Here is a 1,153,433-nt window from a genome sequence, read left to right on the forward strand (position 1 = left end):
CGTCACCGCTGCGTTTCCTCCAGCGCTTCGCCGCGCAGTCACCACGCCGGCACCTCTCCCACGAATCTTTGGACCGCTAGAACATGGCAGTGTCGCCGTTATGAGTATATACAACCACTACTTCTTCTGTCCTTACACCTCATCAGCTCCAAACGCTTTCTCTTCTCTACCTTTCTACCACATGCAATTAACCCCTCGGTTGCCTCCAGTCCTGCCTCCCTGCGGAAAGCATTTCATTTCCAAAAGGCAACAGTAACAAGAAAAAAAAAAAACAAAACAAAACTACCTTCACTCCCTGCTATTCCCCTCTAGCTGCTGCTCCTCTTCCCTCCCCAAACCCTTGACAACGTGCCTAAATCCTTCCTAAACCCCGTTAGCCATGCAGTTCTCTTTCAGTAGTCTGGAGCGCGCGCACGCCGCTCACGTTGCCCGTCGTAACGGGGCACGCTGAGCGTCTCCTCCCAGCCACGGGCACGTGGCGCCGTGGCTCGCGGCTTCGCCCGTGCTCCGCAGAGCCGTGGAGTGGCATGAGAGACAGCACGTGCACACACGCCTCAGAGAGAGAAGGATCAAGTACTGGAAAGGAAGTGCCAAGTCTGACCAACAACACCAACAACATACAAAAGTAAAAAAAAAAAAAAAAAAGAAAAAAAGGAAAACAAAACAAAAAAAAACCCAAACTTGAAACAAAACAACTAATAAAAAAATTAAATACCTGGCAGATTACAAGAGTGAAAATGAGGAATGTACAAAGGACACACTAAGATGAAAGATTCCAGTCGGTAAATTGAGAACCTGTTGAACCTGGGGTCTGTTTTGGTTTTTTTTTTTTTCTCTCCTTTTTTGACACGGAAAGTAGTGCGGATTGTGGTAACCACACACCCCAAAACACACGCTGGACAAGACAAGGAGAAAACCTGAATCCAGGTTCTGAGTCTTGCAGCGTTGTGCCAACCCCCCCTGCAAAGGGAGGCGCTGCCGGGCTCGCGGTGACGGCCCAAACTCCTGCTTTTCCTGCTTTCCTGCCTCCATCACTGCCCGTGGAAATCTCTCAGAAAACAAAGTGTGCTCTTCAGATCTGCCACGAGTGGCCAAAAGCTCGAGGGCTTCTGAATCACAGCGTTAAAACCAGGTTCAAAGTGGCCATGTTTGTAAAAACAGACTCCAGCTCAACAGTGTTAACTGCATACCAGTAGCTGCCATTACAACATAAAAACCAAACGAAAACCAAAAAAAGATTCTGTTCAGCAGAGTGAATCCAATCATGCTCACGTGGCAAGAAAAATGTACACATTATTTATAAATAAACAGTCATAAAGATGTTGCTGGGCTCCTCTTTACACCAGCGTTTCTTTCCGCTTGCCACTTAGCTGCTTCTCCCTGGATTTCCTGTGCCCAGACGACATTCTGAGTGTTTTCTCACCCTTGGCTTCCTCCGAGTCCAGGACGGAGCCACACTCGGACACGCTTTCGTCCAGCTCCATCTCGGTCACGCCAGACTGCCTCTTCTGGGCTTTGGCGTTGGGTGCCGAGGGGTTGTTCTCCTCCGACTCCTCGCTCAGCTCCGGCAGCTCCTTCAGCTCCGGTGAGGCAGCAGGTGGCTGGAAAGGAGCGATGGCGGTGCGGATGCAGTTAACCCATTGCTGCTTGTGGAAGACGTCGTTGGCCTGCAGGGTGTGCGACTGGCCCGTGGAGGGATCTTGGAAACGAACTCGGAAGATATTTTTAGCTGAAGATAAACATAGGAAAAAGCAGATCAGTTCCTAGCTCAAGATTTAGAGATTCCATTGCTAGAGAAGTGACCTGGACTGCCCTGCTCTACTTCAGGGGAAGCGTTCAAAACCCCACCAAAAAAAGAAATGGCCCCCAAAGCCCAGAACCCAGCAGAGACATGTTGAGATAGATGTTTTCTCGTCTAAGCAGCAGCTGCAAAGCACCATATCCACTTCCCCATCCCTGGAAGTGTTCAAGGCCAGGTTGGATGAGGCTTTGGGCAACCTGGTGTAGTGGAGGGTGTCCCTGCCCACGGCAGGGGGGTTGGAACTGGATGGTCTTTGAGGTCCCTTCCAACCCAAACCATTCTGTGATTCTATATGTAAGTTCACGGCCACTAAATCCAAAACTGCAAAGCCCAGCAGTGACAGTCTAAAGGTCGACGTTAACACGTGTCACGTGTCTGCTGCCCTAAAGGAACTTCAGCCCACGGTGATCTAGGCCCAGGTGTACTCTCTCCTCACAAACAGATTCCGGTGCAGATGAACCGATTTGGTCCATACCTTTATCGGAATTGCCAAAAGCCCCTCGGAAGGATCCTCCCATTTTCACATCACCATCTTGCAGGTCTTCGAGGAGGAGCTCCTGGATGGGGATCGGCTGCCTGTACACTTGGTAGGCCTGACGCTCATTGCGAGTGACCGGACGGGTCAAAACCAGGATGTCTTGGAAGAGGAAGACGTAGAGTTTCTGCAAGGGAAAACACACACTGGACTATGAGTGACATGTTGTATTCTGTATTCAAATCACCACATCATCTGGGATTCAAGGCCACGTTGTCTCAGGTTTCACCCACACTAACTTTCTGACAGTTTCCTCTTACGGCAACATAAGGCCCTGGCAGCAGTGGCACAGATCAGGCTTGGATCAACAGGTTTCTTATTTTAATGACCCTTAAAAAGTGAGTTATCATTTACAGATGCCAAAAATAGGATTATTGGAAGCAGTATCTTTTCTGACAATACAAAACGTGTACAGAAATTTAATGGCCAAATGAAATGATAAAAAATCCCCCAACCAACAACAACAACAAAACAAAACAGAAAAAGACTTGATGTTTGAAACGAGGTTACTCCTGCAAGCCAGAACAAAAGGCAGCAAACCCTGGAGCACAGCAGGGTCTTTCAGCACTGCTGCAGCAGGAGATAAACTTCTGGCAGCTCATCTCAAAGCCAAACAGGCTTTTTCAGGAACACTTTTGTTTGGAAGAGCTGTACGCCAGCGCTCATAAAGGGGAATGTCAGAGCACCTGGAAGCAAACAGCCGGCAGGAAATCCCTTTTGATGGAGTGCTGGGGCACAGAGCACACTTTCTATGGTAATTTTGTGCTAATTATTTTCCAGCTTCTGAAGGCCGATTGTAAAGCTGGCAGCAGGAAACTTTCCCTTACGCCCTGAAATGCCAACCACTATCAGGTGCTTTCTCTTCTGCTTTTTAAATTTAGCTTAATTGACTAAACTAACCCGAAGGATGGAAGGGCTCCTGGTCCCGCTATAACAGACCAACAGTTTTAACTACCTCTGAGGGAAGGTTTTCAAACTGGAGAATTAATTACCATGAGCACGAGAGACTTACGTGTCCATTTTTATTCTTCAGCTCTCCATGGCACAGTAAAGCTTTGCTGCCTTCAATCCTCGGGTCCTTCTGCTTCTCGTCCAGGTACTCCAGCTTGTCAATGTAATACTGGCACTCTGACTCTCCCTTCTTCAGGTTGATGTCAGAGAGGACTCCTTGGATGATAGATATCTATAAACCAAAACATTTAGGAACGATTAGTGACCTCTGCTCATGTATCTTCCCTTTAATTGCTATTTAAGAACTCCAAATGATGGAATCTGTGTGGACTGATCTATCACTTGCTTTCACAAAGGGTTTGTGCCCCCCAAGAAAGCCACCCCACAAAAGCGCTGAGGGCTTAAGAAAGCTTTCTGGAGCTCCAGAATGACATGCTTATGTCAGAACAACGATCATGAAATCACTATTACTTACGGCTTCTTCCAGAATCTGGGTATCAGGATGGTCTTTGGGAGTGTGTCTTAGGATCTCTTTTAGGAGCAAGGGGTATTTGACCAGCCGACTCCGAGGAATGTCCAAGAAGCTCCAAAGGTCTAGCTTGCGGCTAAAAGGAGACTCCAGGCAGCGCTGAAGGAAGTCCTGCACTCTCCGGTCCTGCTTCTTCTGGTCCAGAAGCGCTTTGGCTGCCAGCTGATTGCTACAGTAGCCTTTGTAGGCATGGAGTCGTGGTAACTGCAGGAGAAGAGAACAACGTTCAGGAGTCAAATTCCATGTAGGAAAAGCAAATCGCATTAACACGCCAAACTCGGGGAGTTCTACTTCCCTTACTGCGATACTTTGCCTAATTAAAAAACCTAATGGACCATCTTGTGTATGTAGCTAGTCTTTGTGAGGAGAACAAGGGCATCCTACATGCAGTGCCTTTGAAGTTCAGATGTCCGAGATGAACAGCGATAACACTATGGAAATCACACCAGTGACAAACGGTCCAGAAGATATAGACGTTTCAAACATAAATCAGCCAGTTAATTGCAGTCACACCAGTGTAGGTCTCCAGGGTGAAACCGTGGCCCGTTACGGCTGACAGAGTCCCATTGTTTTCAGTGTAGCCAGGATTTCCGTTTCAATCTTTCGCTCGAGGCCACAAAAGCCCACAGCTTTTCGGCTTCTAGCTTTAAACGTTCTTTAAGCTCATTTTTAGCCTGCTGTCTCTAAGCTATGTACTCACCCACTTCACAAGAATGGGCCCGATCTGCTCCACTGTTCCATCTGGTTTTGTTGCTTCTCCTAAACTTGCCAACAAGTCTGGAATCGAAACACAAAAATAGAAATCGCAACGATGCCCCAGTAAGCTGTTCTAATGTGAGAAAGCACAGATCTGAACTCTTAGCGCATTACGTGGAAACGATCCAGCTGCTCTTACCTTCATGCAGAGGGATATAAGAATCCAAGTCCCCAAATATGTGGGTGAGTTCTTCCTCAGACATGATAGAGAGTTTCAGCATGGGATCATGATAGGCCTGCCAAAGAACATTGATATTAAAATACATTCGCACCTCCCAAAGCCAAAAGCTGACAATTTAAATATGGGGGGATGTACCACGTGCAGGACAGGTACAAAGTGAAGCCAACACAAACAGTAACACTGACTGATTGCTAAAAGATTCATCTCTGTACGAAGGTATGGAATGAAAAGGACTTTCCTGTCTGAACTGTTCTCATCTGGGAGAGGGATTCCCCAACCAGCTCTGTAGGATTGCAAAGCACAGTCCTTTTTCAGCTGGTTTATTGCAACCAAACCAGTACTGTAGGACTGCTCACATCGACTTTCCAGGCCAGCTTTCAAACCGTGGATTCGGGGCCTGACAAAGCCGATATGTGACGTTCACAGGCGCAAAGAAACTTCATTCTTATCTGCAATACGATTACTGACTGCAGGAAAAAACTCCACTCACCTTCCTGGCAAGCTTCAGGTCTTCGATCAGGTCCTGCTCTCCCCTGGACATTTCATATATTGCCTGTGAGGAAGGGGATAAAGCATCCAGAGTCATTTTTAATCCCAGTCTTCCTCTGAAAGAGCCTTTTGGCTCGCGTAACGTATGTCCTGTCTCTGCAGCTTGAATGGGTGGGTTTGCCATCTGAGTCACTGTATGCCACCTGGGCATGACAACCTCGAGTAAATCTCCCAGCTCTGAGAAAGCCATGTTACTTACAACTGTGTGAAAGCTCTGACGCTCATGCACAAGCCAAATTAAATATTAGCGCCTTCTAAATCACTGCTTTTACACAGGCAAGTACCAAAAAAACAAACCCCAGAAAACCACAGAGGTCAAATCCCAGGCGTCTTTAGTCAGCTTCTGTGTTGTCTTTAGAAGATTTGCCTAAGAACTATGGGAAAAAGGCAAGCCAGGGCCTTGCCATTTGGCTTTCGACCAATTGTCAAGAGCTTTAGGAGAAAGACAGCTGGCTTTACAAGGAACCTGACTTTGGGTTTGCTGCAAAGCAACCAACGTGGCGGGGTCTCGAATTCCAGAAATGCTGAGCACCCCCGTGGAAAGAGTTTGGCATCTCTGAAGGGTCAGACTGGGGAGACGAACTGCCGAGTGACTCCTGAGAGAGGTCTACCTTTTCCCATGCCTACTGCAGAAATAAATCTAACGGTTTAGAAAGAAGATGCCCAGGAAGATCAGGTCACCCACAGATGCTCATTACTCCCTTCCCCGCCAAGGAAACGGTACCAGCCAAGGCCTCCTCTGCCCTTTCTCAGTCCTGCTGTTTAACAGACAACATACCTCCTGGCGCTTAATTTCTTTGGTGCTCAGGGACTCTTTCATGTTGACATCTAACATCTCAGACCAAAGTACACTGTTCCTTCTTTTAGGAGGAGTAGGAGCAGCAGATCTGCTACATGACTTCTGGGCACAGCCAGGAGACTTGCTGTCACCACGAAGGGCAAATGACTATAGGGATTAAAAAAAAAAAAATAAATTAAAAAAATACGTAGAGCCAACATTTCAGAAATACAGAAGTATTATGGTATTATCCATTCCCCTCCCAATCCTTCATCCTCCTCTGTTGTGCAGGGCAGGAAAACACACCCAGACACTTTTCCTCAGATAAAGGAACACTTTAATCAAGCTGCTGAGAAAGCCCAGAGATTGGCAAGCTTTTCCGTGCACCTCTCCCTGCACTGATCCAGCAGCAGCACTTGGGAGAAGGATGGGCAGGTAAAGCTTGGGTCTGTTTTCAAAGTGTAAGTAAGTAAATAAGCCAGGATCATAATTTTACCCGTAATGGGGCTAATGAGGAGTCACTTGAACTTTGCTCTCACGATCTGAAGTGTTACTCAAAGCCAGGCAAAGAAGCGCTCTTATCTGCGTGCGTGCAGTATGGTGCTCCTCAGACAACTCTGCTCTAACGTTACCGAAAGATTGCTGAGCAGCAGGGCCAGTTCACTTCTAAGCACACGCTCCAGTACGTGTATCTCAAGTACCAGAACAGTTTATCAACTCATTCTCCCTATCTGAATCAGCTTGTTTTTTACTGCTTAAACCCTCAACAACCTGGTTTATCTGGCAAACTACCTCTGAACTCCTGAACTCTTCTTCATCTCCAAGTCATAGAATCATAGAATCCCAGAATGGTTTGGGTTGGAAGGGACCTCAAAGATCATCTAGTTCCAACCCCCCTGCCATGGGCAGGGACACCCTCCACTACACCAGGTTGCCCAAAGCCTCATCCAACCTGGCCTTGAACACTTCCAGGGATGGGGCAGCCACAGCTTCTCTGGGCAACCTGTGCCAGTGCCTCACCACCCTCAGAGGGAAGAATTTCTTCCTTATGTCCAATCTAAATCTCCCCTCTTTCAGTTTAACGCCATTGCCCCGTGTCCTGTCACTACATGCCCTTGTAAAAAGTCCCTCTCCAGCTTTCTTGTAGCCCCTTTAGGCACTGGAAGGCTGCTGGAAGGCCTCCCCAGAGCCTTCTCTTCTCCAGGCTGAACAGCCCCAACTCTCTCAGCCTGTCTCCAGAGCAGAGGTGCTCCAGCCCTCGGATCATCTTTGTGGCCTCCTCTGGAAGTGCCCTCTTGCAAGTCCCTAGCAAGCTTTCTGTCCTTGCACGAATCGCATAGTCGATTTTCAAGAGATGCCTTAAAACCCCAGTGCTTGTTTTGCCCCTGTACAGCCAGTACCTTCCCCGTACCTCTAGACTTCCAGGACCAGGAGGCTCTGCTTTTTACCTGTATTGTCTGCCCAAAGCGCCGGACTGCACCATTTCTTACAGGAGAGATCAAGTTCGCCAGGGACGTGACTCGTGCTAAAGGCCGAACCCGCTTATTGCTTGGCTCCTGTAAATAAAGCAGAGAACAAATTGTACTTGGCTGTGACTCCCACTTCATTTCTCAAGCTGCTCAGGCAGGTTTAAAAAGCAGGAACCCACTTAAGGAGTGGGAAACACAGCAAAGGGGGTGTTTTGAAGCAGTCATTTATCTCAAAAGGAAAGCAGAGGCTGTAAATATTTGTCTGAACTTTAAGGCTGCAATTAAACTGCAGAGACTTTGCTGAGTGTAAAATAGGCAAGATAATGTACACGTCAGTAGGGACTCAAAATAGGGCTTAAACTGGGACCGTTATGGTTCGAACATAAATAGACTGGAGCATTCTCCTCTGCAAGGCAAGACACTGTCATCTAAAGATGGAGCTGTGATGAGCTTCTCCATTTTATCATGTTTTCCTTTGTAGAAAGAAATGTGTTTTTCCATTTTATTTTGGAGAGAAAAGCAGCAGTCGGAGCCCAAGACAGCCTCAGCAGCTACTCTAACAAGTAACAAATGACCACATGCTGAACATTCCTGCAAGGGACATGCACACATGAAGTGCATAAAACTTAAAACCTTCAGTTTGCAAAGCTTCCTCCCCCTTCTGCTCTTTCCCACCCCCCACAAGTTGTCACAATTTTTCTTATACGTTGTTTAGATTCGAAAGATAGAGCTTCTGCTTTTCTCCACCACTAATCCCTGCCGGGAGCCCAGAGCGTTTTCAATTCTGTCCTGACCCAAACGCTGCCAAGAAAGAGGAAACGCCCCATGGAAACCTCCTGCTGCTTAAGCTCAGATCGGTTTTTAAGATCGTGTTGGCCACCCTACATATTTCATGCCAAAAATATTGTGTTGTAAGGAGTGTAGAGGAAAGGTGTGCCCAACGGGACACAAGGAAGGGATGGACTTGGAGCCTAAGGCTAGGAGAAAGGCTAGATGAGGTGCCCTGGTGCTCTTCAACATCTGCCAGCTGCTTGGAAGTGACTCATCATCACAAGGAAGATTCTTAGCATGAAGTTCAGATGAATTTACAGAAGCAGCCTCTTTTTTGAGTAGAAATTTTAGCAAAGCTTTATTAGGCAGCTTTGGTTAATTAGAGTTGAGGCCCTTCTCTTAGGTTTTAAAAGGCAAAGCTGAGAAGACCGCTCAGGACAATCTCTCCACTGTCTCTCTTTCCAGCCTAAGATTGCAAGATAAGGTGCCCAAACCCTTTGCTTCTGTGTAGCAACAGAAGTGGAAAATGCTGAAAACAAAAAAGGGGAATAGGAACACACAGAGCTGGATTCCAGTCACGAGATTGAGGAAGCATAAAAGCTACGTATGTAAGATCTGATTTCAGCAACATGACCCGAGGAGCGGCCCGGCTGTCTGCCTACACGCAGCGTTGAGCAACAGAGGAGGTTAGCTCACTCTGAATTAAGCCTCCAAAGTTGCAGGGGGGAAACATGAAAAGGAACAATTTATGAGTGATGCAGAACAGAAAGACCTCTTGGCACAGCACAAAGCGTGTTCAAAGCTGTGCTTGAAACGTTTGGGTAATCTCAGAAGTATGAGGGCACTACAGAAATAAGGAAAAGCTACAAGAGAGAGTCCTCAACCCTGGGAACCCGACCCTCAGCTGGGTTTAGGTACAGCCCTGGGAACACAGCAGTTGTTTCTTTCCTTTGCCAACCATGAGCCCCTGCACTCAAGACAGAGCCACTCAGGAAAAGGATTATGTGGAAGGCTGGAAATTTAGGCCGGGCTCAAAAAAAGACAAGGAAACTTTAATTAACTGCAGATGTTTCTAAGTGGAGGAAAAGGATAGGTAATTTACTCCTAGAAAACCATATATCAGTGAAGTAGAGAAAAGGGACACAAGCCAAGAGAAGCTTAAGAAACTGCAGGAATGTAAGCAGAAAACTTACAGACGTAAGCCACACACAGCTCTGTCAAGGCCAGTGATATAAATAGCATGGAAAAGAAAAACGTGACACTGAAAATTAATAGCAAGAAACCTCAGTACTTTAGGATGCTTGTGCAGCCTTCGCAGCTCGCTGTTAAAGGGTCAGCTCTGCAGCCTTTCGAGCCACAACGCCACGCTATCTGCGCTAAGGGACATGTGTGAATGCCTTCCCAGCACATCTGTGCCGGGCTGGAGCGACACACGCATATGCACAAGGTCTGGCAGAAGGCATTCCTGCCTCTCTGGTTGGGACAGGCGGCACAAAGGGGCTCCCTGGGATTATAAATCGCCACTTTTCAGAACAGTCTACATGTACTGAGATGTGCAGAGACAGGCTTGAAGCGAAAAGCACTGCTCTTTCCAACAAGGAGGAGCATGGCTGCCGAGGAGCCCTCCTCTGCTCTGCAGGAGGAGGAATCTCGCACAGATGGGCACGACCAGAGCGTTTTCTGTACATGCAGTGTGCTCGCCTGAGGTGTTCGTCCAACAAAAAAAAACTTCTGAGTGCTATAAATTCAGCTTAGCAAAAGGCCGTTTCCCCTCTCAAAGAGAAACAAACCCCACTACATCTCAGACATGAATGGTTCAACTGCCAAAAAAATGCATCTGTTTCTTCTTTTTTTTTTTTTTTTCTCCTTCCAACTATATTGTTTGATCCAAGACAGGGAGGGGGGAAAAAAAACCAAAACTCTCTCCTTAGAAGCTTCACCTTCTCTGAGATCTGCATTTCAGCTTGAGGTCATGTACTCCACTTACAGTCAAATTCAGCCATGGTGTAAGCTGAGACTCAGCACAGTTCATACTATGGAAAACTTTGGCTCAGTATTATTTTTTTTTTAGTTCTGTACTTGCAAACAATGATTAGCCGGTCTCCACACTGTATTACTTACAGAAGCCCAGATTAGAATGAAGTCTGTAAAGTTTCTGTAACAAGCCAGGAGTGTTAAGCATTACAGCACCAACAGATAATCAAAACCCCAGCAAGTTCAACAGCACTTCTGCTTCCATTCAGAAGTTTTTTTTTCCTAAGGTAATCTTTATCAAAAGTGAATATAAATATATCACTCATGTACACACAAAAGCTAAATCTGTGCCTCGGTGCCTCAGCTGGCAGGCAAGACTTCACGCTAGTGGAATTTCTTCAACTGCATCTCTTTTACCTCTAGGTTAACTCTCCACATTGCGAAAATATTTCATCTTGATGCTCGAAAGAAAACCAGATCTACTTCTGAGCAACAAACATTTTCCTCTAGCAGCACGCACACCAACAACCTTTACCCCGCGCTAGGTAATGATTAGTGGTTTTTACAAGGATTACTTACTAGAGTGCAATATCCTATGTATGAGTCCCAGAACAACGCATACAAACACACTGACAAATTCAAAAACCACACGTAGCAAAACTTCTCCTGCTAAGCCAGATAAGCAAAAAGAGATTTTAGTCACCAGCTCGAGTAATTCCTGCCAGAAATCATTGCCACCCGACTACCTCATTTTAAGATTCGCGTGCAAGGACCTTGTGGAACCTCAAGCTCTGTTCTGAAAACCGACAAACCAGGCTCCTGCTTGACACGTCGGTGGGGAGATTACCACCCTCGCCTTCCGCAAATTCAACAGGCTGTTGGACCAAAGGGGAAATCTGGCCTTACGCTCCGCTGATAACTTCAGTGGCTCTTGATAGCAACTCAGTACCTGGCACCGACAGGAGTGTTAGCTCAGGAGTCATTACTCGAGCCCAAACCCAACGTTTAACTTCAGATAGGCAGTGTGCTGGTTATACTCTATAGAAAACACACGCTTTAAGAGTTGGAGGCAATTTAGTCTCCTTTAAGAGATCTGGTTTATGTTCTTTCTCTCCCAGCATCTGGTTTCCCTTTTGCACAATGAGATTGCCCAAGTTTGGCCGTTTCAAAGCCAGGGTTTTAAGAGGCTGGCGACTCAGACGGGAGCCCTCAAGGCCCAGAGCTGTCTGGAGCCGCTTTTTTTTTTCTTTTCTCCCTCACCTCCCCGCTAATCTCGGCAATAAAACCCTGCCCAGGGCAGCCTGGCCCTACCTGGCTGCTGAACTTTTGCCTTTTGTCGCAGCAGGAGGCATGCGAACATCTACCTGGAATGCAATTACGTTCATCTACATAACAACAGATAATAAAAATAACAATACTTCAAAAAAAAAAAAAAAATCCTCAAAACCCTAACCAATTCCCACGATTTTTTTTTTTTTTTTCGGTTTATGCAGCAAACAAACGCCCTAATTAGGAAAAATCCTGTCAGTGGAAAGAGAGCACAGAGAGACAGGCACGTTTTTTTAAGGAAAATCCCGCGGGGAGGAGCGGGGTCAGGTGAGACACCGAGCTCGGCTCCGGCTCCCTGGTCCCACTCCTCCACGGTTTATGAACGTCTTTTTTTTTTAAAAAAAAGAAGTCTTTTTTAAAGAAAAAGACTTGTTTATTTATTTTTAATCGCTGCCCGCACCTCACTCCGGCAGACAGAGCGCCCGGCTCGTCGCCTCCCCTCAGGCGCGGAGAGCGGGAAGGTGTGTATGGTGTCTCCCAAACCCACCACTTTCCCCTCAAAAAAAAAACCCCTTTTTTCCGCTCTCCAACCCCGCTCCTCCTCACCTCCTGCTCCCTGAAGGACTGGTTCTGCGCGTCGATCACCCGGATAGTCCTTTTGATGGGCAGCAGCCCCCCGAGCTCGTCGTGAGCCACCATGGTCGCCGGCCCCCCCCCTCCCTCCCTGCGCGGCCGCCGCCTCAGCCCGCGCTCATCGCCGCTCTGCGCCCGCCGCCGCGCCGCGCCCCGACCTCACCGGCGGGGGCGGGGCTACCGCAAAGCCACGCCCCCTCCGCGGCAAAGCCACGCCCATTGGCTGCTGGCCCCGCCCCCTGCCCCAGGGGCGGGGTGCGCGGCAGCGAGGAGCCCCTGGACGCGTTTCCCGGCCTTTATTTCCACCTAAACTCCCTAAAAATGGGGCTTTTCTTCAAGGCAGGGCAACAGGGGCACCCACTGAGGGTCGAGGAAACCGCTCCATCGCACCCCACAGTGGAATGCGGTTTGAAAAGTGCAGGGCTTTCGCTATTTGCGCTGAAAAGAAACAAAGCCAAACGCGTGTTTTGGTTTTTGGGGTTTTTTCCCCTCTTTTTCTTTGCTGGCACTTGCAGCTCTGGAGCCCATAGCCGTCTCACAAGCGTGGCAGTGGGACGCGCTCCTCGTGACGGCGGCTTTCGTTGCCACCGCGGGAGCATAAATCATTTGCCGCTGCGAGTTGTTTTATTTTTTTTTTTTTTTATCGGTCTCAGCCCTCCTTGCTCAAAAAAGAAAGAATTCTTGTCTAGACCTGTGCTTTTAAGTCTGCTCTCAGCTTTAAAGGTTGCGCTGGCACAGCTCTGTTAGCCACGGGCTGGGTTGAGCCTCTCCCCCTCTTCTACCAGGGGAGCCTGTCCCAGCAGGCCTGGCTGTAGATGCAAAGGGTTTGTAGTTTTTGTTTGTTTGTTCAAGTCATATTATTCTTGGCACCGCTACAAATTTCCAAAATAAAAGGTTTTTCGTGCTGGTAAGAGTAAACCGAGTTTATTTGGCAATAGGAGGGCAGCTGCCTTGCTGCCTACCTGTGCTAACCAACCTTTTTCTCGGAGGAGATAAATTTGGGGTGGCCGGGAGTATTGCAGGGTCCCTGGCTCCCACATGGCTGCTGCGGGACGGGCACAAGGTTGGCAATGTCGGGTAATGAGGAGGAGGAAAGTCCTGCTGTCCCCTCCCCTGGCTTTTTTTTTTAAGCTTTGTTTGCTTCTCTCCCGTGGAGAGCTGCTCTCAGCAAATCTGCGCCCGTTTAACCTCTGTGATGCAAGACCAGGACACTTAGGATCGTCCACCGTAGGATTCTTAGAAATTCAGGATACAGTGAGTTTCCCTACCCTTGCTGAAAGGACAGACTGTGACTCTGTCGGATAGGAGTAATCCTTTCTTTGGATTACTGAAATAAACCATTTTTAAAATAACAAAAATCAAAGGGATGGCTCTGGGGAGGAGCAGACAAACCTTCCATTGGATTTAATTTTTTTTTTTTTTTTGAGTATCAAACATGCCCATTTCTCCTACAATCTAAGGTCAAAGGTTTGTTAAACTCGGACTAAAAATTCAGGAACGCTTCTCGACCTTGAGAGCGCATCTCTTTTCAGTGAGATGTAGACAGGCTGTGCAGAGTCAACTAAAAACAGAGGATGAACAACCAGGAGCTGAGAGGGAAGGCGTGAAGCAGAGTCATGCACACGAAGGTGGCACTTAAACGCTCGTCGTTAGGATCAGAACGTGATGTCCTTCATGCCATATGAAGTGTTTTCTGTGACGTAAGCGTTAAATAGTCCATCTCCTTCCCGAGCCCTCGGGGAAAGGACCTGCTGCCATGCACCCGGGGCGAAAAGTGATTCACGGGCGAGGACATCCCTGGCTTTCAGCGTGACACCTTGTGAGGCTGGCTAATTCGTGGTGATGCAAGCCCCAGCTGATGCAGCCTGGTGATGTCATGTTGTGGAAACGTAAAGCTCTGGCCTGATGCAACAGGGCTCAGTGTGTGCCTCCTGGCATGCCAGGTGCAAAGGGTGATGTGCCCTGGACACAGCTGCCCTTCGTTCAAAGCAAGAGGTGGGCGTAAAGCCTTATAGCGACAAAAAAAACCCATGAAAAGTGGTTCCCAGCTGCCCCTGTAGCAGATGGGATGGTTTCTGTACACCCGCTTTATCTGTGTAGATCACCGGGGCCATTTTGAGGCAAAATCCACTCTGAATGGTGAAGACAAGCACTCTGCAGTGGGTACTCGCTGACCAACGCGCGATGCAGGGAAGGCAATAAATCTGGAGGAGCGTGAAGGTGGCAAGGGTGGAAGGTGATCTTGCACTGGTAAAATAACCATTGCCCAGGCCCACAGCGTGCCCTCTGCAGCAGTATGACCAGCATGGCCCTAGAGCAGCTCAGGACGTGCTACAATTCCTGAGCAGTGCTTACTCCTGCCTCTGCTCTGCTTACAACACGTGCAAGACGCAGTGTGAATATGACCTGTGAGTCACTAAAGTTCCCTGTAGTGCAAACACCACTCCAGCCGGCAAACCATCCTGAACAAGGCTGTGGTACTTGGGAACCCTCTGAAGAAAGCCAAAACAAATGGAAAAAGAAGGGAAAATTGTTCCTCGTGCAGCAGAAGCAACAAAGCCAGTCTTACGGATTTGTACCCTATACACCACGCACCGTAATCCCAGGTTCTCTCTAACTCAGGACATACTGGTCTACCCAATACCATCTCCCTCTGTCTTCCCAGTGTCCCTGTACACCTCTGCCCTGGCCCCAGCCTCCTTCGTGCCATTCCCTGCCCCTCCAGCCCACGGGGCAGGGATCAGCCCACGCCACCGCGGCTCTGAAGCCACGAGAATGCAGCCGGGCTGGTCGCTGCGTGGAGCGATGGGTAACAGACCAGTTCTTCCTGCTCTCCTGCCAGTGGGTATTAATAGCATTCCTCCCCTATACTCTTAATAGGGATTTTCACTTCTAGGAGCAAAATACCTTGGTGACTCCGGAGCAAAATACCTTGGTGACTCCTATCCTACTATCAAATTAGGGAGCAGGGAAGAGTTCAAGTGACAGAAGTCACCCAGCCCTCATTGTTTTACTCTTATTTTTAGCTTGGGTTTTCATTTCCATGAAGAGGGGAGGACTGCTGTTACACAGAGCCGTTTGCCTGAAGTCCTGGGCAGCCTCATACCTGCGACATTCCTTGCTCCTGCAAGTTATTCTGGGTAGGGCTGCTACTAAATAAAAATGCTCTCGGGGGTATTGACATGCCATTTTGTTATTTCAGCCCCAAAGCATCACCAAATAAATTTGAGATTAACAAATGAAGAATTCCTAAGAAAACAAGCATCCAAATTCCAGTGTACAATTCCAGACTGATGTAAGTTTTCACAGTTAAAAATACTTGGTTGTTTAAGCGACACATGGCATCTGGCTAGTGCCAGGGGTTGCCAAGCGTGGCATGCAGGAATGCTCCCCCAACAGCTGAATATGTCCTCCAGCACCTGTGTCCAGCGTGGCCGGCACTCACGACCTGATCCTCTCTCTTCTTTTGGCAGCGTTCAAGCAAATCATATTTGAGAACAGCAGGCAGACACAGTTAATGTAAAACCCTAGCAGGCCTGGATTGTGATTTTCACCCTACCTTCAGCAGAAGAGAATCATTACAGCACCCTCAATATCCTCATAGTTCAGGTCTGGCCAGGTTACACAGCCCCAACCATCAGCCAGGACGCTTCAGGGTTGCTTTGTTTTATACCTGACCCCGCAAGAAGGATGTTTGCTGCTGCTGACAAGAGCCAATGACAAAAGATCTCAGTTCTGCCACTGGCTGGAGAGGAGAAGACTTGGGCTGGTGCATTAACAGAGCCTGGAGGCAGCGGGGTATTCCTCAGTGGGCAGTTTTCCCAGTTTTCACAGGTCCTGGATGCCTCTAATGTGCCTGACATCTGGATTCAATTTCTTCAAAGAAAGAACCTGCGACATTTTAATCCCTTTGGCGGCTTGAAGTCTCGGGGAAAGTGAAAGCATCCATTACATTCATAGCATATTCATTTTCATTGTTGTGCGTGTACGTTTTGAAATCCTGTTTACTAGGAACTGAAATCCACCTAAACACTCACTTTACAGCTATTCTTACTGTGGTATATATAGTGTAACACGCAGAACACTCGAGGGCTGGAATAAATAAGATCTCCACATCTTCTCCCATACATGTTCACGCACCCAGGGCAGTCAGATCCCCTCTGCCGTACACAAAGTTGTTTACTGTCCATGAGCTGTGTTGAACATTCCACTCCCAGATATTTATATTCAGAGCCAAATTCAGAGCAGTATTCTGGAAAATGAGCAAAAGTAGGCTATGACCCATCAAGAGACTATTGGGTCATCTGAAAAGTTTACGAGCCGGTCTGGAATCCAGCATTTATTTTGGATGGTGGGAGGTCACTATAATTAGCTGCCATTCAACTCCATTATACAGTTACAAATAATAAAAAAAACCAAATCCAACCCACAGTGCAGATGTGTTTTTACTGAAATACAACCTATGGCATTCTGCAGACCCCTGCAGAAAATGAGTTACCTCAACCATCCCTGAAGTGAACGTTTGTGCGCTCAGGCCAGAAAAGCAATTTCCATCTTATGAATATGAATGCAACACCAAAAAACACGGACCGTCCAATCTCGTGATATTATTAAACACAACACCTACCCTAACGACAAAGTAATGGAGCGAGAAGCTACAGTTGACTTCATCTCCCAACCTGCTCACGTGCCAAATGTTGTTTTTCAGAGTTGCGCGGTGCAGCCGATGCCAGAGATGTTCGTTCTGATCAAAGTCTGTTTCCAAATACAAATTTGTAACTTATGCACGGGCACGTTCTTGCATGAATCAGACACGCCAATAAAATTCCCATAAAAGTCCTCTAGAGCGGTTGTATCTTTGGGAGGGGGAAGGGAGGAGGGAAGGACTGTTTTTGTTGTTTCTTTAAAGCCTGTGGGTATAAATGCTAAAGGAAGGAGTTACCGCTGCAGTTTCTTGCATTATTTAGTGATGCTCTTTAGGCTGTATTATCCCTGCCTGAAGCCAAGCTGCTTGTGTAGACTTTGACCATGGAAAGACACTCATTGCTGGTTTCAGATGATCGGGACCAGCGAGAATGCAGACACAAGGATTCTCTCTTCCTCTCCCCCTTTTTTTTTTTTCCGAGTAATATTTTTACACCAAAAAGATTCAGTGTTTATCTGCCTTCCCTGGAGACATTGTCGCTGTCAGCTTTATTGTCACAGTCTCTCTCTGCTGCCAATGCCAGTACAACTTCAGGGCTTGTTTGGGCTGAACTCCTATCCAGGCTGAGTAAAATTCACAGAATTGGTCCCAAAAAGGGTGAGCAAGGCTTCAAGAAGGACACAACATGGTGGTTCATAAAAAGGGTCCTCACTAAGACTTTACTTCCTCTCCGAAATCCCTGTTTCTAAAGCCTTACAAGGACATCCCATAACCATCAGAAAACACCATCCAGACTAGACATGATTCTTACACATTACTCAGCCTGGCTTCATTTTACTTCTGGTAAAATACACCATTGCATTCGTCTACTCCCTGTCGTATACTGCAAAGTATTTATCTAGTTGCTAACAAACATCAAGATACGCACACCTTCAAAAACCACAGTGCTGCCTCCTCCCATGAATCATTCCACACCTTACATAACTCCAGGGGTAACACGGAACCGTTTCATATGTCAACACTTAACAAAACAGTGGTCATAAACCTACCTGAAGTGCAAAAATAACTTAGTTTTAAAGCATAAAGATCTGCTTTATAAAGAAATTCCTGTCCTCAATCTCGTTTCTGTCCCTGCACTGCTATTCACTTTCCCTTCTGTCTTACCCAGACAATTACCAACATCCCATGTCATAGTATGGCTCCAGACATGATCTGGGGAGAAAATACCAACTTTCTCCTAAAAGGAGAGTGTTTTGGCACAAGAGAAGAGGTGGCTCAGTGCTGAAGGAAGTGGATGCTGCAACCATGGTCTCAGGTTGTAACTTCTCACTCATATTTTGGTCATATCTGGAGGGTTTTAGCTTAACAGGCCTGACAGATATGGTTCATTTTTAAGCAGGACTCTGGGAGGCAAGGAGGAGGTTAACAAACCCAAATAAACACGAATAGCCGGGGCATTGCAGTCCGTCTGGGCTGGCGTGATCTCCCCTGCCATCTTACATGCCATCTTCCCGGTATGCGGCACGATAATCTAGAATATGTGAGGTTTAAGCATCATTAAGGACTGCTCAACATTTTCAGAAAGATGGGTACGCATTAAATGATTCCTTCGCCCTACATTTATTTCAAAAACATACATGGGGTGGGGTGCCAGGTCCCTGCTCCAAAGCAGCCCTTCACGGGATCACCACCTACACGGCAGTTTTGTCAGCACAGTTAGGTCTAGTGGGAGTGTGAATGCAGTGTGCTGGCAAAACTCCTCCGTTATTACCAGTATGGTGACAAAACAACAGCTTGTCAGCTGAGCTATATTTGCTGGCAGAAACAGGGGAGCTGCAAGAACAGTTGTGCTGTGGAGTTTGACAAACTGTGCAGAAAAACTCTGAAAAATCAGTTCCAATCTGTAAGATGGGGATAAACAATATATGGTCTGACCTACACGTAACATTCTTAAATTATCTCGATCTTCTCTTGTGACCTTGTTTAATCAATGAATCAGATATATCCATGTCTGATGGAGGCAAATTTTAGCCTATTGGTTTATCCTCATCAAATCTAGACAGAGGAAAGTATAATCTGTTCTACAGCATCAGTGCTCAGTGAGACTCAGAAGTCTTGGCGATAAATTTTGAAAATCTGACTATACACAATTGACTGGGGTGCTTTTGAAACTCCTAATAACCTTGAGAGATGGTATCAAAAAGGCTGCAAATTACAATCCAATCAGTACTGTTAATGCATTTTAACGAGAACACTGGAATGTTATTTGGTGAGTGTGCCTCAAATGTCCAGGAAAGCCTGCCCCTTTCAAAAGAATAAGTGAAAAAGTCAGGTTAAACGAAAGCTGCAGTCTGAACTTTGACTCTACTAGCCTAGGGATTTCTCTTTTTCCTTGGAAGATCTCTATTAAAACTCTTAATAGGCAAGTACACAAATTACTGTTGATATTTTAGTTTCACCTTGAAGTGATTGCTTTGTGGGAGAAAACCTAATACATGCAATTTTGTCCAACACATAAAAAGGTAGTCCAATTAAAAAGAAAAAAAAAAAAGAGAAAAGAAAAAGAAAATCCTCTTCCCTGAGGGCAGATTTCCTAGCCATAACACTTCCATCTGCTTCAGAAAACCAGAAAGACCTCAGAAACGAAACAAGCCCACAACACAGTCAGTTCAGAGGCACCAGCATTTCGGTGTCATAGCCCTCTGCACATAATCTTTTTTGCTCTTTTCCCTTCCCTGCTGGGAAATTGCAGGGATGGGCTTATCTGGAACAGGACATCTAGTCTAGAGAGGTCAAAGCCCAGAGTTAGGCTGTTGGACAGGACAATTGGTCATGGAAGGCATCCAGCAGTTGCCAGGTTAAGCGAGGCGAGGCTAATAAATAATGCACAAATGCAAAGTAAGTGACAACAGAGGATGCACCGGTCATTAGGTCAAACAGGAAATTCCCCACTAACAAATTACTTGTAATCCCAGTCTAATAAACCCTAAAACCCACTTAGTTAACTCTCAACTCAATAGCTGCTTTCCTAGGAAAAGCCCTATTTCTCTTCCCCTCTTCCGAGGAGTGTCTGACAGCAAGATCTTCAGGGCAGAGTGACATTGGAAGCAATTTCTCTTGGATAGTCCTTGGAAAAAGATGCAACTCTGCACCTCCCCACTCTCATTTTTGTAAATCACTTTAATCCATAGCTTTAAGAACAATTTACCACCCAGCAGGTCCAGCTTGTTTGCAATACAAGGAAGTGCACTAACTAAAGTCAAACAAAAGCAACATTTGAAGGGGCTTTGCACAGTTTTGCTTCCCAGCCCTTGAAAATGCTTATGCTCTGGCTGAGTACGGGTTGCACACATTTATTTCACACAACATTAAAACTACGGCAGATTTAGGATTCGAGTGATTAAAACAGGAGATCAGAGTGTTACGGATATCACTAGCAGGACTCAGCCCACCCCAGAGGTGCATGCAAGAGCAAACACAGCTGGACACGTCTCTGAACTGCTGATGGTGAAAGGCAAACACAGAAGGGATGGCATTCCCGAAGCCACTCCAGTCAACAAAGTAGGTGGTGGCACAATGTTTTGTGCAGGAACGTGTTTTGCTTACCTTAAAGTCAAGGCTGCAAAGACTGACCACATCATCATCTTTCTCTCGGCGCTTCCTCTTCTGTAAGAAACGAAACAGAGTTAGAGCTGCACACGCGATGGGCGTTCAGAAGGAAGGCTCTGGTTTTTACAAAGCAGACTGGAGACATTTTCTTTCTTTCCACCTCCAACTAACTGTGATACTCAATAACTTTTTACAAGGGCATGTAGTGACAGGACAAGAGGCAATGGCTTCAAACTGAAAGAAAGGAGATTTAGATTAGATCTAAGGAAGAAATTTTTCACTCAGGGTGGGGTGGTGAGGCACTGGCACAGGTTGCCCAGAGAAATTGTGGCTGCCCCATCCCTGAAAGTGTTCAAAGCCAGGTTGGATGGGGCTTTGGGCAACCTGGTGTAGTGGAGAGTTTCCCTGCCTATGGCAGGGGGGTTGGAACTGGATGGTCTTTGAGGTCCCTTCCAACCTAAACCATTCTGTGATTCTAAAAAAATTAAAGGTTGAAAACAAATGCAAAGCGTGTTTGTGCTGTTTCATGAGGTTTGTCATCTGATCGATACCTATAAATTATATGCCTATAAGCTTCTTTCTCTGCACTCCCATAATTGTGGTTATGAGTAAAGTCTTAAGTAGGAAACCTCAGTAGCAGGACAGAATGCGGTGGCTACCACTGTGAAATGATTTGAGATTCATTTAGTTAAATAAAACATTTTTTATGGTTTCTGAGGTCAGCAATCCAGCAATAAAGTTGGGCTTTTTGAAAGAGCTAGGTACCAAGAAGGTCAGACTTGGTGATCATTAGGATCTGAGGTCTTTAGAGGATACCAGAAGATACCATGCCTAATTCTTGTAATGTTTGCTCACCAGCACGGCTGAGCTCGGGCAGGGGTCTGTGAGTGAGGGGATCCACAGATTTCACCCAGTATAAAGCAGTTTTGCACTATGTTGGTGGTTCCTGCTCTTTAGCTACCCTCTGATACCCAAATATATTTCATTCGAGGGATTCTTACTGTGCATCAGGGATTTGTTTCATAGTGCACTTCCCTACACAGCTGAATGTGTGTGTGTGTGAGGGCATTTTGATCACCTGTTTAATTCATTACTTCGGACACGGCCAGTAGCTGAAGTACCATGGACATGGCTGAAGCATCCCTGCCAGGAATTCAACAGGCTAAAAGAGTAAGTGTTTTTGTGGAAGAAAGATGAGGCTTTTGGCCAGGTTGCTCTCAGCTATTTTCCTTTCCGAAGAAGAGCATGAGCCAGTGGAATAATGATCAAAGACATCTATGCTGAGCTTCCTGATACCTCCCACTATTTCTGTACTATCTGGGATTCTACATTGTTTTTTTTTTTTCATTAGCTAGATAATGGAAAACTAATTGTGGACTCATCCTGTTAGACTATGCCAGCCTGCAAGCACCTGGTCTGGAAAAAAAACACAGGTCACGAGCATAAATTGTTTGGTCTCCCATGAAACAAGTGGTTGATTTTCATCCTGTGTTTGGCCCTTGTCCTTCAACATTTCAGAACAAGTCAAGTTCATCCTCTTCCACTTCATTAAGCACAAAGGAAAAAGAAATGAAACTATTTTGTATTTTTATCTGGGCCTATATGTTGGTTATCAGTGTAACAGACTAGACATTGAACTAGGTGAAATGGGGAAACACCCTCTTTGCAGCTGCAGAGGGAACTACTACCACAACTCCACTCTGAACTTCAGCAAATTTCAGTTTTATGCTCTACCAGTCCATCAGCTTGACCTTCTGTCAGCAGCAAATATATAATTCTTGTTTCCTTAGAATTTAATAATCTATTCAAATAACTTAAAAAGTTTCAGCTTTAATAGAGTTTTGTCATCATTGCAAGTGTAATTAAGATGTTTGCATACAAGTATTTATTCAAATTATTTTTCAATGCTGACCAGCCTAGTTTCCATGCTTCCTTTGAAAATTTGATGCTGTTGAGGGGATGTCCAGCTTCCCTTGAGGGTTCTCAGAAACCTCTTCCCTTGTTTGCTAGTCCTTTCATATGATGTGTTTTTAGGCTCCAATGTGTCTTCTAGCTTATCCACACTATGCTGACTCTACCATTTAACTCTTAAATACACACATGCACTGGTGAGATATTACAGAATTGCACTCATTAGTTACTTATATTTTGGGTTTTGGTGCTGTGTTTTTTTCCTGAAGCTATTCAAACTAGCTTCAAAAGTGGATTCAAGTACAAAGTTGCCCAAGGATTTCAGTTTTTCTGTTTGTTTTTTTTTGTTTTTTTTTTTTTTTTCTGAATTTGCAAAGACAAGGTACTGACTCTGTCCCGTGCGCGAGTTCCTTCGCCGAAAGACTTACTAACTACAGAGGAAAAAATTCTCACATTAGACATTACATCTTGCCATATTTGTAGCACTGACACCGAATTAATGTCCCAGCACACTCCATACTTTTTCAACAGACCTTTGGCAGGCTTAAGAACACATGCAAACGCAGACATTTGGGTTTTTTTAGGTTTAGTAAAATATTCAGGGTTATTTATCAAAGACTGCTATAACCACACCTTTTTGGTCTGCAGATTATTTTTCCCATATGTAAGGCAAGGATATTAGCATCTATTTAACAGAAGAAAAGTTGCAATAAAGACAAAGACACCACGCCTTTTGGGTCTGAATATTATTCGTTCCTTATGTAGTCAAGTATATTAACATCTTTAACATACAGCTCCAGACCAAAGCCCAGACACGAAAGGAAGGCCAAAGTTTTGTTTTTAAACTGGCTAGACTTATGCAATAAGTATTGCATTGGCTGGACCCCATTTCCTTTGCCCAATATAGTTCCATACAAAAACTTAGACGTTTCACTCCGGAGCCAGCTGTATCATTCCAGCGTGGTGCCAGAACAGAAACAGATTCCAAGAAAACGGCCTTTTCAGACTGCTCAAATCTGGGTGTTTAAAGCCACATGGTAGAAAAGCAACGGCTACGGTGCTGGTTTCTCACATTTTTGAGACGGTGGCGATCAGAGAGCTGATATGCTAACCTTCTCACGAAACTCAAGTCGTGTGGAAAAAGTTACTTCTATGAACGTTATTAAACTGTAAAACCGTGAGACCCGATTGAGGCTCTCAAAGAGGGATTGTAAAGGAGAAGCATAAAAAAAATGCTAATCAGGAGGGGAAATCTAAGTATTTTGCGACTTTATTTTAGAAAGACCTAAACAACGCCATGAGCATGAATGTTAATTACATTTCAAGGATTCCGATTAAAGCTCCAGGAATGCTGCTTAAGAAAGTACTGGTTTTCAATTTAAAAACAATTCGAGTCATCTAGTTTTCCTCTTTCCTGCTAAGGGCTTTTGCCTTAAACCAGGATATTTTGTTCTTTAGGGATCAGTCTGATTTTTGCTGCTTATTGCCCACCTGAAGTCATAAAACACCAATAAGGCTTCAGGTAAGGAATGTGCATCAGGACCGTTAAGTCAACAAAGATCAAGCGCCTGTTTCTCATAAACGAATCCTCCTTAATGAAAAGGAAGAAAGGAAAACAGAGTGTGAGTAGCCTTGCTTCCAGTCAGAAGCCATCCAGAGGATGTTTTAACCAAAACTGCATTAATCTTTTCTTAGAATTCTGCAGAACACATGCTGGTCCTTCTCTTTAAACTCACCCCACCTCTGCAGGCATGAAAAGGACCTTGGCTCAGTCACCCACTTCCCCTGAGACTCGGGCCAGGCACATTTTACAGACTTCTGGCCAAGCAGCTGCACAAACTATGGCATGAGGAGATGCTCTTTGCCACTGGCATATGAGTACTTGGTGGTCATGGGGAACAAACCCGTGTGTGACACACTCCAGCACGAGAGACATGACACCTAGAAAAGTAGAGTTCTTGCTTGCCTGCAGGCTGCTGCCAAAATACAGCGCTCTGGTCAACGTATGTCAGCAAAATTACATTGGCAAAGCTCTAAGCAGAGACCTGGTGCCCAGCCACGCAGCAAGGGTATGTCTGCTGGGCAATGGAACTGCACAGCTATGCACTCTCCTCTGTTATTCTTCCCCTCCTGTATTGGCTTCTTTTCCAGTCTTAGGTGTATCAGCCCAAGGCTAACCTCTAGCTAGCCACAGGAAAGCTTGGATCTCCAGAAAAGGGCTGGAGTTCCAGGGTACTTAAATCTGTAGAGTCATAGAATCATTTAGGTTGGAAAAGACCTTTAAGATCATCAAGTCCAACCGTCAACCTGGCACTGCCAAGTCCACCATTAAACCATAGAATCATAGAATCATAGAATGGTTAGGGCTGGAAGGGACCTTCAAAGGTCATCTATAGTCCAACCCTCCTGCAAGGAACAGGGATATCTCCAACTAGATCAGGTTGCTCAGGTCCTCGTCCAACCTGGCCTTGAACATCTCCAGGGATGGAGCATCCACCACCTCTCTGGGCAACCTGTTCCAGGTCCCTAAGCACCACGTCTACACGTCTTTTAAACACCTCCGGGGATGGTGACTCCACCACTTCCCTGGGCAGCCTGTTCCAATGCTGACAACCCTTTCAGTGAAGAAATTTTTCCTAATATCCAATCTAAACCTCCCCTGGCACAAATGAGAGGCCATTTCCTCTCATCCTATTGCTTGGTACTTGGGAGAAGAGACCAACCCCCACCTTGCTACAACCTCCTTTCAGGTAGTTGCAGAGAGCGAGAAGGTCTCCCCTGAGCCTCCTTTTCTCCAAGCTAAACACCCCCAGTTCCCTCAGCCGCTCCTATAACACTTGTGCTCCAGACCCTTCACCATTTGCATCTGTAGCTGCAAATGAAGCTACATGGGCTTGGAGGGAGAAATGGCAGTGGAGTAGGTTGATAAAGGACATGATGGAGGAATGCAGATGAGCAATTAAGTCCTTCAAAAACAGTTTCTTTGGGTTTTGCAGTCTGTGTCATGACATACGAGACAGTCTAACTGTAATTGAAACTTGAACTGAATATGCGGATAGCCAAATAAAAGCGGATTTAAAAAAACATACAGAGAACGGGAATGACTTGAAACTCAATCAAAATACTTTTAATTTTTAAATCTGAAAGCGCATAATTTCTAAGGCTTTGTAATATTCAAATGTGTACGTTTAATGTAGCTGTAGTCACCAGATGAAAGTTTCTAAAATTAAGCAAAAGAAAAATCTACAAGAGCTTATGGTTTTATTTAATTCACTCCCACACTGGACTGGTGTTTGTGCAGTCTCAAAATTGCACATGGCTGCTCTTCAAGGCACAGCCAGCAAAGTGCCTGTCTACATTCATGCTTCCACAAGCAGCTCCAGCTGATTTTAGATGCGATTTCCTTCACAAAAAGGTACTCCTGTCCTTTTCCCCACCCTGACACGTTCTCACGCCCTTCCTCGTGCCGACGCAGGCGTTCGCACAGCTTGCGTGGTCAGCTGGATCAGCTCATCCAAAACTCTTTGTTTCCTTTTCGGTAAGGCAAGTTTTTCAGCCCGATCAGTTTGCAGGCTGAGGACGGGATCACCGCTTCCAGGGGGAGTGGGGGGCAAATCAGCTTAGGCAGCTGATGAAAATGAGCTATAAGAGGGGACAAGATCTATACACACAACACGAGGCACTAGGCACCTACTTCAGCTGACTAATCACCTTGCAATCCTCGGTGCGTGAAGAGGGACAGAATTCCTGAAGCAGCAATTCAGAAGAGAAACCCAGCGCAGGTCCTCTGAACCAGTCTCCAGAGTGGTTCATCTTTCTCTACCAGCTCTAGAGGCTGGATCATAGAATCATAGAATGGTTAGGGCTGGAAGGGACCTTCAAAGGTCATCTAGTCCAACCCCCCTGCAAGGAACAGGGATATCTCCAACTAGATCAGGTTGCTAAACCTATCTAGGGATGTGAACCACTTCCCTAGCAAGGGGTATATGTTAAATGATGGAGGGAAGAGAGTACAAGGCTTACAGCAGTAAGGCCGTGCACTTGCTCTATGTAGCTTCTCTATACCAAATAAAATACAGATTTTTGTATTTAAGGAAAAAAAAAAAGGTTTATTTCTACACCACATTTTACATCTTGCCTGTTGCATTGCCAGGTTAGTTAGCAGGACTGCTGAAACACATCAGAAAGTAAGAAGTTTTTAAAGAAACCACAGTCTCTAGGATATCCTGCCTTCTCTTAATCCCTGTGTGCAAAAAGCACCCTCCAGTTAAAGCTCAGAAGCCTCAGCGGCTCAGAAAGTGTCTAGCCAGGTAGAGAGGAATGTGTTGATTTTCTTTCTCCTCCAGGCAGAGGGACCTTCACCTCTGTATTCTTGCTTTTGTTTGCATGCTTTTGCAATATGCACCCACCAGCTCTTTTACTCACCAGGGTGAAGTCCCAGTGTGGTCCTGGAGTCAGAAAAGTGAAAGAGCTGCCTCGTCTGAGAGGGTACCTGTGAGCAGAGAAAAGCAACAAGATAAATAACTTACAGGTTGCTGTAGCAATTGATAAACTACATCTGTTTTCCACAGCTTTGATGGTATTCATACATCTTCAGCTCCTAGCACAAGAGTTGCAAAGACAACAACAGTCTTTGGGAAGGAGAGACCAAAAACATCACCAGTATTCCCCACTCTGATTGCAGGTGTTAGATTAAAGATCCCGGTTTCTACAATAAATGGCTCTGTGCAACAGAGGCGGGTGAAAACCTCCCACTGGGCCCTGCAGGCTGGTCTGGAGGAAAATCTTAGACCACAAACCTGCCAATCTGACCAAGAGAAAGGATAAAACAATAATAATAAAAATAAAAAATAATAATATTGTGGCCTCATTTTCCAAGGTTAATGAAGCTGAAAAGAAAGGAGGCAACGAACTGCACCTTTGACAATGCAGCCTTGTCGTTTTCCATAAAATTACAAGCAGGAATGGAGTCTTTCATTAAGTCATTCCTGATCCAAGAAAGTTAAACCACCAGAAAGCACCTCGCACAATAGCCCGTTTGTATAATCCTTGCTCTTTGAACAATGGTAAACGAATTGCCTTATGCAAGTCATTTATTGTACTCGCACCAAGTTAAGCAAACAAGTTACGTTCCAACTTTCACTGTCTGGTGGACTTAAGGTATGTTTCCAGCAACAATTTTTTAAAGCTTATTCTGGCCATAGTATGGAGAAACATTTTTGTCTGCCATTAGGTTTCTGCATGTAAAATTTTAGTCCCAAACGGGCCACACACTTTTTTTTTTTTCCAAAGGCAGCCAGCTGCATCACCTAATGGGGAGAAGATTTCCCCCTTGCTGTCACAAACTCAGACAGAAAAGGCATCACCTCGCCAGCTGCACCTTTCTTCTTTATACTAAGATCCCACAGGATTAGAAAAAAAACCTGGAAATAATATAGGAATGCAAATTCTTCCGACTTTCAGGGAACTTGCACTCCAGCATTGCGCAAGCATTGCTGAAAATTCAGTTCACACTGTATTAGTAGTATTTAACGTCAGCAGCTCTCCGTATCGGAAGAAAAAAAGCATTTGTCTGTAAAAGGTTTGTGCAGGGTGGGGAGTTATGGATTGGTATTTGGAAAATATAAGTCAACCACCCAGAAAACACTTTTTGCACATCTACCAGCCAATGCAGAGCAACGAGATAAATATTTTATGAAGTGTACCTTATTGGAATCAAGATGTGAAGGAATACAAGATGCTTTTGGTGATGAGACAAACATTTTATGCAGCAGATGTAGACTACACAGGTGAGCTGCTTAGCACTTTTCCTCCAGAAATATATTTCTATGCTGACCCTGTGCTTAGCATACATCTGTTAATACACACGGCACCATATTTTACTCCACTCAAATCTGAGAAGAAATCTAATCAACTGCTGAATGCCTGAGCTGGTTCTGTACTCCCCACTCCAGGAAGGACTCATGTCTTGGCAGTGGGTTTTGTTTCTTGGGATGACCCAAGGATCTGACCCAAAGCTGTTATTTGGCACCTGGTACCAAAAAGACAAGACCACTACATGAAAGAAGGGCATCTTCTCTTCACTCTGCACTTATGGTGAAGGAATGTGTCTGCCACACAAAAAACCAGCCTCCAGCAGAAGATTATATACTTGGAGCTGGACAGGGAGCGAGAGCTGTTCAGCCACCTCACCCCAACACAAGAACGACATGGAGCTGCTGGAGTGGATCCAGAGGAGGCCACGGAGATGATCCAAAGGCTGGAGCACTTCTGCTATAGAGACAGGCTGAGAGAGTTGGGGCTGTTCAGCCTGGAGAAGAGAAGGCTCCAGGGTGATCTTATTGCAGCCTTCCAGTACCTAAAGGGCCTACAAGAAAGCTGGAGAGGGGCTTTTGACAAGGGCGTGTAGTGACAGGACAAGGGGCAATGGCTTTAAACTGAAAGAGGGGAGATTTAGATTGGATCTAAGGAAGAAATTCTTCACTCTGACGGTGGTGAGGCACTGGAATAGGTTGCCCAGAGAAGTTGTAGATGCCCCATCCCTGGAAGTGTTCAAGGCCAGGTTGGATGAGGCTTTGGGCAACCTGGTGTAGTGGAGGGTGTCCCTGCCCATGGCAGGGGGGTTGGAACTAGATGATCTTTGAAGTCCCTTCCAACCCAAACCATTCTGTGATTCTAAGTTCACACAGAATAGGAGAAACACTTCTCTGCAGCTTCGGGGGTGGCTGAAGTCCCCTTGGGACCTGTTTAGGAAGCATTTCACCTGCTCCAAGGGTTTGAGCAAGGCAGCTGCCATGCAAGCAGTGAAAATATCAAGTGAGAAGCATCTACAGTGGAAAATCAGGAAGCAGGAGCATCATCATAGGATTCAGAGTGGTTAGCATAGTAAATATGCTATATATGTTATATATACTCATCTACTTAGATATCTAGATAAATAGATATCTAAAATAAATACCTAAAATGTATGAAATATGTAAATATAAAAATAGGCTTGTTTAAAGTACCATCCGCATGAATTATGGCTTATGTAAAACCAGAGGAAACTGTTCCTTAGACCAAACAACCTTCAGGTAGCTTAGGATCAGCCAAAACCTTTTCGTACAATCACTGTGTCTGTGACACTGCTCCAGGAAGGAAAGTGGCATTTCCAAGAGCTGCATACCAGTATGCTGATTGCTAAACAGACAAGAAACTTCTGGAAGGGAACATTCTTTGGGATTTATAAGAGTACATACCGCTCGGGAAGAAAATCTGGAAATGAGCATTGGATTTCTCTGAAATTTAAAGTAGAGCCATTTTTTCTCATGAGAAAGAAAAGTCCTCAGGGTTTAACCCGACATCTACCCTGCTAGGCTCCCCAAATTTATGAGTTTGATTAAACCTTCCTTGACTACAGATAGAAAAGCAAAGAGATAATTACTGGTCTGCAAACTGTGCCCTGCATGGCTGTAAAGAGCTACCAGAATGGACTGAGCCTCAGTCTCTAAGGCAGGCGTTGAGCTTTCGTGCTGGGAAGCAGCAGCAGCACAACTTTATTCCATGAATTTTGATCTCCAGCACCAGAGGCAGCCAAATTGTGGCCTGGAAGGCACACGAGGCTTGTGAACTGTTCAGAGTAACTCTCAGTCATCCCAAGATGGATGTGGGCTGCTTGCAGCTGTCCCAGCTGCACGATCTGAGGTCCTGTGTGCACCCCGAGTGGTGCTTTCCTGCCCGCGGGGAGCAATGGGACTGCAGCTACAAAGCTGCCATTGAGAACAAGCAGGAGTTTGGCCCATTTGTACCAGTGCACTCAGCTTCCAACCAAACGGAGTTTTTATGGGGTATAATCAAGTAAGTTTGGCTACAGCAGCCTTTCAAAAAGCTCAAATTTAAAGGTATTGCCCAACCATCGTCATGTCCTATTAAGCTCATAGGTTTAAAGCAACCTCTGTAGGTTTCCATTTACTGCCCAGGTTTTAATCCAAAGCATGATATTTTGGCATGCATGCTATAAGGCAATGTACCTCGTGGGACTGCCTCCTGCAGGATTGCAGCTAACCCTCTGCTCAAGCTGGGGTGGGACTCACACAGCTAAACGTGCGAGATGTCCCCTGCTCTGTCCTCAAAAAAGGCTTTTCTTGGTGTCTCCTGGGAAGTTGCCCCATGGTGTCTTTCAAGAGGCAACCTGCAGAGGTGATGACACATGTATTAACCTCTCTGCTGCTACTGCTCAATATCAAAACTACCTTGTCACTATTCTTTCATGAAAAGGAGAAAGGATCACGTATGAGAGGTATTAAACTGGAAACCTCAGCATTTTAAAGCGAGTCATAGGGATGGGGAGTACCATAGGATTAAGGTTCAAAAATCTACAGGCAGCTTTGTTTTTGGTTGTCCACAAGAGTTGGAGAAAACTTTCTCCATCTTGGACTCCATCATCAAACTTTCTCCCTTGGTCACTCAGTTGTGGGGAGAAATGCAGCTAATACGTCCCACAAAATGTGTGTAATGTAGAAATATCTGCCCCAGTTGAAAAGTTCCCTTCGGTCCTCCAAACACCCAACACAGAGTGTCTTCTGCAACAATAGAGCCTGTTACAGACCAGCTGCTCTTTCCTCCTCCTCTTCAACGTTCTAGAAACAGGACTCAATCAAGAGGAGAAGACAAAGTAGAAATCAGAAACTGCTCCTCCTCACACGCCACTAACATCGACAGTGTTCTGGGAGTAGGAATTTTATTATTTGTTATAGATCTTGGTATCACAGACATTTCCTGACCATCTTTTGTCAATCAGAAAGAGCTTTTTGTGGTGTAAAGAGATCTTACTGATCCTCCTTCGTTTTTCAAGTCTTTGGCCAAGTGTGGGGAGCTGAGATCTGCTGGGAACTGTCAGGAGTGGAAAAAAGAGAGAGGGAAGTGGAAAAAAGACCTTTAGGAAAGTGGCCTCTGGCATCTCAAAGCTTCATCATATCTGCTAGTGTCCTTTCTCCACTCACTGCTTGCTAACTGAGCCTTGGGGAGGTACCATTTAAGTAAAGATCATTGGGATGATTGCCTGCAGAATTGCTGGATTTTTTTTGCTTTGTCTGTAGCTCCGCTAGAGCCTGCAAAGCTTCTCAAAACTACAGAGCCAAATTTAGTCACCTGCATGACTACCATGAGTATTACGTGCAAACGAGTGACTCATGACTGCCATGCTCAGATGGGCATCCCTCGCAAGGTCTGTCAAGATTCCGAAGGCAGCGCTGGTGAATTAAAGGTCGGCGATGACCGTGCAAGCAACCCTGGAAGTTGTAGCTAACGCATCTCACAATGCCACATGAAAAAAAGCAGAGCTGCATGATGGAGGACTGTGCTGTTGGTTGTTGCCCAAAGCACCGTATGATGGATTGAAACAAGTACAGAGTGGTCTGAATGCAATGTTTTACTACCTGAAGACAGCAGAATACAGTATTGTGCTGGTGCCAGCAGTTGGATGTAGTTAATTGCTGTGTTTACCACAAAGCTGTTCCAAGAGCCCAGCCCTATTGTAGGGACATCCATAGATATCCCTGCTGTGTCACCCGCACGAGAAGACTCAAGTTGGGGTCAGTCACTTCCTTGAAAAAGATTCTTCTTGATAGACTGTCTCCAGCATAATTTCTTTGTTTAAGACAGAATGAGCAGATACAGACTCTTTCCTTATCTTACCAGGCTCAAGACAAGCAGAAAGTGTTAATTATAGCTGGCTGATTCATGTAACTCTGAAACCTATGTCAAAGTGATTAAGAACTTCGGGGTTACGAAGACGATTACGTGAACACACGAAAATAATTTTCGAGATGTAAAATGTTGCAGCAACACGCTGGCAAAGCAAATCTTTCCAAACTAAGAGCAGGGGAAGGGCAATCTTGTTGAGACTGTACAGAAAGAACAAACGCTTCTGTTTTGGTACCCACTGCTTCAAGAAATGAATGTTCCAGGCTGCTTACCAGCAAATGATGACACTGCCAGTCTTGCCAAGAGTAAATCTTTCCAGAGCCTGTTAAAATAGAGATTGCCAGGCTGATGGTCCATAGAAAGATTAGCTACGAAATATTTTTTAACCTTAAAACAGCACGTGTCATTTGTATTTTCAAGTTGGCCTGCAAACAGGTTTAGAAAACCAACTACCAACACTGAGAGAGGCAGGGGAAGTCCTGAACACAAAACCTGTTCAGCAACATAGTAGGGGAGGAGATGGGGCCTCAATAGTCTTAATAGAGGAAGTTTGGGCAATTTAGTAGATAACATATTGATAAAGGCAAGTGGGCAGGCTCAATTGTTTCACATTCAAGCCAGACTAAGGAAACAGTCATTGTTCGCCGCCTTCCTTGAATAAACATCAGGATCCTCTCACGAGCACGGAATGGTATGGATGAAGCAATGGCAGCGAGCACTCGGCCAAATTTGTTCGCAGAATTTAATTTCAAGGTCCATAATTCCTTTCAGAGGTGGACACATTTTGCAGTTCAGAAGGGAGGAGTAAACAGCAGTGAAAAAACACACCTCATCTTAAATCAGTTCATCAAAAAGCGAATGTTTCTGTCAAGTACTGTGTTGCTTCTTAAGCATCTTTTTATTGCTTGTCTTCTCCAGAGACAGTTTTTTTTTGTGTTGACTTTTGCTCTTTTTTTTGAGGAAAGAGGGGGAAAAGAAAGCCATAAATAAGATTTTGGGGTCAACAAAAATCCAAAAGACATTCACAAAGGGCGTGCTAGAATAGATTCCCATTAGGCAGACTAGAGGATACAGCACAGAAGAGCTTCACTCATCAGGTTAGAGTAACTTCCCATTAATGTTATTTGAAACATTTTCCTCCCTTTTTACTGTAAATCCATACCGCCTAGTCAGCATCATTCGACAGTCTGCACTCTTTTTTTTTAACTTATTTTTGATGACTTATCCAGGAAACTGCAGAAACGCTTTGATCTGGCAGTTCTCTTAACTTTCGAAAGTTCTAAAATACATTCTTCAGACTGGGCAGCAATTCTGTGTTTCCTTCCCCTCTGACTTCCAACCTCTCTTTTTTTTTTTTGTTTTCAGAGCAAGCCGTTCTTAAATATAAACCACTTGCACCAGTGAAGTACTGACATGGTGACTATTACAGCAACATGAACAGATTAAAAGTCTTTCTCCAAACGTGCAAGCCACACTAGCGAATCCTGTTCTGAACGACAAGAACAGAAAAGCTCCACAAAGAGTCTTTTGAATTTTAATTTAAAGCTTTTCTGCAGGGGGAAGAAAAAGAGCCTCTGGATTTCCAACTTACTGTAGTTAATATTTCCACTTCAACAATATCCAGAGGCCTTGGCCAGCATAAGAGGCCTCCCAAGCACTGTGCAAACAAACTCTGACTAAGGGCACTTAGGCAGTGCTTGTCGTGGTTCCTTATCTTGAAAAGCTCCAGGGTAAAAGCCTTACTTGAAGAAAAACCTATTGACAGACATTTTAAATATCTAAAAGCAAGACAGAACTCAGTACTTCAATGGCTGAAAGGAAAATGGTGCCAGTGAACTCTGCCTGGAGTTCAAGTTTGCAGACTGCTTCTCCATCATTAATGCTCCCTCATTAATGCTATCCTGCCAGTAGCACACAAAAGGAAGTGGGATACTTAGAGCCCTAATTATATGGAGAGCAAAGGAACGACGGGTTGCTCTCTGGAAATGTGGTTTAGAAAGCTGCAATAACTTTCTGGCAGCAGCAGCGTGACAGTTTGCAACAGTGGTGCAATTAGTAATTCTAGCAGTCTCAGCTTTCAAATAGCAAAGCCATGAAAACCCACGGCAGCGGAGTTAAACGGTGACCAGAAACACTTCAATCCATCTACCACTTGGATAGGGCCGAGCAGCGCTGCTGCTGAGCTGAGAACTTCTTGTACTTTTCAGACGCTCTGGAATAGCTATTATTTTGTTCTTTTATGTTGGAACAACCTCTGCTGCTTAAAGGAAGCGCCTTCAGACACTCTGGGCAGGTTTAAATTATAGAAAGAACATTAAATTTTCGTTGAAATAGTTTTATGAAGTTCAGAGCAGACTGAACGGGAAGAGCGATTTTCCATTTTAGACGTGTTTGCTCCTCCCAGGTATCGGTGGGATATTATAGCTATTTGCCTGAAGAAGCAATCAACAGCAGCCCTGAGCACAGACAGATAAGCCCCAAGGAGATTAAACATGCGCCGATATCCGTAAATAATCGCACGCCTGACCTCTCCAGAGCTGCACATTTAACAGTCGCTCCACAGCAACATCTAGTTTCATCGGAGGATTGTGGTGATATCTTTTCACCACAGACTTCCCTTATGACCCAAGCATCTTCCTTCCAGTTTGCCTTCACACTTCCCTCCCTAAGCAGGTATCTTCTCCAAGTCAAATTCAGTAAACTCTAAGCTCCTGTTGCTAAGGCTGGCAGCCAGACCTCTCCGTAGGAGAAAGAGAAGGACTTTTCAGCAGCACGTGGTCAAGTCTCCTCTCTTCCCCACCCCGATCCCCATCCCAACTGTTCAAATTACTTCAACGTTTATGCTCAGCACACAGTGGTGTTTTTCAAAGGCTTCTGGTCAAATGACGCACTGCAGCACACCGTCAACCGACCACTGAAATGAAACAGATAACAATACCCTTTTGTGGAGATTATATGTAAGAGCACCGTTTCAGTCATTTAGTTTACAACACAACTGTGCAAACATTTGTGCTGGCCAAAGGAGAGGTGGCAAACGTTAAGCCTGGGTAGGAAAACCTTTGGTCTGCTTTGCTTTGTGAGCTGGTCCGCTGAGATGATTCTCTGTGGCTGCACAGACCGTCTTCAGCTGCCATCACGGCCTAAGGTTGCCCCTAAACACACCTGCAAACATGGCGAGGAGGTGAACGCAAACATGGTGAGGAGGTAACGGGAACAACGAACATCCCAGAGAATCTATAATGATAGAATCATAGAATGGTTAGAGTTGGAAGGGACCTCAAAGATCATCTAGTTCCAACCCCCCTGCCATGGGCAGGGACACCCTCCACTACACCAGGGTGCCCAAAGCCTCATCCAACCTGGCCTTGAACACTTCCAGGGATGGGGCATCTACAACTTCTCTGGGTAACCTGTTCCAGTGTCTCACCACCCTCAGAGTGAAAAATTTCTTCCTTATATCTAAATCTCCGAGGAAACAAAGAAAACCTGGATGCCTCAAGGAGTCCACGAGTCTGGTGTCCCTACAGACTCATCACCATAACGTCTTCATGCCAGTGATGGCCCAGGACGTCGCCCAGCTGTTCCCTCACCTCCATCCATGCTTTGCTTTGGAAGATAGCAAGAGCAGAGCGTCCTCCACATGGCCTCATGGCACGCAGGGGCAGAGCTGTACGAAGTTCTACAAGCAGGTATTCTTGTCTGAAAGCATGTAAGAGAGGATGGCGGCAATAACCCATTGCTAGAAAGAGAGAAAATTTATTCCTCTTTATGAAGAGAAAAATGAAAGCTGCTGACAAAACCAACGTCTTCTGATACACGATTAAGCACACGCTGCATGTAGTAACTCTGCCCCCTCCACAGAGCTGTTTGTACACTCATTTCCAGAGGTATGATGTAAGGCTGAAGCGGAGGGGGAGGAGGACTGTATGGAGAAGCAGTGCAGCTGCTGACAAAATATTTTGCTTGTCAGCAGCCGTGCAAGCACTCTCACTGCTGCAGGACCATCCCTGGCAGAAGAGCACAGCTCCCCGTGGCAGAGCTAACGCACCCCCAGCTCTCGAGCCACGGAGTTTCATGCATCAGGCCCCTGTCAATCAGCTCCGTCACCGTGCACGACTTCTCGCACGAATGATGGACTAGAAGATAATCCTAACGATGAAAAACCGGGAACAGAAATAAAACCACACCAACACCACATGCTGAATCTCGGCTCCCTTTTTCCTGCTGGCTGTTGTAGCCAGGCTGGGGCTCATCTCATCTGTCAGCCCCCCGACAGGGAGGCTGTTGTCCAGGCTCCCCTGTCACTCCTGGAAAAAGGCTGACACCTCCAGCCAGGCATTTTAAGCTGGCTTGGCTATGCCCTCGAGGCGCCTCTCTTTCTGCATCGGCTATAAAGGAACCTTATGTGGGGCTCAGATTTAAGCAATCAGCTTTTAGGTGACCAAAGTTAGGTGAAATGAATCTTCTATGCGATGCGTAGGAGATATCAGCTGACCAAATTTCTAGTTAGAGTTCAGATGCAAAATTCATAAATACATTTTTGACTCACTTGATCATGTCATCCTAGCTGTACAGTTGACAGCAGGTACCTCTAAAGGCTTAGAGAAATCTTTAGTCAGGCTTTACTCTAAATAGTTCACACTGTCTTCAGTAGTTTTGGTCCCAAGGTCAGAAAAGAGCTGTGTTCCAGAGAAACCACCACCATTAAAAAAAAAAAAAAGAATTTCTCAATGCAGAGATGTTAAACTTAATGTGATCAGGCCATAATGCACAAGCATAAAAAATGCCACGAATAAACGTTTAGGTATCTGGACCCTGTTCAAGGAGGAAAGAGAAAGGAAGCAAACGTTGTAAACAATAGCCATGCTTACAGGAAAGCACTGTCTCATAGAGACTAGACTTGAAGATAGACCATCTTCATTGTGTTTTTACGTACCAAAGTGAAGGCCACTGTCTCTGGGTGCTTTAATGAACCACTGACCCTTTTGGATTAACTTTACCTGACTTATTTTAATTCCCAGAAAACCAGGCTCTTGACAGTTGCAAGTGAACTTTAAACTTTTCGAAGGTTTCCAGGCAGGGAGCAAAAGGCTCCAAGTTCAGCTGAAATTAGTTGTACTTTAAACATAACTGTTTCCACTTAAGAGTCACCCCTGTGAGCCCCTTCCCCTGTGATACCTATTTTGAACACTCTCTGGGGAGGGCAGTCACCACGGAGGAATTCCAAGTGCCCAGAAGCCATGGGAGCGAGCTCTGCTGCCCAGCAGCCATGCCAGCCGAGGAAGACTACGTCGGTTCAAATCCAGACAACTATTTTGAGTTCTGGTGGGAACCAAGCTTGATCCAATAAATATTAGAAGTTATCACAAGAGAACGCTCAGGAAAACATACATTTTAGTGCTGACAGGCACAAACTTTGTTCTTTTTTAACTCTAAGCAGCTATGCAAACAGTCCCTTCAGCTGTATGTTTTTCTTTTTTTATGCAAACTGTCGCTGCAGTGCCTGGTATGCATGCAGTTATGCCAGTTGTAGGGCTCAAGAGCTGGAACAGAAACTTCAAGTAGTGTAACAAGTGACCACTAACCAGCTGAAGCACTAGAAGAGTCCACAGGCATCCTGGCAACCAGCAGCAAACGCGACGTAGTCCAAGCGAGATTTTAGTTAGACTTGTGCTCAGCAAAGGACAATCATCTTCTGCTGAGGCTGAACATGTGCATGTAAAAGGTTATTATAAAGAACGGCTGAAATGTGGTTTCTTGCTCGTACTAGCATCATTTTTTTTTCTATTTTAAAGGACTAAACTGAAGCTCAAGGCTTTCTTAAAACTGGAAGAGTTGAGGGATTTGTAACAGCAGTGATACTGCCAGGCGGGTATTTAAAGGAACCCATCTCACCCTTTGCTGTAGCACCAGTGTGGGGACTCATCGGCACGAGAATAATGTGTTTGTAATTAGTTATTATTCATAACAAAAACAAACCAAGCCACAATGGCTACGGCTTGAAACAATCCAAGCCAGCATTTTCCCTACTGCTCAGGGCAGTTCTGCAGAAGTCATACAATATAGCCTGACTAGGGCGGGGGCAGGTTGCATCCCTTTTCCTGCCCATTTCAGTGGAAGAGAGGCTTTCCCAGCCACAGCCCTACCAGGAACACCCCGGGTAAACAACTAACCTGCGAGACTCTGCCAAAAGCTGCCATGGTTGCAAGGTCTGCATGGGATCAAGACAAGACTAGATAAAGCCTTGGAAGACATTTACTGGAGGCCACTAAGAAGAAAACTTGAAAACTGCTGGAAACTGAGATGGTACAGGAGAAAGGAATCATAAAATGGTTTGAGTTAGAAGGAACCTTAAAGATCATCTAGTCCAACCCCAACATCCCTTCCACTACACCAGGTTGCTCAAAGCCCCATCCAACCTGGCCTTGAACACTTCCAGGGATGGGGCAGCCACAGCTTCTCTGGGCAACCTGTGCCAGTGCGTCACCATCCTCAGAGAGAAGAATTTCTTCCTTAGATCTAATCAAAATCTCCCCTTTTTCAGTTTAAAGCCATTGCCCCTTGTCCTACCACTCCATGCCCTTGTCAATAGTCTCTCTCCAGCTTTCTTGTAGGTCCCCTTTAAGCACTGGAAGGCTGCTAGAAGGTCTCGTCGGAGCCTTCGGTTCTCCAGGCTGGAGAACCCCAATTCTCTCAAGTCTTTCTTCATAGCAAAGGAGCATCATAAACATCAGTCTTGTTCTTACTTAGTGCCCAAATCATAGTTGGAAACAGTGCAGCAGGTCAGAGAGATCCTTGTTCTGAACCAGCTCTTATGTTCTTAAGAAAGTTCACCTTCTCATCTTTGGCAGGACTATAAAAAGATGCCCTGCACTGCTTTGCAGACTGAAGAAGATTAGCCCTTATCCCAGACAGGAGAAAAGAAACGGGGTCAGGGTTAGATTTGGGCAGAGTAAGCTAGCAGAAGCAGTCTAGGAACCATGGATAAAAAAATGGAGCTGTAGGAAAAACAGAAAAGGAGACAAGAGAAAAAAAAATAATCAGAAAATACCAAGGACTAAGGAGCTGGGCAGGAAATGGCTGCAGGGTGGAGCCATATAATGTAATGTCTACACAATTTAAGGGTAAGATTGGAGGAGAAACAGGCCTTAGTAGGTGGGTGGTAAAGCAGCTCTGAGTGACTTCATATTTTAAATATTTAAACATTACAAGGGCTTGAAGGTGTACTTTGCTCTTACAAAAGAGATTGTTTAATGCTTTTACTTTTTGAAGGCACAGTCCCTTTCATTCTTTTCTTACTAAATGTAAAAATAAGTAAACACATTTAGTGCTGATATCCCAGGCAGCTCTGCAAGCCAGTAACAAATCGATCTGTGCTAAGTTGACATAGGCCAGTAACTACCCCAGGAGAACTCGTTTTCTCAAACAGGGTTTGCACTGTTTTATTAAATTTGTATAGAGCATTTTAACTAGTGCACCTCCTGTGCTCAGGCAAGATAACTGTTTTCTTTCACTGTGAATATCTTTCTTCACACTATTTTAACCTTGAACTACCTCCTTTCCCCTAAGTTTGAAGGCTTCTGATTCCTCAATGGGTTCCCTTTTCACGGAGCATTTCAGCCTTGTCCTTTCCATGAGACCTTCAGCAGTGGGTCCCAACTAAAGTTGGTCGAAATGGTTGGTACCTGTGTCTGACCCAAGCTTGCAGCCACAGAGCTCCAACATAAAAACACAGGAATGTTTCTCTCTGCCTCCATGCCCATCTGTATGTGTTTAGGACATCTCTCACAAGGCTTCCTGCTGAGAACCTCCACTCTCTCCTGCTGGTGGGAAAGCGTTAGAGGGTATCAGCTCTCACACAATTTGGTTCAAGTCCTGGATGACAATTTCCAGTTTGAGATCACAGAATGGTTTGGATTGGAAGGGACCTTCAAGATCATCCAGTTCTAACCCCCCTGCCATGGGCAGGGACACCCTCCACTACACCAGGGTGCCCAAAGCCCCATCCAACCCGGCCTTGAACACTTCCAGGGATGGAGCAGCCACAACTTCTCTGGGCAACCTGTTCCAGTTCCTCACCACCCTCAAGAGGGAAGAATTTCTTCCTTAGATCTAATCGAAGTCTCCTCTCTTTCAGTTTAAATCCATTGCCTCTTGTCCTATCCCTACATGCCCTTGTCAAAAGTCCCTCTCCAGCTTTCTTGTAGGTCCCCTTTAGGTACTGGAAGGCTGCTAGAAGGTCACGTCGGAGCCTTCTCTTCTCCAGATTGAACAGCCCCAACTCTCTCAGTCCGTCTTCAGAGGAGAGGTGCTCCAGCCCTCAGATTGTTTTTGTGGCCCTCCTCTGGACCTGCTCCAAGAGGTCTATGTCCTTCTCATATTGAGGGCTCCACAGTTGAACGCAGCACTGCAGGTGGGGTCTCACGAAAGCAGAGTAGAGATGGAGAATCCCTTCCCTCGACCTGCTGCCCACGCTTCTTGTGATGCAGCCCAGGATACCGTTGGCTTCCATTCTCCCAATCTGGCCAGTTTAGCTGTTTGCCCACGGGTGGTGGTAGAGATCAAGTCAGACCTCAGCTAGAAGCCAAATTCTCTTTATGGGGATGACAGTCTTGGGTGTTGTTCGGCTATCTGACCGTAGAGGTTTTAGAGGCAGGAACAGATAAGGAACAGAGTAAAGAAAGGCCTGCAAGGAGAGGAAAAAAAATCTTGAAACTCAGACAAAACAATATAGATGAAGGATTAAGAAATCCGGGGAAATGTAGTAACTGCAGCAGACAGAGAACTGCTGCCTCCAGGGATAATTTTATGGAGGCTGGCAGGGAAAGGCAGCTGCTCAGGGGCCAAGGCAGACATATGAGCTAGTATGATGAGAAAGGGAGGAGAGTTCAGACCCAAGTCTCTAATCTCTTTCCATGGGAGAAGTATAAATACACCTGAAGTCTGTTTTCAAGTTTTAAACAGAGAGTAATAATGAAGTTTTAATAAAAACGTTATAGCCATTTCCAGTTATTACAACAAACAAACAAACCACCCACACACAAAATAAATCTCTCAGTGCAAGGGGAAAATTGCACCTCTAGAAAGAACATACAGTCTTTAGAGAAGAGAAAGTCTGCTAGACATGTCCACAGGAAATCCGTTATTAAAACTCACTCAGCTCAACCAGTGGTTATTCATCTTCAAGAGAACATTCTTGGACAGTTAGTACAAAGATTACTCTGTCTCTTCTAAAGATTATCCCAAAGCAATTCTGTATGCAAAGAAAACGGATTTTGGTTTCAGAACAATCTCAAATCTGCCCCCTTATGTGTACGAATTAGTATTGCAACAACCCCACTACACGTGACTACGCAGTGCAGAGTCCTTGATGCAGAGAGATAATCACTAACGAACCCAAATGAGCATTAAAAAACGAGTGGGAGACACATTAGTCAGCTGAAATGACAAGCAACAACACAAAACATTACATATGTAAACCTGGTTGAGAAAATACGGCTTGATACAACGATAAGGACTATTGCATTGACAACGTTGTGTGTCTCAACACTTCCCCTATTACGGAGAGCACCTTCTTTCCCAACTGCTGATACAGCACGAGTTAAAACACCAACTCATTTTACTGATACAAACCACCTTAGGGAAGAGGACACAACACCAACAGCAGCTGGCAGCCTTCTAGGCAGGCGAGCCAGAGGCCAGGCTGTGTTGTGGTTCACAGACATTTTGCTCCAAGTCAGCACTTCTGCATCGGCTTCGGTCTGTCGTGGACTGACGAGTTTGAAGCTGATCCCTCCATAAAAGTTAGAAAAAAATCAGCTGCTCAGGCCCACTGCTTTGAAAGATTGCTGTACAAATCATAGAATCGTCTGGTTGGAAGAGACCCTCAAGATTGTCAAGTCCAACCATTCATCCTACACTGTCAGGGTCCCTAAACCATGTTCTTCAACACCAAATCCACATGGTTTTTAAACACCTCCAGGGATGGGGACTCCACCACCTCCCTGGGCAGCCTGTTCCAATGCTTCACAACCCTCTCTGTAAAGAAATTTTTCCTGATATCTAAGTGCAAAGTCCCATGAAACCAATGGCAATGTCATTTGTGAAGGACTTCTGAGTAGAGGCCACTAATGAGTTAATGCTTTGTAGTGCTCCGGGCAATGTTTTCCAGCCAGTTTAAGGGACTCATGAACACAATTGGCATTAAAAAAAGTCACTCATGGGGATTAAGTCACTCAGGCTCGCTGCAAAGCCTTGTATCTAGAGGTTTAAACTAAGCCAAGTGCTGTAATGACTCTTCTCACTAAGGAAGACGTGAAAGTGGTTACAAAAAGTCTTAAGACCTTTCCGTGTGCGGGGGAGGGAAATCAGCTTACTCGTATCTTTATGCAATAGGCTTTTGTGGTCTCTCTGATGGCAAAGACTAACATATTCTGGGTTCTCCGAAATGAACCTGGAACCACCCAGACTACTTTGCAGAAGAGCTTTTAAGTGAAGACACAGGTGATGAACACTCCCAGCCCTGTTGCGTTCCTCCTCCAGCCCACCCACGTGCCAAGAGCCCAGGGCGCCCACGATGTGTTCATGTGCTTTGGTTCCCTGCCCACTTTTCTACCCCCAAGTCACTCTGGAGCAGACTGAGGTTAGATGGTTTAGGAAAAGGACATGGTCAGCAGACAGTGTGTCATGGAAGAATATTAATTCAGTGCAGGAAACAAGGAAAAAAAAGTCATCCTGTAGCATTCAAAAAATTATTTCCCTTCGTCCTGGGTGGGGAAGCACTAACCATTTGACTCAGTAAAAGGAAATTAATCCTAAATGTAGCCTCATCAGTCAATTTATTGTAAATACTAAGCTCAAAGCCAGAGTGAAAGGAGGAAAAGATCTGTTTCCCAGTCCAGCGCTGACACCTAGAGGGAGAGGATTTCATTACGGGCTTGGCAGCTGCTGAAGGGACTGAGAAAGAAATCGGAAAGCTCTGCCAGAGCCAGTAGCAGCTCTGAAGTCCCATATTTCATACCGTGGAGTTCCCTCTGTGCACTACAGCACAGGAGGACACAGCAAGAAGAAAGCTCCCGGTGGTAACAGTGCTCCAGAAAGACATGAGAAAAAAGATGGAGGAGAAAAAGGAAAAGCCTTTTCCAAACAGCACTAGAACATCTCAGCCTTCCTAAGAGCTCCCCTGCTGCCCAGCCACCCCTCACACCATAGGAAGAGCAGCATCCATGAGATGCAGATCATGCTCAGCCTCCTCCAGGATCACAGCCCAGGAGGGCTCAGCCTGTTCATGCCTTTCCAAGTAGACCTTACCCCCATTCCCCAGACTCAATCTCCATGTGACTGGTTTTTTTTTAAATTAATCTTTCTCTCTCAACTTCACACATCATGAATGAACTGTTACACTTCAGTCATGGAGATGGGAGGAAAAAAAAGACATCAGAGAATCCAAGCACAAGCCAGCTCCACAGGAAATCAGGCTGCGTTATTGTCTGTCCTTGGGTCTGCTTGCTAAAACATGCAGGAAGCTTTAGCCAAGGTTGTTACTACTCCTCCACATAAGGTGGGGCCCACCTGGATTTGCAATTCTAACTACATTGTTGGCTTTGTGCCTTTTTTGTTGTTGAAGTCTGTCTTTTCTTTGGCTTCACCAAACTAAAGATCCAGAATAAAGGTGAGCAGTCAGCCATCCAAGTGGAGCAGGGATAATGCTTGCAGCACAGAGCCTGTAACACCGTGGCCGCACAGATGCACTTTGCATCCTCTTCAGGGATCTAAATTCTTTTGGAGAACTTGTCGACAAGTACGGAGTCCTGCTCAAGGAACAAAGAACTTGCCTTGTCCACCTGGGGCTCGTCCAAACATCTGACAGTCAGGTCTGAAATCAACTGTGCCTTTTTCCTTTTTGTTAAGGCTACTGGGAGGGCCTCTGTCCTCACTTTAGTTTCTGGGAAGACTTCAAAGTAAGCCTAAATAAAATCGCCTGAGGAGGGCCAGGCACTGGGAAGTCAGGGCCTGTGATCAAGCCTACCTTCCTGTCCATTTGCAGGTAAAGTTGAAGGTTTGGTCAGATAATTGCTTACAATTATGTCCGCACATTTAATAAGGTACTTCCTCTCTCACCAGACTCTGGTAACTGTGGGACCACCAAGTCTACGGCACCGCAGAGTTAAACAGATTTGCTCGCAACCTGTAATTTTGGGTGCAGAGAAACTCAAGAAATATCTACATTTCTCGCAGCAAAGGGAAGAGGTACTCCAGCTGAAACAATGAAGCTGCAAATTTTGAACAGTTAAAAGAAAAAGGTATGCATTTAAGCATGTGAACACTACATGAAGCTGCAGCTGTTTTCCAGGGATTGAAATTTGCCCTGGAGAGTATAAAAGCTAGGAAGGGAGGAAGATGTGCAGCTAGGAGGACAAGCTTAATGACTGTTTAAAATCTTATTTGGAAGCAAGTCATAACCTTCACCTGCCATTTTCTCCAGGTCATTGGGTATGTTAATAGTGTGACATGGTTTAGTTTTGAAGATGAATCTAATTCCTAAGTTCATGACTGTAGCCTTTGTGTTCAGGGCTTGTCAGGAGGTGACAGTCATGTTCGAATGGGACATGCCCAAAGTCAAGCAGTAGCTGCCTGCTGAGGATGCATTCCTACACGTTTACCAAAGGCCCGGTTCTCCAAGGCACTCCACTGCATGAAGCATTTTTCCCCATAAAATGCAGAGCAGAAATCCCTCAGCGACAACCATCCCAGTTGCTGCGGCAAGCTCTGTGGAAGATGACTGGCCAACTCACTGCAGGACCTGCTCTTGCAAGACAAAACTCATTTCAGGAAGAGCTTAGGTGGTACTACTCGTTTCCAAGCCAAATTCAAATTGAATGATCTACCTAGAGTCTTTTTCAGAATCCAGTGGGTGCATTTTCCTAATCTGGGGTATATTATATTTATATTCAGCTTCTAGTCTTGATGAGCAGATGAAGGAATTCCTGCATTCACTTACGTTTTGTTTTTTTCAGAAAGTCCTTCAATTACAGCAGTAAAAGACATCGGGGTACCAGCTTCACCATTATGGACAACCACACTAAATACAAACCCACATTGTGCAAGAGACACTGTCTTCAAGAACAGCTCTAATACTCATGAGCAGAATTTTGAAATTTAAATAAGAATTCAGTGTATTATGAATGTTTACATCTTTTAACTCTCAAAAAGCAGCCAAACATTGCCAGTAAAAAGGAACACAAGCACTCAAATTCCATTAGCTTCCCTGGGAATTGCCCACATAGAGCTTAAGCACTGTCTAAACTTCAACTGATTTACACTGAGGGAAAAGGCTTTTCCATCCTCATTAACTGCTTTACCTCAGCAGCCTCAGGACCATCACCAGCTGTTTCCTCCTCACTTATAAATTATTTTTTAGGGAAACTTTGATATAATCATTTTGTTTCTCTCACCCCATTGCTTCCCAGTGTTTGTACCTCTCTCACTATCACATTCCTTTCTGGGAAGAGTTCTTCCTTCCACGTATTATTGGCAGGGTTGCCTTATCACTGCTTTCCTTTCTCAGGCATTTTGAAACCTTCCTTGAAGTTTCATTGCTGCAGTGGCTTGACATTCACCAGAAACCACGTTTCCTGCTGGTTCTTCCGAGCAACACCACAGATGATAGCAGGTTTAAAGCTGATGGAGAAACGAAAGTGTAAAATATGCTGGCAGATTTGACACGGAAGGAAGAGAAGGGGGGAAAGGGGAAAAAAAAAACACAAAGAGAGAAGGCAACAAGTAACTTTAGCCAACTGGTAGCAGAGCTAGAAAACAAGCATTAACAGTAGGGATGAAATTTTTCCAGTATCCAGAGAGGAAATCCTTGCAAGACAGCTGAGATGGGAAGTTTCCATGGCTGTCAAATTGACTGGCACTTGAAAGTAATCCATTGTACAAAGCAGTCTAGGGTAAAATCCTGGAATACTGTGGTAAAAATCAGTGAATTTACTGGGAATTTCACCATGAGTTTCAGTGAGGTCGTATTTTCATCTACACATTGCTTTTAAATCTAAGCTATGCTTTGAAAGAGAAGCGTTGCTGAAAAGCCCAACAAGAAAGGATTTGCAAATCTGGAAATGGAACAGTCATGCCAACTTCTCAGTACAACCAATGTCTGCAGGAAATGGTGTGGTTCTAGGTCCACCCAACATTTATAAGATCTAAACTCTCTTTCACCAGCATGCCTCCCTCATTCCTGTACTGGGAGCAACATCCACTGCAACTGCCAAAAGGTACCATTTCCATAGTTATTATCCCACACAACAGATAAATAAATATATTTTAAATTCAGTTACCCCCAACTGTCTTTCTCCAAGTCTCCAGCAAAGATGAGGCCCCTAGTTAGGAATCCTTCATTTACAAAATTATGTTAATAAGTTTTTAAATTAGTGCTTGTTCATGATGTACAGAAAGATTCGCAGGTTATCTGCAGCTACTAGACATGAACATTAAAATGCTCTAAACCATTTCTCCATACTTTTAATTCATGTGAATTAGACAACTGCTTATCATACTCCCATGTCCTAGATCAGGCAAAGACTGAGTACATCTTTCTTCTCAAGCAATAAAAGTTTACCTATAGTTTATCTTGAGTACTTTTTAAAAAGTATATTAGTAAAACAAAACCCCAAATATTTTTATAAGCTAGATTCAAGAAAAACATCACCCTCCTGAATACAAGAAGTGTTTTGCATTTCTCTTGCGCTGTTGTATTAAAAGAAACTGCTCTGTGAAGTGGAAGAGGAAGGCAGCTTGGCAGATTTATGACTTCGTAAGAGCTGAAAGGGATTTTAGTGCAGGACATCTACTTTGACACTTCTGAAAAATGGTCTGAGGCATTTGCTCACATCCTTCCGTACATCAACGGTTCCCAAAAAATCGAGCCCAGAGGAAGAACAAACATTTTTGAATCCTAACGGGTTGGGTTTCACTTGGCATAACTTTAGCAAGACAAAGAACTGCTAGGAAAATTGAAATTGAAAGATATTAAGCAAAAGCTTCCCAATACAACAGAAACCAAAAGCCTGGACATCTGGTATGACATCAGATGTGAGTACCAAGCATTCAGCTCACGAGGAAGAGGAACAATGCGGCTACCTGAAGTGCACAGCTCTGACGTTTGGAAAGCTCGACCCAACAGTGGAAGCTGAAGACGTTACGCAAGTTCTCTGCAGGTGAAACAGCAGCACAGTCTCATTCTTCTCTCATCAGACATGCGAATGCCTCTTCTTCAGCCTGTGCAAGCTTCTCCTCCTCCCCCTTTTTCTCCATAGCCTTCCCTTTCACAAAGATCCCTGGGGATCTGCAGCCACAGCACTGCAGCCCTCTGCTTTCTCAAACCTACTCACGTTTCTAACCCTCCTTTGCAGGACAGCACACATTAAAGCCTACCCATGTGACAGAAATTCTGCAGGTTAACAACAATTTTGCCCCTACCTGACATGCTCAGCGCTCTGTTAAACTCCAATCCCATCTCCGCGGAGAAGCAGAAGGGCTTGGAGGCTGTCAGTTTTCTTCACCCTTTCAGTAATTTCCTTAGCTATGCTCACCAGAGGTAATGCTCCCTCTTTACATGTTGATCACTGCCAGCTTCACAGGGGGCTTTGAGATGTCTCTAGCAGGCACACCAACAAGAGCAGGAGGTTTGCTGGCTCCCACCTGGAAACCTGCATGCCAGCATGTCAGAATGAATGACAGGTGATTTGATAATCAGAAGCCTTATGGGTCCACCTGGGCAGGAAAATATTTTTCGGAAGCAGTCTTTACATTTTTCATTTCTTCTTTGATTTAGACAAGAAAAAGAACTTGTCAAGAAACTAATTTTCCAATGCTTTTCTGTCTGAGCTCTTGAAAACACTCTGGAAGCAAACCTGGGAGTTTAAACCCTTTCAAAGGGTTAAGGGTAAGCAATGGGAGCTGGTGGAATATTTCAAGTTCAACAGTTCCAAGGCTTTTGTGTGAAGCTAGGGCAGTCAGGGAAGCAGCCACACCTTGAGTCTGTGCTGGTTCTACATCCACTCAGCATGATGGAAAGCACCAAAGCATCAGGATACGGGTTTGAAGCCTTGTCTGCATGTTCCCAGACAGAGCTCAAGTTCTTACAACTCCTTTCTATCTGGTAGGGATGTGAGTACAAGGTCTGCTATGTTCCTGGAGTTGAGTAGAGGATTAAGTAAACAAAACCAGATCTTTTCTCCTTCACAACTTAAACTTTTCTTTAACTCAAAGGCTGCTCTCATCTAAGCTTGTTAGACTTGAGGTCTAACACGGTGGCAGCATACATGGTCCATCCAGATGCTCTGGCAATGGAATACAAGTAAAGAGGCAAGATAACTTTGGTATGACTTGGACCTCAGACTTAAGCATACGCCAAAATCTTGTTCTGGCAAAAATAAGTGGTTGTTGGGAATAGATGCAGCTTTTCCCAACAGCTAAACTCTGCCCCTGTTTGGATATATGACTGATGTAACACTTTCCCTGACTTTAGCAAGTGTTTAGGACAACACTGCACACTTCGTTGGCAAACCACTACAAAAATAATTTCTAGTCCTCTATATTAACAACATTATTCCTCTCTCCACCCTCCAGCCCTCTTTGGAAAATTCATCTTTTCTATAGCACCACATGTATTTACCTTCATTTTAAGGCTCCTCACAAGACATCCTCTGCTATCCTCAATGAAACCTGTGCCCTCCACTGTTACTTTGGAGGAAAGCTGGTAACTTCCTGCTGTTCTTGATTAGCTGAACTCCAGTATTTCCCAATGTAGTCTCAGACTACCCACCCTCCACAGCATCTAACATAGTTATTTTTCCATCCCTTTCAAATTCTCCTGTTCTTGTCCTCCCTTGCCTGCCTTCACCTGTTGTTTCTTGCATTACAGATGCATGATCCAGTCCTTTGAGAAAGGCCATCTTTATGTTGTTTCAGTTTCCTCTGATCACACAGGATACAGTCAAGACATGCAGGGTCTCTTCCTAAAATTAAGATCACTGAGGCAGATGCCTGGATAGTCTCTCACTTGCGTGATTTCAGTAAAATGCTTCTCCTCATTTGGAGTCAGCCAGTTCTCCCCTGGCCAGATCAGCAGGACTGTAAGGATTAGTTGTTTTTTCTCGGTCTTTCCCTGCAAAAGCAGCAAGGCCCATTTCATAAAGCTCTTCTTCACACCTTAATCTTCCTATGAGACTAACAGTGCCATTGATTTTTATCTCTTCTGTTTCCACTGTAGATTCCAGGAGATCAGTAATCACAACTAGCAGCTGTTAAACTTGCTCGAGGGATCTGGAAATGTGTGTAGTCTGCAGCGAGATAGCACAAAGCAGACATTTTGTAGGCTCTATTCCACTGTTGATTGCAATTGCAGGAAACAACACGGCTGTGCTCTATTCCTATCCAAGTAGGAAGTGTAGGTGTTAACATAATTTGTTATTTTGGAAAGAATATTTTAACAATCCACCTCTTAGATACCAGGAGAGCAATACCCATCTCTGCTGCAAGTGCATTTGAGAAAGTGCTTGGTTTTGTTTTTTTTTTTTCTTAAAAAGTACTGCAGCTACTCACAAGTGAAAAAATGGGAGTGAGGTCTTCTCACGACACTGAGCCATGTCATCGCTGTGGGCTCATACCAGCTTTTGCCTGATACCTTGGTCAGAAGCCAGACCAGTCAGAAGAGACAGCTACAGTTAGGAACATCCCTTATTGTAGAAAAGATACCTTCAGCACACACAAAGATTATTTTGCTGGGTGCAAAAGCCCATGTTTACAGGAGAGAGGCTGTCCTTATCTTTTGGCTCGCAGGACTGAAGTTGGCTACGCTTGGCAGCAATATCCTATCTTCACCCCCTGCAAGTTACTTATCTGAAGAGAGCATTCTGCAAGGCATCTGTGACGAGCTTGCCCTAGAAATATTAATTGAAGCAGTAATGGCTACACTTAAGCAACTGGATGTTGAGGATAATGATCTGTGAGTGAAGATAATTATTTGGTAAGTGTAGCATGACTTCTGTTTTACAAGACAATAACAAGCAGGCTATCATCAGCATACAGCAATTAAGAGACTGGTGTTACCCACAATCAACATTCACATAGAGGGATGTTGAGAGTGCTGAAATGTTTTAATAGGTTTTAATAACTGGCTGGTGGCACTTGCCATGGAGGTTGGGAAAGCAGCAGTACCATGGTTTAGAAAAAAGCAAGTTCTGAATGATTTTATAGGTCTTTCCTTCTTCCCTCAACCCTCATTTCATCTTGCCTATGAGAAATTTCATTCATTTGCAGCATCTCCAAGCACTGAGAAACACCCAGCTGCCCTGGGAGCACACCGGGTGTGGAAGAGCGTTCCCAGAGGCACTACCAGCATTTCCTAGAGATGCCTGTTCAGAGGCTACCAAGAGTCCATGAAGTGTATACTTCAGTTTGTTTTATTAATTCTGCGTGTGTTTTAACACATTTTGCACGTCTCAACAACAAGAAAAAATTAGAAGCTATTGCCAGAGCTGTGCTTACACCTTCTTTGTCCCTTGCAGAAAACCACCAGGTACAAGACAGTTCCCCTGCACCAATAGTTGTTAATAGGAGCCTGGTAAGTTAACAGATGTCCAGTAAGGTCAGGATTTCATTCCAGTTTGCTACAAGAACAGCATACTGGATTTTAATAAACTCTCTGACGCTCGAAGTGTAGGGAAAGATAAAGATGACCTTCAAATGGTACTAGCTGTTTCACTGAGAACAATCTACAGAGGAAGAAAACAGTCACAAGATCAGTGCTGCCAGTGTAAAGGTCCCAGTTCTAGGGATACTTTGTTCCCAGCTCTCTCCCAGTTGCTGAAAAGTTGTAGAGTTCTTGCGCAAAGAACAGCGAGGAGAAGCGTAAGTAACAAAGTACACAACTGGGGTTTTAACCCTTAAAAACCCTAAACCTTTATTTAATCTTTATGAATGATTGCCAAAATACTCAGCATTCTCTTACAGTAACTTCAGGCCAAAATATGGACACACAATTTAGGATACTATGGCTGCTGCAGCACTACCTGTCTCCTGTGAGTGGAGCGTTTGAGGCCCGTGGAAGGACAACTGACCGAGGTGGTTGCGCATAAACCTGCTGTGCCTTGAACACATTCAGACCCAGACACTCACAGCCTGCCTTTGGAATAAAAACCAGAGGTAATACGAGAGCCTCTAGACATTTTCTGAAAGCTACACTGCAGCTTCCAATTATGTCCAAGCGATGCATTTTAATAGCTACCTTCTTCAGTGGAGTAGAAGTTTCCATTTGTGCTAACTTTGATGTGATAATAGGAAGGAAAAGTGTATGTTTGCACTCTTCATTACTATTTTACCAGCCCAGGAGAGCCTGATGGAATAGAGGCTTTAATCACAACAGAGATCAAGAGCAAACAAACATTCATTTCAGAAAAGCCATAATTAGGGAGAAGAAAGGAAAGAGCCCTCACCATCAAAAACACTTGGCCCTCACAACAGAGTGTTAGGTCACCGGCCAACAACCAGCTGACTTTAAATAGTATAAATGTGTATGGAGAATAAATAAAAGCCAATTGAAGAGTTTACTGCAGATTGTGCAGAACAAACAGGTGATCAGGGAAGGTTTTTAAAAGCTTTTTTTTTTTAATATGTAAACATATAATCCAGGGAGTACTCACTCTCTTCAGATGCCTCCTTAAAAGCTATCCTCCTCCTGTGTGGACAACCACATTTTTGCTCCCATTTTTGCTACAGAAACAAACACCTTGACGCTTGCACAAGCTGCAATGAAGAGTCTTGCTTCACATTACACCTCCCCAGTGTGGCTGCAGGCTGCCACCAAAGGCAGCCATCTTTCTCCCTTCCTCCCAGCCAGATCCCTGCAAGCCTAACTCAGCAGTCTCGTGGTCATAGGAAAAGGTGGTTCTGCTGCTGATTAAGCGGAAAATTCCACTTTTCTTTGGGGTACAGGTTCAACAGAAAACCAGCTACCCAGTTCACCCTACAGCCACACAGTGACTGGGAGTGCTGCAAGGAAAGCAGCAGGAACGGAGCTGGTTTGGGGAACCCAGACCCCACCTTTGGCAACAGTTCAGTCGCACCATCTGTGAGAAAACACAAAACCAGACTCTCAGCTCTTCTCCAGCACCTGCTACTCTATCAAGTTCCTTCATCAGCCTCATCCATCGATCACACCAGGCAGAAGCTGTTTGTCCTTCCTTTCTCAAGCCAACACCGGTCAGCCTGCTTCAGACCACGTTTTGCTCAGGGGCTCACCGTGACACCACCCTCGCTTGCACAGCTTGACAACTGAGCATCTTTCCCACCTTCCAACTTAATGTGACCAACATAAAAACGCTAGTTTCTTTTAATCCTTCCATGCAAAGTCAGTTAATTGGGATTAATCTCATTTGAGTAACTACTGAGAAGTGATGGTTACAATTAAAATATTTACAAGTACATGAATATGTACTATTAGCTGTGACTCTTTTCCCTTCCCACTGCAGATAGCTTGTCTCGAAGTGACCCATCACTGTCTCTTGTTCAGAACTGCACTGTCTTTACAAGGTCTGGGACGCCAGGTGCCGAGCCAGTACCAACAGATCACAGAACAGGGACGATACCGCATGCGAGTCACGGGATCGGGGCTGAAGAGAGCTGTTGCTCTGTAGCACCCAAGATGCAGACACTCAAGAAGGGGAGCGTGAGGTAGGGCTTTAATTAAGTAGGGCTTTAATTAGGTGTGTGACTTGACAGCCCATCTCTAACCTCAGAAGCTCAGTACTCCAACCCTGCACGATCGCCTCCAGGTGCTTCTGCAATATGAAAGCTGCAGGATGTTTCTAGATATCGGAGAGAACAGTTGCCTCTGGACAAAGATAAAAAAATTTTGCAAGTTCCAGGCTTGCCTGGGATTGGAGGGTACCTGTCTCCTCCCAGAGGGGTGCTGGGCCATCCCAGCTGGAGGGAGCTCCTCCAGAGCCTCCACTGGCTCATGGAGCTTGGCAAAAGATGTACATGAGATGCAAGTCGGGGTTAGATAGCGTGTCTGGGGCAGGTGAGAGGACTCACTTTTATTTATGTGCGATACCTCAGAAGAGCCAACATGCCCCTGAGCTGTCGGCTTCACCTGGATTCACCTTGAGACTAGATAAACAATGAAGTTGGGAATAAGATTACAGAGCAAACAAACCCCAAAACAAAGACTTTTATCTGTCTCAGAAGCCTACCTGCAATTTTTTTGTTGTCTTCTAGCTGCCAGACCTGGGGGGACAAGGTTCAGAGAAACCCTCATCCAGTGACTGGTAATGCTGTCTGATTCCGGAAACTAGCTGGCAACAGAGAGAACACATTCTTTGTAAACCCATTCCTCACTCCTTCAGGACTGTTGTTCTTTGGGCACACTCTGGTTTCCTCTCCCCCTGTTCAACAGAGCAATTACCTCTCGTGTTTCTACCTTAAACCTGACTCACATCGCTGTGAAAGAGCCACAGTGGTATTGCCAATGGGGGAAAGGGATGAACGGAAAATTATAAGACGTTTCAGCAGTCCCCAGGTCAGAGCTGTCAGGGGAAACAGTCACATAACTGTGTGAAGTCACTGTCTCTAGCATGCTATCAAATGTCTCCTCCCTTTTTAGGCACAACTCTGGGATTACACAGACAAGAGGCTCACTACAAATACTCTGTCCAAACTACATCTCTTCACACCTCCCTGGCCACATACCCCTCTTCTGGAAGTGTCAGGAATTCTCTAGCATCACAGAAGTGAAACTTGACACTTCCTATGAAAGTCAAACCAATACTTAAAAAAAAACCCCTCACTGAAACAGCAGATTTGAGACTACTCAGGAACATCGTAGCTATGAGAGTCTAATGGTACAAAAGCAAGGCAGAGTCTGCAAGATTCCAATAAATAATAAAGGGTATTACCTCACCCACAACATTGCTGAATGTATTTAGTGCATTCACTGAGTCTCTCGATCGGAGGCCTCAGGTCTGCAACTGGCACTCCGTTTCTGCCAGACGGATATTTGACTAAAATCAGGCTGGTGGACCAAGGACTCCTCCTCCAGAGTCAGAGTGCAGAGCTGGAGACAAAAGCTTTTTCATGCATGTGTGTGCACACAATCACAAGGTTAAGGCAAATTAACAGGGGAGCGAGGTAATTTATTGTGCATGTGTTTAAACATATTTATATTCTAGTCCAAAAATGCTTTCTTAGGGAGCAGGGACCTTTGCTTAAGTGGTCCATGGGGCTCTCCTGGAAGCCCAGCTGAATACAACCCCCCAGTTCGTGGATTTTCTGTTAAGAGCAGCCCTACATAGCAAGCTGGCTGTTCACACCACAAAGACAGTGCCAACAGTTGGAGCTCTTGCCTGTCCTAGCCCAGAGACTTGGGTACTGATCCTGCCCACAACAGGTGGACAGATGCAGCCATGACTAACAAGGGGAAAACCACACACTAACCTATACCAGCCCATGCAAAGTTAGACTGGTCTAAAGCTGAGGAACTAAGCCCAGCAGCAGGACCACTCAGACATACAACATGAATTTGCATATTTGGCCTTTTTTTAAAAAAAGAAAAACTTGCTTCCGAGTTGGTGTTCTTTTTTTTTTTTAAAAAAAAACAAACAAAAAAAGCCACCTGTCCCTCTGTCCTACTTTGCCACTTCCCACAACAGCTGAAGGGATTAACCAATTTAAATTCTGTTGTTAGTGATTTACAGCAAGATGGTTGGCTCTGCATTACAAGGGTGGCAAAAACGCAGCAAGCAGGTCAAGTGATGTCAGCCACTATTTGTGAGACCCCATCTGGATACTGGGCCCAGCTTTGGGACTCCCAGTACAAGAAGCATCAACAACTGGAGCATGTCTAGCTGACGGCAAACAAGATGGTGTTGGGGCTATAGCACAAGATGACTGAGGAGAGACTGACAGCGGGTTTGCTCATCCTGGGGAAGAGAAGGCAAAGGAAGATCTTACAACTGTCTAAAAAGAGGGTAGAGAAAAGAGACAGACCTTTCTTGGGCACACACAGTAGAATGGAAAGAGGTAAAATGCACAAACTGCAGCACTTTCCCATTAGATAGAAGGAAAAATATTTTCTCCCGCAATGAGAATAGTCAAACTCTGGAATGGGGACTCAGAGAGGTAAGAAAATCTCTGTCCTTGGAGATTTCGGAACCCTCCTTAGCCAATGCTCTGAGTAACCTGACCTAAATTGGAAGTTGGCCTTGCTTTGAGCAGGTGTTGCACTGGAGACCTCCCAGAAGTTCCTTCCAGTCAAAGTTTTCCATTATTCTGTGAAAATGCCTCAAGACAGTGACTTATTGAATTGTTCTACCTAAATCACGAGACTACATTTAGGTGCCAAGCTGGCATCATCTTGCTTGTGAATCTCCAGCTGAAGGTTTAATACATGCATGTCTTATCTGCATAAACTCCTTTTCCAGTTTTATCACAATTTCCCTAGGCCTCTCCACACAGGCAAGCCTCCCAAAGGAATGCGTGACCATCCCAGAAACTGGGCCAGTGTGTTTCATCACCTCATCGAATCACTGAAGCCTTCAATTATGCTACGCTTCTCAAGTGTGGTAATTAGGGAGCTACAATTTGATCTTCAAGATGATATTGCAGCATGTTTCTATGAAAACACTTATTTTTAAAAGTTCATTAAAACGTTCTGCCATCCAGAACACACAACGGTTACTAAAACCGGCCATTATGAAAGCCAAGCTCACGGACATTTACCTTGCTTTGATTTAAGTCACCTAATAAAGAACATCCACTCCAGCCTGTGGGGAATTTCATCAGGTTTCAAAACAAGGGACTGCCCCAGTCACCTTCCCCTTACTCATTCCCATGGCACAAATGAAGCTGGAGGAAGAGCAGGAGCATCTCTCACCACTCCAACCCAAGCAGCTTCCAGGTTAGGATGCAAAAGGCTGCAATCCCCCATCAGGTGCAAAGAACTAAGGCAGCAAGGAAAAGACCCTGATCACATCTGGGGGTGAACCTCTGCCCAAATACAGCATCTGGAGGTGGAAATTGAATCATAGAATCATAGAATGGTTAGGGCTGGAAGGGACCTTCAAAAGTCATCTAGTCCAACCCCCTCTGCCGTTAACTAGAGCCACATTTGTCAGAAACGGGTGGTTGCTACATCACCTGCACACTTGGAGAAGTCATTTCCTAACCCTGAGGGCAACAGAAAACACAAACCTCTGCTGATCCATCTCGGTTTGTCTAGATACTGGTCAGCAGGAGATGGGTCACTCAGGGGTCAGCTGCTGGTAGGGCATGAGCTGCTTATAAACACCTCCAGGTATTGTTACTGGGGCCAACACTGATTAGCTGATCTTCAGGTTAACTCAAAAAGTAATAGCTGCTTCCACTGGGTGGTCTTGGGAAAGTCTCCCAAGTTCAACATATCAAAACAACAACAATAAACAGCGTGCACAGGGTTTGAAAACCAGCATAAAAGGCAGGGATGGACATCAGAGCTGAGGCGGGTCTCCCCAAGCCCAGGAAAGGGAGTTGATCCAGCGTTACGGCCTGCAGGAATCTTGGAGGCTCAGCCAACATCTCCAGGAGATGCAAAAGACAAATTATTCCCACCTCGAGGAGCAACAGGGATCCATCCTCTCTCCTCCCACACCGATGCGGGCTGGAGGCATCCCGCCAAACACCCCGCAGGAGGGGAGGGAGGCGGAAAGTCCTCGCACGGAAGCCTTAGGGGTAGTTCGGCACGCAGGGATGGAGACAGGAGCAGCCACCTCCCGCTAAGGGACGGGAACGGGCAGGAAATAGGTGCTGACCGGAGGAATGTCCCTCCCTCACCCCTGACCGTGTAAGATGGGGCGTTGGTGGACCCCTTCCCTCACCACAGGGACCCCCCAAACCCGCAGAAGGCTGCGGGGGGTGGGGGCCGCCCGTTACAGGACGCAGAGGAGGAATTCCCCTTGGGATGGGAGGGCGGTCCCGTGCAGCCGGAGGGAGGGAATTTCCCGTGTGAGACAGCAGGGTGAGGGGTCCCCGCCGAGGGTTTCCCGTTACGAAACGGGAGGGCGCGGAGCCCCCCGCACGCTGAGGGGGAACCGCGGGCCGCTGGCGGGGCTTCAGCCCCTGACGGGGAACGGGGAGAGATCGCGGCTCCTACCGGCTGCAGGGGGCGGCCGCACCGGGGGTGCCGTCAGCCGGAGGCGAACAGCTGGCGCGGGCCCCGACCCCGGCCCTGCCCCGTCTCCGCCGAGAGGGCTTCTGGCCCACGGGCTCTGCCTCCATGGTGACACGTCGCGCAGGGGAAGGCGGAGACCAGACCGCGCCGCTTCCGCTCGGCGAGTAATGGCGGCGGCGACGGCAGCACCGGCGGCGAACCGGCGGTTTGAAAATGGCGGCGGTAGCGGCGGCGGCCAATCAGCGCGGTGGGTGGAGCGCGTTGCTAGGAGACGCGGGGGCGGGGCAAGCGGAAGGGGGCAGTGCGGGGAGCGGGGCTGTCGCCCTCGAACAGCGCAGCGCCCCCTAGCGTCCCGCGGGGCGGGAGGACCCCGGCGCGCGGGGAAACTGAGGCACGGAGCTGTTGTGCCCGCACGCCTTTTCCCTCTCGCTTTTCTAGGGTTTTCTCTTTCTCCGGACCACATGGGATGTGCCTGAGCCGTACCGGCAAAACCACGCAGAGGAAGGTGGTGGGATTTTTGTCTCTGGCTCGCTCCGGGTTCAGTGATGCTTTGAGCAAGACACTGGTGAACGTTTGCACACGCTCAGGTGAGGGTATCGGTTGGAAACGTGTCCCACTTGGCTGAGATTTTTCTTTTCCTCCATTTCAGCCCTTTCCCTCTATAGAAGGTGGCTGTCATGGAGGGGGTGGGTCTCACACCTCGAGGGGTAGTAGCCCCAGCCGTTCCTGCACAAGAGGGTAAGTTATGGCTTCTCATTGGAAGGATCTCTTCTGGAGTGCGAATCTGCCTTTAGACCAGACCATTTTGGCAGAAGGATCTCCCTTTACCGGTGCTGGCACCCCAGGCAGCTGTGCCGGAACGGCCTTTTGCAGTTCATAGAATCATAGAATGGTTTGGGTTGGAAGGGACCTCAAAGATCATCTAGTTCCAACCCCCCTGCCATGGGCGGGGACACCCTCCACTACATCAGGTTGCCCAAAGCCCCATCCAACCTGGCCTTGAACACTGCCAGGGATGGGGCAGCCACAGCTTCTCTGGGCAACCTGTGCCAGTGCCTCACCACCCTCAGAGGGAAGAATTTCTTCCTTAGATCTAATCTAAATCTCCCCTCTTTCAGTTTAAAGCCATTGCCCCGTGTCCTGTCACTACATAAAAGCCCGTAAAAAGCCCCTCTCCAGCTTTCCTATAGCCCCTTTAGGTACTGGAAGGCTGCAATAAGATCACCCTGGAGCCTTCTCTTCTCCAGGCTGAACAGCCCCAACTCTCTCAGCCTATCTTGATAGCAGAGGTGCTCCAGCCCTCTGATCATCTCCGTGGCCTCCTCTGGACTTGTTCCAGTAGCTCCATGTCCTTCTTGTGTTGGGGACTCCAGAGCTGAACGCAGTATTCCAGGTGGGGTCTCAGGAGAGCAGAGCAGAGGGGCAGAATCCCCTCCCTGACCTGCTGCCCACGCTGCTCTGGATGCAGCCCAGGACACGGTTGGCTTTCTGGGCTGCCAGCGCACGGTGCCGGCTCATGTTGAGCTTCTCATCCACCAGCACTCCCATCATCACGTTCGTTCCAGCCGCAGGTTGACTTCGACTTCTCCGCAGCAGCTGGACGAAATGCTTTGAAAGCCATTAAAACCCCGACACGTGCACGGGGCATTTCACTGACATGGCCGTGTTCTGGTAACGGATCAGAAACAGATTCTTCGGAGAGGCAAAAAGCCAACTCCACCTTCTGAAGTGGAACCTGCAGCTTGATGCGGAAAAGTAAACGCCCCCTCTTGAAGTTGAACACAACAGACTGTCAGAAGGTTTAACGTAACCATACGAGAGGCGAAGATTTGAAGTTTTTAGAAAGAAGTTGTGCTCCTCTTCAGAAACGTGCCATTAGGGTGGGAGAAAGTAAGCACACCCACTACACCAGGCTTACTCCCAGTAAAGTGTGCCAGAGCAGCCAGACTCACTGATGTTATGCCAAAGCTAAGGGAATTAATTTTGCTTATTTTATTCCAGGGCAGACTTAACATGACAAAACTGTGAAGTTTCTGGTTTTGTTCAAACCTAAACAGTTTAGCAAGTTGCATTGCCTCACTCGGTGTTTCATTTATATTGGCTTGTAGTTACTGATGGACGTTCATACGCTTCAGCTCTACCAGCCAAATTCTTTCACTTCTTTCCAGGCCTTCTCCACAGCTGTGTCCTACCCCAGAGACCTTCTCTGCTCTGCTGGACCCTGGTTTCTGCAGCAGCCATCCACAAATTAGTGTGTCCTCCTGGTTTTGAAAAGCTTCCAGTCTTTTAAGACCTCCTGTTTTTTGCATTCTGCAGTGGCTGCAGCTGCATCCCTGAGCACTGCATCCCCCCGCTAAAGCAGGCGGTGAGCCATGGACTTGTCAAATGACTTTTCCATCCAGTTGGAGAACTCAGCACAGACATTAATGGTCTGAGAGGCACTTGTGGCAGGCCTTCTGCTGAAACTTACAGGTATGCAGGTCCTAAGGGCAAAGCATATCTGAGGATGTGGTCACCAGGTGTGACTTTCTTGGTGAAGTCAATACTGAAGGCTCTGTTAAACCAAGGATGTGATGGGAGAGACCACCCCATCAGCAGGTGCAAGGGAGATGCCGAGAATCCAGGTTGTGGTTGGTGATGTTGTAGGTCTGTGACATGGCCTTCTTGTCTCCTGTGGAGCCCAGGTGCTCCAGGGTGGGGTGGGAGGTCAACTGTCTTTGGAAACTGGCAGGTCTCCCTGTTTTCAAGTTGATTTGCAGAGCTTGGATCTGAGTGACCAGGAACCCTTGCAGGATCCACTGATCCGCAGGTCAAACTCACATCGATCACTCACAGTAGCCACAGGATCTGCTGAACAGTAGAAGACAAAGGTGAACCTCAAAGCATGGGCCACAGCTCAGAAGAGGGAAGAACCTCTCACTGTGGGCCACAAGATTTCTAGTGCAAACATTTTAGGAAAGATGGGAAGCCAGTCCAGCTCAGGGATAGCTTTTCATCTCTCTTGTAATTCTCTTTATTAGATTTCCACTGATTTTTGATATCTCTGCAGTGACCGTAGGCTGGATGGATGCTCTGGACAGCTGGTCCCCCAGTCCTGTCTCACTAATGAAGGACCCAGAGGAGCTCGTTCATTTGCTTGGTTATGGGAACGGGGCTTTGTTGGACCTTGTGTTTGAGGCAATACTGCACTGTCCATCTGCACATCACCCTGTCTGGCAGAGATGGAATTGCAGAACCCCTGAGTAGGACCAGGGAAGAGGCAAACTGCGATGCTCTGTCAAAGAAACCTTCTCACAGTGTCCATTCCCTGCTGAGAGGCGGTAGCAACAGCAAGGATTTCATCAAAGGAGCCAGAGATTGCACAAGAAAATCCTTCCTGATGCTAAGGAGATCTGACTCTCACACATTCCTCCCTCCTGCCGCCGTACGGCAGTGCCCATCAGACCGGAGGCATCGTGCCCAAGGGGATCCCCAGCTTCTCATCGCAGTCAGCTATGAGGGCACGTGCTGGGCAGGAGGGGGACGTGACTCTGCTCATCAGCACATGAGCAAAAGTCTTCAGCTGAGCACGCCAGCCTCACCCTGTGTCTTCTTCCCCTGAGTTATGCATGAAACTTAGCAGCTGCATAGCCCTGATAACTGCTGCTCGTGCAGTTTGTGCGCTCACCAGGGCTTGGAATTTTAATAAGCATAAGTGGATTTAGGATGCTATATAAAGATATTATCTCAAAGTCAGGCATTTAGCTCAACACTGGTTGGTACGACCAACCTCTTTCGTGATGGTGAGGACAGAGCTCTGCCCTGCTTCAGGCAGCATCCTGACTTTATGGCCGAGTCCCTGGTAGTGTCTGAGGCTGTTTACACTGCTGGAGATGGACTCGGGCATCCCAGGGCCAAGTAGTGGTTGAAGGTTATTCCATGGTATCCATGGAATCTTGTGAGTGGCTCACAACTGGAATTACTGACGGGGGGCAGCCCCTGAGGGGCTTGCTGAGGGGGTGCTGAGAATCCCACTGATGCTACAGCACCTACCTGCTCACAAGTGCTGTCAGGGGTTGCGAAACAGTTTCACTGCGTTTTCAGAAGGTCACAATGCTCCAGGAGAAATTTTAAGTTTGAGCTTTGCTCCATGCTTCCTCTTCAAGACTAGAAAAGATCTCATTCAAAGGAGGGCTTTAGCCTGCTGAGCTTTCTCCTCCCCGCTCTCAGCAAGGAGTAGCAGAGACTCTATTGACCTACATGTTTGTCTTGTTAGGACTATTCCCTTTCGGAAAGATTTTTTGGATTAGGCAGGGGATTAGTAACACATGCATGAAGGACTTGTGGTTCTCAAACAAGCAGGCTTCATTAGGCGAAGATTAAAGCACGCTTCATTGACACCGATCTCTTTCAGGATTCAAAGCGTCGAGTTATTTTGTAGAATTTTATGCACTTGGCAACGTTGCTCATTTAAGCACTTACACTACTTCGAAAGTAGTCATCTGGAGGATTCAAGGCAGCTCAGACATTTACAGTGCCATAAAACCTTGGGCCATAAATTGCACATGATTAGGGTCTATGTCACCATCAGTATTTAGAGCCATTTAAAAAAAAAACCCAACCTGTCTTGTATTTTCATCTAGAAAGAAACCCCTAGAAAATAAGTGCCATAAAACTATATGAAAATTATCCTTGCATTCCAAGTAGTCAGCAAGCTTCGGGCTCGAGAACACACGTGGTTCACAGCCACGACAGGAACTCTGCCAAGTGACACAATCAACTCATGAAAGGTTTCAGAGCTCTTCCATGAGGCTTGGGAGATACCCAAGCTGGTCAAACTGCCGCTGTAAGCCTCAAGTGATGCATTTCCCAACTGTTGCACACCGTGCAGAATTGATTCCTTTCAGAAAAAAATTAATTAAGCAAATTAGTTTGGATAATCTAAGTCACTCTGCTCTTCCCTTCTCACTCCTTGCACCTTCTACAAACATTGTGGTTGGACCTTGCTTGTGTTTTGTCTTAGCCAGAGAGCTGACCGATGTAAAAAAGCCGGTTTTAATAATAGCGCAGCCCCGCGTGTATTTTTATGGTGCGTTCCAACTTTCAGAAGATGAAAGAAAAAGTGTTTCGCTTTTACATCTTCAAAATGGATGTTTATATAGGCTTGGTGACAGCATTTGTCATTGTCAGAGCTTTAGGACCATTAGAAAAGCCCCCTGAAGCTTTGTCTGTGGCAATGGGAAGGGCTTTTGCTCAAAACTTCTTCTTTGCACAGCTCAGCACAGCGGGGGGACAGGTCTCTAGCTACAACATTACGATGCCCTTTTGACACTGCTATGGGTTTGATTTCAGCAGCTCCAAAACAATCCTTTTCCATAAGGGAGCAGGGATATGTGCAGGAATGAGAAGATCCCACGCAGCCAAGAACAGCCTGGACAATCAAAATATCTACCTAGCTTTTCCAGCCGCACGACGGATCTCTGTACACCACGCATTCAAAATAATCCCAATAATTCAAATTAAGCCTCTGTGCTGAAATCGAATTCTTCTAGAACATTTGATGCAAAGCTTCGGTTTTCAACCCACTAAAGGCAGTGTTGGTAGCTCTGACACTAAACATGGAGGGAAGCACTAAGGCCGAGCTCTTAAACTGGTCATTAATTCGGCAAAAGCTTTTCTAACCCCATCTTTGCTCTAGATGTTTCCCACGTACAGATGGGTGGGAAGGAAAAGTCTTATTGAGAAGAGCCTTTCACAGAGGGTCAATAATGAATTGAATCAATGCTGAAACGCATCAGGCAGTTCCATGGTGAGGACTAACAGCGACACCCTAGTGAACGATGGGGATTCTGGCTCGGTCTCTTCAACTGGAACAAAAACTTGAAAGACTGGTGGTAGGGTCTGCTACTAAGAGAGCAGAGAGCTGCTAGGATCCCCTGCAAAACCTGATACAATCACTTTATTGGCAGGGAGAAAGACACAACCCAGTTTCTTCAAGAAACGTGTGCTCACACACACACGCTCTTGACTGATGAGATGGTTTCAGCTTTGTAGACAGGGAAACGCAGGAGGGAGATGAAGAAGGAAAAAAAAATGGATATTGGAAAGATGAAAACAAGTCACGCAGCAGGAATTTAGTTACTTGGAGTCCTGCTGAACGAATTGAAAACTAAAAGTGCCCGTGAGCTGACTCTAACGTTGGACAACGTTCAAGGGCACGAGACGATGGCGGGGAAATGCACGGAGGGTTATCGAGTATGTAGAAACCACATGCAGTTCAGAAAGTCCTTGAGCTGAATGAAAACCAGAGGAGAAACTTCAGGGGATACGTTCTCTACCTTTTCCTGGCCTTTTACACTTCCTCAAGCAGGTGCTTGTGCCCACGGTTGGGAGCAGGGCAGCGGGAGGCAGACCTCTGCCTGACATCTTGCAGCCACCCTGAAACTCATTAAAGAATATAAGCCCATTTTTCTTCAAGTTACTTCAGAAGAAAGCTTTCCCTTGAAACATGTACCTCATTATTCCTGAGGCAATTAAAGGGAGAAGAGTAGAAATAACCTTTTGCAACTGGAGAATAAATAAAAATATATCCTCGTGTGCTCGCTATTGCTGCAGCCTAACCCCACCGCAAAGAAGCCCGTGCTCCACAGCTGGTTCCTATCTGCTTTAGGGAAGGCAGAGGAGAAGCACAGCTGTGCAGACACAAATGAAGGGATGGTGCTTTCTCCACCCTCGGTTACGGGAATAGCTTTGAGGCAGAGCTGGTTGGGGGAATTCTTCTGGAACTGTGTTCTGCTGAAATATGCAATTCCACTCCGATCGAGCTGTCTAGCAGAATGGGATGGGTCTGCCAGCGTTTTATTCGGAAAGAAAAATGAGGGGAGCAGAGGAGAAGTTGGATTGTCAGAACATCCCATTCTGATAGCCTTGAAATGAAGGTTTTCTGTTTTAATCATTTTTGCTGTAACTTTTTGCATTACAACAGAGAACATCAAAAGTTCCTGCTGATGCCGAATGCTTCTTTTGACAGTACTGTATTATAATTTACTTTTGTGGCAAGTTAAATTCTTTTTTTTTTTTGTGAATATATCATAGAATGGTAGAATGGTTTGTGTTGGAAGGGACTTCAAAGATCATCTAGTTACAACCCCCCTGCCATGGGCAGGGACACCCTCCACTACACCAGATTGCCCAAAGCCTCATCCAGCCTGACCTTGAACACTTCCAGGGATGGGGCAGCCACAGCTTCTCTGGGCAACCTGTGCCAGTACCTCACCACCCTCAGAGGGAAGAATTTCTTCCTTAAATCTAATGGAAAACTCCCCTCTTCCAGTTTAAAGCCATTGCCCTGTGTCCTGTCACTACACACCCTTGTCCAAAGTCCCTCTCCAGCTTTCTTGTAGGCCCCCTTTAGGTACTGGAAGGTGCTGGAAGGTCTCCCCGGAGCCTTCTCTTCCCCAGGCTGAACAGCCCCAACTCTCCCAGCCCGTCTCCAGAGCAGAGGTGCTCCAGCCCTCGGATCATCTTTGTGGCCTCCTCTGGTCTCATTCCAACAGATCCATGTCCTTCTGACACAGCAGGGGAGGGAAGGGACAGGATCCCAATGGATCCCCCTGCATCCAAATTACTCCACTGCCTCACACTGCACGGATGCGTTTGCAGACAGAGTTTGGCTGAAGCAAAATTCGAGGGAGGGGTAGGAAACCGCGTGAGCAAAACAAGCGGAGTTGTCCCTGCCGGCATCCTTCACGGGCACGAAGCAGACAGGGCTGACGCCAAGGCCAGAAAAGGAGCAGTGTAAAACCAAACCGTGCGTGGACGGAAACACACATGGGGAAGTGCTAGAGATATGCAGGCTCAGGCTTGGAGAAATCATCTCTGGTTATCAGTAACAGATGCCTGCGCTGAGGTTGGGGCCTCACTGCATCACAGATAAAGGACAAGCGCTATCAGGAGCAGCGCTTCAAAGTAAGCCCTGGCAAACCTAAATTAGGGTAACGGTGGCCTGAGGTCTCCCTACAAGGAGAAGCGGGGGTGTCCAGAGGACTAGTTGGCTCATCAATAAGTGGGTGTCCGTTAGGAGGTTCCTCATGGCAGGGAGGTTGGAACTAGATGATCTTGAAGGTCCCTTCCAACCCAAACCATTCTGTGATTCTATGACGATTTGCTTGTCAGACATGAGGCTGAAGGCTGCCTAGTAAAATTTGTGGGGCCACCATGGGATGGCCACCAAAGCTCCTGAGGGTTGCAATGGCCTTGTGAGATATGTGCTCACCTCTGGCTGAGCTTTGGGAACCGCTGGCACAGGGCAAGTTCCTCCTCTGTCAGAGGCTTCTTAGTGGATAGTGGTGTTAAGTGAGACAAGCCCGGGTTTTCCCAGGTCACCGGCGAGTCCCATCATGTTAGTGGCTTTATGTCTCTGGAGGACAACAGAGGCAGATGGAGACCTGCTGGGGAGCGGGATCTGGAGTCCCCAACACAAGAAGGACATGGGGCTGCTGGAGAGGGTCCAGAGGAGGCCACGGAGATGATCTGAGGGCTGGAGCACCTCTGCTATGGAGACAGGCTGAGAGAGTTGGGGCTGTTCAGCCTGGAGAAGAGAAGGCTCCAGGGTGATCTTATTGCAGCCTTCCAGTACCTAAAGGGGCTACAGGAAAGCTGGAGAGGGACTTTTCACAAGGGCATGTAGTGACAGGACATGGGGCAATGGCTTTAAACTGAAAGAGGGGAGGTTTAGATTAGATATAAGGAAGAAATTTTTACCTCTGAGGGTGGTGAGGCACTGGCACAGGTTTCCCAGAGAAGCTGTGGCTGCCCCATCCCTGGAAGTGTTCAAGGCCAGGCTGGATGGGGCTTTGAGCAACCTGGTGTGGTGGAGGGTGTCCCTGCCCATGGCAGGGGGCTTGGAACTGGATGGTCTCTGAGGTCCCTTCCAACCCAAACCATTCTGTGATTCTATGATCTGGCAGTTTGGGCGAAAGCAGAGGATGAGGATCCCAAGGACTGTTGTTCTGCGTACTGAGCCAGCGCAGAGTTCACTTGAGAAGACAACAACTGCCTTGGGGGGGAGGAGGGTGTGGGAAGTTGGCAGCTGTTACTCTCCAGAAAAAGGCATAATGAGAGCCAGTGGCTGGAAGCTGATGGTAGGGAAATTCACACGTGAAACAGGGAGCAAATTTAACTGGGTGAGCAGCTAAACATGGGAGCAAATTATTCCTGAAATTGCGGATTTTGGAACTACATACATCGCTACCTTTTCAGTTCAGCCAGCAAACCAAAAATACCGAAAAATCCCACATTTGACTCAGCCTGAAGCAAAGTGAGATTTTTCCCCCCCACTTTTTCCTGCTTCGGCAACACCAACAATTAACATAAGACGAAATATTTTCCCTTCCCAGAGCCAAAATATTTAGATTCCATGGGGGCACCTCTAACAAAAGCAAGCGATAGACCCGAAGGGTGACATTTGAATGTCATTCCCCAAAGCAGCACAACAAGAGCAGTACCTTCTCTGTTCCTCAGCAGCCTGGTGAGTCAAGTTCTTGCCCAGAGCGTGGCCATGGATCAATTCTTCCCTACTTCTCAGGGTAGTCATCCAGCATGTTTTGGGACACCACCCGCATCCTCGTGGGTAAGGATTTGCTCCGTAGAGGCAAACAGCAGCTGGTGCCAGACCACATGGTGGGACAGCAATAGGAAGACCAGGGAGAGTGAGGAGGGGATATTTAGGACACGGGAGTGGGAAGAAGGAGGCAGCAGCTGTGAGGTCTGGCTATAAAAAGGCTGAGAGCTGCTGCAATGGGTCCTCTGGGGGGGTGGTCTCTGTCCTTCTGGTTGATGCTGTTCTAAATATGTCTTGGAGCTGAGATCACAGGCGGGTTGTCTCTGTCACCACCAGACTATAACAATTCTCTCTTTTTCCCTTCCATTTCCCAAGAAAGACAGAAATCAGACCCCAAAATTTTTTGACTTGGGGTTTACCAAAAGCTCGTTATTTAGCGAATAAATGCTTCACACTCTAAATTGCCCGAGTTCCTAATTTTCTCTTTTCTCATTGAGGAACAGGTGCTTCTTGGAAAGAGACGATCTTTTCTGACTGGCAGGTTTGGAGGACACATTTTGGGAGGCTTTTGGTTTAGGACATAAATAAATTGCTTCTCTATGCTCAGAGGCCACCTTAATTCCCAGCAGAGGTTTGGAGGCCACAACGCTGACAGCAGTGTTTGCATGTTGCTCTATCTAACGAGAGAACCCTGCCTGACCCAATTACAGCTGAATTCTCCCACTTCCAAAAGTGTGCCCAACCTGCTTGGCTTGAATTCCCTAAACCCACGGGATAGCCCCGAGCAGGAATAGAGTAATGCTCCCATCTGCCCTTAGAGGCAGAGGTTGGGCTGAACATGCCAGTGGAGGAGAGCTCTTCCTTAGATGCCTTCCTCTTGCAGGTCAACTCGTGTCTTCGTCCATGAAGGTTTCAGTCTTGTCCCCAAGCCTTGGCGGAGCTGGGGGGTGAATACCCACCAAGCACCCATTCACAGTGCTGACAGTACAAAGGGAAATGAATCTTCTCTAAAGAAATTTACCCTTTGGCTGGAGATGTTCTTACAATCAGGTCCTTGGAGAGAGGATTAATTTTGCCTCCTAGAAGTACCTTGAGATCAACTTAGAACAAGTTGCTTGAGGACTTGTGCGGGTGAGTTTTGAATATGTTCAAGAATGAAAATTCCCCCATCTTTACATTCCTGTTCCAATGTCTGACCACCTTCATGGTGAATTGAAAGGTCTCCCCTTCTCAAGGATGAACAAGCCCACTTACTCTGTCTGCTTGTGTCCTGTACTCCAAATACGTGGCCATCTGTGCTGGACTTACTCCGGCGTACCAATGTCTATCTTGTACTGGTCAGCTCAAACTGGACCCAGTAAGTAGAGAGGGTCTCACAAGTGCTGAACAGAGGAAAAACTCCCTGTCTCCCCCAAACGCAGAGCTGTCAACCCGTTGCAACTACGGCTGAACCAAAGAACATTTTAATGGGAGAACGAAGAGGTAAATAAGGGAAGTAGTAAACAAGTTACCACGAACCCCTCTTGTCTACCTCCTGGTAGTAACTCCACAGGTACTGCTGAGACTTAAGGGCAGATCCAGAGCTCTCTTAAAGATGTACTTACTCATGTGCAGGATGAGGCCAAACCTGGCCCAGAGTCCTTATCAGTGGCCGTGAATAACGATAAGGGGGAGGTTGTTTCTGCTGGATAAAACAAATCATATAGGAGCGCACAAACTTCCCCAGAGTTTCCTTTGTGTTTTAGTCAAACTCAAACTTTGGCATCTACTTTTTTTTTTTTTTCCCCCTCTCAATTGAGACTCTTTGAAAAAACACATGAGAAAAAAAAAGCTCATATTGTACCTAAGGCTGCTTAATCACAGAAATCGCACCAGCTAGACGCTGGGAGATCATTTTATCCCTCGCAATTTCTAGGGATGCAAAGGAAAAGGAGCTCTGCTCCTTTAAGCTAGCAGAAAGCTTCTTTATATTCAGGTGGAGTCAAGCCTTCCTGGGCTATAAAGTTGCAGGGAGAGGCAGGGGCAGCAGCTGTTTTGCTTAGATCTTAGCAAGCCTCCAGTCTCATCATGGTAAGAGCTATGCCTTGTGTTTGCATTTGCCTAAATTTAAAATATAGATCGGATATTTTCCAAGCGTACTGAGCTAGACAGCTTGCTTGCTCTTTTTCTCTCCTTTCTCTTGGGGGGGGGTGTTAATTCCAAACAGCTTTGTGCCATTGCTGATTACCTTATTGTTTATTGATTCAGTTTTTGCTCCTTATAAGGGAAAAGTGAGGGACTTGGTTGGAGAAGAGCTGTTTAAGTGGCTTCTTGCTGCTTTTCCCCTCTGGGTTTGCAGCTCCTGAGGTGAGGTCTATAGGGTTGCAAAGTTTCTGCCTCTTTAATGCAAGTTGGGTTTGACTTTTTGTTTGGGAAACCAGCATAGCTTGATACACAACTATATGATAGATGAAATTTTGAAGTTTGACACTGCTGGCCCTTTTCCCTGAGTTTAACACTTCAACTCTCGTGCTGCTGCAGGGAGCTAATGCAACTTGCAGAGACCTTTAGGGTTTTTTTTTTTTCTCCTTAGGAGTGAGCTGCCATGTTGCCTTTGTCTGCTACAAACCCTTGGGATTAGATATTAAATGAATAAAGTTCCTCCTTCCCTCTAACTTTTTAATGGAATCTTTGCTCTGAAGAGTTTGCAGCTGCGAAACTGAAGTGGGTTGATCTGGTTGTTAAAAAAACCCTGCAGCCCTGAAGAGTGCTGGCTGATGTAGCTGCAACTTTTTGTAAAGAATAACACAACTGTCACCTTATTGCAAATGCAAAAGAGTAACTTGTTGGAAAATCTGATGGTGTCCCTTTGCATGTTGCAAATGGAAGAAAACTTCAAAGTAACTCCTAGCGAGCCAGCTTTTGAACTTTTCCTTTTATCTGCTGACTTCTAGAGTCTGTCTTGGCTATAAAACAGTTAAACATTTACATGCTATTTCCAATGGGAAAATCAGCTGGACAACAATAGGCTGCCTATAGCCAGATCATCTTGATGCAAATGTTGGAGATCTGGGATCTCAAAAAACCTTCTGGCATATTTGAGAGGGAGGAAAAAAAACCTGCAGAAAAAACGCTGCACTTTTTTCCTTCCAGCAGGCTTTTTTTTTTTTTTGTTCCCATTCCCTTTGCTCTGGGCTGAAAATACCAGTACTCCCTTGAAGCAGGTGCTGGGACTATGGAGCTGGGAGAGGATAGTGAGCGGAGCAGCTGTCCCCGGCAGAGCTGGGGAAGGGGCCGTGGCACTGACCCTCGCAAACTGTGGCCAGGAGCTATTGCAACCATCTGGCTGAGAGGGATGGGCAAATGGCAGCCAGCATTTCCCACATAGTGCAAATATCAACTTGGAGAGGGAGGACTTCAACACAGCCTCCACACCCAGCAGAACTGGTGGTCTCAGCCCAGACTGGGATTAAGTGGTGTTTAGCCAGCTGTGGGTAAAGGGGTTGGTGTCCCTCTGCGGTACCAGGAGCATTCATCCAGTTGGTGTCTGGCTTTGTGGGGGATGACCCCACCTGGAATTTTGCGTTCAGCTCTGGGGTCCCCAACACAAGAAGGACATGGAGCTGCTGGAATGAGACCAGAGGAGGATCACAAAGATGATCCAAGGGCTGGAGCACCTCTGCTATGGAGACAGGCTGAGAGTTGGGGCTGTTCAGCTTGGAGAAGAGAAGGCTCCAGGGAGACCTTCCAGCACCTTCCAGTATCTGAAGGGGCTACAAGAGAGCTGGAGAGGGACTTTTTACAAGGGCATGTAGTGCCAGGACACGGGGCAATGGCTTTAAACTCAAAGAGGGGAGATTTAGACTGGATCTAAGGAAGAAATTCTTCACTGTGAGGGTGGTGAGGCACTGGCACAGGTTGGCCAGAGAAGTGGCTGCCCCATCCCTGGAAGTGTTCAAGGCCAGGTTGGATGGGGCTTTGAGCAACCTGGTGTAGTGGAGGGTGTCCCTGCCCATGGCATGGAGGCTGGAACTAGATGCTCTTTGAGGTCCCTTCCAACCCAAACCGTTCTATGATTCTGTGACCTGAATATGCAGTGGCCATTGGAAGTGTTTGAAGACCAAGGAACATCTTGGCACATCCATGCTTGGAGCCTAAGAGGGGAGTGGTTACATCGCAACCTCTCCTGATGGCTACTGCCACGAATGGTTGGTTGCCCAAGACTGTCTAGCACTGCTTAGAGGGTAGTGACTTTCAAGAGACAGGATCCTTCTGCCAGGATAGTCATGCCTAGCGGTGTGCACACACAGAGTGTCCCCTCAGCCCTGAGACAAATGGGCTGTCAGTGGTGTCTGTCATGCTCTGCCCAAGGTGGGCTACTTGGAGCAGGGGAGCTGGGCTTATTTGTGGAGACCCCCAGCTCCAGGTGGGACTAGATGGTGGTGTGAAATGAGGTGAGGCCTGAACCAAGCTGCCCATCAATAATACAAATAATGGGATCAGCCACACTGCCTGCCATCCCCAGGTGGGATGGCCAGCTCCCTTTCATGGTGATTCCTTGGGAAGCAGCACTGCCCCATGCTGTGTGTGGCAGTAACTGGGAGTCTCTGCTTTGAGAGCTGGGACATGAGCCTCTGTCATTGCTGCAGCAGTGCTTTGATCTTGGGGTGGTGGAAACAGCAGAGATGCCAATTACCCAGGGAAGCGCCCAACCATCAAAAGTCCCTGGAAGACGCCAGTACCTCCAATACTGCCCTGGAGGTAGTTCGAGGCTCCTGGAGGGTGACCTGGTTAAATCAGGACTCCAAGCCTCTCCTCAGGTGTCAGCCTGCCCTTGTTCTGGCCCTGGGCGACTGCTGGTTTCCTGCTGTGATTCCCAGCTTGTCTGTGGGTTTCCCCAATCTTGGCTTCTCCCTACTTGGTGCAGAGCTTTTTTTTAGCTCAGAGAACCTGGAGTTGTTGTCCCTGATGCCCCATTGCTCCAGGACCTAGGGGATTGACAGCTGCTCTGCTCCATGGTTGAGTGCTGATGGAGGAGCCAGCACTGTTCAGCTGCTTCCTGCCTCAGCACGAAGCCCATCACCTCCTTCCTTCCTCCTCCCCTGGTGGGAGAGCCCTTCCAAGGGACGCTACGTGTGCGGCTCGGCTGTGTCCAGCTGCCCTGCAGATCACGGTTTGATCCCTGCTCCAAGTCCCGGTGGTGGGCGGAAGCCGCCTGTTTCCCCAATCATCCGCAGTGGCAAATGGCTCAAACAAGAACCGCGGGGGCTAGTGCTAAGTCACAGGATGTCTAAAAATCACCTTAACAAGCTGTTTCCCCTTCCAGAGGGAATGCATTTCCATCCACATCGGGCAGGCTGGCGTGCAGATGGGCAATGCCTGCTGGGAGCTGTACTGCCTCGAGCACGGGATCCAGGCGGATGGCACCATTCCTGGCCCCAAGCAGGTGAAACCTGTGGAGCCAAAGTCTGATCAAGTGGATTCTTCTTTCGAGACCTTCTTCTGTGAGACAGCGTCTGGGAAGCATGTGCCCCGGGCAGTGTTCATAGACTTGGAGCCCACTGTCATCGGTAATAGTGGAGCAGTTGGGTGTTGTGGCATCTTTCAGCCTTCTTACTTGGGGCTTGTGTTGCTGCCCATATTGCCCAGCAGCTCCCACTCCTCTGCTCTAGTAAAACGTCTCCAGCCATCAGAAGGAGACAAAGTTTGTGTTTCCAAATGGACCTGGAGTGACAAAACCATTACTCTTACTACACTGACTTCTCTTTGGTTGGTCAGGTTGGATGAGGCTTTGGGCAACCTGGTGTAGTGGAGGGTGTCCCTGCCCATGGCAGGGGGGTTGGAACTAGATGATCTTTAAGGTCCCTTCCAACCCAAACCATTCTATGATCCTTCCTTTTAGGAGACCTGCTGTCTTGAGCAGGATCCTCAGCAGGTGTAAAGTGGCAGGAGTTTATTAACCTCAGTGGCTCTGAACTGAATTGCACCATCCTATGACCTGATGTGGCACACTTGGTTATAACGCTGCCTGTGAAACGTCTTTGGGCAGATGGGTGCTACATATTTCATGGTTCTGTGGAAATTTGAGGGTCTTGCTGCTGCAAGATTTCTACTTCCCCTTCCAGCCCCAGCTTCTTTAGTGATCTCTGGGTCTTTGATTCAACCGTGGCACTTACATTTAGAGTACCTTTGTAGAAAACAAATTCATTTTTTGTTCAAGGAACTGGTGGAAATGACTCCCAATCACCTGCATCCATCTACCATCCATCTTTTGCCTTCTAGGCTTCTCCTGGGCATTTGCTCCTATCTTACCATCTAGGATGTGTGACTCATTATTTCTTCTAATGGAAGGAATGTAGACTTTTGGTTTGGTTCCACTTCATTTTTAAGCACCTTATCAAGGCACTAAATTGGGAACCTAATGAGTGAGCCAGCAGAATATGAAACGTATCCAATGTTGAGACTGAGTGGATTTAAATACCCTCTGGAGGTGTATCCAACCTCATTGACTGCATGGAGCCTAGAGAAACTGCTCCTAATGCCTGTCTTCATAAGGTGCCTGAAGTGGGGTCAGATACACCTAACAGAAATGTCAATGCTGGAGGCACTCTGTCTCCTTTTCAGTGTGCTGTAGAGCAGAGGATGGAGGTAGTGCTTCCAGCCACCTCAAGATGCTTTGCAACAAGCAGAAGCACAAGCTGCACATGGTAACTATAATCCTACAATAATATTGGAAACTTAGGCAGTGCCCTAACTCTTTAAGCCAAATTACCTTAGGATCTCAAGGTGGCTGCTGGGTGAAGCTGGAGGAGGTATAGCAGGACCTTGACAAATTAGCTTGTCCAAGTTATTTTTACCCCTTCCGTTATTCCCAGTCTGAACTAACCATGCCATGACTGTCATCTCACATGGGCTCCTGGTAGATTTGCTGTGTGTTTTACTCTGTCACACTAATGCCCAGAACCTGTAACTGTGTGCTGCTCTCCCTGACTGCTCCTCCTTGTGCAGATGAGATCAGGACTGGGACCTACCACGGGCTCTTCCACCCAGAGCAGCTCATCAGTGGCAAAGAAGATGCTGCCAACAACTATGCCCGTGGCCACTACACCATCGGAAAGGAGATTATAGACACTGTCCTCAGCAGAATCCGTAAAATGGTAAGAGGAAAGCCTTAAAATAACACACCCTGGATGATACAATTAAACTTTGGGTTTGGGGGAGAAGTCTTAGAAGAAAAACTCCTTTATGTGAGCTCAAGGGCTGCAGCAGCTCTGAGGTTTGGGGCTCAAGGAACCATTTGAACCTGTATATCTCCCTGAAAGCAACTGTCATTCTATGAAGTGACACAACACTAGACCTAAGAGACAGAAGAGAAGGACTTTTGACCACAGGGAAGTCACACCCTGGTTGTGCAATTGCAGATATTAATTCCAAATGGACAGTTGGTAGCCAGGCTGGAAGGACCAAACTCCACGTTTTATAGCAGTGAAGCAGGATTGTGACAGTGTACTTGGAGACCTGTTAATGAAATGTTTTTGAGAGGTCTCCTAAGGGTCTAGGACCCACATGCTACCTCCCATCGCCTCTCAGGTTCTGAGGTACGCATTGAGCTGATAATGGAGCGATTTGCCAAGAGTTTTTGTCTGAATTTGCAGAACTACCTGTGGTATCTCATGGAAATGCTACAATTAAGACATGTGTACTTAGGATGCTCCATAGAGCGATCTACTGAGTGAATCAGTTAAACAGGCTGAGAGAATTGGAGCTGTTCAGCCTGGAGAAGAGAAGGCTCAGAGGAGACCTTCCAGTGCCTAAAGGGTCTACAAGAAAGCTGGAGAGGGGCTTTGGGTAGGGACGTGCAGTGACAGGACACGGAGCAATGGCTTTAAACTGAAAGAGGGGAGATTTCGATTAGATCTCAGGAAGAAATTTTTTACACCAAGGGTGGTGAGGCACTGGCACAGGTTGCCCAGAGAAGCTGTGGCTGCCCCATCCCTGGCAGTGTTCCAGGCCAGGTTGGATGGAGCTTTGAGCAACCTGATCTAGTGGAAGGTGTCCCTGCCCATGGCAGGGGGGTTGGAACTGGATGGTCTTTAAGGTCCCTTCCAACCCAAACCATTCAATGATTCTATGATGAATCTGCTCTAGGGATTGGCTGCACTCTGGCCAGTGAGTGCTCTGAGTAGAATTTATTGCTGTATTACTTGGGATAGTTATTCCAGTTCTTAACAGAGCGGGGTAAATATACATTATTCTGCTGCAGGCTGACCAGTGCAGTGGACTCCAAGGGTTCCTGGTCTTCCACAGCTTTGGGGGAGGCACAGGCTCCGGGTTCACCTCCCTCCTCATGGAGCGCCTCTCCGTGGAGTACAGCAAGAAGTCCAAGCTGGAGTTCTCTGTGTACCCAGCCCCACAGGTCTCCACTGCAGTGGTGGAACCCTACAACTCCATCCTCACCACCCACACCACCTTGGAGCACTCGGATTGCTCCTTCATGGTGGACAACGAAGCCATCTATGACATCTGCAACCGCAACCTAGACATTGAGCGTCCCACCTACACCAACCTCAACAGGCTGATTGGGCAGATTGTCTCATCAGTTACTGCCTCCTTGAGATTTAATGGTGCTTTGAATGTTGACCTGATTGAATTCCAGACCAACCTGGTGCCCTACCCACGGATACACTTCCCGCTCACAACCTACGCCCCCATCATCTCGGCAGAGAAAGCCTACCATGAGCAGCTGTCAGTGCCAGAGATCACCAACGCTTGCTTTGAGTTCTCCAACCAGATGGTGAAATGTGACCCGCGCCGGGGCAAGTACATGGCGTGCTGCCTGCTGTACCGGGGCGACGTGGTGCCCAAGGATGTGAACGCAGCCATCGCAGCCATTAAAACACGCCGGTCCATCCAGTTTGTGGACTGGTGCCCCACGGGTTTCAAAGTGGGTATCAACTACCAGCCTCCCACGGTGGTGCCCGGGGGTGACCTGGCCAAGGTGCAGCGGGCTGTCTGCATGCTGAGCAACACCACGGCCATCGCGGAGGCGTGGGCCCGTCTGGACCACAAGTTTGACCTGATGTACGCCAAGCGAGCCTTCGTGCACTGGTATGTGGGGGAGGGCATGGAGGAAGGGGAGTTTTCGGAGGCCAGGGAGGACCTGGCTGCCCTGGAGAAGGATTATGAGGAGGTTGGAAGGGACTCGGCAGATGGAGAAGAGGATGAGGCTGATGAGGATGAGTATTAACAAACTGTAGTTTGTTCTTAATGAAGTCAAACCTGAGACAAAACACAAACCCTCTGTCGTCAGGCTAAACTGATCCCGAGTGCCTGGAGGTGCCAAAGGATTGTCCTGAACTTCAAGGCTACTGTTTGACGTATTAACCCTTTTCTGCTTGCGTAGTCTGCGCGCTCGTAGTGCACTTCTGTAGCATGGGTGTCTCGAGCTGTATCCCACTGCTGTTTATCCACGAGTGAAGCTGAGTAGGTGCCTGGCTTAGTGTTGGGGACACATCCTGCCTGGGCAGAGGATCCTGGTTCCTAGTCCAGGGGAATGCTGCAAGCTGCCTGCTTTGGCCAAAATGGCAAATTCTTGCTCCGGCTTTTACTGTAAAAGCACCTTTTAATTAGAAATGTACCTGTACACTTCTATGCAACTGTCTTTTTGTATTTGAATAAAGACTCGGTTTTTTGCCCTGAGTTCTTTAGATTTAATCAGGGTGTTGGTGTGGGGAGGTGGATGTTGTCTTGGGGAGCAAATGCTGATAAGGGTGATCTATAGGTAGACCATCTGTGAGGATCATCAACCACAATTATTGCTATGAGGGAAATGACCTACATCCTGCAGAGACTCATCTATCTGGAGCTGGATGTGGCTTTTCTCATCCCCAGGAGAAGGCTGGAGGAAACGTGTCTGGGACCAGGCAGGAAATCCCCAGTTTGACCAATGCTGCAAGGGGGAGTAGTGCCTGGGTAAAAGCACCTTCCTGCTGGGGTTTGGCCTCCTCACCATCTCTGGTGAAGCTTGTGTTTGCCTGATCAAGTCCAGGTTGTTGGGGCAGTGCTGTAGCTCAGAGCTAGAGGTCTTTGCTCAGGAGTTGATGTCAGTGTGAAACCAGTCCCATGTGCCTGGGGTTGGAGTTTGCCCTCAGGGGGTGAGCTGGGCCCATGTGATGGGGTGACTCAGGAGGAAAGGCAATGATAAGATAGGGAGAGGGAGTATTCACAAGCCTGGGGGACAGGAGAATGGCTGGCTCCATGTGTTGAGTCTCTAGGTGCCCTACTCATCATACACTTTGTTTGTTGTGTACCATAGCCCCACAGCCACCCTTTATTTCCATGCTGGGCTCTGTCTCAAGGTGGAATCAGTCTTTCCCCTCAGACCTCCTCCATCCCCTGTAGCTACAGCTGCCCCCTCCCCTCATGGGGGTATGATTCTGGAGATGTTCCCATAGTGATGCACTGGGAGGTACAGCCAGGGATGGTTAAAGGCATGGGGAGGTGTTGCTGTGTCCTATACTTGGGAGATGGAGGTGGAAGGAGCCAGAGCTCATAGTTGGCTACAGTTGGCTTAAAAAGCTGTGGTGCTGACAGCAGGAATGGGCAGTAGATGGACCCCTAGGAAGATCCCTGTTGGGCTGAAGCCTCCTCTATTCTCAGTTCACTGCTGTGAGATTACCTGGGCTAAAACATCAGGCATGTCCCATTGCTCCTGGGGAGGCTGAGCATCGGACTACCCTCTGAGGCTGGTCCTTCTGGGGTGGTGACCAGCTCCTGCCTCATCTGATGGATCTTCTCCTTCATCTCCAGCTCTGCTAGAGTGATGGACCCCATTGAGACACCCCAAAGAACTTGAGGCTGGGTGGGTTTCCTCTCATCCACCCTACGCAGTCACTTTATATCCCCCAATTCCTGGGGATAGGGCCAACCCACCTCCTGGGTTTCCAGTTGGTTGTCCCCACACCATGCCCTGCCCTTAGCACTGACAATAACCCTCATAGGGGAATGGTAACGACTCTCTCTGCCAGAAATGAGACTGTTCAGGGCTCAGAAACACCGTTTGAAAGAGTAAAGATGACTTCAGGTAAATGTTCCTGGAAATATCCAAGCATCGTCTTGAGGGCTGCTACATTTGCCTGGTGGTTCCATTCTCCACACACAGCTGAGGCTGAAAGCCACTGGTTAAATCCCTCCAAAATGTAAGTGACAGCAACCTGGGGTGGACACAGGGTGAGCATCGCTCCCACATTGAGCCACCAGCCAACCCACCGTGGCTGAGCAAGGGCAGGAGTGCAGCCACCTGCTCCTGCAGCTTGGAAAGCCATCAGCACAGCATGGGGGCTGATGTAACTGGAGCAGTTGTTTATTATTGAAATCAAATTACTCCAACATGCCCACCAGCACAGACCTGCTCCTGCTCTCCCACCATCACAGTGAGGGAGGGAAGGAAAGGATTTTCCTCAGGGAGAGAGCGATCCCATGGCTTTTGGGGAGTTGGTATTTTCAGCTTGATGGCCACAGGCAATGCTTTGACCCCTCCATGAGCAGTGGATCCTCTAGACCCATGCCCAAGAGCAGCACACACTTCATTGCATGGATTCAGCTTGATTTTCCCTACCTGCTTGCTGGAATAGCAAAGGTAATCATAAAAAACCCAAAGGTAATCATAAAAAAAAAAAGTCCACTAAACAGCAACAGATGGAGCAGCCTGCAGGATCTGCATTTCCATAATGTTGCTCCAGCTTGTTCACCACCTTTCACTCCCTACTTCATTAGTACAATAAAGATAGATCACAGGGCCAGAGAAGTTTTGTTCATCCCTGTCCTGCAGGGAGGAAGCTCAAGGTGCCTGTAGAGCTCTGCCACTGACTTCTCACAAGGTCTTGGGCAAGGTCTCACTTTCTTGGTGCTATCCAGCAGCACCTGCTGCCTCTTGTTTCCATTCCATGGCCTGATGCAAGCTGAGAGCTGTATCTGGAGCAAGTGGGGAGTTGTATGTGGTTCTCCTGGGGCCATGGGTGATGAGTCTGCTCAGAGATTGGTCTTCAGCATAGTGGAACATGGTCTTTATCTGACTGGGAGACAAAACACCCAACACCATCACCACTTCTGGGCCCAGCTTAGGCCATTGCACACAGCTGTGATAAAGGATCCTGCTGCCATCACAAGCAGATGAGCCTGAAGCTCACAAGCATTCACAAAATACCCTGATGGAGCAGCAAGGGTGTCAGGGTAGTGGAAAGGACCATGCTGTGGCTGTAGCAATGCACATGTCCCCAACCTGACCAACAGCTGGACCTTTCTTCCATCCCAGCACAGGTAAGAGCTGTGAACCAGTTCACACCATACAGCTCTGCTTCAAGAACTATTGGCCACACTAGAAGATTGAAAATGATAATAATAATAGAATATACTTTCTGCAAGCAGGAGGTTGGCTCTCCAAGAATACAGTCAGTGTCCAACAGATCCATGGCGATTAAGTCTTTCCAGTAGGACACAATGAGATGGTCTAGATGCAACCTCAGGCCACCAGACTTGGTACAGCTGCTGTGTCTCCCTCCTGCAGCCCTGCACTTGGAACATGGAGACGACCTGCTTTACCAGTGGACCACAAAGAGGGCAAGACCATGAGCCCCAAAACAAGACCCCTCACACAAAACATCTGTGCTGAGCAGAAGAAAATAAATGAAATAAAAATCAAGCAACTTTCATTCTGCTCCTGGCCAAGTTCCCAGGAGGGGAAGGTAGAGCTGGCATGGCACCTGCCTGAGATGTTTGCTCTCTGCTCTGTCCCCTCCTTCTTTGCTGGAGGGAGGTTTGGGCATGACTTTGGGGTCTGCACCAGCCCTCTCCAGAGAGGCTTTTTCCCAGCACATGAAACTGCATCTGGAGGTCCTGGGAGACTCAAAGGAGGCACAGGAAAACTCATTGCATCTTCTGTGGTCATCCCATTGCCAGCCCCACCAGTTCAAGCAGCACTGCTCTGCCAAACAGAGGGCAGCCAGAGGCGAGACAGCCCCCAGGAGCTCCTGCCTTGGTCACCTTGAGAAACTGCCATCCTCAGGAGTCCAGCAAGTGGAGACAGGCTTTAATAACAACCATCCCCTCCACCCTTGCCTCCAGTTGTTTAAACCTTCCTCCAGTACAACCCAGAGCCAGCCCTGTCAGCCTTTCAACTACAGCCTGACTGCAGATCCAGCTTCCCCGCCGTATCCCAGCCAGTTCCTTTTCTTGGATCACTTACTGGGAGGAGAGTCTCCAGTGGAGAAATAACCCGCTGCAGCCCATGGGATCTACGGAGGTCAAGTTAAATCCCCTTTTTCAGCTCATTAGCTGTTTGCAGGGATTCTTGCATTGATCATGTCTGAGGAAGAACCATCACCCAACACAAGAGGGAAGAAGCCTCCTTACAGAGAGGGAGCCAAGAGTGAGAGACAACACAGTTTGGGGGCTTTTGGAGGGGTCTGGCAGACAGCAGAGGTATTGGAATTCTCAACTTCACTTAGCCTTCCAGGCAGCCAGACATGGATTGCTTTAGCAGGGCTCTTCTCAGCAGCAGGAGGAGACCAAAGAAACCTGATCCCACTCCTGCTATGCCTTGGAGCAGAAATCCATGCAGAAAAACCCAGGGCCAAGCTGTGCTGGAGCACACAGAGAGGCCACGGGCAGCCAGTGCCTGAGCGGAATCATCACCCCAGCCTTCACAGCGGTTCATGTTCAGGCCCCAGGGCAGCTGGCTCACATCATGCCCTCACCCAGCCCAGTTCACAGGGCCCAACCCACAATCTACCAGCAGGAAAGCCCTATGGGTAGGACCACAGCAACCACCCTGCAGCCACCACACCCCCACCCCACCCAAGCTCCCCTGTGAGTTTGATGGAGAAGACAGGGGAAGATGTTTTGCTAGTCATCATTTATTCAGTCAACTTGGTGCATACACAAGACTTGACCAAAGAGTTGGTTTTGGCCAAGCTACGGAGTTTGAGTCACTTCTCAGGGCCAGCCCACAACTCTCTTCTCAGGAAGGAATTGCAAGACTAGCACACACACAAAAAGCTTCATCCAAGCTGTCTTCCCACAGGTAAAAACATTATTCCTCATCATACTCCTGTCCATCTGCCGAGTCTGTCCCAACCTCCTCATAATCCTTCTCCAGGGCAGCCAGGTCCTCCCTGGCCTCTGAGAACTCCCCCTCCTCCATGCCCTCCCCCACATACCAGTGCACGAAGGCTCGCTTGGCGTACATCAGGTCAAACTTGTGGTCCAGACGGGCCCACGCCTCCGCGATGGCCGTGGTGTTGCTCAGCATGCAGACAGCCCGCTGCACCTTGGCCAGGTCACCCCCGGGCACCACTGTGGGAGGCTGGTAGTTGATACCCACTTTGAAACCCGTGGGGCACCAGTCCACAAACTGGATGGACCGGCGTGTTTTAATGGCTGCGATGGCTGCGTTCACATCCTTGGGCACCACGTCGCCCCGGTACAGCAGGCAGCACGCCATGTACTTGCCCCGGCGCGGGTCACATTTCACCATCTGGTTGGAGAACTCAAAGCAAGCGTTGGTGATCTCTGGCACTGACAGCTGCTCGTGGTAGGCTTTCTCTGCCGAGATGATGGGGGCATAGGTTGTGAGCGGGAAGTGTATCCGTGGGTAGGGCACCAGGTTGGTCTGGAACTCAGTCAGGTCAACATTCAAAGCACCATCAAATCTCAAGGAGGCAGTGATGGATGAGACAATCTGCCCAATCAGCCTGTTGAGGTTGGTGTAGGTGGGACGCTCAATGTCTAGGTTGCGGTTGCAGATGTCATAGATGGCTTCGTTGTCCACCATGAAGGAGCAATCCGAGTGCTCCAAGGTGGTGTGGGTGGTGAGGATGGAGTTGTAGGGCTCCACCACTGCAGTGGAGACCTGTGGAGCTGGGTACACAGAGAACTCCAGCTTGGACTTCTTGCTGTACTCCACGGAGAGGCGCTCCATGAGGAGGGAGGTGAACCCGGAGCCTGTGCCTCCCCCAAAGCTGTGGAAGACCAGGAACCCTTGGAGTCCACTGCACTGCTCAGTCTGCAGTACCAGGGAAAGAGCCAGAAGGACCAAGTTACTGGAGTTATTCTGGTCTCCTTGGACATATATCAAGCTAAAGGGGCTTGAGCACCTTTCCTATGAGGACAGGCTGAGAGAGTTGGGGCTGTTCAGCCTGGAGAAGAGGAGGCTCCGGGGTGACCTTATAGCGGTCTTCCAGTACCTCAAGGGGGCCTACAGGAAAGATGGGGAGAGGCTGTTCAGGAGGGCCAGTTGTGATAGGACAAGGGGTAATGGGTTTAAAATAGAGGGAGGTAGATTCAGGTTGGATATTAGGAAAAAGTTTTTTACCATGAGAGTTGTAGAACACTGGGACAGGTTGCCCAGAGAGGTGGTGGATGCTCCATCCCTGGAGATGTTCAAGGCCAGGTTGGACGAGGCCCTGAGCAACCTGATCTAGTTGGAGATATCCCTGTTCCTTGCAGGGGGGTTGGACTAGATGCCCTTTGAAGGTCCCTTCCAGCCCTAACCATTCTATGATTCTATGATTCTAAAGTACTGTGTTCAACCAGCATGTGTAAGGCCTTTTTTTTTTTTTTAACTACTGCTTACACACATCTTCACTTGTAACAGGTGAGATCTGCCAGGCACAGAGAATGCAGCTGCTTTTAAATTATCTCCTCTTTCAGCAGGAAGAAAGGCCTGGCCAAGTGACATATTGGGTCAGATAGAGACTCATGATGTTATCAGTCTAGAAGACTAGGGACAGTCTGAAGGCCACTAAGAGGTTCCGCCTAAATCAAGACTATTTTAGTGTTATCACAGCACTTCTGAGGGTCTACATGGATGAAGCCATATACTTTAGAAGCTACCACCCAAGGGTGGAGAGGTCCAAGAGGAGACCCTAGCCAGAAGCAGTGCACTTTTGGTGGGCATCTTTAGTCCCTTTCCCCCCCATCCTCAAGTCCCAACCAGCAAGACATACACCCAAATGCATCCCATCATTTTGTTCCAGGTCACAGTGGCATGGTCAAGCTGACCAAGACCTGCTTGTCCTTTCCCCCACCATTATATCTCTGGGTGGCCAGGGCAAGGGCAACCGGAGGGCTAATGCAAAAGATCCTCCACAGGCTCCTTACCATTTTCCGAGCCCTGTCAACAACAGAGTCAATGATCTCCTTCCCAATGGTGTAGTGGCCACGGGCATAGTTGTTGGCAGCATCTTCTTTGCCACTGATGAGCTGCTCTGGGTGGAAGAGTGTGCGGTAGGTCCCAGTCCTGATCTCATCTGGAGGAAGTTGAGATCTCATGAGTGTCACTGGCACAAGATCTGCTGTCCACCAAGTTACTGGCACTAGTTTAGATGCAGTTTCACACGGAAGCTGGCAGCCTCACCAGCAGTTTAGGTGGCCAACACTACACTTCAGGTCAGAGAAGGTACTCCCCCACTCAGACAAAGAGGTTTGGAAGCCTTCCATGACTTACCAATGACAGTGGGCTCCAGGTCAACAAATATTGCTCTGGGCACACGCTTCCCTGATCCTGTCTCACTGAAGAAGGTCCCAAAGGAAGAGTCTGCTTGCCCTGAGGATGCATTGGAGGAGATGATGCCATCTGGCTGGATCCCATGCTCCAGGCAATACAATTCCCAACAGGAATTGCCCATCTGGACACCAGCCTGGCCGATGTGGACAGAAATACACTCCCTCTGCATGGGAAAGAAGAGGAGGTTAGGAACGTGCACTGAGGAGTCAGACTACAGCTGGCACTTCTGGGTGTCCTTATAGAGCACATAGAACCATTCAGGTTGGAAGAGACCTTTAAGATCATCAAGTCTAACTGTAAGCCTAACACTGCCAAGTCCACCACTAAATGATGTCCCTCAGCACCACATCTACACATCTTTTAAATCCCTCCATGGATGGTGACTCCACCGCTTCCCTGGGCAGCCTGTTCCAATGCTTGATAACTCCTTCCTTGAAGAGATTTTTGTCTAATATCCAATCTAAACCTCCCCTGTCAGGGGGCACAGGTGGCCAACAACCTATGGACAAGAGGAACATTAGCCCAGCTTGACAAGAGCCAGGGCATTTTCTCCACAGCAGACACCCAAGAGCTGCTGAATGAGCCATCACTAAGCATTAGCCCTTCAGAGGGACACTGCAGTGCCCTCATCTCTGCATCTGCCTTGGTGGGAGATTGCAGTAGGTCCTTCTGCATCCTCACTCTGTCCTTACATTGCTGTCAGCTGGGGAGGAAGGCACGATTCAGCCCAGCCAGCAGTGCCAACACTCCCCACCATGCCCTTCCCAGGGAGGTAGAGGCAGACCTCTCCCCACCCACATGGGCAGCAGCTCTGCCTGCCTCTGATGGGAGAACCCTGTGCTCTTGGGCTTCAAATATTGCCTGTCCGAGCAGTTTCTCATCTCCATTTAGACTAGATATAGCTATGCAGGACTAACTGGCTAGAGGTAGCTAGAGAGGATCCAAGCAAGGATGGATAGGGACCCATTATTCATTTTCTTCATGCAAGACTAGAAGCTGCCCCATAGATCAACTGTTCTTGGCTTGACCTGAAGGTAGGAGTCCCTATGCAGAAGGTGTAGCTGAGCTGTTGAACTCCTTGACTCATGAGGCTGTGAAAACCAGGCTTTTGGGTTCAGAGACACTGGACTGGAGACTTCTACTGAGGCTTACTCGGGGGGAGAAAAAAAAACAAATCCAACTCAGGAAGGCCTGAGCTACAAGATGGAAAAGCCTCAGAGGGGCTTACCAAAGGCCCTCACCACCTGCTTTTAGCTGTGACCTGGACAGGACACGGGGTGGGAGACCCAGTACAGCAACTCTCAACTTATCTTCTTGCAAGAAGCCTGGCACAGCAGGACCCCTACCAAGCACAGAAGCAGAACAGCAACATCCTACATGAGAGCAGAGGGTCCTGCCCTGAGGGTTGATATCTACTGTGACAGCCCACAGCTACCGCTGCACTTTTCCTACACAAACAGTCCCAGGACAAGCTTAACCATTCCCCCACCAGGGCCAGAACAGGAATTGAGTCAGTCTTCACAGGGAGAGACCTTCTCCCCCTGCTCCTTATCTGCCTTAGCCCCACAGCAGCACCAGAGGGGCACCTAGCCGAGATCTTGTATCAGATGCCACCACCAAGACCTTCAAAGCACCTTCATGCAGAGGGACAGACTGGTCTGAAGGCATTTCAGCAGAGCAGTCCTCCTCAGGCCAGGAAGAGGTGGATACCAGTCTTACAAGGCCAACCCAGCTCTGGAGACCATCTCCCAAACATGAGCTCCACAACCCCATCAACCCCTTCTTCAGGGCTTACAGCCTCCTCCATAGCTCACAACCACTTTCACCTCCAAGGAAACCAACAGCCAAAAGCAAGACACCTTCCCCCAGATGGAAAGAAAAGCAACCTCCAGCTTCATTCTCCTGCAGAGCTGGGAAGGACCAACCATGGCTATCAGAGAGCCAACCCAAGCCCCACAGCTACTCACCATGGCTCTGAACCACCCAAGCTCCTCACCACAATCACAATCCCTCACTGAGAGCACACCCTGCCTGCCTCCCTCTCGGGGCATTTATAGCAGGTAGAGCTCTCTGCTAAAGGGGTCCTTCCTCCCGCCCCTCCTCGTGCAGGCACCTGCTGGCAAAGGGTTCAGGTGTTTCTGCCCCGGGATGGAGAGCCATGGGGGCAAGCAGGGTGATTTGAAGGACTTGCACCTGGAGACCTACGGAGTGTGGAGTTTCTTTGATGAGAGTTTTGGTTGGTAAGTGATGGAGTTTTGGTTGGTGAGAACCTCACCATGAGCTGGCAATGTGTGCTGGCATCCCAGAAAGCCAACTGTGTCTTGGGCTGCATCCAAAGCAGTGTGGGCAGCAGGTCCAAGGGGGGATTCTGCCCCTCTGCTCTGCTCTCCTGAGATCCCCCCTGCAGTGCTGCCTTCAGCTCTGGGGTCCCCAACACAAGAAGGACATGGAGCTGCTGGAGCGGGTCCAGAGGAGGCCACGGAGATGATCTGAGGGCTGGAGCACCTCTGCTCTGGAGACAGGCTGGGAGAGTTGGGGCTGTTCAGCCTGGAGAAGAGAAGGCTCCAGGGAGACCTTCCAGCAGCCTTCCAGTACCTGAAGGGGCTACAAGAAAGCTGGAGAGGGGCTTTGGACAAGGGTGTGGAGTGGCAGGACACGGGGCAATGGCTTTAAACTGAAAGAGGGGAGATTTCGATTAGATCTAAGGAAGAAATTCTTCCCTCTGAGGGTGGTGAAGCACTGAAACAGGTTGCCCAGAGAAGCTGTGGCTGCCCCATCCCTGGAAGTGTTCAAGGCCAGGTTGGATGGGGCTTTGGGCAACCTGGTGTAGTGGAGGGTGTCCGTGCCCATGGCAGGAGGGTTGGAACTGGATGATCTTTGATTCACCAAACCATTCTATGATTCTTAGGCTTTCAAATACTCATTCAGCATTGCTTTCCCTGTGATGTCTAAGAGCACTTTCTGTGAAATCAGGAAAAGAGCTTTGAATATTAATTTTGGGAGGAGTACTCAGTTTAATTTATCTATCTATCTATCTATCTATCTATCTATTTATTTATTTATTTTAAGAATGAGGTTAATTTTTAAGACTTTCTCTGCAATCTTCAGGGCTGGAAATGTGCTTTCTACTTTCCATCTCACTTTTCCAAATGCAAACAGCACATTTATTGAATGTCCTGGAGATGGACAGAAGTTGCAGGATGGGGCTCCTTTCTTGGAGTAACATCATAGAGCTGGGACGGCGTGAGAAATCGGGGCTCTCCCAGCTCCAGGACAGTGCTTACTCCTCGAACACAACCCACCTTCCCTGGCCAAGCCTGAATTTTGTAGTATCCCCCTCCCTGTCCCCAAGGCCATGGACATTGCAGAGACTGGAGCTCTCCCCAGCCTGCCCCATGGAGCTGGGTCCCTCTTCCAGAGGGGAGCGCAGGAGCTGTGCGCTTCTGGCACACTGGTGGGAGATGGGACTTCTCATTTCCTCAGTGTCCCTTCTCTAACAGAGGGATAACAGCTGTTAGGTAGCAAAAATTCATCAGAGATGCTGAGGCTGTTAGGTGATGTGGGGATGACGGATGTCCTGGAGGACCTGGGACAGCTGAGGAGAGATGTGACAGTGTACGGCATGATGTCAGTACAGAGAGGCAACAATGAGACCATCCCATTGCACATAGACAGTGGTTTTATTTTCCGTGCAGCACACAGGAAGGCAGGAAACTCCCTGACATGGGATGTCCCAGAGGCCAGAAACACAAGTTTTAAAATCTGATCTAGACTTAAGACCTGGGGACTGGCTCTACAAACCGTATGATCTGGTTGCCTGGACATGGATGGGTTACCCCCTGTCCCACCACCCTTCTTGAGTTCAGTGAGAGAGTTGGGGGTTCTGAAGAACGGGGTTGATGTTTGCACCTTAATGTGCTCCTATCTGTGTCATGAGTTATGATGAGGGGGATCCATGCAGAGCTCCTGGGTGGCTGAGGATGGCTCTCCTCCTGGGAGAACTGATCACAGCCACCCTTGGCCCAGCTCAGAGCAGGACAGGACATCCCAGAAACAGGGCTGGACATCACAGGAGCAGGACTGGACATCGCAGGAATGGGACAGAACATTGAAAGAGCAGGACAGGACATCTCAGAAGCAGGAAAGGACATCCCAGGAGGATGTCCTTCATGCCACCAGCGATGCCTCACTCTAGGTGTATCTGTATATCTTCAACATCTCACCGACCTGTTTAGGACTCAGCTCCTGATGTAACTCTCTGCAAGGCCACCGTGTTCCTGTGCTCTCTGCCCTGAGGTACCTGGGCTAGCTCTGCCTATGGTCACTGCTGGAAACCAGTGTGGTTTTTCTAACCAAGACCCCATGGGTACCTCCTTGTGCAGTGGGAGTGCGTTTTTGGCCAAATGTTCAATGCTTGTTGAGTTACACTGACTGAATCCCTTCCTCAGTCAGATGGACATGGGACCTCCTTGATGTCAGGAGGAGGTTAAGGACCTGCTGTCCTTGGGGGACTGTCTAAACCACTGCAGCAGCTCTGGTTTGCTCTGATGTGGGTGAAGGAGGCTTTGGAGCATTGGCACATGGAGGAGGAGAAGAAGAACAAGGAGGTTTCTGGAGGTCAGGAAAGAGCTGGCTGCCTGGAAGAAGGATTATGGAGAGGCTGGAAGGGACCCAGCAATGGAAGCAGAAGGATATGTTGGCCAGAGTGAGCCTGCAGTGGCTGTGCACCCACGCCTGAGCAAACTGCTCTTTTTGAGTGCAATACTGAGAGTTTGGGTTTCATCCCTGCAGGAAAAGGCAGGAAAGACTGAATCTTCACTTGGGTTTTACAAAACTACGTGTATCACCCCAAACAGCAACTTCCCAAGCTGTCCTTCCCGAGCATGGTGGCCGTGGCTCGGCACGCTCCCAGACCCACCTGGGTGCTGATGGAGCTTTCAGTGCTCCTGTTTCCATCCAGCTTCCTCAGGAAATCTGGCTCCTCCAACCCCCACCTGCTGCTCAGCCCAGCCAAGCAACCCCTAGTCTTCCTTGATTAAGAAGGAGGATTAATTTTGGAAGGGTTTGTCCAAGCCAGCGCCGGGTGTGGGTGAGACACCCTCACGGGGATGCAGCTGGGGAGGGAGGATCTCTGCTTTCTCCATCCCTCGCTATCAGCTGGTGTTCGCTGTCCCTTTGCACGTGAAAGCACAGCCTGGTGCCAGCAAACACCTTGGCTCATCGGCTCCCGTGGTGCCATCTCAACGTTAATCATCTTCGTTAAAGGGCAGCAGAAGAAAGACCCAGGGTGATCCTCACAGATGTGATGTTTTGATTTCCCGGCACTGGCACGGAGCTGAGATGTTCCCCTGGTGTCTAAGCTGGTGCTGGGAAACGACCCCAACCAGGGTTGGGGCAGCTGGGGATGCCTCTGGCTAAGACCAGAGTGTGTCCAGCTGGGTCCCGGCCACATCTGATCTTGCTCTTCCCCACTTTGCCTGACCAGATGTGAGCAGGCATGTGTGCCTCAGTTTCCCTGGGTGTAAAATGGGGAAAACTACTATGTCCTGCTGAATAAGAGCTCAATATACTGAAGGGGAATGGATGTGTAGGGTCTGTAAAAATGTATAAAGCTATATAGAGTGTAGAGAAAGGGTCATATAATCCAAAGCTACGTCAGGTTGCAACAAGGAAAGAGCTCATCTCTGCACCCTTGGAGGTGAGGCAGGAGGAGGTCATTGCTCAGAGATGCTGCAGGTGTGTTGGTGTGTTGTCTGCTGGAGACGTGTGCTATGAGGGGAAGACGCTGTTGTGTTATTTTGGTTTTGCTTTTCAGACTTCAGTTGAGTTTGGGTCCTGAGTGCCCAGGCTGTGGATCAGCTAGGAGCCTTGGTCACCCAAGCATGGGCTCACTGGGGCTGAATTCGGCTGTGTTGCCACCTAGGGGTGTCTAGTGGGGTGGAGAGGAGATGCCTCCAGCTATGTCTGCAGATGGCTGTTGAGTCCATCTGCCAACCTTTCAACCAAGACCTGTTACCTCTTTATGTCCCACCTGGAGTGCTCCACATGGCCATGCCCTGGATGGGGCTGGTGGGAGCTGCTTTGCTGTTCTTGGCAAACGTCTCCTGGGGAAGGAGGGCCACATTTCTCTTCACCTCCCATGCCTGCTACATGCAGGGATGGAGGCCAAGAGATGCAGTTTCATCTTGGAGCTGGGCTGAGAAGTGAAGAGAAAGGGAGATTTAGAGGAAGGGATAAATAGCCCAAGGTGAAGAGGTGGGAGTGGAGGGTAGAAAAGAGCAGGATGAACGGGGACCATCTGTGTATGGGGAGTTGAAGCTGTACCAGCTGGCACAGAGGTCTATCAGGAAAGGGAGAGCGGCAGACAGACGGGCAGGGGTAGATTGGGCAACATGGTTAGACCCCATGGGTTGGGTCTGGAGCAGTCAGGGAGGCACCTGCAACTCTTGGGGTCCAAACTCACCTGAGACCATGAGGTGGCCCTCATTGGGGCCAGTCCATGGCCTAGAGACCCTCATGAAAGGCCATGTGGATGGGAAGGGGTGATACTGTCCTGGCTGTGACTGCTGAAGGTGTTGGTGTGAAAAGGGGTGGTCGCAAGACAATCTTAAAACTTGGAGTCCCCAGGAGGAGAAACTGGGAAATCCCGCTTGTTGTTCCCTGACCAGTCTTGCTTTTTCCTTCCCAATGCAGTGATGACTGTGCATAGGGACAGCTTGTGTATGGGGATGTAGAGAAGGTGTAGGGTCTGCACCATGGCGGGGACAGGGCTGTGAGGTTGAGCTGGAGGGATGTTTTGGAAAGGCTACGGGTCCTGACAAACCCAACTGAGCACCCGGTGGAGGCGATGGGAGAACAAAGCATTGGAAACTCAAGAGATTGTAGCTTTAATTAGGGACCTTCCTGAGGCAACAAGTCTCCTTGCCCTGCTGCGAACACGAGCCTCTTCCCCATGTGTGGGAATGTCCAGGAGGAGGGACAGAGGAGGTCGGGAAGGAGAGAAGGAGGAAGAAGAGATATGAAAGTCACGTAGCTCTATGGGTCAAAAATATACAACACTGATATCGTACATGGCCATCAGTCCCCTCTGGCCAGCAGGCTGGGGCCAGTGGTGGCCCCACGCAGCCAGCTCTGCTCCGAGTCCCCCCTGCCCCACGGGGGTCACTTCCTCCGCCCGATTTGGGCCATGAGGTGTGCGTTGGCAGCGGCCTTCGCCCGCAAGTTCTTGGCTTTGGCGATGTTGAAGAGGATGTTCATGATGTTGGTGGGGACGTCAAGGGAGAGGGTGACCTTGGTGCGGCGGTCGCTCTTGGCCCGGTTTTGGTAAGCCTTACCCTTCACCTGTGCTTGGGAAACGTATTTGTAATGGCCTTCCCCTGGGAACGTCCTTTTCCCCATGTCTTCATCCGTTGCTTCCTCCTTCTCCTCCTCCTCAGATGCCTCCTCTGGCGATGGGGAGTCGAAGCCGCGCTTGTCCAAGACGGCGTTTTCCTCTGGACGGCTCTTCTGGGCTTCGTCGAGTGCTGCGTTGAGGCAGCTGAAGATGGAGGCGGCGTTGTAGAGGCGGAGAGCCTGGCCGGTCTCGGCGGCGCAGAGGAGGGCGAGGAGGAGCAGCAGCCTGGTGTGGGGCATTGCAGTGGCCTGCCCAGTGGAGAGAGCGAGGGGAGGGCAGAGATGGACATGAGCTTCCCGCGGCGCCCGGGGCAGAGCACCATCATCCCTCCATCCTCCCGCATCCCATCCTCCTGGATTCCCCTCCCAGTTTCCCCCCTCGGGTCTCATCTAATGTTGATGAAGGTGGAAATGAGTTGCTTCAGAGCCTCCTCCTCCAAGCTGCAACCCTCCAGCCCTCAGTTTTGGGGTGCTGAGTGGGAGGTGGGATGGCCAAGGTGCTTTGCAAGGCTGCAGCCTCCATGGAGGGGAGGATTTGGCCATCTCTTTGCTGAAACACAAGTGCCTGCTGCAGGAGAGCTGGTTTCTACCATGCCACCTGCCTTGTTGCAGTCCCCATGCAGCCCTCTGCACCTTGGCAACACCTTCACAGAGTAACCGTGTGTACCACCAGCTGCTATAAAGATGGGTTTTCCTTTCAGCTCCTCTCTGGTTGGCCTGAAGCCACCAGAGATGTTTTTGTATTCTCTGAAGTTGGCAGCTTACTCAACTTGGTGTGAAAAGGACATGGAGAGTGGAGTACGTCTCAGCGTTGGAGGGGTGATCCGGTGTGATGGCCCTATGTCCCCTCTCCAGCCCTGATCTAGGGTGCTCTGGAGTTGCCTGTTACCCCATGGCTCCATCCCCAGGACCCCCCTCCACCCTGGAGGCAGGACAGGCCACCCCATCTGTTGGCACGCTTGGGGTGTATTCCCTGCTGTGGACAGCCCTGCCTGGGGACCTGGGGGCACCTCCAAAATCCTAGTCCAGCAGCATCACTCCCTGCTTGAAATATGGTCACATTTGGGTCTTGGGAGGGCTGAAAACCTCGGGACAACCCTCCTACTCTGCAAAACCTCCCTGTCTCTCTGGGAAGGGACCCATCTGCCTTTATACCTACCCGACCGCTCAAAAAGGCCACCTAAAAGTCCACAAGAGATCCCCCAGTGGAGGTCCTTGCCCATGTCGAGATGAGTCAAGTGTCCCCAACGCCAGCCCCGAGGGCGCACAGCCCCTCCAAGTGCTTGGAGCCGAGGTGGCATTCCCAATCTTCGGGCCCCATCTTGTGGCAACCATGTCGCACGGCAAGTCCTGGAGGGAGGACAGTCGCCAGGGGTGCGGGGACCCTGCCTGGGGCTGGGATTTCACTGCTGGTTTAAGGCTGTGAGCTGCTAAGTTGTCTCCCATGGGAGCGTGGAGGGGCCAAGGAGGCTGGGGGAAGCCCCGTGGAAGTTCTCGCAGAGCGGGATGGCTCCTGCGAGTCCCTGCGGAGGTCTGTGTCTTGGGGTTATCGCCGGGAAGGGTGGCGGTGTCTCGCTGCAAGAGGGACTGCTGGGTGAACGAGATGCCCTCAGATGGGTCCAAAATCAAATCAAAAAACTCGTCCCCAGGAGCTGTCACCCTGGACCTGCTCTTCTGCCATGGAGCCGCGGTCCCTGAAACTGCTGTCACCTGAACTCTGCCCTTCGCTGTCCTGCAGACTGGGGAAGGTTTATCCCCTTAACGCTGCCCTTTTCCATCCCTTGGAAGGGGAGACTGGGACAGGTCCTACAGGCAGCTTTGAGCAACCTGGTGTAGTGGAGGGTGTCCCTGCCCATGGCAGGGGGGTTGGAACTGGATGATCTTGAAGGTCCCTTCCAACCCAAACCATTCTGTGATTCTATGATTCTATGACTTGCTCAATTTCCACTTCTTTGTCTCACTTGCCCCTACACAAAACCCCACAGAGCTCCCCCGGGCAACAACTGTCCCCTTAACTTCCAGGAGAAGGATGTGCAGCAGCCGTGGCACAACTCCGGCAGCACCAGCAAAGCCGTCGCTGTAGGATGGGGAAGGAAAAACCTTCCTAGGCACACAACGCTCATGTGAAGGCGATTCGGGACCCAAAACTCTCCTTCTTTCAGCCCCAAATCAGACATTTAGATCCTGGAACTTATTTTTCGCTTGCAAGATCTTAACAGCACGAAGATTTTTCTCCTACCCCAAAGCCTCCCCCGTCGCAGCTGCGTTGCAGCCCCTGCCAGCGGGACGGGGGGCTTGGGGCATGAATTTAGAAATTGCTGAATTTCTCCTCCTTGTCTGCAGCTCCTGCTCTGCCCTGGGGACACTGTTTGGCCCCGAGCTGCTGGATGGAGAATGGGAAGAGCTCCGAAAGCTCTTGCAGGACTGGCACGGTTGCTGGGAGAGAAGCGAGCTGATTTGAGTGGTTGCTGCCCTCTCCAGAGCCGTGGAGCAGCATCTCCACCTCACCTCTCCCCAACAGCTATTTCACCACGGTCTGGAACAGGTGGCTTGGCCCCGGGGCCAGTTTGGGCTTTTTCCACTTGGCAAAACTCTTTGGGGACCTGAGCCGAGCGAGGGGGAAATGGGATTGAATTGCACCCGCACCCAACGCCTGGTTTCCTGGTCCTTGGCTGTGGCTGGATATCCCAGCCAAAAAAGAGCAAAAAATCAAGGAAAAGCAGCAAGGAAAAGCAGTGTCCAGCTAGACAGCATGAGCTGATATTTTGAGGTGGTGTTTTTTATTTTTTGCACGGGGATTTTGTGCACCAGAAAGTTTTTACGGAGCAGGAAAGAAGCTGGAATTAGGTTTTTCTTCCCCATCTCAAAAAAAAAAAAAAAAAAAAAAGGGCAGAAAAAGAAGAAAAACCACCTGCAGTGGATCTGAGGAACTCGGAGTTAAATCTGCTGCTGCTGGAGGGTGACCTGCGAGTGCCACTCGCCGTGGGTGGAAATCTGGGTGGAAATCTGGGTGGAAATCTGGGTGGAAATGGGATGCTTTGTGAGCAATTTACAGGCACCGACAGCCACGGCAGGACCATTTGTAACGCCTGAAGATCTGCCTCTTGGCTTTAAAAGAGAAAAATAAATCACCCCAGCAAGGCAGCTCCGGCAAACTGGGCAGACAAAGCTACTCGCTGGTTATCACGGGCTCCTCGGTGGCGGAAGCACTGGATTGAGCTATTTTTTTTCCCCATCAAAAAGTAAGTCTGGAATAAAATAATACTCCGGATGAGACCTGTGGAGTTTTTAAACTCCACCCGATGCCGCCTCCACTTTCCTAATGAATCTCTCCGGATGATGCTGATTCCCAGGGCTCCGAAATTCAAGCTGACCCAGCGGGGATGGGGCTGTGCCCTCCTCTCCTCCCCATCCCTCTAACCGCAGCGGTGATTCGTATCCCTACTTTTAGTTTTCCCAACGTTTTCCAAGCCTTCCCATGCTGCCCAGCCTGCCTTACCTCCCCAAATTGTTACAATAATAAAAAAGACATTTCTTTGCTTAGGAGGGATGGTGAGGGGAATCCCTTAACGCCACATTTTGAACTGCTTTTCCCTATCCTGCCTTTTTTTTTTTCATTTTTTTTTTTCTTGCAGAGGAACTTGGAACCTGATCTCCCAAGGAAAACACTGAAATATTTAAAGTTTGTGCAAATGAAGCCGGCTGCTGGTTAATAAATGAAATCCAGGCACTCACCTGGTAGTCCTCGGTGGTCGGGATGGGAAGGGGCTGCTGCGGTCTCACTCCGAGGAGAGAGGCATCAGGCGCGTTCCCCCGAACTTCTGCACCCTGGCTTTTCTTTTATTGTTATTAAGAGGGCTGTGGTAGTTTTTCTCTCTATGGAAACGCTTTTCCCCTCCCTCGTGTATATATAAAAATGAGCGATCACGGGGTTTGAGTCGTAACTCCAGACGTGGAGCCTTCGTTTGGGCATGATTTCATTAAAATGAAATCAGAGGGAGCTGGTAACGTCACGGGGCTGCGGTGCCTCTCCCCATTCAGAAGGAAAAAAAAAAAAAAAAAAAAAGGGGGGGGGATGGGGGGAGAAAAACCAACGTCTGAACCTGACAGCCTGGTGAGAGTCACCCGAAAACGGGGCTGTCGCCGACTCCGGGACTTTGTAGGATCACGCAGACACGTTTTCCCTCTGCTCCTCCAGGTAGGAGGCACTTGGTGCAAGGATAATATAAATGCAAAGGTTTTTATGCCCCCTAAGGATCCCTTTTGGGGTTTTCAGCGTTAATCGGCAGCGTTATCCCAATTAATGTGCTTCCATTCGAAGAGTGGGGCTGGAGCAGCACCTTGGTGGGATTTTGCCCCACGGCAGTGCTTGTAAACCCCATGAGCATCAGGAACAGACTTGTCCGCTCACACTGGTCTACCCTCTGCCTGGTCTCCCATCTCTGGGGACTTTTGTCCTTCCGTGCAGGCAGGGAAACCCCTGGAAGGTTGAAATTTTGGGAAACTTCTTCCAGGATGTGGTAGGACGGTCCCAGGCGCAGCGCGGAGGTAGGGATAACACGTGTCTTGGAAAAAAGGTCCTCAAGCTCCCCACACCCACTGAGGTCCAGCAGAATTAATTCAGACTGCCCCAAGACATCAGGAAGGCAGGAAAACCCCCCAGTCTGGGGTCCCAGTACCACTCTGGTCCTGGTGTGGTCAGAGAGAGGTCTCCTACAATGCCACACTGCACTGATTTGCAAGCAAAAGAGCTTTGTGCTGCTAAGAGGATGGGGATGGAGATCTCCCTGTTGGAAACAGAGGTTGCTCCATGTGATTCGGGGCTGAGGCACCCAAAGGAGTCAGGTCTATCTATGGTGGAGGGTCCTTCCAAGGTCACTGCAGATCTGCAGCTGGGCTGGGGGCTTCTGGTGGCCCCAGGACCCTTCTCAGCCCTGCATGGTAATCAGAGATCCTCTCTGAAACCTGCTTTGAAATGCTGGTGTCACTTTCTTCTAGCAGTGGGCTGGTGGTGTGCAGTTATCCCTGGGAAGGGACAAATCCTACCAAAAGCGGGACCAATCCTCTGAGCAACCCCATGAAAGGTAACAGCAGCCAACAGTGATCCTGGATGGGCTCCAAGTAAGGATGAGGAGACGTTCTCGCTCCTGGACCACACGCCAGCGATGGTCACAGCTGCTCCTTTGGAGAAGAGGAGCTGTAATTGTGGATATTCTTGGATAAGCATCTTTGAGCTTCTCACACAGCCCCTGAAGATACTGTCTGTCGTCTGAGGAGCAGCAACCCGTAACTGTGAGAGGTCCTCTTTGGCTTCAGTCCTGGGTAGAGCATTTTCCCGTTAATCACCTCCAGCCGTTGGCTGAGTCTCATCAGGATTCACTACTCCAGCAATTCACTCCTCTCTCGTTTTCATTTGAAGCTTTCATCTCCTGGACTGACGTTTTCATTTCCCCTCCTTCTCCGAGACCTGGAAGGCAGTTTGGTTATCCAAATCTTTGGAGCCTTTGGTAGTATTTTTGGGCAAGAAAACCCGCTTGCAGCCTTCAATGCAAAAAACCAGGTGGGAAACTCCATTAGAAGGATTTCTTCCTAGGAAGAGTGAGGGAAATCACCATCTGGCCCACTCTCTCTGGCAAACCCTCATGGGCTCATTTATTTCAAAGAGATGAGCTTTCTCTGAGGGCTGCATGGTCCTGGAACTGATGAAACCCTTCAGCTCATGCTCTGCGGTGAGGAAGCAATGATAGATGAGAGCTATTTCCAACCCGTCTCCTGCGGTGGAGGTCCATTAAAAATGATTTCCCCTTGTCCTCATTACGGATGCATAAGTGCTGATTGTCAGCAACCTTTGGCTTCCTCTCTCTTGGTTTGTGTCTTGCCTTTCCTTGACCTCCACGGGGTAAGAAGGGCTTGAGTCAGCACCGTTACCTGGTAGCTTAATTAGTGTTGGTGGACCAGGGGACATCGCAGGGCAAGACCTGAAGCTTGGTAGGAGGTATCTAACTAGCTTTTTGAAATATGTGCAATTCTTTGGTGCTAAGCTCCACCTAGGTTTGACTCAACCCAGGTTTGATTACGTGTGGAAGAAGGCTTTGTGCCTGGGGTGGACAGTGAGCGCTTCACCAGTGTTTCTCTCCTATCGTGGCACCTTGGAGAGATGTGTTTTGCGTCCTTTTGCTCCCTGAGGGCTGCAGATGTTTGCTATGGTCCTTGCAGAATGTTAAGGAGACCCTTGGACCTTGTTTGGCTTAGACCATTGATAGTCCTGAATACTTCAAAATGGGTTAGGGACTCACCTCCTCTGATTTTGTTGGTCTGGGAATAGAAGAAGTGGGTTGAGCACGTAAATACGTGTGAGGTGGGAGCTCTGGGTGCTGACCTGGCTAACACACATCATGAAAGGTGTGTGGGCACTCAGAAAGTGGGTCTCCCTCTGCCTACCAGAGGGGGATGCGTCTCCATCCCGTGCCCTGGCATCACATCCCATTGGGATAGAGAAGCACTTTAAAAGGGCAGAGGAACCACTGAAAATGTCTCCGGTGGCATTTTGGACTCAGTTGTCACCTGCTCAGAGGAGATCAGCTGAGGGATATAAAAGATGTGGAAAGGTTACTGCTTCTGGCATGGAGTGTGAATCTGGCATCCCCCGGCCCCAAAGGTAGGGCAAAACTGGTACCCCAGATATCAAGGCCTGGTGCACCCCTCCAATGCAGGGACTTGGTGTCCCAGATCACCTCCAGGTGTTCCAGGTCTTCAGGCCAAAACTGAAGCTCTCCTACTCCCCAAATCACCAGGAACCTGTGATGTAGGTACCTGGCGAAGGACATGTAGGTTAAGGAAAGGCGTCATGTTAAAGTAAATCAATTTAGCCTCCTAAAAGGCCTTCTCCCAGACGTGATGGGGTCTTTAACTTATTTCAGTGCATCTCCAAAGTGAGTTAAACTATATGAAGACTTCAGGTTGGGACGAGGTAAGGTTTGTTTAGCTGCATCCACACAAGTGATGGCTGCTCCACCTGCGCAACCATCCCATCCCTTGCGGTGAGGTTGTTGTCCTCTCTCACTGAAGCTTTCCTGGGGTTGAGAGAAGAGCTCGTGTGATGGAGAGAGAAGATGTGAGAGTGTAGTTTTTATCCATTGCAGCTTCTTCAGGCTGTCCCCATGGGTTGTGTGTGTTCTGAATGGTTGGAAATAGGGTGTTCAGCCCTTCCTGGCTGGTGGCTGCAATGAGGTGACTTGAGGACACCGGGAAAGGGCTGACCCACATACTAGGAGATCCTGTAGGACCCTGAGAGGGTATTTGTCAGTGCCAACTCCCACGTGGGCTCTTCAGTGTCTGCAGCTACTGCTGCAGCCTTGTGTGGAAGGATGACGAGTGCAGTCACCCAACTCCACCATGGGTCCATCTTCACACGGTTGAGGTTGAACCTCACCCCATTTGACTGAGTTGGGTGGCAGTGGATCCCGAGGGTCTCAGGGGACTATGGCACAAAAGTAGACGGAAAGGCAGGGAGACAGTCTTAACAAACTGCTCTCCTGGCAGCCAGGCTTGAGACAGATCATCCCCATGGCTGCGAAGGTGAAGAGCAATCAGAACAAACCTAAAGCCACCCTACATGTGAAGGAATGGTGTGTACATCTGAGTCCCCCTCAAAAGTCAATCCTGCTGCTAGAATGACACATGGAAATGTCAGTTTATTTATTTTTTTTTCTCCTGCAGATGACAAAAACTACCCAAGAGAGAAGCTGGAGCATGGAGGTGGATACGTATGGCATCCAATTATTATCACCCAGCTGGCTTGAATATAATTAACTAATTAACTAAGGTTTAGACCCTGCCTACAAAAGGTGGGCCATTTCCTCCTGGCTGTGGGAGATGTAATGGCATCCTTGGAGCTGCAGCCCAGGCTGGTGAGCAACAGATACGTTTCCCATCATTCAGCAGGTCACTGCTGGATCCAGGCTTTGAAACCCATCTCTGCCTCCCGAGCAGATACTAGAGATGTATTTAGTATGTTTTATTTACCCATGAAACGCTCTGCTGTTGGGAAGGGCTGGTGCAGGACAATGTCCTTGCAGGAGGCAAATCTGCACGGCACACCAGGAATCAGATCGGTGATTTTATGAGGGGAAAATCGGAAAGAGAAGGCAACACCTAAGTAAGAAAGAAAGATGAAAGAAGTCAAAGTGTCTGGCTCATCCCTATCCATGTGCTTTAAAAAACATATTGGAGTTTATCCCTCGCTGGCCACCACGGCTTGCAGCTCCCCTGCTTTGATCTTTGCTTTCGCAGCGCATCGGAGAGGATGTTTTGCTGCGAAAGTGAAGATGTCACGGCGTGAAGGCAACTCCAGCTGACCCTGGGGAAGGAGTGAGCCGCTCTACGAACAGCCTGTGGCACCCATGGATGCTGGGGGGTGGCAGAGGGGACTGGAACTCCCAAAAGTTTCTCTGAGAATGACCAAACCTCTGAAAAACTGCAGGCTTTGTCATGAGCGTCCTGGTGCGTCCTCCTCGTGCGTCTGTCTCTCCGGGAGCAGGACACCTTCTCACCTCTCCGCAGCCTGCCCTCGCTCTCCCCGAGCTCAATTTCCTTCCATGAATCATCGTTTAAAGCCCAAATGTGGGCAGCTGAAGAGGATCTTATTAAAGTTGCATCTCTACAACCGTTCCGCTGCCGGGAAAAATAAGACACAGCGACGTGTGGTGGTATCACACCAGAAGCCTTGAAAGCAAAAAGTGTCCTCTGAATACCAGCACAGAAGTTTTACCTGCCCAGGGAGACAAAGGTGATGCGATACGGGGTCCTGTTCACTGCTTCCACCACCAGAATTCCATAGAGGAGTCAGACATGGATGAGCTGTAGGTCCGTGGAGGGGCTGAAGGGATTTTTCTGATTTGCTTTGTCCCTCCTTCAATAATCTCTAAGACTCAATTTGCATTTTCAAGGCTGTGGAGGGAGAAGGACCTGACTGTGATACGAGATTGCCCGTCTCCCATCTCTCTGTAACTCTACAGCAAACAACCCTTCCTCTCCCATATGGCTGATTTTTGGTGGGTTTCTCTTCCCTACAACCCCATTTTTGGGGTGATTTTCACACTTTCCAAGAGCTCAGCAGCAGCAAGTCCCTATGTGTCTCTCCAAGGGGGCACCAAGAGCTTGGAAAGCCCTGTCACTTCGAGCTGGGACCTCAACGGAGAAAGGGGATACAGACTTTATTAGTTTTGCAGGGGCTGAACTATTATTTTGCCTTTCTTGCCCTTTTTTCACCTTCTTGGGCCCCGAATCTCTTGCTGCTGCTGCTGCAGGGTCACAGGGGATTTAGAGCCCTGGACGTACGCAAAGCACTTCGCTGCCGGTGACGAGAAGTCACCCACCCCACCTTCAGCGTTTCGTGCTCTTGGCAATTAATTAGCTCTGCTTTGAGCTTCTGATGCAAATGTAATATCAGAAGGCCCCTCTGGGACAAAATGAGCTGGGGCTGTTTTGCAGATCGCTACATGTGCTTCTTCAGGAACCACTTGGGCCAAACCCAAAGACGAACTTCATCACTGACAGCCCTCGGGCATGAAACGAAGCTCAGTTCTTGAGGATTTCCCTCCAAAGGAAGAAAAGAAAAAAGCAACAGAGAAGAAAAAAACAATCTTAAATCCTCCAAATTGTCTTCCCCGAGTGTTGGCTGCAATGTTTTTAGCTGCCATCGCTCTGTTTCACTTCCTACCCCTTCTCCAAAGAGGTGTTTGCACCTACCTGTACTCAGGGTATGTGCCTGCAGCTAGGTGGGCATCACATCTCCGCTTGGAAGGAAACATCTAAAATCAAGAAAAAATGTAAAGGGAGACAGCAGGAGCTTGGATTCACGCGCAGGAGAGGCACCAGCCTCAGGGCTTTTGTCCTGACAGCGCGTCTATGCATGAAACCTGTTTATACCCCATAGAGTGAAGTATGGAAAGAGCTGCTTTTCCTTTTTCCTGCCTCCGTAAGCAGGGATTGGTCCCACTGGTGAGGCTGCAGCAGCTGGACCAGGCGAGTGGGAGAGACATTGCTCAAGAAATGTGATGGTTGCTTCTCTACAGATGGGTTATGTTACTTCTCCAGCATTTCTTTGCCGCTGGGATCATGGCTGTGGGTTGGCCCCTTGGCTTCCCAATCCATGGGGAAGTGGTTGGGGTGGTTTCAGGGGCGAGGGGGGACACATCTGAGGGATGCAGGGCCCACCAGTGGGGCTAAGGGTGCTGGGCTAACGGATGCCCAAGGCAGAGGATGGATGAGGTGCCACCCGGAGGAAGCTTGAGGGATCAAATGGGATTTACTGGGGTGTTTTGGGGTGCAAAATGGGGCAGGACGGACAGCCTGAGGCAGCTCCTGTGGGAGCACCGGCTCCCAGATGGGGAGAATTTCTCCTTCCTTTTCCTTCTAACCCACATGACAATGATGTTAGGGGCAAATTCATCCCTATTTTTCCTCCTGCTTGTCCCAGCTCAGACGGGCAGAGCTGCCTTCCTGGCACAGGAATTTTTTCAGGCTTTTTCAACATTTTCCCTCCTTCTCAAGGGCTTTGCGACTGTTGGGTTGCAATTCCACCCTTGCAGTGGGCAGGAGATGGTGTTCATCAGCAGCCTCCCCACGACACTGGCAAGAGGCTGTATATCCCAATACAGTGATGGAGCGATTACTATGGCTCCGAAAAGCAGTGGATATCACCCAAAAGGGCTGTGGACAACCTCCACCACCTCCCACAGACCCCGAGAACAGAGGATGTGGTGGAGGGTTTTGCAAGATGGACTTGCCGGTGCTCAGGTCCAGCCCTGCATTAACTCCTGGCCGTTTGCCTCCATGGCATCTCCAGAGCCTAAATGACTCCTGCTCTAAAAATACGCATAATTAATGAACCCAGATGAGTGCAATTCGGGCTGGTGACATGGTGATGAACTTTTTTGTTGCTTTTCACTCCAGCAGGAATGAAGACAGGGGCTTTTGTCAGCTCCTGCCCAAACAGCCTGTCTGCTCCAATCTGCCGGGCACGGCCGGAGGATGCCGGATGATGCTCAGGGCCCGGCTGTCAGTGCTGGCGCCCGTTTCAGCGACTGTATCATTATCAAATTATGAAATTACGCCAGCCCAGCCTCTTCATCTCTTGCCATCCGTTTTCTTTTGTCAGGGTTGCTAAGGAACTGCCCGCCGACATCGGATGCTGCGACGAGGTGAGTTTCTCCTCTCCACACCTCCGCGCAAGACTTTGCTGGCTGGATGCACAAGAAACCCCCTCCTGCAAAGGAGCTCAGCGTGCTCAAGCTATAGGTGCACATATATTCATAGATACAGACCCATGGGCTCAGCTTTGGAGCTGCACGACCCATACAAAACCCTTTGGTGCTCCAAAGTCACCCTCTGCTTTGCAAACTCCACGAGGAGCTGGTTCTACGTGCGTTAAAGCCCCAGTTATTCTCGTGCCCGGGGCTGACTCCTCTTGGTGATGTTCTTTGCTTTCTAAGGCTCGTCTCCAATGTATGCTCAGGAATCTTCTGCCTTCGCCCTGTTTGGAGCAGCACCAGCTCCCTGTGCCTGGAAAGCAGCTGGCTCACCAGCAAATCCTTTCGCCCTAAAAGTCTCCCCCACCCTGCAATCAAATAATTTCCAGAAACTCGATTAGAGTGACACGACATTTCCAAGGAAACACTGAGGATGCATTCCGGTAATATTTTGGCCCTGCCAAAGCGGTTCAGATGGCAAATCAATAGTAAACATTTAAGGCTCGATGTATTAAAAACCAAATAATCAAGTTATCAATTTCCCATTATGCCTGAGCTCCCAGAGCACTGATGGGAAATTCAAGCTGCATGTAACACACCTAGCAGAGGACCAAACAGCTTGATCTTATCTATTTCCCCACAATACCCTCCTTGAGATCTCTTCCAACCTGGTATTCTATGACTCTACGAATATCAGTTTTCACTTCTCAAGTCTTCCAGCCGCTTTCCGAATCTGAATTAAGTCATTTGGCTCCCTGGTGAGCTGCTGCGTTGGCCCGTGCCATAAGCATGGTTTATGATGAAGTGTCTTGAGCCAAATCACTCCCCGCTGAGACACTCTGCCCCTCTACCTTGGCCACACCTTGACCCTGAAACCACGTGGCCACATTTGTCCCCCAGACTTGGCTTTGGGATACATGCACTCCTCACCAAGCTTGGAGCCAAAATCTGCCAAGAAATTCTGCATGTAGTGGGGTGAAGTCCTATTTTAAGTGATGGCTCTGGTCTTAGAAGGAAAAGTGAAGTTGTCCCATTTGTTTGGTGTCTGTGAAAAAACGAAGCAGAAAAAGAAATTCCTCATGTTCTCAGGCAGGTCTCAGGTCCCAGGTCCTGTGGGTCCGTTTGCTCACCTACTGCTTCCTCCAGACCCTCACTGTGCTGCTGATTCACAGCTATAAAAACGATCTTCATGCAATTACTAGTTGCTTATTGTCTCCTCAGACTTGATGTCAACTTAACATGCCTGCCAAGGGATTCACCAGCCCACGGTGATGAACCCACCTCTTCTCTAATGCCCTCGTGCACTTGATAGCTGGAGTGGGTCAATGAAATGTAGGGCTGGGCTCCCTTGGAGAGCAACCACAAGGTGGAGGAAGGCTCCTCTTGGTTTTGGTAAATAAGTGCCACTTTGAGTTATTAATGAGCTGGCTGGTGGCAATGGTCCCCTGGAGGGGATGCTGTTGCACTCTGGAGAAATGCTCCTGGGAGCATCTCCATTGTCCTGATGGAAACCCAACATTGCAGTACACAGGGAGGGCAGAGGCAGGGATTGAGGGCAAATGGCCAAGGTAGGACGTCCTGGGAGGGTTTGGGGAGCTGAAAAAGGCAGGGGGAGCGTGCACTTTGCAGGGCACTGCAATGCCAGCCCAGCTGCGAGATAGGGACAGCCCACCTGGTGATCCCGAGCCGAGCCGTGTGCTGGGGACATCCGGTGATTTGCACATCAAATCCGCACAAGCAGCAGGTCCGTGGGGTGGAGATATGCCCCATGCATCATCGTATCACCAGAGATGGTGCGGTCACACGCAACCTGGCTTGGTAGGATGAGGTGCTAATGAGCATTCTGGTGTTTCCTCTGATGGTCAACCCAAAGCTCATCTTCTTAAATCTCCCTCCTTGGGAAAACCTCCCTACCTCACTGGGCCAAATCCTGGACCTCAGGTACCACGCAGTCTTGCGCATCCCAAGAGGAGCCAAGGACAGGGAGACTGGTTTGTGGGGCCGTCCAGAACTGGGTGAGAATAGAGCTGGTCCATAGTTACTGCAGCCCCATAAATATTTTTTTTTTTTTTGCCATTGCTAGTGAAACAGCACAGGCTTTGAACTGACCTGACACCCTGGGCCAGGTGGTGGTGGCCACTGGAGTATGACAACCCCATATCTCTGCTGGAGGCCACTGATGCCTTCACTGAAGGGACACTGGCAGGGTGAGAAAAGGGAAATGCTAGGAGGGTTTTCTTTCTTATAAAAGAATTATTTTATAAATGATTTTAAAATTATTATCTATAATATCTTATAAATAATGAGCTTTTTCTGTATTAATTCAATAGTGAGAACTCTGACACCATTACAGTGTTAATTGGGCTATTGGTCATTTCTCAGCACCGTGTTTAGAGCGTGTCCCTTTTTCCCAGTACACATATTTTTGCTCCAGTCCAGCCGTGGGCTACTTTGCATCAGGAAGGATCATTTGTGGCACAGGGTTTTGCAAGCAGAGATGTCCCAAATCGAATCAACGTGAGTGAACCTTTCTGGAAGTGCATCCCCAGCCCTTCATGTGGTTAAGTTCCTTTCCCCTCGCTCTTTTAAGGCTCTGAAATGCTGTTTGCTCTGCAAATTATGGAAGTTCAACAACTCGTGCCCCTTGATCAGGTCCCACCTAAATAAAGATTTTCCTACCAGGGTGACAAACGAACTCATGGGTCGTGCGCTCCATCAGGTCTTTGTTTTGTTGCACACAGTGATTATTTTTGTCAATTTAGGAACAATGTTTTTTTTCCTGATGATTGCAAATGCTTTGCTCCCCTGGATGGTCTCAACTCTCCTGGGCTGCTGCAGGAGCTGGAGTTCCAGTCACTCCGTGTCTCCTGGGCTGCTGAGAGCCAGAGGTTGCAACATCTGCACAGTTGGGCACCCTGTGAGCTTCCCAGCCCGGCTGGGGCTCCGCGGATATCGGCATCCTGAAACCTTCCTTGCAAAGTGCCCCCCACCACTGTGACGCCAGGGAAATGTGAAAATCTGGAGTGTTTCTCGGAAAAACGCCTGTTTCTCGACGCGGTGGCCTCACCTGGAGATGCAGAAATGCTCTCTTTTGGGTGACGCTGCACCCGCTGCTTTGCTCAGCCGGGAACATTTTGTTTCTTTTCCGAGGGAATATTTTTCTTGCCGTGATACAAAACCTGAACGTTTTTCTTGCCGAAGTACATTTCAATACAGAACATCTTTTCAAGAGGAGAGGCTGGAAATGTCAGTCTGAAAATGGCACTTGTCTTATTGCCAACAGTCGCCAAATTATTTTTACATTTTTTTTTCTTTTTTTTTTTTTTTTGAGTAGAAAGGGTTTAGTTGTGGAGGGAATAAAAATCCCCAAAGCTCTGCTGGTGCCTGGGACACTGTGGGTAAGGGGAATCCTTCTTCTACCTGTGCTACCAGTAGCAACTGGGCAACCCCGAAACCAGGGAAATCTGAGCTCAATTTTACCAAACTGCGCCGAAAACTTTTAATAAACCCACTGATTTCCTAACCCACTCCCAGCAATCCCACTCCACCCTGAATCCTCTTTTAGCCACTATGTGCCCACCGAAGGCGTTTGGAGGAGGAAAGGCAATTCCCAGAGCAATCCTTGAAGACGCAGTGCAGTGTACATTCTTTAATGTAATTCCCCACCTGGAATACTGCACTCAGCCCTGGCGTCCCCAACACAAGGACATGGAACTGCTGGAGCGGGTCCAGAGGAGGCCATAAAGATGATCGGAGGACTGGAGCACCTCTGCTATGGAGACAGGCTGAGAGAGTCGGGGCTGTTCAGCCTGGAGAAAAGAAGGCTCCAGGGAGACCTTCTAGCAGCCTTCCAGTGCCTAAAGGGCCTACAGGAAAGCTGGAGAGGGGCTTTGGACAAGGATGTATAATGACAGGACACGGGGCAATGGATTTAAACTGGAAGAGGGCAGATTTCCATCAGAGCTAAGGAAGAAATTTTTCACTCTGAGGGTGATGAGGTACTGGACCAGGTTTCCCAGGTTTGTGGCTGCCCCATCCCCGGAAGTGTTCAAGGCCAGGTGGGATGAGGCTTTGAGCAACCTGGTGTAGTGGAGGGTGTCCCTGCCCATGGTAGAGGGGTTGGAACTAGATGATCTTTGAGGTCCCTTCCAACCCAAACCATTCTATAATTCTATGATTCTAATGGAAGTATTTTTTGTTGATATGGGGCAGAAGAGTGACTGTTTATGGAAGCCTTGGCCATGTCTATTGGGGACCTGTTATGGCGAGAGGGATCATGGCTTGCACCCGAGGATACTCACATTGCCAGGGCACAGCAGGGCTCCCCAGGCAAAGGACTGGGAGCCCAAAATGCCAGCACCAAAATGTTGGGGAGAGAGCCTTGCCAAGCCTGTAGCGTGGGCACCAATGACACAGTCAACTGACCCACACCACATCCAAGAGGTGCCACTTTTAGACACCATATTTCCTACCTGGTTGCAACATGGCAGCAATTTTCCTCACTCATGGGGAAGGCAGAGCCTTTTGCTTCTGCTGTTTCTTTGGCAAATTGCAAATATTTCAAAAGCCAGGAGAGAATTCTGTGCCATCGGAGCTGCTGTGACCCTTCCCAGAGGGTGGCACGTTGTTCCATGATGTGTGGTTGGAGGAGATGCTATCAGACAGGACCCCTCTCAGCTCAGTCCATGTGGCCACCAAACCCCAGAGGCTTACCCTCCCACTTGGATTTCCACACCTCTATGGGCAGCAGCTCCAAAAGCCTCGAGGACCTAGGGGTGGCATTTTGCAGGGATAAGCCTGGTTTTGAACCTTGTTTTCTTCCTACCATACAATTTGGGATGGCTCTTCTTAGCCTGCCAGGGAGTGGTCAAACGAAGGAAAAGGTGGGACTTGCTAAAAGTCACGGGGAGTTTAGGGTCAAGTTGAAAGGCCATGGGATGGGCCTCAACCTGCCCACTCGGTCCGACATGTGGAGATGGGAATTCCCACCTTTCTCTCTGCCTTTCTCGAAGGGTAACTGCTTCGAGGCGAATTATGAACTAGAATTATACACAACAGCATTAACACACTTTTATTTTACAAAAATAAACTCAGGGCTGTGTGTCGCATGGTTTTGCACAGTAGTCCTACGGGGCGAGGGGTGCAGTCGTGAGCCTCTGGACATCTCCGCTTTCCTGAGCAATCAGATGTTTCTCTCTCTTCATAACACTTTATTTCCTGCTCATAATCACAGTTTTCCAGCATCTTTTTTCAAACCACCCTTGCCTCTTCGTGTTAAATGGTTTGTCTTGCTTGTCCAGTCTCGGACATGTGCTGGAGACACTTCTCACAGCTCTGTTTCTCTTTGATTTAAACGAGACAATTGCAGCAGATCACCTCCCTCTGACTGGTTTTCGAAAGTGAGGAAAGAGAAAACAAAGGGGACGTTGGAGATTGGCAGCAGTTCCGGCTTCTTGGACCTCCCATGCTCACAGTGGCTTGGGATATGCTTGACACCATGGGATTGTCTATGCCAGGTCATGTCACAACACATCAGATATCCATAAAGCAACTGTCCTGATCTGGGCCAGCTCCTGGCACCATTTAGGGTCAGCAAGAAGAAATGGGCATGCAGAGGACACATGGACATGGCTTGGTTTTGGATGACTCCCACTCCCCAGGGGCTGCTTCTCCCTACAAAGGGAGTGCAGACATAGTGCTGGAGGTATCTACAGCTGCTTTGTGAAGCTTACCCCATCTGCTAATGCTTATGCCCTGCAGTAAAGTGTTGGCCTGGAAGAGGTTCACTTGCTACCTGGTGCTCCTGGGACTGGATTTAAAGCACAAGAGTGACTTCTCTTCATGCAGTACCTTGCAAAGAAGCAGGCCACCAAACGTGGGCACTGACCAGGTTAAATGGGCTAACTGGTCTACCTTGACTGCCCTTATGTTCAACAAAGAAAGATGGGCTCCCCATGGAGCCCAAGGAGTGATGCTAACCCTTGCAGTGGGAGAATTGGGGGACAGAAGAGGCCACCCAGTTTGGACTGGCTGCACTGGGGCAGCAAATCTCTCTTTCTTGGCCAGTCAATGCATCCTCCTTCTCCCCAGAGAGCATTTCAGCTCTCCAGGACGGCACTGCCTGCCCTAAACTGGACGTAGAGCAATGAGAATTTGCAATGCCGTCTTCTTTGCGGAACAGGAAGCGTGGGCTGTGCAAAGTCCATTGCATATCAGAAGCATTCAAGTGGATGATAACAGCTTGAGCAATGGTCTGGATTTTATGCATGATAGGTGCCCGTCTAAAAACCAACCACCAAAACACAGATTGCCTGAAAACTCCGAAATGAACCTGAAATTATAAATCTCCACCTTTAATTTCTTTCTCTTTTTAATGTGCCTTCAAAACCGGAGAAGATGAACCTCATCAGAGTTTTTTTTTTTAATGTATTGTGGAGAACTAATGGATTTCTCCTGATGCCCAGAGGGGTTGTGTCCCCACAGAGGGAAGGCTGAAAGAACATCTTTCTAGGAAGACTGGTTTCAGCCACAGCTCACGCACTGCTTGGCAGCAGTGGTGTCTGCATTACTGTCAGGGCTGGCAGGAGCCCGTTGCCCCTGTGGTGAGCTACCACATGCCTGGAGATGAGGAACAGCCACGCAGACTGACCCCATGAACTCTCGATATGGCAATGAGAGCCCAGCTTGGCTTCCAGGAGCGAGTTTTTCCCATTGAACCCCTGGATGAGGTGTGAGCCCAATGCAGGGGCGTTTGGGACTGCTCATGAGCTGATCGGGATTAGGGCAGGTCTACCAGCTTCAGGCTCTGCCTGGAGTCCTTGGTGGCTGGAGATGCCAGAGAGGTGCTTGGATGGAGCAGTTCAGGGTTCAAAGGGCACCAGCCCCCAAATTCCTGCAAACTTCAGCCCTCAGAAGGCACAAGGTGACTGAGCTCGAGGTGTGCAAACTATCAGGACCTGGTGCTGGTGCCCAGGTAGACCCTACTCATCACCCGCAGGTCCACCCACATCCCATCAGTGGATGTGACCCAAGGGAGGAGATGTCCAGGAGCCCCTAGGAGGGATTGGGGGGGATTAAAATGAGCTGGGAGTGAGAGGGGAACAAGACCTTGCAAACTAGAGGCACTCCTCCAAGTCCTCTCTTGGTCTTGGTAGGGCACCATAAGCCAAGGGAGGTGGGCAGATCATGGATGGGTTTTCCTGCTTTGACCTCACTCCTGGTCGGAGGAAGAGGAGGGTTGGAGGGTTCAGGGGCTGCCTTACCTGCTGAGGTTTTGCATCGCCGCTCACATTTCCACTTGGTTTCGAAGCGGTTGCTGTTCCCTCGGCACCCCCCGAAGATGAAGGGCCGGCAGGCGTTTGCCTCCGCGTGGTAATACCAGAGCAGAGCGTAGTGCCGGCAGGAGCCCTCGTCCATCGGCTGCAGGCAGGGGGCTGCAGGGAAACACCCCCCCCCCCCAACCTATCTGTTGGATTCAGGCAGGATTCTATGAAAAGGCCACACTCTACCACTCCCATCCACCTCTAGGCAAATGTGTGGGGCTGGTCCAGGGTCTCCCACTGCCCAACAGTCAGCACCTTACTCCAAAGCAATGGGGTTGGCGGAGCAAAGGGGGCAGTAAGGACCGAGACGGGGCATCTGGCAGCAGATCATAGAATCAAAGAATCATAGAATCATAGAATGGTTTGGGTTGGAAGGGACCTCAAAGATCATCTAGTTCCAACCATGGGCAGGGACACCCTCCACTACATCAAGTTGCCCAAAGCCTCATCCAACCTGGCCTTGAACACTTTCAGGGATGGGGCATCCACAGCTTCTCTGCGCAACCTGTGCCAGTGCCTCACCACCCTCAACGTAAAAAATTTCTTCCTTAGATCTAATCAAAATCTCCCCTCTTTCAGTTTAAAGCCATTGCCCTGTGTCTTAGTGGGACGAGCACAAGGCTCTTTGTTGCTCCATGGCACTGTCCACCCCTGTGGTGCCTATCGCGGTGGTCTCTGACCTTCCTAAGGGGGCTATTAACTCCTGGGTTCTGGGGGGTGGTCTTTGCAGGGGTGGTGGCATTCAGCGTGTTGCCTGGGGGGCCTCTCGCTGTGCATTTAGCTGGTGGGGCTGGACCACACTGAATTGGGTGAAAACACCCTCCAGTTTGCTCACCACCAGCTCAATACCCTGGGGCAAAAGCAACTGCTTTAAGCCAAGCCCAAAACCGAGTTTGGTGGCATGTGTAACTCTTTCAGCGCCGCATCCCCTTGGTCTCAATGCCAAAAAGCACTTCCCACCTGGGAAGTGACTTCTCTAAATGTCACTTAATTCAGTGCATTTCACCTGGTAATTGACTGTGGGCTTCTCGGCGCTTCTGCTGAGAGGGACCCGTTATCTGCTGTGCCCGGGGAGCTGCTGGGGAAGCAAAATGGAAATCACACGTCACGAGGGCACGCAAACAAATTAGCCACCATTTAAATATAGATCGTTGGAGCCTTACATGGCTTTCCGCCGGCTAACAAGTTCTCTTAATAAATGTCACAGAGCAATTGGTGAAGGGAGGGAGAAACCGGCGGCAATAAAATTCTTAATGGTGTTAAACAACTCAGTCGGAAAGGTTGGGTGTTAGTCAGAGAAAATGGAAGTGTTTGTGGTTGTTTGCAGGAGATAAATGTCAGGCTGGAGTTTTGTAAACCTGCGAGCTTTGAAAAGCCAGGAGCGATTGTAATCTGGCAGTAATAACCCTCCGATTGCAGAATCCTGTTAACATTTAGGGCGCCCATCCGCACTCATCACTTAGCAGGGGGATTTATGAGCCCTCCTGCCTCAGACCCGGGCTCTAATGGGATTGCTGGCTGGCGACGGCTGCCGCTCTGATTCAATAACATGTGGTACGCCCCATCCATCTGAAACTGCCCCGATCCCAAATGTTGCCTTGATAGAAAGTGAGTTTAAACCCAGATGGATGATGCCTTCCACGTACGACGCAGACATCAGGAGAGCGCTTGGGGGTGGGCAGGGGGACGGCGGCGATGGTTGGGGTCTGTTTTTAGGCTTAGCTGGATTTGGGGGATTTGTTTGGTCCTTAGAAGATTACACGGGGGAAAACGGAGGTCATCATCAATGGGTTTGACTTAAAACTCTTCCCAAAGTTCTGGGAAAGCGTTGCTGTGGGTGATAAAGGTCAACGCATACAAACCGTAAGTCAACAGTTTGCACAGGCTACGACTTGTTTTGGGGTGTAAAAGTATGTAACTCCGGGGTGTCTTGCTCAGTATGAAAGTGTAATGTGATATATTTTTTTAACTATTTCTAGAGTAGATGGACTGGTTGGCCAACCCATGTGCTGACTGGCCAGCTGGTGAGCTGACTGGCTGCTCAGCTGCTGCTGCACAGTCAGGCTGCAGGCTTTGCCCCATAGATGCTGGGAGACCAGAGTTTGTACAGGACCATTATAAGGGCACAGGATGTTGCATTTGAGATGGCTCCCTTCTGCTGAGATGCATTTGGCCCTCCAAATGCCTTTTTCTTTGAGACAAGGTTCCCCTGCCTGCGTCAACGGCAGCTCCATCCATGCTACCCAACCCTCCTCCTCTTGGTGACAAAGTCTGAGCAGCCACATCTTAGTTTCTGACCTGCTGAATTGCACGAAACGAGTCTGAACTCTCTCTCCTTTTGCGTCCTGCCCTGCCTTGCAGTGTATTTGGACTTTGAGCACCAAGTGCAGAAAGCCTCCCTCAAGCAAGCCCATAATCCCCTATCCCCCCCCATCAGCCCTTCTGCATCATGTTTTCGGTCTGACTCCCATAAATCAAGATTCAAAGCCAAGCCCTGATGCGGAGGTCAGAGGGTCCATGGGTGGCTGTGTCATGGATTTGAAGATGTGATGGATCTGGAGGAAGGCAGCTCATACGAGTCCTTCTGGGTGCAGGTCATTTCCAGGTTGCTGCTAAAATTTAGGGCAGAGCTACCCATGTTGATGTCAAAGGCTGCTTGTTGCCTCCATCAGCATCTCAGGGGACTGGCAGGCCCATAGGGTGTGGAAAAGCCACTCATGAGCCATGGAGGACAGGAGAAGGATGATATCTGACTGGTAGCTCTTCTGTGCCAAGGGGACCGTATAGCTCATGAGGTCTGCATGAAGCTTGGCCAAGCATTCGCTCATCGTAATGCCCACTACAGTGGTTCATGGTCAGAAGAGCAGATGATCTGAAATCCATCTAAAACTGTCCCATCCTGCCCTCTCCCTGGACAGACAGCCATTCTCGGCCAGGCATTAATGGATTTCCCTGCATCCATCGGGCTCATCTCCTGGGATTTTCCACCAGTTCACCATGTCTCAGTGCATCCCAAGGCAGTCCTGGAGCCTCCTGGGGAACCATCCCATTGTCTATGCCTACAGAGTGGGCTATGAACCTTCCTCCAGCCCATGGGCAAGTAGCAGAACACAGTTCATCTCCCTATTGCTGAGCAGCCTTCATCCTCCAAAATGAAGGTTGCACCTCGGCTGCCTGGTGCTGCTCCACATCTGACTGGGAGCTTGATGATACCTAAAAGCATGGCCAGTCTTGGATCATGCTCTTGCCCTGCCCAGTTGCCTGGTCCAGAGGTAGATGCGGTGTGAGGAGATGCCACAAACTCACTGGCAAGTCTGTATTGCGTGTGGCTTCAAGGCAGGACCTTGGCCCTTCTCCCTCCCCGTCTCTCTTGAGCAACACAAAGGGACAGAAATGGAGCCGGTTGTTTTCCCATTAGCTGTAATCAGTAGTTTTACCCATTAAAGGGTTCATGAGGCCCTGGGCAGAAATAGTCTGTAATAGCTCGGGTGTTTGGTCTCAGAGATGTAATTTCTGGCTGGTAGGAAGTTTTACTAGAAGTTGCAAAGGACACGGTAGGGAGAGGGGGACAAAATCAACCTGAAAATGGCTGCCTCCTTCCAGCCTTTCCAAAGGCATCCTTTTGAAGGTGGTGATCACCACTGAGGCCACACATATTTGGCTTTTTCCTCACCCACTGTCCCAGGGGGATCAACTCATCTCCGAGGTACAGACCAGCCCTTTTCTGCACAGGGGCATTGCAACATGGGAGCCCTCAGCGGAAATCCCATCACTGTCTTATTTCTGCCCGGGCCCAGGGAAGAGGATTTAGTACTGGGTTCATGGAGTGCTCCAGAAGACACCAGCTGCCACCATTGGAAAGATGGAAACCATGCAGCCATGCGGCTGCACTTACCTGCAATAAGTGAAGTTGGGTCCGCGAAGGGCTTCACCGAAGTCACCAACGTGGTCATGCTCTGAGTTTTGTTAAGCATTTCTTCCTGGCTTTCACCATCCCTTCTGGTGCGTTCCCGAGGCTGAAAATACCCTTGGAGTTGCCTGTTGATTTCAGCTGCCTCCAGACCTGCGGATTTAACGTCTGAGTCAGTGAAGAGGAAATCTGGTGCTAGTTTGAAAGCCACCATGCTTCAATAAATGGTTGTAGCTCAACAGAATTACTGTCACTGCACAGTGTAGCGTGGGAGACAAGGCACAACACAACGTGCCGTTGGCCAAAGCCTACAGATCACTGGAGTATGTGGTCAAGATAGGAAACCTATTTCCAAATTATATATACTTGAGACAAGGGCAAACAATTAAGGAGAGGTTCTACTGACTATTGTCTTCTCAAGAAGGAAGCAGGGGATACACAAAAATTTTTCAAAATAAAAGCTGTTTTTGAGGAAATGTTTCCCAAGAAGTGTGCTGGGCTTCTTTGGGACTTCCATGACTGCACGGATGTGTTCCTAGTGTCAGTTGGGACGGAGTCATAATCAAAACTACATGAATAATTATATGCTACTGGATCAGCATCTCCATGAGACAGGTCCCCTGAAGTGCTGAGCACCACCAGTCTTCTCAGATAAGACTTGTTTACTAAAATGCTGGAAATCCGTAAAAAGCATTAGTGAAGTTATGCACGTCCATCTGTATGTCTGGATGTGTGTGAGGTTGTGGCTCCATCACCCTTCATACTGAGTATGTCTGATGCCCAGTGCCTTGAGGGACAAGCATGATCTGGACCAAGCTGGCAGGCACATGAGTGGAGTAGATATTTCAGGAGTTCTGGTTTTATGGTGGATGTACGAGTTTGCAGGTAGAGGACAGTAGATCTAGTGGAGCCTGGCTGTGCAAAGTTAACCCAGCAACCTGTTTTGAAGCAATGTGGACCAGCAGACTGAATCCATCCCACATTACCGCTCTGTGGTCTGTCCACTGTGGTTTTGATCCAGCTTTGCTTTCCTTTGCTAACCTACTGTTTTATTTAACTGATTCTCTGAGCATGAGGGATGGAGAGGACCACATGCTCCTGGCTGAAGGATCGACCAGCCAGATACCAGGCAGGGCCCTTGGGTAACACCTGAGTCACAAAGGCAGAACACTTCAGCAACGGTTGTCCTTCGCAGGAGCATGGGGGCTGCTGTGTCCAAGAGCATCCACTGCGCAGGATCCGTTTGCTCTGAGTTATTTACGTTACAGAAGCAAACGGAGGCTGTGGCAAGGGCAGGATCCCAGGTATGGGACCATGGATAGACATCAGGGAGAGATGACCTCTACCCTGACAGATTTGCTTACTAAGCACAGAGAAGGAGGGGGAACAGAGCCTGGAAAGGACTATCTCATGCCTAGTGTAATTGGGAATGTCCCACACCAAGAGAGTTCCCAGCTACTCCAGGCACCTACGACTGCACTGGCTTCTTACATCCAGGGCAAGGGTGCTGCTTCTTGACCCACCTCTCTGTTCAGAAAGTCCTTGCTTCGTAAAATGCTCTGCTTTTGTACACTATGAAAGCTAAAAAATATATATAATATAACAGTTATGAAGAAAAAATTAAAGCAAATCCATTCCTGGAGAACATGAGTTCACTGCCATTTAGAGTTGCATTGGTGCTTTGAAGTTCATCTATTCCTGTTCAAAACATTAAAAACAAGGTGAAGTGAGGGACCTTTTCCTGGCTAATGATGTCCTGGAAATGTAGTAGAAAACATTCATGTTGGATGAGATGTTCCAGGGCAACTGAGGTATCAAAGCTGGGTTGACAGATATGATGCAGACCTACGAGACACCTCTGGCCACAGAGAGGATCCAGCAGGATACGTAATCCGGCTTATATATGGGAGACTAGATCAACACCCAGAGACAAGGATCAGATCCAGAGTGAGAAACTTTCCTCTAGGTGCCTTCATGTGAGCTGAATATCTTCAAACACTACTATGGCCAGCTGAGATCTAGAACCTGGTTCAGTATCTCCTGCGGAAAAACTCGATCCTGAATCACCTCTCTACATATAGGCAAGGACATGAGGGATCCAAGTCCTCCCTGAAGCAGAGAAAAAGAGTCTGTGACTGAATGTAAGGGTCTACGTTGGGGTTGGCAGATTGGCCCTCCAGACTCTGTGGACCGTATGGATTACATCTCCACAACAGGAGCTTAAATGATGAATAGGCACCTCACTGGAGCTTGTCATGTTGATGGTTTGGGATGGTGGAGGAACAGGATCTGTTTTGTGGGCAGGGAGAAGTGTTCCTGTGGGTGCAGCTTTTAAAGCTGGGTGTCAGGAACAGCTTTGATCCTGTCTTGCAGTAGAGGGTGGAAGCAGGAGACCTCTTGTCTCTCTCAACCCTGTTTTCTCAGATTCCTCTCAAGAAATAATCCCACCAAGAGCCTGGGTCCAAAAGCAGTCTGTGATCCAGGGTCATTTTCTGCACTGAATCACAAAAAAAAAGCACTTATTCTTAACAACATCTTTTCACCTGCAGTTTCAGGCTATTTTGGGGAAAGAACATCCTTTACTGCATGAATCCACGCGCGTTTCCATGTAGACATTTGCAGCCTTACCCCTTTCCATGAGCCTCCTTCCCAACTCACCTCCACAATCTGCAAACATAAGACAGACAGGGCAAAGTTTGTTTCCTACTTCTTTTTTTTTCCTTATGTAAATAAGATTTTTCAACAAAATAATTATTTTTTACAGGCAGCACATGCTTTCATGGACTATTTTTCATCATTTTTTTTTTTCCCCACCTTCAAAGCATTCAACTCTAGGCAGAAACGAGGGCGACTCCAGCTTAATGTCTGAAGCATCTTGGCAGGGGATGGTGAACCCAAACCCTTCTTGGCCACAGGGAGACCCCAGGCAGTGGGGCAGGAGTGGGGCAGCTCTTTGCTGGCCCTTTGCAGGGCAAGGAAAGCAAGATCCCAAAAGCCTGACAACTTTGCAATGTTGGGATTTTGGGGTAAAAACATCTCCAAATGTGGTGGTTTTTGTTACCGTTGCGGCGCTGGTTGGCAGTTATTCACCACCGGAGAGGAGAGGTCTGTGTGTCAAGAAGTGCCACGAAGTAGACAGGAATTAAAAGGTTGTTATTAGGGAAAATGCAGCTCCAAACTCTCCCCTGTGACCCAGCACCTTTCACCAATTAGCAGGGAAATGGAGATGACCGGGGAGGAAGGCTTTGCTGTCAAAACCCCAGCGGACAAAATGGGAAGAGAGAGAGTTTAAAGGGGAAAAATTAAGAGTTTGAGTAGGAGGTCAGGACTATGGCAGAGAACTTGTGGCCCAGAAGCCCGCACTCGTCTCCGAGCGTGGAGAGGCAACGCGTCTCCGTTGGCTGCTAATAGGGTGATATTTGCTCTGCTGAGCCTGCATGTGCCAGCACTCAAATTGCTCCAATTTAGTTGCCTGCAGGGGTCAGAGTGGTGGCCCCAAGCACGGCTCTCCAGCTGACTTACCACATCTGCCTCTCATTTCGCTCCTGACCACCTCCTTCACTTCTTCCTCCTGTGCCATGGAGGGAAAGCAGAGGTTAACAGTGATTTTCTACTCCAGCACCACCTCCCTCCACTCTGTGCCCTGTCCCAACTCTGTTTGTCCCACCAGAGGTGGCCTCTGGTGAAACCACCTCCGCTTGGGTATGGCCGAGATCAGAGCTGTACATTTGGTGTCGCAGGGACCTCAGTTCAAGATATGTGGCTCATCAGAGGAATGATTTCCTTTGTAAATTCATGGCCATCCTATAAACAGCTCCTCTTGTCATCAGGAGCTGGGATCCCCAGCCCAACGTGAGGACCATGGCACACCTCAAGCCCCAGTTGGCTTTCCAGTGAGTCTCCCCACTCTTTTGGCACTGTCTCTTGAGCCATGGTCTCTCAAATGTCCCTCAGCTCTGAGAAGCTTCACTGAGCCACCTGCATCCATGCAAAGGGGCTGCTCAAATCATACTGCAGGCTTGACCCATGGAGATGGGCTGTAGCATTAGATTTAGATGAGATGTAGCAGCACCTCATTTTGTTCTTCCCCTCTGCCTCTCTACCCAATAATGCTGTTCCCCACAGAGCAAGGCATCTGGTCTCATGGATTTTGAGTCTGTCCTTCACCCTGGGGCCAGCCAGCTGCCACCGTTTTCACTGAAGCATAGAATCATAAAATGTTTTGGGTTGGAAGGGACCTCAAAGATCATCTAGTTCCAACCCATCTTCCATCTGTGATGTTTGGTGTCCTACCACACTTCCTTTGGTCGCTATCTCTTATCCCTTGTAGGGATGACAATTTTTGGAGCACTGACTTACTACCTAGGGAGCTGGGCTCACTTCAGCATAGGACGCCCTTGTCTGGAACACCCATGCTAAAACAAATCGTGGTCTATGTGCACCAGAAAGATGAAAGTACTGCATCGTATTGGTCAAGTGGCACAAAACATATCTGCTCAGGCAACAGTGTGAAAAGCCCTAATGCAACATGGACCTTGCCCTGAGCCATGTGGGTCAACCACTCCTTCTTCTTCAGGATTTATAAACCCACAGCAGCAGCTTTGGCAGTGAAATGACTTTGAGGAGCGCATTTCTCTTTCACGCTTTCTTTGTATGTGATCAGCCCCGTGGCGTTGGCACTGATCCTATCTGCCACGCACAAGTTTGAAGCATCATGGGGAGGATGGGAGAGGGGAAACGTGCCCCGGGCTCTGGGATCTTGTTTGGCTTTGGCATCATACAGCTCACCGCTGCTCCCGCCACAGCCTGTGCATGTCTGACGTCTCTGGGTAATGGCCAACACTCTCATTTCCCAGATATTCTCTGAATGAATCTGATTCTCACATTTCCCTCCTCCCCTACACCTCTTAGGGGCAGTTTGCTCTATTTTCTCTATTCAGGCCCGTGTAATAGGATGTGATCTTGAGCTAAAGTACTCACAGAAAGACCAGGATCTCCCTTTTCTCCTTTCTGGCCAGCTGGACCATTTTCACCCTGTTAAAAACACTTAAGTCATTACAAATTTCAGTAGATTGACCATTAAATGCTCCAAGAATAAGTGCACCTTAGAGAGGAAAGGATAAGCGAGGAAGGGAGATGGGGAAAAAGGCTCACACGTTTTCCTGTAAATTTTAGGGATATCTGTGAGCAGCTCGTTGAGCAGAAAGGAAAGGACTCATCCATGTGCAAGGAAGCAAGCACAAAAGCAGGCAGAAGAGAGGTGGATGCAGGCTCCTAGATTTTTTTTGCAGCTCTGCTCTATCCAAACCATAAGGATGTTACCAGCTACAACTTAAGTCAGGTTTCTTTGTGGTTTGTAAGGGACCACAAAGGCTGAGGTGGAGGCATGGAGAGGACCTGGCCTCCAGAGATTGCAAGTAGGATTGTAATTCCACCCCTGAAAAGATGAAACACAGGCTGATGCTGAGGTTTGCCAACAGTGCTTTCCGCCTCCTAGGAGAAAACACCTTGAAAGATTTTATGCTCAGAACTTGTAGAAACTGGACTTGTTGACTAAAAAGAATTAAAAACATTAAAGGAAGAATAATCTAAATTATCATAGAATCATAGAATGAATAGCAGGTTGTAAGGGACCTCAGGGATCACCTGGTCCAACCTTTCTTGGCAAAAGCACCGTCTAGACAAGATGGTCCGGCGCCCTGTCCAGGTGAATCTTAAAAGTGTTCAATGATGGGGAATGCACTGCTTCCCTGATGAGGTTATTCCAATGACTGATTGTTCTCATTGCAAAAAATTTTCCTCTTGTGTTCAATCAGAGTCTTCCTAAGAGTAGCTTGTACCCATTATCCCTTGTCTTATCCATGCATCTCCTTGTAAGGAGGGAGTCTCCATCTTCTTTGTAGCCACCTTGTAAATACTGGAACATGGTGATAAGGTCTCCTCTAGGCCTTCTTTTCTCAAGGCTGAACAAACCTTGTTCTCTCAGCCTTTCCTCATATGGCAGGTTTCCTAGTCCTTGGATCATCTTTGTGACCCTTCTCTGGACCCTCTCCAGCCTGCCCACATCTTTTTTGTACAGTAGGGACCCAAACTGAACACAGTATTCCAGGTGTGGCCTGAGAAGTGCTGAGTAGAGTGGGATCATGACTCTTTATCTCTGCTGGTGATGCCCTTGTTGATGTAACCTAGCATCCTGTTGGCTTTCTTTGCTGCAGCAGCACATCCTTCACTCGTATTGAGCTTCTTGTCCACCAGGACCCCCAGGTCCCTTTCCACAGAGCTGCTTCCCAGCCAGGTAGATCCCAGCCTGTGCTGCACTCCTGGATTATGTTTTCCCAGGTGCAAGACCTTACACTTGTTCTTGTTGAACTTCATAGGGTTCTCGTTAGCCCACTCTTCCAGCCTATCCAGCTCTTCCTGCAGGGTGGTTCTCCCTTCTGAAGCGTCCACTTCCCCACTCACTTTGGTATCATCAGCGAACTTCACCAGGGTACACTTGATCCCATCATGCAGCTCACTTATGAAGATATTAAAGTGTTGGGCTCAATATCGATCCCTGGGGGACCTTGCTTGAGACAGGATGCCAGTTTGAAAAGGACCTATTGACCACCACCCTCTGGGTGCAGCCTGTCAGCCAGTTGCCCACCCACCGCACAGACCACCCACTTGTCTAGATCTTAACACACCAGTTTCTCTAGGAGGAGGCTGTAGGAAACTATCAAAAGCCTTGGTGAAATCCAGGTAGACAATGTACACCGCTGGCCCCACATCAACCAAGCAGGTGACTCTGTTGCAGAAGGTGATCAAGTTTGTCAAGCATGATTTGCCCTTGGTGAATCTGTGTTGGCTTTTCCCAATCATGTGCTTCATTTGACTTGTGATAGCCCCCAGCAGGATTCGTTTCATAACTTTTCCAGAGACTGAAGTAAGACTGATGGCTTATAATTTCCTGCATTCTCCTTTAACCCCTTATTATAGATAGGAGCGACATTAGCTTTCTTCCAGTCTTCTGGGATGTCTCCCGATCTCCATGACTTCTCAAAGGTTATGGAGAGCGGCCTCGCGACGACGTCAGCCAGCTCTCAACACCCTCGGGTGGGTATTGTCAGGGCCCATCGATTTGTAGGGGTCGAGCTCCTGCAATATTTCACATACCAACCCACTGATGGTGGGTCTGTGTTTGCATCAACCTGGGTTTTTGTTCCCAAGGCCTGGGGCCCAACAGTGCTCGTAAAGTCGGAGGTGAAGGAAGTGTTGAGAAACTCTTGCCTTTTCAGCACTGTTGGTGACAAATTCACCTCTCCTGTTTAACAACAGTCAAATATTTTCCCTGTACTCCTGCTTGTTGTTTACGTACCTGAAGAACTCTTTCTTGTAGTTTTTGACATCTCTGGCCAATTTCAATTTGAGCTGAACTTTTGCTTTTCTAACTGCATCTCTGCACTCCCTGGCAATGCCCTTGTAGTTCTGAACAGATATTCATCCTCTTTTCCATCACTGGTACGCTTCTCTTTTGGTTTGGAGCAAACTCAGAAGAATCATAGAATCATAGAATTTCTAGGTTGGAAAAGACCTTAGAGATCATCGAGTCCAACCGTCCCTAATCCCCCATTAAACCATGTCCCTAAGGAGTACATCCACCCTTTTCTTAAACACATCCAGGGATGGGGACTCAGCCACCTCCGTGGGCAGCCTATTCCAGTGGCTGACAACCCTTTCAGAGAAGAAATTCTTTCTAACATCCAACCTGAAGCTCGCAGTTAAGCCAAGGGGATCTCTTGCTCCTCCTACTTCCCTTACCTTTAAAGGGGATGAACTGTTTTTGTGCTTCAAAGAGAACATTCTTGGAAAAGTCCAAGCACTCACTAGCTCCTTTATCCTCCATGGAAGCTTCCCATGGAATCCCTTCCAACTGAGCTCTGAGTGAGCTGAAGTTTGCTCTTCTGAAATCTAAAACCTTTGTCTTGGTACTAACCTTCAGCGTGCTCAGCAGGATCCCAGACCCCACAATGTTGTGATCGCTGCAGCCAAGGCTATCACTATACCATGTTTTCCCACAAAAGCCTTGTATAAAACAACTGGCAGCCCACAGGGCTCACAGCAGTTGTCCCAGCTGGAGAGACCCTCAGGCAGGAGAATAGGCAGCATTGTCCATGTCCAGTGCCTGGTGCCAAAATGGTCTCTGTGCTTTTGTTGTTGCAACATTTGGAGAAATGAGAAATGAAATCTAGAACAGCCAGTGTTCATCCCGCCCCAGCGCAGAGCTCTGCGCTGCTGAAGGGTGGTGAGGAGCCTCACCGGGAGGGAAGGCTGGCTCATCCCTTACTGACCGTTTCTCCTTTTCGCCCATCCATGCCTGGGGGTCCCCTGAGGCAAAGCTGAGGTCTCCCTCTTTTCCCTCGTGGACCCTAGAAAAGAAGAGCTCAGTTAGCAGTGCCCAAGCACCCTCCGGAGATATCCCACACCATCAGTTGGGGTTTTCCTCCTAAAGCCCAACCTGAGCGTAAGTAGGAGAAGATGCTCAGAGCCCTCTGGATTTCAGATGCTCCCCAGACAGATAAGGCGTGATGAGTCAGAGCCCTGGGCTTTTCCCCCTCTGCCCTGAGCAACCATAAGGAGTTTCCTGTGGTCTCTTCCTGCAGAAAGGATGGATGCTGCAGGGGGTAGAAGGCAGTTTTTTCTCTCTGACACTGTCCTGGCACTAATTTAAGAAACAGAGTCTCAGCAGGAGGAGAAGGGTTTGCAGACGGAGACAACACCCTCCAAATTAGAAATGAGAGTGGCCTCGCTGCTGTGCTTCAGACCCAGGGACTTTCTCTTTTAAATTAGGGAGAAGACAAGTAGCAGTGTGGGGGTACAAAGTGGCATCTCACGGTCTCTCTTTAATCAACGTCCAAACAAAAGCCATTCATCATCTCACACGCAGCTTCCTGAGCACGCAGCGCTTGTAACTGCTAATATGAAAACTTCCAGCCTTTTTAAACATACATGAGGGGATCTCACACTTTCAGCTCCTTCCTCCCTTCTGTGATTCTTTTGATACATTTTTCATTGCAAGGTACAGCCTGGGGAGCAAGGGAAAAGAATAATATTGCTGCTCTAGCCTGAAGCTGGATCTAGTCAATATTTTATTGTTCTGGAAGGGTCTTTCTACACTTGCACCCCTTTAGGGGAAGGCTCAGGGGCAGTCCTTCCTATAACCACCCTTTCAGTGGTGATGCATTGGGTGGGATTCAGCTGTAGCTATAGGCTCCTGAACACTGTGGAAGACCCAGAGCATCCTCTGTGCCCTTGCACCATGGACCAGACTCCTCTAGGTCAAGCCTTTGTTTGATGATGTCTCAGGACACAGTACAGATGCTCAATTTGACCATCAGTGCAACGTGGACCTTGCAGCACCACTTGTATTTTCTCTTCCTTAATTGTTTCTCCCCTAAGATTTAAACCCCAGTGTCAGGTACTTTTTGTTTTATGGCTCCAAAGAGCAGGGTACAGACTTTCCCAACATATGATGCTGCTCTTCTGTATGGAGGAAAACCAGGTTAATAATCAATAAAGCCTACATAGATACCTTTATACCACCCAAGTCAGAAGTCCTGCAAGGGCTTCTAGCACAGAGAGACCTCTGAGACCCAGGAAAGCTGATCTGATGCAGTCCAGACTCATTCAGACATCCACATGAAACTGGGTCTGAACTGTCCCAACTTCTAGCCTCAAAAGCCGAAGAAGTTTTCATCGGTGTATCTTTACCAGCACAGTCCTGAACTGTCAGAGGCAGCTACACATCAGCTAAATTCTCTATGCTACTGAATGTGCTTCTCACTTTGTGAAGGATAATCAGTGGAGACTGGAGTTTGGTTATTTGGCTGAAATAATTCAGCAGGACATGGCAGATTAAAGAAGAAAATCCTGCCAGGGTCTCTACCTCCTTTCCTTGTTTTCAAATCAGCAGCACAATCTACTTCCCATCGAGCAGGAAACTCAAGTATTTTACAAACCGTATGTATGTACAGGTGTACATACAATCATAGAATGGTTTGGTTTGGAAGGGACCTCAAAGATCATCCAGTTCCAACCCCCCTGCCATGGGTAGGGACACCCTCCACTACACCAGGTTGCCCAAAGCCCCATCCAACTCGGTCTTCAACACCTCCAGGGATGGGGCAGCCACAGCTTCTCTGGGCAACCTGGTCCAGTGTTTCACCACCCTCATTATAAAAAATTTCTTCCTTATATCTAATCGAAATCCCCCCTCTTTAAGTTTAAAGCCATTGCCCCTTGTCCTATCACTACATGCCCTTGTCAAAAGCCCCTCTCCAGCTTTCCTGTAGGCCCTTTTAGGCACTGGAAGGCTGCTAGAAGGTCACTCCGGAGCCTTCTCTTCTCCAGGCTGAACAGCCCCAACTCTCTCAGCCTGTCTTCATGGGAGTCTCTACACATACATATGTGTACACACACACAGCAGGATTACATTCTTACACATGCTTACATAAGGATACATCACTGAAGGGTGAAACATGGCTCATCGAGCATCTGCCAGACTCACAGGGTAGCAGGAATTAAAACAGGGCTATCCCTGAGACAGCTGATGGGAAACAGCTGGCCTTCCAGGTAGTTACCCAACTGCAGCTTTTCTTTTGTTCTCGGTTCTTTCATGTTAATTTATATATTCTCTTGCCCAAGCCTGAAACTCAGTCCCACCAGCACAACCTAGAAAGGGTATTTTCATTTCCAGTCCTCTTTCACTTGAAAAGTTCTTTGTTACTTAACAGCTGCTGTCTAAGGGCAGGTGATTAGCATTAATCTCTAGCATCGTCCCTCCACATTGTGTTGGCAGCAGCAAGACACTCTTAATTACCATAGAATCTGGGGGCAGCATGTTCCTGCTCATAAACAGTATTAGCATGTCTCATTTCCAAGTCTTTTTGGTACATTTCAAAAGGTGCCCAGCATGTTTTGCATGCAAAGACACTTATTAAGTGTGGCCCACAAACGGGGTCTGAAAGCCACCAGCTCCTTCCGAAACCTTGGCATCCTATGCCCCAGATGATCAGCAACAGGAGGGGTGCACTCGATGGCCTGCTAACTTGAAATTATCAGCTTGCCTTTCTTCACTGAGAGGTGACATCTTACACTGCAGATAGGAAAAGAAGAGAGGAAAGGGGAAACCCAAAATCTCCGGTGATAAATGCACCGAGAGATGAAGTGAGTTGACCAAGATCCCACAAAAGACAGCAGACTGCAGCCATCTCAAAGTGGGAGACCTCAGGTACAGGTTTGTAAGAGGCAGGAAGATATATGTGTACATGGTGACATACAGGGACACATCTGAGATGCTATGTCATATGAGGATGTGAGGTGCAGACCTCACCAGGGTTTAGGGCATGCTGTGGATCCCTTGCTGCTCACCTGTGGCCCTGGTTTGCCCTGTGGCCCTTGAGGTCCATCCGGTCCAGCGACTCCAGTCTTCCCAGGCCATCCCATTTGTCCTTTGAAGCCTCCTAAGCCAGGAACTCCCTTGGCCCCCTAAGAATCACCAACAGAGAGTAGTTCAGAGCTTTTATCAAGCACAGGTGGTTTTAGAGATGGGCCAGTCAAACTTTACCCAAATACTTTCCTGATGTTGGCAATTACATTCTACTTTGTCTGCTCTTGTGCTATTAGCAGATCATCAGTAGGATGGGAGAGATCACTTTAGCTTTGCTCTCCACATTTACTTGTCCAGAAGGCACCTTACTGCTGGTGACATGGACACCTCCCTCTCTGGGATAATGCCTGACAGTTTCTAATGCCCAACTCTCAATGCCTACGTAAGAGGAGTCCTTTAGTCTGTAACCCTGGAAAAAATAATGATTCCTGAGGAGGAGAAAGGGAGTTACCAAGAGCTGCCCTATAAATTTCCTACTCATCTGCATCATTGATCTTTCTCCTGGAGCTGCTGTGAATAGAAAAGGCTCTCATTAAACACAGCAGAAGGAAAGATCTCCAGTCAGAACAACACCCAACCGTCAGCAGTGGCCGAAAGCAGATGTTTGTGGGAGAGGAGAAGAACAGGAGAGGAAGGCAGTGATATTTCCCTAGAAATAATCTCCCAGCCTCCAACCATTCCCAATTCAGAGACTGAGTGGAGGTTGCTGACAAGAGGACTCTTCATGTTTGACACGGATGACCATTGGAGGGGTGAGGATCAGAATAATCGACCCCAAGTCAACTGGAGACCACACGGTGGAACTGAGTGTGAGAAGAGCCTGAGGGGCTGGAAAATGTCAAAATGTTTGACAGAAGCTGCTGGATTATTGTGTGTTTTCCTTTGTTTTTTTGAAACAGTTTCTGTTTTTACTGTAAACCCATTTTTCTATCCCATGGAAAGTACAAATTTTAGACTTTTAAGGAAGAAAATAGAAAATTAAGCAATGCAGAGAAGGAAGATCGGTGGGGAGTGATGAAGGTGGGAACTCCTCAGGGAGCTGAGAGCAGAGTCCAGGAGCATGTCATCTTGGAGACCTTTCCCCAGCCCCATGGTCAACGTGCCCAGGAGGCAGCAGCGTTATCTGCTTTTTCTGCCCCACAGCATCCCAGGCACCCTCTGGGCATGGTGGTATTGAATAAACTCTGACAATTAATCCCACTTCAAGGGTTTGGATGGCTTTTTCTTATACTAAGCAGGCACCCTCCTGGGGTTTTGTGCATTGGCAGAGGGTGAATTTAAGGAGACCTCCCTCTCCTGCACTTTCCAACTGCAGTTCCAGCCTTAATGCTCCAGACAGTTGACATTTGCCCACTGGAAAGGGTACCTATGATGTAGAAAGTGCATAATTTTGTTAACTCGACCTGATGGATGCGGGATTTATTCTTTTATAAGTGGCAGCTCGACGCAGTCTGGCAAGTACTAACCTTTTCTCCTTTCTCCCCAGGAATCCCTGAGGCACCATCGTCCCCTGATGCTCCCTGTTCACCCTGGAAGGAGCCAAGATAAAATCATGGCCAATGCAGACTTGGCAAGGTTGCAATTTGCTGAATGAACCGACTCTTCCTCAGATTACAGCATCACTTACTGAGAGTGACCCAGCAGGGTCTCCCAGCTTGCACATCTGTGGTACTCAAGGAGACTGAAAGAACTTTCATCAAAAATCCCTGTTACTTGACAGGTGCAATAGTGCCTGTGGAGCATCAGGGCTGGGGTGGATGAACCCATCTGAGTCTTGCAGAGGCAAGTGAAGAGGTCCCCATCACAGATGTCCAAGCATCTTCACCCAGATCTATGCTGGTTTACGGGAACAGATTTAGAATAATCTCATTTGTGCCCTTTGCAAGAAGGAATCACGTTGCAGAGGTGGATTTGCAGCATCTGCAAAGCTTTTAGGAACCCTCCTACTTGTAGGCAGACGCATAATTTACATATTTACCTTTGGTCCATGTGGTCCATCCGATCCTGGGATTCCTGGTTTTCCAGGACTGCCAGTTTCTCCCTATGGATTAAAAAATGCAGTGGATGGGCTGGAAGCCCACACAATCCCTAAAACATTGGGAAAACTGGCTTCAACATGGCAAGGTAAGTGACACTTGAAGGGGAAACATGTTGCTGCTCCTGGTAACAGAAAGGCTAAACACAGGCAAAGTCCTACTTCAGACCAGTATAAATTTTAGACTGCCCCAACTCCAAGTCCACCTACATGAAAGCAGGTGGGAAATTCACTGAACAGTGCTTTATTTACCCAATAGGCCAGGCTGATGAAGGAAAATATTAATAACAACAACAATAACAACATACCCCATTGGCTCAGCTATCAACAGCTCCCTGACTTCTTATCAAGCTTTTCAAAACTCTTCATAAAAAAGCCCATTAAGGCTCGTTATCCCAGTTTATAGAGGAAGGACCAATGGTGCTGACAATCGGAGCAATGTGCCCAGCAGTAATTGCAAAATCGAGTTCAGGCAGTTGCTAAGCCACAGACTGGGAGGGGATTTGGGCAGGGTCTGGGTTTTTTTTTTTTTTTTTTTTTTTTTTTTTTTTGTTTTTTTTTGTTTTACCCCAGATTATCAAAAAGTTCCCTAAAAGCCGTAAAACCTCCCCGTCCGTGGCTCTCTGCTGTGCGTGGCCATGTCCCTGTGGGCTGCAGCCTGCAGCCCTGTGCCACCAAGAGGGACTTCTCCTGCCAGGGTTAGGGTGGTTTCTTCATGCATAATGCTGTCCTGGGGATGAGTGGGAAACACTGCTGGAAATGACAGAATCACAGAATGGTTTGAGTTGGAAGGGACCTCAAAGATCATCCAGTTCCAACCCCCCTGTCCTGGGCAGGGACACCCTCCACTACACCAGGCTGCTCAAAGCCCCATCCAACCTGGCCTGGAACACTTTCAGGGATGGGGCGGTCACAACTGGGGCAGACAGAACAGGATGGAAAGCTGGGCTGAGCTCACCTTGATGCCCTCGGCTCCGGGAGCACCGATGCGTCCTGGGAGCCCTCGTAAGCCCTGAGGATAAAGCAGATCATGGGCGTTGATGGTAAATGAAGGGCAAGGCAGGAGGGAAGAACGCTGGTGTGCATAGGGCTGGCCCTGATGGAGGGCTACAACCTTCGCCCTTGGCCACAGCATCTTTCCCCATCAGCCCCACTACAGCCTGGAGCTTGAGCTCTCTTCTCTGTTTGTCCCAAACTTTACTTCACAGAATCATGGAGTGTTCCAGGTAGGGAAGGAACTCTGGAGGTCATCTTGTCCAACTCCTCTGCTCAAGCAGGGCCACCTAAAGCTGGTTGACCAGGACTATGCCCAGACAGCTTTTGAATATCTCCAAGGATGAAGATTTCACAGGATCTCACCCATTTCCTACCTTCGTTCCTTTCTGCCCAATGTCCCCAGTGGTCCCAGGATCACCTTTCTCTCCCTGCATAAAAAAAAAACAAACAGACAAACATATCATGCACTGCCTGAAAGGTTAAGAATACAGCCCTGGTGAGAGCATCACCTTGCATTTATATTGTGCTTTTAAACAGCAGAGGCTCCTTGAAAATGTGCAGATCATGGTCACCTTGCTGCTAGATATGCAGCCAGCTCTGGGGTGGGACAGGGAACGACCCTGCAGAAGATGGGTGACTGCAACAGGGCTGCTAGTGAAGTGGGACAAGATGCTGTGATGAGTTACCACCAGGCCTGTAGCTTACGCTGGGCAATGTTTGGAACTTGACCCTTGAGGACCTGTGTGTTGGAGTGAATGTTAACTGAGGTTTGGGAGCTAATGGAGTGGCAAAAACCACGAGGACCTGCACTGTGGAGATGTTAGATGGTCTCCCTCAGCTCTTGTGTTGGTCACTGCCTCTGGAAATTGTGTCTGCCATTCAAAGTCTGGATCCTTCAGGTACTACCTGAATGATCTAGAGGATGTTCATTAATTTCAGTGAGGACTTCCTCTCCTGCACCCTCCCAAAAATCTTCTTTTTTCTCTCATGGGGAAACAGAAAAAGAAAAACCACCAGCAGATTTCAGCTTGCTTGTGGAAGGTGAAGACATGTTCCCACCAAGCTCCACTTTGGAGATTAATGGAGACTGGAGATTTGGAGATTGGATGCTTTTCAGTAATAAGGGGCCAAAGGCCCATCAATGTGCAGGAATTTATTTGGAGGCAAGGAAGGCATCCTGTCCTGATAGAGAATCAGCTCGTCCCAGGAAAGGGAGGTCCAAAAGGGCTTTAGCAAATGGTTGCTTTGTTCCTTGCTCTCTCCATCAGGCAGGTCAGCATCGAGGAGGACTGGACTTGGTACATGAAGGAGCTTGAAATTTGAGCCTTGGTAACAAAGTTTTTCTTGGTAACAAAGAAAAACTCATGCTGAAAAACATGGGAAAACTTTGAAGTTTATCGCTAGAGACATGGACAGATTCTCTGTTGACATCCAGAGAATGGCTCCTCCTAAAAATCAGGCCAGGATGCGCATTAGAGACTTCTCCAGGAGGTTCAGAGAGCGTTCATCTCACTTTTGGAAAGACTCACCCTGAGCAAGAACCTGACTCCAGTAATGAGGCATGTAGGGTGTAGAAGGAGAAATGAACTCAGGGTCAACAAAGGCACAGAGCCTCTTTCCACCTGCCAAGCTGCATCCTTTCCTGCTACTCACCGGCTTCCCCTTCTGCCCCTGAAGACCTCTGTCACCTTTGGCTCCCTTGTTTCCGTTCTTCCCATTGAGACCTGCTGCACCCTGCCAGAAAGAGGAGAAAAAGTTAATTTCTGTGTCAGCTCTTGCAGTGAGGTGTCTGAGGACAGTCGTCAGGATGGAAACTCAATAGGAAGAGCCCGAGTTGAGCGTTGCCTTAGTCAAAGGTCAGAAGCTAACCTAATACTAGCACCAGGACCTGAGGCTGGGATTTCATAGAATCATAGAATGGTTTGGGTTGGAAGGGACCTCAAAGAGCATCTAGTTCCAACCCCCCTGCCATGGGCAGGGACACCCTCCACTACACCAGCTTGCCCAAAGCCCCATCCAACCTGGCCTTGAACACTTCCAGGGATGGGGCATCCACAACTTCTCTGGACAACCTGTTCCAGTGCCTCACCACTCTCAGAGGGAAGAATTTCTTCCTTTAGCACCTGTTCCTCAAGGGCTTGTAAGCCACTAGCAAATGCAACATGTGAGTTGATTTATTTATAATGACACCTCGAGAAATAGAAGCACATGGTAGCTAAAGAGTAGTCCTGGGCCAAGAACATTGAGGAGGTGATGGCTGTGGTTGAAATTAAAGGCGCACAACCCCGGGTGCTGTGTCTGCAGCTTCAGACCCAGCCAGTCAAGGAAAGCAACGCTGGGAGGTGAAACGTGGTTTGGTGAAGGAGCAGATCCAGGCATGGCATCACTCACAGCTGCAGTTCAGAGAAGATCTCTCATCTGGAGAGTTGAGAGACAAAAGAGAGATCCTCATCCAGCCCAGACTTGTGGGTAATGCTGGGCGGAGGTGCTCCATCAAGAAGATTCCTTTTTGTCACGCTTTTGGAGGGTCTCGGCTTGTGGAGCCACTTTGCAGCTCAGCTCAGCCTGGGACATCAGAGCCACCTCCAGCATCGGGGCTTCTTTGCGTGGGGTCTCCCACTGTTTCAGTAGCAAGCTAAAAGCTACTGGAAACGCCCCTTAGTTTTTATTTTTTTTTTTTTTCCCCAAGGCTGCCACAGTCTACTCATCCATTCTGGCCAATTTTGACAGCAGTTTTCAGAACCTGGATGTGAGATGAAATCAGATTCATCTCCACTTGAGACACTGATTGCACAGGGCTCAGCTCACTCAGAGGGGAGCGAATTCACTGTTTAAGCAGATCAGGAGATGAATAAGTGGCATTCTCTACTTGGAATTAATTTGCAGCAGGTTGTTGAAAGGAAACACGTTTATTAAAAAAAAAAAAACCAACAGAAAAAAAAATCAGCCACCAGATTTGTAGGCCAAGTAGACTCATCACCTCTCCAATTACTCCTCCTCTCAGTGATGAATGGACACTTCAAAGGTGATCACGGTGACAAGGAAGCATCCTGGAGACACATGGGTGGGACGGTGTTGTCCCTGATGGTGGGTCAGACTATGAGGACCTGTTACCTTTTCCTTCCCAGATCTAAAAATCCAGCTCCTCCTCTGGGAAACACGTTGCTTCTTCAAACCCCTCCTCAAGTCTCAACACATTTCACATTTCAGAGTAAGAGGAGTATTTGAGAGTTGACCAGGCACTCCATGGCTCTGGTGGTCACGTCTGGAGGAGGTAAAGTTCACGTTCCTCAAGCTCTGCCTACACTATCAGGCACAAACATTTTGTGCAAGCTTTTTATTTTCTAGTAAATATTTATGGACGTGATCAATATAAATTTCCGCCTCAGGCAGTAAATGGACCATAAAACTCCCAGCTGACCAGAGTTTCTCTGTTTGCTAGGACAGATTGCTTGCTTGGAGGGTAATAAACCCTTTGGTTTGGTGGTTAAACCTCACGAGCCCAGGATACCTTCGAGTGCCTGAGGTTTTTGAGATAGCTTTGAACTGGGTACAGATCCATCTGGCCAGGGATTTACGCATCCGTATCCAAGCGGACGGGCTAAAAAGCTTATTCTTGAGCACTGCCTGATCCTGAAGGAACCTTACACTAGTTAGAGATTTCCCAATTTGCTTTAATATTTCTCTTAGTCATCCCTAACATCTCCGGTGTCAAGGAGAGACCTTTTCTTGTCTTCCTGTGCTTCCTCACCTGACTGTGTCCAGGTCTCATCTCTTCTGCCTGCCTTAGATCATGAGATGCTTCTTGCCTGCTTTTGATGTGAAAGGAGCCTGAACAGCTTTAGGAAGAGTTAAGCTGACAATATCTGGTGGTGGTTGAAAGGTAGCTGGGTCTAAGCCATGCCTACCTGGGTCAGTCTTTGACCAAGGCCTTATCCCACCACAGGTGGACTCCTACCCATCACAGGCTGAAGAGACTTTGTCATATGGACCAGGAGGTTTATAACAAGGCTTGGACATGATGGCAGGTCTGTCCCTGCTTCAGTTTTGGGGGAAAGCAGGTCAAAGAGGTGATTCCAAAGAGGTGATTCCTCCTCAAAGAGGTGATTATCTCCACTACACCAAGTTGCCCAAAGCCTCATCCAGCCTGGCCTTGAACACTTCCAGGGATGGGGCATCCACAACTTCACAGGTTGCCCAGAGAAGCTGTGGCTGCCCCATCCCTGGAAGTGTTCAAGGCCAGATTGGATGAGGCTTTGGGCAACCTGGTGTAGTGGAGGGTGTCCCTGCCCATGGCAGGGAGGTTGGAACTGGATGATCTTTAAGGTCCCTTCCGACCCTAACAATTCTATGATTCTATGATTCTTTTTAATGCCATCTGCACCCAGGAAGAGCAAAAGTCGAATTTAGGAGGAAAAAAATAAAGAGAAGAAGAGGAAAATGTCTGAGCACTGGGCAAGGGAAAGAAGCCGAATGGAAATTTGTTCCCTCAGATTTACATCCTGCGTTTTGCCAGGCAAATAAAGGCTGGGCAATAAAAGCTGGTAAAAAGGCAGTTTGGAGGTAATTACTGATGGAGTACTGGAAATGGCTCTCGCTGTTCCGTTCTGTTATTAAAGTGTTGCTGGAACAGGCTTCATTTAACTGCAAAGACACCAGGTACCACGAAGGCACGGCAACGCAGAGGCTTAGTCATACGTCCTGAGCGCTGGCTGTGACGCCAAGACGTCTTTGAGCAGCCGGAGATCTCTGCTCCCAGGCACAAATTCCTGCGAAGTTTTGCGCTGGAGCCAGGGAGGAGCCTGCCTTGTCTCCAGGCTTATCATTTATACTCAGATGAGGGAGCTGGGGAATCAGCCAGGTCGCCCAGGGAAAGCAAGCCATGAAACCCATCAGCAGAAATATTGCCCCAATGGCACACCCCAAAAGGATCAATCTGTTTGAAGACACACATCAAAGGGCTCATGCATTTCCAAGCCGTGGTGTAGGCTGCAACCTCTGCTAAAAGGTTTCCCACCTCCTGGGCTTCAGTGCTCAATATTTGATGGGATGATGCATATGAAGTAGCTGAGAGTCTCAGCCTGAGAGTTTCATCTGTGTTTTTAACCCTTCCCTGCTCTCTCTTGTGTCTATGCTGTCCTGCCCACAGTTATTTGCTGCGGTCCTGAGCGTCCTCTCCAAAAAATCCTTTCTTGGTGTGGGAGCTGCCACTGGTCTTCACAGCTATAATGAGCGCTCATTCTCAGGCATGACATCTCAGAGGTGGGTCAACCTGGTACCCTGCTGCAAAGCCTCCAAAATATCCTGGGCAGTCATTGGTTGATAAGAAGCTCAACATGAGCCAGCACTGTGCGCTGGCTGCCCCGAAAGCCAACCGTGTCCTGGGCTGCATCCAAAACAGCGTGGGCAGCAGGGTGAGGGAGGGGATTCTGCCCCTCTGCTCTGCTCTCCTGAGACCCCCCTGCAGTGCTGCGTTCAGCTCTGGGGTCCCCAACACAAGGACATGGAGCTGCTGGAGCAGGTCCAGAGGAGGCCACAAAGATGATCCAAGGGCTGGAACACCTCTGCTCTGGAGACAGGCTGAGAGAGTTGGGGCTCTTCAGCCTGGAGAAGAGAAGGCTTCGGAGAGACCTTCTAGCAGCCTTCCAGTGCCTAAAAGGGCCTACAAGAAAGCTGGAGAGGGACTTCTGACAAGGGTATGTAGTGATAGGACACGGGGCAATGGCTTTAAACTGAAAGAGGGGAGATTTCCATGAGATCTAAGGAAGAAATTCTTCCCTCTGAGGGTGGTGAGGCACTGGAATAGGTTGCCCAGAGAAGTTGTGGCTGCCCCATCCCTGGAAGTGTTCAAGGCCAGGCTGGATGGGGCTTTGAGCAACCTGGTGTAGTGGAGGGTGTCCCTGCCCATGGCAGGGGGGTTGGAACTAGATGAGCTTTGAGGTCCCTTCCAACCCAAACCATTTTATGAATCTATGACAAGATTGCAACTTAATAAGCATAACATAGACCACAATATTAATATAAATGGGTGAAGCATGGCAGGAATATAAATGTAAAAGAGCACAGTGCTTTTAGAAAAGAGGAAAAAGGAGAAGGAGGTGTCTTGACTATCAAGAATACAGTCATTTGCCTTGAGGTCCAGTTGCAAAGTCAACTCTCTCCATTGAAATTCTTCAGGCAATGATTACACAGAGAAGACACAAATGCTGTCACTTGGTTGGGAACTCCTACAGATCACCAAATCAAAAAAGTAAAAGGATGAGGTTTTTTACAAGCAGGTTAAATTACTCTGAGTGAATTCAGCAGGACAGAAAGGGACCAGCAAATTTTTGCAATGAATCGGTGGCAATTTGTAGATATGAAAGATGAAATTAGAGGGAGATGAAGGAAGATGAGAACTGCTAGCCGTGACCTTTGAGACTTTGCGTACGACAGATTGAGTACAGGTAGACTGGACTAAGTAGTGTCTGTCTTCAAAAAAAGGGGAGGACTTGAGGAATGATGCACAAGACAACCTAGCCCAACTCTCCAGAATAACTTGGGGAAAAATAATCAAAGCATCTGTGAGCACTTAGAAGACAAAGTGAGACCTGGGCTTGTGGCGAACAAGTCACACCAGGATGATGCATCCTAACACAGATGTCTGAAATAATAAATGACGTGAATCACACTCTAAGAGTACCCTAAAGCTGCCAATAAACCAGTTCCAAGCACGGCTCACTCAGATGCGGAAAGTGGACACGGCAGACATTTAACCTGAGGTCAGATGAATTTCATCCAGGATGTCATATATCATGGCTCTTCCAACACGGCCCCAGCTTTGATCTGACTTTCGCAATTTTAGAAATTTAATGAAGGGCCAAAACCAAGGTCTGTTATCTCAGTCTAGCTCCAAGCACAGCACAGATAGCATTAACCTGCACCAGTAAAGTCCTGAAATATTTCTCAAAGAAGGATTACGCAGCTTTCCTCAAATATTGATTGACAAGATACCACTACCTGATAGTTAATTGTATTATGTGCCGGTCCCTGTGGTTGCCAGTAGAAAAAAGCACGTCTTCCAACCATGACTGGATGGTTGCTGGCCAGGATGGTGGAGTCCAGCTGTGCTTCCTTTGCACCCAGCAGCCTCAACAAGTGTCTTCACTCTACTCCTGCACTACTACTGGTTGTCACCTGTGGATTCAGGTGTTCACTACAAAGTAGTTCCAAAAATGCACTTGATCCAATGTCTACAAGCAGTGAGCACAGATGGGGCTGCAACATGCTGGGTCTTACAGCACATTACAGCCTCACTGCTTTGGCAAAGTTCTCAGAAGGTGTTTTATAGTTAGGCAGGGGTTGAAATACTTAATTGAATAAGGGCTTTTTTTTCAGTGAGTAATTATCAGTCTGGATTATGGACTTGTAAATGGAATCATAGAATGGTTTGAGTTGGAAGGGACCTCAAAGATCATCCAGTTCCAGCCTCCCTGCCATGGTCAGGGACACTTTCCACTACACCAGGTCGCCCAAAGCCCCATCCAACCTGGCCTTGAATACTTCTGGGGATGGGGCAGCCACAACTTCTCTGGGCAAACTCTTCCAGTGCCTCACCACCCTCATTGTAAAAAATTTCTTCCGTATATCTAATCTAAATCTACTCTCAGTTTAAAGCCATTGCTCCTTGTCCTGTCACTACACACCATTGTTAAAAGCCCCTCTCCAGCTTTCTTGTAGACCCTTTAGGTACTGGAAGGCTGCAATAAGATCACCCTGGAGCCTTCTCTTCTCCAGGCTGAACAGCCCCAACTCTCCCAGCCTGTCTCCATAGCAGAGGTGCTCCAGCCCTCGGATCTTCTTCGTGGCCTCCTCTGGACCCGCTCCAACAGCTCCATGTCCTTCTTGTGCTGGGGACCCCAGAGCTGAACGCAGCACTGCAGGGGGGTCTCAGGAGAGCAGAGCAGAGGGGCAGAATCCCCTCCCTCGCCCTGCTGCCCACGCTGCTCTGGATGCAGCCCAGGACACGGTTGGCTTTCTGGGCTGCAAGAGTTACACACAGCCATGACCAGTGATCAGCGGGCAGCGCTGAATGGCTGTGGAGCCTTCACAGCAACAGGTGGTTGCTGAGGATCACCCACTCGCACACAGAGAGGCATAATTGGGGAATAGGTTAAGAAAATACTGATATTTCCTATTACAATAAAACAATTGAACATGTTCGTATTTCCAAGACGTGAGAAAAAGTCCCAGTCACCTTTCGGTGTTCCCTCTCCTCCTCTTCCGTCCTTTCCCAGGTGAAAAGAAATCAGCTGGGACTTTTTTCACTTTGGGCAACCTTGGAGATTTTTTTTTCACTTGGGGTTTCTTCCAGGTGAAATGTGAAGTTCAAAGGCATGTAAACACTTTTGCAAACCAAAATTGCTCTTCTCCCCCCCACCCCCAGGGTGAAGAAAATCCAGGTCCTCCAGCATAACTGGTCCCCCTGGCCAGCAACATGCACCCACTGCATTTGTAGTGCAGTCTCTTAAGAATATATACATTTCTCATGGGATATACAACCTATAGTCACAATTCTTAAGCCATTTGAACATGAAAAATCATTTGTTCATGTCTGGCAACACCCTCTAATACACTAAAGGCATTAAAAAAAATAATAAATAAAAACGTATTTCACATATTCCTTAATGCAAAATGTAACATCCCATTAAAACATACCTCTGGCTGTGGTCCCCCATGCCCACTGCTGGTTTTCCAGCAAAGCCTCTTTGAACGTGGGCTTCAAGGAGCAGCACCAAGCCAGCGTCACTGCATCCCACCCCGTGACCCCCATGGAAGGCTGCAGGGAGAGGACCAGCAGTGCAAACTCAGCTCCACACCCAAGATTTGCAAAGGCAGAGAAACATGCTCCAACTCACGGCAGAGCCCGGCAAGCCTGGTTCTCCTGGTTCCCCCTGCAAGGAAAGCGGTGATGAGTTACCACTGGGAGCTGCATTTCCTCTGAAAACAGAGATTGTTGTAGGAGATAGATACCTACAGCTGTGGCAGAGGAGACAAGGGGACCTATAGGGATCCCGCTGCAGCAGGAGTTGGAGGGGGCAGGTAGGATCCCCCAAACACCTCATTTGGGCAACTGAATGGAGCCCTACATCTCCATTGGCTTTAACTGGAGCTTAGACAGCAGTTCACACCGCATGCCTAAATATTGACATTTCATCAAGTCATTATTGACTATTTTACCCCAAGAAAGATGCCAGAGCACTCTGCTACTTTACAAAATTGGAGAAATCTTTAGGGCTCCCCTGGAAAAGTGCAGCTACTTCTGCTCTCTGGTAGGCCCATGACATTTCTATCAGCAATTTTGGGGAGGGAACGCAGAATTATATCCTGTGGGAAAACCGTGAAGGGATTTTACACATCAATTTTTGCATGGTTTTACACATCAGTTCGTGCAGAGGATGCCTTAATGTAGGTGCTCTCTGTACTCACCTTCTGTCCCACCGGTCCTCTTGTTCCAAAAAGCCCCATCACTCCCTTGGAGCCAGCTTCACCTTTGACTCCCTAAAATTTTAAAATCCCTGTCAAACACATTTGAAGCACCTACTGCTCTTGGAGTGACTCCCCTACTGCCACTCTGAGAAAGACCAGTAGAGGAACCCATGGAGATGGCAAAGAGGATGACAAAAAGGACCATTTCTACAGCAGACTTCAGCCCCAGGGAGCCCAAGGGTCGGCATGGCAGCCAGTGCCAGGGCAGAAAGCCACCGGCTGCAGAACGGCTCAGCAGAAACCTCAGCAAACTGCTCTGTAAGGAAGTTGGTGCCCTATGATGGGGGTGGAAGGAAAATAAGCAGAAAAGGGTCTCAAAGCCTTGGGATGAGCTGCCTCCTTGCAAACACTCCAGTACAAAACCCTGCTTGAGTTACTGGTGGTGGAGATACTACTCTGGTGTTGCATCCAAAGTCACTCAGGTATTTGGCCAAGAGGTGCTCTTGCTTTAGGAGATGCTTATATATTGGTGGTTTTTTTTGGTGTGTTTGTTTTCTGTTTTTTTGTTTGTTTTTTTTTTTTATTAGAGGGCAATATGACAGATATAATGAGTGGGATTTCATCTGACTTAAAAAACAGGTACCACCCATGGGAGCATCTCCATGGGTTTCCTTTACAGTCGCAGGGGATCTAATCAGTGCAAGCGCAGAATCATAGAATCATGGAATGGTTTGGGTTGGAAGGGACCTCAAAGATCATCCAGTTCCAACCCCCCTGCCATGGGCAGGGACACCCTCCACTACACCAGGTTGCTCAAAGCCTCATCCAACCTGGCCTTGAACACTTCCAGGGATGGGGCAGCCACAACTTCTCTGGGCAACCCATTCCAGTGCCTCAGCACCCTCAGAGGGAAGAAGTTCTTCCTTATATCTCATTGAAATCTCCCCTTTTTCTGTTTAAAGCCATCAGACTTTTAAAGGGTCAGACTTCTGAAGCAAAAAACATTAACATAATATGAAAATAGGGATGATTAGTAAATGGAGATTTAATCTGTGAGTCAGTCTGAGAGTGGGAGAGTTACGTGATTCCTTCCAGGGAAATGGTGATGGGTTGAGGCCTGAGATCTCCACAGGGTGCTCTCAAAGAGCAAAGGTGGATGGAGGAGCAGATGACTCGCTCTGCCACCATCCAAGGGACAGCCCTGTGTGAAGAACAGGAGCAGAGGAGCCAACCAAACCTTAAAAAAAAAAAAATCACAAGAGCTGGAGAGTTTGAAGCAGCACGGCCAGCTCTCGGAGGGAGAGGGAGATGCGGGACACTTACAGCCCTGCAGTAATTGAGCGGTCACTTTTCCCAAGGTAATCCTGTACTGCAGACACTTTTACATGGTCCCACAACTCCAGATTTGACACCTGGTAAACTGGACAGGTATCACATTCCCAAGCCCCAGCCCAGCATCCTCCTCTCCCTTTCTTTGGTAAGAGCTGGGCGAGCGTGTCCTCCCCCTGTGTTTTCCAGCGGGCACGTGGGAAGGAAGGATGCAGAGACATCGGTCCCTTCCTCACACAGTCAATGACCTTTTGATGTCTCTCTCAGTTGCATCGTGAGGTTCATACCTTTTCTCCTACAGGGCCATCCTCTCCCTTCTCGCCTTTGTCTCCGTCAAAACCTGGCAGGCCCTGTTCACCCTGAAAGGTAAGACAGAAATTAGTGGATTGTGTGTCTCTCCTGGAAGGACTCAGCTCTCAGCCACTGGCTGTGGACCAAAGTGCTGGTTCTCAGTACTTATCCCAAGTTGTGACCAGTGCTGATGCCACCAACAGTGGGGAAGGAACAGCTTAAAAAGTCAAACTTACAGGATCTCCTTTACTGCCTTTATAGCCCTGGGGTCCAAAAATAGTCATGGGTTCACCCTAGAGAAAGGGGACACAGAAGAAATGTAGGCACTCGGTGGTACATGAACTCATAGGTCCCACTGGATGGGACCACATTCGCTATGATGGGCAAAATGATAATTCATAAATCTGCAGTAAAGGTAAGCGTTTCCCAAACTGTGGTCCAAACGGACCCACCTGGGGAAGGTACGTATGCTCCACAGAACAACATTAAATGTTAAGCTTAGTCTGTCCGTAACTAAAAGCTGGAAGATGAACTTGCACAGAAAACCACAAGAAATCCTGAGGTTTGTCAGTGAGCTTTTGCTCCAAAAAATTTTGGGACCTAGTGGCATGACTGAAAACAGAGCTGTGCACAGTATGACCCTGAGCTTCAATTCCTGATCTGAGGCTGTCAGTGGTGGAGCAGGTTCATATCTGACATGGTGGCTTGGCTCCTTGATCACTGCACATCACTCAGGTTGTCGAGGTTTGCATCTCTTCCCAAGTGTGGGAGCTGGCCATAGGCAGGACGGTGAACGGGTCTACTCATGGTGTTGTGATTTGTGGACACAGTGTTGGAGCTAAGAAAGGGGAGTCACCCTTAAGTGTGACTTGGAGATAGTTTTTTAAGAGTTAGACCCCCAAACTGCCATCCCAAGACAGCCAGTAGATACAGGCATGCAGTAACCCCATAGACACATCTGTACCAAGTCTGTTTCTCAGCTCAGCAGCTGAGGAGGGACATTTTGTTCCTCAGAGAGTGAAGAACCTGAAACAAGGCTATTCTGATGCAAGAAATGGCTCTACTCTGGCAAAGTGATGATTGTGTTCCCAAAGTGGTAACGTCATCCACACTTTGGAGGGAGGAGGGATGAAGCCACCTTCTAATGGGCAACCGTAGCCCTCTTGAAAAGGACTCTCTTCTCACCAGCTCTCTGCAGTGCTGCAAACATCCCTGTTCAGGGTCACCATGCCTTGCTGCTGCAGTCTTAACAAACACCCATCAATCAATCAATATTCCCCAAATTTTGGCCATCTTTTGCAGTTTATCGAACCACCACCATCTCCATATGACCCTGATCAAGTTCTGGCTTAATATACCCTCCTGCTTCCCTGCTTTGGAGAGTCTCTAAGGGAGACAAGATGGGGCTCAATTTTGGGAACAAAAGGGAGAAGAAAGATCCTGCACTTTAATCCGATGCATAGCACAGACCCTGGGATTCACACAGTTACTCCGGAATTGATCAAGGGAGAGTTAGAAAGAAAGTTAAGCTGCAATCATGTGGAACAAAGCCAAGCCAATTATCCACCCTCCTCCTGTTTTATCTCACACTCCACCTTATATTTTATTAAGGTATTCTTTGGAAAAGGCATTACACATTCCTTCAGCTTGGAGAGCGTTTTGGGGTCTCTTCACGAAGCAGATTAAGAATTGATTCGTCTCTGGAGCGAGGCCTCTTTAAAAGGAGCTTCCTCAGAGACAAATGGGCCTTAATCATTTAGCACCGCATGACTCAAAGGCAGAATCGTCATGTGGGTTTTCTAAAACTCATTTTCTAACAAGCCATTTCAGCCAGGAAGGAAGTTAACAAAACACTGGGCAGAAGTTCAGCATTTTCTGTGCGTTTTCCAGAAGCACTCAGGGAATTATTTTTGCATTACCCGCTACGAGCCAGCTCGGGCTCTTTAAGATTGCGGTATGGTTCGGGGTGAGCTGGTTGTACCAAAATCGGCGGAAATCTTCTTCCTCCCTCAAGTCACAGGAGGCGTTTTTGTGCCCCAGCGAATAGTTGCCAAAATGACTTTTTTTGTTGTTGTTTTGTAGGATCCCGTCAAAACTACCATGCAAGCTCAACCTGGAGCAGTGTGTCCAGTGCAAGGATGGCATCACCAAAGTAGATCAAACCTGGTGGAGACCCTTGAGAAAGAGGGGGGCATCTACATGTTGTCTTCCACTGCCTACATGGACGCACAATGTAGAGAGAAGATGGATCCAGGCTCTTCTTAGAGGCACACAGTGAAAGGACATGTTACAACAAGGGAAACTCCTATTAGACAGAGGGATAAACTTCTTCACCCTGGGGATGACCGGATGCCTGAGCAGGGACACAGAGGAGCACCCATGAGGCCCTGAGCCTCAAATTGCATTGGCAATAGGGTTGTGATCCAGGCACATGGGTGGCAGTGCACACAACACCATGGATCGAAGGTAGGATTTAAACTCCTCTTCGATGAACAGCATTTGCACCTCATCATCTGGGATCTTTGCTCAGCACTCCACGCTGGGTGGCCTATGGTCACCCACATGTAATGACACGAATGCTATAAAATCACTAAGACGTCAGATATCTGAAAACATGTATAAATATTTTTTACCACTTATGCCTCTGCATTGTACGATCACTGACTGATATAAATAACTGTCCATCTGCTCATTGGTAACTTTCTACCCCATGTGCCCCAGAAAGTCATGATCTGGAATGTCCTTACTCTTTCTCCCTTGGGTCCAAGAAGTCCCCGATCACCCTGAAGACAGGAAAAAAAAAAAAGACAGTGAGTGATTCCCTTTTTACTCACTCTTCTTGTGTTGCTCAGCCCGTTGATTCACAACCCAAGCCACTAAGATCTATCACAGCTGGAAGCCAGTTCCTCTGGGCGCTCTGCAAAATGATGAGCTTACCACAAGATATTGTGTACAACTAGAATTTATTGCACTGACAGAAAAAAAATAAAATAAAGACCAAGAGGACTGAAGTGGTTTGCCTGACTCCATGCTCAGCACATCCATGATGTGGAGCTATTGCTGGATTTCGAACTCCCAACAGGGTGTAGCATCTCCATGCTTCAGGGATGTGCCTACACTACATCTAGGGTGGGAAGGCATCCTATATAATAGAGGATTTCCCAAATTTCAACCTCGAATCCGGCATGTTTTACTGAGAGTGTATGAAATACTAGCTGTTCCTGGAAGTTTTTTTATAACGGGCATGGACCATGAGGTTGAAGGGCAGGACTCATTCCTGATGGCATCTCATAATCTTCTCCAGTGCTCAAGACTAAAGTGGTGACAGGAGGAGAAGGGGCAGGCTGGAAGGACAGGTGGGGACACGAGAGCGGAGACAGGCTTTAAAACTACAGTTGGACTGCTTCCAAGTGACAGAGCTGTATGTGGATCCCTCCCTTGGTGTCCCATTGCACATCCCTGATATTTGGAACAAAATCTGCTGCTCTCAGCACTACACTTTCCAAGGGTTGCAAGTGGCAGGTAGCAGAAGGAGACCGAGGGAACTTCTGCTCACCGACACAAATGATGGGTATGTGTTGCCTGGTGGGCATTGTCCCACTGATGCTGCAGGACATCTGCTCCCGAGCCCCATTCCTCCAGCCCTACACGTTTGAGGATCGACCAGAGCACACCAGGTGTCCCTTTCTGTCCAAACACCCATATTTCCTTCCAAAAAGAGCTAAGCATGCGTAAAGGCAGCATGCACCCTCATCTCAGCCCAGCATTACAGGGAGCAGCTAATGCCATTCGCACCTCCACACACTGATCGAGGTCCCCTCCCAGTCCATCCCCAGAAGATGCTGGGATTATCCCCACTGTTTTAACGGGGTCATCAGCAGCGTGAGCTGCTGCAGAGAAAGGCTCCCCACAATGGTGCCTTCCTCCAAGGCACTGTGTAGATAAAATGACTGTTGCTTACTCTTTCGCCTTTCGCACCCGGGAAGCCTTTTAGACCCTGCAAGAACATAAAACAAGATGTGAAGAAAAATACCAGAGGAGGAAGGTGTTAGGAAAGAGCAGCCTCCACTAGAAGGCAGAGCTGCCTCCAAGGATGGGCTCCACCATAGAGAAACTGTGGGTGGGACTGGCACAGGATCCTCTGCTCTCCTTTGCTTCCCCCGGAGAACAATTTGAGAAGTGAATCACACTGTTGCAAAGAGAAAATTTAGCCTTAGGCATTTGCCCACCACTGGGTCTTGGGCACAACTCAGGATCTCTTGGTGGATATATACATTTAGCCAACATCTCCCATTTTGCAAGCCATGTACCATGATTTTTGTACCCTTAACATTAATGAGATGCAGCCCCAACCTCTCAGAGAGCAAAGGGGAAGGGTTGCTCCTGGAGGGGTCCTCACAGATGGGGGAAATGAGGTTCCCTAGATGTCCCCCAGGGCATGTTGGAGACCCTGGAGACAGAGCCAGGATGGGAACCAGACCTGGAGAGCTGAAAAGCCATGGTGGTCACCCCAGGTGTAACCCATTTGCAAAACTGGGGACCAGCAACCTTCCATGAATATTCAGAAAGGCAGTACCTTCCACCTGCAGAACTGGCAGCTCATCACAGGAGTGGGCACGGGCAGGACAGGCAAGGAGAAGACAGACCACAGACATTTCCCAAAGGGCACAAAACCTGGGCTTTGCCAGCCCTCTGCGCTGCCACTCTGTCCACTGGATCACATCATCCTCCAAGCCCTTGTGATGTAAGGGCCAGTTCTGCTGAGAATCAGCCCTCGGGGACGAGATTCCAGGGTGAAACCTGGTACTGTAACCACCCTGGGCCTTCTGAGGAACTTCATAAAGGTCCATCTTGCTTCTAATAACAGACTCATTCCATTAGAGGTAACAGCCTAATAAATAAAAATGTGTTTGTCGAAATACCAGCTGTGATCTGTGTCTCCCCTGACTCAGTTTCCCTTCAGTGAAAAGGGAACTTACAACAGGACAAGACCTTGAAATTCATGCAGGCAAGCAGACTTGACAAAGAAGAACAGAGAGGAAGTGATATTTCAGGAGGACTTCAAAAGCCACCTGTAGATGAGTCAATGGACAAGAGCCCTGTGCTCTTCATGACACCTTATGTCTCACAGCTGCCTACCGGATTTACACCTGCTCACCCCAACACAGCATCACAGTTCAGCTTCCCAAAGTCTCTGTTTCCCACTGAAAGCATCAACCCATTTTTTTTTTTCATTGCTCACGGAGATTTTGCCAGCCCTGGGCCCACCATTGCTGTAAAATCGGCCCTCCATGCTATTTTAACACTCACCATCATGCCAGTGGGGCCCCGGACTCCCACGATGCCCTCGTCACCCTGTTAGGATGGAGAGGGGTGGTGATGGCCGTCAGCAAAGAGAAATGCAACATGCACAGTCCCAACTCCGCAAACCATCCCACTGGGGACAACAGGAATTAAGCATGCAGAAGCCCAACTCTCGAAGGAGTTGTCCAACCTCTTCACTTACACCTCCATCAGGATTAGGTGCCTTAAGGCACCTATGGATCTGGATCAAAGAGCCTAAAGGGCTTGAGATCATCCACATGTCACTGCAAGTAGACACTGCAATGTTTAGAGAACAAAGCTTTGGCCAGATTGAAGCTTCAAGCTTCAGCTTCTTCTCAGTCCCTGAGAGAAACAGGTGTTTGTGAGATGATCTGCATCTGATTTAGCATGCTATACATCACTCCAAAAAGTTGTCTCTTCCTCTCTGTTGAGGAGAGGCCCTGGCAGGAGTCACTCGAAGAAGCCATCTGAGGCCAAATGACCTGGTGTGTCCCTCCCCGAGATGTACTTACATTCGACAAAGGCATGTGCAACAAGGGACAGAGATCTGAGATGTTCCTGGGACAGAGACATTTCTTCCCCCTGATCAGAGGGCTCAGTAGCTTTTTTGCACATTCATAACTCATTGCTGAACGTGATTTCAGAAGGACTCACCACAATAAATGAGGCAGCCAAAAACTCACCTGGAATTCATACCATTGACTTTCAGAAGGAAGAGGCCGCCAGTCAACTACTCAACAGTAACTTGTGCCTTTGGAGACCAATGTGAGGCTTATCTTCACATCCAGATCTGGTTTCCAGATGCTGCAGACCTTGTTCTGAGCCTCCCTTTAACTGTGCTATTGGCTGCTTATAAACCTTGCTACAAGGAATAGCAGTGCTGGTGGGTCTACGAAGGCCTTTTATGGCCCCCCTAGGTAGATCCTACAAGACTTACCTGTCTTTAAGATGCCTAGACTTAGACATCATCCTGTGAGGCCAAATTTAGATCTCTCATATAAAGCCAACGTAATTTGAGATTCTGTGATTCACTTTAGATTTATGCTGGAGTCAGAAGAGCAGAAACATTAGTTCATCATTTCCTGCAGATAATGAAGCTTGAGCGAGGTTTACCCCAGACCTTTCACAGCTGTTGACATTCTCATTAAGTGTTTTGTCTCAGGGGCCTCATTGAACAGTTCTGCTGGCAGATGGGGAGTTTGTCTAAATGGATTGCAGCATAAAATCAGTTTATTCGTGGAACTGCCACAGAAGCAGCAAATTGAAAGATGGCCTCTGATTACGACTCAAGAGAGCCTCCCTGGGGTCTTTGCCAAGGAGACCAAAACTTCTCAGCAGCATGAGGAAAAGTGAACATTGCTGCCCCAAGGATGATGGGAACTGGTTTACCTCTGCCAAGACAACAGGAGGGAAGAGGGGAACAAGGATAAAAAAGCTGGAGGCAGATTTCTGAAGGAGTGAGCTTGCAGGTAGCATCCTCAAAGCCTACAAAACCAAGGTGGTTCCTCACTGAGCTGCTAGGATTAAAACACGCAGATGTAGGGGTGTAGATATTGCCTTCAACGCTCCCATCTAGCCAGTGAGAGCACAGCCAACACAGTCAGTGGGGCAGGATTCACTTGGCCATGCAGTTGCCCAGTGCAACCTGCAATGCTTGAGGGTGTCTAACTGTGAAGCAGATGCTAATTGCAACCTGTGGACAGACTCTGGTCAGTGCCAGCTCCAGCTGGGCGCAGCAGCGTCCATTGTGTCCAAGTGTGGCTTGTGAAAAATTAAGGAAGGCTCTGAAATCAGCCCTTTAGGCATCTTCTAAGATGGGTGAGTGGGAGGTGATGGTATAAAGCTGCCTCCAGAAGAGGGTAGGTGGCAAGAAGTCAAGTCAGGAACATTTATGGAGGGACCTACCCGAGGACCTGGCAGTCCACGAGGACCTCTTGGGCCAGCTGCTCCAACTCCGATTTCTCCCTGAGGAACAGAGAATCCCAGAGGTCTTATTTCGGAGCCAGGACACCGCATCACATGATTGCTGATTAGTTTGGCCATGATTTAAAAGTCACAGAAAGAGTCAGGAGACTCAATTCCATTGACTTTCTGCTGCCCGCTCTAGAGGATGCTCCAGCAACCATGGGGAAGAAGGGCATGAGGGTGAAAGAGGGATGAAGCAGCTGGATGGGATCAGGAATAAGGAGCCACGGGAGGGCAGTGGGTTGCCCCATTGCCATTCCAGGATCTCAGCTGCTTGTGACCTGGCTGGCAGGTTGGCACTGACCTTGTTGCCTTTGGGTCCAGGTGTCCCGGGAATGCCCTATAGGGTGAGGAAAACAAAATAGAAGGGAGGACTTTGCTTTGCGTGCCCTTGATGCTCTCCCATTCCAGTGCTCTAAGAGGATGAAAACATACCCAGCCCAGATACCAGGTCCTCATCCTCTCTCCCCAGCCATCCCTCTGCTGCTCAAAAGACACTGAAGTGATGTGCAAAAATCACCTCTTTTCCTGGGGATCCTGACGGTCCTGCCGGCCCAGCAAATCCATTCCGTCCTCTCTTCCCACGCTCACCCTTGAAAACAAAATCCTTGAAGGAGAGAACACCCAGATGGAAATGTCCTGCTTTCCCCATCCAGCCAGAAAGCAGCAGGTGGTGCTCCTAGGTGTTCCCTGCACTGCCTGCAAGCAGGAGGAATAGCCATTGGGGTTCTCCTCGTGTGAGCCTCTTGTCCTTGAGAAGAGACTCCAGCTACACTGAGACCCTGAGTTTAGGCACATTACTGTCCCCCACTCCACCTCCAGATGAGCCTCCTTGACCCTGCAATGAGACTTACCCATTGCTTCCTCTGTTCCTAAGGGGGTAATGACCTCAAAACCCCTTGCTCACATCTCCTGTGCTACCTCCACCCCTTTTCTTCCCAGTTGTCTCATCAAGTCACATCACTAAGTTTAAAAGCAGAACAATGAGTCCCCACCTTGCTTGGAGCTCTGCTGCTTTTTGTTTTGGACTCGAAGGACATCCCCCTGTACCAAACCTTTTGGCATGTTTTTTCCCCAATTACATCAGTTGGTCTAATAGATGCTGTTACCTCTCCTTTTGCAACCAGGCTTTGTTCCTGCTTCTCTTCACTGACTATGTATAGGCTCAGGGTCTGGAGACTTGGATAGGTGGGGGCTTGAACCACAGCAGACACTCAGTTTAGGCACTCTCAGTAGGACCATTGTTGTTCTCACCTTGAGGTGGCTTACACAAGACATGCAGTCCCCTCACTGCACACCACCTACCTTCTGTCCTGGCATCCCGGGCAGACCTGGAGCTCCTCTGTCTCCCTGTGGCCCAGGAATGCCGGAGTTGCCGCGAATGCCCTGGATGCCCTGAGCTCCTGGAGGTCCTGGAGCCCCTGGCTCACCCTGTTGAGTGAATCACAAGGAATTTGAATCTTAGGTGGGATTAACTGCCCTCCTATAGGTCCTGAAGGAAGCCTGGGGTGTCTCCTTGAATTCACATGAACAGCACATAGAACTGGGGACATCCCTTCCAGCCCTGGTCAATAAGAGAGGTCCTAGGGCTGGAGAAAGGGCTGTACCATGGCTTGCTAAGTGGTGAGCCCTTACCTGCAGACATTCAGAGCTCTACAGTGAATTCAAACCCTGCAGACCTGCAGCATCCCATGGGATCACAGAAGCACATCGCTGCTGAGACCACAATTCTCTGGATTTTTTTCACAGCTACATTTCACAGCCTTATCTAGTTGAGGATGTCCATGCTTATTGCAGGGAGGTTGGACTAGATGACCTGGAAAGATCCCTTCCAACCTAAACCGTTCTATGATTCTATGATAGTTATCCTCTGGACCTCACCTGCTTTGAAATGGCCCTTTGGAGAACACAGAGCACTCCCTCAGTCCCAGACCCATGTGATGGTGTTCCTGCCTTCCCAGGCTGGGCCTGGCTTTGGTGTTTTATCTTTGTAGCCACAGTCATTTCTGTGCTCCACACCCAGCAGTGGAAAGCAAGGGCTACAAAGAGAAAGGCCCAGAAAAAACCAAGTGAGATCCTATGTCGAAGAGAAGGAAGGCTTACCTTAAATCCAGGTGGCCCAGCCTGACCAACGGGACCTCTGAAGCCAATTCCTGGTTCTCCCTGTGAAGAGAAGGTGATCAGGAAAAATCAAGATCACTCCTTCCACTGTGGGTCCATCAAAACAAGAGCTTGCTTCATGCTCCTCCCTAGACACCCAGCTGAAGTCTCTCAGAGCTGATCCCACACTGAAGGTGTCCTTCACTGACCATCACATCTCCTCTAAATGATGTCAAGTCTTATCTGACCTGGAGAGACAAAGCTGCTGGGAGTATTTAAACAGCTTTAGAAAAGAGGGAGCTGAGTTGCAGGAGTACTGGAGGTGGTATTAGAGGACTGTGGGCAAGACTCTCATCTATATGAGCTATGTGGAGTCCCTCTCTAGTCAACAGAGAGATGCTGGGTCCCCAGAGAGTGACTGGCCACACTGAGCCCACATCTCAGGAGGTTACCTGGACACCTCCTCTTGAGATGAGGAGGTCAGGTATGGCAAAAGGAGGGGGGAGAGCAGGAGGTAAGCTCTCACAGTGCAAGAAGAGACATGCCTGAGTGTAGTTCCAACGTTGTTTACCTTTTGACCATTTTCACCTCTGTCTCCTTTGGCGCCCTATGAAATAAAGAGAGTTACCAAGTCTGTGCAAGAGGTCACGTGAAGTACCACCTCAGTGTAACCCTAAGCAAGAGCAAAGGTTTCCAGCTGTGCTCATAGCCTACGGCAGCATCAAGCAACTGGCCCCTCTGACCTCCACCTCTTCTCCTCAGAGAAGGGAGAGCCAAATTCCCTAACACAGACCCACAATGCTCCTGGGAGGGAGATGGACTGCTTGGTTGACCTAGCAGATTTTGACTTTCCTATGGCAATCTCCAGGGCTGGATATGAGCCACTTAGCTGGTAAAGCTGTCCTGCTCCAGCTGCTGACACCGACTCCACAGCTCACCTTTTCTCCAGGTTCCCCCATCTCCCCAGGTTGCCCCTGCAAGACAAAAAAACATCCACCTTCCAGCCACCTTCCCTTCCTCCCTCCCTTCTCACACCTGTGTCCCCGGGATGCTGCACCACAGAGGCGTTCAAATGGTAGCCCTTCCCCATCGGGCTGTGCCTGTTAACAACCACCCTGCCTCGTCTGCCTTTCTCCTGAATATCTGGGTCCCACCACCCTGGTTGTGCCATTTGGTCCCTATAAGCATTTGCTGCCAAAAACGTTCATGAAATGGTATTTTGTGCAGCCCATCTTCCATCCCTGCCCTCGTGCCAGGGCTGGCTTTTGCTTGTCTGCCACCTGGTTTAGTTGACGGATCCTGCAGAAAAGGAACATCAGGAAAAACCCCTGAAATTTTGCATTTAGTCCTGAGCACATGGCAGACGCGTTAGTGTTGCTGGATGGGAGGGAACAGAAACACGCAGTCAGGGTCAGGGATAGAGGTGGGACTGTGGCAATCCCAATTTACATCGGTCTCCCATAGACCCTGAGTGTCCTCTCCATCAGCACATTCCCAGCTACCTCTCCCTTTCCAGACCCTCTTAGCACAGAGAGCCTTCTCCTGGTCTCAGAGGCTCAAGCCAGAAGAGCGCTATCACTACCTTTTCTCCTTTGTCTCCACGGGCTCCTGGAGCTCCCATTTCTCCCTGGAAAACAACAAGCAACCCCTTCAATTGCGAACAAGCATTGCTACGTTTTTCCTTCCCTCTTTGGATCAGGCTGCCCTTGTTCCTGCATCAGCTTTTAGCAAGCCTTTGTGGAGGAACCCCTCGTTTCCACCACTTCCAGACCGGATCAGAGATGTCCCTGACTCTGTCCCTCCCATCCTGTGCAGTGGAAATGTAGAGAAAACATAAATTGTGGAGCAAGGGCCAGATATGAGTGGCAAGCTGAGGGTCTCTTTGCCCCATGCTACTGCAGATGTTAAAAGATGCCATGAGTTTAAGGGAGATGGAAGAAGTTGACAGAGGAGAGACTAAGGATCCCCAAAACACAAGCCCCACATCTGGATCAGCTGTGAAAGGTTCAAGCCTAGGATCTCTGCTCATTACCAACGGCCAGAACTGTTGATTACTACTCTTTGAACCGACCAGCCTGGCCAATTTTCACTCATGATTCCTCAGCCTCCTAATGAGACTGCCCTGGGAGATGGATCACCATCCTGGCTCCCCCCAGCGCCGTTTGGTATCTGCATTCAAAGGTGAAACGAAAGCACTGACCTTTTGGCCATGGGAGCGTGGGTCTGCTGGGCCAGTTTCCTCCTTCTGTAAGAAAAAAAATGCACGTACTGAACGGGGCTGGGATGAGGCGTGATGGGAAAAAAGACCAGCTGCATCCTCACCACACGCAGCTGCAATAAGAGAATGCTGTACCTTAATTCTCCTTGGGCGATGAGGGCCTGGGTATACCTTGAATCGAAAAAGAGAAGAGGAAAGTGGGAGACCAGTTGGAGAAATGTTTCACCATTAAGCCATGGAAAAGGCATCTCCAAGCAGTGAGATGTTTGGCAGCTTGTGAAGAGGCTGGAGGCATCTCACAGAGAAGCTCTGTGTTACCAGGGATCAGGAAACCCCCATTGAAGTGGCCCTGGTTGGGTATGGGGTGGCCTCCAGGCTCCTTCTGATCTGCTCCATCCCAGACGGGACATATCAAACCTGGGCTGCCTATTGCATATGGGCTGCCAGGGTCCGTGAACCAGAAACGCCTCAACACCAGGCTTTTGCCATCCCACCTTAACCTTTTACGAAGGGCTATGAGAAGATGTGTTTTCTCATCTCATGGCGTGGATGAGCTCAGCTCAGTGCTGCCATTCCTCCTGGGAACGTGGGGTGAGGGTCACTCACTGCTTTCGTAGAAATTCATTTGAACTTAGAGGAAAAGTGTTCTTCAGAATTTTTCATCCTTGACTCCTGGAAATAGGTCTTTCTCTCTTAAATTTTGTGTGTTAAAGTTGGCAATGTAATTTGGGGACAGACTTTTTAACAGGGCCTGGAGCAACCATGGGACCTGATGAGATCCATCCACGGGTCCTGAAGGAACTGGCGGATGAAGTTGCCAAGCCACTGGCCATTGTATTTGAGAAGTCGTGGCGGTCTGGCGAGGTCCCCGATGACAGGAAGAGAGGGAACATAACCCTCATTTTTAAAAAGGGGAACAAGGAGGACCCGGGCAACTACAGGCCGGTCAGCCTCACCTCTGTGCCTGGCAAGGTCATGGAGCAGATTCTCCTGGGAACCATGCTAAGGCACATGGAGAGCAAGGAGGTGGTGGGTGACAGCCAACATGGCTTCACCAAAGGCAGATCATGCCTGACCAACTTGGTGGCCTTTTACGATGGGGTGACAGCATCGGTGGACAAGGGTCGACCAACGGATGTCATCTACCTGGACTTGTGCAAAGCTTTTGACACTGTCCCGCACGACATTCTTCTCTCTAAACTAGAGAGGCATGGGTTTGATGGATGGACCACTCGGTGGATAAGGAATTGGCTCAATGGCCGCACTCAGAGAGTAGTGGTCAACGGCTCGATGTCCAAGTGGAGACAGGCCGGTCAGCCTCACCTCTGTGCCTGGCAAGGTCATGGAGCAGATTCTCCTGGGAACCATGCTAAGGCACATGGAGAGCAAGGAGGTGGTGGGTGACAGCCAACATGGCTTCACCAAAGGCAGATCATGCCTGACCAACTTGGTGGCCTTTTACGATGGGGTGACAGCATCGGTGGACAAGGGTCGACCAACGGATGTCATCTACCTGGACTTGTGCAAAGCTTTTGACACTGTCCCGCACGACATTCTTCTCTCTAAACTAGAGAGGCATGGGTTTGATGGATGGACCACTCGGTGGATAAGGAATTGGCTCAATGGCCGCACTCAGAGAGTAGTGGTCAACGGCTCGATATCCAAGTGGAGACCGGTCACGAGTGGCGTCCCTCAGGGGTCCGTGTTGGGCCCGGCCCTCTTCAACATCTTTGTCGGTGACGTGGACAGTGGCATGGAGTGCACCCTCAGCAAGTTCGCCGATGACACCAAGCTGTGTGGTGCCGTCGACACGCTGGAAGGGAGGGATGCCATCCAGAGGGACCTCGACAGGCTGGAGAGGTGGGCCCGTATCAACCTCATGAAGTTTAACCAGGCCAAGTGCAAGGTCCTACATCTGGGTCGTGGCAATCCCAGGCACAAATACAGACTGGGCGGAGAATGGATCGTGAGCAGCCCTGAGGAGAAGGACTTGGGAGTACTGGTGGACGAGAAGCTCAATATGAGCCGGCAATGTGCTCTTGCGGCCCAGAAGGCCAACCGCGTCCTGGGCTGCATCAAGAGGAGCGTGGCCAGCAGGCCGAGGGAGGTGATTCTCCCCCTCTACTCTGCCCTCGTGAGACCTCACTTGGAGTATTGCGTCCAGTTCTGGAGTCCCCAACATAAGAAGGACATGGACCAGTTGGAGAGGGTCCAGAGAAGGGCCACGAAGATGATGCGAGGGCTGGAGCACCTTTCCTATGAGGACAGGCTGAAAGAGTTGGGGCTGTTCAGCCTGGAGAAGAGGAGGCTCTGGGGTGACCTTATAGCGGTCTTCCAGTACCTCAAGGGGGCCTACAAGAAAGATGGGGAGAGGCTGTTCAGGAGGGCCAGTTGTGATAGGACAAGGGGTAATGGTTTTAAAATAGAGGGAGGTAGATTCAGGTTGGATATTAGGAAAAAATTTTTTACCATAAGAGTTGTAGAACACTGGAACAGGTTGCCCAGAGAGGTGGTGGATGCTCCATCCCTGGAGACGTTCAAGGCCCGGTTGGATGAGGCCCTGAGCAACCTGATCTAGTTGGAGATATCCCTGTTCCTTGCAGGGGTGTTGGACTAGATGGCCTTTGAAGGTCCCTTCCAGCCCTAACCATTCTATGATTCTATGATTCTAAAAGAGGGTAGATTCACACTAGATGGAAGAAATTTTTTACAATGAGGGTGGTGAAACACTGGCACAGGTTGCCCAGCCAGAGAGGTGGTAGACTCCCCATCCCTAGAAATGTTCAGGTCAGGGTGGATGGGGGCTCTGAGGAACCTGATCTAGTGGAAGATGTCCCTGCTTATTGTAGGGGGGGTTAGATTAGATGACCTTGAAAGGTCCCTTCCAACCCAAACCATTCCATGATTCTATGATAATCGTGCAGCTGTGTCACAGATACACGTGCTTATAAACACCCATATATGTTTACACGTTTACACCCACAGGAAAATATCTTCTAAACTCTCAGGACACAAAACACCCTTCAGTTATGCTGCTTTCCCCATGAACCAGGTTATTTTGTTCCCTCATTGATTAAGTTTGATTTTCCCCACTTCTGTTTTCCGAGCATCGCGTTTCCCTTGCCAGATACAAGAAGAACAATCTGCTCTGCCAAGAAAAACAGCTTCTTCTGCAGCTGTTTCTTGCTTTATTTATTAATATTTATCAGCAACCTTTCACCCTCCCTCTACATTCATCATGACTTTGCACAAGTGGGCAACTGGGGTTCCCCTTGCGCCCATGTGTTTGAAGACACACTTGTACGGGCATCTTCACTCACCAGGGATCCAGATGGAGATTTCCGAGCTCCCAGGGCACCAGGGGGATGAACCTGGGATGAAGGCAATAAGGAAGGGTCATCGCACCCTTCTGGATCACGCCGGTGGCTCTGCTCTTGCACACAGGCCAGCCCGAAGCCGCTGCGGTGAAATGGGGTCTTTACCATGTCTCTCTCATGCTCGACAGATCTCCTGGCTCTGGCGTGCCTTGGGAATGCAGAGCCATCGTCTAAATCCACATTTTCCTGTGGGAAAGGAAACACCTAATATTATATATAGAGTAATAATAATAACATATATTTTTTAGCACTGTGCGATTCATAGAATCATAGAATCATAGAATGGTTAGGGCTGGAAGGGACCTTCAAAGGTCATCTAGTCCAACCCCCCTGCAAGGAACAGGGATATCTCCAACTAGATCAGGTTGCTCAGGGCCTCATCCAACCTGGCCTTGAACGTCTCCAGGGATGGAACATCCATCCACCTCTCTGGGCAACCTGTTCCAGTGTTCTACAACTCTCATGGTAAAAAATTTTTTCCTAATATCCAACCTGAATCTACCTCCCTCTATTTTAAAACCGTTACCTCTTGTCCTATCACAACAGGCCCTCCTGAACAGCCTCTCCCCATCTTTCTTGTAGGCCCCCTTGAGGTACTGGAAGACCGCTATAAGGTCACCCCGGAGCCTCCTCTTCTCCAGGCTGAACAGCCCCAACTCTTTCAGCCTGTCCTCATAGGAAAGGTGCTCCAGCCCTCTTATCATCTTCGTGGCCCTCCTCTGGACCCTCTCCAACTGGTCCATGTCCTTCTTATGTTGGGGACTCCAGAACTGGACGCAATACTCCAGGTGAGGTCTCATGAGGGCAGAGTAGAGTAGATTAATTTACTCTTTCAAAAAAAAAATAAAACCCACTCCACATATTGCAACATTGAACTGTAAATGCCTCCCTGCACCAGCCACGTCCGGGTAACACACCTGCTACGCATTTAATGTGCTCAATATATCCAAATAATTATTAATGCCTATTAATGTCTACACATTAACCTGCAGTGGTGTTTGCAATGCTCAGGATTTTGGCCAATGTATACTTAAGGTACACCCAGTAAAGCTTGTACAAATAGTTACTGGCCTGGATCACAAATTGCTTGGTTTTTTTCCATATCAGCGTTGGTAAATTATCTGCTTGCTGTCATAAAAATTACCATATTCCTAACTGGTGGATATCTCTGTACAGCAATTATTCCCCGAACCACACAGTGGAAGCACTGCAGTGTAGCTTTGGAGAATTTTTTGATATGAAATTAAGACAGTAGTGAATTGATTTAGAAGGAAAGCAAGCTGGGCACCACCTTGCACCCAAACTCCAACCCTGAGACCTGCCAAGAATGTATGAACAAGAGGGAAAAATCAGGATTGGTTGCAGTTATTGAGCATTATTCCTTTTTTTTTTTTTCCCTTTTTTTTTTGTTGCAGAAACAAAGACCTGGATTCATCTCGTTTAATTTCACCTAGAAGTATACATTGAAACTTTTAGATGGCTGAAGTTAAGGAAAAGTAAATCCTAAATGAAGAACTTCCAGGAAATGCTGGTTAGTCCAGCCCTGGATATTACGCTGTCAGGTTTCCAGGGATGAGATGATAGTTCTGTTTTGCTGGATTTTAACTAGACAGATGGCAGTTTCACCTAGTAGCTAATGAACCCAGGAAGTTTCTGACTCACCAAAATACGTAAGGAAAAAAGAAAAAAAAATACATTTTGGTCCAATTAAAATTGAAATTTTTTACTGAAAGACGGTGAGGATGACAGAAGGAGGAATAAAAGAGAGGTGAGTGATGTGCTGGCACAGATAACCCAGGGGAGCTGTGGAGTGCCCATCTCGGGTGGTTTTTGTGGGACAAGCTAGAGAAACATAGAATCATAGAATGGTTTGGGTTGGAAGGGACCTCAAAGATCATCCAGTTCCAACCCCCCTGCCATGAGCAGGGACACCCTCCACTACACCAGGTTGCCCAAAGCCCCATCCAACCTGGCCTTGAATACTGCCAGGGATGGGGCATCCACAGCTTCTCTGGGCAACCTGGTCCAGTGCCTCACCACCCTCAATGTAAAAAATCTCTTCCTTAGATCTAATCTAAATCTACCCTCCGAAAATCAACCATCTTTCCATTTCTACATCTCCCAGGCTTACTCAGAAGTGATCTGGGTGGGTCAGACGGTGCCATCGGATGAGACCACGGGGACGTTCCTGCCCATCCTGCACTGGGTCACCGCTCAGCTGCACGCAGACCAGCTGTAAAACGCTGCTGCTCTTTACCACGGGTCCATCTTCAACTCACAGACGCGCGAACGGCGTCACGAGGCAGCAGCGAGGCGAGCCCGTGGGTTGCCAAGACCTCGCCGAGGTTTGGACGGCGGATCGTCTGCATGCAATCTCACAAAGCTGCCATTTGCCGGGGTGGTGGGAAATTGCAGAGGGTAATAACTCTCCTTCACTCTGCAATTCCTCCGCAATTTGAGCAGTTTCCTGCTCCGAGGTGCCGGCAATAAGGCACCTCAAAGAAAAGTGAAGAGGCTGCTGGTTTCTAAAGGAATGATTTACTGATGGCAGGCGGCAGTGTGAAAAAGAAAGGGAAGGAGAGAAGGGAGAAAAGGAGGAAAGGAACAGATATAATTAGGACAGGAAAGAGAAAAATTGAAATAAAAGGGGGAGGGAAAAAAAAACCACATTCCTGCAAAGAAAGAAGTACAGGAAGGAAAGAAATAGAAAAGGCCAAGAAGATATCAGGTAGGAAAATTGACTATGGGTTTATCCACATGGAGACAACCAGGGGCGTTTAGCTGAATTAACTCTGAAAATGAGTAAGCTAACTGCAGGGGATTTGGGAGATGGAGGAGGCAGGAATTGGCCAGTATGGTCCTGTAATGCCAAAGAAAGTGTCTCATCCCCGCAAAGAGTAACCGGCCACCGCGTCTTGCCCAGGCACGCGCGCTGCTCATCCTGCCTCTTCACATCAGCTCATCTGCTTCTCCCATTAACTCCTGCCAGCCAGAAATTGCACCTCCGAGATGAAGCTCTTGGGCTATTACAGGCTGCTTCTCTCCAGGGCCCCATGAACCTTTTAACAGGTAAAATTCACGATCGCAGCTGCTGCCGACGGGAAAACAACCCGCTCTACTTCGCTCCCTTTGCATCGCCCTCCGCCGAGCTCGGTTTGGCTGCGGGAGCCACCAGGAATGAGACGACGCAGGAGCTGCAAGGAGAGAGGGGGCTGCTCCTGTTTGCTTGCCTTTAGGCCAGACTTTTCCCTCCTCCTGCGGATAAAGGGGATTTTACACTGAGGAAAACGCCCTGGGGTGTAGATCTCATTGTGCTGGGGGGTTTGGAAGGCTTTAAAAAACTTGTGGCAGTTGTTCCACTTTTACAAACGCCCTTACAAAACCAGGGATCATCGGACATGAGAGCAGGAAGGGTGGGGCTATCAGTCCATGTTTCAACCATCTCTTCATTTGATGGGGAATTCTCTGAGCTGGGGTTTAGGAAAAGGTGTCTGGCAATACCGGATTGCTTTAATAATTATTGCCAAACACCCAGGTGTAGCGTCGCTGTTGGATGACACCGATACCGCACGCGCTAATCTATAGGATTTTTGAACACCAGCCCCGATGGGGCAGGAGATCATCCCTATAAACCCAAATTCATAGAATCATAGAATGGTTTGGGTTGGAAGGGACCTCAAAGATCATCCAGTTCCAACCCCCCTGCCATGGGCAGGGACACCCTCCACTACACCAGGTTGCTCAAAGCCTCATCCAACCTGGCCTTGAACACTGCCTGGGATGGGGCATCTTTGCAAACTTTCCCCCAGCCCCTTGTGCTCTGCTCCTGATAACTCAGATGGGGAATCGCTGCCTTTTCCCATCTCCCCACCACCTGCTCTTGGGGTTAATCAGCTTGAGTTCTAATTTCCCATTTGAATTATAAGTCTTCAGCTGCCTCCCTCTGGCTCTCCCGCCTTTCACCGCAAGATTAAAGAGCCCTTTAACGTTTGGTGTCGCCTCCCTGCGAAAGATCTTCGATGTGGAACTCAAGTCATCTCACGCATCCTGAGTTTGGCTAAAAAATGTCCCGTCTTAGGTCTCTTGTGAGAGTCCACTTCCCATTGGACTTTTTTTTCTTTTAAAAAAAGTGGCTTCTCAAACAGGACACAGAAGTCTGGTTTTGGTCCTTGGCATGCAGGGATTAAATTAATTCTTTAAGCCTCCAGTTACTGAGGACAATTCTCCCTTTCATGTCACATCTGGCACGGCCACGTATATGATCCCTTTTCCTTCCTGGTGCCATGGCTGTGGTGTGCGGGCACATGGATGCACTCAGCTCGCAGACACTGAAAAAATAGGGGTCACTCCCGTTCCATCGAGGAAGAAGATGCTGTGTCTGTGGTGGGTTTGATTAATGACTCCATGTAGGGGCATGTGTGAAGCCTTGAGGAGTCTGCTCACGAAGAGCATCCAGCATGGCTAAAGTCCAGTTTCAAACAGAGCCACAGATTTGGGGCTCCTTCCCAGTTTCATGGTTTTCCCTCCATAGGGACTGAGCTCTACCTGCTTTTGAGAGCAGAACACCAAAAAGCTCCCACCTCAACCAGGGTTCTGCAGATCAATCCCACAAAAAACGAGAGGGTTTGAGCTCCATCTTTTGTGCTTCCAGGTCTCTCTCCATCCTAACCATGCCCAACCAAGGGAGATGGCACATCCAGGAGGAGAAACAAACCTGATGGATGCTCATGGCTTAGGCCACCATCTCCAGAGCTGCAGCTTACACACGTACACGTGTGTGCGTGTGTGTGTTTATGCTAGGAGCCCTCTCGAGGCTGCTGCAGCCGCAGTTGTTCCAGCTTCATGATCCAGCATGGTGTTAATTTGCAGAGCCATCCGGGAAATGACTAAAGCGATGGGAGCAGAAGCAAGTGTCCAGCAGAGTACCTAAATCAGAGCGAGATTTCCTCCAACAGGGTCTCTCCACTTTGAGCTACTCCCTTATTCCTATTCCTAGAAATATCCTTGTTGTTCCTAGCAGTAAGCGTATCTGTAGCTGCAAGCAAACATCCACGGGATCTTTTCAGTTCACTTTTTGAGGCTGTGGGTATCCTGTCTCTGAGTATTTTCAAAAAGAGCATTCCCCCCATCACACACCAGTACACAAAGGTATTAAACCAGCACTGGATGGACGCATTTTCCCTCTCTCCATCACTTGGGCTAGTGTCACCCAATGCGTGGTGTTGGGGTAGGGTGTCTCAGCTGGGCTGGACGACGTACTTATGGATACAATAATGTTCAAACTGGAGGGTGCTGGATTGGGTACATGGTAGCAGAGCATGGTTTGGGCTCTTAGAAGAAAATGCATGCCCAAGAGGGCAGGGGAAAAAAAAGAAAAAGTGAAATGGGATGTTAGGGCTCAGACAACCACACTGCAACATCACCACAATTTATTGCTCATCAGCTGAGCTCTGATCACTGCTGCTACCAGCCTGGATGCACCCTCCAACTTTACTGGAAATGATATAATGCGTCTCAGAGGTGTATGTACACATGCACTTGTAGAGCAGCTCTAGCTCCTGGCTATGGAAGAAACCTCTCTCTTTGATACTGTCCTTCAGCTGAGGTGCAGTAACAAACCAACTTTTTAAGAGGCAAATGTCTGGCAGATCTTGAAGGAAGAGGTAAGGTGAATCACCCCGCATCATGTTTCCTCTGGGACAGAGTCCCCTGGGCTCAGCTGACACACAAAGGCTTGTTACGTTACACTTTGCTCTTGTCTATGAGTCCTTAAATAGGCGAAAGTCCTCAAATTCCTGCTCAGATCCTCAAATCCTCCTCTTTTAGAGAGTCAGACTCTGAACTCCAGAGTTGGGCTCAGGAGGGTGCATACCAGGGTCTAAAAGACTAATGCTGTGCAGGGAAACCTGAGGGTCTGTGGACTATTCTGAGAAATAGTCATCTGTGAAAAGTAAGAAGGAAATGGATATATCTTGTCAAGGGCATATCTTAAATCCTTAAATTCACTGTCTGGGGTGTGCACTGTCCCTGGAGTATTACAAGTCTGATTTAAAAAGGTATTGAGAATCATCAACTATTCAATCAACCAAGTCCCAGCAAATAGGATGGATGCTGAGGCCAGATGGACTCAGCTTAGAAAGAGATTGTCCCTTTTTTCCCCCAACAAAGTGGGTAATTAACCAACAAAACATTTGCAAAGGGCTCCGGGGTTTCCCATTTCCCTGCCTGTATGCAGAGGACGAGGTTGGCCACTGGCCTCCTGCCCAAGTCCCATGTCTGAGCAGTAGTCTCCTCTGAGGACGTGGGGAGAACTGTCCCAGGACTCAGAGCACTGGGTGAGAGATGTGCATCCCAGTCCCTCCCAGTCTATCACTTATCTTCACGCTGGTCTACTGCCCAGCACTGCAGGGGAAGACGTACCTGGCTGGTGTCCTGCCGTGGTTGTTCTTCCACCCTCTCCTCCAAGGACTCAAGAAGCTCCACGGACTGGTTTCCTTGCAGATCATCTTCTGGATGTAGCAGGGGCACAGTCAAGCTCTGCAGAGGGTGGTAGATGAGGGACAAAGTCTCACTAATGACTAGAGTGGAAGATGGAAGCTACTGGAATGAGTCCAGAGGAGGACCACAAAGGTGATCGGAGGGCTGGAGCACCTCTCCTATGAAGACAGGCTGAGAGAGTTGAGGCTGTTCAGCCTGGAGAAGAGAAGGCTCCGGGGTGATCTTATAGCAGCTTTCCAGTACCTAAAGGGGGCTACAGGAAAGCTGGAGAGGGGCTTTTTACAAGGGCGTGTAGTGATAGGACAAGGGGCAATGGATTTAAACTGAAAGAGGGGAGATTTAGATTAGATCTAAGAAAGAAATTTTTTACTCAGAGGGTGGTGAGGCACTGGAACAGGTTGCCCAGAGAAGTTGTGGATGCCCCATCCCTGGCAGTGTTCAAGACCAGGTTGGATGAGGCTTTGGAAAACCTGGTGTAGTGGAGGGTGTCCCTGCCCATGGCAGGGGTGTTGGAACTAGATGATCTTTAAGGTCCCTTCCAACCCTAACGATTCTATGATTCTATGGAAAGCAAGACCCTTTTCTGGGCTCTGACATTGATTCATGCAGACATCTTTACACTTTCTCTACCTTAACTTTTACTTCAGTAAAATAGGGGGAAAACTCACAGAATTGGAAAGATTTTTCCAATTGAGCTTTGAGAAACATAACCACTTTGCATCTATTAAATCATCACAAATGGAAGAGTAATTAAAAGTCACTGAACAGGCATTTACATACACTGCTGAGGGAAATGTTTGTCCCTCTTGTCTCCTTCCCTCTTTCCTCAGATGTGTTTTCCAAGTACTCAGGAGGGCTTCCTAGGGGCTGGTACTCAGGTTCGGAACCAGCAGCAGAGGGACCCTGTGGAGACCAAAGAAAGTTACTGCTTTTCTTAAGTCAAGGCATCACCCACACTACACTGCTTTATCAACACTGCCATTTATTCAATAGCATGCTCAGGACAAGGCTGGAAAGCCAAGGTGCCAAGACCTCTCTTGCACCTTGGGAAGTGCCAACACGGATGGGCTGGGGCAGACTGCAAGAATCCCTGATGGGTCGGAGGGCTTTGGCCCCTTCACTCCCAACTCTCTGGTTGAAGTCCAGCCTAGATAGATTGGCCCAGATGAGCAGAGAGGTGTCCAGCTCTTTCTGCCAGATTGGGTTGGGCTTTCAAAGCCCAAGAGAGACAGATTTGGTGTCTCTGTACCCCAAATCTCAGCATCACTGTCTCGAGGGTTGCTGGCACACACCCAGTTTTCATCTCTTGGTGCAAACACATCTACTGGTGAGCACTTCATCCCCTTTCAAGACCCTAAAATGCTATAATCCTGGTTGCAATGATCCAGAAAGAGCAATGTCTCACCTGAGATCACAGCAACAGCCTGGAGCTGAGAGGGGATGAGCCTGTCTCATCCTAAGTGCCTGAGCAACTGGGTCATCGTCAAACCAACCACAGAAGAAAATAAAAATCATCAGGAGTTGGCTCCAAACACCCCCCCAGCTCTTGTGCTCCAGTTACAGACGTTTCGTACCAGTGATCAACAAGGGTTTATGGAGAGTGAGTCATCTCTTGGTTGTCATAAAAAGAGGTCAAGAAAAGCCACACTGCAGCTGCAGGCACTATTTCTTGGACTATCCCTTATCAGGTCTGTCTAGTACGGGCAAATTAAGATCCATGACTCCTCCAGCAGCTATGAGAGGTGACCTGGATACAGCCCAACCTATGGGTTTTTGCTCAGAAGACAAGAAGGATGGAGAGGAAGGGAGGAGGAGGATCAGCAGGAGGCATCACTGGAGCATGGACTGGGAGCTCACAGGCAGCCGGTACGCATCGGATGTGCAATCTCTTAATGTTATTGCTGCAGCAGACCAGACAGACAGGAACACAGATCTACACAACTACACTCCATCCGCTCCGCTGTTTATTTTCACCTTAGAGAGTCCTCCAGACGTCGGCACACTAAACTGAGCCTCCACCTCCAGGCTCTGTTCTTCCTCTGTCACCTCGGTGCTGGCCAGGGCATCACGAGAAGCATCAAACACCAGTGAATCCTGCAACATCAAAAAAAGCGAGTCAGCGTGGCCAAGACAAACCTGAGCGCCCAGGAACCACACATGTGAAGAGCTGGACCCTGACAGGTTACTTCTGCCCACTGCCCCATCTCTCCAGCATGCTCTGTCCTACCTGGTGGCCTTCCTGAACCAGAATAGAGTGACTAGTCAGCAGTTTGCTGCTGCCCACCTCCAAGCTTTCCTTCCAAGCTAGTCCTACTTCCTTGGGATCCCTCTTGCTTTTGAGGCCACCCTCATGATCGCTTCTCGTGCTTTCAGCTGCTTTGCTCCCCTTGCACAACCACTGCTCCAGCAACCCCCAGCCCTCAAAGGGCATAAAGAGGCTGATGGCTTTGGAGGATGGCTTCTGGCTACCTCCGTCAACAACAAAGGTTGACTGATTCCATAATTTCCACTGAAAAAAATAGGGTGCTTTGCAATGCCATCAGTCTGTCCTGAAGATCCAAGATCCTGGTGCAAGCCATCAGCCTCTTCCAGCTTATCTGTTTCTAACAGTGGCTGCAAGTCACCGTAACCTGCTTGATGACAGAGTTGATCCTGAAGCCTTCAATGATTCATTTCTGTCTCTCTCATTTCCTTCCAGGTCTGTCCGCCCCCAGATGCTGACAGATGACAACACTCACACTGTGTTTGGTGACATGGAGAGGCACCTGCTTTCTCCTGGAGGTCTTGCTTGTCCTGGAGCCACCCAGCTGCCGCACCAGCCCATCCAGCCCGTCCCGCAGGAGCGCGTTGGAGAGGTCCTTCAGCAGTGCCAGCTGTAAGCAGTGGAGACCATAAAGGCAGTAGTCCAGTGCCACCCTGCTGTTCCTGACACACAACAGTGCAAGTGCTGCCACCTTGAAACAACAACTGACGCATTTCCAGTGGGGCTCATGGGGCACCTGGTGAAGCGATGTGTCCTGACAGCCCATGGCCGATTTAAATACAGGTGTCTACTGTCTGGGAGCTGATTGATGGTGCTTATGTGGTGGCTGTCCCCACCCTAAATAAAACCCTTACATTTGACCAGATCAGTCAGTCCCTCACCTCCCTTGGTCACACCTCCAGAGCTTACAGAAAGGAGCTGAAGATAATGAGCACAACTCTAAGTACCTGCCTGGTAAATTCTAAAAGCTGAGCCTCATCACACTTCATGAGGCTGATGGCAACCTTGAGAGCAGAGAGGGAGGCCACCAGTCTAGCACCACAGTATTGCCCAGTGACTATTCACTATTATTTGTGTTATGAGCTAAGGAACAACCCAACTGGACTTTGTGCTAAAGAGCACACCCAGCATGGCCAGAGCACCCATAGGGCTGTATGGATGTCCTCTTGCTGGCTATGCACACCCAGTGCTGAAGTACAAGCCAACCCAGTTGGTAGGACCAAGCTCTGAATGGGTATTTGTCAAGTCTCAATATCACATGGGCCTCAAAGCCACCATCCACCCCATAACACAGCAGCAGAAAAGCTGTCCAAGAAGCATTTGAATACGTATGGTGAGCTGTAAAAGGAAATGTAATAACCCTGCCTTCTTGTGAGAGCCAGTGCTGGACCTGGAGGAGCACACGTACTCTCTAGAAGGCCAGAGGGAATGGATGAAAAAGCTTAATTACAATCATGTTGTCAGAAGGAAGGTCAAAGCATTACCTACCTTGATACCATGTGCTTCAAAAAGCCTCTCCAGATCCTGCAAGAGGAAAGAAGGGTCAGAACTTCTCCTCCTCTCTCCTCCAGCCCAGGAAGCTGGTCCTACGGGTGGCAGTGGCTAAGCCTGGGGGTGCACACTGGGTCCCCTCTGCCATCCCAACCCCTGGCAGAGAGGGAGGTGCTTCCAAAATTAATATGCTCTATAATTTCTATTTTATTTACCTTCATTTCTACTCCTTTGCCTGGTGGACCAGGTTCTCCCTTCAAATGAACAAGAACAACTCATTAATTATAAGTCATTATGCTGAGGAGCAGCAAGAAGAGGAGCTCTGATGAGGAGCAAGAGTCACATCTGGCCCTTACTCTGCTACCAGCACACTCAGCGACCCCAGACAAATCCCCACCAGCTGAGAGAGGGGGGCTGAATCCCACCCTGCTCAATGGGCTCCTGTGCTCCTCCACGGGACACAGCCGTCGGCTGCGTTTCATAGGGCAGGCCTGAGCCAGAGCCAGACATGAGCATCACCAAAGCAGGGTTTGGACCAGAGCTTTGCACCATCCCCTTCTCTGTTTCTTGGCAATGGACAATGTGTAAAGCAGCAAAGGTTTTTGAGACTCCTTCAATGACACTGATGTTGTCACAGCTGTGGCAGCTGTGCAGAGGTAGCAGCAAGGAGGAGGATGGCCAAGGTGCCCCCAGTGGCTGGAGATGGCTGTGGTCCCAGTGGCCCTCTGTACTGCCACACACAGTCCACGTCAAATATCTCTAATGGGTTGGACTCCCAACAACAAGTCCCATGGATGGGCTGTCTGCCTCTCCTTGCCCAGCACGATGTGGCTCTCCAAGCGAATGATCCCGGGCTACCATTGTGCATGAAATGATGGATGAGCTGCAATGGCTTCAGAAGTCCAGTGGTGGGCCAAGGAACATCAGCTGAGGTGGGGGCTGACCTGCCTCTCTGACGGGCTTCATTTCACTGAAATCTGGTTTCCGTATCGACAGATTCCGGTGGAATGAAGGGCGCCAGGAAGGCCCTGACGGTGCTGCATCTCCATACCAACATGTGCCAGGGTGAAGGAGCCACACTGGGGGGTGCATTAGTTAAACTGGGTACATCTGAGGCACAGCCCATGTGTGTTACCTGGATGAGTCCTTGACTTTGCAAAGATCTGGATCTTGTGCCAATCAGGAGATCTACCTGTACCCACTTATGCTGCCTTCTGTGGCATTTTCCCCTCTATTAAGTGAAGGAGTTGGTCCCACCTCTAAAAACCTCTAGATGTGTGTGGTATCAGAAACCTTTTCTCCTTCCATCGCTTTCTGACACGGTCTTCAACTTGTAGAGGGAAAAGAAAGGAAGGAATCATCCCTGAACATTTTAGAAATTTATCCCATCTGGCTCCTGAACATCTTCCTGCCTAAATGTCACATATCTGCTTAATCAAGTTGTAGGACTACAGCATCACTGTGATCACAAGTTTACGAGCCCAGCTCAGAAACTCTGCTTTGAAAGCCTAATCTTTTGAGGGGTCAGAAGAGACCTGAGATGGGTGCTCTTCAACCCTGGCCAGCCAAACACAACAGCACCAACACAAAAATGCCTCCACATATTTGGGACGCACCTTTGGGCCTGGAGGACCTCTTTCGCCTTTCAAGCCATCCTTTCCGCAATCCCCCTGTAAGCCAATAGGAACATGTTAGTTCTTCGTCCCCTCTAAAATTCCCAGTGGAGATGCTGGTTTCATCATGCATTGTGGTATTTCTCACACACTGGCCCCAGTTAACAACGTATTTTCCACATGGACCAACCAGCCTTTTCTTGTAACTGTCTGATAAGTAAGTTAAATTTGGAGCAACTCTGCTCTTCACTTGAAACACGCTGCTTAAATAATCACACATTCAGCTTCAACACACACCTTCTCCAGCAAAGAGGAGATCTTACCTTGTCACCTTTCAGGGTGATGGTGTTCTCCAGAGAAGATATCTGCAAAAAAAATGGAAGAAACCTTGCTCACAAAGTGAACGATGATGTCTTTGGCACAAGCTCTCACCTCCATGTGTCTTTCATCCCTGTTAGCCCTTACCCACGGGTGCAGAGCCAGCTGCTTTCTCCCAAATAAGTCAGCAACCTAAACCTGCTATGTTTGGACTCAAAGCAACAGAGAGCTGGTGCAGCATCTTAGCTCTCACAGGTAAGAGATTCAGGGTGGTTGTGATGTTGGTGTCAACATCTGCATTTCCAGTGAAGTCCCTCTCAAAGGGAACTGGGGTCACATGGACACCACTTCCCTGCTGCTCAGGACATGGTTTGGGTCCCTTTCTGACACGGGCATTTAGTGGGATATTAGAGTAGCTGGTTGGGTAACTGCGTGACTGAGAACAAGCCTTTTGAACCCTAAGACTACCTGGCGGAGTGATGGAATGAGATGGTTGTGCATTAGCAGAGGAGGATCTTGCCATACCCTGGAGCAATAAGGCTCTTCCCAGTTTTGAAGGGAATAGAGGGTGTTTGATACCCCCATGTCCCACTCCCGAACATACCAGAGTCCAAGTAGTGCAGAACACGAGAGACAAGTGAACAGGAGCCCCAGTAGATAACAACATCTGGAAACGGGGCTGGAACCACAAAACGGGGTAATTTCAAACAGTATGTTTGTAGGGTTGGGAGCAGAGAGCTGCGATGTGTGGAGAGAAGCATCTATCACCAGAAGGCTATGACTCCTTGCTCCTGGCTTGTCCTGAGTTCTGAAGTTGGCAGAAACCACTGTTTTGTGCAGGAATAACACTGCTGAAGGCGATCAGCAGCATTTTGCCCACTTTGAAGCAGCCTGTTACTCAGACCCTGCCAATGCCTCATCCCTAGGGATGGAAGATAAAGCCAAGCACAGCTCTCCCAAGAAAGAGGCTGTGGCTCCCAGTCCCAAGGCAGTGGTCTGGTTTTGCACTGAGGTGGCTTTACCTCCACTGAAGCTAACGGGGTGAAAAAATGCCTCCTTGCACATTCATGTAGCAAAACACTTTCCTGGTCACCTAAATGACCTTTCAAATTCTCTTCCAGCCTTATTTTTGATGAACCTGGGTTGAGTTGCTCACTCTTCATCTGACCCAACTTGATGTTACGCCTCTTATCCAAAGGAAAACTCCATGCAAAGGCAGAGGAGAGTCCTGAGCATGAGTCACCCCATCTGCCCAAGCACCTTTCCTAGAAGGCATCTGTCTGTCTGCACTGTAGAAGGAGCCTAGATGTCTTGATTACACAACAGGTAATGATTAAAGGTATCAGATGGCTTCATAGCTAGCTTTTTAGTCTCTTCTGTGTCACAGTCTTCTTGCATCATCAATAACAAGCCATTTGGGGTGGGATTCATGCATATATCTGTAGAGGAGCTAGCTGCACTGCTTTGCACCTTTGATGAGGCTAGGAGGGAAACCCACTTGACAACACGCAGCGTTGCAAGCATTAAGTTCTGGCAATGTGTCTTCCGTGGCACCCAGGATTCATGATAAAACTCAATATACCCTTTTCCCCCCAAAAAATGTGTAAGACAACAGAATCAGGCATTACTCACAATGCTTCCAGGAGTCCCAGGCAGCCCAGGCTCACCCTGTGAAGACAGACCACCACCATACCCCCACCCCAAAAAATAGTGAGTGGTGCAATTCAACATTTTAATCCCCAAACAGACTCTCTCTCACGCAAGGTTATAAATGGGAATGCGCAAACCTACAGATTTGCCCTTGTCGCCCTTCTCCCTGGTGATTCCCAGGAAAGGGGATTCACCAGGAGGTGGGGAGAGAAGAAAGACAAAACCAAGCCATAGTAGGGGAAGGCCTCTCAGCAGTCTCTCCTCTTCTTCCCAGCTCAGCATCTGATGGACAAACAAGCCCATTTTGGGGCAGCTGAGCTAATGAAATCTGGATTTCAACGTCTCTCCTATGGAAGAAGTCTCTGATATTTAATAAGGGGTGAGCTCATTAGCCTCTTCCTCGGTGGGTAGGCTCATTAGGGACTTTCCTCAAGTCAGCTGCTCATTTTCTCAATTTGTAGAAACATCATGTCTTTGAGACCTCTGACAAAGCGGGGTTTGGACTAGATGACCTTTGAAGGTCCTTCCAGCCCTAACCATTCTATGATTCTATGACAACGTGGCTGATCTTAGCCAGTGCTCTCCAAAGCCATTAGAGAGAGATCAGCCAGGTAGAGCATAAATAAGCACATCGTTTCCTTTCCTTACCAGACTGAGACAGTGTTTAGTGGTTTTTGGGTTTTTTTTCCCAGCCGTGTGGGACTGGGGAAGTTCTGCACACTCAGAAACTCTCAGTGCACAGCCCTGCTCTTTAACTTGTGCTCTAAATAATCAAACAAGAAGGGAGAAACAGCCCTAATCTTCCCTTTGAAGAGGAGACCCTCTCCCCAGAAAAAAAAGGGATGGAGCTTTCTATGCCTCGCAGACTGTAAGGCAGAAAAAAACCCAGTTGTTTCTTTGAGTGGCGTTGCGTTATCCCAAGTCCTCCCCCTCTCAACTGCTCCTTCAGGGATTGCCTTACATCCTTTCCAGGTTGTCCTGTATCGCCTTTTATTCCCTGCTCTCCAGGCCGTCCTGGAAGTCCAGGTGGACCCTGCATGAAAGGATTTGGAGAAGCAATCAGAAATTATTTTGGAGCACATCCAGCAGCTCAAAAAAAAGTTAAACAAGCAAGGGAAATGCTGCCCCTCTCCGATTTTTCACTCAGGAAAGAAATATTTGCACGTGGATGTTTCTAAGTAGGGACTCTCGTTGGGCTGGAGAAGTCCTCCCGTCCTGCACAGACCAGGGATGCCTGGGCAGCCGCAGAGCAGCCTTCCCTGATGCCCCACCACTCACCTGGTTAGAGAATGATAATAGTAACAATTATTACCCTGATTCCTCTCTCTCCTGGTTCTCCAGGGACACCAGCTTCTCCCTAAAAGACAGGAGTGGGAGCTTCAAAAAGCTTTTTTGGCCTTTCTCTTTCAGCTTTTAGCTTTGGAAGATGAAACCAAAGCTAAAATAAGAGAAAGAAAAGCCGAAGGCAGGATGAAGAAGATTCTTCATAGTCTCTAACACAAAGACAAGTCAACAAGAAACAAAATGAACAGAGGTCAACTTCAAAACAAATCAAAGGGGATGGTTTTCCAGCTGCTAAGTAACCTGTGCAATGCCTTGCCCAGAGGGTTTGAGGGTGTTAAAAGTTTATGGGGGGTGACTAACTCTGTGGAAGCAAAATATACCGAGAGCTATCAAACCCGTAAGACATTGCCTTTCATAAAGGACATCCTGCTTTTGTGTTATTCCCAGGACCTCCAGAGAAGTAGGTCAACTCTTGGAGGTGAGATGCTGGGCTGGAGAGACCTTCACTCTAACTTAGTGCAGCCCTTCCCCTGTGCTGCTGTGCCCAGAGCTCCAGCTGTGAGCCAGTCTGCTGTGTTGGGTACTACGTACATAACTCTGGAAGGTCTGGTAATCACCAATCCCCGTTGATTACCTTGGTCCCAGAGGTGCCTTTCTTCCCTGGTTCTCCCTACAACACAACGCAAAAGCGCTAGGTTACATTTCCACCCATCACCAGGTTTTCTACCCTAATTTCCTACTCAGGTTAAGAGCTCTTTGTCTGGTTTTGAAATCACCGGTGACTCTGAAGTCAGACATGTTGGGCAGCAGTGCCTTAGGATCAGAAACATGTCTGCTTCTTTTCTTCTCAAGCCTTCCCTTGGTGATTCTATTCCACTCGATGTTTGGGGATCAACTCAGCCCTTTGAACTGAAGAAAGGTCTTCACTGACTGGGGTTAGGAGAGGCTTTCCTGAAGCCAGTTATGATGCTTTTGTGAAGGGCCACCTTGTTTGATCCTAAGAGGGAACTATTACACCCTCAAACCAAAAGCCCTGCAGGACTGTTGTGGCTGTACAATGAGCTAACTCCCCTGCAAGTCAGACAGACATGACTCAATGATGAAAAAACATGATGATAGAATCATAGAACGGTTTGGGTTGGAAGGGACCTTCAAGATCATCTAGTTCCAACCCCCCTGCCATGGGCAGGGACACCCTCCACTACACCAGGTTGCTCAACACCTCATTCAACCTGGCCTTGAAATGATGTTGATGATGTTGAACAACAAGTAAGAAACGTTGTGTCCAGGTAGTGTAACACAAATTCCACAGTGATGCACACTTGTTCCTCCCACACCAAAGGCAAAGAGATTCGGCCCTGAAACAGAGTCTAAAGTACGTCCTAATGACAATCTGCAAAGCATCTACCTCCTCCCTCACATTGAAAGAGCAGACAGAGCAAATGAGAAGTTAGATCCCTTGATGACCAAAACATCATGCCTAATTAGACACAGTTTACCCAGTCTTGTTTGTTGACTGGTGCCGTGCTGAGACCTGTCTCTTCCCCAGTGAGGCCTATATAAGATGAATGTTTACAATGAGGGTGGTGAAACACTGGACCAGGTTGCCCAGAGAAGCTGTGGCTGCCCCATCCCTGGAAGTGTTCAAGGCCAGGTTGGATGGGGCTTTGGGCAACCTGGTGTAGCAAAAGGTGTCTCTGCCCATGGCAGGGGGGGTGGAACTGGATGATCTTTAAGGTCCCAGCCAACCCAAACCATTCTATGATTCTGAGTGGTCCCATCCTGTCCCTTGTTCCTCCTTGCTACTGCAAGGGCATAACCTGGAGTTGTTAGCTTGGTACAAAGTGATGTCCCAAGGGGTTCAGCATGACCATCTGACTGGATTGTTAGCTTCTACTTACATCTTTACCTCTTAATCCGGTCTCGCCTGGTTTCCCAGGTAATCCTGGTTCACCTTTCTCTCCCTTCAGACCTATATCCCCCTACAGAAAACAAGACTGTTGTTACATTCCTCTTCTGCCATTTCATAGTCCTCACTCTTTAGACATTGTGGGATGGATTCAGACAGCATGCCAAACCCCATGGCAATGCAATTGCTGCCACACTCCTGGCTGAAGCTTGGCCTCAGAGCATCTACCCTGTGCTAGGAAGGGCTGTGTTTATTGCATTTGGATAGGAAAGCATCCATTCTCTAATGTCATCCCATCCAGACTCTACGATCAGCCTTGGCAAACACTACAGGACAGACTCTTCTGAGGTTCTCCACCTTCAGGAAGCTTTGCAGCTCAAATGAGGTGGTCCATTATCAGAGACGCAAGAGATGGGTCTGGTCTTGAGAGAGTGATGTGGACATAGGGTCATTTCCTCCTCCATATTTTAACTTCTATTCCCACATAAAATCAGTTGAGCTTTCATGGATGGGTACATACACATCCGTTCTGCTTGATGTTTGCACAACAGAGACCTTCCTCATCACCCAACCACCTCACCATGCCTCCTCCCAACCCAAAATACCTCTCGCTGCCTTCTCCACTCTGCAACTGCATTAACACATCTTGTTAACGCATCCTGTCTTGGATGCATCTCATTTATCTCTTTCGACATCTAATTTCTCCATGCCCATGAAGCCGATCCAGCCTAAATATTTTGCTCGCTGGGCTATGTATCATGCTGTAATATTTCCCAAATCCATATGCTCCCTCAGCCAAGCCTGGGGAGCAACACTGCTTGAGAAATGTACACAGTGAGATAGATTCACTGAACCAACACCACATTTGGGATGTTTTCCAGACCTCTGTTGACCACTTTTGAACCTTTGTTAGGAGGAACCCTACAAGCCAGGATTTGTAGATTTTTTTTAAAGCCTCATTAAAGATGCAAGAGCATCTTTTCATTGTTTTTCTATGCAAGGCTCTGTGTGTCATATGGAGACTCGAGCAGAGCAGAATCTGTTCAGACCTTTCAAGCTTTTGGAGACTCCCCATGTTTTGACACTGTCCCTATGGCAAAGCTCATGACTCAAGATGCTTTGAGTGATGCAGACATCAGTCACAAGACAATGCTCTACACGTTGCAACCGCTGCACAAACTCACCTTCTGACCCGGTTTGCCAGACAAACCTACATTTCCCTGCAGAAATACAGATCGTTAGTCACGTGGCAAGAAGGATACAGGTGGAATAATTTCAAATAAGGGTCCTCTGTTGTATCTAGAGGGTGTCAACATCACACTCAATGCTGCAAAGCTGCTCTTTGATGGCAGATATTAGCAGCTGAAACAGTGGAGTAAAATGCAGAGACAGGGAAAACAGATGGTGTCCTAAGAGAAGAGGGGTTGCTGTAAGCACACTGTCTAGATACATCTGTCTTCTCCACTTTGAAACCATTACTATTTTGATGATCAGCTTTCATAGAGGGGTGTGGACCTCAAAGATGTTAGGTTCTGCAAGTTTTTGCCGGTTTAAAATGAAAGGGACTATTAATACCCCCATAGGAGGGAACACCAAGGCATTAACGCAACCCTTACAAGACATCAGTGAACTCACGTGGGAGCCACCAGAAGCTTGCACCTTCTTAGACACAAAAAACCATGAAGATAAAAGTCGAGTTCACCTTCAGGACACAAAGCCATTGGAAATGGGGCTTCCTTGGCTTTGCTGGTCACAGAATTACCAGCTGAGCATTGACCATTTGTGCTTTCTTCCAGACTCACAAGCAATCCTTACTCTGTGTTTCAGAGAAGTCCTCCCTTAGCGTTGTCTCCCACAGTCAGGTGCAAACTACTCCATCATACAAGACCACCATGGGATCACCAACCACAGGGTTAACAGCCCAGCTCCTTGTTACCATCCCAGTATTAGTTTGCTGGAGACAGGTTTTGTTGGAGAAGGCCAGCAAATTCACATGCATGGAGATGACAGAGAGATTTCGGCTCTGAACCTCCTGACTTGCCTCCTTAGCCTTCCTTTTACACATCCAGAATGTTGTCCCACTCACCCTGTCGCCTGGGTCTCCCTTCATCCCAGGTTGACCAGGAATGCCGAAACCTGGACTTCCCTGCAAAAAAAAAAAATCAATGATGATGCGTGTCTCAGCGTAACGCTTGGGGAGCTTTGCCTCTCTGCAACTCTACGCAGAATAAAGAGACAGCTAGGGCTAAACCCTCTGCTGGTACAACCTCTCAGTTTGTCCTTATGGCCACCACATGGTCCCTCTTCTCTCCTAACCACACTCCTTGCCACCTCTGAGAGATGCTGCTGTGGAGAGCCAACCTTCATTAGAGTGCTATATGGGGAACCCAGCATGTGCCTCAGTTTCCCCATCCCGATCTTGCAGGTCTTGGCTGCAATTCTTCCATCACCACGCACGAGCTGTGGTGGCATGACCCTGCTCCACTCGTTATCTCTGGGGAACATGTCCTGTGCCATGCTCACTGTTAGCAGTCTCCACTCCACCACCACTTCGCAGCCCCTTCGATGGTCAGCCTGCTTCCCATCCTTGCTGTAACTGCTGGGAGTTAGTTGCCAAGGCTGTGTTTGGTGCTGAGCAAGATCCAGAGGGAGACACAGTGTCTTGCCAGAGCAGCTTCCAAGCTCAGGACATAAATCTCTACATCTGAAGCTAGCAGAAAGAGACAGAGCAGATCCTACACACTTTCATCAGCCATGGGCAGCTGGGTGAGCTGAGCACTGGTAACGCTGTGTCCCTCACGGACTTGAGAAGGAATTTGATCTGCCTCAGACCTTCCTTTGTGGACACAAACAAAATAATCCCTTCTACTTATAAAGGATGTGCCAAGAAAAGCAAGTCCATTACCTTCTCTCCTTTGTCTCCTTGTATTCCTTTGTCTCCTTGTGGTCCCAGGGCTCCTGTTGGTCCAATATCTCCCTGTGAATAAAGACATAGAATCATGGAATGGTTTGGGTTGGAAGGGACCTCAAAGATCATCTAGTTCCCAAAGCTAATAACACAATGCAGGAAGACAAGCTCTGTTCACATGGCTCTCTAGAGCTGCATTGTACACTTTCCCAGAACCATTCCCTTGCCAAATCCACCCATCCATCCATCTCCAGGTTTACGCCGAAGCTTCCTCTGCAGTACGTGGGCTTCCACCATACAAAACCCATCACAGCAGTTACACCCTCTCCAGCCACGCGACTGGTACACTGTGAAGCACTGTGTGTGTATTTATAGTGGTATAAGCAGGACAAAGCTCAGGTCCCAGGCCACCACGGGAATGCAGCCAGCCTAAAAGGAGAGAGATGTTTTTGCTAACCCATGTGAAGTAGTCTGGACAATAAGACCAATGAAGGGAGGTGGCTTCAACATCCAAGTCCAGTGAAAAGGACAAACCTCATTGTCTCTAAGGGGTGAGTGAGGTATGAAGCACTGTAAGGTATTTCATGTTCAGCCTGGAGAAGAGAAGCCTCTGGGATGATCTTCTAGCAGGCTTCCAGTACCTAAAGTGGCTACAAGAAAGCTGGAGAGGGGCTTTTTACAAAGGTGTGTAGTGATAGGACAAGGGATGATGGCTTTAAACTGAAAGAGGGGAGATTTCCATTAGATACAAGGAAGAAATTTTTCACTCCGAGGGTGGTGAGGCACTGGCACACGTTGCCCAGAGAATTTGTGGCTGCCCCATCCCTGGAAGTGTTCAAGGCCAGGTTGGATGAGGTTTTGGGCAACCTGATCTGGTGGAAGGTGTCCCTGTCCATGGCAGGGGGGTTGGAACTAGATGATCTTGAAGGTACCTTCCAACCCAAACCATTCCATGATTCTATGAATGCCAGCAGTCAAAAAGCCAAGAGGAGTTACTCCTGCAGTAAACATTCCTTACAAGGATAAGGGAGATCTTTGATTTCTCTGCAGATTGGTGAGGAGTAATCAACGATTAAAAAAAAAAAAAAATCAAGATATTCCAGGCTATGTTCCACCATGAGGCCACAGTAAAAGTGAACTGTATCTACTGTCCTATAAAGCAGATGTACAATATGGTCAACACAGTCAGGGAACAGCTCTGTCTCACGGGTTTCCCTGATTTGAGAAATTCAATTTCCTTCAGTCATGGGGAGGTCAAATGCTGGGTGAGGGACTCAAAGAGGTGGGGAAATCTCCATCTGTGGAGATGCTGAGCACACAAGGTCTTGAGAAACCTGACCCAGCTTTGAAGTTGGCTCTGTTTTGAGCAGGAGGTGGGACTAGAGACCTCCAGAAGCCCCTTCGAGCCTCTGCTGTGCTTCTATTTTATGTCAATTGTAGAATCACAGAACGGTTTGAGTTGGAAGGGACCTTCAAGATCATCTAGTTTCAACCCCCCTGCCACGGGCAGGGACACCCTCCACTACACCAGGTTGCCCAAAGCCCCATCCAACCTGGCCTTGAACACTTCCAGGGATGAAGCATCCACAACTTCTCTGGGCAACCTGTGCTAGTGCCTCACCACTCTCAGAGTGAAGAATTTCTTCCTTGGATCTGATCTAAATCTCCCCTCTTTCAGTTTAAAACCATTGCCCCATGTCCTGTCACTACACGCCCTTGTCAAAAGTCTCTCTCCAGCTTTCCTGTAGCCCCTTTAGGTACTGGAAGGTGCTGGAAGGTCTCCTTGGAGCCTTCTCTTCTCCATGCTGAACAAGCCCAACTCTCCCACCATGTCAATGCCTCTCTTGGCTGGAAAATAGCTTCTGTGAGTGGGCTGGATCTGTGCTTCGGTGACCTCTACCTTCTAAAACTAGCACATGGAGATCTCAAGTTTCTCCGCAGACTGGGGCTAGAAGGAGAATGACAGGCACAAAATGTTAATAGAAGCAACAGAAATATCAGCAGGGCAAGACTATTGCTACTTTTCTAACCTCTCCTCTCCTGTCAATCACAAGAGAGATATGATTCAGACGGTGAAACATGATCCAGCCCTCACTTTTTCAGGTGAAGATCTCATCTAAGTTTCAAGCTAATTAATGGACTTACCCTGACACCTTTCTTGCCTGGAGGTCCCAAAATCTGAGGATAAAAAGAAATCACAGAAATGCTCTCTTATTTGGGAAAAGGATCTCCCTTTCGAAGGACAGTCTATTCATGTTACCTTTTCCAAAGAGAATCTCAGCCTTGTTATGGGATAGGACACCCATGACCTGCACTGATGGCTAGAAAGGTCTACAAGGTAGAAAGGACTACAACCCAAATCCCAAACCCAGTGAAGCTTGTCAAGAAGTCCCACCAAATTCAGTAGGTTTTGGCTCCAGGGATGGGACTGAATGATCACTCATATGCAAGGGGTAACTGGAGGACAGCTGCTCTAGCCTTCGCCGACACACACCAACGACCAACCTTCAGACAGTCATGAATCTTAATGACTGCATTATGGCCCTGCAGAGCAGCCCTGAGCTGCATTTAGGGACTGCAGAGCTGTCTTTCTACCTTGTGTCTCCAACACAACTCTGTCAGTGTTGCTAGGAAAGAAATCTAAGGTACCCTGCTCATTCAAGCATCTTTCAGGACACATCAGTCTGTCCCAGTGGTGGGTCTCAGTCCTTAATGCAACCTCCAACTGCTCCCACAGCCCTTGCAGCAATGCTGTAGGGCATGCAGAGATGGTTACCACCAAGGTTTCTCCTTAAAGCTGCCCCAGCATTTGGAGGCACATGAATAGGAGGCTGTAGGAACCCTGTTTCCACATGGGAATGAGGCAAATAAGACCCATCAGCAGCGCCTCTTCAGCAGGGACCAGCACAACCCCATTGGGAATGGGGAATTTGAGTAGGGGACAGGCCTGGAACACATGGCTTCAGTGGTGGGAAGGCTTTATCCTTATGTCTCCTGCACGGCAGTGAAGCTCCTTTGAGGAGCCAGTGGGCAACTGTGGTGCAGGGCTGGGAATACAAGAAGTGGCACAAGAGAGCAGAAGACATAGTTGTCTGGAGGGTCAAGTTCATTGGGTCCTCCCAAGTTCAGGGAGGGTCCATTAGTTCCTCCTGCAGTTCAGTGGGACACATCTCTCTCTTGGGTCCTTGGTCTACTGGCACTGCTGGTGGTGATGCTGCATAGCTATAGCACGAGAAGGGCTGTAATCCACTCATAGTTACCCCCATAGCTGGAGCACCTGGAAATCCTGGGTTCCCCTGCAAGGCAAGAGGACACAAAATGAACAATCTGGGGCAATGAAAAATTTCTGCTCATTGCTCTCCTCCACCGATTCCTTAAATCAGCTCAAAACTCAGCTCAGAAGCACAAGAGCAAAACAGAGAGGAGATGTTGAGCTCAAGTACATCCTTGCTGGCTTCATCTCTGCATAAGCCCCGCACAAACACACTCAACTGCACTTGCACACGTGCAGCTGGGGAAAGTCAGGACACCTTCACCTGAGCTAGTCAAACATGTTGTCCTCATACTATTTGACTTACTTGGTCTCCCTTCTGCCCTGGAGGTCCTGGGAGTCCCTGTAAGACATCAAAAGAGAATTTCCACCAGACTGAATTTAGCATTTTTGGTCCCTACTGTAGTGAGAAGCTCCCAGTCACAGGGAGGAAGGGAGAGAGCTTTTCAGCCCAATTTTTCACTGACTACAAGACACCTCTGCCACATGTCTATAGGGACTCTTGGGTGAGAGATAGCAATCCCCATGACTATCTCTAGCACACCTGGTTGCATCTACCAGGAGACCAAGTGCAGAGTGGCAAGCTCTCATCCCAGGGAAAGCTAGCAAAGATGGTCCCTTACAAGCAAGAAAAGGTACGGAGACAGCCATGAGACGCATGGGAGCTACCAGACCAGGTCAGTGCTTTGTCTAACCCAGCTCCAGGACTCTGCTCCGAGCTGGCAGCTGTAAGTACACGCAAGGCTTTGCTCCTGCCTATTTCCATTTTTCACTACCGTAGCTATTCTTAGGAAAAAATGCTGCCATCTCTTTTGATCTTTGAGGTTATAACCAAAAGCACGTGCAGAGCAAGTGCAGCTGGGGGAGCTGTAAGAACAGCAAACCTGAAATCCAGCTCAATAAAAGCAACCTGTGAATACTCGATATGGCCTGGCAAAGAGTGTTGAAGGTTTGTTTGCCAGCGTTTCTTAGCTGCAGGTTGTCCCAGGGAGTTATCATTGGTGCAAGGTCTATCCCATGGTGCTCCTTCAGCAGCAGTGAGCTCCTGAACCTTGCAGTTACATGGCATGTAGCTACATGGCCCAGTCACATCTGGCCAGACTGGGAGAAGCCTTTGGTGGGACCTCAAATCCCTTGCTCTGGATCTCCAAACAGATACCTCAACTGCTCTATCCTGAGTCCAGAAACAGAGCCAGCACTTCTTCCCCTCCTACTGTGCGCTCCAGTGCTGGCCAGTCTCACCTTTTCCCCTCAAACACCACCTTGCCCTTAGCTATCCTGGAAAACAGAAGATGCTCTAGCGAAGACAAAGCTACCCTGGCAGAGCAGGATGACCCTGGAGGCTCATACGCTGCAGAAGAGCATGCTGGGCATGTTCCCTCCACTGGAGATTGTGAAAGCAGGGAGGAAAGCAAAGAAAACATATAAAAAAAAAAAAAAAGTCAAGTTTTTTACATATATGTGGTATATAGCATGTTATACATAGAGTCCATAACATTTATATATAATTATATATATATAATTATATATAACTATATAGTATAGGTATACTAATTACCTGTATAGTATGTATATCATCTTGTATAATTAAACATATTACTACATATAATTTATATATAATGCCTAATATTAAATTGCACGCGTATGATTATATACAGTTACTATATAGCTATATCATAATTATCTACCATAGAATATAACATACATATATCTCTATATGTACGTATGGACTATCCTGAGCTTGATCACACTGTTTCCTCCCAAGGAGCTTGAGAGCTGAAGACGAAGCAAGTTCTTGGAAAAGTTGAGAACTTACAGAATAGGTAATGGGGTTGTGGGGTGGGTCCAGGCTTAGCTCAGAGGCTGCACCTAACCAAGAGGAGCAAGGTGAGATACTGGTCCACGGTCCAGTTACCGGGGATGCTACATATTGGGTTTTTATCTTAACTTTTAACGCTTCATTCTGATTTGATTCATTTGGAGACCCACTCTTGGCCCAACTGGTTCTCCTTCCCCAGGTGATCCTGGTTTACCCTAAATGAAAAAGAGTAGCTGTGATTGTCTCCTGCACCCTCTGTTGTCACCTCAGAAAGAGCTCATGATCTCATGGGCAATGTCAACAGTCACCTCACCGAATTTTGGTCTTTCTCAAGGGGAGTCCATGAAACACCCAGCCACAGACACATATTTGCGTGGATCAGGACTGGACAATTCAAGGAGGTCTTAGCTCTTGTGAAAAGCCAGACTCGAGCAGCAAACTGGCTGTTAGCACTTGCAAAGACTTTGCAGATTTAAGATCCTCTTCCATTTTATGAAACAAAAAACAATCACTGCAAAGGGAAGCAAACCACTTTGTTTTGGGCTGAATGAAACGTTTCCTTGGATATTATTGTTTCCTTCACTTCTCACCTCTCCTGGAAGTATGAAAATAATTTATTTGGGGATCAACACCGACATTTTTTGAGCTTAACGGACATGAAATAAATCCGTGACTCAGATTCATTCGGTGACCAACAGTAACTCAAAGAGAATATCCTGAGTTACCTGGAGAAGGGGGCGTGCAGAGGGTCATACAACCTAATCCTAAGTGGTTGCTCCTCCAAGAGCCATAACAATCTGGGACCATGCTGAGACAGCTTACATACCACCTAAACCCATGCCTGGCACTCCCTGTACCAGGGAAAATTCAGACTTCTCGAGTCTTACTCCAGTGTCAAACTTCAACATGAGCTGAGCCAAGTGCTTCAGGAAGAGACAAACATCCACTAAAACATGAATTTAGAGACATTTCTCCTGGCTCATCTGAAATTTGTCTCCTTCCTCCTACAGCAATCGTCCCTGTACATGCCGAGATCAGCTGATTCCTCCTGTACCTGCAGCTTTCCTAGTATTTTGTCACATGGAGAAGCCCTGGAGTTGAATTCCTCCATCTCCATGAGTAGTGAGAGCTGGGAGATAGGCAGCAGTCTGCAAGAAAATCTTCATGCCTGCCATGAGTCCCTTCCTGACTAGTCCTTGCCATGCATTGTCTTCCCTGGGTTCATGGCAGAGCTGCCAGATTTGGACTGGAGCTACTTTTATCCAGTCCCTTTCCTTGGCAGCACCAGGACACCAAAATCATTCCTCGCCATGACCCCAGGCTCTTAAGCAAGGTGAGACAACTAGTCAAGTCAAGGTTTCCTTTTCCCCCAACAGCTGGAAGAAGATGGGCACTTCCAGAAGAAAACTCAAACTTGAGGATGGGCTGTATCACTTCTCACAGGGCTGGTCTTTCTCCACTGGAAACTTGGGAATGAACCGAGGCCTGGAGGGTTCAGAGGAAGGTGTTCAAAACACAGATGTGAGACAACCTGCTCCTTATATCTTCCTCCCAAAACACATTTAATGTGAACTATTACAGTTCTGCAGAGCCCCACTGGCCATAAAAATCCAATTTATTATTTTATTAAAATATGCCAGCTCACTACTATTCCAGGTCTCTGCAGCACCCTGCAGCAATGACTTCCACAGGCCAGTGACTGCTGATGTGTAAAATTATTCCCTTTCATTGCTTTTGAGTAAGGAGTCAACATTCCTGCAGCCTGTGATGATGGTTAGAGCCAGATGTTTTCCTTGGCACCTGAATACAAGGCACAGGGACTCAGGTTTAGCATTTCAGTACCCACCTTTGGTCCTGGTGCTCCTGGAGGTCCCATCACTCCCTGAAAAAACAGAATAATGGAATCATAGAATGGTTTGGGTTGGAAGGGACCTAAAAGATCATCTAGTTCCAAACCCCCCATCGTGGGCAGGGACACCTTCCAATAGATCAGGTTGCTCAAAGCCTCAGAAACAGTGAAAGCTTTAAACTTTAAAACCCAACATCTTCTCTTTTCTCACCCTTTCCATTTGTAACCACAGGATGTGCCCTTTGAGGAAAACCTAGATAAGAGGTATTGGAGGAGACTCTGGAGACACAGAACCCTCCAAATGGACTTCAGCTGCAAATCTCACTGTAAAATTGCCAACCCACCTGCTCTCCTTCTTCCCCCTTCAAGCCAGCAGTGCCGGGAATACCAGTTCCTGCCACCCCCTGCAAGGTAAGCACAGCACTGCACTCAGGAAGGCTGGTCCTCAGAGTTGCAGACCATATGTCCTACCCAGATATCTGCTTCAGGGCTCTACTCTTAGTCCCCCTGCAAAGCAGGAGGGGAGAAATTTGCTCTGTAAACGTTTGGCTAAAACATATGTCTAGCCAGTAACCTTCAGGCAAGGTGCAAACAATGACTTGGAGGAGAGAATTAAAAACAAGGGTCTGCAGGTGTTTTCAGTGACCATTCGAAGCAGGGTGGGAGATTCAATGAAGCAGCCCTGTCCAGGGGACAGGGAGTATGCAGGGCTTAGGCCAAGTTTGGGATGAAACGCTGCTCCTGACAGCAGGAACTGCAGAGATCTTCCACTGGGTAGAAACACGAGGACTGTGAGAAAAAACAAGGGTTTGGATGGAGATGGACCATCTATTCTATCATGCACAAACTCAAGCCTGTACAAGCAGAAATTGGAGGAAAATTCCAACGGGCCTCCACTTTGTTTGCACTGTCTACCCTGCTATTACTTTGTCTCGGCTACTCTCAGTTCCTCCTTGGGCTGATGGATTCAGGAAGCATCTGAGATGAGTAATGACCTTTTCTCCTCTTGGTCCAGGTAGTCCAGGAACACCGTCTAGCCCTCCAGGGCCTGGCAAGCCAGGCTTCCCCTGAAAAGGAAGATACATCATCAAATCTTTTTCTTCTAAACTGTTTGTTACCAATCACACTAAAGAAAAGTTTATTTTTAAGCCTGCAGAAACAGAGGTAGAGAAATGAGTATCCTGATGCGTCCAGTTCCTTTGCAATTGAGGATTTCTAGAGATGTTTATGGATTCCCAAATTTCCTTTTTCACCGGCTTTACTCAGTTTGATTGTTACATGGGAAGACAGAAGCTGGGCACCCATGTTGATTTGGAAGTGGCACTTCATGGTTGTGTTGCTCTAAGTGTGACCATAGTGATGCTGCTGGTGTAGAAATGGTGAAGACTGACATATGGAAATGGCTGGTCTATGGAATATAGCTCTGCAGTATGGCAAAGGTAAGGGAAAAAAGCACCGATATATGATGATGGATAGTAATAGGCACCTTGGGAAGGATGTAAAAACAGGACATGCCTATAGTCCCGGAGTAATCTTTCAGGATTGAGTCATCTGCAATGCAGGGACTTCCCGAACCAAACACGGTTTCTTTTATTCCTAGTAGTCCTCCATGGACTGTTTTTCTTCTCTTATCTCCTCTGGAACTCAAACTTCCTACATCCCAAACACACTTGTGGGACTTCTGTGAAGAACCACCTCCTTTTGTTTGTCTCGAATTTGCTGCCAGCTCATTTCGTTTGCTGTCCTGCGCTTTTGATTCACCCTCTTGCCCTCCTCTGGACCTGCCCCAGTTCTTCTCCATCCTCCTGAGACCAGGGGGTGGGATGTAGGAAGGTGCAGGGTTACACTCAGCTGCTCCATGGGTGGTGGAGACAGTAGGGGCTCAAGGGTGAATCACTGTCGCTTTGGAGTAGCCTTCATCAGGTGACATTTGTTATCATCTGCCAACATGACTGACTACACCACAGAATTTATCATCATGGTGAGCATAGTGGTAGATGCACTTCTCACAGCTTTGCTCTGTGCCACAAGGACAAGCATGTCCTTGCTTTTGGTAAAACAAAAGGCTGTTATCTCATGTCTTCGCTGGGTTTCTAACATTTCCCTTTTGGTGATTCCTGAATGATGGGTCAACAGGATGAAGCTGACAAAGTGAGAAATGCGTAATTGGCCCTGCTGAATCTGTCAGCCCTCATCAGCGGAGTGAAGCATCTTGAAGTGGCAGCTGATGAGAACTGGCAGTAGATGTTGTCCCTCTACAACCACCCCACCTGGCAGAGGGCATCCCGAGACCAACAGCCCTTTCCCACCATGGCTGGCAGCTCTTCCTCAGTAACTGGCCATCAGTGGACCACTCACCGGCTCTCCCACACTTCCTCTGTCACCCTTGAGGCCATTCCTCCCGCGAGGGCCCTGCATGAAGCACAGAACAATCTTACTGTGTGTCCCAACAGTCCTTTTGGGTCTTGATGGACATCTGGTAAGTAGGGAAACCAGAGCCTATTTGGCAGCTTAGAAATAATTTTTAAAAAAGGCTTCTCATCACATGCAAAAGTGAAAGCCCATCTCAGGTACTTACCCTGAAACCCAAATCCCCTGGTTCACCCTGAAACACAAAGGACAGGAGAATTGCCATGGGATGGTAATTTAGAGAGCTCCTGCAGGCTGACAAGCCCAGAGACCAAAACTCCTACCCTCAAGGGAAGACAGAGCTTTAGTAGAGCTGTCGGCTAGCTCGCATGGTCCAGACACCTCGACCTGCAATATCTGGTGTCAAACCCCCACCTTAGGGCAGATGAGGGGAGTTTGGGTCTCTTGGTGTCTGCTGAGACTTTTTGACCCACCACCAGCACAAGGAGACACCAAATGGTGACAACCATCAGCCTCGTTTCAGCTGTGCACAGTGCAAGTGATCCTGGGAATTTCACTCCAGCACCAAACAACCTTCCTAGGGACCTGGAGCTGGAAAAGTCTTAGTGGCCACTGAACCTGGTCCCATGTCAGACAAGGCTAACTGTAACCTTTTCAAGCTTTGTCATCAATTCCTGCTGTAATAACAGCAAGGCCCTGATGATGGGAATACTTTGCAGTTTCTCCTTTTATGCCTCAATGAGAGAATCCCATGATGGAGAAAAGAAATGTGTGTTCCCAGGGCCCTTGAATGAACCAAGTATCCAAGGACCCTGGACTATGCCAGGTCTCCTCTCTCTGTAGTACAACATCACAAAGCAATGCTGCAAACAACCTTGCTTACCTTGATGGAGATTCCTGGTGGCCCCTGTGGCCCTGGTAAACCCGGTAAACCTGGTGGTCCTGCTACCCCAGGAACCCCTGGCTGCCCTTTCGGTCCCTGCAACAACAAAAAACAAGAGAGGGCGGGACATGGGCTCTCTCCCAGCTCCCTTCACTTCTCTGCAGCCCTTGAGAGGCTGAAGGGTCCACCACACCTGGGGTATGACACTTACAGGGGGGCCAGGCTGCCCATTTCGGCCAGGAATCACCTCCACTCCTCCCAGAACATAGCCTGGTTCACCCTGTGCAACAGAGGGAAGAGGACAAACGCTCAGCTGTGTTCGGAGGTCTGGGTGCAGATAGGCAGTTTCATGACTTAGGGGCAATTTCATGATCATAGAATCATAGAATGGGTTGAGTTGGAAGAGACCTTAAAGATCATCTAGTTCCAACCCCCCTGCCATGGGCAGGGACACCTTCCACTACACCAGGTTGCCCAAAGCCTCATCCAACCTGGCCTTGAACACTTCCAGGGATGGGGCAGCCACAGCTTCTCTGGGCAACCTGTGCCAGTGCCTCACCACCCTCAGAGGGAAGAATTTCTTCCTTAGATCTAATCGAAATCCCCCCTCTTTCAGTTTAAAGCCATTACCCCTCATCCTATCACCATATACCCTTGTAAAAAGCCCCTTTCCAGCTTTCCTGTGGACCCCCTTTAGGTACTGGAAGGCTGCTCTGAGGTCTCCCTGGAGCCTTCTCTTCTCCAGGCTCAACAACCACAACTCTCTCAGCCTGTCTTCATACGAGAAGTGCTCCAGCCCTCGGATCATCTTCGTCACCCTAGATCAGCATAATCAACTGTAAAACCAAACAGCCTCTCCCTGCGCTGCAAACACAAGCCACCTATTTGCAGCAAGTCTTTTGCAGAAGTACCAGAAACCACGTGGCCATGATACGAGCTTTGCTTACTGGCATGGAAGACAATTAATCCCAGGGAAAAAAAAAAGGAGGTTGGATTTCAGTAGGATCCGCTCCCTGATCTGTAGCCATACAGACAGCCCAGGTGGATGGAAGGACAGAGGAGGAACATGCATTGGAGGTTGAGGGAAGGATAGGACTGAAAACTGAAACGTGCCAATGGCTTCTGATAAGGACTGAGCACTTTTTTTCATAAAGACATTCAATTCCTCCTACTAAAGCTGAAGGACAGCTCCACAAGCTGAAGACCAGCAGTATAGAAGACCATAGCTCAGAAGTTCATACTCACCAAAGGTCACTATGAAAATGCTTAGAAATTAGAGATCAGAGCAATACAATAGCTTTTTCCCAATGAAACACAGGAACGAAACTCACTCTGTCTCCTTTTGGCCCCGCTGGTCCAGGATAGCCAGGAGATCCCTGGAATTCAAAATAAATCCTGCACTCACAAGACCATCATTGTGGGGTGTTTGAGTTAAAGACCTATCTCATAACATTTCATTCATTTTTAAAGTGGTCATGAGAAAAGGTTCCTAGAATTGGATTTCGGTCCCAACATTGATGAGCAATCATGCATATGTCACCCGTGGGGCCAATGTGTTGTATGTCTCTCTCCAGTGATGGGTGCATGTAGGATGGACACCTGATGTAGTGACAGTGTAGTACCTTCAAGCGCCATGAGATGCTGTGAGGAGTGAGAGACTGCTGCTTGTTAAATCCACCAGCAGAAGGTAAACAGAGTCAGAAGGGGCATTCAGTGGCTGCAGTGGTTTATGTTGGACCCCTGTGATCCATACAAACCACGGCTCACAAATGTCACAGTCCTTGTTATGGGTGCTACCCCATCACAGACACTGGCAGTTTGATCCAGATGCCCAAACATGGGTGTCCTGGGATATCTGAGATATCCCCAGGTATCTAAGGTACAGGGCTGGCAGATATGATGCAGAATTTATGGGAGGTCTGTGTCATTCTGGAGCATCAGCTGGAGGATGGGTGGGATAACAGGGCATCTCAAATGACATGAGAGGACTCTCTTCGCAACTGAATCAAGCCCAACTGATGGAGTTAAGCTCAAGATGGTGCCACTGAAATGTTGTTTCTGCACAAGAGCTGGCTGTTTACAACCCATTGCAGCCAACGGAGTTCAGTGGCTCCGTTCAATTACATGTGCAGCTGGTGTCTTTGTGCCATTCATGATGCTCTCTGACACCTGCCAGGCCTCCAGCTCTCACTTCAGAAGTGTCTATCAAGTCTCATACTTTATCAGCCCTCCACGGTTGCCTTTGAAATCCTAGGGCATCTCAAATGACCTGGGCACCTTGGTTGCAGTTTGGTTCACAGTCCTTGGCTTTTTCTGGACAGCTCTGGTTTATTGAGAGGTACTTGGCTAGAAATGTGTCCATGTTGTGTTGCGTTATTTGTCAGACTATTTGGAGATATTTGGTGACAGCAACAGCCCTCATAAAAGCAAAATGAGTTACTTGGGCTTCCCATCCTGCTCACTGCAACTGGCCTTTGAAAGGCTTGCAAAGCAAAGCTTTAAAGGTCCCATTGTACCAACGATCTTTGCTGCATTCAAAATACTTACAATATCACCTTGGATGCCAGGGAGACCCTGCAAAACAGGAGAAGGAGAGAGATTTGAGAGTCAGGCTCACTTTTCTCTTAAATGGCACCTTGACAAGGCTTGTTAAATACATACCATGAGTCCAGGGGGACCAGGAGGACCTGTCCGCCCCGGTCTACCCGGCAGCCCAGGAATGCCGTCCTTCCCAGGTAGACCCTAAACACAGGGAAAGTAACAGCACGCAGGTTATGGCCCCAGACATGCAAACCCAAACAGCTTCATGCAGCACCAGCTTTCTGCACCACTTTAGGGAATCTCCAACTGCCAGCACACACATACACACACACATTAGTTCCCTTTTGCCTGATTTTCAAAGCCAGCATGGAGCAGGATACACCGAAACACCACCAACATAAAAGATCTGAAGATGTTTGTTTGCTAGATCTCTTCCTTGGTTCTAATCATTTAGTTGCATATTAATTAACTCAGTGGATGGTTCATGCTGGTGGACTCACCCGCTCCCCTTTCTCTCCTTTTGTAGTAAAGCTGTATGGGTCATAGCCTCCATGAGCTGGGGAGCCTCTGAAGCTCTTAAAAGGAAAAGGAAAATATGATCAGGAAATTATTATCCACCAAGGGATGGCAAATAAACTCAAATCAGCGTGACTATGAAACATAGGCTAGCACACTCCTATGCTTATGCAACAAAAAGAAGCAAAGTTGACCATCCAGGAGACTTGTTCATATTCTTGAACTGTTTAAAGTCCCTTGGAGGTCATGTATTATTTATTTTGTCTCTAGCTCGCACTGAAATTGAGAGAACAGGATGGAGAACGCAGATATGGCCCATGTCACATCTACAGTGCAGGATCTTCTTTTTGGCTCAGAGAGACTCTAAATAATCTTGGTTACATATCTGCAAGGCTTCAGAGTAGCGTAAACGCAACTCTTCTCCCCCTTGGAAGACACTGTGGAAAGGAGTTTGGCAGATACGAATTGAAGACCCTAATTCAACCATCCATGGACAACATCTTACCTCATTTTAGACTGTCACAGCATAAACATCACCATGTGAGCTATTCTGCCAGTGTGGATGCCTACTTATGAACTGAATCATGAGCAGACCTTGCTGACCACACTGACTAGCTGTCCACCAGCTGCTACAGAGACCCTCATTTTCTCCAGTGAAGCTAACATAGACTGCTCAGTCTTGCGGGCTACAGCCACATCAGCAAACTCACTAGACCAGCACATGGGCTCTGGGGCTGTCCTACTGCTCTTCATGTGCTTTGGCTTTCTGCTTGGTAGGAGGAGTGGGTAGATTTGCCTCCTGACATTTTATTTCCAAAGTAAGGAGCAGTGACAGCTTGTTGGTCTTTTCAGTGGCTCACATGGAGTCTAGAGCTATCTGAGATGCCACAGAACATCTGGGACATCTGCATGGGGCTGGCAGATATAAAGCAGGATCTATAGAAGACCTGCATTTCATTGGTTTGTTGGGAAGGAGCACAGGAGGCTGTTACATCTCTTATGCTGAAACAGGAGCTTCTAGGGTAGAACTCCTCAAACACGGATATGGCCTCCAAAGTTAAAGGCCTTGACACTGATATAACTCCACTCAACACCACGCAGGTATGAGAAGTGACCTGATCAGACCAGTGATCAAGATATTTCTTTGAAACATAATCCCCTGAACAGACAGCAGTGAACTAATTGACCTGGCACTTAGGGACACGGTTTAGTGGTGGACTTGGTAGTGTTAACGGTTGAACTTGATGATCTGAAGGGCCTTTTCCAACCTAAATGGTTCTTTGACTCTATGACACTCATTCTCACCTTTAAACACCAGGGACCACAAGTCTCCTCTTCTTTTTGGATATGTGGTTCAGCTGATGATGTAACAGGGACATGTGGTTTGCTCTCTGTGTCATCAAATGGCAATTGCTTGTCAGCTTCACGTCTGGCAACCTACAGCGTGGAGTTTAGCTTAGCTTAGTGATCCTTCAGGTTTTGGGGCCAGACATCAAACACCAACCCTCAACAGGTCTCAAGAGTTCACTGAGCTTTCATATCCCCCACCTTTCCATTGAAACAGCCATAAAATATCACTGTTGGAGATACTCTGCAGACAAGCTCACATCTTTACCAATGACCCATTGACCAGAATTAGAAGAGGACAATGAATTTATAATACATCCAAGTGCTCTGCTCCTGCAGTGGCCTTATGCAACTTTCAAAGCTCTATTCTGGCTTCCCCAATTCCACTCCTTTGATTTGAAAAATTTTACTCCTTATCTCTAGGGTTGGACAGTAAATGAGGTCAAGATCGGACCCAGTGTCCTAAATCTGTTCTGACTTTGCCTTGAAACTTTGCTCGGGGAAGAAGATTGACCTTGTGCATGACCTGTGCCAAACACACTGGCTTATATTCAAAGGTCTGTGAAGCAGCTCACCTCCCCAGATGGTAGCTGGGCCCCTGAAGGCTGAGGGTCAGAACAAATCACTTCTATCAGCTCTCGGAGAATCTGGGGGAAGTCGTCGAATGTGCTGACATAGAAAATGTTCTGGAGGTTCTGCTGCATCAAGATGCTGCTGAGCTCAGCGGGGTCAGCTCCTGAGACACCCACAGCAATGACTCGGATCCCTGAAACACATTGCCCACTCAACGGAAGCACAAACGTTTGAGATCAAAGTTTCCAAACCCCTCGTCACAATCTTCCTGTGAATAACCTCTGCTGGGATTAGGTACTCCAGTAGTCACAAGAGAACTTACCCGGAGAAGCATGTATGAGTTACAGCAAACAAAGGCACTCTAGCTAAGGACAGAAAGAAGAAGGGGTAAAGGAGTGAAGAAAGCCAACTATGCACTCAGAGTGCACACATCACATAGCGTACCACCCTCAACCCCCTGGAAATTCATGGAGAACCAAGGCCTCAAGAAAACGCAACGGGGTGAGTCTTACCCAAAGCATGGACTACTCTGGCTGGTGGCAACACATCATCCTGGGACCGTCCATCAGTCACGAGCACCAGCACATGAGGGAAATCTGGTCTCATCCCTCTGGAGGACTGAAATAACTCCTTTAGCATGTAGGTTATACCACGACCTGGACAAACACAGAGAGAGATGGTGTAAATCTGCCTGTTAGGTCTGCAGGGGGGGACTGTGGGTCTCCTTCCACAGACGGAGAAAAAAGGGCATTCGGTGTGGCCCCAGAATGGATAGTGGCCCCTAGCATGGGGCAGTGTCTTTTGAGGGAAGAGAGTAGTAAATCAGATTGGCTGAAATGGTTCAGGCTGAATTCAGCAGATAGTTTTGGAAAAGAAAAAAAAAAAACATTCGGGAGATTTGAAGCATTTTCTTTGCGTTTTAGGAAAAAAACCCCACAGAATTCCCATTTCCAAATTTCTTTTGAAAGACCAGGAGAATTTCACAAAGAACTCTCCCCTAAACTGAAACAATTCAGAAGCCTTGAAACAGACTGGAAAGACTCTTATGATGGGCAAAGTGCCTCCATTGACACAACCTCCATAAAAAGGAGGAGCAGAGGCAAAGCTACCTAAGAATTTGCAATCCGAGCAGTTTCACACCTGCTTTCCCTAACTGGTCCCATTGCAATTTTTGTATTTTGATCAGCCTCATTTTAATGTGTTCCTGACCAATGCCACTGAGCCAGGATGAGGTGTATAAGCCTTCAATTAACATACATAGGTGCCTCAAGGCTTCCCTTTATGTTGACTGACGGCAAGACATTAATTGGGCCATTTAAAAATGGTAAAATTAAAACTAACTACCTTCAATTTAATATTACTGCTCGTGTACCTTCAGGGGACCAGGCATACCCTGCAGTCCTTCTGGGAATGATTTGGTGGAAAGTGTTGTCTGTCTCTGAGCTTTTTAACTACGTAAGACAAAAGCGTCTGAATTTCCGAGACGCTGAGCTGATGGAGAGCTGTGTTATTTGTACGATGGAGGTGAACAAAGGACACTTATATGGTGATACGCCATGAAAATAGGATGGGGCACATGTTTTGTTGTTAGGGCAACCAGGAAATAACTGTTGGAGTTTGCTGATTAAAATGTGCACACAGTGGGCAATAAGGATGCTTCAGTATCAGCTACACTTACCTAATGTTTATGGGCTTTGCCTCCAAGCCAGGTATAAAAACCTCCCTGAAGTGCAGGCAAGGTTATAAAATAATGAAGAGAAACCCAGTAGTAAAGCTAGGACATAGATAAAGGACACCAGGACAGTTGGAAAGACCATCCCTGGAAATAAAACGAAATTCAATCCTCTGCTCTCCAATTTTGAAGAACTTTGGGCCATAACTTTCTAACTAGGTAAACGGGTTCAAAACACTCAGACAAATGCTGTCCCTGGTCCAGAAGGTCCACCCCACGTGTACATCTGAACCATACCCACCTGTTTTTGTGTTGCCTCCAGCGTAGTGCAGTCCCTTGATGGCTTTCAGGACGCTGTTGCGGTCCCGGTGCTCGTGGAAGTGGAAGGCTGCCCTGGGCTCCTCGCTGTACTGTGCAACAGCAACCTGCCAAAGAAAAGGGGGTTAAAAAACATGGAGGGCTCAGGCATACAGCAAATGTGCCATCACTCAATAAACTGTTAGATAATGAGTCAGATAATGCAACTAGTTGCAGCGCAACAGGAGTGGAAAGAGGTTGTGTTTCTCGCAGACTGAAAAGTGGCACAAGAACGGCGGTCGGTTTGGCACGCAGGGCATAATCCATATGCTCAAGCATGGGCAAGGTACTATTTCAGACTTGCTAGGGCATCAGAGATTTCCAGGCAGGGAGGTGGATATAGCACGGGACTGCTGGGAGACCTGCGCACTTCAAGCAGCTCTTGGTTGGGTGGAGGCATCTCCTGCTGAAGCAGAACCCATGGCAGCACCTATCCTTCCTGAATTAAACCCCTGATCTCCATTGAATGCAAAAGCAGGCCAGCTACTCAGCTCATGCTATAGCCATCTAAATCAAAATGTCTCATCTCCCCAGAATTATTTGTCACCCCAGTGTAACCTTCATCATGTGTCTCCACCTCCAAGACTACCTGTAAGTAAAGAGTGCAAGAAGCTCCCCATTTTGTGATCAACTGAAAGTAAGCTATGCAGGTCACCCTTACAAAGGACTAGTTCAAATATTACATTAAAGAAACACAAATTATAGAATCATAGAATGGTCAGGGCTGGAAGGGACCTTCAAAGGGCATCTAGTCCAACCCCCCTGCAAGGAACAGGGATATCTCCAACTAGATCAGGTTGCTCAGGGCCTCATCCAACCTGGCCTTGAATGTCTCCAGGGATGGAGCATCCACCACCTCTCTGGGCAACCTGTTCCAGTATTCTACAACTCTCATGGTAAAAAATTTTTTCCTAATATCCAACCTGAATCTACCTCCCTCTATTACCCAAAATAATTATCTACTGGGTCTTCCAATTGGCTTTGTGGAGTTGTTGCATAATGCTGTAGACTTCATTTGCCGTTGAGGTGTCACATGGCCTGGGGGTCTGGTCCTCTGCTTGTCTGGAGGATGTAGCTTTTGGTGTGTGCTGCATCTCCCATCTGAGCCCTCACCTGGGGCTCTAACCAGTAGCTGTCTGGATGTGGGCAGAAGTGGAGTCCTAGAGGGGAACCCACACCTGATCCATCCCTGGGCTCCATAACCTAGACAGCGTTTCAGTAGGTCTGGGATTTGCTTTATTCCTGATGACTTGGTCTTGGAAAAATAACCAAGACATGGAAATATATCCAAATGAGTAAGGTGAGATTTAGGAGGCTTTTACTCATGTCTTTGTTGGACACACATGTCTTTAGGCAAAGCACTTACTTAGCCCTTCTGAGCCACAACATGTGAGCGAGCAGCCTGCTGTCATCACGGGGGTGAGCAAAAGATGAACACTTGGAAGGAAAACACCTTCAGGAAATAGGATAACAAAATCTTGCCTGTGTCCCTTCAGGGCCAATCTTAGGGAAATAGGAAATGATCCGGAAGAGGAAATCCTTCACTTTATTGAAATTGCTCTGGCCAATACTCGAGGATTCGTCCACCAGGAACCCAATGTCTGCTTTGAACTTGCCACAGACTGCAGAGGGAAGAGAGGATCTCCGTAAGCTGTGGGGTCCTGAAGCAGAAACATGTTTCTTCGTGTTCAGAGCAAGAAAACAAACCCAAGTACAAATATCTCTTGCGATGCCAAGTGTGGGTGAGTGAGCAGGCAGCACCTTCACCCCACAGGGCAGTGCTGAGAGCTTCACTGCATTTTATGGGGTCTGTGTCTTCCCTTTCCCTGACATTGTCTGCTCTCACTACTTGATGAATAAAGACTACTTTGGGCTCCTGAGACCAGAGATCATGGTCCCTGCTGGTTTTGACCTATTGCTACATCATCATCAAATTACACATGGATACACACTCACTTGGCCCACGGAGAGTTGTCAGCGGTGCAGACACTACAGTGGTCAATGGTGGGGTCTCTGGGGTTGGTGGGAGCTTTGTGGTGGTGGCCAGTGGAAGAGGAGTGGACCCCACATTGCTAGGAGATATGGACGGGGATCTCATCGTATCTAATTTTGCAGAAGTCACTGGAGCGATTGGCGCAGGTGACTCTCTGTGAGGTCCCACTGTAAGAGGCAAACAAAAAAAGGTGTTTGTTAAACCTCTTTTAGTCATGATGTCTCTACTTAGCAAACCATCAGAAGGGTAGAGAAGCCAAGGAATTAGGCTCAGTAGCAGTTACCTTGGTAAAACTGCAACATATGACTCCAGCCTTCATACCTGTTTGCACAAGGAGGGTTGTCTCTGGTCCCTCCGTATCTCCAAAGACTGGTCTTACGGAAAACAAATACATTTCGTTGGTGCTCAGTCCTGTCACTCGATGTGATCTAGAAGCTGCTGATAACAGTTCCTGGGAAAGATCAGAAGCTGTGAAAAAGGAAGAAACGTGCATTGACTGGGAGCCAGAGAAACTGAAAAAAACTCCACGTCTCAAACTTCCCATCTTCTAATGACACCACCTTTGGCAAACAGGAGTTTGGGGATGAAACGAGTCCCGAGCTCCCGAGCGGAGGCACTTGATAAGACGTGTTTGCCAACTGCAATGGTCAAGTCCTAAACCAGATGAAACAAAGTTGTTTTGCATCTGAAAAGGGAGTCCTTGAGTACATGAACAGGAAAAGAAAATGGGAATTTGTACGAGTGTTTAGAAAGGGCATTTGGTTCAGGTGGTGTCCGAGGCTGAGCTCTGTGATAGACCAATGAAGGAACATTAATTATGGTTGGCAGCAGTTAGCATGTATAGAAACAGGATTCTTTTTTTGTTAATGAATGGGAAGTGTGCTGAAAAGTAGAATCAAACTTACTTGAAAAATTCGGTCGCACACAATGGATAGTTTTGATTTAAAATACTGATAGGAAAAATCTGTGAAAGTGTCGTAATGTTTTGACATTTTAAAAGTGTCTTATTTTGGAAATAATGAACGATGAGTTTTGACATTGTTCAAAGTGAAACTTGCACCTTTTCATTCTGAAACAGCATTTTCACTTTAAAAAATATAAAATATTAAAACTTTAGTTTCTACGGACAGAAATTACATTGGTGTAAATAATCAGTTTCATTTTCATTAAATGGTCTCAGTTACCCCTGAAAAATTTTGGAAGGGAGGTTTTGCTCCTTTAAAAAAAAAATCTTGCAGTTTGATTTAAACTCTTCTACCTCCTTCTCCTTTTGGATAGGTAAGTTGAAACAATAGTAATGGGTTTAGATGCCATGTTACCTCGTCTGAAGAGATTTGCTGTATGAAACACATGTTGACGGGTCTGCTGAAGCACAGATGTAAGGCAGTCCACCACTCACCCTGCCAGCCTAGACCCCCAAGCCCTTCTATGATTCCAAGTTCAGGTACTTTTCCTTTTCCAGCTATGCCATTGTTCATGCACTAAATTGCCATTGTGTAGCACTAAACCCCTTTGTTTCACATAATGGGGCTTTCACATAACGAGAAACAGCGTATGGTTGCTACATATATTCTGGGACACCACTTTGTTGGAGGATTGATGTAGGAAGTATCTGGATCATACCCAGGGAGGGGTGGTCAGCACAAGATTGGCAAGCATATGCAGGAAGAAGTCTGCAACCTTTGGAGAAGGAAGATGGTTTTTGCTGGAGAAAATTTTCTGTGAAGAATGAATCACTGAATCATAGCATGGTTTGGGTTGGAAGGGATCTTAAAGATCATCTAGTTCCCTCCAGACACAGGCAGGGACACTTTCCACTAGATCAGGTTGCTCAAAGCCTCATCCAACCTGGCCTTGAACACTCCCATGGATGGGGCATCCACAACTTCTCTGGGCAACCTGTGCCAGTGCCTCACTAGTGCTTCACCAATGAAGCTGATGTTTTGCAAGGGAGAAGAGACTGTGAGGCTCAACGTGCAAATGTGAGATTAAACAAGCTTCTATTGATCAGGTGGATAAGAAAACCATGACTTTGGTGCTCCAAAAACAGTCAAGAGAAAGTAGAAAGGAGAGGAGGCCAACGTCCAGCTGAACTTCTCCAAGGTCCTTCCTGTCACATGGAGGAGGAAGAGTGGCTCTGAATGGAGCTCTGTTGACGTACATGAGTTTGACTTTGTGTAACGCTGGACAGAAGAGGTCTACAGCTGGGATGACCTCAAGCTGCATAGAAGGGGATCCAATCTTTTATAGGGCAGGCTGGCTAGAGTGAGCCACAGGGAGGAGGGCATTAAACGAGCTTAAAAGGGGGGCAAGGGACATGGGTAATGAATGAGTACTCATTTAGAAAAAAAATCAAGTTGCAGAGAAGAGAATTAATCAAGGCACCAAGAGACAAAAAAAAAAAAAAAGGACAAAATTCTTAATTGCCTTTATAGACTAATGCTGGCAGCCTGGATAATTAAACAAGAGAAATTGGAATTACTCACTTATGAGCATAAATTTGATCTCGTTGCTACTATTGAAATGTGGTGGCAAGACTCATCTGATTGGAATGTTAAATCAATAGTTATAAACCTCTTTCAGAAGGATCGATGGCGTGAGGGCACAGGGGACTGTCGGACATGGTATTATCCATTTCTGAGCCCTTGACAACTCTGGAACCAATGATTTTTGAATACTTATGGATCAATATTTTAGCAGCACGGCAAAGGAGGGGAGCAGTTGCATTAGATCACTTAAATCACCCCGGAGAACCAAACGTTCCGTTCCCTAATCACTTATCCATAAGATGTAGAGCAAAAAAATGATGCTACCACGGGAGACTTCATCCTGAGTGACACACGCTGCAAATCTTAAGCTGCCAATACAAAGATGTCCTTGGAATTAAACAAAATTAAAGCTGATGACCTGGTAACTCAAAAAGCACTGCAGGGAGCGCAGGGGAATTGTGTCAGGTTCGTTTTCTTTATGGACTTGTGAAGATGAACTGATCCCTAGCAAAAAGTTGGTGGCTGAAGCAACAATGACAGGAAACTTGCTATATTCAAAGAGGTTTAAGCCCACTCCAGGAAAAAAAAAAATAATATAGCTGGTGCTTTAAAAGGGCAAACCCCATAAGGCCAAATCAACTGGAAAGAGAAATACACACTCAAAATTGCGAGCAATGATTAAGAAAGTTTCGAAAGCACTTTACTATACAGCAAAGCTTTTAAACAGATAAGAATTAAGGTTGTATGGATGATAAAAAACCACGTTTTTTTGGTTTGCTGCAATTATCCCTGATGGACAGGTAGTGACTCTGGAGGAAGAGACGCTGATAATGCCAGCCAGCAGGCTTTTTCATTAGCAATTTTCACATCTCCTTTTAATTCCCCTGAAGATTTTGCAATGGCCAAATGGGTCATCTTGTGAGCCTCCTCAGTGGGCCAGCTTCCATTTTGCCCCCTCTTTTTCACCCCAATGAGGAAGCTGAGACGAAGGGACTTGATGTATGGAAGCCCCCAGGGTCAACCCTCTATTCTCCCGCTAAACAGAGTCCAGACGGGTTCAAAGGAAGGAACAATGTTGGTGCCAACAGTGACACAGCATCATTTACCCCAGGTCAACTGGGAAGCACTTGGAGACACAAGTCATGACACTCGAAGGAAACAGCAGCCACTTCAGGCTAGTGGTGGAAAGAAATTTCCCCTTTAATACCTGCCACTTGCATCTTCTGCAGCATCAGCTGGATCTAAGACCAGATACTGGATCAAACAGTCCACAGGGCAAGCCAGATATGTCCATACTCCATCCTGAAATCCCCTTGGGTGACGGGGCAGCTCACACAGGAGGAAACCAAATTGCAAGCCATCCTTCCTCAATCCCCAAAAAAAACATTACCTGAGGACAAGCGCCATGTTAGCAGGTACGTGGATGCTCCAGGAACAGCCATCCAAGTCAGCAAAACGCTGGTCTCCGCAGCCTCCTGCACTGTGAACTCAGTCACTTTGGGTAAATCCACTGATGGAAAAGAAAGACACAAAGCTTAGGATGGGTAGAAGCTACCACTGAAAGCTTCATTGAGCTGAAAGGAAACCAGTGCATCCTTTGGAAGGTGCAAATCCTGGCCCTACTGAAATCAAAGGCAAAAAGTCCAGATAGAAATGATGGGCATGAAACACATCTCCACTACACTTGTTCACAGCTCCAGCTGCTGGTGAACCTCTCAGATAATATTTACCCCAAGGTGCAAAGATGTGCGTGCCAGGAAACAGATCTTAGCCTGCAAACAGTTTTGGAGACCTTCTGCCTCCTAAAATCTCATGTTCCTGGTAAGAGGAAGGAGTCCCTACAGCACTTTAAGAGTTTTCCAGAAAGCTGAATCGGATCAGATCCTCAGCTGGTGGGAACTGGTGGAGTTTTAGCAAATAAGCATTGGCAGATCTTCAGCCTGGACTGTCGGGTGTTTCTCTAAACTGATGGTGAAATGTGAGTTGTTGGGATGGGCAATAAAGTTTTTGACTGCACACTTGTGCCAGCTGCTAGTGCTCCTTGAAACCACAGCGGTGGTCCACGGCCCTGACCTTCTCCACCATTCGATCTCCAAATCTGCCTATTCTGCAGCATCGATCAAGTCGCATGATGCCACAGCGTCATGACTGATATTTGCCTTTATCTACTGGAAATGGTCAAGATGTTGTAACTAAAGAGGTAATTCCAAGATAACGCGTCACAAAAATAGCATCTCAGGGTGAATATCGGCAGAAGAAGACACGCAAAGTCCCAACATTTCTCAGTAATAAGAAGAAAAGACCAATGCATGTTTTCTGGCATGCTGGATGGTGGGACCTGAGAAGGAATAAGGTGTCTATCAGCCAATATTGCTCTTTTTCCATCTTCACCTCCCGTCACAACCCCCAGGAAGAGACAGACCCCAGCACTAATGTGGAGATGCTCTTGTCCCAGTCCAATGGTGTCATACTCACGGGTTTTGGCTGTGAGGAGTGTGGGACTTCCCTCCCGTCCCCCGATCATTGCAGACATGCAGATGGTGTAGGCGGTGCTCTCCTTCAGTTTGGGGATCGTGAAGGAGACTGTCTCTGCTGCAACCAGCTGGGAGGTTTCCAAGCCACCTAAGAGGAGCCATTCAAGAAAAAAAACAGTGTTACATAGAAAAAGCAGGGTCATTGCTATTAACAATTATTGTTACAGCAGTTTCCTCCCACATAAATCATGGGACCTGGCCAGGGAGGAGTATTATAAGCTCATTTTGCATATGGGGAAACTGAGGCACGGGCATGCGAGACATCTGGCCACAAAGGCATCACATACACTGCTGGAAGGGAACAACTTCTGTGACTTCCCAACTATGCCTATATCCAACGGATATCTTTGTTAGAGACTAAAACCTGGCTTGGTTACAGGGCTTCAACCTGCTCCCATAGACGTTACGGTCCCCATCTACCCTGATCATCTGTGGGAAAAGGGATGAGCTGAGTTAAGCCCATATTTTCTGGGGTTCCTTGTGCTCTGTCCTCATACCACACCTGCCTAAGAGGTTGCTTACCACTGAACGGCACCCAGGATATCTTATAGTGAGTCACCCTAGGAAGCCTTCTCCAAGACAGCTTCAAACTATTTACGCCAGTGTCAGTAATCCTCAGATCTTGGATGGTCTGGATGGGGTTGGAGTCTGCAAGAGATGCTGCAAAAATGAACCAGGATGAGACGTCTGAAGTAACAGCCCAGGTTAGGCAGCACCAGGCTCACAGCTCTAAGCTATGGTGCTCAAGACAGTCTTGGGTCTATACACAATGTCCACTTTCCAAACATTATCCAGGGACGCCAGGCTGCATTTCCCAATGAATCCATGGAGAGGAGCACTGTGCAGTTAAACTGAAGTATCTCATCCATATCCCTTACTGCCAGCACCAAACTCTGGTGACACAACACAGGCACGTGAGGAGGGGGCCAAGAGAAGACAGATTGTTCAGAAACATCTTCAGACATCACAGTGGGGAACTGTGATTCAGATGAACTCGTGAAAAGACACCAAAGGATTCAGGACCTCAAGTTTCAAGAGGCAAAGGCACAAATCAAGGAATGGCAAACCTCAAGAGTGCATGTTGGTGAGTTGACCCTGAGTGGTGCCTGCAGAGAGGCCCCTACCTTCCTGAGATGGCTGTGGATAAATAAAACTGGGGAGCGTGTCAATACGTTCAGAGTTGCTTACCTATGCCAAGGCTGTCTAACATGCCAGAAGAACATGTCCACTCCTACCCAGGCGAACGGCCGTGTATTATTGCTACCAGGGCTACTCATGTCACTGGATCACCAACATGCAATGCACAGGACCACGAACACAAAGAGGATTGTTCCACCAGGACATACCTGTGCGGTGAGTTAGAGTCACCTCTGGCCCCTCGGTCTTGCTGAAGACAGCCCGAACACTGACTTTATACAGGGTGTCGGGCAGCAAGTGGTCAATCCGGTAAGTCAACACTCTACTGCCCAGGTACTGGGTCTTGGCAACCTGTTTCTCTGTAAAAGAAGGGATACTTCAGAGGCTGTAGGTCACCAGTGAGGCTGGTGGCATCTCCTCTAAAGGAAATAGCTATTCCTTGGTGTACGACTGTTTCAGAGCTTTGGGGATTATCTTCAGAAATAGAAGTGCTATTCTGCTCCATCCCTGGAGACGTTCAAGGCCAGGTTGGACGAGGCCCTGAGCAACCTGATCTAGTTGGAGATATCCCTGTTCCTTGCAGGGGGGTTGGACTAGATGACCTTTGAAGGTCCCTTCCAGCCCTAACATAAGAAGGACATGGACCAGTTGGAGAGGGTCCAGAGGAGGGCCACGAAGATGATAAGAGGGCTGGAGCACCTTTCCTATGAGGACAGGCTGAAAGAGTTGGGGCTGTTCAGCCTGGAGAAGAGGAGGCTCCGGGGTGACCTTATAGCGGTCTTCCAGTGCCTCAAGGGGGCCTACAGGAAAGATGGGGAGAGGCTGTTCAGGAGGGCCAGTTATGATAGGACAAGGGGTAATGGTTTTAAAATAGAGGGAGGTAGGTTCAGGTTGGATATTAGGAAAAAAATTTTTTACTATGAGAGTGGTAGAACACTGGAACAGGTTGCCCAGAGAGGTGGTGGATGCTCCATGCCTGGAGACGTTCAAGGCCAGGTTGGACAAGGCCCTGAGCAACCTGATCTAGTTGGAGATATCCCTGTTCCTTGCGGGGGGGTTGGACTAGATGACCTTTGAAGGTCCCTTCCAGCCCTAACCATTCTATGATTCTATGATTCTATGATTCTAACCATTCTATGATTCTATGATTCTAAGTGCACAAATACAAACAGGGAAGGAGCCATCACCAATGGTGCAGGATGAAGACCATGTTTCTCAATAGTGAGGTCTCTTTCCTACCGCAGCCAGTAGAGCAGAAGTTTGAGAAGGTAGCTCCCCATGGCCAGGGCATGGGTCTGTGCCAGGAACGAGCGTGTGCACCCCCTTCCTCTGCTCACCTTTGCCTGCTCCCACAGGTCTCCAGGTGACTTTGAATTTGGTGGCAGCTGCTGTGGCACTCCACGCCAGAGACAGGCTTGTGCTGGTGTAGGACATCACCTTGAAATTGGAGACGTAGCCAAGAGGAGCTGCAACGTGAAGATGTCATTAGACTACTGTCCAACAGGGCTCCTCGCTGTCAATATAAGCAGGCCAAAATTTTGTAAAAGGGTTAAAAGTGGTATCTCTGGTTATCCTCAGTGTCTCATCGTGCTCACCTGGAGAGACATTGGTTTGCACTGCTTGAGGTCTGGCCCACATGTGTGCATCCTACCTCCCTTAGCACCGAGGAGCATATTCTGCGCTAGACCCAGGTGGGAGCATCTCTGCAAGCCCATCACAGGCCATACAGGGATCCAGGGAGTCATGAGATCCAGAGTCTAGTGCCCCTGCACATCCACCCAGAGCTCCCATGGGTGCTGAACATCCGTGTTTGCCTGTGCACACTCTTCTTCACAAGGGTCAGCCTATTATCTCCATACTATATTCCAAGTTTGCTAGTCACCTTCTGCCACTTTTAAACTTCTCCAAGGACACATCTAGTACTGTGCAAATCTCACCTCTGCTTTCTGATCAGCTCAGCATTGCTGCCTTCTCCCTGCAAGATGCAGCAACCCTGAAGTTTGCCATGGAAGGACAAGCTCTGGCCGTCAACTAGACTATCACCTTTCCCTATTCTACATGAAGAATTCACATCTGCTGCCTCTTGTCCAGGCAACCTGATCTCCCAGCACAGCCCTTTGGAGTCCTCCGTTCTTTGAGGCAGGAGACAGCCCTCGTCACCAGGCAGCAAGGACCACGTTAGGACGTTCCTCTCCATTTATCATCCTGTGGCTCCCTACAGCAGAGTTTACCCACATCTCATCTCTTTTCCAGCTGGACTGTTTGACAGTGTTGAAGACTTTGTCCATTGGTACAGCTTTTGGGATGCCTGGAAGGTCGGTGAGCGCACACTAGGCAGTTCATATCTGAAGCTTGGCCCAAGCCCACGGCACATGAACAGATGGACTGCAGAGCACAATGGCTCCAGTTTGCATCTGAAGAATCCCAAGCAGAACACGCAGAACCTCTAGGATTCAGGGTCTCAGACACCAGGCACAGCTGAGCAAAGGACCACCACCATGGTGCCCCCAACATGAGGGAAGGTGATGGGAGTGGGGTGCAGGAGGTACAGTGTAAGGCCTTTGTAGGAATACACAAGGTTGAATCAGCCATGCAAGGGTTGCGTGCTGTGGCACCTACTCGAATGTCCTGCCTGTACTCACATGTCCTGGCTGAGGTTGTGATCCCTGGTCCCTCCACTGAGCCAAAGAGCACATAGAGAGAAATCACGTACTCGGTGTCATGGGCCAGGTTGCGGAGCTGGTAGGCTGTGATTGACCTGTTGAGGGCCAGCTGGTGGGGACGGTCTTTGCCAAAGAACTCTTTGAGAGAGAAAATAAAATAGAAGAGGATGAAGACTGAAGAGTCTGCAGAGAAGCTCTGCTGCATACTGGGAAAGACACCACATTTTGCCTGGGAGCACATGTCTGACCTAGCTGAACCTCAGCTGTAGGATGCCTGTGTGTGTGCAGGAGCGAGAGTTTTCCTATGGTTATTTATTTGGGAATTTGAATGACTAAAGGAACCAAACCAGCTCTCACATCAAGGGCCCACAGTAACATGGTGCAGTCCAAGGGTGGCTCCAATGTATGCTCTGCCCCTCCCCAGCATCTCCAGGTTGCTGCAAAGCCTCCGTGCTGGATCACCTGCCCCACCTCTTCCCTGAGGACTAGACAAGGTGGTATAGGACTCCTGCTCTATGTGTTGGGCTGGAATCAGGCTGAACATAGTTGCTGCAGAGACCCTGGCATTGCAGGTCAGGTCCAGGAATAATTTCTGGTTTCAGTTTGTGCCCTGAAGTTGTGAGAGAGGCTGCTCAGACCAGTTAATGAGCTGGACCTGCCCCTACGCCCATCATCCCCAAGGTTCCTAGTGCTTTATCTCCCATCCTATAGGAGAAGATGGAGATGATACAGGCTGGAGGAAAGGATCTTACCTGGTGTAGGACCCCAAGTCACTCGGTACCCAGTGGCCCCAGCAACCGAGTTCCAGGAGACCAGAGCACTGTTGATGGATATCTCACTCACTTTCAGCATCTGGACAGTGCTCGATGCCACTGCAAGAGAGCAAAGTTGACCAATTGCATCATGGTCCCAACATCTTCTAAGTGGCCCCTGAAAGCTGTGATGATCCAGACTGCTTTCTGCACCAGGAGACAGGCAGGGCGGCAACTACACCAATGTAGTCACTGGCAATGTGCACTGACAGCCCAGAAAGCCAACTGTATCCTGGGCTGCATCACAAGAAGTGTGGCCAGCAGGTCAAGGGAGGGGATTCTGCCCCTCTGCTCTGCTCTCATGCAACTTCCCCTGCAGTGCTGTGTTCAGCTCTGGGGACCCCAACACATAAGGAGGACATGGAACTGTTGGAGTGGGTCCAGAAGAGGGCCACAAAGATAATACAAGGGCTGGAGCACCTCTGCTCTGAAGATAGGCTGAGAGAGAGTTGGGGTTGTTCAGCCTGGAGAAGTGGAGGCTCTGGGGACACCTTAAAGCACCTTCCAGTACCTAAAGGGACTACAAGAAAGCTGGAGAGAGGATTTTGACAAAGGTGTGTAGTGACAGGACACAGGGCAATGGCTTTAAACTGAAAGAGGGGAGATTTCAATTAGATCTAGTGAATTCTTCACTGTGAGGGTGGTGAGGCACTGGCACAGGTTGCCCAGAGAAGCTGTGGCTGCCCCATCCTTGGAGGTGTTCAAGGCCAGGTTGGATGGGGCTTTGAGCAACCTGATCTAGTGGCAGGTTTCCCTGATGATCTTGAAGGTCCCTTCCAACCCAAACCATTCTGTGATTGTACAAATGACACCAGCTCTGTGCTGCCAGCATAGCCTCACCTCCATCCATGCCCTCTTGGGCTGGCTCCCACCCCTGCTGCAGGGCACTCACCCGTCGTTGCCCTTCCGCTCACCACTGGCCCTTCAACATCCCCAAAGATGGGGTTGATGGTGACGATGTACTCTGTGCCAGGCTGCAGCCCTTGGATCATGTAGTATCTGTAGGTGTTGCTGAGGTTCACGTCCTGGATGCTGCCCTCTGCAAAGAGAAATGAAGTCTGGGGTCTCTTCGGTCAGACCAAGGAGGACCACCCTCCTTGGGTCTCCTTGTCTGGGAGGGCAGTGGGAAATTGTGCAAAGAACCACTTGAGAACTACACAGTTGTGGAAGACTGAACAGCATTTCATTGTCCTGGCTCACACATGTGCCAGCAAGGTCCTCAAGCCGAGGACAGTAGGGATAGGGCTCAGTGCCATGAGCACGTCTTGGTTGAAGGGCTAACATCTACGCAGGTAGAAATAACCCACAGCCACTCGGACAGACCACGGTCATCACCGACAGACCAAGGCCAAAGAAAAATAAATCAGGTAGCAACACACACATGGCCACATATGGGTCTGCGAGCCGTCCTGCAAGAGGGTCCACACTCTGCCCAGCCCTGGGTGACTCAGTGCTGGAGGCATCTTGCCTTCCATGCAGGACACTGGAGCCAACCGATGCCGTAAAAGACATTTTCTCATTTCTGTATCCTTGTTGCGGACTAGAAACCGCTCAGCTAAACCTCTGGGCATCGCTTTCGGGGAGGGACGGCAGGAGAAGGGTTAAAACCTAATCCCTGGGGATCGCACCCCGTTTTCAGAGGGGCGGAGAGGGGCAGGCAGCAACAGGCTGTTTGGAGGGGGATGCCATTCGCAGTTTGGTCACTGGAGGGTGCCATGTCCCCATCTTTTGCTCCACCAGCATCCTCAGCCCCATCCCCCTCCCTCTCCCACCCATCATGCCATGGACCTTCTCTCCACATCAGCCGCTCGTTTATGTTTATCTCTCCTCTGTCCTGGAAGGCAGAGAAGAAAAATCAAATCCCTCCAGTGCCCGGGATGGCTGCACGGGGATGGGCAGAAGGTGTCTGGATCCCAACACCATTGCACCAGTAAAGCATGGCTCCAGGATGGGATGGAGAGGTGAGGGTGGGCTGCCCCTTGGGATTTTTGCCACCCTTGGATTTAAGGTGAACCGGTATCAGGTGAAAGAGCTGCTTGGAAAGAGCAAACCTGGTGCAGAGGTGATGTGTCCTTCCTGCTTCATCAGGGGATGTCCCCTCGAGAAGAAGCATACCCACTCCAAAGATGTGCCAGGCTGAGCACGCGTGTGCTCCATTTCTAGCTGGGGTGTCTAACAAGGACTGGGTAAACAGCTGAGTTTTGGGGGGTGCCATGATTTTTTCCGGAGAACTATTCATTACAAAGCAATAAAACCAGTTTCGTATCCTCCCTGTAAAGAATTTTCCCTTCTGATGACCTTCAGAGCTGCGCTCCAACTAACCCCCCTCCCCTGCTGGGAACTAACCCCCCCCCCTTCCCTGGTGGGAGACATCTCCTTATGTCATAACTAGGGGAACTGAGCCTATTTATTCAAAGCCTGTGATGGAGCCCAGGTGTCCTGACATCCCATCTCATCTTTGAACCACAGAAACATCCATCTCCCAAGGCCAAAACATGCCATCAAACCTGAATTTCCAACTGCTGCTCCCCCACACCAGCAATGAAAACATGTTTGGGTTCAGAGCAGGGGAGAGGCTCCAGCTGCAAAGGCAGATCTGTCTTCAAACACCAAAGTCTGTCTGAGAATGAGGATGTATTATGGGATGCTGGGGGACAAAGCCAAGTCTTAGCACAGCAGAGAGAAAAGAAACAAGCACAAGCGCTTTGAGTCCGTGATGTGGTACCTGACGCCCCAAAAAGGGGGTAACCCCAGATGATCAGGGTCTGTTTCCCTGAGCTATTTCCTTCGAGCTATTGACCCTTTCCAGAGCTACTCAGGACCAGCAAATCCAGCACTAAGACCACATTCACAAGGCTGGATAACTGTTAGCCTGATTTATGCAGAGCCAGAGCAGGTGTTCAAGGCCAGGTTGGATGAGGCTTTGACCAACCTGGTCTAGTGAAAGGTGTCCCTGCCCATGGCAGGGTGGTTGGAACTCAATGATCTTTAAGGTCTCTTCCAACCCAAACCACTCTATGTTTCTATGATGAGTTTTGCATCCATGGTGGAGTTTACCATCATAGAATCATAGAATGGTTAGGGCTGGAAGGGACCTTCAAAGGTCATCTAGTCCAACCCCCCTGCAAGGAACAGGGATATCTCCAACTAGATCAGGTTGCTCAGGGCCTCATCCAACCTGGCCTTGAACGTCTCCAGGGATGGAGCATCCACCACCTCTCTGGGCAACCTGTTCCAACCATCAACACCCATGGTACAGCTCTCTGTTGCACACTGTTGATTCATCCTCATGTGCAGAAAACCCCACCATTCACAGACCCAAAAAACCTTGTTTTCATCTAGATTCTCATTGCATGTCTGGACACAGAAGGTGTCAGTGCGCCCAACGACTTGGGGACCTCAGGGATCCTGTCTCCATCTCCCTGCCCACTGATGCATGCACCCCGCTCCTGAGTCTCTACCTGCGGATGTCCAGGTGAGCCGGTACCCCGTTGCTCCCCGAACAGGGCTCCACCTTGCCTGGAGTGTGTCAGTGGTCTCGTTCTGCAGCAAGATGCTTTTCACAGGCAGGAGCTTCACTGGAAGGAGGACACGGAACAAGCCTTTCAGAGCACCTACTTGCCAGTGGAAGGCTATGCTGGCTGCCCTCCCCCCATCACTATACCTCCAGCCCATCTGTCAGAAGGAGAGAGACTTTCAAGGGTTTCTGCCCTGCCCGACAGGCTGAAAGCATCTCATAAAAGCAGTGGTGAAAACAACCACATCTGTGACCACTGATTTCCACGACCAATGCTTCTAAGGCACCAACCTCGCTTGCTTTATGCAGTGCGGCTGCAAAACAGGAGGGCAAGAGAGGCTCTGGCAGATCTCCCACCCTTCCTCCCAAGCAGCGTGATGGTGTTTGAGGGTGCCCATGTCCATGCATGTGATGGGGGAGAGCAGGGCTGAAGGTTGGAGTTAGGAAGGACCTGTTGAACATCACCCCTTTGACGCACACGTAGCTGCAGCACCCACCAAGTGCAAAGTGCTTATCAACAGCAAAGAGTGTGAACACGGTGCCCAGGGCATGAAGGGACCAAGCACAGAGTCAAACCTCTTACATGTTCTCCCCACGGCAGCCACAGGCTGGCTCGGCCCCTGGGGGTACACTGCGTAGATGCTGATGGTGTATTCTCTATCCTCCTGCAAGTTATCCAGCACGTGGGAAGAGACATCGCCCCGCAGAACCTGCTCATACATCATGCCTGGTCTGTTGGCTGCAAAATCAAGAGTAGTGATGGTGGAGCCTTCCCACTGCCTGAGGTCTGTATCTCATGGCGATGTCTTCACAACACGGTGAAGAGCATGCACAGGACCCAGTTTGAGCACATGGCTGAAGTGTCCCAACCCATGTGATGCTGCTGAGGGTTACATCTGTAGCTAAGGCTTGACATGTCCATGCTGTCCCCAGCCCTCCAGATCACACAGAGCTGAGCGTGAGCCATACCGAAGTCTTTAACTCACCCCACATCCACACCAAAGCAGGCACTTGAGTATGAAAAACATCCAGGGTGGGTCTGGATGTGACAGTGCAAATGGACACAAGGCATCCACAGCATCATCCTTCAAAAGCAAGTCCTTCAAAGGACTCTCCTCCTCTGTCCTGGAGGAACCACAGTTTCTGAAAGAGGCTAACCCGGCCTCCTTTCAGAGTAATGCCAAAAGCTCTGTGGTGTGTTGTTCCTTGGACAAAATGGCACCTTTCTTGTCCTTGGATTACTGCTCCTTTTAAAGCAAACTCAAAAAAAAAAATTAATACAATCTGAACTCACCTCTGGGGATGTAGATCTTGTAACCCTCCAGCTTGCCCAGTGGAGGTGTCCAAGCCACCTTCAAGCTGAAAAGTCCTTCTTCTATCACACGGAAATTAGTGACTGGAGGCACAGGTGCTTTGGGGTACAAAAATATTGCAGAAATGGATGTGATACTGCTGTAACAACGTGCCACAGCGAAGACCCTTGGAAAATCTTTTGTTTTCAAGGACAAAGAGCCACAAAGGTGAGCAGCACCAATTCTCCCTATCCTCTCCCTTGAATCCTCAAAAGTGACCATTCCCCCTCTACCAAAGTCTTGTCTGCTTGAAAAGCGAGCTAAAAACCCCCGAGGCAGAGCGCTTGTGGGCCTCCTCTTCGAATGGTGTCAGGAACTGTGAAACATCTACCCACGAGGCATTTCCTCCCGAGCAGAGAAAACTCCGCAGTGGTTTCACGCAGACCGAGCAAGGACACATGAATCAAACGCTACTTGCGTCTACGGACGCCACTCTTACAAAGAGGAGCCCGTTTCGATCCGGCCAGCCATGGCAGACAGATTTATAGCTTCTGCCTCTGGCTTCATGGTTGGGGATAATAAGAGAAGAGATCCAACGACTTTATTTCCACCCATAAAGACATTCCGTCTTATTCCTGGCAAGTACGTATGAGTCAACCTCATTGAGGCGCTTTATTTATTCATCCTGTCGGAGATCTTCCTTCAAGAAGACAAACAATTTAAGACTTTGTAGGAAGTGGGGAAAGAAACAAAAGGCAAGGAAGAAAGGAGTAATTCTTTTCAAAAACCGTCAGGCAAAGCAGACTTGGCGCTTCATCCAAAACAGGGAGGGAAGTAGAATTAGTGCACCCCTTAAACTCTTAAAACTCCTTAAAGTAGTGCAGAGACTTCTGGGACAAAACCTGCTCCATCCATCACATCTGACCCAGTGTCTTGTACTCCAGGGTTTGGCCAAGAATGAATTTGCTCCTTTATTTCCAAGAACCTTGTCATTACAGCCAGCCATGTGACAGCAAAGGAATTTGGCATGGCAGACTGCAATCCAGAGGAAGCCTAGATCATTTCATGGGACCAGAGATCATTACTTGGGACACTCCCTAAGGTCATGATCATACCACCTTGGTGTTCATCTTGAGTGAAATGAAGCCCTAAGCACATGCATAGTGCCAACCCAAGCCTTTTGGACCATCCGCTTCAGAAACAAGGTGTTTAGAATATACTTCGCTCCATAAAACTCATGTCTGTGTTTCTCAACCTGTGGTCTCCAAAAGCTTTCTCATCCCAGGTACGTGGGTGTTATATTAACCAAATCCCAGCCTGAATTCGTTAATCCTGATGGTTATTAAACGAGATGATGTGAGCTTTCCAGCAGGCTGCACCCTCTGCTTTGAAGTGGGTTAACCACATGGGTTACTCTAGCCTCACTCACAACCCTGCACCCCACACCATGGTCATTCGTGCAGATGTTTCTCCTACTCAGTTCTATGCATCCATCCTTCCCTCCTCGCACGTATGGTTTTGGGGTGAGTTTTTTCCTGCACCCAGACAGACAAGGAACGCACGGGGATGACTGCAGAAGGGACACTCACTTGTTTTCCCCTTGACAGTTGCTGACTCCCCAAGGGTATCTGCGTAGATGGCCCTCACTGTGAAGACATACTTAGTGTTGGGTTTCAGATCAGTCACCAGCACGTTACTTTTGTCACCATCCACCATAATCTGTCACACAGGGAGAAAAAGGACATCATTACACCTCCATGACACCAGAAGACCCCAATGTTTGCAACAGGTTAGGAGCACGAGGCTTCACGTTTGATGCAAGGTGACTTCCATAAGGAGAAGTCTCTTAAAAGGTACTAACACAGAACAGTGTGATCCTCAAAGGATATCTGGGTTCACACTGGACATAGCAGTAACACAGGACAGCATCAAGGGTGGGTTTCATGAGTTAGCCCAGAAAAATCTCCATGAAAACAAGAGTGTGCATAAGGGTGAGGGTGGTCTCCAATCCGCTTTAAAAAAAATGGAGGAAAAGCAACCGTCTCCAGCAAATAAAGTTTTTTTCAAGCTCATAGAGGGAAATTTCAACCTAACCTGAGAGCAGGAGAGGTGGGGACAACTTCTGTTTTCACCATGTTCTTACGAGATTCTAAAGCAGCCAAGGATAATAATTCTTATTAAATACAATCTTAATAATTAATACAATTAATAATCTTAAACTTAATAATTTATGCTTTTATAGTTTTGTTCTGTTATTAGAAATCAAAGCTTTTAGGCAAAAATCTTCTATCCTTCAATCTTGCTCTCAAGCTTTGTGCAATGATCAAGCTGAACCTCAGCGAGCTGGCACACATGGCAGCATCCCTCGCACAAGGACATGGCAAATCCCAAACCTAAACGTGTGGAGATGTTACCAAGGTGAACAATTTTGGCAGGAAGAGGACCAGGGGATGCTGCTAGGGAAGCTGGGAGAGTTTATTTGAGAGGTGGGATCACAGAGGTGAGGAGAGAAAGAGTTCTTTCCAGTGACCTGTTCTTATCATCCCAACAGAGCTTGTGGCAGTGCATGCCACATCCTTCTTCCACCCTACCATTCCCCACCGTCATCCCCAGAAACTCCATCTCACCACAACAGCAATGCCAAAATTAGCACGAGCAATCAAGACACCTGCAAATTTGATGCTCTACCTATAGAATTTCACTTCAAGCTTCAGGAATTTATACCAATGCACCAGGCTGTGACCAGGATGGTTGAGGTACATGGTGTCATCTCCTAACCAGGCTGTGCCATCAGCAGCCTCAGCAGAGGACTAACCCCTAACATCAGGACCTGCAACTGGTGCTCTGCAAAACAGGAATGCAACTCTACCTGCCGCTGCTCCTCCAAAACTGTCTGCCCTGAAGGCAGCAAAGGATGCAGATGGACACGGTACCCCATTACCCTCCCTGTAGCTGGCATCCACGTGAGTCTCAGTGAGCTGTGGCTGTGCTCACTGATGTGCAAATCCCGGGGGCCAAAGATCTTCTCAGCTGCAAAAAGAGAAAGGAAAGGCCTTTGGTTTGGACCACAACGTGTTACGGAACCATAAAAAGACCCTTTAAGGACTGGGATGAAGTTCTCCCAAGCTCTGCTCCAAGCTTTTAACTCATCTTCTCATGAGTTTGTGTGCCAAGAGCGGGGCAGGAATTCAAAACCATCACTTCTGGATTCACTGTAACATCACTATCTCTTTGGGGAGAGATCTAGATCTCTTTGGAGATCTCTTTGGCTGCTCTTTGCATCATCTGCAAGGAATGAAGCTCTTCCTGAGACCCTGAGCTGTGCTGCCAGAGTTCACCATGAGAGGCCCATGATGAAAGCCTCCAAAGGGCAGAAATGCTGCCCCAGCCCATTGCTGCTCTTTTTCTTTGAACCAGCAGCAAGACTTTCAGGATCCAGTATCACCAGACAAACCACAGAGATGCAGACACAAGTAAAATACACAGAACCACTGTCCTCAAGCCACAGATGCTCCATGAGGTGGTTGCTCCTCTAGGGCCAGGCCATCCAATCCTCTAAATCTCCCTTGTGATGAACTGAGGGGATGGGGGAGGTCCATCTCCGTGGTGTGACTGGCACATCCAGGGACTGGGAGGGGTCTGATTTGAGCAGGTGGAAAGCAGGATGAAGGGAGAGCCCTGACACACCTTGCACAGTCTGCTTGATGGGCCGTGGTGGCTCTGAGGCAGTGAAACAGAGCCTTCGAGAGAGTTTGGGGGCCACGTCGTGGAGCAGGTGGAAATCTTCAACGTAAAGTACATGCTCTGCCGTGGGCTCTGAAGCTATTTTGTTCAGTTCATTCTTGTCAGCATCCTTAATTCCTAGAGGAAGAAAAGAAGAGGAAAGGAGGATATCAAACACCATCCATGGGGCAGGCCAGGCGTTGGCAAGGGCTGTCAAGAGCAAGTGGGAGCAATGTGCCCGCCTTTGAGTTTTACACCAGCTTTGGAGTCACACTGCCCATGGCAAAGGATGAAACAAGGAACTGAGTCTCAAGCTGGATGGGAAATGGTGAAGCCTCTTTCATCAGGGAAAAAGGGTCAAGGTTTTCTCCAAAGGCAAGTGAGAGATTGCCACATTGGTCCAAATGGACCCGGTTGCTCTCCATAATGAAACACCACCACCATCTCCCTCTTTTTCCCTGAAATGTTTGGTGAAGAGAAGGATTTGACTTGCAATAAGTGGCTGTATTTAGCTCTTTGGGGGTGGGAGGGGCGCTGAAAGTCTTCCTTTCTCATGGAATTATTCTGATGGACATTTTTAACACAGCTAAAGTTGGTCTCTGAACCCCATTAAGAGAAACCTTCAAAAGTAAAAACATTTCATTTTTGAAAATGTCACATCAAAACATTTTGACTGTTGTGGAACTAGTTATTGAACTCCTCCTGAATTCACAAGTAGCTTTGACAGATGCAAACCCGCAGATTTCCACTGAATAAATCAGCTATCGCCAACAACAAAAAACACCCAAGCGCAGCACGGATGTTATTTTCCGTACTGGCAGTAGTTGCCAGTGGCTGAGCCTGGGGATGGGTGCAGTTTTCAAAGGAGGGGGGTTTTGTGCATCAGGAGCCTTCCCCAGTGCATAGACTGTGTGTTGGTACACACAGAGTATTTGGTGGCAATGCTCCATGTAACTTCACATGTCCATACGTACCTACGGCAAACACCGTCACCCCCAAATCCTGCAGGACCTGGGCTTCATCTTCAACTGAGTCACTGGATTTCCCATCCGTGATCAAAACAACTACCTACAAGAATTCATAGAATCATGGAATGGTTTGGGTTAAAAGGGACCTCAAAGATCATCCAGTTCCCACCCCCCTGCCATGGGCAGACACCTTCCACTAGATCAGGTTGCTCAAAGCCCCATCCAACCTGGCCTTGAACGCTTCCAGGGATGGGGCAGCCACAGCTTCTCTGGGCAACCTGTGCCAGTGCCTCACCACTCTCACAGTGAAGAATTTCTTCCTTATATGTAATGGAAATCTCCCCTCTTTCAGTTTAAAGCCATTGCCCCTTGTCCTATCACTCCATGCCCTTGTAAAAAGTCCCTCTCCAGCTTTCTTGTAGCCCCTTTAGGTACTGGAAGGCTGCCAGAAGCTCTCCTTGGAGCCTTCTCTTCTCCAGGCTGAACAGCCCCAACTCTCTCAGCCTGTCTCCATAGCAGAGGTGCTCCAGTCCTTGGATCATCTTCATGGCCCTCCTCTGGACCCACTCCAACAGATCCTTGTCCTTCTGAAGAATTGGCATAAGAGCCAGAGGATGAAAGTGCACAAGATGAGGAGGTTACAGAGACAGTTGCGGGATTTTCACACTGACAAGCCAGACATTGGATGAAGTCCCTTATTGTAAAGAGATAAGCACTTGAAAATTAATTCTTCGAAAACCCACACCTCTGGGGTAACTCACATGACATCAGCTTTCATGAGCATGAGCTGGGAAGGAGCAGGGCATAACTGCTGCTGCTCATGACAGCACCTTCTCTGCACGTCTCGTCCTGCTCAGCTGTGTCTCACCTCTGCTCAGGGCAATATCTCTGGCCCCAAAAGGAGATTAATGCCAACACAGAGAGAGGATTCACCCCTATAAGTCAGTAAGAGCAGCCCTTAAAAGAGAACTCAGCTGCACTTTGGACACCACATTTGGCCAATGGCACCTGGATGGTGCTATCAGGTGGTAAGAAACTCTCACAGCCACAGCCTAGGTTGAAATGACAGCCAACTCAGCAATCCCAGACCTTTTGAGCTTTCCAGGTAGTCCTGTGTCAGATCACGTAGCAGGAGATATGGCTGGCGCATGGGATGCTATAATGAAGACACACCCTGCTGCAACACCTTTCAGCAGTCGATTGAGGTGGGTAACACATCCCACCTGTTGCATCATGTTCTCCCTCCTGCTCCACGACTCAAAACAGGTCTCATTGACCACGCTGATCACACGGATCACGCAGACCACATTTGGCATGCAGGATCTCAGAGCAAAGGAGAAGGTGCAGCACCAAGCTGAAAATGTGGGAGGCCCGTGGGAGGTGAAAGCTGGCTAAGATAGTTTCAGACTCAATTCATGGGGTGTATCCACTCCCCATGCAGCTGCCCTCTTCTTGTTTTCAAGACCATCTACCATCAGAGCCGAGCAGAATGAATTTTTTCATGCAGTCTGCAGAGCAAACCAGAATGCAGCACCTTCTCTTCAGCATCCTCAGAGCCCCTTAGAAATTCTGAACAAAATAATTTTTTAAAAAACAATCTGAAGAAACCAAAGACCCAGAACTGATGTCTGAAAGGTAAAGACGCCACGATGTGTCTCTGCTTTTCGAGTAGGACACTGATTGTACTGCCACTCTCTGTAACCGGAGTGGGTGTGCGCAGACTATTAGCAACAGCCACCTGCACCAACACCACAACTTATCTCCTTGTCTTAATCATGCCTTGAGCCTGCTCAGTTAGCTTATGCAGTAGGTGTCCCGAGTTTGGGTACTCATCTGGAGGCATTTAAGACTAGAGTGTTGGGTCTCCTTGCAATCTGTGGGGAAATATGAGCATTTTTTAAAAGCGAGTCAGTCTTTTGAAAATCTAGAGGTGCTTCTCTCCTTCTGTCACCAATAAAGTGAGCTGAATGAGCTCCTACATGAGATCCCTCAACTGCAAGTCAAAAATCAGATGGGATGAATGAAAAACAACCAGCTCATTCATGCCTTCAGGTAAAGAAGTTAGAGGTCTGATCCCTACCAAGGATGACATCAGGGAAGTCGTCATAGAAGGTCGCTCACCTTTGCAGCATCCTCTCGCAGAATGTCCAGGCGAGACATGGTGTGAGCTGCAAACATCAGAGCTGACCCTGTTTTTAAGCTGCCACCTTTGAGGGAGAGATCCTGAATTGCCACCAGCATTTCTTTGATGGTCACATAGTCCGTGAGCTCAATACTCATCCTGGGGATGAGAAATGGAAGAATATGGGTGAATATGGAGCAAGAGATGCATTGCTAATAGTAATGACCAGCAATAATATTGACATTTAGGTGGTCACACTAGGCTCATAAGTAGGCAGGGAGTCCTCTTCACAGTGGTCAACAGAGTCCAGGGTATGGGCCTCAAGCCCTGTTACCATAAAACATTATCTCAAATCAGATGGCGAGGAATTTCTTGTGGCTGAATTAAATGCCAGCCTCCCTGCCCTGGAAGAGTTCCCCATGGCCGAGCACCTCTAGACTCTGGGACACTGCTGGGAGTTGAACTCTTGCATTGCTCTTGTAATGGGTCAGCAGAGCAGCAAGAGTTCTTTAACCATGGGGACATGGTTGCCCATCTAGAGTTATAGGGCTATAGAAACCCGGGTGCTGGTGGTAGAGCATGGACTGACTCACCTTGGTTTCTCCTCGTAGAGCGCCACCGCCAGCCGGATGCCTCCTTTGCCTATCAGGGTGTTCTCGAAAGAACGAGCCATGCTGCTGATGAAGTCCTTGACCAGCCAGGAGCTCTCCCTCTCTGCGTCCTGTGACTGCCCCACGAGGAACAAAACGTCGGCCACCTCTGCTGTCCTGCATGCTGAGGGAGAAGAGGGGCAGGAAGGCTCATCCCACATCATGCAATGAGCCAGCCAGGAGATACACCTCTCTGAGTCATGTGGACCCCCAAGGTATTACAGATAAGGCAGAGAGGCTACACTTAGGCCCAGTGAAGTGGGTAATAATGGGCTTCCCAGAGGAACAGGCTCTTTAACTTCTTCCTAATTCCTCATTTTGCTGTTCCCACCCAGGGAAGTTTCTCACCTGAAGGACAAACACAGAGATGCAGACCCATCATGGCATGATGGTCTGTAGGACATGCTGGAAGCAAGGGGACACCAGTGGGTTTCATATATCCAGAGGCAGACACCGACACCTGAACCACACACAACTTGAAATTTCGGAATGTGGCAGCTCTGCCACCCCACCAACCAGCCTGAGCTTCTTGCCATCAGAGTTTCCAAAGCCCTTATGATACCCTCATGCAGACATGGGACCACCTATGCTTTGCCAGCCCTAAAACAATTCAGTCTTCCAGTCTTGCACGGAGAGAGCTCAGGACACTCCAAGCATTAAGCTCTGCAATGCTCCACTCTTGCCAAGCTGCCAGTGACCTCAAGCATGAGAAGTATCTTGTGCAAAGAATGAACAATTTGAGCTTTTTTTTTTTCTTTTTTCTGTACAAGCCAGAGCTATCTGATGACAGCTGGCTGGGAGGGACAGGTGTACAGGGAAATTTGTTCAACGAACATCAAGGCATGTTTCCCTTTACAGCGTTCAGTCTCAATTTAATTTAATTTTCTTTAGGTATCCAATAAATATATTTCATGGGCAGAAATCTGATGACTTTTAAGGATGCTTAAATTAATGAAGGCTCTACGAGGGATGTTCAAAATTTATATTTTCTTTGGTGCTTCTCTCTCTTGCAGATAGATGCTGAGTTATTACTGTGGGACTTCTAAAAAGTAGACCATGCTGACTGCTGGAGGAGGACTTTTCGTATTGCGGACTTGCTCACCAGGACTGGGCTCAACCTCTTCACTTTTTTTTTTTTTTTTCATTTTGTGCTACTACTGCTTTGGACTTCAACAGCCACTGCCTTGATTTTCAGCTGCAGGTCTGGAAATCAACTTGCATCCAACCAGGCTGCAGTAATTGTTCCAGATTGCTGTGGAGATGTGCTCTGTGGGTTTCTTGTGCTTCTGGTGCAAATGGTATCGTAGAATCATAGAATGGTTTGGGTTAGAAGGGACCTTAAAGATCATTTAGTTCCAACCCCCCTGCCATGGGCAGGGACAACTTTCACTACATCAGGTTCCTCAAAGCCCCATCCAACCTGGTCTTGAACACTTCCAGGGATGGGGCAGCCACAGCTTCTCTGGGCAACCTGTGCCAGTGTTTCACCACCCTCAGAGTGAAAAATTTCTTCCTTATATCTAATGGAAATCTCTCCTCTTTCAGTTTAAAGCCATCACCCCTTGTCCTATCACTACACACCCTTGTCAAAAGACTCTCTCCAGCTTTCTTGTAGGTCTCCTTTAGGGACTCAAAAGCCTGTTTTAGCTCAACCTCTTCAATTTACCTGGCTTTTACCCCATGTCTATAAGCAGGGTCCTGAAAGGTCTTGTAAAGATGCAGGTTTTGTGCTCTCTTTCATTGCTGTGTCCAAGATCAGTCCATTTTGGCCACACAGCAGGACAGAAGATCATTTGCCAGCTGCAGAGGACGGCAGTCCAAGTGTCTTTGTTACTCAAGGCTTTTTGTTTCCTCATCTTTCTTTGTGCCTCCTGGCATTGAGCTTTTGACAACTTAAGAGATCTGTTTATTGCAGAAAAATGACTGGCTCTTTTTGGTCTAACTCACACCCAGCTGGGGATATAAAGCACTTTCCCTTGACAAAAAAAAGGAGACAATTATTTCAATTTCCCTTCCTAGATCTCTCTGTTGAGATCTCCCTTCCCTTCTCAATCCTCTGTAAGTGCTTCTCAGCTGAGATGTCAGGGATATCTTGGAGGCTCAGCTGCTAATAGGAGATCACCACAAGCTCTTTTCCAAGCTGCCACTTTTATTTTTGGGTCTATCCCTTTTCCCTAGCTTGGACCTTGATGTCCCTGCCTCCCCAGAAGGCCTTGGAGAGAAGGCAATGCCGTTCCTTGGCTCTGACCTCAGAACTGGTGGAAATCGTTCAATGGCTTCTCAGGGTAACCACAACCTGTATGACCACAAGAAAATTCCAACGAAGGTTCAACAAGGATGGAGAACACCATCCACCAGCTCTCCCCATATCACCCCACCTCTTGGAGCTACTCAAGGCAGTGTAGACAGCTTTTCCTGAGACACCTGCATTTTTGGCCCATGCTCCAAATGTCATTGGTATCAGAGAGACCTTTGCTACCTATCTCTTCACATCCCAAATCCCCAGAAAGCCTCCTTCAACCATGTCTGGCCCCTGGGAGTCTTGCTTACCCTACAAAATGCTCCTGCCCTCATTTGCATCCAGGGCTAATGAGGAGAAAGACAACAAGCAAGAGCTCTATGGGATTAAAAAGGGCAGGATGGTGCCCCTTTCTCTACAAAGGGGCAATCAGAGCCCATTCTGTGGCTCAGCACCTTTCTGGAGGGGCCCAACTTGGCAATGGAACCTGAGAGCGTTTGCTGTTTGGATGAGGTACCTGAAGCTGTCATCGGAAACATGTGATGTTAAACATATTTGGATTGGTACCTTCTGGAGAAAATACCAACGCAGACAGCTATATTAATCACAGGGGAATATGATTTTATTTGAAATTTTCCATGCACCTCCAAAATTACCATGTTTCATCAATCACAGGTTTGCCAGAGACATCTGTAAACGTTGATTTATTGCACTGTTCCCAGCTTTGAATTAAATAGCATTATAGTCAAGTATATTGGCTTAATTGATGGACAGGAACTTAATCAAGTTAATTTTGTAGCTGATGCCAAAGCTTCCATTAACTCCTTGTTGAATTTACTGGATTCAGTGTAAGTGGATTTACACTTTCAAAGCCTGGGGGCCTGTCGTTGCAGAACGATTTGAAGAGGGAGGACCCACTGGCTCATATCCAGCCCTATGACAGTCCTGGTTGCTCTGGATTAGCTTTGCAGGATGCTCACAAGGAGCCTCCTCCTCCTGCAGGACCCTGAGGCTACAGAGACATGTCATGGATCATGCTGTAACTCCACAAGGCTCTTCTCTGGAGTCCTTTTGTCCCCTGCCTTTTGCCTCTGGACCTTTCTCTCCAAAAGCTCTTTGTGGGCTTGCACAGGCAATGGGGAGCCAGGGAGGAGGTGAGCCCTTGTACCATCTCAACTCTCTAAATGGTAGCAGGAGGCTTCAAGGCTTCCTTGAGGTCTTTTCTCTCATATTCCTCAGAAGAGGAATCAGGAGGGAACATGTTTTCCCTTTCTCCCCACCTTCCTCTGGAGCAGCTGAGGTGGAACAGCAGGACACTGAGCAGAGCCCTGATTTCCCATAAACCCTAGTGCAACAAGTCAGGTCCTGCCTGCCTTTTTGGGCCAGCTGAGATGCTCTGTTAGCCAACTTAAAAGGACCCTATGCAGAAGTTCAAGGCATCAGCACTACAGCTCCACCGTGACAGCATCTACGTGTGTATCCATGACATTAGCAGAAACAGCAGACTGGAAAAGGTCTTTTTCTCCCTGATGTGTCTCAGCATCACCCCCAGCTGCAGCATTCACGGTAGTCCACTGGTCACATACCTTCATGAACGGCCATGGCTCTGTACTGCACCACAGCCACTGCCAGGGCAAGGATCTGGATACACAACATTTTCCTTTTCCTTGGAAAGAAGCTCCTTCTTGGTTCCTGGAGTCAGCACACAGCCTGGAAAGTCATTCATCTGCAGGAGAAAGAGGTTTTAATGCATGCCATCCAAGTGTGATGCTCCCACCTGCCTTCAGTGGCAAGGGAAGGTTTTCTCCAGCTACAAAGGCTCATCTTTGAAGAGAGACTTTTGATAAGGGCATGTAGTGACAGGACACAGGGCAATGGCTTTAAACTGAAAGAGGGGAGATTCTGATTAGAGATAAGGAAGAAATTTTTCCCTCTGAGGGTGGTGAGGCACTGGCACAGGTTGCCCAGAGAAGTTGTGGCTGCCCCATCCCTGGAAGTGTTGAAGGTCAGGTTAGATGGGGCTTTGGGCAACCTGGTGTAGTAAAAAGTGTCCCTGTCCATGGCAGGGGAGATTGGAACTAGATGATCTTTAAGGTCCCTTCCAACCCAACCCATTCCATGATTCTATCTTGGCTTAGGTAATTGCCATTAACGTCCACAAATCACTAATTCCTCCGTCTCTTTGCTGATGCTGGCTACAGGGGAGAGCTCAGCTTTGCTCCTCCAGCATCTTTCCTTAACAGCACCCTTCTTCAGGCAACAACAACCTTAGGCAATGAAGCCTAAATGTGAAAATTAGTGGTGTGATGAAAGGGGGAAGCACCCACTGCCTCAATTACACGGGGAAGAAAGATCACCAGGAGATCTCTGCAGACAGCGGTCACCTGCACTCAAGTCTTTATTAGCCTCTTTTGACACTAACCCTCCAGGGTCCTAAATCCAGGATTAACTGCCTTGCGCTTGCTGCCCTTGGAGATCCAGCCCACCATCGTGGAGCAGCCAAAGGAGGCTGAAAGCTCTGGTTACTGCCTATGGATGGTTTAGCAACTCCCCCAAATTGTTACAGAAGTCTCCCTCTGTGAAGCAGGGACTTCTCTCCACCAAGCAACAACTGCAGCAGAAGTGGCAGTGCCAGAAAGGGGTTTATTCTTTTCAAATGGTCAATAAAGTTCTTCTCCTGTTCTGAGCCTCACTTGCTTGTCTCCAGCTGAGCAGATTTCATGGGGAGACATGGACTAGTTCCAGGGTGGGAATTACAGATATATGGAAAAGATGAGCTCGATGACTTCATCCAGCCTAGCTCTTTGCTAGGGTTGGGATTGTTCCTCCCAGTTAACAACCCACAACCTCAACATCACATTGCATTATAGATGAGTCCCTTTTGGAAAACAAGGCTGAGCCTGGGGTAACCCCACCTAAATGGATCCCCAAACCAGAAAGGTTGAAGGTCAAGCGCCTGAAACAGCCAGGGCTGTGGTCACCTTGCCCATCAGGTAGCTGCACCCACCTCTGAGACCCTCAGAACTTAAGTCCTTCTAATGTGTTTTCTGTTTCCTACTTTCCCTTCCTTTTCTCCTGAACCTGAAACCTCTGTGCAGTGCTGTCATTAGTTGCTATGGAGATGGCTTTAAAGCAAAAAACAACAACAAAAAAAACCCAAACAAAAAAAACCCAAACAAAATATCCACAAAACAAACCAAGCAAACACAGGCTTTTTACCAACAGGGGTAAAAAAGCTTCTAGAAAATCAAATAATAGAGAACTGCAGAGCTGAGACCCAAGAAAACTGGGTTTTACCCCCACCTCTTCTGCAAGAGATGTGTTGTGAGCTTTGGCCAGATCACCCCATCGTCCATCAGATCCCAGCACCCTTCTTGCAATGCCAACCTGGCAGCATCCCCTTTTCCCTTCCCATTTATTCCTCAGGTCCATAGGGCAGGGTCTGTCCTGGACCATAACAAACTCTTCATGGAGCAGGAAGGCAGCAAAACCTTTGACTGGGTTTCTGTGTTAATAATATTCAAAACATACGTCCCTCCAGAAATGTTCCTGCAGAGGCCCTTATTTCAACGTTTTTCAAAAAGTGCCTCCTTCCATCCTCTCTTCTCCTCTTCCTCCCATCGTCCATACTTACTCCTGCCCACAATACAATCCAAGTGAAGGATAATTTAGCTTGTAAATACAACGCACTGTTCTGAGAATTTCCATATCTAAAATAACACCAGAAATGTAATATAATATGTACTGAAATAGATAATGTAGATCCTCCAAGAGCACACGTCCATCACAACAGCTGGCACTGAAGCCTGCCCTCATGGTCTTACTGGTCTGTACAGGGAAGGCTCCCCAGTTCCTGCAAATGGCACTGTGACCAGCTCACCCAATCCTGCCCTGAACATATCAGCTGCCCCATTGAGACAGAAGAAGATCCTCCAAAATGCTAATTTTCAGAAATGCCTTGTGGATAGCACCCCTGGTGCTATACTTGGGGTGGAGGAACCTGAATGTGTTAGCACTCCCAACGTCACGTGTCACCCATGGGGTCCTGCCCAGCGTTGAGGTCCTCTAGCACACACACTGTCCCTGGAGGCCAACAATGCTCACTGCCCTCATTGCCTTTAGCCCCATCACCAATCCATCCCATCTAATTACGTCAAGATAGGCAGTAAATTAACAAGCTCCAAACTCATTGCCTTCAGAGTAGGTTTGTAAGTACCCTCTACCTTCAGACATGAGGCTTGATGTTGGACTCAAGCTAAATTCTATCTCCTGCCTTTCCAAATATGACATTTTTTCCTCTCCCGCCTCATCCTCACCATTCCTGCCCTAAACCAAGGATGACACTTCCTTGCTCCTTGAACCTTGGGATACACTAAGCCCAAAATGTGCAGAAAAAAATCATTCAGAAAAAGCTTAAACGTTAACAGAAATCTCCGCTCCTCTTTGTAATTCCAAGGAAATACTGGTACTAAAAGGCAAATAGGAACTAATACTAAAAGGTGAATAAGAAAGTCCCTCTACAACAAGGCATACACCAACATCACCCTACAGCAGGTCTGCTCCAGAGCATCACCTTCCTTGCACCACTGGCCAGAGTTCTGACCCACAGGTGATGGGGCAGATGATGCCCTGGGATGGATGTGGAGTCAGCAAGAGACAAAGGAGAGAAAAAAAACAAACAAAACACCTGTGGATCTTCAGCATTTATCCCCCAAGTTCATGTATGCATGAAATATGCACATTTCCTGGCAGATATGAATTCATATATGCATATGAGCACGCATGTTGAACTCTTAACGTGTTCGGTTTTTGAACATCTTGAGTGTTTCTAATTTTTGTTACATATGTTTTTAAAATTATAATTAAAGCCCATGCTCTGCTTTCTAGCAGTGAGCTGCAAATGCTCACCCAGAGTAAAAACCCACCCAACTCCTGCTGCTGCCAGTGTAGGTCCTTGATGGATGACTGCAGCACTTCCAGAGTACAGATGATCCCATCTTCAATTCAAGGGTGCTCTTCTCTGACTTTGAAAGGAAAATGAGATGTTTTCTCTCGTTTCTTCCTTTCCTGATTCCTTCCAAAATCCCACTGCATTTAAGAGTTCACCTGTGTATGAAGTACCTGCCCGAGGAGAGGTAAGGCAGCATGGGCCATTTATACCAGGGTGAAGAGCTGCTCTGCAGCTTCCAGACATTCATTCCAACACCTCCCTCCATCCACAGCCCGCCAGTGGGCCAAGATCACACCTGGGTTTGCTCCTTCTCTGTGCTCCATCTTTCAGGATAGGATATTTTGGGTAACAAGGCTGATGGATAACTGCCACTTGCTCTACAATTATTGTCCAACTCAGGGCAAGCTCAGTTGACTTGGAGCCACCAGTTCACTTAGGTGCCACCACGATGCTCATCTTATACCTCGCATATTAGAAAACTTCAATCCAGCAGGTCTTAGCTGATCTTTGCAGACACTGGCTCCCATCAGCCCCTGTCAAAGACCTCCTACAATGCTACAGAGATCTTTAGAGAAACCTGGTAGGGGCAGGGAAACGACCCCATAAACTTCAGGGTTTTGCAAGGAATCCCAGCAATTTCCTTGATCTTTTACTGCCCCCGGTAAATCATTTATAGGGGCAACTTCTCTGGGTTTTACAGTTCCTTGAACAAATTGCCTCCAAACTTCATCAAGTTGATGGACCAGGTTCTCCTTTTACCTCACCTGGATCAGATGACGGAGGTGTGGGAAGCCTGGCAAGATGCAAGAGGGTAAGAAAGGAAAAAAAGTAGGTCTTACATACTTGCAGTTGTGCCAGAGTTTGGGCTGTTTCCCTCTGTTTATTCTTCCTGTGTATATGTTTGCAATAAACTCTTCTTTTTTTTTTTCCCCCAGCAAATTTTTGGGATAAATGAATAACCCCTGTCAGCAAGGTCTGTCTAAAAGGGATGAGACCCAGTGGATTTGCAGTCTCATCTGGCCAGTGCCTGCCTCCCATTTGCTTGTGGCTCCAGCTGGATCTCAGGCATCTCCTGCCCCTATGCCAGATGCTGCTAACACCATCCCCAAATATCTGTCCCTATTGCATATAGACACAAAAACGACATTAGAGAGCTCCGTCTGTGCATGCACGGAGGGGGATCCGTGCAGATCCATGTCCCACCACCCACCATTGTGTCACAGCCCATATCACAGAAGCAGACAGACCCTCTGCTTCACGACTTAGCAGAATCTTGACAATCTCAGCCGAATCTGACAAAGGGAAGCAGGTCTCAAATGTTTTCATACAAGTACCCAGAAAACAGCCAGCTGGACAGAAGGAGGATATTCTATTTGTAGCTCCCTCTGAAAGACTGCAGGCTGAGCACAACCTTATATTAGCCAGCAGAGAGTCCACAAGGGCATCTCCTTGTGACCTTTCCAGCTGAAGCCAAAGCTTCAGTTACACCTCACCTTATTAGACCTCGCTGTACACAGCCCAGCACTCCAGGGCTCCCGTTCATGGAGCACTGCCAGGCACATCATGAAATCAGATTAGATATAAGACTGGATATAAGAAAGAAATTATTTACCATGAGGGTGGTGAGACACTGGCATAAGTTGCCCAGAGAGGTGGTTGATGCCCCATCCCTGGCAACATTCAAGGTCAGGTTGGATGGGGCTCTGAGCAACCTGATCTAGTTGAAGATGTCCCTGCCCATGGCAGGAGGGTTGGACTAGATGACCTTGAAAGGTCTCTTCCAACCCAAACCATTCTGTGATTCTATGATAAATCCTACAGAAAGAGACCCCAGCAGCCCCACAAAGAGATCACGCTGAGATGTGTAATTCAAATATAGAGATTAGCCTGAATCGAGAACTCATGGGAACTTCAGGATGTGGAAGCACCAGAGAGACTGGCAGGAGAAGGGTATGGAGATGGTCTGGGGATTGATGGTGCCAGCATTAACAGGTCACTGAGATCCCAGCACATCTATATGTAATTTTGCATGATATTTGGATGAGGAAAAACAACGCACAGACTGCACCAACTAAAGCAAAGGACAGATTCAAACCGTTGAATTTTGAAGGCAAGATGAAAAACAAAACCAAGGGCTTGAGGCTTAAGACAACAGCGAGGAGGCAAAGGATGGACTAAATCCTAACGGCTCACAGAGGTGGAGAGCAAAGCCCACAACCACTGTCAGCTCCAAAAAGGCATCGACAACTCATCCAAAAGCAGCATAGAATCACAGAATGGTTTGGGTTGGAAGGGACCTTAAAGATCATCCAGTTCCAACCGCCCTGCCATGGGCAGGGACACCCTCCACTACACCAGGTTGCCCAAAGCCTCATCCAACCTGGCCTTGAACGCTTCCAGGGATGGGGCAGCCACAGCTTCTCTGGGCAACCTGTTCCAGTGCCTCACCACCCTCAGAGTGAAAAATTTCTTTCTTATATCTAACCTAAATCTCCCTTCTTCCAGTTTAAATCCATTGCCCCTTGTCCTATCACTACATGCCCTTGTAAAAAGTCCCTCCCCACATGCTCCCCAGCATGTTGTCACCAATGTAAGAAAAACTCCGGAGACGGGATGAAGATGCAATATCTGGGTCTGTGCCTTTTGCCAGCAAAGCGTACACAATTTGCTGCCAGGGAAATGCCGGTTCTCTCCTTTGGCTTTGAAAAATTCACGTGGAAAAGCCCGGTCGGGGCATGTCTGCAGCTCCTCTCCCGTGATCAGGCACCGTTTGCTGCAGGGGAGTTGAAGACATTTCCAAACCTCAAGGAAAACGGGAGATGTGAACGGGAGGTAAAATCTGGTTAAACACGGGTTGTTCCTCACTTCACAGCAATAAGCCTCAGGGGGTCAAAAGTTTGCAGTTTCTTTTTTAACGGAGTTAATAGATTTTTATGGTAATTGATTCCTCTCTAAATCCCTTGAATACAGAATTTAAGCTGCTTTCGTAAAGAAATACGAATGCGTTGACTTTTTTTGGTAGCTGGAGGCACACTTCTCAAACACATGGGATTTTCCGGGAGCAGCTGGAGGGGCTGATCCTCAGGGAGGAGATGCTCCCTCTGCAAGCAGAGGTGTAAAATGGCACCGAAAGCCAGAGCTCAAATTAAGTCCAAATGGGCTGGGATTGTCCCTGGTCTTTTTGAAAGCCCCTTGGACACCTCTCAGGCTAAACTAGGATTACACTAACACAGTCCAAAGTGTCCAGGATTAACTATGTGGATCAGGAGCACTAACTCTGGCTGAACATACCAGGGTCCTTCAGCTGGTGTGAGTTGGGAATGTCCACCCATTCCATGCCATCCCCCGCATGTGGGTGTTCACACTCCTTTGGGGACATTTTCATAGAATTTTTCCATTTTCTAGAAGATCCCTTTCCATACAGTGACAGTGAAGTTTTGGACACATGACTAGGCAGGGAAAAGTAGGATTTCCTAAATTCTTAAAAATATCAATAACTGATATCATAGAATCATAGAATGGTTTGGGTTGGAAGGGACCTTAAAGATCATCTAGTGCCTCACCACCCTCGGTGAAGAATTTCTTTCTTATCTCTAATCCGAATCTCCACTCTTTCAGTTTAAAGCCATCGCCCCGTGTCCTGTCACTACACGTTCTTGTCCAAAGCCCCTCTCCAGCTTTCCTGTAGGCCTCCTTTAGGTACTGGAAGGCTGCTAGAAGGTCTCCCCAGAGCCTTCTCTTCTCCAGGCTGGACAACCCCAACTCTCTCAGCCTGTCTTCATAAGCAAAACTTATAAAAACCACAAGCCAGTGCATCCCAACTGGGCCATCATCAGTGCATCCAAACCAGGCTCCAACCAGCAGAACTGTGGTCAGCAGAGATTTTGGTAGCTTCTAGGTGGTGCATTAATGTTTTTGTCTTTTCTGCCCATCCGCTGATGCTTCGGGATCTACATCCCCATTGTTGAGTCAGTTGACTCAGCCCAGCACTCACAAGAAACTTTACAACACCGTGAAAGCAATCTACCATCTCATGCAACTCCTGTATGAACAGAGAGGTGAAAAATCAGTGGGCTTTTGGCTCATCTGTCTCAACATGAGACTTACCCAGCTAATTCCCATCTCAATCTTCCCCTCCATACCACGGAACTCTCCTGCTCCAAGATCTTGGGTGTCAGATGCCACATATGCCTTGACCCCAGCACTAGGCTCTCCAAGGAGTCAGGGCAGGGTGCATTGCTAGGTGGCTCTGGTTCTCAACATCCCTAACATCAGACCATCTAGCAGAAAAGGCTGCCAAGAAGTGATTTGATATTCGTTTGCCTGCAAAAGCAACCTGCAAGCCCTGCAGCAATGCAATAGGTGGTCCTTATCTCTGTCCCCTGACACCACTCACATCCCTGCCCAGGACATACCACATGGACCTCTCAGGAGGGGAAAGAGCAGCAAGCTTGGTCTCAGGGTCATTCATAGATTCATAGATTTCTAGGTTGGAAAAGACCTTAGAGATCATCAAGTCCAACCGTCCCTAATCTCCCATTAAACCATATCCCTAAGTAGATCATCCACCCTATTCTTAAACACATCCAGGGATGGGGACTCAACCACCTCCCTGGGCAGCCTATTCCAGTGGCTGACAACCCTTTCAGAGAAGAAATACTTCCTAACATCCAACCTGAATCTCCCCTGACTAAGCTTATACCCATTTCCTCTTGTTCTATCACCCATCACTAATGTAAAATTTGATGGAGAAAGTGCGACGGTCCCTGCGCAGCAAAGATGACCACAGCCCCCTTTAGGCTTTTGGTTGCAGTTCTCTCCATGAGGGGCTAACCATGATTTTACCCACACGAAAACCATCCCCTGATGATCCAGGTGGCTGCATTTGGCTGCATGTGCTTTTCAGACCAAAGCTTGAATTCTGATCCAGCTCCTTCCTGGGTCAAGATGTGCCCAAAAGGATCATCCCAGAAGGGCCAGGAAGAAGCTAGAGAAGCATGGGTTAGGGTGTCCCTCATGCAGGTACCCACGCAGCAGAAGCTGGTGGTGGTGGTGTGGTGATGGTGTTGAAGGTAAAGGGTGCCAGCTTTGGTGGCCAACAGACCTCCTTGGAGGCCCAGCAAACATCGCGTCCTTGGAGCTGCAGCTCCCCTCCGCTTCCAAAGATGCATCAATTCACCTTGTTCTCCTGAAGGACCTCCCACTCAGCTCCAGGCAATTCTGCCATGAAAAGGAAGGATTTTAGAGCAAGGAAACCTTTTCCAGGGAGCATTTTTACCCGCACGCTGCAGCGTGGAACCTGTTTAAACTGCAGTGTCAGCAACCATGAGAAACTGCTGCTCCTTGCAGAATGGGCAAATGGCTCCTCTCCCTCTCTTGAAGCAAGAGCTTTGAAAAAGTGTTTTGTTGGGTCTTTTTTTTTTTAATAAATACCATTGATTTCCTGATTTAAAGGGGTTGCACTGCGTAGTAATGTTTAACAGAGGTGATGGGGAGAGAAGGGGGGTAAATCTTGTGAGGCTGCTCAATAAAAGAAGATGAAGTGAGAGCTGGAGGAAGCCTATTTTCCGCTTCAGCACCCAGCTGAACGTGCCTGGTTTGTTCAAAGGCGGTGACCCACAAGGGCTGCTGGCCACCCAGTCCCACCAACTCAAGGTTTAGACCCCCAGAGCTGTTGTTTCCCCAGGAAACGTGGTGGGGAGATGGGGGTGGTGTATATAAGCAGCTGGATTAACATCTCAATAAGTCTCCTGAGAGCATGGGGAGGGGTGGCTATGACTCTCCTCTGGGGTGGGAGATGTGACGTGGGGATGCTTCCATCCATCCTCTCCTCATCCATCAGGTTCCAGCACAGTGTAGTGATAGGACAAGGGGCAATGGCTTTAAACTGAAAGAGGAGAGATTTTGATTAGATCTAAGGAAGAAATTCTTCACTTGGAGGGTGGTGAAGCACTGGCACAGGTTGTCCAGAGAAGTTGTAGATGCCCCATCCCTGGAAGTGGTCAGGTTGGATGGGGTTTTGAGCAAGCTGGTGTAGTGGAGGGTGTCCCTGCCCGTGGCAAGAAGGTTGAAACTAGATGATCTTGAAGTTCCCTTCCAAGTAAAACCATTCTATGATTCAAAAAGCAAAGGATGGTTTGCTGCTCACCCTTAATCTCTCCTTCTTGCCAGAAATGTCAAGAGGGCAGTGAAGGTTTGAGGTGGCTAACTCTGAAGGAGAGTTTTGCTGGAGATCACTGCTCATCGGAGGTCTGCATGAAACAAACAGCTCTGCTTCAACCTCCACAGCCTCCCCACTGGGCTTCTGATCCTAATGCAGCCTTTGATAGCATCACCTGGGCGTGCACCAGCCAAGGAGCACCACAATGTGAATCCTTCTTGAAAAATGAACAATACACTTGAAAGAGAAAAAGCTAAAAGAGAAGAAAGTAATAATGGTCAAACAGTCATTGGATACATTCCCAGAAACAGAGAACACCTCAAAACCAACTTCAACTTCTTTCTACCACCTCTGTCCAGTTTAATGCTCAGCTTTGAAATGAGCCACCCCAGTTCTGGCTGTGAGGTGAGGGGGGATCCTCACGACGTGTGGCACGGAGCTGCCCACCAAAGAGGTATCACAGTTTTAAGGATATTTGCAGTTTCCTCACCCTACTGCCATCTGGGGCGTTCACGAGAAGACACTCATTGATCTGTCTTCCCATAACGAAGGTGAAAGGTCTACCCTGCAGGGTTATGTACTGGTGGAGTCAAAGGCAGTATTTCCAGTCTACCGCTGATGGGCAGGTAGACATTACAGGAGATCAATAGATTCTGGGGGTGGAGTGGAGAGTGGAAAAAAAGGGTTAGGAAGTCAATTGATCAACAGATTGACTGCTTGGCTGGCAGCCAGGTCTGCGTTTCTCAGGTTACTCACACTCAGGCTGGATCTTTTCCAGGAGGTTATTCAACGTTGCAAAGTGCTCCTTAGCATGATTAAGGAGACTGGGAGCTGGGACAAAGAAAATAAAGATCCCAGCCTGAGGTCCTGCATCCCTTGGGACCCTCCTGGTTTCATGGCAGTACAAATTCTCCAAGCAGATCCCTGTTGCCTCTGGGCTGATGTCATTTCACTGCCTCCAGCAGATTTGCTTCGCTCTTGCCCAAACAAGGACCACGGCTGAGTGCAGCAGGAGTGAGTGAGGGAAGAAAGGCTTGTCCATGGGACCTGCATGTCCCCATCTCCTGCTCAAGACCCCCTGCGGGCAGCCTGACCCTGTCAATCTGCTCCTCCAACCCCTTGCAACCCCACAGAGACCTCCCCAGGACCTGCAGCCCCAGTCTGTGCCCCCTGCCCTGATCAGGAGGCAACCTCAGTGAGGTACCACAAGCCCACCATAAAAGATGATCCCTAGGGGCTACGTTGATGAAGATGGGCCCTGAATCTTCCCTGCAGTCTCTTGACATGATCACGATGCAAATACCAACTGCCCTCTTGTTTTGACAGTCCCTGCTGAAAGAGATGGAGCCGCCATAAATCTCAGCTTCTGTTTCTATCAAGCAAGTGAAACCCTTCCCAAATGCACCTTCCCAGATTTCCTTGGCATCTTCATGCTGCTGAGAAAGTGTGACTACATAGGAATCTTGATTTGGACTATTTTTGCCTCCCAGGTCCCATGCACAGCACCGGCTGAGTTGCTGGGGCATTGAAGCAAGCGTGTTGTGACAGACAGATATCTCCTTAGACAGACAGCTCTGACATAATTTGCCATTTTACTACATGCCTTTTTTTTTTTTTTACTTCCCTACAAACTTGCTGTTGGGTGCAATCATATTTTATACCCACTATAAAGTGGTGCTAACCATTAAGGAAGAGAGACCTGGCTCCCCATATCCATCTAGACAGGTCAGGCTTTTATGGACCGACTGCACAAACCAAAGGAGTTGAGGAGGTGCTGAGGGGTACGCTGATGGGTGAGTTGTGCAAGCAGGAGGGATCAGGCCGTGGCAGCAGTGAAATCTTCCCAGAAAGCACTTGTCCACAGCACAAGGTCACAATTTGGCCCCTGCCACCAGGATGTCTTGGTGACTCCAGCCCACTTGCACCACTTGCTCCTCTGGGGCACCACGGGATGCTCCCACCGAAGCTCCTGTGGATGCAGCTAAACCCATTTTGGATGTTTCTCTCTTCCTCACAGTCTCCCAGAAGTCACTCCTGCATCTGTGCTCCCGCAAAACACAGGGGAAAGGGGGATTTATGGAGAGAGAATCGGAGAGGCTGAGCTAGAGGCATCCATTTCCTGACCAGGCCAAGAGCATCTTCCCCCAGGAAGGGCAAGAGCACCCAGTTCCCGACCTGGAGCCCTCAGCACCTAACCAACAGGGTCTGTGGGAGGATTTGAACCCAAAATCTCTCACTTTTTACATTAATTTCGTTACTGCCTTCCTTCCACTCAATGGTGAGGCCTGAGATGAACACGTCACCCACCTTCCACCACCACCTGCACCACCTCCCGGGCACTGCAGCAAGCTTGGGACATCACTCATCCCGGCAAACAGTCGCACTCTGCAGCTACACTCATCCATCCTTCCCCTGCTCGCCTGACGGGCTTTCCTGTTTACGCAGACCTGCGCTGCCTGTTCGAGCAGCCCTGGTCCCTGCCAGACACGGAATGGTCTCCCCAGGGGAAATCCTTTTCCAAAGCACAGACGTGAAAGGTCCCTGAATTACATCTTTGCTCTGGCTCCCTCCGGCAGTGGCTGCAGGTCTGCTCCCCACCATGGCTGCAAAGCCTTGGGTGGTGACAGGGTGACCTTCCTAAAGGCAAGGGGACATCACATCTGTATCATTCCCTGGGGCAGGGCTCCCTGTGGTCAAACAAAGGAGTCAGAGAAATCCTGTTGCATTTCTCTCTCCTCTTTCCCTTGTCCACTATCTGGAACAAGCAGGGTCAGAGGAACAAATCTGGTGAGGAGGCACTATTTGGGTCAGAAAGATCTGAGAACAGCTGAAACATGAGACGAGCTGTGCTTGGGAAAGCTAGGTGGAAAGAGCAGCCAAGCCTTCATGCACATAAACCCTCTTTCAGTCGTGAGCCACGGTGCACTGATATTTAAGACCAGAGAGAGCTGACAGAGCTGCTCCAGCAAGAAACTCCTGAGCAGCTGCCGTTCCAACAGCCTCCGGAGAGGAAACACCACTCCAACAATTCCCAGACCTACCCTGTATAAACATCACACCCTCAGCCAGGCTGAGGACAGTGCCAGGACCTGCAGGTGAGGACATGTCCCCATGTTCACGTGCCAACCCTTCAAACACAACTTCAAGCACATCCTGGCCCAACGCATCTCCCCATGCTCAACCTGGCCTGATGCTGCTTAGAGCACTGAAGAAGAGACCTTTGCAGAAGGGGCCACATTGCAGAAGCATCAGAGAGCCCAAACAGCATCATCCATCCTCCTTCTGCTGCTCCCGACGCAAGCAATAACATGACGCACGGACGCAATTCCTGTAGACTCCATCCTACAACCCAACCTCCTTGTTAGAGCCACAAAGACATTTCAGGCACACCATGAATCACCTGCCTGGTGGCTAATTTTCCTTCTCTCGCCAGAAGAAAGGCACTTTCTTGATTGCAAGCAGAAATTACATTATTTTGGGGGCCCACGATGGACAGCAGCCAAACAAAATAGTCAATCACCGCTGTTAGCGGTGAGACATCGTTTCAGTGGCTACAAGGGGAAGTGGGAACGGGCAGATTGATGCTGAAGGATCTCGGTCACCGTAACCCCCTGGTGCAACTGAGGCAGGAAAACCTGGGTGGTGTGACTCGCCGCTGGGTCGGGAAAGGAGCAGACTCAACTCAGAGCTGTGTGCCCGTGGTTTGCACCCGAGCAGTCACCGCGTTCATTGCAACGCTACAACCTTTGTGGACCCAGTCTGGCCCAGCTGTAGGAAAGCAGAATCCAGTCCCAAAGTATGTAACTTCTCCCCTTGAAGTCATCTGACTTCCTCAGCCAGGAATGGCCCCAGACCAACCCTTTCTGCTGCTTCTCCCACATCCCGGAGGGGTTTGCTCCGCTGTTGTTACAGCTTTGATCCGGGACTTGCTCTCAACACTTGCTGTTTTACCAGCATCCACCTCACACAATCCAACTGAACAAGATTAAATGAAAAATATAGCTCCCCAGTGGGAAGTTTACTGGGGCCAGATTCTGCCCATTGCAATGCTCGGACCTCCTGGGTGCATCAAAGGAGGTGACAGGAACTCAATTCCTCCCAGAAAGCCCAAAACAACCCACCATGAGCTGCACGCGACAGCACTTCTTCTCAACATCTCCCTGCCTCCGAGACCAGCTGATGCCCCTGAGTCACCTCCCACCACGGGAAGTGCAAAATCACTCCAAAATTCGCATTTCAGACAGGTTTTTGGCATCTCAGGTACTTCTGAGACAGCGGCGAGGGGTTTTCTTGTGCAATGCAGCGGGAAGCTGGAGGAAATTTGCAGCTCCGGCAACTGCTGCCTCCTCATCCTCCCCATCGCCCCCGGCCTGCTCTCATGCCTTTCGCACCGCGGTTCCTTAAACTGCAACCCGAGAAGAAGGAGAGCAGAAAAAACACCACGGAGCACACAAAACCTGATACCTGGGACAGACGGACAGACAGCTACGGGCGGCCGGTGCTGCTTCCCTGGGCGAAGCTGCCGTGCGTTGGCTTCTCCCTGCGGGCGAGAGGCTCCCACGGCCCCAGGAACGGGCGTCCGCGTCGGCCGGGCTGCAGTGAAACTCCCCGCACGCCTGGAAGAAGAAGTTATGAGGCAGGAGGAGGGGCTGCTCCAGGCATTCCCCCCCCTCCACCTCCGACTCCTTCTCCACGGGCCAACAGCTGGGATTGAGGTGGCGGAGGGGAGGTTGGGACAGGGGATACCACCCTGCACGCTTGCAGCAGGAATGCGGGAGCGAAAAGGGGGGGAGAAAGGGAGGGGAAAAAAAAAATCTTTACCTCGTGGGCACAAAATAATAATAAAATAATTGGGATGTTTGCAAAGGAAGGGGCCGGCTTGGGGAAAAGGTTAGGAAGGGGAGAGAAAGTCTGTTTCCATGGGGCCAGAGAGTCCAGGTTGGTTATCTGCACCGAGAGAGGATGGAGAACACCAGAAGTGGGGTGTACAAGTAATTTAGGGTTCAGGTATAGGGGTCTGACATTGCTGGGTGGGTGCTGCAAGGGTACAGAGGGGCACAAGACGTCTCAAACAAAATCATGATTGCACTTTGTCTCATAACAGCAGAGAGCTTTCTAAGATGTGTCTGTTTTTCTCTTAGATGGAGGATGTCAGCGCTGATGTTAAGAGGCAGCAAGAAACTGAGGCACAGGGTAGTGAAGGGAATGCAGGTGTCTTTGGTGTCCAGTCCCTGGGTTCAAACATCTGGGAAATGACCCCAAAAGGGACACAAGTGCCACACTTGTCTCCTCGGTGTGTGGGGGGACAGTAGGGTGACCAGAAGGCTCTGGGTGGGACAGACAGAATTCCTTTGCGAGGTGGGAATGGGAGAGACACCAGAGGATGAGACTCGCTGCTACTGGGAGGGAAATTAGCCCCAAACAGGGTCACAGGAGCACATCTGACATCTCACCCTCATGGGAGAACCTCACCCCAGCTCCAAACACCTCTTGCACCTGTCAAAACCTGACCTGCACCCTACGGCAGCCGAGCGGCAGGGTGAACCCCCCCCCTACAGCCACCCCTAGAGCTTACACCACACAAATAGAGGAGATCTGGGCTCAGAAGGCACTCAGGAGAAGAACCAGGGACCCAACATCCCAAACTGCAAGCGATTTTGCTGCTCAAAGTAGGGGATGACCTGGGTCTCCTCTCCACACTGACAGTTATTTCGCAGTGACCAGGGAACTCCAAACTTGACGAAGAACAGGTCTCACTGCGGTAGGTCCTATCCGTCCCTGCAGCTACTGATCCCCTGGCCAAGAGATAAACAGGCCAAAAAGGTCAAAGACAGAAAGGAAGCGTGAAAGACAAGAGGCCCCAGGGCGAACACTGGCTGGAGATGCAAAGTGCAAGTGAATCCCAGCCCCATCCTGACCCTGGAGGTTCAGGTGAAGCCAAAAGGGATGTATTTATCAAGTGTCCTCAGGGCTCCACATTTTATTACTGCATATGGGACCATCACAGCCCCATTAATAAACAAGAGTAGCCTCAAACAGATGCTAAAAGATATTCAAATTATGAATCAGTCCCTGTTTCCAGGTGTTTAGGCACAGGTTTGGAAGTAAGGACAGATGTAGTACAGCTCTTCCCATCCTCTTGAGCCCGAAGGGAAAACACTTAGGTTGATGTTTCCCCACTCCAGCAAAACATCCCAGGAATTAACCTTTTTGTGTCCATATATAGTCACAATTTTTTCCCTTCACTCAGACCATTCCTGCCTGAAAACATTACCCAAAACCCTCCAGGATTACGCCGCAGTTTAAGCAGCAGGATTGCCTGCAGATCGAAGACTTCATAGGAGCACTCCATAAGGCTCAGGCTTAACAATTGAATCTAATTGAACCATATAAAACTCCTAAATCCCTGAATGCCTCGTTATGGGGCTGAATAGGCTTAATTGCAATTGTATCTGCATTCAGTAATTAAACCTATTCACAACCCCAGAGTGGGGCAATCAGGAGATGTTTGTGCCATGCAGCTCAAAACCATTTCCAGCATAAGCAGGGCTCTGATTGCCATTTGGAGGTGTCCAAATTGGTGTCAGACCACGGAGCTGTGATTTTATTCCAGGTCCGTCAGGGTTTCTGCTGAGCGTATTTGGCTTCTTGCTGTTCAGTAGAAGTGCAAGGAGCAGCTCAATGGGCTCTCCTGCCCTTCGTTGTCTCCAGGATCACTAATGATAAGGCGGTTTGCAGCGTGATGGAGGTGAGTCTCATCAACGACCTGCCCCAAGAGCCATGGTGCCAATGACGCTGGCTGTCCTGCGTGTCCAGACCTCATGATAGGCTTCTCAGTTGTCTAATACGGAGTGAACACACAGTGCAATGTTGTATTGCGTCATTCACAGCGGGTTCATCCTCAATATGCAAAGTGTTGAGCTTTTCCTCAGTTACTGGAGTTTTCTCCTCAAATTCAGCCAATTTATTCTCTCAAACCCATGTGAATATGAAGCTTCTAAAGCAGAGATATCCCCACACCGTCACACAAACTTGATCAGATAGACCTTGTTCCTTCAGGCAGCCAGACATCTCTCAGCCTAAATAACCCACCAGGCTATGACAGCAGGGACCAAGGAGGATGACCATTAAGTGGTGGGTAGACAAATTCCCATTTTCTAAACTCATATTTCATTATGAGACCTCAAAAGAGACCTACTTAAGTGCTTTGGATATACAAAGCTCCCAAAATTGCACCACCTGATTGATCTACATGCTACCTATAGGTGCTATCTGAGGTGGCAGAGGACAGCTGCTGTGTTAATAACCCCAGCACAGTACTGCACTGGAGCAACTGAATTTTCCCATTCTCAAGGCTAATTTGCTCAGCACCAGCTCAAGGATCTCTGCAGGCACCTGCACCACGTTCACATTCAGGTCCTCTGTCCTAATCCACAAAGAGGGCCACCCTGAGCAATGAGAAGAAACCAAGGGTATCCAGCATCTCCAGCTCAGTGTTGGGGCTGTTGAGATGAGACCTGTTTAGCCCGTAAACTGTTTGTGTGATGGGCCACCTTTCCCCAAGGAACTGGTCTCAGGCCAAACAGTATTTCATGTTAGGCTGTTGAGCAGTAGATGGGTGTGATGGGAACACCTGGAGCTGAACGGCACCGTATGTTGTTACCAAACCCTACAGCCAAACGGCCTCCATCAAAAGGATAGGGCAGGAGTGAGGAATGAAATTGGTTCTTTAATTTTCAAACAAAAAAAAAAAAAAGGAAAAATACCAAACCCAGGCAAAATGCAAATCATAAAAATAGACTGCGCTGAAGCTTATTTGGTAGATTTCCAAGAGAGGCTTCTCAGCTACTCAAGCAATCAGCAATATTTTAAAGCAATCAAGCAAGAGTAACGGAAGGCAAACAAAGAGGATCATTCATGTGCAATCGTCACTTGCCTAATGCCAACTGTTTCTGGAGAGGAAAGACTTTCCATTTTCTAAAGTTCAGGTTTAATATTTAGCAAAATGTCTCAGCACTCACACATAATTCATCAGATAAAAGCCGAAAAAGCTTCAGCAGTGTTTTCTTATCCCCGACCACCTCTTGCCTTGAGAAACCTACAGAAAGGAAACCAGCCTTTGCTTCTCATGCCCTTGTCCTTCCTTAGCCTGGGGCCTAGAAAGCAGCAATGGGGCCAGTGCAGACACAGCAGTTCCCCCATGGGGCTGAGAGCCTGGACACGGTCGCTGGTGGCAACCAGGAGCTTGAATAAAGACGCTACGTGAAGTCTCATTCAGACCAGTTGTGCCTTGAGGATTTGCAGTTCCCAGGATGGTTCTTATCACTCCTACTCCTTGTTCCACGTACCTAGCCCCAAAAATCACTGGAGTAGCTTTTCCTCTTGACCAAAATTAGCCTCCCAGTTGTCTTCCTCACTGAGCCTTCTCACTTTGCCACTACTCTTTCGAGATCTCTCCCCTCCATTCCTGTTTATCCACCACTTTGCTCTTCTTGCATGAAGGTCCTTAACAGCTTCATTTCTTTGGCCTCTCCCTCCCCTTCTCTAACTGCCATTCCCCAGCTTCTTAGGGCACCTTGACATGTCCATCCAACTGCACAGTCCTCCAGAAAGGCCCACCATAGTTTAACCTGATCCTGTGTCCATTGAACTCAGAAGAAATAGTTCCCCAGGATAAGGATGCTGATTGCATCCCATAGCTCCAAACAAGGAGCAAACCAGCTGAAAACATCGGGACTCATCTCCACTGACTTCACCTGAGAGTCATGCATGCTGAGCTTGATTCAAATGAAAGCACACTGGCATCTAATGACACCTGAGATACCTTTAGCTATCTAGGACATTGACTTGGTCACTTTCATGGTTCTTTGTACCTCTGCACAGCCACACTTTTTAAGAAGCACCTGGACAGAAATAAACCTTTGTTCTTATTTCATCCTCAACTCCTCTCTCCAGAAGGGCCAACAAAACTAGGCGAAGAAGGGGGACATCAAAATGGAGAAAATCTGACCTGGTAGAGAACAAGTCCTGCTCCTTCCTGGATGAAGTCTTGTGGGATCACCTCCAAAGCATGAGGTGGCACTAAGACCGGGACTTCTTCAAGAGAAGCACTAAATACCCCACAGACACTCAACACCCTCAAAGAAGCTGGCAGGAGGGCCACAGCCCTTTCATAGTGACCATGCCCAGAGCAGCTGCATCTCAGCTCCCATCCTCTTCCACCAGCACCTGGGAGAGCTGTTACCTTAAATTGCTCCCAGCTGCTTTTAACCAGACCTGTTTGTCCCCAGCCTCGCAGAGGAACTACTACACAAGTAAATTTTAACCCTTTTCAATGAAAACCAGCTGGTCTGCAAAAAACTATTATTTAATCTTATTAGAAGTGATAATCTCACTAGCCAGCACAACACAGCCAGCAGAGGCAGATGCCCAGAGCTGAGCAGATGTGGGTGCAGAAGATGGAACAACTCTACAGATCTTTGACAAATTATGATTGTGGTGGCTTTCCTGAGCCCATGTACTTCTGGAAATCACAGAAGTGTTAACTCTAGAGTTTGCTGCAAGGCTGAAAAAAGTGTACAAGAAGCCTGGGGAGCTGCCTGACCTCACTGCGACCACTCAGTGAGCTCACAGTGACCTCACCAGGTGATGACACTCCATGTACTATGCTATTCCACAAGCCCTTGCAGATTCTGAGAGCCATGGGCAGGGGCTCAAAGGCAAAAAACGTTGAGATGCTATGAGAAGTGGCATAGGGTTTAGACTGAACTTTGGTGTAGGGTGAAGGCGTTGCTGGGTGGAGAGGGTGAAAAGCACCAGCTCATCTCCATGCCCATCTTCTTCTGGGTCACAACAGTCATGGGTTTTGCAGCCAGTTTAGTGCCCACTCCACTGGTACACAGCATGGGGATGGAGAGAAAGCACTGGGAAACAGCAGAGCCCACCTTTACCTCCTTGCCCTGTATCAGCTTGGGCAAACCATCTCGTTTTGCTGCACCTTGATTTCTCCAGGGGTGGAACAAAGATGATTTAACTTCCTCTGGATGCACACCAAGGTCTCTTAATGAAAAACATGGAGGTGAAACATGGAGCATCACTTAGAGATAATAAAATACACACGTATATAAGTGGGATTACATGAAGTGGGTTTTCCTGACTGCTGCAGTTTTAACTGGTTCTCTCTGCAGACACTTTTCATCCTTTCACTTATTCATTATCATGCTAAGATTTGCTCATTTTGCAAACAAAAACACCAGCAGCAACACAAAAGATCAAACCAGTATCCAGGGAGACAACACCACCACCCCCTTAAAGCAGAGATGTGGTTTTGGAAAAGAAGGGAATTGTTTCAATTCTTTGGAAAAGTAATTAAAGAACGAGAAAATATGACCAAACCTACTTCCCTACGCAGTTGGTAGAAATGAGCTGCATTTGATCTCCAGTGTGAAACCAAGCACAGCCTCTCGCCATGGGATATCAGGGCAAGCGTACACAGGCAGATTAGTTAAAGGAGGCAGAGGTTTGGTATGTGACACTGGTACTCATCAAAGCATGACCCTTGTTCCGTGCCCTGTACAGGATATATTGCACACAACTTTAAATATTCCCACTTTGTATTATTCATCAACTTAGGGGGGAAAAAAAAAGAAAAAGAAAAAGAAAAAGAAAAAGAAAAAGAAAAAGAAAAAGAAAAAGAAAAAGAAAAAGAAAAAGAAAAAGAAAAAGAAAAAGAAAAAGAAAAAGAAAAAGAAAAAGAAAAAGAAAAAGAAAAAGAAAAAGAAAAACCATGCAAACGATCTCCTTTTGACCATTAGTACCTTTTAGGTCTTCTAAACTTAGGATGACATAAATCTCACAGGAGATGTGTTTTTTCTGTTTAAGAACCAGAAATAGCTGTTACAGTAATTCACTGGAGACCTTTAAACATGTGCGTCCAGGACAATGAAGGCAAATCTATATCACACCATGCACAACTGGAGGGCAAATCCCCTGGTAGGTCTGAACCAGTGGATACATGACAGTGTAACATCCAGAGACACTGACTCCAGGTAGGAGTTGTCAGGTTGGGATGTGTTGCTGCCAGTCCCAGAGTTGACTGGGGATACTGGTACAGAGATACAGATCAAGTAGACATGGTGGGCAGGGGGGCAAAAGTATTGCCAGGGATGAAAAAGTGCCTTCTTTTTGGTAACTGAGCACAGAAGCAGAACGCGCTCCGAATTTCCAACCCAAAATCACACTGTTTTCTCTCAACCATACAACGCTTTTTAGTCCTGGTGCACGCTCCCAGTAGAGTCCTCCTAGAAAAGATGGCCCTTATGGGAAGCAAAACGTCTAACATCTTTGTTGGTGACATGGACAGTGGGATCGAGTGCACACTCACCAAGTTTGGCATGGGCAGTGGGATCGAGTGCACACTCACCAAGTTTGGTGATGACCAAGGTCAACATGCCGGAGGGAAGGGATGCCATCCAGAGGGACCTGGACAGGCTGGAGAGGTGGGCCTGTGAGAACCTCATGAAGTTCAACAAGGCCAAGTGCAAGGTCCTGCACGTGGGTCAGGGCAATCCCAAGCACAAGGACAGGCTGGGCAGAGAATGGATTGAGAGCAGCCCTGAGGAAAGGGACTTGGGGGTGTGGGTTGATGAAAACTCAACATGAGCTGGCACCGTGCGCTGGCAGCCCAGAAAGCCAACCGTGTCCTGGGCTGCATCCAAAGGAAGTGTGGGCAGCAGGTCGAAGGAGGGGATTCTGCCCATCTGCTCTTGTGAGACCCCCCTGCAGTGCTGCCTTCAGCTCTGGGGTCCCCAACACAAGAAGGACATGGAGCTATGGGAGCGGGTCCAGAGGAGGCCACGGAGATGATCCGAGGGCTGGAGCACCTCTGCTACGGAGACAGGCTGAGAGAGTTGGGGCTGTTCAGCCTGGAGAAGAGAAGGCTCCAGGAACACCTTCTAGCAGCCTTCTAGTACCTAAAGGGGCTACAAGAAAGTTGGAGAGGGGCTTTTTGCAAGGGCGTGTAGTGACAGGACATGGGGCAATGGCTTTAAACTGAAAGAGGGGAGATTTTGATTACCTCTGAGGAAGAAATTTTTTAGCAATGAGGGTGATGAAGCACTGGAACAGGTTGCCCAGAGAAGTTGTGGCTGCCCTGTTCCCGTGTTCAAGGCCAGGCTGGATGGGGCTTTGAGCAACCTGGTGTAGTGGAGGGTGTCCCTGCCCATGGCAGGCAGGTTGGAACTAGATGATCTTGAAGGTCTCTTCCAACCCAAACCATTCTATGATTCTATGAAAAAAGAAAAGTTCAAGAGAATTTGTGCTCTTGGGACAGCTGTGTATCATGGTTGCAGAAACCACTGATGGTGCCTAGACTGTGGCAGCAATGTCTGGACTCATCCTGTTTCAATAAGCAGTCCAGTTCAGGAGCTTAGTTGCTGTCAGGACTGCTGTTCAGTTTAGGTCCCTCCGTCATAAAAACAGGACAAATCCGGGAAAAATTCTGCTTTCAAAAAAATTTTACTTTGGCTAGAGAAAAAATTAGAAGAATTGAAATATTTAAAGTTTTATCCATGTGATACATTTCCACTTGTCATCTCAAAGCACATTTTTTAAGTCCAGGACAGGGAAATCTACCATTTGTAAATGTTCCCAGCAAGATGCTTCATCCCAAGACCAATGGGATACCAATCCCTGAAAACATCCTCCCGCAGCACAGCAACACCCAGCAGCGAAGCCGTTAATACAGCACTACCTGCAAGTGGCACCTTTGCTCCTCGCTCCGGTACAAAGGTCTTCCTCGCAGAGTTAAGGAACTGAGGCCGATCACTTTCCCACTCAAGTTGGAGATTAAGACCATTTTCCCATCTCTTCTGAAAGCTGTTTTCTCAGGCTGCGCTGCTCTCTGAGCTCATTCCAGTCTGGCACGCAGAGCCAGATAGTATTACGCTCCAGGAACGGACACGATTTGCAATTCCGTGCATTGGGGACGGCGGGAATTGCAGAGCAGGGTGACCCTTTGCTCACAATTCCGCAGCAATTTTCCCCGTCCTGCTTTTGTAATAGAATCCAGTCACGTGCAGCCCTTTATTTCAAGCCATTTGCAGTTAGGCAAAAACATGTGCAAAATTTGCCTCTTCCCTTTTCACCATTTGCTAAATAAAAGAGGAAATAAAGCAAAGCAAAGCCTTCAAAGAACTCAGCTCTGGTTAAGCCTGGGAGAACCTATAAGTTAAGCCTATAAGTACCAGCCAGACAATGAAGCGCAGAGACTCAGCCAAAAACTTCCCCTTGACTCTGCCCACGTTTACGCGAGCACCGCAATATTATCTGTTTTAAATATGCAGAAATGTTCATTTCATAGAATCACAGAATGGTTTGGGTTGGAAGGGACCTCAAAGATCATCCAGTTCCAACCCCCCTGCCATGGGCAGGGACACCCTCCACTACACCAGGTTGCCCAAAGCCCCATCCAACCTGGCCTTGAACACTGCCAGGGATGGGGCAGCCACAGCTTCTCTGGGCAACCTGTGCCAGTGCCTCACCACCCTCAATGTAAAGAATGTTATATTATATACAATGTTATGTATTTTAAGCAAAATAACATCAAATACGTACAGATGGGGAGATTAAGGGCTTAGCTCCATGAGCAAATTACCGTGGCGTAACAAAACACAACGCACAAGCGGAGAAGAAACCTTTTAGCAAGAAAATGCTCCCGGGCCAGTATATATGCAAGGGGAAAAATGTTATTTTTTAGGCAAAGAGGAAGAGGTATGAGCTCATCTGCTTTAAATCCCACCGGCCACAGGCAGTGCAGGACCATGCAGACAGGAACACACACACAGAGTTATTTAGGCTCAGCTGATGCCCAACAACTTGTTAAGACACAGTGGGTTTGGTGCCTTTGCCTAAAAACAGGCATTTAGTGCCGTAAGAGGTGCCACTGGGCAGCTGAGACACGCACACGGCTTGTAGTTACGTCTCAGGAATTAGAGGTGACCTCCACCCTCCTCCAGAGGCTTTTGGAGGCCTGGAGAGATAATCCAGAAGCTGAAAATACAGTAAATATTTACATGTTCAGGTCACTGAACCCATCCCCATGTCTGAACCCTGCAGCACTAGGATCGCTGACATCCAGTCTGGCATGTCCTACGTCACCGTCACCGGATGGATCACAGGCATCTGCCATGTTGCTGTGGACACTATTTCTCTTTAATTCATTCAAACAAAACCATGTTTCCAAACCATTGGATACTGAACAGTAATGACTGAGCAGTGGCCACAACAACCATCCCCGAAGATGTGGCTGTTGCGACACGCGACAGCTCCTGCAGAAAGCACCAAGGCACCAGCAGAACACTGGTGTCCCCACAGGTGTACTTGTGTCACGCAGGAGCAATGTCCACACGCTCTTATCTAGTGGTATCCCACCCTGTTCCTTGATGGGATTTCAGATTTTGAGTCATTTCAGTATTTCCCTGACTGCAAACCAGAGCTTTCCAAGAGAAATGGGAGGTGATCGAGGGAGGTGAGAGTTGGATCGAGACAGGGTTGGGGTTGTTCAGCCTGGAGAAGAGAAGGCTCTGGGGAGATCTTCTAGCAGCCTTCCAGTACCTAAAGGGGCTACAAGAAAGCTGGAGAGGGCCTTTGGACAAGGGCGTGTAGTGATAGGACACGGGGTGATGGCTTTAAACTGAAAGAGGGGAGATTTCGATTAGATCTGAGGAAGAAATTCTTCCCTCTGAGGGTGGTGAGGCACTGGCACAGGTTGCCCAGAGAAGCTGTGGCTGCCCCATCCCTGGAAGTGTTCAAGGTCAGGTTGGATGGGGCTTTGAGAAAGCTGGTATAGCAGAAGGTGTCCCTGCCCATGGCAGGGGGGTTGGAATTGGATGATATTTAAGGTCCCTTCCAACCCAAACCATTCTATGATTCTATGAAATGTGTACAGAGCACAGCTTGAAACTTTTCAGTTTTTCTTAAATAAGAACATCATCCAGCAAATTCTCCTATCTGATAAAATACTTCAAACTATAGGTAATTTTCAAGCAAATAAATGAAAATGATCCTTTCAGAAAGCACCCACGCAGCTCTGATTCGTTTTTCCTTTCACACCATCTAAACTCCTGAGCCTAATGCTCTGAGGCGTTACAGAGCCACCTTCATTTCTCAAAAAGCATGATTTTAAAGATAATCTAATCATCTCTGGTGGCCTGAGTTACAATTTTGGATGCCTGGGAGCTGACAAGAGACTCAGTTAATAGGCAGAGAAGGATGGCTCTCGCCCAGGACATTATCTGCTGGGGGTCCTGTTATGCTCCATTTGCACAAATCGCCCAAGGAGCTGGTGGGAGGCAGACACAGGACACATCTTCTGCACAGGGCCCTGTGAGCTCAGTGCCAGCTCCGATGGGCAATACAGCACAGCTGAAGGACTGATCAGATGCCACTGAACTGTAAAATCACAGTTTAGGTTGGGAAAGGAACCCCAGAGGACCCCTTGTCTGATCCCTTCTCCAAGCTGAAGGGTCTCAAATCTCCAAGCGTCTCCTTGTACGTCATGCTCTCCAGCCCCCAACCATCTCAGTGAGCTCCACTGGACTCACTCCAGTACACCAATAACCTTCCTGCACTGAGAAGGCTGAAGTTGGACATCGCACTCCAAATGTCATCTCCCGAGTGCCAGCCAGAGGGGAAAGATCTCCTCCCTGGCCCTGATGGCTTCACTCTTACTAATGCAGCCCAAGATGCAATTAGCCTTACTTGCTTCAAGGACACAGCATCCACCCTTCCTTCTGCAGGGTGTTTTTTTTAACCTTTTTAATGTGTATTTCTTGGAAAGGAGGCATGTGCTGGTGTGTTATACCTCAGCCCAGGGCTCCCCATTCACAGAGATCAGGTTTTACATCAGCTTCTTCCCCCTCGAGCAGCAGACGCTGCCTGTACTTGACAACCTTTTCCATCCATACTTGTCCCACGCCAGCTTAAAATTACAGCTTTGAAACTCGGTTTGGAGAAGCAGGGAGGAACAGAGGGGCTCCTGGGCTTTTATATTTAATGTTGCTCAGCAAGTCCATTTATCTTCCCTGTCAAACCACACATTAGCAGCACGCAGCCCCTGCCATTCCCACGCCCGAAAGGAAAGTATTAAACACCTGAACACTAAAAGACCTCAGAGTCTCCTCTTGTTCTAGGACATACAGATGGAAGTGGTGGGAAGGGTCATGCATCTCACTGTCTTTACATACAACCTGGAGAAAAGGATGCTCAAGGGAGATCTTATCCCTCTCTACAACTCCCTGAAAGGAGGTTGTAGTGAGGTGGGTGTCAGTCTCTTCTCCCAAGTACCAAGCGATAGGACAAGAGGAAACAGTCTCAAGTTGCACCAGGGGAGGTTAGTTTGGGTATTACGAAAAATTTCTTCACCGAAAGGGTTGTCAGGCATTGGAACAGGCTGCCCAGGGGAGTGGTTGTGTAGATGTGGTGCTGAGGGACATGGTTTAGTGGTGGACTGGGCAGTGTCAGGTTACCGGTTGGATTCGATGATCTTCAAGGTCTCTTTCAGCCTAAATGATTCTATGATTCTATGAGAAGGGCTGGGATGTGACTCTCCAAGAAGTCAGTCCCTGCAGGAGGGGAGACACGCTCCCTCAAATTTGTACAATGAATGCGTACTCAGTCCAGCACCCACAGCCTGCTGCATCCTGACTGCAACCAACAGATGTTCAGCTTTCACCAGCTGAGGGTACGATCCATATTGGAAGCATATGAGCACCACTCCCCCCAGCAACTTACACCAGGTTCAACTGCTTATGTCCCACTTTGCTCACCATCAACACCAAAAAGTCTACCATTCCTCTGCCAAGTTTCCTGGTAATCCCTTTCCACAGCTCTGCTTTTGAGGGAGAGGGAGCTGGAGGTGCCAGATGTTCAAAATCACGGTCAGTTCCATCTCAGAGCAGCACACTGTGCAAAAATGCACAGCAAGGGAAGTGAGCCCAGATGACGGCTGAAAGCAGAAGAACGAAACCCAGCAAAAATGTATGGTTCAACATTTCAATATCTCACATCTTCCCCATGCATTGTTTGGAGCACATGAACCACATCAACCACTTCCAGCCTGTGCCAGGTCACAGGCTAGCTGAGATGTTTTCAACAGGCAGCGATCAAAACACATCCTGTACATCCTTTCTTCTCGTAACCTTTCTTCTTCTGCTTGGGTTCAGGCTATTAAAGCAACTGTAGCATGGGTCTGGGGACTGCCAAGGGGTTATGAAGTATCTCCACTCTGGACTTACAGTTCATCTCTACTCACAACTGAAATCCATTAACATCTACCAGCTATTTGATGCTCCATGCAAGGGGAATCCTGTGGCCAAGATGCCACTTGCATGCAAGTGATGGACCAAGAAGGAAGGTCCCCTGATATCTGATAGGAAAGTCACTCAAAGCGGAGGAGAGCTCACACTGCTACTCCTCCTAAATGTTATTTGGACCCAGGCAGGCTGTGAAGCATCTTGTGAAGAGCCGAAAGCATTAGCAGATCAGTAGATTGCATGCTGGATCAAACCAGACCCTCATGAAACATCAGTGATTCTGATGGATTGCCACCTCTGGATCCAGGCTAACTGCACGCAGCACAGATGTGTTTTTTTTCTGTCTAAAACACAGCATTTTGGGGGGGTTGTGGGTAGATTTCACATGCAAACTCTCTCTCCTTAGAGCATACCAGCTTCATCAGTCAACCAGCTAAAGAAGCTTTCTTTTCTGTGTTAGACCTATAGGGGCCACAGACTCCCATACGAACAACCCAAACCGTAAAGCAACGAAAAAATTTTTTACCATGAGAGTTGTAGAACACTGGAACAGGTTGCCCAGAGAGGTGGTGGATGCTCCATCCCTGGAGACGTTCAAGGCCAGGTTGGATGAGGTCCTGAGCAACCTGATCTAGTTGGAGATATCCCTGTTCCTTGCAGGGGGGTTGGACTAGATGACCTTTGAAGGTCCCTTCCAGCCCTAACCATTCTATGATTCTATGATTCTATGTACCACTTCACCTTGGGCACAGCAGATTACGAAGCTCCACTGTTGAAACTACAGATGTATTGGTGTCGTGGTTTAACCCTGGCTGGCAGTTAAGCACCACGCAGCTGCTCGTTCGGCCCCGACGGTGGGATGGGGGAGACAATCGGAAGAGTTGAAGTGAGAAAACTCGTGGGTTGAGATAAAGACACTTCAGCAGGTAAAGCAAAAGCTGTGCATGCAAGCAAAGCAAAACAAGGAATTCCTTAACTCCTTCCCATGGGCAGACAAGTGTCCAGCCATCTCCAGGAAAGCAGGGCTCCACCACACGTAACGGTGACTTGGGAAGACAAACACCATCACTCGGAATGTCCCCCCCTCCTTCCTTCTTCTTCCCCCAGCTTTATATGCTGAGCATGACATCATACAGCACAGAATATCTCCTTCGTCAGCTGGGGTCAGCTGTTCCAGCTGTGTCCCCTCCCAGCTTCTTGTGCACCCCCAGCCTACTCGCTGGTGAGATGGGGTGAGAAGCAGAAAAGGCCTTGGCTGTGTAAGCACCGCTCAGCAGTAACGAAAACATCCCTGTGTTATCAGCACTGCTTCCAGCACAAATCCAAAAAACAGTCTCATACCAGCTATTGTGAAGAAAATTAACTTTATCCCAGTCAAAACCAACACAACTGAACAAAAACCACAGCTTTGGGCACTAATGTTCCCCTCTCTGGTATTCCACGATACTAACCCAGCAAGCACTGACCTTCAAGAATGACCAAAGTGGACCCTTAGAGTCACCTATGAAATACATGGAAATGGTTTGTTCCTTCAAACCAGCATCACCACAAGCACTCCTTTTGCTGGAAAGGTGAGAGATGACAAGTGTGAAGGACCACTGCTTGAATGGCTCTCCAGCGAGTTACCTGGAGCGCCAATGTGGAGCACCTCTTGGTGCTGCTGAGGTTACCGTGGGGAAGAAAAGGAAATTTATCTCTTGTGATGCTAAGCCAGACCTCCAGATTGGCATATGGTTCACTCTGGAGGAATCCACATGCTGCCTGGAAGCCATCAAGATGCTCCATAGCTTCTATTCTAGCATGATCCCTCAGCTTCCCACTGGCAACCGTGCATTTCCCTTCTCATTCCGGCCTCACTGTCTCAACTCCTGCCCTTCTCTTGCAGTATCACCTGGAGCTGAAGGGACCAGCTCTTTTCTTTCTGTTAAAGACACCTGCAAAGACATCTTCATATGTCTCATCCATCCCCTTCTGCTGTTGCTAAAGGGCTCTGAGTCTTTCCTCAGTACCACAATCTTTGAAAACACTCCTAGCATGATTTGCTTGTGAGAACAAAGCAAATATGGTCAATCTCTCTGTACATCTATAGCTTCAGGCTTTTGCCATCTTCCCTACAAAATTCCAAGCCAAACTTCACAGAAATCAACAGGCAAGGAGAGTCTGTAAGCATCTCGGCCCAAACATCCCAACTACAGGAAACACCATCATGTAGGTCCCAGAGAAACCAGACAGAAGGGAGAACTCAACAGAAGGGAAAACTCAACAGTGAGGGCAACATCACTTGGGACACCACGGAGGGGAAATACCCCTTAAATTCCAGATGATTTAGGAACTACTTATTCAGTTAAATCCCACAATGTGGAAGTCACATGTGCCTATGCTGGCCAGAGAAAACGCCTTGAGATTAAAAAAAAAAAATGCTCTAAATGCTCTAAATCCAAAAAGTCACTATGTTTCAATTCCTGATGGTCACCACCCACAAAACGCCACGGGTCTTAAAAAACTGCAGTAACTGGCAGATCAGAAGAGTAGGGGGTAAAATATGCAGTAGATCATGACTTGCCTGGGAAGTACTTTCCTGAGTTGATTGAACAAAAAGAAAGAACTTCTAAACATCTCCAGCAAGATATGGACCAATTACTAACATCGACAAATTCCCCCCAGATATTAGTGAGAGCTCTGATGGTGTGACCTTGTGCATCAAGATCTCAAAATGAAGGGTGGCTCAAGGAATCCCAACACGAGAAGATGTTGAAATGAACGTAGCATGCCTGGTCACTCAAAAATGGACCTGTCAGCTTAAACTTAACTATCAGCAGTCCAAGCCTGGAAGGCAGCAGGATGCACGAGCCATATGCAATTTGATAACATTTTTCATTATTTAGCTGAATTTTTGGTAAGTTCCAGAAGCTTATGCAATTTTGAGAATAGACATAGAAGAAATGGCCACCTCCTTCATCTGAAGGGGGACAGGGAACAGAACCCTCCCCCCTTCAGAGGTGCTGTGTCAAGAATTGCTGGGCTAAATACAACCCTACAAATTGGTAATTAGCATCCTAGCAATTAGTATCCTTGCTCTCATGGTCAGTACCCACTGAACTTCACTCAGCTACAGATCTACCTGGAAAACCCTGGAGTGGGCTTTACCCCAACCACTGCTGATGGACAGCATGGCAAACCCATCATACCACCCAGTTGTACCACTGTCCAGCTGTCCTGTCCCTGCTCCCTCTGGGCTTTTAGTGGCTGCAGTAGGAAACATCAAGACCCTTCCACTACAGCTGGTTAGGCTGGGCAATGGGTTAAGCTGGGCTTAACTACCCATAAATTGTTGGTATGGCATCCTACTTGGAGATGTCTAACCTGGTGGCAATGGTAAGAAAGCAGGATAAAACACAAATACCTTTGGGGTATGGACCATCGTTCCCAGACCATTAGGCACTTTGGTGCTAACACCAGCCTGAGAGACAACGAAGGATTGTCTTTCCATAGTCTAACAAAGGCAGATTTTGTGTCTCCAGCAGGAAGCTCCCTGCTTTTGTAGCAGGAGTGTTCAAGAGCTGTATCTGCAGGACAGCAGTTTCCACATGGAGTCATGAGTCCGGAAGCGTAAATGGATGTGGGATCGTAAAGCCAGGAGTGGGATCACAGAGGGAAAAGTGTGAGCTGCAGGAGCGAGCGTACAGGGCAGTGCTGTGCAGTCTCTTGTACTCTAGAAAGCAAGCAAAGACCTACCTAAAAACCATCATCATCATCATCATTTTTTCTCAGATGAGAGTACCTACAGTTTACAAGGCAAGAAAACGAAAAGCTTTTTAGCACATCTCAAAAGCAACTCTGACACTCACACCTCTGCAAAGTGAACAGGAGGAGCCTTCAGCTCTCAGCCTGCCGAGGTGTAACTAGTGAAAGGATGCCCAAGTGGTCGGATAACCAGGTTGGGTAGTTCTGCTCAGCACTATTCATTTTTCCAGGAGCAAAAGGGAGCCCCAAAGCACAGCAGATTCCTGTCATAGCTGCATTCACTCGAGATGCCTCTCAGAAGGAGCAAATCCTCACCTTTCACCTGGGCTGGCATTTCTATTTCCCACTTGCACATACGCCTCTGCAACCCGACGATCCCGTGGAAGCACTCAAAGGTAACAGTAAACTCAAAGTGATTGATCTACAGATAATTTACCTTGGCAAGGAGGGCGACAAGTCAGCTATCAAGTGGACTGACAGACGCTGCACTCCCACAAGCAGGAGTGAAAAGCTTCCCTGGGTACTGGCATGTCTACAGCATCAAGAAATAAATTAGCAAGAGCGAAGACAGCAGTGCCTTAACATAGAGACTAACGAGGACGTGCTCTAAAAGGACCCCAAAACCCATCAGCCAAACTAACGTTCTCTCCAACCTGCATGTGGTCAAATACCACTTTATTCTGTATCATATTGTCAGAATTAGAAGAATAAGTTGAGATGGAAAAGAATAAACATCTTCTTGCCTTCTTGTCCATGTTTCTTGAACGGTGAAATGGTGTCCTCTGTTATCAAGCCTTCCTGGAGTCATTTCATGGCTCTTGGTGTCCCTCTGCCATGCAGAGAAGTCATTGTGCCTGCACTACAGGAGATTAAATGGACAGTAGAGGTGAAAAGAGGGAGAAAAGCCATTTATGTCATGAAACATCATCAGGCTGAGACTGCTACTTTAGAAGAGAAAGAAATGGGCCAGGATAAAACTGGTGCCACGTATTAAACTCTCCACATGGTCAAGAGCCGTTTGGCCACATATCTTGCATGGGTGAAGGGTGGGAGATGGCACCATGTTCCCTGGCCTCCCACCACTCCTCAGTAGCGCACAGGCAGACTGGGCATGCCGAATGGCTCCAGGGCATACTGGTGGGTATGGCTTCTTCCTCCCCACAGCTGGGGACTCTGCTTACTTGCCAGCTCCTGTGCTATCACAGCCTTGATGACAGCCACCTAACACAACGGTAGTACAGGACCCCAACCGCAAGCCAGGTGCAGCTGAGAGCTGTACATAGATTGCAGTTCTGATTTATGCAAATAGAAAGAAGAGCCAGTGATCATTAAAACCAATTAGAGCCACTCTTATACACGAGATTTTAAGCCTCCACTTTGGATTTTACCTATCCTGTAAATAATAGGGTGCAGGATTAGATCTAATGCGAGGGGGGGTAAATTATCCCTAAATGTACATCACACCCAGTACACAACTCCTGAATCCAAGCATCTCAAAAAATATTTAGAGGACCTCACAGATCTCCTCTTTTTTTTGCCCCTTTTCTAAATGTGTTTCGCTAAAATTAGGATTTATAAGACTGAAGATTCATTAGAAGGTCACAGTATACAACTCCAGCAACAGAGACAATAACAAGACACAGAATAGTCTTCGCTTTCCCCCTTTGCAATATTTTTTGCAGCAGTATGAATCAAAACGAGAGTCACATTATCTCATCTCCTCATTTGCACCGTGACTCACAGTGACTACAATATAGCTCTTCTATTTTCACTTACCTTGTCCATAAGAGACAAAACGAAAGGGGAGCATCTTGGATTCGTCAACCCACACACCTGTAACGCATTTCAGACTGCTTCTTCCTCTGATGCCTCGCCAAAGACCGAGACGGAGCTTGAAAAGAGAAGATGAAAACTCCAGCCTCTCTGGAGGACACACTGAAAATCCTGCAGACTCTGAGAAAACTAAGATAGCTGAGAGTCAACCCTGCTGACTCTCGTTCTGCCAGAGAGCTGCAGCTGGTGCCAGTGGAATATTTATGCAAAGACAGCAGATGTTGTGAGCAAAGTATGAAGACGGACATGATTGCTGCAGTATTAGGTTGGGGCATCCAGTGCAGTGCTTGCTTCCTACAATGGCCACCATGAGATGGTTAACAAGAGCGTAAGAGTAGGACAAGCACACGGAGATGTCTCCATCTTTCCAGCCTTCAGTGACCGATAGCTTAGGGACCTTCTGAGGGGCAGACTGCATCTTGGAAATGTCTTTGCATTCAATACCCTGTCTGAACTTTTCTTCTCTGAATCTTCTTACTTTGGAAACCATTTAAATTTTTAGCACCCCCAATGCCCCAATGAGCTCCACTGGTTTATGACATGCTGCATGAAAATGTTATGTCCTTTCATTAGTTTTCAACCTCCATGCTGCTTGTTTCTTTTGCTACCACTCAATTCTTGCAAAAGAAGAAACACAAAAAGTTTTTGAAATCTGGGAGAAATGTTGTCTATTTCTTCTGTATCCCTCCTGCCACCTCTAAGGCTTGGGAATATTTGTCTATACATCAATGGCAAGATCAGAAATAACATCTAAGCACCAACAGTGCAACCTGGATAGCAACGAAGTGCCTGTGCTCAGGGAGAGACAGAAGAAACCTGGAAGATCCACACGAGCATCTCTTAACACAGAGGGCAGTTGGATTCAATCCAAATCTTGGCCCAGCAATAAATGCAAATGAAATGTTGGCCCAGCAATAAATGCAAATACTTAGAGCCCCTGGAAATCTCCAGTGTCTGCCTGGCACAAGCCCGTTCTCAGGGACCTTGCAGCTAAGTGAAGTCCACAAGAGCACAGCGTGGCTGGTTCCTCAAGATAGTTAAGCTTAGCTGCCTCCCATACGGGTCAGAGATGATGGCTAGGGCTCGAGTCTCAGACAGTCAGCAAATAGGTTTCCCTTGAGGTTGAACCGCTGGGAAGCTTTACCATGAGCCCAGGAAACAAGAGGCACACTGTAATTCCTGTACAACTGGAGAGGAGACTAAGTGCTCTGTGCTAGGAGCAAGCAGAGCCCTGCTGAGAAACCCCCACCAGCCTTCCCATTGCCTTTGGACCATTGTCCCAATTCTCCACCCCTCACTTCAAGGCAAACAAGGATCATCCATAATCCATCCACCCTCTCCAGCGCAAAAGCCCACCATAACTGCCCTGTACAAAAGAGGAAATAAATCTCAAATTGTTCGTTTCGGTAAAAAATGGTATGAAGGACCTTCTGTACTGCTAGCTGAAGGGTTAAACGTGGTGCTACCCAGAGATAGCTCCTTTCCTAGCGCATCTCCCAGCAGCTGCGCTCTGGCCTGTTTAATGAAGATTGATTGCCTCCAGGAGGCCACCTCAGTCTAGACTGCTTATGGCCCCTTTTTATTACGCCCACCCACACAAGTGAGCCCAGGACCCAGGCACGGAAAAATTCCAGGCCATGGAGCAGCAAGAGAATAAGTTGAGTTTTCTCAGCGCAAACAGAGCCAGGTCTTCCCCAGCCCCTTCTCTCCGGCACAGATTCTTTTGGGTCTAATAACGACTGAGACATTGACATCGTTTCGTCAATGAGGGTTCGGAGAATACTTCATTTTTCTACCCTGACTTGTATTTGTGAAGTTTGCAGTAATCTACAGCCTCCAAGGCCTCTTGGCTTTAGGTTATGACAGCACTAGGAAACTTGTGTCCTCGCTGCGGCCGCCTTGCTGAGCTATTACAGCCCCAGACCCGCTGCCTGCACACCCCAGCCTGCAGAAAGGCTAAATGTGTGCTGGGTCTGCTGCAAAGAGCTCCCTGGAGTGCAGGAAATCTGCTTTACAGCCCCACCATGAGCCAGTGGGATCTCTGCAGAGGCAAGGAAGACATGATGACCTGGTCAACTAAAGTCCTCAGACTATGCCTACGCTATTGAATCATAGAATCATAGAATCGTTAGAGTTGGAAGGGACCTCAAAGATCATCTAGTTCCAACCCCCCTGCCATGGGCAGGGAAACCCTCCACTACACCAGGTTGTCCAAAGCCTCATCCAACCTGGCCTTGAACACTTCCAGGGATGGGGCAGCCACAACTTCTCTGGGCAACCTGTTCCACTGCCTCACCACCCTCTGAGTGAAAAATTTCTTTCTTATATCTAATCTAAATCTCCCCTCTTTCAGTTTAAAGCCATTGCCCCTTGTCCTGTCACTACACGCCCTTGTAATAAGTCCCTCTCCAGCTTTCCTGTAGGCCCCCTTAAGTGGGCCAAGGAAATGTCTTCTAGCCCCGAGTTCAATAGCTAAAACATAGTTCTGTCCACAGAGCTAAATTATTGTTACGCCCTTATCCCCAAATAGGAGTCATATCTACACATCATATCTACACATATTGGTCCATGCTCATCCCGTGCATTATTTGGGAGTGTGACAGTTTGCTTGGGCTAAAGCCACACCAGGGACTGTGCTCATAGTGGGATAAGCTTTCCATTCACTAATCTAGGAGCCCCAGTCCTGTGGCATGATATGTCATCGATCTCCATAACAGCAGTGAAAGAAAGTCAAGGGTCGACCATTGAATAAGGTGGACCTGGACACTATGTTCTCTGAACACACTCTTGGAGACAGTAAAAAAGTAGAAGAAAGAGCATTGCACAGGAAAAGATGGATAAGAACCAAATATAGGTATATTTCATGTGGGGGAAAAAAGGTTTAGGGTAGTAGAAGGTTTCTAGCCCTCTCAGAAGGCATCTTGAAGCAACTTCCGAAAACCTTGTTGGAGCCCTCGTGAAGTCACGTCAAGTTACTCAGGGAGTGCTGTGGTTTCAAAAGTCTTTGACCATGAGACTTCTTCCGAATAGACAGGTAGGTCCAGTTTTCAAAATCCCACATGTCCCGCAGTGCGCTGAAACTAAAACTTGGTTCCATGAGGTTGGGAAGGACTCTAATTCCCATGATGTGGGAGCCAGAAGCAACACAGCTTGGAGAAACATTAATAATGGACACAACAAGTAGATTAAAACATGTTAGTGATGGTTTTCCTCGCTTTTACCAAAGGAAAAGTGAACTTGGGTCCAAAATTTACAACACACTGAATCAAAACCCTGGTGCTGAACAAAGGAAGGTCTGGGAGGCGGACTGCGATGCTGCAGCTTGCAAAACTCTTTCATACCTAAATATGTATTCCTTTTCAATTTCCTTGTCACCAAAGGCTTTTAAAGCAACAAGCTCTACCTGGGGTGAACGCACAGGTTAGATGTTTAATGATAATGATTCTCTGATGCCTTGAGGGTAGAGTGAATTACAGCATTAGTTCTTCAATTCGAGGCATGAGGGGGGCCAAACCCAGTCTTAAATCATAGAAAATATGAAACAATTTGCAAGGAGGGAATGTTGGCACAGTTTAGCAGGGAGGACAAGCTGAGCTTACTGAAGTGTGGCTTTCCAGGGACAAGGTGGATGAGGACTGAGCTTAGAGAGGGAAGCCAGTTAAATCTTAGGCTCCAAAGGAGAAGAAAACATGGGGCATTTTGATATAGATAACTACAATTCACTTTCTGGACAAGAGTAAAACCAGTAAAAAAAACCCCACAAATCTCTCATTTCTTTTTTTTTTTGCGTGTGTTTAGGTTATTTTAATTGAAAGAATATTTCTCTGAGAACCCATCAATCATCTCTGGAAAGTCATGCTCGCTCGCCTAAAGCATGGAGAGACATATCCAATGTGGGGAGACTCTCAAAGGGGAAAAGCGCTTCAGGTTGAAGTCCTTCCAGCTCATTTAAAGAGATGTCAAGTTTAACAATCTTAAGGAATGAGGAGGAGGAGGAAGGGAGAGCGGGCTAAAAAAAAAAAATAAATAAAAAAGCTATTTCCAATTTTCCCCCATCTCCCCCCGAAATATTCCTGGAGTTTTTAGTCTTTACCATTTTTGACAAGTAGCAACACACATTGGCAGTTCTAGCACCAGTACTGCTTGACGAGGGAGTTCTGCTTTGGAAATCACCCAAATCAAACTTGGCAGAGAAAAATAAAAGGAAACAAAAAGGGAGGAGTTTAAAAAGTAACAAAGAGGAGAAATACAGCCAGATGCTCAGCAGAGCAGTTTCTTGCATCTCCTTTTTGTCACGCGAGCCCTGCTGCTTTCACCAGTAAGGAACAGGCTCTGAGTATGTTGGAGAAAGCAGCTCATGCACCTCACTGAAAATGAAATGTTGGAGACAGCAGGAATGTCTCCTGCTCCATCCAGAGAAACAGTGAACATTTCTGAAATGCTAAGCTGAGAATGCGCAAGGTGCTAAAATATGATGTATTTAGCAAATAACTGAAATTGCTGAGAAAATATCTACCAAGGAGGGAGTAAGAGGAATATCTGGGGGACCTGGAAGTTTTTGATAGAACACATAATCCCAAGAATGTGACAATTTAGGGAGAGGAGAGAGGCTTACCCCTTCTAATACCTCTAAAAGTACATCAGTGATTTATTTTAGTTATTTTTAAAGTGATGTGATATCATAAAAGAAAAGGAAATTTAAAGCTGACTATAACAAAAGGCTTCCCAACAGAGAAGCAAAAGACTCCTCCTCCCCCAGCCAAAGCTGTAAAAGTCCAGGGGCTGGAGGCATTTCAAACAAAGCTGGTGAAAGTGGAGTAGCACTTCTTGAATTTCTGTTGCTGCACGTTCCCAAAACAAAGGTGAAGGAGTTGAGATAGAAACTTGCTCTCCCACAAATATCATTGGATCATAGAATCATGAAGGTTGGAAAGGACTTCTAAGATCATCAAGTCCTACTGTCAACCCAATACCACCATGCCCACTAAACCATGTCCTGAAGTGCTACATCTACGCGGTTTTGGACACTTTCAGGCGTGGTGACTCCATCATCTCCCTGGGCAACCTGTTCCAATGTTTGACCACTCTTTCAGTAAAGAAGTTTTTCCTAATATCCAATCTAAACCTTCCCTGGTGCAACTTCAGGCCATTTCCTCTTGTCCTATCGCTTGGTACTTGGGAGAAGAGACTGATCACCACCTTGCTACAACCTCCTTTCAGGGAGTTGTAGAGAGCGATGAGGTCTCCCCTGAGCCTCCTTTCTCCAGGCCGAACACCCCCAGTTCCCTCAGCCGCTCCTATAACACTTATGCTCCAGACCCTTCACCAGCTCCGTTGCCCTTCTCTGGACACGCTCCAGCACCTCAGTGTCCTTCACCTACCATGGTGATATATAATATTGGAGGAGAGAAATCCAAATCCCAGGATCTGTTCTCGTCCTTTGCCCCGACTGATGTCACCTAGTCTCTGCCTGTGTCTGCAGCTTCACTGTCCCCACTACGAAATGAGTTTAACAGTAATAAACTGTCGAGGAAAAGCACTGTCAGGCCTGAGGACTGTGAATGAGGTGTTCATGCTGGAAAAGCTAGGGCAGGTGAGAAGTCCCCATCTTCAGCTGCATGTTTTCACCACCACAGTCTGAATGCTCCCAGTTCGTATCAGTGGGGATCCAACTAAACCTCAGCTATGGTAGGTGAAGCTACACGAGTGTGCACTCTGGGAGGTGCTCAGATGAACAGTAATGATATCTTGGCCATGGGAGGGCAATATTTGCTCACGAGTGCTGGAAAGTTGAGGGCAATAACTCCCCTAGCAGGAAAAGACCAACTCTCAGCACTTCAAGTCCCACAACCGGTTGCTATCCCACTAAAATCCAGTAGGCTCTTTCCCCTTTTGGCCACACACTATTTCACAGAACAGGCTTGTGATGAAAAACAGTGGCAATAAACCCAAGCGTTCACCCTCTGCACATCTCTTCCCAACTTGTCAGAACTGTCCTTGGTTCAAAATCTCTTCTTTACCTTGCAGGGAATTCAGTTATAGGGAACAATTGCCTGGAAGAGAAAATGAGTCCAGTCTTGTCTGCACAGCCAAATATCACAAGAGTTCTTCATCTTTTAGTAGGAGAAGCAGCAGGATTGGATTCAGACATGAGCAGGGACACAAATGGAAAGGAGAGGAGACAGAGGAGGTACCTTACCTCAAAAGGAACTTTGCACAGTCTTGAGGGACATCATTTATAGGTGTCTGAGTGTCTTTTTTAGCTGCTACTTATCCAACCCCTCTACAATCAAAGCCTCAAAGCTGGCACACGTCTCCCACACTGTGAACCTTCAACATGATCAAAACCTTATAAACCATCAGGAGTCATCTTCTCATGTCTCTCACGAAAACTGCAGAGAGAGAAAATGTAAAGTCCAGGTCATGTCAGATGTCAGTTAATAGGCAGTGAGTCCATCACCATCGCCCAACACTCAGCAGTCTGTCACTTCAGCAGTTTTCCTTGGAAACGCTCTGAACACAGAGTGACAAGTCTGTGAGGACTGGAGAGTTCAACATGCCTGTTCCGAATCCTTTCCCTGCAATGTCCACCACAAAAAAAGATCGTTATCATTGTCATAATGACATTGTTATTGGAGATGACACACCACTCTCCATTTCAGCACAGACACCATTGCTGGTCAGCAGAGGAGAGGTCTGAATGAACAGTGAAATATATAGATAGACCAAAGAGCTGTTAGACAGAGGAAGGTCAAGGTGGAGCTCAGATGCATTAAAATTTGTTAATGTCTCCACCTGCAGTAACTGTGTAGTAAGTGGCTTCTCTTTACCTGTGGCATCTCCATCTGACCACAAACTCAGAGGTGAAGTAGTCCAAGGTGAAGCCAAAGGTGAAATCTAAGGTGAAATAGAATCATAGAATGATAGAAGGCTTTGGGTTGGAAGGGACCTTCAAAGATCATGTAGTTCCAACCCCCCTGCCGTGGGCACGGACACCCTCCACTACACCAGGTTGCCCAAAGCCCCATCCAACCTGGCCTTGAACACTTCCAGGGATGGGGCAGCCACAGCTTCTCTGGGCAACCTGTTCCAGTGCCTCCCCACCCTCAGAGTGAAGAATTCCTTCCTTATATCCAATCTAAATCTCCCCTCTTTCAGTTCAAAGCCATTGTCCCTTGTCCTGTCACTACACGCCCTTGTCCAAAGCCCCTCTCCCGCTTTCTTGTAGCCCCTTCAGGTACTGGAAGGCTGCTGGAAGGTCTCCCCGTAGTCTTCTCTTCTCCAGGCTGAACAATCCCAACTCTCTCAGCCTGTCTTCGTAGGAGAGGTGCTCCAGCCCTCGGATCATTTTTTGTGGCCTCCTCTGGACCCGCTCCAACAGCTGCGTTGTAGTTTATGAAACTCGGAATCAGGCATTTTTTTAGCTTGCTCTGGAGGGTCTCTCAAAATCTGCCAGGACTGCAGAATTCCCCATCTCAGAGATGCTTAAATTAAACACGGCAGATCTACTTCAGAGACAGTCACACAACACCCGTGTGACACCTCCGCCACCACCGACATCCCGCGGTTTGGATGGACTTTGGTGGCACTAAAAGTACGAGCAGTGCTGGGCTGAGCCAAAGGTGTGGCAGATCCACATCCTCTGTGGTCCAGGCACGGCAGAAGCCCTACAGCCTCTGCACATCCGTGTCTATGTCAGAGCTGCCTGCCCCTTCCTGGCATGCGTCACGTACATATCGATGACGAAAACAGGCAAAATTGGTTTGATTGATCTGCTTCCCACGCATCCAGAACACGACCGGTTTACTTCTCAGGAAAAGCCATGCTTTAGAAAACAAGACAGCAAGAAAGCCTTTCTGGGAAAGCTCGACTTTGAGAAATAAGATTTTGCCCGTGTCAAAATATCCAAGTCGTTGGTGTTTTGTCAGATTTTTCTGGAAATGAAGCAAGAGAATTTTTCACGCAGGAGCTTACAGCTCTGTCTGGTTTCCCACATCATTGCATTTGTTCCCAAAGTGAAAACCAAAAATCTACGATCCTTTGGGGAATCAAGGCCTGATGGTCTGCATATTGGGGCTGGGAAAAGTGGCAAACTACTAAACAAACCTGGCTTCCTAAATTCCCTGTCCTTGTTTTCTCACTGGCACACGTGGAAGATGGCTCACAACGCGGTTCTCGGGCAGAGCTAAGGAAGAACTTCTGATGCATCCAGTAGGTCAACACAAAGCCCTCACCCAGCATACCAAGAGTCCACAATTTCGCTTTGAACTGCATTTCAGAAGTCAGGAACTCAAAATGCTGCCAGGGCTTCTTCCAACCTTGAAGTGCTACAAATTTGTACTAGAGAAGACACCACCACCACCCCGCCCCAGCCTGCTTTTCGGCCAGAAACAGACTCCCCAGTCTTTCCATGATGTGAAAACATGTTTTGTTTTATTTCACCCATCTCTGAAGAAAATCAAAATAACACCAGAAGAAGCAAGACAATGTTTGTAGGTAGAAGTAATATCTTTTATTAGAGCATCTGCTGTTGTTGGAATAAAACAGATAAGCCCCGGGCAGCGAAGAAAAGCTTTTGTCCTATAGCTGAAAGCTTATTTAATTTTCCAGCCATATTATTTCAACCTACAAATCTCATCTTGTCTGCGTCCTTAGACCATCCTGACTGCAAGATCGTGGCCTCAAGAGCGTTGCTGTCCATTCACAGTACGAGAAACAACTGCCAAGGGTTGGTATTCACTGCTGGTAGAGGGATGGGGCTGAGAAATCACCCGTGTTCACCGGATGCTTACACTGACATCGCGGGGTGTCTGCCTTGCAATACAACGAAGAGGAATTGATTTTTAATTTACTTTTGAAATTGTGGGGTTTTTTAATGTTAACATAATTTTTTTTTCTGTTTTCTGACGTCATTTTGTCATTCATTGCGACATCATAGAATTGATGCGAACTGAAATGTGAATGGATTTAATTTTTATTTTAATGGGAGTGAATTCTACTATTAGATCTCAGATCCGTGACTGGGATCACTTGTGAAGAATACACCAACCTGCAAACGAGGAGCTCGGCACGTTGGTCCAGCATCACAGCTGGGATGGACCAATCTCACTCCACGCAAAGGAAAAAAGGCAAGTCCAGCAATTTGCTGGACCTCCTATTTGAGGTGACCTGGAATTTTTTGCAGGGATATGAGTCCCATCCCTGAAGAATTAGACCATGAACCCAATAGACTGAGAACTCTCCTCAGCCAGACAGTTTGTCCCAGAACCTACTCCATAATCATGACATCAGAAAGGATGTTAAGTACTCACTAGCCCAGACAATACTGCCCTCCCAGAGGTGCCAGGCTACAATGAACAGCTCAAAATGCTTTATGAGCTGACATTTCGGTTTTACTGTGACACTGGAGCAGTTCAAAAGAAGCAATTTGTTCTGTGGCTTAATGTATTTGGGAAGCAAGGTGCGGCACATTTGTTGTGGCAGAAAAACAACCTCAGCCCGCCCCCCCCGCCCCTTCGAAGCACAAAGAAAGCGAATGAAAAGTGAAGAACTGAGCACCCAAGGTAGCAAAATCTTATTAGTGAAGGGAACAGAAAAAAATCGATCATCTTGACCTGTGCAGCAGCTGAGGATGTGGAAGCAGGAAACCCTGGAGACGTTACAAAGTGCCAGCAAGCCTGAGCAATCGTCTTTGTTTGTTGCTAATGAGCCATGGTGCTTTTTAATAATAAATAAACCATTTAAAAGGACTTGACGGGAAGACCAAGGAAGTCAGTTGAAGCGTTTCTACCTAGAGTGAGGTCAGAAAACACTAAAATGTTTTGTGAAATGGAAGAATGATGAACTTCTGCCAACTACAGAGCAAGAGCTCGGCAAAATCGCTGAGGCTTCCGGGGGTCTCCCAGATGTTTGGACCTCCAAAGCATTATTTTCTGGCTGACCATCCTCCTAGAGGGTGCATCCCAAGCCAAAACTCCTGGAACCATTACAAGGGAGGCTTCAAATCCCTTGAGTCTGTGATGCTTTTATCAAGAAACTGCAGGGCTTTTATCTACAGGCAAAGCCCACAAGATATCCAAGAATTCCTGAGCATCATTACTACAGTTTTCAGGTTTTCAGCCATAGCTCATGTAGGCCCTGAGGACACATGCTCCAACCACCCTGCGTTTCCAGTCCCCAGATAAGGAGTCTGGAACTCTGGGATCTCCACTTCGGAGTCAAAGAGGCTAGAAATTCTTGTAGTGAGCAAAAGAAACGGGCAATCCTGGCAGTTTAGCCCGTCATTAGCTGCTTTTAGCAGCAGAGAAGCTGCCAAGGCTGTCACGTTCCCTGAAGGGCTGGAAATTGCAAAAAGAAATGCTTCATTTTTGGACTGACCATAGTTCTTTGCAATGTGTTCACGGGATTTCGAACTTGTGGTATTCCAAGAAAAAAAGAAAAAAAAAAAGAAAAGATTTGGGTCTGATTCAGATCAAAGTTTTATTAAAAACAAAACAAAATATCTACAGCATGAAAATCCCACTTTTCGATCAATATGGCTTCTGTTGATCACAGAGGGCTTTGATAGATGCCTACCAGGGCTTTTCACACAACTGCAGAAAAGAAGATGCTTCGCCCCGAACTGATGCGCAGCTATGTAATCAGCAGAAAACACGAACTGCTCCAACTGCAAGAATGCAAAGATTAATGTTTTAATTAATGTTTGTACCATGACTGACATGACACTGCCTTCATCCTGACAGGAGAAGTCAAAGCGCCCAGTCATGCAGGCACAGAACCATAGAATGGTTTGGGCTGGAAGGGACCTCAAAGATCATCCAGTTCCAACCCCCCTGCCATGGGCAGGGACACCCTCCACTACACCAGGTTGCCCAAAGCCCCATCCAACCTGGCCTGGAACACTTCCAGGGATGGGGCAGCCACAACTTCTCTGGGCAACCTGTGCCAGTGCTTCACCACACTCATAGTGAAGAGTAATTAATGAATTAATAAAGAGGGAATTAATAAATACATCACTGCAGTCGGCACAGCATCTCTGGGCGCAGCCTGTACCCACACCGATAACCCTCTCACCCAAAACCTGTCTCCAGCATCGCAGCACCCATCTCTCCCAGCCGGATGTGTGTGAGGCTGTCACCAGAAACGCCACCTCCTCCATCGCTCTGGAGGGGTTATTTTTCCTCCATCTCGCCCCGTGAGGTCACGGGCAGCTGCTGGCACTGTCGGACCCACACAGTCCTTACGCTACCCCAACGTCGCCATTTGCGCACCTTCTCCCCCCTTCCCTCCCCTCCCTGGATCCTCTTTGCAGCCCTCATCCCCTTCCAAGCCCACAATTGCTTTTCAGACCCCTTTTGCTGCCGCAGGATCCAGTGTTCCCAGCACCGCTCCCGGTGGCATTGCCACAGGCCGCGGCGGGACTCGCCTGTGGCCCCCCGAGCCAGGGAGGCCCTCCCGGGGGGTCTCCCTCAGCCCTCTGCCAAGCTCCACTTGGCACCGAAGCGATAATTTCCTTATCTAAACCCAAAACGGCAATTAGCGGCTGGTCCTCAGCGGGGAAGCGGCGTTCGAGCTGCGCCTCTCCGCCCACCCACGCCACCTCAACACCAGGCCCCGCGCCGCCATTCCCGCCCGCCCGTCACGGAACTACAACCCCCATCATGCCCCGCGGCGGCACAGCCTGAGGGCTGCGGGGCGGCGCCGCGAAGGCCGCCGGGAGTTGTAGTCCCGCGGCCGTGCCGGCGAACGAGCGGCGGGCGGAGAGCGAACTACGGGCGCCTGGGAGGAAGCGGGGGCGGCGGGGCCGGGGCCGGCAGCGGGGCCGCGGCCCGGGAGCGGGATGCGGCGGCGGCCCGGGACGCCGCTTGGCTGCTCGGAGCGACGCGATGCACCCGGCCGTGGCGGTAGGGCTGGTGTTCGGCGGCTGCTGCAGCAACGTGGTGTTCCTGGAGCTGCTGGCCAGGTGCGGGGCCGGGGAGGGGGGGGGTTCCGGGGGCAGAAGGGGGGTGCAGGGGCGGGGAGCAGGGGCAGGAGTGGGATCGGGGGTCGGGGGAGGGTCCCCCGGGCTGAGGGCTGCAGCATCTCCCCACCGGCTTCGGGACTGGGGGGGGGGAAGCGGCAGCGGTGCCCGGGGGGGCTCCCGGAGGTGGTGGTGGGGATATGGGAGAGGATTTGGGGGGTGAAGGGCCCCCGGGGCTGCCGCCCAGCCTGGGCGGGCCCTGAGGGGGTCTGCGGCCCCCCCTCAGCTCGGGGGGCAGCCCCCGGCCCCGGTGTTCCTTGTGAAGGTGCCAAGAGGAGCCCGAGTGTGGATCACCGGCCCTCGGCCTGGTTGTGTCACTGTCTGACGGGTTTTGGGGGGGTTTTGGGGCTGTCCCACTCAGCCTGGGCCCAGCCTGGTCCTATCCCTGGCCGCGTCCATACCCTGCCCAGGGAACAGGGATCTCCCCAGGCACGGGGACCACCGCATCAGTCTGGCCCTGAAGCATCGCCCCCACCCCTGCTCTCCGATCCCAGTAACAGCCGAAATCCCAAGGAGAAGACGTGCAGGAGCAGGCTGAGGGTCTCCAGGGATGGCAGGCATGGCCGAGGGAGCTTCGTCCATCTGGAAATGGGATCTCCAGCAGCATCACACAGCTGCAAAGCCCATATGATGAGGGCGAGGAGTCCTTCATAGCGCTCAGAGCGAAGGCAGATTCTCAGATTGCAGAGAGAGGAGGGCTAATATTTGGGGTACATCCCAGTGCTGCGTCACCTTCCTCATCCCGATGGAGGGAGGCTGGCATGTCTTGGAAAAGGCTATGGTCTGTGGATCTTGTTTCCATGGCTGGTCAGCAAGCTGGGAAGGCAGAAGTGCTAGACCTGACTGGAAAAAAATAATGACTGAGCTTGTTCTGTGTCTACAATCCTAGCAGGTCAGTGTGGAGCTGCATCTCTGACCATTCAGTCCTGTGTTGACTTCAATCATGCCCAGGCTTTTGAAACTAGTAGTTAAAAGGTGCCTTTACTTCCTCCCTGCCCATCATCATCCCAGATTGTTAAGAGAAGAAGGGAGTGCAAAGAGAGCCTGACTCCATAAGCCAGCAGTGGGTATATTTGCTTCGAAGTGGGAGGCCAGGACTCAGGTACCTTAACAGAAGGTTGCCCAATCACTCAAAAAACGCTGGATAAATCAAGAGGCAGTTGCTGGAGGAAGAGACTTTGTGTGGTGAGTTGTCTTTTTGCGTGGGGTTTGCTCTAACCTCTGCCTTTCCTGCCTGCCTTGTGCTGCAGCATCAGTGAGGGAGGAGGAATAGGCCCCTCCAAGGTGGAGAAACATTTGGATCTGGCTTCTTGCATTTGCTTGCAAGATGCTTGCAAGACACACTAGGCTCGTGCATCCTTCAACCAGACCTTAAACCAAAAGCGAGCTGTTTTGCTGGCCCCACTCAAAGGCAGCATTAGGTTTCTAAACCCCAGAAGGGACTTTGAGCAGCAAATTCTAGAAGTCCAAGTGCAGATATCTAAGAAAAGCTGCTTTTTACACTCCAGCTTCTCTTAAGCATTGCCTCTTACCACTTTAGCTGTTCCTGACAGCTCAGTTCTTGTGCCTCTCTCTTGCCCTGTTCACTTTTGGTCCCTAAATTGGGGTAACTCTGATTATTCTTTGGGTCTTGGTATTGTCTAGAGGGAAACAAAGTCACTCTTGAAGACGAATCTTCCCATAACAAGCAGAGTCTTGGAGCAAGGTCATAGGAAAAGGCAGTGACCAGATTGACAGTCTAGTGGGGAATAACAGAAGTGACTGGAAGAAATTTGCTCAGGATTTATGAGGAAAGAGTAAAGGAATGAGAATTGTTTAGTCTAGAGATGCCTGAGGACAGATGAAAGACTTTAAATGTATGGAGAATGGCTGCAGAGAAGAGGAGATAATTTTTTTCTGCTGGGCTTTGGAGGCAGAACAAGAAACAAGAGGCTTAAATTGCTGTGAAAGGGATGTAAAGCAGGCCAGAACCCCAGGTTTGGTCCCTCTCAGTGTAGTGAAGTGGGTTTGCAAGAGACAGAGCAGGGAAACTCCTTGTTGGAGGTTTTCAAGGGCAAGTTAGACAAACCTCTGTGTGAGTAAGAGAAGGAGACCTGAAGAGGGTGAGAAACACCATCCAGTTCATCCCATTTCCCCTGTCTGGAGCAAGCCAACCCATTCTGCTAGTGTCCTTTACTATTTGTCCCCGTGGATCTGTCTTTGAGCCGTGATGCCAAAGCTCTGTGTGGCAGGTACATACAGGCCTGGTTGGAAAGCCCACGATGTCCTCTTCACCTTCTGAAGCTGAGTCCTTGTGAGGTGCCTTCTCTGTAAAAACGGTTGAGGATCTGCGTGGTAGATCTCAATGGGATTTCTTCCCTTTGTGGCGCAGATGGTGCGTGTGGGGTGTTCTTCTGCAGGAGCCACTGAAGGAATTCTCTATGAAATGTGGAGTCTTCTTAAGTGATGGACAGAAATCTTTCTCGGAGAAGTGATTTGGTTGTGTTGACCTCTGAACGAGAGTACTTTTCATCAACGTGTCCCAAACTGATATGCAGAAATTGGGCTACTCTATTTGTGCTTTGCTGACGTGACCAAGAGCCCTGCTCTGGCTGCTTCATCCCACCATCTGCTAGGGCTGCTGGACACTAACAGCCCAGGCAGTTCCATCCTCAGGGTGACGAGTTGCATCACAGTGTTTCTACGTTGCTTCTGGAGGACTCTTTCTCAGTTGGCTACAGCTAAAGCAGATCTTTGGTTGATATATCCAGTCTTCTTGTCACTTCTTTGAGGTCTATCAGTGTGTTAAGATTGTGAATCAAAGACACAGGCAGATACAGCCTGGGGGTTTTTGCCTTTGTTTGTCTTTCTATTATCAGCCAGCACATAACACTGTGTCAACACTTTACTGGTAATGGGTGGTGCTATGTGCAGCAAGTGACTGAATGCAGTGATCTGTGAACTGGGAGGAAACAAAGTCCGGTGCATGGAGACAATCTTGGTTTATTCCAAGTTTACACTTGCTTTCTATTCCCCTACAGAGATAAAACTGTGGAGCCTGTCCTGTCTCTGGTTCAGTATCCCTTTTCTTCCCTCCAGCAATTTTTGAACCTCTTAACCTCATTGCACAGCAGGGATTGACGTCTCATGGACAATTAAGCTCTGAAAAATGTGAAAATTTGCAGGTGGGTAGAGGAGAGGGGCTCAGGCTAGTTCCTGCCCCATGGAAAATGCAGGGAGATGATGGCCTTTCCAGGTGCTATTTGGTGGCAACCACGTGGACAGCTCTGCATTAACCAGAGCACTGCTGCTTTTTCCGAGATGTCTGCGGGATGACAGAGGAGATTTTGGAGGACACCAGACCTTCAGCTCAGCTATCCGGGAGACAGCTTGGTTATTCCTTTTCTCCAGTGGATCTCTCAGCTTACGTTCTGCAAAACTCTGTGTAGACTCAGCCTCTAACTACTTGTGACGGCATGTTGCGTGAGCAAGCTGCATGCTTGTGCAGCAGGGTGGGGATCGGGACTCAGCGGCCTGCAGCATCTCCATCAGGTCCTTGGCTTTGGTTTTGGTTTTGCACTGAACAAAGGGGAAGTACTTGCTCAAATTCCTCTGTCTCCCGCTGCTAATAACAGTGAACTTTCTGGTTATCTGACATGTCACAGCCTCCTCTGAGCCCACAGCTGACTGTGTACCTCCCAGGAAATCCTCTCTTGCTCCCTATAAGCTTCTTAGGAAGGAGGCAGAGTCTGCAGCAGGCGTGTCTGCTAGGAATGGATGAGCAACATGCAGGGAGTGTTTGTTTCATGTCAGGCTGTTATGGGCTGTCTCACCCTTCATCTGCCAGTTCCCTCACAACCTGCGGATGCACCTCATCAGGTCCCATGGACTTGTCCACTTTCAGGTTCTTTAGATGGTCTCGAACCTGATCTTCTCCTACAGTGGGCGGTCCCTACTGCCTTCCTCCTGGGTGGACTCATCATTTCACCTGGCCTCTAACAAACACAGCAGCTTGCAGGTGGGGGAGGAGCCCTATCAAAACCACTTCTTCATGAGAGAGAGGGAGATCCAGCTTCAGTGTGGTTATGTCAGTGCTTAATGTCGCTCACTCAGATCCTGTACCCCGGTGGGACGTTATACAGACCTGTGAGATGTCACCAATTTCCTCTTTCATTTCCTGACCCAATTCACCCCATGCCCCATGACAGGGGTGGCTGCTCACTTCCTCTTTGGAAATGTTTGAGGAATCAAAGATTGCTGCACGTGTATCTACAAGCATGGGTGAATAAATACCTGCTGGGAAGTGTTTAACAAAGGCAGTGTGAGAACCTGGACGGATAAAGTGGTGAAGGCCCTCCAGGGTGATGCTCACTCCGGGATTATGAGCTGTTAGCCTCTTTATTGGAGCTCCACGCAGTGTTTGTTCTCCATGGCATTGCTGTTAACGCTTGTCTGTCTTCTCCATGCCTGCAGGCAGTTTCCAGGATGTGGGAACATCGTGACGTTCTCCCAGTTCCTATTTATCGCGGTGGAAGGCTTTATCTTCGAAGCCAACTTTGGGAGGAAGAGGCCAGCCATACCCATAAGGTACAGTCAATCTGAATGCTTTTGCCTGGCACGAATTGACACGCTATCTATGATCTCGAGAAGTGTTTCATAAAATGGCTTATCCATTTATCCTGTCTAAATCCCATCCATTCTGCAGCATTTGCGAAGCCTCATTGGAAACCTGTCATGCCTGATAAAATATGAACTTTCTTGAAAGAGAATTCTTAATAGGAAATTGCCATCAAATTCTTTCCTGTCCAAGAAACAGGACGGTGTTTTGCACAGTTAAGAGTTTGCTGTGTTCAAAGAGCTTACTGTCTCTCTGGGGCTTGGTGCAGTGTGGGTGGGAGGGAGAGGTTTACTGCAAAGCCAACCAAATTCACTTTTGCATTTCTCCATCAGGGCTGATCTTGTCCTGGCAATAACCTGGCATTTTCGTGCTCTCCTCTCTGGCACTCAACGGCCGAAGTGAATTGAGAAGGTTTTGTGGGGCTCCTTAGTAGACTGCCAAGGCCATGGCAAAACAGAGTGCTGTGATGAGTGCTCGGGGCAGAGATCTTTGTGGCAGAAAGTTGAGGGCAGGTTTAGTGCCGTTCATGGCTGTGTCACAGTGAGGAACTTGAATTTGTGGAGGCACTCTAGCTTAGGTGTGGAACCGTGGAGGTGTTCAGCAGCCTGGCTTCGGATAGTTTCTCTTTCTGCTCAGCGTAGCGATGCCTGCTGGCAGAAATTGAATCCCCTTAAATCAAGCCTTGTCTTATGCCACAGGCCTTAGAAGAGAGGGATCTGGAGGAATTCCGTGCTAAAAGATCCCAGCTGAGCAATCCTCAGTTCCCCTTTGCTTCTGGGATTAGCAGAAGCTGAGCTGGTGCAGGTCAGCCTGCTTCCTGTTCTGAGGACATCCCCACTACTTCCAAACTGGATTGATCTTCTTGTTAGTCATTGTCACAGACCCGAGAGCGAGGTGGGCTCCTGCTCAGCAACACACCTTTCCTTGCAATCCATAATCTGTTCCCAAGGCATGCACCAGCATCCCAGGGAGGCACCTGCACAGGTATCAGCTGGTTTTTTGCGTTTCAGGTACTATTTCATCATGGTGGCTATGTTCTTCACTGTCAGTGTGGTGAATAACTATGCCCTGAACTTAAATATCGCCATGCCGCTGCACATGATCTTCAGATCAGTGAGTACTGTCATACTATCCTTTTCCTCCTCACGTGGCACCTCTTTCCATCATTTCTGCAAGCACTATCCCTGCTCCATGTGTTCTGCCACCCTCTCCTTCCCTCAGGGCACCAAAACCCCCGTGCAAATGCTAAACTCCAGCTAACTCGTGGGGAGGACAACCTTGCTCCGAAGGCTCAGCTCAACTTCTCACTTTCACAGTGTTGACCATTAAATGTCAACTTAATGTCCCTGAACAGATGAGGAAACTAAGACTCGAATGGGCTTCATTTTTCCAAAGATGATGGGGAAGTAATGATGACAAAACCAGGCCCAGACTCTGGCTGTCAGCCCTGGATGGTCTGAATTGCAGGCCAAAGGGACCCAGCTTTCCCTTCCACCACACAGCTACATGGTTCATGTCCTGGTGTAAGTGTCTTGGTTAAACACCTCAGATCAGAGAGCATGGATTTGGCTTAGTTCCACTGTTTCTGCATAGTCCTTTGCTTTGGAAAACACTACTAAAATGCATCTTCACTTAAGTATGGATGAATGTCGGGCTAAAACATCTGTTAAAACCAAAGAAAATGGAACCCCAGCTGTTGGGAATAACAAAATCTGCTGGGTGGGGGCTGTTCTCCCACAACACATCATAGGGTCAAGATACCTGAAGTCAGGAGAGGTTGAAAAGAAGGAAAACAGACAGCACTCGAGGAGCCCTGTCCCACATTAACCATGAGGGATGGTTCTTGTATTGCAGCCCTGCAGTCAATCTACGGAGCTGGACTCCTGTTCCCAATGAAAAACACAGTGATTTGGCCACGTTCTGGTCTGTAGCACGCACTACGTGTCACGAGCAGGCCAAAAAAGAGGGAGGCCCACTGGCCAGAAGACTGTAGTAGCCTGTTTGCCCCAGCATCCTTGTTCCCAAGCCCCCCAGATTAACAACTCTCCTCCTTCTAGCCTAGCTCTTCCCACCCTGGCAGTCTCCCTGACCTTGTTCTGGCATTTCTGTTGGTGTTTTGGTGTTAGTTGTATTGAGTTTGTGGTGTTTCTCTGGGGCGAGCATCCCAGCCCAGGGAATTTTGTCATGCTGACCTTCTGTTTTGTTTTTCTCCTCCTCTCTCTTCTTTCCCAGGGCTCTCTCATAGCAAGCATGGCTCTAGGTATTATAATTTTGAAGAAAAGGTAAATCATAAGCCTCTTTCTTACACCATTAGAGAATGTTTTGCCATTGACTTAATCCTGACTGGTGTTTAGTCAGGATTCCCATTCCCTGTTAAACATTCTTGTTTTACTCATGGGGAAACTGAGGCACAGAGGTGTGCTGGAACTAGATGCTGGAATAATTCCCTCTTCTGCATTTCCACCACCCCTCACTCCTTTATTTAAGGCAAGCATGGACTGAAGAGAGAGCTTTTACACATGGCTGCAGCCCTCTAATATTAGCTCTTTTCTTTCCTGTTACTGTGTGAGGCCAGTACTGCTCCTGATGGATGGGTGTACTGGGTCTGGCTGGGATGGAGTTAACTTTCTTCATGGCAGCCCATATGGTGGTGTGTTTTGGATTTGTGGCTGAAACAGTGTTGACAGCACACTGATGTTCTGGCTGTTGCTGAACAATGCTTGCACAGAGTCAAGGCTTCCTCTTTTTTCCACTCTGCCTGCCTCTCCAGTGAGTAGGCTGAGGGTGGACAAGAAGTTGGGAGGGGATGGAGCCAGGACAGCTGACCCAAAATGGCCAGAGGATTATTCTATACCATATAATGTCATGTGCTGCAATAGAAACCAGGGTAGAGGAAGAAGGGAGTTGGGAGTTGGCTTCCACGATGGCCATGCTATGGGAGGTGGTGAGTGATTGCTTTTGCATTGCTTTTGTTGTGGTTTTTTTTTCAACCCACAAGTTTTCTCATTCTTGCTCTTCTGGTTCTCTCCCCCATCCCTTGAGGTTGGGGGAATAAGGGAGTGGCTGTGTGGGTGCTTGGCTGCTGGCTGGGGTCAACCCACCACGGTGGGCAAAGACATCAGGACGGGAGGGTCCTTCCAGCTGCTTGGGGTCTGGCCGTTGGACCGGTGTGGGCACATCCTCTGCCAGTCACTATGCAGAGATCTGCTCTGGCTTTGATCTGAGAAGGATCCTTTGCCACAAGCAAGGAGATCTTGGTCCAAATGCTTCTTTTTTGTTGCAGCTGGAGTAATTTGGCCTTCCCTCCCAGCAATATCCAGCCTTGGGTAGTGGGTATATGCCCATTACCTCAAGTTCACACCGGCATAATGGAGCAAAATGCAATGCAAGAGAGCAGCAGATGAGCAACATGAGGCTGGGCTGGGTCACTGACATCTCTCTTCTCCCCTGGCAGGTACAGCGTATCTAAATACACGTCCATAGCCCTGGTGTCCCTGGGGATCTTCACCTGCACTTTCATGTCTGCAAAGCAAGTGGTAAGGATTGGAAAGGGCCTGAGGTCATAGCTGTGAACCTTTTTGACAGGAGGAGCTGGTGTCAGCTCCTTCATCAGTAGTTCCCTTTGCTCAACTATTAACGGAGAGACAAGATGTCTCCTAGCTCTGGATCTGCTCCCTGAAAGCTCTTGTTCCTGGTCTCGTTTTCCTGTGGTTTGGAAGGAGGGAATGCACACACTCATACACATGGTTTAACTTTTATCCTGTGTTGTTCAGGTTGCTTTTTGCTAAGAACCTACCATTTTTTTTTGCCTTGGAGATAACAGCTAGAAGAAGTTTTCTCTTGCTCTTACTGTAATGCGTCAGAGTTAGGAGCAGGTGAATCTTAAACAAAACTCTTAAAGCCATTTTAAATCCTTACTCTTTTTATCCCAGAAGAGATAGATTTCCTGGGTCAGCACCCACAGCCTGATCTTGTCAACTGAAGACAGAAAAATGGCATAAAGTGGTGGTCAAGTGAAAACTGGTTGCACTTGCTCCAGCTCTGAGAGACTGGAAATGAAGCAGGGCTGTCAAACCTCCAAGTCCTCCATCATTTAATAGCTGTTGATACTCTTGGGGCATCTGAGGAGGTCCGTGCTCTGCAGCTCTGTATTAATCCAGATAAACTCTCAGCAGGTGTGGGGTTTGGTGTGCAGAGTCATGGCAAAGGTGAGTAGTCGGATTTGCCCTGAGCCACAGTGCAAGAGGGTTGAGCCAAATCGTGCTACCTGGAGTCTTACCCTCGGCTAACAGCATCTCCAGGCCTGGTTTCCTCAAGGTCTTGACTGCAAGCCAGAGTCCTGGTTTTAGTACCTGACTGGGGCTTGGCCAAAGCCCTTTTTCTTTCCTGCAGAACCCCCTCTGGGATGGGGACGGAGGAGCCTGCCAACGGGCCGTCTGTGGGAGCTTTCTAAGCAGCACTGGTTGTTTTTGTGGTTGAAGAGTTCTGTCTCTGGCCAAGCCAGCACATTGCTTTCAGAAAAGCTACTTTCTTGATCAGACATTTACAATTTTTGCTGGAATCTGGTGCATTCCCTGAAGCAGAGTGGATTCCCTGTAGTTGCTACCACCTCTATTCAGCCAGGGAAACAACTCTGGAGAACGTGAGACCTTGGGCAGTCCTTGCTTTGTGGGCTTGCTTGGAACACAACACACAAACCAAGAGTGAGGTAGAGGCAGGTCCAAAGGAGCTGCAAGGACGTGGTAGCTCATGGTGACTGTGTCGTGTTTCCCTCCACCAGGCATCTGACTCCAGCTTAAATGAAGAGGACGGACTCCAGGTTTTCTTGTGGTGGCTGCTAGGTACGTGAGTGCCACGTCTCCAGCCGACCTTGCTGGGATACTGGCAAGACTCAGCTCGCTGATGTCCTCAGCCGTGTGGGTTGTGCAAAGCAGAAGGTGGTGGGAGTCCCGGTGCTGAGGTTAAGTCATGCTGGGAGTCCCCATGCTGAGGTTAAGTCGTGCTGAGCATCTGGTGGATGTTGATTTGCGAAGAATGGGGTTTTGTGGCACTCGTTATGGCTTTGTGCAAGGAGATACTCTTCATTTGGCCAGCAAGAGTTCCACACGGCACCTAAGGGCTTGCTGCAAGGTGGTGGCTCAGGGACAGAATGAGACTGCAGTCATGCGTGTTTGCAGATACCTTCTTGATTTCTCCTTACAAAAGCAGCCCTGCCTGATACACCTGATGCTGTGAGATGTGCTGCAGAGCGGGGGAGGGGCTGTAGCACATTCAGCACAGTGTTTCATGGAGCAGTCTTTGAAGTCTGGCACTTGAGTCTATTTTTATACCTCCAACCTAGGTCTCTTGGTGGCTTTTCAGGGGACTTGGGATTGATGTACTGTCAGTAGTGGCCAATGACTGTATCCCTGGTGTCCCACCAGCTCTGCTTGCCAGGGCTGAGTCTCTTTTAAAAAGGTGTTCTTTTCAGAAGTCTCTTGGCATCTCAGCCTTTGTAATAAGATACTCGTGTCCCCAAGACCGTTACCAGTTTCCTTATCAAGTCTGGATGTTTTGGCACTTTTCACTGAAACCCAAAATGTGGGAGTCTTCAGGCTGGTTGACCTGAGCTATGCCGTGCTTGAGCAGCGTTGCAAGGCTGTGCTTCTGTTCCAGGTATCGCTGCGCTCACCTTCGCCCTCCTCATGTCTGCCAGGATGGGGATTTTCCAGGAGACGCTGTACAAGCAGTTTGGGAAGCACTCCAAAGAGGCTCTTTTTTACAATGTGAGTCACCATGTCTTTTCTCTTGCTTTTACTGGGCAGATAGAACGGCTAAGAGAGTCCCTTCCCCTCCCACCCTGTACTCGGCACCAATCCAAAGGATCACACGCTGCAAGGCTGGAGCAGTGGAGAGCGTGTTCTCATCCAGATGTGTGGGGCTGGTTTCCCAGGATGAGAAGTAAAGTGGGTTCACCTAATCTGTTAACACCACGTCTTTACTTTTCTCTCCAGCATGCATTACCACTCCCTGGCTTTCTCCTCCTCGCCCCAAACATCTACCACCATGCGGTCCTCTTCAGCCAGTCTGGTAAGTGTTGCACAGACAGATCCTTGCTCTCATAGAATCATTGAATCATCTGGTTGGAAGAGACCCTCAAGATCATCGAGTCCAACCATTCCCCCTGCACTGTCAGGGTCCCTAAACCATGTTCCTCAACACCAAATCCACACGGTTTTGAAACACCTCCAGGGATGGGGACTCCACCACCTCCCTGGGCAGCCTGTTCCAATGCTTCACAACCCTCTCTGGAAAGAAATTTTTCCTGATATCCAACCTAAATTTCCCCTGGCGCAACTTGAGGCCATTCCCTCTCATCCTGTCATTCCTAATGTGGGAGAAGAGACCGACCCCCATCTCCCTACAACTTCCTTTCAGGTAATTGTAGAGAGCAAGAAGGTCCCCCCTGAGCCTCCTCTTCTCCAGACTGACCAGTCCCAGCTCCCTCAGCCACTCCTCATAGGACAAGTTCTCCAAACCCTTCACTAGTTTTGTTGCCCTTCTCTGAACCCGCTCCAGCACCTCAACGTCCTTCTTGAAGTGAGGGGCCCAAAACTGGACACAGTACTCAAGGTGTGGCCTCACCAGTGCTGAGTACAGGGGAGCAATCACTTCCCTGCTCCTGCTGCTGTGTCCTGGATCGTGGTCAGTCCTGGACAGGAGAGACACCTCTCCTTGCCTCTTCTCTCAGCAGTAGCAGGGCAGTGACCTTGCTCCATCTTTTCTCCCCGCAGAGCCGTTCCAGGTCCCAGTGATCGGGCTGACCCTGCCAATCATGTGGTTCTACCTCCTCATGAACGTCATCACTCAGTATCCTTTCAAAGCTCAGCTTGAGACACGCCGTGGAGATGGCATCAGAGTGGGAGAGGAGGAATGGGGGCAGGGTATCGAGTCCTTGGAGTCTTGCCTGCATTTGGGAGCTGATTTTCCTGTAACTCTTGGAAAATATAGAATGAAATTTAACCTGGGGCTTAGGATCTTTTCCAGGGTGGCTTAAATCTGGCACCACCTCCGCAGGCTGTAAACTCGTGGTGGTTCTGCCAGCCAGCTCTAAGTAGAAGGGACAGATCAGGAACCATTTGTGTGCTATATCAGTGTGTGGATTCTTCCAGACAGTGAGGACAGCTTGGAAAGTCTGAAGAAGCTGAGATGCCCTCAAAAAAGGGACCCTGCAGTCCAAGGCCCTTTTACCATTATCTTCTCACTGTTGAGAGAGTACTGTGCTCTATTGCTGCTCAGGCTCCTCCATGAAACCCCCTTGTTTAACCTGCATTTTCCTGTCCCCTCTCAGGGGTGGAAATGGGACTTCTGCTGGGTGGAAATGAGACTTCTGCTGGGTGGAAATGGAGAAGTCTGATTTTAGCTTTCCTTGGCTCCATGGCAGGGACTGTAAACCCTGCGTGCCATTAATCTTTTGACCATACATCAGCCCCAGATGCTCCAGTGGATGGTTTTGCTGTCCCAGAGCAAGCTTGGAGGGAGTCTGGGAGATTTGGGGTGTCCCTGGGGTTTGTAGTGAAGCTGTTCGTGGCTGTAGAAATGCTGATGTGAGGAGAAGGGAATTTTATTCCCTCTGTAACCAAGCTGGGGCTCTCCATTGCCCAGTCCTTTGCATTCCTGAAGACCTGGCCAAGTGTCTTCCCTCTGCAGCCCCCGTGTCCCCTTACCTCCTCCCACCCAGATATGTCTGCATCCGAGGCGTCTTCATCCTCACCACGGAGTGCACCTCCCTCACCGTCACGCTGGTGGTGACGCTGCGCAAGTTTGTCAGCCTCATCTTCTCCATCCTCTACTTCCGCAACCCCTTCACGGCCTGGCACTGGCTGGGCACCGCCTTCGTCTTCGTGGGGACTCTCATGTACACGGAGGTGTGGAACAGCCTCGGGCCCTTCCTGGCCCGCTGGAGGAAGAGGCCGAAGGAGGAGTAATGGCCGGGGACTCTCTGCAGGGACCTTTTTATTGTTTTTTAGAGCAGAGCAGCAGGGAATCCCCCAGAGAGGGGTTGTTTTTATACCATGGGGGAGGTGTTGGCTGTGCCAAGCTCCTGGGAAGCATGGAGCCTCCTCTGGGAACCTACCTGAAACAGATCACGGAGAGACGATACGGTTGTTTTTGCAAGGTTGCATTTTTTTTTTTTATGCAACCCTTTTTGCTTCCAGCCTCTTCCCCAGTTTTTCTCGTTCGAATAACCCTTTTAAAGTCATGTAGAAGCTGACCCAGTTCTCTGTTAGGAGCCCAACCTGGTTGTGGTGCTGTTGTCCATTCCTCCCAGCTCCGATGAGCTGGACCCTGAGCCTGTTTGGTGCCGTCCTTCGATGCCCAGGTCGCGGCAGGTTGTTAGTTACACTGGAAATGCCAGGCTGGCTGTTAACCTGAGTCCTGATCCTACCATTTATGCTGAGAGGGTGTCGGATACACCTGTAGCTACAGGCTTCCAGTCTGCCCAGTAGATCCTCCACTGGGGAATGGCTCAGGGAGGTGATTCCCAAGCCACCAAGCCCCCATCACGAGCAGCAGGGCCTAGTTGGGAGCCTGAGGAAACCAAAAAGGTGATGCTAAGGGGACAGAAAGTGGTGCTGCGTCACCTTCGCAGCCTTCTCAGGGAGACGGTGAGGTGCTGTTGAGGCTTCGCTGAGTCCTCAGATGTTGCCCTGATACTTCACCAGCCGGCGAGTATCATGGATTCCTCCTGCTTGGGTTAGGTCCTCAGTGCAGGTCGCTTTCCAGTCCCTTCCTGCTTTTTTCCCTCATTACAAGCATGTTCAGTGGGCTTCGTTACCTGCAGTCAGCTGCAACGGCCACCACGCCTGTGGTCCCCCTGCATCCAGCCTGACCTCAGAGATCAAATGATGCCAAGAAACTTAAGAAGGGCCAGTACAGCTGAGCTTATTTCTGCTGCTGGGTGGGGCTGGTTTTACTGTCCCTTCATCCATTTCTCTTCTCCCACCCCTTGGGCATCAGCTTCGCTCGTGGCATTTTTGTGCATCACAGCAGCACCCACTTGGTGCAGGACCGGTGTCCCTTAGTGCCACCCCTCAGCTGGGGCAGGGGTGGGCTGCAAGAGCTTTAGGTATGCGGCCCCGTGCATGCAGGCAGTGTGTGTCTCCCAGCAAGGTGAGGAGCAGCTGCCTCAGTTTTCCTGGAGCACCTTGTTCTCATCATCGTGACGCTGTCCCTGCTCAGCTGTGATAGTTAAGGCATCCAGCAACATCAACCTGATTCACACCAAGCTTGGCCAAGTAAGGACTGTAGTCCATTATTCCTCCACCCAATGTCTTGATGGCTTCCAGCCTTGGTGTTTACAACCCCTTCACCCTTAAACCTGTGCTCGTGGTGGGTGAACCCCAGCTGGCAGCGAAGCACCACGTGGCTGCTCACTCACTGTCCCCCGCAATGGGGGAATAGGAAGAACAAAACCAAGAAAATTTGTGCATAAAGATGGTTTAATAGCAAAGGAAAGAGGAAAGGAAAAAAAAACCCCACAAGTGATGCAAAGGCAACCAGTCACCATCTCCCACCATCAGACCTGTGCCCAGCCAGTCCCTGAGCAATGACCACCATTCCAAAGACTCCTCCCCTCTGTTTTTTATTGCTGATTTTTGTCTCTGTTGGCAGTCTTGGATGTGCCCCTTCCCAGCTTCTGGCCCACCCGTGGCCTGATCATTGGTGGGGGGTGGGGGGAAAAAAAAGGGAAAGCCTTGATGCTGTGCAAGTGCTAAAATATTGGTGTGTTGTCAGCACTTTTAGCCACAAATCCAAAGCCCAGCACCATACGGGCCGCTACGGAAAAGGCTAACTGCAGCCCAGCCAGAGCCAGTATGATGCTGATGGGACCTGCAACTTGATCCTTCCTGAGATGCTGAAGGGTTTTTGCCTTCTGGTTTTGATTTTTCCTGAGCCGGAAAAACCTCTTGTATTTTGAGTGTCAGACGTGGGATGTTTCCAAGGATTTTGTAGATGGGGAGACTGCCTCCCAACAGCTGCACCTAGTGCAGGTTGACTCTCTCTTCCAGCTGTTTGCACAGGCTTCAGGAAGGACCCCGAGAGAGACAAAGCCTTTATCCCTCATCTTGACCTTCAAAGCTGTTTACACGGAGCTGCAGCTGAGACAGGGAGTTGGGGGAAGGTAACACAAATTCCACGTGAAAGCATCAGGGACACCGAGTAACCAACCGGTGGGATTCATCCAAGCTTAAAACAGCGGCGTAACTCGGCCAGAAGCTGCAGTCACAGTTGGGCAGCAGGAGCTGGAGCTCCTTTTAGGTGGCCACGGTGGTGGTTGCCGTAGCCTGAGCTGGGGATTTGGCAAAGCAATAGCTGAGCGTGACGTGCCGTACGTAGAGCGCTCGCTGGGTCGCTCCTTTGTCAAGGAAATTGCACGTTGTCTTCAGTTTCTGCGGGATGCTGGTGGGTTTGGGGATGTTTGAGTTTCTCTTTCTTTCAACTGTGTGCTGTACTTGGTCTTCACCCGAACCAGGTGTCAACGACGGGTCAGTATTTGCTGTTGTCGGGGGTATTTTTTTTAACTTTACAGTGTGAGCGGCGTGGTGCCGAATATTTATAATTGTTACAGCGTCGCAGGGGTGGCAGCGATTCCCTTCCTGCTGTAGGGGAGCGGGTGAGCTTGCCCAGTTGTGAGATGGAGGAAAGGTCCATGCAGAAGGGCCCCGGTAGCCAAAACTGGTGTTTGAAGCCAGGGCTCCTCCCCGAAATGAGGCTACTGATTTGTTTGGTTTTAATGTTTGCTGTAGCGATAGTTGCACGTGTTTTTTAGCAGAGGCTGGAAAAGTGAGTGAGCCAAAATACTTTTTGATCAGTGTGGTGGTTTTGCAGAGGTTTGGGGTTGGCTGGTTGGGTTTAGGGTGGTATTGTTGTTGATTTTTTTAAAAAAAACCCCAGAATAAATATGTATCCTCTTCAAAGTACGTTGGGCTTCTTGTTTCTGCTTTCACACTTTGCCACTGGTAAGTGGAAAATGAACAGGACTCTGAACTCAACACACAATTTCTCCTGTCTTTAATACGAGAGAAGGTAAGAGGGGCTCAGCCTTGCTGGGGTTTGAGGGAAAGACCCAACCATCTCCCTCCGCTGCAACACGCAGCACTAGGAGCTCCCAAATGTCCCTGAACACCAGCACCCCCGATCCTGTCCCACCTCGCTGGCTGGCGTAGCCGGAGCGCTGGAGCTGCAGCTCCTCAAACGTGTCCTTCAGGGCTTGGCGATGCTCCTGAGCGAAGCCAGGCTCTCCTGCCCGGAAAGCACGTGCCCAAACGCACAAGGCGAACGCAGCTAAACCAACAGTGGCTGTTTCCCTCCCTCTCTGCAGCACTAAGCCAGGACCACCCACCTCGTCCAGCCCTTTCGGCTGTGGTTCCTGCTAAAGGGGCATGGAACCGAGATCTGGGGGGATGCGGGAGGTGGAGGAAGGCAAGAGGAGCGAAGGGTGGCCTGGGGAGGGCTCCTCTTTAGTTGCACTTATAACAAATTATGTTCATTAACTTACTGCAGACGGTCTCTAATTGCACCCAGGTGGGCGAGTTGGGCAGCTGAGGTCCCTGGCAGCACCCACAGGGCTTGAGGGACCCACCTCAGGACAGTGTTTTGAGCCTGAAGCAGATGATACCCAGGAAACCATCAGGATTTGAGGTCTCCAGACAAGACTCAACAGTTGTTTTAGGCTCTCACTTTCTGGGAATGCCATCCACCCGGCACAGAGTGCCGCTTTGCTTGCCGTGGTGTTGTCCCAGGAGAGGTCAAAGTAGGGAATGAAGCCTCCTGGCATCAGTGCTTAACCATTAGCTCGGAGCTGAGTGTTCCAGCTTCCTGCATGGGACCTGCTTTAAAAAAGAACATAGCAAGAAATGATGCCACGTCTCCACCACAGCACAACCAGCGACCTGGCATTGAAATCCGCCCTGGCTTCACGTTTAGCACAGCTTTAACCCTTCCCCATCTCGGAGCTGCAATGGGCACGCTTAATTCTCCAGCAGTTGCCCAGTACAGATACGGCTAATTTAACAAACCGTCCCTCCCCGGATCCTGGCAGCCGTTCGTTTCATAAATGCTCATCAGCCGGGCTCCGCTTTCATCCGCTCGGAGGTTTCTGCTCAAAATCTTTTGCCTTTCATTAAATCTGGGCTGGTGTTTATTAATGCTTTCAGTCTGTCTTCAGCATGTCAGCAAGTTTGCAGATGACACCAAGTTGTGTGGTGTTGTGGACACGCTGGAGGGAAGGGATGCCATCCAGAGGGACCTGGACAGGCTGGAGAGGTGGGCCTGTGAGAACCTCATGAAGTTCAACAAGGCCAAGTGCAAAGTCCTGCACGTGGGTCGGGGCAATCCCAAGCACAAGTACAGGCTGGGCGGAGAATGGATGGAGAGCAGCCCTGAGGAGAAGGACCTGAGAGTGCTGGTGGGTGAGAAGCTCAGCATGAGCCGGCACTGTGCGCTGGCAGCCCAGAAAGCCAACCGTGTCCTGGGCTGCACCCAAAGCAGCGTGGGCAGCAGGTCAGGGAGGGGATTCTGCCCCTCTGCTCTGCTCTCCTGAGACCCCACCTAGAATACTGTGTTCAGCTCTGGAGTCCCCAGCACAAGAAGGACATGGAGCTGCTGGAGCGGGGCCAGAGGAGGCCACGAAGATGATCCGAGGGCCGGAGCACCTCTGCTATGAAGACAGGCTGAGAGAGTTGGGGCTGTTCAGCCTGGAGAAGAGAAGGCTCCGGGGTGATCTTATTGCAGCCTTCCAGTACCTAAAGGGGCTACAGGAAAGCTGGGGAGGGACTTTTTACAAGGGCGTGTAGTGACAGGACACGGGGCAATGGCTTTAAACTGAAAGAGGGGAGATTTAGATTAGATCTAAGGAAGAAATTCTTCACTCTGAGGGTGGTGAGGCACTGGCACAGGCTGCCCAGAGAAGCTGTGGCTGCCCCATCCCTGGCAGTGTTCCAGGCCAGGTTGGATGAGGCTTTGAGCAACCTGGTGTAGTGGAGGGTGTCCCTGCCCATGGCAGGGGGGTTGGAACTGGATGATCTTTGAGGTCCCTTCCAACCCAAACCATTCTATGATTCTATGATTCTATGTCACAGCCTGGCTGGCCACAGTGGGTCAGAGAGAAACAAGGGAATTTATTTTTTTTTTTATTAAAGTGAGAGGGAAAGCCTCGAACTCTTTGGGAAACACGATGAAATCCTTGTCACTTCCAAGGTGTAAAAAAACTTGCTGCTGCCACTAAATTAAATGAGAGGGGCAGGAGAGGGATCAAGATGTCTCTGTAAATCACTTGGAGCCACAGAGTTCGTTTCTGTTCGGCGTCTTTCATTGCAGCAATCATAAATCAGCGGTCGGAGCCCAAGAGGGCAGGAAGGTGAGATTTATTGATGGGGGAGAAATTTGGGAGGGGAAGAGCTCAGAAGATACAGAAGTGGGTTTTTTTGCCTCCAGCACGGCCCAGGCTCACAGGTCTCTGCTGGCACTCTTCCTCCTTTGAAAGCTCTCCAAAGTTTGCTGGAAATTTTTAGTATTTAGTATTATTTTTTCCACTTCCATGCAGTTATAACCAGCTGGCTTTCACCCTTTGCTCCCTGTCTCTCCCTGAGCAGCTGGAAGATGGATGCACCGACTCTGCATTGACCAAAAGATCTCAGCACAGGCTGTGGTACAGTTAATTTATCATTTTCCAGCCTGAGAAGAAGGCAGCAAAGCAGGAGCATCCATTGGAGCCACACAGCCCCGTTTCCCATGTGGGAGGTCCTGGAGACCGACCAGGGAAGAGGCAGGTGACACCGTCTCTGCTGGGAAGATGCCCGCAGTCATGCATGCCAAAACGAGGGGTTAACCCTGCTTTGGGCCACCAGAAAGACCCTGGGTAGTAAAAAAAGATCTCAAGGGTGGAAATAGCCCCTGGGCTGGTAGCTCGGTCCCCTCTTTGGAGGGCAAAAAGCAGATGCTGCCCAAAGCATGACACACACCTGGTGACACTTGAACTGCTGAAGAGAAAATGAGCATTGCAAAGGGACCTAAAAAGAAGCAGAGGTGTCTTCCATCAGGACAGGAGGGGAAGAAGGAGTTCCCAGAGCATCATTCCTGCTGTGCTGGCAGCTGCTTCTACTCTTGAGGAGAGGAAGAAATACCCCAACCTCTTCCATCAGCCAAGACTGTTGGCTTGTTGGTAGATCTACATGCTGAGAGCTTGGAAGACTCCATGCATGGCTCATCAAGTCCGGTCGGCCGTGAAGGTGTGCAACCACGTTCTAGCTGTGCTTCAGATGGCCTGAGATCATCTCAGCTGGGTGCAATCACCCGAACACGGGCACTCAGGGTGGGGAGTGCTGCATCATGCCCTGCCTTGGAGGAAGGTGGAGTGCAATGCTCGGAGTCAACCAAACGTCAAGTGAGATAAGGGGAGGAGAGGAACGTGGTCCTTCGTGGTCTCCACAATTGACTAATGGAAGCCCCACAGCATGGGATTAGTGCAAGGAATACCACTCCAGACTCCGTTTTCTGATCGAACACAAGAGGGAGATTTTTCACCATGAGACCAATTGGACATTGGAATAATCTCACCAGGGAAGCAGTGGATTCCCCATCATTGGGCACTTTTAAGATTCAGCTGGACAGAGCACTGCAACCATCTTGTATAGATTATCCTTTAGCCAAGAAAGGTTGGATCAGATGATCCTTGAGGTCCCTTCCAACCTGGTATCCTGTGATTCCTTTTGAACCCCATATAGCCTCCAACATAGGGGAAAGCATCCTTTTCCTGCTGGAGGATTTGTGATGCCACCCCATCTCCACTCCAGGCAGGGGCTAACTGCTGTGAGCCTCTATGCTGTTACCAACCAGGAAAGCACTGGAGAATGGAGATGTGGGTGTCCAGAGCAGATCTCTTCTCTGGAAGGACCCTCGGCATGTGGGATTTTTTTCTGTGGAGCCTTCATGCCCCCGTGATGGACACTGATTTACTTACACCTTCATGCTTCTACTTGCTCTGAGGTATGAGCGGGGAAAAACACGAATGATAAAAATGTAGGAGCCGCCTCCTTCTCTTCCTCCCTGCAGGAAAATGAAATTCAGCCTCAGCTACAAGGGTTCCTCTCCCTCCGCCTTACAGGAGGCAGAAAAAAAATATCTCAGAAGCTTGAAATATTTCGTTAGGGTTACCGAAAGGGTATGTCCAAGAAGCAAGATTTAGTGCAGAGCTTCTGCAGAGTCTGCAGAGCTGAGCACCCCAGGGGCTGAGCGCCGGGGCTGCAGGGCTGACTCGGTACCGAGGGGCACTCGCTTGAGCTCCAACCCCGCAGACCATGGGGAGAAGGTATGCGACTCCAAACGAAGCTGGTGATAGAAGTGACAGCTGGGAAATGGAGGGAGGACCCAAAGCGGTTTGCAGGGCTGGAGCTGTTGAAGCAACACCATAGAACCACAGGGTGAGACCGGGGAAAGACCTGGTGTGTGTCCTTCAAGTTCTTCACCAGCTCTCCCTTGATCCAGGGATGCAAAGAGGAACACGGGTGGTTGGTGAAATCACCAAACCCTCACCCCCACCATGGGACTGCTCAAAAAAATTATAATTCACTTTGACAGCTGCCGAATTAGCAGCATATTATGCAGCATATTCAATTAGACAAGCTCCCGAGGGAGCAGGCAGAGGTAGCGGGGCAGCCAGCCGCTGCTGGGACATGACATGGTGCTTCAGGAAGGTGTTTTTAGGAATGGATGTGCGTGCTCTGCAGAGAAATAAACAGCCCTTTGGTCAATACTGGCAACTATTCTTCATCTGTTTCCAGAACGTGCTTAAAAAAAAATAAAACACGAAGGTGTAGCTGCTGGATTCGCAGTGGTCTCACCAGCAAGCCAAACCTCTACCAGTGGGTTCTAGCTTCTAGGGCTTCTAGGGCCCATATCTGTGGGTTTAGTGGAGGAGGGAGGCAGGGAGATGAAGGTCAGAATACCAAATCAAACCATTTTGCACCCATGTTTTAAAAATACAGCTACTAATTCAAGGAGTGGGTGCTGGAGAAGCCAAGTGACCACGTGTCTCCTGCTCTCATCTTAAAGGGGGCCTACAGGAAAGCTGGGGAGGGACTTTTTACAAGGGCATGTAGTGATAGGACAAGGGGCAATGGCTTTAAACTGAAAGAGGGGAGATTTAGATTGGATATAAGGAAGAAATTTTTCATTCTGAAGGTGGTGAGGCACTGGCACAGGTTGCCCAGAGAAGCTGTGGCTGCCCCATCCCTGGAAGTGTTCAAGGCCAGGTTGGATGAGGCTTTGGGCAACCTGGTGTAGTGGAGGGTGTCCCTGCCCATGGCAGGGGGGTTGGAACTGGATGATCTTTGAGGTCCCTTCCAACCCAAACCATTCCATGATTCTATGATTCATTTTCTACCAAGCCCGCAGCAGGCTGCCCTGGCTGCCTACGCACTCTGATTGTCCATGGAGCATCTTGGCCTCCAGCACTCAATATGCTCAGCAGATTTCCAGAAGCAGCTATTTATGGACCTATTCTGTAGCCCCTGGACGTCTTCACTGAGCTGTGCCTCAAACTTTTAGCTAGCAATCTTCAATTGTCTCCTATTAAAACACCGCCCCTTTATGTCTAACAAACCCCTCATTCCTCAATTCAGCAGCTCCTTCTCCTACAGCATCGGTGTTGTAACTCCTACCACCTTGCTACTGGCCTGAGGGAGGAATCAGGATAAAACTGCCCTTGACCTCCCAAACACTTTTGCATAAGCAGTCTCCTCTGCTTCCCCTCAAAGACCTGGTGTTTGAGCAGAGATGCAGGACTCCTGCGTTCTGACCCAATTCCTGTTAAAAAAAAAACTCATGAGAGAACACAAATCGGTGGAATTTCTCCCTGCCTTGATTTACCAACGTGCAGCCCAGGGCTACGACACCGCACGCGGCATAAGCGCCTGGCTACATCCTCCGGCTGGTAAAGCCGTTTGCGTTCGCAACCAGAGTTACTGATTTTATTGCATGTTGAATGTTTAAGTTGAAAAAGGGAAATTAAACAGCTTGCTATACTCCCCTCCGTAAAATTCAAGACTCAGAGGCTCGTTTGACTATGACTAAGTTAAGGTGTTACTCTGCTGTAATCCAAACATGTTCCCTGCCAATAAAAACAGAGTTCCCCGTAACAGCCCTGCTTTTATCTGCCTGTCTATAAATACAGAGGCACCGAGTTACGAGTTCTGCACTTTCAGCCAAAAATAAACGCTCTCGACGAAGACCGACGAGCTGCAAAGCTTCACAATCTGCTGAATGAAATGTAAATAGGACGTATCGGCGAGCCAGGCGCATTCCGCCTTCGGACTCGGCCAGATGTTCCGCGCTTCAGGGCGCCGTAGGAGAAAGGGCAGGTCAGCATCATGCAGTTGCTTTCGGGAACCTCATAAATTGGGTCAGGAATTCGGTCTGTGGTCTGCTGGGGAGTGGGAAGAGAGCAAGTGAGGAGGAAGAGAGTAAAAGCAGGGAGCGAAGGCAAGAAATGAGCCTTTTGCTGAATCGACGTCAGCAAATTCACCTTCTCCCTGGGGTTTTTAAAATCCCACGTCCTACTTCCACGCAAGGTCCTTAATCCTGTGTTCAGCTCTGGAGTCCCCAACACAAGAAGGACATGGAGCTGCTGGAGTGAGTCCAGAGGAGGCCACAAACATGATGCGAGGGCTGGAGCACCTCTGCTATGGAGAAAGGCTGAGAGAGTTGGGGCTCTTCAGCCTGGAGAAGAGAAGGCTCCAGGGTGATCTTATAGCAGCCTTCCAGTGCCTAAAGGGCCTACAGGAAAGCTGGAGAGAAGCTTTGGACAAGGGTGTGTAGTGACAGGACATGGGGCAATGGCTTTAAACTGAAAGAGGGGAGATTTAGATTAGATCTAAGGAAGAAATTCTTCCCTCTGAGGGTGCTGAGGCACTGGCACAGGTTGCCCAGAGAAGCTGTGGCTGCCCCATCCCTGGAAGTGTTCAAGGCCAGGTTGGATGAGGCTTTGGGCAACCTGGTGTAGTGGAGGTTGTCCCTGCCCATGGCAGGGGGCTTGGAACTGGATGATCTTTGAGGTCCCTTCCAACTCTAACCATTCTATGATTCCCCAGACCACATGTGTAACCCCACGTTTGGAAGCATTTGAAAGCTCAGGGCCCAAGAACTGGTTGCAAAACACAAGATTCTCTTCAAACACTGGTGTGTGATACAGATGCAAGTAAGCTAAGCAATACCCTGATCACAGAAGAACAAATGGTTTCTTTTTACAACTGGGAAATAAGAGTGACTTACTTATACTCCACCTTTCTGCTCAGCTCTGTATAATCAAAACCGAGACACAATTCCTGCACTGGAGAGCTTAATATTTAAGGCTGTTCCTGAAAATATGAGTCCCTTGAATTGCTGCGCTAACGCGCTTAAGATGTTGAAGGCTTTTGCAGGATTGCAGACTTCCAGCAGAGGAAATTCAGCACAAGTCAGGGATAAGTTCTCATGTTTTGTTCTGGTTTACACTGAAGGGAGTAACCGCTCCAAGGGAAGAATGGAGAGCCGAGGCTGAATGTGGAATCGGTCTTGGCTTGCAGAACTGAGGAGGACTGGAAGCAAAAGGAAAGACGCTGACGGGACTGAGGTATCAGTCAGCACCCACTGCCCTTATTTTCCAGACATATGTATGTGGGATCCCCAGCATAAGAAGGACATGGAGCTGTTGGAGTGAGTCCAGAGGAGGCCACGAAGATGATCCAAGGGCTGGAGCACCTCTGCTCTGGAGACAGCCTGGGAGAGTTGGGGCTGTTCAGCCTGGAGAAGGCTCCGCAGTGATCTTATTGCAGCCTTCCAGTACTTAATGGGGCTAAAGAAAGCTGGAGAGGGGCTTTGGACATGCGTGTGCAGGGACAGGACACGGGGTAATGGCTTTAAACTGAAAGAGGGGAGATTTAGATTAGATCTAAGGAAGAAATTTTTCCCTGTGATGGTGGTGAGGCACTGGCACAGGTTGCCCAGAGAAGCTGTGGCTGCCCCATCCCTGGAAGTGTTCAAGGCCAGGTTGGATGAGGCTTTGGGCAACCTGGTGTAGTGGAGGGTGTCCCTGCTCATGGCAGGGGGGTTGGAACTGGAAGATCTTTGAGGTCCCTTCCAACCCAAACCATTCTGTGGTTCTAAGATTCTAAGTACCCAGACTGCAGCGCAGAGCAGTCTCGGTACATGGGTTCCAGGAGTGCCCAGGAGACAAGTGATTTATCTGCACTGACTGTACCACCTTCCTGAACTAAGCAAGGAGATGTGATCACCCCTGGCCCTGCTGTGTGTGAACCATGAGGTAACTGGTATTTGTTCATTAACCACGACACTGGCAAAACTCCTGTCACCTGTAAACCAGCAGCAACCGATAACACCGATCAGCAGTGATGCCCATCAACCAGGCCAGGCCAACTTCTGCAAAGGGATTTATTGAGGCCAAGTGGCCACGACGAGCCCTGTGGGATTTGCTGAAGGAACTGCAGAGGTCAGGTGGTGGTTCAGCGGCAGTCAGGTTCCCACCTCGCTGAACTGCTCCGGCAAAAATCCCACCAAGGTTGGGACTGCACCTTCGGCTGCCTGAACTCCTCCTGACCCCACGGCGCAGCCTCGCTTTTTGTTCTGCCAAAATCAGTGACAAAAACCTGATGCCTCGGAAGAGTCGTTGTTCTTCAGCTCGAGGATACAGCCAGCTGCTCCACGGAAAGGAAAGTGCTTAATAAAAAGCTGAGTTGTTTTACAGGCTTCCCTGGAATTCAAGGTCAGGCTATCTGAATCCATCCATTACTCACCACGAGCTGCGTCGTTTCGTTCAGTTCATCCCATTTTATCAACAAAACCCCTTGGCTACATCGTGAACACGCGCGGTGAGGTAAAACAGAGCTCTTCCATGGACGTGACTCCACACTGTGGCAACAAGTGGTATCTTCTGTGCACGCAGAGACCTCTGAGGATCCACGCTGTAGTATGAAGAGCAAACATCCCTCCTCAGGGGAAGCTGCTCGGGCAAAGGGGCCCACTATCTGTTCTGTAAGTAGATGGTAATGAAAACTCATCAGGACAAACATCAACTCAAGAGTTTTATTTACCTGCCAGAGCTCTGCTCCACATACAGAAAAACAAATCTTCACATGCTACTTACAGGTTCAGCTAGTTCTCAATAATTCTACTATTTTTTTTTCTGATGACTCCTTAGTAGGTTGTTTAAATACACTTGCAAATCAAAGAATTATGTCTCAGTCCTTCAGAAAAACACATTTTATTAAAAAAAGACTTGGAACTAGTTTTCACTCCCAACTTAACTCTGAACATTTCACAAAATCCCTCTTCAAAATAACACACTAGTTCTACAATATAGGCAATATTAACAGAGGCTCTGATGCTTCCACACCTCAATTAAATCTATAATATAGGAGAGGGAACAAAGAGAGAAATTAATGGAAGCTATGGTCATGTGGCTGTTAGGAAAAAATCTACGCCATTTCCCAGCTGAGAGTACCTGGGGAAATAATTTCTAGCTTTGGGAAGTACAGAAATTACTTTTTAATAAAGTTATAAATAAATAACTTTTTTGGGGAGACAGTTAATCAGAAATGGATTTAGAAATAATATTTGATAGACTTTACTTTGTTGAAGAGAAATATATCAAAATCAGTATTCCTGTTAGACAGAAAGATTCAGTGTAATCACGAAAAAGACTTGTGTAGTAGTGGCCATCAAGGGTTGGTCCTCTTTCGCCCAGACGGGATGGGAGGTAGGACAGGTTTGGAGTGGGAGCCCAGCCAGTTGATGAGCTGAGGCACGTGAGAAGAACCAGTCTTGGACTTGCCATGTTTTCTCTGAAGGTTGTCAATCGGGAGTTCAATCTCTGCAAAAATTATAAATAAATAAGTGAAAAAGCACAAAGAGGGTGTTTATTTCAATTACAAGTCAAGATTTACCACAAAGCCTATCTCCAGCTGAAAACCCAGTGGTTTGTGGGGTGGGGGAAGAGTATTATTTTCAGGTAGCCTAGTGACTGCTCTACCCCATACATATGGAGGAGTAAGTTTATGCCCAGAGCAGTCACTGTTTTTGATGTCTCCAAAAGTCCAAAGAGAGAAAGCTGCTGTATTGAGCACGTTGCACTCACACTGGGATGATTCTGCCACATCATAACATTGCTGCTTACATGGGTGTCATGACCAGGAGCCTGAAGAAACTGCCCTGGCACTCAAATAAATAGAAATTTTATAATTCTTTGCAGTAAGAAAGATACACAGCCCAAACAAAACTCCTCCTTTGGACTACGGTTCAAACCTTTCAATTTGGCCACTCCATTTTCAGCTCCTCTTGGATCCTGATGCTCAGCTTTGGCTTCTTCAGTGAGATGAACACGGGGAACAGGGCTCCGAGCCGGCAGACCTTCAGCAGGAGGTGCACCCAGTGAGGTTAGGAATCGTCCACCAGCAGGACCAGACTCCCCAGAGCTGAGAGAGGGAAATGATTCACGCTTTGAAATGGCGACAAAAAAAAGCATATGCACCAAGTCTGACAGAATTACTGATGTTGCCGTCACACAACTCAATCAAAAGGCAGAAATAAATCCCAGTGTTTATCGGTTGCACAAAGCTTTTTCACACATTACAATTCTCTCCAAACTTCTAGCGCTAGCAAACACAACTGCTACCTCTCTCTGTTTTCATTTATTGGTTTAATTAATCAATCACACAGACAGGTACAAGAAAGAGGTTCGTGCCAGGCAGCGAATCAGCTTCGGATCTGGGAGCAGAGCTCAGAGTTCCTTGTTTCCAAATCTGTAGTTCGGCACTGCAGATGATGTTCTCTCTTGGGGAGTAAAGGAAATCATAAATTGCCCTGAAAAGAAGTGTTTGTGTAGTACTCAGGTGACAACATGGACCATGAGTAGCTGTTCACCAGTGAGTAGCACTCAAGGCTTGTTATGTCTCTTGCAGAAAACCTAACCAAAGCCAAAGCCTGAGCAGTCTGAGACCCTGACAACGATACCAACCATGTTGTAGCTTGTTCTGATCAAGGTATTCCATTTCCATCTATATGCTATCAATATACTTCAAGAAAAGTAAGGAAAAGGCCTTGATTGATACGCAGAGATCAAGAAATACCTATTTAATGTAAAATCGTAATGTATTTCTGGAGCAATGCTTAAGATGTTTCGTAACGTCTCTCTTCATACAGAAAGGGCTGTTCTGGTCTAAGTGAGAGAAACTGATTCAGAGATTTCTGAATCTCAGACGAAGTTCAAGGATTATCCACCCTGACCTTATCCATGATGCAGGCCAAAAGAATTCAATCTTGTAATTCTTGCAAGAAGCATTTTAGCTTGTGAGAACACTGTGCTTACAGTGTTCTGGGGAAATAAAATGCAAGTACTTCAGTGGTATTTTAATAAATCCGTACAATAAGAAGAAAGGGTCATAAATAAGGAGATAAAACAGTGTGGTACTCCCATAAGACACAGGTAATTATCCTGGAATGCCCTGAGTGCTTGCGTTCTCCTCTGAGGTCCACTGATCCCAGGGATGCTCATCACACACTGAACGCTCTAGCCAAGTGCTTAACCCTAGTTGTAATCTCATTTTAGCCACCTGGAATACGTATCAGACACAAGTGTGGAAGGGATAAGCAATTCCTAGGAGTAGTAAATCCAGGCTTAGTCTAAACAGCGGCTTGGACTCTTCAACAACATCTATTCCAGTTTCTAAAAGGCTGACTCCTTCTGCTTTTGCTTCAGAGAAGAGAGTCACACATTCGCCTACAAATAAAGGCTAAAAATAGATACCATATAGTTAGAATTAACCCCTTGTGGGTCTCTAGCTGCAATCACATGAATGCACTATGTTAAATCCAGCATCCTAAGGTGTTCAAACAAAAATCTTCATTGCCTTTCTCTCCAGCTGGCCCTTGCTTAAAGGGCAGAAGACAAGGTAAATGGTGGGACTAACACGTACCACTTGGCAGGGGGTAAAGGCAAGGTAAGTGCCCAGGCTTTTCTAGTACAAGTGTCAGAGGAAACATTTAATTTAATGAAGGTTTCTTGTAAAAGCACTCAGATTAAGAATTACATCAAAAATAAGTGGGAAAACTAGAGCTTATGAGGTCTCTGCCATCTAAATATCCAAGGTATTTGGGAGGGGTGGGGCAGAGGAGTTAAGAACTGACCTCTCCTCTGTCCTTTTGCCAGGTGACCTGTAAATGAGTTTAGATAACCTATCTTTAGTCCTTCCCTGACGGCTTCAGCACAGAAAAGAGAACTATTCTAGGCGAAGGAGGCATGTGTGTTGCCTTCAAAGTTTTCCCTCTAGTAAAATTTCCCTGTCGGCTAAACGGAAAAGAATTGAAAAATAGGAAACTCCAGCCTGCGTGCACTAAATACAAAATATATTAGTAATGAGTTGAGGAGTAAAGCACTGGGCTGCTACAGATTCTGTTTACATCATGGTTGCAGTGGACTGCCAAACTCCAGCACATATCATTGCACACGATGGCATAATATTTCAATTGGTGGATATTTTTCATTTGATTGTGTTTGGCAGGAACGAGGGCTTGCAATTAAATATTTGAGATAGTTCCTTGTTAAATGCACTGGTTAATGGCAGGTGAGGTTCTGACTCCACCCTCAAACTTGCAAATAACGAAGGTATAGTAACAGATTAAGAAGTTTCTCCTCTCCAACTCACTATATATGTATTTTTCCTCTCCTCTCCTCTCCTCTCCTCGTTATGCTGTAACCATATCTCCTCAATGTCCTTACAAACACCTCTACTGGTAAAAATGAGCAATGAAATACAGCAGACAAGGACCTAAAGAATTTATCATTGCCTGTGGTGAGCAGCAGTCGTCTAAAGTACAGTTGTAAGATTTATTGCCCTAAAGGACTGCTACTCACCAAAGGCAATGATGAATTGTTTAAGCCTATGAGTGAAAACAATGGACCCTCAGGTCCAAAAAAATCCACGCTTTCATGTGTGGGAGAGTTCAGCCTCCAGCAGAGAAACTTCAAAAATCCCTGGAAACCGGCATGGTGTTTTCTTTTGTGAAATCAGGAAACACTAGGTAGTCAGAGTTTACTTCCAAGGAGAGACCATAGCTACGGTCTGAGCAATGAAAGAAGCCACAGTTGTCATTAGAAACTGTCCTGCTGAAAACTGGAGGTCAGTGGGCGGACATCCAAACAAACCCTTTAATTGTCACTCTTGAGAAAACGTGACCAGGATCATCTATTTCACTTGTAGACCAGAAGTAACAGAACAACTGCAGGACTTGAATCCACCATGTATTAGTGACCAGAAGAACAATGATGCTGTTTGTACCACAGCTTAAGCTTAAATAAAAACTATTTAAGATTTGAGAAATAATGCAAAACGTTTGAGACCTGGACACAGCGTTGCCCAGCGAGATATCAGACTAATCTGCAGTCCCTGGTCTTGGAAAACAGTATTTCTTCACTAGCTGTGCCTGGAGGTCAGTGAGTTCATGCTCTTACCCTTGACGACTTTTTTTAGTTTACTCTTTCTTCCATTCCAAAGGTTGAAAGCATAAAATCGGCGACAAAGAAAAAAAAATATAAACCACCTCAATATTCAACCAAAATCACTACAGGCTTTACTACAATACTTCAGACGTCTATAAGCAAATTTCTTCCAAACTTTCCATCACTTTCCCTGCAAAAGGATTTGACAACACGACTCTATATGATTTTGCTGTAGGCCATGCATAGAAAATGAACCAGATTAGCAGTTTGCTTTTCTCTCCTCGCAGTTGTTTCCCCCCGCTGTGTTATTAACAGCGCTAAACGAAAACCTGCTAAAGTCAAAACACCAAAATGTGGCGGAGTGGAAAGACATATTTATTCCCATATGCGAAGGTAAGACCTTTACAACTCATCACAGCTTCACACTCCTTTTGAGTTATAGGTCTTGCCTCTTACTGGTAAGGGACAGATGATGCATAATCCCTCTGCACCCTATACGCACTCGGTTTGTCCCACAGGCTCACTCTGTTTCCCCTTCAGCCGCTCCCCGTGGCACAAATACTCAGGACAAATGAATCTGCAGAGGCCTACGGTGTCAACCTTTTTACAGCACGCTAATTAACTGCTTGTAATTACAGTGGCAGGTAGTACATCACTGGAGGGAGCTGGCAGTCTCTCCAGGATATAAAAGGAACACTGAGATTTTTTTCGACAGCAAGTTTAGCAAAGAACTCTGCTTACCAGACGAGGAATAAGTGAATGGGTTGAAATCTTATAAAGATGCTCAGCATTTCTCATCGGGCTGACTAAAGGTGAAAAGCTGCCTAACGTGTGTTTAGGAGGTTATTAACAGGGATTTTTAAAAGACGTGAAAAATAGGGTGAAAAATACATAGTACGGTATGTTTAAATACAGCAGGAAAAGTATCTTCGTTTGTAAGGAATGAGAACAAGATATCAGATGTGGGATTGAACCCACAACCAAATTCAAGTTTACCAACAGCCATAGGGCACAGACAACAGCTCATTCTGAGGGTGGTGAGGCACTGGACCAGGTTGCCCAGAGAAATTGTGGCTGCCCCATCACTGGAGGTGTTCAAGGCCAGGTTGGACGAGGCTTTGGGCAACCTGGTGTAGTGAAGGGTTTCCCCTGCCCATGCAGGGGGGTTGGAACTAGATGATCTTTAAGGTCCCTTCCAACCAAACCATTCTATGATTCTATGATTCTATGATTCTAAACTGCAGCTTCACGCTGAGCTTTGTGATAGGCTCCGAAGAGTGAGCAGAGGATGGCTACAGCACACACCTATCTCCTAGTGTGGATGGACATCTGGCGTGTCACGCTTCACCAGGTCATGCTGTGTGGCATCCGGCTGCTTCTGTGTGTCCCATCTGGGCATGAGATGACAGCAGATGGTCGGAAGAGGGGAGGAAAAAAAAGTTTATCCAGGATACTGCGTAGAAAGGCCACAATGTCACTTGCCACAACAGCAGACAGGCTTGTTGGCAGCCAGAGCTCAGATGTACTTATGGAACAGGACCATTAGAGTCAGCCACAGTCACTGGTCCCGCTCCAGCAGGGGGACTGGACTAGATGATCCTTTGAGGTCCCTTCCATTCCCTAACATTCTGGGATTCTGTGAGCTTGTAAGAGGCAATGCGGACCCGCAGAGCAAGTCAGGAAAACACAGCCTGCTTCGTAGCTGAAGGTCTAAAAGACACTGAAGATGGAGCCTCTTCAAATCTTCTATCCTCACCTCTCCACAAGCTTTAAATGAGATAGGAGTTGTCTCCCTCCCATACCTCAGAGCCTGTTTTAGTTGTGGTACATACAAATGATGGTGGTCACCACTCATGAGCAGAGACGCCGGACGAGATATGAAGCATAGCAGCAGTGGCTGAGATAGTAAGAGAAGGTAAAGGCACTACAGAGCTCAGTATCCTGATGGGGTCTTCTGTTATCGTGGATGAGATATGAATTTGAAGATCATGGTATCACCTAGAGCCTCCCTAGTATTCAATAGTAACTATGGTAATCCTCTAAAGAGAGAAGAAATAATTCTGATAGCAATATCTGTTAAGTTTGTAAAAAAAAAATAAATTTATCACTCAAGTTCTGTTTTTTCTACACCTAGACCAAGTTTCTTTCAGCATCCTTTTCCCTTCAAACACCCTCTTGAAATTCCCTTTCTGTGTTGTGAATTACGGTGACTAAAGGAAACCATTCCCGTGAATGACAAGAACTTTGTTTTATGCTGCAGTGACACACATTTAATAAGGCTGTTGATGTAACAGATGAGACAAGTGCATTAGCTTGGGAAATGGTTTTAGATCTTGCACATTGCAGCATTAACCTTCATTCCACCCAGCGATGAATCTGCTGTCTCAGAAGCTGAACTCACCGGCTCTCTGGGTTAGCCAGGGGGAAGCTCTGGTCTTGGGTGACACTCCTTCCATCTGAGAGCAGTGAAGCATGTGGTGTTGGTTCCAGTACTGCTGGTGTGAGCTGCTCGGTGCAGGAGTGACTGCCAGGTCCCTAAAATGATACAAAAAGAAGATTAAGTGCTTGTTACATGCATTTATAGACTGTGATAGTATAATTAATGCTTAGTGAGTTCACAAGACCTGTTCAAATGGAGGAGAGCGTTATCTCCAGTGGGACAGAAGCAGCAATAAGGAGTTGGAGATAGCAATCCAGGCTCTGTTGTAGCCAATAGAGAGGAACAGCCACAGCTACAGTATGAATGAACTCAGCTTAAGTAGATATCTAAAGCAGGGTTGGATGAATCACTCTCTGAGACAGAGCAGCGTATGGCAACTCGTTCAGATAGAGGCATTTTTATCGAAGACACCCAAAATCGGGTGAGATAATCCCAGTCCTGTGACTATCTCACAAGTGAGAAGTTCCTCTTCACTGCCATTCATGAAACCCAAAAAACAGCATTTCTGGTAACTGCAGTATTGACACCGCTTCATTATAAACTCGAACGAAACCACCGCAGAGCCAAAACCAAAGAGATGCAGCACTGAAGACTGCCAAACATGAGAAGGCTTTAATGAAATGCTGAACTTAATTATAACTCTTGAAAGATTCCATACATCTAAGCTTGTACCAGAGCCCTTCCAGCCACACACATACCTCAACTGAACTCTGAAGAATCTGTTATTTTTAAGGAAAATGAGCCTCTATACTCTAAGAAACGATGTGTTTCTAGTTTCCCTAGGAAACTTTCCCACAGGAAACAGAGGCTGGAATCTCAAACGATCTTCTCGTGCCTCCTCATCTTGCCAAAGCAAGTTCCTCACTGGTGGGTTTCCAGTGCTTCAGTGATGAGGCTTTCCCCACTCCTCCTCAGAAACGAGTCCCTAGCCCAATACACAGTGCATTGCAAGCAAGGTTTTTCTACTCTTCATCTTTAAATTCTTCCTTTCTTTAGTTTCTTTTTCTTATTAAAACCTATAAATAAGCTTCTCTAGTGTGAGGCCTCAAGCTGTTATTGTTCCCACTGTCAGTCAACCAGTAATGGTGTTTGTTCATTATCGCTCAGATCAAAATCTGAAACAATGACATAGGAGAAAGGGCCTGATTCATTAATTGACTCCAGAGCTGAGCGCTCTCAGCAATAATTTCTTGTAAATCCACATTATGGAAATAATAATAAAAAAACCCACCTGACTAATAAAAGAAAATCTCTCAGCAAAGAACTCTGTTCATAATAGCACAGAAATACACAGCCTGACAATGGAGGTTACAAGAATCAATCATAGAATCATAGAATCATAGAATGGTTAGGGCTGGAAGGGACCTTCAAAGGTCATCTAGTCCAACACCCCTGCAAGGAACAGGGATATCTCCAACTAGATCAGGTTGCTCAGGGCCTCATCCAACCTGGCCTTGAACGTCTCCAGGGATGGAGCATCCACCACCTCTCTGGGCAACCTGTTCCAGTGTTCTACAACTCTCATGGTAAAAAATTTTTTCCTAATATCCAACCTGAATCTACTCCCTCTATTTTAAAACCATTACCCCTTGTCCTATCACAACAGGCCCTCCTGAACAGCCTCTCCCCATCTTTCCTGTAGGCCCCCTTGAGGTACTGGAAGACCGCTATAAGGTCACCCGGAGCCTCCTCTTCTCCAGGCTGAACAGCCCCAACTCTTTCAGCCTGTCCTCATAGGAAAGGTGCTCCAGCCCTCTTATCATCTTCGTGGCCCTCCTCTGGACCCTCTCCAACTGGTCCATGTCCTTCTTATGTTGGGGACTCCAGAACTGGACGCAATACTCCAAGTGAGGTCTCACGAGGGCAGAGTAGAGGGGGAGAATCACCTCCCTCGACCTGCTGGCCACGCTCCTCTTGATGCAGCCCAGGACACGGTTGGCCTTCTGGGCTGCAAGAGCACATTGCCGGCTCATACTGAGCTTCTCGTCCACCATCAAAGGAGAAATCTGAAGGCTGGATGCAAGGCCACCCCTCTAAGGACTGGGTCACCAGAGGAAAATGAACTCTGCTTCCTGGAGCAAAAGTTTTGGATTCAGAACCTGCGACCCACTCTCAGAAAATATGTCTCAGTGATAAATGAACCTAAAACAACATACCTGACAGCTGAGAAAAAAATGTGCATTTTTAAAGGTGTGATAAGGATGATTTTTCACCTTCTATCTCTGCACTAAATGCCTTCTCTACTTTGCCCCTCCAGTTTTGTACCGTTGTTATAGGTGTTTAGTCTCGGAGTGTAATTCAAATTGCACCAGGATGCTCAGTTGAAAAAAAATAGAGAAGGAAACAGGCTGGATAAGTTAAACAGCACCCTGTGAAAAGGCACATCCATGTGGTTCAGAACAATGTCCAAGTTTCGTCATTGAGAGGGGCACAGAAATAAAACCTGAAAAGCAAAATTACTTTGAAGTCAGAGGTCGACTAGACAAGAGGGTCTGTAAGACACGCAGGCAACCACATGCATGCATGTCCTGATGCTCACAGCAAGTAAATCCAACCTGAAGAGAGCGTCTCTACCACAGATAGACCATGGACCTTCTCTCTTCTCAGTTCTGGCAAGAAGCTTCATTGAGACTATAAAGTGTACGAATTCTTCCAACTAAGAAAAGCAAGATTGCATGTTATAAATTCTCTTCACGGTGATGCCTGCTCTTGCTTACTCCAGTTCTTTCAGCAACATTGAGACGAAATCAAGAAGTTAATCACTAGCTAAAGGCCTGATCTGAGTGAGACTTCAACCCAACCCCTTATTTATTACCCTCAAACACACAGACAACTGGTGAAATTATTCAGAGCAAACCACCAAACGTTGCCCCTACATTATATTAGGCAACGAGACATCAAAACGACTTTAATTACACCTGCACACAGCCACAGGCAAAAAATAAAGAGGCCAGGTTTTCAGTAATTTGGATTTAAGAAGCTAAATTTATGTAGATAACCCTGCAGGGCTGCTATAAATAAAATAGGTTAGATTCTTGTGTGACACCACTTTTAAAATTTTCTAACACATACTCAGGAAAACTGAGCAATATATTCAGTTTGGATTAAAATGTGTAACGATGAGATAAAGCATTAAAGGCTCTTTTACTATTACAGATACACAAGAAATTCAAAACACCTAGTACCTTCGGAATTTTTTTGCCTGTATCATTTTTGGCATCAGTTTCAGATATTCCACAGAATTTAGATTCACTCCTAACTGAAGTAGGGTTCTCGTTCTCTGCAGCAGTGCTGCTCAAAAGCAAACTGAGCTGCCTCTGCCCTCTACAATTTCTGGTCCACAGCCACCTATTTACACTTCTACTCCTCTCTCAGCATGATGCCAGCACAAGTGGCTCTTCAAGAGTGAGGGAAATCAATCTGGCTGAAAAAAAAATACCTTTTTGCTCAGTAAAACCTGATCCATACCCTTATCTGAGTGGGCAGTGAAAGAAAAGGAAGGGGCAGGTGTGTACGAGCCAGCACTGCCACTGAATAAATACTGAAGTTACTGAATTCTTCCTCATTGCATGACAAAAAACGTCTGCACACAAAAAAGTCTACTTTGCACTGATAGCCCTTTCAAACACAGAAATCAGGATACAAATCCTCAAACAAAACGCTGCTTTAATGGAGCTACTCGTATAGTTTATACAACTAAAATTTAGTCCAACAGCTAAAAAACACTTCAAGCAAGACATGTTAGAACTTCTAGCTAATCATATTGGTATTTCTGTGTGCTAAAAATGTAGGTAATTGATTATGTTTATATTCCCCAAATTTGTTCTTTTATATTTTAACCAGCACTTTTTTAAGTACTTGTCTTAGTTTGCTTTGTGTTACTGGCAATGCCCTCAGAACAAATTTTCATTCTACACCCAATCCATCCAGCATGGCAAGCATGGACCTTCCTCTTATATTTCCCATTACAATCTGAAATTAATCTGCTTTAACGAACTTCCTTCTCTCTGTCTGCCCCACTTTGCTCCAAGACGTCATCTCCCCAGGGTAGAACAGACAGAACAAAATGCACACTTGCTTCTCCCAGCCACAAGTCCACACCTTCAGTCAATTCAAACTCCACTGGAAGTTCAGGGTAAAAATGAGACTTTACATCAGAATAAATGAAGCAAGGGTGCATATTCTTCTGTCTCAGCTCCTCTAGAGCAGCAGTATTCCCCAGCGAGGAGTGCTACGGCAGTAAGCTTACTCCATCACGATTCATCAGCTAAAACCCTGTGTAAGGCTGGATGCATTAGCAGCGAAAGAAATAATATTTTACATAAACAGCAGACTGATTAAGTGGATGAAGCACATTTACACACTACTGACAATGAAAATAAAGGTGTATCATGTTCTAAATTAGAATTCATCAGAACAAAGCTGATAGGATTAAAGCAAGAATAGGCAGCAGGAGTTTTTTTTTAAAGTGGATTTTAAACAGGCATGACTTATCCTACTTATGTAGCCAAGTAAAAAGAGAAATAAAAACCCTCCAAATAAATACAGCTTGAAAGAAAATAATTTAAATATGGATATTCCCTCGGAGAGAGAAATCCGGGAAGCACTAAAGCCGAGATGGATCTAGACATAACAATAAGACGAGACGTCAAACCCAAATATCTAATGCAGTAATGGCTGCACAAAAAAAAATCGGTGTAATTTTTGAGGAACATACGCAGAGACAATGAAGTATCGTGCCTCAGGTGCAGGCGACAGTGTCGTCTTTGCCAGCACTTGTTGTAGGGACACTTGAAATACTCTGGACTGATCAATTTTGAGAGGTAATTAACAATTAGAGATACTTAGAGTAATCCTACTGAATTGCTAAGCATAGACTTACAGAGAAAGATGAAAAGACATGACTATATAATAGCTTAAGAACCATGGAAAAGGGATAAAACCAAGGTAACGGTCTAACTACTCCAAAATTATTTGGACTTTGCTGCTAATATTACTACGAATGATGACATAATGAATTGCCTTGTGTCATCTCAGTTGCACAATGTGTACAAATCCTTGGTGTCGTGGTTTAGCTCAGCCGGCAGCTGAGCTACCACGCTGCCGCTCGCTCAACTCCTCCCTCCGGCAGGATGGGAGGAGAAAAAAAAAAATCAGAACAGAGGGGCGAGACCAGTAGGTTGGGATAAGGATGATTTAATAGAACAGTATCAGGAAAAGGGAAAAGAAAAACAGGGTAAACAACTCTGAACGTATAAACGCGAAAACAATACGAACCGACCGCACGCACGCGAAACGCGACGCACCGCCCTCCCGATCACCGAAGCGAACCCCTCCCCCGGCTGCTCCCCCAATATATACCCTGAGCATGAGCCACATGGATAGAATAGCCATTGGCCAGGCTGGGTCAGCTGCCTGAACCGTGTCCCTTTCAGCCTCCCGCGAAAAAGAAAAAAAAAGGAAGGGAAAAAAAAAAGAAAAAAAAAAAAAAAATTACCCTTTCCCGGCCCAACCCAGAACACTTGGTTAGCCCTTGATAAAGCTAAAGACAGCCACATCACCTTACATTTCCTACAGGCTAAGAGTGTGCACGAAGACGGTTACCGCAGCTAAGATGACATGCAATAACCTTTTAAGCTACTCATGACTGAGGTCCACAGTTATATACTGAAAGCAAGATCCATCAAACCCTAGGTGAGGTTTTCCAAGGTGAAAGTCTCTCTCTATGGGTATTTAAAACTTGATTCAATTCTGTATAAACAAACATGCTCAATAGATCAGAATGGTTTGGGTTGGAAGGGACTTACAGATCATCCAGTTCCAACCCCCCTGCCATGGGCAGGGACACCCTCCACTACACTACAATTACCTGAAAGGAATTTCTCGGGGTTGGTCTCTTCTCCCACGTTATGAATGACAGGACGAGAGGGAATGGCCTCGGGTTGCGCCAGGGAAATTTAGGTTGGATACCAGGAAGAATTTCTTTCCAGAGAGGGTTTGAAGTATTAGAACAGGCTGCCCAGGGAGGTGGTGGAGTCCCCATCTCTGGAGGTGTTCAAAAACCTTGTAGATTTGGTGTTAAGCAACATGGTTTAGGGACCCTGACAGTGCAGGGTGAATGGTTGGACTCAATGACCTTGAAGGTCTCTTCCAACCAGACAATTCTATGATTCTATGATACACTAGGTTGCTCAAAGCCCCATCCAACCTGGCCTTGAACACTCCAGGGATGGGGAAGCCACAACTTCTCTGGGCAACCTGTTCCAGCATGGATCAGCAGAGTCACAGTTAGCACTACTGGGCAGTTTGAGTCACATATTGTGGAACGGAAAGTCTCTACACCCTCAGTCACACCTTACTGGCCTCTTCCAGCCATACACTTGCCGCTGGACTGGACTACGTGACCTACTGGGTTCTCCATTATCTGATTGCCACATTTCAGGATTCAGATTCTCTCTCAATTTCAACCATTTTACAGCACTCATATTTATGGCCCCTCTTGACTTAACCTCTTGCATGGAACGGGGTTGTCTACTCCTGCCGCCAATCTGCTGAGCGCATCTATCCCTTGAGGCTTGGTAATTGCAAATGCTGATTGGGGGTGACAGATTTTCTCTCACTTGCCTGACAGCTCTGCCAAAGCAGTCTGATACCTAATTCCAAATCAGCTTCCAGCAATAAGTATTGTGGAATAAGGGGAGCGAAGAGCAACAAACTAAAGCAGACTCAGAGGAACAGTTCACACTGCAACACTAAATCAAACCCAAAACATCTAGTAAAAGAAAACACTGATTTCCATTTTTCTTTCTCATTTCAACATAATTTAAAATGAATAAATCAGCTGCTTAAAAAAACTTCAAGTAAATATTTGGAAAATGCATGATAATTATGCATCTCTGTCTTTAAGCTTCTGCCATTGGTTTTCTAGAGACAGTTTAATTCAGCAGGTTCTTTCTTTCTTTCTTTGTTTTTTTCTTTCTTTTTTCCTTTTCTTTCTTTCTTTCTTTCTTTCAAGAGTCAATGTCCAGACTTTGTCATTAGAATGATTTTCATCAACACATCTGGTGTGTACAATTGGTGACTGCATTTGTTCAGGCCTGAAATGAACTGAAAGATGTGAATTTTCCTATTCCTTCTGATGGTTGCTGATTTAGATACTTTAAATGGCAACTCTGTGAGATTTTTCGTGGCAGGTAGGAAAAGCAAACAAAGAAGAATTCAGATTAGGAAGATTTACACCAGGGGAAAACAAGAGTGCCACAAAAGATCAATCAAAGGAGGTACATTATGATTTAGATTTTTAACACCATTTTTGCAGGGCTGTGACTATGAGAAGAGAAGAAAAAGAAGAAGAAGAAAAAAGAAAGAAAAAGAAGAAAAAGAAGAAAAAGAAAAAGAAGAAAAGAAGAAAAGAAGAAAAAGAAGAAAAGAAGAAAAAGAAAAAGAAAGAAAAGAAAAGAAAAAGAAGAAAAGAAGAAGAAAAGAGAAGAAGAAAAGAGAAGAAGAAAAAGAAGAAGAGAAAAAGAAGAAGAAAAAGAAGAAGAAGAAAAAAGAAGAAGAAAAAGGAGGAGGAGAAAAGAGGAGGGGAAAGAGGAGGAGGAAAGAGAGGAGGAAAGAGAGAGGAAAGAGAGAGGAAAGAGGAGGAAAGGAGGAGGAAAGAGGAGTGAGGAAAGAGGCGGAGGAAGAAGAGGAGGAGGAGGGAGGAGAGATAGTCAAGATAGGATCAATTTTCTTAAAAAAAAAAATAAGGAAGTGGAATCAGCTTTCAGAAATTCTACTGTAAACAGACATATCCACAGAAGATGTACCACAGCAACCAGCCTTGCGTTGAGCACAGCCTGTGACTTTCCAACCCTAATTACTAGCAGTGCTAAAAAACATGCTGGAGACTGTGAGCTGCCAGAAAGCAATTCTTTTCTGCTCTCTCAGAGAAGACGCATATAATAATTCTGTAGTTTTCAGACAAGTTATTTGTGGATGGCTCTGCCTCATACATTTTTGGTACACATTTATGGGACTGCTGCACTCCCAAGCCAAAGACAGGCAGCGTGTAATATATTTGTAGGGCTAGATTTAAAAGTGATAGAAAGGAGAGTTGTCTGAGATTTGCATCTCTGACAGTTCCTAATCATTCGTCCTCAAGAGCAGTGGAGAAGAAGCCTTGAACAGGCATTTCTTACTTTATTGCAAAGGACTTGGCCGAAACACTCTACGTTTACCTTCGAAAGAGCTGGACGTATGCACCAGGTGCCTTCCCTGACAGAGCCTGGCGTGCTGCAGAGTGACGTCTTTGGAGAGAAGCTTCTTCCTGATAAAGAAATATGACCAATTTTATGCAGCAACTTAAAAGGATATATGGTACCTTAAGTGGCTGTGATATACCTCTCTTTTGCTACGACTCCAGAGTGCATGCGCTTATACATTCTGGGAAATAGCAGAGCTATATTGTAACTGAAGAAGGTGCTAATATGATTTACTAACCTACACAAACCAAATTTTGGTGTGAAGTCTTGCTGGCTTTGCAAAAAAATGAAGATCTTCACTTCCAGTGAAGCTCCAGTTCTTCTACTAGTCAAAATGTGCCAGGATGTAACAGGAAGGAATCACAGAATCATAGAATGGCGTAGGCTGGAAGGGACCTTAGGAGATCATCTAATCCAACCTCCCTGTCATGGGCAGGGACGCCTCTCAACTAGACCAGGCTACTCAAGGCTCCTTGAGCAGGCTATTGGGGTGACAGGCTATTCAACCTGGCCTTGAATATCTGCACAGAACCACTTTTGATGCATCCCAGCCTCCCACTACATTGAAGCAGGGATAAATCCAGCTATGCTTTTGTCTTAAGCTTCTTTTCATCAGCAAGGGGCGGAATACAGAAGAATTTGCCTCCGCTGCATCTTAAATACACTGTGTCCTTGCTCCAGCAATGCAGAAAACCTGCCTTGCCAACTCTATATCAAGCAATATTGCCCCCTCAAAGAAGGAAGTACCTTTTGCAAATTTCAGTTAGTTAAAATGACTTTGTACAATGAACACATTATGATCTCAGCAGACTGGAAAATAGAGTCCCGAGTTTCAAGGGCGTGTTAATTAACACGTGCTGTAGGACAACGCAATTTCTCAGGTCAGACAAACGCAGCACTAGAGTATGCTTAAAAAAATAAGATATGAATTACAGAGCAAAGTTATTAAATCCTGCTTTGTTATCACTGATGGCCATTGATAGTTATCAGTTTAACAGCTAAATGACATGTCTGTAGCAGGGGCGGTTTGTCATGGTATGAGCAATGAAAGGGACTGTAGTTAATCTGCTGAACGCTCACAGTATGAATAGTTGTGAATTCCTTCACTTTCCTTCTCTATTTATGCTAAGTAAGGCTCTGCTTAGATGCTCACTGAGCTGGTGTTTTAATTTACTTTCTTTTGTAAAGATATAATTCTGACCCTTTTTTTTTTTCTGTGTGATTACAGATAGAGAGTCATAAAATGGTTTGGGTTGGAAGGGACCTTCAAGATCATCCAGTTCCTGCCATGGGCAGGGACACCCTCCACCACACCAGGTTTGCCCAAAGCCCCATCCAACCTGGCCTTGAACACTTCCAGGGATGGGGCAGCCACAGCTTCTCTCGGGCAACCTGTTCCAGTGGCCTCACCATCCTCAGAGGGAAGGAATTCTCCCTTGAGATCTAATCTAAATCTGCCCTCTTTCAGTTTAAAGCCATTGCCCCGTGTCCTGTCACTACACATCCTTGTAAAAAGTCCCTCCCCAGCTTTCTTGTAGCCCCTTAAGTACTGGAAGGCTGCTGAAGTCTCCCAGAGCCTTCTCTTCTCCAGGCTGAACAGCCCCAACTCCCTCAGCCTGTCTCCATAGCAGAGGTTCTCCAGCCCTCGGACCATCTTCGTGGCCTCCTCTGGACCTGCTCCAACAGCTCCATGTTCTTCTTGTGTTGGGGCCTCCAGAGCTGAACGCAGCACTGCAGGGGAGGGTCTCAGGAGAGCAGAGCAGAGGGGCGGAATCCCCTCCCTCGCCCTGCTGCCCACGCTGCTCTGGATGCAGCCCAGGACACGGTTGGCTTTCTGGGCTGTCAGCGCACATTGCCGGCTCATGTTGAGCTTCTCATCCACCAGCACCCCCAAGTCCTTTTCCTCAGGGCTGCTCTCAATCCATTCTCCGCCCAGCCTGTACTTGTGCTTGGCATTGCCCCAACTCATGTGCAGGACCTTGCACTTGGCCTTGTTGAACTTCACAAGGTTTGCACACACTCACCTCTCCAGCCTGTCCAGGTCCCTCTGGATGGCATAGAATCATAGAATCATAGAATGGTTAGGACTGGAAGGGACCTTCAAAGGTCATCTAGTCCAACCCCCCTGCAAGGAACAGGGATATCTCCAACTAGATCAGGTTGCTCAGCGTGTCAATGCTATAGATACCTTTCTGTTCATTACACTGTATAGTAATTACAGCCATACAAAATTAGTGCAAGCTTGGCATGCTCACAAGGGATAAGGCTGAAAAGAATCATATCTACTGTCTTCCCTGAGCAGCAGATCCTGCTTCTTATTTGCTTGTGGATAACTCACATTAATTTCTCCATATTTTTTATTTTCCAGTAGTTCTACAAGATGGGAGTGGAATGTGGTTAATGCAGTGAACAGACTATACTGAGGTGCCAAAAGCACCACAATAATTTGCAGGTCCCAATTGTAACAGTTTAGACAAAATTTTACTTCAGGCTACAGACGTATTTATATTCTGCCTTTTAAATATGTCTAAGAGGCACCTAGGTTTCACCTTGAACGTTTTACTATGTGTCACTTTCAGCTGATGCTGTAAAGCTTCCTCTGCATGGAAAAATTTATTGGAACTGTAGTGCAAGTAAATAACAAAAGGTATTACCAGCAATGAAGCAAGGAGACTAATAAGAAAGAGAGCTTTGTGGCCGCTAAGTAAGTTAAACCCAAGGTAAATGATGGCCTCCTTCATCATAAACCACTTCTCCCTGACTTGACAAAATGTAAACTTTCAAAATAAAAATCAAAAAAGATGAAATAAAAGTGAGAAAATAAATTGCTGGGGCAGGAGTGATGGCAGAGGCCACCAAGTAAAAACAAGATTCTGGCCTTCTCTCTCATATAAAACTACAAACCTTTGGACGAAAGAAACATGAAAATGAACACCTCTTGTGACCATTTTTTGAACTTCTGCAGGGTTCGAAAAGAGGGATTTCATTCAGAAACTGAAAGATGGGAGGTTCCCTATTTATGTCAGCCATTTTACAACCATACTTTCTCCACACCTAAAAGAGCCTTTTTTAAAGCCTGGGAACGGGGGCAGGGGAGCCTGTTACTTTGCTCCATCGACAGCACTACTTCTAACATCAGAGATAGTTATAAATACAGAGAGCGGCAAAATTGTACAGCAAGTCATGCCTGCCAAACCCATCATTCATCATAATGACACTCCTAACCCTGGAATGGAACAAAGTTGAAAGCTTTCATTTTTCTTTTTCTCTTTCTCCTGTCGTTGTCTATAAAAGAGCATTAGACACATCTGCTTCATAGCCCAAACTCCCCCACTGCCTGCAAGGAGAATGAATGCCTTAGGGAAAGGACTATTAAGGAGAAGCAAAAAAGAAAGAGAGATGAAGCTGAAGTTGCAAAGGTTATTTGAAATCCAAGCACATTGTTGAATCTGTTGATTGAAAAAGTAAAAGCAGGTGAAAAATGTGCTTAAATTTGATCTCTGGCAGTTATCACTAGCACGTACTGCTGTAAGGCTCAGCTGAATGAGTTTTTCCACTGCCGCTGGGATGGCGTTCATAAGTAATCTTCATTGTCCTAGTAACTGCATCTATTTCCTCTGAATAGGATCGTTCTGTATCTTGTTGAACCGAGAGATGATATTCAGCTCCCTTACACCAGTACAGACTTGGGTGAAATCAATTACGATCAACAGATTTATTCTGGTGAGCAGAAAAGACAGCCTGTCTTCTCCTCTGAGTAATCTGCCTCGTTCCCATCAATCTGCCTTAACCCTGGGAACTGGCAAATATTGTTGAAATGAAAGAGAAGTTGTGGTTGCCCCATCCCTGGAGGTGTTCAAGGCCAGGTTGGATAAGACTTTACGCACCCTGGTCTAATGGAAGGAGTCCCTATCCATGGCAGGGGAGTTGGAACTAGATGATCTTTAAGGACTCTTCCAACCCAAACCAGTTCTATGAGAGACAGCCAGAGAAGAAGAGCCAATTTTCTCTGGAGCAAAGAAAGGTCTGACTAACATGTATTTTTGCTACAACTTATCATTTCTGTCTAAGGTTAGAGTAAATGCTCCTTACCACAGAGCTCAGTTGTGCAGCAAGTTTGTCCGAGATGCCTCTTGGATAGTTTTTGGCGGAAGAGTCCAAGAACTCATTGACAGATGAAGACCGAGTAGTTCCACTAACTATTCCGCCGGGTGACAATCTTTGTTCTTGTAAGAGTCGTATTCTTGAACCTAGTGTGGAAAAGACACTTCTCAACAAAAATATTCTGCACACCACTTTCCTTACAGCAAGCAGAAAGAAACTAGTCATTTGTAATCATCATCAGCTGCCTTTTTGGCACAATTCTGGATTCGCAAAAGATAACTGCGGAAGTTATAATAGATATAAACTATGCGGCCTCAAAAAGCTTTTAAACATTCCATGTACTTCATAGATATAACAATGTATCCTCCTGAATAGTTAGGCAAATGAAAGCTCAGCAAGTTTGCAGATGACACCAAGTTGTGTGGTGTTGTGGACACGCTGGAGAGAAGGGATGCCATCCAGAGGGACCTTGACAGGCTGGAGAGATGGGCCTGTGAGAACCTCATGAATTCAACAAGGCCAAGTGCAAGGTCCTGCACGTGGGTCGGGGCAATCCCAAGCACAAGTACAGGCTGGGCGGAGAATGGATTGAGAGCAGCCCTGAGGAAAAGGACTTGGGGGTGCTGGTGGATGAGAAGCTCAACATGAGCCGGCAATGTGCGCTGGCAGCCCAGAAAGCCAACCGTGTCCTGGGCTGCATCAAAAGGAGCGTGGCCAGCAGGTCGAGGGAAGTGATTCTGCCCCTCTACTCAGCTCTCGTGAGACCCTCCCTGGAATACTGTGTTCAGCTCGGGAGTCCCCAACACAAGAAGGACATGGAGCTGCTGGAACGAGTCCAGAGGAGGCCACGAAGATGATCAGAGGGCTGGAGCACCTCTGCTATGAAGACAGGCTGAGAGAGTTGGGGCTGTTCAGCCTGGAGAAGAGAAGGCTCCAGGTGATCTTATTGCAGCCTTCCAGTACCTAAAGGGGGCCTACAGGAAAGCTGGAGAGGGACTTTTTACAAGGGTGTGTAGTGATAGGACAAGGGGCAACGGATTTAAACTGAAAGAGGGCAGATTTAGGTTAGATATAAGAAAGAAATTCTTTACATTGAGGGTGGTGAGGTACTGGAACAGGTTGCCCAGAGAAGTTGTAGATGCCCCATCCCTGGCGCAGGTTCAAGGCCAGGTTGGATGAGGCTTTGGGCAACCTGGTGTAGTGGAGGGTGTCCCTGTCCATGGCAGGGGGGGTTGGAACTAGATGATCTTTGAGGTCCCTTCCAACCCAACCATTCTGTGATTCTATGAAAGTTATGAAAAATCTGAAAAAACATCCCTACATTAATGGACTAGGAAGAGGTGCTTAAGCACGTGTAAATGAGCTCATTTTGTTATGGATGCTCTGATATGCACCACTGTTATGACCTCTACACTAATTACAGTCTGCCTGCTTAGAAGTTTAACCTTCTTAGAGCTCTTGGAATGTGATGGGGAGTTGGAGCAGGGTATCTTTCTTCTGTTACTTGTCTGAATTTCTGTGAACAGAAATCAAAGACTTGCGCCACTGCTGGAATCAACATGAACTCAAGCCAGAAAGCTGAAGACGGAACTAACTCACTTTTTCAAAAAACACTTTTTCAAAGTTGAAAAAAATCCGTAAACTGGGATTTATCCTGTGTACAAAATGGTATCTAAATATGAAATTAAGTAAAAGAAAAAGTCTTGTAAATATTAGTACAGATGGACATTTTTTGAACAATTTGATCGCATTGTGTGTCATACCAAAGCACAAGAGCTCACAATCTAAGAAGTCACATACAAAGGCAGTGGGTGAGAGGCAAGGAGGACATCCCATCCGTATGCATGTCATATACTAAATACAGTTATTTTTCTTAGTATATGCCTTTATAAAACAGATTCAGTAGTCATCAGATGACTCTCAGCCTACCCATTATATACTGCTGGTTTGTAGCTGCCAGAAGATCTGGTGTTAAGAACAGAGGAGATGAGACGTGAGATCAGTGGGTTCTGTTTCAGACACAGCAAACTACTGACTTGGACATCGAGTAAGCAGTAGAGCCTAACTTCCAGAGATGCAGAGCTTCACACTGCCAAAACTTCAGTGGGATTTCTGATGCCCAGCATCACAAATAATCAGTCTTTGGCATAAACGTCCCTTTCCTCATTTGTAAAATACAAGTAGTAACACATGCTCTGCAGGACTGCTGTGAGACATAATTAATAGTTGTAAAGTACCCGAGTTCCATGGATGAAAGATGCTAATGCAAGTACAAAGCATTATCAGCTCTGAAATACATTATACTTCTGCTATAAAAAGTTTTTAAAAGAAGAACTTATCTATTTTCTCCCAGTATTTTACTCTATACATGAGCAAAAGATCTTGCACAGCACTTCATTAAAAAAAGAATTAACAACCTATCATAATCTCACACAACCAATCTTCCCCCTGCTACTATCTTACTAAAAACGTCCATATTAAAGACAACCTTGGGGCAAGTTTTTGAAAATAAATTATTTCACACAGTCTATAAGAAGAGATGATCTTTAGAAACAGGATAGTTAAATTTATTTAAGCACCTATAAATGAAGCTCTAAATGAATTTAATGGGGCATAGTAAATTTAAAAGTTACTTTATGAACAGCAGAATTACCAAAATCTAGTAGTATTAATGAAGTTTCTGTAACCAGTGACAAGTCACTCACTGAAAGAACTCAGAACTGCTGAGGAATACAAAGTCCTTTAAAGGAACTTCAGATGCACACATATATCTTCAAAAATACCGTGACTATATACAAATCTTTTATCTTGAATCCTTCCCCTTTTTCTTCTTTCCTGATAATCTAGTTAGGCTTCGGTGGGTTTTGTTGCCTCTCAGGACAAAATGTCTCCAGTGTTTTTAAGACAAATAAGCAACAATATTAGAGTAAATATGACAAAGAAATCTTCTTTCTCACTTCAAACAAACGCGGAAGCTCTGGAAATTAAAATCAAATCTACATAGTTTAAGATTAAATAAGATTCTTCAGAAAGATCCTTGCTGCTGCACCAGTGAGACGCCACAGTATGTGCAAAAGCTTTTTCCTTGTCCACTGGGAAATCAGTATTTATTAATTCTTTCAGGGTACAAAATTGCTTGAAATGATGAACTGATGAATTTTACACTCTCCTTCATTAACATTTTCAGACATTTTTGCCTTCCCTTCAGCTACTTTTATTTGCAGCTTTCTGAGCCACACAGAAGGTCATGAATATTGGCTCTGTGTTACTTAGGAAACTCATTAACCCTCCTGTTGTAATGCTTCTAACCAAGACAGTCATAAACCATGGAGGCTCTCGGAGTTAGAGGAAAGAGCTCACATAACTGAGCTTATTAGTTCCCGTTGTGCAACATTTTACTGCCCTAACGTTGGTTTCTTAGTCCTTTTTCTCCAGTATTTTAGAGATCACATTCTACTTTCATCCCAGCTGGTAACCTGCTCTGTCTGGAATAAATTCAAGGGTTGCAGCTGAGTTCTCACAATCTGTTAAGCTAATCTTAGTTATGCTGCCTCTGACAAGAGTAGTCCTCCTTTCTTCCTCCACGGGCAGCCATGAAGCTCTTCTCCTGCACCCTTCCCTCCTTGAGCCATTTCGATAGCTGCACGACAAGTTCGATCAAGGAATTGATCTGTCTGAAAGTTGATGTTTTTTTTTTCCTAGGTTAGTTTTTGGATGGAACCATTCCTTCGTCCAGATTACACGACTGCACGATCAGAGGAATCAGAGCAAGGAGAACACTAGAAATGCCTAGGCAGGAGAGGTAAATTGGGCATGACCACTTTTTGCAGCAGCATGCACTTGTGTTACCTGGAAGCGATCATGAGGCTCCAGCCTTAGCCACTCAAGGGCTAAAAGGCTTCTGTTAGACATTCTACCCATCATTTGAGTTTACCCCGCAGCAGGTAGACACAAAAGCACTTGGAGTGGATTTGTAAGTTGCCTTCACTCATCTTACTATCCTGGTTTCATATACCTCTTCATGCTTCTGGCTGTCTTGGGCAAGAGAGTAAAATAAAGTCTCAGCGCCATGCCATTTCTTGCTGCTCAGCACTTTGGTAGGCACAAACCTCTCAGCCATGGACACATCTCTCACTCGTGATTCATTTGGAATGAATGAGAGATCCTCAGCCCAAAAGCATCCTCCAGAAGAGTCAGGCAACTCACTTTCTGCATATTATTGCCTCAGGGCACACAGTGATGTAAAGTACCTGGGAAGATCTCCATTAAAGGTTCAGATCCTAGGGAGGAATCAGCCCAGGAGACTCATTACAGAGAAGCACACGGAGGTTTCAGCAACAAGCAGTCTCACAGGTTGCATCATTCACAGATTTCAATCCTTGTAACAAATAAGGAGGAATATTCTACTGATAAAAACAGTAGTAGCATGTGCCCAGACACAGTACCTGCTCCTGCTCTGCTATTCAAGTCCTGAATGCTATCAAAAACTGGAGGTGGCTCCAAACCCAGGTATGCCTTTACCAGGAAACTCAGCTCTGTGAATGCCTCATCCAAGTCATCTGCAGAAAGGGATATGCATTTCATGGCAGAGAGAAAGGATACATAATGAAAAAAACAAGCTTTCATCAGCAAGAAGTTAAAATCACAGAAGTTTGACACAGAAATGCATCTTAACTCATTCAGCTCATCTCTTTGGGAGAAAAATCTTCATAAAGAGCACATTCAAGAAACAATCTGAAATTCATCTCAGTTTCTGTGCTCACCTAAATATTCTCCTTCTGCAATTTGGTTTACTGTGCTTTATTCCTTTAATGCTACATTTAAATTGTAAGCTCCATACGCCCTTGACAATAAGTACAAAACCAGTATTTCATCCACAACGATATATTTCACCAGCACTGTGGTGAACCACAAAAATCACCACCACAAAAAGGCAGACGCAGTATCAACTAGAAAAGAATCTTCTCTACCACCTGCTATCCTCAGTTCCTAAATATCAAGAAGCAAACATCTGTTTTAATGAAATATCTACCACCCTCACATTCCTTGTTCAGGCTGGGGGACTTGAGTAAGTTACTAAGCAGAACAGTCCTACGAGGAAAAGCTTTGCAGCAGCCTCTCCTGCCCAGAGATAATTTGGTCTGTTTGATCAAAAGCACCTCTGAACTCTGCTCAGAAACCAACAGACAATTAGCACAGATCAGTTTAACACTCTCATTGGAGACAACACTTAACAAGTGTGCTGCTGGGTTCAACAGTTGGTTCACTTTCTTAAAGCACAACTCGGACATCGCAGAGTAATTCAGTCCCGACAGATCTTGAGAGCTTTTGGATTCCTGGGACAAGAATTAACTGAGAAAATCAATTAAGAGGATAGTTTAAACTCTTATGCTGAACATGAAACCATTTATCATCCCTAGTTTAATATTTGCCAGTGGCTTTGTTTGCGTAGCACTTTCAGTCCATCTATTGGTGTGACATTAGAATTCACATTTATAGTACGAAAGAGATTAACTTACCTGTGTCGACCACCGCATCAAAGTATCCTGGAAAATCCTCACTTATTTTGATGTACATGTCCACCCTGGAGACTGCCTCTTCAATCTCTGGCCTGCTGAATAATCCTTTCCTCCGCAGATGTCCCTCATATTTTTCTTTGTTCCTTGGTACTAACAGGATATATCTGGGTTTAAAGTAGGTATTTTTCAAGCTACGCACACCCTTTAAAATTAAGCAGAGAAATGTTTTGTTCCTGAAACTGAGTGCCTATGGAGCTTGTAGCTGAGTTTAGGACAACTCTGTATTTATCACAGATTACTGGGAAAGTAGTACTGGAAATCTGTATCCAATCTGCAGGTCTCAAGATCCAGCATCCAACTTTACAAATTAGGCAAGTTCAAGGTGAGTGCCCCAAAGCTACATGTGGAAAACATTATATATAAGTAGCATAACTTCATTCTAACCACACTTTTGAAAGAATCCTTTAGTCACATTCCACAGTGATTTCAAGTATCATGCTTCTCATACCTACTAGTTAATGGCTTTTTCTTCTTTTCCAGCCTTTCTATTCCATCAGGATCTAGTTATCCTAAATGTCCATGTCACTGACTCACATTATTTTGCTGACACACAACTTATCTGCACCACTGCTTTGGCCCCTGGCTTTCCACTATGAAGAAAATGTCAATTTTCTCCTCAGCTGGTATATTTTCCTAAGTGAAAGTGTGCAACTTCATCGAGATACAGGCACATTTATTCTGCTGAAGCAGCTTGCAATGCTACCCCCTCCTAAAACTGGGTATAATCACAACTCCCCAGCAGAGATATGACGTGCACATTCTTCCTCTGTTACACTATGGTCAGTCGTCTTAACTTCAACCATTTTCACCACCAACAAGCTATCTTGAAAAGGACTCGTAGAATAGCAGACTAGGAAACACGTACGTCTTGCACCAACTCCACTGGAAGGACAACGGCTCTGGTTGGCACTAATTGAAAGCTGAAGACTGCAAACACCTATAATCATGTTGTTTAGATCTTAAAAAGGAGACCTGTCTGCATGCTGGGACTTAAAGACAGTGTTTACTAAATGATGCAGGTAATGGTACCAAATTTGAATTTCCAATAGCCCTCCTTGAGAGCGGACATGGAGCTGCTGGAGCGGGTCCAGAGGAGGCCACAAAGATGATCTGAGGGCTGGAGCACCTCTGCTCTGGAGACAGGCTGAGAGAGTTGGGCTTGTTCAGCCTGGAGAAGAGAAGGCTCTGGGGTGATCTGGCAGCCTTCCAGTACCTAATGGAGCTACAAGAAAGCTGAAGAGGGGCTTTTGACAAGGGCATGTAGTGATAGGACAAGGGGCAATGGATTTCAACTGAAAGAGGGCAGATTTAGATTAGATCTAAGGAAGAAATTCTTCACTCAGAGGGTGGTGAGGCACTGGCACAGGTTGCCCAGGGGAGTTGTGGCTGCCCCATCCCTGGAAGTGTTCAAGGCCAGGTTGGATGGGGCTTTGAGCAACCTGATCTATTGGAAGGTGTCCCTGCCCACAGCAGGGACATTGTAACAAGACAATCTTCAAGGTCCCTTCCAACCCAAACCATTCTATGATTCCTTTGTACCAACACACACTTTGAAAAGTCTTTTCTCTCTCCCTCTCACTCTATCTACACACAAACCAGAATATCGCAATCATGTAGCCCTGCAATATGGTATTGCCGTTGCTGTTAACAGTCCATAAGATTTGTTCTGTGTTTCCAAGACCTGAGGACTGAGGCTTGCCCTGCTCACTCTGAACTTTTCTCGACTTGGCTGTAACTCTGTTTTACTTGGTTCAGCTGTGACAGCAATTTTTCTTGTTGATCAGGTATCTATATCCAATTGTTTTCGTTTTGTTTATCTTTGGGAGGTACAACCATGGTTTTATGCTGATAGCAGTAACAAGCAGTTGTTCCAGGTAGAACGAGGTGTTTATGACTCAACATAGTAACAGAGTCTAGATAAATACAGGCCTGGCATGATAGCAAAGACCTTGAGAAGGAAACACAGGACACAATGCAGAGGACCTATAGGCATGGGATGATAGATAGGGAACAGCTGTGACACTACACACCTCACAATGCCAGTTAAAAAGACAAAGATCTGGGGCAGAACAAAGCTGGTTTTAGGGGCAACAAGAAGAAATAGCATCTAACATACATAAAGGGCACCATATATAATGAATTCATGTATCAGAAATAGTGTGGCCAGCAGGACTGGGGCAGTGATTGTCCCCCTGCACTGAGCACTGGTGAGACCACACCTCGAATCCTGTGTTGAGTTTTGGGTCCCTCACTACAACACAGACACTGAGGTGTTGGAGTGTGTCCGAAGAAGGGCAATGGAGCTGGTGAAGGGTCTAGAGCACAAGTGTTATAGGAGCAGCTGAGGGAACTGGGGTTGTTTAGCCTGGAGAAAAGCAGGCTGAGGGGAGACCTTATTGCTCTCTACAACCACTTGAAAGAAGGTTGTAGCGAGGTAGAGGTCAGTCTCTTCTCCCAAGTAACAAGCAACAGGATGAGAGGAAATGGCCTCAAGTTGTGCCAGGGAAGGTTTAGATTGGATATTAGGAAACATTTCTTCACTGAAAGAGTTGTCAGGCATTGGAACAGGTTGCCCAGGAAAGTGGTGGAGTCACCATCTCTGGAAGTATTTAAAAGACGTGTAGACGTGGTGCTGAGGGACATGGTTTAGTGGTGGACTTGGCAGTGTTGGGTTAATGGTTGGACTCAATGATCTTCAAGTTCTTTTCCAATCTAAATGATTCTATGAATTCATATATAACCTGGAGTTGAAGACCAATGAAGAAAGAGAAAGGTGTAAACGTGTTATCAAACACATCCAAATGACCCCAAGAGGATCCTGGGAGGAGAAAGAAGAAACTGTCAACATGAATATCTTCCCAGCAAAGGGCTCAGATTTTGATAAGTTGCTGTAACATCCCTCCCCAATGACAATACCAGAGGGAAAGCACTGACCTTAGAACCCAAAGGAGCAGTGAAAGGGTGAGCATAATACCAGAAAAACAGATAGAAACCAAGAAGCACATCTTACAATTTTAATTGTATTATTATTGGGAATTTTTCGGTCTGTAAGTAGTCAAAATGCATTATTATTCTTCCTTTTTCTGTAATAATTAGACCTAGACTGATGAGGATTCTTAAATTAGACAGTTAAAATTTCCATCATACTAACAATAAATTCTTGGCTTTAATTTTATAGATATGATCACATATAAAAAAATGATAATTTTGGGTGTTTAACGATCATTGAGAAAAAAAAACTAAAACGGGCCAATAACCAGTGTAGTGTCTGGTGATGAGCAAATTATCCAAAATTAAGTGAGACCATGCACATTATTGCACTGTGGTAAACGTGGGGAAGCTTACAGCATTTTCATTGGGACATAATACACCTTCTTCACTAAAGTGGGTAGGAACAGAGAAGGACTAATATGTCAAATCTGAGCACTGTTCATTACTCCATCAGAACTGACTGTCACATCCTTAAAGCTGGGGTTCTCCAGGATAATTCTAAAATATAGTAAAATACAAGGAAAATCATGCAAAACTCAATAACAGGCTGAATATTTACCAGATTTTTTTTTTTTCTGGTTGTAGTGTTCTAAGTATGGAACAATACTTTGCTTCATTCTAAGAATTTCAGAGAGTGATTCTGGGGAAAATCCTATTCATTTTGGTGAAAAATAAAGGGGAGAATTTGGGGCACAGAAATCTTTGCATCCAGTTATGTGATCACCTACTTTCAGCTATGCTGAAATTACTACGCTCTGTAATTATTCAGAGATTGGAAAACCAGCAGAATGGTTTCAGAATTGGAAAACCAGACCCACATTCCAGCCTAATAACACCCTCCTCATCTGAAGTTGCACGACGACTGACTTCTGCTTCTGATTGAGAAGTAAGATAACAAATGATCCATATGCCCCCAGAACTATTCATATGCCAGGAAGGTGACCCACCAGTAGTCTGGGATGAGCAAGGAGGACAAAAACAGCAGAGATATAGAAAGCTTCTGGTGTGCCTGATAAATTTGCTGTACCGAGACAACAGGATGAGTGACTGTCTAATATGAAATAAAGAATAAAGTCACCTTTAAATAAAAAGGGGGAGAATATGGGATTTGACAGTTGGAAATCAAAGACATACTTGGAAAATAAAAATAAGAGTAACATTTGAGTTTCTTGAATTTGCATATAAGATCAAGAAAGATCGAAGGACTACCTGAGCAGAAGACATCCATTCATTTAACACAGCTAAAGCACCTCAATTTTTTCAGTTAACAGCATGAGGTTAATAGAAAAGATGTGACTAGTAGTATATCCTACTTCCTTTGAGTCCTCAGCCTGAACGACAGGATAACCAGCAACAAGTGCAATAGAGAGAGCGGTCTTTGGGAGGAGACAAGGTCTACTCATATTTCTGGAAGCATAATGAGACACATTAGCCACTCTGTCATTACAAACTTGGTTGGAACGTGCAGGTCCTTCAACGGCTCTGCAGGTATTAGTGGCTACACAAGCAAATGGAAAGCACCACAAACGTGGTGCACGTAAGCGTGCGTCAGAACCGCAGCAGCTTCACTAACTGGAAGTGTAGACTCAGCAAGATTTAACTTTTAAAATTTGTGTCAGTCTCCTTTATCAGTGAAAGATATACTCTAGATTAAAGGGAATGAACAGCTCTAAATTTTTAGTCTCAGCCCACAGACCATAATTAAAATTTCTTTTAATAGTGCTAAATCACTTTTGTTATGAGCCTCACAGAAGATAATGAACTTGGATAACTTCTATCCAGACACATAACTCACCGTTATTGTTTCTCATCTGCTAGCAGGGACCACAGTGATACAAGACTATGCATAATTACCACATGATCCTGAAACTTCAGTAAAAAAAAGGAGCTCCTTAGCTGTCTGTCCATGACAGCAGCTTTGGTAACACCCAGTAAAACTTATGGTCCCTGCCTATGTCGCTGGGTTAACCTCCTTATGAATAAACATGACGTTCCATTAAGGTCTTTCTCCTAAATTATTTGATAACACATCTACTTTGTGAAGAACTGACAGCTTCAAAAGACACTCCATTCCATGATATTTAACCTTCTCCTATTTTTCTTCCTTTGTAAATTTAGGGTCTGTCTGGCAAGACAACAAACGCGCTCAATGCCTACTGCAATCAGTGGAGACTGAGGAAAAAGAGAAAATGGAACTACACAGAGATTAAGTTATTAATTTGCTGTTTAATATCAGTCAAGTGACAGGCACTTAAGAGCAGGATTGCAGTACTAAATTTTGGACCATTTCTTGCAAGGAGCTACTGATTTTTTAGCACTGACATACTGCTGTTCTGTTATTTGTACGTTTATATACAAGCCAGTAAATGTGTACAGATTTATTTGGGCCAAAGGGGACTAAAACTCCTTATGAACACTAATTAATTAAATTTAGTATCGATTTTTGCTTCTCTAGGGAATAGACTTCTAGGGAAGTCTCCCTAGTCATTCCCCTAACTCTGGATGCACAACTTAGCATCCTATGTTAGCATTGCAGTCTCCTACATTTCTTTTTTTATATCAATTATTTTTTCCCCCATCTATCACGGAGTGTAGTGATGTCTGTTAACTCGTAGTAATCCCCCAGAGGCAGAGCTGAGCCCTACAAACCCAGTGAAACCCAGCAACACTCAGTATCACATTCTGGGCACTCTCTAGAGTCTCTAAATTTTGGAAGCTCGTGTAGATGGAGCTTATTTTGTAGAAAGAACTACAAGGAAACGTACCATGCCTTTCCTTTTTGTCACTTCGTCCCCTAGCTAGTAAGTCTTGATCTAAGATAATGAGAAGTACATAATTAGAAAATTAGCTAAAAAGTTATTCTTTGGGGATTCCAATAGACAGGTTTTGACACTTTGTTTGTGACCTAGTTTCTTAACCCAGCAAGACGCCTGAGTTTCTGCCATCTGTGCATGTGCACCTGACGAATCTCAGAGAGGGTAAAGTAATCCCTCAAAGAGATTGCATTTTTTAACAGCTTTGCCCAAAATATTGCCTCAGGCCTGCATGCATCCTCCACTGCTTCATCAGCAAAGGAGAAACATGGCATTCTTTTAGGGGTGATCGGTAGATGTGCAGCTCTAGACCAGTCCCACTATAAGCTGCAGATGGATGGAAAGCACATGGTTGAAAAGCTGGGGATACTGTGATGGAAAGTACTGGTGATGTGATGGGGAGATGAGGCTGTTGAAGTTTGAAAAAGTAGGCCAGGAAATTTTAAGAAGCCAGCAGAAGGATCCATCTGACTAAATGTGGGTGTCTATAAAGGGAGTGGTGTGGTTTACACATGGACAATGAAGAGCTATTTGATACAGGCAGTGGAGTTCAAAATGCAGTTCAGCTGACCAAATAAGTATCTCCAGTGACTGTAGTGCAGTTCACATAACTAGTTCAAATGTATCATGAGCAGCTGTAGGGTGGGCAGAGGGCCATAGGGTGTCTCTTGTGTCACTAAGTGGCTCTGTCTAGGTGGAAACAAACTTTAGTCAAACTACATGAATTCCTCCCCAGGAGAGTTCTCACAGAATGACTCATTCGAAAAGGGTTAAGCAGTAAGTAATCCTTACCTCTATTTCTAAGTGAACACAGGTTGCAAGACCCTCTCTGGCAATTGATTCCACAGTGTCTCTTCCAAGTCCGTAGTAATAGCCACTGTATTTATAGGTTGCTATAAACTTCCCCTGAAATGAAAAACAGTAAATATCATTACAAAGGAAAAATTTCAAGGGAAACAGCTTCCTTAAAGGAGGATAATCACTCCTTGCTTTCTCTTCCTACAAAGTTTCTTTCTCCCTGCCTAAATCAGCAATGATAATGAGGCCAATGGGAGCATAAAATTTGCAGAGAAGAGCACGTAGTCAGTCCTGCAGGGTAGGGGCTTGTACATTGTTCACGGATAATAAACCACCAGTGTCTTGAAAAACAAGGTGCTGACAGGTTACAGCTTTCTTTGGTTATTCATTCACACTGTAAAGAAAGCAAGATCTAAAGCAAGGGGCATCCTTCTTTTGACATTACATCAAACCATATGGCCGCGCCATCTAAAAAAGAAGATGTCAAAGAAAACAGAGGACAGAAACAAATCTGCAAGGAGAATGCATAATCGGCCAAGAAATGTCAAAGTTAAAACCTGACAAGTGAAACTTTGGTTCCCAGTAGTACGTCTAGAGAGATGTAAGCAGGTTATATTCTTTTAAAATTAAACTACTTGATTACTGAGAGTTATCATTAAGAACCAGATCAGTTGCTTAAGACTGTGCTGGCTCCCCTGTTTGTCTATGTACAAATAATGAGCTCTGTTGTGGCTTTTCAAGCCAAAGTTTTACTGCAGGCAGCAAAAGGCATCAGAAACAGTAGCTGGAGGCACATTGCCTTCAGAGAGAAACACGATGCCTTTAGGGTGAATTTGCTAAACTTGAAAAGACTGCATTCCCTGCAGGGTTGCTGGAGGATTTTGAAAAAAGAAAAAAAAAATGAGGGGGAAAAAAAAAAAAGATGGCAGCTATTTCAAGAGTTTTTCTTTCCTACACACACAGTAGATATTTGCATATGGAAATAAGTTTATTTCTATATTATACTACTCTTTAAAGTTTTCTACTGACCATTACATACATTTAATGATTTCTATATATGCATACAGAAGAAAAGACAGCATAAATACACAGCAAATTTGTGGTTTCTGTGTCTGAACTTAAGCCACATAACTGTGAGTGGATGAGCATGCACACACAGACATAAACTTAATCTAAGAAAAAAAATTAAAATCAGACCTGGACAGAAAAGTTGAGTTCACTCTGGGTGTAGGAAATAGGCTTACTAGGATACAAGTCAGATACTTACTGTCTTCACCATTTTGTCAAATGCTTCTTCAGAAACGAAATAGTAATCAAGTCTGTTTTCTTCACCAAAGTAAGCTGCCCTGGTAGTGTGACAGGGACTGGAAGATATATGGTATAATAAAGAAATAACCTGTTTTCAATCACAGAACCAACTACGGACTAGGAGGAGGGGGAAAGGGAGAACACTACAAATCATTTTATTTTTAAGAAGAAAAGAAATATGAGAAATATAAAGAAGTGCAAATCATACCACTAATGCAGCATATTTGAAAGATTAACCCATAAATAATAAGAAAAAAGTTTAAATGTAGCATTACATTTTGACCATAAATCCCCCCTAACCCAGGATAGCCTGAACTGAAGCTGTCACAGCATCCCGTAATAGAGAAATGATGAAACCATTTTTTTCCAGTTATGTCAGCTGGTGGATGATATAAAGTAGAATCCTAAATACTGAAAAGGAGACTAGGAGTTAGGCTGAACTGTGAGGTTAAGAAAGAGATATAAAGACCAATCTTTAAATAGACCCCTAATAGTAAGGGGAGAAACAATTCTGAAACTAGGGAGATAAGTGGGATCCAAGGCAGGAAAAGTAATTGCCTGCCACCACATAAGGACAATAGGATAAACCTCAGATACGTGAGCTTACTACCAGGATGAAACACTAAAAAAACTCCACAAACCCAAATAAAACCAAAAAAAACCCCAGCTAAGTCAATGCATGTAGCAATTTTAGATTGAAGTATGCAGTAGCTCATCTTCTATCTTAGGAAATTATATTTTGCTCCTTGTTTCTGCTTTGGTTTTGTTTTTAATTTTTACATCGCAGGATAACAGGAACAAAAGCGCGATGCGGAGCTTTGGCATTGATTCACACCGACAACATTTAACATTTTAACTCTTTGCCTTCTGCTGGATCGTCCTGGAAAATACGGCAAAAAATAAACCACCTACTTGTATACCACCTAGCAGGCCACATCTGTTTATTCAAGGCAAACCACATCTGTATATTCATTTATTCAAGGTAGCTGAGTTATTAATCATTAAGAAGTTTGGTCCATAATGCAGAGCTTGACAGATCTTAACTATCACGGCACTAGAAGGTGCCACCTTTTTTAATCAGCAAGCTGTGGCAAGTGAGAACCGTGTGCTACACAGGGACTCTGCAAAATTTCACTTCAAAGGCCTGATTTTCTTGAAGATATTACGAACACATCCAGCTTTAAAGGTCATTCCTGAGCACGAGCCAGATGGTTTGAAGGTCCAATTTCACTTTATTTTTCGAAACACTTTAAAACATTACAACCCTTTTTAATTGCAAGGCCATGTTTACATTCAAACTGCCAGGGTATCTTGCATGAAATACATTTTTAATGAGTGGAATGTTTGAAATTTAAAAGTGTAAGCCATAAAATTGCTTAAATCTCCACTGAATAATTAAAATACAACTTTGCTTTATGGTTGCAATTTTCTGCTCTGTTAAGATTCTGTCTCTCTCCCTTTTTTTTCCTCTCATGCATAAAACTTTTAGGAAATAAAATACACAGTATAAAAACAATGCTCTTTAAAAAAAACCCCATAGTGCTTGGAAAACTTCAACTGACATTCAATTAGTTCGTAATTTCCCATCTAGTCTCTCAAAAAACAGGAGCTGCTTTAACGAAAGGCGAAAAGTCATTTTTCCAGTCACATAAGCTCCACAGATCTTTTCTTAAAATGTCCTTTCAACTTGCCAGTTTCATGATCTAATCCAGCAAGTGGCTACAATCTGAGAACAGAGCAGGCAGAAATACACACGGGCTCCTTCACTGTGGTGTATTTTGGTAGAGAGGAGGGCAGATTTAGATTAGATCTAAGGAAGAAATTTTTCACTCAGAGGGTGGTGAGGCACTGGAACAGGTTGCCCAGAGAAGTTGTGGCTGCCCCATCCCTGGAAGTGTTCAAGGCCAGGTTGGATGGGGCTTTGAGCAACCTGGTGTAGTGGAGGGTGTCCCTGCCCATGGCAGGGGGGTTGGAACTGGATGATCTTTGAGGTCCCTTCCAACCCAAACCATTCTGTGATTCTATGATTCTACTACTAGACATCCCATCGACACGCAGAACATGGTCCTGCAATGTGGAGAACTCCGAGGAATCATTCTCACGTATGTGTGTGCCCATGGCCCCTTTCTTCCGACTCACCACTGCAGTACCTAAGAGTGCACAAATCCAGACCCAGGTCCTATTGTGGCAAACATGATACGTGTGAAACTACGGCCAAAGACTCATTAAAAAATCAATGGATAAATTCATGTAATAAAAAATTTGAGGAAATAGAGGAGAGACAATTTAACTGGAGCACAGACCAGTGCCAAATAGCGCGTGCTGTAGGACTTAGGAAAGTTAGGTACTGTGCAGAATGGAATGGGTGGGCAAGAGGAGCAGCTTGCACCACCTAATTTTAGGCAACAGATAGTGGTGATCTAACTTAGTGCTGAAAATAGGTAGGTACCGCAGGGAAGGGGTTCACAAAGGCTGAATCTCCCTTGGAAAGAGATAAGTTTCTCTCCACTAAACACACAGGGAGCCCAAGGCGGTAAGGATCATAATTCAGGCCTTTCAGACTGGCAGAATTAGTCCTCCCAGCAGGTGGTGAAGTCTGAAAGGTGCCATTTGCTTTGATAACTCTACTCACAGGATAATAAACTGGTCCAGCAATTGCACTTGCTTCCTTTCCTGGCTGCTGGATGCAGTCTGTACATGCATGCTAATGTGTTCATATGCAGGTTACATTACAAAAATTAAGAGAAATGCATACATATCCAAACAGATGCTTAGGTTGAGGGGCATTAGTGAGCATAGATAGAACAGATCAATAAAAGGAGCACTAAATGACACATTTTTGTTTGTTTGTTCGCTCTTCACCTTTGAAAAGAACATGATAATTTAAATAGCTTGTCTTTTAAGGAAGTATTTGATGACTTCAGGCAATCAAGCCCTGAGAAGAAATAAAATGCATAGCAATGAACATTTATTGGTTGTCTTTAACTTTTAACTTCTTTTTTTTAAAAAAAAAAAAATAAAAATCAAAGCAACAGCAATTCTAGCCTTGATGACTTGGTATTCTTCTAAACTTATGGAGCAAACTTACCCGTATCTGAAGAAATTGTTGAACTGTCTGCAGATCTTATGAGTAAGCTCTCTCTTACCACAGGCTAGAGGACCAACTAGTACCAGCATGGGGTAGGGAGCATCAAGACTAGGTAAAGTGCTACAAGAAAGGGGAACAAGGAGCCATTACGTTAGTGACAAATGAAGTCTTCAGCAACTTTGTAAAAAGCTTCTGCAGAGACTTTATCATCACTTCAACTAATCCCATCTATCACACTATTCACGTTGTTCAGACAGGAGAAGCGTGTGCTCAGTTGGATGTGCTCTAAACACAAAAATAGCACAAAATACTGCATTAAAGACCCCTGGGACTCTTTTGCAAAAGGAATAATGTTACGTCTACTATAATCTTTTCCGATTTATAGCCGTTTCTAAAGCTCCCTCTGCAGTTACGGTGTTGCTGGGATTTGTTTAAGAGTTTTCCAAGTCTATCGCAGAGACGGTAATATTTTAATGATCAGGATAATAAGCCTAGCATGAACCTGGACTCAATCCTACAAACCTTTACGCATTCCTGCATGTAATCTTGCTGACTTCCGTGGCCCTGCCAGATGAAGGTGGAAATGTGTAAAGAACTCTTCAATCCCATACAATGAAAAACACTAAGATCCTTAAACTCCGCTGAACGCAAATAGCACTACAATAAAAGGACCCACAGTGCTGCAAAAATACAAAGCTCTCCATTTTCTCCATGCTGAGCAAACGATTAGATCCTCAGATTTCCACTTCCAGCTGTAAATACTACAATGAATAGCATTTCTGCACTCTCGAGTGTCAGCAACTTATTCCGACAGCTAAAAATTGAATGCAACTTTGGACTCTCATTTTTAAATCTCAGCTAGATCTTAAGATTATGCCACTTGATAACATGTCAGAAATAGTTGAAATAATTTCAGACCCACTTATTTGCAACTAATGAATAGCTTTAACTACATTCAATTTTTAAAGTGGAAGAAAACCACCAATGTGTGTTAAGTTTCCATTTAACGTGATTTAAAACAGGTGAACACGAATTCCTGAAAACAGAGTATATTTCTTTTACCTTTTCTTTTGCAAGCAACTAACTCTACAAGAAGTAATGATAACTATCCAACACAAGCATGGAGGAAAAAGATTTCAAGGTAATGGCTTTACTCCTCTTTTAGATTCAGCAAACCAGCTCTATTTTATACCAAATTATATGTACATAATGGGACTTGATGCTTCAGAAGCCCTAAGATAATAATGCAATTCAGTCTCCTAATTCTCCTATGGAGTACTATTCTCACAGAAAAAATAACAGATACACCTAATAAATTAAGAGACTGGCTCGAGTCTGTACATATGTGCTGTTATTAAACCGTGAAATGAACCCAGATCCCGGTTCAGTGTTCCATCCACTAGACTATTTCGAACCAAGACAGGAGCAGAACCCTTGGGAGATTTAAGGATTTTTTACTTACTGTGTCCATTGGTGACATTTACAAAACATTAGACAACATCAGCACAATAAGCTCATCAGCATAATACATTAAAATTACCGAAGAAGGTAAAAAAATACCTTTTAAAAATCCTTATCTGAATCTGTTAGGTTGTGACATTCTGTTCAATGCAAGAAATATCTTCCTCCTCTCTCGATTACTTGAGCTGTTCATACTGTCTTTCCCTTTTCTGACATTTGTGCTAAGGAAAAGACCAGTTTACGGCAACATGATCCCAGGAGGTATTAGTGACAGTTGTGGAAACTACAAGTGCACTATTATAAATGAACCATTTCAAAGATGGGAATTCCACGAAACATGCTTAGTGATCAGAGATTCAAAATTTATCAAGACATAGCAGAAAGGTTCTTATTCTTGCTCAAGGCCATGCCCTTTGTGAATAATGATGTCAAGGCAGGTCTGTGAAGACACAACCCTTATCTTCAAGGCAGTTTTAATGTATTCCTTCTCCATGCACAGAACTTGTTACAGGCTTGCAAATTCCAGAATTCCTCCCTCATCTTTTCTTTTATAAGGAAGTGTTATATCCAGTAATGATACAATACATCATTACTTGACAGGATTATCCTAAGAATTCAAATTCCCTTAAAAAGATGTCCATTGCTCAAATTCCTCATGTCCTCAAAAGCCTTGGATTTATTATTTCACCAGAAGAACATGGAAAACATTTCCATAATACCATCTGTCATTACATCACCACTTACTGGTCTCAAAACATAGACTGAAAGCTTTCATTTTCCTACAGCTTGTGAGCGGTATCTTGTAAAGAGTTCTTAGCTCATTTGATGTGAATCTTTCAACTTTCTTTGTCTTTGTTGAGTACAGAAATACACCGCTGTGCAAGATTAATAGATTTCAAGGCCAGAAGGGACTACTGTGATCGTCCATTCAGACTCCCCTCATCACACTGGCAATAGGATTTCCTTGAGTTCTTGTTTCAAGCCTCACACCTGAGGTTCCGTTAGAGCGTTATTTTAATTAAAAACGTTCCAGTTGTGGAGAATTCTTGGTACCCTTGGTAAATTGTTCCAATGGTTAATTACCTTCACTGTTAAAAATAATCATGCTCTATTTTTTCTCTGAATGAATTTATCCTCAATAGCCAGACACCAAGTCTCATCGTGTACTCGCTTGATAGGCTGAAGAGCCCTCTGTTATTAAACGTCTGCTCCACACGTAGCAGCTATAACTACGATCAAGCTACCTTTTAAAATGTCACATGCCCTTAGAGCAGGGGAAAAATACACATAATATTGTTCAGTGGGGTGTTACCATGTAATTAGAGATAGAATCACACGGCACACGGAGAGAGGGCACGGCATAAGAAACCTCATGCTAATGTTTTCTGACTGCAGAGTGTGCAGCAACATAACTTTTTGCTTTGCTGTCAGGTTTTCTTTTTAATAGAGATATTACTAAACCAGAAATAATTATAATCTCGTCTAAAAATATAGATGCAAATGAACTATACCAATCTGGTTCCAATAAGAATTTTATAGTGGAGAAGACTGTAACGCATCATCATTAGGAAGATTTCATTAAAGACTGTGTTGTGTGCGTTCCAGCTGAGCATGGGCAAGCACTCAAAGCATCATTAACAATTTTGGTCAGTATCATAAATGCTGGTCTGCGTGTTATATATGTTTGTGTATACAATACCTCTGACAGCAGACAGAATTGTTGCTTTCCAGGAATGAAGATACACATACACAATCCAATAAACAAATATTTAAATAGAGCCTATGTCTGCATTGGAAGAAACCCATGCCTTTAGGTAAAACTACTGTGCTTTTTTTTTAATAAATCTTCAACCCTGTAGAACAGTAAATAAATCATTGCGTTTTTTTAAATAGAATTCTCAGAGCTATCCTCACCGCTGGGATGGTTCCTGTCTTTCATCCACAATCCCAGAAAACACAAGACTCACAATAAAGACTTTCTAAAAACATAAATTTCTGAGTTACTAAATCATGGATCTTAAATCAGGTTACTTATTACGAATTAAGGATATCCAAAATGGTGCTAAAACAGGGAGTGGGACACAAAAGCTGATCTCAGTGCCCGCTCTAGCCAATATAATAACAAACCACGCACATTCCGCAGTATCTTCCATCAGAGTATGTCAAAGCATTTTCCAAGCATTCATCAAGCAAATATCATAACACATCTGCAGAGCAGCAAATTATGGTCATTTCCATTTTCTAGATGAGAAACGAGACTGAGAGAAGTCACTTGGCATGCCAATGGCAACGGTGGAAAAAGAACATTGATTTGCCTCTCCCTTCTTTGCTCTAAGTGGCAGTCAGCATCATCTCCCAAAGGCAGAAGGAGCTGGACTTCCCTAAGTAAAAACTTGAAAATTTCACCTTATGAATATAAAATGTGCCCCAAAGCCAGAAAATAAAGCCATTTTGCTCACAATGGGATGCCAATAGTGTGCAGAGACAGAGTAAGCAGACTAGGAAGAAGATATGTTTTACAGGTCTCTTCTCCCTCTAGAGATTTTTAAATTGCCTTTGGGCATTGATAGAAATTTTGCATCTTTCATTTACGGTGCAAACGGCCATCTGTTTCACCAGATTGTTTAAAAGAAATGGAGCTGTGGACAATCTGTCTCAGACTTTAGAGGTGAATGACTAACTTCATTTCATAATCAATTTCAACCAAATCAGATTTGCCTAACTGCCAGACCGCTACCAGAATCCTATGGCACGTCTCTTCTTCGTTAGATTAATTTAGAGGTGGGAGAGGGACAGATAAATGTCCCTCTAAATATGACAACATCTTCTGCTTTACTTGAGTGCCATCCTCAGGAGCTGCTGTGAAATGGAGGTACGTTTACCTGTCAAAAATCCTCTGGGGCTGCAGCGCGCTGTACATAACGTGAGTCAGATGATCTTTAGCAGCAACAACTTCTGGAGGAGGATCCCAGTTATTCACGGCAGCAACCTGTTTCCACAGTTGAGGGGCAAAAAGAAAGAAGAGCAGTGATGGAATCGTTTCCAGCTGCAATATGCTTCGCGGATCACGATGAATAATGATGGCTTCATATTTATGAGGGTCAGTCTTTGCGTTCGGGTTGTCGGCGAGCACTGCACTACATAAATCTTTTTTGGGGGATTCGAGCACAATTTGAGAGATGGATGGAAGGCAGCCAGACGTGGCTCACTCTCTTTAATATATTCAACCTTTTACTGGAAAGAAAACAGGATGCCACATAAGATGCAAAGTAATTTTACTTAGGTTTTAATTATCCATTAATTTGCATGCTCTCCGTGCTGGTGGAAGATGCTGAACTAAAATCCTTAGGGATTGAAGCCATTCATTTATTCGTCAGAAAAGGAACAGAATGGGCATTAACAAAGTAGGCAAATGGCAATTTTCTCCTGACAATGCATTTCTGTCTTTCCTGGGAGAAGGAGCACTCAAACTCCAGGATCCCTTCCATCCATTCTGTTGAAAGCTCTATTGAGGGTACTGACCGCTAATGAGTTGTATATTTTTTGGTATTATTAATGCCACCAACTCTGAAACAGGTTAAGAACTACCGAGCCATTTCACGTAAACCATCAAATATCAAGTAGCCAACACTGCTGCAAACTACTGCCATAAGCTCCCATGACAGCCACGCTGACATTAGGGAGTAGTGTGGTGCAACACGAAGATGATAAGAGGGCTGGAGCACCTTTCCTATGAGGACAGGCTGAAAGAGTTGGGGCTGTTCAGCCTGGAGAAGAGGAGGCTCCGGGGTGACCTTATAGTGGTCTTCCAGTACCTCAAGGGGGCCTACAAGAAAGATGGGGAGAGGCTGTTCAGGAGGGCCTGTTGTGATAGGACAAGGGGTAATGGTTTTAAAATAGAGGGAGGTAGATTCAGATTGGATATTAGGAAAAAATTTTTTACCATGAGAGTTGTAGAACACTGGAACAGGTTGCCCAGAGAGGTGGTGGATACTCCATCCCTGGAGACGTTCAAGGCCAGGTTGGGCGAGGCCCTGAGCAACCTTATCTAGTTGGAGATATCCCTGTTCCTTGCAGGGGCATTGGACTCGATGACCTTTGAAGGTCCCTTCCAGTCCTAACCATTCTATGATTCTATGATCAGGAGAGGATCTTTAGAGCAAAACATTCAGTACTCAAGACCCCGTGTCCACACGACTTTGGAGAGAGTCAGGGAAAGGGAGCTCATTTCACTCTAGCTCCAGTTTGGTCCTTTGGTCTGAATTAGTGGCTAGGAGCACATTAGATGCATCCTGGTGCACATCATCTGGTTAAGGTTCGTCCAAAAGAAGTCTAGTTCATGTGTTGCAAGACTATTCCACAATAAGAATTGAACATGGCGATTTGGGCAACTGAGAGTTTCACTTCAAAACTGCACTTCTGACCTAAACGACAACATTTCTGTATGTTTTGTGTGTCAGTGAGATGGAAAAGCTACTGCCTCCAAATTCAGTTTGACAAGAGAGTTTATGAGGCTACAGTAGATGTCCTAAAATAACCTGAGGAGAGGATTTTCTGAAATAACTTCAATCATCCAAAAGTTAAGTGTTAGTCTAAACCAGTCATCCAGGCTTACTTTTACAGTCCATAGAGAAGGGAAAATTTCTTTAATACATTCAAAATTTTACTGGAAGGAAACCAAATTGCCGCATAAGACAAAGAGTAAGATCAACATCTCGGGTAGGTGGGGTGAATTACACCCGGGTATCATCCCTTTTCTGTGTTCATGACAGAGAGAGACATTAAACAAGAACCCTAATATTCATGCAGCTAAAGTTAGAAGTGATGAATTTCTTGTAAGGATCATATTTAAAGGATAATTCCCTGAAATCCAACCCCAATTGGCAGCTCAGTTCTAGCACGGTTTGGGTCCAAATACTACATGCAGCAACCAAATCAGAGCAAAAGCAGCACAAGAGGGAAAGGTTTCTATCACAACAGAAAGTTACTGTAAGCAGTCTGAGCAGGTTTTTTTGGGGGGGAGAAGAATTTACAGTGCAAGCTGTATGGAGTAGAAGAGGAAACAAGCGTCCTTATAACTTTCAGAGCTCACTTTGCTGTACACGACACTAAAAAACCACGCAGCAATGATAATTTAGAAGTAGCACAGTGGTTACCACTTCAGAGTATTTAATGAATGTAGTTGCCTGTTTAGATTCACTAGCTGAGTAACAATGGCTGTTGAGTAAATTTCTTCACTGAACAAAGCTTTTAGGTAAGCTTTGCTTTTTTACATACCACAACCGCTCCAGAAATTCTGTAGATATACATCTGGATTTAAAAGCAAAGGGCTCTGAATTTGTCGCCTATCTTGGAGGCTGAAACATGGGAGATTTGTCACACCCAAACGACTACAAAGCTACATTTGCGTGCAGTTTTTTATGTTCTTTATTTCAAAAAATTCCAGAATGATAAGATGTTTACGTACCTTTTCTTCCACTGAAATCTTCTTGAGATCCAGTTCTGTTAGCTGGAGCAACATGAAAATCACCAAGAGCCAATAATCTGTTTGCTCCTGAAGGACAAAGATGCCACTTTGACATAAAGTACTTAACTTCATCAATCTAATATTTAATTTCAATCAGTTGAAATTAAATTGGCCTTAATACATTGCAACATAAGAAGCTTTCTTCCCCGAAGGATGTCAATACACCATACAAATGGACACTCCCTGCCTCCCAACCTTAGCTTCTGTAACAAAAGCTAATAGTTGTTCAAAAGTCTGCAACACATTGTTCGAAAGGTCAAGATGAGAATTTAAAAATCATCACCAAGACTGACTGTTGGAGAAGCAAAAGCATTATTACCAGGATTATGTAATAAACTATAGTTAATACTTGTAACTTTAATAGCACCGTAAGAACTTTAGAATAGAATTTGCATTAAAAAATCATCATATATGCTTTTGAGACAATAAAAAATAATTAAAAATCAAACTTGAAAGCTGACACTGACAAGTTCATGAAGCTTCTTAGTTCCCAAACCAATAAGGTCCTGTTAAAACAACTGAAATTCAGACTGCTGTCTCAAGATGATTGTTGCATGTATAAGTTATTAACACAGTAATTGAAAGGAACAGGATCAGACTTTGCTTAGGGGAAGGACATTTAAACAAGAAAAGGGCTCTCAGATTACAGAAGACCAGGGGTAGCCTCTTTTGGGTATTTTTTCAAGCTAATTTCATGGTGTGCCATGACAGACCATTCTCACGAAAGCCAAGACAAAACTGGTAATTACAGAAAGGAGAAGTTAAACCCTTAGCATTTTTCTTCTCTCTGACATTGGAAATCACTGTAAAATTCAAACATAATTCAGAAATCACAAAAGTCAGGATAGAATCATCCTTGATCATTCAGGACAAATTACAAATGCAGAGTCAGCCAGAATTTCTGATATTTTACAAATGTCGCTGCTGTTAGTAAAATGGATGTTTAATTCATTAATTTAGGAATATTATGGGAGCCATAAATGAGAACTGAGTAAATCCTAAAGAAGAAAAGAAGATACAGATTCCAGAGACACATGATTTTAAAAGGGGTACTATTAAGTTCCTTTGAGCTTCTCCCAGGAACATTTGAGTACAGACCTTCAAAGCAAACAAAAAGACGATCTTTTCCCAAACAAAAATCATGGCATACTGTGAGTACAAACACATAAATGGATTCACAAATGGAATTAATACAATTAATGGATATGAAACCTCATTATTCATATGCAGCTTTGGTTCAGACAAAGCTCCCAGACAAGAAGTGTTCAAAGCTCCCATCACAAGAAGTGATGAGTGGTGGTTTCCCTGGCATGGTTACCAAAGGTGGGTACCATGCCAGGGAAACCACCACTCATCACTTCTTGTACGCGTTCCCTGAAATGACCTGGCCACTCTGAGAGATAGAAACTGAGGCTACATGGATTCCTTCCAGTGTGATCCAAAACAGCAGTTCTAAGTTCTTATTTTTGGCTTCCTCTTTAGTTCTTTCTTACCTGTACAGGATTTTTTAAAAGATTTAAAACTCTGAGGAGAGGCAGATCTTTAATATACTCAAGTTCACGCAGCTCAGCAATCTAATTAGAGACAGAAACAGAGCATAAATCAGCAGCAACAGAAACCATGATAACTATGGGAAAAAGAAGTATTTTAATCCCTGCTCTTAAAATCTGGACATAAAAAAAAAAATCATTATACTCACAAAACGGGTATACATGTTAACTGCATTCAATAAGGCACTTCTCGTCACAAAAGGCAGACAACTTGGATATTAGCTGGAGAAGTAGCATCACACAGACAGCAATTTCAAACCACCTGCGTTTTCCCAGTTCTTTCAAATGTCAAGCCCTAACGCATTGAGCTTTTATGTGGCTGATGTGCTTAAGTGAGGCAATTCTGCAGTTATATTCGCGCTTCAGTTGACTAGCAAAAAAAAAAAAAATATTCCTTCTAAGAAGAGTTTCTTTTCACTGGAGCTCAAGTTCATCCTACCTAGCTTGCAGCACTTGACTAAAAAGCATCAGCATAGTTGTCCTTGGCTGGCTGTGTCCAGAGGGTGATGTGTTCCACTTAAAATCTCATCTATCCACAAAGGAAAGCCGGGCTGGCTGCACTCAGGCACATCAGATAAGCATCAGGAGTTACGTGGGATTAATCAAAGTTGGTGTGCCCACAGCAAAGTCACGCTAGAGGCACTTGTGCTGGACTCTGAGTAAACAGTTGTAAGCTCTCAACTAAACCAAAACGGGTCAAATGGAATTCACGTCGCCTCATTTTAGCCATCTGTTAAGCCAGTCCAAGCCAGATGCTTAACCTCACTCTGTAATCAGTGGAGAGAGGCAGTTCCAGACGTCATCCGATCCATGGTAGGCTGGGATGAATTGTCTTGTAAGAATAACTAGTTTTTCTCCACTGCTGAAAGACTGAACCTAGAAGACTTCAGATTCTACCCCTATATTATACTCAGCTTATGTAAAGTGTCTAAAAGCATAAAACTCAACCATACCCAATCCAATATTCATTTTGAGAGGACAAGAAGCTCAGTGCAGAACAGTTTTGACCAAATTAAATGTAATTTGGGTGGATTTCCGAAGCAAATCAGAGGACGCCAACCACCACCATTTGAAAATCACTGAAGTATATGAGAGATTTGGACTGCAGATAAACTTATTGTGCCCATTATACAAAAATCAAACATTTAAGATCATTCTGGGTGGTAGTGTGCTGAAGTAACTCAGTATTTCTGTGTTAATTAATTAAAATTCCCTTTAAATTATTCTTCAAAAGGAAATGTTCAAAAAATGGTGACTCATTAAACAGCCTCAATAACATCATTAAAACAGGCAAATTTTGATGAGGTAAAATTAATAGCTTTTGCGTGCCATAAAAAACAGTAGAAACTATATGAAGCAATGGATTTGGTGTTATTAATGCTAATAGCAACCATACTATTAATTAGTTTCCTGTCTTGTGCAATTGATGTACCTTTAAATGTCAACCTGAACACGGGGTGAGAAAAAGAATTCCTAGTGACTCGAATTAAATCCTGTAAATGTATCTTGCAAGTGGGGAAAAATGACAGAAAATGTTCGATTCCTGGTTTATATTTTTATTTCTTATTTTCTTAGATAATTTTTTTTTTTTTTTCACATGCAGATCTGTATTTGATGTCGAGATGGTTCATGACTTGACGGTCTTTTCAGTTAAGGGCCCTGGAAGCTCAGTAAAAAAAGTATTACGTATATATGGCTTGAGTTTCAAAATTCAAACACAAATGAGTTGCATTGTATCACTGTACTTCCAGTGAAAACCTGCTGCATAACAAAAGCCATTTTATAACAGATTACATGCAGTTCTGCCTTACAGGAAGTTTCCAGCTGAGAGCTCAGAAGAATCTATGGTCATAAAATCGGGCTAAGAGATATTAGCAAACCCTCCTGAGGCCTGGCAGTAGAAAAAGCTCTGGTGTAAGTAAAGATCCTCCAGAATAATCAAACTGGAAAAGCTGCAGACTCATGCCTATCTTATCCACTCAAGGGAGCAGTTAGCTCTTTATGTACATGAGCACTAAATACTACAGAAGTGATACCTACACAAAGATAAACCCATCCAGAGATATTAAATAAGGACTGAGGAGTACGCTATAAATCGACATGTGAAACAGCACTGGAATAAAATACCGAAGGAAAAAATGACATATTTTCTAATATTTGTTTCTTGCAGCGTTGTAAGATTTTTTTGATTAAGGGATTGAATTTTAGAAAAAAAAATAATAATTACGCATTCTTAGAAAAAGCTGAGATCAATATTAAGTGTGCTACCTGGTTATCCTCCAGGTTGATCACCTCTAGTAGATCATGTCCCTCCAAGCCTTCTAGACTAGTGATTTTATTGCTAGACAGGTCCAGCTTGTGCAGAGCTTTCAAGCTGTCCAACCCAGTTATCTTCTCAATCTGGTTAGAGCTCTAAGAAGAAACAAAAGCATATAAACTGTTGATAAAGTTCTACGGATGGAAAAAAACCCCACACATTCCTGAGGAAGAAGAGAGTTCCCATTATTATTGAGAATCCTACTACAAATAGGCCTTTTATGCATCAGCCCCATCTTCATCTTCGGATGAAATATTACAGCTTTCCATACTGCTCAAGGGAAAAAGAATCAACTATCTTCTCATTAACTTATCTTCAACTCACCTTGAAGAGCAGTGAGAGACTACAGCAATAAAAAAAAGCTCTAGTGTCCTTTTAAAGCCGACACTTGCTAAAGGATACTCTTGTCACTATCTGACTCAAAATTTAGAAAATAGATATGCAGGTAAAATTATAGAATATATATACATAAATACATAGAATTTCCCTCTGTAATCATGGTTATATTTACACTCATGATTACAGAATAAATAAGGACAATCTTAAGGCAGAACAATACAGTATTGTTTTCTGTGGCCTAGAGGAAGTCTATAAAAATATCTCTCTAGGATACACAGGTTCATTTAATGTGTAGTAAGTGAAGGCAGACTTTATTTACTGTCAGTGACAGCATTCACAGAAATGTTAAAAAAAACCCAAACAAACCCACCTTACGCTCTGCTCTGCTCTCGTGAGACCCCACCTGGAATACTGCGTTCAGCTCTGGAGTCCCCAACACAAGAAGGACATGGAGCTGCTGGAGCGGGGCCAGAGGAGGTCACAAAAATGATCCGAGGGCTGGAGCACCTCTGCTCTGGAGACAGGCTGAGAGAGTTGGGGCTGTTCAGCCTGGAGAAGAGAAGGCTCCAGGGTGATCTTATTGCAGCCTTTCAGTACTTAAAGGGAAAAGCTACAGTAAAGGCTACAGGAAAGCTGGAGAGGGACTTTTTACAAGGGCATGTAGTGATAGGACAAGGGGTTATGGATTTGAACTGAAAGAGGGGAGATTTGGATTAGATCTAAAAAAGACATTTTTCACTCAGAGGGTGGTGAGGCACTGGAACAGGTTGCCCAGAGAAGCTGTGGATGCCCCATCCCTGGAAGTGTTCAAGGCCAGGTTGGATGGGGCTTTGTGCAACCTGGTGTAGTGGAAGGTGTCCCTGCCCATGGCAGGGGGGTTGGAACTAGATGATCTTTGAGGTCCCTTCCAACCCAAACCGTTCTGTGATTCTATGATTCCATGATTCATCTAGACTCTAACACTGAAATGACCCAAGCTTTTGAGTACTCACAACCAGCTACCATTGTTCTACGTTCCTTCCAAACGAGGTACAAACCAGAAGACCTACATTTATCAGTGGACACCAGATGGCTGCATTTCTCAGGGCCTCACAAATCACATACTCGTTTCTGCTATGAACTCCACATAAGTATAACGTGGTAGGTTCTACACTCATCTTTGTCCCACGTACCCAGATGGCCTCTCGACATGATTCTTGCTGTATAACCTTGCAAGGTATATTTTTCCATCAGCATCACCTTGTGCTGAGAGCTTAGGAGTCTCATATTCTATTAATAAATATTTAGGAACTATTGAAATAAATAAGCCAGCTGACTCTAATGTTAATCCAGTTGTCTGTCCTTGACATTTTTCTTGACTTTTAAATGTTTAATTAGGTTATTAATAGCATGGAGGCTCAGTCTTCTCTTCCTATTCTTTGTTACACAGGATAGAGCTCAGAGCTCTAGTTGCAAAATGCTCTGCAAGAGGTGCACATAAAATTCTGTGAACGAAAGGGATTTGTGTAGAGATTCTTTTTTTTTGCAAAGCATAAAATTCTTAAGAGTCCAGTTCATTAGAGCTGCACTTCTTATTTTTTTGCAAACACAAGCAGAATAAAAGGCTTTTTGGTATAGCTAGGTAGTATTTACATTTTTGAAGCGTTTCTTCCAAACTTCAGACTTTACTACTCTTTCAACCTAAAAAGCTCAAGGGAAAACGGAAAAGAAAGCTGAATCAATGGGAAGGGATGACTGCTCCCATGAAAAAATAACTGCACTTTATTCTAATGAGTAAAAGAAAATGCCACGTTAAAATCTGTCTATTTACATAATTTCCACATGACTATCTACTTGGCTAATTAAAAAAGACAAGCAGTTGTATAAATAACCACATGTAAGAACCCAAACCGAAGAACACGTTCGTATTAACAAGGTTGAGCTGTTAACACAATCTCCAAAACATCTCACAGAGCAGAAAACCATCACTAACGGAATTATTATCCGGCCTTTTAACAGACAAGGAGATCAGCACACACAGTGGTTGAGCAACTGACTGTAGTTCTCCCAGAAGAAAGCATTTAGAGAGATCTTCCTGTCAGCTTAGATTGTCATCCTCCTACAGCTCGTTTCAGAACTTCTAGACATGATTTTGTCAATCTGAGTTAATCTTACCCACTAAAAATGAGACAAAATGCAGTTTTATTGCCACTAAGGGCATAACTGGAAGCTACTGAAGGCATTATATAGCTGAAACACAAGTGTGTGTGTATATATATATATATATATATGCAGCTTTCCAGTACTTAAAGGGGGCCTACAGGAAAGCTGGAGAGGGACTTTTTACAAGGATGTGTAGTGACAGGACAAGGGGCAATGGCTTTAAATTGAAAGAGCGGAGATTTAGATTAGATCTAAAAAAGACATTTTTCACTCATAGGATGGTGAAACACTGGCACAGGTTGCCCAGAGAAGCTGTGGCTGCCCCATCCCTGGAAGTGTTCAAGGCCAGGTTGGATGGGGCTTTGGGCAATCTGGTGTAGTGGAGGGTGTCCCTGCCCATGGCAGGGGGGTTGGAACTAAATGATCTCTGAGGTCCCTTCCAACTCTAACCATTCTATGATTCTATGATTCCTTACAGAAGCCATCCCAGTAGCCTCTCTGTGGCCATACAAACCCAACACACTTAGGTATCTCGATGGAAAGTTGGCAATAAAAAGCTTCCAATCTCATTACAAGATCCTTAGAAAATCAAACAAAGATCGTTTAATAATATATCAGATTCACATATTAAACTTGACTTGTTTTCCAAAATGAATGCAGGCTTCTCAGTCCTTGCTTTTCCCTCTCCTGTCCAAGCTCACTGCTATCCCAAACACAACTTTACAAGGAAATGTACCTTAAAAAAAAAAAATCTTAATTGTTTGTATTGTGGCACTTACACAGTAACTAACTTCTTACACATCACCTAAGCAACGACAAATCCTACCCAGAGCAAACGTAAATTATCTTTAGAGAAATTCAAAACCCAGCTGGACAAGGTGCTGAGCAACCTCGACTGAAGATGGCTTTAGTTTGAGCAGGAAGCTGGACTGGATGATCTTCACAGCTCCCTTCCAACCTATATCCTTCTATCATCCTGTATTAATAAAAAACCCGTGTCCAGTATTACACACATCACTGAAAATTTGTTTTGTAATTACCTTCACATTTATTAAGGCATTAATATATTGATAAAAAACAGGCAGGAAAACAACTAGAATTGCTTTTTTCTTACCAGATCGAGTATTCTGATAGGTAAATTCTCAAGGCCATTGATTGCAGTGAGTCTGTTGTGTGACAAACTAAGATGAGTCAGACTGTGACACTTCTCCAGTCCTCTTATCTGCTCTATGTTATTAACTGTAGAGAGGTTTTTGCATTTAAGGAAAACAACCAAATGCAAAACCTTGATAATAATTAGTAGCCAAACTAGCCAATGGAGCTGAACTTCATGGTATGGGGAGCTGAATCTCAAATACTTCATGCTAAGGAGTTTAAAATCCCAGCTGCTCACACCCACCTCTATTCTGGAATTTACCACCTCCTTGTTTGACTGACACAGCTTTTTATGGGGCTGCAGGACAAGAGGCACCGATCCAGCTAGAAATATCCTCCCCACCTTTTTGGAGGGGCTTTTAACTCAGATAGTTTCTGTGACCTGGTTTACAGTGCAGCCCTTCAAGCTGGCATAACTGGGGCAGATGGCAAACCAAGAAAGCACTGGAAAGGAGGCAACAGGAGTGTGGGGAAGGAACTACTTCTGCCAGTGTCTTGTAAAACTGTGCGGTAAATCTCTGGTCTTCTCATCAGATGCATACGTGCAGGCTAAAACATAGGGGTCTTTATGCCTTTAACTGGGCACCAGTCAGGTTAGGTAGAATACAAGCACACGGCTGAGTGATCAAAGGAACACGTGATCTTTTCACATTTACAGAGTACTTACCAGGGCTCCAAACTGACCTTGACCTCCAAGCATTACACGCAAATTATCCAAGAAATAACAGACAATAGCACTATATGGGGCTATTTCACTCTAAATTATACCTCTTCTATACTGGCCATCTGTAGCGAACGGGGAGAGTGTACTTTAAATTAACATTAAACTCCAAAGCAGCAGTAAAAGTAGTTAGGATTCCTCTCAGTGAACTTCAGCATTAACTAACTACCCAGATTACTTAAACAAAGCACGTTTCCTTTGACAACAAGCTATCCCAGATCGCTCAGGACTGCAGAGGTATCTGACTCTGTACTGAAATCAGATCATTCTGATCCAGGCACCTAATTGACTGAAATTAGGGAAGAAGAATTACACTTGTATTGCAAAAGTCCAAGCTGGAACTTGAAAAAACAAGAAATATAACTGAAAAAAGTCGCCAGAACATGCAGGACACAGAGAAATGCCTTTAAGCAATCACAGAAGAAAATATTTTTCATCGACTTTAGAGAATGAACTCTTGCCTGCAAAGAGGGACAAGTGAGTTTTCATTCACTTTTCTAGTCTTACCAGGCAGTGGACAAATTATCAGGATTTTTTTCTCTGTCTGAACGAAACTGTAACCAAACAAAACCGTAAGCTTAGTCAGGGCCAACAGAACACTCTTTAATAGCTGTGACCTAACTCTGTTTTTTCCTAGCTACATTTCTACATAAAAACTTAATTTTCCATTACCCAAGTTCTACACTCACAAGCCTAGATGGGGAAGGAGCGAAGGAGAAACGAGCTGGTAAGCACTGAGTTATCTTTTCATAGGACCTTTGTCTTTGTCATCTAGAAAAGAAACCAAAACCATCCACGGGCACTGATATTTGACAGATACTCACTGATCTGCATAAAAAATGAGACTGCTTCTCTTTCAACTGAGGAGGAAAAGTTTTGGCCAGGAAAAAATATTGTTGAAGCCATAAGCATCGATATGAGGCAGCAAATTGCTCAGCACTAAATTAACAGAATCAGTTTTAGTCTTTAATGACTCACTATAATGCTTTGTCAGATATTATTGCCCAAGCTGTCTCCCTTCCTGATTTGGGCATTTTCCTCCTTGAAAACTCATTTATAATCCTGCCAGGTGTGCTTGTGTGCTCACCTGTCGGAAAAAAAGGTACAACGACCTTACCATCTGCATCATAATTCACTTAAATATGGTAAGAAATGGTTAGTTACTGTCAACAAGAAACGCAAGCCAAACGTTTCCGCTACTGCAAGATATTTAATATGGTTATTTTCATTTACGATTACAAAGAACAGCTTGTTTTGTCTGGCATGCCTTCGGCAAGGAGCGCTTGACACGGGTTAGGAACAGCGCCACTTTGCTATTCTAAATTCTGCACTGCTACATTCTGCACTCGTGTCCTTCTATTTCAGAGAGCCGACTTGCAGCTGTATGCACGAAACAGTTTTTCTCCCCATTTCAACGGCATCTCCACTGACAAATGAAGGAATGGAAGACAGCACGCTGCTGCATTGAAACCGAAGGAAAAAACACCGATCCAGATCCGCGATACAAATCTCTGATCTTTTTTCCTTTTCATTTCGCTGTACGGTTTTCGCGAGGGAAAATTAGAATTGCAAAGGGATGGTGTCTCAATGGCATTTTCTGACAAGAATCGTGTCACCTGCACACCCTGTAAAACGTGTGAATAGCGTAACCTGGGTGCCCTGCAAATGCTTTATCTGCTCCTACACGAAAAAGGCATTGTATTAATGCCGTTTGGTAATGGGCTACTCCGAGGACAAGAGACAGGGAAAAAACTGCAACAGCCTGCTGTCTTCTCCTTTTCAGAGAGAAGAAAAATGGAGATACAATTTATGAAGCAAAGAGGAAAGGTTCACAAGCCCTCAGGAAGCAATTTGAACATGAAACTCCAGAAGATCTTTCAGAAAAGCAGAGGAGAATCTTTAGGCAGACTAAGAGTACTACAGACAGCCTTGAAGAAGTTAAGCAACGAAGAAACTTCATCTGCAGGATTGTGTTAATCCGATTTCTGCCAGAACAGTGTTTCTAATCCCACCAACTGGGTACCACAGTGAGACCGTGGAAGGTGTGTAGCAGAACATCTTCGCTGTCTGCTTCCCTCAGCATACTCCAGGCAGTTTTCTCTCACTTACAGATTCCCTTCATTGTCGTTAAACGGCCTCGTCCTCCACAAAGTCGTTACAGTCCCTGCGTAATTAGCTGTGTCTAAGACTAAACAACACGCACCTCGACAGGGAGCTTAGTGTTCCAAGCTGATTTCCTATTAACCTTTCTTATACAAAAATACTGGGATTATTTAGTACCTCTGCCGTGCAAAGACAGTGTGACACGTCACTTTTTCAGTTTTACATGATGCAAAGTAGAGGCTTTTTTGTGTTTCTCTAGCAGGCTAATACCTTACACGTACCTACAAGCACCTTTAGCACCAGGCATGCTTAAGGAAATTAAGATCAGGTTCACCGCCAGAATTACAGTGTTTAATCTTGCTTCTAAAGACAAAACTTACTTGAAGGAGAAATGCAAAGAAAACAGACTTCAAGCAAAGAGCTGTTCAGACAGCAAACAAGCAACTTTTCTCCCATTCAAGTTTCCATAAAGGATACAATCCAGCAAGAGTTTAGTAAGTGACTGGTATGCTGACAAATCTTGCATTTTAGATATTTGATTGTAGGAAAAATCTACTTCCTAAAGAAAAAAGGAGACAGAAAGTTACTTTTTTTTTTTCTTCAGCACTTACAGCTGTCTTGTGAAACTAAACAACTGTTACATTAAACTTGCGATCAAGGGTGTGGATGAAATAAGATTATTAATATTAAGACATAAACAGAAAGTTGTTTTTTTTTAATGACACATAGAATTCACATTTTGGGAACTTCCAAAACTATACTTTCTCCCAACAACATTATCATTAATGGTCCTGTACTTATGCACACATATTAAAAAACTAACGGAGAAGGCAGAGAAATACATAAAGGTCACATTTCAAAACAACCTCCTGGATTTTATAACCCAAAGTGGACATCAAGGAAACAACAGCAAAGGGAAGACCAGCACATGGCTACGTTTTAAGTACCTGTTTCACAACACCAACCAGCACCAGTCAATTTGACAGGTAGGAACCGATCCCACTAAAGGTCTGAGGAATTCCACAAGTAAGGAAAAAAATTCTGGCTGTATTTACCTCTGGCTAGAACAGTTAGCTGTACACCTTCCCATGGCGTGCCAGGGTTCAGAGTGTGAAAGAAAATAAAAGACTGAAACGTGCATTGTAAAATAACCAAACATTTGGAAAAGCTATTAAAATGTCAAATGAGGTAAGAAATAAGAATAAGGCATAAAAAGTCACTTTTGCACATGTACAAATACCACGTCTAAATTAGATTTAGAAAACCGTTTTGAATTTAAACCTAAAAAATGCATTTTTTGCAACTTACCTTGAGATTTTTAGGTGGTTTAAAACTGAAATATGTGGTCAATTCATTGTTGGAAGCATTCAGTTCTAGTAAGTAAGGCATGTGACTGATACAAGAAAGATCTAGTAACAAAACAAAATGTCAAATCCTGCACATGAATGCATAGGCAAATGCAGAGATCATCATGTCAAAACATGATAATTACATTCAATGGCAATCAAGAATCAATTTGTAGTTACACATTCAGAAAGCAACGTTTGAAATGCAGAAATCAGATCTATTAACACCTTCTAGTAGGAAAAAAGATAGTTTCTAAACCACGAAGAATAAATATGCAGGCTCTACATTAAACTTCCATTATGTCAACTGATTTGCCTGAAAGTCAGAATATAGTTTTATATTCTAGCTACCTCTGTAACAACAGAGAGACTGCCTGTGTCCTACGTTATTAACGAGTGGAGAAAAGTATTTAGGCCACTACTGAAGACTAAAGGACTAGTTGCTATGGAAAAGTCTCTGCTCTGTTCAGACCTAGCCTTCACAGACAAACTGTTAGTAAAATGAACACAGAGAAGTGCCACCTTACAAAAGTGCTGCTATTATTGGACTCCAGCACCTCAAGTGACATGAACTCGAAAGAAATAATGCAACAGGCTGCCAGCACAGCTCATTCCTTTCTCTGTTAAATTAAAAAATGAGTTGACGAGTGTGAGGGGGGAGAAGGAATAGAAGATGATGGAGTTTACCTCAGTCTCCATTTGTTACCTTCTAAATTCAGGATATAATTGGTGACGTTTTGTCATCAATGGAAAACCTTGACGAAGGAAAGCCCAAGGCTGGGAAAACTGTACCAGACATAACTTTAAATATTATGACATCTGCATGTGTAAAATCTCAACCTTAACCTTGTATTGACATGCTTGCTTGCATTTTATCTTTGGGTAATAAACTGGACAATAATCTCCATGTTCCCACTGAGAAGCATATGCTGGGGCAGCTGTCTGAGCAGTCCACACACCATTCCCAAGAAGGTCTAGCCACTGTCTCAGACTGTAGAGCTGGAGTAGTTACGCCATTAAAATGTAGACCAAGCTCTGGGATATTAAAGCTACATGGTACAGTGCATTTCTCATCTTAAATGATTTCACAACCCAAGAATTTACTAGTGTATTTACTACATACCATTAATTTTATTATATGAAAGTTCCAGTTTCTGTAGGTGAATGTATCTGGAGAGAATGTTAATGTCACTTAACTCACGACCCTGGAAAAATAAAGCAAAGAGACTTTAATAACTAGCTGTATAACCTCAGCCACTCTCCCAAGAGATACGCAGTAGCAGGAGACATTGAAGAGGTGCCCCAAGGTCCCTCCAGCTGGATCTGTCAGAGCAGGATGACATATACAGAAAGTGATGTTAGACCTGCAGACCAGCCACGAGTGGAGAAAATGTCAAAAGACAGCTTGAAAACACAACCAGGAGAGATAGCTGTAGCTAGGAAAAATGCCAGAAAAACAAGGCTGCATAGAAAAGGCAGCAGCAGCAAGTAATTTTTAAAAAGACACACCATTTTACCTTTCTGAAGTGACAACAAATGCAGCATTCTCAGGTGCTTAGCATGTTCCTCTATTTTTTTTCTCCAGCTGGCTGAAGCAGGAAGATACATTTTCACACCCGAAAAATGGGTAAGGAAAAAATCTTACTGCTGCTGCTGCTAAGTGAAAAAACCAACACCGGTACAGCAGTTGTCAGCAGGAGCCATGCTGTGTCTTGTCAAAAGTCCCATGTACATGAAATGGCATTGACAGGTAGAGACAAAAATCTGCCTCTTGAATTTTTTTTTTTGCTAGAGCAACTATTTGATGTTAAAAAGGGGAAACCTTTGAGTGAGAAGCACTTTACAATGCTGTTCTTTGCTTATACTTACTGGAAGTGACAGGTTAAGATAAACGTATTCAGTACCAGGAGCTGAGCGCCCCAGCTTGTGGAGTCCCTCAGCCACGGTGTCTTCATCCAACACTCCATCAAGCTGACCCTATAAAATACCAGAAAGGGGGACAGGGAGAGGAATGGATTAAGGGGAGATTTATGAAATGAAATTCCACACTTGGTAGAACCTGGGGGCTGCCTGGGATGCAACTGGGAACGGTTTAATAAAAGTCTTCAATCAAACACAGCTTTCAGTGCTCCATCACCCTGCTAAGGCACTACACATGAGGAAAAATTATGAATACAGCCCTCGAAACAGATAAATGGAAACATGCCACGTACTAGCCCTATACATTTAAAAAGGTTCAAAGCTTTTTGTTGGGAATTTTTTTTTTAAATGCATAGCTCTAAACCAGACCTGTTTCCAGAGAAGTTGAGCCATGAAATTCACATTGATTATGGATGTTAACATCTCAGCAAATCAGCACTAACATAACCCCAGCGTTGCACCCCAATATGCACATTATTGGAGGCCCTTTAAATTCGTTCAGCTTGAGCAGGTAGCGCTGCTCTTCAGAGAACAATCTTTGCCAAAGAGGGTACTTGACAGATGGCACTAATGAACCACCGCGTAGGTTTAATGAGAAAATAAGCCAATGGCTTGTGAAATTCCTATAAGCTTGGAGAAGTCACACAACAATCGCTAATCTAGGCACCAAAATAAATAATGTTTCAAATGGTAACAATCTAAATCATAGCACCTACATATTATAGCAATGGAGACTATACATGCGTTTCCAGTAGGTGAAAATATGAGTTGATTACGCTGTGGCAGTGGGCACTTTAGAGCCCAGCAGAGCAGGGAGAAAAAAATCACTTGGTTCCAGGGGCTTACTGAATATCAGAGCTGGGCATATAAACAGGAAAGGGGTTTAATTTGGCCATCCATACACCACTTTATCCTTAGTCTTTACACAGCAAGGAGAGAAAGGGGCAATCCAGAACTATCCTGGACACTACGGGGATGGAAGGGACCCTAAAAAAAGGCAGCAATGCGAGATGAGGGGAAACAGACCAAACCAGCCCTTCTCCTCTTTGGGGAATTGAGAAATCACCATCTGGTGCCCCCGTTGACTCTCCCATCTTTCCCCCACAACTACACTGAGTGATACTGGGGGGGGAGACAGGGCTCTTTTTTCCCCCGAACAACCCCTCCTCAAACAGCGGGGGGAGGGGGGCACTGAGCTGAACCTTTGCGTGCTGCGACTCCTCTTCCTCTTCCTCACCGGCCTTCTGCTGATCTTCGTCAGGCCGGCTGGGCTGCGGCTGCCGCAGGCTGGGCCTGTCCCGGGGCAGCTCCCCGGGGATGCCCTGCTGCAGGGACCCGCGAGAAGCGGGAAGCGGCTCAGCGAGGCCGCCCTCTCCCCTCTCCTCCTCGCCCCCCGCCATATTAAGGAGCGAGGAGGCGGAGGGAGCTGCACCCCAGCACCGTCACCCCGCCGAGCGGGCCGCCACCATCTTGTTGGCTTTCCCGTTGCCGTGGAGACGGGCGGAGCGCCGCGCCCCCTGCGGGGCCGGGATTCGCGCCCTCCAGCCGGCCAGCCAATAGGAACGCGGCAGCGGCGCGGGGCACGATGGGAGGTGTAGTCCGCCTCGCAGGCGGGGCGTCTGCGCGTTCCGGCCGGGACGCTCCGCCAGTGAACGCTGAGTGAGAAACGTTCTTTGCAGCCGGCATCCGGCCACATCGCCCTCCGCCAGAACGGGCCCTGCGCAAGATGGTGCCTTTGCTCAGCGGCGCTGGAACAAGACGCCCATCCGGCACACGGTGCAGCCATCCCGGCACACACTGCACCCATCCCAGCACACTGCACCCATCCCGGCACACGCTGCACCCGTCCCGGCACACTGCACCCATCCCGGCACACTGCACCCATCCCGGCACACTGCACCCATCCCGGCACACACTGCACCCATCCCAGCACACTGCACCCATCCCGGCACACGCTGCACCCGTCCCGGCACACGCTGCACCCATCCCGGCACACACTGCACCCATCCTGGCACAGGGTGCACCCATCCCGGCTCAGGGTGCACCCATCCCGGCACAGGGTGCACCCATCCCGGCAAACGGTCCACCCATCCCGGCAAACGGTCCACCCATCCCAGCACACACTGCACCCATCTCGGCACACACTGCACCCGTCCCGGCACACACTGCACCCGTCCCGGCACACGGTGCACCCATCCTGGCACACGGTGCACCCATCCCGGCACAGGGTGCACCCGTCCCGGCACACGGTGCACCCATCCTGGCACACGGTGCACCCATCCCGGCACATACTGCACCCATCTCAGCACACACTGCGCCCATCCGGCACACACTGCACCCATCCTGACACACAGTTCACCCATCCCGGCACACACTGCACCCATCCCAGCACACACTGCACCCAACCGGCACACTGCACCCATCCCAGCACACACTGCACCCATCCGGCACACACTGCACCCATCCGGCACACACTGCACCCATCCCAGCACACACGGCACCCATCCGGCACACTGCACCCATCCCAGCACTTGGTGCACCCATCCCAGCACATGGTGCACCCATCCCAGCACATGGTGCACCCATCCTGGTACACACTGCACCCATCCTGGCCTCTCATTTTAGGCCTCTCCTGTTCCTGGTCCATCATCTACCCTTGTTACATTACCGACCATGGTAAAATGAAAAAGTAAGGCCGGAAAATAAAGGAGGGCGGAAGAGAAGAGCTGCTGGGATGTCTCCAAACACAGGTCCCTGCAAGATAAACACAGGGAGAGCACTGCTTCTCGTGGGAAAGCAATGAAATATTGGGCATGGGGCATTTCTAGTGATTGCAGAGGGTCTCCAGCACGGGTCGTGACAGCCAGGTGAGCCTTGAGAGCCTTGTAGTTCTGGGTTTCACTGTCACATCCCTGCCTTCTCCATGTTCATCTAATGACACTCCTCTTTGACAGCAGTGGCTATTGCCTAAGGAAAAAATAAAGAGAGGAAGACATAAAATCTCCTTATAGACATTATCCACTGACTTTTATCTTTGTGCTTCAGGGAAACATTATGATAACTGCAATAAAGCTACCCCAAATTACCTTCCTTCGTTATCTCACTGGCCATAAATGTGAAAACCCTTAGTGAGATTTACTCCTTTTCCACTAAGCAGCCCATGCCTCCTCCCACCACCCTCTGGGCACAGAGGCTGCCCTGCAAAGGCTCTTCTCCAGATGGTGCATCTCTAGGACTGTGTTCAGCAAAGGAATGGCTGGAGAGCTCGGGAAAAGATGGAAAATCCTGAAAGAGAAAGAGGGTTCTTATCTGGGAGTATATTTTGCGAGGCTTTGGGATTTGTTGTGGTCTAGGAGAACAATTTCTGAATCATCAGAGGTACGAAGCCAAAGAGTTGCTGCTTGAAGACAGCAGCTACTTGCTCTTTGTAGAGCTGGTGTAGCAGTTTCAAGCTTTCGTGGTGGCTTGAGATATTCTCTTTCTTAAAACCATACTGGTTTATAGTCTGCATCCGCAGATTTCGCCTTCTGCGAACAGGGAATGTCACTTTTTGATGTGAACCCTGTGCTCCCCAACTGCAGGATTATCAGCACCTGCTTCTCTCCTGCCACGGAACTCCCTGTGACCACAGGACACGGTTGTCAGCCACCACGTGCCCTCCTGGCAGCCCAACGCCACCGTGCATGGGTGAAACGACTGCTGCCCGTCCCCACCACGCACCTGCGGTGCCCAGTCACACACTGGGCTGCCAACCATCGCCAGTGCTCATTGCAAACCCGCAACGCCGGCTGCTCCGTGGAGCCTTGCGCTGCACGAACCGCTTTGAGACAGAATCCTGTGTGTGAAACAGGAGGAAACGGGACAGTCCTGCTGTCTCTTTCGACTGGCATGGGGGGTTTCTTACTGTGCCTCCCACGTTTTGAAACAGAGGGCAACTGGGTCACCCCCAAAGGAAGTGGCACACTCTTAAAGCCAACCAAGTTGCAGAAACATGTATCTTCAGCTGAGGCTTGTTCAAAGGATGTTAAAGGGCTTCAACCTATCTGCACGCTGGGCAAGCTTTGTGCCATGGAAAAGCGAGAAAGTTTGAGACAGAAAAAAACCCACAGAGAACCTTTCATTCCAGATCACAACTTTGGCTGAGTCGGACATCCTGCAACTGCACAAGGAGGAGCACCCTGCCTACTGAGACAGGTTGCTACTACAGCGAGAAACACCTACAGCAGAAGAGCCCTACCAGGACCTGGTACTGCTCCTGCGGCTTTACTGTCGCCCAACTAATGGCTGGTGGAGAGTCAGAGCATTCTTTCTGGGCTGCATCCAGAGCAGCGTGGGCAGCAGGGCGAGGGAAGGGATTCTGCCCCTCTGCTCTGCTCTCGTGAGACCCCCCCTGCAGTGCTGCGTTCAGCTCTGGAGTCCCCAACACAAGAAGGACATGGAGCTGCTGGAGTGGGCCCAGAGGAGGCCACGAAGATGATGCGAGGGCTGGAGCACCTCTGCTCTGGAGACAGGCTGAGAGACTTGGGGCTGTTCAGCCTGGAGAAGAGAAGGCTCCAGGGAGACCTTCCAGCAGCCTTCCAGTACCTAAAGTGGCTACAAGAAAGCCAGAGAGGGACTTTGGACAAGGGCAGGTAGTGACAGGACACGGGGCAATGGCTTTAAACTGAAAAGAGGGGAGATTTAGATTAGAGATAGGAAAGAAATTCTTCACTCAGAGGGTGGTGAGGCACTGGCACAGGTTGCCCAGAGAAGCTGTGGCTGCCCAATCCTTGGAAGTGTTCAAGGCCAGGTTGGATGGGGCTTTGAGCAACCTCATGTAGTGGAGGGTTTCCCTGCTCATGGCAGGGGGGCTGGAACTAGATGATCTTTGAGGTCCCTTCCAACCCAAACCGTTCTATGATTCTGTGACTTGGAGCCTTGTGACTGCTCCGGAGGCTCCATCATCTGTGGTGGGTGGCAGTGACCAAGTGCAGATACTGCCTGGTAGAACTCCCCCCTGCCAGTTTGTGGGGTACATGGGGTGTGTGGTAGGACAAAGACCACCACTGCAGCCATGGCTGTGGCTGGGCTTAAATCCCTTTGCATGCACATCCATATATGTCTTTTTTTGGGGGTGCAGTGCTCTGCCTTTGCAACCTGGAAGCGAGCCAAACACCTTGCTGTTCCCTAGACTCTGCGCGGGCAGGTTAGCATTGAACGAGTGGCGAGCAGATGGGTGGCATGAAGGCAGCTGAGATGTTCAGATTAACATGCAGGTGGTTTATGGAAGATACTTGCCCGAGATCCAAGCTCTCCAAGAGGCAAAGGCCACACGTAATCAAATTAATAGCTCGCTGGGCAGCTTGTCCATGTAAGATGGGGCTGGAGATTTCACGGGAACAGATGATAGGAAAAAAGGCAGGTCCAAATACAGTTTACATGGATTGCCACCGAGCTTGGAGCACAGCCAGCAGGGCTAATGAGTTCTCTGCATGCAAGAGTCCCGGAGTTTATTTCCTACCATCTGTAAAACGCCTGCCCTTCCACTGGGATTTGTGATGATTCAGACAGGAGAAGGGATTATTAAAACCTCAGAAACACACTTGTCCTCCCTCCCTGTCGCCTCCCCACCCCATCTGTTTGGCTTGGCAGTGCAGGGACCGGCTGCCTGCTCATGCACTCCGAGATGAAATGGCTCCTTTAAGACCCCTCTCCATGGGGGAATGGCAACTGGAGCGAAATGAGCCTTAAGTGTTTTGGGCTGGAGACAAATTGTTCCGGAATGGGGCCATTAAAAAAACAAAGCAGGCTTGAGGAAACAAAATGCCTAGGTGGTAATGGGGATTTTAGTGGATGCAGAAAACAGTTGGGGTGGTGGGAAATGTCACCCTAGACCTTCTTCTTCCAGTGCCACCATCCCTGGTCCAGCACAGCACATCCAGCCTGAGGGATTACCTGGGACATGTTCTTCCAAAGGACGAAAATTGAGCTCTTTTTTCTGCAGAAATCACAGTGCAGATTACACGCTGACAGCCAAGCGTGGCCATCCTGAAGGGCCGACAGCTGTCTGTCCGTCTTCCTCTGGGACCTGTGTTGGGTTTTATGCCTTGTCAACGATTTGTCCACATCCCTCTGCCTTGTCCCCCAGCAGCTGCTGTCACTTTTTAGCTCCAGCTTCTCCATGGTCCTGTGTGGTTAGCATTTCTTGACAGGGTTCAGTGTTCCCACTCCCTGGGATGTGGGAGCATCCCACATGACCACTCACCACCGCGGGGCAAGCACATGCCAGACCCCGCTCTTCACCTCATCATGTGGGTAGCATTGAGGGGGCGGTGGTGGGTGCTGGGGCACATGGTGGTCTCAGCCTCCAGGGAAAGGGCTGTGCTTGTATCTTCATGCAGCTCATCCACAAGCTGTCTGATTCCTTTGGTGCCTGTCCTGCTCTTACTCAACCTTCCCCTCCTCCATGTCCTCCACATGGCAAGGGTGACCCCTCCATGAGAGATGGTGGCTGTGTGCCCATGGGTGTCTTGGTGTCCTCCCATCCAACCTCTCTGCATTCTGTAATGCGGACTCTCTAGATCCACTAAAGGGAGGGAGGAGGATGGCACAAGAGGTCATTTCTCATTGCCCAGAGGTTTGGGGAAATCTACTCACGTTTAAGGAGTCATTAAAAACTCAGGAGCTCTTCAAAGAGTGTCCTTCTTCTGTAATCAGCTGGGAAAGAGCTAATCATGCAGATGAGAGACTTTTACAGTTCCCCTAAACGCCTGGGCTTCTCTTCTGAGTGATTAATGAGCAGCAGCTGAGTGATTCACAGCCTCCTCCAACACGTGTCTGCTCTTCATGGGAGAAGGGGGATTTCTGGATGCACCAAGGAGAGGTAAATCTTCTAGGCCAATGTTTGATCTGGGGAAGGAGAACAGCTGTCTGGTAGCCAGGAGAGAAAGAGAAAGGACAACCCACATCACTGCCAGCCTGGCCCAGTGAAGATCAGTGGTTTGAGATAGCTTCAGTCCCCAAAATGCATCAGAAAGAGCCCTCACTACACTCAGCTTCTCAAGCTGAAAGCTCAAAGGAGGGGATGGAGTAGTTGAGGCAGGTGCGAAGTGACCCCAGTTGTGCTAACGAAGGAAAACTCCTTAATCTGCTGTTCCCTCACTGCCGGAGGGGCTGATGTGGCACAGAGGGCGAGATGCTCCCCCAGACACTCAAGCTCACGTTGCATTTCTAATGGTGCTTGGCTGTGGTGTGAAGTGTTCCCCAAATTCTCCTGGCTCTAGAACAGCAAACAATGAACAGAGCGTTAAAAAAAACAGAAAAAAACCCCAGAGCCTCCCAAATCCCAGCCGCATGCAGAGCAGATTCAGAGGCAGCCGTGGCACTCGGATAGCTCTTCCCGCTCACAAAAACCCCACGCAAATTCACGCAGTGGTTCACCACGAAGCACCGAGCAATAAAAAGACCCAGCTGGGTGTAGGGAGGAAGAGGAAACCTGGAATTCAGGAAGAGAAGCGAGGTATAAAACAGGCTGCGTGCTGCTCAAATCACGCTTAACCCAGCTTGGCAGATCCCGTTTTTTGTGGTGATGGGGCAGAGGTGTGAGACCATTTGACACCTTCCCTTCAGCTTATCCCTATGGCTGTTCCTGGTCTTCAGCCTGCTGTGACCACAGCCAAACTCCTTAAATCTGATTCTGTTCCCTGCAGCCAGTGGCTTGGGTTTAATCACTTCCCCTTGGTCTTCGTGTGTTTTCTTGCTGCATCTCCCTGAACTTTTCCAGCGGGGACTTGCACGGGGGAGGGGGGTGTGTGTGTCACATTAGAGCTGGCTGCCTTGAATTTAGAGAAGTCCCCATGTGGGGATGGCTGCCAGCACCCTGCATGAGCAATGTCTTAAGTGTCTTAGACAAGGGGTCAGAGGGGCTTGGGGAAGCCCACAGAATCACAGAAGGGTTTGGGCTGGAAGGATGTTCAAGATCATCTAGTTCCAACTCCCCTCCTACAGGCAGGGACACCTTCCACTAGACCAGGTTGCTTAAAGGCTCATCCAACCTGGCCTTGAACACCTCCAGGGATGGGGCAACCACAGCTTCTCTGGGTAACCTGTTCCAGTGCCTCACCACTCTCATTGTAAAAAATTTCTTCTTTAGATCTAATCTAAATCTCCCCTCTTTCAGTTTAAAGCCATTGCCCTGTGTCCTGTCACTACACACCCTTGTCCAAAGCGCCTCTCCAGCTTTCCTGTAGGCCCTTTAGGTACTGGAAGGCTGCGATAAGATCTCCCCAGAGCCTTCTCTTCTCCAGGCTGAACAACCTCAACTCTCTCAGCCTGTCTCCAGAGCAGAGGTGCTCCAGCCCTCGGATCATCTTGGTGGCCCTCCTCTGGACCCACTCCAACAAGTCCATATCCTTCTGATGTTGGGGACCTCAGAGCTAAAGGCAGTACTCCATCTCTCTGTTAGCTCCCCATCTTTCTGACAGTCTGAGCCCACTGGGGACTTTGCCCATGAGGGCAAGTTGGCAGTGGACCACTCTCTTAATGTCTGTCCCAACCAGGAGATATCTTCCTTACTTCAGTCCAATACCCTGTCTGCATCCAACTCCTCATATCCCAGAAACTCTGTTCTCCTGCGGTCCCTTGCTGGTGGTGGTGGGATGTGCCACTAGCCAAGAGACAAGCCACAAACAAGGCACCATGGGGGATCAGAGATCCCTTGAAGACTGTCCCTTAGCATGGGGAGAGAAAGACTATGACAGCCAATCCTGCTGGAGAAGGACTGTAGATACCATGGGAGAGCTGATGGTTGAGCCAGGTTGGATGAGGCTTCGCGCAACTGATCTAGTGGAATGTGTCCCTGCCCATGGCAGGGGGGTTGGAACTAGATGAACCTTAAAGATTTAAGGTCCCTTCCAACCCAAACCATTCTGTGATTCCATGTCTGGTTATTACAGAGCTGATGGATTTGGCCGTGTTCCGAATCACAAAGCCACCACCATGTCGTTGTCGCTGCTTGCCATTGCCAAGTGTCTTTCATAGAGCAAAGGGCCCGCAAACAGTCCAGCTGCCGAGGGAAGGAGAGCCCTGCAGAGACGTGTCTCATCTCCGGGCCAGTTCCTCTTGCGTCTTCCCCTTGATGACCACAAAACCACAATCTGTATAACATGAACATCACCACTTCTCCATCAGTCTCTTGAGGCTCCCCTGGATTTTTGTCCCTGCACCACTTGGCTCTGGCCCAGCCTGCTTGTGCTTGTCGGGGTCCAGCAGTCCAGCGATGGAGGGGTGACTTTGCCAGGAGCGAGAGCGGTAGCTTTGCCTCAGCTGGGTGGTAGAGGCATGAAAAATAACCATGATATTCATTAAAGTCACCGCAGGCCTTTGGAAGTGCTCAGCACCGGGGTCGGGATTCGGGCTGTTTTCTATTCCTCTTTTCTTTTCCCCGGACCCGCTTTCACCTCGCCAGTTGTCGGAGGCACAATGGTGGCCGCGTGCCACCGGATGAGCACACCGAGCTGTAGCTGCGGAGGGAGCGATTAGTCTGTGCCAAATACATTTCACGCTGCAACTCGGTAGCGGAAATTACAAACACTGAAGTCCAAGGCCCTAACGGTCCAATTTTCTCCACTGATTGCCACTGTGCCTAAGCCTAACAGAGTAAATAATGAACACCGAGGCAATGAACTTCCCGATAAATCGCTCCTGATGAATTTCACACAGGTCATCCAAAAGCAAATTTAATGATTGTATGCTGGCCGCAGCTACCTAATCTTTTTTTTTTTCTTCTTTTTTTCTTTTTCCTGGCTCAGTTGTTAGATCCAATCAGCAAAGGAAGGAACAGAAAATAAAATAAAATGCCTCATTTCTGAGCACGCTCCCTATTCGATGTAAAAAGCTAAACCGTGAACTGCGGCTCCAGCTCGGATTGACGAGACGGCTTTGCCCAGTAATGAGAGAGCAGCGCTGGTACACCAGGGATCATGACCTGGAGAGCAACATTTGATGTCCGTGCATCTCAGTTTCCTTTCGAGTTTATCATCCATCACGCCTGTTTGGAGTGCAATCTCTTCAGGGCAGAACATTCCCTGCGATGCACAGGCACAGCGGTGGACATCCAGCCTCGCCTGAGGCTTAAGTTTGCTCCTGTGATATAATTGATGTGGGTCACTGGGAATTTAAAGTGCGGTAGGAATAATCCTTGGGTAATAAATTCCTGAAATTAGAGCGCAGTCAGAGTTGTGGCCAAGGTCTGCAGTGATGGACGGGGCTTGCGTATCGGAGTACGTTTCCACTATGGGAGTTAATCCCCAGGACTAAGGATCAGTGTGCAAATGGCCATTTGTGTGACTTGTCCATGTCTCAGCTCACTAAAATGACTCTCTTCTCCCCACTTGTCTAAGAGCAATCGAATCGACATTACTGCAATGCTAATTTCCTCTTGGCAGCTCTCCTCCGCTCCCTGAGTGCCCTCCCCTTTATCGCTATCTACCGCATTCAAAAAGAAATTTGCAATTATGACTCATGCTAATAAAATCAAAACGCAGCCAATAAAAGGCAAAAAGAGAGTCTCCGTGGAACGACTCCTCAGCAAACGTTCCCAGCCGGCGCTGTCTCCGAATGGCTGTGCTCATCATGTGTAGAGCAGATTATGAGGGTGGGGGAAGCCACACCATGATCCTTGGGGGCTTTGTATATGTGTATGTGTATGTGTATGTGTATGTATATGTATATGTATATGTATATGTATATGTATATGTATATGTATGCAGAGAGGCTGAGAGAGTTGGGGCTGTTCAGCCTGGAGAAGAGAAGGCTCCAGGGTGATCTTCTAGCAGCCTTCCAGTACCTAAAGGGGCTACAGGAAAGGTGGAGAGGGACTTTGGACAAGGGCATGTGGTGATAAGACAAGGGGCAATGGCTTTAAACTGAAAAAGGCGAGATTTAGATTAGATCTAAGGAAGAAATTTTTCACTCAGAGGGTGGTGAAACACTGGAACAGGTTGCCCAGAGAAGCTGTGGCTGCCCCATCCCTGGAAGTGTTCAAGGCCAGGTTGGATGAGGCTTTGAGCAACCTGGAGTGGAGGGTGTCCCTGTCCATGGCAGGAGGGTTGGAACTGGATGATCTTTGAGGTCCCTTCCAACCCAAACCATTCCGTGATTCTGTGATTCTATGTTTATGTATATGTATATATCTATATCTAAATCTATATCTATATCTGTATCTGTATCTATCCCTATCTTTACCTATACCTATGCCTATATCATCTATATCTATTCTTATATCATCTATATCTATATCTATATCTATATCTATATCTATATCTATATCTATATCTATATCTATATCTATATCTATATCTATATCTATGTCTATATCTATATCTATATCTATATCTATATCATCTATATATCTATACCTATATCTGTATCTACATCATCTATACCTATCTATGCATGTGTGTACATACATACATTTGTATGTCTACCTGTCAGACCGGTGAGTTTATATCATCCTTAATCAAGAGGATGCCACGAGGGAGGAGGCACTTGGGAGAGGACGAGCTGGTGACCGGTAACGCAACTGCGAAAGAACCGGAGCGATTTGCTTTACCTTCCACTTCTGCTGTGGTGGCTGGCACAGGCGTCAAAAATAGTGTGACAATTAAAACCCAGTAAAGATTACGAGGCTGTAAAGAGGGAGTTGTGAAACCCTCATGAACTTTTACAGCCCCCATGAAACACCTCGTTTTGCCGTCTGGAGGAGTATTTCCTTGTCTCTTTAAGCACCAAGGGGCGACATCCCTGTAACGATTAGTCTCCAAGTGCTGGCGGAGCTGACATGCAGCATTACCAAACATGATCTCTAGGCCTTGTCCATAAACTGTTTGTCCTGCAGAGTCACGTCCGGGCTGCAAAACTGCTGTAGGAGCAGAGAACAGAACTGGAGAAATTATCTGTGGTCTTGTGAGAAGGTACCAGACTCGCGGGGTCAGCCATGCTGTGCATAGCTCGGATCTAAGATGAACGGGGTTCCTGGGGCTCTGCACGGTTTGCAACACCCTCATGTGGTTTGTTCCCTTTGGGAAACCACCTTCCACCGTGACCATTATGAACGCCCCATCTGCGTGACTGGGTTCCACAGGTCGGGATGGAGAACTTGTTACCAGAGAACACCACAGCAAAGAAAGGAAAAGGAAATGATGGCAAAGTAGTGTCAGAAAGTTTCCAAAGGGCTGGTACTCTCAGGAGACCTGTGCGTTTGTTGACTCTGTGAGAACTGATAAGCTCAGGACAGTCAGAACCTGCTGAATCCGCACGAGACCATGAGGGCATGTAAGTGTCAATGAAGGACTGTGTGACTCGGACCATACCCAAGAGGGTGGTGGCTGATATATGGAGATGAAGAGTGCAGGATTACACAGACCCTGGTGAGACAACATGCTCATGAGGGACTTTCCAAACACCTACTTAGAAGCCATGGGTGGGTCAGTACCAAGCAGCCTTCCAGTGCCTAAAGGGGCTACAGGAAAGCTGGAGAGGGACTTTTGACAAGGGCATGCAGAGACAGGACACGGAGCAGCGGCTTTGAACTGAAAGAGGGGAGATTTAGATTGGATCTAAGGGAAGAAATTCTTCCCTCTGAGGGTGGTGAGGCACTGGAACAGGTTGCCCAGAGAAGTTGTGGCTGCCCCATCCCTGGAGGTGTTCAAGGCCAGGTTGGATGAGGCTTTGGGCAACCTGGTGTAGTGGAGGGTTTCCCTGCCCATGGCAAGAGGGTGGATTCCTACATTCCATGTGCTGCTCACGCCTTTCTCTGTGCCCTCTGGCAGCCCTCGCTCCCTTTGTGCCCTTGGTGTGACCACTCTAATACACAGAGAGAATATGAACTTAACCTGTGTAGGTCTGGAGAGGAAACTTGAGGAGAGAGATGCAAGCTAATTACACACTGTAATTACCTCAATTGCAAAATCTTTTCTTTCCTTTACACCAGGCTCCGGGTAAGTCCCTGTATGTCACTGCTGCTCTTCTCTCCATGGTCATGCCATGGTGTTCCTGTGCCATGCAATCCAGCAAGTGCCTTCTCACACCTCAGGCCAGTGCACAGACGTGGGCAAGAGCTTTGCATTTACATCTCGTGCTGGTGTGATGGACGATGTGAGGTGCACATGATAGAAGAGTCTTTTAAATATTCTGCTTTGGAAGCCAACATACTCCCAAATTTGAAATTTTCTTGATTTCATGCAATCTGTCATGGCACCCGCCAGCACAGCTGCTCGGTGGGCGGAAAATGTGGTCTGCAAAGCTCCAGATCAGCCATGTGAAGTTGAGCAGAGACTCAGATTATTAAGTAATTAAAGACAAAGGGAATTAAAACCAGTCTGATGTTAGGCCACAGCAGCCCAGTCTGAATTCAGAGCTCCTCACACATCACTTCTGTGCCTCAACGGGTCTGATGCGTCTTACATGTCCCAAGCAGCTTCTTTACCTTCCTCCGAAGTCTGGATACGGAGCAGCCTGCTTTCCTGCATCTACACTGCAGCGCATCTCCGTGTTTGCGCAGGTGACTACAGAGCTCATGTTTTACCCCAGAAAGACCCTCACATCATCATACGTGTTACCGTGACGGTGTCCTTCACCCTCACTCAAGCAAATTCATCAAGGAAAGGAAGGAACTCTTGTAGTTAACGGAGAATGTTTGCATAAGAAAAACTGGGTTTGTGAATAAAATGAGAATAGAAACCAGAAGAAGATTCCTATCAACTAGAACTACTGGTTCTGCTTTTAACATGGAGGTTAAGGAGTTTCTTGTCCAGTTGGCCCGTGGCAGCTGGAGATTAGACTGAATGATTCCGAAGACCACTTCCACACTGATGTAACCCTGAAGGAAACCTTATGAACTCAGACCTGGAAAGGAATTCTTTAAATACCACAAAAATAACAGTTCTTGAAAAAAAAAACCCAACAAACAAAGCACCAGAGCCTTTGAGGAGCCTTTAACCAACCTTTAATTCTGCAGTTTCAAGACTGGCACACAAGCAGTTACACAGCTCAGAGAGAACCCATCTCAGGACGCGCAACTCAGCGGGGTTGACAATTTACTTGGCAAACACAAGTGCAACGTATTCTCGGTTTGGAGGGGTGGCATAAACTCCTCAGCCTCAGCGAACAAGGAACGTTTCACCAGGTAGCTTTAAACGCTGAAGCCAGGGCAGGAATGGTGACCTGATGGCAGCTGGGACTGCAAGAACTGGGATCTGCCGTCCTCCTGCCCTTGCCGACCACCAGGGTTGAGCTACGTGAGCCTGCGTGCCCTTCCACTACACTGAATGACGATTACAAAATATCTTTTGAGCTGGGGAGGCTCAGAAGATATATTCCAAAAAAGAGAATGAAGTTTTGCTATTACCTTAGATTGGCAATTTTCCCCTACGCCCACCATCACCCAGCGCAGTACGCGCCGCAGAAACCGAAGCCATATGCCTCTGTGATAATGAAAAAGTAGAAGTGGAAACAAGTGGTCCCTTGTTACCTCCCACTACCAGAACTGGCTTATCGCTATCCGAAGGAATAAGCAACTACATCTCTTTGCAGTGGAAACAGCAGCAAACTTAATGCAGCTACAACTGTCATCGGGAATAGTACTGGCAGAGCTGAAACCGGCTCCGTGCAGGAACGCTGTCGGAATGGCTTCAAAGCCATGAAGATCTCCCATGTCTGCACTTGACTGTCACGGTCCTGTTTACTTCAATGTGGTCTGAACTTCCACTGAAGACTCTAACCCAGTGTGGAACCTGCTCTTTTCCCACCCCGCCGGATAGCAGCTCGCCTGACATCTCACGGCAAAGCAGCAGCAACACAGCAAAGCCAAATATCCCACCCAAATCTCCACCAGGACGCCTGTGCCTGCTGTGCAATCACTCTTGGGAGAACATGTTAAGGAAGCATTACGTGATTACACATCAAAACCCCCAAAGCAACCCCCAAAACCAAATTTCAAATGGCATTTCCCTTCTCACTAGTATGATGCCACCCAGAAGATACATGGCTTTTGCCTTTGATTAGAACAGAACGGCAGAGGCTCGGACCTGCAGCCTGAGAGCCCCGTTGTTCAGTCAATATGAGCGATGGAGCAGATTACACGGTGGTGATTTTCTTGTCCTTGGTGGCCTGTTTGATAGCAGCCTGCTCACAAATGATCTCCTTCAACCGCTGCAGCCTCATGTTCTGGGTGGTTTGGTCTCCTACACCCGTCTGGCTCCGGTGCAGTAAGTTCAGGGCGTAGATGTATTCCAGCTCTGTGTACTTCACCCCTTGATCCACCACGAGGTTTAAAAGCTCGTCTGCTGTGTTGTAGAGCATCTCATAATACTGCCTGAAAAGCAAGCAAACAAAAAATCCCGTTCTGGTGAATAGTGATACTTGATGCTGCAGACCTTTATTTCTGTAGAACAGCTCGAAACCTTTATTTCTGTACAATACCATCAACTGTTACTGTTATTTAGCAGTGCCACAAGCAGAGGAGGCTGCGTCAGGTGCTGTACAAAGAGAGCACAAACATATTCCTATTGAACATCAGGAGATGCCAAGCGGGCACGGACATGCACAGGGGAGCAAATCTCACAAATCTGCTTCCCACGCTCTTCCATGCTCAGCTAAAACAGAAACTATGGGGAACTGAGGGTTCCTCTTCCCTGGTAGTTACCGTCAGCTGAGATGTCACTGTTTGGTATCCAGCAAGTAGAAAGCAGCACATAGATACAGATGCACATAGATATATATATATGGTGATGTACTGTGTTCAGCTCTGGGGTCCCCAACATATGGACATGGAGCTGTTTGAGTGGGTCCAGAGGAGGGCACAAAGATGATCCGAGGGCTGGAGCACCTCTGCTATGGAGACAGGCTGAGAGAGTTGGGGCTGTTCAGCCTGGAGAAGAGAAGGCTCCGGGGAGACCTTCCAGCAGCCTTCCAGTACCTAAAGTGGCTACAGGAAAGCTGGAGAGGGGCTTTGGACAAGGGCAGGTAGTGACAGGACATGGGGCAATGGCTTTAAACTGAAAGAGGGGAGATTTAGGTTAGAGATAAGAAAGAAATTCTTCCTTCTGAGGGTGGTGAGGCACTGGAACAGGTTGCCCAGAGAAGCTGTGGCTGCCCCATCCCTGGAAGTGTTCAAGGCCAGGTTGGATGGGGCTTTGAGCAACCTGATCTAGTGGAAGATGTCCCTGCCTGTAGCAGGGGAGTTGGAACTAGAAGATCTTTAAGGTCCCTCCAACCCAAACCATTTTATGATTCTATGTATGGATGTGTATCCAGCCACTCAGCCTGCAAGAACAGGAGTCTTCTGGAAAGGAATCACAGGGATAGGGGAAGTGGAGGTTTTTATCCCTAACAAACCGCTCTTGCAGGGAGATGCTAATGTGGAGCATGGGAAGAACTTCAAGCCCCAAACTCCCGAGATCTCTACTGCTACTGAGACACACAGTTTGAGAGAAAAAATATTAAAAAATGCAAAATCAAATTTGAGCCAGGAGCCGAGGTGCCTCTTTTAATAAGTAAAAGATCATCTGAAGAGAAGGCATAATATCGAGGCTGCAGTGCAGGCTGGTTTAAATTGAAGTAAAGTGGCATTAATGAAAGAATCAATTTCCAAGGAAGGGAATTTAAGCAAGTACTTATTGGAAGGGAAAATGTGTCTCGGGCCAGGGAAGCAGTGGGGCGATTGTGAGAGCCGCCAATCCAACCACTGCAGAAAAAATGGACTGGGACTGGATGTGGGACTGGATTATTTGCCCTGATTCCGCAGCCCAGGTGGAAGAGCTAAAACTAGTGAGAGCTACTGGGCTCCTTTGAGACATTTTCTTTTCCTCCCTTTCTTTTATAGCACAAACTGATTGAGATCCGAAACCTGGAGAAGAGCATGTGGCGCTTGGAAAGCACTGCCTAAAGGTCATGCAGAAGGAGGGGAATCAAGACTCCGGTACCCTTTATACAGATTTATATATTCATTTTTGTGAATTCCTGGCATGGTCGTTCCAATTCACACAGCTGCGCTCTGTGCCTCAGTTTCCCTGTCTGTACCAAGAGGTAAGATCGTGTGTCAGGGGTCTGTGGTCCAGGTATCGCTAAGACAAAGCATCCTGCCTAGAGGGAGCTGTAAAAATATCAGGCTTTGCAAAGCTTCTCTAGGCAGAGGGCTTCCCAATTCTGGGCAGACCCTTTCAGGTCAGCGATAAGGGGAAGGTTCTCACATATGACTCCACTGCAGCAAGCTCCATCAAGAGATGATGAAGAACTGAAAGAGGGGAGATTTCGGTTAGATCTAAGGAAGAAATTTTTCACTCTGAGGGTGGTGAGGCACTGGAACAGGTTGCCCAGAGGAGTTGTGGCTGCCCCATCCCTGGAAGTGTTCAAGGCCAGGTTGGATGAGGCTTTGAGCAACCTGGTGTAGTGGAGGGTGTCCCTGCCCATGGCAGGGGGGTTGGAACTGGATGATCTTTGAGGTCCCTTCCAACACAAACCATTCTGTGATACTGTGAAGCTTGGCTGTGGGTTTAGGTCTGTTTGGGGTATCAAAACAAAAAAAACCAACCTGGTGCAGGGATGGAAAGTGTCCCTTTTTGTAGAGGAATTGGTTAACTTTATAGCTTCATCAGATGTTCTATACCCTTGTAAAGAAACAAGGATGTGAAAAGCTCAGGGAAGGAGAAGTGAAAAGATCCCTATCTGTCTGCAGGCATCACATGGCAGCGAGGACTTGTTCCAGCCAAACACCCAGCACTTCTTTGTCTGAAATGCAAAGCAAGGCAGAAACAGGCCAGAGGAGCAGAAGAGGAGGTCTCTGTGTGACTCCTCCACACTTCTGAAGGAGGACAAGGGCAGGCCGCAGTCTAATCCTTAGGTCTTAGGGGAATAAATTATTTAAAATCCAAGAGCAGGGGCTCCAGGAAAAGTTATCACCTCCCTCCCTCCCTTTCTCTCCTCTTTGAAGGCATTAAAAGAGCCATCAGGGCAAACGTGGCCAAGCTGCACTTTGAATTTCTCTTGTTCTTCGCTTTGCAGGCCCTCGGGTCCGGCTGAGCTGTGCCTTTGCAGAGCATCCAGCGTGCCACTGGACTGCAAATCACTGCAGCAACCACTGTCACACGTTTGGAGTATCCGGGTCTCGTCTCCGCTGGCGTGGCCACCGGGGCTACCGGGCACCAGAGCTCTGTGTTTTCCTGCCCTCTGTCTCCTTCAAGACATCACCTGCTCCTGCGACTTGAGAACTTGCTCCTGTGGTAGAAAGTCTGGACGGAGGTAACTGGTGTCAGGGGCCAGCTGAGATCAGGTGGGAGGACGGACTCGCGGCTAGAGGAAGAGGACTCCAAAATCCATCGATTCAGAGAATAAGGACTGACAGGATTTGGGTTGGGTGGTCAAAAGAAGGGAGTGTGCATGAGCTGGGGAGGATACATGTAGAAGGCACAAGACACAAATAAAAAAATAGCTTCTGGGGATGAATGATAAGCTGAAAACCCAATCAAGCTGTTGTTAGGCTCCACACATCTGAGATACAGGCTATGAAACTCGCAGAGCTGACGGAGGACCAGTTCACCAGCATCATAGGCTGCCTGAGGGGATATTGAGGTGGGCTCTGCTACAAGGACACATTGTTCCCTTAGAAGCAGGGGGTAAATGGGGCAGAGAACTGTCTAAATGAGAATATTTCCCATAGAAAAGAAAAAGAAACCATGCAAGCCACTTGAGAACAGGCTTGGTCACAAAACCTCGAATCCCCCTGACTTGCTGCATGATAAAAGAGGATGTTTGTGCTGGTCAAGAGGCAGGTGGATAGGTAAGGATGGGGGAGATCTCGCACATCCCTGTGTTGGCTGCTATTGGCAGAAGGTATTTGGATAATCCCTACAAGCTACAAACTCATCAGGTTTGGGTAATGCTGAGTTACGATCCAGCAGCTCCATGTCCTTCTGATGCTGGGGACTCCAGAGCTGAACGCAGCACTGCAGGGGGTCTCACGAGAGCAGAGCAGAGGGGCAGAATCCCCTCCGTCAACCTGCTGCCCACGCTGTTCTGGATGCAGCCCAGGACACGGTTGGCTTTCTGGGCTGCCAGCGCACGGTGCCGGCTCATGGTGAGCTTCTCATCAACCAACATCCCAAGTCCTTCTCCTCAGGGCTGCTCTCCATCCATTCTCTGCCCAGCCTGTCCTTGTGGTTTTCATCCTCCTTGATAACACTGACACTACCATAAACTCTCTCCCGGCCAGAAAAACACAGCTCATTCTTCAGCTGAAGCAGTTAAGGGAACATCTAGTTACTGGCAGGGATTGATAAAGCCCTGTGGGTCAGTGTCTAAGGACGGGTCTCCTGCATCTTAATTTCAGCTCCCTTCTTCAGCTATAATTAGTCGTGTAACGTTTATGCCTGAATTGGCACAATTAAACAGTTGTATCTGGGACCTCGCTGAAACCAAGACCCCAAACTGGAATGGCAGCTACCTACCAGTCAGCTCTGTAGCATCCTGCTGGCACCTTGATGTGTGGCTCGTTCGCTGAGTGCCCAGAAGCTGTTGTTAGCCTCAATGTTTTAGGTATTTATCAAGATGCTTCAATACACAGTCAGAAATCTAATATAAGGTTAACTTCCAGAGTATTGGCAATATCTCAAGTACAGTTATACACACAAAGAAGAGAGATCCCAAGGAAGAGAGATCCCGAAACCGCAATCTCAGAAGAGAGCGAGCTCCGAAGAGAGAGAATGAGCTTCCCAGCGAACCCTCATCTGTATACTGGGCATGATGTTGCATGATATGGAATATTCCATTGGCTGATTTGGGCCTGAATCCTAAACGTAAACTCAAATCCTAGAGTAGGAATTGTGGGTCCCATGCTCCAACCATGCTCCCTCCCAGCTTGTCGTGCACCTGCACGCTGGCAAAACATGGGAAGCTGGAAAATCCTTGATTTCCTTAGCAACAACTAAAACCATCAGGATGTTACCAACATTCTTCCCACACCAAATCCCACACTCAATCCAAACCACCGCGCTATTCTAGCTCTTAAGAAAACTGACTCTATCCCCGCCAAAACGAGGACAGAAGATATCTTGGATGGGGTGATCTCTCGGAGAGATGGCGAGTCTTTGCTCCAAATCACAGGACTCATGGCCTTCCCAATGTGCCAGAGCACCTCACAAGAAGGAGCAACAAGAATTGAAGCTCTTCCACCTGCAGCCCAAACCGACCACCGGCCAAACTCAGCAATGCAAACCCATCTTTACCCCATGCCCTTCCTTTTTTAGCCCGTCCCAAATGTTGGATTACTGAAGAATTCTGCCCCTAATAAACACAGGCTTCATCTGTCACTCTTTTCGGGATCAGATTATTTTTTAATTAAAAATTTCCTACGAAATAAAGAAGAGAGCGAGCGAGACAGTACGAGGGAGCGAAAGGTATGCATTTTTAATTGGGTGCAATTAAAAACCTACCGCCTTGGCACGGCATTGCCTTCGGCCAAACCCTATTTGCATGAGTAATTATTCACTCCATTACCAAGTCTGCTCAACTTTGCCTCCCTTGTCTTTGAAAGTATTAATAAATATTGATCAGACACACTCTTGTTTGCCTTTGCCCAAGCAGCTCTGATGGACTCATCTTCTGATGTTATCAAATAATGAAATATGAAAGAGTGAGTGGGATGAGCCTCTTGTTCTGTGATTTTTTATTTAGGCTCTTCATTTTACTTTCAGAAGTGTATTTGTCCCTGCCATTATAAACGCTCTTTTGATTATCAAGAGGAGGTTGAGAAAAGCAAGCTCGGAAGGGATGGGGGAAAACAAATGGACGACAGGTGAGGGAGGTCTCTATTCAGCGAAACGTTGGCAAACGGCTTTGTTCTTCTCACGTCGAGATTTAAAACCAGAGAGAAGAATTAATATTTATCAAAAGCTGATTCTGTCATCTGACAAATAGGTTAATAAATAATAAGAGTGGATTAGCATACCTAACCAAAAAGCCAATTTAGTGTCCCAAGCCTGCTGTCGACTTTCACGTGAGCACAGCTAAGCCCACATAAGCTGATTTCGATTAGATACATGGAAGAAATTCTTCACTCTGAGGGTGGTGAGGCACTGGCACAGGTTGTCCAGAGAAATTGTGGCTGCCCCATCCCTGGAAGTGTTCAAGGCCAGGTTGGATGGGGCTTTGAGCAACCTGGTGTAGTGGAAGGTGTCCCTGCCCATGGCAGGGGGGTTGGAACGAGATGATCTTGAAGGTCCCTTCCAGACCAAACCATTCTATGACTCTATGATTTACCCTCTGCAGATGGTCAGCCTGGGCAGCAAGATCCTCCCAAGTGCTCAGCGGTGAGATATTTGGGGCAACAAGAGAACAGATCAAAGCTGAACTCATGAACCTTTACTCACCTGAGTATGAAATCAGGAACGTGACTGATGGGAACAAAGGAACCTGGGTGTCTCACCACATCAGGGAAATCTTTTTGTCTGTATGTTTACTTGCAGAGTTATTCTTTATTTGTATTACACTGAAAAGTATGAATGGGGCTGGTTGAGTTGGCCTGATGACAGAATTTATACACATAAACGTGGTACAGGTTCTTACAGAGCATCTCTCCTTTGCTATGGAAGTACCAACAATTGGTGTTTTCCAAGGGGAAGGAAACATTAACCTGGCTCTGGGCCTTCAGCTCTTTAGGATGGTGAATACCTGGCCAAACCCTTCATTTATGTTCAGCTTCAGTGTTGATGGTCGTATTTTGGGGGAGTGAGGACAAAGGACTGTCTAAGGTGTCCAGAGTCCTTACTATCCTGCTCATACAGGATGATAAACTAGTTTTGATGACTCTATGACAAAGATTTGTTCTTTTTAAAAAAATAAAATCCATCCCTATGAAGCATCTTCATGTGATTGGTCCTTATCCCATATCCCAGCAAGTCAACCAGCCTAAACATCTGTGACCTGTTCCTCTGACTATTGGCAATGGCACTGGGTCCAAAGTTCCTGAACTAACTCTGGAATACTTTGGGGATTTTTTTTGAGGACAAACACATGCCTAAGAGCAAATAATGCCTAATCCAAAGCTCCTTCTGCTGACCTTATCAGCCTGGAATTGGTCAAGGAAGCTCTACCACCATATGAAGAACATCTTTGTACCAAAAACAGCTAGGGAAAGATAAATATTGCTGGTGGAAACGATTCCCAGGTGAAAGAAAAACATCTCATGGACATACCAAAACTGATGAAGCCAATTAACACACAAACAATTGTTTGGGTTTGTTCTCTTTTTTTTTCTTTTTCTTCTTTTTTTTTTTTAAATAGTGGTTTTAAAACATCAAAAACATCAAGTTGTTGACCATGAATCCATTTTGCAAGGATGCATTTTGAGTGTGTGTATACATACATCTCTCTCTCTCTCTCTCTCTCTCAAAAAAAAGATGGTCTCTTGAACTCTCTTCTTGGAGAAAGAGAAAAAGAATTAAGAGGCTTTCTCATTTAGGAAAAAAATCTCCAAAAGGCAATCAGGATGAGAGACAAGCTCCTCTGAGGGCTATTAATACTGTTCTCCATTTAAATGCTAATGTTAACCTATAACCCAAGGCCTGCACACAAAAAAGTTTTTCAAAAGATGGCCAGGTGAATTCAAAATGAAATTCTCATTTCCCCGAGAATGACTTGATCTCTTCTTCAGAGAAGGACCTTCAGACAAAGAGTGGGATGTTTCAGGAGAAAGGATCTTACTTTAATTATTCCTTCATTATATAGCTGTAGTAGCGCCGACAGAAATGGATTCACAAGGCAAGAACTCAGATCTGGGTTCTGACTCACCCAAAAGGAACAAAAAATTCTCTACCTTATCTCCCTCCTTTTTTTGGGATTAGAGAGTCACTTCTTCAGCCCCCCAAAATATCTTAGGTACTCTGATAACAAAGTAAGAAAGGTTAAGTATGAAGCACTTACAGACTAAATCCACACAAAACCCACAAGACAGAACGATGAGCTGCAAGTGAAGAGGAAAAAAGAGCAAAGCTGCAGTTATGGAGTCACTCAACTTTGACATATGGAGATCCTGGTGGAACCATTACATTTAAACATACGGAGGAGGTGAATGAGTGCAAAATGGGAAGAAACAGCAAGAAATGGGTAACTTCAGCTCATGTAATACAGAAGAAATGGATTTTCAGGACTGGCTTGACTGAGAAGAGAAGCACATGGGGCTGTTGTCTCCGTGGAGCACAAGAGGTGAGCTCTGGCATGCAGGAATTTGCAAAGCAAGTTCTGAAAACATGAAATGCCAAGCAAAGGAAAATCCACATAAACCAGCAATTACTGTAATTTCTTCACCTCATGAAGACTGCCATGATGTTTGCACACACGCCTCAGTGATCGGCATTTTAAAACACGAGTCTGCAAGTGCAGGTGCTGGTTCCTGCATCTTGAGAGCTTAAGATTACAAAATAGAAACTAGTGATGGAAGGGGCCAGCAGGTCGAGGGAGGGGATTCCGCCCCTCTGCTCTGGTCTCAGGAGACCCCCCTGCAGTGCTGCGTTCAGCTCTGGGGCCTCCAACACAAGAAGGACATGGAGCTGTTGGAGCGGGTCCAGAGGAGGCCACAGAGATGATGCGAGGGCTGGAGCACCTCTGCTCTGGAGACAGGCTGAGAGAGTTGGGGCTGTTCAGCCTGGAGAAGAGAAGGCTCCGGGGAGACCTTCCAGCACCTTCCAGTACCTAAAGGGGCTACAGGAAAGCCGGAGAGGGACTTTGGACAAGGGTGTGTAGTGACAGAACACAGGGCAATGGATTTAAACTGAAGGAGGGGAGATTTTGATTAGAGATAAGGAATTTTACAATGAGGGTGGTGAGGCACTGGCACAGGTTGCCCAGAGAAGTTGTGGCTGCCCCATCCCTGGAAGCGTTCAAGGCCAGGTTGGATGAGGCTTTGGGCAACCTGGTGTGGTGGAAGGTGTCCCTGCCCATGGAAGGGGGTGGGAACTGGATGATCTTTAAGGTCCCTGCCAACCCAAACCACTTTACGATTCTATGAGTCTAAGGTATCTGCTACATCTTATATCCACTCTCTAACTGCTGCCTGTCTTGAACTGCATCCTTCAATTCCTCTATGCAGTTACAGCCCTAAAACATACCAGATAATATCATTACCTTCAGGACACTGTTCCACAGGGAAATGTATATCCTGATCATCATTTCTTAAGAATTCTTTCCTGATTTTCAATTAACCTGAAGCTGTTCTGGTGAGAACAATAGAAATGCCCATTCTCTGCCTCCAGAAGAACCCAAAGTGCTTTAGAGGAATTCACACAGCTTTAGATGGCCACATCAGAGATGTTATCGCTGTGCTAGTCAACCTCAGCTCCTCTTACAGACCATGCCAAGAAACAGACACCTCTCATGTCTGCTTGGGGTGAGATGAACTGTGTCTAAGAAGCACCTATTTGCCTCCATGGACTGTAGAGGGAATCTAAAATTAGGTCAAAAATGTCTGCATGTGGCTATGGCCTACATCTTCTCTTGCTGCACCAGAGCCCACCTCATCCACAGCCTCTCGGAAGCCCAAAGGCAGATGCCCCATCACCACAAACTGCAACACGTGGCACAGCTTGGGGCAGGAGGTACAGATGCCTCTGAGCTGCGTTACTACAGGAGGAGAGTGTCAAGAACGGAAAAACACTTAAAAAGGAAAATTGTGCAAACTCCCAGGATGTGAAATGGTTTGTGAAAGAAAACAAAACATGAGAGGAAGAAATAAAAGTGAATTTGTAATATAACGGTTCCTCACGCTCCTCTGGTACCTCTGCAAATTACATCCCTTAAGAAATAATCAGGGCTGTGATGTAAGGATAGTATTAACTTTTTTTTTTTTTTTTTTTTACAGCTGGAAGAACTGAGATTAAAATTAAAAGTCGTTTGTCCGAGGCAGAAAACAGCATCAGAGATGGGAAACCCTCACACCTGGATCGGTACCGTACCCGCTTTCGGGACTGCGGCGCGCAGAACTCTGATCAGGGTCTAGGGCCAGGCAAGAAAAGTAGGTGTATTTATTCAAAAGGGTGTGAGTAATTAAAAGTAATTAAAAAAAATTCCAATTAAAGACAACCAAATTATAAAACCCAATGACTTTCCCTTTTAAACCTTAAACCACACAGACAGCGTATGAAACACTAAACACAAATCAGCTCGCCCACGCGTTGGCTTCTGCACAGATTAAGCAGCTCTGATTTAATGGCTCGTTTTGGAAAAAAAAAAAAAACAGCCAACACCTTTGGGTGCTACGTGCAGCTCTGTGTCACTGAAGCACTTGGTTTTCTCTCTACCACAAATCTTTTTTTGTGAAACACAGATGATAAATCACCTGTAAAACGCGGAGTGAATTGACAAAGGAAGAGATAAGGTACGTGCAGGATGCAACTACTTGTCCAAAAGATCCCTCCTTTTCTCCTCCTTTTCATCCTGACACCTGCCAAGCTCTACCTTGTCTACTATTACTTTCTTTTTCGTATTTCGAGAAGCTGTGGCTGCCCCATCCCTGGAAGTGTTCCAGGCCAGGTTGGATGGGGCTTTGAGCAACCTGGTGTAGTGGAGGGTGTCCCTGCCCATGGCAGGGGGTTGGAACTGGATGATCTTTGAGGTCCCTCCCAACCCAAACTGTTCTGTGATTCTATGATTCTATGATTTCCTTCTTATTTCCTTTTCCCTTCCTCCTGTGAAGGAAACACGTGACACACAGGGATCTCCGTGCGTCAGACGGCGTCACCCCGGAGGGGAACACGTGCCGTTTGAAACAAACCCCATTCCCCAAACAGCTCCAACCACCCTGCGCTGCGCGGCGATACGCAGTAATTACATGGCTTTTCAAAGGAAGGATAAATCCATTAAAGCCCATTAAGTAATTTTTCAAAAACAACGTCTTGAGACACTCCTCGTAGCTCCATTCTGGCTGATAGAATGAAAGATGGAATTTCTTCCTCTCCAAATGGAACTTTATAGGGTATTAAACAAGCACCCTCAGCACTTATCTAAATCTTTAATTAGTTCTATAATATACTGATGATATCGAGGCTAATTAAATTTATACAGATAAAGAGCAATGAAATTCTAACCAAGTGAGCTGGAAAGTACATATTAAATAGTAAATTTAATGGTTCAAGCAGATAAATGCAATTTTATATAAAAAAATTAAATTCAATTTACATATTGTATTAAAATTGATTTTGAGTGTGCAAATGATTGGAAAAAAATCTTTTTCACATATTAGTAAAAGTGCTAATCCGGATTGTTTAAATATCAGTTATTAATGCCAGCATTTGCAAATAAGCCACACACATTTGCATTTTTACTGCATATAGTAAAAAGAAAAAAAATTATCTATACCATATGCCAGTTTGTAAAGAATATTAAGCAATTTTTCCCCTTGCCTCATGCATAAATGAGAGGAAACGTGGAAATGAATGTGGCCCGAAAGAAGAGAGAGTCAGCAGTTCGATGGAAAGTACTGCAAAGATTGCTCCAGTCAGCAAAAAAAATAATATAATTTTAGTTACCCTTCGGGAACAACAATTACTGTGGCAAAAAAAAAAAAACCAGACTTATTCAGGACCGAGTGGCTTGGAACGGGGATACAAAAAACCCGACGTTGTAATCGGGGAGATGCTCAGCGGTGCGAGTTTGCTGATTTTTAATAAAGCCAGGAATGTATGGTAGCTACTGATGGGTGAAGGACACTCTGGTGGGGTCTGCAACATGTGAACAACGGTCCATTGAGTCAGGGTCTGCCTGTAGTAGGTTGTGGTCAGGCCTCGGTGCCTCAAAAGACGTTTGAACCACTTGCTGGAGTCAGGCAAACAGCCCTAAATTCTTGAAAACTCCAAATCATGTATTTTTCTGGCTACCTTTGTTCATGTGGTTTGTGTGGTGTTGCGGACACGCTGGAGGGAAGGGATGCCATCCAGAGGGACCTTGACAGGCTGGAGAGGTGGGCCTTTGAGACACTCATGAAGTTCAACAAGGCCAAGAGCAAGGTCCTGCACGTGGGTCGGGGAAATCCCAAGCACAAGGACAGGCTGGATTGAGAGCAGCCCTGAGGAAAAGGACTTGGGAGTGCTGGTGGGTGAGAAGCTCAACATGAGCCGGCACCGTGCGCTGGCAGCCCAGAAAGCCAACCGTGTCCTGGGCTGCATCCAGAGCAGCGTGGGCAGCAGGTCAGGGAGGGGATTCTGCCCCTCTGCTCTGCTCTCAGGAGACCCCTCCTGCAGTGCTGCCTTCAGCTCTGGGGTCCCCAACACAAGAAGGACATGGAGCTGCTGGAGCAGGTCCAGAGGAGGCCACGAACATGATCCGAGGGCTGGAGCACCTCTGCTCTGGAGACAGGCTGAGAGTTGGGGCTGTTCCGCCTGGAGAAGAGAAGGCTCCGGGGTGATCTTATTGCAGCCTTCCAGTACTTAAAGGGGGCTACAGGAAAGCTGGGGAGGGACTTTGGACAAGGGCATGTAGTGACAGAACACGGGGCAATGGCTTTAAACTGAAAGACAGAGATTTAGGTTGGATATAAGGAAGAAATTTTTCACTCAGAGGGTGCTGAGGCACTGGCACAGGTTGCCCAGAGAAGCTGTGGCTGCCCCATCCCTGGAAGTGTTCAAGGCCAGGTTGGATGGGGCTTTGAGCAACCTGGTGTAGTGGAGGGTGTCCCTGCCCATGGCAGGGGGGTTGGAACTAGACGATCTTTGAGGTCCCTTCCAACCCAAACCATTTTATGATTCTATGAATGCTGAAGTGGCTTCAAAAATTACAGAACCGAGATTTTTTGGTGGACGTGCTGACACCAAATTCAGTTTATTACATTTTTTTTTGTTGAACATGTCGCTGTTTCATATGGAAGAGCCCTTTGTTGGATTCACTTGCCTCATGGCACTATTCTTTCTTCCGGTAGTACTGTCCAGCGCCATTACCTTGTGCCAACCTAGAAATCTTTGAGGTTGGGGAAGTGACCTAAAGACCCTTTGCTTGCTCAACACTGTGCACAGGTCTATCCAAACCATGTGGAAAACAAAATGGTGCTTATCATAGTTTAACCTGGCCGGCAACTAAACGTCACGAAGCCGCTCGCTCACCCTCCTCCAACCCCAGGGAATGGGGAAGAGAATTAATGGAGAAAAGGGAAGGAGACTTGTGAGTTGAGATAAGAACAATTTTTTAAAAATAATAATAATATATAATGTTGTCCCATGGATGCTTGTCCCATCCTGGTAAGTGATCCTGAAATAGGTAAGTCCTGACACTGCAATTCCGGATGAGCCAGAGGCCCAAGAAGAGAATGAAAGAGAGTGAGAACTCCGAGAGATCGGAGTCCAAGAGAGCACTCTGAAGAGAATCCCCAGCTTCCTGGTCAACCCATATCTATATACTGGACATGACGGTGCATGATCTGGAATACTCCAGTGGCCAGTTTGGCCCTCAATCCTAAGTGTAAGTTCACTCATAAGGGGAGCTGTGGGCCCTCTGTCCCAGCCATGCTCCCCCCAGCCTGTTGTGCTCCGGCACACTGGCAAATCATGGGAAGCTGAAAGGTCCTTGATGTCTCAGCACCAACTATAAACATCAGTGCGCTGTCAACATTCTTCTCCTAACAAATCCCAGACTAGAACCAAAACACAGAGCTCTTCTATCTGCTGAAAAGAAAAACCAACTCAGTCCCAGTCAAAACCAGGACAGTGCAGCAGCCTCAACCCTACCCACTGGCTCATCATCACCAGTTACCATCACCACCAAGACCTCAAGGGGATTGACTACCATGATAACTGATTGTCTACCTATGAATGGAGCACAAATGGGGCAAAGTCAATTCATCCTACACTAAAATGGATAGTTACATAGAGTTGAAGTGCCCTGTGGAGGTTGTTCATTATAAAGAAACCAGGCAGCCAGGATGGATTTGATGCCAAATTTTTAGATAGCTGAAAGTAGGGGACATCGACATAGAACTATAGGTCTCCTGGATGAAGGAGTTAATGCTTAAGAGCTGCAATACTCTCCTCCATGCATTCTCTGTTGGCCACCAGCCAGATGACCATTTCATCACACCTAATATGCCCGTCCTCAATACTTCTTCTGCTGCTTAGAAACCTTCAGATTTGCAGGCTAGAGGTATTTATGGCCAGCTGCTACTCATTTGCTCTTGCAGCAATATTTTGGGTTGAAATTGTTTTTCCCTCTCTAACGTACTTAGGGCAAAAGATGTATTTATGGAGGGAAGCCACTGACTCTCCAAGGTATTGCAGTAGGCAAAGCAAGAAGGCTCTTGAAAAACACCGCTCCTGAAAGAACGCTCACCTAAGCCAGAGCAAGGACCGACACTGCTGTGTGCAGCACAACTGTGGCCTCTTCTGGCCATTCCTGGTGAAATTTGAGCTCCAACGATCTCAACTTTTTAAGCCAACAGATCTGCACTACAATTTTTTTTCTTGCCAGGCAGCACAAACTCTTTGCGTTTAAAATGAAAACGCAATCAAGGCAACATCAGTGCAGGACAAGACCAACAGCCACAGATGTAGTTTCCACCTCTGTTCTCCACTCCATGGAAAAGCCAGGTTTGCTGTCTTACTGATGGAGTATCTCAGAGACACATCGCTTTGCTCACCACTCCTTACCTACAGGCTGCAAACCCCAGACAGACTCCACTGCAGTGCGATAGTGGTTCCTCGGGAACAACGTTGGTCCCTATAGAGTGAGAAGAGAATCCCTGCACTACTTCTGAACCGATGGAGCAGTTCAGAGCCATCAAAAGCAGAGAAATCTCTCTGAACCACTATTTTTATCTCATTCCAGAAACACATCTTCTAATGCACAAAACCTCCAGACTATCACCAAGAACTCTGCTGTGAGAACTGAACTTGTAGGGGGTTTGTTATCAATTTATTAAACTCCTCTTTGGTACGTCTCAACGCACTTTAGAGACACCACGTATGGAACTTTCTCCTCTTTTTTTTTTTCTCAAAAGGCTGCTTTGTGGTCGAGAAAATGAAGGTCCGTTGAGATTAAGGGGTCAGGGTGAAGACCTCTGTGTGTGCAACGGGATGGCTACAACCCAGTAAGAGCCATCCCCACGCTGATGCTCACTGAGTAACCTCCCAGGGCCAGCTTCCCTGCTGGTGTCCGCTTTCAACCCCCTCCAGAGACAAAAAGCACGTTTTCCTGATGATTCTCAGAATCTGCACATTTGCATGCTACAAGAGAACGAAGAATGAATTTCACCCAGCGCACCAAACAGTTAACAGATGGCGAAAAATTACAATCATTTACCAAGTTACGTTGGGCTTCAGAAAACAACCTGGAATCCGAAGGCTCTGAATCTTATTAAAAAAGACATATTTTCCGTATTGCTGCTTCATAATACAAGCTGTTCTTCATGAAAGCATAAAACTTGCTATTATTTGCACTTCTTTTCTTCTTCTTTTTGTTTTTGCACACATGACAACGCGGAATACGCATCCGAGACGTGACTTCTGCAGGCACTTGAGAGGCTGACTTCAGCTTTAGATGTTAATGCACGTAGGTGATGTGAGATGTCATCTGGGTTTTCTGTCTTTTTTATAGTATTTGATCTCAGATCTGGAATACAAATTGTAAAATACAAGGCGAGCTTCCATCCAGGTTGGATGAGGCCAGGTTGGATGAGGCTTTGGGCAACCTGGTGTAGTGGAGGGTGTCCCTGCCCATGGCAGGGGGGTTGGAACTAGATGATCCTTGAGGTCCCTTCCAACTCTAACCATTCTATGATTCTATGATTCTATGATCCCAGTAAGGAATTACACGCAGCAGACCATTTCCTGAAAGTGATACATATCTGTATATGTTGACACCATATGTGTATATTCAAACGCAGCGGTCTGGATGTAATTATTTCACAATGTCTTCTTAAAATCCAAGAATGGAGGCTTTTGGTCTTTCCCTAAGCGTACGGATTTCTCTTGGTTACGACGCCCAGGTTCATTACGGGACAGGTTTAATTGCTACATCAGAGCTTGTGTGTTGATATTCTACATCTGATGTGCGAAAGTTCAGGGACGCCAATCGGGCACGGTGCAGATGCCACTCTGCGAAATGTTCTCAGACAGTCTCCATCTGTGAGATCTGGTAATACTTGCACTCCATCAATAAGTCACCTCCTTAACTCCATGTTTTCTGCATTTGAGTTGGCATTTTCAATGTCAGCTTCACCAGAGGATCTACCTTGGATAGACAGGAATTGCCTGACCTGTATTCCCCATTTAGACTCCACGGTTTTGTGCCCCCGAGCCAGTCACCTTCTGCAATGGAAGAATCATCTCTCAGTTTACTCAGGTTTTTTATCGATTTAGCTGCAAAAATCACAGCTTCCCTCTTGAGGCAGCATCTTCATCTCATTCAAGGATGGAAGTCAGAGGGTAATTAGGACAATCACACCTTGGTATCCAAAATCCAACTCAGACGGACCACATCTTTCCTGGGAAAGCTCATAGTGAAACACACTAGGGTGGCTGAATATCAAAAATAGGATGCTACTGCCTGAGCTTGAGGAGAGAAGAAAGGGGGGGAAAAAGAAAAGAAGATGATGTGGAGCTGCTCCTCCATAGGTCAGAAACTGAATGGTGACTTGTCCTCATGCAAAGCAACTGGCTCCATGGGGCCTGCAAGAATTTAGTTAGATCCCAGAGCCAGCAGATGGGCTCATTGGTGGTCTCCTCTCTGTGTGGGGCTGTGGCTTCTTTGGGTACTGATCAGTGGTCCCTTGCTCTAGAGGAAGGTAGTGTGGAAATCCATAGGAAATCAGCTGGAGGTGAGAGTATTCCCTAGCATTCCTAATCATCGATGCTTCACCACCAGTGAGAAAGAAGGTTCCCAGGTGCCCCAGTTAGCAAAGACCTTTGCATCAGCCCCAGCTCTCAGCATTTGAAATGTGGAACAACAATCTTTGAACTTTCTTTGGCCAACTCAGATGCAGCATGTGCAAAGGAAAAGGAATCCTGATGATACCATGTGACACGAGTTTCACAGACCCCATGGGCCAAGAATGACCCACCACCTGGAATTATCTGCCCATCCTCAGGCACCATTCTTCACCGGGTAGAACAAAACTACTGGTTGCACAATGCAGCTAGTGGAAATCCTTCTTTAGGGACACCGATAAGGACATGTGGCTGGGCAACAGAAGGACTCACTACTAGCCTTGAGTTGGCCAAAAACTCCGAAACAGACCGAAAGTGAATGAATTAAGGATCTTGCTGGTTAGAGAGTGATTAACTGTAGAGGGAAACGGAGGAATGTATCCCGATCTGCCTGAAGACAGGTGTGACAGAACCATTTCAGATGGGATAACCCCTGTGTCACACCTGCCAGCCCTGCTCACGTACCTACGCTACCAAGGCTCTTTCAAATGGCATTGTATTTAGGAAAGTGAATGATGTCCTTAGCAAGTCCTTGGTAGATGTGGGAACGGGGCCTGCTCCAGGTAGGGTCAGAGAGCTACTCAAGCCAGCTTTTTAAGTAGCAGAAGCAGCTCAGCCACTCTAGCATGCCAGTCTGCTTCTTGGAGAGGGACTAACCCTGAGCAAAGGCGCTGCTGAGCTGGCACCATGAGGGGTACAGATGACCTAAGGTCCTTGAGCTTTGTTCAATCCTGAAGCAGTTGAGCATGGCTGCAAAGCCTGGAGCATGTGGCACGGTGAGCACATACGCTTGTGCATGTGATGAGCGTGTATGTTGGAACGTGTTGGCACAGGGTGCTGGAGGCAGGTATCCTGGGGTCTGCTCCTCCCTGCAGTAGAAGACAAGCACCCAGGGAGCTGCCATACAATTCAGGGATGGTTGCACCAGGCCGTGCCATGGTCCACCAAAAGTCCATGTGGCCAACAGCACCTGCCCAGAGAGGAGCAGGTCACTGATGTTTCTCTAGATCACCATCCCAGCTACTGGGGACTCGCTGAGTTAGACGGATACCTCTGAGACACCCTGAGAAGTGCTCTCACCTCCACGGGTACGTGCTACACATCTCAGGGATCCTAGTTGTAGAGAGATTTCCATACATGACTCAAAGGAGATGGAAAATTGGCCGTCTCTGCTGCATGGTTCCTGGGCTATACCTGCTGAGATATCTTGCTCTGCTCTAATGCTCTGTCATGGCTTGACCCTGTTGGTCCTCTCAGTTGTGCTGTTTTTGTCCTTTGCTCATTTTCCCTCGTCCCTCCTATATTCTAGCCGGAACTGGTCCCAGGTCATCACTAACCCCTGCTCCTCTCTCCTGTTTTCAGCTGTGACTCTGAAAGCACCCTTCCCCAAACGGGCATGTCCTCACCTGTCCCTTTTGTGTCCCAGTGCTGATATTTTGCACCCTACCAGCCATGCCCTGCCTGCTCCTACACCTTCCAAGGTGTAGGAAGTGTTCCCATGTGAAACATTCCCTTTTCGCGGACGCCATCAGCAGGTTGAAACGCTCCGCTCCCCGCCTCGATCCAATTAAGAGAGAGACCTCTGCGAAAGACACGACTTCAGCGCCCGGAAAAGCGATGAGCAGCAGCTCTTGGAAACGTATCGCGCGGCACCACTATCTGGTATTTTCCAGCAGATTACTGGGGATGAAGCACCGCGGTTTCTAACGAGCTCTGAGTGACAGCGTAAACCCATCTGCTACTTAAGGACTTGCATGTGGCTTTCTATCTGGGGGGCTTGTGCTGGAAAGATGCAGCCTACTGTGAAAAAGGCAGGACATTTTTCTAATTGCTTCCATTTGCAGGCTGGAGCGAGGCAACGGAGATGCATTTCAAGCTGGCAATCCAATATTTACCTTTATTTCCGCTGCAGACAAATGCCTGGGCTGGTTGTTCTTCCCACACTGGTGGTTCCCCCTTTCTCTGCAATGTTTTTTTTTTTTTGGGTGTCACGCCAACTTCCCCCTCTCAAAAAAATCTGTCCTTCCTCTACCAGCTCCGTGTGATTTGTGTTTAAGCAGAAGGTCCTGGCAGTCTACCGCACCTTCAGCACAGGAACTCAGCACAGGCAGAGCCCACCTTTAAACACGGGAGCAGAAAGCCAATTCTGGGTCAAACAGGAGCTCCAAGCAGGTTATGTGGGAGCTCAGACGTGGAGTTCACATCCACATACACTCACAGGGGTATCTATTCCTGTGGGATGAATCTGGATGTTTGTTCAGGCTCAATCTGGAGTCTGGAGCTAAATTTTGACCTTGTTTGAACAGCGTCAATCGTGGCAGTCCAAGGCTAGAGGACAGAGACTCCTCAAACCAGAAATATCTCCATAATGTTCAGGATCTCCTTGGACCTGGAGGTCCAGGGAGGTGATTCTACCCCTCTGCTCTGCTCTCCTGAGACCCCCCTGCAGTGCTGCATTCAGCTCTGGGGCCCCCCAACACAAGAAGGACATGGAGCTGCTGGAGCGGGTCCAGAGGAGGCCACGAAGATGATGCGAGGGCTGGAGCACCTCTGCTATGGAAACAGGCTGAGAGAGTTGGGGCTGTTCAGCCTGGAGAAGAGAAGGCTCCGGGGTGATCTTATTGCAGCCTTCCAGTACCTAAAGGGCCTACAGGAAAGCTGGAGAGGGGCTTGTGACAAGGGCGTGTAGTGACAGGACACGGGGCAATGGCTTTAAACTGAAAGAGGGGAGATTTAGATTTAGGTCTATGGAAGATCTTTTTTCACTGTGAGGGTGGTGAGGCACTGGCACAGGTTGTCCGGAGAAGTTGTGGCTGCCCCATCCCTGTAAGTGTTCAAGGCCAGGCTGGACGGGGCTTTGAGCAACCTGGTGTAGTGGAGGGTGTCCCTGCCCATGGCAGGGGGTTGGAACTGGATGATCTTTGAGGTCCCTTCCAATCTAAACCATTCTGGGATTCTATGATTTAGGATCCATTTCACGGTTGTAACCTTTTAGTAAGATCGTTACAATCAACAATTCATCTTCCGTGCTTGCACGGGCTGCCTGCCTTCACACCCAGCCGCTGTATCGCCAACCAGTGCCATGATGATCTTTCATATTTCAACCTGCTGAGCTGTGCCCAGCAGTGCCCAATACCGTAAATACAATGCCTGTTTTAGGAGGGATGCTGTAAAAGCCACATTTTCACTCCACCTTTAATGGCTCTGCTCAGATCACTGTTGCCATCCCTGCACGTTGCTGCTTTGGTGACTCCAGTGCGGTCACAGTCGCAGCCCAACACCTTATGTGATGCTCGATGTGATTTCCATAGCCTGAAGATGTGGAAGTGCAGGGGACCAAGTGAAGGCAGGAGAAGGTCCTTGGAGTTGAGTGAGAGGAGAGGATTGCTAAAACATTCCTAGAGCATTTTTAAAGCAAGTGAACAAAGCTGCTCTCTGCACACAAAAGCCTGCCTAGCCCCTTCGTGGCTAAAGCCAGTGGTGTATCACAAGTGTTTGATGGTTTATGCGGACCTGGAAATCAGCTTTCACATCCATCTTCGTATTTCTATGGGACAAGAAAGCCTGTATTAACCTGGGCAGTTTCTGGACACTGTTTTGGGGCTGCAAGTTTTGGTCTCCTGATCCAGATTGAGACCTGGTCTGCAGACTGTGCAGCCTGAGGAGCAGGTGGGAAAGCTCTGTGCCCTCTTTCCAGCCCATGAATTGCATGTTTTATGCAAAAAACAAAGTGCAGGGAGAGACTGAAGCCCTCCCGAGTGGGATGGACACCCTAGAACTCCTTGGCCCACCCATTAAGCCATAGACAACATGTCCTTCGCTGGTTTACCAGGGAGCCACGAGCACGTGGTGAGCACACACCACACCAGTGCTGGCAACGTTCAACTCTGTTTGAATCTGCATTTTTGCGATGATCACCCACCCACCGAATTCTGCGTAGTCAATTAAAGCAAACGTGGACGAGTACTCGGTGATTTCCAAGAACCACCAGCAATATGATAGTGAACACCAGGACTCACGCTCACAGGACGTGCTTTCAAAACCTGGTCTGCAAAGAAAATCAACATCCACCCTACGTACTGCAGACCTGGGCAAACAAAACGATCCAATTCCAGCTGGACAGCCAAAGTTTCTTAAACTTAGACCTTATATTAAAGTAACTGCAGTTCTACAAGTAACTGGTCAGTGGCTTAGTCTCGTCACGGAGGCCAAAGTCACTTAAAGGCAGAAATTAAGAAGAAAAACTTCTTACAAGAAAAATCCCTTCCCTTTAATTACCATTAGCAACGCAGCATGACAGAGAGAGATAAACACACATGCACCTTACAAATAAGGAGCTTGGGAACACAAAGTAATTACTTTGATTTTTTTTTTCCCCCACCGACATTCAAAACTTATTAGTCTGAAGAAAGCACATATCAGCAGAAGACTGTCACCTCAGGGATAAATGAGGAACTTGTTTGTAATTCATTTCCAGGAGAATCTATCCTGGTGTTGTTAATGCAGAGTAGGAACGTGCTCCGGCCAAGTCTAACAGCCAAAAACACTTCGTAAAAATGTTTATTCACATCTTCCTGAGCTTGTGTCCCTGGAAACGTGAACGCTGTTTTCTGCTGGCTGAGAAGTTCACCTCCATTGATTGTTTCACTAATACACCAAGAACCAAGCAAAGAAAGTCAATGAAGCCTCTCCGTTTTTCAGTCCATTTCCAGTTTAGGAAAATTGAATTAATCTCTTTACTCAGAGCAACTCAGACATCCACAGTCAGGCAATGAAAATCATTACAGAGGCCACTAAAACCCCATATCTTTAAAGGTTACAGCGCGAAGATTAAAAGCGTCTCCGGGAAAAACTGAAATGGCTGATCAAAATAAAACCGTTGAGTCAACAGTGGGAAGCCTGAGCAGGAGCAGCACCTTCCAGTACTGACTGATATTTTAAGAAGCCTCCTCTGCTATACGGAGCGATACTGGCCAAGAGCGGACGCTACGTGATTTCACACATCGCAGCGTGCTCGGACATTAGGGATGCAGGAACTGCCAAACGAACTCAGCCCTGTAATCCAGTTAATCCAGGGCTGCTACGAGGTGTAAAAACCTACCCAGGGCGCTTACGGATTGATCTGCCCATTTGCAAAGTCACCTCCTGACCCCAGACAGCCGAGGAGGGGCTCATCTTACCTAGTGATAGACACCTGCCGTGGGTAATTCCACCTGAGCAGGTCACCTCTGCTCCTGGATCCTCGTGAGAAAGCAACAGGCACTCCTCGGAGGCCCTTCATCTCATTTCAAAGCAAATTTAAACCAATTCAGAAAATCGCACTCTAACCATGCTCACTTTCTGCTACATGCCGTGAAGGGAACCGAGGGCAACCAGCTCCGATGGAGGAACGGCTGTGGTGGACCTCTAGTTATAGAGCAAGGATCCACCAGTTCAACGGGTCAACGCAAGTATCTGAAAGTTAAACTCCAGCTTAAATACTTCGTTGGACTTGAGTGCGTGTTCTTCAGGCTGCCACGGCCCATGCGTCTGTGAAACGCCTGGCGTGTGTTTTAATTACAAAGTCATCAAAATCCCCTTCTTGAGGAATTTATAATCCATGCAGTCGCCAAAGGAAGGGGAGTGATGTGCTGTCATTACCCGGTGGTTCAGCCACTTTCCTTCCATCTTCATGTGCTCAAGTGCTCTCATTACGCGAAAATTACTTAAGGACAAACACGAGAAATGTCATCCCCCAAGAGTCAGGCTCTTTGCTTCCAAACATCTGGTATCTCACCATTAGGGCATTTTGGAGTTTTTTGCTAATGCGGAGAATCAGCAGCAGGCAAAGCATTTCCCAGACACATGCAATGAATAAGAAATCTGCTACTTAGCAAACCAGAGAGCAGAAGTTGTCCATCCTTAGGCTGGAGTGAGGCCAAATGGCCCAAAGACAGTGAGGGAAGAGCAGTGACTTCTGCACAAGGACATGTTCGCTCCTCCTGCCTCCCCTCTGTTCCTACCTCAAGCAATTCCTTCTTCACCCTTGCTACCTTATCCTAATTTAAGATAAAGTTCCATTTGCAGGAACGTTATCGTTTCCGAGCCTCACAACTCATTTCCTTGTTTGTTCCCTCTCCTTCAGTTGTGTCAGCACAGCTGTTTGCAAAGCCCACTGTGAACCAGACTGGGGAGCTGATCCTGCCAAAAAAGAGAAAAAGCTGATGCAAAACCCAAAAACGTAGCCCTTCCCTTTCCAAAGTGCTGTCCTAGGGCTGAGCCTTTCAGACCTGCACAAACCAGGAATGTTTGGATCTACTCACATCTCATGTCCATCAGGATGCTCAAAGATGGGAGAAACAAAGCCCTTCCAGCAGCTGATTCAACTGAACTGCTTTGGGTGTATTGACCCTGGAGAAGGGGATAGGGCTGAAAGGACCCAGGTGACAGAAGACTGGCCAGAGCACAGCCCTCATATGGATTATCCTGGGAATAAATTGACCATCTGCAGTCACTGACAGTGAATTAAAAGGAATTTTAAGCCTTCAGATTTCAGGAGAGAGACTTCAGCCAGAGACAGCAATAAGGAACCCATCTCCAAATGTGCCAGTATACATGGGGCTCCACAGTGCAGTCTGTTTTGGTGCCAAAGAAGAAGTACCTGGTGCAGATGGTCATGGCTCAGCAAGAAAAGTGCAATTCCTGGCAACCTGGGACAGCACAAGATGGCTTCTGAGTCCTGGGGGAAAATGTGATTCAGAGCATGATCCCCCTCGCTCTGGTGAGATGACCTGAGAACCATTTTCAGGCTTCAGGACAGAGGTGCTCCCTTTCCTGCACATCTCCGCATCATGGACTAGTGATTCAAAGACTGGCCACCCTCCTCTTTCAAACACTCATGGACATAAAGCTTAGATCTGAACTTCACCAACCTCATCCTGGAGAACTGAGGAAGGGACAAGGAGAGTCTTTTGGTTCCCAGCACTGCAAGGGGATGAGGTGCGCGCATGAGACTGGAAACAGCTCATTTTGGCACAGACGTGGTAAGCACAAACGCTTGACCCAGAGTGAGCTGAGACCCATCTGAGAACTCAAGTCTTGAGCATCAAGGTGAACTACCTGGGAATACTGCATTTTCCAGTGTTGTCTCCATAAATATCCATAAAGCTTTTGAGCCGGTCAGAGGAATCGAGACCTTTTCCAACACACAAATGGCTGGTGGGACTCGGTGTGGGGTATCTTGACAGAAGACACGATTCTCAGCACTGCTCTTACTTCGCCAGCTCAACGAGCTCTTTGGTTTCTCCCTGCTCTCTTGTGACCGACCAGATGAATTGTGTGGCCAACTATGCCATACTTCCCTGCGCACCTCCACAGAGGAGGGCAGACCAGTGATTTGGGTTTCCCTGGATCAGAGTTATGTCTTCCAAAAATCCCTCTCGTTTCTGTGCAGAGGAGCTGGGCAACTCCAGCGAAGGACACGGCCATTCTATGGCTTCCAGAAGCTCATACAGGACTGCAGAAGTTGAACGTTTGGGAAGTCTTGAGCAGGCACCTTGCTGTCAATGTACTGTAACGCAGAGAGTGGTCAGAAACCCCAAGAAGCGCCCTATGAAACGTGAAGGCACAAATTGGTGTCCTACTAAAACTCATAGCAGCTGCGGATTTCACTGGAAATTAAACTACATGGATGGGCGATTTGTTCCAGCGCAGTTTTAATGAGTCCATAACAGGGCAGCTGTTTGGGATGCACGGGGCAGCACCCAGCAGCACCCGTCTGGCGAAGGACCGTACGGGGACAGTCTGGTCCCCCAAAGCACATGGAGGAAGCAAAAGGAGGAAGGGGAGGAGGGGGGGGACATCAAGCTGAGGGGTGTTTTTTAATCCTCTGTGGTTGGGATTTTTGGTTAACGCAGTGAAACCACTAATTACAGCTAATTAAACCTGCACTGAGATCAAAGCTCAGTGGAAACTACGGGGGGGAGAAAACAAGAGAGAAAAGAAAGGAAAAGAAAATACGGATTTTGTTGTAACCAAGTCCTTAATTGAAAACCAAAGCAGCTTTGTTAATTAAAAGCAGCAAAACCAAAATGAGGACATGCTCCACAGATACACGAGTCCAACACCATGATGGAGATAATGCGTCTTTCCCACGCTGTCAGCAAAGGGAAACTTTTCTTCCAGAGCCTGTCTGCTTCTGGCTCCTCTATAGGGTACGGTCTTCCTGGGATCCATACTGCAAAGCATCGGTGACTTCTACCTTCTACAGCACCGAGCACCTCGGGCTATAAAGTGAGGAGACAGGAATTCCTCCAGATTAACATGTTTACAGTTTTTATGAACAAGTAAGAGTTTTTCCCACCAACGCAGAGTCAAGAGGAGATGAGTCAGTGACCAGCACCTCTACACCAGGATACCAAAAAAACCCACTGGTAGCTGACTGCAAAAGGAAGGGGTCCAATCTGTAGGGTTGTCTAGCCCTGACAAGACAATATATGTGACAACCAGATGCTGTGGCCACCATGCAGAGAACATTGCGTATGTGTTGAAATTTCACCCCCAATCTTGATATCCAGCAACAGCAACCAAACATCTGGGAAACTGCCATAGCTGTTTCATGATGGAAGTGGCTCCGTTGCACCTGGGAACCAAAAATCCTCACACCTGACCTGCGGGAGAGGTGATGAGTAAGGTCAACCCAAGACTTCATGCAACAGCTGCTCCTGGACCACAGCTAGTCTCAGCTATTTTTCTCTTGTGTCTGTGCCCCTCATGTGTGGGTCCACACATTATTGTGTAGGTCCATTATCCTGTACTTGGTGATTAATATGTCATGGAAAATGAGCCATGACCATGAGTTGTTGCAGTTTGCCCCCTTTTTTTCATGATGCTGAATGTATCGTGGCATCTCCTCCCAGCAGCTTTCTGGGAACATCAGCCCCCACTTCAGGCTGCTCCTAACACAGGCAGAAAGACATGGCTTTCAGGCAAGGAAAGTTTGAAATAGCAGGGCTAGGAGTATGTCCAACAACAGGGAAGGAAGAAAGAACAGATCTGCAGCACACTCAAACCTGGTTTAAACTCAGTTCTACCTGCAGTATCCTTTCTAGTGGTGAATCTCCAGTTGCTTTTGAATCTTCTAAGTGCTGTGCAGTATATATGAGTTGTAGTGCCCGGTACCCAAGTTGTCTCCTCAACTAATGTGGGTTTCACTCAAACTGCATGATCTTAAAACGCCTCGAATTTTCTCCTGGTTTGAGTGCAGCCCCAAGGGAGAACATCTGAGATACCTTTCCCATCCAGTTCTGAACCACAAGTGAAGACAGGCAATGGAGGAGCATCACAGGAACACTGCAGAGGAACCTGAGAGCACCACAGCAGTCTGACACTGAATGAAGGGCATCCAGGTCAGGATCCACTGGACCTGGGGTTCAACACACACGAGTCAAGCATCAAGAACAGCTCTCGAAGGAGGCTTCCCTCAACCAGCTACATTCTCAGGCAACCTGGGCACTCAGGCAGCAACCACAGCCTGCTATTCCTGTATCTATCAAGAATAAAATCAGAAAGAGAAATAGCATTTGGCAATGAAAAGGACTTCTTTCAGAGCACTGGGATGTCTGAGGAATCTCTAATGTGCACTGGCTTCCCTTTCCCTCTGCAGCACCCAGTAGATGGCAGCAAGTCATTGCTTATTCCTCCTGTCTGGGACAGCCTTGTGCATTAGGCAAGAGGCACAAATTTCTCCTACCCCTCTATAATCAAACAAAAAAAAATCCCCTGCCTGCCAGTCATGGCAGGAGAGGTGCCCTGGATGCTGAGCATCCGAACCAGAACTGTACTCTGACAAAGCACCTTCTGAAATCCCGCTGCCGCGGCTCAGAGATTGTCCCCGGTGGTATTTTCTGATTCTCCCTATGCAAGAATCAGAGGTGGACAGGGCAAACCTGCCACCTCCGTGGATGGCTGTGCTGAAAGCAATGGACCTGTTTGCACTGGGAAGTTGTAGAACATGGGCATCTCTGCCTTTTGCCACCGACCGAGCTAGTCCTAAACCTGGAGGGTCAATACCCACTCTGCTGCCGTGATTCACTCAAGCTTACAAGCAAAAATAGTGCTTATTCCGTGCCGGAGCAGAGCTGAGGCAGATCTGCTGCTTCCCAAACCCACGCTAGTCTCTTCCCATCACACTGCGCAGCTCCATGCAGACATCTCGGCACCTTGACCTTGGTACCCAACCAGTGATGCAGCAGATCGACATTGGTTTGCAAGCAAGCTTGTGCTCCAGCTGCGTCCTCCTTCATCTATATTGTCTTACCTTCCCGACCTAAATAAAGATGGGTTTTGTGTAAAGAGTGTGTTTCCAGGACCCATTGGCAGGGGGGTTGGAACTAGATGATCTTTAAGGTCTCTTCCAACCCAAACTATTCTATGATTCTATGATTTAAGGTAACTGGTGTTAATTGTAACTGCTTCTGACAAATGCTTTGGCAGTTCTCACTTGCTTTGAAATCAGTAGGCGGACTGGCGCCGTTCTCTCCTGACTCTCCCCAGGTGGCTGTATGGATGAAGATGTTTGCCCCAAGAATATAAGAATTTAAGCAATTACATGTACATCATCACGGGTGCCACCGGGAGAGCACAGCTGCAGAGGAACAAGGTCAGAGCAGCAGCTGCAGCTGTATTTTGCTGGGGAGCAGAAGCAAAGGTCATTCTCCTTGGTGAATGATGAAAATTCAAGCAGCCCTCGTACAGCGACAGACGCAGTTGATCACAGGTGTCTGAACTTAATTTCAAGGGCTTATTCATGGCCAACCTGTGAACAACCATCTGGCACGCTGATGGCTTCTCCCCACACCTCCTCTCTGGGGACTTCTCCGTTGTGGCTGGGATCCGCCGGCAGTGACAACGTAGGCGCCACGTTTCCTAGAAAGACGTGGTCAGAGCCAAGGGCCCTGATAAACATCTTCAGCAGCAGAAAAAGAGACTCCTCATCCTCGTGGGCTGGATGGCCATTGCAACTGCTAAGTTGAATGGTAGCAGCAGGGAAACCTCTGATCTAACTCTTAGGTGTACAGACACCTCTGGTTCACTATGCTGCAAACCATTTAAGGGATGAAGGACACTTTCAGACCCAGTAACGACGAGTAGCACGACTCAAAACCCGTTATCTCAGAGGTCAAAATGACATTATGTTGAATGAAATGTTCACATTTCATCACTGGTCTCTCCCTTCCCCTTGCAATCACCTCAATTAACTTTCAAGAACAGGGCAATTTTATCACTGCTGTATGCCTGAGAAAGTTGTTGGGTTTTTTTCCCAATGAAAAATGAACATCTAAGAGTTGAACGATATTTTATTTAAGGATAAGTCTGCAGCCCAAACCTAGCCCTTTTTTACCACCTCTGATGAAACCTCTGCATAAAGATGCAAGTGGAATTTTGGGGGAGGGATGGAGGATGAGTAGGAAAGAAGGCAGAAGGGAAATGATCTGATCTAGAATCCAAATTTGAAGCTGAATTTTATCCCTCTACAGCAGAAAACTAATTCTGGGTCTGAAACTTCCAAAATTTGGAGGTATTTGGAATCCATGCTCCTAGACGTCGCAGTATGTGCCTGGGTATTATACACGGGAAGAAAATGCTGCTTTTTAACGTAGCAGTGGATGTCCTAACGACTGACTGCATTTCTGCTGGCCTAGATACGGAACACACCTATATGGGAAAAGCCTATTAATATTTGCAGGAAATTTAGCAAATGCTACAAATCCTTTTGTGACACCTCAGCAGTCAGAACCAGCCTATTTTACCTTTCCTCCTGTCGGCGGAGAGACTCCTTGCTAGAGCTCGCAGAACTTAGCAATTTATTTTTTCCAATGGAAACGTGCTCCTGCTCTGCTTCGTGATGCTCTACTGAGAGTTTCCCTACTCTGCTCTACCTCGAACTGAGAATCTCAAAGCAAAACTCATTTGAAACCAATTTTCCTCCTGCCATGGCACTACTCCCAAAGCAGCAAATGCTTCTGTTGTCACCTGCAGGTTACAGATGTTTGGAAAAATGTGGTTTAAACGGTAAGAGTCTCACCAGAACCAGTGAGTGTTACATGGGTTCAGATTTTGCTGTGAATCCTCTACGTGATTTTGGCTTCAGAGGAGAAAGATCTTCCCCCTCTGGTTTCCCTGAGTGGGGTTTCTGCTGCCTAAGTCACCGACACCGAGAAGAAAGGCGATGCCCAGTGCTGTTTGGGTCCCCTAGAAAGCCTCGAAGAATATCTCAAAAGTGAAAAGTCAAACCAAACCCAAACCCAAAATCCAAAGCACGACACCCAGGAAAACCCCGAAAGTCTTTTGGCCCTTTCTCAAATGGTCCCGTCTTTCCTATAAACTCGAGCACGTCAGACTTTGAATGCATTCACTTTCAGAAAAGGACCACACAGGACCTGGTCCAGAATTAAAACTTCACATATGAAGAGTGATCATAGGAAGAGTGATGTATTGATCGTTAATTGTGGCTAATTGCTTCTCGAACCCCGAGTGCCACGCTCTCATGGACGAAGAAATATCAAGAGGGCAAGGGATCAACAGGGGCAGTGAACTGACTGTCCAGGGGAAGCATAAACCAGTCGGCTTCAGATGAGGCTTAGATCCAACCTGGAGGCCAAAGAGCTCCAGAACTGCCTGAAAAATACTTTTTTGATTTGTGCATGAAAAAAAACACTAAAAAACTCATTATGTCTTTTCCTGATCAAAGGAGCCCATGACTTCTAATCCAGTTCCTTAAAGAAACAGGAGTAAACGTTGAATTATTTTGCACAAGGGCAAATGCAGAGACCAGAGATCGGGCAGTGAGTCCCAAGCTGGGTTAGACCCACCTCAGAAATCTTCTCTCCCATTCCATAATGATCACCTAGTTGCCTGGAGAAGTGAAGCAGGAAGGGAATTTACCCCACTTACCAGGAGGTGCAGGGGGGAAAGGAAGAGCTCTGCCATTACTCCTGTACATGAAATCACAGAAACATTGAATCATTAAGGTTGGAAAGGACCTCTAAGATCAAGTCCAACCATCAACCCAATACCACCATGTCCACTAAATCATGTCCTGAAGTGCTACATCTACACGTTTTTTGAACACTTCCAGGCATGGTTACTCCACCACCTCCCTGGGCAACCTGTTCCAATGTTTGACCACTCTTTCAATGTTTTTCACTCTTTCATAAAGATATTTTTCCTAATATCTAATCTAAACCTTCCCAGGTGCAACTTGAGGCCATTGTTCTCGTACTATCGCTAGCCATCTGGGAGAAGAGACCAACACTGACCTTGCTACAACCTCCTTTTGGGTAGTTGTAGAGAGTGATAAGGTCTCCCCTCAGCCTCCTTTTCTCCAGGTTAAGCAAAACCAGTTCCGTCAGCTGCTTCTCGTAACACTTGTGCTCCAGACCCTTCACCAGTTTTGTTGCCCTTCTCTGGACACGCTCCAGCACCTCAACATCCTTCTTGTAGTGAGGGGCCCAAAACTGAACACAGGATTCGAGGTGTGGCCTCAGCAGCGCCGAGTACGGGGGGACAATCACTGCCCCAGTCCTGCTGGCCACACTATTGCTGATACAAGCCAGGATGCTGTTGGCCTTCTTGGCCACCTGGGCACACTGCTGGCTCATGTTAAGCCAGCTGTTGACCAACACCCCCAAGACTTTTTCTGCTGGGAAAAAAAAGCAAAAAAGGCAAAAAAGAGGGCAAAACTGGTAGCTACTGCGCAAAGCATTTACAGATTCCTATAGGAGCAGTATCACAGAAGTACAAATCACTGTTATCCTACGTTGATGTTATTTTATGCTTTCTAGGGCTGAACTGTTCTGTTTATTTTATAGTTTGAACAGACCCCGGTAACTGCAGTCCCTGGAGTAACAGGAGAACTTGCTCGGGTAATTGTAAATTCAGGTGAGCAGGGCAGGGTTTGGATGCACGAGATGCCTTGTTTATATGGAAGAGAATCTGGATAATAAGTATTCAGGAGTCAGCTGAAGAACAAAAGAATAAAAGACACTCTCCAGATCACGGTAATCTGCCCCAAAAGAAAGAAGGAAGCAAGGCAGTCAGGAAAGCTACAAAGAAACGCTGAATTTATATGATGGGAAGAAATCTGCATCACGGGTACCACAGAGCAGCTGATGCTGCTGTGCAGAAAGCTCAGGTATCTCTTCTGAGCTCCACAGTTGTCCATGATGGTACCCAACAGCTCCAATGGCGCAGAAGAAAATCAATTTGTCACGTAACTCATATACGAAGACAACTGGTATGTGTTTGATGTCGTGGAAACTGCTGGTCTGGCATATTGCCCCTCAAGCAAGATCGGGAGGGGTGAAGATGTTCCCTCTTCACCCTTCCCTTCAAATACCATGCCAAATTATGCAGCACTACAAATCAGAGCTCCACGGCTATCCAAGCCTTACGGCAAAGACCTCTCCAGAAAACAGCCAGCCGTGCCGTGCCAGCCCCCAGCAGTGCTTGGTCAGCATGTCATGATGTGGGTGCGGGTTGCTGTCAGCACACGCTCAAGCCCTGCTCTGCCTGCCAAAAAACTGGGCTAATTTATTTAACATTTCAACGGATCAGGGGAAAAAAAAATCATTTAAACTAGGAAAGATTGAATTTGGGAACTCTGTTCCTTGGAGAGTTAGTAATGGATCTTTCTCTCTCCCCCTCCTCCAGGCCTCAGCATTCATAACTTCTCCATGTCAATGTTATTATGAAGAAACTAATTCAATAATGAGATCATTCCCCATATGAGAGCCCAAGTAAATGAGGCACTCAGTCATACCTCCTCTCCCTCATCTGAGACAATCATACGCTTCTCGTAATTCAGTCTCCAAGAGCGATGGCCAAACGATGACACCAACTATTTCCAGTGCTTGTGGTGGGTCATATCTGAGTCTCATGGAAAACTGTCATTTGAACAACAAGCCTTGATTTGCAAGTTCCAGACTCTTCCTTTGTCTGTTACTTGGGCTCAGCTACCTGTTGCTGAACCAGTTGCTCCCACAGAGGATCAGCCAGTATAGCTACTGGTATATTAATGGCTTTAAACTGAAAGAGGGGAGATTTTGATTAGATATAAGGAAGAAATTCTTCACTGTGAGGGTGGTGAGGCACTGGAACAGGTTGTCCAGAGAAGCTGTGGCTGCCCCATCCCTGGAAGTGTTCAAGGCCAGGTGGGAGGGGGCTTTGAGCACCCTGATGTAGTGGAGGGTGTCCCTGCCCATGGCAGGGGGTGTGGAACTGGATGATCTTTGAGGTCCCTTCCAACCCAAACCATTCTATGATTCTATGACTTTATATTGCAGGTCTGTTGACTGTTGAGAAACTGTTGAGAAACTTGCAGAGGATCTATCGCATCCAATTTTGTTTTTATTTTGCTATTACTACTATTTTAAGAGCAATAGAACTTGAAAAGAAACAGCACCTGGCATCCCTGAGGTTCACCACACTGTGCCTGTGAGTTGATAAAAGTTTAAGCCTTCAACAAACCAAAGTATTCCTTATCTGGGCTCAAATCCGGGCCCCAAATTCATCCAGTTTAAGTTCCACCCAACACCTACACCTAGAAGCTTTTCCTTGCCTGGGTTTTGGTCTTAGGAGATCCACACCAACAGGAAGCCCCAAGCACCAACGCTTTCGTGGGACCTCCACTTTGAGCTCATGCTCAAAGTGATCCATGTTGCTCTGAATGCTGCTCAACGAGGGGGAAAGTGAATATTACGATTAACGCTTCTACGGGTCTAACTTGATACCCATCCACTTGCACGCACGAGTGGTGAAACTTTCGGAAGGAGTTGTACGTGTGGACATCAAAACAGCAACGAACACAACGTGGGGCTCTTTGCTCACCTTGCAAAGTCCAGGTCAGCCTCACGTGACATGGTGATGTTCGTCAGGTTCTGCTGGAGGATGAAGATGTTCCTACACATTTTTTTGATGCCAGACTCGCTGATGCGCTTGAAGTAGTGGGCGCCGTTGATAAGAATGCAGGAAATCAGGTGGCCTAAACCTGCAAGGGTGATGGGGGAAACAAACAATAACATCACAGGAAGATGACATTTAGTGACAATAATTCATTATGAAATTCATGAATCAGCACTGTTAAATGGTACATAGGAACTGGAACAGGAGATACACTTGACTACAGGTGGTAACAGCTCTCAATATCTTCCCTGTGCATTTTAGGAGGACTTTCCCAAAGGTCTACTTCTTTAGCAAAAATACAAAAACGCCCCCAAACACTACAAAACCTCAAAGTTGCATTATCGTAGCCATTGATACGTCCCGGGCACTTCCAGATTTATAATCAGGCTTTGCATAATGTCCCTTTCAGTCCCTCTCTCTGTCTGGGCAGGGCAATGGACCACTACTGCTCCAACAAAATGATAGTCTTTTAATGTGTTATCAAGGGTGGTATTTTTCCCTGGTCAACTCACAGTCTATAAGAGCAGAAATGATCTTTGAAAGTGATTTTCAATGCACTTGATGCGCAACCTGATGCGAGCGAGTCTGGCATCAAAAAAATGTGATGCGCAACTCTCTGATCAGTCCTGAACAGCTTCTTGTGCCTGAATGATGTCTCCATCTTTGCTGCTGAAGGACACAGCCAGCTGCTAAAAGTCACAGCCACCCCCAAAATAGACAAAATGATGTAACCATTCATAGAACATTCCAAATAGAAAAAAAACTCAGTCTAATTCACTCAGCACACAGGTGTGTACAAGACTAGACATTGATTAAAAGTCTGAATTAAGAAAATATGTTCCTGTACAGGTGACCAGCACAGGGTATACGTACATTCCAAAACTGGGCTTAAGAGGTGTCTACGTTTCCTGAAGACCACGTGTATGAATTTCAACCTTATGGCTTAGCGAGATGAGAACAGTCCCCACGGCTCTGTCTGGAGCCATTTCATTGTCTCCTTGAACAGACACAGCAGACTTGAGCTGCAAGAAGAGCTCTACGACGTGCTGGGGATCGCTCAGTTTGCCATGGATTGACACAGCTCAGAAAACATCTGATTAAAAAATGATCCATCAGTAGCTACATGGCTACAGGGGGAAAGTACACAGATACTGAAGGACTTCTTCAGGAACAGTAAGCAGTGGTCAGAATAAGGCTGGCCTTCATCCCTGCTAACAAATTATACTGGGCAATGGGTCCATCTCCAGTTCCCACCTTCTCCTGACTTTAAACAACCACCACAGAAAAGGACACGCATCCTGGTGCTCAGGCAAGAGAACCGTGCGTCAGCGCCACAAATAAACACAGAGGAGATGAACCAAGACATGATTTATATTCTCCAAGGTAATCACGACAGATGAGACATCAGAAGAGCTAATGTTCTCTAAATTTAATTTTAGAAATGGAATGGCTACACTTTGGATAGGAACTGCGCCACAGTAGAGCTGTGCTTGCAATATATACACACGCCCTACGACTTCTCAAGGAAGAGCTGTCCTACACGTACATCAACTCACTGCCTTCCTACTCAGCGTGGGCCCGTTTCTCCTGTTCAGCCAAATATGCTGAGAAATGGTATGGAGGCATCAGGGGTTCTGAGTGCCCTGTCTTCGTGTGGGTCTCACTTATCCACCTGCTGTAGGTGCCAACAGTACCACAGTCTGCCTTACTCCCAAAAGGAATACTGTTGAGCTTTGGGACAAGAATGAAAAATCATTTCGTAAGAACCAAAACTCTTATGGTAAATGCCTGACCTTCGAAGATGTACTGGAACTTGTGCTGCTGGAGGCTGGCGCTCATGGCTTCCTCGATAGCACTGATGTCCTTGTTGAGCCGGACGACGAGAGGGTCATAGTCCATACTCTCCACGTTGGCGACGATGGCGTAGTTCCCTTGTTTAGCCAGTGGGATCAGGTAGTGGAAGCAATGAACTCTGCGAGACAGAAGAGAGAGATGTTGCAACGCAACAACCCCGAGGTTAAAATATTGGTGGCTATGCAAAGTGTTGCTTTCTTATTTTCTTTCCAACGTTCAACAACATGAAAAATGACAATACTTTTAAGAAATGAGTGTTTATGTCTTCATTAAACACATCGTCCTCTTGACATGTCATTGTTCCATCCTGAGAGGTGAATGCAAAGGACCCTTCATTAACAGACCTGACCTACGTCATCCCAGTAAAGTGGCCAAGTGCCTTTTCACCAGGTTCTCCAACCTCACACCATCCAGTTCAGCAGCACTTCCATATCAATGCTCAAATAAGATCTCCTTCTACGTACCATAAAGACCTAATAACTGTCACAACTGGCAGAAGGAGCGAGCCAGGGGACACAAAACGATCTTCAGCAGGCCAAGATTGCTCCTATTCCCAAGCATTTAACACTACTGTAACTTTTTTCTTATCTGTTCACCTGCCTGGCAGAGCTGTAGGCAATGTGCCCAACCATCACCCCTCCAAGGAAAAATTCTGCGCATTCATATCATCTATTAGAGTTCTGCAAAAACCTGGAATTAAGTAAGTCCTCTTGAACCTATAGAGGAAAATGCTACGTCCAGCAAAGTTGATAGCAAAGCTCCTACTTTTGTGATTCTTGGGTTTCACCCATATCACTCAATGGGGACAGGAGGTTGGTTGGGTTCTTCTGAATTTCATCTGTCAGGGAAACACAGACAAATCCATTGCCTGGATGAAATATTCCTTGCACTTGAAGCACAACTCAGGATCAGCACACTGAGACAGAAAGTTCATGCTGGACTGGCCCAACCAGCGGGGAGCTGAGTTGAGGTGGGAAAAGCTTTGATAAATGTGTCCTTGTTTTCATGCCCTCGGTCCTCCTGGAAAACATCCTTGAAGTGGCCGTCACGGCCATCGCATGCAAGTTCAATTTAACGCAATTCCAAGAGTAAAAATATCTATTTATGCTCTTTAGTGCCTGCTCCTATATGATTTATATAGGGCTTTTTGTAGGAAAATACTGTAAAAGACGTTAAGTAATAGAATCATAGAATCATAGGATGGTTAGGGTTGGATTTTAGATTTTAAGTAATCTAAAACTCCAGTTACTTGTAACAAAGGAAATAGTTAATGATCTGAATGCACCAACGGATTTCCTTTATGGAAACCCATATGAATCTGAGGAGCAGTTTCTCAGTGACCAGTGTCCTCAGCTCATGCCCAAATGATACTAGAGGAGGAGAAGCCAATGCCAGCCTGGTGCCAACCTGCATCTGGCAAAGCTTGCAATGAATGGAGGGCCCTAAGGGAGGAGAAAGGGGATAATTGCGCCGTCTCAAATCTGTTCGCGGGTGTTTTCTTAGACTGCACTCGTGACAGCACGAGGTCGGATAAATGTGCCCCGTGTGCCTGTTCAAAGCACTGGGTTTCCGGGAATGAACACGTACTGTACGGTGCACCTTGGAAATGGCACGGGTCCAGGGAGCTGATGTAGGAACCTCAGAGAAACCTACTAGTAACAGCCATCAGAGGGACCGGGATTTTTGGGTTTGGCTTGGAATTTTGGTTTTGGTTTGGAATTTGGGGTTGTTCAGCTCAGAGGAGAGAAGGCTCCGGGGAGACCTTCCAGCAGCCTTCCAGTACCTAAAGGGGCTACAGAAAAGCTGGAAAGGGGATTTTGACAAGGGCGTGTAGTGACAGGACACGGGGCAATGGCTTTAAACTGAAAGAGGGGAGATTTTGATTAGATCTAAGGAAGAATTTTTTTACAATGAGGGTGCTGAGGCACTGGCACAGGTTGCCCAGAGAAGTTGTGGCTGCCCCATCCCTGGCAGTGCTCAAGGCCAGGTTGGATGAGGCTTTGAGCAACCTGGTGTAGTGGAGGGTGTCCCTGCCCATGGCACGGGGGTCGGACCTATTTGATCTCTAAGGTCCCTTCCAACCCAAACCATTCTATGATTTTATGATTTTCTCTGTTACTACATGTGGTTGCAAATGCAGAGTGATGAATATGGGGAAGCTCCCACCTTGCTGGGGATTTTCCTGGTTGTTAGCATCGCTCTTTCTCAATCCTTTCCACCTATTGCACAGAGTAACGTGCTTTGGTGTGTTTACAGCATCAAACTGGGGCTCTTGTTAGAAGCACTACAGGAGGTGGGCAATGACCTGCTCTAAAATGACAGCAATTTTTTTTACCAGAATTACATTTGCACTTATTTTTGCTTAACCTAAGAGTGATGGAAAGCCACAGAGGACCGAGGCCAGAAAGCCATTCAGGCTGGTGCCCATACCACGAGTCTGGGTTACCTCGGGCATCACCTCGTATTATATCACAGCTGGAAAGCTGCTCCATTTCCATACCTTAACGATCTTTCCCTCAAATCCTTCAATCCCCAGCTCATCTGTGATGCCTGCAATCAAGTGGCCAGCAGATGATGGATAGCAGGTTGAAGGGCTGCTGACAATAACTAATGTCTATTTTTTTTGTTTTAAACCTACATACTGACTTCACCAGAGCTCTGCCAATGTACACAAGGACACAATATGGCTCAGGAGATGTCACGGCAGAACAAACTGATGGTCCATCAAGTCTCACTGCCTGTCTCTGACATCTGCTTCTATTTGATGCTTCAGAGAGAAGTGAAGCAATGAAAATACACCTGCCCGATACAATGCATAAGGGAAAAATGTCTTCCCAGCCCCAGACTGGACAGCTGGCAGCCTGAAAAAAGGGATTTGCTGCGTTTGGTCTTCGCATGTGAAGTCAGAGACATCATGAAATCATCCATCCCTTTAAAAAAATCCAGCTGGTTTCCCAGTTTCTGTTACTATTCGAAAAAGTAGTAGGGAAAGGTCCTATTTGCAATCCAAAGCGCAGTGGCTAATGAATGTGCAGACGCCTGTTAGACTGTTAAAACACCACTGTGAGGTTTTCTATGGACAAAGCCCCCAAAAATTCATTTTCCCTAGTCTCTCACACAGAAGACACAGACCTCCCTAGGGAACTCCACTTTCGGTATCCTGCCTCCATCCCATGTTTGGCCATTTGTGGTGATGGGAGCTGGCATTTCTGGACTGACCTTTGATCATAGAATCATAGAATGGTTAGGGCTGGAAGAGACCTTCAAAGGTCATCTAGTCCAACCCCCCTGTAAGGAACAGGGATATCTCCAACTAGATCAGGTTGCTCAGGGCCTCGTCCAACCTGGCCTTGAACGTCTCCAGGGATGGAGCATCCACCACCTCTCTGGGCAACCTGTTCCACTCTCATGGTAAAAAATTTTTCCTAATATCCAACCTGAATCTACCTCCCTCTATTTTAAAACCATTACCCCTTGTCCTATCACAACTGGCCCTCCTGAACAGCCTCTTCCCATCTTTCTTGTAGGCCCCCTTGAGGTACTGGAAGACCGCTATCAGGTCACCCCGGAGCCTCCTCTTCTCCAGGCTGAACAGCCCCAACTGTTTCAGCCTGTCCTCATAGGAAAGGTGCTCCAGCCCTCTTATCATCTTTGTGGCCCTCCTCTGGACCCTCTCCAGCTGGTCCATGTCCTTCTTGTGTTGGGGGCTCCAGAACTGGACGCAGTACTCCAAGTGAGGTCTCACGAGGGCAGATGCTACAGCAGGCAAGTGTATTTGCCTCAGATGCCATAATAAGTACTCTAGACACAATCTTAACCTACAGCCTCCCCAGCTCACCCGCAGTACCCGAATTCAGGGCTTTTACCTGACTTCCAAATGCAGAACCAGCAGGCAGCGGTCAGCCATCTCTTGAAAAGACCTGGCCAGCTCACTCAGGGTTTGCAGGATCTGTTCGGATGCAGGAAGGTGTTCCATGCTGGTGTGGCTGTCTTGACCAGGAGACATGGCTAGGAAGAGAAGGTAGTAGAAATTTGTGACATACTTCATCAATACTGCTCAGTGTTAGCAACCACAGCATCTTGTCTGCTTCCATCCTAAATATGTTGGATTCTCTCCCACCTTTGGCTGAGCAATAAAGTCTATAATTTGAGAGTGTATGAAGCAACAAACTGCTTCTACAATTGATTAAACTCCAAAGTGAATCTGAGGGGTTTAATCAACCACCAGAATACATTTGCTTGGGAAGATATTGCTCTGTGGTGAGTATTTCTGTAGCTGCAGAATCCAGGAACATTTATCTTGCTCTGCTCGGAGAAAGAAAAGAGCTGCTCAGGAGCCAAAGCATGGCACTGACAGGAAAGATGGTCCTTTTTGGCCACCATAGACTTCCCCGTGTAATCTCACGTACGTCTTTGCCTGCCCTCACCCCTTCAGAGGCATCTGAGCGGCTTTCTTCGTTCTTGTTAATAAAACACAGCTCTTAGGAAGTAAAGCAATTAAAAAGCAGGGAGCAGGTACGAGTTGGTCACAGACCAACTGTTTCCCTCCCACTGAGACTACTTTGAAAAACCACCTTGAGTTTATCCAGACTATAAGAGCATCGTCTCTTGGAGAAGTGTCAATGCAGCTGTAACTCTGTAGCCTCGTCCCTTATATCTTATCACAGTGCCTGAACTCGGATCCTTCTCCCCTACAACACAAATCGCTGCCACTTGAGGTACGGAAGTAGCTGTACTAGCAAGAACAACACACTGTTATCATATATTCCACCCTAATTATAGGAAGCGAATCCCAAATATCTGAGTTCAAGTCCTTGTTCAAGCAGCACTTTAGAAATAACTTCCTGCACAGGGTGATTAGCAATGTTTGAAATCAGGCAGCTCCATTTAGACAACTTCCACTTGAATTAAATAATGGGATTGCAAGGGATGTCCTGGATCATTAAGTCCAGCCCCACAAGCCCTGTGTCCCATTGCCTTGAGTACAAACTCGTGTGCCATATTAAAGTCGTTGAGATTTCTACCCTTGGTGGCTCCTTCAAAACATCGCTCATCTAGCAGTAAAGTCAAAGTTTGGGATCTCATTTCCAGTCTAAACTTATTCACTGATGTTTTAGATTTGGTTCTTCATATGGCAACAGTATTCTCTGCCTTATGGAGTTCTCCATCTCTGGCATTCCTCTTCATAGAATCATAGAATCATTTAGGTTGGAAAAGACCTTGAAGGTCATTGAGTGCAGCCAGCAACCTGACAAACACTGCCAAGTCCACCACTATACCATGTCCCTAAGTAAGTGCCACATCTCCATGTCTTTTAAATATGGTGACTCAATCGCTTCCCTGGGCAGCCTGTTCCAGTGCTTCATAAAAGCAACTTTCTGCACTCCTGCTAGTTCCAATTAATTTGTCTTGAACGCAGGTAACCAGAGCTGTACACTGTATTTGAGCTGTAAATGGTGCCACAACGGGACTAGAGTGTTCCCATTTGCCTGGGAAATACTCTTTTCCTCTGCTATATCTGTTTGTTTTTTTTTTTTTTTCTCATGGCTGCTTCCCATATCAGTTCCTGGTTGCTCCGTGATCAAGCTGAATAATGGAGATATACTGTCTGCTGGCTTTAAGAAACATCTCCTTCTCTTCTTGCACTAGCGTTCATTACATGATAAATACTTAGCCAGACACCAATGCAACTCTGCACAGAAAGGATTTGTACATCACCAAGAAACTGAGGACAACAAACTTTCATTTTGATAGAGACTGATTAAGTAAATGTCACTTTGTCACTTTTGAACCACCAAAGACCTGCTTTGAAAGAGGAACCTACACGGAGCTTTGCATTCAGTCCTAAAATCAAATACACCTTCAGATCTGCAAGGTCCTGCACGTGGGTCGGGGCAATCCCAAGCACAAGGACAGGCTGGGTGTGGAATGGATTGAGAGCAGCCCTGAGGAAAAGTACTTGGGAGTGCTGGTGGATGAGAAGCTCAACATGAGCCGGCACCGTGGGCTGGCAGCCCAGAAAGCCACCCGTGTCCTGGGCTGCATCCAGAGCAGCGTGGGCAGCAGGGCGAGGGAGGGGATTCTGCCCCTCTGCTCTGCTCTCAGGAGACCCCTCCTGCAGTGCTGCCTTCAGCTCTGGGGTCCCCAACACAAGAAGGACATGGAGCTGTTAGAGCGGGTCCAGAGGAGGCCACGAAGATGATCTGAGGGCTGGAGCACCTCTGCTCTGGAGACAGGCTGAGAGAGCTGGGGCTGTTCAGCCTGGAGAAGAGAAGGTTCTGGGGAGATCTTATAGCAGCCTTCCAGTGCCTAAAGGGGCTACAAGAAAGCTGGAGAGGGGCTTTTGACAAGGGTGTGTAGTGACAGGACACGGGGCAATGGCTTTAAACTGAAAGAGGGGAGATTTAGGTTTAGGTCTAAGGAAGAAAACTTTTACAATGAGGGTGGTGAGGCACTGGCACAGGTTGCCCAGAGAAGATGTGGCTGCCCCATCTCTGGAAGTGTTCAAGGCCAGGCTGGATGAGGCTTTGAGCAACCTGGTGTAGTGGAGGGTGTCCCTGCCCATGGCAGGGGGGTTGGAACTGGATGATCTTTAAGGCCTCTTCCCACCCGAACCATTCTGTGATTCTATGATCTACTCTGAAAAGAAAAAAAACCCACAAAATGAGGAGATAGAAAGCTCCTATCTATTTTGTGCGAAACAAATGGAAACTGAGATAAACAGAGAAGACAGAACTGTACAATTAAAGGAGCGCAGCAAAGCAAAAGGAGAAGCTCGCACACGGCAAAGCGCCTCATTGTGCACTTAAATTTACTGCGAATTACAGCAGAGAAAAGCGCGCGCGCGTGAATCCATGTATAACACGGCTCCTGGAAGCAAACTCCTTCAGCAACTCCTCCCATCGCAGCAAGATTTATGGAGTTTCTTTTTAATGAAAACACATGGTAGAGAAATCCAGAGCCTGGCCAACACTGCTGAAAAGAATTAACTGGCCTGGCGTGTAAACGAGAAATAAAGAGGGAAATTGAGAGCGACAATCCACGCAGGATGAATGGGAATAACAAGGATGTCAGCACATCCCTAGCACACCCCGACACTTCTCCAAGTCTCTGTCTGCTCACTGAGGTCTTTCCCACAAAGAAAATGAAATTATCAGCAGGGGAGTGGGTGATGGGCTTATTTACACAGCCTCTAATTTCCAGATAACGGTGTGAAGAGACGACTCTGGGAAGGAGTTTCGGAAGAGCTGTTTGTCCAGCTGCCACCCACCTGTCAGCTTTGAGACCTCCAAGTGATGTTTGTTTCCCTGGAGGGTGGCAGGACTTTTGGATCACGCAGGAAACCTCACCTCTATTATGGGGGAAAAACCCACGTATTTTTTAGTCAAACATCCTACATTTTGAGAAGTTTCTATCAGCCTCGCTCCTGGAGATGGACTCGCTGCAAGAATCATCGCTCTTTAGCAGTGCCGGGGCTGCAGCCTCAGGTTCGATCGTGGCAGCTCGCTCCAGCGATGCCTTTCTGCAAGCGGTGGAGATGGATGGACCCATCATCCAAAACGCAAGAGTCAGCTAATTTCTGCAGCGGAGAGATACATGCACATTTTTCTGCTCTCCAGAATTCATTTACAGCAATTTAAGTGAAGCTGTAATTACATTTGTCAGTGGAGATAAGAGGAGGAGGGAGATGGGGACAATCTGCTCCTCGTTTAAAGCCAGAGCACCGAAGTCCTTCTGGGTGTTCAGAGCCCCCACGGTGGGGAGGAGGCTCTGGTGCTAGCTTGGAGGACAAGTACCAATTTCTCCCATGCAAGATTTGGACACTGAAGTGTACTTTTGCCTTCTGAGATCAAAGGAAGCGTTTCAGAGCCCATCAATTTTCCTTTCTCCTTCTTTGGACATCCAGAAAGGACCATTTCCCAGCCAATGAGAAAATCTCATTTCTTTAAGTCATGCTCGAGACAGTTTTACTCCATCATCCTTGGCAACACAAACCCACAGAAGGAGCTGCAGCAGCAAAAAATAATCAAAGCCTAAACTATTAACAGGCCTGGAATAAAAAGAGTAATTTGGAGCTGGCTTGAGAGTTGGCCAGTTCTTTGGGCAAAGGGTGACCCAGCGTTGCATGGACATTCAACCCACTAGAGCGCACTGTGAGCCCTCTGCTTAAAGAGGGAGATAGGTCCAACTGAAATGCTGGAAAAGCAAATCAGCAGATCAACAGCCATCCAGTTCTCCTTCCCCTCCTCCTCCTTCATAACCCATTTACACCAAAAGTTGAACATGAGCTCTCCTGGCCAGGAAAATGCCCAGCGGTTGGGTAAGCAGTGGCCAACACCTTGCTCCATCAGCCCTTACCATCTTGCAGCCTAAACAGATGAAGTTCATTTGTCTTAAGTGATTTTCCTGTGATGCCAGACAACAGTTAACGGTTTTGTTTGGGATTTCTTCGAGCTTGCTGTAAGCACAGCCAAGATACCTCACTCCAAGGAGAAGGAACGTTTCATTCCAGCAAATCTGAGAAAAATCAACTTAACACACGCGTTGTCACCAATGATTTCAATCATTTTGCAATTCAATGAGACGCTGGTGCCTCTTGACAGACCGTGCCTTGTAAATCGATGGATGTAAATTACCAGACCTCTGGAATATTAAACAAAACCTGCTGCGTTGCCCATAAACAAACCTCTGTAACCAATCAAGGTCTACAATAGTGTGTCCTGCCCGCTCCCTGCTTGAGCAGAGCGACTGCTAACAGGTTTGAGTGATTTAATAGCGCAAGGAGAAAAATCAATCTAAGGTTACAGGCTCCGGTGCAACCCAAACCTCAGGAATAAACCTCCGACGTGCTGCGGCTTCCCACAGCACTACACGCATTTGCTTCACGGCCCAAAAGGGGAAATGCTCACAGAGGAATTTGACAACTCCGTTGGGGAAAAAAAACCCTCTTATTTGGAAAAGAGACGCAGTATGAAACGCTTGCTGTGCCCCACAGGTAACATTAGGGACCAGTTCACAGCTTTTTAAATTTTAATTTTTTACTCTCTTCCTCTCCAGAAGAGGAAACGCCAAAATAATTGCAAATACACACATGCAAAAGGAAATTTGTTGTCGGTTACGTGTTGGGACTATGCCTTTGGAGACTCAGGGTTAACTCTTCTCTCTGCTGGAGACTTTTCTGGGGCTCTCGTGCATGGCTTGCTTTTTCTCTGCTTTAGTTCCCAGAGCATATTCCTGGATAATGTGTTTTTATCCATGACCACCATTCAAATTGACTCTAAGCTCTCCACATCTCCTGTTCCATCTCCTGTTCCTCCAGCTTTCGGCATCTCGAGGTGACGATGCTACTGAGAGACAAAGTCGCTACTCTGACACCAACAAGGCAGAAGAATATCTGGTTATTTAATGGAAAAACATGGGGTGAAGTTGGGAGGAATTAGATATATGATTGTGTGGGGTCTTTTCAAAGGAGATCAGAGTATGGCAGTACAGTGTGCACACTAGATGCAATATCAAGGATCTATTTTGGCAACATCAAGGACCTAAATCTCATCAAGGAGATTTCTGAAGGAAGACATGGAAACCTCTTCCTTCTGAAGCCAAATGGCAGGAGGAATCTAACATTTTTTTAAATATATCGCCATTAAAAAAATCACCTGTTTCTGTTAAGTCACGGTCTGTCAATCTGGGCCAGAGCCAGGGAAAGGAAAGCTGCTGCTGTGGGGCTTTGTGGGGCGACAGGAACGTTGCTGAGATGCCCACAGCCCCACCGAAAGGTGACACAAGTGGCACGGGGCATCGCTGTAGCTGTACGGAGACGGCTGCGTTCGGCCGCAGGTGCTGAGAGACACGTTAGAACTTGCTGGAGGTTAAAAAGCCTAAATAACCACAGAGAATCAGCCAAAGCAAATCAACTCAAATGATTTTCTCTCTGTGGGAGTAAATACCAGGACCCTGCTCTCGAACCGCTTTTCTTTTCATGGTTACACATCTTTCCTCCCCCTTTGATCTCTTATCGCTCTTGAGACGCCGTCTCAATCTAATTTAGAGTGTAAGCTCTCCGAGGAGCAGGGGCCTTCTCTTTTCATCCTCTTGCAAAGCGCTCTGCACACCTGTGGTGCTCGAGAAATAATGAACAACAACAACTATATGCAACCCATATGGCCACTTGGACTGGCTTCTGGCTGCAGGAGGATTATTTGAACCTCTAAGGCACAGATCACCCACTGCCTACCTCTAAATTGGTCTGTTTGGGGATCTCAGAGCTGCAGCTTTATAGAAAAGGACTGGAATGAGCCATAAAATCTGGAACTGGATTTTGATTCTCCTAAAGTACATGAGATTCATTTCAGAGCAACAGGAATTCAGGATCAAAGCTAGATTTTGGGTCTGACATGCTCCCCTGTCCTCTTCAGAAGTGTGAACCTTTGGGCCTCTTAGATATGGCTGAATACTTAAAATATTTATGCAGATATTGCTGCATTGCTCCTTTTAACCTAAATTGTTCTCTTTATAGGTTTTAAATATAGAGAAAAAAATCATGAAGAGCAATGACATCTCCCAAGACTTCCAAGATAGAATGGTCTGTGTTGGAAGGGACCTTTAAAGGTTATCTAGTCCAACCTTCAATGTATCTGGCATCTAACACTTTGACTTTTGATGTGAGCTGTCTACTTCACATGGGCTTCAAACAGAAAGGCAGTTCCCTCGCCCATGCAGCTGGCAAAGACACTGGCTCTGCACATCCATGCTCGGACCTTCACGTCCACAATGATGGGTAGGATTAACTCTTGACTCCAAAACGAGCTTGTCTCTACAGATGCTTGTTTCTACAGACACTTGTCTCCACCATGCAATGGCCTCCTTGACCCTGACCCCTGCAAAGCTCTGAGAGATGCAGAACATTTACCACACACATGCGGGCTGAGCACACATCTGACCGTATCGATTGATAAACATAGGAGATGACAGGGATTCTTGTTAAAACAAAACAAATGCCAAGAAAGGACATACTTTAAGAGGTCGGGATCTTTGAAACAAGAGATGGGATGATGATCCAGTTCACCTTTTATTGGGATCAATGGCAAAACTGCTCACTGGTGCTGAAAGGGTAAAGTAATGCGAACGCTTAAAGGACAAGCAGAAGTAAAGAGAAAGTAAGCTCAGGGAGAGCTTCTCATTCATACTACTCATAGCAAATTCCTACTAATGGATCTTATTCTCTAGTAGAGGCAACCAGCATCATATGGGAAGATCCTTAAGGAAGGGATTTTCCCTTGCAGATCTTCTTGAGGTTCCGCCGAGGATGGAGAAGGAAGGAGAAGTTGTCCCCAAAACCAATGAAAAGCAAGACAAAACTGCAGGCTGGCACTGAGAGCTTCCTTCCACGCCTCTCTGCCCTTCACTCCGTGTTAAAATTCAAGTGTGGGAGAGGGGACACGGCAGCCGTGCCGGAAAAAAGCATCGCGACCTCATTTGCGATGAGCGGTGATAAGCAGGCTGGGCTGAAGTCCCCATCAGTTCAGTAAACACTAATGATGAGGAGAGCACAGACTGTCACCGGTGATAAAGAACAGGCTAAACACTCTATTAGTTTTTCATTTTGTGAATTAATGTTTTTTATGGCGTGTGTACACTCGCTAGTTAATGAATTGTCTCGTTAGAGCTGCCTGCGGAGCTCCTCGTCTGCCTCTGCTGGCAGGCATACACTTCACAAGGAAATTAGCACTTTAAAAAACACAATAACTCCTCTAAAAGTGGTTTGCTTTCCATTACTTTCCGCAAATACGCAGCCTCGGGAAAGGGGTTATCAGGGAGGAAAAAAAAAAAAAAGGTGTCTCCAAGCTAGAGGGGCAGGGCAAAGAAGTGTGGTGGGAGGTTCTAGCTCCATCGTACGATAACCCACTGGAAGGTTTTGCTGCTCAACGCTTTTCTTTAGGCACTTTGGATTCAAGTCTGGAAAAGGCTTGGAAAAAAACAAACTCTTGTTTTGTTTAAAAAAATCTGAAAAGCAGTTTTCTTTCACTGAAGGAAACAAAATTCATAGAATCATAGAATGGTTTGGGTTGGAAGGGACCTTAAAGATCATCCAGTTCCAACCCGCCTGCCATGGGCAGGGACACCCTCCACTACAGCAGGTTGCCCAAAGCCTCGTCCAGCCTGGCCTTGAACACCTCCAGGTTGGATGAGGCTTTGAGCAACCTGATTGCTCAGATTGTGCAGGTGCAGCTAAGAGTTGAAGATTTTGGATACGGAAGGACCTCTTTGGGAAGGCCAGGATTTGCTGTTCCAGTGCTCCCCAACTACAAAAACTCCTCTGTGTTAAATTTTCTTGTTTTCAGTAATTTATAATGTAACTTTCCCCTTTCTTACCCCTCTCAGAAATATAATTTCTTGTGCTGAATTCTATTAGCTCAGAAGTGACTTGATTTAGAAAGCTCCGTAAAAACCCATTCAACTGCTTTTGAGCTATGGAGAGTATTTTTCTGCCTGTTCGGTGTTTCCCACCCTTCTCTGTACTTGGTTAGCCAAACCCATCCACGTGCTTCACCATCTTTCATTAAAGACAGGGCAAAATCACAGCTCCGGTGAAGTCAACGGAGACACTTCCATCCATTCACACAGAGCAAAAAATTCACCCGCAAACTAATTTCTTTATCCATTTGTCACTGGTTGCAATAGGTGGAGAAGACTTTTTAAAAATTGTCAACACTTGTGAATGAAGAAGCAAAAATGAGAGGCAGGAAAACAGAAAATCTCAAGGCCAGCTGCTTCATACAAGGCATCGTGTCCTTAGAGCTGACGGAGATGATTTTAGCTCAACTGCTAATTAATAAAGAATGCTTCCCAGCATTCAGAGTAAACATCATGTACCTATCATCAAATTAATGATATTTCAATGGTATGTGACATCAGAGCATGCTGGCTTTGCTGTTAACTCGCTGGTGAGCATCAGCCAGGAACGCTGGGCATTTGTGAAAATGAGAGAAAAATTCACATCGATGCATGAATCGAGGCAGAGGGGAGCAACAGACATTTATGCATTGACTTCATGGAAGATTCTCTACACCGCTGTTAGGATGTGTCCTACATGCATTGAAATGATGAATTTTTTGGCAGCTAAAAGAATAAGGAAGATGAGCTTTGGCCATGCACTTGGATTAATATTAAAAAAAAAAAAAAAGTCTTCCAAACTTATAAAAAGCTGTCAACCTGCACATAAAGCTTCCTCAAAATCAGAAAAGAAAAATCAGTGATTGGTATTAGGACACTCAACAAAGCAGCATAACAAGGGGCAATGGCTTTAAACTGAAAGAGGGGAGATTTAGATTGGATATAAGAAAGAAATTCTTCACTCAGAGGGTGGTGAGGCACTGGCACAGGTTGCCCAGAGAAGTTGTAGATGCCCCATCCCTGGAAGTGTTCAAAGCCAGATTGGATGGAGCTTTGAGCAACCTGATCTAGCGGAAGGTGTCTCTGCCCATGGAAGAGGAGTTGGAATTAGATGATCTTGAAGGTCTCTTCCAACTCAAATCATTCCATGATTCTATAACTGAGCCCTGACCTAAAAATGGAGAGATTGAGATGTTTTGCTAAGGCACTGGTCAACTGGGCCAGGAAAGGGGGTGATGCTCCAAACCATCTGAGATTCCATGTAACTTCCTTTGCAAACACAAGCATAAATTTAAGTTTTTCTTTTCTTTCCTCAGAATCCTCCATGATATTGAGCTGCACCTTGCCAATAAATGTCCCCAAAACATCATTGCAAAACTTCTCTGGGTAGAAGACGTCCTGAGAGGGGCACATTTCTAAAAGGACCTTAAACTTTCCAGTTTATTTGACTCACTGGAAGAGCAAGAAGCAGAAGTGCTGAAGTCAGTCGGTGTCCTGATGTCCAAGAGACAAACTGCTCTTCTTTGCAAGAAGCAGGAACAAGGTGAAGACAGTGTAATGAAAAGAAATACAGTTAAGCAGATCCCTTAAGGATCCTTTTTTTGACTGTTGACAATTACAAACTGAAGTGTTTTGAAAGTTGTTTGTTTTTAATAGACTGGTTTGCAAAGCAAGAGGAGGAGCAGCAGGGAGGTCTGTACTGGAAGGCAAACTAGAATGAAAGAGTCTTGTCCAGGAGGACACAGAAGAAGGTGTGAATATGGACATCCATGGGGACTACAAAAGGTTTTCAAACGTAGGCTAAAGAATGGAAAACACACAGAATCCACTCACAGGAAAAGAGACAAGCACAAAGACGACTTAAGGTCAGCAGGAACATTAGTTACATTTTGCATCTGCTGCACCAGGCTCATAGCCTGACTTCTCCACAATTCCTCCTTATTTAAGAGTAATTTTCCTCAAGTCCCGTAAGAATGTAGATGCTGGTTAGATCAGAATGATGCTATAGCCCACGCACCGTGGCAAAGTGACTCACTGGTGACATCAGTGATTGACCATGCTTTTGAGTCCAGTCACCTACACTCTATAGCAAGCTGTCACCTCTAACAAGCCAAGGAGAAGATGGTGGACTCACTGCTATTAATCTTTGACACCAATGAGTCATTTTCTTCAGAAGAGATAAACAGACCCTAATGCATTGAACCAACTGGAGTGGACAGCAGGCTCTTTGGAGTTATTTCCACAAAAATCTTGACTTGCTGGTATTACTCATGAGGGATCCTCATTATAAAATGGCTTGAAAGCACTGCTAATTAGGTCACTTATTTACATGACAATCTCCTGCGTTTAAGGCTGGTGGGTGGGCGGAAAGAAAAAGATGGAAGGAGAGTAATTAGTGTAATCATGACGGTAAGCTAAGTGCTGACCCATGGCACCAGATCAATACTGGGGCTGCATCATGGTGATATGCCTATTGTGTGAGATAAAAGAACCATAAACGCTGAGCATCCAGGTCAGAAAAACAACGTCTCATTTTCTAACCATTAAATATTTGATGTAAAGCATTGAGGCTGGGGAAAGCTGCAACCACTAATCCATAAGAACAGCTTCGCTGCAGACATTCCAGGGAAAAAAAAAGGCACTGAGAGGCACTAGGAGATCACTTTGACAAGAAGACAAGAGCTTTTAGTTGGCTGATGACTGTGTGGTTTCACTCCCTGAGATACAGCAAAGCAGACCCATATTTAAGCTATGAAATTTTATTGCCAAAGTTACAAAACAAACCAAAAGAATCTCTTAATGCTCAGGTTTACCAAAACAGCCATTTTGTCTTCATGAGGTCAGCAGTTACAGAATCATAGAATCACAGAATGGTTTGGGTTGGAAGGGACCTCAAAGATCATCTAGTTCCAATTCCCCTGCCATGGGCAGGGACACCTTCTACTACATCAAGTTTCTTAAGGCCTCATCCAACCTGGCCTTGAACACCTCCAGGGATGGGGCAGCCACAACTACTCTGGGCAACTTGTTCTAGTGCCTCACCACCCTCATTGTAAAGAATTTCGTCCTTATATCTAATCTAAATCTTCCCTCTTTCAGTTTAAAGCCATTGCCCCGTGTCCTGTCACTACACACCCTTGTCAAAAGCCCCTCTCCAGCTTTCCTGTAGGCCCTTTAGGTACTGGAAGGCTGTTAGAAGATTTCCCCAGGGCCTTCTCTTCTCCAGGCAAAATACTGGAAAATGAGACTGCTTAAGAAGCTAAAATGGAAAGCTGTCATTTAGACTAAGTTATATTGAAGCAACAGATATTCATCAAACAATACAAGCACTCAAGATTTATTTTTAAATTAATGGCAGATGTTTTGCATTGAGAAAAAAAATTGCAGCTTTTTCTGTTGTAGAAAGAAATTTACTTTTGTGGCAATAACAAAGCAACAGCATTCACCAAGTCCTTCTCCTGCGTGAGGTCAGGCACGTGTTGATGGTCTTTAATCTGGCTTTTAAATAAAGGTTGGCTATTAATAGATCTCGACAAAAAAAGTTCCCCACGAGCAATCAATACAGCAAGATGCGTTACAAGTTCAGTGACGGGAAAAAAATAAGCTCCAACTTGAGAGAAATATAGGCCCCATTTAAGAGCTGAATTCAGTTCATTAGGAACACCAGGGTTAAACACAAAGACCCGTCGGAGTTCACCACCGCTGCGTGGCCTGACTACGAAATGAAAGGCATCAATTTTACCACCACATCGGGCCTGATTTCCATTTGTACCGAGACCCCTTTACACCACTCTGGCAGCAGAAAGGGGCCTTAAAGTGCCTGTAAATTACAGCTCCTTTACTCTGGCAGAGTGGTATAAAGGGGCTTCGCCATCAATTTTCAAAGGCATCACTTTCTCGAGTGTTGCGGGATGCTTTCCATGAGCCATCAAAGCCCAGTTCAGTACGAGGAGCCATACAGAGCTGGGTGAAAGGAGAGGTTGACCCTCCGGGTGCAAAGTGGTCCATGATAGTCTTGATCCTATAATGGCCTTCGCTAAGCTTTTCAAAGTATTTTGAGATCTATGGCTGGAAAACGCGATGCAAATGCTCAGTATTATCATTAGCAAGAGCCAGCCGGTGACAGCTGCAGGATTTGGTAAAAAGCTGTAGCACAAACCCTTTTTTTTTTCTCCCCTCCTGCTTCTGAATGAAGTTGTAGCTCACCCAAACTGCTGCAAGTCTGGAGGTGAAGTGCTGCCCACCTGCAGAAAAAGCGGTGAAGGCATCTTCCCCACGTTGCCCTTCGATTTTGGGGTGAAAGCACCCCCGAACAGGGGAAAACAACAAAGTATCCTGGATAAAGAAGTTCAGAGGCTGAATGTCCTTTTAGATACTTCAGAAGGGCCAAACTCTGTCCTTGCACACCCTGCAATGCCCTAAATAAATCTCCTCATTTTATAACCCCTTAAAAACATCCTAACAGACCAAACTGCATCCTGATGGTGTTCCTAACCAGACCCAGCTGCCAGGGAAGAGCCATGCTCTTTTTGCAACACAAAGAGGATCATGGAATGGTTTGGGTTGGAAGGGACCTCAAAGATCATCCAGTTCCAACCCCCTGCCATGGGCAGGACACTCTCCACTACCCCAGGTTGCTCAAAGCCCCATCCAGCCTGGCCTTGAACACTGCCAGGGATGGGGCATCCACAGCTTCTCTGAGTAACCTGTTCCAGATGAATCTAATGACTCCTGATAACTCCAAAATTGTTACATGCCTGGATAAAGGCTGTGACAGTAACAAACTCCACGCTGGCTTTTTGAATGGTGCAAAGTACGATTTCAATTGCTCGGATGGGTCAAAAAAAAAAAAAAAAAAAAAAAAAGAGAGATTAAGAATCCAATGGGAAAGGACTGCCTTGGGAAGAACAAGAGGGATTTACCTCCCAATTTGCATATTGGCATCTGCATCACTTTGACATATCAACATCACTTAAACACCCTGCTTACGGCTGTCACGGTGTGCTGTGGTTTAGCCTGGCCAGCAACGGAACGCCACGCAGCTGCTCCCTCACCCTCCCCAACCCCATGGGAATTAAAAGGGAAAAGGGAAGGAGACTTGTGGGTTGAGATAAGAACAATTTAACAATAATAATAATATAAATTGAAAAGTAAGAATATATTCACAAACAAGTGATGTACGGTGTAATTGCTCACCACTCGGTGACCAAGGCCTGTCGCGTCCCGGCAAATGATTCCAAAACAGGTTAAGTCCTCACGCCACAATCCCGGGCGAGCGAGAAGCCCGAAAATAGAACGGGGGAGAGAGAGAGAGAGAACTCCGAGAGACTGAGAGAGCTCTCGGAAGAGCAAAACTCTTTCCTCCCAGTCAACCTTCATCTATATACTGGCCACAACATTGCATGATCTGGAATACTCCATTGGCCAACTTGGCCCTCAATCTTAAGTCTAAGTTCACTCATAAGGGGAGTTGCGGACCCTCCGTCCCAGCCATGCTCCCCCAGCCAGTTGTGCTCCGGCACATTGGCAAAACACGAGAAACTGAAAGGTCCTTGTCATGGTTTGATGTGGAGGGGGGGTGGTTCTGGTGGCAGGAGAGGGGTTTTGCTCCCTGTGACCTCCCCGGTTTTGGAACCGGGTTAGGCTTAGTTCTGGCCACCAGATCAGACTGCCATCCCCCTCGGGGTTGAGCCAATAGGGCGCCTCTGCGAATTGCCCTATTTAAGTCAGGACAAAGGAACCGGAAAAGGTGCTTCGCCCAGGATTGAGCAGAGAAGGGAGGAGGGCACTGCCCCCGCTCCCTGGCTCCCGGCCGGGCGGCTGCCTGCGTCGGGCCGGCGCTGCCCACGGAGAATGGCGGTGGCGGAGCCAGCTGGGGAACTCGGGGGCACCCCACTCCCGGGGTGCCCAATGGGCTGAGTTCACCTGGAGAGGACTGAGATCTGAGAGAAACAGCCGCATCGACAGCAGGTCAGTGAGGATGGAGCGGGAGGAGGTGCCGGAGCCGAGTTTCCCCTGCGGCTGATGGTGAGATAGCAGGCGGCCCCCCTGCAACCAGGACGGCCTCGGTGGAGCAGAGACCCACTTGCAGCCCGTGGGGAGAAGATGCCTGAGCCTGAGGATGGTCGTGTTGGGGTGCACGACAAGGCAGAGAGGCATCTGGAGTCTGCGTGACGACCCACGCCGGAGCGAGTGGCTACAGCTCCCTAAGTACCCGAGACTGTGGTAGAGCCCACACCGGAGCAATCTGTGGGGAAGGATTGTTTCCAGTGGGCTGGACTCACGCTGGAGAAGTTTGTGGATTTTTCCTCGTGGGTAGGGGATCCATTGGAGCAGGGGAAAAGGGTGTAAGGACTCCTTCTCCTTTGAGAAAGAAGCAGCAGTAACAGCACGGAATGAACTGACCTGCACTCCCCCAGTCCCTGCCCCCTGTGCTGCTGGGGGGAGGAGGTAGAGCCGGGAGGAAAAGGAAAGGGGGGGGGGGGTGGGGAAGGTGTCGGTTTTAAGATCTGGTTTTGTTTCTTTCTGTCCTCTCAAGTAATCGGTTTTCGTTTCCCTTTGTCCTTCTAAGTAATCATTAATAAACTGTTTTGCTTTGAGAAAAGCTCTGCCTGTTTTGCCCAAGACCATGGTTGGTGGGTGCTCCCTCTGTTCTTGTCTCAACCCTCAGTCCCTTTGTTTTTTTTTTTCTCTCCTCTCTACTTTACTGGAGAAGGAGAGACTGTGTGAGTTTTAGTTGCTGGATCAGCCTAAAACCACGACAGTCCTTCATGTCTCAGCACCAACTATAAACATCAGTGCGCTGTCAACGTTCTTCTTGTAAGGAATCCCAGACTAGAACCAAAACACAGAGCTTCTCCAGCTGCTAAAAAGAGAAAATAACTCTGTCCCAGTCAAACCCAGGACATGATGGGACTGATGGCAGAGGTAGGGGCAGGAAGGCCATGGTCAGTCGGAGGGGCCAGGCAGCCGTCCTGCCTGGAGATGGGTTTCTCTGGTCACCTGAATACAGCTCGTGTGAACTGGGGAAGGAGAGCTGCAAAGCCACATCCTTCCAATGGTCTCCACAAACCCCCCACTTGGAAAGGGAACGCGGCGTTTCCCCATTTCCCATTAAACCCACATGCAGCTGGCTTAACCCAAGACAGTCCTTAGCTCTGTGTCTAACGCAAATCTCCAGAGTGGAGACCCAGCTCTGCCAAGTGAGGAACTGGCAACTCATGTCTGTGGAGTGACGAGCAGGTGGTGGGGAAACGGCTTCATCCACTTCGCTTTGCTGCGGGTACAGCTTTGCGGGCAGCAGCAGGGTTAAGGTGTCCTCGAGGGCATGGCAGGATCAGCGATGGAGGTAGGCAGGGTTGACCTCCAGAGGTTAATTCCGAATGTCTACTCATATTTTACTTCAGTTATTGAGAGTTCACCTTCTAGCTTCTGCCACTGCAGACACATGGTGAGCTTGGTGTCTACTTGAAGCGAGCTTTGTGTTGAAGACTTTGAATCTTTGCTTTTTAAGGAATCTTTGTGCCAGTGCCAAGCTTCAAGGGACACTGGGAGACGGGGAGGAGCTGGTATTGAAAGTCAAGAGCTTTGACAATTGTGAAAGAAATCATTGGTTCAGGTCTGGTTTTACAAAACAGTATGTTTTGAGTCCTTCTTGGTTTTGAAATTTTTCTCCAAGAAGAAGGGTAAGTGTGCACGTATGTGTGTGGTTTTCAAATACAGTCAGATCCTCACCCAACTGCATGAATTCAGGACCCAGGGTGCTACATAAAGCCAACAAACAGCCCATAATAAAAACACTTTTTTCCACTTCCATCTTGATTTCAACACCCTCCTGACTCAACGCTTCCTCTTGGGGGGCGTTGTTCCTTGATGTACCTCCCTACTTTGACTAAATATCGAGCCTCAGGATCCATTTCTAAAGAGATTTCTTATTTTTTGTGGAGAAGGTAATGACAGGAGAGCAGGTTTCTTTTTTGAGACTACTGCCAGAGTCCTGTTTTTCTAGATAAAACTGTTCAGGTACTAAAGTGGTATTATTCTTCAATAAGGGCAAGAAAGACAAAGCACAGGGAGAAAGGGAATATGATACAGTGAGCAAAGTTTTGGGTGGATGCACGAGTATCTACTGATCTATAAACATGCACGGATACACGGTATACATGCAAAAGCTTTACTTCCAAGAAGCCATTTAGAAGAAAAAGAGGATCCTGTTTTCCATGAGCTCTATGAGAAAGTAATTTCAAACTCAACCTGCTGACCACAGCGATCTGCAGGCACGAGACGCCAACAGCCGCCTGAATTTAAAAGGATGGCTGCAACTCGCCAAGCTAATGGCTAATCTTTCATCTTCCTACCTCCGCACAGCGTGCAACCGTCTCAAAAATGTAAAGATTGTCCCAACTCCTTCGTTGTGCATAATAATTCCTTCTTTGTAAAGTATTCAGAGGGCTTCAGCTGGCTGAAGCTCCGGCAAGGGGAAAGGTTGACTGTATGTTATATCTGCCCTTGACAAGGCAGAGAAGCAGGAGAGGAAGGGGAGAGGAAATCCTTCCATTTTCACATATAACCTATTTAAAATAGCCTTGACTTCCTCAGTTAATTCATCCTCTTCCAGCAACTTTAATGGTTATTGTCAAAAAGAAGTTTGTATTCCCTCAAAAGACAAGAGAAAAAGAAAATGACTTTGTCGTATCTGACTGGTTCGGAAAATATAAAATGCAATTCTGAAGGAGTGCAGATAAGGGAAGAGCTCTGGAAGAGCCATCAGCTTAGCAAACACTAAATAATGAAGAACGCGGAGACGGCCCAGCATGATAAAACTCTATTAGCCAGACTGTTTTTAAATGAGTGATAATTGTGGCGCATCCACGGCAAAAGGTTATTGAATTTTTATCTCTAGGAAGGGGCCTTTTCACAGCCTAACCAAAAAGCCACCAACAAGTAGCCCCCTTTTTAGGATTTCCCAAAACACACCCCTATCTGCCCAACTCCACCTTGGGGTTTATGAATACTTATTGCTCAGCCTATAAATTGCCCAAGTGCAGCCAAGGAAGCTTTGCTGGAAGCTACCGACTTTCTATAGGGAAGGAATATGGGGCCACCACCACCATGTCATGGACTGGTTGGATATTATGGTATGGAGATTATGCGGATGAGGGAAAGGCTGTGGATGTTGTCTCCCTACACTTTAGTAAAGCCTTTAACACCGTTTCCTATAGCACTCTCCTGGAGAAACTGGCTGCTCATGGCTTAGATGGGCGTGTGCTTCACTGGGTAAAAACTGGCCAGATGGCCAGGCCCAGAGAGTTGTAGTGAATGGAGTTAAATCCAGTTGGCGACCAGTCACAAGTGGTGTTCTCCAGGGCTCACTACTGGGGCCACTTCTGTTTAACATCTTTATCAATGATCTGAATGAGGGAATGAAGTGCACCCTCAGGAAGTTTGCAGATGACACCAAGCTGGGGTGGTAGTGTTGACCTGCTTGAGAGAAGGAAAGCTCTATGGAGGTATCTGGACAGGCTGGATCGATGGGCCAAGGCTGACTGCATGAGGTTCAACAAGGCCGAGTGTCGGGTCCTGCACTTGGGTCACCATAACAGGCTTGGGAAAGAGTGGCTGGAAAGCTGCCTGGCAGAGTATTGCTTGACAGCTGGCTGAATATGAGCCAGCAGTGTGCCCAGGTGGCCAAGAAGGCCAACAGCATCCTGGCTTGTATCAGCAATAGTGTGGCCAGCAGGACTGGGGCAGTGATCGTCCCCCTGTACTCAGCACTGGTGAGGTCACACCTCAAATCCTGTGTTCAGTTTTGGGCCCCTCACTACAAGAAAGACCTTGAGGTGCTGGAGCGTGTCCAGAGAAGGGCAACGGAGCTGGTGAAGGGTCTGGAGCACAAGTGTTATGAGAAGCAGCTAAAGGAATTGGCAGTGTTCAGCCTGGAGAAAAGAAGGCTGAGGGGAGACATTCTCGCTCTCTACAACTATCTGAAAGGAGGTTGTAGCGAGGTGGGGGTCGGTCTCTTCTCCCAAGTACCAAGTGATAGGACAAGAGGAAACAGGCTCAAGTTGCACCAGGGGAGGTTTAGATTGGATATTAGGAAAAATTTCTTCCCCGAAAGGGTTGTCAGGCATTGGAACAGGCTGCCCAGGGAAGTGGTGGAGTCACCATCCCTGGAGGGATTTAACAGATGTGTAGACGTGGTGCTGAGGGACATGGTTTAGTGGTGCAGTTGGCAGTGCTGGGTTAATGGTTGGACTCAATGATCTTCAAGGTCTCTCTTCCAACCTAAACGGTTCTATGAGTCCATGATTCTGGCATTGCACTAAAAATTGTGGTCCCAATCAATCACTGAGTGCTTTGATGATGCCCTGAATGAGATGAAGGTTTAATCTCAAATCACTGGGACAGAAAAGAGAAACGATCAAAGACCGGGATGTGTGTTCTCATGATGCACTGGCCCAACATGTGGTAAGCACAGAAGATAAAGCCCCTCCACTGCTACCAGTTAATGAGATTACTGCTCTTGTTCAAGCATAGACACTTCAGTGTAGCATCCAGTCCAAGGAGAAAAATAAAGCAGAAGACAGAGTTGCTCAAAGGAATAGAACAGCTGCTATCTGCTCAAACTCAGCTACCCAAAACCCGAGCTGGCTGACTAACGGCCCGTCCACTTGTGTGTGACGAACCACAGATTCCAGTTGCATCGAACTGGAATCCTTGGGTTTCACGTGGGCATGTCTTCAAGTCAAAGTTACCGATGCTGAAATGACAAAGGTGGCTGCACTTAACAGCGATCTGAATCCGAATTTAGGGAGCTTCAGTGCATGGCAAAAAAACCCTTTATTTAGCTTGACTTTCGGTCAGTTATTTGTCAGTTATTTCCCTTCCTTGCTCCCTCCCTCCCCCCAGTGCTCATTAACATGCTGTGGCTTCCAGCAATGAGACGCTCAGAAATTCAGATGATCAAACCACGACAGAAAAGAACAAAATAACTCGTATGACAGTCGAGCGTTACGGCATTAAAACTGTATGAATCTCTGAAACAATTGGTAGTTTTCATTTTTCCTCCTCCCAGCTCCGTCCGAGCGCATTTGCATTGCTCTTCTCCTGCTGAGGTGGGATGGAAAGAGACATCTGATCTCGTTCTTCCTCTGTTGTTTATTCTTCGTGTTCTTCCCCAAAAGAATTGCACTCCCCTGTATATCATCGTAGCTCGCTGGATTTGCAAATACATCTGACTTCTACCACCACCTCTGCCCCACGGTGTCACTTTTTACTTCTCCCATACAGACTGCAGTCAGTCCTACTGATGTTCCATGTATGAGATATGCTCCACCAGGTTTCATTTATCACCACGAGGTCAACAGCCTCTATCATTTTCTATCACTGCTCGTTCTTTCCCTTGTTTCAGATACCCCTGGCATTTGTGTACAGACGTTTTAGTGCATTGGTATAAAGTTATGACAAAGGAAGATGAATTTTTATTATCAGGAGGACGCTGCCAAGTGAAATATTACACTTTCTACTTTTATGTTTATTCACTGCTGCGTGTAATGTCCTCTCAGAAGCCTGAAAGTCACACTCATGCCCTTTCATGTTCGGAAAATATTGATTTATTAAAAAATCTGAGTTTCAACTAGAATTGAAATTATAAATGATGATTTTATTTTTAACAGCTTCTACTGTCAGAGCAAACTCCTCAGCCCCAAGAACTCTCCCAGTAACTAAACTCCTGTGAATAAGTATTTGGCTACTGAACTTTGATAGCATTTTCCATCAGGTTTTGTCTTCTTTTATTTTTTTAAATGATCTTCTAAAGTACACCCTGTGAGAGCACAGTAACTCTTCTCTTCACTCAAGTATTGAGAACCTAAAGTATGAGTAATGGGAATATTAAAGCTACCTGTAGTATTTTGAGTCTTTAATTGTTAGCTGACAGAATAATTTTAATTATCCTTCTGGATCCCCAAAAACTGATTGTGGACAGCTGGAGTAAAGAGTTTAAAGGTCCTGCTCTAGAGCAGTTACAAGACATAGGAAGGACTGTCAGCCAAGCAGAGATGCTCTGCTGTCAAGGGATGACTATTTTAACAGACATACAACATTACAACTTTATTTAGCACCAGCAAATTTGCCCCATCATTTCCCCCAAAAGTAAGGCTGAGGTGATTTTCAAAGCTTAATTCCCATGAGAGCTCAGAAGATCTGGTGTCCACAGTCCTGTTCCTCCGTGGGTACCTTCCCCCAGGACTCTGCTCCGTATCTGCGCGACAAACTGCAGAAATGCCGTGTATCCTTACTACTCCCCCATGTGTCCTGGGATCCCACCGAGCTGTGCGGATTTTTTTATGTGATGCTTTTCTTCTCCTCTGCTCCTCATCTACAGCACAGCGTAGATGCCTCCTTCCATGGCTGAGGCAGGTGCATCTCATATAACCAAACCCTCGACAACAGAGGATGCTCAATATTTGTCAAATGCAATATTTTATTACGGGGTTCTAGGGCAATGCGAAGTGTTCTAAGAAATGCACGGCCACCTCCCTGCAGTCAACCTGAGACACAGGACAGCTACTGGGAATGTCTCGGTAGGCAGGTGAGACCCAAATCCCTGGTCCTAGGAGAAGCTTAACCCTGTGTCAGCTGAGCTGTGGGTGACTCCTTGTGAGTAAATTAACAGTGGAAAGGCGTCGGTGGAAAGCAGTAGAGCTGAGGTCTGTTTCTGCCAAGCTCCACTTCTGGGGCACAGCCACAACCCTCCTCTGAACATGACCCTGTGCAGACAACGCCAACGACAGCGATAAGAAGAGAAGCAGCACTAATCACGTCTCTAGCACTTTTCGGACAGAAAAAAATCACTATTCCCTGGGGGAAGGAGTGAAAGTTGAAGCACAGAGAAGTGAAATGATCTCACAAAAGTAGGGTGGACGATCCTTGACAGCCAGGAGCAGAAATGGTGTCTCCAGACTTCCCCATCTCTACCCTCCCAGCATTCTGGTTCACCAAAGGTTGCTTCTGCCTTTGCAGGCTGAGCATCAGTGCTCCACTGACATGCACGTTAGGGCATTCCTCATTAAAAGCTGTTCAATTTCTCTACTGAATTTATAATACACATATATTTTTAAATATTCAGCGATCTAGCGATGCTTTAAAGAAAATGAAACCTGTCTCAGCACTGATACCTGCTCCTGTGCAATGTCATTAGCAGGGACAGCTGAAAAGCTCAAGCGTTGAAAGACCCTTCAGAGCTGATGCTAGAAGTGATGCTCCTGGCACTCTCACATGGTGCCCACCACAGTCTGAGCAGATGTCATCCCACAGCATTCATTAGGAGGAAAGACATGAAGCTGCTTTGCTTTCTGCTTCCCTCTGACATAAACTGGCTTTGAAATTGAGAACAAAAGATGCCCACTCCTGCTAAAATCAGATATTTATGCTGGTTTCCATTTCTAAGACAAAGGTTCTCCTCTGGGAGCTACTTACTCTGCGTGGTTGAGAGGTTGGAGAAGGCTGTCTTGGTGCGACCTGCTAACCACTCCAGGCTCTCGTGCATGTTGGCCAAGGCCTTCAGGTCGCTGACGTCCCGCAGGATCTCCTGTTGAGGGATGAGTTTATCTCCCAGGTTACCAATGAGAACTTCTGACTCTTTGCCGAAAGCAGCCCTGAAATGCAAACCAAAGCCACCCTCAGAAAGACAGCACAGGACAGCAAGGAGGAGATATCAGTTACACCACGGAGAAGGTCAAACCAGCTAATGCAGAACTGTTCCAGTGCGGGGTTTCAGGAACATCGTCTGGTGGAGTTTCCGAAGTCTCGTTTCAGTGAATGACACCTCTATCTCAGCAAGGTTTTTTTCCGTCCTTCTCCCTGCATTTACGATCTCTGAATTTCACCTCATTCCTCATAGTTACAAACTTCATCCCAATCAACTCCCACACCCCTTCTCCCCCTTCCAGCATTTACACCTTGCTGAGACGCGCAGGTGCTTTCTGTGTCTCCCTGGGATATATATAAACAATGCACATGCAGCATTTTTAATCTTTCCTTGTAAATCAGCTCTTCCAAACCCTGAATCAATTTTTTTCACACATCCATCAAAAGAAATCTCCTGTGAAAATGGATGGCTTACCATGACAAAGTGGCCAACAAATGATTTTGAGTATCAGCCCATGCACGGTTTTACTTGCACAGAGATAGCACCTGGTGAAAAACCATGACCAAGACAAACGTGTTTACCCCCAAAAAGCTGAAAAATGTTCTTTCAAGGTGTGTAACTGCTCCCTCCACTCTCGAGGTCCATCTTTTGCATTCAGATTCAGCTTTCTTGTCCTTGTGACAGGACAAGGGGCAATGGCTTTAAACTGAAAGAGGGGAGATTTAGATTGGATCTAAGGAAGAAATTTTTTACATTGAGGGTGGTGAGGCACTGGCACAGGTTGCCCAGAGAAGTTGTGGCTGCCCCATCCCTGGAAGTGTTCAAGGCCAGGTGGGATGAGTCTTTGGGCAACCTGGTGTAGTGGAGGGTGTCCCTGCCCATGGCAGGGGGGTTGGAACTAGATGATCTTTAAGGTCCCTTCCAACCCAAACCATTCTATGGTCCTATGATTCTTTCCCAATACTTGTCTCCACCAAGGGCATGTTTGGTTACATCCCAGAAGTGTTTGCATGGCAAATACTCCCATCACTTTTGCGGGTAAAGGAGGAGACTCCGGTGTGACTTTTTGTGTACTACTAGGACGGAGAAAATCAGGACACGGTTCCTACATCTCATGACAATAGCTCCTGGCTGAAACCAAGTGCATTTCATTGAAAGACTCTTAAGCGACGGCACATTTACCATGGTCCTCGGTACCCTCTTCCCATCATTAGTCGCTCTTTTTGTTATGAATTTGCATTCCACTTTCATTCAACTTTGCAAATCTCCACTTCCTGTCATTAGCTCTTTTATGAACCTACAATGAGGAATCATGCTGCTGAGCATAATAGCTGCAACGAGCTGCAGCAAAATAATCCCATCAGTGGCATTTTATATACTAGCTAAGCAGTTTTATTGCCAGCGTCTCCCTGGGTTTGTGGGACTTCGCTGTCACTCGAGAGGAAAAGGAAAAAAGAAAAAAAAAAAACAACCACCCTGAAATGGTTTTAAATTGCTCAATTGAATTCATTAAAGGCAAAAAACAAAAATAGCCTTCATTAAAAAAAATCTTTTTGAGGATTTTCTTCTGCTTGATAATAAAAAATATGCTGCTTTAGGCTGTATCCCTCATACTATGGATTGGGAGGAATTTTTATCTGTTGCTTGTGTCTGAGGGCTGAGACAAAGGAACATCTCCAGCTCCAGTGGACTATGGCAGTGGTTATTCGGCTGTTGTTCTCCTCCATATGATGGGGTTAATTTTGATCCACTCTGGCTATCAGAAATATATTGAATTGTTTTTGAACTTTAGGAAAGCCCGTAACAAGCTTCCCTGACCTGGTATTTCTTAGATAGTCACAAGAGACTACAAAGCTTTGGGGAGTGAGGACAGCTGAGCGAGTCATCCAAAGTCCAAATGGATGTCTGAAGGTGAATACAAGGTTGGACCAGGTGGACAAGCTCATATCCAGTTTGACCATTTTTTTCTTCTGTAAAGCACAATCATTCATTCAAGTAAAATTATTGACTCCTAGAGCAAACGTGAAACATCTCACTTAGCTCTACCCACCTACAAACACCCAGATATCCTCATCTGTTCCCGTGGAGCAGAAGACATTCCATAGATATGCATTTTCTCCTCCGACCAAACCACTCCTGTTGACTCAAATCCCACTGACAACTGCATCGATCACGCGGAAAAGTAAGAAATGAAACATTTGGTGAAGTTCTACCTCTGTCAACACGGCTTTCCAATACAAAATGCCGTACGAAAAACACTTTGGTGGGAACCACAACTTGAGAGCTGTTAAACGTGGAGTCGCTGCCACGCCGCTGCCCACAATCACAATTAGAAATTCACTTTTATTGTGGGGACAACTCTTCTGCCTTCCCACACGCAAGGAGAAATGGTGTTGGCACCGCTTTGGATGGAAAACCTGTGCATGAGTAATACGGTGCTTTCACTCAGGCTGGTAAAAAACCTATATCATCCAAAGCATGGTGTTATCTCCTATTTTTACTCCTGGGAGGAATACAAATAAGGTCTTCTACGGGAAGCTGTACTCTAAAAGGTTGTTGAGATAAATGTGATTCTGCCACTTGCTCTAAAACAACCACAAGAAGTTTGTACCAAAAGGGCAGAAAATATATTTGATGTTTTTTTTAATACATATCCTTGGCTGCAGAAACCTCAACTCACTCTTTTGCACAAACTGAAACCTGTAACAGAGACAACCTTCAGCAAGGTAACTCCCTTTTAGAAGATAATTTTGAAGGGTTCTGGTGGATCCCTGCAATTTCAGTTTCAACCTGCTGTTAGCAAATGTCTCCCTGAAGCAAATTTTCGCTACTGTTCTGGATGTCTGCTTGACAGAATATTCACTACATGCCTTGCTTTGTCTTTATTAAATTTGCAAGGCTAAACACTTAATGGGAAGGATATAGAATCATAGAATGGTTTGGGTTGGAAAGGACCTTAAAGGTCATCTAGTTCCAACTCCCCTGCCATGGGCAGGGACACCTTCCACTACACCAGGTTGCTCAAAGCCCCATCCAACCTGGCCTTGAACACTTCCAGGGATGGGGCAGCCACAGCTTCTCTGGACAACCTGTTCCAGTGCCTCACCACCCTCATTGTAAAGAATTTCTTCCTTAGATCCATCAAAATCTCCCCTATTTCCGTTTAAATCAATTGTCCCTTGTCCCATCACTCCACGCCCTTGTCAAAGTCCCTCGCCAGCTTTCTTGTAGGCCTTTCTTCACTGTCCAGCTGTTTCTTTGTGGGAGCTCCCTCTTCCTTATACTGGCATCTGATGCTGGTGCCACACTGCTTCATTGCCCTTTGGTCTTGATTCCCATGGGATTTGTGTGCACCGCAATCGGATTCACTCGTCAATCTCCGCCTTGTCAGAGCCTTCTGGCTGCGCTACTTTAATCCTCGGATTAACTAAGCACCTCATTTTGTTTCCCTTTGTTAAACCATCTTAATTTATCTATTTCTTTTTTTGTTGTTGTTTTTACTTCCCAAACACAGTGACCAGCAATGAGTCAGCTTTAGATCTCATGGATGCTTTATAGGATGCATACCACATCCTTGGCATGGTACTGGCAGGGATGGGGAGAAGCCAGTGTCCTGGTTCTCCAAAGAAGTCTTCTGCAGGCAGATGGGCATCCCTGTTCTCTCCTTCAGCCACCAAAAGCACTGGTGATGTTTTTACAGGATGAGCTGTTAATAAAATTAAACAACCTATTGAGCTAAACTGCCTGGAAACAGAGGGACTGATGACGATATACGAGGCTTCCCCTCATCCATCCTCCAGCATATACATGAGAGGACGGGAAATTCGTACGTGATGGAAGAAAGGCCAGGGAAGAGCACGTGTGATAAATCAAGATGACCTGTGCTACGCTTAAGGCACTCTGACCGTGCCAGCGCAGGGCTGAAAAGCAGCCAAGTGTCCACACGAAGGCAGCGGAATGAGGAAGGAGGTCTCTGATGTACCCTTGGCAGCAGCTTTACGTTCACTTACTGCTCCTCTCCCTTTTCTCTGCCAAAAAATTAGCATCAATTATCCCTTTGGCAAATAACATGGAGAAAAGCTCGCTGGAAGAGTGTGTGCAGTTGTAGAAGGGGGAAGACACCAAACAATCCCCTTGGGAGCCCCCAGGAACACACTGATGCAACAAGGACCTCCTGTCCTTTCTCACACCCTCTGGACTGCAGACCTCAGAGGGATGCTTTCCACTGAGCACTGGATGTTTGCAGAGGAGAAGCAACAAAACTAATTTAAATTGCAGCTAACAACAGCTGCTATAGAGGAAATACCCTAAAAATATCTTGTGAGACCCCACCTGCAGTACTGCATTCAGCTCTGGGGTCCTCAACAGATGAAGGATATGGAGCTGCTGAAGCGGATCCAGAGGAGGGACATGAAGATGATCCGAGGGCTGGAGCACCTCTGCTATGGAGACAGGCTGAGAGAGTTGGGGCTGTTCAGCCTGGAGAAGAGAAGGCTCTGGGGAGACCTAGCAGCCTTTCAAGGGGGTCTACAAGAAAGCTGGAGAGGGACTTTTTGCGAAGGTGTGTAGTGACAGGACACGGGGCAATGGCTTTAAACTGAAAGAGGGGAGATTTAGATTAGATATAAGGAAGAAATGCTTCCCTCTGAGGATGATGAGGCACTGGAACAGGTTGCCCAGAGAAGCTGTGGATGCTTCATCCCTGGAAGTGTTCAAGGCCAGGTTGGATGAGGCTTTGAGCAACCTAGCGTAGAGAAAGGTGTCCCTGCCCATGGGAGGGGGGTTGGAATGAGATGATCTTTGAGGTCCCTTCCAATCCAAATCTTTCTACGATTCTATGATTCTATCTAATAAAGTGTGACTAGGACAAAGATGCAAATGTTCTAGGAAGAGCTGGCAAAACAAGGATTATTGCTTTGTCATGATGTTGCACCAAAACCATGTTAAACTGAAAATCCATGAAAACGCTACTGAAAACAATTACTGGGTAAAAAACTTGACATAGAACAACTCATATGCTACCTAAAATAAAGCTCTTAAAATACGTACAGTGTATTATATATACAATCTCAAAGCACGCTACGCATTATAACGGGAAGATTACAATGACAATATTTGCATCAGTTTCATTGCACCTTTGCAGCTTTTTTTGGATCAGTAGGTTTTTCTATGTATTTATGGCATATAGAAACTTCTATAACCCATTTGTTTTCTACTCCTGCACTTGAGCCATAAGAGTCAGCCTGGATGATGGTATATAGAAACTACCCAGGCAGACAGATTTCCCCTCGATTAATTCAAAGAAATTCCTGTTATGTTCTTATTTATAAAGAAAGAGAGAAAAGGTGGTTTGTTGCTTCATCTTGCACCAGCTTTTGCTCAACAACCGTAAAAAAAAATCGTGCGAGCACCAAGACAAATAACCCACGTGGGTTTTTTCTGCAAAGGGAAGCCCTCTGAAATGATTTGCTGCTGCAGGAATGATGAAACCCAGTCCATTCATCTCCCTGCAGAAGACGTCCTTTCATTCATTTCAAAGACTCAGCACCTGAAGGTACTGTAAAAATTCAGCACATGAGGACACTTTTCGCAGCACATCCAAACAGCACTGTAGTCATAGAATCACAGAATGGTTTGGGTTGGAAAGGAACTCAAAGATCATCCAGTTCCTCAAAGATCATCCAGTTCCAATCCCCCTGCCATGGGCAGGGACACCCTCCACTACATCAGGTTGCCCAAAGCCTCATCCAACCTGGCCTTGAACACTTCCAGGGATGGGGCAGCCACAACTTCTCTGGGCAACCTGTGCCAGTGCCTCACCACCCTCTGAGTGAAAAATTTCTTCCTTAGATCTAATCGAAATCTCCCCTCTTTCAGTTTAAAGCCATTGCCCCGTGTCCTATCACTACACGCCCTTGTCCAAAGCCCCTCTCCAGCTTTCCTGTAGGCTCTTTAAGTACTGGAAGGCTGCTGTAAGTTCACCCCGGAGCCTTCTCTTCTCCAGGCTGAACAGCCCCTGATGAAAAGCTGCTGCAAAGGATCCTCGGTGGATATAAACTCACCCCGCCAACCTGAGGTATTTGGATTTAAGGACTCAAGACGTAGCCCATCCTTTAACCGCCCCAGATTTGAGGTTGATCGGGATTTGCAAATCCTTGACAACAATTTCTGCATCTCTACGAGGGACCGGTGCGACCGGCGCCAGCGCTCCCCGGCAGCTCCAAATCTCTGCTGAGAGGTCGCAACGCTGTCAAAAAGCAGACAGCACTAATTGACAATTTTAAGCTGTAACATCACACACCATCTTCTCGCTTAAATTTATTTGAATATTCTGGTCTTGTTAAGTTTATATTACACGATTTATCACAGCAGACAAGGAAGCATCTTGGACTATACTGTGTAGCTCTAAAGATGTGATTTAGTGACACAGAATGTTGTTAAAGCAGGAGCTGTTATTAAATCTTTGTGGAGAAGCTGAATCTCCATGTTTCTGCTCTGCCTTCCCCCTCCATCCCTGCTAGGCATTTCAGGGGTACACACATTACTCAGAAAAAGTACAATGGAAGAGCTGGGCACTGCTGCACTCATTTCAATGGACAATGCAATTTGTAGGATTAATCATAGAATGGTTTGGGTTGGAAGGGACCTCAAAGATCATCTAGTTCCAACTCCCCTGCCATGGGCAGGGACACCTTCCACTACACCAGGTTGCTCAAAGTCCCCTCCCACCTGGCCTTGAACACTTCCAGGGATGGGGCAGCCACAGCTTCTGTGGGCAACCTGTGCCAGTGCCTCACCACCCTCAGAGGGAAGAAGTTCTTCCTTATCTCTAATTGAATTCTCCCCTCTTTTAGTTTAAAGCCATTGCCCCTTGTCGTATCACTACATGCTCTTGCAAAAAGTCCCTCTCCAGCTTTCTTGTAGCCCCTTTAGGTACTGGAAGGCTGCTAGAAGGTCTCCTCAGAGCCTCCTCTTCTCCAGGCTGAACAACCCCAACTCTCTCAGCCTTTCTTCATGGGAGAAGCGTTCCATGATCCTCGGATCATCTCTGTGGCCTCCTCTGGAATTGCTTCAACAGCTCCGTGTCTTTCTTGTCTTGGGGGACCCAGAGCTGAACGCAGTACTGCAGGTGGGGGTCTCACAAGAGCAGAGTAGAGGGGCAGAATCATCTCCCTCTACCTGCTGGCCACGCTTCTTTGGATGCAGCCCCCCAGGATTTCTGGGCTGCAAGCGCACATGTTGAGCTTCTCATCAACCAGCACCCCCAAGTCCTTCTCCTCAGGGCTGCTCTCAGCCCATTCTCTGCCCAGCCTGTACTCGTGCTTGGCATTGCCCCGACCCATTGCAGGACCTTGCACTTGGCCTTGTTGAACTTGTTGAGATGTGCTGCGTGCCCCAAGGCAGCCAAGGTGAGTGTTCCCAGGACATAATCCCAATACATGGGTATGTTTCTTGGTCTCATCATGCCTTCTGGAGAGACACCCTTTAGCCCATCGCTGCTCTCTTCCTTCAGCCTGACATTTTTTGTCTCGTCCAACAGTGTCACATTTCCAAAGCAGGCCCACACTTGCATGCGGGCTCCAGTTTTACACTGGAAAATAACACTCAGAGGATCAGCCTCAACTAAACCAAGGGAAGAGAAGAGATCCCAATAAGCAGCAGGGATAGTGTTACTTTCCTGACCAATGCCATTTGGGATGATTTGGTGAAGGACCTGCTGTTGCACAGGTATCCTTCCATGTTGCTCGAACATACCCTCTCCTTTTGGTGCAGAGCAAGTGAGGATGAGCATCCTCAAGTGAAAAGGAGATGTAGGGCAGGAAGCAACAGGTGGCTGGAGCACCATACAGTCAGGGTTATCCTCGCTAAAAAAAACCCAAAAGCAGTGAAAGGAAAAGTCACGTGGTACATGGAGATGCTGAGAAGTGGGGTTTTATTGCTCTGTTAACTTTAGCCTGAGAATTTGATCCCAAGTTCAGTGTTCGGGAGCTTGTTGGAGCCAAAAGGTGAGAGGGAAATCACCATTCCCTTCCTAACATAGATTTGGTATCTCAGATCCGCAAACAGAATAATCTGTGTTATGGTGTGATCTTCAGATTTTTTAAACAGTGGGGTTTCCAGGCAAACGTGTTGTCCCGTAAACTGTGGAAGGTGTGATGGCACACACAGACGTGGCTTCCCTTGGGTGCACAAAGACGTGGCTTCCCTCGGGTGCACAGCGCCCTTGTCCCTTGCCACCCCTCGTGCTGCAGAGCTGCACTGAAACCCAAAAATTTCTGCTGCAACTCGAGCGTGACCAGATCTGAAGCTCTTTTTACATCGCTTTTCCTTGTCAAAGGCAAACCTGGAAATGATACATCTTTGGGTTTTATCACCAACATATCTGATTCAGTAATGAACTGAAGGCTAACCTTTATAAAGCGATAAGGGCAGCATATTTCACACTCGCCCCGGTGCCAAATAGCCTTCAGAGCTTTAAAAACTAATTATACGAAGAGAGGCACGACTTTTCTTTCCTGTCTCCCCTTGCCAAGTTCTGAGCTACTATAATATGCTCAATCAGGTCCCTTTGTCTGGCCAACCGCCCCGGAATATTAATGGGGAGATTCTGCTGGTGTCTTACCCTGCCTTTTGACACCCGTTCGCAAAAGAGAGAGTGGTGGGTTAAGACAACAAAATCAATCACTGTCAACACAGATATGCAGGAGGTTTTTTTTCTTGCAAAGACGTCGTGTTTGGATTCTTCTTTTTAATTAAACAAATGAGTTACAGGAAACCCGGGGAGGGGGAGGGAAAGAAAACTGTGCATTGGTCTCTCTTCCTGCCACGGTACAAAAAAAAAAACGGTGGTAAACTTTCAGGACATACTCAATTTAGCAATTTCATAAAGGGATGCTGCCGAGTAGTTCAAGCATTGCTGTCAGCCTTGTTTTATGTCCAAAAAGAACATGCTCCCATGTTTCATCAAGCTTAAACCTTCCTTTCCAGAAAAGGGTGCCTAGTCCTGCCCCTGCTAGCTGGGGAGCGGGGTCCGTGAACATAGGTGGGTATCTGTATATCAAGGTTTTAAATATCTTGGATGATTGAAGTGAGAATGAAATGAGTTCTCCCAGGCTCTCCCACCACAGCCATGATCCTAAGAACCAAGGTATCCACAGGACCCATTTCCCTTTGGCTCCACTGCAGTGTTCAGGCAGCGATGGCTACGGCAGAATTATTCCCAATTCATCAGCAGCGCCAAGAGGAAGAGAAAGAAGCAACAGAAGTGAAGAAATCACGTTCCTTCATATTAGGAGAGAGTCTGAAAAAAGTCTGCTTAAATGGAAAGAAGATGACAAAAAATTGGACAAGCAATTAATTTTATTTAGAAGCTTTCAGGAAAGATCTATTCAACCTTGCACAGCTTCTTGAGGAAGTTTATAAGCCATGTCACTTACCATCAATGGCTACAACTGGCCCAGATCAATTATTATCATCTAAATTAATGCTACAGGAGCATTCACATGACACTCTGAGGAGCTGAGGCTTAATCCATGATGCTCTGTGCAAACAGATATCAAGAAAAGATCTTTGTCCTAATCTCTAGGCTAAAAAAAAAGAGATACAATACAGGAGCTTTTCCCAGTGAATTCAATGTAGATGACCTAATAGGCTTTCCATTCTAACACTTCCTACGCAATTTCACAAAATACTTCAATTCATGGATAGTAAAAAGACAATATTGGAATAAAATGCGTATTAGGATGAAAATGTTGGCACTGCCACATCAGACTGAGCTTGGCCATCAGATTTAGCCTGGCCAGGAATTTACACTAGCAGGTTATGTGCAGCCAGTAGTACCCAGCATTGCATCCACGGGAGCTCTGGTGTCCCACGTTCACGGCTCACAAATCAGAGTCAGAGTCATACGGGCATCCCAGCACCTTTCTGGGCCAAGAACCAAAGGATAAATGCGAAGGCAGAGATGGAAGCTAAGACCAAATCCATGAATCTCAAAAAACTGCACAAAGACCTCAAGGGCTCTGCACCTCACTCTTCCACTATCATCGAAGATTTTTTAATACATTGGCAAAGCCGACTGTCCCCACTGCAGTACGAGCAAACATTCCTGTGACTAGACGTGTTTTATACTCTTCGCCGCTCCTCTCTCTCGACGGCATCTTTATGTTACTGTGCTCGCACTCAGTGAATAAGTAAAACGACAATCTGGGCAAATTAGACTTTAATTTTCAACAGCTTCACTTACTCCTACAGTTTTACAGCCAAATGCCAATCAAGGAAGTGATGAATAGCGACGGGAATGTGCAGACAAGCTTTTTGACTCGCTGGAATGACAAAGAGGACCTGTTTCTTTGGGATGCGTCAACGATTCCAAGACTAAACCATTTCCAGGGTGCAGGGAAAGGCAATCTGCCCACTTACAGGCTTTCACTTGCCGGAAAAGAAAAGGTAGAAACAATCTGGTTTGGACACAGTAAGTTGCCTCTGAAAGAATCCCCTCTGGAAGTACCAGCATTTTTCATTTGACTCTCCTTACATAGCTCCTGGGGTTGGGATGGAGGAGAAACATCATCAGGTCATGACTCAAATGGAGGACAGCTTTGGTGACAACACTGGTTTTGGGAATTCCTGCCCAGTACAACCAGTTAGCCCCTCCATTAGGTTGCAGATTGCTGCTCTCTTCATTTCATGGGTGATCAGAGTAGCACCATCAATCAGGACAAAGATCTGCCTAACTAAAAATAACCCTTTCTTTCCCTCCCCAATCCCAGCCACCTTCCTGAGTTGGTTCACAAGCATGATTCTTCAAACAGCCTTGTCTGAACAACGGAGGGAGCAGAAATGAGCAACAAAGGCAGGAAAGAAAGCTGGTGCTGCTGCTGAAGCTCCTTATTGAACTATGGCCTCCCTCTCTTCTGTCCTTGTTGCATGTGAGAAGAAACTCTGCTTTCTGCTTTCTCTTGAAGAATAAAGAACTTCAGGATGGTTTATCTACCAATCCATCATACGACTGATAAGCAAAGCCCAGAAACATCCCTCAAACAAATAAGTTAAACTGAAAGAGGGAAGATTTCAATTAGATCTAAAGAAGAAATTCTTCCCTCTGAGGGTGGTGAGGCACTGGGACAGGTTGCCCAGAGAAGTTGTGGCTGCCCCATCCCTGGAAGTGTTCAAGGCCAGGCTGGATGGGGCTTGGAGCAACCTGGTGTAGTGGAGAGTGTCCCTGCCCATGGCAGGGGGGGTTGGAACCAGATATCTTGAAGGTCCCTTCCAACCCAAACCATTCTATGATTCTATGAATTTCCTTAATGATTTCTCGCTACCATCAACAGAACCAAGTCCAAGCAACGCACAGGAAACTCTCAGTTCAGCAAAGCTGGTGCCTGGCTTTAAAATCACATAATGTAATGGCACGTGGTCTCAAGTTTCATTGCTCCACTTGAGGCAAGACCACCTCTCAACCTTTTATCACACCTGGGGACACAACAGCTACGCAAACACCATAATTATTTTGTTTCCCGCAGGTTTTACCACTGTTGCTACTCTCCTTGAAACGTTTTTACGACTTCATAAAATATTTTACCTTATAAAGTCTTCCTCCTCCTCTCTCTTGGGTCTCAGTTGCTTGGGCTGAGCCATGTTGCTCCAGTTGGGCAGAGATTTCAGGAGCCTGCTAATATCATCATCTTTAGCCCAGGACGCGCTGATCACCAGCTTTTCATCCGACTGCACGATGCTCCTACGAGGAAAGCGGCGACGATCACATTAGTGCGAAGTAAATTGTACTTTCCGCGCAATTCCGCACACGTTCATTAAAATCCTGATCTCGTTAAGCATCAAGGAAGGGGTCCAAAGAGGAATTCAACACAGCGCTCGTGCGGAGGGCACGGCAACATGGGTAGACAGGACATAAAATTCTCTTAAACTCCCAACTCTCACTGTACTTTGAGAGAATCCTTTAAGGGAAAAAGGGCCATATTCCCCCATCCCTGAAATCTTTCCACTTGCAATCATTTACACAACTGGAGGAGGTCGTTCTGTCCTAGAAGAGAGAGAAGGCAGTTTCGCCATGGCTCATTTGTTCTCTGCCATCTCAATCGAGCTCGCCCGCCGCTGCTGATTGTGTTGTGACTGCGACGTGGAAATCTGCCCAGGAAGACCTGGGTGGAAGCCACCAGCTCACCGCACACCAGCTGGCCCAGCTTGGGGACCAGGTCTGAAGCAATGAAAGGAAATGAAGGGTCCAATATCTTCTCTCCAGTCATCCAAAACATCCCATAATAGAGATTTCAGCTAAGTCGTATGTATGTGTGAAATCAAATCAAAGATCACAGCAAATCCCAATTATGAAGACCTTCCCTGCTTAATATTTTTGGCAGTGTAACTAATCTGAATTCCTCACTGGCAATTGCAGGAGACAAACGTGATGCTGTATTTGGAGGAGTCAATTAGCTGCCGATTTTTTATTTTGCTCATAAGCAACCATCAGCACAGACCTCACCAATGCTTGTTTCTTCACTGGCACATCGTGACTAGAGAAAAGAAAGTCCTCTCCCATTCTTGGGTTGTTCAGTAGACAGCAAGGATCTAGGAGGTGTTTTTCTATCTCTTGGAAAATGGAGTGGGAGTTAGAAGTGCTGGCACTTCCTTCTAGATCCTATCACTGATTTCCTTCTCTGGTGAGCAACCTGGAAGGCTCTTCTTCTAGGAGGTCCTTGCACGGTGACCAGTTGGACTGCTTCTTCAGCCCAGGAAGAAACATGTGCTAACTGTTTACATCACTCAAAGCAAAAGCATGGTGGTGACCTCTCCAGTGGGCAGCAGTAGGTTTTTTTCTGCTCTCCATAATGGGAACATTTATGATAGGCATCCAATAATAGGACAAGGGGAAATGGATATAAGCTGGAACATAGGAGGTTCCGCTTAAACATGAGGAAGAACTTCTTCCCAGTAAGGGTAACAGAACACTGGAACAGGCTGCCCAGAGAAGTTGTGGAGTCTCCTTCTCTGGAGATGTTAAAAAACCCGCCTGGACGTGTTCTGGTGGGATCTGATCTAGGTGGTCCTGCTCTGGCAGGGGGACTGGACTAGATGATTCTTTGAGGTCCCTTCCAATCCCTGACATTCTGTGATTCTGTGATTCTGTGAACATGGCAAACCCATCGAACAACTAGCACAGTGTGACTTGAGAAAGGAAGCATCTGAAAAGACAAGGTCTCAGAGGTCCTGTACCTGTGGAGACACTTTGCTGCAGGTTAACAGGAGAATCAAGATCTTCCTTGTGAGCTAAGAGAAGAAGTGTAAATGCTACATAGATGTTTTTCTCGTACATGTCCCCCAGGAAAAATGGCTTCTCCAATAGGGATAGAAACCTTGTGCACCAAAAAGATGCCGAGATCCAACACTGGATCAGTCAACCAAGAACTGGAGCTGCTGGGTGCTGCGATATGGACATATGTGTGCTGGCTCAGCCCGTGTCAGCTCAATGTGGACCTTGCAGAGCCAGTTACTCGGCTGTATACTTCTGGAGCCAAGCCAGGACGTTGCACAGGGCAAACAGATGCTCAGAGCTGTCACTAGCCCTCAGGTGGTGATTTTGGGAGGGGTCATGCAAGATCACAATAAGGACCCCACACGTTTCTAAGGGGTTTCTGCAGATTAACTGGCCTCATTTTAAATTTCCTGAAAGGTATGTTTTGGTCAATAAAGAGCAATAAAATTAACAGCACACAGGGTAGCTGTGTTTTGAAAAGGAAAAGAGTGAAAAGGGCATTGAGGTAGGAACCAACACTGATCTATCTTGAAACAGAGCAGATTACTTCTTTTCCCACCAGCATGGAGCAACCTTTCGCTCCTTTCTCCTACCACCAAGAAAACAACCTCTGCTCAGTAAGTACACATGATTTGTGAAAATGAATTTGTCACATGCACTTACATGGAAATTTCCCTTCTCTTTAAATCTCGTGTTCAATCTGCCACAGACAAAAGAACGAATTTTGTTTCCAGCCACAGAAGACCTCCGCATCAAAATTTCAATTTGGCCTTCTGCTGCTGTTAGGAACTTGGTGTTTTTCCACTTCGGAAAAAAGGTCTCTTATTTTCACCCCGGTGAAAACCGAGAGGAAAAAAAAAGGCTCCATCAGAATCTCTGACATCTGAGATGGAAAAACTGAATTTGATGGTATCTGGCCATTTCTCTGCCAAGGCAAGACAACTGTTCCATTGAATATATTAGCCAGTGCTTTGTCCTCTCCAGATTTAAATGACTGAAGTAATAATCTCCTTCCCTTGGGAGTCTATTTCACAGTTGAACAAATCTAACTCTTGGACAAAAAAAAAAAAAAATAAATATCCTGATACTGTGCTCGTGTTTTATTTTTACTCAATTTCATCCCATTACTCCTCGTTATTTCCCCTTACAGCAGCTTCAACACTCACCACTTTCACTATTTACTCTCTTCAATTATTTACAGCCTTATCATAGCCCTTCAGATGTCTACGAATTCAAGCCATCTTTGGCAGTCTTCTGCTGGAGTTACTCAGAAGACAGAGCCACCTCTCTGTTTTATGATCCTTATTATTTGCTGGCCTCAGAAATCCTATTGCTTTTTGCAGCGGGTGCTGGGGGAGGCGAGAGGGGAGGATGTTTAGTTGCTGTAGCGAGTTGCAAACTGAGCTTGGTACCCTCGCTTTTCTAGGGTCAATGTTTTCCAAGAGTCTAACCCTCATGATTCCCGCTTTTCTCAACTTTCGGTGATGTGGTACTCATGGGTCCACGAGCCTCTGGAGCTCTAAGCTAAATTCTCCGTTGAAATCAATAGGGAACTTTGAATTAATCGATGCTGGGACGCTGCCACCGCGACGTGGGTCCCTGGGAATTATCTCCCTGTTCTTTCCCATGATTGCAACGCCTCCTTATTTTTATTGACAGGTTGGTTTTACTCCAACCACCCCCTCATTAAGGAAGATGTTACATAGGGTGGTCCTTACCCCGATCTCCATTAGACACTCAGCTCTCCCCATCAATTACAGACTCCTTTTCCCCTGCCTTTTCCTTCTAGCATCTCAGCCAGTTTCCAACGTCCGTAACTTCTATCAATGTCAATCTAATTCGAGTCCCCGAGTAAATTATCACAAGACAGGATGACATGTTTTAGTACAGCTCAGAATGCTTCCTTTCAAACACCCCCTGCTTCTCCCAAACTCCTCTGTAATTATTCCTGCTGCTATAACAGGGTTACTTGCTACCACCAATGCCATAATCAACTAATTAATTCACAGCTCAATGGGCCAAGGAAGATGCCATCTGTTTACACCCAGCTCCCGGGAGCGGGTAGGGAATAGGTGTGACACTTCCACAGGTGATGGCACATGAGCAAGGAGGGTTTACCCCTCCACAGATCACTGGGTTTCATCCAGAAAACATCTGCTGATGGTGGTGGTCCCAGATATGCACCATTGCGGACCCGAGTTGGGAGCAGAGTGATGGGGAACGTCCCTGGACACAGCTGGGGGGCTATGGCTTTTCAGTAGGAAAACATCTGAGGAGCCACAGGGGCTAAGTGGACTCCATTGCCTCGTGCCAAACGTATTTTTGAATAATTTCTTTCTCTTCCCAAGGCCAAGGTGATGTTTCTGTGCTGAGCTCTGCTCGCACTGCTAAGAGTTTCAAAGCAGTGTGCTCAGCATGTGCCACGTTTCTAATGGTCTAAGGGAGACAGACCCCTGCCCAAAAAGAGTCAAAGAGGCAACTTAAAAACCAAAAAGTTAATGCAAGAAGGGAAAGAAGCCAATGAGAAGAAGTAAACTGAGTAGCAAGAGTGTTTCTCCGGGGACTCGAGAAGTCCTGTTTGACCGCAGACCCCACACCTTCGATGAATTAATCTGCTCCTCATTTCTCTATTGATAAAAAGGGGCTTAGTTTTATTTTGTCTGGCTCGAAAGAAGAACTGTGATTCTTTTTCCTCCATCATTTGGAGAGATTTAGGCCCAATTTTACCCCACCTTATTTTACAGATTCAGCCGAGATAGTTCAGGTAGGAGGCTGGTCACCATAACCTGCCTTCACAGCCCATGGAGAGAGCTGGGCACCTCCAGAGGCTTTAGCCACATTTCAGTGAAGGTGAATCACTCTCTGAGAATGTCCATCTCTTTTTACAGACTAAAGAGAGTCATTTGGGTGAGCAGTGCCTTTACTCAGACTCTTCAGATCGAGTGAAAAATCCACAAGAGGATCTAGGGAGGGAGGATAAAGATTTGAGAAGAAGGTGGTGGACACGCAGGACAGAGCTTCAAGTTGGAAAACAAAATAAGAATGTGCAACCTCAGTGTGAACATAACTATAGATGGGGCCAACTTCTGTAGAAAGACATGGGAAGAGACGAGTTTTAGTGCTCAAGACAGAAAAGCTTTTCTGAGAATGGTGCTGGCAAGAGAAGAAATTTTTACAATGAAGGTGGTGAGGCACTGGCACAGGTTGCCCAGAGGAGCTGTGGCTGCCCCATCCCTGGAAGTGTTCAAGGCCAGGTTGGATGAGGCTTTGAGCAACCTGGTGTAGTGGAGGGTGTCCCTGCCCATGGCAGGAGATTTGGAAATAGATGATCTTGAGCCATTCTGTGATTCTAGGATTAAAAAAAAAGACTCATGGTAAGGGTAGATATCTTGAACTGATCAGGTTTCACCCTGTCCCTGTGATTCCTTCCTTCCTTAAGTATTGTCCAGCCCACGTCAAGCTGCTTCTTCAATAAATCTCTATGAAAGCAGCTCTACGTGGGCAGGACAAGACTTAAGAAAAGCACTGCCAACACAGCAGGAAGTTTTGTGGCTCTACCTCCCATTTTTGTTTTCATTTTAATCCCCAGGCCCTCATAAACTAGTCAGAAAACATAACTGTCGTTTGTAAACAGCTTGCGTCAAACTGAAATGGCATTTCTTACAAACATGTAATTTGCTGAAGACATCTCACCTACATCAGGCTAAATATGCTTCTGAAAATCGTCATCAATTAAAAAAAGAAAATCCAGAGTTGCTACTTATATAAACGTCCAATCCATTCATATCCAGCTCCGTTAGGTTTTTTTTTTTTTGTTTGCATTCACTAGAAAATCAGAGCCAAATGGAAATCCATCACGAAAAATCTCAGCTGTGCATTCCTTAGCGCTGACGTCCTGACAGAGCTATCTCTTCTGCAAAGGACTCCGAAGAAAACAGCCTTGCTTTGAGGAGCCTGTATTTGAATACATTTCATCCACGTTTGCTCATATTCCCCTTTGAGAAACACATGCACGTGGGGAACCAACACATGCCACGTGCAAATCTTGCATAAACCATCTCTCCGGCTTCCCAGATTCTCAGTAGCTTGACATCTCAAGAACTGATACACACTCCCTTCGATAGCTTCGCCTGATCCTATCAATACCCGGCTCCAGGGAGTTTATTCCGATATCAAGCAGCTATAAACGATCCTCCACCAACTTTGTCAACATGAGGATTTATCCATCTCGAAGCCCCAAGGAAAACCCTGGTGCGAAGGGCAAGGCTGCGCGGAGCCGTACCAACGCCAGATCCCTGCAGAGGGCATAACGTCCCCGCGGATGGAACCGCTCATCCCGGGAACGCGCGGTAGCTGCTCTATTCCTCTGCATCATTTGAAATGTATATAGATTGCTATTTCAGTCGTTTGCTAGCAGCAAAACCAGAACATTTCCTGTTTTTCCTCCTGCTGTAATCAGGATATTGCCAAATTAGGGCTGTCCTAATTACTCCTCAGCAGGTGCCAAAATCCAGGAATGGCATCAGCAAAGGAAGGAAGGAAGGACCTTGAAGTTCAAGCCAACCAAATTACATCTATTGTCTGGCTGCAGTCAGTGAAGTTTCATATAAAATATGAGCATTTTGGACAACGGCACACGAGCTGCTACCAATTTACACGGGCGCTCAGACAAAGTTTAGCCTGCATATGTCCTCCTTGCTATTCTTGGCGTTATTAATAATAATAATAATAATAATAATAATGAGCCCGTACGCAGCCGCTCGCCAGATGAAGCTTCTCCTGAATGAAATCAGGCGATAGGAAATAATTTCTTCATGCTCTTGGTCAGAAAACACAAGGGGCTTTTTCAGCTTCCCCTGCTGTCGCCAGCCTCGATGAGCCATTAAAGGAGATTATGTGCAGCAGCTATTACAGCCCACATCGCCGCAGCATCTTTAGCGTCTTTCAATGCAAGTATTTATCCCCTCCTGCCCCCCCTCTCCAGGGAGGGCCATTTTACAGATGGGCAACTGGGATGTACAGAGAGTAAGTTCCTTATCGACAGTTACCCAGGAAATCCACGATAAAGTAAATACCCGAAGGATGTGGATTCCCCATCCCTGGAATTGTTCAAGACCAGGTTGGATGAGGCTTTGGGCAACCTGGTGTAGTGGAGGGTTTCCCTGTCCATGGCAGGGGGGTTGGAACTAGATGATCTTTGATGTCCCTTCCAACCCAAACCATTTTGTGATTCTATGATTCTATGATTCTATGACTCGAACCCCAGGACCCAGCAGGATACCCCAAGCCTGGTGGGACCACAAGGCATTCAGCTTCCAGACTGTGGCTGGGGAAGCAGATCACAGCTCACCCAAAAATGCTGATAAACAAAGACAGCCCAGGACAGAGTATTTGATGACCCCTTGAAAGAACAAGTTTACAGAAAGGTTTTGGGAAGGCTTCACCAAAGCCAATGTGTGTGTATTTATACGGTGTGTTGTGGTTACTAATTCCTACATCGCCATGAGGTCTGAATACCCAAATCTCAATATAGTTAATTAAAATACAGTTGAATCTCTTGAGAACACTCAAGTGGAAAGACCTGACTTGCTTTACAAGCAAGGAATAGATATTTACAGGGATTTCTGTTAAAGATGATGCCTTATACTCTCCATCTCCTACCTGAGGTCACTTTTTGCCTGATTAAGAGAAAAGCCATGTGGTTTCTAAGCTCTACTACCACTGTCACTCAGGTTTCAAGAGCCTAAACCATGTGTGATGTGTACAAAGTCACTGGGAAACCAAGACTCTTCATATGCCAGACATTGTTATCTCAGATTTTTTGCCACCTATAAAGAAACATCCTTGACCATCCCTGCAGAGATGATTTCTAGAAGTAACTCCTTCCTACTCACGTCAAAATAGTAAAAGCCCAAGAGCAGTATCTCCAGCACACATCGGTTTCCAAGCCTCCCTGTACCTGTAGGCAAGGGTGCAGGTGTCCTTGTACTCCTGGAGTTTTACACACACCATGTTGAGGAACTGATCCGAATAGGCACTCAGGTCGTGCATCAGGTTCATCAGGTCTTGAACGGTCTTCTCCACAATTACTGTGCTCTGGAAAAGAAAGAAAAGGGTAGATTTTGATTAGATATAAGGAAGAAATTCTTCACTATGAAGGTAGTGAGGCACTGGGACAGGTTGCCCAGAGAAGCTGTGGATGCTCCATCCCTGGAAGTGTTCAAGATCAGGTTGGATGAGGCTTTGGGCAACCTGGGGTAGTGGAGGGTGTCTCTGCCCATAGCAGGGGGGTTGGAACTAGATGATCTTTGAGGTCCCTTCCAACCCAAAACATTCCATGATCCTATGAAAAGCATAAGTATAAACACCAGTTTAGCATATATCTTAATTTCAGCCTTCTCATGTTTTGCTAATCAGTGTCACAGATGCAACTGGACAGCTGATGCTCCCCGATGCTGAGCAGATGCTGGAGCAGCCCATGCCACCAAGTGACATAAAATAGAATGAATGAAGAAAAAGCAAAAACCATGCAGGAGGTGGAAGAGGGCAGCTTAGGGCTTTGAATATCAGGTCTGAAAGAGTTTGGATTTTTTTCCAGCGGCTGAGGACCAGCGGAGTTCACCAGGTCTTCCCTTCAGAAGATGAAACCTCAAAATGCAAAAGTGTGATTTTTAGAGGAACCAGGTACCTGCAGCCTCGCTGAGCTCTGCTTGGACCTGCAAACCCCGATCAACCTGACCAATAATTCTGGACTCCCAGATTGCAGACAACCCTGAAGACCAGGGTTTTCACTCACTGCTTCCGTTCATACAAACCACAAGTGTAGGGCACAAGCTTTCTGCTGGGGGGTGAGGTTTAAGCAGCACCTTGCAATCCTTTTGTTACCCCAGCAGTTACCCCAATACCCAGTGTATTACCATCAGAAGAACAACAGGGCAAATCTGCAAACTGAAAATGCTGCTCCATGTCCTACAGATGAGCAAGTTTGGACAGCCTGTGGAAGGAGGTACCGTAATACCTGATAATGTCCAAGCTTTGAAGAGTCTGGTACAGATTTTGGAATTTCTGGGGCACCCCAAGGCGACTTGGTGCGGTTTGTATTTATAATATTGCCTGCTGTATTTAATTTGGTTGCTACAAACAAGACAGAAGGAAGGTTATCAAAGTCCCAGGTTGATATAAATCGAATTAATATTAGGCTCGGTAGAGCGAAGGGTTATTGCTGAGCTATGAGCGAAGGCAAAGGAGACTGAAGCATCTCAGAGCCTTGGTTCGTTTGAGAAGTTCTGGACTCAAATTATACAGGGGGGACCCCAGGGACTTTGAGAGAGCTACATCAGGCTGAATTTAGCCCTTTCTCTGTGTTAATCAGAACGTGAAGAAGAGTTAGTGACTCAGTTGTTTGCAGAGCACAATCTCATCAAACCCCAAATCATCGTCTCTGCCACAAGCCCAACTTCCGTCTCTCTATTGATTTCCAGATTAAAGTGCGGCAGCGTTGCCCTGATCCATAATCCTGCTCCTCCAGAGCAAGCCCTGAGTGACAGGAATTGATTCTTCTCCACTACCTGTCCCTGATTTGGTAAAAAAAGCATCTGCAAACCTCATCCTCATGCAGCGCACACATGACTCCTTAGCATGTGGGGGTTTTGATGAAGGCTTAGTCACCGTCCGTGCTGTTCCTGATACGTCCTTGGCTCACAACTGTACTTGGAGGAGCGAAAAAAACCCTTCTCTTTGGTTGCTCTTGTATCTTATTAAGCTTGTGCTTAAGCAAATCACAGGCATTAAGTGATCTTTCATATTGTAATTAGCAAGAATTTGGGATTATTTTGTCCAAACAAAAATACAGTCTGGCGTAGCTGCCTCTCAGATGCTCTTGTTTATGCTGCTTCTCCTGTTATTACAAGTATCTGTGTTTTAATAAATATTCAATCCCACCCTGGGCTCGACGCGCACGGAGGGGAACAACCAACCCTAAAGGACTTGCAACCCGGAGTCATCGCAAGCGAACGCAGCAGACGACTGCGTGGAGAGGCTGCGGCAGCCACGGATGCTGCTTTCATACCGACGGGCTCTGAGATGTGACCACAGCTCATTAGCTGCAGGATTCAGATGTTCTCCAAGATCTTTGCTATCCCTGCTCAGCTGCTGGTGTGCCAGGTTGACCCCAGCAAGGGCAAAAGTAGCGTTTTAAGAATCCACCCAAACAGGAGATTGATCTGGCACCCTTCCCTTGAGAGTCAACTCAAAACCACGTACGTTGGGGCTGATAAATGCTGTGGGAAAATTACCCAGTGATTTGAGGTAATTAGATCAATCAGATCCACTGGGCTAGAGGTAGGGCATAATCACACCTCATTGCATCTGGGCTGGGTAAGGAGCTGCTGTCCTTCAACCTTCAAGCACCAACGACCACAATCAGTGCAAGGGCATTGAGCAGAAGTGCTTTACTGTGCACCTTGATGGCTTACAGGTGGTCCCATGACCAGCATTTGTCTGTTGGCAGAGGAAAAGGCGACTCTTCAACCTGCTGATGTGAGCCATGAGAACATCTCTGACTGCACAAATGGAAAATACAGAAGTTGCCACGCAGCTTCGATCCAAATCCAAGTCTTCTGCGGGCTGATCCTCATCCTTAAGGGTGAGGCATTAAAGTTAACATTTATACATAGGGAATAAAAAAACATAAAAAAAGTTCTTCCTAATTTATGTAGCAACCTGGAAGACAAAAGCAATTTTTCTCCTATTTGCATGGATAATCATATTTTTCATTTTTCCCTGGTGAGAGGTGGGTGGGATTTTCAGCAGACCCATGCGATGAGGGGAAGGATCTGTCCTTCCAGGCATCCTCGTGCGACAGCAAACTTCATGGGTTGGATGTGCAACTACACGAAGAGGAATCAAACGTGGTCTCGATCCACCCCGCTTCTGTCTCTTTACGTAACTCAACATTTGAGCAAACGGCAACTTAAAAATCCAAAGATTGTACGTTAAAAGAGGTATTGCTGCTTTCTACGGAGTTTCTCCCGCTTCCTTTCTCCTCTCTACAACAACATTAAAATCACAGCTAAGCTCCTGCCAATATCTGGATTTTAAGACTAAGATCTTTTGATTTAAAGGAAACACAAAGCTACTTGCAAGATATAAAAAAAAAAAAAAAAAGAAAAGAAAGAAGAAAAGGCAATTACCATATGAAAGAAGACAGTCCCAGATATGGAATGGCTATTTTTCTGTAACATTTTAACCTTTTCCAAAGCAATCCTGACACATCTGCATGTGTCTCTGGGGATGCTATGTATTAGGATGCATCAGGCCACGTTAACGTAGCCGGATTCGTTAGCTGGGCCGGCTCAGGATCTTCTGAAACTCCGCGCCAGAAAATGAAAGGCAGCGCACGTATTATCAGAGAGTTACAATCCAGTTGCCTCTAACCCATCTGGCTTCATTAACAGCAAATGGATATGATGAAAGTATAATTTTACGGCAAGGCACTTCAATGAGGCCTTAAAAAAAACCCCCAAAAACCCACCCTACACTAACAAGGAAACTCGTCCGCAGAACAATATTCATCTCCTCGCACCTGAAAACGCTGCGTGGTGCTGAATCCTAACACCACCCCGAGGGGATGATTCATTACTCCTACAGCAAGTGGTGAAGGTTTTCAAAGAGCCTTAAGGCTACTAAAAATAAAGAGAAATTCCTTCTTACGCCCTCCTGTCCACCAGCTGCAGTCGAGGGAACAGGATAAAACGGAACAGCACCACTCGTTACGAACACCGTGGGTTTTATCTTTAGCGTATTTTGCAAACTTTTATCGTTATTCCTTGACATGGTCCTTGCTCTCAGTTGTGCTGAAGCTTCAAATAACGTAAAGGAGCTCCAGGGCAGGTATCATTTACACTCCGACCGTAGGGATTCCACCAGCAATACCAATTCAAGAATATCTTTGGGATTATCGTCTGGTGCAACCTCACCTAAGTTTTTAAAATGGCTCAATTCCTCTACAGCAAGAGGGCACTCGATGTAAAGCGATGCAGCTGGAGGTATGTTTTCAAGGGTCCCTCAAAATGCAGTTTCAGTACAATAAAGCTGGCTCCCCAACGATTCCCCGACACGCAGAAGAAGTTCAAAACAGGTCAAGCCTAGGCATATCTTCAGCTTTTCAATCTGTCATTTTGGTTTCTCTAACTTCCTGGCGAGGAACATGTAGATTAGAGGAACACTCTCCACTCTAAATATTTTTTTCTGCAGAAATCACAGCTTCTCCCATGCCCGTTCACTTGCTTCATTTTCTTGGGAGAAGACAGCAAAGATGGGAACATACCTGTGCAGGGATGTCTTCACCACGTGACGGGCTCCTGAAAACACAGCAGATGGAGGAAGAGACCCTGGCACTGGAAAGGTTGTCAATTATTAGTATATTATTGCCCAGCACTTAAAAATCTCCTGGAGACGCCTTGGCAGAGGAAGGCACCAGATGAGGACAGGACGTGGCTGCCTTCAAGGAAAAAATTAAATAAAACCTAATCTAATTTTTAAGCTGGAGTTTAGCTGACATCTCACATTTTTAAAAGTATTATATGGAGCACAGCTGTAATTAAAGGCAGGAAAGGAGAGATGAAAGGTTTTCAAACTTCTTCAAACTCAGCGCTGACCCACAGCTCTGAGTTTGGGACCGTTTCCAAAGGACACCAGTGGTTACGTCTTGCACCGACACCTTGACGTGCAACGCTTATTCGTGCATTTTCTTGTTGGTTTTTTTTTATTTTTTTTAACTACAATTTCTCAGCTGCTCCCAGAAATGTTAAATTCACATCATCCATCTTTCCAAAACATCATTCATCCTCCTCTCCCGGCATTGAGAAGGTGTATTCAGCAGATGCCTCCAGCGACCCACGCTGGGGCACTGCTCTTCAGAGAAGAGCCATAAATATATAAATCACCATGTCAGAGGAGGAAGCCTTCGCCTGCCCCAGCAGGAATGCACCATCCATACAGATTTGTTCTGCTCGATGCAACCTCACCTGTCTCGGGTGCTGTGTGCCATGCCATCACCCATTACAGTGACAAACTTCCCCATGAATTGCTCCAGTAACTCCTGTGGAGGTGGGGTACAGAGTTGGGGCTGCACTTGGAAACTGGGTGGTTGTGGTTTAGGAGACTGTGGAATGTCTGCTCTCTTGCAAGGAAGGCTGATGTGGCTTTCCTGTCGTACCTGTGGGTGTTTCTGGACAGGCTGGGATGGAGGCAACGAAGCTGATGAGCACGCAGTGAAAGCTGGCTCTGGATCTGTCTGAATACCAGCAAAGCATGGGGTGATGTCTTGGAATCTCACCGTCAGGTTCAAGCATCTCGTAAATCTGTAATCCAGGGTCCCGGAGCGATGCTCTGGCTCAGGAGCCCCAGAGCAGTCCCTGGTGCCACCCCTGCCCCGTGGCATGCACTGGGAAAAGCCACACACCGTGAAAGTCTCTCTCTTTATCCAAGATCCCAAGGAAACAGCATCCAGCAAAGATCCATTTCATCTTCTTTTCTCATACCAAAACTTCACTCTTCCTCGTTCCCCTCTGGGCCCACTCTCCATATCGTAGCGTTGGCCGTTTCCATCCCACCTCTCCAAATCTCTTTGCAGGCAGCTGCCAAACTGCCACCCACGCCATGCCCAATGTAAGCATTCAGATAAAAGAGGAAGTTTAGCCAAAACGCTCCCACTAGGGCCAGGGTGCCTGGGATGTTTGATTTTCTGTCTTTTTGCTCAATGGCTCCATCTCAGCTGCTTCCAAACTGGAAGCATAATACCACTGGATCCAATAAGATATAATGGGGTTGCAGAGAGAGGACTGAGCTCGATGTTCTCTTAGGGGCCTACAAGAAAGCTGGAGGAGGACTCTTTCTCAGGGAGCGTAGTGACAGGACAAGGAGTAACAGCTTTAAACTGAAAGAAGGGAGATTAGATCTGAGGAAGAAATTCTTTACTGTGAGGGTGGTGAGGCACTGGCACAGGTTGCCCAGAGAAGCTGTGGCTGCCCCGTCCCTGGAAGTGTTCCAGGCCAGGCTGGATGAGGCTTTGGGCAACTTGGTGTAGTGGAGAGTTTCCCTGCCCATGGCAGGGTGGTTGGAACTAGATGATCTTGAAGGTCCCTTCCAACTCAAACCATTCCATGACTGTATATTGGCCTGGCATACAGAACTCTGCATAAAAATTTGCAGCTCCCCAAATACCACATAGGATCTGGTGTCTAGGACCCAGGATCTGAGGTTAATTTTATTATGACGTTATCCAGTACTTAAAGGGTGGCTACAAAGAGGACAGAGGGTCCCTCTTCACATGGAGCCACATGGAGAAGACAAGGGGCAATGGGTACAAGTTTCACTGTGAGAGGTTTCATATCAACTTAGGAGACATTTTTTACAGTGAGAACAATCATTCACTGGAACAACCTCCTCAGGGACATGGTAGAGCCCCCACCGCTGGAGGGTTTCAAGATGCAACTGGAGAGGGTGCTGGATAATCCCATCTCAGCTCCCCTTCCCACAGCAGGTTGGACCAGACGATCTTTTCAGGTTCTTTCCAACCTCGGCTGTTCTATTCTATGACTCATTAATATTATGATTAATTTTATTAGGACATTTACAGACACTAAGGAGGTTTCAGTAGCTGCGGGAGCTTTGTCAAAATCACACCTAAGGCAATCAGCTCTGAAATAGGAAACCCATCCTGCCTGAGCTGCCTCCACATCCCATGTCCCCACCTGCCATCCTGCCTCCCTCTGCGCTCTGACCCGCGATGCTCCGCAGCGTTAGGCTGCCAGTTGCAATTTAGTTCCTCTCCTGTCAATTAATAACGGTTTGTTACTCGGCAGGCGGGTGAAATGCAGCTCTGCAGCGATCTCCCAGCACGTGCTTGGCTTTACTGGTGCTTTGCTTTACCAGTTGAGCTGCTTCAATACCTGGGCAGTGTGATAGTTTGATGCGGGGGGTGTTCTGGTGGCAGGGGAGGGGATTTGCTCCCTGTGCCACCAGATCTGAGTCCCATCCCCCCCCCGGGGGAGGTTGAGCCAAATCGGCGCCTCTGCGAATGGCCCTATTTAAGTTGGGACAAAGGGGCGGGAAAGGGCTTTTTTGCTCAGGAGTGAGGAGAGAGCAGGAGGGCGCTGCCCTCGCTCCCAGCCAGGCGGCTGCCCGGGCCCGGGCCAGCGCCATGTGCTCAAGATGGCGCCGGGGGAGCCGCATGGGGGACTCGGTAAGCGCCCCGCTCCTGGGGTGCCCACCGGGCCGAGCTCCCCCAGAGAGGATTAAGATCTAAGAGAAAACAACCACAGCGACCGGGTCAGTCAAGATGGAGCAAGAGGAGGTGCACTGGAGCTGAGGTTTCCCTTGCAATCGGTGTGAGATGGCGGGCGGCCCCCCTGCAGCCAGGGTGTACTCGGCAGAGCAGAGACCCACTCGCAGCCCGTGGAGAAACCCACGTCGGGGAGGAGATGCCTGAGCCCAGGAGAGGTCGTGGAGCAGGGGATGCACGACCAGGTACTGTGAATAATGGGGCATGGAATGCACGACGAGGTCGTGGAGGCATCTGGAATCCGTGGGACGGCCCACGCCGACGCGAGTGGCAGCAGCTCCCTAAGAGGCCGAGACTGGTAAAGCCCAAACTGGTGCAATCCATGGGGAAGGATTGCAATCCTGCGGGCAGGACTCACGTTGGAAAAGTTTGGGGACTTTTTTTCTTCATGAGTAGGGGATCCACCGAAGCAAGGGAAAAATGGTGTAAAGACTCCTCCTCCTTTAAGAAAGGAGCGGCAGTTAACAGCATGGATGAACTGACCTGCACTCCCCATTCCCTGTCCCCCTGCGCCGCCGGGGGGGAGGTTGAGCCAGGAACGAAAGGAAACGGGGTGGGGAGGTGTTGTTTTAAGATCTGGCCTTGTTTTCTCTTTTCTCCTCTCAAGTAACCGGTTTCGTTCCTTGTGTCTCTTGTTCAGTAATTGTTAATAAATTGTTTTGTTTTATGAAGAAAGCCTGAGTCATGTTTTGCCCGGGACCATGGTTGGTGGGTGCTCCCTCTCGGTTCTTGTCTCGACCCTCAGTCCAGAAAACCACGACAGGCAGGCTCTTGTGAGCTGATAAATACCAAGTGCTGTCAGTGCCTTGAAGGGCAATGAGAGACAGAGATAAAAAAACCCACAAGTGCATTTACTCCCTTTGCCCAAATTCCAGCAGTTCAACAAATATCTGGCGAGGCTGCTGAAGTAACCATTCTCTCATCTTAGGAGATGATATTACATGTTGGTAGAGCAGAGTTAGAGATGGAAATCATTCAAAACTGAAAACCAGGAGCTGGGGATCCAGTTACCCCTGAAAATTGTGACAAACTGGTTCCTTAAGCCTACTTGATGTCTAAAAAAATCACCAACGCAAGCTCTGTGGCCTGGGGAGCGGGAGAGTTGAGTGCTGCTCCATGGGGAGCCAACCTGCACCCCTATTTCAGTGGTTATGCCCATTAAAAGAGAAGAAAAAAACCAACCCTGAACCAAATAAAAAAAAATTTTGTTAGCTAACAGAGGAAAGGCGACAGTCTAAATTGTCAGTTTTACTGATTAGTGTTTTTTTCACACCGAGCGATAAGGAGGCTTTTCAATTTGTTCTCTTCTGTGATACACCCAGGGTTTTACAAAGGGCTGGAGTTTTTAGTATGTATCAATTCAAATACGTGTTTAAATGCAAAAACTCTTTTTTACGGCCTCCAAATCTGATAGCCTGCTTTTCTCATCCAGCCTTTCTTTTGCAGCAAAATTCATTATTCCAGTATCAGTTCTGCAGAATCCTGCCCGTTACTATGGTTATACTACATCCTACTACAACTTTGCTTCCCAAACGCTCCTAACTCCAAGGGATTTTTTATTTTTTGCAATTTTTTTTTTTTTTTTAACTATAACTCTGCCTGTTTCACTGCAGGTGATATTTTTCTTTCTATGGGCTTTATTCTGAGAGGTCCTGAGTGCCTTCCTCCCCACAGGTGTAAACGGGAGCCCGGGACACGCTGTATTTTTCTCTCATCCTTAAACGTGATGCTGCAGCAGCTAAACGAGTGCACAAACAAAGTCTTGGTTTACCTGGCACTGGGTGCTCCAGGAAACATTTGCTTCAGTGAACTCAAATAGAGACGAAGAGCAAAATGTACTTTTTTGTTTTAAAATGGAGAACACAGACCATAAAGTCTGCTTATTACTGCGTTTCCTTTGCCCATGCTGTTTTCTTCCTCCAAACACGACATTCATTATTTAGGGTTTCACAGAGTCCATGGTTTGAACACACGAGCCTCTATGATACACAAAGTCAACGTTAACTGTGGCCAACTCCGCTGAAGTCCAGTTGACCGCGCGATCAGTCACAACTACTTACAGCACAGAAAGAGGAGTTGTCACAAGGATTTTCAAACCACGCTCTGCGACGATTAAAAAAAAAAATAGGGAAGGGATAGTCATCGGCTCTGCAGTTCAAACAAGAGCCCGCGCGGTCTAAAAGCACAAGTGTCTTTTCTGCAATACGTGAGACCGAATCTCGCAGTCAGGGAAGACTTGCAGCCCAGAAAGCCAACCGTGTCCTGGGCTGCACCCAGAGCAGCGTGGGCAGCAGGTCCAGGCAGGGGATTCTGCCCCTCTGCTCTGCTCTCCTGAGACCCCCCCTGCAGTGCTGCCTTCAGCTCTGGGGTCCCCAACACAAGAAGGACATGGAGCTGCTGGAGCAGGTCCAGAGGAGGCCACGAAGATGATCCAAGGGCTGGAGCACCTCTCATATGAAGACAGACTGAGAGAGTCAGGCTTGTTCAGCCTGGAGAAGAAAAGGCTCTGGGGAGACCTTCTAGCAGCCTTCAAGTAACTAAAGGGGCTACAGGAAAGCTGGCGAGGGGCTTTTTACAAGGGCGTGTAGCGACAGGACCAGGGGCAATTGATTGAAACTGAAAGAGGTGGGATTTAGATTGGGTCTAAGGAAGAAATTATTTACAATGAGGGTTGTGAAGCACTGGAAGAGGGTGCTCAGAGAAGTTGCGGCTGCCCCATCCCTGGAGGTGTTCAAGGCCAGGTTGGATGGGGCTTTGAGCAACCTGGTGTAGTGGAAGGTGTCCTTGCCCATGGCAGGGGGGTTGGAACTAGATGATCTTGAAGGTCCTTCCAACCCAAACCATTCTAGGATTCTATGATTCTATGATCCTATGAGGCACAAGGACCGTGGGTATGGATGGATAGGATTTTCCATCGTATTCTTTGTCCAAAATGGAGATGAGCTTTTGCTACAGATTGCATTTCACAGCAAGGAGAAGTTTTCTTAGAAAGCTTTCCCCAAATTTCTGATTAAACTAAGTCCCTTCTTTCGGCATCACAGGCACACATCTACCTTCATGCTTTCTCATGTCAGGTAGAATATGGACTTAACATCTGGGTTGCAATTCAGCCCTTCTTCACTGTCCTTAGTGACCTCTGTAGACTGATGCTCACTCATGTATGAGACTACAGCTCACTTGTCCTACCAAAAACCAATTTTGCCACCATCAAGACAGAACGATGTGACTAGATAACGAGATATGAAAAGTTTTTTCCAATTAGAAACGCTCTGCTCAACTGCTGGCTCTACGTGCCCCAGATGAATTAGACTTGATGGTTATCATGACACTTGTCCTGTTCATACACTTGCATAGAAGAAGAAAAACAACCACCCTTTTTTTTTGACCTCTTGAACGTCTGAAAACATTAGGATATTTTTCAAATCCCTTATTTATTTTATTTAAGCCTTCTAAGCCAGCCATAACAAGATCCAGTGGATGGAAGCTGAAGTTGGATCATACCAGAGCAGAAATGAGCTACACGTTATTTAACAGTGAAGGTAATTAACCACACGAACAGCTTGTGACTGCCTGTGCTGGATTCTCCACCTCTGCAAGGCTCTAAATCAAGCACAGATGCTTTTCTGAAAGACAGGCGACATTCGAACCGGAGTTACGGACTTGATGCAGAAATTACTAAGTGAACTTCTACAGCTGGTTATACTGGTGATCAGATACATTTATTCCACTACTGAGCTCCAACACATGTCATGGCAAAAGGCGCCCAAGGTATGCTTAGAAACAACCAGACAAACCAAACCATCTTGCCATCCCAGAAGCTCTCACACAGAAACATCTAAAAGCAGTGGCATTTTCTTCTTCGAAATTATCAACGCAAATCTGTCCCAACAAAAAGTGACCATAACTAATCAAAGCTCCCAAATTCCCCAGAAAAATGGGAATTCTCAGCGCCTCAGCTCTTGGTCAGTGTCCAGGAGCTTGTCAGCATGCCAACAAAGGGATCGGATTCAGTGGGTCCATCCTGCTGGAGACGGACCACCAGTAGAAGCCACCGAGCTCCCCCTGCCAACGTGGTTCTCACCTCTGAAAACCCGTTGTGAATCACAGCTATGGGACTGGAAGGACCTTCTTGAGGAGATGTCTTTCTACAGTCTTCAAACAAACGAACACACATGCTCGATACCAAGCAGGTTGCTAACTCAGCATTGTTACGGGCTTAAAAAGCAGGAAATATCTGCAAGTCAACACTTGGATAAGGATTTTCCTCCATTTATTCCCATTGCACGTCCACACGTGGAGCGCAGGAGACGAGGAGGGAAGGAAAAATCAGGTGGGACACAAGGGAACATTTGTGACAGTCAAATCTTCCAGCCTGTAGATTACTCTCCCATCAGAGGCACTGGCATTTCATAGAATCATAGAATCATAGAATGGTTAGGGCTGGAAGGGACCTTCAAAGGTCATCTAGTCCAACCCCCCTGCAAGGAATAGGGATATCTCCAACTAGATCAGGTTGCTCAGGGCCTCATCCAACCTGGCCTTGAACGTCTCCAGGGATGGAGCATCCACCACCTCTCTGGGCACATCTCATTTGGGACATTTAAATCTCCGCTGAATGATACGGTGGTAACTGCATAATAAGGAATATCGCTGCCTTGGCAGGGAGATGGACTGGATAACTTAATAGGTCTTTTGTATCTCTCACTTCTCTGATCCTGCTGAGTTCTGTAGCTATTATTAAAGGCATTTTTTAAGGTATTTTAATTTACTTCTCTAAATGGATTTCCATTCATTCACTCCCACCAAGTGAATGTTGTCAGGGACATTAGCGGAATGATAAAATAGCTGCAGCTTCATGCTGGTTTTAATGTGTTACATACACAAGGAAAGTCATTAGCTCTTACCCTTTAATATCCCTCTTTTACTGCTGCATAACTGTTTATCACTCAAAAGTGCCAGGCACAGGCCACGCTCTTCCTTTATTAATCAATATACATTTGTGCAAGGCTGCAATGAAAAGCAATAGCATCCAGTTATTTCGAGCACGGTTCGTCCTGCAGGAGCTGAAAAGCTTGTCCCTGACATTTTTCAGCCCCCCCTTGAATATTCCCAGAAGTGGCTCTTCTTTGGGTTTTACACAACTCTCCCAATTACAGGTAAACTCACGGCAAGGTGACGATTTATTTCCCACGTACTGACTGGCAGGTTTCTTTCTCCTTTGTGATAGCGGCTCGAGAACATCATTAGCAGCTGCGACACGATACAAATTGAACGTGGACCACGAAATTAATGATGCTCAGAAGCAGGCCATCAATTTCGGAAGCAGACTGAACCTCGTTTTTAATAAATGTTTTCAGATGGCTAGCCCAGTTTGGAGCATAAGACCTATTTGTGTTATTTTTACGAATACTCTATGTGCTCCGAGGTCTACTTTCTTCAGTCTCAGAGCCCCAGTATTCAAAACATAGTTAGTTATTAAAAATTTTTTGCTAGAGGGAGCGCATACGCATGGCTCATGTAGAGGAGAGATGCTCCTGGAAAGACACAGCGACCAAAACAAGGGCAGCTGGTTGATGCAGAAACAAATGGAATGGGAAAAAAAAAATAGAATCATAGAATGGTTTGAGTTGGAAAGGACCTTCAAGATCATCTGGTTCCAACCCCCCTGCCATGGGCAGGGACACTTTCTACTACACCAGGTTGCCCAAAGCTTCATCCAACCTGGTCTTGAACACTTCCAGGGATGAGGCATCCCACAGCTTCTCTGGGCAAATAGATGGAGAACGGCTTAGCAGGACTGAGCCCCCAAAAGAAGACGATACCGTGCCCCTGGATTTACGCTGTGCATGTGGACACCAACGCAAAGACTGGAACTATGATCTAAACTAAGCAAGAATGAATGAACACGTAAAAGGTCCCAAAAGGTCTCAAGAAACAAAATGGTCAAATAAATACATGAATGACACGTAAAGGCTTAACAGTGAACCCAGGCTGAGCAATAATAGCTAACCCAGGGTGAGCTGCTGGGACCAGAAAGAGGCCATTTCACTGAAATTACAGGACCACTTGTCAGATTTTGGAACAAGCGTCTGAAAGCCTCGTTCATAGGGTTAAATTACCATGTCGAGTGACAAGACCAGTGTCACTAATGAGTTTCCAGAAGGTAACACCCAGTATAGGAGGGATTCCAAAAGACACATGTCACTCAAACCTTGCCTTGGAGCACTGCAACTCACATTTCTGCCTCACTCTTCATTGACCCAACTATAATTAATACGATGAAGAACTCTGTATTTTTCAAAGCAATATTTGGGAAACATGAGGAGAGCGCAAAGGCCCTACAAGAGAGTCCAACCAGCTACACGCAGTGGATTCAATTCCTACTGAGACATCGAAAAGTATATTAAAACTGGCAGTTAAATTTATTGTATTGTCTTCTGCAGCTTGACTTTATAAGCCAACACCAATGAAAATGCAGTTAAATCACAAGGATGGTGTATGTTTCCTTTTTCCAGAGATGGTAAAAAACAGTAGAGCAACTCAGCCTTGTTTAAGCAACCTCAATCAGTTAAAAAAGCCTTTTTTTCCCTAAACCATTCTTTCACGTTCATCTGTACATGATCCTTTCCTAAATGCGGGAACTGGTGAGTAAAGAAGAGAAATCTCAAATATTCCAAAATACTTTTAAAGGTCACCTGCCAGCAACTAACTTGAGATGGATTTCTGCAACTTGGCACTTGTATTTTTGCTAAAACTCTTACTGCACTGGTTTTGTTGAGAATTTGTCGCCACACGTAACGTAGCGCTGGGCACGCAGGGCTGGATATTACCATTGACAGCTACAACTGATGGGCAACATCAACAGCCACCAGATCCCAGAGAGCTGCCCTCAAGTTGGAGGTATTGGATTCTGCAGGGCTAAGACTTATCTTCATTTTAAAGGAAAAAAAAAATAAAAAATAAAGGGAATTTACACTCCAATGCACACAAAAAAAGAGTGCCAGGGATGGCTGGAGGATGACAATTTGGTTGCACAGTAACTTCTGACGATTGTAATTTAGGTCGCCCCCAATAGAATGGGCAAAATCTAGACCTTTTCCACATTTCTACCAGAACAGACCCGTGTTGAAATGCATATTTATAGACAAAACTGAGCTCTGCCTGTCTCAGTGGTTAGGAAACCAATATGGAGTGGCATTTTTCTCCCAGGCCATTCAATCAGCAGAAGGACTTGAACTTGGATGTCCTATCACACAGGCCATCATTCTAACCACTAGACTCTCCAGATCAAGAGAGATGTCAGCCTCTCCAACTCCTATTTCTTTGTTTCCTTTGCTTCCAAAGGATTTCAACCAAATACATTGCTGATACGGAGAAATCATAATACAAGTCAGCAGGAAAACACCTTCCAACCACCTCCAGACACAACCTTAGTAGAGCTGAGGTCTACTCAGAACAGCTTCCGCTGCTCCTCTTCCCAGGTACAAATTAGTAAGTAAAAAGCAAAGCCAAGAGGAAATGAGAGGCAATGTAATCCAGGTAAAAATTAACACACATGTATGTCTACACACACAAAAAAAGAACCTGAATACCCTTAGTCTTGTGAAATCTTCATTTTATAAACCCCTTGGCATTATGCAAAGCTTCCTAAGCTGGAAACTACAAAAGGATCAATTGCTTTTTCTCCTGCCAAAGGAAGCAGAGGAATTAACAGCTCTATAGTTTAATTTATTCCCTTTGTTTACTTTTCTGCATTTACTCTCGTGGCACGAGCAAGGCTTGAGTTGATCGATTTAAGGGTAACCCAGGTGCCCTCCAGCGCCAGCCCAACAGGGAAGATGTAGCGTTAAGTGCTCTGCACAAACGCACGGAGAGGAGAAAACTCATCCGTTGCACGTGACGGCACCACTTGTGATTTATTCAATAAATTAAGCCTTATGTTCTACACATCAAAGACTAAGGAGATCACAGTTCTGTCCCTGGATGTCCCCAAAGGATTACTTTGAAATTCCTCATGCATGGAGAGCGTGAGCAGCTCTTGCCAAGTACCCGACAGCTTGTATTAACGTTGCATTAATCAAAACCGAGTGACCACTTAAAACCCCTGGAGACTCAGGTCTGACAAACTCTTCTGCTCAGGAGATGGGAGAACAGACACCACCAGCCTTTGATTCTTGCAAAGAGAAGTAGCAATTACAATGAGACTCGCGGGCTGGTTGCACAATTTAAATACTATTAAACCACTCTTTTGTCCTGCTTGAACAAAGCTACTTGCCTCTTCTTGTCTCAGACCCCACCTGATGACAGGTCCAACTGTGGGACCATTTCTGAAGCAGGCTGCTTCCAAGTGTGAGTCATGGCGTAAGGATGGAAACTGAGAAAACCGTGTTCACCTACCACGCTTTCTGGGAAGCAGTGATGAATTTGGAAAATGCCATTACCCTGCAGGGCACTTTCCCTTTCAGACTGACCATCTCCAGTACGAAAGGTTGGCCACATCGGCTTAAAACATAGTGGAAATGGGATCACTTGGATGTTTGCAGGGAATCTCACAGACGGTGCACAGCAACCACCCAAGCAACCTTCACCGTCCTATTCATATGGAGAAAGATGGAAAAAGAAAACCTCTTGTAGAGTCTCATAACACCTTTCAACATAAACTAAGGTCTGGATGGGGGCCAAGCTCTGCGATAAATATTTCTGTTAGGAACCAGTTGCACCATTAGCCCAGCACCGTAATGTCAAATGTCATGTGTTGAGGAACACTCCTACAGATAAACTCTGAATGACGCATGTCAGGGGAATCCTTACTTCATCCAACTTTGTCCTCTCCTCCTTTCACAACCACAATACCAGGGCTGACAAGACCCCCAACTACGCTGCTACGGGATTTTATCACCGTCTGCCCACAGACCTCTACATTAGTCCAAAAAAACAAACCAAACTCGAAGAAAAAAGTCTTCTGTTGCACTTCACAGTTTCCCACACTACGTGATGAATATTCCCACTCCTTTGGGCTCCCTGCAAGGAGGAAAAAGAATTAAATGAACTACTCAGCAGTTTAGCAACCATCTGCTCATAACTCAGGAATTCTGTTGTAGCGAAGAAACGCAGAGTCCTGCGCAACCGCAAAATCCCGCTTCCAAAACACAGCAAAAGGGCAGCGAAAAAGAAGTTATCTTTTCCCCCAAATCACATTCGAGAAGGGGAAAAAAAAAAAAGAAGATCAAATTGGGAAATGAAAGACCCACTGGGTCAGCTCATTACGAAACACGTCTAATAACAGCGGAGATGCCGTTGTTCAATTCCCAGCCGGTGCGGGCAGAGCCGTAATGAGCAGCCCCGCTCAGCAAATGGTCTGGATGATACTATAGATCTTCCCTTCCTATCTCTAACTTGTGTATCATTTCCTGACAGTCCCATCTCCCCTTCCGAGCAGATGGCTCCCTACAGCACATCTTTAAGAGACCTCCCAGGCAGTTACGGATGGCAGAGAATGAGCATTTTGTTTTATCGCTTGCTCATACATTATTTTCCCCCACGCTAATGACAGTCAAGTTATTGTCCTGTGAATAAATCCATTTAGGCCTCGCAATGTTGGCTGCAAAGTGAGAAGGCGAGGGAGCAGAGGAAGCCAAACTTGGCACCAGCAGAGCACAGATACAGTCATCCACAAAACATTCATCTATTAACCAAACAGCAGCATTTCCAAACCCAGCAGGGTCACAGCGGAGCCCTGCTGGGAAACAGATATTAACTCCGAATGGAGATAATTTGTCTCCTAAATGTTGTCATATTTGCAAGATCTCTCTGGCAACGCCATGCTGCTGGGAGGAGCGGTATTGCCGACAAGTGAACCAGATGAAATGCAAGCTCCATCGGGAAGCCAGGTGGCACTCAAGATCGCTCGTGCCATCCTTCTGCCTCTGGGAGTAACGCTTTGAATGCAAAGAGAGCGGAGGAGAAATTTGTCTCCGACGTCAAGACGTTGTTGCAACTAATGGCAGCAGATTTGGTTCGGTTCCACGTAGAAAGAGCAAATTAAAGTAGCTCAGTTACTATCAGGCTACTACTCAGTTACTGCTTGCTTGTTTTTTTTGTTTCATTCCTACATAGGAGAAACATTTTTCATCTTATTTGGAAAAAGCCGTGGCTGGGCCTGATGGGGAACATGCACCGGATGTGCTGAGGCAATGAAAAGTGTTGAAGAAATGGGATGCTCTTCCCATTTGGAGTTTGTACAGGGGAGGAAGTAGTTAGACATGTTGGGACTGTCACTGGGCAAAAAATATGGGAATTTTTGGAGAAAGCAGAGTCGTTTTAAATATTAAGGGCTTAAAACACAAGATGCATTACTGCCACAGAGGGTCAATTCATCTTTATGCATCTTCCACTTGAGCAGCACAAAGTAGGCTGATGAATGTGGGTATATAATCTTAGAATCATAGAATGGTCTGGGCTGGAAGGGACCTTCAAGATCATCCAGTTCCAACCCCCTGCCATGGGCAGGGACACCTTCCACTACACCAGGTTGCCCAAAGCCCCATCCAACCTGGCCTTGAACACTGCCAGGGATGGGGCAGCCACAACTTCTCTGGGCAACCTGTTCCAGTGTTTCATCACCCTCATTGTAAAAAATTCTCTCCAAAAGGAATTTCCTTAACATCCCCCAAGTGAAGAGTCAACTAAATATCCTCAAGAAATAGATATTTTTTTGGCCAAACTATATTCACAAGCTTTCTTCTCTCAGCAGAATAGTTAGTTGCCTGCTGCTGCAGAGCACCCTGTCTGAAAAAGGAAGGAAATTTTCCTGAAATGTCCCACTGTGAGTGCAGTCAGGCCAAGCTCTGTTTTTCAAGAAACTGATCCCACACCTATGTGAGGAAATTTTGCAACTTCTATGTTAAAAGAAGCCCCAAAAAATACGGAAGATGGCACTGAGGATGAAATCTTCTTCTAGTGCAAGACTTCTGCTCCTAAAAATCACCAGTGTGACCTTCTGGGTTGCAAAGACGCTCTTCCAGTTGCCTTTCTGCAGTGAAGGGTGCTCTGATGCTGGGCCACACAGTAACACATAGGTAAAAAATTGTTTCATTGCCCATTTCAGACAGCCTGAGAACACCTATGCCCTGCGTTAATTCAGCATCTCGATGGACAACCGTGAATTACATCAAGTAGTGCAAGTGATAAAGCAAAGACTTCTGTTGTCCCGCTCATACGGTCTTATGGGTGTCATTTCTAATCTGAATGCCCTTCCTCACTCTATTATTTATTTCCAAGCTGTGAGGAGGGTGAGTAGGGAGCTGCTTCAGTGCAGACAGTGAAGCCCATGAAGTGCTGCACAACCACACTCAGCAGCAAAGGCAGAAGGAGAACATGCACAGCAGATCCATCACCCCGCGTCAGATGAATCTTCCTCACTCCTGTGTCCCACTCACCCATGAGTCATCTCACTCATCGAAACACCTTCAACTTAAGAAATTCAAAGACGGAGAGTGTTTTCTGATAGACCTCAAGGAACAAAAGTAGCTGAGGTCAAGTGCTCAAGGTGATGCTGAGTAGTTCAGTTATCACAAAAATAAAGCGTTTCTTACTACTGAATCTGGAAGTCCTTCCAAACTATGGTTGCTAAGACCACACTTTGTGACCAAGAAATTGGAAATGGCTTAAAATAAACATGAGTTCTTCAAAAAATGGCTCAACTTTCTGTTAAATAAATATAGGCCTCTGAAAAGGTTTCATCAGTCCACTCCTTAAGAAAAAAATTACTAAAATTAAGTCTCAGAGCAAGATGCAAAATTTTGGATCAAAAACTGGCCAAGAGACTGCCCACAGTACTGCCACTGAAAATGTCCCACTTGCAGCTGAAGAAGTTTGTCTCAAGCCTCTGTATCAAATCTCATGTTGTTTAATTGACTCATTACTGAGCTGCGGAAAGGCTGAGCAGCTGTGAGCATGTATAGGTGACTCCAAGTTACCTACACCACTGCGGCCCCAAGGGAGATGTGTGGCGGTTCAGGTGGACCAAACTCAGCAGCCTCGAGTATTATTATTGCTTGGAATTAGAGGAACAGTAAAGCACTACAGAGATATGATTCTACATACCCTTCAACGGGAGCTACGGGAATGAAAGCCTGGCTGCTTCAAAGACAGACTTGAGATGTTTACGAAAAGCAATGCTGTGCATCTGATGGCAGGGACATGGCCTTCATGACCCAAGAGGTCCTTCAGAACTGTGCTTCTAAATCCAACCTAGACGGAAAACACCAGACCTATTTTCACACCTCGCCGGACTCTAAATTAATTGCTGGCAATTCGAAACGGAAACGAGCAAATAGTTTTGATTCGATGGGTAGTGAGAGCTTGGAATTCGTTTCCACGCAAGCGCGTGATTAGATCGGGTGATGGGAGGTATCAGGGAGGGACGGGTTTTGGCAGCATTCACAACAGGGCTGACCGTTCACACGTCTGTCAAGGCAATCCAGAGCTGTCAGACTTGATGTGGTTTGGAAAGGATATCGCACGCAGCACTTAGGGATCGAGCTGAACTGTCAGACACCGTGATGAAGCCTAATGAATACGGAAAATTTCCATCAGTCTGGTTTATTTATTCATTTTTTACAGCAGGCTCCAACAGCACTTCTTGCAGACCATTTCCAATATGGAAGGGAAGATTGGGTAAGTCTCCTTATGGTAGCTCTTACGTTCCCCAAATTTCTCTTTCTAGAAAAGACTCAAAGTGTAGATAACATCTTTACAGCACCATGTTTGCCACAGAAATATGCCTGCTCTCCAAATCATGGGACCAGACTAAAAAAACATCTTTTAAAAGTTCAGGGGCTGAAGAGGAGGACACAAACCTAACAACCTTCAACATGGGATATAAAACAGCTCTGATCTTCCAAGGAGCCAAGTGTCCTGTTCCCACTGAAGGCACATAGGAGTGCAGATCTCAAAATCTTCAGGGGCTCAGAAAGACAAGGTGGATGGATTAAGATTAGATGGCCAACCTACCTCCTCCACTCCACTTGACAGCATGATCCAGGGATACCTCACCCACCTATGAATCTTCTCCCAAACCTTCACAGCACTCCACATCATATAGAATGACAGAATCACAGAATGGTTAGAGTTGGAAGGGACCTCAAAGATCATCCAGTTCCAACCCCCCTGTCATGGGCAGGGACACCCTCCACTACACCAGGTTGTCCAAAGCCTCATCCAACCTGGCCTTGAACACTTCCAGGGGTGGGGCATCTACAACTTCTCTGGGCAACCTGTGCCAGTGTTTTACAATCCTCAATGTAAAAAAATTCTTCCTTACATCTAATCGGAGTATGTCTCCTTGAAAATATCTTGAATAGAGGTTTTCAGCAACTGATTCACAAGTGGATCAGATACCTTCACCTTTCCAGCAACAACCATTGAAGGGACAGGGCAGATGGCTGGGGGCACTAAGTCATTCAGCCATTTAATTTTAATTTGCTGTCACATGTTTATTAGAGCTTTCAGAAGATACTGGCCCAATCTGCACTGTCGTAAGTGAGAATGAATTTTAAAATTTACAGGAGGCAATACAAGAGAAGATATGGTATATTTTTTCTGAGTAACATCAGTATGATAGAAAATGTGAGAATGACCACAAGGAAGCTCTGCTGCCTTAAGATTATACTGGGTATATATATATTTGCTGCGGGAAACATCCCTGGTCAAGTAGGCTTTCTAAAAGATCATAGAATCATAGAATCATAGAATCGTTAGGGCTGGAAGGGACCTTCAAAGGTCATCTAGTCCAACCCCCCTGCAAGGAACAGGGATATCTCCAACTAGATCAGGTTGCTCAGGGCCTCATCCAACCGGGCCTTGAACGTCTCCAGGGATGGAGCATCCACCACCTCTCTGGGCAACCTGTTCCAGTGTTCTACAACTCTCATGGTAAAAAATTTTTTCCTAATATCCAACCTGAATCTACCTCCCTCTATTTTAAAACCATTACCCCTTGTCCTATCACAACTGGCCCTCCTGAACAGCCTCTCCCCATCTTTCTTGTAGGCCCCCTTGAGGTACTGGAAGACCGCTATAAGGTCACCCCGGAGCCTCCTCTTCTCCAGGCTGAACAGCCCCAACTCTTTCAGCCTGTCCTCATAGGAAAGGTGCTCCAGCCCTCTTATCATCTTCGTGGCCCTCCTCTGGACCCTCTCCAACTGGTCCATGTCCTTTCTTAGATGAAGAAAGAAAAGAGAAAAAAGCCTGTAAGCATCAATATGATGGAATTACAGCTTGTCAGATTCTTTTTTAAGTCTTTCTCATTACCCCATGTCAGTGGGGGACATAGGGCCAGGTGTTTTTATGTCCCCCTAAGTCCTCCTGAATACGCTTCCTTTGGATCTGGATACTCCTTGGGTGATACTGGGTCCTCCTTGGAGGTAAGTGGTTATCCTACCCCCAGTGAGAACTCCTGATAGCTCCTTCTGTTGCAATATTTGAACCACGCTGCAGAGCAACAAACGCTCTGGGGAAACGTAAACCCGCATCAGATGATTAAAAATAGTTTGTTTCTAATAAAATCAGAAGAACTGAAAACAAACCGTTATTCTGTCTCGCACAAACCTAACATCAACAGCTTCGTAAAACAAGTGTTTTCTAACAGCTGCACCTAAATTTCATTGACATGTTAATAAACCCATTAAATAATAATCCCTCTGAATGACATGATTCTGAAAACCCACCTCTGTCATTCTGGGGTTACCCAACATGTAGCCCCATTAACTACAACATATTCCATCTTCTTCTGCTGACGCGTTTGACTGAAACGTGAAGGATGTATAGGAGACACAGAAATCTCATTATCCCTAAGTTAAATGAATGTGGATGCAAGTGCTTATAAAAATAATTACTTACAGATGTGCTTTGGGCAAACCTTTGCTTGGCATGCACTACCAGATCCATTTACCTTCGTCTGCCAATGCACCTTAGACCTCAGCTACAGATCTTCCATCGTTTGAGCCTTAAGCTATCCCAATATACATCAATTTAGAGTTGAAGTGCTGCATCTTCCCCATCCCTGCCTGCCTGGGGTACCAGCACCCAGCCCGAAGCATAGAATCACAGAATGGTTTGGGTTGGAAGGGACCTCAAAGATCATCCAGTTCCAACCCCCCTGCCATGGGCAGGGACACCCTCCACTACACCAGGTTGCCCAAAGCCCCATCCAGCCTGGCCTTGAACACTTCCATGGATCCCCAGCACATCCTCTCAATGGGTTTTTAAAATTGCCATTTAATAACCACCTAAAAGTAGACGTCGCTTACAGCACTAAAAAATTTATTTTTGCTTAAAATATCTTTTTTTTTTTTTCGGGAAGTCCTTCGACATGAAAGTTTTTGAGCCATCCCTGGAATTTCCTTACCATAGAGAAGACTCAAACGGCGACATCATGAACAGGGCTGCAATAAAGCCCATACACAAATATATGGTCCTTTCTCATCTCTTCCCTAAACTGAAGCCACAACCTTTAAGCCTCTCCTCTCCGTTTCAGGAACCAGGTAGCCCTATGGCCACCACCAACACACACATCCCTTCCCGTTTCCCAGTGCTGGTGACACGCAAAGCTGCTTGTGAACACTGGAAACGGGACAAATCCTGATGTTTGCCTTTGTAGAACTCCTTAGCCAAGGAAACTTCAGTGAGCAACTGCGGAGTAAACTTTGAATAAAGAAAGCGAGGGTTTTACTCTGTGTTGTGACCCTGCAAATCTCACCCAGACCAATTTATAAAAGTCACCCCAGAAAAATGGTGCTAATCCGTTTCAAGCAAAATACACGCAAGGTCAGTGGAAAGTGTGCTTGTATTGACCGGTTTTCATCAGTCTTACCTAAATATTCCCACCATCCCTTTAATAATTCGTTGCACCAAGGATATCTACGTTAGAAAACAGCAGAAAGGGGATTTGAGTATTTTCCTCCAATAAATTGGAAACATAAACATACTTTTAAATGCTCTTGCATTTTGTTCCTACAGCAGCTCTCTAAAATGGATTGAAAAAGCAATTACAGTAGCCGAGTTTTCGCTGCTCTTTCTATTTTAATTTGCTTTTCCTAAGAGCGTGATACTCAAAAATAAACCAGGAATGATGCTGGAGGCTTCATGTGATCATAAACCAATGGGAAAGCTCACAGAGAGCAGCTATGGACAGTTACCTGATTGAAAAGAACCGACCACAAAGTGAAAAATACTTTAAATTGCGACTTGACTGTTATTTTTATCATGATACAGGTGCTTAAAAATGGGCTGCTCCTGCTTTATTATGCAATTAAATGAGAAAATAATTTGAGGGCATGAACTAATGCTTGTAAGAAATGATCTTTATGTTTCATTACTGCAAGGATATGGGTCCAGCAAGCAGCTGTGGACTCATCATCGTCCGACGTGTTCAGCAAGGTGAGAGATGAGGCAGGGAAACAGCACGCTCTGGAGAGGATGTTCTCATTGAAAGTCAACCCGTAGAAGGCTGTCAGCTCCTAAATACTGCCCTTCTCCACACCTGCCTCTGGAAATTTTCCTCTATTCCTCCCCGTCGCCTGTGGATGTCAATCTCCAAAAGCCAAGACTTAAGGATAGTTCCACAAACTTACACCACAACTTTTTTTCCTGTGTTAGATCTTGTCTACGCTGACCTGCTCCATGAAGCCACAGTCACAACATCAACCAAAATTAAATCAGCTCTTTCTTCCCAGCAACACGTGTGACCCAAAGTCAGATCCTTGAATCAGATGCAAAAAATCCCTCAAACCCAGACAAGCTGATTTTGACCCAAGCTGGTAGGACAAACTCAGCTGTCAAGCTGCTCTGTAAATACCTGCTCCTTGCTGGTGCTGACACCAACTTTCTGACCGTTTCCCGAGTTCCCTTCCATTCCTCCAGAGTCCAGTACAAAAAGAGAAAAGCTTATTGCACAACCTGGACCTGCAGCTGAGTTTTAGTAGCCTCTTAAAGAGGTGAATGTGCAAAATAAATCAGTGGTAGGGACAGGAACTGAACAGCTTCCTCGGCCAGATGTGCTCTGCTCCCTTGTTGTGGTTTAGCCCCAGGTGGCAACTAACCACCACACAGCTCCTCGTGCTCTCCTTACCTCCCCGGTGGGATGGAGAGGAGAAAAATATAACAGAAGGATGAGGGTTGAGAGAAGAACAGGGAGGGTGCACCCGCCAACCATGGCCATGGGCAAACAAACTTGGCTTGGGACAAATCGATTTAATCCGGTACCAGTTCATTCAGAGAAGATAACAAGAAAACAAAGCCAGATCTTCAAAAACACCTGCCCACCCATCCCTTCTTCCCCGTTCTACCTTCTCCCCCAAGCGGCACAGGGGGATGGGGAATGGGGGTTGTGGTCAGTTCTGCTGCTTCTTTCTCAAGGAGGAGGACTCCTCAGACTCTTCCTTTGCCCCACTGTGGCATTCCCTCCCATTGGAGACAGTTCTCCATGAACTTCTCCAACATGAGTCCTTCCTGCAGGATGCAATCCTTACCCATCAGACTGCTCCAGTACGGGCTTTTTCCACAAACTCATGGATTCTTAGGGCAGAGTCACCTGCTCTGGCACGAGGTCCTCCATGGACCGCAAATGCATCTCTGCTCCACTGTTAATCTCCAGCAGCCTGGGGTCCTTTCCCACGGGAGACAGTCCTCTACGAACTCTTTCAGGTGCAACCACTGCTTCAGCATGGGGTCCTCTCCCACAGGCTGCAGGTGGGTCTCTGCTCCATCGTTAATCTCCATGGCTGCAGCGTGACCGCCTGCCGCCTCACCACAGGCTGCAGGGGAACCTCAGCTCCGGCACCTCCTCCCGCTCCATCCTCACTGCCCCGGTGTCTCCATGACCATTTTTTTTTTTCCCACAGCTACTTCAGGGGCTCTCTCTGCAGCTCCTTCCCTGCTACCAAAAGCCCATCACATAAACCCAGCACACCATGTTTGCAAAAAATGCTGCAACTAAAGCAGATAAGTAAGGAATAATCCATAAATAATCTTGAATTATGGCATGGCTACAAGTGAGGAAGGAAAAAGGGAAGTGTCAATGATGTGCACCATCTTCTGCAAAAGCAAGTGGTCAAGTACAGATCTGGTACTGAGGTTGGTATGGATGGTGTGGGAAAATGACTGAAATTGGAGGGGAATGGGAGAATATTGTTCCCCAGAATTCAGCTAATATTAGAGCAGCTCTGACATGAAGCACAGCTGCTGCTCTCAGGAACAAACAAGGCCTCAATATCCTTGAAATGGGGAGTAGAGTGATACGAAGGTATCATGGCTCAGCCCTGTTATCGGGGACAAGAAACAACGAACAAGGCCCACGCAATACCCTCGAAATGGGGAGTAGAGTGGTACGGAGGTATCACGGCTCATCCCTGTTATCAGGGATGAGGCGCCTGGTAAAGATAACCATAAAAATGCCATCGAGGGAAGTGAATCACAACCGCTGCCTCAGCAGTGATGGCGAAATTGTGTCCTTCGGCTACTAAGTCACACCTCCACCCGCCTCCGAGCTGCGACCACCCCTCAAACGAGCAATTTACACCAATCCTAATTCGTGAACACCCCTCACGAGAGAAATTTACACCAATCCTAATAAAAGTTATGTATGACTAGAGTCACTCGAGCTCCACCTAAAAGATATGAAAAAAGTATAAAATAGTGGCAAACAAAGGGGATGTTAGGGAGAAGCCCCCCCATCGGAACGTCTGGGATCAGTCGACGGGCTGAACCTCTCTTCTCCCCCCCATAGGGACGCCTATTGGGTAAGAACTCGGTGTTATGTGCACTTAATTACTTACTAACATCTTGCTAGCTATTTAGTATTATCACTGATCAGTAATTGTTTTATATTATCCCTGCAGTATTTCAATTAAAGTTGTTTTTGTAGTCAGTCACTATCACCGGCTGTCCTCGAATCTGTATTCTGTCACAAATAAAATATATATGCATGTTTCCGGAAACTTTTGAATTATTATAAGGAGTTGGCCCATAGTACTACTAGTGACGATCCCTAATAAGTGGGCGAATCACCCTCCGACCTACTGAGCTGCCAAGAGAAGGCAGGGGGAGTCGGACCCAAGGGTCTCGCCTGACTTGAGAGCTGATAGACTGGTCTTTTGACCTCAAAACGTGACAGATGGTACGGGCTAATGGAGATAGACTGGATTTCAAAAATATTTCCTTGAGGCCACCCTACACCTTCAAGAGCTGTTTGAATATTAAGAGCAAAGCAAAAGAGCAAGTGCAAGGGAATAAACCTAGAAGAAAAACCCAAAGCCTGTCAAGAAGGAGGTTTTTCACCACGGCAGTAAACTCACGGGAAGACGCTCCCCTGTCATTATTTCATTATATCAGTTTCAACACTCGCTCACCTATTAGAAGAAAAACATTTAAAATAATTTTCCTCATCAGAAGGGAAACAACCTCTCTCATTACCAAAATGTGGATCAGTGCCAAACGATACAGGGTGGAAACACACCTTAAAAGAAAAAAGCCAAGCTGATACCCACGTAAAAATACCGCAAGAGGAGTCTGGGGGGAACAGCCAGAGGGAAAGGCACATTGCACAGAAGTGAGGGTGGCTCAAACCAGCCCACCACTGAGTATTTGGAGAAGAAGATCTCAAGGGGGGTTCAATCCCTCACATCTACTCCAACGAAAACTTGCCAATACTGCCAGCACACATTTCCCCTCTTCCTTCCTCCACTGTTCACAGCTCAGTGCCTTTGGGCTCAAGCTCAAGCTATCGTAAAGAAATAAATAAATAAGATAAAATATATAGACAATAAATAAGATAAAATATATAGATATGTGTATTTTAGATTATTTTTGGAAGACTTTGTGCTGCTGGAGATCTGGCATCATTATCTGAGCCCTGCCTCAAACTTTACCTTTCTGATTCACGTATAGAGGAGATGCAGCTATAATTAGCTGTGGATTATCAAGGGATTTTGCTTTCTCAGCATCATTAGGGCAATATTCTTTCCTTTTTTTTAAACGTTATAAAAACATGGCAGGCTAAAACCAATGTTCAGCAAAACAAAAGTGAAAGTGCCGTTAAACGCCTTCCTCTCTTCAAGGCTGGATCGTGTGATGTTCAAGAGCTCTTACTCCCATGACATAAAAGATGGGGTTTATTTGTGAAGCTCAACATCTTTCCAGACACCCAAATGTACCTGCCTGAGCATATCGACTCCTGGGTTAAACTCTTTGCATTAGCTCACTGTCGAATCAACAGTTTGATTTGAAAAGTCTTTCTCATCTTTTCAAAACTTCAACCAGCTCTTCTTTGTATCTCCACTGCTACGGTCGTGGTGAATTATTAAAGTAAAAATTAGCAGAAGGACTTGTTTCTTCTCACTTGTAACCTGACTTGATGGAAAGCAGCTTTTCTGGCTGCTCTTCAGCCCAGCTGTGAAATGCAACGCCGAACGCAATTAAGAGATGCTCAGCCCCTATTACCGGTTTGAGGCCGCGACACGGAAACTTCAATCTGCATTTATACACACACAGGCAATTCATTTCAATTAAACGAGATTTTGTTGGCTTGACAAACCATGCAAGTGTTGCCAAATTATTTTTAAGAACCTCAAAGACCAAGTAAGCCCTGACACCCTCCAGCTACTTAGTGGTTTACACTCAGCAGTGGGTGGAACCTGTTCACCTGAGTCCATTTGTCATGGACATTCCTCCCTGATCTAACAACAACTTCTTATTTTCAAAGCATCAGACACTTAATCTTAATACTTCTTCTATTTTTTTGTTGTTTTTTTTTTTTTTATATAGTTCAGACTACAGTCTCTGCTTCATGGCGTGGTGTTTGCTGTAGGTCCTGTTCCTTGTGTCTTCCAGTGGTTATCGGCACATGGTTCATAGGAAGGGCTAAAAAGTGCCATCATGGCCGGAAGCATTTGATATTGCTCTGAGCAGGGACATTTCTTAAACATAGTGTGGTCCACTGATTTGAAGAGGCAATGATAATTAGGAAGCCAATGATAATTAGGAATTAACAGCCTTGTCGTTAACTCTTTGAGAAGCCCACCCAACACCCACACCTCTGTCACCTTTCTCAAGCATGTGGCTACTCCCCAAGCCCTACCAATGTAAGAATTATTATTATTATTATTATTATTTGCTTTGTCACTCTTCCTAGACTTCAGACTGAGCACTAGAGATGAAATCTGGATGATAGACTTCAGACTGAGCACTAGAGATGAAATCTGGATGATCTTCTGGCTGCTCCAATGCGTGTTCCTGCAGGTTGTGATTGGCTTTACAAACCAGAAAACCAGTACACCTGATACACAAATTCATCAGGAAGAACCAGGAATCAAATCCAAATCCCCAAAACCAGGTGACAGTAAAAGGAGTGAATGTGAATGTCAAAACATGGCTTATAACTCAGCAGGAGTCCAAGGTGCAAAATAAACGGTCAGTGTTGGCTGCCACCTTCAACCTGGGAACAAGAAAAAGGGCTATAGATGGAAAAGCAAGTCAGAGCAGAAGAGCCACCTTTCAGATGCTCCAGATGTTTCCAGAGGATCTCTACAATGAGATCACCTGTGCCAATCTGGGAATGGATTTCTCCAAACATTTCTTCCAAACCTACGTCCCTACAAGTCTGCAAGTGCAGCCACTACACCACAGCACCATTTTCCTTCATCATCCACTGGGACCTGACACCGTTCTCCAATGGTTTGCGAACTGCGCTCTGTTGTATCAGCAGCAAAGCCAAAGTGTTCCTACTTACAGGACAGGAAAGAGTTCTTCAAGTAACTCTAGGAAGACCTAAAACACATATAGTTTTATTTTCAGATCAATGATTTGACTAGCACCAGGATAAGAACGCTGACGCACCAGCTCATGTACATTTTTGCAGTTAATACTTCTAGGTGAATGGGTCTATAGAATCATAGAATGGTTTGGGTTGGAAGGGACCTCAAAGATCATCTAGTTCCAACACCCCTGCCATGGGCAGGGACACCCTCCACTACACCAGGTTGCCCAAAGCCTCATCTCGCCTGGCCTTGAACACTTCCAGGGATGGGGCAGCCACAACTTCTCTGGGCAACCTGTACCAGTGCCTCAGCACCCTCACAGTGAAAAATTTCTTCCTTAGATCTCATCTAAATCTCCCCTCTTTCAGTTTAAAGCCATTGCCCTGTGTCCTGTCACTACACACCTTTGTAAAAAGTCCCTCTCCAGCTTTCCTGTAGGCCCCCTGTAAGTACTGGTCATCTTCACTATTTTGAAGTTTCTAACTAGGACAATGGTGATTAATAGTATTTTTCATTTTTTGGCTGCTAAAGTGCCATGGAAAAAAAACAGAGCAGGAATTAAACATGAAATGTCATGCTAATACCAAAGAGAGGTGTTCGACCTGTCACCGACTTGCCCCTAAGTCAGTTTCTGATATCACACTTAAATGAGAAAAAATATAGTTAAGCAGAAAAATCTCAGTGGCTTCTGCCAGAAGTGCCTTAGAGCTCCCTTGGAGGTCTGAATGTTTGGTTTGCTTCGTTTTCAAGCTTGTTTTTCTTTTAATTGTATATGACTCAAGAGGTTATTGAAGCTGATGCTATTCATGCAAACAGGAGTCAGATGCAGCTGAATGACCATATCTCCTTCTGTCCTTTAATGTTTAAAACGATCAAGAAAGCTGAAGAAGGACTTTTTGACAAGGGCATGGAGTGATGGGACATGGGGCAATGGCTTTAAACTGAAAGAGGGGAGATTTTGATTAGATCTAAGGAAGAAATTTTTCACTCAGAGGGTGGTGAGGCACTGGCACAGGTTGCCCAGAGAAGCTGTGGCTGCCCCATCCCTGGAAGTGTTCAAGGCCAGGTTGGATGAGGCTTTGAGTAACCTGGTGTAGTTGAAGGTGCCCCTGCGCATGGCAGGGGGGTTGGAACTAGATGATCTTGAAGGTCTCTTCCAACCCAAACCCTTCTATGATTCTATGATTATTTACAGCTAATGGGACAGATCTTATCTCACTCACACTAGAAGAAATCCAATGTAACTCCATTGACTTCAAGGTCAGCCGAGATTGGAATCTCGGATACCATCTTCACAAATCCAATGCTTTTCAATTCTCTCTTGTCTTTATACCTCTTCTAGCAGCTATAATCATCACCTAATTAATTAAAATAGAACACAGCCCCGGGGCAGGGCTCTCCCGTAGAGTTGTATCATTTTACTCTATTTTCACTCCATGTAGCAGTTTACTTTACAGAAACACAAGGTCCCTGAATATTTTAATTAAAGAGCCCATCCCAACGGTTTAAATTCCCCAGCGAGTCCTGGGTCAGGCCCATAGTGACCAGAACTGGGGCTGCAGTACCTGGTACCACCCAACAAATTTCTGGTGCCACTCTACGGGTGACGGAAGGGAAAAGCTTTCACCCTCCGCACGGTCAAGTTCACGTAAGTAAAAATCACAGCACAAAACCAGTTCATTTGCAAAAAAAAATTATCATTCTGACAGCTTTGTTTACACAAACGAAACTATTTTTTTTTTTTTTTTGAAAGGGAAAAGGGTCTATTTATGGATTAGTAGCAAGAGGGGAAACTTTTAATTTACTGCCTTCTCTCAATTCTTTCAGACGTAATTTCGAGCGCGATTAACCTTTAAACTGCTAGCAAAGTTTCTCCACTCCACCAAGAACCTTTCCCTCAGAGAGAAGGAGGGGGAAACCCACCGGGCAAGAAGGAATACTGTCATTGCAGCATCCCTGCATCTGTTTTTCATTTTTTAATTCTCCTGTTGACAAGTCCCTTCCTTCCAAATCACAGCTACTTCTCGGCAACTCTCCCACTGAATGCTGCTCATCAGGGAGGGGCAGCCTCTGACAAAAAAAAAAATAATAAAATAGAGAGCTTCTTTACCTTTCCTTTTAACAATGGACTAATCTCTCTTTTGTTCTCTAGGAGAACTGGGTGTCATATTTCAAAATGCGCTTTTAAATCAGGTATAATTAAACCTCTGTGAAGGGAGGGAGGCAGAGAAATTAGCAGCAAAAGCAGTAATAAAGGCATTTTAGAGCCTGTGTGAGCTGGAAGGTACTTCAGCCCTCCCCCTCGCCGCACAGCGATGATTACACTCCACAGTGGGGGAAAAAAAAACCCCACGTAATTATAAAAATGAACTTTTCTTCAAAAAAATGAGCACGTTGTAAAAGGATTGCTCCTTTGAACATCTGAGCACTTCAAAAGGAGGACGAATTAGTGCTGACAACTCAATAAAGTAGCCATCAATTATTTAAAATGTGATGGCTCTTCTCATACAGCACTTCTGATTAGGAAAACATTTAAAAAACTAGAAATCAGAGTTATTCTTTGGAAATGAAATGGGCCCAGGCTTCAAATGCAAGGAAAAAAAAAAAGAATGTGACTTTCAATGAGCCTGGAAAGAACACAGGGAAGTTTTTTCTCTTGAAGTTGTCTATAAAGTGTGTTACATGAGATTGCATTACAGACTGGATTTGGGATTCACGAAGCAAACCAAGCAGAGGGAAGGTATAAAAATAAATCTGCACTGTTGTGATAGAGAGACACAACCTCGGGCAAATGGCTGCACAGAGAGTCAAAAATAACCCAACCAAGACCCCAAACTCTACCACTGCTATGTTTCAAAAAAGCAAATAATTAAACTTTCCTAGTGAAAAGAGAGTTATGAAAGAAACTCTTGGAGGGCCGGTGGTGATGGAGCGATATGAGATCTCCTCTAAGTGCAGTTCATCAGATTTTGTCTTTGTAGGTACTCGCAAGTGGATGCTAAGAGCCTCCTGGACACTGCAGATAGAATCAGAGAATCACAGAATGGTTTGGGTTGGAAAAGACCTTCAAGATCATCTAATTCCAACCCCCCTGCCATGGGCAGGGACACCTTCCATTAGATCAGGTTGCTGAAAGCCTCATCCATAGATTTCTAGGTTGGAAAAGACCTTAGAGATCATCCAGTCCAACCATCCCTAATCCCCCATTAAACCATATCCTCAAGTAGTTCATCCACCCTTTTCTTAAACATATCCAGGCATGGGGACTCAACCACCTCCCTGGGCAGCCTATTCCAGTGGCTGACAACCCTTTCAGAGAAGAAATACTTCCTAACATCCAACCTGAATCTCCCCTGACTAAGCTTATACCCATTTCCTCTTGTTCTATCACCCATCACTAATGTAAAGAGCCCTTCCCCCACCTCCCCACCATCCCTTCTCAAGTATTTGTAGGCTGTAATCAGGTCTCCCCTCAGCCTCCTCTTCTCCAGGCTAAACAGCCCCAACTCCCTCAGCCACTCCCCATAAGTTTTATTTTCCAGCCCCTTGACCAGTTTAGTTGCCCTTCTTTGGACTCGCTCCAGGAGCTCAATATCTCTCTTAAAGCGAGGGGCCCAAAACTGGACACAATATTCCAGGTGCGGCCTCACCAGTGCCGAGTACAGGGGCAGGATCACTTCCCTGCTCCTGCTGGTCACACTATTCTTGATACACGCCAGTATCCCATTGGCCTTTTTGGCCACCTGGGCACACTGCTGGCTCATATCAAGCCGGTAGTCAACCAAGACCCCCAGGTCCTTCTCCGCCAGGCAGCTCTCCAGCCACTCTTCCCCGAGCCTATAGCGATGCTTGGGGTTTTTATACCCCAAGTGAAGGACTCTGCACTTGGCCTTATTAAAGCTCATGCCATTGGCCTCAGCCCAACGATCCAGTCTGTTCAAATCCCTCTGAAGGGCCTCCCTACCCTCGAGCAGATCGACACAGCCTCCCAGCTTGGTGTCGTCCGCAAATTTACTGAGGGTACATTCAATCCCCTCATCCAGGTCATTGATAAAGATGTTAAACAGAACTGGACCCAGCACTGAGCCCTGGGGAACCCCACTGGTGACCGGCCTCCAGCCGGATTTACCCCATTTACCACCACTCTTTGGGCCCGGCCATCCAACCAGTTTTTAACCCAAAGGAGGGTGTGCCTATCCAGGCCAGCAGTTATCAGTTTCTCAACCAGAACACTATGAGAAACTGTATCAAAGGCTTTACTGAGGTCTAGGAAAACTACATCCACAGCCCTTCCCTCGTCAACCAGGCGGGTCACCCTGTCATAGAAGGTGATCAGGTTTGATTGGCAAGACCTGCCTTTCATAAACCCATGTTGACTGGGCCTGATCACCCAGTTAACCTGTATGTGCTCATTCATAGCACTCAAGATAACCTGTTCCATGACTTTGCCCATCACCGAGGTCAGACTGACAGGCCTGTAGTTCCCCGGATCCTCCTTCCGCCCTTTTTTGTAAATGGGGGTAACATCCGCCAGCCTCCAGTCCAGCGGAACTTCCCCAGTGAGCCAAGACTGCCCAAAGATAATGGGCAGGGGTTTGGCAATGACATCCGCCAGCTCCTTCAGGACTCTCGGGTGGATCCAACCTAGTCTTGAACGCTTCCAGGGATGGGGCAGCCACAACTTCTCTGGGCAACCTGTTCCAGTGCCTCAGCACCCTCAGAGTAAAGAATTTCTTCCTTAGGTCTAATCAAGATATACCTTCTTTCAGTTTAAAGCCATTATCCCTTGTCCTATCACTACACACTCTTGTAAAAAGGTCATCCTGGTCATCCATCATGGAAACAACCCTGGCAAAGTCAAAACATCCGTTTAAAACTGAAGAAACACCTAAGAAAAAAGGCAGCCGGAGGGAAAGAAGGAAAGCTTGGTGAAGCGTTGCTTCCGTGGTTGCCGTATCCAAGATTTCAAGCTTACTTTTTGGAAGCACCCTTGGGTTAACGAGGTCAGCTCTGCCACCGCATCCCATGGATGTGCTCTCCTGCCGTGGATGCTGTAGGCTTAAGGAAGCTGGGAATGAGAAATGTGCCACTTAAGCTTTAAACAAACAGGAGGGTGGCCAAGCTAAATGGCTTCTTCTCTGGACAGAAAGACAAGAGGGGCTGTTCCTGACACCGGCCATGTGGGCTCAGCCACGTGAGGCAAAATGAGGATTTACAAGCACAATACAACTGCTGGAAGAGCCTGTCTGGGCTGGTTTGGTAATTAAAATAATCGATCAAGGCCTATAACCGAGGCTGGGGCAGATCCATGTGGTCTACTCTCATTTTCTGGGGAAAAAAAAAAAAAGAAGCGACTGCGAGAAGGAAAAATGAAAAAGAAAATAACTTACAGGGAAGTTTTAGTGGTTTTACCAGTCTAGTGACTACTCAAGGAACAGCCACACAGCCCAGGAGAAGGGTGAACACTGGAGATGCCACGACAGCAAAAGTCTCTTAAAAGGGTTAATCCTGCCAGATACGGATCCCCCTCTGCATCTCACCGACAGCAGTGGGAGCGGACGGGCTCGGCTCTCCGAGGCATTCCCAGCACCACGCTGGTGCATCTCCCCCAGCCTCCCGACGTGAACCGTTGCACGCTCCTGTTGCCTTCCGGCCAGGCCAGAAATTGTCCCACGCATGATGACTGCAGGATTTTCAAACAAAATCCGATCAAAAAGAGCGGCGAAGAATGAAGCAGGTGATGCATGTTGTTTCTCCCGTCACCCTAAAACCTCATATTCATTCAGGAGCAGAAGAAAAGGGATAAAAGCCCTACCAGCTCAGCAGATACTGCATCTGTGGAGACAGGATTAATCCAGGAGCTCTACAGGGAATTGCAATGACATGGACAGGACCTGCTAGCGAGATGTCAATCTTCAAGGCCAAGAAGACAGCGACAGCTATTTTTCCCCCCCTTTTTTTTTCTTTTTCTTTCTCTTTTTTTTTTCCCCCCAGGCCATCTCCAGCATGTGAGAATCGGGAGTATGCTTTTCTTTCCATTTTGGCTAGAGTCCCACTTAGAAGACCAACAACCAGAACAAAACAGAGAGAGACAGATAACGCCCAGTGGCAAAGTCGACCTCTCCTCGCACCCATTCCAGCTCCCAGGGTCACCTCGGGGGCTTAATGTCCCTTCTGCTACCTTCGAGCAGCTGATCCCTGCGGATTCGTGGTGATCGTCTTGACTTCCTGCTGCTCTTCCCAAGCAGGCCAAAAACTGGGGATGACTTCAATAGCCAGTAAAGTCAACCAGGTCTCAAAAAAGGCAGCTCTTAAAAGATGGGATTGACAGAGTGCTAACACAGTTCAGTCTCTGTCAGCAGATGTGTCAGAAACCATTACTTCTATCTCTGGCTTTTCCACAAAAAAAATCTTGCCGCAGAAAGATCGAAAGAGACAGCAGCTGGTGTACACCCTCCAACCCACCCTGAAGACACAAGGTTTGACCTTGTTCCAGCCAGGTTTCTCAGCACCAGTAGCTCAGGAGGTTGTGCTTTTCCAACCTGAAGCTTCTGGTTGCCAAGGGCGTTCACAGAAATGGTCAACCCAGAGCTCAAGGTTGGAAATAGAACTTTCCTGGCCCAGGTCGTCTTCTAAAATAACCCGGCAGACACAACCTGGAGCAAGCAAAGCAAATGACATGAATTCACCCGGAACTATTGGCTCTTGGACCCTAGGAATGATGTTGGCTGATGCACGACAAAGACACAGATCTAGAGATAAAGCCTTGCTAGAAAGGCAGTTTTTGAATAGCAAGTTTTACCAATTAAATGAAATTCTTGAAAAAAACATTTAAGATTTACTAATCAAAAGCACAACGTAATTGCTAAGAGATGCAAGACTGGGTGATCTCCTTTTATTAACTGGCCTGTTTCGCCCATAACATCTTTGGATTAGAGTCGTTGGCACAACCCCTCCGTACACACTGTCATCTCTAGTACTGTGAAGACCACTGTGGCTAAACTGACCCTGCTAGTACAAAATGGGGAGGCTTTACATTTCCACAAATAAAAATAATTCGTGACTTGAATGAAGACTCCTGGTCTGTTCCATCATACATGTGACATAACAAGGAACAACAGCCAAAAACTGTGGCTAGGAAAAAGCTTTCCAGTAAGAGAATAAGGAAGAAGCGTTGCCTGGAGGATCTCCATCTCTGGAAGTTTTCAAGGCTCACTGAGACAAAGCCATGACTGACCTGGTCTGGTTCTGAGTCAGAGGTTCAGGCAGATCAGACCAACTTCCAGAGGTCCCTTCCGACTAATGTCATTACAATCCTACGATACTGGGTATGTAAATACTAGAAAAAAATGGTTATTAAAGATCTGGAAATGACGGTAACCCATGATTTATGAAGTTCAAATCTGATCTGGGTTGGTATGGGCCAAACATTGAGGTCATATGACAAGATATTTGTTGAGGTGAACAAAACAAGTTGGTAGTCTCAGGTAGGACCAAGATGAAAGACGTTTTGCACCCCACTCTCACAGCTTTCAAAGAAGACTTAGGCTTTTACATTTCTCTATGGTTCTAATTTCTAACAGAGCATGTTCCAAGCAGAGCAGCTGTGATTTTACCAGCTCTCAAAAAGTTTCTTTAAACAGGAGAGAAGTTCTCACATGCTCTAGATAGAAAACATATGGCCAAGACCAGCTTGCTGTTGAGCCTCAGGTCATGAGAGATAGGAAATATTAACCTGGATTCAGGACTGAACAAACAAGGGTTATACAGATTCTGGCTGACTACAGTGGAAGACCGCACCTACCTATGGAAGAGATACCCAACACTGCAGAGATCAATCAGAATCATAGAATGATTTGGGTTGGAAGGGAAATTGAAGATCATCTAGTTCCAACCCCCCTGCCGTGGGCAGGGACACCTTCCACTAGATCAGGTTGCTCAAAGTCCCATCCAGCCTGGCCTTGAACACTTCCAGGGATGGGGCACAAGCTCTAATTGAAATCTCCTCTCTTTCAGTTTAAAGCCATTGCCCCGTGTCCTATCGCTACATGCCCTTGTCAAAAGCTTTCCTGTAGGTCCCTTTTAGGTACTGGAAGGCTGCTAGAAGATCTCCCTGGAGCCTTCTCTTCTCCAGGATGAACAGCCCCAACTCTCTCACTCTGTCTTCAGAGGAAAAGTGCTCTAGCCCTTGGATCATCTTCATGGCCCTCCTCTGGACTTGCTTCAACAGCTCCATGTCCTTCTTGTGTTGAGGGCCCCAGAGCTGAATGCAGGTGGGGTCTTACGAGAGCAGAGTAGAGCGGCAGAATCACCTCGCTCGACCTGCTGGCCACACTTCTTTTGGTACAGCCCAGGACACGGTTGGCTTTCTGGGCTGCAAGTGCATGCTCCCAGCTCATGTTGAGCTTCTCATTAACCAACACCCCAAGTCCTTTTCCTCAGGCCTGCTCTCGATCCATTCTCCACCTGTACTTGTGCTTGGGATTGCCCCGACCCATGTGCAGGATCTTGCACTTGGCCTTGTTGAACTTCATGAGGTTCTCACAGACCCACCTCTCCAGCCTGTCAAGGTCCCTCTGGATGGCATCCCTTCCCTCCAGAGTGTCCACCACACTGCACAGTTGGTGTCATCTGCAAACTTTCTGAGGGTGCACTCGATCCCACTGTCATGTCTCCAACAAAGATGTTAAACAGCACTGGCCCCAGTACTGACTCCTGAGGAACGCCACTCGTCACTGCTCTCAGCTTGGACATTGAACTGTTGACCGCAACTTTTTGAGTGTGACCATCCAGCCAATTCCTTATCCACCGAGTGGTCCATCCATCAAACCCATGTCTCTCTAATTTAGAGACAAGGATGTCGTGCAGGACAGTGTCAAATGCTTTGCACGAGCAATTGTAATAGGCTACAGAGACCTCAAATGTGTGACTGTTTCCTTCAGGTCAAACATGAGTCACATCCGCGGGATGGTTTGTGAAACCTGACTTTGCTTTTCCACATCCGGAGAGGAAGAAAATAACTGGCTGCAAGACGTGCTGCTTCAATATGTCCATATGCAACTTAAAGCCATCTCCTCCCCAGGCTTTCCTGAATGTTTACGCGAAACTTGATTTTTAAAATAAGTTGAAGCGCTGCCATAACAGTGTGCCTAAAGGTAGAAATTGCTTTTATATAACTCACAGCTCCTCGATCAGCCTCAGTGCAGGACTTACACATCTGCAGATGACTTACACGGGAGCCTCGTAAAAGCTTCCACAAAAGGCAGTAACCACACTAGATGTTCCCTCCAGAGGAAGAATTATCTAAAGAAATACAGAAAGCAATAGGGAGAGTCAGACTCCCACAGAGAGATAATTTTGTCTCTCATTTCAAACTGAAAAAGAAGATTCAGCCGGAAATTCATCCATGGACTCAGCTGGTGGGTCTTCACCTCTTGACATTTTGGCTGTGCAACAGAAACAGATAAACCACACAAGAGACGAAAACATCTGCAAAGCACTTTGTACTGGTTTAGACACCGTGTCACTACAAAAAAAAATTGAAATATGAGGACCAGAACCCCAGGTGCTGCCTCAAAAGTCACACTTGTCCTTGAATGGGAAAAACTCAACGGACCAGCCATGACTGCTCCTTAATTCTTTTGATCGTTGGAAGCCAGCCTGAAAAGACAACTCATTGGTTTACACTAATAAATAATAACACCCAGTCGCTGTCAAAGCACGCACCCACCGCTACTGGTGAGCCATTTAAATGCCACTCGCTGTGACCATTCTTCTTCTTAATAACCAGTAACTTGATGGGAAGAAAACACGCCAAAGCTACCAGCGATGTCTCCTTGGAAAGTCACAAGCGAGTGACTTCACATGCAGGATAAGCGGTGCGGGCGATGGAGTAATGAGCTCCAGCAAGTCATTATTCTGCAAACAGCTGTACCCTCCGACTTTTGAAGGAGTTTTGCTGCTGGATTTTCAGCCACTGGAGCTTGGCCAAGAAAAATCATCACGTCCATCATGTACCCAGCACTGCTACAAGAAACAACGGTTGCAACGATGCTTTAAATGTAAAGGAAATATCCCACTTTGCTGCTATAGAGCGGAAAGATCAAAGCAACTTGCACTTTTTTTGTTGGATGGAGACAGGGCAACATGTTTTTAAGGCTGGTATTAGTAGTGACCACCTAGTTGGAAAGATTTATCACCTCGACATGAACTGTACAAGAACAGGCGACAAGAAGCTGTTGAGCTGCTTGTAGCCTCTAATTTATTATTGATTTAAACAATTACAGCCTGAAGTTTAATGCAGAATAATTTTGAGACAAATTAGTTTCATGGTTATTCAGTCACGCTTAAAAGGAAAAGGATTTACAATATTTTACATTTAAGGACAGAAGAACAGAAAAACAAGACCATCCTCCTGCTCAAATATAATATTTAGAAAGGACAGCTACAATTTTTTTTTTCTTTTCAAAATACAATCTTTACAGAAATTGATGATTCATCTGGGAGGACGTGATGGCATAGGATTCTAGAAAACCTCTTATCTATAAGCCAATTCAGCTCAAACGTGTGCTGATAGCTATCAAAAAGCAGCTATTATCGGCTTGTGCAGTGGCAACTGATAAATTATTGAGTCATGTTCAAATCACAGCACCGGCTCCTGCCGCAGAAGCTTCAGAAAGATCTTCGGGATAGAAAGGAGTGGGATGGTTGACCCACGAACCCCTCCATGAATGACACAAGGCATGGAAAAGTAACTCAGTGCTGGGAGAGAGGCGCAAGGCTCATCCGTGCGACACGCTGCATTTTCATCGTACCCATGAGGTGACGAGGGCAAAAATTTCTGGCTCGAGCACTGTCAATGTAGAAATAGCCTTTTTTTTTTTCCTTTTAATGTAAAATCAATAAAATTATTTTAGGGAGCTATTTGGATGACTTGGTTCAAAGAGGAAGCAATTTTTCTTCTCTTTCACAAAATTACCCTTCTATAATGTCGGGAACAGGCAGACCTTCTGACCATGTACATTTTGACCAAGAATAATTCCAGTTCAAAATGATTTCCATCCATCATGAGAAACAAATTATAGGAACTGGACGAGAAAATTCTAAGCCAGTCTGACTCTTCAACCCCAAATGAACTTTAAGAAAATATATCGATATTAGAGAACACATTTTCATGACTACAAATGAAGCCACAATCCACAAATATACATTATCCCATTAAGAATCCAAACCACATTTGTAAGGTTAACGGCCTCCATGGTGCTGCTCCAAAGCTTGTGTGTTAATATCACCATAAAGTGTTTTCAGCTCTCAATAAGGTCAGATGCCTGCACAGGCTGAGCTTGGGTTCGCGCTCATTTTAATTCTCGTAAGAGAAAACAAGAGAAAGGCAAACAATACAAAACACAACACAGAATATACCTATTTATTTCTACATCTCTCAAATAACATCTTCAATGGACTCCTCAGACTGTGAATAAGTAGAATTTTGCGTTCTATTTTAACTTATAGTTTCAATCTTCAGATACTTTTCCTGTTATGGAAGCTAAAACTGACCTAATTTTTTTTTTTTTTTTCAACTCTGTTCCAAAAATCAAGTCTTGGAAGACTCCTATGTGTGTCACAGATTTAGCATATTTCTTTTTTCCTAGGCATTAGCAATGGTGAGGAGTTACTGGCATTGCAGATAACTGCAAAACGAGGGTGAACTTTGTAATTTCTTCCCCGGTGCAGCCCCTCTCTGCTGTGCTTGTGCCATCCCCGATGAGCCAGTGCATTCGAATACTTGATCAACAAAATCCCTTCTGCTCTCACAGAATCTTGGAATCATAGAATGGTTTGGGTTGGAAGGGACCTCAAAGATCATCTAGTTCCAACCCCCCTGCCATGGGCAGGGACACCCTCCACTACACCAGGTTGCTCAAAGCCCCATCCAACCTGGCCTTGAACACTTCCAGGGATGGGGCAGCCACAACTTCTCTGGGTGAACTGTTCCAGTGCCTCACCACCCTCACAGCAAAGAACTTCTTCCTCATATCTAACATAAATCTCCCCTCTTCCAGTTTAAAGCCATTGTCCCGTGTCCTGTCACTACACTCCCTGATAAAGAGTCCATCCCCATCTTTCTTGTAGCCCCTTTAGGTACTGGAAGGCTGCTGGAAGGTCTCCCCAGAGCCTTCTCTTCTCCAGGCTGAACAGCCCCAACTCTCTCAGCCTGTCTCCAGAGCAGAGGTGCTCCAGCCCTCGGAGCATCTTTGTGGCCTCCTCTGGACCTGCTCCAGCAGCTCCATGTCCTTCTTGTGTTAGGGACCCCAGAGCTGAAGGCAGCACTGCAGGGGGGTCTCACGAGAGCTGAGTAGAGGGGCAGAATATCTTTAAAGTTGTTTCCAATACTCTGCTCTTGTTTCACCACCATTTCTGCTGCACTTTTACTATTACATCTTACACCTGATCGTCACTACTTTCACAGCGCCAAGGGAAAAAAAAAGACAAATGCCATTAAATCCACCTTCAGCTCACGAGAAGGCTCAACATGAGATATCCAGACACAACCTGCTCTTGGGGCAGTGCCCTGTTGTCACCTTACGTTGTGCACGCTCTGTTTATGTTGCGGCTGAAACAATTTTTCTTTTGGTAATTATTTATAACTGGTTGTATTCTGCCACTGTTCAGTTTTGATAGTTGAGTTTCTGAGAAGGGAAGCTTAAGCTCTGCCTTGGGAAAGAAGTTCAGGGATGCTGTGCTGCTCCAAAACATCATTTTAACTCCTGGAGATTTTCTAAACCATGTAAAGAAACTTTTTCCTCCCCTCTAAAGAAGCTGTTCCTCTCTAAAGACTTTGGAAAACTCTCTGCTGGAATCTAATTTAGCTTTGCCTCGGAGAGAGCTGTCCCATGCCTGTAGCAGGCATAGCATTAGTGACCATCAATACATGCAAAATTCCTAGTGATTTCCCCCAAATAATAACAATAATAATAATACTACTATTATGATATATCATTATAATATATATATGTTTTACAGTTTGAAACTAAGATAGTAAGTGGCAACATAAACCTGGGGAGATGTGTGCTACTTCCTAAGAATTCTGCAAATACTGTTCATCCCTGAGGAGTTGATTTTACAGATAAGAGGGAATAATTTAAGAGGATTAAAAGAGCTTGACCCAAATCACAGCAAGAGTCAGCCCTGACAGTTCATTCCTTTCAGTCCCATTCAACACGTATAATTCAGATTTTTCGGGGGGGGGGTTTCCATGCTGTCCCATTACCCATGTAGTTGAGATGAGAACTGCACTTGTTGCTATTATCACTACTCCACGTTACAGCTCAAAAAAGCAGTTTCAGAAGAGACTTCTCATATAAACACTCTAACTTCAAAGCCAAATCTCTCAAATCTCCCATCTCTGGCTGGAGAAGCGATACAGCTGCCTTGCTGCAACAGCAGCACATCAGTCACAAACACGCTGCACTTGGGAGGCAGCAGATCTCCTCTTTGCTCCTCCTGGTAGTTCAGCACGTGCTTTTAGTCTGGTGGCACGGCTCTATGATTTGCAAGTGCCCCTGGAACTTCTAAAGGGAGGCACACATTGAAAATCTTGAAAATAAACTTCTATGGTACAGGTTTAAGAAAGCTGGTAACAAGTCACTGTGATGGCTACAAGACGTCTTAATAATGACACACACCTGGCAAGATGCAAAGATGCTGTTAGTTTGACATATGTAGCAAGAGAGACATACTGGGATACACTGGAAGAGAGACACTCTGGTACAGGTTACCCAGAGAAGTTGTAGAAGCCCTGGAAGTGTTCAAGGCCAGGTTGGATGAGGCTTTGAGCAACGTGATCTAGGGGAAGGTGACCCTGCCCATGGCAGGGGAGTTGGAACTAGATGATCTTGAAGGTCTATTCCAACCAATTCTATGATTCTGTGGTTCTACAACCCCTCGCACAAGCAAAACTTAATAAGAGCGTGTGTACATCTACATACCTGCACACAGAGATCAGAAGAGGAAAGACTATACTAGCAGTTACGCTGGAATATATCATAGTTACAGACTCGATGTTGAGACAAATTTTGTGGGTCATAGAATCCTAGAATCACAAAATGGGTTGGGTTCAAAGAGATCTTGAGGATCATCTAGTTCCAATCCCCCTGCCATGGGCAGGGACACCCTCCACTATACCAAGTTGCTCAAAGCCTCGTCCAGTCTGGCCTTGAACACTGCCAGGGATGGGGCAGCCACAACTTCTCTGGGCAACCTGGTCTTCACCACCCTCAGAGGAAAGAAGTTCTTCCTCAGATCTAATCTAAATCTGCCCTCTTTCAGTTTAAAGCCATTGCCCCTTGTCCTATCACTACACTCCCTGATAAAGAGTCCATCCCTATCTTTCTTGTAGGCCCCCTTTAAGTACTGGAGAGCTGCTAGAAGGTCTCATCAGAGCCTTCTCTTCTCCAGGCTGAACAACTCTCTCACCCTGGAGCTCATAGGAGAGGTGCTCCAGCCCTCTGAACATCTTCATGGCCTCCTCTGGACCCACTCAAGCAGGTCCATGTCTTTCTTCATTGGATATATAGTCAGGTCATGGCTAGACATGAACAGTTAAGGGATGTACTGGCAGTTCACTCAGCTCCTACCTGCAGAAGAGGCCGCTGCACACCTAGGATCTTCATGGTATCTGCATTAGCCAATATTTTCAGGGGATCAGATGCCTTCGTGACGCCTTCGATCTCTTTATTAATCTCAGCCAGGACCTGATTGAGGAAGATGTTCTTGATGTACATGGTGAGGAACTCGCGGAGTGGACACTGCTTGGTTGGGCCAAGCTCCATGGCGTGCTCTATCTCCTGGATAAATCTGGAAAACAGAAAGGGAAGAATGCAATGTAGTTAAACCATGCAGTTACTCTCAACGTGTTAGCATTGCCTCTGCCATTCCTACATCTCAGAGACAAGCACCAGCCATGGGAGAATGACTATAGACTGTGATGGCATGAGGCATGAAGAGTAGAAAAGGTCCATAAGGTAGCCTTCAAAAAACCCAAACATAAAATTCCAATAGCTGGTGAGACAAAGACTCAATGGCTGGAGAAGAATAGACAAAATGAGGAATTGGCGAAAACCTACAATCCGGGCATGATTTGTGTTTACTGGTCCAAAAATCACTGACTGCTCTATTTGAGACCTACTGGAAAGATGTCTTTTTAAAAAGAAATCCTCCATAAAAAAAAATGGACCATGTCAGAAATCCCTTTCAAAAGGCCAAGCTCCTTCTGGTGTAGGTCACTTGTTTTCCACAGGCGGGTTCACTGTCTCTAAATTGAGCAGCAGGAAATTCCAGCTTCAAGCCTAGAGATAGCACTGAAAACACCAATGCATAGGTAGCACGTCAACATCGTACTGCACTATGTATGTCTGCATGATGTGAGGGTGGTGAGGCACAGGAACAGGTTGTCCGGAGAAGTTGTAGATGTCCCATCCCTGGAAGTGTTCAAGGTCAGGCTGGATGGGGCTTTGGGCAACCTGGTGTAGTGGAGGGTGTCCCTGCCCATGGCAGGGGGGTTGGAACTGGAAGATCTTTGAGGTCCCTTCCAACCCAACCCATTCTATGATTCTATGAATCTATGAATCTATGATTCTATGATTCTATGTGATATTTTTATTATGTGCTATTGTTTCACCCTAGGATCCCATTCCTGCGTACGCAGCACGGCATGCCGATTCCGGGAATATTTTAACACAAAATGTTTGCCATCTCCTCCTGCAAAATAGCTTTAGCTCAGTGATGCCATCTGTTTAACACGTAGGAGTTTCTTCTAGAAACTACTTTGTCATTTCCTTAACTTACATCCGAGGCAATGCAATTAGTCTTCTTTTCAAATTTGTGCATATCAAAATGATTAGGAATTGAGTATCAGGAGTCATTATGGATTGAGATATTCTGTCCAAAAGGGAGAAATATGCATGGTGGTTACACAGCCCTCTTCATCGACGCACGCAAGTGCCTCGCAGCCCTTTATATTTTAATCTCACTCCTGGACAGGCTGGGATTGTTTTTATCTTTATTTTACGCAGCAACAGCAGAAGCAAGTGTTTGACCTTGGATGTCCCAACATACATAGCAACACCTTCTGCACCCTGAAAGCCACCTCTTCTTCACTTAGGAAAGACTTTTTTTTTTGCAATTGAGACATCCCTAACAGTTCCATCGCGGTTAGCATTTATTAGGGTGCCATACCACTAACCATTTTCCCAAACACTTCAACGAGGTCTGCTTAATTGTCTGTAATTTTCTACCTCCGTGTTCAGCTCTCTAGAGGAGGCAGCTTGCCGTCAGAGGCCTGACTGAAGAGCCCCTGTCGATTTTAGTAGCCTGATTTCACTCAAATCTGAACAATTTGCTCCCTAAAGCCTCTGCGGTGTTGACTCCATCAGTCTAGAGTGACACTTTTGGGCCGATGCAGCTACTGCTTCCGTGGGGGGACCCGTTTGCAGTTGAGTTTGAAGACTGCTGCTCCAAAGAGGGATGCTGCCCGGAGAGAAGTACAAAGGATGGCAGTTTTATTCCCTGGCTTTCACAGATCAATAATGTGAATCAGCTTTCTCAAACAGGGAAACCACGGAGGCATCCGGGAAGAGAGCAGAGAGACCACCATCGAGCTTACCTCTGAAATAACGGACCTAATGTCACCAGCTTCGAGTGACAACCACTGACGTCCTCAAGGGACCACTGTCAAGGTTGATGGGACCATATTAAACTAGTTTACTGTATCTTTTCATGTCTGCCAATAAATTTGCAGCTCTTTCTTTATAAGCTTATTTACACAGCGCTTTTGATGCATAGAACTCGCCAAAAAATGTGAATTAACTCTTACAATACCTGCACCGTGCAGCCAAATACCATTACGCCTCTTCCAGATGGGAAAGGAGAGGCAGAGCAGCTTGAATTTGAAATGAGCAACTTTCAGTGAAGGAAACAACTTTGAAACATTTTAAAAATCCACCACGTGCTTAAATATGGCTAAACCAACATAAAGAGATAAAAACTTTGAGAGGGAGAACAATCACGTACAAACTAGCAGCAAAGTGTTAGAGCTCAGATGTGCTGAGCTGCGGCAACTCCTCATCCCACAATAGCTTGATGGTGTTTCTAAGTGTTTCCTATACCAGAGACTAAATTGCTTGTGCGAGGCTGTAGGAAAGGTCAGCGCCAGGGAAAGGTGTAATGAACAATTTTGGATTCCCAGTACCTGGCATTAATCACCATTTCAGATCTTTCCTAAAGACCCGTGTCTTAATCTCCAGGAAACTTTCCCTTGATTAGAGAACTGAGTTCTGGTGGTTGACACGTCCTAATCGGCTTTAATTTCTTGGCCGAAACAAGACAACAGTGGTTCACTTAAAACTGGTAAGAATCAAAACCACATCCCTATTTTCCTTGATATGAACCCTAAAGTAATCACAGATTACGAGAAAGCTGCTGGATGGCAATGACTCTGCGAGAGGGGATTTTATGAGTGCTCAGCAACGCTTGTGACAAAGAACAAATGGTCAAGAGCTTACGAAAGCAGATTTACACTCGATATCGGGAAAAAGTTATTAAGATTGAAACTCTGCACGGCATGAAGGACTAGAGGATATGGATGAGAGACCTTAAGTTTGAATGTTCAAGGATAGCTTGATTAAATGACAATGGTAATGAAAAATAGACAATTTCTGAAGTCTTCATTTAATCAAAAGATCGCTACCAAAGGAAATGGAAGTGGAGAAAGGGTAAAGAAAAATGTAGAATGGATGTCAGAGCATCTCTTAGAGTAGGGAACAGCCCAAAGAGTTCATAAATTTGATACTCTAATGGTATAAGTACATTGCCACGTAGTACAGTCTAAAAGAAGGACGACCGAGGTCCGGTTTGTTATGATCTGCTATGGTTCAAATCTGACCTCACCATGTCTTCACCAGCCAGGATGAGTCCCACATGGGCTCTGCAAATGGAGCACCTGAGGCAGCCACTGTGCAGCTCCAACCTTCATCCCACGAAGAGGAAAACCCCACTGAGCACACGACCAGGGTGCCCAAGTAAGTGTCACAAAGCTCTGGATACGGATGGACAGCAGATTTGCTCCAAGAATCCTTTGAGCATGCTCTACGCATTCTGTACCGGCAGGACTATTCAGAATGCCATTAAGAACAGATTCATCTAATGGAAAGCATCGATTTTAGACATTTGTGCTGGTTTGGGCTGGGGTGTAGTTAATTTTCTTCAAGTAGCTCCTATGAGGCTGTGTTCTGGATTAGTGCTGGAAGTAGTGCTGATAACACAGGGATGTTTTCGTTATTGCTCAGCGGTGCTTACACAGCCAAGGTCTTTTCTGCTTCTCACATTGTCCCACCAGCGAGTAGGTGGGGGGTGTGCAAGAAGCTGGGAGGGGACACAGCTGGGACAGCTGTTCCCAACTGACCAAGGAGATATTGTGTGCTGTATGATGTCATGCTCAGCATCTAAAGCTGGGAGAAGAAGAAGGATGGTCGGGGACATTATGAGTGATGGTGTTTGTCTTTCCAAGTCACCGTTATGTGTGATGGAGCCCTGCTTTCCTGGAGATGGCTGGACACCTGCCTGCCCATGGGAAGGAGTGAATGAATTCCTTGTTTTGTTTATGTGTGTGGCTTTTGCTTTACATATTAAACTGTCTTTATCTCAATCCACAAGTTTTTGCACTTTTACCCATCTGATTCTCTCCCCAGTCCCACTGGGGAGGAGCAAATGATCGGCTGCGCGGTGCTTAGTTGCCAGCCAGGGTTAAACCACAACAATATTTCTTAGGAGAATTAAGGATGCAAAGTCAAACCCTGACAAATTTGGAAAAGCAAGGACCGGAGTCACTGTGTCACCTTAGTCTGGCCTATTGTGCACGACATGGCGGTACCATTTTTAGTTACACAATGGCACACTATTGCTCTCATCAGCAGATCCTTGTCTTGTCCTAGGAACAGGATGGTCAGTGCTCGGACAGGGAATGTCACAGCATTGAGACTTTGCAACTCTCCGTCGCATGACCGGAGTAACACGCACCAGCAGCCAATTGTCACCCACATGACATCACTGTGATGTGAATTGAGACACTTCTGCCACAATATCCCATGGGGCTGTCTGCATCACTTCCAATCTTGATTCTTCCAGCCTTCTCATTCCTTCATACAACCCCTGTTTGTGGGAATTTGACCACCAGTTCTCTTATTTTCCTTGGTTCCCAATCCCACTCATTCATCCTACATTTCCTCTCTTTTCTTGGCACTGACATCAGGAAGTGTCCTCCTCCAGGTAGCTGGAGCCCAGCAGGTACGGGAGCCCAAAAAACACTGCGAGAGGAGGCAGTCCTTGGCTCAGGAACTGGCACTTTTGCAAGGTCCTTGCCCTTGGCTTGGTCCTGGTTAGCTATGGGCAGGACTGTGCCCAGCAGGAACTTCAACTGCTACAAACTGGAGGGCTCTTACAAGCTTGGGAGCACCACACTTCTTCAAAGGTGTATAACTAAGCCAAATTTTGGTGTATTTTCAGAGGAATGGCAAAAGGCACACCCTTTACACAACAGTTCTTCTTATGGAGAAATGCGAAGATGCGAATTCCCAGCCAAAGAAAAGGTCACCAGAATTTGTCAACATGTATGATGTATTTTGTCTTCTCATCCACAGAAAGAACAAGTATTTTAGACACATTTTTCTAAAAAAATATCTAGCCCCAGTTGGCAATGAAAGACCAGACAAATTACAAGAAACTGAAAATGAAGTTTTCAAAATGGGAAGTATTGGGTGGCATTAAAGACCTAACAGATAGTCTCTATTTTCTGCTTGGCAGACACACACATACATTCACAGGCACACACTGTGCTATTTATTTATTTAAATTTCAAATACCGCTGGATAACTTACTCAAACATAAGTCAGTCTTTATATAGAAAAAAATGCTCAACAGCATTTAAGAAAATATTCTAAGAACAAAAATGTTGCCATTTTACTCACACAAGCCATCCATGTAACTATTAAGATGTCAAAAAAGCAATTTTACCCATAGTTATCCCAGAGATCAACATTTATGTCTGTGTGTGAACCAGTATAAATGATAAAAAATCACATTTTGTTCAATGACATGCTTATACTGTGTTCAGCTCCAGGGTCACCAACAAAAGGACACAGACTTGTTGGAACGAGTCCAGAGGAGGCCACAAAGATGATTCAAGGGCTGGAGCACCTCTGCTATGGAGACAGGCTGAGAGAGTTGGAGCTGTTCAGCCTGGAGAAGAGAAGGCTCCGGGGTGATTTTATCGCAGCCTTCCAGCACCTAAAGGGGCTACAAGAAAGCTGGAGAGGGGCTTTGGACAAGAACATGTAGTCACAGGACAAGGGGCAATGGCTTTAAACTGAAAGAGGGGAGATTTAAACTAGATCTAAGGAAGAAATTCTTCACTGTCAGGGTGATGAGGCACTGTCACAGGTTGCCCAGAGAAGCTGTGGCTGCCCCATCCCTGGAAGTGTTCAAGGCCAGGTTGGATGAGGCTTTGGGCAACCTGGTGTAGTGGAAGGTGTCCCTGCTCATGGCAGGGGGGTTGGAACTGGATGATCTTGAAGGTCTCTTCCAACCCAAACCATTCTATGATTCTTTGATTGTATAATATGTGTAAAAGTAGAAGTAGAGAAAACTTCGTGGCATTTGACTAAAGCGGAGCACCAGGGACGTTAGGTCTGGACACAATTCTTCAAATTGGGTTTGGACATACCCGTACATGCGTAAATCCAAATGACCAAAAAAAAAACCTCAATCAAAAAACACTGCGATGGTGAAAGGCTGTGTCACTGAGCCCTTTATTTTAGTTTTACTCTCCAAAGAGGGAAATCTGAGACACAGCTCGCTGTAAAAGGGGCCATAAAGAAGACCTTGGAGGAAGAGCTTCGAGTCACTTTCCATTTCCTCCGATTATTCTACTCGAAAAAGAGCCATTCAGCTGTAATTTAGTAGGCTTTCTGAAACAGTATCAACAACCACATTGAAAATCATCTCTCACCGGCACACAAAAACTGCAGGAAAACCTATAAAGGTTAACACGCCGTGGGGTGTGCTCTCTAGCTGCGAGAGAATGAGCCACATGGCACATTCTGGATAGAAACCTCCCCTAACACTGAGCAATTACACTTATTTAACATCACCACGACATATGTCAGACCTACGTAGTGAAAAAAATGTTTTCTCTGAATAAAAATGGAGAGCGAGGTGTGTCACCAGATTTTGGATAATGGTCACTGTAGAAAATCCTGGGAATTGCCTGAAATCCTAAAACGGCTCGTGGGGATGTCACTGCTCTGAAGGACACTTTTAGGAGATGTCTGGCCAGGATGGAGTTCTTGAAGAGAGCAGTCAGGAAAACAAAAAAAAAGAAATTTGCATCTTATCCTGAATTCAGAACCTGTATTTTCAAAACGATGCACAATTTTTAACTTGTTTTATCCTCCTATGAAAGCGTTTGAGGTGATTTGCAGCTGCAATTAAGTGTTCCCTTTAGACAGAAAAGCACTTTCAGTAAAATGAAGGATCTTTTTGTAAATGACAGTCATTTGGATTAAAAAAAAGAAAAAAAAAGGCAACCCATTTCAGAAAATTTAATTCATTCTAACTTACAACTTAATTGGCTATGAAGACTGTCTTACCTAGTCTGAAAGTGTGTAATAAAAACCATAAAACCTAAAAAACTATATGGAATGATTTAGAAACCTTCAACTCTCCCCTCCTCTGGCTGTCTTCTGTCTTCTTGTTATCAGATGTCTTCTAAAATATCATCAAAAGGAACTGAAGATATGTCATTGAAAGTGCTTACTGTCAACTATTCCCTTGTTAATGATGAAGATAATATTATCTGAAATTCCCTCCTCACAAAAATGATTTGACAGCAAAAAAAATAAAATAAATCAAAACCTTATTAGGAAAATTTTTACAGACATTCAGCCAAAATTTACATTTCAATTTGTTTCATTTTTGTATGATCCTAAGCTGTTCTTTTTCTTCTATCTTAGTCATAAAACATCCAAGTACCTGGAGTGAACCTTTTGGTCAGCTGACAAAAAGTAAGGAAATCCTGATGAAACATAAGTTACTGACAGAACGGCAAATCCTGAACTGGTTGTTCAGCCTCCATGCAATTAGAGATAAAATACTCAAGACTATATGTTCTTGAAGGTTTGAAGACACATTCAAACTAAAAGAGACGCCTGAAGATCCCAGGTTGTTCATTTCCCATCCGAAAGTCTGCCCATCCCAGCAGTGGGTGTTTTGGGAGAGAGTCAACAGAAGGGACAGCCAAACATGATGTTCTCCTGCCAAGCTCTTTGATAACCAACATGGTACAGCTCTGATTCCTAATCTACCACCCTTGTGACAACGTTGTCAGGCAAAGAGGCAATTTCAATAACTATGTGCAACCAAACTGGTACCACTGCTCTTGAACAATTATTTCAGCATATTCACCTCATACGACGATCCATTATAGAATCATAGAATGGTCTGGATTGGAAGAGACCTCAAAGATCATATAGTTCCAAGCCCCCTGCCATGAGCAGGGACACCCTCCACTACACCAGGTTGCTCAAAGCCCCATCCAGCCTGGCCTTGAACACTTCCAGGGATGAGGCAGCCACAACTTCTCTGGGCAACCTGTTCCAGTGCCTCACCACCCTCATTGTAAACAATTTCTTCCTTAGATCTAGTTTAAATCTCCCCTCTTTCAGTTTAAAGCCATTGCCCCATGTCCTGTCACTACGTGCCCTTGTCCAAAGCCCCTCTCCAGCTTTCTTGAAGCCCCTTTAGGCACTGGAAGGTGCTGGAAGGTCTCCCTGGAGCCTTCTCTTCTCCAGGCTGAACAGCCCCAACTCTCTCAGCCTGTCTCCATAGCAGAGGTGCTCCAGCCCTCAGATCATCTTTGTGGCCTCCTCTGGACCTACTCCAACAGCTCCATGTCCTTTTTCTACTGGGGACCCCAGCGCTGAACATAGTATTCCAGGTGGGGTCTCACGAGAGCAGAGCACAGGCGCAGAATCACCTCCCTCGACCTACTGGACATGTAGGTTGGAGTATGTAGTTGGAATAACATCTACTTCTCATTCATCCCACAGTCTAGTCCATCCTCTGACTCCTCTCTTCTCTGCCAACGTGAGACCTACTGATGCTCCCGTACCAAAATGTATCGACCATTACACACATGCAGAATACAATAAATACAATTAAAAAAGTCACTGCAGTGCATAGACCAGAGATCGTTTGTTACTGAAGACCAATCGAATACGCACTAAAGTAACAGAAATCACATTATTTTGCATAAAATCTTGACTACGGAGAATTATTTTGGTCACATTATCAGTTACCCCGGGATTGATATTCCACTGAGGAGCACACCGCTGATAAATATTGTGGCTATGTGCAAGATAACGGAGCTGCTTCCGAACGAAGTAAGTCCAAAGGGAGCTGTATGCAGGGGACAACAGCAGGAATAAAGGTTTAAGCTCTTCTCTAGGTGACCCAAAATGTGACTAAAACTGTAATTATCATAAAAAAGCGTAAACCGCTCTGGGACACTCAATGGAGATTTAGCTACGGTGAGTGCATTTAAAATCTTAGCAAAACCAGACAAAAACCTAGGAAATATCAGATAAAAAGCATTAATTTTCTGCTATTTTGAAATACTATATACAATAGAAAACTTCCAGGAAGGTAATGGCAATGGAAAATGACTACTGTTAACAGAAAACACCAGGTTTGGGGCATTTTTCACTAAAATATTAAGTGAAACCTTAATATTTTTAGTAACAAATTACTAACACAAATTACTGGCACTACCAGCCAGATGGGTGACAGCAACACCAAGCTGAGTCTGATGGACTTTTTCGGGCCAGTGGCCAGATTCTACTGTCAGTCACCATCACTTCAATCCCTCCCTTACACAAACACAAATCTCCAATCAAAAAAACCCTCAGCTACTTGATACAGATCTTTTGGGTAGTGTAAAGGCTTCTGAGTACATCCCCGTAGAGCTGACAGCTTTAGTGCTGGAAGATGAAAGAGTCCAGAACTTCTTTTTCAACAGTAGCTAAAAAATACGAGCTTTAAAAAATTTATTTCCATGTTCTAGCTGCTCATCCATGAGACTGGAGTAAGAAGTACCTCCTTCCCATGCAGGTGTAATATAAAAATAAGTATTTTGTTGCCTCCAAGGTGCTACAACACCACACAGACTCTGAAATAAAAAAATATTATAACTTAGCTATCCTCTTGTGCTAAAAATATTGCTTATTTAGTGCTCATCTATCACCTGAAGAACATAATTTTCTGAATTAGTGCAACTATCTCAGGACAGACCAGGTGCAATATCTTCTGATGCTTCCAGAGGAGAATAATGGCTAGTGTTTGGACCACAAGATGCAGAGCCAGAACGAATTAGACCTAAAGGTTCATCATGTATGGAAATGTGTACCTCGTATCCTACAGCTCAGATGCCTCTCACCGAGCCAGAACCACGAGCAGCACCAGCAGAACCACAGTGTGGAAATTTGTTGGAGAGGTCGAACCTTGGAGGCAAACGTTAACGTGCTAATTACAACCTTTCCAACTGCGTAATTTGAACAGCACCTCACATTTCCAATCCTCTCCTCATGGCCTCAAACCTGCTTTTATTTGCTTTTGAGGGTGCTGTTGTAGCTGAACGTCATCATTAACACTCACCAGCACAGGAATGAACGGAAACATCCTTCTGCTCTAATCCAGATAAGTAGAGGTGATGTGGGTGCGCCGCCACAAAGCCTCGTCCTCGCTTTTCATAGAATCATAAAATGATTTGGGTTGGAAGGGACCTGAAAGATCATCTATTTCCAACCCCCCTGCCATGGGCGAGGACACCTTCCACTACACCAGGTTGCCCAAAGCCTCATCCAACCTGGCCTTGAACATTTCCAGGGATGGGGCATCTACAACTTCTCTGGGTAACCTGGTCCAGTGCCTCACCACCCTCAGAGGGAAAAATTTCTTCCTTAGATCTAAACTAAATCTCCCCTCTTTCAGTTTAAAGCCATTGCCCCGTGTCCTGTCACTACACACCCTTGCAAAAAGCCCCTCTCCAGCTTTCCTGTAGCCCCTTTAGGTACCGGAAAGCTGCAATAAGATCTCCCCGGAGCCTTCTCTTCTCCAGGCTGAAGAGCCCCAACTCTCTCAGCCTGTCTCCATAGCAGAGGTGCTCCAGCCCTCAGATCATCTTCATGGTCTCCTCTGGACCCGCTCCAGCAGCTCCATGTCCTTCTTGTGTTTGGGACTCCAGAGCTGAACGCAGTATTCCAGGTGGGGTCTCCTGAGAACAGAGCAGAGGAGCAGAATCCCCTCCCTCGACCTGCTGCCCACGCTGCTTTGGGTGCAGCCGAGGACACGGTTGGCAATATTGTTTTCATTTTCTTCTCATCAGAGGTACATCTCATCCGCAGGAGTAACGATTTCCTCGACGGAGCTGGCACAAGGTAATTCATGCATCGCAAACGCTGGCAAGAGCCCACTCGATGGAAGGTTTCTGCCGCGGTGGTTGGACCGATGCTCACATCTCGTGGTCTCTGTCCTCTCATCTCTTGCGAGGGCAGGAGTGAGCTTGAGGCAGCGGCTGCGTTTCCATCTGCTGCCAAACCTCAGCTAACAGCCAGGCGTGATTTTTGCAAAAGGGATAAATCTGTACGAGGAGCAGTCCAGAGTTTTGTGACCCTCCTGGAGAAAATGAGTTTCAAAACGAACAAAACGGCGTAACTCAGAGTCTGTACTGTGAAACGAAGGGTATGAAATGTGTATCAACATCACGGTCCTGGGCAAAGCATGGGAAAATATACTGTACAGACCACTGGAACGGGGCTACCTCGCTTAGGAAACAGAACCTGAGCAGGTTTCGAGCCTAGTTGTAAATTTGGAAAGGCATTAGGCTGCAGAGTTAAAACTCAATCCATCGGGCTGTGAATTTACGGCAGCGAAGCGCTAACTTTAGTCCTCTTCTATCTCCAGACACCGTTCTTGCAAAGATGTTATTTCTTTTTCTGCAGATGAAACAGAGCAATTACCAGCGCCACAAATCCGTGTATAACATTTATATGTCTGGAAGACCCACGAGCAGCTCCCTCTGCGAGCAGATGTGGTACAGCTGCTCCTCTCTGATGGCAGGCAAGAGAAGAGTAACTCGAGCGTGAAATCAAATCAGCTCTTTCTGGTAATGAGGGCGCACCCGAAATACAAATCATGAGTGCTACAGGGAAAGGAACACAAGCTGGAGCTGCAGCAGCAGTTGCTGGTGGAGGTTTTGGGGATTTAGCTCCCTCCCAAGGAGCTTTGCACATTAACCAACTGGTCCACTTTAGACTCAGGTGGGATCTCTATGTGGTATGGAGGACCTTGACAACCTTGAGAGGTGGGCCTGTGTGAAACTTATGAAGTTCAACAAGGCCAAGTGCAAGGTCCCGCATGTGGGTCAGGGCAATCTCAAGCACAAGTACAGGCTGGGCAGAGAATGGATTGAGAGCAGCTCACAGGAGAAGGACTTGGGAGTGCTCCTTGATGAGAAGCTCAACATGAGCTAGCAATGTGCGCTGGCAGCTCAGAAAGCCAATCGTGTCCTGGGCTGCATCCAAGCATGGGCAGCAGGTCGAGGGAGGGGATTCTGCGCCTCTGCTCTGCTCTTGTGAGACCCCCCTGCAGTGCTGCGTTCAGCTCTGGGGTCCCCAACACAAGAAGGACATGGAGCTGTTGGAGTGGATCCAGACGAGGCCACAAACATGATCCAAGGGTTGGAGCACCTCTCCTCTGAAGACAGGCTGAGAGAGTTGGGGCTGTTCAGCCTGGAGAAGAGAAGGCTCTGGGGAGACATTCTAGCAGCCTTCCAATACCTAGAGGGGCTACAAGAAAGCTGGAGAAAGACTTTTGACAAGGACATGGAGTGACAGGACACGGGGCAATGGCTTTAAACTGAAAGAGGGGAGATTTAGATTAGATCTAAGGAAGAAATTCTGCACTCTGAGGGTGGTGAGGCACTGGTACAGGTTACCCAGAGAAGTTGTGGCTGCCCCATCCCTGGAAGTGTTCAAGGCCAGGTTGGATGAGGCTTTGGGCAACCTGGTGTAGTGGAGGGTGTCCCTGCTCATGGCAGGGGGGTTGGAACTGGATGATCTTTGAGGTCCCTTCCATTCTGTGATTCAAGATTGAGTTATGGCTTTTCAGTTGAGCTGCAGTAAGTGGCTAGACATTATTCTGGTTGGTGTTTATTCCTATTGTGACCTGGAAGTAAACCGTCACTCATGGCTTCCTTGACATCTGGAAAGGGTCAGTTTGGCTTCCTCGACTCCTTCTGAACTCCCAGTCCATAAAAGTACTGGAGGGATCTGGGGCTTTGGAGAAATTTTGTTACCCTACAAGGTGTACATTTCATCAGAGAAATCTATGAACTCACACTTTCTCCTGAGACCACCTTGGTGTAAAGCAGAGAACGGTGGCTTCAGTACATACAGCACAGTATGAGATGTTAAAGCAACGTCATGTCTGTGGCTCCTTGCGAGAGCCGTCCCTTGGCGTTGGCCTTCCACCCCCCTACAGCAGACGAATTCAGTTTGCTCCACGTCTTCGCAGAGGTCTTTTAGCTCAAACCTGAAAAACCAGAGCTTTGTTCAGATCCTGAGGACCCTCCGCAGCGTACTTGTTAAGAGATGGGATTTCACCCCCTGGCACCAAGACAAAAACCTCTTCAGATGTCGCCGGGGAGCAGCGAGTTACTTTTGCTTCCTTCCACGAGGCTGCACATCGCCGGAGCTGCGTACGTGTCTGTGTGCACGTAGTTGTACGCACCAGCGTGTAACGGAGTCTCCTCTCAGCCTGTCCTTCACGGGTGCTTTTGAGAGCAGACTTTCACTTTTATTCTGCTGACCCCCTACAGACTCGTAACTACACTACGAGGCCTCTGAGTTCATTTCGAGAACAAATATAAAATAGATTTATTCCCCAAACGCCGTGAACCTTTTGATCCCTTTGAGCAGGTACAGGTGCTTTACAATGTGAACCTGGAAGCAGGAAACCTGTGGTCAAATGTTTTTGTCTTTTCCTAATTTATTGAGGAACTTTTTGGCTGGTTTGGGTCTAAAGAGCCTCAGTTTCCCCATTACTGCAACAAGCAACGAATGTTGGCAAAGCAAGAGGTCTTCAAAACTGCAGAAGGGTCCAGTAGCGTTAAGATGCCAACGAGCCTCAACTGTGCACATCCAGGTTAAGAAGAAAATGGAAAATGCTGCATCGCCAGCGAACTGGGACCGCTCAGCAGTTGTGGCAACACGCTTCACCTTCAGCCTGAAACACAGCTTTGAGGAGCTACTACTTTGTCATTTGTCACCCAAAAAAAAAAAAAAAAAAAATTAAAAATGGATGTTTTAAGTTGATACAGAACTGAGCAAACAGCTCCTCTAACCAGCCACCTCTTTTGCTCTCCTGAAGCTGCACCACCAAATCCCTCCGCTCTGCTCCCTGAAACCTCTGACCCACAACCAGACCGACGTTGAGCAAAGCCTGCCAGTTGCCTCAAAGCGACCAAGATTGCTTCATGACGGAGATGATGATCCAAAAAGACCACTGAACTAAATTACCCACTGTCAATCCGTTTGTCATTTAAATCCAATCCTGCAGAAGCCAGAAGATAAAAGTACTACGGTCAATTAATCGCTCTCTTTATTGTCTGCAATGTTTTTATTTTTGGGTGAATGCAGGGCACGTGTCCACTTAGGGACACTTTCTACCCAGCTCTGACCATGGGATGAAGTCAAACTTGTACGATCCCACCACTGCTTTTCCTTCTAACTTACTACAGAAGTTAGAGCAATGCTTTACTTCCCATGAAACTACAGCAAGTAACACGATTTCACCACTACTGGTGTGTTCGGTACCGTGTCAGGTAGAAAATACATACGGTCTTGCTCAAAAACCGCTACAATTTTAAACAATCTTGGCAGTCAATTCCAAACGAATTCCTGCCTATCGAAAGAAATATTGTGGGGTATCATTAAATGCAGATAAACCACTTGAGCATCGTGCACCAATAAAGATGTTAACAGAGCCATCGTACAACATCATCCAGTTCGTAGATTCATAGATTCATAGATTTCTAGGTTGGAAAAGACCTTAGAGATCATTGAGTCCAACCGTCCCTAATCCCCATTAAACCATATCGCTAAGTAGATCATCCACCCTATTCTTAAACACATCCAGGGATGGGGACTCAACCACCTCCCTGGGCAGCCTATTCCAGTGGCTGACAACCCTTTCAGAGAAGAAATACTTCCTAACATCCAACCTGAATCTCCCCTGACTAAGCTTATGCCCATTTCCTCTTGTCCTATCACCCATCACTAATGTAAAGAGCCCTTCCCCCACCTCCCCACCATCTTTTCTCAAGTATTTGTAGGCTGTAATCAGGTCTCCCCTCAGCCTCCTCTTCTCCAGGCTAAACAGCCCCAACTCCTTCAGCCTCTCCTGAGGCTGTTTTATTTTCGAGCCCCTTGACCAGTTTAGTCGCCCTTCTTTGGACCCGCTCCAGGAGCTCAATATCTCTCTTAAAGCGAGGGGCCCAAAACTGGACACAATATTCCAGGTGCGGCCTCACCAGTGCCGAGTACAGGGGCAGGATCACTTCCCTGCTCCTGCTGGTCACACTATTCTTGATACACGCCAGTATCCCATTGGCCTTTTTGGCCACCTGGGCACACTGCTGGCTCATATCAAGCCGGTAGTCAACCAACACCCCCAGGTCCTTCTCTGCCAGGCAGCTCTCCAGCCACTCCTCCCCGAGCCTATAGCGATGCTTGGGGTTTTTACGCAAAGTGATCTGAAATACCAAGTTGACTCACTTTAGCTTTTTGTGTTATTAAATCCTATTTCCTTTAAGGCCATATTACATTCTGTTTGTTGCAACGATAAACCCCCTCTCGACTTCACACTCTCTCCCGAGCACAACAGCTTCGTAAAAATTAACTTATTATCCATCTTATTTTTAAATCTGCTCTGGCGGCACGTTCGTGGTGCTCGAAGCCCACAGCTCTCAATCTGGCCCCCGTAAAAAGCAACATATGCTGACTATAAATCTTCAAAATGGCTCTATTAATAGAGTGGCTGCGGTGACAGCTTTACAAATGGGCACCATCTTTATGCAAACTGGTTTTTATTAGATTACGTTCTAATGATTTGTAAGACGCGAGGACAGCTTTGGAGCGGACGGCGGCGAGGAACGACTCCAACCAGCCAGCGGATTCGAAGACCGTGAATTCGGTGCGGCAGGTTGTGTCCACTTGCAACAGCAGATACTATCAGATCAGCTCTGCTACACCTCTCTGCTCCTCTGCTTTTCTCAATCAGATAGTAAACAGCCGAACAATTGGCTCTGTGTCTGCCAATCCAATTACTTCTTACTTGCTCTGTGCTGACACTCCATTAAATAACCAGACAGATGTCGCAATCTTTCATTATGGACCTGCTGGAGCGGGTCCAGAGGAGGGCCATGAAGATGATCTGAGGGCTGGAGCACCTCTGCTATGGAGACAGGCTGAGAAAGTTGGGATTGTTCAGCCTGGAGAAGAGAAGGCTCTGGGGAGACCTTCCAGCACCTTCCAGTACCTAAAGGGGCTATAGGAAAGCTGGAGAGGGGCTTTGGACAAGGGCGTGGAGTGACAGGACAAGGGGCAATGGCTTTAAACTGAAAGAGGGGAGATTTTGATTGGATCTAAGGAAGAAATTTTTTACAATGAGCGTGGTGAGGCTCTGGAATAGGTTGCCCAGAGAAGCTGTGGCTGCCCCATCCCTGGAAGTGTTCAAGGCCAGGTTGGATGAGGCTTTGAGCAACCTGGTGTAGTGGAGAGTGTCCCTGCCCATGGCAGGGGGGTTGGAAGTACATGATCTTTGAGGTCCCTTCCAACCCGAACCATTCTATGATTCCAGGATTCTATGAAAAGCCTGGTCCAAGAGATCATAACTCCAGGGGCCAACCAGAGATGTCCTGGAGGATTTGGGCTTGATGGAGCTACTGCCTCCAGGAGCACATAGGGTCGAGTTTAGATGTCTTGCTATAGACACCTAACTTAGGCATTGCAGCACTGTGGCACCTACAGTGAAAGGCTGATGAGTGATTCTGGGTGTCCTCTCCACAGCAGTTGGCTTTCCTTTTAGTCAGCATGGAGAGATGGCCAGGAGACCCAGTTCAACCATCAGCTGGAAGATGGTTGCATCCCACAGTCCTGTGTCCTTGCAAGTATTTGGGAAATGCAGTTCCATGACCAGTGCTGCTCTATTCACATCTAGACCACTTCCATTTTATAGTAGGAAATAAGACACCGTTACCCCAGATATCTGCGGCTGAGCATTAAGTCATCCTATCCCAGTCAACGGCAAGTTCATTCCTGAAGCCTCCTTTCTACTTTTTAATCCTGTGCCCAAGGCTTTCAAAGATATTGCCCTGAGATACATCAGATGGACTAGAAGAACACAGATCCTAGATCATTTACGTATACCTTATTGCCTGACTTGAAAATCTGGATGGGACAACATTTGGCTAATCAAGGAAGTTGCTCTGTGTTTCAGCAAGAGCCAAATTCATCAGTGGTGGAAGTCTACTCACACATCGGAGAATATTACTCTAAGTAAAGAGGTGGATTCTGTAAGTAAGGAAACTGAGGCAAAGAGTGGCCATCGCTGAACACCCAGGAACAGCATGGATGTGTGCAACAGGCCTAGAAACGAGAACATAAAAGTCTTCCTAAGGTCACAGCTTCTCCGTAGCCATGGAGCTACGTCTTCGTTTTCATGGGCAGACTCAAGAAAGATGCAGACTGCCCTGTGGTCAGATCTATTGAGGGAATCATCCAGACCCACGCTGCAATGACTTGAGTTCCTCTTCTGCCTTGCTCATCACTGAGGATAATGACTTAGTTTGGTAGGATCTTGAGACTCCCTGCCATCCTGGTATGAACAGGATTGCCCAGAGGGTACTGGGACCCATAAACACACGGTTGAAGCAAACGGGGGTGATTGCACTAGAAGGAGGGAAGCATTAACGTGCTGAGTCACTTTAAGCAGGCAACTTTAGAGCTCTTTAACAAGGAGAACAATTTTATGGTCTTGGTTTGATGAAAAAACCATGGTCATTAAGTACATCACCATCTTTTCTAAACTATTCTGTTCCTTACTGATTAGGGAGTAACTACCTTCTGCAGTAAGCCCATCTCTGCCTTTTCTTTCCCTTTTCTGAGGACAAACACGAGAAGCCTAGGGCCACATCAAAATTAGGAGCAACGAGTAAACAAATACAAAGCCTCCTTTGAAGATTCTTGTTCCTTATCAGCCTGTTGTAATGAATGCCTGTTGCTCTGCAAAGGGAATTGAGAAGTGGAGAGATGTTGGTTTGAGAGCCCCAGAGGAAGAATTAATATACTGACCTTCAATAAAAAGATGCACTAGCGCCTCTGGTACTCCTCCATCTGACCCAGAGGGACCTCCAAAGAGATTTCAGCTACTACAGCTAATTCAGCTCCTGACTTTTGGCAATTAAGGGATCAAATAACACAAATCAAGGATATTTTTTCGCCATGCGTGCAAGCAACCTACAGGAAACAAACCAGGATCCCTACTGATTTTCACACAGAGTAGAGTTGACCTGAGATGTTATTGAGCTGAGTTGGGTTTTAATCATACTCAATCACACGGAAATTACGAGACGAGAGTATGCACAACACAATTCCCTCCAAGACACCCAGGTAAACGAGCACACAAATATTAGAACGCAATCTGAGCACAATTACTTTACTTTCTCACTGACCTTAGACATGCAACCCCACCGAGGAAAGCTTGGCGGCTTTCATGCCACGGATCTGGCATCCAAGGTAACAGTGCCCGTGCCACTCAGTTACAGCTATTGGCACAGGAATGCAAAGATCCTGTATATAAATAGCTGCCAGTGTAAAGATACTGCACTTTTGAGATTGAGATTGCAAACCAAGCCAAGTGAAGTTAAGCCACGCGCAGTTTCAATCTAATCATGCTCATTAGTAAGTTGGCAGAAGAACTTAACTCAATTGGGGCACGCTAATATTGCTATTTCGGAAGGCAAGAAAAAGTCATCAAAGAACCAGTTGTGCTCCAGGCTGTAGTTATTAGTAAGTGCACACCTTGTCTACAGAGCCAGAGCTGCAGAAAAAGAAGCAACGGAAAGTTTACCACATGCCCTTGAAGGTATTTACGGCAGGGAAATTATGCCACAATCTCAGTGGCCACCACTGTTTCTCTGAAGGGTTGAGACGAGGCTCAGTGGGCTCATTTTACAGGGAGAGATGCTTGCAGAATGTGTTTGTGGAAACCAGAAACAGCTTCCAGAGTAAATACAGATGAAAAGCAGGTATCTGAATTGTCTCTGATCATCTACCTCATTTGCCAACCAGGGTCTGGTCCAAGCTAATGAGAAAAACGGATTTGCATCATAACAGACCTGAGCAACAACACTGTGCTACTGGAGGCAGCACATTTGGACAAATTGGATGCTGCACCTCCATTAGGGATCTCATTCCTCTTCTCAAAAGATTGAGGGTATTTGCTTCAATGTCCTCAACAATTTCCAACACCAGGTGTTACATTCTTCCTAATTAATTTAACTAGTTACAACTAATTCCCTGTGTAGTTCCATTTGTGTACAACTTCTTTTTTCAACTCCTGATCTTAAAAACTGAAATGAGGAATTACTGACAGATGATGTCTTCTGCCCAGACACTTAGTTTCTGTCCACAGAGTGATCCTTATGGAACACACATAATTCATTAGCCTAATAAAGTGAGTGAAGTTGCTGCAAAACACAGCATAAACAGATAAGGGCTGCATTGCCACTGGGAAAACTACTTTCTGACCCTGTCCACAAAATTTTCTGTTCATACGTGTGTCAGTTTTATTGTCCCATAATTACTTTGCACGGATGATACGTGGTACAGCAGGAGCAGCACTTGGTTCTATAAACGTAATTGTATAAAATGAGGCTGTAAGACACACTATGACTCTTAATTATAGACTCTCAGGCCAAAGGACCCAGGTTTTAGAGCGAGACAAAATTGTTTAGACACAGGCGCAGAACAGGAGAACTTAATGGAGCCTATGGACTGGAAACACTCCATACCAAGCTCACAAATCAGGCTGGAAGAGGCCAGTAAGATGTGACTGAGGTTGTAGAGCCTTTCCATTCCATAACGTGGGACATAAACCACCTGGTAGCGCTAAAGGCGAGGCTGCTGATGACCTTGTCCTCCCACTACCATAAATCAGTGCTGGAACAGGTTGCCCAGAGAAGTTTTGACTGCCCCATCCCTGGAAGTGTTCAAGGCCAGGTTGGATGGAGCTTTGAGCAACCTGGTGTAGTGGAAGGTGTCCCTGCCCATGGCAGGGGGGTTGGAACCAGATGATCTTGAAGGTCCCTTCCAATCCAAACCATTCTATGATTCTGTGATTTTCGATAGCGTCAGGTGATGTGAATTGTGCTTCTCTACACCTCTGTGGTCTCCTGCAATGTTACACATTGACAGAGGAACTCTCCTCTGAAACGTGCATAACACTAGAGCAAGGATGGGGAAACTCTCCTTTATGACTCATGGGAATTACACTAATTAGGATATGTAACAGATGGGCTGATATAACAGGCTTTCATCCACGGTGATCCTACCCTGCCCTGCCAGCCAGCACCACTCCAGTTGAAACGGGATGGCAGCTCTCTGGTATCTCATCTTTCCAGCTAGAAAGCCTACTGTGATGGCTGCGGTGTTAACACTCAAAAATCTCATTATTTGCAAAAGGGACACACCACATGCACAGAGCCAGGAAGCTGGCAGCCTAATTAACTCTTAACTATCTATGAAAATACACCAAAGAGTTCTTATTAGTTCTTATTAGTCCAGTTACAACAACACTACCAAAGGGTCAATGCGAAGCTTGTGGCCTTCTGTCAGGGATGGCAAACCCCACACATTTCTTGGGCTATGAGGATGTTTGTTATGGCAACAGGGACATGTGTTCTCCCAGTCTGGAGTCAAAAGTCACCCAGTAAATAAAGCCACATGTTTGGTTTATATTCCTCCAGGGCATGACAAACCCCAGAGCAAGTCCTGTCAGCTTGGGAAGATGAAATAGGTGGAAGTAAATACTGAGAACCATGAAGATACCATTCAGCAGCAATCTTACAAAATATGACTATGTTTTTCAGACATAAAATCCTACCTTTGTGGCTACCTGAACTGTAAACTGTTTCTTCGCGTTCTCTTCTTACAACTTTCATTTTTTTTTCATTTACCGAAACCAGGAAAAAATGTGTACAATTATGGGAAATGTAGCAATGCAGATTCTGCAGCTTCATGGATTGGATGGATGTTGCAGCAGTTTTATTTTGGATTTTTTCCCAAGAATTTTATTTTCCTGCATTGTAAAAACTGCACCAGGAATCAGGATCCTAATACTAGTCCTAACTCAGCCAGCCTGTGTGAATCATTTTAGTCCTCTGCATTTCATCTTTTTCCTCTAACTAACAGTGTTGAACAGTGCTTGAATGCTGTGAATAATTTATTATTATGCCAAATTTAATATTATGCCAAATTTATTCTTGTAAAGAAATACATTTTCAGACCACATTGATTTTAAGCGGCATGCACAAGAACACTTAAAGGAGCCCTACTTCAGAAAATATCCCAAATCTGTTTGTTTTTTTTTTTGAGAATGAAGCTTTCCGGGCAAAATGTCATCAAGTAAAACGCCTCAAATCATCATTTGTGTTTAAATATATGTGTGTTAAAGCACTGTGAAATCAGGTGAAATCCTGACACGGATGGCTGTATTTGACAAAACAGCATTTGCACTTGCCCTCTGCAGCCATAAGTCTTATCGTACTGCAAAAATATCAAGCAATTTATTCTTGTACCCCAAAGAGGCAGATTATCAGCATCAATAAGTAGGCTCCTCTTTACCCCAGTACGGCTGGAAAGATGAGAAACTTTCCCTACATTCCTGTGCCAGCACCCATCACCCATAACCTGAAGAGGACACCTTTTGGGTGAACATGTATTTCAGTCTCTAGGAATTTTCAGTCCATGGACCTCCCTGCTAAAACTCTCAACTAGGGGCAGTTGTAGTCTCAGAGAGGCTTTAATTCAAGCCTTTTCTTTGTGTGTCTCCAACGCTGTCCTGATTGCATTCCTTATGTCCATACTAGAAGATGTATTTCTTCTGCTTGGAAGTCTTGCTCTGCACCCCGTCAGTAATAACTGAGCACGAGTGGCTGAAGTTGCTTGATTTGGCACAACAAAGTGGCCAAGGTGGGATTGCTCTCACTGCAGAGGAGCAATACCAGATTTAAGAGCTGTGTTAGTGAAACACTTGTTATTTAGCGAGTTGGCCGAAATGTCTCATAACACGCAAAGTCTTCCAGGATGTTCAGTACCAGCACTGATTTAACACAAATAGGTATTATGGTGTGCCAGGGGCTGGTGGTGCTGGTTCTTCAAGCAAGTGGAGAGACAGAAAAGAAGCAGGAGGAGGTAATGAAGTAGGACAAGATCTTGGGTTAGCTGTATGCTACACTGAAGCATTCATTTAACGCTTAAATGTTCAAGTCAACACAGAAAAAGAGATCACAGAATGGTTTCGGTTGGAAGGCACCTTTAAAGACCACCTAGTTCCAACCCTGCTGCTGTGGGAAGGGATATCAGATGAATGCTGTCCCTGTGCCAGTGAGACTCCAGATCTCTCAGAAAGTCAAGGTGGCATCCAGCTCTTCTGGCACTTGATTGGGGATCACAGCCCCTTTGTTGCCTTCTGTCCTCCTACTCTCGTGCTAAAGCAGTAGCTTCAAAGCATAACTCAGTTACCCACAACCTGCTTCTGAGTCATCTTGGACATCGAATGGCACTGATGTGAAATGCTGATTGCAGAGAGGCTTTCAATTTATCAGGACTGTGTTCCTCATGAACAGAGTATTTTACGCAGAGAAAAGCTCAAGATGCCTTTTTTTTTCACCCCACTGACATGAATTAATCCAGGCCAAGGTATGTGGACAGGTCAGTTCTCGGCATGTTCTTTCTTCATCATTTCATTTCAGATTAGTGGAACCACTTCAGTTTTGGGAAGGGGATGTGTCCATGCACTAAATCATTTTTTTCCCTTTTAAAACCAGAATGACGTTTCCCAAGCTTAACAACCACATGATGTTTGGTCCCTGCAAAGTAGCACAGACCCAGAAAAGACAGGTAGGCGTTGGCAACCCTACTATTTCATAGGCAAACCAAACAAAAACAATGTGGGAGAATACACTTCTGCAGTCTGCCACATCTTCTGTAGGCTCTCCCTTGGACATTTAAAACTGATGACTGGAGCAGACGTCACACCAAAAATAAACCCATTCATTCTCTCCAGCCATTAAAAAGAAGAGATGTTGTTTTAGATCAGGCGTGGTATCATGATTTGTTCCTTTAATATTCATCCTAAAATAGATGTTGCTATTAGGTTCATGAACACTGCACCACAGCCGGACTTGACAACTCTATGGACATACAATATGGCCTCTCGTAAACATGAAAGAATGAGTTAGACTCAAACAAAATCAATCTAAAAATCCTAAGAACTAAAAATATAAGCTTCTTATTTTTTCATTTGCTTTCCTATTTATGAGCCTTTAGGGTCCATCTCAGTCACGGTTTCAAGCTGACTTCCACAGGCAGAAAGATTAGAAAACAATGAAGATGACACAAACCATCCGTCTCCTTCCCAAATTCCTAAATGATGAGTTGGTGGTGTTATGGTAAATCCGTACCACAACGCCTGTGAGCAGAAGACATCACCTAGCTCATACTGCTGATGACGTTGAAGAACTGCCTCGTGTCTTGGAGGTCCATGCCAACACAAACACATGTCACATCCCAGCAGGACTTGGACCTTGCCTCTTTTTTAAAGGAGATGGTGCTGCTGACCCACAGGCAGATCAACTCTCAGTGTGCACAACTGTTGTTTTGCACCTTTTGTTTGCTGCTTTTGAATTACATCTTGGGTTTTTTTTTTTCATCGCTATTTCCAATTTGGTAAGATTTTTTTCTATTTGAAACCTGTGCTTCATCATACACATATAATCATAGAATGGTTTGGGTTGAAGAGACCTTCAAGATCACCTAGTTCCAACCCTCCTGCCATGGGCAGGGACACCTTCAACTACACCAGATTGCTCAAAGCCCCATCGAACCTGGCCTGCAACACTTCCAGGGATGGGGCAGCCACAGCTTCTCTGGGCAACCTGTTCCAGTGCCTCACCACCCTCAATGTAAAAAATTTCTTCCTTAAAAGAAATAGTCCATAGTCCTTTCTGGGTTGGCACTGCCTGATTCAACAAACCTAAGCTCTGAATGACAGTCAGCCCTCTGAATTTCCCCAATTTTTTCTGTTGTGTGTTTGTTTGTTGGGTTTTTTTTCTTTAAATTAGAGTCATAAGAGATAATTTCCCTAATGAAACCATGCAGAGCATCTGATTTATTTTTGGGCATAAAATAGATGTGGTAAATACTAAAGCTTAACTTAAATCTTGACTTAGCACTGTACAAAGCAGATTAACGTATCTTTTGATTTGAGATCTCCTTTCCCACAACTGCAGGTCACTATTGTTTATCTGCACATAAACTGCAGTCATCCTGCCTAAAGTCACTCTTCCTGCAGCCGGACACCGCGGTGCACCCTGTCATCACAACGTGCACGTGGAGGGGAAGAGGGAGCTCACAACATCTTGGACCACAGGAGTCTCTGATGAATGAAGCGGGAGAATAAAAACAGTTTAGAAAGAGAAGGAGCTTGGGAAGAGAGTAATTGGAGAGGAAAAAATACATGGTTACATACTTCGGAATAGTACAGCTGCTTACATGGGTATTGAACAGATTTCTGATGTCATAGTATCGTAGAATGGTTTGGGTTAGAAGGGACCTTCAACATCCAACCCCCCTGCCATGGGGCAGGGACACCCTCCACTACACCAGGTTGCTCAAAGCCTCATCCAACCTGGCCTTGAACACTTCCAGGGATGAGGCAGCCACAACTTCTCTGGGCAACCTGGTCCAGTGCCTCACCACCCTCAGAGGGAAGAATTTCTTCCTTAGATCTCATCAAAATCTCCCCTCGTTCAGTTTAAATCTTTATCATCTGTTTATTTTAGTGATGTGTCTCTAGGACTCCAGGTAAAATGGACACCAAAGAAAACAGGGAAAAAAATGTTGACTCAGGTCAAGGTAAAGTCTTGAGTGCTTCAAACTTTAAGCACAGTTGCAGCCCGAAATCCTCCTCCATGACGAAGCAGCCCCCTCCTACTCAGCATATCTAGTCCTTATCTTACAAGTCCATAAACCTGCTTGATCTTTGAAAACAGACTTTCATTTCTATTTGCCCAACATGTCCAACATGACTAGAACATGTGGTAGGTATCTTCCACTTAGAGGAGCTTAGAAATTACAACTGTAGAATCAGCATTCCTAACGGTTAAAAAGTTAGAGAGAAAGAAGAAAAAACTTTATTCCCAGGTGTCTCAGATACTTTTGAAGCACCAGAACTTCAAAAAACCCCAACTTTTTACAAGGAAATTAGGATATTTGATAGGGAATCCTTCCAATTGGATGACTGAATTTGATAGTCCATGGTGTTGGGTTTTTTTTTTGCATATAACTTTTTCATTTATCCGTCTAGGATGCAATGTCAGATGGAAAGTAATCTACTTTTAAAATGCATTTCCTTAGTGATGTTTCTGATGCCAACAAAAATGACTCAAGAAAAGAGAAAGAGAAAAAAGACCTAATTACCTACCACCAGTTCATGGTGCCTATTTCTGCTTCTCAGGCTTCGCAAAGAAAATACCTCTATTAATTTCAACTTTTATTTCCCTGCAGTTCTCCCCTTTAGCACCAACGCATAAACAGTTATTCTCTTTGGACCACTGCCCAAACAATATATACAGAAAACTTAAAACCCCATATATATTCCTTAAAACAAGCACATAGAGCTGACAAACACACACCCGTGTGCGTACGGACATACACACACACAGCTACACTTCCTGAGCGTAAATTAAAAATTAAAATGACATTTTGGGTCTTGAGAACTTGAACCAGTAACACACTTACCAGCCTACACCTCTTCCTGCAATGAACCATGCTCGAGCGGGTTTAAAGGAGCTTTTCCTGGAGCAGTTCCACACTTGAGCTTCTCCAACACTCGCGAACGCTCTCCTCCCTCTGATGGGATGTTTTAGCCTTCTGACTTTTACAGCAGATGCATTTAAGACGCTGTGATGTCATTTAATTACTAACTTAGGGAAGAAGGCTGAAAGCTTTATTACAGCCAGCCTGCGCTGTCAGCTCTCCAGATGGAGTCACAAACGATGCCATATTGCTCAGACAGAAGCTCCAACGAGAGGAAAGGAAAGACTGGAAAGAGGAATCCAAGAGCTCACTTTCCTCCTTGGTTTTTTCCCCTTTAACATTCACATACAGCATTCAGATGATGAAATAAGAGCTTCAGATTAGTCTCTTCTCAGTTCCTCCCTCTCTCTCTATATATATTTACACACACATGCACTTATCAATATCATCATAATTGCACAGATAGCGACGCAGAAGCGTACAGGCGGCGGCAGGCAGGCCTACGGAAAACTTGAAATAAATGCAAGGTTCTGCCAGTTCCATGTATTCACCCATTTATATACATATTTTTGTATTGCAAACCCATGGTATCTGAGATAGGCTCCACCTAAGTAGCTAGAGATCAGCTTATCTTTGAAAGTCGAGATTTGTGATTCGGGAGACATGCAGTTTCGAGTAAAAGTGTTAAATTGAAGCAGAAGTGGGAAGGAACAGGACACAAAGCGACGAAAAAGGAGAAATAACAGAATGACAATGTGACATTAACTTGCCGGTCAGCGACTATGGAGAAAAAATACGTTAAGAGAGGAGGAAGAAAGGGCTTGGTGACGAGATGTAGGTATTCAATGTGCACTTGCAGCCCAGAAAGCCAACTGTATTCTGGGCTGCATCCAAAGAAGTGTGGCTAGCGGGTTCAGGGAGGGGATTCTGCTCCTCTGCTCTGCTCTTGTTGAGACGCCCCCTGCAGTGCTGCCTTCAGCTCTGGGGTTCCCAACACAAGAAGGACATGGAGCTGTTGGAGCGGGTCCAGAGGAGGCCACAAAGATGATCCGAGGGCTGGAGCACCTCTGCTATGGAGACAGGCTGAGAGAGTTGGGGTTGCTCAGGCTGGAGAAGAGAAGGCTCCGGGATGATCTTATAGCAGCCTTCCAGTACTTCAAGGAGGCCTACAAGAAAGCTGGAGAGGGACTTCTGACAAGGGTGTGTAGTGACAGGACAAGGGGTAATGGCTTTGAACAGAAAGAGGGGAGATTTCCATTAGATCTGAGGAAGAAATTTTTCACTTGGAGGGTGGTGAGGCACTGGACTAGGTTGCCCAGAGGAGTTGTGGCTGCCCCATCCCTGGAAGTGTTCAAGGCCAGGTTGGATGAGACTTTGAGCAACCTGATCTAGGGGAAGGTGTCTCTGCCAATGGCAGGGGGTTGGAACTAGATCATCTTTAAGGCCCCTTCCAACCCAAACCATTCTATGATTCTATGATTCAGTGCCTTTGTATTTCCCAACAGATCCATCACCTGTGAGAGGTATCGCTGAATCTGTCCCTAGGCAGTCCTGTACAATAATATGAATGGGAGAAAGAAACAACCTATCAATCATCAAAAGCCTCCATTCTGCACTGAGCACAAATCACGGTCCTCCAGCACAGTGGATATTAAATCAATGGAGATATTAAAGTGACATGATGTTAGACCTATGAGAAGGGGACTGAGGACATAGAACACAAACTACAGAATGTATGAAAGCAATAGAACAACAGTGCCTTGAGAAGCGAATTCTCAACTTCTCCCACACCCTCTAAAAGTGCTTAACAGTATTTAGCAAAACCAGCTGCAAATTGAAGACATGTATAGCTCAAGGATGCTCGGATAAAATATTAACTGCAAAAGTTTAAGATCCAGCTAAGGAAATCAGCCTAAACTGTGACTCCTGGAACTGTGGTGAACCTCTTGGTTTCTTAAGAAAAAAAAATTGGATTTTGTCTGAAGTTTGGCTTAAAGCAACAGAAGAGAAAACCTGTGTTTCTTTCTCCACTTAATCCATCCCTACCTTGGGATCGCAGTGTGGTATATTGAAAGGTAATGGATTTATAGCTCAACAGAAGATGCATTCAACATTAAAGAGGCACTGACACTTGATCTCGATCCAAAAAAATCCTCATTGCTCTTTGCATTTACAAAGCCTTTTGTTGACAGTAGAGCAGTGTCTGAACAAAGTCAAGAAAAGTTAATTAAAAAATAATAATGTCCCTCATATTTTATCCTTCTTGCCGCCCTCTTCTTTCACTTCCTCCTTTTTCTATGACGTTAAAGAACTGAGGAAACAAAAATCAAGTTAATGGGAAAAAAGGATGATTGAAGTCATACAAGAAAAGGCATGTTCAGGAAAAAAGCTCTTTCCTTCCAGTATTCCATCCTCTGAACAAAATGTGGCCACACAATTAATTCTCTCTTCCTGATGAGAGCTGACACACGTCAGAAAAACTGAAAATGTCTTCTCAGTACTGGGTCAAATTTCAAATCTGATTTGAAAGGCTATTTGATAAAGACGGAAAGAAAAGGATTGGAGGACACCTACTTTTGAGAGACCCAAATTCCACTCCCACTCCAGGGCTCCCAGCTATGGTGCAGCAAGAGCAGTAGCACCAAGGTCAGCCCTTCACACTAAGGCTCTGGAAATCAATCTATGTCAAGTCTGCCTGAAGACTGAAGAGAAGAACCATTAGAAAAACTTTGTTAGTTTGTTGTGATCCCTTAGACTGCTCCTTTTCACCAAAACTGCTCTTCTGCCACAGCCCAAGCAAGTAGGACTGGGACATTGTGAGACGTGTTTCCAGGAGGTGCCAGCACAAAAAGAAACAAGCCTTGGAAACAGAAATTGAGGGAAAACTCAACAAACATGTATTTAAATCCAGCTGGGACTGTGGTTTGCTATTACGATTTGTGGATATATTTGAAATTTGAAAGTGCCCATGTAAAGCTGGTTACATCCTAAGTTTAACTATACTCTTAACGAATTACTACGTTGCCTTCTATTTTCAACCCCTCATCAAGACATAAACCACACAGAAATAACAAAATCTAGCTAAATACCAACAAATGTTATTTCACTAAAGGGAAAAACTGTTTATTGCCTGGAAAGACATTCTAGAAGTATTACCTTCTCGCTACTGACGCTGGTGACGCGTCCACCCATGTGAGATGTTTTGCAGTAGCCCACTGCTATTTAAGACATCTCAGTGCACGTGGTATGAAGTGGTCTAGTTTCAACCACCAGATAAACACAGAAGGCCATCTTGAACAAACTCCAGTAGCACTGTTTAAGCTGCTTCATGATGATCAAAGAGACAACCAACTACAAAGCTTAGTTTTCCTTCCATTATGAAAGATGCTTAGACAGCACATGGTTTCCATGGACAGATTCAGCAAGAACTTCAGAACATAATTATAGATATATCCTTGTTACTTTTGACTGAGTAGAGTCTTCCTGAACTTCTACAGAGATGCCAAGAACACATCTACTTCCCAAACAGAGTTTCTTCAGAAGATAAAGACGTTTATGAAGACCAAACCATCAGGCATTCAATAAAGCAGATGGAAAAACTAAGATCCTTGAACGTATTTCTGACCTTCACTGTGGTACTACATGACTTGAACCAATTGTTGAGTGGGTTTCCCTATTTATAAAACATGGCTAGTAGTTACCTGCTTTCCAAAACATCTTATGAATTAATGACTGTTAGAAAAACTAATGAATGGATGAAACCCAGAGAATGATCCCACACGGCACAGATGCTAAGCACTGCTCAAATAAGAAAAAAAGGCAAAGACAGACGCATGGAAGACCCAGCACCTCCACTTATACCACTGCGCTTGTCCAGTAACAGGCACCTCACCAGCAGGCTACTGTCACTGGAAGCCTTGGTTCCATAGAAATGCATAGAATCATAAAATGGTTTGGGTTGGAAGGGACCTTAAAGATCATCTAGTTCCAACCCCCCTGCCATGGGCAGGGACACCTTCTACTACATCAGGTTGCTCAAAGCCTCATCCAACCTGGCCTTGAACACTTCCAGGGATGGGGCAGCCACAACTTCGCTGGGCAACCTGTTCCAGTACCTCACCACTCCCACAGTGAAGAATTTCTTCCTTAGATCTAATCTAAATCTCCCCTCTTTCAGTCTAAAGCCATTGCCCCTTGTCCTATCACTACATGCCCTTATCAAAGTCTCTCTCCAGCTTTCTTGTAGGACCCCTTTAGGCACTGGAAGGCTGTTAGAAAGTCTACCCAGAGCCTTCTCCAGGCTGAAAGAATCCCAGCTCTCTCAGACTGTGGGGTTTTTTAATTATAATTATTAAAATGCAGGAACCTCCACCCTTCTCCCAGACCTTTACCTTTTGGAGTCTACACTTCTGATAGAACGTGCTTACCTCAAGCACTTTGCACACCTTGTGCAAGAAATAGCAGCTTCAAAGCCAGATAATTAGAGAATTCCTACAATGACAACGCAATTGATCATAGAACCATAGAATCATGGAATGGTTAGGGTTGGAAGGGACCTCAAAGATCATCTAGTTCTAAGTCAAAGTTAGAGGATGGACATGAATGACATCAGACCCCTAGGTCACAAGGATAAAAACTCCCTTTGATTTTGGAAATGAAATCTAGGCACGCTTTGCCACGACGCCAGCGACGTGCACACAACAGCACTCGTTTTCATACCAGCACTTGACAGCAAAAAACAAGTCTAAAGATTTCTTGCATTATTCCACACTTTTTTTTTCTGAAGAAAGCCCCAAGTGAATGGCGATGAAAGAGTCCACGAGGATGAGAGGATGTTGAACAGTTCTCCTGAAAATCAATTTCCAGCTGCCGTTTTCGTTATTTAGATTTAAGAAAAAACCCACGCACGTACAGGATTGTACGTTCGAGCTATTGAGGAACCAGAGACAAAACGTAAAAGTCAGCAGCATCGAGTAAACTATTAAAAAATATCAATTTATAGACAGGGACATTAAATATTTTGTATTTAAGCTTTTTGCTCGTACAGTAAAAATGGCAACTGGATATAAATTTCACGGTCTTGAAAAAGCAGAAGCTTGTAGGCTACAAAAAACAACATTATAATGCAACTTTGGAATGGAAATTTAAACTCCAAAGGTAATTTTCCATTGACGGTGCTCACTGATGCATGAATTATACTCTCAGGGATGCGTAAATAGGATTTGTTTGATTGCTTTATCATCCCTCCATTATATCAAATCTTCTAAAGCAGTGGGAGACATCACAGGGCTGTTTGTACATTCCTTGTTTGAAGACACAGTGGGGGTAAAATTGTATCACTCCTATTCAGGAACAGGGCCTGACCATGAAATCATAATTAATGCCATAACAATCTACTTATAAGTCTCTGAAGCAGCCAGGATGGGGATAAATTAGAAGTAAAATATTGTTAGCATTTTGCTTAAATTAAATTAAAAGAAGCCTGACATGACAGGAACCATATTACAGGCTAATAAGGGATTAGACAAAGCAATTACAGCAAAGGGTTTTTTTCTCCTCGATGATGCAAAAAGACACAAGCTTTGTTGACATCCCTGCTTTGAATCTACCATTCCAAATTTTCTCGAGTAGTGTGACACCTGCCGACAGTTGTGGGCTTCAAGAGAGTGTCTCAAGTTTAGAAACCCAACTGGAGGAATTACCCTGCCCTAAGCCCTAAAATTCCTAGCAGAGATTTTCCAGTTCAGCATTACAGATCCAGATATGATTTCCACATCACTGCTGAATCACAGACAACAAAAGTAGGTCAATATGGCAAAGAAGAGTTGGTAAAACAACCAGGAGAAGACACTGCAGCTGTCTAGGTACTGTGATAATAAAAGAGAGAGAGTCAAATGTCTGCCATGTCCTTGGCAAGGGAAATGTCAGACAGGACAGAACTATCTGAAGACCACGCTGGTGCCTTCCAAACATCAACTGAAGACAACTGTTGTCTCACCAAACCTTTATTGTCAATGTTAGCATACGAACCAGACAAAGAACTTGTAGACTTCAGCTCAAGTGAGGCAAGGAGGAAAAAAATATGCACAATCTAAACCCAAGGGAACACCGTAAATGACGGCCTTTCAACAAGGGACTTCATTTTAAAGCCAGCACTTCCACATACAGTGAGCAGCTGAGCAATGGGCCAATACATAAATAATTAGGTGATCAATCCAGAAACCATGATGATCATGATCTTCAGACTCAGGGATGCTTTTGCTCAGTTTCATGGTTAATGAGCTGTTCTGGTGCACAGGTCCTTGGTCTTGCCTGTCCAGCTGATGGGCAGAGTAGTGCCTCAGCAACACAGCTTCCAAAATCACATGGTGGCACACGGTGCCTCCTGCTCTACTGGCAAAGGCCAGAGATACATGACGGGGAAGAAGGACAGACACTCAATGTTTTACTGAGATGCTTTCTAAGCTCCTGAATGCCAATCTGGATGGTTCATAGCTCCTGAACATTGATACCTACTTTCTTTGCACTCTGGTCAGAACAAATGAAGTTTGTCCAAAATGTTGTGCTACATGGGAATATCAGCTTTGAGACCATAACGTGGTCCAACAGTCCATGTACACCCCCTGCAATCTAGAGCTCTAACTCAGATGCAAACACTTCTTTTTCAGTGTTGTTATATCTCAACCGAGTTGCACCTGGTTCTCCATCACAAAAAGAACACCACTTAGCCACCTTCATGAATGCTTCCAGGATTAGTCGGTTGGTTTCTGTTCTTCACATGTGTAAAGTAACAGCTTCTAAAGAACATGATATTTATCCTCAATGGAAACTATCATCCTCACTTTACACATCAGGAATCGAAGGACAGATGCACGAGGAGAAAGAGTGAAAAGAGGAACATGGAGTGAGAAAGAGGTGGGAAGAAGAGAATTTGGTTCTACCTTACAGCTACTCTGAAGCCAGTTTTCCTGAAGCATCACACTGAGCATCAGAAACCGCTGGGAATCAGGATCTTCTGCATTATATAAAAGCTTGCATGAGTGCCAACAGAATTACGTCCTTCTAAAAGCTTGACTCACATCTTCTAAGAGAATGACTATTCAATGGTGGAGGAGGAGAGGTGCACCACTGAAGGAGTCCTGCAGGATTAGACATCTCTTGAATGTTATAAGGCTCCCCGACAAGTAGTCTTTGAGAAAGGCTGGAGATGGGAGGAATTGGGAAACGTTCCTCTGTGCAACCAGGAAATCATATCCCTTCCACTCTGCTGCAGCACCCACACACAGAGAAAACACGCGGAGCACAGCAGGAGTTACAGTCCTGCTTCATGGCACGCGGGGAAAGGCCACGGTAACCGTCAAACTACCGTCTCATACATTCATCGTTAATTCTGGCACCCGATCTCAATCAGGGCACGGAGCGGGGAGGGAGTTCTTCTGTCCTTCACGTTCCCAGACATGTATTAGGACTGACAGCCTATGATTGCTGCAGACAGCATCTAATTAACTGTCATTATCAAACACATGTCAGAGCCCGGGGCCTGTGCTGGATCCGCTGTCTAATTTAGCTCCAGAATATTACAAATCCCCTTGAAACAAGCTGGTGAATGAATTTTGTTGTCTTATTAAACATTCCCTACCCCCTCACTCCTAAACCCTCCCTCCTCTTTGGTCCTCAGCATTCGGAATAAACGAGGGATTAAAACTGATTCTTTTCTCCCTCTTTACTGCAGCCAGCCTTAAAGAGAAGGATTAGAACACAAATACGACGTGAAAGTGGAAGCTGTCTGCACAACTAGCAGATGACTAATGAAACAATTATATCTAAACAACCATGACAATTACTTGTGGAGCTTATTTTTTCTGTAGCGCACTGCACAGTCAGACCTTAGTTCTCTCCTTTTTTTTTTAATATACATTAATTAGAGCAAGCATAAATTAATCCACCTCTGTTTCTGCAAGCATTACGTGCATGGGGAAGCACAGTGGAGGAGCTGGATGGAAACTTCTTCATTAAACTCCTGGTGACATCTACCTCTTTGCTGAACAAATTCACCCAACATAAGATGACAACTGTCAGTATGGAGGCAGGCGTGAACTTAGTGGGGTGAAAGGGAAAGGACACAGGCCAGTTAGGGAGATTTTAATCCCTCCTTTAGCACAACTTGACTGAAAGAGGGGAGATTTCAATGAGATTTAAGGAAAAAATTCTTCACTTTGAGGGTGGTGAGGCACTGGCACAGGTTGCCCAGAGAAGCTGTGGCTGCCCCATCCCTGGAAGTGTTCAAGGCCAGGTTGGATGGGGCTTTCGGCAACCTGGTGTAGTGGAGGGTGTCCCTGCCCAAGGCAGGGGGGTTGGAACTGGATGATCTTTGAGGTCCCTTCCAACTCTAACCATTCTAGGATTCTATGATTGTGGATTGACATGTCAGCAACCTGCTATCCCTACCCAATTTTTGAGAAAACGCCAAGAACACAATGACCCTAGTGACACAACACCAGAGCATATGACGTAATGAAACGTCATGCTTTAAGAGTAGTCAGACTTCATCTGGAAGCTTTTTTTTTTTTTTTTTTTCATAAACCTATTTACTAGTGGCCTTTCCTGATTCAACTGGAAAGTGTATTTTGATGTTGGAGTCCACCTTAGTGTTAATGTCACAACCTGCCTGCAGACACATGGGCATTTCTGGAGCACAGGGAATATTACTCCCAGAATCCCAAATTACATATTCTGCAATTGTATCCTATCTACTTAATTTTTTAGAGAAACCACTCAATTTCCCTGAAGGCTGTACCAGTCTAGACTTTCTTTTTCCAGTAACAGATTACAGCCACCAGAAGAAAGCGAAGAGCTCATTATTCCTGGTAATAACATCTAAAAGTCTAGGAAATAACCTTCACTGTGAGGGCAGCCAAATTTTGGAATGAGATACTCCAAAACCCATAATCCATGAATATTTCTCAATTTAGCCTTCCTTCTCTTTCCCGGAGGTAAAAATTGACCGATGAGAACAGTGTCATTAGATGTTATGATCATGCAACGAAAAAGCGCGCAGAAAATAGCTCCTAGTATTAAAGTCTTATTGTCATAATCTAAAGGGTCTATGTGATCGGTGCCTCAAATAACTGGATTTTCTCTAACTCTGCTTAATGCATCACCTGGGACAAAATAGGATAATGAACCCAACAAACCAGCCATTTTAACATTGTGCCTTTCCTTCGAGGGGAAAATCTGCTTTTGCCTTACGGAAAGGGATGGAATCCATCCAAACTGTGGAAATTTGTGCTTTCTTCACAGAAACATTCAATATTTTCCCCGATCCACAGGGTGACGTAATGGGCCTTAGCACAGCAGCGCATTTCAGGTGTTGGCAGCTGATTTCAAGAAACGGAATGAAAGTCAGACACAGCCTCCAGGCAGAAAGGAAGATCCAATCTATGAAAAAATATCAACTCCAGGGATATCGGAGAGTCCATTAATCATTGAAGCGAGAAGTTCCCTTGCTCCACATCTCTGTTTGGTGTCTGTAAATATAGTACCTTGCTATAGTTAACGCTCGATCCAAAAACTGGCTATAGAGTCTCAAGAGTTGATACTGAAGAGCTCAACTTCCCAGACCCAACCTACCAGCAATCCCTCAAGTTTAGCACCTGCTCTGAGCAGTGTTAGGACAGACACCATCCTTGTGCACCTGCTCTTGCAAAAGGGCCTCGCAAACTCCCTGTTCTCAAGGCAGAAGTCCAGAGACATTTTGCAGCTTCCGAAGCTGTGATTTAAATGGACCACCATTTCCTTCAGCTTGCTGAAGCCTGCGTAAGGAAGGTCTCATCATTATGGCACCAAACCAAGATGTCAGTGACCGAGGTTTGAGTATCTCATCCATGAAGATACCGGTAGGCAAGATATTAATCTAGATGTCTATATAGAATCATAGAATGGTTTGGGCTGGAAGGGACCTCAAAGATCATCCAGTTCCAATCCCCCTGCCATGGGCAGGGACACCTTCCACTACACCAGGTTGCCCAAAGCCCCATCCAACCTGGCCTTGAACACTTCCAGGGATGGGGCAGCCACAGCTTCTCTGGGCAACCTGTGCCAGTGCCTCACCACCCTCAGAGGGAAGAATTTCTTCCTTAGATCTAATCAAAATCTCCCCTCTTCCAGTTTAAAGCCATTGCCTCATGTCCTGTCTCTCCACGCCCTTGTCCAAAGCCCCTCTCCAGCCTTCCTGTAGCCCCTTTAGGTACTGGAAGGCTGCTAGAAGGTCTCCCCGGAGCCTTCTCTTCTCCAGGCTGAACAGCCCCAACTCTCTCAGCCTGTCTCCATAGCAGAGGTGCTCCAGCCCTTGGATCACCTTCGTGGTCTCCTCTGGCCCTGCTCCAGCAGCTCCATGTCCTTCTTGTGTTGGGGACCCCAGAGCTGAATGCGTTACTGTAAGGGGGTCTCATGAGAGCAGAGTAGAGCATATGTAGAACAAGGCCAAGAGGACAGCAAATGAAGGAGCTGCATGTGCTTCACACAGGGCAGTGAGCCTAAAGCCTTCAGGTTAAGTAGCCTCTCTTGAAAAGCTCAGTTCTTTCCATGATAAAATGTTTATGCCATGTCAACAAAAGGAAAGAAACTAACATTTAGACAAAGCGTGAAAAGTAAAAAGACATTTACAAAAGTACTGTTCCTGGAAGAAGGTTTTAGCCTTGGAAAATGTAAGCAGGAGGTTTAGCCCCAAGAACAGGTAAAAGAATTTCCAGTCTTGGGATTCTTTGATCTCTGGAAACTGGCTGATAATATCTGCCTTTTTGTTTTTTCTTCTATGAAAGGAAACGTATCTCTGTGCTTCCACTTTACAAAGTCTGACTCGTGTTTCTTCACTTATATATTTCACTTTATATTTGACTCATTATTTATTTATATTCACTTGTCTATTTCACTTTATTCCTCTGTCTTGTCTGCTGTTACTAAATTAGCCAAAATCTCAGAGTCTAAACCATTTCCATTCCTTTGCTAACACAAAACATCAGAGCTGAACTCTCCTCAGTGCAAATCAAAGATCCCACAGAAAAGCCACAGACCCACCAAAGCTGACTGGGGTTTTGCAATGGACTTCAGTGGAAGGAAGACTTAAAACAAACTTAGAACCCTCTTGAGAGTGTTGTGAATTGCCACAGGTAGGTGGGATGTCTATTTTAGCAGTTCAGTCAACTGGTGTACATGCTGGCGATGGCTAGGAGAAGTTTTGACCTGGTTACTACCTGCTCTGGGACTTGTCTGCAGTCACTGCCTTTTGAGGATAACATCAGCAGGTCTCCACCAAAGAAGTCTTTATCACCTTTATTTAGTTTTTCCCTCAGGCTGAAACAGTGAAATATTCTCATCCCCTTTTCCAGGTGGACAACAGAAGCACAAAGAGACCGAGTGGGCGATTTGATGCTTTTCACACGTACTGCTGTAAAGCAGAATCCACTAATGAATCAAGCTGGTCTTGGGGAACTGGGTTCACATCTCTTGAGATGCTCCTTGTGTGGGAAGGCAACGGTGCTGCTTTACAGTTGGAAAAGATTCCTGAAACAGTGATGCCCAGAGCCATTAACAGGCATTTCCAGCAGTTCTCATTAATGTTGCTATCGATTCTGCCACTTCTCTATTTTTCCTCCTGTGATTCTTCAATTTCCATATTTTTTTTTCCCCTGTGATTTTTCAATTACAATATCTAACAGCAGACTTGTGACCTTCACTCCGTATAGAGAAGTATATCACTGATTTCTTTAAAATGCTTATTTCCCAGTAGATTAACGATGGTGATTATTAACAGAAAAGATGCACTTTAACAAGTTTGGAAAAAAATGTATTGCTGTTCAGCAAAGCATTTAAGCACATGGCATGGAAACACTTTGAAATCCTTACTGGTTTTACTACTCTATTCCCAAGATATCTCAGTCACAGGCCAGCATTCAAATGAAAGATTAAAAAAGCTACAACTGAATGGACATAACCCTGTGCCAAGTTCTGTACTGGTGCTTTAAAAAAAAATAATTCATCTTTCTCTTGATTTTGTGGCATAATTAAAAATGGCTAACCACAATTAGCGAATATTGAAGAAGAACAGATACGGCTCCTGCGTAATCTGCGGGAAGACCTCAGGAGTGTCTGCGTTATCTGCCCAGTTTCATTTCAGGGATTACGAAGACATCGAAGAGCCTCGTAGGCTCACCACGCTCATTAATATTCTGCTCCTTCACTGATAAAAATTTCTCATTCAATGGCACATTTCGTCTTGAAAAATGCAAAGAAACATTCCTAACCCTTCTTGGGATGAGAACAAATCCTCTCTACCTTGCTACATAATCCTGGCCGTGTTTATATTTTGCTTTAGATGAATTATTTCTTCCATCTGCTCCTACCGCATTAGTCTATTGAGTTGCTTCTTTCTTACCGCTGTCCTGAGGTTCTCAACTTAAATACATTAATACACTGTGGGCCAGTCTTCCCCCAGTACTAAAAAGGTTTTGTGGTATTGATCAGCAGCTCACTGCTCAAATGAGAAACAACCTACGGAAGTCAATGCTATAAAGATAGAGCAGTAAATCTGCCAGATACAGAGAGAGACGATACATATGGGTGTGGGTGTATGGACATACACACGCTCTCCCCATGTCACGTAGCATCTAGTTGGAGAAACAACCAGATACTTGGTTATTAGCTTCCTTATTGAACGTGATTAAAGATATTTATGTTACCAGGTTCCTTTCAACGTTAGGGAGTAAATATAAATTCACAGATCAAAATTAGAGCTAATGGGTATAGTTTTAAAAACAAATAGGCCCCTGGCTCTATACTATGTTTATAGCACTGCACATTTTAAGAAGTAATTAAAGGCTTAGTAAAAGGTCAGAAGTTCCACCGGGTTACATTTGTCTAGCATGAGAAAGTCGTTTCCTTCCAAAGCCTCACCACAAACAAGACAAATGTACTTCTTCTTTGTCAGATGGAAAAAGGTCTTGGTGGGTGATATACAGCAGACCCATCCAATTTTGTAATCCAGTAAGAAAAAAATAGACATCTTTGTGCTGAGGTACAAATCAAACCAGTTTTTCCTCTCTTTGCTTAATCACCAATTAAAAATAAAATATATTATGTTACGTTTTAGTTAGGCTAAATTGAATCTCACTCACGTTAAAGAATGCAACCTATCATTTGACAAAAGCGGAGCAACTATTCTTTCAGAAAGCCCACAAAATCAGTAATTCAATTTAACTAGAAAGTGTGCGGCTTTTCTGAAAAGAATTACGCTGTTGATTGTGTTAAGCAAATAATAATTAACACGAGTACATACAGCTCTAATTAGCAAGGAATTTAATTAAACAAATACGCCAACATAACAAGATGCATAACAAAGTAATTGTACTATGTCTTGCCAACGTAGTCGTTACTACTTCCAAGTTTTTACACGGTGATTATAAAGCAATTTTGAACGACTGGGTACACAAGAGCGGCTCTACGTAGCCCTGCTGAAACGCACAGACCCCCATAAAGCCAAAGCACGTCAGAAAGGATTGAACTGTGAGCTGAATTCCCTGCATCGCTCCATCACCGCGCCTATTTTCTACGACCTGGAAGAGACGAACACTTCTAACAGCGCTGGCTTTCAGGATTACGAAGGAGAATTCCCATTTCCCTAAATTAACAAAACACAAAAGCCAAACTTGCCATCACGGACCTTTTATCTTGTTCTGACAGCCTGGAAAATGGAAAGTGATATCAAGACACAGAGTTAGAGAAGAGCTGAGGTTGGAGGATCATCCAGTTCAAGCCCTGCCCAAACAGCGACAACCAGAGCAGGTTGCCCAAGACCGTGTCCAGTTGAGTTTTGGATATCTTCACGGATGGAGACTCCACAACCTCTCTGGGCAACCTGTTCCAGTGTGTGACACTCTCACAGTAAAAAAGTGTTTCCTCATGTTGAAGTGGAATGTCCTGTCCTTCAATCACTGATACTTTCAGGCTTGCAGATATAAAGTCTATGGTACCATGCTCAGAGCAACTTGGATTTTCCCAGCACTTTCCCTCTGACTGTCAAGTAAGCCTGAAAAGTTTGCATGAAAAAGGATTCTACAATCCTTCTTCCAGCACAGTGTGGCTGACATGGTGCTCTTCTCAAGGTACTATTAGTGCTTTAATGAGAAGTCCTTCTAACCAACCCAAAGCCCTTCAACAGCTCCCTGACAAAGACAGACCATCATGATCAACTGAAAGTGGTTTATTCCACAAGAAATAAGATAATCTCTTTCAAAATCTACCTCCAATTTTGCTAGATGAAATATCTACAAAGCCCTGGAGTCAAGAAAAGGTTTTTCAATGACTTCAGTATCCTTTAGATCAAAGTTTGCAAGTGCTTACAATTGCCTTACTACTCAGCTTGCTCTCCACTTTCATCACGACCAGGGTTTTCAGCCTACCCATCACTGCATTTGTGAAGAGCAGGATGATGGTCAAAATGGATCAGCAGACTTCAAAACAAAGCTCTTCTGCCCGTGGAACTAACTTCAGGGAGCTTAGCTTCACTGGTAGGTCACCAAGAGTCTGAAAGAAGATGTCTTCTACTACAAACATTCACTTACATTTGAGTGTACATCTTTGCCATCAACACAGGCACAGCTCCTCCAGAAAGGAGAAAAAATCCTTCAGTAGTAAAGTCCTGTTTTCTCCTCACCAGTTTCATCTTCCATTTTTTAATGCATGGTACAGAGCTACAGGGTTGTAATTTTCTCCTAAATTGTTTCTACAAGCTACATCATAGGAAAGAAGATTTTTGCCTCTGTCTCTCCCTTAAGTACTTCCAGCCACGACATAGACATTTTAATCAGTAAAAAAAGAAAATTGAGGGGAAGAAGGAAATGAGGAAATGATATGCTTTGTAGAGCTCTTCATGACCTAGGAAGTAGGGAAGAGTCATGGGCATCTTTGAAACAAATATGCAATACCCAGCCTGCATCAGTTAATATCTTTCATGAGTCTGTTTCAGAAGCTGCAGCAGAAGTGGTGTTAGACAGCCTAATTAAATCAATTCATCTGTGTAACTTTGCAATGGTTGGACTTTTTCCAGAAGGGCTCCTTGGAGCATCTTTTGTTCATTCTCTGTCTCTTCCTAAATTTCTGAGGTAAACAACAACAACAACAAAAATGCTAATTTCTTTCCTGACACTTTACAATCGCGGAAGGTTGAAGCCCCAAAGGACTTTTTTTCTTAATGTTAAACTCTCTGCTTATCAATCCCATTCTCAGCCCAAAGCTGAACGCCACTATTCTGCACTTTATTATTTCTTAATTTATTATTTGTATTACCATAGTGCCCGGAGGTTTTGAAGTGCATTAATTTAGTGTTGTGTATTTTTTTTTTCTTTTTCTTTCTTGATGAAAAACTGAAAGATTGGGCTTCCTATCGGCATAAAATTTATTGAACAAGGACCCTAGAAACTCGGCGTGTAATTCGGAATATCGCAGGCACCAGGCTTTTCTCAAGGTGCCAGTGGTGCTCTACCACGATGGGATGTTTTCTATTATCATGTGTCACAACGCGAGCACTTGCTTGTCAAAGATATTGACATCTGCAGCGAGAAAACTGCTGCCACTTACTTTTTCAACTTGTTCCTCGTGTTTTGATTGCCACACGTATCATGTCAGCATCTACTTTTGTGATTAAAAGAATCGGAGAATCTGTAGGCAATTTAATGAAATGGAAAAAGCTGCTGACATTAAGGGCTACTGTACATGGCTATAAGCGTGCTGAGCTACAACACACCAGAGAGCTGAAGCAAGAGATAAACACACTTATCCAAAAACCAAACACTCGGGAAAGTGCCATTTTAGTTGTGGTCCGTGTTATGTTTCCAGAATCCCAATAAGGCTGAGTCTGAACACATTTCATCACCAGGAAACAATACTAGTGGGAAAGAATTTGATTTTAAGGTGTTAAAATCCAGAAAAGTTACTGCGAGGCAAATCAAGGTATTAATTCACAAGATCAACTCCTGCTTGGTCATTGGCAACGTATATTTAGAGCCAGGCAAACTTCTCCATGGCAGCAAGGTCAGCTGCTACCCACTCATCAATGGGTACAAGAAGAAAAGTTGTTATACTCAAGGTTTATACTCCCCTATGCTAAGTAGCCCATGCTCATACAACCAGGGGCAAAGAGAAATAGTATCATTTCATAGAATCATGGAATGGTTTGGGCTGGAAGGGACCATCAAGACCATCTAATTCCAATCCCCCTGCCATGGGCAGGGACACCCTCCACTACACCAGGTTGCTCAAAGCCCCATCCAACCTGGCCTTGAACACTTCCAAGGATGGGGTACCCACAACTCTTCTGGGCAATCTGGTCCAGTGCCTCACCACCCTCACAGTGAAAAATTTCTTCCTTAGATCTAATGGAAATCTCCCCTCTTTCAGTTTAAAGCCATTGCCCCGTGTCCTGTCACTACATGCCCTTGTCAAAAGCCCCTCTCCAGCTTTCTTGCAGCCCCTTTAGGTACTGGAAGGCTGCTGGAAGGTCTCCCCGGAGCCTTCTCTTCTCCAGACTGAACAGCCCCAACTCTTTCAGACTGTCTTCACAGAAGAGGTGCTCCAGCCCTTGGATCATCTCCGTGGCCTCCTCTGGACTCACTCCAAAAGCTCCATGTCCTTCTAGGCACTGGAACAGGTTGCCCAGAGAAGTTGTGGCTGCTCCATCCCTGGAAGTGTTCAAGGCCAGGTTGGTTGAGGCTTTGAGCAACCTGGTGTAGCGGAGGGTTTCCCTGCCCATGGCAGGGGGGTTGGAACTAGATGATCTTTGAGGTCCCTTGCAACTCTAACCATTCTATGATTCTATGATTCTTATGTTGAGGACCCCAGAGCTGAACGCAGCACTGCAGGGGGAGTCTCAGGAAAGCAGAGCAGAGGGGCAGAATCCCCTACCTGGACCTGCTGTCCACGCTGCTTTGGATGCAGCCCAGGATACGGTTGGATTTCTGGGATGCAAGTACATGTTCCTGGCTCATGCTGAGATTCTCATCAACCAACACTCCTAAGTCCTTCTCCTCAGGGCTGCTCTCAATCCATTCTCTGCCCTGCCTGTACTTGTGCTTGGGATTGCCCCGACTCACGTGCAGAACCTTGCACTTGGCCTTGTTGAACTTCATGAGGTTCTCACAGGCCCACTTCTCCAGCCTGTCAAGGTCCCTCTGGATGGCATCCCTTCCCTCCAGCGTGTCCACAACACCACACAACTTGGTGTCATCTGCACACTTGCTGAGAGTGCACTCGATCCCACTGTCCATGTCACCAACAAAGATGTTAAACAGCACCAGCCCCAGTACTGACCCCTGAGGAACACCACTGGTCACTGGCCTTCACTTTTTACCGGACTAAAGTTGGTAAAAGAAAGTTACAATAGAAAACCAAACCAAACCAAACCAAACCAAAAAACCAATCTAGGTCTCCAAAGTCCCATCTTACAACAAGACAATCCTTTCCGTGTTACACTCTTTTATCTTCATACCTAGACCCAGACACCGAATACGGATATCTCATAACCCACGTACTTAAGTCACTGTCCTCTTTTTATCCTCAATTTGTTCCACTGTGAAGTACTCTCAGAATTTCATAGTGATGTGTATTTCAAAAGGAAAAATAAAAAAGGGTGATGTGCGACAGGGAGTTTTTGATGAAGGAAAGCTTAAAGGAACTTGGACTGGGGGAGGAAAGGGAGTCTAGCAAATAAACCTCCAAAAGAAATGAGATACTAAAAAACAGAGAAAGGTTTGATTTTATATGATGCATGCAGACCTTCTTGGTAGCAGAAATAGGTTTGACAATATAAACGCAGGTGCAGCTATTTAATCAATGCTGCCTTATAGGGAAACTTCTCCAATTAAACTAAAACAGCAGCAGAAATATAATATAAAACTCCTTTATCCTTTTTCACTTCCACCAGATATGATATTAGAAAGCCCAAGGAGGCTATTCAGCATTAATACTAGACCAAGATTCAACCTCTGTCCAAGCTGATGGAAATAAAACCTTTGGAAGATGTTTTCTTTCCCCCACCTTAATCCCATCCTGTAGAGCTTAAAAGGCTGAGCAGATCTTCAGATCATTACACATACCAAGATTTATTTAGGAATACCTACTGAATCAATATTCAAATAAAGGAGTTCAGCTTGGGCGCAGGTTCAGATGGACTCTGACTTCCATTTTCTTGAGCATGTTGAAAAATTGTGACATATATCCCCAGTCCTCGAGAACAGTTTTGCACATTTTAGGCACCACACTGGAATGGCAACCCATGTGCAGACAGGGGGGATCTCTATCCAGTTCTTGGCCTGGAGTTGTCCTCTCCAGTTTCTGGCTGGAGACTGCAGCTTGCAGAGATCCATCCCCTCCAAGCCAACCTTCGTCCAGTGTAACAATATTAAAACTTCTCATTAACACTTCATTAATTTCCTAATGAAAATGTCTCCCAGATCGTGTTTGCCTTTTTCACCTTTTGCACCACCCTGGCAGCTCAGTGGCACCTTCTCTAACACACATCACGTCTTTCTCCTCCTCCATGGGTTCCCCTCAGCCACATCTTTCCTATCACCCTTCTCTTCTCCTTTTTTCTTCCTTCAAAGCCACCGCAAGAAATTCTGAGCTGCTTAAGCAGAGCAATAAAACGTTATTACGTTCAATAACTTACAGCACAATCGAATCTTTTCTCGGAAACAATCTCATTCTGAAGCCAGGATCCACTGCCTTTCCTGGGAAAGCACGATATATTGGAAGAAAGACCAACCTCAGCCAATCACTAAACCATGACGTTAACGCTTGCCCTCTCGCTCACACGGGGAGAAATCTCCGATAGGCAATTTAACACGGGTACGTTCAAGAAAATGGATCAAAGATTTCTGGGAACGCATTTAGCCTTTTGTTTTACCTATGGGAAGTAAACAGATGATCACACAATGGGATAAATGGCTTTTTCTCTGGATAGAGTACGCTTTCTGGAGTGACGCAATAGACATGATCAGAAGAAATCTAGCTACACCAGTGTGAAAGGTTTCGCGTAACAGATTAGTAAAAACCGTAATTCATGATACACACACAGCAAGGCATTTTACCGTTCAGATTGGACAACAGTTTTTAACAGAAACACGGAGAGAAACATTATCAAGTAAATGCCATAGTGGTGGGATGGATAAAATCATAGAATCATAGAACCATAGAATGGTTTGAGTTGGAAGGGACCTCAAAGATCATCCAGTTCCAACCCCCCTGCCATGGGCAGGGACACCCTCCACTACACCAGGTTGCCCAAAGCCCCATCCAACCTGGCCTTGAACACTTCCAGGGATGGGGCATCTACAACTTCTCTGAGCAACCTGTTCCAGTGCCTCACCACCCTCTGAGTGAAAAATTTCTTCCTTAGATCTAATCTAAATCTGCCCTCTTTCAGTTTAAAGCCATTTAAAATGAATATAAATATAAATCATAGAATGGTTTGGGTTGGAAGGGACCTTCAGGATCATCTAGTTCCAACCTCCCTGCCATGCGCAAGGAAACCCTCCACTACACCAGGTTGCCCAAAGCCTCATCCAACCTGGCCTTGAACACTTCCAGGGATGGGGCAGCCACAACTTCTCTGGGCAACCTGTTCCAGTGCCTCACCACCCTCACAGTGAAGAACTTCTTCTTTCCTAAATACCTTAACTTTTAACTTTACCTTAACTGTCATAAATATCTTAACTTTTGTAGTATTCCACTATTTATTAGTCTCACTAAACAAGATCTGGCTAGAATTTCATAAGGAGAATGGAAATTTGCAGGAAATTTTGCTTAACAAGCATGGTAACATCTAAAAATCTATGCTAACGCAAGCAATTACCCTAGCACTTATTTTCAGTGAGCCAAGTCCTTACCCAGGTGGGACACAGAGTCCATCTGCAATCTCTCCTGCATCTCCTCTTTGTTTTTAGGAAATGATCACCCAGCACCTTTGCAAGGAGCGATGGAGTGCAGTACTGGACTGCACTGGATCGGAACCACGATCGTAAAGTGTGTTAAAGAACAGAGAGCGTATGACATAGTGCCAGGAGGCAGTTCCTTTTCAGCATCAAACCACCCTGTGGGCTTTGGGTGACTCATTTTCAACACATGACCTTGAAACACAGATATCTTTGTAGACGACACAGTCCCAAGTCGAGTGCTTTGCTAAGAAAGAAGAGGCAGGCTGAAGGGAAGCGGACATTCCCAAAGCCACGTGGTACCTTGAAGTGCCAGCACTGTGTCAGCTCACCTCTTCCAATACCTTGTCCACGCCATGGTTTGAAGTTAATAAATAGCATTTCAACTCCATTCTACCTATCCATATCAGGAAGGGAGAGAGGGAAGAAGTCAGACTTTACAAGCAAGTAACAACCATGGTCACCCTACAGTGTACACTGAAAATTGTGCCAGAATGATGTGGTCAGCACTTGGCCATCGCATCCAACCTCTGTACTGGACTCATCCAAACCCTATAGACGTAGACATGACTATTTCCAGTGTTATTAGCCAAAAAGCGTTTCCCTGTTCACTTTCCTGTTTCCACAGTCAAGAAAAGCTAACCCAGGTGTCCGTGGTGTACTCTTCCCATGCCAGGCACCCATCCACCCCTTCTGTAGGGGGTGATGGAAGAGTTAAGAGTCAAGACTGAAAAGATCACAGACACTGGTGTTAAGAGAGCACACGATTCTACAAGGACGTTTTCCTCACCGCGTAACTAATGAGGACGGCAAATGGCATCCAGGCAGGAGATCAGAGGTAGGAAAGCCACAGCCTCTTCCAGGCCTCTCATTTGCTTAGGTCTTTGGCCCTCACTGCATCCCAGATACTTTGCTAATTGGAGTTGCATATTTCCAGCACGTTTTCAACTGTAATTTGGTGCAGCTGTTTCACACCGTAACTACAATCTGAAATGACTGAATTATAACATGCAGGCATCAGGAACAGCAACGAAATTACAAACAATGACCATACAAATGCTAATAAATGCCACTTTGTTGGGATGGAGAGAAGCAAGAAAATACTTCATGGGAGCAATTCAAGGTTTTTTTGTAAGCAGGAAAATGAACTGGCCTTCAAAACGTTTTGATGGTTTAATCTGTAGATGAAGTAAAGGTCTGTTGAACAATTCGTGGGAGGAGAAAAAACATATCTCATGGCAAAGTTGCAAGAAGACGTTCATGTGTGGGGAAAAATGCAAACAAATGAACACAAATAAATCATTGCTGCCACAGCAGTATCAGGTTCAGCACATTTTGAATAGCTTCAAACACAGAAAAGCTCCTTTGAAAAGCAAGGAGTTGGAGGAACTCGAGATTTCCTGCAAGCACCAAGGGCACATCTGAAGCTTGACCCAGGCTGGACGGGGCTTTGAGCAACCTGGTGTAGTGGAGGGTGTCCCTGCCCATGGCAGGGGGCTTGGAACTAGATGATCTCTGAGGTCCTTTCCAACCCAAACCGTTCCATGACTCTATGATTTACAGTAGGTCATATTAACAAAGGATTGAGCTGGCATTTAATCACAATATTCTCTGCACCTTGCAGAGCTGATGGTAAGGATCTCCTTTAGCTGTTCTGATAGCATCAGTCCTCCTTTGCCTCCCTGGAGAGAATGTGTGTCTCCCTGGGTAGACGTGGCAAAGTGTGCGTGCAGAGGAGAGAAGTTCACTCTCAGTAAACACATTCCGAAATCTCACGGTTTGCTATTGGTATATGAAACTGCAGTAGAAGCCTTCGTTGTGTGCGATTTGCAAAACGTTATAATGCAAACTTTTTGTCGTGATTCAGTTGGTTTCCTTGAGCTGGAAAGGTAAACGTGACAAGGGAACAACACTTGCATCGACTTCTTCACACATCAAAGGGGAATCACTCGAGACGAGCTTAAAAGGGCTTCATCTGAGTCCTCACTAATGCAAAGAGCATGGCAAAGCTGCAGTTCAGCATGTCCACTCAATTCAGAGGGAAACTGCAGGATCTTGAGGTGGGCTTTGAAAGCTGGTTTGCATCAAATAGCCACTCCAAAGGGAGGTAAATGTCGAAAATCAGTAATAAAGATAAAGTGTCTACATTAGCATTACGTCATTTTGAAGTCAATCCCCCCTTGTCCTCCTTCCCTGCCTGGGTCCTGCTCGCAGACCTATCTGGGTGTGCAAAAACAAGTCAACCCTTTTGGTAGGAATCACACTGTAAGATTTGCACCAAACAAACTCAGGCAGTTAATGAGAACGTCAGGGACCAGAATCGCTGCTTGGTCCTTCAGACATCCACAAAGCAAATCCCTGTGGTAGGAATGTTTAATGTATAGAATCATAGAATGGTTTGGGTTGGAAGGGACTTCAAAGATCATCCAGTTTCAACTCCCCTGCCATGGGCAGGGACACCCTCCACTACACCAGGTTGCCCAAAGCCCCATCCAGCCTGGCCTTGAACACCTCCAGGGATTTGGAGTTCTTGGGCTAAATCCTCAATTACACAGTCACAGAAGGAGAAAATGAAATGAAATCGCACTCTTAGACATTGTTTAAGACCTTCAAGGCAGAACTCAGTAATTCCTTTTGTTTTTCTGCCTGAGACTACATCCGTCTCAGTTCCCACAAGGAATTAATCTTGATTTGGACAGATCAGTACATCAAAGCATTTGGTGCTAAGGCCTCTGCTGCTATATGGCATGTGGTTTGAGAGCTTTGTCCTGGACTATTTAACCTGGTCTCATTCAGAGAAGGTTCTGGGGATACCTTCCAGCAGCCTTCCAGTACCTAAAGGGGCTACAAGAAAGCTGGACAGGGACTTTTTGCAAGGGTGTGCAGTGATAGGACAAGGGGTATTGGCTTTAAACTGAAAGAGGGGAGATTTAGATTAGATCTAAGGAAAAAAATCTTTATTTTGAGGGTGGTGAGGCACTGGAACAGGTTGCCCAGAGAAGTTGTGGCTGCCCCATCCCTGGAAGTGTTCAAGACCAGGTTGGATAAGGCTTTGAACAACCTGATCTTGTGGAAGATGTCCCTGGCCATGGCAGGTGGTTGGAACTAGATGATCCTGAAGGTCCCTTCCAACCCAAACCATTCTATGATTCTATAACTAAAAACCACCATGACCTAGACTGATCATAGAAAATGATGGTTGACCTGTTTCATCATTTTAAAAACTGCAGCACTCCCCCACTGCGAGGAACCGAGTGTTAGTCCTGCTTGGCTGCAGTCCATCTCCAAGGACAAAACTGAGGTTTTTTTTTTCATAACTGCACATCCCTTAACATAAATTCACAGGCTGAGGCCCCTAGCGACCACTGCAACCATCTAACCCGACCTCCTGTGTACTCAGGTGACAGTATTTCCCCAGAAGCTGAATGAAGCTTACCTTTTTGGAAGCTAACTGTAACTAATCTCCATTCTCTGACAGCTTTTATCTTCCCGGTGGCTCACCTACCACAGGGTAATGTGATTACGCACAGCCGAGACACCGGGTTTCACGGTCAGCATGAAAGTTACCTGCTTCTCTGGCTTAACAGCAAAAATCATGATCCTTTTTTCAGGGTTTAATATAGGTGAAAACATTACCTTCAGATGGGCTCTATCTCACAAATGGCTTGAAACACCAAAGAAGCTTCAGTCCTGCTTTTTCTGGGTCAAATCGTACTCTTGCCACCGTGCACAACTTTTATTCCTCTGCTCCGCTCTCGGTGCATTGAATACGTCAATGGAAGTAAAGAGAAGCCAATCCAAACGGACGTAAGTCATCCTGAAATTAGGAGTGATCCAATTCTGATAAAACCCTTGGCTATCACTGGCGTAACAGTACATGTCCGATATATCTAAATTGATGAAGTTCATCAAGGTTGTTGTTGACTGCAAGATGGTCAGAGATGCCAGAAAATAAACATGTAGAAGCACGTAGCTCTCAGAGCGCTACTAAATCCCACGAAGACTAGAATGGATCCCCCCGAGATACTAAATCTAGTCCTGGCTATTTAAATTCTGCATTTAAACTATATGTTCACCCGAGTAGATCTGGTAGATCTACAGTTATTCACTAAATCATCAGGGAAAATGTTTTCTGAGTAGTTTCTGCATCTCAAGTCTTTTGCACCTTCAGCTTTCCTACCTGAAATCCAGTCTCTCAGGAAGGAAGCTCAGAGAAAATTTTCTTTCTGACCATAAAAGCTGATGTTGTCTTTTTCTTCAGTTCTAAAACAGACCGATGCCAATTGGTCTCGGCAATAGCACTAGGTAACAAGTGACTTTTCAGAGGAGAATGATCTTTAAACTCATGCCTATGGTCAATAGCAGATAAAGATGATCTTAAAGGGAACTGGGAGAAACTTTTGGGATCAGTGCAGGTCCAGGGAGGTGATTCTGGCCCTTTATTCTGCAGTACTGCGTTCAGCTCTGGAGTTCCCAAAACAAGAAGGACATGGAGCTGTTGGAGTGAGTCCAGAGGAGGCCACAAACATGATCCTAGGGCTGGGGCACCTCTGCGCTGGAGACAGGCTGAGACAGTTGGGGCTGTTGAGCCTGGAGAAGGGAAGGCTCCGGGGAGACCTTCCAGCAGCCTTCCAGTACCTGAAGGGGTTACAAGAAAGCTGGAAAGGGACTTTTTACAAGGGCGTGTAGTGACAGGACAAGGGACAATGGCTTTAAACTGAAAGAGGGGAGATTTAGATTGGATCTAAGGAAGAAATTTTTCACTCAGAGGGTGGTGAGGCACTGGCACAGGTTGCCCAGAGAAGCTGTGGCTGCCCCATCTCTGAAGGTGTTCAAGGCCAGGTTGGATGGGGCTTTGAGCAACCTGGTGTAGTGGAGGGTGTCCCTGCCCATGGCAGGGGAGTTGGAACTAGATGATCCTGAAGGTCTCTTCCAACCCAAACCATTCTATGATTCCATGATTTCTTTGTATGGCTCATCTAGGCCATCAATATCCAAGTATTTGTCAACTTTTGTCTTAAACTATAAACTATACAGTTTGAGAGAACCAACCACCTTTTTCCTTCATTAGAAAGCATCTACTGAAGCTTGACTGATTATTAAGGCTTGCAGATTCCAAAATAAATTACAAGGCGAAAACGGAAGGGTTGCAATTATGGGAAAATCTTAAAATCGCACCGAGTAACTCTAACATCTTGAATCTCAGCTTTGAAGCGTTCAGTCTGTTACTGGTCTATGCCTTGGCTGGTGCACCAGGAGGGTGAAAGGGGGCTACTCCTTGGATACAGTCATTACGATTCAGTGATTTCACGTCCTTTTCCCACGGAGTCGCAGTGTAACAAGACTGACAGTCAGCAGGAACGCCTGGGTCACCACCATATGGCAGCACAGCGAGAACAGACCACCAGATCGTGGAAAATGGAGATTTTAAAAAGCTGCTTGGAATCTTGAGAAATGACAAAAAGCTTCTGTACATTTGGAAAAAGAAAAAAAAAACCACACCACAATCTTACATTTCTCCACAAAGAGCCAAGCTCTGACAGCTCTTTGGGGGCTTTTGCAGGTCCTAGTGCTTTTACAGCTGTGTCTACCAGTACTCCTCACTAACACTTTCAAATTAATTCCAACACTTCCCACATAAAAAGCAGAACTTTTGGAAACAGAGATAAAAGAAAGTGTGATAGATTCAGCTATTTAAAAAAAAAAAAAAAATCCTGCTCTTTTCTCCCTTTTTTGATGACTCTGATAAGATCTCTGGTGGATAAGAACATGCTGCTTAGGGCCAAACCGGAATTGTGTGGGGTCCATTCCAGTCCCTCTGGTTGCAGGAATAATATAGAGGAGACACAGGCTTCACTTCCATGGCTTTGAAATGATGGAGAGGAAGGATGAGAAGGGCTCTGCATCTCTTTTCACTTAGCTCGGGTATCAGTCTGCTCCTCTCCAGCACAACATTGCTCTTAGAGACCAGCTTGTTTGGAAATTGAGATTCATGGGACACGAGATCCTTTTCTGAACCCTGGAGCAATAAGTCAATTTATGTAGAAGCAAAGAGAGTGCAGGGTGATGAAATGTTTTTTGTTGTTTTTTTTTTTTTTTTTTCCTCTGCGCGACTACAGGTTCAAGGCCAGGTTGGATGAGGCTTTGGGCAACATGGTGTAGTGGAGGGTGTCCCTGCCCATGGCAGGGGGGTTGGAACTAGATGATCTTTGAGGTCCCCTCCAACCCAAACCATTCTGATTCTACGTACTTTCTTCCTTCCACTCACAGCCCAAATAGCAGCGCTATCACCAGAAACCCTGCTGTGGACAAGCCAGAAGCCCCTCCTTCACTTCTGGATCTCAACGTATGCCTGGAGGAAGTTAAATGGCCTCAAACATACATGGCTGTGGCAAAGCCAAGGAGAAGCAAGTAACACATTCCTCAAAACTTTTTGTCTTCCTCCAGATGGTACGTTTCCCCAGAGCTCTTCCGAGAAAGGCAAGCCCTTGGGTTCCTGCCAGGGGAGCTAACGTTACAGGGCATGAAAATGAGGACAAACAGGTAAGAGAGAATGGCCCAGCTGCTAGCTGGCACCATCTGAAAATTAAGACTATTCTTTCTCCGTCTCTCTGTGAAGTCCCCTTCATGTGCTGAAACAAAAAGCACTAATTTGACTTCCTGCTTGGCTTTGTTGAATTTTGACATGTCCTCAGTCAAGCAAGATCCCCTCCTTCAATCAGACATCATTTTCTTGAGACGGTGGAAAAGGAAGAAGCTAAAGTAATTATTGAAAACTCGTAAGAAGCAGCTTTAGCCTAATTACCATGACTCCTTTTTAATTTTTTTATTGATTGCCTCCTGTGAATACACAAGTATTGACTGAACTCGCAGGCTCTTGCGCTGCTGTGATAAGAACAGCAGCCAGTGAAAAACAAAATGCAATTAGGTGACCCAATATCCTGCTGAACATTTGGGATTAGAAAAAAGAAAGAAAGAAAAAAGGAAGGAAAAATAAAGCCTGGAAGAAAACACACACATTTGTCTTCCACAGTCTGCCATAGATGTGCTCTCCATGCTAGGGAGAAATGTCCTTGTCAAGATCAAGTGAGTGTTTTATCTCCTACATTGCCAACGTGGGTGTATTTAATCCCATATCGCCAGGGCTTGACTCAAAGCCCAAGGCTGGATGACCTACTAGCTTCAATGATCTTCAGATGGGGGGACTGGCCAGCTCTCACTTTCACAGCTAGCAAAGTCTGCCTTGAAAGGTTGCAATCCCCACAACGCCTTGCTTCATGGAGTCCTTAAAATCCAGCCAACCAACTTAAAACATGAACACAATCCCCAGCCAGTTATCTTGCAAAACCACAGCTCAGAACTCGGCAGTTCTCCTCTACGTGCAATATATCACAAGCATTGTAACACGTTCCTATTTTTGTGCTGTTTAATTTCTTCACTGGTCTTCCTGGCACTAAAGGAGTCCCATATTAACCCAGATCCATCCAAAATATGTTGTGGCCAATTGAATTTTTGTGGGTATTTTTTTGTTTGTTTTGTTGCTTTTCTTCTCCTCTGGATCTACCTAGTTCTCTGACCTGCTCAACTGAACTTCAACCACTAAATCAAAATGAAACTCATTCTTATTCCCAGATGTTGAATGGCTATCTAGTTGGGTTATGTCCTTACCACCAAATAATTTTTTAAAAGCTGCTTTGACTGGAACAATTCATTGAGTAATTTTTATCACCCTCATTCAGTAGAAAAAACTCGTTATTCCATAGCAGCATCTGCAAGTATGACAGAAGAAAGAAATTATATCCTGACCCCCGAGACTCATAAGCTTTCAAACAGACAAGGCAACTTCCATTAGGCTCCCACCGATAAGCGCTGTTTTGACATGGCTAGGGATTGCAGGAATTGATTTCCTGTTTTTTTCAGATATGATAAGCATAAGTAGTGGGGAACTACTGCGTTAGCAGATACTGCTCTCTTCGTCATTGTTCCATTCCAAGGGAGAGCTAGTAATAATTTTCTTAAAGAAAATGAACCATACATGAATTCTTAGCATTTAAAACTAATACTACTCTTCCTACTCAGACCACCACTAGAGCTACTTTGGCTTCTGAACCACGTGGCTCTTTGACTACACATTATTCAAAAATATTCTTGACGGCAGATCAAAGAAAAAGAAGGTATTTTCATATTTTCTAAGCTCTTCAGTTCATGGCTATCTACAATTAAGTCTGAATGCAGCCAGGTACAATACGACTATGAACAACTCATTGGTTCCCCAAATAAACTGAGTCAGTATTTGCAGGGTCTCTTATCTCCCTCTCCTTTTCTGGCAGTCTAAGCACAGCACGACATCAACAACCAGGGTAATGAAAAAGTGTGTCAGTATGACTGTGGTCAGAGAATGATGAAGAACAAAGGAGATTCCAACAATTTCCTTTCCATGAGACAGAAAACACACATTGCCAGTGAACAGATGACTGGTGGACGGATGCAGGCACTAAGCAGACCCCAAAGACTGATGCAGGTCAAGGAATGATCTTGGCAATGTAAAATACATGAGACACAGGTACAGTTTCTACCACTCAAGAAGGACTTCAAGCCAAGTGAAGACTTCAAGAGTTCCCAGTGTGCTTCAAGGAAGACTTTCATGCTTTCATTCTAGGTCAGGATTCCGCTAATCAGGTCTGGGGTATGACCAAAACAAAATGAAGAAAGAAATAAAGTCACCTGTCATTAACTTACTGGCTCATCTGTCCACCCCTGCAGTCAAAATGAACTTACAATACCTGTGTCCTTGGATGAAGCCAGAAGTTGAAGCCAGAACTGTGCGTGCAGCGTACACAGGCAGAAAGGCCAGTAAATTATCACCAAGTAAAGTCCATCCAAAGACCTCATTTAAAAGGTGCTGCTTCTTGGTTAATCCTACTGGAAGATTCAATCTCGAAAATGCCCTCCTCTCACCTAACACAAAAACGACCACGGAAGATGAAAGTTGATCTCTGAGGTCCCTTCCAACCCTAACCATTCTATGATTCTTTTTTCTTTGGAAACCTGTAAGCGACCTGTAAGGATGGATGGAGAGTTGGGAAAGGGTTTCAAGGACTGTCTGAGCAGCTGATGGGACTCGTCCTGGGGCCACAGTTCAGTTCACATAATACAAAAGTGAACAAATAAAAATACTGCCTTTCTTCCCTCTCCCTACCTGCACGCCCATCTTGGATCAGCCAAAGGGAGAGAGTCACCAGCACCTGGTAAATGCTTTGGATAAAAATCCATATATTGAATTTGGAGAAATGAAATAAAACGTGAGCTCTAACAGAACGTCAATTATGGGGTTTGCAAAATAGCCCTGTCTTATTTTTAGGTTTTGAAACTTGTTAGCTTTGGCGATTTCCAAGATCAGATGGAACTACGTTTCAGTATCTCATTCCAGCCTCTCTGGGCCCCTATAGGACTGACTGCTGTAGGACTGACTCCCTCTCTGACTCCTATAGGAGTTTTGGGCCCCTCGCTTTAAGAGAGATATTGAGCTCCTGGAGCGAGTCCAAAGAAGGGTGACTAAACTGGTCAAGGGGCTGGAAAATAAAACTTATGAGGAGCGGCTGAGGGAGTTGGGGCTGTTTAGCCTGGAGAAGAGGAGGCTGAGGGGAGACCTGGTTACAGCCTACAAATACTTGAGAAGGGATGGTGGGGAGGTGGGGGAAGGGCTCTTTACATTAGTGATGGGAGATAGAACAAGAGGAAATGGGCATAAGCTTAGTCAGGGGAGATTCAGGTTGGATGTTAGGAAGTATTTCTTCTCTGAAAGGGTTGTCAGCCACTGGAATAGGCTGCCCAGGGAGGTGGTTGAGTCCCCATCCCTGGATGTGTTTAAGAATAGGGTGGATGAGCTACTTAGGGATATGGTTTAATGGGGATTAGGGACGGTTGGACTCGATGATCTCTACGGTCTTTTCCAACGTAGAAATCTATGAATCTATGAATCTATTCAGCGAACGAATGCAAAACCACCTTAGTGGCAGGAGAAAAAAAAACCCAGTACAGCCAGATGGGGAGCTACCTGGGGAATGACTGCCTTTACTTTATGAGAATGATTCTAAACTACCCGAAATACACACACACACACACAGCTTCCTCTATTACATACATGCATCTGCACTGCAGCACTCTTCCCAAAACCGAAAATTTACACCACTTCCATATTAGTTTTAGATTTTTCAAACAAAAGACTTATTTTTTTTCTGCCGAGAGGGAAACGCACCCCAAACGCTGTTACATCACTGGAGGAAAAAAAAAAAAAGGCACCATTTTTAATAATTAAGGGATGATTGTAACTAAGCTTATGCATTTTAAGGAAAGGGATTTGTCAAATGGATTATTAATGACAGAGAACGGTCTGGCTATGGAAACGGCAGTGAGAAACTCCCATCGTAGCCACCACTTAAGCACCACCACATAAAACATAATACTTTGCCAGACTTACAATGGTTTGGGTTGGAAGAGACCTTAAAGATCACCTCATTCCAAACCTCCTGCCATGAGCAGGGACACCTTCCACTACACCAGGTTGCTCAAAGCTCCATCCAACCTGGCCTTGAACACTTCCAGGGATGGGGCACCCACAATTTCTCCAGGCAACCTGTGCCAGTGCTTCATCACCCTCATTGTAAAAAATTTCTACCTTAGATCTCATTGAAATCTCCCCTCTTTCAGTTTAAAGCCATTGCTCCGTGTCCTGTCACTACACGCCCTTGTCAAAAGCCCCTCTTCAGCTTTCTTGTAGCCCCTCTAGGTACTGGAAGGCTGCTAGAAGGTCTTCCTAGAGCCTTCTCTTCTCCAGGCTCAACAGCCCCAACTCTCTCAGCCTGTCTTCCCAGGGGAGGTGCTCCAGCCCTCTGATCATCTTTGTGACCCTCCTCTGGATCCTCTCCAACAGCTCCATGTTCTTCTTATGTTGGGGGCTCCAGAGCTGAAGGCAGTAAGCAGACTCACTCTACTGCTTTTCTATTTCTTTTAAAAAAACGCACAGAATAATGAGAAACAACATCCATTCTTGCCCAAAGATCTATGTGGTCACTGTTGGGTTGCTAAATCAGGTCAGAAAAGGAAAATGAATCCAACCACTTGACGTCATCTTAGATCCCACCCACCACCACATACCACCTGAGACTCTGAGTGCTATTAACGAGGCAAAGATCCTCATTTATAATTATCATTCACACAACACTTAATACGCTTAGTCAAAGCGTAAGTAGTAACATCAAGTTTCCACACACTATCAACATCTCCTACAGTTTCTAAGAAAATACAGTGCTTTGCTTTACAGAATAAATTAGCTTTTTCCCCTACTTCAGTGTTCAGGGATGGGGATGCGGCATGGGAGGGCAGTGCCACGGCGGGTATAGGTCAAATAAACTTCTCCATTTTTCCAGATGAACAAATGTTAATGAGATACAGACAATAAACAATATGATATTAAGATGCTTCTAACGGCGTTTTCAGGAGGAGAAATCAGCAGGTGTAGTGAGATATTTAAATAATGCATGTAGGGTGCAATTAACAGGTGCAATGAGTTATCCAGGATTATTCAGAAATATTAAATGCAGGAGATGGGATGAGATGGGACGGGATGGGATGGGATGGGATGGGATGGGATGGGATGGGATGGGATGGGATGGGATGGAATGGGATGGGATGAAATGGCATGGCATGGGATGGCATGGCATGGGCTGAGCTGTCAGCACTTACAACTTTTCACTAAATTCCACTCTAAGTAACGGAGCTTCTCAATAAAGCACACTTTTAAGATGAAAAAAGTTCTTCCAAGAAGATTTTTCCCCTCTGTTTCAGAAAATATTGACCTGCTCCTTCTGGTTATAAAACCAAACTAAAATTAAATTTAACTCAAGTATTAACTTCTTTCTTTTTAGTGAAGCTCAAGAAGGAAAGCGGACGGTCCATTTAAGATTTTTTGCCTGCGAAAAATCCCCAGCACTTATACACAAGCTCCATGCAAACAATTTCACCCTCTGCAAATATGTTGTAAAATGAAGCACTACGGTTTGTTTCACAATCCACCGCAAAAGATTGTAATTTGTGTTAGCTGAGCAAACACAACTGCACGCCGTCCAACTGCAGACACGGCTGAAGTAAAGATCATGTTGGTACCGGAGTTCAGGCAGAAGGTTCACACATTGCTCTTGCTCAAAGTATAACGGGCATTTTGGTTCAAAAACCTGAATTTTGCCAGCAGTTCTAATTGGTAAGACAGAATCACTAATATCGAAGTTATTCCAAATGCTAAATAGAGACAATCATTTTGCATTGGTTCAGAGGCAGTGATTTCCTGTTTGAATCACAACAGATAGATTTGTTTAAGCCACCTTCCATCCCAGCTGATGAGCAGGTCCGATTCTGCCCAGCTGGTAGCCTTCAGAGAAGATGCCTGTTGGGCACGGGATGGAAAGAGCTGTTTTGCTAAAGCACATCAGGCTACAAAACTGGTTTTATTTCTCCATACTGCTTTTCCAGCAACAATACAGTTGTGGGACGGGTTTTAGTCAAGAGAGCTACAGATGTTGCCTTGCTTGGTCTAACATTGACGGATTATTTATGTTAACCTGAGAGCTGCTTTTAGAAACACATTCCCTCTTCAAGTCTTCCTAGCAGATCTCTTGCTTGTGGCATAAGAAGCAGCTGACATCCAAAGCTGGTCTTGGACTTCTATCATAGAATCACAGAATCATGGAATGGTTTGGGTTGGAAGGGACCTTCAAGATCATCTAGTTCCAACACCCCTGCCATGGGCAGGGACACCTTCCACTAGATCAGTTTGCTCAAAGCCTCATTCAACCTGGCCTTCAACACTTATCCCTGGGAGGAAGGTTTTGGTATCAGGAATGCAAAGACCATCGTCACCTTAGCAGTGGTTTTGTTTCACTGTATTGGTCTGTTTTGCAGAACACAGCAATCCTTCAACCAACGCAGCCAGATTTGGATTTACTTTTTTATAAATGGTCTTAAAGGAAACAAAACAGATTGGATATTAGGAAAAAATGGTCTTAAAGGAAACAAAACAGATTGGATATTAGGAAAAATTTCTTCACCAAAAGGGTTGTCAGGCATTGGAACAGGCTGCCCAGGGAAGTGGTTGAGTCACCATCCCTCGAGGTGTTTAAAAGACGTGCAGATGTGGTGCTCAGGGACATGGTTTAGTGGTGGACTTGGCACTGTTAGGTTAATGGTTGGACTCAATGGTCTTAAGGGTCTTTTCTAACCTATCTATGATTTTATGACTTTGTGGATAAAATTTTTGAAGATGGGCATGATTCTTTTTCCTTCCAAAGCCTGGGTTGGCCTGAAGTGTAGATCCTAAACCCGCAGCTTACCTACTCTTGCTCTGCTACATGAGGACTCTTTGGAAGAGCTGCCACATATCGCAGCAACTCTTTGGGGACTAACCCGGGCTCCATTACCCATCTCACCTTTTTGCAAGAATTAATAAAATATGTAAGTCTGGGCTGAAACTTGAACCTCGGTATGAGCCTGTGTTCTTATATTGACAAAGACACTCAAATTAGGAGAATTCAGTCTGTTTCAATCATGGCACTCAACCCAAAGGCTCTTGCCCATCCTATGAACATCCTCCATATTGAGGCATTCACCCTTTGCAGGGCTTTTTTCCTCCACTTCACCCGACAGTGCAAACCTCCAGTGCAGATACAATTGGTATTATTGTGAGTGAGATCTGTAACTCCATGGGGAATCATTCCCAAAAGCTAATTTCAGCACAGAGAAGCTCATCACCCTGGACCCTCCTTGTGTTGAACTGTCCCTGAAGAAGGTTTTTCCTCCCCAGTACTATACAGTTTTGAACCTGCTAGACACAATTAACTATCAACTAATAGTGATGGCTTAACAACTATGTGACAATTTAAATAATTATTATTTCTTGCTGACACACAGCATTTCTAAAATGCTCCTGGATGGTTCCCACTGAGGCCAGTCGTGCTGCAGCGGTCAGTTCCTTCTGTCACCCATTCCCAGACATCCTCCCAGACCAACTGGCATTTGCCTTTTCAGAAATTTACTCCGGAAATAAACTTGCAGGAAAACAAGCACCTGAAGATAATCACCACAAGTTTAAAATCAGCCCAAGCTCAACATGCAATTTTTCCCTCTTATTTCCCAAGGGTGCAGAACTTTCTTCTGAACCTCACGTGAGACCCTGGAAGTTGGGACAGCCTAAAAATGCAACTGTGCCCGTGTATGGTAAAATCCCAATAATGAGCCAAGGGGCTTACTGCATAGGAAAGGTAAAAAAAAGAACCCAAATGATGCTCCAAGTGCCTTAATTCTGGTGCTTCACTATTAAATACAAAATAATGAAAAGAGGGGTTACGATAAAGAGAGAGTCACCAGCACCACAGGCAGAGGTTGACTGACTGGAGTTTCCATGCCAAATTTCCAAGCTGCAAATCAAGCCTCAAAAATGCTGTTTAACTGCTCTGGTTGCCCAGAGAAGCTGTGGCTGCCCCATCCCTTGAAGTGTTCAAGGCCAGGCTGGATGGGGCTTTGAGCAACCTGGTGCAGTGGAGGGTGTCCCTGCCCATGGCAGGGGGGTTGGAACTGGATGATCTTTAAGGTCCCTTCCAACCCAAACCATTCTATGATTCTATGATTCTAACTACTTCACACACATAGGTAATACGTCTATATATGCACTAGGGTGCTCGCCCAGTTGTGTGGTAACAAATTCTTACCCTCCCATATTGAATTTATCCTCCTCAGGCTATACCTGAAGCACTACTGACTATTAAATAACAGCTACGGAATAAAAACGCAGCTTCTCCCGTACATCCTTCCTTTTCCAAAACCTACAATGCGAATTGCACAACAGGAGCACCGCAGGTCTTCTCACGTCCCTTGGTTCTTGAAATTAATTTGGAAGGAATCTTTGAAACTACACAAAAGATAAAGACAAAGGGAATGAATCTCTCGTGCTTGTATATCCACACACGCTCCATCCACTTGCATGTGAGCACACGTACTGTATCCCTGTAGGAACAAACCTGAAGCTAATGATTTTTGTGCAAAAAGGAATAAATTGCTTCTCCTTGCAGGAAGGTCTGCAAACTGTTATCTAAAGATTTACTGAAGCTTTGCCCTCTCTGCTGTGCCCCCCTTCCTGAATCTCAAACGATACATTTTTAATGTAACGTTTAAAGGTTTGATGAAAAAGTTATAAGTATTGACTTTTGCTCCAGCTCATTCCCGCTCAGCATTGCTTCGCTGATCAACAAGAAATGTGGTTCTTCGGAGTACTTCAGAAAGGGGTATTTGGGGACCTCCTAAAATCATGGAAATGAGAAACAGCAGAAAATCTCAATGAGCAGTCTAAGGTGCAGTGGAGGACAGCTGGTAGGAGCCTCAATTTTCAGCTCTGCTACGTCCAACTCTTGATTTCCAGCTCCCGTTGCATTTGCGTCCGTCCTGCTCTTTCCTTTTCCCTTTGTAATCTTGTAGCAAGGGGTGCAGCAGATTGAAGAAGTACAGCGGTTTTGCGACAGGAAACCAGCTGTTCAATAAACATAAAGAGAAGAAACAACTTGTTCCTCATAAATCACCACAGTAGGTTGCCTCAAGCTCTTGGATCCCTCAGTGCACACTGGACATCTTTCACACAGCAAAATCATAGAATCACAGAATGGTTTGAGTTGGAAGGGACATTTGAAGATCATCTAGTCCACCCTCGCTTGCACAGGCAGGGACACCTTCCACTAGATCAGGTTGCTCAAAGCCCCGCCCAACCTGGCCTTGAACACTTCCAATGATGGGGCAGCCACAACTTCCCTGGACAACCTGGTCCAGCGTCTCACCACCCTCATGGTAAAACGTTTCTTTGTTATGTCCAACCTAAACCTTCCTTCTTTCAGTTCAAAACCATTATCCCTTGTTGTGTTACTACAGGTCCTGGTAAAAAGCCTTTCTTCATCTTTCTTAAAAGCCCCCTTTAGATATTGAAAGGCCACAAGTCAGTCTCCCTGGAGCCTTCTCTTCTCCAGGCTGAACAGCCCCAACTCTCTCAGCCTGTCTCCAGAGCAGAGGTGCTCCAGCCCTCGGATCATCTCCGTGGCCTTCTCTGGACCCGCTCCAACAGCTCCATGTCCTTCTAATCCTGGGGACTCCAGAGCCAGTACTGCAGGGGGGGGTCTCACGAGAGTGGAGCAGAGTGGGAGAACGATAACATACGCATTCATGAGCACCTTAATTATCGATTACTATTAACGTCATTGCTAAAATAACATTTGGTTTAAAATTGCTGCTCAAGAAGAAAGTAACCTTCGACTTTGAGGAATATTAAAACCAGAGCAATCTGCATGGAGATGATGATTGACAGAGGGAGAGGTGAAGAGCAACGCTTAAATAATATATGTAAACCTGCATTCAGCCTGACAGAAATTCATTTTTCTTGCTATGACACACAGATGTAATCCAATCAATGGGACAGTCTCGGTGGCAAAGCCATTATTAAAACAAAGCTGGCTTGCCTTAAAAACGCAATAATTTGGGACAATTTAACGCCGCGATATTACGCGCCGTTTTGCATTGTGATGTGCTGAGAGATCCTACATTGATCTTGAAATAAAAAGCCAGCAACATTTTGATAGTTCATAGATTTCCCCCTTTCCCTTTGACTCCAGAATCCCCAAATACATTAAATAGTCCAGCAGCTATCACCTCTGCTTACCTCACCCGCTTTATTATCGATAAAAGCCGAGTTGGAGAGCAGGGTAGCAGAAAAGAACACAAAACTACTTAAATGCAGCTTTAACAATAATGGTCTCTCCCTTTTGAAATAAGCATTTTTTTTTTTTTTTTTTTTAAATACATTTGATCGCTGCCTCCAAACACACCACCGAAACATTGGGGAGAGGCTGTTCAGGAGGGCCTGTTGTGATAGGACAAGGGGTGATGGTTTTAAAATAGAGGGAGGTAGATTCAGGTTGGATATTAGGAAAAAATTTTTTACCATGAGAGTTGTAGAACACTGGAACAGGTTGCCCAGAGAGGTGGTGGATGCTCCATCCCTGGAGACGTTCAAGGCCCGGTTGGATGAGGCCCTGAGCAACCTGATCTAGTTGGAGATATCCCTGTTCCTTGCAGGGGGGTTGGACTCGATGACCTTTGAAGGTCCCTTCCAGCCCTAACGATTCTATGATTCTATGATTCTATGAACTGTACAAAACGGCAGAGAAAATAGGAGAAAAACTATTTCTTCAGTCAAGGGACGAGTTTGTACTTAAAGCGCAGGACGGGGAGTTGGGAAACTTTGGTTCAGCTCCTGCTTCCATCCATAAAGCACCAGGGCTACTCCTGTAATTAAAGACCAGCAGATGCTCAAGCTATTTGCTAGATCAAGGCCAGAGGAACGCGGAGCTCTACATGATCAATCCCTTAATCTTCCCGGGTCTTCATTTCCCATCTGTACAATAGGAGTAATTATCCTTCTCTTCTCTCATCCCCTGTTTGCCCTGTTCAGTTACATTCTACCCTCTTTTATTCCATCTATTCACTGCTGGGTCCCCAGTTGAGGTTGAAGGACCGGTTCATTACCATAACGCACATAACAAACAGCGATATTGCCCCCGTTGGATAATCCAATACGCTTTCTTCACCTCTGGCTTTCGCAGCTTCCTTGATTAGAGAAAACACTGAAATAGCTCAATTTAACAGATGTTGCCGTGTCACCTACCACTGGTTAAAGGGGCTAAAGACTACGGTGACTGCGCAATAAGTAGACAGGACTAGAGGCTGTTCCAATACAGCTCTACAAACATCATCAGATGCAAAATCTCCGACTACAGTACAAAGACTAAATTTTCTTATTGATTTATAGTGGAATGTTATAGAATCATAGAATGGTTTGAGTTGGAAGGGACCTCAAAGATCATCCAGTTCCAACCCCCCTGCCATGGGCAGGGAAACGCTCCACTACACCACGTTGCTCAAAGCCTCATCCAACCTGGCCTTGAACACTTCCAGGGATGGGGCATCTACAACTTCTCTGGGCAACTTGTCCCAGTGCTTCACCACCCTCACAGTGAAAAGTTTCTTCCTTATATCCAATCTAAATCTCCCCTCTTTCAGTTTAAATCCATTGCCCCTTGTCCTATTACTACATGCCCTTGGAAAAAGTCCCTCTCCAGCTTTCCTGTAGGCCCCCTTCAAGCACTAGAAGGCTGCACCGGAGCCTTCTCTTCTACAGATTGAACAGCCCCGACTCTCTCAGCCTGTCTTCATAGCAGAGGTGCTCCAGCCCTCGCATCATCTTCGTGGCCTCCTCTGGACCCACTCCAGCAGCTCCATGTCTTTCCCATGCTGAGGACTCCAGAGCTGAACACAGTATTCCAGGGGGGGTCTCATGAGAGCGGAGCAGAGGGGCAGAATCCCCTCCCTCGACCTGCTGCCCACGCTGCTTTGGGTGCAGCCCAGGACACGGTTGGCTTTCTGGGCTGCCAGCGCACGGTGCCGGCTCATGTTGAGCTTCTCATCCACCAGCACTCCCAAGTCCTTTTCCTCAGGGCTGCTCTCAATCCATTCTCCGCCCAGCCTGTGCTTGGGATTGCCCCGACTCACGTGCAGGACCTTGCACTTGGCCTTGTTGAACTTCATGAGGTTCTCACAGGCCCACCTCTCCAGCCTGTCCAAGTCCCTCTGGATGGCATCCCTTCCCTCCAGCGTGTCCACAACAGCACACAACTTCAGCACTGCAGTTTCAATGGAAATGTCTAAATGTCTCTGGAAAGACAGCACGCGCTTGCCAAGAGCTAATCATGGCAAGGTGAAAGCTGCTTCTCATGCGCTACTTTGTTTTCAGAGATTAAAATCAAGGTCCTGGGGGTTTATTGCTGTGTGAACCAGCAATTGCAAATGCACTGCAAAACAATGCCAACCCAAAATCTGACAGCTCTGAAGCGACTATAATCCAGAAGGGATTTGGGAGTTTACCGCGGAAAGCACTGAAAGTGACATTCCAAAGTTAAAAGAAGTTTTTGAGGACTTTTGTCTTCAAAAACTCTTCCCATTTTGAAGTGTCAGTGCTGGCTCGTGTCAAATAATCACACGGAAAAGCCAAAATTATGCTTTTTACTGCCGTGATGCAACCAACAGCAGGTCTCCCCGTGCTGTTTCTGTGTGAAAGCTGTAACACCACGCGGTGCACGCAACAGACCGAGCAGTAACTCAACAGGAGGCAGAACCTTGCTGCTCCTGGCAGCCCTGCGTGAAGGTTTTGGCAGTGCTCAAAACTGGATAAAAAGCTATTTAGTAAAGTCAGGGTGATGTTCCCTCTGCAGACGGCCCTGTGCCTCCCCAAGACTCGAAGGAATCTGCTGCTACACATCGATAAATAGAAATTTCTCCAATCCCTCCATATGAGAGATCCATACGATCTCCATAGAGTCTCCTTCTCTGGAGATGTTCAAAACCTGCCTGGACGCATTCTTGTGTGATCTAATCTAGGTGGTCCTGCTCAGGCAGGGGAGATTGGACTAGATGATCCTTTGAGATCCCTTCCAATCCTTGACATTCTGGGATTCTGTGATATTCTCCTTTCTGCTGCTCCAGCTGAACGCTGTTCCCTCTGCACAGCTACCACTGAGCCTCCAACAGACACAGTCCGTCTGGTCAACAGCAGAATTAGCGAGTATTAAAGAGCTATTAAAGCTTCAACGCTGCCAGCAGAAGGGTACCCATATGGGCTGTATCTATTGAGCTATACGCGGCTAAGATCTTCAGTTGTGCAAGTCAGGAGAGATGCAAAGACACCTCTAGGTCAAACCTCAGCTGCAGGCAGGAATAGGCAACAGGAAATGAGGCCAAAACCTGGTAATTAATACAATTTGCATGGAGGGATGTATCAAGTGAAGAGCATCCAAAGAAGCATGGCCAGCAGGTCGAGGGAGGTGATTCTGCCCATCTACTCTGCTCTCATCAGACCCCACCTGCAGTGCTGCGTTCAGTTCTGGGGTCCCCAGAATAAGAAGGACACGGAGATGTTGGAGCAGGTCCAGAGGAGGGTCATAAAGATGATCCAAGGGCTGGAGCACCACTCCTATGAGGACAGGCTGAAAGAGTTGGGGCTATTCTGCCCGGAGAAGAGAAGGCTCCAGAGACACCTTCTAGCAGCCTTCCAGTATCTAAAGGGGCTACAAGAAAGCTGGAGAGGGGCTTTTGACAAGGACATGTGGTGATAGGACACGGGGCAATGGCTTTAAACTGGAAGAGGGGAGATTTCCATTAGATCTAAGGAAGAAATGTTTTACAACAAGGGTGATGAAGCACTGGACCATGTTGCCCAGGGAAGTTGTGGCTGCCCCATCCCTGGAAGTGTTCCAGGCCAGGTTGGATGGGGCTTTGAGCAACCTGGTGTAGTGGAGGGTGTCCCTGCCCATGGCAGGGGGGTTGGAACTAGATGATCTTCCAATGAGGTCCCTTCCAATTCAAACCATGCTATGATTAAGCATGCACATATGACATCACGTCTTAGAATCATGACATAATGATGGAGAAGAAACCTTCAATCAGTATGGCTAATTTTGACAGGCTTAGCTGAACTCCTCCTCGCCATCCTGGGCAGATCAGGAGTGGCAGGAGAAGCAACGTTGTCCTTGTGGGAGCAAGCTGCATCGAGTGCGGTCCATGCAGAGACAGGAACACCTCGTTCTTACAGGAGGGACCTGAAAACACTAGTATTATTGAAAATGCGATTGGTTAAGAAGAACAGCTTGAAAAGAAAGCTCGAGAGAAGACAGGAAAGTTGCGCTAATGAAGAAAACTGTTTCTACCAAATTGCATTGAGATAGTACGTGCAACCAGGATGAGATTCTTCCTTTCCCTCGAGATTAGAAGTTGGAGGCTTCTGTTGCTCCCTGAGTTATTTAGCAACGGCTGTTGATGATGACTTCGGACCACAGATAACTTTGAGCGAACCTCTGGGAGTTATTGATTTCAAACAAGCCCAAAACACAGACCTGGAGGAGGAACTGGCAGTGATATGGATCTTAGGAGAGGCTGGATTTTAATACTATTCCATTCCTTTCCTGAGGGAGTCTAATAGCTTTTCATGATCACGAAGAAAGTGAATCGACCAACGCTATTATTATTAAACTAGATTAAATTTGGAACCACTATCCTTGACAAGTAGCCTTTTACGGTGTAATTTGAGAATCGCAGCAGGTGAAAATAAAAATAATAATAAAAATAAAAATAAAAATAAAAAGCCTGGCCTCAGTTATATTGTAAAGTTGGGTTATAATAAGCTCCTGTGAACTGAGGGAAATAGCAGGTGGCACGGTGATCTCGCAGATGAGGAAGGCACGAAGTGAGGATGCCTCTCTTCATCGGGATGCAAGAAGACAGCGAGCCTGTGTGCAACCTGCCTGCAACGCATCGCAGGGCTACGCCAAAAATTCCATGATGGGGATAAGGGGTTTCATGCACTACTCGTCCTCTACATCCTCTCTTTTCCCTTTAATTAGAGCCACTTGCAAGACAAAGCCTGCAGAAAGCACGGGAAGAAGCAGCAGCAAGATGTTCTTTCGACCCGGTTCGCTCTTCTGGTAGTTTATTTACCTCGAAAATAATGAGTGCTCCTTATTTCTTATGGATGTTTCTATTCCTCATTTACCAAATTCATTCTGGCACTGGGAAACACTTAACTCAGAATGCTTCTGTCTGAGTTTGAAAAGCTCAGTGTGCCAGGCAGGATGTCTCACTCGACAGGGGGTCCACCACAAAATGGACTCTAAACTTATCCTCTTCTTCTGTTCACCATATTAAAAGCAAATGTTCATTTTTAGAGAGGAAGCGTGGATTTCATGCTCATTCAAAATTAACCCAAACCACCACGAAATGTTGTGGAATGAGACAAGGAGCGCACATGGGCCAAATCCTGATCAGATTCTGTATCTTTCAGTCCTTCCAGACATACAGCATTGCCCGTTACCCACAATTTCCAAGACTACCTTGAATTTTGCCTTTGTTCTTTTAACTCATTATATTTTTAAGACAGAAAAAGGCTTGCAGACTTCAAAAATCCTAATGCAGGGTTCACCATAACATGACTGACCTGCACAGCTACCACTCATATTCTCATGAAAACTCCTCATCCTGTATTTTCACAGTTTGGAGTGTGAGACAACATTCATCTGCTCAACAGAGTAAGCTGAAAGAACAGCTCTTTACTTCACAGAATCATAGAACGGTTTGGGTTGGAAGGGACCTTCCAGATCATCTAGTTCCAACCCCCCTGCCATGGGCAGGGACACCTTCCACTAGATCAGGTTGCTGAAATCCTCATCCAACCTGGCCTTGAACACTTCCAGGGATGGGGCAGCCACAGCTTCTCTGGGCAACCTGTTCCACTGCCTCACCACCCTCAGAGGGAAGAATTTCTTCCTTAGATCTAATCTAAATCTGCCCTCTTTCAGTTTAAAGTCATTGCCCCTTGTCCTGTCACTACATGCCCCTGTAAAAAGCCCCTCTCCAGCTTTCCTGTAGCCCCATTAGGCACTGGAAGGCTGCTGTAAGATCACCCCGGAGCCTTCTCCTCTCCAGGCTGAACAGCCCCAACTCTCTCAGCCTGTCTTCACAGCAGAGATGCTCCAGCCTTTGAGGTCTACACAGTTTACTCTACTTGGGGATCTAAACTGTGATTGCAATATTTACTTTTATCATAAGCAGAAGAGCACAGCTCACATTCAGAAAATCCTGGGTATAGATCCTGATCTAAATTAGGAAAGTAGCAAAGAGCAGTTCATACCCCAAAAACCCACCTGAAAGGACTCACTGATTGTGTTGTTGAGCTTGGAAGAGTTGCTACTTCTAAAGGTATCATTTTTCTTGGAGTTAAAGCAGTTATGCAGAAAAAAAAAACCCCAAGGATAATCTAAGATGATCAAATACAAAAGGATGTGAAGACTTCAGCAACAGGAGGCAAACACGCAATAGGATTTTATCATTTGGATAATTTTCTCTCTCTCCAGTCCTCATGGGAATGGTTGGGTAAAGCTGCAGAGCAGGATCCCCGAGTGCTTTAAGTACAGCTCAGTCATCTCCACCACTTGCAAAACAAGCTCTCACCAAAATGCAAATATTTCAAATCCGAACAAAAGAGACAGGGGCTTTGTGATACAGGAGTGCAACGGTTTGATATGGAGGAGCAGAACTCAAGCTGCTTCTTATGAAAGACACTATATGAACCAAAACACACCCATCCCTCCATTTACCACGTTTCTTTTTCCACCTCGTATCTTTGACAGCAATACTATGTTTTGGGGTTTTTAAAAAAAGTTCTGCAATCTAAAAACAACAAAACGTTCTTCAGTGTTCAGAGCAATCATCGTCTAATAATTACAGATCATCACCTCGAAAGGCAGCCAAAGCTGCCGTGTTGACTGCACTGCGTTAGCAATGCGGTACCGGCACCGTTACGGGCAAGCAGGGAGGACCTGAGGTACTGGCTGGTCAGTTCTGATTTTCAGATAATTAATCATTGTCTTGGATATTGTTTTTCACCCCAAAATGTAGAATCTGGGATTGCGCAAGATGCCAAACGGAGCTACTCACTTAACAAGACAAATGGATTTTATTGACTTAATCAAGAAGAGTAACAACTCAATATCTCATTTCTTCATGGCCGGCCAGAACAAACTCTGGGGGCATGAGGAGAAGGTGTAAACCACAGGCTATAAATTATGAGAGTTTATTAAAGAGATGCCAAAGGAAACTGCTTCCGAATTGAATGTCCATGTTCTGCAAGGCTTCCACAGCAAGGGGGGAAAATATTGACTTATAACAAATGAGGCGAGCAATGTACAGATAATATATCAGAGGAAAGACCATAATTTTTCTCCTTTAACTGATGAGATTATTCTGCTGCACTGAATTTGATGGGAAGGGAGACAAAAGGTTATCACATTTTTTGCTGCTGTTGTTCAGGTGACAGTTTGCTTTTGTCACGGCGCCTTTCCATGCAACTGTTGCGCCTCTGCTTGCCCAAATCAGCTGAGCTTGCTGTGGAAGACACAACCTGAGCTCAGACTTGCCAAACCTGGCCCCTGACCTTCATGGCTCTGATGATTATCCCACCAAGACCTAGAGACAGCCTTGGAAACAAAAGCAGTCTGTTCACATCCATCAATGTGCGCCTGCAGCCCAGAAAACTAACCATGTCCTGGGCTGCATCTGAAGCAGCCAGCAGGTTGAGGGAGGGGATTCTGCCTCTCTGCTCTGCTCTCAGGAGACCCCACCTGCAGTGCTGCGTTCAGCTCTGGGGTCCCCAACATAAGAAGGACATGGAATTGTTGGAGCAGGTCCAGAGGAGGGTCACGAAGATGATCTGAGGGCTGGAGCACCTCTGCTATGGAGACAGGCTGAGAGAGTTGGGGCTGTTCAGCCTGGAGAAGAGAAGGCTCTAAGGAGACCTTCTAGCAGCCTTCCAGAACCTAAAGGGGGCCTACAAGAAAGCTGGAGAGGGACTTTTCACAAGGGCATGTGGTGACAGGACAAGAGGCAATGGCTTTAAACTGAAAGAGAGGAAATTTAGTTTAGATCTAAGGAAGAAATTCTTCCCTCTGAAGGTGGTGAGGCACTGGAACAGGTTGCCCAGAGAAGTTGTGGCTGCCCCATCCCTGGAAGTGTTCAAGGCCAGGTTGGATGGGGCTTTGGGCAACCTGGTGTAGTGGCAGGTGTGCCTGCCCAGAGCAGGAGGGTTGGAACCAGATGATCTTTAAGGTCCCTTCCAATTCAAACCACTCTATGATTCTATGATCAATCTACCTAAAACCTGAGCTATCACCTTCACATCCAGGCATCTTTGATGTGCTGCCTTACTTGTAGGAGATGGGGTCTTCACAGGGATCATCCTTTTTCAGCTGGAAGAATGAGAGGAATTAGGAGTGTAATTTTAGGGTAAGCAGAGAAATCAGTTAGTTCAAGAGGAATGGTAGAGGCTTTCCTTGGCTGCAATGTGGGCTCTGGGTGCAAAGCTCTGGATGCCATTTCTCCAAAGAAAGACAAGAAAGCCCCGAAGTCTCCTTTCTGCAGAAGGGAGCACAAACCTTCCTACGAAATCTCTGCTGCCAACAACTCCTGGGAAGAGAAAACCACAGAAAAGACCCAGTGGCCTCACCCAGACTGGGGAAAACGCTCAGAGGCTACTGGATGGGTGAAAATCCTGGGAGAAAGCCTCTACGCTACATCACTGAGGTGCATAAATACACATGGAGAGACACTGAGCAAGACCAGTGAAAGAGATTAAAGCAACTAAGTGCAAAGTGTTCAAGTAAAAATTGCACCTGTAAATATGAGCATCAAGGCTCCAAATTACTGAGACTGAAACAGCTTCTTCAAGATAACTTAATGTCTGCATTTAAAGCTAAAAATTTTAAATCAGAAGCAAAGTGCTATTATATTGATTTCTACGCAGTGAGCTACAGGAATATGAAATAAATGAGAAAAAAAAAGAAAAAAAAGAGAAAATGTTTCTAACAATTTCATATATTCCACTCAAGGCTCCACGATGATCATAGAATCATAAAATGGTTTGTGTTTAGAAGGGACCTTAAAGATCGCCTAGTTCCAATCCCCCTTCCATGGGCAGGGACACCTTCCACTAGATGAGATTGCTCAAAGCCTCATCCAACCTGGCCTTGAACACTGCCAGGGATGGGGCAGCCACAGCTTCTCTGGGCAACCTGTGCCAGTGCCTCACCACCCTCATTGTAACAAATTTCTTCCTTAGATCTCATCTAAATCTGCCCTCCTTCAGTTTAAAGCCATTGTCCCTTGTCCTGTCACTACACACCCTTGTCCAAAGCCCCTCTCCAGCTTTCCTGCAGCCCCTTTAGGTACTGGAAGGCTGCAATAAGATCACGCCGGAGCCTTCTCTTCTCCAGGCTGAACAGCCCCAACTCTCTCAGCCTGTCTCCATAGCAGAGGTGTTCCAGCCCTCGGATCATCTTCGTGGCCTCCTCTGGACCCGCTCCAGCAGCTCCATGTCCTTCTTGTGTTGGGGTCCCCAGAGCTGATTGCAGTACTGAGGAGGGGGTCCTTCTCCGTCGGGCTGCTCTCAATCCATTCCCCACTCAGCCTGTCCTCGTGCTTGAGATTGCCCCAACTCATGTGCAGGACCTTGCACTTGGCCTTATTGAACTTCATAAGGTTCATACAGGCCTGATCAAGGTACTGAAACTTCTGTTCAAAGAGGGAATGTTACGCTCTTATTTCCTGAGAAATACAAGGAAGCCTCATTCTCTTTAACTAAGTGACAAAACTTCCAAGCAGAAGTGAACCCTGGAGAAGACCACATATGCTAGCTCAGATATTTACTGTTTCTAATGGGCCAAATTTCCCTGTTGGTGATTACGACTCAAACCTGGAAGGACTGGCTGTGTCTCAGCTTGATAACGAACGGGCTTTTAAAACAACCAAGCCTTTAATCTCTAGGACCCTAGATCCTAGAGATCCAAGGGGTCTGGATCTAAATTGAAGGCGAGTGAAAATATCAGGCAGCTAATGGGGTCTGTTCTATGGCCAGCGATGGCTGATGACTGTTTTTAGTCCATTTTAGGATGGGCTGGGCTAAGATCCGGCCATGCAGCCCTGCCATACCTGGGAGTACTGCATTATCACTGCTTCTATTGCAGGGACATGGATTTCTGCTTTGAAGAAGTGTTTTCCGAAGGCAGTCAGAGCTTCTGAATGTGGATCGGAGAGGAAGTAACTGGAAAAAAAAGTATTTTTCCAACAGTTTGAGGAAAGATGATATCAAGGTCATCCTCACTCACCTCTCCTTAGCTTCATTTCTTTGCCTCTGGGCTGTTGCTGCTGCCCTTAGAGCAAAACAGTGCCTCGAGGACTACGACAGCATTGCATGGACAGCAGCCAAAGCAGTTTCCAATTCATCCCATTCTCCATGTTAAATAGTCACGTTTTGGATGAAAACTTGCTTCTGTGCTCCTATAAGCGCATTAGAAATTAAGAGGCAGAGCCCAGAGGACACAGGGCAGAGTTTGTTAACAGCTTTACATTCAAAGCTAAATACAAAGGTCACCTCTTGGACAAAGAACAGGGTAAGAGACTGCATTCCCTCGTAGGCGCTCTATAAACTAACAAATTATTTCTCTTATTGCTGCCATTGTTTTTAAAGGCTTGAGGAGCCTTCGGATACACAGCAATGGAGAAGGTCTACAGAGGTCAGATGGAGGGAGCAGGTATCAAGAGATGCGAGTTTTACTTCTTGCTGTGAGGTTATTCAGTCTTTCCTACACCTCTGCTTTTCCATCTACAAAAAAGGGACAATGAATCCTTCCAAATACACAACTTGACAGATCTCTCACAATCCTCAGACAGAAGCCACCTTAGAAATCAGTTGTCTCTTTTAAGCGCCAGCAGACTAACCAGCTGAGATGCAAATGTTCAGAACTATTAGCAAGTGATGAAGGGGACATCCATTGTGTTTCGAGCTTTGGGATGAACCAAGTGAAGGTTTCAGCCCAGAAAGCCAACCGTGTCCTGGGCTGCATCAAAAGAAGCATGGGGAGCAGGTCGAGGGAGGGGATTCTGCCCCTCTGCTCTGCTCTTGGGAGACCCCACCTGGAATACTGCGTTCAGCTCTGGGGTCCCCAACACAAGAAGGACATGGAGCTGCTGGAGCGGGTCCAGAGGAGGCCACAAAGATGATCCAAGGGCTGGAGCACCTCTGCTCTGGAGACAGGCTGAGAGAGTTGGGGCTGTTCAGCCTGGAGAAGAGAAGGTGATCTTATTGCAGCCTTCCAGTGCCTAAAGGGGGTTACAAGAAAGTAAAGAGGGGTGATGGCTTTAAACTGAAAGAGGGGAGATTTAGATTAGATCTAAGGAAGAAATTCTTCACTCTGAGGGTGGTGAGGCACTGGAACAGGTTGCCCAGAGAAGTTGTGGCTGCCCCATCCCTGGAAGTGTTCAAGGCCAGGTTGGATGAGGCTTTGGGCAACCTGGTGTAGTGGAGAGTTTCCCTGCCCATGGCAGGGGAGTTGGAACTAGATGATCTTTGAGGTCCCTTGCAACTCTAACCATTCTATGATTTTATTCATAAATATATTCATAAAATATGAATATGAGTGACAGACACCAAACGAACAGCTTACCCCAAGCTCTTTCAAGCACATCAAGTTCAAAAACAAAGTTCCGCCAGCACAGAGGCGGTGAAATCAAACTTTACAACTGAAAGGGAACGTCAGGTTAACATGGATTTAGATATCCACACAACACAAAAGTGCTTATCACCACCCACTGAGAACATTCTGCTTACAAACACCATCCCCTCACTTTGTGTCACACACGGTTAGGAGACACGTGGAAGCGAACGCAGGTCTCCTCAGAGGATTTGTGTGCGTGCTGCCTGGCACAAAGCCTCTGCCTTCAGCCTCACCCAAAATCATCTCTCACATTTTAGCCCGAGCCTTTCAATACGACTCTACAGGCAGCAAATTGAAATGTTCAGTCCTCCACCGCGGGGAGATGGAATCTGAAAAGCCAGTGGCAGTAAGAACGAAGCGAGGCATCAATAGCACCCGCTAAAGCTCTCCCTGACGACAGCAATGATGTTGGATGAATGATTGAGCATTTGTTAAACTTCTACCATTGTGAAAGCAACCTATTATTTTCCTGGTTGTGCTCTGAAATGCCTCAATCACTGACAGAACAAGTGAGTGAGAAATAATACAGTTCATTTTCGATTGCTTTTGTTCAACAGATACATCGCTGGGTACCGTATCTCCCATTGTTTCATCAACATCATAGCTAATATTTTTTTCTCATCCCCTTTTCTGATATCATGTCATTAGACTGATGACTCCTCCAACTGGGTACACCTTTAAAAGTCACCAATAACATCCTGTAACACAACGTGCTGTTCAATTCAGGCTTGTTTTTGTAAAGAAAAACACGATGCTACAGCACTCAGGTGAAGGCTCCACACATCAGCTGATGCAAGAAAGCAGCTTTCAAATCACTGTCCTTAGCCACAGAACATGCTCTGACGTCTAATCTCCACTCACAGCGCTTTACCTGAGTAAGGTTCTGCTTTTGTAGCCACCGACTCAAATCCCTCCTGGTGTCCTACTCCACTGTTAACGTGGCCTTGCACGCAGGCTTTCAAACTGGATTTTAATCCATGTCTGTAAAACATCGGAAGCGTTTCTACAAAATGTGGTAGGAGCAGCACCACTACCAATATACACTTCCAGACACGTGAACCTGCAACCAAAACCACTCAGGAGAAGGAGGAGGGTGTCGAAGAGCACAAGGAACGATCCTAATCTCAAAATTCTGTTTTAATTTTCAATGAAATGTAAAGTGAGCTCATGTGGGACACTGCAGAACATGATGAAATTGGAGGGAAGGTCATTTGCGTTTTTCTGCAGGGCAGGCATCTCTTGTTAGTTTAGACCAAGCTGATGCACATCACCATGGAGAGAGGATCTTTACAAGGGCGTGTAGTGATAGGACCATGGGCAATGGATTTAAACAGAAAGAGGGGCGATCTAGGTTAGATATAAGGAAGAAATGTTTTACACTGAGGGTGGTGAAGCACTGGCACAGGTTGCCCAGAGCAGTTGTGGCTGCCCCATCCCTGGAAGTGTTCAAGGCCAGGCTGGATGAGGCTTTGAGCAACCTGGTGTAGTGGAAGGTGCCCCTGCCCATGGCAGGGGGGTTGGAACTAGATGATCTTTAACATCCCTTCCAACACAAACCATTCTGTGATTCTATGAACACCGAACTGCAGCAGTGGGGTACTGGCAGGTTACAATCTTGATTCTGATGAAAGGAAAAACCCAAATTATCTGTAAAAACAACAAGCTGAAAGCCACCCAGAAGAGATACTGGTACTAAGTGTCAAAGCAGAAGTCAGTACACTGCAAAAAGCCTTTCAATTCTGGGCATCTCTGTTAAGCCCTTCAGCATCAAATGAAACTTTTGGTTGCGTGCTTCTCCCCAGAAGGAAGAGCACCATGCAAAGTTTCCCCTAAAATCAATTTTTTCTCTGAAGCCCCTTTGGAGCTCTTGCCATTTTACTGTGCCAGGGTTTAAAGAAAAAGCCATAGTCTGCTTGGTGGCACATGGACAGGGCAAGCAGCCTTCCAGAATCTCATGACAATGATATATGGATCTCGGAGAAGCATGGTATTTTTACTAAAAAAACCCAAACAAACACAAAAATAATGCTCTTGGGACTGCCCTGAGGAAAGTGTTTGGATAGCAAACACTTCTATGCAAGCAGAAATAATCTTCTCTTGTCCAATCCTCACCATTTGCTATGGACATCCAACATCTTTAGACATCTCACTCCACTGGTTCCCTCCTGTGATGTGCAGATACCAAAGGTCCAGGACTGAACACCACAGGGAATAAATGAGAACCAGTTGGACAGAAGGATTCAAGGAAGGGACGAGATCCCCAGCACACTGGTTCCTTGCTAGAAATACAAGCTACAGTGCACGAAGCAAGAAACCTCTTGTGTAGCTGAAGACTTTTGTTGCTTTTTCCTGTGCCTTTTGAGAGAGGACAGCAAGGAGAGTAGTTCAAGGCTTAAGTCCCCTTCCTCTTGTAACTGCAGAAAGAAGACAAAAGTTGAGACAGCTAAAGTCTTTGGTCACTTTTTCAGCCACCTGTGAAAAAGTGCAAATGTGTGCCTTTTATTTTGGTTAAAAAAACTGCCTGGGAAAATTAGATGTCTCCTGTGAACTCCTAGCACACACCCCAGCTGGGTGGCACTGGGCCAGAAGTGTCCACCTCCATTACCTATAAAGTCATTTGGAACAATCATTTCCTTTTCTCCCATGATTTTCACACTATTCCCTAGGAAAGCAAATATTTTTCTCCGGTTCCGCATTCAAAAATACCAGCTTTTGTTTTCTTCTCCATCTCAGCACAAGCCTGATGTCAGCAGGACTAGGAAGGCCATGGGAATGATGCAGTACAATAGCCAACTGATGGGCATTCCAGGCACTGCTTTGTCTTTGCATGGAGAGAAGAAAGAACTGAGATTTATCTCCCTAAAGATATCCTAATGTATTTAACAAACAAGGTAGAGTTAAGACAACAGAACAGACACTGGATTTATCATTAAAGGTGTAGAATCCTTATTTCCCTCTTGACCTCATCCTTCAAGATTTCTTCTGATACTTTGCAAGACTCGTAACCTCGGGATGGGGTATAGGTAGCTCTGGACAACACTTGTTGTACTTGTTTAGGTCAGAAAAGATGTAGTCACGCACAGCCGTTCCTTGCGTGTCCTTGAAAACACATCAAACCCCAGGTTCTAACAGCAGAGGAACAAGAGACACACAAGGAGGAAAACTGGCTTAATGTTATGCTGTTGCCATGTATAAATCTTTGGGAGGGCCATGAATGCGGAGCTGCTATGAACAGGAATAAGGATGGGCTGCCTTGGAAAAGGGAATAGAGGTTAGAACGGGGAATTTAAGTACATTGGGACCAGTTCAGCCAGTGAATGAGAAAAGCTGGCACAGCTAAGCCAGAATGTAGGTTTTCACCATGGCTGCACTACATAAAACCATGAAAGAGAAAGTTAGGAACCTCTTGCAGAAAGCTACAGATACTCATTGCTGGACAGATAGGATTTAATGTCTCCTTTGGAGGGCAATAAGTCATCACAACATGTTTGAACTGTTTGCAAAGAGGCAGCTCGGGGATCCCTGAAAGCTCAGGAACACCTTGTGGTTTTGGGCAAACCTCAAGGAATGATGACTTCTTAGCCACGGAGCAGCAGAGGGTTGTTTTTGGAGTCTGAAAGGCATCGACATTTGGAGATATACCCAAAGTGAAGTAAGGACAAGTAGACAACCTCCCTAATAAGGGAAGGAAATCAACCAGAATTTGTAATTCTATCTCATTCGGTTGACATGAAAATAAACTGCTATTGTCTCTGCGAAGATTCGCTGAGATTCACAATCTCTTTCTGGGGGGATGGCGTTAGCTTTGGCCTTCCTACATGGTTGGGTCTTGAACCTCTCCTAGTCCCACCTGCCTGCAGTAAGACACCAGCCTGTGATCAAAGCGTGGCAGAAGGATCCATATGTCCCGCTGCAGCTGCCTTTCACACGTAGCGGCTTCAGCCACACTCCCGAGTTTGCCTGGCGGAAACACAGTTTTCTTAAAAAGGCAAAGGGGCACCTTTCTAAGAATAAAAATACGTGCTGGAATATTCAGATGAATATCTCCCGTCAGCCCACTGCAGTCAACAAAATCAATCCAAACATAGACTGACATCACATCCCAGCCCTTAGCTATAAAGCTTCCGAGGAGCAGGGCAACGGATGCAGCAATTCAAAATCACTGCTAATATGGAACACCAGTTGTAAGAAACCAGGGATTTCTGGGATTCTGGACTAAAAACCAATAAACTGGAGTACATTAGGAAAATAATTGCTGCACTGGTCTTATCTTTTTTTATTTTTAATAGTGTATTTTGTCTCCATCAGCAAAGAAGCGCTCTGAAATAATTGCTCTAAATGACTCTTTGAAGACATGTCTCTATTTGCAAACCTCATCAAGTTGCATGTTCCACAAGTCCCAGATCTTCACTTCCAAATTTACAGGAAGAATGAACAAACAGAAGGAACTTAACGCAGTAATTACTGTCAGCACGGCTCCGAGAGAGGCGACTTACCGATCCTCTTGCTATCAACGTTGAGAGGCAGCTCCTAATCTCACCCAGCTCTGGTTTTACATTGAATTTAAGGATTCCAGACTGGGAATTTACATTAATGGTACCGACTCGGTAGCTAGCAACGGATCTGAGGGCATCTCTCATCAAAGGGCATCAATTTGAGAGATCCAAAACCTTGTAGTTCCTTCTCCACACAGCGGTGGTTATTAAAGCCAGTAAGAACCCAACTGCTCTAACACCCAGCCCAAGCCTGGTGAGCGAGGATGATCATACTACACGGACCTTAAAACAAATCCCCTGCCTATTCCCAACGCCGGCGTAAGCTAGTACAGGTTTTGAAAGTGCTCCTGATCCAGTAATTCACATGGCTAAATCATCCCGGGACATGAATAAAGATGAGAGCATCTAACACCACAGCAGACTTCACCACGTAAACTGCATGACAGAGTTAGCTCCAAAGTGTTTATTCCTTGGTGATGGAGTTTGGTGTATAGTACGTTATAAAAACCAAGAGAAAGGTTTTAACTGCAACATTATATTCCGTTACTTGCAGCAGGCAAAGAAGAAACTTGAAGAGTTAAAAGATTTACTAGAGTAATAATTCCCCTTAAGTACATGCTAGAAGAGAAAACAAAATATAGAGTGCTCATTCCAACCTCAGTCACTGTCTAATCCAAACGGAGAAGACATTTCACTTCCATATTCTTACATGCTGCAGAATATGATTCTACAAATAGCTGTAGAAAGGTGTCGGATAGAACTTTTGCCATTTTATCTTTTAATACAAACTTCTCGACTCTACGAAAGATTGTAAATAAAGACAGGCGGCTGTCCAGGCTGCCAACCCTGGTGAATGACAGAAAAATGACAGGACTGAGGTGGATCTGAAAAACTGCATTATTTGGGTCCCTCCAAATCCATATGCCTAGGTTGGCTTTTCTTTCTTTATATACGTGAGCCCCAGTGTGTCCTAATGAAATAAATACTCCTGCCCAAGGAGTTACATACTGACCCTATACACTTACTGAGACCCAACACTCCACAGATAATGTCTTGAAAAAATATAATTCGTGATGAAAACACCAACCTGCGCTTCAAGCATGAGCATTGCCCAGATCTGCCCAAGCACACCAGAGTGATCTCAACTACGTCATCTTCATAGAATCACAGAATGGTTTGGGTCAGAAGGGACCTCAAAGATCATCTAGTTCCAACCCCCCTGCCATGGGCAGGGACACCCTTCACTACATCAGGTTGCTCAAAGCCCATCCAACCTGGCCTTGAACACTGCCAGGGATGGGGCAGCCACAGCTTCTCTGGGCAACCTGGTCCAGTGCCTCACCACCCTCATTGTAACAAATTTCTTCCTTAGATCTAATCTAAATCTCCCCTCTTCCAGTTTAAAGCCATTGCCCCTTGTCCTGTCATTACACACCCTTGTCCCAAGCTCCTCTCCAGCTTTCTTGTAGCCCTTTAGGTACCGGGAGGCTGCTGGAAGGTCTCCCCCGAGCCTTCTCTTCTCCAGGCTGCACAGCCCCAACTCTCTCAGCCTGTCTTCATAGCAGAGGTGCTCCAGCCCTCGGATCATCTTCATGGCCCTCCTCTGGACTCGCTCCAACAGCTCCATGTCCTTCTTGTGTTGGGGACCCCAGAGCTGAAGGCAGCACTGCAGGGGGGTCTCAGGAGAGCAGAGCAGAGGGGCAGAATCCCCTCCCTCGCCCTGCTGCCCACGCTGCTCTGGATGCAGCCCAGGACACGGTTGGCTTTCTGGGCTACCAGCGCATGGTGCCGGCTCATGTTGAGCTTCTCATCAACCAGCACCCCCAAGTCCTTCTCCTCAGGGCTGCTCTCAATCCATTCTCCGCCCAGCCTGTACTTGTGCCTGGGATTGCCAAGCATATTTGTGTTTTTATCAAGCTGCTATGCCTGGCGGGTACCCGCAAGCTGTTGGCAGCTCGCCCCACAGTTTGGGGCAAAAGAGCTGGCATAGCTTCAACAGGCTCCTTCACAGCTTTTTGATTGATGGCTAATACCATCAACCCGAACAGACCTAGAGAAACAATCAAATCCTGCCCCCTCATTAGGCTTCACTGATAGGATTGGGAATACGGCCATAGACTTCACAGTCGATGATAGACAACATAAGCAAGGAGATGGAGAGCTTCTGCAAAGAACAACAGAGCTCTAAATACTCTCTAAATGTTGAGTGAATATTCACAAATTTTAAAATACAGAACTTAAACAATTTCTTTCCATTTCCAAGAGACAAAAGAGCTCGATGTTAGCTTCAAATTCCAGAGAGTGGGGGAATATTTTACAGAATGGGAAAAAAAACCCTTTATTTTTTAAATCAGTTCATAAATTATATTTTACTTTCCAACCCAAATCATTGTGTGATTTTATGATTTTATGAAATTACCTGAGAAAGCCTTAAAAATGTGCCAGAAACTCTCCCTTACGCTTTTTTTCACCAGCGAGTACAGCGTAAGAGTAAACTGCAAACATCAGCTTCGCATCTCAAGTTGAGATTCTGAAGCCCTGATTGTATCAGAATTTCAGCTTCTATTCAATCACAGCAAAAAGGACCTAATTCTTAGAATTTTGAAGATGTGCTCCATGTGGCCCAGGAGTAACCAGAGATCTGCTCTGGCTTTAGAGAGATCAACATACATGTGTTGCTCTGAGAGGTAGATGATGAGCATGGAGGGCCATGTGCACCCACCAAACCTCAGCTGGCAGAAGAGCTCAAAACGTCCTGTCCTGATCTCTGGACTCACTGCAAAATGCCAGTGTTCCTCCTAATGGACAAATTTTGGAAGTAGGGCCATGCAGCTTGACTGAAAATCCTGCCAAAATGGATGAAGAGAGGGGAGAGGGGATGCAACCTGAAGATCCAGAGAGAAAAGCAGATGCATCTAAAAAAATAAGATGCTTCAATCAAGAATGAAGGTGTGAATCTACCACAGGGAAGTGATGCACTGGGCGGGAGGTGTCTCGGATATCTCGTATACGGATCATTCTTACCTCACTAGAAAGAACACAGCAAACACTTTTACTTATTTATCACCACAACCCCAACCACGTGAAGTCCTGGTTCAAGGAGCAAACACCTTACTGCTTTTTTTGGCTGCAGCTTGGTATGCAGTGGTTTAAGTAAATCACAGATCACTGTGAATTGTTACTATTATTATTGGGAATTTCTTATTAAAATTCAGTGGGGTCCTATATACACACACCTTCTTCACCTCACAGCATCACAGATCCACAGGATGGATCATGGTCTCAGCTCTCCTTTCTTGGAGCATAAGGATTTTGGTGTCCCACGGACTACACTGCCCTACTGCAAATACAAAACAGTTTTATCAAATTACACAAGTGAAGAGTCTCTTCCAAACTTTCAGTAAGGCATAAGCAGGTGTCCTTTTTCAAACAGTTCAGGAATTTCTCAGTCTTCATGCAACCTATTAAGCTAATCACAACCACGTTCGTAGAGCTGTATCAAAATAAATCACCAATGACTTTGCAGATCTAACGGCTGCGAGATTTGGGCAAAAATTACATTATCATGTAGGCAAGCGTGAACGAAGCAGTTCAACCCTGGTCCTGGAAGTCAACCTTTCCTTGTGAAGGGTAACATCAATTCGAAACGATGTCACTGCTTTATGCAAATTGAAACAAAATTTTCTGCTTTCAACGGAGATAGATATGATAAAATTTGTGAGATACTAAGCCCTTTTTTTTAAAAACCTTCAATTTACCACAATGTGAACTAATGCACTTCTAGATAAATGCAAACACATAAATAAGACAGCTATTTTTAATGGCTAACATTATTTTTTTTGGCTAACATTTCACAAATGGACAGATATTCAGATCACCTGCCCATTCGGAGACGCTACGCCCTACTGACAGGCAAAAATTCATAGCTTGCCAACTTTGCTGCTGTTTTGTCATCCGAGCTCAAGACTTAAGTCTTTTTGTCTCATTTATCCACAACATGGTCTACTTAGAAAAGAGAAAAATGTCAGTGAGATGTTACTTATTGGTAGTTGCAAAGTTTTGCAACATCTGCAATGAATTAAACTACTCATCACTTACACACCACGAAGAGGATAATCAAGCAACGCATTTGTACAACGATATGGGAGGCAGAACGAGGGAATTAAGACCATGAAACCTGCTTTCCACACAAAGACTAAACAGAAAGAACCCACAAGTCTTCAGGAACTATTTCTCAGAGGTGGGAAGAAGGTCACTTTGGTTTGCTTAAGGAAAAAGGATTATTATGAGCTTTCCTAAAGAAGCCCATCCTCAGAACTGGTCATTTGTCCGTCGCTTCGGTTTATATAAATGGGAGAGAACAAGACCAGAAATCTAAGGGAGGAAAACATCCTCTAGCATGTTGCAATTAGAGATTTTTTTATATAAAATTTCAATAAGATGGATAGAAGGGAAAGTAAACATTTTTTCCATCAAACTGAGTAAAGCCAACACAGCCAATAGACATTTTCAGCTTAGTAAAAAAATACAAAGATACTTTCAGACACCTTGGAACAAAGCTTTCATTTTAACAATCCCATCTCCTGCTTCGTACAACTTTATTAGCTTAAAACCACCGCTCAACTCTGCCCTTTGGCTCCCCAGTCACTGTGCCACTTAGCACGGAGAATAATAACGAGCAACATAATGGAGCACCGTTTCTATCCCTGCCAGTCTCCAGGGAAGAGTAATCATCTCCGTGCTGTCATCGCTAATGCAAACTACTGCCGCTAATCCACTGGGACTCCGAGGGAAACACACAGGGAGATTGTTTTGCTGTTGCCCACCCTTTCTTCCTTCCCTTTTCAAACCCCATCTCTCTCATTGCAGCAGTCTCTGAGACATTATGAAGCCCACCGACACCGAAACATGAAACGGATGAGGCAGACGGATAAACACAGCCTGATTTCTCCGCAAAACCCCTCGCGAAGGTTAACCACCTAACGCAAACCTACTTTGTTGAGGGCTGTTATTAAATTGCACACTTGCCTGAAGACGCCGCTATTGTGTTCTACGGCTTGATTCACGGATTGAATTCCAAGCCACGAAAGCGTGAATACAGTCTGAATGGTTTTACCCAGCTCATACTGTCCACAAATATTTGTTAATGCGGCAAAATAAATGACATTCTGCCACGACCTTATGTTTTTAAGCTGCAGGAAATAAAGTGACAAAGCAAACAAGATTTGATTCTTCTTTTTTTTTTGCTAATAAGCAGGGTTTCAGTAATGACACAGAAATAGAGACACCCACAGCACAGATTATCTTGCTTTGAACAGCCAAGCCCCAAGCTGTAATGTCTTTGTTTTACACTAAAATATTAGGCACATGGATTTTAGGATGTTTATTGTACTGCAGACGAAGAGCAGAGCTGGTTTCAACTCACATCAAAAAGTTTCACTCTTAAAATTTAAACACAATTTAAAAGATCTAAAGGAAAGTTCTTGGTCTTTCGTGTAAGGTCAAGGGATGTTCCTTCGAACACCTGCAGTAAAGATACATGGACATCCACTGGAGAGTGTCTAAAGAGGGGAATGAAGTAAGTGCACAAAAAACCATGGTGGACGTGGTGGAAACAACCCAGTGGCATCTCACAGCCATGGGGATGGATCTGTGATGGACTGGAAGAATTATTTGGAAGAGTTAGAAAGAATCACAAGCCAAGCTGGTGCTGACAGAGCTCCCCTGCCAAAATTTCAAATATCTGCCTTGACTATTCTAACGAGTTTCTTACCCTATTTTGCCCAGAAAGACCATCTATCAAAAACTCAAGAGATGCAAAGTTTGGGGAAAAAAAGAGGAAAAACCCAAACTGCCAATTCCTCTCTCCCCTTTCTTCCAAATCCCCATTTCCTTCAAAATCAGTACTCAGCCAGTTAAACCCATGCAAATCAAACTGGGGCTGAGCTGCAAAGTTGATATTGATCCATCTCACTCGTACTGAGCAATCAAAGAGCGTGAGCATCAGCAACAAACCTGTTGACCCAGAAGAATTTGTACCACCTCCCCCACGAATTGTAGTCCTCTAATCTGTCTGATAACACTAATAAAAGGTGTCAGCCTGAATGAGGCAGCTGGAGGAGGAGGAGGAGGAGGAGTGTGTGGGGGGGAAGGCTCACAAAGGAAGAAAGGAGAGCTCAGAAGAGAGAAGATCCACAAGGGAAAGGAGCGGAGAGAGAAAGGCTTTGCAATTGGAAAAGAGCAGATGACATTCAAGAGGGTCACGGTGTACAGAAAACTAACCAGGAGATTGAAAGGTTTTGGTGGAAGTGCTGACTTTGAAAACATCCCTTGATCTATTTTGCTTCATTGAAATGTTTTCTTCACAAGGCCCAAACACCAAATACTCGCTGAAAATGAAGGAACGTGCACTCGGAAGTTGCATCAACTCTTTCTTCTCCTGTGAGCCTCCACTTTGATGCCGTATGAATTTGTTTCCATCCTGTTATGCATTAGGAAAACCAGGCAGGAGGCACACAGCCAGCCTGGTGTGTAGCTCCTCTTCTCTTGCACTCAACCACATTACACGGTTCTCACTCATTATAATGCAACTCAGAACCTGATCCAACACGCAGCCTCTTACACTGCCCCAGGCCAAATCGTCCACTGGTTTAAATTTGTTTAATATCATGGAAGTACATTTATTTTAACTAAATGAGGATCTGACTCCGAGTTGGTCGTACTGTGAGTTAGTAAATACGAGGCGATATTGAAATCCTAATTCATTCCAACAGTAGCCAAAGGCAACTCTGGACATCAAAACTCCTTTTAAATCAAGAAGAAACGGCCCTGGGTTAATTACCAGCGTTGAGGGATCTTTAGCATCACGTGGACAGTGCCACCAAAGATGTGCTGGCTTGTGTTTCTGGTGTGTCACGCGGCGCTCCCATCTAGGGATGGAGACACATTGATGGAAGATCTTGATTTCCCAGGCTAAAGAGCAGCACTGTTACTGATTAAACCAGTAAGAACAGGAAAAAAAGAAAAGAGTTAATTTCCTACTGGACCTGAAACTGCAATTTCTTCCAAGTACAGCATGTGTGCCTGCAATGCAGGTTTGCATTTTTCTCTTTATTATTCCTCCTATCCCCTTCTTAAGGTTTTTTTTTTTTTTTTTTGAGTGTACTAGAAAAGTAAGGCTGCAGTCCCTACCCAATCCTGAATATCACCAAAGGTTTTTATCAAGACTATTTGGAGTTTTTCTTTGTAGAGTCTCCGTTTTGGAAATTATGCTGGAGCAGCCAGAGCCGAGGCCCTGCCACCACAAAGATTCTTCCTATTTCTGAGCAGTTGGCAAAGGCAGTTCATGGGTAAGTTTCCAAAACTAGGAAGGAGGAAGCTGATGCCAGCATATGTTTCATAGGACGGTCTTAACGTAGATCATAGAATCATAGAATGGTTTGTGTTGGGAGGGACCTTCAAGATCATTTAATTCCAACGCCCCTGCCATGGGCAGAGACAGCTTCCACTAGATGAGGTTGCTCAAAGCCCCATCCAACCTGGCCTTGAACACCTCCAGGGATGGGACATCCACAACTTCTCTGGGCAACCTGTTCCAGGGCCTCACCACCCTCATTGTAACAAATTTCTTCCTTAGATCTAACCTAAATCTCCCCTCTTTCAGTTTAAAGCCATTGCCCCGTGTCCTGTCACTACATGCCCTTGTAAAAAGTCCCTCTCCAGCTTTCCTGTAGCCCCTTTAGGTACCGGAAGGCTGCAATAAGATTACCCCGGAGCCTTCTCTTCTCCAGGCTGAACAGCTCCAACTCTCTCAGCCTGTCTCCACAGCAGAGGTGCTCCAGCTCTCTGATCAATTTTGTGGCCTCCTCTGGACCCGCTTCAACAGGTCCATGTCCTTCTTGTGCTGGGGACCCCAGAAGTCCTCATCCCCTTCTTTATCTGTCAGAACTACATTCATTTACGGGAAGGATTCCTTTAGGGAAGGATTCACGGCTCAGATCTTCATTCTGGATTCTGCTTCAGGAGTGAAGAGTTTGCCATGCTTCAACAAATAAAACCCCTCATTTTCTCTCTTTCATGGAACATTACAGCAAACCAAAAGAGGAGGAAAGCATCTACAAGCAAACTGAACCTCAAAGCTACGAGTCAAAACAGTTACACTCCCCCAGCATCAACATTTAAATGTCTTACGTTGGTGAAGCATCTTCTTGATTCTCACTACTGGGGGTGATTCACACTTGTATCATGGCAGTTCCACTCTATTCTCATCACCCTGACATTGAATTGCACCAATTAAAGCTGGGAGAAAACAGTGCCAAGGCAAGGGCTGGTATCACCAGCTAAGAGTACTTAAAATCAGATCCTCTTAAAGCACATTGGGCACTGCTGCTGGTAGTTACGCTCATACACACTCCTAAGTACCAAAGAATTTGATCCAGTTCCCCTGTACTCCCACAAGTTGGGAAAAGTTTTCTATCAGGCCAAAAGGAATAGGTTTTGAAATGACAATTCCTCCAACCAAGTGAAATATTTCAGAAAATAAAGTTGTATAAAATCGATAGCACTCAATGATTTTTCTGTAGATGGCAGCTTATTTAATTAACATCAGTCATCACAGGGGAAAGGTGTAAGCAAGATGCATGCAGGAACTCAAGAGACTGATTTCAAAACTGGAAAGCTCTCATAGGTCCCACGGCATATTATAAACAACAACATTACCCAAGAAGGCATCAGCCCTGGAACGATTCACATCTAAATTTTAACACAGAGGTGGGTAAAAAGCATGAAAATATTTAATTTACGAAGACAAGAGACGATCCAGTAATGGGTGACTCAGTGAACTAAAGAGGAGCAGATGTCTTTGTAACAAGGGGTCCTGATCAGTTCAGCTGGTCCTTTCCCGACCTGTCCTACCCTGCTCACCCTCCTCATCCACAACATCGGAGTTGCACAGAGCGCACGGCACTTGATCTGTAATAACAAAACGTTGAGCTTGGTCATCAGTACACGTTTTAACGCATCCACAAATGTAAACCGCTCAGATGCCTCATTGATAAGGAAATTAGAAAGACTGTATTGCAAATAAAATAAGGTTTATAAAGATTACGTGTTCTACTGACAGAAATACTTACCAAATATCTCTTCAAAGTCTATAAAATTTTTGTACTAAAAAAAGTGTATTTTGTATTAAAAGGTGACATAATTCCCAGACCAAATGCTTCTCATCTAATGTTTCCAAGTCTGTAGTCCACAGGATGTTTTTTCCCCTGTGATAGTTTGATGTGGGGGAGGGGGTTCTGGTGGTAGGAGAGGGGATTTGCTCCCTGTGCCACCAGATCGGAGTCCCATCTCCCTCAGGGTTGAGCCAATCATCGGCGCCTCTTGGGACAAAGGGACGGAAGGAGCTTTTGCTTTTGCCCAGAAGCAAAGAGAAGGGAGGAGGGCGCTGCCCTCGCTCCCTGGCCCCATCCGGGCGGCTGCCTGCGCCGGGCCAGCGCCATGTGCTCAAGATGGAGGTGACAGAGCCACTTGGGGAACTCAGGGAGCACCCTGCTCCCGGGGTGCCCGCTGGGCTGAGTTCACCCAGAGAGGACTGAGAACTGAGAGAAATGGCCACACAGTACAGATGGAGCGGGAGGAGGTATGCCGGAGCTGAGTTTCCCCCACAACCGGTGGCGAGACGGCAGGCGGCCCCCCCTGCAGCCAAGATGGGCTCGGCAGAGCAGAGACCCACTCACAGCCCGTGGAGAAAGCCACGTCGGGGGAAGAGATGCCAGAGCCTTAGAGAGGTCGTGGAGCATGAGATGCATGACAAGTAACTGTTAATAACGGAGCTTGGGATGCACAACAAGGTCGTGAGGCATCTAGAGTCCGTGGGACGACCCACACCGGAGCGAGTGGCCACAACTCCCTAAGAATCCGAGACTGTGGTAAAGCCCACACTGGAGCGATCCGATGGGGAAGGATTGCGTCCGGTGGGTAGGACTCACGCTGGAGAAGTTTGTGGTTTTTCCTCGTGAGTAGGGGATCCACTGGAGCAAGGAAAAAGGGTGTAAGGACTCCTCCTCCTTTAAGAAAGGAGCGGCGGTAACAACATGGATGAACTGACCTGCACTCCCCCAGTCCCTGTCTCCCTGCGCCGCTGGGGGGAAGGTAGAGTCGGGAACGAAAGGAAAGGGGGGTGGGGAGGTGTTTTTTAAGATCTGGCCTTGTTTTCTCTTTATCCTCTCAAGTAACCGGTTTTGTTTCCCTTTGTCCTTTTAAGCAACTGTTAATAAATTGCTTTAAGAAAACAGTCTGTTTTGCCCGGGACCGTGGTTGGTGGGTGCTCCCTCTCTGTTCTTGTCTCGACCCTCAGTCCTTTTATTATAAAACCACGACATCCCCCAAGTACTTTTTTTCCTACTGCAGCACATTACATCCCACACGCCCCTCTCATAATGTGATGTTCACAGAGAGACTGATGGGATTTTTTCCTCGTCATTCTAAACAAACGCTTTTCCTCCTAGCAGTGAAGTGTAAAGGTGATCCCAGTGAAGTCCTGAATGCATCTTGTTCTTCTGAAAACCAATGATTTGTCCCAGAAAATGTGTAGATTATTAAATCAGACAGCCACATATCATGCCTGTGCCATATAAGCCATCGCAGAGAAAAGCTCACTCCATGTGGAGGACTCAAGGCTCAAGGGATTAAATGGAAAACCGTTCGTAGATTCAGATAGGCTTTAGGTCGAATTCATAAATACTCTCCTTGAATCATCCCAAGTGCATCTGCAAACGTATCTGAAGGTATGTTTCTCTTCACACAAAACCCAATTCTCCAAGACAATGAGATGCTTGCTGCTCATGGAAAGACACCAGATAATATTTTGGAAACCAAGGAGCAAAGCCTCATCTTCCCATCGTGGCTCACCGGTCACAATCAGATTTTTCCAATGTGTTTCTTGCCAGAAACAGAGCCAAAAAAGTGCGATTCAACCAAGCTGTGAAATGAAAAGTTTTCATTTGCTTCATACTCTTTTTCTAGACGTCTACAACCCATCTCCAGCAATAAACTGCATTATTAAAGAAAAGAGAAATCAACTTTCAGAAGCAGGTGAAAGCAGAAAATTGTATAAAGGCCAAAACTGCTTCCCCTTTGCCTGACATCAATCTTCAGCCTTCTATGTATTTCCAGCTTGTGTAGATCTGAGCAAGAAAACATGGAAAATTAAACGGATTTCTCCTCCATGAGAGCAGCGCAGCTCTTGCTGCTCTCTTTCTACTTTTGTCAAGTCTTCAGAGCACAGACTTGAAAAGTGAGACAAACACCCAAGCAGACAGACTGTCCTTCGTCGTGCGATTGCAAATGGCTAGAATAAAACCTCTCATTTTTGAGGTTTTAATGGAGATAAAAATGCAAATGATACAGAATTTAGAGGACTATCAGAAATACCTAACAGTGAATTGAAGTGAGGATGACTGGAAAAAAGGGTCCTTATGCCCCACAAGATTCACCCTTTCACTCTAAAAAAAACAAATAAAATCAGGATTGCCTCAGCGTAAGGAACCTTGTTTGTTGCCCACAATGATGTGTGACCATCTAAGGAAGATGCTGCATGCTCAAGACTTCTCAGACACCCAGGAAAAAATCACTTACGGCAGTGTTCCAAACACACCAATCCAATTCCAGAATCACCATCTTCCACTCTCATTTCCAGATCTGCAAACCCACCTGTGATGGCAAATAACCATCCTCCCGCCTTTAATCTCCTGAATCTCAAACAAAAAAAAAACAGTAAGAAACCACATCCAAAGCCAAGTTTGCTAGAAATATGAGCATTTCCTTCAACAGACTCTGCATCAGGCTTTTGGTATCTAGGTGATATGGGAGCAAGAAAGGGAACTTCATGGCGGATGAAGTTGCTAAGCCACTATCCACCACATTTGAGAAATCATGGCAGTTTGATGAAGTTCCGACCAACTAGAAAATTTGACAGGCTGGAGAGGTAGGCCTGTGAGAACTTCATGAAGTTCAACAAGGCCAAGAGCAAGGTCCTGCATATGGGTTGGGGCAATCCCATGCACAAGAACAGGCTGGGCAGAGAATGGATTGAGAGCAGCCCTGCGGAGAAGGACTTGGGAGTGTTGGCTGATGAGAAGCTCAACATGAGCCGGCAATGTGTGCTGGCGGCCCAGAAAGCCAACCATGTCCTGGGCTGCATCAAAAGGAAGCATGGCCAGGAGGTTGAGGGACGGAATTCTGCCCCTCTGCTCTGCTCTCATGAGACCCCCCCCTGCAGTGCTGTATTCAGCTCTGAGGTCCCCAACACTAGAAGGACATGGAGCTGTTGGAGCGGGTCCAGAGGAGGCCACGAAGATGATCTGAGGGCTGGAGCACCTCTGCTATGGAGACAGGCTGAGAGAGTTGGGGCTGTTGAGCCTGGAGAAGAGAAGGCTCCAGGGACACCTTCCAGCAGCCTTCCAGTACTTCAAGGAGCCTACAAGAAAGCTGGAGAGAGGCTTTTTACAAGGGCGTGTAGTGACAGGAAAATGATCAATGGCTTTAAATTGAAAGAGAGGAGATTCACATTAGATGTAAGGAAGAAATTTTTTACTCAGAAGGTGGTGAGGCACTGGAACAGGTTGCCCAGAGAAGTTGTGGATGTCCCAGTCTCTGGAGGGTTCAAGGCCAGGTTGGATGGGGCTCTGAGCAACCTGGTGTAGCAGCAGGTTCCTCTGCCTATGGCAGGGGAGTTGGAACTAGATGATCTTGAAGGTCGCTTCCAACCCAAACCATTCTACGATTCTATGAACTTTACTGGATTCGCACTCTTTGTATCCCATTGTCCTACCTAGAACACAACAGGGCCGCAGAGAGTTACGTGATGCCACAAACGAGAATGCAGCAGACGCAGACACGCAGAAACCAAGCTCACTCCCAAGGAGCAATTAGAGTTTGCTCGCTCCCGCACCTCCCAAAACATCCAGCATCCATAAACGTGCCGTTAGGGAAGCTTGCAATGTCCCTGAACTCATTTACTTAGTCCACCGGTTATTTCCCCCCTCTGCTCCCTCCTCCTCTGCAAACAATTCTTGTAGCAGAGGTTTTCTGCAGAGCAAAACAGAACAAATTTTGCCCAGGAAGGTGCAAATCTTGGCAAAAGCATCTGTGCGCCTGTAATCAGCCTGCGCAGGGTTTCCAATTTCTCTTTTCATTAGGCAGCAACTGGCTTCTTTTATTCGGAGACGTGTATACAGTGGCAGAAGAGATCTCTCTGGTGGTTTTGCTGATGCCATCCTCCCCCTCCTAAAAATATCCAATTGAGGCTATTCCTGCAAGATGCCTTTCATGCTCTGCATGAATAGCTTGTGTGAAATAGCTCCTGCATACCAAAGCGTAAAGAAAGCTTTCTTCTCCTGCACGGGAACGGATTTATTTAACTAGAACGAAAAAGAAACTGAACAGAAGACACACATCCTTCTCTACAACTGGGAATTCCAACTGTCTGAATGATATGTAAATTATATTCGTTTTTAATGTGTGGGCCTAGTTGGAAGAGGGCCGAGTCAAAAACAGCCCCTTTCCCCTTCAGCGCATCTGCTGCGCGTGGAGTCAACTAGATTTGATGACTAAGGGTGGTCACAAATCATCTTTCGAATTTTTCTCTGCAATTAATTTTCTACTAACTGTTTTTGTTTTCATTAGAAAGAATCTATTTTCTCCATGAAAAGCTGATGTTTTGCTGAAAACAAATGCACGCACCTGAAAATGGAAACATTTACACCAACGGGAAATTCAGTCAACCTGCCTCTTTTTTCACTAATTCTAATTATCTCGTACGTCTCCACATACACTATGTCTTCCAAGATGTGATGAGATCTGATCCCAGCAGATCCTCCATGGCCGGTCAGCCACAGGGCAGAAAGTTACAGCATCTTACCAACTCCACTGCCAAGATCAGGAGGACATTTGGAGTCTTTACCATGAGCTCTTAGCCTGAAGGAGTCAAAACTGCTGCAAGACAAAGTCAAGCTCTATTCTCTCTTGTGTTCCAGCTCAAGATTATTTCCCCCAGCTGAATATACCCACTGACCTAGACGAGGCTGAAAGACTTGGCTGAGAAACTAATGGAGAAGCAAACAGGAACAACAAGGGACAGAATCATTTGTCCCAGGGGGATGGAAAGCAGCAAACTCCAGAAGGAGTTAATCTGTAAGACCTGCAATCACAAAAAAATACATTTTATTTTTAAAACATGGGGTGTACTGGATTATTGACAGCTTAAAAAGCACATAAAAATGGAAGTACAAATCACTCCATTATCCTTTTACCATTATATTCCGTTATTCATGTTGGCACTTTTCAAATGCTTGATCAAGAAATAGGGAGAAGAGTCTCCAGACGGGTTGTTATTATTTTCATGCCAGAAGTACCACTGCCTAGACTGCATCAACAGCAGCTCAACTGTGATTTTTAAGAATTATTTGCAAAGTCTTTTATATGTGCGTTTTTTTCTTAACACTTCCTGGGCATGCAACTGAAATTGAGTGTAAAAATCTTAAATATTTCCACTGGAGTAGAAATCTATTCTGAAAAGCAAGTGGAAAGCCAGAAGAGGTGGGAGTGCTGTGGTGGCAGCCGGTAATCTGTGCCATTCTTGGTCACTCCAAGCACAACATGGTCAACACTCCCAACTTTCACAACAGAACAGGGACCACGCTTTCTAAATAAGCCATCTCTCATGTCCCCTCCTGAAATTCCAACCACGTTTCAAACTTGGATAACCACAGGGACAGAATCAATCAAGTTTCTTGAAAAATCATAAACTCATAGAACGGTTTGGGTTGGAAGGGATCTTCAAGATCATCTAGTTCCTGACCCGTTGTGGGCAGGGACACCCTCCACTACACCAGGTTGCTCAAAGCCTCATCCAACCTGGCCTTGAACACTTCCAGGGATGGGGCAGCCACAACATCTCTGGGCAACCTGTGCCAGTGCCTCACCACCTTCAGAGGGAAGAATTTCTTCCTTAGATCTAATCTAAATCTCCCCTCTTTCAGTCTAAAGCCATTACCCCTTGTCCTGTCACTACACACCCTTGTCAAAAGTCACTCTCCAGCTTTCCTGTAGGCCCCCTTTAGGTACTGGAAAGCTGCTATAAGGTCTCCCCAGAGCCTTCTCTTCTCCAGGCTGAACGGCCCCAACTCTCTCAGCCTGTCTCCATAGCAGAGGTACTACGAAGATAACACAAATTATGAAAATAAACAAATGAATAAATAAATAACTTGCCAGCCTTGTGCAATTTTGTCATTTAAGTCTTGACGAGCTCTCCAACCTTCGTGTACACTCGTAACTGCCATAGTCCTGCACGATGTTTGGACAGAAAACCCAAACAAACTTTGAGAGGTTTAAAATCCAAATCTCCTTCAGCAGAATATTTCAGATATGGAGCAGAAAGCTTGCCCTGAACTGGACTTTGCTAGCCAGGAGAGAAGAAAGCGCAGGTATCCCGACAGTCGGCGAATCCCACACTGATGGGGCAGGAGATCGGTCGCAGCTCTCCCCACCTACACCTCCGAGGTGACGCTTCAAATTCAGCTCACATGGCTGCACGTTCCTCGCTGCCGGTCTCGTTCCATCCAGACCCCGGTGCTAAGCACGCTGTTAAGCACCGTAATTCTTTCTTTATTAGATTCAGGTATATAAATGGCGTCCCAGGGAGCACTGTGAATTTTGATCATTATTTCTTTACTTGAGCTGTGTTCATCTGCCTGCTGAGAGGATGATCACCAACTTACCCCATGCCCCTGCGGGATCCATTATTTATCTTATTACCTTTTACAGTGTGGAGTAAATAAATAGCATTAAAGTGCTAAATTTATTCATGGAAATGGGTTGCATTCGCACGCTAGAGCCATTTCTTAAATCAAGGAAATGCTGTTAATAAGCACTTTATGAAGATGTGCAAAACATTCATTTTAATAGGGCCGTAATAAAGCGAGACTGGTATGAACTGATGATGACATTTCACACGTGTGGAGAAGGACAGTGACACTTTAATATCTTCACTTCCTCAGATCACTTCTATCACATGCAGCCCAAGAGGGCTGTATTAATTATTTTGGTGTCATTTCTAAGAAATTCATTTCAGTCATTATTAGAGCGTGCACTTTCAGCAGCAACTGCTTGAGGGATGGGCTCAGAAAATCCTACACGCTGGGAGGAAATATGAGCATGGTGAAAACCAAGCAGTGATACAACCCTTTCCATCTCAAAACTTTTTGCTATTGTTATCATAGAATCATAGAATGGTTTGGCTTGGAAGGGACCTCAAAGATCATCCAGTTCCAACCCCCCTGCCATGGGCAGGGACACCCTCCACTACACCAGGTTGCCCAAAGCCTCATCCAGCCTGACCTTGCAATTAGTCATGGCAGAAGCAGGCAGGACGTGACACAATCTTCATGGGGCAGAGAGGCAAAGCAGAGGCAGCAAAGCCGTTTTGTGCTGAAGGTACACATGGCATCAGTGGGAGATCTGTGATTAAGATTTGGGAGGAGTAGGATCCCATTTTTTTGCTTAAAGCAACTGATTGACATCAAGAATGTGCCGTATTTAATATTTCTTCTTATGAATTAAAACCAAACTCAGTTTCCCAAAACTGATCCAAAGCAATAATGCAGAGAGAGTAGCATCTTGGTCCTTCTGTTGCATTAGACTCACTGCAAAGCAAAACTGAGGTCTCCTTTAGCTTATCTTTAACTTGTACAAGTCACCAGGGTAACATTTATACCTGGAAGGGACTATTTAAAGCTCTACGAACTGTGCATGAAGACATTGCACAAGCCATTCTCCATTAAAGCAAACATTACTACAACAAACGTTGATCTCCCACGAATTAGGCACTGGGATGTCTATTTCTCTTCCCCATCCACTCAGGGGAATGTACCACATTTAGACCACACAAGTGACATTTCATTTTTCATTCTATTTTTGACCTCTAAAAGTCAAGTGCCCGAGCCAATGAACAGAACGGGTTATGCCACACGACAGTCATTGCTGTAGCTGCATTTAGGAAGAGCTGTCCTTGAGAGCTAGAAGCATGATGTTGCTTTGTCTCCTAAGCCATTTTCATTAACTTGTATTATTAAAACAATTTTGTAACCAAACAAACTTAATATCTGAGTATCAAGAGTGTCACCAGCAGGTATCTGAAAAAGTAGCGAGGAAAAAATCAAACTCTGCCTTACTAAGTGATGGAAACATTATATCCATTTATTCCTCAGACAACACTGGTCAAGTTGATATTTGTCCTTCTTTGCATTTATTAATGTTATATCTTCTATCCTATACTCTTCTATAAAGACAGGCTGAGAGAGTTGGGGCTGTTCAGCCTGGAGAAGAGAAGGCTCCGGGGAGACCTTCCAGCAGCCTTCCAGTACCTGAAGGGGCTACAAGAAAGCTGGAGGGGGACTTTTGACAAGGACATGGAGTGATAGGACAAGGGGCAATGGCTTTAAACTGAAAGAGGGAAGATGTAGATTAGATCTAAGGAAGAAATTCTTCCCTCTGAGGGTGGTGAGGCACTGGACCAGGTTGCCCAGAGAAGCTGTGGCTGCCCCATCCCTGGAAATGTTCAAGGCCAGGCTGGATGAGGCTTTGAGCAACCTGGTGTAGTGGAGGGTGTCCCTGCACATGGCAGGGGGGTTGGAAATACATGATCTTGAAGGTCCCTTCCAACCCAACCCATTCTATGATTCTATGATATTCATAGATATCAACCACATCCTCTTCAGGCTGTTTTGCTTCCTAATTGGAGTTGGCAAGAAGTGAAATTTAGAGTTTACCACTACTGAGACAAACCTGTCCAGAGTGGGCTCTTACTCTGTATTTCTCTTGTGGAAGAGGACGTCAGTTTAGAAACAAAATACAGCCAGGACATTGCTGGCAGACGGGCAGGATCATCCTAAGTCCCGCCAGGTACCTCCATCAGAAGCTGGCCACTCCAGGAAAACCCAGGAATTGAAATGATCAGGAAATCTTCTTCTTCCCAAAGACACTGAAAATCAACCACAGTCTACAGAAGGTTTACCTTTAATCTGCGGTAGGTGATGCCCACAAAAAGCAGATAATATCATAAAAAGCAGTTTATGAAAGCTGATCAGCAAAGATCAGCAAATATAGACAAAATAAGTGTGAAAGGGGAGCTGAGGGGAGGACAGGCAGCTTCTGCCTGAAAAGGGAGGTGTTTGTCACATGTTGTTACACAAATGAGTGAAGCCATGCCATGGTAGAAGCATTCCTCCTGTCCAGCTGGAACAATTTCTCTCAACGTGACGCAGTAAAATAAAATTTATAAATGTTAATAAATTTTTTCAAAGGTCAGGTCAGTATTTTCTGTAACGTGTCGAAGGGAACCAAATACATCTCATCATCAGGTCACCGTGGGACAGCACTGACATTAAAGACAGGAGGAACTGGGACTCCTCTAGAAATGAATTAGTTGCTGGAAAAAAGTTTGCTTCCCCCTCCTTTTCACTCTGGTCACTCTGATGTGGCAGCAAAGCAACAGAAAGTTTAGAGAAACGAACCCTCAGTATAATTGTGACGTTGATCTGGACCAAAACAGTCAGAAAAGCTGAACAGCTCTTCAAAAAGAAAGGCAGGCCAAAAGCGTTGTCAAATTTCCGTGATTTACGCACGATGCACGGAAGGTGGCGGGAGAACGGCGGAGAAGGCAGTGAAGGAAGGGACTTGTTATGAAAGCGTGTTTGAAGTCACGGAGCAGACTGCCCCACTCTTTGAAGTTCGGCTACAAAAGAAAGGACAAGGAGTGGGGATTTCAAGAAGGACAAGGAACTGCTTGAGCCACAAAGATGATGAAGGGAGTGGAGCATCTCCCTTATGAGGAATGTCTGAAGGAGCTGGGTGGAGGAGAGGAGACTGAGGGGGGACCTCATTAACGTTTATAAATATGGAAAGGGTGACTCTCATGAGGATGGAGCCAGGCTCTTCTCAGTGGCATCCAATGATAGGACAAAGGGAAATGGATATAAGCTGGAACATAGGAGGTTCTGCTTAAACATGAGGAAGAGCTTCTTCCCAGTAAGGGGAACAGAACACTGGAACGGGCTGCCCAGAGAGGTTGTGGAGTCTCCTTCTCTGGAGATGTTCCAAACCCGCCTGGACGCGTTCTTGTGTGATGTGATCTAGGTGGTCCTGCTCCAGCAGGGGGATTGGACTAGATGATCCTTTGAGGTCCCTTCCAATCCCTGACATTCTGGGATTCTGCGATTTTGAGATGTGTCACAGCGCGCAGGCATCGCAGGCTGAAAGGCTGTGATTGCGACGTTCACTCTTCGATGGCTTTGGTTCGTCTTCAACGAGGGAGTTATTTTTGTTGATCACTCAGCAATTGTCGCCGGGTGAAGACGACACATACTGTCAACGGAGGGTGTCTGACTGGTTAAACCTGAGGATCAGACTTCGTAAGGTGAAAAAAAAAAAAAAAAATTGATGGTGCAGATCTCACTAACACCTCAAAGGCTTGAGACGCTCAAATTCATCAGGGGAGGGAGAGAAACAGAGTCGGTGCCGTTGTTTTAGCTGATTTTAACAATAGGTTAATCTTTTCAAAGCAAACGTCCTACCAGCCTTTCATAGCTACACACAGTTTGATGGCAAACCTAAAATTCTTCGCCCCTCCCATCTTCTCTTCGAAGATTTCCAGTGGAAGATTCAAATGGAGGGGAAATACAATATGAGGATGCAGTCCATCCGGATTTAAGATTAGCAGGAGTTGCTGGTGTCTCAGTCCTACAGGGCTTGACAGCACCTTCTTCCCAGAATCAGCCTTGTTTTAATGAATTGTTGTGAAACGCAGCCAAGACAAATCAAAATTGTCCATCCTCACTGTAATATGCCTCTTAAAACACACTTATTTAAGCATAAAAATAATGAGACCAATTATTCTAATAATAAATTATCCTAACAATTCCAGCAAATAGGGTCACTTGGTATTTTTGGATACTTTAATGCTTTGACTAGAGAAGTCTGAGGGACAGCTCTAAACTCAACATGAGCATTGTCGGTTCTTCTGCCTTGAAAGATGAAAAGTTTAACGGAGATTTTTACTTTTTCCTCCATGTGCTTCTGTTCCCTCTACCTCACAGACACACACATTTCAATATATTTAAACACCTTATGAAAAAATTGTCATTGAAGGCAAAAGCCTTCCATGCAGTCTTGAAAGAAGACTGTAGGTTCCACTAAAACCACAGGTACAACAACATCCTATGGCAAAACCGAAAAAATGCTCCTATTTTCCAGAGTACTGAAAATTCTATGATGTAATAAAATTAATGACAAGTGCCCGTTTCCTTTCATGCCTACCGCACTAATCCTTTGATGAGCTTATAAACAGCAATTCATAGCCCAAGAGTGTCAGATCTACGTAAATCACAAACTCAGGAGTTGAAGGAACACCTATAAATACAATGCACACAACCTCAAAACGACACAAATGTTATCAGATCCATCACATTTCAAGCTCCCTCCAAATTCTTATACATTTTTCCAGGCTCCTTTGCCTACAATTAATGCTTCAGTTTATAATACCCAACCCTTTGCAGATGGGCTCATCAAAATATTTTAATTTTTGGCCTTGAGCTACAAGCATCAACTTGGTGTTGAGGCAACAAAGGAAGAGATAGAATAAGAAATGGGATTAAGAAGTTTGAGGTAAATGCTATACATCTATTAACGTTTCACTTGGGACTTCAAATCCTGGGACTGACATAGTCTGAGCTTAACCCAACGAGGTTTTTTTAAAGTTTATCAATATCAAAGACATTAAGTGCACGTCACCACATAATTATAATACACGTACTTTATTGCCCTCTTCAGTGAATACTGAAATTATGGAAATTCTAGGATCAATGACAAAAATCAGCGGTTTTAAAAAAAACACCCACAAAGCTGAATGACTTCATGTAGGTGGAAAACGAGAAGCGAGATAATTAGGTCATGTCCTTTCTGACATTTATTTTAGTAAGCAGAGAATCAGATGTGCTCTCTCTTTTCTATGCAATTCAGAAGGTGAAAAAGTATAGTCAGACTGTACTTATCCGTGGATGGAATTTAACTGTGGGAATAGATATTCCCACCTATTTGACATGCAGCGCACGAGTAAATTTCTCCCCATAGTTCTAAATATCCTAAAGGAAAACGTGCAGATTTCAGTATCAGTTGAGCTTTGTCCTCGTGCATGAGATGAGGACGTGACCGCCCAGTAAACAGAGCCCTTGTTAAGGCTCAAAACCCTACAGAGACACGTGCTCCTGCCTGCTCGGGGTTCACTTCAGATTCTGGATCCCCACCTATGAGACAGGAGGAGAAAAATTGGAGTGCGATGGCAAGCTCAACAAGAAGTTGGCTAAAGCCCCCTCAACTAAAGCAGTGTTGCAAAGTTTTAATCACCTGCTTCCTTGGGGCAAACAAGGCTTGTTTTGTGGCTATTTAAACAAAAACCTGCCCTTTAACAGAACCTAAACTCACATGTTGTCCATCCTCTTAAGAAACAACACATGCCAATGAGGTTTTTCGTGCTGACGTGCCATGGAATTAACAGGCAAAGCTCCACGGCACTGAAAATTGCTGGAGATTGGAAAACAAACTCCCAAAGGATCAATGATCAGGTCTTACAGGCCACAAATAAGACAGGAATTTGAGCTGTGCATCTTTGTAACCTGTGATGTTAAGAACATCAGTGACATCTCAAGGGGAACAGAGAGAAGAGCAGCAATCCTCAGATCTAGTATTTCCATGCAGTTGTGAAATTGGGCAGATCTAACTGCAGACCTGCTCCAGGGCATCTCGCACCCATTCACACCTTCAGACCTAACTTTTGTGGTTGCTCTGGCTGAGCTGGTTTTCTGCAATTTCAGCAATTGAATGGAGGAGAATCTCGGTGCTCTGCATCTGTTGGGCAATGCTCTCATTGAAACCATCTCCATCTCCGAATTCAAGTCTTGCTTGAGGACTGATGATGCAGCCTGAAGGACCTTTTGCAATGCATACATCACCTGAAGGACCTTTTGCAACGCATACATCATGGTATCACTGAGGATTCCAGGAAAAAGCTGGTTTGAATCACACTAACAAAGCTCAGCACCTCGAAGTAACCCATGAACACATGAGGAGGGGACACCTTTTTGGCCTATAGCTCTGCTATTTGTCACACAAATAGGTAAACAAAGACAAGCTCAGCATGGAAGCTGAAGTACAGTACATTGTGAAAGGCAGTGATTTCCCAGCTGACCATCTCTGCTGGCACCACCGGGAAGCTGTGATAACGCAAAGGCCCGAGGATATCATCTCAGCATGTCTGTCCCCATGCAGGTCGGGTGCACTCCAGCATGAGCCAACCCTCTCTCCTGCCCCAGAAGGCTCTCTTGAAGCACTCAAGCTTCATCTATCTCCATAAACCAACATTCCCTGTAAAACAAAAGTGACACTGAAGTCACGCACCCCTTGCCAACCATTCAGTACCAGTACCTTCTGGCCCAATAGTGTTTTCAAGATGCTACATGAGAGAGACAACCCTCAAGCTTGACACTTTGCTTCTTGCTATACCCCTTGGCCATCTCTATTCACCTCCCAGATAAATATCGATGGAGCTGAACAAAGGGAAAAGCCACATTGCATTTTGTAACGATGAACATTAATGGTCTGTGACACAACTGCTCTCTCTGGGGTGGCTTGTCATACAAGGTGGGAATTTCTCCCCCAACTTTGTCATGACATGGATATCAAAAATGTCAAAAGATTTACTGTAAAAAGCACCTTCAGGCCAAGTTTAAGGTGATTTCCATGTTCTTCTCTTGCTTTTCTTTTTTCTCCTCAATATTTTGCTTCTAAATGAGGATACTACACACACAATTATAAAATCAGAAGCTGCAGGGAAAGGACCCTTATGTGGCCCCCAACCACTCTGCTACTCACAAAACCAGCTGGGTCCTTGTTCTCAGCACACCCACAGCTGCACCGTATTTCTTTTTCTTGAGGATATACCTACTGGTACTGTATCTTTCAAAAAAATTACACTGTATTTTCCATTGTGCAATTATTTTGCAAAAGTTACGTATCGGCTCTGAAAAAGAGCAACAAAATGACAAGACACAGGAGATAGAAGAATTCAAACATATGTTTTAAATGTCACAAACAGTAACGATCGGCACAGTAAAAGCCATCAGAAACTGGCAATAACTGTAAAACTGCTAAATATAATTCGGCATTTAATTAGGACACTAAAGCATTACTAATATATTCTTTAAAATTTGGGAATTCAAAGCACACAAACTAACCCAAAACCCTTCTATTTCTGTATGACTATGTGCAAAAAAAAAAAAAAATCTACAAAAATAACACTCTATGAACCACAGTTTCAACACCCTTGGGTAGCGGCACCACTTTGCATCTAAGAATTTGGGGAAAAAAATGTCTAAATAAGGCTCCCAAAATCCACCTCTCAGAGAAAGGAACACAAAGGGAAGATATTAAAAAATATCCCCTTCTCCTGCTTCAGCGGTTGGAGCAGCAAACATCCTGGTGGAGACGGAATTAAGAGTAGCTTCAACATGGACCTTGAGCAGAAGACAGAAGGAAATGTTTGCCAGTGACCGTGGCTCTGGAGGAATTTTGCTCCAGTGGCTAAATCAGAGCAGTAAGGAAAACACACGCGTTGACACAGCTGTGCAGAAGCAGCCTGTGAGGCTGCAGCAAACTATCATGCTCTAGGAGACGATGAGTGATGAAGGATTCCCACCTGGATGGTGCCGGTTGAAGGACCTCATGACAAATCCTATTCTACAAGATATTAGCTTATTTATATCCTACTTAATCAGTCTTCTCTTCCCTTTGTCAAACTGCCTCAATTAACAGTCAAGAAGTTCCTAATTAGAAACTAAGGAATAAATCTGCGGAAAGGGCACTCATTTTGGACCAGATGATCTTTAAGGTCCCTTCCAACCCAAACCATTCTATGACTCTATGACTTATAAACAGGGCTAAATAGCATCATTGAGCGCTGACTTCTCAAGCTTCACAAAGAACAACGGAAACAGCAACTACAGCCCTTTCTTGGGCAACTCATTTCAAACGCTACTTCACTAAAAAAACAGTGTTTGGAGACTACCTGAAAAAAAAAACCCAGAGGTGAAACAATACAGAAAGGCAATGAATTAAATGGTCTGATGTACTGATGTTGGTACATCCTAAATCAACAAGTTTCAGCAAAGGTTATCTACCCATACCCCAGAGGCCTTCACCTCTGAAGAAACCAAGCTTCAAAAGGAATCCCTAGGTACAGAAAGACTGACTAGAAGTAGCAAAGATTCTGGTAGAGCATAGAACTGAACCTCCACCTCCTAAATTCATGGCCTCTTTGCAGCTGTAACTAAAAAAATGCTATGAATGGGTTAAATCCCAGAAGTTTGGCACAACATCTGATTGTCCTACTTACCTGAAGAAAAATAAAATCATTCCACTGAAATTCCAAAGGGGGAAACACCAGTGTGAAGGTCTATGAAGTGACAACCACTAATGACTTTTGACAATTCGACTTTTTTCTGTGTTGAGCTGCTGGGACTTGCCACCAAACCCAGGGAAGTTGGAGAAAATGCCTGTTAGCGACACTGACACTGTGCTCTCCCCAAGCCGGGCTCGTCGTGCCTGATGCTAATTCCATCCAGGAAGAGATTTACGCCTATTAAGCTCCGTAAAAATCTACTGTCAGCACCAGTTATCCCAGTTTGATTTTGTATGAAAAGGAGAGGAAAATAATATACTGAATATTGCCTTTAAAATTCAGCGGGCCACCCGAACGCAAGACACGTCTCTGACAAGATCTACCTGAGCTTCAGGAATCTGAAAGAATTTTAAGAAAGATTTTATTTAATCTTCTTTTCGGGAGAAGAAAAACGTCACTATTGTCACACCATTGGTCCTTTCATCTTTCTTTTTTGGCAACGTATGTGAAATTAGAGGAACAATCATTTCTTAATGGGCTAGGGGAAATTTTGGGTCCTGATGTTAGAGGGTTTGCAATAATACGAGTTCCATCACGAGACTAGACATATACATGCGCTTCCCTGCAGGGAAAAAAAAAACAAACAACAAATTTAAATCTCTTTATCAAAAATCTAAGCTAAAAATATAGAATACATATATGATGGTTCAGTTCATCTTTCGTACGATGCTTTGTTATCCAAATAAATTCCGTATCTGAACGAGGATGGAGCTGGATACTTCTATCTTACAAGAGGCTTTGTGACACCGAGGATGGAAAGAACATGCAGAGGTGACAGCTCACTGGTGTTACTCCTCATGAATTAAGAATATTGATGTGAGTTACAACTCATTTCTGCAGCAGTAATGGGACCCGCGGCACATGGTTTCATCAAAATTCAACTTTGCCAATTAAACATCTTCAGGAATTTGGTTGTTCTGCAGAAAAATTACAACAGTAGGTAAAGGTCGTCAGAAGCCACACTTCTATTCATTAGACTTCAGATTATTTTTTTCCCTGTCCCTCCCTCTTTCTTTGCCAGAGTAGGCACAGGACCAAAACAACTAAGAATACATATTTGGTAGCTCAGCCTCCCCTGCTTCTTTTGCATCTGACGACTCATGTGCCCATGGATGAGGTCAATGCAAACGGAAAGCTCTGCTTTTTTAAAAACCTGCGTCCCATCTACCATTTCACACCGTCATTTCTCACACAGAAGTTTTTTCCCTCCTACTACTGTGTTCAGTTCTGGGGTCCCCAACACAACAAGAACATGGAGCTGCTGGAGTGAGTCCAGAGGAGGCCACAAAGATGATCCGAGGGCTGGAGCACCTCTGTTATGGAGACAGGCTGAGAGACTTGGGGCTGTTCAGCCTGGAGAAGAGAAGGCTTTGGGGAGACCTTCCAGCAGCCTTCCAGTACTTAAAGGGGCTACAAGAAAGCTGGAGAGGGACTTGGACAAGGGCATGTACTGACAGGACAAGGGGCAATGGCTTTAAACTGAAAGAGGGGAGATCTAGGTTAGATATAAGGAAGAAATTTTTCACTCTGAGAGTGGTGAGGCACTGACACAGGTTGCTCAGAGAAGCTGTGGCTGCCCCATCCCTGGAAGTGTTCAAGGCCAGGCTGGATGGGGCTTTGGGCAACCTGGTGTAGTGGAGGGTGTCCCTGCCCATGGCAGGGGGGTTGGAACTGGATGATCTTCAGGGGGACTGGACTAGATGATCCTTTGAGGTTCCTTCCAATCCCTAACATTCTGTGATTCTGTGTGATTCTGTGATCTAGAAGGTCCCTTCCAACCCAAACCATTCTATGATTCTATGATCCTACTATAGAAAAGCCCAAACGAATAGCAATCCCTTTGGGTCTGAACACAGAGGCCTTCCAGATAGCGCTTCCTGCGAGATGCATAACACTTTTCACACCGGGTGTGTATGCAGGGAAGGGAACTCTGCAACAGCTTTTACTTATCAACCCTCCAGGCATGTTGCTTATTCCACCAAGCTTTCGGGAAGGTTTAAGGGTACAGGAAGAATTTATGGGGAAAAAAGCCCCACCACCTTCATTTTGTTTATCTGACTTGATTGACATTTTAAAATATTGTTCTCTCAATAGCTGTTGCCTTCAATTCAAAGAACTTAGCTGCATTACTTCAAAGATCGTATCTTTAACACTGTAAAACGCTTGATGGCAGGTAATTACAACTCATTATCAGAATAACTCTAATACTGCATATACCACATCACAAATGACAACCAGCAATTAAACCCATTGCTGCCTTTCATCAAACTAACCAGAAAAAAAACACTTAACTATTGGCCTGGGCGTATCTCAAACTAGTAATAAGTACCCATCCTGCTTACTTGAACAATGGTTCTCCGTCCTTGACAACTTCTATTTGTTTGGGTTTTTTTTTTTTAATATGGAAGATGTTCCCAACATTTTCTTTAGGAGGCTCTTGAGGGATGCGCATGGCAGATCTCCCATCCAAGAATAAAAAATTTGCATTTCACGTGACCGGAATGGATCCAAGTCTTGTGTGACAGGACACACGCCAGCAGTGGGGCACTTTGGGGAAAAAGGGCAGATGAGCAGAGGTTGGATGAATGTTTCTATCAGCAGATCACAGGTGACAAGTTTCGCACCTCTTACTTAGAAGAAAGATTGACTTGGATGAAGAAAATAGCCTCAAATACTCACAGTGTCATGAAGAATTAAGAATAATGCTGCCTGGGAAGGAGATGAAACAGTAATTTAGGAGCCAGGCAAAGGAGAGAGCGAAATACCAATGTTAAGAATAAGACAGCAACCAGCAACCTAGAGACTCCTTGCAATTAATTAGCTTTCATGATTTTTTTAACACCAATTTGCTTTCAGTTCAGATTAATGATTTACACGTAGTGCAGGCCCAGACTGATTTTCAGAGTGAGTTGCAAGACCCGTTTTCATTACAATCGATTATTCGGTATGTATCAAGAGGGATGACTTTCACAATGAGGAACGAATTGCAGTGATAAACTGCACAGCCCTGTGAAATAAAATGGAGAATGATTCTAGACTGAAGACTCGTCCTCACCTTTCGTAATGATGTAACAAAAGAGGATAGTTTCATTTCCTCCCTGCAGCATTATAAAAATTCAGAGCATCTAAACTTTCCTACTCCACGTAGCAGATTTGAATTTCCGTGAATTTTCTCCACTGTCTGCCATCCACCACACCACGGCTCTCCATGGCTGTCACTCGTTCTCTTCCAAAAGCAGCAGAATGGTGACATTCTTCTGAGAGCTCTGGAGATCCCTCAGAAAAGAACCAAATCTGACGCTTCCCAATATTTCTCCCTTCCTCTTGTATTTAGTCCTATTTCTAGAACGTCTCCAATTTTCCTTTGTACACAGAACAATTATGTCTCGTGTCCACTGAACCTGGCTTAGGATGAAAAATTATCAACTTGGGTATCCCAAAAATCAAAGAATAGACATTTTTTGAGGGATCTGCACTTATTTAACAATGTTATTTGACCTTACAGAGTGTAAACACTTTTTTTTTTTATTTTGAAAACACTCTTACTGCAGAGATAATGAGTTTACTGAAAAAAAGTCATCAAAAATTATTAAAGCCACAAAAAGCTTCAGTCAGAACCTGATCATCATTACATTTTACAGTACTGCTAGTACACTGCCTTCTCTGTAGTCTTTTTATCCTGTGATAAATCAGCCTGGGCAGCCAAAATAAAAACTAAACAAAAAGAAGTGCTTTTCTCTTCAGAGGCATTATCACATCATTTAGCATCCTTGGTACCACCAGTCCATTAGTTTTAAGTATTATTGCAAGCATTGGTTCTCAAGTTATAATAAAGACTGGGAAAAAAAAAAAAGGGATGCTGTTAGCTTCTGCTATTTTGTAACATTTGTTTCAGTATTCCACAAAAAAAAACCACCCAGAAACCAACTGATCTGAAGGTGCAGGACTAGGGTGATGACATTAACGAGGCTCCTGAAATCTCAAGTTGTCACTATCATGAGCAGCAATCGCATCTAAAAGTCCATTTCAACAATTAAATTCCAGGTGTCTGGATTTTCTCCAGGAAGAAAACTATTTCCTGGTGTCTATATACTCAATAAACATCTATAACACTTAGACAAGCTGTGATTCACTGGAGTTCACCTCAAAAGAAACGCGGCTTCGTACTCTCCTTTCCGTGCCCAAGCACTTAACCATCCACAAAATCCCACACCACAAAACAGCCACAGTCAGTTGTCTGACAGTGCTATTCATCTGCAGCTGACAAACTGCATGGAATAAGGGTTATCTCCAATTTCCAGAGAAGGAAGCAGAGGCAGAAGGGATTAAATGGCACCAGACATGTGGCCTGAGACCAATTCTACTCGGTCTTGCTGCTACCTTGCTGGAGTGGAGTCATCAGTCGTGCGCTGAGAAGCTCCGACCTTTTCATCTAGCTTTCAGACATGGTCTCCAGAAAGAATATTCCTGTTTTCAAAGCCAGCAGAAGAATCTGACTTTAAGGAATTCAACCATTAGAAAAAAGCTGCTTGAAGCTTGCACAAGTCATTCATACCACCTTGTGCTAGGTATAGTCCTCAGAGTTGACTAAGACATCCAAGTGAAGTTGACTAAAGCACCCAAGGATGAACCAGCAGAGAGAGACAAAGTTACAGTAAAATGGGAAATCTGGACCTTAATCGATTAACAACAGTGGGAATTCATGACTTTCAGTTATGTTCCACCTATTCCAAACCTGGACAGAATTTATGACCGTTCAACTCGATGCTTCATCCACAAGGGCTCCAATCCATCATCAGGATTTCCACGTACAGAGCAATTTCACGCTGAGGCGTTAATGAACTGATGTCTCTGAAAAGCTTGGAAGTTATGAGACGAAAGGAGCTACAGAAGCGCGTAGCACTGGTATCACACAATGTGCAATTACTACTAATCCATCCAGTATTTGAGATGCCTGGGACTCAAAATAACCAAAATAAAGGCCAACTACTTTCCTGGAAAATTTATTTATGGCTATAGAATCATAGAATGGTTTGGGTTGGAAGGGACCTCAAAGATCATCTAGTTCCAACCCCCCTGCCATGGGCAGGGAAATTCTCCACTATACCAGGTTGCCCAAAATGCAGATCCTATCCTGCAGATCTCTGAAAATGAGCAGAATTTAAAATTAAACTCCTCAGGAATATTCCACCAAAAAACTATTCTGTGTATGAGTTGGTGTCTGAAAAAACGTGATCACGCATGAGCCGACTTCCTCGCACGGCATCTCCTATGGTGCTACAAGGACTTTCCTTTTGCAGCACGAAAACCCTGCAAGTGGTTGTGTGGCCACATCTGTTGTGTCCAGACCAAAGAACCTGGTCTATAAACCAGAAATAAATGAGGGTCCTGCACAGAATTTAGCAGAATGGGAAAACGCAGCTTACTACGGAGTAACTTCAAAACCCTTTTTTTTAGCTCTGTTTAGCAAACTGAAGAGGTTAACAGTTGAAAGACGCATTTCAGATTTCAATCTTTGAAATCACAGCCAAAATTTAAATATTTTGATTCTTATTTTTTCTCTTATACTATCCCTGCAGAAGATTGAAATTCCTCTCTGTGCTCTATCTGGGCTAACAGTTACAGTTTCCTCAAATTACAAATTTTTAAACTGTATATAAGGTTTTAAATAGCTTTGCAAAAACCCAGCAAGAATAACTTTCCTAAAACATAAAGCAGAGAGCTCTGACAAGAGCAGCCTAAGAGAAGTCCAGTTCAATACCAAAGGGTCCACCTAGAAGTTCCTTTAGCTTAAACAAGATGACATTTATGTAAAATAATAAAAATAGTAATAATACAACCCTCAAAACAAACCTCCTTTCCTCTCAGATGGAGAAATGGAGCCCAAAAAGCACTGTCATTCTGGGTTTTATATCTTCGCTTTCAACAGCGGATACAAAATACAGGAATCACCTTTTTTTTTTTATTCTCATCAAGTAACAGCTCTCCTGTATTTCAATCAAAAATTCATAAAGCTTTATGAAAGTAATCACATGAACTCCCCAAAGTTTTTCAGGGCAATAATACTGTAATTTGGACTTAAGCCACATCAGGTTATCATCCTTGGATCTCCCCTAGCATGGAAATTTCAGGGAAAAGCCCTCATTAATGTATTTTCTGAACAGCTTCCATAGACAGCTTACAAATACAGATTTTTTTTAAGTTTTTTTCCCTTTTCTTCCCCAACAAAAACAAAGGATGCTTTCCTATTCCTGCCTTGTGAGTTTTTCCTGTTGCTTTGCAGATTTTTTTTTTGCAGCGTCAGAGCAGCACTTGCTATATTTGAAATGAAAGCTGGTGCTATTAAAACAAGATTTAGTTCCTCTGGAAGTTAATTCCCCAATGCCAAATGAGCTGCCAGAAAGGTATGAGCTCCTGCACGGTGGAATCTCACCTTGTGATGGAAGAGGTTTATAGTGTCTGGTAAGCCAAAGCATTAAATGGGGATCCCAGTGTGCAACTCAGGCTTCTTAAAGCACTCTAAGATTAAGCCATTGCGTACTTAAGATGGTCAAATTAAATAAATGGATTCATCTTTCCTTCCAGGTTTGCTAAAAACATTTCTGACCAACATGTTTTTAAGTACCATAATACTCATATTTCTAGTGTAGGGGAGAAAAGGAAAAGAAATAGAAAAAAGAAAATCTATAAACTTCAATGCATGTAAGACACACTTCAATCGTATTTCATCTCTCATTTCATGAATATAACATCTACAAACTTCTGCAGAATGTTCTGTAAAACACAACAGAATCATAGAACAGAACCACAGAATGGTTTGAGTTGGAAGAGACCTCAAAGATCATCCAGTTCCAAACCCCCTGCCATGGGCAGGGACACCTTCCACTACACCAGGTTGCCCAAAGCCCCATCCAACCTGGCCTTGAACACTTCCAGGGATGGGGCAGCCACAGCATCTCTGGGCAACCTGTGCCAGTGCCTCACCACCCTCACAGTGAAAACTTTCTTCCTTATATCTAATCTAAATCCCCCCTCTTTCAGTTTAAAGCCATTGCCCCTTGTCCTGTCAGTACACACCCTTGTAAAAAGTTCCTCTCCAGCTTTTCTGTAGCCCCTTTAGTACTGGAAGGTGCTGGAAGGTCTCCCCGGAGCCTTCTCTTCTCCAGGCTAAACAGCCCCAATTCTCTCAGCCTGTCTCCAGAGCAGAGGTGCTCCAGCCCTTAGATCATCTCCGTGGCCTCCTCTGGACTTGCTCCAAAAGGTCCACATCCTTCTTATGTTGAAGGCTCCAGAGCTGAACGCAGTACTATGGGGGGGGGGGGTGTCTCAGGAGAGCAGAGCAGAGGGACCGAATCCCCTCCCTCGACCTGCTGCCCACGCTGCTTTGGATGCACCCCAGGACATGGGTGGCTTTCTGGGCTGCCAGCGCATGGTGCCGGCTCATGTTGAGCTTCTCATCCACCAGCACTCCCAAGTCCTTCTCCTCAGGGCTGCTCTCAATCCATTCTCTGCCCAGCCTTAACTGTTACATTAGCATGGAACTATTAAAATAAATCTTTTTTAAAAATAAAAATAAAAATAAGTGTGATTTTTGGTCCATGCTTCTACTTCACCAGCACCTTTCTTTCAGTCTCAGTGGCATTCTGAAAAGATGACCTTCTGGTAACAAAGGAAGGTTGCTCACCATCTCTGACCAAACTTCTTGCACCTATCGTGCTAACAAGGTGCCATCAGGTGATTATAAGTCACATCCAGTTTGAGTTCACACAAGCTTCAAGTTTCTCTTGAAAGCAAGCTATGCTTTTTTTTTTTTAAATTTTGCCAAACAAATTTGCAGACATCATACGAGTAGGTATAGGTAAGGTACTTCAATTGAGCACGTCCTTGGTAAAATTGTAGAATTAGCTTGATGTTAGCTAATACACACAGTTTGACTTGGAAACAGAGCTAAAAGAAAGCCAAAGAATTTCAGGTATATTACACTGTCTCAAGGAAAACCACTCGTTTGTGTTTTTTTAAGCATTTAAGCCTGGAAAACATGCTAGTGGAGTTGAATTTCAGAGGCCTTGGCTAGCTAGCTGTTGGGTAAGGAAACACTCTGACCTAAGGTCATCAGGTCCAGCGATGCGGTGTGAGAAACACAAAAGAACTCCCCTGCCTACTCGCCACAGCTGTCATCGGACATGACCCACTAAAATAAATTTCCTCAAATCTATCTTCATCTTTCTTAGGACTGCTCCAAAGATTTCCTGGCTTCTGTAAGATGCTGGGAAGATCAGAATAGCTCCGAGTAGTGTGTTGACCTTGGCTAGCTGCTAGACCCCAACCCAGCTGCTCTCTCACTCCCCCTCTTACAGAGGACAGCATGTAGAAAATCAGATGGAAAAGCTTGTGGGTCAAGAAAAGGACATTGGAATTGCTTACCAATTACCATCATGGGTAGAATAAACTTATAATTAAAATATTAAAGAGAATTAGTAATAACTTGATAATCTGGTCTACAAACCCAGATTTTTGTAACTCTATTGTCATTTCACCGTAAGTGTACTACTAATAATTGTTCTATTTTGATCAGACTAGTAAAACACCAGTTAGATTAACAATAAATTCACAGGCCTATATACAAGATGTGCTGGCTTTTGTCCATATTAAAATTTTGCGTAATGCTACGACAAGCTTGAAAAATGAAAAATAACCCTTTCCCAGTCCAACATCAACTCCTCTAACTGCAGGAAAGGGAACCCCGTGACTACTCTTTGCACAGCACGAAATCTGTGCTTGGTGCAAACATCTTAACCCACATCCACCAGCCATGGTCACCATCTCTTTGGGAAAGAACCAGGTGAGCAGATCTACACAAGGTTTGCTGGTGTATCTCAAGACTTGCTGTCATTCCTGGTGCATTTAGCGTTGGTGTGGCCTCATCTTGGGTACTGTGTGCAGTTCTGGGCCCCCCAATTTAAGACGGTCCTTGAACGCATCCAGACGAGGACAACAAAGCTGTGACAGGACTGGAAGGAATGTCCTAGGAGGAGTGGCTAAGGACTTCGCGCTTGTCTAGTTTGGAGAAAAGGAGGCTGAGGGGTGATCTCATTGCTCTCTACAGCTTCCTGAGGAGGGGATGTGCAGGTGCTGAGCTCTATTCCCTGGGATCCAGGGATAGGACGTGCGGGACTGGTTCAAAGCTGCATCAGGGAGATTCAGACTGGACACTGGGAAGCATTTCTTTACCAAGAGGGTGGTCAAACACTGGAACAAGCTTCCTAGAGAGGTGGTCGGTGCCTCAAGCCTGGCACTGTTCAAGAGGCATTTGGACAATGCCCTTAATAACATGCTTTTATTTTTGGTCAGCCCTGAAGTGCTCAGGCAGTTGGACTAGATGATCATTGTAGGTCTCTTCCAACTGAAATAGTCTAGTCTGTTCTAAGAGACAGCTTAGGTCTTGTGACGCAGTATTCGCAAGGAATAAATAAGTCACTGGAAACGCGTATGACATCATAAATGTCTACTTACAGTATAATAAAAATAACAGAGTTCAGCTACGTGGGGAACCTTAATCCTGCTCCATGAGAACACGAATTAAATGCGAGAACTAAAATTAAAATGCGCTTCTATTAAGACATGAGCTAAACTACTGTGTTGGCTTGACGAACATAATACGGGCTCGAAGTGATTCCTCATCCTGGAATCAAATTAACACTGTTCTCAGCTATTCGGCGTCAGTTCTTGCAAATGTCAAAATTCCTATGTTCCTTCAGGTTGTATTCCAACCGAAGGAAAGGAGGAGCTGGAGACATGTGAAATTTCTGACAGGCTGTTGATTTCCCGTATGGATGAAGCATGTTTGAAAACTCCAAACTTGACTGATCTGCTGAGGCACGCTCTCTGACAGACAATATAAAATCAATGCATCACATTTTAAAGAGTTTTTTTGGCGTGTAAGAGTTTTTGTTTGTGTGGGAGGTGGAAGGGGTGGGGGGAGATTGCTTTATTTTCTGTCATCGAAAATGAACAGCCTTACCTTAAGGTTTTTATCAACTGTCATCTTTAATCAGACACACGCAGTACGACTGTCAGGTCTCATAAAGCATCGAGGAAGGGGGAAGCGCAGAACGTGAAGCTGTTCCCCATCCCTCTCCCGTGCGCGTGTCCCATTTCCGCGGCGGCCTCGGTCAGAACTAAACCTTTTCTCAGCAGTGTCACAACAACCAGCTTTCCTGAAACGTGTCTTTATAATTCAGCCACGCCGACTTTAGGAGAGCTTGTCAAAGAGAAAAGCCTCCGGATCCGCCTGCGAGAAAATGTTTATTCCCGCTCCTGACAGATATAAAGTACTAAATGTCAACAACAAGGGACTCGTCAACTCAACGTCTCCTAAACACTCATTAAACCAAGGGGGGAGAAAAAAATTTCGGTAGGTGGGTGTCAAATTGCTCCCTTAAGATTCCGATTCAGGTCAATGGAAGTAAACAGCAAGTGTATGAAAAGTTGTATCAAGCATCTGTCACGTTCAAGGATGAGTATTAATGATCCCAAAATAAAGATGGGAACGTTAAGCATCACGATGACAGCCGGTACCGGAACGAGAAGCGGGAGTCGAGATCTCCTGATCTGAGCCCCGCTGGTCTCGCCGCACCGCAGAGCCTGCAGAGAGGCACCGTCTCCCTGTCTCCGCAGCCTCCCTCTCCGAAGGGATGGCACTGCCAACCTCGCAAAAGCAAGATTTAGATTTACTATGGGATGTTTTTCCCCTTCTCTTTCGAGATAAGGGATATGTCTGAACGTAAGACTTAAAAACCAGAATCCATGAAATCTGGATGGTTATATTTTTAAGAGGCCACTGACTTTAAAAGTTTGCAAATCATGTTTTCCAGTGAATATAAAAGCATCTCAGAGTTAAACTTATTTTTTTTAACTTAACCCCTTATCCCCTGAACATTATTCAAGCCGGCATACAAACTTTAAGCAGTCAATATTGCAAGTTCCCTCTCCCAGCCTGAGTCGGTTTTATTGATTTCTCTAAAGTCAAGTATTTTAGGTTTGATTTCCAAAAGGTAAAAACATCAGCTCTCATTATTTAGCATTTAGCACCCTGAGATTATTTGACATTTTCCATCTACTTCAATAAAAACATACAGCCCTTAGGCTGTTAGAACACATACTTTTCTTAACATATTTGGTATCATTTAACATAGTCTAAACATACTAAATGTAACTAAGAAACTAATCTGATTTTCACACTCCTTTTGCTTCCCAAATAACACATTCCCCATATTAGCAAATACTAATTTTATAGTACACAACTACAAGGTATTACAGCAGGTTTTAAAATCAAATTAGCTGTTACAGCTGTACAAATATACCAATAAAAGGGATTATGAGCGAGGTACACACGGGTTCTTAGTTATGGACATAGTTGTGTAGCTATTCCAGTTCTGTAGTGATGAACACTGCTCAGCTGCAGCAGCAGTCGACGTTCACAAAGACTAAAAGACTTAGATGCCCCATAGGAATCGGTAACAACTTTGTCATTCTCTCCCAGTATCTTCAAAACAAACAGAGGATTTCAATTCTACATCCAGTACCTTTTCTCTTGACATAGCTTGAATTAAATAGATTATTCCCAAACCATGGAAAGCTAAAACACCACTGCTAACACATATGCACCTGTGTGTACGTACATATTCTGTACATCGCACACCTCCCTCCTAAGGACAGGTTACCAGTGGAGTTTGAAATTTGACCTTCAGCTGTTCAGAGCTGATTGTCACCAGTTGGTGAGGAACATGCTAATATCAACACGCAGCAAGAGTAAATTACGACCCTCCTTGATTATTCCCTAAAGCATTGATTTTATTCATTGAAAGAGCAATCACTCTTTTACTAGCATTAACGTAACTGGAAGAAACAGGAAATCCCAATTCCAAATATGCTCTCAGGTAAAAAGCTACTGCTTTAAGTCATAGGGACGAGTATAAATGAACATAATAATTGAAAAATTGAATTAAAATGTCAAATTATTACCTGCTCTTTTCCCCCTACTCTAACCAACCTGAAACACCAAGAACAAGCAAACTTTGCAGTTCCTTGGACCATGCACACATCCAAGCGTTAAACTTTAGTCTTTGCATCTCAAACAACATCAGCACAGTCAAATCAGGAATTTTGCCTTTCCTTCTTCCTCCCTCTTTTTTTTTTTTTGTTTGGTCCTCTAACAAACACACACTTCAGTTTTCACTTTCTTACTCTGCAGACTCGGAAATCAACGGCAGTGATTAGAACCTCACTGACACGGTGCAGTTCTTCCCGTCTGGCGAAGGGGGAGATCCCCGAGACAGACGCTGCCCGTTCAGCAGGGGTGAAGGCTGCCAGGTCAATTCAGCCTCTCCAGTCCACTTCTTCCCAAGGACACAATCTCGCTTAGAAGCAACTGCTTCTTCCGAATCGATGAACACTTTGCTTTCTCTTCCATCCTACAAGCCTTTTAATTGCTGCTTGATCTTAATGAAGTGTGGCTGATGTTAATAAATGGATACCCTCACGGCTTTAATACCCAATATCCAAACGATGTTCAACTGAGTTAGCATCAGCGGTGCTTTCACGATTCCAAACGCCATCATCCCCTCCATCTCCCGTCCCTCCTGTCCCTCCCCCTTAAGCCTCAAGACTGCAGACATCTGTTCCTCAATTGTCTGGTAATAAACATACTCTATAAAGCATATGTAAAATGATTATTACCCTGAAGAGCCAAGTGCCTTTCAAATGCCAGCTGAAACAAATAAACAACATAAAAAAAATTTAAAAATCCCCACCAAACAAATGTTACAACAGACATCGCTCAGGCTGTTCAATATTCCACGACGTAAGGGCTTCAGTATTGGTCCCACACGTTTCCCTCCTCCAACAAGAGACGTTAGTCTGCAGACCAGTAACACCAGCGCTTTCCCGATCCAAGCAGATGCTGGTTAGCAGCGAAGGATGAAGAAAGCAACTGGACTCTTTTGGTAACTTTTATACTTTGACACCTCCCGCAATATGTAATTAAGGAAAATCAGATGTGTATTCCTCTTCAATTTGTAAGTCCAATTAGTTTTCATATGTAGTTAGTAAAATCTATTCCCAGGAATCATCTCTGCCAGAATACCCACTTGTCTTCCAAAAAACTCTTCATTTATTACGTGTGTGGTGGTGTCATTAAGTCGTGGTAATTAATCTGGGGCTTGGTGGATCTCAATTGTCCTAGTGGAAATTAGGGACTCGCATCCCAAACGACATAACATCTCACTTCCCAACTCCACCTCGTTGCTCTAAATGAATTCGAGGGAAAGAAGACTGAAATTTATTTGTTGTATTTGCCCTCACGTTCTCCATGGTTGTAAGTTAAGAGTTTCCCTAAATAAACTTTCGTTACTGGAGACACAGGGGTTAAATTACAGCCCCCTGAAAGCCTGCTGACTCTGTGCCCTTCAAAAGCATCTGGAGCCAAGCTCAACCTCAGTTTGTAAATAAAAAAGGATCCAAAAAAAAGCCCATTATAACCAGTAAACTTGACACTATGATTGTGCAAATCTGATGTGATGGCCAGTGACACTTTTCATACCAGTAGTACAAAAGAGACTAATTCAGACTGAGGAGCAGGAACACTCTGGTTCCAACTCTCCACCCAACGTTACTACCCCAAATTATCTCCTAAAGCCATCACTTAACGCCACGCTCAGGCTTTAAATCATCACACCAGGGTCTGGCTTCTCAGTGATCCAGTTAGCTCAATACTTTTAGAAGCCCTCAGTTTCCTAATAAAATCAGCTGGCCCATACAGTGCTCAAACTTCTCTGTCAACATATTTATGTGAACTTGATATAAATCAGAAAAAAAACACCCTTCTAAATAAAATATTGATCATTTTGAATTCAAAACAGATTCATTTTAAGCCCATACAAGCAATGCTGGTGAAAGATGATCGACGCAGGCCACAAAGAATCTCAACAATAAAGCAAGTGAAAACTTCACGCCTCTGCAGCAACAACCTCCTCGAGAGCTTGATACTTCAGACAATAACATCTAGAAAAAGTCGACAGAGATCTAACCAAGTAATGCACACATAAGACGAGGTGCCAGAAATTATTGAAATGGCAACATTTTAGCAAATCCACCATTTTCAGCATTCTACAATCACGGTCAGCATCATAGAGCTGATTTGAAGAGGAGTCAATGGGTAAAGCCAGTTTGCTTGTAGGCCAGGTCATTGCTCCCATCAGGAACAGAATTCCCTGGAGCGAATCATTACCAGCAAAAGGAATCCAGTCTTAGAATCATAGAATGGTTTGTGTTGGAAGGAACCTCAAAGATCATCCAGTTCCAACCCCCCTGCCATAGGCAGGGAAAACCTCCACTACACCAGGTTGCCCAAAGCCCCATCCAACCTTGCCTTGAACTCTTCCAGGGATGGGGCAGCCACAGCTTCTCTGGGCAACCTGTGCCAGTGCCTCACCACCCTCTTGAGTGAAAAATTACTTCCTTATAACCAATCTAAATCTCCGCTCTTTCAATTTAAAGCCATTTCCCCTTGTCCTATCACTACATGCCCTTGTAAAAAGTCCTTCCCCAGCTTTCCTGTAGGCAAAGGTCATCCCAGATAACGCTGCATCCCACGCATCATGCACACACCAAAATTGATTCATAGATTTCTAGGTTGGAAAAGACCTTAGAGACCATCCAGTCCGACCGTCCCTAATCCCCATTAAACCATATCCCTAAGTAGATCATCCAGCCTATTCTTAAACACATCCAGGGATGGGGACTCAACCACCTCCCTGGGCAGCCTATTCCAGTGGCTGACAACCCTTTCAGAGAAGAAAAGTGTCAGGAGTTAGCAAGGACTCATGCATTTACTCTGCTGATCGCTGAAGTGGATAAAAATCACATTTTAAAAGTTTCTACAGTCTTCACCTACGCTCAAACTCACCCCATTCTGCAGTGAGAAAAGGGTAAGCTGGGTCACGGAGTATTTTTTTTTTCTCTTCATGCAGTTAACCGAACTTAACTACTCATAAGGTGTTGCAGATGGTTGGCACGGAAAATATATTGTACGCGGATACCTTAATCTTGATGCAATTATTTTTTTATGAAGCAAATTATTTCTACTGCCTATCTTGCGAGCTGGTAATGAAAGTGAAGTGTTTGTGAGAAGTGCTACTTGAAGTAGAGCACTCGTGTTTGACTCGGATGGCAAAAAAGGGGGAAAAATTACGCAGGAAGGCAAACAGAAGGAAAGAAGTATTTTCACCAGCTTCTAAATCAGTGTGAAGCACCTCATCAATAAAATAAGAGCATCACCACCCCCTTCTGTGCTTGAAAGAAACCTGTAAATTCATTAAAGATGAACAGACCGAAGTCCATGTCATAGTGGCCATATCTCAGATAGCACATTGCATCTTAACCTCTGTCCATCTTTTCTCATAACAAAATGGCTGAAAACTATGAATTATGCTCCAACGAATTTATTTTTAGCATATTCCTTCCATTTTAAAAGAGAGAGAGAGGTTGAAATAAAATGTGCTTATGAAATTATCCATTTCATTATGGGCACCCAGCAATAAACGAAGAGCGTGCAATGCACACAATCCTTTTTTCAAGGAAAGATCTGAAAAAACATAACAAATTTTAATCTGTCCTCACAACAGGTGCTGTTCTCATGACATCAGATATCTAAACGTACGCACTTTCTCTCTGCATTTTTAAGTCCTGAGAAGTCACAAAAGACCACATTGCTCAGCTACCAAGGCGGCAGTCAGAATACTCCTTCGTCTGGGGATAAGATTCCAATTACTTTTTATTACTATTTTATTATTGCTTGTTTTTAGCGCTGGAGAAACAAGCCCTGTTGTCTAAGTGACTCATGAGAGTGAGTAATACAAACAGAGCCAAGGAGGGAAATGCTCTCCAAAGGTGCTAGAACCGAATAGGAAAGGACATGTCTGATGATAAAGGAAAACCCTGCAAGGAAAAAGCAGAGGTAGAAGATTGACACGAAACGAGAAAAAACATCGTATTATTTAATTCTGGCAAAACCAAGAAGATGAACTGTTAGATTGCAAAGTAAAAGGAGAAAAACTAAAGTATCAGAGGTGAATGACTTGGTGAGGATTATAGACTTGCTCTGTTTTAAGGGTGCAGGAGTCCTCGATGAACTGTGATGATTATAGTAGCTGGCAGGGCACTTTGGATCAGGCATTTAATTTGCAGTCCATAGACCATACTTGTTTTATCAAAGAATGAATTTACCTTGCAGTTCATAAAAGTATCCTTCTGACTTTTTAACAAAAGCATAACGGACAGACAGCAATAAACAATTTGTGGCAGGTCGCAACGAAACTTCTCCTAGCTTGGGTCAATAATAAATCACACCGTTGAATGAAACAAGGTTACCCAGGCAAGTAATCCCACTTGGTGGGCTAGTTAATTTTGAACAAGATTAAAGAGCATCAGCAACGAGCTCAACTAGTGATTACTTTTCACACGCAGGCACATCAGCAACGTCGCAGCAAGCCCATGGCTGTGAGATGTGGCACTATGTTCATAAAGAAAGTAGGTTAATTCTACTCCTTCTTTATTTGCACCTGTAGAAATATACAGAAAGATGCAGAAAGTCTTGCTTACCTGAGCAGGGGATGAAAGATGATGGTAATGTTCCTGGCTCCTGGTTTGCAGACAAACTTGGATCCGCCACCTTCAATTAAGTTATCATCTGGTCCTCCTGGAAAATAATGTGAAACAGGTTGTCTAACAGAATCTGAACATCCCTTGATTTTTAGATAGCAAGTGATAATTAAACATTTAGGTCTGTCTGCAAATTCCTGGTGAAAGATCAGTAATTAATGTGAAAATACACTCTTTTTATCCTCTTGCTGCTCACAGAAGTTACTCCTAAAGCATCAGGAACAACACATAGTATTTCTACATTACTTTAGGCTCCTCTTTCCAATTTTGCAGGTCTCCTACAGCACAGGACACAGTTGCAACTGCAGAAGAGTTTCCCAGCCACATCAGATGAACTTATCAGTTGGGCTGAAGCCCAACGTACTGGACTGGAGGTGTTAACACCATGCCCATCACACAGACGAAAGATGCCCAGGTACCATGAACAGCCTTGATCCTCATGGTTCTTCAAAGCATCACCGCACTGACAGATGGGGACATCCAGCCTGAAGTTTCAGTGACTTTAGCTGCTTTTGGAATAGTTCAAAATCGAACAAACAGCTCTTCTTCTGCACATGAGCACACACTTAAATCATCCAAGGTCTTGTCCATGAGATGGATTTTGAAGCACACAATGCTTGGAAAGGGTTTTAAGAGCAGCGCTTCACTGAATTTTGGTTCCATATTGCTGTATGGAAGGTTCCTTCACCTCTGACTGCTGATACCATCATTCAATCCCTGGAAGGCAGCTTGGTTTTTGATTGCCAGTGACATGACATTTTAATTTATTTATTATATATAAACCAAGGGCATGTAGTGATAGCATGAGGGGCAATGGCTTTAAACTGAAAGAGGGGAGATTTCAATTAGATCTAAGGAAGAAATTTTTCACTGTGACGGTGGTGAAACACTGGACCAGGTTGCCCAGAGAAGTTGTGGATGCCCCATCCCTGGAAGTGTTCAAGGCCAGGTTGGATGAGGCTTTGAACAACCTGGTAAAGTGGAGGGTGTCCCTGCCCATGGCAGGGGGGTTGGAACTAGATGATGTTGAAGGTCCCTTCCAACCCAAACCATTCTGTGATTCTGTGATTCTATGATTCTACAAGAAAAAAAAAAACTCGTTGAGTTTGGCTTCAATTGGCATGAAAACACCCGCCTGCATGTCACTACATCTGAACCAAAGTCACTTCCATAGGCAGCTCGTAACACCAAACACTTTAAATTAGGATTTTGAGAGAGAGAGAACAGGGAGGAGGGTAAATCTCAATTTCCTGAAACCCTTGCATTTCCTGATAGCAATAAAGTCCATTTGCTACCCTTCCAGAAGAAAACATTTTTAGGAGAACAAGCTAGATGCCCCACACACAAGCAAATGCCAGCATCAGGAAAAAGCTTATTCTAAAATTAGCAGCAATTTAGCACATAATCTCCTATATTTTCATCATACTCCCTTGTCACAAAGCACAGGCCATCATCTTGCTGGTATCATCTGACAAGTAACTCTGTCTAGGGTGGGTCTGAGCTAAAAACCTCAAATAACCATCAATATAGACTTGGGCAAAGTCTGTATATCCTGAATGTTATCAAGTCCTCTTCATTTTGCATGTGAACTCTCCTTAATGATTGAATAATAATAAATACAGAACCTAATCACATTATTATGATAGCTTTATAGGCAGGAAAATGACAAAGTACTTGAAATCAAAACACCACCAGCAGATTTTTGAATTTTTTGACCCTGACATCGGTCTGCCTAGAAACGAGAAGAATGTCTCCAAACTGGAAAGTGTAAGAGGAGGAACACAACCAATGGGTATGTGACTGCCATCTTCTTTTCCAAGTGAAGTTTATATGCTGTAGGCCATTATCTGCAACCAATCTACAAAAGCGGCGCTTCCATAACTTGGTTTAATTGACCCTCTTGTTACAAACCTCACAACAACGTTCAAGGACCAAGCAGGTCATTCACACCAGTTCTTCCCTACCCTCAACAGTCCCTCCAGGTCAGGAGTGTTTTGCACAAGAATTCACATCACTGGTGTAGATTCAAAGATGCTTGTCCTGGTAAAAGGAACAACATTTAATTCCCTGTGGAGTGGGAAATCCGTGCAAACTCTGGACATCTGCAGTTGTAAGATTTCCACAAGCTGACTCAGCTCCACAAACGTGCTGTTAGGGCACGAAGCTTCTTCATACTTTCTACACTAGCACATGGGCTCACCAACTACAAAGCAGCAGTTGAGGACAGGGTTTATAAAACATTGCTGATTGCGCGTAGAAAGAGGTAGCTCTTCAAACAACGAGTTTAGGAAATTCATTTTGCGTTTTAAAAAGTGAACTTGCACAATGCGACAGTTTAATCGTGGAAAAAAAGAGATGCAACTTCCAGGAAAAGAAGATTATTCATTAGCCCTATTAATGTCAGACGCTGCAATTTCCAGTGGGGTCTGTGTCTTCACTGACTTATTGAAGAATTCATCCAAGCATGAACTACTGAGGCATGCACTAGGAAATGCAGGTTTAAATTAAGAAAGGGGTGTTATTCTTGTTACATCAAGTCACCCTGCACTAATCAATATTATTGACTGGGATGAACTCCATCACAAGGAATAAAACAATCTGTCTTATCTACTCGGCCATATTATGCAAGATTTGAGAAGAACAGAGCACCGGCACCGAGAGGAAAATATGCTTTTACATCTCTGCTCTTAGCTTCCATTAACAATAACGAATGCTCCACACGTCGATGTAAGCTACAAGGAAAAGTAATTCTGTTTGTATTTAAATATTTTACCTTGAAAACCACAGTGAGACATTAGATCTCATTCCTGATGATGCCCCACACATAACACCACCAACCCAGCACTCCAACAGCTCTCACTAAAGCCAGCAGCCTGCACTGCCCCTCTCACCTTTGCCTCTCCCGACACGCCGTCGGACCTCTACGGACCCCGAAGTAAGCTGCCACGGCCTGACGCCATCACGGCTCCATGGCCATTGCATGGCCACAGTACAGAAAAGCAAATGCTGTTACCTACCACAATTCACAATCCAGCACTTTTGTTAAGGTAACCACTGGAGAAAAGCCCAAACTGGAGCAAGAGAGAGGTTACGATGCCTTTTCTTGGATATTCAAGTGGAAATTTCAGGGGAAATCTCCAGAGAGGACTCTCCCTGACTACATCAAGGTCTGAAATGGGCATTTACATTGTCCAGCAAACACTGTAACTCCACTGCAGTTGATGCCCTGTGCTGGAGACCCAACACACATCCATACAAATACATTTGGAACATCCATTCATCCTTACTGACTCCTACCAAGAGCATCTCTTGCAGGGAGGTGAATGATCATTCATCTAAAGAAACCAGTACCAGGTAGCTCCACAGAAAACCGGTAGGAGATGAAGGAAGAGTGGAAAAAATGCCTGTGGGTTTTATTTTTTTTCCTCTCTTTACCAAGACGATTATCAGAGAGGCAGTTTGCATAGTCTCTCAAACAAAAGCTAACCATGCAAACACTCTGCTGCTGGGCTGTCCTGAGCACAGGCCATACACACACCAGCAGACTCCAGGAGAAGACTATCCGCCTCATTAGGGAAAAGAAGCTGTAAAGCCTATTTCCCAGTGAGCACTGAATGGTTTCGACCGCATGTAAGTGCTCAACTTTACTGCCGTGACGGCTCACGATAAGCACTGGCTACGGGACTAACCATCGGTGCTCACCGATGTACATCACCATGACGTACACAGCCCTCCAGTAACCATCTGGACCGAGTACACGTCACTGCTTCAGCAATGCCACACTACAGAAATCTTTAATTTGGGTTGCACAGTTTGGATTTTTTGTTGGTTTTTATGTGTGGGTTTTTGGTTTTTTTGTGTGCGTTAGGCAAGAAACTGTAACAGCCACATTTCATAGGCACTAGGAAAAAAGCCCAAACTTCCAGAGCTGTCAGAAACAGCTGCATCCAAAGCAGCGTGGGCAGCAGGTCGAGGGAGGGGATTCTGCCCCTCTGTGCTACTCTCATCAGATCCCCCTGCAGTGCTGCCTTCAGCTCTGGGGCCTCCAACACAAGAAGAACATGGAGCTGCTGGAGTGGGTCCAGAGGAGGCCACAAAGATGGTCCGAGGGCTGGAGCACCTCTGCTATGAAGACAGGCTGAGAGAGTTGGGGCTGTTCAGCCTGGAGAAGAGAAGGCTCCAGGGTGATCTTATTGCAGCCTTCCAGTACCTAAAGGGGGCTACAAGAAAGCTGGAGAGGGACTTTTTACAAGGGTGTGTAGTGACAGGACAAGGGGCAATGGATTTAAACTGAAAGAGGGCAGATTTTGATTAGAGATAAGGAAGAAAGTTTTTACATTGATTGTAGTGAGGCACTGGAACAGGTTGTCCAGAGAAGCTGTGGCTGCCCCATCCCTGGAAGTGTTCAAGGCCAGGTTGGATGGAGCTTTGAGCAACCTGGTGTAGTCGAAGGTGTCCCTGCCCATGGCAGTGGGGTTGCAACTAGATGATCTTGAAGGTCCATTCCAACCCAAACCATTCTGTGATTCTAAAGTACTGTTGTTGTAGCAGTTCCTTCTAAAGAGCACCAGCTTGCTGATCTAATCTGTCTAGTAATAAGTTCTGAGACAAAAAAAAAAAGAAAAATAAAAAGAAGAAGAAAAACTTTGGAGGTGAAGGGAAATTTGTCACACAGTTAATGATACCCTCACGCTGTGCTAGCAATGAAGTGTGCCCACCTGAATGCCGCTGCGAGTGGGAGTCAGAGACGGGTCCATTAGTAACGCAGCGGAACGTTTCTGAAATGGAGCCTAAAATGTCACGCTTCGATATGAAAAAGCATTACATTACCAAGAAAGCTAGAATCTCTGCACGCATTCAAAGTCTGAACAAACATTAAAAGCGCTTCAAGTTTTCCGTTCTGCCTACTATTTTAAAAATTTAAATATCCGTCATGGATATTCCAGGTTTGCTGCCAACGTCCTGTTATCTACCTGCAGAGCAGGTCTCGGAAGGATGAAAGATTTCTTGTCCCAGAAGGGACCTCCCCAGAAAAACAGGAGTTTCTTCTGCCATGAAGTAACTCAAGTTCAAAGTTGCCCACCTCAATTTGAAGCATATGTGGGCTTTGCTAATTTACTCTGTGTGAAAAACACATTGAGGTACATGATAGAAATGCCAAGGATTAACATTCTTCAGAAAGCGTCTCAGGGCGCTTTGCAAATGAATTAAACTTGTTTTTTTGGTGTTCCTATACTTATTTTGTGTACTGAAACAGTACCAGAGGCAAACCTTAAGACAGATACACCCCATCACACAAATCACGGCTCCTCATTTAAAGACAAAACCCTGGAACACACTGCAAGGAGCTTCGTGATCCATAATTTTGCAATTAATGTAATGCTGGTTACCTTCTATAACCAAGGGCTGCCATGCCTCCAGAAAATGCTTGATGCTAATTTGTAAAAAAATGATCACACTGAGACGCATCCTGCAAATTTCCTCATTTATCAAGATAACTTCTCTACCACTAAATTTAAAAAAAACAACTCAAAACAAAACAAAACACATACCACAAAGAAATCCACCAAAAAACAGAGATGATAACTGTGTTTTTATTTCCTTTTCCTAAGATTTTTTGTTTTGTTTTTTAATTGAAAAAGATTTCTCTGTAAAGGTCCAAGATTTGTAGGGAAGTTTTTATTCTTCAACATCATGTTGGAAGAGGTAGACACACTACTCCCTCTCTTGATCTTTTCCTTGAAGGACGTGAAGGCATCAGAGAGGAGATAGGTCAGCATCTCGTAAGAAGCAATTTGCACTTTTTCGAATCATAGTAAGTAAAGTAACTTCTTTTTTTTTAACAACAATGTAAGGAAAGCGCTCTCTGTCTCTAACAGGAGTACTTTTAAAAGGTGAGTTTTCCTACACCGTTACTCCAGAGCACCATCACACGTTATCTAATTGTTTCAGAGCTACATCTGTCTTAACGCATTTCGTCCTCAGCCCCGACACACTTTAAACCCGATCGGAAGCCAAAAATTTTCAGGTGTAGAGATATTTGGCGAAGAAGTTGTCGTGGTTCAGCGCCGCGGGGCTCAGCCATGGCTCAGCCTTTCGCTCACCGCTCCGCTCGGCGCGGGGAGGGGAGAGAAACGGAACGAAGTGCTGCGGGTGGGACGGGAACAGGGGGAGCACCCACCGACCGCGGCCACGGGCAAAAGGGCAAATCAACTCAACTTAGTAACAGTTACTCGAGAGGATAACATGAAACAAAGTCAGAGCTCAGAAACAACACCTCCCCCCTCCCACCTTTCCCTTCTTCCCGCCTCTCCCTCCTCCCCAGCGGCGCAGGGGACGGGAATGGGGCTGCAGGGCAGCTCCTCGCACGTTGCTTCTGCCGCTCCTTTCCCAAAGGAGAAGGACTCCCCACGCTCTTTCCCTGCTCCAGTGGGTCCCCTCCTTATGGGACAGTCCACAGACTGCTCCACCGTGAGCCCTTCCCGCAGGATGCGACCCTGACCCATCGGATCGCTCCGGCACGGGCTGTTACCGCAGTCACGGTGCTCAGGGAGCTGCCGCCGGCTCCGGAGTGGGCTTCTCCACAGACTCCAGATGCGTTTCTGCTCCGTCGTCACTCCCATTCCCTATGCCCTCCCTCAGGCTCAGCATCTCGGCTCTCCCCGGGCTGCGGTGGGTCTGTGCCCCACAGCCTGCCATGGCTGCACGGCACTCCCCGCTCCAGCACCTCCGCGGTCCGTGGCGCCGTTTCTCTCCGGATCCCTCGGCCCAGCGGCACCGGCCCGGGGCGCTCCCGCGCTCCCCCCGTGGCCATCTCCGGCCGGTGCCGCCGGCCTGGTGCGGGCAGCACCGCCCGGGGGTGGGGAAGGGGCAGCCCGCGCCTCCCCCTCCTCACCGCAGCTCCAAAACCACCTTTCCCGCTCTTTTGTCCCCGACTTAAATGGGGCATTCGCAGAGGCTCGACCCTGGCCTGAGGGGGTCCGAGCGGTTTTGGAGCCCGGGAAGGGACAGGGGGTGAAGCTCCTCTCCCGCTACCAAAACCCCTTCACATAAACCCAGCCCATAAGTAAGCCTCTTTCTGAAACATCCAAAAAACTATTAATTTGGTCTCAAGGGAAGCTGCAAGCACTCAAACCCACGAGGACAGCGGGCAGAGCTCCGTTTGCACAAGACAGCTTCCCTAGTCCCTCCACCACTGCAAACTTTTCTGCTGAACAGGTTCCAGGCACGCGGCGAACAATTCCGCAGCACCTCTCCGTGATCAAAGCCTTTCCTAGCGAGCCACTTCGCGTTCATCTGTGCAATCGTAAAAAGAATAAAGAAACAGGCTTTGAAGCCACAACAATCAAGCAATCAACACAACTGGCAAATCAATGTCACCTCCTCCACTCTGAGCATCAGAGCAAACTTTGAGGAGAAAAGGAACCAGTTTAGATGTCACAGACTTTCCCGAAAGTTCTTGATTGCGTGGAGATCATCAACATAGTTATTACCTGTACGTCATCCTCAAGGTATGGAAATACAAATTTTCATTTGGAATGAAAGGGAACAAAGCAACAGTTGCCCAAAGACAGCAAAGTCTGTTATTATAAAACAGCTCAACAGAAAAAGGTGATTGATCCGTGCTATTACGGAACAATAACTACGGTGTTTTATAATGGAAGTCTCCTGCTTTTTCATATTTCCGTACATTAGGACTCTATTGTCTTACAACTGCACCCCCTTAAACAAAGACACGTGGAACACAAGCATCAAGTCCTGTTTTTACAATTCCGATCCGCAGCGGTGATTCAACGTACTGGCATGCACGTTTAAGTTCTTCTTACAACAAACAGACATAACCAATCTCCTCTAAAAATCTTCTGCATGTCTTGAATCATCAAACTTAACTGCATTCAGGCTATTTTTCAAACTTCTCTAAGAAACTTGCTTCAGTAGAACTGACATGGTGCAGTAAAGAGGGCCTACAAGAAAGCTGGAGAGGGACTTTTGAAAAGGGCATGGAGTGATAGGACAAGGGGCAATGGCTTTAAACTGAAAGAGGGGAGATTTTTAGATCTAAGGAAGAAATTCTTTACCATGAGGGTGGTGAAACACTAGAACAGGTTGCCCAGAGAAGCTGTGGGTGCCCCATCCCTGGAGTGTTCAAGGCCAGGTTGGATGAGGCTTTGAGCAACCTGGTGTAGTGGAGGGTGTCCCTGCCCATGGCAGGGGGGGTGGAACTAGATGATCTTGAAGGCCTCTTCCAATCCAAACCACTCTATGATTCTATGAATTAAGGGCTCAGCAATTAGCTGTCCTGGCACTTACTTTCTTACACCATCAGACCTCAAGAGGGAATAGGGAAGGGATGCGGAAGGAACTGGTCCATTCTCCAAACTGGTCTCCGCCAGGGAACAAAGCACATAGTGAATCTTGCATCCTGCACCTAAAATCAGCTTTTGCGAGCTCTTCATGGGCTTTGGCTTTAGACAGGCAGCCCTACCAGCAGCACGACAGAACCTCGGCAGGTCTTCCTTGAAGCTGAGTAGGTTTATCCAAATGAACAAACATAACAGAAACCCCAGAAGTGTCCAGCTCCATGTTCCAACCAGCCTGTGTTTCCAGGTCAGCTCCTCAGAAAACAATCACTAAACTTCGAAATCCATAGACCCTTCCTTTTGAACAAACACCACCTTTGAAGACTTACACTTTTATTAAGAATACTGTCTGGCAGACAGCCTTGAAGCACTGCACCTTCCTGCTGGTGCAGATTAGCTCTGGGTTAATAATTTTCTCTTTCTGAGACATGTTCTCTTCCCTTCTTGCTGGACTCCTACGAACCATGCACGGGAGCTGTTACGGGTCTGCCAGTGCCACTGGAACTGAAACTCAGCTCTCCAAGTAAAGTAAAGGTTATTTATAAGTGAATGACACAAAATTCTTATAGAAAGCCCTTCAAACACCCACCACTTTAGGACTCCATGGACTAGACAAGAGAGATCTCCATCTTCTAGTGGCATCCAGCGGATTATTTTAAGCAAATTGTTCTGTCTACTCCGACGTAGCAGGGATGTTCCCTCTGTCCTCTTCACCCACAGACTGCAGCAGAGAACGCACTACCCGGTTGCTGTTTCTGGCAGTGACCTACTGGTCCGTTAACTCAGGACGTGGGGCTCCTAGCCCTGCTCTTGCAATGGGAGGGAGGGAGGTGAGATGCACCAGGCAGAAAAAAAAAAAAAAAATCCACATGTTGTCAAGATAGAAAAGCAGCAGCTCCAGCCAATACTTATTACCTCACTTGAGGGGAGAAGGAATTTAGCAAAGGTTTCTGACAGAGGAAGAAGTGCATTTCTTCTTTGCTGCTTTTAATCACATGCTCGTTTTTTTTTTTTTTAAATCATGACAGCAGTGAATTTATAGATCAGACCATCAAGAGTAATAGACTGATGTTTAAAAATATATCAGCATCCCTACCTTCCACCAAAACCAACAGAGATCAGAGAGATGATGATATTGGCACTACAAGAGACCCAAAATCAATGGGAATTAGGCAGCTAACTACTTGCAAAATACTGGCTGTCAGTCCTTGGGGCGAGGGCTCTGCAGTGGTAGGAAGGGAGCTCTGAGATGATGAACTGCCTCAAAGGGCAGTAGACTGCTCCCAGCTTCCAGTCTGTCCGTCACTTGTCACCGGCACTGAACTCTGCACAGGAGACACCAATGATGCTGTAGCCAAGTACAGGTACACCCCAAATCCACAGGGACTATATGCTTAGATCTATTCAGGTAGTTCGTAAATATTTTTCTTCTTTGACAGAGGTGGAGTGGGAATTAAGACAAAAAAGATATGAAGTGAGGGAAAAAAAACAAGCAAGCTGACCTTTAAGGTGATATAGCACACTGTGTTTCATTTCTTAAGTGTAAAAAAGTCTCAGCAATTCTCCCAGAAGCGGTGTTTGGGGTGATGCCCCCTAACATGGGTTACGGAGCAGTTTTCCAACCTAAGAAACTTCGCTGGAGAAACAAAAATGTTCCGCAGAAATTCAGGCAGGGCTCCTCGCCGGCTCCATTTGCCCCATGGAACACTGGGGCTGTTGTTCCAGGGGACTAGTACAGATACAGGAGCTCAGAGCTTCCAAAAGATGCACCAGCTCTGTTTGGTTTGGGGTTGGGACCATGTCAGTCACCACAATGATCTTAAAAGTCAAGTCAAGTCTGATGGCCGGATCACCACAAATCCCTTCCAGGTCTAAAACTAGGAAAGAAGGGATGAGAGCTGTAGCTTGTATTCAAGTTTGTAGAGCGCACACTCTGCTTCAAACCACGCTGAAAGAAAAATGATTTCCAAAAGCAGGAGAGGCAATATTGCCACAAATCGCCTCTCTGCTCCAAGGGAGCACAAGCACAAGTCCTGCTCACCACGGTGACAGCAGCTTGGCAGTTTGTTTTGTACAGGTACAGAGTTTCCAGCCACGAGAGCAACACATTCCTATCAAAACCTTAAAAATCAATCCAGAAACCAACAGGCAGCCGATGCAGATCATGCAACCCAGACTTCACACAAAAGTTTTTACTAGTGCTCAGCTGCAGATCTCAATTCCAGTCATGGGTCCCATATGGCCTCTCTGACCCCGATCAGGTTTCTGCGTTTCGGTTTCCCAAAAGGGGAATTGAAATAGCGATTCCAACATTCCCCCGGCAGAGCTATTTTGAGAAATGCTGTAGACAAAAAAGAACAAAGGTTTTATTCACTGTTCTTAGATTTCAGCTTTCCGTTTAACGCAGAATCCAGCTCCAACCTACCACACTCACTGCACCACCTATTCCAATCGCTGCCTGAAATTCCTGCAGGGAACACCTTCTCCCGCTTGCTTTTGACCAACTGGCATTACCCTTCACTTTGTACGTAGCAGGACTTGAGCCCGAGAAGCTGATTTGGATGCAGTCACATAGCTGGTGCAGAGACATATTGTTCTGCTGATGTTCCCATGCCCAATCCTTTTAGGCTCTCCTAAACCGGCTGGTCTGAGATCCAACGCCATATGCATTCAAATAAGTTGCTCTTTAATGTTTCAAAACCTGATTTATTAGTTGCTCACACTCCATCTGCCTTGAAAAACTGCAGCGTGCCTTCGCTTTCACAGGCTGCACAAAAGGTTGAGGTTCAATTTGACTCTACTTTATCATTTGATCAGAGTGTCAGCCACATACCTAAAGTCTCCTTTCAGCTACAGAATTTGTTTAAAATGCATACTTTTCTCTTTTTTTTTTTTTTTCCTCTTTTTTTCCCCAGGCCACGCGACTCAGCAGCAGGCACTTTGATTAATGTATTTGTCAGCTTGTATATTTACTACTTTGTTGGTTTCCCCGAAACTCCTGTGTACAGATGTAAGCCCTTCCAAAGCATGGCTGCAGCGTAAATCCGTATCCGAAGCCAGAAAACATGCTGGAGCTAATGAACTGTGATTACTTACACATTCACTGCATTCACTTTTCAACTCCTTTCTTCTCCAAGTTTTTGTTCCTTATCTTATCTCCTCTAGTGGCAAATAGCTCCTACCTGAATTTTTTATATTCCTGACATGTTTTCTATTCAGTTTTAATGTCAGAAGAAAAAAAAAAAAAAAAAGTGGGCAAACAGAGAAAGCAAGTGAAATAAGACAAAGATATTTCTTGACATACAGTCATTTATTGTTTTATAGTCTTATAAACTGTTTAAAACTTCCTACGTTTCATCTTCCTTTTAAATATTTAAAAATTCACGGCCATTTTAGACAACAGAATCGGTAGTTACAGCGGATACATCTGGCGAGGCCGTAGGCTCGTGGCGCGACATTGGACAAGGCTGCATCTCCGCTCACCCACTTCTGGGATGGGACAGGTTTGCAACAGCCCTTCTTATGGGCCTGGTATGAGAAATAATGAAATAACCAGCGTAAAATATTGTGTGGTCTCCTAGAAGAAGTATATATCTATAGAGACATTTTTTTAACATAAGTACACAGGAAAGAAACTGAGGATTTGGAAAATGTACCCAGCTGAGACTACACCACGCTGTCCAAGAAAGCTGTCATAGATATGTTTTCCACGTATTAATGAATGTCTCAGTTCTAATGAAGACAAATCTGCCAACCTTTTGACAAGTCTTGAAAACGTTACAAATCCGGCACGTAAACCAAGGCAAAATAAATCCTACTTGGTTATTCAACACACTGATGTCTCTATAAATTCGTAACAACAAAAGGATGTCCTTACTCCTCATCTGTGCGTGCACGAGTGTGAATTAATTCATTTTCTGGCAATGTGCAGAATGATCCCTACTAATAACACGGGTTTTCCCCAAGGGAACCGAAATGGATTGGCCATGCCAGCGCACAAAACGCACAAAACAACTCCCCGCGCCAGCCGAAATTATCAGATTGCTCAGAGTACGACCTGTCAGGCAGCATTTTTCAACCTGTTCATCCATAATCTCTTTTAGATGGGTTTCCCCACCTCCTTATCCCCCTTGCTTTGTTTTGCTTGGAATTCAATCAAAGATGAATTAGACTTTCAGAAACAACCGACACCACGGCTGTTAAGTCGTGCAGGAAGTCCTAGACCTCTGCATCAATTTTGCTACAGCTTTTACTTTTTGCATTTTAATGCAAAACCACTTCTCCCTTCCCAGGAGACTGTCACTGATATCGGCACGAAACCGCACAGGGCTGCAAGAGAACCCAAGCGCCACCAAAAAGGGGGGTAACTCAACCCTCAGCAGACGTCAGCCATCGCAGGAAAACAGCCAGAATTTTAATCACAATTCTTTCAAATGCAGCCAGGGATTTGAAAATGCTGTTATTCTCGGATCTGACCCTAATACAGTGCTTAATCAAAGCCATTGCTGGCACGAGAATAACCTGGTGACTTTAATAAAACACCGTTTCGTCGGAGCCGATATGTAACAATCACTCTGTATCTAACACACCAAACTCTAGAAAGAAGAATGACCAGCCCTTTCCATATATGTTTCTGTACATTTCTAGAGACAGGAAGCCTAAGATTTCTTTAAGACTGGAAGATTAAGACTTTTGACAGGGGTGTGTAGCGATAAGACAAGGGGTGATGGCTTTACACTGAAAGGGGGTAGACTTTGATGAGATCTAAGGAGGAAATTTTTTACAATAAGGGTGGTGAAACACTGGCACAGGTTGCCCAGAGAAGCTGTGGCTGCCCCATCCCTGGAAGTGTTCAGGGCCAGGCTGGATGGGGCTTTGGGCAACCTGGTCTAGTGGAAGGTGTCCCTGCTCATGGCAGTGGGGCTGGAACTAGATGATCTTTGAGGTCCCTTCCAATCCAAACCAGTACAGGATTCTATGATTTCTCCTAACCAATAACCAAGAACTTCTATGAGCTCTGTGTTACAGAAATGTCCTAAGGGAGTTCTCTAGATTATGTTTACTTTTTATTTGTTGCTACTGTTGTGAGGGTATCAAGGATGAGGAAAGCTTAAAAGGTAGATATTGAAAAAACTACTCAAGCACTATCAATTTTCTTATTTCAAAAGCATTCAGCAGTCACAGGGTTAAAGAGCCAGTATTTGAATATTTGAACTTTTTTTAAAAAAAAATAATTTTTGGGTTTTGCTGATTCAGCAGGCTCTATCAACAGTAGCTATCTAGTTCGGTAGAGTCTTACCTACATCATGAAATAGTTGGTAGTATAACTTCACAATTAAAAGAAACATGTTCTTTTGTTCAACCCCAAGAAGCAGAAGTGCACACGCTAGTACAGAGCAACTAGAAACTACAAGAGTAAAAATTAAACTCGGCATCAAGTGCCTATTTTAAAAGAAGGCAGAGGAACGGTGACAAACCAAAGTTATTCCTTTGCCTCAAAGTACATTCCTGAAGCGTGGAAGCTGCTTCTTGCAGCCACACTGAAAAGCCTGGACAACGCTACCTCTGAGGTGTGTGGTACCACCTGTAACTGCAGCCTGCAAATCCATCCTTCTCTCTTTAAAAATAGATGTAAGCCATTCCGCATCTGAAAGGAGTACTGAGTTCAGAGGTCCCCCTCTGCTGTGGTCCTAACCTTTCAGCTTCAAACAGCCACCAAACTTACTTTGAAAACTACAGTTCATCAAGAAAAATCAGAAGCAGGAGAAGCCTTATCTGATGGAGGGAGTATTCAGAGAGCACTTCCCCTCCTCGCTCCATTTTTCCCCTACAAGGGCTACTTACAACCGAGGAAAGCAGTCAAACTACAACACAGGGAAAGAATCGCGTTATTCGGAGCAACACCCAGGAACTCAAAGGGTCCCACAACACAGAAGAAGCTGCGGATCTAAAAGGTTTCCCACCTCCCACCAAATTTTAAGACCTGTATCATTCTCCCACAGGAAGGCATCGTGTCACGGGGCATTGAGAAAGAAGTTCTCACGCTGCACCCCAGCAGACACCAGCAGCAGAGCTGCCCAACGAGCACGGGCTTGGCCATCACGATGATCATGATCTAACCTATAAAATTAGATATGAATTAAAGCATTGAGAGCATCAGAGAATCATAGAATGGTTTGGATTGGAAGGGACCTCAAAGATCATCTAGTTCCATCCCCCCTGCCATGGGCAGGGACACCCTCCACTACACCAGGTTGCTCAAAGCCTCATCCAACCTGGCCTTGAACACTTCCAGGGATGGGGCAGCCACAACTTCTCTGGGCAACCTGGTCCAGTGCCTCACCACCCTGAGTGAAGAATTTCTTCCTTAGATCTAATCTAAATCTCTCCTCTTTCAGTTTAAAGCCATTGCCTCTTGTCCCATCACTATCAGCAAAATGTTGTTTGCTCTTTCTTAAGGAGGGATTGAAATCCTTCTTAATAATGGGATTTTTTTTTTTTTTTTTTTTTGGTAGGGCTGATGCTTGACTCAGTTTTCCAGCCTTCTTTTCAGAGCAGTGAAAATGAAAGGGTTTAGGTATGGAAGATGACTATGTGCCTACTGCCACCAGCCAGCTGTCGGGGTGAAGATTTTTCCCCCCCAACACATTTGTTAAAAAAAACCAAAACCAAAAAACTCCATCATACTTGACCAGCTGAAATATTAGGAGGAATCAAAATAAAGCTGGAAACCACCTGGTCTCAGCTGATGACATCTGTCCAATGTCAAATAGCTCCAGACCATTAAAGCAAAGCCATACACTGTAAACAAGCCACGTAGTAACTGATGACAACTACAGCTTTGCCCGTAGCGCTGTGATCACGGCGGGGACTTTGGTTGTAGAGGGCAAGGACTCCCTAACATCCCTAACCAACACGGCTGCGCTGGCAGAAAAGCTGGGAATATCTCTAAAGTCTGCCAGAAGAGTGCTGCCCATTACCGGAACGCAACGTGACATGCCTTTCATGGGATCATTGCAGATGAAGGTGGAAAAAAAAATACCTCCTCTGCTCCCCTGGGAATAAATGACAGAGCGTTCCGACGCGTTGGATGCGCCGGTTCGCTGCGCTACCACTTAACTCGAGAGGCTGCAGGAAAGAACGGCGAAGAGGAGCAGCTGAAATCAGAAAAACATCATGCAAGCATCCATTATTCCTAAAATAACTGGCTCCAGGAGCAAAATTGACTCAGGTGCTACTTTTGACGTACTTAACATACCTTAAGTCAGACCTCTGAGTAATCTGTTAGTATTTTTACATCTCTTTTTATCACATAACAGTCTTCCCTAATGACAGTTTTAAACAGACTATTGTTTCCTCCTTTTTTTGGCAAAAGATCACACGTCCCAGAGCTACCCGCTTCCACACTACAGCGTAGCCTCCGATTCCAACCATCTGCTAGTTGAACTAATTCAAACTACAACTGGTTTTACCTACAAGAAAAGATACTCCAAGCTTCAAGGAGACAGCTACGGTTTCACCAAGGGAGGGGAAAAAAAAGATAAAAAATCAGCAGCACAAAGAAGCTAGTCTAACAATGAGAGAAATGTCAAGAAATAGAAATGTCAAATCCCTTAGGGTGGGGAAAAAAAAATAAATTCCAACTCCGGTTCATCTCCAAGCACTAAATTTTGCAATGAAATTACACTCCATAGTCTTCCCCCAGGGAAAACCTGCTCCAGCTAATCAGACTGTTGTTTTTTTAAAGTTCAAAACAAATGCAAGAACTTCTACGCTGCATTCATGCTCCGGCTGTCGAGAGCTGCGTTTAACTCTTTGCAAGCAAAAAAAAGGTCCGAATCCTGCCACCAAAACCTGCAAAATGGCTCAACATGGAACTGGTTCAAAACATCTCAGTGTTCTTCTCGATGCTTACCACTTACGGCGCCTTTCCTCTGTTTTTAAAATCACTCTTCGGAATCTCTGCAACACTCTGCGTAGCAAATCCAAAGGTTCTCCTGAATTCTCCAAAAGCCTTTGTGGTGCAGTCATTTAGGATGGTGTCCCTTGTATCCTTGGCAGAGCCAGCTCGTGCTTCTGCTACCTTTCTTTTAAAAATAAACCCCAAAACCTCAGGCTTATTTACACCTGGGATAACCGGTCATGGATTTCCAGCTGCAATATTGAGGTGGTGATGTAAACCAAGTATGCAGTAGTTGCTTCTCATCCCTCAAAACACTTCACTCCAGGTACAGGGTCCAAAGAAGAAAAATGGAGCACAAGACTTATGAGGAGCAGCTGAGGGAACTGGAGTTTAGCCTGGAGAACATGAGGTTGAGGGGAAACTGTTTTGTTTTCTACAACTACCTGAAAGGAGGTTGTAGCGAGGTGGGAGTCCATTTCTTCTCCAAAGTATCAAGCGATAGGATGAGAGAAAACGGCCTCAAGTTGCACCAGGGGAGATTTAGATTGGATATTAGGGAAAATTTCTTCACCAAAAGGGTTGTCAGGCATTGGAACAGGCTGCCCAGGGAAGCGGTGGAGTCACTGTCCCTGGAGGGATTTAAAAGACGTGTAGACGTGGTGCTGAGGGACATGGTTTAGTGGCGGACTTGGCAGTGTTGGGTTAACAGTTGGACTCGAGGATCTTCAAGGACTCTTCCAACCTAAATGATTCTACGATTCCCATTCCTTGAAACACTTCACTCCAGATACCAACAGCTGGAGATCACCTTCATTTCAAGCACTGTCAGATGTTCTCAGCACAGCTGGGATATAAGGTGACTGAAGCAGTCGAGGCTTGTTCTGCAGGGGCATGGCCAAGAGGTAACACAACAGCAATTTTCACAAAGACGGACCTGGGCTCTTCCTGGCACACACCAAAAGACTAAAACAGAGGAGATATCCCAAGTGCTCTCAGGCACAAAATCTTCTGATACCACAGTGTTTCATACTTTCCACATTTACACCATAAGCCACAACACTACAAAAAGTCAAAACTCTCTGAAGAACAGCACGCATTTGCTCACTAGCTGGGCCATTCACACAAAACGCTATGGTCTTCAGTCACCTCATGCAATGAAATCCTTATAAAAAGATAAGATATTGTAGAAGCTGATGTCAACTCAACTGAAATGTATTTCTTTATGGGCATTTCTACATGGATGAGTTCCTGCAGATATTATGGGAGGAAGAGGGTTACTAGCTCAGGCACAGAAGTGTGCCAGACAGTAACGTGACCTCCAACACCAAGCTAGTGCTGCCTCCAGCTGCTCAGAGCATGGGCAGAGCACGAACCATCATCCATTAGCATCCATAAGGACACATCTCTCCTTTCCATGTACGCTCTTGAGAAAAAGGGCTTAACAAAAGCAAGAACACAGGAAAGCTACAGGAAAGCTGGAGAGGGACTTTGGACAAGGGCATGGAGGGACAGGACAAGGGGCAATAGATTTAAACTGGAAGAAGGGAGATTTAGATTAGATCCAAGGAAGAAATTTTTCACTCAGAGGGTGGTGAGGCACTGGCACAGGTTGCCCAGAGAAGTTGTGGCTGCCCCATCCCTGGAAGTGTTCAAGGCCAGGTTGGATGGGGCTTTGGGCAACCTGGTGTAGTGGAGGGTGTCCCTGCCCATGGCAGGGGGGTTGGAACTGGCTGATCTTTGAGGTCCCTTCCAACCCAACCCATTCTATAATTCTATATGATAGATAATGCATAAGGCAATAATGAACTAAGGTTGTTCTTTGGCAAATGAAGCATTGAACTGAAAAAATAATAAAATAAAATTCCAAATCAAGCAGGTCTAAGAATTTTCTTCCCCTTATTAAAGAAAGAAGATGTGATTGATTAAGTATGTAGTGCCAGTGCATCAGTCCCCATAGTCTTCGGGCTTTTGCAAGCGGGAAGAAGATGAGGATTCAAGACAGGGAGAGAAGTCTGTCTGATCACCATATTTTGAAGAACAAGCACACACTGTGGTATGTCCAATCTTCTCTAACATCTCTTTAAGACATTAAGGTCATCGAGAAGCCTCTGAGATAATTCCAAACGGACCCTTTACGCAGGAGATCCAAATCCATTGCCTTTGGGGCCAGGTGAGCCTCTCCCGCTTTCTGATCTGACCCCTGAGATGTCTGTTTTTACCTCAGAGTCACGGTGTCCAACTTAAACATCAAAGAGCACATTTTCAACTATTTCTACAGTATGCTTAGTTACACCCAAAATAACAGCCAAAAGGCTTTGAGGACCCTTCCAACCCAAACCATTCTATGATTCTATACTATAGATCATCATAACCAGCCAAGAGCTACAAGAAAAAGCTGAGTTGCACCAACATCATAGGCAAAGGCAGTAACTCGCACCTACGGACCCAAAATGCAAACAAAACATCACTGCAATGTGTCTGATAGTGGTTTAAGGTCTGCATTTAAGGGTAAATTCATCTCCCCAAGTCCTCAGCAAGGCTATGGGATGCTGTCGGAGCGGCAAACCATTACAACCAGACGCGGGGACACAGCAGAGGCGCCCACAGAACTCCTTTCAAAAACTAGCACGGTGCAAACACGGAGTAAATCACGTCCTTCTGCCTGCACGAACGCCAGCCTCTCGGCAACCTGAAAACAAAAAGGCAATTCCTTTTCGACCTCCACTCTTTGCTGCATTTAAATAAAACTGTTTATGGGTGTTTGGAGACCTAAAAACCAAAGTCGAAGTCTGCTATTAATATTTTAATTGACGACATGAATATTCATGATCATTTTGCTTCTTTAGAGGACAAGACACGATAATTAAATAATTCTAACATGTAAATGTGTTCCTGTCATGACACCTAGCCTTCATCTACATTACAAAACCAAGGCAGTTTTAGCTTTTTTCATTATTTATGTAATTCTGGTTCTTTTGGCTTTTTTTTGTTCTTTATTTTTTTTTCAATTTTTCTTTCAGCCTCACTAGAGCTCTTGAATGCAGACGGCACTTTCTCCATTAGAGGCTCAGTAATTATGGAGTATTTCAAAGTCATCTGCCTCTCTTGACTTTGGCAGTTTCAGAGGATTTTTATTTGGGGGCTTTTTTGGTATGATACATCTTCTGTTTCCAAGCTAATTTCAACAGCACTGTGAACACCTGATACTTGCCACAAGCCCAGGAGAACGTAGGCAAGCACTAAGTTATTAAAGATTTCATCACTTCTCAGACTTCAAGAACGTTCCAGTAACAACAAAAACGTACTGGTTTTTACAAGAGACAACAGCAGTAGCTGTTTTCTAAAATAAATATAACATTTCTTTCATTTATGTTGTTTCATAACCAACAACAGAAAACTGTCGATTATTCAAGCAAGTCTTCCCTGGAACTGCTTTGAAATCTTCCCATTTAAATACAAACTGAACTAAAAACCTGAAGCATGTCAAATGAGGACAAAAAACTGAAAGGGATTTCCAGCATCAAGTTCACCCTTCAGCTCCGAGCATAAACTCCAGCATCTCCCCCTTTGTAACTCTCTCAAGCTCGAACACTGAAAGTTTCTTGCCTTCACTGTTCAGACCTCGCTTCTCTACTTATTTGAAACCTTTTTCCAATTTCCAGATTCAATTTCCTTTTGGCCAGTTTATTCCTATCTGTGGCAGCACCATTTTTCAGACAATAGCTCTTTACCACCCCTTCAAGATGCCTGATACACCTTTTGTAAGCAATTGTATCACCTTTCAGACTACTTTACTCCAGCATGAAAGTGTCTTTTTTTTTCCTCCAATATAAGCAGCCAGAAACTGCGTCCAGTATCTCAGATGACTTCTAATCAGAGGTTTGTGTGGTGACATTAATACTCTCCAGTCTCTGCTGGACATACCCTGCGTGGGTCGCGTTTGTCTTTTTCCAAGCGGCATCGCTTGGGCAGCTCAGAGTCCTTCTGTAATCACCTAGCACCACTTCTTATCCTCTGTCATTTCCAATTGATTAGCTCCTGGTTTCGAGCTGAAATTCCTGTTATCCATCCCCAGGTGCAAGAACCCTGCATTTAATGCTACTGAGTTTCATTCCCTTTCTTTTGCTCCGGTTCCTAAGGTCAGCCAGCTTCTGTAGGTTATTTCATCATCGCCGCCATGGTGGCCATCGCTACAAGGAATGAGAGTCATTAAAATAGATCCTAAAACTAACATAATGAGAAGGCCAGTGAAAGATACCAGGTAACAGACTGCCAATTAAATACTCACATCATTTGAGAACAGTATCTGACACAACTTCTTCTAATTTTGCATAATGTGATCTCTTATAGAATTGGAAACTCCAAACGACACAGCAAGGGAAGGACAATTTGGCACCTCAGATAGGAGTGGGTAGCTCTGACAGAAGGAAACCGTTCCCCAAAAATACATGTCCACTGCAAAAAGCTCAAGCAACAGTTGCAAAGTACTTCTGGTTTTAAAATGAAGTTTAGTAATAACAAATCATAGAATGGTTTGGGTTGGAAGGGACCTTAAAGATCATCTAGTTCCAAACCCCCTGCCATGGGCAGGGACACCCTCCACTACACCAGGTTGCTCAAAGCCCCATCCAGCCTGGCCTTGAACAGGTACAAGAATCTGCAGCAAAAGCCAGTACTGCTGCCAAAAAAAACGTCTACTTCATCCCAGTTGATAGCTCCAAGTTGCACCCAGAGAAAAGCAGACGCTTAAAAGCCTTACATTGCCCTCGGCTCACCTGAACATGACCTTCCTACATGGAGCATCTTCTACGTAAAACCACTTCGCCACCGAGATACAGTTGACAGTCATGGTGGTTGCTACTTATCTGAAGCACTTGACTTCAATTTTGGACTGGTCTTTCTTGACATGCGTTGTGCACGGCAGTCTTTGACAATATTGATGTCCTGCTAGGTAAACAAGATGGGTATGCTCTTTCCTTCTTGGCTTTATTTGGTCCATTTCAACTGAGAGCAGGGGGGAAAAAAGTAACTTTCAAAAGTAATTAATCTCTCCAATTATCTTAGTAAACAAAGAGCAGCGTGCTGAAACCGAGCAGCATTTGCCAGAAGTCTGACTTTATTGCAGAGCCATCAATCCCACGACTGACTATCCAAAACAGCAGATGAAATAATCTGGAGCAGCTATGCTGGGGAAGAAAAGAGCATCACAAGCACTTGAGGCAGTCAAACCACAGAGGGTTTCCCAGCGGCGTTCAGAGAGCGTTCAAGGCTCCTCCAACACCAAGATGCTTAACACGGATACCATGGAAAGAGGCCAGCAGCTGCTGTGTGTCAGTGCCGTCCTGCTAACGTCTGCGATCGCTGCTGAAGCCAGACCTTTCCTGGTGAGCTTCATCATGTCTGGTTTGGCTTTCCTAATCAGTACCACAGCAACAGATCCTTCCCGGCACGTAGCAAACAAGCGTCGGTCTCAAACCTGCACAGGGTTTATTTAAAATGAGTATTTTTATACATCACTTCCTTCCCTGAAGGTGAACATCAGGTGAGTATCATCTTTGATAATCCCAGCACACACACGAGTCTTGGAGGAAGCGACGAAAATAGTCTCCAGAGTTACTCAGCCTTTTAGCAAAGGAGCGGGTGCAAAAGTGGGTTACAGCAGGTCCGTGCTACCAAAGTCAGCTGGGTATAGAGATGCCCAAAAAGACATTGAGCAAGCTAGATCTGCAGGAAAGAAGCAGGACGGTTGTAGGAAGTCCACACCATCCTCCAGATGTGCCCATGGGCTAAGCAAGGTGGTCTCTGTCTGGCTGTGCTGTGCCATGCCGATGTGCCGGGCTACCGAGGAGCGTCTCAACGGCTCACTTCACATCCTAACATGAGAAAGCTCTCATACTTCTAACTGTTCTTATCAAAAAAAGCAGTGAAGTACCAGGAAAACACAAAAAGATTATTCATCTCCCAGCTGGGGACAGATTTCAGTGTGTTTAATTCCAGGCTGCCATCAGTAAGATTTCCTTCAGGCGATGAAATTGTGGCTGATTTAAGTATCCAGTTCTGGACTGAGGCACTTGTTCAGGAACCACTTTGAAATCTAAGTCCTTAACTGCCAAAATATAGCTCCAAACAAAAAATAAATTAAAAAAAGCAGTTGAGAGAAGCACCAAAGATCACTTCCACCTGCTTCAATATCTTCCCACTAAAAAAAAAAATAAAATACATGCAGGGACTGAAAATTCCAAGCCAAGGATGAGGACTAGCAGCACTGAGGAATTCATCAACGAAATTAAGTGAGAAACAGAGCCATAGGTCTTCTCAAAACAGTAAAATCCCCAAACGTACACAGTGAGAGCTGCCAGCGTGCTCTGCTCAGAGCCATCTCGAGCTTTGAATCCACCTGCCTCTCCCACTGACAGATGATGGGAAACTTCCTTATCCTCTGGCCCGTCTCCCTCCTGTATCTCAGGCAATCACATCGTCCAGCTACACTGCATGACTCCTTCAAATCCATACATATATATACATATATAAATATACACATGCACACATCGGTTCCTTTTTTTTTTCCTCTTTAATTAAATCCAGCACACCACGCGACCGTAACAAGATGTTGATTAATTTACTGATTTGATTTAAATGTATCCTAGCTGCGTCAATCTCCTCCCTCTAGATCTTCAGAAAAACCTTCACTCCTTTAAATAAGGCCGGGGGTGAGATCATTTCCTTCCCCTTTTTTGCATATGCAGACAGGACAATTATCCAGACATCCATCTTGCAACGGCAAGAAACTCATTTTAAGCCAGTTTGCCGCATGCACTCGCTGAATACACAAATCTGATCCAATGTGGTGAACTTGCTGAAGATTATTACAACCCTCGCCAGAGCAAGAAAAAAGAAAATCCAAGAGAGCAGCAAAAAGATTTGCCCATTCTGGTCCACACTAGTTGGCTGATACTCCCTCTTTCGCAGCAGACACTATGCTAGAACTTGGATGTGTTTTGAAAGATTATCAGAAGCTTTTCACAAACATAAAATACATCATATTACTGACATGAAGGAATGGTACAAGAATCCAGTTGCACTTGGACAGAAGAGTGCCACAAAAATCACACTATTTGTCTCATCAGAACAAGAGGGGAACGAAGGAATCTGTAGAAAGTCACTAGAAATCAAGAGTATGCTGTTTTGCTCTCAGACTTTGTGGGATCAAAAAGCTACATGTAAAAGAAAACAGTATCAAATGCTTCAAAGCAAGAAAAAAATCATAGAATCACAGAATGGTTTGGGTTGGAAGGGACCTCAAAGATCACCCAGTTCCAACCCCCCTGCCATGGGCAGGGACACCCTCCACTACACCAGGTTGCTCAAAGCCCCATCCAACCTGGCCTGGAACACTGCCAGGGATGGGGCAGCCACAGCTTCTCTGGGCAACCTGCGCCAGTGCCTCAGCACCCTCAAGAGGGAAGAATTTCTTCCTTAGATCTAATCTACATCTCCCCTCTTTCAGTTTAAAGCCATTGCCCCATGTCCTGTCACTACACGCCCTTGTCCAAAGTCCCTCTCCAGCTTTCTTGTAGCCCCTTCAGGTACTGGAAGGCTGCTAGAAGGTCTCCCTGGAGCCTTCTCTTCTCCAGGCAGAACAGCCCCAACTCTCTCAGCCTGTCTCCAGAGCAGAGGTGCTCCAGCCCTCGCATCATCTTCATGGTCCTCCTCCGGACCTGCTCCAGCAGCTCCATGTCCTTCTTGTGTTGGGGACGCCAGAGCTGAATGCAGTATTCCAGGTGGGGTCTCACGAGATCAGAGCAGAGGGGCAGAATCCCCTCCCTCACCCTGCTGCCCACACTGCTCTGGATGCAGCCCAGGACACGGTTGGCTTTCTGGGCTGCCAGCATACGGTGCCGGCTCATGTTGAGCTTCTCATTAACCAAAAATTAGAAGTGTGTAAGAGTAAGTATGTCTCCCTTAGAAGTTGGTTTTGCAAGTCTTCCAAAAAATGACGTGGTGTGCGGTAGGAAGTACCAAACCACATCCTACAGGTCAGCCAACCCATCCTTAACCAAGGTTGCAGGCAATTTGCGGTCCATGAAATTCAGATGGGTCACACAAGCCGACTTACCTTGTTTGCAGCTACTAAACTGCAAGAAAGGGATGCTATAAATAAACTGGCTGCTTTCCCACTGCCTCTTTTTTGCAACTCCAGAGCTGTCACAGAACTGTTAAATGATTGAAGACCATCACTTCGGAGGGGAAAGAAAAAAAAAAAATAAAAAAAAAAATCGAGAAGTCTTTCCGGCAATAAAAATAAAAATTGAATTTATGACTGACCCAAACGCTATTGCTTCAAAGACGGTATCTGCCAGCCCTCACAAAGACTACAGACCCTAATATTTCCGCTCTGGGCCATATGTGCCATTCTCAAGCAAAAATACATTTGTTAACAAGTCTGCAAGAGCAGTTGGCACTTACTTATGCCAGTCTGTACTAACATCTTGAGACTTTCTTTAATAAGAAAAAATAAAAAAAAAATAAAAGAGTGTTTCAGGAAAGTACAACCCCAGCAAAACACGCCTGAGACGCGGGGAAAAAATAGTAATTCAAGGAAACATTTTAAATTCTTCTGCTAATAGACAACAGAAACGTTGGCAAAGTTGGTTGTTCATAAGCTCAGGGATCATCCGGAGGTCCCGAACATTTTAAACATTCAGTGTGACCATCTGTCATCGACATCATCACCGAACAGAACGAGCAATTACTGAAGCCCTTCTCAGACATAATCTGTCAACCACATCCCGTTTGGCTGCCAGGAGAAATCAAGTTGAGGACTATGAAAGCAGATTGCCCTTACGGGAGATGGGACCGCTCCACCTGAGAAGGTGAGGAGTGGCTGGGAAGCAACCAGCATCCAAAAAAAAAAAAAAAAATCTTGTGACAGTCCCCTGGTGCTGATCAGGTTGTGCATCGTGTTTTTATGGTGTCTCCTGCTCCATCCCCTGTTCTGCACAGTGAGAGGGGATAAGCAAACCACACAGAATCAAAAGGCCATTTTAAGGACAGTGGCAGTAAGGACTCGGTGGGAGTTTACCAAGGTGTTGGCAGGTCACCCAAGAGCAGTAAAAGTAGCTCAATACTCAGAAGTTTAGTGCTGAACTTAAGGACTTCATAGAATCATAGAATGGTTAGGGCTGGAAGGGGCCTTCAAAGGTCATCTAGTCCAACCCCCCTGCAAGGAACAGGGATATCTCCAACTAGATCAGGTTGCTCAGGGCCTTGTCCAACCTGGCCTTGAACGTCTCCAGGGATGGAGAATATTGAGGTCCCTTCCAACCCAAACCATTCTATGATTCTATAATAAGAACATGACCCACCAGAATCACGTCCGGACAGACTCCTCCTTTTCCTCACCTTCAGCACAGCTACGCTGATACGCTCAGGGATGTGCTGCAACTGCAGAGAACTGTCAAATCTTCTAAGAAGAAGAATGAGCACTGCTGACATTCCTAATTGCTTTTAATTTTTGTCTCACCAGCCTGAGCTGCAGCAGAAAAAAAAATGCAGCAGACTATGGAATAATCCTTTTAAATAACTCCTCAACTCCTACAAAACAAAAATCCCAAACGCTTCCTAAAGGAAATTCATGAAGCTAAACGCATTCACGGAGCTTAGGGCTGGAAGGGATCATTAGATCATTTATACTGGCCTCTTATAGATAAGAATCCACTCCCTTTTCCTCAACAGCTTTTTAACCAGACACCTAGGGAGCATCCGGAGATGATTCAGGCCGACTGAGAATCCGTCTCTCCCCTCACTCCTTTGCTCCAGTGCTACGTCAGCTCATGTCTGAAGACCGCATCTAGTTTGAACATGTCTCATATTCGCTTCGAGCTACTGTTTTTTCTTACATCTTTAGGCACCAAAGAAAGAAACAGCCTTTCAGTACTCACTATTTTCTCCCTTTGAAGGTACTTCATCTTCTTTTCATTATATTTTTTTCCCCCTGGAGACAGCAGAGAGACTGTATTTTCTGTATTCTTTAACCATAATTAGCTCTCCTCTGTACCTGTCCAATTTTTCACCATTATTTAAAGAGTGCAGGGAGCAGCCCAGGCATAGGACCAGTATGACCACTTAAGTCTTCTTCAGAGTTGCTGCTTTCAGGAAAGAGTGGTTTACACTCAGTCCTTCCACGTGTGGAGCGTTGTTACTGGTTGCCTAAAAGCAATGTCATAACAGACAAGAGTTCATAAAGGAGCCAGATCCTTCTGTGCAATGGTGTAGCCATCTTCCACTCTGTAAATCTTAACACCCACAGCAAATTTTTATCCGTAGCCACTATATACTTCACAAAGACACAGAAGTAAATAGAAAATTGCCCAAGTACTCTTGTTAATTGTTGGGAAGTGATATACAAGTGTTGATTCCTCAGGAAGCCAGGCTAAAGCTCTTATCAGAGAGCTCAGTAGGATAGGCTAGCACAAACTATCAACCAGCCAACAAAAAGCTTTCCCTGGTGATTCCCTAAACCTATTCCCAGCCTTTTGTTGACGAATTTACCAAGAATCTTCAGAAACATTATCTGAGAGAGGCAAAGTCAGAAGTTACAGCAAGGGAAATTGTGATTTCATACTGGGGCAGGAATCTCCGAGATTCCAAGGTGGGGAATCTGAGAGTAGTGAAGCACTGGAACCTCCGTTCTTGGAGATCTTAAAAATTCAGCTGGACCAAGTCAGAACAACCTGATGCAGCTTAGAAGTTGACCCTACGTTGAGCAGGATGCAAGACCAAAAACCTCTTTTAAGTCCCCTCCAACCTAAACAACTATGAGAGAAAGGCTGATCACACTCTTTAGAGCAGCCATACTGAATCAAGACAACAAGAGGTCCACGTGGTACCCAGGATGCTGGGGACATCACGGCTAACACGGCTATAGCTATCTTTTACCTATTTTGTGCGTCAGCAGTCAGCTGATGGAGCAGCATCTCTGTGCTAACTGTATGAGCACACTGTAGACAAAGGATAAAAAAATGCAAATCCTGTGATATAGGTGTCAAAGGAGAGTAATCCTAAAGCCTGGAAAGGAACCATAAACCAGCTGCTTTAATCTGGCTCAAAGTCCATATTGTAGCAACAGTGGAAAACAGCATTGCTGCTTGTTTCAGCCCAGCAATGACCAAATATGACGTGGTAACAACAGAGACATGCGAGATGGTGCAGGGTAGGGATTACTCCACTCTACGAACCATGAGCAGGACATGAAGGGTATCGAGCTCTTTCTGAAGCCCTGTGCTGACAAGGTTACTGGACTGGCCATCTAGCAACTTCAGTTAATAAATTATGTTTAACACTAGACACAAAATACACACTGTGATCAACTACATCCTGTACCAACTTCCAATAAAGAAGATTCCAACTTGCCAAAGATCTACGTCCTCATTAATTACTTGGTGTAACAACGTGCCTTGCTCTGAAGGAAATACTAGCACTGCTGTGAAGGGCCAGAGGAGGTACTGTAAGAAGTCTGTGAAGTCTCTGAAATCAAGTTTTGGGAAACAAAGGATCCAAACCTGAAAGAATTCAGCCTCCAAGTTTCTTAAAACATGTACTTGAACTAAGTTGCTTAAAAAAACATACATGCAATGGACCTAAAAAAGTATACATTGATTAAGGAAATCACCAAGGCGGAGAAGGTGGAAATTAGTTTATTAACCACCGCACAGTCATGCTACCAAAGGAGAAAAATAATAATTGCTTATGCTGAAAGAACTTCCGGATTGCAAAAAGGTTACTAATAAAAATCCTTAAGGATGAGTTTAGAAGATATTTCTACTTATTCTTTAATCACAACTGCACAGAATTTAATGTGCAAAAAAGTTCCTGATGAAACCAGAGATGGAATTTATCACCAACACACAGGAGAATCTGAAACGCTACACCTTGACCATTGGAGGAAGAGAATATAATTTGATCCAGCATATTTCAGTGCACTCAGGTACTAAAAATTTGTGCCAGGAGGTAGAAACTGCATGGCTTGAAATTTTAGAAGACAAATTCGAGCATATCCATCAATCACAGAAGGACCAGGGGCCACCCAGAGGATGCAGCCCTAAATCCATGATCCAACACACATGATCCAAGATACAGCAGGTGCAATATTTCCAGAAAGGTCAGGAGGGGAACATTGTGAATATTTAAGGAGCTGGTGAGGACACCATCTGGAATACCAATTCAAAACGAGGAGAAACCAGAACAGAGACAGAAAGCCTGTTCAGATGCCAGGAAAACAATCAGCACATCTTACAAGAAAAAATGGATAGTTTGGTTAATCAAATAAAAAGATCGGGGAGGTAAACACAAGGGAAGAGAAGAAATTATTTAAAGATAGTATTAAAATATGAAATGTAATTTGACCACAATAAAATTCAGATAGGATATCAAAGTAATGTCTATAAATGTCAAAGCAGCCAAGTTCTGAACTGCTCCTCAGTAGGAGGACAAAGAGAAACCAAGTCTTGATAAACATGTTCCTCTACTTGTGCTCATTGACTGCCACAACTGGAAGAGGACTGGATAACTCAAGTAGCCTCCCCAATCCTGTCTTCTTGTATATAGAGATGATTAATGGAAATACTAGACAGTTTCTACTCAACCTCATTGCTTCAGAACTTTGCTACAACTCTCCAAGCTAATATTCTTTGACAACTACTATATCATCACCTATAAATATCAGCTACCAAAATATTGTCAGGAGCTTGGCAAATACTAAAAAGAAATAATGCTTTTCAATTCACTAATTAAAAACTGTAGTATCAATACCTAAGAGTCTAGATGTTGATCAGAACATTAGCGTGCTCGTCACTGCATAATGACAAAAACACACATGATCCCTGGATTTTACACAGAGGATGCATAATTTAAGACAAGAAAGAAAAGATGGATGCAGAGTAGAAGGGAATGAACCTGGGAACTCTCAACTGCTTAGCATGACAGGTGGGGGGTCTCAGAAAAACACAGATCTAGCAATTTGCGATGACTTTTTTTTTTTGTGGCACCTGATACATCTTCTAAATTGGCTCATTTATTACAGAATTCACTTTAAAACAACTTTCAAACTCTTTTTTTCCCCCTTCCTCCCCAAAGAGACTTGCATTTTCTCACTGCTAATCTGCCTTATGGAACTTGGATTTTAACTGAAGAGTACAGCAGTAAATTGGCATCCCCTACTGAGAGAGATAAGAGCTTCAGACACTGAATAAAGATGCTGAAACAGTGACAGGTATTTCTGAAAGCTCTTTTGAAAATTCCTTTATAAACAGTATTTATTTGGCTCAAATACCTGATCAGCGCAGCACTTCTGTAATATGAGTGTTTGCAAAGTGCTTTAGTTCTTCAGATAAAAGGTGCTACAGAACTATTAGTATCATCTGGAGAACCAGTTTCCACCCACATGTCAAAAGCATTTGTCCCCAGCGAGGTCTAATTTCCCGGCATTTGGGCTTATTTCGAAATCTTTATTCCCCAGTTATCCAGGCACACGAGGCACATGTGAAAAACGAATTAGGTTGGGAGCAAGTCCGCAAAGGAACGGAAAAATCTTCGCAATGGAAAAGCTGATGCCATCAACTGTGTTTGCACGACCCATTGACGACGAGACTAAGAGTTTATCCGAAGAAACCACCGCACAGGCACACAAATAATTCCCTCTCCTCTGCGTTCTGCTCATCCTGCAGAGCAGCTTCCACCAGGTCGTGTTTCGCCAAGCCAGGATTCAAGGGTGTGTAGTGATAGGACAAGGGGCAATGGATTTCAACTGAAAGAGGGGAGATTTAGGTTAGATATAAGAAAGAAATGTTTCACTCAGAGTGGTGAGGCACTGGAACAGGTTGCCCAGAGAAGCTGTGGCTGCCCCATCCCTGGAAGTGTTCAAGGCCAGGTTGGATGAGGCTTTGAGCAGCCTGGTGTAGTGGAGGGTGTCCCTGCCCATGGCAGGGGGGTTGGAACTGGATGGTCTTTGAGGTCCCTTCCAACCCAAACCATTCTGTGATTCTAAGCACCCACTCCGCATTTCGGCTATTAAAGAGTTAACAAATCTTCACCAAATAATGTCTCTGCAGGTGTCAGCTCCTTGGAAGCAGATAGGTCCAAAGGGCAGACACATCGTTATAATGAGAGAAAGATGAAGAGGGGGAGAGAAAAGGAGCCAGCATGAGGCATGAGGAGTGCTTTGATGAACGATACAGCCCAGCATTAACGAGAGCTGGTAATTTTATATTTCCAGAAAGCCATGGTCGTTAGGATTACGAGGATCATCGTTTCATTCCACTGGAACACAGAAAAGTTTAGGACAAAAGCCAGCTCATCAAGAAATCAGTCTCCTCCTTTGAGTTAACACCACGGTGATTTGCAACGTTTCCCAGCCCTGCCAGTACCCAGCATTTGTTTAGTTCCTTTTCTCAAAACACACCAGCTGCTGTTACCGCTGCCCTCAACGGACCCGGCACACCTTACCTAATAACTGTCCAAGCAGATTCTGCTGCTTCTAAAAGGAAAACAGGGGGAAAAAAAAAAAAAAAAAAAGTGTCATAATTTTCCCTGGCTGGAGAACTGTCCCTCTCAGTACGTTCCCCACCAGCCAAACTCTGCAGCCTTTTGCTTATTGCCATGAGCTCATCCCTCTCCCAAAATTCTGAATCCTCAACCATTTCAAGGTAGAAGGGGTAAGAGCTCAGCATCAGGTTCTTTTCTCTCCAAAATCTTGATGCAATTTGATTTGCAGTTCCGTAGCTTATTCCAGTAAAACCTCTGCTGTAAACCACAGCGAACACACAGGAGCAGAGGTGACACCCTTCGGGTCAAGTTGTACAAATCCAGAAAAACATGAATTTAAAGGTTTGTGAGAGTTGTGACAATGCTTTTCTTGTTCTTTCACCAGTGAAAACAAGATAGAATCATAGAGTGGGTTGGGTTGGAAGGGACTTAAAGATCATCCCCACCAGTCCCATGGGCAGGGACACCTTCCACTACACACCAGGTTGCTCAAAGCCCCATCCAACCTGGCCTTGAACACTTCCAGGGATGGGGCAGCCAGATCTATGGTTATAGAGTTATTTGTGTGACCTACTACCTTCGAATATTACAATGTGTTTTCAGGTTCTTCAAAAAAACCTGCAGAACTTCAGAAGCATCCAAAGAGCTCAACAAAAGCCTTATCCCTTCTGCCTTGGGAAAACCGTGTAGCCTCAGTACTTAGACCTAACGGCCAGAAAAGTTGAATTTTGGAAAACATATATGACAGAAATGGACTTTGACACAAACAAGATCAAAATCCAGTTCCCAGACTGTACCCCATAAACACCAAAGTGCTGCAGAGCAGAGCTCTTGGGACATCTCTGGGGCATCCTTTGAGTGTCTGCTCCACGCATAGCGAGAGGTCTCATGGTCATGGTCTTGAATTCCCTTTTCTGCCTATTCTCACCAAAGAAAATATTTATTTTTTTATCAGCCACGACACTCTATAATAAATCAGTTTCATCAATGTGTAAGGCACTGTCTTCCCTTTCCAGCATTTTTTTTTTTTTTAATTTTCTCTCCATCCAAGGAAGCATTGAGCTGATGCTCTGCATGCTGGAGAAGCTCACACATCTTCACGTCTTCGCAGAATTGACGCTACAACACTTAGTATTAAAGCACAACTAATCCTAAAAAAAAAAAAAAAAAAAGCCCTCTACCAAACCTTGATGCTTTTTTCCTGCCCTCGCTCGCTTCAAATGTAAGATTCATTCTGAATGATCCACCTTTTTATGAATTTAAATCATCTTGAACAAATCTGGGTGTTTTGATTGACGTGAAACCTTCTGAGATGGCTTTGCTTCCTCACTAGCACCGTTCCTCCTCATAAATATTTATACATAATTTTCAGTTTTTAACAAATTCCAAATATTCATACTTATTTCAGTTGAAGCTTTTCCATACCTTCAAAAATAAGTATTTAAACTGATTTTTCGCTTAACGTGGTTCTTTTGCCACGGCACACAGATAATGGTGTTCACCACAAAGGACCAACATTGAATAGGAGTCCTCCACACCACCAGTCACTTAACATGGATTTGCTCCTACACTCCCACACTGGGCAGCTAACAAAAACCCAATATTTTTTTAAATGTTAAAATACAGCAAAAGAAGACACTACTAAAAATGAAACAGTTAAAATAATTTTTTTTGTTGTTGCTTGTGCGTGTGCTTTGTCACATCTTGAGCATTCAAAAGTTCCAATTTTTGTTTTGGCAATTGTTCCAACCCAAACCTACGAAAATCTAATTATTACGCAAGGATTCAGGCGGTTTCTGTTTCTCCCAGGCTGGCTCAGCTCCCATCCCACATTTCACACCTCTCAATTTGGTCCTTCCGGAGTTTAGCCAGATTTCAGAAATCTGCAGCATCTGATCACCTGTTCTGCTGCATCCTTCCTTTTCTGTATGTTCTTCTTCCTCCCTCAAGATTTTTTTTTCCCTCTGACATCTGTTCCACCACCTTCCTTTAATAACGTTAAGCCAAATCATTCGCATGATGAATTCCTAAATATAAACCTCATTCTCATTGGGATTTTACCTTCTTTCCCAAAACTCTCCCTCTTCTCCTGACGTTGAGAACATTCACGGGTGGTGCTCGAAAAACATCTGTATACATTCAAACATATTTACATCCTCTCTTCTCCAGGCTGCTCTTCTGCATCATTTTTATTGTCTCGACTTCATCCCATAATTCCTCTTCCCCTTTCAAATTTAGTTCACAAGCCTCTGCCTCACCACTGACTGCTTTTGCCACAGCCATTTCCCTCTGACTTTTCCATGCTCTACATTCCCCTTAAAAGAAATGCACAGCCCATAAAAAGGCCAAATAACCAAATCTCAACTTCTTTCATTTTCCTCTCTCTTTTTTTTTTTTCCTTTTAAATTTCTTTTGTTTTCATCTAACTAGTCTGCCGTGCTTCAAAGATGTGAGTATCTCCCAGACCATTCCGGCCTCCTAATTAGACACAACACCAGCAGCCCTCCTACCAAACGTCCCAAAATTAAGCACAGACCTTCATCACACTGAGGAATTTCTTAGGAGATCACATTAACCAGCAACCACATTGACCCAGCTGCTAGAGGGGTCACTTCTGTCCCACCTCAGTGAACATCTAGCACTTAGACCAGCACACTGGACTTACTAATCCGATGCCTTCAAACCGCTTCTTCCACTGAAGTTACGCCAGCTTTCCTTCCATTTAGGTTTATCTACTCCAGCCTGTATCATCACCCGCCGGTTCCAAAGAAAAAGCACCAGCTGTTCTTCATCCCTCCCACAAACAGCTTAATCCTTCCTGGCAGAAGAACAAGCTGGTAGTAAAACTGGTCATTAACAAGTTTCAGCTGGAAATTAGAAAAACAGCTTCTCCCCATCGGGAACAGCAAGGATCCGCATTACCCTTCCAATTGAATGGGGAGGACAAACATCTCAGCCTCCCAGTTTGACCAGTTTATGGGAAAAACTGAAAGATTTTGCTGCCTAAGAAAGGCGTGGGAGCCGGATCCAGTGACGCAGGCAGCCCTCCAAATCCTGTAATCTTAACTGGAGATATCAATCTCTAGGAGAGAAGCCAGTTAACAATATTTCATATAATAATATATTCTATTCTGTCATGTCATTATATTCCAAGCCCTGAAACACACAGAAGTTTGTTTTCATTTTGATACAGTAAATATTCTGGCAAGAAAACGCCACACGCTTTGCCAGATGTTCCATCAAATGTTATTAAGTTTTCTAGGTTTTTTTTTTTTGGTTAATATTATATGTAAATATATATTTGGCTTGCTCTCTGCACAGCTTTTCCCCCAGCCCTCCATCTTCTCTAAAAATATTCTCTCTCATAATTATAGGTGCTTTTTGCTAAATTTTCCCAATTTAGGCTTCACAGAAGCCAGGACAGATTATATGATCTTAACAATGTTAATGCATGTTAACAAATCTAGCTCTTTTCTAATATAAAATGCATCTTTGCCTAGGGGAAAAGAAAAAAGGCAAAAATTCTAAATCTGCAGAGCCAGTTTTAATGTTCTAAGTTCAACAAATGGTACAAACAAATGGTTAGTTAATTTTTAACCAGGAAAAATGACCAGTGGCTTTGGGGAGAAAATAATGATACAAAAAGAAAAAAACAAGTTGGGCCCTTCAGTGGGTTTTGTACTTTGTAATCATGAACCTTCAGCAGGTCAATTTAAGGCCATCGTCACACCTTGTACCATCCTGTTGTCATCTAATTCTGCTCTCTCTGACAACCGACAATATTGAGGCTGTAAGGAAACGACAACCAAACTCGTGCTTTATGTTATTTCTAAGGGACTGTGAGGAGAGGAGTAGTACTCAAAACACACTGTTGTATCCACATCTCAGCCAGACAAAAGGAAAGTCAGCTGAAAAGAGTTTGCCCTTTCCCTTCTCACTATTCAAAGCCGAGTTCCACTATATAAACCATCCAGCATTGCCCGTTAACTCATTTAAAAAAAAAAAAACACAGGAAAATTTTTTAAAAGGCTGAAAAGAATCTAAAAATGGGAAAAGCCACAATGTAAAGCAAACAAATCCAATAAATCAAGTTCTCAAACACCTTTCACAACCAGCCTCCAGCCCCACAAGCAGCTGGAACCCATTGATGCTCAGGCAGTAAGAGATGCCTACAAAAGGGTGCTCTACCAGATAAGCCCACTTCTCTTTAGGGCTCTTTGAAGGGGATGTGTATGTGTTATTATTTACTTCTTAACATGCCAAAAAAAAAAAAAAAAAAAAGGAACAAATGACACCAGGAAACCATAGGGAAAAGGAAATGAGATACTAAGTAAAAGAAAAAAAAAATCTCCCCAAAGCTACAATCAGAGCCAGCTGTAGGCCAATTAAACTCAACAGTTTACAGATGTTCACAGGAGAATACTCATTCACAATTTAACTAAATTGATCCACTTTCTTAAAAACTCTTGGGACTTGGTACACAAAGCTCACTTTTCTTTAGGGCTCTCAAAATAAAGTTTATAGCCCCTTTTACTCTAATGCACGCCAGCAAAACACTCCCTGGAAAAGAGAAGATCAAACTCCACATTTAACCCTTCCCTACCACTGTGGCTCCTCTTCCACCACTTCGGGTCAAGAGTTTTGAGGAGTTCAGCTGAAACTCCAGAAATCTTTTCTTTTTCGTTCACGTCAGTCTCAATCATCCTGTCTCCCAGCAGAACACCACAATGATTCTTTCTATTATTAAATTTAATTAGGAAGGTATTTGGTTGGGCCACAGGGGGCCAGCAAGCAAAAAAAAAAAAAAAAAAAAAAAAAAAAAGTCAAAAAAAAAGAAATAAAAGGATGAGTCAAGGAATTAAAGTTCAAAAGCCCTATTAAGAACTGTAACAATTAATAAAGGCATGCTAAGCTGTTATGTTTTTTTCCTGGACGCCTTAAGCAGTTATATCAGTATGAGAATGGAGATGCAGGATAACTTGCACTACCTGAACTACTCTGTGTAAATACAGCTCTTCTTTTCTAGGATTTCTCCTCCTTTAAGTGACTCATCCAGGATTATCTCAGTTTAACCCAGGACTTGGGTTTAATTTTTATTTTCTCCCTCTTAAAACTCTTTTACAGAAATACTACAAGTGAGACCAACGTTTCCGTTCACATCAGGATGAGCCATTATTAATAAATATTACACGACGGAGCATTTTCTGTGATTTCTAAGTATTAACTAATCAGCCTTTGCAATCAGTGAGGTCTTACAAGTCATTAGCATCATTATTTCTCTTCCATAGATAAGGAAATTATGGCTTAACTCGAGCAGTTTCTCTCAAAGAACAGTTAGACAAGGCAGACGCGAAAGGTCAGCAGCTGCCAAGCCCACACGTATCCCAGCACCAAAGCAGTCCACCTTCAACTCCTTCAACGAGGAGTGTCAAGTCAAACCTGACTCTCCTTCAAGTCCAGAATATTCTCCATGCTGCAGCTGTTGTTTGCCTGAAGCTTCATGTAGCCAAAGCTTTTTGCTGCCCTTATAAATCCATGTAACGCCTGTAGAGGACTCGTCCTCCTCCAGTCCGAACAAACATCGGAGCAGCGAGCGTCCAACGCGGCACCACCAACGCTCTCACCTCGGAGAAAACAGCACAACTGTTTCTGCACAGCTGTTGCTTCAAGGACTCTTACTGATTGCAAATGGAAGAGGGGTAGACGAGCTAAATACCTACACAAAGACAACGTGGAGGTTGAAGAACTCCTAGGAGGACCTAGGTCATGCCTATACAGTATTAAGCAAGTACTAATTACTCACATTTACGCAGCCAGCAAGACACAAAATCTACTTTAATGCCTCTCACCAGAGCTAATTAACCTCAGTACCACACTGTGCTAATTCACACAACTTTTGTCTCGCCCATACTCCGTGTTAAGCTCTGCTCAAAACAATGATAATCTCACAATTGTCTACCAACTACTCCCCTGATGCATGGCTAAGGGTACTGCAGTGGTGTCAGGAGTCCCCAGGATGCTCCTGTCCCTCAAAGAACGCGAGCATGGTGTGCAACCTCAGGGATGTTCACGTTACGTCCCTTGAAATCAGGATATCTGATCCTCAAGGAGCAAGAGCTCATTTCAATATACATATACAGGCGAGTGAGAAATCACGGTTCTGGGGTGGGAGAAGGAAGTGTGTAGGAGGGAATCAATTCAGGCTTGAGAAAAACAAAGATCCACCGTTTTCAGACACACCGAACGCTTCTGCTCTGTTTGCTTTGAGTCCAGTGGAGGACACTGAACATGTGAAAAATCAAGCCCAAAGTCTAAAATAAAGAAGCCTTGTGATAATTAAACACTACTTCTGCTCCCAGTTCCAAAAATCGTTTAAGGATCAACACTTGGAGAAAGAGATGTGTTTCCTTTGTCCCTTCAGCATCCCACATTGCAATATCCATAAATCTCCATACATTCCCTACCACATTTGCCCAGGAGACACCATCAAACAGGGGTGGTTTGAAGCTCTGTGTCTCATCCTTGGCCAGTGGCTTCTGCTAACCAGAGCGGCCAAGTTACACCTGCTTTTCCCTCGTTGTTTTTCTCCTCTGTGCCATTGCCAACATTCACTTTTTTCCCTCCTCTCCCTCAGAAAACACATGTATGCGTCTTTGCATCTTCTGCTTCTTTCAGGTTTGTTTGATATCAGTCCCAGTAGCAAGGAGGGACAGATAGTACGATCATAAAGGACTCATTTCCTTTATGATAGGACTCATTTCCTAGAAAATCAAGGTAAAACCGTAATACAGCTGCTATCAACTGGATTTTAAATCTACATTCATCTCTTGGTAAGATAACATTCATTCTACTCACTTCTAAAAAGACAGGGTTGGGTTGGGTTTTTTTTCAAATCAAGAGGATATTGAAGAAATTATCATTGATATACTTGAAATTGATATCTGAAAGCACAGCCACGACCAAGATATCAATTTCTACTTCCTATCAGTCATCTTCCATGTAGAAGAAAATCATCACTTTAGCAACACTGTGAGATGAACGTTTCAGAAAGAGCATACAGTAAACTCTGTATTTATGAAAAAAGAGCGTTCAAGAACACAAAATACTAAAGGAAAAAAACTTGTAATCCCTCAAGTCCCAGTATAAAGGAGCGTTCCTCTGGTTCCTTGCACGAGAGATTCAAGTTGCATCACTTAATGCTTTTCTGGATATTCACACTCTGCAGAGACAAGGACTATTTGGAAAACAGAGTTAAGGAGAAAAGGAAACAAATCCCACGCATACTAATCTGTGCTGCTGGGTGAACAATTTCTTTTAAACCATTCCTTAATTTCATAAATATTGAAGAAGATGTGCAAAATTCAGCATCAATATGAAACAGACTGATAGCGGTAAAAATTTCCTCATGCTAAAATTTAAACGATGTAAAATTTCATTAAACTTTCACAGCTTTATAGTATAGAGGTAATAAAGTATTTTCTGAGTCCCCCTAAGTGTATCCACCAAAGCATCACTGCACGGCATGTGTCGTGGTTTTTGGACTGAGGGTCGAGACAAGAACCGAGAGGGAGCACCCACCAACCATGGTCCCGGGCAAAACATGACTCAGGCTTTCTTCATAAAACAAAACAATTTATTAACAGTTACCTAACAAGAGACACAAGGAACGAAACCGGTTACTTGAGAGGAGAAAAGAGAAAACAAGGCCAGATCTTAAAACAACACCTCCCCACCCCGTTTCCTTTCGTTCCTGGCTCTACCTCCCCCCCAGCGGCGCAGGGGGACAGGGAATGGGGAGTGCAGGTCAGTTCATCCATGTTGTTACTGCCGCTCCTTTCTCAAAGGAGGAGGAGCCTTTACACCATTTTTCCCTTGCTTCGGTGGATCCCCTACTCACGAGGAAAAAGTCTCCAAACTTTTCCAGCGTAAGTCCTGCCCGCAGGATTGCAAATCCTTCCCCATGGATTGTACCAGTTCGGGCTTTACCAGTCTCAGCCTCTTAGGGAGCTGCTGCCACTCGCGTCGGCGTGGGCCGTCCCACGGATTCCAGATGCCTCCACGACCTCGTCGTGCATTCCATGCCCCATTATTAACAGTACCTGGTCATGCATCCCCTGCTCCACGACCTCTCCTGGGCTCAGGCATCTCTTCCCTGACGTGGGTTTCTCCACGGGCCACAAGTGGGTCTCTGCTCTGCCGAGTGCACCCTGGCTGCAGGGGGGCCGCCTGCCATCTTCACACCGATTGCGAGGGAAACCTCAGCTCCAGCACACCTCCTCCTGCTCCATCTTTGCTGACCCGGTCGTTGTGGTTGTCTTCTCTTAGATATTAATCCTCTCTAGGGGAGCTCGGCCCGGCGGGCACCCTGGGAGCGAGGTACTTCCCGAGTCCCCCATGTGGCTCCCCCGGCGCCATCTTGAGCACATGGCGCCGGCCCGGGCCCGGGCAGCCGCCCGGCCAGGAGCCGGGAGCGAGGGCAGCGCCCTCCTGCTCTCTCCTCGCTCCTGAGCAAAAAGCCCTTTCCCGCCCCTTTGTCCCAACTTAAATAGGGCCATTCGCAGAGGCGCCGATTTGGCGCAACCCCCCGGGGGGGATGGGACTCAGATCTGGTGGCACAGGGAGCAAATCCCCTCCCCTGCCACCAGAACAGCCCCACACATATCAAACTATCACAGCATGGGAAACACTAACAATGCAACTGGTTTTACTCACCTGATCCCAAACCCTTAGTGACTTAAGATTCACATCAGATACATGAGGTTTTGTGGGTGACTTAAGACCTTCCCCAACTCCTTTATGGCAACAGGAGGGTGAGGCTTTTGTCATTTGAAGTCCCTGTTAATGACTGAGGCTCATAAAGTGATAAAAATCCATTAAAAATATCTGAGAGTAACATTTTCCTGTTGGTAAGTCGAGTTTCTCAGTTGCTTCAAGTTCTAACTCACTCTGGTTTTGTTTTCTCCATTTCTCCCTCCCTTCTCATTATTCATAGAATCATTTAGGTTGGAAGAGACCTTGAAGATCATTGAATCCAACTGTTAACCCAACACCCAACCCCCACCTCGCTACAATCTCCTTTCAGGTAGCTGCAGAGAGCAAGAAGGTCTCCCCTGAGCCTCCTTTTCTCCAGGCTAAACACCCCCAGTTCCCTCAGCTGCTCCCCACAACAACACTTGTGCTCCAGACCCTTCACCAGCTCCGTTGTCCTTCTCTGGACACACTCCAGCACCTCAAGGTCTTTCTTGTAGTGAGGGGCCCAAAACTGAACACAGGATTCGAGGTGTGGCCTCACCAGTGCTGAGTGCAGGGGGACGATCACTGCCCCAGTCCTGCTGGCCACACTAGTGCTGATACAAGCCAGAATGCTCTTGGCCTTCCTGGTCACACTGCTGGCTCATACTCAGCCAGCTGTTGACCAACACCCCCAGGTCCTCTTCCACCGGGCAGCTTTCCCACCACTCTTTCCCAAGCCTCCAGCCTTGCGTGGCGTTGTGGTGACCCAAGTGCAGGACCCGGCACTCGGCCGTGTTGAACCTCAGACAACTGCCCTCGGCCCATGGATCCAGCCTGTCCAGATCCCTCTGTAGAGCTTTCCTGCCCTCAAGCAGATCAACACTCCCGCCCAATTCATCGTTGTCTGCAAACCTCTACTGAACTAAAGTTCAGGTTCCACAAATGAGAGACCTCAGATGTACGAAGCTAAAGACAATGTCCTGCTCACCGAGCTCATAACCTTGGTTTAGTGGTGAAATGCCTCAATAAATAACACCAAGTAACAGGAAAACGAGCGGATCTCGCACAAGGTGGAGCACACCAAGGGTGCACCCATATGGGGTACACGGGGAGCCGAAGATAACTGGGTTGCATGAAGTCTATGTATGCCTGATGAAGTTTAATGGAAAACAGAGCAATCTTTTCAAGTTCAAATGGCTTTAGACACCTGTAGCAAGAGTCTGTCTTCATTTCTGTAACACATACTTGCAAATCTACAGTAAATTTAAATGTCTAAATGAATTTCTTAGACATGCCACATTATAAGACTCCCATTAGGACTAATGTGGGAAAAAACTGGTATAGACTAGAGCCCATTTTTTTTTCCTGCAAGCTGTTTAAATTACTTGCTATAAACATGAACATTAAAAACAGATAAATGAAAAAAATTCTAAATTATTTCCATGTTAGTACTCACAAGCCTTGATCTCACCAACAATTAGGCATACGGACATGTGATTAGGCAAAATTACTTATTACGTTTAGTGACATTTTTACAGCATGTGGACATATGGCAATTTTAAGAGATTAAAATCTGTCAATATTTTTACTACAAACTTGTCCCTCAGAAAAGGAGGGAGAAAAAAAACCTTGAAGGTTTTGATTACCACATAGAGCTAATACTGAAAATTTTAAAAGTCATTAGCCCTTTTGAAACCCAGCACCATTTTATTCAGCCTCCTCCATCTATCATATTCCTATTTAAGGGCACTTTTAAGCTCAAAATCCACATAGTGAGGATTTCCTAATGATGCCAGTTTAATGCGATATCTCCAGGTAAAAATTGAGATTATTTTACCTGTGTACCTTCCCATGATACATCACTACCTTTCTTCCCATTTTTCCCTGAGTAACTTCAATACCCAAACCGCACGGTGGCTGTGTGTGTAGAACATCTATTTTCTACTGTTGCTAAAAACACACAAGGTAAAAGAAAGCTCAGAGTACGACCACACCACGGGCAAAGACCTACTACACGATCGCTTCCAAGGAAAATGCAGTTGCAGCAACTGCATAATACATAACACATCCTCCTCTTCGGAAACGCGGTGCAAAAGTAGAAGGAGAAGGTTCCTTTGGATGTTCAGAAGAATTAGCTCCAGACACATATGGAAATCCCATTTAGGATAAGAATCAGTGACAGGAAACAGCCAGGAGGGACTATTTGTACTGAAATACAAGCCATTAACTTGAGCCAAGCGAACAGCAAATGACTGCACCGGCAACCGCTGGCTGCAGATAATTAGTTTAGAACCTATTTTAACATGAATATTTTATCGTGCAGCACAAAACTCGTTATGGAGAAGAATTAGCGAGCCAGGACGTCTGGAAGCACTGGAGAGGCGATCTGTCAGGTTCTTGTAAAGAGCTTTCCTGGAGAAGGCAAGTTCAGTGGTTTGGCGAGACTGGATTTCATTAAAGTTACAACAAACCATTAAGACCAGAGCTGGTGGTGAGCTCAGGAGTGCAGGGAGCTGACTGTATGTTAATGACTTAACTACGTGCTGCCCTACGCACCCATATAGACCAGCACTTACAGAATCACCAGGACCTTCCTTGAAGAAGGTGCTTGTTATTATCATGAGCAGTTAAAACATTCCGTAAATTCCTCCTGGGAAATTTAAAATTTGCTCCTTTCTGTATCGGAGTTACATGTTCTGGTATGTGAAAGCTGGACTGGTGCATTAAAACTTGTCCTCTGTACACACAGCGAAGAGACCAAACTGCTGGGAGAAGGGAATATTAATAAGGTGGCCCAGATACACATTTGGTACACTGGTTAGAAAGAGAACAACAAAAAAATAATTTCATGGGACTTTTCTTTTTTTTTTCCAGTAGACAGAAAATTAAATATAGATTCTCAAGACCTTAAGTATAAAGAACGTTTCGATTAGCTGAAAATACAGTATTTTCAGCCTGTTACTGAAACTGTTCTAGCTGGAACTGAAAAGTTGAGGCTTTTAAATAAAATAAGAGGTAACAAAGTAAATGCACACGTTTGAATTCTTCCATTCCACATGCAGTTACTTGGGAAGAAATGCCCTCACAAAATAATGGTGTAGACACAGCGAAAGTGAATCTCTTCTGATTTGTCCTGAAGCTGCTACCTATTACATTCAACTCCTTAAACTGCCTAAATCGTTTAGAGTCTGAACACCATCCAATATATATTAAAAACCATCTTGTGATGAGTATCTGCTGCACGTAGTTAACATCTGTGGCACGATTTAAACGCCAGGCGCAAGCAAGCCCTGGAAAGCAGAAACCAGAACTTCAGATCCCCGGCACTTCTTCCCTTGGGTTATAAAATATTGCACGTGTCTCTCTCATCGCAATCCAGACACCAGAACAAAATCTAAGAAATACAATACTGTGCCAAAACTACAGATTATTGCAAAATCATGCACGATGCTACTTTAAAATGAAAAAAAAAAAAAAAAAAGAGATACGGTGTATATATATATATATATAAAAATCCCTACTAAGACAGGAACCAGATCACATCCTGATGCTCAACATCTCGTACCAATGCAACACCGTCTTGTAACAGCACCAGCACAGAGAACCTAAGTGCTAGTGTTAGCAAACAACGTGTAGGAATCCACCTATCCTCTGCTTGTTTCAAAGACTTTCCAGATCAAGGTTCCTTTGGGTCCAAGGATGAAGACTTGGGTGGGCTCTAGATCTAGTCAAAGTAACCTGTCCATTCCAATTCCAAAGGTTGCACAAAGGAAAACCCATTTGGACAAGAAACAAAACAGGTCTGGAGAAGAACTGGAATTAAAAAAATTGAGGTTTGATGCTACTCATCTCAGTGACAGATGATATCAACACATCTCAACCATATTCACTCATGACAGCTATTGGCAGAACAGGCTTTGCTCCATTTTACTCTACATATTACACTTCATTGAATAAAAATACAGTTTCTCACAGCTTCTGCATTTAAGCTGACTCACAAAATAAATATCCTCCATCGAGGAAAGACATGAAATAAAAATTTAAAATAACATAACAGAGAAGAAGCACCACAGGAGACTGCGGGTGATCACTAGAAGAGAGTTTTAGTTGCCAGTGTAAACAGTTGTGATGAAGATGGAGGAACTCTCCTAGGGAAAGATGAAGCAAAGAGCTTATACCCTAACTCAGCAGGTCTCCTTCTCTGGAGCACCTAAACATGTTGCTGGATCTAGTACTGGAGTGTCAACGCCAGGTCTTGTACTCGCGGGCTCTTTATTTCAGAGCCCAAATACTCACTTCATAAGTAAGAAGCAAAGATGGCATCATGCCATAGTGGCAGAAAGTTCTACCAAGATTCATTTAATTCAGTCACATCAAACTCCTATCTGTGTGGAAGACACTAATTCCTGCACAGATTAAAAAAACACTGGAGAGGCATGAGAATTGCAGCTGGTTCATTCAGTGGTTTACATCTACCCTGCTGAATTGGGTAAATCGTTCTTGTCTACAGGAGACCTTGGCTACATGGATCAAGGAAAATCCCATTAAAAACCTCTACCAAAACATCAACCAAAGCTTTACAGTTATCACAGCCGTCTCTGAGTCCTGCTCCTACTCTACAGAGCCTTGGAGCATCACTCAAAACCAACCAAGATCACCCAACTGCACACACATTTTAAAAGAAGCTAATGAAATTCTTCATGGCTAGATGGGTGTGGAAAGGCCAATACAGCAGGAATACCTAAAGCCACTTAAAATCCTTTCCATCAAGGCAGCACAATGCTTATCCCTAAGGAATATATGAAACTGCAAGTGATTTTGGGCAGGATCTAACATCGAACGAGTATACGTGTAGTTAAAACGCGAGTCGTAAACATGGAAGGATTTTTGCAAAGCTGGATGGCACCATCACCACCAGCTACCAATGGATGAATTTAAAAAGACAATCCTAAAACCATGAACGACCACACCATCCCCATAACATCACAAGAACAACCTCTGTGCATGGGAAAAGTAACCGATGGAAAGCAGCAGGAGACAGAGCAGTGTGTTGGTAACTGAATTTTTTTTTAAAAAAAGTGGAGACATCTACAGGTCTTCGTATCTAGAGCTGATCTGTGAGCACTGGAAAACATGGTTGACTGAAGAAAAGTAGCCCAAAATTGTATCCTTTGACCCCCTTTAAAGATCAGGGGTCACGCCAGCCAAAACTACACACTGTCCATCTGCTTTTTACACCACTGGACAGCCTATGTATAAGGTAGACCTGACCCCACAGCAGCGAGGAAGGCCCCAAACCTTGAAGGAATCCATCCTGCAGGCATTAGAAGAACATTTTATTTAAATAGAGATGGTGGGTTGGCCAAAACTGTTCACAAGATGTGACAAACCAGCACCAGTCTCATGTATTTGCTTACTGACATCTGGAGAGACACGTACCGGCACGGGAGTGTTTCACCATTACTCCCTCTTTACTCAACACTCTGCCAATAAGAATTCATAGATTCATAGATTTCTAGGTTGGAAAAGACCTTAGAGATCATCGAGTCCAACCATCCCTAATCCCCATTAAACCATATCCTCAAGTAGATCATCCACCCTATTCTTAAGCACATCCAGGGATGGGGACTCAACCATCTCCCTGGGCACCCTAATTAGCGTATCAGGGAGACAGACCAAGCCCAGTAAAACGTAATGACGGTGTATACTTACTCCATCACCTTGCTAGTGAGCTAAGCATTCCTACAATTAGCTGTGATGCAACTACATGGCTTTACATCATCCAAAGCAGTAACATAACAGCTTGAAAACAAGAAAAGATTAAAAAAAGTTAACTATACACATATACACACATACATGATTCTATGTATTATACGTATGTTTTAAAGAAAGCCTCCTTAGCAGAACAGAGTTACAGCAAATCACTAATAGAACGTATTTTCCTTGGTTCCTCGTTCAAAACAGGAGATGTTACTTGTCACAGCATTACTTCTGAACCATGAGGACACATTTAAATCAGTTAGCAGTATCACTTTTAAAGACATCCAACCTGCTTTAATTCCATCTTCTCATAGAGGCTAAATCAAAACAAAAATTCTTTTGTTTTTTTTTGGAGACAAGAAAGCATATAAAGCCCACCTCACCCCACTAATGAGGTATTGGAAACACTTGGTCCTGGATTACTGACATGCTCGTTAAATCCATTTGTTTATTTTTTTTTTTCTTCTTCTAGTAATTACTGTAACAACAATAAGTCACATAAAACTTCAATCTTTACCCCTGCAACCTTATATTTCACTGCTGTACTTATTTTCCTTTATCTCTTGGGCAAATTCAGCGACTGAAAAATCAGTTTGACTACAGGTGGCAGAAAACCAGAACGAGTCACCATATGGAGATCCATATGCTTTGGCACTGTATCAGCATGTGACAGAAGACTGGGATGAGATCGCAGAACAACCAAGGGATGCTGCGTTACTTCTTTCTCCGACTGACCTCAAGTATTTAAATTTTAATCCTGCGCTACCAGAAGGCATTCGAAATACTGGACAAGACATCAAGTGTAGAGGAGCCAATTTTACCTCTTTCATTAATGTGAAAGCTCCGGAGTTGGGCAGAGGGTGACAGAGCCAATTCATGGAGAATTTTAATATGCTGGTGGTGGTAAGCACTTAGATGGTGCCTTTGCAACAACACGACACAGATATCAGCTCCCAGACCTCGGGTTTGTGGCTGTGAACATTCACTATGAAGTCACCACAACTCACGAAAATGGGTCTAATTTCACGTGGAAGAGTTGGCACCGTGCTTGTACAAAGATCCTGCACAAAGACTTGCACCTAACTGTAATACAACACATTGGAACCCAAAATAGGAATTAAACTCGCTTGCTTGGGCTTAACACATCACTGGTTTTCATGCATCTCACTTTAATCTCAAATAGGCATTTAACAGGAGCATTTTCCCAGCTAAAAAAACTTCCAGACAAAGCCCAGCTTCAGATCCCCTCGCTTTTATCCCTGGTACCAGGCAGAATAAGAAAGCACAGAATGAAGCACAAGATTTATCCCCCTAATAACCTAAATCGGATCTCCATGTTCTTTCATATCGCTAAACGCAAAGATAACTAAAACGTGCTTCCTCCAGAAAAATAAACTGGGAAGATAACAGAGCTTTTTTTTTTTTTTTTAAAGACTTCAACCCAGTGGATCAATATCCTGTTGCTTAACAGAAGGAATGTAAAAAAGACGGGGCTTTAATTTCCATTTCAAGAAGGGGGTTCAACATCACCTACCATTCAGCAACAGCTAAAGTGCTTTTTAATTTTGTCCTCGTGCCAAAGCATTCAGAGAACAACAACCAAAAGGACAAAGCCAAAGTTCAAAGATTCAAGACACAAAGCAGAGCTGAAGCTCTTGTATAGATGGGACACCGAGCTGTAACCTCATTTAATTTGTTGCAAGGAGATGTATTCAGAAATTCCTGTTAATGGTAAAGGAAAAAAAGAAAAACGAAACAGGCACTGCAAAATCAAGATGCTGGAATCAGAGAATTTAGGGAAATGGCTTTCACAAAAAGGGGTAATGAGTGTTTGGGGGAAATCACTAAGATAGGTCATTGTGCCAAAAAGCGTTTTGCAAGAAATCCATTTATGCACACGCTGAAAGGATTACAGAGACTGGGAAGAAAGAAGAGAAAACAAAGGGATGCTGGTTTTTCAGGTCACTCGAGATGTAAGAAATCGCCACTGGTCCTGAAATGAAATGAACAGTTGGTAACATCCGATATTCTTACCTGACCACAGACGTGAGTCTGTACTCAGCTCTTCCCCAAGTACCATATTTGGGGCAAAAGAACGAAAACGAGGAAGAAAAGCAAATGAGAGCTGCTGACTTTTCCTACGTGGCTGCTTTTAATAGCTATATATACAACAGCTCCTAGATTACCAGTGGGTAGTATCACTAGATTCTTTCAAAACAGCAATGCCAAAAATAGGTCACAATCCTACTGAATCCTTTGGGAAAGGTTTCAAAGGGAACTGGAGAAGTTGTGTGCTAAGCCAGGAGAGTCCGTCCTTTCGCATCCTGTCCCATTCACTGCCTGTCGGATCAGATATATCCAGGGATCTTCCTCCAGCAGGGGAGGCTGCATTACAAGGTGGCACGGGACTATCCTCCTCCTCCTCCTCCCTCTGCTACTAACCTGAGGTACAGGTTAATCCTTGCCTGGGAAATTCGGATGGCAACACAATGGACCAAGAGAGGGAATGCTGCAAGGTGGAACAAAGAGAGAAAACAGTCTCTCTTCAGTTTGTCGTGGTGTTTGGACTGAGGGTCGAGACAAGAACCAAGAGGGAGCACCCACCAACCATGGTCCCGGGCAAAACATGACTCAGGCTTTCTTCTTAAAACAAAACAATTTATTAACAGTTACCTAACAAGAGACACAAGGGAATGAAACCGGTTACTTGAGAGGAGAAAAGAGAAAACAAGGCCAGATCTTAAAACAACACCTCCCCACCCCGTTTCCTTTCGTTCCTGGCTCAACCTCCCCCCCGGCGGCGCAGGGGGACAGGGAATGGGGAGTGCAGGTCAGTTCATCCATGTTGTTCACTGCCGCTCCTTTCTTAAAGGAGGAGGAGTCTTTACACCATTTTTCCCTTGCTTCGGTGGATCCCCTACTCACGAGGAAAAAAAAAGTCCCCAAACTTTTCCAGCGTGAGTCCTGCCCGCAGGATTGCAATCCTTCCCCATGGATTGCACCAGTTCGGGCTTTACCAGTCTCGGCCTCTTAGGGAGCTGCTGCCACTCGCGTCAGTCGTCCCACGGATTCCAGATGCCTCCACGACCTCGTCGTGCATCCCATGCCCATTATTAACAGTACCTGGTCGCGCATCCCCTGCTCCACGACCTCTCCTGGGCTCAGGCATCTCTTCCCTGATGTGGGTTTCTCCACGGGCTGCGAATGGGTCTCTGCCCCGCCGAGCACACCCTGGCTGCAGGGGGGCCGCCTGCCATCTCACACCGATTGCAAGGGAAACCTCAGCTCCAGCACACCTCCTCCTGCTCCATCCTTAACTGACCCGGTCGCTGTGGTTGTTTTCTCTTAGATCTTAATCCTCTCTAGGGGAGCTCGTCCCGGCGGGAACCCCGGGAGCGAGGCGCTTCCCGAGTCCCCCATGCGGCTCCCCCGGCGCCATCTTGAGCACATGGCGCCGGCCCGGGCCCGGGCAGCCGCCCGGCTGGGAGCCGGGAGAGAGGGCAGCGCCCTCCTGCTCCTTCTCGCTCCTGAGCAAAAGCCCCTTTTCCCGCCCCTTTGTCCCAACTTAAATAGGGCCATTCGCAGAGGCGCCGATTTGGCGCAACCCCCCGGGGGGGGATGGGACTCAGATCTGGTGGCACAGGGAGCAAATCCCCTCCCCTGCCACCAGAACAGCCCCCCACATCAAACTATCACACAGTTCAATCCTCTTCCACTGTTCAGGCAAAAGCCTGGAAAAGACGACACAGAAGGCAGGAAACTTTCCAAAAGTCAAACAGAAGTCAGAGAACGCAAGCAGGAACTGTCCAGAACCGCGCAGTAATCCACCCTAAAACGAAGGGTTTCGTACCCGACAAAGCGTGGAAGCCGTTTAACCCACGCAGAGATGCTGTGGGTTTTGCATGATCCACCATGAATTCTGGACAAGACACTCGGATGGCGCGGATCAGGACATATCCGAGTCAGGGTGTACAATATAACCTTTGGAGCTGCACATAAATGAAGGAAAAGCCCTCTCTGCTCTTTCTTTTAGTATTCTGTAAAACTGACTTAACATTAAAACACTTCACACAAGGCTTACACTGACTAATTAGGAATATTTCTATAATACTTTAAATCCCTTGTATGAGGGCAGTATTTAAGAGGAAAATGTTTTCTTAACTTTCAGATTTTTGGCTGGAAATGGTCTGGAGAAACCAGCGATAATTATCATAATATATGGGAAGTCAGAGACTAAATGAGTTTAAAAAGAGAGATGAGAAAAACAGAGTATAACCAGGAGGATGAAAACACATAACTAAATCGTGCTTATGTTAAGGAGATTGTACTGTTTGCAGAAAGCCCTGGGAATTTTCAGTAATAAACACAACTTCAACTCAGCAATTAAAAAAAAGTGTTTATAAAAATAAAGCTGTTCTTAAACTTACAATGTTCCTTCAACAGTTTCCTTGGGGAGCAGAGATGTAATCGTGTATAAACAGCTGAAATTACTCGTTTGTAAATTGCGGCGTTGCTTTTCATTTCCCCTGTGTGGTGGTTCTAGGTAAATCTCAGCAACAATTCACTGATGAATAACACGTCCCAAAATCTGGTATTTTTTTCCATCATAGGTGGACATAGTAAGAAAATGGTGATGGTTTTGGTTTTAATCTATAAGCATGAGACAGTTTATAAAACAGAAGTGTTTCAGAATGCTACTTATTCATGACTTATTCAGAAAACTTATATAAGGATTCCGGGTTCAATTAAAGCCATAAAAAAAACAGGTACCAACACATGGTCTGCCCTCAAAGAACAATATTCCTTTGGTAGCAGTGATTTCCATACAACTACAGCTCCATAACACCTCATAACATGGAAGATATCAAATAAATGCTGAGAAAGGAAAACACTACACATCTGTCCTCAGGCGAGCCCTCTGTGCTCAGTTACACTTATTTTTATGCCTTCCAGACTCCACCACAGCCTTAAAACTGCTGCTCAACAGCTGATAGTCCCAAACCTAACCTGATTTCAGAAGCAGATATGAACTTTGTAGCTATAAGACGACTTTATCTCTCTTGAGCTCCAGTACGAAGTAGTTCTCACCTGCAGATGTTGCTACGGCCATTTGGAAGATACTCTTGAACTATAAATCATAAAATCATAGAATGGTTTGGGTTAGAAGGGACCTCAAAGATTATCTAGTTCCAACCCCCCTGCCATGGGCAGGGACACCCTCCACTACACCAGGTTGCCCAAAGCCTCATCCAACCTGGCCTTGAACACTTCCAGGGATGGGGCAGCCACAACCTCTCTGGGCAACCTGTTCCAGTACCTCACCACCCTCAGAGTGAAAAATTTCTTCCTTAGATCTGCCCTCTTTCAGATTAAAGCCATTACCCCCCAAATAAAGTCCGTTTGGTTTTGCAAGTAGCTTCTGCGATTCACCTTCACTCTGGATCTTGAGACCAAAGGCCTTCCATGCCACCACAGACTTCAGAGAGTAACACCAGCTCTGCCTCCCTTGTGTACTTTGTATTCCATTCAGCCCATTTCTATGTCAAGCACCCCAAGTTTTCCAACACAAAGTCTCCTTCCATCATCGCTTTTCTCATTTTCTTCCAGCTGCCCAATGCTGCTGAAGCAGAGCTCCACTCATTTGCTTCTTCACATGGAAGAATTCAGAGGCAGGAGATGCTGAACACTGCCAAATCCCATCCCAGGTAGCACGCTACTTGAATGTGATTTTGAATATTTCCTACAAACAGACCAAAAAAAACCCAGAAAAGCACAGGAGGAAACAGGGGACTGACCTTATTTCTAAATAGGGTTTCTTTGATGAGTGACTACGTCAGCACTGGAAGCAAGACACCAGGGTAAAGAAGCTATCAGGGCTTTCTTCCAGTACCTCAAGGGGGCCTACAGGAAAGATGGGGAGAGGCTGTTCAGGAGGACCAGTTGTGATAGGACAAGGGGTAATGGTTTTAAAATAGAGGGAGGTAGATTCAGATTGGATATTAGAAAAAAATTTTTTACCATGAGAGTTGTAGAACACTGGAACAGGTTGCCCAGAGAGGTGGTGGATGCTCCATCCCTGGAGACGTTCAAGGCCAGGTTGGATGAGGCCCTGAGCAACCTGATCTAGTTGGAGATATCCCTGTTCCTTGCAGGGGGGTTGGACTAGATGACCTTTGAAGGTCCCTTCCAGCCCTAACCATTCTATGATTCTATGATTCTGGTTTAAGTACTCCAATTAAATCCAGGACTCACTAATGAAGACTGCATGCAGGAATTAGTTGTTTCCAACACATGCGTGCTCTCGCACTTTGTTGTTTTTCTTAAGATGGAGTCTGCATTTTCTTCTTTTTTTATTCTTACATTGTCTTTTGAGGGTATAGGTAGGAAATCAGACCACGAGTCAGGTGGGCTCCTTGGAAAACAACGGTGCCCTGGCAGGACACTGGTGCCAGAAGCAAGATGTTAACCTTTAACCGGGTCTGATGACAGCTAAAGAGGATGGAAGCACCTTTTAGCTGCCTCCATAACTGGTTAAAGGTTAACCGTAACTCTCCTCGACAGAGCAAGATCTGCCACTGACAAATACCACACGACAATCTTTTTTCTTCACTCTAATAAGCCTTGTATGGTCTGTCATTAATTAAGTCTAATGCCAGCGAAGCCTATGGCAGCACTGACTCAATTATAACACTAAAAGTTGGGCAAAAACTCTTGAGAAAGCACTGCACGCAGAAGCTGAAGGAAGAATTGGGGAAAATATGTCTTTTCAATTCAGCAAGGCCTTGCTCAGCTCGCTTCAGCTAGAGAGAGTCTGGTCTTCAGTGCAGAAAACGCATTACAAACCCCTCTGCCCAAGGCTTGCTCCATCACCGAGTCTTAAATGCAATATACATATTACATATAAATCCAGCATAAATAGTGCTGGAATAATAAAATAAAGGTGCTGGAGCACCTTTCCTATGAGGACAGGCTGAAAGAGTTGGGGCTGTTCAGCCTGGAGAAGAGGAGGTTCCAGGGTGACCTTATAGCGGTCTTCCAGTACCTCAAGGGGGCCTACAAGAAAGATGGGGAGAGGCTGTTCAGGAGGGCCTGTTGTGATAGGACAAGGGGTAATGGTTTTAAAATAGAGGGAGGTAGATTCAGATTGGATATTAGGAAAAAATTTTTTACCATGAGAGTTGTAGAACACTGGAACAGGTTGCCCAGAGAGGTGGTGGATGCTCCATCCCTGGAGACGTTCAAGGCCAGGTTGGACGAGGCCCTGAGCAACCTGATCTAGTTGAAGATGTCCCTGTTCCTTGCAGGGGGGTTGGACTAGATGACCTTTGAAGGTCCCTTCCAGCCCTAACCATTCTATGATTCTATGAAATATACTTTTTGCAGTGTGGAGAAACTTGTGGGTTTACATGGGCATTTAGACGTGATGCCTGGCCAGCTTCGTTCTGCCACTGCTGACTCCTGTTATGCTACTGGGCACCACTGCTGGTTAACTTGCAATTTCAGCTAATTACTAATAAATTACCAAAATGCTATTGGACTGGAAACTTTTGTGCCAGTTGGGGAAAAGCAAATTATTCTTCAAAGGGCATGAGACGGGCCTGCAGGTGAGGAAGTGCCTCCTCTGAGCTAAACAGGGCACTGGATGATTTGATGAATAACGGCAGTCGTGAGATTTTCTGATAAAGCTTTTGACTTACACTTGCAATCTACAAAAAAAAAAAAAATCCTTTTTTATTGTATACAGTATTATGTATATTAGAGTCCTCTAATCTGCTCTTGTGAGACCCCACCAGCACTACTGCGTTCAGGTCTGAGGTCCCCAACACAAGAAGGACACGGAGCTGCTGGAGCGAGTCCAGAGGAGGCCACAAAGATGATGCGAGGGCTGGAGCACCTCTGCTATGGAGACAGGCTGAGAGACTTGGGGCTGTTCAGCCTGGAGAAGAGAAGGCTCCAGGGAGACCTTCCAGCACCTTCCAGTACCTAAAGGGCCTACAAGAAAGCTGGAGAGGGGCTTTGGACAAGGGCTTGTAGTACAGGACAAGGGACAATGGCTTTAAACTGAAAGAGGGCAGATTTAGATGGGATTTAAGGAAGAAATTCTTCCCTCTGAGGGTGGTGAGGCACTGGCACAGGTTGCCCAGAGAAGTTGCAGCTGCCCCATCCCTGGAAGTTTTCAAGGCCAGGTTGGATGGGGCTTTGAGCAACCTGGTGTAGTGGAGGGTTTCCCTGCCCGTGGCACAGGGGTTGGAATTGGATGATCTTTAAGGTCCCTTCCAACTCAAACCATTCTATGATTCTGTGTCCAAGGACATTCACTGGCTATCATAAGGAAAGGGGAATATTTGATCTGTATGTGCAGAGGGGCACACCCAACTTTTGACAAAGAAACACAAGGCACAGGCAGTGTTTGTGCAAGGACAGCCACAGCTACAGGCATCAGCATTAGGTTCCAGAGTCAGGGTCCTCCCACTGGTTCTGCACCCACCTGAGCATCACCTGTCCTCTGAGCCCACAGAAGTAAGGATCAGAAGGCTGGACTAAAAACCCAAAAGCTTTCCCCTCAGAGCACCATTAATCACTCTGAAACAAATTCACATATAACCTATGGCCTGTACAAGTGGCCAGACTGCCTGTTTGAGTCAAAACCAGTATCAGTCTTGGGGCAAGCGAATAAGGTAGAGATGTAGGCAGAGAGCACAGGGAAAACGTAAAAAATAGAGGCAATAATCAAGTAAAACCCAGGTTAATGATGCGATGGAGACTTATCCCAAGGATAAAACAGGCAGTGCTCTGACACGTGATCCTCTGCACTAAACACAGCTCATACTCTCTCCCTCCTTAACGATCTCCCACCTTCCCAATCCTCACAGTCCTACACACCAACTCCTAAACACTTCATCTCATTAACATTGAGGGCCTGAGCCATTAATACGAGCAATGCTTCAGCCTCAAACCAGGTTCCTGCTCCAGTCCTGACAGAGGGTATGTTAAACAAAAAGAGGGAATTTGTGTTAACGCAATTCAACAGCACAAGGAAAAAAAACGGCAGGGAAAACAGTTACGAGCCCTTGATTAAGGCCTGCATTAAACTATGAGGCCCCATCAAAAGCCCCGTTGATGAGCAGCTATTTGGCCACACACAGAGCTGTGATTTCCATCCACTTTAATAATCAGGGAGTTCAGATTTACTCTTAATGTGACATTGATGAACAGGAACGACGCTAATGTGACATTGATGAACCGGAATGACAGTTCAAGCTTGATTAAAATTAGCCACGGCTCTTCAGCACAGGACAAACCAGAAGGGCTTGACATAAAACTCGCAGCTCAGATAGTTCTGAAGCAAAAAGAAAGGAGAGGGTGAGTCAAAGGACAACGTAGGGGGGAAAGCAGCAGAGGGTTGCTAAAGAATCATAGAATGGTTAGGGTTGGAAGGGACCTCAAAGATCATCCAGTTCCAACCCCCCTGCCATGGGCAGGGAAATCCTCCACTACACCAGGTTGCCCAAAGCCTCATCCAACCTGGCCTTGAAGACCTCCAGGGATGGGGCATCCACAACTAAGGGTATTCTCTGATTAAACCTAGGGTCCTTCAACGAGGCTCATCATCTCAAACCTTCCTCCCGCAGCCTGAGTCATCTATTTTTTATTTCTCTGCACGCTCCTACAAAAACTTACACATTCTACATATTCTCTCTTTAAATCTGCTTTCCAGAAGCACAAGCAGAGTCTCCCCAGCTTGGTCCCACCTGCCAGACGCTGCTTCTCCCTCTGCTCTCTATCCGTTCTCCTGCCCACTCCAGTGAGAGCTGGCATACATCATGTTCATTAAGTGAGGTATCACCTTACTTCCATTTCAAGGTCTCTCACCTCTTAACACATTTCTTTATTTGTACAGATCCCTAAATTAACAGAAAAAAGGAGTCTAAGTTAAAACGTGAACACGGAAGGTGGGCACCTGCCTCCTACTCATAATTGTAGCTCCTAGGGGTTTCACTGGGCATCAGCACTGAGCTTTAGCAAGCCAAGACTGAAAGTACAAGGCATGGAGACTTATCAGAAGCTCCAAACCAAGCCAGCACTAGATCTGGGAATGGGACAGAGCAGTCCTGCTTCAGAACTGGAAAAAATAGAATCAGGAAGTTAAATAAGCCACTCCATCCCTTCAAAATCAGACTTCGAATAGTAAATCCTGTTTCTAAAGCAAAATATGTACTGACTCACCAAAACTGCCTGAAGGACGTTCACAGGAATGCTAAAGAAAAAAAGGAAGGAAAAGTATCCAAACACACAAGTGCTCAGGGTTGGATTCTGTTCACTAAAACATTTCCATAGGTTTGAACATAGTACAGCCACTCATCTACTCTCATCGTGAAGTTCATCTCCACAAACACCAGCCCTGTCCCCAGTGAAGTTCTGCGAATGCTGCAGCTACTTACTCAGAGGATAACAGTTTTGTTAAAAACCAAATGCAAATATCTCAGAACATATAGTGTTTATAGAGCAGTCACAAGCAATCTCTCGGATTCCGTTTCCAGCTGGGAATTAGTTGAAATGGCCCCAACCTTCTGTAGTTACATCACTTGTTCCTTTTATAAACAAAATATTCTTTCATTCATGATATAATTTCCTAGATTATCCATTATTAAAATTCCCCTCTCAAAACTGAATTTACATCTGAATTATCTCATTACTTCTGAACAAGCCAATTATTGCCTCTAGTGAACAAAATAATTAGACTTGTGCTCACTGCCTTCGAGATCTTCTTCGGCAGTCCCAGCGTAATCACAGTCCCAGTACACAGAAGTACACGATGCGAAAGACACATATAGAAGTGCCTATAGAACAAGCAAACAGAGCAGCTTTTTTCTCCTGAATATTGTTTATCAAATGAACAGGTTAATTTTTTGGATATATACACTCACATATTGAGTGCAGAAGGCAAACCAGAAACTTAAAACTCTACTCATTGGTCAGGACTGGTAGTAGCAAAGGACTTAAACTAATTTGTTCCTCCCCAACCGGAGTCAGAAGCCTTCTCTCTCCTTCGACGTTTTGGCTGTGCTCTACTGTGTCATCACAAACACCATAAAACACTGCATGAAGATGGGAGATGTCTCCTACAGGTTGGTGACAGGATTCGTTGGTAGCCAAATAGATTTTATACTGTATTTATGGTAGAGAACATTTATAGTAGAATAACATTTAAAAATTGCCTCCGAAATCCCGATACCTTCTCCTTCCACGAATGGCTGGCATTGTCAGCGAGCCTTTAAGTACCTATTTTCACTACAGTATTAACACAAACGCCTCGCTATAGAGTTGCTATTTCCAGGCTTTGCACCACAATGAAATCCAACTGGAGCTCTCCCTTTCCAAAATATCCTTTACGAATCCAGAATTAGACCTTAAGCTCGCAGGAGCTTGCTCAAAGAACCTACTGAACGTAGCATCTTGCCTGCCTGGGTGCTGGTGAAGCTCCAAGTCCCAGTATTCAATTGCCTTGCCCGCACTGGAAGTTGGTCAGAAGCACACGGAGTACGGGGGCTACTTGTACCTACCCTGAAGTCCAACATGAAGCCAGCATCAGCTGGAAACAGAATCGATGTTGGATTCAAATCCAAGTCCAATGTTTTACTGAACAACCAACTTTCCCACCCTGACAAAAACTTGGTGTTTGGTTTCTTCTCAGATCGTTGGCTGCGTAAATACAAAATATTATTTAGAAAGAAGATAATTCTCTATGGATTTTGATGTTTTTACAACTCTGCGCGCTTTCAAGACTCCTGCATTCTCTAGGTCTTCTCAAAATCGGGGAATGCCATGCTAACCTGAACACAAACCAACCACATCAACAAGGGTGTCATCTACCACCTCCCACTTTTTCTTTCGCTATTATTAGCTTTGAAAACCTCTCAGTAAGCCCCTCAATTTTGCTGTTTGAAAATCAGTTGACACCCCGACCACGAAATACGATCGCCCTGTCACTCTGATTACTTTCTGACATTCCTTACCTCACCCACGTCAGCTCTGGCACGCTTTTAGCAGCTAATACATCACAAACCTGTAGGGTCAGAGGCCAATGCTTGATAATACGTGAAAACAGGGTTTCACAGGCACTCTCAGGTGATATAAATCATTGATCTCAAGCTCTAGTGGCTCTTGCAACAGTAAAAACAGGCCAGAATGGACATGGGGTCAGCAGAGTCAAAACAGCAATTAGTGATATACATATTTATGGTCCCAGTTCACCTGACGTACCTGGGACACAAATTAATCTGGTTTTTGTTCCTTTGTACTGAGTACTATCAGGAGAAAAAATAAAAATAAAAAAAAATCAGCTTCCCAGGAAGGTCTCTCCTGTATTCATCGCCGTAAGAGCGTATCCTTCTAAACAGACCTTTCAACAAGCTTCAAGCTGTTCAAACAATGTTTTTTAATACCAGTCTGACTCCAACACCGGACTCCATGAGTCCTTTTTGACCAAGGAGCTGAAGTGGAATCTAAGTAACATCTTCGTACTTGTCATAGCAACTGACACAAGAATAAAATGGAAGCGGGTGCTGGAACAGCAAAGCAGGTGGAGAAAAACATCTCTGGAAGCGCAGCATCTAAGAGCAGTTATACCCTGCAACCCACATCAACGTCACGTAGAGGTGAGCAAGGTGAACCAAAAGGCAAATATTCAAAGATGGATGGAAGAAGACCTTACCATCAGGCAGGTTAATATTCTTTTGAATTTACTGCAACATAAAACATAGCAGACCATGTTCATTTTCTTTAAAAAAAAAAAAAGCAGAGCGAAGAGTACTTACAGGTAATGAAGAACTGGAAGTCAAACGACAGGCACACAATTATTTCCTAGGTCTTCCAAATCTTTCTGGTTTAAAAACAATGCCTACACTGCAGCAATAACTACAGCATAGCAATTTAGAGATCCCACTTTCAACCAACCATCAGTGGAACACCAACTGGAAGCAGAGAACTTCCACAGGCTGCAAAACTCATCTGGAAACAGCTGAAATGAGTCTGTGCTAATTTCTGTATTAGCAACACCTGATGAGTACCAGTGCCTTAATTTAAGGAATATTAGCACCACTAGAATGGTCCAATTAACTAGACTCACTCGTTTTTTCCAATCTGTAAAACAGGGATAACGTTGCCTCAGCTTTGCAAATCTTTGTGATGCACTTTGCTGAAAATTATCATTTACCCTAATTCATAGAATCATAGAATGGTTTGGGTTGGAAGGGATCTCAAAGATCATCCAGTTCCAACCCCCCTGCCGTGGGCAGGGACACCCTCCACTACACCAGGTTGCTCAAAGAAATCCATAGGATAGATAATTGAGTATAAAGAGCAAAAGTAAAGATGACTATGAGAAAGTCTAGTTTATTTGAACTGGGCTGAGTGCTTGGGTTACCAGAATGAGGTATCTCCTAAAGGGGCAAGAACACAAGTGGTAGAGAATTACATAGCAGGACTTGCCAGAAAAACACATGTTCACCACTCATCTAAATACTGGGAGAGAAGTATGAAACACCTGCTGTCTGAAGGAGTGTCCTTTTCCCAGATGAGGACAAAAGGAACCAATTTTCCTGCTTAGTTCCCCCGTAAGTGACCCTGAAGGAGTAAGATGAGGGATGCTGGAGGAGCCTGGCTCACAATTTCATTAATGATCTGCAAAGCCTCTCTGCCAGCTGTCAGAACGAATACACAGCTTTAACCTCAAGAATTTCTGAAGCAAAAGGATTCGTTTTTATCTTCTGCATACAAGTTAATAAGCAGAGAAAATCAGGTACCTCACATCTGCTGCTGGTGCCTCCTGGATGCTTCAATGATTCTCTGCACTAGATACAGCAGGAATTTCTCCTGCCACTAAGCATTAACAGCACAGTAGACAACATACTGGAGCGTAATAAAAACAATGCAACCCTCATTTATCAGCTGGATGAGAAGCTGCCAAGGCAATCAGCTGAGTATGATGACCCATCAAGAAAGCCTGAGAAACAGAAGATGAAGAGGTTTGGGATTTTTGCCCTTCAGTCAGAAACGATGCACTGCTCAAGCTGTTGTACAGGTGATGATAAGTGAAGAGAACTGGAAGGAAAGCTTTACACCTCCTTCTTCCCCCTCTCCTCAGCACTATTTATGCAGTTTTCGACAGGACTTGGTGGTCTAACTTTTCTGCTGAGCGAGGCTTGAACTTCTCTCACTCCCTTCTGCAGCAGCCCTCCCCTCCTCCATACGTGCTACACTGCACGCGCAGCCTAAAGTATTACGTTTCTCAACACAGTTTTTTAATTAATGAGCTATTTTCAAATGGAAGATGAAACGCCAAGTCTCCTTTCCTTTTTGGAAGGGCGATCCAATAACACTGACAGTACCAGATGGCTGTCATCTTAGAAAGCCAGACAAAGCAAATGCATCCATAAATGTCCAGAATGTCAGACGTAGACATCAAACAGAAAAGGTCCAAGCAAACACATACAGCTATTGCTTCTCAGAGACCAGAAACATTTGCTGGTCCTGTCAAAGAATACATTTTTTTTTTTTTTTTTCCCCCTCTCCAATACCCTGAAATGTCCGAGCAGAGCTGAAAACACCGAGGTGACTTGGTCTCATCAGGGAAATAATTTTCCACAGCTGATATGAGCTGCGAAAACACTAACCTAACAGCAGCTGTGCTCAAAAAGCAAAGGACTTCTCTGAAATGGCACAGCACCGACCGTCTCGCAGGCAAGTCCTGTTCGAAAGCCTAACGGCTGTTAATTTGATGTGTGGAGAAACGCAAAGACCATGGTCAACCAGTGAATCAAAGTGCCAGTTGGAGGGTATCTACTGGGAGCAGAAAGCAGCATGGTCAAAACGTATGCGGTTTCTTTCCCACCACCTACATGGATTAGGTTATTTTTAAATGCTTCCGTTAAGGTGCTCTTGACAGCTGTGTTCAGAGAACAGCAGTAGCTGAAATAATTATAGACAAAAGCTGGAGCCTGCATCGCTGCTATCTAAACCATCTTTGCTCCGTGGCTTAGTTTGGTGTGAATATATTTTTTTTTTCTGATATGTTTTCCTGAATAATCTCTAACGGTGATATCTGATCAATTTAATCCAAAACTACCTTGTTGGAAGAATCATAGAACCATAGTATCCTAGAATGGTTTGGGTTGGAAGGGACCTCAAAGATCATCCAGTTCCAACCCCCCTGCCATGGGCAGGGACACCCTCCACTACACCAGGTTGCCCAAAGCCTCATCCAACCTGGCCTTGAACACTTCCAGGGATGGGGCAGCCACAGCTTCTCTGGGCAACCTGGTCCAGTGTCTCACCACCCTCTGGGTGAAGAATTTCTTCCTTAGATCTAATCTAAATCTCCCCTCTCAATTTAAAGCCATCACCCCGTGTCCTGTCACTACACACCCCTGTCCAAAGCCCCTCTCCAGCTTTCCTGTGGGCCCCTTTAAGTACTGGAAGGCTGCTATAAGATCACCCCGGAGCCTCTTCTCCAGGCTGAACAGCCCCAACTCTCTCAGCCTGTCTCCATAGCAGAGGTGCTCCAGCCCTCGGATCATCTTCGTGGCTTCCTCTGGACTCACTCCAGCAGCTCCATGTCCTTCTTGTGTTGGGGAATCCAGAGCTGAACACAGTATTCCAGGTGGGGTCTCAGGAGAGCAGAGTAGAGGGGCAGAATCACCTCCCTTGACCTGCTGGCCTGTGTCTAAGGTCACTTCCTTGAGAAGAGCAAAAGAGACCCCAGGAGATGTGAAAAGCTTTACAGAGCTTGTGCTTCCTGACCAGCCACCTCTGCAGACAGTTTGATTCAGCACCTACCCAGCCCCAGCAGTCACCTCTTCTCCTCCCTCACCCTAAAATATGTAGTTATTTTTTCTCTTCACTTCTCCTGTGAGTCCTAACAAAAACTTAAGTAAATACATAATTACATATTTTATATAAAAACTTGTTAGTTAAGAAAAAGAGCCATAACATTATCATCCATTTTTAGTTGAATTTCTAAGGAAAGCAAGGCTGATGCAATTCTGTTTGTTGAGGCACCTCCTCAACTCCTCAAATTCAAGTTCCACTTGAAAAAAAAAAAGATAAGATACACATCCAAATTTTCAGGAATCATTCAGTTTCTGCAAGTGATGATTTTCAAAGCCTTGAAAAGAAGTTCTCAACCAGAGACTGGCTGATCAAAAAAGGAAAGAGAAAAAGGTGACAGAAAATATCACTGTGCTGGAATAACTATTAAAGGAAAGTTGCATTTTGTCCTAACGCACAAAGTTCTTGGAAAACATTTTCCTTTGCTCTCAATACACGCTGTTGTGTTGCGTTACGTTTCTCCCGTGTCCGTCCATCTGTTCTGCTGATCAACCTCAAGAGCCTCAACTTTCCTGGCTGCTCTCCCAAAGACAGCGACGGTACCAGCCACCAGCCAAGGTGCTAACTGGGGCTAAGTGGTGATAATGGGATCACATGGCTCCAGCACTGCTTCTTCTTGGCACCAGGTGAATCAAATACACAAGGGATTAAATTAAACATAAAAGAGTCTGTGTCCCATTTCCTTACTCCCCCCCCTCAAAACCTCAAACACTTATTGGAGACAACAGCCTTTGTCAAAAACACACTTTTCCACCTGCCATCAGGGAAAATACAACTCTACATGCAGTTAAGAGAAATATTACTTTTTTTTTTTTTTTTAATCCTTGACACCTAACAGCTTGTCTTGTTATTAAAATAAGTATTTATACTCTTTTCGAAGGAATGTCTTTGCAGGCAGTTATTAAAAAAGGTCTAGTCTGTATGGCACCATAATTGTGTTACAACAGTTTATTCCCATCTGCTTATTTAACTTGCATTACAGGAAAAATGAAAGCCTTCCTAGATTTAACCTTTTCTGGCTGCGTTCAGTGCTAGTTATGATCGTCCAGTGCTAGTTAAAGATCATCTAGTTCCAATCCATGGCAGGGAGGTTGGAACTAGGAGATCTTTAAGGTCACTTCCAACCCAAACCATTCTGTGATTCTGTGTTTTTACTTGTTCCCACCACAATTGGAGTATACACAGACTACAGGTTCACTTAAGTCCTGCCAACTGTGGCCCAAGTTTGCTTGGAAGTTACCACTCACTCTTGAACCAGTCTTCAGTCAATGGCCTAAAACCAATAGATTTAGTCCCACTTACTCTGTTTTGTTAACACCAAGAGGTACGGCATAATGAAAGGAACAGCACTGCAAAATTAGTGAATAAAATGTCAGTGTCAACATTAAGAAAATGAAGACATTACAACCAGCATCAGTGAGTGCTATTTCTTTACATTACAGACAGTTGTAACAACCAAGATGATGCTCTTAGCAACATTCATGAATGCATCTTGCTAGTGACATGTGAGGAAAAAAAGTAAACCACAACCCCGGGCTGAATCCAAAGGAGCGTGGCCAGCAGGTCAAGGGAGGGGATTCTGCCCCTCTACTCTGCTCTCCTGAGACCCCCCCGGAATACTGCGTTCAGCTCTGGAGTGCCCAACACAAGAAGGACACGGAGCTGCGGGAGCAGGTCCAGAGGAGGCCACGGAGATGATCCGAGGGCTGGAGCACCTCTGCTCTGGAGACAGGCTGAGAGAGTTGGGGCTGTTCAGCCTGGAGAAGAGAAGGCTCTGGGGAGACCTTCCAGCACCTTCCAGTACCTAAAGAGGCTACAAGAAAGCTGGAGAGAGACTTTTGTCAAGGGCATGTAGTGATAGGACAAGGGGCAATGGCTTTAAACTGAAAGAGGGCAGATTTACAATAAATATATGGAAGAAATTTTTTACACTGAGGGTGGTGAGGCACTGGACCAGGTTGTCCAGAGGAGTTGTGGCTGCCCCATCCCTGGAAGCATTCAAGGCCAGGTTGGATGGGGCTTTGAGCAACTTGGTGTAGTGGAGGGTGTCCCTGCCCATGGCAGGGGGGTTGGAACTGGATGATCTTGAAGGTCCCTTCTGACCCAAACCATTCTGTGATTCTACAATCTAGTGCTATGCGGTGATGTGAAAACAATGACAATGACTGGGCAACTTAACAGAAGATTAACATTAAGGCCACTTAAGGTTAGAAATATCAGAAGTGTTTTTTAGAACACCCAAACGGACAAGCACTTAGTCCTGTCAACTTCTCAAACAAGCTAAGGAAATTGATGATGAGAAGATGACGTCCCATTTGCCCAAATCTCCAGAGGAACTGGCTGTTTTCTGAGACACTGCCTCTCTGTGCAATATAAGTGACTGCACTTAAAATGAAAAAAAATATTTTCAATATCCAGGTCTACACTGAGAAATCCTTATGCAAAACTTGGCAGAACTTTACCAGTCCTTTTCCTTCCTTGGTAAACTCTGATTCCTACTGATGTTGCCTGCAAATACAGAAGTACCATCACTGGTTTTGGCACTCAGCCATGCTGAACCAGTACAACTAACAGAAGATGAGACTATTTCTACTCCTGAACACCAACACAACCTCCTGTTAACTCCCAATCCATTTTAACTGGGCACACCTGCTAAAAGCCATGGTGCTGTGCAGGTATCACTGATAGCAGAAGCAGAAAGCAATGGGCTTCCAGGGCTTTGCTTAACAGGATTGCTCCTGCTGGTTTCCCCAGCATCACTGGGATGATAAATGTTAAAAGATCCTGCTCTTACGAAGTCACATGCCCTCCTAGAAAATTACAGCTTAGCTTCAGTATCAATGGCAGAGCCCACAGTTGAATAAACTGTGCCAGCAACTAACTGAATTTTCACGCAGGACCAACACAGCCTCATTCTCTTACTCACAGTCACATCACAGGATGCAGAAAACTGGATGTTACTCTGCTGGTACTAACTGAGGAAGGCGTGAGGAAGGACTAACACCTACAAGGCAAACCAGAAGTCTCTCCACTGACTTTGTATTCTGCTTATACATGTTCCTCGAAACTTTGCTGGTTAGAAAAATAAAAGAGGAAAACAAAAGCTTAGTAACAAAACATAATAAGGAAAATGATACTGCAAAACAGTTTGGAAGTCAAGCACAGCAATTTTCTCCAGGCAAATGTTACAGATTAAATCCCTGCTGTGCTCTCCATGGGAACACCAGCCACTGGACACTGAGTGCACTGCATTTGGCGATTTTCCAATTAAAAAAATTCCACGTTTCTAAGAAGAGGGAGGAAAAAGTGAAGTTAAAACACTTCCATCCTCTGGTTTTCTGCATAAGCACGATCAGAAAGCATTAAGTGGGTTAAACACATTAGATAACTGTAATAATCTGCACTGAGAGTGCAGAGTAATGGAGTCTTGCATCAAGGCCTGGAATTAACCTGCTTAATTTCACTGGTATTACATCCACCACATCCATCCTCTCGTTCCGCTTCATAACTGCGTCATTAACTTCCTATACAGACAATCCAACCTATCACTCCAACTTGCCACTTCTTCATCAAAATGTATTATAATTTGCTTATCCACTGCCATTTGCATCAACTTCCTATTAAACTGGAGAGAAAGAGGTTTCAATCTTCCTTCCCCGCATTTAATTCAATTGTGTGGCATTACTTAGTTTTAATGACTCTTCCTGGTGCTTGAGACATGGTTTATGCTCGTTTTAGACTAATTCAGAAGCTCCAACACCCTCTAAGGGAAAAAGGACTGAAAAAAGAAAAAAAAAAAAAAAGCATTTTCTATACTGTGAATAAAAGGTATCTACAGCTGTACTCCCAAAAAGCAACTGATTTCCTACAATCTGAGAAATAACTGGCAGGCGCATCGTCCAACAGATAAAAGCAACAGCTCTTTGCTCACAACATTTCCAACATAACCTACCAGAACAGTGAAAAAAATTAAAACAGCTGGGACTAAAGATCAGGTTCGAGACCATCTAAGGAACCTGAAGGTGGACAAGTCCATGGGACCTGACGAGGTGCATCCGCGGGCCCTGAGGGAGCTGGCAGATGAAGTTGCTAAGCCATTATCCATCATATTTCAGAAATTGTGGCAATCTGGTGAAGTTCCCACCAACTGGAAAAGCAGAAACATAGCCCCCATCTTTAAAAAGGGAAAAAAAAAGAAGACCCAGGGAACTACAGGCCAGCAAGCCTCACCTCTGTGCCCGGCGAGATCATGGAGCAGATCCTCCTGGCGACTATGCTAAGGCACATGGAAAATATGGAGGCAATTGGTGACAGCCAACATGGCTTCGCTAAGGGTAAATTGTGACATGGATGGACCAGTCGGTGGATAAGGAATTGGCTGGATGGATGTTCAAGACCAGGTTGAAAGAAAGAGGAGAGGGACTTTTTACAAGGATAGATAGTGACAGAACAAGGGGTAACGGCTTTAAACTGAAAGAGGGGAGATTTTGATTAGATTTAAGGAAGAAATTCTTCACTCTGAGGGTGGTGAGGCACTGGCACAGGTTGCCTAGAGAAATGGTGGCTGCCCCATCCCTGGAAGTGTTCAAGGCCAGGTTGGATGGGGCTTTGGGCAACCTGGTGTAGTGGAAGGTGTCCCTGCCCATGGCAGGGGGGCTGGACTAGATGATCTTGAAGGTCCCTTCCAACCCAAACCATTCATGATTCTGTGATTCTAATGTGGATTTCATTTACTCCAGTGGGTAAGGAGGGAAATTCACTCTTATGCTCCTTCTGTGACTTGATAATATGTGATTTCCTGGATCTATTAACTTTACAGTCAACATTAAAAAAACCCAAAACAACACAATCAATTGTGGTTTTCACCTAAAGCTGATTCTGTGTAGCCCTGGGAGATGAGCTTTGTGTTACTAAACCATCCAACAAAGCAAGCCTGGTAGTGTTTGCTAGTCACAAAAAGGCAGTAAAACAAGTGTCCCCTGGATAAATTAGATTAACTAAATGTTAAGATCTCTTTTAAGGTGATAGGGATTGTGAAATTACAGCATTCAATCAGGGAATGCAAAAACCTAAAAGAAATTTTCAACTAAAATCTCCAATTTCTCTTTTCTTTGGTCTTCTTCTAGAGGATTCACAGTGCTCTCACAGTACCTCCAGTTAATCTAAATATTTCACAAAGCAAAGTGTGTCATTAAGGTTTTTCCATTTTTGCACTCTACTCCTCTATGTAGAAGAAGACAGAGAACCATGTTAGCACCAGGGTAACCTAAAATTTCTAGAATCACACCAAGATCATACCTAGGCTAAATACATAAGATGTCACACAAATCTTACATGTGGGCTCCTCAACACTTCTTTCATCTGGTCCTCTGGCAGGACCTAGCTGGCACTCAAAGATGGTTATTCACTAGCCAGACCAAGGCCATTGAAATTACCAATTGCCTCGGTATGATGTTACCCACGGCCATCCCAAGCAGCCGCTCCAAATCCTGAAATGGGACACTTGGGTTGGCAAGCAAGTGCTGAGCAGGATTGAGTTGAACACCTTATATATATTTAAGCATATCTCAGCGGGATGGCTGAGCGAGCACAGCACCACGCAGCCCTTCTCACGACAGCACGACGTAACTGAAGATGATGTGTACGAAAACTGAAGATGATGTGTCCATGCACAAGTACAGGCTGGGCAGAGAATGGATTGAGAGCAGCCCTGAGGAAAAGGACTTGGGAGTGCTGGTGGATGAGAAGCTCAACATAAGCCGGCAACGTGCGCTGGCAGCACAGAAAGCCACCCGTGTCCTGGGCTGCATCCAGAGCAGCGTGGGCAGCAGGGCGAGGGAAGGGATTCTGCCCCTCTGCTCTGCTCTCCTGAGACCCCCCTGGAATATTGCGTTCAGCTCTGGAGTCCCCAACACAAGAAGGACATGGAAGTGTTGGAGCAGGTCCAGAGGAGGCCACGAAGATGATCCGAGGGCTGGAGCACCTCTGCTATGGAGACAGGCTGAGAGAGTTGGGGCTGTTCCGCCTGGAGAAGAGAAGGCTCCGGCGTGATCTTATAGCAGCCTGCCAGTGCCTAAAGGGACTACAGGAAAGCTGGAGAGGGGCTTTTTACAAGGGTGTGTAGTGACAGGACAAGGGGCGATGGATTTAAACTGAAAGAGGGGAGATTTAAGTTAGATATAAGAAAGAAATTCTTTACATTGAGGGTGTTGAGGTACTGGAACAGGTTGCCCAGAGAAGTTGTGGATGCCCCATCCCTGGAAGTGTTCAAGACCAGGTTGGATGAGGCTTTGGGCAACCTGGTATAGTGGAGGATTTCCCTGCCCATGGCGGGGGGTTGGAACTGGATGATGTCTGAGGTCCCTTCCAACCCAAACCATTCTAGGATACTATGATTCTATGAAATAACTAAAGATGATGCTTTCCCAACTGGCCGTGTGCAGTTTTCTCTTCCCCACAAGCCTGAGACTCGGCCGAGTCCTTGTGGCCGTCTGACAGCAACGTCTTGCCGTGATTTTTTTCGGTTTAAATGCATCAGTAAATCCAGACTCTGTGTGAAACATAAAATAAATAGCAGGTCTCTTGCCATTTCTAAGCTTTTCAGGACCACGTAAAAGCAGTGCTTTCCGCGCTACTCTACCCAGGAAATTATAAAGCGTTGTCATTAATGCAGGTAATCATTACAGAGAGTTGGGGCTGTTGAGCCTGGAGAAGAGAAGGCTCCAGGGTGATCTTATGGCAGCCTTCCAGTACCTAAAGGGGCCTGCCAAAAAGCTGGAGAGGGACTTTGGACAAGGGCGTGTAGTGATAGGACAAGGGGCAACGACTTTAAACGGAAAGAGGGGAGATTTAGATTGGATCTAAGGAAGAAATTTTTCACTCAGAGGGTGCTGAGGCACTGGCACAGGTTGCCCAGAGAAGTTGTGGCTGCCCCATCCCTGGAAGTGTTCAAGGCCAGGTTGGATGAGGCTTTGGGCAAGCTGGTGTAGTGGAGGGTGTCCCTGTCCATGGCAGGGGGGCTGGAACTAGTTGATATTGAAGGTCCCTTCCAACCCAAACCATTCTATGATTATTATATCAAAAAGGATCCAAAATAGATATATTTGTGTAAAAGGCAGCACATCATCAGAATGGCAAATATCTTAGAGGTATTTCAAGGGAAATAGTGGAAATACACAAGAGAAAAAATAGATTTACATGATAACAAGTAAATAACTCTGTACTAGAAGAGCTGGTGCAGCAACCAGGCTCAAGCAGCAGGTATTGATAAGAGTTGGGTCTAAAATTTAAACTGGACATAAAGGATGAGCTCTTACAGGAGTGCCAAGACTAGTAACTGGAATGGAAGACACAGTATTAAAACAGGAAATCACAGTGTTAAAACTAACATTTATTTTATCACTTCTGCCTGAGCAGAACGTGTATAAACTGTGTGACAAAGTGAAAAAGGAGGTATCAGAAATGATATCTTTGAAAGATGTTGAAGGCGACCACACTTCCCACCTGCTGCAATCTCCTTGAGCAGACCAGGCAGAATTGTCTCTATATGTTACAGAGTCCTTCACTTTAATGCCTTGCTGCATATGCAGACCAAACTCTATCCAGGAGAGAGTATAAAATTTTAAACAGACAATCACCAGCTATACCACAACTATATATATTAGCAGATATTAACTACTCTGTAACACGTCTTAGATGTTCAGACTAGCTAAAATCATTTTTTAACATAATATTGAGTTTTCTGTGCAAGGATTCCGGTCTTCCAAAGGAGTAAAAGCAGTGGCAGAGGACACAATTCAGAGATGTGGCAATCCTCCATCTACTTTTTGTAGCATCTTTTGACTGAGAATAGGGCATCTGCTCTTCCAGCTCCCAGACAAGAGATGCTGTATTTTTTTCCTGCCTCAGGCAGATGTATCTCTGTATTTCAGATCTCTATCCCCACATGACAGGAGAAAATAAAGTTATTCTCCACTTTTTCCTTCACAGTTGCAGCACCTGAAATAGGATAAGCACCTTTTGTCATACAAAGGTAAAGGCCAAGCTACAGCGGGCGACTTTTTGTTAAATTCCTAAATTGGATCCTCTAGTTACAAAAATGATTTTAAAAATAAAGCCCTTAGCTACACAAATGATTCTAACCTGCAGGATACTGAATGAAACTAAGGTGCACAGGTGGCACAGCACCATTTACACGTAGCCCAGTGCCTCTGGTTACTGCTGCCCCAAACGCCACGTGTCAGCGCAAACACAAAGCCCTTTGGTCTGAAGCTGAATAGCTCAGACACGCCGATGTATGAACCGGTCATTATTTTGGGATGAAAAACGTAGGCTCCAGAAAAGGATGAAGTAACTGGTGATTATTAATAAGAAAGAATATCGAGCGTTTAATGATAGCACAAACCAAGATAAGCCCTAAAGCAATTATATAAACTTTTATCAATGAAATGAGTTCCTAAAACAACAAGAGGGAGAAAAAGCCATAAATATTTTCAGGAAAAAGCAACCTTGGCTTTTCTCTTGAATACACTATTCTACATTCCAAACAGACTCTAAGAGAATCTACCAGTAGATATAATTACAGTCTTCATCTAACAGTAGAGATAAGTGCTCAATCTGGTGTGGTTAATGGAATAATGCCAAACTGGTCTGTTGAAACTAAACATTACAGCCTGACATCTGTTTGGAAGAGTAACGCAACTGGGTCTTCAGGCACCACGCACCTCTTTATCGCGCCTCGAAATAAATATTTGACTTCCTCCAGTTATCAAGTAAGGTGACGAAGTAAGGAAAGGCCTTTTGTGGAGGTTTCCCCTCGCCCCAGAGATGTGAAATACCCAACACAGCACCGAACTCATCAAGTAGGGATAACAGACGTGTGTTAACACCTCCAGAATCCTCAGGTATTTACACGGAAACGTATCTTTCCATACATCACCTTGTCTTTATAGACACACGTGTCAGCTATTACCACTAATATAGCCCTAAGCGCTTCCCTTCCAGGGAAATAATTAGAAAGCAAAAGGTTGCCAGAAATACATGGGCATCCAGGTTCCGAGGTGAAGGCTGCGTTTAGAAATACCTAACGGTTGATTCAAGTCAGAGAGGGGAATAATACAACAAGTCATTGTTGGTGAATTATTTCAGTTTGGCTTTCTGTATCACAATGCCTCACTTGCAAATTAACTCATAAGATAATAAAGAAAGAAAGAAATAACGCACGGAATGATGCAGCCTGTTAGTCTGGCGACAGGAGGTTGCTTCATATACGATGTGCAGTAGTTTTATGTTCCACCTTATTTAGGTGTTGGAAGATTTTTTATATAGAATCATAGAATCATAGAATGGTTTGGGTTGGAAGGGACCTCAAAGATCATCCAGTTCCAACCCCCCTGCCATGGGCAGGGACACCCTCCACTACACCAGGTTGCTCAAAGCCTCATCCAACCTGGCCTTGAACACTTCCAGGGATGGGGCATCTACAACTTCTCTGGGCAACCTGTGCCAGTGCCTCACCACCCTCTGAGTGAAGAATTTCTTCCTTAGATCCAATCTAAATCTCCCCTCTTTCAGTTTAAATCCATTGCCCCTTGTCCTGTCACTACATGCCCTTGGAAAAAGCCCCTCTCCAGCTTTCCTGTAGGCCTAAGTACTGGAAGGCTGCAATAAGATCACCCCGGAGCCTTCTCTTCTCCAGGCTGAACAGCCCCAACTCTCTCAGCCTGTGTATCCTTCTTTGTCTCTCTCTTCAATAATAATAAATATCACAATTAAGAAATTTCTCTTTTCCATATAAACTCTGATCCTCCAGAAATCTTGCTTTAGGTACTTTAATATTAAGAACACGGATATGAAAACCAAGCTCCAGGCACAATTTCATATTCAATGCAGCAACTCCTGATTAGGTTTCTCAAGACACGCTCCGTTACAAGCACAATCTCAGCACACCTAAAGCCTTCTGGAAGATGTTTCAGAATCACAGAATGGTTTGGGTTGGAAGGGACCTTCAAGATCATCTAGTTCCAACCCCCTGCCATGGGCAGGGACAAGAAGCAGCACTTTCTGCCGACGCTATGTCCAGTTTTACCCTGTTAATAGGACCACGTCCCCAACGAGGGGACACCCCAAGGGCACAGCGTGTTTCTGGGCTGGGACAGTCAGATTACACAACCGAGCACTGTCTTTCCTAACTCCGTCTTGCACACTCATTTTTCCAGCTGTAAAATTCCCCATTGAGCTTTGCCTTATTTTAACAGCATGGATTTCACAAATTCTAGTTTTCCTCAAATATGTGCCTATTTTAGGATTCTGCAAGGTCACTGAGAAGATGCCTGGTCCTCTTGGGGTGAAATACTGAACACACATGAAAAATAAGGACATTTACAGATGAAGCGGGTTTTGATTGCTTTTTGCATAGTAATTATCTTTAAAATGTAGTAACGCCCTTCGGGGTATGCACACCACAAAAATTAACATCAAGCCTCCTGAACTCTTAACAACCTTAGATTTTGCCTGCTTACGGTGCAAATAAGTTTTAGCCAACTATAGGTTAAATTCTCACATTTCTACAGTATCTAAAAAGGCACCAGTGCTTATTTCCCATGGCTGGCAACTGACCCCGAGCATCATGGTATCGTGTAACCGCACGCCGGGCACGTGACTCTTCCTCACTTAACCTGGGGTCATGCCAAATTGGCACCTTACCTTGCTGAGGGAAAAGCACTGAGTGCACTATAAACCAATTATTACTGGAATTACAGCTTTTCCGCATTATATCAACACATCTCTCATTACAAAAGAAACACATCGTTAGAGTCTAGGGAAGAGGCCATTTGAAATCACTCACATATTCATTAAGCAGACAAAGAAAGTGCCATTTGTTACGTTTGTTCACACATTTCTAGATGCCATTGAGGTAGGGTGAATACAGTGCTTCTGCAAGGGATCTCATCCAACTACTGCTGATGACAATTAAGTCAAACGCAACCACATGATCAGCGCAATTAAAATTCCCAAAGAGGAGCACAGATGCATCTCTAAGCCCCCAATCACTTAGAATATTTTTGATATTATGTAAAAGAATCCAGCTACAGAGCATCAAGTCTTTGCTATTATACTATTAAGTAATTACAATGAAATATGAAAACATTAATGAGATCTTCAGCGACAATTTGCTGTACCCAATATTTAGAGGAAAGAGAATCAATTTGGTTTTCTCCAGCAAACTTGGAACAACCTCCTTCAAGCAGCTGCAGAAGTTTTCTATGCAGAAAACAGAGAAAAATCTGGTTTCAACGACTTCTCCGCCTTTGCAGTGACTGCATGGCTCAAAAGATTGGCAATGGAAGCAAGAAAATTTGGGAAATCTATCTACAGAGAATGAATTTAAACTCGGATCCCAGCGTGCACATGCACATCAGGAACTGCAAACACCGCTTTGAACACGCAGTGTAGCTACCCTCCTGTCTAGCTGCTATGAAAAGAAAAAGCCCAAACAACAAGAACTGAAACGGGGAGGGTACAGGAGGCCAGATTTTGAGTCAATCAAGAGCAGAACAGCGACATTTCCACATAAGTTATAGGTGCCAGGTCTCTGGACTGTAATATCTGTAACCTGCTATCCCAAACCATTCGCTGCGATACATGCAGGCAGCCACGCACACCTGAACGGACAATCCCATTCAAGCTCCAAAAAGAACCACAAAAAGCCAGGAGATCAGAGATTTCAAAGCCAGCTGACAGGAGGCTTCAAAGCTCTGGTGCTTCTCATGGGCATTGCCTTTTCTCCATGCCCAGTCTCCATAAAAATACCTTTTTCCCTATCCATCTACTCACATTATTACTGGATGCAAAACTTTCTTCCATGATACTCTGCTCACCTGAAAAATATCTGTATTTCTATCTTCTGACAATAAAATATTCTAATGTTGTACATGATATGTTAAGAAAACCCTTCGACAACAACTTATGCATTTAGCCCAAAGAGCCCTTCAGAATCCGTTAGCCTTTGTATCATCAGAACTCTAAATCACATCACTTTACAAATTAAAGTTTTATCTTTATTCTACAGAAAGGAATCACCTTCTCCACACACATTCATCTCCAGAGAAAAGGCACGGTGTAACGGATGTACAAAAGCTGCTGCTGGTTTCTTTTGGCAATAACTTCTGAAATATCATACACAGATACACGAGACAGCGACGCCGCACCTTCAATTCCTATGCTGGACAAAATGAATAGCATAAAACCAAAGGTGTAATATTTTAATCCTTGAATTAGGTAAGAATTACTTTCTTCCCAACAGTTCTTCCTTATTAGGAAAAACTCAAGACATCTACAGATCCTCCAACTGTTATTCAAACTCTAAGCCACTAAAGTCTTTCAAGCATCTGGCGTGTTTTATGCTCCGTGGCAGTTTCGTTCGCTTTGAATTGAATGATTTATTACCATATAACCTAAACCTCTGATGAGATTATGCTGCCAATTTGTGCCTTTTTTTGCAAAGAGAGGTCTTCTCAAACCCAGGCTTTGGACTCAATGTGGTGAATCTCAATTAAAGGGTGACCTTTACAAGACAAGGGAAATGTTAATTCATGCTCACCTAAATGGTTTTAACCCTACTTGAAAGCAGGGCTTTCTAAAGCTGCCCACTACTCTGTCACTGTAAAGTTTCATTTCAACATTATCAAGATAAAAAACTCTTCAGTGTAAAAAAAAAAAAAAAAAAAATGTATATATCCATCCGTCAAAGCCAAAGAAGAAAATCCAAATGCTAATACCGCTGTCCCTGGTGCATTTCTTGTGCTACTTGAAAAACGAGGAATTCGCATTTTTAAGGGACTTCAAATACAGATTAGAGGCATTAGAATGACAGGGCCAGAGATTAAACACTTCTTTACCCACTGAACAGGCACAAGGCAAGGCAAGAGCAGCAGCTGCTGCCTCCCCACTCACCCTTAAGGCATGTGTTGTAATTTGCCATACCCTCTGATATCTAACTGCTTTCAGGAGATGTCTCAGCTTGAAAGGTATAAAATGTGCAGAAGAGGCAAGAAGGCAGTTCAGTCTCCATGCCAAATTCTGCTGGACTTTTTTTTTTTTTAATTAGGATTTGCTTCTCTATCAAGCAGCAGAAATAAAAGCAATGTTTCAGCAATATATTTATGGTCTTGCTAATTAAGTCGGTGAAAACAAAGAAGTTACAGACGAGGAAACAAGAATTTGACTCGCATTAAGAAAATGGATCTGGACAAACTTCAATATGAAAATTAAGAACTTGCTGAAAAATCCAACCATCAGCAAGATTTCAACGTAAAACATAAGCTCCTAAGAGCATCTTAGGTGTTATTTAACAGGTCAGATTTTAAAATAAAAAATACATCTCTCTATGCAATGCCATCACAGCAATTTCAAAGTAAAGCAAGCGTTCTAGAAAGCATTATCTATTGTATAAATCTCTTTCAAGAAGTACATCTCTCGAAGGATATGTATTGCAGTTCTGGTTAACCTGGTGACTAAAGATCCCAAAAGAACAGGATTAACTGGCGAACCTTCGCCGGGCCAAATTCTGACCCAGCCAATTGTATTCAGCTAATCCGCATTCCCACTGGATATTTTTATTCTTCATTTTACAGCCTCACTCTATGGTGTTTTTTAGCACTTGGCAATTGCCAAACCCTGACTCAACTGCCTGTAAACTATTATCATCAACAATAACAGAAGATAAGTGTAGGAAACTAAACCTGGGGTGCCAAAGGCACACTGGAATGGAATGTCTGGGTAGCAAACAAAAACTCACCACTGGACTAACTTAAAATCATTCCTTAAACAAGTCAAGGACATGGCTCTGCAGTAAATAACATCCTAAGGGAAATCAGAGCTCGAAAAATAGGGCTTTGCCTTCCAATAATTAAAATTTTAGGAGAGGCAACGTCAGTACCATCCACTTAACAATCTTATGGACCCTTTTTCATCCTTTCAGCTTGTTGCAGCCCGCTTCCACCAGCGCAGCAATGACTGTTCCTCAAAGTACAGTAGATTGTCAGAAGCTGGACCTGCTCGTACCAAACTGAGAGAATCCTGATCCTAAACAGCAAGACAGAACAGTTTTAAATAAACGGTTTACTACTGAACTTTACACAAAAGCACAAATTCCAGGAGAGTGTGAAGCTCTCATACAGAGAAAAAGGAAGAGTATATTATTTCAGATCACAGTAAGAAGAGTACCTGTTCGACTGTACCACAGTTATTTCATTGCTGCACTGATGAAATGTTTCCACTGTCCTTCGGAAAAGCAAAGTGTGATTTATCTGTTCCAGCCTGGGACACATCTGTTCCGCTGCCTGGCACGGACCGGCCCAGAAAGCTGTGCACTGGATGGCACAAGGGAAAAAGGAGAGCAGATACCCACTAATCCAGGTGAGCCACATCACAGAGATGCTTCCTTTTACTCACCTCCCCACTCAGATCGCTTAATTTTCACTTGGGGTAAGTTACACCCAGTTAGAAATTAAACATACGAAAACATGTAGGCTGATTTTAATGGATATCAGGACTTGCACAAGCCACTGAATTAAGCCAAGTTGGCTCAGTACCTCCAAAAGTCTACTCCTCCTGAAAAAAAACCCTCCAGGATTTGATACAAACCAGGATATTATAGTTCACAGGCATAAACGTTTCCTACCTGTTCCGTTTCCATCTGCGTAATACGAGATAATTCCACAACATCATTGCAAATTCACCACAAAGCCCTCCAAACTCTTCAGTAATCCAAAACTCAAAAGCTGAAAAGAAACTGGAAATAAATTCCTTGAAAAATCAACGATTGCTTTCCAAACAAGGGATTGTGACACAGAGAGTCCCAGAAAACCTGAGAGTCTCTGTCCTGAACTGTAACGACCAAACACAAAGTAGACCTGGTTGGTGCAGCTTCCCAGGGACATTGATGAGACCGAAGCATCCACCTGTGGGGGCATTTTATAAAATAAGGGCTTTTTTCACTGTGCTTCCTCAGATCAAAAGGAGAGCAAAGCTTAGCTCTAGGAGAGCGGTAAAGATGGATAATCCAAGCTGATAAAGGAATTCCTAACTGACTCATCTCTGATTTTCAGTCTTTATTTGAGAAGCTCCTCCACTGATACAACACCTTGATAGCCTGGTATCCAGTCTGGAGAAGTTCCCATTTTTAAAAAGGGAAAAAAGGAAGACCCAGGGAACTACAGGCCAGTCAGTCTCACCTCTGTGCCCAGCAAGATCATGGAGCAGATCCTCCTGGTGACTATGCTAAGGCACATGGAAAATAAGGAGGTGATTGGTGACAGCCAGCATGGCTTCACTAAGGGAAAATCCTGCCTGACTAATTTGGTGGCCTTCTACAACGGGGTTACAGCGTTGGTGGATAAGGGAAGAGCAAGTGACATCATCTACCTGGACTTGTCCAAAGCATTTGACACTGTCTTGAAGGTCCCTTCCAACCCAAACCAATCTATTATTTTGGTGGTTTTTTTTTTTCCCATGTTAAAAAAGGGACCATGAGGTATTTGACAATCTGTGTAGATTTCTAGAGGTCCTTGGGCTCTGAAGTGAGAAGAACAGTGTATGGGGCCAAAGACTACAGCAAGAGGAGCTTCAAGTCAAAACTGAGGACTTACTTAGAGGCCTTGAGAGACCTAAAGCTGAATAACAAAGATTGTCATGGTTGAAGTTTGGATTGCATTGCCAAAGCCACCTCAGGGACCAAAGCACAACTGAGGAGCGCTGCTAGACTTGCATAACGTCCAACCTGTGAAGATAAACTGAAGGTCCAAGCTATGAGTGAGGTCTTTAATGATGTGACTGCTGCAGAAAAGGTTGCAATAGCTGTGGGCACTGCCAGGTAAGACCTAGGAACAAGACGGCAGCTAACTCAAAGACTTTAGTAGTAATATAAACTTCACTCAAAAACCAGTAGTAATATATTAAAGAAAAAAAAAAAGAATGGTCATTTTAAAAAGCAGGAGGAGGGGAGATTTAGATTGGATATAAGGAAGAAATTTTTCACTCAGAGGGTGGTGAGGCACTGGCACAGGTTGCCCAGAGAAGCTGTGGCTGCCCCATCCCTGGAAGTGTTCAAGGCCAGCTTGGATGAGGCTTTGAGCAACCTGGTGTAGTGGAGGGTGTCCCTGCCCATGGCAGGGGGGTTGGAACTGGATGATCTTTGAGGTCCCTTCCAACCCAAACCGTTCTGTGATTCTATGATTCTATAAAGGGGCTCTCCTGCTTCCATTTTTAGGTATCTCCCTCCTCTTTTTGCCTCCCTCTGAATTCGCCGTAGTTTCGGTAACAATCTCAGAGGCAAAATCAAGAAACAAATTATTTTCTTACACATAATCCCCCTTTTGCTGTCAAGTGCCTGACCCCAGTTTGATAATCTCATTTCCTGAGAATCAAAACGCTGGAAATTTAAGCTTCCTAGAGTGTTAATTGCGGCCCTGCTCCATTGCTAATCAAAAAATTGGATGTTTTGCATGAAAATGCTGCTCTAATTAATTCTCAGCCATAAAGCGCCGCGGTTTTAATAACCCCTCCTTGATTGGATAGCCTTTGAAGAGACAGTGCAGCTAATCCGCTCAAGCCGAAAAAACACACGCAGAGGAAATAATAAGTGGGCTTACAAGGTCTGAACCAGATGATTGCACGAATGCTGTCGAACCACAAAAAAAAAGCCCTTCTCTCCCCTCCCCAGGCTCAAAGCAAATGGTGATCCTGAGCATCGTGGGGAGACGAAAGCAGCTGCGTGACGGGAGGTTCGTAACATCAAATCCTTTCCCCCTCCTTAACACAACCAACGTGCTGATTCTTCAGCTGCTCATTCCTCACCTTTTTCCATATTTTTAATCGGGACTGTCCGCTTGTCACGACGTCTCCTTTAACCAGACAAGAACTATATTGCTTTCCCCCCCTCCTCATTGCTTCTGACTGACAACATATTATCATACACGTCTCTAAAAGGTGCTGAACCAAATTTTCATTATCCAAAACGTCAAGATTCGTTTTTGTCACCGGCGAACACAGCTGGCTCCCTCCGGCAGCCCGTCGGTGAATCCAAATGGAACACGGCACCTACAAATAACTGCATCTTCCCTGGACCCGGCCTTACATTGTGCCCTTGTCATATCAGATACCATGTGCCTCCACTGCGATTTCTTGGCATCAAAATCTTAATTAGAAGAGTTTCTCTTTGATTTCCTTAATTATTTAAAACCGTATGGTAAGAAATTTTCAGGCTTGGACCGAGAATAGATGAAGAACATATTGGCAAGTAACCCTGATCCACTCCCTAATCTTAAATTTGGATTGTAGGGATGTTTGGTGCTTTCTATTTACCACCTGGCCAACAGAACAAATTCCTCTGAGGTTCTACTCGTAAGAAATAAGGTTAAAAAATAATAATAATAATCCAGTATCTATGGTCTCATTACAGCAGATCTTTGTTTCACAGCCAGATGTGCCACCCTTTGCCAGAGGTAGACATGATACACCTTCAGTTCTGTAACCCTCTTGCTGATTCACTGGGATCGTGCTGGATCACTGACACTTGCAGAAATCGGGTAATTCTGAGCACCAACAGTTACACCTGAGCCATTCAGCCAAGATCCAAACTTCCAGGAAGATCCCAATCCAGGAGATGAACACATGGCCAGTATTAAGAGACATTCAGGTAAGAATGGTAACGCTGCACACAGTAGCTGGCAAAAAAGAAAACTTATGCATTATAGACGTAGCTAAACTACAGGGCAACTTTGAGATATGCAAGTGTTGCATATTTCGAATCCACAAGAGACTCTTACATTGGATTTTCATTTTAGAGTTTAAAAATTAAGTTTATATGATACTTTACTACTCCCACCAAGAGAGAAGCAACTACGCAACAGTTCTGGGTATTTAAAGTCACCTCTGACAAACTAAAAATTAAGCAGTTTAAGGAAACTGAAGCAAGGGGAACTTGTCCAAATTTTTTAAAAAGTAGAAAGAAGGGTAGTGCATCACAGTGACGTTCTGGACAAACTGCTTAAATAACTCCATAAAAAAATACCAAAGTTTTGCTGTTTCAGTTCAGCACACAACATGTGCCCAGTAGCTGGGGTAACATTGTTGGGGGTACGAATTTCACCCTTTAAGACTTTCTAAAGACTTTAAGACTTCACCCTAAAGACTTTTTCTGTGAAGTCACTCAGCTTTTTTCTGCCTTCCTTGAAGAATAACCACTGCCCTACCTCCCGGTGATGATAAGAGCACACACTCATCTGCAAGATGCCCAAGTAGCAGGATCAGAAAGGACACAATTTCTCAAAAAAACACCCAATCCCACCCCAAAACCAAATGAAAAATAAAACAACCTAAAGGCACAATGACAACACAAGAATATTTTCAGTCCTCTCATACAGCACAAAAGCGCTTGTAGGCAGGGATTTCTCAAGGGGCACTGCATGGCAGCACCCTCCAAAGCACCCAGTGCCACGCGGGGCAGCATGGACAGGGCTGCAGAGTCACCTCGTTCAACGCACGGCGGTGTCAAGTGTGTCCAAGCCACCATTTCTATGAATAAACATTAATATCATAATGTATTCGGACTCAAACCAGTGCCATCTAACAAAAGGTGACTCTGAGATTCTGGCTCTAATTCTGCTCCCATCGTCCTTCCCAGGACCATTCATCACGTACCACAGTTCACGGAGCTACAAGCCAAACAAAATCCTACTCCGCGAAGACACCGAGAAGTTTAATTAACGCCGAAGTGCACTGAGCTTCCCGAGGGAAAGAAATAACAAGCCCAAATTCGAAGAGGTGCTGAGCAGCTGTGGAGTCCATTACCATCCACGGGAGCACTTAACGTTTCATTCTTAAGAACGGCCCAGACGTCCAACACCAGCGAAGCTGACCTTGATGTGCACCACCAGGGCCTGCACGCGCACAGATAACGGAGCAGCCGGATGCTATATTCCATGCTGATCAGCACCCTCGAGGCTCTTCAGATTTTCACAGCGTATAAAAACGTCTTTTCCCACTTTGGCTGATAAACTGAACCGAGGCTGCAGTTACCATGAGCGAAATATGCAGCTCCACGAATTCCCTACGGCCACGGGACTCGGAAACAACATCTGATGGATCCAGAAGGAGCCTATAACCAGCACCACCTTTGACAAGGCCATACCGTGCTAGAAATTATCAGCCAACAGCGAGCAGCACAGTCCATGGCTGCTGGCGAGACATCTCGTGCCCTCGGATCTCTCCTATCCCAGGTCTTCTGAATCCCAGGCACACGAGGCTATCCATGAGCAAGGATGATCACTAGCTCAAGTCAGGCACCTTCTGAAATAAAGATTATTGTCCACTGAGCTTTCTGGTTTCAGTTATGGCTCCCTTCACTTCTGCTGTTGGCTTGCACTTTATTTTTTTTTACATTTTCTTTTAATTGACTCACATCTCCAGAATCAGTTCCTGCCACTGCCCCTTTGCCCCAGCACCAGCCACAAAATGTAGACACGTAAACCCCTGGAAGACAGGCTTCAAGACACTTGTGCAAGGCAACCGTGCTGGTGAAGGCTGCTAGATCACGCAAAAACTCATCCTTTCAGGTATATACAATGCACCTACCATGCACGTAGCATGCTCAGTACAACGAAATTAAAACTTGGGTTAATGCTTTTAAAAAACATTACCAGAATCTGCAATCAGAAATCCAGACATGCATAGACACTATCCAAAATAGCAGTGGTCTTTCTATTAATTTTTGCTTCAAACCATGTCTCGCAGATACCAGTTACATTCCATTTAATAAAAAAAAACACCACCCTCAAGGCCCCTGTAGGCTGTCTCCTGCCTTACTGAGAAGCCCCAGTGACACCTTCCTACAGTCCTTGACCTCCCTCAACGACAAGAAACCACATTTTTCTTTTATTCCTAAGAAATCACTGGTAACTGAAGGCAGCAGTGGAATGAAATAAGGTGCACGTATGGGATTCATTGGACCAGTCGACGACACGCAACCACCCCTGTGGTGAAATACAGCAACGTTTTAGCCCAGTTCCTGATGAAAAGAAGAGTTATCTGACCTTCTGCCCATCCAGCTGGCTGTCCCATCCTCACAACAATCGAGCTGGTGAGCCCGTTTCTGCCAAACGTGGCAGAGGCACAGATCTTAAGAGCAGTAAATTCTTGGAGGTTTCGTGAAAACAAGACAGCCGTGCAGATGACAGCAGGATAAACGTGTGCCTCCATGGAAGGAAAAGCTGCAGTGAGGAGGTGATAGCTCTCCATGCTGTCAGACCTACCAGCACGTTTGCTTCTACGGCACGGGGCTCTTGCTCGGTACGTACTTCACTTGGCCGAGCCATGGTACCTGCTGCCTTGTGCTTGGTGAGTGGTGCGGGGACACGGGCAGGTGCTGGTGGGTGCCGGGAAGAGAGAAGCGAAGGGGGGTGAAGCAAGTTTAGAGTCATGGTGAGAAGTGTGGCTATGAAGGAAAGACGTTACAGGAGAAAAGGAGACACACCTAAGACGAATAAGGCTTCAGTCATTCAGCTGCTTATAGAATAAACTTACTTGTTTTTTAAATATTCTTCACTATTTAGCACAGTCTATAAAAAGAACATCATTGTCATGGTTTGATGTGGAGGGGGGGGTGGTTCTGGTGGCAGGAGAGGGGTTTTGCTCCCTGCGACCTCCCCGGTTTTGGAACCGGGTTAGGCTTAGTTCTGGCCACCAGATCAGACTGCCATCCCCCTCAGGGTTGAGCCAATAGGGCGCCTCTGCGAATTGCCCTATTTAAGTCAGGACAAAGGGACCGGAAAAGGTGCTTCGCCCAGGATCGAGCAGAGAAGGGAGGAGGGCACTGCCCCCGCTCCCTGGCTCCCGGCCGGGCAGCTGCCTGCGTCGGGCCGGCGCCGCCCACGGAGAATGGCGGCGGCGGAGCCAGCTGGGGAACTCGGGGGCACCCCACTCCCGGGGTGCCCACTGGGCTGAGTTCACCTGGAGAGGACTGAGATCTGAGAGAAACAGCCGCATCGACAGCAGGTCAGTGAGGATGGAGCGGGAGGAGGTGTGCCGGAGCCGAGTTTCCCCTGCGGCTGATGGTGAGATAGCAGGCGGCCCCCCTGCAACCAGGACGGCCTCGGTGGAGCAGAGACCCACTCGCAGCCCGTGGGGAGAAGATGCCTGAGCCTGAGGATGGTCGTGTTGGGACGCACGACAAGGCAGAGAGGCATCTGGAGTCTGCGTGACGACCCACGCCGGAGCGAGTGGCTACAGCTCCCTAAGTACCCGAGACTGTGGTAGAGCCCACACCGGAGCAATCTGTGGGGAAGGATTGTTTCCAGTGGGCTGGACTCACGCTGGAGAAGTTTGTGGATTTTTCCTCGTGGGTAGGGGATCCATTGGAGCAGGGGAAAAGGGTGTAAGGACTCCTTCTCCTTTGAGAAAGAAGCAGCAGTAACAGCACAGAATGAACTGACCTGCACTCCCCCAGTCCCTGCCCCTGTGCTGCTGGGGGGAGGAGGTAGAGCCGGGAGGAAAAGGAAAGGGGGGGGGGAAGGTGTCGGTTTTAAGATCTGGTTTTGTTTCTTTCTGTCCTCTCAAGTAATCAGTTTTTGTTTCCCTTTGTCCTTCTAAGTAATCATTAATAAACTGTTTTGCTTTGAGAAAAGCTCTGCCTGTTTTGCCCGGGACCATGGTTGGTGGGTGCTCCCTCTGTTCTTGTCTCAACCCTCAGTCCCTTCGTTTTTTTTTTTTCTCTCCTCTCTACTTTACTGGAGAAGGAGAGACTGTGTGAGTTTTAGTTGCTGGATCAGCCTAAAACCACGACAATCATATTTGACAAGTGGCAGGAGGGCTCCAACAAGGAAAATGTAAATTCCCCAGCCAGCACATGGCCAAGACGGGCTCTTAGGAAAAAAAAAAAAAAAGAAATGAGAAGCTTAATGGTGATCATTTCTTGTTTTGTACAGAAGAAACCACCTCTGACACTGTACTTCCGACAACAACCTGGGGCACCACATCTGTGTCAGACTAGACGGAGATCTTTCAGTTATGTACTTGCTTTTCCCACCCCCCTTTCTCTTTAATGACAATTGTCAAACAACTTGTGTGTCCAACTTCAAGGAAAAAATACATGGCCTATGTCTTCCTCCTCCGATTTCACTGGAATAAGACACAAGAATTAATCCCTCCATCTCTAAATCGCTTACAGCAGGTCCCTTTCTCCCGCTGAGGGATAACGTGTCTCATGCACTGCACTATCTCAGTCCAAATGAAAGAGGTTAATGACAAAGCATCACTCTGATCTACACACATTTTAAGGCTATTTAAATTAAATCCTTATTTCAAAAAGTTGGCGTGAGCCAAAGTTTTCTAAGTTCTTTTTTTTTTTTTTTTTTTTTTTTGGAATGTGTATGTTTCTTTGAAGATCCTTTCAGGAAAAAGACTTCCTAAAAAGCCACCCTCCTCCTGCTGCCACTGAAAAAATCATCCCTGTGGATAAGGCTGTCAGGAAGAGAAACTGTGTGGCATTCACAGAAGAGAGAGCATCACATGCCTGCCTTCAAGTTACCTGATTGAACAATTAAATCGTATTTCTCTTTAAAAAGGGTAAAAAAAAAAAAAAAAAAAAAATCAAAATGCAGATCTTGCTGTGGTCTGGGATTCAGGAAGATTAATGAGCTACCTAAAAGGGAACAGCAGCTTATAATAGAAAGAGAGGATAGTACATTTTTAACATAAAGTTCAAAGGGAAACTTTTCTTGATGGTTACACTGCAAAGATTTCTGAGCAAAGTCATCTCATCTATTGTCCCTACTGACTCCCTACATTGACTTTTTATCGCTTATTGCATCACGTTCAAGCTCTTCCCATTCATCCAGAAAAGGCCATATAATCTTGTTCCTATCCACACTAATTCCTGTATTTTGTCCTTTACTTCTTTGTCACCTCGTGGGCTTTGTTCATGCCAACCCCGCGCCGGCTGGGCAGCTGGAAGCCGGCAGAGCCTTCTTCTGCATCCTCCTCTCTTGAAAACACCCACGATCTCCTGCTCGAGACAAGATGTGCGTCAAGATCTGTCTCACATCAACGAGGAGTCACTTTTTCAGGAAATCTGGTTGTGCCTATCACATCTGAACCCAGGGAAGGAGCTGTTTAAAAACAAATCCTCAGTTCAGTCTTAACAGCAAGGGTAACCACAAAAACACCCAGATCTCAGTCACGAGGTATCTAGAAGAGGACACAGATGCGGAGTGAGTCAATACTGTTCTCTACTGTGTTTTTAAAGCAACAAGGACAACTGGTCAGGTCAGGCTGTGGAGGCAACTGGGAAAGACAGAAGGGAACAGGACTCATCCCAGAGACCTGAAATTTTTGAGGCAAGTGTTGCAGGCTCCCCATCACTGCCCCATACTTAGTGTTCTCAACAGCTTCAAAATTCTTGGCTTTGAACCCACGTTTGTCCCATGCAGTTTCAGTAACTACTGAAATCCTACTGCCCACTCGTGTAAGAAAACGATGGCGCAGTGTAATAGCTTACACTTCACAACATCCCACTGAACTGGGTAACTTCTTTCAGGTGACCTCGGGCACAAGAGTACGTGACAGATTCTGAAGGTGAGAACCTGAGCCTCAAAAGGTGAAGAGTTGTAAGCTAAACACCTTCCAAGTGTGCATAAACGACGATACCATGATTTAAGAGACAGGTATCTCCACTTTTTTTTCATTCCTATATGCTGCCAGATCATAGTGTGGGCAACTGTCAACCTCAGTACGTAATTATTTCAGATTCTTCCTTCACAGTCCATCCAGAAGTATCTGAATATTCACCACAGAGTGACTCATTATATCTTTAATCGTCGATACGAAGATTTTCTTTGCAGAGTCACGAAAGTGAAGCAAGCTGTCCACAAGCACACTGTTATGTCCCTCATGGCTTCCTTTCACACTGTTGTGGGTCTAGCTTGTCGCTTTAACTAAGTTAAAAAACAAGGAAGGGAACACAAAGTCTTCCAAAAATTCTCTTGCAAACTATAAAACATCCTCAATTAAAAGCCAACTGAAAATTATCATGAGTAAGATTTCAAGGAGAAATTCTATCCTGTCCATTACTGTAACATTTGGAGAGTATACATTATTTTCTTGTTGTGATTAGCCCAGTAAGAAACTAGAATAGATGATGCAAAAGAATTCAGTCCTGCTAGACACTATCATGACAGCCTTAAGACCTTCCTTTGGTTTTGATCCCAAAACCAACACTTTTGTGAATTAGACCATTCAGGAAAAAAACATGAAATAAAATCTTCCCTGCGTATGTAACAGCCCTTGCCAAAAGCAATATAAACCAGCAAGAGTAGTCCAACTCTTCAAATCCACCATTCTCAAACACTCTGCAACTCTTCATCTTCAAAAATTGTACAAAAGACAAAGAATTGGTCGCTTTAGTCCATACAACTTGCAACTTCAACTATGGGATGACTGAGTTTAGCTCCCAAAGCAATCCAGGGTGAGTATCACATATGATGCACAGAAATAAACTGCAGATAAGGAAGCGGACATCAGCTCCAAGTATCCAAAAGCAATGCTCAGGGTGAGATTGCTTGCGTGTCACTCATTGGTTTATGAGTATCTTTTAAGACCTGGACTTCTAGGTGAAAATGTGGAGGGATAGAGAGAAGAAACCCTGCTGCTTCACAATGGAGTGAGAATAAATAAACAGAGCTTAAAAGCTGCAGAGATTTAGACAGCCTGTGTGGCACAGTATAGAGGTATTACTACCCTGACATGGCATGGACGGGATACTCAAGCTCCTGCAAAAGAGAATTATCCAAACTAGCACGTTATCTATTTCCTCACCTTGAAGTTCTCCACTTCTGCTGTACAGCTCCCTTCTCTGCTCGCGCAAATAGGCACTCATGCTAATGGCATGGGAGGAGGATTCAAACCTGTAATTAAAAAAAAAAAATAAATCCAGTCAGTCAGCCATCCATAGAAACGTCCTTCTTGTAAGCACCAGACAGCTCTGAACAAAAAGGACCTCCCTGCATGTTGGAGCAAAATTATCAAGGTGGACAAAAGCACATTTTTCCTGTAAAACTCCATCACTGATGCACCACATTCTGCCACCTCTGATCAACACAACTCTGCCAACGACCGCCCGTGACACAGACCTGCCCGCAGAGCATGGAGATGCTCCTCCGCTCCATCAGCTGGGAGCATCCAGGCATTTAATTGGGAACGACCCCAAAAACTGGTGAAATCCAAAGCAAAGTCATCGGCTAGCACCAGCTACATTGCTAACTGACATATACATAAAAATTAAAAACTAACATTCCCCTGGAAACTAGGGAGGAATAAATTATTAAGTATTTATCGTCTGGCTCCAGTACTCCACAAGGACCAATTTGAGAGGCAGAGACAAATATTTTCCGACTACTGTAGCCCCACCTAAATATGATTTTTGCCATTGATAGTAAAAGGGGCACTGACCTGGCACCGCAGGGTCTCAGGATGGCTCTGGACTCTCTGTGCCCTGAGCTGGGTGCCCCTGTGATCACAAGTGTCCTGTGGCCAAGGGCCTCGTTTGTGACCTGCCTGAGCTCAGCACTGGAGACACCGTGCACGGCCAAGAGCTGCTGCCCAGGCAGGTGGTACCCCCCAAAAACCAGCACACAAGTGCCCTGGGCACTGGGCAGCTCTGCCACTGGTGCTGAGGATGAAGGAGAATGGAGCAGGTGGTGGGGACAAAGCATCTTCAACCAGTCAGAGCGGACACAAGACTCAGAGGGAAGAGATCTTTCATGAACATGAGTCTCCTCAAGGTGAAGATCTCAAGACGTTGATGATTTGCTACAACACCCTTCTCCCTCTCGCCAACCCTTCCGCCGAGGGAGACTGAATCAGCCCCAGTGCTGCCCAGAGGGACACTGGAAACACCAGCACCACGTCAGAGAACAGGGGAAAGCTTTTGCAACCTTTCTTGTGCAACACTGTTAAGGTTGTTACTATTAATCAGGCTTTTCTGCTTTAATTTGGACGGCAAGTGTTAGTATTATTGCAGCTAAACTAACAACAATCTATCCAAATGCACCAAACACTTCAGACTTTAAATAAACCAACAGGAAATTCTTGGCTCTGTTTTTACCAAGAGCTCCCATTTGCCTCTAGGGAGACATTAAGCGTAACATTATCGCCACGGCCCACAGGTCTTCTCCAGGCATCAAAACCAGAAGCTCAAGGTCAAGGCAAACCACAGCAATAAACCTCAGTCTCCTCCTTGAGACAGCGACTCGGATTATTCCTCAGAGCCCTGCACTGGCTTTTGCTGCAGGATCTCACTTCTTTCCCACAGCTGTCCAGTTACACTCCTCTATTTTCCCTCCTCTGCCATTTCCTTGATCTGCTCTTCTCCCACATTCCTATTTCCACTCAGTTCCTCTACTCCTGTAACTCCTTTCCCTGTGCTGATCCTCCCACAGTAAAGCTTTCAAAATATTTTTGTTTTACCTAAAATTACACATAATTATAGCCAAGCCTGAGACTAATGTATTGGGTGTTCAACATCTGCTTGTACAATTCATTCCCCTCCCACCAACGCCCATTTCCATCTTGCAAATCTGATCTTCAGGAAGACAGTGACCTGAACGTGCACATGGCTACTTTTTTGGAAGAGAAGAAAGCCAGGTTTCTGAGCTACCTGAATTCCTAAATCACCTCTCATCATCTCAAGTTTTCTTTTTTTAAGCCAACATTGAAAAAGGCCAAGGGAGGTGATTCTGCCCCTCTTCTCTGCTCTCCTCAGAACCCCCTGCAGTGCTACATTCAGCTCTGGAGTCCCCAACACAAGAAGGACATGGAGCTGCTGGAGCAGGTCCAGAGGAGGGCCATGAAGATGATCCGAGGGCTGGAGCACCTCTGCTATGGAGACAGGCTGAGAGAGTTGGGGCTGTTCAGCCTGGAGAAGAGAAGGCCCCAGGGAGACCTTCCAGCACCTAAAGGGGGCCTACAAGAAAGTTGGAGAGGGGCTTCGGACAAGGGTGTGGAGTGACAGGACATGGGGCGATGGCTTTAAACTGAAAGAGGGGAGATTTCGATTGGATATAAGGAAGAAATTTTTTACAATGAGGGTGATGAGGCACTGGAACAGGTTGCTCAGAGAAGCTGTAGATGCCCCATCCCTGGAAGTGTTCAAGGCCAGGCTGGATCATAGAATCATAGAATGGTTAGAGTTGGAAGGGACCTCAAAGATCATCTAGTTCCAATCCCCTGTGCCATGGGCAGGGAAACCCTCCACTACACCAGGTTGCCCAAAGCCTCATCCAACATGGCCTTGAACACTGCCAGGGAAGTGCATTGAGCATTGATGGATGGGGCATTGAGCAACCTGGTGTAGTGGAGGGTGTCCCTGCCCGTGGCAGGGGGGTTGGAACTGGATGATCTTTGAGGTCCCTTCCAACCCAAACCATTCTATGATTCTATGATGAAACAATTAAATACATCATGACTTTTTTTTCTTTCTTTCTAGAAAATTACACCCATTTTAAAGACGGAATCACAGATTCAAAGTCTTTTCCAAACGCTACAATACATAACTAGCAAAAGTACTTAATATTTATACAATTAGCTTACAGCAAGCTATCACAAGATATCACAAACACCTGCATCCATCTGTGAGCAAAACACAAGGTGGAGCCCTGACCTAAGAGACTTCTGCAGCGAGGAGTTAAATGCAGATATTCTGACAACAAGTGGATGGCTCCTCTGATTTGGACGGAGCTAATGGAAAAGCACAAAAAGGAGCCTTGCAGCTTGGCACCGAAGATGGGAGCGGAGACAAGAATAACACTCCATCAAACACGTACATCCCTCAGTGGACTGAGAAATTCCATTTCAACGGAGATTTCCACAGATACGGTGACAGCTGACAGAAGACAGATAACCAAATAAGAGATCCCAAGAAGTGCTGCTGTCACGGCGGTGCCGGCAATGACTCTGTGACAGGACCAGGAGTGGTAAGAGACATGCTGCTCCGACGAGGTTACGCTCCTTCCCTCGAAACAATTACAACCACCTTCACTCTCTGCTGACAAACTAATGCACAGCCTCAAACTGCTGTAGGTGAATCAGAGCACCCTTATTCCTCAGACTTTAATGGTCCAAGCACACCCAAGAAGCGACGCGCTACGAGAAGGTGAGCACATCTATTTTGCTCCAACAGGCATCTGAAAGGCAGAGTAAATTCAAAGAGTGCAATTCTCAACGCAAACAGCCATGGGAGTGTTAAAAAAAAAATAAATAAAAAGGGTGAGGGGAATAACTATGGGTTGACAGGGGCAGGAGGCACCTCTGAGATCCTCCAGGCAACAGTTAACCTTCTAATAACAGAAGATTACAGACAGCTCATGCTGGGAGAGGGAGAGAAGGCAGCGCAGAAGACTTCCATTTCTAACTGGGACCTTAGGTGTGATGAGAACACGGCCAGCAGATACTCATGTGCATGGGGCAAAGCACGGGGAGTTCTGGATAATCAACAAATAAGTTCTAGCTGGGGGGGGGGGGGGAAAACACAACAACAACAACCACCACCAAAACAACAAACAATCTGTAAAGAAGTCCCAGAACACAAAACTCCCCTCCTACTTGTCCAAAACCACCAATTGCTCTCATCCTTTCCCATTACTAAAGTTCTTACATTATCTCCCCACCATATAACAATCTACCCCCAATCACAAATAAGGGGTTCTTTATTAAAAAAACAAAACATAACAAAAAAACAACCCACACACACAGACAGACTTCATGGATCCTCATCTCCAGCAAATAAGGGGTGAAAACACCAGCTCACTTCCCCCTCCAGCAAATATTCCACCAGATTTTTTTAGCCTTGGAGCCTCATAAGGCTCAGCACCGCTCAGACGGGTAGTGAAAAACAGCCCCAGCCCTGCAGCAGCATTGCAGCCCAGAGGGGTGCTGAGCACCCACCAGATACACCGTTCCTGCTGCAGCTAAGCACGGTTACAAGGTTAATGCCTCAAGCTGCTGGTACTCCCCACCGCTGCTCCACTCTGCCGTTCCCTCAAACCTACCATGAAACTTGTTTATTCTCTCACCAACAGTTTTTGAACAATCTCATTGTAAAAAAAAAATTGTTTTAAAAGACTATTTTGGCAGTACTGAGTTAGGGAGCAGCCCCACACGCAGTTATGCTGGCAGAGCTGAGGAAACTGTGATCTTTGAATTTGGAGCATCCACTGCCAAAACCAGCACATTTTGGTGTCCCTCAAAACCCTCAAGAGGCCAAAGAATTATAGAATCATAGAATGGTTTGGGTTGGAAGGGACTTCAAAGATCATCCAGTTCCAACCCCCCTGCCATGGGCAGGGACACCCTCCACTACACCAGGTTGCCCAAAGCCTCATCCAACCTGGCCTTGAACACTGCCAGGGATGGGGCAGCCACAACTGCCCCAAAGAGGATGACCAGCACACATAGTCACAACAAGAGATGAAAGTTCAGCACAGCTGCCCTGAATCTGTGTGTAATAACAAGAGCATCTCTCCTCTCCTAACAGTGCTGCTCACCAACAACTCCCCATTTCTTCTCCTTGCACATGGAATTTGTTCACCCAAATCCTTCCCCTGGCCACCCAGCCTCTCATCCGCTCTCTTACACTCTCCTCTCAACCACTTAATTCTTTCCACTCTGAACTCCGAATTAAAGGCGTTAGTGACAGGATTAAGTGCTTAGTCTATCTAGTAATTATACAATTATCTTAATTCTCTTTGCCCAGTCTCCTTTATCGCTCTCCTTAACGGGTCCGGAATTTACCATGGACAAAGACAGGCATAACGTATCACTGTGTGCTTTGCAGCAGCTTGTTTGATGGGATCTCAGTCCCGAGATGAGCCCTGGGAAAAAGCCACACACTAAAAACCAGCGATGAATCCATAACAGCGACCTGACCGAAGCTCCAGCTTCAGGCAAGAAGTCTCCACCTCAACACTCACGCTCCTCCCGCGCCGCGAAACCGCGATGAGCAGCCGGCGTCGCACCCTATTTGAGGGACCAGAGACAACTCAGGCACAGCTTTAACATCACCCCAGCAACTCACTTGAACAAAGGGTTTTTAGGTCTTTGTGGTTTCTTCTTGGCGAAGAACGCTGCGAATTCCCGCCCCGAGCTGGCGTAGCTGAGCTGGGCGGACGGCTCCGAGGCAGTGCGGGTGTTCTTCATATCCAGATACTCCGTCAGCAGCATCTGCCAGTGAAGGGAAGGGGAGCTCAGCATTCAAAATAAAACAGCAGTATAATGTAACTTGAACGTTTAGGATCTTTAATTCATTTTCCAGTCTTACAAAGTAACGAAAATTGAAAAAAAAAAATAAATCTAATTCACAGAAACCAAGCTTTATTTTTAGAAATGTGATCCTAGCGACTTACATGTCACTGCCACTAATTTGGTAAAAGCTCGTTTTAATTTACTTGACCAACTCTATCTGCTGCAAAACCCTGATGGTAACAAAGGTATCTTGCAAGACATCCCCACTCCTCCCCAAACTGGTTCCAGCAGCAGCAGCAACAGGGCGACGGTGGGTGGTTGTTGGCTGGCCTTTACACACTGATTTCTCAAAAACATAAAGGTTAGCAAAATTGGTCTGTTTAGATAAAAACCCCATATTTTATACACGCATAGTATACCTAAATATTTTTCTATATATTTATATGTAGAAATATAAAATATCCATGCGTGTGTTCAGGTGCACGTGCTGGAGGTCACGTATGCTGGAAAAAACCCTGGGAAAGCTGCAAAAATTCCCCTTTAATAGCTCCCAAACCAAACCTACTACTTTTACCACTGAAAATATGAATTCCCACAGCTGCCAGTTCTGCCAACACAGTTTAGGATTGATTTTCCTTCAGCCCAACAGACTCATTAAGGGGTTGGGGGGTCCCTTGGCGAGGTGAGGGTCCCCCCTGTGACACTCTTGCAGCCCGGAGCAGTAGCTCGGTATTTGATGCTATTTAAGCAACTCCATGGTGCAGAAGCAGAAACGGATTGCGAGTCATTCACTTTTAATTTCTTTGTGTCTGAAGACAGAAAGAAAGCCCTTAAAAATTAACTTTTGTCAGTGCGTTCAGAAAGTCACTATTTATTTTCCGAAAATTCTACCTACTCGGAGGCTATTAGTGATGTGTTCCATTTTAATAATTAGCTAGTCACAGGCCATCAAAGAGAGCTGTCTGTAAAAAAAAAGGAATACATCAGTACTGTGCTGTCTAAGTTTAAACAAATTACACCGGAATAAATGTCTAGGCAAATGGTATCATGCCCCTAATTAGAAACAATTCAGGATAGCTCGGGAAAAAAATAATAGAAACACAAAGAAACTTCAACTCCTAAAACACCTCAATTAAAACTTTACCTGAGCACAAGCTTTTAAAATGCACGTGTATTGTTAAGGGTAAAAAATAATCACTGTGCTAATTTTTAACAGTAATTTACCAAATCCGTTTGTATTTGCGCATTTGCATTTCATCTTCTCTACTTGAATTAACAACCCTAAAATCACCACAAAAATGTAATTAAACCCTCAAACTTAATCAAGTTTTTCTAAAAAAAAAAAAAAAAAAAAAAGAAAAACACATAGCAATTTGTTCTCCCATTATGGATGAAACCTATTTATAATGGATTCCACGATTCTGGTGTCACTTTGTATCCAGGACTGAGAAATGGAACGTGTGTAATACAGTACTCGGCTCCAAGATTACAATAAGCCAACAGAGGTTTGAGTGATGAACATAATGAGTTATCCCTGTTGGTTAAAAAGTGAAATAGAGAAATAAAAGATGAATTTGTGGTTAGATATTCTGAAGAGTTCTGAAAGCACCACAGATTAGGAAAAAAAAAAAAGAGAAAATTGTTCATTTATGGTATGACTAGATAGGCAGGGCAGGACGGTTAGACGCGAGGCTCTGACAAAGCAAAAAGCTGTAAAAGAAGTGAAAATGGCCGGTTTTGGTAACTGTTCTCAAAGTTCATCTTTAAGTTATAAAATTCAGGCATAGCAGAAACCGTGCTAGACGGATCCGAGCTCTTTCTGCTCCGGTGCCCGTACTCAACAGTTACACAAACTCTTCACAACGAAGTAATTCAGCGTAAGCACGGCTGAGCGGTTACAATTCACAGCCCAGCGGGAGAGAAGGTAAGACAGGACAGATCTCCACCGTACCCCACATTCCGCTTATAACCGCAGCATGAAGATTAAAACCCTCCTAATTTTTAAGCAACGTGATTAACGCGTTGAAAAACTCTCCAGTTTGAAAATCTGGCCAGCTACTCGCTTCAAACAGCAGCCCCAAGTTTCCGTTTCTCATGGCGTTGTGGAACGCGTGGCCTTTGCCCGGTGTCATCGGCCTCAATTTATTCCCTATGTCTGGACAGTCAAAGTTACCCAGTTGTTCTGCTCCCATGGTCCTAGGAGAGGATTTTAATAAGTATCATATTTCAATGTTAGAAGTCGTGGCTTGGCCGTGTACTTATTAAAAACCACAGCAAGCTCAAACTTCAAAATCCACTGAAAAGAAAAGAAAAACGAGACATTTTCCTGCCTATCTAAGCGAACGGGAGCTTGCCTTAACCAACCAAGTAAGGGATTTCAGGATTTGGTCCCATAACACCCGATTAGTAGTTGCTAAGCCATCAATCAAAAACCTTGTTAGACATTAATCACATGGACGTAGGGCAAGATTTATGAGTGACTGGAAAGTTTGCAACATCCCATTCATCTATAACAAGGACTTTGGACTTTCTGCTCCGTGGTTGAATTCTGCCACCCGTGTCGTGTATTTACATCAATGTCAAACAAGTAAAGTCGTACGTAAAAGCACGAGAACAAAGCACTCTTTTCTCCAATCGCTCTTTGGAAATGAAAATTAATAGAAAATGTTTTATTGAAAAAGCAATACTTAACAGATTTGGAGGCTTAATGGAATTCTCAAAATTCCAAAGGTCACATCAGTATGTGCAGGCTGTCTGTCACGCTGACCCGATACCAGCTTGCACTACACTGCCTTTCTGAACTGCGAGGGGGCAAGAACAAACCTGCTTCTGCGTCTGACCGTGGCTTGCCCCTGCGGCTCTCCAGATCCACATTTTTATTCTTTGGCTGAGCCCCACGAGAAGCTCTGTAAGTCGTTATGTCTCACCGTGCCCAAGATTGACCTATGAACAAAGCACGGGCAATAAAACATGCCCGGCCACGGAGCAACAGCCAAATTCATTCATTATTTGTACATCTTGTAAGGTTTTAGAGAGGAGGTCTGAGTTATGAATAACCATAGAATCATGGAATGGTTTGGGCTGGAAGGGACCTTAAAGATCATCTAGTTCCAATCCCCCTGCCATGGGCAGGGACACCCTCCACTACACCAGGTTGCCCAAAGCCTCATCCAACCTGGCCTTGAACACTTCCAGGGATGGGGCAGCCACAGCTTCTCTGGGCAACCTGTGTCAGTGCCTCACCACCCTCAGAGGGAAGAATTTCTTCCTTATATCTAATCTAAATCTCCCCTCTTCCAGTTTAAAGCCATTGCCCCTTGTCCTGTCACTACATGCCCTTGTCCACAGTCCCTCTCCAGCTTTCCTGTAGACTCCCTTTAAGTACTGGAAGGCTGCAATAAGCTCTATTCCATCAATCAAAAGCTGTAAATAAGTATTTCACATCCTCATATACTCTCAATTAAGATGGATGCTGCCGTGGGAACAGTGTGCTCCATCAGAAAATTATGACAGTTTCAAACTCTGCATCATCAACACTGATTTTCATTATGCCCTCATATATTTGGGGGGGTCCAGAAAAAAAACAAACGAAAACTAACACCATACCATGAGTTTTGCAAGGGTGACTGGGATGACCAGGTAATTACTGGCCTCTCCACCTTATATTGATCACGGACAAAGTCACAGAACAGATGACAGAAGACTCTATTGAAAAAGAATTAAGGGAGAACAACAGAATTCATGTCCAGCGACATGGATTTACAGAACACAGATCTTGGCTAACCAATATTCTTATGATGATGACAAATTTAGCTTTAAATAAAAAGAGAGAGAGAAAAAGTTGTATTTCTACGAAGGAACTACCAAAAACCAAAACACTAAAAGTCAACACAGCAAAACAGGCAGGCACACGACGAGATCCTTCACATACAACTAGAAATGAGGAAACCACCAATATTGGATTTTGTGAGGTCCCAGAAGTCTTAATTCCTCTCTCCTTTTGTCCTCTGTATTCCAAGGGATACAAGACTATTGCAGAACCATTCTCTTCTGTTGGATAGAAATCTAATTTTCAGCCTAAGTTGGGTCTGTCTTCATTTTCTAAACAATAATAATTCGAAGAAGCTCAATCAGACAATGAAAGCACATACAAGAGTGGCTGCAGCAACTCCTTTCCGGACTGAATTGACCAGAACTTCTCCCATTTCAAATTCCTATGAAAATAATGACTACAGAAGGTTTGTGAATTCTAATGGTTTGGGGGGAAATGGTAAATAATAAAAGTGAACACAGCGTTAACAGAATAATAGAATTTTTCATATATTATTATTTTGTTTAATACTATCTTTTCATAGTATATTATTATTTTTCATAGTAAAATCAATCTCCTGTAAGAATGTCAATGTCAGCAGAGGTAAATCTCTACACTTTGGGGAAGAAAAAATGTCATCATCTATAGGATTATTGTGCAAAGCTGTGACCCTACGAAATGCGGGAATATTGAAGATAATCAACAGCAGAGACGGTCCCACTGAGACAACAGGCATTAATTAGCTAATTGGAAATGGTTCTATAAAGCAGAGAGCTTTGTCAGAAGTAAAAGTTTACAGCATCGCTCTGTATTGGTCTCACACCTGGAACGCCAAAAGGAACCCTAGAATGAATCATAGAAGGGTTTGTGTTGGAAGGGACCTCAAAGACCATCCAGTTCCAACCCCCCTGCCATGGGCAGGGACACCCTCCACTACACCAGGTTGCCCAAAGCCCCATCCCACCTGGATGGGGCATCTACAACCTGGCACTCATAAACAAAGATCAGGGAGAAGGAGTGGAAGGGTGCACAGAAGCAGCCTGGAAATTACTAAAAAGCTGGAAGGCATGACTTACAGTAAAACACCAAGAAGCCATGAGCTCAGTCTTGTTAGCTTAGCGAAGAGAAGGCTGAGAGGTTGCTGGATCAGTCTGTGAGCATGCAGCAGAGGGCACAGAACTGATGAAAAAAAAAAATCTTCACTAATGAATTTTTTAAAAAAAAACAAATACTGAAAAGCTGAAGCTGGACAGGCTTTGACGAACGGGTAGGCACACATTTCCAGAGCATAATGAACCACTTACATCAAAGTTACACTGTATTGTCTATCACTGATTTTCCCCCCGCACTCCCAGTCGAGACTGGGTGCCCTTCTGATGCACGTGCCCACTTTCAAACAGGAATTAATTCCCAAAAGTACCACGGCTTGCTTTACGGAGAGGTCGGCCGAGAAGATCACAACAGCTCCTTATAATCTGGAGATTTAATAAAGCCGTCGCACCGCTCGGCGACACCTCTCGCCCGACGGAACCATCAGTGTTCAAAGCCCTACTGCGACACAGCACCTTCAGCTACCACTTCGAGTAGATGCAGGGAACAAAAACAGCCCCTGGTAAAGTCTGGTGAATAGGTTTGTGCCACTGGAAACTTCTCACCCAGGCCTGTCTCTGGCAACCACTGGGCACGAAACTACAAATGATGGCTACCTCGCTTGCACTTTGAAGGAACTGTAGGAGGCAAAAAGGTCCTTTCCAACCCAAACCATTCTATGATTCTATGTAGACACCTCCTGAGTTGCATCAGCTTCTGAGAAGGCTTTGGAGTCACATTTTGGTTAGACCTAGGCGGAGGAATCTGACAGTGAGATTACAAAGTGGAAGGGAGATTTCCTAACGGGTTTTCAATGAAGGAAGTTGGTTAAAAAAAAACCAGCATGTTCAAATTATCCTGGTTTAATCGGGATGTACGGAGATGCCTGGTGACAGCAAACCATGAGGCATGCATCAAGGAAAGGCAGAACATTCCTGAGAGATTCAGCCATGGATCATAGAATGGGTTGGGTTGGAAAGGACCTTGAAGATCATCCAGTTCCAACCCCCCTGCCATGGGCAGGGACACCCTCCACTACACCAGGTTGCTCAGAGCCCCATCCAACCTGGCCTTGAACACTTCCAGGGATGGGGCAGACACAACTTCTCTGGGCAACATGTCCCAGTGCCTCACCACCCTCAATGTAAAAAATTTCTTCCTTATATCCAATATAAATCTCCCCTCTTTCAGTTTAAAGCCATTGCCCCATGTCCTATCACTACACACTCTTGTCCAAAGCCCCTCTCCAGCTTTCTTGTAGCCCCTTTAAGTACTGGAAGGTGCTGGAAGGTCCCCCCAGAGCCTTCTCTTCTCCAGGCTGAACAGCCCCAACTCTCTCAGCCTGTCTCCAGAGCAGAGGTGCTCCAGCCCTCAGATCATCTTCGTGGCCTCCTCTGGACCTGCTCCAACAGCTCCATGTCCTTCTTGTGTTGGGGACTCCAGAGCTGATGATTTCAGGGGCAACAAAAGCAACTGCAAATGAATCCTAAAAGAAAAAGCTGGGAGTTCCAGTAGGATGCAAAACTGTCACATGCACTTACTTCTTTGTAAACATATGAGAAGAAGCACCATTCTTGAGGCTCTGGAGACAGGAGGTAACTGCTAGCAAAGGGCCAGAATCAGACAAGAAAAGCAGCGGTGTTCTATGCAAGACAGTAGCCTATAGCTAATTACCCAGTAATTTGCTGTATCAAAAGTCTTAATAATTAAAATGCTGCAGTAATTGTGGAATTTAAAAAAATTAAAAAGTAGCAGTTAATGGAATTCTAAGAGCACTGAGCTTTCTGCAGTTAGTTGCACCATGTCGAGAACAGGGGCTGAGTACACACATAGCAAACACGACGAAGGACAGAGCCATAAGGTAAGTCTGAAAGAACAAAAACAATTTTTAGGCGCCGTTGTCGTGGGTTATGTTGAACCGCCCCACACACAGCCGGTCACTCCCCCTCCCCCACCCCCAGGAATGAGGGAGAGAATTAAAGGATAAACGTGAAACCCGTGGGTTGAGATAAGAGTGATTTAATACAGATGATTTAATACAATGTAGGTGCTCACCACCCCTCGTATGCGAAGCCCGTCTCGTCCCGAAAACTGCAAATCCCGGACGAACGCGAGGCCCCGAAATAGAGAGGGGCAGAGAGGGAGAGAAAGAGAGAGAGAGAGAAAGAAAAAAAAACAGCAGAGCAGCAGCGCAGCAAGCGCAAAAGAGCAAAAGTGCAAAAAGAGCAAAAGCGCAAAAGCCCCTCTTCCCGGCTGACCCTCGCTTTTATACTGGGCATGACGCTGCATGATATGGAATACTAATTGGCCAGTTTGGCCCTCAGTCTTAAGTTCCACACAAATGACAAGGGGAATCGTGTCCCCCTTGTCCCAGCTATGCTACCCCCTTATCCTGCCGTGTTTCTGTACTCCGCACACTGAAAAGTCCTTGGAGTTTCACTTCCAACCACAAACATCAGCTTGCTATCAACATTCTTCTCAGAGTGAGCCTCTGAGTGAAACCAAAACAGGGAGCTCTTCTGGCTGTTAAAAAAAAAACTCTGTCCCAGCTAAAACTGGGACAGCCGTGAGTACTGTTTAATGCTGCACAACCTGCTTTATCTAATCCTCTTGTTGCCCATGAAATTAATTTAACCGAAACATAATAATAAAAAAACCTTCCAGAATTAATTCTCTCAAGGCATCACCCAATTCCATTACTGTACAAGAAGCAAGAATTCCTTTTTTTTTTTTTTTTTTTAATTTTGGGGAAAAAGTGAAAAATAACCCCAGAAACTATTTAGATAACACTATCATTGCCAGTGATACTACATTCATTATCAACGCTAATTGTCAATTAGCGCAACTATTACTGTAGACCTGTGAACGCGCATCTACCTCCAGGGAGGAAGGAAGGGAGGGGAACAAACCTCAAAACTACTTTAAAAACCACAACTTCTCTAAAGCTGTTTTAATTGGCACTGACTCGCACACCTCCGCGGATTGCTTTGGAGAGTTTCAAACCAGAACCTTTTCATTTCGCACGCTTTTGATAAGACGTGCGTGGACTTCACAACCTCAGCATGACGGGCTCTGACTCTGCTTGGTGTACAGATGAGCTGAAGTCACTCCAGACATACACACTAATATTATGGGTTTCACAGTTGCTAGCACAGCAAAAGGAGAAACCATTACGTGCTGTCACAGCTGTCAACCTCAGGCAGCGGGTCCCTCAAACGAGGCAGTGCTGGCCGGCACGCAGCTCATTTTCCCCACTCCACGCAAGCGGCCGTAACAGCTTACGCAGAATCATGGAATGGTTTGGGTTGGAAGGGACCTCAAAGATCATCCAGTTCCAACCCCCCTGCCATGGGCAGGGACACCCTCCACTACACCACGTTGCTCAAAGCCTCATCCAACCTGGCCTTGAACACTGCCAGGGGCATTTACAACTGCTCCAGTGCCTCACCACCCTGCACCCTCACAGGGAATAATTTCTTCCTTATATCTAATCTAGATCTCCCCTTTTTCAGTTTAAAGCCATTGCCCCTTGTCCTGTCACTACATGCCCTTGTAAAAAGTCCCTCCCCAGCTTTCCTGTAGGCCCCCTTTAAGTACTGGAAGGCTGCAATAAGGTCACCCCGGAGTCTTCTCTTCTCCAGGCTGAACAGCCCCAACACTCTCAGCCTGTCTCCATAGCAGAGGTGCTCCAGCCCTCGGATCATCTTTGTGGCCTCCTCTGGACTCACTCCAGCAGCTCCATGTCCTTCTTGTGTTGGGGACTCCAGAGCTGAGCTCCACATCTCTCAAGAAAAGGATTTTGGTTCAGCAACAAATGCCCAGCGTAACGATGGAAATAGTGGTGTTTTCTGCAAGTGTTCACTAATTAATCCTCTGATGTATCAACAGCCCTGTGACACGTCATGATCCGACTGAACGGATTTGAAGGGAAATCCTGGTCCCACTGAGACAAACGCCACTGCCTCGCGCAGGGCGAGGTTTGCAGCCACTGACTGTCCCAGCTGCTGCGAGCACGAGAGGATTTGTCTTTCCGCTGGCAAACACACAAGACAAAAGGTCTCTCACCGTTACCAACTTCATCCCGTTGTCGTGCTTCAGGCCGATCTGGCAGCTAAACCCCACCCAGCCGCTCTCTCACTCCAGTGAAGTGGAGAGGAGAAAAATAGAATAAAAGGGTTGAGGGTCAAGACAAGAACAGAGGGAGCACCCACCGACCATGGTCCTGGACAAAACAGACTCGGCTTTCTTAAAGCAAAACAATTTATTAACAGTTACTTGAAAGGATAAAAAGAAACAAAGCCAGATCTTAAAAACAACACCTTCGCCCCCCTTCCTTTTCCTCCCGGCTCTACCTCCTCCCCCAGCGGCGCAGAGGGACAGGGACTGGGGGAGTACAGGTCAGTTCATCCATGTTGTTACTGTCGCTCCTTTCTTAAAGGAAGAGGAGTCCTTACACCATTTTCCCTTGCTCCAGTGGATCCCCTACTCACAAGGAAAATGCACAAACTTCTCCAGCGTGAGTCCTACCCGCAGGATGCAATCCTTCCCCATCGGATTGCCCCAGTGCGGGCTTTACCACAGTCTCGGATTCTTAGGGAGTTGTGGCCACTCGCTCCGGCATGGGTCGTCCCACGGACTCTAGATGCCTCTCTGCCTTGTTGTTCCCATGCTTCACAACCGTTCTCAGGCTCAGGCATCTCTTCTCTGAAGTGGCTTCTCCACAGCCTGTGAGTGGGTCTGTGCTCCATCAAGTCTGTCCTGGCTGCAGGGGGGCCACCTGCCGTCTCGCCACCGGTTGCAGGGGAAACTCAGCTCCTGTTCCATCCTCACTGACCTGGTGTCAGTGTGGCCATTTCTCTCAGATCTCAGACCTCTCCGGGTGAACTCGGCCCAGCGGGCACCCCGGGAGTGGGGCGCTCCCCGAGCTCCCCCGGCGGCTCCACTGCCGGCATCCTCAGCAGATGAAGGTCACCTCCAGCTTAGTGATGCATAAAGTTTTAAGGCATTTTCACTGAAATTGAGTTATCTGGCCTTCATAAAGGAGAACGGGAGCTGGGCTCTCTTTTTTTGCCAGCTTTCCCAGCACTTCTTCTGCTTTATTTATTTATTTTAACAAAAGGAGAACAAATACTGATGACAAATTTATTTAAGCCACCAATAGTCAAATTGAGTAACAGGGTCATAAAACAAACGGACAGAATTTAATTTTCTCCAGGCATCTCAGCTGTTGTACAAATACAGATTATGCTAGTAGAAACGATCCAAGTAACAAGGCCACTTTCTCATTTTACTATCAAGCCCTTAACGTCAAAACAAAACAAAGCAAACCAGAAGGAAGGTGGGTGGCACAGGGAGTCAATCGGGATTATGCATTTCCTCCAAAGAAAATCCACATTCTGATGCAGGTTTCCATAGCAAAGCAGGCGTTTCATCTGCACGGTGACAACTGGAATTGTGGAACCTACACATCTACACAGCTTGGAGGGGTTTTGTTGAATATTGCACAGTGCTTTGGGGGGAAAATAAAAGAAATCCTTTTGCAATTTTTGACAAGTAAACCCAACTGGCCTCTGGGTAGTAACCTGCAATAGCTAAGACTGTGTGATGACTATATAGAAACATGCATGTGCGTGTTTATAAACACGCGTGTATATTCACGTGTCTTTTTTATATAGACACTCATATACACACACACGTATCTTTAGCACATGGATCTTCTGATGTGATTGATGAGAACTTGTAAAATACATACGGTCCAGTAGGATCCAGAAAATGATTAACCAGCCAACTGTATTCTAAAACGAACCAAAAAGCAGTGAACTTGATCAGAAAGGCGTAATTACCACCTGCTTCGCAGCCAGCACAAAACAAAGTATTTTTTCTGCAAGATTAAAACACGCTGTCTTTCAGTTTGACTGGACCTTCTTTTGTTCATGCGGCATGTAAAAAGGTCAAGAAAGAGTGTAAGAGTTGAACAGGTAATTGAGCCCAGATTTCTGCTCTGCAATTATAATTTTGCTAACCACATTTTGGAGGTGGGAAGGATACAGTTATGTTTGTAAGGGACTGTAGTGGAGGGTGTCCCTGCCCATGGCAGGGGGGTTGGAACTGGATGATCTTTGAGGTCCCTTCCAACCCAAACCATTCCATGATTCTATAACTGTAGTAAAGCTAAACAGTTTTAAAATCACAAAGAAAGTGGATATATTTGCTCACGGTTAGTATCTACTTATACATCCACCTTTCAGAGCATCCTCTGGCTCAGGGAAGAAACGTGCAATTCCAAGGTGCAGAAGAAACAGTGCTAAGCTTAACCCAACTGATCCGAGCTTCTGCTGCTCGAACTGCCACATCCAATGCAGCAGCAGCACAGAGAGGACAAGGCAGCATGCTGCTCAAATACCAACCATGTTAACTCATGGATAGTACAGCACAGCTTCATGTATTTCATACCTGCAACTAATTGCTTAAGACATCCTGCTAGAGCGTAGATGGTAACAGTGGTGTGCCCTCAGTCTTCATTAAATGCCAGCTCTTAATAACAGACTCCAAAAGGGCTTTAATTGCATTTACTCGCAGCTCCTGAACTTTAAAAGTTGTTAATCAGATTTCTATGTAAATGGAATGACGATTAAAGGTTAAGTACAGGTTTCTGAAATTTCAGCAGCTGAAGACGCATTGCCCTTAACAGGAAAGAGAAACTCCCAGCCTTGACAGGAACTAAACATCTCAATTAAATACTCAGAAGTACAGTACTTATTTCTGCGTGAAGTTCTATTTTCAAATGTCAAACTTAATCAGGCACTTGACAAAAACGTGCAATATCCCTACAGCACAGAAGACCGAAAATGCCTTGGGATTCTTTCCTGAGGAAACACCTGTACGTCTCCTGGTCCTCAGCTCCCCAGCAAATTCATGTTCTCCAAGCCGCTCGTCCCAAACAACGAGGAAAGTTTTATGGCTCTGCAACTGCAGGAGTCCAGCTGAGAAATAGGATACAACATTTTTCAACGTCAGCTCGTCTCTTGTTCGCTCAGTTCAACCCTGTAACAAGCGTCATGCTGCCAAGTAAACATAAGGGTCCTCATAAATCTGACTTGCAGAGATCTATTTCCCTTGAGGCTTCAGCCCATCAATTATCACCAGTCAAAAGTGTAAAAACTTCTTCGTCGGGAGTAAATTTAGTACATCTGCACGGTGCTCTCCCAGCAGCCTGTTGCTCTGTGTTTTGGTGCCGAACGCTACTTGAGAGCATCCAGGCATGCTGCTTTCTGCTCCTCAATCACAGAATCCCAGAATGTCAGGGATTGGAAGGGACCTCAAAGGATCATCTAGTCCAGTCCCCCTGCTGGAGCAGGACCACCTATATCAGATCACAGAAGAACACGTCCAGGCAGGTTTTGAACATCTCCAGAGAAGGAGACTCCACAACCTCTCTGGGCAGCCCGTTCCAGTGTTCTGCTCCCCTTACTGGGAAGAAGTTCTTCCTCATGTTTAAGCAGAACCTCCTGCGTTCCAGCTTATATCCATTTCCCCTTGTCCTATCATTGGATGCCAGTGAGCAGAGCCTGGCTCCATCCTCATGACAGTCACCCTTTCCATATTTATAAACATGAATGAGGTCCCCCCTCAGTCTCCTCTTCTCCAAGCTAAAGAGACCCAGCTCCCTCAGCCTTCCCTCAGAAGGGAGATGCTCCACTCCATCATCGCTGTGGCTGAACTTGAACCCTGAGCTCCCCGGGGCACTCACATCGACCGGGCAGTTCAAGCCCTGCGCTCCTTCTCTCGTGCTGCTGCTGATAATTAACCTAACTCTCATATTTGCCTCCTATAGACTTGTTACAACGAATATAAATCTGAATACATCAGTCACACAGAAGTCCTAGCCCCGTTTGAAAATTGCGATTTATTCCAATTAACCAGGATTCCAGTCTCCCATTTCAATTCATTTGCAGGGATATATGAATTTTGTTGCACTTGCACTGAGGGCTGTAATAGCAGTGACGAACAGACCTAAGTGGGATCCATGACAGGATACTTCATGCCAAAACATTACGAAATGGAGTATTTCATGCAACTTGGGGTTCAAATCCTAATCTGAGTGAACAGCAACTGCACCTGGGATTATCTCAGAGACTGAATAAGGGACTCCAGGATCACAGACCTTTGCTTTGGGTCATACAGACACTGGGATCAGCTGCCAGAGAGACTGACCATCTATTTCACCTACATGATAATTTGACTACATAGCAAACAAATTAGTGTACATCTTCACATTCTGTCATGCATGTTAATTCCCACAAACTGGAAGGATCTGAACATTTGTGTAACTAGATACAAACCTGCAGAATTAATATTTAAAATTAGATTTTAAGTCCGAATCATTTTTTAATGACAAACTACAATCCTAGAGGAATATATTTTTCCAGTAAGCAATATAGCAACTGCTAGCCCACTGCAGCAGTGCTGCATGGGAGAGAAAAATCAGCCAAGAAAAAAAAAAGTGTACAGTACTATCACAACTGAAAGCATAAAATAAATTTAGCAGTGGAAGCTGCAGAGACAGACTCTGCCTCTAAGTAATATCGAATAGTGAGAAAGAAATGGTGTAAGGAATAATGAAGGTTAATTAAAGTGAGTAAAAAGACTGAACAGCCACCAGTTGCTTCATCTTCTTTCAGATCAAGTCAAAACTTCACTGCAGTGACTTGAAAAAAGGATGAGCAAAGAAACTTCCACCTACCTGTTCGTAACACGCCGCTGTAATGGGAGGCATTGCCTGCACAAGTGATCTACCAGTTAAGTCAGGCATGCGAAGGAGTAAAAGCGGATTTAAAAAAGGAAACCTGCTATGGTTAAACCCAGCATTGTTGCTTCATTATAAGGCTTTTAAGCAGATCTTGCAGGAACGGCTATGACATCGCATTTAAAAACGCCTACGCGTTGTAAATTCACATGTAACCTGCATTTGTCAGAATTAACTTGAAGACTTTTAGATCTCACGCCTTTCAGACTGTCTTAAGAAGACAGCACCAAACAGCCCTGTTCAACAAGCACCAGACTAACAAAAAAAATGTTTCCCTGACTCTTTAAACACATGTTGACATTTTCTAATTGACCAAATCCTTGAAGATCTGACCACATCTGAATCTACAACTGCGGCCCGGAGGCAAAGCACCAAACAGAGAGAAACAGCCCATAAAATTAGTGGCGTGAAGGGTTTGTACAAAAGATCAGCTCAATACCAGGGCAGCAAACGTCGGCTTCTGTAGGAAGAAGTCTAGTGACTCCAAGATGTTGATAAAAGGGCACGTTCCCCTTTGACATCAACCCAGCAGCCATCATTTCAAGTCCAGTTTGTAAGGCCACTGACACCTTTGAAATGACATCGGAACTGGAGACCTTCTTTGTCGAACTTACAAGAAGTATGGCTTTATATTCCTCCCGTTCCCAAACGGATGGAAGCGATCAGCAGCGCCGTGCTGCTGTCAGCAGTGTGGTTTGGGAGGCTTAATACCACACTTTGGCAAAAAAAGGGCTCCTGACCTTATTCCAAAAAATACGTATTTCTGTAACGCTTCGTGGTCTTCGACGTTATTACAAATATCCTGATGCCAGAGGGGGGAGCTCACAGCATAGACAAGATTCCCATTTTCAGGCTTGGGGTGGGGGGGGGGGAAACAATAAAAATTTTAAATTGTTCACAGCTCTTGTGTTTTTTGAAGTAGGCATCAGGACTGCTATCCCTTCTGCCTTTTATGCAGAAAGGTACAGCACCGGGCCACCAAAATGCCAATGTTAAGCAGATTATAACGTTTCTGAACATGTTCCATTACAGTAAATACTTAAATGCCTTTCTGCATCAGGGAGCCTTTTCCTCCTCCTTTCATCAGCTTATCAAATGAAGCTAAACAGTAACACTTGCATCTAATGATACTAGGGACCTTGTAATGGGATTAGGAAAAACACCATCATTAGTTTCAAGGAGGAATGTGACCTTGAAGACATTTCTTACTCCGTGCTTTAAACGGATACAGTAGGAAGAATGAAATTAATTCCTACATAGGAATGAAGAAGGGGCAGGGAGAAGCAAGGGGCTTTCAATTCCCAGGTAGATACTGTCTTTGCTCCCGTATTAACGGCAGGTAAAAAAGCAAAAAAAAACTTGGAAAAGAGAAGGAAAAGACAAACCCTTCCTAAAGACAGTCGGAAAGACTCTTGGCTCAACAAAAGCCATTTTTAACCAAGGATCAAACTTCAAACCAGTCTGTGCAACAGCCACTATGACACTACTGTTTCTTCCCCAACGCCCTCCGGCACCCACTTATCCGACTGCCCAAGCTGGATCAGCAGGTGGAACCACACAAAGCACCGAGGGTCCTTGCTGGGACACTGCCAGCACACGCACAACACCACCAGCTGAGCTCTGCTTTTTCCACAATCCTGACGGATGGAGACGGTGGATTTTTCCACAATCCTTCAACGAGGACTCTGCCGACAGCCGCGCACCAGCACGACTCGCCCGCAATCCCACCGGAGGCCTCCGCTTGGGAAGGGCTGAACCCTCCCAGTTTGATTTCCGAACACTGTCGAAACACATTCGATTTGGCAAGCCCTCAAATTATTCCAGATAAAATTTCTCCGGCAAGACCTGCAACCGTTGCTTTTGTTTACTCAGAACAGCGTAAGTGCTTCTGGAATCACTATGTGGCTTCCAATATCCAAACCAATCATGCATGTCATTGTTTCCTTCAGTAAAAACATTTCTTTAGATTGCCAAAAGGAAGTGTAAATGCAAGAGCAACGGGAATCCATTTTAAAGCTAAGAGCCTGACAAAAAAAAATAAACACACCACTTTGTATTTTTCTAGGATCTAAAGCAAACAATATACTGGTCCTGTTGCTCGGGAAGGAGGAAAAAAAAAAAAAAAACCACAAAAATATTTTTCTACGATCTAAAGCAAACAATATACCGGTCAGGAAGGAGCCTCTCCTGAAAAGCACTGTGACATCTCCGTTCAGCTTTTACTACCTTACCACAAAACATCTCTCTCTCATTCTTCGAGATGCAGGATGTGAATTCATCCATATTCTCCCCAGCAGGAGTCCCAGAGCCTGGTCCTTTCGACTGAAATTTTAGCTCACATGAACATCCTGAGGCTACAGCTATTGAGTCAATGTTTAATGATGACATTCTTCGGCTGCACTGCAATTGCACACTCGAGGTGGGGATTTGTTTGGTTTATTTTGAAGACTGAAAGAAAAACAGTGCAATATCTCAGGTCAGCAAGCAATCCGGTCCGGAAGGCGAGATACTTGAATTCAAGTTCCAGCTCTGCCTCGAATTCCTCTGAATATTCATTTTACTGGTGCGTGGTACTGAACAGCATGAGGGATAGGGACCAGGACAGAGAAGTCCAACCAAAAGCTACGCTGTTTGGGACAGGAGGAAAAAGGCAGAGAGCATTTGTGCAACACCTTAACCCTTACAAAAATCAACGCTACATCCCGTACCGACACAATCCCTGGGTTCATGCAGAATTCCTCGCAGCGCGTGTGAAACTGGCAGGGTAATGCCACTGGATGGAGCCAGGATAAAGCAGATGGCTGCAACTTACATTTCAGCGCTCGGCCAATTTTGCGACCATTTCAGCGCTGGCTTTCTTGAAAGAAAAAGCTGCCACAACCATGGCAAATTCTGTCCTCTGACATACAACCAAACCCCCTGCACCAACTCCCTCCTGCTCCCAAAAATCAGAGTTGAAAGGTGTATTTATTTACTGAGAACGCTGCATAGACAGTGGCCATCACTTTGTGCTACCACAATTATTAAAACAACCTTCTTGCATCCCCTGTAACACCACGAAAAAACCAAGAGGACTGTCAGATTCGACTCAGCTGATGAAGGGACCACCTCCCATTTCAAGCTTCTGGGCATTCATTTTAAAATCTAGGATGCTGCAACCTGCAAAGCCCATCCTTCAGGGCACACGACTGCAGTCGGACATGCCAGCCTGTAGATAAGTCTATGTGTCCAGTTACGCCACGGTACGTTTAACATATATACATATAACTCAAAAAAAAATAATAAAAAAATCAAGTACAGCATGGTTTCTAACCACGAACAAGAGTTAGAAGAAACGAACAGACAAAACCTGCACTAGCTTGTCTCCATTTCAGATAATTACTTGTGAGGTTTTTTTTAAGACATTTCTGACTCACAAGGGAGTCTGTAAATTTACTGTCTTCTACAATCTAATAATGTTGGCGGCGACAAGAGTTACCTATTTATTGATGTGTGACACCAGTCTATCTTCAATGGATAAAAAAGCTGTGACTTCAAGAGTTTTCCCTCCTCCTTTTAGTGTGCACAGCACTTAGTGAATAGAATTTCTTCGAATGAAAAATAAAATAAAAAGAAAACAACTACAATTAAAAAAGCAGTCCACAGAAGTTGATAGAAAACAGACAGGGAGGATGGAAGAAGTTAAGATACTCAGCTAGATAATATGGTAGGGAGATTTTGAGGTCCCTTCCAACCCTAACCATTCTATGATTCTATGATTTTGTCACTTTTATTTACAACTGATAAAAAAAGGAGGCTTAGAAGAGACCACATAGGACAGAACAAACCTACTGGAAAAGGAATCAAAGAGATCCAGAGCATATTTTCAGTTCATGTATCAGTTTGCAGCACAACCTTCATTTCTTCTCTTTCTTAAGTCACATTCTTTGTCTCAAGCATCGTTTAACAGCGAATTTCTGCTGAATATCTGTTCGGTGTCAAGTATACCAGGGGTCTGATCTTTGCTGGAGTCTGTTAATATTACTGAGATGCAAATAAAACCAGCACTGAGAATAGATGCACCTGTAACACGGCCCCAAGGAAACGTAAAAATAAAAAATAACTCCAGATCCACAGTCACACCTACAAATGCAAACCCTCCCAAAGTAAGGCGATACGTGAGAGCAGGTTACCATCAAACAAAGAAAAGGCAACAGGCACATTGTAAAATACACTGTGCACTTTAAAACCTACAGACGTACAAATCACTGTCAAGTATGAGCCAGCAGCTCCCAAGTGCTCCCTTATTCCCTTCCATTAGGCTGCTGCTTTTCCCTCTGATCCTATCAGTCATAAATGGACAACTAATATATACCTTTATTTTCAAAAAGTTTAAATGCATCACAGTCCAAGTGTAAATAATTTATAAATCAAGGCAAGTAAGATGCTGGTCCATGGCTGAAAATGAGGATAAGGCTTTTAAGAGGAGGAAGATGTGTGCACAACCATATCCATACAAACACACACGCCGCTCGCCGCTGCCAATGAAGACTTTGCAAGGAAACCATCTCCACCTCCCTCCTCCTTCCCATTCCCTTGATTTTTAATATTGCTCCTTCAACCAGAAGCTCATGACTAACCCAATTTTAATGTCACTTGAATTCATACAAATAAGGAGACCACACAGGGAGCTGATGATTTTAATTCTGGCACTTAAATCAGAAGTGTGAAGTTAAGAGCACACCCTCCCCCTTTTCGTTAATTCCACATTTAATTGCAATGTCTTGTTCTCCCAAATCCCAACTCGCAAGGCAGTATTTAGAACTAAATCAGCAAAGTTTCAAAGCTTTGATAACCGGCGAGCCGGTGGATTGGCTCTCTAGCATTTCATCCATCATTGTGGATGGCAGGACTATAATCCCAGTGATTTTCCTGGAATCACAGAAAATTGGAAAAGACCTCAAGAGATCACCTAGTCCATCCCCACGCCCCAAAGAACCAGTTATGTTGTCATGCCTGACAGATGCTTGGAAGTTTTTAAGGATGCTCTGCAACAACAATATAACATCCCTAAATCATTCACTGCTTACAAACACCAGTCATTAGATCAGACATCAAGACAAGAAACATCCAAATCTCCCTTGCCAGTCTTTAAGCTCCTGATCATACCCTGGAAAACACAATTCCTCTCCTCTTTTAAACTCTCTTGATACATTTGAAAGCAAAGGCCTCCCTCCACCCCTTAGTCTTCTCATCTATAAGTAAATGGATTGTTCCTTTTCACCCCAAGTCATTCTTTTTTTCTGAAATCTCTGATCATGTTGGTTGATTTCCTTTGAATTTCCTCCCTATTCTTCGGCTTCTTCCTTGAGATCATAGTCAAAGAGGACATAGGATCACACCTGAAATCTTTTCAACAATGGCTAGAAGGGGATTATTTCCAGATGTGCTGCAGGCCATGCTCCTCTGGTAATCAGCAAGGCAATATTTAACTTTTTTTTTTTTTTTTTTGTGACATCCTGATTCACATCCCATTTGTGATTCCATGTACCACACAACTCCTTGGTCAAAGATCAGACATACTCAACTCTTCAGTTCACGTCCATACACAGAAATAGCCAAATGCATAGCTCTCCTTCTAAATTTAGTTTAAGATCTTCCAAATTCTAACTGTATTCTCCAACTGTATGCTCCAAGTCCCGCCTTCCAGCATGGTATTTGCACATTTTATAATTCTCTGCTGCATTATTCTGTGCATTAACAAAAATATTGAACAGCATCAAGCCACAGACAGAGCACGTGAAAAAGCCATTAGATAAATCCTTTCATAACTTCTCCTTTTCAGCCAGTTGTTTACTTCACCTCATTACAGGTTTATCTACACTGTAGTGTCCCAAGTCAGCTAAGAGAAAAAGCATACGAAACACTAGTACAAGGCTTATTGTCACCAGGACGTAGGTCCTCCCTCCCCTACAATCCCTGCCACGAGCTCTCAAAAGGAAATTAAATCAGTTGACAGCTTATGCTTGATGTACAGCAACAGTAATTCTTCTGATTTTGCATATTACTTAGACAGTTTATGGGTTCTACTTTTTTTTGAGAAGTCAAAGTTAAAACAACTGCTTCAGAAGTCCCTGGGTTCTCCCTCTGCTTTCCTGACTACTTTTCTTAAAAGGCTGTTTCTAGTTAGAATCATAGAATGGTTTGGGCTGGAAGGGACCTCAAAGATCATCTAGTTCCAAACCTCCTGCCATGGGCAGGGACACCCTCCACTACACCAGGTTGCCCAAAGCCTCATCCAACCTAGCCTTGGAACACTTCCAGGTGGAGATGTTCCTTTTGATGGTTTTCCAGAATCTCCTGAGATTTTTGAAAGATGTTATTTTCCTTGGATGAAGATGTTGCTTATGCTATCATTAACATGGAGCAGGATTGAGAATAATGACAATGACCAAGGGCAGGTTGGGGAGAAAAAAAAAAAGGCAGAGATAACAATAAAATAATATATCACAACTCGTCTAACCCCTACATGCAACTTCAGTAGGGTTCTTAAAGGGAAGGGGAGACTGGACAAGACCCAGTGAGAAAGCCCAGTAAAGTCTTGCTGCAACTCAATCCTTGGTCGGACCTTGTACAACAGGAGTCTGTAGTCAGCATGTTTCAAAAAAAGGGGAAAGGGAAGATGACATACATGCAGCTACGGAAAAAAAAAAATCAGCGAATTTTGGAAGCACTGTATCTTTTCATGTCAGAAAATATAACCATCTTTAAACTACTGAATTGCAGAAAAGAAGTTATTCTATAATTGCTACACGTTTTGCCTGAGATTTGTATCTGAGACTCCTCATATTGCCGCTCGTTAGCAGCACGATGGATCCTTGCACTTCTCTGGCAATACACAACTCATTTCTTTTTCAGCTGCTTAGCAGACGGCACGCGAGAAGCTTGCTTTTCGGTGGCACTGGTTCTCACAGTTGATTCATCTCATCTGTATCGCAAAACAGGAGCTAATACGGATTTGGATTAAATTCTCTGCGAGCAGAAAACGGAACCCACAGAGAAGCATCTAAAACACATGGATTTGACTCCTCTATTTAGAGTTGACATTTGTCAGGCAGAGCAGACAAGGAGTTTCATTCATTTCCTTCATGCGTAAATCTGCCCGTAACACGCTTGTGGGAAACATGGACTGCTGCAACATATGCTATGACCAAAGATCTAACCAAGCATTCGCATTCTTCAGTCCATTTCTAGTCATAAATTTTTAACCCATAAAGAGATAATCAATTATTAAGATCATGGACCTTGACAGAGAGAGTTTTGAGAGGGACTTTTTACAAGGGCGTGTAGTGATACGACAAGGGGCAATGACTTTAAACTGAAAGAGGGGAGATTTCGATTGGATATAAGGAAGAAATTTTTCACTCAGAGGGTGCTGAGGCACTGGCACAGGTTGCCCAGAGAAGTTGTGGATGCCCCATCCCTGGAAGTGTTCAAGGCCAGGTTGGATGAGGCTTTGGGGAACCTGGTGTAGTGGAGGGTGTCCCTGCCCTTGGCAGGGGGGTTGGAACTGGATGATCTTTAAGGTCTCTTCCAACTCAAGCCATTCTATGATTCTATGATTCAAGGAACAGTTCTTCCTTTCAACTGCGATCAACGAAAAATCCGCCACATTTTACCCATTACCTGCTCCTTAGCTGTGCTGAAGACTCTTGTTTCCTTGTGTCATGTTCTTGGAGCAACAAGAAACAGGAAGTGCCACCTACCCTTGCCATCCCACCCACTATTTTGTCATGTTCCTCCTTATTTATTCTCTTCCTAAAGGAAGTGATCCAACTTTTTCAACTTTTTTTCAGATGGCAGTTTGTACGTGTGCTATGACCACCTCCTCACCTCTCCTAATCCCTTCTTGTTCTACAACAGCCTTCAAGATGAGCAGAGACCTACAGATGAGGCTTGTAGTATTCATTTCTATAAAGGTAAAATAAAATTTAATTTGATAGCCATCCTTTAAACAACACCCACCTTCCTGTCTTTGGCTAATTTAGAACCAAGGAAGCTCAACAAATAATTTCATTTTCCCCTTCAACACACACTTGCTAACTTAATTAATCATCTCACGGATTCATCAGTCCTTTCTTGTCGCACATAACTCTAAAGATTTTGTGGCAGGTGTCAAAATTTGCCCTCCTCCTGCACAGACCTTTTTGAAGATCACTAATAAGCCTGATAACCACCACGAGGCGCATCAGAAAAACAGAGTTAACCTTTATTCTTCCATTATGATAATTTTTCACTGATTGTTAAGTTATGTCTCCTGGTCAGTTTTTTACTCAACGAAAGAAAACAACAAACAAAAAAACCACCTTCCATTTTTTCAACCACTGGCTACTTTGATTTCTTAAAAAGTTCTTTCTCTCTTGTAAGTGCACCAAGTGAAATATTGGGGAAAAAAAAAAACATGCCAAAAAAATACACTCACAAAAGCTCATTTTCCCCTACAGAAATAATTTGTAGACTCTTTTGTACATGTAAACACGACATTTCTGCTCATCCTCCAATCCTCAGCTGGAGGCTTTAAGAAGAGGCTGCTTATCTTTTCTGGCATCTCAGTGACTTCATACTTCTCCTTCCTAAAAAAGTCTTCTGACATACTGCCTTGGAGCTTAAATTAATTTCAAAGGTCCTCCTAAAGGCTTGAGCTCTGCCTTTATGTCTTTGCTATCAGAAGGGACGAGTTTCTGGGTAGCTTCCTTGTCTACACTCTCAAAACACAAGACTGGTTTCAGAGAAGTCACTTAGCTTTCCCGTAACGCTTTCTTTTTTTAACACATAATCTTGGACAACTCAACAAAACCACGATGTCTTCAGCAGGCGTCTTGCTTTTAACAGTCTAAAGACAGATCAAATATATTTGAACCCTAAAACCCACAACAGTCGTCTTCACTTCCCGCCTACTGCCTACTCTAAAAAAATATTCCAGTTTCTTAGATTTCCTAGGGCTTGATTTCTAAATTTTAGGTTATTTGCACCAAATAAACACACCTCCAACCTTGGCAGCTGTACTGTTTATCTATTTGCTGGTTTTCTTTCTGTTCAGAGGAACATAATTCCGAGACCGGACAACTGAAAACCAGCAGCCAACTAAGAGTTTCGCTTCCTTTGCCTGTTTAGGACTTTGCAATTTAGCCTTTTATTTTATCTCCTTTTCTGTCCATTTTATTATTTGATACTCAGCCTGCTCCTCTGGATGCTTAGCATAATTATATTCTAGGAACTACTACTAGGCAGCTCAAATTACCTATTTTGAAGCAGCCAGAGTAGATTGTGTCAGACATCAATCCAAGATTTAACCTAAAAAACACTTCCCTCCTCCTGTGGGCTCTTGAATCCGTCACTACAAGAACCAGCCAAAGACAAAGTCTCCTTCAACAGGTTCTGACTCTTCCACTTACCCAGCTTAAACGTGAGGAATGGAGGATGGCAGCCACCACGACGTTTTTAACCAGTGCTGGTCTCTGATCTTTTTAAATTTAAAAAACGGAAAAAAAAATAAAAAATAAATACACTCTGTTTCCACTCTTCAATCCACAGACTAATAAAACCTGGTAATACACCTCAATTTTTACAGCATAGTATTTTTGTCCCTATATGTGGTCCTCTCTACTATGAATTTTTATCTCACTAGACAGAGGAATTCTTTAAATAAAGCCATGTTCCTCCACCTCCTACAAAAAGTCTGTCTTCCATCCGTGCCCTGCAAACAGCTTTACAGATTTCAACTGACATTTGTCATTTCACCACCTTTGCATAACACTCTATAATTTGGTTTTCTCGACCACAAGGGAATCCAACCACCTAATTTTTATTTAACTTGGGTTTTAGTTTTATTCGGCATCTATTTTTCATTCAGTTGCTTCATCTTTAATTTTTCTGTAATTTCATGCATCCTCCTTCTTGCAATATGTTGTTGTTTGCAAGTGATTTGTTCACTGATGGGGACAGTTAGATAGCAAATATTTACTTTACTACTGAAGACAAATATTTGACATCTACCACCACCTAATTTTCACACGGATAAGAAAATAGGCCCTCTTGAATTATCATGACAACTTGATGCATCCACATAATATCTCGTCCATCCACCTCTGACTGAAGAGCCATCACATATTTTAGACATTTTCATTTGTAAAGATACAGAAAAAAAAAGAGAAAAATGTTAGAATTTACTGTTTTCTTTGTCACTGCCCTATCTTTAAGATCACATATTTAAGCTGTACTTGCTGAATGGGCCCATTATTCATTTTTTCCTCTTTAAAAGAAAACACTTGCTCTCTCTAAAAAATAATAAGCAAAAAATACCCTTTACTCTGTGCCCTTAATCTGTTAGGTCACTGAGTAGTCTTGTCTTAGATTTTATTAGAAAGAGGATGTCTCATGCCTTCTTTAATTGCTACTCATATTCTGCAGCAAGTTTTCTGCAAAATGTTTCATTTCAATCAAATTGCCTCAACTCATACCATGCTCCAAGTGAGCTTTCTAAGCCGAGTACTTCTGAAGTGCCTCAAACATGAACGTCATAGGAGCTGAATAACCCTTGGGTTCAAAAAGTCTTTCTTTTTTTTGGGGGGGAGAGCCCACTAGTTCAGAGAATTGGACTTTATATAAGAAAAAAAAAAAAAAAAGAAAAAATACAACAAAAAAACTTCAAACTTTTCTACTTTTTGCTCAACGTTCTTCCATTTAATTTGAGTACTTGCTGCACATCAACTTGGGTGCTCCTTTTCCTATTCTTCCTCTTGTCTATTTAGGTTTCAGGTAGGACTGTGATTTTTTGGGAACCTGTTCAGGAGGACAGGAACTCAATTTCAGCGGGAGCTTCCTGATGCTTCTGTGCAGAGAGCCTGGCTTTTGACGAGGATAAGGCATGAACACAGAACACTCAAATTCTTGGAGGAATTAGATGCCCATATCTTAAAAATCAATTCCCCGTTTTCACTGCATACTAATATTGGTAGGGCTGAAAGCACAGGAGAAAAATGTTGTTATCCATTCACATATGGAAACAATATCACACTGGCACAGATGCCTGGCTCTGAGTGTACCCAACCCCTCATTTTTTGAGGAATGACATTTTTAATCCTTAACATGACAAATTTTGTTAAACAGATAATGAACTGTTATCCACAGCTCACGCCATTTGCAAACTGACAAATAGCAGAATATAAACGACAACTTTATTCATTATCCTCATAGTCCAGAAGTGACGGGGATATTCAATAAACACACAAACCTCCCTGGAGCTACTCTGAACCTTGGAGATTCAAGCAGGGCTGCTTCTCTGGCAGGATATGGAAATGAGCTTCAAACACCTTCTGAAAAAGGTTCTGCCACAGTGTCTTCATCCTGCAAGGTGCTGGGCAGCCTGGTGGTGAGCCAGCAAAGTACTTAAGCAGACAGACAACTGGAAACACGTGAACGGTCCCAGTCACGCCATCCATCTAATTGCTTTGCTGGACGAGGGCCAAAGCACTCAACATGATGTAGATCAAGACCTCACTGACAACACTGACGTCCCCCACACATGCAAATCTCAGACACACAAAAATCCAGCAGCATCCTTGAAGCCTCTGCCCAACTGCTGCTCTATCAGTCTGAACACCAGATAATCACAGATAATTTCTAAACTATTAGTTCTCCAAGGAATGAAATGCTTAACAAGAAGCCATTCAAACTCTGATAGATTATGGCACATGGATTAATCACTTATCTCTGCAGCTCAGAACTTGCAGGTCAATATTTGCAAATAAATCTCTCTCCACCTCAAAGCGTTCCTTTTTTCTGAAAGTCTGCACAGGAAGGTTTTCACTGAGCAGACAATGACCAAACTGGATCTTTTGCTGTTCTGCTTTCAGGAAACGGTTCGTAGAGGAACCACAAAATGTAGTATTGAATTTAATTCATAGTATTTTTTTCTAAATAAAAAACCACAACAGCTTTTCATGCTGTGCTGCAAACAAAGCCTACCAAAGAGACAGGAATGCACAAAGTGACCTTACTAAAATGACACCTCAACAAACAAGAATACCAAACCTCTTCAAATCAGGTTACAGAAAACATTTTAAATGGTCCTCTAGATCTTAGGAAGCACAAAATCTTCTCTGACCAAATTACTTTCAATTCTTCCCAACTGTTCAGAAAAGGAAATCATCACCAACAAAGAAAATCAATAGGAAGTGTTCCAGACAATAATGCAGTAAGGATGGGCCAGAACAGTAAATTCAGGGAAGACAGGAGTTTGGGGGATGAAGAAAGCAAGTGAGCTAAACAACAAAACAGCTACTGAACAGCCTCTGCATCCGACACTCAAAAATAACACGGACATTTGTTTCATCAAGCAGACCATATGAAAATAAAGATCTGAAAGGATATTACGGCAACAAATCCCCAAAGGAAAACAAAGTATCTGTATAAGTAACGTGCCAGAGAATTTAAACTATTCACCTTATTTCACACGAGCAACTTGCCCAAGGCTGTACAGGAAACCAAATGCAGAACCAGGACTGACTCACGCTGTTCTCCAACCTGATCCTCATATCTGCTACAGCAAGCGCCTCTTCAGACAAGAGGGACCTAAAAGTCACTGATTAATGCCTTGGAAATACGGGTAATTTACAGGCTTTACCCTGAAGATTCAAATACAAGATTTTTCACTCTGACTAAGAAAGCAACAACAGCAATTGCTTGTCACTGCACAGTTGGATATACAACATGTGTGAATATTTATCATTAGAGCATGACCTTACCCTACAGACATATACAGCGTACTGTAGAATCCTAGAATGGTTTGGGTTGGAAGGGACCTCAAAGATCATCTAGTTCCAACCCCCCTGCCATGGGCAGGGACACCCTCCACTACACCAGCTTGCCCAAAGCCCTATCCAACCTGGCCTTGAACACTTCCAGGGATGGGGCAGCCACAACTTCTCTGAGCAACCTGTTCCAGTGCCTCACCACCCTCAGAGGGAAGAATTTCTTCCTTAGATCCAATCTAAATCTCCCCTCTTTCAGTTTAAAGCCATTACCCCATGTCCTATCACTGTCCATGTCGCCAACAATTACTAAAAGCATGAACAGATTAACCTAACAAAGGTGATCATAGTCCAAGGGTAGGCAGGCTCAGCAGCTGAGGGAGGAGCAATCAGAAGTTTGGGTGTAGTGGAGAAACTGTTGGTGGGCACGGAGGGCATACTTGGAGTGATGTGTCCAGTGCTGGGCTCCCCAGTACAAGAGAGACATGGACATAATAGAGAGTCCAGCAAAAGGCCATGAAGTTGGCGAAGGGACTAGAGCACCTCACATACAAAGAAAGGCTGAGAGGGATGGGACTGTTCAGCCTAGAGCAGAGAAGGCTCAAGGTGGTGAGGTCTTACCAATGTGTATAAACACCTGAAGGAGGGGTAAAAAGACGATGGAGCTCTGTTCAGTGGTGCCCAGTGCCACAACCAGAGGCTGTGGGCACAAACTGAAACACAGGAGGTTCCCTCTGAACATCAGAAGACACGTGACTTGTGAAGATGACTGAGCCCTGGCACAGTTTCCCCAGGGAGGTTGCAGAGTCTCCAACCTTGGAGATACTCAAAATCTATCTGGACATGATCCTGGGCAATCAGCTCTGGGTGACCCTGCTTGAGCAGGGGGTTGGACCAGATGACCTCCAGAGATCCCTGCCAACCTCAACCATTCTGTGATACTGTGAAAATTCAAAGATAGAATGAGGCAGTTGAGAAAAAAAATAAATAAATAGTGTCTTAAACCCAAAGGCTCCTTTAAAACAAATGCAACTGCCTGAGGCCACTTTACTGGTGATGAAAATGAGAAAGTCAGCTCTGTTTAAGAGAAACTGTAATTTGGACCCAACTTGTTTTGTCCAAAGGGACGGTCAGTCTCCCATCAATTAATGAGCCATTTTCAAGATTGCAAAAATAAGCTGAGGTTCAGCAAATATTTCGTGGAAAGCATTTCAGATTCATTAAGTACACCAAGTCAGCTCTATTCTGCTAAGCCAGCACATAATTTAAGTGAAGTCTCACAGGCAGTCTTTGCTGGCCTTACTTGCAAAACCAAATTAAGCAGGTGCATAAATGCCAGCATCATCAGGATCTTACTGAGGTGCTGGGACTGATATTATTTTAACACAACCATCAAACTCTTGAGTAAAGCAAAAAAGGACAACTATGAACTCAATTACAGCCCAGTGCATCTAAAAAAGTTTACATTCACACCAAAACAATGCATCTTGCCCCTTGAATGGACTAGTCATTGCTTGTTTTTCTCCCTCCCTGGTGTCACACGGACACAGCACCCCAAAACCCCCCGAATTTCACACACTGAAGCTCAAAAGGAGCCACAACGCCTGCGAGCGTTGTCAGTGCAACATAAGCATTTTCACTGGGCTACTGCAGCTTCTTCAGTACCAAGTGGAGCTTTTTCAAGCAGATAACGGTACACTGAGCCCAAAAGTTTCAATTCTGTGCTCATAAAGGTATTTTAAGTACTCTACAAACCTTCAAGAAGCTTTACCTTTCCAAAATCTTAGCTGGGACTACAGTGAAGAGACATTTTCAGCAGGTGGAATGCATGGACACATGATGACAAGAAAGCTGGGGTGTGAAACAGAAAGGAACGGGACAGCAGAGAAGTAGAGGAGCTCTTCAAAAGGTCTTTTGTCCACAAGACAGCAAAAGTTTTACATAATTTTTTGAAAAAGTTTGCTTCTCCACTCCCTTTCTGCCAGGAAGGGTTTCCCAGAACTTGGATTATAATTGTACTACTATGAAATTACCTCTGCAGCGGGTTGAAAAAGTTGCAAACAGTTCTACATCTACCTGATCAGACCATTCAGTACTAAAGAGGTTATTCTAAAAGTACAAAAACCACATAAATACCACTTGCTCCCTTGTTCTTCCCTTGCCAAACACACACATGCATGTACAGAACTTTAGCAGTCTATGACTCTATCTCAAGCTCTACATTACATCCATGTAGCAGACTGGTGTGCAGATGCAGGAATTATTTAGTTATTGATAAATCAGGACTATATTGAGCAAACAGACTAACCTGAGGGGAGACCTGATTACAGCCTACAAATACTTGAGAAGGGATGGTGGGGAGGTGGGGGAAGGGCTCTTTACATTAGTGATGGGTGACAGAACAAGAGGAAATGGGCATAAGCTTAGTCAGGGGAGATTCAGGTTGGATGTTAGGAAGTATTTCTTCTCTGAAAGGGTTGTCAGCCACTGGAATAGGCTGCCCAGGGAGGTGGTTGAGTCCCCATCCCTGGATGTGCTTAAGAATAGGGTGGATGATCTACTTAGGGATATGGTGTAATGGGGATTAGGGACGGTTGGACTCAATGATCTCTAAGGTCTTTCCAACCTAGAAATCTATGAAATCTATGAAATAACCTATACCCGAAACTGCTCGTCTCAAGCTGGCTCTGGAACATCTGTCCTGCGAAGCAGCTGGTGTCACGGGGGCCATTTGAGGAATCTTTACTTCTAGACTCTTTTAAACCTGAGCTCATCTGCTTTTTCTCATTAAAGATATGTTTTGTCTTTGGTGTTTGTTACAAAATCCACATACTACTGTCTGTTCCCCAGCCAGGGGGAAAAAAAAAAAAAAAGAAATTAATAAATTTCCCTAAAAGTTCACTGTATTACTCTACCCTGAATCAATCTGCTCACTGCACTACTCTTGTTTTCCAGAACTTAACCCTTTAGTTAAAATTCTGAGGGGGCTGCAGGTGAGAGAATTTACAGGGATTCACATTCCTTCTACACAACCTTTGAGAATGAAGCTAAAAACTCTCAGGATCATTAATACAGCACAATATCAGGCATTGACAGGAACACATCCCTAACAGATGATGCAATAATCTTACACAGACCACGAAGAACTATTACAACTTGTGCAGGACACTGTTTCCATACCAGCAATTAACACCCAAACATTTAATTCACTCTTTAGGGAAACTGCTAATTATATAGCTCGCAGCAAAACTAAATGCAAAAGAGAAGAATGTTTAACAAAACCTTCGACCTGAACCCTTGGCCCTCAAAAAGCACTAAGAGCAAACACAAGGCTAGCGCTCCTCGCTCATCACAAGAGGGTGAGATGTTGGGAACGTGTAGCACCAGTTACAGCACACAATGAACGATCCACTCAACATGACAATAAAGACTTCTCAAAAGGCAGAACACATTTTTGTGACCTTGGAGATAAGTCTCATAATCTCATTCTCATCTGCACCTGCAGAATCCCTTCACTCGGGTGTTTGATGTTTGGATTTTCGCTCAAATGACTTTGCCAAGAATGTCAATACGTGTTTAGGTGGACTGTAAGAACGAGGAAATCATTTTGCTTCTGCTGGTGTTTGACTACAGAATACATTTAAGCCTGTCAATGCAAAATTTCAGGTTAACATCTAGCTAGTTTTCAGAAAATGCAGGATATATAAAGGGAATACAGGCGTTAACAATAGATATGAAGCATAAGTAACAAAGAACATTTCTCAAACTCAGTCTCTGAAGAACATTAAACCAAAGAACGTTATGCTGAAAGAATCACCACTAAGAAAGGAAAGTGGGATGTGGGAATACAAGGACCAAATTCTAACCTGCTTTATACAGAGAATTTGAAGGAATCACACAGGTTGACATTAAGGGAAGACTGACTTCTAAGTGGCCATACAAATTTCTCCATATCACATCTTCTCATCTACACACATTCAGATGCATTGCAGTGCTTGTTGCCCTGAGATGCAGAGGCTTTATTTGTCCTTTCGAATAACTCTGATATACCAAAGGTTTAAAATGACAAATTAATAATTAGTATAACCATAAAGAGAAACACAGTTCTACTTCAACCAAAGCGCTAACTAGCTGCTGGTATCACAGTCCTGTCTTGAATCACATCACCTATGAAGTCAGCGATGGAGTTCTCTCTCCTTCAGCACTACTTCCCACGACAAAGCTGAATCAGAAGGATGTTCAAATTTAGACTACAACATGACACTTTCCAGAACCTTGGCCTATGCCCTTACCGACAGCAGAACCAAAACCTAAGCACGGGCTGAAAATCATTTTCACAACTGTGAAATACAAGTGTCCCATCCCCTGGAATCCTTATTTTGATCAGTAGTCCTCTGAGCAGGAAGGCAAACACGCAGATTATCTGAAAAATACTTACAAACCTCTTTTCTAATTGCCCAAGCAGCAGATGTTAAATGCTGAAGAACTGCAAGGCATGCAGGACACCGAAAAAATCCAAGCATTCTTGAGGTGAAGACCTCAAAACCATGGCACCTTAGAATTCCACCTGTCCCACTGGAAACAAGAGTGTCCTTTACAAAAGGTTATCCAACTGCATTTGCCTTGCAACACAGAAAGAGACTGAAGATTCTAGAGTGAAAACAGGGCTAACTCGAAAAAAAAAAAAAATCTACAACTGCTTGTCTCATACAACACTGAAGACCTAAAAGCACTGCAGTTTTCAGAAGAACGTACCACCACAAAGACACACGCTGCTGCTTTCCATGGATGAAACTGCAAGAGCTGAACTGTGTGTCCGACAGCACGCTGCAGACAAACGGGAGGACATCGCTGGCTGAACTGCTAGGCGAACCCTAGAATCACAGAATGGTTTGGGTTGGAAGGGACCTCAAAGATCATCTAGTTCCAAGCCCCCTGCCATGGGCAGGGACACCCTCCACTACACCAGGTTGCTCAAAGCCTCATCCAACCTGGCCTTGAACACTTCCAGGGATGGGGCAGCCACAACTTCTCTGGGCAACCTGTGCCAGTGCCTCACCACCCTCAGAGTGAAAAATTTCTTCCTTAGATCTAATCGAAATCTCCCCTCTTTCAGTTTAAAGCCATTGCCCCGTCTCCTGTCACTACACGCCCTTGCAAAAGTCCCTCTCCAGCTTTCTTGTAGCCCCCTTTAGGTACTGGAAGGCTGCAATAAGATCACCTCGGAGCCTTCTCTTCTCCAGGCTGAACAGCCCCAACTCTCTCAGCCTGTCTCCATAGCAGAGGTGCTCCAGCCCTCGCATCATCTCCGTGGCCTCCTCTGGACCCGCTCCAGCAGCTCCACGTGCTTCTTGTGTTGGGAACTCCAGAGCTGAACGCAATATTCCAGGGGAGGTCTCAGGAGAGCAGAGCAGAGGGGCAGAATCCCCTCCCTCGCCCTGCTGCCCACGCTGCTTTGGATGCAGCCCAGGACACAGTTGGCTTTCTGGGCTGCCAGCGCATGGTGCTGGCTCGTGTAGAGCTTAAAGCACGGATCTGTCCATACTACCAGGGAGATTCCAGCAGCAACCTTACAGAGAGATTACAAAGTTTTCAGAACACTCTCCACCACAGTTATCACGTCCACGGATCTTTGGTAACATCTTAATTTTTCCACATTAGGATCTAGACAGGCTCTAAAGGAAAGAGACCATCACGAATTCAGGCAAATTATCAAGAGAGGTTAGCATGAGAGAAGAATTCAAAGGCACAATCGTTTATCACTTTGGCAGGTAACGTGGCTGGGAAACGCAGTTTTTCCAACAGGGCACCAGGCATGTGACACACTGATTAAACAGCAAGGGAACAGAGCACCAAATCATCGTAATAAAGTGAGATCATCCTTTTATTGTGTCCTAGCTCATCAGGTGTAATCTACTGGTTTATTTCATTGTCCTTTGTGAGTAAAAAGGGAAAGATTTTTGCTATTATGCTTAAAGGACCACTCTGATTTATCTATTTACCGACCCACTGGGAGGCGTAACTGATTCGGATTATTCTCCCCGTCATATGCAACACTTCCAACTGCTTAAGCCTGGGAGAGAAAATTAATGACACGATTAACCTTTCTGCAATTGGAATGAATCTACCAAGTGGCAGACAACGGTCCTGTTCCTACTTTTATCTTGGGTATTGACAGTAACCAGCCCTTCGTCCTCCACCTTTCCGCCCAACCTCCTGCTCCGAGCCTTTTCCCAAGGAGATTCAACACAAGAGACTCGGCCATCAGCAAGGCCAGGCAAACAGTTCCCCTGCCTATTAAAAAAAAAAAAAAAAGTTACACAAAGTGTTATTTGTCTTGGAGGTTTACCCCACTCTAAAATCATGTTATTATAATGCAAAATTAGATCTGGGATTTTCAAAAGAATCTAAAGTAATTAGTTGCCCACGTCCCATTGGATTGCCAAGCGAGTTCGATCCTAAATGCCTTCGGCTCTTTTGGAAAACCCCATCCATCACAGAAATTCACAGGATGGCTCAATAAAAACTATGGAAAAACAAGTACTGAGCTGAGCACAGTTTCAAAGTTATTTTTATAGCACTTTGCAGGGGTCCTCAGCCACTACTACACTGGGAATAGTAGGCACCACCAGCAAGTTCTCCACCAAAAAGAGCTTTGGGAAACATCTGACCCACAGAAATCATGGTAAAACGCTATCAGCGAGATTACGTTGCACTGTGACACTAAAAATAAAAGCCAATGCTCCAGTAAATAAAAGCACCAGCACCACATCACTCAAAGCCACAGGCTAAGCACACATGTATTTTTCATTCTCTTCTCCTAGCGCTGCTCTTTGATGTTGTTTCAAGCAAAGGCAAAGCAGAGGGAGTCCAGCTTTTATTACTGGAAAGAATGAATTAACAATGCAACACATTTTATTATTATTTTAATCAGTTTCCAGCTCACAGCTTCACCGCGAGTACACCAACAATCACACATTTCTTAGGCCTTTTCCAGTAAATGAGGACCCCAAAGAGCTTTCCAAGGCATTTAATTACATACTAAGAGTAGAACGACGGTATACAGGCCACATTTAATTAACTAATTCCCTCATCTCCCCCTTTTCTCAGGTGAAAATGGGTTTCCATGGTTCCTAGCATGGACACAGTTACTGTCTTTTCCAGCCGTTTGCTTACAAGCAGCAATTAACATGGATTCTAGAACAAATACTGCTGTTATTTTTGCATATATATTCTGTATTTTGACAGATACGGGACTTTCCTCTTCTTCAGGTGGATCTTCACCACTGGAACATTTGATACTCTATATAGGGCTGTGCTGAAGACCCATACTCAAAGAACAGGGAAGAGAACAATAAAGGGTTTGTCTCCATACCACCAGCTGCCAGCAGCCCTATGGCAGGTTACCACCACTTATATTTGTTGCACGGAATAGGAAGCTTCAACATCCAGCCTTGCCAACTTTGATCATTGACTGCTCAACCATAAACATGGCAAACTAATTCTGTAATGTGGAACCAAAGAAAACGTTGTCAAGCTTGGAAACTCGAGCTGGATGATCACAGCAGAACAAATCTGCATACGAAACCCATAAGAGATGTGCCATCTCTCTGAAGTTGGCACATCAAGACTAGGCACATCCCACTGAGAAAGGAGGGAAGGAAAGACTACAAGTAAGAAACGCAGATCTAGTAAAATCAAAACGTTTCCAAGTTGCTCTTCCTTAAAGACGCAAGGTATTTGCTACAGGCAGAAGACAGAGCAGCCACAAAGATAAAGTGCCATCAGTATTATTTTTATCACTTCCAGGAAAATGGGTTGGTTACAGAAGATTCCCAGCTTTCATCACGGTTTAAACCCCATCAGAAGCTAAGCAGCCACTCGCTCACTCTTCCCACAATGGGATGAGGGAATGAATCGGAAAGGTAAAAGTGAGAAAACTCTTGGATTGAAATGAAGACAGTTTAACAGGTAAAGCACCAGCTACACACACAAGCAAAGCAAAACAAGGAATTCATTCACTCCTTCCCATCAGCTGGCAGGTGCTCAGCCACCTCCAGGAAAGCAGAGCTCCATCGCACATGATGGTTACTTGGGAAGGCAAATGCCATCACTCCAAACGTTTTCCTCATTCCTTCTTCTTCCCCCAGCTTTATATGCTGAGGATGATGTCATATGGCACGGAATTTCCCTTTGGTCAGTTGGGAACAGCTGTCCCAGCTGTGCCTCCTTCCAAATTCTTGCACACCCCCCACCTACTCACTGGTAGGACAATGTGAGAAGCAGAAAAGGCCTTGGCTGTGTAAGCACCGCTCAGCAATAACGAAAACATCCCTGTGTTATCAGCACTGCTTCCAGCACTAATCCAGAACACAGCCTCATACCAGCTACTGTGAAGAAAATTAACTCTACCCTAGCCAAAAACAGCACAGTTTTTAATTGTTCCTAGTGGTCAGCTTTTGAAGAAAAAATCTTCAAAATTCAATCTTTAAACACAGGGAATGTGTATTTCAATGTTGGAATTTTACTCTTTTAAGTTGGAAAAGCCACTGGGGTCCTTGGGCTACCAAATCTGTAGGGCCACTGGCATCAGGAAATCATCAGGCTTCTCCCATTCCGCGTTTGCTCCAATGAACCAGACTGGCCAGCACGGGGCAAACTGAGAAAAACTAATCATGTACCTTGAAACGAAGCAGTACTGACGAAATCAATTCTCTTTTCCTGCTTCCACAAAGTCAGGATTTGGGCTCTTCTGTCATCATAAAGCTCATTTTCTCCTGATCTCTCTAAATCTTACTTTGGTAGCCGTGTTTGGCGAAGGCATATGGGTTGGGAGTTGCACAGAGCGCAGCCTGCCAGGGAAAAGGCGTTTGCAAAACCACTGTCTGGTTATTTAGAATTTGTATAAATCCCTCTATGAAGCTCCATTACCTACTGCTGGCTCTTGGCCAGTCAAAACAAGTAGATTTACATGCTATGTGGTTAGAGAAATACCCATTAAATGATTATGCAAATCAGCATCCCACTTGATAAGGCAGAGGAGTGCACACCTCACATTCAAAACTCGATTTTTGGTGTTGCAAATGACAAAAGGGTCCAATCACCAGGCCCCATCATACCTTTACCTATCGAGAGCTAAAACCCGCTAATGGTCAGTAAACCTTCTCTGAGAACTCTAACAGCACATAAAACCAATAAAAAATGAAACTAGATTGTTAACTACACGAAACAAAATTCAATTTTTATTTTAGTTCAAATAGTCTTTTTTTGTTCATTAAAAAAAAAGAAATCAGCACATTTACAGCAGAGAAAAAAAATCAGCCCCTTGCTGGTGGTTTGTACACACACATTTGCACGATATATACAGGAGCAGAGTGATGCTCTCTCGCTGCTGAGCATTCTGGCTAAAACTTGGTGAACGCCCAGCACAGCAGAAATTTGTTAAGCCAAAAAATAAACGCATCATAAGTGATTAAGAAAAAATATCAAGGCTAGTTCCGTGCTTAAATACTTTCTACCCATGCCCTGTCAGTCATATAGATACCTTCAAGCATCAGTGTCCAACTACTTCAGACTCAAGTCTTCATTATCGACGACCAGAGCTCACACTACCCATTTGCTTACACATCTACAAACCCGATGAAATGCTGCTCAAAAATCACTGACAGCTATTTGCAGACTTCCTACATAAAACCACTTCAAAAGGCAGCTGGTCAGTGCAACCATTAAAAAAGTACAAAATAAACAGAATACCGAAGCCTGCGGATTATCAGCGAAACAAGTCATCTCCAATTTTTGTCGAACGCTTTGCATATTCATGTCCTGATTCTCAGAGGGGCAGAGCATCCATAATGTCAAGAGAAACAAACAAAAAATTCTAGAAACTCTCACTAAAACCAACAAAAACCTCACATGATATACTCCCTCCTTCTACAGTATCAAGCCAGGCACGCCAGAAATCAGAGAAATATTTCCAAACCTTTCCGTTAGTTTCACTCATTCAAACAGGAGCTCCTCCACGTGTAAAATAGAGAATGGCACCACCCTGGTGAGATCAGATGACCACGTCACTTTGATGATGAGAAGCATGCTGTGAAGTACATGTCCTTAAAACGTTTCATACTACCAGTGATACACAACACATGTCAAAGCAGTGCCTGTGTGTCCGGAGCTGCAGCAGAAACAGCTTCCAAGTGTCTGAGCACAGACTTGCAGGTGCCTTCATAAGCAATAAGGAGCTGCTGTTGTCCCACCTACAGTGTTTGGTCACGCAGGTCCATAAATGTTGCACCTTCTCTTCTTCCTTGGGCTTTGGAACACGGCTGAGTGCGGTGTTGATGAAGAAAGGGAAAGAAAGAACAAAGATGGAGGAAGAGGTGTAAAGGGATGCATGTGTGTGAACAGAGAGTGACGAGGGACAAGTAGCACGGCTTGCAGAATGAATGAGAAAGAAAAGAAGAAATTAACACCCTTGCAGTCCCTTGAACGTAATGGATACGACCTTGACAGTTTCTATCTGAGCAGGGCTGAGCTTCTCGATGCACGAGGCCTCAATCCTAGGAGTTCACTGCTAGGGGCTCACCTACAAACATGCCCGTCTATGAGCCAAAGACAAGGAAAATAAGATAATATAAAGAGAAATTTTCAAAAGAATTTCTGCTAATGCAATTCTGTAGTTTCCTACATCACAATTAATCACTGAAAAAAACCATGCGGGCCCCCAAAGCAAAGTTAGGATTTCACGTCAGAAGAGAAACAGCAAGAGCTGGTAAACTTGCCAGCTGGAGAGGGACCTTTGCAAAGGGCACGTAGGGACAGGACAAGGGGCAATGGCTTTAAACTGAAAGAAGGGAGATTTAGATTGGACATAAGGAAGAAATTCTTCACTGTGAGTGTGGTGAGGCACTGGCACAGGTTGCCAACAGAAGTTGTAGATGCCCCATCCCTGGAAGTGTTCAAGGCCAGGTTGGATGGGGCTTTGGGCAACCTGGTGTAGTGGAGGGTGTCCCTGCCCATGGCAGGGGGGTTGGAACTAAATGATCTTGAAGGTCCCTTCCAGCTCAAACCATTCTAGGATTCTATGAAACTTCAAGGAAAAAAAAAAAAAAAAAGATTCTACCTTACAGTTTTGTAAATGTCATGCATGGTAAATACAACAAGCACACAGCACGGGGGCAGAAAGGCTTTTAAGCAGAACAGTTTCCAAACATTTCCCTCGGATCTCAGCTCCTCTTTAACATTAGCAGGAATTTGCCTGCATGAATCCCCCATGCACTGCTGTCAGATGAGACGTCTTGCCGTGAGGACATGATGAGCGCTTGGCCTTTTCCCGTGCACAGCACTTTTACGACGCTCGTCAGGGTACGACTCGCTGCCTTTAAAGCCAGGCACACGGGGACTAAGTGTGAATAAGCTCAGCACATCAAAGGGGTTGTGGTTTTATAGTCCTATAAAACATGTCTACAAATGTTGATGAACTACTTGTAGTCTCTCCTAATTCCAGCTGACAGCAGGAATAAAGTGTGGCGGACATTGATAGTAACCGGAAAAAAAAAAGCACGTGGGACCTAACAAAACCATTCAAGAATCTAGGGAAATGGTTAAAATGAAAGATGCTATGGAGACACGCTGAGAGAGTTGGGGCTGTTCAGCCTGGAGAAGACGAGGCTCCGGGGTGATCTTATAGCAGCCTTCCAGTACTTAAAGGGGCTACAAAAAAGCTGGAGAGGGGCTTTGGACAAGGGCATGTAGTGATAGGACAAGGGGCAATGGCTTTAAACTGAAAGAGGGGAGATTTCCATGAGATCTAAGGAAGAAATTCTTCCCTCTGAGGGTGGTGAGGCACTGGGACAGGTTGCCCAGAGAAGCCGTGGCTGCCCCATCCCTGGAAGTGTTCAAGGCCAGGTTGGATGGGGCTTTGGGCAACCTGGTGTAGTGGAGGGTGTCCCTGCCCATGGCAGGGGGGTTGGAACTAGATGATCTTTGAGGTCCCTTCCAACCCAAACCATTCTGTGATTCTGTGATTCTATATTTGCAGCCAAGTTCTCGTTTCTTCTACATCATCCCATTATTTAACAGTTCCAAGAAGCTGAAGGCTAAGGAGCAATGTACAGGCTGGAATTTTTGAACACTTTATTGGGAATACCCATATTCCTGTTGGTGATTTGAAATACAGACTTCACACCAGGTGTGATGGCCACTTCACAACCATCTTAGCTCTTGTCTGTAAACTTTCAGCTGGCAAAAGAAAGGCTTCCGAGTGACATCACCAAACAAAGGTTGCAAGAAACTCTGTGCTCTCAAGCTGTGTAAATTAGAAAGCATTTGACAGTGGCCCAGGATTCAAAAGGCATGGATTTCACACCAACCGCCAAGCATCGAAGCAGGGAATGTGTTGTTCTCCCACTCTTTATTCCCAACCTTTTCCTCAACGCACTTTCTCTCAGCCTAACTCCTAGCAGAGCTGACTTTTATTTTCACAACTATGCTAAACAGCTTTTTGAAATTATTTACTGATGGGGCTCTTTACAAGAATTCGTGCAACTTTTTTCTCCTTCAGAAGACAGTCAAAGTATCTGCTTTTAAACACATGTGGATTTAGCTACTTAAATATTTAGGCATAAACTCCAAAAATGCTTTAAAACTATGACTTTGTAACTATGCTCAACTATTATAAGGAAAATCCACCCGAGATGAAGAGCCCTTCAAGTACAGAGCAGCTTGATGCTCTGCAGCCAGGACAGAAGAGGATGAGTCTTTTCCTTGTTCACACACCTGCAAACGTTTCATCAAATGAGCTCATCTTTTTTAAAACCTCCTGAACCACAAGCTTGGTGACCTCTTCTGCAATAAACTGCACAAGTGACTGTGCACTGTTCAAACAACTCGTTTTTATGCAGGGCTTTATCTCTTTGAACTTTAGAGTAAACGGTGGTGTTTATGAAATCCGTTGGATCAACAGCTCCAGGATAAAAATGACTCTGGAAACAAAAGCTGTTAACGCAGTAGTGTTCCCACAAACTTCTGCTGTGTCACCAAGCTAATGTAGCACAGCTCAGTTAACAAGGATCGTTCCAGGGAAAGACAATAATCCAGCACTCGGAGCCAGCTCAGCTCTGGACCTCTCCCAGGTACCTGTTACCAAAGCGATGCAGTTAGTTTGAAACACATCTTGCTTCAGCCAGAATCATCCAGTTAAAGGGAAAACCGATTGATTTTGTGCTTTTCTACTTCATATTCTGTTTTCAAAAGGACAGTGTGCCACTGCAGTCTTGTTCTTTGCCCTTCTAGATGCATAATACATCCCAACGCTATGAAATCTCTTTGCACTTGCTGACGCACTTTTTCACCTTCACAAAGGTGATTTCCACCATCCTGAATTCCAAGTGCATCCTCTTAAGAGCTTAACAAAGTTAGTAGATGACTTTTTGTTTCAAAATGTAAAGAGAAGACTCAAATTATTAGGTAAGTTGCAGCAAATCTACACAACATTTTAACAGAGAGAGGAGGCAAGACATTACATACCTTCTTGGAAAGACTGAAAATTAAAGGAATAGCTTCCTGCAAAATCATCTCGTCCCTTCGTAGATTCAGGAAGATGACACTCTTCCTGGACCATAAACGTGCACAGAAATTCTCATGCTCTTCGTAGTACATATTTGCAGGAAAAAAAAAAAAAAGTTGTGTAACACTCACTGTGCTGGACTTCCTAACGCATGCTCTGAGTTCACGTCAAATGAGAAATGGGGAAAAAAAAGTGCCAAGTGACCTACTCTAATTACCGAAATCCCATTTTTAAATATCAGCATCTTGGAGAGTAGAATGTTCCCTCTCCCATCTTCATGCAACCCAACCTTGTCTGAAACTGTATTTTTCAGAAGATGCAGCCAAATCACCTTCATGACCATCGTCCTCTCAGCTAGACGAGAAATGAGCATTAATGAGACAATCTGGTCAGGACTCCAAGGGCATCAGTTCCACACATTTAAGACCATTTTAAAGGAACCAGGAATACTGTCAGAAGCGTTATTCTGAGGACAACCATAAAACCATTAAATTTCTGTAAAGAGACTTTCTGAAAAATAATGCTGCTTTAGGTTCAAAGTGTTACCTGGTGAACTTCCCAAATGCAAGAGCGATTTCAAGTATTGCTCTGACATTTCAACCAGTATTTATGGCGTGTTAACACTAACACCTATCATCCAAAAATCTTATTTCACAAGTATCAACTGTGTCACAAATAGTTCATCTAGCCTTTAAATACAAAGGTTCAGCAAAAACACCTTTGGTTACCTATTCCAGGACACACATTTAACTGAAGAGTCAGACAGCATCACGATTGCAGAGAATCATAGAATGGTTTGGGTTGGAAGGGACCTCAAAGATCATCTAGTTCCAACCCCCCTGCCATGGGCAGGGACACCCTCCACTACACCAGGTTGCTCAAAGCCCCATCCAACCTGGCCTTGAACACTTCCAGGGATGGGGCAGCCACAGCTTCTCCAGGCAACCTGTGTCAGAGAGATTCAGAGCTCACGACTGGTCATCATTCCGAAGCTCCTGCTCTCAACATCATAAGCCACTTCAGAAAGTGTTTTGCACAGTGGCCAGACCTGTGCTGAGCCACCCAGGGCAAGAGCAAAAATCACCTCGTTTTTGCATGAGCAGGTACCTTGAGGTGCTGCTCCACACAGCGGCTTAGGCTGATGAGAGCTGCAGTTGCCAGGATAAACCCTTCGCTCTCCTCCTTCGTGACGCATTCCCCTCTCGCTCGCTCCTGTGCCAACACCGACACAGCTCAAGGACCTGAGCAAGCAGAAAAGGCAGCCAGCAGAAAATATTTGCCCAAATCAATTCCCTTAAATTAGATCACTGTCGGGAAAATGAGCAACGCTGCCAGAGCAAGGAAACATCCTGGGCTGTGGAAAAGGAAGAAATGGGATTGCAGCACAGCTGGCTTAGATCTGCACAAACTGGCATGGAGTTCAAACCTCTACACCTTTTCCAGGAGGATGTAGTGGGGTAAACTGAGTACTGAGGCTGCTGAACTCCACTGTCTTTCTCCTGCTCACCTGTGGACCTAAGAGGACCAATAATTTCTGCCATTCATTCACCTACGAAACCACGGAGTGGCTCAGCTTTCAGCAGCAGAGCTGTGAAATACATCTCCGGGTGCAACAGCACTACTCCTGGAGAAGCTGGAATAGTAAATACAATGTAAGTGCAGCTTTTCTGTGACTTAGATTGGTCACATTGCTGGCCACCAGACCTAGCTGTGCACTGCAGAATTACTCCAATCATGGAATCACAGAATGGTTTGGGTTGGAAGGGATTTCAAAGACCATCCAGTTCCAACCCCCCTGCCATGGGCAGGGACACCCTCCACTACACCAGGTTGCTCAAAGCCTCATCCAACCTGGCCTTGAACACTTCCAGGGATGGGGCAGCCACAACTTCTCTGGGCAGCCTGTTCCAGTGCCTCATCACCCTCTGAGTGAAGAATTTCTTCCTTATATCCAATCTAAATCTCCCCTCTTTCAGTTTAAAGCCATTGCCCCGTGTCCTATCACTACACACTCTTGTAAAAAGCCCCTCTCCAGCTTTCCTGTAGCCCCTTTAGGTACTGGAAGGCTGCAATAAGATCACCCCGGAGCCCTCTCTTCTCCAGGCTGAACAGCCTCAACTCTCTCAGCCTCTCTCCATCCTGCACTTGAATGCCATTCCTCTTTTCAAGGAAGGATATGTCACACAGCCTCTGGACGGAGGAGCATCACATGCAAAGAGAGAAACTTTCTCATTCAATAGTTTCTGATACCTCCAGCTCTGCAGTAGCAGAACAGTAGTGCGTGGGCAGAGAGCCGCTGCAATTTCTCTTGCTCCAGTCTCCTTATAATGTTTCAGCAGTGTTTTGGCTGCTAAATCACATCATTTTTTGGAAAATACCCGAAAGCATTAGACAGAAGACCCAAAAAAAGGAAAGTAGTAAGTAGTAGTTGTCAGCATCCTCTCAGTAGATAGACCACCATACAGCCTGCTAAAGATTCCACATGCCAGAGCATATATGTGATTTTCCCTCTCTTCTGTAGAAGCAAAAAAATAGGTACAGACTGTCAACTAGGAATACTACCACTATAAAAGGAGAGAACATCCCTTCCTTGGAGGAAAATAGCACCGGCCTAAGCTGGTTGTAGGATAGTCAGTACACACAGAGATGTCTTTGGCATTTCCTCCAGCAGCGGGGTACTGCACCGAGACAAAATAGCTGACAGGGTGATATCCTATCGCTAGAAAGGTGACATTTCTGAAGAAGCTGAATGAAGGCTGGTAGTATTCAGAAGGGACAGATGCCTCTCTCGCATCACAGTATCAATAGACAGTGCTAAATAAGGTGAAGGAACTGTTAAAAGTTCTGCTTTACAGATAACAGCAAGGAGGAACCATCACACCAAGCGTGAGTGACTGCTACAGCACGTCCACCAGCTGTCAGTCGGTCCCCCGGCACTAACACAACGGGACAGAAAAGCCTTTATCCGGGCTCAGGAGATTTGGCCTCGACTGAAAAAAACGATAGAAAGACTGTGCTGCACCTAAAGCCTTCTGCCTTCTTCCCAAGCATGTACACCACTGTGCCTTTCACATGGCATAGCCTTCATAATTTGGGATGGGATGATGCACCATGTACGTTGAACGGATGGATGATCTACTTAGCGATATGGTTTAATGGGGATTAGGGACGGTTGGACTCGATGATCTCTAAGGTCTTTTCCAACCTAGAAATCTATGAATCTATGAATCGTGCCAGAAAAACTCAGAATTCCTTCACTGCATTGTCCTGAAGTAACAATTCACGTCAGGACATCGCTGTTGTAACACAGCTCACAGTCCTCTCCGGCTGAGTACTCGGTCCTACAGGAATTATGCTCTTCAGAAGGACATTCCACTCACTCCTACACTTAGAGCTAAATTAGCTCCATGCACAAAGTGCTAAGTTAAAATTTAAACCAGTTTCAAATCTCTCCTGCTGGTACAGCAATATGACTACAGGCTAAGCTGGCTCCGGTACACGTAAATAACTCCAAACTGCGTTTTCCTGAGCAAGGCTGCTCCAGTACTTTGATCAACTGATTTATTTCCTTGCTTGTTTTCCAGCACTCTGATACCCAGCTCTAAAAGGTCACTCTCTCTTACCCCCTGATGAGTTCAGTATTATTCTTCCATTCTCAGAGAAGGTCAAAAACGTATAATATCTGCATGTTCAGCCTCTCAACATGGCACAACGTTGTGCCACCTATCTAACACTACACCACAGTGCTTGCTGGAGTTATTAGGAAGTATTTAGAAATCCAGCTACAAAAACAGGCTGCTGAAAAATAACTCTCTCATTTCCCACAAAGGACAATTTCCAGCCCACCACGGGCGCACGTCATGACTTTTGTAGAAAACTACAAAGAGATAACCTTACGGTAACGTCTCTCACGCGCAGCGATGCACGATGCACGCGTGCCAAAGACTCTCCGTGTGAACTGCAGTCACATCATTTCGTTCCAGCATGATGAATAAATTTCATTCATCCCAATCTGCAGGAATTGCAGCGTTTCCCTGATGCACCCCCCCCATGATCCCACTTCCTCCGAGTTTGCATCCTCCCCCAACAGCAGGCACATTTAAATAAACACTTTTAAAAATGAGTTTTCTGTTCCCCCTGCTGCAAACGTAAGATTTCCTCTCGAAAAAATATCCTTATTTGGTAAAATAGGATAGAAATAATTCAGTACTGGGATGAAAGGCCTTCTTACACTGTACAGTAAAAGACTTTTAATCCACACCAACGTTCAAAAAAACCATCAGATTTTGAACAAAAAAATGGAAGATTTCCTCCTTTCCCCATCAGTCAATGCTCATCTCTTACCCTAAACCAGCATGAGATTATGGACCTTAAAGTGCTGCTTTTATGCACTGAAAAAGCTCTTTTGGAAGCTTTTCTGGCTCCCTCTGACACTCGTGCCAACAGCAATGAAACCTTTACAGGAGGGTTGTTACATTTTTCTTGGCATGTGCTTTGTAGAAAGCTTGGTCAAACATTTCCTCCCCAACACAGAAAGCACATTCCCTCTCGCTGTGTGCACACCTACGCGTGCTTCTGTACAGAAGTTTTATCAATATTCTTTCAGCATAGCCAGTATAACTCCCTCCCAATTTCAACGAGGAATGAAACCATCACAAACTCTCACCGATAACGGAGAATTACCAGCATTGTCATTCTGCTTCACCAAAGATCAAATCTTGGAGGATTCTTACTTCCAATTTTTGTCCTCCCAGAGCAAAGTCTACAGAACTCAAAGGTCTTAAAGTCTGGACTTCATCGATGGCAGTAAGATGGCTGGCTGGAGGTACCTCATGCCAAGCCCGTTCCTCATGTCCTTAAGTTTAATTCTACCCTTTAACACCTTCAATTCTACAACATCCTTTTGTTTAGAAAACTCATCATTAACCTCTGGCTGAGCATTCCCAAATTTTTGCAGGAATATTGAAGGGAGGTGAAAATTTTTATCATGGAGAAAACTGATCAAGATTTCTTTAATAAAAATACTAACTCCTTTAGAAAGACAAATAAGTGGATAAGGAGACAGCAGATGTGACTAAAGGCCCCTACCTTACATTTACCACGTCCAAGAAGCATCTAAATTCACACCATGCACACAGCTGGCTATATTTGAGTACACAAAAAATAAAAAAAAAAAAATGTGTGCATCACTGCACGGTCAAACCAACCTTTAGAGCAACAGCTAAAGAGACCTGTGCCCTACAATGAAAAACTGTGTTAGAGTAGAAGGCAGAGAGCATTTTTCATGACCAGGCCAGAGATGGAACGACCGTCATAAATCTTGCCACCTCTTGTAAATAACGCCAGGCTGATTTCTTTGACCTTCTCTATCAAATACTGGGTGAGGTCTACATCTATGTACTAGATATAAAGGCAACTCCTAAATAAATAAATAAAGAGTCTAATGTGCATGTGTTAATCTCACAGCCAAAATGAGAGAACAGACAAGTGACAGGTGATAGCTCTGCTGCTTGGGAGAGCCTCAGATCCTAAGGTGATGGGTGCACCACCAGAATAAAGCCTAGGCAAGGTACGGCTTTAGCACGCTGCAGTTAAGAATAAGAATCAAATAAGAATTGCCTGAAAACATGCTGGCAGCAAGTGTCTCAGCTGACTATAACCAAGCCAGAATGACAAGAGAAGACAAGCGATTAGAGCTGTGACACTTTATAAGACAGGCATGACACGGTAACACAGAACAAAAATGTCACTGTTTGAAAGCTTCTGATAAATCACTCGGTAGGCAAAAGGAATCACCCTTTCCATACACCACAAGGATGAAGTCACGGAAATTTTTTTGCTGATATTTAAGCTCTCTGGAGTATAACAGTCTGTTATAAACGTGGCCACTTACCAAAATCAAGACAAATTCCAGCACAGTCCTCTCGAGTATGACAGGTATTCTCTGGTATTCTGATTATAAAAACTGTTCCAAGCTGAAAATGTGTCCACCTGAAGGACTCTTACCTGCAAGACATCTTGAATCTTCACCCACACATCAACCATATCATAGAGCTTGATATCACCATCATACTGGCTGCAAGGAGAGGCCACCGTTTGCTGAAGGTGTCCAAGGACGATAGAGTGCGCAGCAGCCACGGCGTTGAATTTGTCAAAGAGAAGCTCTAGCAGCTCCAGTAGTAACCTGTAAACCATCAAGAACACCTCCACTCAGTTTCCAGAAGACATCAAAGGCACACTGTCACACAGAACATCTGAGCAGCGAGCCAGAAGACAGGAAAGCTGGAGAGGGACTTTTTACAAGGGCACGTAGTGACAGGACACGGGGTAATGGCTTTACACTGGAAGAGGGGAGATTTAGATTGGACATAAGGAAGAAATTCCTCCCTCTGAGGGTGGTGAGGCACTGGAACAGGTTGCCCAGAGAAGCTGTGGATGCCCCATCCCTGGAAGTGTTCAAGGCCAGGTTGGATGAGGCTTTGAGCAACCTGGTGTAGTGGAGGGTGTCCCTGTCCATGGCAGGGGGGTTGGAACTGGATGATCTTTGAGGTCCCTTCCAACCCAAACCATTCTGTGATTCTATGATTCATACCATATTTTGTGACAGACGCTGCATGCAAGCAGGGAGGTCACCTAGCTTCAAACCTGCTCTGGGCTTCAGGTGACTAACTTCAGCGGTTAGCAGCTCAGGTTTGGTACCTAAATACTTCTGAGGACCTTCCTTTTCACTCCCTCCTCTATACCAGAGCTGCTCACCTTTGATGTGTTCCACTTGGGGTTATAAGAAAGACAAATGCACCAGTAATTACACAGTAACGACGCTTCAGTACCATGACACATAAACAACATTCTAAGTTCCCAGACAAAGCTGTGGACAGGGAGGGAGGGAGACTACCTGCTTTTTCTCCAGAAGAGTGTAAATTCAATAAAAACTGACTTACCCATATGAACAGAATACAAGATGCTTATTTCGAATTATAAAATGAGTAGTATGGAAGTTTTAAACAACATGAAAGACCAGAAACCTAAAACATCATCTCCTCAACTGTGTCCTTTATCAAGATTCTACTACTACATGGAAGATGCTACAGCTATAACCTCATCTAAATGTGCTACACTTTACCTGCTCCTTCCTTACTGCCCAATTATTGAAATTAATGTACCTTTGCAACGTCCTAAATATTTTGTAATAAGGCCATGAGTCATCACATTTTTTGTTATTTGGAAAAAGAAAAATTCTGATCAAGTTCACTGCCGCTTAATGAGCAACTGAAGTACACACGTAACCCCAACAAAATGTGAAGATAACACTTCCCAAATCCATATGTTAGGCACTTTCTAGCTCTGACAGACAGTCTCCATCACATTTAACTGCAGCAGCTTCAGAGTTAGCACATGCTTGCTGTGTCTGCCCATCAAAAGTTGCTATCCTTAGAGCAGGACAGCAGATCTGCAGCAGAATCGGAGCTGCACCCACTTCTTAACCAACACATTTCAGTCTTGCCCGTTAGTTAATCACTAACAAGGTGTGTGTTCATGCCTCGGCTGCTTCATTTCAGAGGGCTGGATACCTGCACACATCTGCTTTCATCAGCTGTTCGAGCCAGCAGCTGGAGAGTTAACTGGAGTCATTAAGAAGCTGTTGCACGTTTGCTGCCGTTACCACCAGGCAGCAAGAGCAGCCTGGCATGATGTTGAGGCTAAACCCACCTCCCTTCGCCTACAGCAATCCTAGACTGAACTTCTACTCTGCAAAGGACAGAAGGTGGTTGTCGTTTAAAGAAAAAAATACTATCACCTTGCTGTGTCTCATTCATACACTACAGTTTTACATATAAAGATACATATGCTCATATGGGCTTGACATGCTGAGAGAGTTGGGGCTGTTCAGCCTGGAGAAGAGAAGTCTCCGGGGTGATCTTATTGCAGCCTTCCAGTGCCTAAAGGGCCTACAGGAAAGCTGGAGAGGGACTTTTTACAAGGGCACGGAGTGACAGGACAAGGGGCAATGGCTTTAAACTGGAAGAGGGGAGATTCAGATTGGATATAAGGAAGAAATTTTTCACTCTGAGGGTGGTGAGGCACTGGAACAGGTTGCCCAGTGAAATTGTGGCTGCCCCATCCCTGGCAGTGTTCAAGGCCAGGTTGGATGGGGCTTTGGGCAACTTGGTGTAGTGGAGGGTGTCCCTGCCCATGGCAGGGGGGTTGGAACTGGATGGTCTTTGAGGTCTCTTCCAACCCAAACCATTCTGTGATTCCATGATTCTATGGGCTATTCACCTACCAATGGTGTCAACTACGCAGCTCAAATGGTTAAGCAGATGAGCACCTTGACTCAACAGAAAGAGTCACTGGCCAAGTCTGCTCAAGTGCCCAGATGTACGTCATATTAAAAACAAAGACGTGTTTAGGAATCATGGTACTCCTGAGAAACACAGGGACATTAATATTGCCATACTCTCAGTGACTGCAGAACTAAGACACCTATTTAAGCAAAATAAAAGAAACTGGTCTGTATATCAATTTTGTTCATATTGAAGAATAGCAACAAGTGCCTAAACAAAAGTGTTGTTTGCACTAAGAGAGAAAACACTGCTTTTTTACAGGTCTTTACAAATTTAAGTAAGATGCTGGCAGGGGATAAACAGAAGTATATAGGACATGATGGTACAGACAGCAGCAGAACAGGCAGCTATTATCAATGTTAACTGTATTACATTTTCCATATGGGAAAGTTCCATATGGAAAAAAAGCCACTCTCCTCCGTTTAGGCTTTGTATGAAGCTTAATAACCATCCTGTCCAAGGGAAACTGAGACATTGCTACTGTGGAAAGAATTACACATCTTCCTCCTTCCCTAACTACCGTTAGCTCATCACCAGTGTTACCAGTGAAGGAGAAAGAACAACATGCAGATAAGGCTGCCTGAAAAACACTCTCCATCGCTGTTAAGCAATTATGTTCTTGACTTTTTACAAGGGCATGTAGTGACAGGACAAGGGGCAATGGATTTAAACTGAAAGAGGGGAGATTTAGATTGGATATAAGGAAGACATTTTTCACTCTGAGGGTGGTGAGGCACCGGCACAGGTTGCCCAGAGAAGTTGTGGCTGCCCCATCCCTGGAAGTGTTCAAGGCCAGGTTGGATGAGGCTTTGAGCAACCTGGTGTAGTGGAGGGTGTCTCTGCCCATGGCAGGGGGGTTGGAACTGGATGATCTTTGAGGTCCCTTCCAACCCAAACCATTCCATGGTTCTATGATTCTCCAACCCACTCTAGGACATGGGAGAGGCAACTATGGCTTCAACAGCCCCTAAGAGATACTATATAGAGAGATATACAGAACTGCTCATAGCAAATGACAGAGGTGCAGCTGGGGCAAGTGGCTGCTCAGCCAGAAACCAGACAAAAATAGGACAAAAACCAGATGTAGAAGAATTTGGATAGACATGGAATTAGGAATTTCATGTTGGAGGAACTTACATACAGCCTTGGTTGAAATGCCAAAAAAAAGATAACATTATGGCAGCAAATCAATTATATGCCATTGAGAAAATTTATCAGTGCAAGCCCAACTTCTACTAACACCCCATTACTAATGGAAATTTAGTTATCTTTATACCTTCTTCCTGCCCCAAGAAAGCACAATTTTGTGGAACCAAACTAGCGGGATAGTTTGACAAATTCATTTTTACTGTCCCTACATCAGCCTGACTTCACATTATCAACTTGTTTATGGAGCCATTACTAAAATAATATTATACTGAACGGAATTATTTGGGTTTCAATTCCAGTGTCTTCCTATTCTCACATTACAGACTGATAGACATGAAATCTCCCTCATCCACGGTCCTCGGTGGTGCCAACGACCCACCCCATTACATTATCTATTCTCAACCACATCGTATTTCCACATCTCCCTGTTTTCAAATTAGCCCACGTCTCTTATCTTAATTTTCTTTCCTCTAAAAGTCTTCTAAATCTGTCAGGTCATTTTTGAAACAAGGTGACCCAAAAGAGACACAGCCACAGTTCATGTCAGCCAGCCAACAAGACAAAACAACATAAAATAATATGGCCCAGATTTTATGCACATGGGGTTGCAGCACCGAGTGACCTGAGCAGAACACATACAGGGAATGACAGGAGACTGGCTTCGGCAATTTGTCAAAGCAATCTCCTAACCCCTTCCCTGAGAAATATGGTAAATATGCTGAGAGACAGTGACACATACCCAGAAGCAGCTCCTATTGTGTGGGCAATAACGGAGAATGAATGGATGCAGAGTGACTGCTGACACCTGAATGAGGTCGCTAATGACAATTCATGCATTTCAGCAGCAATAACGTCCTCTGCCTGGTCAGAGCGTTGGCATGTATATAATTTCTGTATTTATTTTAAAGCCTCGAGATAAGCTAAAACACCAGAAGTGTATTATGAACACGTAGAGAAAAGTGCATTGCATCCGACCGATAGGATATCGTAGCAAAATTGTCAATGCATCATAGAATCACAGAATGGTTTGGGTTGGAAGGGACCTCAAAGATCATCCAGTTCCAACCCCCCTGCCATGGGCAGGGACACCCTCCACTACACCAGGTTGTTCAAAGCCCCCTCCCACCTGGCCTTGAACACTCCAGGGATGGGGCAGCCACAGCTTCTCTGGGCAACCTGTGCCAGTGCCTCACCACTCTCAGAGGGAAGAATTTCTTCCTTATATCCAATCTAAATCTCCCTTCTTTCAGTTTAAAGCCATTACCCCTTGTCCTATTACTACATGCCCTTGGAAAAAGTCCCTCTCCAGCTTTCTTTAGGCCCCCTTTAGGTGGCCCTACCCCTGGAAGGCTGCTAGAAGGTCTCCCCAGAGCCTTCTCTTCTCCAGGCTGAACAGCCCCAACTCTCTCAGCCTGTCTCCAGAGCAGAGGTGTTCCAGCCCTCGCATCATCTTCGTGGCCTCCTCTGGACCCGCTCCAACAGCTCCATGTCCTTCTTGTGTTGGGGACTCCAGAGCTGAACACAGTATTCCAGGTGGGAATTAATTTTATCAGTCATTTTATTTGCCAGAAGTGAGAATTTTTATAGTCTCAGTGATGGAGACTAAGAGGCACCCAAGTGTGACTAGTCTTCAGGTGAACTGAAAAACATTTTACTCACTGAATCCTGGGGTCAAGCGAGCATCGTGGCTGACAGCCTAATGAACTGTTAAGCAGTTTTGGGCGCTCCATCGTGCTCAAATTTGGGATCTCACAGAGCTCTCTTGAAATAGAAGGACCATGTTGTTCAGATCTATTTTTTTCTTGACAGCAGGAAAGTCACTTAGTTTTGATTTAAAACCGTAGCTAATTTCAGGGGCGGTGTTACCTTTCTGTACTATAATTTATTCTTTTCAATATAAATCAATTCACCTGCTTGCTCTAAACTTCACACACGATTTAGGTTTAGAATCAGTTCTAATTATTTCCTTATTCCTCAAGAATCCAAGACACTTTCTACAGGTCTAGAATATAGGCATCTTAAAGGCTCACAAACTCCTATTAAACACGTGCCAAAACCCATTAAACTTTTTTTTTTACCTTACCCAACCCTCTGGGCAGGTTAATGTCATTAAAATATGATTGGATCCAATTCATCAATTTCAATGGACAACCAGTAGCCATACAGCCTCTCAAGACTGATTCATAAAACAAGTATCAAGCATGTGCTATGCTCCACCTTGACATCAGAAAGTAAAATTCTGTCTTCTGAACCAACCAAAAAGCTTGTTGTAATTTCACCAAGTTATCAGTATCCTAACTTTCTCAATTCTTCAAAATTTAACTGTTTCCACAGCAATGATAATGATAGGAATTAAAAAAGAAGTCTTTATCAAGTTTTTCTTGGGAGTGATTTTCAAAAATATTACATATAATGAAGACACACGTTTTGGCTTTCATTTTTCTTTTCCACCATTAATTCCCTTTGGACAGCCATCATTACGATATGCAGTATCACAAATTAGTATTTCAGCTAGAAGTGATAGCCCTCATGGAGTCCTCCTTTCCAAAGAACAGATCTAGGGAATCCTGAAGAACGGCAGAAACAGTTCTCGGGTGGCTTCCACACCTTGCTTTAATGTAAATAGGGCTGCAAATCAATTAGAAACCTGGCCCTATATTTACTGATATAATTAGTTGCATGTATGATTTCAAAGCTTTGCACCTGCATCAGCTTAATTGGCCTCTGTTACACTTGAAATAAATAACTGAGCTGAATCTTCTCTTTTCAAGTCATATTACACAGGAACTTACTAATTTCCTTGGCATCAGCACTGGTGTAAAGCCATGATTCGATGCAACACCAGAGGACAGTGTTTGTTTTGGCACCAAGTGTTCTTTACACCGTACCTACCAGCAATCTGAGACAGCATTACAATTCCATCTGTTGTAAAGCCGCTTAAAACGAAAGGTCAGGTTAAAATAAATAAAAAAAAATAAAAAGTAAGTACTCAATATAATGCATCTCTTGCTAGTTACATAATGCTGGCTTCTACTGTGCTTCCACCCTCAAATCTGCATTTCAAACATCTGTTCAGCCAAAAGATTCTCTTCTAGGGCCAAGCACAGAAGGAAGCATTTCCTTTTCCCACATCCTTAGCTGAGAAGCAACAATGCCTCCCCTTTCTGAATCCATTTCTTAAATTCCCAAGTCTTTCAGGTGCTTAAGGCACATCAGCCTTTCAAAGAGACACAGGCATTTCTGAAAATTTTACTATTTCAGATCTCTGCTACTGCAAAAACATTATTGTCATTCCTTCGAATTGAAATTAACAGATACGACACCTTTCTCCAGAGGGTTTTTTTTTTTTTTCAGCAATCAAGGTTCAGTGGTTGAAATATCCTTACCTAGGCTGATTTTCCTGGGATAGATTCTCCCCTCTCTGGTATCCACTGTCTGCCACCTGGGTTGTGGAACGCTTAACAATCTGTTTGAGTTCTTGTTCTAAGCGATCCTGGATGGCTTTCACCGTTTCAGGGATTTTTTTCAGCTTGGCCAGCCCTTTGATGAGTATGCCCATGAAGACAGTGCTGTTCTCCTCTGGATCCAGTTCTGTATCTTCTTTAATTTCCAGAAGGCTTGTTTCTCGCACTGGAACAGATTTAAAAAGGCATAATCGAAGATTTGAACTATTAAAAGCAAGACTTAGCACCATGCAGAAGAAGCGTATAAACTCCTTTGCCTTCACAGAACTCCCACCACTTTGAGCAGTCAAGGAATAAACCAGGAAACCAGCAACACTCAGATTTTGAGAGGAAGCAGTGGGATATTCCTGTTTGCTTGAGGGGTTCCCTATACATAGGCACAACAGCCGGTGCATTGGATTCAGAAACAGAGATCATGGCGTAAGTTACGTATTAGTTAGGAAACGGAGGAAGTCTGGTGCAATTAAGATATTCATAAATGAGAAGTATGATATCACTACAAATCCCCTGAATGTGTTTCAAGGAGCTAAAAGCCCTGAATTTCTAACCCAGCTGTTTTTCTTCGCTATATTCTTCCGAAGAGAGGAATTCTCGTTATAAACACTATCGAGCTTAACAGACTTCTGATGAATTCAGCAAAGTTTACACTGCCAAAGTGAACGATTGTTTGATGTTATCCTATTCTGCTTTATTACGTCTGTCACGGGCTTGATGAAGCTACTCAAATCTTTTAGCAAGGCTTCTAGAAAGGAGAAGTCAGAAGAATTAGAGAGGATATTGTGGATACAGTCCTCCTGAAGTAACAGGGAGAAATTCCTGTTGCTAAGCAACAAGGAAGAGCAAGGCAAGAGGTGCTATGCCTGTTTTAAGTACGTTCATTAATCAACATTTCTTAATTTACAGAGAACACCCAGCAACAACAAAAGCATGTCTCTGTTAAAGACTGGGTGAAAGATTTAATAAATATACTCAAACACTTCTGGGAAGGAAGTGTCTTCAAGGCAAACTCAACTAAAGCATCTTGGAAGAGGTACAGTCCCACAGCTCGTTAACAGCCGGAGCGGCGGTACGTGGACAAACGGCACTGAAGTATACGGCTGAAGCTGTGCCATCCACCACGCCATATCCCTGCAGAGAAATTAAAACCCAACAGCTGCTTCTCATCTCTCAGCTCTGATAAGGGCTGTTGGATGACAGATGACTCCGTGGTTTCTACTACTCAACAGATTTTTGGGGTTTTTTTACTTAAATCAAAACTTCTCCAAGAACCTGAATAAATGTCAAAAGATCCACCAGAAGGATTCAAACGACATGGCAGAAACGAAAAATGGCATGCCACAAGTAGCATGCAGCCCAGTAGCTGTCTAAAGTTAACACAAAACCAAGAAAACAATGTCCCAAAGAGCCTGGATGGTGCCACTTTATAAAAAGCCTCACAAAAAAACAGATAACACTTATTTCAGTGGCAGTTTACACCAGCCTCCACAGCAGAGATTGTTTCTTTCCATCAGTGTAATCCCAAACTGGGGAACACCCAGAATCATAGAATCATAGAATGGTTAGGGCTGGAAGGGACCTTCAAAGGTCATCTAGTCCAACCCCCCTGCAAGGAACAGGGATATCTACAACTAGATCAGGTTGCTCAGGGCCTTGTCCAACCTGGCCTTGAACGTCTCCAGGGATGGAGCATCCACCACCTCTCTGGGCAACCTGTTCCAGTGTTCTACCACTCTCATAGTAAAAAATTTTTTCCTAATATCCAACCTGAACCTACCTCCCTCTATTTTAAAACCATTACCCCTTGTCCTATCATAACTGGCCCTCCTGAACAGCCTCTCCCCATCTTTCCTGTAGGCCCCCTTGAGGTACTGGAAGACCGCTATAAGGTCACCCCGGAGCCTCCTCTTCTCCAGGCTGAACAGCCCCAACTCTTTCAGCAGAAAACAAAATAAAAAAAAAAGCGAGGATAATTTAGGAGATACTCCAAACACACGTAAACAACAATCCCAATTAGAAGGTAACAGGTATTTCTGCTCAAAGCTCTCATCTATCACACACCTTCCAACCCACGAGGCTGGAAAGCACTTCGTGCGCGGCGCACGCCGTCTACGCACTTGGCTAATGCTACTTGTTATTCCCCAAAAATCACAGTGTGTCAGGCACAAACACGGAAAACGAGCTCTTTGCAGCAAGAGCTGGGGAAAACACAACACTGGAAAATGCTAGAGGAAGAAAGGTTTTAACTTTTTTTTTTTTTTTAAATAACAAACAAGTATCTTGTTGCTCCGAGTTTCATGCAAGGATTTCACAGCCTGAACAACCTTTTAAGAGGGCTCGTCCCCGCCATCACGCTGCAGCCCCTTCGCAAGCAGGCTGTAAATTATTCTTAATGTTCCACAAAAAAATCCAGGAGGGAGGCAACACTGCTCTGTCCAAATGTGAGGACAGCATTTAAGGGGACTAAAGGCAGCAATCTTGCTGAGAACTCTGCCAGCACACGAAGACGAACGCTCTTCCATTTTCGAAAGAGCAAACCAATTTTGAACACCCTCCAAGAGGCAGGACATCGATTTGCATCTCTGACAAACAACAGCAAAGTGAATAGTTCAATATCGAGTAGCAACACACTGGTGTGTAAGTTTTGTTAGATCTGGTCTTTTCATAAAACAGTAGGAACCACGTTTCCTGCACATTCTGCCTATTAAACAGGTATCCTGGGTAGCTTTGGGGGCCCATTTATCTGTAAGATCTGACAAGAGCCCAACCCCGGGCAACTGAAGATGTTCTTCTTTTCCTGCGTCTTCCCCACTTCAAACATCCTCTTCTGCCATTTAATGGCATCAAGGGGTTATTTGACCACAAAGTGTTGGCCCAGGAATCAGCCCCTCCTGTCCCCCACCTCTTTGAAAGGGGAAACAAAGTAGACAGGCATTTATGAAGAAGTTCACCTTTCAAATTGCAATGCCACATGCTATTCTCTGCAGGCAGAGGAGCTCCACGGGTGAAGGAAGATGTCCCTACAGATCAGCTCTCAGAACTGAAACCTTCATCTGTATTTACTCTTAGACCAAGAACATGAATGACTCTGTTACTCATTCGTACCAAGACAAAAGCACAAGATTGTCAGAACCTATTTCCAGCTTTCTACACTCACCAGCTTCTACCCAAAATGCTTCTGTAAAACACAAAGCGTCCCTTTAAAGGTAGGATCATCGTTCATGCCATAAGAACTCGCTTTATGTAGAGAAGCCCTGAAAAATTAAATTATCCTATGGATGTTTACAATCATTATGCTTACAAATTATTCTAAATTGTGGGTCTGCTATTCGGGTTTCATTTGATTAACCTCTTCTCCTTTGTTATTCATCAAAGAGAAGGAACACAAAGTCCTATTTTAATTAAAACCAGCTTCACTATATTCAAAAATAACACAGGTAAAAAACCCCAAAGGGATCCCACAGGATTTTTTCACTAATACCAAGAGGTAAATTTCTCCACCCACTTTGAGAGTGTAAGCGAAATGTGATGTCAGTGAATAAATATTTTAAATTACTCGAGTTGCCCTTCTCCAACATAATGATGCCTTTAAACTTCAATTTGCAGTTTTATGCTAAAAAACACAGCTTCAACATACTGCTTTGTTGTCCCATCCCAATTATCAACTCTTACACACACAGCCCCACGCAAACCAACAGACATATCAGATTCTATGAAGCCTGGTCAAGGCTTTTCCAGATCAGTTTGACACAAAATCTGAAATGTTTTTAGCTAAAACGACCTCTTTGGAAACCTAAATTTCAGTATAACTTACTGATCTCAAGTAGTTTTCATGGTTTAATTCTATTCAAAGACAACACCAAATCACAGAATCACACAAAATGGTTGAAGCTGGAAGGGAGGTCTGGAGGTCTTCTGGTCCAACCTCCCTGCTCAAGCAGGGCCACTCAGAGTCAGTGGCCCAGGACCATGTCCAGATGGCTTTTGGGTATCTCCAAGGATGGAGATGCCACAACCTCAACGAGTAACCTGTACCAGTGTTCAATCACCCTCACAGTGAAAAAGAAGAAAAAAAAAAGTTTCCTGATATTCAGAGGGAGCCTCCTGTGTTTCAGTTTGTGCCCACGGCCTCTGGTCCTGGCACTGGGCACCACTGAACAAGAGTCTGGTTCCATTCTCTTTGCACCTTCCCTTCAGGTATTTATATTCACTGTCACAGTGTAGTGATAGGACAAGGGGCAATGGCTTTGAACTGAAAGAGTGGAGACTTCGATTGGATCTAAGGAAAAAATTTTCGCTGTGAGAGTGGGGAGACACCGGCACAGGTTGCCCAGAGAAGTTGTGGCTGCCCCATCCCTGGAAGTGTTCAAGGCCAGGTTGGATGAGGCTTTGGGCAACCTGGTGTAGTGGAGGGTGTCCCTGTCCATGGCAGGGGGGTTGGAACTAGATGATCTTTGAGGTCCCTTCCAACCCAAACCATCTTATGATTCTATGAAGACTCCCCTTTGAGCCTTCTCTTCCCCAGGCTGAGCAGTCCCAGCTTTGTCTGCCTGTCCCCCTAGAACAGATGCTCCAGACCCTTAATCCTCTTCATGACACTTTGCTGGACACTCTCCAGTATGTCCATCTCTCTGGTACTGGGGAGTCCAGCATCAAACCCACGTGTGGTCGCACCAGTGCTGAGTAGCAGAGAAGGATCACCTCCTCAACTCGCTGGCAATACTTTGTCTAATGCAGCCCAAGATACCTTCAGCCTCCTTCGCAGCAAGAGTACTGTGCTGGATGCTCATATTCAACTTCGCGTCTACCAGCACCCCTAGGTCCTTTTCTGCCAAGCTGCTTTCCAGCTCAGTGATCCCCATCATGTCACAGTCCCTGGGATTGTTCCTCTCCAGGGGCAGGACCTTGCAATTCCTCTGGTTGAACTCCATGAAGTTCCTGTCGGTTCATTTCTCCAGCTTGTCCAGGTCCCTCTGGATGGCAGCACAACCCTCTGGCATATCAGCCACTCCTTCCAGATTGGTGTCATCTGCAAACATGCCGAGGGTACACTCTGCCCCAACATCCACACCAGTAATTAAGATGTCGAACAGCACTAAACCCAGTAGGACCCACTTACTCTGCAGTACACTGCTAGTTAAACAGCCTCCAACTAGACTTTGTGCCGCTGATCACCACCCTCCATGCCTGGTCATTCAGTCAATTTTCGATCCACCTCACTGTCTGCTCATCCAGCCTGTACATCAACCGTTTCTCTACTGGGATCTTAAGTAAGATAGTGTCAAAGGTCTTACTGAAGAGCAGGTAGACAATATTCAATACTCTGCCCCTGTCTACCAGGCCAGTCACTTCATCGTAGAAGTTTATCAAGTTGGTCAAGCATGAATTCGCCTTGGTGAAGCCATACCGATGACTCCTGCTGATTTTCTTGTTCTAATCATAGAATCATAGAATGGTTAGGGCTGGAAGGGACCTTCAAAGGTCATCTAGTCCAACCCCCCTGCAAGGAACAGGGATATCTCCAACTAGATCAGGTTGCTCAGGGCCTCGTCCAACCTGGCCTTGAACGTCTCCAGGGATGGAGCATCCACCACCTCTCTGGGCAACCTGTTCCAGTGTTCTACAACTCTCATGGTAAAAAATTATTTCCTAATATCCAATCTGAATCTACCTCCCTCTATTTTAAAACCATTACCCCTTGTCCTATCACAACTGGCCCTCCTGAACAGCCTCTCCCCATCTTTCCTGTAGGCCCCCTTGAGGTACTGATCTCTGAAAACTGCTTATGAAGCAGAACATGTAAATATGGTTTCTCAAAAGCCTCCCAAGACAACAACCTAGAGGACTGATGATTTTGTCACGTTCGCTAAGGAAATACACGGCCGTTTTCAAAAACTTTTTGTCACTGAAGGAATGCATCTGAAAACGCACAACTCTGTGTTTAAACAGTCAAAAATCCACCCTCAGTTTAAATCACGAGAAAGTTGAATCATGTGCATCATTGATTCATCACCTCCATAGCTCTAAAGGTGGAATCATCCCTGACGGCTCCCTGGTTTGACGGTGCCCTATAAAAACGTCTGTTCCAATTGACGATACCCTCATTTGTTCAGTTCTGCCATTTCACAAGAAAGAAACCTGCTGCAAGAGGCATTTTAACAGCTCCAGTCCAATCCCCAGAAAAGCCAATGTTGATAACTCATTTAAGCAAAGCAGCTAAAGAAAAGGCTCTTGGGTCTTGTTTTTCATACCAATGAATGGTCAAAATTTGTCGCTACTCATTACAGAAAATTTCATTAGCTCTGTGCTTTTATGGGTAACTAGTAAAATTTAATGTACTATTTTCCATGATTTATGTCCTTTCTGATTATACCCTTTCTGCCTTTAATTCTTCTAGAGAAAAGGATGCAAGTTCACAGTGCCCCGAAGGCATAATTTAAGATTTGAAGAAACGTCATCTGCTAATTTCTGGTGTTCTGACCCATGTGTGGAGACAATGAGCGACAAATGGACAGTTACTTTAGAAATGGGTCCTTTAAAAATTTCAGTCATTTTCCTTCTCTGCCATACTGCCAAGCCCAGAAGAAAATGGGACTGAGAGATCAATCACCTCAAAGCCTCAAGGCAAATCTCCTCTTTCCAAAGCTGTTGGTTCACACAGTTCCACCTACAGTTTTAAGGACGTTAGTCTTTCAAAAAGAGGCATTTTAATTCGTCAAGGCCACTCTTTCAAATCCATTGTAACAGCATTTCTTTCTGAGAAAACTGTACAAAGCAACTCTGTGAGCCCCATTCAAAACCCTCCTAATGCACACAAGCATGAAAACTGAGTCTCCAAAGGAAAAATAAAAAAAAAAGTGGACGGTAGTCAAATGTCTTACCTCTGCATTACATACAAGAACAACTAATGAAATTATACAGGAAGAGTGGCTACGCGTTACCCTTTGGGCTTTCATCACAAGGATCTAAAGTTTCCTGGATTGTCCCTTCCCTTCCCCAAACACACGCACAGATTGCCCGCATCAGTGCTCAGCAGCACGTCAGAACACGAACCATTAGTGAGGATCAGCGAGAGAAATCACGGTCCTGCAAAAACAGACACCTGAAAAGTTACTTCACAGGCTTTCGTGTTGATTGTGCAGTTGCAAATCCTTCTTGAACTGCAGGAACAGACTTTCCCTTAAACACTCGAGGTGCAAAAATTTACCCTGAGGTAAGAACAAACTCTGCTTTCTGCACGGCACTGCAACGACAGTGGGAGAGACCTAGACTCACTGCTGGATTCCCATCACCTTCTGATCAAGTCCTCAGTTGGATTTGTGCAAAGAGGGCCACGAAGATGATCCGAGGGCTGGAGCACCTCTGCTCTGGAGACAGGCTGAGAGAGTTGGGGCTGTTCAGTCTGGAGAAGAGAAGGCTCCGGGGTGATCTTATTGCAGCCTTCCAGTATCTAAAGGGGGCCTACAGGAAAGCTGGAGAGGGACTTTTTACAAGGACATGTAGTGACAGGACAAGGGGCAATGGCTTTAAACTGAAAGAGGGGAGATTTAGATTGGATATAAGGAAGAAATTTTTCACTCAGAGTGATGAGGCACTGGCACACGTTGCCCAGAGAAGCTGTGGCTGCCCCATCCCTGGAAGTGTTCAAGGCCAGGCTGGATGGGGCTTTGGGCAACCTGGTGTAGTGGAGGGTGTCCCTGCCCATGGCAGGGGGGTTGGAACTAGATGTTCTTTGAGGTCCCCTCCAACTCTTACCATTCTATGATTCTATGAAATGCAGAACAGCTAAAACAGGAAAACTCTGGTTCAGTGACAGAATCATTTAATTTCTAGTGCAAAAGATAGAGAAAAATCACCCAGATCGTCAGCTGAGGTTAATAGGGGAAAAAAAAAATAAAATCTTTCATGTATTTGTTGATCACGTTTGAAGTGGAAGCAACTGTGACAACAAACAGAGAATGCCACAATGGCATTTTTAGAGCCACCTTAAAAATGAGACCCTAAAGCTCTGGCTCCTGCAGGTATTTCACAGAATCACAGAATGTCAGGGATTGGAAGGGACCTCAAAGGATCATCTAGTCCAATCCCCCTGCCGGAGCAGGACCACCTAGATCAGATCACACAAGAACGCATCCAGGCGGGTTTGGAACATCTCCAGAGAAGGAGACTCCACAACCTCTCTGGGCAGCCTGTTCCAGTGTTCTGTTCCCCTTACCGGGAAGAAGTTCTTCCTCATATTTAAGTGGAACCTCCTGTGTTCCAGCTTATTTTGCAGGGCCAAGTTCACAGGTCTCTACATTTTCTCCCAAGCAGAAAAACTTGTGCTCTTGAAGAAAGAGAGCCAGGAGCAGCAACTAGACTTGACCTTAAGAAGCCACCATACTGCTTGGATCTACAAGGTACATTTTTTCTCCTAGAGTTGAGAAGCACGCATCAGTGGAGTAAATTATCTGTTGAGCATAAAATTTACATATGCCATCAATAACAATATTAATTGCCACCACCTCAGCTCATCTTTGTCGGATTTCTAAAAAGGATTCCGAGGAAGTTTTCAGGAAAGGGCACTCTCGGAGTTTGCTATGTACTGGGTGAGCACGTTTTATAGTTCCAGGAAGAGCCTGGCAACACAAGAACCTTCATAAATACTCTTTAGAGTACAGAAGGTTCAAGCAGAGAAATAAAAATTAAAAGTGAATTTATTTCTCTGAACTGGCATGAAGAGAAAACGTTACCGGCGAACTGCCGTATCTACAATCCTCAGGTGAACGTTACTGAAGGCTTTGTTTATTTTAAGTGCAGCAGGAACAGCTTTAATTTCCTTATAAAGATTCTGCAGGACAAGGTAACATCTCCTCTGGGAAGGGAACGCAGCAAGGACTCGAAATTTTGGCATCTTTGCTGAGATGAGCTGAATGAGTCAGTGCTTTGTAACGACACGCATTAATATGCACGGCCACTTTGTTTCATCAATAAAAAGCCAAAGAACTTAAACGACCAAAGGCAGAAACAGCTTTTGTTATGCATACACATAAGTTTTAAATTCTCTGGTACCTCCAACAGTCCTGGAAAAGGCTACTTTTAAAGAAAATTATGTGGAAAAAATATACATAAGTACATTGTGCACTTGAAGCAAAACCATATGCGTACTTTATGCCAATCAAATGTTTTCTATTATAATTTGCATCTTTCCCTGTCTGAGGGACGCTTGCCCAGCTCTTCACCGAATGGTACAGAGTGAAACGAGGAGCCAGGTAAGACATTTTCTGGTGTGTTGGGTGCGAAGAGCAAGAACAGACCTGCAGAAACAAGAACTTTTAAGGCAGATTCTCAGCTGACTTATAGAATAGAACCATAGAAAGATTTGGGTTGAAAGGGGCCTCAAAGATCATCTAGTTCCAACCCCCCTGCCATGGGCAGGGACACCCTCCACTACACCAAGTTGCCCAAAGCCTCATCCAACCTGGCCTGGAACACTTCCAGGGATGGGGCATCTACAACTTCTCTGGGCAACCTGTGCCAGTGCCTCACCACCCTCAGAGTGAAAAATTTCTTCCTTAGATCTAATCTAAATCTCCCCTCTTTCAGTTTAAAGCCATTGCCCCTTGTCCTGTCACTACATGCCCTTGGAAAAAGCCCCTCTCCAGTGTTCCTGTAGGCCCCCTTTAAGTACTGGAAGGCTGCAGTAGATCAGTAAACTGCACTTAGATCAGTTTAGTACAGCTGAGGATGAAGCCATCAGAGTCTTTGTGTTCAGGCATTAGGAGTCAAAGGAGCGACGCTGTTTTATCAGCCCAGTTCCTACAGACCACTCCTGTGGTTCCTACCTGGTGCTTGTAGCCTGGAACCTTCGTTCAAACATAGTGTGAAATAACTGTTTATCAGGGCATGTTAGGACAAATGACTTTAAATGCCATCAACGTGGCATCGAGCAAATAAAAGTAGAACTTAGTCATTTTTAGAAGTCTTAAATGAGTCAGAAACACTTATCGAGACTTTTTCCAAGGGTGTGTAGTGATAGGACAAGGGGTAATGGATTTAAACTGAAAGAGGGGAGGTTTAGATTGGATCTGATGAAGAAATTCTTCACTCTGAGGGTGGTGAGGCACTGGAACATGTTGCCCAGAGAAGCTGTGGCTGCCCCATCCCTAGAAGTGTTCAAGGCCAGGTTGGATGAGGCTTTGGGCAACCTGGTGTAGTGGAGGGTGTCCCTGCCCATGGCAGGGGGGTTGGAACTAGATGATCTTTGAGGTCCCTTCCAACCCAAACCATTCTGTGATTCCATGATTCTATGCTCTAGGAACTTAACTATCACTTCTTGTTCTATTATCACAGTTAATTAATAACACACGTTTTTCTCTTCTGACACATACAAATCCTGTCTGGTATACTGTGGAGGGAACTACCCAAAAAAAAAAAGGAAAAAAAAAGGAATAACCTAATTACCTTTTTTAGTCTCACTACTTTTATAGGAAGAAATGTCTGAATGGGCCAGGTAAGCACATCCCAAACCTCCCTATTCTAACAGGCGCTAATACAGTAAACAGGGGCCCCATATCCTGTTCTAAATAAAACATGGTTGAAAAGAGTCTTGGCCTCATCTCTGCCAAAAAACGGCATCAAACTAAATATAACTTTCACTTCTAGAAAGGACATCCTTCACATGTTGGCTTACCTTTCTATCTTATACAGTGCACTTCACTCCTGTTTTGTAAAAGGTATCTTAGGAAAGTTACTAAACCTTCCTGTCAGATGGATAAGCCAGGCTCACTTTCACCTCATTTTGGAAAAGTTTTATCAAAATCTGGCGTTTAGATTTGGTTCCAACTGCAGTGATGTAAACAGTTATGTCACCTCAAGACTGAAGTTGCTTATTTTTGATTCTGCTCCTCAGAAGACTTCTGTAACCAACAACTGGGAGTCGATGTACAGGATGACACTGTTTATTCCTGCATAACCTTGTTACCACACAAAGTCACAACCACGGTGGGCACGACTCTCATGGACGATCACGGCCAGTTCAGCACAAAAACCACGCGCTGAAAATCAGTGCAGTAAACTTCAACGGGACTCTGCTCAAGAACAAGGGCAGTGCCCAAACGGGAACACTAGGGTCAGTACTCATGAAGCCCTGAGGTGTGAAAAAGCAGTATGCCTTGGGGTTTTCCTTTACAGTAGTCCATCATGAACAGGAAAAATGCATTTATCTTTACAAACAGGTTCACAGCTGGCTACAGCTGGGAAGAAAAAAACACTTCTTGGCCAGCTGTGGGCAGTAACAAACCTTTTGCCAATCTCAGCAGATGCAACAATGACTGGCTAGGCTCTGTAAGTCTTCAAAGGTGACAAGCATCAAAAAAATTATTTTCAGAGAATATTTAAAGTCCATATTTCACTAGCAATGAAAAAAAAAATGAAGGAAGAAACTAAAGGTACTGAAAGAAGGATAGGATTTCCATTCTTCAGCAGGTACGTCTCCTGCTGTCTCTTCCCCACCAGAAGGCATGATGGAAGATCCCCATCAGCTCCATCACTTCAGATATTTAATTTCTTTTTTTTCTTACTATACAGAGGACTAATATTTTAGGTGGAAAATAATGGCAGACACTATACAACTAATTCACTGAAAAGGAAGCAGGTTAACATTTACAGGGGTGAGACTGAGATTCAGTTTTTTGTGGTTGATTTTCTCAGCTCCCCAAATTCATGTGATCTTTAGCAAGAAACTGAACTGAACTTCTCACTGATCACAAGGACAGAACAGGAATTCTAAAGTTTTTTCCCCAGAATTTTCATCCAGTTCTTCTATTCCAGGTTTCCACAACCACCTGCAGTTTCCAGCTCTGAAAGTTTGCACTGGCATGTCAGAAGCAACTCCTGACAAACCTCCACTCTGCAGAAATACAGCCTCGGGATGCGAGAGACTGGCCAACCCTACAGGAGCAGGGCTGAGAACCAAAAATCCCTACAAGAGCGAAAGATAAAAATGATCACATGGAAGAGTCTAGGAGGCAAGCACAACAAGAAAAAACAGAAACAAGTAAGCACAAATAAGGACAAAAGAGTTAATAAGGATGAGAAGAGGAGACATTCTCTGCATTTGAGGAATTCTGAAAACAGTCGAGTTTTGAAAGGAAGGAGGGAAGAGATGTAGGTCACTTACGCATTATTCATTTGATTCATTTGTTAAACAAGGACAACCCCACTTATTAATCTGCTGAAACAAAACAGGGATTAATTCCCCATCTGCGCAGCACTTCCGAAGCCTGATACAAAAGCACCAATGAAACCGAGTGTTTTGCTCAGTATTTGTTGTAATACCAGGTAGGCAAAGACCACCACCGGATTATTCCTGTGTATAGACAGACTTTTAGCCAAAGTTACAAAGTTCCTACAAGGAAAATCTTTGCCCTTTTGGCCCCAATACAGTAGGAAAAAAAAAACCTTCATAAGACAATCATAAAACATCATAAAACAACAAAACAACTTCATTTGTCAGGCAAATCGTGCCTGACAAATCTGGTGGCCTTCTACGATGGGGTGACAGCGTTGGTGGACGTGGGAAGAGCAACTGACATCGTCTACCTGGACTTGGCCAAAGTATTCGACTCTGTCCCATACGATATCCTTGTCTCTAAATTGGAGACATATGAATTTGACAGATGGACCATTCGGTGGATAAGGAATTGGCTGGATGGTCGCACTCGGAGTTGCAGTCAATGGCTCAATGTCCAAGTGGAGGCCAGTGATGAGTGGTGTTCCTCAAGGGTCAGTACTGGGGCCAGTGCTATGTAACATCTTTGTTGGTGACATGGACAGTGGGATCAAGTGCACCCTCAGCAAGTTTGCAGATGACACCAACTGTGTGGTGTTGTGGACACTCTGGAGGGAAGGGATGCCATCCAGAGGGACCTTGACAGGCTGAAGAGGTGGGCCTGTGAGAACCTCATGAAGTTCAACAAGGCCAAGTGCAAGATCCCACACGTGGGTTGGGGGAATCCCAAGCACAAGTACAGGCTGGGCAGAGAGTGGATTGAGAGCAGCCCTGAGGAGAAGGACTTAGGAGTGCTGGTTAATGAAAAGCTCAACATGAGCCGGCACTGTGCGCTGGCAGCCCAGAAAGCCACCCGTGTCCTGGGCTGCATGAAAAGAAGTGTGGCCAACAGGTCAAGGGAGGGGATTCTCTTCTTCTGCTCTGCTCTTGTGAGACCCCACCTGCAGTGCTGCGTTCAGCTCTGGGGTCCCCAACACAAGAAGGACACGGAGTTTTTGGAGCAGGTCCAGAGGAGGTCACAATGATGATCTCAGGACTGGAGCACCTCTGCTATGGACACAGGCTGAGAGAGTTGGGGCTGTTCAGCCTGAAGAAGAGAAGGCTCCAGGAACACTTTCTAGCAGCCTTCCAGTACCTAAAGGGGGCCTACAGGAAAGCTGCAGAGGGACTTTTTACAAGGGCATGTGGTGATAGGACAAGGGGCAAAGGCTTTAAACTGGAAGAGGGGAGATTTAGATTAGGTCTAAGGAAGAAATTTTTTACAATGAGAGTGGTGAAGCACTGGAAGAGGTTGCCAACAGAAGTTGTGGATGCCCCATCCCTAGAGGTATTCAAGGCCAGGTTGGACGAGGCTTTGAGCAACCTGGTGCAGTGGAGGGTGTCCCTGCCCATGGCAGGGGGGTTGGAACTAGATGATCTTGAAGGTCCCTTCCAACCCAAACCATTCTACGGTTCTATGAACATCTACATGTACTTGCTGCCTACATTAAATAACGTAGAGGAGACCCCAATGTAAACTGAACTGAATGCAAATATCTCTTCTGCTCAAGATACCAAGAACATCATCAAGATCAGAACAGGCACAGAAAGCTAAGTGTATTTAACTGAAGCTGATGGGGGGGTGGGAAGAGGACAGAAGAACGATGATTTGCCAAAATAAAAACAAAGATATGGCCAAGTTCCGTCCCTGGACATACCACTCACTCATTTCGTGACATCACACAAATCACTTGTAACTTCTTGTCTCTGGACCTCCCATCAGCAGTCACCCATGAAGAGGGGATGACATCCCTGCAAAATCAGCTGAAGATCTACAAACTGATTCTTTGAGGAATGCATGTGACTTAAATACTCACTGCTGGAGCTTCCGGGAGTACTGAACTGGGAAGCTTCGAGGAACTTTCGAGGTGTAGACAAGTTAGTGACATCCATAAGAGGTACAGGAGAGGCATCTTTCACAAGTGAACTGTGTGAGGGGAAAGAATTAAAGCAAACGGTTTACTACCATTCACAATCTTAGTTCAAAACAAACAATCAATTTATTTCTGAAATTTCTAAGCCTAAACAATAGATATACATTACACACAGTTTTGATACAAGAGGTTTACAAAACCTAACTTAAAGCACAAGTCTGCAGATGAATACGAACGGGTGTGCACATATACACATCTGAGTGAAAAGGGGGAAAAAAACAAAAAGCAACGAGAGGGAACACTGTCATATGAAAGACAAACTTTGGTATCCCAAGGCCTCTCTGAATTTAATAGCGCTCTAGACTTGTCCAACTGGTCACACCACCACTATCAGGACACAGGCACACTGGAGCTTGCCATAGCACTTGATCATTTCCCATCAGACACATTCACCCCCAGCACAATTAACTACTGAGTCTGACGATGAATTAACACAGAACTGTCAAGGTCTTTCTGGAAAACTACATATTGAGGAGAAGAGGTGTGCCTGTTTCCATGGCTTCTGTCAACTACTTAATCCTTCAAGCTTTTCTAGTTCCCGCTAGAAACCTCCACCCTTTTTCCTCCCCTTCAAATTCCTGTTCTGTGCACACCTCCATGCATTCCTCTCCAAATGAACCTTCTTACTCAGAAAAGAAAGACTTTCTACTTGGTCATTTTCGTAATAAATTCACACAGTGTTCTTTGCCAAAAACGTGTTATGCTGCCCCAGCTGCATAATGAAAGGTGTGTAGCTGCATGTGAATGCAAGAAGGAAATAATTTTTAAGAGAAAATAGTGGAGAAGGCTCCTATAATGGAGCTCAGTGTGTTCCCTTAGAGGTCAAAATGCTTATAGAAACTGCAAAGACAAGGGCTAAGCTTATTATCCTGCATAAGAACCACCTATACTCCCTACACACCTACGATACCGTACTTACAGGGATTAGCTATGCATTCCAGCTTAGCAACACACTTAAAACCAATACAAGAAATAATTGCAAACATTATTGTATCCTGGTCAACAGCCAGTCTAGGGCAGCACACTAAACAAAGCAACTAGACTCTCCTCGATGCAAGAGTTCCTCTTATGGAATATCAGTGATGTGCAACAGGGAATGTGGAAAAAGATAGGAAAAAAAAGGAAAAGACAAGGGTCCCTGTAGCAGTCACACAAAACTGCAGTTAATTAGCAGTCGCGTAGTCTGGGTACACCAAAGCTTTGTGTCTATTTTTAATTAACAAGATGAGTAAGGAAGAGACTGAGGACTTGCTAGCAAATCTCCTTCCTAGAAATTGCAACTTCAATCAACCCTTTATTACATAAATTCATTTAATGTAACTTACTATCCTCTTATATTTGGCAAGCGTTTTTTATTCCTTCTCATGATAAAAATGCTAATTTATCTTTTCTCTGCATCTTTATCATATGCTGGCTCCCCTTTGCTCCTGTTTATTACCTCTACTACTCTACAAAAATTATGTTCCAATACTGCGTCTCTCTTTTCCAGCCACTTCCCTCCCAACAACTCTATTGCCCTCGAACTTAGAATTCACAAATTTAGGAAAAAAATAGCCAGGCACCTATACTTCAGCTGGATTTTCACTGATCAGAGGCACCAATCAGGTAACGAGTTTCAGCATCTTTAAAACACCTTAGAAACACAACACAGCCAAAGCACTGCTCAGAGACTGCAAAATGTGGTCTCTAGCCAAAAACTTTATGGTTAGCTGGAAGATTTTCATATCCTGGTTATTTGCTAAAAAAAACCCGAGCCATTTCCCCCTGTTCTTCCTTTTGTCTGACCTGAGCCTCATGATAACGTCATTTGTAGGAAAGATATTTGCATCAGAGAGGAAAAGAATGCTAAAAAGAATTGACTTCATCGTAATTCTGTGGGAAGCAGCATAAACCCCACAGAATCACTACACAAAAGTAAAAGGACGAGAACAGACTGTTCACGGGCTCAAAAGTGCATCAACATATTTGGATTTTTTCTGCTCTCCACAGCCACAAGCATGAGAAATTTGCTTGCTAAAAATGAAAAGTTGAGAGATAAGGAGATATAAGTCGCTGGCACTCTCCCAAGGAAATTTCTACCCAGCACAAAAGGGAGAATTCTGTCGTCTTCTGTCCCAGACCCGTTGCCCCCCAGTCCGCATCGCACCAGACCCACCTCATCCTCCCTTTCTCTTTGCTGCGTTGTCCTACTCGGTTAGTAGATTTGATGTAAAGATGACGGTGTAATTCATCTATCAGGACTAAGTGCATGTTCATCTTCTTACTGTGGAGCTCCAGCCTCAGATCACTCAACCCCTCCACCTGAAGAAGGGGACCCTCCAAGGAGTCCACCGCTGACACCTGGAAAGAGAACACATCATGATTTATAAAGCTTGATCCATTCATCCCCCAGGACTTTTGTCTTCAACCAGAGGCATGTCTGAGTACCATGATCTTTCTATCCATAAACTCTTTTAAAGCAGAAAAAACTGTAAGTAGTATTTCTTTATTTCTATTCCTGAAAGAAAATTCAATATCTAAAAAGGGTCCAATATCCAAACACACCAGATTTAATGAGCAGTCTTCAAATATTTTGAGCATATGTGTAAAACAAGTTAGTTAAAACACAGTTCGTTAAATAAATATCAAAGCATAGTTTAGCACAAAATAAGAGGATTATCAAATAGAAGTGTTAGAAAAAAAGATACTGACAATCATGTTTGATGGTCTTTACTCTTTTCATTACAGAAACATCAACGAAGCAATATTTCCAGTTCTATAAATGGGCAGAAAACGGCTTAAATTTTATTTGCCTAAAGAGATCACAGAATCACAGAATGGTTTGGGTTGGAAGGGACCTCAAAGATCATCTAGTTCCAACCCCCCTGCCATGGGCAGGGACACCCTCCACTACACCAGGTTGCCCAAAGCCTCATCCAACCTGGCCTTGAACACTTCCAGGGATGGGAAGTGGTTTTTTAATATCCAACTATTAAGGCTCAAATTAAGGAAAATAACTTTATACAAGGAACAGAGTGACAGAGAGGGATCTCAACATGCAGCAACATAAACTGGCCATGGGTAACATTTCTCTGCTGATGCATCTCAGAAGAGACCAGCTGACACCCTGTGGGCACTAGACAGAGGAACCTAATTTCCATTTATATCCTAAAAACAAAGGTGGACCAAAGCCACCAGGAATGACACCAACAATTTGCATCTCTCCCAGTTTACTTGTTTTTTCTAACTATTTAACACAGCACTTCTACAGTTAATAAAAAAAGCAAAATATAATGGCATGCTCTGTGGTTTCCAAAAATCTCAGTGCTGGTGTTGTAAGAAATTAGAAATAGTATGTTTCGCATACAGAGATTTAAAATTTAAACAAAAAAAAAAAATCATTCCCTAATAACTGAAGATACTATTAGGAAAATAAGACATTTGCTTGCACTTCAGGATTTACATTTATAGCAAACCTGCCAGCAAAACATTAAAAATGAAAAGCAAGGAGATACAGTAAGCAGACAGTCAAGCCAAAGTCTGGTCCCTTAATACCAGTAAATATTAAATATACTGAAAGAACATCTATCAACGACGTATTACTTTGCTTGCCTCCAAGTCGAGAGTGATCCTGAAATGGTTTTGGGGCAGTCAGGCTTTTGAAATTAAGAACGGTTTCTAAAAGGAAGATGCATTTTTTCCTTCCTCCTGAAAAATCTTGCCAAGCAGTCCCTAATTCTTTTCTCTGCATGGATGGTGACAGTGTGCACTTGTTGCCAGTCTTCAGGCTAGAGCTCAGTCTTGAGAAAGAATTTGTGTCACAGTGTTAATCACAGAGGACCAAACAGGCTCCTCCTAAGCTGCAACTTCCATCCTCTTTCTTCCCAGTATCTATTTGTGAACAGTTATAGAAGTTTGGCCATAATAGGGCCACGAAGATGATCCGAGGGCTGGAGCACCTCTGCTATGAAGACAGGCTGAGAGAGTTGGGGCTGTTCAGCCTGGAGAAGAGAAGGCTCTGGGGAGACCTTCTAGCAGCTTTCCAGTACCTAAAGGGGGTCTACAGGAAAGCTGGAGAGGGACATTTTACAAGGATGTGTAGTGATACGACAAGGGGCAACGGATTTAAACTAAAAGAGAGCAGATTTAGGTTAGATATAAGAAAGAAATTTTTCACTCTGAGAGGGGTGAGGCACTGGAACAGGTTGCCCAGAGAAGTTGTGGCTGCCCCATCCCTGGAAGTGTTCAAGGCCAGGCTGGATGAGGCTTTGGGCAACCTGGTGTAGTGGAGGGTTTCCCTGCCCATGGCAGGGGGGTTGGAACTAGATGATCTTGAAGGTCCCTTCCAACCCAAACCATTCTATGATTCTATAATAGCATCACAAAACTCCACCATAGATAAAGCAAAGTGATGAAGATGAAGCTGGCACAGAGAAACAGCTTGGAAACCTTTGGCAAAAGTGTAAGTGATGATTTTTATCTACTTCCTTTGGTAGGTAGAGATATACCCCAAATTTTCCAATTCCAAAGGCATTTTTACCACCTCCTCCAGTCACTTCAGGGGAGTTGCAGGCATTCATCACTGCCCTGAAAGCTGTCAGCAATTTCACCAAAGCGAGAACAAGATTAGGAACAACATTTGTCAAACTGAGAAGCTCAGAGATGAACGTGCAGTGGGGGAAGAACTGAAAGCAAACAGGAAAATGCCATTAAAAAGGTTCCAAGACATCCAGGAAAAACCCTATCTAAAACCCATACAAGAAAAATTTAAAGCTTTCCACTCAGATCATTCAGTTCTATTTTTATCTTCCCGGTTCCTAAATAGTTATACTCAAAAATAATTGTTAAGACCAACATACAGCTCTCAAGCACATCTTTTAGGAAACAAATGGAACAGTCAATCCTGTATTATAGGATCATAGAATGGTTTGGGTTGGAAGGGACCTCACAGATCATCCAGTTCCAACGCCCCTGCCATGGGCAGGGACACCCTCCACTACACCAGGTTGCTCAAAGCCTCATCCAGCCTGGCCTTGAACACCTCCAGGGATGGGGGAGCCACAATTTCTCTGGTCAACCTGTTCCAGTGCCTCACCACCCTCAGAGTGAAGAATTTCTTCCTTAGATCTAATGGAAACCTCCCCTCTTTCAGTCTAAAGCCATTGCCCCTTGTCCTGTCAATACACACCCTTGTCAAAAGTCCCTCTCCAGCTTTCCTGTAGGCCCTTCAGGTACTGGAAGGCTGCTGGAAGGTCTAACACTGGAACTGTTACAAGACTAATCTTGACAAGTGTATTGGGTCCACCCACCACAACAAGCCTGTGTTTCACCCTACTATCTTGGGAAAGTTCCATTCTTAAAACTCATTTTCAGTAAATAACCACAGTGTCATCATAAAGGCTTTGTTCTCCAGAAAGACGGAGATGAAGAGTTACAGAGAAGGATGGAAAAGAAAGGGAAGCAGAAAGTGAATAGGAAGAGCATCAATAATGACAACCACTTTGTTGCCTATTTGGAAACACAAGCAGTAGTAGTTTACAACTAGCTTTAAAGTCCAAGTATCCATCTGGGCCGTGTTAACAAGATGGTCACCTATCTTCAGAAACGGAAAGTTTACAAAGACTTGGAAAATCACCATGGAGGGACAGCCGAGGGCACAGCCAATGCCACGTGCAGCCTAGGAAAATAAGGTGAGCCCTGAGAGCAAGACTGGAAAGAAGTAAAAATTTTAAATTTGAATTTGTGACGGGGAATGTGTCTGTCATTCACAAACTTTAAATCAAGACCAGAATTTTATGCCCCCACTCAGCTAGTAACACACCATCACGTGTATGACACAACAGATCCACGTGTTCGATAAAAATACTACCAACTTTGAAGTTCAGAGAGATTTATTTACTCTCCTGTCATCCACTCATCACTCAACTTGGGCGTATCTTTTCCACTGGTTGCTCGGAACCTTCTCTCATTCCAAACATGATATGCAAAAGGAGCCAGAGGAGTGGGAGACAGGCTGCACAAAGCAGTAACAGGTCACAGCACAACACAAATACTGCTCTGCAAAAAAGTATCGCTGTTCCTCAAGTTAGAAGAGATTTCCTCAGTTAAAAAACCTTAATTTAGGAGAAAATCCTTTATTTTTGGATTTTTTTTTTTATTGCGGATGCTGCTCCTCTGCTTTCTAGAAAGAAACCTAAGTGCTGAGTGTTGAATGCATTTATATTGCTAGTCCCATTCCTAAACATAAAAAGCTTTTCACATTTTAAAAGACAACTGTCTCCCTCCCTCCTGAAAACTAAACTTAAAAAAAAAAAAAATAGGGATTTTATATTTAAATTTTATCTATTATTTTTCCACTCATATATTACAAAGTTATCCAGAGTCCTCAGACAGACAGAAGTCCTTCAATTCTAATTATTTGTATCACTTATTAGGATTTTAATTTTATTACCTTGAACAATTGAGAAAAACCTTACAAGCTCCAACATTTCCATATCGGTTTTAATATTTTAAGTAATATTTTAATATTTTAAGTATGTAAGTTTCAGATTCCTGCAGTTCACCAGCAAGAACACCAACTTCAAAAGAACTCTACATCTATAGAACTTGTCCACTGCTAGAAAGACCCAGTGTCTCCGGTTGCCAACTCCTACCATGTTCATCTCTTTCGCAGAGCTTGTTGTACATCGCAATTAAAACGTGTTTGAGCCATCCCATTTGGCACCTGGTATTAAGGACAGCGGTGAGGCTGAAGGCCAAACACCTACCAAAGAGCGGTCTCAAACACTCAACTGCGGAATCATAGAATGGTTTGAGTTGCAAGGGACCTCAAAGATCATCCAGGTCCAACCCCCCTGCCAGGGGCAGGGACATCCTTTCTTCCTTATATCCAATCTAAATCTCCCCTCTTTCAGTTTAAAGCCATTGCCCCTTGTCCTGTCACTACCTGTTCTTGTAAAAAGTCCCTCTCCAGCTTTCCTGTAGGCCCCCTTTAAGTACTGGAAGGCTGCACTAAGATCACCCCGGAGCCTTCTCTTCTCCAGGCTGACCCTCTCCTTGTCCTTCTTGTGTTGGGGACTCCAGAGCTGAAAACAGTATTCCAGGGGGGGTCTCAGGAGAGCAGAGCAGAGGGGCAGAATCCCCTCCCTCGACCTGCTGCCCACGCTGCTCTGGATGCAGCCCAGGACACGGTTGGCTTTCTGGGCTGCCAGTGCACATTACTGGCTCATGTTGAGCTTCTCATCCATCAGCACCCCCAAGTCCTTCTCCTCAGAGCTGCTCTCAATCCATTCTCTGCCCAGCCTGTGCTTGTGCTTGGGATTGCCCCGACTCACGTGCAGGACCTTGCACTTGGCCTTGTTGAACTTCATGAGGTTCTCACAGGCCCACCTCTCCAGCCTGTCAAGGTCCCTCTGGATGGCATCCCTTCCGTCCAGAGTGTCCACAACACCACACAGCTTGGTGTCATCTGCAAACTTGCTGAGGGTGCACTCAATCCCACTATCCATGTCTCCAACAAAGATGTTAAATAGCACTGGCCCCAGTACCAACCCCTGAGGAACATCACTCGTCACTGGCCTCCACTTGGATCCCATAATCCCCATAATCCCTCACAATCCCCACACATCAGGATGAGAAATAACTGTAGTCGCTCAGAAGCACACTGCCTTCAACGAGGTAAACACTGACGGTAACGGCAGCAAGCACGGACTTCTTTCTGTTAGAGCAAGCTTTCTGTTAGAGTAAGTCACAGAACTCTGGAAGTCAGAAATCAGAACTCAGAGCGCTCCTACAACAACGTACTGACCCAGCTTGGAAGGGACCTCCAGAGGTTTCCAGTCCAACTCCCTGCTCAAAGCAGAGGTAACTTCAACTTTAGTTGAAGGCTGCTCAGGGCTTCTAGTCAAGGTTGGAAAATTTGCAAGAATGTTGATTCGCAGCCTCTATGGTCTCTTGCTCCTGGTGTTTAACCCCTTTTTTTCCCTTATGTCCAGCCAGTTCCTCCAACAGAAATTGTTGATGGTTGTCTCTTTTTCATTCACTGTGCACTTCTGAGAGGAGCCTGGCTCCGTTTTTCCTCTGACTCTAGATGGGCACAGACAGCAAAAAAAAAAAAAAAAAAATCACTCTTTTCTGCAGCCTGAATAAACCAAATTACTGCAGCATCTTCTTATAATCTCTCGTGAGATCTCATCAGGGTCAGTGTTCAGCTCAGAGGTCCCCAACACAAGAAGGACATGGAGCTGTTGGAGCAGGTCCAGAGGAGGCCACGAATTGGATCCGAGGGCTGGAGCACCTCTGTATGGAGGCAGGCTGAGAGAGTTGGGGCTGTTCAGCCTGGAGAAGAGAAGGCTCCAGGGAAATCTTCTAGCAGCCTTCCAGTACCTAAAGGGGCTACAAGAAAGCTGGAGAGGGACTTTTGACAAGGGTGTGTAGTGACAAGACAAGGGGCAATGGCTTTAAACTGAAAGAGGGAGGATTTATATTTGATGTAAGGAAGAAATTCTTCACTTTGAGGGTGAATAGGTTGCCCAGAGAAGTTGTGGCTGCCCCATCCCTGGAAGTGTTCAAGGCCAGGTTGGATGAGGCTTTGAGCAACCTGGTGTAGTGGAGGGTGTCCCTGGCCACGGCAGGGGGGTTGGAACAAGATGATCTTTAAGGTCCCTCCAACCCAAACCATTCTACGATTCTATATGTTGTGTGCTTCTAACTTCCAGTCACCCTCAGGGCTTTCCACTGGACTCACTCCCATACGTTTCCTTTCCCATACAAGACAAGGTCTGTACTCTTCTCGTAGGAGAGCTTCCAAAACTGCACGTGGTACTCCAGATGCAGCCTCCCAAGCGCACAGTCACTTGCCTTGATCTGCTGGCTACGATCCTGCAAATACAGGAGTGGGACATCCAAACAAGGAGACACAGTGGGATTCGGCACAAAACTGCGTTTTCCAGAAAGCCAGGGAGGGAACCGAACCTCTTTTCCCTGTCATTGCCACCCAGCACCTACACTGATCTGAGGGTGCAATTAACACACCGCCCCTGCTTTTTGCTCCTCACCCTGGCTGTAGTAAGCATGTCGGATAACGAAGATTAAAGATGCTATAAAACATGCAACGGTTTCACGTTTAATTAGGTTTTCTCTCCTCAACTCAGACTAGATTTCCCAGGTAGTTAGATGATTTTTAATACTCCTGTTACCTACTGTGTGCTCTTCATGCTAACAAAAGCCCTAATAGGTGTAGAATCGTGTACAGAGGGGAAGAGTTACCATGACAAGGCCCTGGTTAAGAAAGAAAATGGAATAGCAGCCTTTTTCAGAGAACTTGAAAATTAGATGTACAGAAGAGGCTTATAAGTGGTTCAAGGGTCCAGAAAAAGCACCTGAGGGTCCTTCAAGCCACTTTCTTACACCTGCCTGGCTTAGCTAAATGGAAATGAATAAGTGATGATTTTTTTTGTGAGGGTGGGAAGTTGGCATAGACAATGGCAGTGTGTTTCGGTACCTAGCCACAAAAATAATGATAGGTAATAGAGCTCCATAACATTTTTCTTTTGGCAAGGTTGAGGTGTGGAGAGGAGCTACAGCAAGAAAAAAAGAGCTGGAACGTGAATCAACAGCCAAATATCTTAACATCCTTCTTAAAAAACTGATTTACCATGTGCAAATTGAGGTCCCTTCCAACCCTAATCATTCTATGATTCTATAAATAGTGCCAAAAGAAATGGCAGGTAGCCCCCACAATCATCTTTTTTTTCTTTTTTTTTTTCATTCTGAAAGAAGTCTGGATCTCCCATTGAAAGCCATGCACTTGAATAAATACTTAAATAAATACTTAAATAAATACTTAAATAAATACTTAAATAAATACTGAAATAAATACTGAAATAAATACTGAAATAAATACATTTAGTCAAATAATAATACAAATACTGGCTTGCCAGAATTGGGTTACATAATGTGACAGTCATTTCTGATGTTAAAAATCTACTCATCTATTATTATCAACAATAATAACTAGTGACCCATTAGAAAATGAGGCCCAATGAAATAAGAATGAAAATAAGAGCTCTGCTTTGTATGAGCTAAAAATCACAAGTTTATAGAAAATAACTGCGACACCAGAACCATTATGCGGCTTGTTTATAGGTCACAGTCGCTTTAGAGCGGGGCTTAATTGCCTTAAAAAGAAAATGTAGCTAAACATTTGCCTATCATAACATCCAATTTGGAAGGTTTTAATTTAGCGTTTTACAACAAACTAGAACCTAATTACTAACAAGGTATTTGTTGAAATTCTTTCTTTCCTGTCTTTGGCTAAAGTTTTCCAATCTGCTTGCAGTTAAACCTATACATTCCCTTAAAAGGTTTTTCAACAGTATTTTAGTTTCCAAAAAGTGCTGTAAAATAGATGTGAAAAGGAAAAAGAGGAATTTTTTAATCTTTTATTTATTTTTAATTCTAGACCTCCACGATCCTGGAAGTCTATGAGCAGAGATAAAATGAAAATGCTCAACTAGGTGCTTCTTCAGGGAAAAAAAAAAACTGAATAACAGTTGTTCAAACTAGAAAACGAAATGCTTTCCGTCTGGGATATGAGCCTATTCTGAGTTCAGACACCAGATATGAAAACATGAACAAACAACTGAGAAAGGTTAAAAGAAAACAATGTGGTAGGTCACAATTGGCAGGAAAAAAAAAAGTCAAGTCATACCCAAACGCAGTATGACAAAAGGAAAAAAGCTGAAACCCAAATAAAAGAGCAAACAAACAGCAGCAACCTAGAAGGTTTTCAGCTGCCTTGCTGGATGAATCAAGACAATGCTGACATTTAAAAGGAAGAGAATTGATCTACTGCTCTTACAAGGAACTCGCTTTCAAAAGGTACAGGAAAGCAAAATGACTAAAAAATGGCTTAAATTCGTACAGCCAGATCCAAACAAGCAGTTCAGGGAATTCCATTTACACCTGACTTGCAGGAGATCAGGATCTAACCTGAAAAGTTGGCTGAAGAAACAGGAAGGTGCTCACACTCCAGCTGTTGGGATCTTGCACCAAAAGGCAGAATACTTACAAATGATGGTCTCTAGTCAGAGAATTTAACGTGTGATGAATTTAAGGGCGGATGATGCATTCGAGAACTGTTCCTTCAACCTTTCAACACTGCAAATGTGAGTGTCTAAAGGACACTGAACTACACGTGACACGGAATTTTCTAGTGGTTGAGGTGGCACATAGCACCCCTCTTCCAACATATTCAAAGAAACCAGCAACTGCAAGTGGCTGGAGACACACTGTTGGGGGGGGACCACTCTGAGGGACTGTGGCATGGACGGACCCACGCTGGAGCAGGGACACCCTCAAAGGGACTTCAGTTTGTGGGGATCCACATCAGAGCAGGCACTTTAAGGACAAGTGTAACAGGAAAACCTGAAAAACCAAAGTGCTGCAGAGGAAATAAGTAAGAAGCAGAGTAGCAGAAAGAAACCCTTACAGATGACACCGACTTTCAGTGCCACCCATTGTCTCTTCAGAGGAACCGCGACAGATTGAGCATAAGCCATGGAAAAAATAAGTTGAGAAAAGGGAGGGGAGTAAAGGTGTTGGACTTAAATTGCACCTGGAAAAGAATGAGAATACATGCTTACTTAAGTAGTTTTTGATTGTGTTCTCTTTTTACCCCCCCTCAAAACCCAGATCACTGATCAGAAGTTTGTGTTAACTACCAATACCTTAAGCAAGAGTTCCCAAAGTCATGGCTGTTTTGCCTGCAAAATTCCCATGTTTTCCACAGATGATGGAGAGAATGACAGTATCACAGAATGGCTGAGGTGGGCAGGGACCTCTGCAGGTCATCAGGCCCAACACCTCCGCTCAACTAGGGCCACTGAGCCCACAACCATGTCCAGATGGCTTTTGAATACCTCCAGAGATGGAGATGTCACAACCTCCCTGGCCAACTTGCACCAGTGCTCGGTCACCCTCACAGTAACAAACTGTCTTCTGATGTCCAGAGGGAACCTCCTGTGCTTCAGATCGTGCCCACGGCCTCTGGTCCTGGCACTGGGCACCACTGAACTCTGGCTCCATCCTCTTTGCACCCTCCCTTCAGGTATTGATACACAGTGGTAAGATCCCTCATGAGCCTCCTCTTCTCCAGGCTGAGCAGTCCCAGCTCTCTCAGCTTTTCCTCATAGATGTTCCAGTCCCTTCATCATCCTTGTTAAGGGGTTAACATCCAAAAAGCAGAAGACTTGTTGAGTACTTTGAGCCTCTACTGCTGGAAACACGTAATTAGCAACTGATTAAGCCTGCTTTTAAACTGCATTTATATTTTTTAAACACAAGTTTGACGTCTTACCAAGTAAGTCTGTATTTTATCTGTAAATTTGTTCGCTCACTTGGTTGCAAGGTGAATTAGGATGAAGCTGAAAAAGTTACTGCCTTTGAGGGTGGCACATTCAAATAATGAGACACACGGAAAACTTGCACTCAAGCTGCACTTAAGAAATTCAAAGATTGGGAATTGTCTGCTACCAAACTTCCACAGGCCAATTTACAGCATAATGTGAACTGGCATCAAGACAAAGCGGTGAATACGAACTAGCTAAGATGACCCTGAACTTAAAGCACACCCAGATGGTCCCAAAATTCTATAATTCTATGAGGAAAATCAGGAGCCTTTAGCTAAAAAGCATAGAAAATACGAAAAGCACACAGATCAGAGATAGCTATTCTTGATTGTCACTGCCTCCTTTCCCCTTAAAAACAGGAAAAGGAGACAAGGTACACAGGATGTGAAGATTGACGAGTAGCTGTAAAACACTGATGATGAACAGTACCAAGTGTTGATTAATATACTGGATATTAAGATGATGGGAGAAATTGCTGCTAATTTTGCTCATCTTTAAACAATCTTGTAAGAATTAACAAGCTAAAAGCAAACAGAGCTATAAAAGACTGAGGACTGAAGATGATGATTCCTCTGCAATATTTGGAAACAGCTGAGGTCACTCCCCTTCTTGAGATAAAAGGATTTGCTGACCAAACGGCACAGAAAGGGGGAGGCTGACACAGGTGAATGATGCAGAAACGGGGAGAAGTTTGAAAGATTCTGAGCTATACACACAAAAAAAAGTGCTCAGGTTGCAAGAAAACAGCTCGGCCTGAGCTAACTGGTCAGCGTAAGCTTATTTGATGGGGAAGGACAGGGAAAACATACATACAGACGCTGGGTAAAAGGGCTACTTTTTGTTTGTGGGGTTGGTTCTCTCTCAAACACAGCACCTCATATTAAAATTCCCACCAGCACAGCCCTCAACATTACTGAAATGCAGCCACTTCTACAAAAGCAGGCAGCAGCAGCCCACGTACAGCACAGTGCCCGACAGCAAGAAAGTACAGATGAAGGCTAAAGAGTAACACAATTCTTTTTTAATACCTTAACAGAGCAGAAGAGTGTTTTCCAGAGAACTTCCAGCAACTCCACAATTTTGCTTTATGAATCAATCATGCCATCTAATCTTACCTTTTTTCTTTCTTCCCCCCCCCCCCCCCCCAAAAAAAAGAAATTTCAATGCTACCAGTTACAATACAGAGGAGGTCTATTAGATGACACAGCCATTTCCCTACCTCTCCAGTACTGCCTTAATTATGTTGTATTTTACAAAAGTTACTTCTATATCTTTTGCTGGTAAAACTACTGCTCCTGCTTTATGAAAATGTCAAAGCAAACCTGTTATAAGCACATTAACAGAAAACACAAATGTCCTTTATTTTTCTGAAGTGTTTAAATGGCAATGACCCAACCTCACTTACTGTTTTCCTCTACAAACGTTAAAATATTTATAAAATTATGTTCCTCACTTGCTGTCCTATGCTCCAGCTACATAAATTTAATTCTTAGGAATTTGCCTTCATCCTGTCACCCATCAATCACTCTACTTCCTCCTCCACTCGCTGTAATTCATCAATGTCTTTCTAGTAATAAAGTGCTGAAACCAAAAGCAGTGCTCAAGGAACAGAGCGGCTAAAAACCACGGAAAAGGATTACCCAACTGCTCACTTGGACTTGAACACAAAACATGAGTCATTTCAATACTGGTATGGTCAAATGACTTGCCTGAAATGGGAAAGTCAGAGTATCTATCGGCATCACAGAATTGCCCAAGACTTTTCCCATTAGAGTGACAACTCAATGGATGCGAGACATGTATTGCCCGAGTATCCATGATAGTTATGAGCCTCCAGCCCTCCGTAGGTCCTGGATAATCAGATGAAATCAGCAAATTAAAGATTCAGTAGACAAGACGCACGTGAGACAGCTCAGCTACAGAACTCACTGCCTAAGGACAGCATTGAAGCCAAAAGTTTAAACTGGTGCAAGAAGTGACCGGGACAAATTCAAGGAAGAAACACCTATTGAGTGCTATTCAACATAAAAGAGACCAGCTTTTATTTCCAAAGTCACACATTGCCAACTGCTGGAAGCTCAGAGTGGTTTGGGAAAGGACTGCTATGTTCTCACTCTCCCTTCTAAGCATCCTCTGCATCAGACCAACATTGGCCTAAGCCCACCTTTGGTCTGACCTTGTACAAATATCCACATCGAATCTCACTGGAGCACCGTCATGGAGTAGCAACACAGCTGGCGGTGTTGTGAAAGCAGCAAAAATCATAAAAAAGGCTTTTCCTCCACTTATCATTTCTGTACTTTGTCTCTTATATTTAAAACATCCCCATTTAGTCTTAATTGCCATTAAGAAAAGCACAATTTTTCAGGACCATATCTCCCAAAAGTCTTCTCTCTAGATGAACGACATCTAGAATGATGGGGCCCTAATGCTTTAAAGTAAAACATCAGGATTTTCCTTTTAGTGCAAACCTGCAGTTTCCCAAATCGACTCTCTTGCTGTCTTCAAGATGACATTCCAAATCTTTTATGTTCCCAGTGTCCCATCTCTCTGTTGTTAAAGGAATCTTTAACTCCTCTCGATTAGCTCCTCACCTATCAGGTCACTAACTTATTTTTATTACAGAATTCATAAATTCGCAGAATATTAAAGTTTAGTGTAAGAAAATCACTGCCTCCTGCTCAGACAGGCACACTGTCCATACATTTTCATTCCCAAGCTGTTCAGCACAAGTGTTCCTCTAGGTCCATGCGGCAATATTTCTTCTGTCAAACCATTCTGAACGTTACTCGGTAGCATCACGCTAACTTTACCAGCCATAAATCAGTTTACTTCATTGGAAAACTTCTCTTTTAGATTCACTCCAAATGTTTCAAACGCTTTACTAAAACACTAAGTTTATTATACCTTCCCACAAACTATTCGCTAGCTTTAAAGTTGCATTTTTATAAACGCAATCAGATTTATCTAGATTATTTATATTATCCCGTAACCCAATCTATCTTCCAACAATTCCTCTTGCTGTTGTTCCAATATTTTATTATGGACAGAATTACACCTGTACAATCCAGAGTTCAAAAAGAATTAATGGAAAAAAACAGTGACTACTGGAAAAATATCCACTGTACTCAAAGTGATAAAAATGCAAATATCTCACAGAATAAATTCCATAGCATATCTTAATAAGAAAAATTACCAAGAGCAAAAGAAATTTAGTGCTAAGACAAGAGGTAATGGCTTTAAACTGAAAGAGGGGAGATTTAGATTGGATATAAGGAAGAAATTCTTCCCTCTGAGGGTGGTGAGGCACTGGCACAGGTTGCCCAGAGAAGCTGTGGCTGCCCCATCCCTGGCAGTGTTCAAGGCCAGGTTGGATGGGGCTTTGGGCAACCTGGTGTAGTGGAGGGTGTCCCTGCCCATGGCAGGGGGGTTAGAACTGGATGATCTTGAAGGTCCCTTCCAACCCAAACCATTCTGTGATTCTAAATACTAACCCGGAGGTACGTAATACAACTCGGTTCATGAGTTTGAAAAGGAACCAAATGTAAACGAAGCCACGAATCTCTCAAGCTGCTGGGAGAGCACTCCCAAGAAAGGACGCATCACTAAATGGCAGGAGCAATTGCCATGAGCAAAGAACTTCTCGCCACTGCATCTGTAGTACAATCAGGAAAGATCAAATTTAACGTTTGGAAATGCCCATTCCCAAAAAGCAAGGATCACAACGCTGCAGATGCCTCTCCCTTTCACCACGGACAGTGTCTTGTCTTGCCGCTGCAGCTCACTTTCACCATAAAAAGATGCCAGACATCTCTACTCCACCTTCATTACGGCGTGTTTTCTTGTTTAATAAACTTTCATCAGCTTAAATGAATGGTTGTTATTAGCAGAGCTAACAGCCACACCATAATACTCCAGAGAGATATCAATGCTCGTTGGTGCATTAACTAAGAGCACAGGGGCTGAGGTCAAGCACGTGTCAATGCAAATTAGGCAGTAACGGTGTAACGCAATAGACTGCGCCGGATAATGGAAATTACAGGATAAAAAAAAGGAGATAAAGTTATTGATAAGGATACCGAGGGAAACAACGATAAGGTGTTTCAAAGGGAAAGAAATTCTCCACAGTCTAATGTTTTTGAACCTAGCCTAGCAAGTTTATTTAAAAAAAAAAAAAATAGAAAACAGAATTTAAAGAGGAAAAAAGAAAACACCAAAAAAAAAAAAGAGAAATAAAGACGTGAAAAATGTTCTAACAATACATAGCACCAATGCTTCTCACCTAAGAAACTCAGAAGTATCCTACCAAACTTCAGTACTTAAGTTTTGCAATGCTCCTTGAAGGCAGACAAATACTACTAATCTGAGTAAAGGTGTAGTATTTGACAGGAACGAGCAGCAGCCAGAAGAAAGCTCATGATTTTCATGCTTATGTGTGAATCACTAGAACACATCCCATGCACACATCAACTTCATAAGAACACAGCTGCCTTCCTTCTCACCTGTACCCCAGCCACACAGCTAAGAAAACTCATGGGGTTCACCAATTGTTAAAAAACCAATCCAAACCAGTTCCTTTAAGCATAAACACCGATACACCTCAGCAAGTAAACTGAAATGAGATACAACCCTTGAGATGTCAGCTTCTCGATTCTCTTTTCTAAAAGTCTTCTTTGGAATCAATAAGGTCAACGATGACAAGGCACAACGATAGCTGGGGAAAGACTTCAAGGCAAAAAGTACTGGGAAAACATTACTAGTTTTGCAGTTCAGAAGAAAGAGAACTTCGAGCAGGGCCAAAATCTAAATTTTGTAACAAAAGCACTTCTGTAGAATCCCAAACTAGCAAGTCTCTTATTTCCACTTACGGCATTAACACCAAAACATAAAAGTGTTCAGCAGCAGCACCTGAATCCCAGCGCTGCAGTAAGAAATGCAGAAACAAAATGAAATACTGTTTTTATTGATTTTCATTGTTCCAGCTGAAAGGCAGGCAGTAAATAAAATGCAGACCAAGAACTGCATTGCAATGGGGGGTTTTATTCATTTCATTATTCCAGGCTACTTATAGTCTGCTCACTGCACGGAACTTTTAATTGACAGACTCTCCTCGTACTACAGAGAGGAAAGTCACGAGTAGCAGCTACATTCAGGTAACAAAAATCAAAACTCTCCTCAACAACTGTGCCCAGGGCTGCAAACATCCCATGTTTTCTGGGAAGATGTTAATAACTCCAAATGCCTTCACAGAGGGTTATCACGAAGTGTGCCAGGAAGGCAGGGGACGCTGCTACAGAGGAGGACACGTGTGTCATGGGATGAGCGAGAAGAGGCCAGATGCGCATGTGTGCGCACACACTGAGCAACATCCCCTCTTTGCTCATCAGAAAACATTTCAATGTTTTCAGCTCCTTGTTTGACTCCCACTACCCACATACATTCCTTGTCCTCATACACTGTTCTCCAAAATATCTCACCCATGGTTAGCATCCCCTCTATTTCCTTTTCCTATGCTACCTCTGCCTTCTGACTGCCTTAGTAGCTTTATGACCGTTTTTGCACAACGTTTCCACCCATTAAAACATCTTCAACTTCTGATCACACCAGGTTCTCGTCCACTAAATAGTCCAGTTGTGTTGTAAAGTTCTGCAGTTAAAAAAAAAACAAAACTCCTCATACCTTTTTGCAAACGGCTGGGCAGAAAATGGATTGAGAGCAGCCTTGAGGAGAAGGACTTGGGAGTGCTGGTGGATGAGAAGCTCAACATGAGCCGGCACCGTGCACTGGCAGCCCAGAAAGCCAACCGTGTCCTGGGCTGCATCCAAAGCAGAGGGGCAGCAGGGCGAGGGAAGTGATTCTGCCCCTCTGCTCTGCTCTCATGAGACACCCCCCTGGAATACTGCGTTCAGCTCTGGAGTTCCCAACACAAGAAGGACATGGATCTGTTGGAGCGGGTCCAGAAGAGGCCACAAAGATGATCTGAGGGCTGAAGCACCTCTGCTACAGAGACAGGCTGAGAGAGTTGGGGCTGTTCAGCCTGGAGAAGAGAAGGCTCCAGGGTGATCTTATTGCAGCCTTCCAGTACCTGAAGGGGCTACAGGAAAGCTGGAGAGGGGCTTTGGACAGAGGTGTGTAGTGACAGGACACGGGGCAATGGATTTAAACTGAAAGAGGGGAGATTTAGATTGGATATAAGGAAGAAATTTTTCACTCAGAGGGTGGTGAGGCACTGGCATAGGTTGCCCAGAGATGTGGATGCCCCATCCCTGGAAGCGTTCAAGGCCAGGCTGGATGGGGCTTTGGGCAACCTGGTGTAGTGGAGGGTGTCCCTGCTCATGGCAGGGGGATTGGAACTGGATGATCTTTGAGGTCCCTTCCAACCCAAACCATTCCGTGATTCTATGATTCTAAAATGCTTTGGCATGCAGACAACAGAGCTGGTCAGCATCTCCAGTTTAGGCTGCTATGTTCCTGACATAAAGGTTTGATTTCACAACAAAGTAACGCTCTTCAAAAAACTAAACCAATATAGATCTTACAGTCTATGCAGCTGAGCAAAAACACACTTAATGCATCACAAGGATGCCGGTGGTGAACTCAGGATGCTTTAATTATGCTGCATCAGCACAACTGAAAATGACCTAATTTACCTGCAAACCCATCTCCTCTGCTGTACCGCTGGATGCGGCGCCAAGAACATTTAATTGGACACAACAACAGTCACAGCCACCAGCTCGGCTCTGAAGCTGAACGAACCAGCAACGATGCAAATTTGCAGTAAGAACACGGTCAGCTCTGAGAAAAGCCTGACATTATTATTCACTTCAGAAAGCAGAGCAGGAGACATCAGTTATTCTTTCCCTGACACAAGGAAACTGAAATAGAAGTCTGTAACAGTGAAAAGGAAAGAAAAGTAGGTGTTGGAGAATTCCCTGGCCTACTTCTTGAGAAACAAATTACTGCCATTTTAGCTTTGTATTTCTTGGGACAAAGACACACAGGCTGAAGGAAAACGATGTGCTCATGAGTAAAACACACATACACATCAGTTCCCAGCTCTGTAACACAAGTAAGTGTGAAGTTCTACCTAAGTGAAGACTAGTCAGAGGGCTCCATACTTCCTTCTTTCTGCCTTCATTCTTCCTTCTTGTCGTTCTCCTAACAAAAAAAAATATTCAACTGGAAATAGCAGTTATCCTCACTCCTATCCTATCCTACCCTATGGATATATCTCTGCAGTTCCATGGTGTTACCTGACACAATCTCACCTCAAAGGAACTGCGCTTCCACGCTAATAAATCAAGTTCAGAGTAAATGTTTCACGGTCTATTGGAATTAAAAGATTTTTTTTAAAACTCTATATACTTTGACAAAGTGGTATTAGTTCATTAAAATTGCAAAGCTAGACACATAAAAGCCACGAAATGCAAAGTAGCCTAAGCAATTTTCATTTAATGTATTATGATGGGATCTTTAATTACTTGATTCAACAACATTTCTTCCTTCAACTGTTTTTAGCATTTCATCTCTTAGATTACTCCAACAAATGGCAAACACTAATTTCTCCCTATGAGTACCTCATGGGTCAACAGTAGAGCCAGAACAATTAGATCAACCCCACAGACCTCTATGATACTTGAGTTAATTAAGTAATTGCTAGACAGAGCATGCTGCCCTTCAACACACAGCCCAGTGCTGGGGGAGATCAGACATGGAACAGCTTTCTCCAAGAAAGAATCCTTCTGCCCTTGCCCACCGCTGCCCAGCTTGCTGTGTGCCCTCTGCTTCAAGTTCTGGGTTGGCTATAGTGTTGTGTAGCCCATCTAAAACATCTCTTCCAGAAAAATTTGGATTCCTGCTTTCCAGCCATTAAGCTCGTGCTTCCAGGCCAAGCGCTACCTATGCCCCAAACCCCAACTTGCCTCTGCCACCAGCTCTGCTGCTCTCCCTTTGGAGACTGCCCATCGCCTTTTCTTCTGAAGCTCCTTCTGCACCAGAATTCCCCTCTCGGCACCTGATCATAGAATCATTTAGGATAGAAAAGGTAGCTAAAACCATGAAGTCCAACTGCAGACCCGGCACTGCCAAGTTCACCACTGAACCATGTCCCTCAGCACCACGTCTACACATCTTTTAAATCCCTCCAGGGATGGTGACTCCACCACTTCCTTGGGCAGCCTGTTCAAATGCCTGACAACCCTTTCAATGAAGAAATTTTTCCTAATATCCAATCTAAGCCTGCCCTGGCACAACTTAGAATCATAGAATGGTTAGGGTTGGAAGGGACCTTAAAGATCATCTAGTTCCAACCCCCCTGCCATGGGCAGGGACACCCTCCACTACACCAGGTTGCCCAAAGCCTCATGCAACCTGGTCTTGAACACTTCCAGGGATGGGGCAGCCACAACTTCTCCGGGCAACCTGTTCCACTGCCTCACCCCTCTCAGAGTGAAAAATTTCTTTCTTATATCTAACCTAAATCTGCCCTCTTTCAGTTTAAATCCATTGCCCCTTGTCCTATCACTACACGCCCTCGTAAAAAGTCCCTCTCAAGCTTTCCTGTAGGCCCCCTTTAGGTACTGGAAAGTTGCTATAAGATCACCCCGGAGCCTTCTCTTCTCCAGGCTGAACAGCCCCAACTCTCCCAGCCTGTCTCCACAGCAGAGGTGCTCCAGCCCTTGGATCATCTTCGTGGCCCTCCTCTGGATTCGTTCCAGTAGCTCCATGTCCTTCTTGTGTTGGGGACTCCAGAGCTGAACACAGTATTCCAGGGGGGGTCTCAGGAGAGCAGAGCAGAGGGGCAGAATCACTTCCCTCGACCTGCTGGCCACGCTCCTTTTGATACAGCCCAGGACACGGTTGGCTTTCTGGGCTGCCAGCGCACGGTGCCGGCTCATGTTGAGCTTCTCATCCACCAGCACTCCCAAGTCCTTTTCCTCAGGGCTGCTCTCAATCCATTCTCCACCCAGCCTGTACTTGTGCATGGGATTGCCCCGACCCACATGCAGGACCTTGCACTTGGCCTTGTTGAACTTCATGAGGTTCTCACAGGCCCATCTCTCCAGCCTGTCAAGGTCCCTCTGGACTTGAGGTCATTTCCTCTTGTCCTGACACTTGTTACTTGGGAAAAAGAGACCAACACCCACCTTGCTACAAACTTCCTTTCAGGCAGTTGTAGAGAGCCTCCTTTTTATGGTTTATGTTAATCAGAAAACACACACGTCTGCGTGCACTTGCACTCCATCGCCACATAACAGTGAACGTTACTTTCAGCAATGAAGTGTGTGAAAAAACACAAAAAAGCGTACAAAGTCATACTTTGAAAAAGCACACACAAAAATTGAAAATAACTGAAATTTACTCGAGCTCAAAAGGAGTTCTTTCTGTTCCCAAATCTCCTAATTTCTCCAAAGCTTCACAATTCAAAGGAGGTTGGAAGCAGGTTCTTTTAAACACAACCTGTGTAAGGTGCAATTACAGAGCAGCAGACCTGATCCATCCCGCTCCGCTCACCGGAGTGTGCATTGCCAAGATGCTGGAGGAACACAGAACGTGAACGGGTGATATCTGAAGCTCATCCGTGCTACTCTAGATGGGTACAGATTCAGAAACAAAAAAGCTGCCACTTACAATTTTTTAACTTCATACAAATGTAAGCTGTCACAGAATACCTTTACATTGTGTTCATACTACTGGGAAAAGCTGCCATTCTTTTATTAACAATTCTTCCCAGCATTACTCAGTCATTGCACATTAGAACCAGCAGCTGGAGAGTTTTGAGTGATAATGAAACCTGTAACAAGCCATCTTCAGCCGTCTTTTCCAAACAATAAGGGAATTAAAATTTCAATTTAAATGCAGAGGTTTGAAACACGCTTCAGTGGTAAAATTACTTCAATTAATGCGAGTGGAATACAAAGAACAGACTGCAGAAATGTGATGCAGCAACCAGAAATTAAGCCATTAGGGCGCTTGCATCACCCCAACACAATGGCTGCAGAGGTCTAATTTCGACTGTACGTATCACAAGGCTACAGGCAACAAGATTAATCAGTGCTCCAATTTCAGTGTGAGGGATACAAGAGGCTTGTCAGATCACTTCGGGCTTTTTATAAGCCATGAGCATCTGTTTACTTTGAGGAGTGAAACAAAAGGACGGAGAGATCTATACACACTCTGCAGCCCTGGCAGTTTAGTCATTATTTTACATAATATTCATATCATATTAAAGGAGAAAGGAATTATCCTGCAGCCAGGGAGTGATTACAACATCAGTCTCGCAGAGGCAGTGTTACCGGAAGACGGCAAAAGCCAAAGAGCCTACGGCAATTTTTATCTACGAAAAAGCTCCAGCTGCAGGTAGGTTACTACGTCTTCATTACAGGTACGTTGCCTTCAGTCAGAATTGCAAGTGTTAATGAACAGCTGAAATAGCCTGTTCAATTTTCACTTCAGGTTTCTTCTGCATCCCTTGATGGAAAAAAAAAAATTCTAACGGCTGCTCTCTATATCATTATCATTCAATTTCTTAGAAAAAATACACTGTTCTGGAAGACAAACAGACAACAAAACCCAGCATGATATCCTACAGAAGTCCATATTTCAGTGAAGTCAACCTGGCCTTTAACATTTCCAGGCTGGATGAGGCTTTGGGCAACCTGGTGTAGTGGAGGGTGTCCCTGCCCATGGCAGGGGGATTGGAACTGGATGATCTTTGAGGTCCCTTCCAACCCAAACCGTTCTGTGATTCCACGACTCTATGATTCCAAGTCAAATATTGGCTCTATCTCACAGCCTTGGGCAACCTCACCTACACACACACGTATGAGTTACGTATGTAAGTGTATATGTAAAAACATTGCACACACAATATATTGCAAACCACTAAGATATCACAAATCCATATCCTGCAAACCATTTTGAAAGTACGTTTTATGATAAATCCTAAGTATTGTTATTTTTCCTCTTACATTTCCTATCTTATCTTCCAGATAGGAAATTAACTACTTTTCCAGAATTTCCTTCTGAAATTTTTTTTCATTAAAAAAAAAAAAAACAAAAACACAAAAAGACAAACAAACCCACAGCAATTACAACTGATGCTGATGTTAACTCTGAATACTGTAGTTTTCCCCCTACACTGAGCACCCTTAATTCACATCTACTTCTTTATCTCTCAGAATTGAAAACATCAGATGAGCACCACACTCCAATTTCCTACATCAGACACCCGACAAAAGTTTTGGCAAAACCTGACTGCACTCTTCTCATATATGCTGCCTCAAGCCATTGCATTGCTCATCTGTTTTCTGGAATTCTAATAGGTTTTACACAACATTATATAAAATTTCCACTCAACAACAGGAAGGTGATGACAGAGTCAGACAAGAGGATGCAACAGCAACAACAAAAATCCAGACAGGGTTACACACGTAAGGGATGAGGAGACTGACATCAAGCTGCTGAGAATGTTTCAGAGAGAATAAGGTAAGTTTTAGAGAGTTGTATTTATGGTAAAATGAGATAAAACGGAAAGAAGGAAATCAAAGTTCAAGTCTGGGCTCTAGGAATAGGAAGTGACAACTCTAAGATTTCCAGCTCTTTATCCTGTTGAATAATGACTTATTAAAAAGCAGCGAAGAGGCACAGCTAAGAGAAATACAAAGAACAGTAAAGTTGAAAAAAAAAAAACAACCAGTAACAAAAGAAGGCAACAAAAAGATTTCCTTAAAGGCATTCTCTGCCAAACACAAGGAAGAACATGAACAGACATACTTCTTTTGCCTTCACTTCTTAATCAGACTGGTTAAGGTTGGAAAGGACCTCTAGAGAACGTCTAATCCACTCCCCTGCTCAAGTGTGGTCACCAAGAGCCAGTTGCCCAAGACCACATCCAGCCAAGTTTTCAAAATTTTCCACAGATGGACACTCTACCACCTCTCTGGGCAACCTGTTCCAGTGTTCAACCACCCTTACAATAAAAAGGGTTTTCTTGCATTCAGACACAATTTCCCAGGTTTCAGTTTGTGCACATTGCCTCTTCTCCTGTCACTGGGTAGCACTGAGAAAAGTCTGGCTCTGTTTTCTTTGCACCTTCCCATCGGACATTTATAACCATAAGATCTCCCAGAGGTTTCTCTTCTCCAAGTGAAACAGTCCCAGCTCTCTCAGTCTCTCCTTACATGTGAATGCTCTTGTTCCTTAACCATCTTTGTGATCCTTCACTGGACTCCATCCAGTAACCCCATCTCTCTCTTGTACTGGAGAGCCCAGAACTGGACTCAGCACTCCACGTGTCAGGACCGAGTAGAGGGGAAGATTCACCTCCCTTGTAACGTTTTTAATTACTAGTAGAAGACAGCTCCAGGAAAGAAAGACTGGAGCCCATGTGTAAGTGTGCTTGTTAAATTTAGAAATGAGAAAAAGAAAAAAAGATGGTTATTAGATAAGTTCAGGAAACTTCTACCTCCACCACAAGACTGGAATTGAAAGGTATGCTTAGAAAAGAGATAGAACTGAAGAGGAAAAACACTTGAAGGCATGGAGAAAAAAGATGAAAAGAAGAGCCAGAAATAAGTAGAAAGGATCAAAAGTGCTGGTAAAAGACCTACAGGAAGACAATGAGAGGCAAACGCACCAAAATGATGAAAGACAGTCTCCCTCTGAATAACAACCAAAGTTGTGAGTGCATTTTGGGAGATGAAATAGGAGAGAATCAGGATAGTTCTTCTGTAACGAAAATGAGTTTGAAATAATTTATAAGATATAAAGAAAGAAGATGATACAGGCAGTTGGCTGGGAAACTCATTTTAAAATAAAGCACTAAGTTGCAAAAGCAGAAGGAAATCTCATGTGCAGATCAAACGGGTAAAGAACTAGCTGGTTACAGAAAGCATGAGCGTCAGGACCAGTAAACAGGTAAAGACACCTCTGGAAGATAAGAGCTAACGGAATGGGATGATTGATTCCAGTCAGGAAGGATCACAACAAAACCAAACCGAAAATCCAGTACAAGAAAGCCTCAAATGACAAAAAAGGACACTAGGCAGGAAAAAAAGCAAATAATAGCGCAGATAGATCTGTCTGCAGATGATCAGACAGCTGACCAGTGTGTTTCTGGTAGATACTGGCCCAGCACGAGGTACCACATCTTACCAGCATGTCCGTTGCGTTGAGGTAGCGCTTGCTCGCCATGCACTGCTCCAGCTTCTGAGGCACCTGCTTGATGTTCTCTATCTCATCCAGTAAATTCAGGACATGTTTGTGCTCGATGCCTTCGATCCACAGCTTGCGCAGCTCGTCCCGCTTGCAGTGCAGCAGCATCTTGCAGGACAGCAGATTCTCCTTCACCTGCAAGCAGCACGTCAAAACATTCATTAAATCTGTCCCTGTAACTGGTGCTTCTAGCACAGATCAGCCCTTTCCACATTTACTTTATTAGGAATTCCACAAATATCATGAGGCTGTAACTAAATCCAAGTTCCTTAAAATTTCTGGTTACTCCTTTGGCTGAAGGGAAACATATAGTACACACAAACCAAAACTGCTTTCCTAGTGAAATGTTTTTTAGTGTAAGTTTTGTACCACTAGTGAAAATTTAAAAATCATAAAATAATAAAATAAAATAAATAAAAAATAAGATAAATTTAAAAATATTAAAAAATAAAATAAATACATTTTAAAAATAAAATATATAAAAATAAATAAAATAAATAATGAAATAAATTACAAATAAATATATATTAATTAATTAAATAAAAAATAAAATAAATTAAAATAATTTTTATCATAAAGCGAACAAACTCAGGATCCTATTAACCACGACCAAAGACTTATTTGCACGTTTTCCAAAAATCAATTCAGTATTTTGGCACACAGCAAGAATCCAATTTTCAGTGAAAGCAAATAAGCCACTACTAATTTTTCTGCTGCAAACATTTTCCATCTGCCTATTAAATCTTTTGGCATGTCTCCTCCTTTCTTGAAGTCTGGTGTCCGTTTCTTGAAACACGACTATCTAGGAGTACAGTCATTTTCCTGATATCTCCAGCAACACCAATAATGGTTTTTTTATAAGAGATATGGTTTCATCAGAACAAGTATCTGCTAAGATACAGTTCAATCCAGCACTTCCATTATTTATCAAGGCCATTATAGCACCTAGAGAAACACCCTGGTGTGCCATTCAGTTTGTTTTCGAGTCTTGTGTCATCCTCTCTAAGTGGTCAAGTCTATTAGTCTACCCCATCTGGGAAACATCAAGAGATTTTCTTCTCCCTTCTTTCTGCTCAGATCCAAAGCCTGCATTCCCCGCTTTCAGGTTCTCCCAGCATCCTCTGGTAGGGTCAGGATAACCTAGCTTTTCTTGCATAATGCAAATCAATAATACATATTAAAACGTGGAAGCAATTAGCAACACAGCTTCACACATTGCTTTCACACTACTCTTGTTTTTGTGAGAAGTTCGGAATACTTAGGGTCCAACCTTTTCTCAGGCTGAGCTCTCACTGAATTACACATGAAGGCAGACTCTCAGAAGTAGGTCCTTCAACTTATTTTTAAATAATGAGCCTCCAGAAACCCCACTTCAGCTGCACGTTCTCCTACTTTGTCCAACTAAAGGTAATTTAAAAAAAAATACATGTGAAACACATAGATGGACCAAACTACAGACAAAGAGTAAATAAGAGCTACATCCAACAGCCTCCATCCAGAGTCAGGAGAGACTAACTTTTCAGACCAGTAACACTGCACTCTGAAATGTCCTTCTGAAAGAATAACACAGAAAAATCCTCTGCCAACAGAAAACCTAAGATGAGTGTCAAAACTCGCTGCAAAAGCAGAGGCAAACTAAAATGCACAGAGTTCATTTCAGAGTTAATCCCTGTTCAATACCTTAATTCGAAATGTTTCACTGACCCAGCACAGGATCATCAGTGGACTGCGGTTACATAGAGCCAAACTAGGGCAGTAGCACATTCATGGGGCTAGAAGGAATCTCACAAGACATTCCCACTCCTGCCCTTGTAAGAGAGAAGATCAACTGTATCTACATTTGGGAGCAGAAGAAGGAATGAACAGCAAGTCTTTAAGAAAGCCTCTCCCCTTGGTAGGCCAAATTGTTTCTGCTTCATAGAATCATAGAATGGTTTGGGTTGGAAGGGACTGCAAAGATCATCCAGTTCCAACCCCCCTGCCATGGGCAGGGACACCCTCCACTACACCAGGTTGCCCAAAGCCTCATCCAACCTGGGCTTGAACACTGCCAGGGATGGGGCAGCCACAACTTCTCTGGGCAACCTGTGCCGGTGTCTCCCCACCCTCACAGTGAAAAATTTCTTCCTTAGATCCAATCTAAATCTGCCCTCTTTCAATTTAAAGCCATTACCCCTTGTCCTGTCACATAATTCAGTTTTACAGTGGTAACACCTCTAAAGCTAGATTCAAAACTAAGCCTTTCCCAACAGGAATTCAGACAAGAATTGACTACAAAAGGTAGACACGCAGAGGGGTCTACTCTATCCCTCTGCCTGTGTCATCACCCACCTTCCACAAGAGCGGAACATCAAAAGAAGGTCTGATGGTGTAATACAGATTGATGACAAACCAGGTCTGGTGTCTCCCACGAGATTTGGTTAAAACTGCTTCAATACATATTGATCAAAACTAATAAGAAAACTTAAATATCAAAAGGTCTTTCATCCTTACAGTCATTCTTCTAGGCAGGACCAAAAGGTCACACCCTCATATGTTTGTTTTGACCTCTGCAAAGCTCAGTATACTGGGAGAAAAAGAGGCCACTGGCTATAGTTTGTTTCAAATTTAGTGCAATTGATCTCTGCTTTCAAAGTGCTGAGCTTTGTACATAAATCCTAGAATGAACTCTTACCCTTGGAAAGCATCTGAACAGTCCCATTTTCTTTGAAAATGTTAAATGAATTTTAAAGCCAGAAGGGTCAGAACATGGCCCCAGAAGAGGAAAAGCCCACTGCTCCTAAAGCGCTGCTGTGAGAGGTTGTAAGATGAGACCTCCACAGAGCCAGGAAAAAAAAAAAAAAAAAGAGAAATTTCTAAATTTGGTGCCCAGTTTGCAAAATTTAGGTGTAGCAAACTACACAGGAAGTAAAAGATAGGACAGAAGACCAAAGAACCAATCCATCGCTGCAGGGGAAGAGCAGATGGAACAAGTCCACAACAAAGAGCACCAGAGTTGTTTACTGGCACGCCACCGAAGTGTGAGCACTCAAAATACAGAAAAATACGGGGGCACAGAGTTCATGTACGTTCACACAACAGACCTGAGTTTGGAAACAGCACCAAAACTCATACCCTCTGAGCAAAAAACAAGCTGATGAATCACTCAGACCGTTCAGGAGGCGGCTGGAGGCCAACACATCAAAACACGAACAGATGAGATGGAAAGGTGTTGGCTTAGCAGCCCTTAGACTTCAGGGACCCGATGGCAACATGCCCAGGCGATCAATGAACAGGGGGCAACACAAAGCTTGGTGCTTCACATCCAGCTCTCAGTTTGCTTTTTAATTACTTGTGTTCTCAAACAAAAGGGAAGTCCTACAGAAGATATGTTGCTAGTAAGATCTAGCCCAGCACCACTGAATTAGGACAGGACAATCTGCCCCTAGACATGCCACAGAGCAACTTGACAACCAGGCCTAGCTCAGAATCAGTGGGTGACACTGCTTTCTCAATTCATTTAGTGCAGTTTTTGGTGGATGAGGCTCTCTACAGACAGATAAGAGCAGCCTCATGTTCACAAGCCCTGGTCCTCATGGAGGACGTCAACCACCTCAATATCTACTGGAGGGACAACACAGCAGGGCAGAGGCAATCCAGTAGGATCATGGAATGCGTTGGTGATAGCTTCCTTCGCCAAGTGATAAAGGAAACAATGAGGACAGGTGCTGTGCAGGGCCTTCTTCTCACCAACAAGGAGGGGCTGGTGGGGAACATGAAGCTCAAGGGCAGCCCTGGCTGAAGTAACCATGAAATGGTGGAGTTCAAGATCCTTAGAGAGGCAAGAAGGGGGCACAGTAAGCTCGCTACTTCAGGAGAGCAGACTTTGGCCTCTTCAGAAATCTGCTTGGTAGAGTATCATGGGAGAAAGCCTTGGAGGGAAGAGGGGCCCAAGAGAGCTGGTTAATATCCAACGATCTACTCCTCCAAGCTCAGGAGCAGTGCACCTCAACAAAAAAGTCAGGCAAAAAAAACAGGAGGCCTGCATGGATGAACATGTTGTTCCCAGACAAACTCAAACACAAAAAGGAAGCCTACAGAGGGTAGAAGCAAGGACAGGTAGGCTGGGAGAAATACAGAAAAACTGTCCAAGCAGTCAGGGATCAGGATAGGAAAGCTAAAGCCCTGGTAGAATTAAATCTGGCCAGGGACATCAAGGGCAACACGAAAAACTTCTATAGGTATGTCAGTGGTAAAAAGAAACTAAATGACCTTCAGGGTCCCTTCCAACCCAACCCACTCTATGATTCAGTTCAGGACGATGACAAGGAGAGAGAAATAAAAGGTTACAATCATAGAATCACGGAATGGTTTGGGTTGGAAGGGACCTCAAAGATCATCCAGTTGCAACCCCCCTGCCATGGGCAGGGACACCCTCCACTTGGCAACACCAGGTTGTCCAAAGCCTCATCCAACCTGGCCTTGAACGCTTCCAAAAATGGGAGCTTACAACATTACACTACCAGTAACAAGCAAGTACACAGGAAAAAAAAAAAAAGGAGGTGGTGCACGGATTTGTACTCAGAATACACCCTACAGAACAGATGGAAAGACAGAAACACACAGGAAGTCAGTCTTCACCTGCTTGATCTTGTTGCGCGAGTTGGTGATGCGCTCGGTGATGCTCTGGTAGGTGCGGATGGCGGTGGTGAGCTCGGTGTAGTGCTGGACAATGAGCTCATCCAGATCCCGGTCGCATTTCTCGTAAGCCTCTTCCAGGCGGCCCTTCTCAGTCTCTCGGTCGTGAATATCATCACTGGTAGATAAAGTCCTGAGGACAAAAATATTATAGAAATGGGGATATTTTGAAGTTATCTATAAGGACAGGAAGCCTTTGCCTAAAAAAAAACGCACTATCTACCGCAAACGACTCACTCTTATCAGTCCATACGCTTCAACGAGTGCAGCTTATTTCTGGTAAACGTGTCTGCCTGGTGCTCAGTAGAGAACAATGTTCTTCAAGAAGATAAAAAAACAAAAATATTGTGGTTTATTACTTCCCCAATTTTTGGAGCTTTTTTACTACACTACCGGATTTATGAAAAGGGAGTTATCTATTAGTTATCGTATTTCCAGAGAATCATTAATATGGGTACGGTATAACTTAAGAAATATATTCTGATTTATTGCTTATAAAAGACCATAAAGAAGAAATTCTACTTGGGACTCAAGGGTCAGTGCAACTCTTTCACTGAAGTGGTGCAGTTACTACCACTTACCTACCAAAAGTATACTAGGAGTATCACAAGCACTTAGAGAATCATAGAATCATAGAATGGTTAGGGCTGGAAGGGACCTTCAAAGGTCATCTAGTCAAACCTCCCTGCAAGGAACAGGGATATCTCCAACTAGATCAGGTTGCTCAGGGCCTCGTCCAACCTGGCCTTGAGAAAACCCCTTAGAGAAATCCATCAAAAGCCTTATCCATGCCTTCCAATAGTCAACCTGTTTTCAAACGTACACCACCACAACAAAGAAGTGTCACAGGCCCTTATTTCCCCCCCTTCATTTATTTGATCCTCTGAGTAACAACATCTAGTAAGATTGTTAATTTTTTTTTTTTAATGAATGATGTTTGAGATTCCAACAAAACTGTTGAAAATGTAATGAAACTGGCACAGGAGACAAAAGTTTCTTGGTGTCACTCCAAATTTCTGAGATTTACTCAAGAATCAACACAATCTTCTCTTTCTCCCTCTCTCTCTCTCTCCACCTCGCTCACCTCCTCTTGAGACCCATCCTGCCACGGGATCCAGAACTCCACAGGTGGAATGACCTGATCATACTACCAAAAAGATCCAGGTGACAGCAATAGCCAAAAAGACATATTCTTATCTCAAAAAGTTAGTTTCTGCCAAAAACTCATCCTGAATGTTCCTCTTCCTTTAACCTTGGAAGGATAGCTCTGGTCCATATAGAAGGTTGTGGTTTTTTTAAATCAGCTATGTAGACATTGAAAACTGTGTACTCCATGGCAAAAAAGAGAAAACTCGTTTAAGATCAGTTATAGTAGTTCTGACCTAAATACCGGTCTATCACAACTTTAAGAACCAGCAGGGAAGAATTCCGTAGCTCTACTGACAACTTCTGAACCCCTTTAAAGAACTTATGATGAGAAAATAAACAAAAATAAAGATGTTAAAAAGAAATTATTACTGTATACAAACTGTGTTGGATCATATGCTTGAACATCATGAAACAGTCACAACTTTCAAAGAAATCCAGAGTATCTACTTGCTGAAAGTGAGATGCCTTTAAAAATACAACCAGTAGAGCATGAACACATGGAGACTTATTTCATTCAAATCACAAAAGTTTAGGCCTTCGAACTGAGGCAACATCTTAAGATGGTTTGCATCCTAAACTGAAAGAGCAAAAAAATAGTAAAAGACTACAACAGTCATTGTTTCCAACTTAAAAAAATGAAAAAAAAAATATACCATCAGGAGTGAGACAGAATTTCTTGATTTTCTCCTGGATTTCTTAAGCTATTTGTGTGGAAAAGGCCAAATAGTTAGAAGGAGACAAAACACTGACTGCTGAATGCTGCTGCTGCTCTCTGCTACCATAACGGCTTTCGCTTTGGATTTGTTAAAGCCGTGATGTCCAGCCAAACAAAACCAGTACCTCCTACTTCCAAGTAAGACAGAAAATACCATTTTTTCTTGCCATAACAGTCACTTATCCTCTCCAGTGAAAGTTAGAATGCAAGCGAGAGCTGCTTGAATATCATTCAAAAATAACAAAGGAGATAAACCTATTTCCTTATGGTTTATCTAAGAGTATCTTCAATGACAAGAAGCGGGACAGAAGAAGGGTTGGCATTCGATAGATTTTTCCTGAATTCTTCAATATCGTTAGGGAAGCAGCAGGAACTTGAGTGCAAGAGCTCTTCTCAAATAAACGTGAAGAAAGAAAGAACATGCTCACTCTCTCTCAAAGTCAAGAGAGACAGACCCAAAATTTCCAGTTCACTACTCTCTTCCCTTCAAAGAAAACCAACCGGCAGTAACACCTACTCAAGGACTCCATCTTTCAAAAGAAACCAAAAAAAGCCATTTCACAGGGGATCATGATCCCAGAAAGAGCAGCTAAGAAAACCGAAGTGAGCAACCAAATCTGTCCTGCCATATGGAAAATTGCACCAGAGGAGGACAGGAGCACATGCACGCTTGTCTTACTCAACCACCAAGGACAGAGGAATTAAAGCCAAAGGATATCCTACAAAACCCTGAGAGAGGCAATGTAAAAGTGATGTCTTTCACTTGACACATTTAAACACTCCTTTTCACCGTCAGATGGCAGTGGCAGAAGGGTAACGGATACCACATGGAAACCAGGAGAAGAGATCCTCTCTCTTTTGTTAATGCCTCAAGACTACCAGAAATGGTGCCTCACGCCCTCCTCCCCACTCCCAAATACCAAGAGCTGCACGTTTTAGAGGGGATGTTCCAGCCAGAACATCCTGGAACAGGTTGTTCAGAGTGCTTTTCCAGCCTGTGATCCTAACCTGCAAGACCTGAACTCAATGGAAGTTTCAGGCTCAGCCAACTGCCATGTTCTAAGATTTTCAGCTGCCTCTGCAGAATGCACCAGCTGGGAAATCTTTTCATACTTAACAACTGTATTGGGAACCTCTTGTTTTCTTTAATTACTTGTTTGGGGAAAATTGTGTGGAAACAATCATCACTAAAAAGATCACACTCATGTTTTGACCAGAAAATTTACCTGTATTTACAGCCCTTTAGTCCATTCTAGTTTAAAACCCCGACGACAAGACCTCTCCTCTTGCACAGAGAACACACTGAGATGAACATCCCCCTCCTCGTTCCACTAACAGAGTGGCTTTTCCAACACATAAAACTTATTTGTAGCATTTTGAGTTCCATGCTTCATGGTAGATACAGAAACAGGAATGCTGTCTAATGTTACTACATTAATATTCTACTTCCAAGCATTCTTAATTCTGTCTTAAATCACTTTAAAAAAAAAAAAAAAAGTATATTTTTCTTAATTCGTACTCTATGCAAAACACTTCAATATCATGCAAACAAGACCTGGAAAGTAAGAACAGTAGTACAGGGCTTCAAAAATAAGCCTGGAACTAAGAAATCTGGGTTACAGCCTGTGTTCTACCACAGATCTCTGACATCGCGCTTACAGCTCCCCTACATTGCAAACTGCGTCTTGGTGCTGGAGCATGAGCTACACACAGCTTGTAGCTCCTACAGACTCCTGATGGAGATATCTGCATTGCAGTGGAATGGGCTGAGCAGGCAGATCCGTGTCCTTGTGGCTCAACTTCTAGAATCACAGAATGGTTTGGGTTGGAAGGGACCTCAAAGATCATCCAGTTCCAACCCCCCTGCCATGGGCAGGGGCACCCTCCACTACACCAGGTTGCTCAAAGTCTCATCCAACCTGGCCTTGAACACTGCCAGGGATGGGGCATCTACAACTCCTCTGGGCAACCTGTGCCAGTGCCTCACCACCCTCACAGGGAAGAATTTCTTCCTTATATCCAATCTAAACCTGCCCTTGCACAACTTGAGACTGTTTCTTGTCCTAAATTCCTTTTATTCTTCTCCATAATGTGCGTTGGCAATATTTTCGTGCTACTACTAGCTGTATTATAGGTTTAAAAGGTGAAGTCTTCAGAGTTGAAAGTGTGCGAGAAGGTGTGTGGTGCTCAGCCAGATGGGCTGGTTTCCTCCCCCTAAAGCATCTTGATTCTGCTGAAGGTGGCAGCAAACGTGAATCATGTACCTAAGCAGACAAATAAGAAAATGGAAACTAAAATGGATACTTTTAGTTAAACATTGTCATTGTATCATTTCAGGAGGAATAAGCTTGTATCTTACAAAGGCTTCTGATTACCAGCCATACAGCTTTGTCCTTCTTTTGACATGTTTTGTGGTTTCTCACATCCAGGTCCTGTTGTGACCTCTCTCTCGGACTTCATAAACATCTGCGTTTTGACTGTGCAAATTTCTAGTGTTTTTAGCAAAAAATATTTTTCCCGAAGAGTTCAAGTTAAACTAAATTGCAAGGAGACAAAGGCAATTGGACAACACAGTTTGAATCTACTTAACAACTCCCAGTCACATCCGTGTTTTTAGGCAGCCTAAGTTGGGCAGGAGCTTGCTGGAGCAGTAGAAAAGGTTTTTGACATGCTCTGACATCACAATAACACCGTTTTAGCCTTGGAGAAAGATCTTTGGCTTTTGTAACAAACTACTGGCGTTGCAGATGGATTCAAGGCAAAGCTTCAACAGCTTTGGCAAGTCAAGAATTTTGAAATTGAATTTTGTTTAATTAAAACTAGGAAACTTTTCTAGCCTGTAATATAGGCCAGTTTGGTTGCAGTTCTACACTGTCTGTAGCAATCCACGATCCTCCCACGATCCATACCGCGCGGCAGAGGGAATTGATGTTTTCATTAACCACTGAGACCAGCAATATTGTTCAGCTTCAAACTCCACCAATATGTCAATTCCTAAAAAGGATATAGGTTCGTGTCCAGTTTAACCGCGCTGAAGATCATTCTTCTAGCAAAAATAAGTAGTTCTTCACAAAGGAAGTGTATTCATCTGCAAGAGCTCTTCATGGAGGGTGATTTACTGCCAGACACATCCTTGCACACGCTTTCTGTTCGTCTGCTCTAGTGTGAACCCAAACTTCATCTCACAAGTGCTGTGTTTAATGCTGTTGCATTAACTGTGTGCTCAGCTTTGCTTTCTAGCACATCTTCATACATATCTTATTCAGAGATTCATAGATTTCTAGGTTGGAAAAGACCTTAGAGATCATCGAGTCCAACCATCCCTAATCCCCATTAAACCATATCGCTAAGTAAATCATCCACCCTATTCTTAAACACATCCAGGGATGGGGACTCAACCACCTCCCTGGGCAGCCTATTCCAGTAGCTGACAACCCTTTCAGAGAAGAAATACTTCCTAACATCCAACCTGAATCTCCCCTGACTAAGCTTATACCCATTTCCTCTTGTTCTACCACCCATCACTAATGTGGGGTTGGAAGGGACCTCAAAGATCATCCAATTCCAACCCCCTGCCATGGGCAGGGACACCCTCCACTACACCAGGTTGCCCAAAGCCCCATCCAACCTGGCCTTGAACTCTTCCAGGGATGGGGCAGCCACAACTTCTCTCGGCAACCTGTTCCAGTGCCTCAACATAAATTTCTGCAACGCATTCCAAAGTAGTATGAGTACTTACGACTGCTTACAGCCACCAGTAAGACCCTTCTGCTCACGGTTTTCTCAAGTGACCGTATCCATCGGCTGAGCCCTCACTTTACCTACTCAAACCAAAACTAACTCATCACCTTCTCCTTACTCCAATAATTCATTACCATGTATTTTCCTCCTTCAAAAACACAACATGACATCCCTGAAGTCTAGCCATATCTGTAACTACAAAAACAGAGCCATGTCGCTTTGAATCTGAAATCTTACCTTGTACACCTGAATTTCCTACCTAAGCCCTTTGGTACAGGAGTCATTTCTTTTTCTTACTCTGCACAGAAAAAAGCAAAGCAAGGAACACTTAGTATTCTTGAGATTATATATATTCCTGCTAACGCTGCGGAAAAGTAAGCCAAGGGCATCTTTGCTTGTTTCAGTTCTATTAAAATGTGTGGCAAGGAAGACGAAAAGTCAACATACTGTTTGCCAAATAGAAAAGATCAAAATTGTTTGGGAAAGGAACTTTACAGAAAGAACTTTGAAGGGGGAAGTACAAAACAGGACAGGATGATGAAACGATGATAAATATACATTAGCTTTTCAGAACCCCCTGAAAAACAAAAGCGTTCAAAACATATGACAAACAGAAGGAACATCAATTTAGATCCCGAGTATATGCAGGTTGTGAACTCAGGGGAGATCTCCAGGAGGGTTCCCTGATCAGTTCACTTGTTTTTTTCATTTTCATTTTTCTAAATGAGAATCCGCCTCCCCTGTAAGATACCTGTAATTTGTACTTGGCAGCTGGATGGCTGCATATGCCTGTCTCATTAGCAAGAGCTCAATAGGATTAGAATAATTCCAACTGGATGTTAGTCTGTTAAGAGACGTTTTCATGCTACAGTAAAACAGAAATTCATTGAGCCAAATCTCATTGACTTTTGATTTCACATAGTTAAAAATACAGATTACACAAATGCAAAACGCTTAATTCACTGGAGTCACTTCCACATACGGCAGACAGGATAAGGGAGAAGATGATCAGACCCAATCCTGAACGTTTTTATCGTGGGATGTGCAACGTTTCATACAAGAAAAAGAAACAAACCTTGCTATTTCCCCTGAGGTCACTGAATTTACACTGGAATTAGATTAATAACAAAGTCCATTGGGACTACCCATTTCAGTAGAATTTGATCTGTAGATCACAAGCATTTTTCATCTGCGTTTTCCGTCATCCAACTCATATGGCTAGCACAGGGAGCAGGTGGAAAGACTTTTACAGGCGTCCTGAAGCACTGTCATTCTGCAAGATGCCTAAAGCCTTAAACTGCCTGTTACAACAGTTCACACCAAAGACAGGAATATCCAGTTTCCAAAGGCAGACACATAAGGAAATGTATTCACGTTGCTCAAATGTAATTGCCATCTCTACCATTTCTGCAAGAGGTTGTACCTTTCCAGAATCATAGAATCATAGAATGGTTAGGGCTGGAAGGGACCCTCAAAGGTCATCTAGTCCAACCCCCCTGCAAGGAACAGGGATATCTCCAACTAGATCAGGTTGCTCAGGGCCTCGTCCAACCTGGCCTTGAACGTCTCCAGGGATGGAGCATCCACCACCTCTCTGGGCAACCTGTCCCAGTGTTCTACAACTCTCATGGTAAAAAATTTTTTCCTAATATCCAATCTGAATCTACCTCCCTCTATTTCAAAACCATTACCCCTTGTCCTATCGCAACTGGCCCTCCTGAACAGCCTCTCCCCATCTTTCTTGTAGGCCCCCTTGAGGTACTGGAAGACCGCTATAAGGTCACCCCGGAGCCTCCTCTTCTCCAGGCTGAACAGTCCCAACTCTTTCAGCCTGTCCTCATAGGAAAGGAAAGAAAGAAAGCCAAACGAACTCTGCAGCTCCAGAATAGCTTCCTCATCATCGCAGACGAAGGAACAAAGTGTCTCATACATGTTGGCACAACCAGGACCCAAAAGTACACTTGAATTCACCCTCACCTGCTGCTTTACGGCAGTTCAACAGACTGTAGCCATCAAAAGCTAAAGAACAATTCCAAACACTGGAAGGCAAGATTTCTGACTTAGGGATGCTTACCTCTAAATGCTCAACACTGTATCAAGAAGCAGCTGCAGAACTCACTCAAGTCACTCAAACTTTTTTCTCTGCACAGACCTCAGAGTCTCAGCATTTTCCTCCGAGCTGCCAAATGAAACGCTTCCCACTAAAACACTACGGAGCTTTAAGGAAGTCACACTGTCATTTTTGTAATGCAGAAAACGCTACAGACTACAGCTACTATTTACTGTAGTAAATACATACAGTGCTTTGAAAACGCAGCACGTTAAATAGAGATAAAAGAAATTTTTCTCTAAGAACCAATGTAATTAATCTGCTCCCAGCAACCACTAACACCAGCAGGCTCCTTACACTACGTAACAAGTTCTTCTCACACTACAGACTTCCTGTTGGCTATGGCTTTGTGTTTTGATAAACCACTGGTTTTCACAGACCCATCCAAGAGCCCCAGGTGCTCGGACTGCAGAACTACCACATAATCTCATCTCCTCTATAAATTTACTCCTACAGTGTGATGCGTTCATTTGGAGAGGAAGAGAAGGAAAAAAAGGCCAACTCTCCAGCGTTCAAACAACGCAAGAAAAACAACGGGCAGATGATATAAAAGGACGGAAAACAAGCCATAATTTCTTCACAAGCTAATAAATTTCTTTCATTGTTATGAGCCGAAAGAACACGATGTTTACTAAGCTATTGGACAGCAGAAGAAAACAAACACCATTGTACCACACATCATGTGGCACAACAGATAAGTACAGGAGCACAGAACCGCTGCGCCGAGATGATCAGCTGCAAAACTACGAAGCAATTCACCTCCCTCCGTAACATGTTATTTTTGAGCTTCAAACACGCTCCAGCCCCAAAACAGGATTTAACATCACAGCTCCTGGCACCACAGAAAGCACACCACACGCAGATTAATCCTTATTCTGCCTAACACCCCTATTCCCACAAACTTGCACAGCTTATCCGCACCAACAAACTATGACAAAATAAGCTTTCATGCCAGTGAAATGCACAACAGCTTTCTTTGCTCAGTCCCCAAATCAACAGGCTCAGCACAAACTAAGAAATCTTTTTTGGGAGACATCCTGCAACACTCAGTAGGAAAACGCCTTTGCAAAGCCAGCAACAGGCAGCACTGCAGGTGCTTTAGGCAGTGGCAGTGCCAAAGAGCTCAGAACCACAAAATGCCAAGGGGCTTAAGAATTTTGTTCACAAGCAGAGACATCTACAGCAAACATGAAAATTTTTGGATGTCTAATGAAATCTGCTGCTCTTCTTCTCAAAGGGACGCACGAATGAATGAGTCTCCTCCATCGGCATTTTCAAATTTATTTTCCTACTTGGCAGTGAAGATTTAGCTTTAGCATCTGCCGTCCTACTAGTGTACTTCAGTCTGAGGCAGCAGAGAAGCTACTCTGCTTTATTTTCCCCTCTCGGCTATTCTACAAGGGCTAACAACAAAACCAGAATCATAGAACGAGAGAATGGGTTGGGCTGGAAGGGATCTTAAAGATCATCCAGTTCCAACCCCCCTGCCATGGGCAGGGACACCCTCCACTACACCAGGTTGCCCAAAGCCCCATCCAACCTGGCCTTGAACACTGCCAGGGATGGCGCAGCCACAACTTCTCTGGGCAACCTGTGCCAGTGCCTCACCACCCTCACAGTGAAGAATTTCTTCCTTAGATCTAAGCTAAATCTCCCCTCTTTCAGTTTAAAGCCATTGCCCCGTGTCTTGTCACTACACGCCCTTGTCCAAAGCCCCTCTCCAGCCTTCTTGTAGCCCCTTTAGGCACTGGAAGGTGCTGGAAGGTCTCCTAGGAGCCTTCTCTTCTCCAGGCTGAACAGCCCCAACTCTCTCAGCCTGTCTCCATAGCAGAGGTGCTCCAGCCCTCGCATCATCTTCGTGGCCTCCTCTGGACCCGCTCCAACAGTTCCATGTCTTTCTTACGTCCTTAGGTCGGTCAGTGGCAAATCCATGATTTCTCAGCTCCAAATGCCCACAGTCCAACACTGTTTTGTTTTGCAATGTGCTGAATGGCCTTACGCCACACACAAGCTCTCGGTCTCCTGAACCCCAATTCACGGTGCAATCACCACTCCTGCTTCATCCAGTACCCTGAAGCTGCATTTCCTTCACTACAGTGTTTTTTCCACCAAATCCTGCATTTATTTGCCACCCCCACACCCCTCCAAATATTATTTACTGTGGCAAAAGGAAGTTAAGATTATCCATTTACAGGCACCAACCTCAAAAACACAGCTCGAGCAGGAACCAGATTTGAGACTCCACAAAAATTTGTTTACACTGAGAAGTCTCATATTTCCCCACGCAGCTTGTATTATCAAGGGCTTAAGTCTGTTTTCCAGGGCAGATGAGTAATTTTCTTTTGCCAGCCCACTGTTAGCTTCCTACCTGCCCAATAAAACGCCAAGAAAATTAGATTGTCAATTTTAAGAGAAAACTGTTAACGTTAATGAATAATAAATGTTTCATTTCTGCAGATTTGCTTTTTCCGATGCCTCCAGCTAGGCTGGGTGGATAACTGCCTGCCTGTTTTACCTACCCTAAGGCCAGCTCTGTTAAGTATGATTACTGCTAAGCTATGGATAGTAAACAGAGCCTTAATTATCAATTTCTTGACTAGAGAATTTGTTTCACAGGAAGAACATTGTAGTAACAGTATGTGGGCATTATGCTTCTGTGGATTTTTTTATTAAACAAAAATGAAAGAACAGATACTGCGTGCAAAATGCAAACATGCATTTTAGAAAAGTAGTGTTAATAAGTAGTAACCTGCAACACACCAGATGATTCTTGCAAGGAGTTACAGGCTCATTTTGCAGGAGAGGACCAGTCAGTCTCTGCTGCTTTTGACCATCCACCTGGAGAAGAGAAGGCTCCAGGGTGATCTTCTAGCAGCCTTCCAGTACTTAAAGGGGGCCTGCAGGAAAGCTGGAGAGGGACTTTTGACAACGGCATGTAGTGATAGGACAAGGGGCAATGGCTTTAAACTGAAAGAGGAGAGATTTAGATTAGATATAGGGAAGAAATTTCTCACTCAGAGGGTGGTGAGGTACTGGAACAGGTTTCCCAGAGAAGTTGTGGATGCTTCATCCCTGGAAGTGTTCAAGGCCAGGCTGGATGAGGTTTTGAGCAACCTGGTGTAGTGGAGGGTGTCCCTGCCCATGGCAGGGGGGTTGGAACTAGATGATATTTGAGGTCCCTTCCAACCCAAACCATTCTATCATTCTGTGATTACTGTAGATGTTCAGCATCTGCACATCCCTACAGAGCCTCCCTTCCTCTGCTCCAAAATTATGAGAGCAGACATCTGCAAATATTTGTGGTTAAAGGTTAAAGGCAGAAAAGAGTATTACACGATGCACAGGTGCAGCTTGGAAATCCAGGAAGAATCTTCCATTACCTCTGGATCAGGTTTCTTCAAGTATGCAATTCACTTGCCTTCACTCAGTGTCGCTCACTCAAATGAAAACACTCATTAAAGACAGTGGGAAACACCACCAACAAAAAAAAAAAGGCAAGCACTGATAAAATTTAAATATTTCTCATCTGATCAAGAAAATGAACATTTTAGTGAAGTGTAATTGAACAGAGTGCTGAATCACTGAGAGGATCCAACAAACCTCCAATTTTAACAGCAATCCACAGCAAACTTCCTACCACCTGTTCCTACGTCGCTCTGCACCGTGTCATCTGCTTTGTTGTCTCCCAGTTCCTTGCTGTAAAACACCTTTGAAGCCACGATAATACAGCCTGCAGATACAGAGTGCTGAGTGCTACATATCAATATTAGAAAATAATATCAATATTAAAAAAATATAAAAAATAATATCAATATTATAAAAACTCTTCTGAATACGTTTCATAATGTATCACATATACTTGCATCACTCTGGACAATAAAATTAATAGTACAGATTAAAACAGGAAGATTATCAAAATTACCTTTCAGGAAGGAAAATTGGGGGGGGGGGGGGGGAGGGGGCTATTTAGAATCATAGAATTTCTAGGTTGGAAAAGACCTTAGAGATCATCCAGTCCAACCGTCCCTAATCCCCCATTAAACCATGTCCCTAAGCAGTTCATTTATTTATTTATTCTCCATTTCACACCATACCAAGCACCTAAAACACAAACTAGAACACAACAAGCTTCTGTAAGGTACAGAAAGAGAAATAAAAGCATGGCCTTAGCCAACACAGACAATTTTTGACCAACAAAGGGTTTGTGGAGTTAAACAGAGAAAGCAGTTGCCAGAAGCAACAAATAACCATTTAAGCAGAGCACTGTGGATATCTGGAAAGACCAGTCTCCTCTCTGCAGGAAATATCTGCAACGTGCCAAGGAGACTTCAGTACTAAAGAGGAAAAAAAAACAACAGGTGAATAAAAGATGAAGAGGTCAGGATGCGAGGGAAAGGGAACAAAATAACCGGGATGAGAGAAAGCATCTGTCGGCCTTTCTGCAGACACAACCATAACCAGGGGGTTACTCAGATGCTGTCAAGTTGCAAATTATCCCAGGAATTGCAGCAGTGTGTTGGAAGCACGAGTTGTTGGGAGGATCAAGGGTTGACTTCACGGACGCAGGGAAGATGCAGATAAGTGTTCTGCAAAAAGAAATATCCTCTGATAGAACGTGCTAATTTGTACTCACTTTCCCTCCCCAAAAAGCTGCAGATGGAAACAGAACTACACAGTGGGTCTGATCCTGACAATTTCAAGGATTTGCAGGGAAAATGTCAAGCAGCACCTGAGGTCAAACGTTCATTTTGAAAACGTTTACTGGAGGCACCTTACTAGTGTTTGAGCCTCTGAGTTAATCAGAACGAGACGCATAAGTGAGGAAAGAATAAAATATTGTCCTTTCTGAAAACCACAATTCAGTTGGTTATTTTTTTTTTCCTGAAGCCTCATTTTTATGGGTGTAAAAAAAAAATCTAACATGGGAAAAGAGCCTGTCTAGAGCAGTTCAGCAAGTATTCTTTCTCCCCACTGCTCTTCCACCCTGTGAGACCTTACAAGCAGCTGTTCCAACAGAGCACAATTTTTGTAAAGCACTCTGGGACAAGAACAGCTGTACGTCAGCACAGTCTGCACGGCTCTACAAACTTCCAGAGGTTCATTAAACTAAATGGATTTATTTGAATTTTATAATTGAAAACTGTTGTCTTAAAGAAAAGTCCCAAATGGGGTGATCTACAGCTTCCAGCACTATTTAACCTCAAAGCACACAATCTGGTAATACATGTTTTGAAAGCTCTGCAGAGTCTTGTTGAAACCACTGTAAAAAGTTGGTTCTCTATGACACAAAGCCAGTCAGAAGCGGAAAAAAAAACACCCAAAAGGTATTTAACAATTTAACTCAGAAAGAAGGTAGTCAAAAATTGCACCGTACCAGTCAATAGGCACAGGAAATGGGGTATCACTGTAAATTGACTATAAAACAATAATGGATCTTCCTCTTAAAAAAAAAAAAAAAAAAGAAAAAAAAGTGAAATCCTGAGGCTAGTACACTCCATCCTCATCAAGGGGAACACAAGGTACCCATCTTCCAGACGGCTAGATCTCCATTGTGCAAACAAAGAAATAACTCGCTCCTTTACTACGAGAAAGAGCAGAACTGAGTCTCTTCAAAATCATGTTAAACACCCAAAGTAAACAGAGCATTATAAACATTTTCCTCCTCTACTTACATTCCATTAATCTTTCATGCAGCTTACACGGTTGGTTCGAGCATTTTCAACAGAAGCTGATGATCTCTTATCATTGAGGACCTGCAGATGTGCGCATGATAGCTGCAGCGAAAAGCCTGAGCAGCCTACAGCCATCCAAATATCTTTATTTTGCTAAATCAACCAACCCTTAACCACATTTCACACCAACACAAATGATGCAGGTATAGTGAAACGAAGACTGGACTGCACTTATTTAAGATGATGATTTCAGCAGGAGAAGTCACACCTTCAGATGTCTCCAACATTAAGATGAAAAAACAATTTTGCACACAGGCAAAACCCTAACAACGCTGGCTGCATGCCATTTCCATTTTGGAAGAGGGATGAAGACAGCAGACAGACCCATGAGATCCCAGTTACCCTGCCAGGGACAAGCAGAGAGACTCAGCCACCCCTCCGTCCATGTATCTCCACGTACAGGAGACCACAAGCACCAACTCTCTATCTTTTTTTGTAATTAACTTTAGATCTAAAAAGCCAACACAGCTATTACATGAATTACCATATTCCCAGGAGAAAACTGAAGTCCAAAGGATCAGTATTTTCAAATCGGCAAGAGGAGAGGCTCGATTATGCTACTCTGACCTGCCACCTGGACAAATAAAAGACGGAGAGTATTTAAGGAGTTGATGACAATCCTGCACTATAAACCCATCCTTGATATCGCACATCAGAACAGCAGCCCCGCGTGAATCAGCAAGAGGCTTCAGAAAAATTCATTATTAACCTGAAAGGCTTCCATACTGCACTGGAACGAAGAGCTGTTGGAGGCAAGGTCATCAAAAGAGTTGAAACCACAGATTTAATTAACCATTTATTAACAAAACCAACTATTTCTGCTTCCTGGTTTTGTAAGGGTCATCTAAACTCCAACTCTGCACAGTGCATTGTCCAAAGCTAAAATAAAAGCTGAAAAATAAAGTACCTTGAGCTTTTGTTTTGGGTTTGTGAATCGGGTTTCGGTAGCAGGGGACAGGCTACAGGGGTGGGTCTTGTGAGCAGCTGCTAGAAGCTTCCCCAGCTCCAAGATGGACCCACCTCTGGCCAGGGCCGAGCCTATCAGCACCTCTGTGGATGACATTTTAAGAAGGGCTAAAGAAAGCTGCACCATGAGGGACCTGGGAGAGAGGGGGAAGGCGTGGGTGGCTGTCTGCACTACCCCAAGCCCTCGCCTGGGTAGTGCAGGGGGAAGCAGCTGCAGACTGGAACAGCGTGAAGCACTCCAAAGCTCCCCGCTCCTGGGGAACCCACTGGGCAGAGCTCGTCCCACCAGGACCACCAAGGTTCATCAGGCTGGTTGGTCTCAGCACAGCTGCAGCAGAGAGAGGAGGGGGATGTGAGAGAAACAGCTACACAGACACCAGGTCAGTGAAGATGGAGCGCGAGGAGGTGCCGAAGCTGAGCCTCCCCTGCAGCCCGTGGTGAGACAGCAGGCGGCCATGCTGCAGCCCATGAGAGAAACAATGGAGCAGAGATCCGTGGAGGACCCCACACTGGAGCAGGTGGCTGTATCCAAAGAAGGCTGTGACTCCATGGGAAGCCCGCGCTGGAGCAGTCTGTTGGTGAAGGACCCTGTGGGAGGAACCCACACTGCAACAGTTCATGAAGAACTGCAGCCCATGGGAAGGGCTCACGTTGGAGAAGTTTGTGGAGGACTGTTTCCCATGGGAGGGACCCCATGCTGGAGCAGGGGAAGAGCATGAGGATTCTTCCCCCGGAGGGGAAGGAGCAGTAGAAACAATGTGTAAGGAACTGATCGCAGCCCCCATTCCCCGTACCCCTGCGCTGCTCAGGGGAGGAGGTAGAGCTGGGAGGAAGGGACGGGTAGGGAAAGGTGTGTTTAAGCTCTGGGTTTTTTTCTCATTATCCTCTACGAAGTGATCGGTAACGAATTAAATTGATTTTTCCCCAAGTTGAGTCTGTTTTGCCCGTGACCGTAATTGGTTAGTGATCCCTCCCTGTCCTTGTCTCGACCCTCGAGCCTTTTGTCATATTTTCTCCTCTCCATCCCACCAGGGACGGAGCACGAGGAGGAGTGAGCAAGTGGCTGCATGGTGCTGAGTTGCCGGCTGGGCTGAACCACGACAGCTTTTAAGCAGGCGTGGTTCATAGATTCATAGATTTCTGGGTTGGAAAAGACCTTAGAGATCATCGAGTCCAACCGTCCCTAATCCCCATTAAACCATATCGCTAAGTAGATCATCCACCCAAACATGTGGTGACACATGTTGTCCTTTTGCAGATGATTCTGTATTCACACACGCGTCCTCACCTATTGTTGCTACTAAATGTAACCAAGTACGCGTAGCAAGCTACAACCCAGCGCTTGCCAAATATGCATACGTTTTATAAAGTGCCTCCAGATCATTTCAGGAAAATTTAGAGTTTAAAACCACACTCTGCCATGTACAATTTATTCCCGACGAATTTCTGAGCTACTTGTCTTGCAGAAGAACTGCTACCTTTATAACGTTGGAAAACACTATTAGCAATAAAAGTGGTTTTAAGAGACCATTACAGTACATACAGATCAGAATAACTCAGCTTTACTTCTTGTAGCAGCTATTTCCCAAATGTAACAGTGAGGGTAACAGCTATACATCCGTCTTTCTCACTCCACATCACAAACTAGGATATCAGTTCTATTGCTTCAGTCAGAAAGAGAAGACCAAACGCCAGGTCATTAGTAAGAATCCATTTAACAAAGTTCACTGTAAATGCAATGAAAATAATGGCCAAAAAGCATTAAAAAGAATTCCACTTGTGAAAAATAAAACACGTTTAAGGTTTTTTGCCTGTAATTTCAACTTCTGCAGACATGAAAGTAGGAAATGCACTACATCTTGCCTCACTTTTAGCTCTCCTTGACATCCGTTGAATGCGTTTGCCCGTGTGAAAGCTTAGCACAAAGATTTCAATAAGGTCTTACGGAGTCACTGCTAAAGTTTGTTTTCTTCCAATTAAAGCAGCTATTAAAGGCCAGTTTTAAAAAATAGCAATCTTTAATTGGAAAGAAAAACACCTAACAATAAATAAAAGGCAGACACATTCACCAATTAAAAATCTGACAAGATCTCTCAAAAAAAACAGCATTTGCTAAATGCCAGGTTGCTCGTTTCAGAGTACAAAAGCTGCTTCAACCAGCTACCAACAAAACAAAAGGTTAAGAAAAATCAATATGTATACACGCGTTTGTCCTCTCAAATACAAAAAAAATTTACATTCCTCAAGTTGTCCTCTAGCAGATGAACAGGATTTCCTCCATTCTCTGCATTATTTTTTAAAAAAGACATTGCCAAAGCCCACGTAATCAGCATTACACTTCTACAACAAAAGCTTCTGGTCTCCAGTGACATTTTGACCTTACAAACTACCTTTTCTTTAAGGAACCTGAAGGACCCTTCTCATATGTCAAAGAATTTGTCCATGTTTTGAAAGTGGGTGTGCTGAGGCATGAGCAAAAGCGCTGCGCTTTCGACCATCCAGCAGAACTGCGAGGACAGAAGCTGTAAAGCCCTGATATCCAAAGTCCTCCTCTAGAAGCCACAAGCCCAGGAGCTATGTCTTCTTATAGCGAACAACGCTCACTTCTTCTCACCAATGTGAGGACAAGGGCAAATCTGAAGATACCCTCAGATAGGACATGGGGCAATGGCTTTAAACTGAAAGAGGGGAGATTTAGATTGGATATAAGGAAGAAATTTTTCACTCTGAGGGTGGTGAGGCACTGGCACAGGTTGCCCAGAGAAGTTGTAGATGCCCCATCCCTGGAAGTGTTCAAGGCCAGGTTGGATGAGGCTTTGAGCAACCTGGTGTAGTGGAGGGTGTCCCTGCCCATGGCAGGGGGGTCGGAACTGGATGATCTTTGAGGTCCCTTCCAACTCAAACCATTCTATGATTCTAAGTTGCTGAATCGTGTGGTAATAGGTAACAAAGAACCACAGAGAACGATGAGTGGAAGGTGGTGCTTAACACAGGCTGTGGTGCCTGACTTTGCAGTTTCAAGTGTATGTAGTTCATCAGTTTTACAAGAAAAACTGTTATAAAACCAGACTTGTTGAGATTGGAGATATGTGTAGAAATGTTTGCAGGTGGAGAAAAGCGTACATTGATATGACATCATATACACATGAGGTATGACAGTTGTAGTAATGTACTTGGGTAACTTTTTATTTTGTACATAACCACTGCGGAAAGGGATGGGAAGGCACTACCCAAAGACGTGACTATTCAAATGGGTGATGTTCCTGCAGATTTTCTATTTTATACACGTGGGTGCATTTGTCCATGAGTTTGCACGGACTGTTGGCATAATAAATAAGTGAGTGGTTGTGAAAGCCGGAAAAAAATCAGACTTCTCACCTGGATCTTGAGTTTTTACTGGGCACCTACACTGTATATTTGGGACAAGGATGAGCATTGTGGATTTAATGTGTGTTGTGCTTAGTGTTTCTTTCGCAGCCTCAAGTTTGGATAAGTTGCAGAAGCAAACATAGTAAGCTGTAGCTAGATAACCTTAATTTAGGAAAAACTAGGGGAAGAATGATTAATATATGTGCATTGATTGCTGCAGCATTTCCTGTAGTAATCTTCCTTTTTTTTTTTTTTAATGGTTCCTATAATTTCCAAGAGTATTGTAAGGGCCTCCCTTTGTATCTATTCTAATAAATCTGCACTTATTATTTTATTTAAAATATAAAATAGGGATGTTTTACAAGGGCATGTAGTGATAGGACAAGGGACAATGGCTTTAAACTGAAAGAGGGGAGATTTAGATTAGATATAAGGAAGAAATTTTTCACTTTGAGGGTGGCGAGGCACTGGCACAGGTTGCCCAGAGAAGCTGTGGCTGCCCCATCCCTGGAAGTGTTCAAGGCCAGGTTGGATGAGGCTTTGGGCAACCTGGTGTAGTGGAGGGTGTCCCTGCCCATGGCAGGGGGGTCGGAACCGGATGATCTTTGAGGTTCCTTCCAACCCAAACCATTCTATGATTCTATCCCCTAAAGGCACAGGGAGAAGAAGGGCTCCCCTGAACCACAACAAAGGTGGGGATTTTAATAACAGGCTTTGCAAACATCCATTAAGCTTCCCAAACACTCTTTAGTTCTGAAAGATTTATTGTTATGAATACACCTGCCCTCCAAACCCTCTATTCCTCCCTTAGGGGAAACGAGAGAGAAACTGTGCCCAAGAACTCAGTGTGACCTCACGCTGCTGTGGGTATGACTACACTACCTTGTAACTCAACTCCTCCAGTAGCTCCTGGCTCTTTTTAAATGGCTCGGTCCCGTCCTGCACATTGTTCCGTCCATCCACTGAATACAGTTTTTTAATATCCCAGGAGGGCTGACGCCCTTGAACTCCTGTAGCGCTGGGCAGGAAATCCAACTGCAGCAGAACACTAGGAATCATCCTGCCTGCAGGCTGCAAGAGAGGTTTTACAGCTGTAAACAATCTGAACTGCTCTCCACAGATACCTACAGGTTTTGGAACCAAAGAGATATCACCAGGATCCCAAGAGGAGACCCGAGCGGGGTGGTTTGCTATGTGGACATGGCCAGTCTGTTCCAGTCAGGGCTACAGGGCAGCACTGGACATCTGCACCACCTGGGCTGGGAGCCAGAAGCTGCCCCTTCAAGGCAGATGACCTTAGCAGGGTTATTGTCACCCAACAGATCCTGGTTCGGATCAAACACTAGGATTTTATTTGCGGTTTTGTACTCTGCCAAGCAATAAGTCTCCTCCTGCTCAGGAAACAACTTTTTCCAAATCAGCCCATACTTGAGGCTGCCTTTATTCTCTATTCTTGGCAACAACTGGAAAACCACAGTAAATTCAATCGGTACGCGAATCATCTTACAGGAAACAACTCACAAAGAACAAACATGTTCCCCAACAAAACAGGAAAAACTGACACTTCACAGGGACAGAAGAGATCAAAAGTGGGACGGTCCTTCCTGTTGGGTCTTCCTTCATAGAATAATAGAACGGTTTGGGTTGTAATCAGGTCTGAGGGGAGGCCTGATTACAGCCTACAAATACTTGAGAAGGGATGGTGGGGAGGTAGGGGAAGGGCTCTTTACATTAGTGATGGGTGATAGAACAAGAGGAGATGGGTATAAGCTTAGTCAGGGGAGATTCAGGTTGGATGTTAGGAAGTATTTCTTCTCTGAAAGGGTTGTCAGCCACTGGAATAGGCTGCCCAGGGAGGTGGCTGAGTCCCCATCCCTGAATGTGTTTAAGAAAAGGGTGGATGAACTACTTAGGGACATGGTTTAATGGAGGATTAGGGACAGTTGGACTGGATGATCTCTAAGGTCTTTTCCAACCTAGAAATCTATGAAATCTATGTAAGAGAACCTCAAAGATCATCTAGTTCCAATCCCCCTGCCATGGGCAAGGAAACCCTCCACTACACCAGGTTGCTCAAAGCCTCATGCAACCTGGCCTTGAACACTTCCAGGGATGAGGCAGACACAGCTTCTCTGGGAAACCTGTGCCAGTGCCTCACCACCCTCACAGTGAAAAATTTCTTCCTTATATCCAATCTAAATCTCCCCTCTTTCAGTTTAAAGCCACTGCCCCTTGTCCTGTCGCTACATACCCTTGTAAAAAGTCCCTCTCCAGCTTTCTTGTAGGCCCTTTAGGTACTGGAAGGCTGCTATAAGATCACCCCGGAGCCTTCTCTTCTCCAGGCTGAACAGCCCCAACTCTCTCAGCCTGTCTCCACAGCAGAGGTGCTCCAGCCCTTGGATCATCTTCGTGGCCTCCTCTGGACCCACTCCAACAGCGCCATGTCCTTCTTGTGTTGGGAACCCCAGAGCTGAACGCAGTATTCCAGGGGGATCTCCCAAGAGCAGAGCAGAGGGGCAGAATCCCCTCCCTCGACCTGCTGCCCACGCTGCTTTGGATGCAGCCCAGGACACGGTTGGCTTTCTGGGCTGCCAGCGCACGGTGCCGGCTCATGTTGAGCTTCTCATCCACCAGCACTCCCAAGTCCTTCTCCTCAGGGCTGCTCTCAATCCATTCCCCGAAATATATGAGCTACACTGAGACTGCAATGAACACCACCGATGAAACCTGCTCTCTACATGGACATTTATGCAATTAACTTTCCTGAACTGGCAGCAATCTGATTTTAGACCAGAGCCTCTGCTCCCACAAAATACCAGTTCTCACTTGATTTCCATACTGCTCTAATATGTTAAACTTCGTCAAGGATCTGGACCCAAATACTCTCCCTAAAAGTGAGACTTTTTCTCTTACGAAGTCCAGCGAAATACGTACAAGATCCCCTAAATCTAGTATGGAAATTAATCAGTTTCTCACGACAGAGAGCTGCCGAGCCTGAGTAAATATCAAAAATTATCCCTTCATTAAAAAATCATTTAAATTTATAAAAGCCCTTTCAGCTTCACATTTCAAAGGGTTTTACAGACAACCTCATGAAATAGATTTTGCAGATTTAAACAAATTTTCTTTTCGAAAGACTTCACTGTCTCTGCTATAAACAAGTAAAATATCGTAACAGTTGGAGAAACTCCTCTGGTTTTCTCTGTTTACAGCAGGAGAATGTAGTCAAAGTTTTGCTGCTTTTCATACACTGCTTCCTTTTACGGGCCTTTTGCACAGCGACAAGAGAGAAATAAACAGCCTCCCACATAAACAGGGAAACACAAGTGTAAAATCACGAGGAATTGCAGAAGACTCTACACATAAATGTTTTGGAAGTAAAGCTATGACGAAAACTTTGGTACATTATCTGAAAGGGAGTTGTAGGGAGATGGGGGTCGGTCTCTTCTCCCACATTATGAATGACAGGATGAGAGGGAATGGCCTCAAGTTGCACCAGGGGAAATTTAGGTCGGATATCAGGAAAAATTTCTTTCCAGAGAGGGTTGTGAAGCATTGGAACAGGCTGCCCAGGTTGCTGGTGGAGTCCCCATCCCTGGAGGTGTTTCAAAACCGTGTGGATTTGGTGTTGAGGAACATGGTTTAGGGACCCTGACAGTGCAGGGGGAATGGTTGGACTCAATGATCTTGAAGGTCTCTTCCAACCAGACGATTCTATGATTTCAAACCAGTGTTAAGATTTATAATATTTTTATGAAGCTGAGTAAAGTCATGAGAAATATACATTTAACCGACACAGATCTAAATCTGTTTGCAAGGGTATTTTATGAGCACACAAAACAGTGAAAAATTTCACACAGAAGAACAGGATTTAAATCCCTTTCCACACTGCTCGCTTTTTGTACTCGGCTAACCCTACGAAACACGAATATTATGAACACAACGCTTCCTCCTTCCTTGACAATCAGTTCTACCTCCAGGTTTTCATGGGCTGGCTCAACACGACACTTCAAGCTCCGCAAAGAATCTCCACATCCAACCCAAGTTCTAATTAAATTCTGGAGGTTTAGTTACTGGGCTGTTCGAGTGAGTAATTTTAATTTCATAGAGTCGATAACCTCAATGTTGTGTCTAAACACTGGACCTAAGCAAGCCAAGGGATCAGCCAAAGATTATTAGACAAACATGATTTCTTACTTGGAGAACACAGTAACATGAGCTCACTCTCATTTTATATTTTAAATAAAATAATAAGTGCAGATTTATTAAAATAGATACAAAGGGAGGCCCTTACAATACTATTGGAAATTATAGGAACCATTAAAAAAAAAAAAAAAAGGAAGATTACTACAGGAAATGCTGCAGCAATCAATGCACATATATTAATCATTCTTCCCCTAATTTTTCCTAAATTAAGGTTATCTAGCTACAGCTTACTATGTTTGCTTCTGCAACTTATCCAAACTGGAGGCTGCAAAAGAAACACTAAGCACAACACACATTAAATCCACAATGCTCATCCTTGTCCCAAATATACAGTGTAGGTGCCCAGTAAAAACTCAAGATCCAGGTGAGAAGTCTGATTTTTTTCCGGCTTTCACAACCACTCACTTATTTATTATGCCAACAGTCCGTGCAAACTCACGGACAAACGCACCCATGGGTATAAAATAGAAAATCTGCAGCAACATCACCCATTTGAATAGTCACGTCTTTGGGTAGTGCCTTCCCATCCCTTTCCGCAGTGGTTATGTACAAAATAAAAAGTTACCCAAGTACATTACTACAACTGTCATACCTCATGTGTATATGATGTCATACCAATGTACGCTTTCCTCCACCTGCAAACATCTCTACATGTAACTCCAATTTCAACAAGTCTGGTTTTATAACAGTTTTTCTTGTAAAACTGATGAACTACATGCACTTGAAACTGCAAAGTCAGGCACCACAGCCTGCTTTAAGCACCACCTTCTACTCATTGTTCTCTGTGGTTCTTTGTTACCTATTACCACACGATTCAGAAACTTAGAATCACAGAATGGTTTGGGCTGGAAGGGACCTCAAAGATCATCCAGTTCCAACCCCCCTGCCATGGGCAGGGACACCCTCCACTACACCAGGTTGCTCAAAGCCTCATCCAACCTGGCCTTGAACACTTCCAGGGATGGGGCAGCCACAACTTCTCTGGGCAACCTGTGCCAGTGCCTCACCACCCTCAGAGGGAAAAATTTCTTTCTTAGATCTAATGGAAATCTCCCCTCTTTCCGTCTAAAGCCATTGCCCCATGTCCTATCACTACACGCCCTTGTCCACAGTCCCTCTCCAGCTTTCTTGTAGCCCCTTTAGGTACTGGAAGGCTGCTAGAAGATCACCCAAACTTAAGCCACAACCACAGAATGGCTAAGCAGTTCTGTGAACCAGCTGCTTTTTTTTTTTTTTTGAAGTCACCATCTACCTCAAGATCTGAAAGACCAGTTCTCAGAATAATGAAAGAGACTTTTGTCCTTAACATCATCATTCATAGAGGATTTTAAAATCAGACCATAACACGTCCTTGATACAGAAGAACTGCCACAATAACTTCTGCAAAGTAACAGGGTGACTACAGTTTCTGGCCAAGACAGTGAAGTAGGAAGCAAAGTTTGCAAGTTCACTGCAACTCACACTATCATGCTAGCAGGACTGCTTGCTACCCACCCCTGCTTTAGGGTGTGCATCAGGCCAACGTTTCAAAGCTTCAGTGTGGGAAATCAGCTGCCAACCCGCCGGTGACAAGCAGCATAAAAGAGATTTATAAGCAGTTGGAAAAGGCACAGAGGGAAGGAAGGCAGGCAGCGAAGTGAATTCCGGTCCTTGCTTGGCTCCAAGGATATCACAGAGTCATCCTCTAGCAGACAAGAGGAGAGCACAGGAACAAGGGCAGACAGAAATCAATACTCTAAACACGACGAGGTGCCACTGCTTTCTCTTCATCCCCCACAAGATGGTTAGCCTCAGAAGCAGCACTTTTACCTGCTACTGCATTCTAAACCAGGATGGAGCCTGCACACAGTGCTTCCCAGCCCTACAGCTTTTCCACCCAGCCGTATCTCAGCACTGCTGAGTGTGAGTGGGTGGGGGCCAACTGCAGACTCTGCAGCAATAAGAACGTGGTGCCTTTATTCCCCCTGTATGGCATAAAGCTGCTGCCAACCGCAGGGCGCACTCCCCTGACCCCAGGACACAGTAAAGTGAGGGGAGCAGAGAGGGGTGAGCAAGACAGGGCAGGACGGCGGGACATAGAATAGTTTGGGTTGGAGGGACCTCAAAGATCATCCAGTTCCAACCGCCTGCCATGGGCAGGGACACCCTCCACTACACCAGGTTGCCCAAAGCCCCATCCAACCTGGCCTTGAACACTTCCAGGGATGGGGCACCTACAACTTCTCTGGACAACCTGTGGAAGTGCCTCACCACCCTCTGAATGAAGAATTGCTTCCTTAGATCTAATCTAAATCTCCCCTCTTGCAGTTTAAAGCCATTGCCCCGTGTCCTATCACTACCTGCCCTTGTCAAAAGTCCCTCTCCAGCTCTCCTGTAGGCCCCCTATAAGGAGACACCACTCAGGAGAAGGGCTGCCCCAGCACTGAGGCCTCCTCACCGCCGCTGGGGCCCTGGCAGGGCCCGCGGCTCCGGAGGCCCGGCCCGGGGCGGCCCCCACACGCCCCGGGTCACCCCCAGGGGCCCGCGCAGCGGCCCTGCGGGCGGGACGGGAGGCTGCGGAGCGGGGCCGCGCCGCCCCTACCTGATGACAGAGATGAGCAGCCCCGAGGGGTCCTTGCTCCTGCTCATGGTGCTCCGGTAGCGCCCCGCCGCCTCGCCCGCCGCCATCTTGAACCGCCCTCCAACACACGGCAGCCACCCGTGCTGCCGCGGAGCAGCCAATCAAGAGAGAGGAGGGCGGGCATCCGCGCGTCCGTGAGCCAATAGAAGAAGAAGGGGCGGGCGCGCGGCATCAAGCTGCTGTGCAGCGCGCGGCGGCGCCGCGGGGCTCTCTGGGAGTTGTAGTTTTCATGGCGGCGGCTCCCGCCTCAGCCCGGGGCTGGCAGAGACCCGCCTCCGGCGAGACGATCCCGCCTTGGAAAGGCGGTTAAAATGGAACAGATGAAGAAATTACCGACCAGACAACATACACCCGCAAACAGGGCTGTGCCCGACCGCCATCACCCGCTCTGGAAGTGGCAGAAAATGGAGCAGGAGGGAGCGAAGTGGCCCAGGTAGAGCCCACCACCGGGCTGAGCTGCGAAGGGTTCAAAGGTTTGTAGGGTTTAAAATGGACAAAATGCGCCAGCAACTCAGAGTAATGCGTCCTGCGAGCGAGCTCGTGCTAAATGGCAACCGTGCGCCGCAGCCTCAGGCGGGTTCCGATGGCAAGTGGGTCTGCAAGGGGCTGCGGAAACGTCGCCTCATTTAATGTCGGTAAGGTACCGTGGTTTTAAAAATGGTTTTCCCCTTGGTTTCCCCAGGAAGGCGGTGAGATGCGTTGAGCTGAAACGGCCCAGGGGATCTTCGGAGTCAGCTCTGACAGTAAGTGTGGCCTGGTCGGAGTTTTGCGTTTGAATTGTGGGGTTTGCACAGCTGGGGTGACAACTCCGAGTTGGTTCACAGGTAGTTGGGGAAGTGGCAGGTCTTTGACACAAAAAGGTGTACTGAAGGCCAGCTTAACTGCCCCTCTACTCTGCTCTTGTGAGACCCCACCTGGAATACCATGTTCAGCTCTGGAGTCCCCAACACAAGAAGGACATGGAGCTGCTGGAGCGGGTCCAGAGGAGGCCACGGAGATGATGCGAGGGCTGGAGCACCTCTGCTCTGGAGACAGGCTGAGAGAGTTGGGGCTGTTCAGCCTGGAGAAGAGAAGGCTCCGGGGAGACCTTCCAGTACCTAAAGGGGCAACAAGAAAGCTGGAGAGGGGCTTTGGACAAGGGCGTGTAGTGATAGGACAAGGGGCAATGGCTTTAAACTGAAAGAGGACAGATTTAGATTGGATCTAAGGAAGAAATTCTTCCCTCTGAGGGTGGTGAGGCAGTGGAACAGGTTGCCCAGAGAAGCTGTGGCTGCCCCATCCCTGGAAGTGTTCAAGCCCAGGTTGGATGAGGCTTTGGGCAACCTGGTGTAGTGGAGGGTGTCCCTGCCCATGGCAGGGGGGTTGGAACTGGATGATCTTTGAGGTCCCTTCCAACCCAAACCATTCTGTGATTCTATGATTAACTTGCTTGTAGTCCATCTTGCTTTGACACGCTCCATCTCTTTGCATAGGATCATCTTCTTTAGAAAAGGAAAGATGTATGCCGCCGTGTTCAGCATTAAAAAACAAAAGGTTGTTTTTCACCGGCTTGCTGGGCAATGTGGAACAAGTCATCTTATAACCACAGCCTTGCTTTCCCCATTTGCAGATGAGGGATAATGACACCTCTCTGGTCAAGTCCTTTGAGAGCTTGTGTTAGAAGCACCACGCAAGACTCAGGTTTCTTACTGCAGAGGCAGGAATTCCTTAGCAAGTGCAGTAACAGTCAGGTTCTAATAGCTGCTGGGTGTTTCCTAAATCAGGTTCACTCTGTCATGTCAGAGACACTACTCCTAGCTGCTATTCTGGAGTTGTTTCTTCAGCCCAAAGCTGCACGTTAACAGTTTTAATTGCATGGAAATGGCTGAAATCTGTAGGTAAGTTAACAATATCCATTGATGCAAACTGTATTTGAAATATAAGGTAATGGGAAGCTTGGTATTCCTAGGGCTTATTTACCAGGGGAAGATTTCCACAGTAGCTATTGAGGAAGAATCTCTATTTATTATCAACGTCTGTATCTATTATCATTAGCAGAATGGCAGAATAAGAGCATGGGCACTTTAATTCTGAAATAAAAGATTCTTTATTCCTGAATAACAAACGTGTGTTCAGAACAGAGTAATTACTCCAAGGTGAAGTGATTGTTATCTCCAGACAGGGTGTGCAGTTGGAGTGTGTTCCTCTATAGCTGTTCTGCTCCATTTCCCCCATGCAGACAGGCTCTCAGCTCCACAATTTGCTCTTCAGCTACACTAAAAAACCTCATCTTTGTGGATTTTCTGGGCAGGTTTGCCAATGTCTTTGCTGGAGGATGGTGATTTGCATGGCAGGAGTTGTATGCACTGGCTGGAGGGAGTTTTTTCTCAAACTGCCGACTTGCCAATATTGTTTTTTTGTTAATTGGCAATTCATATTGACCGCTCTGTTCCGGCACGTCCTGGAGATTGCAGTGGGGATGAAATCAATGTGTCCTACCTTTTCATTCCTGACAGCTACAATAATCACCTCATTTAGGAGGAACTTCATCAGGACAAACAACAGCAAATCTCCCCCAGAACTGTGACCTTGCTGACTTTCAATCCTGGGCTCTAATTGCTAAACCACTGCCTCGTTTCCTTTACTTCCTTCACTCCCAACCCAAGCAGAGCTATAGGTGTGAATTTATGTTTTCTTTAAATAAAAGAAAAAAAAAATCAACATAGTGCAGGCTCATGCAGCACATGAACACTGAGGCCTTTCTTCGTTAATAATATATGATGCAATGAGGATGAAGGGTTATATGAGAACAGCATTTTCTCCTTACACAGCTTGCAAGGCAGGATCTCGATCTGAAAACTGATGGATTGGAAATCTGGGGACAGAACTGTACTTTTTCTTTTCACAGTTCTTTCACACAGTGTTTTAGTACGATGAGGTATATGCAGTAAAATGGGTGGATCTTTGACTACTCAAACCAAATAAAATCCAAACTGACCAAAAAATGTTCTTGATGGTGAATTAATCACTGTCACAACAGGTCTGTAAATCTCAGAGGGGCTTAGTAAAGGATCCCCCCAAACCAGAAAGGACTGGGAATCACAGATGGTTTCACTCCTCCTCCCCATCCTCTCTTCATAAGGAAAGAAAAGAAAAGGGCTGGGTGCGGAGGCGAGCACGTGCTCCGCCGTTTCTCATCCGCTGGGCCAGTTGCCCAAGGGACCACCACAGTGGCAGAGAGCTGTGCCAAAAAGAAGCCTAAATAGGCACAGGCAGAGCAGTTCTTTCACAAATGTGGCTTACTCCGTTTGGGAAGTCCTTACAAACTCCACTGGCAAAAGAGCTCCTTTCCCCATATGACTTGCATGACACTGGGGGATTTCTTTGCCCCTTTCCTGAGACAGTTTGACTTGCAATCCTTTTCCCCAATTTATCCACTGGTATTTTCTAAGTGTTACTTGTGAATTCCTAACTCTGACAGATTCACCAAAGCTCAGTGCTGTTGTATGCATGGGTCTCCCATCTGCAGGTTTAACATTTTTAAAAATGCCACGTTTTACTTCGTTATTTCATTTCAAACATTAGTAGAAATGTCAGAGAGAAGGGTTCAGCTCACACCAATATCTTGCAGGTGTAATTGTCTTGTCTGTGATGCGTTTATATTAGTTGTAACGAAATTACCTTTGACTTGTGTCGTGGTAAAGACACGTGTAAGAAACAAAACCAGATCTTAAAACCGACACCTCCCCCCCCCCCCCCCCCACCTTCCTTTTTTCCACCCCTCGCCTCTGCGAATTCCATATTTAGGCACAACTTTAGTTACAGAAAGAGAACACAGAGTTACAGAAAAAGAACACAGTATCAACAACAACATCGAAGAAGAAGAAGAACACACATTTTACAAACAATCCACCCCTTGTCCCTTCACCAGTCACAACAATCAAAGTTTCCCAAGGTCCTTCTGTTTTTCAGCACTGTGAAGTCCATGTTTTGCCCGTTACCTCTCCCAGTCACTATTCTTATCTCAAATTCCTCGTGCCCCACGTTGGGCGCCAAAAGGACTGTCGTGGTTTTAGGCTGATCCAGCAACTAAAACTCACACAGTCTCTCCTTCTCCAATAAAGTAGAGAGGAGAGAAAAAAACCAAAAGGACTGAGGGTTGAGGCAAGAACAGAGGGAGCACCCACCAACCATGGTCCTGGGCAAAACAGGCAGCGCTTTTCTCAAAGCAAAACAGTTTATTAATGATTACTTAGAAGGACAAAGGGAAATAAAAACCGATTACTTGAGAGGACAGAAAGAAACAAAACCAGATCTTAAAACCGACACCTCCCCCCCCCCCCCCCACCTTCCTTTTCCTCCCGGCTCTACCTCCTCCCCCCAGCAGCACAGGGGGCAGGGACTGGGGGAGTGCAGGTCAGTTCATTCCGTGCTGTTACTGCTGCTTCTTTCTTAAAGGAGAAGGAGTCCTTACACCCTTTTCCCCTGCTCCAATGGATCCCCTACCCACGAGGAAAAATCCACAAATTTCTCCAACGTGAGTCCAGCCCACTGGAAACAATCCTTCCCCACAGATTGCTCCGGTGTGGGCTATACCACAGTCTCGGGTACTTAGGGAGCTGTAGCCACTCGCTCCGGCGTGGGTCGTCACGAAGACTCCAGATGCCTTTCTGCCTTGCCGTGCCCCCAACACGACCATCCTCGGGCTCAGGCATCTTCTCCCCACGGGCTGCGAGTGGGTCGCTGCTCCACCGAGGCCGTCCTGGTTGCAGGAGGGCCGCCTGCTATCTCACCATCAGCCGCAGGGGAAACTCGGCTCCGGCACACCTCCTCCCGCTCCATCCTCACTGACCTGCTGTCGATGCAGCTGTTTCTCTCAGATCTCAGTCCTCTCCAGGTGAACTCAGCCCAGTGGGCACCCTGGGAGTGGGGTGCCCCCGAGTTCCCCAGCTGGCTCCGCCGCCGCCATTCTCCGTGGGCGGCGCCGGCCCGACGCAGGCAGCTGCCCGGCCGGGAGCCAGGGAGCGGGGGCAGTGCCCTCCTCCCTTCTCTGCTCGATCCTGGGCGAAGCACCTTTTCCGGTCCCTTTGTCCCGACTTAAATAGGGCAATTCGCAGAGGCGCCCTATTGGCTCAACCCCGAGGGGGATGGCAGTCTGATCCGGTGGCCAGAACTAAGCCTAACCCGGATCCGAAACCGGGGAGGTCGCAGGGAGCAAAATCCCTCTCCTGCCACCAGAACCACCCCCCCCTCCACATCAAACCATGACAACTTGCATCAGTGTAAGTGGGAGCAGAGTGAAGGCCAGAGTTTCCATCTAAGACTGTCAGAGCAATTTTGCTTGTATAAAGCCAGCATGATTCAGTTGGCATATATCAGTCAGTTGAATAAAATATATATTACCTCTTACAGAGCTTGTCACCCTGACATCAGCTGCATTACACTGAAACTGGTCCATGGTCAAAGAATCAGGTCCCAGGCCCCCACTTCTTGCAAGAGACTTCTTTCTGTTTCACTTATGAGGCTTTATCAGGTTTTACCAATCTGCCCGAGTAAGAACTGAATGAAAGTGTGCTGAAGCATTGGGATTCCCACCTGGAATACTGCGTTCAGCTCTGGAGTCTCCAACACAAGAAGGACATGAAGCTGCTGGAGCGGGTCCAGAGGAGAGCCACGAAGATGATCTGAGGGCTGGAGCACCTCTGCTATGGAGACAGGCTGAGAGAGTTGGGGCTGTTCAGCCTGGAGAAGAGAAGGCTCCGGGGTGATCTTAGTGCAGCCTTCCAGTACCTAAAGGGGGCCTATAGGAAAGCTGGAGAGGGACTTTTGACAAGGGTATGTAGTGATAGGACATGGGGCAATGGCTTTAAACTGAAAGAGGGCAGATTTAGATTGGATATGAGGAAGAAATTTTTTACAATGAGGGTGGTGAGGCACTGGACCAGGTTGCCCAGAGAAGTTGTGGCTGCCCCATCCCTGGAAGTGTTCAAGGCCAGGTTGGATGAGGCTTTGAGTAACCTGGTGCAGTGGAGGGTGTCCCTGCTCATGGCAGGGGGGTTGGAACTGGATGATCTTTGAGGTCCCTTCCAACCCAAACCATTCTGTGATTCTGTGATTTGGCTGTCTGTTTAGTCACTCCTCTGGATGACCTTGTTATTCCTATTTATCATTATTTAAGTCTGCACTAAAGGTGTTTTAGTTTGGGTTTTTTTTTCATTTTCTGCGTAACAACAATCAGTATCTCTTCCGAGCACGTAGCTGCCATCAATTCTTTCTGTCTCAGCTTGTGAATAAGAAGTAAGCAACCCGTGGGGCAGAAGGAGAAGTTGCCTGGCTTAATGCTGAGAATCGAGGCAGAGATATGATTCAAATGCCTTCTTATTGTTTTTTGCCTCCTGACATTTCCCAAGTTGCACTGTGTACTGCTGCTGCAGAAAAAATAGTAACTGAGACTAAGCTAAGTGGAAAAGTACTGCTGCTTTTCCAATGTCAAAGCCACAGAACCTATGGTAATGCAATCCCTGCAGGAAATCAGAGCAGAAGGGTGAGACGTTTCTCTTCATATGCAGGTATGAAAGAAGATGAGCTGTTCTCCTACTATAAACCATTAAAAAATTCCAGATAATCGGGTTTATTTTTTTCACTTTACTTATCTTTACTAAGCGAATGCTGTTTTTGCACTTCTGCAATCCGTAACAATACAGAGAGGTGAGACTGACCAGACAGTTTGTTCACGCAGTTGGTGACCTGATTCAGACCCGGCTAGAAGATGCTTGTCAGAAAAAGGGACAGAAACCCCGTAATTGATCCCATGGAATAATCTTTTGTCATGGCTTGTTTTGTTATTCGTCTCCTTCCCTGGGAAGCAGTAAATTGCAAGGTGCTACAGGAGCTTTCTAGTCTAGTTTTGCTTTAACAAAGTTATGGAGTTGCGTGAAGCTGGAGCCCTAGAACCTGTGTTGACCTTCCATGAGCTTGAACACACTCCATAGCCTTCCCAGAAAAGCATGTCTGTACTTCTGCATGAGGACTTTGTTCAAATGGAGAATTTTGTGGCACTGACAATACAAACAGGAGGAATATCCGTTTTTTCATCATTATTGGGTATTGTAGATGCACCAAACCTTGGCCTTAGGAAGCCTAAATGTGACTTACCAATGGTGCCTTCCATCTCATGGCTAATACAAACCTCCCATTCGATGTCCGGCATCCAGTTGTCCTCAGATATCTTCCAAATCCTCAGCCTGTCTCTCTTCATCTTGTTCAGGTGAATGGCTGCAGGCTGCATATGGGCTGGTTGAAATTAAAATCTTTAAGCCTTGTCTTCATTTGGAATCATGGAAAACTTGAGGTGTGTAAGAGACATAAAACCAACACTCACATCCTGACTCTCTCATGTTTAATTCTGCTTTTTGTCCCCCAGCCCCTCTGTAAGGAGTTCTTGGATCCTATGCAGAAGCTTCTCATTTTAACCCAGCTCCATTAAATTCCCCAAGTCTAGCTGACCATAAGTCTCCATGGAATGACTTGTGGATTTGTTGGGCATCAACACTTGCCTTAGGTGATATCCAAGCCAGTAAGTTCCTACAGTTTGGGGGAAAAACTAAAAAAAACTGAAAAACTGTCCAGAGGAGGCCACGAAGATGATCCGAGGGCTGGAGCACCTCTGCTATGGAGACAGGCTGAGAGAGTTGGGGCTGTTCAGCCTGGAGAAGAGAAGGCTCCGGGGTGATCTTAGTGCAGCTTTCCAGTACTTAAAGAAGGCCTGCAGGAAAGCTGGGGAGGGGCTTTTGACAAGGGTGTGTAGTGACAGGACACGGGGCAATGGCTTTAAACTGAAAGAGGGGAGATTTAGATTAGATCTAAGGAAGAAATTTTTCACTTGGAGGGTGGTGAGGTACTGGCACAGGTTGCCCAGAGAAGTTGTGGCTGCCCCATCCCTGGCAGTGTTCAAGGCCAGGTTGGATGAGGCTTTGGGCAACCTGGTGTAGTGGAGGGTGTCCCTGTCCATGGCAGGGGGGTTGGAACTGGATGATCTTGAAGGTCCCTTCCAACCTGAACCATTCTGTGATTCCATGATTCTATGATTCTATGAAAAGTGGTGGCTGGATAGAAAAGAAAGCCCCAGATTTCCTGCTGGCACCGAAGGGGAGGTGGAACTGCTTGGCTCACCTATTCCAGTGAATTCACATGGGAGGGAGAGATAATGGATGCCTCAACCCCAGGAAAAACCCTTAGATCAGAGCTCCACCTTATTAAACCGTAGGGAGCCAAGCATGACCTGCATTGGAGATAAGACTTCATAAATTCCACTGCTCACAGGAGTATTTCAGCTTACTGAATGCTGCTTTGGATATTTTCTGTTTCGTGTAACTAGCAGCTTCAGGCAAGAGAAACAACAAAAACTTGAACTGAAGTAAGTAAAACTCCCAGCACCAGCAACGCAGCCTTGTATTTTCAAGAAGAGCCACAGTAGTATCAATCCTTCTGAAATGAGACATCAGACATCCAGTTTCAAGGCTTCCCTTGCAGAAAATGGGGCATAAGTTTCAGCAGCTGAACAGTCCTTTTGGACTCAAATTTAATTTACTATGGAGTGATAGAAGGATAATATGCCAGTTGTTGTACTTCTGGAGCACTTTTGACAAAGTAAATATATCACTGACAAACATCATAACACCCATCTTACAGGAGAAACTGTGACCCAGTGATACTAAAATCAAGCACGCAACGACGAACCGCACTTATCTTACAATCTCAAAGTTTTCCTGCCAAGAAAGAGAAGTAACTGGAATGATCTATACTCAGCCTACAGTCTCCCCAACACAAGAAGGACATGGAGCTGCTGGAGTGGGTCCAGAGGAGGCCACGAAGATGATCCAAGAGCTGGAGCACCTCTGCTATGGATATAGGCTGAAAGAGTTGGGGCTGTTCAGCCTGGAGAAGAGAAGGCTCCGGGGAGACCTTCTAGTGGTCTTCCAGTACTTAAAGGGGGTCTACAGGAAAGCTGGAGAGGGACTTTTTGCAAAGATGTGTAGTGACAGGACAAGGGGTAATGGCTTTAAACTGAAAGAGGGGAGATTTCCATTAGATCTAAGGAAGAAATTCTTCACTGTGAGGTTGGTGAAACACTGGTACATGTTGCCCAGAGAAGTTGCAGCTGCCCCATCCCTGGAGGCGTTCAAGGCCAGGTTGGATGACACTTTGAGCAACCTGATGTAAGGCAAGGTGCCCCTGCCCATGGCAATGGAGTTGGAACTACGTGATCTTTAAGGTCCCTTCCAACCTAAACCATTCTATGATTCTGTGATTCCCACCAAGCAACCTCAGAGTTGAGATTGGAAACTGTCCAAGAGTAAACAATGTGCAAGATGGCAGTGACAGTAACTCCCAAATGTTTGTTAGTGTGAAGTGTTTGTGGGTAGTCAGAGAACAAGGATGCTCAGAGAGCTACAGGCACTGCAGCTTTGAAGGCATTGTGAGAAAGTGCTAACTGAAGCACCAAATCTACAGGAACAGACTTAAATCAGCTTTATTGTACAGCAGTGTTACGTGGGCACTGAATAAGGCTAAAGAGAGATAAAGTCTTTAATTTTTTCCCTTATTGTCAGTGAGAAGGACAAAATCAGCAAGACAGATACTTATAGATGAACCCCACAGCTCCATGAGCACTAGTGCAGGGTTTGAGACAAACACGTTAGGACGGCAGATTACTGCATTTTGTACTGTTTCATCAATGACCTTGCAGTCACCAGAAGACCTGATAGTGGATTAAAAGGTGTCAGTGGCATAGAGGCAGTTCATCATGGTAACCTTAGGAAGTGAGGTCCAGGTGGCCTTTGGAACACAAGGATGGGTCTCTTGTAGAATTGCTTGATGATGTTGCAGGAATTTAAGCTATCAGTGCACCCGAAAAGCTCCTGGAGATGGTGGTGTAACTAGGTAATTTCCAAACAATGCAGCAGAGGTTTTGCAATTCCCATATGGAGTCTGGTACGGTACTCAGCAAGAAAATGAAGTGTAATCTGCTGCAAATCTATAAAATGAAATTTAGTGCAATAAAATTAACTAAAAGATCTTATTATCTCTACTTTAAAGATGGCATTGGTGTGGCTGGTGTTGGTTTTTAACAATTCTCCTTTAAGAAAGGCAAGCCCCATCATCCATGCAATATCATTTTTTCCGGTGATCTTTGTGGGTTTGGAGAAGAAAAACATTTCAAAGAGTCTCCAGCTTCAGGGATAGGTCAGCACAACTAATAGATATCTGTCACAAGCCAATAGATACTTGTCACAACAAGGTGCTGAAGACCATTCAGCTGCTTCTTTTGCTATTTGCCTTCATCACCCCTTCACTACTACCCTCCATTCCCCATTCCTCCCCAATTCATCTCCTGCCTTTCCATTGTGTCCTCTTTTCCTTCATCTTTACGTTTTACTAATCCATTCCACTAAACACTATTGATATTTTTAAAATTATGACACAACTTAAATTTATAAATCATCGCACTGCTGGTTTCGGTGTTATATCCTTTTCCTTCTTAAACTCATGTGTCTCATCTATTTAAATTATAAACTCCTCAGGGCAGAGGCCAAATTTTAACCTCAGCATAGTGGAGATTTATGTAGCATAATTAAGCAGGATAATAAAATACACCTTGGTGAAGGCTGAAGTGTAAGTTGTGGAATTTACATTGGTTTCATTGCTCTTCAGGTGAGAGGTGAGCACCGCCATGACTTCGTCTAACTTCTTGCATAACTTAAACCGAGGAGACTTCATGCAGTGAGTCCTGCAGAAACCTACCACTCAGAAAGCCCTGCTGATGGGCTACTCACTCCCATCGTGACCTGTTGCAAAAAAAGTTTGTCCTTCCTACTAAAATTGTGTCCCATGTGTCTTGTTTTAATTTGTCTTGTCCAAGCCTTCAGCCATTACATCTTAATACGCCAGAAAATATCCAGAAAGGGACCTGGGGGTCCTGGTGGACAGCAGGAGGACCATGAGCCAGCCATGTGCCCTTGTGGCCAAGAAGGCCAATGGCATCCTGGGGTGTATTAGAAGAGGTATGGTTAGTAGGTCGAGAGAGGTTCTCCTCCCCCTCTACTCTGCCCTGGTGAGGCTGTATCTGGAATATTGTGTCCAGTTCTGGGCCCCTCAGTTCAAGAAGGACAAGGAACTGCTTGAGAGAGTCCAGCGCAGGGCCACAAAGAGGATGAAGGGAGTGGAGCATCTCCCTTCTGAGGAAAGGCTGAGGGAGCTGGGTCACTTTAGCTTGGAGAAGAGGAGACTGAGGGGGGACCTCATTCATGTTTATAAATATGGAAAGGGTGACTGCCATGAGGATGGAGCCAGGCTCTTCTCACTGGCATCCAATGATAGGACAAGGTGAAATGGATATAAGCTGGAACATAGGAGGTTCCGGTTAAACATGAGGAAGAACTTCTTCCCAGTAAGGGTAACAGAACACTGGAACAGGCTGCCCAGAGAGGTTGTGGAGTCTCCTTCTCTGGAGATGTTCCAAACCTGCCTGGATGCGTTGTGTGATCTGATCTAGGTGGCTATGTGTCGCAGCCGTCTCGGGGACGGAGAGAAGAACGACACAGAATTCAGGTGCAGGAGAAAGAGCCAACGCCAACAGCAGGAGCAGCAGCAGCAGTAGCAGCATCAGCCGTTTATTAATTACAAATCCGTATATATATATATAATATGGTTCACAAGGATGGCCAAGGCAATTGGTCGCTTGACCATCCACCTCCCAGAGTGATTGGCTAAATGCTACAACACCCATTTCAAAACAACTTTCCCAGTGTGCCATAAACAAGACTGCATAACAAGCTACAGGTGCAAGATAAAGTCTTAGTTTACAAAAACCTCAAACTGTTTCTCAGCTAGCCTGCATGGGAAAAGGAACTTTCACAGGACGCTGCAGTAGCTGGAAAATTTCTGCTTCTAGCCTTTTTGTATCCACAATTCCCCCTTTTTGTTTAAGACTAATTTAAAGTAGGCAGAGAGATTCTCCAGCAATGCCATAAGAGATACGCATATAGCAAACCCAGTTATACGTCCAGTCATTAATTCTAAATAGCCTTAAGGGCTCTACATTCTGACTCCATAACATAAGAAACTTTAAGTTCAGTCTCTGCTTGTAGAAGGACCGGGCTGATGGTCGATGTCTTGGTCGTCATCAGGAGGATCATCAATCGAATGATCTGCATTCTGGCCGTCATTTGAAGGTTGCCTTGGAGGTTTCCCGTTCTGCTTCTGGTGCCGCAGGTCAGGGCGAACGCATCTTGCAGGTAGCCATCGTACCCCAGTATCTGTGGAAACGCAAGCATACCCACGACCCCAAGCAATAAGCTCACACGGGCCTTCCCACTTCTTAGTGAGTAGGTCCTGTACCCAGACTTTCGCTCGAGGCAGGTGCGTCTCGCCTGAAGACTGCAACGAAAGAAAATGATTCAGAATAACAGGATTATTTGAATTTGGTGGCACTGTAAGATGATTAATTGTATATAATGCTTTTTCTAGTCGACTCTGTGGGGTTTCTCCATGCATTCCCCCTTTTTGTTTATCTAAAACACGCTTCAAAGTGCCATGAGCGCGTTCAACAATGGCTTGGCCAGTAGGAGAATGCGGAATACCCAAAGTATGATTTACACCCCATAGGTGTAAAAACTGCCGTGTCTTCTGTGAGACGTAGGCCGGGCCATTATCGGTTTTTATAGAAAAAGGCACGCCCAAGACCGCGAAGGCGAGTTTCCAGTGGGCAATGACATCGCGACCTTTCTCCCCAGTATGAGCAGACGCCCACATGGCTGAGGAGAAAGTGTCAATAGACATGTGCACATACTTAAACCTGCCAAATTCAGGAACATGCGTTACATCCGTCTGCCAAAGCTGCAGGGCCTTTAGGCCCCTGGGGTTTACCCCCGATGGCAGAGGTGCAGCAAGTCCGTGGCAGTCAGCGCAAGCACTGACAATGTCTCGAGCCTCAGTGGGCGTTAAATGGAACTGCTTCTGCAGGGTATGCGCACTTTGATGGAAGAAATTATGCGATGCCTTGGCTTGCGCAATTTTGTCAGGCTGAGGCGCTACCCAAGCAGGGTTAGCTAGCATGTCAGCCCTGGCATTGCCTTCTGTTATAAAACCTGGCAAGTTGGTGTGACTATGGATATGCAAAATGTAATACGGATGAACTCGAGCTTGAATTGCACACCACAAAGTTTTCAATAGTGAAAACAGAGCCGCATTATTCACTTCCTTCAAAAGTGAACAATCTAAGCGTTGGGTTATGTCTGCTACGTAAGCAGAATCAGTGACCAAATTCAAAGGTACCTGCGAGAACCGTTGAAAGGCCATGGCAACAGCCCTCAGTTCAACCAACTGGGCTGAGCCTGACTCGTGGCCTTCCAGCACCTGCCACTCAGATTCCTCCTTCCAGGTAACAATAGCTTTCCCGGTTTTCCCGGACCCGTCGGTGAAGACGGTGGGTCCTTGCACTGGCACCCGACTATTTTTTGGCCGCAAGGTAAAGCTTGTCGATTTTGCCAATTGCAGTAATTTATGGCTGGGCAGATGATAAGCAATCTGTCCCGAAAAGTTTTGCAGCGCACTTTGCAGAGGAGCACTGTTAGTAAGGCTCCACTCAAAGTGTTCCTGCTGTACTGGAAGAACAATTGTCGCAGGATCCGCTGCCATTAATTGCAAACACCTTTGGCGGCATTTGATTATCAGACAAGCGATCAATTCAAACAATGTGGATGCTGTCTTTTTTGGCTGATGTGGCAAAAAGACCCATTCCAGAATATGCAAAGGATCGGGCCACTGTTTATTCCACTGGCCAATGATACCTGTAGGATGAAAATCTGGAGTGGTAATGAAAACAGTGATATCAATGGAGGGATCCACTCGATAAACCTGACGAGCAGAAACAGCCTGTTGAACCTCCTCCAGTGCCCGTCGCGCTTCAGGAGTCAATTTCCGAGCTGAATTCAACTCGGGGTCCCCCTTTAAAATATTAAAAAGCGGGGAAAGTTGTGCTGTGGTTAGCCCTAGATAGGGACGTAACCAATTGATGATACCCAGCAATTTCTGAGCATCATTCAGGGTTTTAATAGAACCCGGGAATTGCACCTCTTGGTGTTGTATAGTTTGATCCAGAATTTTGACTCCTAAATATTTCCAAGGAGGATGCTTTTGAACTTTCTCCGGAGCCACCTGCAATCCATAAGAATGCAGAGCAGCGAGCAGCCGAGGCTGTATCCTCAGCAGCTCGTCCTGGGTGGATGCTGCTACCAGGATATCATCCATGTAATGGTAGCAGTATGCCTCAGGAAACTGCTCGCGGACTCCGGACAAAGCTTGAGCGACATACCATTGGCAGATAGTCGGGCTGTTCTTCATGCCCTGAGGTAGAACCTTCCATTGATATCTCTTCGCAGGTTCGGCATTGTTAACTGTAGGCACAGTAAAAGCAAATTTTGGCTTGTCATCAGGATGTAAAGGAATAGTGAAAAAGCAATCCTTCAAATCAATGATCAGGATTTCCCACCCGGCTGGAATCATGGTGGGTGAGGGCATACCAGGCTGCAATGCCCCCATACTTTCCATCACTGCATTGATTTTTCGGAGATCCTGCAACAATCTCCATTTTCCTGATTTTTTCTTAATTACAAAAACAGGAGTGTTCCAGGGACTAGTGGAAGGCTCAAGGTGTCCCTGTTGTAATTGCTCCTGAACTAACTGATGAAGGGCGACTAGTTTCTCTTTTGGTAGGGGCCACTGGGGTTGCCAGATGGATTTGCTTACTAGCCACCGCAAAGGCAGCGTAGGATACTCTGCGCCCTTCAGCACAGTGGCCCCCATCAAAAATTTGTCCCAATCCGTACCCCCCAAGCCGCCAATACATCCCGCCCCCAGAGGTTAAGCGGAGCTGCAGTGACATAGGGCCGAACTGTAGCTGTTTGCCCCTCTGCATTTTTCACCACCACAGGTTGTTCGCTTAAATAGCTCTGTGTGGTTCCCCCCAACCCTGCAATGGCTGACCCCACAGGGGCTAAAGGCCACGTAGGAGGCCACGCAGAGAAGGAGATGATTGTCACGTCAGCACCCGTGTCGATCAAACCTCGGAGCTGAATCCTGGACGGCTGGGCATTTGGCAGGATTAGGGTACATGTCATCTGCGGCTTTTGGCTAGAGATGTCTGCGGTCCAGAAGACCTGCGGAAGTCCCGTAGATCCAAAGCCGCCATCTCCACGACTTCGTTGTTCTGTCCTGGGAACACACGACTTGAAAGGCACAAGTTGAGCAATTTGAGTCTTTTCAGGAATAGTGACAGGGGGGGTGGGTGTGGAAACCATAGCACAAATCTGGCCTGTAAAGTCAGCATCAATAACTCCTGGGTGTACAAAGATCCCTTGAGAGGTGACACTAGATCTTCCCACCAGCAATGCACTCAGTCCCTGTCCTAGGGGCCCGAATACGTTCAAGGGAACCTTATAAACATGACAGGATTCTAAGATGACTGTTGCTGCGGTGTGCACATCCACTCCGATTGATCCCTGGGTGCCGGCTCTAAGCTGGCTGAGTAGGCCTGTGTTGGTGCCATGCCCTGGGGAAGTATTTGTGTCTGAGCGCACATCCCCTTTGCGCTCCTGGTCGAGTTTCCCGAGCGTGTCAAGGGTCGACCATTGGCATGGTACATAGATCGACAGTATTTTGCAAAATGACCTGGCCTATCGCATCTCTCGCAGTGAGCAGCTTCCCTGTTCTCCTTCTTCTTCTTCTTTTGTCTAATCTGTTTCTGCTTGCTCTCAACCTTAGGTTGCCTTTTTAGTCCACGATCAGAATTTAATTGAATAGGCTGCAGAACTGCAGCCAGAGCAGACTTAGGATTATCAGATCCCATTTTGGAACAGGCTTCAACCATGTCTGTTAGCGTGGGATCCCCTGGCAAAGCATCTATGATCTTTCTACACTCATCATTGGCATTATCTCTTGCTAGTTGTCTGCACAACAGCTGCCGCAAGGTCTCATCTTCGACCTGCTTCTCGAGGGCGGCAGCAATCTTTTCTACGAAAGATAAAAAAATGCTCTTTCTGCCCCTGAGTTATTTTCACATATCGTGTTTTAGGAGCAGCCATGTCTATGCCTTTTAATAGGGCTCCCATACCAATCTTCTGAGCCTGCTCAAGGACCTGAGGATGCCAGGTGGCTTGAAGATCAGGATCAGAAAAGGCATTAGCTCCCATAAGAGCATCTGCTGGAACTCCATGTCTAGGATCAGCTGGAGGTAGTTGCATATTCCCAGCCGCAGCTTTCTCAGCCGTCTTTCTCCAATTGGCCTCAAAAACTGAATATTGTACAGGTTGAAATAATACCTGACCTAAATGCTTAATATCAAATGGAGAGAGCAGGTCAGTATTCAGCACTCTAATAATCTGCATGACTTCAGGAGACCCTAGCCCATATTGTGCCACTTTGGATTGCAAATCTTGGACCACTTTCCAAGCGATAACTTGATGTGTGTCAGACTGACCTGAGTTAGGAAGAGCTTTCTGTACAGGAAAGGCTTGGATGATACCCTCTGTGGGTTCACTACCACCTTGATCTACCTGCACAGCACCTTGAGGCACTATAATAATTCGCTCAGGTTTCTTTTCATCTTTAGGCATCCCGACTTTCTCTATTAAATCCCAGTCCCCAACCTCCAGAGCCCGCCTCTTGACCAATTCCCAAAACCGCTTTGAATTACTTGGACGCACAGTCACACTACATTTGGGAAGCGTCCATGGACGGTTGTAGGCCAGCTGTGTTACTGGTTGCCGATGTCTGACCACCGCCACAGTTTCCCGCAGTGTAGTAAGCGAGTCCGCAGTAACACTGCTGGCATCGTCGGGCCTCACGGATGAGGAGGGCTGGCAGGGCACAGGTGCCGGGCCAGCGGGCGGTTTAGCGGCGGAGGCTGTGGGCGGTTGCGGAGCTACGCACGGCGATGCAGCCTGGGGGGCTGCGGCTTGCGGCGGCATCACTGTCCGTGCAGGCGCCGCCGTCGGGGGGGGTGCTGGCGCCGCGTTCGGGGCCGCGTCCGGGGCCGCCGTCGGGGGGGCTGCCGGCGCCGCCCTCGGCGCCTGTCGCACCGCCTCCGTCAGCACCACTAGTTGCTGTAGTATTTCCCGCAAAAGTGTCGTAGGCTGGTGTGCCGAGAGATCCGCCACCGGCGTCTGCGCCGTTTGCGCCGGGAAATGCGCGGATGCTGGCGCGGGACACAAGGGCGGCGGAGCCGACGCCGCCGTGATACCTCCTGCCCCTCCCGGTTGCGGTAGAACCCCGGCTGCCGTGCCTGGCTGCGGCAATGGCAGAGCCGTAGGAAGGACAGATCCCGCTGCGGTAACTGAAGCAGCCGGCTGTACGGGCGGCCGTAGCGCGGAGGAGGAGGGGGGGGGCCGCTGGGGTGGAGAGTGGGGGACGCTCCAACGCTTTGCTTTGACCGGTTAGTTTTGCTAACTGTTCCACTGGGGAGGGGTACTCAGGCGGAACATAATCCCGCGGGGAGGGGTAGGACCTCCGCGCAGTCCCCGCGAGTCTCTCAGTGCCCGAGGGCAGCAGAGACGCGGCAGGTACGCTGCCTGTGCTGTCCGGGGTCAGTGATCCCTCAAATAACTCATCGTCCCCTTCAGAGCCTTCACCCGCAGATTCGTCAGAGCCCGGTAATTCTTTTCTTTCTCTTCCTGCTGTCCACTTCCGCATTATACTGTATAGGGACCACCACGTACATAGCAGGTCAAGTACGCTCTTATCTCCAAGCATGATCTCATGAAATAACTTATCCCCTAACAGTTCCCAAGCTTCTGGGTTAAGGGCAGTGTCCGGATCAGCTACAAACTCATGTTCTGCTGCCCAATTTAGCAATTCACAGAGAGCTTCATCACTTATGTCAGCTCCCGCGATCGTTATCACATTTTTGAAGGCAGAAAATATTGTGCTTTCTTTCACGGAGCTTTGCCCCATCTTCTCAGTCTAGAGTTTTGTCCCCGGAGCCTCGGGGGAAGCACGTACCTTCTAAATTCAGTTGCGGTTGTATCACGTCGGGGTCACCAAATGTCGCAGCCGTCTCGGGGACGGAGAGAAGAACGACACAGAATTCAGGTGCAGGAGAAAGAGCCAACGCCAACAGCAGGAGCAGCAGCAGCAGTAGCAGCATCAGCCGTTTATTAATTACAAATCCGTATATATATATATAATATGGTTCACAAGGATGGCCAAGGCAATTGGTCGCTTGACCATCCACCTCCCAGAGTGATTGGCTAAATGCTACAACACCCATTTCAAAACAACTTTCCCAGTGTGCCATAAACAAGACTGCATAACAAGCTACAGGTGCAAGATAAAGTCTTAGTTTACAAAAACCTCAAACTGTTTCTCAGCTAGCCTGCATGGGAAAAGGAACTTTCACAGGACGCTGCAGTAGCTGGAAAATTTCTGCTTCTAGCCTTTTTGTATCCACAGCTATGCTCCGGCAGGGAGATTGGACTAGATGATCCTTTGAGGTCCCTTCCAATCCCTGACATTCTGGGATTCTGTGATTCTGTGATTCAGACCACTCAACCTTCTTCTATCCTTGTGCCCATGACTCCTTCATGCAGCCATGTAACCTGAGGCTGTGTGATGTGAAGAACACCACAGGCTAAATGAATGGTTAACCCATTAGAGGTCCTTCATATTAGGTGTGCCACTTTCCCAGCATGCAACAACCTTTTCTGGTGTCCCAGATATTCACAGAAAATGGAGACTTATGCTACAACTGCACGAAATACAAACCTGGCTTTGGAGGAACAGGATGCAGGAGACACTCTTTGCATCTCATAACCAGTGCGTGCAACTTGACAAATCTGCCTGTGAGTCTCTCTGAGCTTTATCCACACATCCAGAACCTGTATGTCTCGCTGAGAAGCATGATGATGACAACAAATATTTATGCTAGATTTGTGCTCTTCTGAAATTCTCGTTATTAGTAGCAAGATGGCCCCATGGGTCACCATGGGGCACTGTTCCTGGGAGCAGACTGGCCTCACCACAACCGGTCTGCTCCACCACAACCATGCACACGGGCACACCAGGGTTTAAACCAGCCAGCCATAGACATGGATTCGGGCATATGGTAAGAGCTGAAAAGCGCAGGACGGTGAACAGCCTTTGTTGGTGTGCTTTTTTCACCGAGGTAGACAAAAACCGGAGAAGATATAACACAAACTCACTTCCATTTTTCCAAGGGAGAAAGCAATAAGTACGTAGCCTTGGGTTACGAACATCTTGATCGCTCAATCACAGCCTCAGTGACTGGCTGCAGTCATTACGAGCTCGGTGAATTTCAGAACCTTTGGAAAACTGCTGCTGCCTTTTCAGTAAGAAACCATTTGTCTGAAGTAGTTTTAGTTCAGTGGGTCCAGAAGTTGCTGGGATGTGATGGCTGTAAAAGCCATGGGGGTAGATATATTCCTCAGTTATTTCTGCCTTCCATCCTTAAAAAGCCAATACTCCCCTGCTGCCATGGAGGCAAGAAGGGGCTAGAATATCTGTGTCCATTTTATACCCACCACAGCTTGAAATACAAATCAGCGTGCTGCAGAAGGAAAACAAAATCCAGAGTTTTCTTTCCTTTGTTTGGCTTCACTCTTTCCATATGTTTCCATGCTGCTCTTAGATGCTCAGCTTCCCCTGAGCTGAGAAAGAGCAGTGACTACAGAAAACAGTCTGGAGCCACCAAGGGTCACCAGGCTAGCAGGGGCAGGGAGGCTGGCACACACCTGAAACCTCTGATAATACAGGTCAAGTCCTCTCCTTTATGAGGTTTCCCTGTGTGACTTCAGGATGGACCTTGCGGATGCAGCAAAATTCTCTTCTTCAAAATCCCTGGAGGCTCTGTAAGTGCCTATATTTTCACCAGTAACTATCCCTTACACAAAGTTTTCATTTTGCAACTCAGAAGCATCTTTACCCCATTAGAGCTCTTCACTGCCCTTGTTCTCACCCAGGATGAAGCAATTTTCTGTTCCTCACTTAAAAAATCTGACATTAAGTTACCCTTTACTCATTCAGTGCACACCTAGATGAACATACGTGTTGTCTGCACAGTCTGAACCCCGGTCAAAGTAGGAAGCAGCCTCCTGTGGTAGCACAGGGGTTAGAGGTTTCATCCCTGCCCTGCCTTGAATGGTGCTTCAAACCCCTCACCACCTGGAGAACATGCAACCCCACACTGAAGTTTGCATGGGCTCAGAAGAGAGAAAGGTGTTTTCTTCAGTCCCAGACTGAAGTTCTTCCTTGAATTGGAAGAACATCCAGAGGGACCTTAACAGGCTGGAGAGGTGGGCCTATACGAACCTCATGAAGTTCAACAAGGCCAAGTGAAAGGTCCTGCACGTGGGTCGGGGCAATCCCATCGGGGCAATCCCAAGCACAAGTACAGGCTGGGCGGAGAATGGATTGAGAGCAGCCCTGAGGAGAAGGACTTGGGAGTGCTGGTGGATGAGAAGCTTAACATAAGCCGGCACTGTGCGCTGGCAGCCCAGAAAGCCAACCGTGTCCTGGGCTGCATCCAAAGCAGCGTGGGCAGCAGGTCGAGGGAGGGGATTCTGCCCCTCTGCTCTGCTCTTGTGAGACCCCCCCTGGAATACTGTGTTCAGCTCTGGGGTCTCCAACACAAGAAGGACATGGAGCTGTTGAAACAGGTCCAAAGAAGGCCACAAAGATGATTTGAGGGCTGGAGCACCTCTGCTCTGGAGACAGGCTGAGAGAGTTGGGGCTGTTCAGCCTGGAGAAGAGAAGGCTCCGGGGTGATCTTATAGCAGCTTTCCAGTACTTAAAGGGGGCCTACAGGAAAGCTGGGGAGGGGCTTTTTCTAAGGGCGTGTAGTGATAAGACAAGGGGCAATGGATTTAAACTGAAGGAGGGGAGACTTCAATTCAATCTAAGGAAGATTCCTGGGCACAGGTTGCCCAGAGAAGTTGTGGCTGCCCCATCCCTGGAAGTGTCCAAGGCCAGGTTGGATGAGGCTTTGGGCAACCTGGTGTAGTGGAGGGTGTCTCTGCCTGTGGCAGGGGGGTTGGAACTAGATGATCTTGAAGGTCCCTTCCAACCCAAACCATTCTGTGATTCTTTGATAATTGCAAAACCCATCCAAGAGGCTGATTTAATGCTCAGGGCAGGAGCTTACACTGAGCCACTCTGGCTGCCATCAGCAGCTGAGACGAGAACTCAGTGTGAGCTAATTCAGAAGTGTCCACCCGGGCTGCACGTGCAGCAGCAACGGAGATGTCGGGGTTCAGGAAGGGACTAATGCTATGCACATTATTAAGGAACAACAGGGAAAGGATGTGAGCATGCCTTGTTATGCATCTTAGCTTTTCCTTTACAATAGCTCCCTAATACTTAAATTTGCTATTTTTTGAAAAAAAATATACATTTTTTTGTCTGCAGTGAAGTATGCCAGGTTGACATCCCTGGTTGTGAAGAGCCTACCTTGCCTGTGTTAATTGGGAGAGCAGGAAGACAGGAGCATATACTTTCACCAGGGTCCTGTGTCAAAACAAGCGAAACAAATGAACAAAAAAAGTCAAGATCTGGCATGTAAAATTCCAGTGCTCCAAACTCATGCAGGTATCAAAGGAAAATAAAGAAAATTCAAGCCGAGAATGAAGGATGAAGAAAACCTTGATGAGGAAAGTGGCACTGGGGGCCTGACGAAGGAATGAGAACTTTGCCAGTGCGCAAGGGAGCTTTGTGTTCAGCACCAAGACCCGACTATCAACATATAGACAGGTGAAATCATAATACGATGAAACCCAAGCGTGGAATAATGTTCTGCTGAGGATTGTTTTACTGTGCCGCAAGGAGTGAGTTTCAGGTTGTCTCTGCTTGAAAATCCTTTGTGCAAAGAAGACCTTTGGCAACTGGTATCTGGATTTGGATTACAAAACAACATTAATCCTCAGGGACTGCAAAACTCTTTTTAGGCTAACCTTCTTCTGCCCCATGGAAATAGGCAGGAGGAGGAGACAGGTTTTTGGAATTTGTCTCCAAGGCTTGCATTATAACGAAAACATTTATGCTGCAATCACAGAGTGGCTGTAGACCATGTAGACACGCCTGTGAGAGCTTTAGATAGCTGTCTGGAGGGACAGAGAGTAGGGCAGCATCCACAATGTGGTGTTCAGTGCCAGTTGCAAACCCTGCCTGAGACACAGCAGAAATGCTGGAATGTTTAGCACACAGCATCCCTCCGATTAGTGCTGGTGTTGATTGGCTCTACAGGTTAAAACAAGAGCCCAGCAGCTTGGTTTCTTTGAAGTTCTTGACCCAGGTGACTCCAAAAATCAGCTGGCAGAAAGCAGTGGGGTCCTTAGCTGGAGGCATCCATGTGTGGCTGCAGTGCAGAGGACAGACTAGTCCATGTGGGTCCTAGAGCTGCAGCAAGTGGCCAGCAGTGTGGAAGCCTTTGGAGAAGAGATGGGCCCCCAAAAAAGCTGGGATCAGGAAGGTAAGATAACTGCTTGGCTGATTTTCCAAGAAATAAGGAAGATTGCGATGAGGGAAAGACAGCCTGGATTCTGGAAGTGGTCCATGGTTCACTCCCTGCTGTGTTTAGGGAAGAAGCCAGCAGACCTTCAGGTGACCTAATCCTTTGCTGGTTTAGGAGCTTGGCACAGCCTTCCTCCCAGCGGCTGGCCAAATGCCAACCGGGCTGGGAAAGGGGCTCCGTGGGGCAGGAGGCCAAGTTGCAGAACAAGATTTCATAGGATAGGTTAAGTCATTTAGGAGCATCCCCAGCGCTGATCAAGTAGCTGTGGTCCTCTTCCACCTTCCCTCCATCCCATGCCAGATCATTCCCTGACAGTTCAAGGAATTCCTGTGTTTGCCTCACTGAATCAGTGTCAGTATTGGATACTGAAGCAGGAGACAAGCAGCTGATAAAGCTTCCTAGAGCATTTGCCCAGCTATTCACAGCACACAAGTCCCAAAATAAATTGGTCCAGAAGACAAGAATCAAAATTATAATGAAATATCAGATCCTGAGGTAGTGGACAACTCTACCAGCAGCAAATCCAAACGCTGCCCCATTCACCGGTTCAGCGTCCTGCTCAAGGGAGATGAAAGCTCAGTTCTGACACACCACTCAGTTCTGCTAGAGGAGAAAAGCATTTTCCTGCTGAGAATGAATGGCCTGAGCCAAATTGTGGCCAGATGGTCCCAATCAGTGGTTGTTTATACCAAGACCTGGGAGAGCAGGTCAGTCAAGCCCTCTGACCCTAATATTGCCTGTAGAAAAATAATCAATTTACAAGGGCAGGATGGCTGACCTGTTAGCCCTGTTTGTTGATCCAAGACATAACGGCTCAATAGCTTTAATTATTAAAGCCAGTATAGACAACCATTGATCCTCCCACTTAGTGCCATCTCTCTAGCCTGCATCTCAGAGGTTTAGAGCCGGGGCATTTGCAGGGAAAGAGAGAGATCAAACCACCTCAGATGGCTCATCCACTGGCATTACCTAAATTTTGGATGCCCATACGGAAAGTCTGGCTCCCTACAGTCCATCCATTACACCTCCTCAGAGCACTCAAGTGATGACCCTTCCCTGAAAACACGCGTCCCTACTTTTAAGCTCTCAAGACGTTGAAAAGACCATTTATAGGGTTGACCCAGATCATCTTTTCTCTGCAACAGTTCAAAAAGCAATCGGCGTAAAGGACATTAATCGCGTTGGCGCCAAGAGGTAATTGAAGACAGTAATTACTCAGTTTTTATAGAGCTGGAAATGTAATAAGGATTTTAAGAAAGTAATAACTGAGGCTTTCTGCAGAGAGATCCCCTGGTGCTTACAGTTTAGCTAAGGGCCCATCTTTTTGAAAATACATTTTCTTGTAGTTATTACATCACTGTCTTGCTGGGACATCTCTCCTGAGTCTTTGTAAATGTAATGGGCTTTGCTAAATCTGAATACACTGTCTCTCTGCATTCTGAGTGACCGTGTCGGACTGACACATCTAATGCAGCAATAACGCAGGAAACAGAAAACACCCACATTTATATTCTTCACCTTCTCCCAGCTCCTGGCTTCTCTGTTCAAACCTGGCAGATTTCTGTCAGTCGCCCAATTTTTCTTTCTTTCTGCTTTGGAAGCCATGACAAAAAAAGGATCTGATTAAATTTCTCAAAGGCACATTCAACTCACACAGCATCTCCTAGGCTTTGTGGTCAAAAGTCGATGCAAATTTTCCCAGCGGGCTCAAAGGGCATTTCACCTTGCTGTGGTTTCCTCCTTGCTTAAATCACAAGACCCTTCAACAGAAGTAAAAACTCTGATGAAACGGCAAATTTACCTTCACTTAAACCTGAGGAAATTGGCAAAAGCTCCTCTTTTATGCAGAGTACCCTGAGTTCAGCTGAGATGCTGGTCCAGTTATCCCCTGCTTCCTGGGACATCTTCAGGATCTATCTCACATCACCTCAAGTGCAGGACTCCTGGGTCTTCTTCCTTACCAGGTACTGATGCCTTACAAGCTCTGAATTTGTTTCTCCACCCTTATTTAGATTTTTCTGAATTATCTACTTACTTCTTTGGGACTGGACTTCTCTCTTGCTGTGATCCTGTTCTGCCTGCATCAGTCCATAACTAGCTTGGATGGATGAGTTGTTCCTCCATGGCATTGTTGAAAGAGCAAAGAAAGCAGTTTGGCTCCTCTCACCATAAGCCAGTCTGTGATCTTTGGTGGGGCAGAACTCATATTCCACTGATGAGGTCCAATCAAACAGACAGATGGACATGCTCGAGGTCCATCATGGTGACAAGAATATACACCCAAGTTAAATGAATTTTTGCTCCTGTCTCTCATGCTCTCTCTCTGCATCATTTCACCCCCTCTAAAATCACATTATCTAGTAAAATATGATGGCTTGGAGGAGTTCCTTGGAAGGTGAAGGTCCAAACACAGGGTGTTTTTGAACGCAATATAAACCTCAAGCTGAAATCTTAAATTTTCAGTGTACCTACCCAAACAACAAATGCTTCAGAGGTTCAACAGTTTCTTAGTTACAAGCAGTTTGGCATATGTGTTGTGTATTTACACTGTGCTTGAGGTTTAATATGAGAGGGCCCTCGTCCATAACTGTTGTCTGCACTGGAAGTAACAGAAACCATAACTACTCCTTTAGGTCTTTCAGTCTGATTTCAAAACCAAAAGCTATTGTTGGCAGCTAGAAATATTGAGTGGAAACTCATATTTTCATGAAATAAAAGCCATGCAGAATGTGCTGATGTCAGTTACTACTTCCTTATAGACCCCCCCAGCTATAGCAAGAGTCAGACCCAAGGTGTCAGGGATGGGGTGCGACAACAGGAGAACCATTGCCCTTAACAGAACCTTCAAAAAGTCCAGGCTTGTCCCTTGAGTTACCAGTGGAGATCATACACTCTTCAAGGCAAGTGGCAAACATGTTCTGAGTTTGCACAGTGCTTTGCACAATGGTGCTTACATGACCAGGTATTGCTGTAACAAGAAGCATCAATCTTGGCTGAATTTTCTACAGCTCATGGGTGTAAGTAGGGAGAGGCGGTGAAAAGATGGTGTGATGCCCCAGGCCCACACACTCAAGCTCATCATTTGTTATATTCCTGCATTACACTGTTGCTAAGAGATTTTATAGAAGAGCTGAGGATTGCATTAGTGCCAATCATGCCATCTAGCTTTGATGAACCCTTACACTGAGTGGAATGTGGCATCCACAAAGCTCTACTGCCCAACACAAATTGCCAAGAGCCGAGGGGTGTGCCTCGCGACTGCTGTGGGGGCTGTTGGTGCCAGCACCTAAGGGTTTAAAAAAATGCACTGGGCAGCATTCCCTTGGCTAATTCCCAAGGATGCAACTGAAAATACTGCCTTCACCCATCCTCTCTACTCATACGCAGGATGTAATTCCTCCCTTGCATGTCGGCACCAGAACTTTTTCTACCATGTCTGATATTGAGACTTGACAGTGCCTTGATTCTTTTACAAATGTTTTAATATATATTCCATCTACATCTGCATTCAAATGTTCTGGGCTGGGAGGACACATTCCATCATGCCGGAAGGTAGCTGAAAGAGGAATCCCAAGTCTGATGACATCATTTGGGTTATGTCTGGTTCTGACTCTCCTCCAAGTACAAACAGCTCTTTAGAATCATAGAATCGCCTGGTTGGAAGAGACCTTCAAGATCATCGAGTCCAACCATTCACCCTGCACTGTCAGGGTCCCTAAACCAAATCTACACGGTTTTAAACACCTCCAGGGATGGGGACTCCACCACCTCCCTGGGCAGCCCATTCCAATACCTCACAACCCAATTACTAGCAAAAGACTTCTGTCCCGCAGGGTTTCATGGCTTTCTGGCTCAGATCTTTGATGAAACTTCATTTCATGACAGGTCTATCCCAAGTACCTTGTTCCTAACTAGGACCATCCCCTCCAGAGAGGGAAATCTTCCATGCTCTTTGCTGGGATGGGATCCACCTGGACTACTTCTTAAATGGCTCTGCTTCAACCTCTTCCCTGCCACACAGCCAGCAAAGTTCTCTGGAGCTCTGAGAAGAGAAAATTGTGTTTGAATTAATTGCCTGTTGTTCTAGATGCAGAGCTTCCAGCATTTTCTGCGTCAAAACTTATCTCTGCATTCACTTGTTAATCTCATTAGTTTTGATTAAAATTTAGTGGGGGATTCTAAGACCTTCTATTGACCCATTCTGGTATACTCTGGAAATTTATTCAGGTCAATTAGACATCTGCCAGTTTCACATTCAAAGGCCATGACATATGTTTGCTCAACAGGGTACTGCAACAAGGGGGAACTGAATTGCATCCTGAGCAAGGTGGCACAACGGTGTATCAATATCGGTTCTTAACGAGATTTGCTGGCCTTCACAGACTTGAAAAAGTGTAAATTTATGCTAAAATGTCAACAAATGCCAGTCAAAGAAAGTTCTGTATCATGCCTGAATGCAAAAGACACAGTGGGACACAGCGAGGCATTTTCATCGATGTGTTAACTCTAAGAATTCCATCAACTTGCATTTGGCTACACTTGCCTAAGCTAAAAGCCCCTTTCTGCTACTCTGCTACTGCAATACTTTTTGCCCACTTGAGAGGGAATTCTTTCAGCTTTAGGAGACCCATTTCCCTCATATACATCATATTCATGTCAGCCCACCTTTTTTTAAGATGTGAGCCTAAAGTGAACCGCTCAAAACCTGCAGCTCATCGGTGAAATATGTGGATGCCCAGAATATACTATTGTTTGTCTAATAGTGGTGCGTTTGGGTAAGATATAGGTATCCACGCTTCTGGGTAAGATACAGCTATCTCAAAGACATCATGCAGGCAGGTAAGCTCAACTCAGCTGTGAATACCTTTCTCTGCAGAGCTGATGAGGGTTAGCAGTTGTCCCTGCTGAACCAATGCAGCTCTCCTGGTTTCTAGTTTCACCGGGTCCCACTTCAGCATCTTTGCGTCATCGTGTTGTGCTGATGTCCCCTAAATAGAGATGCATGCCCAGCCCTGAACAGCTGATATTCTAAGTGGAAAATACACCCAGGGCAGCAGAAGCACAAAACATCACAACAACTTTCCCAAGTGAGAAGATGATCCGAGGGCTGGAGCACCTCTGCTATGAAGACAGGCTGAGAGAGTTGGGGCTGTTCAGCCTGGAGAAGAGAAGGCTCCGGGGTGATCTTAGTGCAGCCTTCCAGTACCTAAAGGGGGCCTACAGGAAAGCTGGAGAGGGACTTTTTACAAGGGTGTGTAGTGATAGGACAAGGAGCAATGGCTTTAAAGTGAAAGAGGGGAGATTTAGGTTAGATATAAGAAAGAAATTCTTTACATTAAGGGTGGTGAGGCACTGGAACAGGTTGCCCAGGGAAGTTGTGGCTGCCCCATCCCTGGAGGTGTTCAAGGCCAGGTTGGATGAGGCTTTGGGTAACCTGGTGTAGTGGAGGGTGTCCCTGCCCATGGCAGGGGGGTTGGAACTAGATGATCTTTGAGGTCCCTTCCAACCCAAACCATTCTATGTTTCTATGATTCTAAGTTCCCAAGAGAAAGCAGAAGTCCTGAGTGTCCCATGGCACTGGACTAACAGGGACTCTCCTGCTTACTTGTATGTATAAAGTAATTGCAAACATACACAATCTGTAGCTATGCATGTTAAAAATGTAAAAATATGTAGGATATTAATCCAGCTCCTTCAAAAATGCATTAACCTTTTTATTCATCAGGATTTTGGAAAAAGTCACTGTCCAATTGATTTGAATGCTTCCAATATTTCTAATTCGTTTGGCCTAAAAAGTAGTTTCTTTACCAGTTTAGTTGAGTAGCCCTTCTTTGCCAGTTGTCCCAAATGGAGAGTTTTGTACACATTTTACATAATTAGCTAATTTAACCAGCTAATTTAACATTAATAGCAAATCTGTGAGTTGAACACCAGCAAATGAACTCATTAAAGAGAGAAGAACTAGTGCTTTCTCCTTTTTTTTTTTTCTTTTTTTTCCCCTTTAGTTTTGCACTCTTAGCAAGATGCTCTGGGGAAATCAGGATTTCAGGGAAATTCAGATGATCAAATAAATAGGGTTTTATTGATGAATTAAAAAGGATGCATCGGAATGTCAAAAAGCTTTTACCGAAAGGTGCCAGCCTCATCTGTCCTGTTTAGGAAGGACCCAAGGCTAGAAGATCTCACATAGTCTTTTTAAAATTTATTCTCATTTGTGCTATGAGAGTCTCATAGTCTCCTCAAGTGCTACACATTCAAAGTGACTTCTTGAGCCTTGAAGCATGCTGTGAACATGGATTATTTGAGAAACATATTTGAGGACATCAGTGTGACAGCGGTATCGGCCATTTTATCTCAGCACTCTGGCCTGTTTTGCCCCTCTGTTCGCAGCTCACGGTGCTCAGAAGGAGTGTGAGCTTCTCCTTCACCTTCCCAGCTCCAAGAAAAACCTCTTTCAGACAGTACTACAAGTCTCCCTTTCTCACACACCTTTCTTCTCTCACAACTCAGCTCACATGTCTTCCACCTCTATACTCCACACCTCCCACCACTTGAGGAGGGTAAGACAGCTAGGGGACAGCTGTATGATGGGAAGGGTATTGCAGGCAGAAAAAGAATGGAGAATAAGAGTTTTGAGGCATAAGAATGTAGGAACGCTTCTTGGGGTGCTATGGGGCAGGATGATGCGAACAACCTCCATCTTGTTCTCATAATTCATCATTAAGAAGCCGCTTGTTATAAAATTAAGTGCTCTGCAACCCTTTACAAGCCTTCACATTAGTGTGACTGAGAACACAGGCATGAAGCCATCTACTTAGCCAAAGACTTCCAATAATACTTCATTACTTCAGATACTGAGGTTGACCAGGACCTCTAGAGGTCCCTTCCAACCTCAACCATTCTGTGATTCTGTGATTTCTTCTGTTTTGCTGGTGTCTGTTTGTAAAATGGTGGTAATAATACAAGGGACTAGTATGAAGAGATGGGTTAAACATTGAGATACTCAAGTAGACCAGCCACGGAGTGTGAAAAACTCTCTATTATCTCCAGATACAAGCTCTGCACCTGAACTGTGTCTGGATGGACACACTGCAGTTGTGTTGGTGTGAAGATGTGTTCCCTCTAAGGGGCTAAGGCAATCCTGAAGGTGCCTTGAGTACGGAAACATGTGAAAGGTTTAAGGATCTCAGGAGGAGACGTACGAATGGAGGGTGGAAAGCAGGGGACAACTTTCCATCTCACTGCGTTGCAGGGATAGCGAAGCGCAGTCAGCACGCTCACACTGACGGCTTCTCGGAAAGACGGTAATCCGTCGGGAAGTGGCACCTGGTAGACATAGCACTTTGCTTCTCTCAAAAGCTGACCCCAATCATATCCTATTACTTCAGCTGGCGATTCCTCTCTTGTGTGGAATAGTATTGGGATATCTTTGCACAACTTTGAAGCTAAATTACTCTTTGGTTCTCTGTGGGTGTGTGCACGTGTGTGTATGAATAATAGATTTTCTGTGCTAAAGCTATCAAAGGCTCTAGCAGGCAGCTGCTCGCCTCCCTGGGGAAAATATCCTAGAAAGTTGCTGCAGCACCAGACCGGATTTGCATGTTTGATGCATTGCTGTGTCTCCCTTTAAAAGGAGGCAATCTGTTGGGTCTTAGTTCATGCCATGCTTGTTGAAGCCCAGGCACTGGACTGCAGCACAGTAGGAAGGGTGGATTTTTTTTTTTTTTGAGACATGGAGACATTTTTCTGTCCCAGGAGTGTAATTTATATCTTGATTAATCTAAAAGTTTGGGGGTTTTATGCTGAGGGGTGCAGGGGGGAATTTTTAAGAAGCGTGGGTAACAGTAAAGAGGAAAGGAAGGCATCTGCTGGAATCACTTTCATGCTGGAAAATCAGCTATGCTGTAGGCAAATGCTGTGCCTCAGTGGAGCAGAGACAATTTCAGGTAATTAATGTTCTTCCTTTACCAGCACTGGGAAAATCACGGACTTTAGCGGGAGATTTATACAACTTAATGTCAAAGCTTAAAGCAGCTGTGGAAACGGGGTGATTCATAAGGGAAAGTTCAGAATCTGCATGCAGGAGCTAAGCTCCAAGTCAAGGATGCTGAGTTGTAGCTGATGAGGTTTAAGCAATTTTATTCCATAGGTAGTGAGTTGTTCCAGCCATTTTTCTTATTCTGACTCAGACATCCTGCTAACAAACCCATGTTTGGCAAATAGATGCAGTAAATCCCTCACATAACCAAATAGCAGGGAAGCGAACCCTGCTTTTCAGCTCCAAAAACACATGCCTCTCCTGGCTGACAGCAGTGAAAGTAATAGATTTTTTGTCATCTCTGTGGACAGCTTGATCAGCCAAGAAAGTTTCATCGTGGAGGTCAGAAAGTAAGAACTGCCAAAAGTCAAGCTGAGATAGATCCACTCATGGAAATGAAACCAAATATTAAAAAGTCCCTGTGAAGTGGACTGGCCGTGGCATAACAATGAGGATTTAGACTGAAGATAAACAAGATTTCCTCACCTGCTCCAAACACACGGACTAAGGAAATAGTTTGTCTAAGTAAAGCAATTTGTCTGAGAAAAACTAATTTCATCACAAAATCCTCTTTCAGCCAGCTTGTCCCAGAGATACAGTACTTGCTCCATCTTGCTTGCCACCACAACTCACCTGGGGTGTTTTCATCTGCTTTCATTTCAGAACAGCCTACCCAGCCCCTCTGCCAGGCACGCAGCTGCCAGTCCACAGCGATGATGTGGCTCTGGTCAAGTACACGGTACACTGGTCCTTGCACTTTTGCTCTCGTCCTTGGTGCTGTCTCTCAATGCAAAGTCTTTGGTCTTGCCAAGTCCCTGGTCCTGCAAAGGATGCTCCAGACTCAGCAAACAATGTTGTCTCTGCCACGAAAAGCTTTCAACCTGAGATGGATAAGCAGAGAGAGGATGTGGCAGGTAGTAAAACCCACTAATAAAATGCTTAGGGCTAAAACGTACCACATTTAAGGAAAGATTCCCTCTTATCCTTCTCTTTCTGTTCCCCATTTTTTGTTAAATCGATGTTAGTAGACCTCTCAGCTTCCTTGTCCTCAATTAAATCATGTTTCCTCCAGTGACAGCTCGAAACAGTTTCTTCTGGAAATGGTCTTGGGGCTCGTAACTGCAGTTCGCTGTGCACTAAGCTGATATTGCTCAGTCCTGAAGCAGATTTCTAAGTAAGTGCTAAACGCTCTCAGAAGCTCCTTCTGCAACAGGGCAGTCTTTCTGACATGGCCTCAAGAGAGGGCAGTTTGCTTGCCAGAGATACAGGATGGTAAAGGACAAGATTAATGGAGACGAGGCTGATATAAAATGGTTAGGATGGGATGTGGGTTTAGGACTCTCAACTTCTGCTTAGCAGAACATCCACAAAAGGTGCAGGAGCAAAGGCAGGACGTAAAGGTGAGCCTACGTGAGCGGAGATGAAAAACTGAATTTTGTTTTCATGTCTGTTTGTGTGAAACCATTGTTCTTGACAAGAATATTGAGTATTAGATGAGTGTCTCCAGTGTTTGATTGAAAAGAGAAATAACCCTTTTGTGGATTTTTATACTGGGGCAAGAGAGTTGGCTGAGGAAGAGGTAAATGGTTTCTGTACCTGTTCTAGGACTAACCTAGTGGTGTCATTGGTTATGATTGATGTGCCTTCCACTTTTGCAGATGTAAAATCATAGAATCATAGAATCATGGAATGGTTAGGGCTGGAAGGGACCTTCAAAGGTCATCTAGTCCAACCCCCCTGCAAGGAACAGGGATATCTCCAACTAGATCAGATTGCTCAGGGCCTCGTCCAACCTGGCCTTGAATGTCTCCAGGGATGGAGCATCCACCACCTCTCTGGGCAACCTGTTCCAGTGTTCTACAACTCTCATGGTAAAAAATTTTTTCCTAATATCCAATCTGAATCTACCTCCCTCTACAACCAACTTTTCAAAAATATATCCGAGTTTATCCTTGACAAGAGGAGGAAAGGAAAATACTTACTTTTGTAGCTCATACAATATCATTAGCTGGAAGACCTGTAAAGGTCTTGATATCGATAGATTACCTCCTCTACTATTAAAAGCATCACTATTTTGTGTGTAAGAAACCTCTTCCTCTGGACTCCAGCTCCACTTCCAGCCTGTCTGACCTTTATATCTGCAGCTCGATGAGTTAAATCGGTGTCACAGCCCAAGGAGTTGTGAGGTTACTTTGACAGGAGCACAGAGACACTGTCAGTTCTGGTTTTCATGCTTGAGGATCTCACCACTCCCGTAAGGTGCAATTTGCACTCCCTTCACTCGCAACACCTCAGAGCAGCAGAGAGAGCACATGGGGCAGATTTGGCTCTCCAAGAGGCACAGGGGATTCTTTTGTATGGGGTGCAATCACATGGGTGGCAGAAGGATGAACCAAAAGACCAGGCAGAGTCTTCTTTTCCCCTCTACCACCTGTGATTTACAAAGTCATTAATCACAGAATCACAGAGTGTTAGGGATTGGAAGGGACCTCAAAGGATCATCTAGTCCAGTCCCCCTGCCGGAGCAGAACCACCTAGATCATATCACACAACAACGCGTCCAGGCGGGTTTGGAACATCTCCAGAGAAGGAGACGCCACAACCTCTCTGGGCAGCCTGTTCCAGTGTTCTGTTACCCTTACTGGGAAGAAGTTCTTCCTCATGTTTAAGCGGAACCTCCTGTGTTCCAGCTTATATCCATTTCCCCTTGTCCTATCATTGGATGCCACTGAGAAGAGCCTGGCTCCATCCTCATGGCAGTCACCCTTTACATATTTATAAACATTAATGAGGTGCCCCCTCAGTCTCCTCTTCTCCAAGCTAAAGAGACCCAGCTCCCTCAGCCTTTCCTCAGAAGGGAGATGCTCCACTCCCTTCATCATCTTTGTGGCCCTGCACTGGACTCTCTCAAGCAGTTCCTTGTCCTTCTTGAACTTCATTGCTGGGGGCAGCTACCAAAACCCAAACAAATCCCAAGTGCCCTCCAAACAAAAGGCTAATTCATGATAAAATTGATTTGTACTCTTGATACAAGACACTTGATTTTGTAACATTCAGCAGTAGCGTATAAATAAAAAGAGCATCTAACACTGATTAACATCTAAGTCATGGATTGCTGGGGTGTGTTACGCCAGCTGAATTTAGCTATTCGACTGGCATCGTAACTCCTCTCCAATATTAAACTTTCCTGGCGTAATTTACCACTCCTTCATTCATTTGTGCATATGCTCGGCGCATGGTCCCGAAGCTTGCATGATGGTTTTGCCATACAGAAAAGGCACACTGACTTTTCATCAATAAGATGCGCGTTGTTACGTGACAAGAACAATGTGCTCAAAGAACAGGCTCACAATAGCTTCTATCAATCAAGCACTCTGTGGAAAATCAGAAATGACAATGGAACCTACAGCATTAAATAACCCACGGCGCTGGAAATTAATCAGGAATCTGATGTGCTTGAAAAACAAATGAGTTTTTAATAAATTGGATTTGAGTATCACTTACAAGCCATGGATTACCAGCTGAGTGGAGACTGTTTTGATTTGCACTGAAAAACTCCAAGGGAACTCACCCACTTATATAGTCAAGCCATTGATGTCACCGTAAGCCTGCTGGGCTTGGTGACCTTTAAGGGATGTGGACACTCTTCTTTTTAATACATACAGAAAACATGATCATGAAAAAAACCAACCCAAGTCTCTGATCCTGCTCCCAACTATCCCTGAGCAATCTAAGGGTTAATAATAACCTCTGAAAAGAAAACACTTCCCCACACATAACAGTTCACCCCTTGAGGAAGAGACAAAAGAGAATGAAGAGCGTATGACATAAATTAGCAGTGTCACCCGCTGTCTGAGTGGAAGAAACTTGGGTGTGACATGGAAAGGGAGGGATGGGACCTCTCCAGGAAAAGCACCGAAGGTAAATGACTCCACTATTTTTAAGTGCTCACTATACAGCTACTATGAACTCACTCCTTCAAGCAAGAGGGGAATAAGTAATCACTGTTTTAGTTGCTTTCCCTTCTTGCTTGAAAATCTGCAAAGCTGAAAATGAGAAAAAAAATGGTACATTCCATTAATTGTCAGCAAGTTCATTCCATTAATTGTCAGCAAGTTCATTATCCACCTGCAGCAGACTCTTTGCCCTCTTTCCTCCATCCTTTCATAGAATCATAGAATCATCTGGTTGGAAGAGACCTTCAAGATCATCGAGTCCAACCATTCCCCCTGCACTGTCAGGGTCCCTAAACCATGTTCCTCAACACCAAACCCACATGGTTTTTAAACACCTCCAGGGATGGGGACTCCACCACCTCCCTGGGCAGCCTGTTCCAATGCTTCACAACCCTCTCTGGAAAGAAATTCTTCCTGATATCCAACCTAAATTTCCCCTGGTGCAACTTGAGGCCATTCCCTCTCGTCCTGTCATTCATAACGTGGGAGAAGAGACCGACCCCCATCTCCCTACAACTTCCTTTCAGGTAATTGTAAAGAGTGAGAAGGTCCCCCCTGAGCCTCCTCTTCTCCAGACTGACCAGTCCCAGCTCCCTCAGCCGCTCCTCATAGGACAAGTTCTCTGAACCCTTCACTAGTTTTGTTGTCCTTCTCTGAACCCGCTCCAGCACCTCAACGTCCTTCTTGAAGTGAGGGGCCCAGACTGGACACAGTTCATTCCGATAAGAACAGTATTTCAAAGACTCCCTTGGTTACCAGGGTAAGGGCTGAGCCCCCTCTCACCATATTCTTGCTTAAACAAAACGCTCGCTGGGGTCAGGAAAACACTGAATACCATTTCTGGGGTTTGGTTTTTGAAACTAGCACCTGTGAGAAAAATTTCAACTATTGAGGACTAGAGTTTGGACAGCAGAAAATACAGGAAGTTAGCCTGGTATTTGGGGAAGTCTTGAGCTTTTTAGCTATTCCACTGAGTAAAATCTCCTCTTAAGAGATTAAAAATGCAGAAGATGACTGTATGTCAGATTTTAATCTATTCAATGATGACAGAAACATGCAGAAAAACAACAAGTCTACGGAAAGCAGAGTAAGACTTCCAGTTGTTTCTCATCCCATGAGAACAGGGGGACAAAACTGAAGTGACAAATTCAAAGTTGAGGTTAAAAGGTATTTTATCGAAGATTTCTTAGTTAATCTGCAAATCTCACTGCCACAAGATAGTGCTGAAGCCTGGAGATTTGGAGGATTCAAACTAAATGTGTGGATGCTATTGTGTCAAACTGAAATAGGCAGTTGTGACAAATGAACATTTCCAAAAATGCTCAGAGAAGATCGTATATATTCAAGACTCAAGGTATAACCCACATCCTGACTCTCAGAGGCCAGGAACAAACTTGTCCCAAGACATGTAGCAGTTCATAGCTGAGCCACCTGGGAGTCAAGTGGCACTGGCTGCCCTCAAAGACAGCATCAGTTCACTGGTCTGGTCAGAGAATCAGAGAATGGTTTGGGTTGGAAGGGACCTTAAGGATTGTCTAGTTCCAACCCATGTCCCTGCCATGGGCAGGGACACCTTCCACTACACCAGGTTGCTCAAAGCCCCATCCAACCTGGCCTTGAACAACTCCAGGGATGGGGCTTTCATAGCTCCTCTGGGCAAAGAGTTCCAGTGCCTCGCCACCTCAGAGTGAAAAATTTCTTCCTTATCTCTAATCGAAATCTCCCCTCTTTCAGTTTAAAGCCATTGCCCCTTGTGCTGTCTCTACATACCCTTGCAAAAAGTCTCTCTCCAGCTTTCTTGTAGCCCCCTTTAGGTACTGAAAGGCTGCACTAAGATCACCCCGGAGCCTTCTCTTCTCCAGGCTGAACAGCCCCAACTCTCAACCTGTCTTCACAGCAGAGGTGCTCCAGCCCTCGCATCATCTTTGTGGCCTCCTCTGGACCCGCTCCAACAACTCCATGTCCTTCTCATGTTGGGGTCTCCAGAGCTGAACGCAGTACTGCAGGTAGGGTCTCATAAGGTCATCTATGAACATCTCCATGTGCCTATCAAAGACTTCTGATTGGAGTAGGAAGCTCATTCTTTTTCAGGATGATCGCCTCCAGCATCATTAGATGCAAAAGTGGGCACATTATAAAAGTCGTTCTCATCTGTAACCAAACTCCCATTGACTTCAGTGGGAAATATCACTCTAGCTCACGTAGGATTAGCAAACTTCAAAAAAAAAAAAAAAAAAGCCACAAGCTTACGTGTTTAAATCCCACTGATCTCAGCTAGAGCTGTGAATATATTAAAAGAGAAAGAGACAGACCCTTAGCTTCCACGATTTCTTGTCCAGCCCAGCCAATCTCATGCATCCTGAGCTCTACTCTTCTCTGCAATTAGGCTGATAATTAAGAAATAACAGCATAATATAAGTGGATAGTTGCTGGCTAGCACCGTTAACATCGGGGATAAATTGAGCAGTAATCTGCAAAGGATGTTATTGCTATTATAAAAATAAAGATCTGTCTCCCCAGCCAATCAATTCAGCAGATATATACCAACAATCAAATTGTTAAAAATGACTTCTATAAATTACCCAGTCTTCCATTTAATGGAGCTAGAAACAGCTGGGAGACAATTTAGAGCTGATATAACCATACGTCGGGAGCGCTTTTTCATCCTGATGCCTTTCCATTCTCTTCAAAGCTGTTGTACTGTAGCAGGCATCTTTGTTTAATGCACCCGTGTGAAAACAGACTGTATTTCACACCACGGGTTAGCAAAGTAATTTTGGCAGAAAAGCTCAAGAATATATGCATTTAATATGGGTGGAATAATTCAATTTCCTCCCTATTATTTCAGCTATGCAGTTACAATCTCCTTAATTCTTCATTAAACCCTCTGGGCTTGGGGGATGTTGCTGTGTTTTATGATCTGCCATACTTCTTTCAAAGGAACACAGAAAGACTCACAGAGGAGCAGTTATAATCATGTATTTTTTAGTCAGATATACTGGTGATTTCAGCTAAATCAGAGCAATTTAGCACCTTGCTTTGGTCATGGTAGCGCTACCTACATGGCACGTTCACGCTGCTGATTGCTGGCACTTAATCGCAGAGCGTATATGGGTGGCATGCTCTTCCTTTTGCATCTTCGTCCTGGCTGTGCCCCAGCTCAGCCTGCTCCAGCTGGAAGCCACCAAGTGACACTTCTCTGCCTACAAGTTACTACCAGGGTGCTTGGTTTTGGAAACGATAGGGTGAAATAAATATTGTCCATACTGGCTGCTCTATTAAGTCCTTACTGAAATAAATAAGCAAAATCCTGGCTGGGGACGGTAGAGACCTTGTGTTGTCCATGTGGAGCAGTTGCAGGTTCAGGGCTCCCATCTCCAGCGATCTGCTCCTGTGAGTTGCAGGGGAAAAGAGCTGGTGGTCACAGCTGGGTTTTCCCAGTCCCTGGAACGCACCTTGACCACTGTTGGCCAGGAAACCCTCATTAAACTCTGCTCTCCATCACACATTAAACTCATACCCTGCTTCTCAAGGCCGAGGTGATGTTGCTTCTCCCTGGCTGTCAAACCACTGCTGCTTTTTGATGCACACAGAAGAGCTGAGAGCTAATTTTTCCGTCTGGGCACAATGACTGATAATTGAGGCTCTCTGAACGAAATTTGGACTGCAGTGTAAGTCTAGAGGAACTCGGAGAGACCCAGAGCTGCCAGCAAGCAGACACTGCCACGATCAGCTTACTGCAGAACGGGAATAAAGCTGAAAACAGTTTAGTCTAGAATCTAATCTGCGTGCAAATGGGGCTTTTCCTAATTTTTCAAATAGGACGTGGCCCAAATGGGACCTGTTCTTTCTGAAGCTGTGCAACCCTCGTGTTGCTTTAAATTAATTTTACGTGAACCTCACTTTCAAATCTTAAAATTAGCTCCAATTTCCTTGTTTCCCTCTAGTCTGCTCTACAAACATTTTCTTCTCCCTTGCCTACTTTAATTCGACTTTCAAAACCACTCTTGCCTCCACGAAAAACACTCTCCTAGATTCATCTGTGTTGCCAGCTATTGTCCCATCTCTCTTCACTTCCTTTGATCTATGCACCTCTCCTGCATTTGTTTTTTCTCTCCCTGTTCACCCACTTCCATCCAGTATCTTCTGTCTCCATGGAAACTGCTCTGGCATGATTCCTACCTGAGTGAGTGGCCAGAACTTTGCTTCATTGTCATCCCCCATCATAATCCTTCTCTTTGAGTTCTTGCTTTCTCTGAGCTTCTGTGACTTGGTGTCACTGTCACCTCTCTTGAGTGCTCTCTGAGTATTTCTCTCTCCACAGCTATCCCCTTCTTCTTCCCACTTTTCCCTATATTTCAGAATCCTTCTTTGGATTTTTTTCACCTATCAACTGCTAGTTTCAGTCTAAGGCAGGTTTGAAACTGTCCTGCACATCAATGGCTTGCAGGGATCTGTCTTCTGTTCTCCAGTCCAAATCTTCTGAACTGCGTCTTCGACCACCTTTCTGAGGTCTCAATTTGCATATTATTTCATCTGGGGAGCACAAATTAGGTGACTTATTCTTTTGGCAGACCTCATTTCACAGTCAGAGCCATGTTTATTCCATCATTCATTTTCACCTTTCACTCGTCTGCAGTTGTTTACAACTTTATTTGAATTTCCACTGGGGCACTCCAGGAACGGTAGAATTCAGGTCGAGCTTCCCAAAGGGTTCATTTTCCTCTAAACTCTTTCTATTACCTCTGTTAACTAATACACTTAATAACACCATTCTTTTTCTTGCTTTCTGGCTGATTAAACTGAAGATCATGTTTGACTTCCCTTTTCTCCCCTATTCTACTTAATGCTGCAAAAACCCACCCCTCCCTTATTTGTCCTGACAGCTGAATTACCTTCCCACCTTTCTCAAATAAATATGCCACCGTCTATCTTTGCTTCATCAATCCCTAAAATTTTACTTTTGCAGCGCTGATGACACGGCACATGCTATTCCGGGAACAAAGTATGTCGAGACGCACAAGCGACGCTGAGCGACTCATTGGTCATAACCATCCTGATCTGTGTCCTGTGTTGCCCAGACCCTCTAGACATGCTGAGATGCTTCACTTGCCTTTCATGACTTCTGAGGAGGTCAAAGACTACACAGCAGGTTACAAAGTGCTTAATTTTTTGTTCTGCTTGGTATTCTCAGCCAGGGAAAAGCAATCCTGTAACAGATTGCTGATTTCATTGTAAGTATCCCAGGTGCATCTATTTTGGACAAGGTACATCTCTTTTCTGCAAAACACTCAGTAACTTGTTTTATGACTAGGAGAGTGACAAATAGTAGTAATAATTTCAAATGTCAACTGGCAGAAAGCAGTAGCTCCTACACGCAATCAATCCAGACACAGTCAGTTATCTCTGAGCGTAGGAGGTGTTTCAGACTTCATTCCACCTGGACCATGTTGTTCCCAGAACAGTGTTTGCTGCTTCCACAAGTGGATAATTTAAGTAACAACGATGTAACCTAGACAATCTGCCTTGTGACCGTTTTAGTCTGTGTTCCTGCCTTTTTTTTGTCCAACTTTTCTAACATGTCTACCCATCAAAGACGTCTTCTCGGAGGCACGCCAAGAACAGCTGGAGTGGATCAGAAGTGTCGATGGTATCCTGTTGCCATTAGGCCAGCACAGCAGGTGTACTCTACATGGACATGCTTGATATATTCAGCAAAACAGCAAGTGCACCGTACATGAACATAACTTTAACTTTCAGTAGCAACCAGGCAGTTAAGACACCCAGAATAGTAACAGTATAATAAATTAGATTAAATGAGGAGGGGGAGGAGGGAGACCAACAACGTTCCTGTTCGTTGCATTGATACCGAGCGGGGTAATACTAGTTTAGATATCATATTTGATAATACTATTCTGCAATCATAGAATCATAGAATAGTTTGGGTTGAAAGGGACCTCAAAGATTGTCTAGTTCCAACCCCCCTGCCATGGGCAGGGAAACCCTCCATTACACCAGGTTGCTCAAAGCCCCATCCAACCTGGCCTTGAACACTCCCAGGGATTGGCAGTTGCCCACAGGTTGCCCACAACTTCTCTGGGCAGCCTGTTCCAGTACCTCACCACCCTCAGAGTGAAAAATTTCTTCCTTAAATCTAATCTAAATCTCCCCTCTTTCAGTTTAAAGCCATTGCCCTGTGTCCTATCACTACACACCCTTGTAAAAAGTCCCTCTCCAGCTTTCCTGTAGGCCCCCTTTAAGTGCTGGAAGGCTGCTATAAGATCTTCCTGGAGCCTCCTCTTCTCCAGGCTGGACAGGCCCAACTCTTTCAGCCGGTCTCCATAGCAGAGGTGCTCCAGCTCTTGGATCATCTTTGTGGCCTCCTCTTAACCCGCTCCCGCAGCTGCATGTATATCCAAATACTAAAAAGCCCACTGATGTGAGTATTTACATTGGCTGAGTTGTCTCTACGGGCAGTGGAGAGAGACTGGCTTCTCCACGCGCATTGCTGAGCAGAAGCTTAAGCTGGGTGAAACTAGAGAACTTCTCCTTCACAGCAGAAACCACAGATTAACTTCCCAGCTTGCCTGGTTTAATGTGGAGACGTGGATACCTCGTGAGGAATGCTTATTGATAGCACAACCACTGTGAGCGTGGTCTGGTCTAAATGGAGATGTGTCTGTGTGCGAAGTTAAGCACCCCAGCGTATAATGAAGTGCTCTGTGTCATAACGTGTCATGTGAGATGCCATTACGACCTAGGCTGATGGGATCCAGCTTAACAGGCTGTGTTAGCCTGATGTTACATGCTGGGAACATGCAGCAATATGTCAATGCACTTAGTCAGGCAAGGCAGTAAAATAAAAAAAATAAAACGGAGCTCTTCTCTGAGCAGCTACTTCTTTTTTTTTGTATTTGCAATTACGATTGGGATGTAACTAATTTAGTCAGAATGAAGTGGACATCCCCGGAATGGACGCCTAGCTGCTGAATTTCATGTTGTGCTACCATCATTTGCTTTCAAAGCTCAGAATGAAAACACCAAGTAAAATCACCTTTGGGAGGAAAAGACAAATGGAGCATTTCCTAGATGGAGCAACACATTACATCAAGAACCTGCAGTCTGCATCAAATGCGCTATGACAATCCCCATTCCGAAGATATCCCAGTGGTCCTGCTTCTCCAATTTGTACTGTGAATTGTAACTTTTGCTTCCATATGAAGTGTATCTATCTCAATTGCCAGGTCTCCATTTTAAAGCAGCTACAGAAAAATGGGGAAAATTGAGTCGTTTCACTTAAAAAAAAAAAAAATATGAAAAGAAAAAAAATGGTTACACTTGACCTCTTCCTACTCATTTAAGGACCTGAATTCTGCACATGTATAGACAGGAATGTAAGAACAAATATCCCAACTCAAACTAAAAGTGTATCTTGTTCTATATCCTGCTTCCACAAGTAAGCACCCAAACAGACTTCCTTGGTATGCTCTTCCAAGCCTCTAGAAACTTGCAGATAAAGAATTTTGTGAGTCTTAATTGACATTTTAGTACTTAAGAACCTTTGGTCGGTTTTATCCACTGATGCTTTTCTGAGCTCCTGGAAAATTGCAGCACCTACATCTTTCAGCAATGAGCCCTGTAGTTCAGCTGTGCCCTGTGTGAAGCACTTCCTCCTCTTCTCTGAACTAGCCACCTCCTTATTTCATTCATGTGCCCTAATTCTTGGCTTAAAAGAGCCAGGGAACAACTGTTTCCTGTTCACTTTCTCCGTGACATTCATCTTTTTACAGATCTTTATTATAGTACTCCCCCTCTCCTTATTTTTCCCCATTTTCCCATACAGAGAGACCGTGTAGCCCATATGATCATTCCTGCCACGGAAGTCATCCCATTGCTTGTCACCCTTCCCTTAACCTTTTCTAGCTCCCCTTTTTCCTTTCCAAGACCAGGAATCCAGTGCTGTACACAGCGTTCATGGCACACTGGGGATACCTTCAGCAACGCTACGATGCTCTGCTGTGCTTGCAGAGGTGCTGCAGGGAGGGCATACGTTGGCACTGTGCGAGTGGAAAAGCCAAACCAAGCAAGAGCCAGGAGCTACATGAGATCCTGCATGCTAGGTGGTGGCAAGGCCTTGTTTATATTGGGATTTGAGGGGATAGCATGATTAGAGAGGTTAAGTTCATGGTCAATAGAACACATTAATAGCAAGGCAATACTGGCAATTCGTAGGAGAATGTAAAGACATCAACAACAAATCTGTGGCTGAGGGAGCTAAGGACAATAAGATGACTTAATAACAAGGCTAAAGTAAAAATATCAGAAATTAAACCTTTAGAATATGCATGATATAAAACAAGGCTAATAAGTGATTGTGATTCAGAAAAAAAATAATTTTCATAAATATTCTTTTTTAAAAGAAGTCAGGTTTTGTATTCGTATCTTAGGGTAGTGAGGAAATACTTTTGATTTTAAGAGTAACTAGGAAGGATATTAAACAGCAACTATTAAAGTCAAACATACTTATATTGACCATATAACCAGCTCCTGTGAGTATTTAAAAAGTGGTTGAAAAGCTACCTAATTCATTAAATGGGTTTTTGTAACTTTTGTAGTTACAAACAAATATTGAGTTCTGGGGTTGGTTCTAGAGGCCTGATAGAGTTCATGTTGTACCAGTACACTGCAGGATAAATGAAGTGGCCTCGGAAGCTCGTGCTCAGTCTGACTTCACCAGGGGACAAAATTACAGAAAGGCTGATATGGATTGCACTCAGCACAGGCTTTTAGGGAGGTAGGGTAATTATGGCAATCGATGGGCCTGTGGGGAAAATAGCTCTCATCAAACAATCTTAATTGTTTTACTGGTCTACAAGTTTGGTCGTGAAAGATGACTGTGTTGGAGTGAGAGATTTACATAAACGGAGCTGTCGCTGTTGAGTCTCTTTATCAGGAATCTGGTAGAAAAAGCAAACCAAATTCTAGTTACATTTACAGATGACACCAAAATTGGAGGAGTCAATAACAACCAAGCTGGAGTGACCTGGTGAGATGAATTGACTCCAGCCTGCCTTTGAAGGGAGTCACCGCAAGGTCACGCATCCAGCTCCAAAGAGTGTAGGTCATGCTGCCAAGACAGGAGACACAATCTGTGATGCCACAGCCGGCTTTGGGTCACGACAGAAACTCACCCGAAGGTGAGCTCTTAGTGATGCCATAGCTTGGAGAGAGCATATTGTCCTGGTTTTGACTGGGACAGAGTTAGTTTTCGGCAGCTAGAAGAGCTCTGTGTTTTGGTTTTGGTCTGGGATTCCCTATGAGAAAAATGTTGACAGTGCACTGATGTTTATAGTTGGCACTGAGGTCTCAAGGACTTTCCAGCTGCCATGTTCTTGCCAGTGTGCAGGAGCACAACAGGATAGGGGGGAGCGTGGCTGTGACAAAGAGCTCACAACTCCCCTTATGAACTGAATTTAGGATTGAGGCTAAACTGGCCGGTGGAGTATTCCATATCATGCGCCATCATGCCCAGTATATAGACGAGAGTTGACTGGGAAAAGGCTTTCTTGCTCTTCTGAGGGCTCTCCCAGACTTGCGGTCTCTCGGAGTTCTCTCTCTCTTTTTTTCAGGCCTCTTGCTCATCCAGAATTGTGGTGTTGGGACTTCCCTGTTTCGAAATTGTTTGCTAGGGTGGGATGGGCATTGGTCACCAAGTGGTGAGCAATTGTACTGTGCATCACTTGTTTATATATATTCATATATTATTATATGAATAATAATATCACGAAGATGATAAGAGGGCTGGAGCATCTTTCCTATGAGGACAGGCTGAAAGAGTTGGGGCTGTTCAGCCTGGAGAAGAGGAGGCTCCGGGGTGACCTTATAGCGGTCTTCCAGTACCTCAAGGGGGCCTACAAGAAAGATGGGGAGAGGCTGTTCAGGAGGGCCTGTTGTGATAGGACAAGGGGTAATGGTTTTGAAATAGAGGGAGGTAGATTCAGGTTGGATATTAGGAAAAAATTTTTTACCATGAGAGTTGTAGGACACTGGAACAGGTTGCCCAGAGAGGTGGTGGATGCCCCATCCCTGGAGACGTTCAAGGCCAGGTTGGACGAGGCCCTGAGCAACCTAATCTAGTTGGAGATATCCCTGTTCCTTGCAGGGGGGTTGGACTAGATGACCTTTGAAGGTCCCTTCCAGCCCTAACCATTCTATGATTCTATGATTCTACGATTTTATAATTATTACTTTTAATTTTATAATAGATAGTAGTAGTAGTAGTAGTAGTAGTAGTAGTAGTAGTAGTAAATTGTTCTTATCTCAACCCACGAGTCTCCTTCCCTTTTCCCTTTTAATTCACCTCCCCATTTGCTGCAGGTTGGGGAGGGCGAGCGAGCGGCTGCGTGGCATTTAGCTGCTGGCTGGGCTGAACCACAACAGATGTGACCCCTGAGAACACAAACAGGGAGCAGGAATGGAAGAAAGGCAGTGTTTTCCTCTGTGTAGGGCATTTGCAAGACCATTACTGAATATCTGCACCCAGTTCTGACACCCACACTTTGCAAAGGGTGTTACAAGATGATAAGGGTAAAGAAAGAGCGAGAACAACATGGAAAGTCTGCCTTCCAGTGAGATGTTTGAGAAGCATGTTCTAATCCATGCCTGGAAACTGTGTCCTTGTGTCCTTGCATGAACTCCCTGTTAGCTTTGTCAGAGTGGAATTATATTGTGTCTTGGAGAGACGGGTCCCGGGAACATAGCAGAATCTCTCCCCATCCTTCCCATTTCTGTGCTCCTTTTTGAATATTGACTTCAACTCGGTTGTGAGCCTTGAAATACTTTTAGGAGCTTGACGCATTAAAATTTGGAGTATGTCTCCATGGCTCAGTGAAGAGTTCACAATGGAGAGCCCAATATATCCATGTGAAGTGCAGCTCTGAGAAGCCACTCTTCCTCATCTTGTTCTGCAAAGCCTAACAGCCAGCTTGTACGTATCTCCAAGATGCCATGCTTTACGGTACGGGCAATAATCTTTGTCTGGAAAGTAGTGACAGCAAAATTATTCCCCTGCTCAGCTCTTGGCTTTGTATGTTTGAAGTCTGTCTGAGTAAGGAACGCCTCTGCTACGGCTGATTTTTGTTTCTTTACTAACCTGTTGCTCAAAAAGGGTGAAGTCGGAGAAACTGAGCTGCTTCGGGTAGGTGCAGAGAACACGGAAAGAATTTGAACCGAACAGCCAGAAAACACTGGCCAAGAAAGGCATCAGACAAAAGTTCACCACCAGGGCTGTGTTTGCTAACTCAACAGAGAAGAACGGTGTCAAGCCTTGACTGAGAGCCAGAAGGTACCAGACATATCAGATTGAAAAGCTTCTTTCAGAAATTGAGGTGGGCCAAGTTGTCACAAGATGGAGAATACTTGATCGCAGTTTACAGATGGCTTGCCTTTATGCCAGCAGGCAAAGAGAGAGTGGAAACCAGAAGCTGGAAGGTGAGACATCTTCCACTGGCAGGATTCATGAAGGAGATGGACAGTGGTGGATCTCACCAGTACTTTTTTCCTAGGTATGGAGCTGGTGTTACCTTCCCCTAGGTAGCAAATACGATTGCAGGCCTCACCCCAGAATAGTCAATGGTCTTCCCAAAGCTGAAGATGGCCTGACTGTTTAAGCCCTCTCCCAAGCTTTATTATGTAGGGTTAGAGTTGTTTTCACATCAATATTGGAACAAGGATTCTGATGTATTTTGAATTACATCGTCTTGGGACAGCAAGCTGCACTGCAGATTCATATCCAAGACTTCTCAGAGTCTGAGAATATTTATTTCTTGGTTTGAACCTGTCACCAGACATGAAGAAATGCTCTGATCCTAGAGCAGCTTCCATTCCTGAAGCATAAACCTTTTGCAGGCAGAAGGTTCAGAGATACATCTTAGGTGTGTTGAGCTGCTGCTGTGCCTGTCTAGGGATATGAAGGTGGTCAGGGGAGAGGGGATGGTGATTGATAGATTTATTAGGAAACATGACGAAGTTGGAAGTAACAGACGAGGCCTGGGGTTCCCCAGCTCTCCTGGAGATCATGCAAAGTCCTAAAGAAGCAGCTATGTGTCCAAACGTTTGTTTCCTACAGATGAATCAGTTGTTCTGGTTAAGGATATTGCCTCGCTTTGCCTCATACCTTGCCTTGGTGCAAATTAGGATGTCTCTGGTGATATCTGTAAAGGTGTGAAAACTTCTGGCAGCTGAGAATCTGGCTCACTCATTTGCAAAATGTCCAGGGATTACTACAGGTTAAACATACTCTATAAATGTCAGATGTCGACAGCATTACCTTCGGCAATAATAAACTTTAAGCAGAAGAAAGTTCCCTTAAAATATCAACCTTTCACCCAGCAGTGCTCATTTAAGAGTTTAAAAGATGCTGCACGTTACTGGCCCATAAATAACAGTAATGAAAAGGTCAAGCAACCTGTTAGGAAAATCTTACTGGTCAGTGAAGGAGCTTTCCGAATCGCAGCCGGCGTGAAAACCCAGTATTAGAGCTCGGGTTCATCTGTGTCCAGCCCGCCTCGATTCATGCTGCTAGACCCTGTCCCTGCTGAAATCTGAAATAATTTTGGAACTACAGTGACCACACAACGTGCCAGACTTGGGTTGGGCGAAACTTTTAAACCCTTTTTACTGGTGAGGTTAGCAATGTCTTCAATAAGAATGCTTTGCTCTTTTAAAAAGTGCCACATCTTTTCCTCCCATGGGAAATTTTTCAAAAACTTTTGAAACAAGTATTTTATTGGGGAAACAAAACAGCCAAGAAAGGAAAAATAAAAGCTACAGCAGAGATAAGAATCAGAACTGGCCACCAAAAATGTAAGTAAAACTTTTGGGGAAATGTTGACTTAAAATTAAACCAGAAAAGATTAGATTTTGTTGACTTCTTCATTATAGCCATTGACAGTAGCATTTTAAGGGTAGGTTTAAAAAAAGACAGTTTAAAAAATACAGAATTGGGAGCCAAGCTTGTCCTACATCAAGTCCCACACTTGGCTGTAGCTATTGTGATAATTACATCCCCGAGCCTTTATCACCGGTGCAATCCATCATTGGATGAGGTTCTCCGACGGATGATATTTATTAGATTTTGCAGAAGTCTTTTAAGATGTTTGGGTTTGAACTGGGTTAAATAAAATAAGAAGCTGAACCCCAATCCTTAAAAATCTTCCAGTGTTGTGTTTAAAAGCAGAACTAAAGGCAAAAGATTCAAAAGTTGCCAACACACTAATACTGGGAAACTGTATGTCTGGGGTTTACTGCACTGAGAACACATTTCATTTCATTTCATTTCATTTCATTTCATTTCATTTCATTTCATTTCATTTCATTTCATTTCATTTCATTTCATTTTATTTTATTTTATTTTATTTTATTTTATTTATTTTATTTTATTTTATTTTTTAATTATTTTTATTTTCATTTTATATTTTCCAAAGAAACACAATTTGGAAAAAGAATGAAGTTATATGAAACATTTTCTGACAGAATCAATCTATTCTAAACGTTTTCGAAGTCTCAACACTACAGGCATTTAGGCTGTTTCACCGAAGCTACGACAATAAGACCTCGGTCAGATCCACAAATCCATTAAGACACCCAGCCTCAGTGCGTTCACAGAGATCTAAGGACACAACATCCAGTTTTGGGTTTGAGCACATGAATTTGAAATTTAGTAAGGGAGATGCAGCACGTGCCTCACCTTTCTCTCCTCCCTCCTCCAGATTCCGGCTGTAACGCATCTCCGAGAGCTGGGAAGGGAACACAGGACTCACATCTCCTAATCCTCTTCTAATCATCAGACCACTTAAATAAAAATATATTAGTTCATGCAAATGATCCAATATATTTTTTTCCAATACTGCCAGAAAGCAGCATCTCTTTTTTCTTATTCTTTTTTTCCTGTTGTTTCCAAAAGCTGAATATCTATGGGAAATAAAAAGTGAGTAAGAATTTACAGCAGGCTTTTTTATTTTCCCTGTTAGATTGCAATAAAGATTAGGTAGGTCAGTGCTGTGCTGTTCAAAAGTTTATTTACTTCACACTGTGATTTCTCCTTGAAAGAGTGAGGGCAAAGTAACCTTTGGATCTTCAAAAGCTCCGGCGCTGCTGCGATTTCTCCGAGAGAAATTTGTACGTTGTTAGGTCGGCAGCGAGCCGTTCAGTCCTGCAAGAGATTCGGCTGGTGGCTCAGGTGAGTCGAGAAGATCTACGGCTACTTGGATGTGTCCGTACTGCGTATCATTAATTAATCTGCTACAGCTCACTCCTTCTGAACCGTCGTATATTCCCTGCTTGTGCGCTCTTATCGACCTGGCCCTGGGGAAAATCCATCCTTGTCATCCATCTTTTTACATTTAAATATACGTACAGAACTTGATACAGCACAACAGCAGCGAGGCTTGGAAGAGGCAAGGAAAAATGGCCGGGAAGGAAGAGAGCGAGGAGGAAAAGCAGGTAACACCTTGATCCACTGGGGTAAACCCTGCAGATCTGCCCGGATTTAGCTCTTCCAAGTTCACACCATTATAAACCAAGAACTGGGTCTTAGGCAAAAGGGTCGTATGCATCTCGTGTGCAATGTCGTGCAAGAACAACCTGGGGATGTATGTACCCAGAAATCCATGGCACATCGGACCCTCTTACAGCCTCATCTAAGGATCCTTAAGTCTTACAAAAGTCCTTGCAGTTCATGCTTTTAACTCTTGATGTCCCTGCCGTGTTGGCCCAAAAGGCTTTAAAAGTAAATCTGTATTTTTTTATCAGTCCAATAAAATCTGAATGGTTATCCTGCTTTTGTTGTTATTAAAATCTGTTATTGTATTTAAATGGAAATTGATAGATATGATGACCTGAATTTCCACAAAGATGAGACTGACAAAAAACATAAAAGGCCAAAAGGATGATCTGAGGATGTACAGGATGGCCAGACTCTCTTTGGTCCCTGGGAAAATCATGGTGTGATTCTTCTTGTGGCATATTTCTGGGGACAGGAAGGAGAATAAAGTAATCACAAAGAGTTAGCATGGATTTACCAAGCATAAATCATGCCTGACCAATTTAACAAGGCTCTTCATGGTGATGTATTGGAGGAGGATAGTAGAGAGTGGACACTGAATGAGGAGAGATTCAGACTGTAAATACAGAATAACTTTGTCATGATGAGAACAGTCAGGCATCAGAAGAGGTTTCCCAGAAAGACTGTGCAGTCTCCATCCTTGGAGGCTTTCAAGGTGCAGGCGGACAAACCTCTCAACAACCTGGTCTGATCTCAAGGATGACCCTGCCTTGAGCAGGAGGTTGGAGTACAGATCTCCTGAGGCCCCTTACAGCCTAAATGATTCTCGGAATCATAGAATGGTTTGAGTTGAAAGGGACCTTAAAGATCATCTAGTTCCAACCCCCTGCCATGGATCAGATGGCTCAAAGCCCCATCCAGCCTGACCTTGAACACTTCCAGGGATGGGACATCCACAGCTCCTCTGGGCAAACTGTTCCAGTGCCTCACCAACCTCTGAGTGAAAAATTTCTTCCTTAGATCCAATCTAAATCTCCCCTCTTTCAGTTTAAAGCATTGCCCCTTGTCCTATCCCTACACATCCTTCTCCAAAGCCCCTCTCCAGCTTCCCAGAGCCTTCTCTTCTCCAGGCTGAACAACTCCAACTCTCTCAGCCTGTCTCCACAGCAGAGGTGCTCCAGCTCTCTGATCATTTTTGTGACTCTCCTCTGGATCCACTCCAGCAGCTCCATGTTCTTCTGTTGGGGACCCCAGAGCTGATTGCAATACTGCAGGGGAGGTCTGACGAGGGCAGAGCAGAGCAGAGCGGCAGAATCCCCTCCCTCACCCTGCTGCCCACGCTGCTTTGGATGCAGCCCAGGACACGGTTGGCTTTCTGGGCTGCCAGCGCACATTACTGGCTCATGTTGAGCTTCTCGTCCCCAATGCCTCCAAGTCCTTCTCCTCGGGGCTGCTCTCAATCCGTTCTCTGCCCAGCGTGTACTTGTGCTTGGGATTGCCCTGACCCACGTGCAGGGCCTTGCACTTGGCCTTGCTGAACTTCATGAGGTTCTCACAGGCCCACCTCTCCAGCCTGTCAAGGTCCCTCTGGATGGCATCCCTTCCTTCCAGAGTGTCCACCACACCACACAACTTGGTGTCATCTGCAAACTTGCTGAGGGTGCACTCGATCCCACTGTCCATGTCACCAACAAAGATGTTAAATAGCACTGGTCCCAGTACTGACCCTTGAGGAGCACCATTCGTCACTGGCTTCCACTTGGACATTGAGCTGTTGACCAGAACGCTTTGAGTGCCACCATCCAGCCAATTGCTTGTGCATAGAATCATCTGTCAAATCCAAACTATGACCCTGCAAGATTGTAGGATTGTCCAAGACATAGATGCTGCCATTAGGAGGATGGGAAAAGATCCATTTCTACTTGGTGGACACACCAAATATAAGCATCACACTGCTCTGACTTGAGGAACAGAGATGGGGAGTCACACAGGGGCAACCAAAATTTACTGGTGTGTGAGCAGGCGTTGCATGGGGTGATACTAAACTGCAAAAAAGACCTACTTTGGTCATCGCTGGTAAACTTGTCCCTGTACAAATGATTGTGTGTGGAGAACTGAAACTAGAAATTATATCACATCCAAAAGCGAGATAATTGATTCTATAGTCATTTTTTTCACTTCCATTAAGTGTGAGGAGTAACGAAACAGACTCATCAAGGCATTAGAAGTTGATGTGCAGGCATCACAAAAAATCTCTAACGACAGAGGACGGGTACGGGGAGGCTGATTTGTAGAACAGATGGAATTGTTGATATGAGCTGATTTTTTTGTCTAAAAGAAGTGAATTCCTTAAAAATGGCCAATAAAAGCCCTGGAGACTCGCCATCTAGGTAAAGGCAGCACAATGTGCTCATGTTTGGTGGTGTCCCATTTTCAGCTATGCCTTCACTTGAGGTGGAAAATGGGATGTATTTTATGTATTCAGCTTGCTACCATTGCAAGCTGAATACATAAAAGCCTTCCTGTGACCCAGAACCATCCTAGGGGCAGGTTAAGGTGGGCACGAGTGCCTGGGATTGGGCTAGTGTGTGCCCAAATGATGTGGAAACACAGTTCTCTAACGGCAACCTGCGCAGGCGATGAAGATATGTCAGATAGGTGCCTTTCAGCCTTCTCCTCTAGCAGCTTTGCCCCTCTCTTTTGTTTTCTCTTCGTAAGCCAACTTTAGAGAAAAGGGACAGGAAGATCTAAAAGCTTTGCTTTGGCTTCCTTCCCTCTGACAATAGAGGCAACGACAAATCTGAGATGCTGCCAGCCCTCCTTCAAGGGCTAGATTGATGTCCCTGCCTCATGGTTAGACCCAGCTGGGAGACGGGGAATTAGGCCTTGTCTTTCAATTACTGCTGTTTTGCTCAGGGCCGCACATTGAAGCCTCCCAGCGGACAAGTCCTTCTTACCGCTTATAATCTCTGAATTGTATTTGAAAATAAAGCTTTTAATTAAAACTGGCATTTCTCAGCTTCCCACTGGCAGCCGACATCTGCCTGCAAAGAAATATCCTTTGTGACACTTGCAGTGCAGAAGCCCAGTGTTAAAGAGAGTAAACTAATTCCCCGCTCTCCTGCCGTCGGATGAGATGTGAAAGACAAGCTCCTCAATGCTCACGTCTGTTAAAGATCCCACGGCATTCCGCAACAGCGAGGGGGTTAACCCTGGTTGACCTGGCTGGATTCCAGCTCAAGTAATCTCCATCTCAAATCCCCACTCCTACGGTTTCTTACGTGACATAAGTTGTTACTGAGAGCCGTTGATGCAAAGGGTTAAACAGCTGCTTGGTTGGCTTGAAGGTGACAGCGTTTCTTCGTCTTTGCCCAGAGAAGTTGTAGATGCCCCATCCCTAGACGTGTTCAAGGCCAGGTTGGATGAGGCTTTGGGCAACCTGGTGTGGTGGAGGGTGTCCCTGCCCATGTCAGGGGTGTTGGAACTGGATGATCTTTGAGGTCCCTTCCAACCCAAACCATTCTGTGATTCTATGATTCTATGACTCATTCACCCCAAAATAATGCGACGGCATCTTTTTCCAACGCCAACGTATTGCCCCTGAAGACAAACCTCGCAAAAACTGTCATGCCCAAAGCAATATTTAGGCAGAGCCTTCAGCAGCTGACAGGGACCATTTCCAAGGCATGACCTCACCATTTCCCTAATTTCCCATTTCCCTGTCTGTGTTATCTCACTTAATTAACATTCAAGGATGTAGAGAGTCTTAACAGGCAAAGTTCTTTAAGGACTTCAATTGCACCCTGATACAATTGAATCCTCTTATGACATCTTTTAAATCTGATGGGAGCCTTTTTGTGTTTGAAGTGAGGATCTTGACATGTAAATTAATTTTATTATGCCTGTTTCTCCAGCGGTCCTGAGGGCAAGGTTTTTTTCCTCTGCTCACAGTCGTGTATTTTGATGTGGGCTAATTGTCTCTCGTCCTCCTCCCTGCAGCAGCCTGCACTTGAGGCATTTTATGTACCAAATCCGTCATGTGCAGCGTAATCCTGGTACGGGAGAACGGGGAAAGGGCAGATTGAAATGATTTGTTGACAATATCTCCGATGGTCACATTAGGGATCTATGCTGTGAGTTTCACAACAAGTTTCATGAAGTCCTGGAATTCCATCAACAACAACCAAACAAATAATTAAAAAAAAAAAACCACACAGATGGGAAATAGTGAGGATTCAATACCGGAAGACGAAAATCAAAATCACTTATCCTCCAGGACTGGTAATCCCAAAGTGTCATGAAAGTCAAGGAAAAATAATAAGTAGAAAACAAATGTGGCCTCGGGAGTTTGTTCATAAATTTATATGGCAATAGCACTGCATGCTCTCAAAAATGAAATAGCCTCAAATAAGATATTAAAACTCAGAATCATCTCTGCTAATATAGCATTTCTGTCTGATACAATTGAGATTACCCTGTAGATATGTTATGTCTTTAGCAGCTTTTTTCCTCCCATCATTAAATATTTAATAGTTCTAATTTATCACTTTAATACTGAGTTGTTTTGGCTTAGATGCTCGGGCCACGAACTGAATTGCGCAGACGAGAGGAAACAGTGAATGTTTCTTAGAGTTGCAGACGGAAGGGTACGGTGCGCTGACATCTCCAATGCCTCGTGCCACACGTGATCACTTCTATCACAGGAAAACTCATTCAATACCCCTTCTTTGAACTGGTACCACCTGGCACCAGCTCTGCCCGTTATTACTATTTATTTTCCCCAAACATTTAAAACTGCTGTAAGAGATCAAGGCTTCAGCGTGCAGGTTGCCCTACAGACACAAGAAATGGATGGAGCACCTCAAAATACACATGGGAAGATGGAGAAAAAAGGGAAAGAGCCCCAGCACCTCAGGATCTGTTCCATACCCTGTGTGTTGCTGTGTTCTGCTTTGGTGCTAACATATGATACAAGGCAGCCAAGGCTAATGAGTGCCCTGTGGTGGCATTTATCTGCTCTGACTTAGGTACCCAAATGTTAAATGTCTACATCTAAGCTAGACATCCCAGGCTCCCCTTATCATCAGTGGAAAGCAAGGGGCCCATCCAGAGGACAGCGTACCACATCTCAAGAACAGATGTCAACAAGGGGTTAGATGTGTTTCTCTGTCCAGGCATTTATTTCCTCTGTTGTCTTTGTGGTGGAGCATGGAGATACAGCGCTCAATCCATTTCTGCACGTCATTTTCATTATCTGAGCAAAGATAATCCATCTGTCTTCTGTATCAGAACAGAGCCTCTGCCAACAGCCAAGCTCTGTCTCTGCTGCATGACTCTATATGCCAGACAAAATCATTAGGGGTCATTCCTGTCTTGGTTTTATTGGCCACATTTGTGTAAAAAAAACCATAATTTCTTCCCTCTCAGGGCGGTGAGGCACTGGAACAGGTTACCCAGAGAAGTTGAGGATGCCCCATCCCTGGAAGTGTTCAAGGACAGGTCGGATGAGGCCTTGAGCCTCATGAGCATGATCATTAGCAACCTGATCTAGCAGATGGTGTCCCTGACCATGGCATGGGGGCTGGAACTAGATGATCTTTCAGGTCCCTTCCAACCCAAACCATTCTATGATAATCTCTTCCATTAAAATTTGTATTAAAATACTTCAGTAATGTTATGTCTTGGTGATGGTGACTGTTTGACTGTGACTAACTTATGGCATTTTCAAACCAGTCAACTTCACTGTTGTCAAAGGAAGACGCTGGTGTAGCAGATCCATTCTGGACCTCTCAGCACACTGAGGAGCAACACCAGAACAGGTGGACATATGTATACCAGAAGCCAAGGATGTTAACTCGTAGCCATTAATGGTCAGTATTAACAATGCCAAGGAAGAAACTAAAGAACATGATCATCAACCCAGGAATACCTAAACCTCTGAAATCAGATTACAGATATTATGTGAAACATCAAAAGGAAGCACTTTGTGATGCTGTTTAGCAAACTGGCTGAGACTAAAGACGACTTTCACCTTCATCCTCAGAGCAGGTCATCATGAAAAGGTATGAACTTCACCTGGCTCTGAGTGCTGGTGCTAAAAATTGTCTTAGTCTCGGTGGCTCTCAGTGATTCAGATGCAAATCATTAATTGTGAGGTGAACTTCTGGAAGGTCAGCTACGAGTCTGATGTGCCTGTTCAGATCCCAAACCAGTGCCTCCAGGTAGACTTTTACAGCCAACTGCCCCAGAGTAAAGAACAACATTTCAAGGGTGAAGCAGTATCATATCTTCTTGGTGTCCTTGGATCTCCGCGCATCCATCAATGCATGCAGGTAAAAGCAGTACAAACTGATCCTATCCAGGCAGAGGATGAAATATAAAATCAAGAAATCTTGGAAAAGACTTGACCATCTCTTCCAGTGATAATGGACATATCTGCAAAAAGAAAATATTCCTCCATATTCAACTGTAGCAAAATGTGGCCTGTGGCCTATTCTGAGATAAAAAAATGTGTCTGATTTGTGCACTTCTCAAAAGGAGTTGAGTGAAAGAAAGAAGAATCATCTTCTCCCCAGGCTCTTTCGAAAAATCTTACCCTTTAGGTGTTTTGAGGTCCCCAAACAGCAAATGTGATAGAAGTGGACATTTCCCCACGGGATCTGATGCTTTAGGCCTTAGCTTTCTTTCCATGAGGGTCATTTAATTAATTCAGTCCTGCTCTGCTGCCATCAGGATGTTTGGCATTCAGAGCAGGGCACTGACACGGCTGCTCTACGCATATGCCAGACAACCATTAAAAGATAAGAACCATAATCCAAATTTGTATAAAGATCTGAACAGACAGGATCCGAGTCACAGGAAAAAAAGGAAAAGTACAATCAGCATTTGTGCTACCAACCAAAATACAGCCATGGGGTCTAAATCGTTCCATAAGCTTGGTCGTCTGTGCCTGTAGCATCACCCGTTTCCGCAAACTCCCTGTGATTGACTGGCAGTGAAAACCAGAAAGGAAGGCGTCCTCAGACTGCTTTGTGAGACAGAAAACGGGTGTTTGAGAACACGTTGTCAAATACCTTGGTTACACGGGAGTAGGAACAAATCGGTCTTATGTTTCTTCCCATTTACATGTAGAGAATCTCTGCATAACTCACTGCAGAAAAATGTCTTGACAAGACTGGACTGAAAAATGAACTGAGACCTGAAGCAGATCTTAGCTCTTCCTCAGACTTTACATTTTATGTTTTAAACCTGAGTCTTCAGATCCAAACCTCCCAGTGCTCTGGAGTCTGGGCTGAAACTGTAACCTGGTTGTCGTGGTTTTAGGCTGATCCAGCAACTAAAACTCACACAGTCTCTCCTTCTCCAATAAAGTAGAGAGGAGAGAAGAAAAAAAAAAAAAAAAGGACTGAGGGTTGAGGCAAGAACAGAGGGAGCACCCACCAACCATGGTCCTGGGCAAAACAGGCAGCGCTTTTCTCAAAGCAAAACAGTTTATTAATGATTACTTAGAAGGACAAAGGGAAATAAAAACCGATTACTTGAGAGGACAGAAAGAAACAAAACCAGATCTTAAAACCGACACCTTCCCCCCCCCCACCTTCCTTTTCCTCCCGGCTCTACCTCCTCCCCCCAGCAGCACAGGGGCAGGGACTGGGGGAGTGCAGGTCAGTTCATTCCGTGCTGTTACTGCTGCTTCTTTCTTAAAGGAGAAGGAGTCCTTACACCCTTTTCCCCTGCTCCAATGGATCCCCTACCCACGAGGAAAAATCCACAAATTTCTCCAACGTGAGTCCAGCCCACTGGAAACAATCCTTCCCCACAGATTGCTCCGGTGTGGGCTTTACCACAGTCTCGGGTACTTAGGGAGCTGTAGCCACTCGCTCCGGCGTGGGTCGTCACGAAGACTCCAGATGCCTCTCTGCCTTGCCGTGCCCCCAACACGACCATCCTCGGGCTCAGGCATCTTCTCCCCACGGGCTGCGAGTGGGTCGCTGCTCCACCGAGGCCGTCCTGGTTGCAGGGGGGCCGCCTGCCATCTCACCATCAGCCGCAGGGGAAACTCGGCTCCGGCACACCTCCTCCCGCTCCATCCTCACTGACCTGCTGTCGATGCGGCTGTTTCTCTCAGATCTCAGTCCTCTCCAGGTGAACTCAGCCCAGTGGGCACCCCGGGAGTGGGGTGCCCCCGAGTTCCCCAGCTGGCTCCGCCGCCGCCATTCTCCGTGGGCGGCGCCGGCCCGACACAGGCAGCCGCCCGGCCGGGAGCCAGGGAGCGGGGGCAGTGCCCTCCTCCCTTCTCTGGTCGATCCTGGGCGAAGCACCTTTTCCGGTTCCCTTGTCCTGACTTAAATAGGGCAATTCGCAGAGGCGCCCTATTGGCTCAACCCCGAGGGGGATGGCAGTCTGATCCGGTGGCCAGAACTAAGCCTAACCCGGATCCAAAACCGGGGAGGTCGCAGGGAGCAAAATCCCTCTCCTGCCACCAGAACCACCCCCCCCTCCACATCAAACCATGACACTGGTAAACATCATTTTGGTCATCACAAGCAGAAGGCTGTAGGCTTTGTGCCTGCTCAACACTGCAGGGTCTCAGGACGTCTCTGGGATTGCTGTGCCCTGAGCTGGAGTCCCTGTGATCACAAGTGTCCCATGGACAAGGACCTCGTGCCTGACCTGCCTGAGCTCAGCACTGAGGACACTCCACATGGCCAAGAGCTGCTGCCCCGGGCAGGCACTGCCCAGCAAACACCAGCTCGTTGTGTGCCCAAGCTGGGTGCTGGGCAGCTCTGCCACTGGTGCTGGGGACCAGGCAGAAGGGAACAGGTGGTGGGGAGAGGGGGGAAGAAGATACCCCTGGGAGTACTCAGGAGCGAGGATGAAGAAACCCAACCATGGACATCACACTCCTCCCAGGGAAGTTCTCAGGGTGGTGGCGACTTGTAACCTTCTCCCTAATTGTGTCTGAAGGAAACTGAACCTGTCATCCCTGGGATGCAGAGGGACACTGGCAGGGTGAGCATCACACCAGAGATAAGGGGTAGAGTGTAGGAGGGGCTTTTTGTATCCAAAATTAACTTGCATTATAGACAAGGCTTCAAAAACATTAATTAGGAATTTGGGAATATTAGAGTTTCAAAATATTAATTGGACTAACAAATTCTTGGCTTTTAAAATATTAATTGGACTAACAAATTCTTGGCTCCATTTATAGTGTATGTTTCTTTTTTTCCCCCCTCCATAACAGAAAGGACAATAAGGTATTCTGGTTTTTTGTTATCTTAGGGCTGAGATCTCATAAAGCTACTCTCATTCTGCCTTGGAGCATAATTTCCAGCTTGGAGTTGGCTTTGAGTTTAGCCAGGTACAGATCCAAGGATATCGTAAAGCATCTGTCTTTCACTTGGCTTAATTGGTAATATCAGCCCCTCATCCTGCGGAGCAAAATCTTCTACTACGAGCAACAACGTTATTAAGAAAATGTTCCCCACCTGATTTTCTGAAGGGAATTAAACACCTCCCTCACCCCTCTTACATCGAAGCAGCACCTCGGGCGGAATAGATGCAGGAATTTTCCTGCCCCTGGGAACAATCTTTCCCTGAGAACAAAACCCCACAAACTATAATTTTGCTGCCAATGTCATCTCCAGCATAATCAAGTATTGAGTTAATTAGAAATCCTTTTAAGTGATGCATAGGGAAAAAAACACTTTTTTTTTTTTTTCAAAGTATTCCTCATTTGTAATTATTATTTCACTTGTGAATCTTCCACACTCCATCGAAAATGCCATATGGAAAACAAATTAGTTTGCTACAGTGACTAATGTTTACTGCCACTTCCGCTCTGAAGTTTTGGGCCAAGTTTTTAACTCATCAGTCCTTTCTCTGGCAAACCTGCCAATGAAATCCGTCTGCGTGATCAAAGTCTGGATGTAAGCAGAAACACTACTACAGGAAATGGCAGTACATTCCACCTGGCCACTAAGAGTAATCCAGGAATTTAATAGCAAGCAGTTACTTATTTAAGCAGTTGCCTATAAGTGTTGCATGTGCTGAACACGACAGCATTGAAACGATGCTGTTTTCCTTGAGAGAGGGACAATATTTCCCGGCTGCGTCACGCAGCTGATGGTGAGGAGCTCCGCGATCAGTTGTGAGTTGTTTAGCTCGGTCTCTCCACTTGGAATAATGCAATATTTACTCCTGAAAAATGATTTGCTTAATTATACTCTCGTACTGCACCTGTCACTCCGGCCTCATGTAGAATCATAGAATCACAGAATGGTTAGAGTTGGAAGGGACCTCAAAGATCATCTTGTTCCAACCCCCCTGCCATGGGCAGGGACACCCTCCACTACACCAAGTTGCTCAAAGCCTCATCCAACCTGGCCTTGAACACTTCCAGGGATGGGGCATCTGTATCTCCCCTTCCCTTGGCTCTTCCCTGTTCCTCCAAGATAACACCAAGCGCATTTTTTTCCTCACAGTATTCTTTCCCTAAATTTCACCCAGTGTAGGCGTTGCTTTTACGAAATAGTGACTTTCAGGGTTATTCTCCTCCCTTTTTTTGAAGACTGGCCTTAAGTTGGATTTTCTCCCACCTTCTGCTGCGTTCTCAGTGTACTGTGTACTGTTTCCAAACAGTCAGTAGTAAAAGAAATTCACTCGTTGTGAGCGATTGGCCTTACACCACGCATGGTCGCTTGGGTAGGAGTCATTGGCTCACCTTCCAGCCACGTCCAGAAGGTTATCGCAATAACCATAAAAGATGAGATTTCACTTTCCCTTTCAAATGAACACTTGAATTCTGTGGAATTGGAAGAGGCCATCTGGATATGAGCGCGTAAATTCGGCGGGAGTTTTTGGCTCCTCTACTCTGGGAATTTAATGGAAGTTTTGATTAAGGTTTCTATGGCTGAGTCCTGCATGAGCAAGTTCTGTTTCTAATGGCCAGATGGAATTCCCATGGGTGAGAGCTCATCTGGAGGATGCCAATAGGATCTATATTAAAAAAAATAGTGATTGGTGGTGCAGATCAGAAAGAAAGACTTGGCTCAGCCCAGTAAAACACTTAGTCATCCAAAGATAGGAGCATAAAGTACTGAAGAGTGTGGGAGTTGCTAAGGACTAAGGACTTCAGGGTTTGGACTGTTTGTATCACTATTAGGTATTATTTATTAATAATAATATATCTAATCACTACTTGGAGGACAGGACAGTTGGCAAGAGTAACTCTATTAGTCAAAATTACGAGTGTTTCAAAACACCATCTGTTGATGGTTACCTCTAAGCAATGAAAATAGAAACCGTGTTTACATCCTGGTTGGCTGTGGAGCACCTCAAGGACTCTGACGGAGGGCACGCTGCTGGGCACAGACTGTATGATTGACAAGACAGTTGCTTCTTACTGTTCCCTCTCATTCCTGTACGGACTTCCTGGCTTCTTCTTCTCCAGGGTGAAGTAGACTCCAATACTCTCATCAGCCACTGCATATCTGTAGTATGTAATCATTTATTTACTAACCCTAAATAGAAATATAGGACAGAAATGTTCCAAATTATCACAGGCAACCACATCACATGGAGTGGAAAGTGTCCTGCTACTACTACTTCAGTAATCTTTGAAATCAAAGGAGATATATAAATTTAAGCTTTCCAGCCAGGACTAAAACCCTGCATTAAAAATATAGGACACATCACCTCTTTTTAACACAAAACACTGTTAATGTTGCAAAGTAAAGCACTTGAAAATTAGGGAATGCCAGATTGATTGTTGCCATGGAGAAGTCCTTGAGAGCATTAATCACTGCCTTGAGAGCTGGGTTTGAATAGTGTACAGGAAATAAAGCACGGGGCCACACACGGAACCACGACGTGAAAACAAAACATCCCATCGCTGCTCGTTCAGCCAACACCATTATCCTGCGCACCGAAGGTGGGTGTCCTGCTGAAAGAAACAGTACGGGATCATGTAATTAACATGCCACCGTCATGCATATGCACAGCAAAGGATCTGGGAGCTCGCCAGCACCTCTGAACTTCTGAGGGCTTGACTACGTGATGTCCTTCTTTCCTGCGGTTGTGTTAGAATGCAAACTTTGCCTTTGTTTTCCCTAGAAAAGAAGTGGATTGACAGAAGATGTGTCATGGTGGGTGGATGATCTACTTAGGGATATGGTTTAATGGGGATTAGGGACGGTTGGACTCGATGATCTCTAAGGTCTTTTCCAACCTAGAAATCTATGAATCATCGGTTGTGCTGCTTCATGTCAGCCCCAGGGTCCTCATTCCCAGTGGAAGGAGGGCAATGCTTAGAGTACAGAGGCTTAAGAGCTTGAAGATCTGGGTCCTTGCCAGCCGTGTCTTCACTGCAAGGCAGGTGAGCTCTGTTATGGGCCTCCAGTCGTGGTTCCCTTGAGGGTAGGAGACCTTGCAGAGCACGCAACGGAGCTGGAAACAAAAGTGTGGAGTAGGGACAGGACAAGTGCATAAGATTAGATGTCCAGGATGCTCCAGGGAGTGCATCTCCCCACAGTGTAAACACTGAGGACCTCTCAGCTCTGCCACGAGCGTGTTGCGTGATCTTGAGCAAGACACTCTCCCGCTCTGTGCCTCACTTTTTCTATCCGTAAAACAGGGAAAATGGTGCTTAACTTTTCAAATGTCTTTGAGAGCAATGTGCAAAATGATATTTAGGCCTAATATGCTAAATGGATGTATTTCTCAATGTTAATTAGAGCTTTTTCAAAATATAACCTGCATTTTGGATAGCCATATTTGTTTCTTTCTCCCTGCTTTGTTAACATATTCCCCATTTCGATTGATTAAAATAAAATCTTGCTCATTCACTGCCCGTTTATGTGAGCATTGGCTGCCCTTTACTCACCACTCAGGTTTAATATTCCCAAATTTTATTAACCAGTTATTTACAAACTGCCAAATCAAACAGATTAGCGAGCAAGAATCAAAACAAGACAAAAGATCGTGTGTTAGTCTCTCACTGAGTAAATAATCTGCTTGGGTCATGTATAATTAATCAATCTGCTGTTTCACAGAGGACTCAACCATTCTCGTCCATCCTGGCAAACACTACACTACTCTGTATTTTGCTATGATGGGCTCTGTTGCACATGCAAGCAGTTGACAGCATGTTTTCTTCCAGAAAGGAAAAGAGCAAATTTAACAGAATGACTCTCAGGAGAAGCTGGACACCTCATCACACCAACTTGAGACCACTGAGGTGTATGAATGGCACATTAAAGATAAAAGCATTCCCCAAAGGGGATCAAACATCTGCAGAAACATGATGTGATCAAGCATTTTCCAGTACATGGCCAGAACAGCTACTACAGAACCATAAAATGGTTTGGATTGGAAGGCACTTTCAATATTATCTAGTTCCAACCCCTCTGCCATGGGCAGGGACACCTGCTACTACACCAGGTTGCCTGAAGCCTCATCCAACCTGGCCTTGAACACTTCCCGGGATGGGGCAGCCACAACTTCTCTGGGCAACCTGGTCCAGTGCCTCACCACCCTTACAGTGAAGAATTTCTTCCTTAGATCTAATTGACATCTCCCCTCTTTCAATTTAAAGCCATTGCCCCGTGTCCTGTCATTACATGCCATTTTAAAAAGTCCCTCTCCAGCTTTCTTGTAGGCCCCCTTTAGATTCTGAAAGGCTGCTAGAAGGTCTCCCCGGAGCTTTCTCTTCTCCAGGCTGAACAGCCCCAACTCTCCCAGCCTGTCTTCATAGCAGAGGTGCTCCAGCCCTCGGATCATTTTTGTGGCCTCCTCTGGATCTTTTCCAACAGCTCCATGTCCTTCTTGTGTTGGGGACCCCAGAGCTGAACGCAGCACTGCAGGGGGGTCTCATGAGAGCAGAGCAGAGGGGCAGAATCCCCCCTTGCCCTGCTGCCCACGCTGCTTTGGATGCAGCCCAGGATATGGCTGGCTTTCATTCATTGGCTTTTCATGTACAGAAACATTCATTTTAAGTTGGTTCATTACGTCTTAAGAAGAGCCTGATCAAGAAAGGTATTTAAGCATATGCTTTGCTTTAAGCGTGTGGCTAGGTCTGTTGATGTAGGAAATGGCATGACCAGCACGTGCAAGTGATCCTTTTCAAGGTTATGCCAAAGGAAGGGGCTAACAAAGTTCTTTTCTGCTTTAATTCTCATAATCTTTTCTTATGTTTTTTTCCTATTTTGAGATCCTTATGGAAGGGTCAATATGTGAGCACTGTTCCCTCTCTGTTAGACTGAGTCAAACTCAGCAACAGACCAGAGATACTGTACTGGCAACTTCTAATGCCGAATGCTCTGGCCTCTGGTGGAAGGAATAACACTTGACAGAAACTGGTGTGACGGGTTGCTCCGAGGCATCCGAGGCTCAGCCAGCTTGCGTTTCCGGAAATCACAGTGGCAACATAGACCGGCTGAGGTGTTTAACGCAAGCAATGAGTACACTTCCCCTAATTACACCCTGTTGTTTCCATAGGATGTCCCCAGTCATACCTGAGCAGATACCTGACTTTTCGAAGCAGTACAAGAGTCTGTTCCTTCTCATGATCTTCCATGTGTCCATGATATACAGATTAGTTGATGATGATGAAGTCCTAGGCAGCTACAGTTTTTTCAACACCAACGGAAGTCAATAAATTATCTACTTTGACCTCCTGTCATGATGTTTCATTCACTTACCAATAACTTCTGCCTGTCTGAAAGAGACCCCGCATCGCCTCCCAGGCAGGAGACAGAGGATTTACCTGCTCCTTTGGGGTTGTCCCAATGCCTTGCTGATTTGTCTTCTACACTGAATTTCTCTTCTTTTAACACCCATCCTGTGACGCCTTCTTCCATTAGATTGAAAAGCTCCAATATTTCCTCTTTGTGAAAGTGCTTAAGCACTAGAATCAAATAACATGTCACTTGTCTTCTTGTCAAGACAGAAACACTGAACTCCCTGACTCACTCTCAAGTTTTATTTTAACCACTGAATTGTTTCCTGGGATTTTTTACCTGCACTGCATCTACTTCTAGAGTACGTTTACATTTTTGGGGCAGAATGTCACTACTCGTGTCACTCATGCTGTATTCAGAGGAAAATTCACCTCCTTAAATTAGTTGCTGTTCTCCTGGATGGTTTAATCTCCTGTTTAATTATTACGGCACTTTAGCGACTTCGCTGACAGCCTCTTTGAAAATTTACTGTTGGAAAAGCAAACAGCGCAAATGGAATACCCTGGATGGCAAATAAAGGACTTTTCCCTGTTGATTCCCACGGTCTATGTCTTGCTTAAAGCTACTATAATGAGATAAAAGAAATACAGGCACATTTCAATTAAAGAACTAGGATGTCCTTGGGGAAAACTCTTCAAGAAAATCGTGTAAAGAAACAATCTGACTGCTACTCCATTTTGGTTTTGGATTCACGAAATTAAGTTCTCTTGAAGAATAAAATATTTCTTGCTTTAGGTAATTTGTAGCACAGTGACATTGGTCCTTTTTTCCTCCAATAAAGCTTAGGCCATTGGATTTAACTGAAGGTTTACCTTTCTCCTGAAGATCAGCTGTAAGATTGAGGCTGGTTCACTTGGCATGGATTTCCCTGTGGAAATGACCATAGGAAGGATTTCAGTGAAGTGACTATCTAGGGCTGCTAGGTATTGCTTTTTGTTTGGAATAGCAAGCTACCAATAATGACCTTTCAGCTCTGAAGGGTTTTGCATGCATTCTACACCATTTTTAAGTTGCATCCTACACCATTTTTAAGTTTCCTATTTAGCTTATGAGAATGTTGTTTCACACTATGTTGGACAACATGTTGGACAAGCTGTATTATAAGAAAAAAAGTCCCTTTTAGGAACAGGGAAAGTGACATCCAACAGGTGATGACTCCTCTCGTGTCTGGTGGAGAGACTGGGAATAGGATTCAGGACAATGGCAGTGTGGAAGTAGAAGGATCTCCCATCTCGCTAATACGTAAAGAGACGACACAGTGAAACTTTCGCTACAGAAGAGTGACGACTGCTAGTATTTGTATCCTGCACCCTGAATTTTTTCTGACCACCCTTGCTATCTTGCTGGGGGATAGTAAAAAACTGCCCCATCCTGTATGACCTCTGAGTTTTTCTCTGTGCTCCCTCAAGGATATCGCAGCTCGTGTAGTGGAAAAGTAGTTTCTGTTCTCATCTTTCTTCTCTCTTCTTCCTCTCTTGCACCTTTCTCATGCTGGCCAGACCACCTCTGGGCTGAGGCTTTGCTCCTCAGCAATAAAGGGTTGACACATCACTTGCATGTAGCCTTATACCTGTGCACAGCAGCAGTCTCCAGGTCCCCACGGACAGCCTATCCCTCCAAGTAAAGGTCTCCTGCAGGCCTTAAAGGGGACCTACACAGGAAAGCTGGAGAGGGACTTTTTCCAAGGGCATGTAGTGACAGACAAGGGGCAATGGATTTAAACTGAAAGAGGGGAGATTTCGATTAGATCTAAGAAATTCTTCACTCTGAGGGTGGTGAGGCACTGGAACAGGTTGCCCAGAGAAGCTGTGGCTGCCCCATCCCTGGAAGTGTTCAAGGCCAGGTTGGATGAGGCTTTGGGCAACCTGGTGTAGTGGAGGGTTTCCCTGCCCATGGCAGGGGGGTTGGAACTGGATGATCTTTGAGGTCCTTTCCAACCCAAATCATTCCATGATTCTATAAGTCTGTACTCCTGCGTGTTTCTATGAAGCTCACCGCAACCACGCTGTTGTTTTTGAGTGCCCACTCTGACCACTGTGCAGACTGTGACTGGTCTTCCCAGGCACCAAGGAAGCACAAATAATAAACAGAAGTGTCAGGTAATAGTTTTCCAGAGAAGAATTGTACAGTTCAGCTCAGAAAAGCTGAGGGAAGGAGGGAGGTGCCTAATGATACGGTGGAAGAAGACGCAAATATGAACTGAGATCACTAAAAATTTCTCTCTCTCTCTTCAGACAGTGCAGAGAGGATAGATAATGATCAAAAAACTGCTTCCAAAAATGCAGCTCCCGGCCCTTGTGACTCAGGCACCAGTGGAGCGAGGCCAGAGAGACCATCAATGCTGAGTCCCCGAGTCCTTGATGCTCCCTGCAGGAGGCACTTGAATGTGTCCACGACGATGCGACAGCCCAGCCAAGTTTTCTGATGAATAACTCCACAGGGGGCAGAGGCCTGTTGAAGGTCATGAAACATTTCTGCTGACATTGATGTTAAATACTAAATCCTTCTGGTTTTGTACTGAAGCAGCTGGAACCCAGCGACGTGCTGCGGTCCCTGCCGCTCACGTGTTGACGAAGGCAACTGTAATGAAGCCGGGCACAGAAGACCACCTCTGACAGGCAACCCCCTGTCTTCAACCGTCACCTGAATCCATGGATCGCTTTGTGGCATCCAGTACAATCCGTCTGACACTCTGTTGTAAACCTCGACTAAGCAATTCATTTTTGCAGTTCCTTAGACCTTTCTGTGTATGAAAGAGACAAGTTAGAGGAAAAAAAAAACAAACAAAGTGGAAACAAAAAGCTTCCCTTTTGCCCTGTACTACCGGAAGCATCTTGATTTATTAAAACCAGCTAAAACTGAATTGTCTTTCTCTGTTTTCTACAGGCTTTTAGCAATTGAAGTGAGGTGAGGTTCTGCCCTACGCTGTGTCACATTTGAAGACTACTCTGTATGTCCAAACATGTTTGTTTCGTCCAAGTATTTTTGCTAATCTAATTTTTGATCCCACGACCTTGTCACATTTATACTATAACAGGATTTTTGCCATCAGTAGCAGAAGGCCACGGGCATTGCAGTGACCTGACATCGCAGGGTCTCAGGGCATCTCTGGGCTTGAGGTGCCCTGAGCTGAGTGTCCCTGTGATCTCAAGTGTCCCGTGGACAAGGACCTTGTGCCTGACCTGCCTGAGCTCAGCACTGAGGACATTCCGCATGGCCAAGAGCTGCTGCCCTGGGCAGGTACTGCCCAGCAAACACCAGCTTGTTGTGTGCCCAGGCTGGGTGCTGGGCAGCTCTGCCACCGGTGCTGAGGACCAGGGAGAATGGAACAAGCTTTGAGAGGGATGAATGGGAGGATGAGGATACCCCTGGAATGACCCAAAAGTGAAGAGGAAGAAAGCCCACCATGGACATCACACTCCTCCCGGGGAAGACTTCCAGATGGAGCTGACTTACAACCTTCTCCCTGATTGTGCTTGAGGGAGACTGGTCCTGTCACCTTCTGGGATGCAGAGGGATATTGCCAGGGTGAGCATCATCAGAGGTAAGGGATAGAGTGTAGGAGGAGTTTTGTGTATAGAGAATTATCTTGCATTATTGATGAGACTTCAAAGATATTAATTAGTTTGGACTAGTAGAGTGTTACATTTTATGCAAACTAACAATAGATTCTTACCTCTGCTCATGAAGTGTGTTCGACTGTTGCCCATAACATGAATTTCAGTGTGACAGCATCCTGAGTCTGTCGTTGCCACTCCCAGGTAATTAGGTTTTTCCTCCTAATTGTCTTCATAGAAAGTATCACGAACGCAGGCTTGCTGAGAGCGTTGCTGCAAGTACCTGAGCTGTCAGGAGGGACTGAGCTCGAACTCTCCAGCATAGACATTTGCTTGACTAACGACATTAGCAGTGGGAGGCTGTTAGACCAATAAATAGTAGGCACAAAACGGAGATGTCTTCTTTAGCAATGCAGCTGCCCTGGTTTGCCTCTGTAATCGATCACAGAATGACAGAATCATAGAATGGTTTGGGTTGGAAGGGACCTCAAAGATCATCCAGTTCCAACCCCCCTGCCATGGGCAGGGACACCCTCCACTACACCAGGTTGCCCAAAGCCTCATCCAGCCTGGCCTTGAACAATTCCAGGGATGGGGCAGCCACAACTTCTCTGGGCAACCTGGTCCAGTGCCTCACCAACCTCTGAGTGAAAAATTTCTTCCTTAGATCTAATCTAAATTTATATTCTTTCAGTTTAAAGCCATTGCCCCTTGTCCTATCACTTTCCAGCTTTCCTGTAGGCCCTTTAAGTACTGGAAGGCTGCAATAAGATCACCCCGGAGCCTTCTCTTCTCCAGGCTGAACGGACCCTACTCCCTCAGCCTGCCTCCATAGCAGAGGTGCTCCAGCCCTTGGATCATCTTCGTGGCCTCCTCTGGACTCGTTCCAGCAGCTCCATGTCCTTCTTGTGTTGGTGGCCCAAGTGCTGAAAGCAGCACTGCAGGGGGGTCTCAGGAGAGTAGAGCAGAGGGGCAGAATCCCCTCCCTCGACCTGCTGCCCATGCTGCTTTGGATGCAGCCCAGGACACAGTTGGCTTTCTGGGCTGCCAGCGCACGGTGCCGGCTCATGTTGAGCTTCTCATCAACCAGCACCCCCAAGTCCTTCTCCTCAGGGCTGCTCTCAATCCATTCTTTGCCCAGCCTGTCCCTGTGCTTGGGATTGCCCTGACCCATGTGCAGGACCTTGCACTTGGCCTTGTTGAACTTCATGAGGTTCTCACAGGCCCACCTCTCCAGCCTGTCCAGGTCCCTCTGGATGGCATCCCTTCCCTCCAGCGTGTCCACCACACCACACAACTTGGTGTCATCTGCAAACTTGCTGAGGGTGCACTCGATCCCACTGCCCATGTCGCCGACAAAGATGTTAAACAGCGCCATCCCCAATACCAACCCCTAGGGAACACCACTCATCGCTGGTCTCTACTTGGACATCGAGACGTTGACCGCAACTCTTCGTGTGCAACCATCCAGCCAATTCCTTATCCAACGAGTGGTCCATCCATCAAATCCATGTCTCTCCAATTTAGATACAAGGATGTCCTGTGGGACAGTATCAAATGCTGCTGCTGACGAGTCATCTCTAAAGGTAGTTCAGGTTTTGAATGCCTGAATTATAGAAGCTTAATGTAAGACTAGAGGACCATCCTCTAGAGGGAGATGTGAGCTGTGCCATGACATGGGCTTTCTGTGCAACAGAAACATCACGTGAAATGTGGAGCCTCCAGGCAGTTAGAGTGTGTGTTTTGTAATGCTCTCATACACTGATGTCCTGTGAAGTCTGACCACCAGCAGTTTTCTGGGCTGTACCAGAGACACCTCATGCTCGGCTAGAAGAGTAATGCTGTTAGCTAAAAGCAGTAGTAGGTTGTCACAAACTGCAGGAACCACTTCCGAGAGAGACCACAGGCTTAGTACTCTGTGTTTCTGCTGAAATAATTTGAAAAACCCACTTGTACAAGATATACCAAACACTTTGAAAGGTTGTCAGATGCTCTCTAATTGGAAAAGATATTTACATGGCCTATAAAAGTGAGAGTAGGTACAGAAATTCCTTTCAGTGATTCACCTGACCAACCACAGCAGAAATAATGACTGCAGAGAGCAGCCCAAAGGCAAACCACAGCCTAACAACCGTGCCATCCAAGTGTGAGTTCAGCTCCCTCTGCGACATACCCAGCTGTGCCTGGATTGAAGATGTTCCTCCATAACCAACGTTCTAGTGATCAATGTTCTACAAATGATAACTTGATTACTTTTTTTTATTGACCCTTTAGTGGTACACCAGTGACGTGCTAGAGAGCGAGGGAAGGCAAGGGAATATTATTAGCTTATCTTTATTGGCTCCTGCTCTTGCTCTTAAGTAGACGTCAGCTCAGAAACTCCTGAGGTGGCACAGGGCAAGGGATGCATGTGGCACACGTCTGGCACCTTTGAAAATCAAGCCTGAATTCTTCCCAATATTCACCAGTAGCCTTTACATGCATAAACGTTTTCAAGGTAGAACCCCTACTGGAACGACTTTTCCTGGTGTGAGTTCAAGACGAACCCTTTCCATGGTCCACAGGAGGCCACGTCCCCTCCTCGGTACAGGACTTCACGTTTTTCTTTTGGTCTATCAGTGCTTAGCGCCATGACACTTTTGGTTTTCAGCTCCATCCATCAGTGCACACAGAATGCCAAGAAAATATTTTTGCTGTGCCTTTGTGCTTGCCGGTGGTTTTGCAGTGCTTGGGAATTTCAGAATTATTCGCAGAGTCAGTGGAATTGATCGTATCAGGTGCTGCTTCTTTATTCCCTCAGTCCTTAATGAAGGCTGAGGTCATCAGCTGAACAGGCAACCCAGATAAAACGGGCTTGGGAAAGAATTTTTATTGTTCCAAAGATTTAGTATTCAGACATTATAGACTTGAGTAAATTCTAATTGTGTTTCTAACTCTACATTTAATAAATGGACCACGGAGAAGGAAAAAAAAAAAAAAAAAAGGGCTGTGAGCAGTGGGAGGAAAAACAGGAAATGAGACCATGAATCAAGTACGGTCTTGGAGATGACAGTCAGGCTGGCTACAAATTCTGCAGCTCACTTGCTCCTGATGTGAACCACACCGGTCAGATAAAAGCATATCAACATAAATAATCACATATTAATATGCCATAATAGTAAAATATTATGTTTTGAAGTCCACAGGCAAATCCGAGGGGCCTGCACTGCACGAGACGCATTAACTACGTGAGATTTGCACCAGGTTCCTGTGGCTAGTGCTGCGAGGCACGGAAAACAGGTTGTCCTCTGCGGGAAGTGCAGGGATCTCTGAGGTGATACATACAGTCATAATCCAAAATACAGTGCATGGTAGCCGGCGGAGAAATAGAGATGAATAAAGTATCCCAGGGACTCTAGAAATGACCTCCAGGATGTGGTGGTGGTCTGCAGAGAGCAGACATCACACGGAGCTGTCTCAGACACCAACTAGAAGTCCAGCCTCACTCCTGCAATGATACCATGAGTTGAACTCACTTTTTTTTGGCTCAGAAAGAATAATTCATCGTTATTTATTGATCAGGTTGTTAACCCTGATGACTCAGGAAACCAAACCATGCAGCTATGAGTCTCTGTGTGATATGAACTGGTAACAGCTGCTGATAAGGTGCTACTGAGCACGTGGCAAAAATCAAGCACGCTCTTGTCTTAAACTAATGAGAATAAACACAGGCTGTGAAAAGTGAAGTGATGACTGAAGCATTGATTCTGAGATGAGCCAGGAACCTTCCGCCTCTGCAGGGTCTGAACTGGGATTGAAAGGGAAGGTCTTCTGCCCTTTCTGTCAGCAGGCCTTCAGATCCGTTTGAAAAGCTCATTTAGAGGAATTTGGTTGTTCAGCTTAGTTTGTCCTGCAGTCGTAACAGGTACTGAAGCTTGTGCCAAGAGCACCAACAGACACAGGATCTGGCACATCAGGAATGTAGTGAAGATACATTATGTGTCACCAAAAGAAGAAGGACATGGAGCTGCTGGAGCAGGTCCAGAGGAGGCCACGAAGATGATGCAAGGGCCGGAGCACCTCTGCTATGGAGACAGGCTGAGAGAGTTGGGGCTGTTCAGCCTGGAGAAGAGAAGGCTCCGGGGTGATCTTATTGCAGCCTCCCAGTACTTAAAGGGGCTACAAGAAAGCTGGAGAGGGACTTCTGACAAGGGCATGGAGTGATACGACAAGGGGCAATGGCTTTAAACTGAAAGAGGGGAGATTTATATTGGATAGAAGGAAGAAATTTTTCACTCAGAGGGCGGTGAGGCACTGGATCAGGTTGCCCAGAGAAGCTGTGGCTGCCCCATCCCTGGAAGTGTTCAAGGCCAGGTTGGATGAGGCTTTGGGCATCCTGGTGTAGTGGAGGCTGTCCTTGCCCATGGCAGGGGGGTTGGAACTGGATGATCTTTGAGGTCCCTTCCAACCCAAACCATTCCATGATTCCATGATTCTATTTACTCATGAAATCTCATCTTATGGCAGAAGGCACTGCAGACTGTTGCACCCAACAGGAAAGAGTAATTTCCAGATTTTGAGAACTTGCAGACTTTGCTCTAATGATCATCGCTGGTAAGGAGGAACCCAGGTACTATCAAAACCCTCCCATGCTGATCATTTCAAAAGAACCGATGACCCTCAAGGGATAACCAGGGAAAGTCATACGGTACAACACGCTCACCGTGGCAGTGACCGAGCAGGATGATCCTCCGCAGGACAAAAACTCACAGCAGGTGTGCAATGAGCCTTTATATGTCACCTCACCTACCAAACGTTTTCATGGCATTAAAATTTTACGTCTTGAGACAAGAGTCTGGAACGTAATACCAACTTGTTCCTGGGCTCATTAGGATTTATTTGTTTGTGAGGGTCTGGCAACACTGTCCTTCGCTACTCTTTAGCTACACTTTATAGCGAGAAATCTGATTATTAAGTGGTTCAGGAAATATTTCTACCACAAAGGAATATGTCCAGTCAAGGACAAACAAGACTGGACAACAGCACTGCTTTTTAACAAACGATGGAGCATTTATAATCTGGCCATAAAATCGTGCGGGGTATGCGGAAAAGCACACAGTGCCACGAGAAGCCAATGTTTTTAACCTAATAAGATCCTGCTTGTTTTTCAGATACACGATGAAATTCCTGAAGTTTACCAGTTTGAGGTGGATTTTCTGCTTACACAATTCAGAAATGGGTTCAGATCAGACAAAAATCAGAAGCAGTTAATGAGTTTGTATTGATTGCTACATTTTCATTTGTCGTTCTGCTCTGGCATTACCTTTTTTTCTTGGTAGAAATGTGCTCTCTAATAAGCACTGAAGAGAACTGATGGTCTAGCTGGAACTAGATGATCTTTGAGGTCCCTTCCAACCCAAACCATTCTATGATTCTGTGATTCTAAGGTTGTGTTTCTCTGTGCCACACAGCAGTCAAATCTGTGCACCACACTGATAGACACTACTCTCAAAATAAGCGTGTAATTTATGAGAACATATAAATTGAAGTTATACTCAGAACTTCTTTTTCTGTTTGCAAATCGCTAGTGAGAGCTGTGAACTAGACACGAGTTTATTTGCCAGTCATTAATGAATGGTTTCTGGACTGCAAATTTGTTGTAACCTTTTCTGACATCCATTTCTAATACTTTTTTCTTCTAGCAACGTCCTTGAAAGAGCTTTCAAATATGTTTGGCAGTCCACAGAGGAAAGATTCTGACATATAGATTGCTCTAGCCTGCAGCAAACAGTCTTTCATTTCCACCTATTATAGGGGAGCCATAAATTCTGGGGTACCTCATTCTTGCTCTTTCTGCAGTGAGTGAACCTCACGGACACATCACAATGACCCAAAGCAATTTTGAGATATATTTCTGCCCATTCGTTCTTTAAGAAGTTCTTTTTCTCCCTCCTGAAATCTATGCACGTGTTACAGTGTTCTGTAATTCCAAATCAGACAAAACAATCATAAAACCCCAGATAACAGCTGTTGTTAAAACCTTAATTCCTAAATATAAATCTTTCTGTTCAGCAAGACACGAGTATTTTCTCAGCACCTTCCCAACAGAGGACAAATATATTAGAAGAGCTGCTTCTGATTTGGAGATGGGCCTTTCCACAGCAGTTATGTCACTAAATAAACACGATTCGACCCCCTCAAAATATTCCTGGTGAATAAAAAAAGAAAATTCAAAGCCCACAGACTGCTGGTGCTCACACAGGATCAATACAACTAGATGCACAGTCCATTTATTCCCTTAAAAACATACACTTCCCAGGGTTGGATTTGTAACAGTGCCCCCTTACAGAAACTGGTTTAACATCTACAAAAGCACAAACATCACGTCACCCACCTCAAGAGAACGGCTCGTATATCTTTGATATATTTTCAAACAATTTTATGTGGTAGTAAAGTGGCTATCAGCCAATGCTTCAGCAGTATCGTAAGCCCCAAGGAAGGCAGACACTGCTGAAATGTTGGCTGACAGGCACTTTGACAACATCCAAATAAAAATTGCTTGAAAATATATCATGGCCATGTGAGCAGTTCTGTTGATGCAATCAGCATGATGTTTGCATCGATTCAGAGAAATGAAATGAGTCAGATGACACAGGCTGCACTAATCCGTTGTGATCACTGTGTAAACGCTTTGGGACAAACTTCTTGCAAGGGGAGCAGAAGGCTTTGATGTCACTTTGGTGCAAACAGGCTATCCTTCCTTGAGCCACACAGATGAAGAGCTTGGAAAGGGGACAAAGGAAAGACAAAGTTTCCCAAATATCATGGTTATTATTATTACTCCCATCTGGAATACTGCATTCAGCTCTGGAGACCCCAACACAAGAAGGACAAGGAGCTGCTGGAGCGGGTCCAGAGGAGGCCTCGAAGATGACCTGAGGGCTGGAGCACCTCTGCTCTGGAGACAGGCTGAGAGAGTTGGGGCTGTTCAGCCTGGAGAAGAGAAGGCTCCGGGTGATCTTACAGCAGCCTTCCAGTACCTAAAGGGCCTACAGGAAAGCTGGAGAGGGGTTCTTTACAAGGGTGTGTAGTGACAGAACACGGGGCAATGGCTTTAAACTGAAAGAGGGGAGATTTAGATTGGATATAAGGAAGAAATTTTTCACTCTGAGGGTGTTGAGGCACTGCACAGGTTGCCCAGAGAAGCTGTGGCTGTCCCATCCCTGGAAGTGTTGAAGGCCAGGTTGGATGAGGCTTTGGGCAACCTGGTGTAGTGGAGGGTGTCCCTGCCCATGGCAGGGGGGTTGGAACTGGATGATCTTTGAGGTCCCTTCCAACCCAAACCATTCCATGATTCTGTGGTTCATATGATTTGTATATTGCCAGTGTCAATAAATCCCAGCAGACGACCGGGGCTTCACTGGGTAACACAAGTGAAGAGGCCATATGGTAGGAGAGACAAAATAGAATCACGGAATCATAGAATGGTTTGGGCTGGAAGGGACCTCAAAGATCATTTAGTTCCGAGCCCCCTGCCATGGGCAGGGACACCCTCCACTACACCAGGTTGCTCAAAGCCTCATCCAACCTGGCCTTGAACACTTCCAGGGATGGGGCATCCACAACTTCTCTGGGCAACCTGTTCCACTGCCTCACCACCCTCAATGTAAAAAATTTCTTCCTTAGATCTAATCTAAATCTCCCCTCTTTCAGTTAAATCCATTGCCCCGTGTCCTGTCACTACATGCCCTTGTAAAAAGCCCCTCTCCAGCTTTCCTGTAGGCCCTTTAGGCACTGGAAGGCTGCTGTAAGATCACACGGAGCCTTCTCTTCTCCAGGCTGAACAGCCCAACTCTCTCAGCCTGTCTCCATAGCAGAGGTGCTCCAGCCCTCGGATCATCTTCATGGCCGTTATTTATCTACGCAAAGGTTCTTCTTGTCTCATATTTAGGCTCGAGAAATGCAAAGATGTGCCTGACACCATCGGGATTCAGAATGCAGTACTTTTTTCTGATATTATACACTAGAGAACACCTTTTTCTCCCCTTCAGCCGTCACCCCAGCACACACCTCCGTGATTCCTGGCCATGGGATCTATGGGGGAGATTTTACTGGCAGAACAGCCAGATTCAGATGCGGTTTATATCGTAGGCTGAGAAGAAATGAATTAAGTGTTATTAACATTATTATTCTCTTGGAAAGAAAATTACATGCCCGAAGGAGCTATACTAACGTCGATTTTACGATGTGGGAAATAGCAGGAGGCACCAGTGAGGCCCAGCGCTCCAGCAGCAGCCTGGGGCACCCCGCCGCAGGAAGGAAGGGGCAGGAGCGCACCGCTCCCCGTCATGGCGGCGGGACGAGCAGGGCGGGGGGATCCAGTCGGTCCCCTCGGAGCGGGGCCGCGGCCCGGGACGCCCTCAGGAGGGACGGCGCTGCCCGGCGGACCCACAGTCCCGCGGCCGGTGCGGACTACACTACCCAGAGGGCACCGCGCAAGCGCGCAACTCCAGCCCACCGCCTCCTGGCGCTGAGCATCACGGGACTTGTAGTCCGCGCTCCTCCCCCCCGCCGTGAAGTTCGACCCGAAAAAGTTTTCCGCACCCTTTCCGGGTGCCTCGCCGCTTTACAGCGGGGGCGCGCCGTTTCCATGGCGACGGCCCCGCAGCCAATAGGGAGCAGGTTTCTGCGCGGCGGGGGCGGGGTGAGGCGAGCGGCGGGCCAATAAGGGGCGGCGTTGTTGCGGCGTGCGCTGGCAGCGGGGACGGCGAGTCTCCTTGGGGCCGTCCGTGGCCGCGGCCTGGTGGCGCCGGGCGAAGATGGGCGGCGGCGGGAGCAGCACGCGGCGCGTCACCTTCGAGGCGGACGAGAATGAGAACATCACGGTGGTGAAGGGCGTGCGGGTGAGAGCGGGGCGCCCCGGGGCTCCCGGGCCGGGGGTTCCCGCCGGGGCCTCACGGGCACTCGGGGCCTGGCCGCCCCGCGCTGCCCGAGCTCGGCCCGGGCCCTCCCGTGTCCCTTTTCCCGCCTCCCGGCCCTGACCCTGCAGCTCCGTCCCCTCACGCCTCGCCGGTGCTCTCCCCCGTGTCCATCCCTCTCCCGCAGTGACCTCCGTCCCTCTCCCGCCCCGGCGGCGCTTGTGCGGTTGGGTCTGAGCCGCGGCGCTCGGGTGTGGTCCGGAGGCGTCTGCTTCGGGGCCCCTCGCCCCAGTCTGCTCACCACAGACGGGGGCAGAGCAGCTCTGGGAGAGATGTGTAACTGGAGGAGCCCGTTTGGTCTGTCCCTGACCTCTGCATGGCAGAGGGAGCTTCTCCCTTTCCCATATCCCGCTCTCTTCCATGCGGTATATCGGACTTCCCATGTGCCTGCAGAAGCATTCCCATTCTTCTGTGTTCAACATTCATTTGGAGAGGAGCTTTTGCCGAGGGGTGTGTAGTGACAGGACAAGGGGCAATGGCTTTAAACTGAAAGAGGGGAGATTTCCATGAGATCTAAGGAAAACATTCTTCTCCCTGAGGGTGGTGAGGCACTGGCACAGGTTGCCCAGAGAAGCTGTGTCTGCCCCATCCCTGGAAGTGTTCAAGGCCAGGTTGGATGGGGCTTTGGGCAACCTGGTGTAGTGGAGGGTGTCCCTGCCCAGTGGCAGGGGGGTTGGAACTGGATGATCTTGAAGGTCCCTTCCAACCCAAACCATTCTGTGGGTACTGGGAAGATGTAGTTTCGCTGAGTAAGTGATGTTAGTCAACAGAGCATCCAAAAGTGGGATATAAACAATCGTTTACCTGTGTAAAACTAACTGTGTGAGGTTAAGTTGTGAAATCATGCTGACAAAATTATACACTTGTTAGATAACAGATTTTAGCAAAATCTTTGTAACACAGATTTCTGCCAGTGAGAGACACTCGTGCTGTAGGTTTAGGAAAGAATTGGCTAATTAAAAATAATTCTCATGGACAGTCAAAACAGTATTTTGAGAGCTCGTGTTTGAGGAAACCAATCGAACATTTTAAGTTGGAAGCCAAAGCTTTCATGTTATTACTTTAACTTACGTTAATGTTTTCCGTGGGCTGCAATAGATCTGAAGCTGGACGTTCCTCTTATGTTTGATTCTGCATAATTTGTGGCAGTATTTTTGTGTGTGCATGTGTCCACATGAGAATGAACTGAGTGGCTGACCAGCTTGCCGTGACCACTGGTGTTGCACAAGTGTTTTGAGGACTTCGTCAGGATGAAGTTCCTCCTGGGTTAAGTGCTCTGCACCTGCATGGTGTGATACTTGACTGTCACCCAAATAACTGAGAAAGGCAAAAAGGCTGATTAATTACAAACAACGTGTCAAAGGGTGTTGTTTCCTTTACCGTTCCCTGTGTCCTATATTTTGTCGTATCAGTTCCTTGTCTTCTGTGAAAACCAAAATGATCTTGTTCAGCCTGGTTGTTTGCACTCAGAGATGAGTGCTGACCCCACAACAAAGGGGAAATAAAAAGCTTTGTTTTGCATAGTTGATAAAATTTTAGCGTCTCTCATGTCTTATTTTGGGGCTCTGTTCTAATTTTTTAAGATTTTACTTCACTTTTTGTAGAATCTCAGAATGGTTTGGGTTGGAAGGGACCCCAAAGATCGTCTAGTTCCAACCCCTCTACCATGGGCAGGGACACCTTCCACTACACCAGATGCCCAAGGCCTCATCCAACCTGGCCTTGAACACTTCCAGGGATGGGGCATCCACAACTTCTCTGGGCAACCTGTTCCAGTGCCTCACCACCCTCAGAGTGAAAAATTTCTTCCTTATATCCAATCTAAATCTCCCCTCTTTCAGTTTAAATCCATTGCCCCTTGTCCTGTCACTCCATGCCCTTGTCAAAAGTCCCTCTCCAGCTTTCCTGCTGGCTTCCCTTTAAGTACTGGAAGGCTGCTGGAAAGTCTCCTTGGAGCCTTCTCTTCTCCAGGCTGAAGAGCCCCAACTCTCCTAGCCTGCCTCCATAGCAGAGGTGCTCCAGCCCTTGGATCATCTCTGTGGCCTCCTCTGGACCTGCTCCAGCAGCTCCATGTCCTCTGTCCTTCCCCCTTGTGTTGGGGACCCACAGAGCTGAACGCAGCACTGCGGGGGGGGTGGGGGGGGTGTCTCACAAGAACAGAGCAGAGGGGCAGAATCCCCCCCTCGCCCTGCTGCCCACGCTGCTCTGGATGCAGCCCAGGACACGGTTGGCTTTCTGGGCTGCCAGCGCACGGTGCCGGCTCACTTTTTGGGGGAAAAAGAGGGGTAATGGGATAAAGGAGGAGACACATTCTGACTCTGGGATGTTTTTCAGCTGTCTGACAGTGTCATTGATCGCATGAAGGAACCATCTTCACCCAGTGGAAGGCCACAGTCTCAGCAGCCATCATCTGGTTCAGGTATGCCCATGTTTTCCTGTTTTTTAACACGAGGAAGAAAATCGAGTGTTCCTTTCAGAGCGTTGTAATGGACTTGTTGCCATTTTGTAGAGAGGATTTTTTTCACAATAACTTTTTTGCTCATCTCCTTTTGAAGAAGGAAGTTTGTAGGCTTCTAGAGGAGTTATATTACTCTTTACTTGCTTCTGACATTAAAATGCAAATCAAAACTGTCTATTAGACTTGGTTTTCTAAGGTATTATCCATTGTTAAAGACTTTTTTGTAAAAAACAGAAAAAGTAAAAATCCATTCCAAGTATGTGTTGAGTTCTAAAGTGAAAATTCTGGCATACATAATCAACACTGAATTTTGGTGGTACTGAGCTTCTGTTGAAATATGCTTAAGCAAACATTAAAAGCATAATATGCTATTTTCCTATCATGAAATGGTGGAAATAAGTCGCATACAGCTTATTGAGATGGATGGCTCGAAATGGAGGCTTTCTTGGCATTTTATATTTCATTGGGCAACCTGGTGTAGTGGAGGGTGTCCCTGCTCATGGCAGGGGGGTTGGAACTGGATGATCTTTGAGGTCCCTTCCAACCCAAACCATTCAGTGGTTATTGAGGCCTGTTCAAATGCCTGTAGCCTGGTTTAAAACGCTTCAGCACAGTGAACACGATGTGGCTACTGAAGGAGTAAAAGCGAATGGCAGAGATTGGAGCATCTGATTTGTGTTTGTTGACTGTGGGGAACCTGCAAGGTTCAAGTAAGGCTTCTTAGCAGTCCTCTAGAGATTTTAATGGTACCAGTATTCCCTAAGGCTGGTCACAAGGGGTGTTCCCCAGAGTGCTCAGTACTGGGGCCAGTTCTGGTTAATATCTTGGTCCATGACCTGGATGAGGGGATCGAGTGCACCCTCAGGAAGTTGGAAGACGGCACCAAGTTGAGTGGGAGTGTTGATCTGCTTGAGGGCAGGAAGGCTCTACAAAGGTATCTGGACAGGCTGGATCCATGGGCCGAGGGCAATTGTATGACATTCAACACGGCCAAGTGCCACGTCCTGCACTTGGGTCACCACAACCCCATGCAAGGCTGGAGGCTTGGGGAAGAGTGGCGGGAGAGCTGCCTGGTGGGAAAGGACCTGGGGGTGTTAGTCAACAGCTGGCTGAATATGAGCCAGCAGTGTGCCCAGGTGGCCAAGAAGGCCAACAGCATCCTGGCTTGTATCAGCAATAGTGTGGCCAGCAGGACTGGGGCAGTGATCGTCCGCCTGTACTCAGCACTGGTGAGGCCACACCTTGAATCCTGTGTTCAGTTTTGGGCCCCTCACTACAAGAAAGACCTTGAGGTGCTGGAGCGTGTCCAGAGAAGGACAATGGAGCTGGTGAAGGGTCTGGAGCACAAGTGTTATAGGAGCGGCTGAGGGAACTGAGGGTGTTCAGCCTGGAGAGAAGGAGGCTGAGGGGAGACCTTCTCACTCTCTGCAACTACCTGAGAGGAGGTTGTAGCAAGGTGGGGATCAGTCTCTTCTCACCAGTATCAAGCGATAGGACAAGAAGAAATGGTCTCAAGTTGCACCAGGGTTTAGATTGGATATGAGGAAAAATTTCTTCATCAAAAGGATTGTCAGGCATTGGAACAGGCTGCCCAGCGAAGTGGTGGAGTCACCATCCCTGGAGGTGTTTAAAAGATGTGTAGATGTGGTGCTGAGGGACATGGTTTAGTGGAGGACTTGGCAGTGCTGGGTTAGCGGTTGGACTTGATCTTCATGGCCTCTCTTCCAACCTTAACGAGTTTATGACTCTAAGGGCCTTTTGCTTTGATACTTACAGAAAATCCCACCAAAACTTAACACACTGATTAAAGACAAGTCCTGTGGCACCAGTGGGCCTTGCAGCAAGACTCGAATGACCAGAATGTAACATCTTCCCTTCATCTGAGGGATAGAAAGTTGGTTTCCTGTTGCTTAATTGAAGGTGCCTGTGGTGTAGATGTTTGTAAAAGGACCTTTTTGGGGGACAATTCATGTGACTCCTGAGAATTCTGTTTGAGGATGAGATGAATTTTCCTCTAGGAATACCAGGGTGAAGAGGTTGGGTAGAAGCATCCAACCTTGTCAGGTGGATCCGACGCAGGATGTTTTACAAATATCTGAGCTCTCAAAAGGTGCTGGCTTGGAGGTTTGTTTTTCCACCTTATGACTAAGAAGGCAAGGGAAATATTAGTGATAAAAATAACTTAAACTGTCACCTGGCTTGTGAAATGTAGTTTGCCCAGTAGAATTTTGTGCTTAAGTAAGGTTTGAATGGAGTAGAGCTGTAGTTTCATGCCTTGAGTGCCAGATTGTCCATCTTTCTTCTTTTTTTTTTCTTTTTTTAAATAGTAGCCTTTGCTATATTCGTGTGTTTCACTGTGGTGAAGAAATTATTCTAGATAAAGGATTTATATGAAATAATACTTGAACATCCTACCTGCTTTCACAGTGGTGCTTGTTGCTTTTTCATCCTTTAACCTGAGTTATGGACGGAGTCTTGTCAGTAAGCATCTGTGATTTTTTTTTTTTTTGGGATGTGGTGACTAGAGATGAAGGCTGTAATACCCCGGTAATTCTTTGCTAATTCACAGTATGTACATATCTTGATCCTTTATTTTGTTTCTCTGCGTGGGTTGGAAATAATGCTTTTTTAAATTTATTTTATTTTTATTTGTTGAAAGGCTTAATGAATCACTTGACTGTTTGCAAGCTTGGGAAGCCTGATGCGTGTTTTTGCTTTAAGAACTAGTGATTTGGGTGAAGTGCTTGTATTTCCCCAGAAAAGTCTAATCTGTGTTATACCTCAGTTATTAAAAGGATTTGAATTGAAGAGGATTAAATTATACTTAAGTACATGTTACCACACCCGCCATTCCTCTCTCATTGAATGTTTTCTGATGAGGAATTACAAACTATTGAATTTCTTTGATGCTGTAAGAGCAGTCAGCCTGTTTGTTGATTTTGTAGCTACACCTGGCTTGTCAGGAGTCTGCGTTTGGCCGATGAGGTGTCATCACAGGAAGGGCCCTCGCTTCAAAGATTGTGTTCTGGTCACTGAACTACTCTGTGATAATGGCTGTGGGCTGGATCCCAAATCCGGAGATCTTTCCGTGATGTAGCAGTGAGGGGGCTTGGTTTCTTGGGAAAGCCTCTTGCACTGATAAGAAGAGACCTTTCTGCAGGCTCTCCTGTGGATGAGAAGCTCAACATGAGCCGGCACCGTGCGCTGGCAGCCCAGAAAGCCAACTGTGTCCTGGGCTGCATCCAAAGCAGCGTGGGCAGCAGGTCGAGGGAGGGGATTCTGCCCCTCTGCTCTCCTGAGATACCCTTGCAGTGCTGTGTTCAGCTCTGGGGTCCCCAACGCAAGAAGCACATGGAGCTGCTGGAGCGGGTCCAGAGGAGGCCACAGAGATGATCTGAGGGCTGGAGCTATGGAGACAGGCCGAGAGAGTTGGGGCTGTTCAGCCTGGAGAAGAGAAGGCTCTGGGGAGACCTTCCAGTACCTGAAGGGGCCTGCAGGAAAGGTGAAGAGGGACTTTTGACAAGGATTTATAGTGACAGAACAAGGGGCAATGGCTTTAAACTGAAAGAGGGGAGATTTGGATTAGATCTAAGGAAGAAACTTTTCTCTCTGAGGGTGGTGAGGCACTGGAACAGGTTGCCCAGAGAAGTTGTGGATGCCCCATCCCTGGAAGTGTTCAAGGCCAGGTTGGATGGGACTTTGGGCAACCTGGTGTAGTGGAGGGTGTCCCTGCCCATGGCAGGGGGGTTGGAACTGGATGATCTTTGAGGTCCCTTCCAACCCAAACCATTCTGTGATTCTATGATTCTTCCTGTCCTGTCTATGACTGGAGTGACAGTGACTGATTTTTCTGACAGTGGATCACTCACTGCTTCCAAAGTGAGTTTTCCAAGGATGGTGGTGTTGGAGGCTGGCTTTGGCTTTTGCAGTACCAGCTGGGCAACTTTCGAACTCGGCAGTTTGTTAGCCTGCATTTATGTCTTTAGATATTCTAGACAAATAACACTTTTCTGCAAAAATAAGGAAGATGTCTAGAGGGAGAAACATTAGAGTTATTAAAACCAGCCCTTTCCTTAAGTCAAGCCTTTGATAGCTTTTGGTGGAGGAATAATGTATTGGATTACATGAAAAAATTTGTATCTTGTTGCTTGCCAATATATGATGCATTTATTGACTTCAGTTTGGGGTTGGAAAATGAAATTACAGACACTTACAATGAGATCTGACATCTAAATACAACGTCTTAAAGCATCCTAGCTTGCTTGGATCATTTTCTGACTTCTGAGTAATATTAAATGCACTAAAATATTTAACAAGTGTAAAATCTTTAAAGTATGTCTGTAATTCCTAAAGCAATATTGATGAAAAGTAATTTAGTCAGACAATGAGTGCTTTTTTTTTTCCCTGAGAGTGTATTATACCTAAAGCTCTAGTCATAGCAGACAAAGGGAATGGTTTAATTCATTTTAGCTTAGTGGGTATCTGAAAAGCTAATAGTCTATTGTGGAAAAAATAGAAGAATAAATGCTTAAATTATCAAGAGTCTCTGCATCTCGGCCATTTTTGTCCCTTTGCAGAAGCAGATGACACTGAGTATACGGCGGATTTTTTCTTCTTTTCTTTTTAATGTATTTTTGACTGCATTATTTATTATTGTTACTACACTGTCCTCGTGAAAACACACTGGTAAAGGACCTGTGTCGTGGAGGACTATATATTGTGTAGGTGTGTAATAAAGCGAGCGCTGCTGATGCCTCCACAGAAATTGCGTCAGGCATGGCGTGTTTCCAGGGGAGGAAAATATGTTTCTTAGCCTCGTTCGTTTGTGCGGAAGGATGCCTTTAATTGTGTACTCTGTTGTGTTGGTCTGTGTCTTTTGGTGGAGTTTTGGTTGGCTCAGTTGGAAACAAAGTATTGCTTGGATGTACAGGAATGAGTATTTGATGGATCAGGTTCTAATCTGAGATGGAACCAGGATTTAAATGAACTTTACGGGAGCAAACCTCAGCTTGTGAAGAGAGCTAGTTGGTAGGATCTCATAGGAGGCAACTCTGGTGGGTAAGCTTGGGAATCCTGGATATCCTGGGCTGCATCCAAAGCAGAGTGGGCAGCAGGTTGAGGGAGGGGATTCTGCCCCTCTGCTCTGCTCTCGTGAGACCCCACCTGGAATCCTGCGTTCAGCTCTGGGGTCCCCAACATCAGAAGCACATGGAGCTGCTGGAGTGAGTCCAGAGGAGGCCGCGAAGATGGTCCGAGGGCTGGAGCACCTCTGCTCTGGAGACAGGCTGAGAGAGTTGGGGCTGTTCAGCCTGGAGAAGAGAAGGCTCCAGGATGATCTTATTGCAGCCTTTCAGTACCTAAAGGGGGCCTACAGGAAAGCTGGAGAGAGACTTTTGATAAGGGCATGTAGCAACAGGACATGGGGCAATGGCTTTAAACTGAAAGAGGGCAGATTTAGATTAGATCTAAGGACGAAATTCTTCACTCAGAGTGGTGAGGCACTGGCATATGTTGCCCAGAGAGGTTGTGGCTGCCCCATCCCTGGAAGTGTTCAAGGCCAGGTTGGATGAGGCTTTGGGCAACCTGGTGTAGTGGAGGGTGTCCCTGCCCATGGCAGGGAGGTTGGAACTGGATGATCTTTGAGGTCCCTTCCAACCCAAACCATTCTGTGATTCTATGTAGCTGTTGTGGCAAGAATACATTCCAAGGAATATTTGGCAGTGTTGGTGAGTAAGGTTCATCCTGCTGCTCCTGATGAAGGAAGTAGGTACATGGTGTAGTACATTGGCGTATAGAGGAGGGGCAGCGTCGTCAGAAGGTCATTGCTTCTGACGCCCAGGTGATGATCTGCTCAGGGTATATATTTTTTGATCCATAATATAAATTTGAACAAGCCATCTTGGGTGTTCTTGCATATGTGATGCCACAGTGCCCACTCCTGCTGTCCTGTGTCTTTCTGGGTTGCCACTTAGTTGTCGCAGAGTTTCTTGGAGATAACTTGATTTTCGGTGATGTGTATTGATATTCTTTGGGTTAAGGGTTCACTATTGATGGAAATATTTTATTATGAAAAGGTGAAACATCTTGTAACTCACTGGACTGCTAAAGATGCCAAACTTTAATGCTGTCACTGTAACAGCAAATCTTTAGTTGAGCCTGACGTTCGTGTCACTGCATTGCAGGAGTATAGGGAAGATAGAATTATGCATGGGAGATGAAACAAATATTGCATAAATTAAAGTTCTCACTGTCTGTGAGACATGTGAGGTGTTGTGGGAATGCTTTCAGGTAGCTGGCTAAATCCTTGTAAAATGGTACTGAAATCAGAAGGAAAAACCAGAAGTAATGCATCTTACGCATCTGGTTTTGTTTTAGTTCGTAGTGGAGTTCAGGGCTGTGGGAGGGCTTGGTTCACTCTGTGTCCTTAAAGGACAGTGTTAACCTCTTTGAAAAGATGGTGCATAATTCAGGGGGAACTGGGTGGACTTGATGGACATGTTAGAGAACAGGCAAAAAGTCTGAATTTAAGTTTTTAAAGACTTGGGTTACTGAATGTGGAAAAAGTATGTAATTTTATAAGAGGAACGTCTAGAACCTTATGAATGCTCGTCTTGCTTATGAACAGAATCGTTTTTAAGATGGAGATGCAAAAACCTTACTGTGCCTGGCATATTCTGTTGTACTATGTTCCCAGTGTTTGTCCAATTCAAAAGTAGGGTTTTGGTTCTTCACTGAAGAACTGTCTTTGAGATGTCATCAAGGCTGCACCTTTGGGCTGCCCACTTTAATTGCATTTTGAATGCTGGTATGTCCTGTGGAACAACAGACATTTTCTACGAATGTCCAAAGGTAGAACAAGAAGGAATGGCAAAAGGCGTTGGAACTTCTCATGCGAACGTTGTGTATTTAAGACTGTGGTCTGATGTTATAACTCGCCTCATCTAATGGTCTCATGTCTGATCATGACACCCCCCTGCAGTGTTGTGTTTGGTTCTGGGGTCCCCAACACAAGAAGGACATGGAGCTGCTGGAGTGGGTCCAGAGGAGGCCACGAAGATGATCCGAGGGCTGGAGCACCTCTGCTCTGGGGACAGGCTGAGAGAGTTGGGACTGTTCAGCCTGCAGAAGAGAAGGCTCCTAGGAGACCTTCCAGCAGCCTTCCAGTGCCTAAAGGTGCTACAAGAAAGCTGGAGAGGGGCTTTGGACAAGGGTGTGTAGTGATAGGACACGGAGCAATGGCTTTAAACTGAAAGAGGGGAGGTTTAGATTAGATCTAAGGAAGAAATTTTTTACAATGAGGGTGGTGAAGCACTGGCACAGGCTGCCCAGAGAAGTTGTGGCTGCCCCATCCCTGGGAAGTGTTCAAGGCCAGGTTGGATGAGGCTTTAGGCATCTGGTGTAGTGGAAGGTGTCCCTGCCCATGGCAGGGGGGCTGGAACTAGGTGATGTTGAAGGTCCCTTCCAACCGGAACCATTCCATGATTCCATGTCTGTTCCTGTAGTGACTTGGTGTCCAGTGATCTGAGCCATCAGAAACACCCTGTGAGCAGAGTTTTGTACCAGCTTGGCTCCCTCAGTCGAGCCTTACGTGTTCAGAGAAGGGAAACAGGAGCACACGCTGGAGCCACAGTGTCACAGCTTTGCAGAATTTGTCAAACTTACATTTTTCTTTCTGGAATCTGCTGCTTAAGCAACTTCACTGCTCATTGTTGAAGTGCCAGCACTAGTGGAAGGGAATAGGCCTGATCATGCAATTAATGGATTAATTATTTTTTTTTCCCTAAAGAAAAAGAACTTTTACAGCTAAATTAGTAATAGCAATTTAAAAAAGCCAACCCAACCAGCCCCCCAAAATACCTTATTTATGTCTCAGTATAGCAGTGGGTGCATGAAATACACTGGAATATGCTCCGATAAATGGCATTTGTGTTAGTTAACCCGGAGGTTGGCATGATGTAAATTTAGCTCAAGTTAGATTGTGCAGTTGGAAGGATGGACCAAATGTAGAACAGGTCTCTGTCTCTCCTTTTCTCCATTTCTTTCTTTCATTGTAGTGAAATGATCACGTTCAACTTTGGATGAAAAAAGTGGCCTGTGTGTGAATTGCTGTAATTGCTTCCCACCCCCCTCTTTCCTTCTGCTTCTGCTATTGCTTCATTTGTTGTTTTTCAGTGTTGTAAAGGGAGTTAAAGAGTGAAATTCTGAGGTTTGCAAGAGTTTTACAAATGGAGGAATTAGGTTTTTGAGAGCTTGTGGGACTGAGTTTTGGTTGGATTTTTTTCTGCTCTCCCTGAGTGTCAGGGTGAGAAAGCAAATATATCCCGTGAATATTGTCAAATATTAGGGGGGCACTTGATTGATTTATTTAAGGATTCTCATTTTACAACTGATAGAGAACTTGTGATATTCCAAATGAAATGTAAAGAAAGAATATTTGATGTGTCAGGTCCTGTCCTACTCGTATGCATAAGTAACTGAGTCTTAGGCCGAGGTAGATTCACTGGAATGTCAGTCAGCATCTTTTATAGTTTTTTCTTTTACAAATGGTTTTCTGTGTGTGTGGCTTTTTGCAGACAGGCAGAATTCGTCTTTCGATGGGCCTTCATTTAGAAGTGTCGTTTTTGTTTCTTTATGTTCCTAGAAACAGGTGATTCTTACGTACTGCACGCTGCGTGCTTTTTGCTCTCAAGTGGATTTGTTGAAATTAAATTTCATGCTGTTCTGCTTAAGGCTGTGTGTGCTCCATTAGGGTTCCCTCTAAAAATCTTCCGGAGTAGCTGCGCGGTACACATATAAAGCAATTTTGGTTGTTGCTCATGTAACAAGCATATCCAAGGAATTTGCTTGGAAATGGCTCGTGATTTCAAAGTTAGAACCACCTGCTTTTTGATGTGGAAGCACAAGATTACTCTGCTCTCATGAGGCCCCACCTGGAATACTGTGTTCATCTCGAGTCGCCAGCACAAGAAGGACATGGAGCTGTTGGAGCGGGTCCAGAGGAGGCCACAGAGATGATCCGAGGGCTGGAGCACCTCTGCTCTGGAGACAGGCTGAGAGAGTTGGGACTGTTCAGCCTGGAGAAGAGAAGGCTCTGGGGAGACCTTCCAGCACCTTCCAGTACTTAAAGGGGGCCTATAAGAAAGCTGGAGAGGGACTTTGGACAAGGGTGTGTAGTGATAGGACATGGGGCAATGGCTTTAAACTGAAAGAGCGGAGATTTAGATTAGAGATAAAGAAGAAATTTTTCACCCAGAGGGTGGTGAGTCTCTGGACCAGGTTGCCCAGAGAAGTTGTGGCTGCCCCATCCCTGGAAGTGTTCAAGGCCAGGTTGGATGAGGCTTTGGGCAACCTGGTGTAGTGGAGGGTGTCCCTGCCCGTGGCAGGGGGTTTGGAACTGGATCATCTTTGAGGTCCTTTCCAACCCAAATGATTCTATGAGTCTATGATTGGTGCATGCTAAAACAGTCTTCCAGAAGTTAGCAGAAAATCATGTTGCAAAACAACTGTTGGTGGCTGGCATGTGATTCTCGTATTAATTTCTGGCACTGCAATAAGCTTAATCAAGAAAGGCAGGGAAGCTGTCTCTGGAAACACAGAGAAACAGATGTAACCTGGAAAAAGAGCTGATGCACAGTTCATGGAGCCTTTTGCCAAACAGCACGAAGTAAGGAGTTTTAGGGACTAACTGGTTATGCCTTTACACGTGGAATTGGTGCTGTTGCTTTTTACTAGTTCGGAGTACTGAATTGTTTGGAGTTAAATCCTTAAATTAAAGTTTTAGACCTTGAAGCCTAGACAGTCAGAGCCTCGCCTGGGGCTGAGCTGATTGAAATGCAGCCATGGTTTATCCAATGTTTAGGAGGCAGACTCATGGAACGACAGTGAGGGGTTATGGTTGGTTTTTTTTGTGTGTTTGTTTTGGAGTTTTAGGTTTTGGTGGTTTCTTTTCATGTTCAAATTAAATAAAAATCTATCTGGCAACATGCTTTTCTTTTTTCTTTTATTTTTTCTTAATTTTGGTTATATTATCCATTGGAAATCAGAATGTGACAGAAGATGACGACTGTTTGGGACACATTTGATGCGGTCCCTGTTAGAAATCTCCCATGTGTGTTCTTGCAGAAATCAGAGTTCACACGTGCTCAAGTTCTTGGTTCATATTGAGAGTTTTTCAGTGGTAGGCATTGAACTCTTTAATATTTCCTCTGAAATGTCAGCCTTTGACTTCTCTAGTCTGTGCTGTATCTGAGCACCAGAATAAACCCCAGCTATTTCTCCTTTGTCCTTCAGAGACCTTCCTGGGATTATGGGTCAGAAAGACCAGATAGCTGGCTAAGATAAAAGGATATGTAATTTAAAGGATTGTTGGAATAGAAGTCATTTGGAGCAGTTTGAATGATTTTTCTATCTTAAAGAATAAAATCAAATATATTGATAATTTTAATGAAATAAAAGCAATGACTAAATTAGAACTGTTTGCTTTCACCGGGATTAGTCCTGGTAGCACAATGCAAGGAAATTGTCGTTCTGCTGTATAGCATTCTCTCTGATTTTATAGTGAAGTATGTTCTTACCCAAATTATCTCTCTGCTGACTACAACTGTCAATAAAATGAAAAGAAGTGAGGGACTGCAATTGGGGGAGAAGATATCAAACTATTTCTAAGCCGAGGCTCCAACGAACCAGTAAGGAATGGTTGTGCAGGACAAGGAGACCTCCAGGTAATAAAACCTTGTGGTTTTAGCAGTAAATGCCACTCTTCTTTCCATCACCCTTTTTTTACTGGTTAGAGAATCTGCAGTGTGATATTAAAGCATACTTTAAACATGTGGTTTATCGCATTCAGATGAAAAGAAAAGCTTTGTTTTATTCTTTCATCTTCAGGCTGCAGCGAAGTGTTACTAAAACTCTTTATCGCTCGTCAGATCAGGCAGGTTAAGTATATTGTACAGTGCTGCTTCTTGAAAGCTTTGTGCTAGTTGTTTTTTTTTTTTTTGTTAAACAGGAGGTAACCACTTAGACTCCTTTTCTTCTGCCTCGAGGGAGCAGAGTGCAGTTTCAGCTACTGCTACAATTTCTATTCCCAGACTGGTTTGCATGTGCACCAAACTCCTTCGTTTTGTTCAGTCATCTCATGTTGGGATATATGACTCAAGTTTTGAGGAACACCAGACTGAAAATTGTACTTTTCAGGCATTGCTACCTTTGAGATCGAAATGTAAAAAATGGAGGAAAGACGTTCTTTCTTCCCTTTGCTTGCAAGGTTTGTTGTTTACTTCTGACAATGCTTCATGACGTCAGTTTATCTGACTCTCTTTTTTAGCTTTATAAACTGTTTGATTTCGCCTAATGTTAATAATCTGAAAATAAGCGTCTAACCTAAGCCAGTCATTTAGGCTGTGGGTGAGATGTGGTGGTTCATCCCATCCTGTGAAGGGCTTCTGTTGCTCCTTTATTTCTGGAGCTTTATACAAAAAGAGTTGAGATTAGTGTTTCATCCAAGAGGCTTGATTTTTTTTTTTTTATTATTATTGTCTTTTTTTCATTCTCTTTCTTTTTGGATGAGAAGGAGGCAGTTTATTGTAAGAGAAAGGACTCGATTACCCCTGATGTTACTAAGTGACATTTCTCAACAGAGGGAGATGGCACTGAGTATTCTGAAATTTAAGTAGGAAAAGCAGTATCTGCAGAAGTTGGTAGAAAGAATTAATAATGGCAGTGACTATACAGAAGAGTGACTTCAATGCTGATCAGAAACTTAAGGAAACTGTAATTTTTGGAGAAGCAGCACTGGATATCACATTGTATCATGTTAGTCCTCAGTCAAAACTTAGTTGACAATCCTCTGTTTCTGTGCCAGTCTGTCTGTTGAAGAGATTGGTGAACACACTGGCTCCTTTTAATCTGCTCTGTCATCTACAGAAGAAAGGAGCCAATGTTTTACTCAAAAGAAAAAAGTGAACCTCATATTTCCGAATTAACTGGAAGCATCTTTGCTCGCAACCGAGTTACTCCTTCTCCTTAGTACTTTTGTATCTGCTTTCTTTCCTTCTAGAATGCCTCTTTCTTTTTCATTGCACCTTTTATTTAATTCCTGAGTTCAACTCCTAGTATTTGAGATATTCTTGGATTTACTCATTCATGCTGGGTTAATGTGCTGCTGGGTGACTACTCGAGGCAGTTCATTCCTAGATTGGAGTTGGATCTGCTTGTTTTTGACCATATTGCTACTCACTACATCCTTCTGTAGCATCTTGTTTTTCTTCCTGCTGACAACTTACAACACTAAAAAGCTATCAGTGGTGGAAATGGTGTAAGTATTACATGAGTTTAGAGACTAGTCATTTGAAAAAGTCGGTTTTGTTAGCAGATCTCATTACCTGTTATTAAAAATGTAGGTGTTAGGTTTGTTGTTGTGAGAATTTTAAACATTTCAGCTTTTGTCCTTTATTTTTGTATACTTTCTGAATAATGAAAATAGTCAGAAACTTCATAGTCTCATGTTGTTTACAATCAGTTTTCAGTTCTTGTTACAAGCAGTGGTACCGTGCTGAAAACACTTCAGTTACCACATTGCAAGGCTGACAATACTGTAGGTGTCTGCTGACAAATCCGGTTTTGCTGAAGATGGAGGAAGACACGTTAAAATATTTTGTAAGTCGTCTCCACTTTCCTCAACAGAAACAAATCTTGGCTCCTGTACAAGGAGGGCAAGTGCCCTTGATGCTTTTGTGGAGCATATATTCGAAATGTGTGCGTTGGCTGTTCCTGATGTGAATTCTTGTGTCCTACCAGTGATATTACATGAAATAAATCTCCTGTCACTTTGGTGCTAAAACTTGACTTTCAGGTTTTTCTCTAGAGTAAACATGCTGCTGTATGGGACGTAGGAAACTGGAAACGTTATCCTCAAGACGTAAGAAAGTACTTACAGATTTCCTCGTGCTTCCCTTTCCAAGCCAGTGATTCATATTTACAGGACTTTGTTACAAATGCTGCTTAAAGGTTCTTATACATTGGACTTGAATTTCAGATCTTTTCCTTGTGTCCTTTTGGAGTCAGCAACAATGAGACCGAATGTGCTGTAGTTTGCGTCTGAGCTGAATAAACAGATTTGGGAATTACTGCTTTCTCTGCACTCATACAAAACCTCCATCTACGAGCCTGTTGTCAGAACCTGAAGGAATGAACAGGAGATTAGATCTGAGCACACCACAACAGCTGTTAAAGGTCCACTTTTTATCACCGCAGGCTGCTTCGTGCCTGCTTTTGGGTGGAGCAATTGCTTTCAGACTTTGGGAACAGTTCCAGTGCCCATGTCATTGGTAAATAAAATAATGACTTGATATCATAGAATCCTAGAATGGCTTGGGTTGGAAGGGACCTCAAAGATCATCTAGTTCCAATCCCCCTGCCATGGACAGGGACACCCTCCACTGCACCAGGTTGCTCAAAGCCCCATCCAACCTGGCCTTGAACAATTCCAGGGATGGGGCAGCCACAGCTTCTCTGGGCAACCTGTGCCAGTGCCTCACCACCCTCACAGTGAAAAGTTTCTTCCTTAGATCTAATCTAAATCTCCCCTCTTTCAGTTTAAAGCCATTTCCCCTTGTCCTATCACTACATGCTGTTGTAAAAAGCCCCTCCCCAGCTTTCCTGTAGCCCCCTTTAAGTACTGGAAAGCTGCTATAAGATCACACCGGAGCCTTCTCTTCTCCAGGCTGAACAGCCCCAACTCTCTCAGCCTGTCTCCATAGCAGAGGTGCTCCAGCCCTCGGATCATCTTCGTGGCCTCCTCTGGTCCTGCTCCAGCAGCTCCATGTCCTTTTTTTTTTTGGAGGTGATTACGCTTTTTTTGCTGAATACTCAGCTGCCACTGGAAAATTTCTACTCCCTTTCAAATTTAGTGCTAAGCTGTTAGTTTGCTTTAAATGTACAAAGCACAAGTTTGGCGTCTTGATTTCTCTTTCCACGCAACTCCAACCACTGAGAAGTCTGGTTAATGGGATCAGCAGATGTATTGATGAGTGTTATCCTTGGGTGAAACAGTTTTCTTCTTTTCTTTCATTAACCTTTACCTGCAAATACACACTTCCACTGCTTGTTTTTTTCACAGTATCGTTGCTTTATGGCCTCTTATATAATTTGTTTTTATCGTCCCTCTTTCCCAGAATAACTTTTAAAGTTAGTAACTGGTTTTATCCAAACTAGTCAGAAGTAGATTTCTCAAGGATAATGAATTTATTTACACATTTTCTGAAAATTTGCAGGTGGATTGGTGACAATGGTACTATTGCAGTGTTTCCTGATATGATAATTGACCAGCATTATATATCGTAGATTATCTTAATACTGTTGAACTGATTTGTACAGTGAAAATAACTACTGATGTATCCCAAAATGTGTGTTTCAACTTACTTTATTTGAACATTAAGACTTTTGTTGCACTCCTAGAAGTTTTCTCAAAAGGATATGTTGAAGGTGGATGGGGGAAGCTCTTTACTGGATGTGGATCTTCTGCAGAATGGTTACAACAGTCTTTCCTTCCAGCAAGTGCCCATACCTTTTCCATCATTATTGTCAATATTCTTTTTCCATCATTATTATCTTTTCCTAATTTAATTGTAGATTTGCCTCTCTGAGTCCCAAATCCTCCCCCTTCCACATTACCAGTGCTTTGAAATTTCTGTATTCATCTTTCCTTCCTCCTTCTTACTGGATTTCTTTACCAGTGCCTTCCCTTCAAAAGGTCTGGTCTCCTCATCCAGGAAGGGAATGGTACCTCTTGCTGTGTCCACCTGTTTGTAACCCTGTCTGGAAAAAATTCAGAGCATTACTGGTGAGAAAGGAAAGATGGTTTGGTAGGGTTGAGCTTGAGGAGCTAATGATCTGTGGAGACTTGCAGCAAGAGCTTCTACAGCCATACCGGATGCATCTAGAAGCATAGAATCATTGAAGTTGGAAAAGACCCTTAAGATCATCAAGTCCAACTGTAGAAAGGCAGAGCCAGGGGAATCCTGGAGAGCTACAAGACCACAGGAAACACTACATCAATGAGCCGGGGGGATTTGGGAGAACTTGGGTTGATGTGAAGTGGGGAGATGCTTTAGGGCAATGCATGCAAGTAGGCCAGACTGGGTTTTGGGAGGCCCTGGAGCTGGTGGTTGTGCTGCTGTTCTTGGCATGCTTTCTGATTCTTGGTTGTCACACGCATTTGAAATTCAGCAGGGAAGGAACTGGGTGCAGAAAGATGCCATTCTTTGAGGGCAGTAGTAGGGTAGGACTCCTAGTAGTTGCTCCACTCTAGTAAAATTCAAAGATAACTTCTTAAATTTGAAATGTTTTGTGATGGCTTTGAGTATCAGAGTAGTTGCGAATGAGTGGTGGCTGCAGGTTTTGGTGGGTGATGATACTGGTACAGGATGGTCATTTGGAACTATGGTCTTACAGCGTTACCTACTGGATGACCCCTTGGGAGACTGGGAGACCTGCTACAGGACATGTAGGCAAAACTCTCCTGTAGTATGTTGTGCTGATGTCTGACCAGTCAATACAAGCATGCTGGTGGGCAGTCCCTGTGTGCATAATTGGGCCAGCCATAAAATTCTCCTTCTTTGTTCAAATAGTACCATGACGTAAGACAAAGTAGGATTAGAGGAGGGCCATGAAGATGATCCGAGGGCTGGAGCACCTCTGCTATGGAGACAGGCTGAGAGAGTTGGGGCTGTTCAGCCTGGAGAAGAGAAGGCTCCGGGGAGACCTTCCAGCAGCCTTCCAGTACCTGAAGGGGCTACAGGAAAGGTGGAGAGGGACTTTTGACAAGGGCGTGTTGTGACAGGACAAGGGGCAATGGCTTTAAACTGAGAGAGGGGAGATTCAGATTAGATATAAGGAAGAAATTTTTCACTCAGAGGGTGGTGAGTCACTGGCACAGGTTGCCCAGAGAAGCTGTGGCTGCCTCATCCCTGTTCAAGGCCAGGTTGGATGAGGCTTTGGGCAACCTGGTGCAGTGGAGGGTGTCCCTGCCCATGGCAGGGGGGTTGGGACTGGATGATCTTTGAGGTCCCTTCCAACCCAAACCATTCTATGATTCTATGATTATTATGTGCAGAAGAGGAATAGAATCTAAATCGCAAGAAGCCAGGTTATCATGAATTTAGTTGCTTATGGGAAGGGGAATACTGTTGGTTTTTAATTGCACAAAGCAGAGAGAGAATTTCCTTTGGCATTTGGAGCTGTGGCTGTGCAGCTGGCTTTGGAAATAGTGTAAGCAATAGTGAAGGGGTTGAATGCCAGGAGAGTGGTGAAGTGTCAACGTCGTGAAGCTGTATCCTCCAGCAAATGCCAGTCTCTTTGGTTGTCTTTCTGTTTGCCTTGCCCTCTTTCTCCCGATCGATTGTTCGGATCGGTTTGCTACGTAAGGACAGACTCTCTCAGAGGGTGTGATAAGTTCATTCGGATTAACCGATACATGAATGTTAACGGAACACAAAAGTCAGTTTACTTTCAAAAGTGAGGTGAACAGACATTTATATTTTTCCAAACAGTTATTTGTAGAAAAGAAAAAATAAAAAAAACAGAGGAGAGTGTTATTCCTGGTAAGTGTGTACCATCATTTACACTCTGTTCGGAATGTGCGATATTAGAAAAATTTTTATTCCATTACCTATTAATGCTAACATGCCTTTCACTCACTCATTAGAACTTGTCACTTACCTTCTTTGGGTTGCAAGGCCTGTTCCCTGTGCTTCAAACCACGTTTATATAAAAAGCAGGGCCCCCTACCCCACAAATAGTTGGCACATGGACATTTGACAGTAAAATTCAATGCCTAGAGCTACTCTGAGCTTGTATTCCCACCGATGGAATGGCATCTGAAAATATCCTCAACAGAGGATTCTGATTCAGAGTGATGAGCAGCTTTGTGAATCTTCTTATTCCTGTGCAAAGTGACTGCAATCCAGAGCTGTAATGGGGTAAAATTGACTTTTCAGTGCCTCTGATGGTGTGCAGTCACAGCTGGAGAATCCTCTTCCAAGGCGATGGTAGTAGATGAATCGAACATCAAAATCTGCTGTTTACGTAGCCTTGACAGTAGGGAGAGTCCCTTCTGGGAGTGCTGGCCTGTGCAGTAGCAGTTAATAATTCTTTGCAATTAGTGATGACTTCCAGGTGTAAAACTGAAGAGATGATGTAGTTTATAAACCCTTTTACCCAGGGATTGTGTGTAGGAAGACTTGATTATTGCGCTGCCAGCTACAGTGGTGGATGTTCATTGAAATACTTGTGGTGGAAGAATTTATAAATGATTTTGTCCAAGAAAATAAAAGGGATACCAATAAATTTCCTCGTAACAGCAATAAAATAACTTTACAATAACAGCAATAAAATAACTTTACAATAACCTTATGAACAGTAAAGATCAGAAACTGGGCAACTTAAATTGTCCCGAAAGAACACTGTGTGCACAATCCTGTTGGAAGCAGAAACATAAAATCCTTCCCGTCCTTGCTTGCAATATGATTTTTTTTTTTAATGCGGGAAAACACAATCCTGATGCTTTTATCCATTCTATTCAAGAAGAAAATCCTTACAGTGTATGTGTCATAGGAATTACTAGCACGGACAGCTGAAATAGCAAGGCTATAACTGTTGTGTCCAGTCTAAGGGTGTTCTGCCAGTGACAGTCTTGTAAAGGCATGTGATACTTTGTTTATTATTATTATTTAATTACATAAAATGAACAGGACAGTAAAATGAATTATGGCTGAGTAGCCACTGAAATAAGTTATTTCCAATGTATACACTTGTTACAGAGAGGGGTGGGAAGGATGGATTATGAAGAAGGTTGGGCTGAAATGATTCACAACCTTCGAAGGGTGCTACGAACAGTTTTAAAAGTTACAATAAAACTTCCTGTAGTCGTGTAGCTGGCACAGCAGGAATTCCTAGAGAAAAGAAAGATTAGGTACATTTTTGTTAACTGGCTTCTTTAACTTAATCCACTTATTGGTGGTAAATGACTTATCTTGAAACATGACAGCTAATGAAATATAGTGCCTGTGTTTGATGTTTCTTCTCTTGCAGTACTTTCCTCTGTCTGTCACTGGTTATGTAGAAGTGAAGTCACAGAATCATAGAATGGTTTGGGTTGGAAGGGACCTCCAAGATCATCCAGTTCCAACCCCCTGCCATGGGCAGGGACACCCTCCACTACACCAGGTTGCCCAAAGCCTCATCCAACCTGGCCTTGAACAATTCCAGGGATGGGGCAGCCACAGCTTCTCTGGGCAACCTGGTCCAGTGCCTCACCACCCTCAGAGTGAAGAATTTCTTCCTTAGATCTAATCTAAATCTCCCTTCTTTCAGTTAAAGCCATTGTCCCTTGTCCTATCACTACACACTCTTGTGAAACATCCCTCTCCAGCTTTTTTGTAGGCCCCCTTTGGGTACTGGAAGGTGCTGGAAGGTCTCCCCGGAGCCTTCTCTTCTCCAGGCTGAACAGCCCCAACTCTCTCAGCCTGTCTCCATAGCAGAGGTGCTCCAGCCCTCAGATCATCTCCGTGGCCTCCTCTGGACTTGTTCCAGGAGCTCCATGTCCTTCTTGTGTTGGGGACCCCAGAGCTGAACGCAGCACTGCAGGGGGGTCTCAGGAGAGTAGAGCAGAGGGGCAGAATCCCCTCCCTCGCCCTGCTGCCCACGCTGCTCTGGATGCAGCCCAGGACACGGTTGGCTTTCTGGGCTGCCAGCGCACAGTGCCGCCTCAGGTCCTCTGAGACAGGGTGTTCTGTGTCAAGCGTGCATGTTTTTTGTAATGAATTCTGAGTTTTTTTGGGGAGGAAATTCTTGATGGATTTTTGACGATTGATTATATGGCATGGAAATTGCCGTAACCTTTTTTCAATAATCATGAAGTCTGGCTGTGCAGCAGGATGGCCTTGTCCTGTACAGACCTTTGCTCGTGTGTTCTCGCTTCTGGACTCCTACTTTGTTCTTCTATGCTCCCTTTCTCATGTGTGTGTTGGTTAAAAGAGCTAATTCCAAGTTTAGCCTTGGGATTTTCAGTCTTCACTGATAAAGCCTCTTGTCTTACCGCCCAAGCTGTGGAAAGAACTAGCAGGGACTGTGAGGATGAACCACCGCCCACTGTACTTGAAGAGCAGGTTCAAGAACATCTGAGGAACTTGAAGGTGCACAAGTCCATGGGACCTGATGAGATCCATCCGCGGGTCCTGAAGGAACTGGCGGATGAAGTTGCCAAGCCACTGGCCATTGTATTTGAGAAGTCGTGGCGGTCTGGCGAGGTCCCCGATGACTGGAAGAGAGGGAACATAACCCCCATTTTTAAAAAGGGGAACAAGGAGGACCCGGGCAACTACAGGCTGGTCAGCCTCACCTCTGTGCCTGACAAGGTCATGGAGCAGATTCTCCTGGGAACCATGCTAAGGCACATGGAGAGCAAGGAGGTGGTGGGTGACAGCCAACATGGCTTCACCAAAGGCAGATCGTGCCTGACCAACTTGGTGGCCTTTTATGATGGGGTGACAGCATCGGTGGACAAGGGTCGACCAACGGATGTCATCTACCTGGACTTGTGCAAAGCTTTTGACACTGTCCCGCACGACATTCTTCTCTCTAAACTAGAGAGGCATGGGTTTGATGGATGGACCACTCGGTGGATAAGGAATTGGCTCAATGGCTGCACTCAGAGAGTAGTGGTCAACGGCTCGATGTCCAAGTGGAGACCGGTCACGAGTGGCGTCCCTCAGGGGTCCGTGTTGGGCCCGGCCCTCTTCAACATCTTTGTCGGTGACGTGGACAGTGGCATGGAGTGCACCCTCAGCAAGTTCGCTGATGACACCAAGCTGTGTGGTGCCGTCGACACGCTGGAAGGGAGGGATGCCATCCAGAGGGACCTCGGCAGGCTGGAGAGGTGGGCCCGTGCCAACCTCATGAAGTTCAACCAGGCCAAATGCAAGGTCCTACATCTGGGTCGTGGCAATCCCAGGCACAAATACAGACTGGGCGGAGAATGGATTGAGAGCAGCCCTGAGGAGAAGGACTTGGGAGTACTGGTGGACGAGAAGCTCAATATGAGCCGGCAATGTGCTCTTGTGGCCCAGAAGGCCAACCGCGTCCTGGGCTGCATCAAGAGGAGCGTGGCCAGTAGGTCGAGAGAGGTGATTCTCCCCCTCTACTCTGCCCTCGTGAGACCTCACCTGGAGTACTGCGTCCAGTTCTGGAGCCCCCAACATAAGAAGGACATGGACCAGTTGGAGAGGGTCCAGAGGAGGGCCACGAAAATGATCCGAGGGCTGGAGCACCTTTCCTATGAGGACAGGCTGAAAGAGTTGGGGCTGTTCAGCCTGGAGAAGAGGAGGCTCCGGGGTGACCTTATAGCGGTCTTCCAGTACCTCAAGGGGGCCTACAGGAAAGATGGGGAGAGGCTGTTCAGGAGGGCCAGTTGTGATAGGACAAGGGGTAATGGTTTTAAAATAGAGGGAGGTAGATTCAGATTGGATATTAGGAAAAAATTTTTTACCATGAGAGTTGTAGAACACTGGGACAGGTTGCCCAGAGAGGTGGTGGATGCTCCATCCCTGGAGACGTTCAAGGCCAGGTTGGACGAGGCCCTGAGCAACCTGATCTAGTTGGAGATATCCCTGTTCCTTGCAGGGGGGTTGGACTAGATGACCTTTGAAGGTCCCTTCCAGCCCTAACCATTCTATGATTCTATGATTTTGTATTTTTTAATTTTCTCTCTTTCTATGGATTGTATACATCCATTTCTGTTTACTTGATTTTTCTGTTCGCTTATTAGAATGCAATCTTGGACATGTTAGTGAGTAATGAAAATTCTGCTTTTCTCATTTGGGTGTGAAACTCATGAAATGAGTTATTCTTGTTAAATACAGCTGTTAAGCACAGGCAGATAGAACCTAATTCAAGTAATCATGGGGGGGAAAACTGTGTAATCCTGCTCTCCTCTGTTTTTGCAGGCCCCCTCTTAAGTTTCTTGTTGGGATTTACTGCCTAAGTTACAACAACAATGGGATACTGAAAAGAGGATGCTACAAATATGATATGAACTAACTTTGCTTTGTTATTTCTAGATCACGTACCATCTTGTTTCTCATTTAAATTAGTATAAATTGATTGCTGTCCACATTTACATTGTAAAATAGATAACATGATCTATGCAAGAGCGCCTTTGGAAACTAAAATATTAAATATTTTTAAATTATGCACGCTTAATTGCATTGTTTTTGTATTTAATTATCCTATGAGCTTGTTTAAGTATTGCTGCACATTACCAATATTTAACAGCTAGTACAAATTTCTGTCCTTGGAGGCGTGCTTTATGTTTTTACTGAGTCCAGGGTTGTGGGAAGTGCCTGTAATTCTGAATTTAAATGGAGGAGTTGCTGTATGTGTTAGTAGTTAAATTAGTATGAGTCTAAAAATCGTATTATTATTTTTAAAGAATAACATTCTTAAGAATAAATTCTATTTTAAAAAGACAACAACCAGTTTAAATGCTGACCGTGTCCTGATCCATGGCTTATAATAAAGAAATTTGAGACAAATATAATAAAGTCACTCGTGAAGGCAACTGTTCTGGCACACGTAGGTACTTGTTTCTGGTAGTTCACTTGTACACGTACCAATAAACATCCTGAGGGTCTCCAAGGGATTCCTTTGTCGTTGGGAGAGGCAGGGAGAGAAACGGATACTTTGGTCTTTAAAGCAACTAACTTCTTTCTGGAGTTCTTTCTGTAGTGCTGATGGAATGAAGGGATGGTTCGTTATTTTTCCCATGGAGTGCAAGGACTATTTATAGGGTTAAAGGACAAGTACAATGGTATTTGGAAAATATCATTAAAACTTGTTGTGTGCTGTGAATGCTGATGCACCAACTGTTACCTCCTTGTTTCCTCTTGTGTGCTGGTACTAGCAAATCCAGACTTTTTCAAAAATAATAATTAAAGGAGGAAGAGTGTGTTTAATGGTGCCATTGACTTAACACCTAATTCAAGCACGTGAAATGTATTTGCTGTGGCTTTAATTGACATGGAAATCGTACAGTTTTATGTCAAAACTAGAGGTCTTACTATTTTCTATAGTGTGCATTGAATATTTATGACTTTCTTAAAAACTGATGTTTTTGGGACTCCAGGATAAGAGCTCCTTGACAGTGTTACTGATACACAAAGCAAACTAAAGTATGTAATTCTACCAGCAAATTTTATGCTTGTATGAGTTACCTGATTGACAGCTCTGATGAGCTGGAGCTTCTACAGATGCACAGCCAGCAAACATCATGGGTGGGTGTAGATGGACTGTCACGCGTTGATTTACCAGTGCACGTTAACCTGGACCTCAAGTAACCTATTTTGGAAGTGAGACAGATTTTGTTTCCATGGTTTGCTGCTTGAGACAACTTTGGGAAAGTCAGGAAAGGTAACAAGATTTTTTTCTTGTTTAACTGAATAAGAAATAAAATATATAATTTTTTTTCCCAGTCTAGTGGAAATTATGGTGTGCTACTCGAGTGCCTGTCATTTCTATAGTTGGCTACTCTTTCTGAATTAAGAGTAATGGATTTGATATTTTAGAATTACAGAATCATAGAATGGTTTGGGTTGGCAGGGACCTCAAAGATCATCTAGTTCCAACCCCCCTGCCATGGGCAGGGACATCCTTGTCCAAAGCCCCTCTCCAGCTTTCCTGTAGGCCCCCTTTAGGTACTAGAAGGCTGCTGGAAGGTGTCCCTGGAGCCTTCTCTTCTCCAGGCTGAACAGCCCCAACTCTCTCAGCCTGTCTCCATAGCAGAGGTGCTCCAGCCCTCGGATCATCTTCGTGGCCTCCTCTGGACCTTCATATTTTACATCGGCACTCAGTGTAGTTACAAAATGAGTGGCAAATTACTGTCATGGATTAGAAAAGGCTACGACAAAACAGAGGACAGAAAACACAAGGAATGGGAAAGCTGAACAGAGACTTTGAACTCTGCACATGAATAGTCTAAAATCATTTAATCAAGACTTTGTAAGACAGGACGACTTTAATAGGGAGAGAACAAGGCCAAACAAGCTAAGCAGCACACTGGTATACACACCAGTACGCACACATTGAGATGAGCGCTTTCGACCTGTAAGGAGAATCTTTTTTGCAGTCAGGTCAGTCAGGCATTGAAACGTGTGGCCCAGGGGGCTATGCTGGTTCCATACTTGGAGGTATTTTTGGTAAAAGCAAATTTTTACCTCTTTAAGGAAGATGGTCAAATGGTCTGGAGGCCATCTCTGTGGGTGTCCTGTTTGCTGGACACCTTTTTTTTTATTATTATTAGCAAAGCTGAATGAAAAGGAAAAGTAGAAGTGTTTTATTTTTCCTTTTTTTGGGAGGTAAATTTTTTCTGTGAATATTATTTAGCTGAGTATTTTGTAAAAGATGTTTGATTGTATCAACCCGAAGTGTCTCTTCATTAGTAATTTAATGCACCTGCCCTTTCAAGAGCGTTTAGTTAAGGTGCCTGATAATAAATGCTATTTCCATTAGTGATTTTTTTTTTTTAAATGCAAGACTAATGGGCAGATTCCCAGCTCTGCAGGCTAGAGGCTATGTGATTAATTTGTCCATATTGTATTCCTAATTTTCCAGGCTAATCTTTTCGAGGCTGCAGGTGTCTGCTTTACCTAATGTCTGTTGTTTGCAGCTTTGGGTGCCACCTTTTTGCTGTAATCATAGGATCGTGCTGAATGTTTTTTCTATGAAGCAGCTGCTTCAGAGTGAGAGGAAAAAGGTTCAGATCTTGTGACTAGCGAGGGCAGAGCAGTTGGAGAAAAATATTATGAGAGTAGTTGAGTTGCACGTACCCTTACGCACCAACCTCTAGTAGACCTAGGAGATAAAATTACTGATTGCTTCTCAAGAATTCTTGTCATCATGTGAAGCTCTTGGCTTTGCTCTGATACTGCTACTGAATGGATGGCCTTTGAAGTTCTAAGATGAAGGCCCTAGTGTTTATCTGAAATCTCTGTGACTGTTGGTAAGTGCTTAAGCCCTTCAGTACCCTTAGCTCCTCTGTCCTCATCAACTGTCCCTGCAATTACTGAAAGCCTTTTGGACCCGGTGAAACATGTCACGTGGATGGTTTTATTCACCTGGCTTTGAAGCACAAATGGAGAATCAATACTAAGGGTTAAGCAAAAGGCTTTGCACACTCTTTGTTTAATTTCTTTCTTTGTTTTGTTTTTTAACAGCAATCAGATTAGACTTTATGCGGACTACAGAAAACAGTATCTGTCTCTACGAGAGGCTCCCCAAACCATTTTCATAGGTTTTGTGGCCTTTTAAAAAGATGGCAGAATAAGCCTCCTTTGGATTCACAAAAGGGTGTGGGATGGATAGAATCTGAGTGTGTTCCTTGTCTGGAACAGAAAAATGTCGGAACACGGCCATGCGGTGAATGCTCTTACACTTCCATAGCTGCCAGCCTGTGCTGTGTTCTTTTCAAAATAAAACCCTGTCCTGGGAAGAGGTACTCTCACAGCCTTTCACTCCACACATCCCACTGAAGGCTTAAAGTCAACTGAAATGATTGTTAGAGTAAATGTGCTGTAAGTTTTATTCTGGAAGTTGCCTCTCTTCTGGGCACAGTCACAGATTTTGGCCAATAGACATGAATTGGGTGTAACTTATAGTTTCTTCAGATCTTCATAGAATCATAGAATGGTTTGGGTTAGGAAGGGACCTCAAAGATCATCCAGTTCCAATGCCTCTACCATGGGCAGGGACACTCTCCACTACACCAGATTGCTCAAAGCCTCATCCAACCTGGCCTTGAACACCTCCAGGGATGGGGCAGCCACAGCTTCTCTGGGCAACCTGTGCCAGTGCCTCACCACCCTCAGTGTAAAATATGTCTTCCTTAGATCTAATCAAAATCTCCCCTCTTTGAGTTTAAATCGATTGCCCCTTGTCCTGTCACTACACACCCTTGTCCAAAGCCCCTCTCCAGCTTTCCTGTAGGCCCCCTTTAGGTACTTGAAGGCCGCTGGAAGGTCTCCCCAGAACCTTCTCTTCTCCAGGCTGAACAGCCCCAACTCTCTCTGCCTGTCTTCATAGCAGAGGTGCTCCAGCCCTCGGATCATCTCTGTGGCCTCCTCTGGGCTCACTCCAGCAGCTCCATGTCCTTCTTGTGTTGGGGACCCCACAGAGCTGAAGGCAGCACTGCAGGGGGGTCTCAGGAGAGCAGAGCAGAGGGGCAGAATCCCCTCCCTCGACCTGCTGCCCATGCTGCTCTGGATGCAGCCCAGGACACAGTTGGCTTTCTGGGCTGCCAGTGCACGGTCCCGGCTCATGTTGAGCTTCTCATCCACCAGCACCCCCAAGTCCTTCTCCTCAGCACTGCTCTCAATCCGTTCTCCACCCAGCCTGTACTTGTGCTTGGGATTGCCCTGACCCACGTGCAGGACCTTGCACTTGGCCTTGTTGAACTTCATGAGGTTCTCACAGGCCCACTTCTCCAGCCTGTCAAGGTCCCTCTAGATGGCATCCGTTCCCTCCAGCGTGTCCACCACACCACACAACTTGATGTCATCTGCAAACTTGCTGAGGGTGCACTTAAAGATCTTACCTTTGGCTGTATTGTCCTCTTTCTTCCATGTTCTTAAAACTTTGTTTGAAATGTGAAACAAGCTGAATTCATCTGTGTGCATGTGTGTATGGGGAGAAGATAACTGAACAAAATATGTGCATTATCTTATGTGTGCAGTGCCTTAAAATGATTTAAATAATAATAATTGGTTAATTTATCTGTACTCTTTTTAAAGTTCGAGTCTGTGCATGAAGGGAAGGAAATGCATCATAGGTTTTTTTCTGTAATATTAAGTGTCGATGACTCTATCTTTCAAAGTTTTCCAAAAAACAGGGCATACAAATAAGAAACATCGGGTTACTGCCTCCTGGAGGCCGTCAAAATGCCTTTGTCCGTTGACGGTCGCTGCGTGGCCTGGTAGGATTCGGGGAAAGGCTTTATGATTTTTGTCACATCGCGGTATTCTGTGTCTGCGGTGGTGTCACTGGGAGCAGGTTGGTCACTGGGTGGTGTCACTGGGAGCAGGTTGGTCGCTCGGTGGTGTCACTGGGAGCAGGTTGGTCGCTCGGTGGTGTCACTGGGAGCAGGTTGGTCGCTTGGTAGTGTCACTGGGAGCAGGTTGGTCACTGGGTGGTGTCACTGGCAGCAGGTTGGTCACTCCCTTAACCGTCGTGCAACCTGCCGCTGGATCTGAGCGTGGCAATGCGCCCGTTGGCCGTGCAGCCGGTGGTACTCCGTTTCCATTATCCCGAAGAGAATGCCGCTTATCAGACACGGATCAGCATGCGCCCTTCACATGCTCAGAGGACAGAGAAGAGTTATTTCTGGCTGTAGCACGATGGCTTTTTGAGCGTAGCTCCCATTACTGGCCATCTATCTGAATTGTCCTGACGTGAGCTGTGCATTAGCGCGTTCAGACGTGGGGGAACGGTGGGGCTGCATTCATTTTGTGCTCTTGTGGGAGCGTAAGAAAGCACCGGGATGCAAGTGTGACCTTTCTAAATGTACTTGCCTGAAAATCTTCCCAATTCGTCTGCTCTGGGATGCACTTACTCTGAAGCTGACACTGATTTCGGTATCCTGAAGAACTTAAAATACTAATGGGGGTGGTGGTGGCAATGGCTACGTAATTTTTGTAACTGCTGTGTACTTACCTGTCTCCGGATCACGCTTATTTTAGCAATCTTGCACCTACTGGTTTCCAATATTCTCCAGTAGCTTAATGTTCAGCTGTTGCTTTTTAATGCCCTGTAGTCTGAGCTGAGATTGCCATCTGAGAGAAATGTTCCTGCTTTTATCTAGGAACTATTCCATTTTTGTCTTTTTTTTTTTTTCTGATCTTTCTAATAAATTAACTTTGCTCTTCTGAAATGCTTCTTCCCCTAGAACAAATCCCTCCTACTTGTAGAACTGCAGTTTTTTTTACTGAAACATCATAAAGTTCCCATTTGGGAGCTACCTAATTATATCTTACAATAATTCTATTGAATGATCTATAGCTCCACTTTTATTCCCTATTAGTATTTGGCTGATCGATGGGTAACCTAATTGATTGTTAAGGTCAAATGTCTTTATTGCCTGATGCCTGAATCTTTTCTCATTACGACTTTAAAAAAAAAAAAAAAACACATTTCATGGTCTGTTAGAGTTCTTATATTCATTTTTGCACACCAGATCAGTAAACTTCATTGTGTAGATACTGGTGAACAAGATGATGCAACGTTTTGTGTGTTCTCAGGTCCGGTATTAAAATGTGAATGTGAAATACTGAGGATGTGAGATACTGAGGTGTCCGAGTTGAGCAGAACTGCAGTAAGAAACTCTTGGTCGTGGCTTTTTCAGATTGTTCTGTGAATAAGGCAGCTGTGATGTGAAGTAAATTCTTGGCTTTTATGACAGCTTAATCATTCTAAGTGTACAAACGCAGAACCTTAACTGCTCTCATTTTGGCTTGCGATGCCTACTGAGGTGGGGGGGAGATTCATGTGGGCTGCAGTACAGAAACGGGATCCTTGGCATTGCCTGGTATTTTGCTAAACTTTTTTTTCTCTTCTCACAATACAGCTCACTGCGTACAGGTGTGCTGTAACAACTCAGTATCTTCTCAAACGGAGAGTATCTCTTGCGTAGCCTCAGAGGAGGAAATCGTGGAGCAGTGTCAACAGTCAGTAGAGACAGTCCCAATAAAACAGCATTTTGCTTTTTCATCCAGAGCTTGTGATAGTAATCTGTTACAAGATTCATATTTACCTCTGAATTTTCACATATGTTACTATGTTTTTAGGCTGGGGTCTCACTTGCCATTCACAAGTGTCCCTCTGTTTTTCCCCAATGCAGCTCTGTTTCTGTCATCTAAGCATTTGCTACATCTGGCAGGATGGTTATTGATTCATTCTGCTTTCCTTAAGATGCTTATAACTGAATTACTTGGCCAAGACTCCCATATAGTTGATGAAGCTGCTTCATTCAGTCGTAAAAGTCTCCTTTAGGATGAGAAGAATTGCACACTGGGCTCTGTTAACTGTAATGGCAAGGTGGGCTAATGATGGTCGATAATATTTGCACATAAAGCTAACTCTTGGAGATGAAGTCACTGAGATACATGACTATTTGTCACTGACTTTTTTAGGGGTGTCTCATTTTTTTAAAAATTTGATTACTGCCCAAGGTAAAACGAATAACTGGTTCCACAAAGAGGGTACTAGAATTGAAGACTTTCAGTTTTGTCTTCTAGTCACTAGGCACCCTCTAAGGCACTTTTTCTTTAGCTTTATTTGACAAAAGAAAAAAAAAAAAGAGGGTGTATCTGCTTAAATTAGAATCATAGAGTGGTTTGGGTTGGAAGGGACCTTCAAGATCATCTAGTTCCAACCCCCCCTGCCACCAAATTAGATGGTAGTTTGGTGTTTAGAGCACTTTACTAGAGTAGATACAATATATGGACTCAAATCGGTCCATCTTGGGAGGATCTAAAATCCAGATATTCCACTTTCTGGGCAATTACTGTAGCTATCCAATGAAACTAGTGAAGGGTTTAGAGAACTTGTCCTATGAGGAGCAGCTGAGGGAGCTGGGACTGATCAGTCTGGAGAAGAGGAGGCTCAGGGGGGACCTTCTCACTCTCTACAGTTACCTGAAAGGAAGTTGTAGGGAGATGGGGGTCGGTCTCTTCTCCCACGTTATGAATGACAGGATGAGAGGGAATGGCCTCAAGTTGTGCCAGGGGAAGTTTAGGTTGGATATCAGGAAAAATTTCTTTCCAGAGAGGGTTGTGAAGTATTGGAACAGGCTGCCCAGGGAGGTGGTGGAATCCCCATCCCTGGAGGTGTTTCAAAACCGTGTGGATTTGGTGTTGAGGAACATGGTTTAGGGACCCTGACAGTGCAGGGCGAATGGTTGGACTCGATGATCTTGAAGGTCTCTTCCAACCAGACGATTCTATGATTCTATCAGCTTGCCATGACAGAGGAGGCTGATGGCTTTTCCCCCTCTGCCCCAGTATCTCCACAAGTTTCCAGCTGCTAGCAGCTGTTGAATGCCGTCTGTATGTATAAATACTTGCTACAAATACACCCTCTAAGATTGCTTTTGTAACTACTTGCTGTCTTGCAGTTGCCCCAAAATGCAGTTATTTGGTTTTTAGCTACCTGAGCAAGTGTTTTTGCTACTGCTTCTGAGGGCAGATGAGGGGGGTTGTCACCTTCTCGAATTTAACATCCATATTATGCTCAAGTGATGGGTGATGATGGAGATGACGTGTCTTTTAGCTCTGTGGTTCCAGAGGGTGGAATTTGAGCCAGATGCTTCATATAAATAAGGGAATTTTCTATATAATAATAGCTCAGCTATTGTTGGTATAACTGTATTCCAGACAGACCATTTTAGATTAGGATTTATATTGGAATAAACCTGAAGTAATTACTTCATTTTTAATCTTTTTCTACAGCTGTACTTTATACTTGGGTTTTTTTTCCATCTCTAGGAAAACTCACTCTTCTTGATTGCTACAAATCAATATTTTATGCAAAGTTGACAGCTGTTCTACTGGAGTCAGCATAACTTTTGGTTACCAAGCTACTGCATTTTCCCCCCATGTAAAACGTTGCTCTTTCATACTGGATGCCTGAGTATTTTATTCTTTTTTTCTTTCTTTAATTCCTGCTATGTGCGTGTCAAGTTGCATTTAAATAGAGATAAAACATACAAAACCATCAATTTTTTTTGTTTGTTTCGTTATTTTTTTGTTAGGTTGAAACAACCTTTTCAGTATGATTGCTTGGGGAAGTCTGAAACATGTTTTATAGCCACAACTTCTGTTGAAGGAAGTAACAACAAACTACTTCTCACCTCCTTGGGTCAGATTTTTTAGAAGTATGCAGGAGCCTACAGATGTGGAGATAGTTAATATTGAACGTATCAGTGTAGTAACTTGCATGACTGAGCCCTTCAATATCAGAGAGAGTTGGGAATGGACCTGTTTTGGGTTTCAAAACCTTTTTGAAGGGATTTTGGTCATCTTATAGATGTCTTTCAAGTGGTTCTCGCACTCTTCTACCTCTATACGGAAAAGTTTGTTGATAGACTTGAAGTTGCTTCCCTGCTTTTCAGTTCTCAGCCAGACTTTCAACTAATTCATCTGACATCATCTAAATGAAGAAAACATTATTTCCATGTCGACTTGTTTAATCAAAACTGGGAACATTTGAGGCAAAATCTTTTTCTAATGACAGAAACCAGATGTATGGGTATCTAGGATGTTGAATATGCTTTGTTGGAAAAAACACACATCTGAAAAGACTTGATTCATTATACAGGAAGATGTTTCCCTTGGTTCCATACGAAAAAAAAGCAGCATTTTATGGCTTTACTATTTAGGTCTCAGTCCCATTCCCCAGCCACCTCAATCGTTCCTGAGAAAGGCATGTTTCTTAAGAAAAATGTATTTAATTTAACATGTACTCCATGGTTTTTAATTTTTGAAAGATTCCACTAGTTGAAAAATTGTTTAATAGGAGTAATTTTTAAAGGTTCTCTAGTGTTGTATTCTAAAATTTGAAAGGTGGTTAAACCAGAAGAAAGCACTCCAGCTGCTTCCTAGAAAAAAGAAAACAAATAAAATAGAGCACTGTATTATGCAGTTTCTTCTGTAATTAGGAATATGTTGTGTTCTGTCAACACTTCATTTAATTTTCTTTTAATTGCAGCTAATGATGAAGAACTAAAGAAAAGAATAGCTGAAGAACTGGCATTAGAACGAGCCAGGAGAGACTCTGAAGCTCAAAAGAGAAGGTTGGTTTGTTAATAATAATATTTAAAACAAACAGGTGCTTAATACTGTTTTTTATTACTGTTATTTGTCTGCTTACTACAAACACTTGAATTTTGTACCCCGATACAAAATGGTAGGTAAGACCTTTGGGCAATACAGCAAGTTTTGCTATTAAATGTATGTTAAAACAGCAAATTAGCAGCTCTCACAAGGAAATTGCAGTTATAAACCGTTGATCTAAATCCCTTTTGACCTCATAAGCTGACTCTTTTTTTTTTTTCAGTCTTTTAAGCTCAATTTTCGTTGATTTCTCCCGAGTCTAAATATTCACTTGCCGTATGGAGCTAGAACTAGCTTCAGAGCAATGCAGAGGTGGGTTGCTTCTAACCCCTCTGTCTGATCAAAAGGTAAACTTTAACAGCAGTAGAAACGGTAATTCTTGTTATTTCTGTGAATTCTAGGTATTTCTGTGAGCTGCAGTATGTTTTGAACCGTTTTAATAGTACAGTGTAGTGCTTTGAAGATACAAAGCACTGTATTAAAACAGTTCCCTCGCAGAAAACGCTTTCGATACCCTTTCAGTATGTTGGAACATGACTTTCTTATCCATGTTTTTTTCCAGATATTGTAGGTACTGTGAAAGACTGGGTAGAGTCACACAAATGCAGCAGCAGCAGGCTTTGGATGCAGCACTTTTAAAATATACTCTGCGATGTTTAGTGTAGTACCGTGGGACTATGAGCAATTAAAAAAAAATTCCTCTTTGAATTTGAAACTGAGTTTGGCTGTATGGTGAGCTTGGTGGATGTGTGTGTTAATTTGTTCTTTCTTTTAGTGATTTTTCCTAAACAGATAATATGACACACTGGATATAAATATGAACCTACATGTTGTCTCCCATTCTGAGAATGGGAAGAAAGGCTCATTATGATGGATTAAAAAAATTAGAATGTAATTAGTACTACTTAAACTGTCTGCATATCTATCAGTTGTTTCCTACACATCATTATATTATTATTTAATTGAGTTAGGTTGATGGAGTATATCATTAGATAGGACTACATAAATGTCCCAGAAAAAAAAATCAGGCTTTTTTTTTGAATCAGCAATAAAGGAAATCAAGATGTTACGGTGAAAACTCTCCTCTTTTGAACTGGGCTTTGACAGGAACACTTGTGTTACGTTTGAGCTTAATGTTGATGGCTCAAGAGTTCAGCTAAACAAAATTACAATGTGGAAATGTTCATTTTGTGACTTCGGTATTTTGTCGTTTGGCACTTTTCAGTAACTTTCATGAAGTATTCCATAATTCAGTTTTCATGGGTTGTGCATTGGCCTGTGAAAGGTAGGGAGCAGGTTGGCTTGTCATATACCTGATTTTCTATTTTATAGGGAATAATGCTGGCAGTCTTTCCTTTATTTGGCTAAGGAGTAGTGAGGAAGATGTTACATATTAAAAGGATTGTGTAAAATCTTTTTGTTGTCTTCAAATTAAGTTGAAGAATCTGTGTTTTTGAAATGTAAGCCATCAAAATAAATGAAAATAAAAATATATAAAATGGCGAATATCAAGTCTTCTTAGCAGCTTTAATCCTTTTCTAGTTTTGATTTTTTGGATGTTTTTTTTAGCAATAAGCAAAGGTTTCTTGTTATGCTATCTACACAGTATGAAAACATAGGTGGACTGTAGAAGCTATTTTCATGTTGGATGAAACTACTTTAAAAGATGTAGCTGTTTACTTCGCTGTTACTTGAGGTCTTTATGGGCTGAATTCTAGTTGAGGTTTGTCTTTTAAAAATAATTGAAGAAATGTGGAGCTGTACTCCAGGTTATGTTCTTCTGAGAACAAAGTGAACGGTGCTCTGTTGATTACTATAAAAACGGATTTATGTTGTTCAGGTTCAGCATATCTATCCCTCCTGTTTTATTCTAATTGAGAAAACAACCTCTCCACGATGCAGGGGCGTGAGAAATGTTGGTCCAATGTTCTTTTTCTAGTCAGGATCCATACTTTCAGGTGAAAAATAAATGCAGTCTCTGTACAACCCCCTGTGCCAGTCTTGTGGACACTCACACGTTTACAGAATTGGGATAATTTGTCATCATTATTACAGAATCATAGAATGGTTTGGGTTGGAAGGGACCTCAAAGATCATCCAGTTCCAACCCCCTGCCATGGGCAGGGACACCCTCCACTACACCAGGTTGCCCAAAGCCCCATCCAACCTGGCCTTGAACACTTCCAGGGATGGGGCAGCCACAGCTTCTCTGGGCAACCTGTGCCAGTGCCTCACCGCCCTCACAGTGAAAAAATTTCTTCCTTAAATCTAATCTAAATCTCCCCTCTTTCAGTTTAAATCCATTGCCCCTTGTTCTATCACTACATGCCTTTGGAAAAAGCCCCTCTCCAGCTTTCCTGTAGGCCCCCTTTAGGTACTGGAAGGCTGCAATAAGATCACCCCGGAGCCTTCTCTTCTCCAGGCTGAACAGCCCCAACTCTCTCAGCCTGTCTGCAGAGCAGAGGTGCTCCAGCCCTCGAATCATCTTCGTGGCCTCCTATGGAACTGCTCCAGCAGCTCCATGTCCTTTTTGTGTTGGGGACTCCATAATCCACTGATTATTGGACTTCAATTTTCAACCAAGTACGTACCTAAGAGTTAGATGCACATTGTTCAGATAAAGTATTTTGTCTTCCATGTCTGTCCAGTGCAGAGTATTCTGGGTAATGTGAGCATGAAAAGAAAGAGATCACTCTCAGCTGTAGTTATTTGTAATAAACATACAAACACATTGATGCAGTGTTGGAGAACAACAAAAAATGAGTTCCCGGCTCTACCACGCTAAAAACGCAGTATAGTTCTTGGAGTTGCACAAGAAAAAAATACAGTGTCAAGGAGGTTTCATAACTTACATGGGGAGATGCAAGATCCAAACGCGCCGGTGCTGTTGAAGGCCAGTTGAACTGGAGTGTGGTGGTGTCTCCTCTCTCTGAACAGCAGCACGCGGAGCTGTGACTCTCCGGCTCTCTCAGTGCCAATGTCGGGCTCCTTGATAGGGAAATAAGTATAATGAACGTAACATTTGCAACTTTTATCTAGAAAACAAGCCAAAATGCTGGATTGTTTGTTTTTTTTTATTTATTTTGTTGGAAGAGATATGGTGGGAGTGTAAGCCTGTCATTAGTGAATTTAACTGATATCCTAGTGTTAAAAATGACTTGACCTTGCACTTCTGATCTATGATCAGTTTCATTTAATAACCTGCTACTTTTCTACATTGGCCATCTTTTAAGTCACATGCTGATGGTATGCAGCCCAAAATTAAAGTTCTTTTATTTCTGCTTTAATTTTATGATTTTTTTTTTATCATAGATGGTGTATTTTGCATGCGTACATTCTCATTCCTCTCTCAAAAATGTTTTTTCCCAATCTTTAAGTGAAACAACATTTTAACATACAAATATCTCAAATTTGCAACTGTTTGTTGTGTCCGATTCCAGTAGCTAATTTCATCACTGTTTGCGAGTGCAGTGCATGACCACGTTTTGATCTGATTTTAAGCTGGAGAGGGACTTTTTACAAGGGTGTGTAGAGATAGATCAAGGGGCAACGGATTTAAACTGAAAGAGGAGAGATTTAGATTGGATCTAAGGAAGAAATTCTTCACTCTGAGGGTGGTGAGGCACTGGCACAGGTTGCCTAGAGAAGCTGTGGCTGCACCATCCCTGGAAGTGTTCAAGGCCAGGTTGGATGAGGCTTTGGGCAACCTGGTGTAGTGGAGGGTTTCCCTGCCCATGGCAGGGGGGTTGGAACTGGATGATCTTGAAGGTCCCTTCCAACCCTAACCATTCTGTGGTTCTATGATTGTGAAATTTATTTTACTCATTTCAGACTGTGCAGGAAGGAAATTTTAATTTTAACTTACTATATGATTTATTTATTGACACATGCACAGTACAGATGGACTACTGTTACTATATAAAGTTAAGATCTGTGCTTATTTCTGGGATTAGAGCTAAAAACTGAATCTTCAAATTGTGTTTTAATGCCATCACCACAGTCAGAATACATGAATTACACAGCTCTTGTTTAAAGGGACTTCTAACAGTTATACATAAAGTAGTGATTTAGACTCAACCTTAGAACACGTGTCCAAAATGGTGTGCCCACTGGTCTTTCATATTATTTCTGTGTGCTTCTTCATGTGTTTTCACCTCTTTTTGTGTGTGATTGAACATAGTTATAAACCTATATGCTGCTTGGCTGAGAATAGGAATCTTGCCTGAACTTTTGGCAAGATGACAATAGGATGAAAACTAGGAGGCTCCTTCGGAACTTGAATTTCCACAAAAATAATGATGAACCTATACAGGATTTTCTACCCTTAGAATTTGGAAGTCCATGTAGAGGTTGTAGAAACATTGTAAGTTGATGGAAAAGTTGATAGGTACTGTCATGAGAACGTGTGTGGCTTCTAATCCATTGATGGAAATTTAAGCATGGCCAACGGCTGAATTCCCCCATGTGTGACTGTCCTGGGCCAGGACACCGCCTCATCTTTCTTACTACTGTTTTTGCAGTCTGACTAGTAGTCAGACATTCCTAGAAGTGCTTTAATAAAACTGCTTTTCATCTGATTGTCCCCTGGGAATATACCTACTTATTTGGATACATAGGATGAATGCAGTTACTGTGTGTAGAAGTTGTTTTTTTTTTTTTTTTTCTTCCCATCATCTTAAGTGGAAGCAACATTTATGCTCTCAGAAATGAGTCAAGTTGTACATGAAGGAAGGATGTCTGCTTGTCTTGTATTTTCTCGTGTATCCCCTGGCTAGTGTTGGAGATGGAGTGCATGAGTAGGTTGGACTTTTAGTCTGGGTGGTGTAGATATTTTTGTGCTCTCCAGTCAGTTGTGGAAAAGAAGAACGTTTTAACTCCATCTTGTGTTTCATAGTAAAGTCATATTGAGCACAAACCCCACTGAAGAGCCCAAGTTGATTTTAGTTTATTCATTCTTCTACTCAGCCCAACTATTGTTTCTCACTTTGTTTTTTGAACGTTTGAAATGTTTCATTTTAAAAAAGGATTTTCATTTAGAAAAGTTAAGTTGTTTATTATTCCATTGCAGTAGAATTCGCAGCGACCATGTTAGTAAATGTGATCAGTTAATTATGGAACAGGTTATCTTGAGTGCTATTAATGAGCACATACAGGTTAACCGGGTGATCAGGCCCAGTCAACATGGGTTTATGAAAGGCAGGTCTTGCCAATCAAACCTGATCACCTTCTATGACAGGGTGACCCGCCTGGTTGACGAGGGAAGGGCTGTGGATGTAGTTTTCCTAGACCTCAGTAAAGCCTTTGATACAGTTTCTCATAGTGTTCTGGTTGAGAAACTGGTAACTGCTGGCCTGGATAGGCACACCCTCCTTTGGGTTAAAAACTGGCTGGACGGCCGGGCCCAAAGAGTGGTGGTAAATGGGGCTAAATCCGGCTGGAGGCCGGTCACCAGTGGGGTTCCCCAGGGCTCAGTGCTGGGTCCAGTTCTGTTTAACATCTTTATCAATGACCTGGATGAGGGGATTGAATGTACCCTCAGTAAATTTGCGGACGACACCAAGCTGGGAGGCTGTGTCGATCTGCTCGAGGGTAGGGAGGCCCTTCAGAGGGATTTGAACAGACTGGATCGTTGGGCTGAGGCCAATGGCATGAGCTTTAATAAGGCCAAGTGCAGAGTCCTTCACTTGGGGTGTAAAAACCCCAAGCATCGCTATAGGCTCGGGGAGGAGTGGCTGGAGAGCTGCCTGGCGGAGAAGGACCTGGGGGTGTTGGTTGACTACCGGCTTGATATGAGCCAGCAGTGTGCCCAGGTGGCCAAAAAGGCCAATGGGATACTGGCGTGTATCAAGAATAGTGTGACCAGCAGGAGCAGGGAAGTGATCCTGCCCCTGTACTCGGCACTGGTGAGGCCGCACCTGGAATATTGTGCCCAGTTTTGGGCCCCTCGCTTTAAGAGAGATATTGAGCTCCTGGAGCGAGTCCAAAGAAGGGCGACTAAACTGGTCAAGGGGCTGGAAAATAAAACTTATGAGGAGCGGCTGAGGGAGTTGGGGCTGTTTAGCCTGGAGAAGAGGAGGCTGAGGGGAGACCTGATTACGGCCTATAAATACTTGAGAAAAGATGGTGGGGAGGTGGGGGAAGGGCTCTTTACATTAGTGATGGGTGATAGAACAAGAGGAAATGGGCATAAGCTTAGTCAGGGGAGATTCAGGTTGGATGTTAGGAAGTATTTCTTCTCTGAAAGGGTTGTCAGCCACTGGAATAGTCTGCCCAGGGAGGTGGTTGAGTCCCAATCCCTGGATGTGTTTAAGAATAGGGTGGATGATCTACTTGAGGATATGGTTTAATGGGGATTAGGGACAGTTGGACTCGATGATCTCTAAGGTCTTTTCCAACCTAGAAGTCTATGAATCTATGAATTGTCAGAACTCGTGGTATGATGATACTCAAGGTAAGTAAAGGTTGTAACAGTGTCAGTGTTACAGCAGTAATGTGGTAGTGATCCTGTTATTGTTCAGCTGGTGATACCAGAGAGCCTCTTTCTGTTCTGAACAGAAGGGAGAGTAAAGAGTTACGTGCCTTTTCCCCTTAGAGAAAATATAGTTTTAATGTTCTTATGTTTTCCATTTCAAGTCAGCACCTACCAGTACCTTCCCAAAATATTCCCTATTCTCCGTGTTACAGGTAGACTCCACTTGTTAGAAGGTTTCGTATTTATGGAAAATGGAGTGTAAGTCTGTAACGTACTGGTTTGAGAAACCACCCACCTATCGTTACTTTTGACGTCTTTGAAAGGCTTTCTGGGTGTGATTTTTGTGCTGCTTCTGGTGTGTATGGTTCCTTCAGACCTACTAAAGAAGCAGGCTTTTGCCTGATCCAGCCTGGACTTGAACACCTCTAGTGATGGGGCAGCCACAACTTCTCTGGATAACCTTTTCCAGTGCCTCACCACCCTCAGAGTGAAGAATTTCTTCCTTAGATCTAATCTAAATCTCCCCTCTTTCAGTTCAAAGCCATTGTCCCTTGTCCTATCGCTACCCGCCCTTGTCCAAAGCCCCTCTCCAGCTTTCCTGTAGGCCCCCTTTAAGTACAGGAAGACTGCTATAAGATCACCCCGGAGCCTTCTCTTCTCCAGACTGAACAGCCCCAACTCCCTCAACCTGTCTCCATAGCAGAGGCGCTCCAGCCCTCGAATCATCTTCGTGGCCTTCCAAATATGACAATGAAACTTCTGAATCCTTTAGCTGTTTGGGTTGCCTCCTGAGGTGTAGTCTTACAAACGTAGATCATTACACTTACGTCTCGTCACAGCTGTTGAACTCTTCTATTTTAGTCATTTTGTTGATGTTGGTGATGAGAGAGTCTAAAATAGCTGTTCCCATTGAAGTAATTGGAAGCACTTCTTCTGATAGCATGGAGGTGGTCTGCACCGTACCAGATGGTGCCATGGCTCAAGAACTTCAGCATGAGAAGCTGTTTCTGGTCAGCAAGATGCATCTGCTCCACCGAGTTCTGCAAAGAAATCTGCACAACTTAGTGGACCAGTAGGTGTGTTCTGGGGCCATACCATGGTAGTAAACTAGCCCTAGGGATCACAAAGTGCATGTTTGGAATACAGAGAAGTGATATTAGGCTAAAGGTGTTTATTGCCAATAAATAAACTTTATGTATGGTGCGATTTTTCCACTTTCACCTGTTGTGTCTCAATGTCTGTCTGACTTGCTCTAGTTTACTTCTTACTGCCAGAACATGGCACTGGGAACTGTGGTTCTGTCCCTGTTAACTTGGGTGCCTGATCTAAATACGTACTAATAAGTTGACTTTTCCCTTTTCTCTGCTTATTCTGGATGAGCTCAACAAATACTTGTTTTTCCTTCTCCTCCCGTCTTTAATGCCTAAACTGATGATTATATCTGCTACATACACTACTTTGTTCTTGAATATAAAACTATTTATTTGAGACCACGATACTGTGCTGATGGTGCTCAATAAATCTTTCTGTTTGTAAAGACTTTGCATTATGAAAGGCATACACAGAAGAAAAGGTATTTTGAAAAAGCAAAAGTGAACAACAACTTTTAGCATTGGCATAATGATAAAATTTTACCTGCTGTCAACTTCATCAGGCTGCTGGATTCCTCCGCTAAAATATATACAAAAGAATACTTCAGAGGCAAATGGAGCAGGTGATTTCCCATAGAAATTGAGCATTCATGAATGATTACTTACCTCCCCCCCCCCCCCGAAAACGAAGGAAACTTCAGTCTTATTTATTTTGCTGATCATTTAGCTTCGGCTAATTATATTTATGGGTTCTCAGTCTGTTTTGCTTGGCAAGTGTTTCCTAGCTCCCACTTTTTTATACGATTTGGCATATGGCAAATATCAATTATGTGTAGAATGAGATGTTTTTGCAGAATGCTGTGCATGACAGTCCCTTCAATATGGCAGAAAGTTTATTTTGTTCGAGTCTTCAATATATACCTGCATGTGATTTTTGTTGGCATGCCAAATATATCTCCCCGAGCAGTCTGCTGATGTATGACTGTCCCAAGAGACCCAGATGAATGTTTTCCATATCCTTAGTTGTACTTGGATATTCCTATGTCGTATCTTCTGTGATTCCAGCGTTTGTTTCTTAGAAGAAAAGTGCTCCTGTAAGTAGGAATTTTAAGGCAGGAAAAGGCTTACACGTAGCCTTTTGTTTGGTTTGGTGGCCCTTCAGTAACTGTTGCTAGGTCTGCTCTGAAATTGTTTGAGGCATGATAAAAGTAGAAAATTATCAGGACTAGCACTGGGGCATTGTGCAACTGTTGCTCAACATCTTTTTAAAAAGGATGTGATGTATGTGGAAGTTACATAGTGTATCTTAAATCTTTTTTAATATGTTTGTTCGGACAGTCTTAACCCTGCAAGATTACTTCTGTTTAATTTAACATCATGGACATGGGTCAACTTCATTTGAGGAACACGCTTGAACTTCTCCAGGTGATCATCTGAAGCTGAATGGGACACATTCCTGGGATCCCTTGTGAAAGGAATTGAATGGATAACTGTCAGTGGATGGGAAACAGTGCGTATATTGAGAGTAACGATTTTAACCAGCAGATCCAGAAGAGAACTATTGCCTGCAGCCTCAGGACTGTTTGAGTGTCTTCTAACTACCTTGTCCTATAGGTACAAGCCCGTGTTTTCTTTTGTAGTCTTATTCAGTCCTTGTCCAGCTTTCTGGTAGTTTGCCTGTTGGGATCTCCCTTATCACTTCCCTTTATTGGCTTCTGCTTATTTTCTGGTATGATCACTAAAACGCCAATTAGCAGACAAGACAGACATGGACCTGGTAGAGCAGATCCAGAGGAGGGCCACAAAGATGATCAGAGGGCTGGAACACCTCTCCTGTGAAGAAAGGCTGAGAGAGTTGGGGTTATTCAGCCCAGAGACGAGAAGACTCTGGGGAGACCTTGTTGTGGTCTTTAAATATATAAAGGGGGCTCATAAGAAAGCTGGAGGGAGACTTTTTACCAGGGCCTGTAGAGACTGAACAAGGGGCAACTGCTTCAAACTGAAAGAGGGAAGGTTTAGATTGGATATAAGGAAGAAATGTTTTGTGTTAAGGGTGGTGAGACAGTGGAACAGGTTGCCCGGAGAAGCTGTTGATGCTCCATCATTGGAAGTGTTCAAGGTCAGGTTGGAGGTGGCTTTGGGCAACTTGGTGTAGTGGAACGTGTCCCTGCCCATGGCAGAGAGGGTTAGGCTGCCCAGAAAGCCAACCGTTTCCTGGGCTGCATCCAAAGCAGCGTGGGCAGCAGGTCGAGAGAGGGGATTCTGCCCCTCTGCTCTGCTCTCATGAGACTCCACCTGGAATACTGTGTTCAGCTCTGGAGTCTCCAGCACAAGAAGGACATGGAACTACTGGATCAAGTCCAGAGGAGGGCCACGAAGATGATCCGAGGGCTGGAGCACCTCTGCTATGGAGACAGGTGGAGAGAGTTGGGTGGGGCTGTTCAGCCTGGAGAAGAGAAGGCTTCAAGGTGATCTCATTGCAGCCTTCCAGTACCTAAAGAGGGTCTACAGGAAAGCTGGAGAGGGACTTTGGACAAGGGCGGGTAGTGACAGGACATGGGGCGATGGCTTTAAACTGAAAGAGGGGAGATTTAGATTAGATCTAAGGAAGAAATTTTTCACTGAGAGGGTGGTGAGGCACTGGAACAGGTTGCCCAGAGAAGCTGTGGCTGCCCCATCCCTGGAAGTGTTCAAGGCCAGGTTGGATGAGGCTTTCAGCAACCTGGCGTAGTGGAAGGTGTCCCTGCCCATGGCAGAGGGATTGGAACTGGATAATCTTTGAGGTCCCTTCCAACTCAAACCATTTTATGATTCTATATAATCTTTAAAGGTCCCTTCTACTCCATTCTACAATTCTCTGATGGCTTTTGATAACTCTTAGGTTTTGCTATGTTTTGACTATCTAGTCTCCTATGATGACTTTGGTAACTTTTGTCTTGGAAACCATATGAAAAATGCTTTTCTTGAGTAATACAGATGACACATTTTCAAACATTCCCTGGTAATGGATTGCTGGAGTCTGTTCTACTTGGCTAGCGGGGCTCCATATGGTGTGGCATTGTTATCTGTCATTAGCTGGATAACTTATTGCAACCTCTGTCTTTCTAAACATTCTCATCAGTTTAAAGAAAATCTTTCTACACTCCAAATCAGCTTTTAAAAACACGTCCGTGCTGGTGCACGAAGGTGGCTCTCAGTGGTAGGTTATTATGTTACAGCCATTAGCTGCTTTGTATTTTTTTTGTTGTTGTTGTGCTTGGGGGAGGGTCTGTGTATAACTGCAATTCACTTCGCGGTTTAATTGATGCTCTGATGCATCTGAGTGCTCCCCCCGACCTCGTTTTGTCATGTCTCAGCAGTACATTGCATATACAACAAGCTCTTAGTAAACTTGGAGTAGACAGCTTTTGCAGAAGAGAACAACAAATTCGCCGGTGAAAATGTAAAGTGAAAGAAGAATGAAGAACAATATTAGAGAAGAACCCTCTGGGAAACAGCACACCAAAACTGTTATATTAAAATCAATATTGGGGCTTGACCTTTTTGTGCTACTGTATATTTTAAAGCTTACTATTGATTTCCGTTTTAATAACATGCTTATTCTAGTTTACTGACGTAGGTCTGGAGAACATAAGGAAAAATGAAATCATGGAATCATAGAATGGGTTGGGTTGGAAGGGACCTCAAAGATCATTTAGTTCCAACCCCCCTGCCATGGGCAGGGACACCCTCCACTTGATTTATTTACAATATTCATTCTATATTTTACTGAGGTGAGTTTTGGAAGAGGATGTTAATGTGTCTTCATATGGGTAGTGCACTAAATGGGGTGAAAACGTTTTTTGAAGTAGATTTATTTTCTTCCTAATTGTTTATATTTTCCTAGGTAATTAGCTATGTTAAATTGGGACACTGGCTTTTTCTTGCAGTATTCTTCTCACAGGGGACAAAAAGCTACTTTGTTTGAAAATATTTGTGTTCTAGTCTTCTGCCACAGGGACCTCTTGATAGTTGTTTAGATTAAGTGTGAAAACATCAGGAGAATTGCATCTTCTCTGCTACTGACAGTAGGATAGAAAGCTGGAAATACTTCCATGAAGCAGTAAAAGTGATTATAATTGTTTTGACTTCTGATTAGGTCAAGACTAGGAGTTTAATATCTTCTGGCATGAATGACCATATTGTTTTTAGAAAACAGCTAAAGGCATTACCGAATTGATAATCACGTTTAGGAATACAAGAATTGGTACAACAGGCTTGCACCAATGCTTGTCTCCTGGTTCTCCTTTCTCTGACAAGGTTTCTGTGAAAAGTATTGCAGAGAGTAAGTCAAGCACTGTTTAAAAATATAATTGAGAGAAACTGCTTTTACAGGGAAGTTTCTTCATTGCCATTGTCATTCCTGTGGAGGGAAAAAAAAAAGGATACTCTGGTGTGAAAAGTTATCCTTTTGAAGTAAAGCTCTGTTGTCAGTACTGCCGCATTTATGTAGCCTATGGATAATTATTTTATCTTTGTTCATACACCTTTATACAGTATGACTTGTCTTCCACAAATGCTGAGAAGCTTAACCTTTTTCTAGTGTGACATTCAGTGTATCAGGAAAAAACCTGGCTATTGATTTGAGAGAGCAAAACTTGGGAATTTATAGCGATAAACAGGACTTTGGAAGATAAGTCATAAATTGCGTATGAACTGGAAAGAAAGGCTAATGTGACATCTGATAAGGACCTCCTGTCTCTGAATGTGACATCTACGCCTGCATGACTTTCCTTCCGTATCTGAAGATGTACAGTTGGTAGAGAGAGGACTTAAAATAGTAATTGGATAAGATTGCAGATAAGATTTACACTTCATGCTTTTCTGGAGTGTAAAATCAGATAACACTGGGCAGTTCATTTACCAAAAGAAAACGTTCAAGTTTGGGGTGTATAACTGATGTTATTAAACTAAAAAAAGTAAAACCTATTTCCTTTGATCAGTGTCCAAAAGGCCTCTTCAGCCTCAGGGTTGGCGATCACGCATGGAGAAAGCGGCAAGTTTTGGCATTGCTTCCACAGGTTGACTCCTCCTATTCCCCGTTCCTAGTCATGCCACCTCAAACTTTTTTTTCCTCTCCCACAAGAGAAGTTTCCCTCGTCTGATCTCGCACTCAGCAACAGATTTAAAATTGAATTTATTCTTTGAAAACTATAATATTACTGAGGTCTGGAGGATTATGGGATAATGCTGGTCTTTCATGGGAAAAGAGGGAATGAGGAGTGCCAGGCTAGGTCAAGAACTGTCCCTTTGCAGGCAAGGGAAGAAGCCAAGATTAAGTGTGAAAATATTTCAGGTTCGAGCAGAGATTGATCTATAAAACAAGTACGGTGATCGGGTGAGCTGTTGTAACTGACGCCTCTTTGGACAGCTGTTGGAAAGGTAATTCTGTTATGGGAGTGTAAGTCTCGTTCGGAATGAGGTTGCGTTGTACCTTTTGCTTTTTAAAACCGTAAAAGTTTAGCGCACGATCTTACGTGCAAAAGGCCAGGGAAGCACAGAAGTGTTTGCAGTCGTGCTGCTTGAGGTTGAGGGTTTGGAAACATCAAGCTTAGAAGCCTGTTGGACTTTCCTTATTGTTTTCTGGGAAGAAAAAACAGTATTTGGCAATGGTAGAGTTACTCTCCAAGATTTCTGTTGCTGGTCTGACTCTCCATTCATACCATTAAGTCTAGTTCTTGGTATATACGGAGTTGGATCTTGGAGGCAGGAAGTGGAAGTTGGAGAAAGCAGGGGTGTAATTCACTCCTACCTCTATAAACCCTGGTTCTCAAGGGATTATTTTTTCACTTTGATTTTAAAACTTGGCATCTCGACTGACAACTTGTGTATCAAGTTTCATCTTGATAAATTTATTTCTTGGAGAGATGGGAAAATGACTTGAAGCCAGTGAGTTTATTTGGAGAGAGCATCAACAAAAATAATACTACTTCATAGTTTTGGATTCAAGTAGGGAGGAGAGAAACCATTCCCCCCTGGCAGTTTTAAATAAACCTTTTCTTTCAATCCACTCAGCTCTTTCATTTTGAAAGGTAGCAAATGAGTAGACATAGCAGAGAAACACTTAATAATAATAAAAATTTCGTAGCTGTCACTTCATTTTAATGGATAATTAACGTTGTCGTAATTTCATGACTGCCTTTGCACATCCCAGGAGGAGTGATATTAGGTTTGAAAGTAATTTCAAGTGGAGTTATGTGGATATCGGGAAAAGTCTTAGCTAAATACATATACAAATTATGCAAAACAGTTTTACTGTTCTGACTTAGGTTCTCTCCATGCCTCTGGCATAAAGGTAGAAATTTGTTCATCTATTCTGTCTTTATATAATACTGATCTATATGCACATATTTTAAAAACAGGGCCTTTATGAAGTATAATTACAAAATCCCCTCAAACAGCCTTCCCTCCCTCCTACTCACCCTCCCTCCTCTCAACACCCAGCACCACTTCCCCCCCAAAAAAACCCATCACAACCCAATTATCTTAATAAAGTCATCTCAAGCGCCTTCTGTAAGGTATGAGCAGCCATCAGACTGACAGGAGCCAGTGTCCATATTGCCATGCGGATTAGCAAGCTGAGCGTGGAAGTATTGTTGATAAATTGAAGAGCTGTATGTAATTACGAGTTTCGAAATTAGTGTCTTTGATCTTTTGATCAAGGACTGGCACATAAAATAACATGGCCATTAGCAAAGATTTTTCAATTGACAGATGTTACGGTGAGGCTGGAAGGCAGCTGGAAAAAGGAAATGAATAAGTTCAACTGAATGTTATTACTTGGACTCATTCTTGTGGGTGATTAGAGAAGTATAGTGTTTGAAGTAGGGGGTAATTGAGAGAAGGGAAAGAAATGGTTAAGTGGAGCTAGGTGGAACATAGTCTTAACCGAGATAATTTGTATTATGCTCAGTGTTTTCTTGGGTTGAATGACAGATTTCAGCCTAAAGAAAGAGGAAAGCAGAGCACTTGATACCTTGCCCTCCTTGTTGTCGCTACTGGACACGTCATAGAATCATAGAATGGTTTGGGTTGGAAGGGACCTTCAAAATCATCCAGTTCCAACCCCCCTGCCATGGACAGGGACACCCTCCACTACACCAGGTTGCCCAAAGCCTCATCCAACCTGGCCTTGAACACTTCCAGGGATGGGGCATCTACAACTTCTCTGGCCAACCTGGTCCAGTGTTTCACCACCCTCACTGTGAAAAATATCTTCTATATATCTAATCTAAATCTGCCCTCTTTCGGTTTAAAGCCATTGCCCCTTGTCCTGTCACTACATGCCCTTGTCAAAAGTCCCTCTCCAGCTTTTCTGTAGGTCCATTTTAGCTACTGGAAGGCTGCTAGAAGGTCTCCCTTGGAGCCTTCTCATGTCTGAAACTAATGTAAGAACTATGAGACCATTTGAGACACACCAAAGACAAGTGTGTAATGGGACATATTAGAGGGAGGAGTTAACATTGTTGGAGAAGTTTACTTGCTGCTTAGTGATCAGTTTTGGAATCTCTATCTCTTTGATATTTTCAGTAAATTTATAAGGAACGAAGCTCTGATTTACACATGTGTGTGGCCAGCATTAAGGAGGAACAGGTCAGCATGAGGAAGAAGTGACCATGGAATAAGGTAATGGAGTTCTTGTTAAATTTAATAATAAAAAGTGCAAGCATAGGAAAGTAACAGTTATGTAGTACAAGACCATAGGAAAATCTCACTCAGATGCAGTTTGAGGTAGATAGGCAAAAAAAACCCCACATGAAACAGATATTGTTCATTTCTGTTTTCGTTATATTAGCCTGCAAGTTCCAGAGGTGCTGCCAGCTCTCACCGGAGAACAAAAAGACCTTCCCAACCCATATCCTAGGCATGTAACTTGGCCTCTCTCTTTTCCTCTTCCTCCTCCTCGTTTATTTTAACTTCACTCTGAGCTGTTGGAGGTTGCCTGGCTTCTATGTTAATAGCTGTGGTAAATCAACTGGGACGATTTCAATGGTACTGGGAGATGCCTGGTTACACTTTGCTTGTGTAGTAATGGGGGAAGCCAGTCACTAGGTCTGCAGTAGGTCAGGTTGGATTTGGAGGCGTCTCTTTTGCAGCCTGCTGGTATGTAGAAGTTGTGTTACTTGGAAACGTTTGATGGAACAGGGATTGCAACCATTATGGGTGCCTTTGATATGTTCTCCCTTCCTGCGTGCACCATAATCATGAGAGCTCTTGGCCACTTGTAGAGAATTTGTCAAAGACTTTCCATTGTGCGTGTTGTGGTGTATAAAGTGAGTTGCAGTTTGGGTTCGTGTAGTCATGTTTGAATGGTTTTGGACTAAGCACTCATGAAACGATCGCAAATCTGGGTTTATTGACCTGCATGTTCCTTTTTTGACTTTATATTCCCAGATTTTTAAAGCTTTAGCATTTTTAGTTTGCCTCGCTTCTTTTCTATTAGGATCACGGCATCATTTTGGTTGGAAAAGACCTTTAAGATGATCAAGTCCAACTGTTAGGAATAGCCCCCTTCACCTGTAGTATGCAAAGTTTTATGTGAATAAAGAATAATTTTTTTAATGTGTGAAGAGCACTAGGAAGTCACTTCAATTTAGAACTTTTTTGTGCTGTCATTCTGAAACTTTTGTGAAGGAAAAGATGTTGCCTTTCAGATAATTTGTTTGCATATCTCAGTCCTTACTGTTTTGCAGAGGCAGATGAGCTTTAGATAATTTATCTGACTTTTCATTCAGGTGAATAATCGGTTACTAGAAATTGAGTGGGAGAAATATCCATTTCGCACTTCTCAGACCTCAGTTCAGGTTAAGGTTGTTTCCCTGATGTCTCTCGCATCTTTTCAAATCCCTCGTCGGCTACAGTGATTTCCAAGCGCGGCTTTCTGTGGCGCATCCAGCGTGCACTCATTAAATATTGAAACTCGGTACTCAGAAACGTTATTCAGTCATTAATATTGCATCGTGGCCTAAACTGCGTTGTTCAAAACATTTTTGGATGTTATGCAAGTCTGTCAGAATGCATTAACAAACTTGCTTGTGTCAGAAGAAGCAAAAAACCTGATGAGTGGTTCCCACTGTAAACACGTTGTACTCTTATTTTTAGTCAGTGTAAGCTTGTTGAGGTGAGGGGGTATCATAGAAATGGAAGTACTCAGAGATCATGAAAGATTAAGGAAGCTGGATAAAATTAACATTACTAAAAAAAATACCCCTTGTTGTAAGAAAACATATAGGTGTGGGTTGGTGTTTTTTTTTTTTTTTAAATGTCTTAGTTTTATGTCTTCTTACACAGAGCTCATATTTAACCATCATTTCCAACTTCAAAGACCAATGCCTCTTTAGCTTTTTCTACATTTTACAGAGAAGAGGAGAGGAGGATTTTCCTGACAGTGGACTTGGAAACAGGAAGTATTTTGATTTTTGGTTGGTTGGAGGTAATGAAAAATGACACAGTTCATGCTTTGGACTTGAATGAGTTTATCTTGGATCACCACAAATCCATCAGATTGTGTAGCTCGGAGACTGTAATAAAGATATAACAACTGGCAAGTAATCATTTGGCTGAAAAGTAACGAGAAGAAAATGTTTCATCTTCGATAGCGTAATAAATTTTCAATATCCGTAATAAGGGCTGAAAATGATATATTGCTATATTTGCTTTTAATACAGTATTGTTTACCAATTTTAGGTTTCCTGTGGATTCTGGATTCATTTAGAACAAAATATGTAGTGCCCATCAAAGCACAAAACTAATATTTTTTTTTTTTTTAACATTTCTCAGTGTGTTGCTGTTGTCTGTGAATTAAAAGGTGCTTTTTCCTTAATGGTAATCTTCAATATCTGCAGGTGTTTTCAGTAATGACAGAAATGGATATTTTGAAGTAAACAATAGAGTGAAGTCTTCTGGATTGAGAATTAAATTATTCATCTTGTTAGAGTGGCTAACGTGTAGCGTGCTGTGCAAGATTACAGCACCGTGTCATAAATTCCTGTGGTAAAATTAAGAATTTTATTCTCTTCAACTTATTTCAAAAATGGATCTGAAAAGGAGGGAAATTTTTCAGAATGCAGCCAAGTTTTGTCATGCTTTTTTTTTCTTTTGATGTATTTTTGTATTTCTTGAGAGGCGTAGAAAACAGACTGCTTGTCCCATCAGAGATGTTTTCTTGTTTGTTTCTTAAATTTCTAATTCTGCTGCACAGTAATTGGAGGGTGGAGCTAGCTGCGTGTTTTGACTTCACTTATTTTGTTGGACCCAATATGATAGATATCAGTGATTAATTCGAAGTTAATTAATTCCCCCCCTGGAATACTGTGTTCAACTCTGGGGTCCCCAACACAAGAAGGACATGGAGCTGTTGGAGCGGGTCCAGAGGAGGCCACGAAGATGATCTGAGGGCTGGAGCACCTTTGCTATGGAGACAGGCTGAGAGAGTTGGGGCTGTTCAGCCTGCAGAAGAGAAGGCTCCAGGGACACCTTCCAGCAGCCTTCCAGTACTTAAAGGGGGCCTACAGGAAAGCTGGAGAGGAACTTTTTCCAAGGGCGTGTAGTGACAGGACACGGGGCAATGGCTTTAAACTGAAAGAGGGGAGATCTCGATTAGAAATAAGGAAGAAATTTTTCAGTGAGGGTGGTGAGGCACTGGAACAGGTTGCCCAGAGAAGCTGTGGCTGCCCCATCCCTGGAGGTGTTCAAGGCCAGGTTGGATGAGGCTTTGGGCAACTTGGTGTAGTGGAGGGTGTCCCTGCCCATGGCAGGGAGGTTGGAACTGGATGATCTTGAAGGTCCCTTCCAACCCAAACCATTCTATGATTCTGTGATTCTATGTCTGTCTATTTAGATAAGAATATCAGAATACAGCAAAAGGAAGACTGGGGTAAATGTGGACCCATTGCTAAATGGAGCAGGGTCCCTGGTGACAAAGGAGATGGAGAAGGTGGAGATATTCTAACGCCACCTTCACTTTTTCTTCCTCTGTCTTTACTGTTGAGGCCAGCTTTCAGGAACCCCAGAACCCTGAGACCAGAGGGGTGATCTGGAGCACAGACAACTTCCGTGGTGAAGGAGAATTGGGTTAGGAACACTTAAACTGGACATAAAGAAGTTCCGCGGGGCCTGATGAGTTGCACCCATGAGTGCTGAGGGAGCTGGCTCGTTTCATTGTGAGGCCACTCTTGATTGTCTTTGAAAGGTCATGATGATCAGAAGAGGTTCCTGAAGATGGTAAGAATGCAAATGTCATTCCCATCAACAATAAGGGCAAGCAGTGAGATCTGGTGATTAGGACAAGAAGCAATGGACAAACTGAAACACATGAAATTCCACCTGAACACAAGAGAACACTGCAGAGGTGTCAAACACTAAATCGAGTTACCCTAAGGGTTGTGAAGTCTCCCTTTGTGGAGATATTCAAAACCCAACTGGACACAGGTCCTGGGCAGCCTTCTCTAGCTGGCCATGCTTGAGCAGGGACTTTGAACTAGATGATCACACGAGGTCCCTTCCAGCCTAAATGACTGTGTGATTCCAGGAGAGCTGCGGACTGCACTTTCCATTTAATAAAGTAAGAGACAATCATCAAGCATTTAAAGGACGGGTGAAAGAAGTTATGATGTAGAGTTTAAGAGTGCCAGAAGCTTCAGGGGTAATAAAAAGTTAAGTGACTTGATAATTGGCTGTTTGTTTTCTGAATGGCAAAAAGCACAAGTATATAGACTTCCTTCATAGCATTAACTCAAGAGTGTTGACATCCTAAAAGACAGTGCTGTAGAAAGGCAGGAGTTGCTGCTTTTTGTGTATGACTGAGCTATAAAACAGTTGAAAGCATGAAATACTGTGAAATATTAACCCAAACTTTAGTACGTACAGGGTCTTGTTAATGCTTTATGTGTGTTTCCAAATAGCACTATGGAAAAGTGATAGCATCACATACTGTATTTCCTTAAATAAAGTAGCTGTACACTTCTTGAAACAGTAATTTGTAATTATTTACAAGTATTTATTCAAACTATCAACTGCGTAGAAAAATGTATAGCCAGCAGCCTTCTCTGCTGCTTCAGCACCTTTTTTTAAAACTTTCTTTCTCTGTAAATGATCATAAATGATCAGTGTAACGCATAATGTCTCTTGTCTGCTAACTAGAGTTTTGTGCTTAAACGTGAGAACCATTAGATTGAGCCTTTATATTTGTTGTAATTAAAAATGTCATTTTGAGTGGTCTGTTTATGTGGAATTCTTGGAGTAGTGGACTGTACTGACAAGTTGTGCCATTTAACTCCTTACAAATTGCAGATCTGCATCTATTTATTTTTTTTTTTTTACTTTTGGCTAGATGGTAATATAATTTATTTTACTGTAGATTTAGCTGATGTTTGCCTTTATTCAGCGACAGTACATGCTGAATGCCAGTAAAATGAATTTGTAATGTCAAGGAATAAAACTACGGTAAGTTGATGCAAGCAAATGTTTGAGATCAGCACGTATCTGCCTTGTGTTTGTTTCATTAAGCTCCTACAAGCCACCCAATTATGTAACTCAAATAAATGAAAATTACTTCAAAATCCTACTTCTTTTGTTAAAACTCTGGTGAATTTGAATCAGTCGAGATGAGTATTTAGGACTTTTTTCTGACTAGAAGTTACCCACATGAAGAATTCTAGTTAACTTGTTGTATTTTGTTCTGTCGGTACGATGAGATACGTTCCCGATCACACGAATGAGGATCAGAGTAAACAGGAAAGAATTTTGAAAATTTGATTTTTTGCTTTAAGGTGCTGCTATGAGCAAGGAGTCCTGGATATTTTTGAAGCACATAGAACGAGTACCTTTTTGGCCTGAATTGTATAAAAATTGAACATGAAATAGTATAGATTTTTTTACAGTAGAATGCCTCACAACTAAGAAAAAAAAAAATCAGTAAAATGTTTGCTGTTGAGCTTTCTTTGACTGAGGTGACCTGAGCGTCTTCACCTAGAAGTTTAATAAAACTACTCCTAAACACATTGGCAAAGCTGGAGACACAGATGTCGCCAAGCCATTGAGCTTATAGACACACCAAGACAGGGAGCTACTTTGACCTGCAGCTGGCCTCTGTTGAAGGAGCAAGCTTTTGCTTCTGGAGATGGGCACATAAATTACAGAATTGCTTTGTGACATCAGCGAGTACATCTTGATGATGGGTGACATCTGGTTAAGCCAATTGAAATGAAGAGCTGATAAACTGGTCGTGTGGAAGAGAGGAAGAGGAATGTAGAGGAGAGTTGGAAATGTAAAGAGAAAGACAAATTTAAAGGATTGAAAAGGCAAAGCTGTGAAAACTCTAGTATTTCAGAGCCAGACAAGAAGAAAAGTCACGTAGGAAAGAATGCCACATGTTACGGGTTAAACAGCTGTCTTCAGAAACGATTGCGGTTGATCAAAAGGTCCAGAAGACAGATAGACATACGGACATACGGATCAGCAAAGAAAGCTCTATGCCAAAAGTCATGGAGCCAAAGGAGTCCAAGAAGTCAAAATGAGAATTGCTAAAAGTGAAGTGGAAGTTTTCATTTTCTTTACTCCGATATGTTTTAAACTAACTATGTGCTCTTGTGAGCCAGAAAGCCAACCGTGTCCTGGGCTGCATCCAGAGCAGCGTGGGCAGCAGGGCGAGGGAGGGGATTCTGCCCCTCTGCTCTGCTCTCATGAGACCGCCCCCCCCTGCAGTGCTGCATTCAGCTCTGGGGTCCCCAGCACAAGAAGGACATGGAGCTGCTGGAGCGGGTCCAGAGGAGGCCACAAACATGATCTGAGGGGTGGAGCACCTCTGCTATGGAGACAGGTGGAGAAAGTTGGGGCTGTTCAGCCTGGAGAAGAGAAGGCTCTGAGGAGACCTTCCAGCTGCCTTCCAGTACTTAAAGGGGGCCTACAGGAAAGCTGGGAAGGGACTTTTTCCAAGGGCATGTAGTGATAGGACAAGGGGCAATGGCTTTAAACTGAAAGAAGGGAGACTTAGATTGGATCTAAGGAAGAAATTTTTTACAATAAGCGTGGTGAGGCACTGGACCAGGTTGCCCAGAGAAGCTGTGGCTGCCCCATCCCTGGAAGTGTTCAAGGCCAGGTTGGATGGGGCTTTGGGCAACCTGGTGTAGTGGAGGGTGTCCCTGCCCATGGCAGGGGGGTTGGAACTGAATGATCTTGAAGGTCCCTTCCAACCCAAACCATTCTACGATTCTGTGACTGACTCCTACGAACTGATAAGTGGTATGAAAGTGTAAAGTACTTCTGCTAACAAACTAATGTTTTGGGGAATAAGAAAGTTGGAAAATATTAGTTAATTACCAAAGTGAAATCCTCTGGAAATCGAGCATGTAGTTCTGCAACAGCTACAGGGAAGAGGCCATGGGTAATCAGGGAAACAACATTTCTTATAAAAGCCTGAAAGAGTGGATTTTGTTTGCATGAAAAACAGAAGATGGAACAACAGACAAGGCTGTTACCTTAAAATGATCTTTGTCCCCAAAGTGAATATGTTTAGATGAGGCAGGTATAAATTAAGTTTGGAGATAATGAGAACGTTCCAGAAGGTGAACTTCTGCCACAGCCTTGCGGGTGGAATAGGGACAGCAGTAAGGTTTGGGGTTTGTTTTTTTCTGCGAGGGAGGTTGTCGTGGTGGTTTTGGGGTTGATTTATTTTTTTTTGGTGGTTGTTTTGGACAAAGTTGATCCATTTGTGCAAGGGATAACCTGCAAAACCATTAACTGCCTGACGACCTGGTAAATGCTTATGGTTTTGTGTTTGGATGTTTATGCTGACTTTTACACCATTATAAGTGCAAGGAATCCCACTGTGAGGAAGAGGGGTGATCTGTAACTAAGAAAACTAAATTTGAATGATCTGTTATGAACAACATAGATAAAGTCTTTCTATTTTTGATGTAAATATATCATTACTGGTATCAGTGAGCAATACCAATATTAAATACTGTGTGTCATCTTAAGATACAGGGAAAGAACATATCACTCAACTGTTTTGTAGTATCATTTTATGCATGGAGTGGGGAAAAAGGAGGTGAGTGGATAGTAATTTGTTAAAAATATATAATGCATTATTACCAAAAGTGAGTGTTGGACGTGAGGGACTTTTCCTGCATTCCTATCAGTTACTCCGTTGCGACGCAAGTTCCTTAGGGGATTGGTTTGGCCATGACAGTGAGATGCGATTGCCAACAAAGGATGGCACAGAATCCTTTTTTCTGGGATTTCTATCCCATAACGTACTTGGAAAACAGTAATGTGTAGGATCAAGTGCAGGGTTATACAACTTTGGCAGGGATTTTATAGATGCCAATTTTGGCTGTCCTATCCCCGTCCTTTCCTGTCTTGCTGTGGTAGGATACAGCTGTTCATGGCCGAGAAGATATTCCAAACTGGAATGGCTACGAGGTAGTACTGAGATACCTGGACTAATTTTAAACGGACTAGTTAAGGTGGAAACAGCAAGTCTTGCCCTGAGTTCTCTGCTTGTGTGAAATCAGTGTTATAAAGCCATCCCGTCTGTCACTGGTGTGGCCGTGGTATTGTCTGCTAATTCTGTGGGATGGCAGAGCTTCTGATGGAAAGGTTTTTAACAGTAGAGTGGGCAGTCAGATGACTCGTGTATGTAGACGAGGTTCTGGGTCATCACCTTGTAGCAAGTTTGCGGCAAAGGAAACGCGGAGCTTGGGCAAAAGTAAAAGAGAACATCCTGTCCCTCTGCGGTGTGCTTAGCAGGGAAGCTGAATGTGACAGCAGCCAGGTCAAGCCATCAAAGGCTTTATCTTGACGTTAGGAGCCCATTAGTTTTTTGTTAAGAAAACTGACTTTCTTCTTTTTGCAAGAGAGGTTGAGAGGAGACCTTGCGGAGGTTGGTAATTCCAGGGGCAAGAGGGAGAAGACTCAAGAAGACTAACTGAACTCAGGTTGAATTCGGGAATAATTTGCCAAGAATTAGATGTAAACATCTAAGTGTTTTTTTTTTAATTTTGAGGAATTTGTTACATGGGAACTTCTGACAGCCTGCTTCAGACATTGTCTGGTTTCGTGTTCTTTAATTGCTCTGCTAGGTGCAGTCTGCGTAAAGAAAAGAGACATTTTTAGGAGAAAACCACCTGTGGGAAGTGAAATCCAGAAAGGATGAGGAAGGTGCTTCCTTCAGTCTCTGGAAATGCTAAATGCTTTCTCTGCTGTCTCTCACAAGAAGAAGCTTGAGAGGCTTCTATTTTGACACATTTTTTTTTTTCTTTTTAGACAAAACATGATTTCTCCAATCGAAAAGACAACCAGCATGTTTTGACTGCACCATTGATTGTGTGAAGGATTTGTTATATCAATGCCGCTGGAATAATTTGGGGGACCTTGGGAAATCACTTAATGGAATTTGGTCCATGTCTGCATAATCTGACTTTTTTTTTTTTTTTTTCCTTGCTAGAGTAATTGAAGATGCTGCTTAATAAACTTTTTATAAAGATTCCCAGTTGGTCGCTGTGTTTCAGAGGGTTGTGTCTGAGCACAGAAGTAATACATCTTGTAATTGTCTTTTTTCCTCCCCTCCCCACTTAAATATTTTCCCTGGGGGCGAATCTAATGTACTGTAATGCTAGTACCTTTTACAAAGTGACCCTACTCATTATGATTTGTTCTCTGAAGCTCCCTTGACAATGTAGAAATGCACTGAGGATACTTAAGCTCCCTCTCCATCACTCTTTCAAAAATCTATTTGAAAACCAGTCTTTGAGACTGCCATTAGTGTTCCGAGTTCTCTAATGCTGACTCTGCGTTCAGTGTCACGACATACATGCAACAGACAGGTTTTAGTGGCTAAACAATTTATTTCTATGTATTTTCGTGAAAATTAGACGTGGTGTACTTGTCTGTCAAACACTATAGTGAAGATTTCAAATATATTTCTCATTAGTGGCATGTAAACGTTGAGAATTTTCTGGGACCAGAATTGCCTTTATTAGCTCTGTTGCAACAAGTTCAGTAGCTATTTTCATCTCATCCTCTCAAATCGCTACGAAAGGTTTTATTATGGTTGTTCGATCTTTTTGCAGCTTGCTAAATAGATGCAGTATTTCGGTTTGTGGTGTGTCCAGAGGTAGGAAGGCATTATCCCAATGCAGAAAAGAGTGGAGCTTTTAGCTGGAAATTGGGTGCCCACTGACTGGTGGCGAGAAGGATTTTCCTGGAAAAAAGGCCCCTTAAAACCAGAACAAAACCAACGCACCAACTGAGCTCAGTGCATATTCTTGTTGCTTAAGATGTGTATTTTAAAATACACAAAGCTCTTGAATTACTGGTATTTTGTATGATTTAATGAATAGTGATAGTAAGGCTTGTAGCTTTTGCATATTCTGATTTTGACACTTCAATTTGAAGTAAACTTGTGGATTTTTTACCAAATGTTTGTATTTCGGTGTCTTAAGAAGCTGATAATAATTGATTACAGTGACTGCTTTTAAAGTGACCGTGCCTGTGCCCTTTTATTTCATAGATTCATAGATTTCTAGGTTGGAAAAGACCTTAGAGATCATCGAGTCCAACCATCCCTAATCCCCATTAAACCATATCCCTAAGTAGATCATCCACCCTATTCTTAAACACATCCAGGGATGGGGACTCGACCACCTGGTTTAAACTGTGTTTGGAAAATATTCCTTCAATCTCAATTTCCTTCTACCTTCTGCAGATTGAAACAAGAACAAACGTACGTACGTGATGAGTTTGGCAAACTTCTGGAACGAGAAAGGATTTCTTCAAACGAACACTTGACTCGAGCCATTCTTCGCGAGAGAGCTGCGACAGAAGAGGAGCGTCAGAAGGCTCAGCGTTTTGTAAGTGCAGAAACTCAGATTTTTCAACCAACCAGGTCTTCAAACTTGCTGAAATTATTGGTAGCAGAGGAAAGCAGATCTCTTGTTTTTTTCTTTTTCACTAGTTAGTATTGTGTCATTTTATTTTCTTGTTTTTTTGTCAAATATCTCTTACTTTAGAATAGCTGATTAGAAAGATCCAAACCTTTCTGAAGGTTGCAAATATTCTTCTTGTGTGTGTGTGGATAATATTAAATATCTTTTTTTCAGAGGGTGGAAAAGTATTATGATAGTCTAAGTCATTTAATAAAATTGGTTATTTATGTTAAGAAGCTACAGAATACAAGAGGACTTTTCTAGAAATTAATTACTTTATATTTAAAGGAAGTCCATAATATTTCTGGGCTAGAAATTGGACTAACAATAAGAATTAAATAATAATAACTAAAACACTACTGGTTTTGAAGTCTCTTATGTACTAGAAAATAACAACAAAAAGTCTAACTTTGGGTGATTGTCTCAAACCTTGGAACCAGCTTAGTGACAAATTCTGTATCGAAGAATCATATTTCATTAGAGTTGATGGATAAGAACTTCCTGACAAGGAAGCTATAAAATACGGCTGGCTGTTTTCCTCTGAAAACTGACACTATATATTTCAGTCCATTTCAAATGTCTGGCAGATTTATAACTTCTTCTATATGGTAGTTGCTTGCTGTATTGAGTCTGTGTTGAGTCTTCTTTGTAACAGTAATCATTATTCTCTGAGGTATGAATATGCCTTTTTCTAAAAAAAATCACTTGAGTGTAAATAGTAAACAAATCAGTATTTTCAAGAAAAAAAAGTTTAAAAATCTTACGTGAGCATTCCTATTAAAATAAATTGGATTACTTATGTCAGCATCTATATAAATATATGTTTAGTCCTCTATATCTGAAATAAAATCAATGCTTCCCAGTGTTTATTGGTTGGTAACACAGTAAACCAATCACTTCAATAACCAATAGCTTTATCTATAGTGTGTAAGTAAAAATCCATGTTATTTTTCCAAATCACAATTTAAAACCAAGTAGGTTTTACCCAAGTACACCTGAGTGTTAGTATCTTTTGCAGATGTTTCCCAGTGCTTTTTCACCTCTGTGGCAATGTTACTGTTGAAGAATAATTACATTATGGTAAACAAACATTTTAATATTTTGTCATTTTAAAATACAGGAATAAAGGAAAAAGGAGAGGGATTATGCCTAAGGTACAGGCTTAGTCTTATGCCTCAAACCTTCAGATTCTTAATATTGTGCAGGAGAGGGAAGGGTTTGGTGACCTCAACCTAATGAGGAGCTCAAGATTTATAATGGGGAATATTATTTGCATAATTACCAGGAGGTTTGCATCTTTCACTTACTACTGTAGTTAGCACTGTGCTTGTGAGAAGCACAAGATACCTTTCTCATCAGCCAAACTCTTGAGAGATTTCTTATTACAGATGTCAAACTGGTTTATTTAGCCGTTATGTCAATTTTATTGTTAATTTTTACTTACTCTAGAATATTTAAGTTAGCACTGCTTATGCTAAGCAGTCAAGAATTGCTGTTAAATAATTTTGAACCTTATCAGCCTGAGGTGTGTGATGTGGCTGCATGTTGAGTTGGAAGAAGAACATACAAATGGTGCCAGTGAAACAAGGAAGCACCGTAAAATCCAGCAGCATGTCCCCTCACGTGGAGGACATCATGACTTGCTGCCTTACTGTGGCAACAGCATCACTGCCTGGTGTTTTAGAACTGATTACCAAAGACATGCTTTTGTGGAAGCATGAGCATGTCAGAGTATAGATTTTAGAACCATAGAATGTTTTGGGTTGGAAAGGACCTCAAAGATCATCTAGTTCCAACCCCTCTGCCATGGGCAGGGACACCTTCCACTAGATCAGGCTGCTCAAAGCCTCATCCAGCCTGGCCTTGAACACTTCCAGGGATGGGGCAGCCACAGCTTCTCCGGGCAACCTGTTCCAGTGCCTCACCACCCTTGTAAAAAAAATTTCTTCCTTAGATCTAATCTAAATCTCCCCTCTTTCAGTTTAAAGCCATCGCCCCTTGTCCTATCACTATACGCCCTTGTCCAAAGTCCCTCTCCAGCTTTCTTGTAGCCCTTTAGGTACTGGAAGGCGCTGGAAGGTGTCCCTGGAGCCTTCTCTTCTCCAGGCTGAACAGCCCCAACTCTCGCAGCCTGTCTTCATGGGAGAGGTGCTCCAGCTCTGGGATCATCTTCGTAGCCCTCCTCTGGACTCGCACATCAGAGGAGAAGCGAGGTATCTGAGCTGTGCTAGGGACTTATGTATCCTGACGTGTTCATCTCATCTTTCATCATCTTACTGTTTGATCTGTGAAATCTTAAAATACCTTGAGGTTCTTTGATGAGAATTGCTATGCACATTCACTATTACTACTGCACGTTTGTCATTTGCACTACGGTTTGTTTGTTCTTTGAAGTGTACTGTAAGATAACAAAGTAGCAAGTAGGCTTTGTGCACTTGTTTCCTTAAAATGAGTCTTAATATTCAAACATTAAGTAATTCTCACCTTCCTTGCAAGTCCTTCTATAAGTTGCCTCCTTTATTTTCCTGTAACTGATCAGTTTTTATTCCCTTGGCTTCATTGCTTATGCTACCTGTTTATTTGTTTCGTGCATCCAAGATGAATTTATAAAATCTGTAACATGGGGGGATATATCTGTGTGTAGCATTTGTCAGGTAGAATGAGTAATTCCACGTTCTAGTAAACTGCTACAGTAGGTTTATATTTTATGTAGCCTGGATTTGATCTGACCTGTCAGATTCTTTTTAGAGAAAAAAGAGTGTTTGTGAAATCTTGGTAGCATTTAGAAAATTAATTCCTTTGCTCCTGCTAAATTGTTTAAGTAGTGCACAGGAGAAGCAATTACAGTTCGAAAGGAAGAATTTTATTTTTTCTTTATAAAGACTGCTAATTTAGTTTTAATAAATAGACATAAAACTGTGAGATTGAAGTAATGTTTCCCATTCTTAAACAATTTTAATGTCATCTGCTGCTTGTAGTTTCAGAGAGAAGAAACTTCAGTGTTAACAACCTAAAAGTTAGCAACAAATCTTCATGCAAGAAGTAGTGGCAAAACACCCTGAGTGAATTTTTTTCATGTGTTTCTTCAGAATGGAGGAACTTTTGAAAGTTCCCAGGCCAAAACTTTGCAAACATGGTCTGAGATGTGAAGTTTCTGCAGAAAATGTTAAGGGAAATCGACGGTTTTACCAATAACAGCTCTGCAAGCCTTGATGTTATTCATAAAAGCTCTGAAAGAAACTGGGAGATGATAGATGAGCTAATGATAGCTGAACTACCTATGTGCTGTGTAAGCTGTTAGGGAAAGCTCCTGCAGTACAAGTGGACTGGAAAGCGGCTGATGGGATGTCAACTTCTTCAGAAACAATTTTGGAGGAGATCCAGAGGTTCACGAACCAGTAATTCTAATGTTTGTACCAACCAAGGTAGAAATTACAATTTGGAGTGGAATTTCCAGGCCCTGACCAAAGCTCTAGAAATCCCTCGGAGAGTCAGTGTGAGGATTTGTTCAACTGTTGATGCTTAATTCAGCAGGAATAAATCCAGCTACTGTTGATTCCTTTAGTAATGCCTTCAGACGTCATTGACTTTGAGGAGTATTTCAGGCATAGCCTCACTTTCCTTATCCCGCAGCATTTGGGTCTAGTCTTCAAAGTGAGATGCCAGTGAGACTCAGTGTGCAGAAGAGCTGGTGAGGTCTCGCATCTCCTCTGGCTTCTCATCTGTCTCTGGCTGTGTGATCCTGCTGTCTCCATTACAGTTGGCCTGATGATATTTGAGGCTGAAATGAGCTGACCTGGGAGAAGCCAAACTGTCTATGGAGGGCACGTTGTTGGGGGAAGAAAATGGAAACTTCTTGAAGTGGCCTTGCCACCAAAGAGAGTATTTTTTGTACCTTGAGCTTTACTTATGGTCAGTTTTGAGACATGATGTTTGCAAAGTATCTCTGAGTGTCTTCACCAACAGACAAAGTGCATTGTGTGGCTGAAGTCGTATTTGAGAACTGCCTGTAGTTGTGCACCTGATAAAAAATACTTCATTCTTCCATACCCTTAGCATGTATATGATATTTTTTCTGCCCATCCTTCTTGAAGGAGGACTTTGTAATAAATTAAGTCTTTTATTTCAGTCTAGCCATAAAGAATTTTGATACTGTTGTGGTCGTCTTTAGCAAAAACTGGTGCAGTTGAAAGCCCTGTACTTCTGAACACTTCAAGAATACTTGCATTATGTTTTACTCACATAGGCAGCAGACCCATCTTCCTTTGGGTATTTATTATTGGAGATCTTTGCTACACATCTGAAAATTGTGGCTAGTTGAATTGGACATAGTCTTGTTGAGTGGCTTTAAATGTGGTAGCTTTGCCATAAATAGCTTATTGACGTTCCATCACTTGAGTCATTATGTGAGTCAGGGTGAGACGTAGGGAATATGGAGTACAAAAATCAATAGTTAGCCAAAGTGCAGAGGACCTGTTGTATTTCCATCTCCTCATAATGACCTGGAGTTTACTGGTAACGTATTTGCTTCACTGTCTGGACCGAAACGAGCTGTCGTTAAGACCCTGTATGTTAGAAAATGGTTTTATTGAGCTGCCGATGACATTAAAGTCTCATTTCCCTTTGAAGAGGCACAGAAATATTGTTCTGTTCATTTGCTGTAACCATAATATTAAAATTTGATTATTGCTATCATTAGAAATCTGTATCCATACTAATACAGTTATATTTGTTTCCCCATGTATTGTTCCAGGCTTTCATTCAAGTACCTGTCAGAGAATGAAATCTGTCGTTGCGGAGGTACTTTTTTATTTTGTAGATTATTTTCTACACAAGAAGATCTATTCATAAATTCTGTGTCCAAAAAAATCAATTTGGTAGAAGTATCCTTATATTAAAAAGCACTTCTTGCACCGTAGCTGCATTTGGTAATCAGATTATTGGATATTTTTTCCTAGCAAAATCATACTTGAGATGTATAATTCTTCTTTTCCTTTTCTGAGCACTGAAATCAATAGACAAAACACATTCCTTGATATATTGGAGCTGAAGCGTGTTGAGTTCCGTTAGGAGTGGGCTTGACCTGTTGTCATAATCAGATACGTAATGTTAGAGCAGAGTGTTTCACTCTTCTGTGTCTCAACTGTTTCGCTGTTCTCGCCGTCATCCTTGGGTGGTTGGTCCAAGTCACGACGTTGCATTTATTTCTCCTGTCCTCAATCCATTAGCTTTGTCGAGAGGAGGTCCCCACTTTTCCATAAGCAGATTATATTCTGACCCTTCCTGCTCTTTCCGAGCAGTCCTGTGCTAACCGTGTTTTTAAGGATGACTTCACTAGAAAATACCAGGGGGAAGGATTACTAAATGAGTTAAGGCATTAGTTCTCAAGAGAAAAGTCGTCTGTTTACAAACCTGCGGTATTTATTACATACCTCATTTAGCTCATTCATCATTTTAATAGAAAAATGAATCTTTTTAGATGATTCTGAAATAATTTGAGGTAAACTACATAGCCTGAGGCAAAACATGATTGCTTACTGTAAGGAGGGCCAAGCTGTTTCTGACAAGTACAGTATGATTGGTGACTGTAATTTACAATTTATGATAGTAAAAATGTTAAAGGCTCATATTTGAAAACCAGTCTTAAGGTTTGGAAACCGCATGGTACAAAATTAAATCTAGTGCCAGTTGTTTTGTCTCTTGTTCTTCAGATTCATAATTTAGAAAGTAGGATTTTCTCTTGAAATTGCCTTGAAAGTAGAGATTTTTGGAGACTTACTCGTAAGGTTTTGTTTGGGTTTCTGTGTATGGTTCTTTTTTGCCAGGCACTGCTGCTCTTATGGTTTAGAAATCACTGTTTTATTGCAGCAAACGGTCTTTTTGCATGACTGTTCTTGTGATACGGGAAAAGTAATCTCTTTTTGGTTGTTCCTCTGGTAGAAGACAGGGTAAAAGACAGGAACGGAGGAAGAAGTTCCTTTTGAATATTGAGGATGTGATCTATCTTTGTTTGCTTTTGAGGAAGAGAGGTTTGATTGCTTTATGAGAGAAGGAAGTGAAATGCAATGAAGAAATCATTTACATTTTGAAAACATTCAACTCCATTGCACTGTACGTGCTCATCTTCGTTTGAATAAACATAATATAATGGGTATGGCTTATGTGTCTCCTGGCACACATTTCTTCTCTCACTGACTCTCTCCCTCTTTTTCTGTCATTTCTGCTGCAGTGGTAAGGTGTCTGGGATAGGAATCTGTCTTTTCTGGGATGTTAAATAGATGATGTGAAACTCTACAGTATGAAAAAGAATCTGTTGCTATGCAAAGAGAGATCAATAATGTTGTTTTTTTTCTAGCAATGCAAGAAATGGAACTTCCTACCAAATATTTGTGAATCATGAATGATTTCCTTATCTGGACAAATATATATGCCTTGAAGAAATGGTAAAGATCCATTTGCGTGTCTAAAATTACTTCATTAATGAGAGTGAACAATTTCCCCCCGCCCTTGATAGATTTAAACAGTCAAAATAATTTGAAATAGCCTGTGGGTGATGGTACAGTTTGTGTTGTAGGTTGTGATCCCAGAAGGATCTCTGTCATGTGAGCTGTTAAGCAAATGTTTTATTTCATCTCTGAAGCCATTGAGCTAGAATAAGAAGTTGCTTACCTGCATCTCTCTTCTGTCCCTTTACAATGTCCATTCTGACATTTAAAATATTTACTTCAATGGAACAATACAAATCATTTTCCCCTTCCTTCAGTTTTTCATTTGGTAACATGTTAGAGACTTTTTTTTTTTTAAATTAATTGTTAATTGTTTTTTTTTTCCTTCTGTGTCGAAGTTTGACAGATAGGAAAAAACACAGTAAAAATAGAAAATCTTGAAGGCAAGTGAGGTACATGCAGTGAGCATTTATTCTCTTTAAATGTTTCTTTTTTGAATGGTGAGAGGAATGTGTTTTGATAGTCAAACAGCATTTAAAAGCATGCTATTTTTTAATTTTACATAGCAAAACTCAAGGTATTTGACAGAAGCAAAATTAATCGCTGTGTTATCTCAGCATCCAGATGAAGATCTAGTGCTTTACAAAGCCTGCTGCTCCATCAATTTGTTCTTTTGGTTGAATTCAAATTGAGTTCATTTTTATAGATTCACTGCATAATATTCTCCTGTCTCCTCCCTCATTCATTAACCAATTTGTTCTTGCTACTCCCTTTTTATTGAATGGCTAACAAAATTGCCGTGCTATCTTTTCAAATGAATATCATCATTCCTTGTCATGCATGGCCAAAAGTTAGCATATTAATCCTTTTTACATACGCCTTCCCTTCTTCCAGAGGGAAGACCCATTTCTACCCTCAAGGTACCATGAAAAGAATGTTTTAAATAATGTTCTCTTGAAGCTTTGTGCACAGTGCTTGGATATAAATATTCCTATCTGGACTCCTTTCGATTACTTCTGGGCTTTTGGAGCATGTACAGCCTGCCAGTTGTATGAAACAACAAAAGTCAAATCAAAAGATTTCCAAGGCTCGTCCTTGTACATGATGTGGTACAAATTCATGGAATGGATTAAAACATGTTCATTGGATGGAAGTCTTGATATGTAATACAGACAGTCTCCTCCATTTCAACAAAACTATTTCTGGGTCTTGAGATCCTTATTCTGACTCTCATGTAATGTTTGTTTACTCTCAGGTTAGGTTGATTTTGGCTAGGCAAATATTCCCTTGTCTCTCCTTTAGAGCACTCTAGTTATTTTCCTTCCTTTGGGTTGAATTAGAAGAGTTATGAGAAGAAAAGTTGTCTGGGAGGCAGGAGGGGTGGAAATTAAGAGCCATTTGTTTTACTAATGACTGCCTGAAAAATTAGTGAAAATCCTTATTTTGTCTTATCTGTAACGTGCCCGAGGACTCTTCGCTGTGTAACGTGGGTATGTTCTTCAGGAACACCAGCTGAAAGAAGGGGACCAAACCATTGACAGAGGACAGTTTGGAAACAATCTAGCCACCTATATATGAAAAAAGTAACTATTTATTAACAAGTCGCCATAGTGATTAGTGGTCTTGATGTTGCTGTTTTATGATGTTCACTCCATGTTCTGTTGTAGTATTTGCTATAAACAGGACTCTGCCTGTTCTGTTCCAAGCAAGCTCTGAGACAAAGGCCCTTCCTTCTGAAGTACTGAGTTGGAAAAAATATGAGGATTTGTTGTGAGTAGCGGTAAAATGACAGAGTGGTACATGTGATGTTCCTTATGGCTTAATTTATCATAGAATCACAGAATGGTTTGGGTTGGAAGGGACCTCAAAGGTCATCCAGTTCCAACCCCCCTGCCATGGGCAGGGACACCCTCCACTACACCAGGTTGCTCAAAGCCTCATCCAACCTGGCCTTGAACTCTTCCGGGGATGGAGGAGCCGCAACTTCTCTGGGCAACCTGTTCCAGTGCCTCACCACCCTCAATGTAAAAACTTTCTTCCTTATATCTAATCTAAATCCTTCCTTATATCTAATCTAAATTTGACAGTTTTATTTTGGAGACATCGTTTTTACTTTCGTGTAACTGCCCTTGATTTTGTATATCTCCCCTTTTATTGAGAGCAGTTGAGAATCTGGGTACTGAGTTTTGTTGAAAGAGTCTGTTTAGTGTTGAGTGGGACATGTGCTTCTTACATCTCAGAAGTCCTGGAATAACGAAAATCTTTTTTCCTCTGGGAAAGAAATGTCCCTCTCTCTTTTCCAGGCAGTTTTGTGATAACAGTATTTCTTGGGAATGGGAAGAGAAGAGGGAGAAATCTTGAATTTCCTTGTAACTAAGGAGATGAGTAAACTGTGCCCACCAACTTTTATATTCACAACTATGTCCAACATTGGGTTTTAAACTTGAAGGTAATCAAGGGTGAGACACTGATAGATAAATAGTTAATTACATTTACATTTCCTCATTTAGGAGGAACTGACTCCAAGTGTTCCTGAGGAACTCAAAGTGGTGGATGTCGATTCTCATCTTTAATCTACTACTTGAAGATCTTTTTCATCAAGAAGATGAAGAAGGCTGAAGACAGGCTGAGAGAGTTGGGACTGTGCAGCCTGGAGAAGAGAAGGCTCCGGGGTGATCTTATTGCAGCTTTCCAGTACCTAAAGGGGGCCTACAGGGAAGCTGGAGAGGGACTTTTTACAAGGGCGTGTACTGATAGGACAAGGGGCAATGGATTTAAACTGAAAGAGGGGAGATCTCAATTAGAAATAAGGAAGAAAGTTTTTACATTGAGGGTGGTGAAACACTGGACCAGGTTGGCCAGAGAAGTTGTGGCTGCCCCATCCCTGGAAGTGTTCAAGGCCAGGTTGGATGAGGCTTTGGGCAACCTGGTGTAGTGGAGGATTTCTCTGCCCATGGCAGGGGGGTTGGAACTAGATGATCTTTGAGGTCCCTTCCAACCCAAACCATCCTGTGATTCTATGATTCTACATTCAGGAGCAGGAGTCCCATTGCCACCTGATTTTACATCTTCCACATTTAGAAAATTATCCTCTTGACAATAAGGACAGAAGCTTTTTATTTCTTTTTGTTTGTTTGTTGAGTGCTTATTTTGTAGTACCTTTAATTAGGGAGCAGACCCTTTACCACTTTCTTCTACCTTGAGTGCTACAAGGCACGGAAGTGACCTTCCAGCCTTAGTACCACCAGGGTGATGTTAAAGTATTTTTCCTTTATGCACTTCTGAAATCTTATGTCTGGTGGTGTGTTTGTATTGGAGAGAGAGAGAAAACATACTTTCAGAAAGCTCTGTTAAATATCTTTAAAAAAAAAAAAAAAAAAGAAACAACACTTTGACTTTAATATTGGTAAGGCCAAAGCGAGTGAAAGAACATCTACATTATCAGCATTCGCAACAATGATGTCATTTTCTTCTTTAACAAAAACCACAGATGTAAGTGATGCTTAGAGACATTGTTATTGGTTTTGTTTCTTAATTTTTCTGCGCTTTGTGCACTTTGACATATTCTGTCTTTATTAGTATAAAATTGGATGACTTGTGTTTCTGCTGTGTGCTGTTGAAGTAGTGAAACTTCAGTGTCTCTGTAGGAGAACTAAATGATGACTGTGAAATACTGTTGCATGCCTCTTCCCCCAGCTGAAATGCAGTTTTTAAGATTGAAAAGTTCTGTTGTTGCCTCTCCTTGTCCATCAGTTCTGTCTTAGTTACCACATTTGATTAGCAAAGAGCCTACAAAGACATAATGGATAGCGTAGCAGTCTTCTTCAGGAAGAAATTATTTAACTTTCATCAAAGATAACAGTTCTTGAGAGTTTGTGTATCACAAGTTAAAATGAAACGTGATCAAAAAGTGCCATCTTACACGATTACTGTTAGTGTTCTCATAATCATTGCTGTAGATTTGCTTACGTAGTGTCACAGGATCCGCTGGATGATTTGAGGTAGGTCAATACTTATCCTGGTAGAGTTGATGGCAATCTGAATTCTAGAAAAGGCATACTGATAGGGAATGGTATTGTGGGAAAAAAAATGAGAGAGGTGACAAATGATAAAAAAAACCCTTAGTTTTTGATGCAATGTTAAGTTTCCATGTCTTTTCATATCGGAGTCCCACTAGATGTCTGGAATATTTTGAAGATGCTCAAGTGTTGTAGCAATAGGTGCCGGTGTATCTAAAGCAGGTTTATATAAATCCAATTAGAGAGGATATTTTGGAGAGAGGGTGAGGAAAGAAAATCTTTCTTTCCAACCCCATCAGTGTGGGTTGGAAGGGACCTCAAAGATCATCTAGTTCCAACCCCTGTGCCATGGGCAGGGACTCCTTAAACTACACCAGGTTGCCCAAAGCCCCATCCAACCTGGCCTTGAACACTTCCAGGGATGGGGCATCTTCAACTTCTCTGGCCAACCTGGTCCATCTCATGGTTAAGTCTGTGGGTTTTGTTGTTTTTTTGGGGTTTTTTTTACATATAGATGTTAAGAAATTTTTCAGTCTTATAATGTATTACTTGTGTGATATATTCTGCAGTAGGTGTGCCAGTATGTGTGTGGAGGAAAAAACAATCTACCTCCTTTTTTTTTTTTAAAGGAAGGAAGAGTTTAAAGTCTAAGGCTTAAAACATTGGGAATGTTAATAGACCATTTTACTTCAGTAATAAAAATTATTCTCTTGATAGCAGAATCCTGTGAAGACTGAGTGCTGTTTGATTTCAGTATTCCCAATAGCTCAGTATGTCATCTCTGTCCTGCAAAGAGCAGTGGAGTTTGTAGCTGGAAGTTCAGTCTCCTTCCAAGAAATGTAGTGATGGATAGCCTTTGTATGTACAACTGTGCGTGTGTGCCAGTCTCTCTTTCTCCGAGGTTACGTATTTGGGGAATCTGATACACGTGTGGCTCCCGATTAAAAAAGAACAAGTCAAACTTTGATTTATACAAGTAACGCAGAGAATTGAAGCCAAGCCATTTTCTTTTCAGGAGGTACCTTCCACTTCAAAATACGCTGATTTCAACGTGTAGCCTACAAAACTTTTTTTTTTTCCCCCTTTTAATGAATTTTGAAAGGAGAAATACGTTTCAGCTGTCGTCTGCTGTTTAAACAACTTCATAGGAAGGATATGGGAGAAATTTGTCAACGTTCTTTGATGGGAAGCCACGAAAAGAGGATGATAATACTTGCTTGACACGTTACTTCTCAGTTAACGTGGCTGATACTTATAATTTAGTTGTGTGCTTTGAAGAGCCGCCGGACTGCTAGCATGGTAACCTACTGCATTGTCTTTTTCATAGATGATCGAATTCAAATCACGTTTGTAAATAAATAAATAAAGGAAAATTCATTACTTCTCATTTTCCTAATTATCATGCAGATAAACAGTGGGGATCGTGACATTAGGATAAGTAAGTGGCTTACGATTTTGCCTCGGAGTAGGAACCTCTTGCTGTTCCCCCTTTTCCCCCCTTGGGCTATGCAGCAGTAATAAATGAGCAAGTCCAGAGTACTTTACGACAGATAGTTAATGGTGCTGTGCCTGCGCCAACAGGCTTGTTTCCGCAGCAGCTGTCAGGATTCGTAGTCATTAGCATACCTCTAACGGTTGCATTTCAAAATCGTTTCTACGAGGGCATTTAGCACACATGAAGGAAAAATGGCATGATATTGAAAAAGGAATTGTGGGTGTAGGTGAGTGGTTTTGGCCGAGCGTGGTGTTGGAGTGTGCACGCATGATGGGTATGAGCGAATTGAAAATTACCAAAGTTGACTTTCAAAGTCCATTTGTGACCACGTGTCTGTCTTCAAGCTTGCGAGTAACCCAACAAAGAGCCTCTGCACCGTTTTGCTGGGTGCTTCTTACGTTTAGGACACAGAAAGACTCCTCTGAAATCTTCTCAGAGGGAAGAGAATTGCTGTATGCAACAGTGATAGCAGAGTCATTTCTAGTGTGTGAGGCAACTGAAGGGCTACCAAAATATTCAAGTCATGACTTGTGCTCTTGCGGCCCAGAAGGCCAACCGCGTCCTGGGCTGCATCAAGAGGAGCGTGGCCAGCAGGTCGAGGGAGGTGATTCTCCCCCTCTACTCTGCCCTCGTGAGACCTCACCTGGAGTACTGCGTCCAGTTCTGGAGCCCCCAACATAAGAAGGACATGGACCAGTTGGAGAGGGTCCAGAGGAGGGCCACGAAGATGATAAGAGGGCTGGAGCACCTTTCCTATGAGGACAGGCTGAAAGAGTTGGGGCTGTTCAGCCTGGAGAAGAGGAGGCTCCGGGGTGACCTTATAGCGGTCTTCCAGTACCTCAAGGGGGCCTACAGGAAAGATGGGGAGAGGCTGTTCAGGAGGGCCAGTTGTGATAGGACAAGGGGTAATGGTTTTAAAATAGAGGGAGGTAGATTCAGGTTGGATATTAGGAAAAAATTTTTTACCATGAGAGTTGTAGAACACTGGAACAGGTTGCCCAGAGAGGTGGTGGATGCTCCATCCCTGGAGACGTTCAAGGCCAGGTTGGATGAGGCCCTGAGCAACCTGATCTAGTTGGAGATATCCCTGTTCCTTGCAGGGGGGTTGGACTAGATGACCTTTGAAGGTCCCTTCCAGCCCTAACCATTCTATGATTCTATGACAGCAGACTCACAGCGTTGGCTACCTGCTATTTTGGTGCAAGAGAAGAAATTCTTCTGTAGAATATCTATCAAATTTTCTTTTAATGCTTCTAAAGGTAGACAAGAGGGATGTTGGATGATGAGTGGGTGTTGTTTCTGCCTTACTAATGGGGGACCGTTTCAGGAGTTCTCAGATAAGTAGGTCAGTTAGATCTTTGTTTTACATTGTAGTAACTCGTGTAATATTTTAATTTTCCTTCTCAGTTTTATCTGCCTGTTTGAAGCATGAGGAAAAAAAAATAGTAGTTATTTCTTTTGAAATAATGATGTTTGAAGAAGATGCTGAAGTTGAGAAAATCATTCTTTGAACGTGCTACCTGCAAGTAAGCTATTGTACAGCAGAAAAATAGTGCCTGTCATTTTCTCTTGCAGTTTGGTATGTCTTAAAAATTCAATTGAAATTTTTATATGTACGGACTTGACCTTAAGGGGAAAAAAGGGCGTATTAAGGTGAGCCTTCATTTATTTTAAGCAGATTTTCTTGCTAGCCTATGTTGTTTTCCACTGCTGCCAGTTTTATTCTCTATTCATGTTTGTTTTGGAGGCTTATGGAACAATTAAGCTGTCCTTTCTAGAAAAGTATTTTTGTCTTCCTGCAGTAGACCAGTAGAAAACCGATGGTCAAGATCCATCAAGTATAAATGCAGTTAAGTAGTTGTAGAGAGAAAACAGGGTGACCACATAATTAGAGTCATAGAATCATAGAATGGTTTGGGTTGGAAGGGACCTCAAAGATCATCCAGTTCCAGCCCTTCTGCCATGGGCAGGGACACCCTCCACTACACCAGGTTGCCCAAAGCCTCATCCAACCTCGCCTGGAACACTTGCCATGAGTCAGTATGGCAGGGGTGTGTGCTTGCCTTGAAGTGAGAGTGAGGTCACAACCCTTGAAGGATCTTTCAAAATCTGTCAAATATTTGACATCCTTATTTTGTTGATTGATTGGTTGGGTTTTTTTGGTGATCAATCCTGGTATATTATTCCTTGAGGAGTAAGAGATGTTCTACTGGAAGATGAGCATGAAGTCTCCTGATGAGACTGAAATCCGTGGTGAGACAGCTTGAATAGCATGCTAGTGCTGATCAACATTTCCATTAGTGTTTTATTAGACAAAGCAAATTGTGAAAAAATCTTCAGTGCTTTTTATGAACAGTGGCTAAATAGTTGTTAGAGTGGACATGATGAACTTCTGTCTTGTCATTATTGGTGAACTCATTTGATAGTGTTGGTCTTGATTTCTGTACTCTAAACTCACTTTGTAGGGATGTGCTGTGAAGCATTAACTTATCTCAAAGCGCCATAAATTATTTTTTTTTCATTCAGTTTTCCATTTGGGTTGGTGTATTTCATTTTATAGACCCGTAGCATCCATTGGGCATGGAATATGTCAGAAGAAGCTGTGTGTATTTACCTATTCAGAGAGTTCTGACAGTCTAGTGCCTGAGAAAGTGTAAGGGTGATAAATATGTTAGGTTTGAAGATTGTACAAACACAGAGTTTGGAGCCGAAGGTCCACAGATGAGAAATACCAGGTAAAATAACTTCTGAAGTCATGATTTTGCGGTGTTACTAGTGTTTTGATGTAGCTTACTTGACTGTAATTTTCTCTATTTTAAAAAACAGATCACTTTCTTTCTCCTTTTCGTCTTTGCAAAGTCGCATGAAAGGAAATATGTTCAAGTTCACATAAGATTTTAGATACTGAGGAGAGTGATACAGCTGTTATTCCATGTGAGCTACTGGAGAAACCCAGTATGTTCATCTCATCGTGCCTTCTGTAAGCTTTACAAGTTGTCCTGAAAATGGGAGGTAGTCTTGGCTGCTGTAAATTTTGAGTCAATCCGTATTTTGTATAGGATGATATTGTTTTTTTCATTTATTCTTTTTTAATGTAGGTATTTCTTGCCCAAATTCTGTTCTGAAATGGTTTTCTTAGACATCTGTTTCTATCTCAGCTTTTCCCAATGCCCCAGTTCTTTCTCACGTCTTCTGCTTCTTTCCACCTCTTTCCTGTAGCTCCCTCCTGCCCTTAGTCGCCTTATTCTTTGGTTTTATGTCCTACTTTTCTTTTCTCTTACTTTCAACTCTTTCTCCTTTTTTTCTCTCCTTGCAAAAGAACCACCAAGTCCACCTTTTCATATCTTCAGGACAAACTACTCCTTCTTTTCTATGATGCCTAGGAGTTAATTGTCCTCTTCACTTCTCTTGCCTGATGCTACAGTGTCTTGGAGCTGGTGGAAGGAATGATTGCAGAAGGAATCCCCTATAATCTCTGCAATCCTGGGAGAATGCTTGTTCGGCAAAGCTGTGGAGGTCACGGGGCTGTATAAATTGGCCAGTGGAAGTTCTCAGCAATGGAACATGCATATGGCAGATGAAATCAATTCAGAACGCTATTGCCAGGCTCTGACAATAATTTATTGAGTCAGAGCTATGATTTGTTTTTGTTTTTTTTTTAAGAGGATTATGGACATGGCTAAGTTTAATTTGATTTTATTGGTTTGGGTTGGAAGGGATCTTAAAGATCATGGAGTTGGGTTGATGGTAGGTTGAATAGGAGTCAGCCATGTGTCTTGACTGCGAAAGAGTTGGTCATGTCCTGGGGTGCATCAAGCACAGCATAGCTAGGCGGTCAAGGGATGTGATTGTCCTACTCCACACTGCCCTGGTGCGTCCCCCACCTTTAGTACTGTGTGCAGTTTTGGGAGCCTCGATGGTAGAAGGACATCAAACTGTTAGAATGTGTCCAGAGGAGGGCAACCAGGAGACCAGAGGTCTCAAGGGCAAGACTTACAAGAAGCGACTGAGGTCACTTGGTTTGTTCAGCTTGGAGAGAAGACTGAGGGGTGACCTTGTTGCTGAGGGATGACCTCATCTCAGTCTACAACTTCCTCAAGGGGAGCAGCAGAGGGAGAGGTGCTGATCTCTCTCTGATGACCAGCAATAGGACATGAAGAAATGGAATGAAACTGCGTCAGGGCAATTTCAGATTGGACGTTAGGAAAAGGTTCTTCACTGAGAGAATGGTCAGTCAGTGGAAGAGGCTCCCCAAGGAAGTGGTCATGGCACCAAGCCTGTCAGAGTTGAAGGAGCATCTGGACCACGCTCTTAGTCGTGTGGTTTAGTTTTAGGTAGTCCCGCGAGGAGCAGGGAGTTGGACTCAAGGATGCTTAGGAGTCCCTATGGCCCTGTTTATTGGAGATTGAAGGAGATGCCCTGAGACTGGTGTGATGGGCACAGCTCTCCTGGCAGATATCAGATTCCTTGGAAACTATGTGAATGCTCAAACTTCTCAGCAGAACAAAAAAAAAATTTTATTTATTATTCATGGAGGGTTTTCTCTTTTTTTTTCCTTTTCCTTTTTTTTTTTTTAGATGGATGAAATGAATTTGGCGTAGGCTCTCAGAGAAGTCAGAGATGAGGCATGTAACATCTTCAACTCTTTTCTTTCTCCTGCTTTGGACACTCTAACTTGAAGCTTTATGGAGTGGAAAATGAATGGAAAGTAATTTGATGTTGTGGAGATGATGACACAAGACTTTTGTACAGATGGTGGAGACAACTACTGTTCTTGATAGCTTTCAGTGCGAGTCTGATCAGTAAGTCGGAGGAAAAATACAAGGGTTCATTCGCAATTATTCACAAATTAAGTTTTACTGTCAGTTGAGGTTTACTTTCACGTGTGTAACGGTTAATTATGCAGAGGGTGAACAAATCTAAATAGGGGTGTCTTCAATCTGTACTGCCTTAAAGGCTTAGTATGGAGATTTTTCTAGTGTGTAGAGGTCTTGCTGTCGATTTTTATCCAAATTATAGCTGCACAGTTCATTTGGGAGCCGAAGTGTATTTTCTCTGCCTACGTTTTCAGCTAGTTACAGGTCTAATCAGCTGTGCCAGAACGTTTCGCCCTAGGATCTCTTTATAACTGAGGAGAAATAGGGGCTTTTAGGATGTGATTCTGAGCTGTTTCAGATGTCAACTTTATGACAAAGAGGATTACCTTGTAGAAGTGTCTGTTTCCCTGTATATGACTGTCTAAGCTTGAGAGACTGTAGCTGAAACGTGGATGTCTTCTTGTGTAGAAATCTTATTCAATTAAGGTGCTTTGTACCCAAAACATATAAAGTTGCTCACATCCACATCACACAAAATATACGGATAATAAGTTAGAAAATGACTCATAATGAAAAGTATTCACGTGATGCATGTTTTGTTCTGAGGATCTTCCTTGTCCTTAAATTTTTCTTAGAAAACTTTGCCTAAGGCAAACATATAGGGAGCTGGAGTTCTTCATCCCAGAGAAAACTCAAGGGAGACCTTAGTGTGGCCTGTCAATATATAAAGGAGGCTTACAACAAAGATGGACAGAGAATTTTCACCGAGGCCTGTAGTGACAGGACAAGGAGCAATGGTTTCAAATGGAAAGAAGGTAAGTATAGATTGGACATAAGGAAGAAATTTTTTACAAAGAGGGTGGTGAGACTCTGGAAGAGTTGCCCAAGGAAGTTGTGGTTGCTCCATCATTGGAAGTGTTCAAGGTCGCATTGGATGGGGCTTAGAGCAACTCGGTGTAGTGGAAGGTGTCCCTGCGCATGGCAGGGGTCAAAGATCTCTTCCAACTCAAACCATTCTGTGATTCTAGATCAGAACACATTTCTTCTTTTGTGAAGAACAAAAGGATTTGTTCTTCACAGGGGCAATGGGGCAATGGATTTAAACTGAAAGAGGGCAGATTTAGGTTAGATATAAGAGGGAAATTTTTCACTCTGAGGGTGGTGAGGCACTGGAACAGGTTGCCCAGAGAGGTTGTGGCTGCCCCATCCCTGGCAGTGTTCAAGGCCAGGTTGGATGAGGCTTTGGGCAACCTGGTGTAGTGGAAGATGTCCCTGCCCATGGCAGGGGGGTTGGAACTAGATGATCTTTAAGGTCCCTTCCAACCCTAACCATTCTATGATACTATGAAGAGCGATTCTTAATAATTTGTGAAGAATTGGTGGGAGTTAGTGGTTTTGTAGCAGCTTCCTTTTTCCTTTGTGATGTGTAGTACATTCTGTAGTTTTGACTTTTTAAGGTTGGAACTATTTGGTGTTAAAATCCCTTTGATCCCATGAGTAGTCACAAATTTCTGCTCATTCACACTCTTCCTGAGATTGAAGCATGTTCTGAAGCATGTTCTGCAATATTACGGAGTGAGTGATGGTGGCCACAGGGGAGAATGAAAGTTCATCTTAGTGCACCTTCGCACAACGTTGAGTTGACCGATACAGTGTCAGGCCATACGCAGATTTTGATACAAGGACTTCCCTAAATTTCTGGAGGAAGTGACAACAGTCCTGTGATTTACTTGAATTTTGTGCAGTTCAACAGTTCTCTACAGGATGCTATGATAGCACTTTAGGAAAATAATAAATAGGTGGTATAAGTAATTCCTTCAAGTTAGAGTTTATATAGAACAATTTTTAAAATTGTTGCACCTGTCGTAATTGTAAATGGGTAGAGTACATTGCTGAGTGTGGAGCTGACGACAAAAAAAAAAAATCAGAACTTGTACTACTGGTGAGAAGAAACAAAGCTATTTTATACTCCATTAAACTGTTACACATCATAAATAATTTATGCTCAGCTTGCTCTGTTCTGTAGCAAAGATGATAAACTAGTCATTTTAGGAGCATTTTAATGAATGTAATAGTTTTCCTGACTTTCTCAGTAACAGCAACCCCATTCCTCCAGTATTGCCCTGGTCATTTTATTCATGCAACTGGGTTAAATTATAAGAATACATTCAGAAGTGAGTCCTTGAGTCTTACTTTATGAATTCCACAGATATCTAGGAATGGATGAAAAATGCACTAATTTTGTTAATTTTACTTACTATAATAAGTTTATATTGGTTATTTCTGTCATTGCCAAAAGTGTGTAAACATCTCATGTAATATTATGAGGATGTCTGTATTCCCAGACTGGAATATTCGTAATTTTTCCAGTTTATACTAAACTTTTAGATAATGCATACTTTTTCTCAGTCAAACTTAGAGAGGTTTTTAGACTAATGAGTGTTTCGTGTTTTTAAGTATATCCTTTGCTTTGTCAGTGAAAATGTCTTACTTTTTAGTTAATTTAAAAAACCCCAAACAAAATAGTATTGTAAAAATTGAAATTGCTTGCAGATTAAAAAAAAAATCAATTTTTTTGACTACAGCATTTTTAAATTTTGACATTTTAAAGATGGATTTGAGTCAGATTTTCAGAATTATAGATAACTAGCTCTATATTTAGACATTTCCATTGTCTTGTATAGGGTTTTGGTGCTTCTGAGCACGTTACTTGTGCATTTTACTGAAATGTACCACATGTTCTGAAAATCTAAACAGCTGAAGTTGTACTTCATTTAGAGCTGCCTCATTTACTTTTGATAATGAAAGTGTAAAATGTGATTATTCCTAACAGGTAACAGCCTGTTCATTTGAGTGGTTCTGCAGAAGAGACTGGGACTCAATATTTCACTCCCAGTAACACCGCTGGGCTGCAGCGCGAATCCAGCGAGTGCCGTTACTAGAAATTACTGTTCAGGTTCAAGTTTTTGATAGTGTGAATTCGTCCTTAAACTTACAATTGAAACACCGTAAAATTTTTCTCCGTTTTTGTGAGATGAGCTGAAATATTTTCAGAAAGAATCATCTTTCTGACCATTAATTTTTCTTGTTTATACTCCTACACAGAAGACGGTGTCTGATACATCACTGATGCTTCCGTGTAATACCGTTTTAGTGTATTTATTGTTGAATATAAAATGATGGCAGAGATTTTAATTTTTTGTTGTGTTCTTCAAAATATTTTTGAATAGGAATTAGTGGGTCTTAGTATTATATCATCTTAAACTTATTTAACATTAAAGCAATAATCAAGTAATTCAGGTCTCTTTGGAAGAGAAAGGTTGTGTCATTATGTCTTGAATTTCTTTTGTTATTACTTGCTCCTTTAAAACCTTTTAAACTTTGCAGATTGGCTAATATATTGCAGAAAATAGTTCATAGAGAATTAAATTCATGGTTCTCTACGAGGAGATTACTTTGACTTGGAACCGTCCTCTGACAAATTACTGATCGTTCCCTTTATGTAGCACATTGCAGAAACAGCAACCGCCATATTAAATCTTAATCAATAACAATGTTTCACTAATTACAGAAGCGAGTTTATATATTGGATAAATTGCTGTTTGTAAATGTTGTATTATATTAACTAAAACAGCTAATTACCAGCAGCAGAATAAACATAAGGTTTGCTAAAAGCTTCCATCCGTAGCTTGGAGCAGTCGCTGCTGCCTAATATTTCAGTCAATGTGGAAAATAAGGTAATGACATTATAAATACATTTATAGTGCAGGACAATTTCTTCTAAAATGCATGTAAGTATTATTGCTTTACTATGAAATATGATTTATTTAATGCATTTCAGCCCCCATAATATTAAGATATAATTGAGATGGGGGGAAAAAAAATTGCATGCAGTCGGAGTCTGCATGAAAGTGAATCATGGTCGAAATTGCTTGTAATTTTAAAGGCACTTAGGGGAATCATGAAATTTATATAATGCAGTCTTTGGTTTAAAAAATGTGAAGAAAACAATCGTCCAGTCTTTCAAATTTTATTTGACTTCAAGTATTTTTTTTGTGTTCTCATGAAAGTCAGGCTTAGAATGAATAAACAGAAATGCTAAAATTTTACACCCATGTCATGATTAAGAAATGGATCCGGATCTGTCGAGAGATGGACATTTGTAGTGAATTTCAGTAAAATGAAACGACAGTAGTGTGTAATTTGGATAAAGCCACTAATGCAGGGAATGAATGATAACACAAATGATGCCGGCGATCCGAGATGGGAATCATTTAAACGGTGCTGGGAATTCTGGTGATTATTGCTTTCAAAAGACTGAAAATCACAGGTCTCGGCTTTGTGGTTTAATTACTGGCTAAACAATTGGTAGTAATTTCACTAAATCACAAAGCTCCCAAACAAGTAGCACCAGGAACTGCAGCTATGCCTGAGCAATTCCAATTTTCTTGATAATGGCCACCAAACTGCGTTTAGCCTAACATAAACTGTCAGTTTGAAAGCAACCGGCAGTGTACGTTGTCTTCAAGCGTGTATTTTGGTCCAGAGATGCAATATAGAGTTCTTGGTAACCCCTACTTCTGTGGCAAGGATGACTATATCTCAGTAGATGCTCAAATTAGTGCTTGTAAAATAAAGCTTTTTCATTTTTCATGATACGTAAGAATTAAGCTTCTCTTGAAGAAATGACTTCATGCTTTTAAGACATCGGTAATTTCTTGTGTCGAATATATTAATAATCTCACAGAATATCAATCATATACCATTGCACGTAACTTCAGTTGGCAGCTGGAACATCACAGGGCTGAAGCTGAAATGGAAAGTCAATAGACCTCACATCCCTATCATTTATTGCATGGATAGACTCTGATCTGCTTGGCCAGCATCTTCTTCTAGATCCAGCGTATCAGTGGAGAAAGTTATGATCTTCCACAACTGCTGATCATAGAATCATAGAATGGTTTGGGTTGGAAGGGACCTCAAAGGTTATCTAGTTCCAACCCTCCTGCCATGGGCAGGGACACCCTCCACTACACCAGGTTGCCCAAAGCCCCATCTGACCTGGCCTGGAACACTGCCAGGGATGGGGCAGTCACAACTTCTCTGGGCAACCTGTGCCAGTGCCTCACCACCCTCCGAGTGAAAAATTTCTTGCTTATCTCTACTCTAAATCTCCCCTCTTTCAGTTTAAAGGCATTGCCCCTTGCTAGAGGTGAGCGTCCTTCACCAACTGGCCTAGTAGCAATTCATGCCAACGCTTTCCTAATTTGCTTTGGGCAAAATCTATTTGCTGAAATAGTTTAGAAGAATGGTGTGAGCTCCACCGATTCCCTCGCCGCTCGATTCACACGAACAACTCCGGAGGCACGTCGGTGGGATCAGTAACCTTTTCAGTGGGAGCAGCTGCACCTGGAAGATGATGTTGAATCTCATTTGACCCAAATTAATTTAAATCTCTTTGAATGATTAGTTACTTTGTTAGTACTATGGGCTGGAAAATTCTATAAGCCTTTCTAATATGAACTCCAGATTACTGGATTTAATCACTTTTTTAATAAAGGAGTACTTTGAGGCTGGCAGACTACATTGGTTTTATTTTGTTTGATTAATTAAAAAGTATCGTAAGGATGAATAATAAACATAAAGAATTGGTAGCTTGACTGAAACGCCACGACTCCCTCGCCTCTGTATACTTTCTCTGCGCTGTTGCCAAGAGATTTTGTGAGGATTGATTAAAATAGTTTGAAATAAGGCACTGTCTATAGAAGTTGAAAGTAATTGGTGTAAGTACTTTTATTAATAAAGAGAGCTTCCATAGAATGAATTCTATCTTGGGGGCTCTCAAAGGGCTTTTACAAGTTAAATATATAATTAAGTATATTATCTCACACTATTCACAGAAATATATATTTTTTTTTTTGTGCTAGAACTCGATAGCAATTTATGGTGTGAAAATCTGCTATGTGACATTTTGCTGTGAAATGAGAACAATCCAGGACTAGCATTGTTGAAATTCAGTGTACCAAGATGACTTAGTGCTAGAGGAAGACCAGTATAAGCTCAACCTAAAATGAATCAGCAGCATGAGTTTAGACAGGCAAGACAAGTATTGCTTTCAGAATAGAGGACATTGAATTAACATCCATTATGGTCTGCAATTATGTGTGGAGCTTTAATGACCAGGGCCTTAACTATATCTAGAAGTAGTAATTGCCAGCCTATTGCTTTTAGCATAATACTGCACTGGGTAGCCATATTTGTGTGTTATGTCTGATCTGGTTTAGCAGTCGATATTTATTTGGGATCAGCTTTGTGTAGAAGCACTATATAAGCAGAGTAAATGTGTAGCCACAAAATTCTTAACTCTGAGTTAGTGGAAACAGCAGGAGCACTAGATCAGGGGGTGGTGATTTTCTCCTTCTACTCTGCTCTCGTGAGAACCCCACCTGCAGTGCTGCATTCGGCTGTGTGGCCCTCAACATCAGAAGGACATAGAGCTGCTGGAGCGGGGCCAGAGGAGGCCACAAACATTATCTGAGGGCTGGAGCACCTCTGCTATGGAGACCGGCTGAGAGAGTTGGGGCTGTTCAGCCTGGAGAAGAGAAGGCTCCTAGGAGACCTTCTAGCAGCTGTCCAGTACCTAAAGGGGTTCTACAAGAAAGCTGGAGAGGGACTTTTGACAAGAGCATGTAGTGATAGGGCAACGGGTGATGGCTTTCAACTGAAAGAGGGTGGAATTCAATCAGATCTAAGGAAGAACTTCTTCACTCTGAGGGTGGTGAGGCAGTGGAACAGGTTGCCCAGAGAAGTTGTAGATGCCCCATCCCTGGAGTTGTTCAAGGCCAGGTTGGATGAGGCTTTGGGCAACCTGGTGTAGTGGAGAGTGTCCCTGCCCATGGCAGGGGGGTTGGAACTGGATGATCTTGAAGGTCCCTTCCAACCCAAACCATTCTATGATTCTATGATGGTGGATTAATAATATGTATATATTAATAATCCACTGGGAACTGTGGCTACTTCTGTCAGCGAGCTGAGGTTGCACCAGAAAAACTGAAAAGTGAAGTCTCTTCAAAAATACTGTGCTCTGGCTTGAAATGTTCAAAAAAGGTAGGGTTGTTCAGTGCTGATATGCAAATGGATAATATGGTGCAGAAGCCTACAAAGATGCGTGGGGTTTTTTTTAAGTCCATTGGGAAAAAAAATAATAAAAGGAAAAGGGTTGTCTTTAGTAGCCTTATGCAAGTAATTTTTTGTTGAAAGTATTAGCAACAGGTTTTTTGAGTAGGCTGATTAGGTTCTTCTATAGTCTTTCTTTGTTCTGGTGTATCAGTGGCTTTCCCATTTTTCATCCGTCTTGACAACACCAGATTCTTTGCTAAAGACCAGAAGTGATGACCCCTGGTGGCTCTTCTCACTGCCCACCTTCCAGCCTTGCTAGGACCTGTCAGTCCTGCTGTATGAAAGCTCTGTGATACACTTGATGACCTCATGATGCTTGCCTGCCTGCTGGCCAGTCAGGCTACTGTAAGAGAAGTGACCTCACAGCCAATGTCAGCTGTGTCACCTTTATCTGCTGCTTCTCCGCTTCCCCACATGCTGCTGTAGCACTTGATGGGACCAGTCCAGGTATGGCAGCAGGAGGTTTCTTTCTCTTTCTCGTTGAGCAGCAAAAGCTACAGGAGAAATACAGTTGGTCGATGCCAAGACTATTTTCCTTGGAGACCTCTGCCTGACGAGCAAAGAGCTATTTAAAAGAAAATTCAAGTATTTCTACAGCGAAACAATTTTCTTGGAAATGATTTCTAAGCTTAAAGCTCTTTTTTTCTGTAGCTCAAAGATTTTTCTGCTCCTCAAGCCTTCAGCTGGTGGTTGTCGTGACTCCAGGCGTAGTAGGAAATGGGCTGCTTTTCTCACAACACCTACTCGCTCAGTAGGAGTCTTGTTTTGCAACGTATGAATGGCTTAACGTGGTGTGTGAGGGTCTACATTTGAGCTTCTGGCTTTGTCATCATTGATGCAATACCGAAGTGCCCAGCTACAGATTTCTCTTTACTGCATGAATTATGTTGTAGTGGATGAAATAAGTTCCTAAAACCAGGAGGTAGTTCTTGTGCTGCATGCCCAAGTGCTAGGTTGTTACTATAGGTCATTTATTGTGTTATACTGAGGCTTGGATCTAAAATCCTGTTTAAAATAACACTTTTAGAAGTACATTTTTTATCAAACAGTGGTCTTCAGAAAGATCCACTTCTAAATTGGTAATACAGTAAAATAAATGGCTGTTTGAGGGAGGGGATTCTGCCCCTCTGCTCTGCTCTCGTGAGACCCCACCTGGAATACTGTGTTCAGCTCTGGAGTCCCAACACAAGAAGGACATGGAAGTGTTGGAGCGGGTCCAGAGGAGGCCACGAAGATGATCCAAGGGCTGGAGCACCTCTGCTATGGAGACAGGCTGAGAGAGCTGGGGTTGTTCAGCCTGGAGAAGAGGAAGCTCCGGGGAGACCTTCCAGTGCCTAAAGGGGCTACAGGAAAGCTGGAGAGGGACTTTGGACAAGGGCGTGTAGCTACAGGACACGGGGCGATGGCTTTGACCTGAAAGAGGGGAGATTTAGATTGGATCTAAGGAAGAAATTTTTCACTGTGAGGGTGGTGAGGCACTGGCACAGGTTGCCCAGAGAAGCTGTGGCTGCCCCATCCCTGGAAGTGTTCAAGGCCAGGCTGGATGAGGCTTTGGGCAACCTGGTGTAGTGGAGGGTGTCCCTGCCCATGGCAGGGGGGTTGGAACTAGATGATTTTAAGTTCCCTTCCAACCCAAACCGTTCTATGATTTTATGATATATAAAGATGAAAAAATAATCCTTTTATCAATGCCTTGTGTCACTTACGTCATACAATAAATGTTTTTTTCATTGCCTTTTCATTTATTAGATGGTCTTATTTTTTCTTTGTGCGAAGCTGACACCTGCACGCTGAGCACTGCTCAAGTTGTAATGGAAGTTAAAGGAATTGGGAGTACAAAACGTGCGGTTTACTACTCAAATCATTGATGCTAATGGCAGTTATGGAAAAAAAAACTGTTTCTCCTTCCTGCCCCCACAGTCCCTGACAGTGTAGTGAAACAAGATTTCGTTTGCTTAAAGAAGGAGATTTTTCAAACATAGTTTAGCTTATTCCTCAGACTTGCTGCTAGGTGTGAATGAATGTGAGTTCTTGGAATAAAGCTGAAAATACTAAGTATGAGGCATGGATTTGGAATACGTGCTAACGTGCATGCATACATTTGTGTGGGGGGGTGTATTTACATGTAGATCATTTTTTTTCCAGTTGACATCTCTGCAAAATAGAAAAGATTCAAATACTGAAAATAGAAAAACTTATTTTTTTTTCTTTTTGTACTGCTACAAGCGATATACAAATATAGGTCTAGTTTCAGGGGAAAAAAACAATATACTTTTCTAGAGCAGAAAGTTAGAAATACATAAGACATCTATATAAATGCAAATAGTTTGAACTCGTTTTAGAAAGTAAAAACTAATTTCTACCTTTCCTGTGTCATGATCTCATGGCTTTTTTTTTCCCCTCTGACTTTCTATGTAATTCCCATCAGTTTGACATCCCCCATGTGGCAATTCCCTGCAGTGCAGCAACCTTATTGCTTTTAATTTTCGGAAATCGTCATTAATATGTTTTGTCAGAAATGGCAATGGGAAAGGATAGAGGGGATATAAATTGATAGGCTTTACTTTGAGAGAAAAATATTTCAGAAAGCAAATAGAGAATGTTTTGTCTTTTCCCTACTAGTAATTGGGTTTTATTATTTTTTCTGCTTAGAAGGAAAAATTATTTTAAAGCTGAAGGGTGTGATAATATGCAAAATACAAACCCCCTCTTTTTAGCTGTAATAAATATTTGTAAATAGAGGTATTTTATTTACTGTTTAAAACTTTTTTTTCCTTTGAAAATTCAAGTTGGGTGTAATAAAAACAATGAAAGTGACTTTGACTAATAGATTCTCTTACTTCAAAAGAAAAGAGTATTTTTTAACAATAAAAAATGATTCTTTCTAGCACTATGGAGAACTAAGGCACGTGCATGACATTCAGTTTAGCAATTTCAGTCCTGCGTCTCTGTAGGACAACTTGTTTCCCCAGCACTGGAATGTTACCCTTGTTTTATTTTTTAATGTGCCTATGAAGAACTCAGCATGCATGCAGGTTTATTTTATGAGTCTGGAGGTTTTCTTTCTCACAGTGCTTCTCATCCAGGTTAGGAATGTGCAGAATTACCTGGAACTGACTTTTTTCAGGCTTGTTAACTCAGTGGTTGGGGATGACGTTTTGTACACAGAACTCCTCCTACAATTTTATTATTCGTTATTACATAGAATCACAATTTAATTTTAAAAGAGAGTTTTGTTTTGATCAGCTGTTTTCGCATCTTGTTTATTAGCTCAGCAAAATTAATATTAAGGGCTGCCCTTAATAATAAAAATTTCTTTGAGGAAACTGAACCGTAACCTTAAACTGGTCAGTGCAGATGATAGCTCAGATAGTGAGTAATTTCAGAGACTAAGCTTGAGCAAATTGAGCCTTCCTTCCATAATCATGTCTCCTGTATTTAATTTCCGTTTACATGACCTTCCATTGTCATTTGGGTGTAATCCGAATAACGGTTGTCCGTGTGGCAGATAACCATCTAACACCAATTTCTGTGTTTTGGAATAAAAAGAGATCGATTACTGTGTTCTGGATGTATTGAACATCTCATAGCCTGTTTTCCACCGCGTTTGCAATACTTCCTTGTGCAGAAATGGCAAATGTCGTTGAGAGCTAGGAAGATTTCATCAGTACTTGTTTTCATTTGGAGAGCAATCAAAAGTGCTCAGAGGGTTTCTTAAGCAAGTGGCAAACTTCTGCTGTAGGGAAAGCTAGTCTTGCCCTCCCAAATGAAGGCATCATTGGCATGGTCTATAAAAATTCTTCATTAAATGGTATTGCTAAAGCAACTTATTAGTTCCTTCATGCAGGTGGTGCCTTGAGCTTCTCCCAGTACCTCCAGCCATCAGTGAGTTAACATAAGTTAACAGTACCTAAAGGGGCTACAAGAAAGCTGGAGAGGGACTTTTTACAAGGGTGTGTAGTGACAGGACAAGGGGCAATGGCTTTAAACTGAAAGAGGGGAGATTTAGATTGGATATAAGGAAGAAATTTTTTACAAAGAGGGTGGTGAGGCACTGGCACAGGTTGCCCAGAGAAGCTGTGGCTGCCCCATCCCTGGAAGTGTTCAAGGCCAGGTTGGATGAGGCTTTGAGCAACCTGGTGTAGGGGAACATGTCCCTGCCCATGGCAGGAGAGTTGGAACTAGATGGTCTTGAAGATCCCTTCCAACTCAAACCATTCTAGGATTCTATGATAAGGTTGAGCAGATGACAGAGATGCTTCTCCTTTTAGAAATGATGTGGTCTTTAATGGATAGCACACTTATGCTCCCAAAATGTAACTAAAAAAGCCCGTACAACACATAACACTTGTGAAATGTCGTTCCATTGGGAAACAACCAAGTTACTGTCTCCAGCCTGCAACATACACTTGAAAATTTTCTGCTGTTACAGATAAAGAAAAGCTGTGTTGGGGTACAAGTAAACTCTATGTCATCATTAGGCCTCAAGTAATGAGTATTTTGTTCTCCTTTTGCTTGTTTTGGCCTCTTGGTATATAAAGGTGAATCTTGGTAGGGGAACTAAAGGAAGAACATGTGTTGGGAACCTACCAAAGTAACAATTATGGACCAAATCCTAATGTTCTGTGCTCAGATGCAGTTTGTTAACTAAGACTGTTTTAGTTGAACCGATTTGTTAACTTCTGCGTGCAAATATAAGCTCATTTGTGACCTTTTCTGCTACAAAAAAAAAAAGATATTCCAGAACTGGGCAGTAGTGGTGAGTTCCAGACAGAGATGTAAGCCTCCATAAATATTTAAAATCAAAACTTGATAGACTTATAAAAGCAAAAATATCTTCAGCTCCTCTTGAAGATACTAATTTTTATCGGCCCTGAGTCCAGGCTATTTCTCATAGTGTTTTGGGTTGCACTTGGGATTTTGGGTTTCTTTTATACTTGCAGGACTCAACCCAGAAGCTTACATTGCATTTTGGTGTGGGTGGAGAAACAGCTGGTGATTTAAATGCTTCAGCTTCTTGACTGCTCAGAGTGAATAATTTTTCAAGAGGGGTGCTTTTCTAGGGATGGCTACTGAAGCAGATAAGCCCAAATTGCCAATTATTTTGTTTCTCAGTAAATGAGCCATGAATTTGAGGTTCGGGGTTTTTAGCACAGCTCGATGCATGCAGCTTCTTCCTAAATGTTACCGGAGCAAATAGAAGAATTGAGAATTCTGCAAAAGTTTGGTGACATAGTTTAAACGTGCAAATATTAAGAATGAAATTATTGTCTGCAGTTTGACTGTAGCACGTACGAGTTTGGAAACTCTTATTTTAGAGAAACAGCTGATAAATTGCTTTTCTGCAGAAATGGGTAGTTTGGCAGCTAACGGTCGCTGTACCCCAAACTGTGCTGGTGTTTCCAAAGGGTAAATAGTTAACAAAGCAATATATACAGTGCAGTCCTGGCAACTTCAAATCTGCCAGAAATGAATGAAATGCGAGTGGTACGGCTGCCAACTTTTAGCACTGAGTAGTTATTCAGAAAGAAAACAAAAAATGTTTTCATAGAACCACGGAATAGCTAGGGTTGGATGGGACCTCTGAAGGTGATCTAGTCCAACCCCTGCTGCTGAAAACCAGCTCAACTAGAGCAGGTTGCTTTCTTTTCTCAAAATTTACTCTTAGCAGTACTTCTGAGAAGATTAAAACAGTCAAAAAAAAGCTTAGTTCTTAAAAAAGGAAATAACTATATTTCAAATAACAATATTTTCATTGGAGATCTTTCATTGGATCTCCATCACGTTATGATGGAGATCTTAACGTGATCATCACTAATATACTACTAGTATGGAGCACGTACATCTGAGTAAAAATGGGTTCTGGAAACAAACTCTGCAAGGTACCTCGAGGTCAAATTATCAACATATTTTAATTTTAGTGTGTGTCACATTGCCTTGGTTCTAGTAAGAGTGAGCGTTGCTTTGCATTCACAGCATCCTTTTGCCGCAGCCTGTCAAATACTCTGTTAAAACAGTCACGTGTCATTTTGTCTCTCTGGAAACAGAGGCTGAAATATGGAGGAATGAATTTAAGTTCACCCTGCTGTACTAATGGGTGGAAAAAGGAAACTTTTGTCCTTCCGATTTTTAGTCTTAGAACATGAAAGTTCATGCTTCTCTTTCTAGTTCCGTTTCCTTGTTTAATCGCAGTTGCGTTTGAGTCAGCTACAGAATGACTCAGTCCAAGTTGGGGACTGAACTTGGGGAGCAGCACAGGGGAAAGGGGCCTGGGGGGTCCTGGTGGACAGCAGGATGACCATGAGCCAGCAATGTGCCCTTGTGGCCAAGAAGGCCAATGGCATCCTGGGGTGTATTAGAAGAGGTGTGGTTAGTAGGTCGAGAGAGGTTCTCCTCCCCCTCTACTCTGCCCTGGTGAGGCCACATCTGGAATATCGTGTCCAGTTCTGGGCCCCTCAGTTCAAGAAGGACAAGGAACTGCTTGAGAGAGTCCAGCACAGGGCCACAAAGATGATGAAGGGAGTGGAGCATCTCCCTTCTGAGGAAAGGCTGAGGGAGCTGGGTCTCTTTAGCTTGGAGAAGAGGAGACTGAGGGGGGACCTCATTCATGTTTATAAATATGGAAAGGGTGACTGCCATGAGGATGGAGCCAGGCTCTTCTCAGTGGCATCCAATGATAGGACAAGGGGAAATGGATATAAGCTGGAACATAGGAGGTTCCGCTTAAACATGAGGAAGAACTTCTTCCCAGTAAGGGTAACAGAACACTGGAACAGGCTGCCCAGAGAGGTTGTGGAGTCTCCTTCTCTGGAGATGTTCCAAACCCGCCTGGACGCTTTGGTGTGTGATCTGATCTAGGTGGTCCTGCTCCGGCAGGGGGATTGGACTAGATGATCCTTTGAGGTCCCTTCCAATCCCTGACATTCTGTGTTTCTGTGAATGGCATGTTAGGCACAACCCATATTTTCATGTGCATTCTTCTTCCCACTGTGGTTTTCATATATCTAGCGATTAAAAGTAATTTTAGCAAGCAGGAGCTTGCATTTGAGAAAAGAATCTGAGATGGGGGAAGAGAGCTGGAGAAAATGGTAATTTTTATTTATTTTTCACCCTCTGACTCTCCTAAACACATTTAATCCATGGAGTGCTCTGCCCTGCTTTCATCTATCATAACTGATTTTCATTTGAGCGTGTCGTTTTGCTTTTTCTGTTACAATGCAGATCAAAGTGACATAGGTTCACCACGAGTGTTCAGCAGCTCTTTTCAGTCCTGGACCTTAAAGTAATAGGATTAAGTTAATTTGTTCCTGTCTTAGATCTCTCTCAAGGCATGTGGCACTTGGATGGTTGGGTATTATTGCATGCTGAATGCTTTGTTTTTTTATTTTTTTGATTTATTTATAAATTAAAATATATTCCATGGTTCTAAAAAAAATTTATATTTTGTTTAAAGCATAAAAAAAAAAGAGAGATTTGTTTAAAGCATAAAAAAAAGCTATGCTAACAAGAATTAGTCAAAACTATTAAATGTTCCAACACCCCCATGGCAGGGGGGTTGGAACTAGATGGTCTTTGAGGTCCCTTCCAACCCAAACCATTCTATGTTTCTATGATTCTATGAAATGAGGAGTGTTTATAACTGAGTTCTTCGACACAATTTTCTTTTTTCATGAAACGTTGAAGGGAGCATTGATTCCACATCCAATGATTCCAGAAAGGAGGGTACCTGCACAACTTTGCCTCTAAAGCCACAGGCTGAAGCAATGTTTGAGGTCTCCTGTTTCCCAGTGTAGGCGATGGGGACATGTAGGTTATTTTTCCTGTGGGTTTATAAATAGATCAGCATTTTGGGGAGAAAGTCATAGGGTAGAGTGGAGCCAGATTTTATGATAATGAGTTTATTGATTCACTGCCATAATGTGTTATTGCAAAGGGTGCTTGCATTAAGCCATGGGTATTAGTAGTGGGAATAGTTAAAAAATAAATGGGGAGGTAGCCTCACTTACCACTGTGCTTCTGATACGATGTCATTAATAACTAGATCATTCATTTTTAAAAAAAATTTAATATTTAGAACAGTGGGTAAGGTTGTAGACATAATTTCTCTTTTAAATCTAAATTTCCTTACCATTATGGTTTTATGACTGTGTAAACCATAGTGATAAGATAATACAAATTATTAACCTATTCCGTTTAACTTAGTCTCGTAGATGTTTTTATTCCTTTTTATCCAGACTTTTTTTTTTAATACCAAGGCAATATTTGAATTGCTTACAAGAGTAATTATGCGTTTCTGAACGTTTCATATCTTTGTTCTAGCTCTGAAAATATTAGAAATAAATTTACTTCAGACATCATGAGGAAAATAGCAGCATGATTGTATCTTTAGCTTCTTCATGCTGTGGGTGCATCTTACTTCAAGAAAATCCATCAATCTCTTACAAAAAAAAATATCCACTGGAAAACAAGAAAGCCCCCAAAAGGCATGCTGTCCAATTGCAGGTCAGAGGTGTGCTTTGATAAATCGGCTTCTCGAACCATGGTTTGGTATTTTGTTACCAGTGTCCTTTGACAGTGTCCAGCCTCATCTGGTGCAGCCAGTCGTCCTCACACCCTCAGCTGAGGTTTTTCTGCTGGCACCATCATCATGTAGTTTTCGCTGATGGGGTATCATAAATCCCGCTTGGAGAGCTTGTGTAGACCTGAGAAGTTTTTCTCATCTCCTGCTTGTGGTTCTTGAAGGGGTTAATCACTGGTGAGAAAGTGGAAAAGGTCTTGACCCCACTAGGAATACTGTGTTCAGCCCTGGTGCCCCCAACAGCAGAAGGACATGGATCTGTTGGAGCATGTCCAGAGAGGGCCATGAAGATGATCCGAGGGCTGGAGCACCTCTGCTGTAAAGACAGGCTGAGAGAGTTGGGGCTGTTCAGCCTGGAGAAGAGAAGATCTTTTAGCAGCCTTCTGGTACTTCAAGGGCCCTACAAGAAAGCTGGAGAGGGACTTTGACAAGGACATTAGTGACAGGACACAGGACAATGGAAGAAATTCTTCCCTCTGAGGGTGGTGAGGCACTGGCACAGGTTGCCCAGAGAAGCTGTGACTGCCCCATCCCTGGAAGTGTTCAAGGCCAGGTTGGATGGGGCTTTGGGCAACCTGGTGTAGTGGAGGGTGTCCCTGCCCATGGCAGGGGGGTTGGAACTGGATGATCTTTGAGGTCCCTTCCAACCCAAACCGTTACGTAGCTCGATGTCCCTGGGCGTACCTGTGCTTACACTCCCCGATCTGTTAGTTTGCACTATTTCTACGTGCATTATTCCTTTTGAACCAATAACTGCTGAGGTAGATCTTTCTTTATCTGTCTTTGATTTTATTTTTTTTTGTTGTGGAAAAAAATGCATTTAAAATAGATGCTGTTGTCGCTTTTTAGCAGTTTGGAAATGCTTGTGTTAATGCTTTGAAGTTTTTTTGGGAGCTGAACAAAGACAAGATTAGTCAAATATTCAGTGTCTTTGATACTCTCTGTTATATTAAAAAAAAAAAACATACCAAAACCCAAACAAAAACTCACAGAAGTATCTAGGTGTATTCTTGATCCCACTAAATTTGCTGGTAGATTTGCAGTTAAGTGTTTTCACAAAAATACTGATCCTTTTGAGAATGTTGTCCCCTGTTATTTACCGACACCATTCCCTCCCTACCAGTGCTCTTTCTATATTTTGATTCACATACAATCCTGGTATCATTTGGAAGCTTTATACACGGATAAGAATTGAGAAAAAAATTTGTAGGCTTCAAAAATAAACTGCTTTTTAACCAAGTGCCAATTGAAAATTTTCACATACTGTTTGGTAGAAACACTTTACTTTTCTCTTAGTCCTTTACTTTTTGAGAATGAACGTGTAAGATCTTCACTTATTTTGTAATTTTTGAGATCAAAGTATGAAGAAGGGGTTTTTATATATATGCATCTATAAAAATGTATAAATACATGGATATGTACACACACACAAATATACATGAAGTAATACGCTTGGAGTGGGGGAAAATTAAAGGTTGTTTGCCTAAACCGTGTGGTCAACGGTTCAATGTCCACGTGGAGGCCAGTGACGAGTGGTGTTCCTCAGGTGTCGGTACTGGGACCAGTGCTATTTAACATCTTTGTTGGAGACATGGACAGTGGGATTGAGTGCACCCTCAGCAAGTTTGCAGATGACACCAAGTTGTGTGGTGTTGTGGACATGCTGGAGGGAAGGGATGCCATCCAGAGGGACCTTGACAGGCTGGAGAGGTGGGCCTGTGAGAACCTCATGAAGTTCAACAAGGCCAAGTGCAAGGTCCTGCACGTGGGTCGGGGCAATCCCAAGCACGAGTACAGGCTGGGCAGAGAATGGATTGAGAGCAGCCCTGAGGAAAAGGACTTGGGAGTGTTGGTGGATGAGAAGCTCAACATGAGCTGGCAATGTGCGCTGGCAGCCCAGAAAGCCAACCGTGTCCTGGGCTGTATCTAAAGGAACGTGGCCAGCAGGTCGAGGGAGGGGATTCTGCCCCTCTACTCAGCTCTCCTGAGACCCCACCTGGAATACTGCCTTCAGCTCTGGAGTCCCCAACACAAGAAGTACATGGAGCTACTGGAACGAGTCCAGAGGAGGCCACAAAGATGATCCGAGGGCTGGAGCACCTCTGCTATGAAGACAGGCTGAGAGTTGGGGCTGTTCAGCCTGGAGAAGAGAAGGCTCCGGGGTGATCTTATTGCAGCTTTCCAGTACCTAAAGGGGGCTACAAGAAAGCTGGAGAGGGGCTTTTTACAAGGGTGTGTAGTGACAGGACAAGGGGCAATGGATTTAAACTGAAAGAGGGCAGATTTAGATTAGATATAAGAAAGAAATTCTTTACATTGAGGGTGGTGAGGTACTGGCACAGGTTGCCCAGAGAAGCTGTGGCTGCTCCATCCCTGGAAGTGTTCAAGGCCAGGTTGGATGAGGCTTTGAGCAACCTGGTGTAGTGGAGGGTTTCCCTGCCCATGGCAGGGGCGTTGGAACTAGATGATCTTTGAGGTCCCTTCCAACCCAAACCATTCTATGATTCTATGATTCTAAACCAGGTATATTTACTGTCCAGCTTTAGCTTTTGATGTAATTAAAAAGTCCAACTCTCTGCCTGTGTTTCTTATGTCACTTAGCCATGGCTACACTATTAGCTCTGCTTTAGTTTAGGTGTTCTGAACGTTAAATACTTCTAACGTTCCCAGAAAATGTACTTGTTTGCTACTAGAGTATTTATTTTGGACTAAAAATATGTTGTCTAGAATATTTCTCTAATTCTTAGAGTAAGAGAGAGCCTTTGGCAGCAGTAAAACTCCTAAAGGGTGAGACCTGGTAGCATAGGAGACTCCAGAATTTGGAGTGAGCAGCCACTTTGAGGATTCTTTTTCTCTTAGTCCTGTATTCAGGACCAAAGCTGCGATTCAAGAGAAAACACTTTTTTATGGTGGGATTGGAAAGGTGGCATCCAAACTGTGCTTCCTCTGATGCGCTGGTGGTCAGGGATGTGGATAATTAACTGCTCTGATTCTGTGATTCCATGGGAGGCCAGGCAGGAGGAGCACACCTGGCTGGAGGAGACCACCTAACCAAGCGCTGGTACCATTCCTGTCCTGGTGGCCGTGGCATGTCGAGCTATTTGGGAGAGTCAGTGCAGGGAAAAAGGAGGAATGGTGACCACAAGTGCAGAAGACAAGACAAGCAGCAGGACTTTCTGATGCTAGCACAGATCTGCAGCTGAAGTAAAAACCAGAATCGTAGAATGGTTTGAGTTGGAAGGGACCTTAAAGATCATCCAGTTCCAACCCCCTGCCATGGGCAGGGACACCCTCCACTACACCAGGTTGCTCAAAGCCTCATCCAAACTGGCCTTGAACACTTCCAGGGATGGGGCATCTACAACTTCTCTGGGCAACTTGTTCCAGTGCCTCACCACCACCATTATACAAAGTAATTGTATGTAGTGAATTCGGAGGTGTCCTGGGTTTGGCTGGAACAGAGTTTTTCTTTTAGCCGCTTGAGGAGCTCTGTGTTTTGGATTTAGTCTGGGATTTGTGAGAAGAATGTTGACAGCGCACTGATGTTTATAGTTGGTGCTGAGACATCAAGGACCTTTCAGCTTCCCATGTTTTGCCAGTGTGCAGGAGCACAACAGGCTGGAGGGGGAGCATGGCCGGGACAAAAGTGTCCACAACTCAGACTTAGGATTGAGGGCCAAACTGGCCACTGCAGTATTCCATATCATGCAACGTCGTGCCCAGTCTATAGATGAGAGTTGACTGGGAAGAAAGGCTTTTGGCTCTTCTGAGATCTCTCTCTTGGAGTTCTTGCTCACTCCCTGTCTTTCCGGGCCTCACTTATCTGGGATTGCCATGTCAGGACTGAATTATTTTGGGATCGTTTGCCAGGACGGGACAGGCATTGAGTGGTGAGCATATCATTATCTATCTATATATATTCATATATTATTATTATTTTATTGGTATTTTTATCACTATCAAATTGTTCTTATCTCAACCCACCAGTCTCCTTCCCTTTTCCCCTTTTCTTCCCCATCCCCCAGAGGTAGGACAGGTTGAGTGAGCGGCCGCGTGGTGTTTAGTTGCCAGCTGGGTTAAACCACTACAAGAGGTTGTCTGTCTAGTTTGAATAGGCAAGTTCCAATCTGATAATTGCTCTTTTTGTTTTATCTCATTTTTTGGTTGGTTTTTTTTTTTTTAAGTCTTGATAGATGAAGCAGCTCTGTGTACATGGGCCATGGACTGTAAGTGTTTGGTTCTCTTTGTTACAAAATTGAAAAAGAACCTGCAGGTTTGTCTTAAAATTATTATTTTCTAATGTAGTAAACCCTTATAGCTTAAATTTCAGGGGAAGTTGCTTTGGCCTTTTTTTTATTGACTCCAGTTAAGTGAGAGGCGGCTGTTTCCCCATCGTTAAAAAAAATACTGCTCGCTGTGTGTTGCAGATTAAGGTTTCATAAAAGCAAACAAGACAGTCTTTAATTTTTGGTTTATAGGAGAAGAATTTATGCATCTGTGGTGTTATTCTGCATCGTGTAGGTTCATGCCTTCATCTCTCCTTTGGAGTGTGTCCGAGCTGGGCTCAGACCGTGTCTCACCGGCGGTAAGAACACTTGTGCTTCTACCACAGTTACCTTGTCGGGATTTCAGTGCCCGAGTACATTTTAACTTCTGCGTGTAAATATATTGCTTCCTCCACCTATAAATTGAAGCTGTGGAAGTAGAACGTGGCAGATGTCTGATAGTGCTCGGTGGCCTAAAGAAAGAAGTGAAAAATAGTGGTTGCCGGAGGCTGCCCGGTGAATCATAGAATCATAGAATCATAGAATGGTTAGGGCTGGAAGGGACCTTCAAAGGTCATCTAGTCCAACCCCCCTGCAAGGAACAGGGATATCTCCAACTAGATCAGGTTGCTCAGGGCCTCGTCCAACCTGGCCTTGAACGTCTCCAGGGATGGAGCATCCACCATGTCTCTGGGCAACTTGTTCGAGTGTTCTACAACTCTCATGGTAAAAATTTTTTTCCTAATATCCAACCTGAATCTACCTCCCTCTATTTTAAAACCATTACCCCTTGTCCTATCACAACAGGCCCTCCTGAACAGCCTTTCCCCATCTTTCTTGTAGGCCCCCTTGAGGTACTGGAAGACCGCTATAAGGTCGCCCCAGAGCCGATTCCAGTTAACGAAGGTGGCGCTCGGTGAGGGGAATGGGGGAACCTGATTTTTACAGGAGGGCTTTAGACATTTTGCTGGCATTTGGTTAGGACGTAGGTGTTATGGTCTATTTGAAAACAGGCTTGGTTTCCTTAGCACCTTGTTGAGACACTGATTCAGTGCTGCCTTAACTGGAACCGTGCCGGTTACTGAAGTGGTGAACGTGGACTTTGCCGCGTCGTCTCACTCCGTAACTAACTGAACCTCATCTCCTGAAGTCAGTGCAATTTAGCAGAATCATACTGCGTGTTGACAAATGTACCAGAAGTTGTCTGTGAGTATTTTTGCACATATAAACAATTTTGGTGTAGTTTTGAGTGGTCAGAGATTGATATGCAGTGAGGCCGTTGCAATATAAAATGTGGTTTCTGTTGGAAATTCAGTTCTTTGGCCTCTCCATCCCTGGGCATGTGTATCAGTCTTACATAAAGGTAGAATAGCAGGTAAGCTGGAATAACTGTGTTACCTTGTTGTTAGATATGATATCTTGCAGATAGTAGTAAGATAATTAAACGTAATTTTATATGTATATAAAAATATATTACATATATATTCTCATTTTCTGCAGTGCAATAATGTTTTCTGTTGAAATTTCCTTTTGAAATCTCTTAACCTATATTGTATGTTTTGCTCTTCTAGACCTAAAATTCTAAAAAAGGAGGATCTTTAGAGTGGCTTTAGATGCTTGCACTCGTGCATGAAGAATTAAAAAATGTTTTAAGAAGAGCACATAGAAAGTCAATGACATATTTCTTTTCTGCTGTTTGTCTCTGAAATCTGGCTTACTACACAGTTCACCAGATAGTGTGACGGGGGGAAAAAAGCAGATAAACCAGGAGTTCATGCCTTTCCTGACATTTTCAGTCAATCTTCCATTCATTCTGCCTTGATCGTGTCACCAGAACTTCTGTATTTATCTTACACCAGGCCAAGACACTTGGAAGACAAGGGAAAGTCCTTCAGTCCTTAGTCCAGGTTTTCTTCTTGTTTCATTTCAGAGCCATTTAATAACCTGAAACCTCAACCAGGTGTCGTGTACTCTGTATTATGAGGGATGAATAAACATTTTATTAGGTCTTTTTGCCTATTTATGATCGGTCATGTTTTATTCTGCAGAATTATTTTTGTTTTCTTCGCCTTTAAGGACAGAGAAAAGTTGTTACTCTTCTACCATTTCTGAATTAATCGAATTTTAACAATTCTTTGCTATTCTCAATTTCATGCAAATACCAGTGACATTACTTCTGCAAGTAGTTGGTATGTCTCTCCACGTTTAGAAAATTAAGCCCTAATTCTCACTGTGGGCTAGAACAGGCTGTATTGCATGACAAATAAGGTTTAAGCATGCAGTAAAAAACCACCACTTCACAAATTCAGAGAAGAGCTTTGCTTTCTAGCACTCAAAATATTGGGCAGTACACAAAAAATTGTGTAAAATTGACGTGTTTTAGCAACTCCCAAAATGTAAGAGGGGTTTTTTGCCATTACTATGAAAGTACTTTGCAGCTTATATTTTCCTGAAGCAGCCTATTGACTGGGATGAAACTACTTTTCCATAAAGCACTTTGAAGTGCTTGCTTTCACTTGCCGACTGTCTCATACCCACAACATAAAATGGTCATGTTAAAATAATAGTACTCCTTTGTAAAATGTGTGGAGGGTAGATTCTCCAAGCTCTCTTCTCATGGTTTAGCCCAGCCAGCAACTAAGATGCCACGAGGCCGCTCACTCACTTCCTCCCCACTCCCCACACATGGTGGGGAGGAGAGGAGAAAAGTGTAACAAAAGACCTGAGGGTCTTTGTTAAGAACAGGGAGAGAGCACCCACCGACCGTGACCAGACTCAGCTTGGGGACAAATCAATTTAATTTGTTATCTGTTATTTCAGAGAGGATAACGAGAAACAAAAGCCAGATCTTAAAAACACACCTTCTCCCACCCCTCCCTTCTTCCTGGCTCTACCACCTCCCCTCAGCGGGGCAGGGGGACAGGGAATGGGGGTTGCGAGTCAGTTTGTCACACGCTGTTTCTTCCGCTCCTTCCTTAAGGAGGAGGACTTCTCACATTGTTCCTCTGCTCCAGCATGAGGCTCCTTCCCACAGTAGACAGCTCTCCAGGAAGTTCTCCGACATGAGTCCTTCCTGCAGGATGCAATCCTTGCCCATCAGGTAGCTCCAGCATGGGCTTTTCCCACATAGTCACAGCTTGGGGCACAGTCACCCGCTCCGGCATGGGGTCCTCCACGGACTCCAGTTGCATCTCTGCTTCACCATCAGTCTGCAGCAGCATGTGGTCCTTTCCCATGGAGACAGTCCTCTACAAACTCCTTCAGGCACAGGCATAATGGGGATTAGGGATGGTTGGACTCGATGATCTCTAAGGTCTTTTCCAACCTAGAAATCTATGAATCTATGAATCTCTGCTCCAGCATAGGGTCTTCTCCCAGAGGCTGCAGGTGGGGCTGTGCTCAAATACTTCAAAGAATGGTTTATTGGATGTTAATCGTTGTCCGTGATCTTTTTCTTACATCAATGGAATATATATTACATTAAATCTGGCGGGTATTCTTCCTTCTGCTAATCGTCCACATTGCATTTGTGCAGCACTGAATGCAGCTGAGTTCTCATCCATGTCTAAGGTTGAGCTGCTCTATCTGTGATGCAGCAATAAACAGGAAAAACCAACACGGGAGTTAATAGTTTCTCCAGTGGTGGATCGTAGTGGGACACTGGCAGTGTTCCAGGCCAAGTTGGATGAGGCTTTGAGCAACCTGGTGTAGTGGAGGGTGTCCCTGCCCATGGCAGGGGGGTTGGAACTAGATGATCTTTGAGGTCCCTTCCAACCCAAACCATTCTATGGTTCTATGACATTCTCATCCATTTTTCTACCCAGCCCTTACAGTGGTAATATTTGATTTTCAAGTGGTTGACTGTTTAGGCTGAGATTACAGTCCTAATTTATACTCTCCCTGGATAGTTATTTAAGCAGCTGCAGTGTCGACATAAGTTATAGCTGTGATGGTTTTGCTGGTTTTATGTGCTGGTTTGGGAAGGTGAAGAGAAGAAGAGGGAGAGCAGAAATGGGAAGGAAGAGATGAGAGGAGCCATCAGTTTTGGTTTGCTTTGGTAAGCCCGGAGCATGGATTCACTGTCCTTGTCTTCCTTGTGCTTCTCAGCACTTTTTCTCTTCTTCAGGCTGGAAAATTGTGCTTTTCTCTGCATGGGGTTCTGTGGCTTAAGAACAATAAGGCTAATGGGAGGAAATTTGCTCAGCAGAGAAACTCTGCAGTCTGTCTTTCTGCACAAGTCATTTGAACCGGTTTGGCATTCTGGTTTCTGTCTCAGCAGTATTTCAGTTTCCTTGTTAGCTATTTTTCTCCTTGCTGACGAGATATTTTGTTTCAGTTTATGCCTTGAGTTTTGTTTAACATCGGTTCCTTAACGCTGTTTATCTGTTACCAACCTACAAACGAGAGGCAGTTCTGCAAGAAGACTTCTCGATGCTTTCTGTACGGACCTGTGTAATCCCTGTAGAAATTGTCATCTTGATGTGAAAGAAAAAAAGTTGGCAAAGCTTATTTAGGGCTTTTTTAGAATCATAGAATCATAGAATTATAGAATGGTTTGGGTTGGCAGGGACCTCAAAGATCATCCAGTTCCAACCCCCCTGCCATGGGCAGGGACACCCTCCACTACACCAGGTTGCCCAAAGCCTCATCCAACCTGGCCTTGAACACTTCCAGGGATGGGGCAGCCACAACTTCTCTGGGCAACCTGAGCCAGTGCCTCACCACCCTCAGAGGGAAGAATTTCTTCCTTAAATCCAATCGAAATCTCCCCTCTTTGAGTTTAAATCCATTGCCCCTTGTCCTGTCACTACATGCCCTTGTCCAAAGCCCCTCTCCAGCTTTATTGTAGCCCCTTTAGGTACTGGAAGGCTGCTATAAGATCACCCCGGAGCCTTCTGTTCTCCAGGCTGAACAGCCCCAACTCTCTCAGCCTGTCTCCAGAGCAGAGGTGCTCCAGCCCTCGGATCATGTTTGTAGCCTCCTCTGGACCCGCTCCAGCAGCTCCATGTCCTTCTTGTGTTGGGAACTCCAGAGCTGAAAGGACTGAAAAGTGGCTGAATTTTTTTTTAGGGCTGAAAGTGGCTGACATTTTTGACTCAAATAATGTTTTTTTGTCACGTGCCACAAGAAATGGAGTAGTGTCTGGAGGCACTTTGTGACATACAGGTGGTACAAAAAGGACAGGGAGTTTCCTTCTAATCTCTTATAATTCTTGCGTGACAGACTTCAGTATTTTGAATTGTTGTCAAAACGATGAGATTTACAGCCCTCAAAGGAATCCAGAGTCTCAGCTACTGTATAGGTATAACTGTGGATGTTTTCAGAGTTAATACAAACATCTGAACTTTTTTGGATTTTGCTAAGCGATTGGCTTCACTGATAACTTGTGGCAATGAGTTCTGCAGGTTAATTATGCATCTAATTGGTTTCAAATTTGTTGCTTTTCAATTTCACTGTTCACTGAATATCTCCTCGGTCTTGTATTATGAGAAGGAGCAAATAAGAGAGCCTGATTCACCTTCTCTGAACATTTAATTATTTCATATACCTCTATCATGTACCCTTCTGTATACACAAAGCACTTCTGATGGATTTGGTCTTTATGTATCTCCAGCTTTTGACTTCTCTGAAGCTTTTGGCTGTAGTGACCAGAGCTCTGGGAGGATCTGGGAGTTTGTTTAGTCTGTGTTTATTTAATCAGTGTGGTGCTGTCTTCTCTTTCCTTTTTTCTTCATAAAGAAGGGTGGTGAGGCACTGGCACAGGTTGCCCCGAGAAGTTGTGGCTGCCCCATCCCTGGAAGTGTTCCAGGCCAGGTTGGATGGGGCTTTGGGCAACCTGATCTAGTGGAAGGTGTCCCTGCCCATGGCAGGGGGGCTGGAAGTTCCAACCCAAACCATTCTATGATTCTATAAATCTCTTTCAGCTTTTATTTGGATATTGTTACATGAGACAAGATTTTATTGACTTGCCTGCAGGAGTATAAAGTCTTTCTCTGAGGCTTTACAGTCAGAATAAAAATGTTTCATGAGACTGGTGCAGGCTTTTGCTTCCAAGCTGAGGCATTTTCCATTCATCCTCACTAGATCCTGCCTGTCTTTAGATTGCCTGATCCTTGTACCTTAGATAGCTTCTTGTGATATTCTGCATGGTCTTCATGAATTAATGTGATCTCCAGTTGCGATCATCTCAACGTATCCCTTTTTCTAGATGACTGAAGTTATCAAAGTTGTAAACTGAAACATGGGACATTGACCACGTAAATCTCTGGTTTGATCTTTTTGGCCATTTCTCTCCAGCAATTTTTATTAAACCTTTGAGCATTTCATGGCATTTTATGATTATTTGCTTTTCATTTTTCTTGAGGTAAGATATTGTTGAATTATTATCCTATTAGACAACTGTTTTATTCTTTCCTACTGCAAGAAAAATCCACAGTAAAATGTCGAACCATGTTTTTGTAACAGCTAGTCTCTGCCCTGCGATGTTAATCACTCTAAATGTTCTGTCAACAAGTTTACATGTCAAGGATGTCAGAGTAAGGAATAGAAATATTAGCATCTGACCCTCTCTTATATAGTATATTTCCTGACTCCGTTATTAATTGATATTTATAAGTTTGAGGTTTTTTTAGTTGCTCAATCCCAAATTACTAACGCAATCAGACATACACCATCTGAACTGGGCAAGACTTCAAAAAAAACCCTTTCAAGTTATTTTCATTTGTTTTTCCAAGATGGCCTTTACGAAAATCAAGTGTTTGTCTCCCTTACTGTCTGCTTTTTCCATCAATATTATATATTTTTATATATTTTCTGTGCTTAGAATATTATTTGTTTCTGTTAGAGTAATACAAACGCCAGCAGAGCTTGAAGTATAATTACGTTAAACATTGCACAGATGTGTAGTGAGTTCCAGGCTCTGCCCTAGAGACTCTGCAATCAAATGAGAGGAGGAATAAAAAGTGCAATGAATGGAAGTTGGGCACAGAAATTCAATGACACGTGTTATTGGATTATACAAAAAGAAGATGCTCACCAATAATCGATACATAAATCAATCTCCGCTCATTTCAGAGGTGTTCTACTCAAGGCAGTAATTCTCCTGGGGGTTTATTTTAAAATAAGTTGCTAAAACTTTAAAGAAAATTCTGGAGGGCCAGCATTGTAATTTGCTAATTAAAATACGAAGAACATTAACTCCTGCTGCCTCCCCACACACACTTCTTGCCATTTCCCCCCACTTTCCCAAGGTTTTGCTTTTTGGCTCTGCTGGGTTTAGTTTGTATTTAATAATTTAAACAGCTATAGTAACTTTGCTTATCACATAAGATTTTCACGCTTTGTTGAATACTTTAGAGATACGATGAAAAGAACTGTGTAGCTGTCTTATTATTGCCTTGAATTGTGGTTTGGAAGTGCTGCAAAGAAGGAAACAGAGGAGCTAAAAAGCAATTGACTGATTCAATGGGATGACTTTTGTATAGCCTTGATATATATTACATACCAATTAGCTCTAAATGTTTTCTTTACCGTGTCAATTTTTGTGTATCTTGATGGGAGAAGATCTTTTGGAAAGCTGTAGCGTTCCCAAAACTGACCAAAATGATACTCCTTTGGCAACGCTGAGGTTAAATAGCTAAATATTTTGCTGTTAATTCATTTAAAAGAGCAGCTACAGCTTCTGTCTTAAATTATCTTCTATTTACAGTTCTTTTATTACCAAGCTGATTAGGGAAATCTCTCTGTTTTGGAATAATGGTAAACAGTATGGCTGCATTATCTGAAAGAGAGTCAATGAGTTTTGACGGTTTGTTTATTACTAAAGAGAAGAGTTCAATTGAACAAGATCTAATTTCCAAAAGAATACAGATAATCTATTGTCTTCAAGATATTTTTAAGTAGTGCCTTCTTGAACATCCAAAAGTGAAGGTACTGCTTATATTGTATCTTTTAAATTGAGAAACACTTGATGTAGTTACAAGTGATTCAGTTTTGCATCTTAAGCAGAAATCAATAACTTGAATAGCTGAGAAGAGGTAAATGTACTCTTATTTTGTGGTCAAAAGTGAATTTACCTACTTGGGCATCATTATTTTTTGCCTTTAGTGGAAATTGGTTACCAGGATAACGGATTGAGCAGCCTGTTCCAACAATGCAACTTTTGTTGGAAGGAAATTATATCAATTCATGTATAGTTTTGATCAGTTGATACAAGGAGTAAGATATTCACAGATGGAAAATAACGTTGGAGAACGTGCAGTTCCTGGCACTGCTAGACCTCTGAAAGATACACTAAGTTTTCCATGGGATTTCAGGTGAGATTGACTTTGAAGTGGGCTTCAATGAAGTGTTGAGTTTTCATTGCTTATATTAGTGCAGCGTCTGTGAGAATTATTTCATTGTTTACCTTCAGTCTGCTGAATCTTCAGTTTACAAAGCAAAAGAAATAAGTTGTGGCTTTAAAAAATATAATAATATAATATCAAAGTGTTGACAAATGATGCTGGATTCTTGAAGCAAGAATAAAGGTTGCTAGATGGAAAGCTTAGATTTCAAAATCTATCGTGACTTGCTACGATAGTGGTATAGCAACAAAGCTGGAGGTAGAATGTGGTCCTAAATCTGTTTACTGGCAGTTGTTCGTCCTACATTTTATAGGATAATAGTTCTCTTGCTCCATTTTTTGTACAGAGAAATCCACTTTGGCTCATATGGAGCAGTCTACGACTGCTTCTTTAAGATTAGTGGAAAACCATAGATATTTGACATATGCCTGAAACATCAGAAGCTGTCAGAAATGGTTATAGACATTATTTGAGTTGCTACAAATACCTGGCAGCAGTACAGATAGTCTTTAAAATGTTTGATCTTTTTGGAATCCGTTAGTTGAATGAAAAGCATGTATACAGTTTCAGAAATGAGTCATGCCTCTCTTTCATTCCCGTTGACATGCATATATGTAATACTGATTTGTTTAGCATCTCTTCTTTTCTCTGAACTATGGTTGGGTGGAAACGTGAGGCTTTTCTGCATATTGCTAATGAATATAATAGTCATAAATGTATTTTATTTTTGTTTTCAAGAAAATGAAGTCTTCAAAATCTGTTGATTTCAAACTGAACAAACCAGATGGTTCACTCAGTGAGGAGCAGGGTTTGGTGATGAGTGCAGCTTTTCTTTAGTGCTCATATTGCTCCTTTCGTAGTAGCTTGGTACAACTGTGTGATCGTTCTGCCCTTTGGTTTGTGGATAGGATCATAAAATAGAATCAGAGAATCATTTAGGTTGGAAAAGACATTTAAGATCATCGAGTCCAACTGTTAACCCAACATGGCCAAGTCCACCACTAAACCGTGTTCCTCAGCACCACATCTACACGTCTTTTAAATACCTCCAAGGATGGTGACTCCACCACTTCCCTGGGCAGTGTATTCCAATGCCTGAAAACTCTTCAGGGGAAGAAGATTTTCCCTAATATCCAATCTAAACCTCCCTTGGTGCAACCTGAGGCTTGTCCTATCACTTGTTACTTGGGAGAAGAGACCAACCCCCACCTCACTACAACCTCCTTTCAGGTGGTTGTAGAGAGCAATAAGGTCTCCCCTCAAGCCTCCTTTTCTCCAGAGTAAACAACCCCAGTTCCCTCAGCCGCTCCTATGACACTTGTGCTCCAGACCAGGTGGTCACCAGCTTCAGGTGAAATAGTTCAGGCTGGAAGGAACCCCAGGTCATCTCAAGTGTTTGGTGACCCAGTGCTTTGCTGCTGCAGTTACTACTTCTCCTTGGACGTTGTCTCTGCACATAGAGTCTGAGAGACCTTGCTGATGAAGAAGGCATGGTAGATGTTGTTCAGTCTCAGTTTTCAAAACCCAACTGGATACAGCCTTGAGGTACCAGGTCTGGCCTCTTAGTTGGTCCTGTTCTGAGCAGGAACTACATGACCTCCTGAGGCCCCTTTGAGTACCTCAGCTATATGTTTGGAGTTTCCCTAAATCATCCACCTCATTCAGCAGGTGTATGATGTTTTCCTTGATCAGCTTTTCACTTCTGACATAGTAGTAGAAGCTCTTCTTCTTGCGACAAGAACATCAATGAACTTGTATCTTGATGGAGAGGGATGTGCCTCTGGATTTCAGTTGCATGTTCCTATGGCTTACATTAGAAATTGGAATTTTAGCTCTTTTGTTTGACACAGTGTACATTTGTGGTTTTTTCTTCTTTGGTCTATAACTAGATTTAGTAAATGAAGCTTAATGTCACATGTTCTGTATAGCCTAGATCCTAACTTGTTCGTAAATTCAATTTTTTAATTTTCTCCATTAGCTTCCTCTCAATGTGATCTTTTTTATCTGCCCTACTCATTCTTTTAGGACTTCATTATTTTTAGAAAATGTACTGTAGCACATTTACTGGTAATTACAAAAGCTTGTTTTAATTACAGTTGTCAAAGAATATGTTTTATGATGCATTATTGTTGCTGCTGTTTCTAATTCATAACTATTCTCTACCTTTACAAGTGGAAATTAACATAGTTTTTCTAAGTGATGTGTCTGGATCATTTTTTGTGGTGAGGAATGATTTTATGAAGAGCGATAGCTTCAAAAAGAAATTATTTCGGGGGTGGGGGAGGGGGAAGGGAGAAGCATATATTCCTAAGAATATCCCTAAGTTACTTCTATTGCCCATTCGGAATGATGTGTGTATATATCTTAGAATGGTTAGGGCTGGAAGGGACCTTCAAAGGTCATCTAGTCCAACCCCCCTGCAAGGAACAGGGATATCTCCAACTAGATCAGGTTGCTCAGGGCCTCGTCCAACCTGGCCTTGAACGTCTCCAGGGATGGAGCATCCACCACCTCTCTGGGCAACCTGTTCCAGTGTTTTACAACTCTCATGGTAAAAAACTTTTTCCTAATATCCAACCTGAATCTACCTCCCTCTATTTTAAAACCATTACCCCTTGTCCTATCACAACAGGCCCTCCTGAACAGCCTCTCCCCATCTTTCTTGTAGGCCCCCTTGAGGTACTGGAAGACCGCTATAAGGTCACCCCGGAGCCTCCTCTTCTCCAGGCTGAACAGCCCCAACTCTTTCATCTTGAAATAGAAGGTTTAAAACTGAAAACTGTCCTAATCCAAAATATATTAAATGTGGAAATGGAGAATCATTTTTAGTGATCTGTTCTAGGTGGTCCTGCTCTGGCAGGGGGATTGGACTAGATGATCCTTTGAGGTCCCTTCCAATCCCTGACATTCTGTGATTCTGTGTGACGCTATGTGCAGTGAACAAAGACTGTAGTTTAACTGACCATGTAGATGACTTATGAACCTTTTTCATCTTAGATTTTATCAACAGGCCGATGTGAATGCCCGAGGCTGTAGGTGATGGGTGAATGTCGTCTGCTGCAAAAGAGGCTCTGGGCAGAGCAATTCAGTGCTCATCAAAAGCTGAGTAGCTGTTCCACAGCATGACAGTCGTAGCCTGTACCTGATGTTAGCGTCAATGAGCTCATGGATTCACACTCTGCTTTAACCTACCGATATGCTCATCCAGGCAACCTCAAGTTGCAAAACAAATGGAAAATCTCCAGCAATGCGATGGTGGAAGATGATTTTTTGAGATCTACTCTCTTGTAGTACTGGTGCATCACATTCATCCTGACCCACCAGCAGTTCTCCTGCAAGATGGTGGTGCTACTGGAGCTGCTGAAGGCCAGCCCTCTGCCACTGCTTTCTTTTGCTTATTAATGGGTTAACCTTTTCTTCAAAGCACACAGCCCGCCTGAAGGCCTGTAGATATTTCATGTGACCTTTCCCATGAGAAAAGCCCTCATTGCTGTAGTTAGCATTTCGTTGGACAAATCCCCTTAGTCTTGCAAACCCATTGTGACAGAGTGCTCTTTCAGCCCCCACACCCGATGCCTGGCCTCACTTGGAGCCTGGAATGTGGCTTGGGAGACCTGGTCCCTTGGTTGTCCACTTACTTCGTCCTCTGATGTTCTTGGTGGGATGAGGAGGAACTGACCGTGAAGCAGCTTGGCAAGACTTAGGCAGAGCACTCTCAGACGACTGATGATGCTTTATAAATTTAATAGAAAACTGGACTCTTGTTTTGAAACAGATTATTCTTCTCTGCAAGAAAAATGCAAACTGAACCCATCTCATCTCGATGGATGTTAATGAATTTGGAGCTCAGAGTCTGCACTGAGGGGCAGCTCTAAACCTGGGACTGCCGAGTGCTTCAAGAGCTGATTTTGAAATCTGCCTACAAACTTCTCCTAAACTACCTGGTAATGCTTTATCCTCTGCAACTCCTAAAAAGCCAGCAATTAGAGACTGCATGCACCTCGAACCTTGCTGTGTCCAGCTCACTGGATTCCTTTATTTATTTTTTAAAGATCATAGAATCATAGAATCATAGAACGGTTTGGGCTGGAAGAGACCTCAAAGATCATCCAGTTCCAACCCCCTTGCCATGGGCAGGGACAACCTCCACTACACCAGGTTGCCCAAAGCCTCATCCAACCTGGCCTTGAACACTTCCAGGGATGGGGCAGCCACAACTTCTCTGGGCAACCTGTGCCAGTGCCTCACCACCCTCACAGTGAAAAATTTCTTCCTTATATCTAATCTAAATCTGCCCTCTTTCAGTTTAAAGCCATTGCCCTTTGTCCTGTAACTACACACCCTTGCAAAAAGTCCCTCTCCAGCTTTCCTGTAGACCCCCTTTAGGTACTGCAAGGCTGCTATAAGATCACCCCGGAGCCTTCTCTTCTCCAGGCTGAACAGCCCCAACTCTCTCAGCCTGTCTCCAGAGCAGAGGTGCAGCAGCCCTCGGATCATCTTTGTGGCCTCCTCTGGACCTGCTCCAACACTTCCATGTCCTTCTTGTGTTGGGGACCCCAGAGCTGAACGCAATATTCCAGGTGGGGTCTCACGAGAGCAGAGCAGAGGGGCAGAATCCCCTCCCTCGCCCTGCTGCCCACGCTGCTCTGGATGCAGCCCAGGACACGGTTGGCTTTCTGGGCTGCCAGCGCACGGTGCCGGCTCATGTTGAGCTTCTCATCCACCAGCACCCCCAAGTCCTTCTCCTCAGGGCTGCTCTCAATCCATTCTCCGCCCAGCCTGTCTTTGTGCATGGGATTGCCCCGACCCACGTGCAGGACTTCGTTAAAGATAATTATTAAACATTCGTTTTCAATTGGCTGCTAGTTTGCTTTGTTCTACCTTACGAAGAACAACATTGATGTATATCTGTTGTATCCAGCATGAGAAGGGTTCGGCTCCATCATGAGACTGCTCTGCAAATGTCCCTGCAGACGCATACGAGGCGACGCACGAGAATTTTTTTGTAGGCATCCATTTCTCTGATGATGGAAACTCCTACCAGTGCTGTGCTAAATCCAGGTGCTACTTTTGAAACTGAAACCCAAGTTGGCCTTTAAATCTTGATCCAACTTCCTAGTGATTGTGAAGAACCTGTATTTAATATTAGTGATCTATTTTTAGATTTTAATTTTGGGTAGTCTTGAGAAGATGGGCTACTTCTCAAAGGTGACCTTCTGAAGCTGCTTTCTAAATAACACCCAAGCAAAGGCATTGTTTATTAGACTTACGTTGTGAAGAAGCAATGAACCTCTTCCAATATCTCATTTACAACTAAAGTGCAGCATTCAGCTAATTGAATACATGGCTACTGTTAATTATTTTGTTGTGGCTAATTGATGTTCACTGGGATCATATTGCTGCAGCCCCATAAATATACTATTACCTTACAGGCTTTTATTTCTCTAGTGAATTCTCTTCTGTTGGCAAATTTATATTGTCTCCTGTATAAATGAATTAATTTTTTTTTTTTTTTTTTAAGCTGTGCTCTGTCTGCGTTACTGTACAAATGCCAGAGGTGGTAGCTGCATGGAATAAACTTTCTTTTGCTGAGTTTCTTACTGACCTATGGAATCTTCTAGTTACTTTCACAATATAGAATGCCAAACTTTTGCATAAACGTATTATTTAGTATTGTTATAATCTGATATTTCTTCTTTATCAGTGATACAAAAGCTTTGGTAGAATCAGGGCCATAAGGAGCATGACTATAATTCACTGCTTGGCCCCCATATCTTTAGTGCAGTAAAATCCGGCTATTTTGATGATTAGTTATCTTGGGGGAACTAAACCCAGGAAACAACCCAAAAAACTAACAAGCTTCCTGGAGCAAAACAAATTTTCCAGGGTAAAAAGTGGCACTTGGATGGATGTCCTTGGAACAAATGTAGTTTTCATTCCCCTGCTCATATTGTCTTTCATATATATATATATATAAATATAGTGATTAGATACCGTTAAACAAATTCATTTCTGTTTTTTGAATGATGTTTGATCAGCAGGCATGACACAGATGAAAAGAACTTGAACTCAGAGGCACGTGCAGGTCTTCTGGGAAGATTTGTCAATGCAAAACTGTCTGAGAATTCATTGTATCTGTGTGAGGTCCAGTTGCAGATCAGTAGATGTGAATCTCAAAAGCAGTATTTTCGAAGAGAATTGTGTATTTTACCTATCTGTGCTCAAATTTTTATATGAATGTGGATGTTTCGTGACACTAGTTCTATTTAATTCAAGATTTTAGTATTTCTCACTTTTTTTCTGCTGACCCATGAGCGAGGACAGTGCCAGGCATATGAAGTCGCAGATGCAGCGTCTGAAATGATCCAGCTTAAACATACGTAGTTTGTCCATAGTCTATGGTGCAAGAGCTGAAGCATACTTTACTACCAAGAGTAGCTCATGGCAATTTAGTCACAATGAACATTCCAGAAGTTTTGAAGTTGTCATTTTTTAATATGAGTACTTTCTGTTTGCTTTCCTCTGTTATAGAGGTGTTCAGAGCAATACCCTGTGTGATCTGGGCACTTTGAAGTCACTTTTTTTTGTTCAACTTTCATGTCTTCCATTCTGTATATTTGTTTTAGGAAAAATTTTGAACAGTTTGGGACATCCTATTAAGAGGTGTTTCGGGCACTTTTCTAGGAATATTGTTATTTTCCTAGACATCAGTCATTGAGAGTTTATCCAACTGAAATTGCTTGAAAGCTTCCATATACTTTCCGAGCTCACATCTAAGCCAGCTCTAATTCACCTGTAAAAAGTTTTAATTTTTTTAAAAAGCCATTTTATTTTGTTTTATTTTATTTTTATTTTATTTTTTATCATATAGTCTAGATGTGAATGTGTCCTGGTCAACTTTTGAAATGACGAGCAATAGTAGCAACAACAGTATTTGAACATGAAATGTGGTTAAGGTGGACGGAGCCAGTGTGATGTACATTTTTATGATGAGTGGTTCTTAAACCCCTCTGCACTGTAACACACACAATGTTGGAAAATGAGTTGAAAATTTTAACATGGCTATATATGTGGCTATAGTGATAGCCACAGAACGTGGATAAAACATGATTTTGTGGTTTTAAAAGATACAAAAGCCATGCAGAAGAGCAGCAAGTTTTTGGATGAATTGGAAATACAGCTGCAGCGTGGAGCAGTCTTCAGCTCTGCGTGGCGTTAAACATGATGGGGTGTTTTTAGTATTGTTGTACAAGAACTTTGGCAAGAGGTTTTTGGGTTGAACCTCAGAGGATTTGTCATCTTCATAAAATGTTTGCAGCAGTTGTGAGGTTTGCCTCTTGTTCTTTCACTCCTCGTTTTGTCTAAGAGAGGGAGGATCAGTTAATCTGCTAATCTTTATTTCTGTGAGATGGAGAGAATTGATGCTAAGTGATCAGCTGAACCTGGAGGAGAGGATGGGTTTCATCTCCTACATCTTTAGTGTGCTCTTGACCCATTGTGTTTTTACACCCTGAAAATTTCTGTGCTTGTGAATCATCAGTAATTGTAAAATCATGGAATGGTTTGGGTTGGCAGGGACCTCAAAGATCATCCAGTTCCAAACCCCCTGCCATGGACAGGGACGCCTGCCATCAGGTTGCTGAAAGCCTCATCCAACCTGGCCTTGAACAATTCCAGGGATGGGGCATCCACAACTTCTCTGGGCAACCTGTGCCGGTGCCTCACCACCCTTTAAGTGAAGAATTTCTTCCTTTTATCTAATCTAAATCTGCCCTCTTTTAGTTTAAAGCCATTGTCCCGTGTCCTGTCACTACACGCCCTTGTCAGAAGCCCCTCTCCAGCTTTCCTGTAGCCCCTTTAGGTACTGGAAGGCTGCTATAAGATCACCCCGGAGCCTTCTCTTCTCCAGGCTGAACAGCTCCAACTCTCTCAGCCTGTCTCCAGAGCAGAGGTGCTCCAGCCCTCGGATCATCTTTGTGGCTTGAGCGAATTAAGTCATGATGCTTTTACATGGGTTTAATTATATTTTTCTGTCTTTCCAAAGTCAGATTTGCCGCTTGGTTTCAGATCATCGATAGAATCGTGTGAAACACTATCAAACTCCAAAAACTAAACCCTAACTTAATTCTCATGAGCATTACGGAAGATTAATTTTACGCTTTCTTTGTCATTGGCCTATTTAACTTCGCGTGCACAAAAGGAACGTTCTTCGGTGCACGGATATTTCCGGGATCATGACGTGGTTATACAGAAAATACTCATGTGCGAGTGACTGCGATAATACCTGGGAGCCTCGTGTTAGATACCTGGGAGAGGATGGTCTGGGGAGGCACAAACTGCAGTGAATATTCAGCTGTTTCCATAACCACAACAAGAAGCAGGTTTGAGAGGTGATACTGGGATTATCTGGAAGAAGCAGAACCGTGATCGATACAAAGCGTGATAGTTAGGCTGTAGAATATTTCATGGAATCAGCTTTGGAAAAACCTGTAATTTGTTTTCTGTAGTGACTAATGTGTGATGTAAATGGTGGTGGATGAGGCCGTAGCACGTGCTTCATGGCGCTATACTGAAGATGGGGTGGTTGGCAGAGGGCAAGACTCAGTTCATCCAAGTGGAATTAAAATTTGACTGTGTCCTCTTGGTAGAGCAGCGATGTTTTTGGTGAAGTTTCATTAAAAAAAAAAAAAAGCCACTTCCAAGTAGTTTTCTGCTTTGTTCTAGATTATAGATATGCCTGACGCGTGTGTGTTTTTCTGCATTCTTTCTATTCACCATTATATAATAGATTTAATGTGACTGTTTGATTTTTTTACATGCGTCAGGATATAGAAAAAAAGGTAAGTAGTTAAGTAAGGAATGACCAAAAATCCAAAGTTGTTATTTTAGTCTTCGACTGTCTGCGAAAAAAGCACAAATCTTGACAAAGGGAATTGAGTCCTGTATCTATAGAACAAGTATAGCACAATGTATGGTGTAAGTAAGTTTTCTGACATGCTTCTGTGAGCATGACCTGGAGATACCATCTTAGGTAGTAAGAGTCCAAGAGTTCACCGTTTCACATGATGCTGCTAAAATAGGGCAGTTGGCTTTGTACCATCAGAGAAGAGGAGGCTGAGGGGACACCTGATTACAGCCTACAAATACTTGAGAAGGGATGGTGGGGAGGTGGGGGAAGGGCTCTTTACATTAGTGATGGGAGATAGAACAAGAGGAAATGGGTATAAGCTTAGTCAGGGGAGATTCAGGTTGGATGTTAGGAAGTATTTCTTCTCTGAAAGGGTTGTCAGCCACTGGAATAGGCTGCCCAGGGAGGTGGTTGAGTCCCCATCCCTGGATGTGTTTAAGAATAGGGTGGATGATCTACCTGGGGACATGGTTTAATGGGGATTAGGGACGGTTGGACTCGATGATCTCTAAGGTCTTTTCCAACCTAGAAATCTATGAAATCTGTGAAATCTGTGCCGGCGTGAAAATAACATGTTAGAGGTAAATGACTGACGGTGAATAGATAATTGTGGTAATGACCACTGATAGTTAATTATTACTCACTGAAGATCTTTTATTATTAAAACATTATGAGCCTGGAATGAATCTGTGCTGATAATTTAAGCATTAAATCCTCCATAGCTGGCAAAATATCACTTGTCTATGATTTCCTCTGGAGGAATTGTAGCTTTGTGTGTGTTCTGTGTGTTCTTTTAAGGTATTTTAGAATTCTTAATGAGTCCCCTTAATACTACATATTAGAACCTACTACAGATGAAAAGCCAAAAAAAATGTCAACTTGCTCAGTAGTGCTGGAAGCAGTGTCTCTTAAATGAATACTCAAGACAGATCAGTATTCAAACAATAAAACATTCAAAATTCTTCTGTTATTATTTTAAGTTACTGGACATGGGAGTGATCCTGCCATAAAGGGTTTCAGCTTACTTGGTTGGATGCTTGAGCTGATCTAGGAGTTTCCAGAGGAATAATTGCTAATTAAAGAGCACAGCGGAGTTTTAGATGTACTTTTCACGTCTACTTTTGCAAATATGGAAGTGTTTGGTTCTTTCATGTGTTTAGAATTAAGCACATGCTAAATGCATTCCTGAATTGGGATTTTAAAGAAAAAATGACTACTTCAAAAGAATTCTTTTTACCACTGCCTACAAGCGTATGGATGCAAGATCAGCTTTGCTCATGTCAAAATGTCCACTTAGTAACAGTTAACAGATAAAGTGAAATATTCAGGCTCTGCATATATTTTGTTTGGTAGCTTGAGCAAGTTTGCCGAAGTTCAGAAATGATCTGCAAAGTTAATTTAAAAAAAAAAAAAAAAATTAATTAATCTCAGCAGGGTGTGCTTGGTTCTATCTTCGTGATGTTTCCAAATACAGTTGGACGAACTATGGCACAGCTGTTGGGGAGGGAAGGAAAAAACCTAGTGCAATAGCCAATCTCTTTACATTTTCAATGCAGCCATCATTATCTTATTAATGTACTGTTTGGCAAAAACTAATAGACTGCAGTTCTCAATCACTCTTTATTCCTTACTGGTACAATTTGTAGTAGGTGTTTTGCTTTGGAAGTGGTGCTCTTTCTTAATCCAGTTTTCTCTTTGTTTTTTCAGGCCAAGCAGCTGGAAGAGAAGGACAGAGAACTGAAGAAACATGATGCCTACTACAAAGAGCAGCTGGCTCGACTGGAAGAAAGGGTAAGCCTTCTTTCCCTTCTAATCAAGAGTTTGCTGGTGGTTTCTACTACTGACTTGCTGGTTGTGTTTTACTCCTAAACAAGTTGACTTTTCTAACAAGATAAAGATGAAAACTGTGGCCAGAGGGTGTGTGGTTTTTTTTTTTTGGTATTAACTGCAACTGTTTCTGGCTTAGTATTGACAAGATTGAGGCTTTAATGTTAAGAGTATTGTTTTCTTTACGAAGTTCTCACATTTGCAACGAGATTTCATCTGTCATAGTAATTACATTCAGAGAAATAATCCTAATGAGGTTACTTTTATACCAGTGCTGCTGAGGAGCTGGTGTAAGTGAATGAGTATCAACCAAGTAGTCTTAAAATTGCACATGAAGCGTGCAGATATATACTGAATTTCTGCTTTCGTTGCGGTCCACAGTTGCTTCCGTTGGGTGGAGTTAGTGGTTCCTCCAAAAACCACCAGTACATGGCGAGTTTAATGTTAATTGCACGTTGTTTATGCCAAGTTCAGAAAGCACTGCTGTGTCTTGTTTTCACGGTAGATTTGAAACTAAACTGTACAGAACAGTTTGGTAAGCTCTGTGACGTGCTCACAGTGTTCTAACATATTGCTGTTAACGTTCTTATTCTTTGTAGGGTATTATTTTATAGGATGTTAATTTCAAATAATTACTGCCGTCGTCATTTTCTAGATCCCAGATTGATTATAACCTTCAGCCTGAATACATTTGCCTCCAATCCCCCTCTGCCTTCTTCCTGAGCCCACTTATTGTTGATTAATTTGGACTTTTTTTTACTTACTTAGTTTTGAAAACGATATTAACAAGATACGTATTCATTTATGCAGCTTACCAGAATAGAAGAAAACTCCTTGTTTTTATGGATTAGGAAGAAGAGCATGTTGTGGGAGTTATCAGTGTGTATAATTGGTCTTAATGAATATTTTAAATAGAGGGCATATCAGATACTGTCTCAGTGTTTTGTCCTGCCTTTTTGAAGATGCCATTAATGAAGTCATGTTCTTGGCAATGAAAAATAGTTTGAAAGGATGAGGGTAAATTAGTTTAATGATTGTAAAACTGCATTATTTAAACAGTTAAAAATTAAGATCCTATACAAACCTCTCCCACAGAATACCTGTCTTATTCTCAAATAACTGGCTGATCTTAGAGGAGAAAGCATCTGCAGTATCTAATACAAGCTGGTTTCTTATGGGTGGTTGTACCTCTGCTCTTTGTTGTTGGCCTTCCATTTTATCATTACGGTGCAAGTAGTGCTGGAGTAATTCATGGCAGAGGATGTGTGTGTCATGGTGGGGTGGAGAGGACAAAAAAATGTAGCAAAAGACCTTGAGGGTCAAGGTAAGAACAGGGAGGGAGCACCCACCAACCATGGCCCTGGGCAAAACAGACTCGGCTTGGGGACGAGTCAATTTAATTCATTATCAGTTAACTTCAGAGAGGATAATGAGAAACAAAAACACCTTTTCCCACCCCTCCCTTCTTCCTGACTCTACCTCTTCCCTGCCAGCAGCACAGGGAGATGGGGAATGGGGGTTGCAGGTCAGTTTGTCACACGCTGTTTCTTCCGCTCCTTCCTTAAGGAGGAGGACTTCTCACACTCTTCCTCTGCTCCAACGTGGGGCCCCTTCTCACAGAAGACAGTCCTCCATGAACTTCTCCATCGTGAGTCTTTCCCACAGGATTCAGTCCTTACCCATCAGATTGCTTCAGCACAGGCTTTTCCCAGAGTCATGGCTTCTTGGGGCGCAGCCTCCTGCTCCGGCGTGGAGTCCCTTCCCTCGGGCTGCAGGTGCACCCCTGCTCCATAGTCAATCTCCAGCAGCTTCTCACATCGCCTTACAGGATTTATCTCTGCTGTCCCTCACCTGCTACCGAAACCACACCACATAAACCCAGCACAGTGCGATAAGCCATGGTTCTTTGTTTGAAAGCTTTTACTTTGCCTTTTTAAGGTGCTACGTCGTTGATACAGTGCCTTCACGTGCTACTGTTAATTGAAGACTTCCAATGTTTTAACAGGCGTGTGGATATATCGTTCCTGTGTACAAATGAGCTCATAAACTATAAAAAACTGTATTTGGGTACTACTGAAGTGTCGTCCCCCAAGTGATGTGAAAGAGGTGATCTCTGCCATCTCTTGCTTTTTCTTCTTGGGCCTGGAAGTCTCTGGGACTACAGCAGGCAAGTCTGAATTGACTGTCTTATGCCACCAATGATGGCATCAGTAGGATGATGACATAGATAAGACAATGGCATCAATGATGTTTGATCTCTTCAGAGTGGAGTTTTCACAATATTAAGGCTTGTCTTTTCATTCATTGAGCTTTGAGAAGCTCAACATGAGCCAGCACTGTGCTCTGGCAGCCCAGAAAGCCAACCGTGTCCTGGGCTGCATCCAAAGCAGCGTGGGCAGCAGGTCGAGGGAGGGGATTCTGCCCCTCTGGTCTGCTCTCATGAGACCCCCCTGCAGTGCTGCGTTCAGCTCTGGGGTCCCCAACATAAGAAGGACGTGGACCTGTTGGAGCGAGTCCAGAGGAGGGCCATAAAGATGATGCGAGAGCTGGAGCACCTCTGCTATGGAGACAGGCTGAGAGAGTTGGGGCTCTGAGAAGAGAAGGCTCCAGGGAGACCTTCTGGCAGCCTTCCAATACCTAAAGGGGCTACAAGAAAGCTGGAGAGGGACTTTTGACAAGGGCATGTAGTGATAGGACAAGGGGCAATGGCTTTAAACTGAAAGAGGGGAGATTTCAGTTAGATTTAAGGAAGAAATTCTTCCCTCTGAGGGTGGTGAGGCACTGGAACAGTTTTCCCAGGGAATTTGTGGCTGCCCCCATCCCTGGAAGTGTTCAAGGCCAGGTTGGATGAGGCTTTGGGCAACCTGATGTAGGGGAAGGTGTCCCTGCCCATGGCAGGGAAGTTGGAACTAGCTGATCTTGAAGATCCCTTCCAACCCAAACCATTCTATCATTCTGATTCTTTATTTGTAAGCTGAGGAACCTTTGCTTTGCCAAGTTGTCATCTGGGCTGTTCTCAAAGTACATGTATATCTCTTCTGCACAAAAAGAGTTGTTTGAGCTCTGAAAGGAGGTGAACTCTGTGCTCCATATCTGGCTTTGAACTTTCTCAGAGATGTGGAGATTACAGAATGAAAACTTGCAAAAGCAGAGAGGTCATGTCTCCTGCAATCCCACCTTCACTGAGGCTGGTGCCTGCAGCCATTGTTAAGGTCAGTTGTGAGTATCAGGATTGGTGATTTTAGCACTGGGATGGAAATAGAGCTTTAAGAAAAAAAGAAGGTCTGGGAAGGCCTGCCATTTTGGAAATTACAGAGCACAATAACAGGCTGCCTGTTTGTTCCTAAACTTGTCCTGATTTCAGTGAAAGTTACACCAAGTCGGAGTATGGGCTGTTCAGCAGAGAAAGGATCAGAACGGGAGGTAAGGTGGGAACGGCACAAGTGGAGCTCGGAGAAGTAATGTCAGTATGAAGAAATGTGCAATATGAGTCTGTCACCTGTGACAAAGAATGCTAATTACATTCTCAGATCATTCTTACATCAAATGAGCACACTTTAAAAATACTTCAGCTATGCCTATGTGGCATTTCTGTCTGTTGCATCATGGAGTGTCAGAGCTCATCTGGATGATTAATTGGCTTTTTGATTACTTAGCTTTTTCAATTAGAAGCTGCGTATTTGTGTTCTTCAGTGCTGCTGAAAAAACAATGCAGACATTGATAATAAAAGGAGATGACAACAGAACAGATTAGTGTCAGCACAGTGTGCTCCTTATGGAGAAAATTATTATACATATTCAGTGCCAGATGAAGTCTGTCAATTATAAAATATTTCAGTGACTCGAGTGAAGATGCTCAACCTTTTCAGGGGATTAATACAGGACAAAATAACTGTGCACCGGTGACAGCTGTGATGCTAAAACATAAACAATTCTATTCTCCAGGGCAATAGCTGTTCATAAATTTGGTTTATGTGCTAAAAACCTTTTGATACTTTCCCAAAACCCAGCGATTCCCCTAACAGCTGCCAGTGTTTCTAGGTCAAAGATAGCACATAAGCTGTGAGTTATTACATGCTCCACAGCAGCAAAACAAAATGAGATAGTTTAACAAAGGAGTTAAAGAATAACCTTCTCCTACTGTATATCTGACTGGGATGTAAAGCTGTTATTTAAGAGTTCCCACATTAAGCTTTGAGGAAAAATTTGTCGGTGTTTTTTGTTGTCTGCTGACAGGCTAGTGGTGCTTCTTGACTACAGCAAAAAGCCCCAGAGATAGCAGTAGTCCAATGGTTGACACATGTGTACCCCACATTGGCTTAATTATTTACTATAATAACGTGGTGTTAGTGGTATCTTAAACCGTTTGATTTTTCTTTTAAAATAGCAGAGGAAGAAAAAGGAGAACTTAACATCTCGGGCAGATTGAGCGGCTTGCTGCCTCGAAGAACAGTCCTATGGCCTCTTTCTCTAACGTTGTCTCGTGTGTATCCACGCTCACACGCTTCCGTCCTGTTGGATTCATCGTTGTGCTGCTCAGCTCCTCCACATCCATCATCCTTCCATTGCGCCACTGGTTTCACTGTCAGTTCCAAGCCCCAGTGGGATTTTGTAGACTTTGTAACCATCTTCGTGTCTCTAATGTCGCTGTGATATGTAGATTCCAGTCAACATAGAATCATAGAATCATTTAGGCTGGAAGACACCTTGAAGTTCATTGAGTGCAACCATTAACCTAACACTCCCAAGTTCACCACTGAACCATGTCCCTCAGCACCACATCTACATATCTTTTAAATCCCTCCAGGGATGGTGACTCCACCACTTCCCTGGGCAGCCTGTTCCAATATCTGTAAACTCTTTGAGTGAATACATTTTTCCTGATATCCAGTCCAAACCTCCCCTGGCACAACTTGAGACCATTTCCTCTTGTCCTGTCACTTGGTACTTGGGAGAAGAGACCAACCCTCACCTTGCTACAACCTCCTTTCAGGTAGTTGTAGAGAGCGATAGGGTCTCCCCTCAGCCTCCTTTTCTCCAGGCTGAACACCCCCAGTTCCCTCAGCTGCTCCTATAACACTTGTGCTCCAGACCCTTCACCAGCTCCGTTGCCCTTCTCTGGACATGCTCCAGCATCTCAAGGTCTTTCTTGTAGTGACGGGCGCAAAACTGAACACAGGATTCGAGGTGTGACCTCACCAGTGCCGAGTACAGGGGGACGGTCACTGCCCCAGTCCTGCTGGCCACACTTGCTGATACAAGCCAGGATGCTCTTGGCCTTCTTGGCCACCTGGGCACACTGCTGGCTCGTATTCAGCCGGCTGTCGACCAACACGCCCAGGTCCTTTTCCACCAGGCAGCTTTCCAGCCACTCTTCCCCAAGCCTTCAGCCTTGCTTGGGGTTGTGGTGACCCAAGTGTAGGACCCGGCACTCGGCCATGTTGAACCTCAGACAACGGCCCTCGGCCCATCAATCAACAGTTGCATTAATTTTGCCTACAAAGTAGTTGACACTGTCGTTCCTTCAGTCATTTGCTTTTGCCTTAGAATATTTTCACTCCCTCTTCTGCCTGTTGTTTTGGTGTCATGCAGACATTCATGATGAGGTGTATCTCTGCGTGCTTCTGTCTCTTCCAGAGTGATGCAACTCTCCCTAGTTCGAATTTTCCTCAGCAAATCCACCTGTTTTCATGTCGCACTGCTTCATAATAGTATTACGCACCATTAGGAGAATTATGCCCCTTGTCATAGGAGCAGGAGGAAATTAATTTTAATACACTGCCGTATGACACAACTACTTATTTTATCGGCGTGAATGAGCAAGATGTGTATCCCAGTGTTAATCAGGATATTTCTCACTCGAGCTAAGTTTCTATGCCTGTGAGTTTCCCAGAAATATTTTCAGGAAGTATTGAGTGCTAGGCGTGTGAATACAGCGTAAGGTAATAAAATGATTCTGTTACTGTTTGGACATTTCAGCATTATATTAGAAATGCTACAGATTTAGCAGCCAACAAGCTACTGCCCTGATTGTTCTTCCTTGCCGATTTTGTCATTTCCGCGCGTGTCGCCGCTGGCTTTAGTGGCCTTTGTGCAGTGAGACTCCTGCACCATCCGGGCTTGCTGCCAGATCAGAGCCTGACAATATAGACATAAGTTCTGGAAATGCGATCCTCTTATCTGCATCCCTTTTTCCATGACTTACATTTTGAGGATGGATTTGCAAATCATAGGTTCGGCACTTAATTTGGGGCTTCTACTTACCATGTAGGCTGTCAAGGAGCATTAACCTTAAGGTAGGATGAGCACACAGAGCACAAAGCTGGGAGCTCATGGCACATACTGTACCAGGTGTTAAATAGTATTATCCATCCTGCTTGCTACAGTAAATAGGATTTCGCTATTATGATGTGTCAGGATTTTCGGAGAAATCAAATTTACCAGTCGCTAAACTGCCATCCTCACTGCTGAGCAGCTTTATTCTGGGATCCTGCGTTCCTACTAATCCTGTTGGTAGGGAACGCTTATACCAATTGTGTGGGGAAATTATAATTTAACGATCTCTTCCCTTTTTTTTTTCTATTCAAGGCTTAGAATGGACCAACATGCTTTGCAGCGATAGCCCCAGTGCTCAGAAAAGGAGATGATGCACAGTTCAGCTTCACAGCCAAGTATTGGCTTTTTGTAGGGGTTTGTAATGAACAGAAGTGCTAAGATGCAAACAATGTGAGTTCCACATTTGTTCAGATGCTTCAGAGGCTTGTTTACCTTTTCAAATCTCAAGAACTAAATAATCAGAATCTGTTTACTGTGGTTTTTGTCAACTGTAGTTTGCAAGATGTAGATAGCAGAGGGGGGCTATTATAAAGCAGTGTAATAACTACAGACGTTTTTATTCCCTGCAACGTATTTTGGCAATTTAAACATTTTTGTTTGTTTGCTTTATCAGGCTGTTTACTTTCTTCCATCTCGCATGACTGTATCAGCAAGAATTTCATAACCAGAGAATGATTCTGCTCTCACCTCTTTTGTTTAGGAGTTTGTGTTTGCTGGAGCAAACATGTTTACTCTCCACACATTTGTACTGCGTTCTTTCATGTCTTTCAAAATCAGATAGCAGCGATGTAGGTACCGTGGGGTTTAAGACTTCAGGCTGAATCTGGCAAAGTAGGAGATGATTTTGGCCAATGATATAATATATGGAGCACTTAAGGGAGACACAGGGAATGCTGAGCAAACTTTTTGTCATTGATCCCATGAAGAAATACAATTAGCTGTAGTAGACAGCTGCCAGGCTTGCTAAGTTGTACTTGTTGATTAAGTGCAATGTGTGCTTGCTTTGTTGGACACGTGTAGTAGAATCACAGAATGGTTTGGGTTGGAAGGGACCTTCAAGATCATCTAGTTCCAACCCCCCTGCCATGGGCAGGGACACCTTCCGCTGGATCAGGTTGCTCAAAGTCTCATCCAGCCTGGCCTTGAACACCTCCAGGGATGGGGCAGCCACAGCTTCTGTGGGCAACCTGTTCCAATAAGTAGTAAGTACCAGTAGGTTCTTCCAAATTGTCCTTTGCAACACAAAATAGCAATCAAATACGTAATGTATAGCAAAAGGAATAATCACCCTGTTTATATTTGCTTTAGATTTTGCATCTTTCTTACCATAGATGAGTAAAGCAACCTTTTCGGTAGCAGCTTTAATGTATACTGCCAGCATCTTTTTGGAGAACATGTTCTGTGAAGGAATCTCTTCATTAAGGCTTCCTCAACTTCCAGAGTTTCTCCAGTTTGCCTCTATGGAGATGCTTCATCTTCCTCTATCTGGAGAGTTGAATTTGGTAAATTCAGTACAACTGAAAATTCTTGGTCTTTTTCTTTCTTCCACTGTTTAAACAGATGCTTCCAGTAGTGCTGTGTTTGCTTTGACCTAACCAAACTCTTGTATTTCAGAAAAGACTTGCTGAAAGGCAGTTTGTAGACCTTCCTTCTCTTTCAGTTCTAAGTGGGTATGGCTATGTTGTATTACTTAGCAATAATTTTGAATTTTTACCAGTCATTATAGCAGCAGTTTGTAAATATCTCTGGTATTTGTTCTTACATTTTCTTGTTGAAATGTAAGAACATTTCATCGTACTTGCCCTCCTTCCATTTTTCATGAGATGCTCTCAGTGGTTTTTTTTCTTGTTTCTATCTATTTGTCTGGCTATCTGCCTCCCCATATCAAATATATGTATATATGTATATTAAAAAATGTATATTAATACATAGAATCATAGAATCATAGAATCATAGAATGGTTTGGGTTGGAAGGGACCTCAAAGATCATCTAGTTCCAACCCCCCTGCAGGGACAGGGCATCCACACAGCAATCTGTTCCAGCACCTCACCACCCTCAATGTAAAGAATTTCTTTCTTATATCTAACCTAAATCTCCCCTCTTTCAGTTTAAAGCCATTGCCTCTTGTCCTATCACTACACGCCCTTGTAAAAAGCCCCTCTCCAGCTTTCCTGTAGGCCCCCTTTAAGTACTGGAAGGCTGCAATAAGATCAGCCCGGAGCCTTCTCTTCTCCAGGCTGAACAGCCCCAACTCTCTCAGCCTGTCTTCATAGGAGAGGTGCTCCAGCCCTTGGATCATCTTTGTGGCCTCCTCTGGACTCGTTCCAGCAGCTCCATGTCCTTCCTGTGCTGGGGACTCCAGAGCTGAACACAGTATTCCAGGTGGGGTCTCATAACCCTATTTCCAAACAGTTTTCAGATAGAAGCGATAAAATATATTATGTCTTCCATTTGAAGAATACTACTGTGTATCATATCATGTAATTATTAATGAATTGTATTGCCTCTGTGCAGTTATCGATGCCTTCTTTTTTTTTAATGGATATTCAGCTGCGACAGTGGGTTCTTGCCGTTTTCCCCAAACGATGCAGCGGGAGACCCGAGCATAAAATCAAGATATATTAATTTCTCATTTTGTACTTGGGCCAGGAGACTTTTCTATGTCTGAGCTCATATGCTGCACCAATGAGATAAAAGTAAGAGTTCATCAGAGTTTCCCGGGGCTTTGTATTTCCGTACCGCTCACGAAAACCACCCTTCTTGGTACTGACCAGAGCGTGATGTTTTTGTCAGTTTAGCATAATAAAGCTGTCAGCCCAACCTGTGATCTTGCTTCGCGTTGCCAATATTCGAAAATTTCTCTCTTCAAATTTCATTATATTTGGGGGATGGAGCTTTTGTTGAGCGCTTCTTGCCTGGCAGGTTGAGATTAGAAAACTTGCTACCAATTACAATATCTGAAACCTCCGGCTGATTGACAAAGCCAGGCTGAGCTGTAGCCTTCTGACCGGAGTGCTGCATTAATGCACCCCCTCCGTATCTTGCTGAGCCACAACCATTATTCTCAACAATTGTTCATAAACCCTGATTTTGTATTTTTTTTCTGCTCATTATCTTTTATTTACCATGTTCTGAATAAGTGGCTAATATGCTAGTTGTTAAATACATACCTCACCCATATGTTTTTTTTTTCCCTGAGCCCAAAAAAAACGCGTGGCATTTTCTTCTGAGATGTTTTTCCATTAAAAAAGTACCTGTTTCACTCTCATCTTTCACTATCACCTATCCGATCAATAGCAATGCTGAAATGCTGCTTAACAACAAAATAAGGAGTTGTTCCATGCTGAACAGTAAGTATTGATGTTTCTCTAAATGTTTGTTTATAGATTATTCTTCCATTCTCTATGCATGTCTTTATATAAATGGAGACCCAAAAAAAGTGCGATAACTGATATTCCAGGGTTTTTTTCCCTGTGCAGAAAGACACTTGATAACTTTTAACATGGAGCCAGTAGCTTCATATAGTTTGTTTCCGATTTATTTTTTTCATGTATATACTCAGTATGCGCCAACCCGTGTTTTGGGATGGTTTTTGATTTTTCATTATTTGATTTTTCGGTTTCACAGGGAAAAAAGATGGATGCAAACTGATAACTTGGAGTCCCAGCAGCAGGGATTTATTTATGTGGTCCCTCAATACTTCTCAAATACACTGTGCTTTTTGTAATGCAGTTATGTGGTGGGTTTATTTTTCCTTTATTTTATCTCTGTTAGTATATCTCTCTAACTCATCATCATTCTTACAACTTTCTTTTCCAGAGTAGCTTCTGGTTTACTACATTTTTCTTGCATCACTGGCTAGAACTGACTCTTGATATTTTCTCTCCACTCTTCCTGCTATATTATGCTTTTTTGCCAAAAATGTTGCCTTAAACTCATCCTGAAGTCCTTTTCTTAGGCTATAGGATGCTCCATTGTCATTCCCTGTAGAATTTTGGCACTGACATTTCCTTAGGTATGGGGGAAGGTGTTTTTTTGAGATTGCGCTGTCTGCTTTATGCAGAGGTCTGCTCAGAGAGGTTGCATAGACTTTGATTGGAAATGTGGAAGCTCAAAACTTCTAAAATTCAATAGAATTCAATTAGAATTCTAAAATTCCGTCTCTTCATTAGAGATTTTGGTAGTTAATAGGGGATTTACTCACCCAAGAAACAGGGGAATCATATTTTTCAGGAATATAATGCTTTGTGTTTATCCAGCTATCAAGTAGCTTTGTAAGGATGATTTCTTTCATAAACTCATTGCTGTTCCTGCAGCCCTTAAGTTCTTGCTGCTTGAACTGCATTTTTTTTTTCTTAACTTTTCCTCAGTTGTACAATTATCACCGATCTGGATCTCAGCACTTACTGACCTCCTCCTGTACTTGAAGAATAGGAATTTATTTACGGTCCCGTGATAATGACTGTAAACTGAAAGAGGGTAGATTTAAATTAGGTATAAGGAAGAAATATTTTACAATGAGGGTGTTGAGGCACTGGAACAGGTTGCCCAGAGAAGCTGTGGCTGCCCCATCCCTGGAAGTGTCCAAGGCCAGGTTGGATGAGGCTTTGAGCAACCTGGTGTAGTGGAGGGTGTCCCTGTTTGTGGCAGGGGGGTTGGAACTAGATGATCTTTAAGGTCCCTTTAACCCAAACCATTCTGTGATTCTATGAGAACTGTTCATCGCTAATCCTTATTTTTCTTTGAGAGTGTTTCAGTTTGTGTTAAAATCCCTTGGAGCTCAGTGCCTGTGAGGTCTGAACACATACACGTGTTCTTCCTATGAATGCAAAATACAGATGAGGGTGAACTGTGATGGGAATGGGAACATATGAGGCAATACTGAAACACAAAGCAGTTGAAAAGCAGCATGTTGGGCAGCCCCTTCGCTCTCCTTCTTTATTCCCATGTCTGAAAGCATGTTGTAAGGAGAGCTGGATAAAGCCTTTCCTCTGCCGTTGCTGGCGTTGGCTGATGGAAGGATGGGAAATCAGAGCGAGCAGGACCTGACCGCGTGCCCAGCGTGGGAGCAAGCGCATCCATCCCATGGGACGGCCGTCCGCAAAAGCACGCGCCGGATCCTAATTAGGCTGAGCAGGTTGTTCTTCCACCACCATTCCCTTTGATGAATACAAATTAGTGGGTGCCTACGGTTAAACAAAAACATGCCAGCATTGCCCAAGTCACCCTCAGTGATTGTGTGCGCCTCTGTTTGCATTTGCAGCTTCAGCTGCGCTTTTCCCCTTCCCCTTCTTGAGGAGTAAATTAAAATACCATGAGAGAGAAATATTTATTTTTTTTTGTAATAGGCAAAATGGAACAAACCAAAGAAATTTGTCATTTGAATGCTAAAAGACAGTACTTATCGTATTTCGTGGGATATGGCAAAATGTTTTAACATATGGGTAGTTAATGAATAAGCAGCTTTCATTTTACCCAGGTCTGTTCCCTCCTCCCACCCTTTTTCCTTTACAGAAGCTGAAGTTTGGGAACAAATGCTGTACCAAGTTAACACTGTATTAAAACAACACTCAGTGAGATAGTTTGCTTGGATTTCTTTGTCAAAGTAACACATTTAGAAAATGCAGCAGCTCTAGATTGAACCACCTGACAAGTAAAATACTGAATTTTTAAGATACCTTCTCAAGATTTTACTGGTTATGTGATATTTGGAGTAATTCCACGGGAATAATCCTCTACTCTCTTTTGATTTCCTGGGAATCCAATATAAATATTTTCCCTTAAACATATTTATATTTTTAATATATTCCTTCTTTTTTTTTTTTTTATTGCACAGTAATTTTACTTTTGGGCAAGCTAAGCACTGGATGTGGAAAAGTGGAGCACAGACCAGTCCCTGTTTTCACTTTTTTTCTGTTCTCTGTCCTTTGTGCAATTGCTTTTAAACCCAAGAAGTACCTAATTTAAGTATCCTTTCTATTTAAACAAGTGTCAATGGTGTTATGTGCATTAAAACATTCTCTAGGCGCTCTTTCTCTTTGAAGCAGTCCCTCTTCTGCCTAAGCAGTAGTTAGTAATTTTTCTCGTTATAAAGCAATAATGTTTATGTGGAATGTTGCCATGCTTTTTTTGTAAATAGTCTTGTAAACCTAAAGGCTGAAATAGCCTTCCCAAGCACATACCGGCTTCGTTTTCACCGCTGTCAGTCTGAGTGATATTTTAATTTTTTCTGCCCCTAAAACTACTTCAGTCCCATAACTGATAGATAAATGAGAGAATCCCCAGGAAATGCTGCAGAATATGTTTCTGTTTGCCAGCACGATAAATGCAGAAGCTAATAAATGTCCTCTTACATCAGGAGGAGGCGTATAATGAGTAAATGATGGGAAAAGGAATTTGGGAAATAAATGATCAATCCAATTTAAGTTGACAAACAATTTCTTAATAACTTGGCCTTCGGTGGGAGAGAGGGCTCTGTTCAGCCCAGAGGAGCTGCTGAAATGCCGCGCCAGAGATAAAACGGGCCCTTTACCTCTGGCACCTGACGGATTTTGTGAGGCAGTTTTAGGTTCCCTGAACTGCTGCGATTCAGACCCAGCTTTTTTTCCTGCGAGGTTTTGATGGTTCGCCGTTTTTGTGTGTGTGCACGTAGGGAAAAGGGCCATTGGATTTAATCCTCGTTTCTCACCTCGTTTGAGGGAGGGGGTTCTCCCCTTTTGCTCTCGTGAGACACCCCCCCTGCAGTGCTGCGTTCAGCTCTGGAGTCCCCAACACAAGAAGGACATGGAGCTGCTGGAGCGGGTCCAGAGGAGGGCCACGGAGATGATCCAAGGCCTGGAGCACCTCTGCTCTGGAGACAGGCTGAGAGACTTGGGGTTGTTCAGCCTGGAGAAGGGAAGGCTCTGGGGAGACCTTCCAACAGCCTTCCAGTACCTAAAGGGGTCCTACAAGAAAGCTGGAGAGGGACTTCTGACAATGACATGTAGTGATAGGACACGGGGCAATGGCTTTAAACTGAAAGAGGGTGGAATTCAATCAGATCTAAGGAAGAACTTCTCTGTGAGGGTGGTGAAACACTCAACCAGGTTGCCCAGAGGAGTTGTGGATGCCCCATCCCTGGAGTTGTTCAAGGCCAGGTTGGATGGGGCTTTGGGCAACCTGGTGTAGTGGAAGGTGTCCCTGCCCACGACAGGGGGGTTGGAAATAGATGATCTTTAAGGTCTTTTCCAACCCAAACCATTCTATAGTTCTGTTTCTATAGAGTAAGCACAGAGAATGCTGGGTTTCGGAAAAGGTTTGTGTAAAGGACACGGTTCACACCCTGCTTGAAGAAATCAGTGCTCTGTAATATGTCCTACTATAGGCATATCGTCTTTCTCACCTCATTTTATTGTCCTCTTCATGTGTAAGAGATCACGTCCTGCCCAGGAGCGGTTGTGTCTATTCTTGACATCAGGAGAGTCTGGCCACAGTAAAAGTTGAACCAAAATCTTAGGATGTGACCACATTTTTAGTGCACTGCAAACAGAAGAGGGAAGACAGATGTACCATATTTTGCATGACTTTAGTTGTGGCATGGATCTCGGCTTCAGCCAGGCCTTGACACAGAAGGAGTGAAAGGTTGAATAAAGTTTTTTCTGTATTGCATGACCTGTGAAACTCCCAAGAAAGTAAAATACTTGCTTCAAAGGTGGCAGAAGGAACTCAAATTCAAGATGACCAGGTAGGTTGAAGGAAGAAAACTGGGGAAAATAGGAAAGGAGCAAATCAGGATAATGGACTTGATGACAAGCCGAGTGACAGCTTCTTTTCAGCCAAGTTTTTCCTTTGAAGAGAGCAAAAGCAATTTGTCGTGGGCATTACCCAGATTCCTTTAAAATCCCTGACTCCCCATTCCTTCAAAAGGGATGAAATAGATGGCGTTGACTTTCTCTATTTCTGAGATCCTTCCTGGAATAACAACCTGTCATTTTTACACTAATATTTCCAAAGTGAAGGATTCTTTTCTCGATTTCTGTTTTAGCTGTTTTTCAGGCCGTTTTGGGGTTCTGTGTCTGATAACCCGCTTGGGATGAAATAGGTCTGGTTGAGCTGTGATGGGGCTCGTTGCTCTTGGAGTTTTTAATTGGGATATCGACCCAGCTCGGTAAAAGTCGTAGTGAACCATCAGTAGCTGGGAGAGGGGACACAAAAGATAATGCCAGGCTGGTGGCATGTTCAGCTCTCAGTAAGGGTGTCAGAGAGAATTGAAAGTGCCCCCATCTTAGGCTTTTCGAACTGAAACGCATTGTACCTGAAAGCAGCGACTTTTCAATATGTTTCTATTCACATGCATATTTCTCCGCCTCAAAAGGCCTTTCCTTTTGAAATATGGGAAGATAATCATGTGTTTGAAATGAGTAGATACTCTCCTGCCACTTTTGAAATCTTTATTTTTTTTTTTTTTTTCCTGCGTGTCAGAGAGTTTAACCGTTTGCATTACCGTGGGCCATAATCACGCAGGAATATGTATTTATGCAGACTAAAACACAAAACCAGAGCTGCGGTAATTAGGAAGCAAATTCAAATGAACCATAGCAGAGGAGTTCAGACATATGTCTTGATTCTCAGAGAAGAATTATCATTTTTTGAGATGTCTTATTACCTTAGTAACATTTCAGTGTTTTCCATATCTGGTACCACTGTAATCCAGATAGAGATTTATTTTTTTCCTGCAACAAAACTTATTGCTTGTTTCTCTCTCTATTTCTCTAACATAAAGCCCAAAGAAGATATTCCTTGTTCCCAATAGACTGCGACAGTAATACAGAATATTTCTTGGTGTTTGCTACCATATGTGTTTTTAAAAGCATCGCAGATAATTGTTGCTGCGTGCCAGCTCACGTGCCTGCTCACGCCAAGCTTGCTGCTAATTTCAGTAGTTCAGCCTCGCTAGCCTACAGTTTTTGAAGGTAAAAGCATGGTAGTGCTTGGCAGGGGTTAACATGATTTAAACCATAATTACTGCTTTCTACAGGGACAAATACTTGCATTTTCACTCATGTTCTAGAAAGCACCTGTATTTTTGGAATAAATGGCAGTTTTGATTCGAGTAACGAGTAAATATTTGAACAGAAATTCTGTTTGGTAATCCTGTTTCTGTTTCGTGCCTTGGAAAATTCACCATTTTTTCATAGCCTCAGTTTCTCCAAGCAGGGGAAGAACAATACAATCATCAAAATATCATAGTGAGAGTGAAATCTCTGATAAATTCTATAGAAGGAGGTACCACACAATTTATTGAGTGGAGCTGTTGGAGCGGGTCCAGAGGAGGCCATGAATATGATCCGAGGGCTGGAGCACCTCTGCTATGGAGACAGGCTGAGAGAGTTGGGGCTGTTCAGCCTGGAGAAGAGAAGGCTCCGAGGAGACCTTCCAGCAGCCTTCCAGTACCTAAAGGGGCTACAAGAAAACTGGAGAGGGGCTTTGGACAAAGACATGGAGTGATTAGACAAGGGACAATGGATTTAAACTAAAGGGGAGAGATTTCGATTGGATCTAAGGAAGAAAGTTTTTACATTGAGGGTGGTGAGGCACTGGCACAGGTGGCCCGGAGAAGTTGTGGATGCCCCATCCCTGGCAGTGTTCAAGGCCAGGTTGGATGGGGCTTTGGGCAACCTGGTGTAGTGGAGGGTGTCCCTGCCCATGGCAGGGGGGTTGGAACTGGATGATCTTTGAAGTCCCTTGCAACCCAAACCATTCTATGATTCTGTGATTTTATCATCTAGAGAAGTTAAGTGAATTAAAATATGTGGTCTTTTGTGTTAACCATTTTATTCAGCAAATGTCTACAAATTAGAAGGCATGATTTTAGAATCATAGAGTCATTTTAAGTTACTGCTCATTCATGTTTTGCTTATTTTGTGTAACAGGCTTTTAAAGCATGCATCATAATTGCATTTTTGAACAGATTTGGGTTTTAAGATAGCGAATTCTTATTTTTCCTATCAGGTGGCTATAGTGTTGCACGTGCATTGCTGTTTAGTGCATTGAAACAACGTAGTGCATGTCACAAAAGTGTTTATTAAAGTCTGCTCTGGATTGTTGCAAATGATGTCTCATGCATTATTTTTCAGCAAACCCTTCTTTGTGCGATTTACAGTGGAGTTAGGTGCTGGGTGTCCGCATGGCTTTTGTGATTACAATAGTAATACGGAGATTTTCACTTTTTCCTTCTCCCCACCTCCCACTGGGTTTCAGTTGCACAAGCTTTGTATTCAGCAGGTAAGGTTTGAAGTGAACACAACATGCCAAATTGATCTTTTTTAGAAGCTATGTATTGTTCACTAAAGCATAAAAATAAAAGAAAAGGTGGTTTGGAATAAGGGAACAGCTACAGTCTTAAGTTAGGACTCCAGGAGCTCCTTTTTCAGGGGGTGCCATTTCTACCTTGTGTGTCAAGCATTCAGGAGCTATCTGTCCTTATGCCAGACACCTTATAGAATTATAGAATGGTTTGGATTGGAAGGGACCTTCAAGATCATCTAGTTCCAACCCCCCTGCCATGGGCAGGGACACCTTCCACTACACCAAGTTGCTCAAAGCCTCATCCAACCTGGCCTTGAACACTTCCAGGGATGGGGCAGCCACAACTTCTCTGGGCAACCTGTGCCAGTGCCTCAGCACCCTCAGAATGAAGAATTTCTTCCTTAGATCTAATCTTAATCTCCCCTCTTTGAGTTTAAAGCCATTGCCCCTTGTCCTATCACTACCTGCCCTTGTCAGAAGTCCCTCTCCAGCTTTCTTGTGGGCCCCCTTGAAGTACTGGAAGGTTGCTGGAAGATCTCCCCGGAACAGCCTCAACTCTCTCAGCCTGTCTGCGTAGGAGAGGTGCTTCAGCCCTTGCATCATCTTTGTGGCCCTCCTCTGGACTCACTCCAGCAGGTCCATAATATATGCTATTGTTTCATATAGTTTCCTGTAGTTGAAGCTGTTCAGTTTGGTGTGTTTATAAGAAAAACTGTTGAACTGTTCTGGACGCAGAAGTTGAATGTACATTGAGTTTGCTGATGATACTAAACTAGAAGGAGTTGTGGACTCCCTCACGGTAGAGAGGCCTTACCAAGAGACCTAGATAGACTAGAGAGCTTGACAGTCACCAACCGTGTGAAATTTAACAAGAGTAAGTGCTGGATTCTCCACCTTGGATGGGGTAATCTTGGTTATATGTACAAAATAGGGGATGAGAGTCTGGAGAGAAGCCCTACAGAGAGAGATCTGGGGGTTTGGGTTGAGGGAAAGTTGAGTATGAGACAACCGTGTCCTGGGGTGCATCAAACACACCGCAGCTAGCCCATCGAGGGAGGTGATTGTCCTGCTCTACACTGGTGCAGCTCCACCTCTGGTGCTGTGCGCCTCAGTATAAGAAGGACATCAAGCTATTAGAGTGTGTCCGGAGGATGGTGACCAAGATGGTGTAAGATCTCGAGGGCAAGACTTAAAAGGAGCAGCTGAGGTCACTTGGTTTGTTCAGGTTGGAGAGGAGAAGACTGGGTGATGACCTTATCCCTGAGGGATGACTTCATCACAGTCTGCAGCTTCCTCAAGGTGGGCAGTGGAGGGCGAGTTGCTGATCTCTCTCTGGTGACCGGCGATAGGACACAAGGAAAAGCTGCATCAGGGGAAGCTCAGATTGGACTTTAGAAAGTGATTCTTCACTGAGAGGGTGGTCGATCAGTGGAACGGGCTCCTCAGGGAAGTGATCACGGCACCAAGCCTGTTGAAGAAGCATCTGGATGATGCTCTTGGTCATATGATTTAGTTTTAGTTTTTTAGTTTCTCCCCTGTGGAGAGCAGGGAGTTGGACTCGAGGGTCCCTATGAGTCTCTTCCAACTTAAGATAGTCTATGATCCTATGGTATCCTTGCTGTCGTGTCCCCTTTAGTTCCAGTGAACAGGGACATTATTTTTTTGACTTTACCAAATAAAGCGTTGCCAGCGTAACGTGCCTCTTGAAACGAATGCAGACCCCACTGTGTTCATTACCCATTTCAAACAGCTTTCATGATCTTCCCTCCTTCTTAAGAATTTACTGCTGCTGCTGTCACTTAATTTTTTGAAACTTTCTGTAATTATATGTTTAAAATAACGTGGGGAATGCTGAAGACTCGAGAATCTCTTGTGGCTGAGCAGGCAGTAGTATTTCAGTAGGCTTTCAACCGAGCAAAACAAAATATTGCTGTGTATAGGTAAGATGAGTTATTAGGTAACAGCAGAGGTTGGACTTCCTTTTGTTAGAAAATATGAAGAAGGTTGTTTTTTTTTTTAAAATGCTTTTTCAAAAGCAGAAAATGACCCTTTTAAGTTCAGAAAACTTCAATGAATTTTCTTCTTCGAATTGTTGGCATGAAGTGGCAAGAGTTGGTTTCAGAGACTTGTAAAATCGAAAGAATTTCATAAAAAACCTGAAAAATCTTTACAAGATCTGTGCTTTTTTATTGGAAAATCAAGTGTAGAATGCTACGTGTGTTTGTACCATACTATGTGTGGAATATTTTTGAAGTGCGAGTTTTAAGAGCAATTAACAGAACAAGGATTTATTGACAGCATTTGAGGGGACATGCGATGTCTTTATTTGACTAGTTACTGTAATTAAAATAAATTTTCAGACACATGAACCTATTTTCATGTGACTTTGAGTTTACTGGCAGTATTTTACTTCTCTTCTTGTTTGGGCTTTAAGAAACAGTGTGAAATTGGAGATGAAAGAGTAAATAGAAAGCTTCAGTGTGCAGGTACCATAAACGCAATTCCTGGTGGCATGATCCATAGGACACACGTTTGATACAAATGAGGAATTATCCTTGGAGGGGTTCAAGACTCAACTGGACAAGGTCCTGAGCAACTTAGAATCATAGAATGGTTTGGGTTGGAAGGGACCTCAAAGATCATCCAGTTCCAACCCCCCTGCCATGGGCAGGGACACCCTCCACTACACCAGGTTGCCCAAAGCCTCGTCCAACCTGGCCTTGAACACTTCCAGGGATGGGGCATCCACAGCTTCTCTGGGCAATCTGTTCCAGTGCCTCACCACCCTCAGAGTGAAAAATTTCTTCCTTGGATCTAATCAAAATCTGCCCTCTTTCAGTTTAAATCCATTGCCCCTTGTCCTATCAACTAACTTGGTCTAGTTGGACTTGATTTGAGCCGTGCGCTTGGAATAGGTGACCTCTAAAGTGCCTCCTAAATTATTCCATGCGTTGGCACTATAAAATGAAGCGTGCTGATTCAGAGAATTTACCTTACCACTTGTTACATCTGGAGAATGAATAAATAATTACAGTAGTGCATACAGTATTGCAAAGAGCTACTTTAGTATTCAGTAGGCATACGATGTAGATCCTACAAGGTATTTCTAGATCTCATGATAACAAAATGGATTTTTGGGTTTAAGATCGCTGAGTAAATAAAAGATGTGGGGGCTTTTGTTGAGTAGCTTTGACATTGTGGAGGGAAAAGAGGAGAAAAAATACTGACTATCAAGCGCGTTCTGAATACTCTCATATGTTTTATAGATTATAAGATCTTATGTAGAATAAACTGGAAAAATCGGCTCTTGCAAATACTTCAATATATTTATCAGGTAACTGTGTTAATCAATATGGAGGTGTAATTTATCTAGCTAGACCTGTTGCGGTAAGGAATGAAGGAGAAATACAAATTATTGTGGTTGAGTTTCTGGTATTTTGAAAAGAACTACTGTGTGGAAGTCTTTCTTCAGTTGTTACGTGTTATTGTGCTGTTGTATTGACATAGTACAAGTGTGTAACGGAGTATTTATACATATATATATATATATATAAAAAACAGTGTCGCCTGTGCTAACCTCATGAAGCTCAACAAGGCCAAGTGCAAGGTCCTGCACTTGAGTTAGGGCAGTCCCAAGCACAAGTACAGGCTGGGCAGAGAATGGATTGAGAGCAGCCCTGAGGAGAAGGACTTGGAGGTGTTGGTTGGTGAGAAGCTCAACATGAGCCGGCACCGTGCGCTGGCAGATCGGAAAGCCAACCGTGTCCTGGGCTGCATCCAAAGCAGCGTGGGCAGCAGGGCGAGGGAGGGGATTCTGCCCCTCTGCTCTTGTGAGACCCGCCCTGGGATACTGTATTCAGCTCTGGGGTCCCCAACACAAGAAGGACATGGAAGTGTTGGAGCACGTCCAGAGGAGGCCACGAAGATGATCCGAGGGCTGGAGCACCTCTGCTGTGGAGACAGGCTGAGAGAGTTGGGACTGTTCAGCCTGGAGAAGAGAAGGCTCCGGGATGATCTTATTGCAGCCTTCCAGTACCTAAACGGTCTACAGGAAAGCTGGAGAGGGGCTTTTTCCAAGGGCATGTAGTGACAGAACAAGGGGCAATGGCTTTAAACTGAAAGAGGGGAGATTTCGATTAGATCTAAGGAAGAAATTTTTTACAATGAGGGTGGTGAGGCACTGGAACAGGTTGCCCAGAGGAGTTGTAGATGCCCCATCCCTGGAAGTGTTCAAGGCCAGGTTGGATGAGGCTTTGGGCAACCTGGTGTAGTGGAGGGTTTTCTCTGCCCATGGCAGGGGGGGTGGAACTGGATGATCTTTGAGGTCCCTTCCAACCCAAACCATTCTATGATTCTATATGTTGGACAGAACATACAGTAATACCTGTGGGATGGTTGAAAGGCTGAATAACGACTCTGGCTTCAAAGATGCACTGAGCACTGCAGGAGGGAGAATTGAAATGGATAGAAGGAATAAACAGAACCTGCAAAAAATGCAGGAAATAGAAGCCCAGTAAATAGTGGAAATCATCTTTAGAGGTCACAAAACATAGGTTTACATTATGAATGTTTTTAGAGGTCTGCGTTTGAATTATTTGGCCTGGCGTATCATGCACCTGTAGGAATTTTGTGGCCTGTTGCCTTGTTATTTGAGAGCAACAGAACCACATTTTTAACTTGCAAAGCAATATATTTCGTGCTAATGATTACACTGTGGCGTGCTGAGACACTTAATCGGTTTCTTTTTCGTAGGTCCTGGATGTTTTATTTAGCAGGTTTTTGAGTGGGAAAGCCACCTGCCTTACTTTTGGCTACATTTCTTTCAGAAGGCTGTTTCTGAGCAGAATGGGTCTGCTGGGATAAACTGTTGTAAGAGCATCGAAAATTCTCACATTAGTTTGATTTAAACATGCTCGGAGCTCGTTTCGTTTCTTGCTTCACTAAATATGAGCATAGTTCTTCAGTCTAGACTGAGTGTAAAACGTAATTTTCTTGGATTCAGGTACTTATCAGTCATCCAAACAAATACCCTCAGCCTTCTTGTTGTATCAGTCCTAATATTTCCTCAGTTCTTGCACATGGTGTTCAAAGCAGCTGCAAGAGACCATCCTTAAATTAATTTAGCCACTTCATAATCACCAAAACCTGTTACTGGTACGTGGTTTTTTACACGGTTGCTTACGTCTTGTTGTACAGCATCAGCTGTCAGTCAGTTGATATTTCGTGATTGAAAGACTTTCTACCTTGATATCTTGTAGGTAGTTTGACGTGGATCATGAACCTCGCACAGTGAAAAGATGGTCTCTTCATAGTCACTTCCTCTTTACTGACCTGCTGATCCTGACATCATCAAAATTTTTTCACCTTACAGTGATGTAAACAGCCAGATACCAACATTTAGAACGTTTTTGCCAACGCTATCCAAAAATGTTTGTTGGTCTCAACAAATGCAAATATTAAAAGTGGTCCTGAATGATAAGCTCATCCTATTCAGATACTGCAGCTTGCAGTTCATAGAATCATAGAGTAATAGAGTGGTGTGGGTTGGAAGGGACCTTCAAGATCATCTAGTTCCAATCTCCCTGCCATGGGCAGGGACACCTTCCACTACACCAGGTTGCTCAAAGCCTCATCCGAACTGACCTTGAACAGTTGCGGGAATGAGGCAGCCACAACTTCTCTGGGCAACCTGTTCCACTGCGTCACCACCCTCAATGTAAAAAATTTCTTCCTTGGATCTAATCTAAATCTCCCCTCTTTCAGTTTAAAGCCATTGCCCCTTGTCCTATCACTACATGCCCTTGTCAAAAGTCCCTCTCCAGCTTTCTTGTAGCCCCTTTAGGAACTGGAAGGCTGCTAGAAGGTCTCTCCGGAGCCTTCTCATCTCGAGGCTGACCAACCCCAACTCTCACAGGCTGTCTTCATAGGAGAGATGCTCCAGCCCTCAGGTCATCTTCATGGCCCTCATCTGGACTCACTGCAAAGGAGGGCCACGATACAAACTCCATGATATGAGGGCTTTGGTAGTATCAATCGAACTTGTTCTTCAGTCTCAGTGTAGTATTGGTGTTGGCTGTACTGAGACAGTTACCTGAGAAAGTTACCACAACCTGATAAAAGTTCAGAAGAACAAAGAGAAAACTTCTAGAAGCTGTGAAATAGGGACAGGAACAAGCCTGTGAAGATGACACTGTTGCTACTAGGGCTGTTGACTTGAGAGACACAGAGTATTTTAGAATTTCTTTCAAGAACTTTGTTCTCAATTTCTTGGGGGTTGGCACATGAGTATTATTTGTGGCAGCGTTGTGCTTTTCAAAAAAATGGTAATCTTGCACTCATTATGCCCTTAGGCAACCAATCTCACTGAGCGGTGATAGTGCTAGATCTAATAAACAAAGCTAAATTCAGCTACTTTCCATTTATTTGAAAGAAGATATAGCTGATCTGTGATTCTTTATGTTGGGCTTCTGCCACAAGACGAATTTCACATACAGCTGCAGAGCAGATTGCACATCTACAAGCCAAAACAGATTTTCCTTCTGATATCAGATATGTCACTGACTGTAAGCGTGCATATTCGTAGAATTATTTGGACTGGAAGAGGTCTTGGGAGGTCCAACCTCCTGCTCAAAGCAGGATCAGCACTGAGTCAGGTGAGGTTGTTCCAGGCTTTCACCTATTGGATCTTTAAAAACCTCCAAGACTGGAGATAGCGCAGTCCCTTGAGGTCCCTCTCCCCCTGCTTGATTATCCTTGGAGGGAAATATTTTTCCTTATATCTCTTTGGAGCCTCTTTTGTTTTGATTTACAACCATTGCCTCTTCTTCTCCCACTGTGCACATAAGTAAAGAGCTTCTCTCCATCTTGATAACCTTCTCTTAGGACGTTTGAAGCTGCTGTTAGGTCCTCCTAGATCTTCTTCTCCTCCAGGCTAAACAAGTCATGTTCCCTGGGCCTCTCCCCATAAAGTATATTCCCTCAATTTGGTTTCATCTGCAAACTTGGGAAGTATGCAGTCCCTCTCTGGGTCATTAGTGAAGATGTTATCAAACAGGGAAGGCTGTGGTATAGACCCCTGAGGAGCTCTATGTGTAGGTGGCCTCCAAGTAGAGCCTGATGATCTAGCCAAATTTTCACCCATAATTTGCAGAAGCAATTTTCTCTTATTCTTACAACCACTTCAATGAGATATCTGTCTGCCTTGGAAACCTGACCAAAAATGGGTTTGAAACCGGTGGTATTCGAAGTGATTTTCCCAGACCATTCCTTTGCAGAGCACGAGCAACACCATCTTAAAATGATGGCTGCTGTAGTCCGTAGAAGAGCTACCTTGAACTCAGAGCTGTCTGTTACAAGTTTGCAACAGCATCTTTGTGAAGAAGCTCCAATTGTCTCTCCTTGAGACTTTGTAAAAGTTATTCATGCAGCAGATGAGCTACAACTACGCATGAACATAACAGAAGACTTAAGCTAAGTTGACTTTGTGCTGCTGCAGCAAAAATAGATTTTTTTTTCCTTACTAAGCAGATATATATAGCCATCTACATTGAAATAAAATATTGGAGTATCCTTGTAACCTACGGACAGGCATCCAATGCTCGTTCTGATCCGGGTTTGCTCATAGTTCCCTATGGTGTGGCTTTTGCTATGTTTAAGTGGCCTGTTTGACTGGTATTTAAAAATTGATTCCATAAAGACAACCACCAACAGGAATTTTCAGTTGTTTATGGATGTGCTATTCCTAGTGCCACAGTCCATACCTGATGCCAGTAGGAGAAGGGATTCCTCAACATTTAGAATCATAGAGTCACAGAATGGTTTGGGTTGGAAGGGACCTCAGAGATCATCCAGTTCCAACACCCCTGCCATGGGCAGGGAAACCCTCCACTACACCAGGTTGCCCAAAGCCTCATTCAACCTGGCCTTGAACACTTCCAGGGATGGGGCATCCACAACTTCTCTGGGCAACCTGTGCCAGTGCCTCAGCACCCTCACAGTGAAAAATTTCTTCCTTAGATCTAATCAAAATCTCCCCTCTTTCAGTTTAAAGCCATTGCCCTTGTTCTGTCACTACACACCCGATTTCTTGGGCATCACCCCTGGCAGCAGCAATACCCGTTCCTATGTCTCAATGCCAGCATTTGGCAACTTGCCACGTTCATAGGCCATTTTGGGGGAGAAAGTCTGCTTTAGGACGTGGAGAAGTAATACCTATTGGTACCTTAGGGAGACTGTAATTTATAATGTGTAGCACTGAAAGGGGTGAGACTGAGAAGGAAAGTTGTAAATAGGAATCATTTGGATGAGACATCTTGTCATCAGCAGGAGCCGTAAATACAGTTGTGCATTTACACGTGCATCTCCAAGATTGAGAACATTTGTATTAAAGACTGTACTACAATTACATGCAGATTAGCTGCTTGGCTGAATAGCTGTAAGAACTTTGAATAGATTTGTCCTTTTCCACAAAGGTTTTCATTTTCTTTGGCAGCTCTGAGTGTTAACAAATTAGAGATCAATGTTCTACTAAGGCAGAAAAGTGAAGCGGAGCATGTCTTGGGAGAAACTTTAGAGACATAAATAGTTGCAGTTAAAGGTATTTGTTAGTGGTGCCTGAAAAACAGAATTGGAAATTCAAAAGAAAAGGTCAAAGAATATGCTCTTTTCCCCATTTTCTGCTGATAAATGAGTTAAGTATTTTGCCCCACTCGCTGCACACTGAGTGTGCGCTCTTAGGCAAACACACGTGTCGTGAAATCAAACAAATGATGTTGGGAAGTGAATTGTCTTCTGGCAGAACATCTGCCAAGATGCAGCATGTTTCTCCTTTGTTTCCTTTGTCTGAGTAGGTCGTACTACTGTCTCTTTCTCAGGCATCTTCAGTTCTGTTTTGGGTACCTGTTGGCCTTTTCATCCTCTGTAGAAACTGTCCAAAGTCCTCCCTTCAGTCCCTCATAGTTCAGACATCTGTTCTTTCAGAGGAGCACTCTGGTCCAGAGCCAATTTCTTCCGGGATGTAACGGGGAGACGAGGTTTTATAAAGGCTTGGGAGTAAAGGGCAGAAGTGTAGCTTTCAGCAAACGCCACCAAAATCCTCAAAATTACTCTTAGCCTTAACTTCCGTACCATCCAGATGTCCTCTATAGGCTTAGTCCAGGATCCCAGACTGTGACCTTGGTTTCTTTTGAATTCTGTGGCTTCTCTTTCAGTTTGTCTTCTCTCTCCCTGACTTGCAGCTACTTTTCCCCCTTCTTGCACGTAAAAATGCCTCCTTTGCTGTGAAAGCACATCCCCACATCCATCCGTGCATCTTTTGTCTCTGGGTTGTCCTGAACGCACTTGTTCTGTGATTGAGGTCTCTCGTCAAGGGGTCTCTTGGGTGCTTCTCTGCAGGTTACCTGTATGCTGCAGTTGAGAACTGGAAAGCTGGTTTGTTCTGGGCAGCAGCTGTTCTTTTATGGAAAGATGCTTCATTTTCATAAAAGCAAAATGCCATATTATTTTCAGCCCTGTGACAGGTAGAGAGAACTTTCTGGCCCATCCAGTGAGTTCTTGCCTGGAGAAGAGAAGGCTCCAGGGAGACCTTCTAGCAGCCTTCCAGTTCCTAAAGGGGCTACAGGAAAGCTGGAGAGGGGCTTTTGACAAGGGCATGTAGTGACAGGACAAGGGGCAATGGTTTTAAACTGAAAGAGGGCAGATTTAGCTTAGATCTAAGGAAGAAATTTTTCACTGTGAGGGTGGTGAGGCACTGGCACAGGTTGCCCAGAGAAGTTGTGGCTGCCCCATCCCTGGAAGTGTTCAAGGCCAGGTTGGATGAGGCTTTGGGCAACCTGGTGTAGTGGAGAGTGTCCCTGCCCATGGCAGGGGGGTTGGAACTGGGTGATCTTTGAGGTCTCTTCCAACCCTAACCATTCTATGATTCTATGATTCTTACCTTCTGATGAAGGCAAAATAATATTGAAAGCGATCAGTCCCCTCATTCAAAAGGGAGTTCATCATAGCTTGTGAAAACCCCAACAAGAGCAGAAGTCATAAGCTGTACATAGGTTCCCTGAACGCGGGGTTGGACACCCTTCGTGTCATCTCTGAGGCTGAAAACCACAACAGTTGGCTGAATAGTGCAGCTGGGCCAAATGAGGGAAGTCATAACTTGTATAAATAAAAACCTATCTAAACATTTGAGCAAATGCCTGATCTGATGACATTTCAGAAGAAATTACTTCATTCATATATCATTTTAATAGCATTTGAGGTAGAATAAAGATGCAGTATTGCTCGGGAAACTGCATGATGTTGTACGCTTGGTTTTCCGTCGCTTATTAAAATCAATTCAGAGACAAATAGAGGTTTTTAATTCAAATAAAGATGCCATAGAAATGGTCTTGTATTTATAAAGATGTGATTTAATATAATTTGGAGCTGAGATGTATGCACACTACAGTAGGTAGTCTTACTCTTTTTTCCCCTAATTCCTCCTCTTCTTGCTCACTTGTTGCTTTTAATGGCATGGATCAGGCATGACCGGGTGTTTCAAGGATGTTTCTTCTAACAGTTGATCTTACCTTTTCCTTTATAATCCACACAGTCTAGAGTTTGTGAAACAGTAGGGCATGATCTAGTGATCATACTCCTTTCACGGTGTGTCCCCCGATACCCAAACCACCCTCCTTCATGGTTTTCCTTTGCACAGCTGCTGTAATAGGTCTCTTTGGACAGCGGTGGCCGTGCCTGGCTTCATGTCCCTGCTTTGCAGCACTGGAACAGAATGAGGACTGTGTCAATCTTGAGGTTGGATTCAAATCTGTGAAGCAACTTTATAGGCTTAAGAGCTATTCCTTCCTTCAGGCTTTGGAAATTTTCTCTTTTAAAGCCGTAAAGATCTCAGGCTGCATGTCAACAGGAAGAATAAAACAAAATGCTTCATATTATCCACAAATGGGTTTGTAAAAGATACTGAGATGAAATGGCCAGAAATTCAATTAAGGGATAAAAGAAAGCTTGACTTCAGCAGAAATGGATTAAAAAGAGGCAAAGAAAACTTTCCAATTTGCCATTCAAGGGACATGATAATCTTTGCCTGCCGATGCTTTGAGTCCTTCTGTGGGAGAGGATGATAAGGAAAAAGATGTCTTTAAATTAAAAATTCTCTCCTGGTTCTCAAAGGTGCCAAGCAGCCCAAGCTCTTCGTTCCTTTGGTGGGTGGAGCAGGTGCTGAGCTGCTCTGAAGTCAAGCTGTGCTCATTTTTTGTCTTTCACAGCACTAACTTGAAGCAAAGGCGAGATTTGTCTCTTTTGTACGGAAGTCACCTCTTTTTCTTTGTCAAATAAAGTGTTAACTGCATAACTATTAAATTAAAAAAAATACCCGCCACACTTAGGCAGGTTGCATGAGCGTTACTCTTATGTTGAATCTGTTCAGGGCTTTAAGGGCTTAAAGAGAAATTTCAGTGCCAAAAAGAAGTCGTGGTATGTCTGCAGTAAAAACAGTTTCAGCACACCTGTAGTAAAATAGTGCGTATAGGTGATGTATCGTAGTGAAATTAAATGAGGGCTCTCAAGTTCTCCTGGTTCTTTTGATAACCTTTTATCAGCATGGATGACACAAGATCTTTCAGAACTTTATCTGGCTGAAAATCTGAAGATTTTCAGGAGAGAGTGAAACATGCGCTTCTGCTTTGAGGTCCCACATGCAGACAAACCAGCTGACCTTCAGAGGTTCTGTAGGAATTTATTTTCTTGCACAGACCTTTGAAATCAGAGCTGTCTAGAAAAATAATTCTTCTCTTATTCCCCCACAATATGTTCTTTGAGAAGACTTCCTCTCCTACTTTTGTTCGGGGAAGATTATTTTGAGGTGCAAACATGCTGAAAATCCTCCTGCCTGTGGTCAGATCTCATTTTTCTCTACTTGAGTTACAGCATTATTTCTACTTGCTGTGGCTCTCTGTATTTATCAGGGGAAATTGGATAGATTTACAATTAAAATTCATGTCTTCTTTTCTTTAGCTTCTCTTCCACAATGCCAGCCTACGCTTCTCTCTGTTCCCTTTTTCGAAAGTAGCTCTTAAAAAAGCCCTTCTTCCCCAAGAGCGACACATCCCGATCTTTCTTTTCAAAGAAGGATGCTAAGTGAAAGGCATAGAAAATACTATGTCCCACACGACATCCTCATCTCTAAACTGGAAAGACGTGGTTTTGATGGATGGACCATTCAGTGGATAAGGAATTGGCTGGATGGTTGCACTCAAAGAGTTGTGGTCAACGGTTCAATGTCCACGTGGAGGCCAGTGATGAGTGGTGTTCCTCAGGGGTCGGTACTGGGACCAGTGCTATTTAACATCTTTATTGGAGACATGGACAGTGGGATCGAGCGCACCCTCAGCAAGTTTGCAGATGACACCAAGTTGTGTGGTGTTGTGGACATGCTGGAGGGAAGGGATGCCATCCAGAGGGACCTTGACAGGCTGGAGAGATGGGCCTGTGAGAACCTCATGAAGTTCAACAAGGCCAAGTGCAAGGTCCTGCACGTGGGTCGGGGCAATCCCATGCACAAGTACAGGCTGGGCAGAGAATGGATTGAGAGCAGCCCTGAGGAAAAGGACTTGGGAGTGCTGGTGGATGAGAAGCTCAACATGAGCCGGCAATGTGCGCTGGCAGCCCAGAAAGCCAACCGTGTCCTGGGCTGTATCAAAAAGAATGTGGGCAGCAGGTCGAGGGAAGTGATTCTGCCCCTCTGCTCTGCTCTCCTGAGACCCCACCTGGAATACTGCATTCAGCTCTGGAGTCCCCAACACAAGAAGGACATGGAGCTCCTGGAACAAGTCCAGAGGAGGCCACGAAAATGATCCGAGGGCTGGAGCACCTCTCCTATGAAGACAGGCTGAGAGAGTTGGGGTTGTTCAGCCTGGAGAAGAGAAGGCTCTAGGGAGACCTTCTAGCAGCCTTCCAGTACCTAAAGGGGGCCTACAAGAAAGCTGGAGAGGGACTTTTTACAAGGGTGTGTAGTGACAGGACAAGGGGCAATGGATTTAAACTGAAAGAGGGCAGATTTAGGTTAGATATAAGAAAGAAATTTTTTACTCCGAGGGTGGTGAGGCACTGGAACAGGTTGCCCAGAGAAGTTGTGGCTGCTCCATCCCTGGCAGTGTTCAAGGCCAGGTTGGACGAGGCTTTGGGCAACCTGGTGTAGTGGAGGGTGTCCCTGCCCATGGCAGGGGTGTTGGAACTAGATGATCTTGAAGGTCCCTTCCAACCCAAACCATTCTATGATTCTATGATTCTACTACTTGTCCCTCGATTTAGTTCCATCCTATGTGTTGGTTTTGGGCCATAAACACTCAAGTAAGTAACTTAACGTGTGGTGGTCCTATTTAGGTCAATTAGGTTAAAGTCACACATGAAATTAGTCACTTGCCTAAACGTTTTTGCAGGTTTTTCAACAAAACTCCTTGTAATGGCTCATTGCCTGTTTGGTAACTAACACAAAGTTACAGTATTTTTAAAAAAAAATATTAATGGGTAATTTTGGAACTGCATTGTTAAGAGTTTTCTTTAAGGAAGCTAAAATTGGGCAGAGTTTGGATGCTTTTGGATGATTTGCCATTCCTGGAAATAAATGCCCTAATTCCTTTGGAAGGTAATTAAGGCTAAAGTTATTTATGCATGGAAAAACTAATGATCACAAGTACCTTTTGTGCTCCATAAGAGTTAGGTAAGTCACGATGTCTTACAATCCTTAGCTTTTTCTGGCATTTTGTGTGTTGGAAATAGGACTCTCAATGATTATGTCACTTATTGGCTGTATTCAGCTTTTGAAACCTGACATGCTGGGTTCACCCCTGCTAACAATCATGGTGCAGTTTGGGGAAATCCAGTATGACTGGATTGTGTCGTTATATGTGCTGGAGGATGGCCCAGTATCACCATGTACCTGTTCTGCTCTTTATCCTACACGTGTGCTGTTAATACTTGCCAGAGTTCTGAGATGGGTGAGCATTTGGTGTGGTCAAGTACCTCAATTTTTAGTTTAAAAGTGGACAGTATATCTTCAGTTGAGCAGATGACACATGAGGAACATGCAAACAAATGGGTTAATTTCCCCCAGCTTTAGCAGTCTTAAATCACCTTAAATCACCAAAAATCACCTATTTTGACTTGGTTATTCAGGCCCCCATTGAGTTGGCAGTGATAGAGTAATTCATGTTGTTCTGAATACTCGGGGAGATGGGTTGTGATTCTGGAGCACACCTCAGTGATCAGTTTTGACCGGATGCTTGACTTTGAAGATGCTATGATTTAGTCACCAATTTGCCACTTTACTTTGATATTGAAGTCAAGAAACATGCCCACATGGTGCAAGAACTCTGTAAGAGATACAGAAATAGCATCTTCTACATAATCTGGGGTGATGATTAATTACCATAACCCTGACACTTCTGTTCCCTCTGGGAAGTTCCCGGCATCTTTCATAACATGCTTCCTGCACTGTCATACTTCTTGCAACAAAGGAGACCATAAAGGTCTGCAGAAAACCATCTTTTTGTTATACAGCAACAGAGAGGACTTTAAAGAGATGAAGATGGCTCTGTAACTGGAGACCGTTTCATAATGCATGTGCCCAAGAGACCCAAATCAAAGATACAAGGGAACTTAGTTGTAGTATTTGCTACCATTTGAATGACATAGTTAAAAGAATCCTAGGAATATATAGAAAGTATGTATATGTGGGATGTAATAAATATAGCTGAGCTTTGTATGTCCACGCACGCAGTGCTTGATGCAGAATGGTAGGTAGTATTGCATTTCCGTTCCCTTCCCTCTGTCCTCCCCACTTGTGTGTACTTTGGGGAGAAAACAGCTGAATTTGGAGTATCTACTGGAACTCGTGAAGATCCACAGGCTGATCCAGAGCTACTCTCTGATTGTTTGCCACTGCTGCTAAATTGAGAATTAGACCATAGGTTTTTTCCTCCACTTTTTGTTGAACAGTACATGAATGTACAGAGTATATAGACATGTGGAGCATGTCCAGAGGAGGCCACAAAGATGATGCAAGGGCTGGAGCACCTCTCCTGTGAAGACAGGCTGAGAGAGTTGGGGCTGTTCAGCCTGGAGAAGAGAAGGCTCTAGGGAGACCTTCTAGCAGCCTTCCAGTTCCTAAAGGGGCTACAGGAAAGCTGGAGAGGAGCTTTTGACAAGGGCATGTAGTGACAGGACAAGAGGCGATGGCTTTAAACTGAAAGAGGGGAGATTAAGGAAGAAATTTTTCACTCTGAGGGTGGTGAGGCACTGGCACAGGTTGCCCAGAGAAGTTGTGGCTGCCCCATCCCTGGAAGTGTTCAAGGCCAGGTTGGATGAGGCTTTGGGCAACCTGTTGTAGTGGAGGGTGTCCCTGCCCATGGCAGGGGAGTTGGAACTAGATGATCTTTGAGGTCCCTTCCAACCCAAACCATTCTATGATTCTGTGATTCTATATATGTATTTATCTGAAGACTGAGGAAATTATTTATGTTAACAGTGCTGTCTTATAGCGCCATTTTTTTCTGTATTTAGAGAAATGATCACTGTACTCTTATCTTGAGGATTAGGGAGGACTTCTAAAATGAAACTTCATCTCTGGATTATAGAGAGTATATCTCTCAAAGAGAACCTGAATGAATTTCAAAGGAAAAGCTGATCCAAGAAACACAGCATTCTTTATCTAAGATAACAAATGATTTCTTGATAGCTTGAGTTTACTGGAGGATTAAAACTTCTTGGCATATATTGCAGCTCAGTTGATCACTTGAACTGCAATTAAAAAGTAGAACAAGTCCACTCAGAATATTGTTTTTGTGTCAGAAATGCTCCTTCATGCTTGAAAATGATAAAAAATTGCAATCGATCCTTACAACTGTTGTGTTCATTTTTATTGATCAGGCAAAAGAAAGATAAATCGCAGCCCAAATAAGATTATGGTAAATGTTAGCATCGTAGGGGACTGCGGGATGATGGAGAGCTATTCATCATCTCAAACGGTGACCTGTCCGCGCTCGCGCCGCCGTCAGGCTGCTGTCTAATCGCATACCTATTGATTTCATCTAGGTCCAAGGAACCTGGATGGGGCTGTCATTGGGCAGCTGAGATTGCTAAATGCAAGGGGGTCACTGGTGTGAGGAGGATTTCATTTTCATTTTCTTACTGGCCAACGATGATTTATGAAAAAATAAATGACCCCCAAGGCACATGCGTGGAAACCTTGATTCCAGTACAAATGAATTATTAGGTCTGAATCGCAGAAGCAAGGGTGCAGTAGACCACCGTGCTCTTTGTGATCTGTGCATGACCTTTGACTGCAGTAGATGTTACACAATTTGTTCTAATTTGCAGTAAAATATTAGACTTGCAATACAATTTTACCCGTGTCCGGAGCTGGTATTCTTTTCAGTGATTCCTGAACATTTCAAGATTATAATTCACAAGGAAGAACCTCAGAAGATGAGAACCTCGAATGGGAAGGAAAAATACTTTTTCCTTTTAGTTTTATAGACAGCACTGCCTCTTTTGGAGTTTCCATCAAGTGGTTTTGCCGTACTGGGCTATTTTACCTGTGTTCCTCTTTATATAATATATTATATTATATATAAGCACAGATGAATGTTGCTTAGGACATGTTTACTAACCCAATGATCAAGGAGACTCTATCATCTCAGAATTTTACAAAAGTGCAATGTCTGTAGTTACAGAGGGATTTAATTTTTTTTTTCTCTAACAATATTTTAGGCATATTGCTTTTTCATAAATCAATGTCTTAAAAAAAAAAAAACCACCAAACCTGCTTACTTTACCCAAAATAAAATTGGAATGACTCTTTCTATGGACTGCATTGTGCCATTCATGTGTGTTGTTTTAAGGATGGAAAATCAAAGTCGTGGCATGAACAACCTTAAACCATGTTAATGGGTAGATTGTTAAAATACGGATTCAAAGTGGTTTTTGTTTAATCATGCAGTGTGTGATTGTAAGAGTTTTGTTGCCATGTTAACATGACTCCCTGGGATGCCAGATGACTCAAGAGCTGCAAAGCTACGCAAGAGTCCTTGCAAAATGCCAGAAAAAAAAACCCTTTCTACATCTCCATGACCTGTTTGCCCCACCATTCAGAGAAAAATGGGTTTAGAGAACTTTTGAACTGCTTTAACTTTTCTTTATTCCTCCAACTGTGAAGCCAGGTGCCTTAGTTATTACATCTTGAGTCCAACTGTGCTCAGGCTGTAAAAACCTCTTTAAAAATACCAAGTATGTGTTATCTAGACATGAAGCATCGCAACATTATAGTGATTTGTCTTTGAATATTCTACGTCCCACTGAGAAACTTTGCCATTTTTCAGTATAGGAAAGTTCTGTTGCTTGATGATTCAATCTTGTCTTGCCTGCATTTTGGAAATTAATGATTTGGTGCAACAGAGTGAAAGGCATTCCTGGGTATAAGGGAGATAAAAATATGTTCTGAAGCTGCCTGATTTTAAAAATTAAAATTAGCAACGGATTGAAGTGACCTGGAAATTTGGAATATCGAAATAACTCGCTGAGAGAGGCGTTATCAAGGCAAAGAGCAAAAGAGAAAGGCACTAGTTAGTTAATTTATTGAGCAACTTTGAAGTTTGACTCGAGGATCACCTGAAAACAAGATGGGGATGTATGTGTAAGTAACACAAACAGGGACATGCAAAGAAGTAAGGACTCGGTAATTTGATTTTTTTTTTTTTTCTTATGGAGAAGCTTCAAAGACTTCAACAGCAGCTAGTGCTAAATTTGGAATTTTTACCCCATGTTTCTTTACAGTTTCCTCCCTGAGAGGAGGTGGATCTCTTTTGCATAACCTTCCAGAGCCAAGAGGACACACTTATCTTAAAAAAAAAAACAAACAAAAAGTCATCTCTGAAACTTCATAGAATATCTGATTGGAGGGTTAGGTTTGTTTTGGATTTGGATTTCTTTTGGAGCAACTTAAATGGATAAAAAATTTCCAAATTAGCATTATTTAGTTGATATTAGAATGCATATAAATGATAATATATGAAATTGTGGGTTTTAATTATTTTTTTTTTTTAACTTTCCAGAGTGCCCAGTTCTACAAAGTTACCACGGAGCAATATCAAAAAGCTGCCGATGAAGTGTCAGCTCGGTTCAAGTAAGTCTTTTCTGCTGGCAGCTGGATGAGTTCTTATCCACATTAAAATGCACAATGCTTCCCCTTCCCCCTTTCATAGATCCTATTGAAATAAGAGAATTTTGAAGAATTTGGAAGCCAGTGCATAGTAGCCATAAGCTGCATAGAAATTGGATACGCGGTTAGTAATGTACTAATTAATTTATATTTGATAAGATCCATGAAATATCCTAAAAATATATTCCTTAACATTTTTTCTCTAGTGGAGCACCAAAAATGTAGCTCCAACTTGGCATTACTATAGTATTCATCCTGTGCTTGCGTGATGTGAGAGGAGTTAAATTAGCAACTTCACTTTGCCCTCAACAGTGAAGGTCAAATTAAATAATTTTTATTAGTCCCGAGGATGGTTAAATGAAGATATAGTAATTGATGGATCAAAGTGACTCTGACCCTTAGCCTTGGACTCTTCCCGTTCTGCTGGTTCATCCATTAAGCAGAAGGTTCCATTTATCATTTTAGTAAGGATACAGAGAGAACTTTTTACAACCTTTTGCTCTCAGCAGCAGCCAAGAAAGGCTGTATAAAATGAATTATTCTGTGACGGTTTTTAGATTTGCGGAAGGATTTTCTTTTGGTTTTGGTTTTTGGTGAGCAAGAAGAGAAACGGCCTTTTTGAGCTGCTGACAATGATATAAATAAAGTTCTTCAAGATAAAAATAATTTCATCTCTTAAAATCATGAATTGTTAAATATTCTCTAGTGTATCTATAAAGTACCGGTTAATGGTGCAGAGGATATTGAGGACTGGATTCTTCTGTCCCTTAAACAAGAGGGACAGAATGACCATTGACTCAGGGTCTGATTTAGGCATAATTTGGAGAGTTTCCCATTGTGGATGGGAAGCCTGGTGTGTTCTAATTCATTGTCATAGAATCATAGAATCATAGAATGGTTAGGGCTGGAAGGGACCTTCAAAGGTCATCTAGTCCAACCCCCCTGCAAGGAACAGGGATGTCTCCAACTAGATCAGGTTGCTCAGGGCCTCGTCCAACCTGGCCTTGAACATCTCCAGGGATGGAGCATCCACCACCTCTCTGGGCAACCTGTTCCAGTGTTCTACAACTCTCATGGTAAAAAATTTTTTCCTAATATCCAATCTGAATCTACCTCCCTCTATTTTAAAACCATTACCCCTTGTCCTATCACAACTGGCCCTCCTGAATAGCCTCTCCCCATCTTTCCTGTAGGCCCCCTTGAGGTACTGGAAGACCGCTATAAGGTCACCCCGGAGCCTCCTCTTCTCCAGGCTGAACAGCCCCAACTCTTTCAGCCTGTCCTCATAGGAAAGGTGCTCCAGCCCTCTTATCATCTTCGTGGCCCTCCTCTGGACCCTCTCCAACTGGTCCATGTCATTTTTTCATCCGTGATAAGGTTCCCATGAAGGGGGTATTTCCCTTTCCTTTGTTACAGTGGGGTATTTTCAGGTTTTGAAATCTAATTATTGCCTGATCTGACTTTCATTATTCCAAAACAAACTTTTATTGTGATTTGAAGTAGTTGTTGGTAGGTCTTGGTGATTATTGTGGTCAGAGGTGGGAAATGGGTTTGGGTTTGGGTTTTTGCTCCCTAAGATATAAATTATTTCCTAAGTAAATCAAAAGTTTTTGAGTTCCTTTTTGCACAGATGGAGCTCATAGCTATAGCAGGGGCCAGTCCTTCTCATCAGACAGTATCTAAGAATTTTAAGAAAGCCATTCTGAAGGATGTTTCAGTCTATCTGCATAAACCAAAGAGGATTTAATGAAAAAGGATTTGGAGAGGGAATCAGAGATTCCTCACACTTGATGAGATTGATCTTTTTTTAATTTTCTAGAGGCTGGAAGGTATAAATAGAAATCACCTAGTTGACTAGTCTTTGCCGTAATGCCGTTACTGAAATTGCCGTGCTTTCTTTGCACTTCAAGCCAAATTTTCTGAAAAATTATTTGAAGCTTTTTGATTAGCGGATCCAGTTTTGGTCCGTTGCCTGAAAAAACAAAAAGAAAACATTATGAAAAGAAAAAGATATCTGAAGTATGCACACAAATTGCAGTACATTTGATAAAGTCCATGAAATATCAATATTACTTTATAATTTCAATGTTTTCCTGATGTAAAATCCTTTTAAATGCCGTGTCTTTTTATTGAAGGATCTAAACTCAGCAGAGGTTATTTCATCACTGCCTTTTGTATGTGACTTGATGGACAAATTATGAATGATTTGGTGAAACCTAAAGATGATGCCAGGCATCAGGCACTTCTGTTCGGTTTAATTGCATGTGAGGATTGAGGACAGAGTTTCCAGCAGTGGTGTTGAAAGAGCTGGTTTAATTGGCTGGAAAAGATGAATTAAATAAGGCTGACCTGCTAAATTTTGCTAATGCATAAACCGATGCGCTGCATGTCGGTGTGATTTCGGGTTCTAAGTGCGAGATTAATAGGTCTGATTGTGGTATTGTTACGGAAGAGTCTCACTTTGTTTCAAACACGTCTAGAATTGGTTGCTAAGTTTTGTTGAGATAACTTGTATTTCTTCAACTTTTTAAGCTACGTCTCTGTCAAGAGCAAACAGGACTGGATAATTACTTAAATATTTCCTGGATTTTCCCCTTCCTTCCTCCATTTGGTCCCTGAAATTACATCAGCTGTGGCTTCATCAGTCTTTAGGGATAATTCAGCCCATTAAAAAGGGAAAACTAAATATCTTATATGGACTTGTATCAGAGAACTGGCAGGTCTTCTGTACTTTGTCTTATTGATGCCTGCTTATTACCTTCTCCAGCATTTCCTGGATTACACTGATATTCCAAATGTTCATGATAAATGTTTTATCTTGGCGAGTTCCTGATTCGCATTGATCAAATTCTGAATTATCAAATGGTTCATCTCTTGAAGACACTAATTCACATTGATCAAATCCTAAATGACCAGGTTCAGTCAGTTCCTGCAGTACACAAATTGCATTAAAACAACATTACTGGAGCACGCCGCCTTTTCTAATGCAGGAGTTACGTTACCCACGGCTACATTAGAACCAGAATTATTATATTATGAAGATGTCTCCATCATAACGAGAAGTTTACACAAGAAGAAAAGAATGCGATATTACAGGAAGAGCCAGGCTTTGGGCAAGGATCTGAACTTTAACTAATCAAATTGTACTGTTGTATTGTGGTTTTTCCCCTTAATTTGAAGGGCTGGTAGCGGGACATTTGGCAGCTGCGGTGGTGACATTTTATTCCCCCGTGGTGTCTAGAGCCAAGTAACATCTTGTTTATTCATTTAGGAATAGAGTAAGCGGATAGGGCAAATTCTGTTTAAAATAAATGTTTTTATTTTGTCTTCTGTGGGGTTTGAATCTTGTGGTAGATAATAGACTTCATAGCTGTGCACTAGTGCTTTTTCCAAAATACTTTACCACTCCTCTCCTGCTTCATTGCTCTCTTAGACAACTTGGAGTTGCTTCTTGCTGCTGGTTTCTTGGAAAAAGCATAGTCCCCAGCCGGCCAGACTGATGGAAAAACCAGGTCCTATTTGGGGATCGTCTGTCTGGTTTGGTTTCTGCTGCCCCGGTGGTGTTCGTGTGATGCAAAGCAAGGGTGAGGTTGTCCCCAGTATCTCAATGTGTCACTTCAGTGTCACTTCTAAACTCTTGTGTCTGCAATGAAACCAAATTCTGGATCTTGTGTGTCATGGCACAGGGTTTATATAGAATTATAGAACATTTTGGGTTGGAAGAAACCTTAAAGATCATCCAGTTCCAACCTCCCTGCCATGGTCAGGGACACCCTCCACTACACCAGGTTGCTCAAAGCCTCATCCAACCTGGCCTTGAACACTTCCAGGGATGGGGCAACCACAACTCTTCTGGGCAACCTGTGCTAGTGCCTCACTACCCTTTTGGAGAATTCTTCTAAATCATGGAGGATTCTTTACATCATCTGGAAATTTGAGTGTTTATTCTGAATTACAGATTTTGATAGCTTTTTTCCCTTACTATGAGACTTTTCCTCATGAATCTTGCCATCAGGAGGAATGTCTCTCGGGAACTGGGGAGCTCGTTTGATTAAACACAAAAAGATTTGGGATTTGCTGAGGTGGCTTCACACAGTACAATCTTCACACATTTGATATGTTTTAAAAACAGTTTTACAAACCAAATCAATACGTTTTATGTGATCCTCAATCATTTCCGTTGCTCTGATCGCCGATGGAAGTGAGGGCTCAGCGATAGCCAGGGACCGGCTATTACAACGTTGGAAATGTGTTCAGCAGGGGGGTTTGATTCAGGAGAGAGTCAACGGGAATAAATGACAAAACATCAATATCATTGCCTTCCTTTAATTGGGGACTTCTGCATCATGGAGCTTGGTTTAGTAATGTTTACTGAAAAGAAAATTTAAAGCACAGTTCTGTTTGATGGTTGTCTGTGATTACATAGGAACGTTACGAGTTGTCCCTGTAAGTTGTGTTCCAGCTGATATTCTTTTGGACGGGGAAGTGAAGCTGGGAAAGTTTGTAATGAAGCCACGTGAAGTGAATAACAGTGACACTTCGATCTTCAAATATAATTGTCTCACAAAGCAGTGATGCCAGTTTTCTGGACATGGAAAAAAAATGCAGTACAGAGAGAAAATAAGCTTTTTTAATGACAACATTGGACTGAGACTAGGGAAATTTGGTGTTGAGCAACATGGTTTAGGGACCCTGACAGTGTAGGGTGAATGGTTGGACTCAATGATCTCGAAGGTCTCTTCCAACCAGATGATTCTATGATTCTATGAAATGTGGGTTTGTTTCACTGTTCTGGTTACCCTTCTGATGTTGGGCACATATGGTGACTTTTAAGGGACTAAAATTTATCTCTGAATTAGGAATATTGATAGTTCCTTAATGCAGATGTCTTCAGTAAGTATCATGTTGTACTCACATACCACTGTAACATAGAAATCCATGTTGGAGATAACCAGGCAAATAATTTCTGCTTTGTTTCTGGTTGCGCAGATACACTGGTGAGAAACTTTCCATTTTCTAGCAGTTCATTTTGCTACCTTGATTAGCATTAGTTGCTTTTAAAACTAAAGTTAAAAGTACAGATTATAAATTATTTATGAAATACTACATTGTATTTTTTCCAGTCACAGAAAATAGAAAGCTCTTTAGAAATCCTTGGACAGAGCCTGCAGGCTTCCCTTCTTCTAGTTGACTTCTCTTTGCTCAGCCAAAGACGGTGGGCTTTGAATCAAAACATCTTGAATTAATCTGTTATCTCACAAATGTAGCAGGTATAGCACAGAATCACAGAATGTCAGGGATCGGAAGGGACCTCAAAGGATCATCTAGTCCAATCCCCCTGCTGGAGCAGGACCACCTAGATCAGATCACACAAGAACGCGTCCAGGCGGGTTTGGAACATCTGTAGAGAAGGAGACTCCACAACCTCTCTGGGCAGCCTGTTCCAGTGTTCTGTTACCCTTACTGGGAAGAAGTTCTTCCTCATGTTTAAGCGGAACCTCCTATGTTCCAGCTTATATCCATTTCCCCTTGTCCTATCATTGGATGCCACTGAGAAGAGTTGATTGTCATGAAAAAGTCATTTCAGTATTGTTTGCCCTGATGATACTGTTGCTGGTAATATTCTTGAATTATTTTTTCACGTGTTATGGCTGGAGACAGCAGTCCTGAGTTATCCACAACATCTGGCAGATGTTTGTAGGATGAGTACGTTTGTAAATTATGCTAGAAGGAGTGCGTAGTGTTAAATACCATCATCTCAGCTTAAACCGCGGAGCTTTTCATAGCAGCAGAGGTACTTCAATACTCTTATTTCTCTTTCTATTTTTCCACCCCATCCTCTTTTTCATTCCCCACAGTTGCTTCACGGTGTAGCTGCACCCAGTTGTGCTGACGCCGTGCGGAGGGTGGTGTTGCAGTCAGAGTTGCTCACGTTGATTTAGTGGTGCCGTTGTCTGATTTCTGACAGCATCGTGCTTGACGAGCGAAGTGTAAATGGTGTTCTGCAGAGTGGATGTGGTACTGCCACCCCTCTTAGGTTCAAACCAGAACGCGTAGAGCTGCTTCAGGCAGGAAGAGAAATTGATAAAGAGGCTACAAATCTTTTCAGTCTCTGTTGCGTATCTTGTACATCCGAAATCCTTTTGAATGCAAAAAGAATGAAGCAGAATCTGTTTTCTTTGCTCACTCCTTTCAGCCAGTACTTCGTCCCGATAGACTTTCCTGAGGGCTGCCGTGGCAAAACTGGTTCGAGCAATGTGTTTGGCTTTCTGCTTTTGCTTGGTATACGTGGTTTTGCTTTGCCGCAGCGTTCCCTTGCTTGGCGAAACCCTTTGCCCCACACGTGCCTTACGCATGCCTTTGAATCGGAGCGAGGAAGCAGGAATTACGTATTTCATAGAATCATAGAATGGTTAGGGCTGGAAGGGACCTTCAAAGGTCATCTAGTCCAACCCCCCTGCAAGGAACAGGGATATCTCCAACTAGATCAGGTTGCTCAGGGCCTCGTCCAACCTGGCCTTGAACGTCTCCAGGGATGGAGCATCCACCACCTCTCTGGGAAACCTGTTCCAGTGCCTTTCGGGTAGAGTTGTCTGTTGCTTCAGAGCTTGGCTTGATGAAGGGACTTTGGTGGTCAGTAGTTAACCCCTGTCGCTACAACCTATAAACATATAAAGAGGATATCCTTTGCACACCTCTAGAATGCCAAAATTCTAGAATCCCTTTATTCAGTACATTTACCTCTGAAACGATGATCACTTCATAAATGACAGCTTGAGTTTTCCCTACAGCAACAGAGATATTTAACTTTCTTCCTTTGATCAATACAGCCCGTTAGGAATGAGAGCACTCAACAGAGCTGGATGAAATATTAATTGTGTACTTTTTAGCTAGATGCAGATTTATTCTGAACAAAGTGGGAGCAGGGGATTCTGGCCTAATATCTGTGTGTTTTTCTGTTCAGCCCAGAATCGTGAGTCTGTTTGCACGGGGATGTGTGTTTTCATTGAAATATTTGAGCTGTAAAGTGAACTTGAAATGTACTTATTTGGTCAGGAGATAGGTTTGAAGCACTGAATGTGTTTTTTAAGAGTTATATTAACTTTTAAAATCCATTATTCAAAATTTAGGGAGCACATTAATGAAGAGGGCCAAGCCAGTTCTTTCCCTGTTTGCCACAATCCTTTTTTTCCCTTTTGTTTCCTTTCTAGCAATCATAGGTACATGCATTAAAGCTCCCCTCAGGCTATCACCAATTTTTCACACAGTTAGATACTTTACAGTCTGGAATGGAGAAAGCAATCTTAAAATTAATTTTAGTAAAGCACAGAGTCATGACTAGACATTTTCTTATTTGATATCAATTAGTGTTTAAAATAACAAAAGATCTGCCCCATGGCAGGGGGGTTGGAACTAGATGATCTTGAAGGTCCCTTCCAACCCAAACCATTCTATGATTCTATGATCTTCTGGAACATAGGATAGTTACTGTAGGATAGTTACTGTAGGATATTGTTGTAGTAGGATAACCATGTGGGCAAACAAGCCTTTATCTGGACATCCCTTTCTTCTTCAGGTGAGTCTGGTTGATGTGTTTGAAGGGGAAAGCACGTGCTGATGTTTCAGCACACCGTAGGTTTTCTCTATAAAATTACATTACGTAATTTTATAGACTTCCTTAGGAAACCAACGGAGTGAAACTCTTCCCTCTTGCGTCGGAGGCCAACAGCTAAATTGGCGCGTTCCCTGGTTTTACACGCTGGTAATCAACCGAGCCCCCGGAAAATTGATGGATGTGCTCATTAAGGGCAGTTCTCGCCGTTGGCTGCAGTTCCGTGAGCCGCTCACGGCCGAGGAGGACTGACTCTCCGTGGCAGCGTTGGCATGTAACGCTCTGCAGCGGTGCGTCTGGCTCCGAGCTCCCTTCCGAGGACTAAAGCCTCTTGTTTTAATACATTAAGCATCCTTTGTTTTGGGATTTTGTATAAACACGAGTAAATGATTTCCCAGTCGCAGTGTTAAACCAAGGAAGGGTAAAACCCACAGTCTCTTCTTTTTTTATTATTAATTTGTTCTGTATTTTGTAATCTGTTGCTGAGATTTACGAATACCTTTTCTAAGGATGTTTTTTTATGAGTCCAAGCCATCTGTAGGATCAAAGCCTACGAATCTCACAGCCCCCACTTCGGAGTACGCAGCAGCAAACCTCTTCTTTCAGGGAGGGAGCACATTTTGCAGAGTTGATGGTATGGGTTGGGTTTTTTTTAAGAAGCATACACCTGTTTCTAGTTACTGGGTGAAGAATGAATTACCAATTACCTCTCCATGTTAGAACATGACATTTCATATTGCAGGAGCTTGTGCTATCTGTTTAGTTAAAGCCCCCAACTATGTAACCATCCGTTCTGAAATCATGGGGTGGAAAGACAGCCATCCTTGCTCAATCCCTGATATTTGTGCAAGCTGCGGGAAGAGAGGTCAGTGCCACCGACCTTTGTTTTCCCATCAGAGCTCTTGAACAAGATGAAGTGATCAAAGCAGGATGCCAGTACATCAGCACGGTCTCATTACTTTGGAAGCTGCGTGCACAGATGCTGCTGTTGCTGCATCAGGCGTCACTGTTTTACATTCACAGCACCTCCATTACAGCTCGTTTGCTGCTACTTGTAATTAACCAGTTCTTCCCTTTTTTTTTCCCCCTCCCTTCCAGTAGGAAAAAAACAGACCGCAGTCATTCTGCTTAGATTCCATCTAAGTGAAATCGCAGTTGTAAAGCCAAAGTATACATTAAACATTTTGGGGAAAAAATACCAAATCACACACTTTGTTGCAAAGCGCTGTCATCCTCGGGAAATAAGGTTTGTAAAAATAGTATTAAGATGTTTTCTAAAGTAGTTAAGCTGCCTTGTTGCCTCCTAGTTGCCATGAGACTAATTCAAAAGTAAAACTTTTTTCTTTAATTGCTGGTAGTAAAAATTATTACTGGACTTGAAAATTGTTGTTATCCACTGGGTAAATTGCATCTACTTTACTCTGTAGCTCTGAAAGGCTAAATGGTATTAAAAAATACTTATTTTTTCTACTATGAGAAGCTGATAAGACATTAGCCATGCGGAGAACAGGTATGCTCTAATAGCTCCTTCTCTGAACAGAGCTGCACTTTTAATTGCAGTTTATCTTCCAGTGTTGCTTTTTATCTTCCTGTTTGCTTAGGGCAGTCCCAATCGAGATGAATCGCAATCAGATTTGGACCTTGGTTAGCAGTCAGGGTTTCAGCATAATGTGTCCATCAGGCCTGGAGTGTTCAACAAGCTTCTCTGTATCTTCTGATGCCTCCCTAACAACCTGTTGCTGTTTCATTTACATTTTAAAAAGCATATCCTTATGCTCAAAACATCAGAACAGCAGAAATGCTGCTGGTACTGGAACCAGATTGCATTAATTTCATGCTGGTCCGTCACGTGGTTGTGTCTCAGCCCATTGCAGATATCGGCAACACAGAGCGTGGAGCTGCAGCTGGCAACATCTGGAGAAGGAGCCGCTGCAGTTGTTGGCATCTGGGAGGGTGGTACCTCGGAGGTGGCACGGGATTATCGTGTCATGGATGTCGCTCCTCTGTTTTGATAAAGGAGGAGGTTCATTGCTTTGCTGTCATTCTGTGCTGCTCACAGGCTCAAGCAAGTAAATAAATAAGGTGGTGCCAGGTTGCCCTTGATTAACTCTATTTTTTTGTGGAACAGAGCAGAATTGGGCAGCAGGCAGTTGGCAACAGGTACGCTACATGGGTGTCAGATCACAGAGAAGCCTTTGTAGGTCTACGTAGGCCATGGTGCTGTTGGAGTGAGTCCAGAGGAGGCCACAAAGATGATCCGAGGGCTGGAGCACCTCTCCTATGAAGACAGGCTGACACAGTTGGGCTTGTGCAGCCTGGAGGAGAGAAGGCTTCAGGAAGACCTTCTAGCAGCCTTCCAGTACGTAAAGGGGGTCTACAAGAAACTGGAGGGGGAATTTTTACAAAGGTGTGTAGTGATAGGACAAGGGGCAATGGCTTGAAACTGAAAGAGGGCAGATTTAGATTAGATCTAAGGAAGAACTTCTTCACTGTGAGGGTGGTGAGGCACTGGACCAGGTTGCCCAGAGAAGCTGTGGCTGCCCCATCCCTGGAAGTGTTCAAGGCCAGGTTGGATGAGGCTCTGAGCAACCTGGTGTAGTGTGAAAGTGTCCCTGCCCATGGCAGGGGGATTGGAACTGGATGATCTTTGAGGTCCCTTCCAACCCAAACCATTCTATGATTCTGATTTATGCTTTTTTATGCATTAGAACGCCTAACAAATTACCTGCCTAATGTAAATTTAGCTTTAATTAGTCCATCTAGGTGCTACTGTAGTAAAAACAGTGAAAGGAGCTGTATGTATGTGACATAAGTACATGCAGTTATCCCTTAAGGTTAGGGAACTTTCCTGAGGCCTGAGGGGGGATATGTGTTAAATCCGAGTCTAGAATTTAGAGGTCAATGACTGCCATTTTTTACACAAACTATATAGGTCGTTCTTCCTAATGCAGGCCCAGGTCCTGCACTTGGGCCACAACAACCCCCTGCAGTGTTCCAGGCTTGGGGAAGTGTGGCTGGAAAGCTGCCCAGCAGAGAAGGACCTGGGGGTGCTGGTTGACAGCCAGCAGTGTGCCCAAGCAGCCAAGAAAGCCAACGGAATCCTGGCATGTGTCAGAAACTCCTGGCCAGCAGGAGCAGGGAAGTGATTGTCCCCCTGTACTCAGCACTGGTGAGGCCACACCTGGAGTATTGTGTCCAGTTTTGGGCCCCTCACTTCAAGAAGGACGTTGAGGTGCTGGAGCGTGTTCAGAGAAGGGCAACAAAACTAGTGAAGGGTTTGGAGAACTTGTCCTATGAGGAGCGGCTGAGGGAGCTGGGACTGGTCAGTCTGGAGAAGAGGAGGCTCAGGGGGGACCTTCTCGCTCTCTACAATTACCTGAAAGGAAGTTGTAGGGAGATGGGGGTCGGTCTCTTCTCCCACATTATGAATGACAGGATGAGAGGGAATGGCCTCAAGTTGCACCAGGGGAAATTTAGGTTGGATATCAGGAAAAATTTCTTTCCAGAGAGAGTTGTGAAGCATTGGAACAGGCTGCCCAGGGAGGTGGTGAGAGTCCCCATCCCTGGAGGTGTTTAAAAACCGTGTGGATTTGGTGTTGAGGAGCATGGTTTAGGGACCCTGACAGTGCAGGGTGAATGATTGGACTCGATGATCTTGAGGGTCTCTTCCAACCAGACGATTCTATGATTCTATGATTTTTTTTTTCAGTGACCTGACTGGTTTGGGTCTTATTTACACGTAAGAGCTTAGAACCCAAACATTTGTTTTCCATCTTAACTAGTATCAAGCAGTGATATTTTGGCTTTCTTTATTGATCCTGTCAGTAGCACTTCACTTCCAGCATAAAATACTTTTATTTTTCAAAAATATATTTTTAACAACCAAAAAAAAAACCAAAATATTAACAAACATATTTTTTAAACAAAATATAATTTTGTTTCTTAGGCTGTTCCATTCTCTATGAGTTGACCAGGGCTTCAAAATGTATATTTTCATATAGCTTTGAATAGCAGAGCAGCATGAGTCCTGTTCTCATGAACATTACTACTTCTTCCTACCCCTAGTCTTATATAGCATATCAATTATTCTCCTTTGATCAGAGAAAATGTGACATTTTGATAACTGAAATTTAGACAGCATTTTCCTTTTGTGACTGTGACCATTTCAAAATTATTTCCCAGAAGATGGAAGTCATGAAAAAAAAAAATTCTTTCTCGTTTTAGTTTGAAATTTCCAGCACATTTTCCCAATGTGAAAACTAAAAAAAAACTAAACACAACTGTGTAAGTCGATTAATTGATCAGAAAGTAGCTCTGCAGCTACTCACAGACCGACTGATGTGACTGTACACGCACTTTGCACAGAGTATTACAACCACCTTGTTGTAGGAGACTGAAGCTCTGATCCATAGGCTGCAAAATTCTAATTATAACAGGGCTCTTCATGTAGTGGCTTGGAGAAAATGAGCCCGTTGCCTTTAGACATTTCATAGTGTGTTACTGTACCGTGTTCCCCATGGAGCTACGGGTTGGCCCTGTTAGTTGGAAGTACTCCAACAAGATAGTCTCTCTCCCTAGCAGAAAATTCAAGTTTTATTTCTTTCCCTTGAAATACTATGCTGTTATCTAATGCATGTCCTTCACAGGATTTTTTTTTTTTTTTCCTGGTGTTCTACCTGTATTTTCTTTACGTTTTACCCTGTTGTTCTCAGTACTCCTCTATGCAAAATGCTAAATTATTTTCTGAACGTGATTTTTGATTCTTTCACTGGTTATCACTGCATTTGTAAAGCTGGAGTCCTGACATCCATAGGAGAAAATGCATATATATTGGTCATTAAGTGTCCTAACCAATTTTTTAAGGGCTTTTACAGTATCTGATAAATACGTTTTCAGATTTTCTTGAACATGAGCTTCATTCCGAAGCAAATCAGAACTCCTTTCCTGCTGTTTTTGAAGAGGGGGTTTCCTAAATATTTTTGGTTTGCTTTTGCATTTTAAAACATTTTGGCTTGTATAGATGTGACCTTATATTTATGTTCATGCTGCACACTTAGAAGCATGAAAATCACACCACCTTCTAACCCTACAAGAACACATGAAGACACAAAGCTGTTCAGTAGGAGAAATTTTTCCGCACTGCAGTTTATGGAGCAGTTAAGTGTTAGTGGATTTTGTCAATTCGAGTGCTCTGTGCCTCTATAGAGGATCTATAAGTGAAATTGGAAAACTTGTCAATGTTTGAAGTAAATAATAAATCACAAAGATGCGCTCGCTCTCACTCTCCTCTGCCTTTCCATTCATCAGCCTGCCATATGAAATCAAAGCGTAGTCCTGAAACATTTAAAGCACACGTTTAAGCCTGGGGAAAAGAACTGAACAAAACAGATAAAACTAATACGTGTATCTTTAAGGAGACCACTCGAGTGCCATGTCTGTGGCTCTAAACCTCATAAAGATGGACTCCCCTGTCAGTGTGTTAAGACGGATAATATTCCGCAGCGACTGCTGCACTGTGCTATATGCATTACGGGAAGCACGAGAAGATCAGGATCGAAAGGTTTTGCGAGACAGGCTTTATAGATCTGTGTGTAATAGACTGCCTCTCTGTCTACACTGCTTTACTATTAGTGAAATCTTGTCCTTGCATGGGCTGATGAAATGCAGTCCCTTTTCTTCCATCGCATAAATTCTTCTCCCTTTGCCTTGACTAGACACAGTACTTTGGCCAGAACATGTAATAACCCTCTCAATAAAAGGATGCAGTCAACACGGTCAATGTAGGTTTTAAAAACAAGTTCTTTGTAGATAAATTCAGTGTCAAATGAATCCAGTTCACCAGATCTCTTCTACTAAATATTTTGGCTCCTTTGGGTAGAGAAATTGCAAATCATGGAATGGTTTGGGTTGGAAGTGACTGAAAAGATGATCCAGTTCTAACCCCCCTGCCATGGGCAGGGACACCTTCCACTACACCAGGTTGCTCAAAGCCTCATCCAACCTGGCCTTGAACACTTCCACAACTTCTCTGGGCAACCTGTTCCAGTGCCAGATGCTCTTCTAGACAGTCTACAAAAGAGGTTTTCGTGGTTTTTCAGGAGAATTGATTATGGATAAAGCTAATCTTATGTAACAGCTCTATCCCAAGTTCTCTTTATTTTAAACCTGGAGACTTGTTACTTCTCTCTGGCTGCATAGCATGAGACTGCATGGGGCAGAAGTAGTCTTCAAGTTCCTCAATACCTGGTAAACCTGAGGATTAGGCAGATAAGGTTGTGGTTGCTTTTTGGATCTTTGTGTTGTGGTTTAGGCCCAGCCGGCAACTGAGCACCACGCGGCCGCTCGCTCACTCCTCCCACCTGGTGAGATGGGAAAAGAAAATATAATAGAAGCCTCGTGGGTCGAGACAGAGGCAGGGGGGGATCGCTCACTAATTCTGGTCATGGGCAAAACAGACTTGACTTGGGGGAAAAATCAACTTAATTTGTTACAAATCATATCAGAGGAGGATAATGAGAAATAAAACCGAATCTTAAAAACACCTTCCCCCCACCCCTCCTTTCTTCCCAGGATCAACTTTACTCCTGAATTCTCTACTTTCTCTCCATCACCGGTGCACGGGGACGGGGAATAGGGGTTGTGGTCAGTTCATCACACATCATTTCTGCTGCTCCTTCCTTCTCAGAAGGAGGACTCCTCACGCTCTTGCCCTGCTCCAGGGTGGTGTTCCTCCCACGGGAGACAGTCCTCCATGAGTTTCTGCAATGTGAGTCCTTCCCACGGGCTGCAGTTCTTCACGCTCCAGCGTGACTCCAAGTCCCTCTCATGGGACTCAGCATTCCTCCACAACAGACTGCTCCAGCATGGGCTTCCCACAGGATCACCGTCTTCTTTGGATGCATCCACCCGCTCTGGTGTGGGGTCCTCCACGAGCTTCAGGTGGATCTCTGCTCTACCGTTAACCTCCATGGGCTGCAGGAGGACAGCCTGCCTCACTGTGGTCTTCACCATGGGCTCCAGCACCTCCCCCTCCTTCTTCACTGACCTTGATATCTGCAGAGTTGTTTCTCTCACATATTTTCACTCCTCTCTCTGCTACAGGTTCTGCAGCAGGTTTTTTTCCCCTCTTAAATATGTTATCCCAGAGGCACTACCACCATTGTTGATCAACTCGGCCTTGGCCAGTGGTGGGTCTGACTTGGAGCCAGGGAAGCTTCTAGGAGCTTCTCACAGGAGCCACTGCTGTAGCCTGTCCCCTGCTACCAGAGCCCAGTTCACAAACCCAACACACCTTGCAATATGGATGTGTGAAGGTCAAACTCCACCATCAGCCTCTTGTTCTGGATATGCGCTGTAAACGGATTGTTTTCAGATAATATCCAAATCAATACAGATCAAGAATTGCCCCTTCTTCTCCTTCATAACATGAGTGCACTACTGAAATCAGTTGGGTTTTCTGTTCACCTTTGAGTTCAGTGCTTGGTCACAGACTTTTGAGTTGAGCCTGTGGCAGTAGAACAAAGGGTAAGGGTTTTAAACTAAAAGGTGGTAGATTCAAACTAGATATAAGGAAGAGATTTTTTACAGTGAAGGTGGTGAGGCACTGACACAGGTTACCCAGAGAGGTGGTAGATGCCCCATCTCTAGAAACGTTCAAGGTCAGGTGTGACGGGGCTCTGAGCAACCTGGTCTGGTTGAAGATGTCCCTGCTCATTGTAGGGGGGTTGGACTGCATGATCTTTAAGGGTCCCTTCCAACCCAAACCGTTCTGGGATTCTACAAATAGAAAACATCCTTGGTCACATAGATCTCTGCTAAAAGGAACTACTGAAATACTGATCATTTACACTTCTGACCATAGTTTCTTGGACATGATACGTGATTTCCTCAGGTCTCTATTTTGTGTGTGAAAATTCCTATTGTAGTACAATTCACATTTCTTGAGCTAGACCCACTGTAAAGTGTAATCATTTTATTTGAAAGAAATGAGGAAAACAGTTATTCCTGTAAAACGTTCCTCGCCACTTAACATGGGTCCCAGTTTCAAGCCATTTAGGAGATCCATTAAGGCACTGGGTTGCTCCTGTGCATGCATTAGTAACAGACTCGGCGTAATATGGAACAGGCTTGCTATATCATGGACACATTTATGAAGATTGATAACAGCCAGGGTTCAGTGTTAACTTTTATTGTCAAACAGGCTGCAGGAGAAACTGCCTAGTATTGCTTTTGCTTTGATTTATGAAAAGGTTGCTGCATGAAAAAGACATCCCATAAAATAGCTCTGCTGGCAGTAGCATTATAAAATAGGGCCGTAAGTAGAGCAAACAATAACTAACTCTAATTACGTTCATTATTGTCTCTCTCAGCTCTCTGTACCTTTGGGGGGTGCTTGCACTCACCGCCACGTTAGCTTTAAAGTGGACTCACCTCTCCCACGAAGTGGGATGAGCGTGCTAAAATCCTGCTGGTTTATAGAGGCAGCACCCCCAAAGGAGACCTTTTTGTTTGTGCCGTGAAATGAGAGAGGTCGTTTGGATTTTATCTACTTGCAGAAGTGATATGAGGAGAAAGGGTCTTCAGAAAAAAAAAATTGCTGTTTCTCTTACAATTTCCATCACTGAGCTATTTTGCCTTAAATTATTACTGTTCTCCTGTAAGGGTTGTTTCAGACTGTGTTATATTTCGACCCCTTAAAAGCAAAACCAAAAATCCCAACGTAATGGCAAAGATCACCAGTTTTCATCTGCACATGGCAAGAAGAATTATTTTCTTTCTCTTAGCCCAGTACCATCCTTTGTAACGAGATGTGCCGCAGCAGGAGCAAGTTGGATTCTTCACTTTGCAGCAATTAGCAGTAAAACTTTAGCAAGAACCAGTTGAAATCAAGGGGCATGACCTAACTGGGAAAAATTTTAGTAGTTAACCTAAAGTTTGTCAAACTTGAGATACTTTAACTAAAAAGCGTTTCGCTACCAAACTATCTGAAGACCTTGTCAAAAAAAAAAAAAAGGCAACTTAAAAATCGTACGTGAAAAGGTTATAAAACACAAGGCATCAGAACCACTTTTTTGGATCAGACCAAAGTTTCATTAAATAACCTGGTGTCTAATTAATGCTGCCAGCACGCAGCAGATGTGTAAGGAGAGACTTTTGTAAGATTTTTGGGAGTTGGCAGTGATGTTTCCCTGCAGTAACCTCTACCTTCTGGTGTTAAACTGCTTTCCAGGTACCACCAGGTCTTAGAGCAGTCTCAGGGAAATGTCCACCAGTAGGCAGTGAAAAATAATGAAGTGAAAAATAATGAAAAAAGTAATGAAAACAGGGAAAAGAACGTGAATGCTGTGCTTTATAACTCTTCTAAGTTCAGTTCATCATTTGTTCCTGGCAGAAGGTGCGTTTTCCCTACTAGGGTGCTAAAAGGATGCTGAGGGCATTATATTTTAATATTTCTAGAACACATTGTCCAAGCACATTAAAACCAAGATATATTATAGCAAGGTCCAGTAGCCACTTATTATCAGCATGTTTGCAGGGTGATTATTACTCTTTGTGTTTGTTTGCTCACACGTTATTGTTGTTGCAGCCCAGCTGATTATATTTTATGAAAAAGGTGGCTCGCTGCAGCCCGGCGCAAGACCTGGTGAAGTGTAGGTAGCCTTTGTAGCTTATCAGAGTGAATCCAAACCTTTTTTTTTTTTTTTTTTGTTAAATATCTTCACGCCCAAATGAAAAATTGGCATTTATTCTACTATCTCTTAAGATTGCAGCCTTCAGCTCCCTCAAGTAATCATCACCCACGGGAGCGGTGATGCTCGAAGTGTTTAACTGTTGATTGCTTTTTCTGTACGCTACCTCTACTCATAATATCTCTTATTTCTGTGGTCACCAACAGGTTTTTGGGCCTCTTATGGCTGCAGAAAATAGTTAAACGTATATTACTCTAGAGAGTAATATTTGGATAATAATGTGCCACGAGTTAGTGTCTTGTGGTGCTTCGCATTGAGTGCAGTAGTTGACCTTTACTATAGATGAGAAATGTGTCTCCTTACTCGAACACATTATATAGCACCTATATAAAGGGAAGGATGTTTTTTTAGTGTAGTACTGTAAGGTGCTGTGAAGATTTTATTACCACCATTTTTGGATGATCGTGTTACTTGTTAGTTTACAAAGCCTGAAGTGAGTTGTGGAGCTTTTGGGAAATAAGTGGCAGTAATAAATCTACAACATAATATGCCCGTGTGTTTGGTTTATGCTGCTCATTTGGGGTTTTGGTTTTTGTTTAGGTCTGTCTAGAGTCTTGTGTGTGTGTCTGTGTGTGTGTGTGTGTGCTTTACACACACAGTGATGTAACATTACTGTGGAAGATTTAACATAGGGACAGATGGATAAAATATCAATGGAAGTGGATGAAATGAGATATTTTTCCCACCTCCATATAGAAGCAGGTTTCAAACTGTTGCAAAATTAACTTTTCCTTTAAAAATTAAAAACCTTCAATTGTATTTTTATGTAGTATGTAATGTTAGTTAATATACCCAAGTAGTCCTGGAATAGCAATGGTTGCAAACCACTGGTGTCAGCCACTCCTATGAGAAATGTCAGTCAAAGCATCGGTTAAATTTCCCAAAGACTAGATCTGTCTTATCATGATGTGTAACTAGAGCTGAAGAGAGGGGTAATTCCATGCTGCTTGCCACAGCCTGAACCTCCATAGTGCCAGAAAGCCCCCCAAAAGTCCTAGGAGTAAGAAATGGTACGACGTGGTGGTGTTTGCCACGGTGATCTTTGACTTCTCTGTTCCTAAACAGCTGAGCGAGTGGAATCTTGCCAGTTATCATGAAATAATTTTTTGGGTGGAGTAATGAGACAGAGCTCAAGTGATGCCACATGCAAACTCTAAAAATAATTTGTGATCTGAATTTACATTATGAGGCTTGAAACGCAAGCGTTGATGTGCTCATCGCGGATCCATGAAAGCGGGGTTTTTGCTCCATTCAGACTGAGCAGATTTGGCTCTTGTGGTGGGATTAGTTTGGGGTTTGTTCTGCCAAGCAAACAGATTTACGTATATCCAGGATGATCTTTTTTCCTTTCTTAACTTGCCAAAGAAAGGAACTGGTTTGGATCAGTCCAAGACCAAGTTATTTTTACAGTATATATAGCATATAGGTGCATTACATGGATACGGTATATTCCATGTAAACAAAACTGCTCCTTCCAGAGTTTCTTCTGATTAAAGACTGCAATTACTATGCTGTCTTTTCTATGCTGTAAAGGCATTCATGCCCCTGTTAGAAGTCTGAAATTTGTATCATTATCATCCATGTGATTGTTTATTTTAGTATCCTGGTTCTCGATAAAAACTGTTTCTTAAGCTAAAAAAAAAAAAAAAGTACATCCTAAACTTGGGTAATTCCGACGTGGTTCCCTTTGCAGCTGCAAGGACCAGCTGTGTGTAAGGTACATTTGTATAATGCTATGTTGGTGTACTTTGTATTTTGAGGGGGTTTTTATGCTTTTTTCCAGTTAGGGGAATTTTACAAACAAATAGTGGTTTGAGGTAATAAAAGTAAATTCGTATCAATGGAAATAAAAGTAGTCAATCTAATTTTGTCGGTCAGGGTTGATGGAAGTCTTGTATTCATTTGATGACTTGCTTATCAAGCTGTTTGGAGTATAAAGCACAGCAGGTCGGATGAGAGGTACCCCTAGCTTGTTGGGCAACAGCTAGGAGTGGGTACGCCGTGGTACCATTTTACTTTCAAATAAGTGGTGGAGTGGGGCTTTCCTGAGCCAAACGTTGTGGGTTTGCTTGTAATCTCTTGATAGTCTTCTCTTGCATTACTGTGTAATTATCTTTTGAACCCAAATGTGCTTTCAGTAACCCCAGTATCCTCTAGCAGTGAGTACCAGCTTTTCATTATGTGTTGTTTGGAAAAAGTTTGAATTATTTTTTTTTGTTGTAAATCTGCTGCTGGAGAACCTCATTGGCTGCCGCTCTTCCGTATGCCGTTGATGATTTCACAGATCCATCTCATGTTCAATTGCAAATGTCTTTCTCTAGGCTGAAGAGATCTAGTCCTAATGTAGTGTCCTAGGAGTCTGAAGACTTGCCTTGGCAACTAATTCATCCATCTAATTAGGATTCACAACCAGGAAATCTTTTCCGATCCTCATCCTGATTTCTTCCTGTTGTAAGTCCCAGCCCAACAAGGGTTTAAGAATGTGCATAACTTTGCACATGCAAATGTGGAATTACTCACTTCTTGAAATTCTGCTCATATTTATGTGCTTTGCCAGATTTGAGATCGTAAATTCTCCCTGTTAATCTTAGAGATGCTCTTTCCTCCCTGTATGCAATAAATAAGTCGTTGCAATACAAGGAAGAGTTTCCACTTGGCTTATTCTAAAAGCTGAACCAGTATCCTACCAACATACCAGGTGGGAAACATTCACTAGGTAAAAAAAAAAAAAAGCATCTAAAAAGGTCAATAGTACTATCTGCCAGTCTTGGTTGTTAAACCAGGTTTTTGTCAACATAGTGAACTTAACCTAGTTCTCTCTAGACATAATTAAATGTCTGTCTTCAAGCGGCGTGTGTGTGTGTGAATATGCTGGAATGTGTCTTTCCTCCTCTTCTCATCTCCGTCCCTAAATTTCAAAGGTCAGAATGTTTGAACTAGATTTTTATTTGCTTTTAAGAAGGCTAGGTGGGAGATGAAATACATGAGAGGATGACAAACATTTGCCTGTGGGTTTGTCAGTGCCGGGATTTTGGGTGAAAGGATCTAAAAATAACATGGGCAGTATTAACACTGGAGCTGATCGCTAGTTGCACCAAAGACAATTGTATCAGCAGGTGGAGTAAGTTGTATTCCAACTTGGGCAGAAGTCATTTATTTAATATGACTGCACACGTCCAGCATTCTCGATTGTAGAGCAGAAACGACTGTGGTTCTCTTCCACCATTTCATCACAGATTCATTAGGCAAATTCTTTCTTTTACGCCTTTTGGAAAAGTCACACTATGTAGTCAAGTGTAAATAAAAGCAAGAATCAGCTCTACCGTGCTTGATCTTTTGCTGGCAGCACTTCCCACACGGTAATTTTGAGGGCTCTGTGTGGGCACGGTTTGATTATGGACTGCTTCGTAACATCAGTTGTAGATATTCAGAAATCAGATCTGTGGTATTACTTCCAAATGATTTTTAGAAGAACATAACCATTTGGTTTGTGCTTTACGTGTTTCATAATGCACTTTCAAGTCATCACCTACATAATGTGTGAAGACAATTTGAAAATATAATTTAATATAAAGAGTACATTAATTTAAAAACTAAAAATAACGGTGCAGCAGTAAGGACCTTCATTACCATATGCCCTTTTGTCTTGTTTCCCATTATCAGTTTTGCAACTATTTTCTATACTGTAAACAAGTCCTGCAAATTCACTCAGCGGAGATGCTGTTGAAAGTGGCTCTTCTTCGATGCGGTAATCTTAAAAAAAGAATAACTCCCCTCACCACCACATTTTTGTGTCATGATGGAAAATACCGCTGTCTTGCTGCCGTTTCAGACTTGTCGCTTACGCTTCATCTCTGAGCTGACCTTCTCTCTAGGTCTTCTCAGCTAGGCTTACGTTTTCTTCGTGTGGACTCTATGAGAGATACCTCAAACATGGCCTTTCTTGTCCATCTTCTCAGCTAAATCCATCACAACTCAGGCTACCAGTTACTGCAACGTCTTGTTTTATTATTTTTATTTGCCCCCTGGCCATGAGAAGTGAAGTCTTGCCCTGATGATGTCTGTTGAAAGCAGTGCTGCAGACAGTTTTCCTACCCGGGATTCATATCATCTCCTTTCATCCTGCCCCTGGCTTCCCCATCAATGTTACCCGGCGCAAGTCACACGTCTTCGCTTTTGAAGCCCATTTCTCCTTCCCTGCTCTTTCCAATTCTCTACTTACTTTCTCTCTGAACCACTCGTGATGCCACCTTCCATCCCTCACTCATCCAGTTTTCAAGCAAGCACTGAGTTTGACTGTGTCTCATTCTCAGAAGGAATTTCTGCTTGTAGACAATGTTAATTAATTAACTTCCCACAAATCTCTCTAAAAATCCTCTGTTGCTCATAGAGCACTTGAAAACAATTAGGATGCTGCTATACTTAGCAGGCTGCCCTATCGTGAGAGTACAGATTGCCTCAGTTTCCTTTTTGTTCATTGTCAATTTGTTGTTTCTTATCATAGAATGGTTCGGGTTGGAAGGGACCTTCAAAATCATCTAGTTCCAACACCCCTGCCATGGGCAGGGACACCCTCCACTACACCAGGTTGCCCAAAGCCTCATCCAACCTGGCCTTGAACACCTCCAGGGATGGGGCAGCCACAGCTTCTCTGGGCAACCTGTGCCAGTGCCTCACTACCCTCACAGTGAAGAATTTCTTCCTTATCTCTAATCTAAATCTCCCCTCTTTCAGTTTAAAGCCATTGCCCCTTGTCCTATCACTACACGCCCTTGTCCAAAGTCCCTCTCCAGCTTTCCTGTAGTCCCTTTAGGTACTGAAAGGCTGCTATAAGATCACCCCAGAGCCTCCTCTTCTCCAGGCTGAACAGCCCCAACTCTCTCAGCCTGTCTCCATAGGAGAGGTGGTCCAGCCCTCAGATCATCTCCGTGGCCTCCTCTGGACCTGCTCCAGCAGCTCCGTGTCCTTCTTGTGTTGGGGACCCCTGAGCTGAACGCAGCACTGCAGGGGGGGATCTCGCAAGAGCAGAGTAGAGAGAGATAACACCCTCCCTCGACCTGCTGGCCACACTTCTGATGCAGCCCAGGACACGATTGGCTTTCTGGGCTGCCAGTGCACCGTGCTGGCTCATGTGGAGCTTCTCATCAACCAACACCCCCAAGTTCTTCTCCTCAGTGCTTCTCTCAACATCTCAATTATCCTTGTGTGCATTATAAGTGTATGGAGAAAAGAAACATCCTCCTTTTTATTTTTCTCTTTCCATGCTCCCTACCGCAGTTGGGGTCTGGTCACAGTGTGGCTCCTCTCCTACATGAGGAGGAGTAAATAAAACCAGTCAGGGCATCGTCTCCAGCACTACCCTGTGCTGGTGCACTGGATCTAATTGGTAGCGTCTTCATTGACAGGATTTTGTTTTGCAGCTAACGCTTCCCTGGCCAGCAGGCATGGCCAGAGGAACAGCACATGCTGGTGACCATCCCTAGTTTGCAGTTCGGATGTCGATACGCTCTTTGGAGAGGAAGGGAAGATTTTACACTTGGAGATGCAGAGCTGCTGCTCGGCCTCAGACCCAGAGGATCATCCCTGGTCTGTTTTATTTAGTAGTGCAGAGGTAGCCTTAAACGCCAAGGGTTACAGAAATAAAACCAGATGCTTTTGATAGGTGTCAGCATTTTAATGAGGAAGAAAATTAAACCCTGGATACCTCTGGCCGTCCAATGGCACTGGTTTTTGTAACGCGTGCTGGTTTTTTGTTGCTATTTTTTTCCCCATATTTTATGACAATTGCCTGAAGTCCTGAGCTGGTGGGATTATGCCAGATACCTGCACAGTTGGAAACTCATCAGCGATTCAGATTCCTTCAGTCAGAACGTCAGTTTTATCACAAAACTTGTAAAGCTTACCGTGGTGATTTCAGATTTCCTCTTTAGTAGACATTTTGTTTGAATGCCGTGAAGGGGCTCCTTTCTCGGAGCCCCCAGGAGTACAATAAGCTATGCTCTTTGAGAGAGGCTAGATGAGTACAAAGTTACCTTCATTAAATTTTCTCTTCATGCTTTAGCATAGAATATTTCTCTTTAAAACTCTCTCTCATTTTCTTTTGTGTCTTCATCCTATTACCTTTATGAGATTGCGGTGCATCAGCTTGATGGAAAAGGTGGGTGCGCGGCTCCCTCGGAGATTTATTCCGGCATATAGAAATATTCTGCTGGCATGTGAGATGTTTGAGGAGCAGCTGGGAAAGCGAAAGCAGATCGAATAATTGTAAACTTAATAAAAACACGTCGTTACTAGCGTGCCATGTGGCGCACGGTGCAGATCAAGTGCTGTTCTTATTGACTTTTGCTGAGAAAGGCGTTTTAGATTTCACGTGTGTTGATTCTGTAAAATAGTTATTGAGTCGCACTCAATGGAGATGGAGATCTGTCAGGGTTCCCTGGCAGTCTTTGTTCACTGCTACGGTATGTATTTTTCCTTCAGTTTATTTGTGAAATTCCCAGGGGATTAAATAAATACATAAATAAAACGGTGGGACACTTTCCCTGCCACATGTCTCAAAAAAACACCTCTCTCTCTCAGGACACAGGATAGTTCAGGGAAGGGACCTCCTGCTTGAAGCAGGGTTGGCTTTGGGACCAGACTCAGGTTGTTTTATCCATTCAGATCTTTAAAACCTGTATGTTGTCACTACAGAGTCCACATAATTACTGGTTTTGCACTGTTTGCCTTTTCTTACAAGCTTTTTTCTTCAGTCAAGCCCCACAGACCTTTAAATAATTGTGTAAAATGACCCTTATTTATAGGAACTTTAGAGAAGTTCCCTGTTAGGGAGATATTTCCTTTCCCTTTGGAGGAGTTTCCTTGCTGTTGGCTGTTTCTGACCATCCATCTGAGAGTCCTGTCATCCATCATCAAACAGAAATCAATCGCAAACCCTTCGGTGGGGTTACCATAATGCGCCGTTCAACCTTCTTTCCTGAACTGGAGATCCCGCAGCACGTGGTTTATGGCCATCTAATGTTAGACAGTAATCTCATTTAGCCTTTTCCCAAAAGTGCAAATAATGCATTAGGGTAGCGTAACAAGCACAGCAGATCAATACGGAGACGCTGCTCTCCTTCCAACAGATTAATCCAAGAAAATGGACTTTGTTGACTTGAAGGAAGTGGCCCTGTTCGCATTGACCTGCGTTGGGTCTGCAAATGCCCGGAAGGACCGACAGTGTTTTGAAAAATCATCGGTCATAGTATGAGAACAAGAAACTGTGGGGCAGGAGACGGTGTGTCTTACTGGACTCCGATGTGGCTGGCAACGTAAGGGGTTCATTGAAGCATTCAAATAAGGTGTAATACGTGGACTTCAAACGTCCCTGATGGCATGGCTCAGGGAAAAAAGCAAGCAAGAAAGCTCCTTAATGTGGGTTGGAGTACCCCTGTCAAAATGCCTTGAAAAACATTTACAGAATTTGTGTAGCAAGTGTGCAGCAGCCCATTTCCTTCACTCTTCACCTTTATCTAAGAAGCCGCTTCAAAATCACTTGTGAATAAAGGCACAGCGAGGTTTACTGTGTGTATTTTTTGGTAACTCATGGTCTATTGTATCGGTTTATCAACCCAGACCAGGGTTTCAGGCATTTAAAACGAGCTCTGGTTCCGTTGGAACTAAATCATCACCACTGTGAGTCTTACGTCTACGAAGAGCGTACGTGGTGCTTCCTCTCGTCCTCCATCCCGATACAGACCTTGCCATAATCAGGCGGTGTGCAGCAGTTTATGGCCGTACATTTCAATGCCTAACACGCTTTTGAAGTGCTTGCTGATATCAGCAGAGGGGGGATTAAGGGAAAATCCTCACCCGTAAGAACCTACAGAAGTTTGAACTTTCAGATCATAAAGCGTGTAAGCACCTGGGACCGCATTTAAATTCTGTTTTAGGCGTTTCACAAATGTAAGGTAATGAATGAAAAGAGTAAGAGGAATGTTTTATATAGGTATGTTCTGTAAAATCAAGGCGTCTTAACATTCCTTTTTGTTTGATACTACGTCTCGAGTGATCGCCACGAAGTCAGCTCCCCTAAGGAACCGCGTCGTGCTTTGCGTTTCACCTCCTCGCCGTAGTAAAACAGCGATCTGCCTTGGCCGATCAGCGAAATAAGAAGGAGCAGAATATTCACCTGAGGATACTGTGACTGATGAGCCTCATTTTTTTTTTACAACCATATTGAACTAAAAATAATGCGGGCTGGGATGGATGTTAGAGCAGCCACTGTCGGGCTTTCCTGGTAGGGTAAGTGGGAAGGAGCGTTAAGTGTCCAGTTGGCACGCGGAAAGCGAGCGGCTGTTTTCAAGGCATACGGACTGCAAATGGTCTTCTGGATTTTTTCACGGGGGTTTTTCTACCATCAAAATATTTTATCTTTGATGTGAAAAGGGTTTAACTGTGATTCGATTGTCTCCTATTTCTAGAAATGAGTGCCTTAAATCATATTTTTAAAGCAAATGTCCAGTGAGCTTAAAATTTCAATGGACATTTCATCTCTAAAACACTTACCAACCCCCTTACTTTTGAAATAGGGAATTATTGTATTCCCATTTTAATTCTATGGCACGATCAGTGTGGATGACTTTATAGGTTAACGCAAGGCAAGATTTTTGTCCAAAAGAGGTTGGATTTTGCAGGACAGACTAACAAAGCTTCCATTCCTTTGGCCTCCATTGACGGAAAAAAGTGTATTGCGTCAGCCAAAAAGATGGCAAGAGGAACGAATCCATAAAGAAAAGAGACAAAATGCCTAAATAACTTGCACATCTGGCATCAGGCTTAGAATTGAGGTGCTGGAAAGGAGGATGTGCCAAAAATAGAGGCTATCGTCAGATCCGCAGAAGTAGGTTGTGTAATTTGCTGATGGCAGCAGGGTTTTTGTATTCCTGAGGTCAGCCCAATGGGTGATTTCACTTTTATGCAGGAGCAATATTTAATAAGTAGCAAGATGACACAGTCATGGGGCTCTACAGCGATGAAGCTTTCCTGTGGTGCTGTGACTGGTTTTTTTTTACGTAGGTAAGATCAGATGTGCTTCATCATTGCTGAGATCTTCAGTTAAAGATGTGTGCTCGTAGGAAGTTGGATGTTCATTTTCTCTGCCAGCTGGAACCTGAGTGCTGGATCAGGAAGACACTTGTGGTCCTAATAGCCAAACTTCTGCAGCTCACCTTGATGTTTGTGTCTGATGTTACCCACTCTTTGGACCAACTACCTCTGGAAACAGCCTTTGTTTCTAACTTTACAATGTTTACCTTCACCTTTATTATTTAGCTTACTTTAAAAAAAAATAAAAAATAAAAAAAGGTTACATCTTTCATTAAATCTTTTTGAGAAGGAAACAAATGTTCTTTTCTCTTTCCCCAGGCGATACGAGTCTCATCCAATCTGCGCTGATCTGCAGGATAAAATTCTACAGTGTTACCGGCAACATGCTCAGGAGACCCTCAGCTGCTCTGCCCTGGCTAGCCAGTACCTGCATTGTGTCAATCATGCCAAACAGGTGGGTGTGGAAATATTACCACTGAATTAATGATGGAATGAAGAAGTGAGGAAGACTATGACTATTGGGTTACCCGATTAGTCCTTCTCACATGCTAAAGAAGTACTGTTCCCAGTATGTGTGTTCTCACAAGCTCTGTGGAGTCCACTTTCAATTTATTTAAATGCTTGGATGTCATCTCTTCCCTTGGGAAGCTCTTGTTTAGTGTGGTAGCTATTGTTGTTGGCAAATGTTTCCTGGTATCTTCAGTTTAGCAGTAAAACAAGGGGACTAAACTACGTGGTACTTTTTGTCGTAAATATGACCACTTTCAGTAAGAAATGAATGGATGTCTCAGACTGGATTGCGCACCACTTGGAAGTCTCGATTTCTTTTATGTTATGCCCTGAGGAGAACTTGGAGGTGCTGGTTAATGAGAAGCTCAACATGAGCCAGCAATGTGCACTTGCAGCCCAGAAAGCCAACCGTATCCTGGGCTGCATCCAAAAGAAGTGTGGCCAGCAGGTCGAGGGAGGGGATTCTGCCCCCCTGCTCTGCTCTTGTGAGACCCCACCCGCAGTGCTGTGTTCAATTCTGTGGCCCCCAACATAAGAAGGACATGGAGCTGTTGGAGTGGGTCCAGAGGGGGCCACAAAGATGATCCGAGGGCTGGAGCACCTCTGCTCTGGAGACAGGCTGAGAGAGTTGGGGCTGTTCAGCCTGGAGAAGAGAAGGCTCCGGGGAGACCTTCCAGCACCTTCCAGTTCCTAAAGGGGTTACAGGAAAGCTGGAGAGGGACTTTTTACAAGGGCATGTAGTGATAGGACAAGGGGCAATGGCTTTAAACTGAAAGAGGGGAGATTTAGATTAGATATAAGGAAGAAATTTTTTTTTACAATGAGGGTGGTGAGGCACTGGAACAAGTTGCCCAGACAAGTTGAGGCTGCCCCATCCCTGGAAGTGTTCAAGGCCAGGTTGGATGAGGCTTTGAGCAACCTGGTGTTGTGGAGGGTGTCCCTGCCCATGGCAGGGGGGTTGGAACTGGATGATCTGTAAGTTCCCTTCCTACTCAAACCGTTCTATGATTCTATGTACTCTGTGAGTCTAATATTACTGTTTACCTGGTCTTGCCCTCCTCTCATCCAGTTTACTAGGATGTGGGTTGTTACTGTAGATTATAAACTTTAATGCTTTATTAGTGCAGCACAAGGGAAAATGATAGTAATATAACACATCTTTAAGTTAACCTAAAATTTCTAAACATGGTTGTTTTTCAGCAACTTGCATCTTTCAAATACAGAGATGCACATGTTGTCCTCGATTGTGTTCTTAAAGAAGCCACTTGCAAATGTGCTTGTAGGCCACGTCATGTATGTTAAAAGTGCTTAAATAAGTCTGTTGATCTTTATTTCTACTAAAATCTATGAGTTAATATTTGAACATGTGAAAACACGAGCTCTAATGGGTTAGCAGAGACCCAGCAAGCACGTGTAGTATTTGATAGTGACAATAATTTTCTCTGGAGTTAATTCTACCCGTATGGAAAAAATAGAAAGGCTTTGACTATAGTCATTCACTGTGACCTTTTTGCTGTTACACTGGTGCTGTCTTGCTCTGGCATTACTGGAGATTTTGCTGGAGTTAACACTCTTCATGGGGTAGTTTCCACAGTCAGCATGCTCCTTTTTGCACGGGCAGCCTGGCCACGTTGGCAGTGCTGGAAGACAAACTCAGCTGACAGTGGTAGCGTGGTGGTTCTCTGAACAGTGCAGGAGGAGGACAATCTGTGTGGCTATGTGGGCAGCTCTGAAATCACTTTGTGATGCTGAACCTTGTTATCATCAATGGAAACCTTACAGAGGATCCATGTGACGAAATATAAAAGTCAGTGAGGTCACCCTGTCCCTTTCAAAATCACCTCCTTCGGTGCATCCCTTGGTGTTTCTCCTGACCACTTGTTGACACACCAAGCTCCTGAGCTCCTTCATTTCCTTAAAAACTCTACAGCCTACCAGATCTCCGTGCTCATGAAAAAAATTTCCTGATCTCCTAGCCTGAGGCTTTCTTTCATAAATCCACTGACATTTCATTAATTTTGGAAAGATGGTTCAGCCACGCTCAGACACCCAGGCATGAGAATTGCAACCAGCTTTGTCCAGGTGCCTTCCTTGGGCACAGGAGCTGCTACGGCTCCAGCCAGCAAATTTTGCTCATTCCCATCTTCCCTAAACTGTTCAGCTCTCCATGACCTTTTGAATTAGATTTTTTTTTCTTTAAATTGAATTGCAATTTTTTAGTTAATTCCTACTGTGACAAACAATAATTGGTGTGTATATTTTTTTTTTTCTAAATTTTCTCTTCATTTGATTTTTGTATTCCAAAATCCAGTCTGAAGTTACTGGACCATGGATGTCTCTGAGACGTATTAGAAAAAGAGGCCAGTGAATAATACAAGGTTTTTATGTAGTGGACTAGATTTTCTCCGTGGCTTGCATCATCTGGAGCACTAATTTACCCTATTTATAATTCTGTATTATTTTAAAAGTAACTAGAAAATTTAGATTGATTTCTTATATATCTTCAAGCTATAACTAAAGTTTGTACCTGATAGGAATTTTGTCAGAAGACTATAATGAGGGTGAATTAATTCATGTTCAGAAGGTGCAGGAAAGGGAAATTGCATAAATATGAGCGTTAGGTTTCTGAACCCTTTTAAACACGTTTTTTTGTGGAAGATCTTCAACCAAGCCTGTCAAGCAGTTAAAAACGTTTCCTAAATGCTTCTTATTCTCTTTCACAAATACTTCAAGATGAGAATTCAGAGAGGTTTCTCTCTTATGATAACAGAGGAGGAGAAGCCTTTTACGATGGAGATATTTGCAAGCAGGAACAATTGTTTTTCATAATGAACATCCATCCTCTATAGCTCATCCTCCATGTGTTGCAGCTGTAATTGTAATTATTTTCCCTTGCTGATTGCCCAGAAGTCCAGACAAACAGTTACTTTGAAATAATTGCTAGACGCTGTTATAAAATACTGCAAAATTGCCTACTATTTGTGCTTGGTTGGAGGACAGAGGAGCGGGATAAATAGCAGATTCAGAAATGAAAAAGTTAACTGACACTGGCTACAAGAAACAAACAAAGAAGAAAATTTGCTGGAGGGAATAGACCAAGATATTGAAAAACAAATAAGTTAACTAATCCGATTTCCTGGCGATGAGTCTGGGCACTTGTGCTCAGGCTGAGCACACTCTGTGCTTTTCATAAATTGAATTTATTGACTCCTCTTTCTTTCCTATCTTGCTTATAATTATCTCACCCTCTCTTCTATATGCTCCTTATTTCTCGTCCTGTCTGTAATCTCATGTCTCTATCTGTCCTTTTCTCCCCTTGTTAGAAAAGCCCAGAGAGCTGTTAATTCAGAGGAGTTTGACACGTTGGTGTATCTTCACGTTACATCTTTTCCCAAAGTCATGAGAAGCTAGTGAGATAAATTAAACTCTATTATTAATGTTTGCATTTGATTATAATAGCAACAGAGAGAAAAACCTACTTAATGGAGCCATTAAGGAGATATTAGGATTGTCTGTGGCATCTATTTATGCTCCCACTGCTGAAGTAACTCCAGCCAGACCAGTCACTGAACTAATATGGACCATCCTGTGGCATTTTTGTCACTTATCTTAGTCTGCTGTCCACTGATATGGGCAAGGTACCTGTTAAAACACCCTTTTTTAAATTTTTTTTTCCTTACTCCCTGGCCTACAGGGAGTCCTAATTCCTATATGGAAACACAGCTACACTATGGATTAATGAAGTCTATGCAGTAGTTTCCTGTTAGACCGTTGAATTTCACAGGGATGCAAGTCTCTGCAGGCAGGTTGGATTTGAAAATACTTCAGAGAACGATACCAACAACTGCTGGTGTCTGACAGCCTGGCTACAAAATGTGATCCTTCAGCCTCTTCAGCCTTGTTGTAACCATTATTTTAATTTGTAGGATGGAGTGGTCCTTAATCATGCATCCTAGGCAGAATAAAACCATTATTTTAGCCTCATCCTTCAGTATTTTTACTAGATACCATCTTCCAGTCTAATAGAAAAATATGTAAAACTAGTGTAGCTGGAAACACTGAGCTGAAACACAATAAAAAGGCGTTGTCTTTTATGGCCACCGTTTAACACTGCCTTGATTGAAAGAAGTTGATTATGGAAGAGTCAGACCAGATTCCCTTCACACCTACACTGGAGTAATGAAAAAACACAAGGAAAATATTTTGCGTGCATTAATTTCTTAGATGATGTTCAATGGCAAGAGTCAGTAAAGAACACTAAAAAAGACCAAAAAATGTAGACAAAACCAAAGCAAGCCCTGGAACCCTCTCGTTTGTCTGAAGATGAAATTTTGTGGGCAGAAATAAGCGTGTGATGAATAAATGCCTGCCCTTTCTTTCCTTAGGACACTAAATAAAAGAAAAGTAGCACAATTTTTCTCAAACCTTTTGGGAATTTGCTGCGTTAACTTATGCGGTGTTAAAATCGCATAAAGTTAATATTCAGCTTAGTGATGGCTTCGAGCAAGTTTCTGTAATACCACCACAGAAAGAGTCTTCCAGGTAGAGTAACCTTCATCAGTTCTACAGAAATCTCCATGGGGATGCTGTCAAACTGAGATTGGAGATTTTGTTAACTAATAAAAGTTTCCCTTACTTTTGTTTGTAATAGCACCTAGGGAGCATAAAACTGACTCCTTTTATTTTTATCAACGTGTACTTCTCTACCATGGATTCTGGAGAATATTTGTGATCACAAGGAGGGTAGATTTCGATTAGATATAAGAAAGAAATTTTGTACAATGAGGGTGATGAAACACTGGAACAGGTTGCCCAGAGGAGTCATGGCTGCCCCATCCCTGGAAGTGTTCAAGGCCAGGTTGGATGAGGCTTTGAGCAGCCTGATCTAGTGGAAGGTGTCCCTGCCCATGGCAGGGGGGTTGGAACTGGATGATCTTGAAAGTCCCTTTCAACCCAATCAGCTGTTTGTAGGTCTCCTGTAGGATCTCAGGATTTACATTTGGGCTTGCTCCTGACATAAACCCTAAAAATTATCAAATCCCTTCCTACTGTTTCTTACAAGGAGACTCAAAATTACCATCTTCCCTGTTTTCTGAATTTTGAAGGCAAGAACTTGGTCAACATCATAGTCCTCCAGTGAACATAGATGGCCTCCAGCATGCTTTTACTGCCTAGCCTGTCAGCGTCCTATTAGATCCCACTTTTCTCTTCTTGTTGTTGATCTAGACAAGTAGTAGCCATACATGTGCTCGTTTCTGCAGACCTTTTATTTCTAGGTCATGGAAGTAGGAAGTTCTTAGTAGAACCCTACTCACTGTTCTTGCAGGTCTGTGTTTTCATGGTAGAGGCCAAGATTTCTCTGAAGAGTTGAGACCTTGATAGCGGAGCTCTTTGGTGTAGCAGGAGGAATAACTCTTGGAGCACTTGACAGATCTATACTTTTAGCTCTTGGTGGCCTGGCTGTGCACAGGAGGTGATTAATGAAGCGCAAGGTCGGTGCAACATGTTCAGACTGTCGAGATTTTGGTTATGACTCAGAACACAGGAAGGAGCTAGGTAGGGGAGATACTTAGTGTTGTATGACTTCAGGATATATTTCCTCGAGTATGTAATTGCTGGGAACGGGATTTATCTTATTGTGAGGTCAGACATTTTAATTTCCTTCATAGCCTTAGCATGACTAGAGCCATGATAGCATTAGGATGGCTGGAAAAGAATTGTTCCTGCAGCTCTTCAGGCTTCCAAATGACTGGCTTGTTGAGTCCTCAAATAGCTTCACTCTGCGACTTTTTTCTGTGATGACGCGCGTGTCAACAATGTTTCTTTTTCTGTATTTTAATTTAAAAAAATTGCAGTTCCTAGGAAGGAATTGTAGCCAAACTTCTCTGGAATAACTCTGAGTTATTGAAATGTGTGTTTCTCTCTCTCCCTTCCCCTCCCCCCTGACCACTTTCTTAGCAAAGCATGCTTGGGAGAGGAGGATAAAGGCATTGTCCAAATCAAGCACAAGACCATCAACTCTAATTTCAGCAGAAGAGCATTTTTTCCCAAGAATGATATGACAGCCCATTTACAGGGCAGACCAATAAAGAGAAGAACTGGAAGAGCCATTTCAAGAGCAGCAGCCATCACGGCTCAATCAGTGTGACCATTTGAAAAGCCAAGACCTGTATCTTATTACATCTGAAATCGTACGTCCAAAGATACTGTTCAGTCTTAGTAAAATCCACTTATTGGTGATTGAAGGAAGGAAAAGAGAAGAACCTTTCACTGACCTTAGAAAGGGGAAATATCCTTCAAATGCTGCTATTTTGCCGTAGAATCTCCTGAAAAATTTCTCACTGTCAAAGGCACGGGTATGTAACACTTGGTGTGCCGGGACGTGGCGGTACGTTGTGAGCAGTCAGCTGCTGCCCCTCACCGTACAGCCCGTATTCGTTGCTGATATTAAAGTTTTCCTTACAATGTATAGTGACAAAAATGATATTTTAACTTTTTTCACAAATTATGTAACTTAATGAAGTCTTTCTCCAGGCCTTCTGCTGGAATGATGTTAATGATCCAACACTTCATGTAACATGGCCTTTATTTATGTGAAACGATTCTGTTGTGCTCCTCACTCCTACCAAGTACTGACGAAGATGCCTCACTGTACCAACAATAAATCTATTTTATGCACAAGTTTGATGTTTCAGTCTGTCTCTCTTTCCAGTTCGCAGAGGCGGATGGTGTTCCCTCTGCTGCATCAGTCGTGTTTTTCCAGCAGATGTTATCGCTGAAGCTTTAAAGCACAGACTTTTGTGCACAACCAACCTTGGTTTCAGGAACGGTGCTTCCATAGAACTGGTTTCCATCACAGCAGCCTAAAAGGATCCCACGTGATGGCGTGCTGTGATTCGTGCGCTGCCAGAGTTTCCTTTCTTGGAAAGTGCTTGTGAATGAAAGCTGCGAAGCATCTTTGTGCAAGCACCCAGTTCCATTTAATTGTTTTTGTTCGGATAACGACTGCACGTTGGTCTTATCAAGCAATCTTAGAGAAGGTTTTTACAAATGGGCAAAGTGTCTAGAGCCTTCTGGTATTTATTTACCTGTTCTGTTCCTCTAATTGGCTACGTTTGAACCGCATCCCGCTGTACAACTGCGAGCGCACCTGCGGATCTCATTTGTATTCAAAATATTGCCAGTGACTCGCCTATTCTAATTATCAAGATGCTTTGTGAGTGCGGTTTAATTAAGGATTTTTTTTTTTTAAATGCTACAAAAAGAAGCTGGGCATTTTTACCTGTGAAGTAACTGTAATATCAGTAGGAGGGGAAGATCGTGGAGTTCAGCATCAGGTGCCAGGTAAACTGCTTGAGAGAAATAATAGGGACATAAGCCACATGTTTACATGGTGACTTGCTGTAGTGTTTACAAATCAGCTAACTCACAAATTCTCCTTTATAATAGTCTCTTTTGTAACAGAGAGCCAAGAAGTTGGCAGATCTGTCCTTGCCAGACTTAGAATTGGCAGGAAAATGCAGCATAAAGGAAAAGCAGACGTTTTTAAGGCCAGATGATTCTGTAAAATCAGGAGAAGAGCTATGTTGGGAAGAGAGGTCTCTGTTATTGCCAAATGTTTATTGGTTTCCCATCCTGACAGCCTTGAGCAATGGGAGTCAGTCTAGCTTGCTTTGTTCCAACTGTGTTTCGGGCTTCATTTGAGATGTTGTGTTCTTTAAACATCTTCTGTATCATCAGCAGCGGCATCTCTGGCGTGTGTTGCTTGGGGGATGCTGATTGCAGCGAACAGGGTGTAGCCTTTAAATTGTCTGCGTTGTGGACAACTTTTACCTTTCAAGTAGAGCAGCAGGTCTGAATTTTTCTGATATGAGCTTCAGTTTGCCACTTCTTCTGCCTTTGCCACCCCTCCTTCTGCGTACCTACATCCTAGTCCTTCATCAGTCTGTGACTCCTTCTGTCTCCTCAGTCGCTGGTACAGACGTCAAGCAGGACACTGCTCTTTTGAAAACAGAGTTGAGAGGTGATGTTGGACATTTCTACTCAAAGAAGCAGTAGGTCCAGCTAAAATAGAGACATTCACCATCTTTTTGTTTTGAAACTGTACTCATGGTATTTAAAAAATAATAATAATAAAAAAAAAGCAAGGTTCATAGGATCCGAAGAAGCGCAAGCAAGAGGAGCGTGTGTCTGCAGCTTACTGTTTACGGTACTGGGGGGAAGGAGAAAAAACACTGGGTCTATTCTGTTCTGGATGTTGTTCTTCCAGCCAAGACTTACCTTGTAGCTGCATTTCAAGATTGAAAATCTTTAAAGTTACTCTTTTTTCTCTTTTTGTAGAATGGAAATCTGTGGGGAGGTCTCCCTCCTTCTCAGAAATAACCAGATCTCCCTAAGATTGCTCACTGCTAAACTGGGAATTTGAGCTCAGCTTGTTGGATCCTCATCTCAGAAGGGATGATAGGCATGATGTTCTCTAGGGATGAAGGCATGACACTCTACCCATGGTAGAGAATAATTTCAGATGCACTTGTTGGTCATTCACGAGGTCCAATCATCTGTAACCAAAGGGCAGTTTTACCTGGGGTTTCAATGGAAAAGCTGTACTGTGACAGCAAAATCAAAGCTTTTCGTTGTTCTTTGCTCAGTGTCAGTGGAACGAATCACAAGTCTTTCCACGGTGTCAAAATAATCACTGCTGTCCTGCTGTCGTGTAATTTAGCAGCGTTAGACTCTTTCAAATACTAGACTTCCTTTCCTGAGGAGTCGTGTGTCTGAGACAGATCACATAACCTTGCAGAGATGGGTCTCTTTTTTTCACCTGTTAGGGTATCCCTGCATTACAGTTTTAAGCAGATATTTGGAATTAGCTTTAATATGGAGATGGCTATGGGTTGGGATAAATTTTGCAGCTCAGATGGCCGCTGCTTTGTTCTCTTTTAGATCCTGTGCCCCTTTTGAGAGAATCTGCGGAGGGGAATGGAGTTTCAGGTAGACTCTGATGGAGTAACATGTCATCTCTCAAGCTGAAGAAGCAATAGGAGGGAGAGCCTTTCCCTTTTCTATCCTCTTTGTTTTCCTTTCCGAAGTAAGAGAAATTCTAGACAATATTCTTCTCTATAAACTGTTACAGAGTCTTCCCTCCAGCTGCAAATGCTGATCAGGTTTGGGCAAGGCAAACTGGTTAGTGTTTTCTTGATATGCCTCTTTCTATCCTATGAGAGGAGAGATCCCTAACCAAAACCAGCCGTTCATCACAGTAGGTACCACCGGAATAGAGCCTCGCTTCCCAAATAGCAGGGACAGAGAAAGCAGAGGGGTGCTAAATCATTTGCCCAGTGTGCCAGATCTCATTTGCAGGACCCAGAAATCATCAGGCGTTTGTCCCATGCCAGTTGATGACACATTGCCCCTCACCTACCCATGGTAAATGCTATTTGATCAAGAGGTGGGTGTTGCCATTTAAAATCAGATAAGGATTTAGATCTGGGTGTCTTCTCACTTGTGGGCAAACAGCTACAGAAGTGGATTTTATAAGGTGATCAGTTCATAATTTGCACAGGTTTGTGCTGAGCTGACACTGGCTTTCAAAAGTTGACTGAACATGCAAGAGAGGAGACTCTGGAAGCAAGGGTGTGCAAGTTCGGCTTCCATCTTCTAGCCATGCGAGTCCTTTCTGTGTTCAGGCTTTAACATCTCATACGAAATCCTCTGCAAGTCGTGATCAACATTAATGAAACCATTTGTGTTCATGCTTTAAGAACAATGATTCTTCCTTAAAGAGCTGGGGGCTGTTTTCAGGGCTAAGCACCCGCTGTCACGTTGAAGTTCAGGAGAGCGGTGAGTGACTACCAGACCCTGGCTCTTGGGAGCCCAAGGCAAGATTCAAGTAGGGGTCTGGAAAATGAAGAGAGAGTAAGCTTGGGAAGGTGAGGTAAGCTGACAGTGATGTTCACGTTGGGTTTTGTTGGGTGACCACCCTGCTGTTTTCAGCTCTGTGCTGGAGAGGAACGCTTGTCATCTCAATCACCTTCCTGTTTGCTGTGCTCATCGGAGGGAGCAGTATCAAAGAGGGCCTGGAGGCAAGTGCGTCTCTAGTTTGATCATCAGCGTGGTGGTGATCCCACAGCGGTGTGCTGTGGATATCCCCACCAAAGAAGCCTGGGTGCAGCAGAAGTACCATGCCCTTCCATAGTCTGCCTGGTAGCAAAACAGTCACTGCAATGCAAACTTGCCTTGGCCAGCCAAGGAGCTTGATCAGCATCTACACCTCCCTGAGGAAGAAGGTGGCATCCTGAACATGGTGTGAGGAGGACCATGGTGTTGAAGAGGACCTTCAAGTCATTGCAAAAGAACCAGGCATGTTCCCAGAGAGCATGGGGTGATAAGCCAGGGCTCCTCTGCAAGAATGTCGGCTGGGTGTGAGCAAAGAGGCTCAGTAATTAGAGAGGTAATTAGTTTGGTAATTACTAAGGTAATTAGTTTGATTCTCTCTCAAGCCAGGAGCTGCTGGGAGGAGAACACTCAGCCATTGTACTGGAGGGAGCACCTTAAATTGCAGTGCTGGAGCAACCTCCCTGCCAGGTTAACCCTTCTCCCTCCTGCATAGGAAGTAGCACCTGACATTGCTAGGAATGGGATGGTTTGGAGGTAAAAAAAACCCTAAAAGGTCTGCTTGTCAGAGGTCTTGCACCCAAAAACTTTTTGAGCCATCTTCCAATGCCATCCAAAAGTGCTTGTGCCATAGTCAGGAGAGGACCTAAGGCAGCAGATGATCAGCGGTGATGTGATATTTATTACAAAGATTTTACATCCCATGAAGACACCTTTTGGGTAACCGTTTCAAAGTGTCCCCATGGCATTGCTGCTCTTGGGAGATGAGAGTTTCACCACTCTTTGTATTAGATCCTCCACATCCCTGCTGGTGGGCTTGCCTTGCTGGTTTAATGGAGGCGTTTCTGCCAGGTTGGGGTTCAAGTTGGCAACCAGAGGTGAGTTTCTTCTGTTCAGCTGTCATATGAAACCACAGCTACTTTCTGACCACCCTACACAGGAAAACCATCTCTCCTTCCTTTGCAAGTCCTGTGGGTGGGTGGGAACAGAGCATCTGTCCCCGTTATCCCAAAGCGACAGTGACTGCACAGATCGAACTGCAAGTGCTCCTTTGGGAGGTGGTGTTGGAGCTGCAGGAAGTGGATCAAATTCCCAAGTAAACTTCAAGCTAAGCAGACTCTTCTTCATGTTCATCTGTTGCTTAAATAGAATTAGCAGGGCTGGAAGGGTCTTGGTAAATGGTGGACTCCACTTCTCCACTTTTCCATAAAACCCAATACCAAGAAATTGCTCTCACGTTCCTTAAACCAGGTTGTTTTCTCCTTGCAAAGTCGTTTGGAATTTTGTTTGATTGTGGTGTAGGGGTTTAGTTCTGCAAAGGGTTTAGTGAGAGAAGCATAGCAGGGGGCAGGGAGATGAGGTACAGAAGACCTGTTAATGAAGAGGAACCTTTTTTGCTAGACTGCCCATGAGAATTTACTGGATCTCTCCTCTGTTTCTTGTGTCAGACAGTGAAGACTTTTTTTCCCCTCTCAGTTTTAATATTATTAACACTTGGGCTGTTTTGAAAAGGTCAAAATCAGCTTGAATGTCTTCTAATCTGACTCTTCTTAAAAAAGAAGCAAACAAGAAATCTATATTCCACTGCAGCTGCCTTTAAGTAGTGGAGCCTGATGCTTTATACAGGAGGTATTTGCAGAGGTAAGTGGGGTCCGACTGATAGCGAGCAAGTGCTCATGGGTAGGGCAAGGTCTCGTGATCTCTTTCCTTTTGCTAAAGGTTCCTGCTCCTGGAATCGGATGGACAAATGAAAATCGCTGCTTTCACCTGAAAAAATTAGCTTTGCAGAAGGAAGTCTATGGACAGGGTCCAGATACAGCTCCAGGACGGCAGAAAAGGCAAAAGGAGCAGAGCACGTATGAGTTGGTGGGTTTGAACGTTGGAAGCTGATCCCATTGCTGTTATTAGGACTCACGTGAAGCGCTGGAGAAACGCTGAGCATGGGACGTATGAGCTGAGGCCGGAGCAGATAGATGGCAACACACCGACTTAGTAGGCAAAATCCTTCTTTCTTTAGCACCAAACAGGAAGGAAATGTCCCAGCTCCTGTTCTTTGGTCCCAGTTCACCGTCTCGGAGGAGCAGCGCGGGAGCACCGCAGCAAACGTGTGCCCGTGTTGTTTGTTCTTGCAGGTTTGGGGGAAAGCTGCAGAAGAGAGGAGGTGGGGGAGAGGCAGGGTGTCCACGGCAAGAGGATATTAAACAGCCTCCAGTAAAACAAGAGGTGGTTGCGAATCCACTCGGAGCTGTCAAGAACGGGTAGTGTTACCGTAAGCGACGCGCGTTCTGGGATCTGCCCATCGACCCGAGCGCACTGCCCATGCGGCGCAGCGTCTGGCCAGGTTGTTCACTCCGTGCGTTTTCCTTGAATGGAGAGTTCACCCATTAGGGAGCCCGTGAAACAGCTCGTTACGAATCACTATCAAGTCTCGCCTTGATTGTTAAGTTTTTTTCTTTAAATGGAAGCTTTTAAATGTGACGTCGCGGCACTTGTGGGGGTTTAGAAGGAAGCTGCTCGCTGCCGCTGCAGCTCGGTCTGCTGTTACCAAGGAACCAAACAGCATAATAAATCCGTGGGTATCCCACCTTGGCGACTCAGGGCTCCCCGGAGAGGCAGTGTATTTCGCTGTATTGCACCTCCTGCTACCTGGGATCTGGTGGTCTTTCGTGTCCTCTTCCTTATGCTGTCCAGCAGGGTTTGAGGTTCTGACAGGTCCAAGGAGACCCCATGCATGAGCTGAAATGGTGGGGTCTCAAGGCAAGGAGTCCAGAAGTTGGTCTCACTCACCTTGCTTCCCCAGGAGGCCACGAGTTGAACCAACCAGTTGAACCGTGTCGATTACAAGGGCGTGTAGTGATATGACAAGGGGCAACAGATTTAAACTGAAAGAGGGCAGATTTAGGTTAGATATAAGAAAGAAATTCTTTACATTGAGGGTGGTGAGGTACTGGAACAGGTTGCTCAGAGAAGTTGTGGCTGCCCCATCCCTGGAAGTGTTCAAGGCCAGGGTGGATGAGGCTTTGGGCAACCTGGTGTAGTGGAGGGTGTCCCTGCCCATGGCAGGGGGGTTGGAACTAGATGATCTTTGAGGTCCCTTCCAACCCAAACCGTTCTGTGATTCTGTGATTCTATGATCCGTGCAAAGGATTCCAAGTGCTCCATGGGGGTCACTGAGGCATCAGGGTACGTGGTGACTATTTCATAGAATCATAGAATGGTTTGGGTTGAAGGGACCTCAAAGATCATCTAGTTCCAACCCCTCTTGCATGGGCAGGGACACCCTCCACTACACCAGGTTGTTTCAAGCATTGCTGGGTGTATCATTTTTTAATACCTCTTTCTGCAGCCTGGTGGAAATAGCTGTGGTGGCTGGAAAATGCTTTGTAGGCATTGGAGGAGAGAACGTGTGGGCATGCAATTTTTAATCTCCCCACCAAGAATGGGTTCTCTGTGTCTGTGTGTGTGTGTGCATTACTCTCCTTCTCTTTTTTGGTTTTGCTTTGGACAAGCTGAACTGAGGAATTGTGTTTGATCTGTTCTGGAGGCACAAGGTGTGTGGTCACTGTCTCCTCTCTGGAACATCTGTGGTTCATTGGAAAGGTCTGCTTCGGAGCTCCACAGGTATGAAACAGCAGCGCCCGAGTAACCACTTTCCCCAGCTTGATTTAAAAGTATCAAAATGTGAAAATATCTGATGTCATTGCTGTCCCCCACGCCCTGTGGGATCACGTGCTACTCGCTTTGTTTCCTTGGATCTCAGCCTGTAGTAATGCCATGCACCTACTCAACACTACAAAGTGCTGAGGGCAGCCAAGGGCGTCCCCCAAAAGTTGCCTGTGGGAAGTTCGTGCCCATCAAACAGAGCCAGCCTTTTATTAAATGTGTTTAATGTGGTTGGGTTGGGGGTTTTTTTTGCCTTTTTTTTTTTTTTTTTGGAGGCCAGCATGACAAGCTGTGACATCCAGCAATTTAAAAACAAACAGCAGAAATGCCAAACTGATATTCCACCCCTCGAGGTGTCTTCAGTCCCTCCATGCTTTTCTGAATGTCACCCCTTGCCTCTGCCTCCAGTTCTTAAGTGATCCCTTCCCCCCAGACAGAAGTTACTCACCACTTGATTTACAGGATTACAGAGACGTTCATTCTGCTAAGGTCCATCTTGGCCATCCCTGGGGAGGCTCATTTCCTCCCCGCCGTGGGAGAGGAGGGGAAGGAGAGGGCTCTGGACCCCGAGGCAGGCTCTAAGTGGGCTTCTTCATTTTTAAATCAGGTTTCTGCTCAGAGGTTAGTAATTTCAGCTCTGATCCTCCTTAAAGGTGGTGATTAATCCCCAACACATATAGTAGGTGCATGTATGAAAAAATACCAACATGGCACTGGGCATTTTTTCCCCCAGTAATGAGAGCTATTCATAACCCAGAGTCCTTTAAAGATTCCAGTTACTGTGCAGAAGACAGCATTGTTCATAAAAACAATTCAAAGGTAGTTTTTTTCCCCAGTTTCTGGTGGGGAAAATGTCTTCAGAGAAAAGTAATTGTTGGCTTAAAACTTCAGCCTGCATTCAGCAGCAATCCATCACCTCCATGTGTGTTTTGAAGCTCAGGTTACTCAATATTCAGGCTGGGAATACTCAGTAGGAAAGAACGGACTAGGGGCAGCATGAAATATTGCCAGCGAAATTCTCTCTAACCTGCTTGCATTTCATGCCCTTCTCTTCGCTGAGGGACTCAGTGGAGGGAAAAGGAACAAAATCAAAATTCTTTTTTATGTTCCTGTCCTTGGAAAAGCAATAGGAATGCGTGGTGACAAGAGGACCCGCAGTCCAGCTCTGCGGTGCCCGCCCTGGAATGCCAAAATACGTCCCATCCCTGCAGAGTCTTTGCAATTCTGCAACAAGGACCACAATGGCCTCGATGGTACCGCAGGAAGCATCAGAGGAACAGTTTTTGAGGCAAAAGAGTTCTTCCTTCCCAACCTTCTGGGAAAATAATCATTTCTGTGCTCTGCAACAGGGGCCACTGCTAAGGGACAACTCTGACACGCTTGGGAGATCGAGGCTCATTAGCCAAGTACAGAATTACAAGCTCTGCTGGTCTCAGCTGCCCTGTCCAAGGGCTCTCCCAGCCCTGTGTCCTGCTTGCCCAGGACCCTTTGGTTTGTACAGAGGTTTCTGACACTCTTGAAGGCATTTGCAAGAGCTGGGTTTGCTGCTGCAGCCAACACGCTGCAGGGAACGGTGCCTGCGTGGGAAGAGGGATGTGGACAGGAGGAGGAGGAGATCACGTCCTAGAATTTTGTCCCTAAACTTGTCTTTTCCTTTTTTTTTTTCTCTGTAACTTAAAAAACCCACCATAAACCATGATGTTTTCCCACCTTGCCACTCGCCATGTTTTTCTATGTGAAAGAGTGAGTGTGCAGGACCAGGGATGAGTGCTCAGCAGCACCATGCAGGTAGGACCAGCACTTGTGCAGGAAGCCCCTGTGGCTCTCCCTTCACTGAAGGGAAGGGGAGATGGTTCTACCCACAAAACCTTTCCCTTTGTTTCTCCACTGGTCAGATTGGAGGAGACCTGCAATCCTTCTGCTCTGATCCCTTATCCAAGGTGGGGGCTCATCTTGGCAATGATGAGTATCTAAGAGCCCCGTATCTATGAGCTTCTAGTCCAAGAGAGTTTCTCTCTCTCTCTCTGTCTTGTTGATGAAAAAGGGTGTTTTATCCCAAAAAAGGTGCTTCAGCCCACCTACTGGTTTTATATGAACTGCTTCTGAATGTGCTCCCTCTTCCTACTGATCTTGGAGGGACCCTCGACAATTTTGTCTCATGCAGGGAGCTGAGGTTAGGTTGTGATAGTTTGATGTGTGGGGGGGTGTTCTGGTGGCAGGGGAGGGGATTTGCTCCCTGTGCCACCAGATCTGAGTCCCATCCCCCCCGGGGGAGGTTGAGCCAAATTGGCGCCTCTGCGAATGGCCCTATTTAAGTTGGGACAAAGGGGTGGGAAAGGGGCTTTTTGCTCAGGAGCGAGGAGAGGGCAGGAGGGCGCTGCCCTCGCTCCCGGCTCCCGGCCGGGCGGCTGCCCGGGCCCGGGCCGGCGCCATGTGCTCAAGATGGCGCCGGGGAGCCACATGGGGGACTCGGTAAGCGCCCCGCTCCCGAGGTGCCTGCTGGGCCGAGCTCCCCCAGAGAGGATTAATATCTAAGAGAAAACAACCACAACGACCAGGTCAGCCAAGATGGAGCAGGAGGAGGTGTGCTGGAGCTGAGGTTTCCCTTGCAATCGGTGTGAGATGGCAGGCGGCCCCCCTGCAGCCAGGGTGTACTCGGCGGAGCAGAAACCCACTCATGGCCCGTGGAGAAACCCACGTCGGAAAGGAGATGCCTGAGCCCGGGAGAGGTCGTGGAGCAGGGGATGCGCGACCAGGTACTGTTAACAATGGGGCATGGGATGCACAACGAGGTCGTGGAGGCATCTGGAATCCGTGGGACGGCCGACACGAGTGGCAGCAGCTCCCTAAGAGGCCGAGACTGGTAAAGCCCAAACTGGTGCGATCCATGGGGAGGATTGCAATCCTGCGGGCAGGACTCATACTGGAAAAGTTTGGGGACTTTTTCTTCGTGAGTAGGGGATCCACCGAAGCAAGGGAAAAAAAATGGTGTAAAGACTCCTCCTCCTTTAAGAAAGGCGCGGCAGTTAACAGCATGGATGAACTGGCCTGCACTCCCCATTCCCTGTCTCCCTGCGCCGCCGGGGGGGGGAGGTAGAGCCAGGAAGGAAAGAAAATAGGGGGTGGGGAGGTTGTTGTTTTAAGATCGGGCCTTGTTTTCTCTTTCTCCTCTCAAGTAACCGGTTTTCGTTCCCTTTTGTCTTTTGTTTAGTAACTGTTAATAAATTGTTTTGGTTTATGAAGAAAGCCTGAGTCATGTTTTGCCCGGGACTGTGGTTGGTGGGTGCTCCCTCTCGGTTCTTGTCTCGACCCTCAGTCCAAAAACCACGACATAGGTAAATGCCACCCAACAGCAGAAGCTGTTGCAGAAGAAGCACTAGCACAATCCTAGGAGGACCAGAAGAGACCTCACCAGTCTTCAAAGTAAGTTGTGCTGTGCTGGGTCATTCCTGAAGGAATGGGGTCGTCGTCCTGTTTGCAGATCATGGAGGATGACCAGTAGACCCAATCTCAAAAGAGTACTCTCTGTCACAGAAGGTAATTTTATAACTTTTCATCTTGAAAGATCTATTAAAACTTGGTGCACAGGGATCCCTAGCTCCCCACCTTGGCCTCCGCAGCATGGACTGTGCTAGTGAGAAGGGGACAGGTCAGTGTAAGTGACATTGATGTTTTGAGCACTCAGTTTGCTGCTCCTTCAGCGCTGACATCTCCTGTTTGCACTGCAATGAAAACATGGAGGCCACTTTCATCTTATATTCAGGTATTGTTAGTCCATGCTGCCCTTCAATGTGGTGTGTTTGTCCCCTGGTGGCTTTGCCAGGTGCCATGCACTGGGGAGGGTGAGAGGGTGAAGGAGATGCTTTCTGTGGCACGAGAGGCTTGTTCACAACCTAAAGCAAGGAGGTAGGTGAGCTCCTGTCTCACTCTGGGGTCTTTGCCCCAGCCTGGTGTCCTTTGGGAGCAAGGCAGTCAGTGGTCTTTGCCCATAGCAGCAGCTGGGATATCATTAGATATTTCTCCTGCTTTGCATCAAGGCAAATTATCAAGATGCACTAAAAGTCCTTTGGAGACCCTTTCACAAAGCATTTCTACCCACAGCTTTGATGGCGAAGCAGCTGGGAGGTGGTGGCCGTATGCGTCGTTCGCGAGTGTCCAAGACTCCAAAATGTCACCCTGAGGTTTTTGATGTGGCAAGTCCCACTGAGCGCTCCCAGAGCAGAAGGACAGGGAGTCTGGAGGCTGTTACCAGCCCAGGGGAGGCTCTACTGGTGGAGGTCAGTCTGGTCCTTCAGAGGGACGCTGACTCTGTTGCTGTTTGCTCCTGCGGACACAGGACAAGGCTGGCAATGAGCTAAAGTTTGTCCCCATGGAGACTGAAATGCCTTTTCCACTTGCCCTGAATATTTTGCAGCCAGAAAAGTCCTGATTCGCCCCATGATAAGCAAGGAAAGTTGCAGGAAGCTGTCTGTATGCAATTACGCCAGGTCACCATGCCTCAGACAGGTTTTGGATGGACAGTGACTAGAAAGAGGACACCTCCTACTCTCCCCCTTGTATTCAGTGTCTGCCCGTTCCACTGACTCACTACAAGCATGATCAGCGCTTTAAATTGTTCTTGATCAACCTCTTTTCTCTTGGCTGCTCCTCCTGCGGATTATCAAAATGCAGATCGTTTTCCATCCTGCAGCTAAGCCTCCCCAGACCCTGAAGCCCATGGGTAACACAGTCATTCCCATTTTACAGAAACGGAGATCCTGACACAGCCAGGCCCTCAGAAGCACTTTGGGTACCTCTGTGCCGCTGAAATCAATGGGCATTTGACGCCTCATTACCTTTGCGGGTGGAGATCGGACCAACTCCTGACGAAATTAATGGGCATCGTGTTATTTGTGCTCCCACAGCAGCAGCAGAAGAAGCAAGAGCACAAGCCAGGCATCCCGGTCCGTAGCCCTCAGCATGGACAGCATGATGTTTTTCCTCCTGGTAATGAAATTAAACCAAAGCTCTTTACTGTTCTGATGTAAAGTATGTATTTGGTAACAGACCTGCGGCTCTTGCCGTACGTGGTGGGGCTGGTCTTCACCCTTGTGTACGTTTGGGTTTTGCTGTAATAGACGGGGCAGAGACAAGAGGTTTGGTGAAGGGCAGAGACTTTGCAGATAGTGTTTTGCTGCTGGAAAACTTCACTGGGGTTTGGTGCACAGCTGGTGGCTGTGGGCTGGAAAATAAAGTGCTTGTGCTCCCCATGAAAGTCAGGAGTTAGCCCTGTGACCGCTTCTGTAGGCACTTTGGTCTAGGAGAAACTAAGGTCTGGATGTGATGTCTGGCTAATCTGTGTTGTGTTTAGGCCTGTTTCAAACCTCTTTTATTGGTGGTTATATTCAAAGGTTTCCTCCACCTGACCTTTGCAGGGAGCTGCTGGAGGTACGGGGAGGTGCGGCTCATCACGGGGATTACAACAGGATGGAGCAAGGCTGGGAAACTAGAGCTGGAGTTCTTGTGCTTTCTCTGTCCCTGTGTCATCTTTCCAATGGGTGTGTTGTTTTGTCAAGGCCATCAAAAATAGCTATTTAGGAACCAAAAACCCCATCAGAGACTCATAGAATGGTTTGGATTGGAAGGGACTTTCAAGATCATCTAGTTCCAACCCTCCTGCCATGGACAGGGACACTTTCCACTATATCAGGTTGCTCAAAGCCTCATCCAGCCTGGCCTTGAACACCCCATCTTGGTCATGCCACACACTCCCAACAGGGACCACAGTCTCCAGTCTAGGAAGTCAGAGCAGGGAGATATCCAACCCAAACCCTGAGCACACTGACCTCTGTTAAATAGACCTAGCCTGAGGTTTCAGTTGACCATCAGCATCCTCGGTGAGCGTAAATAGAAACATGACTGACAGCAGCTTTGTCCCCACGTCTAGGAAATCTCCTGTTAAAATAGACTGGGAAAGAAGCCAGCTGAAGGTAAAATGCTGAAGAAGGAAACACAAAAGATTGCTGGTACTTAATATAAATTTACATCATAAAGGCCATTTCAGGCTCCAGCTCTCAGAGACCTGCCTTCGTTAGTGACTGGCTTCAGCTTCATGTTAATTTGCTGTAGTTCCAGCACCTAAGTGGATGTGCAATGCCAAGCCTTTCAGTTCTTGATGATAGTTTTTAAAAGCTGTTATTGATCCATTTGGTTTGAAAGCTTGCTGTATCTCGAGGAAGCCGGGGAGATGCCTGCTCTGCAGCACAGACAGGATATAAGTGGGTTTTAAAACAATTTTGACCTTTCCTAGCCACGGTAAGTGTGAGGATAACACGGGAAGATCTCATACTGGTTTTAGGTCTGAAGCTTCACGTCATCTGAAAGTTGAGGATGGCTGTTTTTTTTCTGGAGTTAGGGCTGCTGTTGAGCAAGGGAATGCACATGCACGTGTGTCCCTGTCTCTCCTTAAACTCTATCTCTTTCTTGTTTGCTGGTTTTTATCCCATGGGGGAAAAACAAACCAGGTCCTCACTAAGGGAGAAGGCCTATTCTCTATTTTTGTGGGGATGAAGTCTGAAATCTGTGCATCCTTACCTGGTTGGTTTTTTTGAACTCAGGGTCTGGAGAGACGCAGAGATAAATGACTCGCCGGCTGGAAGAGTATTCAAACTCCTTCAAAGTGTGTGTTTGATAGGATGGAGGGAGAGTTGGAGGAAGAAGCAGCATTGACTCAAAGGCTTCCAGCCATAGGTGATAAGATTAGACATAAGGATGAAATTTTTTGTACCTGAAGGGGGCCTATAGGAAAGCTGGAGAGGGACTTTTTACAGGGGCATGTAGTGACAGGACACGGGGCAATGGCTTTAAACTGGAAGAGGAGAGATTTTGATTAGATCTAAGGAAGACATATTTTACATTGAGGGTGGTGAAACACTGGCACAGGTTGCCCAGAGAAGCTGTGGCTGCCCCATCCCTGGAAGTGTTCAAGGCCAGGTTGGATGAGGCTTTGAGCAACCTGGTGTAGTGGAGGGTGTCCCTGCCCATGGCAGGGGGGTTGGAACTAGATGATCTTTGAGGCCCCTTCCAACCCAAACCGTTCTGTGATTCTATGATTCTATGATAAGAGAGAGTGGTACAACCATAAATTAAAGTTATCCTGATGTTTTCTTTTTCCTGGTTTTGTCTCTGTATCTCTGCCATCTCTCAGTAGCCTGGTGTGACCACATTAGTGACAGAGGACGGCACCTTGGGGTTACTGAGCAATCTTTCCTCAAAACAAACAGGTTTATAATAACTATTGCAAGGTGAAACACCAAATAAGAGACTTTCTCCTGGATGAGGAAGTGCTCTGAGTCCTCTGTCACATGTAAGCAGCTGCACAAGGGCCAGGTTCAATGGATTTCAAAGCAGGAAAGTTCCTGACTGCGGGGTGATGGAGTGGGAATAGTCAGTGGCCAGACAGTGGCATCTCTGATCTTCATTTTTTGGGAGAAAAAGCAGAGGAAAGGGAGAATTTGGTGGGCTTGTGTGTATTTTGGAGTTGCAGCCGTGTATTGCCATCTCCAGAAAAGCTCCTCTCACCATGGCTAGGAAGGGTTTGGTGAGGACTGTAACCAGCTCTTTACCTCACTGGACTGTCAAGGTGAAAGGACCCTCTGTAGCATCTGGAGTCAGGAGAAGATGCCCACTTGAGGGAGCTTACCAGGCGGTGCTGTGTGCGGTGCTACCTGCATTTGTTCAGCCAGGCTTGGCTAAAGCCACATCCCATCTCTCCACCCCATGCAACAGGCAGACTTCAAAAATCTTCATTATCAGTGTGACAAGGGAAAGAGGGGAAGCTGAAAGCCATGCAAGCTGAAGAGTTGTATTGCCACAAGAGCTGGCCTAGGGCTCCTTGCCAACAGGAGCTACGAGGTCCTGATCGCTTCTCCTGCTGCCACATGTGGCAATTGGAGCTGTAGCCACCTTTGCGAGCATCCCAGGGAGTGAACCACAGTTTTTCCAGGAGAACCACCCCCATATCCATGGCTTCTGGGACAAGCACAGCGCAGTAGAGATGCCTGGGCACAGTGAACACCCCTTTTCCTCCTCTCTTTGTTTCAAATGCAGAAATGATAAGCTTGACCCATTTAAGAAGACTCAAACTGATGTTTTGAGCCGATGTTTTGGCCTCAGTGTCCCATTATGCAGCCAATTGATTGAAATGCAAACGGAGTCATCCTTGCTGTGCTTTGCTTCTTTCTCTCCAGACAGCTTAGGCACCTCGCTCTTCTCTGCTGGTAGATGCTGACAGTGATGGGACCCCATCACCGTGTCCCCTGGGAATTGCATACGACATATATGGGGCTGCATACATCCATGCTATCCCAAAGGAGGCTGCCAGCTCCTCTTTTCTTGCCATCCAAGCAGGGATTGGCATCAGACAGGACTGTGACCCAAGCCAGATAATTGATCAATACTCTGTGGCATAAAGCTGGCCTGTAAATCTGAGTTATAGGGTGGATCACAGCGCGGAGTGATTGAACGGGTTGTCACTTGGGGCATTCTAATGGTTTATGTCTGGTAATATCTTGTAGAATAAAAAAAAAATCTGACATAACATCTTGAATTGTCATCTGATAGAGAACAAGATTCTTGGCTGGATGCAGTCGGCAGTGATGTCCACGTCATTACTGTCGGCCATAATTAGCTCCCTTGTTTGCAGTCTCAAAAAAGAGGCTGAGCATTGAATTTGCTTTTGGATACTCAATTACTCTTTTGCCTTAAGCAACAGGATCAAGACATGCAGGTGAGGATGTTTCCACTGCAAGAGAATTACCTTTTGGTGCTCTTAATTCAAAATCTCTCACCAGGATTAACTAGCAACAGCAAAAGTTTTGCTCAGCTTTTTGTAATGGAAAGGAAGGAACAAAGAAGGATTTCTTACGCCCCCACAAATTGTTTATTGGATTAGATTGATGCTTCTGGGAACAACCTGTTTGCATATGAGCTAAACTCTAGTCTTGCTAAACATCTTCATTAATTAACTCCATCTGGCTTGCCTGCTTTTAGATATAGAAGATGCATTGCTTTGATCATTTGCTGTTTACATATTTCTTGCCGTTTGGTAAAACACAGCAGCAAACACACAATAAATACTGTGCAAAACAAAACAAACAAAAAACCTGAAACGGGTTGAAAAGACTGCCAAACACCTACAAAATGTGAAGCCTACTCAAGCGTGGGCTCAGTTTCCCTTCAGGACTACTGAGTATCAACCTAAAATCATAGGTGTGGTTTAAGGTGGGTTTTGCCACCTCCAAGCATTTCTCCAGCCCCTCCAAGAGACAATGATGTTGCCCCAAGACACCCTTCCCTGCAGACGTGGTCTTTCAAAGACTTATATCAGCTGGTTGAGGTGGTGGAGGAGAGGGAGACTGTGAACATGAGATCTGGATGTCAGGTCCATCCTTCCTTCCCCACCTTCCTGGGAGACCGAAGAAGGAGATTTGTACTGCTCCCTCTGAACAACCTTTGCGTTTTGGATTTTTTCCGTGCTTGAGTGTTGAGTGAACAGAAGAGACCAGGTGTCTTCAGAAGGGCACCATGATGGGCAGATGCATGAGGACAGCTGACAGGGATATTCCTAATGCAAAGCTAAGCAGGATGTTGTGTCTGGATGTTTTAACTGTACTGCTCACCTTGCCTTCAACTGTGCTCTGGCTGAGCCAGAAGGACTCCTGGTTGTCTGTCTCCAGGAGCAGATACTCCATGATGGGTAACTCCAGAGTAAATGACCAAAGGGAGTTTTCTTCTGACCTTTTATCAGTTGGTAGCATCCCTGGCTGACACCCTTCCACCTCCTGTCTTCCAGGACGCCCTTGCAGGCTCTTCAGAGGCTGCCCAGCCTTCCTGCGTAGTGCCAGGGCTAACTCAGGGGTCGACTCGCAATTCCCTGGGGCGGAGATGTGCAGAGCCTGATCCTGTCCCCTTTGCAGAGTCCTGAGGGTCAGAGCCACCCCTTCTCTGCTGCTCTTGCCCTCCCCAGGGGCTGGTCCTCTCCCTGGGACCCTACGGCCACCCCATAATGTGCACAGACATCCCTCAGCCAGCTGGGATGCTGAGGAAGGGGGTTTCCATGGCGACAGGTAGCACACTGAGAATCCCTCCGCAGGCTCTTTTCCCCAGTCTGACCAGCTCAGATGGCAGGAGGAGATACGAGCGCTGGGGTGTCCCCCCAGCCTCCCCACAGACATGCCCCTTCATCACATCTCCCCCATCCACCCCACTGGGAAGGCTGACAGGCAGCTCTCCTCCCCACAGATGTCCCGTGGTCCCCTGTCACCTTGCTTCCCCAGAAAGCATTGCACCAAAATCTCCTGATTCCTGCTTTCCTTTCCACATGCCAGCTTGCCCCCCGGGCCGCTCTCATGCCTTCATATGGACACAACCCCCTTGGTTCGCTGTCTCCACCCCACAGCCATGGGCAGAATGCCCATGGGGGCCTCCAGCTTTCTCCCCATCCGTCCTCTCCCCATTGCTCCATCTCATCTTTGTGTGTTGTGCACATCCCACAGGCAAACACAGCGGCTTTCTGAGTTCAGCAGTTGACAAAGACACAGCGAGGCGACTGTCAGAGGCAGATATGAGGTTGCGTGTTGGGTCATCCGGGCCCCTTGGTCCGGCGGGATGTTTGGTGACATGGAGGCTGGTGGCCCGCCACGGATGTGATGTCACACTGAGCTCTTCCCACCATGCTTTTCTCTTTCTGCAGCCCCTGGGTGTCCACATCCCATGGGAGCCATCACAGCAGCAAAGCTCTGTGCTACTCCAGTCCATGAAGAGACCTCCTCTTTCTTCCCAACACTGCAAAGAGGCTGTAAATTTTATGTAAAAACACATCAGGCACTGAAGCTTGATGTGCAGGGTCCAGGTGAGTGGACTTTCCTATAGGTCTTCCAAATCTGTCCTGAGGGTGAGCCACCAACTGATCTCCAGTCATGGCAGTAGGATGGCACTCAATGGACTACACTCTGGTCTGCTTCTAGAGCTCACAGTGCACAACCTGAGTGTCTGCTTTCCACGCAGAAGACAGCGTTCCTCCTTCAACCCTCTCTTCTCCCCTCTCTGTCTGTTACAAATGCAGTTGGACGACTTCTATCCTTGATGATGCCCTGCTGGGAGGTGAACTCTACAGTGAGGTGGCATTTTCAAAGGAGATGTTGAAGAAGAGCCCAGGACTGCTTGGCTGTGTCATTGTCACAAGTAATACGGGACAGAGGTCGTTCACTAGCCCTGAGACACAGCGTGGCATAGTTATGTCCACATGCCTAAATTTTCTTGTTCTCCAAAACAGGGTGATCAAACCCAGTCTATGTTCTGGGAAGGGTCTTTTGGCACATGTAGACCTCCAAGGTCTGGCCAGTGTCTGAGAGGCTGCTCGTTGTGGTCTGGCTGTGACAGATAGCCCGCCAGTAGCTTGAAAGTACGTGTAATTGTGTGCTGGAGTTTGATCCTGTGCCCTGACCTTGTCTAGTTTGCTGTAATAGATGTACGTCTGCTCCTGTCAGGGCAGCGGTGGGTCACGGTGGTGAATGTCAATAGCATTTGTGTTGACCTAAGGACACATCTGTTCACAGCCACTGGGCTCTCCCAGCAGTGAATCCTCATGTGTGTGCCTATTAAAGAGGCAAACATTTATTCTAGTCCTTTCCTGAGTTTTCTGAAGGGACAAAAAGGCTTTAAAAATGTAAGATATATAGAAAAGGAGATATTGGGGGCTCCTATAATGAGAGTGTGGAGCAAAGGAAGGCTGGGGTTATAGCAACCAGGGGATCAGGACTCAGATTTTGGGGTGGGGTGGGCAGTACGAGGTGCTCTGGGAGAGTTTTGAGACAGCAGAGCCTGTGCACTGGTTTTCATCTCCTTCCTAATTGGCTCCGTGTTGGTGGAAAGGGAATATCAGCAGATGAGCCTAGGCGTGACGGGGAGAGGCGCTGCTTTGGGTGCATGTTTGCGTGAGAATGACATGGAATCAAAGCACTGTTTTACATATTTCAATGCTTCCTGCAATTTCCAACAGTCTGGTAAAACAACAAAATAGCCATTTCTTTGCATCCAGAGCTTGGGCATTAGTTTATAGTTCTTGGGACACGGGTGCATTTTCTGTGGAGGAGGAAGTACTGTCAGTCCAGGCTGGACATGGAGACCCCTTGGCCTGGGAGGCTGGTGAGTGAGAGGTTTCAGGAGCTGTCACAGAAAAGGCTTTTGACTTCTTGGATGAAGACCTGTGTGCTTTCAGACAGGTCCAGAAGGGATGCCATATCCTTTCCCATCCTTGGGCAGGATGAACTCCACCACGCTCTTTCCTGACAGATGTTTGGCCACTGCACAAACTCTGATTTTGCCCATTGAAAGGGAATTATTGGTGATCATCTAAAAGGGAATTATTTGTGGTCATTGAAACATCTATGGTCACACCTTTGTGGTTAACACCACATAGACTAGCACAAATCATGCTCCCCATGCCCAAGAGGGAGTCCTACCAGTGTCCTTGATGAGTCCATCCTCCAAACCTTCTGTTTTCACATCAGCATTAGTAAAAAAAGCGTGGCACTAACACTCCAGGGCTTGCCACAAATCAGACACAAAGGGGAAGTGCTTGAATTGACCCCAGAACAGATGAATGGCCTCCTATCAGAACATGGGTCTCTCTGGTCTTGGAGAAGTCTGGAAGAAGAGCTGCAGTCCCTGATGGAGATTCTGTTTCTGTCCTTGCCCCTTTTTAGGGAAAGGGCATAATTTATCCCTTCTGCTTGCACGGGAAAGGAAATGAATGCAACTGCTCCATGGTCAAGGCATCGTCAGGAAGAGACTCAGGCCTTGTCGCCTTGATCCCAAGCCAGCTTTGCTCTTTCTCTCCCCCAATGCCCTGAACATTCCCAGCCTCCGTTACTGACTTGCACCATGGAGATGACAACTCTCCCCTTCCTCACAGCCTGGCAAGTTAGTTAATGTTTGCACAGCACTATGAACCTGTAACCTGTTGTAGAAGTGCTAAGTATTAATCAGTGGGTCTTGGAGCAGCTCACATGGATAGATAGATAGATAGATAGATAGATAGATAGATAGATAGATAGATGGATGAGTGAGTGACAGCCCATCCTCCTAATTCTATTTGCAGATGCTCCTTCTGACACCTGCCATCCTGCTAAAAGAAAGAACTGGTGGTGCTGTCTTTGATGCCACTTGATTGCTGCTGGTCCAGGACCTTGCAGTTGCTCAGAGTTGACAGTGAATCAGTGATGTGTTCCCCACCAAGCAGCAGGGAAGAAAGATGGAGAAGGCTTGAAGTAACTAATTTTTGGCTGCGGTATGTTCTTTCCACTACAAACGGAGTAATGCCTTTGAACTTCTCTGATCTGCGCAAGCTGCAGACAATGGTAGCAGCAATCCAGTGCTCCTGGAGTACTGCCTTCAGCTCTGGATTCCTCAGCACAGGAGAGACATGGAGTGGGTCCAGAGGAGGGTCACAAAGATGATAAGAGGACTGGAGCAGGCTTAGAGAGTTGATGAAGGGTACATTTTGCAAGGGAGTGTAGTGATAGGACAAGGGGCAATGGGTTTAAACTGAAAGAGGGGAGATTTAAATTAGATCTAAGAAAGAAATTTTTCACTGTGAGGGTGGTGAGGTACTGGAACAGGTTTGCCAGAGAAGTTGTGGCTGCCCCATCCCTGGAAGTGTTGAAGGCCAGGTTGGATGAGGCTTTGAGCAACCTGGTGCAGTGGAGGGTGTCCCTGCCCATGGCAGGGGGGTTGGAACTGGGTGATCTTTGAGGTCCCTTCCAACCCAAACCATTCCATGATCCTATCTATGATTTGCACTTTCTCTACCCAAAGGAGCCAGAATATTTAGTAGAAGAGATCTGGTCAACTGGATTCATTTGACACTGAATTTATCTACAAAGAACTTGTTTTTAAAACCTACATTGACCACGTTGACTGCATCTTTTTATTGAGAGGGTTATTACATGTTCTGGCCAAAGTACTGTCTCTAGTCAAGGCAAAGGGAGAAGAATTTATGTGACGGAAGAAAAGCGACTGCATTTCATCAGTCTGCAGACAGTCTGAAACAAGTGCTCTTCTGCCCATGGCAGGGGGGTTGGAACTAGATGATCTTTGAGGTCCCTTCCAACCCAAACCATTCTATGATTCTATGATTCAAGCGGTCAAATGCCTTCTGCAAGGTAGGAAAGTGTCACTAGAGGACTCATGCATCAGTGCCTAGGGAGAGGTTTTGCAGGGTTAAATACCTACTCGAATCTATTTTTTATAAATTTATCCTTTGTACTTAGGCTCTTTGAAATGCTCAGAGCTGTCTGACAGCCATGGTCTTAATAAGCTTAATAAACTGGTGCAACAGTTGTTTCTTAGGATGGATTATTTGTGAATTTGCAGCAAGGAAAGGATAGCTAAGCCTGGATGAGCTAGTAGGCTGGAAAACACCCTCGTGTTTCAGATAACTAGGCTGGGGAGAAGACAACCACCTCCCTCAGTACTGCAGAAGTGCCCAACAACCAGCCTCTGTCGAATCCAGCTAATGCTTAATTTCTATGTTCAAAAAACCCAACTCCAAACGATGCTAATCACTGAGCAGAATGACTCGAAAAAGAATCGATGTTAAGCAGAGCTTAATAAACCTAAAACTGTCGCCTTAATAGTCGCACATGCACTCAGTGCAGTCCACCTCCTTAATAAAGCAGTGACCCAGAGAGATGGACAGAAGGTCCCTGAGTCTCCTCCGTACCCCATCAGAGCTAGAAAGAAGGCAGGTTGGTGCCCGCTCTCCATCCCTGTCTATAAGGGAATACTTGGAGGCTGGGGGTGTCTGACTGATCACGGTCCCAGGAATGCCCCATTTCCTTCTCCAATCTGACCAGCTTTGCCAGAGATGGACCCCAGGGAACGCACTGGGATAAGACCCCACGTAGCCGCCGAGAGCAGAGCTCCTTTCAGGCAGGTTTTGGTGTAACTTTTTGCTGTTTTATCTTTTCCATAGTGTGGCTTCCATTTTTTTTTTCTATCAAAAATTTGCTTCAGTAGTCTAACCTGGACTTAGTCTTCCTCCTCAGAGCTCAGCTGTGGGGTGGTACTTATCCCCTTGGTGTCTTTTCCTTAAAGTGGGGCTAAATCCTGTCCTTTAAGGTGCATCTGAGGACTTTGTGTGTCCCACTAATGATGCTGAAGGCAGCTGGGAAGTGTTTGCCTCTTAGGGAAGGGAGAGGGACCTCATGTCCTGTTATATGTACGTCCCAGTTTGTATTAATCCAGCTGCTGCCGTTGATAAAAAGCACTGCCAGCGTTTGGACTCAAACGGACGTGTGTCTGAGTGTGATAGATGTGTCGATTTTTTCTTTCTTTCTCGAGTTCAAACACTTTGCATTGATTTGTGTCTTCGTTTGTGTATTGTATGAGCGGCTCAGGCTGAAGGCAGCTCTGCCTGTCGTTCATCAAACCCTCCAAGTGCTTTGTCTTCATTTCGACTTGGATGCTCCTTGGCGGGCTGGTGGCTGGGCTTCTGCCAGACAGCAGTGGGTCTAAATTCTGCTGCTGGGAACACTTCACCACAGGCTCGCAAAACAGGGACAAAACCATGACATTTGTGGTGGAATGACCTCGGCTGGACACCAGGTGCCCACCGAAGCTGCTCTATCACTCCCTCTCCTCACCTGGACAGGGGAGAGAAAATATAACAAAAGGCTCATGGGTTGAGATAAGGGCAGGGAGAGATCGCTCAGGAATTATTGTCATGGGCAAAACAGATTCGATTTGGGGAAATTAATTTAATTTATTACCAATCAAATCAGAGCAGGATAAGGAAAAATAAAAACCAAATCTTAAAACACCTTCCCCCTCCTCCTCCCTTTTTCCTTGGCTTAACTTTACTCCTGATTTCTCTACCTCCCCCCCTGAGCGGCACAGGGAGATGGGGAATGGGGGTTGTGGTCAGTTAGTTCATCACACGTTGTTTCTGCTGCTTCTTCCCTCAGGGGGAGGACTCCTCACACTTTTCCCCTGTTCCAGTGTGGGATCCTTCCCACGGGAGACAGTCCTCCATGAACTTCTCCAATGTGAGTCCTTCCCATGGGCTGCAGTTCTTCATGAACCGCTCCAGCTTGGGTCCCTTCTGTGGGATCACAAGTCCTGCCAGGAGCCTGCTCCAGCACAGGCTTCCCACAGGGTCACAGCCTCCTTTGGGTGTCCACCTGCTCCGGTGTGGGGTCCTGCACGAGCTGCAGGTGGATTTCTGCTCCACTGTGGATCTCCATGGGCTGCAGGAGAACAGCCTGCCTCACCATGGTCTTCACCATGGTCTGCCAGGGAATCTCTGCGACAGCGCCTGGAGCACCTCTTCCCCCTCCTTCTTCACTGACTTTGGTGTCTGCAGAGTTGTTTTTCTCTTATATTCTCACTCCTCTCTTCAGCTGCTGTTCTGCAGTAGGTTTTTTTCCCCTTCTTAAATATATTATCTCAGAGACGCTGATTGGGTCAGCCTTGGCCAGTAGGAGGTCCATCTTGGAATCAGCTGGCTTTGGCTCTATCAGACATAGGGGACGCTTCTAGCAGCAACTCACAGAAGCCAGCCCTGCAGTCCCCTTGCTACCAACACCTTGCCATGCAAAGCCAATACAACATTAAAACCAACCTTCTGCTTACTGTGCTGACTGCTAAGCCCAGCCCGTTGTCTGGGGGTCTGGGAGTGCTTATCTCCTATGGATGGTGGTGGTGGGTGAGCTCCCTTGGTCGTGGGGATGGTGCAACGCATCTGTGTTCATGTGAGTCCTTTGCATCCTGAACATGGAAACATTTATTTCTTTCCTCTAATAACGTCCCAGAAGTACCAGCTACTAGGGAGGGAACTTGTTTGGACAAATGAGCCCATCCTCAGTTTCCTTGCTGATACCTGGTCTTTGATGAATGCAGAAGTTTTCTTCCATGAGACTGGTTTTCGTTTTTTCTCTCTTCACAAAGAAGCTGGACAGGGAGAACTTGGAGCTCTTGGTGCTCATTGAACACTTGTTTTTATTCTGTCCTGACAACTTTCTGGGTTAGGCAGGTATTTCAATCTAACAAAACAGCCCTGTTGCTCCAGAAACTGAAGATATTGTCAGTTCTCCCTTCTTTGGTAGAAAGTGCACCATGTCCATCACGTGTCCCCCAACCTCTGCAGATCCTTTACTCAGCTTAAGGGATCCGTACACAGCACTGCCCGTATATGAGCTTGGGACACTGTTGCCTTCTGCATCTGTTGCACATAAAACAGGATTCATATTCAGCCCTGACACATATCTCAACAGCCCCCAGCAGTTGTTGTATCAGTAATACAAGAAGGGGTGCCTGGGACAGGAATACCATAGGACAAGGTCCCCTGAGTAGTCCCTGTAGCAACCATGACTGCTCCCAGAGCAGTCTGGCAGGAGCAGGAGACTGGATCCCAACCCAGGCCAATGATGCTGCGTTGAAAATTGTATTGAGAACCAAAGCTTGATGCAGCCACCTCGGAGCGTGCGTGTGCATGTGCTTGGACATTGCTCCACCACACGGCACCAGTCCTCATCAAACACAGTAAGTGCTATTCAGATACCATCACTCCTCTGCGTACAAAAGCCTGCAGACTTCTTGCTGGTGCTATTCACTCTGATTCAGCTGAGAGTGGTTTGTACAGAGGCACTAATTGCTCCCAGTGTTGACCATGGCAGAAGAGCCAGGAGCCCAGTTATCCGGGGAAACTGGTTCTCCTTCCCCTGCTGAGATGCACCGAGGCTGTGTGTGACCTGTGCTAATGTAGCAGTGTTGCTCTGGAGACAGAAAACACTTGCTGTAAAAGCCTGTAACACGAAAAGGGTCTCTGATGAGAAATACCTTCAAAATTCCCTCTTTGGAGGCACTAAGGTCAACCTTCCCCAGTCAGGCTAATACAATACCTCTTCCTTGGTCACTTCCTTTTTTCCTGTGTTCCTTGGCATAGTTACCAGGAGGATCTGCTCCATCATCTTGATGGGCAGAGAGGTGAGACTGACTGGCCTGTAGCTCCCTGGGTATTCCTTTTTTCTGTAGTGGTAGCAACAATGGGAAAAGAAAAAGCCAAGAAAAAGCCCCCACTGCAAGAAACCTGCGGGCAAAGGACCCAGGGGTCTGCCCCAACATCGATGGGCTCCGAGCCATGACCTTTGGGGAGACATCAGTGAGTGAACGGTCCCAGCTTGGCTGTGTTGCATGTTACCTCTGTTCAGGGTGTGGTTTTTATTGCTTTGCTTGAAATTTTCTTGTTTGTTAGCTTTTTGGGGGTTGGTTTGGTTTGTTTTATTTTGTTGTTGTTCTTTTTTTTTTTCCCTTTAAGATGATTGAGACGTTTTCCAGATTAAAATCTTTCTTTCTTTTTTTTTTTTTTTAATTTCAAGGAATGTGTTTGAAGCTTTAGAGGGGTTGGGAGTTACGTAACAGCATTTGATTTTGTTTTTACAGCAAGGGGCTAAGCTCTTTAAAGCCCTCCTTGTCTTAAAAGACACATCTTCAACCGTCCTTGCGTGCATTCTCATGCCACCCATCCCCAAGCTAACACTGGCTTTTAAGCCCCAGCAGCACGATGCAGCAGCCAGCGTTTGGAACCTCAACCGTGCTGCAAGTAGCGTGTCCCATGGCTCACAGGCAACCCCCTTTCCTCACCCCAGGGATGAGGGACCCGAGCTTGCCCAGCCCTGCATTCACAGTTGCACTGATCAGCCCCATGTAGCTTAGCAACAGTGAAATCCTTGTTTGCCAACATTTAGGCTCCATGGAAGAGATGGAGATGGCTCAGTGTCCCACTGACTCCAGTGAAACTTCAGCGAGTGTGTGGGTGGCTAAGCTGCCGTGGCCATGGATGCTCCCCTGGAAATTCTGGGTTTTGCTGGATGGATTGCAGCCAGCAGAGCAAATTCCAGCCTCTCCATCCCAAGTGATGTAATTCTGGGGACAAGCAGCCCTGGTAGACTGGCAGCCATAGGCAAGTGTGCAGATGGATGCTCGTCCTGCAGTACAGGCAGGGAAATCCCAGGTTCAGCTTCCTGAGATACAATGAAGGATTTTTCCAGCAGAAGGAGAAAAAAAAAAAATCCCAGAACCCTGGGGGGAAACAAGATCTGACCTATTTTTATCTCATGAACCGACTAGAGATGAATACTTGATTCCCCAGAGAAAAGCAGATTTTCCAGGCCAAATGTGACATGTCACGTGGGGAAGGATGTGGTTTTCCACCCTGAAGTGTACAACTTGCAGATCCCTCTTGGACTGCATAACCGCTGACTTGGTGGTTGCACAGATGTCGAGATGTTTAACTTGGAAATTCAGACTCGGGGCCAAACTAAGTGCATGGACTGGCTTAGCCCAGCTTTAAATTGTCCTGCGTTGCCTAATGTGATGAATATTTGGGTGGGCAAACTCAGCACATGGTCCCTGTGGGTGGCACTGGGCAGTGAGCTGATGGCCATAAATGAATATAAAATGAGATTCAATACTTTCGTAATGTAAACCAGTGATGGCACAGGCTATGAAAGTAGAAAGTAACTGTTAGAAGCATGTAGTTCTTCTGGAGTAACATCAGGGTAATCTGCTCACATGTTGGGGTCTCATCTAATCACGGGGCCAGGACGAAATTGTCCTTTCAGGCCATGCATTGCAGCCCTAGTTGACTTTTTCCTTAGCTTTTTGGAGCACCATCAGCCGCAGCCTTTTTTGGGAGAATGCTGCGGATGGAGGGGTTGGTGCTCAGCTCCCTAACTTGCCTTGGTGTTAATGCATGTCCACTGAGTCCTTGGTGAAGACCTGATTGGGTCCATCTGCTGCTTGGCGATGGACAAGAAAGCACTACTGATGCGGTATTTCCCATTATCGCGTCAATACACTGCATTAGAAATCGCATTCACACCACCATGGTGGTGGCCTTGGTCATTCTCATAGCTCTGCCTTGCACTTAGACCAGGGTTTGCTTATGCATTGCCTTTGGTTTTGTGGGCTCTTGACATGCTAAAATTTTCTTTACACAGGTAGGATGGGAAAAGGAGCGAGAACAGTGCAGAGGCTGAAGTTCATTTCCACCTCTGCCCTGCAGCTCAGGCTGTCCTCCTCCTCTCTCATGCTCCTCTAAGTCCACCCGACGTCTGCTGCAACCCCACATCTACAATACTTCAGTGCTGCTGGGCATTTTCAGAAACAAGGGTTTGAGTGAGTGGCTCAGTCAGAGTTTTATTTAGCCACAAGCTTAAATTTTTGTGAGCTGTTTTATCCTCACAAGGGCTGTACTCTGACCTCGAATGGTCCTCCTAATGATATGGGAGGAAAGAAAGGACGACTAGCTGCTCACGCTTAGCCCATATTTTCGAGTTTTTTGGGATTCCTGAGGAGTAACAAGGTGAACTAGGGGGAATGTGGATTTCCTTTGTTTTCTACTCTATTTATTAAGCCTTTCTTTCTTTAAAAGCAAACAAACCAACAAGACGTAGCAGCATACATCTCAAGTACTAAAGTGCTCTACACCAGGCAATGACAAGGATATTTGTTACTTGCCTGGGTACCCAAGTTTAAGTGCACAGAGGTTTCCTGGCCACATATCAAAGCAAAATCACACAAAGGAGCAGTAGGAAGGACAAAGATGAAGAGATGCAGGGAGGAGGGTATGGATTTCTTTGATACGTTTCATCTGAGTCTCACAAGGGTTCTTTGGTCAACCAGAGATTGCCCTGTGGGGCTTGAAGGTGCACCTTCCTTTAAAACCCAGGTCCCCTAGTCAAGTCGACATATCTTTTAGGAGGGTTTTCTGACACAGCAGACTCCTCTTGCAACCCACAGCACCCCAGTTGACCGTCCGCTTTAATGTACCTCTTGCCACTGTTTGGTGGGTGCAACAAAATCCACCCGACTGCAGACCTCCAGGATGGTGCTTTGATACCAGAGCAGGAGCTTGGAATAAAAGGGCAGGGTCAAAACATATGTATCAACACACGTCTCCAGAGTCAGCTTTTGTAACCATCACTGGGGGTGAGGGACCACAGCTTTTAATTTCGTTTAGTGTGGTTGGTGCACCTTAATATTGTTCTTTAAGGCACAACCAAAGGTCCAAGGATATTTCTTTAATCACTTTATTCCACTGTGGGTGAGGTATTTACTGTTAATTCCTTATTCCATTTGTGCTTCATTGCACTCAGATTAACTCTTGGGTGGGTCATTAAGAAATCACACAGCAAAGCGAGTGATCCGGAATGGGAGGGATTCTGACTGTGAGGGTTTCCTGGCTAAACTCTGGAGTCAGGAGAGGAAGGCTTTCCATGCTCATTTATTGGCAACTCTTCCTAATGTGTATTGGAGTTTGGCAGGTGTAAACACTAGGATTTGTAATCACTGGATATATAAAAAATGTATTTAATAGATTGTTCATGTATCGTCTTTTTTTTTTTTCTTTCTTTTTTCTTCACATACCGCTTTTTCAAAGCCTGAGATTCCCATGAATGGAGGAGAAAGCTGGAATTTGGGCTGGTAGAATGAACAGGTCAAGATGAGACAGGTTAGGTGGTGAATGGAGATTAGGTCTTCTGGGAATCACCTGTAACCTGCATCTAAAAATGACTGTAGGCAAAAAAATATTATTCTCACAGGTGTTTCCTCTGTGTTTGTGCTCTGATGTCTTACATCAACCTGGTGGCTTCAGTTACCATAATGCTTTTGTGTTCTTTCCTCAGATTTGGAAATCTAAACTCGAGTAATTCCATTGACCAGTGAGGTTACTCGAGAAAGATATCTGGTGTTCTTTGTCCACCACTGTTTTCATGTAACTAATTAATTTAGAAAACTAGATCTGATTATCTTGGGGCATGTAGCAAACAGTTGCAGGTTCTTTTTCATTAGACTAAAACCAAAGTCTTTAATCACCAATTTCTTCTTATTTTTTTTTTTTTTTTTTTATCTTTTTATAAATGGAATACTGTGACCATGGGCAAGATGAAAAGCAGAAGGCAGGAAGATGGGACCGGAAGTAACTAAATGCCCTCCAGTTAAAGTATTCATCAGGAACATGCCCAGCAATGGATAATTGGCTATTCTTGAGTGAATATAGTTTTGGATGCTGAACACAAAGATATGAAAGTTCCTGCTGAGAGTTTCATCAAAACCTTCCTGTGAAAACTGTTTGTTTTGAAATATTGGCATTTTGCAATGAATAACAATGTCACTGAAAAAGTCCTATTGGAATATTTGCAACGAAGTCCCCTGAGCCTGTGTATTAATCCAGGTAGCATGTTCATTTTTATCAGGTTTATTCTTCCCTAGAGGCTGAGCCAAAGAGCTTCCAATTTACCCAGGTCATTAGTGATTTATATGATAATTGGATCTAAGTTGATTTTAACTATTTGCTTTAAATCTCTGGGGATTTGTATTCCTAGACATTTTATTGCCATTGGAAATTTCACTGATTAAGCAAAGCCAAGTATATGTACTTAATTAGTCCTGAAACCAATTAGTCCTTTGTCAGTCAAATTAATCTTGTATCTGGACCTTTAAATGAGTTCTAATAATTTGGGCATTGACCTTTGTGGGCTTGAGAGCAGAGTCAGATCATTGCCTACGTCCAGCCTGGGGGAGATCACGCCCACCCAGGCTGGGAGTGTGATCAGCTTTGTCCTCCCTTGTTCTTTCTGCCACTAAATGATCTGAAATACAGTAGTGGGTGGTCATCTCAATGGAAAGGTAGATATGGAGCTAACGATGAAAAGACTGACAAGCTGTGGTGTCTTGAAGGCAGGAAGGCAGTAATCACAGTAAACTGCAACATGGGGTCTTCCTGCCCTAATGGCAATGCTCAAGAGGGTCTTTCTAGTGCTGGGACAGACAGACAGGATCCATAGGTTGTCTGTAGTTGTCTGACTGAAGCCTGGATGTAGTAAATGTGACGTCTTTTTCATGCATAATGCAAGTTAATACCTTTTTCCAGTCTTCTACATTAGGATTTGGATGAATATCCCTCCCATCCTTGCAGGATCTCCTAGGATGATGATGACACACAGAGACAACCCTACCTTTCTGCTGGAGGTGACTGGTGCCTTTGACCATAGGACCCAGAAGGATGCTGGCATGGTGAGCATCACACATGAATTAGTAATACACTATTGTTTTCCTGAATTTGGTGTGATCCATTTTTTGCCCACAACAAGACTTTGAATCTGTCAACCAAACTACCAGAGAAGGTGGTCTGTGGACCCAAAGGTGGTGTCTCTAGATTGGGTTTAACAGTCTGAAACTTGAGAACTGCCAAACTCTTTTTACTTTTGGTTTGAGAGGTTTTTTTTTCCTTCCGATTTCTCAATTGCAAATTTATTTCCCAGCTGTATATTTAGTGCGTTTTAGCTTGTTCATGGTGACATCCGTGTTGCTTGAGTTTGAGGTGGGCTTCCTAGTGTTTCTTCTGAACCTTTCAGGTGCTCTAAGAGCAAACCCAGTAACTGTGACTCTGCTTTGTATAATTTTGATAAAGATGCCAGAAGAGACTCCCAACATTTTTCTTCAATTCTTCTTTCTTTTCCTCATAGTACTTTTTAATCCTTTCTTGATACATGTTTTTACCCTTTCTTACCCCAATGCATTTGAGGCGTTTGTTGTCCCCCATGAAAGGCCTCCAGCTGATCATTGCAGAAATCTACAGTGGTGGAGCAGCCAGGAGTTATTTGTGAAGCCCTCATGACAGCAGAGGAGTGTCCCTCTCTGGCTGGGAAAAGTTTAGGTTCACTTTCTTGCCATTTGAATGAGGCTTCAGGTATTTACGAGATAATTTGCAAACTCTATTCCTTGATAGTATGCTGAAAAAGTGATCTCCACCTCTGTGAAGGTGGGAAACATTGCAGGGAGTAGGACTAGTAAATCTCTTTAGGTAGTGGGCTTGGAGCTGGTATCTTTGGTGATATTATCTGTGTGTTGCTCGAGGGTCATAGAATCATAGAATTGTGTGGTTGGAAGAGACCTTCAAGATCATCAAGTCCAACCGTTCCCCCTGCACTGTCAGGGTCCCTAAACCGTATTGCTCAACACCAAATCTACACGTTTTTTAAACACCTCCAGGGATGGGGACTCCACCACCTCCCTGGGCAGCCTGTTCCAATACTTCACAACCCTCTCTATAAAGAAATTTTTCCTGATATCCAACCTAAATTTTCCCTGGTGCAACTTGAGGCCATTCCCTCTCGTCCTGTCATTCATAACGTGGGAGAAGAGACCGACCCCCATCTCCCTACAACTTCCTTTCAGGTCCACACAGACCTCTTGGGTAGAGGTTTCACACCAGCATATTGCCCAATGCTCATGGTCACAAATCCAGCCTGGGATGGGGTCATCTTTTGTGATTCATGAACTGGAGAGTTCAACATCAGCGACAGCTCTAGGGACTAGAAACGTTCCTGTCTAGCCTTGCTCCAGTGTGAGTCAACTCTGTGAGTTCCCCATCACACAGTTATGCCATCTTTTTCTTTTAAAAGTATTGAATCCCTCTCCTTACTCCCCCATTTTAATGGGTTATTTAACTTGTGCCTTTTCTGGGAGACACAATTAATAGTACTGGAAACATTGACTGTAATGGTAAAGTGATTCCCTGACTTTCTGTAAGAGAGGACTCCTGCAGGTATTGGGACAAGGGGAGGCATCCAAGTCTCTGCAAAAGCCAAGATTTGGAGAGGGCAAGACCTGGAGAGATTGTGAGACTTGGTATCTTAGAAATGGACTAAATTTACTTCATAGTTCTCAGATAAGAGGAGAAAAAAAGGGGACAGGAAAAGGACACCAGCTGGAGGGTGGAAGGTGGACAGGAGATGGGCAGAGATGGTTGCAGGGTTGAGAAGTGCAGGAGCAATAGATGGAGGGACAGTAGTAAGATCAATATCCCCAGAGACGAAGAGGAAGATGTAGATGTGGGGTCTGGATTTAACCTGTGAGGAGGAGGCTGTGTTGTGGAGAGCTGTAGTGTGATGATGATGAATGTATGGCAGTAAAATTGCACAGTTCCTTGTGTTTCCTCCCAGTCCCTGTCCGTCTGAGATGTTGAAAAGTCCAGAAATGGATTTTAGGCTCAAGCGCAGCAATATAGGCTCCAGCCAAATCTCATCCTTCACTCTTTGATGCTCCTATTACTACGACCACTTCCAGTGGATATCTACCACAGCAGGGCATGACCCCGCTCAACCCAGGAATAGACAGAGCAAGTCATTTTGCCGAGGGTCGGGGAGGAAGTCTCCAACAGAGCCAAGAATAGATCCCCACTCCGTTCAGCTCCCGGTCGCGTGCCGCTTCCCCTCTCCTATTCTTCCTCCCGGCGAGCAGCAAGACAAATAACCGGACACATCAAATCCGCTGAGATCAGGAGCCGAGTCAAAGGTCAATGCTTGGGCACAAAGATGCTCCTGTTTACAAGGCACTAATCCGGGTTGCCGCTGAGCATGAAAGTTGGTTTTGCCATACAGATGAGGTCTGGGGCGGGAGGTCGTGGCTGTGCGATGATTAGCTGCTTTGGGGAAAAGAAACTTCGAGAGATACGAGCGTGCAAGGATGAATGGGTGGAGGTTGGGTGAGTTACAGCAGTATCGATGGGGCAGTGTATCCCACTGCTATGCTCATTAGGAGAAGCAATGAGTGACTCAAGTCTCGCTTCCAACCTTGTCTCTTGGTGTATTCTGCTGGCCATACATCTCCACAACCTGAGCTTTCGTCCCTGTAGATCTCTAGACCATGATCCCATCATTTTCAGGAGAGAGCTTACAGGGCTTTGCCGTGTTGCAACCACAGAGAGGAACCCTGTGGTCTAATTGTCCTTGCTGCCACCAACTCCAACAGTACCACCTGCCCTCACCCTTCCTTGGTGACTGGAGGTCTTTGTCTTTGAGGAGATATGTAGGATTGTCCTTCTGACCAGGGAAGATTTTAGAGGGTCTCCTGCAGTCACTATAATAATTTTTGGAAGACGAAAGGAACAGCAGCCCTGTGTAGATCTACCAGAGGGAAAGGTAGGGAGGGCAGACAAGGGAAGGAAGTAGAACCATCTCCCTTGGCTTTGGGGTTTAACTCAGGTTCTCTCTCTGCAACACCTCTTTAGTTAGTCCATGCACCGGCGAAGCACGGCTTGCTGGCCTTCACACTGTATTGTCACCATCTTGGTGTGCTGTCTTCAGAAAGTGCTTTGTGGGGGTCCTTAGAGGCCAGACTTACAGGCTCGTGCTGAGGGGCTGCCGGTGGCAGTGTGGCTTTTGGAGACCCTCTGCAGCATTTGGAGCCCTTTACTCGCCATACAGAGAACAGACTGGAGATCCCTCAGACTTTAGCATTTGTTGCCTGCACAGGCTCAGCTAGCTTTTGACCACTGAAGATCCTTAAAACACATATACATTAATGAATGACCCTTCTTATTCTTCCCCTGATAACCATCCTCACCCTGCAGGTCAGGAGAACAGGGACATGGCCTTCCTTTCATTCCTGCAGCATTGTCTCCTTCCCCAACCTAATCGCACGTCCTTCTGAACGGATGGTTGAGTCATCCTGCATGTGGCTGTGAATTCCATGTTGGAGGACAGAATTTGGCAGGCACTGTCTGGTCAGGGAGTTCTGTAACTAAACAGTGACACCTCTTCCCTTAGGAAAAGTCTTTTTCAGGCTTGGCACCAGCAGAGAAACAGCTCAGCTTGTTCACAGTGATGGAGGAGCGCGGACCAGCTGGCCTAAGAGCCAGTTGCACCGTCCACGACAGCTACGGGTGGAAGCACGTGTTGGACGCGCACTGGCAGACCATGCCTGCCATCGGTCGGTGCGCGACGAGTCAAATTCTGAAACGCAGCCCATGAGTACGCTCCGTGGTGCTCAGCCTCCTCTGCTCCGTCCAGCTGGAGAGGAGCTGTCTGCGGAGCACTCACGTTTGATTCACGCCCGAGTCTGGATATGATCATCTGCTCCTGCGTGCCAGTTGCCATTAGAAGCCCTCTTCTAGGACGTCTGAGAGCTGTTTGTTATCCATAGGAAACTATAAGGTGAAATCCATAGCTGCAGCTTCAGTGAAGGATAATTCACAAGGGTTTGCCTGGTGGAGCCGGGAGCTAATTTTGTTAAAATGCGACTTGTCCTGCAAAAAGCAGCCCTTCAATGGCATCTCAGATGCAGCTTATACAACAACCACACCACTTACATCCTCTCCAAAGATCCGGACTCCGCTAAATGGATTAACTACTTAGTGAACTCTCCCAGTGTGGTGGCCAAGCTCCGACCTTATAATGGACCAATTAAAAGGTCATCATTACTTATGGTTGCAGCTTCCTTACATGAGAGCTTCCACACTCCCATCTGTCACTGCAGGCCACCAAAGGCAAATATTGATGTTTTAATGTGTTAATAATGCAGCAATAAATGAATCTTTTGGATTCCTGTCTTTGCTTTCTGGAAGGTGCTGAAGAGTTAATATGAGCGACGCTTGCAAAGCTGAGAAGCGCAGGCAGCAATAAAACCTTGTTGACAAGGCTTTATCATCACCAACGAAACTCCTTCAATGGGGAGAGATGCCTTGTTACCTGGTCTGGCACTGAGCAGATCCAGGCTGGGTTCACACCAGGCAGCTCCTGCACCCACCCAAGCTGGTGCCACCCCTTGGCTTGCCAGCTAGAAAAGATATTTCATGGGATTCCTGAGTAGCACGAAGGAAATAAGCCACCATCAAGCCTTACCCACTGAGATTATTACACCCTGGGTCCGACCCATGTCTCAACGGAAAGGTTCCCAAGGTCTCGCATGTGTGGTATCCCTCAATCCATGGTTAGATCTTGATGTCTATTGGCAGGACAGCTCAAGGTGTTCTGCTGTTTTACAGCTCTTCATACCAAGCCACCCAGATGGCCAATTTCAGGGACGCCTGTTTTCCTCCAGGCTGTTTAAAGAAACCCTGCTGAGGATGAGAGATGAAACCTTTCCCATCTTTGGAGGATTCTCACATCCTCTTTCTTTTTTTTTTTTTCTTTTTTCTTTTTGGCAAGCAATGAGGGGGTTAACTCCTAGCAGAAACATTGCTATCCTTCTGCTATCACCTGCCTGTCCGGTCCCTAACCTTGAATGATGCACCCTGGCATCCCAAGGGGCCTCCTCTGATTGATTGATCCCTATCTAAGTTGGCGGATGAGGGAGGATATTTACTACGCAGCGGAGAGCCCTTCAGAAAGATGTTTTATTAAGGCTGCTCACAAAACAGGAAATGCAATAAAGCACCAAGAGACAAACGAAGAGAGGTAAATATACCATCCTGCCTATCGGGCCAGCCTAACAGCTATAATATACCGCCCTGCACACGCACATAGGTCACTCTTTGGCCATCACCTGAAGAAAGGAACAGCTTCTGTTTTCCAGCTGATGTATTGACCCAATAAAAGGTATTATTATATTGCCTATCACCGCTGACTACAGGAGAGCATTTTGAAGAGAGTGATGGCTCCCTTTGGAGAGTCACAGAGGAGGAATAAGTGTGTATAGATGCGAGCGTGTCAGCGAGAGGGAGATTCCTCCGTCTGGAGGGAACGGGGCTCTCCAAAGACCTTCAGCTGGGTTGCTTGTGCTGCAGTGTAGCAGGAACAGCTTCACTTCTCTGGGGTGGATTTTGGAGAAAGGGGAAGGAGGCTTTTTGCCTTTTTAATTGAGGCAAAATCAGTTGACAGCAGAGCAAGTTTACGTCCCAAGGACGGACCATCACCGCTCCCAAGTGTCTGTTTCAGCGAGGCAGCTCTGAGTCTGTTTTTATCAGCAAATTTATGCCTGCAAATGATGTCACTGGGTCAGAAACGTGATCTTTGCAAACCACAGGCATGCGTGTGTGCACACTCACACACGCAAAGTGCACGAGTGCTCCTGCTCACCTTTCCCAACACAATATACTCTTCTTCCATAGCAATGAGGAAGGAGGGGATTTAAGAGCTTCTGAGATTGCTCCCAGGTTTTGCTGTTTGTTTGATCCAGTGACTCTGCATGTGAAACGCATGAGCAGCCCCGACTGCCGTACAGCTCTTCTCCCTCCCCTCGGATACTCTGAGCGCAAGGCTACAGCCTCTGCCGTCCCGTCTGTCCTTTGCCCCAAGTCCCACAACTCTCAGTGGAGAAGCCTGGCACCACTTATGGCCTGGAAAGTGATTTCACCTCCTGCCCAGCACATTAAGTGATGCTGAAGACTTTTCAGTGGTCAATGGCAGTGTTGTGGGTGAGATGCATGGCTCGTGTTGTCCCATCTGCAAGGCACAGGGCTCCCGTGCATGGGCCAGAGGGTGCTTTCCCATGCGGTTTCTGCATTGCTGGTCAATAGGGTCACCCCTATACCATCAGTTTAGGGACCCAAGTGTGCCAAATGGCTCACTGCTGCACAGCCTCGCTCCTGGAGTTCATTACTTGGAATTATGCATAATGAGGTCCCAGATGATGTAGGAGCACAGACGCGTGTCTGCTCTTGACAGCATAATCCTTCCTGCCTCCTCTCCTGCCATAGGGCCCATGCAACACTCTTCAAGGCATGACCCAAGGGGATTAGCTGGACGGGGCTTTGTCCCTTCTGCTAGAGGTGTATGGATTACACGGAAGGGTGCGTAGCCGATTAGTCAGCACTGATTATCTCATTCACAAAAATGTCGCTTTTGAAACTTCAAATGGTGCTTCTGAGCTTTGTGATGCAAGGAAGAGTCACAGGGAGACAGAGAGGGATGCTAAGCAATTCAATTCAGAGCTTTTGTGGCCAAATGCAATGGAAATGCTATGGTAATTATAAAGCTTGCTGCACATTTCCAGCGCTTTGTGCCTGCAAGGCTTGCAAACACCCCTCCCCCTCCCCTTTTTAATATGTTTTATTTTTTATAAGGGTTTATATTATATATATTTTTTATATACATGCAGACACATGCACACTGAAAGGAGTTAATGGCAGCTTTAAATTCCAAATGGATTTTCCCTTCCTATAAATCATGGAGTAAATTTGCTATAACAGCCTGAAACAACCTCCCCCTTCCCACCTCATCGCATTGCTGGCTGGAGGGAGAAGCGAGCCAGGGTGTACGGCTCACGCTGATCAGCCAGGACTCTACCATCAGCCAGCGTGCCCCAAAAACATTTGCAGCAGAGGTCAGAGCTGGTTCAGCAGCAGCCCGAGGTAATTCCCGTCAAGATGCTGGCTGTAACCTAGAGGGAAAATAGAGAAGAAAAAGAGAGGGAGCATTAATGGAAGAGTTTTCACTGTTTGAGTTCTGAATGAAGGTTCCTGGTCGTCTTTAGTTACCTCTAACAAGTCCTTGTGTTGCTGGATATAAAAGCAAGTGCCAAAGGCATGTTACAGATGCATGTTCTGTGCTTGGGGCCCGATGTGCTCCTAACACGTGGTCATGCTGTGTGCTCTGTTCTCCTCCTTCCTCTCTTATTTTTCACTCTCATCTGTTCTCACCTCACAGTATCTCTCCAGTTTTGTCCCTCCTTTCTCCAGAGAAGGACTCACTCAGTGATGGTCCAGGGCAGCGATGGTACCAGAGCTGGGGCAAAAGACAAGCCAGAGAAAAGACATCCTCTGCCAAACTCATGCAAAAGTTCTGTGGTGAAACTGACCTCTCACTTGTCACGTCTCCAGCTCACAGGAGTCAAGCTCTGCTTCACCAGGCTCCATCCAGGCTCCTCTCCACCTGGGAGTTCTCCAGTGTTGCCCTTTTAGGATGCAGCTCACAATGAACTATTAGAGGCTTTTTGGGTGCTGCTGGATTGGGAGTCTGCCTCTCGTCTCCATGCATCAAATGTGGAAGGATGGAAAGTAGTTTGAACATCAAGATGCTCATCATGCTTCTTTCTGACCATGTTAGGGAGGATTATATACCTTACGGACATGGCCACATGATGGGTGCTGGTATGTCTAAGCTAATTTTCTGGGGTCCTTGGAGGCACAGGTTCACGCATGTTTGCCAGATAGGCTGAGCAATTAATCCATCATAGTTTTAGCACTGTGGACCATCAGAAGGGAGTCTTGTTTTGTTCAAGCTGTCGGTGACTTTCCACAAGAGCAAAAAGATCTGAGGCCTGTTTCCATGCCCATAGCATCATAAGTATTCATAAGGGCAGCAGGACTCTTCTGGATAGCTATGGATTATCAGCTAGAAATGAAGGATTCGTATCCTACACCCAGACCTCTGGAACAGTTTGGGCTTGAAGATGTTCTCTTTGTTTTGCTTTTCTCCTCATCTCTTTGCTTCTGAGCTGGTTCATGTAGTTTCCATCTTTGCTCACTGGTCTGACTTTCCTACCCGCGCACAACTTTCTCTGACCCAGGCCAGCTGGCACAGAGCCCACAGCCCCAGCAGCAAGTGGTCGGTGCGGCTGGATGCCAAGAAGAAAACTGCTGCCATGTCACTCCGAGCCAGTGCAGTTCACAAGTGTTGGGGAAACGTGGACAGGGAGCATCAAGAGGAGCCTTGTACTCTACTCAGCTCATCCTCTGCCACCTCTCCTCCCTGCAAAATCCTCCCTTGCCCAAATTCCCCCACAGACAGAGAGGGCAAAGATGATATGAGAGGCAGAGCTGTGAACTAGTAAAACTATGAGAACAGGCTGGAATTAGGTCTGCAGTTCAAGGGGTACAACTGAGAAGCAATCAGGACATCTTCTCAGAAATTGCTGCCAGTGACTCCATGATTGTTCCCCAGAAAGAGCAAGATACTGATCAGCTCTGGGCTGGCACCAGGAGTGTCTGTAAGAAAAATACTGATCCAGGGATTTGTCCCAGTGAGGAAGCACTTGGGTGGAAATGAGCCACAAGTCAGTTAAACAGGAGGAAGGGTTTGTCAAGTACTCCATCTAACTTCCTAGCAAAGGGGAAGGTGTTGGGTATCAGGAAAACAGAGATACCTTTGTCTACCTCTGGCTCATGTATCCAGAAGTGAAAACCATGATCTTGTGTAGACATTGTCCTGCTAAATAGACTAGTGGGATGGAAGGAACAGGAGGGACTTGGGAAACTGAAGGTCAGCTTTTGGTTTAGCCACAGTTTTCTTATGTCACTTTGAGCAAGGGTTGCAAAGACAAGGACTAGAATTAACACAGAAGACTCTTAGGTACTATTTTGATGGCTACGTGGAGTAGAAATCGTTAGAAACCAAAATGAAATGCAACACTGAGCTGCAGAGCACTGGAGAACCTTCATGTAGAAATGGGACAAGTATGCCACTAACTTCAGCTTATCTTGCCATGTTAGTGTTTGCTGGAGGGCCACCTGCAATATTTTCTAGGGTAATGTATGATGAGCAGTGCTGACCAGAGAGATGAAAGAGGCTGTGTGGCAGGGCTTGGTGCTGCAGGAACTCTTCAAGGTTTGTTGTCCAAGTCATCCTGTGATGGCTGTGTTAGCAGCTCTCTGCTCTCAGACAGCGCTGAGCCAAACCTCCATCGCAATGCTGCTGGAACAGGCAACTTTCTGACAGTGTAAGATCCCAACAGCACATGGTTATTAAAGATGCCATGCTACTTTCAGAAGGTAACTTTAAACTTTAATCTCGGATCACTTTCCTTTCCAGGATTTTTTTTTTTCTTTTCTTAGAGGAAACCCCCCCTATTTGCTCTAAAGTATCATTTGGATGTACATTTGCTCTTAAACTTCTGCCACGTTGTACCTCCAAGGGAGCCATTTCAGTAATGACATATCAGTGCCCATAAGTACTCTGAAGTGTTTTAAAAATGAGCCTTAAGGCACTCCATGCATGCCCCCAACAGATTAGAGATTCTTGTCTTTCCCTTCTAGTTCCCCAACAATTAAAATTGTCCTGTACTTTCTGCCCATAATGCCCAGCATGATTAAAAAGCCATTTTTTTTTCCTGTAGTGACTTGATGATTTATAGACAATGAGATTTTATCAGTAGAGTACCACATTAAGAAAATGCTTGTTAATTAGCTGCTGGTTAATATGATAATTTAGAAAAAAAACCACAACACCTATTAAGAACTTCTGATTAGGTGAAATGCTTCTCATTTTTAACACACAAAGTGTCCAAGTTAATGAGGTTCACCTTCGATTTGTAGCTTGCTCAGAGATTAAAAGCTCCCTCCATTTATAACTCTTCGCATCGCTCCATTTGTGAAAGCGGACACAAGCCAAGCTTGAATACCTGACTGCTGCACTGTCTCTTCAAAGGCGAGATGACAAAACCCCACCTCCCTCCATGAAAGCCTTTCCAGCCCAACGCACCTCTCTGTCCATCTCCTGCTGCTTCTATTGTTGCAGAGCTGGTGCTACTGAGGTGGAAGTTAGACAGAACCAGAAGCGAACCAGCTGCCCACGGTGCAAGAGACAATTTGAGGACTGCTCTGCCAACTCTGTGTCACCGAGACTAACCTCTGATCTCATTGACATCAGTGCAAACCTGACTAAGTCCACTGAAACTGGTGGAGTTCGTCACCTCCAGAAAAATCAAACTTTGATGACATGGATTGGAATTTCTTCCTTTTGTTCTCCATTTGAGAAAAATTATTTTTTGAGGGTGACATGTCCCACATGATATCCTTGTCTCTAAATTGGAGAGACACAGATTTGATGGATGGACCACTCAGTGGATAAGGAATTGGCTGGATGGTCGCACTCAAAAAGTTGCAGTCTATGGCTCAGTGTCCAACTAGAGACCAGTGACACCAGAGTGGTGTTCCTCAGGGGTCGGTACTGGGACCAGTGCTATTTAACATCTTTGTTGGCGACATGGACAGTGGGATCGAGTGCACCCTCAGCAAGTTTGCTGACGACACCAACTATGTGGTGTTGTGGACACACTGGAGGGAAGGGATGCCATCCAGAGGGACCTTGACAGGCTGGAGAGGTGGGTCTGTGAGAACCTCATGAAGTTCAACAAGGCCAAATGCAAGGTCCTGCACGTGGGTCGGGGCAATCTCAAGCACAAGTACAGGCTGGGCAGAGAATGGATTGAGAGCAGCCCTGAGGAGAAAGACTTGGGGGTGCTGGTTGATGAGAAGCTCACCATGAGCCGGCACTGTGCGCTGGAAGCCCAGAAAGCCAACCGCGTCCTGGGCTGCACCCAAAGCAGCATGGGCAGCAGGTCGAGGGAGGGGATTCTGCCCCTCTGCTCTGCTCTCATGAGACCCCACCTGGAATACTGTGTTCAGCTCTGGAGTCCCCAACACAAGAAGGACATAGAGCTACTGGAACGAATCCAGAGGAGGGCCACGAAGATGATCCGAGGGCTGGAGCACCTCTGCTATGAAGACAGGCTGAGAGAGCCGGGGTTGTTCAATCTGTAGAAGAAAAGGCTGCAGGGAGACCTTCTAGCAACCTTTCAGTACTTCAAGGAGGCCTACAACAAAGCTGGAGAGGACTTTTGACAAGGGTATGTAGTGATAGGACAAGGGACAATGGCTTTAAACTGAGAGGGGAGATTTTGATTAGATCTAAGGCCAGAATTCTTCACTCTGAGGGTGGTGAGGCACTGGAATAGGTTGCCCAGAGAAGTCATGGATGTCCCATCCCTGGAAACGTTCAAGGTCAGGCTGGATGGGGCTTTGAGCAACCTGATGTAGTGGAAGGTGTCCCTTCCAACCCAAACCATTCTGTGAGTCTATGATTCTGTATTACAGTAAATCTGGTACATGCAACAGTTTGGAGCAGTTTTGCCCTAGGGACTGGGGTGAGGTGGGTCTTGGCAGTCTCAAAAGCTGACCCTTTCATGAGATGCCTGACCTTTTCAGGTGGTCATGAGAAGCAGCTACTGCAATTCAGGAGGCATTTTGCAATTCAGAGGTAAATCTTATCTACTTTGTCCAGCTGGAGAGTGCTCTCACATCCCAATAAATGCTCTTAAATTCCATTTCTGTTTCTTCCTTTCTCATTTTGGAGCAGACAGCAAATTCCATCTGCGTGCTAAAAGCAAGTACTGTCCAGCAAGTGCATGTGAACAAATATTAGAAAGGTTTAGAGAAAATATTTGTGATCAGATTCTTATTCCTCAAATTCAGACTTTCTATTGCTGTGGTTTTCTCCCCTCTCCATTTCTTCCAAACTTTGCCACCCGTGATGAATATTCAGGCCGACTTTGTATAAACCAAGAGATGAGAAGAAATTCCTTCATCTTCCCCTTTTACACACTTCCTTTTCATCCTTCAGCTCTTCAATCCTTGCCTCTATCCGAACAGATCAGCCAGTTTAATTTCATAGTGGCCCATGGATTAAAGATTGTATCAAGCCTGTGAAATGACTTTGATAATCAGATCGCGAGGGCCTACGTTTATCTCACTTGGCAAGTAGCAGCTTAGATAAGCTCCACGCTGAAGAGAAGGGCTCTTTTTGTTTTGTTTAGTGGTGTGTTTTGTTTTGTTTTTTTTTTATCAGTCTTGCAAACTCATCCTGAAATCCGAGACGCAAGTTGGGTCCTCTCTGTCTTACAACACGTCACTAGTAATAAAGGCTCAGCAGCCCAAATGAAGAACTTCTTGACAGCTCTGTAAAATATACTGTCTTCAAATTATGCCTTTGGGGACCCGTCTCCCACCTCGCTGCTGTCAAGAGGCTGGTGAAGGTGTAGCTGCCTGGAAATGCATCAACAATTTGAGCAGGCAACTGGAAGGAGTAAAAACCAGTGCATGCTCTATTTGATTAATGCCAAGGAGATGAGAAGGAGGAAAAAAAACCCCTTCTTTTTGTCACTGCACTTAACAAATCTGTCTCTGAATACAGACAGCAGCTGCAGCGTGCAGGAAGAGGGCACTTTACGCATTGCCCTTTTTTAGGACAGATCACTTTAAACACTTTAGTCACGCTGCTTTAATCATCTTCTGCAAAGCCTGAGTAATCACAGTCTTCTCACGCAACCCTTGTAAGTGAGCCCCTCTAGACTGCAGAGTCATGTAAATAAATAATTACATCAAAAATTCTTCATTAAAAGGACATTAAGGCTACAAAGACGAGCTCTCAAAAGTTGGGAAGGGGCAGGATGTTGGTCACTGGTGCCCACGTGGGTACATGCATTAGGATAAAGGCTCTAATTGCAGAATGGTAGGGCACAGGAGGCTATTATCTAGGCTGCCTCTCATGAGATGCTCCCATGGCCTGGCAGATCACCTTTCTCATACATCTGGCTGGTTACACGCTCGGAACTTGTTTCTCTGGCATTACATTATATTGAACATACTAATGAATGCAATTAAACGTTTGTGTTTTAGTCAAGGTCTGTGATGTTCTTCAGAGGGAGCAGCAAACATGATTTGCAATTATCTCACCTGCAAAATAAAGGTTTGGTAACAGTTCATGAACCTCTGCCATTTTTTAAATAGGACAATGGATTAAGACATGAATGCCTTCCAGATGAGAAACTGGCTGCTCATGGCTTGGATGAGCGTACTCTTCGCAGGATAAAAAACTGGCTAGATGGCCAGGTCCGAGGAATTGTGGTGAATGGAGTTAAAGCCAGTTGGTGGCTGGTCACAAGTGGTGTTCTCTGGGGCTCAGTATTGGGGCCAGTTCTGTTTAACATTAACATCAATGATCTGGAGGAGGGGATAGAGCGCACATGCAGTAAGTTTGCAGACGACATCAAGTTGTGCAGAAGTGTTGATCTGCATAAGGGAAGGAAAGCTCTACAGAGGGATCTGGACAGGCTGGATCGGTGGGCCAAGGCCAATTGTATGACATTCAACAAGGCCAAGTGCCAGGTCCTGCACTTGGGTCACCACAACCCCATGCAACACTACAGGCTTGGGGAAGAGTGGCTGGAAAGCTGTCCAGCAGAAAAGGACCTGGGGTTGTTGGTTGACAGTTGGCTGAATATGAGCCAGAGTGTGCTCAGGTGGCCAAGAAGGCCAACAGCATCCTGGCTTGTATCAGAAATAATGTGGCCAGCAGGAGTAGGGCAGTGATTGTCCTCCTGTACTCAGCACTGGTGAGGCTGCATTTCAAATACTGTGTTCAGTTTTGGGCCCCTCCCTACAAGAAAGACATTGAAGCACTGGAGTGTGTCCAGAGAAGGGCAACAGAGCTGGTGAAGGGTCTGGAGCACAAGTGTTATAGGAGCAGCTGAGGCTACTGGAGTTGTTTAGCCTGGAGAAAAGGAGGCTGAGGGGAGACCTTATCGCTCTCTACAACTACCTGAAAGGAGGTTGTAACGAGGTGAGGGTTGGTCTCTTCTCTCAAGTACCAAGTGATGGGACAAGAGGAAATGGCCTCAAGTTGTGCCAGGGAAGGTTTAGATTGGTTATTAGGAAAAATTATTTTGTCAAAAGGGTTGTTAGGCATTGGAATAGGCTGCCCAGGGAAGTGGTGGAGTCACCATCCTTGGAGGTATTTAAAAGACATGTAGGTGTAGTGCTTAGTAGTGGGCTTGGCAGTGTTAGTTAACAGTTGAACTTGATGATCTTCAAGGTCTTTTCCAACTGTCACAATTCTATGATTCTATGAGATGTAGATGAGAAAATTTATTGCTCTGTTGCAATAGGACATACATACAGTCAGGAACCTCCTGAGAAGAGGCAGCAGAACCCCTAGAGATAAATGTCTGCCTGTGGCTAGTGAGCTTTTCCAGGAAATCCTTGCATTACTTCTCTGCTAAAGCCACAGCTCAAGGAGATGGCCTTAAGCAATCTCATCTAAATTCAAAGTCAGAGCTAACTTTGGAGTTGGACTTGCTTTGAGTGGGGAGCTGGACCACAGACCTCCAGAGGTCCCTTTCAGACCCTGTTATTCTCTGATTCTGTACTTTTTTCTGTTGACTGTGTTGCATTTTCACCTAAAATGGTTTTAGAGTTTACAGATCTCTAGTTTCCTTGACTTAAGGGAAGAAAAACTCTCATAAAACCCCATTTTCTCAAACAGGTTCTGCCTCCTTTGCTGCAGAGGAGATGTGAAGGAAGCAGTTTGCAACAGGGGTCAAATGCAGAGCAGTGGCATCAGGTGAAGGCAATGAAGTGGGTGAGATACTGAAGGGGAGAAAAGCCAAGACTGCGTTTCAGGCAGGGAAAAGTAGAGCTGATTTGAAATTTTGTCACAAATTGTTTTTCTGATGGAAAAGCATGATTGAGCAGGAGGGCATTTGATGATTAGGATAGAGTTTTAAGTGACAGATAGCTAAATTTGAAGATGGGAAAACCCAAAATTTCAAAAGTGTGTGATTGTCCCATTAGCCTGACTCTTACTCTGTGAATATTTCACTTATTTAGCTTTGCCAAAACTTGGAACAATTTCAGGAGAGCTCGATTCTCTTTGATTCAGAGCAGGGACTAAAGCTTGGGATAAGCTCATTCCAGAAACACAACCTAACCACGACTCGACTTCTTTTTGCGCCCTCTTCCATTACGGAAGATCTCAGATTCATTAAAATATTTTAAAAATGAAATCTTCGTTATTCATTTCCTCTCATTCAAAAAAGAATTTTTGTTTTGTGGCCAGTCCTATTTCAGCCCTGACTCTACCACAAAAGGGCCTTCGTCACCCACACACCAAAAGTAATTTAGACTAAAATCTTCTTTGTTGACTATTCATTGAAACCAAGCAGTCTACTTTGTAAAAATGTTGAATAGCTAAAATTGCAACTAAAACGAATGGCTCCTTAGGTATCTAACAAAGAAAGCTCTAAAAAAGGCTAACCTTTTGGAAAAAAATGGGTCACAGCAAGCTCAAATCAAACAGTCATAATGGATATATGTTTTTTATCTCTGTGTCTCAGCTCCTAGCATTTACTGTGAAGATCATACTACAGCTTCATCTCAGGAGAGTGTTTTGAAAGTAAATTCATTCATACTAGTCAAACTTCTGGCACGGGGGATCAGCAGAAAGAGGAATTTGAAATTTATAATACTGCCTTTTGAGCAAGGCTCATATACTGTGCAGAAAAATAAGGGACAGGGTCATCCACTGAACGACAGGGCGAAACCTGGTGCCTGACTCAATAAGCACATTGTCTCCTGTGAGCCAAGTTCTGGAGACAAAACCCACGCAACCGTGTCATTAAGATTGTAATATAATAAGTATATATGAAAGGAGTTGAATTAAAAGAGGAACACTGGAAATTTTGACATTTCCTAGCTTTGATTTTAAAACTCAAATGTGTTTTTTTTTTTTTGTCTCAGGGTTGTAAATAACTTCCTCTTTTTTTCTTTTCTTTTCTCCTTTTTTTTTTTTTTTTTTAGGAAAAAGGCTACATTTCCATGAATTCCTCCTTCTTGCTCACTCTGTTGGTTGTCACTAGGATTTGTCTCTCAGATTCATCCTGCGGAGCAACTTTCCTTGTGCTAACTCTGATGGGATGACAGCGTGCTCTGTGTTGATCAGCATGCGAGGAGCATAAAAGTCTCATTTGTGTCTGCTGACAGTGGAGAAAGTGTGAGACGGGAGCACCAGGCTACATCTGCGCCGACACATTAACACGGGCCAGGGCTTGGGCTGGCAGCAGCAACACGCGGTCATCCAAGCTGTGAGCATGATTCTTGGTGAAGCTTTGGTCTGAGCCCACTAGTACAGTCTCAAAACAGTGTCTTGGCATGGTTTGAGGTGCAGAAAATGTCTGTCCGTTCACCCCAGGTCCTCTCAACCCACATCTGCTTGTGTCAAGATCTTCTTCTATCTCATTCCTTTATCATACTTTATTCTTGCTAGTGAAAGGGCTGGGAAGGAATGTCCTATGGAGCAGCTAAGGACCTTGGGTTTGTCTAGTTTGGAGACAAGGAGGCTGAGAGGCGACCTCATTACTCTCTGCAGCTTCCTGAGGAGGGGATGCGGAGAGGGAGGTGCTGAGCTCTTCTCCCTGGGATCCAGGGATAGGACATATGGGAATGGCTTAAATCGGCACCAGGGGAGGTTCAGACTGGATGTTAGGAAGCTTTTCTTTATTGAGAGAGTGGTGAAACACTGGAATAGGCTTCCTAGAGAGGTGGTCAATGTCCCAAGCCTGTCAGTGTTTAAGAGGCATTTGAACAATGACCTTAATAACATGCTTTTGTTTTTGGTCAGCCCTGAAGTGCTCAGTAAGTTGGACTAGATGATCATTGTAGGTCCCTTCCAACGGAAATATTCTATTCTATTCTATTCTATTCTATTCTATTCTATTCTATTCTATTCTATTCTAATTCTAATTCTAAATTTCTCTTTCTTCAGTCATTGCCTGGGAAGCCAAAAGGGGCCTTAATGTGTGGAGAAAAGATTCCTTGCTCCAAGTTCTTGTCCTAAATAAGAGGAGACTGTTGCAAGGAAAGTCCCAAGTTGCTCTTGCTGTGGTGAGCTAGCAGATCTTCAGGTGTCCCCAGTTTATCCAGCTGCTTTCCTGGATGGATGAGGGGAAGGAGCATGGTCAGTGCAAGCAAACAGCTCAGGGGATGTAGTCACCGTGTTCTAACAACCCTTTCTTGGGTACTTGGAAAGGTGATTTTTTTTGAGTTTTTTAACTTAGCAAATGCACGACCACCAAGGAGCAGGAGAAGGCATTCCACAGACATCAGAATAACTCCATGTCTCTTTTCTCCTGTCAAATCCCTATTCCAAAGCAGGGAAGAGGCAGCACTGCTCCCCTTGGAAAACTACAAGAATCTTTTTTAATGGTTTATTCGGTGTATTTTGACTTGGAATGAGTTGCACTCATTTCTTACTGAAACCCAAGTTTCCTCCCCTCCTCCCTGCTTCCACCCCCCCTGGCAAATAATAACACAAATAACTCGACAACCAGCCTACAGCAGACACCCAGCTTGGGAAGCATCAGCTGGGCCAATTAAACTTTGGCAAAGTAATCAAGATCAGAAAACAGGGTGTGAGCAGCCCAAGTTGCCTGACAGCTTTAAGTAACAGCTGAGAATGATGCTTGGCATCGGGAGAAACTGAAGCAAATGAGTTTTCTTCTAACTACCTTAATGGTCGTTAGCTGAGCCTGCTGTTGCCCTCACCTGCTTCCCCTGTTGACCTCCTGGGGAGGCCTGACCCTGAGACATTATATTGCATCACCTACAGTGATAGTAAATGTTGATTCTGTCTGGTGTGTCTACCTCTTATTCCTTTGTGTTACTAATTCAGCACCATTTAAAATGCACTTAGCTCAGAGACCGCTCTTACCCCCCATGCATCACTTCACACTTAGCCACATTAAATTTCATATTCTACCTCTGTATCTAGTCACCTCCTCTATTATGATCAGCCTGCAAAATGGTTATGTCCTTCTGAGTCTTAACCACTGCCCTTATTTCATTATCTCCAGCATTTTCAATGATCTCCCATGTCTGAATTGTTAATGAAAAACATTACAGGGTACCAGCCCAAATGAAGATCTCGGTGAGATTTTATTCTTTTCCGGCTCTACAGAACATCCATGATTCCAAACCAACTTTCTACAAGACCAGATACAAAAAAAAAAAAAAAAAAAAAAAAAAAAAGCAGTCATGCCTGCGTTAGTTTCTGTCTATGTAGATGGACAATGCTGCACAAAAGCCTCTCCTTTTGCCGGTGAAAGGAAGGGTCTTCTCATCATAGGATGCTCCAGCCATGGAGGGTTATTTCAACTATGAGCTTTTATCTAGCAATGACACATAGCTTTGGTCACAACTGTTGTGGTGTTGGACTGATATTAGGTGTTATGGTTTCTGTTTACGCATCCCAAATGGGGCCAGAGGTATTGTTTCGACCCCTATAAATCCAGACTGAGTGATCATCTGTATCCCAAAGAGAGACACTGCTGATCCTGCTATATTTGATGAGAAGAAACTAGCAGGCCAGTGCCTTGCTTTAAATTAACACAACTTTACCAAGTCTTGAGCTAAACGTGTGACATGTTGGCATTGTCTTGTCATGTATCTGCAAGGTGTCTGCATTGCAGGTCATTAACCAGGAGAACGATGGCACAAACCCTGGGTGGAAAGCACTATTCTCTTCAATGATCTTCAAATAAGAGTAATTTTCTCTTGTGCAGGTACCTCCAAAGGACTGCAGTGCTGGTACTGGTAATCTGGCACGGCGTTAACCTGTACAGCTTTGACAAACCAGAGTGAGTTCAGGAATGAGCAGCAAGAGGGTCAAGGAGCAGATGTGATGTTTTGCAAGGCAATGACAGATAGGAGCACGTCATAGAATCATAGAATCATAGAATGGTTAGGGTTGGAAAGGACCTCAAAGATCATCCAGTTCCAACCCCCCCGCCATGGGCAGGGAAATCCTCCACTACACCAGGTTTCCCAAAGCCCCATCCAACCTGGCCTTGAACACCTCCAGGGATGGGGCAGCCACAACTTCTCTAGGCAACCTGTTCCAGTGCCTCACCACCCTCAATGTAAAGAATTTCTTTCTTAGATCTAACCTAAATCTGCCCTCTTTCAGTTTAAATCCATTGCCCCTTGTCCTATCACTACATGCCCTTGTAAAAAGTCCCTCTCCAGCTTTCCTGTAGGCCCCCTTTAGGTACTGGAAGGCTGCACTAAGATCACCCTGGAGCCTTCTCTTCTCCAGGCTGAACAGCCCCAACTCTCTCAGCCTGTCTTCATAGCAGAGGTGCTCCTAAGAGAGCATCCTAAGAGACTAAAGATCTGTGAAGTGTGTAAAAAACAGAGAGGGAGAGAAAAGTATGTTGTGCGATAAACCAGGTTGTGACTAGGAGAGAATAGTTTTTCAGGGTAAACATCAGAGATATCAGTTCTTGATGATCAGGGTGCAGGACAATCTCCAAGAAGAACGACAGATTCTCCAGCATTTGGGATATTTAAACTTATTACTAACAAGGGGACAGACCCAGTGTGCTGCAGCAATCCTGCCTCTGGCTGGAGACCACGATGGTATTCTCAGCTCTGAAACTAATTTCCAGTATAATCTCGGAAAGTCAGCTCCTCACTTCCCTGTGTCTCTTATTCCCTGTACACATTGTCTCAACTATTTGAATTTAAAGCTTTACAGAGCAGAGATGATCTGCTTAATCATGTTGTGTCTGGCATAAGACGGCCTTGGTTTTTGGCTGTATTGAAATAAAAACTGTATTTTTAAAGATGCTCTGTGGAGCAGACCTGCCACAGGGAGACAGACTGCCTGAGAGGAGAGTGGATTTTAGGAATACAATATAAAGTTTGCCCTTGGGATCCTTCTGTCTGCTATTGCTAATGATCAGTGATTTTACTGCTCATCCGGTATCGAAAGCAACAAGGAAAAGCAGTAAACAGCTCAGCAGCATTGTGAATGAGATAGACATGCAACTGGGATTGAGATGGGTTGCCCCGTGTCAATAAGATGCCACCTCCTCTGCTTGCCCAACCTGGGAAGTCGGATCGGTCACTGCTCCCATGGCAGCCATCCCTTCTTACTAATTGGCTCCGTAGATGTCGTAGCTGTTTGCTGGGTTGAATATTGAATGTGCAGACCCTGGGTCGTCCTCTGATGGCAGACCCTCTGGGAGGGGTGGTGAAGCAGGGCTGGAAGAATATCTGCCCATTGTCAGAAGGAGGAAAGGCAGCCTCAGGGCTTGGTTTGACTGCAGGGAAAGGCGTATTTGTGGATGTTTGAAGCTTCATTATTGATCAGCACCTAAAAGGATCTCAGAAACAAAGGCTTCCTCCTCTTTAAAGTTCACTTGCAGAAACTGGTATCACTTGTTCCTTGGGCGTCTGCTTCCCGGGAAAAGGTTGATGTGCTGCGTGGTCCCGCTTTGCACAGGCCACGCGAGGGTGGGAACAACACTTTGTAGCATGGAGGAGGAAGCAATTTAAAAGGAGAAAGATTTCTCTCTTCAGACTCTTTCTCCACCTGAACTGAGAGGGAGGGCCAGGGCTGGTTTGAGAGTGAGAGATTATTTCAGTCTAATCAACTTTACTGCCACAGAAATCCTCCACAGTGGCGAAGGTTTCCTTCACAGAGACTCCCTATGGAGTCACTTGGCCGACTTGCATTTAGTTTCTTTGATGGTAAACCATCGTTCCTTTGCCAGGTTGCTATCAAATTCTGCGTCTGATATAGAGGTAAGGTTGCAAATGCAGATACTGTGATAAAAAGAGGACATCTATTGGAGGCCAAGCCACCTCTCCTCCAAACAGGAGTTGGTGTTGGAGGTCCTCAAATCATGAGGACAAGAGAAATCAGCCTCAAGTTGCACCAGGGGAGGTTTAGATTGGATATGAGGAAAAATTTCTTCACTGAAAGGTTTGTCAAGCATTGGAACAGGCTGCTCAGGGAAGTGGTGGAGTCACCATCCCTGGAGGGATTTAAAAGACTTGTAGATGTGGTGCTGAGGGACAGGGTTTAGTGGTGGACTTGGCAGTGTTAGGTTAACGGTTGGACTTGATGATCTTCAAGGTCTTTTCCAATCTAAACAATTCTATGATTCTATGAGTGTTTCTACTCAAGAGGCAAGCAGGAATGTGGTCAGACCTGGATGGAACGTGACAAAATTGCGGAGATAGCATGCACCTAAATCAAGGAGCAGGGAAGGGGCAGAAGTTGGCATCAGGCACCACGTCAGGGAGAGGGTCTGGGTAAGTAGGAAGCACGGCTGAATGAGGTTCAAGTGACTGGTCAGGGATAGAGACTGAGGAGTAGAAGAGAGCCGGATCAGTAAGCAAAGGATATGGACTGGAGTGGATTTAGAGCAAGGACAGGACAGGGCTTTAAAGCTGTCCCCCTACATCACAGAGACATTTTTCACAAGCACCTGCTTGATGGCTGGCTGCTGACTATAAATCTGGTGGGATCTGTTTTCGATTTAGCTGGTGAGCAGTGGCAGTCTGCCTGCGAAAGGACTTGTCCCCATATCGCAGGTTTTCATTCTAATGTTTTAAGCACCAACCAAGTAGCCGGTGTGCCATGGAGACAGCCCCAGAAAGCTTTCACTACTATTGTTTCTCTGCCACGCACCACAGCTGCTCACAGCTTGGCAGAGATGAAATTCCCAACCTTTCTACCCCAAAAGCTCTGCAATTTGAGCTATAGGAAGACTTGCTTGCTGATTGCTGTATGGGCTGTGATGAAGTTGCATTGTGACACAGTTTGGATTCCATCTCGTAGCGAGGTTTTAGTGTGTATTTTTCAGACCTGGCTTGTTACAGTGCTGTGGTCATTTCATTTTTAGAAGTTGTTGATAATTTTTCGTAATTCACCGTGCCTTTGCTGAGCCTCTCTCTGAGATTTCTGTGTGGTTTAAGAGGGGATTTTTCTCTATAACAACCCCTTGTCCCCTTCTGCCACTGATCCTGGGGTTTCCCTCAATGGATTTAATAAAAATGCTCTTCAGGCTTCTTATCAACCGAGAAAAATGAGCCTGCCTGCCTCGCTGAGGCTTTGCAAACTTTCCAGCTGATTTCATGACACTGCCACCAATTCTGTTCTAACACCCTGCGATGCTGGAAGCACAGCTTTGAATTTGCTGCATGCTGGGAGCAAACAGGGGACGGAGAGAAAGTTCCCACGTCGATCCTCGTAATTGCACCGAGGACGCGCAAATAAAACGCGAGCGTGGCGTTGCGACAAGCTGGCTGGAGCAGATGGAGTCCCCACTGGCTTCTGCTGGACTGAGCTGAAACTGCTCCAATGTGCACTGCGTGCCCTATACCGATGGCTTCTGATGGATTTTTCCTTTAGCCTTGGTAATAGGTCCATCATTCTGTGTCTGAGCTCCAGCTCGAGGGAGCAGCACGGGGTGAGCTGTGGGTTTGCTGGTTTTCTCCCTAAATGGATCATGTTCCAGAATTTGCCCTTGCAGTGCACAGGTTTCCTGATAGCTGTATTTTCTGGTTTGGCAGGTTTTAGAAGGGGATTTGATGATGTAGCTCCACCAGCTGAAACCCAGTTAATCGTTTGGTCCCAGAAAGGATACTGGAAAAGCCAGTTCCCTCGTGGACTTGGTCCATTGTCTTGGGAAGATGCTCCTTGGATGGACAAAGATACTCAGTTGCATGACCACTAGCAGCCATGGCCTTTTTGATGAAGTGGGTGCCTGGAGAGTGGATGGTTGATGTGTCCACCTTACCCCCACCTAGACCCTTATGAGATTTTGGTTGTCTGCCAGTGTCCTGTAACTTTTCAGCTGAACTGGTTTTTGAACATCCAGTACATTGTCTCTGCCGTTGTATGTTAGCCAGGATGATGATTCTTGGAGTTTCCTTGCCCCATTTGCCACCAGGGCCCTGCAGGATCTCAGGTAAGTCAGCAATACTAACAAACCCGGTAGTCCTTGCATTAGGATCAGTGCAAAGATAAGGACTCTAGTGGAAGGTGTCCCTGCCCATGGCAGTGGGGTTGGAACTAGATGATCTTTAAGGTCTCTTCCAACTCAAACCATTCAATGACTCTATGATTCTGTGATGACTCGGGACTGATTTGGGGAATTCTCAGCTCTTGAGACATAACTATAGCTGCAGCAGTCTTGCATGCTCATAGGCTGGTTGCCAGGGGAGAAGCATGAAACATCCACTGAAGAGCAAGTTACACTGAGACGGGGAATGGGAGTGCTGGTGGAGCAAGGCCCGCAAGACTTGGTCAAGAGCCAAACCCTTTTTCTCTTGCCAGGTCTCCAGTCCCGTGCAGCTCTGACTGTGGCAGTGACACGCAGTCATGACCGCTGAATTCTCTCCGCTAATGACAGCCGCTCAGCAGCGCATCTCACCCTGAGCTGAACTGAGTTAACAATCTGTTCCCAGTGAGCCAAGATGTGCCTGCTTATTTACCAGACTTCAAGCCTCTGGCAAGCTGCCCACTCAACAAGTAGAAGGGAGCTATATTAACTCCATCACTGCCATCAACGGGGTGCACAAGTAGTGCTAGGAAATGCCTTTGGTCCTTCTGTCACACTTTATGGTTATAACTCTTCCTAAATGCCAGAGGTTTGAGAAGTACTTTATGACTGTGGAGCGGGACAGTGAATTTCGTTTGTCCAGAATTTCCTCAAATGAAAGCCATATCCACATTATGATTTCCAAGGACTTGGGTACCAGCTGTAGTACCCAACAGGCTTCCCCATAGTGGTTGGCAGCTCAGATCCCATGTTGCGTAGAACCACCACATCTAGGTTCTCCACAGTTGACAAGGGAGGTAGGCTTCATGTTGGAGGATGTGCAATAAGTGGGCTGCTCAGACAGTCTGCCCACCTCTCTATGTTGACGATAGGAGATGAACACCTGGCAGCCATGGACAGCAGAGAGTCACACCTCTCTTGAACTAAAATACCATGGTGCAGCCCTAAATTAAACCCATACACCGTGTTAGGCAGCTTGAATCCAGTCTGGCATGTTCATCACCTGGTTGTCTGTCCTTGTGGCTGAGTGATCTCCACAAATGGGGGTTTGTCCTCAGACCTACCAAGGCAACGAATGGCAGGACCTCTGCACCTCCCGAATTAGAGGAACAAAGTTATTTCATGCTTTGCTTGTTTCACCTTCCAAGGTGTTCCGTATCCCAGTCTCTCCTGATTGATAATTTCCTCTCTCTAAACATGGTTCTCCTATCATGCAAAGAAAATTAATTATTGCATCTGCAATAGATATATCTCAGTAAACCAGATCAAGTCTTTGGTCATGAGACCAGCTGGCTCACCACAGCTCACATCCACAAACCTAAACTCTGTTCTCCTGCAAAACAGGATGGCTCCATCCAAACAGTCTGCTGGAGACATCCTTTGGCATGAACTTTCCTCTGAAATTAGCCCAGGTATTGTCCTCACACAAAGGACATCTTTCATTCTCTTGAAACTTGAGTGTAGTATATAAGCTTGAGGTTTCTGAAAATATTGTACCAGTGCTGAAGGGCAGAGTCTTGGATTTCAGTCCTGTGCTCTTTGGATGGCAAGATTAACCAGGATTTGAATTGCCTGATCGCACTTTGCTCCAGGGAAATTCGATCCGGCAAATGCTCGCTGCTGTCCCTTTTTCACAGCAGCGCCGAGCTGGACTGCTTGCGAACGGCACTTCTCCTGCCCCTCTGAGCTGGGAACTCGGGAGCAGTGGCAGCAGGGTGTTAAACCTCTTGCAAATAGCAATTCCTCCCTGGGAGCCCAAGCCTGGGACAAGCACAGAGTGAAATTGTAATTAATGCCGTTCCACACGGCTTGACTTCATGCTCTGCACCAGCATGTTGCAAATGCTGCTTCTTCTCCCCAGTAGGGAGTTACTTATTTGAAGATACTTCATATATATTTGTGTATATACATATATTATATATATATATATTTGATCTCCTGCTCTTTAAGGCTATGAACCAATGTATGAATGCCTGTCTTGTGGTTTCTAGCCTTATGAAGGTTTTGGTAGAAGCTTGTAAGATCTCATCTTTCCCTTTTAAGGCTATGCAGACGATGTCCTTTGTATATACTTTAGCACTTCCCTGGTGAAAAATGAATATAGCAATCGTAATGTAAGAGTGAATCTGAAAGCAGATCTTCTTTGATGGCTCATCCCCAACAAATCAAAAGAAAGTGTACCTGGTACTCCCATTCTGTGCAAATCTTTCCTCATTTTTATGTCTGTTTCTAAGAAAGAAATGTATTATTATGCAAAACCCACTTGAGACTAACAGCAGACCCTCCCATGGTCTGGCTGATTACCTTCCAGAGGGGAGCAGCGTTCTGTATGTGTATATCCACCAGATGAAGCTGGTTACTGCTCTCCTTCATTACAGGATCAAACCCGCTCTTCTCTGGCACGAGCTTCTCATTCCTCTGAGCAAGCTGAATTTGTCTTTCATCTCATCTGTGCTTTCAAGAACTAAGACTAAGGCTGTTCTTAGGCTTATGAAGCTCTGTCCATACAGCAAAGCACGAGCTAAAATAGTGCAGATTTGCTGTGTGACATATAGGTGATACCTATACGTGTGCCTAAGGAAATTACTGTCTGAAATGCACGACCGAAGTGTATCCATCCACTGAGGCAGAGCTCGGGGCAGGAAATGAAGAAATGTCAGATTGAAGCTACAATATGAATTTGGAAGGTGGAATACCTTTGGAAGGCTGGAGCACCTCTGCTATGAAGACAGGCTGGAAGAGCTGGGGCTGATCAGCCTGGAGAAGAGAAGGCTCCGGGGTGATCTTAGTGCAGCCTTCCAGTACTTAAAGGGGGCCTACAGGAAAGCTGGGGAGGGACTTTTTACAAGGGTGTGTAGTGACAGGACACAGGGCAATGGCTTTAAACTGAAAGAGGGCAGATTTAGATTAGATCTAAGGAAGAAATTTTTCACTCAGAGGGTGGTGAGGCACTGGAACAGGTTGCCCAGAGAAGTTGTAGATGCCCCATCCCTGGAACTGTTCAAGCCCAGGTTGGATGAGACTTTGGGGAACCTGGTGCAGTGGAGGGTTTCCCTGCCCGTGGCAGAGGGGTTGGAACTAGATGATCTTTGAGGTTCCTTCCAACCCAAACCATTCTATGATTCTGTGATTCTATAATATGTAGCTATTGCTCGGATAGGAGTCTGTCCAGCCTAGTACTCATGCTTTCACCATCCCCTTTTGGGATCATGAGTGAGTGCTGTCCAGCTGAAGGATGACCACGTAGCAAATAGTTGGGGCAACCCCTGTTATCATCTGGATTCTGGTCCTAGACTGACAAGCCTACAGAGCTGAGTGTCAGCAGGACTGAGCACCTCTGTGATAGATGGATACAGGCCAGCTCCCACAAGCTGGTGGCCATTGGGGCATCACTGTGCTGAGCTGGTATGACCTACCTTCCTCACACAGCTCTTATTATGGTGGAGCCAGAAAGGCTTGCGTCTGGCTCGCTGGGGAGAGAGTTACTGGATCTCAGATCTATCTGCCTCCGTCTGTGCACTTGGAATCTAAGAACTGCCTATGGAAAGGCAACACAAAGAAAAGAGAGGGGGATGCTTCCTATAATGGAAGCTATTCTCTCCTTCTGCTGGAAGAGCAACTATTTCCAGTAAGTGAGCAGGAAGACTAGCCCCTGCCACCAGAGAGTATTTAGAAGTAATTGAAACACTGGATTAGCTAATGCAACATCCATTAGGAGTCCGTGCCATTCCCAGAGGACTCTGCAGCCATAAAGGAGCGCAAGGAAGCCCTGACTATTTCATGAATGTACATAAACCTCCTGCTTCCAGGCTATAAGTTACTTCCCAGGTGACATTGTGAAGGTGCTGTTGGCCCTCCTCCATTTCCCTTAGCACGAGGTCTGAGGTTGTCCAGATGGGCCCGGAAGGTAAAGAGACGCCAAAGCAGTTGCTCGCTCCTGCTACAGCTGATGTGGGGGTAGGGGAAATGACAGCAGAGCTCCCAACTTGGCTCCTTTCTGAGTTGAGAAGAGCAGTTGGAGTTGTGCAGAAGCACTTGGGCATATCTGGGCTGGGGAAGCTTGTGTGTGGAGAAGCAGCCGGCACCAGACTTGGCCCGGGGCACGGCGCGCCTGGCAGATGGCAGGAAGGAGTGGGTGTGCAACGCGATGAAAGATTTAAACACAGAAGGCCAAGTCCCCAGCCAGGGGAAGTGTGGCTTGCTGAGGATCCGCCGACAACTATTTCCATTCGGTGGCCGAAGCTTGTGCTAGCCACAGTGTTATTTCAACTGGTTTCTGGCGCTAAATCCGCGGTGGGGATTTTCTGTGTTTTGAGCTGATTTTCTGCCTTAAGGAGCAGCACCACCCTCCAGATGCTACAAACTTAGTCTGTGCTTTGAGTTCTGGTAGACGATATAGGAGGAGATGGCTTGGGTGTTGGGGAAGAGATCTGAGTGCCGTAGGTGAGTCTGAGGCTTCAACTGCTTCCAGATAGGTCCACTGGGTCCCGAGTGGGTAAAATTGCTTGAAACCGTGTAGCCTTCCTGGCGAGACCATGCTTGCAAAAAAACAGCAGTGCAAGATCGGCTACGTGAGAGGCTTAAATCTCAGCAAACTAATTCACTTACACAAGATGCTCTATCCTTTCTTCCACTTGTAAGTGTCCTTATTTAACAAGTGAAATAGCTAAAAGTTTGCATCACTGAGTCTTTTCCAAGCTGAGAGCTGGTGAGCCGTTCCTCAGTCTCCCTCTCTCCCATGGTGACCAGTTCAAATACGCAACGACGGGCAGCCTTGTCTTGCTGTGGGAAGGGGAGGCCCTATGGCAATCTAAATATAGATGCACATAAGGAAACAAATGCTACCCTTGTAAATTTTGCCATCAGCAGCTGTAGTGGGACAGGCTATTGCTTAGCAGGAGATTAGTTTTGTAGGCTCTGTGTGTCTAAAGGGAGAATCATCTATTGTTTGCCATTTAAGATTTATTGCATCTCTGTTTAGACTGAATAATTTATCCTGAATGAGCCCTGAAACCCTTTGCCGGTTAAAGGGAGAAAAACACTCCCCAGAAAAAAGCTTCACCCTAATAGGAAAAAATCAGCAGGCAACAGACAAAGTGGAGGGGATAGGTGATGGGTGGCGGATGGTTGCACTGTTGGAGACCTCGATGGTTACGTGTCTTTTGTCATTACTTTATAATGATGAACTCCGTCGTTAGGAGCCATTCATTACCGCTTAGCCTGTGTGATCTGATGCTGATTTGATAGGATCCAATTTAGTATTTCACTCTGGGCTCCATTCCATAGCCATTTGGGTTTGGATGTAAAAGGCAGTTTGATGCTGCCTTGATAGTGTTCTAAATGGCTGTAAAAAATGCTGGCGCAGCAGTTCAATAGCCGTCTGACTAGGGGCGACATGGCGGCCTTGCACTTTGAGGCAGCTGCTTGTCTTTGTCCTAAAACTCAGGCTCAAAGTGGGAGGGGGATAACTTGAGCCCGTTTTCAGATCATCTGCGTAGTGAAGTACTTGGGTAGGTGGTGCAAGGAAGAGGATATCCGTGCACCGGCCCCTGGGGCTCAACCAAATGGAGGAAACTTCAGAGGCAAAGCAACAGGAGACTGTTCTCCATCGCTGAAATGTGTGCGTGGTCATGGCTTCTAGTTTCATCCCAGTTTAACTCATGAGTAGTAGTCTGAAACGTCCTATGTGTTTGGGGGATGAAAATGACAGGTTTAAGACCCATCTCGATTGTTTCCCATTTCTTGGTGACTCTTGAGATCACGCTGTTTCCACTGCCGAATGACTGGGGCTGGGTGTATGGATTATGGATAGAGCAAGACATGCCCTAAACTCCATCATCAAACTGGTTCGTGGTTTTTTTTTTTTTCCTTTTTTTCTCTTTTGATATCTGACTTTAATGCTGCTTTTGAACTTTTGAGTTCTTGAATCAAATGTAGCAAAGCACTCCTGTTTCCATCCAAGTGGCAGTGAGGATGGGAAAGATTCTCCTACGAACTCAGAGTCATCAGACACATGGACCCAAACACGTGAGGGCAGCTTTTCTCTAGATCACACTTTAAACTTCCTCTGGGTTACCTTAGTCCAAAAGCAGTGTCTACAGACCATTGAGCTTTCTAAATATTGGATCCTGCTCACTCAATTTGAATAATTTTCACTTTTTTCAAGAAAGACGCTTGATTTCATTAAACCAATGCCATCAATCTCCTCCAGATCTTCTGGGCTAATGTGAATCAGAGTTAGAATAAGATATTTGAGCATATGCTTGAAGCTACCTACCCACCATGAAGAGGTGCAGCCATGATGGAAGGAAGAATGGGTCTTGAATGGTAAGTTGGGGAATAGATCATTTTATGATTGCCCATTTCTGTATGCTTTCTCTCTAGGTATCTGCAGCTGCCCCTTGTTAGAAGCAGGCCAGTGAGCTGGAGGGGAAATCTTTGGACAGACCTACTGCAGCAAGGTTTATTTTATGTTATTATGACAGATAATATGAGGACCTGTGGAGGAGGAAGACTAGTTTTGGGCTTCTCACCTCCCTTTCTGTTGTTATAAACTGATCCTGTGGTGTTGTATGGAACCAGACTGGAATCAGATATAGAATCATAGAATCCTAGAATGATTTGGGTTGGAAGGTACCTCAAAGATCATCTAGTTCCAACCTCTCTGCCATGGGCAGGGAAACCCTCCACTACACCAGGTTCCCCAAAGCCTCATCCAACCTAGCCTTGTGCTCTGTGTAGAGAGGTATGGGCAGGGATATTCTTTCCCGTCTCCTTACAAATGCAGCATGCAAGTCCTGTGAAAGGTATGATAGGTCTACCAGCATCATGTATGGTGGACTACAGATGAAGCTACCAGTTTTCTCTTTTCTCTGTTGGTAACCACAGTAAGCATCTGCTCTGTAATAAAAGGCATGACCAAGTGGTAAGAATGAAAACTAAGGTGAGCATCGTTGTTCTGTAGATTAGAGACATGAGTCCACCTCAGATCAGAAATTAAAGCAATTGCAGCAAAAGAAACAGATGGCCCAAGGGACCAAGGGTTTGAAATGAGAGACAGAAAGACCTATTAGATTGTTTCATGGACAGTGCAAGATTGCTTCTGTACTTGCAGAGGACAACCCAGTTTCAAAGGATTCTAGTGACCATGGTATTTACCCACCCTTCGGGGAGAGCGTTCCATGGTGCCTGCCAAGAAATATGTCAGGATAAAGCTCTTATTTTCCTTAGTTCCATCCAAACACATTATCTTCCGAGCTATTTCCAGTAGGTTTAGTGGCTCCTTGGTGTTCAGGACTGAAAATACTTGTGCATGTGCTTTGATATCTATTAATATTTTTCCTGTAACCATGTCCCACAAGTTCCTTTGACTTGACTACAATTAGTAAGGGAATACCAAAGGCTTTCACCTTCAGGTCACTGGCTCACAAGCCAATCCAGACTAGACCAATAGCCAACTGAAGGATATTGCTACTCAACGGCTGTTGAATGGGTTACATGATAGAGAGTGCTGTCCAGGTCAGATGGTCACTAGTTCAAGGCAGATTGGATCTCTTTTCAACTGCTTGAGCAGAGATGAGCAGAAATGACAGAGCAAAAAGAGGAGAAATTCCATCACTGAAATCATCCAGTATCTTTTCTGTCATTCAAAGACGGGATTCCAAGTTCCCTTCATAAGAACTAACTTTAAGGAAAGTGTGAAACACAGCAGGAAAAAAATTGTTTGTTGTTTTTTTTTGGTTTTTTTTTTTTTTTTTTAATGGAATACCATTGCAGCTAAAAACAGATTAAGAAGTTTCTATCTCTACCTCCTTAGATGTTTTTGGAAGGAGTTAAGTGAAAATATTAATTTGGGGAGAGAAAGGCTGGAAAATGAGAAACATTAGTTCCAAAGTATCACTCTCTTGTGTCTAGAGAGATTTGCTCCATTTTTTCTGGACTATCTTGTTAGTCTGCATCTTCCTCTTTCATCATAGTCTCCCTGAAAAAAAATGGTGATATATTGTTAAAGATAGCAGGGAGTCTCACATTGTGGGAGAATGAGGCTAAAGGCAAGGGAGCAATACTCCCATCCAAACGTTTCAGGTTTGGAGCACTGAGCTGTTGGGTTTTGGTGCTGAAGATACTGTTGGAAAAACAGTGTAATTTCGAAAAAAAAAAAAAAGTATGATTGCTTTGAGAAATAATTTGTGATGGAAAATTTTCAGTCATTCCTAAATGCACTGCTGAAAAAGGGACACATGGTATGTAACAGAAGAAGAGACTGCAAAGACATAGGTAGGGCTCAGAAGATGACAGCACAAGGGTTGGGTATGCCATAGGTCCCTGTAGCACTTTAAGTTATGCTACAAGATTTTCAAAGAATTCGGATTTTCAGAAGTGCCTGACACTTGAGAGCTTCCAGATTTCCAGACCAGCTCAGTATGCAGCCTGCTGAGTGGTCCTGAAAATTTGGCTTCCCTTGCAAAGCCTCTTTGGAAAATCTAGTGAATCTCTTCTCAAAGACTGTAATGTGCTCTTATGTCAACAGTTCACCTAGGAATTGTGGTAGCACAAATTTAATCCGTAGTCAAGCACAAGAGAGCATGGTGTCAGGAACATGGTCCATGTAATCTGATGCTCTGCAGGCACAGAGGAGATATTCCAGATACATGGAGATGATGTCAACTGGAAGTTGATTTGGGAAGTGAGTTTTTGCCAGCTATTAGTTCCCACTTGAAGATGGCTTTTGCATCAAACTGTAAGGATGTGGTTATGACATGTAACACACCAAATGTGGAAGGCCCTTCTAACAAGAACATTGCAGATGAGCTCATGGCCAAGAACTGCCAGCCTCCAGCCATACCCTATCTTCAAAATTGCACGTTATTTTATACTCAAACAGTGCCTACTTTTACTTTATAAATGTTTTGGGCAGATACAACATCATGCACTATACAATCGGCATCAAAGCCAAAAGCAGTAGGGTCACTTGCAATACTAAGAAAACCCTGTGTGAAGGCACGGACTCCAGTTAGGGATAACAAAGAGTTGTGCAGGGGATGGAAACAATGGTTGTGGTCTCTTGGAAGCCAAATCTCGGCTATTTCAGTGTCAGAATGGCAACTTGTTGGAGTGCTTCAGAGTTGTCATGTCACTGCTCTAACTTTGGGGGTTTTTTGCAAGCAAAGGTGTTAGGGATTGAAAAGAAACTCTACAGGGGCTGAGGGATAACACTGAAGATTATTTGGACTTTCACCTATAAATTTTACCGTTAGTTTAACCACTTGAGAAAAGCCTTTTCCCTCGCTGTCCAGACTATCTCCCAGCTTTGGCAGGCTCTGAATGCCTGGGAGCATCAACGCAGGTGTGAGCCAAACCAGTGCATCCACTGCTGGAATTTACCAAGGAAAGATTTGTCCAGTAAAACAGTCCTATTCCAGTCCAGGCATATAACTGTATGGACAAAAATGGGGAAGAAAATATTCTTTTTGTTTGTTCGACAGGGGATTTCTGTTTAATCAGCAGTTGTTTTCAAAACCAAACACTGCTGCCATGAGCCAAGGTCCAGGAACACAAATATCTGGGCCCTCTTCCAGAGCTGTGGCTGAGCTCCAAACTCTTCGTGAGGAGGAAGGAGGTGGGAAAGTGGCTTTCAATGCTCCGCAGTTGGCAGGACTGGTGTTTGCAGCAACGTGGTGATAGTATTCATCTTCTCTGGCCCATGGTGTAGGATGGGGGTTGCTTTGTAAAGAGCTTTGGTCATTCCTGTGTGATGGAACCCCTACATTGGATGCCCAAAAGCAGACCACAGCGTCTTACATCTCAAGGAGGAGACCAAGTGCAAAGGTTCTAGAGAGTTTTGATTGAGTCTCTACGTAAAGCCAGGAATAGTTTCTGATGGCTGCAATTTTTACTGATACGCATGGGGGTTCCCGCGGGCTGGGCACTTTGGGAAATCTGATCTCCTCACTTGGGTGCTAAGTAAGGAGCCCTAGAGCTTTTTCCATATGAGGTTCTTGGATTAGCTTGCTTAATTTCTGTTGCTGTCGCTATTTAAAAGAAAAGAAAAAAAAGAGAAAATAAAAAAGAAAAACAAAGAGGAAAAAAAAGAAGAAAAAAGAAAACAAGGGAAGCTCTTTGAAAGTGCATGTGTTTTATCAAAAATCATTTGGAACAAAAATAAAGTGTCAGTTTTCCTTAAAAACTGAGAAAACGCTGTTTCCAAGTGTCTTTTTTCAACAAAACCTCAACATGTTTTACAGGAGCGACAGATAAACAAATAAAATTGTTTTGCAGCTAGCTCAGGAGCTGTGTTCTTTGGGAAATCTAGCCGTAAGCAAGAGCTCAGGCTCAAAAAAATACTAGAGTAGAGCCACAATTGACATCTACACTTTCCGAGCTGCTGACGAGCGTTGTAACCAAAAGACTCTTCCACCACTCGTAGTTTTTTGGCTTTATCATACTCTACATGCCTCTGTAACAGCAGAAACGAAGTAACTCCACTGAAGTATCATAAAGTCTCCGTGTCTGGATATCTTCAGGGACTTACTCCATTCCACATCAAATCCTAATGTCTTTTCTCCCATCTGTATTCCAATAGTCCAAGCATCATCTTTCTCTTTCCTTCCATCCAGGTTTAACACAAGAGACTTGAGCATCCACCAATTTTGGAGGTCTGTTGTACTTTTGTTTCCTCTTCTGGGTCTTTTCATAGAAAAATGCATACTTTCCCCCCATTTTTTATGCCGTGGTGTTGATCTTCTTGCTGTATGCTGTCTCATAAAGTACTTTTGTTCCTTTACTCTATGCAGATGCCGTTGCTTTTCACTGCATTATAATCAAAATTTGAGGCCCCAGCTGAAATCAAAGGCCAGTTGAGATGGATATTGCTGGGGACTCCAGTGAGAGACATCTCTACCTGGAAGGATTTGGGGAATGTAAAGAGTAGAAGAGATTACAGTGAAGAAGTGAGTTGCTTGGGATTATATGTAAAACCTGAATGAAGTTGTGAGAGAACTGACCTCCCATAGTACACCTTGAACTGTGTGCATGATGCTCTGCCTTTATCTCTGGAAAATACACAACACTGCTGGCATGGAAAGTCCTGCACATCCACACTGGTATCATATTTTTGCTTTTGCAAAATTCAAGCTGTAAAAAGTCCATCACAGTCAAGTTGACAAAACAACAGCACAAACACTGCAGCACATAGAGCAGGTAGGACCAGAATGAAACTTACCATCAGCAGCAAGAAGACTCATCATCCAGGAGGTGGTTGGATTTTTTTCCTCCTATCCGTTGAAAACTTTGTACAGTTTCAGCAGCTGATGCTCTAAGCGTATATGATATTCTGTTTTCTTTTTTTTTCTTTTTTTTAATTGTTTGTAATTTCACTAAAAGACTTGAAAAATGTCAAGTTTCCATCAGTTTACAAAAAAGGAGACTTGATGTGGTGGATTCAGATTTGGATGCCATGGTAGCCACTGTCTCAGAAGACACAAAACCACAACTGTAAGAGATGTAGGTTGACAAGTACATTTTAAATCTTGCTGTATCTTTTCCTTATCAACAAATAAACAAACCAAAATCTTGAGAGTTACACTGGTGAGAGAATGCAGTTTAAGAATACAAAAATGTAATTTTTTTTCTTTGTAGCATAGAGGCAAGACCACTGGGTAGTGAGTGAAGGCATCTCAAACCTACCCCAACCACTGACATTTTGGGTGACTTTGAGTGATTCTATGTCCTTTCTTTCCTTTTTCTGTTTAGACTATTCATTCTTCAAAGCTGGGGATGCATCTTTCTAGCTGATGTGCATCTTGGCACAGCCAAGATTGTCCAGATTGTCCAGCTTTGTATTGGAAGAAAGTCCAGATTTCCCCCATTACTTCTCCAGCACCGCGCTGTGGTCCCAGTGGGGAGAAGATCTGACAGGCTCGAGAGGTCCTTTGGTATCAACTGTAAAGCTACAGGACTGGGAAGTCTTTTTATCCCAGCTGCAGAAAGGCAACTGAATCATGGAATCGTAGAATGGGTTGGTTTGGAAGGGACCTTCAAGACCATCTAGTTCCAACCCCCTGCCACAGGCAGGCACACTCTCCACTAGATCAGGTTGCTCAAAGCCTCATCCAGCCTGGCCTTGAACACTTCCAGGGATGGGGCATCCACAGCTTCTCTGGGCAACCTGTTCCAGTACCTCACCACTCTCAATGTAAAAAATTTCTTCCTTAGATCTAATCTAAATCTCCCTTTTTCAGTTTAAAGCCATCACCCCTTGTCCTATCACTACACGCCCTTGTCAAACGCCCCTCTCCAGCTTTCTTTTAGGCCCCATTTAGATAGTGGAAGGCTGCTAGAAGATCTCCCCGGAGATCAGGTATGTTGGTCTGCCTTTTCCAGTCCAGTTACCTGCAGATTTTAGCATGGTTAACGGCAATGCAGTGAGTAGGCATATGTTTCGGGGAAAAAAAAATCTGGTGTCTTACCCAAGGTTACTCAGAAAATCAGTAGCAGAGGCAGTGCTGAAAATAAAGTTCAGATAAGCTCTTTTATGACATACTCATCTTGTCCACACTTTGGAGCTGCATTTGTTCAGTCAGGCCGTGATTGCAAACAGGTGAGGAAGAAGGTGAGAAACCACCATAGATAGTGCTAACAAGGGGCCAGCTGGGCAAACAGCCTTGTTGAAAACTATTTGTAGGGCAAATGAAGGTGGGAGAAAGAGTGGGGAAGTTGCACTTGTGTTTTCTCTGTTTTCCCCACCTTCATTTCTTTGCATCTCAGCTAGGAGGAGAGGATTGAAGCCAGAGAAATTTGATTTGGCTCAACTGACACTTTATTTAGATTAAAATAAAAAATCTGTTCTGTTTTGGTTTTTTTTTTTTTTTTTTTGCCTCCAGATGAATATTAAAAGGTGGCATAACTGACAATCCAGCCCACTGCAACTTCGCCTCCTGTTTGGAGTTAGTTAAAATGGAACAAATTTAAGTCATTTTCTTACTGTGGGCATAAAAGGGACTGTGGGCCTCTAATCACTGCCTGTGGGTTTGGCTCAGCCATCCATGAACTGCAATATCCACTCATTTATTCCTTTTCATTCAATTGCCTCCAAATTGCTTCAAACAAGCTCCATGGCTGCTGGGGAGGGAGAAACTCTGCCTGCTTCTCATTAGAGTGGACAGGAGTGAAACAGGAGCTCCGCGCTGTCCGTCTGCGTCCGTCCTTCCTGCCTTTCCTTCGCTCTGCAGAGCAAGGGTGCTCGAGGATACTTCCACCAAGCATCCAACGCTGTCGATGACCCACCATTTGCTGCTCTGGGCCTCGCACAACCCATTAAACACTTTGCTGGGCATGGCCGAGCGTTGCGTGAGGTGTAAAGCTGCTTTCTGTGCCTTTGGATGAGGAGCAGAGCAGGAGCAGGGTACTGCTGCTCTGGGACAAAGCTCTCCAGGCTTGGCTGGAAGATGTGAGCAGTTGCAACGCGAGGGATGGAGCCAAGTTCCTACATAAAGGCAGGAAACCACAGCACGGTTTATGCATTTTCCTAATTCCTACGCGCACAGAAGGGCTGGGTTTCTGCCAGCAGTGGTTGCAACAGCAATCCATGTTTTTCTTCCAAAGGTTACCCAACAATTTCAAGGTTGCAGCCCCTGCTTAGAAAGCCAAAGGCATGGATCTACACTGTCAGCTTAGCTCCCTGGGTATCTCCTACACCCTAGTCCCAACGCTACTCACCTACCGTTTCATAGCTGTTGGGTGCAAATCCCCTTGTGCCTTTGAGACAAAGCCTGAACACGTTTTGGGGGGATAGCTTTTAGATTTCAGGCATTTTGGAGAATAAAATCCACCAAAACATAATTATGTCTTAGGGCCATGGACAAACCATGAGTCCGGTGCTGTGCAGTGTGGACATGGCCGATTAACCCTAAAGGAGCTGGCCGTGAGGCAGTGCATACTGGTGTTTTCCTATTGCTGGCCAGCAAAATTCTGTATTTACCCAGAATTTTCTCCATCCTACATGTGACTAGCTGTGCACTACTGGTGTCTTCTCTAATCATCTGACACAAGGAGAAACATCTTGAGATGTTTTCTGAGTTGCAGGCTGGTACTCTGGGCACAAACTCCCAAGAAACTGGGTTTCCTCACTGAACATCTTCGCTGGTCCTTTCACTGTCTTCACTTTTTCTAAGAGTAGGCAGCAGAACCAGGGCGTAAAAGGTCTTCTTCACGCTGCTGCTTGGTCACTGGGCTAAGCATGGACCCGGTGGGATGGGAACAGTAGCTGCATGCAGGGAGGCTTTGCAAAGCATCCTCCTCATTTTCTCCAGCACTCGCAGGGCTCCAGTGAGCGAAGCAGCTAGAGCAGAAAATACTGCATTGCACCAAAGGCACAGAGTCAGGGGGAGAGAGAGAGAAATCCCACAGTCTGACAGGCAAAGGCTGTGACGGTCCCGCTCCCGGCAGGCTGCCATGCGGCGCGGTGGAGGAAGGCGGAAAGCATGCACGGAGCTCAGAAAAGCCCTGCTGCAGCCCTACAGGTGTTTATTGTGGTGCATTTCATGATGAGCCACCCCAAAAGCTTCCGTCTCGCCTCAGGCACCTTTTGGCATCCACAGACAAGGAAGGAGACGTTTCCATCTTGCTGCCTGGAAATGAAAACTGCAATATTGGCTGAAGCAGAGGGAAAGGGTCAGTGGAGACAATGACAGCCTATTTTATACTCGCAGTTTCTCTGCTGAGCTTTGCCATTTCTGTCCACTTGGCTCTACCGTGACCATAAGACCACGTTTGCTCTCTGCCCTTGGCACCCTGCAGTGAGCTGGTCAGTCATGCACCCTCCATCCACCAATGTAAAAAGTCTCTTTAGGTGGGGATAACAGTAGCTAACCCAAAGTAGGTGCACTGAGGTGGTGGCAAATGCCAGCAGCTGAGGGTACTCGCCATCAGCCATACTCTCAGCTCTCTCCTCCCCAGCATCCTCAGACTGGCTCTGATTCTATGTTCACATCATCCCTGTTGAAATCAGGGTGAGCTTCTTCTGGCACAGCGACAGCTGAACACTGGAGGAGGAGGAGGAGAGCAGGATGTTACCCATCCTAATAGTCTTGGCTATGAACCCGGTCTCTAGGACTGACCCTAGGAAATCTGCAAAACCGTATGAGTGCTTCATAGCTGCAAGCAGCTGACCGGTCACTCTCTGCTAAGAGACCATCTTGGTCTTACTGAAATCAGTTACCACTGTCACCGAGTGAGAAGTCAGGTCTCATATGCAAGACTGGTGATTCAAACTGAAGATGCTTAAATTTGGAGATGCATCGTTTTCTCCTCTTGACCCATGGGTTACAATGGAGGTGAGTCACTGACTAGCCCTTGACTGGTGATGCTCCATTGCTGTGGTACCAAAGCAAGGCACCTAGAGTAGGCCATAAGAACATGACCCCTTGTCTTGCACACATGCTTAAAATCCTTGCACACTAAGGATAAGCAATAAGGTTTGTCTGAAAAGTAATTTGAATATTCAGGCACTCTCCAACTAGGTAATGGAGGCAAGAACAAAGGTTAGAGTTGGAAAAAGACAAACAAACAGAAAAAAAGATTCGTGAATTTAAGCTGTGAGAGGCAATAATATCTCCTGCAGAGACAGTAAACAGAAAGGAGCTGTTTCCAACGAGCACCCAGTAACGGATCCCTGAATCTGTGAAAACTCAGAGTAAGGGGGAGGAGGGAGGCAGGAGTGCAATATGTATCTTATTAACAGAGAAAATTAAGTGAATCTTTTTGTTCTTATCTTCTTAACTGTCATTGTTCATCTGAAAATCAAAGTCACACAATATTGTGCATCTCAGGAAAGATAAATCAAAACACCAGCAGAAAACAGGGTGGGGGGAGCATCCAAAACCTGTTTGCGGATGGATTTCCCAGGGAAGCAGCGAGAGTTCAATCCAGCACAGGTATGGGATAGCACCAAATCCATGACACTCTGCAGGCATCTGCTCTGGATGGGTGCTGGGTGTGTGTGCGACTGGCAAGCCTTGCCCTAAGTGCTGGACACCTCAAGAGATTTAGAAGTAGAGAGAACACTTGATCCTTGTGGCCAGTGTAATAAAGAGTGATCACAACATACCAGGAAACCATATCATCTGATGGCTGCCTGTTGACTTTGGAGAAATGCTGGAGGACCATTCTTGCTCTGTGTAAACTCTTTTGAGACACTCTCAGTCATTCTTTGCACTTTCCTCCTGCTTTCCTTTTGAAAAACAGTGAGCTAATTGTAGCCCACTTTGCGTAAGGATCAGAGACATTTGCCCTTAATCTGTTCCAAAACCTCCAGTTGAAACACAGCGGGCAAACCTTGAAAAGGGTCAGGCCTTATGGATGGTGGTACCTATGGAAGAATCAAGTGTAGACTGGAGCATGGAGACTGGAAATCAACTTCTGAGGGAATTTGGAGGACTTAATATTCAGGTGGCCTGTAGGAAACACTTCAGAGGCATCTGACATCCAGAGGATTAGGCTTGTGCTTCCTGAAACTCCATCCTCTTTAAGGTATATGAAATTGGCCCTGTGAAAAGGAAGCACCCAAAAATCTCTAGTTACTTTCAATAACTGGAGAACTCTTTCATCAAGAAAAGATCAAAACCAGAAGATGGGATGTATTGTCCTGCCTAGCAGAGTAATAAATTCCCACTATTCCTCCTCCACCTGAGTAGAAACTTCACATGGCAACTGGCAGTGGGCTTCTCTTTCAGCACTCTTGGTACCTCTCTGCTTTATTGATAATCATATCATCTTGCTACATCTATGTCTAGATACAGGTATTGCACGAGAGCTAATCAGCCTTCTTCCCCTTTCTAGTCAGTGAAAAAGGACACATTTTTCCAGGGTTCAGGTTGGCTGATCTGTTTACCATCTGTATTTTAAGATGAGTTGCACTTACTTGTGGTTATTTGTCTTGAGGGAGTACCAGATGATCAGTTGTGGATGGTGGGATGGAAACCCACCCGTAACGTTTATGGATTGAAGCACAGCAACAAACAAGGGGCTGTGCCAACGGTGGCTTTAAACTTGCTCAGCTATTGAGGAGGCAGATGCTGTGTGGGGAAACTCTCACTCGCTCTTAGGCTTGTCCAAGGGCAGACAATGATAACGGGTTAATATGGTGATGCTCTCCCGAGTGCATGTTGTTAGTTGTGAATGTCTGGCTGGAGACTCGAGGTTCAAACCTTGCTGTTAGCAGAAGGGATGGATGGGTCAGCAGTGCCGCGATGTTCCTGCTCTTTCATGAAGACCCCAGAGATTTGTGCTTCCAGCGTAGGAACTGCCAGGTTCAAATCTCTCCATCAGCCAGACAAGGGGCAATTATATTTGAAAGGCAAGTGTCAGGTACCAGTAGCTTCCTCACACTTTCTACCACCTTCCCTTATGGCCCATTAATATCTGTGCCGTGTTATCCATCTTCCACAAACTTCCCCAGGCTGCGACCTTGCTCGTCTGTGTCAGTGTCTCTGGATAAATCAGCCAGAGGTGTCCAACCTTTCCAGCCCGAGGGCCGAGCACACTTTTTCACAAATGCCACAGGGTCATCAACAATGCTGTAACTAAGCCAAGGCTCAGCCAGCTGAGCTCCAGCCCTTGTCTCCCTGAGGTCTGTGAGCCCTGCTAGGAAAGGTGACAGCCAAAGCTGCCCTCCTCCTCGGCATGTCACAGCAGGCTATCTGCAGAGGCATAGCTCAGGATTGCTCCTAGAACATATGAGGACAGGCTCTGCTTTCCTCCTGGCCCAGAGTGGGATGCTAAAGTTCAAGATTATGTTCTGACACCTTCAATGCCCATATCATTAATGGCAATGGCTTTAAACTGAAAGAGGAGAAATTTAGATGACATCTAAGGAAGAAAATTTTACAATGAGGGTGATGAGGCACTGGAACAGGTTGTCCAGAGAGGTTGTGGCTGCCCCATCCCTGGAGGTGTGGGCCAGGTAGGTTGTGGCTGCCCCATCCCTGGAGGTGTGGGCCAGGTTGGATGAGGCTTTAAGCAACCTGATCTAGTGGAAGATGTCCCTGCCTGTGGCAAGGGTGTTGGAACCTGATGATCTTCAAGGTCCCCTTCCAACCCAAACTATTCTGTGATTCTATGATTCTATGAACAACATGAGCTGAGATGCTTTGCGTAGCTAGCGCTCTGCTCTCAGCTGCTCCAAGGACACCTCTCCTTCCTCAGATGTTCAGAGCAGCTGAGCTCAGGGAGACAAGTTTGAAGTCAGATGTGAGAAGGAAAACACCTGCCAGCATCGACAGGCTGTTTGCTGAGCATGTCTGAGCATCTGCCAGCATCTGAGCAGCGTATCTGACGCACCATGCCCCGCATGGGTGGACTCTGCACTGCAGAGTCAATAGGGTCGGTGGTGAGGGGTTTCTAGAAGCCAAGAAGTTTTCTCCATGTCTTCTGAACTGCTCTGGACTCAACTGTGTACCTACAAGCGTGGTGTTGCTGTGCTCGCTGCTCTTTAAAACCACTCGGTGTGAGTTCACCCTGTTTTCCCGCAGGAATTAGTTGCCTTGGTAGTGAGTAAAGGAAACCCAAAATGTTTTAAAGAAAGATGAATGTGTGTTTGTGATGCAGTTACCATAAACCAGCCTTTAACTGACTCCCACTCAAATACACTCATTGAACAGCCACTGTTCTCAGCTCCTTTTTTGCACCTTTCTCCCTACCCCCAATTCCCCACCATCCCTTAAATCCCACGCCTGCAGTTTTCCACGCAGCCAGAAGACAGATGTGTTTATTTGCACAGTGCCAGCCTGTGATTCCTGACTCTTGCTGACTTTTTGAAGCACTGGGCAAGTTATTTGCCTGACACTCTGTATGTCAAGTCCTGCTCCTGTAAAACAAGCAGGGGATGATGCTGGGAAAATAAATATGGCACTGGCTGGCTGTACATAAAAATAGAGGATGGTGGGGAAATCTAAGCACCAAGCTGTGTGCTTGTTTTGCTAAAGACTTGCAATGAATTGTGCTTATTTCATTCAGATTCTGTGAAGCTTTGTGGGAAATCATCCTGGGGCTATCGTCATCCATCCTGGCCTTTAGAAAGGCATCAAGTTAGGCTGCTTTATACCAGCTGAGGAAACTGCCCGCTCTTAAAACAGCTTTTCCTTCTTTCATAAGCTACCTGGAGCTAGGAGAACACAGGATATCTCATTCCTACGGACAGAGAGTCTTTGCACATCATTAGTTCCAGAGCTGTAATTGTGATCACGGGTCCCCTCTCACCATGCTCTGCAAAGGAAACCAAACTTCCATGTTTCTCTCCCAGCACAGTGAAAAACAAAGGCAGAAGAGGTGGAGGGTGCAGGAAGGATTGGCTTTAGGAACTGAAATAGCCTTGAAAGCTGGGCAAGAGAAAAATCAGAGCTACGCTTGCAGGGGGAAGGAAGGAGATGGCTGCAGCTGCCTTCTGTCACCCCAATGCTCTTGATGTTATTTAGGAGGCGACCAAGGTAAAGCCTCAGATGTGTATGAACGCTCTCGCATATATACGTGCTCCCCCTGGCCTTGCTTCTGACCACCACTATAAACAAGATTTTCTCCCCACTTCTCCCTCCCACTCATCTGAAAAGAGCAGTATGAGCCAGACCTAAATCAAGGCTCTCTTGGGGTGCTTAGGGGGATGCGGATGCTTTCTCAGCAGGACGAGGATGGAAGAGATGCTCTCCTGAGGGCTCCTCCCGGCCTCATCAGCAACACCACCGGCACTGCTCACAGGTTTTGGAAGAGGATATTGCATAGTCAGGCAGGGCAGATTCCTTTTTCTTACTGTCACCATTAATTTTTGTAACCTCTCTGGGACTGCAGGAACTGATCTTGGAGTAAAAGAATAAAGGAGAGCAGCTGCCTCCATCTTAGGAGGAAAGGGTGGATATTGCCCCATCACAAGCTTGATTTTCAGAGTAGTGGTGATTTTGAAAATCTACTGAATAACCTTGGTTGAAAATAACCCTCAAATACCCAATCCCCTTCCAAAAAAACTACCCACAACCTCCAGAAGGTTCTCTTCTGCCCAGATGTGTCTGTGACATGGTTTTCGGGGTAGTCTCACAGGCAGCTCTCCTGGCCCACTTTGTGGATGTGAGCAGGAGCTGTGCAGTGAGGTGGAGGTTTCCTAAGCTGACTTCGCAGCAGGAAATGAGATTTTGTGAAATTGCCCTCTAAGCAAGATGCACAAACCAAGAGCTGCCATCTTGAGTACAGGAAAGCCCTGGAAAGCTGTAATCTTGGAACCTTTCATTTGCAAGGCAATGCTTTGCATGAACTATAACTTTGCTTTGTGCTTCAAAAGCATCCTCAAGGTTTATGCATGCCTGGAGTTTCTTCAAGAGAATAAAAAAAGAAAAAAAAAAAAGAGCCTCATCCCAAAGTAAGGTGCTTCTCTAGAGTGTCCACAGCCAATAACACATCTGCTGGGCACCAAGTAGCGAGGAAGAGGTGGCTGGTGCTGCCGAAGAGCACTGCACTCATGGGACAGTCCCCTTCGGGGAACTTGGCCCATCTGTGGAGCAGCCATCATTTGGGATGGTGCCATTAGAGATCATAAATAAAAGGGGACATGTGGACCTCTGGGGAAATAAGCCCTGGTTCCATGCACAATGCAAGAAGACAGCCGCCTTCCTTTTATTTATAACAATGCTGCGTGCCCGTCTGACCCCTGATCACACATGCATACGCATGCTGATGTGTGTACACTGTTTCAGGGCAGATTTTAACCTCAAGCGATGGGAAATATACAGTAAGTTCAAAGCAGCAAGAACTGAACACTTTTTTTTTTTCCCTTGAGAAACCACTGACCTCAAGCCATTTCAGACCTTATAATACATACAGAGAAATGTGGATCCATCCCTTTGCTCCAAAATCAGAGGTGTAGGAACTATATCCAGGTATCTTTAGTAAGCAAAGGAGAATAACCCTCCTGACATGGGTATTTCCTCTAAGCTATTCCTTCAGAGAGGCCAGGAAATCTGTTTTGCTCTCTACCAAAATCTGCAGGCAGCCCAGAAGAAAATCCATCTCTTTTTATGTTTTCTCATGATGAAATGTAGACTTTCATTCCCAACACTGCTGAGAGTCATTGCAGCAACATCACTGTCTGTCTGTCCGTCTTAATCATTGCAGTCCCATTATTTCACATTCTCTCTCTGCTCTGCTGTTTTTGTGCCTTTAACATTTCAGTATTGATATTTCCTTTCCACTTTTAGGTGGGATGATACTACAGCTGATAACTGCTGCCTTAACCAAGCTTACAGTCAATAGCAATAGATCCAGCAGGCTCCAGCTGTCAGTCTCTCTGCTCTCTGCTCTATTTCATTTTCCATATTTTTCATCCTCCAAGGCAGACTTTGTTCCTCCCAAGCCCCAGCCCAAGCAGAACAGGCAGCACGTCACTAAAACAGTTACTAGATGACCAGCAAAATGCTGGTATAAACTGTTCACTGGTGTTGATGCCCCATCATTGCAAGAGATGGGGTCCAGAGTGAGGTTCATGTTACCACCACACTGAGCTTCTCCCACTATGCTCCCTCCGTACACCACTGAGAGCCTTTCAGACATGAACTGTCTCAACCCTCAGCAAGTTCGCCGATGACACCAAGCTGTGTGGTGCTGTCGACACGCTGGAAGGGAGGGATGCCATCCAGAGGGACCTCGACAGGCTGGAGAGGTGGGCCCGTGTCAACCTCATGAAGTTCAACCAGGCCAAATGCAAGTTCCTACATCTGGGTCGTGGCAATCCCAGGCACAAATACAGACTGGGTGGTGAATGGATCGAGAGCAGCCCTGAGGAGAAGGACTTGGGAGTACTGGTGGACGAGAAGCTCAATATGAGCCGGCAATGTGCTCTTGCGGCCCAGAAGGCCAGCCGCATCCTGGGCTGCATCAAGAGGAGCGTGGCCAGCAGGTCGAGAGAGGTGATTCTTCCCCTCTACTCTGCTCTCGTGAGACCTCACCTGGAGTACTGCGTCCAGTTCTGGAGCCCCCAACATAAGAAGGACATGGACCAGTTGGAGAGGGTCCAGAGGAAGGCCACGAAGATGATAAGAGGGCTGGAGCACCTTTCCTATGAGGACAGGCTGAAAGAGTTGGGGCTGTTCAGCCTGGAGAAGAGGAGGCTCCGGGGTGACCTTATAGCGGTCTTCCAGTACCTCAAGGGGGCCTACAGGAAAGATGGGGAGAGGCTGTTCAGGAGGGCCTGTTGTGATAGGACAAGGGGTAATGGTTTTAAAATAGAGGGAGGTAGATTCAGATTGGATATTAGGAAAAAATTTTTTACCATGAGAGTTGTAGAACACTGGAACAGGTTGCCCAGAGAGGTGGTGGATGCTCCATCCCTGGAGACGTTCAAGGCCGGGTTGGATGAGGCCCTGAGCAACCTGATCTAGTTGGAGATATCCCTGTTTGTTGCAGGGGGGTTGGACTAGATGACCTTTGAAGGTCCCTTCCAGCCCTAACCATTCTATGATTCTATGATTCTATGATTCTATGATCCTAAAGGACACATCCATGCTTGGGCAGATGAACTTCACGCTGTGAGTGCCTACTTCTGTCCTGTGGCTGTGAAGGTACTCAGGGAGGATTTGGTCAGCTAGAACTTTATGGTTGATGCTTGAGCAGAGGTGGGAGAGACCCCAGGTTTTCCATGCCAGGTGGGAACGCATCCTGCTGTCAGGAAGCTGTCCCTGGGTAAGCAATGGATCATAAACAGCTACTTACTGCTGATGTCTACCTTAAATATCAGCCCTAGCACTTTGCACTGGCTGCCTGTAGACTCAAGTTCAGAAAGCTCTAGCGTAGATGCCAGGATGGTTGCAACATTTAAATTAGGCATTTCTACAAAGAGGCTTGAATGCAGCACTGCAACTCCCTACGAAACGGTACTCCCAAGAAAAACAGTGGTACTGATAACCACATCCATTCACTACCATTGCCAAGGCAGTTCCCTCTTGGTAGGACAGTATTGAAATAGAAGAGCTGGAATATGGGGCTGCAAAGACTTAGCTGATGAGTGCCCACCTGGTCACTGCAGAACATCCTGGTCTCATTTGTCCCTCAGCTTCCGTGGAGGCTCTTCATGAATGATCCCACACAGACCATCATTGGTGCCAGCAGGTACCTGTTTTTAGTCATGGGTGTGTAGTGCCCAGGGATTTGGGGGCTGCATGGACAGGCAGAGCAGCTGAGCTTGGAGTCTGCCTGAGACCACGTGCAGAGTAAGTTCAAGAAGAGACTTGGAAGGATTTGTTTGGTCAAAGCACCCACTAAAGGAGACAAAGAAAGAATTTTAGATATAAAAATGCCACAACCCAAGGAATCAGGAGCATAAACTTTGCCTCTATCACCAAGTCAGTAAGTAAATAAATCACCCTTCCCTTCTGTTTGAACTGGAGATGTTTGTGAGAAAGCAGAAGAAAAACAGAGCACAGACATGTAACTCATCACATGAAGGCCATCTAAAGGTTGGGTGTCCAGGCTGAGCAGACCTTAGGTCTCCCTCCAGAAAAGGAGAGTTTGATTCCAGCCTAAGGTTAGCATCCGGGATGAAACATCCCTTAAAGATGTCTCCTTCTTTCCATCCTCTAGCTGAGAAGTCAATCAGAGTTTTTATTCAAATAAAACTGGGGGTTTCTGAGTTTAAAATCCTTTCGGTCTTTTCTGGGAGAACCCTGTGAAGGTCATCTCAAAGCCGTGGGTGATTCAGAGTCCTGCGATAACCTCTGGTGTCAGGCAATATAAACCAGCCTAGATATCAGCCTAGCCCCTAGGGACCTATGGAGAACCCAAGAAGGGTTCCCACAGCCCACGTGCCTCAGGCTGTCGAGACATGGAGAGCACTTAGATTAAAACCTGATACTCCTTTCAGTGCAGTTATGCTGGTGGGGAAAAGTGTCACAGAGGCTGAAGAAGCAGCATGCAGAAAGGCTTGATGAAAGAAAGTCTCAGGGCTCCTCGCTGAGAGAGGGTTTGTGCTCAGAGCAAGGGAACCCTCTCTGGTAGTTTGATTACCTTTGTGATCAGCAAAATAGGTTGAAAGAATTGTATTACTTTAGCCGAGAAAAGAGAAGCCAAGTGGAGACAGAATAATAGTCTTCCAGGAGGCTAAAGATACTTGAAAAAGTGATGAAGGCAATTCTTCTAGTCCACTGGGAGAAAAATAAGAAGAAATGAGCTTAATTTTCAGCAAAGAAGGTTTAGTTTGGATACTAGGGGAGACTAGAAGTCCTGTTCACAACA

At 45.1% G+C, this 1,153,433-nt stretch overlaps 9 protein-coding genes across 11 annotated transcripts; 3 read left to right on the top strand and 6 right to left on the bottom strand.

Annotated features, from left to right (window-relative positions):
- Nucleotides 1-1,299: 1,299 nt before the first annotated feature.
- Nucleotides 1,300-57,359, bottom strand: NET1 (neuroepithelial cell transforming 1). Of its 2 annotated transcripts, XM_086609714.1 has the most exons (12): nt 57,235-57,359; nt 26,787-26,853; nt 20,448-20,507; nt 7,529-7,636; nt 6,081-6,248; nt 5,244-5,306; nt 4,712-4,808; nt 4,517-4,593; nt 3,763-4,020; nt 3,349-3,519; nt 2,277-2,463; nt 1,300-1,729 (listed from the first exon to the last, which is right to left on the bottom strand). In XM_086609714.1, exons 1-12 carry the CDS (start codon nt 57,357-57,359, stop codon nt 1,338-1,340), a joined length of 1,773 nt encoding a protein of 590 aa, XP_086465840.1. In that variant the 3' UTR covers nt 1,300-1,337. The 2 variants fall into 2 exon arrangements, with proteins under 2 accessions (XP_086465840.1, XP_086465841.1); XM_086609715.1 differs by lacking the exons at nt 20,448-20,507; nt 26,787-26,853; nt 57,235-57,359 and adding an exon at nt 12,170-12,262.
- A 14,781-nt stretch (nt 57,360-72,140) lies between these two features.
- On the top strand, nt 72,141-76,019 carry LOC104384071 (tubulin alpha-1D chain-like). The gene is made up of 3 exons (XM_009992389.2): nt 72,141-72,342; nt 73,781-73,929; nt 75,036-76,019. Exons 1-3 carry the CDS (start codon nt 72,141-72,143, stop codon nt 76,017-76,019), a joined length of 1,335 nt encoding a protein of 444 aa, XP_009990691.2.
- A 4,842-nt stretch (nt 76,020-80,861) lies between these two features.
- LOC104379584 (tubulin alpha-1C chain) lies at nt 80,862-83,457 on the bottom strand. The gene is made up of 3 exons (XM_086610804.1): nt 83,277-83,457; nt 82,931-83,079; nt 80,862-81,833 (listed from the first exon to the last, which is right to left on the bottom strand). The coding sequence occupies exons 1-3, from the start codon at nt 83,455-83,457 to the stop codon at nt 80,862-80,864; spliced, it is 1,302 nt and encodes a 433-aa protein (XP_086466930.1).
- Nucleotides 83,458-90,497: 7,040 nt separating this feature from the next.
- Nucleotides 90,498-90,968, bottom strand: UCN3 (urocortin 3). Its single transcript, XM_009986885.2, has one exon. It carries the CDS (start codon nt 90,966-90,968, stop codon nt 90,498-90,500), a length of 471 nt encoding a protein of 156 aa, XP_009985187.2.
- Nucleotides 90,969-162,183: 71,215 nt separating this feature from the next.
- On the bottom strand, nt 162,184-219,504 carry LOC104379513 (collagen alpha-1(XII) chain-like). Its single transcript, XM_086609851.1, has 31 exons — nt 219,438-219,504; nt 214,720-214,900; nt 214,126-214,285; nt 212,011-212,104; nt 211,001-211,174; nt 210,255-210,343; nt 208,903-209,032; nt 207,316-207,417; nt 206,605-206,760; nt 205,966-206,082; nt 203,397-203,543; nt 202,445-202,564; nt 201,672-201,830; nt 200,367-200,495; nt 199,239-199,388; nt 197,834-197,980; nt 196,749-196,868; nt 192,359-192,498; nt 190,821-190,944; nt 189,360-189,503; nt 188,850-189,040; nt 186,912-186,986; nt 186,532-186,612; nt 186,418-186,444; nt 184,082-184,150; nt 183,871-183,966; nt 165,933-165,974; nt 163,994-164,029; nt 163,453-163,509; nt 162,981-163,115; nt 162,184-162,336 (listed from the first exon to the last, which is right to left on the bottom strand). Exons 1-31 carry the CDS (start codon nt 219,502-219,504, stop codon nt 162,184-162,186), a joined length of 3,612 nt encoding a protein of 1,203 aa, XP_086465977.1.
- A 43,396-nt stretch (nt 219,505-262,900) lies between these two features.
- Nucleotides 262,901-278,515, top strand: SLC35B4 (solute carrier family 35 member B4). The gene is made up of 10 exons (XM_086610026.1): nt 262,901-262,977; nt 267,487-267,600; nt 268,642-268,744; nt 269,864-269,913; nt 271,086-271,167; nt 272,412-272,472; nt 273,287-273,396; nt 273,625-273,700; nt 274,405-274,480; nt 275,352-278,515. The coding sequence occupies exons 1-10, from the start codon at nt 262,901-262,903 to the stop codon at nt 275,596-275,598; spliced, it is 996 nt and encodes a 331-aa protein (XP_086466152.1). The 3' UTR covers nt 275,599-278,515.
- Nucleotides 278,516-302,818: 24,303 nt separating this feature from the next.
- LRGUK (leucine rich repeats and guanylate kinase domain containing) lies at nt 302,819-345,508 on the bottom strand. The gene is made up of 17 exons (XM_086609853.1): nt 345,311-345,508; nt 344,058-344,159; nt 343,312-343,393; nt 342,151-342,251; nt 341,320-341,401; nt 337,978-338,102; nt 334,334-334,477; nt 332,009-332,089; nt 330,456-330,542; nt 327,871-327,977; nt 323,528-323,647; nt 320,399-320,495; nt 319,126-319,239; nt 312,470-312,671; nt 311,396-311,509; nt 306,939-307,096; nt 302,819-302,911 (listed from the first exon to the last, which is right to left on the bottom strand). The coding sequence occupies exons 1-17, from the start codon at nt 345,506-345,508 to the stop codon at nt 302,819-302,821; spliced, it is 2,007 nt and encodes a 668-aa protein (XP_086465979.1).
- Nucleotides 345,509-359,040: 13,532 nt separating this feature from the next.
- Nucleotides 359,041-816,255, bottom strand: EXOC4 (exocyst complex component 4). Its single transcript, XM_086610028.1, has 18 exons — nt 816,170-816,255; nt 791,544-791,733; nt 786,864-787,058; nt 763,475-763,659; nt 761,203-761,312; nt 747,001-747,244; nt 740,127-740,304; nt 693,893-694,038; nt 688,639-688,727; nt 602,524-602,620; nt 482,949-483,168; nt 439,112-439,248; nt 431,464-431,619; nt 419,708-419,886; nt 397,702-397,843; nt 393,775-393,953; nt 391,907-392,066; nt 359,041-359,460 (listed from the first exon to the last, which is right to left on the bottom strand). The coding sequence occupies exons 1-18, from the start codon at nt 816,253-816,255 to the stop codon at nt 359,223-359,225; spliced, it is 2,931 nt and encodes a 976-aa protein (XP_086466154.1). The 3' UTR covers nt 359,041-359,222.
- Nucleotides 816,256-892,397: 76,142 nt separating this feature from the next.
- On the top strand, nt 892,398-1,075,823 carry CHCHD3 (coiled-coil-helix-coiled-coil-helix domain containing 3). Of its 2 annotated transcripts, XM_086609932.1 has the most exons (9): nt 892,398-892,500; nt 894,910-894,994; nt 925,838-925,922; nt 951,272-951,416; nt 1,005,461-1,005,475; nt 1,007,251-1,007,334; nt 1,042,096-1,042,166; nt 1,068,972-1,069,107; nt 1,075,122-1,075,823. In XM_086609932.1, exons 1-9 carry the CDS (start codon nt 892,417-892,419, stop codon nt 1,075,146-1,075,148), a joined length of 732 nt encoding a protein of 243 aa, XP_086466058.1. In that variant the 5' UTR covers nt 892,398-892,416; the 3' UTR covers nt 1,075,149-1,075,823. The 2 variants fall into 2 exon arrangements, with proteins under 2 accessions (XP_086466058.1, XP_086466057.1); XM_086609931.1 differs by lacking the exon at nt 1,005,461-1,005,475.
- The last annotated feature ends 77,610 nt before the right edge of the window (nt 1,075,824-1,153,433 follow it).

Source organism: Tauraco erythrolophus, chromosome 4 (genome assembly GCF_009769465.1).
Source record: "Tauraco erythrolophus isolate bTauEry1 chromosome 4, bTauEry1.pri, whole genome shotgun sequence".
In the NCBI taxonomy this organism is placed as follows: Eukaryota; Metazoa; Chordata; class Aves; order Musophagiformes; family Musophagidae; genus Tauraco; species Tauraco erythrolophus.

What these genes read in the sequence shown, in the direction of transcription:
- EXOC4 (XM_086610028.1), bottom strand. Translation starts at nt 816,255, where the DNA reads ATGGCGGCGGGCGAGGCGGCGGGGCGCTACCGGAGCACCATGAGCAGG. An exon ending in AGATTCAAGATGTCTTGCAG is followed by an intron (nt 694,039 to 740,126) that starts GTAAGAGTCCTT and finishes CTTCACTGGCAG; the next exon opens with ATGCTGCTGACGGAGTATCT. An exon ending in ACCTGCACCCTTGCCTACAG is followed by an intron (nt 431,620 to 439,111) that starts GTACAGGGAGGC and finishes CTTTCCTCGTAG; the next exon opens with GAGCATCGTGCAGTCGGATG.
- CHCHD3 (XM_086609932.1), top strand. Translation starts at nt 892,417, where the DNA reads ATGGGCGGCGGCGGGAGCAGCACGCGGCGCGTCACCTTCGAGGCGGAC. An exon ending in GCAGCCATCATCTGGTTCAG is followed by an intron (nt 894,995 to 925,837) that starts GTATGCCCATGT and finishes TTTTAATTGCAG; the next exon opens with CTAATGATGAAGAACTAAAG. An exon ending in GTGTCAATCATGCCAAACAG is followed by an intron (nt 1,069,108 to 1,075,121) that starts GTGGGTGTGGAA and finishes CCACTTTCTTAG; the next exon opens with CAAAGCATGCTTGGGAGAGG.
- LRGUK (XM_086609853.1), bottom strand. Translation starts at nt 345,508, where the DNA reads ATGGCGGGGGGCGAGGAGGAGAGGGGAGAGGGCGGCCTCGCTGAGCCG. An exon ending in CCCCAGAGGATTTTTGACAG is followed by an intron (nt 323,648 to 327,870) that starts GTAAACGTACCT and finishes CCTTTCTTGTAG; the next exon opens with CACTTTACCTAGTCTTGATG. An exon ending in CTGCACAACTGAGCTCTGTG is followed by an intron (nt 302,912 to 306,938) that starts GTAAGGAGCATT and finishes TTTCTTTATCAG; the next exon opens with GAAGAAGCTTCTCTCCAAAG.
- LOC104384071 (XM_009992389.2), top strand. Translation starts at nt 72,141, where the DNA reads ATGGGCAATGCCTGCTGGGAGCTGTACTGCCTCGAGCACGGGATCCAG. An exon ending in CTTGGAGCCCACTGTCATCG is followed by an intron (nt 72,343 to 73,780) that starts GTAATAGTGGAG and finishes CTCCTTGTGCAG; the next exon opens with ATGAGATCAGGACTGGGACC. An exon ending in TCAGCAGAATCCGTAAAATG is followed by an intron (nt 73,930 to 75,035) that starts GTAAGAGGAAAG and finishes ATTCTGCTGCAG; the next exon opens with GCTGACCAGTGCAGTGGACT.
- NET1 (XM_086609714.1), bottom strand. Translation starts at nt 57,359, where the DNA reads ATGGAGGCAGAGCCCGTGGGCCAGAAGCCCTCTCGGCGGAGACGGGGC. An exon ending in GCTTTGGGCAGACAATACAG is followed by an intron (nt 6,249 to 7,528) that starts GTAAAAAGCAGA and finishes TAATCCCTATAG; the next exon opens with TCATTTGCCCTTCGTGGTGA. An exon ending in AAGAAATTAAGCGCCAGGAG is followed by an intron (nt 5,307 to 6,080) that starts GTATGTTGTCTG and finishes CCTTCCTCACAG; the next exon opens with GCAATATATGAAATGTCCAG.
- LOC104379584 (XM_086610804.1), bottom strand. Translation starts at nt 83,457, where the DNA reads ATGGGCAATTCCTGTTGGGAATTGTATTGCCTGGAGCATGGGATCCAG. An exon ending in CCTGGAGCCCACTGTCATTG is followed by an intron (nt 83,080 to 83,276) that starts GTAAGTCATGGA and finishes AACTTCCTCCAG; the next exon opens with ATGAGATCAGGACTGGGACC. An exon ending in TTGACAGGGCTCGGAAAATG is followed by an intron (nt 81,834 to 82,930) that starts GTAAGGAGCCTG and finishes CTGGTACTGCAG; the next exon opens with ACTGAGCAGTGCAGTGGACT.
- SLC35B4 (XM_086610026.1), top strand. Translation starts at nt 262,901, where the DNA reads ATGCACCCGGCCGTGGCGGTAGGGCTGGTGTTCGGCGGCTGCTGCAGC. An exon ending in ATTATAATTTTGAAGAAAAG is followed by an intron (nt 269,914 to 271,085) that starts GTAAATCATAAG and finishes CTCCCCTGGCAG; the next exon opens with GTACAGCGTATCTAAATACA. An exon ending in TCATGTCTGCAAAGCAAGTG is followed by an intron (nt 271,168 to 272,411) that starts GTAAGGATTGGA and finishes TCCCTCCACCAG; the next exon opens with GCATCTGACTCCAGCTTAAA.
- UCN3 (XM_009986885.2), bottom strand. Translation starts at nt 90,968, where the DNA reads ATGCCCCACACCAGGCTGCTGCTCCTCCTCGCCCTCCTCTGCGCCGCC.
- LOC104379513 (XM_086609851.1), bottom strand. Translation starts at nt 219,504, where the DNA reads ATGGTGGGCTGGATCTCCAAGGGCAGCAAGCGCAAGGCAGTTAATCCT. An exon ending in GAGCGGAAGGGCAACGACGG is followed by an intron (nt 202,565 to 203,396) that starts GTGAGTGCCCTG and finishes GCTCTCTTGCAG; the next exon opens with TGGCATCGAGCACTGTCCAG. An exon ending in ACCTGTGGGAGCAGGCAAAG is followed by an intron (nt 199,389 to 200,366) that starts GTGAGCAGAGGA and finishes CTTCTTTTACAG; the next exon opens with AGAAACAGGTTGCCAAGACC.